Below are 1153433 nucleotides of genomic sequence, written 5' to 3'. Positions count from 1 at the left end.
GTACCGTGTCAGCCCAAAAAGTTTCGAGACTGGATTAAAAAAGAAGAAAACAGAAGTTCAGATCATGATTTTAATGTTTAGAGTCTCGCCAGACTTGAGTACGAAGCGGAGAACGTTCGCACAACCGTTAGAAACTGTCAGGAAAGTCATCCTTTGGCGTAATTTTCAAATCACGCGTCACAGTGACTTGAATATCGGTTATCTCGTCAAAGCGTTGGCCCTTCATGTGACATTCAGCACATTCTCGTTTTGTGGTAGATCAGGATTGATAACTTTAAGTGACGTCAAACGTGATGATTTGTTCCAGAAAAGAATTGTCAACGTTTTGCGTTTGAATCAAGTCGTGACACGTGTCTACGCTTAGTTGTTTTTATACTGGTATCAAAGTCTGCAGGACAGACTTTGCACATGCTTTTCTCTTCTGCAAAACATTCTGAAGAATGTGTTCGACACTAGATTTTATTTTTTTACACAGCAAGGATGACGCGTTACGGCCGCGTGTCCAGTAATTAACACTGCCGACTCACCACTGCCAGGTCGAATGCACGTCTGTTGTTTACAGTTGTCAGTTCAAACTGCCAGCGTAGTTACTGCGCTGACATCGCTTATACGCCAGGAATAAAATCAGTCTCGGAACGTTTTAGAAGAACGGTGTGTTATAATTCTGTAATTAATAAATAGTTTTCTCCAGATTTCTTTTGGGGGAGGGGGGAGGAGGAGGGGAGAGCCCCTCTTGCCCCCCTCCTCCTAGCGGACGCCTATTCATTGTTGCCGTGCACTCCCACCAACACAGCATGAATTATTCATGCATATTTTGCAGCTGTGAACGTGACGCTGCTCAGTTCACAAGAAGTTTGAACAGAAAACGCCTTCAGTCACAATTTTTTCCCCTTTTATTAAATGCATTTCACCCCACTCACAAGAGCAAATATAAATTATCTATTAGGCACCCATAGGATCCGAAATACAGCATGGAGTGTTGTAGCCTTGTTCCTCTTCAAGATTTACCGCACGATACTCCAATTAAGCAGAGGACCGCACTATTTTGTTCTGACTGTTGTAGCGGCTCGCTACAGTACTGTGGTGCCACGTTTTTAATGTGTCGTAGAACTGTAGCCGTGTACTCGCAAACAAACAAAAATTAATTTCGTAGCTTCATATTTTTGCGAGGTAATTAATAAAACATTGACTACCGTATGCAGCGAATAGTGATCAAATAAATATAGCGTGCTCGCGGCTCAGTGCAGTGGAGTGCGGTGTTGATAATGTGGCACAAGTTTAGTACAGCTGCTGTTTGGGTCGCGTGGCAGCGGTGGAGCCCGCCTGGACAGGAGCCAGGCGCGTTCTTCGTGGCGCTGCCTCTTCTGCCGGAACCACGCTGCCCGGCCGCGCTTTGTGCGTAGCGTACATGTTATTTTACACACGCTGCGCCCGTGTCGCCAGCGGCGACTGACTTACGAGTCTGCAGTGCAGAAATGTCTCTGTTATCTGTACTTCCTCTCGCTCGGCGTGCTCTGCGGCAAATATGAACACCGTTAAAACTCGAGCACATCTAGTTACAGGAGTTGGACAAAATATGGATACACCGAAAACGTAACACGTTATCTTGACTAATACCGTGTAGGAAACCCGTTGGCCACCGAAACACCTTCTAGTCGTCTCAGAATAGACAAAAATATGTCCTTTATGGTTTTTAACGGAATCTCATACCGCTATACACTGACACTGGTAAACCTGTCTAATATCGTGTAGGGCCCCAGCGAGCACGCAGAAGTGCCGCAACACGACGTGACATGGACTTCACTAATGTCTGCAGGGCTATCCATAAATCCGTAAGAGTGCGAGGGGGTCGAGATCTCTTCCGAAGAGCGTCTTGCAAGGTATCACAGGCATACTCAACAATGGACGTGTGGGGTGTCGCATTGTCCTGCTGGAATTGCCCACGTCCGTCGGAATGCACTATGGACATTGTGGTGTGCGTACTGTAAGACCTTCGGTACACACACCATCAGATTATTTGACTTGTCGCTCTAACGAAGAAGGCGAGTGTCAGCAATATGTCTCGTGGTCTTATCGTGGCGTGTTTATCTTCTGCCGTTATGTCAGACGATAGAAATGCCACTTGCACACTTAGAGTAGCAGATTGACGGTGACCAACTTTAAACAGAACTTGATTAATTTTCACACACATTTATTGAAATAATAACAAGCATAAAATTAACTTAACTTGGTTCGGGATGCTATTTACAATTGACCATCTGAAGTTCCTATAGGTCTTGGTACGTTAATCTTATTCTCACATCTCTGACACTTGACAAAGTGTCTATACATTTCTCTTCATGGCTATGTACAGGAATATGATAATCTTATTAGGCGCAGACTGAAACTTGACTATAGACTGGTACAGACTAATGTAGACTAATGCAGACTGACTAATCGGTGGTCTGTACACTCGTTATAATACCTCGCGCGTCCAGGTATCGCTGCACGAGTGTGATCCGCGAGGAGAAAAGGTTCTACGTTAGCAGCAATCTCATTGGCTGCATTACATATTAATACGCGGATCGGCGGAAGCAGAATTTGGTCCGTCTCTAAGACAGCGCCATCTTGTAGTGCGGAGACGGACGAGCGCCGCGCCTGCGCTGTTGTGCTTAGCGGGACGCGCTCTATTGGGAAAGTTGTGTACGCGCTGACTACGCGGAACTATGTACACAACAGACATGAATGGATGCGGGTGATCAGACAGGATTCTTACGTACATGTCACCTATCAGAGTCGTATCTAGACCTACCAGGGGTCCCAATCACTCCAACTGCACACGCCCCACACCATTGCAGAGCCTCCACCAGCTTGAACAGTCCCCTGCTGACATGATTCATGAGGTTGTCTTGATACCCGCACACGTCCATCAGCTCGATACAGCTTGAAACGAGACTCGTCCGACCAAGCAACATGATTCCAGCCATCAGCAGTCCAACGTCGGTATTGACGGGCCCAGGCGAGGCGTAAAGCTTTGTGTCGTGCAGCCACACGAATGGGCCTTTGGCTCCGAACGCCCATATCGATGATGTTTCGTTGAATGGTTCACACACTGACACTTGTTGATGGGACAGCATTGAAATCTGCAGCAATTTGCGGAAGGGTTGCACTTCCGTCACGTGAACGATTCTTTTCAGTCGTCTTTGGTCCCGTTCTTGCAAGATCTTTTTCCGGCCGTAGCGATGTCGGACATTTGATGTTTTACCGGCTTCCTGATATTCACGGTACATTCATGAAATGGTCGTACGGGAAAATCCCCACTTCATCGCTACCTCGGAGATGCTGTGTCTCCATCGCTCGTGCGGCACTATGACACCACGTTCAAACTCACTTTTAATTATTGATAACCTGTCATTGTAGCAGCAGTAACCGATCTAACAATTGCGCCAGACACTTGTCTTATATAGCCGTTGTCGACGGCAGCGCCGTGTTCTGCCTGTTTACATATCTCTGTTTTTCGAATACGCATGCCTATACCAGTTTCTTTGGCGTTTCAGTGTATTTGCAGAATGGTGGCAAGTTCAGGTATCAGTGATTCTCTGTAATATTGAGATCTGTTGACTGTGGTGGGCAGGGGAGACGCGACAATTCATCTTCGTGCTCACAAAGCCGCTCCTGGACGATGCGAGCTGTGTGAACAGGGGCTCTGTCGTCTCTGAATACAGCTTCGCCATTGGGGAATGAACATTGTACCATGGCATGAACCTGATCACACAAAATCGTCACAAAATATTTGGCAATAATGCGACCGTACAGAGTATCCTTGGGCCCAATGGAATACCACGAAATGGCTTCCCAATTCACCGAACCCTTGCCATATTGTATTCTTGGGAAATAAACTTCACCAACAGTTGGAAACAATTTGAAATAAGCCTCATCCGACCAACTGGTATTCATGCTTTACTCCGTTCAAATGGTTCAAATGGCTCTGAGTACTAAGGGACGTAACATCTGAGGTCATCAGTCCCCTAGAACTTAGAACTACTTAAACCTAACCAACCTAAGGACATCACACACATCCGTGCCCGAGGCAGGATTCGAACCTGCGACCGTAGCGGTCGCGCGGTTCCAGACTGAAGCGCCTAGAACCGCTCGGCCACAACGGCCGGCTTACTTTGCTCCGTAGTCCTGGTTTTATGGTTTCGGCACCAGATTTTCCTGATACAGATACACTATCTGATCAAAAGTATCCGACACCTGTCTGAAAATGACTTACAAGTTCGTGGCGCCCTCCATCGGTAATGATGGAATTCAGTATCGTATTGGCCCAACCTTGGCCTTGATGACAGCTACTACTCTCGCAGGCATACGTATAGTCAGGTGCTGGAAGGTTTCTTGTGGAATGGCAGCCCATTCTTCACGGAGTGCTGCAATGAGGAGAGGTATCGATGTCGGTCGGTGAGGCCTGGCACGAGGTCGGCGTTCCCAGGTGCTCGATCGTGTTGAGAGATGCAATCGCCATCCCCGAATTGCTCTTCAACAGTGGGAAGCAAGAAGGTGCTCAAAACATCAATGTAGGCCTGTGCTGTGATAGTGCGACGCAAAACAACAAGGGGTGCAAATCCCCTCCAAGAAAAACACGACCACACCATAACACCACCGCCTCCGAATTTTACTGTTGACACTACACACGCTGGCCGATGACGTTCACTGGGCATTGGTCATACCTACACCCTGCCATCGGATCGCCACATTGTGTACCGTGATTCGTCACTCCACAGAACGTTTTTCCACTGTTCAATCGTCCAATGTTTACGCCCCTTACACCATGGCAGGCGTCGTTTAGCATTTACCGACGTGATTTGTGGCTTATGAGCAGCTGCTCGACCATGAAATCCAAGTTTTCTCACCTCCCGCCAAACTGTCATACTACTTGCAGTGGATCCTGATGCAGTTTATAATTCCTGTGTGATGGTCTGGATAGATGTCTGTACATTACACATTACGACCCTCTTCAACTGTCGGCAGTCTCTGTCAGTCGACAGACGAGGTTGGCCTGTACGTTTTTGTGCTGTACGTGTCCCTTCACGTTTACACTTCACTATCTCATCGGACTTGGTGGACCAAGGGATGTTTAGGAGTGTGGAAATCTCGCGTACAGACTTATGACACAAGTGACACCCAATCACCTGACCACGTTCGAATTCCGTGAGTTCCGCAGAGCGCCCCATTCTGTTGTCTCACGATGTCTAATGACTACTGAGGTCGCTGATATGGAGTACCTGGCAGCAGGTGGCAGCACAATGCACCTAGTATGAAAAATGTATTTTTTGGGATTGCCCGGATGCGTTTTATCACATAGTGTATCAATTAATGACTTTTGCAGCTACAGTCTTCGGACACGGTGTAACATACACTGCGGAACAAAAGTCATGGGGTACTTCGAAATATCATGTCCGATCTCCTTTGGCCGGCGTAGTGCCGCAGCTCGACGTGACATGAACTCGACAAGTCGCTGGATGCCCCTTGCACAAATATTAAGCCACGCTGCCTTTATAGCCGTCCATAATTGGGAAATTGTTGCCGGTACAGGTTTTTGTGCACGGACTGACATCTCGATTATGTCCCATAAATGTTCGATGGGATTCATGTCGAGGGGTGTGGGGTGTGGGTGGTCAAATCATTCGCCCGAATTGTCCAGAATTTTCTTCAAACGAGTCCCGAACAATTGTGGCCCAGTGACATGGGCCATTGTCATCCATAATTCCAGTGCTGTTTGGGAACGCAGATGGCCGCCAAGTTGCCAGATATAACCGTTTCCAGTTAGTGTATCGTTTCAGTTGTATCAGAGGACCCCAGTCCATCCATGTAAACAAAGCCCATACCATTATGGAACCACCACCACATTGCTCAGTGACTTGACAACTTGCACCCGGGGCTTAGTCGGGTCTGTACCACACTCGAACCGTACCATCAGCTTTACCAAAAAAAATCGACTGATCTTTCCAGGTCAGAGATTGCCAGTCGTCTAGGGTCCAACCGATATGGTCACGAGCCCAGGAGAGGCGCTGCAGGGGATGTCGTGCTGTTAGCAAAGGCACTCGCGTTCGCCGTCTACTGCTGCCATAGCCCATTAACGCCAAACTTCGCCTCACTGCCCTAACCGATATATGCATCGTACGTCCCACATTGATTTCTGCGGTTATTTCACTCAGTGTTGTTTGTGTATGCACTGACAGCTATACGCAAACGTCGCTGAAAGAACTGTCAAAATGTTGTCCATTAAAGGTCGCCGTCATTTGTGTTTGATTCAAAATCATAATCATAATCACAATCATCGTCATTATCATTGCGCGTGAGGGCGTGGTATTGATGATAACTTAATCGAAGGCCATTTCCATTATTCAATTTGTGTTCAATACTCTTGCTCCTCGCAGGAGAGCTTCTGTGAAGTTTGGAAAGTAGGAGACGAGGTACTGGAGGAAGTAAAGCTGTGAGGACGGGGCGTGAGTCGTTCTTGGGTAGCTCCGTTGGTAGAGCACTTGCCCGCGAAAGGCAAAGGTCCCGAATTTAGAGTCTCGGTCCGGCACACAGTTTTAATCTGCCAGGAAGTTTCATATCAGCGCACACTCCGCTGCAGAGTGAAAATCTCATTCTGGAAACATTTAAAAAATGGTTTGCACTGGGATCCAGTATGTAAAATAGGTAAAGATTAATTTTATGGGAGGAATGGATGGAGAATCAACAATTAGCACGTTTTTATGTAACACCAAGCAGAGCAAGAAGCAGATGAAGCATTAAAACGATGAAGCATAGACTACTACAATTCTGCTATGTTACTTTCATAATGAGGTCTTGTATCACAGAATAGACTTGGAATCATAGAGGCTATGCATACCAAAACATAACGCCGGTGATTACATACATCCATTCCAGTTTTGCCCATTTCGGTTGAAATAAATGTTTACAATAACGAAAGATTAAAAAAGGGTTTCATTCATGTCAGCATATTGAAGTGTCCGACAATGCAACACCAAGGATTCTTGTACAATATTCTCTCACAAATAATAGGCAGAATCATTATTTTGGAGCTCTATGGACCCCTTCCAAAATCTCAGGGAAATTTCTTACAAATTTTGGTAGTAGTGGAATTATTTTCACAGTTTGTTCACTTCTTTCCGCTGAAAAAAAGGTAACTGCAAAATCGTAATTAAAAATTAAAAGATGACTTCTTTTCTGAATACCATTCGTTCACAAAATGCCCTGTCGGATAATGGACCACAGTTTCGTTCATTGAAGAGGAGAAGATGTGTCATGTTGCAACATATATGTATTGTACAGCGTACTATCCAGCTGAATGTATAATCAAAGAGCTAGGAGAATTGTACCGAGTATACTGCGGAAAGAATCATAAGAAGTGGGTTAATATGTTACCTGACTTCGAAGATGTGACGATAGTTTGGCTCATGATAGCACTGGTCTACCAACCTGTACAGTTTTACATAATAAAGAGCCTCACAATATTGTTTCGATGAGACTTTAATTTCCTCTCATAAAATGAAGTAACCATCATAGAAAGACAAAAATGGCCTACAATCAGATGGAGAGGATGGCAGAGGCTAGGAAAGTAAGACACAACCATTCATTGAAACACGTTGTGTATAAAATTGGAGATTATGTATTGCTGCGATTACATTTCCAGTCTTCAGTGGCGAAAGACGAAATTAAGAAATTCCTGTTTTATTACTTGGGTTTACTTGGAATTCATAAAATACTACATCCAAATTCTGTTGAGTTGGTGAAACTTAATGGCGAAAAATATTTATGTGTTCATGATGTGAAGACAAATTGTACCACTGTGTATGGAAGAGACTGAAAATGAATACTCCTGTATATGAATGAGGTCTTTACATCATTGCTTAGGATGTCATAGACTGGCTGAGTGTATTTTCCAATGATATAGCATAAGGAACTGACTGAGCATGCTCCCTGTCATTAGTTGGGTGGATTATCAGTAACTGTGAATTTGTATGTAAAGATATTTTGCGTGTGCAGCCAAAATTTCTTAGGAATGGCAAAATATAATAAGCTAGACGATAGTATTTTTAAAACTGCGTCTTCGTTTTTTTTTTTAAAAAAAAGAGTCCTGCTATCAGGTTCCTCCTCCTTGTCTGTGTTATCCATAATTTTTTATACTCCTTTCCTCTCCGACTCTGCGCAGAACTTCATCATTGCGTAGCTTATCAGTCCACATAATTTTCAACACTCGTCTGTAGCACCGCATCTCAACTGCTTCGATTGTCTCCTGTTTGGATTTTCCCACAGCCCATCTTTCGCTACGATACAACGCTGAACCCCAAACGTAGATCCTCAGAAATTCATCCCTCAAATTAAGGCCTATGTTTGAAACAGGTTTACTTCTCGTGGGCAGGAATGCCGTTTTTGTCAGCGCTAATCTGCTTTTGATGTGCTCCTTGTTCCGTCCATCATTTTTTTTTTTTTTTTTGGGCAGCAGAATTCCTTAACTTCATTTGCTTTCTGACCATCAATCCTGATTTTAAGTTTCCCCCAGCTGTCGTTTCAGCTACTTCTCATTACCTTCGTCTTTCTTCGACTTGCTCTCAGTCCATATTGTGTACTCATTTTACTGCTCATTCCATTCAGCATATCATGTAATTCTTCTTCACTTTCACTAAGGATAGCAATGTAATAAGCGAATCTTATCCTTGACATTCTTTCACCATGAATTTTAATTATTCTCTTGAACCTTTCTTTCTTTCCGTCATTCCTTCTTCGATGTATAGATTGACTACATCCCTGTCTTACATCCCGTTTAATCCCAGTACTTCCTTCTTGGTCTTCCACTCTTATTTTTCCCTCTTAGAACCTGTACATGCTGTGTATCACCAGTCTCTCCCTATAGCTTACCTCTATTTGCCTCAAAATTTCAATCGTCTTGCACCATTTGACATTGTCGGACGCTTTTTCTAGGTCGAAAAATCGTGTGAAGGTGTCTTGATTTTTATTAGTCTTGCTTCCATTATCAACTGCGACGTCAGAAGCGCCTCTCTGGTGGCTTTACCTTTACTGAAGCCAAACTGATCATCATCTAATACATCTTCAATTTTCTTTTCCACTCTTATGTATGTTATTCCTGTCAGCGACTTGTATGTGTGAGCTGTTAAGCTGATTGTCCTATGAGTCTTGCACTTGTCAGCTCCTACAGTTTTCGCAATTGTATCATGGTATTCTGTTAAAACTAAATTGCATGTGACTTGTGACTGACTGTTTTTATGGTGCATTGGCGCAAGTTTTATTGTGAATTGTGCGGCCGTCTGTTCTCTCTCTCTCTCTCTCTCTCTCTCTCTCTCTCTCTCTCTCTCTCTCCGTTTCGAAAGGTCCCGTCATGCGATGCTATGCCACAGTGAGTCATGAGAGCAAACAAGTAATTCTAGGGGGGGGGGGGGGGGTACTACGTCGCAACAAGCAGGACCAACAGTTGGCGAACCTTCCTCTGAGTGATCCTGTAGTTTACTAAACCAAGCGACGCACACTAGGCCACGCTGCACGAATCGTCTCCCCAAGGCAGGCAGCATGAGAATTGTCTGTTGATCAACCAAGTCATGCGGAGCATATCGACGGCGCAAGTCTTCAATTTTGTGTGTCGTATTGACAATGTTGGTCAGGTTATTTGCAAAGTAGAGTATCGGTAAGAGCGGTGAATGATTGTGATAAAATAGTTCAAAGCAAAATGTGTGTATGTGGGTATTTCAAATTTTAAGGTATTTATGTAATTATATATGTAAACTGTGTGCTACAAATCTAGGTCTGCCCTTTCTGTTTTCTTTTTCCTTCTTTGCATCTATTAATTACTAATATTAGTGTGTTTAAATTAGGGTGTTAGTATATTGTGTGTATAAATTTTATTAATGATGTGATTACCTTTGTTCTATTACCAAGCAAAAATTTAATATTTGTTTACTATAAGACAAGTGAGAAGATTTATTCTCCTAGATACAAAGTTTGTTAATCCTAATGCAGCTTTCTTACTGAACGATGGGCGAAATAGAGTAGTGTGTGTTGATTTACATTCTTCTGTAAAAATATTTGATTGTGATTATTATTTCATTAATTAAAATATATCCATTTCATTATTTTGCTAACTACCTTTCTCAAAAGTCAAAGTATACATTTGTTTTATGCAAAGTTAATATTAATAGTGACATTCATGTTAATAACTACTGTTCTTTGTTGTGGACGCCTTCTGTAAATAACTATTGTTTTTATCTTTTCCCACAGCATTTTTGTGGACATCATAAGAGATTTTTTCAGTAATGTTACATATACGTATGCTTTAAAATTATATATTCTATTAAGTGTAAATAATCTCAGTTTAACATTACCTATTCTGTCTTTGCTATTCACTGGGGTCATCAGATATACGTCCTGCATTAGAAATGCCATGGCGTCTACGAACGTCCTTAAAAATAAAAAGTGGAGAACCTACATCGTTCAGTGCCGAATGGAAATTGCTTTGCACTTTCAGTGCCGAATGGAAATTGCTTTGCACTATTGCCGTCGCAGTATTGTGGGAAAAAACATCTACTGGGTCGTCGTTACAACATCAACCAGAAAGACGATACGATGCACTTCTCTGCTGACGAACGACAGAGAATGCTAACTGAAGAGAAGGCAGCCATTAGGGAAAAAATCTGAGTTAATGGTAAGCAGAGCGGTGGCATAATATTTTGTGGTTGACATCACCTATTATTTGTATTTATTAAGTGTGTTAATGCAAGGGGAGAAGCATTTGGTAATATATGGCAGACAAGATTGATGCCATCAAACAAAAAGTAATCCTGTGGAAAATCAGCTTCAAGTTCATTACAGGAATCATTTCCAGTAATTCAAGGCACTCATTTGTGGACCAGACATGACGCTATGTTTTAGTAATTGAAACATTTCATCATGATTTCTCAAAGAAATTCCAAGACGTTCTATGACCGAATACGGATTTCTATTTGTCAGATTTTTCTTGCTTTTGAGCTGTAATGTACGTCAATACTTCCAGATTGATCTGATACAGCATAGTACAAATCTCGACGAGCTTTTTGTCAGCTCAAAGTATTTATAAGACTTTTACAAAATGACATCCCAAGAGCAATATCCTCAGCTGAACAGTCAAGATGCCATGCTTTTTTGTATGTTTGGTTCAACATGTGTGCGAATTTTTTTCTGTTGACAAATTGACAATGTACCGCAGGTGTTCAGGTTTAACCGATCTTAATCTCCGTAATTCCTTGTCTGACTGTCTAGCGAACCATAGACATAGATGTACAGGGTTATTACAAATGATTGAAGCGATTTCACAGCTCTACAATAACTTTATTATTTGAGATATTTTCACAATGCTTTGCACACACATACAAAAACTCAAAAAGTTTTTTTAGGCATTCACAAATGTTCGATATGTGCCCCTTTAGTGATTCGGCAGACATCAAGCCGATAATCAAGTTCCTCCCACACTCGGCGCAGCATGTCCCCATCAATGAGTTCGAAAGCATCGCTGATGGGAGTTCTGGCACGTTTCTTGGTAGAGGAGGTTTAAACACTGAACCTTTCACATAACCCCACAGAAAGAAATCGCATGGGGTTAAGTCGGGAGAGCGTGGAGGCCATGACATGAATTGCTGATCATGATCTCCACCACGACCGATCCATCGGTTTTCCAATCTCCTGTTTAAGAAATGCCGAACATCATGATGGAAGTGCAGTGGAGCACCATCCTGTTGAAAGATGAAGTCGGCGCTGTCGGTCTCCAGTTGTGGCATGAGCCAATTTTCCAGCATGTCCAGATACACGTGTCCTGTAACGTTTTTTTCGCAGAAGAAAAAGGGGCTGTAAACTTTAAACCGTGAGATTGCACAAAACACGTTAACTTTTGGTGAATTGCGAATTTGCTGCACGAATGCGTGAGGATTCTCTACCGCCCAGATTCGCACATTGTGTCTGTTGACTTCACCATTAAGAAAAAATGTTGCTTCATCACTGAAAACAAGTTTCGCACTGAACGCATCCTCTTCCATGAGCTGTTGCAACCGCGCCGAAAATTCAAAGCGTTTGACTTTGTCATCGGGTGTCAGGGCTTGTAGCAATTGTAAACGGCAAGGCTTCTGCTTTAGCCTTTTCCGTAAGATTTTCCAAACCGTCGGCTGTGGTACGTTTAGCTCCCTGCTTGCTTTATTCGTCGACTTCCGCGGGCTACGCGTGAAACTTGCCCGCACGCGTTCAACCGTTTCTTCGCTCACTGCAGGCCGACCCGTTGATTTCCCATTACAGAGGCATCCAGAAGCTTTAAACTGCGCATACCATCGCCGAATGAAGTTGACAGTTGGTGGATCTTTGTTGAACTTCGTCCTGAAGTGTCGTTGCACTGTTATGACTGACTGATGTGAGTGCATTTCAAGCACGACATACGCTTTCTCGGCTCCTGTCGCCATTTTGTCTCACTGCGCTCTCGAGCGCTCTGGCGGCAGAAACCTGAAGTGCGGCTTCAGCCGAACAAAACTTTATGAGTTTTTCTACGTATCTGTAGTGTGTCGTGACCATATGTCAATGAATGGAGCTACAGTGAATTTATGAAATCGCTTCAATCATTTGTAATAGCCCTGTATTACATATTATGAAGTCGGAATTTTTATAAAGTTATAAATATCACAACATGATGTTAAATGCGTGCATGTGAAGCTCTGTATAGTTCTGCTCGCCATGTTACCACTGTCTAAGGTATTTCTTTAATCAAGTAATAAAATTTATTATTTCGACAGAAAAACAAAAAGTTGAAAATAAACACATGTGATAAAATCCTGCTTATAAAAGTATCCTATAACTTTCGCTCTTAGAAATAGTTGTGATGTGTTGCAGACACATCTTCCTAGGTTCCCCATGTGTGTAGCCTTCAGCATATAGCTGTCTCACTCACACACTTGCCCCTAATACTGCAGCAGTGGAGGAAGCCGGAGCACTGACCAGGCTCGGCTGTGCTCAAGTTTTCCAGAAGGGCAGGTCCTAACCAGTCCTGCAGTAGTGTGTGATCGTCATTGTTTGGCATGGCGCTTAACAAGGCAGGATGTGGTCGAGTCCAGTTGGGTTTAGGCTGTGTGCAGGGAGACATTGCTCAGATGTACTTGGCAATGTGCTTTTGAGATGATTGTTTGTGACACATTTTGTTCGCTTTATGGTTTCAGCGTGAAACGATCAATGTCATATGGTGTCGTGCAGAATATTTCTACAGTGAGTATATTTAAAAGTGTTTTCAGTAATGAACTTACAGTTTGTGGTCTGCTAACAGTCACTATTCTTAATCTAGCGCCGGCCAGGGTGGCCGAGCGGCTCTAGGCGCTACAGTCTGGAACCGCGCGACCTCTACGGTCGCAGGTTCGAATCCTGCCTCGGGCATGGATGTGTGTGATGTCCTTAGGTTAGTTAGGTTTAAGTAGTTCTAAGTTCTAGGGGACTTATGACCATAGAAGTTAAGTCCCATAGTGCTCAGAGCCATTTGAACCAATCTTAATCTAGCCTGTCACTATTTGCTTCCTCAGGCCATTAGTAATTGAAATAAATATAACTTCGTTTAGTGGAGTCAGCATCGTCATAATATAGTGCAGCAGGAGGTCGCTTTTTACGCAGTAAGCTACAAGAACCACGGCTCCTATTAACAAGCTGTATTAAAAAAATTGTTTTCAAATGTATGAATACTTCGCATAAAAATTGATGTTGTATATGTACATACAATAATACGCTGTTTTTCATGTTTTTTTATAGAAAGGAAATAAAAACACACTGACGATGTTGTAATGTCAACGAACTATGTTTGTGTAAAAATGAATGTATTTGTTCAAGGCAGAACGTATCCATAAACAATCGTAAGTTTAGATCACTGTTGACAACAGACCACCAGCAGCTGAGGGTCCACAGGTCAGTAGAAAGCAAACCATCCAATTATTCCAAACTTCTTCAAATCCTCGTTCCCTTGGCCAACAAATATTTCTTTTTTTCATACTGCATTGGGTCACTCAGGCTGCCATAGAATAAGCTTTTTGCAACCCATAGTCTCCACTCAATCCACTTATCCGCAAGCAACGACCCATAACACACAGCTCTCACGATACACAGCTGAAGCCATAATCAAGAGTCTGCAGCTCGTGGTCGTGCGGTAGCGTTCTTGCTTCCCGCGCCCGGGTTCCCGGGTTCCCGGGTTCGATTCCCGGCGGGGTCAGGGATTTTCTCTACCTCGTGATGACTGGGTGTTGTGTGATGTCCTTAGGTTAGTTAGGTTTAAGTAGTTCTAAGTTCTAGGGAACTGATGACCATCGATGTTAAGGTCCCATAGTGCTCAGAGCCATTTGAACCACAATCAAGAGGATGTTGGGCCTCATTGAGATCTTGTGTAAATGACAGTTGTATTATACTTCTAGAAGTATTATGCATTAGACTGGAAGCAGGAAATTGATTTAAGAAGAGGGATAAAAGAAGACAGGGTAGATTCACTAGTAGAGGTCCCTTCCCTTCTCTGCCTGGGTGGAGGTCTCGAAATGTTAACATCCCTGCTCGGTGCCTCCCAAGGTTACCTACTAACTTATGTTGATATACTAGTCTACTTAATTTTAGGTGAGCGGTTTACATGTTTACTGTAGCGTCTGGTGCAATAACCACCCACAGTATGCTTTTCGTCCTACATCGCGTTTGTGTATTATGTGATAAAGGATTACTGTTAATATGCTATGTATTCTCCCTCTTCATACATTTCATCATGTGTGTACTCTTATTCTGTGTTATATTATGTGCTAAAAAGCTGTGTTATCATAACAGGTTTAAAGTGGCGCGTGGCGCAATATCTGGTCACGGTTATATGATAAAATTCGTCTCTCAGCTTTGAACTATGTCTAGTGTTTCTAATTTGGGTGTCTAACCCGCCTCTCTAGCAGAGGTCGCTAACGCGTGCCTGTACACTGGCGCCCAACTCGGAGATAAGACGATGTGAATACTTGTGGAGGATAAAATTTTCACTGCCAATATTTGGCCAGCAAGCGGAGGAAAGACTGTGACATAAAGTTCATCACCAGTCTTTCCGCCGATCTCCTGGATTCATTTCCAAACCTCTCCACAGTGTCTCATGAAATGAGGACATATGACACTGTTGGTGGTGATCTGTCCATTGGATGAGTTCAGCAACCCCTTTGGTGCTATTCGAGAGGAATAGGCTATGGGCTGAAACTGGATTTTGACCCTCTCTCTTTCTTCCATACATCGCAACACATACCTAGCAATACACTTTCCAAAACACCCACCAGTTATGCACACAACACAGATACACACTTGACACTTGATATCATATCATAGGAAGACACCAGTAAACCACTTCCACAAGGACCTTGCCATGAGTGGTTGTGCAGAGTTCCTGGATCTGCTCCCCTACACGTATATCCTGACAAGGGAAACTTCCTATCGCACCCCTCTCAGATTTAGTGTAAGATGGCCCAGTTGATAGCCCGACAAAAACTGAACACGGGTAAATCATGAAAACAGGAAGGAGGTGTACCGAACTATGAAAAAAACAGAAAAATCGCAACAGTGAATGGCCTAGGCTGAAGCTATGCAACACTGAGGGCAACGGTATAGCGGCGGCGGCGTGGTTATGTGGTCGTGGTGTTGGACCATGAAGTGGGAGATCTGTGTTCAAATCTCGTGACGTACATGTTCACTGTATGCGAATTTATGTCTGTGTCGTTGTTTAACTCCCATCTGCAACAGCAAAGCGTAAAGAAGGAACCTCCACACGTACATACCTCCTATTTGTTCTAAACAAGTACCACAAGTTATGACTCTTGCGTTCCGTTTTGGAAGTTTTGACTTTTGAATTCCTTTGTTGTAACATCACACACCCATTTATTTATTGTTTTCATTTCGGTGAGAGGTCTATACGGCACCTCGCCTGCTCTCACCATTCATTACATTTACTCGTGACGGCAGTATATAATGACCCAAATTCTGTATCCAGTTTATACTATGATCACAGAAGGACAACAGACACGTCAATGACCGGACGACAAGTTCATAATTTTGTTATAAAATGGTCAGGACAGATATTTGAACACAAATTTCCCGCTTCTCAGGCCATCCACTTCATAGTCCAAGTGTTGAGTGCTATTGTCAAGGGATTTCAGATCGATTCCGTATTTCTGGATTTCCAGAAGGCTTTTGACACTGTACCACAGAATCGACTTACAGTGAAACTGCGTGCTTACGGAATATCGTCTCAGCAATAAAGTCATCAGAAGATCAAAACAAATTGCAAAACGATTTAGGAACGATATCTGAATGGTGCGAAAATTTGTAGTTGATCCAAAATAACGAAAAGTGTGAGGTCATCCACATGAGTGCTAAAAGGAATCCGTTAAACTTCGGTTACACGATGAATCAGTCAAATATAAAGGCCGTAAATTCAGTTAAATACGTAGAAATTACAATTACGAACAACTTAAATTGGAAGGAAGACACAGAAAATGTCGTGGGAATGGCTAACCAAAGATTGCGTTTTATTGGAAGGACACTTAGAAAATGAAGAAGATCTACTAAGGAGACTGCCTACACTACGCTTGTCCGGCCTCCTTTAGAATACTGCTGCACGGTCTGGGATCCTTTCCAGATAGGACTGACGGAGTACATAGAAAAAGTTCAAAAAAGAGCAGCACGTTTTGTATTATCGCGAAATATGGGAGAGTGTGTCTCAGAAATGATACAGGATTTAGGTTGGACATCATTGAAAGAAAAGCGTTTTTCGTTGCGACTGAATCTTCTCACGAAATTCCCATCACCAACTTTCTCCTCCGAATGCGAAAATATTTTGTTGATACCGACCTACATAGGGAGAAACGATCATCACGATAAAATAAGGGAAATCAGAGCTCGTGCGGAAAGATATAGGTGTTCGTATTTTCTGTGCGCTATACGAGATTGGAATAATAGCGAATTGTGAAGGTGGTTCGATGAACCCTCTGCCAGGCATTTAAATGTGATTCGCGGAGTATCCATGTAGATGTAGAACACCATAACCACACAACAACGACACTGTGATTCTTGATATTTGCTTGATGTTGCATATGTGAACTTGGATCGTTCAATGTTTCTCTTTTGTATGTTTTTCCACAGTTCAGTACACCTTCTTCCTGTTTTTGTGCTTGATCTGTGTTCAGTTTTTGACAGGTTACCTACGGAGCCACTTTACCACTAAATCTGAGGGGGTTGCTGTGGAGAGTTTCCCTTGTGAGTATCGAACTTCAAATTGCATTTGGATGTCTACACGTCCCTCTTAATATGCTATGTCCTCTGCGTCAGTGTTGGAAGAGTCTGTTGTACTGGAGTCCTCATCTGGACTAACCTAGTCGTTTCTTGTACAATGCCTGTAAGGCCTCATGTGTTTATACACCGAGGTGACAAAGTCATGGGGTAGCTATATGCAGATATATAGATGGGTGTAGTGCCGCGTAAACAAGATATAAAAGGGCGATGCATTGGCGGGACTATCATGTGTACTCAGGTAGTTCATGTGATTATGGACGCACAACGGGTATTAACAGCCTTTGAACGCCGAATGGTAGTTGGAGCTGGACGCATGGGACATTCCGAGTAGGAAATGTTTAAGGGATTGAATATTCTGAGATCAACAGTGTCAAGACTGTGCCGAGAGTACCAAATTTCAGGCATTACCTCTCACCACGGTCCGCAGCTCGTGGTCTCGCGGTAACGTTCTCGCTTCCCGACCACAGGCTCTCGGGTACGATTCGCGGCGGGGTCAAGGATTTTCACCTGCCTGCCCCGAGATGACTGGGTGTTGTTGTGTCGTCTTCATCATCATCATAATCATTACGGTCGGAGGAAGGTAACGGTAAACCACCTCCATTAGGACCTTGCCTAGTACGGCGGTGCGGGTCTCCCGCATCATTCCCCTACGCTCTGTCAAGAAGCATGGGACGTCATTTCCATTTCCACCTTTCAACACGGGCAAAACAGTGGCCGACGGCCTTCACGTAACGACCGAGAGCAGTGGCATTTGCGTACAGTTGTCAGTGCGCCGGTCCCAGTGGCCGAGCAGTTCTAGGCGCTACAGTCTGGAGCCGTGTGACCGCTGCGGTCGCAGGTTCGAATCCTGCCTCGGGCATGGATTTGTGTGATGTCCTTAGGTTAGTTAGGTTTAAGTAGTTTTAAGTTGGATTTTAAGTTGTGATTGGATTCAGGATTTCCTAGAAGAAAGAACTCAACATGTCATTCTTAACGGTTCAAAATCTGCAGATGTAGAGGTAATTTCGGGAGTACCGCAAGGAAGCGTGATAGGACCTTTATTGTTTACAATATACATAAATGACTTAGTTGACAACATCGGTAGCTCCGTGAGGCTATTTGCAGATGACACGGTTGTCTACAAGAAAGTAGCAACATCAGAAGACTCGTACGTACTCCAGGAAGACCTGCAGAGGATTAATGCATGGTGCGACAGCTGGCAGCTTTCCCTAAACGTAGATAAATGTAATATAATGCGCATACATAGGGGCAGAAATCCATTCCAGTACGATTATGCCATAGGTGGTAAATCATTGGAAGCGGTAACGACCGTAAAATACTTAGGAGTTACTATCCGGAGCGATCTGAAGTGGAATGATCACATAAAACAAATAGTGGGAAAAGCAGGCGCCAGGTTGAGATTCATAGGAAGAATTCTAAGAAAATGTGACTCATCGACGAAAGAAGTAGCTTACAAAACGCTTGTTCGTCCGATTCTTGAGTATTGCTCATCAGTATGGGACCCTTACCAGGTTGGATTAATAGAAGAGATAGACATGATCCAGCGAAAAGCAGCGCGATTCGTCATGGGGACATTTAGTCAGCGCGAGAGCGTTACTGAGATGCTGAACAAGCTCCAGTGGCGGACACTTCAAGAAAGGCGTTACGCAATACGGAGAGGTTTATTATCGAAATTACGAGAGAGCACATTCCGGGAAGAGATGGGCAACATATTACTACCGCCCACATATATCTCGCGTAATGATCACAACGAAAAGATCCGAGAAATTAGAGCAAATACGGAGACTTACAAGCAGTCGTTCTTCCCACGCACAATTCGTGAATGGAACAGGGAAGGGGGGATCAGATAGTGGTACAATAAGTACCCTCCGCCACACACCGTAAGGTGGCTCGCGGAGTATAGATGTAGATGTAGAAGTTCTAGGGGACTGATGACCTCAGAAGTGGTCAGAGACAATTTTTTGTCAGTGCTGACAGCCATGCAACACTGCGTGAAATAACTGCAGAAATCAGTGTGCGACGTACGATGAACGTGGTACAATAAGTACCCTCCGCCACACACCGTAAGGTGGCTCGCGGAGTATAGATGTAGATGTAGAAGTTCTAGGGGACTGATGACCTCAGAAGTGGTCAGAGACAATTTTTTGTCAGTGCTGACAGCCATGCAACACTGCGTGAAATAACTGCAGAAATCAGTGTGCGACGTACGATGAACGTGTTCATTAGGACAGTGCGGCGAAATATGGCGTGGCTGTAGCAGAAAATGACTGACGCGAGTACCTTTGCTAACAACACGACATCGCCTACAGCACCTCTCCAGGGCTCGTGACCGTATAGGTTCGACCGTAGACGACTGGAAAACTGTGACCCTGTCAAATGAGAGCAGACTTAGACAGTGTCCCGCTCTCGACCAACACCGACTCAAAGGAAGGCCTTGGCGCTTGTTAGTGACGTCACGTCAGCTAGGCACGGCGAACGCCAGGTCTGTTGCAGGCAGAAACGCCTGGGCGTGCTTGTCACTATAAATCTCTTATTTGTGGACAAACTGTTTGGTATTGTTTTGCCCGCATCTCGTGGTCGTGCGGTAGCGTTCTCGCTTCCCACGCCCGGGTTCCCGGGTTCGATTCCCGGCAGGGTCAGGGATTTTCTCTGCCTCGTGATGGCTGGGTGTTGTGTGCTGTCCTTAGGTTAGTTAGGTTTAAGTAGTTCTAAGTTCTAGGGGACTTATGACCACAGCAGTTGAGTCCCATAGTGCTCAGAGCCATTTTTTGGTATTATTTTGAATTCCGCAGTTTTATTTAGATGAAAGATTTTCTTACTATCGTAAAGCTACAAATGAAGATCATAGTTCTGTGTTAGTGAATCCTGTCGAAACAAACGTAGATCAATATGAGAAGATGCTTTGCCCCATTGCAAGCTTCGGAAATTTTACATTCAAGAGACTATATTTACTTGATCCATTTTGCTATCGAAACTTACCCCAACCCCCTTACAATGAACTCGTTTATTTTATTTATTTATTTTCGTTTGACATCGTCACTGGAAATGTGAGCTAATTTACATGTGTAAATGTCCAACTGTTGCCAGTCATTAGATTACAGTCGTTTTCAACGAAAGGAATTCTAAACAGGAAACAAAATAGCTTCATACGTCGAAAATACTGCTGAGCTTAAACTTTTTTAAACATGCACATTAGAAAAGATAAATATTCCCCTCTTGCAACTGAAAGGAGAAACTTTATAAGATAAAACAATTTTATTTGATATAACAAGTATCTCTCTTTTGCCTCTTCTTCTGTTCCCCCTCCCTCCCCCAACGTGTACAATGGCTAGATATTTAATTAACATTCAGGCTCCTCACCCCGTAGTCAACCAAGATACCTAAAGAAGAGCACCAATATGTTCACAGTTTCTTGTAAAAGCAACCCAATACAAACGCAACTGCCTCACATTTACAAATAAGGTAAAGAAGCACGAATTCTGTTGTTCCTGGACCATGAAGTTGTTTTTATATGTCAATCCTTAAAACAGGTGGAAATTTAAGTTCAGGAGTACACTATTTGTTAAGAAGTGTAATGAATTGCACAATTAATTGGTTGCAGAAGTCTCTCAGAACAATGTGTGTTGGTCAACTACCGCCAATAGTTTCATATTTTCGTGTGTCAGAGAGGGAGACTCCACCATTAGGAGTATGCCTGCAACAGACCTGGCGTTCGCCGTGCCTAGCTGACGTGACGTCACGAACAAGCGCCGAGGCCTTCCTTTGAGTCGGTGTTGTCTGGACGCGGGCCTCTGCTACCCCCGCGTCGGCCGCGGCCGCGCGCGCAGGTGTGGGGCCGGACAGGAGGGGTCAGGTGACGCGGCTCGGCTCGGCGCGGCGCGGCGTGTTTGTCGCAGTTCTAAGATTAGCGGGTTCCGCCGGCGGCCGCCCAGAATACCGCCACTACCGGTGCGCGGCCCGGCCGGCCAGCTCGGGTTCCGCCCGCTATTTGCGGAGACAGCGGCCGGCGCCGGGGACGCCTTCCGGGGCCAGCTCTGCCGGAAACGGCGCCGCGCCAACTCTGCCGCACTGTCCACTTTGACGCGCTGTACACTTCATTCGCAAGAGTAGTCTGGTGCAGCGCTTCGCCCTGCGCAACTGTCATCTCTCCTTAATTCCGTAAGACAACGGATAAAAATATAGTCAGTCGCTGGATACATCAGTTGATAACTGACACCACACTAGAGGATTTTAGCGACGCGTCGTGGTAGATGCTATTTTCCTTCACTTCGCCGGCCGGACTGGCTGTGCGGTTCTAGGCGCTTCAGTCCGGAACAGCGCTGCTGCTACGGTCACAGGTTCGAATCCTGCCTCGGCATGGATGTGTGTGATGTCCTCAGGTTAGTTAGGTTTAAGTCTGGGGGACTGATGACCTCAGATGTTAAGTTCCATAGTGCTTAGAACCATTTGAACCATTCGAAAGGTTCGGGGTTAAGATGCGCACATGTGTTTAGGGGTTAAACAATTAGCAAACAATATGACCATGATAAGGCTTACTTCAAAGCAACCAACCTCTTAATTTCAACCAAGGTGCGACTGCATCACAACCCGTCCCTTCTGACACTTTTATTTTGACTAACGCCCTCGTGACAGTTGGCTGTTAATATTTTCAAAGTTAAACTGATTGTCAGGTATTAAGACCGCTCTGAAGGAATGTCTTCAAACATTACTTGTGAACACTTATTACAAGAGAGCTCACTCGGCAGAACCACAAGATCCAGCTAAAATACACCAAAAATTACCCGGTATTTCAAACACAGAAACCAACAGCATAGTACAATAGCCAGCCTGAGTGGCCGTGCGGTTCTAGGCGCTACAGTCTGGAACCGAGCGACCGCTACGGTCGCTGGTTCGAATCCTGCGTCGGGCATGGATGTGTGTGATGTTCTTAGGTTAGTTAGGTTTAATTAGTTCTAAGTTCTAGGGGACTGATGACCTCAGAAGTTAAGTGCCATAGTGCTCAGAGCCATTTTTGAACCATAGTACAATAGGTTCAGATTATAACTAATGAATGAGAAATGCAATTACAATCAAAGAATTTAACCGGTTAACAGCCAAATCTAACCGGAAGGTCCCTCTTTTGTTTAACGGCAGCCTGCGCTTTAGTACAATTGTTCCGGATGTATTTACGACCAAGAGCTGACTAATTACAACATTAATGATCAGGCACAAACCAGAAAGGAAAGGCCATATAGTAGTGGACAAATTTTCAAACGACAACTAGTGTCTTGGTACACTACCACTGCCTGTATTTACGACCAAAGAGCCGACCGAGTAAAACTCTGAGCGTCGGGTACAAACCACAAAATAATAAGGAGGGCAGGTAGACAATGAAACAAATGACCGCGATGATTACAGAATGTTGCTTCCCTTTATCAGCAAGCAGTTCCATGAATCAACGATGCGACGCAGCGGTTACTGAGTGGTGGCGCTGAAAGCCAGGTAGAAGAGGGCAGCCAGGCCACGAGCGGTCGTTCGACACGAATGTTGCCAACCAACCGACGGGATGTCGGTCTACTGCTTGTAGTCGACGCTGGCTGGACCCGTTGAATTACTACGTTATCTTCGCGCAGCTTGAGTGTTCGACCGCTCGGAGCACGTGACCACTTTTTGTCGCGATGCGTATCATGTCATTTCTGGAAACCCAGAATCTACTCTGTAGGAATCAGCATGGATTCCGGAAACAGCTATCGTGTGAGACCCAACTCGCTTTTCATGAGACCCAGAAAATATTAGATAGAGGCTCCCAGGTAGATGCCATTTTCCTTGACTTTCGGAAGGCGTTCGATACAGTTCCACATTGTCGCCTGATAAACAAAGTAAGAGCCTACGGAATATCAGACCAGCTGTGTGGCACGATTGAAGAGTTTTTAGCAAACAGAACACAGCATGTTGTTCTCAATGGAGAGACGTCTACAGACGTTAAAGTAACCTCTGGCGTGCCACAGGGCAGTGTTATGGGTCCATTGCTTTTCACAATATATATAAATGACCTAGTAGATAGTGTCGGAAGTCCCATGCGGCTTTTCGCGGATGATGCTGTAGTATACAGAGAAGTCGCAGCATTAGAAAATTGTAGCGAAATGCAGGAAGATCTGCAGCGGATAGGCACTTGGTGCAGGCAGTGGCAACTGACCCTTATCATAGACAAATGTAATGTACTGCGAATACATAGAAAGAAGGATCCTTTATTGTGTGATTATATGATAGCGGAACAAACATTGGTAGCAGTTACTTCTGTAAAATATCTGGGAGTATGCGTGCGGAACGATTTGAAGTGGAATGATCATATAAAATTAATTGTTGGTAAGGCGGGTGCCAGGTTGATATTCATTGGGAGAGTCCTTAGAAAATGTAGTCCACCAACAAAGGAGGTGGCTTGCAAAACACTCGTTCGACCTATACTTGAGTATTGCTCATCAGTGTGGGATCCGTACCAGGTCGGGTTGGCGGAGGAGATAGAGAAGATTCAAGGAAGAGCGGCGCGTTTCGTCACAGGGTTATTTGGTAACCGTGATAGCGTTACGGAGATGTTTAGCAAACTCAAGTGGCAGACTCTGCAAGAGAGGCGCTCTGCATCGCGGTGTAGCTTGCTGTCCAGGTTTCGAGAGGGTGCGTTTCTGGATGAGGTATCGAATATATTGCTTCCCCCTACTTATACCTCCCGAGGAGATCATCAATGTAAAATTAGAGATATTCGAGCGCGCACGGAGGCTTTCTGGCAGTCGTTCTTCCCGCGAACCATACGCGACTGAAACAGGAAAGGGAGATGATGACAGTGGCGCGTAAAATGCCCTCCACCACACACCGTTGGGTGGCTTGCGGAGTATAAATGTAGATGTAGATTTCCGACAGATCCTACAAAATCCGCAAGCCTCCCTCCTCACGTTAGTGGAGCCCGTCACCCTACCCGGACACATCCGCGCACGTGTCTGGTGTGTCCCAGGTTCAGAAACACCGCCAGTTTTCCTGTTCTTTCTAGGTGACTGCAGATTCTCTTTGCTACAATTATAGTGACCAGGAACCGCATCCACAAATTTTTACAGTTGTCAACAGAACGAGAAACCAGTCCAAGATGGCGCTGGACGGCAAAACGGTCAGTAATTGTTACCGTGACGGGTGAGAGGTACGCCGATATGTTACAGTATCACATCATCCCCAGCCTAGCTGATAAACACCTGCTGGAACGTACGATGTTTATGCAGGATGGCGCTCCACCCCATATTGCTAGACGCGTGAAAGATCTCTTGCGCGCGTCGTTTGGTAATGATCGTGTGCTCAGCCGCCACTTTCGTCATGCTTGGCCTCCCGGGTCCCAAGACCTCATTCCGTGCTATTATTGGCTTTGGGGTTACCTGAAGTCGCAAGTGTATCGTGATCGACCGACATCTCTAGGGATGCTGAAAGACAACATCCGACGCCAATGCCTCACCATAACTCCGGACATGCTTTACAGTGCTGTTCACAACATTATTCCTCGACTACAGCTATTGTTAGGAATGATGGTCAACATATTGAGCATTCCTGTAAAGAACATCATCTTTGCTTTGTCTTACTTTGTTATGCTAATTATTGCTATTCTGATCAGATGAAGCGCCACTGTCGGACATTTTTTGAACTTTTGTATTTTTTCGGTTCTAATAAAACTCCATGTCATTCCAAGCATGTGTGTCAATTTGTACCTCTCTATCTACATTATTCCGTGATTTGTTCAATTTTCAAATTTATATTGACTTTTTGATAACCCTGTATTTTAGTTTTCATTCGATGACTAGTTTCGGGCCGAGACACATTTTCAAATCAACCTATGGGGCAGGAAACCAAATTTATACTCATGCATAATATAGTTATTAGTTACTACCAAATTCTTAAGCATATGCCAAAGATCCAGAACATATAGTTTTAAAAAGTTTGTTTGTGTGGCCATTCTTCGCAGCAAGCATATAAATACTTGTTTTGTGAACAAGGAGCAAATGAGAGCCTGGAAATATGGGACAAACCACTCCACGTTTGCAGAACACCTGAGAGAAAATGACCACAAACCAACCACTAGAGAAGATGACATGAAAATAATTAGAATCGACAATAAAAAACACCTCCCGACCATGCAAGAAAATTACCACATACATGAAACCAAAGCAGAGGGGAATATCCTGTTGAATGACCAAGTGCACATGCCAAGCAGTTCATTGTTTAAACGAATAGATAAAATAATAGAATAACGTTCGCAAAAGTATTAATATAATAATACTGTCCAATGTAATAACAATAGAACCCAACAATTTACACTCACTCATCCATGACCCCTCCACAAAATATTGAAACGAAAAGTCAAAACATCTGTCACCAGTTTTCAGCCACTCGCTAACAGCTAGTTCCTCCCCCCCCCCCCCTCCACACACACACACACACACACACACACACACACACACACACACACACACACGCACAAAAAAAAAGTCGACTCTATCCCCCCCTCTCTCTCTCACACACACACACTCATACACACACACATACACACACGGTATAAACATCATAAATAAAAGTTATTAACGAACATATACTTCGTTAGGTTGGCAACAAATAGGTAAGCCGGCCGGAATGGACGAGCGGTTCTAGGCGCTACAGTCTGCAACCGCGCGACCGCTACGGTCGCAGGTTCGAATCCTGCCTGGGGCATGGATGTTTGTGATGTTCGTAGGTTAATTAGGTTTAAGTAGTTCTAAGTTCTAGGGGACTGATGACCTTAGATGTTAAGTCCCATAGGAAACGCTGATCAGCAAATCGTAAGTAATTATTTTTTTGCAAAAAATCGCGAATTGAACTGTTTGATAACCTATAACTAACAAAACTGTATAGTTATAGATCCCACTGATGATGCCTTAGAATAGGAGAAGGCGAAACGCGTATGGGATAAATAAAGTAACTAGCAGCACGAAAAGGCAGTTTTATTCACAAAACAAATATATCGTTTTATACTTACATAACAAAGTCGAAAATGGCGTTTCCGAAGATGTCAACAAAATGTGTAATGTACATTCACAGTGCATACAGATAACTGGCAATTTACCAGTTCGACTCTCGTAAGGAAAACTCGGGAAGGGGGCGCCCTACCAGGATATATGAAACCTTATTATTTATTAAAAATGTTCTCCAACTATCAAGAATACAACACTTCATACAGTAACCGTACAAATCCACAATAAAATTAATACTATTTCAAAATCTTTGCCAAAAAGAGTCAAATACTTAAAATCGCTGACCAGTAGTACACAGCAGCTCCACATGCGGCGCATATTACAAAATTGTATGCCATATTGGACAAAATTGTATGCCATATTGGCACGTAAAAATCATTAAATGTTAATTGTACCGCGAGCACGTAGTTTGCGGAAACCCAACACATGAACAGAATATAAAAAAATAGGGCGCACAAAAAGGTGGTTGAGTCATTTGTACATGGTTTTCCAGTTGTCCGCCAAAAGTGTAATAAAATCTAAGCTACAACATTGTAAATAAAGTTCAGAAACGTATTTCTTTGTTTGTGTGGCCATATTTGATGTAGTTGCTTTACAATTACTGAAGGTATTTTAAATCCCTGAAGACAGTGCTCCAAACGTGTCTCTTTTATTAAAATAAAACATTATCATTGGTTTGTAATGAAAGACATTTACAATTTGGCTTGATTTTTAGATCTAAAAACAGTTTGTTGCAAAATGTATTGATTCTAATTACCATATTTAAGGTCCGATTTTTGCTTACATCAGGAAACGCCGTCTGCTTGCAGCTTATTGCAATGTTCCTTTATTTGGCTCTGTTTTTCTAGTCTGAATCCAACAGTGCCTTGCGGAACTATAACTTTCTTGATGTGAAACATGTATTTCACGTCCGTTACTGTACTTTACAAAGTAGACCGAGACGACGTTTCCTGATGTGAGCGAAAATAGGACATACAGTATCATAAGTAAAATAAACATTAATTGTAACGATCTGTTTTTTAGTTATAGGAAGCAAATAAGTACTGCGTGACCCTAAAGTCCGTTAATATTTGAAAATTCAGTGCTGCACGGAATAATGTAAGTACATACGTAAAAACTGAAACACATGCTTGAACTGACACCAGGTTTTATTCAACCAAAAAAGTGCATTGATGATCAACGGACACCGCTTCATATGATTCAAGAGCAATAATTAGCAGAAAAATTGGTTTTTAGCAACGACGATATTCTTTATAATACATGCTCAGCATGTTGGCCCTCATTCATTAATAATAGCTGTAGTCGAAGAACAATGTTGTGAAGAACACTGTACAGCATATCAGTAGGTACGGTGGGAAAGTGTTGTCGGATGTTGTCGTTAAAGAGATAGGACGATCGCGGTAGGTAGACTTGCGACTCAGGTAACCCCGCAACCGATAATCGCACGGATTGAGGTCTACGGACCTGGTTAGGTAAGCATGACGAACGTGGCATTCAGCAAGCGACCCTCAGCAAACGATTTATGGATTGGGTTTTGCTCTCAGGTTCGGATAAAAACAATCATATTTCGTCCTGGGTAATAATGACGCCGTCAAAACAATGCTTCCACTCTGCAATAAAGGTCTTCATGAGACCCTCGCACACATTCTTCCTCATCGTTTGCATGTCTCTTGTCAGTAATCTAGGCACCCATCGTGCACAGATTTTACTGTACCATAGTGACTGTACCAGTGATACCACACCAATGACAAACGAGTCATTTCAGCAAGCTGTTGTGTCGTCACACATCTGTCATTTTGGATGATTTGATCAATGGTCTCATTCACATCACTCACTGCCGTCGATGGTCTGCCGCATCGTGGATTGTACAGTAGAGAGAAATCGCCTTCTTTAAATCTCTGCAGCCATGGCTGGATGCTGCTGCGATCCACTGTGTCCTCCCCATAAACAGGGAGCAATTTCCTGTGAATCGATGTGGCAGAGTCATCGCCCATCTTGAATAGGAACTCAATCACCGACCATTGTCGCAACCTGACATCTACTTCATGGTCCACTATGGCTCAGCTGTAAATAAAAGAAAATACTTTTATATACCAACTTATAGCTAAATGTTCCAAGTACGTTCACAAAATATTTCATTCTCCTCCTGCAAAGGTAAAAAATTAGAGACGACTGTGCAAAACTTTTTGAACGCCCTTTGTACTTGCAGTGGCTCCTGATGCAGTTTGGAATACCTGTGTGATGGTCTGGATAGATGTCTGCCTATTACACGTTACGACTCTCTTCAACCGTCGGCGGTCTCTGTCAGTCAACACACGAGGTCGGCCTGTACGCTTTTGTGCTGTACGTGTCCCTTCACGTTTCCATTTCACTATCACATCGGAAACAGTGGACCTAGGAATGTTTAGGAGTGTGGAAATCTCAATTACAGACGTATGACACAAGAGACACCCAATCACCTGACCACGTTCGGAGTCCATGAGTTCCGAGGCGGGCCCCGTTTTGCTCTCTCACGATGTCTAATGACTACTAATGTCGCTGATATGGAGTATCTTGCAGTTGGTGGCATCGCAATACACGAAATATCAGAAACGTATGTTTTGGGGGTGTCCGGATATTTTTGATCACGTAGTGTAGGTTTCATGGCGTTTTGCTTTTTTGTATTATAACTTGCACGAGTCCATTTCAAGGGAATGGCTCATTGAAGATTTACATCCAAACCCGTCACCCTTGGGCTCAGTTCTTGTAATAAAATGTCTATTAATGAAGCACTGGCCGTAAAAGCTTTCAGGAAATCATAAGATAAATAACAATGTTAATTACACAATATGCTTATTGTGGTCGTGTTGATAAAGACATCTCATTACAGTGCTGAAGGACGCAGCTTCGCGTCCATCTATATTTTAATATGTTTTCCATCTTGTAACATTGTAACATATTCCGGGACCCATATTCACATTGTACTCGTCCTTGCTTGAGGCTAATAAGCCATATTTGGTGGTTTCGGTATTTACAATTGCTTTTTACGAAATTACGCAATTGTAGTGATACATGTCATTAAAGACCTCTCCAAAACCCGTCAATTTTAACTCGGTTTATTCAGCTAACATGTCGGAAAATGTACGTAAACGTGAAATGTGTGGAGGTAGTGCCCCGAGCACTGAATGAACTTTGAGCTTAGCATTGAACATATATAGGTTGACACTTTCCGCTGGTTTCTCATTTCAACTGAGGAGGAAATTTAAAAGCTGAACAGTAATTACAGATGACCATCGTAACCTGCAGAAAGAGTGGCAATAACATTCTGGTTATCAGCAACCGGAAATCTTTACGTTAGCCATTGTTGTGCATTTCAGTAGCTGCTATATATGAAATAGTATCTGATGTCTGCAGTGGCATATAAGAAACAGTTCCAGGATATTATTAAAGTAACTTATGATCAGCCAGAACATTATGACTACGTACCCAATAGGCGGTATGTCCAAGTTCGGTACCGATAAAAATCGGCGACGCGTCAGGGCATGGAAGCAATGAGGCCTTGGTAGGTCGCTGGAGGGAGTTTGCACCACATCTGCACACACAAGTCACTTATTTCCCATAAATTCCGGGTAATGGGGCGACGAGATCTGAGGCCACCTTCAATCACATCCCAGATGTGTTCGATCGCCTTCAGACCTGACGAGCTGGTGTGGGGAGGCAGCAGTACACAAGTTGAACTCGTTATTGTGTTCCTCGAACCACTCCATCGCACTCAGGACTTGTGATATGGCGCATTATGTTGTTGAAAAATGCCACTGCCGGTGGAAAACATTACCGTCTTGAAGGGATGTACTTGGCCTGCAACCCGTGTGCGATACTTCAAAAATGGTTCAAATGGCTCTGAGCACTATGGGACTCAACATCTTAGGTCATAAGTCCCCTAGAACTTAGAACTACTTAAACCTAACTAACCTAAGGACATCACACACACCCATGCCCGAGGCAGGATTCGAACCTGCGACCGTAGCAGTCCCGCGGTTCCGGACTGCAGCGCCAGAACCGCACCGCCACCGCGGCCGGCTGTGCGATACTCCTTGGCCATCATGGTGCCTTGCACGGGCTCCACTGGACCCATGGATGCCCACGTGAATGTTCCTCAGTGTATAATGGAGCCGTCGCCAGCTTCTCTGCATCCCGCAGTACAGGTATCGAGGAGCTGTTTCCCTGGAAGGCGACGGATTCGTGCCCTCACGTCGGAATCATCAAGCCACTCAACGTCAACGAGTGCCGATGGTCACGTGCCCATTTCAGTTGTAGTTGCCGATGTCTTGTTGTTAACATTGGCACATGCATGGGTCGTCGGCTGAGGAGGCCCATCGTTAGGAGTGTTCGGTGCACGGTGTTTTCAGACACACTTGTTCTCTGCCCAGCATTTAAGTGTGATGTTAGTTTCGCCACAGTTCGCCGCCTGTCCTGTCCTGTTTTACCAGTCTGCCCAGCCTACGATGTCCGACATCTGTAATGAGGGGTGTCCACCCAGCCCCACAACGTCTTTACGTCGTTTCACCTTGGTTCGCGTCGTTCTGAAGACACTACAGCACTTTCTGACAAGGCGTGAAGTTTCCGAAATGCTCGTGCCGGGTGTCTGGGCCGTCACAATCTGCCCTCAGTCAAACTCAAGATGGATCACGCGCCTTCAGCATCGTACGCACGGACAGCACCCTAACTGACACTACATACAACGTGCGTGTGTGTGACTAGCAGTTGTTCCTCGCCTGGTGACGCTGCTATCGCCTGAACGGGTTTATAACGACAATAGGTCGGTGGTCATAATGTTCTGGCTGATCAGTGTGTGAAGAAGGTTGCGAGGTGCCAGGGTGGAGAAGAGTTTGTATCTCTTTTATTCAGACGAATTTTGCTTGAGAACGAGACATGCACTCGACCCCCTCCTTATCTACCAGCTAATTAATTATGCGCACAACGGTAACGGAAGGAAATGGTTCAAATGGCTCTGAGCACTATGCGACTTAACTTCTGTGGTCATCAGTCGCCTAGAACTTAGAACTAATTAAACCTAACTAACCTACGGACATCACACACATCCATGCCCGAGGCAGGATTCGAACCTGCGACCGTAGCGGTCACGCGGTTCCAGACTGAAGCGCCTTTAACCGCACGGCCACACCGGCCGGCGGAAGGAAATGATGGTGGACCTTGCTAGTTGGTAAAATAAGGAGTGCACACTCACAATAATTTAATAAAAATCGTAATCTACTCAACAAAAGAGAACTTTATCATAATAAACAACAGGAAATGGGATTCTGCGTATATCTACGAAATGATATGCGGATTAAATATTACAATGAGATTTATTACACATCAGAGAATAAATGCACATGATTGTCGACACACACAGTAGGTTAGAGGATAGGGTATACTGAAATATTATGAGAATAAGAGTTGCCTCGAGAACAAGGGAGTCGCGCGGGATTACCCGAGCGGTCTTGGGCGCTGCAGTCACGGACTGTGCGGCTGATCCCGGCGGAGATTCGAGTCCTCCCTCGGGCATGGGTTTGTGTGGTTGTCCTTAGGATAATTTAGGTTAACTGGTGTGTGAGCTTAGGGACTGATGACCTTAGCTGTTGAATCCCATAAGATTTCACATACATTTGAACATTTTTTTGAGAACAAGGGGCTCCTACTCTCTGTGAGGCAATAGATTGACGATAATGACTGGAGGTTCTAATCAATCAAATATTGATCTTCCGACTACATATCAGTATCGCAATTAGCAGTGAGAGCTAAAATAGGATCACACGGAGAAACAAACAAGGTGGAATTGTAGCAAAGCGAGCGCGCGTGCTGCTGAACGATTCAGTATAAAATTGATAAGGTCCTACAATGCCGGAGCCGCAAAATACTATACCAGTATTGAAATCTCCAGCACGTCGTCGGTAGGAAACCGACTTCGGCCGTGCAGCAACTTTGTGTCAACCCCTGGCTGCGAAGGCTGTCCGAGAATTCTAAGTTCTTCCGAAAAGGAGCGACCAAGTCGAAAGACCGTCCGATTCCGAGGAAGATCAGATCCCGAAATTCCTGCCCGCGCAACGCAAGAGCGAAGCCAACATTTCTCTACTCCCTACACTCTTCGAAAACTGCGAATCAGCATTCAGTTCAGATTCCAAAATTCTCCCACACTGTCTCACAACATCATTCCCGCCAATAGCTACTGTTCCTTCCAATTTCGAGCACGGCTTTATGACGTCAACTAACCTCAGTTTAAGTTGGCCAATCATGCCTGTGTTATTCAGTTGAGGGCACTAAACTTGCCGTTTGACCGGCTACGAAAACAACCTGCCTAGACCACCGGCCATCCGGCGCCAGGCAGTCGCACCCAGCAGGGCGCAGTCCACAAGTATTCTCAGAATCAAGAGGACAATGCAGTCAGTTGGTGCCTGCACTCTTCGTTCCAGACGCGCCAGAACGGTAAACACATAAAATGCGGCGACACTCAGACGTCTCGCAGGTCGTTTCGCCCTCCATACAATAGGCGAAACTCGACCGACGTCAGTCGTTCCGCCAGACGCTTAACCCTATTGTACGAACCCCTCAGAATTCAGGGAAGTGCAGCCCCCAACCGGAAACGCAGTGTGCCGCGTCCTCCAATTCTCGCCTCGTACAGGCCACCCAGGGAAGTAAAACAACATGTTTAGGAATCAGGTCAAAAGAATTTTTTGAGCTCTCAGTACAAACACATATCCCTTTTTTATTATTTATTTTTCCCTCGTCGTAGCATGACTGCTTCAGTGCAGGTACAGTGTGGTAGACAACGTTATACGTTGAATGTGCGCCTCTGAGTGCTAACAAGGCTCTCTCTGGAAAAAAAGTGTGGAAAAGCGCTTTCAGAATTTTTTAATTTAGAATACGCCTTTGTATCCTTTTCTTTCCTCCTTACCGGTAGGGTAGCGCGTTGTTGGAACCTTGAGTGTGTTTCGTGAGTGAAAACTATAATTTGAGTGTGTTTTATTTTGTTTGTCATCTGACTTACTGCAGCACGCTGGAGACACAGTCACGTACATGATCTGCATTATAAACAAGACAAAAAAAACAACATCCGAACGGCTGCCACCGTGTTATCAGTCGTGGTGTGAAACCCATAAACCTCTTTTATAAATTGTCTTCTCTGCAAAGAAACTAGGCGTTTGTTACTTTAATGAGTAATGTTAATGAAATTGTACTTTTTTTCTTCCCTTTACGATGCGCACCATAGACATAACAACAGTCGTACACTGTAGTGTAATTCCACGAGTAGAAAAGCAATAATACATTCCACATATTTGCCAAAATTAAAAAAAAATTCTCAGTCAAAAAATTTCACTATTAAAAACTATCACTTTCTTCTTAAAAATTATACGACAAAGTGCACCGAAAGTCTGAGGTGATAAAGACACGACCAATGCATTTAAAATTTAGTGAAATATTATGAAATGGCTCACATATCATCTTTACTCTGTCAGCTAAAACCTCGGATTGCTCAGATGACAAACACGCATTAAGCACACATTAAAAAACTGAGTCTGGGTTAGAATATGTTGTCTAGTTAAAATTGTCTCCTGGTAACGAGATGGACAGGAAGTCGCCCAAGCCGTGGGGAAGATTTTAATGTCCCTGATCTTTTCCCCCGGGAAGATGACTATTGTTTCTTATAGTGTAGAATGTTCGCAGAGAAACTCTCAAATCGCCCGAGGGTACTGAACTGCTACTGTAGAAGGCCTGGGTAATAGGCTTGCAGACATGCCAGCAACATCAGGAGCCTCGTTCCCCGACATTCCGAGTGTCCAGGAGCCCAGGCGAAAGACACATGGTGCCAGCATTAGCGAGCAAGTGAAAACATTCCTGGATCCGTTGCACTAAAGAGTGGAAAGCGTGCATTGGACTAAGGCTCTGGAGAGCAATGAGGGAATCTGGACATACAACAGATTTAGAGGTGCTGTGTCGACAGATGTACAGTGTAGCCTGATAATGGGAATGTTCACAGCATACTCGTCATGAAATTGTACAAGACTGTTGAAAGAGAAATACGTCATAGTGTGAGCGAAACATTCAGAACATCGCAGAAGACTCTACACACCATGGGCGAAACGTCTCATATAGTCGGCAGTGCACTCGACGCCTTGAATCATTTGAAATGCGAAAATATCGCGTCTCTTCGGTCCACACTACAAACTTCCTGTCAGATACTGTTCAGCTTCCGTGTTACGAGTAATGGTGAGGTACCCACCCGTAACTTTCCACCACGGCGATTCCTTTCACAGTGTTCACCGGGAAATTGGTTAACATGCTCCTGTAGTCGCCACAGTGCCTGTTCCTTCGGATGTGCAAGCCTGTCCGAAGGAACATTGTGTCGCTTTTCTTAGCACAGGCACTATAATATCGTATTTATCCCCCGTTACCAGGCAGCGACTTTCAGTTAAAATGTCCTCCCCTTGTACGGGAATCACATAATGTGTACGAGTGCAGGTTTTGACGCATAGACGACGACGACGACGACGACGACGACATATGGAAGTCTGAGTCTGGCCAAGAGTCGCGCACGGTTAGCCAAAGCGATTAAAGGCGACCGGTCGCGAAAAAGGGGGAAATCCGGGGAAGAGTCCCCGCCCGGCGGGCCATTCCAATCTACAGTTGATGATTGCCCGTATTTGCAACTGTGAATACATCTCATGCATTGTAGATATGTTGGGCAGTCCGTGTCGCCAAACAAAACAAATCGGCTGTTTGGATCTGAGCACTATGGGACTTAACATCTGAGGTCATCAGTCCCCTAGAACTTAGAACTAGTTAAGCCTAACTAACCTAACATCACACACATCCATGCCCGAGGCAGGATTCGAACTTGCGACCGTAGCGGTCGCGCGGTTCCAGACTGCTGCGCCTAGAACCGCTTGGCCACACTGGCCGGCAAATCGGGCTATTTCAGCGGCAGTGTAATATTGATGACGTCAAAAAAATGGCTCTAAGCAGTATGGGACTTAACAACTGAGGTTATCAGTCCCCTAGACCCAGAACTACTTAAACCTAACTAACCTAAGGACATCACACTCATCCATTCCCAAGGCAGGATTCGAACCTGCGGCCGTAGCAGCAGCGCGGTTCAGGACTGAAGCGCCTAGAACCGCTCGGCCATTCCGGCCGGCTTGATGACGTCCAAACACCGTTGCCCCATCTGGTACATACTTATCATTCCATTTCTACCGCTTACGTGAGAAGTCCAGACTCATACAGTCGCCTGGAAACGGTTCATCACCAAGCGAGGTGGCGCACTGGATAGCACGAGTCTCCCATTCGGGAGGATGAGGGCTCAAACCCTAGTGCATGCTTCTTTGTGTGAACTTCCAAGCTGTGGTGTGCTGCAGCTCACGAAATAGGACTTTCAAGCTGAAAGGCAAGCGAGACAGAACTCCGTTCAAAGGGACAACGTGTTCTGAGGATTAGCCAGTGGCTGATAACAGGTAAAGGTGACTGAGGCGTATCCGTTGTCCGCGTGGAAGTGGAGGACCAGATGCAGTCCAGCGGCGCCGGCATAGTGACTCTGGAACAGTATGAGCCAGGGCAGCAGACGCATTAAAAAGGCGAGCTCCAACTGGGAAAATGTGCTTTCTACAGCCTGTGTTTTGTTAGTGAAAGGTGCCCTGAAAGTTTTAATTCTGCAGCGAGGGATTCGGCGAAGCAGACTGCCGGTAGTCGGCGCTGTTTCAAAGACACATTTTGCGAGATAGACGTCTCTTAGCCGTCCAAAATACATGGATACAGGACTCAATTTAAAAAAAGAAAAAAAACTAGCTTGCAGGTGACCAGCAGGCTGTTGCCACGGAACAAAGTTATTTTGTTCTCTTAATTCTTTTCTGCGGCTAGATAAATCCTTGAAAGCAGCTGAAAAGGACCACTGATTGATGGCTGTAGTGTGACGTCAGTATGGCGTAGTGTCTGAGTTGATTTTTTCGAGAAAATTTGCCGTTTTACCGATATCTGGTTCAAGATTAACAACAAAACAATTACGCTATTGGCGGAGAAAATTCTTAGATGAAGTTTTCTGGGCCTGAAACGCAGACAGTCTTTGTGCGAAGTTTGAAAAAGCTGGACTTCAGCTTTGTATGCGAGACGTGAAGGGACTCTGGCTTTTGAGGTGGTAAGAGACTGTTTGTGCTGCACTCTGCCGGGATGGCAGACTTCATTGGCAGCTCTCTTCTGCAGCGGAAACTGATGGAGTCCAGTGTTCAGAGTTCGAGGCAAAGCACTTGTATGTGCGCATCTGATCGCAGCCAACCCCGTCATCGGCGGCCTGCTCACGTTAATTCGGTTATGTTGAGAGTATCTTGCAGCAACAGCACATCCGGACGATCGGAACTTACGGATTCAACATCATCTTCGGTTCAGCCTTACATGTTCGTCACTACTGTGACAGTTGCGTGGACAACTTCAGTTTCTCTTTCGAGCCACGTAGTCACTGTTACATTAATGCGTTGGCAGGTTGTGGTAAATTCACTGGTGAAGGGAGATAGTGTTTAACAAATTCTAGTTCCCCACCAATTAACTTTGCCAACTGAGTTTTATAGTAACAAGTGTTTAAATGTGCACCAAGTAATTTCATATTATGCGATTTTCATAGCTTGTACAGTTTTATCGTAACAAGTGTTTAAAAGTGCACCAAGTAATTTCATATTGTGCGATTTTCATAGCTTGTGCATTTAAACTTACGCAATAAAATCATTCAAATGGGATTTTTCGACTGAAATAGTTAGCAAACCATCCATCATGATACATGCTTTTGAATAAAATAATTGCGAATATCTCAAGGTAAGATCCACTGAGAGGGCCGAAAATTTCTGAAGCGTTAATTAATCTATTGTGTATATTTAATGCATCACTGATACTTACGGGTGGATCTGTGTCACAGTTAATTCCGACATTGATTATTTTTAACAACACTGAGGTTGTATAACTTTTGTTAAGGCTTTCGTGGCCACCTGTTGACAAACTGCCTGTTCTGACTGAAGTACGGCTTGAATGTGTTATTGCCAGCTGTAGGAAGTATTCGGTTGCCCTACAGATCTAAATGTGAAATAGTTGTGAGGGCTTATAGTTTATGAATATTGACAAATTCCTTGTTGGCTTCTGTCTCGGATTCTTCGGACGACGTTTGTTTGATGATGATTCTAACGCTTCGCCAGCACGAGTGGCTGTTTTTGTCAAAGCTTCATCCTCGTCTGAGAACTTTTTCGTGGTCATTTCCGGTGCGGCTTTCCTCTTGCTACCTGCAACGGTCGTTCGCTGACGGGAATCCATGATCCGTTCAACTTGAGGCCTTCTTCATTCTTGTTGCAGCTTTTCTCGTGTTTTCCCATTTCTGTAGCTTCTGCGAACAAGTGGGAGTGATAGCTCTTGTATATAGCCAGTATTTCCGTGTCGGCGAATTTTACCATGTGGTCCGTCTCACACATGCTCACACATGCTCTGCCACGACCGATTTCCCCACTGCCTCAAACTGCAGTGCCGCTTATGTCCCGTGATCCCGGCGTTGACTTATCGCTCAGTCATTCCAACATAACCTTTTTCAAATATGCATGGTATGCGGTATATTCCCCGACATTGCAAGTGGGTCCCTTTTCTCCTTTGCCGATCTGAGACACTCTTTGACCTTCTTTGTCGGTTTATAAATAGACTTTACGCCGTGTTTGCGCTATATACGGTCGATTCTGCCCGTTACACCCGACGCACCGGAAATGACCGCAGAAAAGTCCTCACACGTTAGCGCGTCAGGTGCATAAGATCTGCGTCCTCGAGATCGACTTCAGTCCACCACCAGCAGTGGAGGATGAAGCTTTGACAAAAACAGCCACTCGTGCTGGCGAAACGTTAGAATCATCATCAAACAAATGTCGGCCGAAGAATCCGAGACAGAAGCCAACAAGGAATTTGTCAATATTCATAAACTATAAGCCCTCACAACTATTTCACATTTAGATCTGTAGGGCAACCGAATACTTCCTACAGCTGGCAATAACACATTCAAGCCGTACTTCAGTCTATTTAACAAACGCTATTACCAGTAGCACAGTTCCATATTAGGCAGTTATATCCTCAACTAATGCCGGAAAATTCACCACGAAAATACAGGGTGAGCACGAAGTCTTGCCCTAATTATAACAATTTATTACAGAATAACCGTTTGGCATAATAATTTACATTTGATCACGTTAAATAGGTTAGTGTTACTATTTTTTTTAGACCACTTACTTTAGTAAACCACAACGTGTGCTCCCTTGCGAGGTCGCAGAATGTCGATGCAGTATTCCAGTTCCCGCCAGGTGTTTCGTAACATGTGTTCTGTCACAGTGCCCAGAGCAGCTTGTATCCTAGCCTTCAGTTCATCGACGTCAGCAACTGGTGTGACGAAGACTCTGTCCTTGATATACTCGTAACCCCAGAAAAAAAGTCAAGGGGCGTAATATCTGGAGACGGGAGCAATGTCCGGATCGGAAGGAGCGGTCCAACACCCTAGCCACCCAGCTCTCCAGACATTATGTTAACAGATTCCCCTCTTTTTTCAGACATTCTTTCCTCGCTACCGTCAGTGTGGGTTTTATAACCCCTATATGTCAAAAGTGGTTCAAATGGCTCTGAGCACTATGGGACTTAACTTCTGAGGTCATCAGTCCCGTAGAACTTAGAACTACTTAAACCTAACTGACCTAAGGACATCACACACATTCATGACAGAGGAAGGATTCGAACCTGCGACCGCAGCGGTCGCGCGGTTCCAGACTGTAGCGCCTAGAACCGCTCGGCCACTCCGGCCGGCTCTATATTTCAGCCATCGTCATTATTTTGCTTCTCAAACAGCAGAATTCCTTCAGCGTCTCATTCGCTTTTATATGATTACCTCAGCATTGCTTGATTTAATTGTATTAAATTTCATTATCCTTGTTGCAGTTTTGCTCATGTTCATGTTATAGCCTCTTTTCAAGAGATCCACTCCGTTGCACATATCTTCAAAGTCCTTATTTTATTTCTTGTCCTTGATCTTCAGTTTTTTTTTCATAATTTCTCTTTGATTTCATTGACACACTAAAAAAAGTAAAAATATTCTGGGTTGTGCAACATACCATTCCCGAGGCGTGGGCACCGATATTATTCCTTTGGAGTCTCACAGACTGACATCGTACTGTGTGGACGCAATATATTGCATTTGTCAAAATCTGGCTCTGTCCAGCCTAGACCTAATGAGTTGGTTTCTCCCTAATCTCCATGAAAGTGTGATAAATAAAATACAAAATACGTGCCAAGGACTGTAGTCGGAGCTGACTAGCCTTGTTTATGAACTACAGGATTTTCCTTGAACAACACCGTTAACAATATTGCGACAAGTCTGGTCAGGTGGCACAACTTTCCAGAAAAGTGCTGTTATTGAGACACTGAAATGACCAATGTTGGTTCTGAAACTGAGGCTGATTGGCTGAAAGATGAGACTGTTTCAACTATTTCGGGAGTAACCTGGAGTTAGAGACACACAGGAGTTGGACCGCAGCCTTCCCGAAGTATAGGTAGCGAGTGGATGGCCCATGGGGACGATTTGACGTTTAAAATTGTTTCTTACTTCTGAATTTGCGAGTTAATGATCCGCATTGATCGATAACGTGATACTGCCAACATGTAAAGCTTAATGGGATCACTAGTGTGCGTTCGTAAATTCTGATTACTCACGTTTTAAAATATGGGTTATAACGGGTATAAGTGCAGATATTTCTGTTGGTGGCTGAGGACGTCATATTGGACAACATTACATCAGCATTTACGTCATTAGCAGACGGATAATTATAGCCATTACAAGTCTAATGTATTTAGAATATTTATTTTCCCTTGGCGCTACAGTCTGGAACCGAGCGACCGCTACGGTCGCAGGTTCGAATCCTGCCTCGGGCATGGATGTGTGTGATGTCCTTAGGTTAGTTAGGTTTAATTAGTCCTAAGTTCTAGGCGACTGATGACCTCAGAAGTTAAGTCGCATAGTGCTCAGGGCCATTTGAACCATTTTTTTCCCTTGGGCACCAAGTCAGGTGTTGAAGCTAGGGCACATGGACGCAAAACGGGTAGTCTATACTGACAGGCGTAGTCCAGTCAGTAGTGAAGTACGACCGTGCAGAAAGCATCAGGTCGTAAGGTTTATTATATGCTTGTGGGAAGACTGTTCGATGCGGAGGGAAAACAACCAGCACCCTGCATATTATTTCTGAATCTGTTGCGGCAAAGATTCGGAGCAGATTTCGTCTGTATCGGATTATGTTTATTTGAGTTTTAGGGTTTGGCTCGGTAGACAGTCGCGCTGGGAGTACGTGATCTTGGCTGTTGACATGAGCTACACCTTGATTGTAGCCTTGAGCTGATGCACTCGGTTTCCCCAGTGCTAATATACCGACACTGTGCTGTAGGGGCGATACATAGAGCAGGTTGGAATTGTGGCCAGGGGCCTACTAGGCTCATTTCGGAATCAGAGAATTTCCCCTGAGTTTCCGTTGACTTTAGGTGAGGGAAAGCAAGAGTATAATGCGCACTTAAGCCAAAATTATTATTTTAACTCATTCATAGTAAGTAACTAAAACCAATTGTATGCTCTAGTTACTCTCTTTTACTATACTGAATCAGTTTAAATATACCAATCACCACAATGAAGTTTATGTGCAAATATTACAAAGATGAGATTGCGCACGATTCCCCCCACCCAACGGAGTAATTATCCGCAGTGATTGGGGAACTGTTTGCTGCAGAAGTGAAGATTGTGTCAAATAGACGTCGGTGAAAATGATCACCACATAAATTATCTGCCAATTTCTGTTAGAGAGGAAACTAAACTATATTTAAACAGTTCAAATGGTTCAAATGGCTCTGAGCACTATGGGACTTAACTTCTGAGGTCATCGTCCCCTAGAATTTAGAACTACTTAAACCTAACTAACCTAAGGACATCACACACATCCATGCCCGAGGCAGGATTCGAACCTGCGACCGTAGCGGTCGCTCGGTTCCAGACTGTAGCGCCTAGAACCGCTCGGCCACACCGGCTGGCTATTTAAGCAGTGACACGGATTATATAATCGTATTTATTTTCGTATTTTAAAATTTTTCAGAATGTTTATTTCTTGGATAAGTATAGTTGCAGGATCTCTTATTCACTACTTCACCCAACACATCTGTAATCCAGCCTTTTGTCCCTATCTACTTCTCCACAAATCTACATCTACATATATAATCCGCAAGCCACCGTACGGTGCATGGCGGAGGGTACTGCTTGCCATTTCCTTCCACTCGCAAATAGAGGGAAGAAAGACTGCTTAAAAGCCTCCATGCGAGCCCTAATTTCTTGCATCTTATCCACGTGGTCCTAAGGCGAAATGTTCTTTGACGGCAGCAGAATCGTTTTGCAATCGGCCTTAAATGCCGGTTCTCTAAATTTCCGCAATAGTGCCTCGCGAAAAAACGTCGGCTTCCCTCCAGCGATTCCCACTTGAGTTCACGAATCATCACCGTGATACTCGCGTGTTCTTCGAACCTACCGGTAGCAGATCCGCCAGCACGCCTCTGAATTGCTTCTTTGTCTTCTTACAACCCGATCAGGTGGAGATCACAAACACTCGAACATTAATCAAGAATGGGTCGCACCAGCGATCTATACGTCGTCTGCTGTATGAATGAGCTACACTTTCCCAAAATTCTACCAATAAAACGAAATCGATTATGCACCTTCCTTACTACCGACTTGACGTGATCATTCCATTTCGTGTCGTTCTGCTACTTTACGTGTAGATATTTAGTTGCTGTGACTCTGTTAAGCAGTAACGTACTAATGCTGTATTCGAACGTTACAGGATTGCTTTTCCTACTACTGAGAATCATTGCGAATCATGGGAGAAGGACGTACAAATGTGAAAACAGCAAATGATAGCCTCAATGTAGTTACACGTGTATCTTTATTGTAATCACATTGGAATATCTTAACGTTACCGTGTGTACCTCTTCGTAATAAAACAATATTCCTATAAGTATGCAATCTCGAAATTTCCTCATGAAATAGCGTTATCTGAAATTAAGAACCATGCTATCTGAAATTGAGCACCCTTCTTTGACATGAATTATGAAGGGTAATATGTTGACTTCCGCTATAGAAGATTACATGTAAACAAAATCTGTTATGTTTCACGTAAGTTAGTCGTTTTTGGAAGACTTCAACCACATCCTTAAATTTCCTTAGCTATCCGAAAATAGGGCACCTTATGCTACCTGCTCACTTTATTCATTGTGAACCTACGTAATTTTCCGTGAGCACCTATTTGTTCAACGAACTTTTGTCTGGCAATATTGACACTCTGATATGCTCTCACAGTGAGCATTTCATCGAGGAATCAATTCCAGTGCGATGAACCAGCCGCACTATTTGCAAATGAAGAAGGAGTAGAATGCAGTTTTGTTTGTCATGATGGTAACTCTTTCCTGAGTAGTCCCTGTCCAGAGATCCACCCAAGTGATCATTAAGGTTGTATTGTAGACCTGGATTCACTCGCCAAACAAAACGGCTGTAGTTTTCCCTTGATTTCAGCCGTTCTCAGTATCATCGCAGAATAATGTGTCTGTCATTTTTGTGGAAGCAACGATTCTCCTACCCTCCGTGATAATCCAGTCTAACATAAACAGTCGTAACACTCACTACTGTGAAAGTTGTCATCGCCTGGCAGCTAGGACAACACTAGCGCCGCTGGCGGAGACGAAGTCAGCCATAAAATTAATGCTTGTTTTAATTTTATTTCTACTTAATTAAAGAAAATAACACTGCCATTAAAGCAGAGTTACTAAACACGGTTTTCCGAAATTCTTTCACCAAGGAAGACGAAGTAAATATTCCAGAATTCAAATCAAGAACAACTGCCACCATAAGTAGCTTAGAAGTCGATATCCTTGGTGTAGGGAAGCAGCTTAAAACACCTAGTAGAGTCACGGCTTCCGGCATAGACTGTATACCCGTCGGGTTTCTTTCAGAGTATGCTTGTACAATAGCTCCATACTTATCAGTGATATATAAAACCGCTTGCTCGTAGAAAGATCCATACCCAGAGACTCAAAAGTTTCACAAGTCACACCAATACCCTAGAATGAAAAATAGGAGTAATCCGCTGAATTACAAACCCATATCACTAACTGCGATTTTCACTAGGATTTTGGAACTTACACTGTGCTCGAACATTGTGAGTTATCCCGAAGAAAACGATTTTCCGACAAACAGCCAACACGGACTATGAAAATATCGTTCTTGTGAAACACAACCAGCTCTTTATTCTCACGAAGTAATGAGTGCTAACAACAGGGGACGTCACAGGGGACGTCAAATTGATTCCATGTTTTTAGATGTCCAGAAGGCTTTTGACACCGTTCCTCACAGGCGACCTCCAATTAAATTGCGTGCTCATGGAGTGTCGTCTCAGTTATGTGACTGGATTTGTGATTTCCTGTCAGAAAGCTCACAGTTCCTAGTAACTGACGGAAAGCCATTGCGTAAGACAGAAGAAATATCTGGCTTTCCCCAAGGAACTGTTATAGGCCGTTTGTTGGTACTGATCTACAAAAACGATTTAGGAGACAATCTGAGCAGCCGTCTTAGATTGTTTGCAGATGATGTTGTCATTTACGGTCATGTAATGTGATCAGATGAACTGCAAACTGTTTTACACAGTATATCCATATGGTGCAAAAAGTGGCAATTTACTCTAAATCATGAAAAGTGTGAAGTCATCCACATGAGCACTAAAAAAAATTCGCTAAGTTACAGTTACACGGTAAGTCACAAAAATCCTAAGGCTATATGCTCAATTAGATACTTAGAGATTACAAATACGAATAACTTGAATTGGAACAATCACATAGACAATGTTGTGGGGAAAGCAAACCAAAGACTGCTATTTATTGGCAGGACAGTTAGAAAATGTAACACGTTTACTAAACAGACTGCTTACACTACGCTTGTCCGTCCCCTTCTGGAGTATTGCTGCGTGGTGTGGGTCATCAGATAGGATTGCTGGAGGACGTCGAAAATGTTCAAAGAAGGTCAGCTCGTTTTGTATTATTGCGAAACAGGGGCGAGACTGCCATGGATATGATACACGAAAGGGGGTTACAGCCATTAAAACAAAGGTTCGCTGCGGCAGAACCTTCTCATGAAATTTCAATCAGAAATTTTGTGGTCAGAGAATGAAAATATCTTATTGGCGCCCACCCATATAACAAGAAATGATCATCAAAATAAGAGAAATCGGAGCTCGCACGGAAAGATTTAAGTGTTCGTTTTTCCTGCGTGTTGTTAAGGATTGGAACGGTAGAGAAGTAGCTTAAACATGGTTCGATGAACACTCTGCCAAGCACATAATTCTGAATTGCAGAGCAATCATATAGATGTATGTGAAAGAAATAATAAACATTTTTGCGTTTCAAGCATCACTAAATTATCAAGAGATATGAATGATTGTGGAATAAATGTAGGAAGAATAAAATTTCATTGATTCAGTGCCACAGATACAAATTATTGATGAAGAAATACTTTCAAATATGTGTACAATTGCAGCCTACTCCGCTGAGATCAATAAATACAAACAAAGTATTTCTTGCACGAGAAACATATATTTCTGCTGTCTACCTGGTCTTATTATGGCAGTCACTTATTTTGACACATAACAGTTTTATATGGAGTCTAATGAGTCGCTCTCTCTTACCGCACTTGACCTTCTCATATCATAATAATTTTATAAATATAATTATATTTTTCTTAAGAAGACGACTGCGTTGAAGATTCTTGCCGTTTGTGACTCAGAGGTAGCAACAGTTGCAGAATCGGTTTCTTCTGTCGTGGGAAGCAGTTTTATTGCTTTTGACGTTTTATAATCACGCCTTTGTATTTTTCTCACAAGCTACGGTTGTGGTGGATTATTGGGTTAGTTAAATAATATAGTTAGTGTATTCCACACATTTTTCCTACGTTCCACGTTCATTATTTGGCTGGAAGTATATCGAAAAAACTTCACTTTCATAGCTAGATCTATGACGTATTTTTGCGAAAAGTCAAGTCTTCTATGTTTACTGACCTTTTTCCACGTAAAGGAAAGAGACATTCTTCAGTAAATATGTGTACAGTACAAGGTAATCGTAAGTTAACTGTCTTGTAATGCATCGCTTCATACCTCTGGGGTCCTTAGAAAATGAAGTAACGACAGAAGTGGTGTAATTTTTTAGTTATTGATGACTTTCATTGCACTGCACTCGCTGCCTTTTGTAAAAGCTATGTTACGTATCAACATTAACTGCACTATTCCCAGTCATCCGATATTGTATTTAGAACCGTCGGCTACTGTCCGCTTGGGGCGCTGCTATCGTGGTACGTAACAAAAATGAGCTGAAGTATCGTGACTATGTGCTGCTTTATAAACGTTATTAATTTTTTTAGAGATATTCTTTGAGGTTTTATAAGGTTGTCGTGGTTGTTTTCCTGTAAAATAAAATTGTAATCATCATAAATTTTTATAATACTCCTAGCGTGTATTGTCACGTTGATACGTACTAGGCGCTCAATTGTTTCTTTTTATTATAACCAAGGAGCTTGAATTAAAATCTTTAATTACATCTAAAATTCAACGGACGAAATAAATCACCTCCATGTTTACTACTTAGAACAGGAATATCTATTGTGTGAATATAGCGTATTGTGCATGACTCCAATATCACACCGAAATTGTCACGTGATTTATATGTAGCATGAATTGCTTACATTGTCTGCTAAGACTGAAACTGTAATATTACTGTCACCTGTTTTTACAGATTTCTATATTACTGACAACAGTGCTGAATGATCGTGTTGCTTCGTATGCAAATCGAAATAGGTCACAGGAGAAAAAGTTACTTTCATGGGTAAGCACCACAAAGGTTTCATTACGGTAATCATACCAGTAAGAGATGCTTTATGCCGTGATTAATATCGAGACATAGTGCGATAATCTCGCAGGGATATTGAATGTGATTTTATGGTCATATATTTATGAAGCAAATGTTAGACAAATTCGGTTGTGTAAGCGAGTGTTGCCAAACAAATCGTTGAATGCATGGACATTTCGTGCAGTTTTCACCTGCATGTAGAATTTATATACTGCGAGTCGTTACCTGCAGATTATGTATGTATTTAAACCACTGTACTTGTTTGAAAGTAGACACAGTAGCAAACTAGTACTAGCACTTAACATCATTAGTAATGGGTATGTAGTATTAATAATATACTTCCCAGGAAAGAGTGAAGATTAAACATATGAGAGCTGAAAGTAAAATCGAAACAATTTGTCCTAAAAATATTTGAATGTGTGATAGATCGCTAATGCTCTGCATAAAGTAGATCTAGGTTCAATATTATTTCGGAACACTTTCATTTAAGTGATGTCGCCATAGTGTAATTTATTAAAACAGAGGCCTGGCAATACAATCAAGTGCACTGCAAAATCTAAACAAAGGATAACGACTCTTTCTATTAAAATAAATGACATTTGACATGTCACTCTTGACGTAAACATGATTTTGCATTTATCTCTTCACTGCTTTAAGCAAAGTTTATTCCAATATGGAATGCAATTTGCTAAGATGCTTCGGATCACTTATGAAAATCCACGATACTTTTGAACGGTACCTGTCTGTACAAGCGACGTGGTCACATTTAAATTTGCAGGACACTTATGGTTAAGCCTTGCGCTGTGTATTCCAGCACGTTACTTTTGGAAGTAATGTATGTTGGCAATAAAAATTCTATTCGGTGCAAAGGAATTCTCACTCCATACACATCCCCTCTCAATGGTCTTTAACATATAATAAAAATATGTCTGGAGGGAGCATTTAGATGCGCAAAACATGTTGTCAACATACGCACATTGCCCACCTGGTCACCTATTTCGGTACGGCGTGGGTTCGTCCCTAGATTCGTTCGTATATTTTGATCGATAGTATATAAGGAATCCCTTCGTAAGTGTCGTGGATTTTGTGTAAGCGTTTCGTGGATATCATAATAATTTGTATTTGATACCTGAAATAAACTAGGTTTCTAGTTATGAGGAGCAGAATGAAGCGACATCCAACTGAACTGCTGCAAGTATCACAACTATGTGTAACTATGTTTTGATTTGTGTGACAGTCACCGCTCATTTCGTTTTTATGCGGCATTTTATCGCATTGCCAAGACTGTTACAGTAAATTTTTGTTTCGATGGGATTGCAAAATGAGTTGGTAGTAATCCATTGCCTTTGAAATTATCGCGAAAAACGACGAATTTCCCGAACATTAGCAGCTTTATCATCCGCTTCTTCATTGTTTTTTTCTCCATTTTTTTGTGTATTTGTTATTGCCTTTCTTGCGAGCTATCTCAGAATTTTGCTGACTGGTAACACTTTGTTTATTTAGCTCATTTTATGTGCAAGCTCCGACAACATTACAGAATAAGTAAAAAATGGAAACTCAAATAGCTGGATAAGTCTACTACAAAGTCAGGTATACCGCAAATACAGGGCTATTACAAATGATTGAAGCGATTTCATAAATTCACTGTAGCTCCATTCATTGACATATGGTCACGACACACTACAGATACGTAGAAAAACTCAAAAAGTTTTGTTCGGCTGAAGCCGCACTTCAGGTTACTGCCGCCAGAGCGCTCGAGAGCGCAGTGAGACAAAATGGCGACAGGAGCCGAGAAAGCGTATGTCGTGTTTGAAATGCACTCACATCAGTCAGTCATAACAGTGCAACGACACTTCAGGACGAAGTTCAACAAAGATCCACCAACTGCTAACTCCATTCGGCGATGGTACGCGCAGTTTAAAGCTTCTGGGTGCCTCTGTAAGGGGAAATCAACGGGTCGGCCTGCAGTGAGCGAAGAAACGGTTGAACGCGTGCGGGCAAGTTTCACGCGTAGCCCGCGGAAGTCGACGAATAAAGCAAGTAGGGAGCTAAACGTACCACAGCCGACGGTTTGGAAAATCTTACGGAAAAGGCATTTCTTAAACAGGAGATTGGAAAACCGATGGATCGGTCGTGGTGGAGATCATAATCAGCAATTCATGTCATGGCCTCCACGCTCTCCCGGCGTAACCCCATGCGATTTATTTCTGAGGGGTTATGTGAAAGATTCAGTGTTTAAACCTCCTCTACCAAGAAACGTGCCAGAACAGCGAGCTCGCATCAACGATGCTTTCGAACTCATTGATGGGGACATGCTGCGCCGAGTGTGGGAGGAACTTGACTATCGGCTTGATGTCTTCCGTATCACTAAAGGGGCACATATCGAACATTTGTGACTGCCTAAAAAAACCTTTGTGAGTTTTTGTATATGTGTGCAAAGCATTGTGAAAATATCTCAAATAATAAAGTTATTGTAGAGCTGTGAAATCGCTTCAATCATTTGTAATAACCCTGTATTAAAAGTATATACTGACGGAGAACATTGCAACATCCTCAAGGACTGTGTTGAGTGGTACCAGGATATAACATCTGCATAGTGATTCATTTGTCTCAGGCCTGTTTGTGTAACCTCTGTTTCGACACTGCAGACAGTAGTTAATATTCATTCTAGGGTACAACCATGCGCCATAGACGAGTACATACTACTGTTGAAAAGGTTCGGCCATTTGAACGGCGTTGCAGTGTGGGCTTGCGGGAAGTTATTTGGATGTATCGACGGATTGCTGTATGTGTTGGGCACTACGTATCGGTCACGTGTCATCGCTTTCAGCAGTGCTCTGTGGAACGTTGCCACACCTGTTGACGTACGCATAGTACAGACGTACGTCGAGATTGACCTATTGTAGGAGCAGCGGTGGCCTACGGTGTCTTCAGCGACAATTCGAAACCGTCTGCTTGCAGCAGAACTAAGAACACGTGTGAATCTGACCAGGCTATCACTGACACGACAACAGTGCCTAGCAGGGCTAGTCTAATCTCTTGAAAGAGTTGACAGGAGAGTGAAATGGAGCTTTTTTGTTTTCACTAATGAGAGTAAGTTCTTACTATTTATTTTATTTATCGTATGGCATACATCACAGTCCTTATATACTACTGGCCATTAAAATTGCTACACCATGAAGAAATGCAGATGATAAACGGGTATTCATTGAACAAATACATTATACTAGAACTGACATGTGATTACATTTTCACGCAATTTGGGTGCATAGATCCTGAAAAATCAGTACCCAGAACAACCACCCCTGGCCGTAATAACGGCTTGATACGCCTGGGCATTGAGTCAAACACAGCTTGGATGGCGTGTAGAGGTACAGCTGCCCATGCAGCTTCAACACGATACCACAGTTCATCAAGAGTAGTGACTGGCGTATTGTGACGAGCCAGTTGCTCGGCCACCATTGACCAGACGTTTTCAGTTGGTGAGAGATCAGGAGAATGTGCTGGCCAGGGCAGCAGTCGAACATTTTCTGTATCCAGAAAGGCCCGTACAGGACCTTCAACATGCAGTCGTGCATTATCCTGCTGAAATGTAGGGTTTCGCAGGGATCGAATGAAGGGTAGAGCCACTGGTAGTAACACATCTGAAATGTAACATCCACTATTCAAAGTGCCGCCAATGCGAACAAGAGGTGACCGAGACGTGTAACCCATACCATCACGCCAGGTGATAGCCAGTATGGCGATGACGAATACACACTTCCAATGTGCGTTTACCGCGATGTCACCAAACACCATGGATGCGACCATCGTGATGCTGTAAACAGAACCTGGATTCATCCGAAAAAAATGATGTTTTGCCATTCGTGCACCCAGGTTCAGTACACCATCGCAGGCTCTCCTGTCTGTGATGCAGCGTTAAGGGTAACCGCAGCCATGGTCTCAGAGCTGATAGTCCATGCTGCTGCAAACGTCGTCGAACTATTAGTGCAGATGGTTGCAAACGTCCCATCTGATGACTCAGGGATCGAGACGTGACTGCACGATACGTTACAGCCATACGGATAGGATGCCTGTCATCTCGACTGCTAGTGATACGAGGCCGTTGGAATCCAGCACGGCGTTCCGTATTACCCTCCTTAACCCACCGATTCCATATTCTAACAGTCATTGGATCTCGACCAACGCGAGCAGCAATGTCGCGATACGATAAACCACAATCGCGATAGGCTACAATCCGACATTTATCAAAGTCGGAAACGTGATGGTACGCACTTCTCCTCCTTACACGAGGCATCACAACAACTTTTCACCAGGCAACGCCGGTCAACTGCTGTTTGTGTATATGAAATCGGTTGGAAACTTTCCTCATGTCAGCACGTTGTAGGTGTCGCCACCGGCGCCAACCTTGTGTGAATGCTCTGAAAAGCTAATCATTTGCATATGACAGCATCTTCTTCCTGTCGTTTAAATTTCGCGTCTGTAGCAAGTCATCTTCGTGGTGTAGCAATTTTAATGGCCAGTAATGTACATTTTATACATAGGTTAATTACAGGTTGGGATCAAGACTTTTAATATAATCAGTTGTCTCCTCTGTTGCAGCGAGGAAATCGTTGACGGTTCCCTTGTAGGTTCGAACCGGGCATCCTTCCACTATGTGTCGGACTGTTTGTTTTTCAACGCCGCAGTCGCAGTTTGGTGTCGGTATCGTTCCCCCATTTGTAGAGAGCGTCAGTACATCTTCCGTGGCCAGTACGTATGCGGCTTAGAGTTTTCCACACTTTGCGTGACTGGTTGTAGCCAGGCGGTTTCTCAGCTGTCATAAAACTGTGGCATTATGGTCATTTTGGTGGGCAGTGTTCTTGCCAGTGTTGTTTCCACAAAAAAATGGGTGTGAAATCATATGGGACTTAACTGCTAAGGTCATCAGTCCCTAATCTTACACACTACTTAACCTAAATTTTCCTAAGGAGAAACACACACACCCATGTCCGAGGGAGGACTTTAACCTCCGCCGGGACCAGCCGCACAGTGCATGACTGTAGCGCCTAGACCGATCGGCTAATCCCGCGCGGCGTTGTTTCCACATAGTGTCGACATCAAAGTTGGAGTTCATCTCTTTAGCAGAGAGTAATGCTGGTCTTCTCGATGTAAGTATTCTGCGCTGCAAGTCAGCTATGTTGCTGTGTATAGGCAGCTGTGGGTTATTAGTTATCTTGTTGAACTCACTGAGAAGAGCGTTTTTTCGCCGCGTTTCTGGGGGTGGTATGTGGCTCAGGGTTGGCAGCCATACTGTGGGCGTAGATTTTATTGTGCCACTGGTAATGCGCATGGTGTCATTTAGTACCACATCAATCCTGCTTGTATGCGGGCTGTTAATCCACACAGGAGCGCAGTGTTCTGCCGCCGAGCAGACACGCCCAACTGCTAATGTGTGGAGTGTGCTTGCTGTGGAGCCCCAAGTGGTGCGGCACAGTTTATACATGATGTTGTTTCTTGTCCTCATTTTATCTGCAGCCTTTGTCAGGTGCCCCTTGTAAGAGAGCGTGACTCCTAGGTATTTGGGGTAGTTGTTATGGCTAAGGCGTTTCCCTTCAAAGATAATATTAAGCTCTCTTCTTGCTGAGTGGTTGCACAGGTGGAAGTGTGATACTTCAGTCTTAGTCGGATTCGGCTGCAGTCTCCATTTGCGGAAATAGCCACTCAGTAGCTTCAAGTCTGAGCACAAGCGGTCTTCAGTAGCCTCGAATGATTCATGTTGCGCAGCTATAGCCAAATCGTCTGCATAGCCAAACTTCCTAGATTATGTGTTTGGGATGTCAGAAGTATAAAGATTGAAGAACAATGGAGCAAGGACTGAGCCTTGTGGTAGCCCATTGTTGAGAATTTTGGTAGAGATCATTCGTTCACTAGTAATCACTTGGAAAGCTCTCCTGGCAAGCATGTTATCGACGAGTCTGATGATATTGCTGTATGGGATTATTCGTATGAGTTTGTACAGCAGGCCTTGTCTCCAGTGTCATAGGCTGTGCTCAGGTCTATGAATGCAACTGATGTTTTTTGGTTTTTCTGGTAGCCTGCTTGTTGTCAGGGAAAGTATTTGATCAGAGCAGCTTCTGTTAGGTCGAAATCCTGATTGTTCATCTGGAATTGATTCCAGTATTTTTGGGCTCAGTCTGTTACACAGGAGTCTCTCGAGTAGCTTTGATAAATTGCAGGGCACTCTCACTTCTAATTCAGTGTAGGCAATACGATCTACGGCTATTTGACTTCATACATTGTGATGAAATGGTGGGCAGCAGTTTACGGTCTTGTTTGTGTGCTCTGGGGAAAGAAATACGGTAAGCTTTACCTGCATTCAAAGGAACAGGGTGCCAACTTAAACGACTGCAGTAAAAGCACGGCGTTGGTGGGGTGACAAAGCGCTTTTTTTTTCTCGGGAACTATGAAGAGACGTTTCCAGACGGCCGCGTGCAGCAGTCACATTGCGCAAAACACATTAGCTTTGGAGCGAGACGTCCAGGTATACGGCCTAGCGCCGAAAAGTCGCCGACAGCGCATTGTAGGCCTTGTTAGTGAGCAAGCCGCCAAAAGAAATGTAAACGTTCTGCAAATGTCCGTGGGACAGGAAAACTGGGGCCCAGGCGTTCAGACTCTGTTTCAAAACATGTTTTTTCAGTGCGAGTTTATGGCCGTTCTTTGCAAACTTTGAAATGGCCCATCACGGGAGATAAGCTGTTTATGGAAGGCTGTGCGTCCATCCTGTATCGTGCTAGCAAAAGACACGGCAAACGTGTGGGAAGGAGGCCACAACCTGAATTTTTTCCGTTTTCCGCCAATTAACTTTAAGTGTCTGATTGGTCAAATCGGTTTGCAGTGCAAAGACCATTCACCGAGCTTAGAATGCCGGGCTCCAGCTCGTGATTGGCTTGTGTGAAAATGGGGGAAGTCAAAAAAGAGAAATGTGCTTTTGGAACCGAGCTGAGGAGGCAACACAGAGAAAGCGAGATTGACACTCTTGTACAAGTCTCTTGTACTGGCGCGTCGCTAGTAAAGAACTGCAGGTCTCTACCTAAGCGGTGAGACTTGTGTCCTTTGCTAGGGTGCGACTTAGAGCCTGTGCCAGTCACCTTCTGAACCGTCAGAGGTACTCCTTATATCATCACGGTCACAACGAGTGACGTGTGGTTGTACTTATTTGTCTTGAGTCGGCCGTCTAAACATTTGTCGTATTCCGACACGCACAGTCGTGGCACGGAGTCAGATTGGTTTGGCAAACGGGTCCACCTGCACACTGGAATCCGTCGGGGTTTCAGACGCTCTTAGGGAAGTACCTGTGTTCTGAACTAACCGAACGCGGGACCGCGTACTTGCATTTTTCGGGAACGCGCATTTAATAAGATTGCCGCCGTCCATGACTTCAGTCGCCGAACGCATCGTAGTGTGCCGCCTTGACCAGCATGATGGTAAAGTACTCGCTGCTGCGACGTAGGGCTATAATATTTATTCCTCAGCACCCAGTTCTTTCGAACCATATTTTTCCTTTTTTTGTGTGGTAGAATATAGATGCTTGGTGGTGGCGTAGTTTGATGCCATAACCTGGATTCACGTGTATGAAGTGAGATAGAGCGATTAGTGTTCTGGTTAGTGTTGTGTGTCGATCCCCAGCAGATCACTTTGTCCACCATAGATCCCATTTTAATAAGGATTTTGTTAAATAAATATTTTTGGTATGATGTTTCTTTAATAATTTTGTTGTCTTGTCTTGTTTAAGATCAGTTAATCGATTGTGAATTAGACTACAAATTCTCCCTGAGTTCTGATTAACAGTTCCTTCGCATTTTTATGGCAGTCTAGATCAGAAACATAAGGAGTAGGTTTTTCATTGTGTTCACTGCGTGGATCTTTTACTTCATTAACAGTAATGTTCTTTTCAGCTTGTATGTGACACTGAGCAATGCGATTGGCCTATAACTGTTCGTCTCATTGCTTGATTTCCCTGGTTTAAGCTGTGCAATGATCTTTGAGTTCTTCATTTTCTGTGACTTCTGTGGTTCTTGCTGAATGTGACTGATGGACGTACACCTGGTGAACTGCCTATTCCAGAGTGCATTCGCCCAAGACCCACAGGTTCCTTTCCAGGCTTTAGGAGGGGGGGGGGGGGGGACATCAGTTACAATTCACGGTCACATTTGATATTTCTGCTGGGTAAAGTAACCTGTGCCCGCTATATTGCACAGGCTGTTATTCCGGTGTTAGTGCCATTTCTTCGACAGGAAGGTGATGTGGATTATCAGAAGAACAGTGCACGTCCACCTACGGCAGCTGCGACGCAACGTGCTCTTCTTGGTGTACAAAAACTGCATTGGTCAGCAAAATCACCAGATCTTTCGCCATTTGAGCATTTAGAGGACATGACGAAGTGGGAAGTTAACTGTTCTTCAGAGCCTGCACGAACCATTACTGAATTGCAACAACAGACGCAAGATGTGTGGAACAGTCAATTGCAGGATGCCATTCTGCACCTTTATGATCGTTTGCACGCGGAAATACACGCATGCATTGCCATCTAATAGGGCACAGTGCGCATTGATGGGAATGTTTGGGTACCCTCTATTGTTACATCTGTGTTCCATTTAGTCTGAATCTGTTATCATGTGCTCGTCACCTCACTTGTCAGTTGTATATTAGTTCCGGCTCTGTATGTGACATGTTTCGTCTCCTGTACACACACACATACATACACACACTGTTATGTCTCCAAGTTCGTCGTCAAATTTGTGATCTCTAGGAATCCCATGTACTCGGATCACTAGACAAACAATTCAAACAAATCGTATTAATTAGTTTTATTACAATAGTAAAAGATACGATACCTAACTTTGCAATTACACAGATTTCTCGCAAGCAAAGGGCGACATACGAAGTATTAAATCTTCTTCAGTATAAACAATTCCAAGTCTGTGAGTGAGTGCAGAAGCGAAGTAACGAGCGTTGCCGCTTCTATTCAAGTCGCTAGTCTTGAAGCTGCTGTTCAACTGGGGCGTCGCCAGTCGGTTGCGGCGCTTATGTCCTCTTCACATAGGGGCCGCTGTTGTCACGTTGTCGTCCTGGAGAGGGGTCGGTCAGCGAGCGATTGGCTGACGTCTTCTCACAGCCATCTCTGCTCTATCGTTCACGACTGGCGTACCGGCGCTTGACTTTACGCTGTAACACACACACAAGCGAGCGCAATTTCTCGTCAGGATTTTCGATAAAACACAAAACTGTTTCTTCATGTCACAGAATTCCTTGTGATAAGTATAGTCCAGTTTAAAACAACAAAACTGACCTTAAGTACTGCAGGTGTGTACAATAAAAGTCATGTGACTAGGGCCTCCCGTCGGGTAGACTATTCGCCGGGTGCAACTCTTTCGATTTGACGCCACTTCGGCGACTTGCGCGTCGATGGGATGAAATGATGACGATTAGAACAACACAACACCCAGTCCCTGAGCGGAGAAAATCTCCGACCCAGCCGGAAATCGAACCCGGACCCTTAGGATTGACATTCTGTCGCGCTGACCACTCAGCTACCGGGGGTGGACGGTGTGTACAATGAGAGATGTATCAATGTGGAAAATATCTTACTCCTACACAGTCTCGTTTTTAGTTTCACGATTATCAAAAGAAATGACATTTTTCAAACTGTTGATTTCCATTGCCTTTTATGTGTGTGAGCGCTAATATGCAGTTCACTATTAGGAATGACTCTGCTCAACCATACTACACATTTTGCACGTATAATAACAGGTTTAAAACATTTATGCGACATACACCCAAAACAGCGTTATACAGGGTGAGTCACCTAACGTTACCGCTGGATATATTTCGTAAACCACATCAAATGTTGACGAACCGATTCCACAGATCGAACGTGAGGAGAGGGAGGGGCTAGTGTAATTGGTTAATACAAACCATAAAAAAATGCAGGGAAGTATGTTTTTTAACACAAACCTACGTTTTTTTAAATGGAACCCCGTTAGTTTTGTTAGCACATCTGAACATATAAACAAATACGTAATCAGTGCCGTTTGTTGCATTGTAAAATGTTAATTACATCCGGAGATATTGTAACCTAAAGTTGAGGCTTGAGTACCATTCCTGCGCTGTTCGACCGTGTGTATCGGAGAGCACCGAATTACGTAGGGATCCAAAGGGAACGGTAATGGACCTTAGGTACAGAAGAGACTGGAACAGCACATTACGTCCACATGCTAACACCTCTTTATTGGTCTTTTTCACTGGCTGAGACATCGCATTGTTATTTTTATTTTACCCACCAGAAATCTTTGTTGAAAGCCCGCGACTGTTAAACCAACTGGTTTGTTTGTCATGACAAAACATTTCCTACCGCCATTCACGCTTTTCTGTATTTATTTTCTGCACTGAGGAAGTTTTGGACGAAGTTTCTTGGTCAGAGAATCGGAAGTGTTGCGGCTGCGATATTGACTGAAGTGCCTCAAGCTATTGCTTCGCTTTGCTCCCTAGCAATGTTGCAATGTTTCCCGTGAGACTTGTGGGGAATTTCAAGCGTGTGAAGCATTTTCTTCAATTAATGGTATTGCGTCGTGACTTCTCTGCGTTTCCCTTCTTGCAGTTTCTACAAATATGATCAGGTAGGAACTGTCTAATTAGATTTTGAAGCAAATAATGTTATGGGTTTTTTGTTAGAAAACAACATTTGCTACAGCTGGTCGCAATTTTCTTTTTTGTTCAGGGAGCATTTTGCAAAATAAGTGCAGTATGACATTTTTAGGTGTATTGTTTGCGATGTGTGATTTCACAGCTCAGCGTAATAATGCTGTAGCTCACACATCGCTAACATCATGTCTCTAAATGTCACACTACACGAAAAACGCACTCCATAATAGGAATTATATCCCGAAAGGCGCTGCGCAGAAAATAAACAAAAAGGATTAGTGACTGGCAGCAGCGACTGTCATTTTGTAACAGAGAAAACTAGAGAATTACCAGATTAAAAAACTAGTCACTCCGTTTCTACGTCCGTCAAACTTGCAGGAAAGTTTGCAAACGCGGAAAAGTAACGAAGGACACAGTATACAGGGTGGTCCATTGAGTGTGAGGGGGCCAAATATGTCACGAAATAAGCGTCAAACGAAAAAACTACAAAGAACGAAACATGTCTAGCTTGAAGGGGGAAACCAGATGGCGCTATGGTTGGCCCGCTAGATGGCGCTGCCATAGGTCAAATGGATATCAACTGCGTTTTTTAAATTAGGAACCCCCATTTTTTATTATATATTCGTTTAGTACGTAAAGAAATATGAATGTTTTAGGTGGACTACTTTTTTCGCTTTGTGATAGATGACGCTGTAATAGTGACAAACATATGGCTCACAATTTTAGACGAACAGTTGGTAACAGATAGGTTTTTTAAATTAAAATACAGAACGTAGGTACGTTTGAACATATTATTTCGGTTGTTCTAGTGTGATACATGTACTTTTGTGAACTTATCGTTCCTGAGAACGCATGCTGTTACAGCGTGATTACCTGTAAATACCTTATTAATGCAATAAATGCTCAAAATGATGTCCGTCAACCTCAGTGCATTTGGTAATACGTGTAACGACGTATTCTGCCGGTTTACGGTATCGCTGTTGGTGAATGACACTTCGTCGCTATATAGAACGCGTGCAAAAAAATCTGTCATCGTCCCGTAATTTCTCTTGTGCCCAGTGGCAGAACTGTACACGACGTTCAAAGTCATCGCCATGCAATTCCTGGTGCATAAAAATATGGTACGGGTGCAATCGATGTTGATGTAGCATTCTCAACACCGACATTTTTGAGATTCCCGATTCTCGCGCAATTTGTCTGCTACTGATGTGCGGGTTAGCCGCGACAGCAGCTAAAACACCTACTTGGGCATCATCATTTGTTGCAGATCGTGGTTGACGTTTCACACGTGGCTGAACACTTCCTGTTCCCTTACATAACGTAACTATCCAGCGAACGGTCCGGACACTTGGATGATGTCGTCCAGGTTACCGAGCAGCATGCATAGCACACGCCTGTTGGGCATTTTGATCACAATAGCCATACATCAACCTTCTTCGCAATTGGTAAAGGGTCCATTTTAACACGGGTAATGTATCACGAAGCAAATACCGTCCGCACTGGCGGAATGTTACGTGCTACCACGTACGTATACGTTATGACTATTACAGCGCCATCTATCACAAAGCGAAAAAAGTGATCCAACTAACACATTCATTTTTCTTTACGTACTACACGAATATGTAATAAAAGATGGGGATTCCTGTTTAAAAAAAACGCAACTGATATCCGTTTGACCTATGGCAGCGCCATCTAGCGGGCCAACCATAGCGCCATCTGGGTTCCCCCTTCAAGGTAGACGAGTTTCGTTCTTTGTAGTTTTTTCGTTTGACGCTTATTTCGTGAGATATTTGGCCCGGTATCTATCAATGGACCACCCTGTATATCGATCGGCGAGGGTGGGAGAGAGGGAGGTGGGCGGGGGGAGGGGGAAAGGATTAATAACGTCAGCTGCATCGGGACATTAAGCGGAGTCAGCGGCGACGAGTGAAAATGTATGCCGGACCGGGATTCGAACACAGGATCGCCTGGTTACTAGCCAGGTGCGCTAACCACTGCACCATCCAGGATACAGTGTTATCGCAATTGCGCGGACTATTTTGCACGCCTCACGGCCGACCCACATTCCCACCGAGCGCCATCTAATTGATTTGCCAGGACAGGCAATGGATCCACTCACTTCAGTGAGGATGCACAAGTACGTCCGACCTGCTGCGGGAATCTCAGAGTAGCGAGCATAGAGGAGATGGGCAGGGACTGCGGACAAGTTGCGATAACACTGTCCAGTGCACACTTTCACTCGTCGCCGCTGATCCCGCCTAATGTCTCAGTGCAGCTCACATCAGTAATCGCTTCCCTTCCCTTTCCTCTCCTTTTTCCCCCACCCACCTCCACCTTGAATTTACATATAATGTATCACAGCTGTGGATTCCGCTTGGTGTCTGTTCTTTCGGACACAGTACCAGAAGTTCAAAAAGTGGCTTCATACTCTTAAATTTGTCCTTAAATCTGACGAAAAGCATTCCGACATTGTTAGAGGGCAAAGCAGTAGCCTGAAGCACTTCCCTCGACATCCCAGTCGCAACGCTCCGATACTTGACGTGGAAACTTCGTCCAATACTGCGAGACTAGACTGCCGCTTAACCTGCCTTGCCATCGCACGAACATCTCCCTCCGCCCCCCTCCCCTCCGCCCCCCCTGTCCCCCAGTGCTCTCAGATCTGCTAGCATTGAGCGGATCATTACCCAACTATTCTTGAATGGGACACTGTGAATTATAATTACGATAAGGCCTGGAGTTCCAATCTATACAACAATAAATCTGTAAAACTGTCGTGCCTATCTGTTTGTCTGTTCGAACACGTTAATGTCCTAAACTAAAAGACGAATTTTCATGAAGTTTACACAAGTAACTTGAGCATAGCTTGCCTCAACGTAAATGCTGTATTTCATGAAAAATGGAACACGAAAAAATGAGACATCGTGATTTAAAGTTTTATTTAAAACCGTCGTGTCACTTAAAGTGAAAACGCCAATCTCCAAAAGTACAGGACGATTTTACATGAGATTTTCACAGCTAACTTGAGCGTCCCTCTGCAACGCATAGGCTGTATTTCATTAAAATAGTCTACTCAGCTTAATATGGTTCAAATGGCTCTGAGCACTATGGGACTTGACATCTGAGGTCATCAGTCCCTTGGACTTAGAACTACTTAAACCGAAGTAACCTAAGGACATCACAGACATCCATGCCCGAGGCAGGATTCGAACCTGCGACCGTAGCAGCAGTGCGGTTCCGGACTGAAACGCCCAGAACTGCTCGGTCACAGCGGCCGGCTCAGCTTAATAGTTCGGATCTTTACTCTAGTGACGGCATAGTAATGGTACACCAAAGAAACCATAGTTGACACTTCTTAGTTTCGTAGTACAGTAAAGAACCAATAGATAGCGACGTTAGTTTATTTTTTTTCTTAACTCAGTGACAAATATTTTCGGAAGTTTTAGTCAGTGACTGAATTAAGCGCCAAAATCTTACCTCTACGAACTAACATTGAATTTACGTGGCTAGATATACAGATTTCCCTTTGTCTGTTAAAAATTAACGAAATTGCTTTGCTTCTTTCGATAGGGTTCATTCATATTTGCCTTCGTGGCTAGGATAACGAATTTATTGACTAAGTGATCCTATTACGTTTCCGTTTTAACCATTGAAGTATGCAGGCCTAAAAAGCGACTGTATGCAAAGGCCCTTTTTTAACTCCTGTGCGAAGCATGGATAGCCGGCCGGGGTGGCCGAGCGGTTCTAGGCGCTACAGTGTGGAACCGCGCGATCGCTACGGTTGCAGGTTCGAATCCTGCCTTGGGCATGGATGTGTGTGATGTCCTTAGGTTAGTTAGGTTTCAGTAGTTCTAAGTTCTAGGGGACTGATGACCTTGCAAGTTAAGTCCCATAGTGCTCAGAGCCATTTGAACCACTTTTGAAGCAATGATGTAAATGCTAGATGTTGATTCAAATGGCTCTGAGCACTATGGGACTTAACATCTATGGTCATCAGTCCCCTAGAACTTAGAACTACTTAAACCTAACTAACCTAAGGACAGCACACATCACCCAGCCATCACGAGGCAGAGAAAATCCCAATGCTAGATGTCTGCCAGCATACCTCGTATTTGAAAGTGAGTTAGAACTTATAAAAAAAAAATTTGTGATATTATTGTCACATATCGCTATGGGATATGAGTTCATTTTTCAACCACTATTTTACAATCATATTTGTGGGCAAGGGAAAAAAGTGTGTTTGGGGAGGAAGCTTCCCGCCCTCTTAGCTGCACGGACGGACCTCGATACAGTCGTGGGTGTCCTTTGTGGGTGGAATCTCATTACGTCTAGCATGTCTCCTTGAGGAGTTGAGCAACTTTCGCAGAAGCCAGGCTGAGGCCCCCTTTGCTGCCATTGTGTGAACACGGCCAGTGTCGGCCCGTGTGCTGGACAGAGAATGCGGCAACCGCTTTGCCACCCCCCCCCCCCCCTGGAGACTATATGAGCACGACATTTTTGTTTTTCTGCGCTAACTTCAAAGGCCCAGGCACAGCCGTTCTGTTTGGCTAGCATCGAGCACCAACACCGTTTTGCTCCAAAAATTTGGTATATTCAATGAGACTGCGTCGTGCTACCTCGCACATGATGTGCACGACTTGACTCACAACGTAACACTGCTTCAGCCCAGTGATAACCACGTGATGGTTAAATCTGGGGCTTGTACACAAGACATAAGAAGTTTGCTGTCCTTTCCTTCACTTTTCGTAAATTTTTTACATTCCTCATCCATCACATTGGCAATAGCTTAAAGTCGTCCCATCCAGGTTGAATTTTTGAAAGGTGGGAAGTTGCGCAGGAGGAATCAACTTTTTGGGCCTCAGGGATGGAGCAGCGGAGGTCATCTGGGAGTGCTTGGTAGACTCTACTGATCTTGAAGAGGTAAGCTTTCGCAAACCACGGTTGTGCGTTTCCGCAGCTTGTGGTCTAGTGGATAGCCTTGCTGCCTCTGGATCACAGGATCCCGGGTTCGATTCGGGACCGGGTTCGGAATTTTCTCTGCACGAGGACTGGGTGTTCGTGTTGTTTTCATCATAATCATCATTCGTGACAGTGATAGAGTGGACTGTGTAAAAAATTGAACTGTGAAAAAATTGGTATTTTGTACTGGCGCTGATGACCGCGCAGTGAGCACCCCATAAACCAAACATCAACATCAACGGTTGTGCGATCCACAATCTGAGGAGCTCACTTGTGTTATATGTTTCTGGTACGCAACTTGTGCTCTGATTTAACTCTAATTTGCGTTTTGTTTCGAATATCTTGTATCTGCGAGCTGCACAATAAGGATATCTTGGCTCTCCTGATTCTCCATACAGTCCTCTTTCATTTTGGTAACTCGTCATTGTTAGTATTAATTTATGCTAACTGAATTCATAATTCATTTACTCTTCTTTCTTTAAAAACTTGTGATTAACCTGTGTATAACTTAAGAGCAAATAATATTCGGTTAAAGACGGACTTGACTTCCATTTCAAGATTCTAAAATTGTCCTACAACTTCCCTGCTTAGGCGAACCACTATAGGATAAATATAACTGGTTATACTACCGACTTGTGGTTTGTTGGTTCGGCGTTGTCCTTGCGTGGAGTGGTCAAGTACAAGGATAAATTATCTATTATTTTCAGAAAGCAACGAGCACTGCGTACACTCGGCTTATGTAGCCCGATCCTGCTCGATAACGCTTATAAGAAAAGAAACTTTCAGACTCCGAAGTTTTAGTTATTGCTGTGGTGGTCTACCAGTTGTTATGAACTGACGAAACTACAATCGTCTGGTCATAACTGTGGGTTCTTTGATTGCTCTGGGAGATGGCTGAGCGTTACTACAACATATGATACATTAGTTCACTTTATTACAAAAATGATAAAAAGATGTACTTTATACAATCCATTGCCACAGGAGTGTGTCGAAAATTTAACTGTCTTTGAACAGTAAAACATAACTTGATGCACAGTTATAGACTCTTCTCGTGAAGTACAAATTAGACATTTATAAAAGTGCGGTTCCATCAGAGAGCTTAATAGTACTGCTGTCGTATTTGGATGATGTAGACTACTTCACCGGTGATCACGAACTGGGGCAGAGCGAGTCCATGCTCAGTTCTATATAGACTTCCGTGCGATGAGGCTGCAGTGCTAAGAGGAAGGGCGTGTCTTCTGGAATGCCTCCAATTCGTCGTTGCGGACTGCAGCGAGACATCATTAATGCCTATGGTTGCACTGCGCGTTGCCGACTTTGATGTCGCTCCGCGATCTTTGGACGATGTCGAAAAAATCATCGACTGCACGACTTTACATGTGCATAAACAACCTGTTACTCCGTACGTCGCTACCTAAGAACTGTGATCGGCTCTAATTGTTTACACAACTCTCAACTAACCTAGAATCACCGGACACTGTGACCGAGCGGTCCTAGGCGCTTCAGTCCAGAACCGCGCTGCTGCTACGGTCGCAGGTTCGAATCCTGCCTCGGGCATGGATGTGTGTGATGTCCTTAGGTTAGTTAGGTTTAAATAGTTCTAAGTCTAGGGGATTGATGACCTCAGATGTTAAGTCCCCTCATGCTTAGAGCCATTTGAACCATAGAATCACTGACGCCGTTTGACGTTCACGCCGTGTTCTCAACCGATATTGAATGCACATTGGTCATTAAACACTTCTGAATTCGGTTTCCTTTTCCATCCGTGTCCAATCCGAGATTTGTTCCATCTCTAGTGGCTTCGCAATCAACAGGATATTAAGTTCTATGTCTCTCCTTGAGTTTGTGGGAGTTGCGTGCGGTGACACTTGACTTGTGCGACGATGGAATGTGTTGAGATTTCTGGCAGAGCCACACTTTAGGTAGTTCTTGCTTACACGTTCGTTGGCTTTGCGATATCACAACCAAAGTGACACATTCCAGCCATACCCATACCCCAAGGTCTACTCATGAGTCTATCACCACAATCACATTTTTTTGTTTCCACATTCATTGGCTTGGACAACTCACAATCAAAGTATTACCACCCAACCTAACCTAGATCTCGTGCTAAGCCACAGATCACTCTGTCATTACTACGAAGTTTTTCGTTTTCAGATTCCTTGGCTTCGTCAACTCCCAATCAGATTTGTCGCATTCCAGCCTGCTCTAGACCTCGTCATGAAATTGAAACTTCCTGAGAGATTAAAACTGTGTGCCGGACCGAGACTCGAACTCGGAACCTTTGCCTTTGGCGGGCAAGTGCTGTACCAACTGAGCTTCCCAAGCACGACTCGCGACCCGTCCTCACAGCTTCAATTCTGCCAGTACCTCGTTTCCTACCTTCCAAACCTCACAGCAGCTTTTCTGCGAACCTTGCAGAACTAGCACTCCTGGAAGAAACGATATTGCGGAGTCATGGCTTAGCCACAGCCTGGGAGATGTTTTCAGAATGAGATTTTCACTCTGCAAGTTTCGCAGGAGAGCTTTTGTGAAATTTGGAAGGTAGGAGAGGAGGTACTGCGGGAAATAAGGCTGTGGGGACGGCTCGTAAGTCGAGCTTGGGTAGCTCAGTTGGTAGAGCACTTGCTCGCGAAAGGTAAAGGTCTCGAGTTCGATTCTCGGTCCAGCACACAGTTTTAATCTGTCAGGAAGTTTCAGATCAGCACACACTCTGCTGCAGAGTGAAAATATCATTCCAGCATGAAACTGGTTAAGGGCAAAATAAATCATCATAAAAACTGAATGGTCGCTGTTTTTTCGACATTTCAAGATATATTAAAACCAATTCTGGTAACACGTGTCGTAGACTACAGCACGCTGTTTTACGCTGATGAACAGAAACAAATTGTTAACGTGCCTGTTTGCTACCTTATCCCAGCAAGAGCCTCAGGCTTCGCAGAAATGTCGCTCCGCGGAAGTTTCATTCCGTGCAAGAGTTCATACGTCGTCCCCCTCCAGAGTCGGTGTCGTCTGCCCACCGGCGTAAAGCACGTATGCGTAGTGACTTAAAATTTTGAGCTGGCCGTTAGAAGAGATTGTCTGGTACACTCGGCCCTGTTGCTACCAAGGTTAGAGTAGCAACTGGCAACATCAGTATTACGTATATCAATGAAGTACGTCGTGTTAATGTTACTTTGGCTGCAATATCGAATATCAAAAGATATCGATCGTTTTCGATACATCTCAAGAGTTTTGGTGGTAAGTTCCTGCGGGATCAAACTGCTGAGGTCATCGGTCCCTAGGCTTACACACTACTTAATCCAACTTAAACTAACTTACGCTACGGACAACATACACACTCATGCCCGCACAAGGGCTCTACCAGGCCGTCCCCTATTTTGTGCCGTTTCCAGTCTCCCACGAAATGGACAAGGCGTTGGACTTAGCGGCAGACAACGACGGGAGATACGGGGGTTAAAATCTGCACTGCATACAGTGACAATTTCAAACGGATATACGTTGCAATAGCTACACAGATGAAGCGAACTGCGTAGGAAAAAAAATACAAATTCATTTACATCTACATCTGCATGATTATTCTGCAATTCACAATTCAGTGCCTGGCAGACGGTTTATCGAATCGCCTTCAAGCTATTTCTCTGCCTTCCGACTCCAGAAGAAGACGTACAAGCGGGGGTGTAGGCAGTCTCTTTAATAGACTTGTTGCATTTTCTTGGTGTTCTTCCAACTTAAGTTATTCGTAGCTGCAATCCGTAAGTATTTAGTTGAATTTACAGTCTTTAGATTTGCGTAATTTGTCATGTAATAAAAATTTCACGGATTCCTTTTAGAACTCATGTGGATCACTTCACACTTCTCATTATTTAGAATAAATTTCCACTTTTCACACCATACAGATATCTTGTCTAAACCATTCTGAAATCTGTTTTAATCATCTGGTGACTTTATGAGACGGTAAATGACAGCGTCATCTGCAGACAATCTACGAGGGCTGTTCAGATTGCTCCTAAATCATTTATGTAGATCAGGAACAGCAGAGAGCCCTTCCCTTCAGTTACTACGAACTGTGACCTTTCTGACAGGAAATCACGAATCCAGTCTCCCAGTTGTGACGATACTCCACAGGCACGCAATTTGCTTACACTGCAACGAGCTATCTATTTATTAGTTAGCAATGCGAAATAAAGTGAAGGCCAAGAGTAGAATCCAGTTTACAAAACAAAGATTTTTAGGTCAGAATGAGCGACGCGAAGAAATGGAAGTGAGTATCTGCAGGTTCGAGGGTAAGCTTGTAGATTTCAGTATCATATTGTGGTGAAACTGTCTACAGAAAAAGAGTGTTGTTGTTGTTGTTGTTGCTGTTGTGCTCTTCAGTCCTCAGACTGGTTTGATGCAGCTCTCCATGCTACCCTATCCAGAGCAACCTTCTTCATCTTCCAGTACTTACTGCAACATACATCCTTCTGAATCTGCTTAATGCATTCATCTCTTGGTCTCCCTCTACGATTTTTACCCTCCACGCTGCCCTCCAACGCTAAATTGGTGATCCCTTGATGGCTCAGAACATGTCCTATCAACCGATGCCTTCTTCTTGTCAAGTTCTGCCACAAACTCCTCTTCTCCCTACTTCTATTCAATACCTCCTAATTAGTTATGTGATCTACCCATCTAATCTTCAGCATTATTTCGTAGCACCACATTTCGAAAGCTTCTATTCTCTTCTTGTCCAAACTATTTATCGTCCATGGTTAACTTCCATACATGGCTACACTCCATACAAATACTTTTAGAAACGACTTCCTGACACTTAAATCTATACTCGATGATAAGAAATTTCTCTTCTTCAGAAACGCTTTCCTTGCCATTGCCAGTCTACATTTTATATCCTCTCTACTTCGACCATCATCAGTTATTTTGCTCCCCAAATAGCAAAACTCATTCACTAATTTTAGCGTCTCATTTCCTAATCTAATTCCCTCAGCATCACCCGACTTAATTCGACTACATTCCATTACCCTCGTTTTGCTTTTGTTGATGTTCATCTTATATCCTCCTTTCAAGACACTGTCCATTCCGTTGAACTGCTCTTCCAAGTCCTTTGCTGCTTTGCTGTCTCTGACAGAATTACAGTGTTACCGGCGAACCTCATAGTTTTTATTTCTTCTCCGTGGATTTTAATTCCTACTCCGAATTTTTCTTTTGTTTCCTTTACTGCTTGCTCAATATACAGATTGAATAACATCGGGGAGAGGCTACAACCCTGTCTCACTCCCTTCCCAACCACTGTTTCCCTTTCATGTCCCTCGACTCATAACTGCCATCTGGTTTCTGTACAAATTGTAAATAGCGTTTCGCTCCCTGTATTTTACCCCTGCCACCTTCAGAATTTGAAAGAGAATATTCCAGTCAACATTGTCAAAAGCTGTCTCTAAGTCTACAAATGCTAGAAACGTAGGTTTGCCTTTCCTTAATCTTTCTTTTAAGATAAGTCGTAAGGTCAGTATTGCCTCACGGGTTCCAATATTTCTACGGAATCCAAACTGATCTTCCCCGAGGTCGGCTTCTACCAGTTTTTTTCATTCGTCTGTAAAGAATTCGTGTTAGTATTTTGCAGCTGTGATTTATAAACTGATAGTTCGGTAATTTTCACATCTGTCAACACCTGCTTTCTTTGGGATTGGAGTTATTATATTCTTCTTGAAGTTTTGAAGAGTACCAAACTGAAACAATAGGTAATCTTGAAAAACAATAAGGCCTTGAGAGCAAAAGATGTAGCACACCGGGAAACTTAGTGGTCTCCTGATTACCTCCATCGTTGAAGGAGTCAGTGACCTGGGCCTGTCCGCTGAAGCCTCAAGCAACCGGTGCGTCACCGTACGGCGGGGACATTATGAGGCAGCCGTGTGCATGTCGTGGTGGCTCCAGCGGCCCAAAGCTTCGGCGCTACCGTACCGCAGCCACCGTTAGCAAACCGTCTCATCCTGCGCCCTGCTCACGTTCGGAACCAAATCTCTCGTTCGCTCTGCTTGTTGCTGTAAACTGCTTGCGTGACGATAGTTTGATGCGACATCCTTATAACTGTCGGCAAGAGCTCGTGGCGCCACCGGTTTCTCTGTATGGAGACGAATGGTTACAGATGTCGTCCACTGTACGTAACCGTACAAATCATTGTAAGAAACTAGAGAATTCATGCACTAACTGCATATTCTGCTCCTTCTCTTCCAAAGAGCTATTTGGACTGGGATCGAGCAAGGTGTTAGTCCTGCACTTGGGAGAAACGGAATCAAATCCACGTCCACGTCACTATTTAGATTTTCCGTAGTTTCCCTAAATTGCTTTAGGCGCTCCCTTGGACAATCGCATCATCAAAACTACGGCCACTCCGATCTCCAGTCCAAACTCTTGAGTACAGTGTGATTCACGAAGATATGCAAATATTTTAATATCTTGTTTCTACAGGTAAAACTAAAGGAGAAAAATTCATATAAATATAGATCCACAAATGTTTAGTTACGGAGTAGAGGCTATTAAAAGATTTTGCCTGAAATTTAGCAACTTCGCTAATATGAGGCCATCGCAGAGCTGTACGAGGTTAAAGTAAAACACGATTTCCATTTATTTTGTTGTTATTGATCTGGTGAATCTAATAAAACATGTCCCAAACGTGGTTCAAATGGCTCTGAGCACTATGTGACTTAACATCTGGGGTCATCAGTCGCCTAGAACTTAGAACTAATTAAACCTAACTAAGCTAAGGACATCACACACATCCATGCCCGAGGCAATATTCGAACCTGCGACCGAAGCGGTCGCTCGGTTCCAGACTGTAGCGCCCAGAACCGCACGGCCACTCCGGTCGGGCCCAAACGTGTATCTGCGTAGTTTCCCAGAACATTCAGAGAAGGAAAGAAGTAATTTCGTAAAATTTTTGATTTATTAACTACTTGGCCCAATTTGTTTTTTTAAATTCCAGACAGTTGAACGAAGTTTTCAACAGAAGTTGTAGATAATTTAATTTTGGAAAAATGATGGTAGTAACGTTAACTGAAACTGTATGAATGTGTCAGATAATTTACTTTTATTAATACTACAGCACACGTGAATTCATGTTAAACAGGAAAAAACAAAGCAGATTATGTGACGCATTCATACAGTTTCAGTTAACGTTATTACCATCATTTCTCCAAACTTAAATTCACTACAACTTCTATTGAAAACTTTGTGCAATTGTCTGGGATTTAAAAAAAAAAGCAAATTGGGCCAAGCAGTTAATAAATTAAAATTTTACGAAATTACTGCTTTGCTTCTATGGATGTTATGGAAAACTACTGCAGATATAGGTCTGGGACATGTTTTATTAGACTCAGCAGATCAAAAAGCACAATAAATGGAAATCGTGCTTTACTTTAACCTCGTACGGTTTTGCGATGGCTCCATATTAGCGAAGTTGCTAAATTTCAGGCTCAACCTTTGATTAGCCGTAACTCTGTAACTAAAATTTGCTGACCTATGTTGATATGAACTTTTTTCTTTAGTTTTACTTGTAGAATAACATATTAAAATATTTGCATATCTTCGTGAATCACCCTGTATAATGACCTCGCTAACGACGTGCTATTGATCTCTGTCCTTTTACCTTTGCTAACGCCTCGTTTTTCCTCCTCCTTTGCTCAAATTATTGAAAATGTTCTTTGTATATTTAAATATTCCGTACTCTTCTGAAGTTCATGCCCTAGACGGTCAAACGCACCATGGAGACTCCTTTTCTTTATCACTAACATGTTTACCCATTGACATAAGCCATGCTCTACAGCTAAACGTGGTGATACAATCGCAAAAAAAAACCTCCGGATTCATAATCTGCAATTCATCTTCTCCCTCCGGCACAGACCCTTTCTGCAATTTCATTCAAGCTGTTTGATTATCACCTAAACAAAGAGATAGCTTCTTTATTTTCGACACTTGTCATTAGTTGTAGTAGTAGTAGTAGTAGTAGTAGTAGTTTAATTCATTCACAGATCTATTTTACAAGGATATTGGACATGTCTTCGTATTACAATTCAGTAACAACAAAAACAAAATAATTCACATATGCAGACTTTTACATATTTTCAGGTCTAGTATGACAAGGATTGGACAGGCCGTCGTCCGTGGCTTTATAGTATGAACCATCCCTCATTTACCTGAAGTAATTTAGAGACACGACGAATACCCTAAATTAAGATGTCTGGATGTAAACTGGAGCCTCCACCCTCCCAAATACAAGGCCACTCAGTTTAAAACAGTGGTGGCTCATTCGGCCTATCCTTAGTGTACAATAATGTTTTACAAATATCCGAAGTAACTTTGCATCGTAATTCGGAGTAACACAGGCACTGCAATATCTTATTTATCTGCCGACACCGGGCATGCGACTTTCAAGTAAAATGGTTCCCCTGTATGGAAATATGCATAATGGATGTACGAGTACAGGTTGCCGAGATACGGAAGTTCAGGTCTTGCCTTGAGTCGTGCTCGGGTAACCAAATGGTGATTGCTCGCGATAAGCGGGAATCCGCATTCGAGTCCCGGGCCGCGCATTCCATGCTACAGCAGATGGTTGCCCATACTCGCAACTGCGACTACATTTAATGTATTCCATAACGGATATAGTAGCCGCAGAGTCTGTTTCCTCCGACTTGCATGCAAATCCAAAGGAACTTCGCATCGTAATTCGGAATACCACAGGCACTCCAATATCGTATCTTACAAAAAAGTTATTCAGTAATGTAAAAGGCTAATGGCACACTGTTCAATCATTTCTCGGTCCCAGTCACTACATACATTACACACGCTATACACACGTTATTTCATAGCACATCCCACAGTATCAGCTGACGTCAGGACCATCTTGCGCACCGCAACTCCTCATACTCTTATGCTAGACTGAAAAACTGAGTCAGCATCCCTCCACAACGAATAAGATTCTGAGTTCAGAAAGAGGATGAGTTAGTATTACGCTGAAGAGCCAAAGAAACTGGTACACCTACCTAAATTCGTGTAGGGTCCCCGCGAGCACGCAGAAGTGCCGCAACACTACGTGTCATGGACTCGACTAATGTCTGAAGTGTGCTGGAGGGAACTGACACTATGAATCCTGCAGGGCTGTCCATACATCCGTAAGAGTACGAGGGGGTGGGGATCTTTTCTGAACAGCATGTTCCAAGGCACCCCAGATATGCTCAATAATGTTCATGTGTGGGGAGTTTGGTGACCAGCAGAAGCGTTTAAACTCAGGAGAGTGTTCCTGGAGTCACTCTCTAGCAATTCTGGACATGGCGGGTGTTGCATTGTCCTGCTGGAATTGCCCAAGTCCATCGGAATGGACAGTGGACACGAAAGGAGGCAGGTGATCAGACAGGATGCTTACCTACGTGTCACCTCTCAGAGTCGTATCTAGATGTATCAGGGGTCCCATATCACTCCAACTGCACACGCCGCACACCATTACAGAGCCTCCACCAGCTTGAACAGTACCCTGCTGAAATGCACAGTTCATGGATTCATGAGGTTGTCTCCATACCCATACACGTCCATCCGCTCGATACAATTTAAAACGAGACTCATCCGACCAGGCAACATGTTTCCAGTCATCAACGGTCCACTGTCGGTGTTGACGGATCCAGGCATGGCATAAAGCTTCGTGCCGTGCCGTCATCAAGAGTACACGAGTGGGTCTTCGTCTCCGAAAGCCCATATCGAAGATGTTTGCTTGAATGGTTTGCACGTTGACACTTGTTGGTGGCTCAAATGGCTCTGAGCACTATAGGACTTAATATCTGAGGTCATCAGTCCCCTAGAACTACTTAAACCTAATGAACCTAAGGACATCACAGACATCCATGCCCGAGGCAGGATTCGAACCTGCGACCGTAGCGGTCGCGTGGTTCCAGACTGAAGCGCGTAGAAACGCTCGGCCACCCCGGCCGGCCTTGTTGGTGGCCCAGCATTGAAATCTGCAGCAACTTGCGGAAGGGTTCCATTTCCGTCACGTTGAACGATTCTCTTCAGTCGTCGTTGGCCCCGTTCTTGCAGGATGTTTTCCCGACCGTAGTGATATCGGACATTTGATGTTTTACCGGATTCCTGATATTCACGGTACACTCGTGAAATGGTCGTACGGGAAAATCCCCACTTCATTGACCGATCTAATCTTCAGCATTCGTCTGTAGCACCACATTTCAAAAGCTTCTATTCTCTTCATTTCCGAACTGCTTGTCGTCTACTTTTCAACTGCATACAAGGCTATCCTTCTGAGAAGCTTATATTTATATTCGATATTTAAAAAAAACTGTGATCTTCATTTTCGAAGAGACTGAACTTAACTTGAGGCACCTACTTATTTTAAAAACTTTGTTATGTACATTACAAATTTTATGTCTTTTAAAATTTTGAACGTAGGTGCTGTTCAGCAACGATAAATGTAAATAAAGCAATCTAGAAAATCAGCCAGCCAGTTACAGGTGTATAAAGGTTATTAACTACCCTTGAAAATATTGTCAAAAATTGTAAAATTGTCTTTTTCAAGAGGACATGGAATTATTGGAGAAATTTGTTACATCGTAGTCCAAAATAATTAGCAAGGTGTAAAGGATGTACAAAAGCCCTGGATAAAAATACAATAAACAGAAAGTACCTACACGTAAAGTGACATATTGGCAACGATTAATTTCAGAGCAAAGAAGCTCATTCTTTTTAACCACGATGTAAAAAAAAAAAAAAAAAAAAAAAACTCTTCAATAAGTCCATGTGCTTCTGAAGAAGAAGATTCAACAGTTGTTGAAACCATTGTCAAGGGCTGTTAATAAATCTTTATACCTACAACTGGTTAGCTGTTTTTTCAGATCATTTCATATTATGTCTATTGAGTTTGTCGGTTTCTAGATTTCTGTCTATTTTCACACTATTTTTTACTAGGCTGAAATTCTAAAATATTTTAGGACAGTCATATCGATTGCGATTTACTGTGGCTTTGTGCGTAAAGTACAGTTGATATCTCTACTATCATTTCATTCTTTCTTTCATGAGTTCTAGTTCTGCAAGGTTCACAGGAGAGCTTCTGTAAAGTTTGGAAGGTAGGAGACGAGGTACTGGCAGAAGTAAAGCTGTGAGGACGGGTCGTGAGTCGTGCTTGGGTAGCTCAGTTGGTAGAGAGCACTTGCCCGCGAAAGGCAAAAGGCCCCGAGTTCGAGTCTCGGTCCGGCACAGAGTTTTAATCCGCCAGGAAGTTTCATCATTTCATATGATTATTATACCCTCCTCCGTGGCAGAGGTCGCTCACGCCCGGTTGTGCTGTGGCACTCGACGCGGGGGTAAGTCGGTTCGTATCCTGGCGTTGGAAAAAATTTTCACTGCCGCGATTTGGTCGGTAAGGGGAGGAGAGGTGGTGGCGTAAAGTTCGTGATCATCAGACTTTGCGCCAACGTCCTGATTTAAATCCCAAACCTCACCGCATTGTCTCTTGAAGTGAGTGCATGTCATACTGTTGAGGGTGATGCGTCCGTTGGATGGAGACGTTAAGCTTGGCGGGTCCCTTGCTGCTATTGGCTAGGACTATACTATCTCTCTCCTCTCATCATCATCATACACACACAAAATACCACATGTAGTATTACAAATAGTGTGTAATGGAGCATTACCAGAATACACAGTGCGACCACATTTCAAACTCGATCTGGAAGATATCACTGTGGCAGGAAAAGTCGTCCCTTACCGAGAGCGATTCCCCGACAGATTGGATTCGCACGCGCAGAACACCCGAAGGAGATAATAAGACAAATGGGCTGTACCTCCGAGAATGGAACAGCGGAGAAATAAATACTGCATAAGGGCTGCTCCAAATATAGAATGGACCTGTGGCTCACAAGATGACTCGGTTCGGATTTAGCCATCTTCAGATATCTGTTAAAAATAGTAAAGATACAAGGAAATTGCAGAACAGAATCAGAATAACGAAATACAAGAAAAACTGTTGTACACTCAAGGTACATGAGGCAAAAATATAAAATGTTCAAATGTGTGTGAATTCCTAATTGACCAAACTGCTGAGGTCATCGGTCCCTAGAGTTACACACTACTTAAACTAACACACACAGCCATGCCCGATGCAGGACTCGAACCTCCGGCGGGAGGGGCCGCGCAGTCCGTGACATGGAGCCTTTTAACCACGCGGCCACTACGCGCGGCGGCAAAGATATACCCAGGAGCATCATGGTGCGCGTAGATATGAAGCTTACAAGATGTGTACTTCACAATCACAAGCAGACCAGTGAAAAAAAAATCGTAACATGAAACTTACAGGTGACATTAACACCGTATGACAGTGGAGTAGTGATGTGGGCGCTATATTTTGTCGTAATTGGCAACATAGTCAAAAAATTTTAATCGTGAAAATACGATAACCTAATATACATGATAATATTATAACATTAAGAAAGATTACGAAATATTTAGTTTATAACAAGAACAGCAAAGAACAATGCTGCATGGCTACCGCCTGGTGATAGAATAGTACCAAATGTGGCGCTGTACATCGTCAAGACTGGCACTGAAATTTATTAATTAAGAACAATAGACATGAGTACGTAATAAAAATTCAACAAAAAAGTTTAAAATAGAAACCAATAAACGAAGCGGTATTGGCTAGCATCAGGTGGCAGAATACCAGCAACGCTGGCGCCGCGCATCGTCGCAGTTGACAGTGGAAATAGTATAAGCTGAACAACAAAATAATGTAAAATTACAATGCAAATAAGAAACCGAATGAGCGGAGCCATATTGATTGTCGTCAGATTGTAGTAAAGGCTAACAGATGAAAGAAGCACAAGAGCTATGGTGGGTGTATTTACGCGTAGAAATAAAATAAACAAAATAAATGTATCGTAATACAATGTGTGTGAAATCTTACGGGACTTAACTGCTAAGGTCATCAGTCCCTAAGCTTGCACACTACTTAACCTAAATTATCCTAAGGACAAACACACACACCCATGCCCGAGGGAGGACTCGAACCTCCGCCGGGATCAGCCACACAGTCCATGACTGCAGCGCCTTAGACCGCTCTATCGTGATACAAAGACGCAAAACTTTCCAAGAAACAGAAACGTACAGTGTGTTATTGCTCGTGTAAAAAATTGAAGACTTATAAAAATCGGAATAAAATACAGTGCCAGTGTAAACTGGATTTCATGTTTAGATACAAACTATTCCTAGAACAGTAACATAAGTGTACGAAGTGTTCATAGCAGGAACGTGTGCGGGGGGAGGAGGAGGAGGTAGGGGAAAAGTAGGGCAATGTAATGGACCAACGAGGTGTTACAGTGCAAGTAAGAAATCACATTATGTAGAACGAAGCATAAGAAAACGACAAGATATGTATGCATAACACCGATAAAAAAACGGAAAACTTGCCAAGAAACATAAAGGTACAGTGTTATTACTGCTCGTATACAAAGCTAAAACATGTTGTTACAGTCCTAGTCCGAAGACTGGTTTGATGCAGCTCTCCACGCTACTCGAACATGTGCAAGCCTCTTTATCTCCGAATAACTATTGCAACATACATATACACCATTCTTAAAGTGCTTCCTGTATTAATATCTTGGTCTTCCTCTACAATTTTTACCCCTCCCCCCACCCACTTCTCTCCACTAAATTGGTGACACTTTGATGTCTCAGAATGTGTGCTATCGGTATGAAAATAACATATAATGTCAGTCCATATGGATGTTTGTGTTCAGAAACAAACCATTCGTATAACAGTAACAACAGTGAGCGAATGTCCATAGCAGAAGCAGGGGGGAGGGGAAATATTACGTGGGATATAATTAAATTTTTTTTGTAGATTTAGATCTCTTCCAAAATATCCAAGTCTAATCCTTTGGGCTTTATATGTCGGACAATTAAAGTATTTTCAGTTGCCTCCAAAGTATTTTTATCCTAGGCAAGGTGGCATCGTAAGGCCGTGGAATTTTATTGCAGTGTTCCGTAAATCTGTTCGAGAGTCACGACCCTTTTTCCAATATACACTCCTGGAAATGGAAAAAAGAACACATTGACACCGGTGTGTCAGACCCAGCATACTTGCTCCGGACACTGCGAGAGGGCTGTACAAGCAATGATCACACGCACGGCACAGCGGACACACCAGGAACCGCGGTGTTGGCCGTCGAATGGCGCTAGCTGCGCAGCATTTGTGCACCGCCGCCGTCAGTGTCAGCCAGTTTGCCGTGGCATACGGAGCTCCATCGCAGTCTTTAACACTGGTAGCATGCCGCGACAGCGTGGACGTGAACCGTATGTGCAGTTGACGGACTTCGAGCGAGGGCGTATAGTGGGCATGCGGGAGGCCGGGTGGACGTACCACCGAATTGCTCAACACGTGGGGCGTGAGGTCTCCACAGTACATCGATGTTGTCGCCAGTGGTCGGCGGAAGGTGCACGTGCCCGTCGACCTGGGACCGGACCGCAGCGACGCACGGATGCACGTCAAGACCGTAGGATCCTACGCAGTGCCATAGGGGACCGCACCGCCACTTCCCAGCAAATTAGGGACACTGTTGCTCCTGGGGTATCGGCGAGGACCATTCGCAACCGTCTCCATGAAGCTGGGCTACGGTCCCACACACCGTTAGGCCGTCTTCCGCTCACACCCCAACATCGTGCAGCCCGCCTCCAGTGGTGTCGCGACAGGCGTGAATGGAGGGACGAATGGAGACGTGTCGTCTTCAGCGATGAGAGTCGCTTCTGCCTTGGTGCCAATGATGGTCGTATGCGTGTTTGGCGCCGTGCAGGTGAGCGCCACAATCAGGACTGCATACGACCGAGGCACACAGGGCCAGCACCCGGCATCATGGTGTGGGGAGCGATCTCCTACACTGGCCGTACACCACTGGTGATCGTCGAGGGGACACTGAATAGTGCACGGTACATCCAAACCGTCATCGAACCCATCGTTCTACCATTCCTAGACCGGCAAGGGAACTTGCTGTTCCAACAGGACAATGCACGTCCGCATGTATCCCGTGCCACCCAACGTGCTCTAGAAGGTGTAAGTCAACTACCCTGGCCAGCAAGATCTCCGGATCTGTCCCCCATTGAGCATGTTTGGGACTGGATGAAGCGTCGTCTCACGCGGTCTGCACATCCAGCACGAACGCTGGTCCAACTGAGGCGCCAGGTGGAAATGGCATGGCAAGCCGTTCCACAGGACTACATCCAGCATCTCTACGATCGTCTCCATGGGAGAATAGCAGCCTGCATTGCTGCGAAAGGTGGAAATACACTGTACTAGTGCCGACATTGTGCATGCTCTGTTGCCTGTGTCTATGTGCCTGTGGTTCTGTCAGTGTGATCATGTGATGTATCTGACCCCAGGAATGTGTCAATAAAGTTTCCCCTTCCTGGGACAATGAATTCACGGTGTTCTTATTTCAATTTCCAGGAGTGTATATTTCATCACATCATCCTCGTGATATTTTGTAGGCAACTGATTTTAAGATTTTACTCTGGTTTTCATCAACCGAAGTGCGTAGCACGTATCTGGGCTTTCTGTGTGTCTTAAAGCCTTTATACAGGCTATTAGGCTGGTGCATAAGTTCGTAGAGTTTGTCCATATGTTTAATAAACACAATAGGTACACGTAATAGAGACTTTAGTTATCAGCAATATATTCTCCTTCACCATTTACAAGTCTTGCTGGGTTAATTTTTCTATTCCGCTGTAGAAATCACGTGGTTTTGAGGCGAAGAACATGTCGAGCCATGTTTGGAGCATATTTTCATCCGGAAAGGAAGATCCTTAAAGATTGTTCGATAGAGAGCGGAAAAGGTGGAAATATGAGGGCGCAAGATCAGATGAATAAGGTGGGTGCGGAAAGGAATTATGCCTCACACACAAACAAAGAAAATATGTTACGTGGACATGTGTCCGGAAACGCTTACTTTCCATGTTAGAGCTCATTTTATTACTTTTCTTCAAATCACATTAATCATGGAATGGAAACACACAGCAACAGAACGTACCAGCGTGACTTCAAACACTTTGTTACAGGAAATGTTCAAAATGTCCTCCATTAGCGAGGATACATGCATCCACCCTCCGTCGAATGGAATCCCTGATGCGCTGATGCAGCCCTGGAGAATGGCGTATTGTATCATAGCCGTCCACAATACGACCACGAAGAGTCTCTACATTTCGTACCGGGGATGCGTAGACAAGAGCTTTCAAATGCCCCCATAAATGAAAGTCAAGAGGGTTGAGGTCAGGAGAGCGTGGAGGCCATGGAATTGGTCCGCCTCTACCAATCCATGGGTCACCGAATCTGTTCTTGAGAAGCGTACGAACACTTCGACTGAAATGTGCAGGAGCTCCATCCTGCATGAACCACATGTTGTGTCGTACTTGTAAAGGCACATGTTCTAGCAGCACAGGTAGAGTACCCCGTATGAAATCATGATAACGTGCTCCATTGAGCGTAGGTGGAAGAACATGGGGCCCAATCAAGACATCACCAACAATGCCTGCCCAAACGTTCACAGAAAATCTGTGTTGATGACGTGATTGCACAATTGCGTGCGGATTCTCGTCAGTCCACACATGTTGATTGTGAAAATTTACAATTTGGTCACGTTGGAATGAAGCCTCATCCGTAAAGAGAACATTTGCACTGAAATGAGGATTGACACATTGTTGGATGAACCATTCGCAGAAGTGTACCCGTGGAGGCCAATCAGCTGCTGATAATGCCTGCACACGCTGTACATGGTACGGAAACAACTGGTTCTCCCGTAGCACTCTCCATACAGTGACGTGGTCAACGTTACCTTCTACAGCAGCAACATCTCTGACGCTGACATTAGGGTCATCGTCAACTGCACGAAGAATTGCCTCGTCCATTGCAGGTGCCCTCGTCGTTCTAGGTATTCCCCAGTTGCGAGTCATAGGCTGGAATGTTCCATGCTCCCTAAGACGCCGATCAGTTGCTTCGAACGTCTTCCTGTCGGGACACCTTCGTTCTGTAAATCTGTCTCGATACAAACGTACCGCGCCACGGCTATTGCCCCGTGCTAATCCATACATCAAATGGGCATCTGCCAACTCCGCATTTGTAAACATTGCACTGACTGCAAAACCACGTTCGTGATGAACACTAACCTGTTGATGCTACGTACTGATGTGCTTGATGCTAGTACTGTAGAGCAATGAGTCGCATGTCAACACAAGCACCGAAGTCAACATTACCTTCCTTCAATTGGGCCAACTGGCGGTGAATCGAGGAAGTACAGTACATACTGACGAAACTAAAATGAGCTCTAACATGGAAATTAAGCGTTTCCGGACACATGTCGACATAACATCTTTTCATTATTTGTGTGTGAGGAATGTTTCCTGAAAGTTTGGCCGTACCTTTTTGTAACACCCTATATATATATATATATATATATATATATATATATCCCTCAGTCTAGCAGAATGCGGGCGTCATTATCGCGGACTAGCATCACTTCGCACAGTCTTTCTGATCGTTGTTCGTGGACTGCGTCTGCGAGACGTCTCAGCTTTTGACAGCAGAGATGGCTACACCTCCGGAAAGCAGTCCGCCGCTCGTGGTCTCGCGGTAGCGTTCTCGCTTCCCGAGCACGGGGTCCCGGGTTCGATTCCCGGCGGGGTCAGGGATTTTCACCTGCCTCGAGATGACTGGGTGTTTGTGTTGTCCTCATCATTTCATCATCATCCAGGAAAGTGGCGCAATTGGACTGAGCAAAGATTGGGTAATTGTACGGGCGCTGATAACCACGCTGTTGAGCGCCCCACAAACCAAACATCATCATCATCATCATCCGGAAAGCAGTTCAGAGTACACCACACCGTCCCTGTTCCACTAGATGCATCACATTATCTTTCGTGGATGCGCGCAGGTCTTCGTACGGGGAGTTGCTGTTTTGTTTTTTGTTTGGATTCAACCATTCCTTTATTTTCGCGGTACCCACTCACCCGAGATTTTAACCTTCCACATTGCATACTAATGTCGCACGATGTTGAAATGCTCACACTTCAATCACATTTGCCACTTCTGGAGTACACTGAGGCAGATCATGATGGATTAATACTTTTAAACGATCTTTATCAAACCCAGAAGATCTTCCTGAATGTGAAGGATCACTAATGTTAAAACGAGCCTCCTTCAAACGAGAAAACCATTTTCTTGTCGTGCTCTGTCCAATGGCATTATCCCCATACACGGCGCAAATGCTTCTGGCTGCCTCCGCTGTTTTCTCCCCTTTATTGAATTCAAACAGAAGAATAAGTCGGAAATCTTCCGATTCGGCACTCCATTTTGTAGCTTCCACTGCTCTACTATCTCCAAATGATAAAATGACAGCATGTAAACTCATATACGAACAGTGGACTACAAATAAAAAATGACAATCGTTAAATAAACCCATCGCAACCGGAATATCAACATCCAAACAAAAACGCTACGAACCTAGGCACCGATCTAAAATATCCTAAATGCCCTTGCGATACCCTCTCGAAAATGTCCTCAGTAAGAGGCAGAAGCAAACTTTAACGCTTTATCTGTTTTCTGTTAAAAACTGAATCCTTTATTTTACAAATAACACATTCGGTTCAAAAATGGTTCAAATGGCTCTGAGCACTATGCGACTTAACTTTTGAGGTCACCAGTCGCCTAGAACTTCGAACTAATTAAACCTAACTAACCTAAGGACACCACACACAACCATGCCCGAGGCAGGATTCGAACCTGCGACCGTAGCGGTCGCTCGGCTCCAGACTGTAGCGCCTAGAACCGCACGGCCACTCCGGCCCCCAACACATTCGGTGCAACCATTTTGGAACCCTGTCTGCATGGCTATGTCTGGCTCTGTCCCAGTGCATGCTTGGTCCAGGTCTAACGTGGCTAATCTGTTGTCATTCTGTAGAACAACGCACAGTTGTGCGTTCTTATTTGGCAAGAAAAAATTTGAAATTTGTGGTTAGGTCTTATGGGACCAAACTGCTGAGGTCATCGGTCCCTAAGCCTACACACTACTTAATCTAATTTAAACTAACTTACGCTAAGGACAACACACATGCCCATGCCCGAGGGAGGACTCGGACCTTCAACGGGGTGAGCCGCTTGGACCGTGACAAGGCGCCCAAGACCGCGCGGTTACCACGCGTGGCTATTTGGCAAGATTCGGCACTGATAATTACATTAGTGGTTGTCGGCTTCCTAATTATACTCAAAGGAGGGACCTGCCAGTCCTCTAACTATCTGCAGATTCCAATAATTCAGGCTCTTATTCGTTTCCATTTCCACAGTAAACATGACATTTGAGTGCAGCTGGATGAATGTATTAGCCAAATCAGCGACAACCTGCTCATTGCCCGTAAATAAAACAAAATTGTCATCGCCGGCCGGTGTGGCCGTGCGGTTAAAGGCGCTTCAGTCTGGAACCGCGTGACCGCTACGGTCGCAGGTTCGAATCCTGCCTCGGGCATGGATGTGTGTGATGTCCTTAGGTTAGTTAGGTTTAATTAGTTCGAAGTTCTAGGCGACTGGTGACCTCAGAAGTTGAGTCGCATAGTGCTCAGAGCCATTTGAACCATTTGAATCAAAATTGTCATCAACACACCTACAATAGGAAAGAATACCGTTAGAAATTATCCTTTCATTACAATGGTAGAGAAATAGTCCGAACCCTCTGCCAAACACTTAGGTGTGAATTGCAGGGTCGTCATTGAGATGAAGAACGTAAAGCTAGACATATCTGTTATTCACCTTCTCTTAATATTTTCATAGCTCTGTTTATACCTTTCAGTAACGACTCTGGACGAACAATTACGTGGATCATTCAACAGACTTGACAATGGGACTTTTTAATAGCCTGCATTCCAAAAAACGTTCCCGCAAGGATTTTAGTGATCAGTCCGTTTTCTAGTTCAGTAACGTTATAACAAAGGCGTTAGTACAAAGCCTCGGTACGACCAGAAATTATTCAGCCAAAGCAGAAAGTAAGCCCGATTTCTATGTTATTCATGTCGACATTGGAGCAGTATAACAAAAATTATGAATTAAACATCAACGTTACTTACTTCGATCTCATTGTGTTACCACTAATCTATATCATTTTTCTGAAAGTGGAAGATATTTTCTTTTGCTCAAGCAGTTTGAAGTCGCCGTTTATTTCCAGACGTATCGTGAACATCTTCGTTTCATTATCTTGGCACAAGCTGAGACGTAAGGTGAAACCAGTAGGTGTAACGTCAAACCGAAGACACACGTCTGAAAGTATTCCAGCGTAATTGCAACCCTCCTCGGCGTCTGTTGTCCGACCACACTCAATAATCTGCTGTTTTAGTGATAAACCAACAGGCCAAGTGTCGACAGAAAATGATAACGGCCACGAAAAGTCAAAGGTCGGGTATGAGTTACGACTGTTACGTCTCAAAGCGCACCACTGCGCCCAGTAAATAGAATATTTGTCCGTGCACTGGAAACTTTGAGACGGCTTGTTTAGCGGAAATAATGTGTTCTTCTTCGTTCCGCCTCCCTTAATGTACGGCAAAAATTTCCCGGAGCTCTAACATCAGCCCTTGCCGGTAACTGTATTACCGTTCCGACCTCGTTGCTTCTTACGGCGTGTTCTACATTCCTGTTATGTAACTAAAAATTATATTTATTCATTAAATTCTACAGCTACTGACTTTTACGTCTTGATAGACAAAGAACCTAACTGCTAGTCCCACAAAATAATATGACTAACAACATTGTCGTAGGAAAGTTGCATTGAACACGTTGACTGTGATCGTCTGCAGTTACCTGTTACTGAAATTTAATATTTTTGTACTTACTATAATGCAAAGATTTGAAGTAAAAATCAGAAAATAATTGTATTCTGTTGTGTTCCAACCGGAAACGTGACAGAAGAAAGAACAAAGAGTTTTTTAATGTATTCAGTTGTTCTTAAAGTATGTGATACCGTCTTTATTCCTTTATGAAGTAGTTTAAGGAAGTCAGAGACTCTACTGCTACTTTCACAAGTATGTGGTCAAATACGGACAAAAATACTGGCTTGTGTCATATATTGTAGTATCAGTCTTCCTAATATACAATTAATTCATCATTCTAATTTCTAAACAACGACTGCTACTTTTACAAGTATGTGGTCAAATACGGACTAAAATACTGGTTTGTGTCATATATTCTAGTATCAGCCTTCCTAATAGACAAGTGATTCATCATTCTAATTTCTAAACAAATACTGCTACTTTCACAAGTATGTGGTCAAATACAGACTAAAATACTGGTTTATGTCTTATATTGTAATATCAGCGTGTCTAATATACGATTAATTTATCATTTTAATTTCTAAGCAACGGGTTACAGTTACATGGATCAGTTTGCAAAAGTTGCCATCAATGTTCTTTTTACGTCAGCTCAAAAAGCAGTTACTTCATATTTCTCTCTTAAACATGCTGTTTCGACTTCTTTGCTCTATTGACTGCATTTCCTAACGACCTACACTTCTGTCTCCCTTCAACTTCATGCGCTGTTCGTTCTCATAAGTATTTCTGTACAGTACGTCTTTTATATTATACACTCCCTGACAAAACAAGTGAAGAATCCTAACGACACTGACGGCAATATAACTTCGTAAACGTGCCTATCGTCGGAAAAATGTGGAAATGATTAGAGCTGCAATTCTCTGATGAAGGTAGGACGGCCACCAGAGTATTGTTCGTATTTAATGTGGTTAGCAGGCGTGTTAGAGTATGTAACGGGCATGAATAGCACCAGATATTGAACGATGACTGCGAAGTACACGGGGATGATGCGTACTTGCGTGAGACATCATCTTCAGTACCTGACAGAGTTTGTCTCCATTTGACTGTCTTGTCGAATCGTGCAATTGCGGGACGTTCGGATGGGACAGTGCCATGATGTTGGACTGCATGGGAACATCCTCAAGGCTCCGGTCTATCACATCTGAGCACAAGGGAGGGCCTCCGTATTGTGCAGTAAGCACACCTAACCGCTACACATCTGCGCCTGCCGTCCGAGAACAAGGCAGTAATGGACTCCCTTCAACGTTCTGTATCATCCGTCAAATATGGTCTGAGACTAGCAGCAACTAGAATTACCGTCCCAGGTGCAGGCTTCCGTTAACAAAATAACACAAACGGCTACTTTTGGAGTGGTTAACTTTTGAGTGCATATATATGAAGATAGGAACTGTTCTCGAAAGAACAGATATCCTTGATGACCGTGCAGCTTCTCTAGAATAAATGATAATTAATTGAAGCCCTCAGCTATATTGTGGAAATATATATTATTATTGCATTGTATGCCGACCTCAGTAATATACAGGATGATTCTGCTGCCCCTACCGATTTCGGTTAAATCAACCTGCTGTATTATATCTGTCCACCATTAACCAGGCACACGAGATTTTAATATTCTCTCATTTGCTACGTGTGACCTATTAGTCCTACAGAAAAAATATATGGGACCTTTTTGCAGGAAATTTAACACAGTTAAATTTTGTACTGGGATAAGTTTTCGCTAGAGGAAGTAGTTTTCGAATTATTCAAGACAAATTTACAAAAGTGGTCTTCAAACGCGTTTTTCTGACTGACTAAAAATCGTCACCTCCAGCGAAAACGTAGCCTGGAACAAAACTGAACTACATTAAAATTCCTACAAAAAGATCCCGTTCGTGTTTTTTTTTCTGTAGGACTAATACTTTCCGCGTAGTGGCCGAGAGAATGTGAAAATCTTAAGTACAGTATTTGAAGGCATTGCGGGCTGCAGTAAACTCGGCGGTAGGGGCAACTGAATCACCCTGTATACATGCTACCTACCGCAAAACCAACGAAACGTAAGCAGCTATGTGGAGGTCAAACAATCAAATGGCAAGCAAGTACTAAGTAAAAATGGGAAAGCTGAAAGGTGAGTGTAATGTACAGAGGGTCTATATAAGGGAAATGAATTTTAGGACAATGTTACAGAAGGAAAAGAGTAAGTAGGTGAAGATGTATTGTGTTGATATGATATTGTGACAAGAGTTTGACAGAGCACTGAAAGGCCTAAGTGGGAACAAAGTCCCTGGAGTAGACAGCATTCTGTCTTCGGAGTGCCAGCCATGACAAAAATTATCTATGCATGATATATCAGACAGACGAAATACCCTTTTTGATTATTTGCGGATGCAGCTACCGTTTATCGTCTAGTAAAATCATCAGGAGATTAATACGAACTGCAAAATGATTTAGAAAGTTATCTGTATAGTGTAAAGAGTGACAGTTGACCCTAAACAATAAAAAATGGGTTGTGTTCCACATGAGTATAAAAAAACTAGTTAAAGTTTGATTACACATAAAATATCACAATTTTAAAAGTTTTAGATTCAACTAAATACCTAGGGATTACGAACAACTTAAATTCGAACCGTCAGATACAACATGTTGCAGGGAAGGTGAACCAATGCATGCTTTACATGGGCGGAACACTTACAAGATGCAGCGAGAAGTACTAAAGTCTCTGCTTACAGTAAGCTTGACTTTCCTCTTCTGGAGTACTGCTGCGCAGTATGGAATGCGTACCAGATAGGCTTCACGAATAACATCGAAACAGTCCAAAGAAAGGCCGTTCGTTTTGTATTATCGCGTAAAAAGGGAGAGGTGACTGATAGGTTACCTCAAGTAGCAAACATTGAAACAAAGGCTATTTCCACTGCGGCGAGATCTTCTCGCGAAATATCCGTCACCAGCTTTCTCTCCAGAATGCGAAAATACGAGGGTTGGAACTTTTGATAGTGGCAACTATTTATTTACAGCTAGCACAAAATAGATACGTGTTTCAAAGTTTTACTGACCTTCAAAGTAGTCACCAGCATATTGTATAACCCGTTGCCAGCAATGTGGAAGTTGTAGGATACTCTTAGCAGTGCCAGTTGTGTTGACAGCCCGAGCGGCGCGGTCTATTGCCCGACGAATTTGTAGAAGTTGTGAAGTGAATACCGTGTAGTGTTTCCTTCAATTTAGAAATCGAGTTGAACTCACGAGGGCTTAAGTCAGGGGAGTACAGTAGGTGGTATAGCACTTAGCAGCCCCATCAGTCAAACAAATCAGAAACAACTTGCACTGTACGTGGTTGAGCATTGTCCTACAAAATGATGGTCAGGTCTTGCAGAAAGTGTCATCACTTCTGTCTCTAAGCTGGTCGTAGGTCGTATTCAAAAAATGAACAGCATAGAGACAGAAGTGATGACACTTTCTGCAGGACCTGACCATCATTTTGCAAGACAATGCTCAAGCACGTACAGTGCAAGCTGTTTCTGATTTGTTTGACTGATGGGGCTGCTAAGTGCTATACCACATACTGTACTCCCCTGACTTAAGCCCTCGTGAGTTCAACTCTATTTCTAAACTCAAGGAAACACTTCAGGCCATTCGCTTCAGAACTGCTACAAATTCGTCGGGCAATAGACCGCGCCGCTCGGAGTGTCAACACAACTGGCACTGCTAAGAGTATCCTACAACTTCCACATTGCTGGCAACGGGTTATACGCAATGCTGGTGACTACTTTGAAGGTCAGTTAAACTTTGAAACCCGTATCTATTTTGTACGAGCTGTAAATAAATAGTTGCCATTATTGCAGTTCCAACCCTCGTATTTTGTAGACTCCCGCCTACATAGGAATGGATGAACATCGGAATGTAATAAGAGAAATCAGAGCTCACACGGAACGATTTAGTTATTCATTTTCGCCAAGTCGTATTCGAGAGGGGCACCGTCGAGAAATAGTGTAAAAATGATTTTATGGAACCTTTGCCAAGCACTGTAGTCATGTAGTTGTACAGGATCCGTTGTAATTAAACTTTCGCCACTTGAGCCAGTGTAGACGGAAAACTATTTGCCGACTGTGTACCCAACTTCATAGAAATGATGTCCAGAGTGTACGCTGCAGGGTTTGCGTTGTTGATAGTGTTAGTGGCATGACATTCCAGTGCTGGTAGGACGACGTCTCGTTGAAACACTAGCATTGGTGCGCATTACAATTACAGTCACCATGGGTCTGGCTGAGGGCACCAGGGCTTTACTCGTAAAGCTGTTTTATCAAAACATCAGCAACAGTCTGCTGCTCTTCGCGCATATCGACATATTTAAAGAACACCGAGAGGTCCTTTTTCCGCACCGGAGTCGAAAGAACATGATTAGGATTTTCCAATTAACTGGCGATTTGGGGACTGTTCGTGGAGCAGATCAACGACCATTTGCGCCACAAAGTGCTGAGAAAGCTACTGTTGCCATGGCTCAGAATGCTGGACATAATGTGCGATATTCAAGCAGTTTACGAGCTGTGTTACGCCAAGTGAACGATCCACCGTCAACCGTTCGAAAAGTGCTGCGAAGTGGAATGGAATCTCTAGCGGTTCCAACCTGTAAGGCATGCAGATGTTGTGTCGTTGAGCAACGTTTGTAACCTGGAACGTATGCATCGTAATAATTAATAAATGACACCCGCTCGTGTAGAACATAAAATGTACTCCTATCAATGTATTATTGGCTATTTCTCTTCCTCGTGTCCTCACAAATATTTCAAAAAAGTTTCAATGACCTACGATCAGTCGTTATTGAAGGGGGCTCTCTCAAATAGTGGACGTTTAATTACACTGAAACGCCAGCGAAACTGGTATAGGCATGCGTATTCAAATGCAGAGATACGAAAAACAGGCAGAATACGCCGCTGCGGTCGGCAACGCCTATATAAGACACAAGTGTCTGTCGCAGTTGTTAGATCGGTTACTGCCGCTACAATAGCACTTTATCAAGATAGAAGTGAGTTTGAACGTGATGTTATAGCCGGCGCACGAGCAATGGGACACAGCATCTCCGAGGTAGAGATGAAATGGGGCTTTTCCCGCACGATCATTTCACCGTGAATATCAGGAATCCGGTAAAACATCAAATCTCCGACGTCGTTGCGGCTGGATCCTTCAAGAACGGGACCGACGACGATTCAAGAGAATCGTTCAACGTGACAGAAGTGGAACCCTTCCGCAAACTGCGGTAGATTTCAATGCTGGGCCATCAATAAGTGTCAGCGTGCAAACTATTCAACGAAACATCTTCGATGTGGGCTTTCGGAGCCGAAGGCCCACTCGTGTACTCTTGATGACTGCACGACACGAAGCTTTACGCCTGGCCTGGGCCCGTCAAAACCGACATTGGATCGTTGATGACTGGAAACATGTTGCCTGGTCGGACGAGTGTCGTTTCAAATTGTATCGAGAGGATGGACGTGTACGGGTATGGAGACAACATCATGAATCTTTGGAACCTGCATGTCAGCAGGGAACTGTTCAAGCTGGTGGGGGCTCTGCAATGGTGTGGAGCGTGTGCAGTTGGAGGCATATAGGACCCCTGATACATCTAGATACAACTCTGACAGGTGACACGTACGTAAGCATCCTGTCTCGTCACCTGCATCCGTTCATGTCCATTATCCATTCCGATGAACTTGGGCAATTCCAGCAGGGCAGTGTGACACCCCACACGCCCGGAATTGCTACAGAGTGGCTCCACTAACACTCTTCTGAGTTTAAACATTTCCGCTGGCCACCAAACTCTCCAAAGATGAACGTTATTGAGCACATCTAGGATGCCTTGCAACGTGCTGTTCAGAAGAGATCTCCACCCCCTCGTACTCTTATAGATTTATGGACAGCCCTGCAGGATTCGTGGTGTCAATTCCTTCTGCACTTTTTCAGACATTACTCGAGTCTATGCCACATCGTCTTGCGGCATTTCTGCGTGCTCGCGGGGGCCTTACACGATATTAGGCAGGTGTACTAGTTTCTTTGGATCTTCAGTGTATATCCACCATGTATATCTGTAAGCGTTTGCGTACAGACATCCATAACTTCATTAGGAAACTCACTGGCGGTAGTGAGAGGCCAACCTCAAGTCATCAAAACCTCTGTTCCTCTGCAGCGGATATGCGTGCACTGTGTTGTACAGCTCTGCCCATGCAATGCAAGTGGACGTCGCGCTGTATTAAACTGCGGGGGATGACAAAACCGATAGACAAGGTTTACTGCTTTGCAGGTATGTCGTTGTGCGTGATATATTAGGTCGGTGCATAAGTTCATAGCGTTTTTCCGTAAGCTGAATAAACACAGCAAATACAGATAAGAGAGATTTTGCTCATCATTAATATACTCTCCTCTGGTATTTACAAGTCTGCCACCGCCGGCATAACTTTCCGATTCCGCGATTGTAAAAATGACATGGTTTTGAGGCGGAGAACTCGTCGAGGCATGTTCGGAGCGCATTTTCACCCGGAAAGGGAGATCCTTGAAGATTGTTCGATAGAGAGCGGAAAAGGTAAAAATCTGAGGGCGCAAGATCAAATGAATAAGGTGGAGACGGAATGACTTCCCAACCAAACTCTTGTATAGTGTTTTTTTGTCAGTGTAGCAGAATGCGGGGGGACGTTATCGTGGAGTAGTACCACAGCATTTCGTAGTACGCAACACTGTCACTGTTCCACCAGATGCGTAACATTATTGTTATGGATGAGCGCAGTTCCTTGCTTAAGGGCAGTTGCTGCTTTGTTTTGGCTCAACCATTCCTCCCTTTTTCTTATGTTAGCATAAAGACATCATTTCTCGTCACCAGTAACGATAAAGGATAGGAATGGTCGGCGTTGTTCACCAGCCAATTCATGACGAGCAAGCAGAAATGGACATATGGCCACCCGCTGAGTTTTGTGGTTTTGGCTTAGAGCATGCGGTACCCATAGACCCCATTTGTGAACCTTCCCCACTGCATGCAAATGTCGCACGGTGGTGGAATGACCCACGCGCTTTCAAATATAAACTGAAGAGTTTCCTCATGGATTACTCCATCTATTCTGTCGAGGAGTTCCTTGAAAAATTAAGCTTTATTTTATCTGTTATTACTTTCCTGTTGTAATTTCATGTACTGACACGCTCCATGACCGTGGAGATTTGCTCCTGAATTTGGTCCTACGGAACCAGACGTGCAAAATAAAAATAAAAAAACACAGTTCTTATATTTGCCAGTTCTCGAATACAAGGACATGGATCATTGTGGTTTACTGCTTTTAAACGATCTTCATCAAACCCCGAAGGTCTTCCTGAACGTGAAGAGGCACTGATGTCAAAACGACCCTCCTTAAGACAAGAAAACCATTTTATTGAAGTGCTCTTGAGAGGCACCCACATGCCTTGCTCATACTGTGGCATCAAGCAGTCACGCCTGCAAGATGAGTGGTCTGCCAAGCGAGTGGACTCATTCTTATTTATCGAGTAACATGAACTCTAGTTCAAATGGTTCAAATGGCTCTGAGCACTATGGGACTTAACATCTGAAGTCATCAGTCCCCTAGAACATAGAACTACTTAAACCTAACTAACCTAAGGACAAACACCCAGTCATCACGTGAACTCTAGTACTCACAATTAAGTTACAAGTTATTCTCCTGTTTGAATATTACGCAACGGGTACGGAAACGCACATCTGACTATTAGTAATTTACACAACTCTGACTGCTCACTACGCACTGACAATACCACATTTTCTTTCTTATTTAACGCCTTTGATCAACACGTCGCCATCGCACTGAATATGAATAGCGCACACATTATAAATTCTGGGTATCGTGACAACATACTATTCGAAGGAAAAGGCCACCAATCTTTTTCTTTTCACTATCTTATTTATTCCGATAAATTCTATAACCTAAACACACAAATTCTATAACCTACAACAATAACACATGAGAAATTCCGCCCAGTGGGCATGGCTTTACGTTGGTGATTCTCTATCTTATGGTCTCGTAATTATTTAAAGCTACAGTGCACTTTCTGGATAGGATGGTGGATCTTTTGCTATATCTCACACTTCGACTCTCACACCCATCATCACGAAACTTTCCTCCAGACCGAGCGGTACAAAAGGAACATGCATAACCCACTACCTCTGAAACTACCTTGCTACTCTCCCATGCAAACCACACATACTTAAATTACATGACATACACCACACTGCAACATGGAATACAACACAAGGAATATTCACAACATTATAATCACATCACCTTCAGCTTTCCCGCTTCAATTACTATTCATCCCAGTTTCACACGACACTGCCCCACATCGTAACTTTTCTTTCCTACTATGAACTCTGGAGGATATATGCGCGTCTTCCTGTGCAATGCAAGCCAAGTGGCGTTGCTGGATAGACGGCTGACTCACCTTGCTTCACTCTCAGAGTATTATAGTTTGAATCAAGCATCACACGGAAACATAACACGCAAAGTAATATTAAGAACATATTCGTCACACACGCGAGTCCTCAACTGATACCATGGACGAGTACTTCTCTTTATCCTTTGTCTCATACACAGATTGAGACTCACACAGTACTCACCACGTGGAAGTACTCGTCTCTAATTTCAAGTCCTGCACACGCCATTTCTTAAATATTTCCAACTTATAGTACACACGCTAGTAATTCAGCTTAACTTAAGCACTCGGAAGTATTTCAACTTATTGCTACACGTGGTTTCGTTGTGACCGTTGGTCACTTCCGAAGATTACTACGATCCCCTTAATATTACTTGCCTGACATTTAATTCTCCCCACAAAAGTTCCTGAAATAGAGAAATTATTATTCTAAACTACTCTTAAGTATTTCACATGCATACCATGTCTCCACTCTTTTGTCTTTACGGAGCACACCTAAGACAGGTCTTACCAACACTAGATCCAGCGGCAGAGTGCTGAAACATGGCCGTTCTTCAGGTCATCTCGCACCTCCGTCGAGGTGGGGGAAGACCATGCCACCCATTGGTCAGCCACATTTCAGGCGCTCAAAGCTCCGGTAAATTTCATCTCTTTGGTTCCACCAAAGGTGACCAAAAGATCGTCTCAAAGATGATCATATATTCTCATTCACTATCTGCGGTTAGCAGACGACCATACATTCATTCATTTCACAGATCTCACCAAACTGGATGTAGGGATTTATTTTGTGGGAGTGCACATGTGATCAATTAAATAAATAAATTGTCATTCTTTCCCACACTGGTATCCGGATTCGCTGTATTAATTGAAATTGAGTTATTATTAGAAAAAATATGTTGTACTGACAAGAATAACGAAGAATGTTGTACCTATTTTCAATGTCGGGCGGTACTGTACCCTTTCACTCTGTCCAATGATATAATCCACATACACGGCTCAAATGTTTTTGGCTGGCTCTGCTGCTGTCTCCCGGATATTGAACTTAAAGATAAGTATATGTCGGAAATGTTCCGGTTTCTGTAGTTGGCACTACATTTTGTGGCGTCCACAGGTCTACTCACAACCTCCAGATGACAAAATGAGAATATGTAAACTCAAGCAGCAACAGTGAATTAAAAAAAAGAACAAATAAACCCATAGCAACCTGAATACCAACAACTTTACGAACTTGTTTACCAAACTAATGCCGGCCGGAGTGGCCGAGCGGTTCTAGGCGCTACAGTCTGGAGCTGCGCGACTGCTACGGTCGCAGGTTCGAATCCTGTCTCGGGCGTGGATGTGTGTGATGTCCTTAGGTTAGTTAGGTTTCAGTAGTTCTAAGTTCTAGAGGAGTGATGACCTCAGAAGTTAAGTCCATTAGTACTCAGAGCCATTTGAACCAAACTAATATTTATGTATTTACTGCTTATTTAGCCTGACCAGATTATGAAGGAAGGTAAGGGTTTAAAGTCCCACCTACAACGAAGTCAGTAGAGACGGAGCACAAGCACGGATCTGGGGAGATTTAGGTAAGTCACAGGAAACCTAAATCTGGATGACCGAAAGCGGTTTTCAATCGTCGTCCTCCCTAACACGAGATGAGTGTGCCAACCATCATGCCACCTCGGTCGGTGTGTTGTAAAGCTGCTGATGTTGAAAGGAGAAAGGTGGAATGAAATCATTTACCCGTACTTCATGGCCATCAACCACCAGATTTGGTAGTTTCTTCAGTTCACCATCAGCACAATGTATCCATGCGCTTTGGGCTGTTAGATGTGAGTAACTTCAAAAATGGGTCAAATGTGGTGAGTGTCTACCGCCTGGATTGGTCCACCTAGAGATCATTGAACGGCTAAGATCAGTTATTGGTGAATTTAGGGACAACCTTATCAAATGGGGATATTCTAAAGGAGAATAGTCAATGGATACCTTGTGCTACTGTCCATAGTGTCCTGAGTGATCCAGAGATGGTAGAGCACACGAGTGCTGAAGACGGAGCTGTTGCTGTTGCCCAATTCTGGGGGGGGGGGGGGGGGAGAGATAACGTAGGAGGGAACTATCCCACGCCGTGCGGGATTAGCCGAGCGGTCTTTGGCGTTGCAGTCGTGGACTGTGCGGCTGGTCCCGGTGGAGGTTCGAGTCCTCCCTCGGGCATTGGTGTGTGTGTTTGTCCTTAGGATAATTTAGGTTAATTAGTGTGTAAGCTTAGGGACTGATGACCTTAGCAGTTAAGCCCCATAACATTTCACACTGTTTAACTATCCCACGCTCACAGGCCCTGCAGACCACGCGCTGTTCCACTGCCTCCAATCCCGATTCCTCCGTGTGCCTTCAATCTTCAGAGTTTCCAGGTCCTTCGCCGTTCCATCCAGCGCTGCCTTCGTCGTCCTATGGGGCATCTGGTGCTTGGTTTCCCCCAGTTGCGTTCTTCACCTATCTTTCTTCTGACATGTTTGCTACATGGCCCACCCACTGAATTCTTTTGCACTTCAACTTCTGTATGATTGTTGGTCGTTGCATCATGTGACAGATTTCCTCATTTTCCTCCTCCTCCATTCTCCTTTATCTAAGATCGGTCCCATATCTTCCTTATCACTCTTCTTTCGAATATTACTAGTTTTTCCTTGTCTCTTTTAGCACCACCTGGGGTCAGTTGCCTTGCAACAGCCACTGTCGGTCGCAAGCCCGGATAAAGGAGGGGGGTTGGGCATTGGGCTAACAACCCAATCCCGTTAAAAGCTCTTTGTTACGGAACACGAAGTTGCCTTGGACACGTGGATGTGAACTATGAAGATCGTTATTTTAGCTATCCCATAATAGTATTGGTTAAAAACAGTCTTGGTTACAATTTTAGTATTTTATTTTTCAACGACGCGTTTCGCCTTATTTAGGTATCTTCAGGTTATCTTTTCTAGATGGACGCGAAAGATGCCTAAATAAGGCGAATCGCGTCGTTGAAAAATAAAAAAACTAAAATTGCAACCAAGACTGTTTTTAACCAATACTGTTAAGTTACAATGAAATGAACACCCTTAGCTGCTTACAGGCGTTGACATACGTCAATGGAGACAGATGAAAATGTGTGCCCCGACCGGGACTCGAACTCGGGGCACACATTTTCATCTGTCCCCGTTGACGTGCCGGCCTGGTGGCCGAACGGTTCTAGGCGCTACAGTCTGGTACCGCGCGACCGCTACGGTCGCAGGTTCGAATCCTGCCTCGGGCATGTATGTGTATGATGTTCTTAGGTTAGTTAGGTTTAAGTAGTTCTAAGTTCTAGGGGACTGATGACGTCAGCAGTTAAGTCCCATAGTGCTCAGAGCCATTTGAACCCGTTGGCGTGTGTCAACGCCAGTAAGCAGCTAAGGGTGTTCATTTCATTGTAATTTCATTCTAACAGGCTGCATGGTCACCGATGGTATCTGTTCTTTCGGACATGTCCGAAAGAACAGATACCATCTTAGTATAAATACTGTTAAGCACTGGTTTGCTTTATGCCACATATGGATTGGAAGAATTTCTATCCCATAATACTGCACAGTTAGTTAATGTGCAGTTATGTACGACTTACGGCTCAAAGAAATAAATATGCCGCATCAGCGCTCTTCGGTTCATTCCTTAACCTTTGGTTCGATCTTCTGAACGACAGTGAAAAAAAAATTGAGGTACTGTAGAGCACAAGTGCCTCGCAGTCACTACCGGTCAGCAGGGCTGATTAAACGGGTTCGTGCTCCTCATCTGCTGCCATAAAGGCGGTGCTGCGGGAGACTGCGTCATCCTTCCGCGAAACCGGTTTGTCTGCGCGGCCGATTGTCTGGCGGCGCTTCCGCGTGCGGCGCCGGCGGCCGCACCCAGGCGAGCGCTGCTCGCCGCTCTCACACACGCACGCACACGCGTGCACACAGCAAGGCACGCCAGCAGCCGCATCGATCCGCCGCGCCGCCGGTAATTGGCTTTCATCAGGCACTGTACACTCGCTATTATCTGCCGCGCTGCCAGCGCCGGACGTGCGCGGCGGCGAGCGCGCGAACCCTCCGCGCCTGTCTTCTCCCCCTCCGCCGCCCGCGCCCCCCCCCCCCCCATTCTGCCGCTGTCATCCCCTCCACTGCTCCAGCCCAGCTGAGTGCCGGCTCGCGCTCCGCGCGCACTTGGCGAGCCGACTTCGGCGCGAGCGGGTCGAGCGAGAGCGTGTGGTGGTCGGTAAACAGTGGAGCGCAGCAGGCATTTGTCCGTGGCCCGTCAGCGACCGTTCACAGCCGTCGAGTGACAATCCCACGCCACCTGTTCGCTTCCCGGTGTGCTCGCGCCTCTCATTACGCGAAGTGAGTGCGTGTCCATCCCTCGTAGCAGCAGCGTTCGTCTTAACGCGGAAAAGCTCACCGCCGCGCCGCCACATGGATCGTCCGCCCAGCAGCCGGAGTCAACGCCAAACGCCGCTCGCGGCCGCGTCATTCTAGTTGTGATTTAGTGGTGACTCGCCGTACTCTTCCGGACAGGATTACACTAGCGTCGTCGCTGCTGCAACAGCGCTCTTCTTCAGTTCCTTCACAAGGACACCGGATCTCTTCGCAGCACCCTCCTAAAGGTAAACATTTCATCTGTCACCGGCGCGCAGACTTGTTGCTTTCGCGGTGACGGTGCGTCTCCAGCGCCTGCACTGTACCATTGTGTGCTTCCCTACGAAGCCAGAGAAACATGTACTGGCTGATTACGCTAGCGGATGTTTTTAATTGTACACCTCTTATTTGTGTCCGTAGTGAAGTAAACATCTTTCTACGATATGCCTTATAGTGACTGTAAGAAAAAACCAGTCGTTGCCAGACCGGAAAGGAAGTGTCAGTGCATAATTTGAAAGTGAAATGTCTTTGTAGACAGCTGTCGCATTTTCTGCTATTGCCATTGCGAGGGCAAAGCGTGCTGTGCTTTCATCAACTGGTCTTATTTCGTTTTGTTTATATGCGCAGAATGTTTGTAACATTTTTCCACGCATGACAACTTTGAAACTTCAACGACTCAGACTTTGAATATTTTAGACTCATTCAATTCGTGAGTTGCGTTCTGACCAACAATATATAAGGGAAGAGGCGGACATTTTGCTGGCGGTAGTTAACTTGACTCTTGCTCTCAGTTCAACTGGACAGGCAGAAAAGATATCTCGTGTCTGAAAGACCAATAGAGATAAGCCAACGTGCTCTTGCATACACGGAATTATTTTTTGCGGCATATTCGTTTTAGAGCTTCGAACGCCCTCTTCTTGTTCCAGTACAATATATACATTCCAGCCGCTCTTCGTCTTTTGTATTAAAGGCACTTCGGCGTCTTTTTCCTGTAATATTACAGTTGTGTTTTTAGTTATAAGTTCGATAGCCACACCGACGAACTTTTGAAGCTTTGGTCAAGGCTCTGTCGTTGGTAGAATTTGCTTAAGCATTAGCTTTTAATACTGCCTAATAAGCTCTCGTACATCCTCCTGATATTATCGCCCGCTGGTAGCCTGTAGGTATGAACGAGCGGAAGCACCCTTGCTGAGTGGTTATACTGTTAAGTCTTTCTTGTTGACTCTTCTGTACGCATGCTCAGAATCGTCAGGGAAGCATCGGGACGAGAGCGCAATTGCGGCATCAGTGGAGTGCCATTTAGAGCGCCCGTGTCTTCTGACGTAAGACATTTCATAGTCAGCCGCTTGCGTAGCAGGAAGAGGTCGACCTCAGCAGCGGAGGCGGCGCTTCCGAACACATGACGAGCGACTGCCCTCGGGTGGCCGGGGTCCTTTCCCTTCCGGAGCTGGTCACGCTCCCTTGCGGCCTGGAAACGAACCCCGCTAATCTTATCGGGCGTTCGGGCTGGGGCCACCAACAGGTGCAGGCGCTGGTGGAGGCGGAGGAGTCACATTCCTGCTCCTGCGGCCTCTTCTCTTCCTTGCAACAAGTAGTCGCGGCGTTGCCACCTCTCCTCTCGCGTCTGCGTCTCGCAGCATCCGCCCGGAAGCCGCCGGCCCCCGCTGCGCCGCCAAGTGCTGCGATTTCGGTTACACCGGCCCTCCGCGCTGTTCCACCTGCACCTCCCTGCCTGCCTAGACGTAGTGTCGCCTCTCGCAAGTCAGGAAGGAATATCCAAACCAACCATGGCCGTTATTATGTAAACTGTGTTTTTATTTATTTATCCTGGCCGGATTAGGACATCAGGCCCTCTTGTCACAACTAACCAGCAATTCTCCACACTATACATCACATTCATTACGGGAACCATGTTATCAGTTGCATCCAACATAAAGCACACCTTTAGAAATTACTATGATGTGAGTAGCATAGAAAAAAAATTATATCCACTGCAGCGGACATATTCGTCGCGAGGACAACATTATTGGTATTTAATTATTCATATTACTTCATGAAAAGTAGAATGATGTATGCAAATTATAGGAGGGTGGATTTAAACTGTGCGTAATAAGAGCAATGGGCATGAGTGAAGGGTTGGAAGAAATAAAGAGGAACGTGATGAAACAGAAGTAATGAAAATAGGGGTAAAGAAAGTAACGTGACTGAGAAATGGAAAGAGAAAAAAACTGTAGCTGGGAGAAAATCGAAGCATTTACATTGCTGTTTGACAGCGAAAGTTCGCCAGATACGTAGATTTTATTTTCTTTTTTTTTGGGGGGGGGGGGAGGAGGGGTTCGTGTTGACAGCAAGAAGTTCTTTAACTTTTTCGTCAAGAGCAACAGGGCATTTGTGTGCACATTAGCTTGTACCGCAAGCAGACAGAAATAGAAAGGAGTTTGCAAATGTTTTTGTTGTATGGATGGGCACAGCAGATACACGAGAATTTGTGTAGAGATAGCGCTTGGCTATTTTGGAACTTGTCTGGCGGCCTACGCTTTCTCAGTAAACATGATATCGCTACCTTTACAATAATTTATTTGAAGGGTTCGAGGATTTGTCTTCACTCTTAGTCGCTATAATCTGCACGAAGATAGTTCCATAGATACAAGAGTAATTCCGAATCCAATCCGAGGAAATGTGATAGAACCATTACTGTGCGCATTATGTGCTACTAGCGGTATTGTTTGCAGTCACACACTTTTTTTAGATTATGCAGTTCTGTATGACGAATTTTTGGACTGTACAGTTGCATTTATACCGGATCAGATCAAAGAAATTGTTATTAGATTTTAAATTTGAGAACGTAGAATTGTGTACTTGTCGTACGGTAGAAACGAGACAGGTGTCATGTATTACAAATAGTCTGTAATATTATGACAACACCTGCTGGGAATCATAACATAGGAATATGAAGTGGAATTATCGCACACTGTCAGCTGTAAATGGAGTGACCAGCATGTTTCCGTTCGGTTCATACGATACTGGGGACTGGTTTGTCTAAGAAAGGGACTGATTACAGGTAACTTGTGCGGCATATCCTGGAATGACGCTCATTCATGCGATTGGACTCACACGGGAAATCGAGAATTTATGAACCAGGAAGAACCTACATCGTTCATTTTATTAGGCTCCGAACATTTGTTTATTAATTGATACGTTTTTCCTTAGAGGTCGTTTGATATATTATATATAGAGGAGGAGGCTAAAAAATGGTAATATTTATGCTGTACTTCTTAACGATGTAACACCTTGCCGACAGATGTCTGATTTTGTTTTCAGGATTATTTTTCCTGTCGTACAACCTCATTCAGATGCACTTGTTCGACGTAGAAACTTATTCTTTTGTTACTGTACATTTGAGGTCTCTTATTCTCGATCCGACTGTAGCTACAACGCCAGGATCTGATATGTTTTATGTACGAGAGAAGCTGTAGTAACCGACGACGTTAGTAGGGGAGGGCATACAGTTTATTCAACTACTGTTGTAAACTGAAAATAGCGACACTGGCTTCTGGTCTTGTTGTCTGAGCAGGAGATACGGCCAACTGTGGCTAAAAGGTGTATCTGGAAAATTATCTAGCGGATGGCGGGGACACGAACAGAGCGTTTGGCTATACCGGGTCTGTCTCGTGACAGTACGCTGTTAATAACCACAATTTGATTTATTTCAACAGCACACAGTATGAGCTCAACCAGCTTCCTCGTTAGAATCTTCCTTCCTTTTGTCTGTACGACGTACGAGGAAATAATGGTAATCGTAGGCTGTATCACGGTTGACTCATATACAACAACGGAGCTAAAGTCTTCCTTCCCTCTCGATTTCGTGCATTGAAATTTCACTGCAAGTTCACGCCAGCCGGTACTTCGACGCACGACCACAGTGAATCCCTCGTTTACGGCATCTACACTTCGTTGCTAGCTCAGCACGTAACTCACGCCGCATATCCACTTCCAGCATTATTAGCTAGGCCACTGTTACGTGATTCACACGGAATCAGTTGATTTTTTTTTTTAAACAGAAAGTTGCTTTGTTCAATGTTTAGCTGCAGTGCACTTCACACATGTGGTAGATTTCCCAAGAGCGTGTTAAGTATAGCTTTCCCACAATAATTCGCGGTTCTCGTGAAGTGTTGGTGAATGCATCAACCTAACAGCTGCGACGCTTGCAAATTAAACAAATCCCCCCCCCCCCCCATGCCCTTTTCTTTCTTTATCTTGGTAATTTATGGATTACTGAAACTTCCTGGCAGATTAAAACTTTGTGCCGGACTGAGACTCGAACTCGGGACCTTCGCCTTTCGCGGGCAAGTGCTCTACCAACTGAGCTACCCAAGCAAGACTCACGCCCCGTCCTCACAGCTTTACTTCCGTTAGTACCTCGTCTCCTACCTTCCAAATTTTACAGAAGCTCTTCTGCGAACCTTGCAGAACTAGCACTTCTGGAAGAAAGGAAATTGCGGAGACATGGCTTAGCCACAACCTTGGGGATGTTTCCAGAATGAGACTTTCACTCTGCAGCGGAGTGAAAATCTCATTTATGGATTACTGTTTTCTTCATTCCCTCAGAACATATTTTATTTGCAAACGCTAGGCAAATGAAATACAGATGACTGAACTGCATGATTGTGTACATGTTGGTGTTTATTGTTACCCTCATTTCTCGGTCTTACTAAATTCTGCGTGTTCTGGCGCGAGTCGACTCTGCATCTGCTTGACTATTATTTCTCGTTTCCTGTTATCGACTTGAGCAGATTCACCTTTCTCGTCGTCGGCAGTGTAAGAAAAAACAGGTAGGGAGGAAGAAAAAAGTTCCAGCTTAGCCTTCAGCAGTGTGGTGAATTCACGGCAGACCGTACTCTGAATGGCTGCACTGAAATTTGAACCCCGCTCTTCCCGAATACAAGTTCAGTGCCTTAACCACCTGCTGCGGTCTCTTAACGCCAGTTCTTGACAGAATGGCTCTCGGTTTTGTTTCTGTTGGTGGACAATGGCTGTACTCGGACAGCCGGAAGCTGGCAGCAGCCCGCGGAGCGGTTTTTCTGGCCTCTCGCGCTGCGCAGCGCCCGTCTGGTCACTTGTGGTTTTTTCTTTTCTGGGAGCATCGCGAGTGTTGCCGGTAGCGTGCGCCGGCCGGTTAGGCGCAGCGGGCAGGGCAGGGGCAGCAGAGCCTCTGCTGCAGTAGCGGATTCCGGGAGTATGGCGCACGAACAGTCGACTGGCGGTAATTCCATGTTCAAGTGTCTCAGCATAAAGTTCTAGTAACTTTGACCAATGTGGATTCAGGACAAAATCGAAGTAAGAGTATGAATAAAAAATGGTACCTATATTCAATAAGTCGTATTTCTGTATAATGGTTCAAATGGCTCTGAGCACTATGGGACTTAACTTCTGAGGTCATCAGTCCCCTAGAACTTAGAACTACTTAAACCTAACTAACCTGAGGACATCACACACATCCATGCCCTATTTCTGTATAAAAAGAAACGAAGTGACAACTAGGACTGAAACTAAAAGAAAAGTGATTTTTTACATACTTAATTATTTTGTATTTATTTTACCATTTCAAACGGACACACACAAATTTTGGAAAATACATTTGAAAGCTTCAGTTTGATTTATTTTTCGATATAGAACAAATTGTCATCAGTACTCGTAATGTCCCCACAAATATTCCTGTAAACGAAGTTACTTTCTTTAAAAACATTAAGTGAGCCACCCCACACTAACGGCGAATGCCTTAGCCTTTCCTTTAAACGTACAACCGCGGACAGTTACTCTTAGTGCTCCACAGTGACTGCGTCATTTCAGTCAGCGTGCCCCCTTGCCCGCTTCCTCCTTCCTTACGATATGTCTTCAGCAGTTTTCTCTCTCCGCTTCAGGATTGTCAACAGCGTGAATGGCGGGAGTCCCTGATGTTTTCGCATCATGCTCTACTTCTTTCCTACAGCCTCAGATACATGTTTCTTCTCTGAGGAAGGCGAACACTTGTACTTCTTTGAAGTCATTTTGACTACTGATTTACGTACTGTTGTAAGTTATACATTGTTGGGGAAAACACAGGAGTGTCTTGAAGAGTCGAATGACGAAATAATTATCTGGACAACTGAAGAGAGAATTCGGATCACCGAGTGTAACATAGCCGCTGACTTGAGTTATAGTGTTTTCGCGAGACGGTCTGACATTCGCTTCGATTTACATGTGCTTGTATTACCAACAGTCGACTGTAATTGTAATGATGTAAGAGAAACCTGCTGGTTGTGTTTCACTGTGAAAGTAAAATCGCGGTAACTCTTTTTTAAATGCTGTCAGGCGTGCGCAAAGTTGCGCGTAAAAGGCCCTTGATACTCGTCACGATTCCTAAAATTACTAATTTACAGACTCATGTTTTTGATTAAATGTAGTCCTTCTCTGATGTGTTTGTTGTATAGCTTAACCTTCGTTATTTTTCTCTACAATCCTTGCGGATAGGTTTGATACTATTTTATCCCATGTCTAGATGCGTATTTAGTGTGGTCTGCGTGCAGTCAATTGGCGTGGATTTCTGTTACGAAAGTGCTGTATGCCTTACACTGAAAGACTTTTTCAGTTATGCACGTCGCCGGCTGGTGTGGCCGAGCGGCTCTAGGGGCTACAGTCTGGAACCGCGCGACCGCTACGGTCGCAGGTTCGAATCCTGTCTCGGGCATGGATGTGTGTGATGTCCTTAGCTTAGTTAGGTTTAAGTAGTTTTAAGTTCTAGGGGACTGATGACCTCAGAAGTTAAGTCCCATAGTGCTCAGAGCCATTTGGACCATTTTTAGTTATGCACGTCAGTACTGAACCACGAGTGTTCTTCGGAGACGAGGACGTCGTCTGGAGTGCCCCAGGCAACTGTGATAGGACCGCTTTTGCCCTCTATATGCGTAAACTATATTTTCGTCGTCGAGTGAATGTAAGAGCACGCAGAAGACTTCCATAAAGTTTCTATCCGGTGTGAAAAAGTCAAAGTTCACATAGAAGACTAGGGATAGCGCTCTTTATAATGTTAGAATATCAGCATTAGCAGTGTGTTGCTTGACACAGCTAGGCGTAATGATACATAGCGACATCAAGTGGGACGAGCACGTAAGGTAGGTTGTAGCCAAGGCGAATGTAGGGATTGTAGGAAAGTGTAGCTCATCTATTAAAAAGACCGCGAACAGTATTCTTGTGTGATCCAGTCTTCAGTACGCTCGAGTGTTTGGGACCCACACCAGGTCACATTAAAGGAGGACATCGAAGTAATGGAGGGGCGTGCTGCTGGATTTATTACCTGTAGGTTCAATCAACATGAGAGTGTTAACTGAAACGCTCTATGAACTGAAATGGAGGAAAGAAGATTTATTTTTGCGGAACATTACCGAGGACATTTGCAGAAGCAGCATTTGCGACAGACTGCGTACAGCCATCGTCGTACAGCTAGTGTAGTGACGGCAAAAACAAGATGTGAGAAGTCGTTTTTCTCTCGCTCCGTTAGCAAGCGAAACACGAAAGGGATTGACTAGCAGTGGTACCGCTGATCCTTCGCCTTGCACCGTGTGGTGGCTCGCGGAGTGTGTATGTAGATAGACGCGCAGTCTCTTTGGCATACAGGCTCCGCAATGGGTTTGCGCTTAGCGGCTGCGACGGTCAGTCCGCGAGGACTTTGCGCGGAGAGGAGGAGAGAGGGAGGGAGGGAGGGGATCCCGGGAAGAGCAAAGTGGTCGCAAATAGCGGTGACGCCAGGGAAGTGGGAGCGGGCGGGGCAGCCGTCTTCCGCCGCGCTGAGCGCCGCCTATTTGGAAACTTGGCGCTGCCGGCCAGGGGTCCGTTAGGCAGGTGCTCCTCCCAGGCAGCAGGAAGAAGCCCTGCCTCTTCGGGATTTAGCTGCTCACTATCGTCTCACATTTTGCTTCTGTCGAGGCATTCTGTGCAAATACACACCCGTGAACGGACTCTGTGGATGCTGGAGAGGTCTGGCGAGTTTCAGAAAGATGTGCAGAAGATCGGCTCTCGGTGCACGGACTGCCTGTCGACCCACGATGTAAATAGGCAGGAGGAGCTGCTGTTTCATTACAAGATTGCGGAACTGGCGCGTACGACTTAAAGTGAAAGGAACAAATGAAACTGTTGGGAGGAGCATCAGCTGCCTGACTGAGACTCATTGCAAGAATGCTGAGAAAGGGTAATACCTACACGAAGGAAATAGCTTACAAAACACTCGTTCGGCTGATACACCAGTACTGTTTCTCAGTCTGGTGCCCATACAAGGTATTGTCGGGTAGCCTATATCTACGTACATACTCCGTACGGTGCATGACAGAAGATACCTTGTACCAGTACTACCCATTTCCTTTCCTGTTCCACTTGCAAATGGAGCGAGGGAAAATTACTGTTTATATGCCTCCATACGTGCCCTAATTTCTCTTACATCTTCGTGGTCCTTAAGCGAAACGTATGTTGGCGTCAGCAGGATCGCTCCACAATCAGCCTCAAATGCCGGTTCTCTAAATTTTCTCAACAGCGCCACCCGAAAAGAACGTTTTCTTCCCTCCGGCGATTTCCATTTCAGTTCACGAAACATCTTCCTAATACTCGCATACTGATCAAACCTACCGGTAACAAATCTAACAGCGAGTCTTTAAATTGCCTCGATGTCTGGTGCGGATGCCAAACACTCGTACAGTACTCAACAATGGGTCGCACTAGTGCGCTATTGCGGTTTCCTTTACGGATGAACCACATAGTCCTAAAATTCTCCGAATAAACCGAATTCAGCCATTCGCCTTCCTTACAACCATCATTGGAAATTAGTGGTGAGTTCTATGGGAGCAAACTGCTGAGGTTGTCGGTCCCTAGGATTACACACTACTTAATCTAACTTACACTAAGGACAACACACATGCCCAAGGGAGGACTCGAGCCTCCGGTGGGGGAAGCCGCGCGAACCTATACTACTGCCGTGTTCGAACAGGAATTTTGATTAAGTCATCTTGTATCGCCCTACAGTCTTTCAACGACGAGACCTCCGCGAACAACTTAACAGCTTCAGCAAACAGCCTCAGGTTGCTGCTCACCCTGTTTGTCAGATCATTCACGTATACAGAGAATGAGAGCAGTCCTGTCGTACTTCCATGGCCATTCCAGACGATACTCTTGTCTGTGATGAACACTCGCCGTTCAGGAAAACATTCTATTAGTTAAGAAGTCTTAGAGTCCCTCACGTATGTGAGTGCTTGTCCGGTATACTTGTACCTTCGTTAACAGTCTTCAGTGAGGCACCATGTCAAACGCTTTCCGGAAATCTAGGAATATGGAATCAGCCTATCTGCCCTGCATCCATGGTGCGCAGGACTTCATGCGAGAAGAGATATCCAGAGAAGGGCAGCACGTTGCGTCACAGATTCGTTTGCTAGTTTGCTGTTCTAATTACGAGAGCGTACTAACTTATTTATTTCATCGCGTCTTCCACATATATTCCACGAAAAGGCTATGAAGGTAAAGATTCGTATCTCATACGGAGACTTTTACTCGCGCAACATTCTTCTTTGGAACAGGAAAAAGAGGAAGTGACGGTGGTACACTAGATACCTTCTGTAACGCAGTTAACCAGGTTTAGATACCGATTTTTGCACATGGAGCTATGTTCCTGTCATGTCATTTGGAAGGACACGTGGCTCCCAGTTTCTGTCTTTTTGAGACCGTATCCGCTAACTCCTTATAGTCGCTCCACGGTTATCATAATGAGACCAAGTACATCCGTTTTCCGTCATCTCACGATGCAAATAACCTCACCAGCTGCAGCAACTGCGGGTGTCCTAACCCTTGTCGTCTGTGTCGCAGTAACTGGCCAGCCAGTTACAGTGACGGATATTCTTGTCATCGAAAAGATGTTAAAAAGCTATCGATCTCAACTACTTGATTAGCTCTGCGCTGTGTAGAATAATCTCGCAAAATACAGACTAGTCTACCTTCCCATTTGTAAGCATCTCTGTCAACATAAAATGCAGAATGGATCCAGTGCACAACGTACCTGCAGCCTTGGATGAAAATTGCAGCACGCCCACATCGGTAAAAAGATGACATTTATCTTTGTTAGTTATTGTTGTGTCAGGCTAAACTAAATGAACAACTGATCTGTTAGGACTCGACCTCAGACTGAAAAAAAAGTGCTTTGAGGTATATTAATGACCACACGAGGGAGAGGGAAGGTTGAGGGGCGCCACACTAAAAACAAACTCATGTTCAACACGAGGATGTTATTTACTTTACAGCCGGTGGTAAATAAACTGTACCGTCAGTGAGGCGAGAGCTGCTAAGGCTGCTGGCGAAGCGGTCTATCAGCTAAGCAAATTATTTCCTGCTTTCGTTTCCTCGTCAACTCAGTTAGCTGGTGTCGCACATTAGCTCATTTCAGAGTGTGACTACTTTTCTTGTAGGAATAAAATGGAATTGGAGATCCTCATCATTTAAAGTCAGAATCTAACGTTGCCTATCAAAACTCTGATGTATGAGGTGACGTCACAGTGAAGGGACATTTTCCGTGTCCGAAGGGGAACGGACATCTGCTAATTCCGCTTGACAGTGCTACTAGTGTTTATAGTGTATAAATAAAAGTATTGCCGTCGAAATGCACATATTAAGGAAAGCAGCATTCTGTTATAAAACGTGCTATGGTACAATGTGATTTTAGGTAACTGCCAGTAGGTGTTACGAGGTATGGGGGGCGTGTTGGATTCCAGTCGTTGCGTAAAGGATTGCACAACTGAGACGCTGCCAGAGGTAACTTTCGTTTTCTGCACGCACTGACTCCTGCCTGTGTTAGAGAGAGGGGGGCATCGGCGTCCCGGCAGCCCAGCAGGCCGTCTTCCTCCCGTATCTCAAAAGCCAAATACTTATCAAAGGGGATTACGGACTCGCTGAATGTCACGTTTCAACCGTGTGAGATTGGGGGGGGGGGGGGGGAGAGTGAGTGGGGGATTTGATTGCAATGATTCATGTTCCACACCACCAAACCACAACATCTAACTTCCTAAAAGAGTAGTAAACTCTATTGGATTGCCTTCTTGACCAGCGACATCGGAAGAAGCTTTTGTCGTGCGTACCAAGGAAATTTCTAATTTGCTTTTTATGCTATAAACCATGCTGTTTTTGAACCAAAGGTCGTAAATGCCAGAAATACCTCACGGAATGTAAAACTGGGTGGTTTTGAAGTTCGTCAAATAATTCCTTTGTGCTTTATACGCTGGAGTTTTAATTTGCATGTTGAAAAAAAGTTAAGGTATGCATTGTTTTAATGTCTCTTCCTTTATTGTGCTAATCTTCTCATATCCGTACACCTATTTCCAACGTCCTCTCTAAAGAAATTTGCATACTGCATTCTTGTTTTACTTCTTGCAATGGCACATTCAGGAAGTCTTTGTGCAGTGTCATATGTACCACAAATGTGTCACTTCCTGCTGGTGAGTTCTCATGGATTTCTTTACTTGTGTGTTCATCTAGTTATTTCTGTATTTTTCAGCCATATTCGAAATATGTCCGCTTTCATCGACTCCGGTTTTCTCGCCATCCATATTCATTTTCCGAACAATGCCCTGCTACAGCTGAGCAGCTCCGAGATTTGAAACTTCAAGAAAGCTGTTTCGCCCATTAGGTGTTCGAACCGGTGAAAAGCAAGGATTTACATTCGAGTCCGATCCGACGTACAGTTTTAATCGCTCTCGAAATTCCAGAACACTACACACCCCACTGCAGAGTAAAAGATTCGTTCTAGTTCAGAGGCTATTTCCTGAATTTTCTTTTGCTGAATGAGTTCCTTATCGCACGCGCCATTTTCGCCTATCGTCTGTGTTTCAGCGGTATGGAATACATTAAACGCCGCAAAATTATTTGCCTGATTGTGCTGCATCTTTCCCGGTTTTTTAGTGTTTACTAAGTCATTTTCCCTTCCTACTCGTGGTTTGTGTTAATTATTTGTTGTTACCTCCAATTTTATGTTAAAAATGTTCCTGATTTATATTTAACAGTGCTGGTAATGCCGCATGCTTCGGTGATTGGTTTATTTGCTGCTTTATTTCTCCGGAAAGCGGTTTCATTCTGGAGCGGAGTATACGCCAGTTTTAGACTTCCTAGCAGATTATAACTGTGTGCCAGACTGGGACTCCAACCCCGGGACCTCCGACTAGTGCAGGCAAGTGCTCTGACGACTGGATAGCTCATTCGGTAGAGCATTTAGCCTCGGAAGGCAAAGGTTCTGGGTTCGAGCCGCGGTCCACTTCAGTTTCTGTTCTGAACTTTTCTGTGGTTTTTTTTTTCCAAGCTATTAAAAAGCTGTGCTTAGTTGCAGCTGTGGCTTACACGCTTACTGATATGAGCTTGTTTAGATTTTTCAGTTGAGTTACTCTTTCGCGGCGTTTTCTCTCCACTTGTCTAATTATGGCTTGTGATAGTGTGTGAACTAGAAAAATTGTAGCAACCGCGCGGGTAGCCGCGTCTAGCCGCGTCTTGCCGCGGTTCGCACGGCTTCCCCCGTCGGAGGTTCGAGTCCTCCCTCGGGCACGGCTGTGTGTGTTGTCCTTAGCGTAAGTCAGATTAGGTAGTGTGTAAGCCTAGGGACCGATGACCTCGGCTGTTTCGTCCCATAGGACTTACCACAGATTTCCAAAAAAAACCTGTAGTAGGGACAACAGACTGTTGACCCTGAAGTGACTAAAACTGAGGAGAAAGTGCTGGAAAAGTGGACCGTTCGATCCGTAAGCTTTTATCTTAATCCTCTTACTATTTGTTCCTACTTTTTAGTATCTGCCAAATTTTTTTGCTGCACCGGTAGATGGAATAACGAGACCTAATAATATCAGAACGATCCACGAGAAAATACTTATCTACGAGTGAACGCAAGTGCGTGACGTTGGCAGGGGCGATGACAAAACAGGACACTAGTCGTTAGTGGAGTCCACAGGCAGCGTTTTCACGTCACAGTTTAGCCGTCCACGACTGTACAAGTTGGAGGAAGCTTGGACAGTTGCCGACGCGGACACTAATAGCCGTCCTATCCGCATGGCGTCCGCTGCCGCACTTCCTCGTTGGACACCGCTGCTTACTTCGGCCTTTCACAACTCTGTACGTCTGCGGCGGAGAATGCATTACGACTTACCTGTACGACCGTGAATATATGCAAAACACGTCGTAAGTCGAAAACAAGGAAGGCGGTATTCGCCCCGTTTCGAAACCCTACAAAGAAGCACGCTGTGGCAGACTTTTTAAAACTTTTCATAAGTTTCGTCTTCTTGTGCACGAAGAAAGTTGGACGGAAATTTTCGTTTACAATACCAGTAGCTACAGTAGGATCTGAAATGCGTACTGCTTTTGAAAAGATTGTTTTGTATGTTGTAATGTTGCATCTATTTAAAATTTGACCCCTTGGCGACTTACCCTGTAACACTACCAGCGAGAGGGAACCTGCAGTTTAATGTGGGGTCCAAACCTGGTAGCGAATCTTCATATCGTAAGGTGAAGGCTATATTAAAGATAGACTGACATTTTCCGTGGGCCGATTGAGATTCGATCCCAACTTTCAGTTCTCAGGCACACGCCTTACCACCGGATCTCTAGGTCAGACATTACCAGGTTGTGTGGCATTAAATTCTCGTACGAGTCGATAACGCGCGATAGACAGATGTCGCGTTAAGATAATCTGGGAAGTCATCAAAAAGTTAGCCCACTGCCAGAGTTGGGAGGGACTGCGGATGGGAGAACTGTATGGTCCTGCAGAAACAAGTTAAGTGGGTGAGCTAACAAACTGCCTTGTTGGGATGCAGTCTGGCTGACCTGCGTGATTTCCCGCACTGCAAGTCCCTTCTGTGAACTGTTGTGACGCCGTAGGTAATCGTGAAGTTGGGTTTTTCTCAGAAGGCCCCAAGACGAGAACCTGTTTCCCGATCGTAGGTAGCAGCTTCAAAACCACCGCCGAACCTTCAGACGGGCATATGTCTTCACTGTGCAGTCCTTATCTTAGTTTTCAATGGCACCGTGATTTTCGGAACCGCTTGCTGTAGTAACTTGGGACTCGTTTTAATGTTCGCTGCAGCATGCTCACCTCCCGAGGTGATTTTTATCTTCCTCTGGGATTTTCATTGAAACGAATATGACGCAAGGTACGTAAGAGTCGGTACGAATGACTTAAGAATCGATACAATTATTAAGTCGAACACTTGTCGAGAACGGAATTGGCCGTCGAATTTTGAAACGACAGCGAGGCATAGTTCAGTTCTTCAGATACCATAAAAGCATTGTTTTCTGTCTCTCTTACATTGGGAATGGGTAGCACACACATGCAGCTAAATACTCCTAGCACAGTGAATGTTATGTTGTCTTGTTTACCATTTTGAGATACTCGTGGTTTTGCTGATAAATGCTGCTTCCAGCAGCGTCAACTCATAGTGGGTTTACGTGCGTCAGTTTTCCACATATGTCTTTCCGCCCTGACGTACTGCATAAGGATGTAGGGTGTAACTGGTGGTCCGTGTTATCTTCCCCCGTCGTTAGGGCTTTTGTAGTTAAAAGTTTTACTTATTTGTTGAATTTTGTTAGTCTTTAAATTGCCATATACGATCGTGTATTTAATGCTTAATGGTACTGAGGCAGAAATTACATTGATTTGGTGTGATCGGATATCGAGTGGGCATACGTCGTTTTTTCCAAATGAAGTCGGCTTAACAAGTACGTACCAACATCGCGGAAACTTTCAGATAGTCTCAACGAATTTCTTACAATATGCGACTTGGCAGATTTGTAGTTATCACACTAGAGGACAGTAGTCCCATATCACTGCGATATACATTACTTGCGCTGTACTGTGCCGAGTGAAAATAAAGTGGATTACTGTTTCGCTACTTGTAAGAACAACGTCTAGAAACAGCACATTAATGTAAAGCGTCGAATCAAAACACCTTCAGCCGTCTAAATTTCCAATTGTTATTTTATTTGAGCAATCAAGTCGGCAAATGATGATCGAAGGGATCGCTCTATTAAGAAATCCACGGACACCAGCCACTGAATGCTGGCCCATGTTTCGGCTGGGCGAGAGGAGGAGGGAGAAAGTACATGTTGCTCGTAGGAAGAGGGAAGGATTAAGTTTGTGAACCTGAACGTACAGTGAGGATGCTTGTTACTTGTTGTAGAACTTTTGGTACACGCATCTGTCCTTAGACTTCCACTGGCGGAACTGTGCGGCGCGTTTCTGTGTGTGTGTGTGTGTGTGTGTGTGTGTGTGTGTGTGTGTGTGTTGTGGGTAGGAGGAGGAGTCAGGTGATGAATCGCTAACATTTCGCATGCGTAACCGCCAAGCAAGCAAGGTGACGGGCGTATTTACCCACGTAGGTTAGCATAATTTTCTTAGGTGGACTTAAGAGTATGTAACCGCGTAAAGGTTAGTATCCACGAAACTGTCAAATGAAACGTACACGGACCTACAAGAGGCGATGGAGTGAATTGGTATTGTAAAGTGTTTCTATGTCCAGCACGAACATTGAACGCCGTTTGTAACTATATTGACACTGAAGACAATATTTAAACTTGCTGAGTTTCGCATTCCTAATTCTTTACCTTTCGCCTCCCTTTTGTTACCGCATCTATCATAGTTACTCATGCGGCTGGGCGACTGACTGCAAATTTGTAGTATGAGTGTCAGCTGCCCGATTGGTCCTACTTTCTTTTTTTCCGACTATAAGATAACTGACAATGTCTTCTGTTTGCGGCAGGTGTCAAATTGCATGCTGGTTCAGATTAGATGCTAAAGTAATTTACTGTGCAGAGCGTGGGAAAAGTGAGATTGCAAAGGTGGATAGGGAGAGGGGGAGGAGTGACTAAGGTGACCACATGAAAGTACAGCAGGCATCAAATCGAAGGTAGAGTAGGCGCAGTGGTGAAGACACTAGATCCGACTTCGGTAGGTCGCTTCTTTAAATCCACTGTCAAGTCCAACTTTTCCATGGTTTCTTTGAATCACTTCAGCTGAAAATGTGGACGTTTCCTTCAATAAGGACACTGTCGACTTAACTTTCCTTAGCAGTGTTCACTTTACCTGTGATCCGTTTCTAATATTGACGCAGATAACACTTTCTAATTTTCCATCCTTTGCTAAGGTAAGGCAACGTTCCCATCGAAGAAGCAACATCCAGCTAAGTATACAGCGGCTGACTTGCGCTGCCTAGAATTCTGAGCATATTTACGAGTCATTTGAGATAACATCTTTTATTATTTTGTAATTTTTAATTCAATACCGATTTTCACATACACTCCGGAGAATATTATTGCATCCATTTGGGTTCTAGTAGTGCTCCACAAGCTGTTCGCTGTTCGTACCTCCGAATCAATGTCCTAGCTAAGCGCCTTTCCACGCCACAACGCAAAGTTAATTCGCAACAAGCGCGCGCATGCGCGTACACTGATACGATGACATCACAGGCAAAACAAATGATGCGCTACAAACATTCACAGACTTGATTTGTCTTTTGTGGGTTCAACCACTGTTTACGTATTATTAGTGTCGTAGCTACTGGCGATTTGCCGGCCGCTGTGGCCGAGCGGTTCTAGGCGCTTCAGTCTGGACCCGCGCTGCTGCTTCGGTCGCAAGTTCGAATGCTGCCTCGGGCATGGATGTGTGTGATGTCCTTAGGTTAGTTAGGTTTAAGTAGTTCTAAGTCTAGGAGACTGATGATCTCAGTGCTTAGAGCCATTTGAACCATTTTTGAAGTGGCGATTCAAATGCGACGGTATTTTGTCACACTAGAAAGCTGACCGACGAGGCGTACAGAAGCTTTCACGTCAAAATGGTACCATACCGTCCTCCGTGTCGTATCTAGTTTGTCCACCAGTGAAGTGTTTTAATTTTATTCTCTTTCGGGACGTGCTCATACAACCATCTCAACAGTGGAATGTCATTTATGACGTAAGGAAAACACAATAATCCAGTCCCCGAGAGGAGAGAATTTCCCACGCGGCGGGCAATCGAACCCGGGCGCTTTCGGTTAGCAGTGCGCTGCGCTGACCGCAGAACCACCGAGGCGGACCACTAGTGAAGTTGGCAGGCCGACGTTCGTGCCCCTGTCGGTGTGTTAGACAGGACTGCTGAGCCCCAGTAGACTCGCAGGCTGACTGCGCAGCTGGGTGTTTGTTTGCTGCCAAGGTGAGGCGCTGGCTGTGGGCAGCGAGTCCAAACACTACAGCACAGTACACTCTCCGCGTTCGCCTTGTGCGAGTCCCCGCAAGGCCAGCACGAGGAAAGCCACGCTCGTTCCTTCCTGCTGCCGTTCCGGGAAGCGGCCTGGGTGCGTCCAGCTGACGGCATCCGACGGCGCGACGCCTTTCCTCGCAGTAAAAACACTCTCTGCGCCGCTCGTAGTCACTAAGATTATTATCCTTCTAGAATATATGAGAGATGCGAGCAGCTTCTGCGTTACTCATCTGGACCAGTGGTTTCCGACCTGTCTCACAAGGAGACCAATTGACAGTCGCATTTTTGTATTTTTTTGAATGTTTGTGGTACGTGAAGTTCAAACCTCAAATATCATTGGACCAAAGTAGTTCGATGCAGCTGTCAGAAATTCTCGAAGAAAACGACTTCAAAGATTTCAGACCACCTCCAATATGCCAAAGTAAGACCGAATTTTCGGCAAGGAGTGTGGCTCTGCGGCAGTATGCTCGCCTGCACGTGGGAATTCCGTGTTCAATTCCTGCCAGATACAACTTTCAAAGAAATGCATGTTCTACAAGCATTTCCATGAAGCGCAAAATATGTAAAGTTGGGAAGTAATTTCATCGCGCTCGAGAGTGGTAAGCGCTGGATCGCTCGGTTCGAATACCTACGCCATTTAAATTTCAGAAACATCGAATATACGCTAATTAACACGTATCTAATTGCCATTATTATGAAAACTGCGTGTCTTCATATTTGTAATTACATATCATATAAAAGAATCCCGTTTTCACTGCAGGTATGAATTCTTAATTACAAATCTTTTATAATAATAAAAAAAGTACCTCGTCTTCAGGCCACAAGCGGCTCATCGGGACCATCCGACCACCGTATCATCCTCAGCTGAGGATGCGGATAGGAGGGGCGTGTGGTCAGCACACCGCTCTCCCGGTCGTTATGATGGTTTCTGTGACCGGAGCCGATACTATTCGGTCGAGTAGCTCCTCAGTTGACATCACGAGACTGAGTGCACCCCGAAAACTGGCAACAGCGCATGGCGGCCCGAATGGTCACCCATCCCAGTGTCGGCCACGCCCAACAGTACTTAACTTTGGTGATCCGACCGGGAACCGGTGTATCCACTGCGGCAATCTTTTATAAAAGATTGTTACAAAATATTTTTAAATTTAATAAAAAAAAGTACTAACGAAATGGTTCCCATCTTTATGCACAGGGAGGTTATAATTCAACTTTCGCCACTTGAGCCACGGTAGACGAAAAACTATTTACCCTATGGGTGGCTAACGTTACAGGAATGGTACGGAGTGTGCGCTGCCGTATTTGCGTTGTTCGTAGTGTTAGTGTCATGACTTACCGGTAGACGTGGGCACTGGTACGGCGACGTTGGCTCGGAATACAAAAGCATCAGTTTCCAGTACAGTGCTAGACAGCGAACATGAGTCTGGACATGGTGAGCAGGACTTGACTCGTGAAGCTGTTTTTTCAAAATAATAGCAATAGCGTCACTGCTGATGTCGTATTTCCGCAACGGGGTTGAAGAACATGATTCGCAAGTTACAATTAAATGGAGATTCGGGAAGTGCTCCTGGGAGAGGGCGAGTTGTTGGACAAATTACTGTTGCCATGGATGCAAATGCCGGACGCAGTGTCCGCTGTATAGCATCTCGTCGACGTCTACGGTGCTAATGCTGAACAAATTGTGTATTAGCGGTGTTAATAATAAAATCAGCATTATGGCTTTCTCACTTCTTTGATCTGTTCTGTCCACGTCCCGTTCCTAATCCGTAACATACGGAAACATTTCTATACGTCTTGCATTCATACCGCCAGATTTGCATCTGGTGGTCAAAATCGAAACTAATGTTTTTTTTTTCAGCGTAATTCAGTTCCACATTAACGCATTTGAATATTTACCAAGTTTCACTGCCGTACGATAATTATAGCCCGTACTGGACCTCAGTGAGTATCTGCACTTTAATTATAAACACCCGGTACTTCACGACAGGTAGCATATACAGCAATAATATGCAAAGTACTTAATTTCTTCAATACATTTGTATGTTATTGTGTAATCAAAACCTGCTGTCTTTATGGGACACCGGTTTTTTGTGCATTACATAAAAGATGACAACACATAAAAATATTATTATTTTTTTTTTAAATGAGCTGGCACACGCCGGCTGGCCCCTGGAGACGAGCGCCAGCGCCGGGTGAGTTGGGTAACGCCGCGCCGCATCCCCTGAGCCGGCGGCCGTGCTGCTCTTCTTTCCCCCGGCAACAGGTGTGTGGTGTGGGATGCTGGCCGCGTTGCCACGTCTCGGCGCTGCCCTGCTCTTCCCTCTGCTCTCCTCTGCTTGTCCCGCTCGCACCCACGCGCCCACCGCCTTTGTGCCCCGTTCCGGCCCGGCGGACGCCGTACCGGGCCCGCCGCGCCATTACGTCACAGCCACCGCTAGCGGCGTTCATTTACGACAAGACGCCGCCCTAGTCTGTATCAACGTCCGTGCTCTGCAAACCGCTGGGGAGTGCGTGGCAGAGGGTACTTTGCAGTGTGCCATTTGCTAGGGCTGCTTCCCGATGCACTGGAGTGAGGGAGAATGCTTAATCGCCTCTGTGGGGGCGATACAAGGATGTCGTAGTACATGCCTAGATTCCACGGTCAACACATGTACTTGAAACCTTGCCAGTAGGCTTTCGTGGGGTAGCTCGCGTTCATCTTCGAGCGTCTCCCAGTTCCAGTTTCTAAGCATCTCCAAGACACTTCCCCGAGGCACAAACAAACCTGTCATCGTAAGGCTAACACCGACGCCATCCGCATTAGGGCGGTGGCATAATTCATTAGCGACAAGTGAAAATTTGTGCCGCACCGGGACTCGAACGAACCCTTTCCCGCCTTACGCGAACTGTCGTATTAACCTCTTCGACTGTCCGAGCACGCATCCCGTCAGACCCAAACATCCAACTTGTCCCACAGTACTTCCATAGCGCTCCCCGCCCCTCGCCTGCCTTCTTCCTGTTGTCCATTTTCTTCATTTCTCGCTCCATCCCGCACGATTCCTGCGAGAGGGCCTTTCCTTCATTGGGGTGACCGAGCGGTTCTAGGCGCTACAGTCTGGAACCGCGCGACCGTACGGTCGCAGGTTCGAATCCTGCCTCGGGCATGGATGCGTGTGATGTCCTTAGGTTAGTTAGGTTTAAGTAGTTCTAAGTTCTAGGGGACTGATGACCTTAAGACGTTAAGTCCCATAGTTCAAAAATGGCTCTGAGCACTATGGGACTTAACATCTGAGGTCATCAGTCGCCTAGAACTTAGAACTACTTAAACCTAACTAACCTAAGGACATCACACACATCCATGCCCTAGGCAGGATTCGAATCTGCGACCGTGGGAGCAGCGCGGTTCCGGACTGAGGCGCCTAGAACCGCTCGGTCACCCCAATGAAGGAAACGGTAGTACTACCTTCAACGTGTGTGACAGAGCTAGTGTGTGTCCGAAACATAAAGGACACTTTCAAGAACTTCACTTTGATAGTGATGAAGCGGTGCAAGCAAAGGTGACGTTGTGGATCGCTCAACAAAGTCAAACAACGAGGGATGTGTTCGTCGCCAGGGTGACTATGTAGACATGAAGAATAAAGATGTAGAATGTTAATAACGTTTGTTTTGTGTGAAAAGCTATGAGTTTCCACATTAAAGAAATCGGAGATTATACTTTTTAGCACACTCTCGTATTTCTTGCACGACCCTTTTCGGGCAATAATTCCCGTTCTCAAGTGCGTTATTCATGTATTCCAGCATTTATGTGTGATGTTTTCGAAGTTCGACTTGTTGATTTTTCTGTTGCTTGCAGATTTACTGGTATCCCATTTCTGCGAATCCCTTACGTATTAAATATCACACTATATGTTGCAAACTGAAGAGTGCGTTTTTATACCTTTTGCAACGTGTACTGTGCACTGTAAACTGTATGAGTGATGTGTAGTACCTGTGGGTTTCTGCGTAAGGGGACTATAAGAAACGTACAGGCAACAGAATAATACAGCAGCTCAAAATTCCAAAACGTCACGCATAAATGCCATTAGAGTCTTGCTGTCGACGAGGACTGAGGAGCGCAACTCATCGCTTCTACATCTACATCTGCATCCCTACCCCGCAAGCCACCTGACGGTGTGTGGCGGAGGGTACCTTGAGTACCTCTATCGGTTCTCCCTTCTATTCCAGTCTCGTATTGTTCGTGGAAAGAAGGATTGTCGGTATGCCTCTGTGTGGGCTCTAACCTCTCTGATTTTATCCTCATGGTCTCTTCGCGAGATATACGTAGGAGGGAGCAATATACTGCTTGACTCTTCGGAGAAGGTATGTTCTCCAAACTTCAACAAAAGCCCGTACCGAGCTACTGAGCGTCTCTCCTGCAGAGTCTTCCACTGGAGTTTATCTATCATCTCCGTAACGCTTTCGCGATTACTGAATGATCCTGTAACGAAGCGCGCTGCTCTCCGTTGGATCTTCTCTATCTCTTCTATCAACACTATCTGGTACGGATCCCACACTGATGAGCAGTATTCAAGCAGTGGGCGAACAAGCGTACTGTAACCTACTTTCTTTATTTTCGGATTGCATTGCCTTAGGATTCTGCCAATGAATCTGTCTGGCATCTGCTTTACCGACGATCAACTTTATATGATCATTCCATTTTAAATCACTCCTAATGCCTACTCCCAGGTAATTTACGGAATTAACTGCTTTCAGTTGTTGACCTGCTATATTGTAGCTAAATGATAAGGAATCTTTCTTTCTGTGTATTCGCAGCACATTACACTTGTCTACATTGAGATTCAATTGCCATTCCCTGCACCATGCGTCAATTCGCTGCAGATCCTCCTGCATTTCAGTACAGTTTTCCATTTGCGTTGTGTGCTAGAAGCGTGGCGCACGTGTGAACAACTACTGTTTCTCGTCAACTTTATTTTTATTGTTTGGAGAAACTATGCATTTACAATCGGCATTCGGTACTCTTATATATTCTGAAACTTCCACTATCAAATAGAAAAGTAAGGAAGTTTTTGAAATCGCATGAGAACTAGTGCCGCACGCACGGCGCTAGCGGCCTGTGGCTGTCCTTTATACGCCGATCGTAAAGAAGGTAAAGGTCAGGCAGCGGCCATAACGCGTAACATCCACAGGGACAGCGTAGGTAGCTGCTAGCTGACAGAGATCACTACACTGGCCGTTCAGCTTTCCCTTCGCCTGCAGCCTGCCACGTGCAATCCACCACACGCGCCCCCGCCCGAACACTGGAAGCCGCGTACAAAGGAACGGTTGCTGCGCGGCGCGCATAGACGCAGTGGCGCCTGGTTGTACGTGCGCACAGCACTGTGTGACGGCCGTGTGCTCCTGATGAGCTGAGCTGCCGATCGATACACCAACGGCTGCCCCATACCGGGGGCCAGCGGTTCGATGCCGCGCGCCCTGCAAATTCGGTTCTGCACCAAAGATAAGGTTACAGTGCTTTGATGTCCGCGAGACCCTCGTCAATAGACTGACTAAATTATCCTCCACTGTGGAGGCCCGCAGCCTCACGTTCACAATGGAAATGCTGCAGTGTTAACGTAGTCTACTAGCGGACGCTTTTCGCTTTATGGGAGGAAATGTAGTTGTCGAAGTTGGGTAGATTCTATTAGTATGCAGCTCTCCATTGCAGCGAGTGATATTCCGTAATCCTCTCTGTGTTCTTGTGTTACGTATTTTTTAAGCAAATCATAGACGTGCTAACTCGAAAAATACAGTCTGATTGTAGTTACTGTACCAATTGAAGATAACTTTGTTCCCTCTATTTTACCCCTGATGCCTTCAGAATTCCAAGAGGCTATTCCAGTTAACATTGTCAAAACCGTTTCTAAATCTAAAATTACCATAAATGAAGGTCTCCCTTTTTCCAGTCTATTTTTTTAAGATAAGGTCGGTGCGGCATAGCATGTTACTCTATTTCTTCGGAAGCCAAACTGATATTTCCCGAGGTCAGCTACTACCAGTTTTTTATAATTCGTGTCAGTATACTGTAGCCACGGCTTATGAAGTTAATGGTTCTATGGTATTCACTCATATGAGCACTTCTCAGAAACTCCAGTTGTTATATTCTGAGGGAATATAACTTATTCCAGGAGCCTTGTTTCTACCGCGATCTTTCAGCGCTCAGTCAAATTCTTGTCGCAGCACCATATGTGTTATCTCTTCTTCATCCACTTCATCCTCTTGTCTATAATATTGTCTTCAAGTTTGTTTTCATTATATATACCTCCTATGTAGCCGGCCAGAGTGGCCGAGCGGTTCTAGTCGCTTCGCTCTGGAACCGCGAGACCGCTACGCTCGCAGGTTCGAATCCTGCCTCGGGCGTGGATGTGTGTGATGTCCTTAGGTTAGTTAGGTTTAGGTAGTTCTAAGTTCTAGGGGCCTGACGACCACAGCAGTTAAGTCCCATAGTGCTCAGAGCCATTTGAACCTTCTACATATTCGTTCCAGCTCTCAGCTTTCCCTTCTTTGCTTAGCAGTGTCCGGCCATCTGAGATCTTGATATTCATACAGTTGATTTTCTTTTTTGCAAACATCTATAATTTTCCTATTGGCATGTATCTTTCCCGTAGTTATGCATACTTCTACTCGTATGACCTTGCATTTCTATATTTTCTTCTTTCCGCACTTAAGTTCATTTATCCAGGGATTCCTACTAGGTCTTCCCTTTTTACCTCTCTCATCCTCTGCTGCGTTCTCTACTTCGTCTTCTATTGTATTTCTTTCCCCCATTTCAATAAACCAGTGCCTCATCGAATTAGAAAGCGCTTTAAATTTCCCTCCGGGATATGGAACAGAAAGCATTCCGTTTAGGGGAATCTCGTTGCACCTTGTACCATTCGTCGGGATTTGCTGGTTCAAATGGCTCTGAGCACTATGCGACTTAACTTCTGAGGTCATCAGTCGCCTAGAACTTAGAACTAAGTAAACCTAACTAACCTAAGGACATCACACACATCCATGCCCGAGGCAGGATTCGAACCTGCGACCGTAGCGGTCGCTCGGTTCCAGACTGTAGCGCCTAGAACCGCACGGCCACTCCGGCCGGCTAGGATTTGCTGACCCCCAAATACGGGCAATATGTGTGTTCACATTTCCACTTGGATGAAATGTCGTTTGATCATTGAAGACGAGACGATCCGGAAGATCTTTATCGTAGTATCATTCCGTCTGCAAAGTTGACACAATTAAACCGTAGACAGGCTATAGCACCTTGTTATAAGACATGCTTTATTAATCAGACGCAGGCCTGAAAAGCGGCCCTTTTATAAACGAAATAACATTGTAAATCAGGAACACTGGGTGGTGGTTTGAGCCCTGTGACTCCCACACAGAGTTCCAGCAGCTAGACCACGGTGCAATCTCACAGGTCCTCGCGACAGCGGCGTGCGGATAGAAAGAAAGAGCGAAGGTATGGTGGCAAACAGAAGCGGCACAATCGGCCGCCCCCTGGGGACAGAGGTGTATATGTGCTAAGGACGTAGCAGCAGGTAGTAGGGCGCAGGGCGTGCCCCCACCCCACCCGCCGCCCTCGCGGCCGACCAGAATGCGGGTCGCCGAGGTACGGAAATACAGTCTGTCCCGGCCAGGCGGCGAGCCGCGCGCGGCCGGTGGTAGGGGTGGGGGTGGGCTACAGTAGGGGGAGGGGAGGGGAGGGGGAGGCCAGCCGGCCACAGCCCGGCGCTTCCGCGTTCCCGCCGCGAGCGAGCCTGGGGCTCGCTTCCTGCATTCCCGGCAGCGGCACGGCGCATGTGCCGCCGCCGCCGCTTCTCCTCTGTTTGTGTCTGACCTGCGCACCGCCGCCGGCTTTGGCCCTCGACTTTTCTCCACCGCCCTGGCTCCTTGTGCGCTGAGAAATCTCGCCACTTGCAAGAGTTACTTGAATGAGATTATCACTCTGCAGCGGAGTGTGCGCTGATATGAAACTTCCTGGCAGGTTAAAACTGTGTACCAGACCGAGACTCGAACTCTGGACCTTTGCCTTTCGGGGGCAAGTGCTCTACCATCTGAGCTATTCAAGCACGACTCACGCCCCGTTCTCACAGCTTCACTTCTGCCAGTACCACGTCTCCTACCTTCTAAACTTCACAGAATCTCTCCTGGTACTTGGAGAAATCCAGCAACTAGTAGCTTTTATACAGCTTTACTTATGGCAAGATGCGTTTCGGTCTTTCGCATATCTTCAGTTGGCGTAATTTGTCTTCATCAATACACTGTTTCTATCGTCAACATTTTGAACATTGTAGCTTACCGGAGTGAAATGGCATTTTATTTAGCTTTTATCTTCTGCGAGTTGTACGTTCATTTAAGAGGTCGGAGACCTCTTTTGATTCTTTAACGTATAGCTTCATTTTTTACGCGTTTATGTCCGTAGCAGATACGCACTCTGAGCTTTACTATGCAGAGCAGCATTCGCCATTCGCCGACTTACGTTTCTCGGAAATCCTCGGTATTACCTCCAATTTATCGCCTGTTTGTTCCTAAAGCAAATTACAGCTAAAGTAAAAAAAAAAAAAAAAAAAAAAAAAGGTTCAAATGGTTCTAACTAAATGGCTCTGAGCAGCACTATGGGACTTAACATCTGTGGTCATCAGTCCCCTAGAACTTAGAACTACTTAAACCTAACTAACTTAAGGACATCATACACATCCATGCCCGAGGCAGGATTCGAACCTGCGACCGTAGCGGTCACGCGGTTCCGGACTGCAGCGCCAAAACCGCTAGACCACCGCGGCCGGCTTTAGAAGTGGTTTCGAAATATACAAGGAAATTTGTAATTTGGCTTTAAGTGTAATTTCTGATATAAAAAAGCGGATATATCGGCTACATGATGAATTCCGCGCTGCATCAGTGAAGTTAGAAGTTTGTGTGCTAAACATGTAAATGCCAAAAAATTATATGGAAACTTTTTCATCCGTTTTCTGAATGGTGTAACGTCCCGCCGACGCTAAGATCATACTGGGGAAGGCAACAGCCGACCTACTTTTCAAACGAACAAGCGATTCAGGCAAACCGCGGAGATCCTAATTCGAGGTGGTTGGACGGGAATTTGAACCAATGTCCTCCCGGATGTGGGTCCAATAGCTTGCTGCTGGGATACATCCCAGCCACACAGACAGTATCTCGCCGCTTCAGCAAAGAACGTGTCTAGGAGCGGGAGGTGAAGAAGAGCGTGCGAGGCTCAGCCGCGGTCATCTTGGCGCGGCTGCCGGTGGAAGCCGCACAGAAATAGCGGCTGGCTCGGACACTGGGTGCGCGCCTCTGCCGGAAGCCAGAAGCAGGTAGGTGCTCCATACAACAGCAGCCCGCTGCCCGACCGGACACAAAGCCTGGAGTGGGAACAGGTAGTAACGGCTTCGGCTCAGACAGGGGCTCATTAGGGAGGATTTGAAACCGCTGGGCCACAGGCTTTTCAGTCTCTGTTTACTCGGGTCGTGCCCCGTTATGCGCTTAGTAACGTACATGAGTGTGTGGAGTGTGTAGCCTCGTGTTGGTCGATCTACCCTGTCAGAGAGGTCACATTCCATAGCAACTGGCAGAAAGTCATCAAGTAAAACAAAAGTGATTTCTGACGTATCCCAAGGTAGAGTTAACAGACCCTCTGCTGTTTCTTATCTATATAAACGATTTAGGACGCAATTTTCTTCGGTTGTTTACAGATGATGCTGTCGTTTATAGTTTAGTAAAGTCGTCAGAAGAGCAAAACAAATTGCAAAACTATTTAGAAAAGATGTATGTATGGTGCGAAAATTGGCAATTGATCCTAAATAATGAAAAGTGTGAGGTCATCCACATCAGTCAAACTTCGTTTTCGTCATAAATCAGTCAAATCTAAAGGCCGTAAATTCAACTAAATTCTTAGGAACTGCAATTACGGACAAATTAAATTGGAGAGAACACACAGAAAATGTTGTGGGGAACGCAAACCAAAGAGTGCGATTTATTGGCAGAACGTTTAGAAGATGCAACCTATCTACTGAAGTGACTGCTTGTCCGTCCGTCGCTGCTGCGCGGTGTGGGGTTCCTACCAAATAGGATTAACGGAGTACACCGGGAAAGTTAAAAGAAGAGGAGCACGTTTTGTATTATCGAGAAATAGGGGAGCGAACGTCGCTGACATGATACAGGAAATGAGGGGGGGGGCATCATTAAAACAAAGGCGATTTTCGTTGCGGTGGAATCTTCTCACGAAATGTCAGTCATCAATGTTCTCCTCTGAACGCGAAAATATTTTGTTGACTCCGACCTGCATAGGGAGAAACGACCATCACAATAAAATAAGGGAAATCAGTGCTCGCACGGAAAGATATAGGTATTCGAGATTGGAATAACAGAAGATTATTGTAAATGTGGTTTGATGGCACCTCTGCAAGGCAGTTGCAGAGTATCCTTGTAGATGTAGGTACTTGGGAGTGCGGGCGCTTCTGCCGGCTCGTGTGTTTATCTGTGTGCTTGAAGCCCATCAGAATGTGCTCTCCTGTTTTAACGACCAGACAACATGCGCGGGAAGCCATTCGGACTTCCGCAGTGTACACGACAATCGAAAAAATGGATGTCATTTTTGTTTATTGTAATGTCGCCACGCGTTTCCGCAAGAGGCAAAGTGCAATAACATGGTGGAATAACATGGTGGTTGGGTAGTACGGGAGTGAAACGTGGACAATAAACAATCCAGGCAAGAATAGAATAGAAGTCTCTGAAATGTTGTGCTGCAGAAGAGCGCTGAAGAATACATTCGTAGATCGGAATTACTAATGAGAAGGTACTGAATGAAATTCCGTAGAAAGGGAATTTATGGTATGAGAAGACTAAGCCAAATTTCAGATGTAACGTGCTGACGCATGCTAATTCGCTATCGAATTTCAGGAGTTCAGCTCACGAGTGGTAGAGGGCGTTAATGAAGACAGTTTCTCGCAGTCCGTTTCGGTTTCAGCTATTTTGCAAGCGCTTCTTCAGTGTCCGAGCTATACTGTTCGTATTGAACCGGGAAATGTGATCGTAGGCGTTGAAGTACTTGAGCTGACGCAATATTTACTAAGACTCTACGGCGTAAAGCAGATGACGTATGAACGGACTGTTGTTTATCAGCTAACTTTAGCACTTACGAATGTTGAATTTCCATTTGGTATAGCGTGTAATACTGCATTGCCCATTAGATATCAGTGTGGATTGTGGCGAACACATTGCAAAAGCGATTACACTGCTTCACAACTATCATTTATCGCTACGTTAAAGGAACAAAAGTAATCAATACAAACGCAAAATACGTCTGCTCACGACGCAAAAGCATGGTCGCTATGTAACTTTCGTACCGCGCGTTACTGTGCGTCTAGAGACGTTCTGCGTAGACGCGAGCTCATGTGGTGGGTTGTAAGTTGAGTGTTAGATCAACGCGCGTCAAATTTTCTTCGTGTGAACAGTGCTTAAGAGAAAGGATCGGTTGATGGGACACATTCTTGGTGGATGAAAGGATCGTCAGTTTCCCAATGAAGGGAAGAGTGGAGGGACATTGTAAAGGGAGACAGAGGCGCGGATACAGATGGTTGTAGGCTTTGGTAATTTCGCCGAGATAAAGAGGCTTCCGCAGTGTTTACTCGCATCAAACCGTTCGTCGGATTGAACATCAGCGTAGCACGCACCCTTGAAGTCTTCTCCAATACAAAAACAGAGAACTAAGTTCTGTATTTTAGCGTGTTCTCAGTGGTGTCCGAGAACTGGCTTAGAGTTTTCGAACATCACAAGCCAGAACAGACGCTTTCAGTTTCACTTTGCAACTTGGCTCGTAACGGAAGCACTCGAGAGCAGAACGAAAACATTGGTAAATACATTTCCGTGTCTTTACACCTTCCAATTTCTACGGGAATTTGGGCGACGCCTGCCCCTGTTAAACGAGAAAAAGAATGTTGCAGTGAAAGATGTACTTAAAAAAGAATTCGTAAATGGATGTATCTGAATTGCAACCAAAAGACACCTTCCGAATACCTTGATCAGAACTTTGGGACAATGTTGTTCATTGTGTGAATAAAGGGTTAGAATGGTGCTACAGTAACTGATTTTTTAAAATTTCGTAATGTTTATGCGTGCATCTCGTTCGCTGCCATCGTATATTTTACTTCATTATATTATCATCAAATTAACTGAATTGGCGGTAACGACGCGCTACATGCTGTACTGTAGTAGCGATACATTTAAAACGACAAGTATTGTGCTGTATTGCTTGACAGGAAATCGCCCGTCTTACGACTAGCGTATAAAGGGGTCTTGGATACCATGTGTGTTATTTCCAGTTCAAATCCTTGACTCTGCAGCGGATGGTGTGCGCTGTAATGAAACTTCATTTCGAACGGGAAGAGGAACCCCGACTACTGCCTTGTGATTAGTGTGCTCACAGCTTGGTTGGTAAAACCAATGACTGCGGAAGATTCTAGTTCCAGTGCACAGCTGTAATGCACCGGAAGTTTTATTACAGTTTACACTTCGCATGGCGTGGCTCAGGAACAAGACAGAGAATTTAACTTTTCTTAATCGCACCTTCCCGCCGGCCAAGGGGTCAGCCGTGTGGAGATGTGGAACACCTGCAGCGTGCGCGGGATGTGTCGAGTCGTGATATCGAATAAAAGCTGGTAAGGCTTTCGCTCATTGGGCTGGTTATCGGGTGAGGTATCTAGAGACTGACGACTCCGGGAAGCCTTCAGTGACGTCTGGTGTGTGAGAGAGGGAAGCGCCGGAAGCGGGCGTCGCCGCGGCCGGACGCCCCTGGGACGCCGCGCCCCAAGCCAGTGATTCACCGCGGGGCGCAGGGGTGCAGCGCCCATGCCGCCCCAGCACTGCTGCCCAGCTCTGCGTCCACATGTACTCCACGGCTCCGCAAGTTCTGTTCGTCTGTGTTGTTTACCTTCTGCTCTGCTGCCCTCGTCCTCCTCTTGCATGGGTCAAGCACCTCGAGTATGACGCTGTCAACATGAGTGCTAAATGAAACTAAGTAACAACAACCCGGTATAACATTCAGCAGGCGAGGTGGGCTCGCGTAAAACGAAGGGCATCTGTCTTATTTCACCAGATAGTCTGTAGTCATAAAATTTCAACTATCACGCCGAAGAAGTCCTGTTCCGACTACGAAACGTAGTGATAATGCAAGAACGAATCCAGGAGGGGCACATAACCCCACCGACGCCCAAAAAGATTAGTAAAAGCGCTGTCGAGAAGCCTGCTGACATCAAACACAGATCTTAATTTGAGGAAGAAATTTCTGAGAACGTAATTGTGGAGCACTGGATTGTATGGTAGCGAGACATGGAACGTGGGAAAACTGGAACAGAAGAGTGATGAAGCATTTGAGATGCAGTGAAAGAATAATGATGTGGACTGATACGGTAAGGAATGTGGTGGTTCTCTGCAGAATCTGCAAGGAAAGGAACATACGGAAAACACTGACAAGAAAAAGGGACAGGATGATAGGACACCTGTTACGGCGTCAGAAAATTGAAACGTCCCCTTTGAACAATTTATACACGACTGTGCTTAACCTGACACACAATGTTTTTAGCGCAACGCAATCTGACTTTCAATAATCCCTACAAAACAATGGCCCTGACTAACTTTAACCTATACGTTTCACAAATCACTTACCTCACAAAAATCTTCGTTACTGGAACTACTGCAATACAATACAGCGAGCGCCACTACTGCCAGCTAAATAAAAGATTCAAACTACTGAAGGCACTAACTACTGATAGGGATAGTTAGCAAATGAAAGATATTAATAGAGAACAAACACTGTATTTACCTCAATATTCATAATATATACAGCAGTTCATGACATTTTTCAAAACTCCGCCATCTCTCTCCCCACATCCACCACTGCTGGCGGCTCACCTCCAACTGCGCAACGCTTCGCGCTGTTCACATTCAGCTATAGCAGTTCATGACAACAATGGCAGACAACAATGCAAACTAGCCACAGGCTGCACACAGCACAGCCAGTGATTTTCGTACAGAGAGCGCTACGTGGCAGCGGCGTTACCAATATAAAAATCTAAACAGCCTACTTACAAAATAACTTCCATTGTACTAGAGGGAGCTGTAGAGGAAGACTGCGTTTGTATCAAATATCCAGCTAATAAGTGACGATGTAGGTTGCAAGTGTTACTCTGAGATAAGGATGGTACAGGAGGCGAAATTGTGGAGGTCTGAATTAAACCAGTCAGAAAACTGATGACTCAAAAGTCGCAGATGTAAACAAATTATTGTGATTACATTTTACATAGAGTGTTGTTCGTGAAGGGATGTCCATTAATTACGTGAGCTCAAAGTGGGGAAGGGGGATCCCCGTAAAATCCAAACAAATCTTATTTAAAGGGAAGGATCGAGGAGGGGAGGGGCATGAAAGTTAAAGTAGCTTTTTAAGTCAGGCAATGTAAGTTATTAAAACGGAAAACATTTTGTTTATAAAATTAATCAGGACAGTATTAAAGTGCCCAGAAATCTTTAAAGCCTCTCTAAAATGAACTGAATGCTATACAGGGGCGCATTTCCGGGATTCCCCTATTTGGAACAAGTGCTGCACAAGTGTTAGACTTCATTCGGCGAGTTCCCTGCCGCGCCGGTCGGAATTCACAACATGTCAGTCAGCGAGTCAGTCGTGATGTTCTGCAATGCATATAAAGATGATGTTATTGTGTTCAACATGAATTTGTATCAAACGTTTTACGATATTTATGTTAAGTACAATGCCGACAAGTCGAAACACCCGTGCGATCAAGAAGTTTCATTTTTACGTTTTTTTACCCGACTACGTGGTAAATTTCACGATAGAGGGAGTGGGAGGGGCAGGACCCTTCACACCTCACCCAAGGGGGAGGGGGCCCAAATTAAAACAAGTAAAAAACCTCGCGTAATTAATGGACGTCCCGTAAGCACCTCTGAGAGATCGGAAAGTGACTGTGTGAAAACTGTAAGATAAACAGAAAAGAAACACACATAAATGGATAGAGCACTTCTCATAGTTTTTAACTCGCGTTACAGGTTCTCAGTATCGGCAGTGTTTGTGACGCAGAAAACATCAGTACTTGCGTGCAGTTAATTGAAATCGCTGACAACTATAGGCAGGGTAGGCGCGACAGCATCCTTCTTTGGAAATCTGTTGGCTGGGTTACGTATCTGCAGGCGCACACTAATTCAAAGATGGTTCAAATGGCTCTGAGCACTATGGGACTTAACTTCTGAGGTCATCAGTCACTTAGAACTACTTAAACCTAACTAACCTAAGGACAGCACACACATCCATGCCCGAGGCAGGATTCGAACCTGCGACCGTAGCGGTCGTGCGGTTCCAGACTGTAGCGCCTAGAACCGCTCGGCCACCCCGTCCGGCGCACACTAATTCGAAAATACGGATGATATGAGTACATGTTTAGACATGCCTCCCTGTAGTGCAACTACGTCAGGGAGCTTAGTAGGAATGGAAACTCGAATGTTGTTTATAGCAAATTCTCAACGTGTCGGCCGTCATGCATCAAAAACGCCTCTAGTCGAGGGACAATCTTGTGAACAGCACTCAACACATGTCTGTGAATATGGTGAGAAATTGTCGTCGGATGTTGTCTTTTTAGCGTCCTTAACAAGGTCGGACGATCGCGTAGACTTGTGATTTCAGGTAACCCCACAACCAATAATCACACGAATCGAGGTCTGGGAACCTGGGAGGTCACGTCATGACGAATGCGGTCCGACGTACACTAGAGATCTTTCACACGTGTACCAATATAGGGTGCATAAACGTCGTACCTTCCAGCAGGTGTTTACTGGACGTGCTACGGATAATAATCTGATTCCCTGTCTTACTACAGCTCATTTTATACACGTCACTGACATGTTACAATGCAGCGCCATCTGTTGGCAATTTTTGCACTCGTTTTTGGTTTCAGTAAAACTCCACGTCATTTCAGGCACGTGCGCCAATTTTTACCTCTCTACCTACATTATGCCATGAATTAGTGCAGTTTCAAATGTTAGCGGACTTTTGGATCACCATGCAGGGCCTATATGCTGCAAATGGAGAATGAACAATTTTAATAAACTTTTTGGAACAGTGATAAAAAATTTTTAAAAAAAATTTTCTTTCAAAAATTCAGTCTTGACCATACCATGTATGCTTCAAGAACCAGTCGACATCACAGCAGCTGAGAAGAGTGCTCCACCTGCCATCTTCGAAGGTTGCCATGGGTCTGATGATGGTCATGTGATATGACCGAAACTGGTCAGCTATTTTCTTGAAGCATACGTGGTGTGATCAAGACTGAATTTTTGAAAGAAAAATTTTTAAAAATGGAGAATGGTTTTTGTTCCTCCTGTAGCGGTGGCACGACGATTTCAGTGTGTCGCAGGACTGCAGACACGTATCCGCGTCCGAATAATAAAATTATTATACGACCGTATTATGTGAAGGTGTTAATTACAACTGCTCGTCGGAGAATGGTAATTCTACGCGTAGATGCACGTTAGACCTGAGCAGATGCGTCCCGCACGCAGTGCTTCACGGAATTGGCACGAAGGCTCGCGTGGGCCCGTGCGTCGGCTGCGGACCCGTACGGCTTCGGCTTCAGGGCTTAACTGGGTACACGCGTTACGTAAACGGCGTGGCCACGGCGGGCGGAAGACGAATGGGCACGCCGGCCGCCGGTTTCACCGGAAGCCTCGCTATCGACCAGCTTTCCGGGTTCCACCGCACTTGCCCAGGCTAAGGATCTCCATTAATGGACACCGCCAAAATAGCCGACACTTTTAAGTAACCTCTCAGAACGCGCGACGACTTCATGCAGGATTTAAACGACAAAAAATATTCCTTCATCAAGTTATTAGAGTACGTTACTAAGACGGAAGCTCGTACTTCGCCGATATAGAAAACTGTTCACTGATTTTCATGACGTACGTGTTGTCTCACTTGGTATCCGAAATGTAGTATTTTTGAAGCAAATAAAAATCTTATACTTAGTAAACATCCAATAGCAGCACACCTGCGTTTGAATGGAGAGTGTTGGGAGCAAGCCACCTGCTATAAGTACCTGGATAGCAGAATAACGGGGGATTGTAAATGATGCCAGGAGATTAAATTCAGAATGGCACAGGTTGAAACAGCATTCAACAAGAAGAAGAAGAAGAAACTAAACTCCAAAAACATTCGTTTAAACAGCAGGAAACGTCATATAAAAGCTTTTCTTTGGAGCGTTGCCCAATATGGTTTGGGGGCGTGCACACTAGTGGAGCCAGAACGGAAGAGACCACTGGCTTTTGAGGCATAGTGTAGGAAAAGAGTTGTAAAGAATTAATGGACAGAGAGCACGACAAATGAAGACGTCTTGGATAACATAGGAGAGGAAAGGTCGTTGTGAAGCACTGTCAAGGAATGGGAGATTCAAAATTACTTCTTACGCTAAAACGAGTAAAAAGTTAAATAAACATCTCCTAAAATCCTTCGTTTTCGAGTTATTAATGATAGTTTATGTTCTATGGCTTTCCAGGTACAAAGTACTTCAGTTCACTTATTCAAAGAAAGCTTTCACTCACTGTCTCGGCTATAGGGCTAATATGTGGACTGGAATTGCAAGCGAGTGTCTGGTAAGTCCATAGGTTCTCCCAGCACGATTCCGTCTACAGGCACTTCATCAAAGAGGAAATGCCTCTGTAAATAAGAAGAAACACGTTATTTATGCTCGATGGGGATCCAGCACATTTTAGTCTCATTTTTCGCGATGGACTGGCTGGTGCATTCCGTGACAAATGGATCGGTATAGGAAGACCAGTTCCGTGGCCTGCACGTTCTCCCGACCTAAATCCTGTCGATCTTTACCTCTGCGGTCACCTAAAATGCAGCGGACAGCCCGGATGCAGGAACTATTCATCGAAGTGTCTTGCAAGCCTGTAAATGATTTAAATGATGTACACTATCATCTCTGTATAGACTGAGGCACACGCGCCGGCATGTTTTTGTTTATCACTAAATGCGCTAACAATGTACGGAACACACAAATTAGTAACCAAACGCAAGGACTGCACATCAATAGAATCTACGTAAATCACCGCGCTGCTAAATGGGTAATTGGTTATGAGTGTTCCTGTACGACAGTTCCAGCATTCTTCGGAGAAATTTTATTTGCAGCACCACAAGCCTGGTGTCACTTTATAGCGGTTATTGGCTGCTGTCGATGGCGGCCTTAATAATAACGAATATTAATTTGCAGAGATGTGGCAAAATAATTAGTTGTGTAAGCGATTTCTCTGTTTCCCTGCAAGCGGTGAGGTTTGTCATTCACCTTACTGTGGCTGGCACCGAATTAATTCTCTTATAGCAGAGTTTCAGTTGATGATTAATTGACATAATGGATAAGACAACAGAGGGAAGCTACACACAAGAGACAATGCGTCTGTTCTGCCGAAATCAACTTTATTGTTCCTCCAATAACAAAAATAAATTGACGAGTTAGCCTGATTGGAGTATACCGCTATGACTGTAAATTTATGAACGCCAGTTCCTATTTAATTCTGCTGCTGGTGAAGGATATAAAATATAAAACATTCAGTCGTATTACAACATTGGATTAAAACTGTCCAGCTCTTGAACTACGAGATAGTGCGAGGAGAGCAAACATGGAGAACTTTGTTCACTAACATGACAGATAACTGAACCCCGGGCAGGGCACTTAAAAAGAACCAGGTCGATATCATCTTAAATGCCCGCCACCGTAGTAGCTAAGTGGACAGCGCACCGGATTGTCATGCTGGGGGACCCGGGTTCACTTCCCGGCTGGGTTGGAGATTTTCTCCGCTCAGGGACTGGGTGTTCGTGTCGTCTTCATCATCACTTCACCCTCATCGACGCGCAAGTCGCCGAAGTGGCGTCACCTCAAAAGACTTGCACCAGGCGATCGGGTCTACCCGCCGGGAGGCCCTCGCCATACGACATTTCTTTATTATCTTAAATAGCGCCCCGTCTGTAGCGTAATGAACGATACTGAATGTGAACTCGGGGATGAATTTAACTGTCAGCGACCTCGGGAGCGAACGGCCCATGGCGGCAAACTATGCACAAAGCATGGCCAGTGACTCTAAGATAGCGGCTGGTCCCGAACTCAGACCATCGGAACTGCACACCTCCGTTCAACTCGATCAGCTTGCCACAACTGGCGCCATCATGGCGTCTCTCGACACTTTATTGACCGAGGAGCCCTCGACAGTCAGCTTTCGCCGACAAGAAAAGGGCCATATAGCCAGCCTAACCAGCGCTGCGCACTGTTAGCGCCCTGTGCAGCGACCAGAAACCATGGCTCGGGGTTCGGAATGTTGGAAGAGGCGGCAACTTACGATAAAACAGTGGGCACACTCGTGTCCTTTCGCGACCAGAATTTGAAACTAACGGCTGGCCAATCTCTGCCAGTAATCGCCATCTTGCGATAATATAGAATTAAATTATGACGCAGAAAATTCGTCCGCCCCACGAGCTGGTTAAGCAAACCGGCGGTGGTATCAGATTGTCGGGGAAAATTAGTCTGATAGCGAATAGTTGAAGATAAATTATGACGACTTTTGAAACAATAATTTTATGAACTCGAGATGCGCGTACTTTTCTGAATTATCCGGATGTGGTGTCAAACGTATTGTCACTAAGCTGTAGAGAGATGATAGCAGGCCTCGTGGTCATTCCACGAAAAGTCTGCACTCTACAACTTTACATACCGACTGGACTATAAGTTGTGTCGGATTTTTTCGGAGATTCTAACCTGCCACTTCTGTGTCGAGTGCTGCCGCTGCTCCTCCATTTGACAAGCACGGCCTCGGAGCAATGTCAAACAACGCAGCTCCACAATACGTGCGAGAACATACAAGCGAAGCTCTCCCCCACCTGATTGGGGGCCTCCTCCGACGTTCGGTTTGGGTTGTCCCGGGGCGACGAATCCGCGCGCATCGCTCACCTGCTCCGCTCGTCAAGCTTTGCCGCGGAAACAAGGCGTCCATTGTTGGCGACGACTTGCCCCTGGCGCCCGGCGGCGCTGTGCACCCCTGCCTCAGTATTGGGGGAGGGGGGAAGCTGCAACGACGATGCGAGATTCATTACCCGGGGCGCCACCACCGGTTCGCATCTGCCGCGCCCACACCCCTCGCGCGCTACCCTTCCTCCTCGTTCATTTCCGCACCGGATTGCCGACCATCCCCCGCCGTCCGTGCAGGCCAGCTTTCTGCCGGACATATTGAGCCGTTTGAACGGCACTTGGCACACTCCAGCGCCTAAATTCGCTCCTGAGGACCCCAAGTTTGTTGACCACAACAGCAGCAATTTGCGGGCTGGTGCCTAAAGGTATGTTTACCCGAGCAGTATTTTATGGCAATATGTGCCCGCAGTAGTATTGCCGTCAATATTACTGCAATGCTTGGGAATCACCGGGCAATATTGCCGATATAGCAAGCTGTTTTAAGTAACTGTTAATGCATTGCTAAAGTTTTGCCGGTGTTGTCCACAAAGAGTGGAGAATATTTCGTATGGCTGAACCAGTCTCTCCCTGTGTTTTTCTGTGAATGCTACCTTCTCGCTGTCACCTTTGTTTTCTACTTTTCTCACCAATAGCGCACATAGTCACGTCTTTTGTTAGGGAACCTGTACAGGTAATCCCAGGAGGAATGGTCAGCATTGAGAGATATCACAGAAACAATAATACGAAGCAAAAACGTCTAGTAAACATAGGCTCTAAAATATATATTGCATATGTATTTATGTATCGTATATAGTAAAAAATATATAGTCTGTGTCCGCCTGAACATTTATTAGAGTAACGTGCAAAAATTTTAAGGAAATCGGTCAAGTACTTTTCCAGATTCTTAATAAAAAGGTTAAACAACGACTTGGCTATATATATATATATATATATATATATATATATATATATATATATATATATATATATATATATATATATATATTATAGAGTATGGCTGTTAAATTCCAAATCTGATTGCGGTGTCTTGAGTCGGGCCAAGTGTCGATGTTGAAGGTAAACTCGCCGACCACCTATTTGAAATGAACGTCTGTGAATATTGCTTGTTTCCCTAATCATCTATAACAATGCACGAGAATTCGTCATAGGTACCTTCGTATTCTGGAGGGGTAGGTTTCAAATCCCCAATATTTGAGTGAGCAACGTATAGATTTATTTCCGCAGTTTTCTTAAAACGACCAAACAGATGTTTGGCTATAAATACGTTGGCTTCCACGGCCGGTGTCAGCTTCATTATAATCATTCTGGGTGCATTGATGCATCATAGTGTAAAATAGTAGAATACTAAAGGAATCGACGTTTCGACCATGTTGCAACGACCTTCCTCGTGCTGTAGACTGTGTTTGCTGCAAGTGGGTACTTGAGGTTCTATGGGCTTCAAAAGACCACATCCGTCTGTTATAAAGCCAGACAGTGGTATCTTAAGAGCAATAAAAACTCTGAAAATTTGACGCGGTAGAAACGAAGTAACTTTAAGTACCTGCGTCCAGCAGGAACATTGTACGTCCAGAAGAAAGCCTCTGCAAAATTGGCGAAACGTCGGTAATTTTAGTGTTTTAAGTATTGTATGTTATATTTTGATGCAACAGTAGACCCCGAAGGGTTTTAATGAAAATGCTGAGATATTTCTATAGATAATATCACGGAGAAAGTCTTTCCCTTTTTTTTTTATTACACAACCGACCACTTTCTTTGTCGCCCAGAATTGTTCACTCTCTTACCTTATGGGTTTTTATGTTCAAATGTAGAATGTCGTTATTCATTCGTGCAGTGTCATCACTCCAATTATCTGTCGTCCTGAATTCGACTTCGTAAGTTTTAGAAGTTCTGCTAATGTCTGTCAGATTTCCTGGGCCTTTCTGTCGTCCTGGTTTATCGTACTTTTACATGGCACTTGTTTTTACCTTCAAACAGAGCCCATTTCATCAGCTACAGTTACATCACGCAATGATACAAGCAAGCTACTGGGCTGACCTCATTAAAAAATGTAAAATATAGTAGGAAAAAAAACTAGTCAGCATGGTACAGTAGTCTGACCCCTGAATTACAATCAAAGCAACGAAATTTTAACATAAAATCTAATTGTATAGCATTCGGGAGGACGCCGGTCCAATCCCGCGTCCGGCCATCCTGCTCCAGGTTTTCCGTGATTTCCCTAAATCGCTCCAGGCAAATGCCGGGATGGTTCCTTTGAAAGGGCACGGCCGACTTCCTTCCCCGTCCTTCACTAATCCGATGAGACCGATGACCTCGCTGTTTGGCCTCTTCCCCCAAACACCCCAACCCAATTGTATATGTACGTAATAAAGGCTAAGAGAAGTCCTATCAAATTTTAAACCTCCCGTTTACAAAAGAAGCCGACTTATTAAGCTGAAAAGTGGCCGGTCGTCTGTTGTTTCCGATTTAATCTTCTTGTGGTTTTTTCCTCTACTCCATGTCCATTTTCCTTTTTCCCTCCCTCCTTTTCTACTTGCTAGCGGTGAAGCTGACTGAACTACTACCCCCCTGCGCCACCCACTTCAGATACTTACCGCGGTGGCTGTTTAACATCTCCTCCTCTCTCGGGTGAACAGCATTCCCGGCGCGCAGAGGTTCCTTCTGGAAGGATGCCTCTCGTGGACGGGCGCGCGTCGAGCCTTTCCCTCCCGCAGCGCCCACACGCTTGCACGTGCTGGCAGCGCGGCAGAGGTCGCGTCGCCATCACGGCAATAAAAATTTACAGGCACTCACACATCACGGGCAAATCTGCTTATCGTGAGCCGGCGCGAGGATAAGGAAGAAAATAATAAAAAGCTGCAGTTTCCGTGGATGGCCGGCCGTTACTCGCCGTGATTTACGGGGCATTGTTCTCCGAACGAGCCATAATCCCGCGAGGCCGCTTATATACGGGAAGCGCACGTGCCTGTTTCCGGTGAGACAGAATGGCGCGATCGTGAACTTGCGCCGCGTTAAGAGCGCGTCACGGGGCCAGGTAATCGATTCCTCATGTCATTACTTGTTGTTGTTTTGGACGTCAACTCTAAGGTTGGTTTCATGGAGCTCTTGCTCGGCAGCCAACCTCTCCGTTCCAAGACTGCTGCATCCCACGGAGTTGGAGCACTTGTGGGGAGAGACATTTCTGAGGATCCTGGGGCTCTTGCTTGGATAAGCAGCTTGTCGCATGCACGCTCAGAATTTTTCTTTTTTGAGTGATTTCGTGATGCCTTCAGCTGCCAGTCTTTTTATTTCACGTACGATTGTACAATTTCGGCCTTAGGCCATTTTCATGTATCTCAAACAGACACACATTCGTTGGATACAGTAGTGACACTCGTGATTTTAACATACAAACAAGTCATACCTGTAGATGTCCTAGGAGCGTTATAACTTAATTCAGGGATGATTCTTTAGAAGTATACTATGCCATGTACGTCCTTGCTCCTATAACTGCGTGTAATAGTCATAAAATAACAAGAAAGTTTTCCGTAGTTTAAGGAACACATTACTTTCGAGAAGTTGTTGCAAAGCTCTTATACACTGAAGAGCCAAAGAAACTGGTACACCTGCGTAATATCTTGTAGCGCCCCCGCGAACACACAGAAGTGCTACAACACGACGTGGCATGGACGCGACTTCTGTCTGAAGTAGTGGTGGAGGGAATTAACGCCATGAATCCTATAGGGCTGTCGATAAATCCGTAAGAGTACGAGAGGGTGGAGATCTCTTCTGGACAAAAAAATGGTTCAAATGGCTCTGAGCACTGTGGGACTTAACTGCTGAGGTCATCAGTCCCCTAAAACTTAGAACTACTTAAATCTAACTAACCTAAGCACATTACACACATCCATGCCCGAGGCAGGATTCGAACCTGCGACCGTAGCGGCGCGCGGTTCCAGACTATTGCCTAGAACCGCTCGGCCACTCGGGCCGGCGCTCTCTTCTGAACATCACGTTGCAAGGCATCCCAGATATGCTCAATAAATGATCATGTATGGGGGGCTTTGGTGACCAGTGGAAGTGTTCAAGCTCAGAAGTGTGTTACTGGAACCACTCTAGCAATTCTGTGCGTGTGGGGTGTCGCATTGTGCTGCTGCAATTACTCAAGTCCGTCGAAATGCACAATGGACATGATTGGATGCAGGTGATCCAGACAGGATGCTCACCTAAGTGTCTCCTATCAAGAGTCGTATCTAGACGTATCAGGGATTCCACTCCAACTGCACACTCCCGATACCATTACAGAGCCTCCACCAGCTTGAATAGTATCCTGCTGACATGCAGGGTTCATGGTTTCGTGACGTAGTCTCCATACCCGTAAACGTCCATCAGTTAGATACAATTTTAAACGAGACTCGTCCAACCAAGCAAAATGTTTCCAGTCATCAACAGTCCAATGTCAATATTGACGGGCCCAGGCTAGGTGTTACGCTTTGTGTCGTGCAGTCGTCAAGGGTACAACAGTTTGCCTTCGGCTCCGGAAGCCCACATCGATGATTTTTCGTTGAATGGTTCGCTCGGTGACACTTATTGATAGCGCAGCATTGAAATTTGCAGCAATTTTCTGTCACATTAAACTATTCTCTTTAGTCATCGTTGGTTCCGTTCTCGCAGGATCTTTTTTGGCCGCAGCGATGTCGGAAATTTGATGTTTTACCAGGTTCCTGATGTTCACGGTACACTCGCGAAATGGTAGTGCGGGAAAATCCCCACTTCATCGCTACCTCGCAGATGCTGTGTCCCATCGCTCGTTCGCCGACTGGAACACCACGTTCAATCTTGATAACACACCATTGTAGCAGCAGCGACCGACCTAACAACTGTGCCAGGCACTTGTCTTATATAGGCGTTGCCGGCCGTAGCGCCGTAATTGCCTGTTTACATTTCTGTTTTTGAATACGCATGCCTATACCAGACTCTTTGGCGCTTCAGTGTATATAAGTTCGCTGTTGTAATGTACTTAAAGGTAGGAAGATTATAATTATTTTGCAATTGATTAATTAACAAGGTTGTGTAAAATAATTATAACCTTCCTATTGTTAGGTACGTTAAAACATCTACCTTATATATGAGCTATGCAACAACTGAACGAAAGTAACGTGCTCCTAAAGTAGCGAAAAAGCTTTCTAATTATTTTGTGACTATTACACGCAGTCATAGGAGCAGGGTCATACACGATATTAGGAGTTAGGAAGTATCCCACGACTTTTGTCAATGCAGTGTAGTTCATGAAGTTTTATGTACAATAAGCTATGCGCGATTGTGAACGCAGTCCTGTTATGAACTATAGGTGCAAGCATGGACATTTTTTAATAATTCTACATTTCATAGTATTCAGCGGACCTAAGTTCACATTTGTTTACTTCCGTCCAGTGGTCAAATTCGTGGTAAGGGCTGCATTTCATAGTAGCCAGCAGAGTTAATGTCACAGGTGTTCACTATTATCTCGTAATGATAGACACGCTCACGATACTACCAGATCCAGCGACTACGATTAGCGACGCAGTGAGATTTTGTGGATGAAATGTGTACGCAGATAGGAGAGTCTTCCTCGCTGGCCGCGTAGGAAGTCTTAAGAGGTCCGGCGGAGCCAGGCGCACTTGCCGGGACAGGAAGTGTCGCAAGCGGCGGAAGTGGCTGCTCTGGCCGCCTCTCACAATAGACAATGGCCGGTGCCCTTGCGTCGCCTTCTGCCTTCTGTCTGCTGCCTCGTGTCTGCTGCTCGCTGCGCCCACAGCCGCCGCGTTAAGTTGACGCTGATAGCCGGCCGAGCTTCTGCCACGCCCTCTATCCCGGCGTGGATGCAAGGGGAGCGTCGCAGGGGTCACGACGCCCCCCAGAAGACATCTTATCAAATCCACACAGCCGTTTCCACACAGGTGGCCGATTTATAGAGAGTAACGTAGCATTAAAACTAAAGTTCTCGAACCTGGAAAGGAGTTCTAGTTTTTCCAAATATTTTCCACCTTCGACGTTTCTTTTTGGGGGATTGGAGGGAGGGGGAGTGATGCCCACACCCCATCCAGTGTTTTGTTTTTACTGTATGAATATAAATGATATAGCCTTTCATTTAGACAAAGTCAAACGCTTCCCAGATTTGTTCGCATTAGTAATGCCGGAAAAAGTAACAGATGACGTGGACTTTTGGGGCAGATTTAAATATTCTTTTCTCCCACTGCAATGATGCAAGGCTTGATTTATTTTTGTTTTCTGATACGCTTTCAGTCACCAAATCGTAAATCTAGCGTATAATGGCAGGAGACTTGGCTACATCAGTCGCCTGCCAATTTGTCTTATGTGTTGGTGCTTCTGAGGCGAACACGATATAACGGGGCGAGGGAAGCACACAAGATTCATCTGGTTGACCTGACTCAGTTGCTACAGTTTCGCTTCTAGTATTGAAGACATTAACCTGAAAAAAAAACCTAACTTTATTTTTAAAACCTTACGATTGCCTTCTCGTATTTTATTGATGCCACAACATGAACGCTGGCATAGAACCCCTCGCCCCCAAAGTCCTTCATTACGTTTTCGGTATATTCGTCTCTGTCTCCCAGCACAGATTTTGCCTCCTACAGCTTCCTCTAATACCATGAAAGTTATTGCTTGATCCCTTAACACATGTCGTACCGGTATTGTCCTGTGCCTTGTTCTTGTCAGTGTTTACCACATGTTCATCTTCTCGCAGATTCTGCAGAGAATCCTCAGTTCACCTCTCTTTAGTCCATCTATTTTTCGTCTTCCTTCTATAGCGCCACATGTCAAACGCTTCACTTCCGGTCTTTTCCGGTAACTCCACAATCCATGACTCACTTTCACGCAAATTGCTTTGCTCCAAACGTATATTCTCAGAAATTTCTTCCTCGAATTAAAGCCGATTTGAGACTTCTTTTTGTAAGGAATGCCCTCTTAGTCTGTGATAGTCCGCTTCTTATACCGTCCTTGCGTAAGTTTGCGTCTAAGTCAGCAAAATTCCTTAGTTCCTCTACGTCGTTATCACCGATTTTGACGTCAGTGTTATCGCCAATTTCATTTTTGCTCTTCATCATTACTTTTGTCTATCGTCAGTAGAGTCTCAGTGCTTGACCAGATGAATGAAGCCGGTGGTAGGCCTAAATAAGAAAGTGTTTCATCAACATCTCTTGGCGGTTTTGAAATATATATATTCAAATACATAACATCTGTGGGAACCACTGCAGAAAGTGTAACAAGGCGTCTGTTAATTTTGCATTTGGAAATAAATGGTTTTCCGAGAATTCCAGGTTGGATAATGGCGCTATATTTGCTTTCTATAGCAACTGAGAGCTTACAGATTTATTTCCAGTGTTCTCGAACTTTATTTTTTAGGCACGAAATGGGATGGCAGGAGAGAAGACTTTGGCTACGGAGCAGCGTAAGAGCTGTCGTGATTCTGATAGTAGTACAGCAAGGCAGTATAGATCATCTTATTTATTCAGTCTGCACGCAGAGCAGATTATGAGGATTTCCGGCTTAGAAGAAGAAACTGGTTCAAAAAAATGGTTCAAATGGTTCTGAGTACTATGGGACTTAACATCTGAGGTCGTTAGTCCCCTAGAACTTAGAACTACTTAAACCTAAGGACATCACACACATCCATGCCCGAGGCAGGATTCGAACCTGCGACCGTAGCGGTCGCGCGGTTCCGGACTGAGCGCCTAGAACCGCTCGGCCACACCGGCCGGCGAAGAAACTGGAATTAAAATTACGTTAGATATGCAGATGATACAAACCAGCTGACATAAAGTGAGGAAGAGTTTAATATCTTTGTACTGAAGGTGAAATAACAAAATGGCAATTACGGCAACTACATCTACCGTTTCACGGCATGTTGTTGGAGACACAATGGAGCTAGTTTCCGTTTTCAAACAAATCCTGCTCCCAGCTTTCTGCTGATGGGGATTGCAGCGACGAAATCAAGAGACGCTTGTTACTTGGTAGAAAGGCAATTTCCGACCTTGGGGCAGTGTTTTAGGGGATACTGACATAACTTTTAACAGCATATATCCGTACAGTAAGGGGTATAGTCTTTCCAGTTGTGATACGCGGATGTGAGACCTGGACGTTAAGAAAGGCTGGCCTTTGTAGAATGGGCTCCTTTGAATTGTGGTGCTGGAGGAAACTTGGGAGAGTTCTATGGGCTGCAAAGAAAGGGACTAAGTTGGTATTCCAGCAAATAAAACCAGATTGCTTCTTAGAAGGTCTGTTAATGGAACAATAAACTGACCTACTTTGGGAAGACCTGATTCGCTGGGAAAGACCGAAATGATGGGAAAGATCGAAGGCACAATGAGAAAAGGGCGGCAAAGATGAGGTGGATCGAGTGCAACACGAAAGTAATGATGTGATTCTTCAGTTTCTCCCGGCGTATTTGTTGCTCGAACAGTGCACGGGTATACTGCCGGATCATAGTATCCAAGGAGCACAATATTTCGGCGATCAGACATGTCGCCATCGTCAGGTGCGCTGAGGAACTCAGCTCCTGAGACTGCTGCTTACATCTAATACTTTCCCCTCTTTGGGGAAGTGTGAGGGGGAGTTTGTAGCCTGTCGGCTTTTACTCCCCTGTGTACTTGTGTGTGTGATTATTTCTGTACTTTTTTGATGTCTGTGAGATGTGATGTTTGTTCTGTGTGTGTCTGGTACTTGCCTGAGGTTTGGCGAGATAATTGTAGTATTTTGGGTAGGAGTAGGATTTGGGGATGGGTATTGGGATTTTTCTCCAGCTCCTGAGAGCGGGCGGCTGATTTAAATACCCTCCCCCCACGGGTCGCTCTTATGAGCGTACCGAGATCCTGGCTCAGACCTCTAAATATTGGGACAGCGTTATATGGGAAGCTATCGAAATTCGAACCAGGGAAGATCTTATCAACCGAGATTACGGCTACAATCTCAGCAAGGCTTGGGACCCGGCATTGAATGTAACTAAGTAGACTCTCAGCAAGAGGAACGAACTGGCGACCAGGGCAGACGTAGCAAGCACATCGACGCTACGACAGATTCCGACGCCCACGTCTTCGCGACCGCGGGCGCGGACGGCGAAGAGAGCGGCCCGCGGGGGAGGGTGTTTAAATCGGCCGCCCGCCCTCAGGAGCTCAGTTCGTCAGCGCACCAGACGATGGCGACATGTCTGATCGCCGAAATATTGTGCCCGTTGGACACTATGAACCGGCAGTGTGCCCGTGGACTGTTCGAGCACGAAAGTAATGGATTCCGACCGGGAAGTCTTCTGGCGATAGCGCAGAACAGGAGAAATTGGCGTGTTTTAATCCACGGGGTTACGCAGATTCAGAACCGACGGTACAGGACAGAAGAAATTGGCGTACTTTAATTCGTGGGGTCGCGGAGGGTCGGAATCGATTACACGACGACACACACACACACACACACACACACACACACACACACACACACACACAGAGAGAGAGAGAGAGAGAGAGAGAGAGAGAGAGAGAGAGAGAGAAGGGAGGGGGTAGTTGTAGATGGCGCCGCCTCGCCGCACGGACTTTAAAACTAGTGACTCGGCGGCGCAGCGCGCATCCCACGTGTCCGCGTGTTTGTTTTCGGTGGTGGCAGCGGGACAAAGCCTAGAGGCGGAGCGCCGTCTCGAATAAATCCCGTCGGCGCGCCACGTGTTCCTGCTCGGCACGTCGGCCCCTCCAGTGTTTCTTGCGGTGCGTGTCCCCTGGCGCACGGGCCCATCCTTCAGCCGTGAGCTTTGTTTTTGCCCCGCGGGCGGGCTGTTTGCTTTCGCCCCCCTGGGGCTGCGGCCGTTTCGAAACGACGGGGAAGCGGCCGCCTTACTTGCTGTGCAGTGCTCGCGTCGTGTCCAGGTCAGCGCTTTCGGCAGTGCTGCGCGCAAAGGCCACGGGCCGGCCGGAAGCGCTGCGGCAAAGGCCAGCGCAGCGCAGTGAAAGCGCCGCCTGGCCTTTCCGGGCCGCGGGGGCGGAAATCGCTCGCCGCGAGTCCGCGGCCGGCAAGAGGCGCCTCCGTCCCGCGCCGTTTCACTGTCAGCTGGCGGAACTCGAGGTGCGAATCACAGGCATCCCACATACTGGCCCGTGGAACAAAATACGAACTGCTAACAACAGTCACTTCGCGCTTCGGGGGCTGACACCTCCACCGTGAGATGGATTTACGTCTGTTGATAAGTCAAGAATAAATTCGCCTCAGACTGTAACTAAGTGATCTCCTCTTCGATGACAACACTAGCTACAGTGCCCAGCGTTGTCAGGGATGTTCAGTATCTGCATTGTGCCTTGTTGATATTCGAGCTTCATGTGAAACTCGCATCGCTTCAAATCGAAGGGCATATTTAAGTCAAGGCGTATCAACGGAATGCCAGGATTGAATACGTCTTTACTTGAGGCATAACCCGTGATGATGGTGACCTCTATAGGTTCTCCACACCCAGTCTTGTTCCGTTGCACCATCTGTTGTTATATTTTGCGACAAGTACCTTATTGTGTTTCTGGAGAATTCGTCCTAATTTTTTTCAGTTCAGTTTTCACTGTTTCAACCAGGGCTTTCTTTGAGTACGACTTCATCTGTTCGAACAATTCACGTCACAGGTCGGGAAATCTCAGGTTTCTGTTTGATCTTTTGATCGGCCCGCGATTTAGTGACTTGTGTTCGTACCATATCCACGACAAGCCTTAGCGTTTGTATGGCACTATGGAATTCAGTAATAAAATAACTGTGAAAAAATATCTTCTAGGGTGTATGTAACAACGGCAACTGGTCAATAAATAAGAGTTTGCAATCATGCAAATTCTCGAGCTTACGCTCGTCCCGTGATCCAATGCGTCTAATGGTACTCTCTCCAAGACGGGTATTGCCGCTGTAATTTATTCTCGCGATAGGAGTTACATTCAGTTTATCACTATATGCAGTTAAGGGCCAAAGAAACTGCTACACCTGCCTAATATCGTATAGGGTCCCCGCGAGCACGCATAAATACCGCAGCATGATGTGGCATGGACTCGACTAATGTCTGAACTGGTTCTGGACGGAACTGACACCATGAATCCTGCAGGGCTGTCCACAAATCCGTAAGACTACGAGGGGGTGGAGATCTCTTCTGAACAGCACGTTGCAAGGCATCCCAGAGCTTCTAACAACCTTACCACAACAAAGGTCAACATTTTAATAATGATTATGGTGTTGCTCACGCTGCTAAATACTGCATTTTCGGCCAACAACAAAGTTATTATGTGGCAGGTGTCATTAGAGTACAGTTAATAAAGTCATTCCATGTAATAATGAATAAACTAGGCACTCACCTTTTCGTGTTTCCCACGCTGATCTCGTTGTATAATCATGGCTCAACCGTCGAAAATCTAGGTGGTGACGATTCCAAGCTCGGATGCAAAGAGGCCTAGGTTTTATTATGCGATATTCAAAAGTTTTATAGATGTGTTTCACAAACCATTCTTGAAGATTAAACCTTTGAAAGTTAGCACAATGGTGATGTAAAAAAATAATCAGCACTCCGAATTTAAGTTACACTTCTTTTTTATTACTTTTGTTGCTGTGCCCCGTAACTCACAAAACATCACTTCACAATACAAAACATACTTGAAAACATCTTCCTCACTGTTAAAGTTCACATTTTATAAGCTGACTACAATATGCGTCTTTCCAACATGACGTCCAAGACTTGACTTTCTCAAGGTCCGACTCTCTAACTAACTGATAATCGCTTACGCGCCCAAAAATCAGAGTTACAAGTACGTCAAAAGATCATAGTGACAAAAGAAAGAATACACATAAGAATAACATCATTGCAATACAAACATATCGATGTATCAGAGTACCTCTACATTAATGAAATCAAATCTGAATGTTGTCTCAGAAATATGTTAACTACTTTACGGAAACACAGTAGAATATTGCTGGTATCGAGAGGTTGAGGTGAGCTGCCGTAATGGTTACGTAATTCAAGTACCATTACAAGCTGCCCAATAACGTTCATGTCTGGGGAGTTTGGTGGCCAGCGGAAGTGTTTAGACTCAGAAGAGTGTTTCTGGAGCCACTCTGTAGCAATTCTGGACGTCTGGGGTGCCGCATTGTGCTGCTGTAATTGCCCAAGTCCGTCGGAATGCAAAATGGACATGAATGGATGCAGATGATCAGATAGGATGTTTACGTACGTGTCACCTGTCAGAGGCGTATCAAGGGTCCCATATCACGCCAACTGCACACGCTCCACACCAGTACAGAGCCTCCACCAGCTTCAGCAGTCCCCTGCTGACTTGCAGGTTCCATGGATACATGAGGCTGTCTCCATACCCGTACACGTCCATCCGCTCGATACAATTTCAAACGAGGCTCGTCTGACCAGGCATCATGTTTCCAGTTATCAACAGTCCATTGTCGCTGTTACTGGCGCAAACGAGGCGTAAAGCTTTGTGTCATCAAGGGTGCACGTGTGGACCTTCGGCTCCGAAAGTTTATATCGATGATGTTTCGTTGAATGGTTCGCACGTTGACACTTTCTGATCGCCCAGCATTGAAATCTGCAGCAATTTGCGGAAGGGTTGCACTTCGGTCACGTTGAACGATACTCTTCAGTTGTCGCTGGTCTTGTTCTTGCAGAATCTTTTTCCTGCTGCAGCGATGTCGGAGATTTGATGTTATACCGGATTCCTGATATTCACGGTTCAGTTGTGAAATCGTCGTGCGGGAAAATCTCCACTTCATCGCTGCGTCGAAGATGCAGTGTCCCGAGACGGCCGTGGAGGCCGAGCGGTTCTAGGCGCTTCAGTCCGGAACCGCGCGACTGCTACGGTCGCAGGTTCGAATCCTGCCTCGGGCGTGGATGTGTGTGATGTCCTTAGGTTAGTTAGGTTTAAGTAGTTCTTTCTAGGGGACTGATGACCTCCGATGTTAAGTCTTATAGTGCTCAGAGCCATTTGAACCATTTTGCTGTGACCCATCGCTCGTGCGCCGACTACAACACCACGTTCAAACTCACTTAAATCTTGATAACCCGTCATTGTAGCAGCAGTAACCGATCTGACAACTGCGCCAGACACTTGTTGTCTTATATAGGCATTGCCGTCCGTAGCGCCCTGTTCTGCCTGTTTACATATCTTTGTGTTTGAATATACATGATTATACCAGTTTCTTTGGCGTTTCAGTGTAAATGGTTCAAATGGCTCTGAGCACTATGGGACTTAACATCTATGGTCATCAGTCCCCTAGAACTTAGAACTACTTAAACCTAACTAACCTAAGGACAGCACACAACACCCAGCCATCACGAGGTAGAGAAAATCCCTGACCCCGCCGGGAATCGAACCCGGGAACCCGGGCGTGGGAAGCGAGAACGCTACCGCACGACCACGAGATGCGGGCGGCGTTTCAGTGTATAATGCAGCTTCCAGTATACATTACGTGGATCATGTAGGGACAATATGTGTAAATAATTTCTTGGCCAAATTAATCCTGCTTCAAAATGGAATTAATATGGACAATAAATTATTCCCCGTTGAAGTAAAGCTCTGTGAATGTCTTTAGAACGCCTAATGAAATCTTAATTCAGCGAAAAAAAGTTTTTTAAAATTATTAGACTAGGGTTTCACCTCAGTATCTACGAGCATATGTGGAACTAGTGTACAAGCAAGAGACGTCAGTATTAAAAAAACATAGAGATAAACAGTTACAAGGTATATGACAAGATTCTGACTTAATTTTAGGCCGACCATTGACACCATTACAGACGCAGGACACGTTTGAACTGCAGTAGGAGGAAGAAAACATAGGCGGTATCCTTTTTAGAGAAACCATCCGTCATTTTCGTTAAGTGGTTAACGAAAACCACGGATACCCAGTGCTCATATCTCGAGAGATAACTGGCAGTCAGGTAGGGAAAGCACAAAGAGAAATTCGAATGTGTTAGAATTAGTTGAGCTTGCTTCACCTGCGGAACGTTTCATTTGGAAACGGACATCTGGCGTCGTGTCGTGGCCTTATCTCACGACGAAGTTTGGCGAGAGAGCACGGTGGGTGCAGTGCGCAGCAACAGCAGCAGCCGCCAGCGAGCGGACAGGTAAGGTTGTGTAACGCGGCTGTGAGACTTCCGGGAAGTGTTTTGCAAACGCGCCAGAAGGCGACCCGCGTCTGCGAGTGGGAGGCGGCGTGCCGGGTTCGCAGAAGCGCAGACTCGCCAATACTTAGCGGCCGTCCGGAAATGCCCGGCTCCATGCTGGCGCGTTAGTCATCCCTTCCCGCAGTGAGACACCCCACGCCGGCCGAGGCAGATAAGGAGAGCGGCGGCGGCCCGACTGCGCACTCGGCCGGGAAAGGCTACGGATGTCCGGCGGCGCGGCTGTGGAGGCGACTTTATTGTCTCAGTTGACCACTTGTCGCGAGTGGGTCTACTGCTGCGCCCCTAGCGTTTAATTCCTGCACTGATCACTGTACCTTGCGGACTGGGTCTCTTACGTTTTCTTCACACACGGTGTTTGAGGGACAGTGTCCGGACATCTTTAGTCTGCTGGCCTGTTGCATGTTTGCTATCTAATGCCTTACGGGCAACCAAAATTTTATTTTCAGTACTTCATAGAATTTTGCAGCCATTACCCACACGTAACACTGAAAACACTGCCACAGTATATCACTGCACACCGAATTTTCAGGAGATACTACTTTGTAAACATGGAGATGCGTGAAAAACGTAGCCGGCCGGTGTGGCCGAGCGGTTCTAGGCGCTTCCGACAGGCTGAGAAAACATCTCCACAAAACATAAGAGAACAGCCACAAGTACAATCTTATCAAGTGAGCTTATGCTAAGTGCTCGCTGGACTGTTTACCGTACGTACCGTGTTTCGCAAATTGATGCAAGAATCTTGGTTGTAGTTGCCGCAATTTCTATCGCTGCGACACTTCGAGGAGAATGAGGGAACTTATTCGAGTACGTAGTAAGCGCGTGTACTCGCCGTCACTCTCTTCAGAATGTTACGTGGTTCTTTGGATTGTATCGCTGAGTAGCAGAACAAAAAATGGTAGGGAGGAAATCTAGAGATGACCCACGATGTTAACATGTAGCGCAGTCAATTGGCTTAATCTGCTTTCGTATGTACGAAGGGTGAATGTCTCCTCGCAGCGAGGCATCCAGGAGAGGTTGACAATCTGATGGAGGTGAACTCTGCGCGTTCACCCCTGGTTCCAGTATGACGAGGGAAAAATTTCTAGTTGTGATGAATGCCAGCTTGCCCGAAATGTAGAAAAATGTAAGTTAATGCGGCTGAATAGGAAAAACAATCCTGTAACGTTCGAATACAGCATTAGTAATGTGCTTCTTGACGCGGTCATATCGATTAAATATCAACGCGTAACGTTGCAAAGCGATAAGACACGGAATGAGCACGTCCGGTTGGTAGCAGGAAAGACAGTGCTCGACTTCACTTTATTTGGAGAATTTTGAGAAAATTTAACTCATCCGTAAAGGAGACGCCGTATAGGACGCAGGTGCGACCCTTTCTTGAGTACTGTTAGAGTATTTGGGAACCCCACTGGGTCGGATCGAAGGAAGACATCGAAGTAACTCAGAGGCGTGGTGCTAGATTTGCTATCGGTAGCTTCGATCAGCACGCAAGTATTACAGCGGTGGTTCGTGAACTCAAATGGAAATTCTCGGAGGGAAGACGACGCTCTTTTCCCGAGGCACTGTTGCGGAAATTTAGAAAACCACTATTTGAGGCAGACCACTGAACGATTCTGCTGTCGCCAACGTACATTTCGCGTAAAGACCATGAAGATAAGATGTAAGAAATTAGCGCTCGTACGGAGACTTTTAGGCAGTCTTTTTTCCCCCTCGCTCTATCTGCGAGTCGAACAAATGGTTCAAATGGCTGTGAGCACTATGGAACTTAACTTCTGAGCTCATCAGTACCCTAGAACTTAGTACTACTTAAACCTAACTAACCTAAGGACATCACACACATCCATTCCCGAGGCAGGATTCGAACCTGCGACCGTAGTCGAGTCGAACAGAAAAGAAAATTACTAGTAGTGGTACAAGGCACTCTCCGACATGCACCGAACAGTGGTTTGCGGAGTACTTATGTAAATGTAGGCATATAAATAAAACCAAACGACTGTAGGAATTATTGGCCGTGAGAGCCCATCTGTTGTTGTTCGACCGCCTGGAACAAGTTTTTCTCTTTGACACCAGTTCGGAATTTTGCGCTTCTTTGTGACGAAAATGAGATAAAATGGTTAGGCCAACACAAGTAACAACTAGTCCCCGAGCGAAGATCTTCGGCCGGCCGGAGTGGCCGAGCGGTTCTATGCACTACAGTCTGGAGCCGAGCGACCGCTACGGTCGCAGTTTCGAATCCTGCCTCGGGCATGGATGTGTGTGATGTCCTTAGGTTAGTTAGGTTTAATTAGTTCTAAGTTCTAGGGGGCTGATGACCTCAGAAGTTAAGTCCCATAGTGCTCAGAGCCATTTGAACCATTTTTGAAGACCTTCGATCCGACCGGGAATCGAGCCCGGCACCCCACGATCTAGAGACAGCTTCTGGAGCCAGTATACGACGACCTGCGGAATTCTCTGTGTGATAGGGCCGGGGTGGCGGTAAGTAATTAAGGCCATACCGTCAGCGTGAATTAATTATCTCGGCTGCGTTGCAAAGCAATTTAGTCAGGTATTTGCCTTCTACTTCGGTGCACATTGCTGTCATGCATACGGCCACAGGCGTGAGCATAGATACGCTATCACAACAGGCTACGTACAGCTTACTTGGGCGGTGTCGGACAGGTGTGTAAGGCCGCGCCGGCCCTGGCGCTCACACACACACACACACACACGTTTCCTGCTGCAGCGCCGCAAGGACCTTCCGGCTACGCGAGGCCACAAGACGGCTGTCCTCCTCGCACGTTCAACACAACAGCGCCGCCGGCCGAGCCTTGTTCCGTTTGTGACAAAACACGCACGAACGCAAACACACACACACACACACACACACACACACACACACACACACACACACACACACTGCCCTACATAAGAGTAAAGCCACGAATATAGTAAACTACACCGCGCAGAGACTTACTTGTCTCCTAAACTAATCTCACAAGAGATTTCGCTGCTGTTTCGCCCGGCTGTAGTACGTACTCATATGTAGCGAATGCTGCTCTACTTGGATGCACATCTCAAGCGTTTTCGAAAAATTGTTGTTCAAACTTTTACCACCTTATTTGAATAATAAACGAGAAGTAGTGGAGCAATGAACTGTCTAGCCCTGTCAACGTTTTCTAGACGATCCAGGAGGGTTTGAAATAATTCCTAATTTCATTGCAGAGACGAGACGACTGCAGCATTGCTTCCAAATGCTAGGATGACACGTGGAACACCACCTTCTGCATGAACCAATGTAATAAATTGTAAGATGTAAAGGCAGAACCGTTGTCTATTTAGATTATGTAAAGCACTTCGAATACACTTTAAGACAAGACATGTCAAGCGTTCTAAGTGGTATTCATTCACGAAACGCGTTTTCAGTGCGGTTGTTTTCTCGGTACGCTGTCCCACGTCCCTAGACCTATTCGAAATGCCGAATTGTGGAGAAAATGTGTCAGATAGTTATTAGTACACGGCGCATGGTCTTCGTGCAAAGCAGTATCTTCGCTATGGAGCTTTAAGTACCAGGCCTCAACGTCTCCATTTAGCTGATGCACAGTTTCAGTGGCAGGCAGAGTGATTGTGCGCTTCTGTTTGTATCGATAAATCACGTTTTTAATGGAAGGATATCATAGGTTTCAAAAAATAATTTTAGAAAGTTATAGATGTGGGTACACAAAATAACATATGTTTGGAAAATGTTATGAAAAGAGAAAGACAAGAGATGTTCTTGATAACCTGCCACCCGAACAACGAGGTTAGTAGGTTTTAGTAGTGATTTAATAACAAAAACTTTCCGCGTGTACTTCACTTCATTGAAACTAGTATTCGTGATATCATATTTAATGTTTGGATTTATTTATCGTCGTGGTTATGTGGGATAGTTTCTACAGTACAGTTTGTTATTGTTTTAGGCTTCAAGCATGTAGAGTTGTAAATGCAGTGATAGACTATGTCACTGGAAAAGCTAACTTTTCAATGACTGTCACGGAATAAGGCGTCAAAATGAAAAATTTAATCGTATGAGAAATGGGTTTTCTTAATTACAGTTGCACTAGTTAAGAAATTGCCGCCGTACTTCTGTGCTTACACTAACACAAAAAAACGTGGCACTTCAAACAAACTTTCTAAATGTCAATTACAATCCGTTAGTTCTCCGGTATGGCACCTAGAACGTTCTTAATAAATTATATATTTTCTCGTTTGCAGTGATCTAGTAAGCAGCACGATCCATGGTATCACAATACCTTATCAGTTTTTTTGTACGAATAAGTTTTATACAAAAGAGGTGCGATGTTTTTCCATTGTCCTGATAAATGTGAGAGTTGGAATTTGGACCATTTTAAGTTGCCACTCTTCATTTGTTCTGTCCATGTTTACTGGAGCGTCTTTGCTCCTATTATCTTATATTTTGACCCTTAATCAGTTTAGCTGTTAATTGTGATACTCGGTATGCGGGATCTGCTGTCCAGGGACTAACAGGCTGCACTTTAGTACGTCTTACCTGTGTCTTTCCTATGTAAACTTGTTGGCAGCTATTCCAGTAGTTGTGTATCGACTGCTAGGATTAGACGGGAGTGGCGAAGAAACCAGATCATTGCCCTGTTCAGGCAAGCTCCCAACACGTCACTGGCAGCAACTCAGGGAATCCACAGCTGGCGTAAACAAGATTACTACACCAGTGTTCGACCGAACTCCACTGTCTATCGTTACGTTGCATCGCTGTAGTATCTTCTACGCAAGATCTCCGTAGAGCTGTAGCACCAAAGTAATTAGGATACTATTATTCCAGGAGTACCGGTTAACAGTATTTACCATTAGCGTGTGATAACGATAATGTGACATGTAATTGACAGTCATGCGGACATGACGTGACCTTGCGGAATTTACAGTCAAAAAGCAGCGTCCTGTGGCAGGTTAGTGTCTGAAGCGGGAGTTTCGCAACAGTTTTCCCGTATCGCTGCCGCGCTAAGCGGTTCCCCAAAGCCGCCATCTCTGTTAAGATAGCGCTGTACTTTGGACTCTCGACTGACAACACCCGGAACTGACTACCTGCGCAAAAGAAAAACTTATACTTCTGAAATTTCTTAAATTACACCATTTAAACACGTCGGAACAGTAATATGTTCTACAGAACAAAGAAATTCCACGTCGGCATCCGACAGCATAAAGGAGGTACAGAACCTGTATCCCTATATACAGGGTGACAATTATTGAACTATATGATAAAAAAACGAAAATTTGTTACAAACTTTGTCGTGCACACACTTAATTCAACCTGTGAACGTCACTACAGATATTATGATTTAGATTATGACATGTTAGATATGTCTGCCATCATTGGCGGTGATGTGGCGCAGACGAATAGCGAAATTCTGCATGACCTGCTCAAGTGTCGGAACAGCGATGCTGTCGATGGCCTCCTGAATGGCTGCTTTCAGCCCAGCAGTGGTTTTCGCGTTATTGCTGTACACCTTGTCTTTAATACAGCCCCACAAAAAGGAGTCGCGTGTGTTCAGATCCGGAGAATATGGCAGCCAGTCGAGATCCATGCCAGTGGACTCTGGCTACCCCAGAGCTAGAACGCGGTCTCCAGAGTGCTCCTCCAGGACATCAAACGCTCTCCTGCTTCGATGGAGTCGTGCTCCATCTTACATGACTCACGTCTTGTCGAAATCAGGGTCTCTTTGAGTAATGGGGATAAAATCATCCTCCAAAACTTTCACGTAGCGTTCGGTAGTCACCGTGCCATCAAGCAATATCGTGACTGGACACTGCACACCACACAGTCACCCGTTGAGGGTGGAGAGACTTCTCGATCGCGAAATGCAGATTCTCAGTCCCCCAAATGCGCCAATTTTGCTTATTGACGAGCCCCTCCGAACGAAAGTGGGCTTCGTCGCTAAACCAAACCACACAGCGCAAACTAATCGCCAACATGCTCCGCCGCCAACCATGAAGTTTGATGAAAGCTCTAACGGAAACTGTTCAGAAGTCATGACGATTTTATTTCATATAGTTCAATAATTGTCAGTCTGTATCTGTTTCAATTTTGTTCTCTGTGTGTTTCAAGGTATACATTTCCATGTCAGCATATAAATCTTCAAGATTCAGATATTGTCACATCTCATCATTTTGCATAAGGTTGGAAGCAAGTGACTCGAAACTGTTTTCAATCAGTAGGCCCAAATATGTCTTTGTGGGTGCAACGGTCTGCGTAGGTATGCATGACAGTATTTAATCGCGAAGTACTACATAGCGTTCCTTGCTAATTGTGAGCTCAACATAACGTCTTCGGATTTAGCTTTTAAGTATGCCGGAAATTTCTTAACGTTTTTAAGGTACTTGCACTTGGGAAACTTACTGGCGCCGGATCATACGGAAGGCTTGCGAGAAGACGACGCCAGTGATAAGATAAGCGAGTTTCGACTTGGCTCGCAGATCTACACAAGTACTAAGTCCTATTACCGAAATGTTGTCCAGAGGACAGAGAGAGAAATATAAAATTTATCTTTTTCGAGGTTACTCTCTGTCACTTCAGGCGTTGCTGCGACGGGTCCATTGAAAAAGAACTAGAAGAAGAAGAAAAGTATTATTGACATCTTTTTTTATTAAACGGATAACCCGACCCACGGTCCCAGTTTCAGATTGGCTATCTGAAGAAATCTAGGGACTGCAGAAGTTATATTTTCAATATTTCATATAATTATTGAATGAATTTATTAATTAAAATGCTGTTGTAATCTACTCTTTAAGGCGTATAATCTTATGTCAGTGAATTAACACATTAAAACAAGTATTACTGTTAGAAATTGTATGCATGTTTTAATGGAACCTAATTCAAGGTACACAAACTACCCTTAATATATTCTTCCAGTATTTGAGAATACTGTCAGCAAACTTTGTACATTCTTCCAAACGTTTTCTAAACTACTTCTAGCTAAACGTCAATTATTTAACACATTAACACCTTCGTAAAGTTATCAGACGTTTGCAACTGTTTTGTAGGTGGGGATTCGATTCTTTAAAGAATCGTTGGTGGAACGTTTAGTGGTTTTGATACTAGCCGAATAACAAAACAGAGCGACTGTAATCGCAATGCTGACGTTGTTATTTACGCCTTGCGGGGTTACTGGAAACCTTCAGTGAGTAATGCTTGCTGCTTAAGAGCGAATAATATACGATAAAAACAACTTCAACGTTGAGTGCAAAGTTATCGCTTCTCTGACGCACTGAGTTTCAGCCACAGGAACAACGCTAATACGATAAGGGAACGGCAGATAAACGCGCTATAATCAATTCTAGCATGTACCATCGCCTCATCTTCGCCGTTTTCTGATTATATAATGCTTGCACACATTTCCTACCTAGTAAATGCAAGGTATTTCTGGGAGACGAAAGTAATATGCTATTTTCGACCAAGTGAAGCTTAGTTTGACTTGTTCAACGATGATATGCCAAGTAATGTTATGATTGTCAAATACGACTGTGAAGAGCAGATGAATCATAGATCGAGATAACGTATATTTGTTTCACTTTGACATGTGTAATTTTTCTAAGAAACTGGATCAGACACGGTAGTTTCCTTTAAACGCATTGAAACAGTGAATTGCATATGAAGTTCATTCACGGTACTTGTTGAATCGATAGAATGGCAGTGAGAATGTTCTTGGGATCGTCCTTGTTTCTGGGTTCGAAGCCAGTTTCCAGTTTCGTACGTACTGTTCTCATTGGACATGAATGGATGCAAAAGGAAATGTAATTCCTGTTTGCTGTTCTTTTTCGATTGAAGCTACTGTATTAAAATTTGCAGCTATCATTATGGTGCGCAGACTGGCTCGCAACCTTTCTATACGTAGCTAAAATACAGCCACGACAAATACAATCTGAACTCAACCGCTGTTTTGATAAGAGTTGACATCTACGGCAAAAGTTAATGTAGTATATTAAGTCAGACTGCTATTTAATAGCCGGCCGCGGTGACCAAGCGGTTCTAGGCGCTTCAGTCCGGAACCGCGCGAATGCTACGGTCGCAAGTTCGAATCCTGCCTCGGGCGTGGATGTGTGTGATGTCCTTAGGTTAGCTAGGTTTTAATTAGTTCTAAGTTCTAGGGGACTGATGATCTCAGATGTTAAGTCCCATAGTGCTCAGAGCCATTTGAACATTTTTTTTCTATTTAATACAGTGCTATTTCATATACGTCTAGCGTTGAGCAGCGATTTCGCAACTTATTCCAGTCCTTCACTGAGTTGTCAGCTATTGTAACAGTGACTTAATAGCGACATTTCAGCACGGACGAAACTGTATGATCAAAAAGTATGTTGGAAAGAGCAAAGAGATGAAATCGTCTTCTAGTTTTCCTATGCCAAATGATATGTGTTTGGAGGGGAAAGGGGGGGGGGGGAGGCGCATGAAGGAATGTAAAAAACTGGAAGCTTTGGAATATTCATTGCCCAGGGACGCGATTGGTAACAAAGAACTTTGGAGTAAAAAGATCAATGACTGCTAGTAAAAATAGATGTACTACGACTCTGACAGCGTAAACCACACCCACCGATCTTAAAGCAACGAGTGTGAATTATGTGGAAGCCGAAACAATGTGCGAGAAGTGCCGACGTCTGCTGCTACAGGGCGGCTATTGGACTGTACAGGTGCTTATGGAAATTCGAGAATACAACCTGTAAACGGAATCAGGGAGCCATCACTACAGTTACTTGTGCCACTATTTGCGGCGGCGAAAGCCCGAATGACGACGGTGTGCGAACATTCAACACCGCAAAAAACTTGTTGATGGCAGGAGAGTTTGAACCGACGACCTCGCGTGCAAACCACTCCTCCGCCGGCCTTGCAACAGGTAAATCGATAGCTGAAGGACGAAACCGCGGAGCATTGTGTAACTCTGCGGGGAAGCACAGCATGCAGCCGCCGAGGGAGTCGTGCAGTTCAGTGCTCTGGGGCTAAGCCGAGCGGCCCAGCTGCGTACAGGGAGCGTACAGTGGACTACACTGAGTGCCCAAAGAGACGGAAAAGCAACGGAACGCCACTCATCAGTCGGCTGTCCGAGCCTATGCGGCCGAAGTGTTCCCGCACAGCGCTGGTAGAAATATGTTGCCGATACCCCATATTGAAATCGACGACTGTCTGGCCGCCTAGGTGACGTGAAATTTGTCCGTCAGGCAATTTGGGTCGTGCTGTGTGACGGTTTACGCATATGGAAACGTAGTCCCTGCGATACTGAGGTCTTATAACAGACGCTGTTGACTTCGGAAGTCCGAATTCTTATACGATCTCCGATATGATTCGTGCGTATTGCATCGATTATCACCCCAAAAGTTGATTAACTGGTGACATGCTACAATGTTGACTACACAACTGACTGCTCAATCTTGTGTCGACACTCGCGTCGTAAGTCACACGCTGCACATCTCCAAATGGGTTGAACTTGCCCGTGTTTTCTGGCTAGTCAGCTTACATGCGCTATAAGTCACCTTCAGAAATTTCTAATTTACGCAAAGAACAATTTTATTTGCCTGGCATGATTTTTATTTAAATATTTTAAGTCTCTTTGGGTAGTGCGTCATATTTGTATTGTAGTCTGTGTAAAATACTCGTCAAAGACTGGTCCGAACAGCGAATTTCTTCACTAGCGTATCCTGCAGGGACTGTTCTGTTGACTCGGCCAGACAATTGTAGAGGGCTCTAAGCTGTACGTGAAACGGGAGCCATACAGCAACTTAGCATTTTTTGCATAGATACAGCATTGCCAGAGGTCGAACTACGGTGTACGAAAGATGCTGTGTAAGGCAAAATACTAGACACGTGCGTGTAGAATTCGCTCTGTGAGGGATCCGTAGAAACTTAATTGTGGGTCCAAGGAGTTCTGCCGTTCATGGGATAACAATGACGTCGTGGTCACAGAGGCGTTTGACTAATTCTTCATGTTCAGCCAATTAGTCACGAAATATTTGTAAATTATGTGCCTGAAGTTGCCTCGTAAATCAGTGTACTACTGAGAGAAATCGTATCAAAATATCTACTGTAGTTCCTGAGACTGGCCTAGACATACAGAAAGAAGTGACCAATGGACTCAGTTTATATTCCAAGATGCTAATCCAGGCGGGTGTAAAATGAATGTGAGCAACGGAAAATACTGAACGCGAAAATGAAGATTTGGCCCTGTCTGACTACCCCCGCGAGCAGATCTTACGACCTCTTAATGGTGATATTATCTCCTCCTTCTTGCTCTTTCACATATAAATTACAACATAAACATAAATGAATCATTAAGGGAACTAGTAACTACTAAATGATAAATGTTGTTTCTGCTTATACGTTTATCGTAGATTAAAACCCTTTTATATATTACAAATGTTTAGATGTCAATGTCCAGTGGACATAAAGAGATACAAATGAATTTCCTAACTAATCTTACTGATCAACTGCCCAAATCTGCCCCTTTTTATTGCTGTGCGATCTAATGTAAATAACGCGATATGACTGACATCTTTGTACCAAACACTAGAAGACACTACTTTCAAAGATTATCTACAGTGGTGTGCAAACTCAGTGGAAATAAAACTTACGTGATCACAGCTCTTTAGCTTTGTAGCCCTAATAGGCCGAAGAAATTATCAATAAAGACAGCAAGTCCGACTGTACCAACAAAAGCTGATACTGAGTGACCGTCAAACACGAGCACTCAAAACGGAAGACCTCTCTCTCTTCACCGCTGGCTTCCCAGCAAAGCTCAGCTCCCCTACCTCGTAACTGCAGAAGGCGAATCATATTCTCGAAACCACGGAATATTCTCCCTCTCTACAGATTCTTCCGAACGCCGACCAACCATATTTTAGTCTTTCGTCGTCCAGCGCGGAAAGTTTGCGGAGAAATACCTATCCCCGTTAATTAGGAATTCATACAATGGTTCGCTTCTCAGAGTGGAAATACTCGGAAATAAACCAGCCTGCGTGATTTCTGAGGTAACGCTTGCTTGTTGCTCTCTGCTGCGTCCAAGATTTTCAGAGTTTCCGAAGTATTATCCGGTTACCCTTCCGACCTCACTATAACACCGGACGGCTACCGCTGTATTGTGCTTCAGCGCTCAGATGCCCCGACCGTCCGTTTTGGGGTACTTCCTTTGTTAAGCAGGACCAACACGCCTGTGCAGGCTTTCCACGCAGGGCCTGAGTTACGCCTGCCGTTTCATTTCCAGTGGCGTTCCAACCTCTGCTAGTAGAGGCAATCATTCATTACGACGTTTTGATAATAAAGACAATCCTTCACCTTTCAATAAGCGTTAACAGCTATTTACAAGGTGTACGTCACAGTGTTAGTCTTCTGTAAATATTCATATATACGATGTACAACGTATCAAATGATACCTAATTTTGGTTGTAAATCACGGCAAAGTATGTAGATGAGTGCTTGTGAAGTGCGAAATTATAGCCACCTTACAATATATTCAGGGACAGGATACTTAATAAGATGTATTTTATTTACGTACTAAAACAACGAAAGGTTATCACTATTTATAAAAAAAAATAGCTGATACAGTGTCAGTAACTTAGATGATGATGATGATGATGATGATGATGATGATGATGCATAGTTATAGTGCGATCTCTTAAGATATATAATTTGTTGTTTATAGCCCAAAACTCCGACTAGCCACAACTTGTCTTTCTTTTACTACGAGACAGAAAAATGTTGTATTTTTTGTTCTGAGCAGCAAATAATGCACACAAAATTACCTTCTGCTTGCTTGATAGACGGAAATATTTTTAAGGAAATAGAAAAAGAGAGAGAGAGAGAATTTTATCTTGAGTTCGTCGAAAGTACTAGTAGCCGGCCGCTGTGACCAAGCGGTTCTAGGTCGCACGTTCGAATCCTGTCTCGGGCATGGATGTGTGTGATGTCCTTAGGTTAGTTAGGTTTAAGTAGTTCTAAGTTCTAGGGGACTGATGACCTCCGAAGTTACGTCCCATAGTGCTCAGAGCCATTTGATTCCGTCGTAAGCTGTTTCCATATACGTAGTGCGTTAACTGATTCTTGTCTTGTAAGGGTGACCTTCTGTGAAACTGATCTGAGACAGAGGAGACAACCTGGGAGTCTTTTTTAGGGTAGTTGTCACCTGGCGACCCGGAGCCCGAAGCGTTTTTGGACAGAGCGGGATGGCGCGGGACTGGGGAGCGGGGCAGCTGTTTACGCCGAGATAGCCGCTCGCTATCTCGCGCCAGAGCCGGACATCCGGCTGCGAGCAGACGCTCTGAGCCACACCACGCCACAGCACGTCGCTGGCAGCCAGCTATGCGGGCGCCCACAGCCGATACTGCGTCCACACGGCACGCTTTCAAAAAAAAAAAACAAAGATCCCAGCCGTGTCTTCTCCTCTATAACCTACTCACTTCCAAATTTTACTGTTTCACAAGAACTTGCTCACTGGTATGTTTAACCGCCAGGTGCCGTGCGTATTACTGATTTTCCACGCCTCGTTCACTTGTTAGTCGTGCTCATCGAACCAATGAGAAGGCACTGTGTTACCACTTCGCGATACGAAGAGGAAATACGCTATATTATATTTTTACGGACTGGTTTTCTACAAGCCCCTCAATCGCTTCAGCTAAATTCTGGCATACTTGTAAGGATACAATGATCCTGTACGATTGCTGTCTAAAGTGTAACACTGCTTCGCCTTCTGGTAATGGAATGTTACACTTTGAAATTATAATATACCTCAACTTATCTTCTAATTTGACAGCAATAATCATTTATTTTAGGATCTAAATGTCCTGCCGAACGATTTAGACTGTGCCATTATACGTCTGACTCTGTTACATTCTTACTACTTCATTCATATTAATGCCTGACTTTACAAAGCTTGTTTGTACGCCAGAATTGGAGATACCTTTCCTGTTTACTTTACTAATGCACGATCACTTTTCAACCTTTTCCTAAAATCGTGTCTGCTGTATAATGGCTCTGAGCACTATGGGACTTAAGATCTGAGGTCATCAGTCCCCTAGACTTCGAACTACCTAAACCTAACTAACCTAAGGACATCACACACATCCATACCCGAGGCAGGATTCGAACCTGCGACCGTAGCAGCAGCGCGGTTCCGGACTGAAGCGCCTAGAATCGCTCCTCCACAGCGGCCGGTTGCTGTATAATGGAAGGTCTGTCCCTCTCTCTAATATATATATATATATATATATATATATATATATATATATATACAGGGTGTTACAAAAAGGTACGGCCAAACTTTCAAGAAACATTCCTCACACATAAAGAAAGAAAATATGTTATGTGGACATGTGTCCGGAAACGCTTACTTTCCATGTTAGAGCTCATTTTATTACTTCTCTTCAAATCACATTAATCATGGAATGGAAACACACAGCAACAGAACGTACCAGCGTGACTTCAAACACTTTGTTACAGGAAATGTTCAAAATGTCCTCCGTTAGCGAGGATACAAGCATCCACCCTCCGTCGCATGGAATCCTTGATGCGGTGATGCAGCCCTGGAGAATGGAGTATTGTATCACAGCCGCCCACAATACGAGCACGAAGAGTCTCTACATTTGGTACCGGGGTTGCGTAGACAACAGCTTTCAAATGCCCCCATAAATGAAAGTCAAGAGTGTTGAGGTCAGGAGAGCGTGGAGGCCATTGAATTGGTCCGCCTCTACCAATCCATCGGTCTCCGAATCTGTTGTTGAGAAGCGTTCGAACACTTCGACTGAAATGTGCAGGAGCTCCATCGTGCATGAACCACATGTTGTGTCGTACTTGTAAAGGCACATGTTCTAGCAGCACAGGTAGAGTATCCCGTATGAATTCATGATAACGTGCTCCATTGAGCGTAGGTGGAAGAACATGGGGCCCAATTAAGACATCACCAACAATGCCTGCCCAAACGTTCTGTATTGATGACGTGATTGCACAATTGCGTGCGGATTCTCGTTAGCCCACACATGTTGATTGTGAAAATTTACAATTTGATCACGTTGGAATGACTAAACTAAAATGAGCTATAACATGGAAATTAAGTGTTTGCGGACACATATCCACATAACATCTTTTCTTTATTTGTGTGTGAGGAATGTTTCCTGAAAGTTTGGCCGTACCTTTTTGTAACACCCTGTATATATATATATATATATAATCTTCTGATCAGTACGAAGGATGCTAGCCATTCGTTGTTATATCATTACCAGTGTAATTTTTGCATTTGTAAAGATTTTGCTCATTTGATGGAGTGATAGACTTTTCAGAGTATCATTTAGCTTCTTCATTTGTAATTTGTTTCTTGCGAAAACCGGTATTTCAGCTAGTGTTCTGCTTTAGTCGCTTCGATTTTGAAACAACGTTAAGGGTTAACAAATAGAATAAGCCGGCTACTTGGAGAAGTTATTCACTCATATCTAGGACCAAAGGAGAGGGGTGTCCAACACTAATTAATCAACCCTTGTCTTTTCTGTTCTCCATGCTCTCCGCAGATCAGTTAGACGAGTACGAGGATGGTTCCTTTGGAAATGCCACGGGCGGTTTCTTATACCGTCGATGTCCAAACAAATATTGTGGCCCACGTCTCCAACATTTGTTCCTTTAAACATTCACAAAACCATCTCTCTCTCTCTCTCTCTCTCTCTCTCTCTCTCTCTCTCTCTCTCTCTCTCTCTATATATATATATATATATATATATATATATATATATATGTATGTGTGTGTGTGTGTGTGTGTGTGTGTGTGTGTGACACCCAGTCAAGGTGCATTCAGCCAACCTGTATGCTCAAAGTTTTTCAAACAGATACTTATTAGTAAGGTTCAAATGGCTCTGAGCACTATGGAACTTAACTGCTGTGGTCATCAGTCCCCTAGAACTTAGAACTACTTAAGCCTAACTAACCTAAGGACACCACATACATCCATGCCCGAGGCAGGATTCGAACCTGCGACCGTAGCGGTCTCGCGGTTCCGGACTGAAGCGCCTAGAACCGCTCGGCCACCAGGGTCGGCTATTGGTAATGTATTTATGTTTTGTGGACCAGTAATATCTCGAATACATCTATCTGCAGCATTACCAGGACTGACGTGGACAACAGCTTAAGCGCAGGCACGCGTGTGCGTGTGTGAACGTGCGTGCGCCGACGAGAGTGCGTGGCAATGTTCTCGCATAAGTGTGGAAAGCTGGCCGGTCGCCAGTTCCGGTAAATATGTTTTGCTGCCTCGGTCAGGCAGCTTGCACAATAGCGGAGCAGCTTCACGGGTTGTCTCTCCACAGTCTGCACTGTGAATTTAAATGAAGCGAAGTCTGAAATAGACGCATACAGTACAGACGCTAGGGCAAAACCGTGCTCGTATCAACCGTTCGGATATTCGCAAATGCAAGCTCCTTGCCGACGAATAATTTGTCTGTACCATAAACCTCATTATCGGTCTCGGAGACGGAGGAGGAAAATAGGCTGGCGTAGGTGAACGTTCTGTCTCGCAGGAATATCTCAATCTCCGACGCTTTTGGTTTCTTTTGATCACTTCCGTTACTTGCTGGCAATCATCGTTGCGAAGCTTCTGATAAGGAAACGTGCTTTGAGATTAGATAGGTGGCGAGGAAAAAAGAGGCCAGGCAGATAGTTAATGTGTAACACAAAATATTGGCAAAGAGTTTCGCAACCGAGAAATCAGTAGTGTTCGCCTTGGGGTACGACGCGTGCGCCGTCGGGAAGCTGCGAGACGGAGCTACCTACCTAGCTTGTTTTGCCCTGGGAAGGCTCGACGGGATTCGCAGGTGAGTGATTACGTAACGTCTTTCAGCTAGTGCTACGCCTACAGTGAGAGGCATTTGACAAAAGGACGTACACCGAGCACTAAACGCGGTTCTGAAAACGCTGTTGTAAATACTCCGGTTCAAACCGCAAGTAATTAAGCCCCTGTAAATGATTAATTTTGTTGACAATGATTAATTTTGTTGACAATCTATATAAGTAACGATTTGCTGGCTAACCTCTTATCTGTGAGGTAACTGCGTAGAACGGCATTCCGCGTGCTCTTACAAACGTAACGTATGAGACAATGTGCGAAGTTCTTGTGTGGCTCCTAGATTTGTAGCACAATGGCAGTCGCAAGATAATCACAACCTATCTAACCATATTTTAAAGTTCTCTCAGAGAGAACATTAGGGCTAGAATTGCGTTCCGACATACAGTACGACAAATCACAGCGATAGCATTTCGGCCTACTGTCGGCAAATTCCAGCAAAGCAGTTTTCAGACTAGCAGGGTGGTTGGAATGAAGCTAATAACGTAGTCTATTGTAGGAGACCAATCATAGTCCGTGAAATGTTAACCGTGGAGTGACGTGGCATTTTACACCTACACTAAACGTTAAGTACCAGAAATATGTGCCGGCCGGAGTGACCGAGCGGTTCTAGGCGCTACAGTCTGGAACCGCGCGACCGCTACGGTCGCAGGTTCGAACCTTGCCTCGGGAATGGATGTGTGTGATGTCCTTAGGTTAGTTAGGTTTAAGTAGTTCTAAGTTCTAGGGGACTGTTGACCTCAGCAGTTAAGTCCCATAGTGCTCAGAGCCATTTTGAACCAGAAATATGTGGATCCAGCGGATGTTGAGTGCTCGTCTCGACATACTCAATAATGACTGGCCGTCAAGTCAAAAAATATTTTGTCCAGCGAAGTAAATGGGTTGAAATTGCTATAAATTGAAAGACACCTGCGGAAAAAGTAGAAATAATTATTATTTTACCCGAAATGCATATTTCACAAACAAAATGATGAACAATCCTGAGTTGTTGCTTGGGAAGTGTCCGGTGGTGAAATACGAAAACCAGCTCATCCAAGTCCATTGCCGTCTGTGACAGGATGGAAATGCCTTCGCCAAATCTTAAAATTTGTATTTCCTCTTTCTGTACATTCATTCCCATGCCAGATTTACCCTTCGCTTCCTTGACTGTCTGCTCGTCCTAGAGACGGGTGAGGGACTTTTCTTCTCCGCCCGGGGACTGGGTGTTTGCGTTGTCCTCATCATCTCATCATCATTGGGGAAGTGGGGAGATTGGAACTGTATACGGTGGGAACTTGTACGGGCTCTGATGAGCACGATGTTGAGCGTGCCAGAAACCATCATTACCATCGTCCTATAGAGTGAATAGCAGGCTACAAAGTTACAGCCCTTCTCAATTACGGCCCCTTTTGCGTGTCCGTGGATTTTTAGAACTGCTGTGCCGCCCGTTTACAATTTTTCGATACTCTGTCGTTCAGTGTGGTTCACACCTGATAATGTTAGTAAAATCCGAGGAATTGGGAAGAATGTAACTTTTTTGTTGTAGTATCTAGATTGCCACACTTTGTAGAAGTCTGCCAGTTTTAGTGCACTTAGCGGAAAGAAACCTTGTGGAAAGAAAGGAACTAATATCGGGAGACCGGGGACTCGAACCCAGGACCTCCTGCTTACTAGGCAGTTGCGTTAACCACTGTGCCACCCAGACACAGTGTTTATTGCAAATCCGCAGACTGTCTCTGCACGCGCCCCGACCGATTCACACTCCCGCTCCCCCCTGGCGGCACCTATCTGCTGTTCCCATCGATATCATCCATGCTTGCTAATTTTAAATTCCCTCTGGAGGTCGAACGTAAATGTGCATCCGCGCTGAAGGTTTTGGATTCTTTGCCCATCGAGGCAAATCAATTATGTGAATGCGTGTCTGTTCTTTCGGACATGTTAGTTCACTAAATCATAACATGAAGATGACTGACGTGCGGTTGAGAGTGGTAGCGATCTAGAAATTATTATAAAACTCGTGATACGTTACTGAGATTACATACACCAAAATTTAACCTTGCTGAGTTTCTTAGAATTTGAGAAAGGTATAAGATAAAGGGAACAAACGTAATGCTACATGCAGAGTCCATTGTGCATCGACGCACAGAAAAATTGCACTATCGATGTGCTGCAGATCGTTATGGACAACACGATACTACGACAAAATCTGGCGCCTTATCTTCGCGTCTGTTACAGCAATATTCGCGCAAACTTCTTTTTCCGGGGACAAGATTTAGTTTTACTTTTGCCGGCCGGTGATGGAGTCGGCTCGGGCAAAGCCACACGTGGTGGTGCAAAAAGCAGGCACCACCCGCGCGCTGTAGAGATAAGAGTCCGCCCTGGAATGAAGAAGAGAGCGGCGCGCCAGCGATTAGGGATGTCCGCCTGGCGGAGATCACGTTACACCGAGCCTCGTTAGTCGGGCAGATAAAGGAGACGCGAAGAGCCGCTGCGTTTTATTGCCGCCGGACGGACAGCTGCTAGGGATGACAAAAACCGACCGGTTAGAACGGAGACCGGTAATTTTCGGTAAAAATTTGTTTGGTCTCGGTTGTAACAGATGTTTTAATTTCTTAGTAATAATCGAGTAAAAATCCGAAATATCAATTAGCCATAGCAGCAGTGCTGAAATTTTTCGTTTCTAAATAAACCTTTTGTAAAAAACGAAATGCAAGGTTCCAAGTCCCGATCTCGGTATCTCGGTTCGTCTCTGTTTTAAATTATCAGTAAGTTCGATGTCAAGGTGCTTACTGTGCTCACAAATAATATCAATATAGACTCCCCCCAGCGAATAAAATTCAGTGATTGTTATGAATACCGGGCACCTGATTCGCCCCCGCCTTCTCTTGACTTGCTCCACGTGCCTGAAGATTGTTCAATATTTCAACATTATTCTGTTATTTCAGTTATCAGTGAAGCGTCTCTGGCTCTGGATTCCAGTCTATAAGATTCCATCAAAATTGTTGAAGCAAAATTGTTATTATACAACAGTTGTTTCTTGGCCGTCAAAGTGGCAGGTGGGTTATAACATAATCGGTTCTGATCTGTTGGACTCTTTCAGATCTGTTGTGTCTGTAAAGTGATCAGTTATAGTAAACATTTATTATAACGGAACGTGGTGTGACCAGACTAGACTACAGTCGTCAGGCAACAAGTGTGGGTTCTTTGAGTGTTCTGAGAGATGGTTAATTTTCAACTACAACAGATGCAGTATTAGTTCGACTCGCCAGGGTAGCTGAGAGCACTAACGCGCTGCTTCCTGCACTCAGGTAGGCGCGCCTGCCCCGGATCGAATCCGCCCGGCGGATTGACAACGAGAGCCGGTGTGCCGGCCAGCCTGGATGTGGTTTTTAGGCGGTTTTCCACAGCCCGCTAGGCGAATAGAGGGCTGGTCCCCACGTTCCGCCTCAGTTACACGGCTCGCAGACATCTCAACACATTCACACTATTCCATGGATTCCACTAGACACAGACAGTTGGGGTACATTAATTCCGTCCTGGGGGGTACGGGGTGGCGGCAGGAAGGGCATCCGGCCAACCCTTAAAATTAACACGCCAAATCCGATTAACCATGGCCAACCCGGCATAACTGCGGAACAAGGCGCAAGCAATAGATGAAGTATTAGTTCACTTTATTACAAGACTGAATGAAAAGGTTTACTCAACTTGAGACTGTTCTGTGCCACAGGAGGGTCTAGAATATTTACAGCTGTCCCTTATTATGAAAGCATCACTTCATTCATCAGTCGCAAACTGTTCTCTTGTAGACACAATGTTCGACGTTCAACTCAATTGAGCTCCAACAACAACTTGTTGGTCCTATACACTATGATGTTGATTACTGTGGCTTAGGTGTGGAACTGGTCCGAGCTCTTGCGTGCTCGACATTATATTGAACTCAGTGTGAGGGCGCTGCTGTGCTGAGAAGGGAGGTGTGGTCTTCAGGAGCGTCTGTGATTCGTCGTTGCGGTTTGCAGCAGAACCTCGCTAACGTCTGCATTATCGATTTGCACTGCAAGCTGTGGAGTGACAGTGCAACCTCTGGACGATACCGCAGAACGATTTACAGGATAGCAAATGAACTGTTACTGGATATCTTTAAACAACACCCAATAATAATTGTCTGTATAATAAGTAACATTTTTGCTATGGTCTGTCAAGCAACGCTACCATCATACGACTTAAGGTGCATTGCGCCACTCATACCATTTCATATGTACAACCGTATGAGCCCAGGAGCTTTGAAGGAATGCCGCTGCCTCGGTCGTAAAGAATCGCATAATTATGTAGGGCAGACAGAGCGGCCTGGGAGAGAAACGTGCTTCCTGACTGCCGACCAGGAAGAGGAACGGAAAGTGTAGCGGCAGCGGCAGCGTGGGCCAGGAGCTCCCAATTAGCGGCTAACGGCCAACTCCCCCTCCCATCAGGGGGCAGCTTCCCGCCTCCACCGAGTCTGTCGCGGTCTCTATAGCACTGGCTTGAATGGAGATCAGGTCGTTGTGGACAACGAGAACTCTGCTCATAACATTCTGATCTCCCAGAGAACACGTCAGGGACTGTCACTCAAAGGGAGCAGCTAGGCCTACGTCTGGTCGGGGTGGCTCAGTCGTTAAAAACCGAACTCGTGTTCGAGAGTTGCGGGGTTCGGGCCCCGTTTGGCATTACTCTTAAATCTTCTCAGGCAAGTAATGCGTTTCATTCTTCGACGACGTAATGACCAAGTTCACCCTCATCCTTGTGAGGTAGTAATGTGGCTCTAATGATTTTTACATCCGCGGAACATTTAACTCTAAGCCTTCTTGGCTGTTATTCGAGCGCGATTGTTGGTTAAAATTTATAAACAGATGGCAATTCTTCGTTTCCGTGGTGAAGTTATGCTCCAGCATGATTCGAGGTATGACACCGTTAGGCGACAATAGCAATGCAAAAACATTCCATTTAAATCTCAGTGCAGTAGTTTTTAGTCACGCAGTGTGGTGTGGACTATCTGATGAGAAAGGCAATTATTAACACGTCTCAGAGAGCATTTACTTGGTTTGCCGGTCTGTTGCTAGTACGAAAATATGATCACTCAGTCTGTTAATCAGAGACAGCTTTTTTCTTTTGGCGAAGAACGCTAGTGATCGAGGAAGGAGAATGTGGTACAAGAAGACAGCTAATTCTGATGAACAGAGTAGGCGATTATTTACATTTTCGTGTCAGTAACAGACCAGCGAACGAAGTAAACGCCCTCTGAAATGTGTAGTAACTGCATTTATCCTGAGGTAGTCCACCAACACACCTGTAGCGCCACTTTTACATCCTCTTGCCAAACCTCGAAAATGTCGCAGCAATAAAACAGCACGATAACATCTTCTGCATCATACTCCGCAAGCCACTTAACGGTGTGTGGTGGAGGGTACTTCTGTGACAACTGATGTCTGCCCCCCCCCCCCTCTTCTTAATGGCGCATGGGAAGAATCATCGCCAGTGAGCTTCTCTGTTAGCTGTAATTCCTCGAATTTTCTCATCTTTGTGATTTGTATGTAGGAGTAAGTAATACGTTGGCTGGCCCTTCGCAGAAAGCGCCTCTCAAAATTTCAGTATTAAATTTCTCTGTGATGCACAACGCCTTTGTTGTAACATATGCCACTGGAGTTTGTTGAGCATCTGTGCAACGCATTCGTGCCGACTACACGATCCCGTGACAGAAAGCGCCAGTTTTCGTTGGATCTTTATCTCTTGTATCAGTCCTACCTGGTAAGGCTCTCAGATTGGTGAACGGTACTCAAGAATGGGCTGAACAAGCGTCTTGTAAGCCCCTTCTTTCGTGGATGAGTTGTTTTCTTAAGATTCTTTCTACGAATCAGCCTGGCATCTGCTTTTTCATACCGTTTCTTTTATGTGACCATTCCACTTCAGGTCGCTCTGGATACTTATTCCCAGATATTTTGCGGTAGGTACTGTTTCCAGCTGTTTGTTACCAATAGTGTGGCTGTACAGTAGTGGCTTTCTTTTCGTATGTATGCGCAATGCGTTACATGTATTCACGTTCGAGGTCAACACCCAGCGCTTACAACATTCATCAATCTCGGTCATTCTCCAAATCGATACTGTCTTCTGCCGTTGCTGCTCTGTTATAGACAACCGCATCATCTGTGAACAGTATAAAAGAGCTTTTGACGCTTTCCATTAGATCATTAATTAAACACATTGTAAACAGTAGCCGGCCGAAGTGGCCGTGCGGTTCTAGGCGCTGCAGTCTGGAACCGCGAGACCACTACGGTCGCAGGTTCGAATCCTGCCTCGGGCACGGATGTGTGTGATGTCCTTAGGTTAGTTAGGTTTAAGTAGTTCTAAGTTCTAGGGGACTGATGACCTCAGAAGTTGAGTCCCGTAGTGCTCAGAGCCATTTGAACCATTTTGTAAACAGTAATGGTACTATCACACTTCTCTGCAGCGCTCCTGAAATTACCTTCGCATCTGTCAATTTTTTCTGTTGCGAACGGCGTATTGAGCTGTATCTGCAAGGAAGTCTCGTATCCAGCCGCAAATCTGGTCCGATCTCGATAAGCTCGGTTTTTTTTTTCCCCACATTGCGGGACGGTGTCGTATCCTTCCTGAAGTCAAGGAACAGACGTCAAGCTGAGCGCCGTTGTCTGTAGCGCTATGGATGTCATGAAGGAACAGAGCGAGCAGAGTTCCGCAAGATCTCTGTCTGCGGAATCCATGTCGATTCTTGCAGAGGAGATTTTCGTTCTCTAAAGGCGTCATAATTCTTGAGCATATACCATGGATCAGCTCTACAATAGATTTACGTCGACAGTATAGGAGTATAATTATGTGCGTCTGTTATACGACCGTTCAAAAACCGAGAATGAGCTGCGCTTTATCCCATTCGCGAGGTACCCCTTGTTGATTCAGCGAAGTACGATAAACTCCTGCTAGAAGGGAAGCAACATCTTTCGCATATTCTTTGTAGAATCTTACATCCTGATGCCTTTCCACTACTAAGCAATCGTAATTGCTTTTTTATTCGGCGATCAGCTATCTCAAAATCCGCCATTTCGACGTTCGTGCGATGATTGGAAGTAGGGGCCATATTACGATCTTCTGCGGTAAAACAATTTCGGAAGACCGGATTCAGTATTTCCGCCTTCTGTGTGTCACCCTCTGTTTCGATGTGGTTACTTGTAGCACTCTAGAGCTAGTTTATAAATGTCGCAGGCATCTGGACCATACAGCACGTCAAGCGAATATGAAGAATAGTGACTAGAAAGTACGATGGTCACGCCAAAAGAAATGCACACTTTCTTTAATCCATCTTTTGTTCTACATGTTTGAAAGTTTTACAGTCTGTAGATACATCCTTTAGGAACAATATTTTCATTTCTCCACATAATTTCCATCCCTCTCAACTGCCTTACTCCATCTTGGAACCAGCGTCTGTATACCCGCACGGTAAAATTTTGGACCAACCTGTTGGAGCCACTGTTTGGCAGCGTGCACAAGGGAGTCATCATCTTTAATCCTTGTTTCACGAAGAGTGTCTTTCAGTTTCCCAAAGAGATGATAGTCACATGGAGCCAGGTCAGGAATGTAAGGCGGGTGTTTCAGTGTTGTCCATCCGAGTTTTGTGATCACTTTAACGCCAACGCTTTCAGTATTCTGCAAACACTTCGTTTCCCTATCCCAACGTATCGTCACAATTCGTTCACTGTGATGCGTCTGTCAGCAGTCACCAATTCGTTAACTCTCTGCACATTGTCTGGAGTGTGTGCAGTACGAGGCCTGCCGCTGCGAGGACAATCCTCAATATTGCCGTTCCCGCTTTCATCACGTAACCTGCTTGGCCACCGACTAACTGTATTGCGATCGACAGCAGCATCTCCATACACCTTTTCCAACCTGTTGTGAATGTTTCCCACTGTCTCGTTTTCACAGCACAGGAATTCTATGACACCACGTTGCTTCTGACGAACGTCAAGTGTAGCAGCCATCTTGACGACACGCTGTGACGGCGCCGGGGCGCCACTCTCGGGAACAGGTTGAACTAAGTTTGAAAACAACCGGGAAGGAGGTATCTACACACTGAAAAACTTTCACACATGCAGAGTACGTTGCTGCCAGAGCAGATGGGAGATCAGGGCGTGAGTTCCGCCGGCCTGCGATCTGGTGCGGTCTGTGCTGAGTTAAGCGCGACCAGGTGCAAGAAGCGAGCCCTTGCAAGAAGCTCTGGCGGCGGCGGTGGTGGCGGTGGTGGTGGTGGTCCCTGGGTGGAGCCGCTTTCTCCGCGCCCGTGTATCCTTCCGCCGGCGGTTGCAAAACCCCGGCCCGTCGGGAGAAAGGCGGAGGAGCTAACGTAACGTGCGATATGCCCGCCGATCGCTTCCGGGTCCAGCGGCGGCTGGAAAAACTGGACGGCCGGAGCGGGGCAGACAAGAAGCGACGGATTGTGTCTGCAGCCGCAGCCCCGCTGATCAGTGATCCTGTGGTCCGACACGCGCCAGCTATACTGCTGTCGCGCCTCCCACTACTGGTAGAGTACTGCTCACGGCGATTCATCGCAATTCCTGTGCTCTCAGTATGTTTAATCATTTCAGTCTTCCATCTGGTGTGCAGGATGTATGAGACAGACTTCAAGAAGAATATAGTAATTTGTTAAACACGTTCAACAGCCAAGACCGCAAAAATATTGCTTCATTTGAAAAACCTGGTTACGACATACTTTCCTATCTCTTCAGGACTTAGAAAATGTTTTTGTTGTAAAACGTATTTATTTTACGTTCGACCCCTCGCCAGGTTGTATGTGGATAAAAATCAGCACATTATAAAAGGTATGTCATCCACAGCTCAACATTGCGTGAGATCCAACGTAAAATGAACACATTTAATAGTAAAAAGTTTTTTTAAGACCTGACGATGGCAGCAAACTCTGTCGAAGCAGATTGTTTTAAATGAAGAAATATTAAATATTAATGCAATCTTCGCGGTTGAATGTTTTTAACGAGTAAAACAGATCGCTCCTTCGGTCTTCTCAAAATGAGAGAATTCAATATAATAATTCCAGTTTCAAAGAAAGCAAATGCTGAGAGGTGTGAATATTACCGAACTGATGAATGGTGGGCTCCATGTGGTTCCCAAGTCGTGCAGCAACCGTAAACCATAAAATTACCAAATATGCAGCAACCAGTCGCAAAATCATGTTTTATTTATTCACTTTTGCAAATCGATTTCAACTGATCAATACCCATCATCGGTGCTACAAATAAAAGAATAAAAATAATTAAAAACAGAGACCAAATGAATAAATGTACATAAAGGAACGTAAACCAATCAAATGTATATACACGCATTAAACCATTCAAAATGAACATACAAATTTACCTTTCACCAATATGTGCCCTGGGTAGTAATACTGTCTTAAGCAGAGGTCAAACATAAAGTGATACATCGAGAATTGACTATGACAACGAGAAACCATAAGGGGGCGCTGCAAAGCAAACCCGCTCTCTATGCAAAAGATTCAGCTAAAATAAAAATGAGTAGAAGAAGAAGGAGGTATGACATACAAGGTGAGGTAAAATATAATGATATAATACTAAGATATTTACATGAAATGGGTATGTTGACAAAGATTTTGTCAACCACATGGTACAATTATATACGCCAAAAAGCGATTGTACAAATTAGTAAAAAGGAACAAACATAGATAATAAGCACACCGTCGAAAAAAGTTTTAAAAATTTTCCAGCTGTTGGCGCCACATTGCTGAACGCACATGTAATGTAAACTAAGTTGAGATAAGAAAATTACGGACTCGAACGAAACAAACGTATTAACGAAACAAGGCCAAATGCAAAAATTAAGTGCTAGCACACTTCAAACATGGAAAAATTAACACTGGCTCGATAGGATGAATTGAGAACTCGTAGGGGCTTTTACAGTGTGCCCGTATATCATGAGACGTAAATCTCCACTATATGTCTGTTGGTGCAGCCGACAAGACAGCAAAAGCCCAATTAAAGGGTGTCAACGGAAACTAACGTCATTCATATCACCATTTATCTCTTCGGCATTTGCCTGATTTAGGGAAATCACGGAAAACCTAAATTAGGATGGCCGGACATGGGTTTGAACCGTCGTCCTCCAGAATGCGAGTCCAGTGTGCTAACCACTGCGACACCTCGCTCGGACCATGCAGGTTGTAGACATATGGTTGACGAAGTATGGAAGTTCGGCTCTGGCCGTGATCGTGCACGGATAGTCTAATGATCACTCGCGGTAAGCGGGAAAACTGGGTTCGAGTCCCGGACCGGCACAAATTCCCTTGCCATACCCTTATCTAGTTTATTGCTGTGGATATTTGCAGCTGCGGGTACATTTCTCGTAGCGACAAATAGTCGACGACGGTTACGTTAAGCGCTTCTCACAAGGGAACCTCCCCATCGCACCCCCTTCAGATTTAGTTATAAGTTGGCACAGTGGATAGGCCTTGAAAAACTGAACACAGATCAATTGAGAAAACAGGAAGAAGTTGTATGGAACTATGAAAAAAATTAATAAAATATACAAACTGAGTAGTCCATGCGCAACATAGGCAACATTCAGGAGAATCTGAGCTCAGCAGCGTCGTGGTCCCGTGTTTAGCGTGAGTAGCTGCGGAGCGAGAGGTCCTTGGTTCAAGTCTTCCCCCGACTGGACGTTTTACTTTCTTTATTTTCGCAAAGTTATGATCTTTCCGTTCGTTCATTGACGTCTCTGTTCACTGTAATAAGTTTAGTGTCTGTGTTTTGCGACCGCACCGCAAAACCGTGCGATTAGTAGACGAAAGGACTTTTCTCTCCAATGGGAACCGAAAACATTTGATCGCAAGGTCATACGTCAACCGATTCCTCCCCAGTAAAACACGTCTGATATATTCTATACGACACTGGTGACGGCATGTGCGTCACATGACAGGAATATGTTGTCGGCCCACCTATCTTGTACACTTAGAGAATGGGTAGAAAGATTCTTCTACCTTGCCCGATTTAGGTTTTCTTGTGGATGTGATAATCACTCCCAAAAAAGTGATGAAAACATAAGAGTTTGTCACATAAATTGAAAATAAAAAATTCAACTTTTCACTCGAGGGAAGACTTGTACCTAGGACCTCTCGTTCCATAGCTGCTCTCGCTAGCCACGGACCACGGCGCTCCTTGGCTCCCAGTCTCCTTGATGTTGCCTACCTTCGAATGGACTACTCAGTTTGTATATTTTACTAATTTTTTTCATAGTTCCACACAACTTCTTCCTGTTTTCTCGATTGATCTGTGTTCAGTTTTTCAAGGCCTATCCACTGTGCCAACTTATAACTAAATCTGAGGGGGGTGCGATGGGGAGGTTCCCTTGTCAGCAACACAGTGCGCAGTATAACAGGAAACGTTACCGTGGCTGTCAGTTACGCAGAAACGTTAGGCGGTTCATTAGCATAGCGCAGAAATGTCTGTACGGCCGTCCAGTGGCGGGCTTAGCGACAGCTCCAGATGCTGCGGACGCGGTAGGTGTGCAGCAGTGGGCGCTGGCAGCGGAGGATAATTTCGTAACGGCGGCGCGCGACGCGAGGAGGCAGATAGCACCGCGAGCGGCGTTACGTAACGCGCACCCGCTGTGACGCACTTCCGCCTCGGCCGGCGCGGCGCGGCGCTGCCTCCTTCCGACAAGCAGCTACCAGGCTGCGCACACACTGGAAGCCTGCCCGCGAGGCGCCGGGACGGCTCGTCTTACCACACGAGCACCAACTCTCTGCACTGGCTGCTTCTCCACCTCCATCCCACGTTGCTGCGTCTCCGTAATTGAGTAGTCAAGTGGTTTCTCACGGAGCGCAAATTGCGTGTTACGACGTCGTAATATAGTAACCAGTTAGAATTTTCTTTGACCGATTACCGTTCTGTGTTGTAACATTCCTCTTCAATAACGGCTGCACTGTGACGTGACATCTGAACGAACTTTTGTCATTATTCTGAAGAAAATGTCATTGGAGACCAAGTTCAGTGTACTAAAACATAACTTTTCTACTTCGCTTATTGTCTTGAAGCTGGGCTCTTTGCTATCATGTCAGCTGACAGGAATATGATTACAGCGAGAGGTCTTTATTATGCCAAGGAGTATGTACCGATTCTAGGGTGTGAATTTCAAATGAATCAGTGCCTCGAAAGGCAACGAAATGTCTACACTTTTTAACTTTCGTATTTTGGAGTCTTACAAATATCAGATTGATAACATTTATAAAATCCATTCGCTGTCCTGAGCCACCAATTCCAACTAAACATGTCTCCTTTACATAGCATCACAAGACATGACTACTCCATTATACAACCACTTCCCGCCAAGCCCGAGCAAATAAATAAATGTCGTGTGAGGAGGGCCTCCCGTCGGTTAGACCGCCCGCCTGGTGCAAGTCTTTCGATTTGACGCCACTTCGGCGACTTGCGCGTCGATGGGGATGAAATGATGATGATTGGGACAACACAACACCCAGTCCCTGAGCGGAGAAAATCTCCGACCCAGCCGGGAATCGAACCCGGGCCCTTAACCCGGGCCCTTGGGATTGACATTCTGTCGCGCTGACCACTCAGCTACCGGGGCGGAAAAGCCCGAACAAAGAGGACGACAGTATTTCACTTGAGAAAAGAAGGTCTGAATGATTCACGTCGTTGTCGAAGTCCCTGTTTCGATTAACTGACACACATTTAACAAAACATAGTGCAAATTAAATTTACAGATTTTAATTTTTTGACGCTTCAAATATATGAAAATTACTTAAAATGTAAACAGTTATACATAAAATAAGGAATTTTTGTTAAATATTATTTTAAATTCACTTTTCTACTAATGAATGAAATCAGCGATACCATTAGGTATCGAAGGTTTCAGAATGTGAATCAGGCGTGACTATCTTATAGTTCTTTAGTTATTTAATTCATTCGTAGAATCGATCCCCTTCATTAGCAAAAGGGCGTAAAAATATTAATACTTGTTATATAAGGCCGGCCGTAGTGACCGAGCGGTTCTAGGCGCTTCAGCCTGGTACCGCGCGACCGCTACGCTCGCAGGTTCGATTCCTGCATCGAGCATGGATGTGTGTGATGTCCTTAGGTTAATTAGGTTTAAGTAGTTCTAAGTTCTAGGGGCCTGATGACCTCAGATGTTAAGTCCGATAGTGCTCAGAGCCATTTGAAGCATTTGTTATAAAAATTTCTGTCCGAAGCAATCGTAATCTAATTGTTCAGTATCTGCGTTGCTACACAAACGACGAAAATGCGTAGTATTGCACTCTGCTGAACTCATTGAATCTGTGGCTTTTACTCTAACACTCAGCTACGAAATTAAATATAATCATTCTTTGACGTGCTTTTTTGTTATTTTAGTCAGAGTAGTGAAATAAATTTCATTCATATTCAGTTTATAGCTTATTTTGTCTTTGAAATATTCGTTATTCTTTTAATAATATGTCTCAGCGAACTGTTGCAAAACCAGGGGTTCCATTTCTGGCATCTAGTATTGTTCACCAATTAAATAATTTTTTCAATAAATACTCAGTTGATTAATTTCCTTGAAGACATAAATATAGTAGGTTATCCGCCGCAATTCCGGCCGAGATAATGATCTTATCACATCCGGTATCAGGTTACTCACTTGGCCACGTTGTTGACCTTGTGACCCCTACTCCCCCGCCCCCTCCCCGCCCCTGCCGCCGGTGGAGAACCACCGGAAATTGATCAAGGTCGTCCAGAGGAAACCCAAACCCTTCCCTTCGTACCCTCTCCCTCCTCCCCCCCCTCCCCCCTCCCCTGTACACTGATTCGTTCCGCATCATTTCGATAAAACGTTCAAACGATCTATGGAAGATGTAACTAACTAGCTAGCTCTGCATGTCAAGAGCATCGAATGCCATTGCTAAAACTTCATCGTTATAGTTTTAAAAACAGGCATTCGGTGCTATATTATCTTATTGATTGCAAAGTCGAGAAGATTTACCTGTAAGCCTATATATTCCTTTGCGCACTATCATACTCCGAAAACCATGTTTCAGTCTCGTACACCGCTTATGAAATATCAGTGAACGTCTTGTTACACAACACACAGCACGCACACTGTTCCCTCCTCTATCACCATACGCAATTTTATTTACATTTATATCGATTTGTGGTGCCATATTTCCATCTTCAAGCAAAGGTTGTAAAGTAGAAGCGGTGAAAGGATTACCATTCCGCAATATGATTCCTTTCGGGGCTACTGCGTTCTGGTAGAACAGTCTCATTTGCCGTTGTTGCGGCATGCGGTCTTGGCTGCGCCGTCTCTCGAAGACCTCCGCCATTTCCCTCCCTGGCCACGCTGGCGCTACTTTCGTGGCTGCGTGCCAGGCCGCTACCGCCTCACGATAGTGAGCGCTCTGATGCGCACATCGTGTCCGGTCTGCGATGCCAGCGGGATGGCTACCGATTTTTTTTTTCACAAATTTGGTGACATAAACTTTACACCTGGTGATGTTTTGCGTGTTCGAAACACCCGAGAAAACCTGCAGGCTACGTGACACACCACCGCTGCGGCTGAAGCAGTGCTTGCAATAACAAATGTTCAAATGTGGGTGAAATCTTATGGGACTTAACTGCTAAGGTCATCAGTCCCTAAACTTACACACTACTTAACCTAAATTATCCTAAGGACAAACACACACACCCATGCCCGAGGGAGGACTCGAACCTCCGCCGGGACCAGCCGCACAGTCCATGACTGCAGCGCCTTGGACCGCTGGGCTAACCCCTCGCGGCTTGCAGTAACACTCACTGGCATGTGCCTGAATGTTGCCTTGTTCTGAACATATGCACCACACGGAAAATTGTAATTGAGCAATGCATCCGGAGAAAAATAAGTGAAGTTTCCGTTATCTAAAGACCACGATATACCTTTCTACTGCTGAAATTAAACGTATTACTTCTTTCACTACATGATTACACCCTCCTGGACATTTGTCTGCTTGCCATATTTGCGCCTAGACCATTGTCAGTTAATATATGAAACGAAATTGCGCAGTATTTAGAAGACTGGACATATTTCTGCTTATATTTTGATCCAGCAATCTGAGTTAGGTTTGTCGTGATTTATGTTATTGACTTACACAATCTCAGGCGAATATTGCCTTCCAAATCCTCCTCTTGGATGATATCAATATAAGAAAGACTATTGAATCTAACGTTGCTTCCTTCCTACACTTCCACGGACGTCCACATCTACATATACTGTCAGTAAAGTACGGTATGAACTCAATTTTTTTCTCAAGATCATTTCGCGAGACGTATGTGGCAGGAAGTAATATGATGCCTGACCCTTCCCGGAACCTACTCTCTCGGTATTTCGACAGTAAACATTTCCGTGGTGCACAACGCCTCTCTTGTAGCTTCTGCCACTGTAATTTGTCGAGTGTCTCTGTAACGCTCTTTCGTCGAGTATGCCGGCCGGTGTGGCCGAGCTGTTCTAGGCGCTTCAGTCTGGAACTGCGCGACCGCTACGGTCGCAGGTTCGAATCCTGCCTCGGGCATGGATGTCTGTGATGTTCTTAGGTTAGTTAGGTTTAAGTAGTTGTAAGTTATAGGGGACTGATGTCCTCAGCAGTTTAGTCCCATAGTGCTCAGAGCCATTTAAACCATCGCCGAGAAAACGATCCCGTGACGAAACGCTCCGCCTTTCGTTGGATCCTCTCTCTCTCTCTTCTGTTAATCACACTTCGTAAGGCTATCACGCCATTCCGAAACAAAGCAATAATGAAAAACATAACTTAATAGCGGGTTGAAATATTTTCTTCAGTTTTCCGACCCACAGATTATTTTGCAAGTCGCCTGATCTTTATTTTTTCCCGGTTAAAACTGATGAATAACGACAAAGTAGTGTCGAAGTATTTATTAATCTCTGCTTCATATAATGATAAGGTACAAAATAGCTGTAACGATATTATTTTCCTTCTTAATTATTCTTTGATTTGTAAGAAATTAATAAAGTGCACCCACAGTTACCAGTAACGTAGTGAAAATACATTCTGCCCACAGGAAATACACAAACTCAAAAGTACCTTGAGGTGAGTAGCTGAGTGTAAAAAAGAGTCCAGCGTATGCCCTTCTTAAGCAAGTTTGCGAATTACTTGGGGCCGAAAATTTCTTTTTTCCTATTAAATCTGCTACCATACACCAGTTTATTTTTAAGCCCCTTTTTGTCCGTCCTTCCTAAGTTCATTTACCTATCGCGGTTTGAGTACGGCAGTGCAGTGTGGCCATCACGTTGTGTATAGTCAGTGGCGTACGTCTACACTGCTCCACATTTTCATTGTTGTTGTTGTTGTGGTCTTCAGACCTGAGACTGGTTTGATGCAGCTCTCCATGCTACTCTATCCTGTCCAAGCTTCATCATCTCCCAGTACCTACTGCAGCCTATATCCTTCTGAATCTGCTTAGTGAATTCATCTCTTGGTCTCCCTCTACGATTTTTACCCTCCACGCTGCCCTCCAATGCTAAATTGGTGATCCCTCGATGTCTTAGATCATGTCCTACTAACCGATCCCTTCTTCTAGTCAAGTTGTGCCACAAGCTCCTCTTCTCCCCAATCCTATTCAATACCTCCTCATTAGTTATGTGATCTACCCATCTAATCTTCAGCATTCTTCTGTAGCACCACATTTCGAAAGCTTCTATTCTCTTCTTGTCCAAACTATGTATTGTCCACGTTTCACTTCCATACATGGCTACACTCCAAACAAATACTTTCAGAAACGACTTCCTGACATTTAAATCTATACTCCATGTTAACAAACTTTTCTTCTTCAGAAACGCTTTCCTTGCCATTGCCATTCTACATTTTATATCCTCTCTACTTCGACCATCATCAGTTATTATGCTCCCTAAATAGCAAAACTCCTTTACTACTTTAAGTGTCTCATTTCCTAATCTAACTCCCGCAGCATCACCCGATTTAATTCGACTACATTCCATTATCCTCGTTTTGCTTTTGTTGATGTTCATCTTATATCCTCCTTTCAAAACACTTTCCATTCCGTTCAACTGCTCTTCCAAGTCCTTTGCTGTCTCTGACAGAATTACCTACTCCGGATTTTTCTTTTGTTTCCTTTACTGCCTGCTCAATATACAGATTGAATAACATCGGGGATAGACTACAACCCTGTCTCACTCCCTTCCCAACACTGCTTCCCTTTCATACCTGTCGACTCTTATAACTGTATAATTACATTTTCATGTCATTACGAAAAACATATATGACATCGCTAGTAGTTACGTCCATAAGAAGATGGCACTGCTGACGCGCTGCGTCGTCTCAAGTCGAGCGTGACTGACATCCCGTGACAAAGTACGTTACGTTACGAGGCGCGGTGAAAGTTACGGATGCTGTTGCTGTAACGCCGGGGCGTGACGGAAGAAGACGTCAGGGAGACAAGCAGAGGTGAAGACTCGCAGCCGTGGAGGCGGCTCACCGAGAACAAAGGCCATCTGCGTGTGACCGCCACGGCAGGCGTGTTCCGGGGAGCACGAAAGCTTTGTCACACACGTGTTGACGTCCCGCGACCATGAGACACAGCTATAGGGTTACACTGCTACTTCACTTGCCTCTTCTTTCCGTTGCTGTTGATGGAACAGTTCTGTCTGCTTCAGTGACGAACTCTGTTTCCTTTTTACAGACAGTTAACTTTAACTAGATTCGATAGCTCTCGTCACTTTCTGGCAACCTCTTCAAGTGAATACGTCGTAGTCTATACATTCTCAGTGACCCCTGATCAGCTGCTTAGTCATAATTCCTCTCTGTTGAACCCCGTAAATTTTCCATTCTATTGCTCTTCCTAACTCCCTCATGTCGTACAACTGAATGCCTTGCACTTCCCCAGTCTCTCGTGTACAACGCGTTTCCCTCGTACTCATAATTCGAATGTTCAAGTAAGTACGTTTCTAAAATTGTCAAGTTGTAAAGTACTCGTTTTTGAAGATGGATCGTTCGGTCTCTGTGTTATAGATTACGTCTGCAGCTGCAGTTGGGCGCCCACCCATCCCTAGATTTCATCATGAATAAACGACAGATTTGTTTGTTTTATACTTATTTTGGCTACAGTGTTATGTCATACACATACGAGCCAAATTTCAATTGTCTTCTACGAAACTTCTCGTTCGCGTTAGAGTGGTTTTTACTGGCCAGTTTAGGTTGACACCTAACAAAAAGCGTCACTGTTACAGGACATCGTTCGTTTGGCCAGATTCGAAGGCGAGTAGGTAAACTAAAGGCTGTTGTTTGTCAGTGAACATCGTTAACACATTAGTTGCAATGGTAGCCGCCAGTCTTGAGTTTTGTTGGAAGTGCTCTTCCACTTGCTGGCTCGCGGACCGACTCAAAGCCTTAATCTGCCACCACTTGCTCACCGTACCGTAAAAAGTTGTCGTCAGAGGGTGAATTAAAATGAAAGATCTTCTGAGGGCTTCGCGCCAATTTGCATTGGTCGATCTCATTTATTTCCTAACTGGAGGCAACTCCCCGCGATTGACCGTAGGATTGAGGTTAGTCTGTATGTATACTGAAGAGTGATCTTTGTTGGGTTGCAGTGACACACTTCAGCTTATACTTTCAGAATATTGCGATTAACTTGTGTGCGTAACGGAATACTGTGTAGAAAAATGTTACCGTAGTAAGAGTATGTAGCTTCGCTAGGTTTCGTCCTGTAGAGTTTCGTATCCTTTCGTCTTAATCGAGAATTTCTTTGCGCCGTCAGATACAGTGCAACCTATGCGGTAACGCCATATACTGAAAATTAGGATTTTTTTTAACGGACATACACTATTTACAATGGTATGCCTATTTAAATTTCAGACAAACAGAAGACATCTGCAGCTGCCGTACAGGCAAGCTAACAGTCAGTATCCGTCTCGCAGTGATTTATGTGGCTTCTGTTAGTTCATGTTTCTTGCGGTAGTTCAGTAATGGCTTATCCGGAAAACTAAATAGCGTTAAGTTATTAAAAGTAACGCCAGTACATGAAGAGGTTATATACCATTTGCAAGAACTGCTGTCATCCGTTTTTCTACATAATGTTTCCTGTATTAAGGCACTGGTCGTATCGAGGAACGAAGTTTCCAGTGCCCTCGTTGTAGAATTCTGTCGCCTGTGAGGTAACCCATGCTTTAATTCTCCATCCTCAGGCTGCCGTGTCCCTATCCATTTCTTCATGTTTGGAAAGAAGTGAAAATCGCTGGGTGACAGATAAGGGCTGTATGGAGTATACTGAAACAACTCCGAATTGAAACTGTCAAGTAACATTTGTGTGCATGGGGCAGTATGTTCACGAAAACGATGCCAGAATTCAACATCCCACGTCTTTTGTTATGGTTAGCTTTTCTGATCTTGTTTCGGGTCTCACAGTAAATTTTGGACTTGATGGTAATGCCTCTTTCCATTAACCTCTCAACAAGTTCAATTCTCACAACAGATGGTCCGTCGAACACTTCTTTCTTCATCATGGACTTTCCGGAAACAAACGGCACCAATTTCTTACAGCACTGTCTCGTCGTGTGCTGCCCAATGTTCACTACTAATACCTACAGCCTTTACGTTACAGCGCTTAGTTCACAGACAGAAGGAGGGGCTGGGTATCGATGATAGTAGCCATTTTTATTTACAGTTGGAGCGCAAACAACTGTTCCTTAACCTTGCTGGGGCACTGTCAGACTCGCACCATGCCGCGCTACTCAGCTATGCTGAAATCACTTCGCTACCCCAACTCTCATCTGCACCAAACAGCATCGGAATTTTCTGAATAGCCCTTGTATTTACTGTTCTAAGCTGTGTAAGTGGGAACAATGCCTCTGTAAAGACGCCATGTTCGACTGTGCTGTAATACTTATATGGTTGCCAGCAACAACAAATTGGGTCGTTTGAAAATACCGAATTGTAGTTGAGAAGTAATATTCCCAGTTCTTTGCGGCACATAAGCGCGGACCGGCCAACTCCTGGAAGCAACCGATTGTGGACGGGACGGAGGTGAGTGACGGCCGTTAGTGCTGCCCCTGGTTCCTTCCCGGAAACCCTTGTTTCCTGTCGACCGCACCGCGCTTCCGTCTCTTAGCCGTCCTTACTGGTCAAGGACCGTTCCCCACGTTCGTTGTTTCGGATCCACCACTCAAGTTTCATCTTATATACTCGGTCTTCCTAAACTACTGTGTGCTTCTTGTTATGGTTATCAGTTCTACGGTTGGTAGAAGTAGCGGACCTAGACAATGAGCTGGCAAAGATCAAAGAACATGACGCCTTCGTGTACTTAAGAGGATCGTATCACCCAGGAGCAAAGTTACGGTTAGCATAAATACCAAAATGGGCCAAGGGTAAAAAGCAATAGACAACTGACCTCTATATACTGAACAGACACGGGAGTTGAATAAGAGGCAGATTGATGGATTACTGTAACTAGAAATGGAGTTTGGAGAAGCATTCGCGATTTGTGGATATACCATCTGAAGAATAATGCAAATGGTTCAAATGGCTCTGAGCACTATGGGACTTAACATCTGAGGTCATCAGTCCCCTAGAACTACTTAAACCTATCTAACCTCAGGACAGCACACACATCCATGTCCGAGGCAGGATTCGAACCTGTGACCGTAGCGGTCGTGCGGTTCCAGACTGAAGCGCCTTGAACCACTCGGCCACGAAGACTAATACAAAAATAGTGATTATGGGAGCCAGCAAAAAGGTAATCGATGCGATAGAGACAAAACAGTTATTGTGGCTGGACCATCTAGTAAGGATCGGTGACGACAGGTGGTAAAAGCAAATGTGAAACTGATTCGGCAAGGGAGGAGGAAGATAGGACACGTACCAAGAAAAAGGGGGGAAATTGTTCATAAGCCAGTGACGACGAAGAGGAAGCACATTGACTGAAAGGAAAAGTGAAGGTGGTAGCGTGAAGTGGCATAAGGGCGTTATGACCATTCTAAGCTTGTTTGATACAGCTCTCCGTTTCTCACAATTGCCATCTATCAAACGTACCTGTTGCATCTTACATCATGAACGAACTGCCTTACAATCTTAAATCTGTGGCTTTGCCCGCGTACGAGCATGTTGGATGCATATGTTTTTGATTCTCTACTGTTTTGCACTATAGACTCCAGAGAGGATGTTAAATTTCTTTGTTATTTTCAGCCATGTGGCATTATCCTACGTTCCGAAACAAGGCGACTAAATTATTGGGTCGCTTCTGTGCTCTTGCGTGTGACATGGTTGACACACTTAATAGCACGAATGAAAGATAAATTCCATTTCTTAATTTTAAAGTATTCTTTGCACCCCCTCCTTTCTAATTCCCATCCTCAACCTTAGGGGTAGTAGGATTATGTTATTCCCATAACAATTGTATACAAAATAGTCATGTACGTACCAAATGGCTCTGAGCACTATGGGACTTAACAGCTGAGGTCATCAGTCCCCTAGAACTTAGAACTACTTATACCTAACTAACCTAAGGACATCACACACATCCATGCCCGAGGGAGGATTCGAACCTGAGACCGTAGCGGTCGCTCGGTTCCAGACTGCAGCGCCTAGAACCGCTCGGCCACTCCGGCCGGCTCTTAGCCCCCACTGTGTATCTTTCCAGACTGTAAGTGATACGTGTACCAAGTTTGATCGAAATCTATCCTGTGGTTTAGGAATAGATGTGGGACATACGTACATCCACGCATACATATTTTCACTTTCATAATAAGCCGGCCGTTGTGGCCGAGCGGTTCTAGACGCTCCAGTCCGGAACCGCGCGACCGCTACGGTCGCAGGTTCGAATCCCGCCTCGGGCATGGATGTGTGTGATGTTCTTAGGTTAGTAGGGTTAAGTAGTCCTAAGTCTAGAGGACTGATGACCTCAGATGTTAAGTCCCATAGTGCTCAGAGCCATTTGAACTTTCATAATATGCGTGGATAGAGAGAGAAGAAAAAGTGGTGTACCGTTTAAGTGATAAAGTTAAGTCACCTGCTGCTTCTCGCGGCTGTACGTCAGCAAACTGTTGGAACAAAAAGAAGCAGTTGTGTGGAGCTGGGTGCTGGCAGGCGGTAGCAGGAGTCCTGCAGACACGCAGAGAGGCTGGCAGGCGGGAGTGTGTCTCCTTGAGCTCGGCGCGGTATGTGCGGAGGAAACGCCTGACTCACAGCGGCCGTGCGTCATCGCGCCGCGCCAGATCCGGGAGCGCTGCGGCCAGCAGCTTCCGCTAGCCAACAGCCGCCGCACGCACTGCACTGGTCTAAAGCACACACCGGCCACTACGGAGTCGGCTCCGTTTATTCCATTCGAGTTGCTATCAGGACAGGTATATAGGGGGCTACTAAAACACTACAGAACCAGCAACATGCGATGCTGAGAACGACAGGTTCCTGAAGCGCACCGAAGGAGCTCATAAAACTCTGATGGAGTTTCATTAATGTGATCACCTGTCGCATGCCTGAATAACTACCTTTTGTCGCGCGAACGGCTGCGAGACGTGCAAAAGGAGTGTCTGTGAGGTTCCGGAAGGGGCCGACAGGAATGTGGAGCCATGTCGACTCCCATGTCGTGACGAGCCGAGCTGTGTTCCTCGGTTGAACATCCATGGTGCGAACAGCCCGATAGGGTTTAGAATGCAGCATGTAATTCTCAATGGAGAGAAGTCTTCCGAAGTAAGAGTGATTTCAGGTGTGCCGCAGGGGAGTGTTGTAGGACCGTTGCTGTTCACAATATAAATAAATGACCTTGTGGATAACATCGGAAGTTCACTGAGGCTTTTTGCGGATGATGCAGTTGTATGTAGAGAGGTTGTAACAAATGAAAATTGTACTGAAATGCAGGAGGATCTGCAGCGAACTGACGCATGGTGCACGGAATGGCAATTGAATATCAATGTAGACAAGTGTAATGTGCTGCGAATACATAGAAAGAAAGATCCCTTATCATTTAGCTACAATATAGCAGGTCAGCAACTGGAAGCAGTTAATTCCATAAATTATCTGGGAGTACGCGTTAGGAGTGATTTAAAATGGAATGACCATATAAAATCAATCGTCGGTAAAGTAGAGGCCAGTCTGAGATTCAGTGGAAGAATCCTAAGCAAATGCAATCCGAAAACAAAGTAGGTTACAGTACACTTGTTCGCCCACTGCTTGAATACTGCTCACCAATGTGGGATCCGTTCCAGATAGGGTTGATAGAAGAGATAGAGAAGATCCAACGGAGAGCAGCGCGCTTCGTGACAGGATCATTTAGTAATCGCGAAAGCGTTACGGAGATGATAGATAAACTGCAGTGGAAGACTCTGCAGGAGAGACGCTCAGTAGCTCGGTACGGGCTTTTGTTGAAGTTTCGAGAACATACCTTCACCGAGGAGTACCAGTATACTGCTCCCTCCTACGTATATCTCGCGAAGAGATCATGAGGATAAAATCAGAGGGGTTAGAGCCCACACAGAGGCATACCGACAATCCTTCTTTCCACGAACAATACGAGACTGGAATAGAAGGGAGAACCGATAGAGGTACTCAAGCTACCCTCCGCCACACACCGTCAGGTGGCTTGCTGGGTATGGATGTAGATGTACATGTCGTCCCAAAGATTCTGGATTGGGTTTAAATCCGGAGGATTTGGTGGCCAAGGGAGTACGGTAAGTTCATGCTGGTGCTCTCCGAACCACGCACGTTCACCACGGGCTGTGTGGCACGTTGCATCGTCTTGGTGGTAGGTGCCATTGTGTCGAGGAAAAGCAAACTGCATGTAGGGGTGGACACGGCTGCCGAGGATGGATGCATGCTTGGCTTGATCCGTTGTGCCTTCCAGATTGATATCACCCAGGCAATGCCTTGAATGCCCCCAGACCATAACGCTCCCTCCAGCCTGGACCAATCCGACGATGTTGTAGTGTGTTTGCTTTCAGACGTTTCACGCCTAAAACGTGATTCATATGGCACCTGCTGCCACTCAGTCGACGTGCAGTTACGGTTCTGGCGTCCGAATTGCAACCTTCGTCGTCCATGAACAACGGTCAGCAAGGCTCCATGAACCACGCCCCTGTTCCGAAGGCCAAACGCAGCAATGTTCTCCGAGTGGTCATTGAGGAGGCACTGTTGGTAGCCCCTTGGTTCATCTGGACGGTCAGTTGCTCAACAGTTGGTACCTCTGTTCACCTGTACATATCTTCGCAGCTGTCGTTCACCTCTGTCATCTGTAGCCCGTGGTGCACCACAATTGCCTCGGTGCCGGTTTTGGTATCAGCATTTTGCCATGCACAGTATACTTTAACGACAGCGGCACGCGAACTAATCATTTCTGGAGTGCTTCCACCCATGGCCCGAAAGCCAATGATTTTGCCCTCTTGGGCGTCACATAAACAACTACGTTTTCACATTACGATGACAACACCGATTTTAGCGTCCCCCCACACCTCCCTCCCAACACCTGCCGTCTGTGAGTGGGTATTGCATGTTGCCGTCGAACAAAGCCGTTGTCACATTAAAGTGAGTGCACCGTGTATGTTGTTGTTGTTGTTGTTGTTGTTGTGGTCTTCAGTCCTGAGACTGGTTTGATGCAGCTCTCCATGCTACTCTATCCTGTGCAAGCGTCTTCATCTCCCAGTACCTACTGCAACCTACATCCTTCTGAATCTGTTTAATGTATTCATCTCTTGGTCTCCCTCTACGATTTTTACCCTCCACGCTGCCCTCCAGTACTAAATTGGTGATCCCTTGATGCCTCAGAACATGTCCTACCAACCGATCCCTTCTTCTGGTCAAGTTGTGCCACAAACTTCTCTTCTCCCCAATCCTATTCAGTACTTCCTCATTAGTTATGTGATCTACCCATCTAATCTTCAGCATTCTTCTGTAGCACCACATTTCGAAAGCTTCTATTCTCTTCTTGTCCAAAGTATTTATCATCCATGTTTCACTTCCATACAAGGCTGCACTCCATACAAATACTTTCAGAAACGACTTCCTGACACTTAAATCTATACTCGATGTTAACAAATTTCTCTTCTTCAGAAACGCTTTCCTTGCCATTGCCAGTCTACATTTTATATCCTCTCTACTTCGACCATCATCAGCACCGTGTATATTGCACCAATAATTATAGAAAATATTTATTTATCCTGTGATGGAAACGCCCGCATCTCGTGGTCGTGCGGTAGCGTTCTCGCTTCCCACGCCCGGGTTCCCGGGTTCGATTCCCGGCGGGGTCAGGGATTTTCTCTGCCTCGTGATGGCTGGGTGTTGTGTGCTGTCCTTAGGTTAGTTAGGTTTAACTAGTTCTAAGTTCTAGGGGACTGATGACCATAGATGTTAAGTCCCATAGTGCTCAGAGCCATTGTGATGGAAACAAGTACACAACATTTATGGAGAAAGTTGATCCAGTCCATCACTCCATCCGATGTTTGGAAATGTCCGTATTTGTTCCTTTGTACACTCGAAGAGGACAGTAAGCAACGATATGGTGGATCGACTGTAATGAGCACCATAGTCGCGATCTGCAGAACTAGCTCATTTCCACTTTCCAGTTCCAGTCCTGCTCGTGATCGTCATTTGACGTCTGGGAAGCTCGAATACTTGTACCCCCATGGAACGGGTCTCAACTAGATGTCTGTTAACTGCTACCACTGGATTTTCCATGGATGATTAACACTGAAAGAGGACCCATAAAGTTGTTTGCTGTGCACCACGAATTTCCTTAATTTCAAGCGTTCGTGTTCTACTTCAGGAGAGATTATAATCTTTTTAGAACTGGAACTAGGATATTGCTGAGAAATTTAATCGATGGGATGTTTGTACTCCAATGCATTCCACAATTATTAAGATGTCTCTCAAACGTAGCTGCTAAAGTCAAAACGGGAAATTGCATTCTTCAAAAACTTGCTGGTATCTTATGAGGAGCTTATGCTTTTGCTCTAAGTTCCATACCCTTATCCTTGTCATTTTCGCGTGCTAAATAGTTCTGTTCGGTTTGGGTCAATAGTGCTCACACTAAGAAGAAACAAATTATTGATGGCGTCTTAGAAGATAACCAAGAAGGATAGTAACGATGACTTTGTGGAGTCTGTATCACTTGACACCTCTCATAATAAAGTAGTTGACAGTTCAACAAAAGGACTAAGACGCTCACGTAATATCTTCCATATCGAGGAGTTCACCATGTTAACAAATAGTTAATGAAAATCAACAAAGTGGCGCTTAGCCATATTCAGAGGCCATGGTCCACCGTTTACCATGTGTGCGAGAAGTAGGTGATTTGTAGTAGCCTTAATGCTACAGTCATTAACCCTAGAACACTAAAGACGGGGAAATGTTTCGTAGTTACTAAACAATCGTAAATTTTACTACTTCCAGAGGAAATTAAAATGAATAGTTTATTCACTTGTTAATTGCAATTATAAGGTCTCCAATGATATTCACATACAAATTAAGTGAAAAGGTCCTGTTTTACAACCTATACTAACAATACCAGGTTGGCCGGAACAGGAAATGATACCAGCTGCAATCATAAATTTTACTAGGGTTTAGTTATCTAGGACAAAGTTATGATAGAATTTCTCACCAGCCTGCTCAAAATAAATATATCTTCAACATGTGCTTTATGCAACAGTGAAGGTAGTTTTGCCACACTTCAACTTAAATCAGTATATTGCGATTAATTTAGTGTATAACAAAATACTGAGTGTTCATACATTACTACATAGCCCCATTACGTTTCGTCCTTATGAATTTCGTACCCTTCCGTCTTGCTTCTATTCGAGAATTCCTTTGCGCAGTCAGTTATGGTGCAGCCTGTGCCGTAACGTCAGATTCGGGACAGTCCGAATTTTTAACGCGGGCAGTTTCCATAGGCAAGTGGATTTAAATGAACTTGTAGCGGCTGATAATTTATTCTTACATAAAATTTCACTCCGTCACCCAATTCTAGATTAAGATTATGAAAGCCTGTGGCAGTAGATACATAACAACAACTATTCTACTACTACTACTATCACCACCACCACTGTTACACAACAACAAACAGGCAACCAGCCGCTTACATATTTCTTTTTTATGCGTTTACTAGACGTGTCTTCAAAATCAGTGGTGACTAAGTTTGTAACATCTATTAAAATACCGTATTTATGTGCCAATTTCTTTTATCTGCAATCTTCCAATCAGTTTCTCAAGGACGTTGTTTCGAAATACAGAATGTCAAACCGACAACAAATTGTTTCCCATCTCTCTTCCACTTTTTTGTCGCTGAAGCACTGCAAGTTGCATACACAGCACTTCGTACACACTGAAATCATGGAGTGGCGACGGATCCTTCTACTTAAACGAAGTAAATGAGATTCGTAACCTGAAGGAGGGACAGGAGCCTCCTCTTCGACTGTAATGTTCGATGCAGACGGCGGTGCGATGACAGAGAACAAGCAACTTCACTCGCGAGCAAAACATAACATTCTTAGAAGTCGTTAGCGGCTACAAGCAGTTCATATCATCTTCTCGGTGATACGTCGGGGAAAAACAGAGGTTTCTTCCTGGTTCTTTCGAAACTGCGCGTGACATCAGCGGCATTTCATTAGTGGGCTGCCACTGCGTGAATTATTTGCAGTGCACGTGCGGTGCAATGTAAACAAGTCCAGTTCAAAGGGGATGCAGCTCCAAAGAGCCCAACGTCGCATTCGCATAAATATTTCAGGTTTTTTTTTACTGAAGCAGAAGTCTTCCTTTCTCGTATCTCTGCGCTGATGTCAGTCTAAGCCGAAAAAGGACACGGAATTTCAGAAGTGAAATTTGACGAATAAGAGCAAAGGATAATCACAATAGAATTATACGGCTCGCCTCATAATCGAGTGACTATAAGATCGTAAAAGAGCTAGTGGCTCTGTCGGAGTTAAGTTTCCTCGTGGCAGCGGCTTCACATGAACCGCAGCTGTTTGTTAACGTGATGGGTCATTAATCTTGTCACCTCTGAGTAACAGACGTTCCAGTGTATAGTTTTAGATGTTTTCGTCATCGATGAAGTAAACACTGACAATAGCAGACATCATATATTTCGCGAAACTTCCCGATGAAAAAATTATTTAAGAAACTACCTTACCGAGTATAACGTGAATTTATCCTCTCATTACCCCATGATTTATCCTAGGCATGACTGGAGTAGGGCCAGCTCTTTGTATTCGGATTCGGAGGAAATGCGGATGAAGTACCAGCTCAAGCACACGACGACCTGTGCTTAACATATCAGCGACACTGGATTCTTCTGGAAACGTCATTTATAACGCTTATTTCTTGTATTTCACCAGTGAGTGTTAAAATGTGCCAAGAACAGAATAACGCCCGAAGACTGGAACGGTTCGAGCTGAGGAAAAAAAAAAATGGAAAACCGTTGGGTCTCATCAAGTGATGTCTCTTTTTTTACAGTAGAGATGAGCTAAAGAGAGGGAATTGGTAATCCAGTGTGAACATTTTCGGTGTTTTCTCGACGAATGGTTCATAATTTTGCGACGTCACACTGTCAGTGACAAGATGTCATTGTGCGTACACTGTTTTGTATGTGTGTGTGTGTGTGTGTGTGTGTGTGTGTGTGTGTGTGTGTGTGTGAGTGTGATTGTGATTCCAGGTTCGTCTTTCTCCAACTGAATGAGGTGCTGTTCCGAATAGACGAATAATAAAGTCGGCAAACACTGAATGAAGTCATGAGTTTCCTAGGACCCTAAGGCGTTGCCATACAAACTCGAACAACATAGTACTAGGTGACTGTATGTGGCAGGCGTACGAAACAGTCGCGGCAAGCGTACTTCATATGTCAAAAAATATCAGATGAAATTATGTGGTTCCAGAGACCTTTTTAAGTCTCAAACAACTGTGATGTATGTATGTATGTATGTACGTATGTATGCAGATTGAAGAGACGAATGAAAATCTGTACCAAAGTCGGTATTCGAACCCGGCTCTCCTGCTTACGAGACAGACCCGTTAACCATTACGCCACGTAGGCACATAGGCACGGTCTACCCAGCATGTGTCCCTTCGCAATTCAGATTCTCGTTCACAGAGGACGGAGGCGTGCAGATGTGCAAAGGCTTAAGGATTAACGCATGTGCCTAGTGAGCAGGGCAGCCGGGTTCGAATCCCGATTTTGGTACAAATTTTCATTCGTCGTTTCATTTTGCGTATATATGTCACAAGCACTTTCGGATCAGTCGGTCAATAGCTGCAGTATCTCTAGTTCGAGTCAAAAGTTTTATGACCTGTCGCCGGATAGCTCCCAGAATTACTGAAACGCCATTCCAAACGAGAACCGTTAACAGTCTGGCCACAGAAGGAAATCCAGGCGTGTCGTTATTAGGGCTGGCTGCGCGCTTATCATTAGTCAACATTGACGCCATATTCACTGAAGTGAGGGGCGAGGGTGTCAGATTGAAACGCTGCAGCCGTCGCTGGTAGCCACCGAGCTGTGGCGCCGCCTGCACGAGCAGCAGTGCACCGCGGCAGTTCTCGGTACGGTGCGCTCATAGGGGTCTGACGCGCGGCCCGCTGACGGCACATCCCGGATAGCGCAGGCACTCGACCTCTGCTCCTCGGAGCTCGTCAGCGGCCGTCGTGGTGGCAGATTGCGTTGCTGGGCGTCAGCGCGCGCCGTGCAAAGCCAGCCGGGCGCCCTGATAAACGCCGGCCGTTATCTGGGGCCGCCACTGAGCCCCCTGCTTCCGGCAGCGCTTCGTCAAACGCCGACCGTCTGCGCAAATATAAAGACTCGGGGATTACTTTGTCACTCACACACACCTGCCGAAAATACGCTGTTTACTTGCAGTTGACGAGCTGTCATTCATAGGATGTCGTTAACGAACTTCAAAGTACGAGGCGTGTTTTTTAAGTAAGTGTCGTTTTGAAATTAAAAAAAGACGTGCTAAGATATCTCAATAATTTTATTTTTACATGAAAGCCTGTACCTTAATCTTTTTCCGTCAATATTGAAGCACTTGTCATAACGTTGTACCAGTTTTTGAATACCCTCCTCATAGAAGTCTGCATCACCACTGTTTTGACGTCCTCATCGTCTTGAAGACGCTGACCGCCCAGGTGTTTCTTGAAGTGCAGGAACAGATGGTAGTCACTGGGCGCAAGATCGTGTCTGTACGGAGGATGATCTAGAGTTTCCCATCGAAAAATGAGATGAGATCTTTGGCCACATGCGGACGCGCATTGTCTTGCCGCAAAACGATGCCCTTACTCAACTTCCATGGACTGTTGCTTTGATTCTGGTGTGACGTAGCCACCCATGTTTCATCGCCCGTAACAATTTGGCTTAAGAAATCATCACCGTCGTTGTGGTACCGCTCAAGGAAAGTCAATGCACTGTCTAAACGTTTGGTTTTGTGCACATCCGTCAACATTTTCGGTACCCAACGTGCGCACAATTTTTGGTAATTCAAGTGTTCCGTCACAATGCCATACAAAACACTACGAGAAACATTAGGAAAGTCATCCCGTAAGGAGGAAATCGTAAAGCGTCTGTTTTCTCTCAGCTTATTGTCCACTTCCTGCACCAAACATAACGACCGAAGGACGCCCACTCCGTTGTTCATCATGCACATTTGTGCGGCCATCTTTAAATGCTCTCACCCACTTTCTTACCATTCCATCATTGGTAATGTTTTCTCAGTAAACTGCACAGATCTCACGATGAATATCGATCGCTTTTAGGCCTTTAGCACTAAGAAATCCCATAACAGCCCGTATTTCACAGTCGGCGGGACTCACGATTATCGAAGGCATCGTAAACACTCAGTACACAACGTAAATAAGGAAGAATCGGACTGTAATGGCGTCAGTGCGTAGATTAAGGTACAGGCTTTCATGTAAAAATAAAATTAATGAGATATCTTAGTACGTCTTTAATTTCAAAACGGTACTTAATTAAAAAACACGCCTCGTACTAAACGTTATTAGTTACACAACGCACACCATACTACCTCGTGAAACCAACACACTTCGATCGGATTATATGACTGTATAAGACGATCTGAGACAACTAGACACAGCACTTCGGCCAGACAGTTCCTACACTATGGTATATACTCATTTCTGGTGATCGCCCTTTGTTTCCCCACTGTACTGTAGCATACCTGGAAGTGGCCCGGCTGTGAGCTGCCAGTGCGTCTGTGACCGTTGTTGTGGTGTGTTGACCTACCGTTTTATCTGATCGAATAGTCCTACAACACTGGCGAATTGTCGTGGTTCAGTTAGTGCATCCACATCGCTCATCGTTGTATTGTTAGCGATATCGACAGCTGTACAATTTTATGATGGCTTACAGAGTTTTTGATAAAGCTACATCTGAGAAACAAAGCGGCGGAAGAATTGCTATACTGACAGAAGCGGAAGGGCGTCAAAACACTACTCGTGCATGTCAATTGGATCGGAATTTTGATTATATTACATGTACTTTTCGTTTCAATAGATCCTCCAGGATGTAGGATTGTCAGAAACACAAGAGTACTCAACAGATATTTACCAAGAAAGACAAATATGCTCATGTACTTTCCACAGATCCCAGTTTGAACGTTCCTCATGGATGTAGAAGTAGTAAAAAAAATCTGAAACATACTTTTATTTAAAAGTAATAAATAACTAGGCACAAAAGATGTAAGTATCCTATAGAGTGCGGTGTGTCTGATAGTCGTTAGGCTATCGTCGCCGTGCATCATCAAATGGAAGAATCATTTTACAGAACTTCTTTACGATGATCGCACTACTGCATTGTACCCTACTAATATTCCCATAATTTTGTGTTATTAGGAACATACACACATCATTTGATTCTGCTAAGCAATTTATCGATGAAGTAGTTGGAATTGGCCACCAATAAATCCTTTAGGCTCCTCTTAAACTAATTTTATTGGTAGTCAAACTTTTTACGCCTGCAGGCATGTTATTGAAAGTTTGTGTTCTTGAATAATGGACACCCTTCTGTACCAAAGTAAGTGACTTGGAATCTTGGTGAAGATCATTCTTATTTCTAGTGTTGATTCCATGTATCGGAGGTGACATTACTCGGCGGAAAACAGCATCACCTTATTATGGTGTCTGTATTTATAAAAATTCCTGGTCAGATAGGGTGCTACTGCTATTGTCATCTTGTGCACTGTTCCTTTTTAGCCGCGCGATCTGGGGGCCTTGTCACGGTCCGCGCGGCTCCCCCCATCGGAGGCTCGAGTCCCCGCTCGGGCCTGGGTTTGTGTATTGTCTTTATCGTAAGTTAGTTTAAGTTAGATTAAGTAGTGTGTAAGCCTAGGGACCGATGACCTCAGCAGTTTGATCCCATAGGAACTTCCGCGAACTCTTGGAGTCGCCACAAAAATCGATTTTCGGACGTCGATATGTTACCTCGCTGTACTTAGTTACAACGGTATTTTGTGAATGAAGAACTCTGCGACGCTTTGGAATAATCAGAACAAGAGAAACCCTGCAGCAAGTCACAATTACAGGAAATGAACGATTTTTTTAGCTGTCTCTGGTACAACTCTGTCACCGTCAAATGGCGGCGTACATTTCTTGTTTAAAATACGGATTTCTCTTCACTCAAAGGAAGCGCTCTTTCTCAAATGTCATACTCTGTACTTGTTTCATAAGGTAGACTTTACATTTATTTCACTTTTTGAAAAGTATGCTTTGTCAGCACGAGAAAAATGTGACCTGCAGAGCAAACTTATTTACTAATGCCTGGAACGGCTTAGGGTAAAACAATCGTTCATTCGATGAAATTGTAGATGGCTTTTGCGTTTACTTCGCCGGTACGAAGATTTTTTACTTCCGTGCTACAATACTTCTTCGGATAGTGTGGTTCTATGTCCATACAATATTTCAGGACGAACAGAAGTATACCTAAATATAGACAACTATTGCGTCACATTGTAATTGGCCAGCGGCACTGAATTAAGGCGGTTCCCAATATTTTTCCGTGATGGAAAGGTGTGGAGTCCACTTAGAATGGCAAAATCAGATGGAGAGCTACTTGAAGGATATTGTTTCTGAAGCCGTCATTAGCGGTCGGATATGGGTATCAAATGATTACTAGGCAAACGTACAAGGAGTCGCGTGGACACATGGACGTAATCTATGATTAATTATTACTGAACAGTACTGCTAGCGCCAGAGGAATAGTGATAATATCCTGACGCTGAGAAAGTTCTGGTATGGCGGCTGCTCATTTCTTTGGAAAACACCAGCCGGACATTCTCGCAACCGGGAGACGATATCGCGGAAAAACTGGGTCGGGCTGTGGAAGCGGTGAAAGCCCCTTTTCACCCCTTCGGCGGCCGCCCGAAAATCCGTTTCCGAGGAAGACCGCGGGTTTCTCCGGCGCGCAACGTCCGGCCGCGCTCGTGAGCAGGTTAGGTCGTGTGGAGCTTGGTCACACACACGATAAGCCGCCGTGAATCACACGCCCTGCACTCTGCTCCGTCGCGCCGGTCTTTTTCCTCTGGGCTGCGCCACTCCGGAAGTCACGACATTCCGTCCGTACAGACGCCTAGGAGCGGTGTCTGCGTGGAGTGCTGGAGGTAAGGGAACGTTTCTTTCCACGTCGGCGTAACACAGCAAAAGTGAGTCACGGCAGAAATCTGATATGTCTGGCGACGGGAAATGACACATCATAATGGTTCGATACAAAAATGCCCAGTGACAGTGTGCTTCGGCTGCTTTTCCGTTCATCACAGCTACGTATCAGGAATAAAATCCTCTTGTCTTTCAATCTACAAATCTATCCGTGTTAATGATGGATGAGCTCCGTGGCTGTGTACTGAATTATGTGTTGAACGGCTTGTAAAATGTAAATGTCGTGTGACTAGGGCCTCACATCGGGTAGACCGTTCGCCGGGTGCAAGTCTTTCGATTTGACGCCACTTCGGCGACTTGCTCGTCGTTGAGGATGAAATGATGATGATTAGGACAACACAAAACCTAGTCCCTGAGAAAATCTTCGATCCAGCCGGGAATCGAACCCGGGTCCTTAGGATTGACATTCTGCCGCGCTGACCACTCAACTGCCGGGGGCGGACATGAGGCACTTGTATTATACGATATTGAATTGCTTGTGTTGTTCACAAGTACGATGCAAAGTATGCTTCGGACATATATGCATCCGCCGACGCCGGGCAAGCGACTTTCAATTAAAATGTCTCCCATGTACTGCAATATACATAATGGACGTACGAGTACAGGTTGGCCGGACCGAGTGGCAGAGTGGTTCTAGGCGCTACAGTCTGGAACCGCGCGACCGCTACGGTCGCAGGTTCGAATCCTGCCTCGGGCATGGATGTGTGTGATGTCCTTAGGTTACTTAGGTTTAAGTAGTTCTAATTTCTAGGGGACTAATGACCTCAGAAGTTAAAGCTGATGGTTGTCCATATTCGCAAATGCGAATACATTTAATGTACTTCTATTACAGCTTTATATATACACGAGAGGCGCTTCAGTCAGTGCAATACGTTTATGTCTTGGTCAATATTACGTTTTTATCGACTCCATTGTTATCGCTGCAGCCCACCTTTATATGCTTGGCACAAACATCTTTAGTTCCACTTACGCAGCACCGTGTGGATGAAAGACCGAAACCCATCCTGAGATAGATAAAGCTACATAAAAATTGTTGGTTGCTCTATTTCTTCGGTTAATTCTAAGGAATTATTGTTGGATGGGGAGAAATCGAAGAAGCAGCACAGTAGGAATTACGCGTTTTGGAATTATCTTCATAAGATTTCGTTTAAGAATCAGAAATAGATAGTTATGATTTGAAATGTTGTAGGATTGTTGGTGACGTGACGTTATCGTGAAGACCGGACCATGCTCTCTGTCTGCCCTTTATATTATTCTAAAAATCTTCATATTTGAATTTATTCATTCTGATGCTAATTACAATTATTTATTTGTTACAGGTGAGAACGCCGCTATTTCTTCTGCTGGCCTTGCAGTTTCTAAGTAAGTACTTAAGTAAAATGGTCGCTCTTGCTCCTCGCGAAAGAACGTGCATTTAAGTGAATGTGGGAATTACCTTTCTGTTCGTTCTAACCAGATGACACAAACGTATGGAACTGTTGGGACTATAACAACACTGGGGCTCAAAATACCGAAATTATGAGGTACTTTATCGGAAGTTACGGATGAGAAAAACCAATTTTGGACTGTTGGACACTTTGTTGGTTGCTTGCTGGGAGGGGACCAAACAGCGAGGTCATCGGTCCCATCGGATTAGGGAAAGACGGGGAAGGAAGTCGGCCGTGCCCTTTCAAAGGAACCATCCCGGCATTTGCCTGAAGCGATTTAGGGAAAGCACGTTAAACCTAAATCAGGATTGCCGGACGCCGGTATGAACCGTCGTCCTCCCGAATGAGAAACCAGTGTGCTAACCACTGCGCAACCTCGCTCGGTCAATTTTGGGTGTTGTCCTCTTGCCTTTAGATGGCTCGAGCTATGCCATGTTCGACAAGCTACTCCACTTTTTTACCTTTAAAAAAAAGTGGAAGAAAGCAGGCTTTGTTGTATGTGACGTATGATTCAGGTTTTACGAAACTAATTTCGTGGGGTCGACAAGGAAAAGTGCAGATGTTCTTTATAGCCACAGTTTCGTAAATTTTGCTGTTATCACTAATCGCTGCTGAACTTCCTCGAGGAAACTTGTGCTTGAGTGACATCTCATTTCAGATAAGTTACAGCTCATTTGTTGGAACAAGAGCCACGCAGAGCACTCTTCTACTCTGCTGAGAATTTCAGTGCCAGATTTGTCTGCTAGGAGGAAAGTAAGTGGGGTCGTCATTATTGAGCAATGCCAAACTGGGTGTCTGCCCTCCGTGAAAGCAGATAACGCTGCTCTAGCGGAACAGGATTCCCTGCCGTGAAATCGAGCTGTTACGGTTTTTCTTCCTCGTTTCTTCAGTGACAGTGGAGGGAATCCACCGGAGGACTTGTTGGAGACATTTGGATGTCGGCTGAAGACCATTTATTCTCGCTTGCTATAGTGACCGCTTACTGATCAGCAGAGGCGATCGTCGCTGAATCCGTACCCAGAGGTTCAACAGCATTAGATTTAAACTTCCCTCCAGTGTCGCAGCTTTTAGTGACGGAACGCTAACGCAGCTGGGCAGCAATTCAAAGAGGAAATCGGCTATGGTTTCAGTGAAGTAGTCATATCAGCATTGAGATGAAACGGAAAAAATACAGGTAGAAATAATCATATTTGGCTTTGGAACTTGGCGAGGCTATTGTCAGCCACTGTGCCATTTTTCTTAGTCGTTCTTGATTTTGATGCTCTTTGCAAGATAGTTCCTTTATCTACCATAATATAAGCGGCATTCAAATGATAACGAGACAGATGGAAAAAGAGTAAATAAACTGTTTATTATTTCAAAAGTTATCACCATAACTGTTAATAAATTTATCCCACAGTGAGATAAGACGGTCAACGCTCTCAAAAAAAAAAAAAAAAAATGCTAGCGGTTGCAAACGGAGCACGATTGTACCCAGGTGTACAACCCTTCGTCCGAAGCAAATCGACGGCCATTAATGTCTTTCTCCAGGACTCCAAAAATACGGAAATCGTATGGGGAGGGATCAGGATTGTATGGAGGATGTGTAAGGGCTTCCCAGCGGAACTTCTACAGCGAATTTTGCAACATGTGGGCGGGCATTACCGTGCAACAGAATGATTCCATCCGTCAACATTCCTGGGCAATTGTACCTGATGCCGTGCTGCAGCCTTTGCAAACTGTCCACGTACTGATGCGCGTTAATTGTGGCACCGTGTTCCGGAAAATAAACGAGCAGCGGGCCCTTGCAGTCAAAGAAAACGGTTATGGTGACCTTCCCAGAGTTGGCGTGCCTGTTGTTTCGACTACGCTGCAGACTTTCGCTGACAAGCTCTTACGCATCCTCCATAGAGTCCCGCTCTCCCCACGCATTTACCAGATTTCTGGAATACTGAAAAAAGGCATTTTTCGGACGAAGAGGTGCACACCTGTGTACAATCATGGTTCCATACGCAACCAAAACATTTTTCGAAGAAGGCAGTGATCGTCTTCTCTCACAGTAGGACAAATGTATTAACAGTTATGGAGAAAACTTCGGGAATAATAAGGAATAATAAAAAATTTCACGCTTTTTTTTCATTTGTCTCGTTTTCAGTTGACACCCCCTTATAATAATGACGGTGAACATTTCCTGGAGCAAACCTTCCACGATGCTGTGACCCAGACGAATTGAACGTAAGGTTCGAGTACACCGCGTCATAGTTAGAGCCAATGAACCAAACGGGTCCTGATGGTTCAAATGGCTCTGAGCACTATGCGACTTAACTTCTGAGGTCATCAGTCGCATAGAACTTAGAACTAATTAAACCTAACTAACCTAAGGACATCACACACATCCATGCCCGAGGCAGGATTCGAACCTGCGACCGTAGCGGTCGCTCGGCTCCAGACTGTAGCGCCTAGAACCGCACGGCCTCTGCGGCCGGCCAAACGGGTGCTGATTGCAAAGGAAGTAACCAACAGTACGAAGCTGGAGTGTCTTGTTAAGACTTCATACACAATGGTAAGGAGAGGTGGACTATAGAGTGGTACAGCAACTGTCGCCGTAGGAATGCTTGACAGGAGCAGAAACAAGTTAACACAACAAACAGAACATTTACTTAACTTGTATTTCTCCAGTATTTCTCATAGTATACGAAGACTCATGTAGGAGAAAACGGAGCTCAGCTATCACACTGTGAACTGGGATGCGGGTCTTTGTACTAGGCACGAATGAAGGTGTCGTAGCGATGAGGCTGCATGTGAAAAGAGGGAAGTCTGGCCGCCGCCTGCCATCCTATATGGAGGTGGGACAGGGCGCGTGTGGTGCAGAGCCGCTACAGGCGTGGCGCAGCGGGCTTGCACCATTGGGTCCGCCAGATCTTAGACGACCACTGTCGATGTCTAACAGAAACTTGCAATTCCGTCACCAACTGTACAACGCCCGTGGGGTGGTACCGATATATGATACCAGAGTGTTTCTGGCATACAGCGCCCGTGACCTGACCGCGATGAGACGAGTTGACGTCTCGTGTCTTGTACATTGTGCGCGCGACAGTCTTACAGATGTAGTAGAAAGTTCTGAAGGTGTCACAACCACACGCTGCGCCCAACTATTCCATTCGCCGAGGCGACAGAAGCGGTGTGTTTCACCACTGCAGCAGTCAACGATCAGTACTTACGTGTCGGCACGTGTCAGCGTGTTGTCTTGTATAATACGGAGTACGCAGCAGTGGGTAGCCCTAGAGCGGCGGAGTGCGCGCGCGCCAGTAGCGACCGTGTTTAGCGCTGGCTGGGCTCCCATTGTGGGGGGTGCCCGGCCTGGCACCGGGGGCGGATTCTGCTGGCCACACGCCGGACGCGCGGACTCTTCCCTAGGACTGCCCCAAGCCGCGTCGCTGCCTGCCACAGTGGACCCGAGCGCTGATGACGTCGTGAGACACTAACACACACATCGGTCTGTGCTGCGCGTTCGACCAGCTCCTATAGCGACATTCCAATATTTAACTGGCGTGAGTATCGATAAGCTGTCGATACGAACTATCTGAACTTCTAAACTGCTAACTCGGGGCAAGGTGAACAGCGCCAGTTGTAAGTTGCCCTTCTAACTGGTTCCAGGGGCAACAACCACACTGATGGAAGAAAAAGGCAGCGCCAATAAGGGACTGCGCAACATAAACGTAAGTTGATAGCCGTGTTCTTACAAAAAAAGGTTCAGATGGCTCTGAGCACTATGGTACTTAACATCTTAGGTCATGAGTCCCCTAGAACTCAGAACTACTTAAACCTAACTAACCTAAGGACATCACACACATCCATGCCCGAGGCAGGATTCGAACCTGCAACCGTAGCAGTCCCGCGGTTCCGGACTGCAGCGCCTAGAACCGCGTGTTTTTACATCTGAAAGGTGACGCATAACTAAATTTCGTGGCAATGGCATGAGAGTGGTGCTAGTAGCGCCACTATTAGGACGAAAATCAAGTTTGATTTAAATGCTCACTGTAGCGGTCCTAATAGTTAGTCATCTTTGAGATTGGACGTGGTGAGTTGATGTTGGCGAAGAATGCCTTTCAGGCGACAAAGTCGCCATTGTCAATACCTCACTGAGTTTCAGCGGCGTCCTATAATAGCGCCATGAGAAGCTGGATGATCCTTTTGCGATATTGCAGGAAGACTTGGCGGGAATGTAGCCACTGTATATGACTGCTGGCAGCGGTGGTCGCGACAGGTTTCGAGAGGGTGCGTTTCTGGACGAGGTATCGAATATGTTGCTTCCCCCTACTTATACCTCCCGAGGAGATCACGAATGTAAAATTACAGAGATTCGAGTGCGCACGGAGGCTTTCCGGCAGTCGTTCTTCCCGCGAACCATACGCGACTGGAACAGGAAAGGGAGGTAATGACAGTGGCACGTGAAGTGCCCTCCGCCACACACCGTTGGGTGGCTTGCGGAGTATAAATGTAGATGAAGATGTAGATGTAGACAATTTACGGTCGCAAGAAGACCGCGCTCAGGCGGCCACGTGGCACTACACCAGAGGGAAGACTATTGCGTTCGACGTATGGCTCTGTCGCATCGTACTGCATCTGCAGCAACAATCTGAACAGTAGTTGGCACCACAGTGGCAAATAACTGTTGCGTATCCGTTACTTCAGGGACAGCTCCGAGCCTCACGCCCTGTAGTATGGATTCCACTGACTCCAGGCCAACGCTATCTGCGACTCCTGTGGTGTCAAGCGAGAGCTCATTGGAGGGCAGGGTGGAGGTGTCTGTTGTGTTTCCTTTGTGAAAGAATCTTACAACTGGAATAACCTGTTGTTGTAGCGTAGTTTGCCTCGGGCATGGATGTGTGTGATGTCCTTAGGTTAGTTAGGTTTAATTAGTTCTGAGTTCTAGGTGACTGATGACCTCAGAAGTTAGGTCGCATAGTGCTCAGAGGCATTTGAACCATTTCGTAGAGTAGTTAAAATGTAACAGAAGGCTGCTGAGACTTATAGGCAGAATGGACAGCAGCTCGACTATAGATGTCATTAATAAATTTGATAAACGATGCAACGTTTGTTAACTGAAAAGCTATTAGACAGTATTTGTAGTTGAGTTCCGGCAAGGATGCAGAGACGGATTCTGCCCTGCGTCCTGTTGGGATAGAAAACACATTTTCCTTATGCGATTGAGAAGTCTCCAGGGCGGCTCTGCATTTAAGATCACAAGCGAGGTTCAAAAATGGTTCAAATGGCTCTGAGCACTATGGGACTCAACATCTGAGGTCACAAGTCCCCTAGAACTTAGAACTACTTAAACCTAACTAACCTAAGGACATCACACACACCCATGCCCGAGGCAGGATTCGAACCCGCGACCGTAGCAGTCCCGCGGTTCCGGACTGCAGCCCCAGAACCACTAGACCACCGCGGCCGGCCACAAGCGAGGTCATAGGACCACTGTTGTAGAGGGCTTAAAGCTTCAAATTGTATCTGATGAAGAGAGTCGCATGCCCCGAGGTGTGTACTCATTAACAGTATAATGATTAACTTTAGAATGAAACTGTCCGATCATGTCAACTCAGAACGAACACTGGGATTTTTGACGTAATTATTAGCTGGACGGATTTTGGTGCATGCTCCTATCATCAGGTCTGACGAAATAAATCTCGGGTAAACAGCCTGGTATGAGTGTGCGTAGGACACAACATTTCGGCAATCGACCACGTTGCCATCATCAGTACTCAGTACATCAGCGCACCTGATGATGGCAACGTGGTCGATTGCCGAAATGTTGTGTCCTATGCACACTCATACCAGGCTGTTCACCGAGATTTATTTCGTCATAAAATACGCCTGGAGAAATTTGAAGAATCACATCATCAGGTCTGTTACTATTAATTGTACATCAGTCTGAAGTGTTGTGAGAACTCCTTGCTGGTTGTGCCAGCGAGGTAATGTACCTAAATTTAACCAGTTTTGCTTTAAATTTCTTTGAGTGGCACAGTGAATTCAGTAACACACACATCACCACCACTACATAAACACTTTCACATTAAGATGTTTACCTTACAAAGGCTCTTCACTGCAGTTAATTTAAACGACTGAATGAGGAAGTGTTAAGTGATGACGTTGTGCTTTTTACTGTGTTCAGTGTGACATGAATAAGTTTCCAACAAAAATGGTTAAATTTCGGTTCATAGCCTCGCTGGCACAACCAGCAAATAATCCTCACCACTCTTTAGTACATGTAACTATAACGCACCCGAAGGTGGCAGCATGCTGCCGAAACTCGTCGTGTTAAGAGATATTAGCAAGAAGTGACTGAAGCAGTAAAAATTATTTCATAAATTAGCAATACATTCGCTGACATAATAGATTCCATATAATATGGATAAATTTAAGTTAAACATTGGAGTGCAGTAGGCAGTGTTTGACAGCTTCAGCGTAAGCTACATTTGTCACAAAGGAGTTAGCCGGCCGGAGTGGCCGCGCGGTTAAAGGCGCTACAGTCTGGAAACGCACGACCGCTACGGTCGCAGGTTCGAATCCTGCCTCGGGCATGGAAGTGTGTGATGTCCTTAGGTTAGTTAGGTTTAAGTAGTTCTAAGTTCTAGGGGACTTATGACCACAGCAGTTGAGTCCCATAGTGCTCAGAGCCATTTGAACCATTTTGTCACAAAGGAATGAGTGTTTTTTTGTCTTCTCAACAGTGGAAAAACGATAAGACAGTGTTCAGGCGATTCAGAATATTCATTAGGGTCAAGCCGTGCACTGGTAATAAGTTACATAGGCTCAGACTTGCCATGCGTCGCAATGCAGGCGAGTTTCGTGTAAGTTATAACGATACAACGATAAGGGCAGCACAGCACCCAGTCCCCAATCGACGTAAATCTCAGATCCGGCGTGGAATCGAACCCGGGCCCCTTCGGTTAGCAATTTGCCGCGCTGAACCCGCAGCTACCGAGGAGTCGCAAGTGGCGTGTGATTCCCGCGGCAGCCGCTGTGAGAAACGGCGTCTTTGGCGGCTGGGCTAAAGTTCAGTTGCGTGCTACAGGCCCCACTCGACGCCGCGCTGTGGTCGACATCGTATCTTGCGGTCATCGGAACCCGCTCCGCCATGTAAACGATCCCCGGTGGGCCGGAGCCTTCCGAGGCTGGTGTGTGTGCGCGCGCCAGATTCCTGTATCACAGCCATACCACACCACAGTGTCAGCTTCCCGCTACAAGCTGATCCGCGCCGGCCCTAGCTGGGCCGCTGCCAGTACGTGTGTTCTGTAATTGAGGCGTAAAGGCGGAAGACCTCGGTATTTGCGTAAAAGGGTGATGGAATACGTTTGTGAGTGTTATACTTGTTTCCTGATGTGACTTTATCCATATGTGCCCCATCCTCCTTTTCGGGAGCAAGAACCCGTCCGAACACGTCGTATTACCTTCGCAGCTTACCAAACTTTGGTGGAAATCTCCTCTGTTCCTGGCATTCCCAGAGATCTCTGTAAAAGAAAAGCGATGGTTACATCGGGATCCTTGCCAGTGGCTTTATAGAACACGCTCTTTTTATTTAATTTCGTTTTCTACATTTTCCTATTGTACTGCACTCACGTATGAGCTTCATTACTCATTTCCGTTTCTTCTTTTTTTCTGATAGCCATTTTGCGATATTTCAGCTCACTGGTGGAACCACATGGCGATTTAAAAAGAGGTCATTTCGATAAACTATTGGAAAGCCGGCCGGTGTGGCCGTACGGTTCTAGGCGCTTCAGTCTGGAACCGCGTGACCGCTACGGTCGTAGGTTCGAATTCTGCCTCGGGCATGGATGTGTGTGATGTCCTTAGCTTAGTTAGGTTTAATTAGTTCTGAGTTGTAGGCGACTGATGACCTCAGAAGTTAAGTCGCATAGTGCTCAGAGCCATTTGAACCATTTTGAACTATTGGAAAAACTGTACCTAAATAAAAATTATGGATAGATGTAGATTCCATGCTCAGCGAAGAATTTCCCCCACCGCTCCCACAAAGAAACACTTGTAAACGTGTCGTAAACGAAGTGCACTCTGGCTCGTAGAACTCAGTCATCACTACTATCAGATGAAAAACTGGTTTGTTGTACAACAGGCGAAAAATTCCGTTAATACTCTTCAATTTTAGGAATGGTCCAAAAGTATGGATGAGTGACAACGTCCGCTTTTTGTGTTCTGCATTCAAAATGCTTACCCTGCCACTTGAAGCGTCAGCGATCATTTTGTCTGTAACAAAAATTGTGTCCCAGCGTTGAAACTGACATTGCGTGATGGACAGTATCTGTTTGGTCTGACTACAGTTACATATTGTCAAAAATAAATTGCAAATACCTGCCAAAACACCAGAGAAAATTCAGCTGACGACCCTCAGGAAGAGAAGGGTGTGGGGAAACCATCTCAACATGACACTAAGACATTGGAAGAAAATCATCGCGAATATCGTAAACATCCAAATTATATAATCCCCTTCTGCTGGGTTGTTTGTCCGTCAGAAATTAGTCTGTCGACAGAAACTCGTAGGCCGATCCTGGAAGAAGTGTACACTGTATGCAAATAACGAAACAGTGAAAGAATATGTGGGTGTGAGTCCAGAAACGCGTGCGCTATTGCCAAGAGCCAGCTGCTATCTTACTGGGCAAGGTGGTGCGGGAATTATCAGGCAGCAGTGATGGGGGGGGGGGGGGGGGGCTTTTCGGCAGTTCAGCACTGCAACCACTGCCTGCCGCCGCGGTGTTTATCAGCTGGCCACAGAGCAGTATGGCCGCCGCCCAGCGTCAGCTGACGTCAGCGTCTGTCAACACTGCTTCTTCCGCCCCCCCCCCCCGTTCCCCTCTCCCCCCACTACTGTCCGACCCCGCCACGGTCCATCACCTCAACTCCATACGGCGCCGACGTTCTCCCGGTTAAGGGGAAGAGAACGCAAAGCGTTAGTTCGGGCAGCGGCACAGCCCACGTCTGTAACTCAGGCAGACTTTCTACCTTTATAATATGCTAGCTTTTGAACGACAGTTAGAAATGGCAGAAACACTTCAGTATTTCCAATTCGTGTAATGGAGTGGCAGCCGTCTTCATAACGCCAATAAAAAGAGAGAGAACTTGTATCTGACTGGCCGCGCGGGGTAGCGATCTGGGCGCCTTGTAATGTTCGCGTGGCTCTCCCCGTTGGAGGTTCGACTCTTCCCTTGGGCACGGGTGTGTGTGTTGTCGTTAGCGTGTTAGTTTAACTAGTGTTTAAACCTAGGGACCGATGACCTCAGCAGTTTGGTCCCATAGAACTTACCACAAATTTCCAAATTTGTATCTGATTACAAGATAAGTGGTGGCCATCTTGAGTAAATCAAATCTTGTAAGTATTTATGGTATAGTACTAGAAGCGATATGAAATAAAACAGTCACGTAAAACGATTATTTGGTAAGGCGAATGGAAAACTTTAACATTTGTTGGAAGGGTTCTAAGAAGGTACGCGTCATATGTAAAGGGAATAGCATACGAGAAGCTGTCAGGAGCTATTCTGGAGTATTTTCCAGTGTTTCGAGTTCTGACCAACTGATCATGGCAACAGACATGTATAATTCCTGTGATTCGCTGCTAGGATCGGTGTAGTTCATACAAAGCGTATGTGAAATGCTCTGGCAAACCGTATGTGACAAACCTTGGAAGAATCACTATGTAGCGCTCGCGAAACCTGGTTGGGTAAGTTTAGTCAACCTGTGTTCCAAGACGACTGTGCGACCATTATGCTGCCCTCATATCTTGTGCGGATCATAAGAATAAGATAAATTAGGGCGCGTACAGAGACGTATGGAAAGTAATATTTCCGTTGTGTAATACGCGAATGGAGTAAGAAAGAAAACTTACAACAATGGTGCAGTTTACCCTCCGCCGCGCAATGTAGAGTGGCTTACGGAGTATTTATGTTGATGTAAACTTTCCAAACAGCTCAAGTTAACGAGAAAAGGTGGTAGTGTGTACATGCGTGAAATTTGTCACTAGGAAAAACCATCGCAACTTTTGGTATATAGCATTTAAAAATAAAGTGAAATAAAGAAATACAAAGTATTTGATCGTTTCTAAATAGCGAAAATTTCATCACTGGTGTGATGTATGAAAGACCAACATAACCAACGCCAGTTTCATTTCTTAAAAAAAAAAAGGCATAAAAATTATGGCTCGGAAAAAAAGACAGACACGTAGTCCCCGATCGACGAAAGTCTACGAAACAGCCGCGAATCGAACTTGGTACCCCGCTAACCACTAGATCACGAGCTTCCGACATCTTGAGAAAGGGAAATGCAGTAGTAAAACTTTTCCCATAGCTTGCAGCAGAAAGTTTCGCAGAGGTGACTGGGTAATACGATACATATGAACTTCAGTTCTGTCAGGACAGCATAGCTTTGGTTCCGTTACGAAATTATTGTGTGGCAATGGAGCTGAAACTGCGCTCTGTTGGTAGTCCTGGGCCTAGCTTTTAGTATAACGCTCAGCCATTTTTGCGAATAGTTTCATTATCAATTTAACATCACGATGACACTCTTTCCCATAAAAACTTCTTAAAAATGAAGTAATTGTCTCAACAGCTCCTCAGGTACGTTATCAGTGTTAACATACTGCGAAATAGTACCCCCTGTTTCACTGCAAAAATCACGTTTCGATGTTTGTAATCAGTTACGAAGTATCAGCAACACGGCTCACCCGCGATTGTTTAAACAGTCTAGGTTCCATGTGTGAAACAGTTCCAAACGTCTCATTACAAATGAGTTACTGTGTTAAGTAGTGGACGTTGACCATGTAAAATGTTTGATTGCAGACGCAAAACTCGTAGTTTTTGTTAGTTTCGTGTTTTGTGAATTATTTGTCGTACAAAGATATCATTTTGCATCACGTTTCAGTGTTACGCGTAGATACTGTCTGCAAAATGCGTTGCGAATAAAGTCGGTAGTAAAGAAGTAATAAATTAAAACGTCATGGCTTATGCTGAACTTTCACTGCATGAATAGCTAATATGTAACAAGCGTTAAACTATTTCGTTTCATTATTTTTTGTGGAGTGACAGCGAGGAAATATTTCGAAATTGTTTGAAATTTTCTGCGAAGCTTGATGGAGGTCGCTAAGTGCTGTCAGTGTCAAACACTGGATGAATACACGTTGGATTATTTGCGCGGCCCGCGTTACACTGCCTCATGACATAATACACACATTCCCAGCGTTAATATTTGATATGTTGTGTTAAACCTTTAACGCAAGATCATTCTCGCAATGAGTAGCGTATGTCAGCATTTTAAATATTCAATCTCGGTCAATAATTACATGAAATACTGAAAATAAATTTTTGTCGCCCCTGCGAGTGTTTAGTTAGGCAACCTGCAATTCAGTCTGATATTTAGTAATCTAGATTCGTTGTCTATGGTACGTTACGTGGGACGCCGGAACTATTTTTCTGCTTCGAAGCGTAACTCCGACCCCATTAAAGGACTGCTTGCACGTGCTTGTTCTTAGTGTAGAAAATACAAGGACTCACCGTAACTGAATGCTTGTGGACCGTGATGAGTAATAAACCTGGGGCTTCCTTACCTTTTCGGGTATAGTTTGACAAGCCTTGGCAAGCTTACAGTCATCCTGACCTTTACCGACAGCAGCTGGTCTTGCGACCCGGAAGGGCATGCTGTCCAAGGATTTCGGCCTTCGCTGACGGTCGCCATCCTATCCTTGTCCTCCCATTGGTCTTCCGGTCGGCCTTGCCTACCTCCTTTCCCCCTTCCACTACCGTGACCGCCAATCGACATCTGTCTTGCGTACCGTACATGAGCGTCCGTATGTATCTGAGAGCCGTGTGTGTTTTTGTGAGGGGGGGATTACAACGCCCTTGTAGTATTCGCCGCTGTCATCTCTGTGTCACGGGCGTCAAATGGGGCATCTCTTCTAACAGTGATTCAGGATTTTGATTTATACAGAGGCGCTCTCCGAAGCGACTGATTGTTGGCACTGTTCTGCTTAGGTGGAATGAGTAATATAAATTCCTTTGCGAAGTTACTCAGTAGTTTGAGATCTGCCTTAAGGGCAAGAAGTTAACTTCTTGTCAATTGCTATAATGACAATTTGAAGTATTTGAACATCATCAGAGAAGATGGAGGTGCATTGCCATCAACAAGAACTACAGCGCCGTCATAACGGATGAATCTGCTAAATGCGCTTTTCCTTAACAAGTCGTAATAATTTTTAATTCTAATCGGTTTTCCTGTTGGTTTTTAAGTTTTTGATGGGAGACTGTCCATCACTGAGGCAGAAGGTGGACGGGAAGCGACGTAAATTAATTTGAGTTGAATTACAATCTACTGTTGGTCTTCAAATGAACCCTCCTGCTCTGATGTGGAAAACAGCCTAAGAGTGACACAGTCACCATGTCTGATAGAACACCACCATCCGCAAGCAACAGAAGGACGCTAACGAGCTTCGTTTGTAATCCTGTCAGGGTATCAGTACAGATGAACATTTAGGGAACCTTCATGGACCTTGCAGCACCAGGAAATCTCATTACTTTTGGCACATAGGCACAATCAGCTGACGACAGTGGGAAGTGCTGTTACCAACAGTCGCATACCAAACACACTAACTTGTAAATCCAGAACGGGCGCTCAATTTACTTGACGCACCGAGCACATGCGCATATGTACCGTTCGTTACTGCAGTGCTTCGCTGCCTTGGAGGGCGTGTAGGAAATCTCTCCATGGCGCAACAATTAACAATTGTTGTATTTGATTTGGACGTATGTCAAGTGAGGGAGATAAAGTTCCTTAAGAAACGATAAACGTCTTTAATGGCAGGTACTTAAATCATACTTAAAACATAAAGCAAGATTTCGTATTTATTTACTATTTCGAGACTTGCAAATGGGGCGTGTGAATAGTGTTACTAATGTTAGGTCGTAATCTTATTTATTTGGTGTTGTAAGATAACGTAACAGACTAAGAAGAAATGGTCAGTTACTTTCTGCACAAGTTGGTATAATGAAATCGAAGTTTTATACGTCTACAAGTAGTGAATTATACACACGTCCGATTGGATCTGAGTGGCTTAATAATTTGGGGAGGGAGATAAAAAGACTGCCAAGTCAGTAGGATCATACTAACGACCGTTATACATTAATATACAATATTTCACAATTGGTTAATGTGTTTCAAATCATCCCCCCCCTCCAAAGACAGAATCGAAAAGCTGATATTTAGACTAACAGTGGGACGTGAGACCTTCGGCGCTTAAGCTAACCGTAGGCTTGCGTGTTACTGAGTAAAATGCAAGGCGCTAGTTACTCGCGACTGCAAGAAGTTTGTTTGTGTGTGTTTGTGTGTGTGTGTGTGTGTGTGTGTGTGCGTGCGCGCGCGCGCGCGCGCGCGCTCGCGTGTGTGTGCAGAGGGCTCCATGGCGCCCCACTCAGCAGTGACGTCATGAGCGCAACCTCGGACCCGGAAATTCCGCGGCGCTGGAGGGCATATGACTTGAGTAGAGGCTTTGGTGGGAGGGGCGCGGGGGGGGGGGGGGCGGACACGAGGAGAGGGGGCGGACAGTGACGTTGCTGGAGCTGGAAACACTGGAGGCGGCGGCTCCGGCCAGGCTGCTGGAAATTGGCCAGCGACTCCGCCGCGCCGGATGGGCGATTGCCGCAGCCGGCTACCGATTACTCGTTCTCTCGTCTGGCCACTGCTTCGCCGCACGAGCTCCGCTGCAGACTTGGAATCCGTAGGCAGCCGGCACTGTCCCACCGAGAAGTGGATGCGTTGGCGGACCCCTGTTTCTGTAGGGCCTTCATTTGTTCGCAAGTGTACTGGTGCAGTTCACTGTACTGTGGTCAACAGAATGCACGCACGAGCAAAAACATACTCAGGACATGAGTTGGTGGGGAGGAGAGGGAAGGGTCTCATGTTAGTTTCGCGGTGAATGATGCAGTAAATGAAAGACTTCAGAATAAATGGGTCTGGCACGCTTGCTACTAGCCGGTACTCATTGCATAGTCAATGTCAAACTGATACTAAATTTTTGCGCCTGTGTGTTAGGCAGACATATAGCGAGTTCGATAGGAGAGAGAGAGAGAGAGAGAGAGAGAGAGAGAGAGAGAGAGAGAGAGAGAGAGAACCCGGTGCGCTATCTCAGTTTCCTGTCTAATGCTTTCCAGGAGCAAAAAAATTTGATTTTCAATATTTCATACAATTATTGAATGAATTTAAAATATTGTCGAGAATAACATGAAGATGTTGTGAATTTTCTTACACATGTTTTCCTTAATTATTCGATGAACCAGCTACGCAATAAGGTGCTCAAATGGTTCAAATGGCTTTGAACACTATGGGACTTCACATCTGAGGTCATCAGTCCCCTAGACTTAGAACTACTTAAACCTAAGTAACCTAAGGACATCACACACATCCATGCCCGAGACAGGACTCAAACATGCGACCGTAGCAGCAGCGCGGTTCCGGACTGAAGCGCCTAGGACCGCTCGGCTACAACGGCCGGCGCAGACGAGTTATCTACATGTTCTGACACGCTTTCTCCGGTGCAACTACGCCTTGACACCTGTTACGAATCAAACTCGGAGAAATACACTGTCCAGTGATGTGTGTGATTTGTCTGTTGTGTTCTGTAATTTTTGCAAAGTCGTCTTACAGCACCCCGGATGTGCGAGGGCTATTCGGTTGTTAAGGTTCCATCTGTCCAGAAAGGAAACCCGCAGTGAAAATCCGATGAAGCTTTGCAGAGATGTGTTGGGATGTGTGTAGTACGCCCGTCGATCGCGTCACATCGCTCTTTTCAGTTCTGAGCGCACCTTGAACACGTAAAATTGCCTAGAAAATAGCGCCTCCCGTTAAGTATGAGTGCCTGCTGAGAGGTTTCGCCTGACTTCATACAGCCCACGTAATGTAACTGTCATATGTTTCTTTCTTGATGACAATTCCCCGTCGCATACTGCTGGGGCAGTAAAGACGCTCCTGCAGCGTTTTCGATGGGAAATGTTTGATTATCCACAATAGAGCCTGTAACTGACTGTCCCTGAGTTTCATCTCTGCTGCCGCTGGCTACGAAGACAACTTTTTGGTACAGACAACGTGCTGCAGACCAGCGTAAAGAATTGGTGGAAAGCACTGGCGGCTGCCTTATGTGACGAGGGCACTGGAAAGTTGGTACAACGCGGCGACAGATGTCAAAAGTCGGAGGAGAGAACGTGCAGAGAAGTAGCTGGGAAGTGTAGCTAGCTGCTGCAAAAGAAACTGTTTTCGATTTTCGCCGTCGTTTCCATTTCGCGACCGATCGGACCGCAATGCACGAATAGCTGTCGTACTTACGACTAACTCTGTACGTGAAAGAAGTCTACGCACATGGACTGGCATCAGAGGAAGAAGCGGCAGACAATGGCAAACGCTTCCCCGGGCCGGATGGCGTGTGCTTTCTTCTGCGGGGCGCCGGCAGTTTCGCTGATAGCTAAGAATAGCCGTGCCTCAGCGCTAGCGCAGATAAAGCCCGCTCAGCTGATGCAAGAGCTAGCCCTGACAGGCAGCGCGTGCAGTCCCAGACTCATCAGGGATGGTTGACCGTCTCTCTCGAGGAAGGAGGACCGCCCCCGTCCTGTCAAACGCACTCTCTGCGCCTCTCTATACTACACAACTCGCGCTGCACTGGCAACTAGACTTCAGGCTTGTGTAGAAGCACGAGGGCTCTTCGCCTGTTACTTACGGCAATCTGTCAAACGCGACTAGCAAGATAAGCCGGCGAGGTGAACGATCCTCCATGCCCGCTGTGTCGCGCTATTCCACTACTGCCGTTTGCCTTCAGCGCAGAGAAGCAGGTGCTGTGACGAGACCGCCAGCGGCATTTGGAAAGCAAACAAACCGACAATTGTTTACGCGAGACGGCACTGCCGGAAAAGTTGCCTCGAAGGAAAGTGGGGATCTAATTTGTCTGCTGTGTTTGGCTCTTTAACCGCCTGTGCCTATTTTGATTGCTTCGTGCAAACACAGGTGGTAGTCAATTATTTATACGATTTTCCATACGCGCACAGCTCTTTAGCGACGAGCAGCTAACGACAACCAAATCTGCGATTCGAATTTCACCTGAATCTTGGTCTTAAACAGGACATACAGGTTCGTTTTATGACCAGTAATTTTTTAAATTTATCTTGGAGGAAAACAGCGGCGTGGCCGTTAACTTTAAAAATGGGTTAAAAACAGTCTTTACTGCAGTAAAATATTTATTTGCAATGGTTACCGGTTTGGGACAGAATGTGACCATCTCCATACCATTTGTGACTCAGTTGAAGTTCGTGGAGTCACCACACCTGCTCCGTTCACCGCCACCGTCTACCATCAAGGTATAAATGATCTGAAGGTGATAACATTCTGACCGAAACCGGTAACCATTGTAAATAAGTATTTTATTGAGGTCAGAGCCGTTTTTAATCCATTTAAAATTTTATGGTCAGTGTCATTTTCAATAAAATAAGTCTGGGTGGCTCCGTCACATTAAAGTAGCCAAATTGTTGACGTTTCGACAGAGTTTCTACAGTCCTCTTCAGGGCGACTGACTGATAGCTACTGGGAAATGTCTTCCACTATATACTATCTATTTCGGTTATCTGCTGACTACCGGCATCACATATCCGGAATGTCGTTGGACAATTTGAAGAGAGGTTGCTATGGAGGGGGATGGCTGTACGGTAAGCTATTGCCCTGTGCTGCTGTGGTGACTGATTGGAAGGAAGCTAGTGACTGGTAGGAAATCCCGCACCGGCAGGCTATAGCCTGTGCCACTCTTAATAAAACAAGCTGCTGAAATAATCAAACGCCGTAACGGTATGAACAGGGAGAATGGCTAAAAGTTACCTGCAGCTCAGCTGTCAGCTATTCCAGACCGGCAGGACCACCTGTATTCGCCAGCCAGTAATACCACTTGGCCTGGTTTAACAGCACAAACAGCGGCCACGAGAGAGCTGCCGTGCGGACTCGACGCTTCGCTGCCCACCCATCACCAACGAGAGTTGCCGATGCGCTATTTCCTACCAATCACCTAGAATTTTCTTCCAGTTCGTCACCAGAGCAGCACAGACAGTAGCCTACAGTCAGCCATACCCCTCCATAGTAACCTCTCTGCAAATGGTGCAATGAATTCCCAGTCGATAACCGAAATAGAGAGTACGTACGGGAAGACGTTCGCCACTATCCAGCAGTAAACAGTCCTGAAGAGAACCGCAACAATTCGGTCGAAACGTCAGCAGTCTAGTTGCTTCAGTGTTTTACAGTGATGCGCCGCAATATTGAAAATTATGTTACTTAAAATCAAACAATCCTATTCTCCCACAAATTGAATATAGTATATCGTGGTAATCATTAATTGAGGCATCTGTAATGCATTGCGTCCTATCCCAATACCATATTTGGACTAGAACAAATAATGACGTAAGAAAACATAGGCAAGTACGAACGTATTATACTAAAGCTCTATAATATGGCGTACTTCTAATTTTGGATCTCCAGAAAACACGATAAATAGCTGCAAGTAGGAAAAAATTGCGTTGAAGGTTTTCAGTACTGACTATTCGCTTGATTGTCACTCGTGGACACCTCCAGGTACCGTTAGCACAACACGACGACTGCTACGGCCTACAATAGGCTAGGTAACGCGCCATCGTGTAATAGTGTTGTCCTTCATTTAATTTCTTGCTCTCTGTTGGCTGAACCTTGTAGGAACGTCACTGTTTACATTTTTGTTCAAATGTGTGTGAATTGCTAAGGGACCAAACTGCTGAGGTCATCGGTCTCTAGACTTACACACTACTTAAAGTAACTTACGCTAAGAACAGCACGCACACCCATGTCCGAGGGATGACTCGGACCTCCTGCGGGAGTGGCCGCACAATCCGTGACATAGCGCCTCTAACCGCGCGGCTTACATTTTTGTAAATGTTATTTTAATAGATGCTCCTGATTGCAGTGCTTACTGTTCGTTTTCCGTTGTTTTATAAACTTAGAATATATCATAATGAAGGAGTTGAATTTGGGCTCTTCCAGTTCTTATGATTGTTGTACTGCCTTACCTGTTCGCCTTCGTCTTCATACCACCTTCGGTTAACCTCTGCGCATAGTGACTCCTGCAAGTAGTTAGATGCTTCAAAGGCTGCCCGATGTGTCACCACCTTCATTGGGTTCCATTTGTTACCTCAAGTGGTGGGCAAGCGAGGTGTAACACCCAAGATGGACTAAAGATATCCTGCGTTGGATTCCTCATGATAAAAAAAGGATTTAGGTGAACACCTAGTGCTCAAGATTGTAATATGTGAAGACCTCTCGCGAGGTCGAAAAATGGTTCAAATGGCTCTGAGCACTATGGGACTTAACAGCTGAGGTCATCAGTCCCCTAGAACTTTGAACTAATTAGACCTAACTAACCTAAGGACATAACACACATCCATGCGACACATCCGTAGCGGTCGCGCGGTTCCAGACTGAAGCACCTAGAACCGCTCGGCCACTTCGGCCGGCTCTCGCGAGGTCGGCAGTCCCGTCCGCGTTATACTACGAACGAGGACGTGACGCCACACAAACGCCAACTAAACTCTGTCTGATTTCAGCAATAACCGTCCACAGAGAATAGCATCCCTCCTTTTAAGTGGCGAAGTGTTCATAGATCAGTAAGTTCAGGGAAAGAGACCGAACCAGAAGGAAGCGAGTGCCGGCGCTGACGTGCGTCACGCAATGGCCCCCTGTTCTTCTGCCTCGCCTCCTCCGTCTGCAGTTCGCGGATGGCCGAAGGATATCCGCAGGATGCGGCCAGCCCGGCTAACGCACTGAGCGCACCGACCAGAATAGAACAGCCGCTTCTCGCCACCAGCTTTCTTCAAAACAACACAGTTAGCATCGCCTTATACGGGTTGCAACCACGTAACTGCCAACACCCAAGACGTGGTCACAACATTCCTGGAAGACCCCTTTGCAAATACACTGACCTTACAGAGATTAGCACGACAGTTCGTGCTATTTCTAGCAACGAATTGTTGGACACAATCAGTAATAATTTGATAAATTTAGAATTTCGTTGCTGTAGCTGCTCGTGACATATCCCTTAACAGGTGACTACATGTTAAGCAAAAAATTATGCCTAAGACCACGGCGTGTACCCCAGAATCCAGGTGTCACCAAGGTAGTTCGTATGAAGGAATAACTACAGAACTTAAGGAATCTACAATCTTCCATTACCACGAGTTCCACATTTTAAGAACAATAAGAAGTGAATAACTGCCAAAAACAATGGCGTCACGTTTTATCGCGAAATTAGACCTTGCCTAACTGTTGGAAAATATTCACAATGTGTAGCTAGACAATTTCACAATTATCTGTTGCACGTCGCATGAACTGCGTAAAAACTGTTCTGCCTTCTAAGCCTTGCGTCACGTCCGCCAGTGTTGTATGTAAACTGTAAATCAAAGTACACAATATACCGAAAATTTAATAGCTATACATCATAACTGCAACACGAACACGACTTAAACCCGAGACGTTAAAACTGAAATTACAAATGCGACACCGAGGGAGGTGGTTGGCAGACTGGACTCGCATTCGGGAGCACGACGGTTCAAACCCGCGTCCAGCCATCGTGTGTTAGGTTTTCCGTAATTTCTCTAAATCGCTTCAGGAAATGTCGGGATGGTTCCTTTGACAGCGCACGGCTGACTTACTTCCTTATCTTTCCCCAATGACCTCGCTGTTTGGTTCCCTCCCCCAGATCAACCAACCAACCAACCAACAAATGCGAGTAGAATTTCGAAACAACAGTACGGCTCCGACACAATTTATTGGGGTTGTTATGGTCTCGAGTTTGTTGCAGCTGTTTACAGTCTAACCTGGCAACACTCTTAATCCCTACCGAACTACTGCAGCCTGTTCTACGGTACGACATACAAATCATTGAAGTCAGTGATTGGCGACTCCGTTGAGTGCTGTGTGCACAACGACCGTATATGTTAAATTAAAAGGAAGGTCAGCGTTGGCCGTGATATTCATGGTTTATTGATAGCAAAATCGATTTTCAGTCACATAGTGATCATCTTCAGTGCTGTGCTGTACAAATTAAACTCATGGGCATTGGTAACAAGTTATTATCAGTAACCAAAACTGAGAAACGATCACAATAACTCGTGATCGTTTCTCAGTTTTGGTTACCAAGTTGATACCAGTGCCTATGAGTTTAATTTGTACACCACAACACTGAAGATGATCACTATGTGAGTGAAAATGGATTTTGCTGTCACGGCCAACGCTGACTTTCCTTTTCATTAAATCATTGAAGTCAGTCTGTCAAATTTCTCACCCTAATAGACTACCTGCTAAGCACGGCTGTTATTGATTAAACTATTTTATACTTATTTCACCGATGAAGTGTCGAAGTTTTTTAACGTTAACGAGCCGAAAATTCATGTAGCGTGACTACAGAGCTAAATAGAAGCGACAAGCCGAATAGAGGAAGAACTGTACCACACGGCGCGGTCCAGAATTGCTGCGGTCGGGCTTTCCGTAGCCGCGGTTCTAGGAAAAGAGGAAAATGCCCAGCTGTGTCCTCTGCAAGTCCGGTATCCAATGTCCTGCTCGCACGCTTCCCTCCCGACTAACATATCCGTGACGTGACTACCATTCTGATTGGTATTCCCAGGTACGCGACTACAGAAACCAGAAAGTAAGTATTTTTTTATCTTGCGCTAACAAATTAATTGTTCAGGAACTAGAATGAAACATTAGCCGCCATGCCAGCACACCCTTTGATCAGGAACAAGAATGAAACATTAGCCGCCATGTTAGCACATGCTTGACTACAAGAGGTAATCTTCGTTTAGCATATCTGTTTTCCCTCTCAAAGCACGTGTCAAGTCAAAAAATTTTATATTTATGTTTCCCGATGTGTAGATACCCCCAACCCCTTAGGAACCTAACTTTACGGGTTGCAACCAATTTCAGCTGTAATAGCAACTGAACTAAATAGATTATTGTACAGTGTTCCTGAAAATAATTTCTTTCTACCCCGTGTGTCATCTGGCGGAAAACAGTTTGTAAATAATGAAGTGCATGTGTATAAGTTTCCTTGCGAAGAGAAACTAAAACCAACCTGCTAGTGAAACTGAATTATGACCGAATTTCAGTTTAATGTCGTGTCTTCGAACATATGCGGAATGGTGAGACCCCTTTCTTCTATGGTTATGCGAATAGGAAGATCGGACTGCATTACAGTTCAGAACGCTACACGCGCCCATCGTATATTCTTGCAAATATAGATCAACACCGCAGAAAATAGGAATACAGTGATTGTATCTGTCGTATGTTTCATAAAGCGAACACATTTACTGCAGTAATTTTTGCCATTTGACTCTATTTCATTATCACCTACATCTTTTCTCTTTCTAAATTCCTCTACAGGTAAGCTGGAGACATTTTTGAATTCTTTTTTTAGTGATGCAGTTCTTTCACGTTTACTTCTTTCTCCTTCAAATTATCTCGCTTTTGTGTACAAACAGGTGCCTGACTCATGGTGTCAGTGTTAAAATGCGTGGTCTAGTAACAAATTAGAAAACAATCAGTAGACACTCTACCCCCCTCCCTCCCCCGCCCTCGACTCTTTAAAGAACCGAACTCCCTTGTATAAAACGTAATATATTCGAAACTATGTGTTGTACAATGGCCGGCCGTTGTGGCCGAGCTGTTCTAGGCACTTCAGTCCGGAATTGCGCTGCTGCTACGGTCGCAGGTTCGAATCCTGCCTTGGGCATCGATGTGTGTGATGTCCTTAGGTTAGTTAGGTTTAAGTAGTTCTAAGTATAGAGGACTGATGACCTCAGATGTTAAGTCCCATAGTGCTTAGAGCCATTGTTTGTTGTACAATGATTTAATTTTGCAGGCACTTTCGGTGGTGTATGTGGAAAGGTCTGAAACTGTGTCTTAAGTTTGTTGCAAGTCGCCAAGTGCTCTCATTCTCAAATACTGCAATAAAGACTGGATAATTTGTGCGACGTAAGTTGCACTGCCTCAAGATAAAACCGTTTTGAACTGTAATAGGGTCAACCTACCTAACTTCCTGATATAAAGTATTGTAAATGAAAAAGCAAAACGAATATTTAATCTAGAAACTTTATATTGTACTGTAAGAGATCAGTACATTGCTCCACTAACCCAGGGTAAAAGAGATTTAAGAAATGAAAAACTGAACAAAGTGGGCATGCTACCTAATTTCATTGTAGCATTCCTAATTCTGTGACACCATATGCTTGGTGTTCACCAGCTTTGTGCATCGACCATGGAGGTCATCAGTTGAATAGGATTTCTTCTCTTGCTCACACATCCCATTTTTGTCTTTTTCTCCTTCGCACTTACAGATGGAGCCATTGTTTCTGAAATGGACAGAAACCTGAATGGTTGCCGTCTTCCTAAGCAAATGATTCAGTAATAAGGCACTGAAATCCAACTGTGACGGTTAAGGTTGTACGTATGTTCCATTGCTAATACAACAGCACTTACGGGCGTGACTAATTACTGGAGCGATTTACTTTAATGAAACTGTATTACAGGACCAGTGCAGCAAACGACGTATTTCCCCTCCACACAACAAACAATAAACTATCTATTACGCGCACATAGTTCATTCCCTAGCAGAATGTCTTTCTTGTGTGAAGACATTCCTGCCATTTGTTGAAGACCTTTGCAACTGTGTGTAGGGGGACTTAAAATGGTTCAAATGGCTCTGAGCAGTATGGGACTTAACAGCTGTGGTCATCAGTCCCCTAGAACTTAGAACTACTGAAACCTAACTAACCTAAGGACATCACACACATCCATGCCCGAAGCAGGATTCGAACCTGCGATCGTAGCAGTCGCGCGGTTCCGGACTGCGCGCCTAGAACCGCTAGACCACCGCGGCCGGCTGTAGGGGGACTACCTCACTTAAGTACAAAGAAAGTGTCTGCTATCACGAAATAAGGTATATCACAGAGTTAGGTAGGTTTACCGTATTTGTCTTGCAGTGTTGAAATTTTAGCGTAAGATCGTACCTCCTACCCTGATCTTTTTTGGACGTTCTACTAGTAGCATTGTGACTATTCCCGATATCGGCGTGACTACCTAGATACAGAAGAGCCTGAAGACTGTGGCTTGTATAGATAAAACCAGTGAAATACATCTCATAAAAATTTGCTGAATCTTAGGCGAGAAGCTGCCTTGTTACCGGTTTTATACTTTGCCAGGACGAAGTATAGGCGCTGTGGCAGTGAAGCGGGGGCGAGGCTGATTAGATTCGAGCCCCGCGCCTCGCCAGGGACAACGGCGCACGGCGGACCCGCGCGACAAAAGAGCCCCCGCCCACAATGGGGGCTACCTGCAGTGTGTGTAGCGGCGGCCAGGCCTCAAAGCCAGAGGGGGCGCCCTCCTAAGTGCGCGTATTGTTGCCTGCGAGGTGTCTTGCTGGCTGGCGAGGGAACGCCGTCTACAACGACCAATGTGACATTCGCCCGCTCTACACGGTTGGAGATCCAGGTTGTGGAATGTTTGCTCTCGCAATGGGAACGCCTCAGACACGCCAAACCCATGGGGCTTGTATGTCGCAGATCGCTTGTCACACAAACATTAGAGCAAATGTTTTGCAGCACCAAGAATATCTAATGAATACAGTCTCGCGCAGTTACGTCGTTCCTTTGGAAGATTCACCGGAAAACATATTTTGTTTACATTTAAAAATATTTCTTTTTCGGGAGTTAATTTTGATGCACACCACGCATACGATAACATTACCTGAAAAATCGAATTATCTGTGTATCGTTACTGCATCCACGCAGTTGTGCAAGTCCCATTGGGTTTCCAAAATCACATTACATTTTTGAAGCTTCGAAATAGTTTTTCGCTTGCCAATAAAAATAAACATCACATTCCTGACACACAGGTGAGCAGTTTGGCGGGAGTACTTCTGCCGTGCAAGCCTGTACACCCTCGCCATGTGTAAACATGCTGTCATAGATGACAGTATCAGTTTGTCCACCCCAATAATACAGTATCAGAAAAATCTTGTAATCAGCAACGTATGGTTTTAAAATGTTCCTAAAAATATGTTTTGTAAATGTAATTACACTCCTGGAAATGGAAAAAAGAACACATTGACACCGGTGTGTCAGACCCACCATACTTGCTCCGGACACTGCGAGAGGGCTGTACAAGCAATGATCACACGCACGGCACAGCGGACACACCAGGAACCGCGGTGTTGGCCGTCGAATGGCGCTAGCTGCGCAGCATTTGTGCACCGCCGCCGTCAGTGTCAGCCAGTTTGCCGTGGCATACGGAGCTCCATCGCAGTCTTTAACACTGGTAGCATGCCGCGACAGCGTGGACGTGAACCGTATGTGCAGTTGACGGACTTTGAGCGAGGGCGTATAGTGGGCATGCGGGAGGCCGGGTGGACGTACCGCCGAAATGCTCAACACGTGGGGCGTGAGGTCTCCACAGTACATCGATGTTGTCGCCAGTGGTCGGCAGAAGGTGCACGTGCCCGTCGACCTGGGACCGGACCGCAGCGACGCACGGATGCACGCCAAGACCGTAGGATCCTACGCAGTGCCGTAGGGGACCGCACCGCCACTTCCCAGCAAATTAGGGTCACTGTTGCTCCTGGGGTATCGGCGAGGACCATTCGCAACCGTCTCCATGAAGCTGGGCTACGGTCCCGCACACCGTTAGGCCGTCTTCCGCTCACGCCCCAACATCGTGCAGCCCGCCACCAGTGGTGTCGCGACAGGCGTGAATGGAGGGACGAATGGAGACGTGTCGTCTTCAGCGATGAGAGTCGCTTCTGCCTTGGTGCCAGTGATGGTCGTGTGCGTGTTTGGCGCCGTGCAGGTGAGCGCCACAATCAGGACTGCATACGACCGAGGCACACAGGGCCAACACCCGGCATCATGGTGTGGGGAGCGATCTCCTACACTGGCCGTACACCACTGGTGATCGTCGAGGGGACACTGAATAGTGCACGGTACATCCAAACCGTCATCGAACCCATCGTTCTACCATTCCTAGACCGGCAAGGGAACTTGCTGTTCCAACAGGACAATGCACGTCCGCATGTATCCCGTGCCACCCAACGTGCCACCCAACGTGCTCAACTATTCTGGCCAGCAAGATCTCCGGATCTGTCCCCCATTGAGCATGTTTGGGACTGGATGAAGCGTCGTCTCACGCGGTCTGCACGTCCAGCACGAACGCTGGTCCAACTGAGGCGCCAGGTGGAAATGGCATGGCAAGCCGTTCCACAGGACTACATCCAGCATCTCTACGATCGTCTCCATGGGAGAATAGCAGCCTGCATTGCTGCGAAAGGTGGATATACACTGTACTAGTGCCGACATTGTGCATGCTCTGTTGCCTGTGTCTATGTGCCTGTGGTTCTGTCAGTGTGATCATGTGATGTATCTGACCCCAGGAATGTGTCAATAAAGTTTCCCCTTCCTGGGACAATGAATTCACGGTGTTCTTATTTCAATTTCCAGGAGTGTTGTTTATTTACAGGATTTGGATCAAGTGATGCAAACATTTTGTCATTGATTGATCTCTTCGATATCAGTACTGCCAGAACCAAATTTACCATTAGTTCCTTATAAACACAGAAAAAAACCTTAGGCAACCATTTTTCAGATGCTCTGATGGATTATTGCTCCGTGTACGAATGCTCATTTTATACACATTATTCAACTACGACAAGAATCCTTTTTCCTCAGTTATGCGATTTTCATACATCGAGGGTTAAAATTTTAATTCTATACTAGTCTCAAGCGTTCAAGAAATTTATTTGCCTACATTATTATTATTATTATTATTATTCCATTTTGATATACGTACCTTATTAAGCCACGTATTCCAATTTCGAAACGGAAAAAAATAGAAACACAAAATGGAGCAATCATAAAATCTTTTCCTCGATTTCTATGAAAATATGCGTTTGCAGATTCCGTATATGATGATGAAAAATTCTTAGTTTTCAATAAATCAACGGAACCTAAGCAAATCGTAGCGCCAGACGAGCAACTGCTTCTCACTGGTAGTGTATGGCAGATGCAGCGCTCTTCCTGGAAATGCCAATCCCACCACAATACTCAAAGGCGAATTTGAGAGGGTCAAACAAGAGAAGTAAGCAGTTGTATGACTGCTAGCGGTCACACACTCGTGCGAACGGTTGTCACGAAACACCTGTTGTTACACCAAAAAAAAAGGAAAGTGAATTAATGTCTTATTTTGCAGTCTCGATTGGTCACACACAGTCGAAACATTTCCGCATTACCCCACGATATGCCAGTTTATCCATGGGCTGCACTATTTCTTTCTTGTTTTTTTTTTTTTTTAATGTCTTTGCCTTTAGTATTTTTCTGCAAATGAACAAAATTAAGCACGCCGCTTAATTTTTCTTGAGGTAATGATTAATACTTTATCAATAGCCTCGTACATGTAACTATAACATTGTCGTATACTATCATAGTAAAACCCTGAAAAGAGTGAGAGATGACTGTATGTAACAAAAGAGTCGGCGCTCCGCGAGCTAGGCCAGTGGCGCGAGGGACGATGTGTCCGCGCACGTTGCACGAACCCGCGACCCCCGTGGCGGGGAGCCAGCGGCGAGTAAACAGGTGCATTGTGGGGAGGGGGGGGGGGGGAGGTGTCTAGGCTCGCCAGCCACGTCCGGCAGCGGCAGCAAATAGACGCCTCGCCGCACGTGTAGCCAAGGACGCGCCGCGGCAGCCGACGCCAGCTAACTTTCGCCTTGGCACCACCTCTGCCGTCTGTCACTTGCACCGCGTACTTGTGACGTCACAGGGGTTCACTCTTCGCATGGGCCGCAAATGGGTGGAAAGAATAAAGTGTGTGTGGGGTGCCGACGGTTCTTCATCGGGTCAGCAACAGACGACTCCGCCTTCTGCTCCGCAACGTCAGAACGCACTTAATACAGATCACGCTGCTGTCATTATGCGTAGTCAAAAGACTCGTGCTGTGTGTGCAAAGGTGTGTTCAGGCGCGGATGACTGAGTGCAGACTCGGCTCCAACACTTTCACAAGCGAAGCAGCTGCGAGCGCTAGGGGCGGAGTAGTAAATCGCCCCGTGTGTGGGAAGAGTCAGCGCTTTTGAAGACACGCTGTCAGAAGAAGACTGCCGTTGCATTCCAGTGCACTTCACACAGGCTTCCAGAAAATATAAAACTTAATAAGTTAAAACAAGGCTGTCGTCAACCTGAGATTCGGTTTGGACACAGCAATGCTCTACTAAGAATGGCCCTGTTGCCAATAATATTTCATTACTTTTCACTGGCTTTTGAAACTGACTTTCCCGGCTACTTACAGCAGCATAGTGTTCTTTGTGTGTTTCATATTACCAAATCATTCCCAGAAGTAAAGGGAGGGATGAATGCTAACATCGCCTGAAGATGGGCCTTTGGATTTGTCGGCTGATACCCGCAGACCTACGAAGCCGGTTGACAAGCGACAGAACAAAACCATTGATATCAGATGGAAACTCTTTGACCTCGTTAAAACAACACAATTTATCGTGTGGTTAAACGTTACTATATTAGTTCTTTGCTACAATGCCTCCTCTGGCTGGCTAATAAGATTCCAAGCTTGCACGGGTCTGCCTCCGAAAAGTCTCGCACCGGCGAAAAGTGTGTGTGAAATCTTATGGGACTTAACGGCTAAGGTAATCAGTCCCTAAGCTTACACACTACTTAACCTAAATTATCCTAAGGACGGACACACACACACACACACACACACACACACACACACACACACACACACACACACACACACACACACACGCCCGAGGGAGGACTCGAACCTCCGCCGGGACCAGCCGCACAGCAAGTGAAAAGCGCCCCAACAGCGCTATAAATTCCGTGCCAAACACTTAAATAGTACATTTGCCATTCTTTCTGTCGTCAACTGTGTATTTTGATTCGCTCCCTGATCGGTGGGGCCTTACGCTTAAACTGTGACGGCCTTACGCTTATAGTGTACCGATACTATTCTATGTGGTATCATCCGGCAGGACACGGACTGCTGGTTACTGCATGCAACTCTATTGTAAGATATATGTGGAGGGAAAATTCAAGCCAGATTACAGATTTGTACAGATTAAGCTAAGCTGTATCCGTGTCTGTACAAATTTTCGTGTTAAAAAAAAAAAAAAGAAAAAGAAAGAAAGAAAAAACTCCTTATAGCCCGATATCACACCTTGATTAAGAACTCTCTCTCTTTCACTGTTTCACTGTTCCCGATAGTTATTGTGACACATTACAACGACATAAAAGACAAGACATATGCTGAAAAGTTTGCAGTAAAAGATGTAGTTGCTGGCCATTTTACGTTTTAGATCATACATTGCCGTGTACAAAGTGTTGCTAACACATGGAAATTATTTTTAACACTGGATAGAGAGCCAATATTTGGAAGTTGTCCGCGACTGGGCTCGCAGCGACGTGCCATACATTGGGATATTGCCGCCTGCCTCGTTTTGTTGCACGTCGTATGGCTTCTGTAGAAACACGAGTGTTGCACGTGTAACTGTCGCGTCGTGTGACGATTTCGACGTGTCGTATCGCATTTCGTATCGCCTCAGTAGAACCGCACCTAATAGTGTGAAACTGTGGTGGGTAGGACGTGGATAACGCTCCGTGGGTAGCAGAAGCCAGTAACGTAACAAACGGGGAGCAATGGCTGTGGCGGTTCGTGAAAATTTTTATCAAGTGTGCTACAGTGTGGTGGCCCGTATCCTTTTCACTTACAAGGGTACTAGTTATAACTTAGTCGAATAGATTAATTTTACTTATATAATTGAAGCACTCAAATATATTTAAATTTTGTAATTAATCGTTTAATAAGGAATAAAATAAATTAAAACGAAAAGAAACGAGATGGTAGGAGTGGGAATCGAGCCCGAGTTGATCAGTTACCAGTTAGTGTGCTTGACAAGTGGGCCATGGCACCATTACGCCGACTGTTCTTCAAAATTCCTCACGATTTACACTAGCGCAGTGCGTTACAAGGACTTCGAAAGAAAAATATACCGACCAGGTGCTCTGAGCAACGTAGCGCTCAGTGCCGAAAGGGATGACGTCACATCAGAGCACGTGCAATCGAAAATAGATAGCTGCGCCCTTCTCTGAATTGATCGTAGTACAACTGACCATCATTTCAGCATTGGACACTGGTTTCTAGTTATCGCATAGAGAACGCTACAAAACATATTTTCGTCGAGTCCAGAGACTGGTTTGATGCAGCTCTCCATGTTACTCTATCCTGTGCAAGCTGCTTCATCTCCCAGTACCTACTGCAACCTACACCCTTGTGAATCTGTTTAGTGTATTCATCTCTTTGTCTCCCTGTACGATTTTTACCCTCCAATACTAAATTGATGATCCCTTGATGCCTCAGAACATGTCCCACCAACCGACCCCTTCTTCTAGTCAAGGTGTACCACAAACTACTCTTCTCCCCAATTCTATTCAATACCTCCTCATTAGTTATGTGATCTACCCATCTAATCTTCAGCATTCTTCTGTGGCACCACATTTCGAAAGCTTCTATTCTCTCCTTGTCTAAACTATTTATTGTCCACGTTTCACTTCCATACATGGCTGCACTCCATACAAATACTTTAAGAAATGACTTCCTGACACTTAAATCTATACTCGATGTTAACAAATTTCTGTTCTTCACAACGCTTTCCTTGCCATTGTCAGTCTACATTTTATATCCTCTCTACTTCGACCATCATCAATCATTTTGCTCCCCAAATAGCAAAACTCATTTACTACTTTAAGCGTCTCATTTCCTAATCTAATTCCCGCAGCATCCCCCGATTTAATTCGACTACATTCCATTATCCTCGTTTTGCTTTTGTTAATGTTCATCTTATATCCTCCTTTCAAGACACTGTACATTCCGTTCAACTGCTCTTCCAGGTCCTTTGCTGTCTCTGACAGAATTAAAATGTCGTCGGCGAACCTCAAAGTTTTTATTTCTTCTCCATGGATTTTGATACCTACTCCGAATTTTTACCAGCTCGCATTCGAAGAGAACTGGCGTAATTTTAGTGTGATTTCCAGCCTTGATTCTGACAGAAATGGAATAATTTTAATGTAATTTTTAATGTAATGTGTTTTAGCACACGATAACCGGACGCCACTGGAACGCGAAGCAGAATGTTAGCATCCATGTCAAACTTACAACGAACATAGCACAGACACTAAGGGACATGTCTTCCGGAATGCTCACGACCGCCTCGTTAACCGAAAATTCGACCCCAGGCGGCGGTTGTCGCCTGTGTCTCCGGCGTATTCGCTGCCACAAGGCCGGTAAGCGATACGCTAGGAGTGGTGAGGAGAGGAGAGGAGAGGAGAGGCGTCGGAGGAGGGCGCCCGCGCGGCAGAGGGCAGGCTCATCCCCACCAGGGCGGCGCCGCGCCGCTTGCGGTTCCTGCGGGCGAACCGGTTTCCCGTGAACAACGGCCGGGCTTCCTGCACACGGCGGCCGGCCGGCAAAAAGACGACGCGACGCGACGCCGGCACACGAGGCTAGGCGCGGCCGGGCATTTCCTGCTGTCTGCTCTGGGCCGGCAGGTCCCCGCCGCTTGTCCCCATCTCGCCACCCCCTGCACGCACCACTCCCGTCTTCCGCGTGCCTGCAGATTCCTCTCCTCTGCGTCGCCCTCTACTTTGCAAGTTTCGATCGGCCTATAAGTCCTCGAGATTAATTACTGGTTTCTAGTATACCAAGTGTTGAAACTCTGTCGTGTTGGAAGTAAAACAGCACATGGCGGGCAAAGCGGCTTTTATCACTTAACACCCTATACTCTCAGTTATTTTTTCGATGTATTCCAATTTCTGTCTCCCCCTCAGTTTTTACCCTCTACAGCTCCCTTTAGTCACTCATGTCTTAACGCTTGCCCTCTCTTCCTCTTCTTACGCTTTTCCGTTCGTTTCTTGCTTAGCTAATTCTGCGGGCCACATCCTCATTCGTCACACCAGTCCAGCGATTTTTCAAAATCCTACTGTACCACCACACCTCAAAGATTCTCTCTATTGCCACAGTCTATGATCCAGTACCATACCGTCCGCCCAGATAGCTGAATGGTCAGCGTGACGAACTGCCGTCCTGAGGGGGCCCGGGTTCGATTCCCGGTTGTGTCGGAGATTTTCTCTGCTCAGGGACTGGGTGTTGCGTTGCCTTAATCGTCATTTCATCCCCATCTGGCGCGCAGGTCGCCCGGTGTGGCGTCGACTGTAATAAGACCTGCACTAAGGCGGCCGGGCCTGCCCCGTAAGGGGCCTCCGGGCCAATGACGCCAAACGCTAATTTCCACTACCATACTAGGGGGAAGATAGATACTGCCTACAGGAAAATTAAAGAGGCCTTTGCAGAAAAGAGAACCACTTGTATGAATATCAAGAGCTCAGATGGAAACCCAGTTCTAAACAAAGAGGGGAAAGCAGAAAGGTGGAAGGAGTATATAGAGGGTCTATACAAGGGCGATGTACTTGAGGACAGCATTATGGAAATGGAAGAAGATGTAGATGAAGATGAAATGGGAGATACGATACTGCGTGAAGAGTTTGACAGAGCACTGAAAGACCTGAGTCGAAACAAGGCCCCGGGAGTAGACAACATTCCATTAGAACTACTGACAGCCTTGGGAGAGCCAGGCCTAACAAAACTGTACCATCTGGTGAGCAAGATGTATGAGACAGGCGAAATACCCTCAGACTTCAAGAAGAATATAATAATTCCAATCCCAAAGAAAGCAGGTGTTGACAGATGTGAAAAATTACCGAACTATCAGTTTAATAAGCTACGGCTGCAAAATACTAACGCGAATTCTTTACAGACGAATGGATAAACTGGTAGAAGCCGACCTCGGGGAAGATCACTTTGGATTCCGTAGAAATATCGGAACACGTGAGGCAATACTGACATTACCACTCATCTTAGAAGCTAGATTAAGAAAAGACAAACCTACGTTTCTAGCATTTGTAGAGTTAGAGAAAGCTTTTGACAATGTTGACTGGAATACTCTCTTTCAAATTCTGAAGGTGGCAGGGGTAAAATACAGGTAGCGAAAGGCTATTTACAATTTGTACAGAAACCAGATGGCAGTTATAAGAGTCGAGGGACATGAAAGGGAAGCAGTGGTTGGGAAGGGAGTAAGACAGGGTTGTAGCCTCTCCCGATGTTATTCAATCTGTATATTGAACAAGCAGTAAAGGAAACAAAAGAAAAGTTCGGAGTAGGTATTAAAATCCATGGAGAAGAAATAAAAACTTTGAGGTTCGCCGATGACATTGTAATTCTGTCAGAGACAGCAAAGGACTTTGAAAAGAGCAGTTGAACGGAATGTACAGTGTCTTGAAAGGAGGACATAAGATGAACATCAACAAAAGCAAAACGAGGATAATGGAATGTAGTCGAGTTACCTCGGGTGATGCTGAGGGAATTTGATTAGGAAATGAGACACTTAAAGTAGTAAAGAAGTTATGCTATTTGGGGAGCAAAATAACTGATGATGCCCGAAGTAGAGAGGATATAAAATGTACACTGGGAATGGCAAGGAAAGCGTTTCTGAAGAAGAGAAATTTGTTAACATCGAGTATAGATTTAAGTGTCAGGAAGTCGTTTCTGAAAGTATTTGTATGGAGTGTAGCCATGAATGAAAGTGAAACATAGTCGATAAATAGTTTGGACAAGAAGAGAATAGAAGTTTTTGAAATGTAGTGCTACAGAAGAATGCTGAAGATCAGGTGGGTAGATCACATAACTAATGAGGAGGTAGTGAATGGAATTGGGGAGAAGAGGAGTTTGTGGCACAACTTGACTAGAAGAAGGAATCGGTTGGTAGGACATGTCCTCAGGCATCAAAGGATCACCAATTTAGTATTGGAGGGCAGCGTGGAGGGTAAAAATCGTAGAGGGAGACCAAGAGATGAATACACTAAGCAGATTGAGAAGGATGTAGGCTGCAGTACGTACTGGGAGATGAAGCAGCTTGCACAGGATAGAGTAGCATGGAGAGCTGCACCAAACCAGTCTCAGGACTGAAGACCACAACAACATCAGCTCTCAGTTATTTTTTGGATGTATTCCAATTTCTGTCTCCCCCTCAGTTTTTACGCTCTACAGCTCCCTCTAGTCACTCATGTCTTAACGCTTGCCATCTGTTCCTCTTCCCACTCTTTTCCGTACGATTCTTGCTTCGCTAATTCTGCGGGCCACATCCTCATTCATCATATCAGTCCGCAGTAGGATTTCAATATCCTACTGTACCACCACACCTCAAAGATTTTCTTCTTTTCCGATGTTGCCACAGTCTGTGATTCACCAACATACCAATCCTATGTTTCAAACGAACCATCACAGGAATTTCTTCCTCCGGGAGTACGGTGTGCTGACCACATGCCCCTCCATATCCGCATCCATCTACGGCTGTGGGCTCAGGACGACACGGCTGCCGGTCGGTCCCGTTGGGCCTTCCAAGGCCTGTTCGGGCAGAGTATAAATGTCTAAGAAGTGAAGAATAATAATAATAACAACAATGAAACACACAGAATATTTTTATGTGCTAATAATTCCATTACATCAGTGGTTAATGCATTGCTTTAGCACAATTTCGAAGAAATTCCAATTCAGATAAACACATAATTAAAACAACATTAGTTCAACAATTTAAGAACTACAATAGTAGCAAACTTTCACGTCTTTTACAACTCCACACTTTACACGGTATAAAATGTGCGCCGGCCCATGGGGCCGTGCGGTTCTAGGCGCTTCAGTCTGGAACCGAACGACCGCTACGGTCGCAGGTTTGAATCCTGCCTCGGGCATGGATGTGTGTGCTGTCCTTAGGTTAGTTAGGTCTAAGTAGTTCTAAGTTCTAGGGGGCTGATGACCTCAGATGTTAAGTCCCATAGTGCTCAGAACCATTTGAACCATAAAATGTGCATTTACCATTATTAGTGTTTCACTTATCTCTAAGTTTGTGGACACTGGTCTGCAGACTGTGCCTACGGGAACATGTACATATCCTGACTGGTGGGGGGGGGGGGGGGGGGGGCTGGTGATAATGCTATATGTTTCAGTCGTTTCTGCCGTCGTTCGGTAAAGCCAGTCTTTCTGCTATTTTTTTAATTGTTAGTGGAGCGTCTTTTATCATTCTCCCTTGCTTTATTCGACCTACCATGCCAAATTTGTTGTTGACAGCGAGTGTGTACGCAGGTCTTTTTCTCCAGTCAGCCAAGCTGCAAACGAGTCCTCATGGCCTAAGAGTGCCAGGCCACTTTCAATGCACGCTGTAATTACATTATTCTCCATTTTTAGTATCTCTGTCCTAGATGTCTAACTGCACTTTCCAGTAACTTACTTTCTGGAGGAATAAATTCGCCATTATTATGCTCGACTGAGTTTCCAATTACAAGGTACACTCTTTGTAGCTGTAGGGCAAGTAGAGAAGTTCGGGAAGGGTGATTAATGGACTACTCCGCGTTTTCTGAATAGTGGAAGTCGTACCTACCTGTTGCACTAGATGAACAAGTCTCATTTCCATAACTACCAATGCTGTTTTCGCCAGAAAAGCAACGAGCTCCAAGTGAGCAGTGTTAGTGAGGAAGGCTGCTGGTCATTTAAACATAGATTCCAGTGAGTTCCAGTAAGAGGATAACTGGAGAAGCTGGATCAGTCACTTTATCGTGGAGTAGGAGAGAAATGGACCCAGTAAATGTAGAGGATGAAGCATGCAGTCTATTAACGGTCTTTTAGGAACACGACAATGATTTAAGTCCTTGAAGAACTCTTCGGGTGCACTGGAACATGTCTGGACAACAGACAAAAAGTAAACACGGTGTTTTGCCGCCGCCGGCCGCCACAAGGCAAGGCAATCAGAGTGGGAGCGTCTCCCCGGAGGAGCAGGGGAGGGAACCGGAAGTGGGGGCGGGCTTGTCGCGGCCCGCCGCGCGCCTCGCTCGGCTACGTCCGCCGTTTCCGCCCCCGCCGCCCCCGCCGGAGACAGCCGCGAGCGCCTCCCGCGCTCCCATGTAAACAATTCTCGCGGCCCTCTGACGTCACAGCCTGCCCCTCTCACCATCCCCTCTGCCCACTCCCCGCTACCCTACACACCATGTTAACAACTGCAGTCGCCTTCAACACGTGTGTTTCTTTTCCTCTCACAGTCGTAACTTACGACAATTGCTCTTCACTTGGCGGTAATTTTGCTATCGTGCAGTGCATCAGCAACCTTTAGATCCTCCATTACCTCGTGTATGTTCTGTCTCCATCCGTTTATGCATGTTGTAACATTTCCATTTCTTTGCCTCAGGCCGCCGTCCTGTTGTATCGTATAATTCCTGTTTTCAGCCATTTCCAGTCTATTAATACAGCTCGGTTCTCTTTGACGTCGTAAATTTTATCTGTCTGGAACGTAGATTTACAGAAGTAAACGGAGCTTTGTGGCAGTATTGCTATGACATACGCCAGCTGACTGAGTGCTGCTTTATTTGCCCGAGGCGGCACTGACCGGAGTGGCACGTGATCGGCACATGACTCTTACGGCCGTTAATTGTTTGTTTTCCTAACTGGAGACACTGCTTCAAGAGGTATTTCTCCAGGCTGAGATTCAGGAGAAGAATATTATAACCCTGCCATTAAAAAAGTTGCACACAAAATACTTGTAAGACAGATTCTGGACCAGTACCAGGTTGGATTAATAGAAGAGACTCTACGAAGACGCTATGGTCGCAGGTTCGAATCCTGCCTCGGGCATGGATGTGTGTGATGTCCTTAGATTAGTTAGGTTTAAGTAGTTCTAAGTTCTAGGGGACTCATGACCTCAGAAGTTAAGTCCCTTAGTGCTCAGAGCCATTCGAACCATTTTTTGAACTCTACGAAGAGCGGCACTTTTTTCCTTGGGATCGTTTAATAGGGGCGAGACTGTTTCGTAAATGCACAATCAATTCCAGTGGCATCCGCTACAAGAGAGACTCACTGTTGACTCCACTTGGCGCATAAGGTTATTTGATTCCATTTCAAGACAACACGTTGCAGATAAATATGTTGCAGTCAGCGGGAATAGATCCCGGTATGTCATCGGCCGGAAAAATTTTCATACATCGTTGTGGACACAAACAAGCGTAATAGAAGCTGAGCAATAATCCAATTCTCGGATTGATATGAATTCTGGAAACAATCCTGACTGCGATTGTATTCTACGATCTCTGTTTTTCTTTCTCGTTTTGTTTTTCACGTTTCCATCATTCAGGTAAATAAAATTTTGAAACTTCCTAGCAGATTAAAAGTGTGTGCCAGACCGGGACTTGAACCTCAAACCTTTGTGTTTAGCAGGCAAGTAATCAATCAACTGAACTATCCAAGCACGAATGACGACCCGCCCTCACAGCTATACCTCCGCCAGCACCTCACCTCTTTGCAAGGCAGATGAGGTACTCGAGGAAGCGGAGTTGAGAGGGCGTGCATGCGTAGCTCAGTCACACAGTACTACATAAACTGATTTTTGTTTTCTGTTGTTGTGATGTGTTTGTGTATTGTCAAATTGGTTGAATACAATTTTGGGGAAAAAAAAGCTCCAAAGAGCACTTGGCCACTAAAGGCAAAGGTTCCAGGTTCGAGTCTCGATCCGGTAAACTATTTTAATCCGCCAGAAAGTTACAAATCAGCGCACATTCCGCTGCAGACACAAAATTCGTTCTGGGAGTAAAATTTTAATCATTCGTCTTTCGTTTTCAGAATTTGTAGATATTGGATAAGTCTGAGTCATGTTTGTGGGTGTTCCGTCATAGGTTAGAGCAGCTGTGAAGTTTAGTATAAATCGGTTCACTGTAATTGAAATTTTCAAGGCTGTAAACGTACCATATTCTGCAGTTAAAGACTCGAACGCTTTCTGATTATGACACTAGTATTTTCGATGGATGGATGGATGAATTTTCTACAACTTAGAGTTAAAACATTACATCAAAAGCACTTCTGTAGGCCATTGAGCTGCGTATTGAATGTAAATCATGTTCGTGCATATTGTTTTCTGTCTGTGAAAAGGTTTTGGTTAATAAATCGTTGTTGTTTGGGCCACAAGCAGCTCTAAAGTAAGCACGGTTAGCGTATGGCTTCTAGTCATGGAGAGCCAAAGATGATCTGGTGTACAGAAATGAGACAATAGCAGTCAACAAGCGTCTGCTTGGAACGCTAACCACGCAGCTCTTGCGGTCAGGAAAATCCAAGGGGATGACAAACGTGTGCCGGAGACCACGGAACTTCCGCCGGCATTCTGAGTCCGAGAAAGGAATCCTTGTTCGCCCAACAAGTGCCATTCCTTGTTTCCCGCAACACACGCTTCCCAGTATCGATTCCCAGTTACGTTACTATTCGTTGCAGTCCATTTGTCACGAAGGTGCTCTAGTAAATCTACTCGGCGTGTCTTATCATACTTTCTTCATATTTATGTAGGCCTATTCAACCAATACGAACTATATTTTCAGTCCAGACGAGGGATAGCAGAATAAAGATAAACTATATAAGTAAAATTTGGTTACGAGGCGCATGTTGAGTACGTAGCGAAGTCGTTCCAAAGTGATTTGCAGAGGGATTGTGATCTCGGTACACAACACTGCGACGCTTCTCACGCTATGAAGCAGCAAAGCATGGGTTATTGGAGAAGACTATTCGAAATAAAATTAACAACGCCCCGTTTTGGACGGTCACGCAAATTCTTTAGCGTGAATACATCATCGTCCTACTATTAAGAATTGAGTTGTTTCATTCAAAACAGGGCATTTCAGCACCGAAGATTAAGAGCGTCCTGGAATGCCAAATCAAGTCGCAGTTTGGGAAAAGGTGGATGATGTTCATTCGATGATCCTGAAAGATCGGAGGATAACGTCTAAAACGATAGAGACCCTGGACATATCCCGAGAACGTGTGGGTCATAGTATTCATGGGGTGCCGGACACGAGAAAGCTCTCAGCCAAAAGGATTCCCTAATGTCTCAATGCAGATCAAAAGCGTAAACAAGTGGTTGCTTCACAGTCCGTTTTGATCCAATACCGCTGGGCTCCTGTAGTATTTTTGGACTGTCTCGTCACCATTTATGAAACATTGATATACATTTATGATCCAGAGACCAAAGAATGGACACAGCGGTTCTCCGCGTCCAAAGAAATTCAGAACACAAAGATCATGAGACATGTTGCTCGCGTGGGTGTATGGATGGAATCTTACTTATCGCATACGTACAGCATGGTAAAACGATCACGACAAAGTACTATGTCGAACTTCTGGACAAATTGAAGCAACAGTTGGTCTCCAAACATAGAGGGAAGCCAAGATGGTTCAAATGGCTCTGAGCACTATGCGACTTAACTTCTGAGGTCATCAGTCACCTAGAACTTAGAACTAATTAAACCTAACTAACCTAAGGACATCACACATATACATGCCCGAGGCAGGATTCGAACCTACGACCGTAGCGGTCGCTCGGTTCCAGACTGTAGCGCCTAGAACCGCACGGCCACTCCGGCGGGCTGCTAAGAGGAGGAATCTTGTTTCTGGAAGACAGTGCCCATCCCCACAAGGCTGCCAACACAGAAAAATTAACAATTCCTCAAGCATCCACCTTATTCACCTATTACGTGTTCCAAAACCTCACACATGGCGCTAAACACTATGGGACTTAACATCTGAGGTCATCAGTCCCCTAGAACTTAGAACTACTTAAACCTAACCAACCTAAGGACATCACACACATCCAAGCCCGAGGCAGGACTCGAACTTGCGAACGTAGCAGCCGCGTGGTTCCGGACTGAAGCGTCTAGAACCGCCCGAACACGGCCGGCCCAAAACCTCAAGAAACATGTCAAGGGATGAGGATTTCTGACCGCCGAGGAAGCCAGAAACGTTGCGATGAATGGTCTGCAGCACGATCGAATTTATTATGATTATTATTTTTAGATGGATTGTAAGCTCGGGCAAAGGTGCCAAAATGTGTTAAGCTGAATGGGGAACTCATTGATATAAAACTCATAAAAGCATTTTTTTTCTTTATAAAGCCAAGGACTTATCAGCTCACCCTCGTACTTGCAGATATCCGCATCGACGCAGGCTTTTATTTCTTACTGCAGACACCTTTGCATTTATCGGCATCCGCAGAGACCTGTGGCCGTAAGCGTGGACGCGCGCACCGAGATGAGGGTCAGTCCGGCTGCGCCCGTGCCGCCGGTTACGCAGTAGTTGCGACTTTCTTTCGCGGCGGTGCGCGGCTCGGCGCCTTCCATTCATTTCCTAGTTCCGCCAGAGGCCGGCGCGCCGGGGCGGGAGAAACCAGTTTGCAAATTACGCCCGCAGGCGGGTTGCCCAAGCGCGCTTTGCGTAACTCTGGCCGTCTGGCCTGGCCAACTGCAGAGTCGCTTGTGTGTGTCGCGTCGCCCATTGTGGCTGCGCACCTCTTGTGGTCCACGAGGGCTGCGAGCTGCGGCACGTGCCGTCACTCTGTGACCTCCGCCACAAGACGAGAGGCGCTGTATCAGCGTCAACACCTGTGGTCGAACTGCCGGCTTCTGCTAAGTACCCTACAGGGTGTGTGACCCAGATACAGCTGTTGATTAGCAAGGAAGGAGGGAGACTACATCCCGCCGACGGCGATGTTATTAGTGGTGGAGCGCAATCTCAGCCTAGAGAAGGAAACGGACCGTGGCCCTTCAACCACCGACCTCACGAATACGACTGCAGTATCTAACACTGCACTACCTCGCTCCGAGGACTACAGCATACGCTAAAGAAAGAAACAATGGAATACTATTTCTCCACCTATATTTATAAACTGTAAAATACTCTAAAAACGTGTAATAGTGACTACCTCTTATGTCTGTTATGAAGAACGTGAAGAGACTGTTTGCCCCAGGGCCCTGTATCGGTTCAAATGACTCTGAGCACTATGGGACTTAACTTCTGAGGTCATCAGTCCTCTAGAACTTAGAACTACTTAAACCTAACCAACCTAAGGACATCATAAACGTCCATGCCCGAGGCAGGATTCGAACCTGCGACCGTAGCGGTCACGCGGTTCCGGACTGTAGCGCCTAGAACCGCTGGGTCACCCCCGCCGGCGGCCCTGTATTGTGCAGGCCTCTGCAGTGTTCGCGACGTCGCGTGTATTGTTTTCGCTTCACTGCTGAGGCTCTGCACAGCAAAGCCGATAGCTAGATTAAAATAACTTTGTGGCTGATATTTAAGTGACTTGAGGAACAGAATGCAGACTACAGCGTGCCGTAGCTCTTATCTGGCGCTTCAAGAGCTCGCTGGCTAGCATGTTACGCGCGTTGTCTGTCCTGCCTCAGACTTGTCATCCAGCGTTTGGAATTCTTACCAAGTAGGCATGGGAACAAACATCGAATTCAAAGACGCGCTGCTAAGGTCGCAACATATCAGTATAGCCCATTCAGAAGCGGAACGGAAATGCTCTGATGGCAATCGTTGAAAGAAAGACGCCTTAGTTCTCGAAAAATCATATTGGGTACATTTCCAGAACTGGAGTCATAACAAGACTGTGCGACTATTCTGTTCTCATCGTTGTGTACGGGGTGTTTCAGACCTGAAATAGGTGATACTTGGCGCACAACCGATGATGTTAAGATAATGAACAAATGGTCAGATATGCATGTTTATTTTGTTATGGACATACACAGCGTACGCCGCATAACAACGACGTAGCTGACAGTAACTATTTAAAGTGATGATCGCCAATCTCAGTGCATGTATTGTCCGCCCCGGTAACTAGGTGGCCAGCGTGACGGATTGCTGTCCTAGGGGCCCGGGTTCGATTCCCGGCTGGGACTGGGTGTTGTGTTGTCTTCCTCATCATTTCATCCCCAACCGGCGCGCAGGTCGCCCAGTGTGGCGTCGGATGTAATAAGAGCTGCACCAAGGCGGCCGGACCTGCCCCGCAAGGGGCCTCCCGGCCAATGACGCCAAACGCTGATTTCCATTGCATGTTTTGTAACGGCTTATGCAGTTCTCTGCTCTCTCGCAAAGATCCCGGGTGTCTGTTGTACATTGGAAAGGGCACCGCAGTGCTGTAGTGGCTAACTTCGTACAGTTCGTACTGTTCACGGATGATGCCTCGTTCATCCGTGATGGTGTTTTCAACATCCGCAACAGACATTTCTGGAGTGAGGACAGTCCCCACGCCAACGACATCGATGACCATCAGCAACGATTCTCTGTCAACGTACGGTCTGGCGGGCTTTGCCCAAAATTACTTAATAGGACCCTATTTGCTGCCTCTCCGTTTGACCGGTGCACGTTACCAGATATTCCTGCGAGATATGCTGCGACAGTTTGTGGAGACTGTACCCCTTGTCGTCTACGAAAGGATGTCGTTTTAACACGACGGTGCACCAGCCCATTTCGATATCAGTGTCTGCGAGCACCAGAACAACACGTGCCCTTATCTTTGGATTGGAACAGGAGGTCCTATTCCGTGGCCAGCGCCATCACCGGGTCTCACACCTCTCGACTTTTCCCTCTTGGGTTACATCAAGAGTTTGGTGTATGAAACACGCGTAGAAGCGGATGACGACCTGCTTTCTAGGCTCCATCTGTTGCGGACCTCAGTACGTGAAGAGAATAAGAAGGAAACTTTATGGACGTATATGTAGCATACCAGAGGGAAGTTGGCACGACGAGGAAGCGGAGCAGATTTGACGGGAAGTGCTTCCGAGGAGCGCGGTAGCAGAAGCGGAGTGGCGGACGGCCGTGTGCGCGCTGTCGGTCCTAATTTGCAGCGGATGGCGCCGGCGCGCCGTATTAATAGCGCTGAGCGGAGCGGCCGCCTTGCGGGTTTTCGCCGCGGCTTCCGCCGGACTTACGTAAGGCGTTCCCTCCCCGTGGCTGCGGCCGCGGCCGCGGCTCGCTTGTCCCCGCTCCGCCCCGACAAGTATAGCGCGCGCCGGAAGCGCGGCCCGCCTTCGCCGTAGCAGCCGCCGGACAAGTCAGTAGCAGGCAGCGCCTCGCCGCCGCCCGCCACGGTGAGTCCGCGACTCTGCTGCCCTTCTTTCCGTCCCTCCGCTCTCTACTCCTCTTCCCAGCGCTTGCCGAGTAGCTCGCTCCCTCGCAGCGGATTTTTCGCTTCAACTTGTTCACGCCGCTTCTAACAATTTTGCGCATTTCGTTTTCAGTACACATTCTTTGTTCTGTGTCCTCCTATAAGCCTTCATGTGGCCACACAGTTTGATTTTCACCTATACGACTGCACTGTTCTTTTCTTCTTCCACTTTATTTATTTATTTATTTTTATGCACCAGGAGAGATGACCCGCATTTATTCTGAAATATTTCCACGTATCCGTGTACATTATCTATTTCTCCGACACATCTTAATTTTCGTCGTTTCTCCTCTTCATCCTCACGATTTACTACTCTTTTAAGGGACACCATTCTCGCCGTTGACTCTAAAAATCGTTTATTTCACTATTTCAGTTTTAGCCTCTGGGCCATTTTCAAGATGTACTGCAAAATATTTTTCTTCGGCCCATGTCAGGCTTTAAAATCTTCCGACATGCATATATGGCATCGTCAGAAATAAGCCTTTTCACTGCAATAACATCAAACGAGTGCGAAGCTCTGTACGTCGTGAAACTGTGTAAATTACGCGAACTGTTACTGTTGTTAACCCCTTCACTTAAATCGCCGCAAATCAAGGTTCTAACATACTTTTTACATGTGAACTACGGCCATTGGTGCGAATATACATTTACCTAATTTTAATGTCTGACATGTGCTGAACCAAAATCTTCTGCAGTACCACTTGAAAATGGCCATAAATAATTTTTACTATCAACGGCGAATAAGATGTTCTTTAATAAATTTCATACGACTACGAACCCCGACCATGAGAAGTTAATTATTTACCACTTCTTCTTAATCCTTGAACTTTGTTACATATGACTTATTAATCTTGTGTCCCCCTCATCCTCTACTACATCTTAAGATCCTCCAAGTTTCTGCTACATCTCCTCCAACTCTTCTCCTTTTTCACATCGTCATCCTCCTCCTCCCCCCCTTCTTTTTCCTCCTCATCCTCTCCTTCTTTCCCCAATCTGATTTTTTTTCCTGCTCCTCGTCCCCCTCCGCCGCCTCCTCCTCCTCCTCCTCCTCCTCCTCCTCCTCCTCCTCCTCCTCCTCTTCCTTTTCCTCCTCCACCTCCACTTTTTCCTCCGTCATCTCCACCTCTTCTACTTCTACGCACCACATGTCAGCTTATGGTGTGTGTGGCGACAGGTATCTGTGCTACCACTATGATTTCCCCCCTCCTGTGTGCCGTTCGCAAATGGTGCGTGGGAAGAAAGACTGTCCGTGCAGGATAATTCAGGTGCCCCAATCCACAACGCCTTCAGTTAACCGCACGCACGGTTTTCATATTTTCTCGTTCAATACGCGCAAATTTTTAGTCCTACAGAAATAGGCAGGTCCAGCTGAATAGCACCGCATATTCCGTATGAGCTACAATAGCTCTGATTTTTGACCGTGTCCATTTCACGAGACATACGTGGGAGGAATTAATGTGTTGCCCGTCTCATCTTGGAATGTGTACTCTCGGAGATTCAACAGCAACCCTCTGCATGATACATTACAACTTTCTTGCCGAAACTGCCACTGGAATTTGTTGAACATCTTCGTAATGCTCTCGCACCGACGAAACTATCCCATGACGAAACGCGCTGCTCTTCGTTGCATCGTCTCTATCTCTTACGTTAATACTACTTGGTAAGCATTCCAGATTGATTAACATACCCTAGAATCAATTGAACAAGGGATTTTTGTTTCTTTTGTGGATGAATTACATTTTCTTACGGTTCTTCCAATGAATCTGGGCGTCTTCTGTTCCTTCTTAATCCCCACAACTTTTTTAAAACTCTTGTTTGTTTTCTATTTCATTTCGTAGACATTTTGCCACTGTCCATCTCCTGACATTCCCCTTCAGTTTCACATGTACCGAAAATTTCTCATGCTTGAGAACTGACAGCAGTGGTCTGCATAAGTGGTGTGTAAGCTTAGGGACTGATGACCTTAGCAGTTAAGTCCCATAAGATTGCACACACATCTGAATTTGTCTGCTGCTCTAGGACGACTCAGCATCCAAGTGTCTCGTTGTTAAATGTAAATTTCGATGTTGTTCATGTCTTTCCTTTTTCATTTCCTTCACGTACCCTGAAGGAGCAACTTTCATCTCTGAAAAATTGATATTAGCCTTTTACTGCTTGTCTTTGTAATGGTAAACTCATAGTGGAACAGACTAAAGTCAAAAGGCAGAACGGTTTCTTTTTGTTCCTAGAACTAACAGAATAGAAAGCAGTGTAATCCAGTATAATTGTGCTCGTTAGGAAGTTGTTTATTTACATTTTGCATAACAATCCGAAATGTGTTGTTGCTTGGTGACAAATGGGGTTAAAGGTTTAGCTCGTAAATTCCAATGCATTAAGAAAATTAAGGACCATAGCTTGCGTTGAATATGCGACTATACAGCGTGGTCAGAAACAATCTGAAGAGCTTGTAAAGGTGTTGCAGGGTAGATTGTGCTGAGAAATAACTGTTACGAAAAAAATTCGATAAGTTGCTCCCTTTCCAAGTTAAACTAGTTTTGAAGTTAGCGAATCAGTCCGTACGCGCGCACATTCAAGCAGCCGGTCTGAGACGGGGTCGCCAAACGTTTGCGTCGTTTGGATTCCTAAAATCGAAGAAGAGAGCAATACAAAAATTGGACATGGAACGATAGTCAGGATCGAACTCGAGGCAAAGGCTGAGCTGTCTCGTGCGCTATCGTCTACGCTATGAGAACAACCGAGGCGTATTATATCTGGCGGACCGCTTGAATTTGCGCGCTGATTGGCGGTGCTAATTAACTCGGAAACGGCGCAACGTATAGATTCTTTTTCTTAAGTTATTTCTCAGTACAACCTGTCTCGCAACATACTCACAGGCTTTTCAGACTGTTTCTGACCACTCTGTATACAAGTTTATTGCTGAAAAAATAATCAGTGGATGACAAGGGTCTGTTACTCGTATAGCCTACTATGACAGTTTCACTTCCCATCCCCCCTCACGTAGGCGACAAGGGAGCCGCTCACCTCCATGCCCAGTTTACATTAGACAAGAATCGGCAGTTATGTGAGCGGCCAGCTGCAGACAGAGGCTGCGCCAGAGAGCCGTACGACTGGTTGCCCGCCGTGCAGACGCCTCCTGCGCTGATGTCAGCGGCGGACGTCCGCAGCTTTTGCGTCACGCAGGCCTTCCCGCACGAAGCCTTCCCCGAAAAGCCGACACCGCCAACCGCGTACTGTTTTGCGCCCGAGTTAAACGTTCCACTGACAGCCGCACACTTCTTATCTTCCTGCTCTGACGTCACGCAGAGAATGAAATCATTTGCCAGCGGATAGCTGCCTCTGCTTCGGCGAGCTAGGGGAACGATCGATCCGACATTGTAGAAGGATCGCATCTCCGTATTCGGTTTGCGTGCTGTAGAGAAACTACAATAAATGAAATTTTGAATGCCTGAGCACTTACCCCGAGACATCTCCCCGAGAGTACTTAAATGCTGACTAAGGTGAAGAGATCGCATTTTTTTTAAGAGTTTGTGCATTTCAAGGAATTCTAGGTGGAGTAGTTGTCACAGACAGAGATTTGTCTCGTTCCTTTATGTGTCAACACGCACATCGTGATAGCTTTACGTCACTGATAAAAATGATCAGCGGAAGAAATGTCCTGTAAGAAACTAACTGAAGCCCTCTACGAAGACATTGTATACCAGGCGTTTATCCAACGCCGAGCGTTCTACTTCGCCGCGCGGGATTAGCCGAGCGGTCTTAGGCGCTGCAGTCATGGACTGTGCGGCTGGTCCCGGCGGAGGTTCGAGTCCTCCCTCGGGCATGGGTGTGTGTTTGTCCTTAGGGTAATTTAGGTTAAGTAGTTTGTAAGCTTAGGGACTGATGACCTTAGCAGTTAAGTCCCATAAGATTTCACACACATGTGAACATTTGTTTATCCAACAACTCATGGGGGTCATGACACACACGCCAACAGAATTTTACGGTTTTAGAACAGCTTCGGACCTTGTCCGAGCCCAATTTTGATGATTTCTATCGTCTCATTGATCCTTTCCTACATTTCTTGACATTGTTTTTACAGTTCCCCCTTTCAAAGTTTTCGTCTGCGTTCCACATTTCCTTCGGTTCGGTGGTATCCACAGCATATTCTTCTTAGGTAACTGGGATTCATCCATCTGTTGGACATGACCGTATCATATTACTCGTATCCTTTCGATGTCAGCTGTTCCTGCTCCTTCAAGCAGTCATACTCGAACCTCTTCGTTATGTATTTTCTCTCTTCTGGATATCCCCAAGAAGTCGTCTAAGCACATCCTTTTCGGTAGCCTCCAACTTCCTATTATTATTCTCTGTAGCTCTCAGTGGCTCTGACCCTATGATTTCTCAGCTACTTTTCGGAGAATGCTGTAGCCTGAAAACTAAAAGTATTCAAATGTTTTTGAAATGATTTATGGCATTTCTCCGAATTTTAATATCTGACTAGTTAACGCTAAAACAATACCGAACACTTATATAATCGAATTGTCATTATGACATTTTGTTTATTATTAAAATGCTACGCGTTTAGAGCACGTTATAACTAACGATGGGGGAGGGGATGGAAGAGAGTAAGAAACTCTGACCCCCACCCTCCCCTATCTAGATCTCATTCCTAGCATACGCGCCATAGCAACGGCTGGTGGTCTTAGCGAATTCCAACTTTGCTCTTGCGCTGCAGCAGACACCATGTGGGGGGAGTGGCGTAATTAATTGCTGGCAATCGACTGGTAACAATGAATATGGCCCTTGTATCTCCGTGCTGTTGACTTCAGATTCAGCTTACGTGTCACAGCGGGAAGATTGGATTCTTGGCAGATTGACTTTACGGAAGTTATGTCACAGGTTTCGCCTTTTTCCAAACTTAGTGGTTTGTGTCAGTCTTTCCTGTTCCTTTTCAGTTACATTTGCCGAGTCCACCGGCCAACTTCCATGATGTACATCCAGTGGCAGTCGCTTTGAGTGAAAATATTTTGTCGATACATGTTATAATGGACGAATTGTGGTTTGTGTGAAGTTTGATGCTGTGTTTTGAGATTTAGGCTGCTAACCGAACCCGCTTCTGTGCAAAAGTTCGCTAAACTCTATGCTACTTTAAGGAAGAACGAGCAGAAGAAATTGCCGTAGCCGCAGATGGGTCGTACAATTCATATAAAGCTTTAGACGTGCGTTTATTTTGATCAGTTTACACAACAGATATGCTATCATCTGCGGTCTAATCAGCAGGCAGTTCTTTCGTGGCTCGTGTAATGTAATATTGTTCTACAGTATAGTGGTGCTCTATTCGGAGAAAGGTTGTGGTGGAAGAACGGTACCTCTCCTTTGTTTTACCAACAAGAAATGTCGATTTTGGTGGCGTACGGTTCCTGATCGTCAGTCGAAGAGTCAGTGTACTGAACAAAATAGCAAATATATCCGCAGGGTCCTCGTGAGTGAATTCGCATGACACTGTTGGTTCTGATCCACCCATCAGATGAGGACCAAAGTCGTGGGAGGCCCCTTGGTGCTGTTGACGAACTTGACGGCTGGAGGAATCCAACAGCGATGTGCCCCCAGAAGGATCTTGCTAAGAGAAGTGTCTTTAATTCCCCGCGTCGTCAAGCCGTTAGTCAGAATTTCGTATGAGGAGGGATCTGTGGCTTTGAAAACCTGTTGCCTGGGACCACCTGCCAGCTGCCGCCGGTGTGCAAGTGATGAGGCGTTCGTGGTCGCTGACTGCTTGCGGCCTTGGCTCACCTTGGCACGCGCCTGCCACGTGCTAATCTCGCCGACGTGACGGTCCGGCAGAGATAAACGGAGGTTCAAGGCGCCAGATACCGCTCCGCGCCCTCTGCTGGGTTGCACAAACCTTCCCGCAGACGTCTGGCTCTAGACAGCATCACCTGATCTGTCTCTCTCTCTCTCTCTCTCTCTCTCTCTCTCTCTCTCCTGCACGACGCGATACTTCCATAAGCTTCAAGCCATCCTTTATTCTTCCTTCCGAGTCCGGCGATATAGTTGCCAGAGGTAGCATCATGAGCAGTCTGCCTTTGCCTCCATCCAGTCGCTATTTCGCGTATGGAAAGTCTTTTTGTGATAACAAACCGTTCCGTCATTAGATCGTCGTACCTGTGCACCATTCGCATTGTGTATGTAGCGAAGTGGATTCACATTGCCGGCCGGAGTGGCCGTGCGTTTCTAGGCGCTACAGTCAGGAAGCGGGCGACCGCTACGGTCGCAGATTCGAATCCTGCCTCGGGCATGGATGTGTGTGATGTCCTTAGTTTAGTTAGGTTTAATTAGTTCTAAGTTCTAGGCGACTGATGACCTCAGAAGTTAAGTCGCATAGTTCTCAGAGCCATTTGGATTCACATTCAGCAGAACGGTTTAAATCTTTTTTTTTTTTCCAGCTTCCCCTTAATCGTTTAATGGAAATGATGGCATAGTTCCTTTCAAAAAGACTGCCTATACCCTTTCCCCAACTCGACGATGTGATCCACCTCTAACGACTTTGTCCTCGACGGGACGTTAAACTATAATTTCCCAACCGTTCTTGATCATTGTTGTGGTTACCGGAGTACGACTTGCGCTCATGCTGATGTCCTAGGTGCAGACACACAAAAACACCACTACTGTCATTCCCAGAATATGTGGCATCTGATAATGGCTTCGTATCTGTTCACTATACGCTCAAAATAAGGGTTTCAAGAGCGCCCCGGTAGCGGAATTACACGTTGCTACCTTAGGTACAGGAGGGCTCGGGTTCGACTCCTGGTACAACCTCAGATTTTTTTTTCTAACGTAGAGAGATACACGGGATCGGCTCATCGTCGTGGCGTCAAATGAGCAGCTACTTGGATAAAGAAGCAGCGGCAAGGTTCCTCTACAAGCAGTAACGGCAGGAGGGGTTGGCGGCGTGCTGGCCACAGTTCCCACGATCATATACAACTTCTCGTACTGCCTTGTAGACAGCAATCGGCGAGTAGGAACAGGCCCAAGGCGTAATCCACTAATGTTGTTTAGGTTTACATGTTTCAGATAAACTGACATTCATCTGTGTTGATGATGTAGTCAGAGAGTGAGATACAAAATATCTAACATCCACTTTTGTTCGCTCTTCAGTTTTGTAGTACAGAGTATATGTGGTTCTGTCTTTAACCGTAAGCTGGTCTTGTATTGTGATTCTAGACTGCAATTCTAGGGTGTAACAATTTGCTAAGGCCTAAAAGATTATTCACAAAGCTTCAGTACTGATTCTTTCCAATGTAAATGTAACTGATGTATTCGTTAATAGCGGCTGCGAAGACTTAATATTCCAGCTAGAGACTTTTTCCTACGTTAATTAACTATATCCATCTCTGAAGACACTGTTTCTTCAAGAAACGCCTGTGTTAGAAAAAGCAGCTACTGTATGGCGTAAGGTCGTATCGAAAAACTGTTGTTCTAGAAATCTCCATACCATCCTAACGTTTAAATATGTCTGTCAGTGTTCATGGTTAAATGAACTTGTTACTGGGACCGTGTTGCTAACGGAAAATACATTGGCTAGGTCGCGACTCAGATGGCAGTTGACCAGTGCACTTCATTTGCTGGACGGACCTGGTGTTGATAGCCTCTTTGGGCGATATCCTCAGTAGCCGTGTACGGTTTCTGTAACTGGTTCTGCTGGTCTGCGGTACGGCGTGCTTTTCCTCGCATGACGACTGGTTTATCTGCCGCTCTTGTTTATCTCGCAGTTGCAGTGTCACAGAGTCAGCGCTGATTTCCTGGCAAAGAAGCTGGAAGGTCAGCGCCGGACGTCGCTAGCAGATAGGGCGGACGTGTTTTTCCAATAACATCAAGGGTACGCCCCGAACGTGAACGCAAGATTACGCCCTTAAAAACACCCTTTTAGTTACGAAAGAGAGATGCAATCTTATAAAACACACGCACACACAGACACACACACACACACACACACACATATATATATATATATATATATATAGTAGTGCCTCCGAATTTTTCATGTGTAAACTCTTAAATTTTTCAAAGAAAACAGACTTTATTAACATTCTTCATCTTTTTTCTTCAGGACTACATGTTTATTTGACACTTTTACCCTGGCGACGAACGCATTTCTCCCACCGAAAGACTAGTTTGCTGTTAGCGTCACTGTGCAATGTTGGACTCTGTCGGCCGAGTTACAAGCTCACCTCTGCTTGCACCTCGACGGTGTTATTCAGGTTTGGGAAACAGATGAAAATCGCATCGGGCCAATACGGGATTTTGAGGATGATCGATGCCAGTGTGCCCAAGGCGTCGGATTGTTGAAGACATCGCTGCGCTCTTTTGTGGTCTGGCGTCGTCGTAGCTGAAGGTAAGGGACTTCCATGTGTGGACGGACACGAAAGTCCATTACAGCACACTGTTTCTCACGCACCGGCATACCGTAGTTAACGTTACACGCCGCCATGTTAAACGCTACAATTCGGATCCCTCTAGCGGCAGAGGGCTGCAAATATGTAAACATGAAGAATAAAAATGTAGAAAGTTAATAGCGTTTGCTTTATTTAAAAATCTCTCGAGAGTTTTAACATAAAAAATTTGAGAGACTACTTTTCAGCACACCCATGTATCTGCCCTTAAAACTAGAGGTTGACTTATCGTTGGAAAAGGAGTTGCATTTGAAGAGGAATGAAGATAATTTGTGTATAAGAAAAACTAGGAGCTGTAATTACCTTACAGCTAAGGCTAATTTTGCAGTCTTTAAGATAGAGAAGCTGTTCACTTTAGTCGTCGGCCTCATCCGGGACTCAAATCCCTGCCTCGACATTCGGATATACTAAATCGTTTAATGTGCTTTCAGCGACGATCATTTAGATGGGACACCACCAATTGCTTCCCTGTTCTTGAACTGTTCAACTTCACGCTCTATCTCTAATAGCAGAGTCGTTTCGGGACGTACTTCTTGCCTGCCTGCCTGCCTTCCTTCTTCCACTTAAGTAACACACGGCTGCCTGATACCGTACACTAGTTCACAGTAGAATACTGAATTCCCGCGATAGTGACGGTTATGATACTCGTCAGCTGCTGCTCATACAACAGTTTCTCGTTCATTACGCTTGCTGCTACTACTACTATTACTACTACTACTACTGATTAATAATAATACGTTACTATTACTACGAGCCAAATTGTGACAAAACGCTGAACCTCAACGCAGTACCCGAAGGTTGTCCGTGTCCACCATAGCTGTTTCTCAGAGCTCTCTGTGTTACCTGGCGTCCGCCAAGGCCGCTCCTGCCAACAATTAGCGGGAGAATCAGAGTGTGGAAGATGGCAGAATCTGCCGCGCCAGCTGTGTTCTGCTCTCACAATCAACCGCTAGGCTGATTACAGGACTGTTATTATACTAATACAGTCCGTTCGTAAACTGAAGAGTGAGCAGCGCTTAAGGCAAGGAAAGTGACTTTCCCTAAGCTGCTATAACTGCCTTACAGAAACGCTGACGATAAGCAGTACAGTGCGTTTCTTGCGTTAGTTATTTTAGTTACTAATTTCTGTGTTTTTCGTGTAGTGTTACTGCACATAAGCAAAAACTAACATTTCTCTCTGGAGTGCGTCACCACTGATGTAAAATGCACGCTGCAAAGGAATCCGTGTAACTATTTGAAACAGTATGTAGTTGGTCATTGGCGTAAAGAGATGGGGGACACCTCTGCTGGCTCATTAGTTTGCAAACTGGCTATACATTGCGGTTGACCTCTCGATGAGTTGTCTGTCGGCTAACGAGGCTACTTTTTCAACAAGGGCCACGTGTACGTGGTTACTTGAGTTTGATTACCTGTCCACTCCTTCAGGTGCGGCTATTTCCTGCACTCTCTTTAATCAGTTTCTAGCGAATTACACTGCGCTTCCTTATCACAGTGCAAAGCGACAGCGCTATCTCCATTTTGCGCATTAGCGTTGCCTTCATCCGCTCTACAAATAGCTCGTGGCGATTATCGTAGCTACTGTGCTGAGTTCAGTTGCAGCCAGAGAGAATCTTGTATATCGGCAGAGATTGAATATGAGAATCTACGTAGAAGAATCCGTACATTCAACTCAACTGGTGTGGTAGTTAGGACAAGGGAGAGAGGTTATGTGTATTGTTAAAATACAGCGCCCCAATTGCCCCAGAAACAAATATCAGACGGCCAGTGTGGCCGAGCGGTTCTAGGCCCTTCAGTCTGGAACCGTGCGACCGCTACGATCGCAGGTTCGAATCCTGCCTCGGGCATGGATGTGTGAGCTGTCCTTAGGTTAGTTAGGTGTATGTAGTTCTAAGTTCTATGGGACTGATGACCTCAGATGTTAAGTCCCATAGTGCTCATAGCAATTTGAACAAACATCAGGTTTCTACGATATTTTCACTCATCCCAATGGAAATGTCATTCGAGAGGAGCTAAGCTATGGTAAAGATGCTGTTATTGTCTGTGAACTGCCACATATTCTGTGGTCTCGAAACATCGTTCGGCTTCGATTAAGACATAAAAAAGTTAAGAGTGAGTCTGGCAACTTTAGTTAATATTGCTAGCAGTCAATTAACATAGATAATGTGAAGAAAATTTTGCGAACATAGGTAACGGGTCGTAGCCATGGATCACTGGAAAGAAATTATCTCAATCGAACTCAGAAATTTTTTCTGAATTAACCCATTCACTGCCAACTTCTTTCGGAGTTCAAGACCTTAATGTATGGGTATTTTAATTAATGACTTAGTCAGAAGCAACACTATGAGAAAAAATTTCCTGCCGTTTCATTCTCCAGCGTAGGGAGGGACATGTCCCGCTCGTATTTTGACGTCAGACCTATATACCGCAGTGGCAATGAAATGACTTATGGTAAAGCACTTGATTCATATTTATGATTACAAATATTTGAGAATTTTGTAGATAATTCCAGATTACAAGCTCTTTATCATTACATGTAAATTCCAATTTCTGTGTCACATACATCGATTCTGCAAACGTTTAGCAGACTTACCTTACCAGTTGGACATTGATACGTAGCAATAACATGCAGCATATTCCCACTGGTTCTCAGAAAACCTTTCGTGGACGTATACGTCCCAATTGTAGTAAAAAGGTAAAGTTCTCAATGAGATCTTATTGTTTACATTTTAACCAAAGTAGCACAAAGAGGAGGTGGTTGAAACCAGGAAATGTTACTTATCCCCACTCGCATTTAGGTATCGCAAGAAGTTCAAGACAATACAGATGGCTTGGGCAACTATCATAGTTTGGTCTCATTCTTCTCAAGCAGGAAACACGTTCACTGTAAGCCTTGGTTGGTTTTCTTCGGTGTCACACCGCTTTATATCTTTAGCTTTAAACGATGATTTATGTGGCGGCAGTGTCAGCTCCAGCAGACAGAATGCGCACGTGCAGGACAATGGAAAATGAAAAGGAAAACACGGTGGACATAAAGAGACAGCAGTGACAAGTGTTTGTCAGTCCCGTATCTGAAACGTGTTCGAAAATAGCCAGCATAGCAGCGTTGCGTTAATTGGGAGAGTTCGACGCTGGCGGCGTAGGATAAGCGAAGATTGTCTGCCCAACGCCACACACGGCGCTGGGCTGGGAGCTTTGCTTTCTCAGTGGGTGGCAGTGGGACTGTGTGTCGCCCACGTGTTGCTGAGGGGGATAGCGATACGCGGTTTGTAAATGTGACGCTCTTAGCCGGAGCGCTGCTGAATTCGGCGCATTGCAAAAGTGAAGACATGCGGTATATACAGTCAAACACTGTCACACTTCCGCAGAAGACAGACGGTGACGTCTGGACTGCCCTGCGGCTTTACAGATGAGACTGGATCGACGCATATCAGCAGTACGACGAGGTCATTTTACGCTGTTCTTACTCCTTCTGTTGTCCGATCTTCGCAGACACAGTTACGTGTTAAATGATCGATAGCTCGATTTCCACATCCTCCTTATAAGGAGGCCGCAGAGATGCCTATCTGTGAACACCGAAACGACGTCCATGACTTGGTCGGCTTCACTGTAAATGCAACGCCGTACATCTTTGGTACATCGAAGCGAAGTTCTCACATCTTCCTATAATCGAGCTAATCCCTTCGTGAAAAGACAAGAATCGCTTCACAGTTGGGATCGGATGGGGCGGTTCGAGTGCCGATCATCTTCAGAGTAGCCTGACACCTTTGCAGTCGCGAGCACAAAGGCACAAGTTACCGATCCAAGAGAGCAGAATACAGGCTATGGGCAAATGGCTGTGGGCAAGAGTAACCTATAGATGACAAAAAAATTCAGCTGCGCAGGGCAGGTTACGACATCGCGCTGTAATAAACATCATGTCGGCAAAATTAGATATCGCTGCCTCATCTTCCTGTATCGTAAAAACATGTCACCATCCTGCCTCGCCCCAGCACCATCGTAACAAAGTTAATTAGCTTATAGTGAACGGAAATTGCGCCATTTCCCGCATAAATCTCGTGATCTAAAAAAAATTGTTCTGAGCACTATGGGACTTAACTGCTGAGGTCATCAGTCCCCTAGAACTTGGAACTACTTAAACCTAACTAGCCTAAGGACATCACACACATCCATGCCCGAAGCAGGATTCGAACCTGCGACCGTAGCTGTCGCGCAGTTCCAGACTGTAGCGCCTAGAACCGCTCGGCCACTCGTGATTTAACTCTGCATCATATATAATCTATCATCATAATATCAATAAAGCACGTGCTCCATCTCCACCAGACGTTCTACTACTTCTCTTCCAAAAATTCATATATTACTCCTTTTGTTTCCTTTACTACCGTTAACGAACGTTTTATCGTCGTTTCTGTAAGGCCTGCATTACTTTCAGCTACATAATTATTTTTCTTAAAATATGAGGGCGAGCTGAAAAGTAATGCTTACGATTTTTTTACGTGAAACTCTTAAAACTTGTTAAATAAAACAAATTTTATTAACATTCTACATCTGTATTTTTAATGTTAGCACATTTATTTCTCAAAAGTCACTCTGGTGACAAACGCATTTGTACCAACGAGAGACCAGTCTGTTGATGCCGTCACTGAAGAACGTTTGACTTTGTTGACGGAGCCACAACTTCCCCTCTGCTTGCACCATTTCATCACTATCAAAGTGAAGACCTCAAAGGTTCTTTAAGTTATGGAAACAGATGAAAATCGGATGGGGCCAAGTCAGGTCCGTAGGGAGAATGATCGATGACAGCGAACCCAAGGCGCTCGATTGTTGCAGACGGCTCAGCGCTCGTATGTGGTCTGACGCTGTCATACTGAAGGAAGAGGGTTGCAACCGGCGTCAGCGGAGTGGGGCAAGTTGACCGAGCAATATGCGTGACATGTAATACCTCAAGAGATATTGAGAACCCAATAAAAAAAATTCGGAGGCATTGCTTGTCAGCGTTCTTTCGTATTTTTCCTTTTTTCTTTTAATCATAATCCTTTCTCTGCCTGAAGGATGTTCCACTACCAATACACCCAGTGGAAATGCACAACTCGGTATTTAAAAAAAATATTGACATCTTTTCTTTTCACTTAATGTTCCGCCTTCCTTTCATTTTCTCTCTATTTCATCGTAGTTTTTTGTATTCTATTTTGTGTAACATTTCATATGGTTTGATTTGTAGTCTCTTGATCAGCATAACCGGTGATAGTATACCAGTGATAGACTTTTAGTCTTGCAGTCTCTTAGGCAGCACAGCCGGTATCGTATATCAGTGATGTACTTTCAGTCATCGGGGTATAATAGAGGAGTGTTCTGGGTAATTCCAGTGGAAAGATCGGTAGAGTCGCATCACGTGGTGGAACGAGGAGGAGAAGATAGAAGTACGGAGCGCGGAACTGACTTCAGCGGAAAGCTAAGTACCGGGAACTTCAGGAAACTTGCCAAGGGCGGCCGCGGCTCGGCCGGTAGTCCAATCCTCTCTTTGCAAAGACGCTCTTTTCCTGTTGTCTCTCCTCTCATTGCTTCAGCTCCCACGTTTCCTTGTTGATTGTTCCACGAAAGCAGCCATATCCTTTCCGTTCAAGGACTGCAGTTAATTTTCCATTACCTCGCCGCTTACGATGAAAGTGTTCTATTTTTCAAACGTCTGGCTGCAAAGAGCATTGTTTTATTTTCATTGTTTCCGCAAGAGTGTCAAGGCAATTAATATTCAAATATGATCTTCTACGTCAATGTAGAAAATGATAGATTGCTACTTAACATAAAAGAGACCCGTTAAGTTGCAGACTGGCACAATTAAAAGACACTTACACAAAGCTTTCGGCCACAGCCTTCATCAGCAAAAGATAAACACACGCCATTCTCTTTTGCTGATGAAGGCTGTGGGCGAAAACTTTGTATAAGTGTCTTTTAATTGTGCCTATCTGCAACTTAACGGGTCTGTCTTAATATAAGCTGCAATCTGTCTTTTCGTACATTGTTGAAAATCCTAAATGGAGTTTCCATTGTCAGTTTTCTTGTTCGGACAACGTAACAACTTTTTTGTAAATAAGCAAAAGGCGGCAGTTTTTGGAGATGGATGAACTCGTTGACATGCAGACGTCAAACAATTTTCACTTTTTCGTAATCTGGGTTTAACTCAGTGTTTTATTTTGATTGATGGTCGCTTGAAAATGAACGCTAGCATCAAGCGTGTTGCTACTGTAACAACTAAAATACAAGTACTGTTTTAGCGTCCGTGGAAAGTGAGTGGTACTAACGTACCTAATTGAAAGACTATACAAGTGGGAATTTCTAGACATCATATTCAGTCTTGTCTCTACTCTTTAGTACATTTAGTGGGGGTGACTGCGCACTTTGAAGTTGCGCTCTTCCATTAACGGAATAAGACAGCATACTTTTAAGTACGTTACATGTCACGTCATCCACTAGTGGAATGAGTACATGGTTGACCATTACGAAAAGGCATTTCATAAAGTGTAAGCTCGTTCGTTGTCGCTGAATCTGGTATAACAGCGTATAGAAGCTGTCTTCGAAAGTACAGTGTACCATCGATTTTGTCCATTATGCAACATTACGGAACTATATCGAGCGCCATCTACATAGCTCCTCATTCCTTTTCTTATCTTCCTTTGCGCGAGATGTGCGTTGGTGGCTGTGGGATCGTTCTGCAGTCCGTTACAAATTTCGGTTCTCTAAACTTTCTCAATAGAACTTTGCAATAAGAACGTCTTCTCCCCCTCCCCCTACCCTCCCTCCCTAAGGAATTCCCATGTAAGGTCACGAAGCAACTCCATAATACTAGCATGTTGATCGAACCTACCAGTAACAAATCTAGCAGCACACCTCTGAACTGCTTCGATGTATTCCTTGAATCCGGCCTGGTGCAAATCACAAACACCTCTGCATATGTACCGCAACGTACATCCGTTTGAACCTGCTCGCTATATTAAAGCCTTCGCTTCCCTCTACAACCCCTCCCCCTCCTCTCCCACACTACTTCCAATACCAAATTTTCTTGATCTTGTTGAGCACGACGGCTGACACTAATGTTAATGATTAATAAAAACGACGTCAACTGCGTTATTGCACATTTATTTTGTTAAGGCCGGTTTAGTTCGTTGTATATCTTCAGGTTGCCGAGCTGTGCCAAAGTCGTGACATAAATGGTCTGGTTGTCATAGGTAATTTAAAGATCAAATCGGAAGGCACTGATCGTAAACATTCCGCCAGCCGTTCGGCAGAATTTTTTTGACCGGTGCTTTTGAACATATGGATACCAAATGGTTAGTCTATACTGACAGGAGTAGACCAGTTGGTGGTGCAGTCACGACTGTGCAGAAAACATCAGGTCGTGAAGTTTGTGGGAAGACTGTTTCACACAGCCGGCCGTGGTGGCCGAGCGGTTGTAGGCGCTTCAGTCCAGAACCGCGCGACTGCTACGGTCGCAGGTTCCAATCCTGCCTCGGGCGTGGATGTGTGTGATGCCCTTAGATTAGTTAGGTTTAAGTAGCTCTAAGTTCTAGGGGACTGATGACCTCAGATGTTAAGTCCCGTAGTGCCCAGAGCCATTTGAACCATTTTGTTTCACACACAAATAAAAACAAGTGACACACTGATACCACACACAAAAATATCTGCACTTATACCCATTCCATTCTGTGTATAAAAGAATTTAATTTTAAAATTTTTCACAAAATGGACCTTGATCTATTAGTAAGTCACGAATACAAGAAGAAATTGGCAAAAAGTAAACAATCAATTGTTTTACAGTTGTGGTTTCACTATGGGAGCACTTAAACACACACATCTTTTCATGTGGTATGTTGAAAGCAGTTTCGCATTTTTACTAGACACAATCTCACATCTCGAATCTCCCATTAACTCATAATGCCTGAAACAAATAATGTTCCTAAATAACAAGCAATAATAGGCCTAAAACTTGATAAATTTTTTAAGAGAAGTACCTACTGCTCCAGTGGTTTTATTTCAAAACCAGTCAGAAGAGCAGTAGTACAAACTCAAACTTACGCTACAATATCTTAACATATATCAAGATAAATAGGAATTACAGACATCAGCTGCTAGTGAGATTGATTTATATGAATGAGGCAAGTTGAAAATTTGTACCAGACTGGGTACTTACTAGGTAGATGCGTTAAATTACGCAATACGGACATAGTGATCACCAGACTACCCTAGTACGCTTCCTGTCCGATACAAATTCTCTGCGTATACCACACACTACTGATGTAGTGCCCCTTGCTAATTCCTTTGTGTCTTGGTTCATAGTGGCTGCAGGATCAAAATGATGACCAAAAAAAACAGACATCGCACATACTAACTTTCATTGCCAGTAACATCCTCAATATGATAATTATATTAAAAAATCCTCAAATCACAACTCCTGCAATTACGTATCCCAATCTCCGCGCCGACTGTTGCTTTGAACACTGTTAAGAGGGCGCTACAATGTACTACATTCGTAGAAGTACCTCATTCTGCCACTAGATCTCTCTGTCTGTTAAGAGGGCGCTACGATATACTACATTCGTAGAAGTACCTCATTCTGCCACTAGATGTCTCTGTCCTGTAATAGGATCGGTGGTTTCTTGCGGAAGGTACTAGTACTTACGAAAATAATAATAATAATAATAAAGTGGTGGTTTCGGGCGAATACCACTGGTAGTCAAAGGGTTAATGGAGCTGTGTATATCGCAGCGACCGTAGAACTGGCATTAATTGATAAGCCACGGACATGTGGGGAGGTGGTGGACTGGCGCCAGTGGAGATGCAGGCGGGCGCGCGGCGGCCACTTCGCACACTTCCGCGTCGGCCCGTGGCGTCGCGGCGCTGGCGCTGTGCTGGCGCGGCCTTGGCGCGGTGCTTGACCTGCTGACGTCACGCACTTGTCGCTCTCGCCAGATAACCTCGGCCGCGCCCTCCGCAGCTTCCTCAACACTGGCGCGACCGGGAGCTGCCGCCGGCGGCGCTGTGTACGCTGCTCGGCGCAGCGCGCCCTGTCGTCTTGCTTCACCTCTGGCCGCTGGAACCGCACCAAATGTTTTTGTAGTCGCAGTGCCGAGAATGTTCGATGTAGCTCCCTGCGCCAGTCTGCGCTGCCTATTTGACTAATACGAGGGGACAGTGAAAACCAAGTGACACATTATTATATCAGGACAAGTAACTTACCACAAAATTAATCTTTATTATGCTCTACGCTTCGAAGTAATACACCGTTTTAGGGGTCTGTACCATAGTCCGTAAAAGCGTAATCGTTAAAGTGTCACATGGTTGCCCGTCTGTCTATCCGACTGTTAAAAACCCCTTTTCTCAGAAACGGGTGGACATAGCAATTTGAAATTTATGTAACACACTAACGCCTACGGTCTATGACGATGTAAAAAATTGAAGGTTCTAAGTCAGTGTAGTCGAAAGAAACGGCCATTAAAGTCACATATTTTGATACTCGCAAACTCACCTCTCAAAACCTATAGGGTGCTTACCGCTAACCTAGAATCATGAAGTTTGGCAGTAAGCAAGGCTTCACAGTACAAGTAAAGAAAAAAATCCGAAAATTGTTGATTCGTAATTACATCACACGAAAAAAATTTATTTCGTCGTTCGTTATCCGACGTCAAACTTGAAATTAAAACAGTAAGTAGATTTGCATTCAAGCTGGCAGGGTCACAGTGGTAAAAGTCAAAACATCAGGCAAGGAATGACTTTATTGCTCATATGACGCGTTTCGCAATTTATCCGCCATCAGATATCCAGGACCGATTATTGCACGTAGACATACTAGTCGGCGAATGGATATCTGACGATGCATAATTTTCGAAACGCGTCATACGAGCAATAAAGTCATTCCTTGTCTGATGTTTGACTTTTACCATTGCGGCCCAGTCAGCCTGAATGGAAAACTACTGATTATTATAATGATGGTCTCTGCCTATTGCATAACTTTGTCACATTAACATGACTGAAACTGAAACATTCTCGAAAACCTTGGAATCCCTCGGAACGATATCGTATCAGTATCGTTGTCGATAACAGGCAAAAAGAGAGAGTGTCTCGATTCCCGGAATGGATGAACTGTCTACTCACATAATTAACTTTGTACGAAACCTTCAATGCGCGAGCTCAACTCGAATCTGGCGTGATAGCCAACAAGTGTCTGTAGACAACGTTCGTTAACTTTCTCCCAGTTGGTCAGTTTCCCTGTAAGTGCAGAACAGGGAATCAGTGATCATAAGGCCGTTGCAGCATCCCTGAATATGGAAGTTAATAGGAATATAAAAAAAGGGAGGAAGGTTTATCTGTTTAGCAAGAGTAATAGAAGGCAGATTTCAGACTACCTAACAGATCAAAACGAAAATTTCTGTTCCGACACTGACAATGTTGAGTATTTATGGAAAAAGTTCAAGGCAATCGTAAAATGCGTTTTAGACAGGTACGTGCCGAGCAAAACTGTGAGGGACGGGAAAAACCCACCGTGGTACAACAACAAAGTTAGGAAACTACTGCGAAAGCAAAGAGAGCTTCACTCCAAGTTTAAACGCAGCCAAAACCTCTCTGACAAACAGAAGCTAAACGATGTCAAAGTTAGCGTAAGGAGGGCTATGCGTGAAGCGTTCAGTGAATTCGAAAGTAAAATACTAGGTACCGACTTGACAGAAAATCCTAGGAAGTTCTGGTCTTACGTTAAATCAGTAAGTGGCTCGAAACATCATGTCCAGACACTCCGGGATGATGATGGCATTGAAACAGAGGATGACAAGCGTAAAGCTGAAATACTAAACACCTTTTTCCAAAGCTGTTTCACAGAGGAAGACCGCACTGCAGTTCCTTCTCTAAATCCTCGCACCAACGAAAAAATGGCTGACATTGAAATAAGTGTCCAAGGAATAGAAAAGCAACTGGAATCACTCAACAGAGGAAAGTCCACTGGACCTGACGGGATACCAATTCGATTCTACACAGAGTACGCGAAAGAACTTGCCCCCCTTCTAACAGCCGTGTACCGCAAGTCTCTAGAGGAACAGAAGGTTCCAAATGATTGGAAAAGAGCACAGGTAGTCCCAGTCTTCAAGAAGGGTCGTCGAGCAGATGCGCAAAACTATAGACCTATCTCTCTGACGTCGATCTGTTGTAGAATTTTAGAACATGTCTTTTGCTCGAGTATCATGTCGTTTTTGGAAACTCAAAATCTACTATGTAGGAATCAACATGGATTCCGGAAACAGCGATCGTGTGAAACCCAACTCGCTTTATTTGTTCATGAGACCCAGAAAATATTAGATACAGGCTCCCAGGTAGATGCCATTTTCCTTGACTTCCGGAAGGCGTTCGATACAGTTCCGCACCGTCGCCTGATAAACAAAGTAAGAGCCTACGGAATATCAGACCAGCTGTGTGGCTGGATTGAAGAGTTTTTAGCAAACAGAACACAGCATGTTGTTCTCAATGGAGAGACATCTACAGACGTTAAAGTAACCTCTGGCGTGCCACAGGGGAGTGTTATGGGACCATTACTTTTCACAATATATATAAATGACCTAGTAGATAGTGTCGGAAGTTCCATACGGCTTTTCGCGGATGATGCTGTAGTATACAGAGAAGTTGCAGCATTAGAAAATTGTAGCGAAATGCAGGAAGATCTGCAGCGGATAGGCACTTGGTGCAGGGAGTGGCAACTGACCCTTAACATAGAGAAATGTAATGTATTGCGAATACATAGAAAGAAGGATCCTTTATTGTATGATTATATGATAGCGGAACAAACACTGGTAGCAGTTACTTCTGTAAAATATCTGGAGTATGCGTGCGGAACGATTTGAAGTGGAATGATCATATAAAATTAATTGTTGGTAAGGCGGGTACCAGGTTGAGATTCATTGGGAGAGTCCTTAGAAAATGTAGTCCATCAACAAAGGAGGCGGCTTACAAAACACTCGTTCGACCTATACTTGAGTATTGCTCATCAGTGTGGGATCCGTACCAGATCGGGTTGACGGAGGAGATAGAGAAGATCCAAAGAAGAGCGGCGCGTTTCGTCACAGGGTTATTTGGTAACCGTGATAGCGTTACGGAGATGTTTAACAAACTCAAGTGGCAGACTCTGCAAGAGAGGCGCTCTGCATCGCGGTGTAGCTTGCTCGCCAGGTTTCGAGAGGGTGCGTTTCTGGATGAGGTATCGAATATATTGCTTCCCCCTACTTATACCTCCCGAGGAGATCACGAATGTAAAATTAGAGAGATTAGAGCGCGCACAGAGGCTTTCAGACAGTCGTTCTTCCCGCGAACCATACGCGACTGGAACAGGAAAGGGAGATAATGACAGTGGCACGTAAAGTGCCCTCCGCCACACACCGTTGGGTGGCTTGCGGAGTAGAAATATAGATGTAGAAGTAGAAATCCCCTCCTTGGACGTGGAGCCATTCGAAAACAGCTATGAGAGTGTATGTCGCCATTGATTGCATATTCACATTCACAACGCGATTTTAATTAAATGCAAAATGACGAATATCAGTGTAACCGTATAGAAGTTGTGGCTGGGACGCACTAGGGCAGGCCTGATCGAGAGGCAGCTAGAGTGCAGGGGAAGTGCAACCTATGCGCTATATTGAGAAGAATAATAATATATTAAGTTGGCCGTAGTTTTAAACGCAAGAGTATATACTTAATGACGCAGGCCCACTCGTGTACCCTTGATGACTGCAGGACACACATCTTTACGCCTCGCCTGGGCCCGTCAACACCGACATTGGACTGTTCGTGACTGGAACCAAGTTACCTGGTCGGACGAGTCTCGTTTAAGCTGCGCGGAGCGGCCGCGCGGTTTGAGGCGCCGTATCACGGATTGCGCGGCCCCCTCCCACCGGAGGTTCGAGTCTTCCCTTGGGCATGTGTGTGTGTGTGTGTGTGTGTGTGTGTGTGTGTGTGTGTGTGTGTGTGTGTGTTGTTCTTAGCATACGTTAGTTTAAGTAGTGTGTAAGTCTAGGGACCGATGAACTCAGCAGTTTGCTCCCTTAAGAATTCATACACATCTCATCATCATCTCGTTTCAAATTCTATCGAGCGGATGGCCGTGCACGGGAATGGAGACAACCTCATGAATCCATGAATCCTGCATGTCAACAAGGGACTGTTAAGGCTGGTGGAAGCTCTGTAATGGTGCGGGGAGTGATATGGGACCATTAATACGTCGAGATACGACTCTGACAAGTGACACATACATAAACATCCTGTCTGATCGCCTGCATCCATTCGTGTCCATAGTGCATTCCGATGGACTTGGGCAATTCCATCAGAACACTGCGACACCCCACACGTCCAAAATTACTACAGAGTGGCTCCAAGAACACTATTCTGACTTTTAAACACTTCCGCTGGCCACCAAACTCCCAGACAATGAGCGTATCTGGGATGCCTTGCAACGTACTGTTCGGAAGAAACGTCCAGCCCCCTCGTACTCTTACAGATTTATGGACAGCCCTGCAGGATTCATCATGTCAGTTCCCTCCAGCACGACTTCAGACATTAGTCGAGTCCATACCACGTCGTGCTGCAGCACTTCTGCGTGCTCGCGGGGCCCTACACGATATTAGGCAGGTATACCAGTTGTTTTGGCTCTTCAGAGTATATCCTTGCCTAGCTGTGCTATTGCGCCGTTGGCAATGACCTCGATATTTCCTACTCGCTACTCAACTTCAGTACTCATTGATCCACATGAAACATCTCACAATGCTCCTTCCACAACTGTCAGGACATCAGTGAAATTACGTGGTTCTTAACTCACGATTCAGCACTGGTGCGTAAGTGAGAAAAGGTACCAGCTGAAACATTTACCTTGATTTCGATCAGTTAGTCTCGAATGGCCAATTAAGGGACAGAGGTATGGCAAGGAGGGGTGGTGGAGGAGCATCCCACCGACGCACAGGTAGTCTGCTGCCTCTGGCGCGGCCACTGTATAGCAGGAGTCAGGACGCGCTCCGTGCAAAACAGGAAGCTGTCCGTCAGAGGCGGCTGCGCTGCGTGGGCGTGCAGCGGCCGGTTCCTTTGTTCCGGCGCGGAGCGGCGCTACGGGCAAAACAAACGCTCCGAGACGCACCGGACAGGTACGTCGCTAGGTGACTGGCGCCAGCTTCCGTTTCAACCACTTGCGTGAGAGTGTTTTTTTTTTAAGATACTGGATCCTCAGTACCCGATTACCAACATAGGTTACCATCGGCGCCGTTCTTCCGAATTCTGACGGTTAATTTCTGTCAAACGGATAGCGTGGAACAGTGGTTAACACACTGCAGTCGTGTTGTGGGGGTGCTGGGTTCAGATCTGTATTTCCAATGACTGTTCAGCAATCCCAAAGTCGCACAATAACGGAGATTTTCGCACATGCATGCACAGTATGTTACATTTGTACATACTGTATCTGGGGTCAACTGCCTATCCCTAGACCAAACGACAATCATCTTCAGGTCTTCCTAAAATTTTCTAGCGTTGCGATATAATTATGAAAAACTAATGATAAGAATAACGAAGTTTATATGTTTATTTGAAGGGATAGAATGTAATAGAGAAACAGTGTGATGTATCGAAACTTATATTAAATAACCACGTTATTTGCTAAGTAGTTGGGTAACTACAGCCAAATAAATACGATAAAGAAGTCACCATCCGTGAGCAGCATATAGGAGCTTCCTACGGTAATAGTGGTCCCATAACACTTCCTTGGAGTTGGTTACTTTTAATTCCGAACATTGTTGTCTCTTAACAATGACATAGTCTGTTCTATCTTTGCTAGGAACTCCTCAATCCAGTCACAAAGCTGGTCTGATGTTCTGTACGCTTGTATTTTGTCCATTAACCGACAGGAGTATCCGGAATAACAGTGAGCGTACAACCGTCATTAATTTCGCTTCTGATCATGCCTGCCGGCCGGAGTGGCCGAGCGGTTCTAGGCGCTACAATTTAGAACTGCGCGACCGCTATGGTCGTAGGTTCGAATCCTGCCTCGGGCATGGATGTGTGTGATGTCTTTAGGTTAGTTAGGTTTAAATAGTTTTAAGTTCTAGGGGACTGATGACCTCAGAAGCTAAGTCCCATAGTGCTCAAAGCCATTTGAACCATCTGATCATGTCTGTTGGCTGACTACTTATTGAATAATAATAATAATAACAATAATAATAATAATAAACAAAATCACCGTATGTTTGGGCAGCGACAAAATAATTGTGAGAGGTTGCAGAGGTGCTGGGTTCAAATCTCCGGTATTACTAAGATTCCACAAATTTTTTTGAGCGGATACTGTAAGGAGAGGTTGTTTCCCCAGTATTGCAGTGGCATATCTTTGTTTCCAATCCCTGTACAACTTACTTCTTATGCTTCGTTGCTAATGACTAAATCTAGAACTCAAAAACTATATTTTTTTGGTATGTCTAGGTGTTCGATTTAAATCTCCAGTTGTTCAGCAATACCAAAATGGTACGGTATTTGAATGTCAGCGGCTCCTGACACCTCCGAACAATAACTTGTCACTTCGGGAGTCTTTCTAACGATTCCGGAATCACTGCGCGCCCGAATGTATTAACTTGTAGGCGTCTTTCAGTGGCTTGAATTGATGACGTAGCTACTCCGTCAGGTTTGTAGTTCGCAAAACACTTAGGAAGCATAGCTGTACTATTATATAGGGCGAGCCAGACAGTCTGCAAAAAGCTTGAGAAGAAGATTGTTTCAATTTTCCTGAAAACTCATATTTTTAGCCGAATCATTTCATAGTTGGAAGTCTATCGCATAAAATGGGTGAAGCCAGAATGGAGATCGGTACGTGATCTATTCTTTGTTTTTTTTTTAAATTTATTTTCCCAAGCTTACATCATGGATCCCCTTTTATGAGGCAAAGTTAGTTTCCCAGATGGGTATTCTAGAAGTACCTTCGCTGGCATGTCATAGAATATGTTCATAATTACATTCACTGGAGCATCATGTAGCCAGTCTGAGCGAAAAGTGATTCAAAAGCTGAAAATCGGACTCCTTAATGTAAATCATCGCAGCTTCCCACCATCTACGTACACTCCACTCGGAGGGGAAAAAAACCCTAGTCGATTCATTAAAAACCGCTCGTCAGTTATTTATGCCTTTGGATGTACGCTTAGTTTGTATATGAGGGAGGGAGAGAGAGAGATCCTTTAAGGTGAATATTTGATTCAGTATAGACGAGCTTAATGAGGCATCAATTTTCTTTAAAGCACTTGGTAACGAGTGGCCAGTCTTCATTCCAAAGCGCCATCACCTTTAAAGCCTTTCATGCTTACGGAACCCTTTGGCACTGGCCGTAGCCTTCGACGTAACAGTGCAGAGAGGCGGCCTTTGATCGCTTCGCCCCCGTGACGCACGGCAGTCTGGTGATGGAAGCCGGAACAGGGCGGTGTGGCCAGCCTGCTCGCGGCGGTTGGCAGCAGTGGCGGGCGTCCTTGGCGGGCTGCGAGCTGACGCTTCCTGCTACGGGGCGCCTGCGCCACGTCTTCCCTGCCGAAAGACGGCGGGACGCCACTTGTCACCGGCAACGCGCGTCTCCTCTTCTCTGCAACCGATACGTGTTAAGCATGTCTGCAGAATGTTTCAACTCGCGTGGTAAAGACGCAAGCAGGCGTCCGTATGAAATGTTTAGGAGTTGGAACGCTCATGGTGTCCAATCTGTAGTTACTTTAAAATTGTTAGCATCTGGCGTTTAAGGTCCAAAGTTGCGACGTCGTAACTCTCCGTGGCGACAGAAATATGTTTTTTACTGTCCATCTCCTACACACACACACACACACACACACACACACACACACACACACACACACAAACTAACCAGAAAGAGTCAAAATCTGAAATTCACATACAGTATCTATATTACTAACCGATTATTGCGGAACCTAGTATTGAGTTGCAGGTTGCATATATAATGACTTCCAGGGGCAACAGTCAATATTTCGCGTAATTAATGATAGAATTTAAAAATTTAATATGGTTTCATCATCTACTCATTAACCCTTAGCTTCCCAGGCCTTTTTTCACAACATAATGTCCCTAGTGCGGTCTGACAGACTACTATGTTTAAATAGCCATAAAAATTGCGTAAAACAATTTCAAAGGAACAATTCAATTTTTATGTAAGAAATTACGTTAACACCACACAAACATATATTCATATTTCCAAATACTTACCGTTCCTCCTGAGACAACTTGTGTTATCCAGTGTTTCTGAGCATGTCAAAAATATGGTCTTGATTTTGACATGGGCCTGAGTTACGTTTTTTTCCCCTTGAAATAGACGAAAATTTTGCGGCCGGACAAGTTTCGTGCTTCAGAACTGACAAGCCGTCCGCCTGCTAAGTTGAGTGGTAAAGGGTTTACCTCACATGAAGAGGACCCAGGTTCGATTCCGGGCAGGGTTGGAGATTTTCTCCGCTCGGGGACTGGGTGCTGTGTTGTCCTCATCATCCATTCATCACCACCGACACGCAAGTTGCCCACTGTGGCGTCACTTGAAATAAGACTTGCAACCCGGCGGACCAACTTCCCCGGATGGGGCCTCCCGGCCAACAATGCCACACGATGATTTTTACTGACGAGCACAGTGCTTTGCATGATGAAAGTGGCAACACGGGAGGGTCTGTGTGAGGCTACCATTTGTGTATTCGGCAGCAGGAGCAGTCGAATGCCAACAACTTTAAATTGGACTGTAGTGTTCAAAAATGGCTCTAAGCACTATGGGACTTAACATCTGAGGTCATCAGTCCCCTAGACTTAGAACTACTTAAACCTAACTAACCTAAGAACATCACACGCATTCATGCCCAAGGCAAGATTCGAACCTGCGACCGTAGCAGCAGCGCGGTTTCGGACTGAAGCGCCTAGAACCGCTCGGCCACAGTGGCCGGCGGACTAAAGTGTGTTTATAGACATACAGCTGCTTGATATCGACTCGTACTGTTTCTATCACGCGCTGATGTTATGACCCAAAAAGTGCAGTTTCGGCTGACTTTACACACCATGAATATGCTGATATGGTACATTCTTTAGGGACTGCTTAATGCAAGTGAACATGCTGCTCATGAATCCTATAAACGGTTTCCTAACCGCGGAGTAGCGAAGTCAAGAGTGTCTCTGAGAAACGCCGTGAGCCCGATGCGGTCGACACATGAACGCGCAGTTGAATAGAATCTCGACGAAATGGTCGTCAGTGCTCATCCGCAAAATCGTAGACCTGTTCAACACGTACTCTGCTCAGCGTGCAAAAGTTGATGAACGTTACGCCAACAACGCTTGTTTGTTTTCATCGTTATTGGCTGTCTAATGATACCACCACTTGCAGAGTAGGTTAGAAATCAGATTAATAATGTTGCTCACGCAGCATATGTTCGCTTTATCGGGCAACAACAAAGTTATTGACTGTGGATGGTATCGTCAAAATGGAAATAATGAAGCCACTGTAAAAAAAAAAGTCGTTAATTTTGGCACTTATCTTGAATGGATTCCTATGTAGATTTCGTCGAAGTTGTTATGGCTCATTTGTTGATTCTAGGGTGATTCCACTTTGACTGCTAGAAGGTATTTTAGCAATATTTGAACACCTAACAAATGCGTTTTTGAGGAAATTCTTAATGATCAAACAATCCCAGATCAGAACAATGGTATGGTAGAAATCATTTTTGACTTGGTGTCCACGATCCACATTTTTATTAAACTTCTTGTAAATTCACATGTACTTCTTCTTAATTGTCACACCATCAAGAAAACAGTTTTGTATCAATCTTCATATATCTAATTCCCACTTTAACCAAACACAAGACTTGACTGTTCTTTTATAAAGCGAAATAACAACTTAACTTCTGCAAAGTGAAACAAAGACTGCTCTGTGCGCATTCGCGCCAAAAGGTTACAAGTAAGTCAAAGATTATGACAGTCTCACAGAAATGAATACACACAAGAACCATATCTTTCTAATATATCGATACATCGGAGTACCTATACATTAATAAAACCAAATGTGAATATTGTCACAAAAATATGTCTGTTGCTTCGCAGAAAAGTAGTACGATATTACTGGTATCGAGAACTGGGGTTGGAGTGCCGTAATGGACACATAAATAAAGAACCATTACAGCTGCGAAGTGTTTTCGCAGGCTGCCGAGCTGGGCGGTTCAAATATTGTCAATGGGCAGTTGCTAGTAACCGATTCCTTTCACGGCAGCTGCTTCCGCTCGTCAAGGCACCGTCGACTTGCGTGCCTCCTGCCTCTGTCTGTGTCTTCCGAGCGTGGGCGGACCCTTTATCGCCAGGTACGGCTGAACTGTAGCAAGGCCTCGCAGCGGCCGTGGAGAGCGCGATAACTCACGCGACTTCGCGCAAAACTCTTTGGGCGGGCGGTCGCCTGGAAAGTTCCCCGCCGCCGCTGTTTCCTGGCCGAAGTGAGCGTGTTTCACTTTACGTAAGGACCCCCTTGTTACGAGCTGTAGCGTCGCCGACTACGTGAGCCCAGTTGCGCAACGGTGACTTTTAATGTGCTTTCCGGTATTCTGTCGAGTTGTTGACTGTGGTAAAATATTAATATTTGGTGCCGTCACATAAAATTCGGGACAAGATCACAAGTTGCTGGGCTCGTTTCGAGTCCAGGCTCTCTCCTTCCGATGAAACCTACAATAATCTTAAAAAAAGGTTATAACTTTTAACACAGTTAAAAACGGAAAATGAAGAGTACTGAATGTGAATTTGGTCGAAAACAATCGAAATGCGCCGTGTGACTTACGACCTTACTAAGAATTTTATGTGGTTAAGCCGGATTCCAGTGCATTACCAACACGACTTCGCCTGCAGCTAAGACGGGAAATTCTAAGCTTGCCGATTCTGTTTTTCTGACCCCGTGGTCTTCTTCAGGTAGGTGCTGCCAGCTGTGGTTACGGGTACTCTCGCTCCTCAGTTACTGACCGATCGGAATATTGTGCAGAAAAATAGAATCAGCAACTTAGCTGTTAATCAGTCGAGGAGAGAGAACCTGAGAAAGAAAAACTGCGACTCTGTTTAATAGCCCAGGTCAGTTACAGCGATGCCATCTCCCGATGTCGTTAATACATTCGAGGCAGCTGCGTAATGTTAATACGATGAGCTGGCTGTGTGCCCACGTAGCTAGGGACCGCTTTTATTCACAGATATGAGCAGACTGTCATTTGCATTGGCGTGATAATCTAGCTGCTATGCTAAGATTAAAATAACTTAAATGTTATCTAAACTGCGTGTTCTGTTCCGGAATTTTGGCAATACGCACTAGACTTGCGCCCCTCCCCCCCCCCCCCCCCGCCGCATTACCTCCATGTGTACGTGTATATTACTGTATTTACCAGAAAAGAAGTAATAAATGAAACGGCGTATTACTTTTTCTACTGTATGGTGTCTAATGAATTCAGTCGCGTGGCAAGTATTGAAAACACCACTATTTTCGTTCACAGTTCATCACATGGTCTGCAATTTTTTTTAAAATCCTTTTTGAGTGTTTACGGCGTCCTTTGAAATGATATAACCATACATCAGTAAATATTATAAAAGTAATGTCTATAATGTTCTACATCTCCTTGTAAACCACTGGATCGATTTCAACCAAACTTGGTACACATATCACTTACTGTCTGGAAAGAATCGCTGTAGCGGTAAGAACCACTTACTTCGAGAGAGAGAGAGAGGGAGAGAGAGAGAGAGAGAGAGAGAGAGAGAGAGAGAGAGGGGGGGGGGGAAGGGGGGGGAGAAGAGAAGAGAAGCGTAGCTCACGACATGCAAATAGCCAGGTTATATTCATCTAGTATTTGAGGATGGGAGCACTTCGTGACTTGCAACAAACTTGGCGCATAATTTCAAACCTATACGAGTCTTTTTCTTGCTGACAACACCCGCAAAATGACGTAAGGAGAAAAGTTTATCGCTTACTACATTCTCGCTGATCAGGCAACAAACCACTACATCAGGCATGAACTTTTACTTATTACTTCTTTACTACTAATTCTATTTGCGGCATACGTTGCGGACGCTGTGTGTGTGGGGGGGGAAGGGGGATGATGATTTCTTTATTGTATTGAAGAGTTACGTTTGGAATTTATAGTTAAAAAATGTCAGAGGCTAAATAAGAGTCTTCAGTGAAACATAAGAATCGTTAGTTTATTTCGAGCTTCTGGCAGCAACGGAAATGCGGCGCTGAACACTACAGACGTGATATAATGTAAAAAAAAATCTGCAAGGAGGTGCAGAAGCGTCGCGAATAAAAGTAGTGACACATGAATTTGTCTTCTGGGTAACAGCAATTTTCTGAAAATATCTGAGGAGGAAAACAAAACAAAAAATGCGTTCGTATGTGGTCGGAGCCAAGTTTGCAGTTTGTGCAGTGTGAGTGGTGGCCGGGCGGATCACGGTAGCAATTGACGGACTTGGGTGCACAACACGCCATAAGCAACAAGGCGCAGCCCTCGTACTTTGCAGAGAGCTGTACTTCCTGGCGAGATAACAAGGATAAGATAGCGGCGTATCTGTCGGCTACGGTGCCGATTCGCTCGCGGCTTGACTCCACCAGGTGAGGCAGGACAAGGCGTGCTGAGCTCTTTAACCGGTAGCTCAAGCAGGCGCCTTCATCTACATATTTCAAACTGTTTGCATTTGCCCGTACCGCAAAACAGGGCTTCATCCACTGATGTTTCCCCATTCATCTTTATTTCACGTCTGTCGTTTGCATAATGGTCTCTCTCTCACTTCTGTTCTCCCAATCATATATATCGCACACTTTTACTTGGCCCCTGAGCGAAAGATGCTGGGAGCAAAAGCTGGTGATCGGTTCGTAGAACACTGGTTGATGAAACAAACACCACCTTCTTTTCCCAGAGCAGCCAGTTTATAGCGTATAACAGAAGCAAACATGTAACGGATAATGTTTCGCATAATTGACAAAAAACGTGAGTCGCTAGAAAGACCAGGTACGGCGTCTTGGTCCTTTTTCGTAAATATATTTAATTCTGAGTCTACATGTATAGACCGGAAACCACCCTGCGGTGTGCGGCGGAGGGTACTGTGTACCACTTGCACTCGCTCCCCTTTCTTGTTCCAGTCGCGAATAATTCGCGGGAAAACGATTGTCGTTAAGCCTCAGTACGGGCTCGAATATGTCCAGTTTTATCTTCATGATCTTTTCGCGAGATACGCTTATAAACCATACCGTGATGCATAATGCCTCTCTTGCATCGCCTGCCACTGTGTTGGTTCATCATCTGTGACGCTTCCAGCCGGCCGGTGTGGCCGTGCGGTTAAAGGCGCTTCAGTCTGGAACCGCGTGACCGCTACGGTCGCAGGTTCGAATCCTGCCTCGGGCATGGATGTGTGTGATGTCCTTAGCTTAGTTAGGTTTAATTAGTTCTAAGTTCTAGGCGACTGATGACCTCAGAAGTTACGTCGCATAGTGCTCAGAGCCATTTGAACCATTTGTGACGCTTCCGTGCTTGCTAAATGGACCTGTTACGAAACGCGGCGCTCATCTGTGGGTTTTCTCTATTTCCTCCATCAGTCTTATCTGCTACGGATTCTGTGCTTACGAGTATTTCCAGGTATCGGTCCGGTAGAACGAGTGTTTTGTCAGTTTCTATGTTGATGATCCACGATCCACATTTCCTGAGAATTCTTCCAATGAAACTGTCTGGCGTCGTTCTAGTCAGTGATTACTTTGTGGGAGGTGCGAATGTAACTACGGATCTCAACGAAAATGCTTTCTTATCCGAATTCCAAGAAAGGATAGAGGAATATCAGCGAACTTCTGGTCTTACATCACTAAGCAGTGTTGCAGTAGCTAGTTTCCTGCCTACTACAACGAACCTTCACAACTTAGTCTTCTGTCACCTGTTAACTATCAAACATTTTGTCACATTTCACTAGTTTGTCAAATTGTTTGGTAGTGTGCAGCTTTGATGTGTTTGCCAAACGTAGACTGTATTTAACGTGTTTGAAAGAAATTTTGATTGACAGCTGATCTGACAAGCTGTCAGACTTTTTTGGCCGCCGTTGTTTAGCGAGAAAGCGTTTCTGTAACAATTCACCTCACTGAAGAAAATCAGTATTTTACGCACAGCACACTAGCGGGCGACCAATAATACAAAAAAATCTAAACTCTCCACTTCTCCCACGCACAATGTATTGTCGTATTTTTAATCAACTTTTATTAGAGCAACAAGTGGAACATAGTAGACTGTCGCTTCTTTTTCAATGTGAGTGCAAAGTGGTTCTGTCAGTCTATTAAAAGTTCGACTGTTTCAAAAACATGTTCAAAAAGAGTGTGAAATCTTATGGGACTTAACTGCTAAGGTCATCAGTCCCTAAGCTTACACACTACTTAACCTAAATTATCCTAAGGACAAACACATACATCCATGCCCGAGGGAGGACTCGAACCTCCGCTGGGACCAGCCGCACAGTCGATGACTCCAGCGCCTTAGACCGCTCGGCTAACCTGCGCGGCTTCGACTGTTTATTCGAAGAAAATTCATGTAATCAAGTTCTGAGGGTAACATGCCCTGCACCAGCGTCTTGTTTTGTTTCCCTTCTATACACACAGTGCTGAAGTCAGTGCAACAAATGTTTTGTATGCATTGGTACACATTCCCATTAGTGTCAGAATACTTCACCACACGAGATGCACAACCTGACAGCTGCTTCAGAAGTGAGGTTACATTTTGACGGTCTTTGTTGGTACGTTTGCGCGCTTGTTTGACAAACCTGTAGATAGGAAACAGCGAATTTGACAAACAAGTTTTATCATCTACAAGGGCCTTTAGGTGATGAGGTGCCTGTGAAAAATGTCAAGCTGCGCCGTGGTTTGGAGCCAGCGCTGTAGTGTTGATCCATCTGTGATTGGGAAAGTAAGACAGACGAAGTGTAGGTAGTACCTAGTACGAGACGGAGCCTAGCAAAGCGCCAACCTTGGGATGAAGGGCCGCTGGAGTTTAGAGTCCTCCGGCTGAGCTGGTGCGCCGTGACAGAGTGGCGCAGCTGCCCGCCGGCGCTGCCTGGCAGGATGTGGCCTGTTAACTCGCAGTTGACCTCCGGCGGTCGGCGCGAGACGCTAGGCCGGCGCAGCCAGCTCGCGGAAGTTCTTCCTGCCCACACGGCAGCAGGCGCGGGGAAAAACATGTCCCCCTCTCCCGTACAAGAGGAAACCGAGGAAACTAGAACTAAAGTAACGCCGTATTAAATCGCCGTGGGCAGTGCCACCAGTAAATATTAAGTCTCCCGGGCCTCTGGATACGTCTATGGTTAACTTGCGTTTGCTGGCGCGATTACTGTGCTGGTGACGGTTTCGTGGCGACAAGCAGGTCTTGCTACGGATTGTGATCTGTCCGTGACAAATAACTGAAGCCTCAAATAGTCTCTCCATCAGAATTGGCCAAACAGATTGCCCAGCTGGCGTCTACAAGAGGAACCTTGAAGTTCATCGCAGAGGTTGTGCCAGTTCGTAAACATAGGCTCATCTTCAGTCCCTCCAGCCGTTATTGCCAGTAGCTGAATTATCATTTTGCTGCTGCTTCTTTATTCAATCGGCTCCTCGTCTGGCCTCACGAGACTGAGTGGGCCCAGTTTCCGATATCCTTGCCACAGAAATAAATGTGAAGATCTACCGGGAATCGAAACAGGACTCTTCTAACCAAAGACAGCGACGCTAGCTATGCAGCTATAGAATGGTTTGCTGTCCGTTCATTGCAATCAAAGCGTAGCAACAAACCTCTCCCTGGACCAGTGTTTTACAGATTGGCCAACATATATCATTAACGTGTCTTGAAAGGAGGATATAAGATGAACATCAATAAAAGCAAAACGAGGATAATGGAATGTAGCCGAATTAAGTCGGGTGATGCTGAAGGAATTACATTAGGAAATAATATGCTTAGAGTAGTAAAGGAGTTTTGCTATTTGGGAAGCAAAATAACTGATGATGGTCGAAGTAGAGAGGATATAAAATGTAGACTGGCAATGGCAAGGAAAGCGTTTCTCAAGAAGAGAAATTTGTTAACATCGAGTATAGATTTAAGTGTCAGGAAGTCATTTCTGAAAGTATTTGTGTGTAGCCATGTATGGAAGTGAAACATGGACGATAAATAGTTTAGACAAGAAGAGAATAGAAGCTTTCGAAATGTGGTGCTACAGAAGAATGCTGAAGATTAGATGGATAGATCACATAACTAATGAGGAGGTATTGAACAGAACTGGGGAGAGGAGAAGTTTGTGGCACAACTTGACTAGAAGAAGGAATCGGTTGGTAGGACGTGTTCTGAGGCATCAGGGGATCACCAATTTGGTACTGGAGGGCAGCGTGGAGGGTAAAAATCGTAGAGGGAGACCGAGACGAATACACTAAACAGATACAGAAGGATGTAGGCTGCAGTAGGTACTGGGAGATGAAGAGGCTTGCACAGGATAGAGTAGCAAGGAGAGCTGCATCAAACCAGTCTCAGGACTGAAGACCACAACAACAACATGTCATTGACCCGTCCTTGGAAATTTTCATAATGAATCATACTCCTATTTTCCATTGGCGATAGTCACTCATCTCCTACGTTTAAGTCGTCACTCTCCGTCTTGCCCACAATGAGCATCTGCACTTTGATGTCTCTTCTCCATTTCTTCTTCTTCTCTCTCTCTCTCTTTCTCGTGGCTGGAGTTAAGTCGTACAGTTTTTTAGAGACATCATGGCCACCTTTGACTGTAAAATTATTGATGAACAAAGGTCAAATATGGCCTATGATTATGTTCTTGCTAACAGCCTCAGTGTCATTAAAACGGTGAACGTTAGTAGTTGTTTGATGTTACTTGTGTGCAAGACGGTAGTTATGAATATTACATTATTTGTGATAGTAAAAATTTGTAGATTGCCAAATAACATTGTAAATTTAATAAAAGTTCATCCGATTACACGTATTTTTCGCATTACATCAATTGTAATATAAATAGTAAAGAAAATGACTGCGTTAGAAATAAAAAAAAAACTGACGAGCGGGACTCGATCCAGCAATTACGCGGCTTTAATGGTAATCACTTTTTTTTATTCATTTTGTTCGATATTATTCGTTGCGTTTGGTCTGGGCGGACGTTACAAGACATCCATTCAAGTTGATCGTTAATTCTTTGACTCAGTTATTATTATTATTATTATTATTACAGAGAGCACGCAGCCCTCTGAAGAACACGCTGAGCTACCGTGCCGTTTACCACTAGGCTGCCGGTGCTTCATGGTCAAAATGGCAACACACAGGTGTATATATTTGACGACCGAAATTATCTTGAGATTTTCTCAGTAACGCTGGAGAAGTGCGCGCTACTGCTTACACATTTTGTTGTCCTCGTGGAGTGCTACGAGTGAATGAAGTTAGCAGTAAATCAGCGTTCCAAACGTTGTGGCCTCCCCTTGTGAGTCGGGCACACGGTTTCAGCGCCCAGGCAGTTTCATATAGGACCCATATTTCTCGATATCGAGACGACTGGGAGCTTTTTTCAGTACCACTGTTTTGCCCGCCCGGTTTGCCGAGCGGTCTAACGCACGACTTTCCGGGCGGGAAGAAGCGCCTGGCCCCCGGCACGAATCCGCCCGACCAGTCTGTGGACGGTTTTTTGGCGGTTTTCCATCTGCCTCGGCGAATGCGGGCCGGTTCTCTTTATTCCGCCTCAGTTACACTATGTCGGCGATTGCTGCCCAAACAAGTTCTTCACGTACGCGTACACCACCTTTACTCTACCACGCAAACATAGGGGTTACGCTCGTCTGGCGTGAGACGTTCTCTGGGGGGTCCACCGGGGGCCGAACCGCACAATAACCCTGGGTTCGGTGTGGGGCGGCGGAGGGGTGAAGTGGACTGCGGTAGTCGTCGTGGTGTTGTGGACCACTGCGGCTGCGGCGGGGACGGAGCTTCTCCGTCGTTTCTAGGTACCCGGTTACCATACAATAGAATACCACTGTTTTCCTACACCGTATCAAGCACGGCAGTGTGTTTGGTGTTTGCCCATCTCCTGTACGTATGTACCGTGTGGTGTATGTCGGCGGTTGTCAGAGAAAAAGCCGAGTCCTTTTCCAGAGCAGCGACATTAAATCAGGTGTAGTGTTGTGAACAGACGGTGACGGCACGCCCCTCTCCGTGTTGCAGGCATGAAGGTGCTGCCACTGTCGCTGCCGCCGGCCGCGGTGGAGCGCGCGGCGAGCGTGGGCCCCGGCCTGGGGTCCCCGCACGGCGGCGCGCTGCCGCTGTCGCTGCAGCTGAGCGCGGGAGAGCTGCTGTGGCGGTACCCCGGCCTGGGGCTGGCCGCCGCCGCCTCCGCCTCCGCCGGCTCGTCCCAGCACGCCGCCGCCGCGGCCGCCGCCGCCGCCTCCGTGGGCGGCCAGGCCGCCGCCGCCGCTGCCGCCGCCGCCTCCCTGCACTTCCCCTCCTCCAACGTCGTCGACTTCAAGGCGCACCTGCCGCCTTCGCTAGGTGAGTCACCATCACTCTCATTACATTCATCTTCCTGTGTTTACGAATTAACCACACGCCTGTTCGTCTCCTCCTCCTCCTCCTCCTCCTCCTCCTCCTCCTCCTCACCCTCACTTCCTCAACATTCTTTTCCCCTCATTATCCGTTCCTCATCCGCATCTTTCATTTTCCTCCTCCACTTTCTTTGTCATCATCCTTCTTCACCTCCTCTTCCTCCTCCTTCACTTTCTTCTTCTTCTTCACCTCCTCCTCTTTCTTCTCCTCTATCTCCTCCCCCTTTCTTCTTTACCATGTTCTTCTTCTTCTTCTTCTTCTTCTTCTTCTTCCTCCTCCTCCTCCTCCACCTTCTGTCAGGCTTTTCACAGTCCTTGTCAGTAGTCTCTTAACAATGAGTAGGACTCTCACCTTTGATTTTTGTCATTTGTTGCACTGTGTTCTACGTAAATTACTAAAAATAATGTGTTATGGCATGTGACATTGTGTTTTAGTGATGGGTCATTCAACAGCAGGAACTGTCTGACAAACAGTAGCATTACTACACTACTGGAAACTAAAATTGCTATACCAAGAAGAAATGCAGATGATAAACGGGTATTCCATGGACATATATATTGTACTAGAACTGACATGTGATTACATTTTCACGCAATTTGGGTGCGTAGATCTTGAGAAATCAGTACCCAGAACAACCACCTCTCTGGCCCTAATAACGGCCTTGATACGCCTGGGCATTGAGTCAGACAGAGCTTGGATGGCGTGTACAGGTACAGTTGCTCATGCAGCTCCAACACAATACCACAGTTCATCAAGATTAGTGACTGGCGTATTGTGATGAGCCAGTTGCTCGGCCACCATTGACCAGATGTTTTCAGTTGGTGAGAGATCTGGAGAATGTGCTAGCCAGGGCAGCAGTCGAACATTTTCTGTATCCAGAAAGGCCCGTACGGGACCTGCAACATGCGGTCGTGCATTATCCTGCTGAAATGTAGGGTTTCGCAGGGATCAAATGAAGGGTAGAGTCACGGGTCCTAACACATCTGAAATGTAACGTCCCCTGTTCAAAGTGCCGTCAATGCGAACAAGAGGTGACAGAGACGTGTAACCACTGACACCCCGTACCATCACACCGGATGATACACCAGTATGGCGATTACGAATACATGCTTCCAATGTGCATTCACCGCGATGTCGCCAAACACGGATGCGACCATCATGATGCTGTAAACAGAACCTGGATTCATCCGAAAAACTGACGTTTTGCCATTCACCCACCCAGGTTCGTTGTTGAGTACACCATTGTAGTTGCTCCTGTCCGTGATGCGTCGTCAAGGGTAACCGCAGCCGTGGTCTCTGAGCTGATAGTCCGTGCTGCTGCAAACGTCGTTGAACTGTTCGTGCAGATGGTTGTTGTCTCGCAAACGTCCCCATCTGTTGACTCAGGGATCGAGACGGGGCTGCACGATCCGTTACAGCCATGCGTAGAAGATGCCTGTCATCTCGACTGCTAGTGATACGAAGCCGTTGGGATCCAGTGCGGCGTTCCGTATTACCCTCCTGAACCCACCGATTCCATATTCTGCTAACAGTCGTTGGATCTTGACCAACGCGAGCAGCAATGTCACGATACGATAAACCGCAATCGCGATAGGCTACAATCCTCCTAAACTCGTGGCATCACAACGACGTTTCACCAGGCAATGCTGTTCAACTGCTGTTTGTGTATGAGAAATCGGTTGGAAACTTTCCTCATGTCAGCACGTTGTAGGTCTTGCCACCGGCGCCAACCTTGTGTGAATGCTCTGAAAAGCTAATCATTTGCATATCACAGCATCTTCTTCCCGTCGGTTAAATTTCGCTTCTGTAGCACGTCATTTTCATGGTGTAGCAATTTTAATGGCGAGTAATGCAGTAGTTCCAGATTATTTCTGCAAAGATATAATCTGGCAATAGAAAATCAGGATGGAATTATGACAATATTATGAAAAGGATAGATTGCTTCTCACCACATAGCGGAGATGCTGAGTCACAGAGGTCTTCATCAGAATTAGACAACATAAACGTGTATGCAGGCGCGCGCGCACACACACACACACACACACACACACACACACGCACACGCACACGCACACTCTCTCTCTCTCTCTCTCTCTCTCTCTCTCTCTCTCTCTCTCTCTCTCTCTGGATGCCAATGCTACAAGAGCTAAGAAGATGAAAGGAAGAAAGTGTAAGATAAAAAGTAATAAATTTTGCACTCTTAATTGTATGAAAAAAGCCATTTATATGTGTGCACTAGTGGACCTACACACACATACACAAAACCTGTATTTTTTACTAGTGTTGAGTAAAGTTTCTTTGTCAAAGTAATGTAGACGCAAGTGGAAAATAAATGAGAAAGAGAAAACATTGTGATAGTTTCTTCATAAACCTAGTCTCATTGAAACCCCTAGTTATGGAAATTCCCCATTTGTAGGAACTAATAATCGTATGTTACAAACTGCCAAACCTAACCATTCAAACAACTGTCACTAACACTAACATAAAAGAATTTCATCTAGACCATACATAATTCTTACACTTGCCACTGGTAATCATCTCACACACCTCTCTCCCTTGTGGACTTTTCAGCAAGTCCATTTTCCTTTGTTCCAGCCTCAGACCCGAGAATATGGTCACGAGAGGATGTGGCAGCTTTCTTGAAGTGGTGTGAGAGGGAATTCGACTTGCCCGAATTCAACATGGACATGTTCCAGATGAACGGTGAGTAATCAGATAGCAAGTTACATAATGTGGACAGTAAAGGAAATAAATTGCCAAACTTCACATTCTTATTCAAGTAAGATTAAAAATGAATTTCTTGTGTTTTTATTGTATGAAATCTTTTTTTTTTATGGTAGAACCAGAACATGCAAACAAAATATCTTGCCATCCAGCTACTCGTACATTATTTGTTGTGTTGTAGCTGTGTTTCATTCTGTCTGTAGTGTTACCCAGCCACCTGTTCGTAACGAAGTTCTACGTAACTTCTGTTCTATAACTTCCCAGTTGTGCAGTCTTTTGAATTGACCTCGTACCCGTAGGCAAGGCCCTGTGCCTGCTGACGAAGGCAGACCTGGGCGAGCGGTCGTCTGCGGCGGGCGACGTGCTGCACAACGTTCTGCAGCTGCTAGTGCGCGACGCGGCGGCTCTGGCACGCTGCCTGCCCTCCAGCCCCGTAACGCCCACGTCACGCTGCTACCCACCACCCCCGCCGCCGTCGCCCGCCGCCTGGGGATTCGTCGATTTTCCACCCCCCTCTGGGTTCGTGCACCTCGTGCAACACGGCAACTCTGTCACACTCAGTCCTGCACCCTCCGTCGATAGCCAGTCGGGTGAGTAAATCCTGATAAATATCACTCTCGTACACCTCTTGGCTGGTACTGAGCTATCAGTTTGGAATATTAATGTGGCTGATCTGGTTTATCTTATCTAGGTGACTTATCCTTTTTGTAGTGCTGGATGCATTCATTTATACTTAGTATTTGAAACTCTGCCCCATCTCTTTCTCCTCCTGTCTGTCCTTTTGTAACCTTCCATTCCTTTTAAAAATTGCATTTCTGCTGCGTGCGACCCTTTTTTTAGATCCGTACTTCACTCTTACACAGCAAGGTAATATTGTCCATAGTGTCATAGAAATTTCACCATCATGTAATTTCTCAATTTATTTTTGAAATTTCTGATTAACATGTCTCCCTTTCATCAGGGAGAAAACAAAGCTTCAGTGTTTGTTCTATTCAGATAGTCTATTTGTCTCTAATGTGGGCTCAGTTTGTGTTACATTATGGGCTTTTCATGAAGCTGTTCACTAACAAGTATGTGGTGTGTGTTTCTTCCGTACAGGGAGCCCACAGCACGCAGACCACATGGCGGCATCGTCGTACCACAGTGGCAGTGCGGGTAGCAACAGCAACGGTTCTGACTCGGACGATGACAGCTGCCAGGAGGCGGCAGGTCCGGGCCATGCGGGCAGCTCGCCACCCCCTACCGCAACTGCCGCCCCTGCACCAGCGCCTGCGCACCAACAGCTCCAGCACACGCAGCCCCCACCACCGAGCCTGCCACCCCCGTCACCCACGGCGCGCGAGCCGCCTCCGTCGCCTGCTTCTAACACTGTTTTCAGGAACGCTTTCGCACCCCGCGAATTCTTCCCTTCGGACACCCCGGAGCCTAACACCAGTGAGTATAATCAGTCTCGTAGAGTGGTCCATACAACTTTGTAGTTGCTATTTCAAATTCCTGGTGATCAAAGTAATTTTTATTGATGTAATTCTGCGAGAAATGAGAAGGGAGGTTACAACATACAGCTTATGATCACCAACGAATTGTTTTACTTAGTGAGGTGAATTTCACGACAGTCCATCCATCCATCCAGAGGGGGTGTTAATCTCAGTAGTCCTCTTGTCGATATTAGAATTAACTTGCTCCAGTGCCAGGAGTGGTTTTCATCATCTTCTCCACCATTTTCTTACTATCATCAACACTGGATAGATTCAATTCATAGATATAGTCACCTAACTTGTATGCACTGAAGAGCTGAACTTAGATACAGTATCCATGCTTTTTAAAGTCTAGGTAACAATTTGAATAAAGACACCCTTTCAGATTTGATAAATGAACTATTGTACAGGATCTCACAGCCAACAATACCAGTGGACTGCTTTAGACTGGAGGAGACATTTCTAGCTGTTCTGCAACAACACAGTTCCTGGACACAGTATTCTGACTACTTACTTACAGAAATAGAGTGACAAATTTGATAAAAACATTTATTTGCAAAAATAAAACAAAATGTTTCAAATTGACCTCAATATAGCTCAAACCTGCCTAGTGTAATGAGTGGCATTTCTATTAAACACGGAGAAAGAACACAATAGTACTGGATTACAAGATTAGTGGTGAACAACTGGAACACTTCACATTAGTTAAATAATATTTAAGTGTAACACTAAGAAGCATAACGACACAGAGTGAACACAGAAAATTGGTTTTAGATAACGCTTCTTACTCACAGTTGTGAATGAAAAATGAAATCTATTTTTCAAAATAGATTTGGTGCTTTAATTTCAGTGTCAAACTTCTTTGATACTTAAATTTGTTGGAATGTTTCTGGGATAAGTGCAGTGCACCTTTAAAGGAAATAACATACAAGGTGCTTGTGCAACCAATTCTAGAACTATTTGGAATCCTTATCATAAAGGCATGACAGCTGACATCAGACATATTCAGAGATATGTTGTCAAGATTGAAACAAGTTGGTATAGGCTGTAAGAAAGTGAATCGAGGTGGTGCCACAAACCGTATTGTAGCTTGCAGAATACATATGCGTACACAGATGTTCAAGACTGCTTCATACACAAAGTGACAGATCAATGGCAGTCTATTTAATTGATACAACTTTTCAACTATTGTTCATTAAATTTGGCACTTTAGTATGTTGAAGATAATTGAAATGTAATAACGATATTTGCATCATAAAATTAATAGTTAGTAAAAATTATATATGTATATTTCTCTTTATTATCTCAATAGCTGTGTGTAATTAAGCATGTAAAGAATATATGGAGACATGGTATATCTATTATATTTAAATTTTCTTCGTAGCAGGTATAACAGCAATGAATATATTAAAAGAATTTGGGCATTTTCTGCATTTGCTGTATTAATTTTATTTTTGCAGAATTAATTTCAACCTGTGGGCCATTGGCAACTGATTTTGTGGTTCTGCAATAAAAAAATTACATTTTACATATTGAAATGTCAGCTGGAATTTCAAGATGTAAGGCATAGTTTTTTATTGTAGTTCCACAAAATCACTAGAGAATGGTATAGAAGGCTGAAAGTAATTAGGAAGCAATAAAATTAACACAGCAAAAGTGGAAAATACCACCTTCTTTTATTACACTAACATTGTGATTATGAGGGCAAATCAAATATGAACCATAATTATCATTTTATGCGCTTTTTTGTAAATTGAGAATGGTGCAATCTCTGCTCATGTTTGCTTTCATTTCTGATGTTGTCGGACCTTTTCTTTGGTGAGAATTGCTTTGTCAGATCAAGAGGTACTATCATCTGCTGTCCAGTGGACTAAGTTTCGTACAACAGGGTGCCTAAAATCATCCAAAATTTTGAAGAGTTTTGCACCACAGTTCAGAAACTGCACTCTGAGGACGACTAAAGTATACGTATGGTGAAAACAGAATTTACGAGGACAGAAACAGTTGAGAAATATCAGCATGACTGAAGAGAATATTCGCATTGTTAACCAGCCTAGTGAAGATTATTGCTGAATAACAGTTGCTGACATTGTTACTAAGATTGGCATAAGTATCACTCATATGATACTTGTTGACAACCTCGGATTTCAGAAAGTGTCCACAAGATGGGCGTCTTGTATTCTCACCACGGAGCACAAATGGAAGCGTCTCAAGGTGTGCAAGGAGCTGTTGATGTGCTACCAAACTGAAGTGGAACATTTTTTGCTCTGGACTGTGACTTGAGATTAATCACGGGAGCACCATCACACTCCAGAATCGAAAAAGAAAGCTGCATGGCATAAGCAAGAAGGATGAATGTGCACTCATTCTCTCAAGCCAAAAATTCTCTTTGCAAGGAAGGTTGCAACAGTCATTTTTGATTTTTAAAGGAGTTTTTCTCATCAATTTTCTCCACAAATGTCATACCAAATGCACATATCTTCAGGAATTCACATATTTACAATCCAGGATGTGATCACTCAACAAAAAATTAAGGAGTTGTCCTGGACACACTAGAACATTAACCCCATAGTTCGGTCTTACCATCCTGTGATTTTCCTTTGTTTGGACCACTAAAGGAAACAGTTGGAGGACACAGATCTGATAAAGATGGTGCTGCGAAGTCTTCGTGCACAACTGGCTGCTCTCATGGACCAATCATTTTATGAGAATAGGATCAAGAAACTGCTTATCCACTGGGAAAACTGTGTGTCCCATTCAGGAGAATGAATTTTTCTAAAGCTTGAATAAACTTACAAAAAGGAAATATGGTTTATATTTGATTCACCCTTCTGTATTGTCACTACTCTAAAATAATAATAATAATAACAACAATAATTAAAAATATGTGCCTCTTTGCAGATGGCCGCCTTTTGTGGGATTTCCTGCAACAGCTGCTGAATGATCCAACACAACGGTACACAAACTACATTGCATGGAAGAACCGGGACACTGGTGTTTTCAAGATTGTCGATCCTGCAGGACTTGCAAAGTTATGGGGGATTCAGAAGAACCATCTCTCAATGAACTATGACAAAATGTCTCGTGCTCTGCGGTATTACTACAGAGTCAATATTCTCAGGAAAGTCCAGGGCGAGAGACATTGCTATCAGTAAGTAAATTCCATTTATGTATGGATCTATATTCTTTAATGTTAATTTTTGTCATGTATATTTAGAATAAATCTTTATCAGCTGTAAAGAGAATCAAGCAGTTGATAAAGACACAAAAAGGAAGTGTTTGTGTTAGTATTTCTAACTCAATGTTTCCTCATATACCGGAAGTACTTGAGAGAGGTACAGGACAAGAGAGGTAACAGCAGGTCAGGAGCAGAGGGAGATCAACTGAAGCCCTGTTTTTTAAATCTTTTCACAGAAACATGGCTATTTAATTTGTGAGCCCTTATAATGCTACTGACTACTGAACTGAAATTTTGTAGTTGTTATTTTATGCTGGTGTTGGTAGCACCTTGTGGTTTTCCTAAACAAATAACAGAATTTCCTATTAGAGTGGCTCATGTTAAAAACTCCAGATTTTATTTATTTTTTAATTAGACAAAAATGTTCCACAACATCAGGGTTTGTCAGTGTATCTCTGACTGCATTCATTGCCAACTTTTCTCCTTTTTTCAGAGTATGATGACTGGTGGAAACTCAGAATGCACTTTCTTGGTGCATACAGCAATTGCACTAAAAGATGAGACATTTTCACGGAGTATTTTATTGGAATTTATAAAGTACACATTGTTTTGATTTAGTTGATCAGTTCAGAAGGGTACTTCAGAAGGCGTGAGTGTAACACATTACTGACATTAATTTCCCTGGCTGTTGCAAAAACACCACCATTTATGTCTCACAACAAAGTCGCGTGGGCTGCCCTGCTGCTGTATACATGCAAAATTTCTTCTCATTTAGAGGTGACAAAATATATCATTATCTTTTTTGCCTAGAGTTTCATTGTTTGTTCACAATGTACAAAAACTTTATCTGCAACAACCCTTCAAAAATGCTCTCTTCATGCTACCAAGGAGTTTCAGAACTTTGTGCTTTTCATTCATTGAATAAAAGTTTTAATTTTCTCTTTACATTCACAAATGTAGTGAAGGGGACAGAACAGCATCGCCGTGTATTCGACTTACTCAATGAATTTTATCCCATCAAGCATAAAAGTAATTAGAGTGCACTTGTATTTTGTTTTTAAGACAGCTACAGCTGCTATTCAACACTACAAGTATATTGAGGCATGGAGCTTTGTGATTTGTCTACCACTCTTAATACAACTTGTAATTTGCTGTAGCAATCTTTCAGGGCCATAGTGATGAGTTGCGACTGTGTAAGTCCAATGTTAAACTTTTGGTTAGATTCAGTTTTTCACTAAAGGGTATTAAGTTCAGTTGTCTGAACATTTAGCATAGTATTCTGATTTGAAATGAAATGTCGTGTGGTTAGGGCCTCCCATTGGGTAGACCGGTCACCTGGTGCAAGTTTCAAACTATGTATATAGGAGAATAAGACAGTATTTTACTGGTGTCATGCAAAAATTCAGGAATTTTTATAAAATTAAAACATAAAATTTTTACGTAATAATAGTATTCCTGAAATGATCAGAAAACATGCTTGGCATCATAACACAAAAAGAAAATGAGCCAAATTGACAGCCACAAGCAATTATATGAGAAAAAGCAATAGATCAATGTATACAAGTAGCAGGGAGATATAGCTAGGCACGTGAGAAGACAACTCAGTTTTTAATCTTGCATTCTTCTTCCACAAATAACAATCTGGTTGTTAAAAGTTCCTCCATACACCTCAGGAGCTTGTTCTCACAATGAATCTAATAATTTAAAGTCCTTGGAAGGATTTATGTGCTACTAATTACTGCATCAGATGCTAAATCCCTTTCCAGCATTTGCAAGTGGGAGCCACAATCAGTTTATGTACGCCAATGTGCTTTTTTAACTGTGACAGAATCATTGTCATCATCATCATCATTATTGTTGTCCTAAATAATGTTATGTTAACGGTGATACCAACATAAGCAATTTATTCAGTCAACTTCTTGGAATGCCTACAAGCAGTACCTGTGCTACAATAGTTAACCTTTTTACACGTTGTTGAATAATGAATAGAAAGTACTGTGATATTTGACAATAATTACAAATAATTGTAATGTTATTAAAACATTGTCAATTTTTTAGGTTCCTGCGCAACCCGAGCGAGCTGAAGAGCATAAAGAACATGTCACTACTGCGACAGCAGATGAGTCCCCCGAGGGCAACGGGCCCTGCAGCGAGCCACAGTGCCTCGAGTCTGACGATACCCGTCAGGGTGAAGTTGGAGCCTAAGAGTGAACCAGATGGTGAAAACAGGAACGACAGTGACACTCCTGACGAGTCTGAGGAGCCTACCGACTTGAGCATGGAGCACCCAACGGACCTCAGCCCCACACGCACACATGCTCATCCTAATGACATTAACTGATGGATGTCTGTAGACTGTGGGCAAAAGCATCGATAATGTCCCAGAGTCGTACAAGGTTCTGTGCTAGCTCTGACTATGGTATAATCCACGGTCTCTTCATTTTTTTGAGTGGAGGCTAGTGGGTATTACAGTAAGACTCGAGCAGCTGTATGCTGATTATCTTGAGTGAACCGATTGGTTAAAATTGCTCATAACCTCCTATCAGTCTTGTGTAATTATCTGATATGTGATAATTTATTGTCCCTCGTTCTTCAGCAGAGTCAATTTTTATTTTGAAAAGTAGTAATTTTATATGTCATCTTTGCTGTGGCCATTATGGAGATAACAGAAGAAACAATCGTGGCAAGCTTTACAAAACAGATGGAAACACTGTTTTCACAGGGTATGTTTCGTGAATTGTTGATATGGTTTGGAGCAGATGAAGAGGAAGTGAAGTGAAGTTATGACCTGTGTAATTACCTCCATTGGGACAGTGCAGCTGTCAAAGTCCTATCCTATTATATGGTAATTAGACACATTTGTGAAAACACTGAATCTTTAAAACGTATTCAGGAAAAGTACTGAAACAGAGAAAAACAAAAGTTTGTCATCAGGTCCATTCTTTTTGGAAGCAAACAGCTGTGGTAGTCCTTTGCTTCCATCATTTGTGGCCTGAAAAATATTTGAAGAGTGTAATGCACACTTCTGTTTAGTCACAAGACAGAAGACTACTGTTGATCATCACAACATTTTGATATTTTGCTGGTGTTGTTATTCATTTTTTTCAAATATTCAGTAATTTAATAACTCATCTAAAAGATTGTAGTGAGAGTGATTTTAAAATGGTGGAAGTCACCACTGGCAATTGAATATTGTGATTCAGTACAAGTAATCAACACAAGTGTTGGTAGCTTATTGAGTGTTTATCTTCTCACATCATGAGAGGTTTTTTCTGTGCCATTTATTTCAAGTAACATTTATGAGGTAATAGATCATTTCCCTGTTGGAAATGCTGCAGTTGACATGCAGTAAGTGATAAATGCGTAGAAACTTCTTATTTTTTAAGAAAGTGTAAAAATGCAGCACGCATTGAAAGGTCAATTCATTACTGAAATACAGTGTATCAGTAAGAAATGAGGGACCTTTACATTGTACAGTCTAAATTAGCTGCTCAGTTTTAGAGTTAGCGTATCATTGCAAATGAAGTAATGTGTAACACTAGTAATTATGACTGTGTGATACATTCTGTGGCTCTCATATAAATGCCCAGTTAGCTACTATGCTTTGTAACCTTCTACACGACCACATCTCAGAAAGTGTGACAAATTAAGAGACAGACTGGACACATTTTGTTCTGTGACTACTTATCAAAGTCTTTCACTATTTAATTAGAAGATGTGGTATACTGTGAAACCTCAGAACAAGCTGAGTGGCTGCATTATTTATTACTTACTGAACATTTGCTCTGTGTTTTGGACAGCAGCTCTGAAGCCTTGCAGATTTTCTGTAGGGTAAAGTGTTTTCCACTGTGATCATTATATACATATATATTATATATACAGTGAATATTTTCTTTGTTAATCACTTGTAAATATATAAAAATGTTTTTGAAGGAGTGCTGTTAACAGAATATTTCTGACTTTGTATATTATAAATAATGTTTTAGTTTTTTGGTGATGAAGACCAGAAAAATGTAAATTTTTAATTTCACATTTTAGGACGGGACACAAAATAATTTTATTGTACAGTTTAGATATAGGGGTTAAATGTAATTAGTGGATTTAAACAGCTGGCTGCACCAAGTCTGAACCCATAATGTGATCGCACATGAGGGCATTTGGACAGAGTTGTGGAATCGGGCAGCTTCGGGGTTTACTGATTAAATGGTCATACTCAGAATGTGAAAATCTATACAATGAATTGAAAGATCTCATTATCTGTGAACTTCAAAAGTCTTTTGAAAATTGATGTACAAATGATATTAAAGAGAGAGAGATAACTATTTTTCTGTAAAGGCTGTGTGTAAATACAGCTTTATAAAGTATGAATGAACAAAAAAATGGAAGTATATTTAATCAAAAGAACTAATCTGTTTCACTCTTTTCCTTGCCTCTATCCCATCAGCCATGCACAATGTGTACCAAGATTTTTCCAATAAGAGAGTAATAATTAAGCTATGTTGCTCATGGAAGAACCAACACAAGGGTTCTATTTATTTTCATTGTGTCTCAGATGTGAATTGAACACCTTACTTCTGAAGACTTATAAGACTTATAAGACTTGTTTCTTAACCAGCTATGTGTTACCTTTAGAAAAGCCAATAAATATCTATACATATCACATAGTTATACTTTATAAGCTATATCATGAGGTTCATCTGGTATGAATATTATGGCAGTCTTTTCTTTTCTAAACCCAAGTAGGAACAAACCCTGCCTGTATATCTTAAGACAGGCTTTAATTTTCCTTGTTGTTTTACATTCTTCATATGATTTATCATCTTCCTTTTGATGAAAAAAATCATTAATATGTTTCACATGTATGTACTTAAGAGGGAAACAATGGCACCAGCACGATGTGTCCTAACAGGAGTTGGGATACATTTGAGGAGCAGTGTCTGGGGTGGAATAAAAAACATTTCACACACACACACACACACACACACACACACACACACACAATTAACTGAATCATTTTTGTTTTACAGCATTAGTTGCTACCTGCAAACATACACAATCATCAGGCACCACTGGCATTGTCTGATATTTGTAAGATCCTATTATGGCTCACTGCTGCAGGTTCATCATAAACTAGACCCTAAGTGATTTTATTACAGCAAATAGAGCAAGTATCTCCCTAAACAATTATTGGGAATGCAGGAAGAAATATATTTTACTATTGTGAAATTCTCTTCCTACATTTAATAATGGAAATTGTTCTTCAAATATATCCTTTATGTAAAGTGAAAATATCGTGATGTTAGGAATTAATATTCTGAGATCCTAAAAATATTTTACTGACATGAAAAATTATATCTGGTACGAATATTAAATATTTTTCTTTCTGACTAAAAATAAATTGGAAATTCTTTTAATTCTGAACTATTCATCAGGCTCAAGCCAAAGTTAATGCAAGCTTCTGCTATTGTGGTTTTACGTAAAGATAAATTTTCGAAAATCAAAGATAACTGTGTTGTGTTAACTGAAAATTGGACTTCATAAATAATTTTAAGCTGTAGGTTGTTCAGAATGCTGAGCATGAGAAATGAAACGAAACTAATTTTAGGGTGCTTTTGGGAATTAAATTAAAATACCAGACACGCTTCCACCCATACTAAGCACTGGCCACATTTATGTAAACATTAAGGAGGGGAAAAGGTTTCTGTTTCAAAGCAGGAACAAATTTTTAAAATTCAGCATACAATTATTATCTAACAGTAATTCAACTCACATGAATTGGCAGCAAGCCTCTATACATCAAAGGGCATACAGAGCTATGAATGCAAGACAAGAGCTAAGCAACAAGACCAAAAAGACAAGCGATAAGAAGGAGGTAACATGGCATGGCGTCTTTCCTTTATGTAGTAGTTCATGGAATCTTTATGTGTGACCAAGAAATCTAAAGTTTTAATATACTATTTGTGTTCAATATTCTTTGTACAGCATATATCACTGTAATTACTCTTACTGCTAATTAGAGGTGTTGCGAGCAGTACTAGCAAATCAGTTTGTTTTGCCACCCAGAAAAAAATTTAATTTCACTCAAGAAATTTGTGAAGGTTTCCATATGTCTATCTGGCTAGTAGAAAGATATCTTGTGAAATGCTTTGCAGAACTTAAAGAAAAGAAAAATTCTGTACTAATGTCTGTATATTTCAAGCTTCTTTGCATCAAATGAGCAGGATATTAAGACATTCCTTAATTATACAATTCAGTTACCTGGAAATTAAGTTTTGCAAATGAGTTATATTATTTCTCTTTTAAAAGTGAATGCTTTCTGCTGACTTGGATGCTTTAGGAGTGTTGTATGTGTGGGAGCTCTGTGTTAAATAAACCATGAATGAGGTCCAATTTATGAAAAACAGTGTAAATACATTATCACTGGTGCAGTTATGTTTGAAAATGGTTATATATATAGGCATTTTGCATAATGCAGTTGACAACCTCACTGTGTTTTATTTTCAATGATTTTATCATTCAGAAATTACGTTGAGGCAGTGGAACGGGAAGTTTATTATCTGATAACTAATCCTTACATTTTCCAAACATCCATCTGCCTTTCTAACAAGTAAATTTTGGATGAAAATAAGGTACACTTCCCCTACAGCATAATTTCACTGTTTGCAGACTGCATTATCCACAAATTTAATTCAACAGAGGGATATATGGCATTCACATATGATAGAAAATAACTGCTGTGAGCTATGAGAGAGCCAGAATGGAAGTGGAGAGAGAGGGACGGGAGGAGGAGCAGAGGGGGAAGGGGGGGGCGGGGCATGCCAGGTTGCTACATCGAAGTTATGCACTAAGCAGCAGTGCTGTATACTGTCAAAGGAAAAGAGCAAGCATTCTGTGGGATGCGTAGACATAAGTTTCTTTAGGCAGCTGGCTTCACTGGCTGTATCAAGTGAGATGGCACGATAGTAAGTTTGTACTCAATTCAGAGGTGTGGTGCTTCAGATACCCATCCTCATGTTTTTTTTTTTTTTTAATGGTTTTCCTAAGTTTGTAAGCAAATAGTGGCATGTTTGCTTTGATGAGGACATGGCTGATTTCCTCCCTTGATTTGAACTCATTGTGGACTAAATATTGAACACTAGTTATTATTTTTGCATTTGTCAGGTTGCATGGCTCATATATGACACATGACACACTTTGTTTGGGTATGGAATATATTCTTGAAATATTTATCTGTTTCAGAGCCATTCTACTGACTCTTGCAAGACATATGTTTACTATGTAGCATACACAAACAGCATCCATCTAAGAATTAAAAACCAATTGGGAGAGATGTCAAAAGCAATTCTTGATTCAAAGCCCTTGATTTTTGTGTCACTAGGGCATCATTGTTAGCTAGTTATAAACTACTAAAAAAAGGAATTTTTGCACCATCTGTGAATGTGCGGGCACTTAGATTCAATTTTGAAGAAACTAATTAACTGTGAAATAAAAACAAAGTGATTGGTAAATTAAAGGGAGTCTCTTCATAGAGGGATGTCTGTGGGTTAAAAATCTGCTTTGGGTGATATTCAGTACCATGTTGCTCCACCCATGCATTATAACATGCCGTAGTCAGTGTCAGTGTCGTCGTAACTGCCGCCTGCTTCACGTCTGCTGTGCAGCGAGCTACCTTAATTTAAGTATTAACTGTATTTTTCTTACTTGTCACTTCTTCTTCCGTGTGTATTTGCTTTTAGGAAGCTTTATTTTTCGAGTGCTCTTAATAGTGTTCCATAGATTTCGTGTTTGTTTTGAATACAGTCAGAGAGAGTCCCTGTAGTCAACCATAGTGCCAGTAGTGCTAGAGTTTGTTTTCAATACAGTCCAGAGACAGGTAGTGCTATTTTCATTGTTTTCTACAAGAAGTGGCTAGCAACCACAGTTTAGTGAATAAGCAGCCGCCTTTAGTGAATTAGCAGTCTAGTTAAAGGTTGATTAACTCTCTTCAGTAAATTGTTTCCTTAGGATGGATAGGATGTGTGACTGCTGTGTACGGACGCAGGAGGAGCTGGCCACTGTTCGCGAACAGCTGAGCGTGTTGATGGCCGCGGTCAGCCGTCTTCAGGCTGCTGCCTCGGAGTGTAGCGGCAGTGGGGAGTCTGGTGCGTCGCAAGGTACACCCCAGGTGTTACATGCTTCACCCACTGTCCCTGCTGTCGAGACATCTTCGCGGGTACCGGGCGTGGTTGGGCCACCCTCTCCCCAAGGGGAGTGGCGGATTCAGCAGCGTTCGCGGCGCACGAGGCGGAAGGTCAATGTGGAGGCTGGCCGTGTGGCATCACCCGCTCTGCCTGTGAGGGGACATGTGGCTGATCCTTCAGCAAGGTCCGAGCAGGCACACGGGGGGAGGGGTTTATTAGTTATTGGGAGCTCCAACGTTAGGCGGGTGATGGAGCCCCTTAGGGAAATAGCGAGAAGGTCGGGGAAGAAGGCCAGTGTTCACTCTGTCTGCTTGCCGGGGGGTCTCATCCGAGATGTGGAGGAGGCCCTACCGGCGGCGATAGAGAGCACTGGGTGCACCAGACTGCAAATTGTTGCTCATGTCAGCACCAATGACTCCTGCCGTCTGGGTTCAGAGGTCATCCTCAGTTCGTACAGGCGGTTGGCGGAATTGGTGAAGGCGGAAAGCCTCGCTCGCGGGGTGGAATCAGAGCTAACTATTTGTAGTATCGTTTCCAGAACCGGTCGCGGTCCTCTGGTTTGGAGCCGAGTGGAAGGCTTAAACCAGAGGCTCAGACGATTCTGCGGAGATCTGGGGTGCAATTTTCTCGACCTCCGCTATCGGGTGGAGAAATGTAGGGTCCCCCTGAATAGGTCAGGCGTGCACTACACGCCGGAAGCGGCTACAAGGGTAGCGGAGTACGTGTGGAGTGCACATGGGGGTTTTTTAGGTTAGAGAATCCCCTCCCTAGGCCCGACAAGACGCCTCCTGAGACGCGGCAAGATAGGAGTAGGCAAAATGCAACAGGGAATAACAATATTAATGTGCTAATAGTAAACTGCAGGAGCGTCTATAGAAAGGTCTCAGAACTGCTCTCATTAATAAACTATCACAACGCCCATATAGTACTAGGGACAGAAAGTTGGCTGAAACCAGACGTAAACAGTAACGAAATCCTAAACTCAGATTGGAATGTATACCGCAGAGACAGGCTGAACAGTGAAGGGGGAGGCGTGTTTATAGCGGTAAGAAGTGCAATAGTATCGAAGGAAATTGACGGAGATCCGAAATGTGAAATGATTTGGGTGAAGGTCGCGGTTAAAGCAGGCTCAGACATGGTAATTGGATGTCTCTATAGGCCCCCTGGCTCAGCAGCTGTTGTGGCTGAGCACCTGAAGGATAATTTGGAAAATATTTCGAGTAGATTTCCCCACCATGTTATAGTTCTGGGTGGAGATTTTAATTTGCCGGATATAGACTGGGAGACTCAGACGTTCATAACAGGTGGCAGGGACAAAGAATCCAGTGAAATTTTTTTAAGTGCTTTATCTGAAAACTACCTTGAGCAGTTAAACAGAGAACCGACTCGTGGCGATAACATATTAGACCTTCTGGTGACAAACAGACCCGAACTATTTGAAAAAGTTAACGCAGAACAGGGAATCAGCGATCATAAAGCGGTTACGGCATCGATGATTTCAGCCGTAAATAGGAATATTAAAAAGGGTAGGAAGATTTTTCTGTTTAGAAAAAGTGACAAAAAGCAGATTTCAGAGTACCTGTTGGCTCAACACAAAAGTTTTGTCTCAAGTACTGATAGTGTTGAGGATCAGTGGACAAAGTTCAAAACCATCGTACAATATGCGTTAGATGAGTGTGTGCCAAGCAAGATCGTAAGAGATGGAAAAGAGCCACCGTGGTTCAACAACCGAGTTAGAAAACTGCTGCGGAAGCAAAGGGAACTTCACAGCAAACATAAACATAGCCAAAGCCTTGCAGACAAACAAAAATTACGCGAAGCGAAATGTAGTGTGAAGAGAGCTATGCGAGAGGCGTTCAATGAATTCGAAAGTAAAGTTCTATGTACTGACTTGGCAGAAAATCCTAAGAAATTTTGGTCTTATGTCAAAGCGGTATGTGGATCAAAACAAAATGTCCAGACACTCTGTGACCAAAATGGTACTGAAACAGAGGATGACAGACTAAAGGCCGAAATACTAAATGTCTTTTTCCAAAGTTGTTTCACAGAGGAAGATTGCACTGTAGTTCCTTCTCTAGATTGTCGCACAGATGACAAAATGGTAGATATCGAAATAGACGGCAGAGGGATAGAGAAACAATTAAAATTGCTCAAAAGAGGAAAGGCCTCTGGACCTGATGGGATACCAGTTCAATTTTACACAGAGTACGCGAAGGAACTTGCCCCCCTTCTTGCAGCGGTGTACCGTAGGTCTCTAGAAGAGCGTAGCGTTCCAAAGGATTGGAAAAGGGCACAGGTCATCCCCGTTTTCAAGAAGGGACGTCGAACAGATGTGCAGAACTACAGACCTATATCTCTAACGTCGATCAGTTGTAGAATTTTGGAACACGTATTCTGTTCGAGTATAATGACTTTTCTGGAGACTAGAAATCTACTCTGTAGGAATCAGCATGGGTTTCGAAAAAGATGGTCATGTGAAACCCAGCTTGCGCTATTCGTCCACGAGACTCAGAGGGCCATAGACACGGGTTCACAGGTAGATGCCGTGTTTCTCGACTTCCGCAAGGCATTCGATACAGTTCCCCACAGTCGTTTATTGAACAAAGTAAGAGCATATGGACTATCAGACCAATTGTGTGATTGGATTGAGGAGTTCCTAGATAACAGGACGCAGCATGTTATTCTCAATGGAGAGAAGTCTTCCGAAGTAAGAGTAATTTCAGGTGTGCCGCAGGGGAGTGTCATAGGACCGTTGCTATTCACAATATACATAAATGACCTGGTGGATGACATCGGAAGTTCACTGAGGCTTTTTGCAGATGATGCTGTGGTGTATCGAGAGGTTGTAACAATGGAAAATTGTACTGAAATGCAGGAGGCTCTGCAGCGAATTGACGCATGGTGCAGGGAATGGCAACTGAATCTCAATGTAGACAAGTGTAATGTGCTGCGAATACACAGAAAGATAGATCCTTTATCATTTAGCTACAAAATAGCAGGTCAGCAACTGGAAGCAGTTAATACCATAAATTATCTGGGAGTACGCATTAGGAGTGATTTAAAATGGAATGATCATATAATGTTGATTGTCGGTAAAGCTGATGCCAGACTGAGAGTCATTGGAAGAATCCTAAGGAAATGCAATCCGAAAACAAAGGAAGTAGGTTACAGTACGCTTGTTCGCCCACTGCTTGAATACTGCTCAGCAGTGTGGGATCCGTACCAGATTGGGTTGATAGAAGAGAGAGAGAAGATCCAACGGAGAGCAGCGCGCTTCGTTACAGGATCATTTAGTAATCGCGAAAGCGTTACGGAGATGATAGATAAACTCCAGTGGAAGACTCTGCAGGAGAGACGCTCAGTAGCTCGGTACGGGCTTTTGTTGAAGTTTCGAGAACATACCTTCACCGAAGAGTCAAGCAGTATATTGCTCCCTCCTACGTATATCTCGCGAAGAGACCATGAGGATAAAATCAGAGAGATTAGAGCCCGCACAGAGGCATACCGACAATCCTTCTTTCCACGAACAATACGAGACTGGAATAGAAGGGAGAACCGATAGAGGTACTGAAGGTACCCTCCGCCACACACCGTCAGGTGGCTTGCGGAGTATGGATGTAGATGTAGATGTAGATGTAGATCCTCCTCTGTATCCGTCCACATTGCTGTTTCGAGCATGCCTGACTCTTCAGTGATGGAATTCCTGGGGAGTTCCTGGGATGATGCACTCATAAGTCTCTTTTGAACTGTGGCAAAGAGACATAGGTTTTTAATGAAAAATTCATTCAAAAATCTGTGGTCTGCTCAGAGAAAAATGGAAAGACACATTTTAGGAGTCATACGAGGTGTGTGAAAGAAATAGCGAGTATGATTTTTTATCTACTGAAGTTTTTATTTTTTTCAAACAACAGTACTGTCTTTTTCAAAGCAGTTGCTTTCAGCAGCCGTACACTTGTGGACTGATTGTCCTTGTCTTAGTAGCAGCACAGAAAGGCTTCAACTGGTAGGGCCGTTTACATGTTAGTCACTTTCTTTTGAATATTCTCAAGAGACCCAAAATGACATCCTATTAAGATTTTTTTCAATTTCAGCTACAGAATAACGTCACAAGGACTCAGACCAGTTGAATAACGCAGCTGTGGAACAGCAGGAATGCCTTTTGAGGTGAAAAATTCTGTGATGGAAGTGGCTGTGCGAGATGGAGTGTTGTCATGATGCAGCATCCACTTTTTTGCAGTGTCAAGTCCCACTTGAGTCATCCTTTTCCAGAGCTTTTCAAGAGCATCTTTTTAAAACACTTGGTTGACAGTTTGTCTCAATAGCACACATATGTTCAATGTTTTTGTTGGTTTTATGAAGTTGGAGGTTCCCCTGAGTGAGGTTCATCTTCAACATGTTCTCGGCCTACCAAAAATGATTTGTGCCAGCGTAAAACTTGTGCTATTGATAAGCAATGTTTCTCATAGACTTGTTTCAACTTTTCAAAGGTCACATTTGCGAATTCCCCGAGTTTAACTCGAAGCTTGATGGCGTAATGTTGCTCTACATTCCGCGGTTCCCTTTTCACAATATACAACAAAAACACAGCTTCACTGATGGTGCTCTCAAAAATCACATGGTGGCTGTATGGAGCTGAAAGTGGAACTGAGTATCAGGCAGGGAAGAACACACTGGTCTACACAAGTAGAACAACACTTCTTTGCCAGATCACTTGCAGTGTTGTCAGTCTCGTTATTTTTCTCACACACCTGGTAGTAAAGCAAATGAATGGATCAGGAAACAGACCATAGTGAAATGGTGGTGTTCTGGACAAATGACTAGGTGAAAGGATAGCAGATCAACCAAGGAAGTTCTTTGTTATAAGAGAAGACCAAAATTACAACTCGGAGATGCACAGGGGTTGGACAAAAATATGGAAACACCAAAAACACAACACATCACTGTTCCCAGTATGGTGTAGGAAACCTGTTGGCATTTAAAATAGCTTCCGGTTTTCTCAGAATAGCTAAATACAGGTCCTGTAAGATTTTTTTAGGGAATCTTATGCTGTTCTTCCTGCAAAATTGTGGCAAGTTTAGGTAACAATGATGGAGGAGGGCAACGATCATGCACCATTTGCTCCAAAGTAGGCCACAAAGGCTATATAATACTGAGGTGTGCTGAACATGGTGACCAAGGGAGAAGTGAAAACTCATCCTTGTGCTCAGAAACCATTCCTGGGTGATGCGAGCTGTGTAAACAGGGGCCTGCCATCTTGGAACACAGCATCACCATTGGGAAACAAACACTGGACTGTGGGATAAACCTGGACAGCCAAACTGGTCACACAATCTATGTCAGTAAAGCAATCTTGCAGAGTTACCATAATACGGCTACACATGTTTCATTCTTGGGACCTAAACATGACGAGAAGTTGAAAACAGTGTGAAACAAGATTCTTCTGAACAAGCTACTTTCTTCTGAATTTTGTTTGCAGTGCATTTCCCTGTTTGTGGAACTCCCTTCTTCTTGTTTTGGTGCCGATTGTTTGTGAGTGCAACATCCAGTTCTGCAGTGACTTCTGCAGCACTAATCCTCTTATTTTTTGCCAATGACTACCCTTCATGATCACTTAACACACACTTTTGTCCATGTTGTGACTTTGCTGGTGATGTTATTTTGCTTCCCTGTATGCAGTATAAATCTTTGACACAGTGCCTCTTCAAACACCAAACCTTTTGGCTCACTTGGTTATGGAAACACCCCATCCCCCAATATGAGTACCAACACTTTTCCCACATTCGAATTCACTTATCTCTGACATAATGCACTCACAACTACATAGAACACTGTTCTAACCACAACTGACACTGCAGACATATTGAGTAAATTGCACAGGTGCAGTTCATGGCCAAATACAGCAGCGGAATCTGCAATCTGCATTTATGTTCAAGCAAGCATTTCCCATAATGTTTTCCATCCCCTGTATTGGAGCAGTATTAACGCCTATAGCTGAAGACTGTAATGTCTGGAAAGGGGGGGTATGGAAGGCCTACATACTGATCTGTGAATTACATAGAACCCAACAAATTCTTCAATTTGTAGCTTACAGCCATTATGTTGCTGTGGATTATTTTTTTTGTGTAATTCATACAAACTGAACTCTAAGTAGAGTTAGATATTTGCAGCTTGAGCACTACAGAAATGGCAAAGACTTCGTATTGTACTATTTTTGGTTACGGTTCTACTTTTCACAATCGTGTTTTTTAATGAGCGCATGACACTGCAATTGATGCGTGAGAGTAAATATGAAGGAGCAACTGACATTAGGAGAGAGATGCTGTATAATTATATGTGACTTATTAGTATTATGCTGCATTGCACATAGGTGTGCTTTACATTAGAAGCATGAACTGTCCAAAATGAGTGTGCAGCTGAGACTACCGGTAAGCCAATACGGAATAAAATTTTTAACCATAATTAGACTGGACAACCATAGAATGAAATAAGCCATTGTTCTATTATAGAACTGGTTGAGCTGTACTCTGAGACTGGTTATTTAAATGCAGGTCTAATTAAGTATCATGCTCTCTGACTCAGAGCTTAGACTAACAAAAGAAAATATAAAAGGAAATAATTCCCGGAGTGTACTTAAATAAATAACCAACAAATAATGTCCTCAATTTTATTTATAATTTGGTGTAACTATCCATTGGGGCCTCTTTCATTTAAGTTCAAAATTATAATATTTATTTATTTCACACACTGTAGATAACATATACAGGGACTGATGATGCCGTTCTTAACACACAGCGTGTGAAAAATGAAACTGTCTTGGAGAATATTTGTACAACTGACGCAGAACTGACCCTCATTAATCAACAGAACTGCCTATTACAAAATTATGGAAACAACGATTTCAGTGCACAGGAACTGTGTAGAATAAAAACCATAACTATCCTGAAAGGATTCAAACAGCAAAAAACACTGTCCAATTGAAGAAAAGCCTGGAACCAAGTCTAAAGATATCACAACACTGTACTCTGTGTAAATGGGAACTACAAGATCATTATGTTGAAACATTACCAAAAATGATGTGGATCTGTATCCCTACAAATTTACTTTTGTGTTGATTTAAATCATTCAGATGAACTTTTTGCATGTAGAGTTCTGCCAGGGGTTTTTGAGTACTTTTGGATCCTCAGTTTTCAGATGAGGTCTGGTTCAGCCCATCAGGATATGTGAGCTCACAGGTTGTGCACCATTATGGATTAGAAAATCCCATCAGTGCTTTGAAGAGCCACTGCATAAGTTCAAGACTGGTGTTCCATGCACAATGTCTGGTGTCCACATTGTAACACGATTCCTTCACCAAACTGTTATGGTAACCAGTATTCCCAGAAACTGTTTAACCTATTAAGTGGAGAAACTCACAGAAGATGAACAAACGTAAGGATATTTTCAACACAACAGAGCAACAGCACACACTACCTTGATAAACTTGTCATGAGTGCACGAGATGTTTGGTGAGGAGAGGACATTCACCTGAAGCAGTGCAATCTCCTGTCCACCTCGATCATCTAATCTCTCTCCTTGATTTTTACTTATGGGATAAATTGAAGTTTCGGATAATACTCCCACACTGGCAGTGCTACAGCAGAACAATGAAAACACTATTGCTGCAATCCCCTCGGACAGAGCTACTATGCATCTCACAGTTTGGTAAATTGAACACAACACTGCACTGATGTCAATGGTGGCCATTTCCTGCATCTTCTACCATGTTCATCAACAAAGGGTAATTCTGCATCAGTCTTACTGTAAATATTTTTGGGAGAGTTTCATTTTGCCCACCCCATGTTGTGGTATTAAACATTCTCACTGAAAACTCACTGATATTTTCCTTAAGATCTTTTAAGTCTACTATATTTTGGTACTGATCAGGAAACTGTGTCACAACCAGTTCCAAGCTACTACTAGAACAGTGAAGGAGTAACGGTCTGGCAGACATGGATATATTTTACAAATCTTTTTTTCAAACAAATGTTGCCTATTACCTTGAAATGACATGAAATTCATACTCTTCACCAAGCGAGGTGGCGCAGTGGTTAGACACTGGACTCGCATTCGGAAGGACGACGGTTCAATCCCGCGTCCGGCCGTCCTGATTTAGGTTTTCCGTGATTTCCCTAAATCACTCCAGGCAAATGCCGGGATGGTTCCTCTGAAAGGGCATGGCCGACTTCCTTCCCCATCCTTCCCTAATCCGATGAGACCGATGACCTCGCTGTCTGGTCTCCTTCCCCAAACCAACCAACCAACCAATCATACTCTTCACAACGAGTTCTACTCGCTATGCATTCTGCAAAGAGAGTAAATATTTTTCCAGCTTTGTATAATCAGCAAATTATATGTTCTCACTATGAAATCAGGTAACATTAAGATTAACATGAGACCTTAATTCAAAACTTCACAAATAAGGGAACTGGTCAACACACCCAGAAAACACATTGTGGATTCAAAAAAATAGCAGTAAAAAGACTTTGATGTTACAGACACTATTATAAATGCAAGAATATTCTAATTTAAAAAGCTTACAACACACTAATTTGGAATGAATAAACAATTCACAAATCATTCACTTCATTGTTCCAATTCTTTACCATGTGTGAACTGCTAAGCTGCTCCTGAACTTCAGGATTAATTTGCCACAGTATCTAATCAGAGTTGATACATTAGTTTACCCAGCTGGATTTCTGTAAATGAAGTATGGCGTCAAACTTGACAGCAGTTTAAATTATACAATCCTTCCATTTCATATTGTTGAAAATAGTGGTGTTTTGGGAAGGTCTGTTGAGTTCAATAATACATGACCACTAAGCCTAATAAATCAAATTTTTGTCTTCTTTTAACTAAGCTAATAATCCCAACAAGTACTGGTAGCAATGAAGGTATGGTGCTCATTGAATCATGATAAAAGCGTCTTTCTCTTGCTTTCCTAACTTCGCATAAGCTCTCTCTACATCATGATGGTCTCTCACTCTTGGAAGAAAGGATATCATAGGTATTGTAATTGTGTTTGACAAAGCTAATATTGATTGTGGCCGCCTTGTCCAGCTATTTATAGCTGAATGTGGATTCCAAACCACAGTACAATGTGGACCTTTTGTTTCTTTTCTCACATTAAAAAATCTTTGCCAGAGATGAAAACAGTGACAAGTGGCAGAAAACCATCTTAGGAGTGGCTGCAGATTGATCCTACTGAACCATTTGAGTCCAAACATGCCTGAGAATGATTCATGCGCACTTAACAGAAAACGGAGAAAGATGAGAGTGAACAACGAAAATATTGCAGTACAGTGTATATCTGAGACACTCTGTTGTCAATCAACTGCTGCATTCAGTTAAAAGTAAACTCGCAAATTATGATTATGGTTCCACATCAACTGTAAAATATTTAAGGACAAACGAAAATTTGTGCCAGAATGGGATTCGAACATAATTTCGCGATCGTCACGAGCGGTCAACTTAACCACCTCGGCTATCTGAGCATGCTTCTAGGAGCACCGCAAATCTCCATTTGTCCTGATGTCTTCATTACAAATATTTAGAACAAATTTGAAAGCAGAGCTGCTACATGCATATGAGACTCATAGGGTTACCTTTGTCATCACCAAGAGCATGCAAGTCTTCCTCAACAGATGGGAAAAATCTTTTTGTCAGATGTCAAATCCAATGAAGATCTTTGGAACTGAATGAGAGCAGAGCCTATTGTGATCAAAATTAAGAGAAGGAAGTGGAGCTGAGTTGGACACAATTTCTGAAAAAGCAAGGATGCTGTAGAGAGACAAGATGTCTACTGGATTCCATGGAGGAGGACAGTGCAGGAAGAGACGAAGAAGGAAGGGTAAACATCTGCAGTGTTGAAGATTCTCACCCAAAATCAAAAGCACTGGCAGAGCTTCGCTGGAGCCCTATGCTCTGCATAAGAGCAACAGGAGATTAGTCAAGTGAGCCAAAAGCGGCCACGCATGTAACTGCATTCTTGGCAAGCGCACTCGCAGAACTGTGCTTGCCCAAGCATATTTGAGCATGTGTAGGATAAATTTGCTTATCCATCAGGACTCTAGAAGCAGCTTGACGCTTGACTGCATTTCAGTTATGTGTACTTATGCAAGCATTCAAGTATGAGTACAGTTGTGTATCAAGAATAGGGAGGCCTGTGCAAGCATTCATCAGTGATTTGATTTGATTTAATTTTTATTTGGTCTTGTTAAATTACATTCTGTACAAATGTTGTACCATAATGTAGACAAGACAAAGTGTACAATGTTACATGGAGAAAAAGAGAAGAAAAGCAGCAGTACTGTGAGACAGGTTCCATATCCTGTCTACTGTGGGTTCCATATTGTGTCTACTGTGAATAGTTCAAATGGGAATAATGTTTTTGTTTCTTTAACCACTCTTTATTACACATATCATGTTTCCTCATCTGATTTTTCATAACACAACCAATATGACAACCAAAGCCATCGCATCATTACAGCTCAACATTCTCTGGCACATAAACTAATGCTCATACAAGTACTCTTGAGGCGTATGGAGATGCGAGGAATTTGTGCTTGCTTGCGCAAACAGGCTTGCACATGTATGCTTATCAAGCACGTAGTTATATGTGTGGCCACCTTAAGTCAATTGGAAGACAAGGGCACACCTCCTCCCATATGACAATGCTTACTTTCTCCAACAAAGAAACAGATGCCAAAAAATAAAAGCTATCAACATTCTCAATGTTCACAAACTGACTGTTTGAGAAGAAACAGACAATTACTTACAAATTGGCTAATTTAAATATATGAATTGTTGTGTGACAGTGACATACCATAACTACAGCAATATAATGCTGACTTTCTTGCATGTGCCACATAGCAGATATCTTACATTATGTACTAAAACAAGACATGACACAAAACTAAATGTTAAAAAGAAATGAAAAAAAGAACAGACCTTCATACACCTTGCTTCCAAAAATTACTTGAATATCTACTAGTAGTTTGAAAACTGAAAAAAAACTGGTTAGCAGCAAGACTAGTAACAGTATTTTTTTTTCTCAGTAGCCCTGTATATATAATTCTTTCAAACCTGTAAATATGTTCACCTCTGACGTACCTCCGGTATGTTTGAAAATGCCAAGCTGCATCATGGGTCAGACTCCACACTAAACTTTAAGTCTCTTTATAACTGGCTGGGTAAGTCAGTTCAGAGGTTGGAGAAAGGCAAGGGCGATAGAATCTTGAACAGGTCTATGTGCAGTACATCAAATATGCAAAACCAGTTGTATCACGTGAACAATTGCTTAGTGTAATATGAAGCAAACTGGTGGAGTTTCTACAAATTTTATCATGTTCACTGTAAAAGTTTATTGATATCAATTGTTAATGGAGGCTACAGTATTACGTCCTGAGGTGCCGACTGCTTTTTTTCTTTGTTCATACATACTTTGATTTGCTCCACATCCTTAAAAATTCTCACGATTATGTGATCTATGGAACAAAAACAAATGAATGAAAGCCTTCATACTAAAACTATCTCAACCAACATACTAACTGCACTGAGATGACAAAAGTCATGGGAAACCTCCTAATATTGTGGCAGACCTCCTTTTGCCCAACATAGTGCAGCTACTCAATGTGGCATGGACTCAACAGTCACTTGTAGAAATACTGTGCCATGCTACCTCTACAAAAGCAAAGCACTTCATCTTCAGGCCACAAGTGTCCCATTGGGACCATCTGACCACCGTGTCATCTTCAGTTGAGGATGTGGATAGGAGGGGGCGTGTAGTCAGCACACCACTCTCCCGGTCGTTATGATGGTTTTCTTTGACTAGAGCCGCCACTATTTGGTCCAGTAGCTTCTCAATTGGCATTGCGAGGCTGAGTGCACCCCGAATAATAGTAACAGTGCACGGCAGCCCAGACGGTCACCCATTCAAGTGCCAGCCACTGCTGACAGTGCTTAACTTCGGTGATCTCACGGGAACCGGTGTATCCACTGCGGCAAGGCCGTTGCCCGTGATGGCTCTACAACAGTTCATAATCATGAAAGTATTGCCACTGCACAATGTTGTGCACAAACTGACCTCTTGATTATGACACACAAATGTTCGATGGGATTCATGTCGGGAAATTGGGTGGCCTAATCATTTTTCCAGCATGCTCTTCAAACCAGTCACAAACAATGGTGGCCTGGTGACAGTTGCACAAGGTCTCCAAGCCGCCAAATATAACCATTTCCAGTTGATGATGGGTTCTGCTGGGCCAGGGGATACAGTCCATTCTGTGTAAACACAGTCCACGCCATTATGCAGCCGCCACCAGTTTGCACAGAGCCTTGGCAACTTGGCTCGATGGTTAACGCAGTGCCTGCACCGTCAGCTCTTACCTACTGAAATTGGGACTCACCTGAACAGACCATAGTTTTCCAGTCATCTAGGGTCCTACTAATATGGTCACAAGCCCAGGAGAGGCATTGCAGGTGATGTCATGCTGTTAGCAAAGGCACTCGTGTCGGTCATCTGCTTCTGTGGCCCATTAACGCCATGTTTCACCACACTGTCCTAATGGGTACAGTTATTTCACGCAGTGTTGCTTGTCTGTTGGCACTGACAACTCTACGCAAACACCACTTGTCTTGATCATTAAGTGTAGGCTGTCGGCCATTGTTTTCCCCACCGTGAAAGGTAATGCCTGAAATTTGGTATTCTCAGCACATTCTTGACACTGTGGATATCAGAATACTGAATTCCTTAATGATTCCTGAATGGAATTTCCTATGTATCTAGCTTCAATTGCCATTCTGCATTCAAAGTCTATTAATTTCCATCGTGAGCTCATAATCACATCAGAAATCTTTTCACATGTATCACTTGAATACAAATGACAGCCCCACCAATGTGCTGCTCTTTTATACCTTGTGTCCCTGATACTACCACTATCTCTGTACGTCTACATTGCTATCCCATGACTTTTGGTACCTCCATGTATTTCTAGTTGTGATGATAAACTGAACAAACAAGTAAGATATTTTCATGCAACTTCTAGGACTTGAAGGAGCATTTTACTAAATCATACACAAGGCCAGTCAGAAAATAATTAATGCTTGATTATACATAAATATTTGTTTACAATATTATGAAAGAAAACGGAATCTGCATAACTTAGGACAAACACTGAGAGCCAAACATCGGTTAAGTTGTTCTGCAGGTTGTAAATATTTGTCTGGATGACCTGTAAACAGATTGACACAGATGTTTTCGCCGGCCGGTGTGGCCGAGCAGTCCTAGGCGCTTCAGTCTGGAGCCGCGCAACTGCTACGGTCGCAGGTTCGAATCCTGCCTCGGGCATGGATGTGTTTTTATGTCCTTAGTTTAGTTAGGTTTAAGTAGTTCTAAGTCTAGGGGACTGATGACCTCAGATGTTAAGTCCCAAAGTACTTAGAGCCACAGATGTTTTCATTATAATGTTTTTGCAGGTTCACTCTCTGGAATTCCTGTATTCACTGCCTTTGCTGTTGTTGTCTTTCACTTGTGTAGAGCTCATTTGCCCATTTCTTGTTCCTTCTTTTGTGCATTTATTTCTTCTTCTCTACAATACTGATCACCCAGCATCACAAAATTTGAAGTTGCACCACTGAAATGACCAATTACACAAACAGTTGCTGTACTACAATCCCTCCATCCTCAATAATTTACTTTTCTCTGTCAACAAAGCGTAATGTAATCATAACTCATGTTGCCAATCCCAGTTGTTCATTCATACAATTTTAATCATTGTCATATACACAATGTCTAGAACATGCATCATTATACATGAGACCTTGCCCTTATTTAAACATGCCGTCTCTAACTACCTTCATGTAATGCAACATTAAACGATACCCTATCTTCTTTGATGGTTCAAACTCACATCTGGCCATCTTCATTTAAGTTTTCCATGATTTCCCTGACTTGTTTCAGGTATATGCCAGGATGGTTCCTTCAAGAGGGGCACAGCTACTTTCCTTCTCCATCCTCCCCTAATCCCAGCTTGTGCTCCATCTCTAATGATCTCATTGTCAATTGGTCATTAAACACTAACTTCCTCCTTCTGTATATAGTATACTAGTGTTTAAATTATATTTACTATTGAGTTTTTAATTTTTTATTTTAGAATACCATATTTTGTCTCTGATCAGTGTCATCATGATTCCTTGTTCAATGTATCTCTATCAGTACAGAAAATTCACATTTGCCACAGCAAAATTCCACTCCCTCACACTTTCCAGGAATCCTGCCTGGCATTTCATATACTTAGTTCCTCTGGAACCTGTGGTCTAGGGTTAGCATCTCTGACTAGTAATCAAAATGTCCTAGGTACTGGATTTTATCCCAGCCATTGCCTAAATTTTGAATGAAAATCATGAGTGCCAGTGTCTGAAGACTTTTGGTATAAGAAGTCACCCTTGTTCCAACAATGACCTTCTCAAAGAGGGTAGAGGAAAGAAACAGTTTTGGGACAATCTCTTGCCCTTGGGGTGGGAAACTGTCACTAAATAGAAGAAGAATCAGCAATGACCAATGACAGGAGGATGCAGAAGGCAATGGAAATAAAAGGCCCATAAGGGGTATCCATAGAACATGTGGCCTGCAGTTGAAAAATTGTCCTGATGATCTCTCCATTGGCAAAAGATTCTGTGTTAGACCCCATTTGGATATCCAGGAGGGGCCACAAATAAGTGTGGTGACCATGAGAAGAAGATTGAATAACCAATTAAGGGTAACAATATATAAGTCAGAGAGTGGAATGTCAGAAATAGCAGAACAGCTAGAAAATCTGCACAGAGAAATGCAAAGGCTGAATTCCCTGGAAATGGCTGCAAAAAGTGTAACAACAGATGCAGCTGTGCATGTGTCTCCTGCTGTATTGCTGGCAGCTCAATCGGTGAATGTTATGACACCCAAGAGAGCTTGTTTTGAAAACTGAGGGGACCATGTTGAGCCCGATGAGCTTTGCGGCTTTGTCAGTAGGTGGCGGCATCTTTGAAGTGCCATGATTGGCAGTTCTCAAAGTATGAGAAATCCTGAGTGCAGGTCTGCTAGCTGGAGACACAGGTAGCATGGTTGGGAAAACCTGAGTGTTTGAATGGACTGGGGTGGGTAGCGGCCATGGCCGAGTTGATTGAATAAAGAAAATTTGAAATAAGGGAAATTTAAATAGAAACTAAACCAAATCAGTGACAGAGAGGCCAGTCACATAATTTTAAAGACAAAAGTCAGACAAGTGTATGAGTAAAGATGTGCCTTCACTACGAGATTTAGTTTTCAAGCTATTTAATGTTACATGTTTTGGATATAAAAGATCCTTAACAATTAATAATTCACCTACACCATAAGTGGTCCATACATACATACATCTTTTTGTGAATATTGCATGTTTTATATTACACACCAGAATGTTTATTCTGCACATAAAAAAGTGAATTCCCTCAAAAGGAAAATACAAAATAGTGAAATTAGTGGCAACTCTGAAATATTTTTAACTCTGTGGACTTAGAAAAAAAAGCACTGGGCAAACTCTTTGGTTCGGGTTTGTAGTACTTTGAGTGTGAGTGTCACAAAGACTTTTGAAACATTTATGGTGGGAGAACTCTGAATAATTTTGTGTTAGGCAAATTAATTGTAAACTGTTCTGGAGTTAGCTTTGAGAGTGATTAACACTTAGAATATCATCAGGAAAGGGTTACAGAACTTCAATTTACAAGTGTGCTGAAGCAATTTTAAATAATTTTTGTGGATTTCCTAAAGGTTGAGAGCATACGTTATGCTGGTCAACTTAATTAGGTTCTTGCACTGACAAGTATTATTTTAATAATAAACTATTGTGAAAAGTGTGAAAGGGTATTTTGTTTGTTTTTCAGCAATAAACTCAGTTTTTGAAAAGATTAAATTGCTATGGGAAGTGAACATTACTTCACTGCAAATTTCTGCCTTAAACTTAAGACTGATTTCATTGAACTTATGACTGATTTCATATAGGATTAAAGTGAAGGTTGACCCATGGACAGTGACACAGCCAACAATTTTAAATCCAAGCATGCATTATGGTACCTTAAGAACAGTGCTTTCTCTTACTTTTATTCCATTTTTTATTTGTACAAATGCTTGTGGGAGCTCACGAGTCGATCTTTGATGAAAGCAACACCATTACACAATTATTTATCTGGTAGGCATCAATAAGAAGGGCAGCATGATCATTCATTATCAAAGTACAGTCTATAATTTATTTCATTCTGTCGCAAGCCTCAACCTAGATACAGTAAGGGTCAATGAAGTGAAACAGAAAGAAGATAAGGATTGCTGGTCAGAAAAATATAGGGTAATATCAGCAACAGCGAAAATTTTATCATGGGAACAGGATCCTTTATGGACAGTAAGATAGGACTGAGAGTGAGTTACTATGAACAGTTCAATGATATGGTTGTTCTCATGAGAATCAATGGCAAACAAACATGAACAACTGCAGGTCTGGTATATGTGCCACAGACCTCTGGTGTAAGGAGTTGCCTTCATTCTGCCAATGGCTTCATAAAAGAAGGCAGAGAAGTTGAGACGGTTTGGACTCACCCTTGCCATAGGAATGAGAAACCACTGTGTTAAAGATACACGGTGGTGAAATTGTTAATATTGATTGAAAGACTTTTTGTAGTGTGGTTCCGTCGATGAAGTACAATCAGGTTCTAACAGACAAATGACAGTTTTCCCGAGCTTGTGCTAACACACACAATATGTATCCAGAGAACATGTGGCCTGTAACACAGGTCAACAGAATGAATACTTTGGAGATAAAAGTAGCTATTTCTTACTAATTTGAGAGCATTGATAATGAACATACATTAGTTTTTGAAAATTGGTTCATGTTTCGAGTGCACAAAATAAGGGTTCATGACAACAGCAATTGTCTGCTTATTTAATTAACACCCATTGTTTGGCGGTCAGCTACATCACTAGTCTTATTGCTAGCACTATAACACTGACTCAGACAAGTCAAGAACCTCATCGGTGTTGCCAATTTAGTGACTTTGCTACTAAATTTATTGGATTTGGGATGTTTTTAGTGGGAAAAATCTTCCTAATTTTACATTGCTTATGTGGTAGTTTAACGAGTTTCTACACTGCTGATGAGGGGAAAAGTATATTTTTTTACATTGAAAATTAAAAGTTAGCAGATTTTTTTATCAGTGTTTGATGGTTTTGTTTGAAACTGATTAGGAATACTGAATATCATACTTTGGTTTGTATTGAAACTTTGATGGAGAAACTGTGTTGTGTAGAGTTCTTTGTGTAGTTACAATGTGCATTCCCAGAGGTGGTCACGGTGAGACATTATATTACTGTGTTGTGTTATATCTCTTATTGTTAGCTGAAGTGATTAATTTGACACATGTCAGCTAAATGTGTTAACAGTGCACAGAAAGTTGTTGTCTGCCATGACGTGACCGTTGACTATCAAAAAAGTAATTTTGTGCTCATCAAAAAGAAGGCCTGACAGAACATGTATGTTTGCAGTGGTTGTAGTTAGAAATTGCACTCTCAAATGTGATTTTGGTGACATAATGTGAGAGTGTGGGGTGTTTTTTTAATTATATACTGACCAGAAACATGTTGCATAAATACATAAACAGTGCAGACAACTTTTGTTACTTTTGTGGTGAGCTAATATTTGCCAATCAAAAAATAAATTTCACCCCAGTCACAAAGAAAGACTACTACTTGTATTTTGATTGTAAAGTGGGAGGTATGGACAAGAAGTGGGCACCATACATTTGTTGTCACTCATGTTTTACAAATATGTGGACCTCACTACTTGGAAGAAGTTCAAGCATGCTATTTACTGTTCCCATGGTATGGAGAGAACTGACCAATCATTCTACAAACTGTTAATTTTGCATGATTCCTTCAATAAGGACGTACCCATATAAATAGTGGACTGTCACTTATCCCAATATCCCTTCAGCTATTCATCCTGTGCCTCATTCTGCACAGCTGCCTGTTCCACAACCTCCCACTTCTTACTCCAGCGGTTCATTCGATGAAGAGCAAGAACCGGACAGACTCGATGCAGTGTATTTAATCTGGTGTTCTCCTGGCTGTTTTTTCTTTTTTTATTGATGGTCGTATTAAAAGCTTGAATTGCTTACCTGACTTCTTTCTTGTTAAGTTCTAGCAATAGATTTTATTATGAAGCACACATCGATGTAAAAAAGACAAAACTATCCAGGTTAAATACAGTTTACTTTTATCGTGAACTAAATGTCATTGATTTGCTTCTCCGATAGAAATTAATCACAGATAAAAAATGTCTTTCATTATCCTGTTTTACACTCTTGAGCCTAGCAATCTGAAATGTACTTTCATTATGTTTTAAAACTATTTTTTTGCAGCAAAAGTGATTTTAGTGCTTTCTTTCTACGTTGGCCAGACATGCTAGGCTGACAGATAACATTGGCCAATTATTGTACAATGAAATATCGCTGCGCTGCACTATGAAGCGATTTAAGTTATCTTTTCTCAATACAGTTTCAGAATGAGTCATTTGAGATTAATTGAATTGATTTTTCACAAAACTAGTCTTGAATTGCACTCTAAATAAAACTGAAACTATTTTTAGTTTACTTTTCCTCTTCATAACATAGGCAGGGTATTTTTCAGAAATTAAAGTTTGTTGATCCTTTTAACTTCATATATTTTCACAACATACCACTCACATGAGCTAACACTGAACCAAAATTAACACTCAATGAGAAAACAAGGTAACTGAACCAAAATGAGCTAACAGAATGATCTGAATAAAATTGAGAGTGAGACAGTATTGTCATTATAACTTATAGATTAATGCAAACAAACAATTCTAATCTAGAGTATTCATGCTCCTTTACTCTCTTAGGATTATCTAGTATTCCTTTTTTTATAACTAATACTTAACTATTTCAATTAAGTTAATTAAAGGTTATTTTCATTAAAATTATGGCTTAAGGCCATCAAAGTGTGGCTACATCAGGTATGCCAAATGCTGTTGTAGATTTGTCGTCATCCACTGATCCTGAGTTCAGAGACAACAGCTCATCATCTAATCACCATCTGATTGATCAACATGAATTAAATGGTCTTGCGAGGGACCTGGTGTTGTCAAAAAGTAGTGCACTATTGCTGGGATCTAGACTCAAGCAGTGGGAACCCTTGCTGAAGATTCTGAAGAGGGTAGCGCAGTGGTTATCACTCTGGACTCGCATTTGGGACGATGATGGTTCAAACCCATCTTTGGCCACCCAGATTTAGGTTTTCCATGATTTCCCTAAATCACTGCAGGCAAATGTAAGGATGGTTCCTTTGAAAGGACACGACCAATTTTCTTCCCTGTCCTTGACACAATTCGGTCTTGTGCTCCATCTCTAATGACCTTGATGTCAACAGGACATTAAACCCAATCTTTCTTTCCTTTCTTTTTTTCTTGCTGAAAATGTTAAGGTATCGGTTTTTCAGACTTGTCAAAAGACTCTCGAAGATTATTTTTCAATGGAAAATTATCTACTTTATTTCAAAAATGTAATTGGTCTTGTGAGATGAAGAAACTTAACATAGTACATAATCCTGATGACTGGCAACTTAATAGATGCATCAAAACTAGGTCTGCAAGATGTGCCAGTGAACAATGGAAACATGTTTCCATCAATTCCAATTGGTTATGCAGGGCACTGGAAGGAGTCATATGCCAATATGGAAAAGCTATTGAGAGCTATAAATTATAGTGAATACAGCTGGAATATCTGTGATGACTTCAAAGTTCTAGTCACACTTCTCGGCTACACAAAATATTGCTTTTCTCTGTGCAATTGGGATAGCCAGTACAAGGCTTCCTACTATGTAAAAAGAGACTGGCTCCACCATAATCTTTGGTAACAGGAGAAAATAATGTTCGACATGTTCCTCTGATAGATTTCAACAGGGCTTTACTTCCTCCTTTACATATTAAACTAGGTTTAATGAAGAACTCTATTAAGAGTATGAACCAGGACAGAGATGCATTCAAATACATTCTGAGATAACACTGACCTGTTACAGTCACCTTAAACTCAAACCAGATCAGCATTTTTATTGTCATTTTTGTATTCAGAATCCTAAATTTCATAAGAAAATTCACTTCTCATTCTCGAAGCATGAAGAAAGTAAAATTTTGTTGTCCAATATAAATGGAAAAGTGTCATAATGATCTCTCCATTGGCGATATATTTGTGATTGGTCTCCAACTCAGATCTCCATTAGAGAAAGGTCATCACAAGAAAAAGATTCAGTAACCAGTGAAAGGATAATATTCTATGAGTCAGACTGTGGAATGCCAAAAGTCTCTATTTAATACGGAAGAAATTTAAAAAGGGAAATGCAAAGGCTCAGTCTAGATATGGTGGGGATAAGTGAAATGAAACGGAAAGAAGATAAGGATGTATGCTCAGATGAATATAGAGTAGTATCAACAGCAGCATGAAATGGTGCAATGAGAGTAGGATTCATCACAAACAGAATGGGAGTAGGATTCATCACAAACAGGAAGATAGTGCAGTGAGTGAGTTACTATGAAAAGCTCCATAATATGATTATTCTCATCAGAATCAACAGCAAACCAATGCCAACATCAGTTCAGGTGTATATGCCTACACCACAAGCAGAAGCAGCAGATCATGTACAGAGAAAGTACATGATGACATAATTCCATATATGAAGGGCCACTGACCTCGCCAAGGTGGGGTGGCTTGAATGACTCAACAGTGTAGGTAGCCGTACTATAGGTGCTGGTATACGCACAGCTGTCAATGTGCAGGTGCCGAGAGGCCAGATAAACATGTGATATCTGATGAAGAGCAGCAGCTTTTTCAGTAGTTGCCAAGGGCTGTGATCTGGATGATCGATTGATCTAGCCTTGTAACATTTATTTATTTATTTATTTATTTACATTTTCTTTGCGTGGAGCCATCATAATGATGGCTTTTGCAAACGTCAGACTTAATACTATGGTTATATTTACACTTATAAAATACATTATATTCTGTAGCTGTTGCTTCTTATGTCTATTTTTTACATTTATCACTTTACAACTGATATGCTAATGCCTCATGTTACAATCACTATCTTAAAATTCGCTGAAAGAAAATAAACATTTTTCTATTAGAAAAGATTTTAATTTTGTTTTAAAAACATTTCCTGTGTACGTTCTTAGAGAGTTTGGTAGCTTGTTATACCAAATCAAACCACTGATATATGGACTTCTATCAGTCATTTTTAACGTTGTTCTGTTACAGAAATAGTTACACTTTTTTCTGGTATTGTGATCATGTACAACACTGCCCTTGATAGCTTCTGTTGGTTGACTTATAAAAAATACAACTATTTTGAAGATGTACAGAGAATATATTGTCAGATATTTGTGCTGCACAAACACTTCATGACATGTATCTCTATGTCCCATCCCATGTATATGTCTTATTGCTCTTTTCTGTAGTAGTAGTATTCTTTTTAAATGTACATCAGCTGCACAGCCCCACAGTTCAATTCTGTAATTGAGAAAGGGGTAAAGTGTTCCATAATATACTAATTTCAGTGCTTGGCTAGGAACTATCTTTGCGAGCTGGCTGAGGATATATATGGCATTACTGAGTTTTCCAAATACGAAATTAATGTGGTATGTCCACCGCAAATTTTCATCAACATACACACCCGGAAATTTACAGTTACCATTTTCTGTTGCAGAGATATTACACACACTATTCATATTGTTGAGGTGAGAACTGCCTGTTTTAAATGTCAGTAGTTGAAATTTGGTGACATTCACCTTGAGTCCCTGATCATTGAAGTATTTTGTTACTTCTGTTACACCACTAGTAGCAAGAGATTCTAGCTCATGAGATTCACTCCCATAGAATAAGATTGATGTGTCATCTGCATAGCTTACAATATGGGAGTTACTGGGTTGTGCAATGTCATTAATATAAATAAGGAAGAGAAAGGGCCCAAAGATTGAGCCCTGTGGTACACCATGTAATACAGATTCACTGGTGGACTGGGAGTTCATGATTTTATTATCTAGCTTGTATGACAATTTAGTGCTTTGCTTACTATTCAGCAGGTATGTGGTTAGAAGATTCATGGCTTGATACCCAATACTATAAGATTTTAGCTTTTTAAGAAGTACCCTATGGTTTACCGTATCAAAATAAAACAAGGCACTGTAAACGGCTGAAAACAAGAGGAAACTACAGTCATTATTTTTCCCGAGGGCACGCAGCTATTCTGTATTGTTAAAATAGTCTGGATAAAATACTCTGAAAGTAAAACAGTCACCCATTTGGATCTCTGGGTGAATATGCACAAGAGGACATTGTCATCAGTAAAAACAAAACTGGCATTCTACTGGTCAGTGTGTGTAATGTTTAATCTCTTAATCAGGTAGGTAAATTAGAGAAGTGGGTGCATAGGTTGAAGTGGGAAATAGTGGAATTAATGTAGTGTGATGTCATGAAGAACAGGACTTGTGGTTGATTAGAATAGGAATGCATGGAAACTACTGCAAACAGTATAGTGTAGGCATTATTGTACCAAAGATAGACATGAAGTGAACATTCACCACATCAGTACAAGTTTATATGCCCATTAGCTCTGCAGATGATGAAGAGAGTGAAAGAATGTATGACAAGATAAACTAAATAGGTAAGGGAGAAGAAAATTTAATTGTGATGGGGGACTGGGATTAAATAGTAAAGAAAGGAAAAATAGTTGGAGAATATGGACTGGGGAAGGAACAACGAGTAATCCACCTACAGAATTTTGCACAGAGCGTAATTTAATCATTGCTTGGTTTAAGAATCATGAAGGTGGTATATGTGGAAGGGACCTGGATACATTGAGAGGATCCAAACAGTATATATGATGGCACAGCAGAGATTTTGGAACCAGATTTTAAACTGTAAGACATTTCAAGGGAGAGATTTAAACTCTGACCATAATTTATTGGTTATGAACTGTATGCTAAAACTTAAGAAGTTGCAAAACAGTAGGAAATTAAGGAGAAGGGATCTTGGGGATCTGGGTAAGTTGAAAGAACCAGAGATTAATAAGAGTTTCAGAGGGAGTGTTGACCAATGTTTGACTCAAACAGGGTAAGTGTATGCAGCAGAAGACAAACTGGTATCTTTGAGAGATGAAATAGTTAAGGCAAAATATGATCAAACAGGTAAAAAGGCAAGGCCCAGTAGAAATCTTTGGATAATGCATAAGATGTTGAATTTAATTTACAAAAGGCAAAAATATAAAAGTGCAGCAAATGAAGCAAACAAAAGGGAATACAGACGTCTAAAAAATGAGACTGGCAGAAAGTGCAAATTCACTAAGTAGGAATGGCTAGAGGACAAATGCAAGGCTTCTGAAGCATGTATAACAAACAGAAAGATAGATCCAATGTACTGGAAGATTAAAGAGACCTTCAGAGAAAAGAATAGCAACTGTATGAATATTAAGACCTCAGATGGCAAGTCAGCACTAAGCAAAAAAGGAAAGCTGGAAGGTGGAAGGAATATGTAGAGAAGTTCTATGGGGGAAGTGAATTTGAAGACAGTATTAAGAAAGGGAAGAGGAAGCAAATGAATTCCCTCAAAACTATTGAGATATTTGGGACAGACAGCAACAACTAAACTTTCCCAACTGGTGTACAAGATGTTTTAATGGGCAAAATAACCTCTAATAATTCCCATTTCAAAGAAGATAGGTGCTAGCAGACGTGGATATTACCAAACTATCAGTTTAATAACTCAAGGTTGCAAAATACTGACAATATTTATAGAATAATGGAAAAACTGGTAGAAGCCAACTTCAGGGAAGGTAGTTTCTGGAGACATGTGGGAACATGTAAGGTGATACTGACCCTATGAGTTATCTTAAATGAAAGATTAAAGAAAGGCAAACCTACATTTATATCATTTACAGATTTAGGGAAAGCTTTTGACAAAGTTGAGGAATACACTCTTCAAAGTTCTGAAGGTAGTAGGGATAAAGTAAATGGAGCAAAAGGTTACATAAAGAAGTATAGAAAGCAGATTGCCGTTATAAGAGTCAAAGGACATAAAAAAGAAGCCATAGTTGAGGGGGGAGTGTAACAGCTTTGTAGCCATCCCCAATGTTATTCAATCTGTGCATTGAGTAGGCAGTACAGCTAAACAAAAAAATGGAGAAGTAATTAAAATTCAATGAGAAGAAACAAAAACTTTGTGGTTTGCCAGTAACATTACAGTTCCATTATAGACAGCAAGAAACTGGGAAGAGCAGTTGAATGGAGTGAATAGTGCTTGAAAAGGGATTATACACTCCTGGAAATGGAAAAAAGAATACATTGACACCGGTGTGTCAGACCCACCATACTTGCTCCGGACACTGCGAGAGGGCTGTACAAGCAATGATCACACGCACGGCACAGCGGACACACCAGGAACCGCGGTGTTGGCCGTCGAATGGCGCTAGCTGCGCAGCATTTGTGCACCGCCGCCGTCAGTGTCAGCCAGTTTGCCGTGGCATACGGAGCTCCATTGCAGTCTTTAACACTGGTAGCATGCCGCGACAGCGTGGACATGAACCGTATCTGCAGTTGACGGACTTTGAGCGAGGGCGTATAGTGGGCATGCGGGAGGCCGGGTGGACGTATCACCGAATTGCTCAACACGCGGGGCGTGAGGTCTCCACAGTACATCGATGTTGTCGCCAGTGGTCGGCGGAAGGTGCACGTGCCCGTCGACCTGGGACCGGACCGCAGCGATGCACGGATGCACGCCAAGACCGTCTCCATGAAGCTGGGCTACGGTCCCGCACACCGTTAGGCCATCTTCCGCTCACGCCCCAACATCGTGCAGCCCGCCTCCAGTGGTGTCGCGACAGGCGTGAATGGAGGGACGAATGGAGACATGTCGTCTTCAGCGATGAGAGTCGCTTCTGCCTTGGTGCCAATGATGGTCGTATGCATGTTTGGCGCCGTGCAGGTGAGCGCCACAATCAGGACTGCATACGACCGAGGCACACAGGGCCAACACCCGGCATCATGGTGTGGGGAGCGATCTCCTACACTGGCCGTACACCACTGGTGATCGTCGAGGGGACACTGAATAGTGCACGGTACATCCAAACCGTCATCGAACCCATCGTTCTACCATTCCTAGACTGGTAAGGGAACTTGCTGTTCCAACAGGACAATGCATGTCCGCATGTATCCCGTGCCACCCAACGTGCTCTAGAAGGTGTAAGTCAACTACCCTGGCCAGCAAGATCTCCGGATCTGTCCCCCATTGAGCATGTTTGGGACTGGATGAAGCGTCGTCTCACGCGGTCTGCACGTCCAGCACGAACGCTGGTCCAACTGAGGCGCCAGGTGGAAATGGCATGGCAAGCCGTTCCACAAGACTACATCCAGCATCTCTACGATCGTCTCCATGGGAGAATAGCAGCCTGCATTGCTGCGAAAGGTGGATATACACTGTACTAGTGCCGACATTGTGCATGCTCTGTTGCCTGTGTCTATGTGCCTGTGGTTCTGTCAGTGTGATCATGTGATGTATCTGACCCCAGGAATGTGTCAATAAAGTTTCCCCTTCCTGGGACAATGAATTCACAGTGTTCTTATTTCAATTTCCAGGAGTGTAGATGAGCATCAACAAATGTAAAATAACAGTAATGGAATGTAGTCAAATCAAATCAGATGATGCCGAGGCAATTGGATTAGAAAGTGGGCACTGAAAGTAGTAGATGAGTTTTGCTATTTGGTTTGGAAACTACCTTATGATGGCCAAATTAGAGAAGATATAAAATGCAGAGGGGCTATAGCAAGGAATTTGTTAACAATGAATACAAATTTAAGTGCATCACTGTACACTATCATTCACATACATTAATGTGAACTCCTGTCAAAACCCTGAATATTCACCACTTTTAGGGCAGACCACTGTGAGATGTGCAGAAGGAATCAATGATGTTCTGGAAGATCCTGACAGGGATGTAGAGCCATGCCAACTCTAATGCCATGTCCAGCTATGCTAGATTATTAAGTTGAGAATCCATGGTGTGAACAGCCCAGTTGAGATGGTCCCATAGATTCTTGATTGGTTTTAAATCCAGGGAGTTCGGTGGCCAGAGAAGTATGGTAAACTCATCCTTTTGCTATCTGAACCACACAGGTACACCATGAGCTATGTGACATGTTGCACTGTCCTGCTGATAGATGCCATCATGTCGAGGAAAAATAAACTGCAGCTAGATGTGAACATGGTACCCAAAGATAGATGCATACTTGCCTTGATCCATTCCGCCTTCCAGAATGAGGAGATTGCCTACAAAAGTCATGAATACACTCCCTAAATCATAATGCTCTCTCCTCCAGCCTGGATCTTCCTGACGATAGTTGCAGTGTGTTTGCTTTCAGATATTTCACAATGCTGTAGCATAAAACATGATTCATATGAAAAGGCCACCTGTCACTCTCAGTGGCAGTACTGGCGCGCAATTTACAGCCTATGTTGCCAATGAACAGCAGTCAGAAAGGTGTATGAGGCAGGCACCTGCTGCAGAGGCACGTATGCAGTAATGTTCACTGAATGATAGGGAGACACTTTTGGTGGCCCTTGGGTCATCTGGGCAGTCACCTGCTCAACAGTTGCACATCTTTTCACCCATACACATCTCTACAGCTGTCATTCACCCCTGTCATCTATGGTCCTGGCACATCACAGTTACCTTGGCATAGGTTTCGAATAGTGCCGTTTTGCCATGCACAGTATACTTTAACATGATGGCACATGAACAGTGAACAAACTTAGCCATTTCAGAACTGTTTCCACCCTTTATATGTCCAATGAATCACTTCATTTCCGCATTATGAAAATGACTACACTGTTTTCTGTGTACTCTTGTCATTCTTTATACTCTCTCCACTACTAGTGCTGTCACCTGCTGTCTACGAGTGGTTATTACACATTGACATCGAACGTTAGTGGCTGTCACATTAATGTGACCAGACCGTGTATTAGGCACCCGTAATCACATGCAAGTTACATAATGAACAACATGATGATTACATGGGTGATAGAAGAACTTTGCAGATTAGTAGGGCTGCTGAGGATGATTTTGATATAAATAGAAGAGCCTTACATAAGCAACAGTACAATGTAAATATTAAGAAATTTTTGATAGAATGTAAATAACTTAAGAAGTAAAGAATAACAAAAGCATTGAAATGTTGACAGGCACACACAAAAGACAAGAAAACTTAGGGGTGGATAGCTAGCAGCTCAGAGGGAGGCAGAGGTTTACTAGCTAGGAATGCAGAAGGGAGGGTGGCAGGTGCATGCGCTTGGCATGTGACAGACAGGTATCAGAGCTGGTGATGTGTGGCGCACTATGAAGTTAGTGTAGATTGGGAGGGATGACAGGACAGAGGAAGAGGAAACCATTGGGTACAGGCTGTGAGGACAGTGGGTTAGTGGCAATTCAGTTTGGGAGGGTTACAGGACAAATGGACATATTCCAAGGATAACTCCTATCTGTGCAGTTCATAAAAGCTGGTAGCAGAGGGAAGGATCCAGATGGCCAAGGTTGAGAAGTAGCAATTCAAATTCCGAATGTTGTCCTTAGCTGCATGTTGCACTGGAGTAACTGAGCCGTATCCTTTACCATAAGAAACCACTTCGTTTACAAGCCACAAGTGGCCTATCAGGACCATCCGACCGCCGTGTCATCCTCAGAGGATGATGCGGATAGGAGGGGCATGGGGTCAGCACACCGCTCTCCCAGTTGTAATGATGGTATTCTTGACCAAAGCCGCTACTATTCGGCATCACGAGGCTGAATGCACCCCGAAAAATAGCAACAGCGCATGGCGGCCTGGATGGTCACCCATTCAAGTGCCGACCACACCCAAAAGCACTTAACTTCGGTGATCTCATGGGAACCAGTGTATCAGTATCCTTTAGCATGGTTTTGATTATCTATTCTGTCTGGAAATCAGGGACATCCTCCCCGAGATCTTTCCTACATGTCCTAAAGTGGCATTCTGCCACCCACCCAACCTTGATCTATCCCTACGCTACTCCCCTTTATAACTTCCTGACAGGGTTCACATCCCTGTGGAAGACTCAGGTGCAAGATCTGCCCAGTCCATTCCACCAGCTCTTCGTACTCCAACTCTGTCACAGGCACATCCTGTCCCATGACAGGCACAGTTACCAACTCTGCTGCAATCACTGGAAAATTTCTTATGACAATTTCTTATGACAACCAATTAACTGTATACTAGGATGAATGGTCACCATCAGACTGTGGCCGAGAACAAAGTTGACGATCTAGTGGCATAACATGCAGCTGAGCATAACGTGCTTGATTTTAGTGGTTGCTTCACAACCCGGGCCGCCTGGGTCCTTACCTCTACTGCCAGCTTTTCTGAACTAGAGAGATGAGAGTTATCCTTGCAACATATCCTTCACTCCCATTAACCCGCCTGGCCTCAGTCTTAATTTGTACACAGTCCCCACACCGTCCACCCAACAGTTTCCCCTTCCTCTGTCCTGTCAGCCCTACCCATTACATGTCACCTTCATCATGCACTATATCCCACCAGTTCTGGTACATGCTGATGCCTAGCCTGTGCACCTGCCATTCCTCCCTCCCACATTTCTAGCCACCAAACCTGCTGCCTCCCTCTGAGCTGCTAGCTTCCCACTTCTCTCTCTCTCTAGCCACCCACCCGACACGACCCCTATGCCACCCTAATCCAACTGCCAAAAATGCAATCTCGGCATTATGTGCCCAGCAGGCATTTATTCGGTAAGTTATCTCCTTCACTCCCAAATTATTTGAATAGTGTACTGTATTATTCCCAATAACAACTATAATGATGGTTGATGCTATGACAGTGATCATAGTGCTGACAAACAAATTTGCCACAGAAAGAATCCGTGGTTGGAATGTAAGTCAGAGCATCACCATATGTCTACACTGCCATTCCATATGCTGACTGTCCAGTCAGTAACACTTCTATTGCAACTGCTTTTGATGTGAAGCATACAGATTGGAGTCTTCTAGCTTGAGTAATAGAGGCATTTACATTGCTAGCTGGAGATGGACTTGGTCTGAATGCTTTTGTGGGATACAGAGTCTAAGATTTCCAGGTAGAATTGTCACACAGAACCACACTAACACTATCATTTATCAGTTTGGCTAGCCCATTTTCTTTTCTTTATGTGGTGCTTTCCAAATATGAGGGGGATAAGGTGAGGGTGACAGGAAACACTTCGACTGCTTCATTTTTGCAGCAAGAGATTTACTTCAATGCCTGAATCGTCTTTCTCTGAACTACTGGGTACTTTTGGCATAGGTAAGTTCTAAGATTTGTTCTTCCATGCGACACTGTGCTGTGTTGGGTTTCCAGTGCCATAGGTAGCTAAGGCATATGCACTGTACAAGTGGTTTTTGGCGCTGGCACTGTAGAGCAGCCACTACTGTCACCGATAGCTGTGGAGCAGATTTTATAGCAGATTAACTCTTAAACTGATGCTCTTGCATTGGTAGCTGGTCATTCTGACGTATTGGGTAGGTGCATAAGTTTGTAGCGCACTTCCACAAGTGTAATAAACACAAAAGATAGACAAGATAAACAAAAAGATAAGAGATAAACACAAAAGATAAATCATCAATTTTCCTACACTATATACAACAGTCTGCAACTGCTGGGTTAACTTTTTGATTCTATGGCTGTAGAACTCATGTGGTTTTGAGGCAAATCAATCACTGAGCCACATTTGGAGCACATTTTCATTCGGAAAGGAAGGTCCTTGAAGGTTGTTCAATAGAGTGTGGAGAAGGTGAAAATCTGATGGCACAAGATCAGGTGAATGACGTGTGTGTGGAATGACTTCCCAACTCAACTCCTGTATAGTGTTTTTTGTCAGTCTAGCAGAATGCAAGCAGGCATTATTGTGGAGTAGCACCACTTCATGTGTTCTTCCTCATTGTTCTCCTTAGACTGCCTCTGCAAGATGTCTAAGTTGTTGACAATAAATGTGAGCAGTGATACTTACACCTCAGGAATGCAGTTCATAGTACACCATACTGTCGCTCTTTCATCATATGTGTAACATTATATTTATGGATATGTGCAAGTCTTTGTATGCCGATTTGCTGTTTTGTTTAGGCTCAACCATTCATTTCTTTTCCTTATGTTAGCATAAAGATACCATTTCTCATCATCAGTAATGATACAGGATAGGTATGGTCTGTGTTGTTTATGAGCCAAATGATGAGCAAACAGATATGCACATATGGCCATGCACTGATTTTTGTGATTTTGGCTTTGAGCATAAACCCAATTTTTGAACCTTCCTCATTGCATGCAAATGCTACACGATGATGGAATGATCACAGTTCATCGCATCTGCCATTTCCTGAGTACAGTGACAGGGGTAATTGTGGACTAATGTGTTTAAATGATCCTTGTCAAGCCACAAACATCTTTCTGAGCATGGAGAGCCACTAATGTCAAAATGATCTTTCCTGAAATGAAAAAAATACTTTCTTGTAGTGCTCTGTCTAAGGGTATTATCCCCACACACAGCTCAAATGTCTCTGGCTGCATCTGCTGCTGTCACCCCTCTACTGAACTCAAACAGAAGAAAGTTCCCATTTCTCCAAGTGGCACTCCACTTTCTAGTGTGCAGAGCTGCACTCATTATCTCCAAATACCTAAGTGACAATATGTAACCTCAAATTGCAACAGTGAACCACAAATAAAAAATGAGAATTGATAAATGAACCCATAGCAACTGGAATACCGCCCCACTAAACAACAATGCTAAGAATTTGTGCACCTACCTCTGCCAAGTAAAGTGACAAAATATGAACGTTGTACTGTCTTAGATATCTCCTTTGTTCTGATTGCTGAGGTGAATTAAGGAAACAATAGGAAAGATGTATCAGGATGGACAGATGTGCATTTCAACCCTGCTTCTTCTAAATATTTGTTCAGTGTTCTAACTACTGTGTCACCTTGACTGGTCCAACGGTATTGACTTGTCCAACGCGTTACACATACACTGCTTTTGTAGAAAGGAGGACTAATAAAAACACAATACAATGCACTTTATTTGGTGATAGTATTTTCCAAAGATACAAAGCAGAAAATAGTGGAAGTCTTGGTACACCTTATCTAAAGTAATGAACAGGGTTAGTGATGTCTTTTGAAAATCACTGCTAACGACAAGTCAGCACGGTATAACTTCCTCCAGAAGCAAAATGAGACAGTGTGAAAATGGTCTCACCATTGTTGCAAAAGATCAAATTCACTCCGTCAAGTACCAAGGTCCCCCAGTCATTTCTTTCAGTCAGTAAGATCCTTTATTGCAGTAATTCAATTCACAACAACAAATCATACAAGGCAGCATACTGTAACATACTGTGCTGTTTAACTGCAGCTACAAAATGCAAATATTAAATTTCCAAATTTCCCTTTCTGCCAAGATGACAGACTTGTCCATTCTCGCAGCTTGAAGTTGCTTGTTTAAGACACAATAGTTTTATGTGTGGCGCACACACACACACGCGCACACACACACACACACACACACACATACACACACACAATCAAAAAATTCTGGAACATTCATAATTTTGCACCAATGGTGTGTTGGAGTGAAATGTGGTTGGCATCCTTGCACATGCCTGTGTTTAATGCGTGACTGCCGGAAGTTTCATTGTTGTATGTTTGCTAGTTACCATTTAGTTCTGTATTGAGTACAACATTGTGTCGCACAGTTTGTGAAGTTCGAGATGGCAGGGTTAGAGGAGCAACACGTCTGCATTAAATTTTGCATGAAACTCAAGAAACCCTTTACAGACACACACCAAATGATGCAGAAAGCCTACAGCGACGAGTGCTTAAGCAGTACCAGGTGGTTCACACCATTGAAAAATGGCAGACGGAAGTTAAAAGATGACCCTTTTTCAAGACACCCTTCAGTGTCTACTGACAACGGTCATATCAGGAACATAAACGAAATTGCACGTGTCAATGGAAGAGTGACTGTCTGAGAGATTGTAGAAGAACATAACATTTCAGTTGGATCATGTCACAAAATTCTGACACAGCATCTTGGAATGCATCATGTTGCCACCAAGTTTGTCCCACGGCTCACGAGTCAAAACCAGAAAGTCCTCTGCCTTGCAATCTGTGAAGAGCTTCTGGATCATGCAAATGAGAACAAGATGTTCCATAAGAAAATCATAACTGGTGATGAAATGTGGGTCTATGGTTATGATGCTGAGACAGATGTTTAATCTTCATAACGGATTGGGAAAGGTCCTCCAAGACCAAAAAATGCTCATCAGGTCAGCTCAAAAGCCAAAGCTATGATGATAGTTTTCTTTGACTTTGAAGTATTGGATCATCATGAATTCATGCCACAGGGACAAATTGTTAAATGATGGTACTATCAGGATGTGTTGCGATGACTGCAAAAAAAATGTGAGAAGGAAAAAGCCAGAAATGTGGCAAGATAATTCATGGCTTTTGCATCACGATAACGCACCTGCACATTCATCCCTGTTTGTACGTCACTATTGCACAAAAAATGAAATCCCTGCGCTGCCTCATCCTCTGTACTCTCCAGATCTACCCCCCGTCGACTTTTTTTATTTCCGAAGTTGAAAGTCCCATTGAAAGGATGAAGTTTTTCAAGGATAGTTGAGGTAATAGAAAATTAACAGGCAGCACTTTGCACTATCCAGAAAGAGGTGTACCAAAACTGCTTCCAAAAGTGGAAAAGGCATTGGGAGCGGTGTATCAATTGTGGAGCAGAGTATTTCGAAGGAGACCATGCACAATAAGTAAAAGGCAGGCATAGAAAAAATTTTTAGACAAAGTTCCAGAATTTTTTGAACAGACCTCGTATGTATGAGACAATAAAGGACTGCAAGAAACTACCCGAGCTACTAACAGAAAATGAGGATGATTTTTTAATACAAGGATCTAATGATGAATATTGTAATAATACTGAACAGGCTGTTAGGGTAACAATGATAGCCCTAAACATTCCAACAAATGTAAACATCATCCTCTCAAGTGTGCACACATTATATGATTTAATTCCTACTTCATCTATTAACAAAGAAATTGTGAGCACTAATAGGAAACTACAAAAAATCTGTAAGTGTTTCCAAATACATGGTCCAGCCACATTAATGTGACCACCACCTATGAACAATACCAACATGCAAAAGCCACTCAGGCAATGCAGGTGGTGGCACTAGCAGTGGAGGGTATATAAAGCACATTGGCAAGGGGGGAGGGGACGTGGAAAATAGTGCAGTTGTTGTGGTAATGTGCAAAAGGGGGTAATTTATCTGACATCCAAATGCATGTGGTCATTGGCTAAGGTGTTAACCCCAATTGCATACATGATCGCAACAGTGGCCAACATCTATGAATTGGTTTTTGTAGAATGAAACTATGGTGTTGTGTCTCTCAACTAGCAACTGACAGGGAGAAACATTTTTTTTCCTCCCCCTTTTTTTTTTTGCATCTGCAGGTGTTCTGTTTTATTACATAAGAGAATGGCCAAAGTCCCTCAAACCTTCATGGACATACAAAAGCTTTGGAAACTTTTTGTGTGCCACCATGATTAAAGTGTATTGTGCGTGGCAAAATGGCACCAAGGCACCTGTAGTGCACCATAGACAATAGATGACATGAGTGAATGATGGCTGCTGGGATGCGTATGGGAAAACAGACATGCAACTGTTGAACAACTGACTGTCCAGATGGATCAAGGGGCTACCAACAGCATCTCCTCTACAACCGTTCAGTGAACGTTGCTGTGTACGAGGTTCCGCAGCAGGTTCCGGTTCGTGCACCCTTGCTGACTGCTGTTCATTGACAATGAAGCCTGGAATTTGCTTGCCAGTATCGCATTCAGACATACATTGAACAGGGAGAGATGAGTACGCCTTATGCTCCATCGGACAGACGGCGCTTCATCGGACAGATGGCCGATGATGTGTACAACCCTGCAACCAATGTCAGAAGGGTCCAGTCCAGAGGAGTGGGTGTTACGGATTGGGAATGCTCTCGAGGCATTCCCTGCATAATCTCGTCATTCCGGAAGGCACAATGGATCGACAGAAGCGTGCATTTACGATTAGGGACCACGTCCACCCCTACACACAGTTTGTTTTTACTTTGGCACCATGGAATTTACCAGCAGGACAATGCAACATGTCTCACAGCTTGCAGTGTACTTGTGTGGTGTGAAGAGCTCCCCAGATTTAAACCTAGTCACAAATCTGCAGGAGAACCTCGTCATCGACCCTCGACTGATAAACCTACCACAGCTGGCCATGGTACTGGAGTCAGCATTGCTCCGCATCCCTAGTGGTACATTTCAGTACCTTATTTACCGGTAGTCTCTTCCTGCAGGTCCACCTTGCAAAAGGTAGTTATTCAGGTTCCTGACAATTGAATTAATGTGAGTGGGCTGTACATTGTTTCTTGAATGTCATGTCCTTGAAAGAGCTCATTACATCAGGCATGACATGCACTTAAACAACAAGGGATAGTGATTTACACATCAGCCAAGAACACATCAGTTGTAGAAAACAGTTCACAAATTGCCCTAAAAATTGAAATACAAGGACAGTCAAAAACTCTCATGCTAAGAGTGGGAAGGAGAAAAATGATTCTTCATTTTGCCAACAAGAGGAAACATAAGGTCTGTCCAAAACATTCTTCAATGCTTAAATTGTGATCTTACCATTAATAGTAATAGACATTTAGAGGAAGTGACATTTACAGCATCAACCGTAATTCCACCAACAACAAATGAACAGCAGACAGTTCAAATGAAAGTGTGTTGAGCAGAAGAAATGCTGGGCTTATATTTATAGGATTGGAGAAGAAAAAGCCAGCATGATATGGGGTGTTAATTATCTACTCCCTCCTGTTTTGACACAAATTCCACTGGATTCTCAATCAGATAAGAACAGCATTATTAGAATAAAGAAGCAACAAGAAAGCATATGTAGATTATTGGCAACATATGAAATTATCACCAAAATATTATGTAATTATAAATGTGTGTATGACTAGTTATAAAAACTACACAAAATATGAGAAACCTGTTTCATTGTAAATGTAGATGTGTGCTCATGTGTTGTAAACTGACGACATCCATAGAATATTTATTGTTCCATGGATGAATAAATAAATAAATAAATATTTTTCATCGACATACGAGATTACTCGTGCAAAACAGGTCACCTGCTTACTAACATTAACTAAAAGAACTGTATAAATAATGTTCAGATATTGTGCTTTACTGAGCATCATGTTATAGACAGATGTGGCATGCCATCTACCTAATTTTTTATCATCAGTATTCTGACTGGTTTGATGCTGCCTGACACTGGTTCCTCCCTGTGCCAACTTTTTTGGCTCAGAGTAGCACTTGCAAACTACGTCTTCAATTATTTGTTGTATGTATTCCAGTCTCTAACTTTCTCTACAGTTTTATCCTCTACAGCTACTTCTAGTATCTTGAAAGTTACTCCCTGACTTCTTTTAAACCAATGTCCATTCATCCTCTCCCTTCTTCCTGCCAGTTTCTTCATATGTTCCTTTCTTTGCTGATTTTTTGGAGAACCTCCTCTGTCCTTACCTTATCAGTGCACCTAATTCAACGGTCTCCTGTTGCACACACCTCAAACGCTTTGATTCTCTTCTGTTCTGGTTTCTTCCCAATCTACAATTCACCACCATACAATGATGTACTTCAAACGTACAGCCTACGTCTGATACTAGTACACTACTCTAGGTCAGGAACGCCTTTTTTGCCTCAGGTAGTCTGCTTTTTATGTCCTCCTGTTTCACCCTTCATGGCTTATTTTGCTTCCAAGGCAGCAGAATTCCTTAATTTCATTACCACCAATTTTGATGTTATGCTTCTAGCTATTCTCATTTCGGCTACTTTTCTTTACTTTCATCTTCCCTCGGTTTACTCTCAATCCGTATTCTGTACTCATTAAATCATCCATTCCATTCAACATATCTTGTAATTCTTCTTCACCTTCACTGAGGACAGCAATGTCATCTGTGAATCTTATCATTGATATCCTTTCACCCTGAACTTAATCCCACTCTTGAACCTTTCTTTTATAACCATCATTGCTTCTTCAATGCACAGACCGAACGGCAAGTGTGAATGAATGTATCCCTGTCTTCTACCAGCACTAGTTCTTGGTCTTCCAATCTTGTTGCTCCCTCTCGGCTCTTGTACATATTGTACACTATCTTACCCCTATTTTTTTCAGACTTCTGAACATATTGCACCATTTTACATTGACGAACACTTTCCAGGAAAGCAAATCCTGCAATGCCTTGAGTTTTCTTCAGTCTTGCTTCCATTATCAAGCACAGTGTAAGGACTGCCACTGTGGCACCTTTACCTTTCCTGAAGTCATCTAACGGATTCTCAATTTTCTTTTCCATTCTTCTGCATACTAGTTCTGTCAGTAACTTAAATGAATGAGATGTTAAAGCTGATTGTGTGACAGTTCTCACATTTACCTGTTCTTGCCGTCTTCTGAATTATGTGGATGATGTTTTTCCAAAGTTTGATGATATGACACCAGTCCCTCAGATTCTAAACACGAACTTGAATATTAGTTTGGTTACTACTTCCGACAGATATTTTCCAAAGGAATGTTATCTATCTCTTATTTGATCTTAAAGTCTCCCAGAGCCCTTTTATATTCCGACTAATAATGGATCCCTTTTCTCTTCCATAACGATTCCAGTTTCTTCTTCTACCACTTCATCAGACACGCTATCCCCCGCAGAGGTCTTAAATTTACTCTTTTTACCTATCTTCTCTTCCCTCTGCATTTAGCAACGGGATTGCCCATTGTACCCTTAATGTTGCTGCCCTCGCTTTGACTTTCTGTATGCTGAGTCAGTCCTTTCAATGACCATTTCTTTTTCTATTTCTTCACATTTTCCTACAGCCATTTCACCTTGGCTTCTCTGCATTTCCTATTTATTTCATTCTTAAGTGATTTACACTGCTGGATCCTTGCCTTTCCCTGAGCATTTTTGTACTTCCTTCTCTCACTGATCAATGGAAGTAATTCTTCTGTTACCCAAGGTTCCTTTGCAGTTACCTTCCTAATGCCTATGTCCGTCTTTTCAACACCTGTGAGTGCTGTTTTAAGAGAAGTCAACTGTTCTTCAACTGAATTGTCTACTGTGTTGTTCTATATCACAGTACCCACATTTTTTGCAGACTTCAAAAATGTTTCACCCTTCCTCAGTTCTTCAGTATCCCATTTCTTTCCACATTGTTTCTTCAATTTCAATCTACTCTTCATCATTACTAAATTGTAATCTGTGTCTATATCTACTCCTTACAATCCATGATTTTGGAATCTGTGTCTGACCATGATGTAATCCATTTGGAATCTTCCCATCTCTGGGTCTTTACTACATACAGTATGATTCTTGAAGGAGTATACACTATTACTACCTGAAATTTTTTGCAGCACTATTTTAGTTTCTCTTTTCTCTCATAACTACTGCCACCCTCATCTTCTCCCATAACCCTTTCTTCCACTTCTTTCCTTACAACTGCCTTTCAGTCCCACGATTATTAACAATCATGAAAAGGATAGATTGCAGTCTGGCTAGAGTGGCCAGAGAAAGTGGTCATTTGTACGTGAGATGTGCCTGCTTGCATGAATGTGCATGTTTTCCTTTCCTTTCTTTTTTGAAGAAGGCTTTGGCCGAAAACTCAGTGTGTAACCGTCTTTTCAATTGATACTGTCTGAATCTCAACATGTCGGCTTTAGGGTGAGTAGCAATCTATCCTTTTCACAACTGTTGATATTCCAACCTGTACATGTATACAAGAAATTATTACTGTTTGCGTTGGTTTCCTGTTGATTCTGATGAAAACAATCCTACCAATAAACTGTTCAGAGTAATCAATCACAACTCTGTATTCCTATTCATAACATATCCTTCACCCACCATACCATTTTCTGTTGCTGCTGTTATTAACTTAAATTTATTGGACCACAAATCCTGACCTTTCCATTTCACTTCACTCAGCTCCAGTATAGCCACAAGGGGCATTCAATAAGTAAAGCAACATATTTTTTCCTCTGTGAATTTCAGCAGAAAAATTGCAGAATTTTTTTGTCAGATATCATAGAATATTTCCTGTTCAGCCCTTATAGTTTCACAAAGTTCCGATAGGTGGAGACACTACATGTAGCCTTCAAAATGGTGTCTGTAATGGAGGTGTGTTCCAGGAAGAGAGGTGTCACTGAGATTCTTTTGGCAGAAAACCCAATCGTCACAGATTTCATATGGGCTTACAGAATGTCTCCAGAGACCTGGCAGTGAACAAAGGCTCAGTGAGTCATTGTACAAGGCATCTGTCATCACTGCAACAAGGTCAAGCAAACCTGTCCGATCTCCTGCGTGGCGGCTGAGCACACACAACTGTGACTCCTGCAATGTTGGATTTGAAGAAACCTGCAACGTTCTCCGGGCCACTTTTATTTACCTCTCCCTCAACAAACACAATGAACACAACCTCTGTGTGTGTGTGTGTGTGTGTGTGTGTGTGTGTGTGTGTGGGCGCACGTGCGTCAAGCAGTATACTCCAACAAAATTCCAGAAATGATATTTAATCCTAATACTGAAAAAGTGGTATATTATGGCACTCACCCCACCGCCGCCCCACACCGAACCCAAGGTTATTGTGCAATTCGGCCCCCAGTGGACCCCCAATGGAACGTCTCATACCAGACGAGTGTAACGCCAAATGTTTGCGTGGTAGAACAATTATGGTGTACGCGTACGTGGAGACAGCGTTTGTGCAGCAATCGCAGACATAGTGTAAGTGAGGCATTTGCCGAGGCAGATGGAAAACCACCTTAAAAACCATCCACAGGCTGGGAGGCACACCAGACCTCAACACTAATCCACTGGGTGGATTCATGCCGGGCATCAGCATGCCTTCCCGCTTGGGAAGCAGCACATTAGACCACACGGCTAGCTGAGCGGGCTTCCATTAGTGTAATAGTATTTGCTGACATTTTCAGTACAAGCAAAAGCTTCTGACAATGTCTAAAGTATCTATTTTTGTTTTTTGGATATTGTAGTAATTTTAATAATTTACATCATTCTGTACATGCCTGTATCAATTTGAAAGTAGTTTGATATGAATATAATAGAGGGAAACATTCCACGCGGAAAAAATATATCTAAAAAGAAAGATGATGAGACTTACCAAACAAAAGCGCTGGCAGGTCGATAGACACACAAACATACACACAAAATTCAAGCTTTCGCAACAAACGGTTGCTTCGTCAGGAAAGAGGGAAGGAGAGGGAAAGACGAAAGGATGTGGGTATCCTTTCGTCTTTCCCTCTCCTTCCCTCTTTCCTGACGAAGCAACCGTTTGTTGCGAAAGCTTGAATTTTGTGTGTATGTTTGTGTTTGTTTGTGTGTCTATCGACCTGCCAGCGCTTTTGTTTGGTAAGTCTCATCATCTTTCTTTTTGAAAGTAGTTTGAATCTGACAGGAGTCAATAATGACATTAAAAGCAGTCAATGTAGGTCATCTGAAGAAAAACCTCTTGTTGTTTTGAGGAAATAAAATTAGCCTGACAAAAGGTCTCTTTTCTAGATCTCACAGCTGTGTAAGCAATGCTTCACAAAATAGTATCTCCTAAATTTTATAAGCATTTTACAGAACTCGTAGCAGCTTAGAACAAAAGGACAATTTTTGTGACTACAATAATGCTAAACATAACAAGTCATCCCCCTTTAAAAATGAGTGTCCTAAGTGCCAACAGAGGTTACTAATTTATAACTGGAAGCCCTAAAATACCATCTAACAGCTGATGTCACAGTAACAACAAAATCATACACCTACAACACGTTAACCCTGCTGTTGCTAGAAATGAAAAAGGTGTAGCTGCTGTGAATACATATAACAGGCTAAATGTCTCCTAACAAATTAATGTACATAACTAAATATATCCCCTTTGAGTTCACCTTCAGCTACAAAGATAATGTACATTACAAAATGGAGAGTGATGGAAATGAATTTGTGCACCACATCTTCCCCAAAGAAAAAGGCATCCATAGGGTTTTCTGTTGCTGTAATTCCAGCAGGGATGACAACAACAACAACAACAACAACAACAACAACAACAAAATTATCTTACTGCAAAGAGGAAGAGAGAGGGATCTGTGTCCTGAAGTGAAACCAGAACCTGACATCAATGACGACGACTTCCTGTGGATGAACCTTACCAACCAGATATTCCAGAACCAAAGAAGAAGAGGTGAAAATTTTATTTATGAATGAGCTTGAAACCCTTCACATACAAGTATTTTAGAAGTATAAAATACCATATTTTGGCCAATATAAAATGTGATACCTTAGAACTCAATTTTTAGGGTTTTTGTGAATTCAAAATTTAGGTAGTTTTGGGTCTATTAATGGCTTTAAAATCAAAATTTGGTCTAATAGATGCCATAAACGCAGAGTTCGGGGCCAAATTATTTGGTTTTAAAATTTTTGCAAACTGTAACGTGCTACAGGTCTGAAGGGGTTAACCACTTTCAATGAGTAATGTTAGCTTAAAAAAGCATGTACCATTTGACAAAGGACATTTTAAGCATAATATATACCCAGAATTTCATTCTAAAATACATCAATTAAACAATGGTAATAAACTGAAACTTTAAATCCCAATATCTCAAAACGTCTATTTTCCAACACCAATATTCAACTCAACAATATTCATAACTCACTCTAATTTAGAGGTAGAAATCTGGTTTATTAAGAAGTTGTCCAAAATTTAATGAAAGTAAAAAATTACAATAGCACTAAACCATAATTTTTGATAAGAGGCCCATTTTCACTTTCTATCTCTCAAATGAAGTTTAAGAACACTGTAAAAAATTCATGATGAAAAATGTGTTTTATAGTTTGGTCGAATTTTCAAATAATTGACTAAACTATATGACTAATATTGTCGGATAATACATTATTTTAAAACTGTTTATGGTAGTTTGGTCCTGGATTTCTTCATCTCTTTTCCTTTGGGGTGCACTAAACTGCCTTTCAAACTTTCGTGACATCTCTACATGTAATTTTTTTGTTCCTAAATGCAAAAAATCCAGTTCATAGCCGTGAAGTACATACAACATTTTTTTTATTATTGTGGTTCAAATGGCTCTGAGCACTATGGGACTTAACATCTCAGGTCATCAGTCCCCTAGAACTTAGAACTACTTAAACTTAACTAACCTAAGGACATCACACACATCCATGCCCGAGGCAGGATTCGAACCTGTGACCGTAGCAGTCGCGCGGTTCCGGACTACAACACCTAGAACCGCATGGCCACCGCGGCCGGCTTTATTATTGTGCATACAATCATATATAATGATGGGTGATACCTTGCTAATTGGCCTACCCCAAGAAATTGTTTGGCAATAAATTTTTTATGTTCTAGATATTTTACCTGCGTCTGAAAGCATTAAAAATCTTGCGATACACCTCACATGTGCTCATGATGCAAAAATTTCTTGTGCTGTGGCAGTTGAGAAACACTGGTCTCGTAATCAATAATGATATTTGCTTTCTGCTCCACATATGTTTCTCTGTATAATTTTACAATATCCATGAAAATATAAATTTAATATAACTGTGAATTCATGAATTCAATTATACCATAAGGGTTATGCGATTGTGAAACCAGTTGTATTGTAAATATAACAACCAACTCAGTTTAGGATCTTGTATGCCCATTGCAGTAGTGCCTATGGAACATAAAATATAATAAATAAATATAATAATTATAATATAATAAATAAATAAAGGAGAGTGTTTAAATCAGTCTAGTACAATACCCATCTGAGGTTAAGCATGTAATGATGAAAATGTTATGGGATCTCTAATTTTTAATAAATTATGGATTTTCAAACAAATATTTGTATTTATACACTTGGACAAACAAAATATAATATGGTAACAAATCACATTCATTTTTAAATAGCATTCTTTATGTGCAGCACAGTCTTCAATTCAGTTTCAGTGGTTAACTTTCAAATATACTTATTACTTAGCCAAATACAAAAATGCTAAACACATTAGCAAATATTTCTGACAATATGCCTGTGGTCAACACTGTTTGTCGTAATGACAATTACACCATATAACATTATAATGAAAATAATTCTTGAAGATTCTTTGACATGAGAGTAGACACTGTAAAACAAAAAATATTTATTTACTTAACTAACAAATACATCAGGTACACAAAAAATAAGACACCCACATATTTTGCACTGTTTACCACAATTTTTCTTTTATTATAAAAATAAGCACCAATATGTATGTGCTCATCTTTGGCATCTGCCTGAAGAGTGTGCAATGTAAATTATTCTGAGCGTTTGAGCTGTGAAGCTTGACAACAAAACTGAAACAGTTACATCTGGAATGTACAATCATTGTATCAATCTTGATACAGGTGACAGTTTAATAAAATATTTCCAATATATACATTAACAAAATTTGTATGTACACAACAAAATATTATTTACATAAATATATGTAGTGGATGAACTATAACAAGTATATATTTCATACATACATTAAACCTCATTGTTTACAATATATACAAATTAAATGCTACTTATGAATAAAGGCAAAGCAAACAATTCACAGTACAATTTACCACTAATTTATTTTCTACTTTAAGACTTTTGTCTTGCTTGAAAGAAAAGATATGAGTTTACAGACTGGACAGAGTCATGAAGATAAAAGACTCTCCATAATCATGAAGAAGACTCATTACTATAATGAAGAGGTGTGAGATCACATGTAACTGCTAGAAGTTCAACATGAAGTGGATTATTCAAAAAGTAATAGGAATAATAATAATAATAATAATAATAATAATAATAATAATAATTGCCCCCTATGCTACACACACTTCCTTCAAACATTCTGCCAAGAAAAGAAAATCTGGACCTTTCTGCTGTTTATCAGAGATCCAACATCTATAGGTTGTGGAGAGTGTTATTTAGTGTCCGAGTGGAAGACTTGTGTAGTTATAGTTTATTAGTAAATAACAAAACAAAAGGAGCAATGAAGAGGAACTGAAACGAACATGTACTGGAGAGAGGGGAAAGGGCGGGGTGGGGGGAGGGGGAGCGTTACAGTGGAGGCATCCATCTATTTTCAGAATATTACGATAACAATGTAATCTACCAGTTTTTTATGGAACTGGCATCTTACATCATGTTAAACAATCACACTCTGCACTTGGACAATGCCTATAGTAGTATGTTCAAGACACACTGGAAGAACTATAATTCTTGCGAATATTGAAAAATCCTCCTCATGCCACAGCACCAGAAAACAATGAAAATATTAAGTCCCACGAAATTTATCTTATTTGTAATTTCCTGAAGCTACAATGCAGCATTGGGGCACAGAAGAAGACAATGCTCAAACTGAAATAATAGCTTCTACAATCTATGAACAAGCAGTCACAAGTACAAAAATAGCAATGTATAAGCTACTCCCTTCACTATTTATCTTATAAAGAGATATCGAATGTGTCTCTTATGCATTCATAAATTCAATGCACATGCACCAACACTCAATCACTCATTCATTCTCTCTCTCTCTCTCTCTCTCTCTCTCTCTCTCTCTCTCTCTCTCTCTCTCTCACACACACACACACACACACACACACACACACACACACACACACACACAGAGAAAACAAACTTTAACACTTCCTATAGCTTTCTACAAGTGGTGTTATTCATGTGGTCCCCCTACACCTATCCAACTTTTGTCAGTTCTCAATACTACCAATGTGCACCATGCTAAAATGCTTCATTTTAAGTTTGATTTTCCATATCTTTATAAAAATAATTTTCTAAGAAAATAAATGTCAAATTATTTGACAATGGAACGTGTTAAGCTTTGCATATTTTCAGAAGACTACAGAAGGAAAAAATACCACCCAGTAACAAATTGGTATATTTTGCAAAGACGGATGTAGTTCGTGATATGTAAAGAAACCTTGTTCAGTGAATTTTTTTCCCTTCCAGTTCTCCAATTGAAAGCCTTAAGTCAGTTTGCCTGTAGAAGCCTAAAATATCACACACTGGCATGACTGCAATAGTTTAAGTATATAACAAAGTAATTATGAGAAGTTAACAACAAATCCAGGGACAGTGAGCAGGGCAAACGGATGAAAAATCTGGTGCTTATTATCTGGAATCAATTCCCATTAAATTTCACAAAACTTGCATTCAAAGGGAGAGTACATTACGTATAGCCACACTGGCTATTACTTGACCATGATTGATAAAAATTTATAAATGGGCATTACAGAGACTACTACAAGTCACAAATCTCTGTCATATTGCTTACACTATTTTATTTATGTCATGTTTGCCACACGGCAATAGAAAAAAAACTGACTTAAAAGATATATTGCATTTTTTTTGTTCAGACAATGAACAACAAAATCCAAAGAGCCACAAAGATGAAAGAAAGGCAGTACATTTGGAGAGCACTACTAATCTGATGAACAGAAAGAGTGGTTACTGAACCTGTTTATAGGATTACACAACATTTGCATTTGTTGAAATCAGTATTGTATAATACCACACTGAGCCATTCGAAATTATCATAATCGTATAACATTAGAATAGTACTGTCGCACACAAAATATAATCATCACTGTTCTAGTGGAATACAAAGTAGCATCATCATCATCATCATCATCATCATCATTATCATGTTCTCCTTAATTTCAAGTTAAATTCTGTTCCACTCGAGATGACTCGTTAATTGAACATTAAAGCTATAGCCAGAACAAATACTCCTTCAATTTAGCTCAGACACCAACACAACAATGTGACGAGAGTTGTATGCATTATTACTGACCAATAAACTGTTAAGTTCAAAGAATTCAAGGTTATCATGACGCTGTTGTATACAAAATATCACTAACAATGGAAAAGTTAACCAATAACAGTATTTCTGAAGCACATAAACAAGGTTGGACTTGTAGTTACACTTCTTCCTTAGCACTAACAGGCTACTCAGCATCTCAGTTACATGACAAATAATCTACAAAGAAAATGAAAAGCTGCACTGAAACAATAATACACACACTGTGACAATAAGAAATCCACTGGAGTATCAAGACTCGCACCTAGTGATTTCAGCTTTGATGAGCTACTCCACAATAAAATTTCACATTTCGTCACCAGGTTTCTCTGGTGAAGTGCCCTAACAGGAAACAACATGTTCTTTTCATATATTGCACTGATATTTTCTCTTGTGAAATCACATTTTCTTCTAATTGGCACAGAATAGTTGAATTTGTGACTCTTGCATACAATATATGAACATTTTATGACTATGAATTTGCTCTGTGAGACTATATGAATGGAAGTATATCACAGAAAATTTAGGCTCACATTTAATATAAGTTACACAGTATTATTATACGCAGCACAATATTACAAATCAGTATGTTTAACAACTGCTTTTTGGACTCTGAAAAGGATTCTTTTCGTATCTGATTTCCTCAAATGTGGCAACATAAAAGCAACAGATGACAATGGCAATCATAAATAAAATTATTATTAACATAATAAATAATTGTACAACAATATCTATATACAATAAATGAACAGTTGCTCAACGTACGATATTGCCATTGCATTCTCTGCTGGATGATAAAGGGGTGCCCACAAGTCTCTAACTGATCAGCTCATAATTACACTGTTGAGTTTTACACTGGACATTAACAGGTTTTCACAAAACATTCGTAGGTTTGCAACAATTCTTAGTCACACAGATGCTGCACAAATCACGTTCTGATACTCGACTACTATACACTTCACCTGCTAGTCAGTTTAATTATTGAGTTCAAAACACAATGCAGAAGACACATTCATAAGAGGTGATATGTGAATGGAAGCCAAGTATGGAAAGGCCAAGACCCGCATTTAACACTTGTTTGACAAAGAAGTATCTCGGTGATGTACAAAGTGTACATTTGTAAACACAGCTCTGATGATAGACTCATTCATTAATCTTCATTTTAACATCATTACTACATTGCAAATATGCTTCAGAAGAATATCAGCTGCACTTATCATCACTGCGGTGGCTGATGGGGCACCTGCGGCTGAGTCTGGAGGTGGGCTGACCGTCGACTAATTCTTGCCCATAGTTTGAGCCCAGGTCAGGGAAGTTTCTCGACATAATTTTCAGGAATAAGGCCTGTCTTTCCATTAAGTGTTCCCTCAAGCCAACCAGGTTCCTGTGATCCCCGTACTGCAAACAAATACAAAATTGAATTCCTTCTTGAAAATCATACATTAATACAGCAATTTTTTTATACATACAAAAGCTACATATGTGTCTTATGATTAAAATTCTTCATGTCAAATACCAAATAAAATAGATGTTAAAATGCAGACAGGAAGCTACGAAGGATAATAACATTATTTTGCCTTCTTGTAAGTTCTCTTTCAGATCTAACATAAAACTGTGCTCCCATCAAGATGAATGATGATAAAGGTCCAAAGACAGGAATCAGTAAAGATTTGCAGTAAATTGGCACATGACAGTGGGTGAATGTATGGGATACATATAGTGATGACCTGTGGAGCAACGAGTTAGGAGCAGGAGGTTATGGGGGGAGGGGGGGTGGACAAGAACACTGTGTGACAGAATAACACTTGTCAAGGATATTTGACATTTAGGGGGATGGTAGTTGAAGTACTGCTAAAGAAAGAGTTTCAGTTTTTTCAGTCTCAGTTGATATAGAGTAAGAGAGAGGTAACTCCTTTATGGCTAATATGTATACTGTGGGAGCAGATGTGTATGGGGACAGAAATCTGCTTATGGACAAAGATATGCGTGTAGCCTTCGCCAGACCTTCACCATACTGAAGGAGTAACTGCTTGCCACTGTGGCTATGTTGTCCAAGGTTGTATAAAAGAAAGTATTTGGTATGGAATGAGAGGCAGGTGGGGGTACTGATGGTGCCTCTCTCCTAGTGTAGATGTCTACTACCTCCATTGCATGCACTTCATGTTCCATAGCAGTACAATCTGTACTAGCTCCCATCTACCCAGTTCTTATGTCTCCTCTCCCCACCCACCATTCTTCCATGTCTCCTTTTTTACCCCAGCCCAGATTATAACCAAGTGTGTGTGTGTGTGTGTGTGTGTGTGTGTGTGAGAGAGAGAGAGAGAGAGAGAGAGAGAGAGGACTTTGTCCAATAGCTAATCAATTTATCATTTTCTTGAAGTGTGTTTATACCACCTACTAACTCTTCTATTCAATAAACAGTTATCTCTACCCCTACGACATTTCGGTACCACTTCAGATTTTCCATTAATTAAAGCACAGGAGATATTTCAGCAAAAAACCATATCAATAAAACTAATTCACCAAAATGGATACCATTGAAAGTCTAAATTGAGATGTGAGTGGTACAAGTAGCATTACCAGTGGAATTTCACAAAAGAGGCTGCAAACATGTTTGTATTTTTTACTCTAGTCCCATCTAGATCATGCCCTTATATTATCAAATCTGCTCTTTAGTCAGAAATCAGAATAAAGATGACTTGGTACATCCATTAAAGGTACATAAATGGATCAACCTGTTTTCTCTTATCTACTTACATTTGATCTATATGCTATTCTCTATATATGTAAACGATGTGATGGACAGGGTGAGCAGCAGTCTGGGGCTGTTTACCGATGATGCTGTGGTGCACGGAAAGGTGTCATTGAGTGACTGTAGGACAGTGGTTCCTAACCTGGGGTAATTACCCCCTGAGAGGTGAAATGAAATTTTCTGAGAGGTTATAACAATGGTTTTGATTGTGTTTCAGCTATGAAACTAAGTTATTTTTAAAATAACATTACTATTATCAGGATTTGTGAGGTTCTAATATTGATTACATAAATTAGCAGTAATTACTTTTTCCTCAATTACTAGCATTAATGCACGATACTGCTCTCTTCGAAACAGACAAATGAACTAATTAGTAACATGACACTGTAGTGCTCTTCACAATGTTATTATTATTTCTTCCCTTTCTCAGATGTTATGTCTGGTTAGAAATGGAAAGTGACGCGGACCTTGATCAAGTGTGACTTCCTTTTAACTGTACGGTATATGTTACATTGCATTTAAGAACGTTCGAGTAATTGAACATGTATCAATAATTACAGATTTCTGTAGTTGTATATACGTTTGGATGTACCTGTATTGCGTTGATGTACTGGTGGATATTGTGTCGTATGACACCTGTAGTTGATAGTATAATTGGTACAATGTCAACTTTATCCTGATGCCACATGTCCTTGACTTCCTCAGCCAGTTGGATATATTTTTCAATTTTTTTCTCCTGTTTTCTTCTGTATATTTGTTGTATTGGGTATGGATATTTCGATCAGTTGTATTATTTTCTTCTTCTTATTGGTGAGTATGATGTCAGGTTTGTTATATGGTGTTGTTTTATCTGTTATAATGGTTCTGTTCCAGTATAATTTGTATTCATCATTCTCCAGTACATTTTGTGGTGAATACTTGTACGTGGGAACGTGTTGTTTTATTAGTTATGTTGTATGGCAAGTTGTTGATGTATTATTTTTGCTGCATTGTCATGTCTTCTGGTGTGTTCTGTATTTGCTAGTATTGTACATCCGCTTGTGATGTGATCTACTGTTTCTATTTGTTGTTTGCAAAGTCTGCATTTATCTGTTGTGGTATTGGGATCTTTAATAATGTGCTTGCTGTAATTTCTGGTGTTTATTGTTTGATCCTGTATTGTAATCATGAATCCTTCCGTCTCACTGTATATATTGCCTTTTCTTAGCCATGTGTTGGATGCGTCTTGATCAATGTGTGGCTGTGTTAGATGATACGGGTGCTTGCCATGTAGTGTTTTCTTTTTCCAATTTACTTTCTTCGTATCTGTTGATGTTATGTGATCTAAAGAGTTGTAGAAGTGGTTATGAAATTGCAGTGGTGTAGCCGATGTATTTATATGAGTGATTGCTTTGCGTATTTTGCTAGTTTCTGCTCATTCTATAAAGAATTTTCTTAAATTGTCTACCTGTTCATGCTCATTCTATAAAGAATTTTCTTAAATTGTCTACCTGTTCATAATGTATATAATAGAGGGAAACATTCCACGTGGGAAAAATGTATCTAAAAACAAAGATGATGTGACTTACCAAACGAAAGCACTGGCAGGTCGATAGACACACAAACACAAACATACACACAAAATTCAAGCCTTCGCAACCAACGGTTGCTTCATCAGAAAAGAGGGAAGGAGAGGGAAAGACGAAAGGATGTGGGTTTTAAGGGAGAGGGTAAGGAGTCATTCCAATCCCAGGAGCGGAAAGACTTACCTTAGGGGGAAAAAAGGACAGGTATACACTCGCACACGCACCCATACCCAACTGCACATACACAGACACAAGCAGACATTTGTAAAGGCAAAGAGTTTCGGCAGAGATCTCTGCCGAAACTCTTTGCCTTTACCTACATTTCTAGCATTTGTAGACTAAGAGAAAGCTTTTGAAAATGTTGACTGGAATACTCTCTTTCAAATTCTGAAGGTGGCAGGGGTAAAATACAGGGAGCGAAAGGCTATTTACAATTTGTACAGAAGCCAGATGGCAGTTATAAGAGTCAAGAGACATGAAAGGGAAGCAGTGGTTGGGAAGGGAGTGAGACAAGGTTGTAGCCTCTCCTCAATGCTATTCAATCTGTATATTGAGCAAGCAGTAAAGGAAACAAAAGAAAAGTTCAGTGCAGGTATTAAAATCCATGGAGAAGAAATAAAAACTTTGAGGTTCGCCGATGACATTGTAATTCTGTCCGAGACAGCAAAGGACTTGGAAGAGCATTTGAACGGAATGGACAGTGTCTTGAAAGGAGGGTATAAGATGAACATCAACAAAAGCAAAACAAGGATAATGGAATGTAGCAGAATTAAGTCGGGTGATACTGAGGGAATTAGATTAGGAAATGAGACACTTAAAGTAGTAAAGGAGTTTTGCTATTTGGGGAGCAAAATAATTGATGATGGTCGAAGTAGAGAGGATATAAAATGTAGACTGGCGATAGCAAAAAAAGCATTTCTGAAGAAGAGAAATTTGTTAACATCGAGTATAGATTTAAGTGTCAGGAAGTTGTTTCTGAAAGTATGTGTATGGAGTGTAGCCATGTATGGAAGTGAAACATGGACAATAAATAGTTAAGACAAGAAGAGAATAGAAGCTTTTGAAATGTGGTGCTACACAAGAATGCTGAAGATTGGATGGGTAGATCACAGAACTAATGAGGAGGTATTGAATAGAATTGGGGAGAAGAGGAGTTTGCGGCACAACTTGACCAGAAGAAGTGATCGGTTGGTAGGACATTCTGAGGCATCAAGGGATCACCAATTTAGTACTGGAGGGCAGCGTGGAGGGTAAAAATCGTAGAGGGAGACCAAGAGATGAATACACTAAGCAGATTCGGAAGGATGTAGGTTGCAGTAGGTACTGGGAGATGAAGAAGCTTGCACAGGATAGAGTAGCATGGAGAGCTGCATCAAACTAGTCTCAGGACTGAAGACCACAACAACAACAACAACAACATAATTCAAATTTCACTTCTATATGTTTTGAAGCATTAATTGTGGTGCCATCTGTTGCTCCTACTCTAAATACCACAACTATGCTGTTTCCACTATAATTTTTCTAAACTGTCATTCTGGAGACTGTGTTCCAAAATGCACAGATGCAAAGCCTCCATGGTAAAAAATTTAAGGTAGCTAATTAATTTGCACTTAAGATTATCCTTGGTAAAAGAGTAATACACAAATATTTTAACCTAGCTTTTAAAAAAGTGCAGACATTGAACTCACCATTAGTGATAATCTGGTTAGGTTCAAATGAAAGTTCTCCATCGTTCTCTCCTTGGCAAGCATACAATGTACGAACTCTCCTGCAAGAAACAACAATATACTCTGAGAAAACATCACTGTATTTTATTTTACATTTGTCATCACTCTTTTTATTAACTATTTTACACACACACACACACACACACACACACACACACACACACACACACACACACACAGAAAGAGAGAGAGAGAGAGAGAGAGAGAGAGAGAGAGAGAGAGCTGAATTAAGTCTCATTTCTCAAAACACTCATAATATTTGACTGACTTGGAGAATATGAGAACAATAAAAACATTCTGAGACCAGTAACATGTTAGAAAGAGATTTAAGCATGAAAACACTACTCACATATCCTGAGGTGGCCGGTAAACTGCTGTGTAATTTCCATGCAGTGTTCCTCCTGAAACAAAGACAGTATTGGCAAATAATTAATGTAACTGCTGAGACAGTAATGTGACAATATGAATGTGATTTGACTTGTAAAAAAATAACCATTTCTCTCCCCTATTTATCAGAAAAAATAAGTCTGTATCTTAATTTTGGAATACATCATGTAAATGCACCAGTACACGTCAAAAATTGTACTTACTCTTTCTAAAAGTGGAGAACCATATTAGTTCATGAAATTGGGCAAAAATATATATAACTCAAGAATATGCACACAACTGGACAGCAGGTGTTGTACGAAATATCTGTGGAAGGATAATCTACAGCTGGAAGTGGAAGAAAGGAATAGTTATTGTTGAGACACTGAAGTAAGCAAGTATATCATGCTGCTTGCATAGTATAGTGTCCCGCAAATATAGTTGCATTTGTATACAGGGAGCCATCTTGTGAAGTAACTGGCTAAGGGACAGTTGAGTGGCAGGTTCCTGAACAAACAATATGTTCAGAATCTGTCAACATCAATCCAAAGGGTCCTCCTCTCACATCAAGAATATGCACCATAGTCACTGTCTTATAATCTTGTCACATCTGCTAAATCAAATTTCAGAAATAATGAACTTCAGGAGCATTAAGAATTCGCAAGGCTTTTCCATTATTTTAGCATTATATTTTAAATAATTACAGTTTTGTTCAAACGTTATACATAATCCTTTTAATCAACATTGCAAAATTTATTTACTACAATGATACCCAGTTTGGGCTAAAAAGCTGTCCATCTTCAGATCTGAATTTTTATAGAAAATTCCACATGAGGGAGAGTAGGGTGAAACAAACTGTCATTACGACAAACATTATGCAAAGTCAATACATACCAAATATGACAAACTCAGCCAAGCTGGTAGGATTGATTGATTGACTGAGTGATTTGGGGGAGGGGACCAAACAGCAAGGTCATCGGTCCCATTGGATTGGGGAAGGATGGGGAAAGATGTCATCTGTGCCCTTTTAAAGGAACCATCCTGGCATTTGCCTTAAGCGATTTAGGGAAATCACAGAAAACTGAGTTCAGGATGGTCGTTGAGGGTTTGAACCATCGTCCTCCCAAATGCGAGTCCAGCAAAAGCAAGTAGGAGACACACTGTCATCAATAAATTACATACTTCTGTAACTTTCATAACCTATAGCCCAACCTCATTAAACATTTATAGCTAAATGAACATTAATATAAACTTCACGTAAAAATATACAAATCAAATAAGAAAAATGACCCATTGTGTCACTATATCACTACACGGATGAAACAACATGACCCATCCCAGATCTAATTTGTTCAGTGGATTAACAATGATGTAAGGTGCCAACCAGCCAGGATGTGTTTTTCAGGCCGTTTCCCATATTTAGCTAGGTGAATACTATGCTGATACCTAAATCTTGCCTTAGTTTACACAATTGCAAACATTTAGAGAACTTTCATGCTCACTTTCACATAAATAACACTACACACAGACAACTGGGGGAGAGGGTGGGAACACTACACACAGACAAATGGGGGAGAGGGTGGGGTACACACATTCTGTCCTGTGGGGAGGGGGATGGGGTTTTACCGCGTGGCAACAGGAAGGGCATCCGTCCACCCGTTAAACTACCCATGCTAAATTCAATCATAAACCTGTCATCCCTGCACCAATGTGGGCCACAGGCACAAGGAGAAGAAGATGAAGCAGGCTGACACCACATAATTCTTATCCAAATGTGAGAAATCACCATACAAATTGTATCAGCTAGTATACACATATGGAGAGAGCATATCAAAAACTATTTGACAAATTTATCACTGCCACATAGCACCTGTGAGTAACAGAGGACTATGTCCGTGTCATAGCAGGCTGAGTAGCAGCACCGAACGATGTTACGTGATGGGCTTAGAGAAAAACTCCATTTACAATACACTCCTGGAAATTGAAATAAGAACACCGTGAATTCATTGTCCCAGGAAGGGGAAACTTTATTGACACATTCCTGGGGTCAGATACATCACATGATCACACTGACAGAACCACAGGCACATAGACACAGGCAACAGAGCATGCACAATGTCGGCACTAGTACAGTGTATATCCACCTTTCGCAGCAATGCAGGCTGCTATTCTCCCATGGAGACGATCGTAGAGATGCTGGATGTAGTCCTGTGGAACGGCTTGCCATGCCATTTCCACCTGGCGCCTCAGTTGGACCAGCGTTCGTGCTGGACGTGCAGACCGCGTGAGACGACGCTTCATCCAGTCCCAAACATGCTCAATGGGGGACAGATCCGGAGATCTTGCTGGCCAGGGTAGTTGCCTTACACCTTCTAGAGCACGTTGGGTGGCACGGGATACATGCGGACGTGCATTGTCCTGTTGGAACAGCAAGTTCCCTTGCCGGTCTAGGAATGGTAGAACGATGGGTTCGATGACGGTTTGGATGTACCGTGCACTATTCAGTGTCCCCTCGACGACCACCAGTGGTGTACGGCCAGTGTAGGAGATCGCTCCCCACACCATGATGCCGGGTGTTGGCCCTGTGTGCCTCGGTCGTATGCAGTCCTGATTGTGGCGCTCACCTGCACGGCGCCAAACACGCATACGACCATCATTGGCACCAAGGCAGAAGCGACTCTCATCGCTGAAGACGACACGTCTCCATTCGTCCCTCCATTCACGCCTGTCGCGACACCACTGGAGGCGGGCTGCACGATGTTGGGGCGTGAGCGGAAGACGGCCTAACGGTGTGCGGGACCGTAGCCCAGGTCCATGGAGACGGTTGCGAATGGTCCTCGCCGATACCCCAGGAGCAACAGTGTCCCTAATTTGCTGGGAAGTGGCGGTGCGGTCCCCTACGGCACTGCGTAGAATCCTACGGTCTTGGCGTGCATCCGTGCGTCGCTGCGGTCCGGTCCCAGGTCGACGGGCACGTGCACCTTCCGCCGACCACTGGCGACAACATCGATGTACTGTGGAGACCTCACGCCCCACGTGTTGAGCAATTCGGCGGTACGTCCACCCGGCCTCCCGCATGCCCACTATACGCCCTCGCTCAAAGTCCGTCAACTGCACATACGGTTCACGTCCACGCTGTCGCGGCATGCTACCAGTGTTAAAGACTGCAATGGAGCTCCGTATGCCACGGCAAACTGGCTGACACTGACGGCGGCGGTGCACAAATGCTGCGCAGCTAGCGCCATTCGACGGCCAACACCGCGGTTCCTGGTGTGTCCGCTGTGCCGTGCGTGTGATCATTGCTTGTACAGCCCTCTCGCAGTGTCCGGAGCAAGTATGGTGGGTCTGACACACCGGTGTCAATGTGTTTTGTTTTCCATTTCCAGGAGTGTATATTACTTGAAGCAAAATAATTGAAAATTACAATTGTAAAAATCTGTATATGACATACACAGAATATAACAGTAATAATAATAATAATAATAATAATAATAATAATAAACATAGAGAACCCCAGATAACAACAAACAGTACAATGGCAACATACATACATGTTTCAAAGTGACAAAATGCATAATTTTTTATACGATGTAATTCAGAACAACAAAATTTGTATTATAAATGACATTAAGCAATTAGGCATAACCAATCTAAAGCATTTAACTACCCAACATTAAAGGATATAAAACTGTATGTAAGTTAGGCATGAATCTGAGACCCATTTGCTTTATTCTAAGAATGTAAGATAATGGCATAGGCAATTTGGGGGCATATGAATGGATGTATGCCAGTATTCATAACAACAATATTCACATAGTGAGTATTACATAGTTCAAAGGCACTTATAAAACTTATGCATCATTTGAAACATAACTCACAATTCATAGCCTAGGCGAATCACAAGCCTTCACAGCATTAACGGTTGTAAATCAACATAATACCGAAACCAGTAGATACTAGGATGCAAGTATCATATCTACTAGAATATAATATGTACAAAAGCCATAACAAAATCATATTTTCATATACATCACACTCATGTATGAAGATATCTGACAGGAATGTGCCCTATCAAAGAAAAATAAATAAATAAATAAATAAAATTAATGTTATACGACAGTGCATGAAACATACAAATTATAGCAATGGTTCCATTACAAGGGACAAAACTGGTCAGCAGCTTACACTCAAATGAAAATAACAATAATATAGTGTACATTTTTATTCATAAGCAAATGAATGAAGATATACTCAACAAGACCAATAATGCTTAAACTAGGTACAACAAAAAGTCTGTTATAGACTAAATAATATTTGAAATTTATATATGTAAGAAATAACACCTGATGTATAATGAAAACATAAGATTTGTTTTAATACTAATGTATTAATGGGTAGTAACCCGATGTTTACATGAATAGTAGACATACCACAAAGTGGTTATAGTTAAAGTGCAGTTACTCACAGAGGTCCAGTGTGCGCTGTAATTATCACATGGCAGTGAAACTTGGTATAAGCTACTGCGTTAATGCAGTACCCATTTATGCTCGGGAGGGGGGGGGGGGGAGGGGGGGGGGTCACCGGCGCCGGAGCAGTTCCAATTTTGGCTACCAGGTGCAAATTTGTCGCTGTAAAACATCTCATCGACGTCTCACGTGTTCAAATTGAATGAATCGTGTAAGCGGCAATCAATAATAAAACCAACATCATGCTTTTCTCAGTTGTTTGACCTTTTCTGCCTACTACCATTCCCAATCCATTACATATGGAAACATATCTGTACGTCTTCTTTGCATTCACAGCACCAGATTTTCACCTTGTTATCAAAATTGGAAGTATTTCTTTTTCAGCATACATTGGTTCTGCATTAATGCATTAGAATATTAACAGGTTTTGCTGCCATAAAGTAATTACAGTCCACACTGGATCTCTGTGAGTACTTTCACTTTAAGTATAACCACTCAGTAGTAACAACTATATAACAGTGCAAAAAGTCTGGGCTATTGAATGTCAAATACAACGCCTTTACTACCAGATAAATTGACATCCTGGCTACCTGTCAGAAAATGTTATAGGACAATCACATACAATGAGTGGCCTAATATTCAGGCAATAGTACATTGAAGTATACATACATAGAGACATGCAGTAACGTAACTGCTGTATAAGGACATTTTAGTATTAAAGAATAGTAACTACCCTCTCTTGGCAGAAATATTTCATAAGTGTGTCCAGAATGGTGAGATCACTGAGGGAATGCCACGAAAACATTCCCCAGACCATAACGCTCTCTCCTCCAGCATAGACACTTCCAACGATTATTGCAGGATGTTTCCTTGCAGTCCTGTGTAGCAGTAAACGTGATTCATCTCGAAAGGCCACCTGTTGCCACCCACTGGATGTACAGCTGCGGTAATGGCCTGTAAGTTTCAGCCTTCATCACCAATGAACCAGGTGCCTGGAGAGGAGGTCCTTAAACAGCAACATTCGATGAGGAGACACTGTTGACATGCCCCTGGTTCATCTGAGTGATCAGTTACTCAACAGTTGAGCATCTATTTGCCCCTACATATCTCTGCAGCCAGTGTTCACCCCTACCATCTATGGCTTGTGATACAACTCAGTTGCCTCGGTGCTGGTTTTGGACAGTGCCATTTTACCATGCACGGTACACTTTAACCACGGCGGCACAAAAACAGTTTACACCCTTGGTCCAATAAACAACAATCATGCCCTTTTGGACACCAGATAAATCGCTCCGTATCTGCAACACGACAACAACTGTGCTATTTTCCACATCCCCCCCAGACAAGTTTTACATACCCTCCACTGCTATTGCTGCTACCTGCCATCTGTGGATGGTTATTGCACAATGACGTCCAACATAGGTGGTGGTCATATTAATGTAACTGAACCATGCATTTAAAATGATTCCCAAGTTTTACAAGTGCCTCTAAATTTATTATATTCACGATGTGAACATTGTTGTTATGAATGCTGCCACGCAATCCATTCATATACTTCTGAACTGCCTATGCCATTAACATACATTCTGACGATGAAGCAAAGTGGGTCTCAGTTCATACCTCACTTACGTATGATTTTATATCCTTTAATATTGGATGCTTCAATGCTTCAGATTAGTTACAAGTAATAGCTTAGTATTATGATAATATAGGTTTTGTTATTATTATTCTGAATTACATTATATGCCATCTACTGGTATCTTGACACTTTGAAATACAAGTGTATATTACACTTATGCTGTCTGTTGTTATCTGGGCTTCTCCACTCGATTAACTACAATTATTATTATAACATTCTGTATACATCTACAATTATTATTATAACATTCTTTTTGCATCATTTAATGGTTGGTACAACCATTCTTCTGCTTGAATTAATGTACTATAAATGCAGTGACACCTACTGGCAAGTAGTTCTCCTGTAAGCTCTAGCACATAACATCAGTCAGTATTCTGCCTGCCCTGACACAGGTATATTTTTCAGTTACTTACTGAAGCTAGGTGACGTGGATAATAGCTGGTACAATGTTCTTCTGCAATATGTATGATGATCTCACACATTTGGGGATGAATTATGTGGTACAGCGACACACTGTACCATATTTTCTATTTATTTGTATTTTTTTAAACAATGTTTATATTAATGTTCACCAAACAATGGAAAATCCAAGATGAAATGTAACAAACTATGAAAAAGAAAGTTGCTACTCACCATTTAGCAGATATGCTTAGTCCCAGATAGTGGGGAAAAAATAGTGACAATCTTTCTGTTGTGTTTATCTGCGACTCAGCATCGCTGCTTCATGGTGAGTAGCAACTTTCTTTTCAATAATATTGTTAATGTTCATCAATCTGTACATGTACATAAAGGTTGCACTATGAATGCTGTTAAGAACAAGCATGTAGTTAACTGATGACAATGTGTCTCTCACTGGCTTGGCAATGCAGCAATGTTTGTCATATTTGGTATGTACTGATTTTGCATAACCTTTGTCATAATGACAGGTTATCACATACTAATCTCCCTCATGTGTAATTTTCTATAAAGTTTCAGACTTGAAGATGGCTAGGTGTTTTAGCCAAAAAACTATTTAGCATAATTTAAATAAATTTTGCAGTCTTGACTAATACAGGATTATTTATAAGAATGTGTAATTTTTACATTTATATGTCAGTTATCTCCAACCTGACTATGTCAGAATACAACAGAAATATCTCACGATTAAACTGCAATGTAAAGTAATAATGTTGCTCTTAAGTAGAAAGAGTGATCAGAGATTAATTAACAATTCCTTCAATGCATATTACTGACAGTAAAAGTAAACTCAAATTATATAACTCATTTTTTCTAATATTTAAATTTTGGGCCGATTTAATTTTGCATGAGGGTCTTGCTTGTTTAGCGCGTAATATTGTGGTGTTGAATCACTGTTGTTCTACTAACCATCTGTGCAAATAGCAAGTGATCCAGAACATAATTTTAGTCATCCTGATTAAAAATTAGAAAAAATTCCACAAAAACTTTTATTGTGGAGAAACAAACTTCCATAGTCAACTAGTTCAATCAGACCCTAGAAGGGCAAAACTTTTCACTTAGTAAGAAGATAGATGATAAATCTGAAGCCCGAGGCCAGCCCGGGAGTGAGGGTCAATGAACTGCCTCCTTCTGAGTGTGGCATTACTTGTCATGTAACATTAATTCTTCAATTTTTTTTAAATTTCTGTTACCTATGTCCCTCATTTTTAACAATCATCATCTTCCTCTGTGCCACCAGTAAGCTGCCGAAACTGAGTCATCGGGCACAACTCCATTTTTGAAGTAGTAAAAACAGAACTCATTATGCTACCTCTTGCAAAGTCCACCCCTAACTTTATAATACCTGGATACAATGAAGAGTAATATTCTGCTTTTAACTGCAACATGAAAATGTGGAATCATTGAAAGCATTTATCTGCACCATTTTAATGTTACATACCTCTCTTGTTCTTCTGTGGCGAGTCTTGGACGTGGACCAGGCTACCACTTCCATCCCTCACAGAGACAGGCAGAGTTTCTGTTGAACTGCTCATACTGACATCCAAGCGTTCAGGACTACCTACATCAGTATATGTAATGACAAAATATGAGCACACAATATAAGAAGTTAATTTAGTTAATTAAAATCAGACTGTTCTATCATTTGGCTTCATTATTTTATACAAATAAAATTGCTATGAAAATGGATGCACACAATTTACACAAATTTTGCTTGGGGAGAATTCAGTGGTGTGGAGTATAAATTTACTTCAATTCTCAACTTGGATAACAATAATCAGTTCGTTACTGAAAAACATAATCTGTTGAAATTCCAATTTATACATCTTTTCTGCCATTTACTGGGCACAGCAAAATAGTAGTTTTACTTTAAACTTTCTAGGCTTTTCTCAATTTTTATCAACTATGACAAGTAGTAGTAGACACAGGAGACCAAAGAAAGATACTGTTTCTGCTACACATATTAGTGTAGTAGTGGGCACTGTATACCACTCATCACATTATTCATTTTATCACTCCTTTACGGTTCTCCTCTCAAAATAAGAAAAAGATTTGTATTTAGTTGATGACAGCGAAAACGTGATTCATCAGGGCATTTGCACAAATTACTTAGCTGCATGTTGGTCATCCTTAGGCATTCAAAACAGTTTTTGTTTGTAATGGCAAGGAACCAGTTGGTCACCTCTATGTGGCCAGAGGTACACAGCATCAGATACCTAAGTTATAATTCAAACTGTTCCCTCAGATTATGGGGAGACAGCATGTGAATTTTGAACAGGTGCTTTGGAACAAACAGAATGTCTTCCCAAGGATTAAAATTTGGCAGTTTTGGGAAACAAGAAATCAAATGAAATTAACAATTTTGCTCATGAAACCACAGTGGCATTTTAATTGCATTAACTGTGGGTTCTTCGTGAAACATTGTGAATTAAGCAAACAAACACTGTTTTTGGTCTTGTTTCACAATTTATTATTAATGTTACTGCACAATCTTGGTTTTGAGTTATAAGCCGATTTTCAAGTACATTACTGCTTCCCAAAGATGATAATGCACACATAAACATGGCGGCAAGGCAAAGATAATCGTCTCAACTTCTTAAGGTATCGTTCCATAGCTTAATGTAAAATTTTTTAACAAATTACATACATAATTACATAATTCAGCAATTACCCTGACATGACAGGACTAAAGTTATGCACCAGCCAAGAACTTTTTAACTACGATGGACTGGGGCCTAAAGTTTTCCTTCTATCCTGGGGTTGTGATTTCATCTAAAATAGGTGAATAACTGAATTGGGTTTGCTCATTTTTAATTTCTAAGATTTCAAATTGGTTGAGTTTAGCCCCCTTTTCCTCTGTGTGTAAAACTTGTACATCTATTATGTATTTGTGGTTATGTTTCAGTCATTGTTATGCAAAGGCTGAATCAGGCTTCTTCAATCTCCAGCTTAAGCCTGGTGCAGATTGACCTCGCCATCTGTCCATTGGAGCAAGACCCAACACTCATGCCATGTGATTATATAAACCCCATTTTTTGTCATGGCTTTTGCATTGAACAAGCAACTACCTATTGTCTGGGGAACATAGAAAAACACAAAGAAAGCCTTTGCCTTCAAAATGTTACTTGTCCTCTTGGATGTTTTCCCCATAAAAGGTTATCTGCACCATTTCTTTTCCAGTCTGTGTATTTTATCGGGGACAGTAGGGACCTGGCTTGCTTCTTTATCTTTTTACCTAAAATTTTATCAATGATGTGGGGGTTAAAAATCATTATTTGTGGCTATAGCTTTTATTGTGTTAAGTTCCTGGTCAAAGTCTTCTTGGCACATAAGGATAGAAATGAGACAATGGATGTTGTGGTGGAATGCTGCATGTTTATAGGTTGTAGGATGTTGGAGGAGGCAGGGATGAATCATCTTTTCAGCAAATTTTAAATTTATGGTTACTGCCTTTATATTTAAGCTGATGTCCAGGAAATTTATGCTGCCCCCCCCCCCTCCCCCCGCGCCACAAACTCCATGCCGTCCGCCGCTCGTGGTCTCGCGGTAGCGTTCTCGCTTCCCGAGCACGGGGTCCCGGGTTCGATTCCCGGCGGGGTCAGGGATTTTCACCTGCCTCGAGATGACTGGGTGTTTGTGTTGTCCTCATCGTTTCATCATCATCCAGGAAAGTGGCGAAATTGGACTGAGCAAAGGTTGGGAAATTGTACGGGCGCTGATAACCACGCAGTTGAGCGCCCCACAAACCAAACATCATCATCATCAAACTCCATGCTGACCTTTATATCAGTGTGCCATATCTTACAACCTATAAACATGCAGCATTCCCCCACATGATCCACTGTCTCCTTTCTATCCTTATGTCCCAAGAAGATTCTGACCAGGAACTTTAATGAATTTAACCCCAACATCAGTGGTAAAATTTTAGGTAAAAAGATGAAGAAGCAAGCCAGATCCATACTGTCCAAAATGAAAAACACAGACAAACTGGAAAAGAAATGGCACAGATTACATTTTATAGGGAAAATATCAAATATGACAAGTAACATTTTGAAGGCAAAGGGTTTCTTGGTGTTTTTCTATGTCCCTCAGACAATAGGTAGTTGCTTGTTCAATGCAAAAGACAAACAATCAGCCATCACAAAAAGTGGAGTTTATAAAATCATATGCCGCGGGTGTCAGTCTTGCTACATTGGACAGATGGGAAGATCACTCTGCACCAGGCTTAAAGAACAATACAGAAGATGAAGATTGAAGAAGCCTGATTCAGCCTTGCAGAACATTGACTGAACAATAAGCACAAATACACAATAGATGTACAAGTCTTAACACACAGAGGAAAAGGGGGCTAAACACAACCAATTAGAAATTAAAAGACAGATGTGTATATCCCCACACCTATTATTAAATTAGCAAACCCAATTCAATTATTCATCTCTTTTAGATGAGATCACAACCCCAGGATAGAAGCAAAACTTTGCGCTCCAGTCCATCATAGTTAAAAAGTTCTTGGTTGGTGCATAACTTTAGTCCTGTCATGTTAGGGTAAGTGCTGAATTGTGTAATTACGTAATTTGTTAAAAAATTGTCACTTACGTAATTTTATATTAAGCTATGGATCGATACCTTAAGAAGTCGAGATGATTATCTTTGCCTTGTCATCATGTTTATCTGTGCATTGTCATCTTTGGGAATCAGTAGTGTACTTGAAAATGGGCTTATAACCCAAAACCTAGGTTTTGCAGTAACATTAATAATAAATTGTAAAACAAGCAAAGTAGCATTCTTTTATCCCTAAGACACAGATAATGGTCTCTGTGTAAAATGCCGAATTTGTTGGGAAGAAATCAACCATGGTGGGAAGCAAATGGGTGACAAAATAATAACAATAATAAAAATAATAATAATAATGATCATTATTATTATTATACATTCCACAGATTACAAGTTAGCCACTGTAACAAACACATCCCAAATGTTCTCAATACTGTAATACTGCAATCACTGGTTGGTGCATACCCCACAGTTCACATGTTGAGCTAGTATCCTCTTGGTGAAGAGGAATGTGACTGCTGACATTTAACAGGAAACTGGATCTAGCTGACCAGGTAACTTATTTCTCATTTTCATAGTCTAATTATAATGTTCTCATGTCCATTAAAATAGTAATTGATAATGTGATCAATTAAAGTGGATTATAAATATGATAAATATGGACTGCCAATTTCATATGACCATTTTCAATTATGTGCAAAGAAATGTATACTTTGAAAACTTTTCCCCCCAAGAGTACTACAATCCACAGTCAGCTAGGCTTTTGATTCCTATGATCTTGGATTAAGCAAATATATTCAAAGCCTTGATATCTATGAGTGATTCCATGGTCATCTAACTGTTTCTGATTGACAGTAATACCATCAACATGTGAAAACCAGGTAAAACTCACCATTTACATGACAATCACTCTAAGCTGCCAGGCAATGACAATATAGCATTTCTTATTGGCATCCAAACAAAATGTTTCCCTTTTTCTCCACACGGAAGCCAAATGAATAATTTCTCCATTCCATCACATATGTTAAATACCTTTTGCATTATGTCATGTTTCATGTACATAGCCTAAGCACAAATATTTTCACAGGAGGGGAATGCTTGTAATGTTCTGACCATCAGTGTACATCAGAACAAAAGCTAAAAGAAACTTTATTTGGAAGCATCCCTCAAAGCAGATAGGGTTGGAGGAAGTACAACTATTCAACATCAAAGTCACATCAGAAAAAGGACAATTCAGGTTGACAGGATACATTCAATGCAAATAATTTAAATCCTGGCCTATCCTCTACTGCTGTCTGCCATCATTTGGTCCCTTACTAGTCCTGTTTTACTGAACCCTTTCCTCTCCTCTCATTTGCTTTATGATTGCAGAGAGAGAGAGAGAGAGAGAGAGAGAGAGAGAGAGAGAGAGAGAGGTGAGGGTGAATTAACATTTTTTAACATGTAATGTAAGCACAAAAAGTAAAATCATATGTGTATCTCTTTTAAGAAAGATCTCAAGCAGCTAACTTTGTGTAATACATTATCATACTCACCCCTTGTGCTGTAAAAATAATGGGGCTTGGAGTGGTAGCTGTGGTAAGACGGATGCCCAAGACTCAGTAGGTTGCTTTCAGAAAAAGCTGAAACACTGGAAGGACTGACTCGACTTGACACAATGGAAGGCTGCAACTTATGATGAGCTGCAGCAGGAAGACCAGTCGTATGTGCACTCGGAGTTGGTGAAATACCATACCCTGGCCCTGTAATTCCTACGTGATTCATTCCTCCTCCCAACGATACAGGCGTTGGAGTGTCGTATGTGCGGACAAGCTGTTCCAAGAGAAAATACAGTTTCACTTACACAGTGTTAGCATATTTAACAGCAGAAATGTTTGTCTAACCTATGAACCTCCATTTAACTTGGTCCTTACATCAAGTAACCCACATCACCATCTCAGAGTTTTTGATATGTCAATGGTCTATTGGTACCCAAACATCTTGATGTTAAAAATATGGTACATTTCACATCGAAATTTAGGTAGCCACCTACGAATTAACTGATCAAGGAGGCATAGTGCTTAATACACTGGACCCACATTCAGTAGAAATAGGGTTTATATTTCCCATGGGCATCCAGATTCGTATTTCCCTAAACCGCTTGATGAAAATACTGCTGAGATTGTTCCCCCAAAAAGATCTAACAAACTCCTACCCTTTTTTTCAAATTCAGGTACACTTTGAAGCAATAGAAGCGGAAGCTGTAATAACAACTAAGAAGGTATCCCATTCCATTTTTTCTAAACGCTTCACCCAATATTATCTTGTTCTAGTCCACAGTCAACAGAAATCAGAAGCCTTTATATAAATATTACATGTTTCTGTGCCTGCCTGCTTATCTATGTGATTCAACAGTACCATAGTGAAGTAGAGGCCTCAGTTTCATTGACGAACATGAATTAACCTTTTTTCCTTTATATAACACCCGCTCCTTTTAAATATGAGATCAGTGCCTTAAACATTGCACCATCTGACTTGATGGGCAATGCTTGAATTGATCACGTAATTTATGAAGACATTTCTCTGACCGTTTGTATTCAGTTAATAAAAAGGCTGTATCTTTTCTTAATGAACCATTCCAACATTGACCTTAAGCAATTTAAGGAAACAATGGAAAATCCAAATCTGGATGGCTGAGTGGGAAATTGAAGTGCAACCACCCTGGATGCAAGTCCAGTATGCTAACCTCAGCACCACCTCATCTAGTAGTATCAAACAATGGAAAATCAAGGAACAATGACAATATTATGATTAGGGATAGACTGCTACTCACCATATAGTGGAGGTGTTGAGTCACAGATAGTTACAACAAAAATATTGTCCAAACAAGTAAGCTCTCAGCCAAAAAGGACTTCACTGGAATTAACACACACACACACACACACACACACACACACACACACACACAGTGTGGCTTCAGGTGCCAGAGGATACAGTCAAGTGCACGCGCGCGGGTGTGTGTGTGTGTGTGTGTGTGTGTGTGTGTGTGTGTGTGTGTGTGTGTGTGTGTGTGTTTTCGACAAAGGCCTGTTTGGCCAAAAGCTTGTATTGTGACAGTCTTTTTGTTGTGAATATCTGCGACTCACCATCTCCTCTATTTGGTGAGTAGCAGCTTTCCTTTCCACAATACTGTTGTGTCAGCTGGGAGCCATTTAATATGGAATGATGAGATAAGTATAGTTATGGGAGAATGCACATGCAGCAAAGTAATTTTATCATTCCAGTGATCCAGGAGACAAAGATTTCATTCTCAATCATTTACTGATACCGTGCTCAGACCAGAACACTTCCAGGTCTTCTAAGTGCATATTCTAAAGGAAGATAGTATCCATAAAAGAGTGATGTGTATCACAGAGATGCACATGCCACTGGGTGTAAGATAAGGTGATTTGCCTGAGAAATGATCAGGAAGTCAGCTCATCCTACACCCCTTGACAGCATGTGCAGTGATTCAGGCAGACTAATGGGAACTTGTGGTATAGAAAATGTAAATCAACCATTTTGTCATTGTCCTGACTTCAGCTGATAATTTGTGTACATTGTGTACAGGGATTAGAGTTGAGAAATAAATGAACAAGAGTAGCACAAGCACTTTATACTGTGAAATAACTTATTTGGAAAAATGCATAAACAAAACAATATTGTACACAAGGGATAAACCAGATGAGGCTGCACTGTTGTTAATAGACTGCCCTTGAAGCTGGGCACATGAAAACCCTAATCCCCACCTAGTTACCCTCTAAATTACTAAAGGCAATAGGATGGTTCCCAATGCGACGAGACCATGGCCAACTAACTGTTCCATCCTTGTCAAACTAGAGCTACGAAGTTCTTAAATGCCTGCACATATGAATTATGTTTTTGTTCTTAAACTGTAATACCAGGACATGACCAAAATTTTTGTGAAAGTGATATATAGGTGAATAAAATTTGAAGCTAAAATGTAGACTCAGCTATAAATAATTCAAAAGCACTAACTATGAATAAATTCAAAATGAATAGAAACCACTACTGCTGCTGTTGCTGCTACTGCACTGCTTTCTTCATCTTTCCATCTCCTTCCTCCTTACATATGTCCCTAACACCCAACTCAATCTCCTCCAACCTCTTCCCCTTTTCTCCCCAGAAAACGTAAGCTGTAATTTTTTAAACTATGAATACTAAGTATACTCATCTTCATGGGCTTGAATAATATACACTGGAGATGTGCTACCTGAAAGTAAGTAATGTCCAGTCCATCTGTCCTTTGAAGAATTTAACAAATTTTTGAATGGAACTTCACTTTCCCTATAATTTTTCTAAATGGATATTTCTGAAAATGAAATACAGCAGTAGTCCCACAACAATAAATGCAAAATTGTTACACCTTCAAGTTCTTTGAATCATATATATCTTTTTCTGGAATACTGATAAGAGGAGGTCCCAGGTTTGGGACTGAATTTTGGAAATTATACGATTGTGTATGTTACGATTCAAGGTACCACAAGCTGCAGGCATTCATGCTGGTGGGCCCTCATTTATGAGTCATCATCAAAAAAATTTCTTGATTGCACTTGCTGCTCTAAAGCTTTAAAAATAGCAGTGATATACAGGCTGGCAGCACAGTGTAATGGCTAATGTTCATTTGCCACCCACAAAAAGTAGTGGGTTAATATGTCATCAAGTGATTTGAAATGTTTTTATTTTTTAATCTTGATTGAAATGATTTCAATCATTATTTGTAATCAATTAATTGGTTTAAGTGCAATATTTTCTTCCTAATCCTTATTCACATCATTTTAACCAACATATTAATTTTTTTATTTGTCCTCATTTTTTCTTCCTTTCATTCTCCTTTCATTTGGAATTTTGGTCATGTGATTTTAATTATTATTATGTATTCAATTTAATTTCTTCTGTTTCATCATCTTGTATTTTCATTTATGTTATTTGCATTCATTATTTACTTAAATCCAATTTTATTTACAATCCCTTCTTTCATTTACATTTTCATCTGTATTATTTTGTACATAGGGCAACAAGAATTTTTGTTTCAATAGCTTGTGTGACAATCACCATTAAAAAAAAAAAAAAAAAAAAAAAAAAAAACTGAACATTTTGTAATGAAACACACATTTTTGACACTAGTGCACAGTCAATATAAATAGATTATTTTATCTTTTGTTCTTAACAAATAGATCACCCATTTTAAAAGTTTAAATATTATGAGATACAAATAAAACTAATTAAATTCACATGCACACAGATTCCAAATCGAAAAAGCACGAAAAGAAGAAAACATGAGAGTAAATTATGAAGTTCAAACAATGACTAAAATAGTGTAACAAAAGAACAGAAATAAAAAAGTACATTTAAACTACTAACTGAACAAAAATAATGATCAAAATCATTTTAAGATTAAAAAGTAAAAAATTTCAAAGCACCTGAGGAGATACAAACCCACAACCTTCTGCATATGAAATGAAGGGATACCTTCACCATTACATTGTACCACTAGTCTGTGAAAAGCTTGCCTTTAAAGCTCTTGAGAAATCAAACAAAATTATGAAATTTTTATGCACTGGTTACTCACAAAGGAGGGCCTATCAGGGTGAATAGCTGCAGGGTATGACACCTAGTGCCCTGACCTACATCACCATATAGCTGGTTTCAAACATTGGATTCCATGCCTGTGACCTCTCCTTGTGAGAAATGAGGGCAGAAAAAACTAGCACCACAAAACATTTTAAAAAGCACATTGTTATATGGGGAAATCATTTACTATCCTAAGCCTGTAAGTATTTATTTTATGCATCTAAAGAAAAACACTTTACACAGGAACTACATACTTTTGAAAAGCTCAGACAAATAATACCAAAGAAGATTACACTTATTGCCAGGTCTTTTCTATATATAAAGACTTCAACTTCTTAATGTCCAGTCTTTAATGTTATATCTCGAAAGTTCAAAATGGCAGAAGCACAGTTCCATTTCACTATGTTAAAAGGAAAAACAGAATATTCTCTTACACTCTGTAGCTTTGTAATCTACAGATTGGAATGTGCAAGACCACAGTGTTCAATATTATCTCAAACGTTTGTATTTGCCCTTCTTGTCCAAGCGTTCCACAAAGAAGTAACTGAATTGGTCAAGCAAACTGCACCTTATGCAGCTTTTAGAAAGAAAAGAAGAAGAAAAAGAAGAAAAATAACTTCAAGACAGACATATGAGGCCCTCTCAGTTTTTCACCCTGCAAGATAGCTAGCTGACTTTGGTAATACTAGAGCATCAGAAGATGAAAACAATTCTAGTTTCAAAAATGAAGTGCTAACTCAAATCAGTATAAATGAATAAACACCAAGTACTTTAAATCAAAATTTATAATGCTTGAATTTATTTTAAAATCCATCATTAATAGTATCTCTGTTCACAACATTTTCATTTCACTCTTGAAGTAAGTATAGGGGAGTTCTATTTATTATAAGAAGACTTATCTCAAAACCTGTTATGTCAAATTTTAAATTTGGAAAATGTAATTATACATACATGTGCAACAGCATGTGATGACTGCTGATGAGCATACTTTGCTCTAGGTGGAGGTATAACATGGTTGTGGTTATGGTTATGGTGTAGAGGAATGCCTCCATTTGTAGCAGCAGCAATATTAGTGGCCATCCCAAGCTGTGGTTGCATCTGTGTAGTTGCAGGTAGATTTGGTATTTCAGATGGCTCTGGGGATGTCCGGAATATCTGCAAAAAGTTAAACCTTTTATTTCTTCATGTGGAAATTAATGATTTTTTTCACTAAATAGACTTAATAAAAGCTTGAAAAGATTAATAACAACACTTCTGTCAATAACAATGCTGCAGCCTTTGTTATTACTGCATAACAGCAATATGAAGCAGACAGGCTCCTACCACATGAATCCAAAGAGCTACAGCTACTCCACCTTGTTTGGTGGAAACTTGCAATGACCAATATTTAACACACTTTTAATATAATTTGTTTCTTTACTTTCAAAGTATAATTTTACAACCTTTATTCTAAAAGTACGTAAAAATTTTTTTTTTTACTGTTAGCATATTTCTTTATATTAATATCTCATTATGGCCACAGCATTTCAATACAAGATTCACGTGTAAGTAGAATACTTTCTTTAAAATAGCTTTGTGACTGGCATTACAATGAGTAGTGTGATATGTGCCAGCCACATGTAGTTTTTCTCAAGCATCTGGTGCTCACTATGCTGTACACTTATAGGTACAATGCACAGCTTCGTCAGGCATGGCTGGTTGTAAGCTATCAATGCTGCACTCCACCACCACAATCTGTCAGTCACAAAGTTATTTTATTTGAGTTATAGATATCATGCATCATTTCTGACCATCACACTACCAATTTTAAGAAGCCCACAAAAATATGATGCAACTTGTACATTAGTATCATGATTTTGTTTTCACTTCTAAAGAGTACTTCAGCAGCAGACAATATTACTTTCAGTTTCGTGAGGAATAATGTGTTAACTCTTATATGACAAACACTGGTGCAGGTCTCGTGCATGGAGTTAATCAACATCAACAGTTGTGCATGAGATGATACAATAAGACTAGCCAAATTTGTCCACTACAGATGATAATATATTTCCATATTGAAAGCAAGCATCAGGAAATTAGCACATCTCTCTTAGTTGTATTACTAACAAACCTTCATGAGCTATTCAGCTGTAGAGAGACATGTTCTTACTGAGAACCCAAGAGAATTACAACTCATAAAACCATTAGGATATGTTTGTACTCCATGCGTATGATTTACTTTCGTGATGGAGTCTCAATAGTGTGGTGTATTGTTATTGGGGTAAAACATGGCTAAACTGTGTTAAATCAAATATGAAAAGGCAACACATGCTTCTCCACCATTTTAGAAATTTAAAACAGCAGCCCCCCAGAAAGTCATGATGACAGTCTTCTGGTGCTGCAATATTGGCCAGTACTTTATTATCTCATCAAGGAATCAACAGCGAACACAGCTGGTTATTACATAACGTTGGGATAATTTTGAAAGGCAAGTCACAGGAAACATGCCATAATAACTCTTGAACAGGTTTCATATCATATTTGGTAACACCTGTGCAAAGTTTGTCAACAGAACATATGACCTGTTGCAGCACTTAGGGTAGGAGATACTAAATGTGACCCCCCCCCCCCCCCCCCCCCCCGAAGTTCTTTTTGAGTAACCACTTCTTTTAACTATTCCATCCACGGCGGACTGCATTTTTAGGTGTAAGACTGCTAATATAGGTTAAAACATTATAATTTTTCATCAGCACAAATTTTTATGTATGCATTACTGGTACATGTTTTATGTTCACCACAAATTGGAAAATTAAAAGTCTTGCTACAGATGTGCAAAATCCAATATTTTCATTCACATTACTTCTACTGAGATATCAATATCTTGGTGAATCAAGGAATAAAGTTCTGGTTACCTTACTTTAAAATATTACTCATAAACTGCAATAATTTGATGCTACTAATTCTGAGTACTTCTCCAAACAACAACTTAATTAATACTTGACAGTTTGTGAAAATCCATATTTTATTCAAATCTTCAAAATATGTACTTCAAGTTCTTGTTAAATTATTAATTTATTACTAGATTCTTTGAACGACTCCTGTTTGAAAGGCTAGGACTTACCAGCAATCATGTATAATAGTTGTGTTACAAGCAGACCATAGGAAGAGGAGAAGAAAAAGGGATATACTATGTCAATATCAAACTTTACACACCTTGTCATAGTTCTCAATCAGTATCTCAATAACGACATTAAAGAACTTTGTCTCCATGATGGCCGCAACAGTTTCCTCTTCAGGACGCAACAGTGTAGGCCCAAAACAGGTGCTCAGATTGCTCACAGTCATCCGATTTTTTTCACTTTTCTCTGCAACCCTGCACAAAGTCCATTAGACATTTAAGTTTTTAGTGAGAAATCAATGTAAAATTAAGCAATGGAAATTATGATTATTTATCTTCTGGCATACAGAAGAGTCTTTGAATCACATCAACAAGCCACACAGATCTCAAGTACAATAGAACACAAATGACAATAGCTATAGACAAATATCAAAGTCTTTTACACAGTCTATCACACCACTCATCCCTGTGTGGAAATCTTCAGAAGGATCCTTGTATGCACATGCAAGAGATGTTGATACAACGTAACTGCCTGTTGTCCCAGACCATAGTCACAAAATGGTGATGAAAATTGGCCCCCACTTGTGGAGTTTGTCTGCAGATGTTCCACAGCCCATTCGAATGTTGTTCACTGTAATCCAAACTGCCAAGGCTGGTCAAATCCAGGTGTTTCTTCTGGTTAAGGTACCTTGGAGTCAATGTTGTTGCCAATGGCATTTCCATTCACTTTCAGTACAAATCCTGGCTGTGATAAGAGTGGGATATCTTGATCTTAATCTTTTTCGCTTCACAGGGAATGTGTTATATGCTGTCAAATACTGGAAGGTCAGGGTATCAACTATCTACTGGTATTCACATAGCAGTGTGTGATATTAGGAAGTGGAATGTGACTCAAGATAGGTAGCCCTTACATGGAAGTAAAATTGTATTGAGTCACTAGCACGAAATCTTTAAGTTGTACATCTATCTTTTCCACACACACACACACACACACACACACACACACACACACACACACACACACACACCTCGGTTGTTGAATATAAAAGCTCAAGAGTGTACCAGAGTACACAAGTCGAAGAGTGTCTGCGATCCCATGGTGCTCACTATAGGCCATAAGGTGTACCTTTTGCCAGACTGTAGAATGTGGTTGGTGCGGGTGCCTGAGAGAGAAGATTTTTGATAACACACTCTTCCAGCGATGACCCTTTGAGGAGCTCCAAAGTCTTTCTCATTATTCCGGATGTTGGGTCCCGTCTCAAATGCCAAAAACCTCCCAAGGGAACTGAGCCATTTAGGTAAAGTTTTCAAGGAAAACGGTTACAACAACAGACAAATTTCACAAGCAGTTTCATGTAAGCCATGAAAGCAGAACACCCCTGAAGATGATATGAAGAATACTGCATTTTTACTGTTTTGTAGCTCAGTAACAGGGAGATTAATCAGCATCTGAAAGAATATAAAATCGACACAGTCACAGGCCCCCAGTGAAGATCTTGCTACTAATGAAGCCTGAGAAAGACAACATAGGCTTCGGAGCACTGGGAACATACAAAATACTGTACTATTGAACAGCACTGTATAGAACATGAAAGACGTTTCCGTCTTTGTTATCCCGAAAAATCAGCTGTAACAGAACATGCAATGGAAAACTGATGCTGAATTGCATTTGACAACATTATTATTAAATGGACAAATAGCTTCTGGGATAACAGAATAAATGAAGCAACAGAGATCAAATATCGGACAACACCCTCGACAGAGACAGTGGATTGCAGCTGAGTACAGTCTGGGATCCTGTGATTGGGGAGCTGAAGCAGTCGTGCCACCAAAACATTTCCATATATGGTGTGTGACTGGACACCAGTGATGTCACTGGTGGCACCACAGCTATATAAACACAGCAGTGGCATTCTCACAACAGTCAACCAATTGACAATGGCAGAGGAGATCTCTGCTGAAAGCTCATGGGCAGTTAACCACTTGATGTAGCTTGACACCCAAGAATATTTTATTAACTGACAAAGTTGATGATGAATAAATAAAGGTTCAAGAAAAAACAGAAGGTCCCTTTACTTTTTGATCACACCTCATATGTTCACACACTGCACTGAAGAAAATGTAATTTTCAGCAATTGTCTACTTAGCAACTGTCTACCGAAAAAAGTTTATTTAGTGGCCTGGAAGATTGCTCAAGATGTACCTCTACTTAAATCTAACAAGAATACTAACTAATTTCACTTGTCAGCTGCTTGTGGAAAGTTCAGGAGCATCTCATCTTGAAGAAATTCCAAGTTCATCAACACCTCCATTATTGGTTTCTACCTAGATCACAGCATAACCAATCGATCTCTACATCTTGTTAAAAGTAGGTATGTACGGTATTCTGTGATTTGTATTCCACTATAAGAATAAAGTGTGTAAGATGGTGCAGGGAAGATTCCCCTTTATGCCAATGACAATACCGATTTTCAATTTTACTGTCAGTAAGTTCCACGAAGAGTTAATTGCTTTTCTCAACTAATGCAAATTCTGGAAGAAATAAATTAACATTATATGAAGATAGTAACTGTTCTCGAAAGAACAGATACCATTGATGACTGTGCAGCCTCGGTGGCTCAGATGTCTGCCATGTAAGCAGGAGATCCCAGGTTCGAGTCCTGGTCGGGGCACATATTTTCAGCTGTCCACTTCGACGTATAGCAACAACACCTGTCCGCAGCTGAGAGTTTCAGTTAATTATCATTTATTCTAGAGAAGCTGCATGGTCATCAATGGTATCTGTTCTTTCGAGAACAGTTACTATCTTCATATATATAGTTAAAGGCTATCCAGCCACTGAACTTCGTCTGTGCGAATGCACACTGGTTGCTCAAACTCTTACAGGAATTGTCACCTTAGTGTGAGCGAGTAATGAGTGGATGGGCAAATATCTATTAGGTACATTACGTATGTAGATTGTGGACAGCTGGGAATGTGGGTCTGATGGGAGGCATGCAAGGCATAAGTCCCTGCAGTCGTGCTATTCATTTGTGTCCTCAGTGGCTCAGATGGATAGAGCGTCTGCCATGTAAGCAGGAGATCCCAGGTTCGAGTACTGGTCGGGGCATACAGTTTCAGCTGTCCCCATCGAGGTATATCAACAACATCTGTCAGCAGCTGAGGGTTTCAATTAATTATCATTTATTAATATTATACTACCACCAGATCATTCATAATGGGTTTGTTTTATGAATGTTCTTGATGCATTAATTCTCTATGAAAATGTGAACTTTTGGCAACATTCACCGTTTTTTTTTTCAACAACCGACTGCCAAAGCAGTAAAAAAGTTACACAGATGTAGTAGTACCCAATGTGATACGAGAATACAATGTCCCCCATGAGGTAACAACCCTCACACTGTCTTTGTTTCCGTCACAACATACAGTATGGTACATACTGTTATTGAAACAATTTCAAATAAATTAGTTGGTAAAAAAAAATTTGATTTTCTCACATCACGTAGCCTCATTCTATCAGCTTCATTCATAAACAGTCATAGTTACTGTGATGTTTAACCACTAAGTAAACTATTGTGCATAATTCGAATGGTCTGTATTGACAGCTAGAGGGTACTAAGAGTTTGCACTTGGTGCATTTGATGTCAGATATTGCTGTGTACAAAATGTAGATAACTCAATCATCAAAGGGGTTGTGCAAATTAGAATTTGTGTGAACATCTTTAACAATGACATGAGATTCATATTCAACAGTGCGTAGAGGTAGGCAATTCGAACTGAAAGACTGCGTAGTAATATGCATGATATCATACACTGTGCCAAAAACAAAGATGATGCAAGTGATATTTCATTGTTAGTGCCACTTTAATCTCTGGCCACAGTGGGCACTACGATATCAGTTACATCTGTCTGTATAATTCCATTAGTACTTTGACACTTAGTTGCACTCCTGGTGGTGAATTCAACACTTGGTTTTTCATAGAAAATTAATGCAACAAGTGCGTAAGGAACATTCAATAGATATATTGCCTCTGCTAGCTGATGGAAAGTGGAATGCAATGACACTGCTGTTTATTTAGACCTACAGTTACAATAGAAACTTCATTTTGCAAAATATTAATATAGTTTGTTGTTAAGATTGAACTACATTCTTCAAGAACCACTATGTAATGAGACGGGGTTAGCTGTGGTAAATAAGGTGAAATTTCAACAACATAAGGAAAATATAGATTGTTATTTACCATAAGGATGACCCATTCAGTTGCAGGCAGGCACAATTAAAAGACACTTACACATCAGCTTTCAGCCACATCTTTCATCAGAAAAACACACACACACACACACACACACACACACACACACACACACACACACACTCTCTCTCTCTCTCTCAACCATCATCTCCAGCAGTTGCTCTGCCCCGAGATGTGCTTGTTTGTGTGAATGAATGTGTGTATGTGTCTCTCTCTCTCGTTTTCTGATGAAGGCTGTGGCTGAAAGATAATGGGTAAATGCCTCTTAATTGTGCCTGTCTGCAACTTAATGAGTCATCTTTTATTGTAAGCAGCATTCTATCTTTTAATTACATTGTCACTATTTCAACCTACAGTATCCACTGTTCGATTTTAAGGTGGAATTTTATTAATACATATCTGCGCCTAAGGTGGTCTTATTCGACCAGTGCAAAAAGATGACCCCATTGATTAAGTTAGAAAGAACATCCTCCACACTAAACAAAGAATTTAGGGAATAAAGCCTCTGCAAGCAATATTCAAACTGCTACACAATCATTAAAAACATCACAAAACCAGTCACTACTTCATCATTGCACAGTTAAAAGTATGATGGGGAAAGTCTAGTGATGCTTCTGCAAAATAAACAAGATATTTTGAGAATTTGTTTTACTCCGTCTCCAAAGGCAAATGGCCAACAATGGTCTCTTATTTCTTTAATGTTCAAGTTCTAACAATGATGTATAGAATATAACTCAAAACCCTGTAAAAACAAGATAGTTACTACCTCTGTTTGCCCAAATAACCAGATTTCAATATTTTTTCACTCAAGCAACACCACGAGTTCGCCACAGAGAGCGTATGGCCTATCACTACTCTATAAGCTGATGTTTCTTCTTCTTTGTCTTCTAATTTTTGACACTAAAATACTTGTTTATGCAGAATGCTGTAGTAATCTCATTGTATCTTGGATAAACAATATTTGTAATTGCTTAATGCCATATGACTAAGTATTGTACTATTCAATCACAATTAAATCATAACATATGGAAGCAGCAGAAGGTATTTGTCCTAGAAATAGAATTTTTTTAAAAATAACGTGGTGTTCTAATCTCAATATTACTCCAGTTGTATATATAATGGAACCAACAAGTGATCTCTCATTGACATTTCATCTGTGGTACCAAGACAGGAATTTTCTTTGTATTTCCATTTCCCAAAAATTTGAGAATCTACATGAAGAATACAGCAATATCGTCTTAATTCCAACAAATGATAACATCAATTATGACGTGAGTTAAACACAACAGTTTTTCTTCAACTAATACAACAGGTACATATCACACTTTCCAAGGGCTCTTTAATCTAGCCATTGACACTAAAACACAACACATTAGATTAGATTAGATTAGATGTACTTTTTGCTCCAACAGATCCGTAGTGAGAAGATTCTCCACAATGTAGAACATGTCAGGAACACAAATATATGCAATAAATATTTATAAGGAAAAACAAATATGCTAATGTATCTTCTACAGGTTCCAATGAAATAGTTCTCACGGATGTGGAATAAACCAAAAAATTTTACAAGGTAATAAATAACTTGTCACAAAATGTGTAAATGTTCAATATGGTCCAATGGTCAATATGGTCCAATCCAACATGTCAAAACTTACCCTAAAATTTTTACACAGGAAGAATACGTCATAAATAATTTTTGCATTCCATATTGACAGCTAAACTGTTGTCACACAAATGACTTGTAGAGGAAAGACAATCAAGGCAGTGTATGAAGTTGCATTACAACTTCCATCAATTGAGACTTTAATTTGTTGACATGAAATATTTTATAACCATTCCTGCAGCACAGTTCTTATGACAATTTTTGAATAATGTATATTTTATTAAGAAAGAAACAGATCCTTGTTTGTTCCATGTAGTCATCACAAAAACGTGCAGTGCCTATCGGATGATGGGAATAAATACTGTATTTTCCTCACACCAGGCACAATGATAAAAGAGAAATAAATGGATTCAAGCACTTCATGATAATTACTAGTCTCATTTAGACAAAATTGGGATGGAGTACGAAATGGTCATGGCCTTTGTTGTGCATACCGTTCAGCATACCAGGCACACTTTATCAAATTCATAAAATGTTGTGAGGCAAACCAACAATGTAGTAACAACTTAAGTTTAACAATATTGTTTCACTGATAAACCTGAAATGATAAAAAGCTACCAGAAATTATACTGTCCGACAGTTTATCAAAAAATGCTTTACATAGATGAAAAAATTTTTTATCGAGAGGCTGAATCATGCTATTAGTTCCTGGTGGAATTCAAATTATGTTAATAGTCTTTTTGTCATCCTCTTAATGACAGAGGTGTTGTGATGCAAAGACCAAGAGTCCGACAAACACAATGAATTATTTTCTCCCATTTTTACATGTGTTTCTACATTGATTACAAGAACCATTGTTGTATATATGATATGATATAGTATTCCCCAACTGCAAAGTGTCCATGCCTTTTATCGCTCGAAATGAAGAAGTGCCATTTGCACACAGTTATTACTAGAATTCTGACTGATTGGCTTTATACGCAGCTTTTCGGGGATAACAAAAATCTTCATGTCAGCTACAAATTTCTCTACAATATTACCTATTAATGACATCTCCTCTGCACATTTATTCGAAGTAAACTTCATAATTTTGTGATTTCCTTTTCCATATAATTTCCTAAATCTACTTAAGCAGGTCAAAGAAGCCTGGAAATCAGTAACATTCATCTCACTTGTGATTAAGAGTCTGGATGTGGTGATGCATCCACACTGAAATGATCATTGGTCATTCTCATCTTAATTATATATTTTTATCCTGCAGCCACTATGAATCAAGACCAATGGGAAAATGCCTGCAGGAATTGGCAAAATGTCGTGAGTAATGAGGATAATGGGCAAGGGGCACTACATCAGTAGTGCGTGGCTAAGTTGAGAATTTGGGTCTGATGGGAGGCCTGCTAGGGTAGTCTTTGCAGTTGCAATGACCACTATGTTCACATGGCACAGTGGTTAACACATCTGATCCATGCAAAAAAAATTCAGGGGAAGTTTTGACATGTTGAACTGGACCATTTCCCTGTGAGGTGTGCTTCTGACAATTCTTAGATTATTGTAACCGAGTATCATCAAATAGAAAAATTATTTTACAGAACTTATTAACAATGATTGCACTGAATTTGTATGTAAGTCAGTTTGTACTAACACATTATTTGGCGATACTCTTAACATATACACATCAAACTTCATTAGCAGTTAAACTTTTTATAGCTGCTCGCAAGTTACTCAAAATGTTTTTCCGTATCAATGGACGCTTTTCTGGACCAAAGTAAGTAAATTTAAATCTTTGTGAAGATAATTCTTATTAATAATAATGACTCCATGAACTGAACTTTTGGTTTTAAAAGGAGATATATTTTAATGACAAATTTCATTAAGGAATAAATACATTGAGAAACAGTAGTTAATACCCCTAATTCCTTGAACGGGCCTCTGAAGGATATTCCTGAGTTCACACCACATACAATTGTTATTATACAGTTTTGGTCCCATAAAACTTTAGCTCGGATTGATGAGTAATGCCGTATGAAATTATGGAACGAAAGTGTGTGTAGTATTCCAGCATTTTTATTTTTACATCATCCATGTCTGATGACATTCACATTGCAAATAGAGCTTTGCTGAGGCACTTCAACAGCTCAGTAGTATGCTCCTCCTAGCTGAATTTATCATCACACTGCAATCCCAATAATTTAACACATGCAACTTTGTCTATCTGCTTCTCATCATATTTTAGTTCAGGTGCAGCCCTATACAGGGGAAACTCTGTTACAGGTTCTGAACTGCATGCAGTGTGTTTTTTTTTTAAGTTTAGTGACAAACAGTTGGCTAGGAACCATTTATTAATGTCCATGAAAATTTCATTAACCAAACTTTCTATGACAATACTTATTTGGCTATTTTCTGCAATGTTTGCATCACCTGCAAACAAAATAAACTGGTCATCTGGTAATGTTATAGATGAAAGGTCATTAATACATACAAAAAAAGTAAGGGGCCCCAAGATGCAACCTTGTGAGCCACCACATACAATTAGTTCCCAGTTCTTCTACATAGCTGTTCTTAGTGACATGTATTGGCAGTTTCTTGTAGCATCATGTGAGCTGACAGAGGTTTAGTCTGTAGTGGATGTAATTGCTAGTAGTAGAGAGACCATAATGGTGCCTGATAGCTTAATACATGTCTTTTTCTTAATGACATCCTTGTTTCCTGTCCTGAGATATAGGATGTGAATCATTTTGCAACATTTCCTGTTACATAATTATTGTATAATTTACATGATTTACACAGTCAGGTGCCTTTCACAGATCACAAAATATACCAGCATCCTGTAATTTATTGTCCAACAAATTAAGTACATTCTTGCTATATGTGTAGATAGGCTTCTCAGTATCAGAACCCTTTAGAAATCTGAACTGTGACTCTGACAATATCTTATTTTCTGTCAAATGATTGATAAGCTAATGGCATAATACTTTTATAAAATTTTGAAGAATGCTGGCAAAAGTGAAATTGGATGGAAATTTGGCAGTATTTCTTTATCTCCTTTCTTAAACAAAGGTTAACATCAGCATATTTTAACCATTCAGGTAATGTTACACAGGTAAGTTAACATCTTAGTAAACTCTGAAACATTCTCTTTAATTAACTTTGTTTGTATTTTATTATAACCACTATATTCTTTTTTTGATTTTACAGATTTTATGGTGGACATTCCTTCTACTGGTGTAGTGAGGGTCATATTCATACTACTGAAGTTAAACACAAATAACGGTCTGGTGTATTCCGTGGCATCATCTACTGAACCTGACAACCTCACCTTTTCAGTAATAGTTATGAAATAAATGAAAACATTTTGTAACATAGTCCATATCTGTTACCAACATAATCTTTACTCTTAATGCTATCTGCTCCTCTTCGTGTCTGTTTCTACCAGTCTCCTCCTTCACTGTGTTGCTTGTTGTTTTTGTTTTGCTATCTGAAGTGATAATCTTTTTCTCGTTATGCATTTGCTTTAATGTACTTATTGTGATGTTTAATATTTTACAGTATGTCTTGCAATGAGCTGTCCCATCAACATCAGAAATGTTTTTGACTGATAAATACAGTTTGCTTTCTGTTTCACAAGATATCTTTATTCCTTCAATAATCCATTGCTTCCTTGTAGACTTTGGTCTAGTCCGGGTCTTTTTGTGGGAAAACAGTAAACAAATAAGGTAAGGCCTTTGTTAATAAAAGTGTTGTATTTTTTGTCCATACCATGAGCACTGTATACATTACTCCAGTTCATGTCTCTGAGGAGTGTCCTCAAATAAATATTTGGGTTACTGAACGAAGCAGGTGAAAGGCAGTTAGTACTCAACCTCTGTGGAAATAATCTGGTTTATAGCAATTGTTAATTACACTGTTCCAACATGTCCCACAGATTTTCTGTTTGGTTCAAGGTAGGTGGCTCCGCAGGCCAGTCACGCTGTAATAGGGTGGAGGAGTGCTCAGAAAATCAGTCACACATTCTTCTAGCCCAATGAACTCTGCTGATGTCATCTCTATGTGCCTGTGTGAGAAAAGACCTCTTATGAGGTGACCAACTCCACATGCTCATTGCATGCCGTTCCTGTTACAATGTCCTCTTCCTAACAGTTTGGAATGGATCTTCATTCACTGCCTGCAGCAATTCTTGTCATGTTTGGAAGAGATTTTTAATCCACAAGCTGTGAAACGTGTCAGACATTTCACGCCATACGCTCACAGGCATACCGAAACATGATTGCCTCTTCTTGCCTTCATCATGTCCTTAAATTTGCCCATGTTTATTTACAAAGTCTGCTTGAAACATAAACATCTCATTGATTGTTACTGCACTGTGCTCACATACAGGCAGTCAGGCAGTGTACAAGCAGTTGAGTACATGACTCAATAACTGCAGCATCCATAAAGGCATAATGATTCACGTGTGTGTGTGTGTGTGTGTGTGTGTGTGTGTGTGTGTGTGTGTGTGTGTGAGTGAGTGAGTGAGTGAGAGTGAGTGAGTGTGAGAGAGAGAGAGAGAGAGAGAACACATGTGAGCTCTGGAGTGACTAATTCTTTTATCCATTTAGCTTTCGCACAAGTAAAAAAAATGTGATTTCCTGCCCCCCCCCCCCCCCCTACTGTGCAATTTTAAAGGGCAGAAGTGCATTAAGTTAAAAAAAAAAGGACTATGAGATACTTTGTAAATGAGCTACACCACCCTAGCATACACAACTGCATCATAGTTGAACATTCAAGGGAAAAAGCTTATGACCAAGGTAACGGTATTTTTTCTTTCACAAGCAAAGTTCTGACACTGCAAACATCAACATTAGCCATACATTTGTGTTTGAACACAAAATAACATCACAAGCACTTACTTTTTCAGGTGCCTGACAAGCATGTTGAGCATGTCAAAGTTCATTTGCGGTAGTCGATGAACCAGTGTATGTACATCATTCACTCTTTGACTTTTTGTTTCTTGTTCTGAAATACAGGAAAAAATAATTTGCACAAATCAATGAAAAGTGTGATAGAAGAGTGAAGATGAAAGTTCCTTTTTTTCTAAGATAGGGAGCAGAAGGTAAAAAAGTTATAGATACCTGAAAAAATGGAAAAAACAGAAAGCAAATACACTATCATTATTTTACATTGAAAGTATCAATTTTGTAATTTTAATGTTAGAATTATTAACTACTAACCATGACTTAAAAATCAAAACAGTTATGCTCAGGAATGTGTAACTATATAGTACTGCTAAAGTAGTTTAAAAGTATAAACATGTATATTCTAGAAGCTATATTTACCAACCAGCAGCAAGAAAACACACATATAAAGGTTTGCAAGCTTTTGGAGCAAGTGGCTCCTCCTGCTGGGAGAAGGGTTGAACAGAAGCAAGAGAGGAAGAAGGAAAAGGACTGGTGAGGTTTAGAGAAACGGGTAGAGTTCGGAAAAGATGCTCACAACCTTGGGCCAGGGGAGATTTACCAGGCGAGATGAGAAGGAAAGACTGATTGTTGGGGACCACATTGGCTTTTTTTTCCCTTCACCCATCTTCCTTCCCCTTCGACCCTTCTGCCAGGAGGAGGAGCCACTGGCTCTGAGAGCTTGCAAACTTAAAATACCGTTATATGTGTGTTCTCCTTTCACCTCTTGGTGAACAGAATTTTTATCTATACATTTACATTATATTTTCAAAAATTGATTGCTTTCCTACAAGCTATATTGTTTGTTTAATGACTGCATCCAAATATATAAACAGTTTTGCATCAGTACAATAATACTAATAAAGAAAAAACTTACATCAGCAGACACAAAGCAACACCCTAAGAAAAGAGTCCACAACATGCAGAATTAAAATTTGTCAATGCACTCATCCCAGTACAATAATGACTCTTCCCACACTTAAGTTAAAGTTTTGACTTATGAAATTTCTTCTAAAAAAACCCTTTCTACACATTAAAGGAATGTTGTAGTTAAATACAGAATATGAAATGTTTTGTGGAAAAAAAACACCAAACGCAATAGTAGCAAAGCACTTATGCATAATTTTAAGAGATGTTAATCAATGACTTACTCAGAAGAATGAATAATTTTGTTATCAACTTTTGCCATTTCTGTATGTACACAATGAATCATTCGATGTTGAATGAAGTGTTTTTTATTATTATGTGCAAATACAAATATATTTCTAGTTTTTCCCAATAAACTGTACATCAGCAATGAACAGTTTCTATCTCAAAAAATCATGAAAGAAGAGTATGAACAACAGTGGTTACATAGATAAATAATACGAAGTTAATATAGGGTGTATAGATATTCTCTATTTCACTCTTTATTAGTTCATAGCGATGTTAACACATCCTCTGCAAACACTCATTTATTGTTTTCTCTCACTGTTTTCTTAAAATCTTTCTCTAAAAAACCTGTGGCACGTAACTGGGGTTGCCCAACAAGTTTCGGTTCGATTTACCCACAATAAACAGAAAACAAATCAACAAAAAAGATTCATTTCTCAGCAGTAATGTCAGGAGGATACCCATCCTCTCATTTGAAGAAAGTGATATGAACACCTACTTGTCGCTTTCCTGACACTATACAAACTATATCTCACATCTTGATTTCATTCTGGAGCTACTGTCAAGCATGAGTAGTATGCAGTATGTATGTGTGTGGTTTACATTTATCTAATTTTTGTTGTATATTAAGATTAAAACATAAAAATCCAGTTATGAAAATGGCCAGCATGCGGCCATATTTTCATGAAGAAAATGTCCCTTATTTGTAAATATACTGACGTGTTTGACACTGTGGTGAGTTACAATGAATATGACCCATCTAACATGAAAAAAAAAAATTAAAGACTCTTGACTGCTTTGACAACATTTCTTAATACATTACAGATTTTCTGCAATGAGTTGTACTGCAGACATCTAAGGGGCACATAGTTTGAGACAGAAGCATAGCAGATGGTAATAAGTTGTTTTTTGAAAAAGCTTAATTTAATTTGGCAGCACTAACTTCTCTATCATAATTTAGATCACAAATAACTTATGTCTCACAAAACTTTTTCTTTTATTATCCCCCTTTCTTCTTTGCTAAGAGTTTTACACCTTCATAAACACTCATGCTTTCTTTTCTTACGCCCTCCCAGAGTTTAATTTTTTGGTCTATATGAGCAACCATGATGTGTTCATACATTTTTGTCTATAAAATCAACCCCACAAATTGATTTGGTATTATGTAGAAGTAATTTCTAGCAAACGCGATTCTGATATTTTATTCATACAATGTGATCAGTATTAATCAAATCATAAAATTTAATTCCATTTCTTCTTTCTTTCAGAGCATAATTCCAGTAAAAAAAAACTGTTAAGATAATTAAGTATCACTTACTCGCAGCAGCAACAAAAGCGTTATGGTGACGGAATGTCATCAATGGTTCTGGTAGGTTGCGAAGATAAGTCTTGAGAGCACTAGTGATAGTTTTACTCTCCCATTCAGATTCATCATCCAGTGCCTGTAGTCTTTCAGGTTTTCTCTTGTCTAAGCACATCTGCAATAATTTCGTTACCTTCGAGTTGAGGCCCACCATACGGTACAGACCTGTTTCCTCCAAACCTAAAAGATATTAAGTAATAAATGCATCAGTTACTCTGTTTTGGTGTTCATCTTTCTCAGCAGCTATTATTATTATTATTATTATTATTATTATTACTACTACAAGCCTACTGCAAACAGAAAAAAATTATTTTGGCAGATAAATTTCACTTCTGTTAATAAAGTAACCTCAGTGATCACACTGCTAACATTACCAGCTCATAATAGATTCTTTTCTCGTGTTAACTATATATTTAAAAACAATATTGCTAATAGATGACATATTTTAAAAATTTGCTACACTGTTTGGCTTCTTTTTCCATGTTCAGATTACAACTGGTTTTTCCTTTCATTATCAAGATACACTAGAACTGAATTTACTCAGCGTACAGCACAGGTACAATTTCTTCTAGTTTTCTGACGACCACTTTGACGAAACAAAACTCCTGAATGTACGCAGTGCAAATTTAACTCTAGCTTGTCATAAGAAGTTGAAAATTAACTAAAATCCCACAACACAATTATGTAAAATATGTAATTCACTAGATAAACTATGTCTTCTGTCTATAATAATCTACAGAACAAAATTATTATGTAGTTATAATATTTATAGCACAAACTCTGAGCATACTTTGCTAATCAAAGTGAAACATGTCTGGTGAAACAGGTTGTCAATTTGCAGTATGTTTATGAGAAATATTCTTTTTTAAGTGTACAAAAAGCATAAATATAATTTGAAGATATTCAAAGGGCCATTTAACAACTTTCTAAATAATTTATTGGGCATTAAATGTCACCTGTGCATCGAGAATGAATGCCAAAACTTTCCAAGATTTTCACTCCAGATGTGGAGCATAATAATAAGGATATTATATTATTGACCTCAAAAACAGTTTTCTTTAAATTTTGTTACTGCTTTCGATATCCAGCACTCACATACATGTGGAGCTGTTCTCTGCTCTTTTTATTAAATATTAGGTCAGCCTATGAAGATTTCATAAAATATTTACATCACCAATTTAAATACCATTTGTATGAGTGTCATCCCTTATCCAGCTGTCCCTATTTTGGCAGCCGCTGGGTAAAAGTCCATCTCACGTCTTAAATATTTTAAATATGAGAATAATTTTTATAGAAACTGAGAAGCCAGATATTAACCCTCTGACTGCTGTGAAGAAGTTAACTTGTCACACTCAATCGCTCCCCAGGTGCTGAGAATGTGTTTAAATGAGGCTCCTGTGTTTTCCTGAAATGCTACCGATGTGTTCTGCTGAACTCTCACTCTGCTGGGGCCAAGTTACTTCCATATCTCAGAGGATAAAAAAGTTTTGAGTATTTGCCATACAACTTATGTGCCTCTTTGCTTGCTATCATTTGCAAAATATCTTGTTTCTACATCTTAACAGTTTATGAAATATGATGACAGTTATAGCCACATGGTTCCCAATGTACAGAGCCACAAATGGACACATTGCACTAGGCCATCCATCAGATATAAAAAAACAATGACTCGAGACTGGGATATTGACAGAAGATGACAGATCATCCAGCTTGGCCTTAGGTAACACCTCCTACTGCTGGACAAACTCCTGGATTCCAGCAACTGTTAGTTCTGACAGATTTAGGACAACAGACCTTCATCTTAGAAGTTACATGCACAGTCAAATCTGATTGCAGTCCCAATAAGAAATTTGGTACACCATGGCACCTGACTCTAAATGTTGTAGATACTCACTCACTAATCCAGGCCTGCATGTTCAAACATTATCGTAAATCAGATTGAATCTAGCATCATGAAAAGGATGCACAAAATCATATCTACAGGCTTCAGCCACCACAAACAGAACACTCAGGAATCATATGCAGCAGAATATGTGCTTGCAATATGATGCTAACACAAAAGAGCATCCCTATGTCACCACATCAGCCCCTTTCCACAATACTAGCAGAATTGTGATGTGTCTAAGGGGAATATGACATGAACAGAGGGCAAGAATCATTCTCCAGACTAAACTGTAACTTATTCACAAACAGCAACTTCATCACTGTTCCTGAGCTGTCATATGGGAAAATACATTTCATTTGCCCAAACTGGGCAGTGCCTCTGTGCAAGAAAAATGAATGTAGTAGGTCTCAAGTGCATAAAGAGTAACCTCTCAAAACTAATGATATACATGCTGATTGAAGATGTAAGACTCAGACACTGCTTGGACATTTTCAGGTATAAAAGGTAGGATAACAATGCCTGGACAGGTTGCCCCACTTGGTACACATACTACCACTGAATGTTTATTTTCTCCTGGAACCTTCTCTACAGCTACAAAATGATCTGCAGGTGACATTCAACTCCCAGACACTTTGTATTTTTTGTACCAGTTTCTTAATCTACCAATGATCGGGCCACGTGTAATGAAACCCAAATGTGTTCACTGTGACACATTGCTTCTCTGTGACTTGATTATTGTGTGCTAAATGAACACAACACGGAGTCAGAACCACTACAGAAGCTGCCTGTACAGACACAATGAATGGTCCTGTATGGGAATGTCAATAATGTTACATGTTTCTGTATAATTCTAATGCAATTTCACTGCATGGTGTTACCATAATACAGTGTGTTTTCATTGATCTTGAGATCTCTCAACTGAGTGTAAGCAACATACTGACTCCTAAAAAGCTGTACCATGCAGTAATATTTTCTGGTATTTAACATAAATTTCGAGATTTATATGTTAATGGAATGTAGTCTTGTGGTATTCTAAAGTTACATTTCTTCAAAAATGTACTAAATACACAAGAAAATCTCTAATACAAGAATCATATATAATTTTTTTTTTTATTTTCATGGAGAAATAGGAATTTTATGTTGAAAGTGGTAATGGAAACACGTGATATAATGTAAATATCTTAGCAACAAAGGTAATAACTAATGAAACAGTTGAGGTGACTCCATGCCTCTACTATTCATTGTTATCTTTGCTCTTAAATTATATTAATGTTCAGGTTCAAATTTATGTGCCTTAATATTTCAACAATGAATAATTTTTTATGGTCTACAATTGAAATAATGGCAGAAACCTCATAAAAATCATCCACTGTGTCTTACTGACCTCTTTTCTCCAGAACTTCAATACACTTGCTGACAAATCTAAACCCTGTTTCATCTAGAGATGTTTCTTCAGATTTTGATGATTTACCAGGTACTGAATATGTCTGAAACCCAACAAAAATTTTAATGAGTCAAACTATTCATTTGTATAAGGAGAAACTCTTTGCTACATCATGCAAGCTCAAGCATGCTGCAACTATGAAACACTAACATGGAAAGAGTGAATAGAAAGACACTACCATTTAAAAGGTTAGGCAGCCACCACCTAAATAAACACTTGTTACTGTTTGATATGAAAATGTCAAGATACACGGGACAGTCTACACATGCATTGGCATGAAATGTGTTGTAATTGCAATGTGTAAAATTTTGCAAATTCAGATAACACAAGGTCAATATACAAAATCTTAAAAGTGTAATAAGATTTTTCAATGTGTTATGCTTCACATTCACAGTGTATTTGCTGAGTTTTAGTAAATTTAATATTTAATTAAGAAATGTGATGTTCAGAGGTAAAGATTTTTTGATCAACCATTCCCGAAACTAACAGGAACACACTAAGCAATACATGAAGAGAGATAGAGATAGAGAGAGACAGAGAGAAAGAGAGAGAGAGAGAGGGGGGGGGGGGGGGAATAGATGTCTTCATTATTTCATTGCAGCAAGGATGAAAAGTAATGATTAGTATCAATTTTGCTGTAATATTTTATGAAATATAAATGTGCTTCAGTGAGAAATTTCTTTGTGTATCACCTGAAGAGTTTTGAAAATAGCACAGATTTTAGCCTATATTGCTTTCATTATATGCGAAACAACAGAGGAGAAAAAAAGTTAACTGGGCATACTGTGATCAGTTCAGAATTATTGACTACTGTCTAGCAGTTCCAAATTCTACCACAGCAACAACAATGAGAAACCCTTATAAATTGGTTTCAAGAATACATCCACAGAAAAAATTGCATATTACTAAATGTTATCAATGTAGATAGCACAATGATTGAAGAAAATGACTAAAAATACTACTGCAAGTAATGATAATAGCATATGAACAACAGCATGAGAAATAAAATAATGCCCTCCCTCCCCTTCCCAAGGTAAAACGTGATGTTTTTCCAGGAGACACTGGAACAGAGCTTGGAGATTTGCTGGCCAAATCTCAAATCCTTCACCACTAGGGCTCATACCACCAACCTAAAAGTCAGCTTTATTGCATTAAAATCTCTCCTCAGAGGCAAGTACAAAGACTACATTCAAGCTGGTGTTAAGCAGAACCTTGACAGCAGCAGTTGGCTGGGCACTGCAGCTTCGTGCACGTACCTAAACCAATAACGTAATACTATTTTGTAAACATCTCTACAGTGGGGCTATGCAGATGACTATCATTTTCTCCTGCAGCTGGAAGCTGGCAACAGCGCTGTTAGCTGTCCGCGATCCTCTTATACTGACTCGACTTTTCAAAGAGACAGTCCTCAAAATGCCTATCACTAGTATGATTCTTCAGTGGCAGACTGCATACAAGTAGATGTAGAGCAGTAATATGCAGGAGCTGTCTGCATCTCAGGTTCTTATATTGACGTATCTGAAAACGTTCAGAAATTTGGAAGGATTGATTTGGAGTAATTTTTTCAATATACACAATGCCCAAGAACCTCATCAAACTGACAATGAACTGATAACCAAAGAATCTGTCATAATCTCTCAGATTTTCTCACGGCGACAGATTACATGGAAAGGGTGTCCAGAAATTAAATATCAATTTTGTAGCAAACATTGGTGGAGGGGGTAAGGTGTATATACCAGTGCACTGCAGATATAAAAGTTGCAGTTGTTGCTGAAAACAGTGGGTTGGCTTCACGGCACTCCTAAGCTTGTGTTCTGTAGTTACAGATACCAGAACAAGTGAGATGTCAACTGTGCAGGAGAGGATAGCCACTGTGACTTGGTGGTTGCAGAGGTTACCACATGGTGAAATTTGGATGAGATTTGATCGCCAATTTCATAAACCTGGACAAACTGGTAAGACAATTCACTGATTAGTGAACGAGTTTAGTGCACTAGTACACTTAAGAATGAGCCCAGACAAGGCCACCCACCAAACTCTGCTGACCAAGTTGAAAACATTAGAACATGCACTGAACGCATGTCCAAGTTCCACAAAACAATCGTAGGTGGAACTGGACACCCACACTCCATGAGACAAAGTATTAGAACACGCACTGAAAAAAACAGTGTTCAATCTGCAGATTCTTCCCCAGTTACACGATGACAATCTGGGAGAGCACATGGGCATGTGCTAGGATTTGTTTGAAACAGATTCAAATTGTAACATCCTCAAGCAGATTCTATTCAGCGACAAGGCAACATTTCACACTTGTGGAAGGGTTAACCAACATAACTGCACATGACACACCACCAGTGGAGCACCTGGAATTCCAGACAGACTCCACAGAAGTTAATGTGTGGATAGTAGCATCCATTAACAAAAACTATGGCCCATTCTTCTTCACCAAAAATTGCATGAACAAGACAAAGTAGCTTGATATGCTACAAGGTTTCTTTTACCACAGCTTGTGCGGGATGAATGAATGCATATGTTTACTCCCACCTCGACAGGAACCAGGCCAACATGCCATAAATGTGCAAATATCTTTGAATGAAGCGTTTCCTGGAAGATTGACTGGGTACACAGGACTCTTAATCTGATCCCAACCTCACACCCATTGACTTCTTCCTCTGGGGATTTATTAAGGGACACCATATCAACTCACTAGTGGAGCTCCGACACCAAATTAGACAAGCTGCTACAGCTATAACACCACAAATGTTCCAGAATGTCTTTCATGCCACAGCCGCAGCCACCAGATGGGAGCTGTATCAGGATGTGAATGGTGCTATGTTGAATGTAACATGCAATAAACATATTACATTACAAATAATAATAATAATAATAATAATTATTATTATTATTATTATTATTATTATTATTATTATTATTATTATTATCATCATTTGAACAAAATCAATGCTTAATTTCCGGACAGTACACATTTTGGAAGGAGAATTCAAATATCTGTTGTCTACTTGGCATTCTACTCTCCCCAGCATAAAATGCAGCTGAAAGGAATGAACGGCATGACCAGAAGGAGAAGAAAGAAGTAAAATAATTAAGAAATAAAAGGTGCTGGAAATATCTTACTACTATAAATGTTTTATTGTTAGCAGAAAGACATGAAAGGTCATGCCAAGGATGCTACCCTGCAGGACTTACATGTCTTGTTAAATTTAGTATGAGCAACAGACAATGTAAGGCTTATCTGTAGTCTTCCTTTTTGACATTCTTTGCCTCTTTAGGCACATTATTAATCATTTTTACTATGTTTGGAGTGAGAGCCAATGCTCAACTGTGATATCTTAACAATGACGACGAACGAATTCCAGTAGCAAGAGCAGTTTATTTGACAGAAATGGGTTTGACACAGGTTAGGGCTGATGTCAGGTGGTGTTGGCTGAAAGCAAAACAGCTCTGATCATCACAGACTTGATGTCTTCAACTGGTGCCACTGGCTCTGACAAATTTCTAATCTGGTAATTTCTAATTAGGTGATGTTGCAGCTGGAGTTGTTTTTTGATTATTGTTAATGTTACTGCACTGTAATGTCATCATTATTTAATGAATAATGAGCTACAAAATTGGCTTTTCTAGCTATTGATTGTTAAATCCTGACTTTGAATGTCAAAGAACACAGGACAATCAGATTGTAATAGTTTACAAAAAAATTACACACATTCCTGTGTGAGACCTGTGGTTTTTGACAGGTTGTATCTTGAGAATTCAATGTCTTATTTGGCTCTGGTATCCCAGTAGTACTGTGTCACACTTGAAGTTGGTTTTAATGTAAAGCCATGTGATGTAACTACAGGTATTTACAACAATGTCTTCTACGTAGTACAGAAGTAATGGCACGTTTTTCTTTCAACTTCTTTTCTTTAAATTAAAAAGTCATCTGCATGACAAGAGTATCTACAATAACATGCAATAAAATGAATAAAACAAGAAGAAGCCATAGTGTGCCATCCTTAGTCGAGAGAGTGTGCAATTGTCAATTCCCATTTCACATATTACACTTATGCTGTTCACAGTAGTTTCATCTGGAAATGGCCAAATAGTCTTGCTGCTTCACTTTCTATGTTTTTAGTTAATTCTGCATTAAGGTTCTGTTTTTGTTCACGATTAATTTAATAAGCTCACATAACGCAAAAGACACAACATGCTTACTGTCCAATGTTGTTAATTCTGGAGTATCAATGTCAGGAACAGCAGCAGCATTATTTTTACCTTGTTTGAAATCATACTAACTGAAGATAAGAGTATATTATCTGAAACATTTGATTATTATATTGTACACAAAAGATTTGGATTTACAAAGAAAAGCCGTTTGTTGGTATTGAGGTAAATGCTTTCATTGTCCTTTCGTAAATGACTATTTTTAAATAAATTTGTTGAAAGATTATTTACTGTGTAATACCAAAAGAATTGCTGTATTGCAATTTTTAACAGACATCTGTTCATCTATCAGTCACAAGATGAGCTCTAACAATTCGAAAAGTAGCGCTACAAGACGATACGCGCACAAGAAAGATTTGCTTGTAATTGGCTTCAATAGAAGCCATTATGGACGATGAACTCACTAAATGAGACTAAATTGTTGTTTTTAAGAACCACTATAATGATAAAATTGAAGATTTTTCTTTTGTGAAAGGCATGTATGATAGCATGGAAACATGGAACTCCTTTATGGTAACAATAAAATGATTGTAACAGTCCTCTTAAATGCCTACTTTTGTGTCTTACAAATACTATCTTCTTCAAAATATTGGAAATGCAGATTTATTTTGATCTGTCAGTAAGCCTTAATGACACACATTAAATTCTGTCAGTCTACAAGCAGAATGACATCTATGGACAGAGCAGAGTCACCTCCATTAGCATATCTTATTGTCACACAAAGAATCCTTGTGGTCAATCATTTTTCCTTAATGTGAGAATTGGGACATGTTCACCTAATGTGAGGAGACAACTAAGGAAAAGTAGGAGTTTCAAATGAAATGTTGACTTTAACAGCTACAACAGAAGTATCTAACCTCATGTCCCTCTGTACTGTCATCCAGTGATATGTGTTGTTGAAAATGAAGGATGGAGGCAGGGATGAAGAAAACCACGAAGTAAAACATATAGCATAAACAACATCTTGAAAGCAATGAGGTAACACTACCCAAAAACTATTTATTCCTTTCCCAAAAGAGCCAGTCACTTATCATGACACTGATGTCATATTGCAACAGATTCAGAGCCATCTGATCTTAACATCTGACACACCTTTAACACAATAAAACAGTATAATTTTATGATGAATTTAAATAAATGACTGTGTACTGCTTCAATGGTTGGCACATATGACCACTTTCTCAGAGATTACATATCGTATTTCAGTAATGAGATTATGGAATGCAAGATGTTAAAGAAGCAAATAAAAGAAAGTTATTTTCACATATGAATCTCTATACAATACTAACAATTTTCTACACATATAACATAGCATGAAGTATCACCCTGAGCCAAACAGCTAACTATAAGAGCTAAGTTATAGAAATATACCAACAGCACCAAGAAAGTTAAAAAGTCAGTTAAATGAACAGCTCTTGTAACTGAAGCAACTGAAATATGTGTATCAGTAACTAAATAAAGAAGAATGCTTATAGAGTGAAACTATTAAAAGTAACTGTTATTTTTATGCATTTGTCACTAACACATTTATAAATATGTGAACATGCAGTTATAAAAATACATTCTCATACTGAAACAGCTATCATGCTAAATTCATTATTTAAACAAAACTTACAAGTACTGTAATACAGTTTAGTACCGAAATGAAGTGTTAAAAGATAAGTGCACATACCGGAACAAGTGATTGGGGACTTACGGGTTCCTTGCCATCCATGACATCCATCCACAATCTGCGGTCCTCATCTGATAGTGCCTGCAGTGTGTATACTGCACCGGGTCTGAAACAAAGCATGAAAAATACCTATTTCACATCTGTACAAAATTACATAAACAACTGAGCTGCAATGATAGCATAAATTATTTCAACCATTTCCATGTCTCACCAATTAACAAAAGTAATTGGTTTTGGGATAAATAAAACTTTAAGAGTTTCCTAAACATAAACACTACAGACTGATTCAGTAAATTGTCTATAAGAGGAACTTCTTGTCTGGAATTCACAGATACAAAATTGCATCCTCTGATACAAACAAAAGCGTTCTATCATTGGGAATGATCAAAAGCACTTAATATAATCACAATAACACCTGTTCAACGGCCTGGTTATTTCATGTGCTTGATAGGCCTCGCTCCAGATTAATTCACTGTTGTAAAAGGCATTACGACTTTCTACATTACAGTAGGTGAATGTTTTGCCCTGTGACGGTGGACATTTTCATGGTTATAAATGAGGACATAATACCTGGCATGTAATCATATTTGCTTTGGTACTAGCTAGCCTAACTTTTCTTTGTTCAAATCATCTATAGTGCAACAACTGACCAACAGACATCAACTGTTCACCACCGGCAATGGAGGGTGAAGCTTTGACAATGCCAGTCACTCATGCTGGCGAAACGTCAGTAAAATCATCAGATGAACATCGGCCGAAGAACCCGACACAGAAGCCAATAGGGAGTTTGTCAACTAGTGCAACACTATATTACTTAAACCACTATCAAAATGCATGTGAAAGTCATCACTACTGTATGATTCTGGAAGCTGTGTAAGATGAGCACATCCAGTACTTGGATCTACTTACTCCTTGGTAGTTCTGTAGTTAACATTTACTATTGATTTCTTAGCCTCTTTATCTATTAAATCTGTGATGTGCATTGTATACAATAACATTATGGCTGCATTGTTTTAAGTGACAAATGTAATCCTCCCCACAAATGTTGACTAGGAACATCAGCTCTCTGCTGAAAAGATTATTCAGTATGAAATTAGCTACTGAAGTAATTAGCAATCATAACTTTTATTTTAGTTGATTCAGTCCATCCTATCAATCTGTGTATGGTGTCATCAGGCTTATTAGATTTCAGATAGGGCTTGCTCACTGCAACAAATTTGAAGTTGGGACATAAAAAGCTTTAGTGCAATATGAGGGATAAATCTTAAAAACATTTTTTGCATACTTATTGATACACATCATCAAACTGGAGCATTCTCTGAAAGAATGCAACATTTTAACAACATTGACAAACTCACTGACATTGTGATGACCAACAGAGTTGTTGATAAAAATTCATGGAAGTCTTAAATGTGAGATCTGTTTCACAAAATAACTCTTTAAAAAATTTACATAACCAAAAATCCAAGTGGCACAATGGTAGCATCAAGTATCTACCACAAACCTCTGAGCTATCACACTGTTGATACCGGTTTTGTTTCCAAGTTATTGTTATTTGAGTGAAGGGTGGTACAAATTTCATCATGATTTCTAAAATGGCTGACCCAAAGTCCTGAGCAACAACAAAACTGGAATTTTGCACTCACATTGAGAAACCATCTACGGAAACATTTGGAATTTTGAAACAAGTTTATGGAGATGATGTTCTAGGTTTAATGCTGCATTACAAATCGTTCTCCAATTTCAAAAGTGGTTGGTAATCAACTGAAGAGACCTTGACTAGGAACACATGTGATTTAAACGGGTTATTCTCATATCCAGAAAATCAAGGGCATGGTGCATAAGGATAGATTGATGCTCACCACACAGAGGAGGATCAAGTTGCAGACAGGTACAATTAAAGACAATGACAAAAAAGTTCAGCTTTCAGACGGTCATTTATCAAAAAAACAACACACACACACACACACACAAATTACCACTGTGATCTCCAGGTGAGGGGGAGGGGGACTAATGAATGTCAAGGTCAGTGTGGTTATGGGAACACAGGACATGTAGCAGGGCGATTTCCCACCTGTACAGTTCAAAAGAGCTGGTGTTGGTAGGAAGAATCCAGATGGCATAGGCTGTGAAGCAGTCATTAAAGTGAATTTCATAGGACTTGCATGATCAACACCTGGGTGGGAGTGTGCAGGAAAGTGGATGGGAACAGGATAAAGCTGCTACATGCAGCATTGGGAGGCCATGCTGAGGAGGAGAGGGGGGGAGGTACACTGTTTGCCTCTGTACAACATGTTCAGTGGATGCTGCGAGGTCAGATGCCAGATGCTGTACAATACTAAGGTAGTACCGTCGTCCCCTTACAGCCAAATAATGGTCCTCTCTTTCGGATGTCACACATGATCAGTCCCGCTCTGGTCATCGGGATACAGTTCTGGTTTCTATGAACTGTCACCACATCCGAAAAACAACTGAACGATTCATGTTAAGCCATCATGCCACATCAGTTTGCTACTGTCCTGCTTCCATTCTTTTTGTGTCCCTCCACTGCAGAGTGTCTGGTAGGCATCTTCACTATGTCATACAGCACCATCTGTGACTGTGTAGACAGCACTTGTAAATTTGGACTCTCTGGCAAACAATACCCTATTTGATGGGTGCCCTGATGTCATGATTGGTATCGTTGTTCGTTGACCAGAAAGCTATCTTCCATGCAGAACACAGTCATATGGACATCTGTTGACAGTTTGTATGAATTAGACACAGGACAGAGAAATAGTGGTTTGTTGCCTGAATTTTGGATACCAGTGTATTAAGACTGATGAACTCAGGCAGAGAGCTGAAGCAGCATGGAGTGGCATTCCCCCTAATCTGTCATTCAAGCTCAGTTTAACTCTATGCTCCAACAGGTTAGAGCAATTGTTGCAACAAGAGGTAGCAGTTCTCTTCACTAAATTTCACATCCTACATATTTCCAAATCACCTACACATTTAGTCATATATCCTCTATACTACATTGTTTACAATGGGTAGTTCTTTACACACAATTGTTTCTGAGGCAGAGATGTACTGCTTTTGAAGGAATGTCTATGTTAAAATGAGTGTGACCTGAATGATGGTAGTGACAATCATTTTTATGATGACAGTGATTCATTTGTAAACAATTCAAGTGAAGCAATGATGGTAACAGTCCCCCATGAAGAGTTCAAAGAACTATCACACAGTAAAAGGTTTTGTACTGTAATGCTGATGCACATACAATGAAATGAAAGTGCACTTTTTGTGTTAGTGTATACCCTACTTGTTGGCCAGTGGCCATAGTGTTTCCACAAAAAGACTTGTGCAACTGTGGCGGCAATTTATATACAAACGCACGGAGGTGACCTGTTTCTGCATTACAGAGTGCAAAAGGTTAATGGGCAGCAGTGTACGTATCACTCACAAAACTGATATTTTTAACAACACATAAATAAATAAGTGCTGGTAAGTAATCTGTCAATGGAGTATAATTACTTTTTAAATGATGTCATCTTCTTTTCAACTGTTAGAATTTTATTTTATGATTGCAATTTTGGCATTAAGCCATTTTCAAGCATAAGATTTTGACATATAACTTTGAGTTAGGTAGAGATAACGATGTAATTTCCGCCTGCTTAACTGGGCGGTAACGTGCTCGCCTCCCACCCAAGCGGGCCTGGGTTCGATTCCTGGCCGGGTTGGAGAATTTCTCCACTCGTGGACTGGTTCTTGTGTTGTACTGATCATCATTTCGTCCCTACCACCGGCACGCAAGTCACCCAATGTGGCGTCAAATGAAATAAAACTTGCACTTGGCAGTCGAACTTCCCCAAATGGGGCCTCCTGGCCAACGATGCCATACGCTCATTTTCATTTAATAATGTAATTACAATGTTAGCTTGCTTAATGTAAAGCTATATGTCAAAATGTTATGCTTGAAAATGGCTTAATGCCAAAATTGCAGTCATGAAATTAAATTCTAACAGCTGAAAGCAAGGTGGCATCATTCAATAAAAGAAACTGTGAACCCATGTTATAAGAAAGCGGTGTAATTAGTTTGTCACCATCAAGTATACTTAAACTGTACTTGATAGGTAAAGCTGTTTTGATTCCTGGAAAGTTACTGTAAAAGGATGTTCCTGGGCAATACGCACACTTTTGGATAAAAGTACCATGAGGTCTTTATACAGGGTGATTTTTTTCCACCATGTACAATTTCTAGGGATTGACCAATGAGACGATACGGAACAAAACAGGTCTAATAAATTATATCTGGAAATGCATGGTTTCCATGCTAGAGACCATTTATTGAATTTTACTTTGTTACAGACTGCGGTGTAACACATGCTGTACAAGACAGTCACAGTTACAGAAGGCATGGTTTACTCCTACAGGGTGGTACTGTTCCTCATATGTCTTGCTCTAGTGCCATTTCCTGCCATAGTAATTGGTAATTCCTGCCATAGTAATAGGTAATGTTGTGTCTGATTCAATTCTCTTGCTGACTCACCTTGTAGTGGCTGTGATACAGCGTTGTACACAATGGTTCCATATTCAAATAAAGAGTTTACCGACATGGTGTTTACTTATGGAAAGGCAAATGTCAATGGGCGTCTGGCAGTAAGGATGCGTCAGGAGACCCATCCCCGCCAACACAACCACAGCATTCAATGTTTGCAACAGAGCTTTGCCATTTGTCTGTGACAGGATCATTTCAGGAATGTTTGGACAGCAGACTTGGAGGAATATGTGATTAACACTGTGGAAGGTGACCACCATGTCACGACCAGGCAGCTGACCCACCAGTACAGGTTAAACCAGACAACCATGTGGAACATTCTCCATGACAATTGTTACTACCCTTGTCACTTACAGCCTGTGCAGGGTTTACTAGCAACATACTTCCCACATCAGTAGTAGTTTTGTCACTGGTTTCTTCATCAGGCAACTACGATTCCAGGATGTGAGTCGACCATCCTATTCACAGGCCAGGTAACCTCTATGTGGAGGGTATCTTCAACTATCGTAACAGTTATCTGTGGGATACCATGCAGAATGCCCATGATATGGTGACAGCGAATCATCAGCACTGGTGCATACGGAATGTGTGGTCCGGGATAATTGGCAACCATATTTTGGGACCAGTCTTCCTTCCACATTGTCTAACAGGCCGGAACTAGCAGCGTTTCTCGTGGGTGACTTTGCTTCCCCTACTGGAAGAACTGTCACTGATGATTCGAAGGGTTATGTGGCTGCTACATGATGGTGCTCCAATCTACTTCACCATTAACATCGAGACACTTCTCAATAGTGTCCTCCCTCGTCGATGGACCGGTTGAGGGTGTCCAGTTGCATGGGCTGCTAATTCATCATATCTCAACCCATGCAATTTCTGGTTAAAAGGCCATCTCAAAAGTATCGTATATCATGTATGCAAACTGGCATATGTGAATGTATGAGAGAACATGCTACAGCACATACACACATGCGCTGAGGCACATGGAAACTATTTTCAACACATACTGTAACTGTGGCTACCTGGTACATTGTGTGTTAAACCGCAGTCTCTGTAACAATGTATGATTGAATAAATGGTCTCTAGCATGAGAACCATACATTTCTGGACATAAGTTCATTAGACGTTTTTTGTTCCGTATCCTCTTACTGAACAGTCCCTAGAATTTGTGCACAATGGAAAAAATTACCCTGAATAGGTTGTTCTTTTATAAGTACTGATTTTGTATACAGGGCATCTAATTAGACACAGAATATATGATTTAAAACAAATTTAATTTAGGAACAAATATACTGACTTGCAGCAGTTAGTATACTGAATTCTCTAAACAGGTTTCCGCAACATGTTGTTGAAGTCACAACACAAACGATTCATAAAAATTGTCCAAAAAATAGCCCCGCACATTAAAAATACCAACCACTTCCTGGACTGGCTCTTCACATCCCCACACCCTTACCTCCTGGGTCCCAACTCCTTATACACCAACACCCCACATGCCTGTGGCCTTGCTGTGATTGAACACTATCTCTCCCAATGCTCTACGGATTCCAAACCCACCACTTCATTCTTCATACATCTAACTAACTACATCCTAACCCACAATTACTTCACCTTGAAGGGAAGGTATACAAACAAATTCGTGGCCCAATGGGCACCCACATGGCACCCTCCTATGCCAACCTCTTCATGGGCCACCTACAGGACACATTCTTAGCCTCCCAAAACCCCAAACCCATGGTCTGGTTCACGTTTATTGATGACATCTTTATAATCTGGACTCAAGGCCAGGACACCTTCTCCTCATTCCTCCACAATCTCATCACCTTCTCTCCCATCCACTTCACCTGGTCCTCCTCCACCCACCACACCCTAGGTGTCATTCTCCTCTTCTCAGATGACACCATCCACACAGCAGCACATATCAAACCCACCTTCACCAACAGTATCTGCAATTTTGGACAGCTGCCATCCCTTCCATACCAAAAAATCCATCCCATACAGCCTGGTCACCCATGGCAGAAGCATCTGCAGTGATGAGAACTCCCTCACCCCGTGCCATATCCCCACATCCATCGCAAGAACCAACCACAAAGAAGCACTCCCCTTGTCACCCAATACCACCCGGGACTCTATCAACTGAACCGCGTCCTTCGTCAGGGCTCTGATTATCTATCATCATGCCCCGAAATGAGGGACATACTACCCAAGATACTTCCACCCCCTCCCAAAATGGTGTTCTGGCACCCACCCAACCTCCACAATATCCTAGTCCATTCCTATCCCATTCCCACCAAGCAACAATCACACCAGTTCATAACTTTCTGAACAGCACGGTGGCGACCTGGTATGACGTGGGCATGCAAAAACAGGTGTGTGTGTTTCTGCTTGAGAATAGAATTACATTCCGAAAGCTAGCAAAGCAAAGCTCTGTACCTTTTGTTCGTGTACCTGTCGACGGCGCAATGCTTCTGCCTTTCGGGGAGTCATCTCTTTATTCCTAAATAATTCTTCATTACATGCTTCGCTGTCAACATGGTATCCATATGTGCTTATACACTACTGGCCATTAAAATTGCTACACCATGAAGATGACGTGCAACAGACGCGAAATTTAACCGACAGGAAGAAGATGCTGTGATATGCAAATTATTAGCTTTTCAGAGCATTCATTCACACAAGGTTGGCACCGGTGGCGACACCTACAACATGCTGAGATGAGGAAAGTTTCCAACCGATTTCTCATACACAAACAGCAGGTGACCGGCGTTGCCTTGTGAAACATTGTTGTGATGACTCGTGTAGGAGGAGAAATGCGTATCATCACGTTTCCGACTTTGATAAAGGTCGGATTGTAGCCTACCACAATTGCAGTTTATCGTAATGCGACATTGCTGCTCGCGTTGGTCGAGATCCAATGACTGTTAGCAGAATATGGAACCGGTTGGTTGAGAAGGGTAATACGGAACACCGTGCTGGATCCCAACGGCCTCGTATCACTATCAGTCGAGATGACAGGCATCTTATCCGCATGGCTGTAACAGATCAGGCAACCATGACTCTATCCCTGAGTCAACAGATGGGGACATTTGCAAGACAACAACCATCTGCACGAACAGTTCGACAACGTTTGCAGCAGCATGGACTATCAGCTCGGAGACCATGGCTGCAGTTACCCGTGACTCAACGATGAACATGGGTGCACGAATGGCAAAACATGGGTGCACGAATGGCAAAACATCATTTTTTCGGATGAATCCAGGTTCTGGTTACAGCATCATGATGGTCACATCCGTGTTTGGTGACATCGCGGTAGACACACATTGGCAGCGTGTATTCGTCATCGCCATACCGGCGTATCACCCGGCGTGATGGTATGGGGTGCCATTGGTTACACATCGCGGTCACCTCTAGTTCGCATTGACAGCACTTTGAACAGTGGACGTTACATTTCGGATGTGTTACGATCTGTGGCTCTACCCTTCATTCGATCCCCCTGTGAAACCCTACATTTCAGCAGGATAATGCACGACCGCATGTTGCAGGTCCTGTACGTGCCTTTCTGGATACAGAAAATGTTCGATTGCTGCCCTGGCCAGCACATTCTCCAGATCTCTCACCAATTGAAAACGTCTGGTCAATGGTGGCCGAGTAACTGGCTCGTCACAATGTGCCAGTCACTGCTCTTGATGAACTGTGGTATCATGTAGAAGCTGCATGGGCAGCTGTACCTGTACACATCATCCAAGCTCTGTTTGACTCAATGCCCAGGCATATCAAGGCCATTATTATGGCCAGAGGTGGTTGTTCTGGGTACTGATTTCTCAGGATCTATGCACCCAAATTGCGTGAAAATGTAATCACATGTCAGATCTACTATAATATATTTGTCCAATGAATACCCGTTTATCATCTGCATTTCTTCTTGGTGCAGCAATTTTAATGGCCAGTAGTGTATTTCATGTGTATGCTGGGAGCAAATCTCTTGCAGTTCCTGAGCTGAATATAGGTTTTAGGTGAGTTTTTCCTTTCCAGTTCAGAGCAGGACGAGTTGAATATACACTCCTGGAAATGGAAAAAAGAACACATTGACACCGGTGTGTCAGACCCACCATACTTGCTCCGGACACTGCGAGAGATCTGTACAAGCAATGATCACACGCACGGAACAGCGGACACACCAGGAACAGCGGTGTTGGCCGTCGAATGGCGCTAGCTGCACAGCATTTGTGCACCACCGCCGTCAGTGTCAGCCAGTTTGCCGTGGCATACGGAGCTCCATCGCAGTCTTTAACACTGGTAGCATGCCGCGACAGCGTGGACGTGAACCGTATGTGCAGTTGACGGACTTTGAGCGAGGGCATAGAGTGGGCATGCGGGAGGCCGGGTGGACGTACCGCCGAATTGCTCAACACGTGGGGCGTGAGGTCTCCACAGTACATTGATGTTGTCGCCAGTGGTCGGCGGAAGGTGCACGTGCCCGTCGACCTGGGACCGGACCGCAGCGATGCACGGATGCACGCCAAGACCGTAGGATCCTACGCAGTGCCGTAGGGGACCGCACCGCCACTTCCCAGCAAATTAGGGACACTGTTGCTCCTGGGGTATCGGCGAGGACCATTCGCAACCGTCTCCATGAAGCTGGGCTACGGTCCCGCACACCGTTAGGCCGTCTTCCGCTCACGCCCCAACATCGTGCAGCCCGCCTCCAGTGGTGTCGCGACAGGCGTGAATGGAGGGACGAATGGAGACGTGTCGTCTTCAGCGATGAGAGTCGCTTCTGCCTTGGTGCCAATGATGGTCGTATGCGTGTTTGGCGCCGTGCAGGTGAGCGCCACAATCGGGACTGCATACGACCGAGGCACACAGGGCCAACACCCGGCATCATGGTGTGGGGAGCGATCTCCTACACTGGCCGTACACCACTGGTGATCGTCGAGGGGACACTGAATAGTGCACGGTACATCCAAACCGTCATCGAACCCATCGTTCTACCATTCCTAGACCGGCAAGGGAACTTGCTGTTCCAACAGGACAATGCACGTCCGCATGTATCCCGTGCCACCCAACGTGCTCTAGAAGGTGTAAGTCAACTACCCTGGCCAGCAAGATCTCCAGATCTGTCCCCCATTGAGCATGTTTGGGACTGGATGAAGCGTCGTCTCACGCGGTCTGCACGTCCAGCACGAACGCTGGTCCAACTGAGGCGCCAGGTGGAAATGGCATGGCAAGCCGTTCCACAGGACTACATCCAGCATCTCTACGATCGTCTCCATGGGAGAATAGCAGCCTGCATTGCTGCGAAAGGTGGATATACACTGTACTAGTGCCGACATTGTGCATGCTCTGTTGCCTGTGTCTATGTGCCTGTGGTTCTGTCAGTGTGATCATGTGATGTATCTGACCCCAGGAATGTGTCAATAAAGTTTCCCCTTCCTGGGACAATGAATTCACGGTGTTCTTATTTCAATTTCCAGGAGTGTAGGTCTCACAGTGAGGTGTTCCCTTTCTTGTTCTGTGCAGAACAGTTAAGGTGTAACAGTATAGTTTGAGACTGATTCAAGAACAGCTTCTTCTTCATTAGGATACATATTTCTATCACATACACTTTCTGGTCAAAAGTATCCAGATATGCCTACATAATGAGGAACTGATTACTGCATAACACAAGAGGTGATCCCACCAGTATGAAAGACAGTGTTGTCAGGAGGGAGGCAGTGACAGCAGAATGGGTTGATCAAGGGAACTTGGCAAAGGATATCACATGAGTAACAAACCCACCAGGGACACTTGTATTCTTCCAATGCCACACAAGTCAAATGTTGTTCATGTGATTATGCAGTGGAAATGTGAAGAAACAACGACAGTTAAAACTGAGATTCGCAAGGACTAATGTATTGATGAACAGGAAATCTAGAGCACTGCACATGAAATCAGCAGAAGGAATCACAATCGAGTTGTAATGTGCTTCCAGCAATTCAGCAGCACAATCAATGTGCATAGTGAGTTAAAAAGAGTGTGATTCAATGGTCGAGCAGCTCCTTGTTATCCACACATTCCTGTAGCCGTTGCTAAGCAATGCTTGAGGTGATGTAAAGAGCAATGACACTGGACAGTGAACAACTGGAAATGAGTTATTTGGAGTGACGAATCATGCTATGCTCAGTGGCAGTCTGATGATGGGTTTGGGTTTGGTGAATGCCTGGAGAACAATATCTGCCATCACGTGTAGTGTGAACAGTAAAGTACAGAGGAGGTGGTGTTGCAGTACAGGGATATTTGTTTTTGTGGCTGGGTGTGGTCCCATTACTGCACTTAACTGAATAATGTGGCAGGATACGAATGCATTTTACAGCTTTGTGTACTGCACACAGTAGAGGTACAGTTTGGAGATGATGACTGATTGTGTCAGCATGAAAGTGGACCAGTCATAAAGCAGCATCTGCCATGCAATGATTCGTGAACAGTAACATAGATGAAATGGAACGGTCGGCCCAGAGTCCCAACCTGAACCTGACAGAACAATTTTGGAATAAGTTAGAATGTTGACTTTGTCCCAGATCCCAGCATCCAACATCACCAGCTCCTCTGGTTTCAGTTTTTGAGGAGTAATGTGCTGTCATTCCTCCACTGTCATCCAAACACCACACTGGAAGTGTCCCCAGCCGAGTCCAAGTTGTCATAAAGTGAAGGATACACAAACAACCTTGTTGACAAGAAAACATGGTACTTCAATCACGACACCTTATTAATTTTCTTTGCGGTAAAACAAAATAAAGAAAAATTGTCTCTGAAATCCATTCATGAAGACACTTGTGCATATGATACTACATGTAAGTTTATTAATAACTACTATAATTTACTGCAAAAAAATACCTCAACTGTGTCATAATAGACAGCAAAAAATTAGAATGGTATGTAACTGACAGGGCAAGGAAATGTGCTCTCACCAGTGCTTTTTAATATAGTCGTAGATAACACCATAAGGAAAATTCGCCAAGGGTCAACAACAGGTGATATGGAAATCTAGCATATGCAGATGACTTGGGAAGAAAATGGGCAGAAACTGAAAGAACAACTAAACATCTGGTAGAGATTAATTGGTGAAGCAGGCATAGGAAGAAGCTTAGCTATAAGTGAAGTAATGAAAATCAGCAGGTAAAATGAAAAAAATAGGGATGTAACTTGCTGAGGGAAAATTATTAAAGAAGGAGATATTTTCAAGCATCTAGAAAGTAAATTGCCCAAGAAAGGAAACATCAATGATGAAATTTTGGAGATAATAATAAAGTTTCAAACAATTTTCTGTTATGTATCAAACATAATTATAAATTGGAAAATACCTGCCCAAGCAATGCCATATTATCTTCAGATTTGGACCTATAGATCAAACTATTGGACTTTGGCAAAGAAATATCCATGCAGAATACAAGCAACAGAGATGCGTTTTCTACGAGGGATCATCGGTAAAATACTACGAAACACCCTGCAGATCAAGCACCTAAAAGAAACTATAAAAAGTACTAGGCTTAAACGCTTTGGCCACATGAAAAGAGTGGGACCAAAAAGATTTCTGAGAAGAGCCCTAGAATGGACAGAATCCAGACAAATACCAAGTGGAAGATAGCAAATAAGATGGAGAGACCAGGTGAAGGATGATGTGAACTGAAGAGGACTGCAATGGAGGAGATGCAAAAGGATAGACTGTGGGAGACAGAGAGATGTTTGTAAGAGGCTCTGTAAATAACCTTCATAAGCAGAAACATTCCAGGAGGAGGAGGAAGAAGAGGAAGAGGAAGAAAAGAAGAACTATTTTTAGTGTGGCAGAAACTGACAGATAATAACTTACTGCTACCTTACCTGTCTTCTGGTGTAATGTCAAAACAGAAGCGCTTTTCTATGGATTCAGACATCCTCCTCACACAAGATGCAAGCTTTATAGTTTCTCCTGGGGCCTGTAAAGATACGAGTATTTAAGTTATGGAAATTGACAGCACAAGTTGTGACTGGAAAACAACAGCTGTAAACATATTGTCATTATGAATTTTCTAAAAAAAAGAAAGTGATATTAGAGTGAAATTAGTTTAAGAAATTAACAGTTTTAAAAAGGGAAGAAATATTAAGTAGATAGACACAGGCAGCTCTTTGAAAATGCATGCAGTCCTCCAAACGTACACATCCACGGCATGAAGATATTGTTAAAGTAACCAATTATTCGAGTTTTTCCTGTAGATTGCATGTATGAATAGCTTCAAGAGCACAGCCTTGTCACCATTATTTCCTTGGCCAATGTTTCAGCTGTTAACTGTTTAAACGTTTTCAACGTGAGACAGAAACTGTCATCTGAGTTTAATTTGCTCTGCAGCAGCTATTACAGCTCAATTTTGTCTGTTTTTAGAAAAATGACTTTATCATTGACTCATTCTCATGCTAGCAACAATATGTACAATACCAAAAATTATTTCCTTTACTAAACCATGCTTTCTGGTATTTACTATTTTCATTTAAGACCATTTCATTCATTATCTTATTCCAGCACTTACTGTGCACTTCACTTCAGTATCCCTTTTCCACCTATCTGAATTCGCTGAACTCTCCCTCTATCCTGACAGCATTACACAGAAAATTCTTGATGGTTCTGGAGTATGAATTAACAGAATGTAAAGAGGCATGAGAAAAAACTTAATTAAAATGTGCCTCACACCAACAATGCAAGACAAGTGACTGATGTGCGACAAGAAAATGTCAATATGGTGCAAAACCCCCTATACAAACTGTCTGCCATCAAGTAGCAGTAAGGTATGAGTGCCAACCATGACTTCAGTCCGAATTTTGACATCATATTGATGTTTTAAATTACTACTTTACAATTCAATATTACCTTTCTTTTCACCATGGCTGAAGAAATTGAAACACATTGGAATTTTCTGTCAATTATTTGTCAACAATTGGCAGCAGTTATGCCTTTTCATTAGTAGCTTCACTTTTCCAAATGTCTTTCATTGCTACGTGCTTCATTATCGGAGTGACTGTTCTGTTGTTGACATATGAGCCAATTGCTTCATTCAATACACTGCATCCACACAAGTTTTATTTCAATGGTACACCTATACTGTTGTCAACATAGCTTTGTAAGTAGTATAAAGCTACTTTAGAATGTAAAAAGCATTATTTTCTTTTGGAATCTTCAGAGTGTTTATTCTTATCATCTCAATATAGAATATAAAATTGATACACTGTGGCTGGTTCCACTATTTCACAAGTTTTATTATTTTAGGAGCATATACTTGATTTTTACAATCTACAGTAAGGCGTACAATCTCCTCGACCCAAAACAATTTGAAGTAAAGGAAAAGATATTTGAGGGGCATAATAATGAAGTTGAAGATAATTTTGAAGACAAAGTGTGCACATTTATCGTGACGAAGTTGAAGTCCAGTTGGAAGATTTAAAATTACAGGAAGACAACACTGCAGATAGCGAGGAAAATGGCCATTACTATATTGGATGGATCAAGGGACAAAATGGAATAAAGTTACACCATATTATTACTTGAAAGTTACCTGGAGCTACTGATATGGTGGAAGCAGCGAGCAAGCCTTCGGAATGCTGAAATTGCTTAACAGATGGCAACAATTTGTTCATTATAATTCTGCATACAAATTTGTATACCGATGTTCTTAAACTGAAGGCCTTAATAGGTCTCTTCTTCTTACGGGATCTGTGGGGATCTGATGGCGACGGTATTGAAAAAATTTCTTTCGCAACGAACATGAAAGTTTCAAATTCATCATGTGGTGTCTTAGATCTGACAATTGTGTGACACTCAGTGAAAGGATACAACCAGACAATATAACAGCAATTCAGAAAATTTTTCTGTGTTTGTACAGAATTATCTGAAGCCCTATACCCACAAAGAAAGTGTTACAGCAGTTGTGAAACAACTACTTGTTTTTTAGTGTGTGTGTGTGTGGGGGGGGGGGCATTTATGTGTAGGCTGCTTATGCAGTGGTTCGGTCCTCGGGTTTAAAAGGGTGGAGCAAATACTGGAGCGTTAGTCACCTCAGCTCACTCTGAAGATGGTTGGACAGTATTCAGCCGAAATATTAGAAGAAGCAGCTGAATGCCCATAAATGTATGGAACAAACCTTTTCAATGATTGTTGGAAGAGGGTGGGGTGGAGAGAGTATGGGGAAGCATGTCTACTCACTGATTTGATCTAATATGGATTAGACATATATCTTTCAACACAACTGTTATGCTAATACATATATCTACAGTATAGGAAGGTGTAAGGCAGTCAACATTTTCTTGTTGTACAAAGAGAAACAATTTGTAAGTATGTCCCCATGCTTTTTGGAAACAAGTTTATTATTTTAATTTTGAAAAAGATATCATGGAGCAGGGAAGACATCAGTTATATTTTTCTCCGAGATTACTTATGATCAGTGGTAAAGATTTAGTGTAAACTGCAATGCAATCAGCCATTGATAAATCTATTATTACTATTATATACTATCTTAGAAACACTGTGCACTGCATCTTAATGGAAAAAGAAAATCACAATTTCTTTCAAAAAGAAGAAGGCATTTATTTGGTTTCTTTTTAGGCTCCAAGGTTTTACATAAAATGCTCAAATGTCTTTCCACAGTCTGGAGAACAATTTCTTTCACTACATCTGTGAAATCAATTTCCCAATCCTGTCTTGATGAACCTGAAAGAGTAGTAAATGAATGGGTCTTTAATATGTCATTTCAAGTCATCACGAAGTGCTGAATGAGCTCTCAAAGGATGCTGATGATATTGGGACTGCCATAATCAAAATGATAAGGCAAATAAATTCCTCAAATAGTTTTTTAACCCTAACACATTCATCAATAAGCTGCCTTCGAATAGAGCATAGTTTATACCAGTCTTAATAATTCACAGCATTTCAAATTGGCATTAAGATTGTCCATGCTCAAGTTCCCAGTTTTTACACAGTCCAATTTTTTTCTTTTTTTGCAGTCCAGTCTAGCCACTGTCACAAATGATGATGATGATGATGATGATAACAGTCCCCGAGCACAGAAAATCTCCAACTCAGCCGAGAATCAAACCCAGGATCCCGGGACCCAGGGGCAGCAATTCTATCATCAAGAATTGACAGGAGGTTTCCAATGACTGTTTCATGAACTCTCAGTGCATTTTCTGTTCTATACGGGAACCTGAACGAACTAAGAATTACTAATAAAATGGTTCTTGCTTTCCCCTGGTCAACCAGCATATGTTGCCCAATTGGTCATTCAAAGGTATGCTATTTTCATGTTGCTAAATAACTGTGACATACTCTTGATGAAAAAGACTATTCTTCCATATTTATAACTTTTCTGCAGCTTTTTTCCAGTTTTCTTGTTTTAAAAAGAGACTTTTCTTTTAGGGGTCTTCTGTTGCTTTCTATATGGACAGACCTAATGCAGTCGTAGCAGAGAACACTTACATTCTTTTCTTTGTAACATAGCCATCTACAAGACACAAACAACTCCAATTTACAAGGCCTTCATGGAAATGTATGGCAGGACAGGACAAAACGCAGTTGGAGTTGTACAATACTTAACATTGTCTGAGAGACAGTAGCTTCTAGAATGCAACAGTTTGATTCAGCTATAACCAAAAATTGTTGTCAAGCATAGTACTAAAAGCATATTTGCGGAGTGGCGGCAGTGGTAGGGTGGGGTGAGGTAGAAACCCATAAGCTCCAGATTTTAAAGAAAGAGGGAAACATAAAAAACTGAACAATTGTTACCCAGAAGTGAACTGAAAGCAAGTGGTACAAAATACAGTGTGTTTTCAAGTATAATTTTATAAACAAGTTATCAATTTTTGGCATGTAATATATAAGTGAAGCACAGGGCTTTCAAGTGGAAGAAGTAGCATGTTGTTTTACATACAATGATAGTAATTTCTAGTAAAAACATGTGTATTTTGGATTATACTTGTTTTCAGTTATCCATGCAGTGTTGCTGCACAAGGAAAGAAAAGGAGAAGGCACACACAGTTGGAGCCATAGCTTTTTTTTTTTTTTTTTTTTAAAAAGTGTATGTCAGCTCTTTTCCATTTTATTGTAAATATAGTTATTACACACATGTACATAAAAAATAACAACTTACTAACACTTGGATAGGGAACTGAATATCCTGTATCATGAACATTTGACAATTCTTATGTGCGAGAAAAAAGAAAGCAAAACACAGGAAATTTTACCTGCTTCCCTGTCAAGTGGTTGTATGGTACCATGGTGAATTCTTTGGTGTCCTTTTGGTAAGTGCAATACTGCTTTGTCCATGTTGTGCCAAAAGCCTCTAACAACAAAAGAATAGCTCAGTAGTCATAAATAGGAAATATTCACTTTTAGTTGATAAACTAAAAAACACCCACACATACTGTAGTTCATAAAAATTACATTCCCTATAAAAGCTAATGTTATCAGCTGGTGCAATCAAAAGCATTTTTCTGAGCCTTCCAGCTTTCCTGGTAAATTCGTTTATTTATAGTTCTTGGGCCCACTACTGGATCACTCAGAGTAAATCTCACAATATTTCTTTGAGGTAACTGTTCATCAGATGGTTACTGCTGGCAAATAGCAATTGCCAGTGTTCACATTTTGATGGTCTTTTTATGGAGGCCTCAGGATGTGCACACATGACCCAAGTTGTTACCAGATGGACAATGGTAGCATGCCCAAAGGGGATTGAGGATTACAACAGAATACAGCTTGGAACCAAGCACATGCAGAAATTACATAAATAAAGGAAAAAAACAAGAATTTTTACTACTTTGCAACAAAGTGGAGTTCCATCTAGCTATTAGTTTTGGTTTGGGTCCTGGTCACAATGACACCTGATGGCAGCACTGGTGACCAGCACATGTGCAAATGCCACAGTTCAGTTTGGCATAGAGAACTCTGGACATGCTACTGTCATCTGCTTGAAAACAACTATGTCATGCATGTGCAACTTTCTGACAAGGCACCACACACATTACTATCAGACAAGCCCTACATAAGAATACTGTTGCCTTGTGGACACCAGTAGTTGCTACTTGTCAGCAGTAGAATTCTCCCCCCCCCCCCCCCCCCCCAATGCAAGCTTATTTTTACTCGGTAACATACAAATCATGATTTAGTAGTGTACAAACAGGATGGATCCAATATTTTTAAATACAAAATGTAATAAACTGAGTCAGTGCAAGAGTAATAAGTGGAATTTAATATTTTAATGTAGTCCAAATGCAAGCAGTAACAAATTCATGAACATGCTTTGTTTAATGATACAGCCACAAAATCTGAAAGTGCAGATAATAATTATATCTTAGTACTACTTACTCTTTTCCATCAGGTACAAATAACCTTCATGGCGATTTGGCTTAATAGGCGCTCCAGACAAAGCTGTTATCTGCGAGAAAATAATTACAAAGAATTATGATAGCATGTTTTGTGATTAATGTGAAAAGTGTGTGATATTTAGGCCAATTTGTCTATGTTGCTATTTTAACATAGTGCGTATTGTCAGCAAAAATTTCTGTGAGGAACATAAAACACAGAAAAAAACTCCAACAATAGAAAATCTGGGTTCCACAAACAATATGAATTATAAAATCTTGCTACTCACCATCTACAGAAGGTATTGTCTGGTGGACAAGCAATTTAGAAGTAGACTGTTGGATCCAACAGGCTACTTACAACTGTGCCTGTCTGCTGCTCGACACTTCCTGTATGGGGTAGGCAGCAAGGTACCCTAATTCATATTGTTATTTCAGCCCAGATTTTCTATTGCTGGAGTTGTTTTTTCCTAATTAATATTGTTAGAAAAACAACTTAATAGTTTAGCTTAAAATTCATGTGTGTGAAGTTCAGTGGATTCTGAAAACAACAAATTATCAACTTGACAACATTTATATTATAAAAAACTGACAAAAATTCAATTCGAGCTGGTCACTTTAATTTTGAGGTGCCTAGTCTATATTATTTATTCACGTATGGGCCCAACAGGACCATGTGAGGTACAATTTGCCTTACTTTGTGTTCAAATTTGTTTTATCCTTTCAGAATTAAGTATATTTCTTTTATCACACCGCAGTGTTCCAGTCCATTTTCTAATTTCCCTCTGACCAACTTTCCAAGTAAATATCTTTTCTTGAATGTTTTTCTATCTGTAATATCTGCCTGAGTTACACCAGCTACTTTCTCTAAGATCCTCCTTATTCACAGTGATCCATGAAATAGGCTCAGTTTTGGTCTTACTTCTGTTTTTGTAGAATTCTACTTTCCTCCCCCCCCCCCCCCCCCTCCAACCTACTGGGTGCCATTTCTATAACGTGCCAATAAAATTTAAGTCTTTGTTTTCTCATGTCACCATGTATGCCTGTGTATTTTTCTATTTCCTTATTATTTCTCAGCCTGTAAGTTTCTCCATCAGTAATTCTGGGGCCTAATATTTACCTAATATATACCATACTACGAAAGGCAATTACTGTACAAAACCATACAGGGTAAATAACAAATGGTGGTGTTACTATTATTACTATTACAAAACTGCTCAAGAAACTGAAAAAAGCTTTGCAGCATAAACAAAACTATGACAGGAAGAGAGAGAGAGAGAGAGAACAATACGTACCTCCTGCATTTTCTTTTTGAGCTTCTCCGTATGATCTCGAGTTGCATCGAAGTTATTTCTTGTCTGTAATGCCAGCATGCTTTTGTTTAATATGCAAACAAAACTTCCACACTGGTTACTATTATGATTTTGAAATTGTAAGTAGAAAAAGCAAGCAAATCTCTAACACTAAGCCCATTCCACAAACCTATTAAAATTTTATATTAATTCTATCAAATGTAATTAAAATGTATAAAACACAGCAAACCATTATAACAAGTAATTATTATGGAATAAAAATTCAATACATAATACTATGAAAGTTTCACACAGTCTAACACTCCACCATCAGTTATAGCACTTGGAATGCAAATGGAATAGATATCCAAACACAGTCAATGGCAAAAGAAACCAGTAAAATGGATTGAAAGAAAAGAACAGATCAGAGAGAGACATAAGGTAAGAGGAGGAATGAGAAGAGGAAATAAGGAAAGATTGCCTTCATGTCCTGCTGCTCCTCTTTCCTTCAGAATGAGAAAGGCAGAGGTATTAATTAGCCTTAACTGACTTCTAACATTAATTAAGGTGCACACGGCCAAGAGTAGGACATTAAGAAGATACGAAAGTGAACACAAATCTCTAAGCAGAAGAACTCTGTGTAGTGTAGACAGGATTTTAAAAGGCTTTCACCTCTGCCTCTTCATAAAAACAATCGTGATTTATGTTCACACTTGCTGTCCATTTCTAAAAGACTTATTCTCAATGAATATTTTCCTCCAAAAAAGATGATACACACATTTTTACATATTAATTTTCACTTTCATAAAATTATGTTTTGACAATGCCCGAAAACTGCACATATCAAATAAATCACTGATTAGTGTTGGGTGGTTGTAATTAAAGGGCAGCTTCTCATAGCAGTCCGGTGTGGAATGCAATTACTATATGGCAGCAAAACTTGGTAGACTGCTAGTGCATTAATGTGGAACCAATTTATACCGGAGAAAAATTAGTTCCAATTTTGGCCACCAAGTGCAAATCCGACACTGTGAATGCAAGAAAGACGTACATAAATGTTTTTATATGTAATGGATTATGAATAGGACCTGGACAGAAAAGGTCAAATAAGTGAGAAAGGTATAATGTTGATACTATTATGAAGACATGCGCAGAAAAATGGGCTAATCCTCAAACGTATGTTGTCATCCGGTGCTTGGTACGGAAACTATCAAAATTTACGTTGACCTCACCCCTAAATCATTTAGGGGTGAGACCCATGTCAATTTTGATAGTTCCTGTACACAGCAATAGATGGCAACACTTAGCTGTAAGTTTTTGCATTTGAGGATTAGCCCATTTTTCCATGCATGTCTTCTTGTTAATCTCCACTTATACAATTTGTTCAGTATGACCACTAGAGACATCAACAAGATGCTACATCTGTAAAACAACGCAATCATCAGTTTCTCACAGTAGTTCTAGTGGAATCTGAGCAACGTGTTTCTTTACACTGGCCCTCAGATCAGGTAGAGCCTGAACATGTCCTTTTAGACATTCCCAGGGCCAAAAGTCTCATGAGTTCATATCAGGTGATCCTGCATGCCACGCATCTGGAAAACCTCTGAAAATAACACACTCATGCAAAGTTGCATTAAGTAGATCTTTTACTTGGTGAACAACTAGATGCATTGCCCCTTCTTGCATGAAAACAATGGTTTCCACACAATTGTGTTCTTCCAAAGCAGGAATCACATGCTGTACAAGGTGGTCTCGATAACATGCACACATCATATTACACCTGACAGGCCCTCTGGGTGTATTCTCTTCAAAGAGGAAAGAACTAAGTTAAAAGCTGGTTGTGAATCCACACAACACTGTCACATACAGGGGGTAAAATGGCTCTTCGTGCACAACTCACAGTTTAATAGTGGTTCAAATTCACCAGTTCTGTGTATTCACTGCACCATGTAGTATAAAATGTGCCTCATCACTCTATGGAATATTGCCCAGTCACGACAGCAACGCCAATCCATGCCAGAAAATGAAGAGCAAATTCAGAACATTGATCAGGTTTCATCTGCTGTTTCTAAATGTTCTGCAGGTAGCAGTGTAAAATAGACCACAAAGCTTTTCCAAACTGTTGAAAATGTGATGTGTAATTCTTGTGACACTGCACGAGCATTAACACAACCTGAGGTACATGCTCATCTTCAATTACAAACCTGGCTAAAATTTGAACTCATTTTTTCCAGCATAAATCAGTTCCACATTAATGCATTAACATATCTACCAAGTTCCACTGCCATACAATAACTATAGCCTGCACTGGCATCTGTGAGTAGCTGCACTTTAATTATAACCACTGTGTACCACATTATACACCACGAAAGTGTTGTGGAATTTCACTACTTGGAGTGAGTCTTATCTGTTTGGGATGAACACAAGTGTAAGGTGCGCACACACAAAAACAACTTTGCTCTCAGTTTGTGACTAAATTAAGAACTACAAACTCAATACAAAAATAATTTTTCACAAACAAACTGCTAAACAACATATTTTGCATTTCAGCACTATTAACTGCAAATACATTGATGACAATATACAGGTTAAGCAAATGAGAATTACTTGCATTTCTTGGTGTGAAGTATAAACATGTAACTAAAAACTAGGATGATGTGACTTACCAAACGAAAGCGCTGGCATGTCGATAGACACACAAATAAACGCAAACATGCACACAAAATTCAAGCTTTCGCAACCAACGGTTGCTTCATCAGGAAAGAGGGAAGGAGAGGGAAAGACGAAAGGATGTGAGTTTTAAGGGAGAGGGTAAGGAGTCATTCCAATCCCGGGAGCGGAAAGACTTACTTAGGGGGCAAAAAGGACGGGTATATATATATATATATATATATATATATATACACACACACACACACACACACACACACACACACACACACACACACACACACACATATCCATCCGCACATACACAGTCACAAGCAGACATTTAAGGCCTTTACAAACCGTTGGTTGCGAAAGCTTGAATTTTGTGTGCACGTTTGTGTTTGTCTACCGACATGCCAGCGCTTTCATTTGGTAATTCATATCATCTTTGTTTTTAGATATATTTTTCCCACGTGGAATGTTTCCCTCTATTATATTCATATCATTAACTAAAAACTAGACACAGCATAAGTAATTCGAACACTCCAGAAGTTTTGTCCCGAGTACAAAGATTTGTTACGAGAATCACATGTAATGCAGCAAGTATCCAAATGATATTCCAGTTCCAGACAAAGAATAGAGAGTATATTGCCAACTATTGGTCACAAAGCTGTAAGAATGCTAAGAATGCAGCTTCACAACACCAGTAGATCCTTGAGGGGGGTGAGGATGAGGACGGGGGGGGGGGGGGGGGGGGGGGGCACAAATCATACAGTAATTTAAAATGGTCCCACATACTCCAGAATCAAAGATATTTGTTTTTAGTGCTTTTGAAACCATGTTCAGTTACATGTTCTGCTGTTAACAACAAGAACCTCATAATCAGTTGGACATATCACTTTTAATATCCGATATACTTACAGAACCACTTCAGTGTTACTAAAACTTCCACAGTATTTGAATTATTAATGCTGTTTCCAATCTTCTACCATAAATATATACATCACATTAACTACTCAAAGTGGTTTCATTATTCTTTTTACTAATCTATTATTTTCATCTGCAGAATGACAAGTATTCTGTTTCTCTATCACCTTCCTCTGTCTGGACTTAACCAGAATGCAATGCCCAGAGTGGAAAGAACAACAACTTTGGAGGGGGTGGGGGGTGGGGGGGGGGGGGTGGGGGGAACTCAGGTATATCTTTTCTAAAAGTATGAATATTTTAACAATTTTTAAACACATTCTATCTCATAGTTGCTGTGCAAACTGAAATGAGAACAGAGCAGCATGTCACAACTGCACCACCAAGACAGATGATTTTATACACCATACCTTGAGGCCTCAACTCTGTGCCTCTGGTTTAATATTTTCTTTTCCTAGCCTTTCTTCTAGATTATTTGTGGCATTATTTGTCATAAAGCTGAGTAGGGCGACATGCACAATATTTTCAGGTAAATAAGGATACAAATAACTGCATGCACTGTACACGTTATCCAAAAGACAGCTAAATACATTTATTACAGGTATTGATAAACAAATGATACTCTGCAGCCTTTGTGTATTTGTAACTTGCTAATATGAAAGAGGACAAGAAAAAAAGTCCTTTTACTTGACTGCACAAGCAATTTTAGGATGAAAATTTAAAAACTTTAGAGCAACAAAGTTAATGTGAACAACACCAATACTTCAGAGAATGTTTTCAAAATAAGGGTTTAGCTAGACAATAAAATGGAAAGTGGTAAGTAAGGTAGTCTTTCTGTACACTACTTGTAATGTTTTAAAGAAGTGAAGCAACAACATAAATATAATAATGGAAGAGATTATTTTGGAATGCAAACAATGGAATGAGTACAGAAAACCACTGTAAAATGAAGATACTGAATCGTAAATAGGCTCATACAGATGCCACAAATGTGGTAGTCACTGTATCCCAGTTCTACTTTATATACTTATCCTACCTTTCAATATTTCTCCTTTGTGGTGGAGGAAGAAGGTAGGATGATTAAGATTTAATGTCCAATTATTCATGAGGACACTGCAGATGAAGCACAAGCTCTGGTAGGACAAGAGAAGGAAATTGTCCATCATTTTTAGATAAATCATCCTGGAATTCAACTATCAAATTACTGGTGCACAGATTTGCAAGTACTGCAAGCCAAAAACTCCTTACTGTGACTGCATAAGGGCCATTAGCTCAAAAATATCATACTGTGTGACAAATTATTATCCCAAACTGTGATTCCCGTGCCCCAATGCAAGCTAGAATGGGCTCAAAAGAACCGAGTTCTACAAGGGCCCACACTCTTCATTTCAGGAGGGAGTGTAAGATGGGTAAAAACATGAAAAACTACAAGCACAAACAGTGAGGGGCAGGCCGCCACCAGAACAATGGCTGGCTGCATGCAGTGCTTCTATTTATGAAAACCATGGAAAACCTAAATCTGGATGGCCATTGGTGCCTAAAGTGATCATGCTTATATTTACTCATCCCATTACCTGAAGCAACAATAGAATCTAAAAGACAGCTCGCAAGATATTGCCTGGAAAGATGGAAGTGAAACAACTTAAATCTCAGGAGAAAATGAATGTGTGATACACAATTCTCAGTGTGACCATCATAGGGCATCCATATTCATGTCCACTGTCTCCAAGAAACCTGCATAGTCTCTACTCAAATACCTTGGACATGCAGTTTCAGCGTCACACCATAATTAAAAACTACAGAATTTATGTATAGTCTTGTTTTATTTTCGATTGCCTCATTTTTTCCTTCTTCTATACTGCTTGTAAGAACAAATAATCTCTGAAACAAAACTACCCAACTATTTTGTTATATTACCATTACATCATTTCATCCTTTTTCCATCTCTTCTCATAATGGTGTTTGTGTCACAAAAACGCTATCATTGCGTTCAGTAATGGAGAATATAATGCTCTTGAGTTTATGAAACTTGTTAGCATGTAAATCCTTAATTACCCTGCAATTACTTTTTGTTTTAACAATCACCAGTGATTATGTAATTCAAAATGGATAAAAAATCAATTTCATACTTATATCTTAATAGACTGAAAGCAGTGCGTTGACCTATATCATCCTACCGACAATGTTTTAATACAAAATGTACAATGTGGCTCATACGGTATCATAACCAAAATGCTGCTAATTGCAACTGTATAATGGCTAAATGCACAAAGAGAGAATTGACATGTTTCCAAATAAAAGGAACATTACAAAAACCTTAATACAACATGCAGACTGCTTTTACTCCTGAGACTAATGACACATTTAAGCACTTTGCACTTTCTCTTTTCATATTTGAGAATCTGCATGTGCCTCTCTTCAGGGATACCGAGTTCTTGCTGGTCCAGTGGCTATAACGTGAGACATCAAATACACATTATGTAACATGGTATCACACATTTATTCCCTTTCCTGTTCAGCATAGCCTATTGTCTCACGTAAGAGGTGTCTAAAAATTCTTGTTGATATTTTCTGATACAAATTGCTGGTTGAAACACTACTCAGCATGCATTTTAATAGGTAGGTGGTCTTTTACTTCACTCAGTGTAAACCTAGAAACACAGAGATTTTTATTCCTAAGTAAATTCTACGCTGACTGTAGTGATATGAATTCAGATGAGCTGTTAACTGTGAACAGCAGATAGAAATTTGTTTCCACTTACTCTAGGACAGCAGCTGCCATGTTATTGATAAGTTTTATTGCAGTTGTAATAAGCGCTGTACTGTTTTATTCTGGTTCTGGGTTTTCTTTTCAATGTTGTTTCAAATGGGAAAAAATTTAAATATCCCACACCATTAAAAATATTGATAAAGGTTTGTTGCCAATACGAAAAAAGTATTCTTCACCCATACCAATTCAATATCATCATTTGTGTGTGTGTGTGTGTGTGTGTGTGTGTGTGTGTGTGTGTGTGTGTGTGTGTAGCATCAGGTATTGCCACATTAGCTGTGATGCTAGAAAGTTAATTCAGACACATTCACAAAAATTACTGCCAAAATGCCACCAAATGTTGATTACTTCTAGCTATTATTTAAAACATAGTGACACAAATGAAAAACTTCTTCATTTTATGCAAAGCTAGAATAAAATGTAAACACAAAATAGCATCTAAAGTTTGCTTTTCTTTATCATATACCTTCTGTATTTTTAACTGCAGATCATTCATGTATGGTTTGAAATCACTGGCAACTTCATGTCCATGGTGATAGAATGTTAACCAACTGTACATGAAACCGAGCAGCTGAAACATACAAACATTTAACACTTTTTCCCCTATCCAATGAAATTTGCAACTTGTACATATCTGAGTTTTCTTATAGGAGACAATTAATAATTATATGCCGCTCACTGCTGAAGCTGTACAGAAAATAGAATACCAGGATTTCCTTTAGTCCAATGACTATCAGATCTTAATAGAATGAGTAGCTTATAAAAATATAATGTTATACATGTGTGGATTACAACAGATCAGCAGAGACCAGATATAGAGGCATAAAAATATCTGATAACAGTTTTTTAAAAGAAGTTTCAATCTGATACATAAATATGAGGACTGTAAATAAAGCTGTGGCAAGACCAATAAATAAATATGAGGCCTGTAAATAAAGCAAGGGCAACATGGATGGGAAACAATATTTCGCGAACTAACAACTACAGCTGCATTACGTCCCTTCAGCATAGCCACCTGCAAAGTCTATCACCTTCTGTCAGATGTCAGGAAACCATTGCAGATCACTTGCAAGGCATTCTCTGTTTATGGTGGTGACAGAGTGCCCTACTGCACAGAAAGAGTACAGGTACCACATCATGAAATTTGTGGCTTCAGAGGTGTATTTTCTCCTTCAAGACACTCACAACATCAATCTGATTTTGAGAAATGGACAGCCGAGCTGTATGGTGGAATTCCACAGTCTCATTCCAACCCACACAAAATGCCTTGGCCCATTACGCAACCATCCTATACGGTAACACATTCTCGCCACAGAGTTCGCATAATCCTTGGTAACATTCAATGCACTTTTGCCACAGGTGACTTCAATTTTAATCCACGAATGTTGATGATCGCCTATTGAAAATGTGCTTTAGAGTGAATAAATGAACACTGTTCACTTCCAACGCTACACAACAACAATGTTTTGGAGGTTCTCTCTGATAATGAGATAAATGCTTGAATTGCTCTCAAAGTCATTCTCAGGAGATCCAGGATTGGAAGGAAAATAAACTCTCTATTCCAGATTTGGAAAAATAAAGAGAGACAACACAGAAAAACTTTTCTAATATTACTGCCCAACAGAATTTTAAATGTAGAATAAATTTCTGTATTTCTGTCTATGATCAAAAACTTGTTAGGTCCTCAGACTACCAGTTTCGGTCAACAATGACCATCTTGAGATCTGTTTAAAAACATGTCCTAATATCATGCAGTCTTAGTGGCATCATCAAAAGACAAACACAAAATCAGTTTAGCATCATTGCACATACATAAAATATGTTTATAATAGAGTCATCTTGCCAACAGGACTACTGTTCAAAACAAACTGCTCACTTTTTTATGAACTGTAATGCTGTTAACAAGATGACTCTAGTAGATACCATATTTTATATATGTGCAATGATGCTTAAGTTATTTTGCATTTAAAATAGACCTGAAGATGGTCAATGCTGACGGAAACCGGTAGTCTGAGGACTTAACAAGTTTGCAATCACAGACAGCCATAGAGAAATTTATTCTACACTTTCTGGATCCATGTTGGAGCTTCTGAGAGCTTAAAATGTTCCAGCAGGAAACTGAAAGAGAAAAGGAATCTCTACCTAACAGTGACTAAATACTGTACGAAATGAAATGATCGTGTGGCATTGTTGGCTAGGAGGCCCCATCGAGGGAAGTTCGGTCTCTGGTTGCAAGTCTTATTTCAGGCGACGCTATACTGGGCAACTTGTATGTCGGTGGTGAAGAGGACAACACAACACCAAGTCCATGAGTGGAGAAAATCTCCAGTCTAGCCAGGAATCAAACCTGGGCCTGCTGCACGATAGGCAAGCACGTAACCACTCGTCTAAGCAGGCAGACATATTGTACAAAACATGTTAATGGACACCTCTTCACCACATCTAACGATCACCCATTGCTGAAACTTGTATGAATGGAATGGACAGTTTACTTATATCACAAGCATTTCCTAGGTATGCAACATCAATGAGAATTAACATACATTCAAAATTTCAACATGATTTTTGATGGTCAGCCAGCTACATTGACAAATGCTATACAGATTGCCCATGACACTGCAGACAACAGACTTTCTTCATTACAATGACAAATAGTTGCAGTACATGACAGACCAATATTACAGACTCAGAAATGTACTACGTTCAGAAAGACAAATTTCCTGATTTTATCAATCTTGGTAAAAATTTTGTGATGTTTCAAGTACCTTTCATATGAAGATACAGAGGCAAAAACAGTCATCTTACGCTGTGTAAGGAAGGTATGATCCTGGATATTCAGATGTTTACAGTCTGTGAAATACAGCAAAACAGATACATCTTTACAAACAGGGTATTCTTTTGTTGGGGGCCAGCAGGAGTGTGACTGAATTTCCAAGAACAGCTGACTGATGGCCACCTAAATAAATATTCCCCTGTGCTTAGGCAAACAACTGTATCATGCAGTATTCACTAAATAAATGATTATAATAAAAACTAAATAGACTGAGTGACCACATTAAACACTTCTCTTTCAAAGACTGAGGAGGGGTTGGCTATCCTGACTCTTTTTATTGTTTCGATTCTGGAGTTTTTATTGTTTCCATTCTGGAATTTTTACTACTCTCTTGTACCTAAATTTATTTCTATAAGACACATTAAGTACGTCTACACTGAGTTCAATTGAAACAATTAGGTAACTGCTACTGATATATGGTGACTTAGCATATCATTGCACATGACAATGGTATGGAGATTGAGAAAGAGGTAATCACACATAAAAGCTTTTTAACTGTGGTGAGAGATTTTAAAAACTGATGATATATAGGAAAAAATGAAACAGATAATGGTAACCGTATTAAAAAACACACACACACACTGTATATATTAACATTAATTTTGTGAGCCATAGTTGACTGAATTGAACTTACTGTTTCAACAAATTCGAATTTCTTTTTCTCTTGGACTTCCTGTAGCAGAAACACGTACTCTAAACTGGCTTCTGAGAAAGCTCGCTTTTCTAGCATCAGATTCGCATCAGCCTGCAAAATAAGAACAAAAGGAATAAAATTGTATAAGCATTTCTTCAATGAAATGTATCAAAATGTTTTTAGTTAGAAATACACATTTTCAGTCAGTGATGGTAAAGCATATGTTATAGTATTACTAGTTTCTTAGTTAATTGAGTGACAATGGCTGCCAAGTCTTTAGTTCAAACACATTTCCATTAATACTAAGATTGAGCACTTGCGCCCTTCTTTTCTCAATGTGGCGAGTCGTGTGTATCTGTGACATGTGGATGACAGGTGAGCATTACAGCAATGTAAGTGTTATTTCTGTATTCTCGTGGATGAATATGGAAATTGTTGGTAAGAAAAGAGCAGAAAGAAAGATATCATCACAGAAGTGTTTCTCTGTACAACAGTAACTTTTTTGGTGAACTGATCACGGTTGTTTGATGAGATATTGCAGAAAATCTAAGACACTGGCAAAGTTTGGTGATCCGGAACTGTACACCTCAACTTCTCATTCTCTTACAGGCCAAGTACTGAGGCTGTGAGGTCTTTCCACAGATCAAAATACTACCTTCCCGTTGATCAAAATCAATTTGTTTTGTGTTGGTGACCTCTGCTAGAGAAGTGGACTACTAAGAAATTGATATCTCACAAACAGGATCCAAAATGCCACATTCTTAATTTATTTGTATCTCTTAATTATCTCTTCTTTCTGCGAGGTACACACAAATCTGAAATCCGAAGTAGTCTTACAATCTGTAGGAGCTGGATGTAAATGGAAGAAGAAAAATATGCAGACTGAATAGAACGATTTTCTCTGAATTTAGAAACATACATATTCATGTTGTGACCTAATGCTTTTGTAAGTAACAGAATATACACAGAAAGAAAGCTGCCCAAATTGTCCATGGCCATGAGTCACATATGGTCAGAAACAGATGAGGCAAAACATAATGCAAAAAACAGCTGTTACAATATCACGCAACATACGTAACTATAACAGTATCTAATATATATCGGCAACCCTTCAGAAACTTTGTACACACTGCATTATTGGGAATGTTTTCCACAATATGACAATGCTAACTTTTTAAACTAGTTACCCTGCATCTACACAGTGGTTTTTTCTAAGTTTCAATTATTTCTCATGCCATTTCTGTTATCAATTACTATTGTTCTGTACAGTTAAGCAAATGCAGCCACACAGTAAAATGGTGTGTTAACAGAATGTGACGAGCTCGATACATAGTGAAACCGTAAAGACTGTTAACGTCGGAGGAAGGTGTATGTCTGGAATAGATGGAGACCATTAACACGGGAAAAATCTGAGCACTGGATCTGTGTTCCTTTCTGCAAACGTAAGTACAGACGCAAGCATGTTCGAAAGCCGGTTCGCGGCGCGTCGCGACCGTACCCTGGCAGGCTGCAGCGACATGCCGTGCCGGGCATGTTGGCGTACCGAGGCGTCGCTTAGCGTCGCGCGGACTGGTCGATAGAAGACGCCGACGCCACGCGCTGGTTGCAAGGCGCTTGCGCAACGCCCACGCGGACGCCACTCTGTCTACGACGGCGCGTCTCTCCGCGCGAATCCAACAGTGACGTCACACCACGGACGGCTGCGCTTAAAACTTCGCGGGAATCCTCAGTGACGTCACACCACGCTACCCCCGTGACGTAACCCGCACGATCTGTTCCATTCCCACTATTTTTCGGAATATAGAAATTCAAGTGAAATCGCTCTGTAAGAGTAAAGGCCACAAAACGAGGCACAGTGCCGCTTGCAGGTTGTCTAACAGCGTCCTGGGGCAATAAAAATTTGATTTTCAATATTTCATACAGTTACTGACCGAATTTAAAAATTCCAAATTCTGTCACAATACAGGGTGCGGCGTGGGAACTTCCTTATTTTAAAAAATCATAAATCAGAAATTATTAGAGACATCAATTTAATTCGTTTTTCTTTACGAAGAGTAACATCTAAAGCTTTTTTTCCCATTAAGTTTTGAAAGTGATATTTCGAAGGTGGCGTCCGTTCTGCTCAATGCATTTTGATAGTCGAAATCGGAAGTTTCGCTCCACTTTTTCCAACAAGTCTCTGTCCATGGTGGTAGTAGTAGTAGTAGCTTTACTCATTCGTGGATCTCTTTTTACAAGGATATAGGACATGTCAAAGTATTTCCAAGTTTAGATCAATTAAAATAAGCTAATTCGTATACACATATATTACAGACTTCTAGTTAGATGGCTCTGAGCACTATGGAACTTAACATCTGAGGTCATCAACCCCCTTCCAGTCAGACATAATCATTAAATTTACTACTGGTATACAATAACTTTTTTACAAATAACTTACTAAAATAATGTAATGCTACACCGTTTCATATCTCAGTATCAGTGACTGCACACTACACACATTGTTTCATAGCACTTCACTCACTACTCTCTCTCTCTCTCTCTCTCTCTCTCTCTCTCTCTCTCTCTCTCTCTCTCTCTCCGGTGATCTCTGGACCATTATCTGTACCGCAACTTCCCATTTGCTGTCCTGAAAAACTGAGTCAGCATCCCTCCATAATGAGTGAGATGTTGAGCTCAGAAAGAGGAAGAGGTGTTAGTACTGTGCTATGCAAAGCTTGGGGGTAAGTATTTCTAGAAAGGGAAAAAGAAGGAAAAAACAAAGTGAAGGTGTTATGTGGAATTATTATTATTATTATTATTATTATTATTATTATTATTATTTATATGTACAACATTTTTTATCAAACCCCTACTCTGTTTTATCTAAGTAATCCTTCAATGTATAAATAGTATTGGGTAACAGGTACTTTTTAGCTGCCTTTTTAAATATTTGTATTTTTGCAATTTCTTTAATCTCTTTTGATAATTTATTGTACAGTTTTATTCCTTGACAGAAAATGTTGGCAATAGCAACACGAATATTGTCCCGTACATCATCCGGGGTTTGCGGACGATTAGTATGCACCAAGAATTTGAGATAGCCCCCTAAGAAAAAGTAGCATGGGGCTAAATCTGGCGAGTGCGCTGGCCAGCGTGTTCGAGCCGCGTGAGCTGTGGCGCCATCTTGTTGGAAACAGACATCACCCACATCCATTTCTTCAAGTTCTGGAAGAAAAAACTGTTCAATCATCTGAACATAAACCTCAAAAGTGACCGTCATTGCCTAATCGTTCTCTTCGAAAAGCCATGGGCTAATAATGCCAACTTTAGATAGTGCACACCAGTCACAAGTTGTGTATGCAGGGGCTGCTCATGAAGTGCTCGGGGGTTCATGCCACTCCAATACCGCATGTTTTGTTTAGTCACGCAGCCAGACAAATGAGAATGTGCCTCGTCGCTGAAGAACACTAGGGCGTCATGAGGCAGCTCATCGATCAAGGCTTCACACGCATTCTTTCGTGAAACAAAATCACGTGGATGAAGTGTGTGCACCACTGATAGTTTATACGGATGAAATTTCAACTCTTCATGAAGAATTCATCTCACTGTGCGTTCGGAAATTGCAAGGGCAGCTGCATGTTTAGGTGCAAATCGCTTGGGGGAATTCAAAATCGACATCCTTACCCTCGCGATGTTTTCGGGCGCTCTGATGGTTCTTGACCGTCCTGGTTTCTTTTTCTGCACACTTCCAGTATTCATAAAGATGTCTACCACCCACATAACAATTGATTTCCCATCAGGAACACGAGCTGCAGGCGCGTTGTTGAACTGATTCCTGAACGCACGCTGAGTTCTGATGGCCAAACGTCCATTCGAGAAGTAGGTCGCAACGGCGAACGAGCGCTCCTCTCTTGCCCACTGCATGATCGATACTAAACCAACCTTCACAAAAATGTTAAGTCTCGCACTTTTGATTGCACTGAAGCCCACGCAACAATGAGTAACAACTGCTGTGTCCCGCAAGTTTCAAATAAGAAAGTTCCCGCGCCGTACCCTGTATAATCATTAAGAGCTATAAAATTATATCACGTGTTTAACACAATAAGCTGCTCGCTCACTGCTGCAATGTAACTGCAACGCGACGTTTCTGGCTAAAGCTGGACGAGAGTTTGTTTCACGTTCTTCGTCCACTGATCCAAATGTTTTGCGACGTGCGACTGACTATCGCTGATTTTTGTCAGTTCGAACTATAATACCACGTTAGGTAGTTAATAATATTCTTGTCGAGTACTGGTACTTGAGGAAGCTTAAAAATAAAAAAAAAAAATTAAAGCGGACATTCTGGATTCATCCAGTCATTTGCGATAATGACACACGTTCAGCTTTAGTATTAGCACTACAAGTCGAAAAAGACGAAGTAAAATTCAAATGAATTTATAGGATGTTGAAGAAGCCGTTTGAAGAGCTGGCTGAGAATCTTCGTCAACCATTACAAAAAAAGGACAAACTGGGGGAAGAGTGCCTCAGTTCAAGAAAGATTACTTACTTTGAGGTAGGGTCAAGGCCCTCAGAACAGGAAGCGACTCAAAAGCAACTCCTTGCCGACGTGAAAGGGTAATAGATCGCCAGTGAATCACTTCCTGTGTAGTTAAAAGGGGCTCTGCAGACTGCGCGACTGCAGTGTGACTCACCAGTCAATCGCTTGCAACGCATTGCCAACCAGTTGCTAGCGACTCGGCGCCCGCATTGCCCAAGTGATACTCGAACACGCCTCTGTACTGGTTTAATCTGAAGATGAACGATCAGTTTGTGAAAATAAGCTTTGTACGGAAAGTCGATAAAAATCCCATTTCATACAACTACAAGCTTCCAGGCTACTAAAGGCGAGGCGTGACAGAGAAAGCCGTGTGTGAAAAAACTGCGTATGACATGTGCAGTGTGTTGTCCGTCTACTGATTAAAATAAATTTACCGGTACGTCATTGGACGCAAATGTACAAAAAATTGTAAATCTTATCGATATTTTTTGTGTGATTAATAGGCTTTGTCGTTGTAAAATTCCACTGTCAGGGGAAACCAACAGTGAAAAGTCCCAAATCTCAGATACGTGTAAATACAATGCTTCACACGCGAATGATTAAACAAGCACAAACCACCATATTCACATTTCCGTGTATATAAATCTCATGGTATTTATTTGGGTTTTCAAAATAAAGATCACGATGTGCTATGGCGGAAGAAATTAACCGCATCAGATAACTGTAGCACTGTTTAATCATTCCATAAAAAAGTTGTGTCTTTCGGATTTGTCTGTTACTGCTCCTTGGCTGCTACATACAAAATGCAGTTAATATTTCTTTGGATGTCTGGATGTATCCAGAATTTTCTTTGTTTTTATGTAGAGAACTACATCTTCCACTGGGCTTGCATCTGTGCTTGACATGCCGAGTGTAACCATATGATGATCGGGTGCGACAAACAATACTCCCTCTGTGTGTGTGAATTCCTAAGGGACCAAACTGCTGAGTTCATCGGTCCCTAGACTTACACATTACTTAAACTATCTTATGCTAAGAACAACACATACACCCATGCCCGAGGGAGGACTCGAACTTGAGGCGAATACTCCCTCTCCTCCACGCTCACACGAGCTGTCCCATGTGCGAAACTGCGTTGCCAGGTAGTCGGCAACCAGTTGGTGGGCCCTCATTTCAGAGTAATTGACGAAAAAAATTTCGAAATTTTGCGTGATGCTCAATAACTTAGTCAAGTTATGTAGTTTGGTTGCGTAGTGTACTGAAGATGATAGCTTGACGTGCTGGAGGTTGTAGATTCGAATCTCATTGGGTACATTAATTTTTTTTATATTCTTTCTTCTTCTTCTTCTTCTTTCGTTACACCCTCTTTGGGGTACGCTGGATCAATCATTTCTTTGTGCGTTGTTCTTTTCTTGGAGCCCAGTATTTCTTCATTCTTTCTGATCTTCTTTTCCTCTCTTCTTCAGACAGGAAGCGTTTGAACTTCTGTGTAGATTTGTCTTGGAATCTTATGTTTTCATCTTCAGTAATTAATTTTGCTGTTCGATCGATAAGTGACTTTTCTGAAATCTTTAATTCCTTTGAAATTCATGTTTAGCGTTTCTGCTGCATACAATGCTTTTGGCTTAATCACTGTCTTGTAATGCGTAATTTTGGACCCCCCATGAAAGGGATTTTTTGTTGTATGTATTTTTTGTTAGCTGGAAGGCCAATTCAAGTTTACTTTTTCTGGATTCCACTGCTTTGCTTTCCCCAGCATTCCAACTAATCCATTCTCCGAGATATTTGAATTCTTTTACTATTTCAATCTTTTGTTCTTGAACTTTGAGGTATTTACATGAGTGCTTGATGTTTGTCAATATCTTAGTTTTTTCAAAGGAGATGTGAAGACCTATTATATTCTGTATCGTAATGATTTTGATAATTTTTATTCAGTTAATTTATTTAAATGTAATTTTTTATTTCCATTCCTTTATCACATCATTTTAATCATAAAATTCAATTTCATGTGCTCTCATTATTCTGTTTCCACCTGAAATCTTTGTTCATGTGTTTTTGGTTAATTTTATGTCCTGATTTTCACTTAATTTATTTTGTTTTATCACCCTGATTCTTCGTCCACATTACTGCGTTCATTATATCTATTTGTCATTTGTTTGAATTTCGTTATACTTAAATGCCCCTCTTTCATTTAAATCTTCATCTGCGTTATTTTGACCACAGTGCAATAGGAATTTAGATTATGTTTTAAATGTATGTATGACGACTACCTAGCCGGGCAGGGTGGCCGAGCGGTTCTAGGCGCTACAGTCTGGAACCGCGCGACCGCTACGGTCGCAGGTTCGAATCCTGCCTCGGTCATGGATGTGTGTGCTGTCCTTAGGTTATTGAGGTTTAAGTAGTTCTAAGTTCTAGGGGACTGATGACCTTAGAAGTTAAGTCCCATAGTGCTCAGAGCCATTTGAACCATTTGACGACTACCATGAAAAAAAAACCTGCACATCTGGTAACGAAAAATACATTTTTCACACCACTGCACAGTCTTTTGTTTTTTAACAAGAAGATTGGAATTTTCAAATAACTTCTAACAAATTTTGCAAATGATTTCAAACGTTTACGAAACTTTTTCACGCAAAAAAACCAGCGTCGAACTTGGCAAAAAAACCAGCGTCGAACTCGGCAAAAACCCAGTGCCGAACTCGGGAAAAAAACCAGCGTCGAACTTGGCAAAAAAAAACAGCGTCGAACTTGGCAAAAAAAACAGCGTCGAACTTGGCAAAAAAAACAGCGTCGAACTTGGCAAAAAACCGGCGTCGAACTTGGCAAAAAAACCAACATCGAACTTGACGAAAAAAGACATCGAACTTGGCAAAAAAAAGACATCGAACTTGGCAAAAAAAAGACATCGAACTTGGTAAAAACGACATCGAACTTGGCAAAAACTACTTGGAATATGGCACAAAAAATACCTAATTTGTCGGAAACCATCGATTGTAGCTGTAAAATAAAACTATTTTTTCTGCCTCATGCATAAGTTTTTTCGCAGGTGATTCTGTTGTGTATAGAGAAGTTGCAACGCAAAAAAACTGCAGCGAAATGCAAGATGATCTGCAGAGTATCGATGTTGGACGCAGCAGTTGGCAGTTGGTCCCGACATCAATAGAGACAGAGAGCATAAACAGGCAGAAAGAACCATCATTTTATGAACGCACAATTGCAGAACAATCACTGGCACCAACCAAATCCATAACAAATCTAGGAGTACGAAACGATTTTAAGTCGAAAGACCGCAGGTAAGGCAGATGCCAGACGCATTCACTAGAAGAATCCTCAGGTCGTGTGAACACCCATTAACGCAGTCGCTACCGAAACCCTTGTTCGACCAATATTCCAATATTACTTGTCCATATGGGACCCATGCAAGAAAGATTTGATGGAGTAAGTACAGAAGATCCGAAGCAGAGTAGCGCGTTTCGTCACATGTTCATTTAGTATACGCAAAAGTATCAACGAAGATGCTCCGTCAGAGACGTTTTGTACCACGGCGTCATTCAACGATAAAATTCAGATAGTGTACGTTTCTAGAAAAATCAACCAATATACTGCTTCCTCCCATAGACATATCGTACAAACCCATGAAGATAAAATGAGATTGGAATTCAACGAAGGCTCACCAACAATCGTTCTTCCGGCGCACCATTCGGGACTGGAACCTAAAGGGGGAAGTGACAGTAATATATTACGTACCCTCCGCCACACATCATAAGGAGGCTTGTGAACGTACACTGTCTAGTCACATTAATGTGACCACCTATCAAATGCATGAATAACTAGATCTTGTAGCGCGGTCCGCTGCGATACGTGCTGTAAGAGAGTCAAGGAGTTTCTCGAAGGTATCGATAGGAATGTGGAGTTATGCCGACTCCAGTAGCGTGGCCAGCTACGATTGTTTTTCTAGGTTGAGGATCCGTGACTCATATAGCCCGATCGAAGCGGTCTCACAGATTACCGACTGGGTTCAAATCCCGGGAGTTTGGTGGCCAGAGGAGTACGGTAAACTCATACCGGTGCTCTTCGAACCACGCACACGCTACGAGCTGCGTGACATGTTTTACTGTCCTACCGCTAGATGCCATCGTATGGAGAAAAACCATTATCAAGTTGGTAGATACCATCGTGTCGAGAAAAAACAAACCGCATATAGGGCTGGACATGGTCCCCATGGATGGGAGCATACTTTTGTTGACCCAGTGTGCCTTCAAGAATGAGAAGATCGAGCAGGACATGCCACGAAAACATGCTCCCCCCCTCCCCCCACCGTAAGGTTCCATTCTCCGGCCTGGATCCTTCCTACGCTTGTTACAGAATGCTTGCTTTCAGACGTTTCACGCCCTAAACGCCAACGGCCACCTGCTCGATGGAGCATAAAACGTGATTCATCTGAAAAGTCCGCTTTCAGACGTTTCACGTCGTAAACACCAACGGCCACCTGTCCGATGGAGCATAAGACACGATTCATGTGAAAAAGCCAGACTGTACTGGCGTGCAAATTCCAGCCTACTATGCGAAAAATTCTGAACAATTGCGGCTCCAGTGTCTCAGAGTTGAGTGGAAATTATTGTTCTTTTGTGATTTTACCATAAGTACGTCTTTAGTTACATGGCTGGCGTCTCTGGAATAACATCAATGGGTGTTGGATAGTATTTGCCACGTAATGTAACTAGAAATCGAGGAAAGTGGTACCGTGAAGGAATAAGAAAACGAGATTAGGGTTTAACGTCGCGTCGATAACGAGGTCATTAGGGACGGGCACAAGCTCGGATTGCTTTTTAAGGATGGGGAAGGGACTGGGTGTGCACTGTGAAATGAACCATCCCGGCATTTGCCTGAAGCGATTCAGGGACATCATGGAAAACCTGAATCTAAATGACCGGACGCGGATCTGAACCGTCGTCCTCCCTGATGCGAGTCCAGCGTGCTAACAACTGCAGAACCTCGCTCGTTGTGGTACAGTGAATGTCTACCTTTGCTAAGTGCCATTGTTTTTATAGTGACGCCCAAGGATAGAAGCTATGCGAAGAAGTGCATAGAACGAAATGAAACACGGACAAAAATGCTTAACAGCAACACCCTGAAATCTCCATTTGCCACTGTCACCAGTCAAACCTTCGTACGAGCGACGAGTTCCAAAGTAAGTAATTTCCAGAACGAAACGTCCACTCTGCGGCAGATGATGTGCAACACTCAAATTTCCTGACGGATAAAACTGTGTTACTGGAACTAGATCCGAACATCCGCCTTCTATAGGCCGCGATTTCACTAATTGTGGTATCCAATTACTCTTCACGCCTCGCTAAAAAGCTGCTTGCCTTCGCCCAGCTCCCTTTTCTCGTCGTGAGTTGGGCGCGCGTGCGTGTGTGTGTGTGTGTGGGGCGCTAGTTACGTGTTAGTGAGTTAATGTCAGTTAAGGTAGTCTTCAAGACGACGAAGATACCATTATCAACAGCTCACTGTGTTGAATGAGCTCTTATAATAGGGCTACAAGACGCTGGGTGTTCCGCGTTATTGCAAAAATACTTGGCAGGATTGTAGCCACTGTACATGACTGCTAGCAATAGTGGTCACGTGAAAGTACGACAGCAAGAAGACCAAGCTCCGGATGGCCACAGCATCACCCAGAGGGAAGACCATCGTGTTCGGCGGATGGTTCTGTCGCATCGTACTGCATCATCAGCAGCAATTTGAGCAGCCGTTGGCACCACAGTCACATAACGAAACTGTTACAAATCGGTTACTTCAAGGACAGCTCCGGACAAGATGCTCCGTAGTGTGCATTCCACTGCCCCCAAACCACAATTTGCAACTTCTGTGGTGTCAAGCGAGAGCTCCTTGTAGGGCGGGGTCGAGGTCTGTTGCGTTTTCTGATGAAAGCTGGTCCTGCCTCGTTGCCAGTGATGTCCGTCTGCTGGTTAGCAGGCCAGGTGAGCGTCTGCAAACGATCTGTCTGCGAGCTAGACACAATGGAACTACACCTGGAGTCATGGTCTAAAGTGCGATTTTGTATTGTAGCAGGAGCATTCTCGTGGTAATCTCACGCACCCTGACTGTAAATCTGTACATCAGTCTGGTGGTAATTCGACCTATTCCGCTGTCACTCATGAACAGCATTCCAGGGAGTGTTTTCCAACAGGATAACGCTCACCCACATACCGCTCTTGTAACGACACGCTGTAAGAATGTAGACATGTTGCCACGGTCTGCTCGATCATCAGATCTGTTTCCAATCAGCCACATATGGGACATCATCAGATGACAACTCCAACGCCATCCACAAACAGCATTAACCGTCCCTGTACTGACCGGCCAAGTACAACAGGCATGGTACTCCATCCCATAAGCTGGTATCCCGCACCTGTACTACACAATGCAGGCGCGTTTGCGTGTTCCTTTCAACATTCTGGTGGTTGCTCCGTTTAATAATGTACTGGCATTTCACATTTACAACGGCTTTCCTTCGATTACTATAATCTGCGACCTTGCAATTTTACTCACTTATTCAGACAAGTATATTCCCGAAATCACATTACTCTAGATCAATTATTTCTTGGTGTTGGGACTTCTTTTCCGTCGGTATATTCGCTTTCTTCTACCCTTTGTTGTTGTCGGTATACACAACGCCTTATGTGCATTCCTGTATTTTGAACAGCTGTCTTCCTGACATTTCATTACTTGTTCTTTAAGCGTATAATCAGTTAATTCCTTTTATCATACATCAGCATGAAAAACTAGTTGGAAGTTAAAAATGTCTTTCGATCTATGAAATTTCACTGCTGCATAGCACTGCTATCTTTCTTGTTCTATTGGCGAGCTAGTTTCTTCGAAAGAAGCCGGCTTTTCATTTTAATTTGAGGTAAGTCCCCACCATCACCACAACACACACCTTTCCTGCGTAAATATCTACAACTAACTAACTTCACATACACCGCAACATTTACGATGCTAATCCAACTGCTTTTTTTTTTTTACGGTTTTAGAATAACCTAATTGCGATGAAAATTAATAAACCACTGCTACCGATATAATAATTAACCTTCAAGTAAATATCAGCAATAAAGCTCCCCATAAACGGTGGGAGAATACCATTTGAAAAACTATAGGGAACTGAGAGACACCATTTACATGAATCCACGCAACGCAGTGGCCTGCTAGTTCCACTTCGCACCGGCAGATGGCAGTCAGCGTCACAGTTAATACGCTGTGTGACAGATGTCTCTGGCGTGCGCGCCTGGATATTAAAACACGTGCGAGGGGGCGTGGCTACTTCTGTGTCGTTCAAGATGTTGTTGCGGTCTTCCGTCCGAAAACTGGTTTGATGCAGTTCTCCAAGTTAGTCTTTTCTGTGCAAGTCTCTTAATCTCTGAAAAACAGCTGCAACCTACACCCATTGAACCTATTTAGTGCGTTCATGCCTAGCTATCCTCCATTACAAAACTGAATATCTTCTTTGGTGCCCCAGGAAGTGTCCTACTAATCGAACCCTTCTTATAAGCATGCTGTGTCATAAACTCCTTTTTATCCCCCAATTCGCTTTCGTGCCTCATCAGTTATTCCATCTATTTACCTGAACTTCTCTGTTCTTCTACGATATCACATTTCAAAACTTTCAATTCTCTTCTTGTCTGAACTCATCGTTCACATTTCACGTCTGTACAAGGCTACACTCCATGCAAATTCCTTTACTGAAGACTTTCTAGCGCTTAATTCATATTAGATGTTGACAAATTTATCTTCCATATGCTTTCCTTGCTCTAGCCAGTTTGCATTTTATATCCTCTCCACTTCGTCCATAGTCAGTGTTTCTGCTGCCCAAATAGCAAAACTCATCTAATACTTTTAGTGTTCATTTCCATGTAATTCCCCCCACATCGCCCGATTCAACTCTACTACATTCCATTACGCTTGTTTTACTTTTGTTAATACTCATCTTACTGCTTGCTCATGTACAGATTGAATAACACTGGGGATAGGCCAAAAGCCTCTCGCACTCCCTTCTTTCCATCCTATTATGTCCTTCGACGCTTATAACTCTACTCTCGTTTCTGTACAGATTCCAAACGGCCTTTCGCTCTTTGGATTTTACTCTTCTATCTTCAAAATTTCAAACAGCGTAGTACAGTTAACATTGCCAAACGCTTTCTCTAAATCTACATGTGTTATAAATATAATAGGTAGTAGCGAAAGTTCGCAGCGTTTTGCCGTAAGTTTAATAAACAAAACATATACACGTAACAGAGACTTAAGTCATCAATAATACATAGTCCTTCACTATTTACAAGGGGAAACTTTTCGGTTCTGTGACTGTAGAAATACGTGGTTTTGAGGCGAATAACTCGTCGAGCTATTTTCAGAGCTCATTTTCATCCGAAGGTTGTTCGATAGACAGCGGAAACAGTGAAAATCTGAAACGCAAGATTAGACGAAGAAGGGTGCGAAGTGACTTCCCACCGTAACTCCTGTAAAGTGTTTCTTGTCAACTAGCAGAATGCAGGCAGGCGTTACCATGGAGTAGCGTCACATCACGCAGTCCTCCTGATCTTTGTTCTTGGTTTGGGACTGCAAGACGTCTCAGTTGTTGACAATAAACGTCAGCATTGACGGTTACACCTCGGGTAAGTGATTCGTACTACACCACACCGTCGCTCTTCCCCCATACGTATGTTATCTTTTGTGGATGCGTGCAAATTCTTTGTATGGGAAGTTGCTGCTTTGTTTGGTCTCAATCGTTCCTTTCTTTTCCTTATGTTAAGGACGCCATTTGTCACCAGTAACGCTATTGGATAGGAATGGTTGGTGTCGTGTACGGGCCAATTGATGACGAGCAAGCCGAGATGCACACATGGCCACCCGCTAATTTTTGTGATTTTGTCTTAGAGCATGCTGTGTACACATACACACGATTTTTTTAACCTTCCCCTATGATCCAAATGTCGCACTATGGTGGAATGATAACAGTTCATCACATTTGCCAGTTCTCGAGTACACTGGCGTGGATCATTGTGGATTAATGCGTTTAAACGATCTTCATGAAACCCAAAAGGTCTTCCTGAAAGTGTAGGCTCACTAATGTCAAAACGATCCTCCTTAAAACGAGAAAATCACTTTCTTGCCCCGCTCTGTCGAGTGGCATTATCCCCACACACGGAGGAAATGTTTCTGGCTGCCTCCGCTGCTATCACATCTCTACTGAAAAACAAGAATATGCCGGAAATTATACATTGCCGCCCGTAGTGGCCGAGCGCTTCTAGGCGCTTCAGTCTGGAACCGCGCGACCGCTACGGTCGCAGGTTCGAATCCTGCCTCGAGCATCGATGTGTGTGATGTCCTTAGGTTAGTTAGGTTCAAGTAGTTCTAAGTTCTAGGGGACTGATGACCTCAGATGTTAAGTCGCATAGTGCTCAGAGCCGTTTGAACCAAATTATACATTTCTCCACTTGGCATCTATTTCCTAGCGTCAGTAGCACTTCACGTATGTGGAATATTTCTGTCACGGCTGATTCTCCCACAGACCACCAGCAGTTCTATGGGAATAGGGAGGGTGGAGGGAGGGGAAAGTACGGGCTGACTTTGGCACAGTAAGACCATGTTAGCTAAGGTTAGATGGCCTGGTCAGGCAATCATAAAGACTGTTGGCTCTGCAACTACTGAAAAATCTGCTGCCCCTATTCAGGAACCACGAGTTAGCAGATAACATTCGATTCTGATTACGCCTGCGGTACGGCTATCCCTATCGTTGAGATAAGCAAGCAGCCTCACCTCGGCAACATCCGTGGTTCATGGAGAGATCGTTCAAGATGGATATCTGTAACAACCTGATTGAGAACTATCCACGAATATTAGCCATGTATATCTTTTGTAATGTATTCATCACGAGCTTGTTCTTACCTTCAAGCCAACAAAAGTAAAACTGATTATAGCTTCACTTTCGAAGAAAGTACTTTGGGGAAGGACTGTTTAAATTTTTTATGACTTCAGTTAGTTTCTAATCAGCGTAGTGCAATTGTGTTGTTGAACGGGAATATTAAAAAAAATGATACTAACAACAGGTACAAATAAATACATTGTCCGCATTTCTTTTTGCCTTTATGAAAGACGTTTTCAGGTATCTGATCACTTGACTCGCTTAATCAGCGAGTAACTAGGAGTCCCGAGAATGCGATCTTTTAGTTGTATCCTATGAGTGATCGGAACCTGACCAAATCAAATGGAGGAAAATAGGTAATGAGAAAATGGATGAGAAAAGGTCTTTGACTAAAGATAGCGGACGGACGCTGATATTGTGTGTTTTAACACGACGGTACTTTAAGTTTGTATAGGTTCACAGATTCTACTTGTAACGGCGTTTTATCCGAGAATATTATCGCATTTTTCATCGACAATTATTCTTCTCTCTTCGATTTCGGTCATCTATGGACCAAGTGAAGTAACTTCCTTATGATTTTGTCTTCTCTTCCGATTTTCGGTGTTTCCAATATTTCTTCGTTCTTTCAATGCATTCTTTTCTTCTTTCATTTGTTCATACAGTGATGAAGTTCGTGATCTTTTACTGAAAACCGCTGAACTTCCTAATATTTCTTCCCTTCTAGATGGCTTGGTTCAAGTGGCTCTGAGCACTATGGCACTTAACTGCTGAGGTCATCAGTCCCTTGAACTTAGAACTACTTAAACCTAACTAACCTAAGGACATCAGACACATCCATGCCCGAGGCAGGATTCGAACATGCGACCGTACCGGTCGCGCGGTTCCAGACTGTGGCGCCTAGAACCGCTCGGCCACTCCGGCCGGCGCCCTTCTATAATTTCTGCTTTCGTAATATTAATTTCTGCTAAGTCCTGTTTCGCTTCCCTGAACTAATTGTTTGAAATTTTTTTATCGAAGCGCTTAACTATTTTCTTTAGTCAGCCTTTCCGGGTTCATTCGAACCAGCTGGCCATAAAACGAAATTCCTTTCCTGATCCATCAGACAGTTTTATCGTTTGGGTGTACAGTTCTTCGTTACCCACCAAACGATTTTGCTGGGCCTTTGATAGGTTTTTTAGGTGACAGCCACTAAAGATATTCCTCTGTATTTCCTTTATTGTGTAACGGATGTATAAGAGCTTATTTCTATTCTGTCGGAATTTTCTCCGTTTTCCAAATTTCCTCCGTAAGTTTTTCCATCATGTCATCGCTGGCATCGGAAATTATTATTTTATATTTGCCAAAACGGAATTCAGTTGTGTGGCAGTTTTATGACAGAGCGGAGGACCATAAATAAACAGTCGTCGTTCTCGTGTGCGGCCCTATGCCACAGGTTGTGTCTACAAACATTTACAAGGATGCCGCAAAGATTATTATAATGAAAGGGACGGAAATAACGTTGTTTTAAAAGTACAGTAAGAGAACATATACATGAAAATTCATTAAGATAATTAGTTCAGCTATATGACAATGTCGTAGGTCTGCTAAGGAACAATGTAGTAAAACTGAATTTAAAATTATGTTCGTCTGATAGTCTTACGGTGAGTTTAATACACACCGCCAGGACTTTCATGCTTTTCTCAACAACAAAATTCTTCACCGAACAGGAGATACTTAATTCATTGTGTATTGCCTTTTTTAAGATCTGAATGAATCACTGTCTTACCACAAAGTCTGCTTGGACATAAGCGCATATGTCGAAGTTCGTACTTGCCGGGAGGCCCCTTGCGGGTCAGGTGCGGCCGCCTTGGTGCAGGCCTTATTACATTCGACGCCACATTGGGCGACCTGCGCGCCGGATGGGAATGAAATGATGATGAAGACAACACAACACCCAGTCCCTGAGCAGAGAAAATCTCCGACCCAGCCGGGAATCGAACCCGGGCCCGTAGGACGGCAATCCGTCACGCTGACCACTCCCCCCCCCCCCCAATTTATTAGTCATAACATTCCACAGTAGTACATAATTTTCAACTGGCATTTAAAAGTAATAAAACAAACTAAAATTAATTACAGGTTCCTTGGCATTTTAGAAAAAATCCAAGTCTAAACCAGATAGTGATGTTCGTCACTTGATCGTATTTGTTTTTCAGAGATCAAATTGTCTCTCGCTTCTTCATGTTCTGAATCGCATCATCGAAAATGGAGTTCACATGACTGTTCTTCTGAGGAAGTTGGCGTATGTATCATAATAATTATTCATGCGTAGTAGCTTGTGATGCTGGTCGGAAATGTACGTCCAAAAATCTCCTTCGCTCCTTTCTTTACTGGACAGCAGGTAAAATACCGCGTGTCCCTTCAACCAGTTGACGGCATTTTTCTTCCAAGTGGGGTATAGTTCTTCTTCCGGGTATAAAAGGCACGCTGGCGTTATCAAATACGGCGGTTTTCTCTGCATAGTTGATAATTTTTTCCTTATTGACAACCATATATTATTCGCATTTCCACGGACAAATTGATGTTCATCTGTATCAATCAAGTTGCAAGTGGTACACAAAGGGGAATCAGCCAGGTGAATGGAATGTAGTCTGGAGTTCGTTGGAAATTTCCTATTCACAAAATAGTACCACAATGACCGCACTTTTGTTGGTAAATACGGGTGGTGTATGTTCCTCCAGATATCATGCCAAGAGTGACCGACGTATTTTTGTTCTATGATTGATGTTCTTGGTCTGAAAGTTCAGTTAAGTTTTGGTATATTTTCTTGACTTTGATGACATCTTTCTCGGGTGTTCCCAGTCTAATGTGACTATATTCTACGAAGAAATGTTTTAGGTGGTAAAGTTCATTTGGGATGTGTGAACGTCTATTGGGGCGTCCTGGCTGGCCGGCGCTATTTCATTTAACAGAAATGCGGCGACACTGTTGACTGACCGCTTCCACAGTTTATATGTTTTACAGACGTACAATGCTTGTGCTTTATTATACACGTCTGTGAGATTCAATCCACCGTTCCCAGTCGGTAGTCAACGTTTGGTACTTGACTTTGAAGATGTGGCCGCGGCTGACGAAGTGGCCAAAAGCAGCGAAAATCCTGTTCGCCACTTCCCTCGGCATTGGCAGGGCTTGCGCCACGTAATTTAATTTAGAGGACAAATAGATGTTGACGAGAGCCACTTTTTGTATCTCATCAAGAGTACGGAGATTGTGCTGACGTATACATGCACGGATGGTGTTGAGGATTCTTCTGTAATTAACTGCGATGGTCTGCCGAATATTCCTTGTATACTCCACCCCAAGACATGTCATGGTGACAATTTCCTTTATTGGCCCATGAATGGGAACTCCTAATCCGCTTCCAATATTCATTATGCCAGACTTATTTCTATTCAGTTTCGCACCAGATACTTGTTCATATTTGTTTATTATGTCGAGTGCTTTCTCTATTTCGTCGTTGTCTTTGATAATAAATGCAACGTCATCGGCATATGCCCTGCAGACAATCCTACGGCCGCGTGTAGTGAATCCTTGTAAGTTGTGGCTCAGGCGAAAAAGTAATGGCTCGATTGCTATTGCAAAGAGTGACATAGACATCGGGCACCCTTGTCGCTATCGGGGCGGACATAACCACGAAAATACATTAGAGAAGACATCTATGTAGTCAATGATTTTAAGATAACACGTTGTCTGCTACGGTTAGGTTAGGTTTTTATAGGGCTGTAGCACTACTCGTCAAAGTGGAAAATAGAGTATCAACATCTTGGCTTGCAAGTACGGCAGAGAATGATGCTGCAGCTCCCACTCGTCATTTTGTCAGTTATCGCTGTGAAAAAAGTTTGGTGACGTCTGCTTTATACATTAACGCAATCGGCTGTCAAGTCTGGATGCTTCGTAGCTGTTGCTAGTTAGTAGCAGCGGTTATCACTGAAACCATTCGTCGTTTTTGAAGCCTGTGTTATCGTCTCATGTTTCATGGTATTATCTGACGTTGAAGTCCTTTCTGCTTCGTGCGTTTTGTGTTGTTTTTTGTGTTCAAATCTGCAGTGAGGACGAAAAACGTCTGGGGCAAATGATGTACAAAGTCCTTCACGAGTCTGAGGATGGTGAGAACGAAACACGTTTATTGTATTATTTTCGCAGTGTGTGTTGTGAAGGATTTTCCTGCAGGTCAATCAGGAAATCCATACGAGCATATGATTTCAGTGAGTGTAATTTTCGACAACGTATCTTCCCAGGTTTCAATTTGTATCACACTGTACTCCACAATGAACCGTAAATTTTGCTTTGTTCTCTTGTTCTTTGTGTATCTTTAGATTTAAATAGGTTGCAAAAGAAATATAAGCAGAATAATCACTGATTTGCTTATCGGGGTATTTACGAGGGCAGTTCAATAAGTAATGCAACACTTTTTTTTTTCTCGGCCAATTTTGGTTGAAGAAACCGGAAATTTCTTGTGGAATATTTTCAAACATTCCCGCTTCGTCTCATAGTTTCATTGACTTCCGACAGGTGGCAGCGCTGTACGGGGCTGTTAAAATGGCGTCTGTAACGGATGTGCGTTGCAAACAACGGGCAGTGATCGAGTTTCTTTTGGCGGAAAACCAGGGCATCTCAGATATTCATAGGCGCTTGCAGAATGTCTACGGTGATCTGGCAGTGGACAAAAGCACGGTGAGTCGTTGAGCAAAGCGTGTGTCATCATCGCCGCAAGGTCAAGCAAGACTGTCTGATCTCCCGCGTGCGGGCCGGCCGTGCACAGCTGTGACTAATGCAATGGCGGAGCGTGCGGACACACTCGTTCGAGATGATCGACGGAGCACCAGATCTTCAGAAATTGAAGAAACCACTTCAGCGTGTTCGTAGGCACAAAAATCTGAACGAACTTCTCCTTCTTCATGACAACGCAAAACCTCACACAAGTCTTCGCACCCGAGAGGAGCTCACAAAACTTCAGTGGACTGTTCTTCCTCATGCACCCTACAGCCCCGATCTCGCACCGTCGGATTTCCATATGTTTGGCCCAATGAAGGACGCAATCCGTGGGAGGCACTACGCGGATGATGAAGAAGTTATTGATGCAGTGCGACGTTGGCTCCGACATCGACCAGTGGAATGGTACCGTGCAGGCATACAGGCCCTCATTTCAAGGTGGCGTAAGGCCGTAGCATTGAATGGAGATTATTACGTTGAAAAATAGTGTTGTGTAGCTAAAAGATTGGGGAATAACCTGGTGTATTTCAACGCTGAATAAAACAACCCCTGTTTCAGAAAAAAATTTGTTGCATTAATTATTGAACTGCCCTCGTATTTGAATAATAGAACTCCTTTTCAGTTTTTCTCTGTGGTAGATACTATTACGTTGAAGTTTTATCTGTGGGTTCAGATTTAACGCTAGCAATGTCAAAATATGTATATTTAAAGAAGAAAGTCCACTGAACCTACAATAGTTTCGGAAGTCCGACTACATATGCTTACACACGACAAACCAGATATTTCAGACAGTCCACAGGTAATGGCAGGTACGTAAAACACCAGCATCGCAAGTGTAAAAACGGGGTTAATTTGTTTATGTTTGCTTTTTGGGAATGTGTTAAGCAATTTAATCCAAATTGATTGCATAAAATAGGAATGATCTAAAGATGGACGAGAGAACCGGTTTACATCAGTCATAATGGGAAGCTAATTGGCTGTTGTGGTGTTTTACCTGTCAGAGAAGAGATCTTTCGCGCGACTGGCATTTGGAGAGGAATTTCGGGCGTAGCTGGAAAAAGTCGGTGGCCAAGTCGTTGGACTAGAGGTCATGCAGACCTGAGATCTATGCAATTTGTTAAGCCTGAGTAACAGCGAATTTTTGGAGTTTGTGATTTTCAGAAAAGGTTTAAGATCAAACTTAGATGATATTAAGGGATATTTCGGACTTTTCGGCGAGAACTGAAGCCTTTTTTCCGGAGGGAAAGAATTCCACGTGGCACGCTGTGCAATCATAACATTGAAATTCCAAATTTCAAAAGTGAAGATTCAAATGGCGCAAATGGCTCTAAGCACTATGGGACTTAACAGCTGAGGTCATCAGTCCCCTAAACTTAGAACTACTTAAACCTAACTACGCCGGCCGAAGTGGCCGAGCGGTTCTAGGCGCTACAGTCTGGAACCGCGCGACCGCTACGGTCGCAGGTTCGAATCCTGCCTCGGGCATGGATGTGTCTGATGTCCTTAGGTTAGTTAGGTTTAAGTAGTTCTAAGTTCTAGGGACTGATGACCTGAGCAGTTAAGTCCCATAGAGCTCAGAGCCATTTGAACCATTTGTACCTAACTAACCTAAGGACATCACATACATCCATGCCCGAGGCTGCATTCGAACCTGAGATCGTAGCAGGCGCGTGGTTCCGGACTGAAGCGCCTAGAACCGCTCGGCCACCTCAGTCGGCAAAAGTGAAGATTTGGATAGTAAATGAGTACAACAGTTAAACACAGAGAGCCTTTACGAACCATTCAGTATACGATAAAACGTGCGGATTTTTCAGAATCGGGTCTGACAGCGACTGAAATTCTGAACATGGTTGCTAACAGAGCTTGTGCTTCAAGTGTGAAAGGACTGGTATAAACTATGTTCATTTTCGTCTTTACAATACCAGAGCTATGTGCTACGACGAAGTTGGCAGCAAATAACTGTGCGAAAGTACCATTATTGAACAGAATTTTTATGCAAAGACTTTCCTTCACTTGGGAGTTACAGCCATGGTAAATTTCTCTCATTATGAACCCTGTCGATGCGTATAGTGCAGCTAATTTTTTACAGATTTTCTCAACTAAGCAACATTATACGTCACTTCAGAACAAGCCGTGTTATTTGAAGATTGCACCGAAGTGCTTTTCGATGTTAACAGAAAGTGCTGTATCCCCTGGCAACACAGCCACCAACCATACAGTTGCGCAAGGCGGGTTGCCGCAGCCTATGGCCCACAACTACACTTCGTCTGGCGCTCAGACGAAAAGAAACAGCAACAACACACAAATTCGCCGGGTTGTTCACAACCGAACCTTCCGCCGTCGCCACGGTATTGGGTGGCGCCAGCCTCCCCGCCTTACATGCGATCATCGCTGCACAAAAAGCGCTGCTACTACATCACTATCTCAAATGTGACATTAACGCGCATCCTAGGTCGCCGCCCGACAACAAGTGTAAATAAAGAATCAAATAAAAAATGTTTCAACCGTATTGCTACTGGCTACTATGGGTACTTTGAAAGTCTTCGATCAGCCCCCCCCCCCCCCCCCACACACACAAAAAAACACAACGCTCTGCAGTCAGTCAGTCAGTCAGCATTGCATGCTTTATGGTCCAAGTATTATGGAAAAGTTTTGCAAAAATTATTGGCTGGAAACAAAAACTGTGAGTTTCTCTTTCATAAAATTCCGTCGACGATGCCAAAAAAAACAAACTTTTCTTGAATATGTGAAAAACTGTCACATTTAACGTTTATTCGTATAAACGTTAAATGTGACAGTTGTAGGGGTTAAAAAGATCTATCAACTGGACTATCATACGACTGACTGTCGATTATCTTCTTACGTTTCGATACACATCGGAAACACCGTTAAAATCGGTTCCTCTGTAACTACCTCTCACGACCCATAATTGCGTTAAGTCAAAAGGTACTTGATTGGAAAAAAAAATTATTTTCGAGATATCGACTTTTTTGAATAAAAGTACTCTCGATAATTGGCTAGATCTTCTCAGCATACGACCTCACAGTAACAGTTTTAGGCTTATTTTGTTCACAAAAAGCATGCTATTCAATGATTTTTACAATTTTATTAATTGTAAGGATCAAAAAATGACTGAAAAACTTGCACTGTAGCTGGGCGTTTTTTTAACTGACTGTCGCAATTTCTATTTTACGAAAATAACTTTTAAAGCAAGAAACTGCTGACGTTTTTTCACGATATTTTTTTAAAAATCTACGACCTTCTAGAGCACAGACAACGTATTTTAAAAGAAATGTAATGGACGCAACTAATATTTTAGACCCATATGTTTGATGTAAGTTAATTTAAAAGACAAAATATGTTGTCTCGGCTCTAGAAGGTCGTAGAATCTTTTTTTTTTTTTTTGGGGGGGGGGGGGGAACAAAAATTTCTTTCTTTAATAGTTAATATAATAAAATGAAAACTGAGATAGTAAAAAAACACGCCCAAGGAAAGTGCAAGTTCTTCCAAATACTCTTTGGATTCTTACAACTGATAAAATCTTAAAAATTATTTAACAGCATGGTAGCACAACTGTTTGCGAAGAAAATAAGTCTATCCTCTGAGAGATCTCGCCAACTATCGAGATATATCTCGATAAATAATGATAATTCTTAGTCTGTCAAACAAGTAGTTTTTGTCTTACCGCTGGCTATACATACAGCGAATAGCTATTAAGGTAATACGAATGTTAACAAGCTACAGATAACCCGAACGTAACGGCTTTTTCGAGACATCTCTAAACGTAAGAAAACAATCGACTGAACTTTTTAAACCTTACGACTTTGTCCTTTAATATTTTTCGATCGGGGCTACATTTTTTTCATTCAGTTAAGAAAAACTACTTTTTTGGAACTCTGCAGCAATCTTTGGCCATTTGTGCCATCCTGGATAGAGTTCATGAAAATGACACTATTTAAATTTTAATTCCATGTACGCTCATATTTTTTTGTTTTCGAGTAATAATTTTTGCAGATTTAACATTCAGACGTCACAGAATGTTTGGACTATTACGGCGATCGCCCCTAGTGGAATTCTTTCGCCGAGCGCAACCTACGCTCCGTGCTATATTCCGGCTCGCCTCCGAGCTCACCGCCTCACAGAACACTGTCACCAAGGACGTCGACCACCTACGAATATTCCCGTGTGAAGTCCGAGATTACGTGCTAGGGCACTCCAGGTCGACGTCAGTGATTACGTACTAGGACATCCCAGTGCTTCAGTAAGTAACCGTCAGACTGAACCGAGTGCACATTCAAGTTCCAAGAAACTGCTAATGAATTTTATTAGATTCGATAAAATTCCACTGTTATTGGGCAGCTGTGCACACCAGTCGTAGTATGTTGTTCCTCTCGGTCACGAACACAACAGGAAGTAAGAACAATAAACTGGGCCACCAGAAGCCTCGGAGAGGTCTTCTTTCAATACTGTCATGAGTTCACTGGACACAGCCATCTGAACCTCCTCAACAGGGTCAAACCTTGAACCGCCCTGCACTATTTTCTGTTTTACGGACAGGTGGTGACAAAGCTGATGAATAAGAATGGATTAAGCAACGGTGAGAGTTGCGTTTCAACCAGGATCTGCCGATTTGTCGTTGCCTAATGACCCACAGCTTTGCCGTGCAGCAAGGAAAAGTCACGATTGATAAAGACGTCTGGGTGCGCTTGTCGGACTAAAGTTAACGAGCGTGTTAACACTTCGAGATAAAATTTCTTACTTACTGATGAAGGTGTTGGTTTTAGTGTCGGATCCACGACCGGAACGGTCGCGGAGTTGCCGAGAACGAAGCGCGGCGGAACCAAACGGGAGCGGCCCGCAAACAACAAACGAACGGGAAAGGACGGACACGAACAACGACGGACGATCGAGCGAGACCTTAAGACAACAACACGCAAGAAGCAACGGGGTGATAAGAGACAACCAAACGAATCCACAACGTCCACTAGTAACGAAAACTAAGTACTGTAAGCACGCTGTCTGTTGCCGAAATGTCGATAGACTCCACGAATTTCAGTCTGCCTAGCTGAGCGAGAGGTAGGCGCTTATACAGGGAGGTCATTGTTCGTGACCGGGCCAAATATTTTATGAAATAAGCGTCAAACGAAAAACTACAAAGAACGAAACTCGTCTAGCTTGAAGGGGGAAACCAGATGGCGCTATGGTTGGCTCGCTAGATGGCGCTGCCATAGGTTAAACGGATATCAACTGCGTGTTTTTTAAATAGGAACCCCCATTTTTATTACATATTCGTGTAGTACGTAAAGAAATATGAATGTTTTAGTTGGACCACTTTTTTCGCTTTGTGATAGATGGCGCTGTAACAGCCACAAACATATGGCTCACAATTTTAGACGAACAGTTGGTAACAGATAGGTTTTTTAAATTAAAATATTGAACGTAGGTACGTTTGAACATTTTATTTCGATTGTTCCAATGTGATACATGTACCTTTGCGAACTTATCATTTCTGACAACGCATGCTGTGACAACATAATTACCTGTAAATACCACATTAATACAATAAATACTCAAAATGATGTCCGTCAACCTCAATGCATTTGGCAATACGTGTAACGACATTCCTCTCAACAGCGAGTAGTTCGCCTTCCGTAATGTTCGCACATGCATTGACAATGCGCCGACGCATGTTGCCAGGCGTTGTAGGTCGATCGCGATAGCAAATATCCTTCAAGTTTCCCCACAGAAAGAAATCCGGGGACGTCAGATCCGGTGAACATGCGGGCCATGGTATGGTGCTTCGACGACCAATCCACCTGTCATCAAATATGCTATTCAATACCGCTTCAACCGCACGCGAGCTATGTGCCGGACATTCATCATGTTGGAAGAACATCGCCATTGTCTCATGCAGTGAAACATCTTGTAGTAACATCGGTAGAACATTACGTAGGAAATCAGCATACATTGCAACATTTAGATTGCCACCTTAAAATGGGGGCTAATTATCCCTTCCTCCCATAATACCGCACCATACATTAACCCACCAAGGTCGCTGATGTTCCACTTGTCGCAGCCATTGTGGATTTTCTGTTGCCCAATAGTGCATATTATGCCGGTTTTTGTTGGTGAATGACGCTTCGTCGTTAAATAGAAGGCGCGCAAAAAATCTGTCATCGTCCCGTAATTTCTCTTGTGCCCAGTGTCAGAACTGTACACACGTTCAAAGTCGTCGCCACGCAATTCCTGGTGCACAGAAATATGGGACGGGTGGAATCAATGTTGATGTAGCATTCTCAACACCGATGTTTTTGAGATTCCCGATTCTCGCACAATTTGTCTGCTACTGATGTGCGGATTAGCCGCGACAGCAGCTAAAACACCTACTTGGGCATCATTTGTTGCAGGTCGTGGTTGACTTTTCACATGTGGCTGAACACTTCATGTTTCATTAAATAACGTAACTATCCGGCGAAGAGTCCGGACACTTGGATGATGTCGTCCAGGATACCGAGCAGCATACATAGCACACGCCCGTTGGACATTTTGATCACAATAGCCATACATCAACACGATATCGACCTTTTCCGCAATTGGTAAACGGTCCATTTTAACACGGGTAATGTATCACGAAGCAAATACCGTCCGCACTGGCTGAATGTTACGTTATAACACGTACTTATACGTTTATGACTATTACGGCGCCATCTATCACAAAGCGAAAAAAGTGGCCCAACTAAAATTTATTTCTTTACGTACTACACGAATATGTAATAAAAAATGGGGGTTCCTATTTAGAAAAACGCAGTTGATATCTGTTTGACCTATGGCAGCGCCATCTAGCGGGCCAACCATAGCGCCATCTGGTTTCCCCATCAAGCTAGACGAGTTTCGTTCTTTGTAGTTTTTTCGTTTGATGCTTATTTCGTGAGATATTTGGCCCGGTCACAATAAATGGAACACCCTGTATACAGGATACGGTACGTCGCTATTGGCTGCTGAGACCACGTGCTCCACCGTGGCGCCCTCACGTTCTACGCGAGCCAGGAACGTGCGCAGCCACGGCTTACAGCTCGACGGCTGTAGGGACCTCTGGTGGTAATCGAGGTCCATGCCGGTACCAGATTTAAGGCGCTGAATAACATGGTCTTCTGCATCCTTACTGGATACTGACTTGAAGGATGCCTGTTGTCACAATCGAAATTGCTACGATGGTTCCCCAGGAACACACATTAACAGATTTCGTCGAAACGTCTTATTCCGTAGGCACAAATATGTGGTTCGTATCCTTGAATGTTTGGAAAAAAACGACCAAATGACACGCTGCCTATTGTATGGATGGCCAACTACTCTAACAAAAGAACAGGGGCCACAGCTCACTGACTCCTATACTCGGCACTCCAGATCGGAGGCTTGATACTTCACGATATTTTAAAATGCGTGTTAGACTGTTGCCGTTGTTAGCCAGGATGGTGGTCAAGTCTCTAGTCAAGCAGAGGGCCGCTCTTAAATGGATAATCCTGCCAGAGAAAGAAACTGTGTCAATGGACAACGCCCTCTTCTTAACCCAGTGAGCATCACTTCCTTCTTTAAGTGTGGCTGATATGAGGTTCGCCACACCTGGGTGGGGTGGTGAATTCGATTGAGTATGAGATATGAATTCGTCATGAACAGCCCCGCTACTATCGAATAATATTCATCTTTGTGAGTGCGTAGACTTTCCCGGCGTCTTATGGTTGGCAAGGAGGGCTTACATCATCTTGGATGCGGATAGCTTGACGCAAGTGCTAGAATAACTTAAGCTCGTGTTCAGGCAGATTAACTACACCGAAAAAATAGATCTGTCATGCATCGAGGGTGGATCTTCGCCGGAACCAGTGGAAGATTCAAGACGATCGGTTGCTTTCCTACCACACGCTGGGGGTATATCGTTAAAGATAGGAATTATTTAAAAATATATACACGAGGGTTGGAACTTACATAGTGGCAACTATTTATTCGCATCCGCTACAAAAGAGTTACACGTTTGCACCTGTTACTGTCCTTCTAAACAGTCAAATGGTTCAAATGGCTCTGAGCACTATGGGACTTAACTGCTACGGTCATCAGTCCCCTAGAACTTAGAACTACTTAAACCTAACTAACCTAAGGACAGCACACAACACCCAGCCATCACGAGGCAGAGAAAATCCCTGACCCCGCCGGGAATCGAATCCCGGGAACCCGGGCGTGGGAAGCGAGAACGCTACCGCACGACCACGAGATGCGGGCTCTAAACAGTCATCAACGTTGTTTAGAACCCGTTGCCAGCGATGTGGAAGGCGTAGTATACCGTTAGCAGGGCTTGTTCTGTTGACGGTGCGAATATTTGAGATAGTTCTGAAGCGAATGCCACGAAGTGGTTCCTTCATCTTCGGAATCAAATCAAGTAATAAGGACTTAAGTCCGGGGAGTATGGTGGATGGTACAGTACTTCCCAGTCCCATCGACCGAACAGAGCAGCCACAGCTTGCGCTGTATGAGCCCGCGCATTGTCGTGCAAAATGATGAGTGGGTTGCGCAGAAAGTGTCGCCGCTTCTTTCGCAAAGCTGGTCACAGATGATGCACCAAAAACGAACAGTAATACTGTGCGTTGACGGTCTGCCGTGGAGGAACGTAATGCGTTAGGATAACACCATCACAGTCGTACACGAGAAATCATCATAACTTTTACCATACTGGGGCTCTGACGCACTTTCGACTTTCGCGGCGACCCATAATGACGCCATTCGTTGGATTGGCGTTTCAGTTTTAGCTCGTAATACGTGGCCCATGTCTCATCTAGTATTACAGTACGGCGTAAGAAAGCCTCTTCTTCGCTCTCATAGCGTTCCAATTGCGTCTGATCAGCGTCGTAACGCATCCATTTCTGCATTCCGTCAAGTCATGCAGAACCCATCGTGATGTAATTTTTCTCATGCTCAGGCGTTCCTTCAGGATGCGAAGCACAGTCGTACGCGCTAATCCGATTTAGTGGGCGAGCTCACGAATCGCATGGCGTCGATCACTGCCCACTAACGCGGCAACAGCATGCACTTCTTCTTCAGAGACGCTAGGACGACATGCCCGATGCATGTCTGCCACAGTTTGCCGACCTTCTTAAAGACTTTTACCCAACGTGGCACTGTTCTATACGCCAATGCCGATTCCCCGCACGCCTCTTGAAGACCTTGATGACACTGTCGTGCTGTACGACCTCTGGCACATTCAATCATGATCCAACTCCGTTGTTCCTGTTTCAAAAACAAAGTGACATCGTTACGTTAGATCGCTTTCTCACAAGTGACTGTGTTTCCCTCGATTCTGCGTACGCCGGTGACGTGGGGCGGTTGAGTCCATTTGCTTGGAGGTAAGGTAGGTATGTCAACAACGTGTGCTATCAGCGACAATAGTAGGTTCCATTGCATAGTGTCTCTACAGCTGTGTTGCCACTATTTTAAGTTACAACGTACGTATAATATGAAAATTTGCTTTCGCTCGCCAGCCACGATTAGAGCTCTTCTTGGCTCGAGGAAGTCCGGCGTTTACAAAAACCCTTGCCACTGTTGGAAGACATATGTTGGCCAAATTCGCAAAACTCGCGATAGATGTGTTGTGCACCATCGCAACACACCATTAGTACAACCTGAGAAATTTACAGTGGTGGAGCAGTCTTACCGTGGAACACAGAGTGATGAATGAGGAGACACAAATAGCTGCCCCTTCGTGTCGCTATTGGACCAGTGCGTTAACGAAATCAATCGAAATTCGACTGGCTGACAACATTATAAATAGAGACAATGGCTGCCCTTTAGTTAAAGTTTGGAATCCTGTTTTAGCTGACATTAAACAACAGTGATCTTTGACTCGCCCGACAGATGTGATGACAGATGTACTCTACAACGATTCATTGCCATCTTTCACCACTGGGGCGCGGTACCTTCAATTGAGCTGTACCTGCACTTACGCTAGGGGGCAGCAGCGTCGATTTTGGTGCACACGCTGTTGGTCTTCTGCTGCGTATAAGAGTTCACCGTTCACGGTACCAATTAGTTCCGGTGAGGATAACGAACAGCATTCTCAGCTGAAGATGGCGGCCAGTTAGACCATCGAAATATTATGTCTAGATGATTCTATGATCCTGCAGCATACGCAAAAAGAATATCATTATTTTCACACTTCATTTGTGATAGCGCAGCTTTTCTCTATTTCTTAGAGATTTTTCACCGATTTTTGAAATTTTTTAAGCTGCCCTTACTCAGCGTGCGTCACAGTTTCTTATACCATTGACGCAAATTTAATACCAATGTCATACGTAAACTGAAGGTGTAGGGGGGAGAAAGGAATGAAAGAAAGAAAACAAGAGGGCGGGAGGAATTACCCCCTCCCCCCCTCCCCCCCTCTCTCTCTCTCACACATACACACACACACACACACACACACACACAAACAACAACACCAGGTTATATCAGACGTCCACATACTTCAGTGGCCGTCGAAAGGATTCAATCCAATTACACTTACGAGCTAAAGAAATTAGTTAGTACACCTGCCTAATATCGAGTAGGACCCCCGCGAGTACACAGAAATGTCCCAACACGACGTGGCATGGACTCGACTAATGTCTGAAGTAGTGCTGGAGGGAACTGACAGCATGAATCCTGCAGGCCGTCCCAGAAATCCGTGCGATTACGACGGGGTGAAGATCTCTTCTAAACAGCAAGTTGCGAGGCATCCCACATATCATCAGGTTACTTTCCATTCGGAAAGCGGTTGCACTCAGCGACTGTTATATTGACTTGTAAATAATAAATTGCAGCAATCAGTCGTCCTTTTTTAAAAAAATTATTATGCAGATCTAGATTTCGGCTAGAAGCTAGCCATTCTCAATGCACAATTATTTTCGCTCAATGCATGTAAGTCCCTGTTGGTCGGGCTTCACCTACAGTTCATTGAATTGAGTATTCAAGACCAGGACCCTACCAGCCTATAAAATATTAAGAGAGTAAGTAATTGGTACATCACCTCTTGCAGGACGTTCTCCTGTTTTCTGGTGGACAGGTTCAGGTACCTCTCTTGGCTAAGATAAAACTTCGCCGTTTCCTTCTCGAACTTCTTCTTGCCATCCTGAAATGTAAACACCCATGTAAGTCTGCGAGAAAATTTAAGATACGAGGTCAAAAAGAAAAACACGAAAAACTAATAAAATGATCAATTTCAGAAGAAACCGATCAATTTCAGAAGAGTTAGCTTTAATGAACTACACTCAAGTTAAAAAACACCTTGAACGACTCGAGGTACGACGTGAACGACTAGGGACAGGAGGTTTACATTCACAGGGTAAGTAAATTAATATGTTCTGCAGAAATGATTATCAGTTCAGTCACCTCGGTTCAGCATGTGCCCTGTTGCCTAGTAGGCAGACACACAATCCGCCACGGTCCCTGATAAATTGTTCCATGCGTGATGGCATCGACGCGTATAGGACGCTTATGGCGTCCTGTGGTACAGCCACCCAAGCTGCATTCACCTAGTTCCAAAGTCATTTGTGGTGGTTGAAATTGGGTCACAGCTCCGCACCCGTAGTTTCACCATATCCCAAACATTTTCGATTGGCGACAAGACTGGTGATCTGGCGGGCCTGGGCAAAAGGCTGACATCCTGTGAAACCAAGAAGGCACGTGTTTGTGCAGCAAAATGTGGTCTGCATTGTACTGCTGAAAAATGGCGTCTGAGGTATTGTGCACAAAGAGTACGGCTACGGGTCGCATCACGTAGGTCACACTGGTCACAGTGCCGTGGACATGCACCAACTGTGATTTGCGGTTGTATCTAATAGCACTCTACACCGTAAGGCCTTGATCTGGCACTGTATGTCTTGTGTGAATGCAATCACTGTGATGCCGCTCCCCCTGTCTGCGGCGAACCAAATTGCGGCCATCATTTTCAAACAAACAGAATCTGGATTCGTCCGAAAATACTATCTGATACCATTCCTGTCCCCAGTGACGTCGTTCCATACACCATACCCGTCTAGCACGTTTCTGCACATTCGTCAAAGGTAGGCAGAGAAGTGGACGACTCGCGCGTAATCCATGCCGTAATAAACGGCGACGGGCTGTCACATCTGATAGTGTACGGTGTGTTACACTGTTCCTTACACTGTTCCATTGTTGCGCCAGAGCCAGGAGGACACATATCTGTCCTTCAATGCCATTCGCATGAGATGTCTATTTTCTCGGGAGGTGGTCTGGATGGTGCGACCTGACCCATCTCGTCGTGTACTGCGGCCTTCCGTGAACCATTCTGCACACACTCGTTGCCATGCTGAAAAATTTTGTCTCACATGAGCAGCAGTTTCCCGGATGGATGCATCATATTCTCTCATGCCAATAATGGATCCTCTTTCAAACTCGCTGATCTGACGGTACGGTTCGCGCATACTCTGCGAGGCATCCTGCACGTCTTCTCAAATCATACCGATCCATTACCTTAGATTTATAGCGACGATAGCCGCAGGCACTATTTACCAGTAGGTGGTATTGTGACGCGATATCGATGTTGATCCTTGAACCCGCGGGCCGACACGGTTCAAGTGCTAATCATTTCTGAAGAACATACTAATGTACATGTCCTGTGGCTATGAACGTCCTATCCCTAGTCGTTCAAGGTGTTCTTTTTTGCAACAACTTTATCGGTAGACCGTCAAATATCTACAGTTTCTTTCGCTGGCCTCTGCATACATGCTTCACTGAATTCTGTTAAGGACTATGCAAACCTTAATAATACCTCCCAAATTTGCCAGGGAGCATTGGGAGAGGTCCATCCTAGTACAGAATATCTGGTCTGCTTTTCTTTCCTTCCAATACACCTCATGACATAAGCAAGGAGAATGTTCATTATATTTTGTGCATGTTACAGGAGATGTCATTGTAGCCGCGCTGCGTGGCCGTGCGGTCTGGGGCGACGTGTCACGGACTGCGCGGTCCCTCCCGTGTGTGTGTGTGTGTGTGTGTGTGTGTGTGTGTGTGTGTGTGTGTGTGTTTTCTTAGCATAAGTCAGTTTAAATTAGTTTAAGTGGTGTGTAAGTCTAGGGACCGATTACCTCAGTAGTTTGGTCCTTTAAGAATTCACACACATTTGTACATTTTGTTACTTTACACACTTGACATTCCACTACAATTTTGCTGGATAGACCACTTCTCTTTTCACTATTATAGTATTTACATTTAGCAACAGACGAAAGCAATTCTGAAAGCTTGCACTTACTAACCAAATATAACCGTTGTTTTCACCATTCACAAGACAAACATTTTGTTCATTTTCGGTAAGACGTTTCAAATTGCGTTTTGAAGCACTGCCTAGCGAACTTTTAGGCCTAACCTCACTTCGCTGCGGTGTAACAATGTCTATATTCTTACGATTTTCAACGACACGTTTGTGTTGATTACGGTAAAATTTATGACTGCAAATAAACTTCGTATCTGCCATTTCACGATGTACAATGGTTGACATAGACAGTCACAACACGAAGTTTACAACATGAACGCGTGCGATAAACAGTAGTAAACTCACGTAATCCACTTGTATCGACAGAAAGATCGGTTGCAACAAATCCCCATTGATAGTGTACAGTCAATATGATCTTCGAGAATACTACACAAACGAGTTGCTATGGAAACATCGGCTCCAAAATTAAATAACAACGCATTGTAGGCAAGATTTTGTGTTTGACAGTAGTGTTGTGATAACTAGTCATTCACGCGCCGCATCTGCTTTAGAAAGGCATTTAAAGACGAAAATGACGAGGTACTGAACAAAGTATTAATTTTTACAATTAGGAACAATCACAGAATTTTAATGAAAAAAATTTCCATTTTTGGGCCATCATGAAGTCCACATTCCCTTAAGCAAATGTTCATGTTCACATAAGTAAAGCAGGCCGCCGTAGCCGAGCGGTTCTAGGCGCTTCAGTCTGGATCCGCGCGACTGCTGGTCGCAGGTTCGAATCTTGCCTCGGGTATGGATGTGTGTGATGTCCTTAGGTTAGTTAGGTTTGAGTAGTACTAAGTTCTAGGGGACTGATGACCACAGATGTTAACTCCCACAGTACTCAGATCCATTTGAATAGAATGGAAATGGAGTGAAGTCCCATGCTTCTTTACAGAGCGTAGGGGAACGATGCGGGGGACCCGCACCGCCTCGATGCGGGGGACCCGCACCGCCTTACTAGGCAAGGTCCTAGTGGAGGTGGTTTGCCATTGCCTTCCTCCGACTGTAATGGGGATGAATGATGATGATGAAGACGATACAACAACACCCAGTCATTTCGAGGCAGGGAAAATCCCTGACCCCACCGGGAATCGAACCCGGGACCCCGTGCTCGGGAAGCGACAACGCAACCGCGAGACCACGAGCAGCGGACATTTGAATAGAAGTAAGCTACAAATTTATCTGATCTCAGAAGCAGTAGTGAAGGTACCGTACTTACCTGACAAAACAATTCTAATGGTAGCTTCACTGCTTTTAGTTTGTAATGATGCAGTATACTGTTCACCTTCTTTATCGAGTATAATATTGTCCAACAAGCCCATGCACCTAACGAAATTGGGGTTGAGCGCAATGCATGTCTGAAGCACTCGCCACTTACTGGTCATGATAACAAAGGTAGACTCAACAGCCAGTCGTGCCTTTGGAAGTCGCTTATTAAATATTAGTTTTAATGCCCCAAGCTGTAATAGATTAAATTTATGTTTCGTCTCCAAAAAGAACATGCGGTGGCGTTATCATCTCATTCACATTAGATATTTTCGCAATGTTATTGCTTCTGCTCCGGACACAATATACTGACACATCTCTGGCCGCCCTAGTACGAAAATAACTTCTAGATGATGCAACTGTCCCACTCATTTCATTTTTATTAGTATTAGGTTCACCCTACACCTACGTTTTCTTTTACCAATTTTCGTCAGACACCTCGTCTGGTTTGCAGTATTCAAAAAGTAAGTAACGTCCACAGCATCCATCGAGCTCGCTCACTGTATTGTGTTAATCACTGCCTACAGACATCGGTCAAAACTGACAGTCGCAACGGTACACCTGAAGTTATAACAAAATAATTAACGTCACTGTTGCGTCCTTATCTTGGAAAACTGACGGAGGAGGAGCAGCATTTTTAATTGTGGTCATTTCAGTTTTTACAAAAACGTCGAAGTATAGTTAGTTTTCTATCATGATATATACATGTACAGTCCAGAAATTTAATTGAAACAATTTTTTATGAACATGTTGGTACATGTGCATAAACTGTACATGTATCCGTAATAGAGTATGGATATGTGCCTAATCTATATGTACATCCGAAATCAACGTAAACAGACAAGTGAAACTATAATTTACATTTTTTGTAATTTCCAGCCCTGTCGATTTACATTCGCGGTGGACTTAGTTGTGAACCGGAAAGTAAGTATTTACAAAGGTTCCTGGTCCAGAAAACAGGTGGCGGCGGGGTTCGAGGTTCTTAGGGCGAGCAGGTGCTCAACATTCGAACACAGTCCAGATAGTCTACATACCACGATACAAACATAAACTCTACGGGTAACGCCCCTGCAGCCTGGCAACTCTAACGCGACGCGGAAGCCCAGCACGACTCCTGGCGGCCACGAAAGACTCACTTTTATTCCGCGTGGCAAACTAAATCCGAGTCTAACAACTCTCCCTTGCGGACGCTGCTGAGAAGAGAATGTGTGATGTGATATTAAATTGAACATAAATACAATTTTCAAACTATCAAGTCGTCTTTTATTTATTTTTCCTTCATACTGGGCCACACATTGTGTAATATCGTTGTAATTCTATTTTATGCACAATTTTGACGTGTACTAAAAACACAGAATTTTTATAATTGATTTACACTTTTCGTGGGCATATATTAACACTTTGCCGTTCGCGCGTCTCGTACAAATGTATTCGCTTGGTGCCGACAGCGCTAATTCGGATTACTTGGCTTGTCGCCGGCAGTTCTTGACATTATCGGGAGTTATAAATTGTTACGTTTTACTAATCACATCGTTAATTCTCATAAGTTCTCAACCCTGTTGCCCTACTTTCATGAAATTTCGAAGATATACATGCGTAAATAAATACCAAATTTGTCACGGCGCTTTCATGACCACCAGCGGCGTACGTCGGCCCCACATAATGCCACCCCAAAACAGCAGGGAACCTCTACCTTGTTGCACTCGCTGGACATTGTGTCTAAGGCGTTCAGCCTGACCGTGATGCCTCTAAGCACGTCTCTAACGATTGTCTGGTTGAAGGGATATGCGACACTTATCGGTGAAGAGAACGTGATGCCATCCTGACCGGTCCATTCAGCATGTTGTTGGGTCCATCTGTACCACGCTGTATGGTGTCGTGGTTGCAAAGATGGACCTCGCCATGGACGTCCGGAGTGAAGCTGCGTATCACGCAGCCCACTGCGCACAGTTTGAGTCGTAACACAACGTCCTGTGGCTACATGAAAAACATTGTTCAACATGGTGGCGTTGCTGTCAGGGTTCCTCCGAGCCATAATCCATAGGTAGCGGTCATCCACTGCAATAGCAGCCCTTGGGCTGTCTGAGCGAGGCATGTCATCAACAGTTTCTGTCTCTCTGTATCTCCTCCATGTCCGAAAAACATCGCTTTGATTCACTCGGAGACGCCTGACGCTTCCCTTCTTGAAAGCCCTTCCTGGCACAAAGTAACAATGTGGACGCGATCGAACCGCGGTACTGACTATCTAGTAATGGTTAAACTACAGACAACATGAGCCGTGTACCGCCTTCCTGTTGGAATGACTGGAACTGATCGGCTGTCGGACCCCCTCCGTCTAATAGGCACTGCTCATGCATGGTTGTTTGCATCCGCCGGCCGGTGTGGCCGTGCGGTTAAAGGCGCTTCAGTCTGGAACCGCGTGACCGCTACGGTCGCAGGTTCGAATCCTGCCTCGGGCATGGATGTGTGTGATGTCCTTAGGTTAGTTAGGTTTAAGTAGTTCTAAGTTCTAGGGGACTTATGACCACAGATGTTGAGTCCCATAGTGCTCAGAGCCATTTGAACCATTTTGTTTACATCTTTTGACGGGTTCAGTGACATCTCTGAACAGTCAACACTGTCTGTGATATCCACAGTCAACATCTATCTTCAGGAGTTCTGGGAAACCGGCGTGATGCGAAACTCTTTTTGATGTGTGTATTTATAGAAAGATGAATTTAATTCTCAGGCTTCGCAAGTTCTACCTATAGTTCCTCCTCAGTAAAGAAAGCTAATTATTCAGACTAATGGTAGATATTTACTACAAAATGTGTTTCCTTTGCACCAGCATCCTCCCTAGTGATATCTGATTAGCTCACACCCTGCAACCCCGTTTTAAAATCAACTAAGTCATAGGGTGTACACTATACCCACTATTTGTGTACTACTAGATGCCTGGACACCTTAACCCTGAAATGGGCCGGCCGGAGTGGCCGAGTGGTTCTAGACGCTTCAGTTTGGAACCGCGCGACCGCTACGGTCGCAGGTTCGAATCCTGCCCCGGGCATGGATGTGTGTGATGTCCTTAGGTTAGTTAGGTTTAAGCAGATCTAAGTTCTAGGGGACTGATGACCCAGAAGTTAAGTCCCATAGTGCTCAGAACCATTTGAACCCTGAAATGGTAAAAATTGGAAGACTTTGGGCTGCTAGCGAAGTGGATAACGAAGCAGTTTCTTGTCCACTGTGGGAACTACAGTAGGTCGGAGAAGGCATTTTCATGAGATATTTAACCATATATGCATCAATTTTACTATAATAGATGGATGATACAAAGTATATGTTCAGTAGGTGGATTATGTAAGGAACAAGGAAGATGTTCATACATTCTTTTCACAAGCTGTAACCTCCACCACACTGTTTCACGCATTAATGTTAGTATTTGAAATAAAAAAATGTAATTATTGATAACTTAATAAATCAGTAGTAGTGTTTTACGAAATAGCGATGATATGATAATGATATTTTGAAAATAATTCAGTTTAGAGATCCAAACACTACTGAACCCTTTTTTTTACCCGTTAGAAAGTTTCATTTTACTCCTCAAGGGGTAATTACCTCCAGGTTGAGAACCACTGATCTAATGGCTTCCAGGGGCAAAAAAAATTTGATTTTCGCTATTTCACATAATTAATCAGCGAATTTAAAAAACTGAAATGCTGTCATAATAGTCTTATTAAGAAGTATTAACCTACGTTAATGGTTTAAAACAGTAAGGTCAAGTTATTCAAGTTAAAAATTGTGTATGACTCCAGAGGCAGCGTGACTTACAGCAGCAAATAATCCCGACTATACTCACCTTCCAACACATATTACATATAATTTCAATAATTTTCGAAACTTTTCCTCTGGCACCCCCACAAAATAATGAAAGGGAAAAAAGTTCATCGCTTTCTACATTTTCGCTGTTCATGTAGTAAAACTTCAGTATCACACGTAAGTTGTAATATATTACTTCTTTACAACTAACTTTACACGCAGCGCATTTTGCAGAGAGTATCCGTATATAATGTGCCTGGAAAAATCATTGTACGACACACAGTTCAGGAGATATGATGTTATCAACACTGTGATGCGTGAAAAACTAGATTTTGCTTAAAACGGAGCGCAGATTATACTCATCCAGCTTGAGACCACTTAGCGACTACTGGCAAACTTCAAACATAATTTGAAACATTATTTAACACAATAAATCCTCTGTAAAGTACGCAGACCTTTGACGCTGTTTTATATATAGAAGTTCAGTTCTTTAAAGAATTACTGGTGTTTACTGGTTTCAGTAGACTGCATAACCTACTTTCAAAATTCAATATTTTTTGGGAATACAATGTCCTCTAGATGCCAATTTGCATCTGAAATATAACACGTTGACGTTCTTGGCTTTTTCCTGAAATAGACACATTCCTCGTCGGCATTTTCCCGTCAAGCACCAATCATATGGATGCCGCTTCACATTTGGTGTTACCCTGTATCATCTATATGAGGTGAACGGCTGGTGGACATGCACAATATTTCCTACTTATTGCAGTTTGCTTTCCAGATTCACTGCCATCTGAGGAACGAATTACCAATCGCTGTAATTTGGTGACATTTTTGTATAATAGTTGTAATCCTGGTGACGACAGCAATGGAAGCTAAAAATAATTTGAGCACTTTATTCGTTTCTAAGCAGCTCCAATACCGAGAGGATATCACTGCTTAGTGTCCAGTCTATTACAGTATTGTATCAAAATAAGGCAACAGTTACGTGATTAAGGGTTACGAAATACAATCACTTTCACGGTACTGAAATGACAGGGAATGTGGAGAAACGAATTTATCACATTTTACATGAAAGGCAAAAGAGATCATTTATGTAAAAAAGGAAAACTAGCAACAAAAACAATCATACAAATGTGAACTGATAAAATTCATGGTCCGACGGTGATTGACATCTTTAACTGCATTTACAAAGAACAAAAGAATTTTACTCGAACGATTCAGATATACGTTACTTCAGACTCTATATGCATAAAATTAGAGAGAGTTTCCGAACATATCTAACTTTGTACCGGGAACTAGACCAGTCTCTCTCTCTCTCTCTCTCTCTCTCTCTCTCTCTCTCTCTCTCTCTCTCTCCCTCCCATTCCCACCATGCGGCCCTCAGAGCACAAATAAGATACAATTACAAGCGCTAAAGTGAGTTACGTAATATCAATTTTAAGACGAATTTTCATCCCTTTACTGTAGTTTAAAAGTTTATTAATTAAAAACTCTTATATCTCTCAGTGGACTCTGATTCGCAATATCTTCATTAAAAGTTGGGAAAACCATGACAAAAAAAACATCAAGAGCTTAGCTAGAGCAAGATCTACATGGTACTGGATGTTTTCAGAGAACCAGAATAAATAATGCGACGACTACATCAGTTTTTATTGTGAACAGGCTGTTCCTGAAACAATATTTCACGTATTTGGACAGGGAATTAAAGTTGCTGATGACTATGACTAGGAATTTTATGACCGAAAAAATATGCTTTATAACACAAAAAAGTGCTCTAACAAGATTAAAATCAGGTAAAAAGCGCTGCACTTCAGCTGATACAAGGGGAGCACGTTTACAACAGACTTCATCATTTGAATCTAAATGTAACTGATTACGAATGAACTTTTAACCCAACAAAATCATTGAAATGGAATACAGTGTATGATAACCTTCGTTCTTTTCTAATACTGTTTCCATTTTTTTAAACTTATTTTCCAACACTACGCAAACATGTTCTAATTTATTGTCAATTTTTCTACTTGTTTATCTGCTTCACTAGTGGCACTTCTGATTGGTCCAAAGCAGTTATGACAGCATGGAGAAATACAAAATTTTATTTTATGTACGAAAGTGTGCCTGGAATTTCAACACTGGATATTGATTCTTGGGCTAAGCTAGTTCCAGCGAAGCCGCTTTATTGCTTTCGAATAAATCAATTACGCTCTTCACGACACTGTATTTCTGGCTGTAATAGTTACAGGCACCAATGTTGCGGCACGTGGTTGCAGCATGTGAAGGGGCTTTCAAACATAACTTTTAACACATCCAATAAATCTGTCAACATCACGCAATTTAATACGAATCTCTTATGTACCCATGAGTATGGCGGAAGCTTAACAAGTGACATGCACCATTTTATTGGTAATGTCTTTAGTGAATCAGCGGCTTTCAGCATAGGAGACGCTGCATCGCTTACGATGAGTAGTGCACATTGTCATGCTTTACACCCTCGGACCATGACATCCATAGTCCTGTTGGAGAATCTACTAAGTGGAAAAAAATTTTCTAAATTTTCTCAGCTTATTAGTAACTATTCGCGTGGACCGTATTTTCCCAAAGTCTCGACAATGGCATTTGCAATATACCGGGTGGTTATAATTAACCCTAGAGCAGGCGCGCCTATGTATAAAGTGCGCCAAACACAAATGAAATTGTTTTGCACCGTTCCATTGTTGTTTCACAATTGCGAGCTCATACCTATTCCTTCATTATTGTTTCAGCTAATACAGCGATAAATTATGTCGTCATTGGTCCATGTGAGCAGCAGTAATAGAAAAAATAACAGCAAGTTAAATCAGAAAAAAATTACGATCCATGCAAGAAAATGACCCACATTACGAGCTAGCAGCACAATCCCACAAAGAGACAATTGTCTAAGAGATGATGAGCAATCGAATAAGCAGTTGGCTGGGATCTGATGCAGCTGCACTGTTTAACGCTTCGAGTTTGTCATTACTGTGAAGTAACACCTGTCCGTGGCAACGCAGTCGTATAATGAAAGTTTATTTCATTGTTGTTTAATTAACAGCGCTTTGGCGCACATTATGTACGTTTATTTTATCGTTGTTTACTATTACTAAGATTACACAATGATTTTTCTCTTGCTTGTTTTTCTTGGTAACAAAGGCAGCTATTTTTTATCCGCGTACAAAGGACGCCGCGTGTCCGCTCGTCTGACGGATGTCTGCACGCTCCGCTCGAGGTTTGTTAAACTGACAATGTTCCAGTGCTCCAGTGCGGACTGGGGGTTACCGAAGAATGGGATACAGCCCGTCGACTTTTACCAATGACGTCAGAAGTTACCACAGAAATGTATTGCACATATTTAACAGCAAAGACGGATGTTAAAAAACAAAAGAATGCAGGACAAAGAAAACAGTTGGTTGACTTATATCACGTGCATTCATATTTCGAACATAATGTTAAGTATATCGCTTCTTTGAGTCTTAGTATCCTATTCTTCAGTTGATCTGTATAGTTGAACTGAAGAATAGGATATTAGCGCAAAAAAGAACAAAAAGATAGGGACAGAAGAAACGTTAGCATAGTGTACCTCAGCTGACATATGTATGAGTTGTACTCCGAACTCCAGCTCATCTTTACAAGTTGACTGCAGAACGGGATACAAATTTAACGTATGTCGACTTTTTCGACTTCGCTAGTACTAGGTCAACTGAAGAACGGGATAAAATTTTTACAGACGTTGCTTTTTTCCCTCACGCTACCACTAGCACCTTATTCTTCAGTTGGTACAAGTACTAGCAAAGGCGAAAATACAGACATACGTATGAAGTTCAAAAAATGGCTCTGAGCACTATGCGACTTAACTTCTGAGGTCATCAGTCGCCTAGAACTTAGAACTACTTAAACCTAACTAACCTAAGGACATCACACACACCCATGCCCGAGGCAGGATTCGAACCTGCGACCGTAGCAGTCCCGCGGTTCCGGACTGCAGCGCCAGAACCGCTAGACCACCGCGGCCGGCACGTATGAAGTATATAGGTCAACTGAATAATAGGATACTAATGCCAGTGAAGACGAAAAAATCGACATACACATAATTTTTTTTCGCCTTAGATATTAATAGTATCGACTGAAAATTATCAGAGTAGTACTAGCGACGGCGAAAAAGCCTACAACAGACCTATATTAGGTCAACTGAAGACCAGGATACTATAAGCTGCCGAAGCCGAAAAATAGCGACATACGCACGTTTTGTGTACCGTACTTCAGTCGACCAATTTAGGTCAACTGAAGAACAGGATACTACCTTCGTAGTTCAACTGAGGTACAGGATGCCAATGTTACGTACGTCGTTTTTCCGTCTTTGCTAACACTAGTATCCTATTCTTCTGTTGATTTATATAGGTCGACGTACGGGATTCAAACTTTTCGTATGTCGGTCTTTCCGTCTTCAACAGTAATAGTATCGACTGAAAAAATATCCTAGTAATAATAGTGCTAGCGAAGGCGAAAAAGTGACAACTGTAAAATTTGTATTCCGTACTGCAATTGACGAACCCTGCTTCAAGTCTTCCATATTCGTAGGAATATATAAATCCATACCTACAAACAAAAATCAAAAAATAAAAATTGTCCAGAATGAAAAACAATTCTTCCAAAATACCTCAAACTTACTAAAACTGAAAATAAGTACCGAATGAATTGGCACGAACAAATGATTTAACACAAGCGAAATCAATCGTACACAATCTCTAGCCCTATCTTTTAAAAACGCATTCATTTATTTCAATTTACAATGATGTCGCTACGTCATATAAGGTAACCGATTTATTATCTACGGCTAGAAAATAAAGACATTAATATCTATGAGTAAACTATGACGTCATTGGTCAAAGACAACGGGTTGTATCCCACCCCTCAGTTGACCCGCGGACTGTATACATCTCAGGACGCTGAAACATCCTAGGTATGTTCATAAATCGGTGCGCTCGCGGGGTATGCTAAAAAAAAAAGTTCCACTTTCTGCCACCAGGTGAAAATATGATGCTGTAAGCAGTCAGAATGTGAAATGTTTCCTGTTTTGACGTCAGTATGCTGTCTGTTGCTTGGTGACGCGTGTTGATTTCTTTGGTGAAGTGATTGATTGCGTAAACGATTAAGAAGGTTGAAGTTTACCGTGCGAGCCGCAATGGCTGTTGAGAAGAAAGAGCGTGTGCTGTTGGTAGAGAACGGCAACAATAACAGCGCTACATTGCCGGAATATCGCCGATAGAAAAAGCTGCGAAGAGACCTCAAGTCAATAAACGGGCTAAAGAATATGATCAAGAAATTTGAAGAAACAGGAGAATTAGGTTGATCGGCAGGCGGTTAATTCCCATGGCAGTTTTTTAAGTTTCTGCAGCAGACCTTGCAGCACATGCATTAAACTCTGCAGCTGCGTCATGCAAATTGTCCCGCCCGTGGTCACTAGTTCAAACGATTTTGTGACCCATTTTGGACTAGTATCCCTACAAGATTCAAAATGTGTACCAAATGAAGTCTAAAGATAGGCTGCAACGCCATGACTTTTCCCTTTGTTTTTTGGTACGCATGGAAATGGGTTACAAGTGGTCGTGGAATATTTTTTGGACATCAAGGCACATTTTATTCTGCACGGTGCCGTGAATGCACATAACTGTCGCGTATAGATTTCTATTCGGATACATGTTGTGCGCGAACTTCCGCTGCCCTCACTTAGCTTACGTGACTGTGTACGTCTGAATTCATAAGCTCCTCCATTCTCAGTCCGTTTTTTCTTCGAGGAGATTACACCTCGTGGGCCTGCTAGGCGTACAGTGACGTCTGCACGTAATGAGAACCTCCTTGTCCAACAAGTGATTCCAGTTGTGTCCCCACCAGCAAGTTGGGCCGACACCACATATCGCTTGCCAGGTCAAATGTTTGCTTCGAGAAAACTCCATTAATGATTACGTCATGTCCAGGCGATTTCAAGATACGCCGCCTTCCAGATCCCCGACCTAAATCCATGTGACTTCTGGTTGTCGCGTTTCTGAAAGATCGTGTCTATCAGGGATGTATCCGAACTCTTCCTGATATGAATGATAGCGTACAACGACATATCGCTGTGATTATACCGAGTATGCTGCGAGCAACTGTTGACCATGCTGTGTTACACATGCAGCATGTTGCTGAGTTGGGAGACCATACTGAACACATAACTTGTGAGTACACCCTAATAAACGTGTCAGAACCACTATTGTGTGTCTGATCGATCGTTCTCCCTCTTCTCCTGCGTCCACACCACATTCCAACTGCTTACAGCGCCATGTTTTCACCAGCTGGCAGAAAGTGGAACTTATTTTTGTCAAGATACTCTGCGAGCGCACCGATTAATGATTATACCTACGATGTTGCAGCGTCCTGCGATGTATACAGCCTGCACTGCAGTAATGTGACTTTAATTATCTTCCCAGAGAATCTGTAGTTTCATCAACTGATATCCACATTTTTTTTATTTGCAACCCATTGTCTAATTTGTTGCATTGTTTTTTCGAAGCTTCGGCTGGCGTAGTCCTTTCTTAATGTGGAAGAACCTGGAAGAGATTTCCCTGTGTGTATTTCTAAGAAGTTATGAATTTTTGAGTGGTTCAGTTTACTTATGGAATTGTCAGCACAAAGGAAAGCTGGCTGTTTGAAGTTCCTTATAGAATGACAAATTACACTGGCGGGATTTAACTATTTGAATTTGCTGTATTGTTTTCATATTTTCAATTCATTGTACTCCATATTTGTGTTTCATGATACGGACGCAAAATACGACTAATCCACGTCCCTTACAAGCCGTTGGGACTGCAAGTTTGAGACATGCACTGACACCTGATTGCCTCCATACTCTTCTATGACGATTATTAGGCGTCAGAGAAATCATGTACCACAAGAAAACTCAAACCGTTGGGGCAGATCCCATTCTACGAACGTCTTGCTCTCCTCCTCGTGCTCCACTGTCCTGGGAGATCTGTACTGCTGTTCGTATCGGACGTCTAGAGACCAAAATGATCGCGTGAAGATGGTGCGAACTGTCTGGGGGCGAAAGAGCCGTCCCAGTTGCCTTCATAAGTAGCCCAGTCAATGAAAATTAAAAAGAAGGTGGAACGGGGAAAACCTCTTGTAGCCTAAAATTTGTGAGCAACATACTAAAAGTCTCCACTAGTGGGGTGTGAGCATGGTGGTAAGGAAGGTGGGGTGAGGGGGGAAAAGTGTTTAAAGGTCACTTTTTATCTTTTTCTTGAGTAACTCGAAAAACACAGCTTCTAACAATAATCAGTATAAAATTAAACTACATTAATTTACTACAAAAAAGCTCGTAAGCGAAGGTACGAAGATCGTTCTATGAGTAATGCCCCACATTTAAAAAAAAAAGCCATTAGTATAAACAGACAAACGTCATTGTTGGTGCTTCACATTTGATGTTTGTTCTGTGCGCCGGTGAAGTTTCCAACCGTACTGGCAGATGGCAGAGCCGTAGTACAGCGTCAAAATGGCGTCTATATACTACTCTCGTAACAAGCTGCGCGCTATAATTGAATTCTTGTGTGCAAAAAAAAAAACAAATCGTGGTGAACATCCATAAATGTTTGTGTGAAATGTATGGCGATGTTGCAGTTGATAGGAGTACAGTTGGATGATGGGTAAAGAAAGTTACAGCTTCAGGAAATGCAGAAACAGAGTTCCATGATCAGCCACGCTCGGGACGTCCTGTCACAGCCACTGCTCCAGACATGCTGAATCGTGCGAATGCCATTATTCGTGCTGACCGGCGCGTCACAACTTGACAACTGGCTGTACAGTTGTTGGTCGGCATTAGAAGTGCGTCTGCAATTACCGATACTCTATTCAGAGAGGTGCTCAAGAGGGGTTCCAAGAATGCTCACAGCGGACCTCATGATTCAAAGAAAGGCCATTTCATCTGAATTGGTGGAGCGTTATGAGACTGGCGCAGAGGCCTTTCTGTTACGGATCGTTAGGGGGTCGAAAGCTGGGTGCACCACTCTGCGCCGGAAACAATCCATGGAGTGGCCCCGTCCTCATTCACCACAAAAGATGAGATTCAAAACAACCCCCTCTGCCGGAAAAGTCATGGTGACAGCCTTCTGGGATCTTCGTGGATGTGATGCGAAGAGGGTCAACCATCCATTCAGAGGCATAAGTGAAGACTCTGAATAAACTCAAGAACCGTTTCCGACGTGTCCGATCGGACAAGATCCAGCAGACATCTTGATCCAACACGATAATGCACCCACACACAAGTCTGAGAACCCAGGAACACATCTCCAAATTGGGCTGTACATCGTTGTCTCTTCCACCCTACAGTCCAGACCTGGCACCAACGGACTTCCATCTCTTTGGGCCGCTTAGAGATTCTCTATGGGGAACACACTTCGAAGATGACGGGAGTGTCAGTCATGCAATGAATACATGCTCTTCCACAACGTTGGCGTACGGCTGTAGAACGTGATGGAGACTACGTAGAAGAATAGGACATGTACAAGATATGTTGATGCACATTGTCACCAAATTCTGACTCTTAACAATGAAAATATTCTGAGAAAAAAAATGTGGGGCATTACATATTGAACGACACTCATAGGTCGCCGGATTGCGGTGATGCACTTTATTCCTTTACAGGTCTGCCAACTTAAGTTCGATTACGTGATTCTCCACTCTGTCTACCCCACTACATCACAACAAGCAATTACTGCATGTTTCACAAAGTGACATCGTCCCTCCACTGCGCTCCTTATGAATCACTGGTGAACAGTTAGTACACATGCCCGGAGGGGAGCGGTTATTTACCACAAAGCGCATTAACACACATATGAGTTACTAATAATAACGATGAAAGAAACGTGTATGGTCAAAATCTACGTACGTCTCTGAGCACTGTTCTGTATTGTGCTACAGGGATGCTGATTTTTAGTCTTCCTGTACGGCAGCTGCAGCGTTCTACGGGCAACTTCCCACACCCCGAGTGCTGCTCGCTTTTCATTTTGCAGACTGACTATATCTCCCCAATGTTTCCTGTCCAGTTCTGTTATGTGAGTGAACATAACAACTTCAATGAGCTCGTGTTTATACAGCGGATTTAATTTCAGTTGCTACGCGAGCTATTACGTAAAAAAGTTCAACAGCTGGAGCTGTCAACAACACCGAAGAGCCTGTCCCAAGTGTAACATGCTCTCAATATGTATTCAACACTGTCTATTTCACTGTCTCCACACGAAAAAGCTGGAATAGTTTTCGCAGAATGAGGGGTATTCAAATGCGTCACTCCAGCTTCAGCTCTCCCAAAAACTGAATAGGACCCGAGGCTTAAACTGTCTCTCTCTGCAACATAAATTGGTCACCTAGGTGTTAACAGACTCCATCTATTTCAACTTTAAGTCAAGAAATGCACTTCAGCAGATCACTTTTCTAGACCTGAACATGATCAGTCCCATTCCATGGTACATAATCAAACCCACCTTAGGAGATATACTGTGGACGTGTGGTAATTGGCTCCACTCAGCGCAGCCCACTCCACAAGTGTCACCAGCTCCTGAGAGGAAGACATTTACGCAGTCTGCGAGTAACACAATGAATGGTGAGAGACGTGCTAAACTTTCTGTTCATTCATTGTAGAGATGGGGGATCCGCTCTTGAACTAATTCATAGAGTTCAATCTTTCAAAGGAGTGAACAATCAGTGATTCAGAAAAAAAGAACGGTAGCTCCAAACGTTTCCCACGGCAGAGAGAGAGAGAGAGAGAGAGAGAGAGAGAGAGACGGAGCATATCAGCAGCGCCTCTGCTGGTCAGAGCACAGTGCACGCCACACAACACAGCCAGCGCCGGCCTCTGCCCTGCTTCTACCTTGGCTGCCTGCATTGTGCAGTGCCCCATTGGATTTTGTGTTTCACATATGCCGTACCGTCTCTGTGCGTCGTCTGCCGTGTGCACTGTGCAGTGCCTGGCGCAGCTTAACTTCGCATCACACTCTGTCGGCGATCGTTTCAGTCGCACGTCCTGCCCTCTGGGCAGTTGATGCGAGCAACAGGACAGAGAGCCACCTAGCGGATAACATAGGAACTACTTGCAAAAACCTGCTCGCAAGGGAACGGACGATTTGTCTCGGAGCGGGTGAGTTCACCGCTCCCCCCCACCCTCGGAACTCGCCCGCTCAACGCTCACCCCACCATCTCGACTCTAGCCAGAACGTCGAGCAAAGCGACTCAGGTGTCACTCTGGTCTCTGCGGTCTCAGCTCACGCAGTAATACAGCTCGCGGCTCGACCTGCTCGACTCAGCGCCTCTGCATCGGAGTTCGTCCCCACTGGATATTGTTCTTCATAGTAATACTGCTATGTATATTACATTATTATGTTATGTATACATCAATTGTTTTTATTTTATTTTTATTTGTTTAAACTGATTAGATTAGGTTCCTGATGACTCCTCTTACTATAGGATTTTTATTATGGACACTCGAATTTACGCTTTAATTACGAGCGAACCGATAAACGTATCACAAAATGTGATACACCAATATTTTCCTTGTTTTATTCTGCGTAAGGCTATATGCAGCACTTTCGTTTTACAGTCAAATTTATATTTTTTTTTCTTATTCTGGTACGGATTTTGCGATTTTAGGCGTCTTCGAAAGGAAACGTTCACTTTAAAAATATATGGCTTGCGATGTATTTGTATGAGGTTAATGAAATTTTAATACATTATAGCCAAATATATTGTTAATGTAAATCTCAAGTTACAACATTTTCCGATCACCCAAAAAACCACGATAGTGCAAAATAAATCAATAATCAAAAACTTTGTCATATCGTGGAAATTTCAATAAACAATACAAAATTCTTATTCATTATCTGTGTTACTTCAAAATAGGATCAAATAAGATCAAAATACAGGTATAGTACTGGAATAAACCAAGTTAAAAGGGCAATGTGCCTTCCATTTATTTTCTATTGTAAATGAGTGGTGTGTCATGAAAAAGAGCTAATTCATTTCAGGGAGTGAACAGTTCTGATCCAATCTCTGAAAAAAAACAGTTTTGCCCATCTCTAATTCATTGATTCAGCACCAAGTTACTACAAAACTATTACAAGGCGTTACAATACGGTGTCAACGATAAGAATGGAGCAACGTGCCGCATTTATCAATCCAATCCCTTTTCGTCCAACACTACAAAGATCACATACAGCACACAACATATTACACACTTCTCAGCCATTGGTTTTTGTACATAATCTGAAGGACAATCAATTTAAAATCAGAGATGGTAAAATGGTCTATATTAAAAGTGAGTGGAACTCCAAATCCGCAATAGCTGTTTATTGTGTTTTCACTGTATGACGACGGTTTCATACCCTGGAGATAAATCTTCAGTTCATACAAAACTAATACTTCATGTGCCACGAATTCCCACGTACAAGTGCGTGTAAAAACGTGTCACTCCTCGGTAAAACCTTGAATGAAACAGCAGATGGGCCTCCGATCCGAGCGATGCGTGATCACTAATACATCAAAACGCAGTCAAAAGACGAGCTCGTAAAGCTCATGACAATCTACATACGATAGGATAAAACCATCGTCAAAATCCGTGGGAAAAACAAAGACGCACAAACCTTGGGAATCGTCAACATACAATGACTGTAATGCTAGCGCTGTGACGTGTAGTTCTATTTGACGCATGCCAATATACAAACAGGAAGTGAATAGCAATGAAATCCTAAGCTTAAGTTAAAATATTTATTGTAAGGATAGGTTAGGTGCCAATGGTGGTGGCGTATTTATTTGAGTAAAGAATTCTAGCGTGATTATCACGATTCCGAATGTGAAGATTGGTCAAAAACGATAATCAGATGCTTTTACGGACCACGTGGATTAGGAGCTGTAGTGTAAAGAGCACTTCAGAGAGCACCTGCAGAATATCGTTAACAACTTGATCATGCCGTTGTAGTAGGGGGTGACTTAAACTTGCCAAGCACAGATTGGGAGAATCACGCAATCAAAATTGGTGCTAAAGACGGCGATTCGTGTGACATTATCCTGAATGTCTTGTCCGAAAATTACTTCGAGCAGATAATTACAGAACCAACTCGATAGGTAAACATCTTAAGACCTCCCAGCTGCAAACAAACCTGATATTATCGAATCAGTTAAAGTAGAGGAAGGTAGGTACTGGTGATCACAAAGCCGTGATAGCAGCTGCGACTACCGATACTAGGAGCAATGTTAAGAGAAAGGCAGGAAAATATTTTTGCTTAGCAATAGTGACAGAATACATATTGCAGAGTATCCGAGGAGTGAGTGAGTGAGTGAGTGAGTGAGTGAGAGAGAGAGAGAGAGAGAGAGAGAGAGAGAGAGAGAATTCCCAAGGGACCAAACTGCTGAGGTCATCGGTCCCTAGACTTACACATTAGTTAAACTAACTTGAATTAATTTATGCTAAGAACAACACACACACCCATGCCCGAGGCAGGATTCGAACCTACGACCGTAGCGGTCGCGCGGTTCCAGACTGTAGCGCCTAGAACCGCTCGGCCACCCCGGCCGGCCCCGAGGGAGGACTCGAACCTCCGGCGGGAGGGACCGCGCACCGTGACATGGTGCCTCAAACCACGCGGCTATCTGAGTAGTAAACAGTATTTAGCGCTGCGGACGAAGATGTGCAGCACAAACGGAGAAAAAATTCAAAAGCATCGTTCAATATGCCTTAGACAAGTATGTACAAAGTAAGGTCTTAAACTGTTGTTTAATAGCCGTGTCAGAAATCTGCTATGTAAACAACCAGAGCATTATATATTCAAGAATGGTCAAAACCTGGCAGACAAACAAAAGTTGAACAAAGCGAAACTCTGAGTAGGGAGATCGATGAGACAAGCGTTCAATGATTTTGAAGGTATAATTTTGTCAACTGATCTGACTAAAAACACTGAGAAGTTTCGGTCTTAAGCATATCAATAAGCAGTTCGAAATCATCTGTTCATTCACTCAGTGATCATACAGGCACTGAACAGAAAATGTCAAAGAGAAGGCCGAAGTACTGAATGCGGCCTTGCGAAATTGTTTCACGCGGAAGATCGTTTCTCCTTTCCATCACAGTACAAATACCAAAATGGAAGATACTGATATAACCGATCGCGGAATATAAATGCCCTACAATTGCTTAGTAGTGGAAAGGCATCAGGACCAGATGAGGTAGTTGTAAGATTCTATAAAGAAAGAACTTGTTCCCCTTTTAGCAGCAGTTTATCGCAGTTCTCTGGAGCAACGAAGGGTACTTAGCGATTGGAAAAAAAAGCGCAGCTCATTTCCGTTTTCAAGAAGGGTCTTGCCGCGAGGGATTAGTCGAGCGGTCTTGGACGCTGCAGTCATGGACTGTGCGGCTAGTCCCGGCGGAGGTTCGAGTCCTCCCTCGGGCATGGATGTGTGCGTTTGTCCTTAGGATAATTTAAGTTAAGTAGTGTATAAGCTTAGGGACTGATGACCTTAGCAGTTAAGTCCGTAAGATTTCACCCACATTTGAAAATTTGAAGAAGGGTCGTAGGACATATGAATATAATTATAGGGACTTCTGTCGTTCAAGATTTCGAGCCTCCAACTGTGGCGGATTTGTTTACCATGAACATGTTACAGAACAGTTGTGGGTGTCCCACAAAAATATAATTATAGGCCTATGTCGTTGACGCCAATCTGTTCTAGAATTATGGAACATTTTTTATGTTCACGAATTATAACGATTTTGAAGAAATTGGTTGGTTGATTTGGGGGAGGGGAGCAAACAGCGAGGTCATCGGTCCCCATCGGATTAGGGAAGAATGGGGAAGGAAGTGCCCTTTCAAAGGAATCATCCCGGCATTTGCCTGAAGCGACTTAGGGAAATCATGGAAAACGTAAATCAGGATGGTCGGACGCGGGTTTGAATCGTCATCCTCCCGAATGCGAGTCCAGTGTGCTAACCACTGCGCCACCTAGCTCGCTTGCTCTTACGTGGAATGACCGCATAAAACAAATAGCAGGAAAAGCAGATGACAGAATGAGATTCATAGCACAAATCTTAAGGCAATGCAAGTCATCCGCGAAGGAAATGGCTTACAAGGCGCTTGTTCGACCAGTTTTTTAGTACTGTTCATCAATATCGGATCTTTACCAGATAGGGCTGATATTAGTGACAGAGAAGATCCAACGAAGAGCGACGCGTATCGCTGCGGTATCGTTTGGTCTTCAGAGAAGCTCACCACACTCCAATGGCGGACGCTACACAGAGGTTTACTACTGAAATTTCGTGACAGCACTTTCCGGGCAGAGTCTGACAACATTTAATTATGTCCACCTGCATACATCTCGCGAAATGACGACGACGAGATAATTCGAGAAATTAGAATTAATAAAGAGACTTACCGACAATCACACGCGGCATTCGCGAGAGAAACAGGGAAGGGGGGATCGCTTAGTGGTGCGCTCCGCCACACACCGACAGGTGGCTTGCGGAGTACAGATGTAGAACGTGTTTTTTCATTTAACAAGTGCATATAAGTAAGGATTTAATAAAATGAAAATAGCTCCATTACATAAAACGAATTGAGTGAAGGTAGTCTGTCTACTCAGGTAAGAGAATTGGTCAGGCAATGCTGTGAAGATATAGTCAGTCTGCAAAATGAAAAGCGAGCAGCAGTCGTGATGGGGGAAGTTGCCTTTCCCGAAATAACGCTACAGCCGCCTTGCAATATGATTAAAAATCAATTTCCCCTCTAACAATTGTAAATCAATGCGTACAGGTGTACCTGGATTCCGACCATACGCCTTTCCTGCTTTAGTACTGTAACTAACTCTCATGTGCATTCCGAATCGTGGAAAATTAAAAACCCCTTCTCCAGATGTCCAGCGATACATCATGCGCGATGTGGGAGAGGGGGGGACGTCGTTGTAACATTGTGAAACACCCTTCAGTTCCTTGCTTTGAAGACCTAGGAAGGAGGGAAATGCATTACCACAAACCAGCTACTTACCCCCTCCCCGCTCTTTGAGCCTCCATTCTCGCCCCCTCCACTCTGTTACACCCCCAGGACACAGTTTATACATTAACAGAGCTCTACTTATTTGGCCGTGGTACACACACTTAACATTTGTTCGTACACACACTTAACATTTGTTCTTAATCCATTTAAGAAAGAAGCAAACTTTATCTACAATTTTATACCATTAAAACATTTTTTTTATATAATCTGCGATTTTTTCTCCCCTGCAATGAAGAAATTGCGATTTTTCCATCCCCTGCAACGCAATAGGCCTTTTCTTGTAGCAAATTTAATATAATTTAATTTTGTGCTGAGAAACATTTTCGCTGCAAGTCGTGGTTTCAGAGTTATTGATGAAAAACATAAAAAGTTACATTTAAAGATACCCACTCCAATGTTTGCATCCTACCTGTGATTTTTGTACGAGTCATAATTTGTAGCTGTTGATGACCGCGGGCGAATGCTACGAGACACATCTTAAGTGTTTTATGTCTCACGACTGTGGGTGAACGTTCGGCTGACGTTTCTGTAGTGTACACCAATACGACGGCCAACCTCCTATGTTGCCAAATCATTTTCCGCCCAATCCTCTATACACTGTGTGTGTGTCCTTGCATGATCCTCTTTTCCTCTCTCTACTACGTCTTCTCTCACGTCCATTCTACCAGTGTCCTGAGTTTAAATCTACCCGCCTATAATTCGTCTTATAAAGAGATATCACCAACCTATCCTTTTTTTGGGAGAAAAAGCACACTTGCAAGACATCAGCCGCACTAATGGAGCTCGCATGAAAATTTGGGCCATAATTCTGACAACAAACAGTTAAAAACTAGAAGTACAGCTTTTAAACTTTCGCACGCACCGAATATTTCTCAGTCGCTCCGCACCGCTGCAGCCGCCTAATGACAGGGCGCTAAGTACTGTATACTGGAGTAAGAGGTTTGTGAATTACTTTTCCTAATGGTTTACATATTTTTGTTCACTGTGGCAAAGTCCAGTTTCTAACCGGTAGCTGGTTGCAGAGATCTCTTTGCTTTGTTCATTTTTATGTTGAGAGTCACAAATGCAGTGTAAAACAATGAAACGAATTATTATGTCAATAAAGAAGTAGCTTGGCGCTATTTCATTATTAACACTGCTGCTGTGCGTTATTTTCTTTGAATTTTAGTTCTAGCATTGTTAAAGTTAAGTACATTTGCCGGATATGCGCTATTTTTCAACGTATTAGCTTTATAAAACTGTAAATAGAAAATCATTAACTTCTTTACATATCAATTCTGCAGGATAGCTTTTGAGGCATATATGTAGCATATATGAATACGACACTACTGTTAAAACAATATTGAACACACAGAGGATGCGCATGAAACTGACATACGAGAGTACTGCGACAATAAAATAATGAGACTGATGTGAAAAAAAAGTTGTTTACCGTTTCAGTGAAGTTTAGTGTTGTCTCCTTCAAAGTAGTTCCCTTCTGATTGCACACACCTTTTCCAACACTCCTGCCATTGATGCTAACATTTCTGGAACTCATCTTCTGTAATATCCTCCAAGACCATCGTCACAGCTTTTTGGACATCTTGTGTTGTTTCAAAATGGTGTCCCTTGACCGCTGTTTTGACTCTTGGAAATAGAAAAAAATCGCACGGAGCGATATCTGGTGAATAAGGTGGATGTGGTAATACTGAAATTTGTTTTGAGGTTATAAATTGCTGTACTGACTGAGCAGTATGGGATGGTGCATTATCGTGATAAGGAATCCAATTATCAGCAATGTTGGCATGGACTTTTATGAAGTCTTTCTAAAATTTCTTTGTAGTAATATTGGTTAACTGTTTGTCCAGGAGGCACCCACTCTTTATGAACAATTCCCTTGGAATCAAAGAAGCACACAAGCATGCGTATTACTTTTGAGTTTCACATGTGAGCTTTTCTTTGGTCCGGGTGATCCCTTAGTATACCACTGCGAACTTTGGCGTTTTGTCTCTGGATCGTACTGAAAAAAACCAACTTTCATCACCAGTGATAACATGGCTCAACAAGTATGGATTAATTTCAGTTTGCACTGACAGAAGGCTGCCACATTTTTCTATTACGAGAGACACAAACACATGTTAACTCATTACAGCACAACTCACGCCTGAGCAGTTGCATCGATGTGCCGCTTGGACTAGAAGCACCTTACAGACCGAGGTCAAAGACATTGTGCCTATGCAAGCCTGCAGGGTTGTCACATCTTGCAAAGAAAATCAGTCACATTACTTTATTGTCACACCTTGTATTACGCACTTACCTTCTTCTTCCTCGCTTCATTTATTAATCATATTACCTGATACGCTACTTAATCTCTTGTATTGTCTTCCAACATTTCTTCCCGGAGCATTTGTAGCTGAGCCTTTACCTGGAGCCTTTCTGCACTCATACGGTCAAAACGTTTCTTCCGTTTTCTCCTAGTTTTATTTTTCCCTTTTAGGTTGTATATGCCTAAATCTTTCCGTATTACCTCATCTCCTTTACCATCTTCCCTTGCACATCCTTCCAATCTTCTTCGAAACCTCGATTCTTGAGTCTGCATTAGAATTTCTTGCCATCTAATTGTCGCCCATGCTTTATTTCCATACATAAGGGCTGGCGATGCTTTTTTCGCGTAGAATAACGTGTTCTGGAACAAGATTTCAGGCTCTGGTTGTCACTCCATCGTACAGTACTACGCGCTCCAGCAATAGGTGGCTGCGGAGGGCAGAGCGATTGACGAACGATTGGTGCGTGCCAAAGTTTAAAAGCTGTCTTTCAAAAATATAACTGCGTATTGTGAGAATTATGGTCGAAATTTTCGAGCAGGGCCGATTGCTGGGGCTGAGATCGTGCAAGTGTGCCTTTTTTTCTCTACTTAAAGTGAGGTCGCTTTGGTGATGTAATTTTCGTGTAAGATTTCTTTTTTGCTATAGCTGCTAGCATTTCCACTGTTAACGTTACAGTAATTTCAAGTTTTGGATTTCGTGATAAATGAGAGACTTCTTACATACATGTAGCAATGATGATAGTGTAAATTATTGTTGTGACATCAGCCTTCACAACAATCCAAGGGCGAGGAGGCGAGTTACCTGCAAAATCCTGCTGCTGGGTGTTAAAACACTTCTAGCGTAGCATTCAGCAATACAGCAGTCTGTCGCATCGATGGGCTAGGTTTCCAAGTGCCGTGCTACAAAGCTGGCCAGAGCGACTATTAAATGCTCGACGCTCAGTCATTAGCAGCACTTGAGCTTTGGTTCCTGGAATTCCGATTTCAGCTGACGCTGTAACTGTCTCCACACTAGCAGCTTCAACCTTGAGAAGAAGCGTCATCAGCTAGCCGCTAGTCTGGGCGACGGCAGCTAAAGGTGCTGGTCCCGGGTCTCGAGCCGATGCCGCCGGCTGGGGTCACCTCCAAAGTGTCATCTGACACTCCGATCGACTTCGATTGACCGCCTGTTGAGAGCCGAAAACAGTCCAGGGCGAACTTGCTGACCGCCGGGCTGACGACATCCAGCCGCCGTCTGGACTACCACCCACGTCGCCGGGAAACCGACATCTGCCTCTCGTGCGGAAGTCAAGCTAAAGAAAGAATGTTTACACTGAACGAACGCTCCTGAATCCGCGCTCGCCGTCGCACTGGTAAAACGCAACAAACAGTTCTCGCATAAGCCATTCTGGGATTGAAGGGGCCTTCCTGCCTAGTGTTCGCATAACAGACATAAATATACACGGTCTAATGACATTAATGTGACCATAGACTACGCTGGACATCAATGAGCAATAATCACTCACAGACGTCAGATGGGAGCACTAGCAGTGGAGGGTACATAAAGCGTGTCGGGGAGGGGGGTGGGCAAACAACGCAGTAGTTGTAACGCTCTACCTGACGTCTAAAGGACATGTCTAAAAGGACATGTCACTGGCTATCGGTCCAAGGGTGGAATCATTTCCAAAACGGATAAATCTGTAAACTGCTGGCGTGCCGCAGTGGTTAAAGAACTGGGTGTCCCAAAAAGAATGACTCGATTTTAAAAGAATTATTTATTAGGAAGAAGGGCTTAACACCAATGAACTGCACACTAAATTACTCAGAAAAGACAGTAGTTTATAAAAATCCATCATAAATGTTCAATATGTCCTCCATTGGCTGCACGGACGACATCTAGCCGATAGCCGAATTCATCCCAAACTGAGCGTGTCTTCTGTCACTGAAGCGCCGGCCGGAGTGGCCGAGCGGTTCTAGGCGCTACAGTCTGGAACCGCGCAGCCGCTACGGTCTCAGGTTCGAATCCTGCCTCAGGCATGCACGTGTGTGATGTCCTTAGGTTAGTTAGGTTTAAGTAGTTCTAAGTTCTAGGGGACTGATGACCTGAGAAGTTAAGTCCCATAGTGCTCAGAGCCCTTTGAACCTTTGTCACTGAAGCTACAGCAGCTGATATTCTGGTTTTTAGTTCGTCAATGTCACGACGTAAGGGAGGAACGTAAACACATTGTTTAACATATCCCCACAGGAAGAAGTCACATGGTGTTAAGTCAGGGGACCTAGGAGGCCAAGAGTGTAAAGTCTGGTCTCGCGGTCCTGTACGTCCTATCCAATGTTGAGGCACGTTGGCATTGAGGAAACTGCGCACGTTGTTGTGCCAGTGCGGTGGTGCTCCATCTTGCTAATAGATGATATTGTCAGAGTCAAGTTATGGGAATAACAAGTTCCGTAGCATTGCAAGATATGACTGTTCTGTTACGGTTTCTTCCTCAAAAAAAGCAGGGTCCCTAAACCTTGCTTTGCGAAACAGCACAAAAAAATTCACTTTTGGTGATTCACGTTCGTGTTCAATTGTTTCTTGAGGATTTTCGAGCTCCATATACGCACATTATGACGGTGCACCTTACCGCTAATATAGACAGTTAACTCATCGCTGAATATCAAACGTGACATAAAAGTGTCATCTGCCATGTCCTCTAAATAGCATTGCTAAAGTCCACAAGCTTAACTTTTGTCCGTATCTCGAAGAGCTTGTACCAGTTGTAATCGGTAAGGTTTGAGGACTAAACGACGCCGTAACACACGCCACACTGTCATGCGCGGTAACGCAAGTTCTCGGCTAGCACGACGCGTAGACTTGCGGGGACTCCGCTCAAATGCTCATCGGATTTGTTCCACTGTTTGCTCAAGAACGCGTGGCCGGCCAGGGCATCTGGCTTTTCAGAGGCAGTTTTCTTCAAACTGGTTATACCGCCGTCGAATGTTCTTTGGTGATGGTGGTTTAGAACGAAATTGAATATGAAACGCCCGCTGAACTGCGATCACTGATTGAGTACGACTATAGTTCAATTCTTTTATCTTGGCGGCTCGCGCACGCCCACCCAGACGCGAGAGATTGCTGCATTGCCAGTTGCACGCACCAAGAGAAGCAGCGCCATAGTATAGGATAGATCACAAACTTACGTTTAGGGGGGAGCGCGCAGTTAATGAAGTAAAGCCACCACGGCCGCAGTAACCCTTTCGCTGCTACAGAGACGTGCTCCCCGCATTCCGCGCTGTGCGCGATTTTGTCATCACTGCACTGCTCGCCTGTGCTGACACATGGTGTTCCGACTGCTTTGACACACTTATCATTCGATTTCACAAAAACTATTTGGCCAAAAAATTTGATTTTTACACATCTTCTTGACAGATACCTTCCCCCCATAAATGACTTAATTTTGTTTCGATGTTCAACGCAGTTATTGTGCAGCATTAAATGTAGTCAACCATTGCACGAAATTTTTAAGAGTTTGCAGAGGTAAAAGTCCACAGCGTATACTTTCCGTATGGTCGATTTTAACTGCCACTAGAAATTTCAAATAATTACATTCAAACGAATAAAATTCATGAACACACTTCGATATTGTTTTTAAATAAAGAAAATATTAAACACCGCACAAGGTTTGAACTCAGAACCTTTTGCTTAGAAGCCAAGCACCTTACCCATTACGTTAACGCAGCTCGTCATTCAACGTAATTCCTGGAGGACTTTAAAGCATCACGCAAAATACTGACAAACACTGTTGGTATGACTATGAATTATTCACGTTTCGTCGACGTACAATAGGAAATAAAAAATTACCACTGTTCTTTATTGCGAAAAAGCGGTTAGTGAGAATGAATTTCCTTGCTAGCGCCTGAATTAGAAGGCTTATTACTTGTTTGGTTTAATTAATTAATAGAATATGAAGCAATTGGTATAACGAATGCTTTTTCCAAACTTTCTTTTATAGAAAGTCTGCTATCAAGACATTGCTTTTGTTCAATTACTTTATTTATGACTGAACGTTTCTAAAACTGAAGACACTCGTCCGTGCTCTGCACTGCAGTCGAGCTCTGGCAACATTGTTCTCTGTTCATAGGCTGACTGTGTTTTGTGATGTCAGATGCGCAGAACGAACCTAAACTCGGCCGCCGTCGTAAATGACGCGCACTTTAAATTCAATAACACAATACGCCTTCTGTTGCGCGGACGCCATATTGCGCGAGACTGATTGCACGCTCCAGGTCAGCGCTCGTAACGACATCTAGCGTTTTATTTTTTTTTTTCGGAAACTCCTGACCATGCCGATTACATCTAGCGCTGTTTCAGTTACTTAGTGACATTTGTCTCAATATTATTAAAATTTAAAATCGGGTCATTCTTTTTGGGACACCCTGTGTAGTATGCACGGCAACATGGCGTAATCCAAAACCTCGTGGAGGCAACGGTGGTGTTCCGCAGGCCATAAACAGCAGGGACCGCTGTGAAGACGGGTACGGAATAATAGACCTGCAACTGCTAAGCAATTGTCCGCCCAGACGAGGAAAGTGTCTCCTCAACGACAGTTCGGCGAACGTTGCTGCGTATGTGCCTACGCAGCAAGCGCCTGGTTCACGCAGCCAAGCTGACGTGTTCATCGCCGAAGATGACTGGTATTTGCATGCCAATACCGCAACTGGACGTCCACGGAGTGGCGGCAGGTGGCCTTTTCAGATGAATCACGTTTTATGCTCCACTGGACGGATGGCCGTCGGCATGTACGGAGTGAAACGGCTGAAAGGAAACACCGTGCAACAATCGTAGTAAGGGTCCAGGCCGGCAAAAGGACCGTTATGGTCTCGGGATTGTTGTAGGATTCCTTGGGCGATGTAGTCATTCTGGAAAGCGCTATCGATCAAAACAAGTATGTACCTATCCTTGAAGACCATGTCCACCTCCGCATGCAGTTTGTTTTTCTTCAGCACGACATCTACCAGCAGGACAATGCAACATGTTGCACAGCTCGCAGTGTACGTGCGTGGTTCGAAGAGCAGCAGGATGAGTTTACCGCACTCCTCTGGCCACCAAACTCCCCGGAATTTAACCCAATAGAGAATCTGTAGGGCTACTTCGATCGAGCTGTTCGTGCTACGAATCCTCAATCAAGTAACCTTATTACTTAAGTGAATGGCGGAAGTCCCTCAAACCTTCATTCAGAAGGATGGACATAAAAAACTTTGCTAACTGTTTGTGTGCCACCATGACTAAAGTGTATTGTGCATGGCAAAATGGTACTGAGGCACCTGTGGTGCACCATAGATCACAGATGACATGGGTAAATGATGGCTCAGGGATGTGTATAGGCAAACAGACAAGCAACTGTTGAACAGCTGACTGCCCAGCTGGATTAAGGAGTTACCAACAGCGTTTCCTAAACAACCGTTTGGTGAACGTTGCTGTGTACAAGACTCTGCAGCAGGTCCTGGGTCGTGCACCCATGCTGATTGCTGTTCATTTGCAACAAAGCCTGGAATTTGATGGCCAATATCGCATTCAGACGTCCATTGAATGGTGATCGGTGGCCCTTTCAGATGAGTCATGTCATGCTCCATCGTGTAGATGGCTGATGATGTGTACGGTCCTGCAACAATCGTCGGAATGGTCCAGTCCGGAGGAGTGGGTGTTATGCATTGGGGAATGCTCTCAAGACATTCCCTGCACGATCTCATCATTCTGGAAGGCACAATGGATCAACAGTGGGGTTGGGGATTGGGTTGGGTTGTTTGGGGGAGGAGACCAGACATCGAGGTCATCGGATTAGGGAAGGACGGGGAAAGAAGTCGGCCGTGCCCTTTCAAAGGAACCATCCCGACATTTGCCTGGAGCGATTTAGGGAAATCACGGGAAACCTAAATCAGGATACAAAATAGTTAAGGCTTTCGTGGCCACTTGTTGACAAACTGCCTATTGGCTTCTGTCTCGGGTTCTTCGGCCGACGTTCATCTAATGATTTTTCTGACGTTTCGCCAGCACGATTGGCTGGCATTGTCAAAGCTTCACCCTCCATTGCCGGTGGTGAACTGGAGACGAGCTCGCGGCCGCAGACTATATGTACCTGGCGCGCCAATGTCCGAGGGCTTCTCCGCGGTCATTTCCGGTGCGGTTCTCCTCTTGCTACCTGCGACGGTCGTTCGCTGCAGTACGGGAAGCCAGGATCCGTTTACTTTAAGGCTTTCCTCTTTCTTGTTGAAACTGTTCGCGTGTTTTTGGATTTCTACAGCTTCTCTGAACAAGCGCTTCTCTACAGCCAAAACGAGAAATGCAACACCTGGAAACTGTTCTGAGGAGCAATGGGTACTCCACAAATTACATTAGAAGTGTAACAGAGCCAAACACTCGGCGAAGTAAGGAACCAGAAAAAGAAATGTCGGGTACGGCCTTTCTGCCATACATTCCCAGAGTGACGGACAGAATCGGCCGTATATTGCGCAAACACGGCGTAAAGACGATTTTCAAACCGACAAGGAAGATCAAAGAGTGTCTTAGACCGGCGAAGGAGAAAAGAGACCCACTTGTAATGTAGGGAATATACCGTATACCTTGCACATGCGGAAAAGTTTGTGTCGGAATGACTGGACGATCCATTAACACCAGGATCAAAGAGCATAAGCGACATTGCAGGTTGGGGCAGGTGGAGAAATCGGCCGTGGCAGAGCACGCATTGAATGAGACCGACCACGTAATAAAATTCGCCGACACGGAAGTTCTGGCTGTAGAGAAGCACTATCACACGCGCTTGTTCAGAGAAGCTGTAGAAATACAAAAACACGCGAACAGTTTCAACAAGAAAGAGGAACGCCTTAAGGTAAACGGATCCTGGCTTCCCGTACTGCAGCGAACGACCGTCGCAGGTAGCAAGAGGAGAACCGCACCGGAAATGACCGCGGAGAAGCCCTCGGACGTTGGCGCGCCAGGTACATATAGTCTGCGGCCGCGAGCTCGCCTCCAGTTCACCACCGGCAATGAAGGGTGAAGCTTTGACAATGCCAGCCACTCGTGCTGGCGAAACGTCAGAAAAATCATTAGATGAACGTCGGCCGAAGAACCCGAGGCAGAAGCCAATAGGCAGTTTGTCTAAATCAGGATGGTCGGACGCGGGATTGAACCGTCGTCCTCCCGAATGCGAGTCCAGTGTGCTAGCCACTGCGCCACCTCGTTCGGTAATGGATCAACAGAAGCACGCATTTATGATTAGCAACAATGCCCACCCCTACACGCAGTTTGTTTTTTCCTTGGCACGATGAAATTTACCAGTAGGACAACGCAACATGTCTCACAGCTTGCAGTGTTCGTGCGTGGTTTGAAGAGCACCAGGATCAGTTTACCATACTCCCCTGGCCATCAAACTCCCCAGATTTAAACACAGTCGAGAATCTGTGGGACAACCTCTATCACGCTGCTTGTGTCAACGACCCTCAACTGATAAATCTAGCACAGTTGGTCACGGCACTGAAAGCGACATCCCTGTCGGTACCTTCCAGAACCTTACTGGCACTCTTCCTCCACATCTGGCAGCGGTCCGCGCTGCAGAAGGTGATTGTTCAAGGCATGGTACAGGTGGTCACATTAATGTGATAGGACAGTGTAGAATGGAGCATGACTAGCTAGATTTGAGAGAGGGCCTGCTGTTCTAATCTTGCCAGGGGAAATAAATCTATAAATAAATAAAGTGACAATGGACGCACGATCTAAGCTTGAAATGACCCACCGGGCTTGAAATGACCCATTGCGGCATATCGACAGACTGAACATGGTACTTAAGCGATAGCTAAACTGCACAAAAAAATGCAGGTTTACAAACGTGACTTTACGTAACTATCTGTGGTCTAAAGCTTTCTGAAAATTAGGCAAAAAGCTGGTCAGGTCAAAGAGAAATAAAATGTTGGTGCAAGCGGTATCAAAATGAAGAGCCACGGCACCCTTGACATTATAACGAATATACGAAGCCAATCATCGCAATTTCTTAACTGGGAAGGAGATGCTTACCTTGACGGCTCCTATCTCCTCCTTCCGGAACTTCTCCAGCGGCAGAATTATTTGCTCGTAGGCGCGGTCCAGCTGCAACAATAAAACGAACGACGTCAGAGAAGGAAAACCACATACATGCACAGTACACAAGATAGGGGAAAGAAAGCTGTTACGCCAGACAATTTATGTAGCAACACTTTTTAATTTGTCTCTACTTGATTCCGGAATTACTGCGGCAATTCTAGCGGCATATAGAGCCGATGTTACATTTATTCCCAAAGTCTACCTTAGTGCAAATCACATGTTCCTATCCAGCTGGTGACAAAGATTGTGAGTTAAGCAACTTTGGCATTCATGATTTTAAAGGTACCAGCAAGATCAGCTGCGGCAGACCGGGAGTTGTCCGCTGATGGTCGGTTTCATACGCAAGTCTGAACAGATTGGTTCCAATACTGACAGAAAAACCGGTGCCAGTACAGTGGAACCTCCGATTAAAATCTGGTCGAGCAAATAGGCCTATACAAGGTACTCCAGAAAAGACCTTTCTGTTAGCGGATGGGGGCTATATGACGACAGCATACGTATCGCAAACTGAGTTATTTACTTTGTAAATTTGACATACCAAGTGGTCTTTCCATTTAAGCTCTGAGGAAGTGCTATTTTCTTTTGTTTGGACTCAGTTCTGAGCTGACACATAAACTCGAGGAAGAACACTTTTCTTGCGATACTATCCTTTCTCCAGTCCATACAACTGTACCATTGAAAACCGTTACTAAATTATTTAAATTAACTCGTTTTAAACCCATCTCACTGAACTGTTTTAAACCACCGGTGCACCCTATGATAGTCTTACAGTCCAGTCGTCTTGGAATATTGCTGAATGCAGTTAGAAAGCTAATTAATTATTGGTTTCGAAGCAATTTCGCGGGTCAAAGCAAAGCTGGCAACCTTATTTACACCAGTTTTAATAGTGTAGCAGTGCAGAGAATTAATCCAGGCGGCCAGCAAACGTTTCTGAGTAAAGCCGCGCAGCAGTACGTCGTGTAATTTGGTCTCGCGCGCGCTACACTTCGCTATGTACGAGGACGTGCTTTTTATACGAAAACGCTTATAGCTTTTTAAATGAAACAAACGATATTCACATTCTAACGGGCGTCCGGGAAGTAAGAACTATTTTGAATTTTGCGTCATTTTGTCATATGACAGTTGGTAGCCGTGGTTATTTCATGTTTGTTATCTGCGATCCTTCCCATTAGTAGCCTGATAACTTTTGAGTGATGAGCATTGTTGTTTTATGTTTAGTTTCATGATGGAGCAGATGACAAATGAGCAACGTATCCAAGTGACAAAAAGTTATCGCAAAAACAGTGAAGATATTACGGCAACCGTTTGCGAATTTCGTGTGACACGCTGACGACAATACTGCTCCGACTGAATCATCAGTTCGGAAGTTGGTCCGGAAGTTCGAGACCAGGGGTTCTGTCTCAAATGTTAAGAAAACAGGGCGACAGCGTTCCGTTCTAACACAAGAAAACATATCATGACAATGTGATCGTATGCCTTAGGAAATCGGATCGCCGAAGAGCTCAACAATTGAATTTATCTCCAACTTCACTGTATGAAACCCTTTCAAAAGATCTGAAAATGTATGCGTACAAGATTCAACTTAAGTAAGACTTGAAGCCTGCAGATCATGGAAAGAGACATCGATTTGCTCAGTGGGTCTTGGCTCGACAAGCCGAGAACGATACCTTCACAAAGATTATAATTTTCTCAGATGAGGCGCACTTCCACCTCAGTGGATACGTTGATAGGCAGAACTTTAGAATTTGGAGTATAGAAAATCCGTTACTGACTGCGTAGGATGAGATGCATCCACAATGCACGCCTCTGTGGTGAGAGTTCTGGGCAAGAGGAGTGATCGACCGTACTATTTTGAAAATTACGAGGAAACTATCGTCACTAAACGGCGACCGTTACCGAAACATGCTTTCTGATTGGTTTTTTCCTCTTATTTATTAAAATGACGATGTTTGGTTTCAGCAAACTGATGGCGACATGTCACACATCCCTCCACTATTTTCGCTTGCTTCTTCCACCGTCGCCCTTCCGCTGGCCGTCAATCCGCAAAAACCAAATCTGTAGCCTTTAGTCAAAGAGCGCATTTGCTTCAGCAACCGCTCGCCGACCTCTGAGACTCTACAATATCACAGCGAAGCAGCAATAAGAGCTCCTGAATATAAGCAGTGAACCAAACACAGTGTTGTCACATAAAAAAATGTGAGAGATACACGTCTATTCTATAGTCGTAGTTTCTTTATGACCGCTAAACCCTCCATCCACTACTATTTAGACAATGGGATTCGTATATTTAAAAGAGCTTCAAACGTCTGATTACCTTAGAAATGAGTAAATGTGTTAAATATCTGGCGTTAAGCGAGCAAGAATAAATTTAGAAAAGGTTTGAAATTATGTTTTTGAAATTATGGTTAAAGTTTACTGGAAATCGCAAAGTGCTGTCATTATCTAACACTGATTGAGTCGATCCGGGTAATATCAGTTATGCTTTAAGGAACGCTAGTTATGCATGCAACTCAATGTTTGCGAGTCATATCTCCTGAGCTATCTGTCGTACAATGATATAAGTTTGCACGTACGTCCAGTGGTATATGAGCAAACTGTCTGCAAGCTGTGTTGCGCTTACATTTTATAGTAAAAACGGTAATAAATTAAAATGACATGCCTGGTGATAAAGTTTTATTGCATTCACAGTGAAAATGTAGTAAGCGACAAACTTATTTCTTTTAATCATTTTGTCGGCGGTCCTAAAGTTTTTGAAATTATGTATAAAGTTTGTTGGAAGCTGCTACGTGTCCTCATTCAGAACCACTGGATGAAATTAGTCTGGATAATTTGCGCGCCGTGACTTGCATGCTCTCAAAACATATACACATACCAAACACAATATTATACCTCCTAGTGAGTAAGTAATGATCGGATTTTAAATTTCTGAATTTGGTGAATAATTCCACTGAAATATTGAAAATTAAATATATGTTGCCCCTGGAAGTCGTTATTCCACGTTGATGAAATGATACTCGATTTTGGGACTGTGGCAACGGCGTACGTTTACAGACGCAGAGCGAGGGAAACATCTTCTCGTAGGCAGAAGATACGACACGACAGGGTAAAAGAACTAACGTACTTCTCGACGGTAAGTGGGGACGTACGTAAAATTCGTCAAAAATGTTGAAATTCTTTCTTGTCTCTAGATAGGTTTATAGCATGTCATAAATATTGTCGGCAATTTTCAGAATTTAATCCATGCTACAAATGATGTAAAAGCCATCTTGTCTCAATCAATGCACAGTGCCACGGTCACTTTTCTTGACGGCTCTGTCCTTGTGTCCGCCTGCTTAGCTGAGTGGTAATGTGTCTGCCTACCAAGCAGCGGACCCTTGTTCGATTCCCGAGCGGTTTAGAGGCTTCCGTTCGTGGATGGGGAGTTGTGCTGTCATCATCATTTCATCATCACTGACACGCAAGTTGCCCAATGTGGCATCACCTGAAATAAGACTTGCAACTCGGCAGCCGAATTTTCCCGGCCATCAGTGACACACGACCATATCATATCTGTCATTGTTTGTACCATTTTATTATTTCCTACCAGCAGAGACGACATCTCTAGAGTATAGAACGCTGTGAGCCCATTTACGATGCGATTAATTACGATTTATTAAAGAAAGGCACACAAGTTGGAACACAAACCCTGAAAGAAAGTTTTAATAACCTCTTTTTATTCATCCACTATTGTCAAAATTTCCTCTTACGATATCTGTCTGGTATTCATTGGTGGAAATACTGGAAGAATCAGGACCCTTATGAGACTAGGGTTTGATGCACTTCGCTTCACTGAAAACCTACTGAAAGAGAATGATGATGTACATGTAGTTAGTTCTGATGTGTCAGTGAACCATATTCTCAAAAGAGCACGCCAGAAGGACCAAACTAGAAGAAAAGAGCTACATGAAGACCAAAAAGATCAAATGCATGATTATGGCCAATATTAAGGTACATGTGAATTTTAGAATTTTCCCGGCAAATTGAATGTTCAAATTTCAGGCTTACAGCTGGTCGCCGTTTAATTCATCCCACAATATTTCGACTGGCTACCCACCAGCCGTCTTCAGGTGAGCCATCGCAGACTGACGAAGAATTGCTCCGTTCCGCAAACATTTCGTTTAAAATGGCAAGAATGCTCTATGAGCTTCAGGTGAAAGTGATTTTCCGTCCACCATATAAGATTGCAGGCGTTTTCAGATCAGTGAAAGACAACTTGCTATTACGGAAGGCCGGAATTTACGAAATAAGTTGTCAATACGGTACGGTCTACTTATGACGGATAGACGCGCTTTGAAAGAATGCTGCATTGGACATCTATGTTGCACTCGGCCTTTTCCAACCAACCAAGTCAGCCATTGCTGAACACTGTATTTCCACTGGACATTAAATGGAGTATCACAGGACTATGATTCTGACAACAGCAACATGCTTTTTGGGACTCCTTTTATTAAAGAATCCGTGGAAACACGTATGGCGGAAAAGCTGATGAAACATGCTAGTGGCTACTAGCTGGACAAGGCATGTAACCCCGTCATCTCCACGATTTGTTCTAATCGAAGACGACAGAGTGCATCAACAGCCGCGGCGAGCGGTAATGCAGAGAACATTTGGGTTCCGCGGTTCCACCAGCGTGGACGCTGCCGCCTTGGAGTTTCGTCCGTCTGTCAACTTGATTTTGATGCATGCGCGCTATATAAAGTTCGGGAACACTTTCGATTATTTACTGCACAAGAACCAAACACTGTACAGATATCACACACATTTTGAAGAGAAACATTAAAAGTTTTTATTTCCTCCATGTATACCGCCACAGCGTAGTTTGGTAATTTGCCGATAGTCAACACTAGTCGCAAACATGGCTAGTTCAGGTGCGGAGCGAGCTGTTTCATGAAATGGCCTCCCCGATCACCAGATCTCGCTCCGTGTGACTTTTTTCTGTGGGGCATATTAAAGGTCTGGTGTATGAACCGCCTCTACCACGTGATGCAGCAGAGCTCCGGGAGAGAATACGGGAAGCGACTGCTGCCACAATCGACGATGCCGTGTTGGGACGGGTATGGCAAGAATTCGATTACTGTATTGACGTCTGCCGGGTCACTCATGGTTCGCATATCGAATATTTGTAAGAAAATAAAAAAGAAAACAACCAACTATCGGAGTTTATGTATGACATGTGTGACATATTTACAATGTTCTTGTGCAATAAATGATTGAATGTGTTGCCGGACTTTACGTATACCCTGTATTGCGGAACGGTGGAAGTCTTCACCAGTCTTCGATGGGTCACCTGATGATGGCTGACAGGTGCCCAGTCAAAAGATTGTAAGATGAATTAAACGACGACCGTTTCCAAGTCTGATATCTATTTGAGCCTTAAGGTACGAGGGTAACCCCAAAAGTAAGGTCTCGTATTTTTTTTATAAGTACATAGACCTGTTTATATCTACAATGGTTTACATCAGTTTACAACTTGAACATTTAGCTATTTTCCGACATAATCACCATTTCTGTCGATGCATTTTTGTAGACGCTGCCGCAGTTTTTGTATGCCCATGCCATACCAGCTCGCCGCCATGCTGTTCAGAAAGCTATGAACCTCTGGTTTCACCTCGTCGTCGGAGCTGAATCGCTTTCCGGCCAAATGTTCTTTTAACCTAGGGAACAGGTGATAGTCGCTGGGCGCCAAGTCAGGACTATAGGGTGGGTGGGTGATTATGTTCCACTGAAACTGTTGCAGGAGAGCAACGGTTAGATGTGTGGGCGAGTGTTGTCATGGAGATTGTGTACGTCCTTGCTCAACATTCCTCTTCTCCTGTTCTGAATTCCCAGTTTGATTTTTTTCAGTCTCACAGTACCTCTCAGCATTAATTGTGGTCCCAGCGATTCAGCTCCGACAATGAGGGCAAATAAGAGGTTCATAACTTTCTGAACAGCATGGCGGCGAGCTGGTATGACATGGGCCTGCAAAAACTGCCACAGCGTCTACAAAAACGCATTGACAGAAATGGTAATTACGTCGAAAAATTGCTAAATGTTCAAGCTGTAAACTGATGTAAACCATTGTAGAAATAAACAGGTCTATACTTATAAAAAAATAGGAGACCTTACTTTTGGAATTACACTCGTACATGTTAAATCCCCGAACAATCTTTTTGTGTATTTCCCGCAACTTTCATTTGTCAGTGCATAAGAAACATCATCTAATGAACCACTGAAGATAAAAAGGTGAAATTTGCTACAGACTTTGTTAATGGTATATACTGTGGTACAAAATTTTTCAAAATGCTTTATCTGCAAATTTATTTGTTTGACGAAAATTGCTATGAATCCTACGTATAAATTTTAAATAACTGTTGCGAGAGTTCAGACACTGATTTAAAAAAAAAAATACTGGCACACAGATTTATCTAATTTTGAAAGTGATAACAGATTTATCTAATTTTGAAAGTGATAACTGAAGTAAGCTTTGAGAAAATGTTCCTTACGTGAAACCGTGTGTTCTAAAAGTATTCAGAATCGTCATGATCATATTATTTGACAAAAAAATGGAAAAAATCCAGATTATAGCCAATAATGCAATGACATTTGCAAAATGAGGGGTGTCAAGCAAGGCGATCCCATCTGCCCAAAATTGTTCTCTGCTGTATTGGAAATGGCTATGTCAAAGCTGAGCTGGGAAGGTAAAGGAATTAGCATTAATGGAAGAAGGCTTACCAACTTGAGATTTGCTGATGATATTGCCTTACTGGCCAAAGACTTCGCAGAGCTCCAAAACTTAGTTACAGACCTTGCATCGGAATGTCAGCTGGTTGGCTTGAACATGAACCTTTCCAAAACAAAAGTAATGTCCAACAAATGGGTCCCAGCTGGAGATGTGAAAGTCAAGGACAGTCTATTAGAAGAGGTCAGTGAATATGTCTACCTTGGCCAGATTATAAACATGAAGGGAGACATAAGGCCAGAACTCTATCGACGCATCAAACTTGGCTGGCAAGCATTTGGGAAGAATTCGACAGTACTCAGATCAAAAATGCCAGTAAATCTGAAGAAAGCAGTACTTGATCAATGCATTCTTCCTATGATGACGTATGGCTGCGAGACATGGACACTGAACTCATTTACAAAAGGGAAACTTAGGACAGCACAGAGAGCCATGGAGAGATCAATGCTGGGCTATACAAGAAAGGATAGGAAAATGGTAGATGACATCCGGTCTGTGACGAAGGTTAACGGCATCTTAGAGACAGTAGGTTCCTTGAAATGGCAGTGGTCTGTCCACGTCGCAAGAAGAAAAGACAATAGATGGACGAAGCTAATACTGAAGTGGAGTCCGAGAGAGCACCGGAGGCATAGAGGAAGACCACCAGACAGACGGGACAAAGACATCAAGAAGATCGCTGGTAACACCTGGCAGAGAACTGCCCAAGACCGTCCCACTTGGAGAAGACTGCTGAAAGCCTACCTGAATCCACGACTCGAAGAGGCCACATCATTTAATGATTGAACTGGCTGATGATGATGATTTGAAAAATTTGGTTCAATTAACTTTCAAACTGCAAATGGTACACTAGCTTATATGTACCCGCGTATTTTCTCATACGTACCCCGTTAACCCTTGAACCGTCTTCGTTGATTTTTGTCTTCAGTCAATTTTCGCGCTCCCTCAGTGTCTGCGCAGTTGATTCGAGGGCATGCAGTGACCGTTCAGGGCAATCACTAAAATGTACTTTCTTCCGTTTTCGTCTTCTTGTGCTGAAATAACGCGAGCCTCCAGGAAAGAGCAGCGGCACCGGCGGCGGAGGCAGCGAGCCTCTTCCTGTTATCCCGGCGGCGGCCGCCGGGAGACAAGCTGAGCGTGGCGCAGGCGCCCGGCACGTGCGGCCCACGTGCGGCTCAGCTCGCCCGTCTGCAGCGATCGTTACGAGAGTTCGGCCACGCGCCTTTCCCGGTTCGATACACGTGCGGTCTTTGCTCGCCACGCGTGCCACGGCATCCGTCACCCGCCGGCCGCTCATGCTCTCCGCCGAAAGTTAATTTCCGTTGCCTCCGGGACATCCTAAGCCAGGCGATAAAGCGATCATCTCGCGGAGAGGCGATGCGCGGCGAAACTACGATCGAACGCGCTGCTCGCAGCTGGTCGATTCGGAGATGTGCTCAGCAGTGTAATCTCGGCTGTCTCTCATTTTTGTATTAAACCATAAGACCCCTCACTTCCAACTCTTAAGAGAGTCGAACATATACAATACTGGCCATTAAAATTGCTACACCAAGAATAAATCCAGATGATAAACGGGTATTCATTGGACAAATATATCATAGTAGAACTGACATGTGATTACATTTTCAGGCAATTTCGGTGCATAGATCCTGAGAAATCAGTACCCACAACAACCACCTCTGGCCGAAATAACGGCCTTGATACGCCTGGGAATTGAGTCAAACAGAGCTTGGATGGCGTGTACAGGTACAGCTGCCCATGCAGCTTCAACAGAATACCACAGTTCATAAAGAGTAGTGACTGGTGTATTGTGACGAGCCAGTTGCTCGACCACCATTGACCAGACGTTTTCAATTGGTGAGAGATCTGGAGAATGTGTTGGCCAGGGTAGCAGCCGAACATTATCAGTATCCATAAAGGCCCGTACAGGACCTGCAACACGCAGGTCGTGCATTATCCTGCTGAAATGCAGGGATCGAATGAAGAGTAGAGCCATGGGCCGTAACACATCTGAAATGTAACGTCCACTGTTCAAAGTGCCGTCAATAAAACAAGAGGTGACCGAGACGTGTAACCAATGGCACCCCATACCATCACGCCGGATGATACGCCAGTATGGCGATGACGAATACACGCTTCCAATATGCGTTCACCGCGATGTCGCCAAACACGGATGCGACCATCATGACGCTGTAAACAGAACTTGGACTCATCAGAAAAAAAATGACGTTTTGCCATTCGTGCACCCAGGTTCGTCGTTGAGTACACAATCGCAGGCGCTCCTGTCTGTGATGCAGCGTCAAGGTAACCGCAGCCACGGTCTCCGAGCTGATAATCCATGCTGCTGCAAACGTCGTCGAACTGTTCGTGCTGATGGTTGTTGTCTTGCAAACGTCCCCATCTGTTGACTCAGGGATCGAGACGTGGCTGCTCGATCCGTTACAGCCATGCGGATAAGATGCCTGTCATCTCGACTGCTAGTGATACGAGGCCGTTGGGATCCAGCATGGCGTTCCGTATTACCCTCCTGAACCCACCGATTCCATATGCTGCTAACAGTCATTGGATCTCGATCAACGCGTGCAGCAATGTCGCGATACGATAAACCGCAATCGTGATAGGCTACAATACGACCTTTATCGAAATCGGATACGTGATGGTACGCATTTCTCTTCCTTACACGAGGCATCACAACAACGTTTCACCAGGCAACGCCTGTCAACTGCTGTTTGTGTATGAGAAATCGGTTGGAAACTCTTCTCATGTCAGCACGTTGTAGGTGTCGCCACCGGCGCCAACCTTGTGTGAATGCTCTGAAAAGCTAATCATTTGCAAATCACAGCATCTTCTTCCTGTCGCTTAAATTTCGCGTCTGTAGCACGTCACCTTCGTGTGTAGCAATTTTAATGACCAGTAGTGTATGTATAAAACAACATACGTCTAACTAGTTAACAAAGAAGTTTATGGTTCAAGGATTTGGCGTTAAGCATAAACGCGACAAAAAGTTTAGAAAAGGTCTGAAATTATGTGTTAACCTTGGAAAAATGCCTGAGGGAGGACTCGAAATACCGACGAGGGGAGCCGCGCTAACCGTAGCAAGCCTGTTAAGTATGTTGGTAATAGCTAAGAGCTCCCTTTCTCAAATGATGGATTAATATAGTTTAGGTAATTCGCGCTGCGTGGGATATGCTCCCCCAAGACATATACAGTCTGTAATTGTAACACTTCTCTTACTGTGTTAAACAGTTAACCTAGAATTACAGCTCAGAACGACTAGAATATGACTGCATTTTAAATTTTTGAATTAGCTCGATAATTACTATAATATTTTTAAAATCAAATTTTGTTGCCCCTGGAAGCCGTTTGACAAGCAATCTGCAACTGGGTCCGTCCACCATGAAGCGGGTTAGCCATTGATTAATATCCACATATACTACTGAATGTAAGTGCAAAATCATCATCGCCATATTGTCGACACATCATTCAGGAAATATACGTCAAAACATCGAGATATGTGAAAAACTAGCTTTTGGTTGAAACTATACGCTAATTACCTACAGTCATCCCGTGATGGATAATGAGAAATGTCTCTAAGCACTATGGGATTTAACATCTGAGGTCATCATTCCCATAGATTTAGAACTACTTAAACCTAACTAACGTAAGGACATCACACACAGCCGTGCCCAAAGCAAGATTCGAACCTGCGACCGTAGCAGCAGCGCGGTTCCGAACTGAAGCGCCTAGAATCGCTTGGCCACAGCGGCCGGCGTATAATGAGATTGCTTAGCGACTTCCTACAAACTATAAACAATTTCAAATGCAATTTTGTCAAATAAAGACATCGTTGGAGACCGTGGATGTTACACGAAATAAATTGTTGATGGTGTCCAGCAACCACCCAAAAATTGGTTTTAGGTTTCTTTACTTAAAAAGTACCGCTACCGGTTTCGAATTTGTCCAATTCATCACTTGACGGTTTTTTCATACTTTCATCAAAACATATTATACATTGGTTTCCTGTGAGTTGCCGTATGATAAACAATAATTCACAATCATAAATGTGTAACCAAATGGGTGCGCTACATACCAACACAAATATGTAGCGCACGCATTTCAAAAATGGCTCTGAGCACTATGGGATTTAACATCTGAGGTCATCAGTCCCCTAGACTTAGAACTACTTAAACCTAACTAACATAAGGACATCACACACATCCATACCCGAGGCAGGATTCGAACCTGCGCGGTTCCGGACTGAAGCGCCTAGAACCGCTCCGCCACAGCGGCCGGCGCACGGATTTATTTACGCGTTTATAACTGTGAATCATTATTTATCGAACGGCAACTTACAGGAAGCAAGCGTATAATTTGTTTTATGAAAGCATGAAAAAATCGTCTGATGATGAACTGTGAAAATTCGAAACCGGTGACGGTACTTTTTAAATGAAGTATCTAAAATCAGTTTGTGGCTGGTTGCTGTACACTATCAACAATAATTTCAAACCTTTTTCTAATTATTTTTCCCTTACATGCTTAATGTCAAATACACTCCTGGAAATGTAAAAAAGAACACATTGACACCAGTGTGTCAGACCCACCATACTTGCTCCGGACAATGCGAGAGGGCTGTACAAGCAAAAATCACACGCACGGCACAGCGGACACACCAGGAACCGCGGTGTTGGCCGTCGAATGGCGCTAGCTGCGCAGCATTTGTGCACCGCCGCCGTCAGTGTCAGCCAGTTTGCCGTGGCATACGGAGCTCCATCGCAGTCTTTAACAGTGGTAGCATGCCGCGACAGCGTGGACGTGAACCGTATGTGCACTTGACGGACTTTGAGCGAGGGCGTATAGTGGACGTACCGCCGAATTGCTCAACACGTGGGGCGTGAGGTCTCCACAGTACATCGATGTTGTCGCCAGTGGTCGGCGGAAGGTGCACGTGCCCGTCGACCTGGGACCGGACTGCAGCGACGCACGGATGCACGCCAAGACCGTACGATCCTACGCAGTGCCGTAGGGGACCGCACCGCCACTTCCCAGCAAATTAGGGACACTGTTGCTCCTGGGGTATCGGCGAGGACCATTCGCAACCGTCTCCATGAAGCTGGGCTACGGTCCCGCACACCGTTAGGCCGTCTTCCGCTCACGCCCCAACATCGTGCAGCCCGCCTCCAGTGGTGTCGCGACAGGCGTGAATGGAGGGACGAATGGAGACGTGTCGTCTTCAGCGATGAGAGTCGCTTCTGCCTTGGTGCCAATGATGGTCGTATGCGTGTTTGGCGCCGTGCAGGTGAGCGCCACAATCAGGACTGCATACGACCGAGGCACACAGGGCCAACACCCGGCATCATGGTGTGGGGAGCGATCTCCTACACTGGCCGTACACCACTGGTGATCGTCGAGGGGACACTGAATAGTGCACGGTACATCCAAACCGTCATCGAACCCATCGTTCTACCATTCCTAGACCGGCAAGGGAACTTGCTGTTCCAACAGGACAATGCACGTCCGCATGTATCCCGTGCCACCCAACGTGCTCTAGAAGGTGTAAGTCAACTACCCTGGCCAGCAAGATCTCCGGATCTGTCCCCCATTGAGCATGTTTGGGACTGGATGAAGCGTCGTCTCACGCGGTCTGCACGTCCAGCACGAACGCTGGTCCAACTGAGGCGCCAGGTGGAAATGGCATGGCAAGCCGTTCCACAGGACTACATCCAGCATCTCTACGATCGTCTCCATGGGAGAATAGCAGCCTGCATTGCTGCGAAAGGTGGATATACACTGTGCTAGTGCCGACATTGTGCATGCTCTGTTGCCTGTGTCTATGTGCCTGTGGTTCTGTCAGTGTGATCATGTGATGTATCTGACCCCAGGAATGAGTCAATAAAGTTTCCCCTTCCTGGGACAATGAATTCACGGTGTTCTTATTTCAATTTCCAGGAGTGTATTTAACATATTAGCATATTTATAACGTAATCAGCAGTTTGAAGATCTTTTATACATGGGAGTTCGATCTTTTTAAGAACACGGAGTTTACCGGTAGATTTTAATTGATTGGAAATATTTTGCATTTTAACGCTATTTTTAATAAAGAACAAAGAAAGTTATTTTTATTATAAATACGATTCGTTAAGTAGTACTTCAATTTGGTAATAAATATGAAATTCAAGTAAATAAAATACAGAAGAAGGTATCTGGCGATAAATAAACCAATATCTTCGCGACTGCAAGACTACGACTGCAAGACTAGTACGCTCCATTTGAAGCTAAGAGTGACTCTGTTCATTAGTACGAAACTTTTATACTTAAGAGCGTTGAGAAATATTCAAATGCGGATTTTCCGAGTATTTTTGAGGAGTGCGTCATATCGCTATACGGAACATTCAGAGCACTGCCTTTCAGATCCCGTAAATATGAAGAAAATCGAAGCAAGCCACTCCATAAGGTCTCTTTATGTAGATTAAGTCTGCAAGCCGGTACACAAAGACAGACAGAAGCAACTTCTATTGGAGACTTCAGTATTAACAAGAATATCCACGTATACTACTCAATGTAACTGCAAAATCATCATAATACTGTCGATACATGGTTCAGGAAATATGACGCCATAAACATCGAGACCTGTAAAAAAGTACCTTTTGGTCGAAACGAAATGCAAATTACCCACGGTACCAACACAAATACCCCACTTCTACTCCACACCTTTTTCTGTGCCAACAGACTATTCTACCCTATCGATATTGTGCACCAGTCCTATGAAGGTTGTGGCGTCCCCAGGACCAACGTTCCGATAACGTTACGCTCAGCAAGCAAGTGACTGGCCCTTAACAGTTAGCGGTATTCAGGATTGCCGTATCGAGGGTGCCTTCGCCGACCGTACTCGGAGCGTCGTGCGCCGCTCTCACCTCCGCAGAAGAAATACACTCTTGGAAATGGAAAAAAGAACACATTGACACCGGTGTGTCAGACCCACCATACTTGCTCCGGACAATGCGAGAGGGCTGTACAAGCAATAATCACACGCACGGCACAGCGGACACACCAGGAACCGCGGTGTTGGCCGTCGAATGGCGCTAGCTGCGCAGCATTTGTGCACCGCCGCCGTCAGTGTCAGCCAGTTTGCCGTGGCATACGGAGCTCCATCGCAGTCTTTAACACTGGTAGCATGCCGCGACAGCGTGGACGTGAACCGTATGTGCAGTTGACGGACTTTGAGCGAGGGCGTATAGTGGGCATGCGGGAGGCCGGGTGGACGTACCGCCGAATTGCTCAACACGTGGGGCGAGAGGTCTCCACAGTACATCGATGTTGTCGCCAGTGGTCGGCGGAAGGTGCACGTGCCCGTCGACCTGGGACCGGACCGCAGCGACGCACGGATGCACGCCAAGACCGTACGATCCTACGCAGTGCCGTAGGGGACCGCACCGCCACTTCCCAGCAAATTAGGGACACTGTTGCTCCTGGGGTATCGGCGAGGACCATTCGCAACCGTCTCCATGAAGCTGGGCTACGGTCCCGCACACCGTTAGGCCGTCTTCCGCTCACGCCCCAACATCGTGCAGCCCGCCTCCAGTGGTGTCGCGACAGGCGTGAATGGAGGGACGAATGGAGACGTGTCGTCTTCAGCGATGAGAGTCGCTTCTGCCTTGGTGCCAATGATGGTCGTATGCGTGTTTGGCGCCGTGCAGGTGAGCGCCACAATCAGGACTGCATACGACCGAGGCACACAGGGCCAACACCCGGCATCATGGTGTGGGGAGCGATCTCCTACACTGGCCGTACACCACTGGTGATCGTCGAGGGGACACTGAATAGTGCACGGTACATCCAAACCGTCATCGAACCCATCGTTCTACCATTCCTAGACCGGCAAGGGAACTTGCTGTTCCAACAGGACAATACACGTCCGCATGTATCCCGTGCCACCCAACGTGCTCTAGAAGGTGTAAGTCAACTACCCTGGCCAGCAAGATCTCCGGATCTGTCCCCCATTGAGCATGTTTGGGATTGGATGAAGCGGCGTCTCACGCGGTCTGCACGTCCAGCACGAACGCTGGTCCAACTGAGGCGCCAGGTGGAAATGGCATGGCAAGCCGTTCCACAGGACTACATCCAGCATCTCTACGATCGTCTCCATGGGAGAATAGCAGCCTGCATTGCTGCGAAAGGTGAATATACACTGTACTAGTGCCGACATTGTGCATGCTCTGTTGCCTGTGTCTATGTGCCTGTGGTTCTGTCAGTGTGATCATGTGACGTATCTGACCCCAGGAATGTGTCAATAAAGTTTCCCCTTCCTGGGACAATGAATTCACGGTGTTCTTATTTCAATTTCCAGGAGTAATATATATATAATGAAAGACAACATATTTATTATTTGAATCGTTTACTGTGGTCATATTAATCAGCCTTAACGGAAATTTTAAGTTGCAAATACACTTCTCGGGTTTGCCGCTGGATCTAATTGTCTAAATCCCACAATATTTTATCGATGCGACTGGCCGAGATTTTCAGGTGGTGGTAGTTGCTGCTGTCACCGCGCAAGACGCGACCGATGGCAATCGCGCGGCGGTGTCGAAATTTATCAGGGCAGGAGCAGGTAATACACGTGCGCAGGAAGATGCTCGCAACTGGAGAAAGTGACGTCCCTAGCGATCCCTGCTGGAATCCGCAGGAAGGCCTTCCGCGCGTGTACTGTGGGCAATGACTATGCTGCCGGTCGCTCCTATGGTTGAAGCTGAATTCAATCTCAGCAGTACGTTGCGTCAAGTCATGAATCGGAAGTTCTTGTTTTCCCTCTTCTGATTTAATGGCAGCCATTGCTGGATTCCAGGCGGCGCCAATTGAAAATCTGGATCCCGGTTGGTAAGATATCCCGCCGTTTGAATGCGTAGGCCTTCTTAAACACACACACACACACACACACACACACACACACACACACACACACACACACACAGAGAGAGAGAGAGAGAGAGAGAGAGAGAGAGAGACCCCAACAAGACCTACCCTTTCCTCATTCGCGCCTTGACAGCCCACTCCACTCTCATCCTCTACAACTCTCAAGATCTTTAAGTTACCCCTATAGCAAGTGTGCATGGCCAAGTGCAGTGTTCAAAAGGAAAGGTTGTGTGTATTGAAATGTGTGAATGTTATGTACTCTCAACTCGAAACCAGTGCTTTGTTCATTTAGTGCGTTAACAAGATGCAATGAACACATGGAAAGGATAGGAAAGTAGCACGCCGTCTTCAGACGACAAGTGGCCCATCGGGACCACCCGACCGCAGTGTCATCCTCAGATGAGGATGCGGATAGGAAGGACGTGTGGTCAGCACACCGCTCTCCCGGTCGGTAAGGTTTTCTGTGACCGGAGTCGCTACTATTCAGTCGAGTAGCTCCTCAATTGGCATCACGAGGCTGAGTGCACCCCAAAAAATGCGCTTAGCTTCTGTGATCTGATGGGAACCGGTGTATCCACTGCGGCCAGGCCGTTGCCCAATAGGAAAGTAAGTGATATCTATATGTGGTGCCAGGAAAGACTACAGATCTCCCAACGAAATAAGTATAATTAAATAATTTTCTGGATATTATAGACCGGTAGTGATGTCTGGTATGATTCGGCGAAACATGTTGGGTTAGAAATAAAATAAATATTCAGCTGCAAAAAACAGAATTTTTTTGTCTGCATGATAAATATAATATCGAGGTAGCAACTGAGGAAAAATAGCTCTAAATACACTGCCAGAAAAAAAAGTGAAGGACGTTGAATACATGGCTGGATTTCAACGCAACTTCGTACACATACACACCACCGGCGGGTATGGAAATGATTGCGAGTTGCACAACGGCCGGCAGACTACACTGGTATTGCTCGTGTTTAGTGTGGTTTACCAGTCCTTCCAATAATTATTTATAAACATACCTAAACTCGGCTGGGATTCTTCTAAACCCCACACGTGATTGTATGTTACCGAAAACAGCGCGTTTACTTAAAAGGTTAACTAGTCTCACAGGTTAACCACGGTTCTCTGTGGCACCTGGGCTTCTAGGCTGTTACGTCAGACGCCAACAGGATTCCTGATTGGCCAGTGCGGCTAGCATTCAGAGAACCCTACAAGGGACTACGATGGGAAACATGCGAAGTTAAGCAGGATAGCATTCGATCACTGTAAGGCACACGGAGATGACACTTACCTCCAGCATCTACATGTAAGTGACGTGATTACTCTGTTGTGATGATGATGATGTTAGGTTTGTGGGGCGCTCAACTGCGTGGCTATCAGCGCTCGTACAATTATCCAATCTTTGCTCAGTCCAATTTCGCCACTTTCCTGGATGATGATGACATAATGAGGACAACACAAACACCCAGTCATCTCGAGGCAGGTGAAAATCCCTGACCCGCCGGGAATCGAACCCGGATTACTCTGTTATTCACAATAAATTGCGTGGCAGAGGGTTCAATGAACCACCTTCCTGGTGTCTCTCTACCGTTCCACTTTCGCACGGCACGCGGGAAAAACGAGCACTTAAATTTTTCTATGCGAGCCCTGATTTCTCTTATTTTATCGTGAAGATCATTTCTCCTTATGTAGGTGAGTGCCAACAGAATGTTTTCGCAATCGGAGGAGAAAACTGGTGATTGAAATTTCATGCGAAGATCACGTCGGAACGAAAAACACCTTTGTTTTAATGATTGCCACTCCAATTCACGTATCATGTCTGTGACACTATCTCCCCTATTTAGCGATAATACAAAACGAGCTGCCCTTCTTTGTACTTTTTCAATGTCATCCGTCAGGCCCACCTGATGCGGATCGCACAACGCACAGCAATACTCCAGAATAGGACGGACAAGTGTGGTATAAGCAGTCTCTTTGGTAGACCTGTTGCACCTTGTAAGTGTTCTGCCAGTAAATCGCAGTCTTTGGTTTGCTCTTCCCACAATATTATCTATGTGACCTTTCCAATTAAGGCTATTTGTAATTGTAATCCCTAAGTATTTAGTCGAATTTTGGATCTCCATTCTGACAGCTGGACGAATCGTCCAATACCCAAATTTTTGGGACATTCTGATATGACAGTGATCCGATGTTGGACTGCATAAGAACATGAGGACTGGCATATTCGACGGCAAGATTCCCGTCGGCTACGTCTGAATACCAGAAGAGAGGATCGCCACATAGTGCACCAAGTGCATCGTAGCCCCTTGACATCTGCGCCTGCCATCCTACAGCAATTAAGGGACTCTCTGCAATATTATGTGTCATCTTGCACCACTGGTCGGGGGGCTAGCAGCTGCCAGAATAGGAAATTACCGTCCTATTAGTAAGCTGCCTTAACATCACTACAAAAACGGCTGCGTTTGGCGTCTTACCAAGACCGAGAAGCATGGATAGCTGATGAATGGGGTTACATTATGTTCAGCAATGAATCGTGATGCTGTACACCCGGGATGACATTCATCGGCGAGTACTGTGACGATCTGTGAAGAGATTCCGTTCTTCCATTGTTCAGGAAAGGCACAGCGGTCTTACTCCTGACGTCGTGACATGCGGGCCAACGGGTATTATTTCAGGTCACGTCCGGTAATCGTTGAGACCCTCTGACGGCACAGTGGTACGTCACAGATATCCTGCGTCCTCGTGTGTTGCCTCTAACGGGTTGATATCGTGATGCCATCTTTCGGTAGGACAATGCTCGTCCACACACGCTATGCGTCACCATGGTTGGTTGGTTGATTTTTTTTTTTTTTTTTTTTGGGGGGGGGGGGGGGGAGGGGAGCAAACAGCGAGGTCATCAGTCCCATCGGATTAGGTTAGGACAAGGAAGGAAATAGGCCGTGGCCTTTCAAAAGAACCATCCCAGCATTTGCCAGAAGCGATTTAGGGAAATCACAGAAAACCATAATCAGGATGGCCGAAGGTGGGATTGAACCGTCGTCCTCCCGAATGCGCCACCATGAACCGTCTGTGTGATGATGAGGTACTCCCGTGTCCCCGCTAGAACGTTTGGGACTATCTTGGACGTCGAGTTTTTCCAGTGGCAGTATCCAGGATATTAATGACGAGCTACAACGGTTGTGTGCCAGCTTGCCACAGGAGAAGATACGACAGAATCAGTGGATGTGTCTTGGCCAGAGGGAATGGAACGTCATACTGGTAAGTGGGCTCATATTACCACTTTGTATATTCAGTCGTTTTTGTAATCACTGAAGTAATACTGTCTCAGTCCTATTCTGCATGCTTCACATTTTTTGTCAGGCAGTGTATTAATAATAGTATTTTTAACTGTTTATACGAGCTTTTGTTCTCTGACTTGTCCCGCTTCAGAAAGCGTACTGCGGATATGACGTGTGGCACATGGGCCCGTATAAAGGTGGCAGTAACGCGCCTGATACAGAGCACGTTTGGCACGCTCGCAGCCCCGCGCCTCCGAGGCATTCCTGCGCGCGCCACCTGCACTTCCGGCGTGTCCCGGTCAGGCCAACACAAGTGTTGGCACTAGGCGCAGCTGACGCCTGCTAAAGCGCTTACCTACAGCTTCAACAGGCTGTTAGTTTCAGCGACATTCTACAACAGCAACGCTGCCGGTTGCTCGCAGTCGAGTATCAGTAATACGAGGAGCGTTCAGTAAGTTGGTTTTATTCAGGATTCCATTACACAATTTATTCAACACTCTTTTAGCTACAAAAACCTATTTTTCAACGTAATCTCCGTTCAATGCGACGGCCTTATGCCACATTGCTGCTACAGCCTGTATGCCCCCATGGTACCACTCTACTGGTCGAAGACAAGCCAGTGTCTTGCTGCATCAATACCCCCCCCCCCCCCATCATCCACGTACCAATTCTAGCGGAGTGCATCCTTAAGCCGTCGGCACACGGACCGTGCATCCGAGCGTTCAACGTTGAGCGTGCCGAGTTTCTGGCGTCATAACGTGGAATAGCACGTTCGGGAGTTTTTCCGAACGTGCAAAGCAGTATCTAGCATGTCAGATATTCTGAGCGTGCGTCTGAGCATTGACCAATGAGGTGGCACCACGCCGCCTACGTCACACGCACGCCGTCTCCCTTCAGTACAGAGTTGTGAGGTGCAACATATCTGTATTACGAGTATATAAAGTAAAAGGTGAGGGTGACGTATAGGTAGATTTGCCAAAATCTTTATTAGCATTTTCAGTAACATGATAAGTTCTATATGCGATGACATCACGGTCGACAAAGCTCTCGAGGCCGGATACATTTGGAACTCCGGATCCACCTCGTACTATAGCCACAGTTAACCATCCGTTGCCATGTGTGAACGTATCATTGATGTCAATGCTGAAGTTGAGCCGGCATCCACAAAAGACTGCTGGTCCATCCAGTAGAGAGTGTGTTACTGAAAATGCTAATAAAGATTTTGGCAAATCTACCTATATGTCACCCTCACCTTTTACTTTATATACTCGTAATAGACGTAAGCTATACGTATACGTATATATGCCGTTTCTGAGCACCAGAAAATTGAGAATCACTGGAAAACCCGTTGTTAACTGTGTGATTCGTTCCAATAAAATAATGAGAAACATCATATTCGTGGCAAAAGAATTATTGTAACTTGCGTATTATGAGAGTAGGCTATTTTATGGCAGCGACACACTGAAGATCCACCCAAAACGCATTATTCTTGGTACAATTTTTTATAATTAAATTTCAATTAGTAACATATCTACCATTAAGGTTTTCAGCAAGAGGTTAACATACTATGATTAGCTACACGGTCTGTATTATTGGTTTAACGTAATGATTAGCGTCACTGGCCAGTATTTAGTTGTTTGTTGGGTCGATGGTTCGTGTCTTGACACTTCCAAATTTTTTCCCTAACATTCGCTGTTTTATTAGGTTCTGATACTTTATAATTAGTTTAATATGAGTATATACTATAATATTGGATGTTATGTAAATATAAGTTCACCTTTTTTTTGAGGGGTGACTTTGTTCGATTGGCTTAATCTACAGGACAGCTTGCACTACTTGTATACAGGTATGTTGCTCCTTTTTCTTTTACGATTCGTAATTCACATGATGCAAAGATTCTGCTACTGGTTAGGAACAGTGATCAAGTAAGACTGACTTTGGGGTCTTAATAAAATGTGGGAATGATGAAATAATGTTTATTTGTACCGGACTGTTTATAATGGAACTTTTATAAGCCTGGACATGGTACTTCCCTTTTCCTGGACGATGGAGGAAATGTGCGTTTTAATAGAGCTACCGTGGGAATTTTACGCGCGCCCGTTGAGTAAAAAGTGTGATTTACGAACTAGAAACATCCCGCAACTGCCGCTGGAATGCGTTGTGATCGCGTATACCACGTTGGGGCCCACGTACCGTATGCACAAGTCGCATCGTTCCTGAGCGTTCAGCTGCGCGTTGAACTTGGCACGCTTAACGTTAACGTTTGACAGCACGGTCCGTGTGCCGACGGCTTTAGTTCGGCGAAACAGATGGAAGTTGGAAGGTGCGAGATCCAGAATTGCAGGGTAGATGAGGAAGAGCAGTCCAATGAAGTTTTGTGGGCTGCTCTCGGGTGCGGAGCCTTGTGTGAGGCCTTGCGTTTTCGTGGAGAAGTTAGTTCGCATTTTTGTGGCAACGAACACGGTGAAGTCGTTTCTTCGTATTCTTGAAGGTAGCACAATACACTTAGATTTGATCGTTTCACCACGAGAGAGGACCAGAATAGCCGCTTCAGAGTGGCAGAGGACTGTCGCCATGACTTTACCGGCAAAGGGTGCGACTTTGAACTATTTCCTCGGAGGAGAGGTGGTGCGGCGTCCCTCCTTGGATTGAAATTTTGTTTCCGGTTCGAAGTGATGAACCTATGTTTCGTCGCCTGTGACGATGTTCGACAAAAAATGGTCACGATCAGCCTCACAATGCGCAAGTAATTCCGCACAGATAGTTCTTCGCTGCTATTAGAGTACCCGAACTGGTGAATGAGTGTGTAAGCACTAACAATAGAGACGTACAGTTGTGCAGCGAGGTGTTTCAGTGCGATTCGTTAATCACCTCGAATGAGAGTGTCCGCATGTTCCAACACTGCAGGCGTCATAGCTGTGTGCAGCCGGCCGTCACGCGGGAGATCGGACAGGTTTGCGTGATTTTGCTGCGATGGTGGCAGACGCCTTGCCCAACGACTCTCCGTGCTTTTGTTCACTGCTAGCTCTCCGTAGACATTCTGCAAGCGCCTATGAATATCTGCGATGCTCTCATTTTCCGCCAAAAATAAATTCAAAGACAGTTTTCTGCCTGGAACGTACCTTCGTTAGCACTTATGGTGCTGGTCTCGTAGGTAGTTGCCATTATCTCTGGACTGGCAAATATATGTTTTTTTAAGCTTTAATTCGTGTGTACAAATATGTAGTTGCACTTTCGGCACTTTTTAGATTTATTAGACTTTCTATTTTAAACACATATATTTTGGTATTGACAGTGTTAAATCTTGAATAAGCAGAAAAAAAGTTGGAAAGTAATTTTAGTACTCAAATATGTAAGAAAACACGTGATCCTGCTGTTTATATTTCTTTTACAGCCAATTTACATCCAACGAAACACCCAAAACGTAAATCAAAACAAAATTTCGTAGCATAGTGGAGTAAAGTGGGACGTAAACGGAAATATGAAGAGATACAGTACAACATTACATTCACCGGTCTTTTATGCTCATATTCATTTCACGCTGTACCTGAAGAAAAATGATTCATAACAACACAATCTGTGAAAATAGTACAGAGTTACTAAAATTTCCAGATGACGTGTAATCTGAATTTTCATCAAATATTTCTTTTTCATCGTCTGTAGATTCGCGAATGATTTTGTAAATCATTTTCTCCAAACGTTTCTCCTCTTCACTCCACATTTTGAACACAAAATCAACAAAAAAGTATGTAAAACGCACCAAACGGAGAGCCCTCGAACGTCACCTAATGCCTACGAACCAAGAAAGAATAACAAACTTTTCAAGTGACACCCCTACCGCCATCTAAGAAGCCTGCAGACCTCACAGACGATTCTAAGAAACATAAAAATACGTTCGAAACCGCGGAAAATCAACGTAACTGCTGTGACATAATATTTCGTCCGCCGCTCACCCTCATTTCCAGCAAGCTCCGTAATATTATGCCAGTCGCACGTCAAGTTTTAGAGACGCCATTTAGAGGACTACTTATAACGCCGCCTCCTATCGAAACCCCATGAAATGTAGGGGAACATTCCACGGTGGCCCACAACAAATTCTGCATTTTTACAACCGAAACTGGCCGAGAAAAAAAGTGTTGTATTAGTTACTGCACGCCCCTCGTAATCCAGGTAGCAAGTCACATTTCGATGTATTTTCACCGAGAAAGGTGCGACACTGGTTTATACTCTGGGATTGTTTTCGGAAGAGCATGATTCTACATGTACATCCATGCTCAGCAAATCACTATAAGTGTATGGTAGTGGCTGCTACCCACTGCACCAGTTATTACAGCTTCTTCCCGTTCCACTCGCGTGTAGAGGGAAAGTAGAAGGACTACCTTTGCGCACGCTGTAATTAGCCTAAACACGTCTTTGCAGTCCCTTCGGAAGCATATGGGCAGATCAACAGTTTCTTTCTGAGACGTTGCAGCGTATATGCAACGTAGAGCGAATCCGATGGGCCTATATAAGCACCGACATGTAGGCAACGAATTTATCCGGCTTTCACGTCTGACGTGCTTGTAGTAAATGCGGAAACGTGAACTATGGCGACGTTATTACCAAATGCATCCAAATATTACCCACGTGATTTTATTCTTTTCTTGACTGCCGAAGGACATGCACCGGCAGACATCCACAGAAGAATGAAGAATGTCAAAGGGGCAACACGCCTATCGAAAAAACCCGACGTGGAACAGTGCGCCAAGTTCCGTGCTCGTCACGATTCGACACGAGACACCTGTCGATCTGGGAGGCCAGTCTCATTCATTACGGACACTCGAGCATCCGCCCTATGGTCTGAACACTCCCATGCGATTATCACACCTTCGATCCCTTAAAAAGGCTCTTGATGGGTAGACGATTCCTGTCGGACGAGGATATGTAGCAGGCAGGTAAGGGCTTGTTCCACGCAGCAGGATACGGCGTTTTGTCAAAGGGATGTATACAGCCTGTTGCAAGGTTGGATGACTGTCTCAATGCTCAAGGTGATTTTGTCTCGTTGGTATACCGGGTCTGGACTGTTCATCCTACGGGCGGAAACTTACTAATCGCCCCTTATACACACATCAAAAAAAGTTTTGCATCACCCCGGTTGCCAGAACACCTGAAGATAGACGATGACGGTGGATATTGTATCACAGACACAGTCCCTTTCACTGTTTTAGAGATGTCACTAAACCCGCCATAAGATGTAAACAACCATGCATGAGCAGCGCCTATTAGCTGGAGGGGGCCGACAGCCGATCAGTTCTAGTCATTCCACCAGGAAGGAGGTACACGGCTCGCGTCGTCTGTAGTTTAACCGTGCCTAGACGGTAAATACCGAGGTTCGATCGCGTCCGCATTGTTGATTTGGGCCAGGAAGGGCTCTCAACAAGGGAAGTGTCCAGGCGTCTCCGAGTGAACCAAAAAGCGATGTTGTTCGGACATGGAGGAGAGACAGGAACTGTCGATGACATGCCTCTATCACGCCGTCCAAGGGCTACTACTGCAGTGGATGACCGCTACCTACGGATTATGGCTCGGAGGAACCCCGACAACAACGCCACCATGTTGAATAAGGCTTTTCATGCAGCCACAGGACGTCGTGTTAGGACTCAAACTGTGCGCAATAGGCTGCATGATGGGCATTTTTTCTCCTGACGTCCATGGCGAGGTCCATCTTTGCAACCACGACACCATGCAGAGTGGTACAGGTGGGCCCAACAACATGCCGAATGGAACGCTCTAGATTGGCATCATATCCTCTTCACCGATGAGTGTCGCAAATGCCTTCAACCAGACAATCACCGGAGACGTGTTTAGAGGCAACCCGGTCAGGCTGAACGCCTTAGACACACGGTCCAGCGAGTGCAGCAAGGTGGAAGTTCCCTGCTGTTTTGGGGTGGCATTATGTGGGGCCGACGTACGCTGCTGGTGGTCATGGAAGACGCCGTAACGGCTGTACGATAGGTTGTTGTTGTTTTTGGGGAAGGAGACCAGACAGCGAGGTCATCGGTCTCATAGGATTAGGGAAGGAAGTCGGCCGTACCCTTTCAGAGGAACCATCCTGGCATTTGCCTGGAGTGATTTAGGAAAATAACGTAAAACCTAAATCAGGATGGCCGGACGCGGGATTGAACCGTCGTTCTCCCGAATGCGAGTCCAGTGTCTAACCACTGCGCCACCTCGCTCGGTGTGTACGATAGGTGAATGCCATCCTCCGACGGATAGTACAACCATATCGGCAGCATACTGGCGAGGCATTCATCTTCATGGACGACAATTCGCGCCCCCATCGTGCACATCTTATGAATGACTTCCTTCAGGATAAAGACATCGTTTGACTAGAGTGGCCAATATGTTCTCCAGACATTAACCCTTTCGAACATGCCTGGGGTAGATTAGAAAGGGCTGTTTATGAACGACGTGACCCATCAACCACACTGAGGGAACCACGCCGAATCGCCGTTGAGGAGTGGGACAATCTGGATCAACAGTGCCCTGATGAATTTTGTGGATAGTATGCCACGTCGAATACAGGCATGCATCAATTCAAGAGGACGTGCTACTAGGTATTAGAGGTACCGGTGTGTACAGCAATCTCGACCGCCACCTCTGAAGGTCTCGCTGTATGATGGTACAACATGCAATGTGTGGTTTTCATGAGCAATAAAAAGGGCGGAAATAATGTTTATGTTGATCTCTATTCCAATTTTCTGTGCACGTTCCGGAACTCTAGGAACCGAGGTGATGCAAAACTTTTTTTGATGTGTAGTACGCAGGGATTATAGACTATTCCTTGATTCATCATTCAAAGCTGATTCTCGAATCTTCGTAAGTAGGCCTTAGCGGAATAGTTCTCGTCCATACTGAAGCGTTTGCCATTTCACTTTTTAAGGCACTGTGTGACGTTCTCCAATGAGTCTAACTTCTGACGATTCGTATTGCACTTCTTTGCATACATTCAATATCCCCCGTGAGTCACATTTGGTACCGGGTCCTACACACTTGAGCAGTGTTTTAGAACGAGTCGCAAGGGTGTTTCTTAAGCAACTTCCTTTTCAGACGGGTCGTATTTTCCCTAGTATTCTACCAATGAACCGATGTCTGCCAACCAACGCAGAGAGGGTATGCTATGTGATAAAGCTTCCAACTGTAATCCATCTACAGCTACATCTATACTCCAATAACCACGGTACGACTACCAATAACATTTTCTCAATTTTGTCGTTGTGATCATTACGCATAACCGCCAAGTAAAGAAAGAAAAGATGAAAGGTGGAAGGTATATACACAGGTGTCACAAGGGGGAAATGAACTGCAATACAATATTATATAAGAAAAAGAAGGGAATGATGTAAGATGGGAGATACAACACTGCGACAAGAATTTAGCAGAGCTCCGAAAACATTACGTCGAAACAAGTCTACTGAAGTAAAAAGGATCATTCCCTCAGAACTCTTGACCATCTTGCTAGAGCCAGTCATAAGGAAACTATCCCACATTGCATGCACGATAAATCAGAGAGGCGAAATACCTCTCAGTCTTCAAAAAGGATGTAATAATTTCTATTTCAAATAAGGAAGATGTAAATATAACAGAACAATCAGTTTTACAAGTCATGGTTGGGAAACACTACCACGCATTTTTCTCAAAAGAATGGAAAAATTGGCAGAAATCGCTCTCAGGGAATATCAGTTTGGGTTCCGAAGAATTATGGGAACACGTGAGGCCATGCTGATCCTGCAAGTTATATTAGTAGATAGAAAGAATGAAGGGGAAAAAACCTACATTTGTAGAGACTCCCACAAAAGCCTTTAACGAAGGTGACTTCAAAACACACACCGAAATTCTGAAAGTAGGCAGGACCGAAAAGTTATCTACAACTTGCACAAAAGCCAGTTTGCAGTTGTCACAGTCATTAAAGAGAAGCAGTAGTTGAGAAGGGAGTGAGGCAGGATTGTAGACTCTTTCCGATGTTATTCAATCTGTACAATGAGCAAACACATCATGTAACCTAGCTCGTATCACATTATTTCGATAAAAGATTTGTTCAAATTATCTATGCAACACTAAACTAACCGAAAAAGAAGCCAACGAGAATTTTCAAAGGGAATTAAAATTCAGGGGAAGAAATAAAAGTTATGTTGTTCATCGATGACATGGTATTTCCGTCAGAAACGCAAAGGACTTGGAAGAGCAGACAAACGGAACGGGCAGTATCTTGTAAATATCTTACAAATTAGTATAGGGAAGTATATGAAGGATAATGGAATGTAGTAGAATTAAATGAGATGATTCTAATAGAATCTGATTAGGAAACGAAACACAAATATTACTCGATGAGTTTTATTATAAGGGTAACAAAATAACTGAAGTAAAAGTGAGTGTGGCTGAGGTCTCCCGTCAGTAGACCGTTCACCTAGCGCAAGTCTTTTTAGCTGACGGCACTTTGGCAGCTTGCTTTTCGATGAGGATGAAATGATGATGAAGACAACACAACACTCAGTGACCGACAGGAGAAAATTTTCGAACCGGCCGGGAATCGAACCCGGGCCTCTTACATGGTATTCTGCCGCGCTGACCTCTCAGGTATTGAGGCGGACACTAACTGATGATTGGCGAAGTAGAGAGGATATAAAATGTAGACTGCCAATGTCATGGAAAATATTTCTGAGGAAGAGAAATTTGTTAACATCGAATATGAATGTAAATGTTATGAAGTCTTTTCTTAAAGAACCTCCTTGGAATGTAGCGTTGTGTGGAAGTGAAACGTGAACAATAAACAGTTCAACCATAAAGAGGAATGAAGCTTTCGAAATGTCGTGCTTTGAAGTACACCGAAAGTTAGATGGGTAGATAGAATAACCAATGAAGAGATACGAATTGAATTGTCGAAAACCAAATTTACGGCTCAGTTTGATTTAAGGAATGTTTAATAAGGCACGTCATGAGGAATCAAAGAATCTTCAATTCGCAAATGGAAGAAGATGGATCGCGGAGAGGAGCCGAGGGGGAACTGTAGAACTGTGGAGTTAGTCAACGACTTGAATACTGTAAGCAAGTTCATATGGATTAAGGTTGGCGTACTTACACAGAAATGAAGGAGCTTTCACAGGATAGACTAGCGTGTGGAGCCAAGAACACAAGTCAGAAGACTGAAAACCGCATTAACAACATCGGAAGGTTCGCTCCTAAAACTTTATATAAGAGAGTAACTTGCGATTGATACTCTATCATTATACGTCGATTTCTTACTGACTAAGTCAATCCACGTCGAACTGCAGACTAATTATCACTATCTGGTGCAATGAAACGGCTCTCTGCTAACAGTCATCACTGCAACATTACTGGCTCAAACGGCTCTGAGCACTATGCAACTTCTGAAGTCATCAGTCGCCTAGAACTTAGAACTAATTAAACCTAACTAACCTAAGGACATCACACACATCCATGCCCGAGGCAGGATTCGAACCTGCGACCGTAGCGGTCGCTCGGTTCCAGACTGTAGCGCCCAGAACCGCACGGCCACTTCGGCCGGCTGCAACATTACTATCCTATCATGGTACACACAACGAGTCTTAAGTTCTCAAGCTGTGACTCAGTGGAGTCTGAGCAATAGTTTCCAAGACTATCGAAGCGTGTGAGCCTTTCCTAAAATTATGGAGAGATATAGGGGCTTGCACAGGCCGAAGTAGCATTGAGAGCTGCATCAAACCAGTCTTCGAATTGACGACAACGACGACGTTGAAAATTTGGTTCGTTCCTCTATCCTACTGTAGAACAACTTAGGTGCTGCAGCATGACAACAATTTAAATTGGTAGTGGGTATTGTTCACAGTGTTTTGCGTAACTGGCGGACCTCACATCCCAAAATTTTAACTGCAAACACGGCCAATACAAGGAGCTGCATATCAAAAGATGGATACTGTTCACTTATTTTATCCGAAAGATGAGACATAGTCTGCAGTACAGTACCTGCATTCGCGAATTATTTTGGCGGGCCGCTGTGTGTCTTCAAATTCTAACGGTATGGGTGTTACGTATCAGATATTGGATTGTGGTATCAGCTCGACGTTTTTTTGAACTGGTATAGCAGGCTGGCTCAGTGGCCGAGGTACGGGGCTAACAGCTGTTAGCCGGTCTCGTCATTCTGTTCACGTTCGGCCAGACTCCGTGCGCTGCAAGCTAACGCGCTACACGTTGCCCTGCGTCACTGGCTCACCAGTCAAATACTGTCCAGTAGCAGACTTTGTTGTGCAGCCAGTTACACGTGTGGGCATCACCAACTTGAGGAGAGGGAGAAGCGCGACACGTTAACCACCATATAATTTTTTGATAACTGAAGGCAATTTCAAAGGTCAAGGTCGCTAAAAAAGCAAAGGATGACTACTTTCGACAGAGCTATACTGTCATCGTCGGATCTGCAAGATAATGAACTGAAGTTGGTAGGAAAATATTTTACAATCGTGATATTACAAATTGATAACGTGTCTTGTTATACAGGGTTATTACAAATGATTGAAGCGATTTCACAGCTCTACAATAACTTTATTATTTGAGATATTTTCACAATGCTTTGCACACACATACAAAAACTCAAAAAGTTTTTTTAGGCATTCACAAATGTTCGATATGTGCCCCTTTTGTGATTCGGCAGACATCAAGCCGATAATCAAGTTCCTCCCACACTCGACGCAGCATGTCCCCATCAATGAGTTCGAAAGCATCGTTGATGCGAGCTCGCAGTTCTGGCACGTTTCTTGGTAGAGGAGGTTTAAACACTGAATCTTTCACATAACCCCACAGAAAGAAATCGCATGGGATTAAGTCGGGAGAGCGTGGAGGCCATGACATGAATTGCTGATCGTGATCTCTACCACGACCGATCCATCGGTTTTCCAATCTCCTGTTTAAGAAATGCCGAACATCATGATGGAAGTGCGGTGGAGCACCATCCTGTGGTACGTTTAGCTCCCTGCTTTCTTTATTCGTCGACTTCCGCGGGCTACGCGTGAAACTTGCCCGCACGCGTTCAACCGTTTCTTCGCTCACTGCAGGCCGACCCGTTGATTTCCCCTTACAGAGGCATCAAGAAGCTTTAAACTGCGCATACCATCGCCGAATGGAGTTAGCAGTTGGTGGATCTTTGTTGAACTTCGTCCTGAAGTGTCGTTGCACTGTTATGACTGACTGATGTGAGTGCATTTCAAGCACGACATACGCTTTCTCGGCTCCTGTCGCAATTTTGTCTCACTGCGCTCTCGAGCGCTCTGGCGGCAGAAACCTGAAGTGCGGCTTCAGCCGAACAAAACTTTATGAGTTTTTCAACGTATCTGTAGTGTGTCGTGACCATATGTCAATGAATGGAGCTACAGTGAATTTATGAAATCGCTTCAATCATTTGTAATAGCCCTGTATAACCGATGGAATTATAACATAACTTATACTTTAAAAGTCCATCAGCGTTGCACGTCGCTTCACACTGAATATGCACTTCCGACTACCATGGAGACCACTACACATAGGGATGTCAAATATAAAAGCAGTATGTAAAAACATAAACATAATTTTACTGCGCCGATTACAAGTGTTTATGTTCACCACCAGCTGGCAACTGACAGAGTAGTGGTGAAAACACGACCGCCATGAAAGTCCACCAGGCGGTACTGTGCCAACTGAGTGGGTTATCGTTTTGCATATAGAATAAAACACACGTACATAATTCCATATAGTAGGTAACGCATTATTAAGGCCCTCTTTTGTTTGTTATTATGCAATCCAACTCTGATAAATAAAGAAATTTTACGTATAATAAATATCTCAGATAACTTTCTAGGATAAAATATGAATGACAGACGTGAATTCATATCCCAACTGAGTGCCTACACATCGGACGACACATGCGATGTAGATGTTCTAAATCATACACTGAAGCGCCAAAGAGACTGGTATAGGCATGCGTATTCAAATACAGAGATATGTAAACAGGCAGAATACGGCGCTGCTGTCGGCAACGCCTATATAAGACAACACGTGTGTGGCTCACTTGTTAGATCGGTTACTGCTGCTACAATGGCAGGTTATCAAGATTTAAATGAGTTTGGACGTGGTGCTACAGTCGACGCATGAGCGGTGGGACACAGCATCTCCGAGGTACGATGAAGTGGGGATTTTCCCGCACGACCATTTCACGAGTGGACCGTGAATATAAGGAATCCGGTAAAACATCAAATCTCCGACATCGCTGCGGCCGGAAAAAGATCCTGCAAGAACGGGACCAACGACGACTTAAGAGAACCGTTCAGCGTAACAGACGTGCAATCCTTCCGCAAATTGCTCCACATTTCAGTGCTGGGCCATCAATAAATGTCAGCGTGCGAACCATTCAACGAAACATCATCGATGGGCTTTCGGAGTCCAAAGCCCACTTATATAAACTTGCTGACTGCACGACACAAAGCTTTACGCCTCGCCTGAGTCCGTAACACCGACATCGGACTCTTGATGACTAGACCTCTGATGTCGGCACCTGATGGTTAAAGTAGTCCACAGATATCATGATGTTTTGAGCGTACATTACATTCAAATAAATTACGTTGAAGCGCGCCTAGGAATCTACACTGAGTGCCGAAACATCATAACCACAACACATCGCGAGACGGAATGCCGCCTGGCACGGTTGCGACATTGTGACGCTGTAAGGAGCACAGACGAATGGGAAACATTCTAGAGACGGTACGGGCCACAAATGGGGTAATCCACCGACATAAGCAACTCTGACAAACGACGTATTATTATGGCCCGACGCCTGGGAACTAACTCCTCTGAAACTAAGAAGCTGGTCGACTGTTGGCTTCCTATTGACGTGAGTATGAATGGGAACTGGTCGAAGGACGGTGACTCCAGGAGTAGATGACAAAGTGTTGGACGTCCACGCCTCATCACACAGCACGGAGGTGGGGGGCTTGCCCACTAGGAGACTGGGTTGGGTTGTTTGGGGAAGGAAACCAGTCAGCGAGGTCATCGGTCTCATACGGGTTAGGGTAGGACGGGGAAGGAAGTCGGCCGTGCACTTTAAAAGAAACCATCCCGGCATTTGCCTGGAGCGATTTAGGGAAATCACGGAAACCTAAATCAGTGTGGCCGGATGCGGGATTGAACCGTCGTCCTCCCGAATGCGAGTCCAGTGTCTAACCACTGCGCCACCTCGCTCGTTTGGCCCACTAAGTAGAGCATCACAGGTGGCGATCTCTGGCCAGTTCTGAAGACAGTTTACAATGCTAGTGAAGGTACAAGTGTTTCGGAGAACACCGTTTGGCGCTCATGGGTGAACGTGTAGCTTCATAGCAGTGAATCACTGGACATGTTTCAACTGGTCGGACGAACCCCGTTTCTTGTTACACCAGACCAAGCCGCGGACACAAATGGTGGTGGTGGTAGTATTAGGCCAGAGCTTCACAACATACGTGCTCGACAGCTGCCGCCAGTCAATGTAAATTCCGCGGCCACCTGCAGGGATATCACTCGCGAATTATTACTGTGACAAATGAAACAAATAAAGGAGAACGTACACGTGCCACAATTTTATTAGCTTAGTGTATACCTCTACATTCGTATTAATTTGTGAACTGTTATACAATAAAAGGTGTCACTGAAGTGTGGGATTCTCTGTTATCTTGTACTTTTTGCCCTTTACAATTGCGTCTATGTTCGGAGTAATTGTTCTTGTGCATCGTAGGCGCAGCGAGCAGTTTAAATTTCGATCAGACAATGCGTTTCTCAGGCACGTCTTGTTACATTTCATTGCAGAGAACAGTTATTCACAAACATACATGGAACCGAACATTGATATTACTGTAGCCGCCAGTTTGTGCAAATGAGGAAATCTATCCTGAGGGAAGTGTCTGTAATATTCCAAAATGTTTATCTTGTTTTGAAATTTGTCTCTGTATTCTGTGTCACACTGCAGGCCAATAATTTCTAGTTGCAGCTCAGGACGAATCTCTTCAATATTCGCTGAATATGGAGAGGAGAACAGAACAGAATCACTGTCTAGTGCTGTCAGATCTTGAAAGCGTTGATCAAATTCTTCCTTAAGGGCAACTAAACTATGTGAATAACGTTCACAGTCTTTGTGAACATCTTGCATGGATGATAATTTAGGAAAATGAGCTAGATTTCCTGTTTCCAGCTGACTCACGCAAAGTGTCAATTTCATTTTAAAAGCTCGTATTCGATCTATGAAATGAGTAATTAGCAGATCTTTACCTTGTAGTGAAATGTTCAAAGCATTCAGATGGCTAGTTAAATCTGCTAAGAACGCGAGTTCACATTTCCATGAAGGCTCTTTCAATTCGGGAACACACATGTTATTTATTTCCATAAACATATTTATCTCATCTAATAGGCAAAAATTCGATTTAATAATTCGCCACAACTAAGCCAGTGGACCTCGCTGTAATAAGGCAGGCTACCATACTGGCTTTCTACATCCTCAAGAAAGCTTTTAAATTGTCTGTGTTGTAGCCCATGCTTCCTTATATAATTGGTTGTACGAACAACAACACTCACATTTTTTAGAGTTATACTCTTTGGACATAAGTTTTCCTGAAGGATCACACAGTGAACGCCCCTTATTTCATTCGGCACGGTCAGTTTTTGCATTTTCTGCTTCAACAGCGCAACGAAACCTAATTTTTTCCCTGTCATCGCTGGTGCACCGTCTGTAGACACTGAAACTAAAGAATTCCACGACAATCCTATATTTTCAACACTTTCTTCAACACTACTTAAAATATCACCTCCGGTTGTAGTGTTCTTCATGGCTACCACATCGAGGAGCTCCTTCCTCACCTGAAGATCTCTATTAACACCTCTAATAAATATGGAAAGCTGCGCTGTTCCAGTGATATCAACACTTTCGTCCACAGCTAGAGAATACGCCATAAAATCTTTATAGATATTTGCAAGCTGGCTCTGGACGTCGTCTGCCATGTCCTGTATGCGACGCATAATGGCCATGTCAGATAATGGCACAATCCGAAACTGTTCAACTTGAGATGGACACAAATGTTCCGCTGCAACTACCAAACATCTTTTATTAAATCGCCATCAGTGAAGGGGCGCAGGGATTTTGCTAAAAACAAAGCAATTTTGTAACTCACTCTGAGAGCTGCCTCAGTTGATTTTTCTTCGTCATCCAGATCTTCTTCGGATAGCTTCCTTTTAAGTTTAATAACTTCCTGTGCACGATCTGGTCCATCACATTTTCCACTTCCGTAGTCTTTCGCGTGGTACGACATATAATGTCGCTGCAAAATTAAATTTCCTAAAAGAATTCAGCGGTTTGTGACATACTAAACATTTTGCAACACCATCTTTTTCTGTAAACAGATACAATTCCTCCCAATGGGGGTTGAACTGCGAAAGCATGGTTGGGGTTACACAACGGCGACTTGACACGATTCTTAACCAGCGAAGTGACTGTTAGAGCTGATCGTAGTACTTTTAACGTTACACAGTCGGCGCGAATTCAATAGGCACGCTGCGGTCCTATAGTGCGCGCGCATTTCCCCTCCCTCCCTACTCCGCGACCTTGCACCTGCTCGCGAGCACGTGCCTGAGCAGACGCGAGTACTCGCGCTCAAAACCGGCCAGTTGTTAAGCCCTGTATTAGACTATGGTGGACATTAACCTGGAATTCCATGGGAACTGTGATAGTAATCGAAGACGCCATGACAGCTGTGGACCATCTGCGTCTGTTCAATGCTAGATGATCTCCGAGGTGATGGCACCTTTCGGTAGGACAACTGTCTATGTTACAAGTCCAGAATCGTATTACAGTGATTCGAGGAGCATGAAAGTGAACTCACATTATTATGTTTGTCACCAAAATCGCCTGATCTGAATTCGATGGGACATATCTGGAACACTATCGGGCGGGAGTTTTACGCACAAAAACCAGCAGCCCATAAATTAAAAGAATTTTGTGAGCTGTACGTAAACATCTGATATCACATACCACCGAAAACTCACCAAGGATTTTTTTCATTCAGTTGGCGGACGTAGTATTTTGGCTCATCAGTGGATGCATATTGGAAAATAGTAACCACATGGTACACAGCCCCGCCAACAGCTATAAAAGAACAGTTTCATTTTTCACTTGTGTTAAATTAGGCTCCACCAGCAATATCATTTACGTGTATTGCATGAAAAAACATGTGATTACAACTGTAGGATCTGGGTGGTTTTTAAAGTGTGTCGATCTCCGTTTAATATCTCCGTACAAGACCGATCGTTCTGGTTGGGTACGTCCTAGTCACGTCGAATGGAATAGTTTGCCGTGTCGCGTGACTGGAGAGGCTGTACGGTGACAGCGTGAGATCGGACGCACGATAGACTTGACGCACGACATTGACAACAGAGCATTTGATCGCCGTCTGATCATCTCAGAGGACATGCTGGCAATGAACTTTCATTGTGTCACAGGATAACGCTGTGCTGTGACTACCTCGATTGGGGACATAACCGCCGTCGACAGGGTCATACGAGGTGCGTGAGAAAAGTAATGACACTGAATTTTTACTACTAAAGTAAGTTTTTACCATTTTTTTTCAAACAACGATATTGTGTCCTGCCAAATAGTTCCCTACGGCAGCTACCGGCGGTGTTCCTAGCCTTGATAGCAATGCTGAAAGGCTTCAACTGGTAAGGCTTATTGCATGTCAGTCACATTCTTTTGGATGTTCTCCAGACGTTCTTTAATTTCGGGAAAAGAAGAAAAGTCACATGGATTCCGATAAGGTAAATACCGGGGCTGTACGACAACAGGAATGCAGTCTGAGGTAAAAAATACCGTGGTGGAACTGGTCGTGTGACATGGGGTTGATATCATCATGCATTGTTCATTCGAGCTTTTTTTCCGTCGAGGGAATGTCTCAGCGTGCCACTCCTTGCTTTGCCGCTTTATCTCAGGATTGTACTAAAAAATCCCAGGATTTATCACCGCTGATCACACGAGTGAATCATTTGTGGTCATTCGCAATTCTCTCAAGACGATCAACGCACACGTTTCTTTATTCTACTTCTGCTCAGTTGTGACGTTTTTCGGCAGCATTTTGGCACAAACCTTTCGCATGCGCAAAACTTCGGTCAAAATTTGATGTATGGCGCAAGTGTTTCAAGTTAAACAGGTCACCCATTATCGTTATTCTTAAAAGTCAATCTAATCTCACAAGAGCACACACACGTTCGACGTGTTCGTCGGTTTTTGAAGCTGACGGTCTCACAGAGCGAGGTTTCTAAAAATAAGTTGTGACTGCGAAAAAACTTGTGCTCTTGATAAAGAATGTTCCCAATAGGACTGTTTCAACTTTTCAAATATCACACTCGTGGAGTCCCCATGTATAAGACAAAACTTGATTGCATAACGTTGCTCTAAATTCTGCTGTATCGTTTTTGAAACACACAACAAAATCAGAACTTCGTTGATGGCGCTCTCAAAAATCACGTGATTGGCTGTACGGCGCTGAAACTCGGACTGAGGATCTGGAAGAGCTGAACCCACAGGTCTACCCAAGTACAACACAGCATTTCTAGGTCGCTCGCTATGTTGCCAGTCTTATTGCTTTTCTCAAACACCTCGTATTCCTCGGGCAATAACGTTGGTGCACCGCCGTCGACTGCATCAAACTGAAACGACTGACATGGAGGCCAGTGCGTAGCAAATCACTCACAAATTCTGCACTGGATAACAGTAATCAGTGCGTAGCTATGGTATCCAGAACCAACGATGGGAAAATAGAAATCAACGGCCCACACGTATACGACTGCTCATTGTACATCAAAGGAAAGTATATTATGGGTGGAACGGTGGCAAGTGAAAATGTCATCAACAGACGGTTGGTTTGAAGACATTGCTTTACTAAGCATCGTGCTATTCGAAATGGCATGTGACATTTGAACTGACTTACCCAGCCAATTACAAGGCGCCCTACAGTTTTATGTGGATCCGAAACTAGGGTGCGATTCGACGGTTTTACATTACCAAACATTTCAGAGTTGAAAGTAATGAAAAGTGTGAGACAAAAAATCCTGTAACCGAGACGGTGTAAGAAGATCCCTGACAGTTTGCAGCACTGTTCCCAGCTGCCAACTGTGAAGTTCTAGCGGCTGCGGGCAAAAACCATAGCCGGCTTCAGCGTTCTGACAACACTGAGGTATTGCCATAAAGACATTACCAAAATCGCATTACATTACTGGTTGAACCGCGAATCTGCCGCACCTATCCCACCCCAACTGTAAGGGCTCAACTTACACAGACTCAATTATAGGATTGACTGAGGATCAAAGCCGAGACCTTTGGATTGCACTCTTCCTTCTTCATCTTTTCCATCCCCTAAACAGTAAAATTCGTCCACTTCCCAAAAGCCTGATGCTGATGTTTACCATGTAGCCCTCCAGCAGGTCAATCTTCTGCGCACCCACCCGAGTTTACTCTCTGTTCACATACGTCAGCTAGCACTCTAACTGTATGCACCGAAGTCAATTATTGTTTATTTTAGGCTACTGCAGTCAAGTTGTCGGCAGGTCGGTTCACGCTGATTTTCTTTGCACGATGAAGCACTCCCATATAGATGCCTCTTCATAACATGGTGAACTCACAAAGTCAGTACCGAAAGGGTGTCATCTCACAAATGTTTGTGCAACACCAATAAGAAATTCAAGCACGTTAAGTCGTACCTCTCCTACTGGTTTGACGTCTAAGGGAACTGCAAACTCCAACCGAAACACGGAGATTCATAAAGAAAACTGGGTTTCCGCAACGACAATGGGAATACAAAAAAAACTGTCAAGAGACACGAAAGTGCAAATATTGTTTGTAGCTCGTCCGTCTTTTACCGCAAATGCTGCTACGAAGTGTAAAATAACAATAAACTCTAAGTGCAAATTTTTATAATATTCAGTACGTAAAGTACGTAACACAGATGCGAACAAGAGAGCCATTTCCGTTATCTAGGACATGATTAACCAGAACAGAAGCACTGAAACAGCAACATCGTGTGCAGGCGGGCGGCGCGACAAGCCATTGCGATGCTGCCTTTTGCGCTCTCTCAGAAACTGACGTTTAGCGCTACTTGGTTAATTGGAGCTGTCATGCAACACGAGAGACAGCAAGCGGTCGGGCAGGCAGTAGGGGAAACAAATGTCCGGAGCTCGCTATGAGGACTATCCAGTGTGGAAAGTGCTTGCTGCTGAGAGCGCTCAATAAGCGCGATCCCATCTCTGCGACAAACTAACAGGGATGTTGTCTTTCTTCTGGCGGGCGGATGACTTTACAAACGGCCGGTATCCAAGCGCGAATATCTAGCGGTAGAAAACAGAGAGAACGTCTGGTCAGATTTCAACCAAAATTTGTAAACATACCCCTTACTGTCAGGCAATAATCGCTGTCTGGGTAAGAACCACCTACCCATCATAGTTCAGAGAATATATAACATACACAGAGGTGCGTAAAAAACTGCAGCATCATGCAAGACGTTTAAATTTATTACTTCTGTCCATTTAACTCTATTCGCAACGTATTTATCAGAGGATCTACATATGTCGCTAAATGTATCTACACAAATACATCTTTGTACGAATCACAGCTCAAAAGATATGACGTCATAACTTATCTGCATGAAAAAAATGCCGCATCATACATGAAGTTTTAATACATTTACTCTTTACAACTAAGACACTCCTACAGTCGAGTCAACTTAAGCAAACGGCTGCAGGTGAAAGCAATACCTGCCTATAAAGCTATGAACAGGCACTGCCATCACTATTTTTGCTAAAGGTTGTCCAGCGCCGGAATATATCTCGAATGAGGAAGTGTACTCCGTACTCGAATCACACAGCATCCGAATGAATATACCATATTTCGTAATTTTCGACGAATTGTAAACTTTAAAATTTAACTGTGCACGCCACGGTATCATTCTTTAATCAATTGAGATGTTTTGACTTAGACTGGATGTTTTGACTTAGATTAAACGTTTCTTTAAACTTTTTGGAAAAATAATCAATTACGAATTGCACTTTGAAAAGCCGGTCGACATTATCCGATGTTTTTTTGTTGTTGTCGGAAAAATGTAAACATGATAATATTTGTCTGAATCGGTTGCGAGACATCGTTTTGCGAAATATCGGTGCGTCTATCAACGGATTCGTTGACTAGTGGTCATCGATCCTTGCTTTTTTTACAATTCCCATATGGATAGCAAGCCCAAACCATTTTCTAAGTTCGGGTCCCGTAACGTCGACAAATTTGGCATTTTTTATAATCCAGTTTCCTTCTATTGCAATTTTGACTGTAATACTTGTTGGTTTCGTTGCTAGTACGAGTATATTCAAATAGATCGTTCCAATGTATAATTCTACGATATCCAAAACGCTATGTGTATCTTTGGGAAATATGTGTGAACCCGGATATCCTTCAAATTTATTATCGGTCCTCAGTAAATCATAGTCTGTCTTCTTCGTCTGATTCATCCAAATCAGTTGGCAACCGTAGCGTTCGCCGAATTCTTCTTGGACGTATTTCACTACCTTCCGACGATTCTGCTTCACTTTCATTTTTTTGATATCCGATGTCTTCTTCTCAATCGGCCAAGTCGTCCGGAACGTCAGACAAGACGTCCGCGCAATCATCGTAAACAATCGTATCGTCTCTTTCGTCTGCCATGATGAAAGTGCACAAGTATTTATAAAAACAAAAGAACTTGTTGACGTGTAACTTACTGTTAGCTAACAAAACACCAACAGAATGCAAACGATACTAAAGTGCTGTCACCCACTGCGCGATACTATGCGACGACTCCACTGTGATGTCGCCGGCCGTTGACCGCTATTTCGCGCACGACACCACTGTGGTGTCGCCGGACGGCAAAGTGTTAAAAGGAAATTACCGCGCCGAATTGCTTTCCCCGTGACTAATCCGAAATACATTTTCAAATAAGCTGGAATGTTTATGACTATAGCTTAACGACAGAAACACGTTAACTTTGAGACGACAGAGCTGGTGCGTGGTGCGATTTATTCGGACAGCGAGAAGACAGCTGCTGACGTGCCCGAGCCATTCAGGGCACCGCAATTCCGCCCATTAGGAGACGCGCCAGAATTAGAGACGAGCGCTTCGCACAATGCAAACGCAGATGAGCGGGGAAGGGTCACGACACAGCATAAGCCACAGCGCTAAGTAGAAGTCTTTTTTCCTCTACCTTTGGAGGTTTTCAGTGAATTTAAACGGTACGCAGTTGTACAAAACTGCTGGATCCACGACTTTTCTTCTATATACACTACTGGCCATTAAAGTTGCTACACCAAGAAGAAATGCAGATGATAAACGGGTATTCATTGGACAAATATATTATACTAGAACTGACATGTAATTACATTTTCACGCAATTTGGGTGCATAGATCCTGAGAAATCAGTACCCAGAACAACCACCTCTGGTCGCGATAACGGCTTTGATACGCCTGGGCATTGAGTCAAACAGAGCTTGGATGGCGTGTACAGGTGCAGCTGCCCATGCAGCTTCAACACGATACCACATTTCATCAAGATTAGTGACTGACGTATTGTGGCGAGCCAGTCGCTCGGCCACCATTGACCAGACGTTTTCAATTGGTGAGAGATCTGGAGAATGTGCTCGCCAGGACAGCAGTCGAACATTTTCTGTATCCAGAAAGGCCCGTACAGGACCTGCAACATGCGGTCGTGCATTATCCTGCTGAAATGTAGGGTTTCGCAGGGATCGAATGAAGGGTAGAGCCACGGGTCGTAACACATCTGAAATGTAACGTTCACTGTTCAAGGTGCAGTTAATGCGAACAAGAGGTGACCGAGACGTGTAACCAATGGCACCCCATACCATCACGCCGGGTGATACGCCAATATGGCGATGACGAATACACGCTTCCAAAGTGCGTTCACTGCGATGTCGCCAAACACGGATGCGACCATCATGAAGCTGTAAACAGAACCTGGATTCATCCGATAAAATGACGTTTTGCCATTCGTGCACCCAGGTTTGTCGTTGAGTACACAATCGCAGGCGCTCCTGTCTGTGATGCCGCGTCAAGGGTAACCGCAACCATGGCCTCCGAGTTGATAGTCCATGCTGCTGCAAACGTCGTCGAACTGTTCGTACAGTTGTCTTGCAAACGTCCTCATCTGTTGACTCAGGGATCGAGACGTGGTTGCACGATCCGTTGCAGCCATGCGGATAAGATGCCTGTCATCTCGACTGCTAGTGATATGAGGCCGTTGGGATCCAGCACGGCGTTCCGTATTACCCTCCTGAACCCACCGATTCCGTATTCTGCTAACAGTCATTGGATCACGACCAACGCGAGCAGTAATGTCGCGATACGATAAACAGCAATCGCGATCAAAGTCGGAAACATGATGGTACGCATTTCTCCTCCGTACACGAGGCATCACAACAACGTTTCACCAGGCAACGCCGGTCAACTGCTGTTTGTGTATGAGAAATCAGTTGGAAACTTTCGTCATGTCAGCACGTTGTAGCTGTCGGCACCAGCGCCAACCTTGTGTGAATGCTCTGAAAAGCTAATCATTTGCATATCACAGCATCTTCCTGCCGGTTAAATTTCGCGTCTGTAGCACGTCATCTTCGTGGTGTAGCAATTTTAATGGGTAGTAGTGTAAATCTACTTACAAGATTACTATTAGGTTAGTGATGGCTTGCTGTATCACCTACAGTGTCATACGAACAGTATATAACTTAACTAGGTTACACCGACGCAGAATATTGTTCCAAAGCGATGCACAATTTGTTTACTGACCAACCTAGTGGTAGCAGTTGTTACGTAAGCTAACAAACATGAAATCATACAGTCACTCTAACACACAAGACCGAGATAAATTCCATCCGCACAGGCTATACAAATCGAGTTTTCCTGAAGACGGATGTTTATGTGGATAGAACTAAAATGGATAGCACCACATGTGGACGCTGGACTTCAAAGTTCAACACCAAGCCCCTTTCCCCAGATGGTGGTGAAGGGATATCTGTACCTACTATTAGTATCTACTCTTTCCTGTCTTCTTTTATTGTGTTTTTAAGTTATACCATAAATTTATGATTTCCTATTTCCAAATTTCTGTATTTTTCTTTAAAAAATAAGTGCAATTGCCGTACGTAAATAAATGATAAAGCGAAGACAAAGGAACACCATGCAGCCCCACCTCCACGTGGTGCTGCATGGGTAACAGTTCCCGTGGGCACAACTGCGTAGAACAGTTTTGCTGTGCGGCGGTGGCCATGGATACTGGTTAAGAGGTCTGTGTGAGCACTAGGGCCTGCATAAAGTAATAATATGGCAGGCTCTAGTAGTCATAATGCAGCTTGAAAAAAAATAATTAAAATTAAATAAAAATGTAGGTACGCCCCTTATGTCTTCTCTGAAAAGTTTATCTCAAATTAATGGAGCCGAAAGCGGTGAACAGCACTTTTCACAGTGTAACTAGAGGCTGATATCGTAATAAATGGAAAAAAGTTATTTCTTTGAAACTACTGAGCAAGATACATGTTACGTTGATAATTTGTATGACTTTTATCGAAGTGATATAGAATGTGACCGTTTAAAGGCAACATGCCGTATTTTACAGACTGTAGAACGCATTTTTTCTTCGAAAAAAATTGCCTCCAAAATTCTGTGTGTCTACAATCTAAATTAATATAAAAATGTCCAGTGTTCGATTTAAAATTCCCGTAACTCTTAAAAATGATCATATATTCGATGGCGCGGAAAACCTGTCTCTGTCTAGCAACATTGGATTCAAGGGGCAGCGGCAGTGCATCGGTGCGACGAACATAAGTTGTGGGCAATCTAAAGCTTGCTAACACTGTCTCCCTCCCGCGCCGTCAACACAAACCTAGAACACTGTCCAGCCTAAGATGCGTCTTTGCAGTCTGTGGTTCCACTGAACTAAAATTGAAAGTGATTTGTGTTATAGCTCTTAGTAGCTAGTTCAGTAATGGAAAAAAGTGAAAGGTATTAATATGATGCAGGCTATAAATTGAAAGTAACACCATATGCAGAACAACATAGAAACAGAGGAGTTGAGCGGCATTTCGACACTCTACTATTGGAACACAAAAAAACCATTCGCGACTAGCGGGCCAGTAAAGAAGAACTGAAAAAAATGAGAAACACTAAATGCGCAAATAGAGGGCTGAATGCAAAATGGCCAAAACTAGAAGATGATGATTTTCACGGATTTTAAAGGTCAGTTCGGTTTTATACACAAGAATTGTTTTTGGTGTTTTGGTCTGGTCAATCCAATAATGAAATGAAATGATCGTATGGCACTGTTGGCCGGGAGGCCCCATTCCGGGGATTTCGGCCGCCCTATTGCAAGTCCTTTTTAGGTGACGCCACTTCGGCGACTTGCGAGTCAATTATGATGAAAATGATGATGAACGATACAACAACACCCAGTCCCCTGCCGGGAATCGAACCCGGGCCCTCTGCGTGGTAGTCGGTAACGCTACCGCTACGCTTCGGAGCCGGGCAATCCAATAATAAAAATGGTAAAAAATGTTATTAAAAAAACAGCTTAAAAATTAAGGTTAATCTTATAGTCCATGACTACTTGTAGTCTTAAAATGCGGTAAACAGAGTCTGATCGTAAGTTTCGGGATATCCAAATGTAATGTAACTTGATCGCTCGATGCCACGAGATTGGTTGTCACAGGCGCAACAAATCCATAAGGGCATTTTAACCTTTCTAAAGCTGCCCAAAATGATAGTGATGATGTGACTGTGGAGTGAAAAATTGTTGCGAAAGAACAACCATAGCTAAACCAAGAACAGGCAGACATCTACTGACGGACAGGAACCGTCGATCATGTCAGGCGGTGGTTGCAAAAAATCACTCGTGTTTTACAAAGTGCTACCAGCAGTCCAGCTACTATAACGACTGTGGGTAGGGAGTTAAAAAGAATTACGTACAATGGAGCGGCTCCTCATAGGGCACATTTTTCTGTTATCATTGCAGAGCGATTCCGACGCCACTGGACAGGCTGTCCTCACAAGCGGAATAGTTTACAATTCTTCACTCTCCGCCTACCCTCGACCTGCCAGGTTAGTCGAGAACACTAACGCGCTGCTTCCTGGACTCAGGTAGGCGCGCCGGCCCAGTATCGAATCGGCCCTGCGGATTACCGACTAGGGCCGGTGTGCCGACCAGCCTGAATGTGGTTTTTAGGCGGTTTTCTACATCCCCCTAGGTGAATACCGGGCTGGTCCCCACGTTCCGCCTCACTTACACGACTTGTAGACATCTGCAACACTTTCACACTCTTTCATGATTTACGCTAGACGCAGCAGTTGGGGTACAGTGATTCTGTCCTGCAGGGTACGGGGGTGGCAACAGGAAAGGCATCCCGGCCACCCCTTCATACTAACCATGCCAAATCCGATTGTAACACCGCCGATACTGCCAACATTGCGGGACAAAGGCGCAAGCCAAAGAACAACTCTCTGCCTACCCTCCCCAGCATTTTAGGGATGAGTCCCGACAATTCATAAAATTTAAGAACCGATATGGATAAAATCGTGTGCTATACACAGTCTGGTGAGTAGTACTCCCTTCCATCAATGAGGGTGCATGAAGTCCGCCAGGCCTGTGTGGTCGATCTGAGTGACCGTAGTTTGTTTTCCGCCGACTCTTAACCATTAACTTGCCCACTGACGCATGATTCGGCTGACAGTGATATGACGGCGTACAAGGGGCAGCATATCGACGTACAACACTACCCCGACGTGCTTCTTTGACTGCTTTGTCGGCTACGTCGTTTCCCCGTATCCCGACGTGTCCAGGCACCCAGTAAAAGATCACCACCTTCCGGCGGTGCTGCAGCCGCTGTAAGGCGTCATGGATGACTTGAATCAACTGGTCTACAGGATATATTTGGTGGATCGCTCGTAGGGCACTGAGAGATTCAGAACAGAAGATGAAACTTATACTAAGATGCCTGTGAATCCACTCCAGTGCCATCATACTGCCATATAACTCTGAATTACATTTTAAAATTTTCCAGAAGGCGCACTATGAAAACCCTATCAGAAGAAAACAGTTGAACAGCCGAGGGAATTCCCTTTCTGTGATCCATCCCATAAACACCGATAAAACTGTGGTACATAAATAAAATTGAAGAAAACAGTGTTGTAAAAGCTCAATCTGGAGTACAAGTTTTCTTGTATTGTGTCAAGCTTAAAATCACATTATGCCTCTGAAGACAACAAGGCGGCAATTTGTTCCATCCCTGGCAGTGTATTCGGTGGTCTAATATAGCCAGATCCTTGAGGCAGTCAGTAACACGTATCCCGAATGGCTTGGTCGCACGGACCTGATTCCTGAACAGGCTCTCGAAGTTGGGGAGGACTGCCGCAGTAAATGCCAATGACAGGGAACTCTGCGAGTATCAGGGTCTGTCGCGACAGAAGTGGTGGTTCACCAGCCTCTGCACACAGACTGTGAACTGGCTGGTCCGATAGGCTCCGTATGCACTCATGATCGACAGCGTCTAACATCTTAAGATAGGAAATACTGCCATGATCCACTCAGTACGCAGCCATAATATAACAGTAATCTAATAAACGTCCTAAAAACTGCACGTGATGGCACCTGTCAGTTCCTTACGCGTTTTCGCTGAGACGTTTCGAAATATTCAATGTTTGCGGTCGTCATCCTCTTGATTGAGTTTCGAAACTCGACGACACTGCAGAAATACGATTCTACAAAGAGTATGCGAAAGAAGTTGCCACTGTCTTAGCAGCAGTGTATAGTAGTAGCTGGAGGAGTTAAGCATTCCTAATACTTGGGAAAAAGCGCGGGTCATTTTCTTATTTTAACAAGGGTCGTCGAACTATAGGTCACTGACGTCGGTCCGTTGTTGAATTTTAGAGCACGGTTTATGCTCGCGGATTATAAGATTTCTCGAAACCGAAAATCGCTTCTGTAGGAATCAACATGGGTTTTGAAAACAACGATCATGTGAGACCCAGCTCGCGCTGTTCGTCCAAAAGTTGCAGAAAGTATTAGATACCGGCGCCAGGTTAATGCCGTGTTCCTAATCTCGCGGAAGGCGTCGATAGTCTCGCACTTCCACCTAATGAAACGAAACACGATCGCACGGAAGATTACATCAGCTGTGACATGACTGAAGAGTTTCTAGCAAACAGAACACAATACATCATTCTCAATGGATAGAAATCTTCAGACGTTAAAGTAACTGCGAGCGTACCACAAGTCGTGTTAAAGAGGACGATTACCTTTCACAATATGTATAAGTGAAAGTCGGTAGTTCCATGACGCTTTTCGAAGATGCTGTTGTATACGGAAAAGTCACAACGCTAGAGGATCGACGCTTCGTGCACGAGTTGGTAACTAAACCTCAACCTAAACAAATGTAACGTACTGCGCACAAAGAACCATTACAGCATTACTACAAGACATCAGAACTGTCAATAGAAGCAGTCACATGCATAACATATATACACTCCTGGAAATGGAAAAAAGAACACATTGACACCGGTGTGTCAGACCCACCATACTTGCTCCGGACACTGCGAGAGGGCTGTACAAGCAATGATCACACGCACGGCACAGCGGACACACCAGGAACCGTGGTGTTGGCCGTCGAATGGCGCTAGCTGCGCAGCATTTGTGCACCGCCGCCGTCAGTGTCAGCCAGTTTGCCGTGGCATACGGAGCTCCATCGCAGTCTTTAACACTGGTAGCATGCCGCGACAGCGTGGACGTGAAACGTATGTGCAGTTGACGGACTTTGAGCGAGGGCGTATAGTGGGCATGCGGGAGGCCGGGTGGACGTACCGCCGAATTGCTCAACACGTGGGGCGTGAGGTCTCCACAGTACATCGATGTTGTCGCCAGTGGTCGGCGGAAGGTGCACGTGCCCGTCGACCTGGGACCGGACCGCAGCGACGCACGGATGCACGCCAAGACAGTAGGATCCTACGCAGTGCCGTAGGGGACCGCACCGCCACTTCCCAGCAAATTAGGGACACTGTTGCTCCTGGGGTATCGGCGAGGACCATTCGCAACCGTCTCCATGAAGCTGGGCTACGGTCCCGCACACCGTTAGGCCGTCTTTCGCTCACGCCCCAACATCGTGCAGCCCGCCTCCAGTGGTGTCGCGACAGGCGTGAATGGAGGGACGAGTGGAGACGTGTCGTCTACGGCTACTTTTTAAACAACTGTTAATTCTAATAGGAAGCATGAAACCCTCATGAACACTTCATAAGGGGAAGTGACATTGGTACACAAGGTACTCTCCACCAGACACCGTGAGGTGTCTTGCAGAGTATAAATGTAGGTGCAACGAAGACGCGGCTTATCCTTTTCGCGACAACTTCTTCAGTTACACAGAACAGAAATATTTTCTCCCGTAACAGAATTACAACGCTGATGAAGCATCGTTGTGTAGGAAGGGCGCCGGCCATGTGGCCGAGCGGTTCTAGGCGCTATAGTCTGGAACCGCGCTACCGCTACGGTCGCAGGTTCGAATCCTGCCTCGGGCATAGATGTGTGTGATGTTCTTAGGTTAGTTAGGTTTAAGTAGTTCTAAGTTCTAGGGGACTGATGACCTCAGATGTTAAGTCCCATAGTGCTCAGAGCCATTTGAACCATTTTTGTAGGAAGGGCATGGCCATATGAACTTGGCCTTTTCAAATTAAAGCACTTACTAATTTTGGAGTGTCTTTGCTTTTTATTTTTTTGTGCAATCACGAGACCGTCATTAATTTGGATTATCGATTACTTGCCGTATTTGATCTAGCGCAGTGTCAATTGACAAAGTTCCCACTGACACAGTCGTCTACTCAATTTGTACCTCCAGTTACCTCGATTTTGAAAAATCCTGTGGAAAAAGATTGCAAAATGAAGAAGAGACCAGGTTTCTTTTTTTCTTCTAGGTCCGTGTAGGCCGCATTGGCGCTGCTCACAGGGGGTAGGCGTCAGCAGTGAAAGTGAAGGCGGCTTCGCTGAGGCCCGATACTCCTCTCCTCTCGTCTCCGCTGCGTTCCCCTACGCCCCCTTTCCTCCGCCTTCCGGTCTCATTTAGAGGGCGTGACCCGGCCTCTCCCCTACTTTCTCTCTTACGAGAAAGCCGTCACCACTGATCGACGGAGAAGAGATCGATTGCTCCGCCGTCTTCAGCCGGCTCACTTAAACCTCCATCTCTCCTACTTTTAGCGATAACGTTCGTGCACGCTGCGGTAGGGATGGCGGCTATCGCTGAGACAACCGATTTCGGTTATACCGGTGTTTTTCGTCTCTAGTTTAACCTAACTGCCAAAACCGCTCAAAACAGTCGGTTTCTGGGATAACCTATTTTCGGTTTTTTCATTGTTTTTTATTTCCAGTAGTAAACGGAGACTACGAACAAAGGTTGAAAAATTCTAATGAAGATGGAGGAGTAGGAGATCTCGGTCGATTGGGATGAGACTGTGACAAAAATTGGTGAAAGAGACGGGTTTGGCGACTGCGTGAACAAAATTTCACACGTTTGGGTAGTATTAATTTTTCATCCTGACGCAACCAAAACATTAACCCCTTAATCCCGAATGTCGCGAATTTGTATCCTACAATGCTTTGATAATAATTAGAAGGTTACCTGTTTTCGAACGCCAGTGCCGGTACGTGCTGATTCCGCATGAAGGTACCAACGCTTCCGACAAGTGCTGCAGTCTCCTGTGTGTTTCGGGTACCTCTAAAGAGCATTGATTTTTTATTTTTGTATTTCATCTACAATTTATTCAAGGATTAAGGGTTCAGTTAGCATCCTAACTTCATAGTATGACGATAACATTATAGGTATAGCAATCGAATTAACCTTCTCTTCCAAGAAACAGTGAGTATGTTTTCTCCTTAAATGACGTCGCAACTTCATTGTACATCGTCCCATTTTTAATGTTTTAAAGTAAATGGAATACTGTACTTCACTGCTTCGCACTTCGTAAGTTACTTCCACGGACTAGGGATGGTGCCATTCTGCAACACAACTTATGTCCAAAGGAAACAACAACAAACTACTGTAGGCCTGTACACCAAGTGGGGAAAGTCTTTCAGACCACAGTTAAACATGTACCGTGCAGTGGGCCACACCACACGGTGTTTAAAGGTCTTCTAATTTTTCCAAAGATAAGAATTTAGAACATAAAAGTTTTTTCGCCAAATCGTTTCTTGAAGTAGTCCGATTTGCAAGAAATTGGCAATCATTATACGTGATTATGAGCATAACAACATAAAAATGTATTATATTTACTTCATGTATTTCCTTTTTTGAATCTAGGGGAAAATATCACAGTTAGGGGCGTCGCAAAAGTATTTTGGTGAGCCCCAAAGGAAAAAAAGGTTGAGAAACTCGGCGCTATATGACCATATTTTCGTTAATAAGCGTAGGTGTGATTCCGAGTCAAATGCTTTTCTGAAGCGAAGAAATACTGCGTCTCTCTTACTGCCCTGATCCATGGTTTTCAAGATGTCACATGAGTATAGTGCGAGTTGACTTTAGCATAACAGGCAGTTTCGGTATACATGCTGGCTGGCATAGGCGAGGTCATTCTGTTCGAGATACCTATTTTTGGGAGAAGAATATTTTCTAGGATTCTACAACATATGGCTGTCAATGAGATTAGATCGCAAGTAATTGGATTATTTCCGCTATTTTACCTAAAGACGGGTGTGACCGCCACTTTCTTCTAACTAGTGGGAAGAATTTTGTTTGTTCGAAAGACCTACAGCATATTACGTTTAAATGGTATCGAACCCAGCTGCAAATTCTGTACAGAATCTGTCTGGAATTCCATCGTGCTCTGAGGTTTCATTTTATTAATTTCAGCTGTTTAAATTTCGCCTAAACTATTTTAGAGGCAGCATATGAAAGTCAAATCAGAAAGGTCACGAGGAAATTTCAGTCCCTCCCTTTCCAAACATTCCGTGGACCATATTCCATAAATACCACAGACAGAAGTCTCAGGACAGTGAGAAAAGGTCCAAGATTGCCATCTGAATCAAGAATTAAAGCAGATTGTATCACAACTAATTGGTACCAACTAGTCATAAAATACCTGTTATACATCACAATGCTGCCTGTCAGATAATCAATATGCACTAGAGAGTCGACAAAAACGAGTACATTTTTACCCACGAATCTGACACGGTTCGGAATTAACGAAGATGAAATGAATTATGCGAAACTGAATCAACAATTTTACAAAGCCTGACTGACCTAACTGTAAGCAAGGGTACCTGTGATATACCGTAATGCTTCAGAATTATTAAGATCCTTGAGACAACTAACCGTCATGATACGACAGACGAAATACCCTCCGAGTCCAAGAACAATAGAGTAATCCCAATACTAAAGTAGATAGTTGTTGGCCGGACAACGGCTCTTGACTGTATTCTATGAAAAACAAAAGTACTCGTGGTGAAACTTGTGCCGACTGATCCAGTTCTAGACGAATGTTGGTTGTCAGTACACGTATGAACACACCTGAAGTATTCTCGGTTTCAGGTTTCAACTAATTCTAATCACCTTAAAAACGCCGCGCGGGGTTGGGCGCCTTGCCGCGGTTCGGGCGGCGCCCCCCCGACGGAGGTTTAAGTCCTCCCTCGGGCGTGGGTGTGTGTGTTGTTCTTAGCGTAAGTTAGTTTAAGTTAGATTGAACAGTGTGTAAGCCTAGGGACCGATGACCTCAGCAGTTTGGTCCCACAGGAACTTACCACAAATTTCCAAAATACCTTCAGAAGGTACCGATTCTGACATTTTGTCCCCAACTTGCGAGCACTCGGCTAATCCGAAAAAGACAAGAACTGTCTAAATTAGTAATGTAATGTGGAATTGACCACTAGATGTCACGAGAGACGGACCAGCCAGTGTTTCAGCAAATGAGGTGTATTGTGTTGTCAGCAGTAACAGCAAAACAGGGCAGTGACAAGAGCACAGTGACTTCGAATGTGGACTAATCATTGAATGTGACTTGAGTGACAAGTCCATCAGGGATATTTCATCACTTCTAAAGCTGATGCAGGCGATTAAGTGGAATCGCGAAAGAACAACCACAGATAAAACTCAGACCTCATGCACTGACGGACAGGAACCGTCGAGCATTTCGGAGGGTCGTTTTAAAAAATCGCGGAAGGAATCACTTGTTAATGCTATCAACAGTCGAGCTAGGTCAACGACTGTGCGTGGGAGTCGCAAAGAATGGGGTAGAATGCTCGAGCAGCTCCTCATACGCCACACATTTGTGTACTCGATGTTAAGCGACACTTGAGGTGGCGTGAAGAAAGACGGCACTGGACAGTGGGTGACTGGAAAAGAGTGATTTGGAGTGATGAATCACGCTTTATTCTTTAGCAATCCGAGGGAAGGAATGATTTTTTGTCGAAGGCCTGGAGAACGCTACCTGCCATTGCCTGAAATGCCAACAATTAAGTACAGAGGAAGTGGTTTTACAGTAGGGCGTGTTTTTTGTGGTTAATGTGTGGTCCCCTACTTCTGCTTAAGAAAACGCTATATGCGGAAGGACAAGAACATACGTTACAGTATTGTGTACTGCGTACAGTTCGGGACGGTGAATAATAGCATGACAATGCAATTCGTCATAAAGCAACATCTGCGACGCAATTGCCAAGAAACACTCCTGAAATCGACTGTCCTGCCGGAGTCCCGCCGTCAACTCAATGGAACACCTTTGGGATGAGTTAGAAGTGCACTTGGCTCCCTACCCTAGAGTCGAACAACCTTCTCTGGTTTCAGTTGTTCTGGAATAATGGGCTGTCATTCCTCCACAGACATTCGGGCACCTCATTCAGTAGGCGAAGGGTGACTCACTCCATTATTAATGTACAAGTGTCCGGATACTTCTGAGCAGACAATGTACAGGGTTTTTTTCTGAACACTCATTCTCGGTGGTGTTGGTATGCCAACTGTGGTTTACGTAAATATTCGTCTTCGGCGAAACTGGCGGCGACCGTCCCGGTCCGAGCGGCAGGTGGCGTGCGAGCTGAGCGGGCCCGCGGGACCACGCCCACGGAGTCGGGTTGCAGCGAACCGCGCGGTCTAATTAACGACGCCTAAAGGTCACGCGGTAGCAGACACGCTGCACTGTCCGCATGCCTGCACCGTCGCTTCACCGGATCCCCTACCAGAGTGTTCACTAACAAGTCGGCCCAACTAAAGCGCACATTAGTCTGTTCATCTGCATCTCTACTCCGTGACGGGGCGGGTGGGTTGAGTGCACACATGTGGTACGTATTCATAGTGTACCAACGTGTTTACAACCCCTCTTTCTACTCCATTCGCGATTGGTGCGCGGGAAGAACTGGAATGTTCCCGTCTGCATTTTCACGCTATCACTGATCCATTAAATTTCGGGAGTGCAGCCGCATAAGCTCTATCTATCCTTCTAATATTTCGACCGTAAACCTTTCGCTCATCTTCAGAGTTAGTCGTCAGACTGAAGCCACAGTACTCGTTCAGCCGTTTTTAACCACTGATACACGACTACCATAGACGTTGATCACCGGCAAAGAATATGCATAAATTGAATTTGTGGCTATGCGACTGTTCCATGCTGGGATATCGATGTATTACCATAAACTGTCCAGTCACAGTAATGTGAATTGTTGTTGTTGTGGTCTTCAGTCCTGAGACTGGTTTGGTGCAGCTCTCCATGCTACTATATCCTGTGCAAGCTTCTTCATCTCCCAGTACCTACTGCAACCTACATCCTTCTGAATCTGCATAGAGTATTCATCTCTTGCTCTCCCTCTACGATTTTTACCCTCCACGCTGCCCTCCAGTACTAAATTGGTGATCCCTTGATGCCTCAGAACATGTCCTACCAACCGATCCCATCTTCTAGTCAAGTTGTGCCACAAACTCTCCTTCTCCCCAATGCTATTTAATACCTCCTCATTAGTTATGTGATCTGCCCATCTAATCTTCAGCATTCTTCTGTAGCACCACATTTCGAAAGCTTCTATTCTCTTCTTGTCTAAACTATTTATCGTCCATGTTTCACTTCCATATATGGCTACACTCCATAAAAATACTTTCAGAAACGACTTCCTGACATTTAAATCTATATTCGATGCTAACAAATTTTTCTTCTTCAGAAACGCTTTCCTTGCCATTGCCAGTCTACATTTTATATCCTCGCTACTTCGACCATCATCAGTTATTTTGCTCCCCAAATAGCAAAATTCCTTTACTACTTTAAGTGTCTCATTTCCTAATCTAATTCCCTCAGCATCACCCGACTTCATTTGACTACATTCCATTATGGTCGTTTTGCTTTTGTTGATGTTCATCTTATACCCTCCTTTCAAGATACTGTACATTCCGTTCAACTGCTCTTCCAAGTCCTTTGCTGTCTCTGACAGAATTACAATGTCATCGGCATGCCATCGTCCCGAGGAAAAACTAACTGCATGTAAGGGATGTCATGGTCCCCAGAGATTAGATGCACCAATGTGTTGATCCACTGTACCTACCACAATGACGAGATCGCCCAGGGAATGCCCACTGGCTTGGACGCTTCCGACGATTGTTGCAGGGCGTTCACTTTCAGACGTTCACGCCGTACACAAGGCCATCTGTCCGGTGGGCCATAAAACGTGATTCATCTGAAAAGACCATCTGTTGCAGTTCGGTTGACTCCTGCTGCGGTGTTGGAGTGTAAATTCCAGTTTCGTCGTCGAAAAAAAAATAAATAAATAAATAAATAAAAAAAAGAGAAGTAGTCAGTGTGGGTGTATGAACTAGGTGCCTGCTGCGGAGGCCCATGCGCAGCAACGTTCCCTGAATGGTCGTTGAGGACACACTGGTAGCCACTGGCTCATCTGGGCGGCCATTTGCTCAACAGTTGCACATCTACGCGTTCGTACACATCTCCCCAAGTGTAGTTCACCCCTGTCATCTATGACCCGTAGCGCTTTACAGTTGCCTCAGACCCGGTTTTCGATAGTGCCATTTCGCCATACGCGGTGTACTGAACAAAATTAACTGTTTAGGAAATGCTTCCACCCTAGGCCCGGACTACACTCATGCTCATAAATTGAGGATAACTGCAGAATGTGGTGCCACACATCGTGGCACTACACATAACTGGCGCTAATAGCACAGGCACATAGGGAATACACACGACACAGATCTGTAAGTCCACGGTATTGGTGATAAGTTGAGAAAACCGTCCCGAAACACATGTGCTACAAAACGCCACTGTTTCCAGGGCATGTACCCCAACATCAATATGGTATATGTTAACCGTGCACACGTACACAGGCCGCACAACGACTTGGCATACTCTGGATCAAAAAAATGGTTCAAATGGCTCTGAGCACTATGGGACTCAACTGCTGAGGTCATTAGTCCCCTAGAACTTAGAACTAGTTAAACCTAGCTAATCTAAGGACATCACACACATCCATGCCCGAGGCAGGATTCGAACCTGCGACCGTAGCGGTCTCGCGGTTCCAGACTGCAGCGCCTAGAACCGCACGGCCACTTCGGCCGGCACTCTGGATCAGGTGGTCGAGCAGCTGCTGGGGTATAGCCTCCCAATCTTGCAAGAGTGACTGTCGGAGCTCCTAAAGTGTCCTAGGGGTTTGAAGACGGGCAGCGATACGTCGACCGAGACCATCCTAGACGTGCTCGATGTTGTTTAGTTCTGGAGAACAGGCAGACCGCTCCATTCGCCTGATATTTACTGTTTCAAGGTACTCCTCCACGATGGCAGCTCGGTGAGGCCGCGCGTTATCATCCATCAGGAGGAAGATGGGACCCGCTGCACCCCTGAAAAGGTGGACATACCGGTGCAAAATGACGTCCCGATACACCTGACCTGTTAAAGTTCCTCTGTCAACGACACGCAAGGGTGTACGTGCACCAATCATAATCCCACCCCACATCATCAAACCACGACTTCCATACAGGTCCCTTTCAAGGATATTAAGGGGTTGGTATCTGGTTCCTGGTTCACGCCAGATGAAGACCCGAAGAGAATCACTGTTCAGACTATACCTGGACTCGTCCATGAACATAACCTGAGACCACTGTTCCAACGACCATGTACTGTGTTCTTGACACCAGGCTTTAGGGGCTCTCCTGTGACCAGGGGCCAGTGGAATGCACCTTGCAGGTCTCCGGGCGAATAAACCATGTCTGTTCAGTCGTCTGTAGTCAGTGTGTCTGGAGACAACTGTTCCAGTGGTTGCGGTAAAGTCCCGAGCAAGGCTACATGTAGTAATCCGTGGGCGTCTGCGTGCACTAATGGTGTGATATAGGTCTTCTTGTGGTGTTGTACACTGTGGACGTCCTGTACTGTAGCGCCTGGACACGTTTTCTTTCTGGTGGAATCGTTGCCATAATCTTGCTATCATACTTTGAGGCACACGGAGCGTCCGTGCTATGACCTGCTGTGTTTGACCAGCCTTTAGTCGCCCTAGTATTCTACCCCTCATAACGTCATCAATATGTGTTCTTTGAGCCATTTTCAACACACAGTCACCATTAGCACGTCTGAAAACGTCTGCACACTTGCTCGCTGCACCGTACTCTGACATGCACCAACACACCTCTGCGTATGTGGACTTCTGCCAGCACCATCGTGGGACGACCGCAGGTCAAATGCACCGCATGGTCATACCCCGAGGTGATTTAAACCCGCAAACAGCAAACCAGAGCGTTGTTTCACCATGTATCAGCATTATCCGTAGTTTATGAGCACGAGTGTACAATGGTCATGGCCTTCTGGACGACGTATAAATCGCTCCATTTTCGCGTTCGACAACGACTGTACTGTGGTCGGAGTCCCCCAACGAGCTTCATAACACGTCTGTGAATGGTTATTACACGTTAACATAGAAAGTAGGCGGTGGTCACATTAACGTAGCGACGTGTTTGCGAGTTTATTACAGAAAGCGCTGGACTGCATGTTTTGTCCTGGCTGAAACCGCTATATCTGTTAAATTCTTCGACAAACGAATTTCACCTCGACATATTCGTACCGCACAGCGTGACACGTGTCGATGCAGTACTCTGTCACAGCTGATTTACTGCCCTGCAAGAGCCAATTGTACCTACGGTGTTCTGTGGGTCTTTCATGAACTGTACGAGTCGTCTGTCCGAGGAAAGGAAGGTCACACTAGCAGGGGATCTTGTAAAGCTAAGCCTCGCAGAGTCTCAAGTTAACTTCGATGGATGCAAAGTGCTGCTGTCTTGTGTGGAAGGCGAAAGTCACTTCAACTTCGCGCTTGACAAAGGTGAATTTTTGACGACGACGTTCCCACTTGTGGCAAGAAAGCCACAGATTTAGAATGAAATCTCTCTGTCTTCTTGCTCGTTCCGTATGTTCATATTAGATTTTATTCGTACCGCCTTACGTATCTGTTGTGTAGACATACCCAACTGGTTCGGAAACTTCTTTTCAGTGAACAAGCTCATCCTGGAGACTGTTCTCGTCATCATGCTATGTGTTTTTATGAACCGAAGACATTAATATAAGTCTGTACCAGTCGGGACACACGGTCTGAGGCGCCATGTCACGGAATTTAGGGCACCTTCCGCCGGAGGTTCGAGTCCTTCCGAGTGTGTGTGTGTGTGTGTGTGTGTGTGTGTGTGTGTGTGTGTGTGTGTGTGTGTGTGTTTTGTTTTGTTTTTAGCATAAGTTAGTTTAAGTAGTGTGTAAGTCTAGGGACCGATGACCTCAGCAGTTTGGTCCCTTAGAAAGTCACACATTTGAGTCGGCTTCCGATAAAGCGCGTGTTCCAAGATGCCATAATCTCTGTGACGAAGTGAAACACCCAAAAATGGAAGGCATCTCTCCTTTTCAATTTCCATCGTAAACTGAATTTTTTTCATGGATGGAATTTAGATGCTTTAGTAATTCTTGTAATTTTTCCTCACCATGGAGCAATACTACAAACGTGTCGTCAACATATCTCCACAATTATTTGGGTTTCAAACAAGTAGATTCCGGTGCCCTTTCCTGGCAGTCCTGCTTAAACAAACTGGCCACCTAGCTCACAAGGGACTACCCAGAGCTAAGCAGTCACTCTATTTTCAAAAAAACCGTTGTTAAATTAAAATTATGTCGTCGTCGGTATATGTCTGAACAATGCTAAAACCGCTTTATCAGAAGTGTCGACAATAAGAGATAATTATTCTGGAAGTGAGACCTTGGTGATTAGGGAAACCATATCAAAGCTGATTAACAAATTGTTTGAAACACGTGAACGAGTACTGTACCCTCAGTCTGTCGGCTCATTCTGAAGATGGCTGAAAGGTATATGGCTGTAATAGAAGAAGAAGAAGGAGAGTTCCTTGGGCTGTAGTCCCGAAATTTAATGGATCTGGAAAATTCCTACCTCAGTTGCAAAGATCGTTTGCTAACCTAAATACTGGAAAGTTGCAGAGGTAAAATCAAAGCAGAAGAAAATAAATACAAGTAATCCGCTTAATTATATATCATTATCACTTTCATCGATTTGCAGTAGCATTCAGGAACATATAATGTGTTCTAACATTATGAAATACCTCCAATAAGCGATCTGTAAACATAACATTCACCAACTCCGAAAATATCTTTTTTGTGAAACACACCTTGCTCTTTATTTACTCGAAGTAATGGAAGAAATAATTTAAATTGGAACGATTGCATGGGTAATGTTGTGAGGATGGAGAAACAAAGACAACGTTTTATCGGCAGAATACTTGGAAGATGGAGCAGATCTAATAGACAGCAACACTGCGCTTGTCCGTCATCTTCTGGAGTATTGCTGCGCGGCGTGGGATACCCATCAGATAGGGTTGACGGCAGACGTCGAAAAAGCTCAAAGAAGAGAAGCTCGCTTTGTATTATCGTGAAATAGGGTTGGGAGTGCACGGGTATGATGCAAGAGCTGAGATGATAATCACTGAAACAAAAGCTTTTTCGTTGCGGCGATATCTATTCACGAAATTACAATCGCCAAATTTCCCCTCCGCGTTTGAAAATATTTGTTTGGTTCCATATACATCGTTAGAAACATTTAGGTGTTCATTTTTTCCCCATACGCTATTCGAGAGTGCAACGGGCGATAACGAATCTGAAAGTATTTCTATGAACCCTGCGCCAGGCAGTTACGTGTGAACTGCATTCTCGTCATGTAGATGTAGATATGGAACTGACGCCCATTATCCGATTTAAAATATTGTACAAATTCATTTCTTATTTCTGCAGGAAATCTTGTTTCAGGCAGATATGGGCAATTTAACTGCTCTTCTGAAGAAGTCTTGTCTAGTGACATAATATACCCCCGTCCCCCACCCCATTTGCAGGTACTGCACAACCTGACAAACAATGACAAACAACGACTTTTCTGATTTCATTTTTGTTGTTCTTTTCATTTCCTTTTGATCTGTTTCTAATTACCATATCAAAAGTGAATGTCGTCAAAGTAAACATATTACTTAGATTAATGCAAAATAAAAATACAAAAGACCTGGTCATTCTCGTGACTTAACGTTTTCAAGGTATCTGTGTTAACGCCACATGTTCGCTATTATTTTACGAGAATTAAATACAGACAGAGAATAAGTAAAAACTGTTTTCCATAAGATAATTTTGTGGCTTGCACAACTTTAAGGCACAAGTTATGGAATATCCTACAAGACTCGTATTTCGTATATTTTTACATTACATTACTCACTTTTATTGACATTACGTCCCTCTCATTTATTTTAACAAAACACAAGGGTGTACTGAATATGGCACAACACACTTCAAAAATTACTTTCGAAACAGCGTTAGTGTTAGCCTCTCTTCTGCTGATATGGATCGTCGATAATGTGTCTTGCTTTGAAATCTTCAGTTCAAATACAGGTAGAAGAAGGTGAAAATCGTCTATCAACATGCGGGTGAAATTTTGGAGTAAAGTAGACGATGGCTGCAGTTGTAGATCACTAATCAGAGTCAAACCACTATTTCTTTTAAGCCTGCACAAAAAATCGGACACCTACATTTTTCTGTGTCTACGCCATTTTGCAATCAGATTGCTCCCCATACAAAATAAATCAAGTTGTATGCTTCTGTTCTCTATCGCGTTGTACGGAATTTTGAGTTAAATAACTTTCGCGCGAAAACGCCAAAAAACGAAACGCATTGTATATCTTCTCTTCCGTTCGTTCTAATGTTTATTGGCAGGTACAAGTCACTGATGGTGCGCACAAGCGAACCCCCATCGCACTGCTTGCGAATACATGTTCACTTGTGTTCGCTTCAGCGTACCGGGGGCTTAAGTCGAACGCCACATTTCAACTACTGAAACTGTTTACTAGCGGTGGTAGCTGAGATGCGTATACCGATTAATACTCGTAAAAAAAAGGAAGCTGATATTCATTACACTTCTTTTGTATCGCTTATTTTGCGGACTGTAGATTATGTCACAGAATTCATGGTGTACATCACCTTTTTCACTGCGCCAAGTCTGTATTTTATACACTCATCTTAATCTTTTCACTGCCAATTTTTTTAGGAGTGAAAGACATTAATGTACATGATCATTTTAACTGCTGTCGTAGTCAGAATATGAAAACATATTTCCTGTCGCTTCCTTTTTCATCATGGGGAGGAGTGGGACACACAGGCTTATTCGTAAGTACCTATTGGGTTTCAGAAAACCACTACCAGAAACTTCGAGACATGCAGAAAAAACACATCAGTGGACAGAGCATCTTTTAACCCACATTACAGGTGCTTAACATAGACACAATTTGTGGCGCGCTAAACGTCAACACGTGCGTGCAGTTCCGTGACACAAACTGCCCGGGAAGGCGCAACAATAGCCCGCATTGCAAACCCGCTCATTGAGTTGCATACATGCAGGCGCGAACTAATTCGATGGTTCATTACAGAGAAGAGCGTTAACAATGAAACTTGAAGACAGCACAGCCTACAGATGCAATCTGTAATTATAAGAATTCTGTAAACCAACAATAGTCTTCCCTTTACCACTGAAACATTGATATACCGCCATAAATTGCAGCAAATTCCCACTGGTTCGCTGCTAGTACATTGCAGGACGCATACGTCCCCAATGGTAGTGACTCAGTACCTCTTTATGTATTTTTTGCTGATTGTGTTCCACCGCTTCGACGAATAGCAGAAACATCATGTAACACCCTAAGTTCCTCTTCAATTTATTATTTAATGTGGAACCTACTTCGGTCAAAGATCATTATGCGGCACCTGTGGTTCAAGTGTCATGGATACAGGAAAATTTCAGGTGAAAAGAATATTTGGAAAATGTAGTAAAAACACAAGCAATACTTAAGAGATTTTTGTTTACTGCAGCATTTAGATACTAACATAAAAAAACGAATTGTCAAAAATACAGTATTTATAAAGGACGACCCAAAAAATTTCCGTTTGAGGGAGTTGCTACAGCGTATATGCAAAGTACCACTAGTCTGGCGCGGGTCTGTAAGCACCGACATAGAGACACCAGATCAATGTGGCATTCCTGTCTTTTCGACGTGCGTGCGGTAAAGCGGCAACGTGAGCTATGGTGACGTTACAAATGCGTCCAAACAGGACGAACACGCTGTTATTCCTTTCTTGGTTGCTGAAGGGCAAACACGGGCATATAGAATGAGGCATGTATATACGGCAGCATGTCTTGTCGAAAACCACGGTTGTGGATTAGTGCGCCTAGTTCAGTGCTGGTTGCGGTTCGACACAGACTCCAGTGGGTCCGGGAACCCAGCCACATCCATTACGCACAAGTGGGAGACACTCGAGCATCCGTGCTATTGTCCTGATCTCTCCCTACGCGATAATCACGGCTTCGGTCCCTTAAAACGGGCCTGAAAGGTTCGACGATTCCAGTCGGAGGAGGATGTGCAGCATTCAGTAACGGATTTCTTCACTCAGCAGGACGCAGGTACAGGAACACACACAAGAAAATGGCGAAGACTCATGAACAACCGTTTGCGTAAGACATCGCCAACCTGTAACTGCCGTAGACTTAGTTCCAAACAAATTTGCATCAAGATATCCCCAAAGTTTTCGAAATATGTTTTGGTTTTCAGTTAGATTTGTTCGTTCAAAACTGAATTCGGTTCTTCAGCATCACGTGAAAAAAAAATTTCAAAGACAAATTAACTGTTCATAACGTTATATTAGTTAAAGCTGACGAAGGTAATGCAACTGAAACCATGTAAAATCTTTTCATGATAATATTATCCGAATAAAGACCCTAAATAAAAATTCTCGGAATGTGCAGCCCCTCCCGCCGGAGGTTCGAATCCTCTCTCGAGCATGGGTGTGTGTGTGCTGTTCTTAGCATAATTTAGTTTAAGTAGTGTGTAAGTCTATGGACGGATGACCTCAGCAGTTTGGTCCCTTACGAATTAACACACATTTGAACATTTTTTTAAAAGTTTAGCTTGCTTAAAAATGCACATACGAACTGCCACTTCTTGCTTATGGACAGTGAAAAAAAAAATCATTATTATAAATCTGAGCGCTCATAAGTTAAGAATTCAACCGAATTGTGAACTATAGACGAATAATAATTAACAATCATTACACTCTTACTAATCTATGTTTTTTGAAGAACACCTCCGAACTGATTAACCAGATTATAAATATTAACATACCACCTGAGTGTGAATTACTCTCATTAGACGAGGTGAACTTATATACGAATGTTCCTGCAGATGAACAATTAACGTTAAAAGATACTAAAATATGGGAAACTTAGGCACGCAGAAATCGTTGAACTTGCTGAACTTTTGGAGCAAACCTTATCTTAAAAGTACTTCATTTTCAATGGAAAAGCCTTCCCGCAAAGTAAAGGCTTAGCTGTGGGCATTTGCCCGGCAAATGCATTAGCTAACATTTTTCTTGATCAGATAGAAAATAAGCTGTTTATAGAACAACCAAAGGTAGATGACAAGATAGTGTATTACGCACGCCACGTAGATGACGTGATTATTCTGTTCAGTGGAATAAAATAGCAAGCATCCGCACTTCACCAGAAATTCAATGAAATGCCAATAACATAAATTCACCTTTGAACACGAAAACGATAAAAGTTTAATTTTCTTAGATATTATTATCCGTGATGAGAAAGGGAATCCTGCATTTATCTTCTGAAAATCAAACACGTTTAATGGGTTGATCTACAATGTCTCATGTCGTCCTATGACACACAAAAACAGTTTTTTCCCATGGCATGGTAGATAGAACAATCCGCTAATGACTACCTGACGAAAAGATTGAAAGAGAACTGAATACGTTGATACAAACAGCAGTTGAAAATGAATACAATCCTGAAACAGTAAATCTATATTGAGAAGAACAAGAACTATAAGGTAAGTAGGAGAAAAATAATGGAAACAAAAATTATGCGGTCTTACCATATACCAGGTAAATATCTGACAAAATTATGTACATATTTCGTAAACCTAGAGTACGATTTGGTTTTCAGACTGACAGTACAAATCAATCCAATACAGGGCATTAATCAGAGGCGATACCGAACCCCCCCCCCCCCCCCCCAGTTGAGTACATACAATGTGCAGTGTAACGATAGTGGTAAATATTACGCTGGACCAACTGGTAGAAAAATATGCACACAGAACGCTGTAACCCCGACAAAATCAATCTGACGACTTTTATCGCATTTAAGAGATGAAAAACCATATAGCACATAACATTGAAAACCATGTTGTTATTTTATATAATTCAGAGAAAATCTCATGGAAGTGCGGGAATTTTTTTTACTTTTTCTAAACAATCAAATTCAATTCTGAACGAACAAATCTAACTAAAACAGCGAAACATAACGAAAATTTTCGGAATACTTAATCACAAATATAATAGTCATGAGTTAGAACTCAGTATACGGTCTTGTATAGATTAGCGAATTGTATGAAAAGACAAAGGGCATACTGTAGAAAAAGTACGCCCTAAACATTAAGTTAAAGTGTTCACTAATCACTACTTGGTTTTGTTTAAGAAATAATTACTTTAATACTGCGTCTAGTTGTTTCATAAGTAACTCAAAATTGCCAGCTGGAGCCCAGTATATTGTAACAATTATTTAATTTTCCACGAATTTCTATTTCTACAGCAAAAGCTTCAAAATGATGTTCAGTGCAAAATCTAACAGCGTCAATGTTTTTATACCTGTATTAATTCTTATCACAGGTGGTAACTCCAGCTTCAACTTCAGTTTTCAGACTGGTTCGTGCTATATGAATAATTATAAATTTCAACATAAGGTTCATACTCCATGTAGGCATAACGAAACGAACTAAAATTATACAACCGTACTTAACTATTACACGAACAGGGTCGCAGTCTGAATGCGACAATGCTACAAATCGCGTGCAATTCATGACACCGATTGAGAGAGATGTTTGGTTTGTGGGGCGCTCAACTGCGTGGTTATCAGCGCCCGTACAATTACCCAATCTTTGCTCAGTCCAATTTCGCCACTTTCCGGGATGATGATGAAATGATGAGGACAACACAAACACCCAGTCATCTCGAGGCAGGTGAAAATCCCTGACCCCGCCGGGAATCGAACCCGGGACCCCGTGCTCGGGAAGCGAGAAGACACCGATTGAGAATTGTGAGCGATCAGTGATCGATCGCTACGACTTAAAGACGGACTCCAGAGATCCATCGCTCGGTTGTGGGATGCCTTCCCATCATAGTGCTTCGCTATATCTCATCTCCCAACGATGTCACCATCAAATGGTGGAGGGTTCACGCTAGACGAACGTCAACACGACATTAATTCGCTCGGCCCAGTACCGAACGGTGAAAGTGAGGTTATGAGATACCATCCGTGTTACAATAAGTCGGAATATAGTAACTAGCAATGATAAAGTTTATTAATGGCCAAAGCAAACTTCATAACGGATGTTCTTGATCAGTTTTGTACGGTAAATTGCTGAGAAGTAAGACAACACTTCAAAACATCAACTTTTTATTTGCTATCTAAAATATACGGTATGTCCCAGGAGGAATTATCAGTATTCAGGGATATGATAGGATCGGTCATTTGAAGAAAACAAACTTTACATGGGCGTATGCCCTATTTCGAGTGGATTCCGAAATAGAACACATTTAATGTACACTGTCATTTTTTTCTGTGTTATTCAACGGGTTATTAGAATTACACTGTACAATAGTTAGTAAACATTGCAATACACGTTTTACAAAGTGTCAACTGAAAAATATATTCACCTTCAAGCATACATTCTGAATCCCTCGCACTACTTGCCTCACAACGCAACACGGACAATTTCGCGTTCAGCATCCTAGTTTAATAGCAGAAAAACATCCCGGGCAAAGAGGTTGAAAGCAACGAGGTAGATTGGGGTTAGAATAAAACCTCCAAGAGGTTGGGCGGGTAACACACATACGTGCGTCCTGCTAACTCAAAAACAAATATACATTACATGAAATATATTCGCAGTTGTGAATATGGAAAACCATCAGCTCTATAATGGACTGACGACACAGAAAATTTGTGCCGTACCGGGACTCGAACCCAAATTTTCCGCTTTACTCGAGCAGTCGATTTAACCGTTTTGGCTATACGTGCAAGACTCATGGACACATCCATACTTCCACATGTCGTCGTTCCTGCATCAGAACCTGTACTCGTACACACTCCCGTACAGGGGAGGACATTTTTGTTGAAAGACGCTGCCTGGTATCGGCTGATAAGTACGATATGCATGCATGCATGCATGTCCGATGGAATATTGCATTGTACTTCTTAACAACAACAACAACGCAGGCACTGCAATATCGTAAATGTACATAAAATGTGTTCTATCTTAGAAACCATTCGAAATAGGGCATATGTCCATTTGAAGGTTTTTGCTTCAAACGGCATTCCTGTCATATCATATCACTGGAGCCGGTCGCGGTGGCCGAGCGCTTCTAGGCGCTTCAGTCAGGAACCGCGCTGCAGTCGCAGGTTCGAATCCTGCCTCGGGCATGGAAGTGTGTGCTGTCCTTAGGTTAGTTAGGTTTAAGTAGTTCTAAGTCTAGGGGACTGATGACTTCAGATGTTAAGTCCCATAGTGCTTAGAGCCATTTGAACCATTTTTAATCATATCACTGAATTCTGCCCACTCCTCCAGCGACACCCTGTGTACATACAAGTACAATGAACAATATTTATAACGGAATACACAGGTCGTTTTACTTTTCTTCTCTCTCTCTCTCTTTGTTTTTTCTATTTATGTGTAGCAGGTAACGTCATTAACAACTATATTTTCGTCCTTCAATATAAATTACTTTTCTACTTAATAAATGGTTATTTAATAAAAACTGCCTCATCAATATATGTTCTTGTTCGTACACGGCGTAGGCGTCAGCTCTATACTGTCATCGAAAACCTAAATACTTGTTGCTTGCAATTATCTGGTCTCTCCTACGGAAGAACTCTCAATGGAAAGAGTATGCAAGTCGTCATGGAGCATTTGAAATCTGCCACTAAAACAAAGCAAAATAATACACTAAAGACTAAGAAATCACAAAAGCACGGAATTTGTAATATGAGTGAGTGCGGCGAAAATAAGTTAACTTCCGATATTATCAGCCGACGACACCAAAGCCAACGTCAGAACTTTCTTGACGAGAAACCTTGATCTCGACGTCCCGGGTCGGTGCGAATGCCGCTATTTGAATTGCATTGTGGCATGTTTTGACGTTCCGTTGCGTCAAGGGCGAATCGATACGCCCTCTATGCACGTATTACTCCTATACGGAGAGGCGGCAGGTGCGACTGCGACGGGCAGTCAGGAGGCACGGCAGGCGAATTGTACAAGGGCGGAATACAACAGTGGGGAAGGGACAAGCTGGCAGGTCCGGCCTAATGGAAAGAGTTGCCATAACAACGGCGTTGCCACCGGCCACAGATCGATGCGTATCCACCTCAACGGCAACCACTCCAGTCTGCAGGCTAAGGACGCAGGCGACAGTCGCGCGCCGCTATAGGGCCCTACGACGTGCCGGACCAGGCAGTGTTCGAGGCCACTCGTGCACTATCTAAACTACGCCAGTGGTTCCCAACACCCCCCCCCCCCCCCCCGACGGGTAAAATTAAATTTTCTGAAGGCTAAAAACTAAGCTATTCGATTCTTTTTCAGTCACGAAACTAAATTATTTTCGAAAGATCAACAATTTTTCTTCTTTAGGGCCAGTAGCGTAATATAAGACTGATAACGACATGATTATTACAGTAGATACACCAAATACCTGCTTGTAATAAGTAATCTTTTTTTACGACAGACTGTTTTGGCTCGATCGCCATTTTCAAGTGCTTGCAATTACAATTTTGCTGAGAACAGGTGTGGATGCCAATGTCACTCATATTAACCCTTCCAGACCTGAATTTTTTCTAAAAGAAGGAAAATTTTTCTTTACGTGGTAATGCTCTTAGGTAATTTTTTACATGATTTTAAATGCAAGATTTATAAAAAAATATGTACTCGTTCTGAAATCATACTGTATACCCGTGGCTTCATTTTATGGACTAAAATAACTAATAAATAAATATTAAAATGATTATTCAACAATGCCATGCAAAATAGCAATGACGATTTTCAATTATACAGTGGAATACAGCAAACCAACCACATCCATGTATTCTCGTGGTCACGAGCTGCTGCGCACTGCCACATTGACTTGCTGATGTTTTCATGATGATGCCCAACAGTTGGCAGCACTTGCATGTGATGAAGAGGTTGAACATTCGCAAATGTGTACTTCAGGTTCCCATTGGGAAAAAATACTTCTATTGCCACTAAGACACAGTAAAAGTTAATGTACACAATTGTAGCCAGAGGACCTGAAAGGGTTAAAGTAGCTGTCTTTTACTTACATCAAGATTGATGTGACGTCCATATTGCGTCGTTAGTGGACTGTTTTGTAACTGTCACTGCTGCTAAACTAGCAATATTCCATTCAATGATTAACAGGTTAAATAACCTCCCATTAGAAAAGCCAGCAATTCAAAAAGAACTCAACATACTTCGCTATATATCCTATACAAATTATTCTGACCCAAACATAATCACAAAATTAAATTACAAATGTAAAACACCCAAGCAGAACACAATACATAGCGAGATATGCAAACTCGAGACACATCACCGACACAGAAAATAAGATACGTACCAGCAGTCAACCTTGGTAGAATCTCCATACAGAATTAATGCATTTTTTAAAGACACAAATATTCAAGTAGCCTTTAGAATCAATTTTATTAGTTGTGTGTTGTCACACCCAACAAATAAAATTCAGGCTGTAACTTTCAACAAATACAGCCTATGAAAGCTACGTCATAAAATAACTTTAAAAGACGTAAGAAAAACACTTGAGTGACTAACCAGAGGTGTATAGGTAAGTTAAGAATTCCATAAATGTATGGTTGACGATCTCATATATGACAAGTAGGCTACCATCTGTCCTAGAAAATAATATGTAATAAAACCATTACTTTCAGATCGCCTGATGATGGCAATAGTGCTGAAACAGGCCTGTCGTGATTAAACAAACATTTAAAAATAGAAGCTGCTTTTTGGACTTAATTCATAATGTTTGGAGTGTTGTTTTTGAAAAAAAAATATTTTCCTTTAAAGAGATCGGCGACTGACTTGCTATAAAGTTTATATTTGATATGGTATTACCGGCCCACCAGGTTAGCCGTGCGGTCTAACGCACGGCTTTCCGGATTGGGAAGGAGCGCCTGGTGCCCGGCACGAATCTGCCCGGCGGACTTGTGTTGAGGTCTGGTGAGCCGGCCACTACCTCTGCGAATGCGGTCTGGTTCCCCTTATTATGCCTCAGCTACACTATGTCGGCGATTACTGCGCAAACAAGTTCTGCACGTACGCGTACACCACCATTACTCTACCACGCAAACATAGGGGTTACACTCGTCTGGTGTGAGACGTTCCCTGGGGGGTCCACCGGGGGCCGAACCGCTCAGTAACCCTGGGTTCGGTGTGGGGCGGCGGAGGAGTGAAGTGGACTGCGGTAGCCGTCGTGGGGTTGTGGACCACTGCAGCTGCGGCGGGGACGGACCCTCTCCGTCGTTTCTAGGCCCCCGGTTAAAATACAATACAATGGTATTACCGATTAATAATTAACGATGTTACTCGTTGTTGTGACGTCAAACATCGTAATTAACTCAGCTAATTTTAATAGGTCATTAGGTCCTGGAATAAACTACTTAAAATACGCAACGATAATCACTCTGCTATGCACACCGTAAATTTTCAATATCATATTCCGTTCACTCCCATTAACAACGTACACTCTTTTTTATATATTTTTTGACAAGAAGTTTGCAGACAAGATATCACAAAAGGTAAATAATTTGATGTCACGTATGTTGTCCAATAATTCATATTATATACTTCTATAAAGGATAGTAAATTTACGTCAGTAAATTCCTTTTCGAGTAACAGTCTTCTGACCGTTTTGATACACCAAGTCACGAATTCCTCTCCTGTGCCAACCACTTCATCTCCGAGTAGCACATGCAACCAACGTCGTCAGTTATTTACAATATTATGAAAAGAATAGAGTGCTACACACGATACAGCGAAGATACTGAGTCGCAGAGATGGGGAGAAGAAGAAAAATAGAGAAAGAAAGAAAGAGACTGCTATAAAAGTTAGCTTTCGGCCAAAACGCCTTCCTGTACCGTAAAAAATACACACATACACACCCGCTCGTGCAAGCATAACTTTATAATTTTTAGACACACACACACACACACACACACACACACACACACACACACACACACGACCACCATCTCTGAATCCTCTAAAGAAGCTTGTTATAAAAGAGGAATATCTCTAACAGGATAATTCGTATCAGGTTTTCGTACTCGTAGCCTAACGTTCTGTGTGTGGGAACAACAACGATGTTTCCTTCAAAGCAGTTCCCTTCGGCAGCTACACATTGGCAGAGTCTTAGTTCCCAGGCTTGCTAGAAGCGCTGAAAGAGTTCAACTGGTAAGAATTCAACCTGTCGGTCACATTCTTTTTAATGTTCTCCAGAGTCCAACAATGACGTCATTTTAAGACATATTTCCTTTTCGGGAAAATAAAAAGGTCACAAAAACCCAGAATAGGTGAATAGGGGTGCTGTGGAACAACAGGAATGTCTTTTGAGGTCACAAATCCCGTGATGGAAGTGGTCGTGTGACATAGGGCGCTTTCTTGATGCAGCATCCACTTGTCTGCGATGTCCGGTCTACATCGATTTACCATTTTCCCGATCGACTGTCATGATGCGACATCCACTAGTCTCATTCTATTCGCCCTTTTTCCTGAGGCTTTCAAGGATTAATTTGTAAAACATTTCGTTGACAGTTTGGCCTGGAGGAACAAACTCTTTATGCACGATACATTGTAAAAAAAGCAAAACAACATTGTTTTGATCTCTGATTTTCTCATTCGAGCTTTTTCAGTCGGTGAAATGTCTCAGTGCGCCACTTGCCGCTTTGTCTCAGGATCGTACTCAGAAATCTAGGATCCATCTCCTCTAATCACACGACTGAACCATTCGTGGTCATTCGCAGTTCTCTAAAGAAGATCAGACACACGATTCTACAATTGTCCTGCTCAGTTGTGAGGTTTATCAGCAGTGTTTTGGGCACAGACCTTTCACATGTGCAAATTTTCGGTCAAAATTTGACGTACAGGGAAAGTGTTTAACAGGTCACCCATTATCCATATTGTTAAACGTCGGTCTGATCTCACAAGAGCACCACACGTTCGACGTGTTCGTCGGTTTTTGACGTTCAATGCTCATCATCAACGCGCTCTTGATAAGGAATGTTCCCCCCAGACCTCTTTCACCCTTTCAAAGCTCACACTCGCGGATTCCCCAAGTTTAATACAAAATTTGGTTGTATCACGTTGCTCTAAATTCCGCACCCGCGAGGTCTGAGGCGTCTTGTCACGGTCCGAGCGGCTCCCCCCGTCGGAGGTTCGAGTCGTCCCTCGGGCATGGATGAGTGTGCGTTGTCCTTAGCTTAAGTTAAAGTTGGATTAAGTAGTGCGTAAGCTTAGGGAGCGATGACATCAGCAGTTCGGTCCCATAAGACCTTACCACAAATTTCAATTTCAATTTTTCTAAATTTCCGCTGTTCCGCGTTCTTAACAGACTACAAAAACATAACTTCAGTGGCGGCACTCTAAAAATCACGTGATGACTGTGCGGAGCTGAAAATCTGACTGAGCGTCTGCAAGGGATGAACACACCGGTCTAGACGACTAAAACACCACGTCGCTAGATCGCTCGCAGTATTGTCAGTCCCATTACTTTTCTCACACACATCCCGCAGCCATTTCGCCTACGCTTTCCTGCACTCCTTATTTATTTTATTCCATTCCTAAGTGACATTTTTCTGTACTCCCGCCTTTTCCTTATCATTTTTGTACTTACTTCTTTCGTCGATAAATTTAAGTACTTCAGTAATCCAAGGTTTATTCGGGTTGCCTTTCTTGTACCTATGTTTGTCTGTTCAAGTTCTGTGATTGCCATTTTTGAGCATTTCAGTGCTCTTCAACTGAACTAATTACTGTGGTATTCATTATCGCAGCACCTATAGCCTCGGAGAACTTCAAACGCACCTCATTATTCGTCGGTACTTCAGTATCCTATTTCTATCAAACTATTTCTTCCGGACGATTCGCTTGCACTTCAGTCGTCTCATCATTACTAATTTGTGATCTGAGTCTTGCTTCTGGGTGCGCCTTACGATTCAATATCTGATTTCAGAATTTCTCTCTGACCGAGATGTAATCCAGCTGGGATCTTCCAGCGTCTACGAGCCTTTTCTAAGAGTACTTCCTCCTACAGTGCCTTTCTAACAGTGTATTCGTTATTACTGACTAGTGGTAACATACTGGACTCATATACGGGTGAATAGTGCTTAAAATACCCGCCCAGGAAAGTATATTTTTGTTTCCCATGAATTTTTTATATCGTTTAATGCTAGGGTGGCCAACCTTTTAGCTTGCCTGAGCTACACTGGAAGAAGACGATAATGTTTGGGCCGCCCATAACTTAATAACAACCGGATCGTGTAACAGATACTCACGTCTTGGGCCGCACTGATATGTCCTTCGGGCCGCATGCGGCCTGCGGGTGGACAACCCTAACTTAAAGCGAATACCAGAATAGTTTCTTTGAAACGACGCAGCCGATATTCTTCCCCAATCCGAGCTTGCGCACCGTTCCGAACGACCGCGGCGTCGATGGGATATTAAACCCGAATCTCCCTTCCTCCTCTTTTTTCCAGTCTCACACACGATAAAATCTGCAGGGGTAACAGCGACTTATCTAGATTCATCAAATAAAGTCGAAACTACGTATTCCGAAAATTTGGTCTATAAATGAATCCATCGGCAGACTTTGAGTGAAATATATTTTCATACTCCACGAGGCAAACCGGATACTGAATTACAAATGCAAGAAATACAAAGGTTTTCACACGGGTTCACCTGAAACAAATACTTCATTCCGTAGTAATGACCAGTATCACCCGCAGGTTAGTGCCAGTTGCACTTGTAACATAAAAGATGAAGGCAAAATAGAACAGCAGGCACAGGAACAAATGCACAACGCAACCGATCTGGATAAAATATCATAATGCAAAAACAGTGAGGTACCTACACAACTACTGTACTTCAGTGTACACGGATACGTTCATTAGTAAGTACCAGGTGGTGATAATTAAAGTGCAGATATGCACACAGGTCCACTGTGGGCTGTAATTGTCGTATGACGGCGAAACTTGGTAGAGATGCTAATGCGTTAGTGTGGAACCGATTTTAGCTGCAAAAACATTGGTTCCAAATTTGGCCACCAGGTGCAATTCTTGCGATGTGAATGAAAGAAGGCATTCTAGCAATGTTTCCGTATGTACTGATTACGAATGAGACATTGGCAGAAACGGTCAAATAAGTGAGAAAGCCATACTGTAGATTTTATTATTAACTACCGCTTACGTTCAGTACGAGAACCGGAGGCGTCTACGAGATGCTGCATCTGAAAACGGCGTGATCAACAGTTGTTCGCAGCAGTTCCGGTGGAATCTGAGTAACCTGTTCCTCTGTATACTGGCCTTCAGATCAGGTAGAGACCAAACGGTTCCGTAGTAAACGCATTCTTTTCGATATCCCTGATCCTACAGGCCATGCATCAGGGAAACATCTGGAGATTACACGTTGATGGAACGTTGCATTGAGTAGATCTTTCACTGGGTAAGCGACATAAGATGTTGCCCCATTTCGCATGGAAACAGTGGTTTCCAGACAGTTGCGCTCTTCCAAAGCAAGCATCACATGCTGTACGAGGTCTCGATAACGTGCAGCCGTCACCGTCACCTACAGTTCCCCTGGGCGTATTTTCTTCAAAGAAGAACGGAACGAGAATAAAGGTGCTTGTGAACCCTTATCACAGAGTCACATACGGCGAGTACAGTGGTTCTTCGCGCACAACATTAACAGTGCTCCCGACAGGCCAGTGTTGTGTATTCACTGTATCCTGTACTGTACTGTACCTCGGCGCTCCATAGAATACTGCCCAGCCGTAAGCCATCAACTTCGATCCGTGCCAGAAACCGGAGAGTAAATTCAGAACATTGCTGCTGACCATGAGGTTTGAGCTACTGCAGCGTGTGGAGTTTGTACGGGTACTAGTGTGAAATAGACGACAAGACTTTCCGCACTGTTAACCATGGGACGGACAATTCTCGTGACACTGCACGAGGACTAACACTGCCCAGAACATGTGGTGTATGGTCGGTTACAGCAACAGCGCCGGCCGCGGTGGTCTAGCGGTTCTGGCGCTGCAGTCCGGAACCGCGGGACTGCTACGGTCGCAGGTTCGAATCCTGCCTCGGGCATGGGTGTGTGTGGTGTCCTTAGGTTAGTTAGGTTTAAGTAGTTCTAAGTTCTAGGGGACTTATGACCTAAGATGTTGAGTCCCATAGTGCTCAGAGCCATTTGAACCATTTTTACAGCAACAGCAACCCCGTCAACAACTTCCACCGGGGTAGGGCACTTTCCTCTTCCACGTGCCACACAAAGCTCACCCGTGTTTTAGAATTTCATTATAACCTTCTTTAAACCATTTAATGACATTGGGCCTCTCCTCCGACCTTTCAGTCGGCGATACTCTTTCAATGCAGTAATGTGGAGGAGGAGGAGATTAGTGTTTAACGTCCCGTCGACAACGAGGTCATTAGAGACGTAGAGCAAGCTCGGGTGAGGGAAGGAAATCGGCCGTGCCCTTTCAAAGGGCCTGAAGGGCCTGAAGCGATTTAGGGAAATCACTGAAAACCTAAATCAGGATGGCCGGAGACGGGATTGAACCGTCGTCCTCCCGAATGCGAGTCCAGTGTGCTAACCACTGCGCCACCTCGCTCGGTCAATGCAGTAACGTAATTGCTGCCGTTCACATAAAACAGTTTTGACGACAGCCCGCAATCTCTCTTCTTCACAACCACTTTATGGCTTGTCAAATGACAGCGTGGATGACATACCGTCATACAAGCAGCTTACAGCGCCAGATTTGCACCTGGTAATTAATGTTTCTTTTCAGCGTAACTCGGTTCCTCAATAACACATCAGCATAACTACCAAGTTTTGCTGCCAAATCACAATTACAGCCCACACTGGACCTCTGTTGAGTACCTGCACTTTAATTATAACCACCCGATTCATGTCGAAACTAACATACGAATGTACGTTCATTCTCATATTAACTTACTGTATTTACATTATGGCGGTCAGTAGTACGAATTTTTGATCTTTCAAATTCTATCTTGAGTACTGTACACTGGTTGTGTTACGCTCTTGGAAGAAGGTCCTACTTAAATATTAGATATATTATTACTAAGTTACGTTAAATGAAACTTTACATATTAAAATGTATTAACAGCCACCACGCTTTTCTTAGTCACGCTTTAGCTTTGTGGTTTTTTGTTTTAAAAATCGTGTATAGTCACAGTCTCTGCACTGTTGTGCTCTGATTGTCGCACTGTTAATGTGCAGTATGAAAATGGCTTGAGGCTGCTTCCTTTTCCATAGTGAAACACACGGTGGGTAACACGGTTAAAATGTGCCGAGAAGAAGGTTGTTCCCAATGTTTTCCATAAATTTACAGAGATAATCGGAAATAAGGGATTGTATTAGATATTGACACACGAATTCACACGGGTCGTGTAGCAGAGTCGGTAGCGTACTTAAGTAATAGCGGTTCATGTTCCGCTGGATCAATTCTCGCATGGATCATCATTTTATTTTCTCGATCAATTTGAAATACCTACATCTCTTAATTGTAAACTTCATCAATTTTTTATGAATAATGTATGTATTCTTGTTTCTAATTACATATTGCATGCGAAATTCCTGTTTTCATTTCAAATATAAATTCTTAATTATGGGTATTTTCTGAAAGACTGTTAATACAAGTTGCTTAAATTAAGAACACACAACAATTTAATTTTTAAGGCAAAAATGAAAAACCAAATCCTCTTTAGGTAGATAAGTATCGTAGAAACATGAAAAACAATCATTTTCACAGCATCGAGCACATTATACAAATACTGCATTTTTACATTTGCCACTGTACCATTACATACGAACGCAATAGAACTGATCTGACGCCAACTTACGAGATTTGGCCGAGTAGTAAAAAGACTATTAAGCTGCCAGACGTACTGGAACCACGCTCGCAGCTTTTTCACATGTCACTGCCAAACGCTGGCGGGATACAGAAAGGCTCGTCATAAAAGGAGAAAATGCGGCGCAGGTTGGCTTCGTGTATTCTGTTGCTGATACGCTCGTTATCAACGTAGTAGATGACAGTTCCAGAAGTGAAATGTACACTCCTGGAAATTGAAATAAGAACACCGTGAATTCATTGTCCCAGGAAGGGGAAACTTTATTGACACATTCCTGGGGTCAGATACATCACATGATCACACTGACAGAACCACAGGCACATAGACACAGGCAACAGAGCATGCACAATGTCGGCACTAGTACAGTGTATATCCACCTTTCGCAGCAATGCAGGCTGCTATTCTCCCATGGAGACGATCGTAGAGATGCTGGATGTAGTCCTGTGGAACGGCTTGCCATGCCATTTCCACCTGACGCCTCAGTTGGACCAGCGTTCGTGCTGGACGTGCAGACCGCGTGAGACGACGCTTCATCCAGTCCCAAACATGCTCAATGGGGGACAGATCCGGAGATCTTGCTGGCCAGGGTAGTTGACTTACACCTTCTAGAGCACGTTGGGTGGCACGGGATACATGCGGACGTGCATTGTCCTGTTGGAACAGCAAGTTCCCTTGCCGGTCTAGGAATGGTAGAACGATGGGTTCGATGACGGTTTGGATGTACCGTGCACTATTCAGTGTCCCCTCGACGATCACCAGTGGTGTACGGCCAGTGTAGGAGATCGCTCCCCACACCATGATGCCGGGTGTTGGCCCTGTGTGCCTCGGTCGTGTGCAGTCCTGATTGTGGCGCTCACCTGCACGGCGCCAAACACGCATACGACCTTCATTGGCACCAAGGCAGAAGCGACTCTCATCGCTGAAGACGACACGTCTCCATTCGTCCCTCCATTCACGCCTGTCGCGACACCACTGGAGGCGGGCTGCACGATGTCGGGGCGTGAGCGAAAGACGGCCTAACGGTGTGCGGGACCGTAGCACAGCTTCATGGAGACGGTTGCGAATGGTCCTCGCCGATACCCCAGGAGCAACAGTGTCCCTAATTTGCTGGGAAGTGGCGGTGCGGTCCCCTACGGCACTGCGTAGGATCCTACGGTCTTTGCGTGCATCCGTGCGTCGCTGCGGTCCGGTCCCAGGTCGACGGGCACGTGCACCTTCCGCCGACCACTGGCGACAACATCGATGTACTGTGGAGACCTCACGCCCCACGTGTTGAGCAATTCGGCGGTACGTCCACCCGGCCTCCCGCATGCCCACTATACGCCCTCGCTCAAAGTCCGTCTACTGCACATACGGTTCACGTCCACGCTGTCGCGGCATGCTACCAGTGTTAAAGACTGCGATGGAGCTCCGTATGCCACGGCAAACTGGCTGACACTGACGGCGGCGGTGCACAAATGCTGCGCAGTAGCGCCATTCGACGGCCAACACCGCGGTTCCTGGTGTGTCCGCTGTGCCGTGCGTGTGATCATTGCTTGTACAGCCCTCTCGCAGTGTCCGGAGCAAGTATGGTGGGTCTGACACACCGGTGTCAATGTGTTCTTTTTTCCATTTCCAGGAGTGTATTTCTCGGATTCGGATAAGGAAGGAGCTAAGAGATTACCCTACGACTGACTGTAATTAGTGCCTTTAGTGACTTCAGTATTCAATAGTACGGTAAATCCCAGCAGTATGCTTCTGCATCACACACAGCCCGCTCTGAAAAATTACCATGTGTTTAATTTAGAAATTTTCATCACTCTTGTTTGTAATTAGAATACTATGTCAAGCGAGAAAGAGAGCATTGTATACTTTCCGTCTAGTCACCTAAGAAGCGCACGGCAGTGCTAGACTTTTTCCGAATATTATTTCATTCTCTTTAAAAGTTTAATGACATTCTAAGGTATACTTTTTCTTTGGTCGTCACTTTTTACGTCTGAACTGCAACTGGTCACATCGTTGTAGGTTAGTTGGACCTCTGGTTGGCCAGTGCTGTCCAACTTTTATGCGTCGTTAAAGCTGTTGTCCTGTATTATCGCTCAGTTTATATGCGTGTAACTCAGCATAAAACGTATCCTTATGATCGTACTTGACTGTACCGGCTGCAGTTTGGCTTCCGCTCCACGTGAAACTAAATCCAATGAGATTCAAACAAACGCGGAAGAATACATGGCATAAAGTTCTCATCAGGTTTATTCTTATGATGTACAGAGTAAAGGCTACAGGTTCGCCTGCCAATGACCTAGGGTCGAAAATGAGCGGTAGCGCGGGAAACCATTTCTTTCAAATGAACAGGCCAACCGGAAATGATTTTATTTTTCACTTTCCATCGTAGTGAACTTGGAGACGCAGCAGTGTGATGATTAGCAACTATAGATAAATTATTCTCTGACTGTAGGGATGGTTTTTAGTTTATTTAGTGCAGAATCGGTTTCGGGACTATCTGCCCTTCTTCAGAGGCACCTGTGAACAGTTTTTTCTTCCAGTAAAGAGGTTCTGCATGGAGAGACAATATGATTAGCTGATGTATGATGTAGCCTGTCATCATTACAGTCCTTAGAAATTTCGGCATTTTTAAAGAGGAGAAATTTCGGCATTTTTAAAGAGGAATTTATTCGGTAAAAAATAGCGAGAATATTACTAACGTCTACAATTTGTCTTTAGTGTGTAATCGAATTATGTCAAACAATTTGATGGCTACAGCGCTTCTGTTGTCATAGAAGCAACCGCATGTGTATATCGTCAGGGTGGATTAATGCCAGTTTGAAATATTCTGCTATTTAGCCAGTAGATAAAACTCGAGTCTTCTCCTTTAATTCTGTATTAAGAAAAGTCACAGATCAAGTAACCGCAATTTCAAACAAAAATCGTCATATGGTACAGTATACGGAACAACTACATCCCCATTTAATGTGATATTTTTGTACGACCTTTCTATACTTTAGTGGCAGAGTTATTAACGCACTGGTGGTATCAAGCTTTATGCTATGTCTGTAAAACAACTCTGGACATCATCAGGACTAGTGTGATATAAATACTGTTGTTCCTCGTTGACGTGCTGTATAATGAAACCACTCTCTCCAAGTTCATAAACACACCCTGTTACACCGACTAGCCCGCAAAGCATTTCTGCTACGAGTTTTGCCGAGGCGCTACCCGTAAGGCGTTATACGTGTCAATGGATTGTCAGTAACACGCCCACCTGCGAACTCCCTTATACTCTTTATACACACACACACTCTCTCTCTCTCTCGTCACTACATATGAGTGCTTAGCTTCAGCGTTAGCATTAATGTTTCGGATGTAACCAATTTTGCTCCTCCCCTAGTACTACTATAAACATCCGCAGTATTACTTCGTAGATTTAACTCTCTTTTTTCTGCTCTTGTTACAGGGGAAGTGGGTCACTGATTAAAGCACCGGGGCTTTATTTAATCGTATGGCTAGGGCCTCCCGCCGGGCAGACCGTTCGTCGGGTGCCGGTCTTTCAATTTGACGCCACTTCGGTGACATGCAGTCGATGAGGATGATGATGATGATGATGACAGCACAATACTCAGTCCCTGGGCGGAGAAAATTCCCCGACACAGCCGGGAATCGATCTCGGGCCCAGAGGATTGACAATCGGTCACGGTTACAATTCAGCTACCGGAGGCGGCCAAGCGCCGGGGTAATATTCGGGAACAATGGGGATGAAATCACCGTCCAGCGATCCAGACTGAAATTTCCGCCCGTTCCTAGGACACGTTGAAACTGTCGGCAGATCATTTGCCTCCTGAAACGATAAAGCTGTTTGGACATGTTACGACGACTATCTACTTCTTGTGTGCAGGTAAATTTTATGAAATGACGGATGAAATGGCCGTGTGTTCCCCGTTGTCTCAAACAGTGGTCAATCTTTTCATGGAAAATTTTGGGAAGCGTCATTAAATTTGGTTCCCCTTCGCCCATCTTCATCGTATCACTATTTTGACGACACGCTTATAACCTGGCCGAAATGCGTAGAAATCTTGAGCACTTCCTTGAACGTATGATCAGCATACACCAAAATATCCAGTTCACTGTCGAGACAGAGAAAGAAGCAAGGCTGCAATTTTTAGATTTTTTGGTACAACCTAAGTCGGAGGGACGTCTCGATCACTCAGTGTATTCCAAGACATGGCCCACTGATGTATAGCGTAGCGTCCACCATCCAGTCCACAAGAGGCCGCAAATGTTGCAAAATACCCCAAAACTGGGTGGCAAACGTTTACAATGTGACGTCCCCTCACGTGCAGCTGTGAAACCTATCGGTTTGTCGTACCTCATTACTCAACCCAAGTCAAGTATTCACAGCCGTGTAGCTCCGTAGGAGCGTGATTTCGGCGTGTGGGGATTTGGCTTCGAGGCTTGGCTCTGGCAGGTAGTTTCTTTCGCTTTTTCGCTACGTTACACAGTTGTTAAGATTTATTATTTCATTTACCGTCTCGCGGTCTCCGCTGGTTAATTGCAAAGATCAGTAACATAAAAACCTAACGTACAGCGTCCGACGTATATGAGAATAAGCTTCCGAACTGCATCCCTATCAGTAAAGGACCTACGCGTTCTTTGCTATAGAAAATCTGTAAACAAAAACAGAAGGGACAAAAGGAAAGGCACACAAAATAAGAATGGCTTTTGTTTGGTTACAACGAGGGCAGTAATTTTGCAACTTCTGCGTTTACAACAGATCAGTTACAGAAAGTGTTCGAAAACAATAGCTTAGTGGAGCGATGTGTAGCACTGCCCCTACCAGCGAGGGTGGGATCGACAAGGCTAAGTACGTTATGTGGTGACGTCACATGTTCAATATTGGTCATCCACTTTTGCGGTATTTCCCGACACTTGCGGCCCGATGTATCTTACACTAAATTACTTGTCTCAGCGTCATATACGTCTCTCCTAGGTTTTAAACGTTAGTAAAATGTACCTTGCATACGGCTACCGCAGCAGCAGTTAGATAGTTACTCCTGACGAAGTTGATGGAGGTGATCGTCGAAAGCTCGAGATTTGCCGAAAGCTCGAGATTTTGCCCTGAACTGACGTCGCTGAGAATATTTTATAAACCAATGCCGTAGCGTAAACATTATGACGAATATTTCTGCTTCTTCTCAAGTACAAATTAGTTATTTGCTATCCTTACTGGTGTTCAGATTTCAATTACCAGCATTATACAATAGTTTTATTCAACGTTTGACAGGATTCTCCATGTACGATGTCCAAGCCTTTGTTACAGTTACCACGATTCACTATATTCCCAGTTGGTATCGACGAGAGATTGAAACTTTTCCTCATTCCCAGCACGCGGAATAGGTTCTGAGATATGTGGCCTAGAAGACTTTTTGTGCAACCCCAGTACTTTCCAGGACGGCAAGTATTCATCAGAAACGAGGGAATCTAAGGAGCACATAGGGAAGTATGGAAAATTGGAAATTGGGGTAAGGTCTTATGGGACCAAACTGCTGAGGTCATCGGTCCCTAAACTTATGCACTACATAATCTTACTTAAACTAACGTACACTAAGGACAACACAAACACCCATGCCCGAGGGAGGATTCGAACTTCCGACGGGGGAGCCGTCCGGACCGTGACAAGACGACCTAGACCGCGCCGCTAGGGAAGCATGACAGGACCGCTCTTGATGTATATATACTTAACTGATCTGACGGACAGGAGGAGCAACAATCTGCGGCAGTATGCTGATGATGCTGATTTCTACTTGGCATGATGAGTAGCAACTTGCTCTAAATATGGAGAAATGTACGTTAGTGCAGATGGACAGGGAAAACAGTCCTTTAATGTTCGAATACAATATTAGCGGCATGCTGCTTGGCAGTCACGTCTATTGAATACCTAGTCGTAGCGCTGCAAACCGATGTGAAATGGAAGCAGCATGTAAGGTCCGTTATAGGGAAATCGAATGGACGACTTCCGTTTGTTGGGAAGTTTATAAATTTAGGTCTTCTATAAAGGAGACTGCGTGCAAACATTTGTGCGACCTGTTCTTGAGTTTTGCTCGAGTGTTTGGGATCCCAAACAGATCGTATTAGAGAAGTCGTCGAAGCAATTCAAAGATGTGCTGTTAGATTTGTTATAGGTAGATTCAATCAACACTGGACTGTTAATCTCTGGAGGGAATCACTACAGAAAAATAATAGAGAACCGACATTTGTGACAGACTGCGGCACTATCCTACTGCCATCAACTTAAGCCTGGCGTAAGGACAGAGAAGACAAGACAAGACAAGGGAAGGGAAATCAGCGTTCGCACGAAGTGTATAGAGTTATTTTTTTCCCTAGCTCCATTTGCGAGTGGAAAGGAAATGACTAGCAGTGGTTCAAGGTACCCTCCGCCATGCACCATATGGTGGCTGGTGGAGTATGAATATAGATGTAGGTCAGTGGTTTCTAAACTTTTTGAGACCATTATCCCTGAACGAGATCAGATGTCATCCAACACCCTGAACAACGTTTGGGACCCAACTGAGCATTAACTGTAAAAAATTAACACTCCTATTTTTTGTGACAGTTCGTTTATAATGCTTAGCTAACGTTAAAACAATTGAACTCACGCGTTTTCTGTTTTTTTTTTTTTTTACTGGATCAAGAAATAATGAATCAATGGGGTGTCTAGTTTTGCTTATTTCTAACAATCGTTTACTTTTTATTTGGTTTGGTGTCCGCCTTTGCACATCTTTAGCCACATTTGAATTTCATTCAGTTCTTGACTTTTGTTAGCATTGCTACCATAGTCGAAGATCTATTTTCACACATTTAAGTTGTGGCAAATGGGATTTGTATGTTTAAAGAGTTCTCAAAACATTAATAGCTACTAACCATAGACCTTTCGCTAAAATAATGTCAGATCTGTTTCATGAAAATCTATAATGCGTGCCTTCTCAGCACCCAGGAAATTGTAATTTCGTTCGAATTTCGTTACCTGAAGATATTCCTTCATTTATACAAACTGGTCTTAGAACCCAAATATTTATTTATTAATCTCCAAATCAGAAAAAGAATTACTATTCGAATTTAGTGTTTTAACTACTACCACTGGATGTACAGCAAAAGAAGTCCATAGAAGAATAAAACTGGCCTCGAGTGTTCTTGGTAAAATATGTAAGTTTTCAAAATGAAATTTAACGCATATTATCAGCCGTAAAATCATTATAGTGATACGCGGTCTATTTAACACTAAGATTATTCAAAATATGGAGGATGGCTCAGCGAGCGACGGAGAGATGCATGTTGCAAACTACTGCGAGAAACAGCAATGACAATAAATGGACTAGGGAGCAAACTAGAATTAAGACGTAACTATAATAGTGATGAAAATGAAATGAAGGAGGGATGGAAAGTACCCAGGAAGACAGATGGCAGATACGCAAAGAAAGTTTTTTTCGGGATTCAAAAGAACATCAGAAGATTGAAACGACAACAAACTCATCAAACGCAGGCAGATGTAATTAAAAAATATGTAGGTTCAACCAGGATTCGTATCTGAAGATGGCAATGCATGGAAATATCTAGAGGCTTTTATACATCAGTGGATATCAAGTGGCTCATGATTATGAAATGCAGGCATTCTGCACTAACGTGTAGTCGACTGATGTTAGTGTAATGACCTTCAACGATCTGCTCGAGAGAGCTGGCTCGCGCTCACGCCAATGGAGTAACTGCTGGCTCACGAAGACATATGAAATAGAGGCGAGGGGAAGGTAGAGAGATCGAAGCAACATAGCGTCGTAACGAGTCTTAGTTCTACAGCCAATAATGTCAGGTTATACGGAGATGCAACGCTTTACGAGGTTCATAATACGTTTCGTCGCATATTTATTTTCTAACACTGTTGTACTATAAGAAATAACAGTAAAACATTTCTTAAGATTTTGAAGAAACGAAGAACATGGGTCAGTTAGAAACGAAACATGGTATTTCCTACGACTGATGTAACCTTATGATGGATGCCATTTTAGGACGAAATTAAAGTTGACAAATTTATATTCCGTTATCACTTTATTTAAACGTCAAATATAAAAACACAGGATCTCAAGAAATATTACTTATTTTGCTTTTCACTAAAACATCAGTTTCTGATACCAGTTTTGCTTCCCCAAATATGTAGATCGAAACATCGACGTAATAGTAGCTGTAGACTTGTCAAGAGCTGAAAATTTATACTGAGGAAATAAAAGTCTGCGAGACTAATTTTGCTATGGAACTACCACACTGTATGTCTAGAAGTTCTAATTGTAGCTCAGTTTCCACATTGTCAACAACATCTGACAATCGGTCAAACTGTGCAACGCTTTGCAGGCTGAAAAGCAATGTGATAATTTGCTAGAATCGCAGATTCATTTTTGAGTGTTCCTCCTGAAAAAAATTTGCACACGCACACAAATAATCCTTTGCGTAGAAGGCACTGTAATATCGTTGTAAATTGAAATTTTTCGTTGTAGTCATAGTTTTGAAGCCACTAAGCATATCAATACAACATCGCATACCATAAACATACAGGCATTCTGCACTAACGTGTTATAAACTGATGTTGGTGTGTGTGATCATCTTTAAATTGAAGTTCCTAACCTCGGCCATCACAGTCAACTACAAAAGAGTTATTCTCCATTTTAAGCATTGCACATTAAGTAAATATGTACCCATCTAAGGCTACGTCGAACCTATGATCAGTCCCCTGAAGGCAGAGCACTGGCTGAACTGTCACATTTTACCGCGAGCTACACTGAAGAACCAAAGAAACTGTTACAGCTGCCTAATACCGCGTAGGGCCCCCGCGAGCACGCAGAAGTACCGCAACACGACGTGGCATTGGCTCGACTGATGTCTGAAACACTGCTGGACGGAACTGACACCACGAATCCTGCAGGGCTGTCTATAGATCCGTAAGACTACGAGTGGGTGGAGATCTCTTCTGAATAGCAAAATGGTTCAAATGGCTCTGAGCACTATGGGACTCAACTGCTAAGGTCATTAGTCCCCTAGAACTTAGAACTAGTTAAACCTAACTAACCTAAGGACATCACGAACATCCATGCCCAAGGCAGGATTCGAACCTGCGACCGTAGCGGTCTTGCGGTTCCAGACTGCAGCGCCTTTAACCGCACGGCCACTTCGGCCGGCTTCTGAACAGCACGTCAAAGCATCTCAGATATGCTGAATAACGTTCATGTCTGAGGAGTTTGGCGACCAGCGGAACGTTTAAACTCAGAAGAGTGTTCTTGGAGCCACTCTGTAGCAACTCTGGATGTGTGCGGCGTCGCATTGTCCTGCTGGAATTGACCAAGTCCGTCGGAATAAACAATGGGCATGAATGAATGTAGGTGATCACACAGGATGTTTTCGTATGTGTCATTTGTCAGAGTCGTATCTAGACGTGTTAGACGTCCCATATCACTCCAACTGCACACACCCCACACCATTAAAGAGCCTCCACTAGCTTGAACAGCCCCCTGCTGGCATGCAGGGTCCATGGATTCATGAGGTTGTCTCCATACCCGTACACTTTCATCCGCTCTACACAATTTGAAACGAGACTCGTTCGATAAGGCAACGTGTTTCCAGTAATCAACAGTACAATGTCAGTACTGACGGGCCCAGGCGAGGCGTAAAGCTTTGTGTCGTGGAGTCATCAAAGGTACACGAGTGGGTCTTCGGCTCCGAAAGCCTATATCGATAATGTTTCGTTGAATGGTTCGCACGCTGACGCTTGTAGATGGTGCAGCATTGAAATCTGCACAAATTTGCGGAAGGGTTGCACGTCTGTCACGTTGAACGATTCTCTTCAGTCGTCGTTGGTCCCGTTCTTGTAGATTCTTTCTCCGGCCGCAGCGATGTCGGAGATTTGATGTTTTATCGGATTCCTGATATTCACGGTCCATTCGTGAAACGGTCGTAAGGGAAAATCCTTACTTCGTCGCTACCTCGGAGATGCTGTGTCCCACCGCTTGTGCGCGGACTATAGCACCACGTTCAAACTTACTTAAATCTTGATAATTTTCCATTGTAGCAGCAGTAAGAACTATGCCAGACACCTGTTGTCTTATTTAGGCGTTGCCGACTGCAGCGCAGTGGTTTGCCTGTTTACTTATCTCTGTATTTGAGTGCTCATGCCTACACCAGTTCCTTTGGCGCTTCAGTGTATAACTGCCCGACCGGCAAACGAGCGTGAGCGGTCTTCCTCGCCTAGTCGTACCCTTAACAGCCCTGTGTTATTAGAGTCTACCATAACGGTAGTTACTTTTAAGAAAATTATTTAGAGTGGTCATTAAAACTTCATCGAACCCATTTTGTGTTTAACCCTCACAAGGTTTCATTTCACCACTCAGGAGGTAACTAATCCCAATTTGGGAACCACTGATGAACATTAAAATATCCCCACGCACGTTGCTTTCGCGTAGCGGGCTTTCAGCTGCTAGTAGAGCAACACGCCAGGCGCGTGTCATAGCCGGCGCGGCGACCGTGACGTGCGTTTGTCCCTGGCTCCACAGCCACAACGGCACAGGACGGGTTACGAGAGCTTCCGGCACTGCGCGCTGTCGCAATCGCAATAACCGCCGGCCCGGCCAGCGCTGCTCATCAGCGATGTGGGGATTCTGCCTACCGGCCGGCAGTTCCTGCACCGTGTTGCGAACTAACACGCGACGGCAATTAAGTTGCCATCAGCCTCACAACACAGCGATGGTTAAGCCAATCATTATACGAAGCGAAACTGACACCTACATTCCTTTTAAGGTTTTAGGCGTAAATATCGAGCCTCCACAAAGTAATCACGCAAATACGAACCTCCTGTAGATATAAAACGTGTGATCAAATATTATCGGGAAGTTTTTTCTTACAGAATCTTTGTTCATCAGCATCAACTATTTCTTTTTGGAATTAATTCCCCTCAGATATACATTTGGGCAAAGCTTTATCTAAACTTGAAAGCACTTCAGGACTCACTTTACGTTATGGTGTTCAGCTCCTTCAGCTGTTCTGTGTTTACCTCATCAATGGTGGCAAAATGATGTCCTCTCATGGTACTCTTCGTTCTAAGGAACAGAAAGAAGTCGAAGGAAGTCGTGCCCGGAGAATACAGCGGCTGAGGCAACTCAAAAATTTTGTTTTTTGCCAAAAAATCACGAAGAAACATTGAGATGTAAGCGAGAGCATTGTCGTGTTGCAATTTCCACGGATGGATTTGCCACGATTCTGGTAATTTCTTCCAAGTGATCCACGCAAATGGCACGTAACTTCAAGGTAGTATTCCTCATCGACCGTACGAACATAAGACAGGATGCTCTGTCCCATTGTAATCTAAGAAAACAGTGAGAAGAACCTTCGCCTGTGATCGGACTTGTCGAATATTTTTCGGTCTTGGTCTACCAAGCAGTTTCCATTAGGACGACTGGGCCTTCGTTTCGACGTAACACCCATATACCTACATTTCGTCACCTGTTATAACCTTCTTTAGAAGTTCGATTTCATCGAGCAGTTCTTTAGTGACGACAGCGTCGAGACGTTTTTGGTCAAAATTTAACGATTTCAGAACAAACTTTGCTGTTACAAGTTGTAAGCCCAAAACATCCGAAAAAATTGCTTTGCATGAGTCAAAGGATATGCCGACATCAGCAGCATCTCTCTGATGGTCATTCGGCGATATTCCAGAACCATTTTCTTTATTTCTCCCACATTGTTGTCAGCAACTGATGTGCTAGGGCGCCCAGGGCGGTTGTCGTCTTCAACTTCTTCTCGATCCTCTCTGAAACGTTTATATCACTCGTAAACTCTTGTCTTACTCCGATTCGCCAAAAACTACAGTCAACATTTCCAATGCGGTGCTGCACTCTGTTCCATTTTTCAAGCAAAATTTAATGCAAATTCTTTGGTCCATCTATTTCGAAAGTAAAAATTAGCCGTGTACTCTAAAACACTATCATCTTTTCGACTGTCAACAATAAAGTAAATATTCAGAGCAGCTGAAAATGTAAACAAACGTCAGGAACATGTGTATCAACAAGGTAACAAACAAATTTAGACAAGTGGGTGCATAAAGTCCGCAAAATTAAAAAACTCCTGTTACTTTTTGATCACACCTAGTACACTATATGGACGAAAGTGTCCGGACACCCATATATAGTAAGGAATTAACCATTGGATGTCACGAGAACTGGACAGTTTATAAGTGGGCGGAGATACTGTGTTGTCGGTACAAAAGGAGTAACTGCACGTGGACGACACCTGAGTATCATACCCGTCAGGAACTTTTCGACTGTACTCAAGCTGCCGAAGTCTACTGTTGGGGATGTGATTGTGAAATGGAAACGTGCAGGAACAGTCACCGGTAAATACAAGACCATGCAGGCCTCATGTACTGACGGACCCGTACCTCGAGCATTGCGTAAAGTGATTGTCAGAAACCGAATAAAATCAGCGAGAGCAATACCTCGTAAGTTCCCAAGTGTTACCAGCAGTCCAGCTCGCATACTAAAAAGTTAAAAACATTGGGGTACGAAGGTCGAGCAGCTCCTCACAAGTCACACATTTCTGCCATCAATGCTAAGTCAACTGGCGTAAGGAGCAACGCCAGTGGGCAAAGGATAACTGGAAACGAGTGATTTGGAGTGATTAATCGTGGTACACTCTGTGGCAGTTCGAAGGAAGGGTATGCATTTGGCGAATGCATAGAGAATGGTACCTGCCGAATGTAGTGCCAATACTGAAGTGCGGAGGTGGTGGTGTTACGTAAACTGGGTGTTTTCGTGATACATGGGGGCGGTTCCCTTATTGCGCTTAAGAAAACGCTACAATTGAAAGGATATGAACACATTTTACAGCATTGTTTATTGTGTATAGTACAGGAAAACGTCGGAAATGATGACAGTTCGTATCAGCATGCCAATGCATCCCACCATAACGCTGAGACTGCGAGGACAATAGAGTTACTGAAATGTACTGGCCCGTCCAGAGCCCTGGCCTGTACCCAACGGAACACCTTCGGGATGAGTTAGAGCATCGACTTCGCTCCAGACCCCAGCGTCCAACTTCACTTCCTTCTCCGCTTTAGGCCCTTGAGGAAGACTGGACTGCCATTCCTGTACAGACCTTCAGACACCTCACTGAAAGTGTCGCAACAAACTTAAAATCTCACAAACGTGAAGGACGAACATGCCAAATTTAAACAGACGTAAACTCCAAGATTGGCGATCCTTTACAGAAGCTCGAAACTTAGCGCGGAGTTCAATGCGAAACGCCTATAACAGTTTCCATAACGAAACTGTCCCGAAACCTGGCAGAAAATCCAAAGAGATTCTGGTCGTATGTGAAGTATGTTAGCGTCAAGAAACAATCAATGCCTTCTCTGTGCGATAACAACGGAGATACTATCGAAGACAGTGCTGCCAAAGCAGAGTTACTAAACACAGCCTTCCGAAATGCCTTCACAAAAGAAGACGAAGTAAATATTCCAGAATTAGAATCGAGAACAGCTGCTAACATGAGTAACGTAGAAGTAAATATCCTCGGAGTAGTGAAGCAACTCAAATCACTTAATAAAAGCTAGTCTTCTGGTCCAGACTCTATACCAAATAGGTTCCTCTCGGAGTATGCTGATGCATTAGCTCCATACTTAACAATCATATACAACCGTTCGCTCGACGAAAGATCCGTACCCAAAGACTGGAAAGTTGCACAGGTCACACCATTATTCAAGAAAGGTAGTCGGAGTAATCCACTGAATTACAGGCCCATATCGTTAACGTCGATATGCAGCAGGATTTTAGAACATATATCGCGTTCCAACATTATGAATTACCACGAAGGAAACGGTCTATTGACACACAATCAACATGATTTAGAAAATATCGTTCCTGTGAAACACAACTAGCTCTTTATTCACATGAAGTGTTGAGTGCAATTGACAAGGGATTTCAGATCGATTTCGTATTCCTGGATTTCCGGAAGGGTTTTGACACTGTACCACACAAGCGGCTCGTAGTAAAACTGCGTGACTATGGAATATCGTCTCAGTTATGTGATTAGATTTGCTATTTCCTGTCAGAGAGGTCACAGTTCGTAGTAATTGACGGAAAGTCATCGAGTAGAACAAAAGTGATTTCAGGCGTTCCCCAAAGTTGTGCTATAGGCCCTTTACTGTTCCTTATCTATATAAACGATTTGGGAGACAATCTGAGCAGCCGTTTTCGGTTGTTTGCAGATAACGCTGTCGTTTATCGACTAATAAAGTCATCAGAAGATCAAAACAAACTGCAAAACGATTTAGAAAAAATATCTGAATGGTGCGAAAAGTGGCAGTTGACCCTAAATAACGAAAAGTGTGAGGTCATCCACATGAGTACTAAAAGGAACTCAAACTTCGGTTACACGATAAATCAATGTAATCTAAAAGCCGTAAATTCAACTAAATACCTAGGTATTACAATTACGAACAACTTAAATTGGAAAGAACACATAGAAAATGTTGTGGGAAAGGCTCTTCTCCGAATGCGAAAATATTTTGTTGCCACCGACCTACATAGGGCGGAACGATCACCACGATAAAATAAGGGAAACCAGAGCGCGTACGGAAAGACAAAGATGTTCACTGTTTCCGCGCGCTATACGAGATTGGAATAATAGAGAATTATGAAGGTGGTTCGATGAACCCCCTGTCAGGCGCTTTAATGTGATTTGCAGAGTATCCATGTAGATTGAAACATCCAATACTAAAGTCCACTCATAAGTGTCCGGATACTTTTGATCAGATAGAGTACACAACTCCCGTTGATAAACTTTTCTTGCGGCCCAAGGCTACAGGTTCACAACTTCATCTGACGTTTGAGGTGATAATGAAGACTGATACTGAAGGCTGAAAGCCAAAGAAAAACTTTGCGTAATATTTATTTAGTAACATTCAAAGCTAAATAGTAACGTATTGCTCCTCTTCAATATGACAAACGTCATTGCTGCCACCATAATGCAAGAGTCGAGAACGCCCAGTGTCACTTGAAGTTGTTCATCTCAACCACCGCAACACGCAAAAAACCCTGCCAGAATCGCCCACATAAAGACAGTTTCTATTCTTATGGTGGCTTGTGAGATCATTATTATGGCACCAATCAAGCTCTGATTCAGAATTGTGACGTGTCTCATGTATGAAATTACTTTTGTATGTTTTTATATGAGAGTGATTCCCAATTTTTAGTATGATTCAGTGGATTAAAATGTCGTATTTATGATTTGCTGGCGGATCCGGAGTGACATGAGACTGGAAGCGCTAGCAATATGAACAAAAACGGAAATCACAACAAATATAGAAAGCAAAATTTGACAGGCAAAATATTTCGTAAGTAACTGGTGAATTTGTGTTGATCTTTTCGATTAATTTTAATTAAAACTTAAGTTTTCTTGGCGAAACCAATTTACCTGTATGAAGGTACTTCAGAGTTGTACACTGACTGTGTTACCTCAATTGCTTCAGAATCTTTTTCAAAGAAACTTAAAAAGGAAAGTTCAGCAGTGCTCTTTTATCAGGATACGAGGCATTATGCAGTTATCCTCCACAGAACCTAATATGTTAATGTGAATTAGGAGCGGCTCTGTAGTAATGTTAGTAATGTTGGGTATAATTTCCAAAAGGGCAACCAAATGTCAAAAGTAGAATTACACATTAAACGAAGAAGGCTGATGAAGTCAATAAAAGTATAAAGACAGGCCTGAAAAAAGACTAGTAATTACAAATAGTTTTATATTGTAGCCGAGACATCTCAAAGAAAGATGGCGACACTGACCCAAGCAACAATACAGACGATGACGTCGACAAACTTCCTTGATCAAATCACGTAGTACATAAGCATTTACACGTTATTGTACCTAGAGTCACGTCAAATACGTAAGCTGATACAAACACACAGCGTAGTAACTAACAGAACCAGCGACGTTGTCTTTCCGAGCTATTTCCCACCCCCTTGGATTTTTGGTGGCTATAATCTACAACTCATCTCTAATACTTCCTAATTATAGTTAATGAATTTAATTATTCTTGATAACTCATCGTTATTATTTCGAGTTTTCATTGCTGAAAACAATATTTGCTTGGAATAAGGAACTAATTATGTTATCGCATTAAAAAATTGTAAATTATACGATCTATTTCTAAAATACTAGGCTACAGGTCTCTTGAAATATAGTTAAGTCAAAAAAATACACAGCATTTGCGTGATGTCTCCTGCGGGTGACTAATTTTTGTCTGCTGTGCTTACATCCAACAGCGTCACTGAAAGATGTCTTAAAATGAGCACCACTTGAAGCAAAGTAAAACTAAGAGAATAACTACAATGTAGAGGGTCCCTATGAAGCCCAATAAAAGCTCTATTACCCATACAAACTTAGGTTTGGCGCTAATGAAAACGATTTACTGTTCCACGAGAGCAAACACCACAGGCACCACTGAAGAAACTTGATGAGTTTCAATTTTGCTACAAGAAAAAATTTGATAGTATATATCAGTTAATGAAGAAGTTGTTGCTTGTTCAAAGATTTCGGGCTTGCTAAACTTCATTGCACGACTTCATACGACGACCGGCTGCAAGCCCGAAATCTTTTTCAACAGTTGATTCGCCGGGTAAATTTCAAGTTTTACAAGTTGTGGCTTGTTTGACAAAGATATGTTAAAATAGCATATCGGAATCGTACAGTTACTTGATCATTTTAAAGGAGCTGACGTCACTCTAGCACCAACTGAAAGAACAAAATCTCTCTTTCCTCCAGATACGAACTTAGGTTCCTTGATATGTAAAAAAACTATAAAACCTATCATCGTCGCCTACAATAAGAAGGTAAATTCATACGTAAAATAAGATTCGGCGATAACAGCGCCCTGCCCGTTATTGCGGCTTCCATACACCCCGGGGAGCCCCTCGTGTTAGCACGCCGCTTCTGGGATTCAGGGAGAAGCGCCGCTCAGGATCGAATCCATCCGGATGATTAACGAAGAGGGGTGGTGTGCCGGCCAGCCTGGATGTGTTTTTTTGGGCTTCCCACATTCTAAAACGCTAAATACCGGGCTGCTACCCACGATCCGATTCAGTTGATTCAGTTACACGATTCGCAAACATTTAGAAGACGTTCGCACACTAAACGCTGGCAGCAGGGGAGTACACGAATTCCGTCCGGAGGGGGTCAAGGGGTGTGGTGGGAAAAGGTGGAGATAAGGAGGACATCCGGCCACTCTCTACCAGTAATATTGCCAAATCCAGACAATCAACACGCCGACCTCGTGACGACACAAAATATTTAAAGCCAGGAAGAAATGACGCCAAACCCCATGTTCCGAAAGACAAGTTATTGTAATTAATTAGGAGAAGATGTTTAATTTCCATTTACAGGACTTCAAAGTCATGTTTAATTAGGTAGATGGTATTGGTGACAGCAACCAGGTGTGCCTGATCTCCCGTAGTCTGGTATTTGAGTCATACGTCACCAGCTACCAAAACAGAGTGTTGCTGCACTGAGATGACGGTACGGCACATTATGAGCTAAGCAATATCTTCCTTATGGTCTATAACTTCCAGACAGAGGGAAATGTTACAGTAGTTATGGTCCTAGGTCCGCTTTCACGAACAAGCTTGAAACTCTCGTCCAGGTACGACGACGGAAGTTCTCCGTACTTTCCCTAAGCCAATGCACGTGAACGCTGAGATGATATTTTCTAAAATTCAAGGACAATTTCCAGCACCATTCCGCCTAGCTGAGTTTGTGCTCTAACGATAACGAAGCACGCAAGCAGGCGCGCACACACACACACACACACACACACACACACACACACACACACACACGTTTTAGAATTCAGTAATTGCTTTCGAACGGGCAAATAGTCTTTGATATCTTGTTTGGGATTCAAACCGCATAATTTGGTGGAGACAATCGAGGAGCGACAGTGTGCGTAATTTTTCGTCAAATCAAGAGCGTATGCGTGCAACCCTGTGAACTCGGATGTTGTCATCTTGGAAAACGGGAGTGTTCACAATATACTCGTCACTCACTCTGCCTAAAACAGAGTCTACCTCTACCAACTGTATCCTTTAATACTGTTGGAAAAGACAAAGGAACTCGTATGAAACCTGTGCCTTTAGGTATTTTTTGTATCATTACGTAATTGTTACTCGGCAGATACAATAGATTTCACAGTAGAAACTTTGTGTCCTCTTTTTATCAATTCATAGTCTGAAGACGAGCACTGGTTGGTCCAAACGGTCACGGTATTGTTAAATCTTCATTCCACTTTGGTATAAAAAATAAAAAGAACGTCAAAATATCGTGACTGCCATTTTGCTAGCAGATATTGTGCTAACTCTGCACCATTAATAACCAACTTCCTATCTCTTTATAAAATCAGAAGAAAACTAATTTCGTTTAGCACGTTTGCACTAATCAATATGACGGAATTAGATAAAGCAGCATAACTTGGTGTTGTTGAATGAGTAGATGTGAAATAAATACTTTTCTAATAGGTTCTTCCGATTATTGGTGGAATGCTTGCAGTCTTAGATATGAAATTATAGTTTTGTGAAACACAAAGACGTGTCCAAACCCGACGCGACGCGCCACCAAGCGCTGCTCACGAGCACGCTGCGCAGTGCAGTGCAGTGCAGAACTACGCAGAATGGAACAGAGTACTTGTAGAGGCGCTGTAATGTTTCAGTGCTCGCGTGCGTACGTCAGTAATAAAACGAGAAAAGCCGTCCAAACAAAGCCGCGATCGAACGAACCATTTCTTGTGATGCACCGACAATGCGTGAAACTTGTTCGTTGTTGCGCAGAGTTGCGCGGTTGACGTCCATACCGGATGCGACGATCCTCTTTTCTTAGCTTTGTGCGGCGCGGCACGGTCTATTTGGGCGCGGATTGAGAAAAACTGATTTAATGGAACGACAGCAGCAAAGAGAGCATAAACGTAACAATAAAATACACTGATGAGCCAAACGTTTCTGATCGCTTGCTTAATACCGTGTTTCTCAAACTTTATAAGGCAATGCACTACAGCATCGCTTCTACGTAACACAGATTCGGTAAGTCCCTGGCAGGTTTCAAAAATGGTTAAAATAGCTCTAAGCACTATGGGACTTTACATCTGAGGCCATCAGTCCCCTAGACTTAGGACTACTTAAACCTAACTAACCTAAGGACATCACACACATCCATGCCCGAGGCAGGATTCGAACCTACGACCGTAGCAGCAGCGCGGTTCCAGACTGAAGCGCCTACAACCACTCTGCCGCAGCTGCCGACCTGGCAGGTTTCCGTAGGTATGTGGCACAAGAAATCTACACACAGGTCGCGCCGTTCCCATAATTAGCTGGCGCCCGATAGCTTTCCAGGTGTGTTCCATCGGGTTAAAATCAGGTGAATTTATTGACCAAGGCTGTCACGCTCATCAAACCGCTTTAGAACTATTCTGGCCTTCTGACAAATACAGTTGTCCTTTTGGAGGATGCTATCGTCGTCGTGGAAGACATCGAGTATGAAATGAAGCAGGACGTACGTAATAATGTTCACGTTGTCCATAGCTATCATGCTGCCTTCGATTACTACCACAGGTCCCATACGAGCTCTGGTTAGTGTCCTTCTTAACATAATATTGGCCCCACCGGTCAGAGTCTGTGGCACGGTGCAAGTTTCGACTGCAGTTCGCCTGCATGAAGGCGATTCCCGACTTGACCATCAACCAGGTGATCCATCCCGCCACGAGACACGTTTTCATTGTGCCATAGCCCAACTCTGATGATTCCGTGTCCACTGCAATCGTATTTGGGAATGTCTTTGGATCATTATGGAAGAGTAGTCACCAGCGCAGGCCATGTTCAACAATACTACCGTTCTTTACATAGGGGGCAAGCTCCCGACCTACATGTTCTGTGAGGAGGCGTGGACGGCCAATCCACTGTCGCCCAATCGTGGATTCACGGCATCGGCTTACAATAATCTGCGCTTACGTCAGTGGATTTCCCCATCTGCGACCCTTTGTAAGGTAACACTTTATCTAAGCTGTGAAGTTTTCGTCACCAATGAAATGTAGTTAATTTTTTCCGCTACCAAAGAAATGCAGCTAATTTTTGCCAGCATAAAAATTAAATGTAAGTAAAATGTTTTTAAATTAAATAGATAACGAGGAAGCGGTAGGGAAAATGGGCTTTGTTTAGTTTCTCCATGCCACTGACGAGTATTATCAGTTGGGAATAAGGTGGTCTCGATAAAGATATCACGCAACGAAATCGATAACGTATGTGACTGGGTATATAATATAAACTTAGAACAGCACCTGAGTGTTTTTTTTTTCAAATGAGCGGCATAGACGTCATTACAGGAATGATTTCTTAATTAATCGTCGAGTCTTCCATTTGCCGTCGTTCCTTAGTTGCTTCAAAATTCATGGTGGTATGTTCCATCTTTGAAACAAAATGAAAGTTCGCTTTTTGTCACAAGCGTTTTGCTTCTTTTATTTATGAAGCGCCTTAAGGGGCCTATAATTCATGTTTGTTTTTATACATATAATAAATGCATTGTATAGTAGTTACAAGTAAGTAACAAACATGTATTACAGGTCACTGAAGGTCTTTCATAAATAAGAACTAAACGAGTACGACACAAAAAAACTGATTTCCATTTAGTTCCAAAGACGGTATATACCTCAGGGAACCTTGATTGATGTTCTGGGTTTTGCGATTACGAGTTGGTATTCTGGACTTTTCTGGTTAGTTTGTGAGCTTATGGACATGAAGGATTTTGTCCTGAGACTAAAGGGAGATATCACTGAAAACTGACGAAAGATTCCATGATATTGTAACTAAGTAGTATTTCAGTCTAAAAGGCAATATGGTATAAGTCATACGAAATACTTCTGGTCTTTTCACTTATTCACATTTGATCCTTCCATTTTTCCTTAAAGATTTAGGTTCAGATTTTAGCGAATAATACTACCAGAGTGCTGCATTTCGTGTAAGCAACTGCAAATCAAACCTCAACAGTACCAACATGACACACCAACACTCCCAACCTGCGAAGAAAAAAGACTGTTTACATAAGAAGAAAACCTTCTCCATAAGCAGTCTTTTGGATCCACCGGCTTATAATGCTGTACGACTTTACCTTCTGCCGTACCAACGCATAGAGTTTCCGAAGTATTATTCTTAAAGTTGGAAATTAATCGCAATCAAACTGCTGTAAGTGAAAAAATAACGACTACAAGGGGCAAAATAATGATAACTTTCGCTACAGGTAACATACTGCACGGGATCATCATCTCCAGTAACATGCTGCCTTGTAAATCACTACGGCGTTCGCGTCCAGCTCTGTGATGGAGAATGCGTAACGTTCGCGTGACTTTTTGCCAATCCCGGCGAGCAGCTGTAAAAAGCGCGGCCCTGATTTCCCCGGAGGCAAGCTGCACGCGACTACTGACCATCATGTCCCGCTGGTCCTCGATGTTGGAGATGAGCCGACCGAATTCCGACAGCGACTTTGCGATGCTGACCTCGTCGTCCGTCTGCGATGTTCCGATGCACTCGAAGTTGAAGTTGATGAGGCTATACGACAGCGTGCGCTGCGCTTTCGACAGGTCTGCAACAAAAAAGTGCATCGCTTAGTTTTCAAGTTCAGGTTAGATAATCTTCGACATTGCCTTAAAATTATTTTAAAAGTCTCGATCGCAGCCGATGTTAACTTCTGAACAGTTTCGGCCATTTAATTACGGGCCATCATGAAAGTTTGCACTGTAATAACAAAGTAAAGGTGCTATATTACACAGAGACGTCAGTGATGTAAAAATATTATTCTAAAACGATGCATCATTACCCATCTGCATGACGCCGATTGCGCCTGACCCGCTATCGAGGTCTCAGTCACTGTATGTAGCGCTCCAATGGGGAACGACTTACATATCGTTTTGAGTTTCATTTTTAAACAGTTATCTTTTAAATTTAATTAATCAAGAAACGAGTTTATATTCATTTTTTGTTCATAATCTATGTTACAGCCATATAAAATGCATTAAAATTTAAATTAATTCGTTAACTGAGGTCCATAGCGCCGTCTGGAGGAAATAATTGATACTATAAGAGAGCTAATTCTGTAGCTACTGCTACTTATTCCTAATAAAACCAAATGTATGGCGTATTAATACGAACATTATACATACTGACCTATTTGTATTAGTAGTCTGTTACTGAAAGTCTTGAAAAACGCTCGGAAAAAACTAAATGCGTCGTTGTATATGTATGTCATCGCTTGGAGCCTGTACTAACATATTAGGACGCCGTTTCCATGGAGACATCCAGGTTGATATGTCTGTCAGTTGTCAAAGATGTAATTGACGCTTGTATAACAATGTACTTGACGCTTGTATAACACTGGAGGTCGATATCATTCACCAAAGATAAAATGGGCGTTGTTCACAGAAGTGGTACCAGTTTAGCCGCATTATCTTATTGTGGATAATCTGTAATACATCACTGTTCACAAGAGGAAAGGATTTGTTGCAAATAACGTAGAAACATTTGGAGCTTACAATCAAAATATCCTCAGAAGAGCAGTGAAAATGCAAAAAAACGTATACATGTCGATTTTAAAATCGTTGATGTTACTGGTATTATAAATTAAGGTTTCTGCGGCTGTTCCACGTTTTAGAGTATACTTTTACATCGTTGACTTCTCTATGTAATATAGCACTTTTACTTTGTCATTACAGTGCAAACTCTGATGATGGCCCGTAATTAAAAGGCCAAAACCGGTCAAACGTTAACATCAGCTGCGATTAAGACTGTTTTTAAATAATTTTATGACAATAAAGATAGCTTTCTGCAAGAATGTATAAAATTATAAATTGCCCGTCTTGTTTATAAGCTAAGCTGGAAGGCAAACCAGTGTGGCTACTGAAACTTTATTTAAAAACCCTGAGAATTCCAGGTGGTGATAAGTTCCTATGGGACCAAACTGCTGAGGTCATCGGTCCCTAGACTTACACACTACTTAATCCAACTTACGCTAAGGACAACACACCCATGCCCGAGGGAGGACTCGAACCTCCGACGGGGGGAGCCGCGCGAATCGTTTCAAGGCGCCTCAGACCACGCGGCTACCCAGCGCGGCAGAATTCCAGGTATGGGGAACAAGATGGCGTCATTCTTTCCTCTCAGCTGAGGTAGTTTGCCCACAATTTTCAAAAATAGATAATTTATAAGGAATAATATTCATATAATTAACATACCTTGAAAAATTAAATATTTTCAAATTAGTGATTTACAAAACTCAATAAAATGAAATTCCAATGCTAGGTCAAAAAACACAGAATTCCCTGAGATTTTATGAATTTCCTGATATTCCCTTGGATTTCACTGATTTTTCCAGGTGAAATGTAAATCCCTGAGAATTCTAGATTTTCCAGTAGAATCGCCATCTTAAGAAGTTCAGTATACAGGGTGACATTTCGATAGAGCGGTTCCAGATTAGTCACGTGTATTACTCGTTTTCGTGATGTGTGTTAACAGAAATATTAAAGCACGAAGAATAACCAGTACTCCTGCAGCGACTGAGCAGTACTGCTACATGGCGGTAGCAATAGGCACGGGCTAGGACGATCGTCTCGATGCTAGAGTACTGGTGATTCGCCGTGTTTTAACATTCCTGGTAACGCACATCAGCAAAACGAATATCACAACTGACTACTTTGGGACCGCTCTGTTGAAAGTGCACGTAAAATTCCGCTTTAAAGATCATTTTGTTTGTAACGAGGAACAAACCGACGCTTTCCACGTCGACGCTAGGCGTCACATAAAAGATGCGAGGAGCAATATTAGTTTGGGGTGGCAGCAGCTACACAATGCAAAAACAAATTAGCAAATACCTGCCAAAATACAGAGAAAACGTGCCTGACGACTTTAATGAGTGAGCCCATATACAGGGCCTAACCGGTATAAAAGCAGATATTTTTGTATGTCGTATCTTAATACGTATACATATCAGTATGTTGAACAATCTTGCCACAAACACATCCCAAACTTCATGACGTGATGTTTTCTGAACGGTTGTATCTGCAGCTATAAGTGGATTACGCCTGTCAGTATAGACTGAGAGTTTTGCGGGTTTCTCTCTTCTTTTTTTTTAATTTTATTTACACGTCAAGTTACGTAGGGCCAAATTAAGGAACAAAACTTCAAAGTTATGGGACGTGTCAGTACATGAAATTACAGCATAAAAGTAATAACAGATAAATGTAAAATGTTTATGAACCCGAAAAAAGTCAAGCCATAAGTTTAAGTTAACGCAATCAACAATACAATAAGAATCAGCTTAATTTTTCAAAGAACTCCTCGACAGAACAGGAGTAGTGTGACCCATGAGGAAACTTTTCAGTTTCGTTTTGAAAGCACGTGGATTACTGCTAAAATTTTTGAATTCTTGTGGTAGCTTATTAAAAATGGATGCAGCAGTATACAGCACAGTTTTCTGTAAGAGTTAAGGAAATCCGATCCAAACGCAGGTTTCAAAAACGGTTCAAATGGCTCTGAACACTATGGGACTTAACTGCTGAGGTCATCAGTCCTCTAGAACTTAAAATTACTTAAACTCAACTAACCTAAGGACATCACACATATCCATGCCCGAGGCAGGGTTCGAACCTGCGACCGGAGTGGTCGCGCGGTTCCATACTGTAGCGCCTAGAACCGCTCGGCCACTCCGGCCGGCAAATGCAGGTTTGATTTCTGCCGAGTATTAACTGAGCGAAAGCTGCTTATTCTTGGGAATATGCTAATATTGTTAACAAGAAATGACAGTATATATATATTACATACACACACACATATGTATATGTGGTGTAAGTTCACGAACTCCTGCCGACCCTTGTTCACGAGTCTGGGTATTTTGACATTGGCCTCTCTCTCTCTCTCTCTCTCTCTCTCTCTCTATATATATATATATATATATATATATATATATATATATATATATAGGGTCGTCAAGAGGTTCGTGAACTTACACCACATACTGTCCTAACGGCCCGTTTCTGAGCCAAAAATATCCTTTTAGATTATCCTTTTAGAATGGGGAGAGTTACCCCAAATTATAATGCCAGATGACATAAGAGTATGAAAATATACAAAGTAGACTAATTTTCGTGTCGATCGATCACTCACTTCAGATACGGTTCTAATAGTAAAAATCACAGCATTAAGTCTTTGAACAAGATCCTGACCGTGGGCTTTCATGACAGTTTACTATGTATCTGAACACCTAGAAATTAGAACTGTTCAGCTTCACTAATCATATGCCCATTCTGTGAAATTAAAACGTCAGGTTTGTTGAATTGTGGGTTAGAAACGGTAAAAACTGAGTCTTACTGTTTGCACGCAACATCTTTTACTATCAAGCTAGTGTCATGAGGAAACAGAAATATTTTAGAGTTGTCCATAATACTAGAGGGCATGTCATTTATATGAATAAGGAACATGAGTGGCCCCAACACTGATCCCTGGGGCAAATATACCTATCAGCTGACTTCAATCTAAAAAAGGTGCAGCTCTGACACCAACTACTACAGTAATTTTTCCATGAGTTGTCCCACCACCACCCACTACACTGTCACCTATAAGCTTTGCCAGCCTCCCCTTCCCATACCTGCTGAGGTGCAGGCCATGCCTAGTGATACCCGATCTACTGATAGACCCAACTGGCACCACTGAAATGTGACCCATGCCCTCTGCCATCAGTGCCTTCTCCAGCCGCATGTTTACGCGCCCAACAGCCGCATTAAGATGAGGCCGATCATGACGCTGAAACAGTTGCACGAAATGCACATTGGCGTCACCAGTTTCAGTAGGTATCTTTACCAGGTCAACCCCTACATCATATTCCCCGTCCCTATCAAGACTATTCCCTGCTCCGCCCGCTATCACCTCCTTCGTAAAATTCCTACATGACTCCACTATGCTGTCAGTCACCTGAGCCAACCCTGCACTAGGCTTCACAATGCCGGTGACCTCGTACTCAATCCCCAACACTTCCTGCAACTGCTGGCTCACACCTCTACCATGCGAACTACCTAGCAGCAGAACCACCTTCTTTCAGTTAGACTTTGCAACTGACCTAGGCCTGATAACTGCTGAAGACTGCTGCATGTTCCCTACACCTACGAGAGGCTCCTCTCCACTGAACTCTGACAGTTGGTCAAATCTATCGCATATACACAAAGTATAACTGTCTGAATACCACCACCACCGCCTAACTGCCATCTTGACAACTGCCAGTTCCCATTCCCCAGCACCCTTCACCCTCCTCAACTACTAATTCCTCCTTTGCGTGTTTTAACTGCACCTGAAGGGCACAGATATTACGCCTTTGCTCCTCTATCAACTATTTCTACCACATATTCTGCATTCCCAGGAGAGGATCTCGCTAGAATGCCCACTGGCTTCCCCACTGTATCCCCCCCCCCAATGAAAATACTTTGAACAAATCCCACACCGTACCCCACTACTCACAAACCTACGACAGAACCCACATTTCTCACTCATGGTAAAATTTTACAGCTACTGAAAAAAACTATGCGTCTACGTTACCTACGTTCAGTTACACCAGAAGAACCATTTATGGAACTAACAACAGCGGTCTCGAAATTCTCTCTCTACTAAGAAAACAACTACTTTTATTAATACTACTAAGCCACAACTAATACCAATACCAACAAAACTTCTCAAAATTATTAGCTAAAACCAAAAATTCAAGAGGCCACTGGAACACTCAATGAAGTTAAAACAGTGAATGAAAATTTTACTGAAATATTTCACTAGAAACTTTAAGAACCGTCAGCTGAAAACTAAAGCATGAAATTTACTAACGCACAGAAAACTCTAAAAAACACAGCGAGTGAACTTTTCCAGAAGTTCATTAAATCGTTATTTCGCCACAAACAGCACGAAACACCACTGAAAACTATTAAATTTAATAACTGTATAACCGTGCCAAATAACTTTGTCATTACTTATCTTTATAGCCGCTACAGCTGCAATGGCACGCCGCAAAATGTAAACACTACTCCTCACTTGAATACCTGACATGCCGCCCCGAGTGAAAATGAACATTAATGCTTGCTTGTGCCACGCGTACGAGGAGGTACTATCCAACCACTGGAAACATACGACCCGTAATAGCTATGATTATCAGTCTGCAAATGACGTAAATGCTGGTGCACCGTTTTTCAGTACACCGTCCTCAGTCACCAACAGAAATACCTGCAGTTATACCCGTTACAGTCTGTGTATATGTGTGTATCGGTCGTGGTTCGCCAATACCATGGCCTATCACGTTCCCTTTGGATTTTTTGTGTGTGGGCTTTCAAAAATCTTTGCTTTATTCCAGTCCTGTTGACAGTGTCTATCTCCAGGCAGAATACGGGACATCGAAAGAAGCCCAATGTCCGACATGATCAAAGGATGGAAATGCATAGCCAATCAGCGACGAGAGACGGAAATGTCTGTATTTAATCTAATCTGCCTTATTACGCTGTGAAGTTCAGTTACTAATTAAATTATCTGAAGTTAATAGTTTCAGTTGAACAAAGATAGGTAAACGTTAAATTCCTTTCCAGGATAAAATTTTCACTCTGCAGAGGAGTGTGCTCTGATTTGAAACTTCCTGGAAGATTAATACTGTATGCTGAGCCAGGATTCGAACTCGGGAGCTTTGCCTGCGCAGGCAAGTGCTCTACCAACTTCTTGAAGTTTGGAAGAAAGGAGATAAGGTACTGGAGGAAAGAAAGCAATGAGGAGTGGACGTGAGTCGTTCATGGGTAATTCAGCAGGCACAGCACTTGTCGGCTAAAGGTAAAGCTACCGGGTTCGAGTTTCTGTCTGGCAAATAGTTTTAATCCTTCAGGAAGTGATAATTTCATAATCATGGGACGTTAAGTTAGGCGAAAATTTTCTAAGTGTAATGTTATTAATGTACTCTATAAAAGACTACAGGGTTTAATTTCTGTTAATGCACAGAGTGCATGAGGCCAGTAAATGTGTACAATACCGCACTGCTGGACACATCCAAACACTTTCGCTCACGACAAACTTTCGCACTCTGATCACTTGTCAGGTAGGCAATGTACACGAGTAGTGTTTGGTGTCATTCACATTAAAGGTGTTGACAATAGGCGCGAATGTATACATTTCAAAATATTTTTTGATTTCGACACGTGCTGAGGCACAGTTGTACTATTTGATAATGGTCAGCCGGCCGATGTGGCCGAGTGGTTCTAGGCGCTTCAGTCTGGAACCGCGCGACCGGTACGGTCGCAGGTTCGAATCCTGCCTCGAGCATGGATGTGTGTGACGTCCTTAGGTTAGTTAGGTTTAAGTAGTTGAGTCCCATAGTGCTCAGAGCCATTTGAACCATTTCTGGTAATGGTCACACGGCCGAAGCTGTAATGATGCAAATAAATAACTCTTATAGTGAAAGATTTGCAAAATTGGGCAACTTCTCTCAATGTGTGGTCATGAGCACGCCCAAACACGATGGTAGCTTTCTGCCATTCTCCCACGTCCATTTCGGCCCATCTTACTGCATAGATTCAGTACCTGGCACTTAGACTACGCCGGCCGGAGTGGGCGTGCGGTTCTAGGCGCTACAGTCTGGAGCCGAGCGACCGCTACGGTCGCAGGTTCGAATCCTGCCTCGGGCATGGATGTGTGTGATGCCCTTGGGTTAGTTAGGTTTAATTAGTTCTAAGTTCTAGGCGACTGATGACCTCAGGAGTTATGACGCATAGTGCTCAGAGCCATTTGAACCATTTTGAACTTTGTCTTCAACTTCACTACCATGAAGTACGTCAGCATGTAAAGGTCGAAAGCCCGCTTGTTACCAGTTCTGCAGCGCTCAGAAGTGACCAATGTAATATTTTTATGGGGAGGGGATGACTAATATTTTGTACCGTGAGCTCACAATACTTGTTGCTTATCCAACAATAATTACATATATGGCCGAAAGAAGAGACACCACGTGTTCATATAATTGAGGCGCCTCGATGGGCGATGAATTCACCACCTTCAATGCCAATACACAATGTTCGACCACCTGTAAGAATCTCAAAGTAGCAAGCATGGAGGACATGGACGGGGGCTGGGTATAGGTGGCGCTGGGTGGGAATGTGGATGAACCGAGACAGTGAGCGCAATTGCGATAAACACTGTGTCCAGGTGGCGTAGTCGTTAACGCAACTGCATAGGAAGCAGGATATCTCAAGTTCGAATCCCAGTCGGGCACACTTGGTTCCGCTGACTCTGCATTAAGTCCCGATGCAGCTGACATCGTGACTTCTCTCCCTTTCCTTTCTCCCCCTCCACATTCCATTTACATAGTAATCACGTAAATTTACGTAGGCTGTGAACGCCTCTTCCCGTTACCCTAAGAGGTCGCTATTGTTATAAATCGGTTTTGGCAGTGTTAGTAGCATACCGTGGTCGGACGACCTTCCTGAAGGCACCAATCTCCCCCCTAAGCTCCCCTGTCCCTCTGCAGGGTAGGAATCTGTACCCCATCCGCCTGTGTCTAGTGTAGATTTCGTGTTTGCGTAGTGTGTATCTGACGCAGTACGTAGGTACCAGCACGCTATTTGCCTACTTGGGTGAGGGACGCTGGTTAAAAAGGACATCCAATCTGGCCGACTTAGCACGTCTCGTTGTTAATCCGCGAGACGGATTCGATCCCAGTCTGGGTTGCCTCCTCGTGCCCCTGAAACGAGCGCGTTAGCGCTCTCGGCTATCCAAGCTGGTAAACGAACAGCACAAAATTCATATTGCGATATCTAAAAAAAGTCTACAAATTCTACGTTTTTTCCTAAATAATTTTGGGTGATTCTAATGTTTGCTGATATTCTAAGTTCAGAAATGCTAAGGGTTTCCCCTCTATCACACGGCGTATTTCACAAAATAATGACACACATCCAGTGATTTCATACAGAACGCATATATTCAAAAAATATTGTTAAATAAAGCGTTAAAAGAAGGGACTCCTAACGTTATAATAAAACATGTTCTTCAGAACTAATACAAAGGCCCACACCTCAACGTCTGTTCCTTTCCCCCTAAAACCTCCGTTGCGTCGTCTTCTGTGCTCTACCTGAAGACGGTCGGCTATCATGCTGACTTCCTATCCGCTCTTACAATAAAACTGTTCCACTTGTTTAATGTCTTGATGGAACCTTTCTCTGCGTTCCTCATCTCAGTACCTGGAGTTTCTAGAAAGTAGCTGACCTATGAGTCCAGAAACTACACCACCAATCTCACTGAAGCATCCAGTTCTTTGAACTTACACAGAATGTCTCTACTATACTCTCGTACTCAAGGTCTTTGAAGTTAGAAAGACACTTGTTGTCAACTTGTTTTTTGTATATCCAAGATGTCGTTTAAATTTCATTAATTTGTCTTCAAATGTTTCTTCTTTCATTAAGGCCGATGAAAAGCCCCTTCATTTATCTTAGCCTCTGGTAGCCGCAGTAACTTGTTTACCACATACTCACAAGTGTATTATTATTATTAATATTATTATTACAATCATTATTACTATTATCAGTCTTTGAATCGAATAGTACGTTCTCCCCTCCAACTTTTGGCAGCTCTAACTGGCAATGTTTTCTGACACTCGTTCTTGCCTCTTCACGACTTTCTCATTCGCACAGGATGTACGGGGCCTCCTCACAACTTGGACTCCCTCTGTGTGTGAGCCAATGGCCTGTCTGATCCCCCCATTTGCGACAAAATACACATCTTTGACGAAGTCTATGATTTTCTGCTACTGATTTTTTTCACAGAAGCCTACATCTACAAAATTACTAGTTTATTTCAATACGTACCTTCAGTGAGTTCATTTTATTTCATACATTTTGATGAATATATAATACACTACTGGTAAAACGCACCCGGATGCATACTAGTCGACATTAATATAGCATGTGTCCAGTTTTGATGACGTCTTGAACTCTCTGCCGACACTTTCAATGACGTGTCTGAATATCTATGGAAGAATTACAGCCCATTCTGCCGGCCGGGGTGGCCGAGCGGTTCTAGGCGCTACAGTCTGGAACCGCGCGACCGCTACGGTCGCAGGTTCCAATCCTGCCTCGGGCATGGATGTGTGTGATGTCCTTAGGTTAGTTAGGTTTAAGTAGTTCTAAGTTCTAGGGGACTGATCCCATAGTGCTCAGAGCCAGTTTGAACAGCCCATTCTTCCTCAAGAGCCGACAGACGTGTAGAAGTGGCCCAGAGTATTAGTATAACATCACGAAGCAATGAAATTCGCAAAAGAAGGCACAAATCGATTAGTCACCCACTGCTGAAGTTAACATCAAAAACGGTTTGTAAAAGAAACATACTGGCCTCGACATTACAATACCACATAAATATGTGCGTAGCTGTAATATAGACTATAAATTAAAGCATCTTTAAGAAACATGTTTTAACGCAAACCTTGACAAAACGATACTGGCTTTATTAAAACGATTGAACAGCTACATTTTGCGTGCTGTAATACTCCTTTCTAAAAAAAATTGTTTTCCGCATGCGTGTATCAATATTTGTATTCATATGAGTGTCAATGATTTTATATGTAAATGCCTGAGAATAAAAGGAGGCGCAGCCCTCAATTTTATTTTATTTTATTTTTTTGAGCGCTGGAAGGAGTTTGGCTGTTCGCACTTGTATTTCTGCTTTCAGCAATCACAATGTAAGTATCGTGGCAGTAGCTCTAAATGATTTCAGAATACACAAGCTTCAAAATGTTCAAATGTGTGTGAAATCTTATGGAACTTAACTGCTAAGGTCATCAGTCCCTAATCTTGCACACTACTTAACCTGAATTATCCTAAGGACAAACACACCCACGTCCGCGGGAGGACTCGAACCTCCGCCGGGACCAACCGCACAGTCCATGACTGCAGGGCCTAAGGCCGCTCGGCTAATCCCGCGCGGCATAAACAAGCTTATTCTGAGTTACTTAAGTTTTGCTTTCTTATTAATCCATCAAGTCACATGTTTATTTCATTATTTATTGCGTCACGAGACCTTCTTTTTCGGCATTTCTAGCAGGTAAGACGCAACACTTCGATATGGCACCGATCCACAATTGGCGTGATTGCCTTACCAATTTGCAATGTTCATTTATACTCATTAAGTGTGTGGAATCTGCAGTCACTCCGAGGAGAAGTTCGAGCTTTTCATTGTGCGCCCTAAACCACTAATAATCATCATCATCATCATCATCATCATCATCATCATTACCATCATCGAGCTTTTCAAATCAATCATACAGCTATTACCCAATCCCAATATGCAGTTTACGTTTTCTAAAATTCAGTCGGTCCACATCCTCTGTTGCGTCACTCCGAACACACCAAGCTGGGATCACAGTCTTCATTCTGGTAGAAACATTCTGAAATACTGGAGTCTGCGTAAGTGGAAGCTAATACTTCATAGAAATTCTCAATTTCTCTCAAAACTGCTTGCGAACATTCTAAGTACTTTACCTGAAATCAGCACTCAAAAGTACACCAGAAAAACCCTTTAAATGTAAGACAAAATTTGTCAATCAATGCAATCGTTGCCTCTGTCCTGATACTTTCTTCGTCTACGTAGTACTTAAGAACACACTTTTTTCTTATTTTCCCGGGAGTCGAGAGAGAGAGAGAGAGAGACTTGTGCTGACGTATTGTTAAGCTTATTACGTGCTTGGTAACAAAGGACTCGTTTCGACCACGTGTGACAGAGGGGCCACAGTAGTGGGACACAGCAGGTCGTGAGCAGAGGCGATAGCGATCGCGACAGTGCACAAATGTCAGGGGCGGCCGCTGCAACTCGCGACATTTCCGCGCTTCGTAGAAAGTCGCCGTCGCTGTGGTTAGCGGCACCTCACTCCCTAACTACCGAACCTGGTGGTTCAGCGCTAACGCGCAAAACTACAAACCCTGATGTCGCGGGATCGAATCCTTATCGGACCACGAAAATGTCCAGTCTCTTTAATCTATAGCCTTAGTTTCTCAACGATGTAAGGAGTCGCTAAAAAAAAAAAAAAAAAAAAAAAAAAAAAAAAAAAAAAAAAAAAAAAAAGGCCTTGTCTACTGTTCACGGTTCAAACCCGCGTCCGGTCATACTGATTTACGTTTTCCGTGATTTCCCTGAATCGCTTCAGGCGAATGCCGGGATGGTTCCTTTGAGAGGGCACGGCCGACTTCCTTCTCCATCATTCTCTAGTCCGACGGGACCGACGACCTCAGTGTTTGGTCCCCTTCCCCAAATGAACCAACCAACCAACTGTTCACCTTTATGACGGCTTCTACTCAGCTAAGAACACTTTCAGTGAGATTTCTGAATATCTAACGAGGAAAGATAGCCCATTCTTCCCCAAGAGCCGAAGCCAGAGGAGGTAGTCATGTTAGACGCTGGGGTTTGGAGCGAAATCGACGTTCTAACTCATCACAAATGTGTTCCACTGTGTTGGGAGGCCAGTCGAATTCAAGAATGTTATTGTCTACCAACCATTGTCTCACTGATGTTGCTTTATGACAGGGTCCACTGTCATGCTGAAAAAACCACCACATCCTGGTCTCTGAACTGTCCCTATACTGTACGCAGCACACAATTCCGTAAAATGTTTTCATATTCGCATTCAGCGTTTTCTTAAGCATAATAGGGGGACCCCACTGAAACCACCACCTCCTCTGCACTTCACTGTCGGCCCCCACATGATGAATCATAGGTGAAAGCACAAGCGGCCAAAGACACTACTACTAGCTAGGGCATAGCCATCTATGGCAAGCTAACATACACCAACAAGCGACAAACGTCGGTAAGCCCCTGCGTATCAGCAACACTGACTGGAAATTACCAGCTGCTATTAGAGCCGACCAACAGGCCACAGCAGGGAAACCGACGAGCTCGCCCACTGACGCACAAACAATTCGCCAACATCACCCTACACTGTCCATCAGATATTTGACCTATCGGACACATAAACGATGATAAACCTAACTGTTGCAAGTTGCTGACGCTGATCGAGAGTTCAACACCGGCACCCAGCGGCAGCCGCCGAGCAACAGCACCTCACAACGTCAAAGGTATCGACATGCATGATACCCACTACTAACAAAGCCTACCGTTGCACGACCTATCGCAGGCAGCAAGACAACCGCTACTGCTCTTACCACCCGACCTAACTATCGCAGAGGTTTTTTCCCCTTGGCTCTTGCCTTGGCACTTTTTTTCCTCTACCCTTCAAACCGCTACCCCTTCGTTCGACTTCGACCCAATCTATCTCCAGATGAGCGCGTATTAATGGTTAACCTTAACCAGACGTACATAAACATCGCAGTACCCACATCCTGCGACACCTCACTTTAGTGAAAACTAACCCTTATACAGAGATGGCATTAGACCTTTTGAGTTGGCCATCATGCCGGTGAGGGCGTGGAGGGGGTCCACTTAAAAAATGATGACAGATAACAAGGTAACGGCAGGCATTCGCCAAACCCAAACCCTTACATCAGACTGCTTCAGGATATATGTGATTCATCAGTCCAAATCACTCGTTCCCTGTCATCATCCATTGTCCACTGGCGTCTCTCTTTACACCACATCAAGTGCCGCTTAGCATCGACTGTACGAATCTGTCACTTATGAGGAGCTGCTCAACCATGGTACCCCAATCTCTGTAACTCCCTAAGCACAGTCTCTGTATTTGCTAGACTAGTGGTAGCACTTTCGAACCCACACTTCCGCTGATTTCATGCGATTTTTTTTTTTACAACCACCCTCCGACGGTCCCTGTCCGTCGTTACGAGGTCTGCTGGTCTTCGTTTAGCTGTGGTTATTGTTTCGCGCTTCAACTTTATAATCACATCACCAACAGTCGACCTGGACATAATTAGTTCACGTTGCAGGTCAGCATGCTGTCTTGACCCACCCGTTCTTCTGTTACCGGTACTGTTTTCCTACTGATAACACAATACTCTCCCCTCCTCGTCCTGCACTAGCGGGTCCGCCTCTCATGGTGTCTAGTGGCCAAGTCCGCATTACATAGGGATGTCCGGATATTTTGATCAGAGAATGTATTTGTCTGACACTGCGAAAAATGGTTCAAAAGGCTCTAAGCACTATGGGACTTAACATCTGAGGTCATCAGTCCCCTAGACTTAGAACTACTTAAACCTAACTAGCTTAAGGACATCACACACATCCATGCCCGAGGCAGGATTCGAACTTGCGACCTTTGCAGCACCGCGGTTCCGGACTGAAGCCCCTAGAACCGCTCGTCCACAGCGGCCGGCTCTGACACTGCAGAGCTCAATAATACACACATCAGCGTGCTGCTGAAACGCGGCAACCACACAAATTTTGTAATATAGTCTCTGGCTCAACGAATTCCAACAAAAAGGTTAAATTTAAGTTTAAATAACATCTACATTCACAGGATTGGCCCAAACTCAGACAAAATTTGAGACGTTAAATGACGATATTTTCTTAGTATTCTGGTATAAGAGACCCCTTGAAAGATGTCAATGTTGCTACACGCAGGAACATTCTATTACTTCAGCACGAACACTGGTCGCCTCGCCGTAGAAACAAAATCAGGGAGATTAAATTCCTCCCCATGGTTTGGGCGAATTCCTCTCGTCCATCTCGTGGCAAAGAGATGATTTTAACAAGCCTACATGCAGGACATTGTCTTTCCAACCATATTTATCTTTTAAGCGGCATCCCCGCACCATTGTGCTCTCAATAAAACGAACCAACGACGGTGCGCCATTTTGTAACTCAGTGTCAGTTTCTTAACCCCATACGCTTTAAACGTATGTTTGTAATCGGAACAATCCGCGGTCTTATCAATACCTATACGCTGCAGAATGCGTCCTACTCTTTCACTCAACGTAGTGAAGCGGATTAAATTTTCACTGTGGACACCGGTTGTCCAAAAAAATCTTACCATAATGGCCTCTTAAAAAAGAAGGGTGCTGTAATTAATTTTTTCCTTTCATGTTTGTTGCTTTATAACGTTCCATGCTCATTATCACTAATCATTACAGGTTTGCCCACGTATTAATGTCACTTACATTACTTTACGTCAACATACTTCAAGAACCATGGAGTGTGGCCCATTTTAAGTCACGATTTAGGTACTTAACAGCTCAGCTGCTTGTGCCCTAAAGTACTAGTAAATGAACAAACGAGCCAACCCGTGGAATCCGGTATCTCGCCACTGAGTTTTATTTCGTAACCCCTTATTTTTGTACCAACCTTGCACAGAAAATATCTGCTTAAAAGTGCAAAAGTCGAAAATACGCGCTTTGTCTAATTGTGTCCTCGGTGTCTTTCGCGGTGGCATGTTTCAATAAAATCTACTTTGTTTACAAGCCGCGTCACTTGGAATAAAATACTGGAGCTTTCGATAGCTGTCTCCGTCATCGTAATCAGGAGTTAAAATCGCCACATAAGCGGTGTTCATCCCAACAGTAGATTTACTGTCGAGTTGGAGAGGGATGTTTCAGTTTAGCGGAAGACAGGAGGCCGGTGGTCATTCAGTGTACAGGAAAGCTACGCACACTGACCAGTACTTGAATGCCAACAGTTTTCACCACCCTGTACACAAGATAGCGGTCCTGAACACGTAGTCCAAGATAAGAGACACGCTACGTCCCGTTAAGAACAACACAAGTCTTCGAGTTCCTGGCGTCTATGGCGTCCCCTGTAAATGTGGTAGCACTTATATAGGTCAAACTATTCGAACTGCTGCTGCGCGTTGTGAAGAAGATTCACGACATATTTAACAAAGGGGACTTGAGAAGTTGGCCGACGCTGAACACTGCCAAGAAAACGGGCAAATAATTCAATTTAACGTGAATAAAAATTGGAAAACACGAGAGTTTTGGTTCTGACACCACCATATTGGGATTCCGTTATAATAGAAGCGGCCGAAATTAGGATAAACAGCAACAATTTTAATAGAGACCAGGAGTACACGCTTAGTATGGTATCGGAGCGGGCTTTGGATAATTATCGGAAGCAAAGACATGGGCCTAAAGCTTGCAGTTAAGCAGGAACGGTGGCTTCAAACGTGGCGCCATCCCCGAGCGCCACGTGACGTCACTCGGTCCCGTGGAGGCAGGAGCTGGTAGGAGCCACCAAACTTGCCTTTTGCGTATGCGTCACTCCGAAAAGTTCCATACGCTGCCGCTGCATCAATATGAGCAGAACACAGTGCCAACCCAGGTAGCTAGTGATTTTAACCCCTGATGACAGTGGTGGAGACAGTGGTGAAGACAGTGTTGAAGACAGCGATGGAAAGCACGATTATTTTATTCGAAGTGACGCGGTTTGTAAAACGAGAAGATGTTATTACTGTGTGTCCTTGTTTGAAAACGAACTTGTTTCACTTACTCGCAGTACCTGGCTGTTGCCCATTTCTGCCTCGAGATTTTTTCCGCTTGTTTTTGTGTACGTAAACAGTGATACAGAGCAGAATGGATAGCTTTATTGACGAAGAGTTGGCTGCTATATACGTCGTGTATGAGTTCACTGACAGAGCAGCATAATGACGATATGGTGTGCTGTTACTACAGCGACGGCAACCCCATCATTAACATATGTATGAGGGTTGCTGCTTCATGTACGTTTTGATGACAGAATACTACAGACATTTTTCGTGTTATCAAGCTATTTTCACATAAATAAACTGGGGTAAAAACGAAATAAATCTTAATAACATTATTACCCAGTAATCAATCACCGGAGACCACGGATCCCTTATACCGAAATACACAGAAAATATCCTTTAATAACCTCCGAAATTTTGTCGGTTTATGTTCTATGTGAGGGAAAAGACGATCCAAAATCGATATATTTTTTTAATTTAAATCACAAAAAGCTATGAACGCGGTTTAAATTGCTTCTACTGTTTGAAGAATGGTTGTTTTTATGTATTTTCTTGTTAGAAAACATACAAGCCCAGGTAGTTTTGCTCTGTGTAATCTGGAACGGGAATTAAAGTTCAGAGAGAAGAAATAAGCACACTGAGGTTTGCATATGACAGTGACATCAAAGCAATTGGAGGAGCATCTGAAGAGAAAGGAATATAACAAAACTTTAGAAGATGAATAGCAACAAAAGTAAAATAAGGGAAATGGAACGTAGTCCAACTAAATCAGGCTATGCTGAGAGAATTAAGACTAGGAAATGGATACAGTGAAAGCAGTATTTGGGCAGCAAAGTAGCTGATGATGGTCAAAGTGCAAAGGGTGTAAAATACAGATTGGAAATGACAAGAAATGCATTTCTCGAGGAGAAAGAATTGTTAACACTGAATACAGATTTACACCTTAGGAAGTCCTTTCTGAACGTATTTGTCTGGAGTGTAACCTTATAGGGAAATGAAACGTGGACTATAACCAGTTCAGACAAGAAAACAACAGAAGTTTTTGAAGTGTTGTGCCACACAAGATGGCTGAAGATTAGGTGGGTAGTCAGGTAACGAATAAGGGATGAATTAATAGAAAAAAGAAATTTGTGGCATAACTAGAATACATGAAGGGATCGGTTGATAAAACACATTCTGAGGCACCAAAGAATCTTCGTTTTGGTAAGAGAGAAGTGAAGGGATTAAAAATTGTTGAAGGAGACAAACTTGTACACCTGCCTAATATCGTGAGGGCCCCCGCGGGCACGGAGCAAGACAACGTGGCATGGACTCGACTAATGTCTGAAGTAGTGCTGGAGAGAACTGACACCATGATCCTGCAGTGCTGTCTATAAATCCGTAACAGTACGAGGTGGTGGAGATCTCTCCTGAACTGCACGTTGCAAGGCATCCCAGATATGCTCAATAATGTTTTTGTCTGGGGAGTTTGCAGACCAGCGGAAATGCTGAAAGTCAGAAGAGTGTTCCTGGAGCCACTCTGTAGCAATTCTGGACGTGTGGGGTGTCGCATTGTCCTGCTGGAATTTCTCAAGTGTGTCGGAATGCACATTGGACATGAATGGATGCAGGCGATCAGACAGAATGGTTACGTCACCCGTCACCTATCAAGTCGTATCTAGACATATCAGGGGTCCTATATCATCACCCCAACTGCATACGCCCCACACCATTTCAAAGCCTCCACCAGCTTGAACACTCCCCTGCTGACAGTCATCTACAGTCCAATGTAGGTGTTGACGACAGCAAGCGAGGCGTAAAGATCTCTGTCGTGCAGTCATCAAGGGTACCCGAGTGGGACTTCGGCTTCTAAAGCCCATATCGATGAAATGTCGTTGAATGGTTCGCACGCTGACACTTGTTAATGGCTCAGCACTGAAATCAGCAGCAGTCTGAGGAAGGGTTGCATTTCTGTCACGTTGAACGATTCTCTTCAGTCGTCGTTGGTCCCGTTCTTGCAGTATCTTTTACCGGTTGCAGCTATGTCGGAGATTTGATGTTTTACAGGATTCCTGATATTCACGGTACACTCGTAAAATGGTCGTACCGGAAAATCACCACTTCATCGCTACCCTAAATATGCTGTGTACCATCGCTCGTGCGCCGACTACAACCCCACGTTCAATCTCACTTAAATCTTGATAACCTGCATTTGTAGCAGCAGTAACTGATATAACAACTGCGTCAGGCACTTGTTGTCTTATATAGGCGTTGCCGATGGCAGCGCAGTATTCTGCCTGTGATCGAAAGTATCCGGACACCCCAAAAACATAAGTTTTTATATCAGGTGCATTGTGCTGCCACCTACAGCCAGGTCCTCCACATCAGCGACCTCAGTAGTCATTCGACATAGTGAGAGAGCGGAATGGGGCACTCCGCGGAACTCACGAACTTCGAACGTGGTCAGGTGATTGGGTGTCCCTTGTGTCATACGTCTGCACGAGAGATTTCCACACTTTTATACATCCCTAGGTCCACTGTTCCCGATGTGACAGTGAAGTGGAAACGTGAAGCGACACGTACAGCACAAAAGCGTACAGGTCGACCTCGTCCGTTGACTGACGGAGACCGCCGACAGTTGAAGAGGGTAGTAGTGTGTAATAGATAGACATCTGTCCAAACCGTCACACGGCAATTCCAAACTGTATCAGAACCCACTGCAAGTACTACGACAGTTAGGCAGGAGGTGAGGAAACTTGGATTTCATGGTCGAGCGGCTGCTCATACACCACACATAGGAGCGTAAACATTAGATGATTGAAGAGTGGAAAAACGTTGTGTGGAGTGACGAGTCACGGTACACAATATGGTGATCTGATGGCAGGGTGTGGGTGTGGTGAATATCAGGTGAACGTCATCTGCCAGCGTGTGTAGTGTCAACAGTAAAATTCGGAGACGGTGGCGTTATGGTGTGGTCGTGTTTTCCATGGAGGGGGCTTGCACCCCTTGTTTTTTTGCGTGGCACTATCACAGCACAGGCCTACACTGAAGTTTTAAGCACCTTCTTGCTTCCCAACGTTGAAGAGCTTATTCGGGGATGGCGATTGCATCTTTCAACACGATAGAGCACCTGTTCATAATGCACGGCCTGTGGCGGAGTGGTTACACGACAAAAACATCCTTGTAATGGACTGTCCTGCACAGAGTCCTGACCTGAATCCTATAGAACACCGATGGAATGTTGTGGAACGCCTACTTCGTGCCAGGCATCACCGACCGACATCGATACCTCTCCTCAGTGCAGCACTCCGTGAAGAATGGGCTGCCATTCCCCAAGAAACCTTCCAGCACCTGATTGAACGTATACCTGCGAGAGTGGAAGCTGTCATCAAGGCTAAGGGTGGGGCAACACCATATTGAATTCCAGCATTACCGATGTAGGGGGCCACGAATTTTTAAGTCATTTTGAGCCAGGTGTCCGGATACTTTTCATCATGTAAACACTGAGATGCGTGAAAAAAATGCCGCATCGTCCATGAAGCTTTAATACACTACTGGCCATTAAAATTGCAACACCACGAAGATGACGTGCTATAGACGCGAAATTTAACCGACAGGAAGATGATGCTGTGCTATGGAAATGATTAGCTTTTCAGAGCATTCAAACAACGTTGGCGCTGGTGGCGACACCTACAACGTGCTGACATGAGGAAAGTTTTCAACCGATTTCTGATACACAAACATCAGTTGACCGGCGTTGCCTGGTGAAACGTTGTTGTAATGTCTCGTGTGAGGAGGATATACGCGTACCATCACGTTTCCGACTTTGATAAAGGTCGGATTGTAGCCTATCGCGATTGCGGTTTATGGTATCGCGACATTGCTGCTCGCGTCGGTCGAGATCCAATGACTGTTAGCAGAATATGGTATCGGTGGGCTGAGGAGGGCTGGATCCCAACGGCCTGGTATCACTAGCAGTCGAGATGACAGGCATCTTATCCGCATTTTTGTAACGGATCGTGCAGCCACGTCTCGATCCCTGAGTCAACAGATGGGGGCGTTTGCAAGACAACAACCATCTGCACGAACAGTTCGACGACGTTTGCAGCAGCATAGCAGCATGGACTATCAGCTCGGAGACCATGGCTGCGGTTACCCTTGACGCTGCATCACAGACAGCAGCGCCTGCGATGGTGTACTCAACGACGAACCTGGGTGCACGAATGGCGAAACGTCAGTTTTTCGGATGAATCCACGTTCTGTTTACAGCATCATGATGGTCGCATCCGTGTGTGGCGACATCACGGTGAACGTACATTTGAAGCGTTTATTTGTCATCGCCATACTGGCGTATCACCCGGCGTGATGGTATGGGGTGCCATTGGTTACGGGTATCGGTGACCTCTTGTTCGCACTGACGGCACTTTGAACAGTGGACGTTACATTTCAGATGTGTTACGACCCGTGGCTCTACCCTTAATTCTATCCCTGCGAAATCCTACATTTCAGCAGGAAAATGCACGACCGCATGTTGCAGGTCCTGTACGGGCGTTTCTGGATACAGAAAATGTTCGACTGCTGCCCTGGCCAGCACATTCTCCAGATCTCTCACCAATTAAAAACGTCTGGTCAATGGTGGCCGAGCAACTGGCTCGTCACAGTACGCCAGTCACTACTCTTGATGAACTGTGGTATTGTGTTGAAGGTGCATGGGCAGCTGTACCTGTACACACCATCCAAGCTCTGACTCAATGTCCAGGCGCATCAAGGCCGTTATTACGGCCAGAGGTGGTTGTTCTGGGCACTCATTACTCAGGATCTATACACCCAAATTGCGAGAAGATGTAATCACATGTCAGTTCTAGTATATTTGTCCAATGAATACCCGTTTATCATCTGCACTACTTCTCGGTGCAGCAATTTTAATGGCCAGTAGTGTACATTTATTCTTTACTACTACGACACGCCTACAGACGAGTCAACTTATGGAGAACCTTGACACCTGGCAGCGGCGTTGCAATAGAGATGTTTACAAAGTCGCGTTGTAGACATGCGAAGATGCTGTGCCCAGTGTACAGCAGTGTTTCATAATTCCAAAAATGTTTTTATGAATACACGGAAACGTTTTTTTTTTTAAACGGCTGCAGGCGAAAAGAATAGCCGTCTACAGAACTATGAAGCGGCGTTGCAATAGAGATGCTTACAAAGTCGCGTTGTAGACATGTGAAGATGCTGTGGCCAGTGTACAGCACTGTTTCATAATTCCAAAAATGTTTTTATGAATACACGGAAACGATTTTTTTTCGATATTACACTACAGAGACAGTTCAATTTCTGTTTTCGTTTCTAATAGAAAGTTGGCAAAATGAATACCCGGGCAATGCCAGGTTTGGTAGTTAGTATCATCATAAACGAAAAAAAAAAAAATGTACGGCTCTGCGGCTAGCACGAAATGGTTTCGCGGGTCACTGGTTATCTATCACTGGTTTAACGCATGTGCGCACAGTGCTCGTCAGATGGCAGAGAACACGTATGCTGCGGCGAACGGAAGTCGGGAAGAGTGGCGGCTGAGCTGGACACGTCCATTAGGCTAATCAGCGAAGGTGACGCGGCAGCGCGGGAGGTTATCCAGCTCCAGGCCGTCGGAGTGGGCACATGGGGAGCAGAACAGTGCCAGCACTCACGCGCCCGACAAGGCACGTCCTACGTCTTTTGTCCGGGAAACGCGACCGTGGCCTGCTTGCTGCGACACTAGCGGGACATAAAGAGCAAATATCTCTGGCGTAAGGCAGCGTCAGCAGTTCTCACTAATCTCTGGCTGCCCCGAAAGGAAGGCGGACGGGCACCCTTATCGCGGACGAAACAAACTACAGGAATGTCCCAACTCCAAGCCAGGTACACCACTGCAGTGTGAAAATATCTTCCACACTGCAGTACTTACGGCCCAAGCGATTTCATGTGACAAGACGCAATAGTAATGCAATATAGTGCGTTCAGAAAGTCGCTGAGCACTTGACTACGGTCTACATAAGCAGATTACGATGGAAGTTCGCAGCATTGTTGCATAGATCCGCGATTGTATTTTAATTCCTTCCACTATTGTAACTGTTTGCTTCAGTTGATAAACGTGCAGTGAGTAGTGTTCAAATAAACAATTTGTTTTTCAGATTAGGTTGCTCTCAACTAACGAACGTATTTTTCTTTTGGAGCTTGAGGTTCGATAACGCGATAAATACGTAAGTTAAGTGGAGGAGGAATTTGCTGAAAAATTCCCAGTGATGTGTTTCGTCGACCTTTTGAGAAATTTCGGAAGATAGGCTCACTGTTAAGATACCGAACGAACTGGAAAATCGCCTAAATCTGTGATCGTCAAATGTTTTTGCTTAACACTCAATATTGACATTGTAGGGCGGGCCCTCGGGCAGCGGAAAAACTGGTATTATTAATTACTAACCTACATAAATAAGTGTGATATGAGCCCCCAATAGACAGGCTATAGTAATGGTCCAGTAAGTTGGCCACCCAACCCGTAAGTATCGATTGTTAAAAGTGGGCACAATTTGGAACATTTAGTGTCCACCGTTCTCTGTTTTTATTTGCTGTCACCCTCAGCGACCCCAAAATTGTGACATTGTAATTGCTTTACCACGTGTTGTTGTGTATGTGACCAGATGATCAATCGATTAATGACAGTAACTGTACTAATATTGGAATGCATTATGCAATAGGAGACAGGATCTCGAATGTTCACTATACGTTTTGAATGGCAGTTTTCTTCTATTCCTTGCATTGTATCACAACAGCCTTAATTAATTTCATGTCCCTTGGTACAAATACGTTCCTCATTTGAAGGAGACCGTCTCAACAATGCGCGTTCACGAATCAATGTTGCTTACACGCTAAGATTTATACCATAGCAGTTGATAGGTACGAGTCACTTGTCAGTACTGGAAGAGAAAACAGTAAAACATTTCCCCTTTCAATCCTTTAACCCCGCAATGACGCGCTACTTACCCCTCTGCCCCTGAGGTGAGCGGCCAGCTTTACTTCGCCTTCGCCAGAATTCACAAACGTTAGATAAAATTAAGCTCATCTTAAAATATTACTGTCTCTATTATTGTTTCTTACTCAGGATGAAAACTACACTCTTAAAGAAACTCTTTAATGTTAGTCGACTTTTCTGGATTCGGCTGTTACTTGCTAGGAGATTATTGTAGAATACGGCTGAGAACCGCGAGTCGCAAGAATACTTGATACGAGGCACCGATGAGCTCAGCTGTTTGGTCTCTTAAGAATTCACACACAATAGTTGATACGGACCGCAGACCCCAGTTTGACGACGACTATATGCAGCAGAGCCCAGTAAAACCATTGCGCAAATTAGCACAAGAAAGAGATATCGGGCTTCCACCCGCGCATAAAGCGGTTAGGCAAAGATTGAAATTGTTCTCGTATAAAGTGACAGCAGTCCATGAATTGAAAAATGCGTACTGTGGAAAGCGAATCCGGTACTGTAAATTGTTTACATATTTTAATGAGAGGAATATCACTGATATTCTTGATGTCTCCTATACACACGAGACCTGGTTCTACCACTCTGGTCATGTCAACACAAAAAACACGCGATTAGCGTCGACGGAGAATTCTCGTGCTGTGCTTTAAACGCTATTGCATGATCCGAAAATTGGAGTGCGGAGAGCATTATGCAGAAGGACCTTCATTTCTGGAAGAAACCGTGAACAGTGAACGTTACTGCTTAACGATCTGCGAATTTATTGGCTGGCTAAAGGAAGATGAAATCAACTACACATAGTTTCAATGGTTTCAACACGATAGTGCTACAGCAAATAACACTATGCGTCTTCTGGAAGAGTTTCTTGGGGAACGTGCTATCTCTATCTCTCTCTCTCTCTATATATATAAAAAAAAAGATACCTCTCTCGCTCGCCGGGCTTTAGTCGACCAGACTTTTTGCTTTTGGAAAAAAAATAAATAAAAAAAAACGCTCCGTCTTCAGCCCACGAGTGGCCTACCGGGACCATCCGACCGCCGTGTCATCCTCAATTGAGGATACGGACAGGAGGGGCGTGGGGTCAGTACACCGCTCTCCCGGTCGTTATGATGGTATTCTTGACCGAAGCCGCTACTAATCGGTCGAGAAGCTCCTCAACTGGCATCACGAGGCTGAGTGCACCCCGAAAAAATGACAACAGCGCATGGCGGCCTGGATGGTCAGCCATCCAAGTGCCGACCATACACTTTTTGCTTTTGGGAGCACCAAAATCTGTAGTGTACCGCAATCGCCCACTTTCGCTTTGTGACTTAAAGACTCTGTGAGAAGCGTATTTAAATTACGGTTGTAGAAAATGTCTTCCAATAAAATTAAGCAGGTTCAAACTTGTATAGTCGCCCGTGGACGAAATTTCCTACATGTGTGTTAACTGTACAACTTCCCGAACGCCCTGTATAAGTTAAATGATTTTATGCGAATTTAAATTGTTTTATCTATACCGAGTGATTTTTCTACATGAGGAGAAACTGCAATAAAAAAGAAAGAATAGAACACATTTATCGGTATACGTGTTCCATATCTATCTTTATTTAAATACAATAGAGAAGTTGTTGTGGTCACAAAGGGGGTCTCCCCCCCCCCCCCCCCCCCCGAGAAGCTAACGAGCAAAAAAGAGTAGTACGGAGATTTGGCTGGAAACGAATAATGTCTATGTTACAGGGTATTCATTAATTACTATTTGCAATATAATGCAGTGAGGGGTATGCTGTGATGAGACCAGCATCAGCCAAGGTATTCGTAGCGGTCCCCACTGCCCTCTACGCATGCGCTAACATGTCCCAGCAGCGATGCTCGCACACACAACTGTGTCATCCTGCAACCGAATGGTGTCACAGGTAACATGAATGTGTTGTTCCACCGTCTGAACGTCCGTGGTGGTTTTTAAGCGTGCAAGACTTCTTCCAGGTACCTCCACAGGCAGAACTCTACGACTGTAATGCCTCTGAATTTTTGTATGGAAACTCTTAAAAGCTTTTGAAATAAAACAAACGCCATTAACATTCCGCATCTTTATTGTTCATGTCCACATATTTGCAGCCGTCTGCCGCTGGAGAGCTCCGAACTGTACCGTGTTACACGACACCAGCAACAATCCGACGCCTTGGGTTCACTGTCATCGGTTATCTTTCATACAGTCCCGACTTGGCCCCATCCGATTTTCATATGGTTCTAAAGCCTAAAGAACATCTTAGAGAACTTCACTTTGATAGTAGCGGAGCACGCAAAGGTGAGGTTGGGGGTGCGTCAAGAACGGCAAACATTCTACAGTGACGGAATCTACAAAAATGGTTCAAATGGCTCTGAGCACTATGGGACTTAACATCTATAGTCATCAGTCCCCTAGAACTTAGAACTACTTAAACCTAACTAACCTAAGGACATCACACACATCCATGCCCGAGGCAGGATTCGAACCTGCGACCGTAGCAGTCGCGCGGCTCCGGACTGAGCGCCTAGAACCGCGAGACCACCGCGGCCGGCGTACTCGTGTGAGATAGCGTTGTTGGCACCTTACAGAGTTTGAAGGGGGAACCCATTGTGAGTCTCCAAGTGGCCGGCTGTTCGACTCTGCACTGTCCAGATTTATGGGACATTCAGATGTGACATAAGCCCAATGTTGGACTGCATGTGAACATGAGAGCATGCATACTCGTAGTCAAGGATCCACAAGGGAGGACCACCGTATCGGGCACCAAGCACATCGTTACCCCTTCACATCTGCTTCTGCCACCCGAGAACGAGTAATGGACCCTGCAACATTCTGTGTTATCCCGCACCACTGGACCGTCCACTGCGTAGGCTGCCATTAACACCAAAGGACAAACGGCCGCATCTGGAGTAGTGTCGTGGCCGGGAAGCATGCACTATTGATGAATGGCACTGCACTGTTTTCAGCGATGAATAGCGGTTCGCGCTACCCCGGATGACAACTGTCAGCAACCACTGCGGACACCTGCTGGCAGGTCCCATCCTTGAATTGTTTGGAAGAGGTAAAGCGGTGATGCCTGGAATCACGATATAGGGGGGGGGGGGGGGGGGCTATCGGGTATGGCATCAGTTCACCGCTGGCAGCCACTGAGGAGGGCGGTCTGACGGCACAATGGTACGTTACGAACGTTTTAGACCCCCATGCGCTACCTCTCATGGGACATGTCTGCAGGAATTGCCTGAGTGATATTGTATGTCTGACTCGGTACTTTAATCACTGAAACATCACCACCTTCCGTCCACAAGTTACATTTCGTTTCCTCCTCCCCTTATGAGTGTTTCACCTTTTTTTTTCCTTTTTTTTGTGCCCGCATCCCGTGGTCGTGCGGTAGCGTTCTCGCTTCCCACGCCCGGGTTCCCGGGTTCGATTCCCGGCGGGGTCAGGGATTTTCTCTGCCTCGTGATGGCTGGGTGTTGTGTGCTGTCCTTAGGTTAGTTAGGTTTAAGTAGTTCTAAGTTCTAGGGGACTGATGACCATAGATGTTAAGTCCCATAGTGCTCAGAGCCACTTTTTTTGTCAGGCAGTTTGTAACGATTGACTTCACAGACCGGTGGCAGATAAGAGTATAGCACCTCCAGGACGTCCATGCCCCTTGTGGCATTAACAGAGTTCAAATCAACGATCGAGTTGATTACAAACAAACAATTCGTAGACAGAATGATAGTTTTAAACCAGCCTCAGGCGAGAGCAACAGCAGTGTGTGTGTGTGTGTGTGTGTGTGTGTGTGTGTGTGTGTGTGTGTGTGTGAGGCAGCCACCCAGCAGGCTACGTGGGCCTGAGATGTGACGCCATTTGGCCACACGGACCACCCGCGCAGCAGCGCAGCGCAGCACAGTCCAGGGCGCCGTGGGTTATCTGGCAGCGAGGTTGACGTCACACACAGTGCGACGGTCGGCGCCAGTGACACGCCGCACCGCCAGTCTGCTGAGCTTAGGCAAACACGCGATAAAGCATTCTCTAGGTGTCAGGTTTAATCGCGCTGCAATATGCGTGCTGTCAGCGCTCAGCGCATACCCCTGCTTAAATGGCCAGTCAAATAAACCGGTTGGTAACGGTCATTTTACCTCACTCTTTTTAAATGATTTCGGACTCGTATGGGCCACGTAAATAACTATCGGTACTTCCGATTAAACGTACGGTTTTTCCACAGTTTTTTTCCACCTGGTCGTAGTGTTGTTGTTCCCAATCTTCTGAGCAGTTTGCTGCAGTTTTCTCCGGAGATGTGAAACCACATGGGACTTCAGAAAGAACGTTACACATGTTGTCACATTGCACAGCAACAGTGGCGTGTTGTTAGAGGAGTGTACATGTTTCAGGTTTTCTGCAGAGGCATTTTTGTTACGACAAGGATAAAGAGATGCATCAGTGGGTGTGACTGAAATGGAGTGGCAACTGGAAACGTACTCCAAAGCAGGAATACGCGGATCAGTACGATTCTTGTGGGGAAAACTTCTAAATTGCACACACATTCAGTGTAAAATCCGGCGGCATGTGAATAAAATTCAGAGTCGCGTCCGGACGTAGTGAAATGGAGCCAACAATTTGACCAACGCCGCACAGCCATGGGTGATGGTAAATTAGGAAGCATCCACAATAAAGTCTAGATACTGCAACATGGAATTTCCATACTTTCGCCAAGTTGAAATCATTTCATCCAATTCCTCGGCAACAGAAATCCGTTCCTTGACACGGAGTCATTCGAGAACCACTAGGTGAACGCACTCATCGTTGAATATCTCTTTCCCATAAGATGTTACGGGTTATGGATCACGGATTTAGACGTTAAACCTACAGCGGTAGAGCAAAAATACGGAACTACCACGAGAAATGCATGCTCGAACAGACGCCAGTCAATCCTTCAGATTGTGCTAATGTATTTGATCACGAACGACGTCTGGGGAATGTCCTCAAAATGTTCAAAATGGTTCAAATGGCTCTGAGCACTATGGGACTTAACTTCTGAGGTCATCAGTCCCCTAGAACTTAGAACTACTTATACCTAACTAACCTAAGGACATCACACAGATCCATGCCCGAGGCAGGATTCGAGCCTACGACCATAGCGGTCGCGCGGTTCCAGACTGAAGCGCCTAGAACCGCTCGGCCACTACGGCCGGCTCCTCAAAATGTCAGTCGTGGTCAGAATAGTGTTCTGGGTAGTTGTGGATGCATTATGTTGTTGCTAAGTGAATTTGAAATGGACAAATTGTTCGTGCTCGCCTGTTGGGTGCTTAAATAACCAAGGGACCCGAAATGTTTGGTATTTGAAGAGGCGACGTAACGAAGATTTATACTCCATACTGGGAGGCGAAATAACGTAATCCGTTATGTCACAACATGGGCGAAAGAGTATTTTTATTGATCGCGACGGACGGTCATCCAAGAGGATTGAGGTGAAAAATAAGAGAACTCGACAGGCAAGGATATGCATAACGAGCTGGAATCCCAAAAATACTCATAAGTGACGCAAATGCTCGTTAACAGGAAAACGTGATGCCTAAGCCATAAAACCTGGTCTATGGAGCAATGGAAGACAGTCATTTGGTTGGATCAGTCTTTTTGCACACTGCTTCCAACTTCTGCCCGAGTATCTATCCCAAGAGCGAAACATGGCGGCGGTTCGTTGATGATTTGGGCAGCCATATCGTGGTACTCCATAGGCCCGATGGTGATTCTGTAAGGTCGCATTACTCCTACGGGTTACGTGGCCATTTGATCGATCAGGTCCACCCAATGGCACAAGGTTTGTTTCCCAATGGTGATGGTGTGTTCCGAGACGACAGGTACCAGCTTACATGCTCGCATCGTCAGGACTGGTTTTGAGAGCACAAGAATGATTTCTCGCATTTCCCTTTGCCACTACAGTAGCCAGATCTCAAGATTATTGAGACTTTGTGGTTATGTGTGAAGAGTAGTGTGCGTGATCATTGTCCAACTCCATGGTCGTTACCTGCTCTTGTCACTATTTTGTAAGAAGATTGGTATAGGATTCCATTTAGCACCATACGAGAGCTGTACTTATACATTCCGAGACAATTGGAAGCTGTTTTGAATGACAACTGTTTCCTACAGGGTATAAAATTTGTTGAGTTAGTGTGTGTTTCCATATTTTTGTCCAGCCCTTGTATGTGTACTAAAATGTCTTCGTTTCGCCACTAACAGGTTACTCAACTACATATCGGACATAAAAGCCGTGTTACATGCCCGAAAGTTAAGTCTGCATACAATACCTGACTAGGTTCCCGTTAGAGCAGAGCAAGATCAAGATTGGGTTTCGAATCTGCGACCGAGACGGAAACTCGACACTCGCAATATTACACTTTATCTGGAATAGCCGCCAAGGCTGTCAATTGCGTAAGGAGTTGTTCGACCAGTTCTGCCTCTAGCAGTCCCTCAGGCGGTTCTGTAATCTCTTCCTTGACAAGAATCTGTACCTGCTTTCTTCGGACTTCGCGCTGTGACTGTAATGTTCGACCCTCTGGCGACTGTACACACAGTTATAGCCTAAAAAAGACAGAACAGAGTTATTCACAACAGAAGCTAATTGAACTTAAAGCGCTGTTTTCATTATAATCGTTTCTGGAAACAAATTACGCTAAAAATAGTAACCATAAAAAAAGATCGTGAAGCGGTGCGGTATTAGAAGATTATGAAATGTATTCACATATTGTGAATATGTATTTGCTTCAGCTACTAACAACGAATGAAAATCTGTACCAGACTTTGACTCGCACCCGGATTTCCCGCAAGTCGTGAGCGGTCGACTCAACCACTTCGACTATCCGAGCACGCCCCCATTGCTGCTCCAAACCACCTTACGTGACGCAGACACAATCCAAATGCTCGCGCATTCGTGACACTAAGCATAGGAAGACAAATGTTATTTTGCATCGTAACCTTCATCCCCTCTCGCGTGATTATATCATTAATTGAACCAGTCTACATTTCTTCAGTAACTGCATTTATTACAATACAGTGTCCTTCAGACATCTACACACTGTCATCATTAATGATATAACCAAGCCTAGAGGGACTAAAATGACGATACAAAATAACATTTGTTTCCCTATACTTAGTTCCACCAACATACGAGAATCTAGACTGTGACTGCATGACTGATGGGGGTTTGGACCGGCACTGTTGGCGAGCTCGGATAGCTAAATTAGGCGACCGCTCATGGCAAGCGAGAAATACGGGTTCGTGTCTCGGTCTGGCACAAACTTTAATTTATCGCAAATAGTTGACGCTAACAAATATTCACAATATGTGAGTCTGTTTCATGATTTCCACAGTTGTAGATGGCCAAAGACAGTGTCCGTTCCTAAAGGACAGGCATACATTCCTGAAAGGCATTGCATTGTAGTAAATGCAGTTACTACATAAACACATACACTACCGCCATTGATACTATCCTAGTGATGGCTCCATGGAGATAACAAGACAAAATAGACAATTATTAGCAAAAACTTTATGACCACCTGTTAAATAGTGTATTGCTCTACCTTCGGAACGCAATACAGAAGCTATTCTACGTGGCATGGATTCGACAAGTCATTGGTAGGTTTCCAGAGCTTTGTGGCACCAGATGTCTACGCACAGATCACGCAATTCCCGTAAATTGTCGGTCGGTGGTTTTTGACCGCGGAGATGGTGTCCGATAGTGCCCCTGTTATGTTTCATTGGGTCCTGGTCAGACAAATTTGGCAGCCAAGACGTCAACGCGAGCTTAATGTCGTGCTCCTCGAACCACTATAACATGATTCTGCCCTTGTGGCACGGACAGTTATCCTGCTGGTTTCTTATAATCGCCGTCTGGGAAGACGTCAAGTATGTAGAAATGCACGTTGTCCACATCAGGGTGCTTCTGATTACTACAGCAGATCCCATGGGAACCTAGCTGGATGTTGCCCATTGCATAATAGTGGCCCCACCGCCCTGCATCACTAGCGTAGTGATTGTTTCCACTATAATCTAGGCCCTAGATGATACCTCTCCAGACACAAACATTGACCTAATGTAAGAAGAAACATAGTCATTCGGCCAGGCAACACGTTTTATCAACCCAGGCTCCAATTCTGATGATCGCGTGCCCACTGCAGTCGTAACTGACAAGGACGTTGGGTCAACATAAGAACCTGTAAGAGGTCATCTGCTGCCGAACTCAATGTTCAATTGTGTACAGTGCACGATGTGCTCTGAAATACTTGTGCCTGCTGTAGCACTGAACTCAGTCCTCGGATCTGCCCATAGATCGTCTTCTCCACGTTCTCTGATGAGGTGTGGACGTCCCACACCTTGTCCACTTGTGGTTTCACTGTCCTTCAACCACTTTCCATAGCTGTTGACAACAGTAGCACGAGAACGGCAAATCGGATTCGCCGTTAGCGATATGTTCTTCCTGAGAAGCCGGGTCATAACAATATGCCCCCTGTCTAAGTAGCTCACGTCAGCCGTTTCCCCTTTTACTATCCGTGTCGTAGCTAGACGTATTCCCCATTCGCCTCTGCTCCGCTTAGTTTCGTTGCTGCGTCATGTGCCCGCAAAGGCGCACGGTGGCAATAAATCTCGTAAGATGCAGAAGCTACATTAAAAAAAGACAAATCTACGTTTCTAGCATTTGTAGACTTAGAGAAAGTTTCGACAATGTTGACTGGAATAATCTCTTTCAAATTCTGAAGGTGGCAGGGAGAAAATACAGGGAGCGAAAGGCTATTTACAATTTGTACAGAAACCAAATGGTTCAAATGGCTCTGAGCACTATGGGACTTAACATCTGTGGTCATCAGTCCCCTAGAACTTAGAACTACTTAAACCTAACCAACCTAAGGACATCACACACATCCATGCCCGAGGCAGGATTCGAACCTGCGACTGTAGCAGTCCCGCGGTTCCGGACTGAGCGCCTAGAACCGCTAGACCACCGCGGCCGGCTACAGAAACCAGATAGCAGTTATGAGAGTCGAGGGGCATGAAAGGGAAGCAGTGGTTGGGAAGGGAGTGAGACAGGGTTGTAGCCTTTCCCCGATGCTATTCAATCTGTGTATTGAGCTAGCAGTAAAGAAAACGAAAGAAAAATTCGCAGTAGGTATTAAAACCCATGGAGAAGAAATAAAAACTTTGAGGTTCGCCGATGACATTGTAATTCTGTCATAGACAGCAAAGGACTTGGAAGAGCAGTTGAACGGAATGTACAGTGTCTTGAAAGGAGGATATAAGATGAACATAAGCAAAAGTAAAACGACGATAGCGGAATGTAGTCGAATTAAGTCGGGTGATGCTGAGGGAATTAGATTAGGAAAAGAGACACTTAAAGTAGTAAAGGAGTTTTGCTATTTGGGGAGCAAAACAACTGATGATGGTCGAAGTAGAGAGGATATAAAATATAGACTGGCAATGGCAAGGAAAGCGTTTCTGAAGAAGAGAAATTTGTTAACATCGAGTATAGATTTAAGTGTCAGGAAGTCGTTTCTGAAAGTATTTGTATGGAGTGTAGCCATGTATGGAAGTGAAACATAGACGATAAATTGTTTGGACAAGAAGAGAATAGAAGCTTTCGAAATGTAGTGCTACAGACAAACGCTGAAGATTAGATGGGTACATCACGTAACTAATGAGGAGGTATTAAATAGAATTGGGAAGAAGAGAAATTGGTGGCACAACTTGACTAGAAGAAGGGATCGGTTGGTAGGACATGTTCTGAGGCATCAAGGGATCACCAATTTAGTATTGGAGGGTGAAAATCGTAGCGAGAGACCTAGAGATGAATACACTAAGCAGAACTAAGCAGATTCAGAAGGATGTAGGCTGCAATACGTACTGGGAGATGAAGCAGCTTGCACAGGATAGAGTAGCATGGAGAGCTGCATCAAACCAGTCTCAGGACTGAAGATGACGACAACAACAACATGCAGACCGTGTTTTGGTGTCTTCCATCCAGTGGATCCGGCTGGTTGTTCCTCCAGATATGTATCTGCAAGTGTACCTCAAGGGAGGGCTGGCGAGCGGCGGCTTCGGCAGAGGCAACAGTTGCAGACTTAATTTCATTCAAAGGTTTGGAGCTGATACCCATGTACAAACACACAACGAACTTCACTTCTGCATCAGTGATCTTATCACGAGTGCCGTTGGAATCCATGAAGTCGGAGGCCATGAACTGGAGTTCACGATCTTCTCAAACGTCTTAAACTTGATTCTGCCCCTGTCGAAAAAATGTAGAAGTGGTGTCACAGCCACTAATGGCGTGAAGAAATAATACATTTTTTGGCTTCTTTGGAGAGCTTAGACCTGCTGAGTGTATAAATAGCGGTGTCTTGGTTGCCTCTTCGAGGTGATGACAGTTCTTCCTGCTCACTATCAATTACATGGTCAGTCAACAGGACCACTAAATCAGTATCTTCCCCGACAATGACGACGTTGCCACCGTCTCTCGACTTTTCTATGGCTGTGCCAACAAGCAAGGAGTCAGTATCCTCAACCGTCCCCTTGACCTGATACCCTACAACACACAATTTTTTCTGTCAACATTGAGATGATATATTTCTTATTAAGTTCGTTTAATAAGAAACGCTCTTTTGGCGTAGCTGGTGACACTGTCTCATCAGATGAAAGAGAAGGCCATGACATATCTCGAGCTCTTTGAGAACGTTCAGCGGATTTCACGCTTTCCTCAGCTCCCTCCTCACGGGATCCCCCAAACACTGTGGTATGTTTGGACCCAACGTGTTTTTTCGATGTAGTTCATGTAGTTTTCAAGGAGTGAGGAAAACATTTCATCATCATTATTCCACACAACACGATGTAAGAGGAACCCACTGTCGAAGAAGTCTGTTTTGCTTGTGATTTTAACAATGGCTGGATTGAACAGTTTGAAGAAGGACGATTTTCTTGTCTCCCATCAAAAGGAGTTAATAGCTGCGGAGTTAACTCAAAGGCGAAATACGATTCGAGCCGTTGTGGTGACTTCGAACAGAAAGGGATTCGGCAGAAAATTGCATCAGGACTGTCAGGGACTGGTTCACCATTCACCTTGGCTGTACACTTCACGGCTAGTAGGGGAACTACTCGGTTCTTCCTCAATAACAGTTTTTAATACAGTTCACGAAAAAAGTCTTAGCAAGAATTTAGCACTACGAACATTTCTAAGTTTTTATAGGTATCACTGCATAGAAGCGAGCTAATTTTAAAATTTACGAGCTCTTTTATGCAGAATTTGATGCTCTACAATTTTCATGCGTGAATTTTTCATTTGAAGTAGCAGTTTTTGTTGGAACATGAGCATAACTCACATTTCCGCAAAGTTGGTAAAACTGCCGATCATTGACGATCGATTGTGGCTAAACGGCTCAACCAATTTTAACTTTTCAAAAAGTCATTCTACGAGGAATTTCATACTCTTTCATTTTGGGAATGTTCGTAGGATGCACTGTTTTCGAGTTATAAGGGAACAACTGCAGAAAGTCCAAATTTTCGTGGTTTTCCCGACGTCAAAAGTTTAAAGCCTGAAAACGTCACAAACTCATATGACTCTTACTACGAATGCCTAACTTTGATAGAAATTATTTACAGTTTGTAGATATTTAATGGGGAGCGCCGTCTATCTTACGCCTAATTTTCCTGGGCTATAGGGTGGCCACTTCACCCAGCTTACCCCTCCTCATTCCAGCAACACCAACTACAGCAGATAATTGATTTTCACTATGCAGCAGAGTGTATGATGATTTGAAATTTCTTAGTATGCAAGAAAACCTCTCTGAAGTTAGGAAGGTACTAGAAAGGTACTGCCGGAAGAATAGCTGTGAGGGCAGTTTGTGTGTCGTGCCTGGATAGCCCAATCGGTAGAGCACTAGCCAGCTGATAGCGATGGTTCCAGGTTCGAGTCCCGGGCCGGCACGCCGTTCTACAGCAAAACTTAGCCTTGCTCAAGTGTAATCAAATACCCACTTCCTTGATAGCTGTGGACAAAAAATTTCTTCAGCACACCCAGAGACTGGAAAAAATCTCTGCTTAAGAACAAAACACCGAAGATCTCAATGAAAATGGGCAATAATAAAATGGTAGAGGAGACAAGTGAAGCGTACTAAGTACTGAGGTGGATGAGGATATGTAAGAAATTCTCCCCCATTCGAACACTTGGTTTAGACATCCTGACTGTGGAAAATCGAGTCGAAATTTGGTTTTCAATCGACGCAGCATGTGAAAAATGGTAGATAATACACTGAAGAGCCAAAGAAACTGGTGCACCTGCCTAATATTGTGTACGGCCTCCGCGAGCACGCCGAAGTGCTGCAACACGACGTGGCATGGACTCAACTAATGTCTGAAGTAGTGCTGGAGGGAACTGACACTATGACTCCTGCAGGACTGTCCATAAATCCGTAAGAGTACGAGGGGGTGGAGATATCTTCTGAACAGCGCGTTACAGGGCATCCCAAATATGCTCAATAATGTTCATGTCTGGGGAATTTGGTTGCCAGCGAAAGTGTTTAAACTCAGAATACTGTTCCTGAAGCCATTCTGTAGCAATTCTGGAAGTGTGGAGTGTCGCATTGTCCTGCTGGACTTGCTCAAGTCCATCGGAATGCACAATGGACATGAAGGGATGTAGGTGATCAGACAGGATGCTTACGTACGTGTCATCTCTACGAGTCATATCTAGACACATCAGGGGTCCTATATCACTGCAACTGCACACGCCCCACACTACTACAGAGCCTCCAACAGCTTAAACAGTCCCCCGCTGACATGCAGAATAGACGAATACATGAGGTCGTCTCCATACCCGTACACATCCATCTGCTCAATATAATTTGAAACGAGACTCGTCCGACCAGGCAACATACTTCCAGTCATCAACAGTCCAATGCCGCTGCCGCTTTCGCCACCGAAACCCCATATCGATGATGTTTCGTTGAATGGTTCGCACGCTGACACTTGCTGATGGTACAGCATTTAAATCTCCAGTAATCTGCGGAATTTGCGGAAGGGCTGCAGTTCTGTCGTGTTGAACGATTCTCTACAGTCGTCGTTGGTCCCGTTCTTGCGGGATCTTTTTCCGGCCGCAGCTATGTCGGAGATCTGATGTTTTACCGGTTTTCTGATATTCATGGTCCACTCGTGAAATGGTCGTACGGTAAAATCCCCACTTCATCGCTGCCTCGGAGATGCTGTGTCCCATCGCTCATGCACCGACTACGACACCACGTCCAAACTCACTTAAATCTTATAAACTTGTCACTGTAGCTGCAGTAACCAATCTAATAACTGAGCCAGACATTTGCTGCCGACCGCAGTGCCGTATTCTGCCTGTTTACATACCTCTGTATTTGAATAGGCAAGTCTATACCAGTTTCTTTGGCGCTACAGTGTATAATTTACAACAACCGTAGTGGGTACCCAATCATGGCACTTTCAGCTTACCACAAGTTGGTACACAGTTCGCGGAAGATGGGTGAAGTCAACAGGAAGGCGTTGTTAGAGAGGTGGTAAGAAGAGGACAAGCAATGTGATTTGCACGGTCCGCGCTGCAGCCTGAGCAAGCAACAGCCGCCAGGGTCTCGGAAGCCTTGCCTGTCCCTCGCACGGCTGATCGCGGCCTTCTCGGTCATTAGACCTGTCTGTGTCACAGATCACAAGCAATTCGCCTCCGCGGCCGGAGCACCTAATTCGCAGTAGCGCTCTATTTGACGATGGCGGGTTAAATCGTCGTGGGTGGTAAAAATGCACAGGGATCCAGAAGAATGTGGACTGTGTTTTATAATCAACGTCAATGCAACAAAATGACATACTGTTACAATTCTTGCACGGGGGGAAGGTTATTTTAAGTGGGGAAGGTTATTTTATGTGTTGAAAGTTATCCCAATTAACAGCCAAACAACGTGGATGCCGCTGAACTGTTGACTGAACTACAGCTGTCGGCTGTCAATGTTGCCGGCGTGACAGCCATACTGGACGCCTCGATGGTTTCTCGTAGTTAGTTCAGTGCAGCTGGCTTCTGTTAATGTACTTCATTTTACGCGGTTCCCCACCGGTAGAAGGCACGACCTGTAAGGTCTGGAGACCGTGGTGGGTATTCAGCAGCTCCTTTTCCACCTATCTATGGTCCAGGTAGATTTTTATCCAAGTACGCGAACACATCTCTGTGGTAGTGAGGCGGAGAGCCATCTTGTTGCAGGATAAAATCTTCAATTGCAAATACCTCTCGGATGGCAGGTAAAAATCGATGTTTGCAGTATATGAAGATACACCTCACCGGTTATGGTACGTTCAAAGAAGAATGGGGCAATCAAACCGCGCGATGACGGTTCACACCACACATTAACACCCGGTAGATTAACATGTTTGTCCATGTGAACATGGGCCCTGTACATGCAGTTGTGGCGGTTTACAGTACCGTTCAGTTTGAATTTGCCTCCTCAGATCAGATAAACATCCCTGCAAACCATTCATCCTCGCGAAGCATGTCTTCAATCCACTAGCAGCAGCCGGCCGCTGTGGACAAACTGTTCTAGGCGCTTCAGTCCGGAGCCGCGCTGCTGCTACGGTCGCAGGTTCGAATCCTGCCTCGGGCATGAATGTGTGTGATGTCCTTAGCTTAGTTAGGGTGAAGTAGTTCTAAGTCTAGGGGACTGATGACCTCAGATGTTAAGTCCCATAGTGCTTAGAGCTATTTGAACCATTTTTTTGAACTAGCAGCATTCCATCCTTCCATGCGGGTCGTCTTCGTTCACAGCGTGTAGCGATCTTTGCGGCCTTCAGAATTCGTTGTACGCTTGATCGGCTTACCCCGCTTTCACGTGCACCCTGATTCACAGATTTCTGAGGTGACCTAGTAAATTGCTGCAACACAGCAGCGCTGGAAGCCATACCTGTTGCCGTCTGCTTGAAATTTATTCCGAATACGATACATTGTTATACGTGTTGGTGGCTGAATTTCATATACATTACGTCATTGCCGCTGTGCCTCCATCGTGTTATCGTACTTCCAGCATCACTTCAATACGGCCTCAAGCGATAATCTTACTTCATTCACTGCCGCACTGGCATCTGCTGGAAAACGCGCGCAGGGATCTACCGAGCACACAATGGACTACGCTACCGCGCAAAACATCATTTTGTTCCAAAGTTATTGACTGTCAAAGAGTGTTTACATTTGTCTCGCCCCTCTGCATTCGAAGGCAGAAATTGGTCAACAAGAGGAGGAGAGGACTAGGCGACAGCGCCTGAGGACCCTGCTTCGTGCCAATGTCCAAATCCTTCCGCCGTGACCGCTGCTGTTACTATCATCTTTGCTTTGGTTAGTATCTAAAAAGAATTCCGCTGCAAATACAACGAAAGCAGCGATTTATTTTCGCCTAGCTTGTTAACAATTGTGTATGTTTCAGAAAAGCCACATGAGTGGCGAATTTTGAGTAAAACCTACAATTCTCTCGGTGCCACGTTAAAATTTGTTTCTTTTGCTAAAACACAGCAAAGTTTACACAGTTGCACCGCACTAATATGTTGTGCAAACGCAATTGCGAGAGAATTCTGAAACTGTTTTATTAAGTTTATTAAGTATGGAACTGAGGAAAAGCAAGATCTGTAGCCTACGAAAAAGCACATTCTTGGTACAAAAGTAAATATGCAATGTCTCCACTTGCGTAGTTCCAGAAAGTCATAGCACCTCCCATTTCACCAGCTACCGATGGCCATTAAAAATTACATTATTTCATCAAATGTGTGTGAATTCCTAAGGGACCAAACTACTTAGGCCATCGGTCCCTTGACTTACACACTACTGAAACTAACTTACGCTAATTACAACACCCATGCCCGAGGGAGGACTCGAGCCTCCGGCGGCAGGATCCGCGTAGTCTGTGACGTGACAACTCAAACCGCGCGGCCACTCCGCGCAGCCATTACTTCATCGAAAAAATCTGTAGTTACTGGAATAACACGATGGATAATGAAGTTTTGCATAATAACCATTTGGTAAAATACTCTCCTCTTTGCATGCTATCATTTAGGAAAATTTCATTTCAATATCTCAAACAGTTTCTGAAATATGAGGAATATTGTGGATATTTCACTCTTTGCCGCTCGCGATCGCAAATGAGTGTGCTACATCAGATCATTTTTCCAGAGGCCGATGACAGAGACACCGACCCAAATCAAAAGAAAAATTCAATATGTTGGCTAAATTTCAGGCACAGCAACATACAGTATTATGTAATATGCACCAAATGCAAGATCGTAGCGATCCCTATTTTTCACTGCAAACTTTTTCGAATTTCGCTCAGTGCCTTATTTCCATGCAAATACCACAGTAACTATGATATTAACGAAATGATAGTCACATCATCATGAAGCTCACACATAAAGCAATAAACAACAAAAAACGAAATTTTTTACCGAATAGTTTTTATAAAATTGTTTGAGAAAGAATGCAGGGCGTATGCCTCGATTCTGTAATTGCCGATGGCCGAAAGTGGACGAACACTTGTTGGCCTCCACTTCCGAACAAAAGAATGAACGTGCTCAGCGCTTTGAACGAAAATTGGTCACTGGGATAGTCCACCGTAACCTGCGCGGACTTTATCTAGGATGTGATGCACGGCGACCTATTCATTTGCGCCAATGCACCAGTACATACACTGCATGACCAAAACAAAGGGTAAAGCATCCAGAAGGGCAGGAGGAAACGAAATAAAACTACACGGACCGAACTGGTTTGTTATGTTATTTCAGCGATTACAATGGCTAGTCAAATTTACAAGGAACTTGGTAGTATGATAAACTGAGCTAAGTTGGCCCACAACTTTTTTACTTGGTCCTTGATATTCTGAACACAAACAATGGGAAGGAGTTTACGTGCAAGCTGGTTCCACCCATGTCCTTTCGTCCAGGACTGCGCTTGACATCCTCAGAGGCGCTCCACCGCTGAGTCTTGTCGACTGGCCGATCGGACGTCCGAGAGCGAAATAAATACTGTAGGAAAGGGGGCGTGGTCGACGTAACACGTGATGAGCAGAGACAATCCTTGTCAGAGATATAACTTAACTATCAACTGTCGTCTTGTCATGGCAGTCTCGGATGAAACGTCAGGAAGAGAAGAGTTTCTTGGACCACGATCTCACATCCGGAAAGGTTTACCAGCAGCTATGTCATCCGGTGGTGAAAGCATTCTATAAAACTGCTGTGCCTCTCTTGATCATAGGAATAATGGTGCCGGATCTCTCTGGCGGGAGCCTGCAGCCGTCACCGGCGAGGAGCGAGTAACTATTTCAGACGAATTTAATAATTCTTGATCGCGCGTTTAAATGCATGCAAGTTCTCCATAGCAGGCAACAAAATTACGACCTGCAGTCGGTACCTTTTCAATTAAATATGGATTTCCTGTGGACCCTGCATGGAGCTGAGCGTTCCCGAAATATGGCGGACAAGCCTGCTAGCGTGCCGTCCCAAGTTCGTTTCAGGACCCGTAACACCGCTGCCCCGTCTACATCGACATTGTTCACACCCCTCATATGTCCTACGAGGCCTGGTAACAACATTAAACATGAATAATACTAATACACTCCAGCGGCTATTCTATCCGCCATAAATAATTGCAACTCTATTCAATTACATACCGGAAGCTGACGTGTGCATGTACGAAGATACATTCACACTCGACCACGTCTTCTGGACGCTTCACTTTTTTTGTCAGGAAGTAGAAAACACCATACTAAATAAGTTGAGTCACAAAGTCATTTCCTCCAATCATAGATATGGTTCTGGGTCATTTGCAAATAGGCAGTTGAAATGAGATTTCTTAGGACTGTGAACGGCTGTGCCAGAATACACAGATTAAAGAACAACATCACGAAGGAAATAAATATACTAAAGAGAAGAAAAAACTGAAGACAAAAGAAGAAAATGGCTCTGAGCACTATGGGACTCAACTGCTGTGGTCATAAGTCCCCTAGAACTTAGAACTACTTAAACCTAACTAACCTAAGGACAGCACACAACACCCAGCCATCACGAGGCAGAGAAAATCCCTGACCCCGCCGGGAATCGAACCCGGGAACCCGGGCGTGGGAAGCGAGAACGCTACCGCACGACCACGAGATGCGGGCACAAAAGAAGAAAATGGGGCGAACATCACGACAGAATGAACAAGGCATATCAAAGCGCAGAAGAAGAAGAAGAAGAAGAAGAAGAAGAAGAAGCAATACATGAAAACGATAAGAAAACCTAAGACAGAAGAACTGTATGAGAAATACAAATCACTAGAGAGGGAAATTCCGTAACACGAGTTTCGTAGGTCTGACAAGAAATTACACAGCGAAAATGAAGTTACGATGTTGATTTTATTGTTCTTCTCATGGTAAACTGAATGATGTACTATCCTGAATGTTATGCCATTCTCAACAGCCATTTACACTACATGCAGAGAATACGAATGAAGCGTAATAGAACCGAAGTCTATGTAGATCAGCTTTGTTGAGGATCTGTGGTAATTCTCCACTGTGCATTGTGCGTAGAACAATTAATAATACCGGAGTACTTCAAAACAAGTCATATCGCGGAACAGCTTTAACTTACTAACGAGGGTGTGGCCACAGGAGCACAGATTACGAACTGGATAAGAGAAATGAGCAGATCGGTGCATGAGCGGAGTCTAGCTTCACCTAAGTACAAATGGTGGGCGGGGAAACAGGTTACAATCAATAATGACAGATTTCCTACAATAGCAAACAGTGACGATCTAAACTTCCCCATGGAAAATGCCACATTCATCAACTGTTTTTTTTTTTTTTTTTTAATTTAGCTCCAGGAACAAACATGAATCAGTAGTCTGCTCAGTCCCAATCTGATTTTATATCTCTATTTCCTTAAATCTTATAGGAATCGCCGTACAATTACTAAATAAACACACAGATATTACTTAGTTTTCACGTTATGACTATGTGAAAAGAATACGAAGACCTTGGGCTCGTTACACTTCAATTAAATTTTTTGAGAGGCAGTAACAGCGTAGAATTTCACTGTTAAGAAGAGTAGAAGCTTTCGATTGATTTATCTCTGAGTCCGACTTATGAACAGTGAATCACAATTTCAAATGTATTTTTGTTCCTTAACATATAATCAAATCTACGACATAGTTAAGTAGTGAAATGTCTCTCACTACTCCCGAGAGACCTCCACTCGTAAGGATAAAAGTTTTTGTAATTTATCTCTGTCGTTAATTAGATTATGCAGACGTTATGGACACTATTTTACACGCCTCTTGTGATTATTCGCCTAAGTGACAACAGATTCACACCTTTAATGTGCAAAAAAGGTAACTGTTTTTCGTAGATGACAGGGGCAAGAAGGTAAATGGAATACAGGAATACGTTATTCCGCAGGTTTGGTTCGGTTGTTTGGGGGGAAGAGACCACACATCGAGGTCAGTCTCATCGGATTAGGGGAGGATGGGGAAGGAAGTCGGCCGTGCCCTTTCAAAGGAACCATCCCGGCATTTGCCTGGAGCGATTTAGGGAAATCACGGAAAACCTAAATCAGGATGGCCGGACGCGGGATTGAACCGTGGTCCTCCCGAATGCGAGTACAGTGTGCTAACCACTGCGCCACCTCGCTCGGTGTTATTCCGTAGAATTCGCCTCATTTGCTTCTATATCTTCAAAGTCAAAAATAATAAATTAGGGAAACATTGGTACTGCCCCCTTGTTTACAACGCTCCGCTGCGACTTGGACACAGAATTCTGTATCGAACTGGACACTTATCTAGAGAAAGATGCGACCATGGACATAGGCAAAGGACAATGTTGTCACTCACCTAGTGCAACTGACGGATACCCAAATTTGGATGATTGCACTGGAATCTGACATCAGCTAGGCTTAGATACAGGCCCAGCATTTCAATACTGCACCATTTAACTTAGCTAAACTGCAATAAAAACAAGTATTTTACGTCACTATGGATCACTGTATTACGGGGCTTTGAAAAAATCAAAAATAATGTATAAGTACGAACAAACTGTACGCAAGCAACAAGGAAACTCACCCCAATAGGCCAGCAGATGCTATGTTGCTACTGAAGGATAATTGTCTGCGTTTAAACTACTTCCATTGCGCCACAGCGTCAATGGATCTTGCAGTAATAATTCAGAATTCCGAATCATGTAACATTCATGGAATCGGAATCCAGCGACATTAATGGCGCAACGACACAGCAGCTAAAAAGATTGCCCCGGTGAAACGAAACTGATGTTGCGGTTAGCGGATTCTAAATTGTCTTACAGCGGGGCAAACCACTTATATTAGTGCAATTCGTTATGTTCTATGAGCAGACATTATCAAACAGGAAAGCTAAGGATCGCAATGTAGACGTTTCAGCACGGAAGATCTCTTTTTACGTCTCTTGCAGTCGATTTTACGGGCTCTGTGGCAATTGGCTGATTAGAAACATACTGCATAAACTCTATTAATGGAGAGGTAGTTTCGATGATTTCTCCGCATTACATGTGGTAATTCAACCTTACAAACTACTTAGAAATTACACAGCAGATATGAAAGGCCTTTGCCAACACCATTCTAAGTGTGTGTTCCAGTGAATTCAAACTAAAGAACAATTTGTTTTTGAACAAGCAAATGCAGCATGATAAATATATCTTACACACTACGCATAAAAAATCACATAATCTACGTCAATTAAACATCATATGAAAAGAATTAATGGCTCGCCTTACATAACTCTGTAATGAAGTAGTATGATCTACAGTTAGCACAGCAAGTAGTCACAGGTTACAGCATAAATAATATCTTTCCAGGTCCGAAAATTCAAGTATTTAAACCAGTAACGAAACTATATACTTATAGAACACGCGAGATTCAAGGCAGACTATAGTAAAAAAAGAAATGCATGTCGCAGTACAGCGCCAACAACAAAAAAGGTGCATATGTAAAAAAGGAAGAGAAACCAATACCTTCACGAAATTCGCCTGGTAATCCTTCACGAAATGCGGCTGGTAATCACAGAGTGGAATTCCCAACACGCAAAGCTACCACTAATCATTCTTGCGTGAGAGTGATCATACTAGACTCTCAAAAAACAGCAAGGGCAAAAGGTGTAAACAACTTCTGTAGCAGCCTATCCACCGAAACTTCTTTAAATGCAGAACGGAATGTAATAAAAATAAACAAATAGAGAGATCACAGTCAACAGGATAACTCCTTTCTGACCACACAAAATCTGCTGATATATACTTTGTAGTTGCCCACTCGACTCACTAGATGTTACAATCAGTTCTCCGTTATCTATTCAATAACTGCTGAAGACAGAAAAGATATGCCGTGACGTAATACAAAATTCTCGTACGGAGGCGTGGATAAGATTTATCAGCCTGGCATACACACTGATGAGAGAAAAGATTCTGACCACTGACCACTGCCCACCGAGCGCCGTGAGATTCAATGCCGTCTGATGGCGATATACTAATAATTTCGTGTGGCTCCATGGCCAGGTACAAGTCTTTCAACTCAACGCCAATTCAGCGACTTACCCCAGTTGCCCAACTGCGGAAAGGAGACCCACAATTTAACGTGGAATCCTAACCACTCGTCGTTTCTGGCGAATCTCCGTATCGTATGACAGGTTAGAAGGCAGACTGCAAAATCCGTGGTCCCATTGGCGTTTTATTCCGCGGCCTCTCGGTTTACAGGCACATGTTTTACTGCTCGACCACTAGCCCCGACGCCTTGTGTCGTTAAGGCCACGTGCCGCGGCAAGGAAAGTATACCCAAGTCTCTCCTCAGAGAAGTCAGGCGCATTTTCTCTGGTGTTTCGGCAGATATATGCAATTTAGTTTTTGCAGTGTGTAGTTGGAGTCAGTCCGAACGAATCTGATCGTCATGTACTTCACGCGACGCCCAGAGTCGGCAGAAAGCGTCGGTTTGTTTCCCCCTGCAAGCAAAATGATTTAAACCGGAATTTTACATTTCCATTTGACAGAGCGGTTCCAGATTAGAGTGACACTTATTTTGTCGATACGTATTAACAACGACAGTAGAACACGAAGCATAACAAGTTCTCCACCAGCGGCTTAGAAGCTGCTGCATGGCGGTGGCGTTCAATGCGGGCCAGGGTGGTGTTAGGTCGCTGATGGAGTACTTGTTATACTTCGTATCTTACTTACTGTATCTGTTAATACATATCGCCAAAACAAAATTCACACTACATTGATTTAGGACCGCCCTGTCTAATGAACAGGTAAAATTCTGTTTTAAAAATCAGTTTGTTACGGTGAACATACTGACGCTTTTCGTCGACACTAGACGTCGCACGAACTACGTGATGAGCAGTATTTGTTTGGGTTGACTCCAACTATTCATTGTAATAACGTAATTGCAAATATCTGCCGAAACGCCAAATAAAATGTCTTAGGAGAGACACTTCGTGTAAGGGGAGCAGCGACGAATGTGGACTCATTCTTGCGACGATATGGGCCGCAAATGAGAAGCTCTACTGACATAAGCGAAGGACAATTTGTTAAAGCCCGACGACGAGTACCTCAGGGACGGCGAAAATGGTCGGCTGTTCGCGTGCCACTGTCGTGGACATCTATGGAAAGTGGCGTCAGTGTGTTGGACGTACACGCCTCATCACATAACGTGGAGGTCGGAAGCTCTGCAAATCTGGTCAGCAAAGATCTGTGGCAGATTTGGCGACAGCGTAGGCTGCTGGTGCAGGCAGAAAAGTTCTGGTGCACACCGTTCAGCGCACATGTTGAACATGGGGCTACAGAGAAGAAGACACGTACGTGTCCCCATGCTGACCAAACGACATCGTTCATTACAGTTTTAGTGAGCGTGAGATCATCGGTATACGACGGTGGGTCGATGGAAATGTGTGGACGGATGTATCACGTTTCTTGGTACACCAGGTCGATTGTCCTGCCCTTATGCACCGTCATTATGGTGAAAGATGTACAAAACAATCTCTGCATCACGGACGCACGCTGGTGGGGTGTATTACGCTACAGGGGATATTCACTTTCCATTCTTTGGGAACTGTTGTAGTAATCGAAGGCGACTACAGAACATTATTCTACTTCTTCATGCAACTGTCTTCCCCGACAGCGACGGTATCTTCAAGCAGGATAACTGCCTGTGCCACAAGGTCACAATAGTACTACAGGGATTTGAGGTGAATGATAGTGAACTTACGTTAGTTCTTGGCACCATATTCGCCTGATTAGAACGCAAAGGAACGCATCTGGGACGCTATCGGGCGACAGCTCTGCGCCCCCAAACTACCGACCCGTAATTCATGGCAATCGCGGGACCTGTGCATTGACATCTGGTGCCTCATACCTCCGGAAGCCTACGAAATGACTTACCGAATCCGTGCCAAGCAGAATCGCTGCTGTATTGCATACCAAAGTCGGCCCAACACCCTATGAACCACAAGGTCATACCAAGCGAGGTGGCGCAGTGGTTAGACACTGGACTCGCATTCGGGAGGACGACGGTTCAATCCCGCGTCCGGCCATCCTGATTTAGGTTTTCCGTGATTTCCCTAAATCGCTCCAGGCAAATGCCGGGATGGTTCCTTTGAAAGGGCACGGCCGGCTTCCTTCCCCATCCTTCCTTAATCCGATGAGACCGTTGACCTCGCTGTCTGGTCTCCTTCCCCAAACAATCCAACCCACAAGGTCATAATATTTTAGCTCTTCAGTGCTGATGACTTTAAAACTAAGAAAAATGTTTTTTCTGTTAAGTTGCTACATGTTGATCAGTGAAGTAAGGAAGTGTCGGAATAGTTGTCTTTTTGTTTTTTTGTCCACCTTTGTAAAGTTGTCATGTGCGTATTCCGCTTAATTTGATGTAATCGCTGATATGAAATTATTTCTTCTGCAGAATTTATCCAAAGGTAATTCTTTCAAGGAGCGGAAGGTCAATAAGGATTCTGCTTCTCCACTTTCAACAGTTAAGATATGTGCTGCCGAATCCAAACGTGATCTAACATAGCTTTTTATTTTAACATCCACTCAATTCGCCAGATTTTGCCTATTTGGCTACAAATTGCAAGAAAATTTGTGTCTGGGAACTGTTGTGCGAATAATAAAAAGGTTGTGGGTAGCCGAAGATTGCATTTCTCGAGAATCGCAATTCAGGAATGGAGTCTACTCACTGGAAAATCATCGGACAAACTGAGTTGACCACAACTGGGAAGCCATTCCTTCAGTAATTAATTCTGGGCTAACGAAAATCACCTCTCAGAAAGCAGCGAAATACTCTTAAATTATGCTTCAACTTCACTGATCAACCTCCTTCGTTTTTCTCAGGTGCTTCAGTTCTACGTTCTTGAATGCAGTAGTACGATTACAACACTTACCTTTCTCTCTGGCCACAGTGCGTATGGTAAGGTTATAGCAGATATATTGAACTTTATGCCATATAGAGTAATCTATGCTGAAGGATGAAAAGTTCCAAGGAAAAAAGGAACGCAAACCTGAACGACACTACGAAATAATACGCAAAATGAGGTTGTAGACGGAAATATGACAATCAGGCCGTGCGGCAATGCCCTGAACCAAATCTCCAGCTTGTTTCCTCGCATCTAAGAATGCGACACACCTAAAATTATAGTTCCGTGTGATAGGGACAGCCTTCTTGGCGGCAACGGTCTACTTTTCTGAATGTTGGTGAAAGGATTCCTCTTTCAACCTCTTCCTGATCAACATGAACACAATCATTTACTTTACAGAACACATACAAGGCGACCTTCACATAGCGACGAAGAGAAGGAAACACGGACGGAGGTAGAAACCTTTTTCTAATACGTCATACTATTTCGTTCGGCACCAGTTGCCCGGAATCTCTTTCCCTCTGGATTATTTAACTCGTTAGCATCTCACCCTTTCCAAGCGTTAAAGCGTTGATGTGACAGTGATCAAAACGCACATCTGCATTCTGAAGAGTTTTTTCTGGCGTCTCTCAAGGAATATCATTTGAAGATTATTCTGCGTTTTCGTAGCTCTTTTTGTCAGCAAAACAAAAGGCACCAGCGGAGAATCGAGCAGTTATACGAATTCATTCCTTTAGATACAGGACGCAATGTTCTTCGCCTCTTCCTTTCCCATAAGTATCACTTCTGTTCCATCTGCGGTCTTTCCGATAATCTTTCTGAACTGGAAACTTCACCGAACTATGCTTTGGGAGTTGGGGACGATAGTAGCTCGATGCGAGCAAACTTTCTGCGAGAGCTTGCGGCAGGAGAACGCGAAAGCAGCTTCAGAAGCAATACATCTGAGTGGATTCCTTTCTACAGGCTTCGGCCTCGAGTGAAGTTACGAAACTCGTACGGCAATGTTTCACGATACATTATGGCTGATGACCAGAATGGAGAATCGTGCCATGTATCCATGTATCGATTGGATTACACGCGTAAAACCCCCATCCCGATTCTTTAAAGAATCGAACTACCATGAATAAAACGTCAGATCTCTCGAATTGTGTGTTGTACAATGATGCAATGTTGCAAGTGCATTCAGTGGTGTAAGTGGATTCTGTCTCCAAAACATTTCCCAAATAGGTTACTACTAAAGAAGTAATAAGCTAAAACGCTATTTCTGATGCTGTAGTTTTATTGCATGAACAGCGAAAATGTAGTAGGTGATAAACTTTTTTTCTGTCATTATTTTGTGGGTTGTCAGTGAGAAAAAGTATCGTAAAGGCGTGCACTTATGTGTAGTTTGTTGGAAGTCACTGAGTTCTTATATTCTCAAATACTTGATAAATACAGGGTGTCTCAAAAAAATATACTAACAGTTTGACTGCTCATAACGTGCTGATTCTCTTGTTTTGCAGGTGTAGCTAATGCAACAGACTGGCAGGAGAGCAACTTAGCTTTGAAGAGAGAAAGTCAGTCCTTAAATGTCACTGGAAAACAGAAAACGCCACGGGAGTGATGGTTCAGAAGAGAGTTCCATAAACCGCCGCCACAGCACCGGACCATTGCTCGCATCAGAGGTAAATTTGAAGCAGATGAAACCGTTCTCAATGCCAACAAGAAACGTTCTGGACGACCACGGACATCTGCCAGTCCTGGAAAAGAAGAGCAGTTGTGGGAAACCGTTATTCGACCACCGCAGAAATCTCGGGAGACGCACATCTCAAAAGATAGCGTTCAAGCTCTCAATGAAGACGATCCACGGCCGAGAGTTAAATTCTGTGAACAGTACTCGGCAAAATGTGCAGAAGATGCAGGATTTCCACACAAAATTGCCTGGAGCGATGAGGCCACCTTTAAATTATGTGGCGCAATTAATCGCCATTATTGTACCTACTGGGGTCCTGTTAATCTCCATGTTACAGTCGAACAACATTTAAACGTACCAGGGCTAACAGTGTGGTTGGGCTATCTGCGCTGAGCATCATAGGACTTTTCCACGAAACTGTCACTGGTGACAGATACCTAACTCTTCTGCAGGAGCCCATCGGTCCAGACACTGAGGAGATGTTTGGCCATGAAGAGATTTACTGTCGGGAAGATGGAGCACCTCCCTACTACAAACGCAGTGTAAGAGCTTCTCTCAATGCAGCTTCTCCGAAGACATGGGCTGGACGAAGTGTTACCACTGAATACCCTGCGCGTTCCCCAATCTCACGCCAATGGACTTCTATTTATGGGGATACCTCACGGACAGAGTTTGTCGCACAAAACCCAAGACCATTGATGCACTGAAATTGGAAATTGAACGACAATGTTGCAAAATTAAAAAAAAAATTGTATATTGCCGTTTCCGAATCCATTGGTTCGCGTTATCAGCTTTGTCTGGACAATGACGGTCATCAATTTGAACATTTGCAAAGATGATTATTTAAGTGCATTTTTCTTCTGTAAATTAGGCCTTTAAACTTGTCTGTATGTTCATAAATAAAGTTTTTGTATTTATTCAAAGTGTTTGTACAGTTTCTGAGACACCCTGTAGAGTCTAGGTAATTTACGCGCCTAGAGCCCTGCTGCCTCGAGACCTCACACTTTAATACTCGGCAAAAGCGGTACCGGACAGCTACTAAATCTCACACAGTATACAGACGATGGGTTCGAAGTTCGTGAGACGACAGGAGTGGTATTTGTCGACTGATCAGCAGCGTATTACGCTATCAATCACCGGCTACTACTAGGAAAGGCCTACAGCCAGACGAAAGATTCTAGCCGAACTAGAATCATCCCGATTTTTTAACCTTCCCCATTGCGTGCAGTTGTCGGATGACGGTGGAATGATTACAGTTCATCACATTTGCCAGTTCTTGTGTACGCTGAGTGGATCATTGCGAATTAATGCGTTTAAACGATCTTCATCAAATCGTGAAAGTCTTCCTGAACGTGGAGACTCACTAATGTCAAAACATTCCTCCTTAAAACGGGTAAACCATTTTCCTGCCGTCATCTGTCCAATGACATTATTCCCATACACGGCGAAACTGTTTCTCGCTGTCTCCGCTGAATTCAAACAGTAGAATATGTCGGGAAGGTTCTGATTTCTGCTCTTGGCACTCCATTTTCTAGCGTCCACAGCTCCATTCACTATCTCCAAATGACAATATGTAAACTGAAATAGCAACAGTGAACTGCAAATAAAAAAATTACAATCGATAAATAAACCCATAACAAAAGGAACACCAACATGCAAAACAACGCTACGAACTTATGGACCAACGTAATACATTAGCACTGTCAGCCGGAGTTATAAAATTCGTTACTGCCCAGCACGAGTCTAGTGTGTTTACCACAACTAGATGATCATGTTTCCGTTCAGATCGGAGTCAGTGTCAAAGATTTGGATTTGTTGACAATTTTAAGGCAACGTGTGTCGCATAAAAAGACGGAAAGATCTGACGTTATTTGATCACACGACTACCGAAAAGTTACTAGAAACAGTTGTATCCATTAAATATCTGGGCGTATTTACACGGAGACACTAAAAGTGAACGACTAAATAAAACTTGTAGAAAAGTCAGATCACCTAGAGAGGTCATGGGAAGAATTTTCAGGAAGGTATAGACCAACCAGCGAGGAGTTAGCTTATAAAACTGCCGCTAGAACTATACTTTTGTACTGTTCCTCAGTCTGGGACCCTTACACGGTGACATGAGAAGATATAAGAAGAACAATGGGTTTAGTCTCGGGTTCGTTTAGTTACCGCGAAAGTATCACAGAGACGCTCATCCAACTCCAGTGGTGGGCGTTACACGAAAGGAGTTGCGTACTCGGTGTGGCTGAGACACTGTCAAAATTTCCAATGTGTATGTTCGTAGATGGGTCATCCAGCAATTTGTTTCCTCCTACATACGTCTGGTGGAAAGTCCATGAAAGTAAAATAAGACAGATTCGAGCTACACGGAGGTTTGCCAAAAGACGGTCTGCCAGTGAATCATTCGCGGCTGGAACGGGATTGGGAGACAGTAACATATAAAAAAATCCTCTGTCGCTCACAGTCTGGCAGCTTGCAGAGTATAGATGAAGGTTCGCTGAGCTACCAACCCAAAATACAATATCAATGACTAAATAAATAAAGTTTTACCTTATTTGCATATTGAGAGCCACAGCGACGACGTGCAATGCAGCAAAATGACGTAAAAAACCCTGCGAGTGCTATGCACCAATGCTTTTCCCCACGTAGTTAAACGGAACGGATCGGCAAGTGCTGTCGGAGCCCTGGGGAATCTAGCACCTGGAAACCACCACCAATGCAGCTTCCCTGCGGTCGACTACTACGCTTCATGAACTGAAATTCAGTGCAACGGATCTTACGTAAAACGTCCATAAAATAAGCACGCCAACAACAGCTTCGTGATTTGAATCGATAATCATTGTGATGAAATAAAGCAAGCATATTTACTGCTTTTCCTCTTCTTCCAGCTATTTTTCGACTGACGTGCAATCCGTTTTCAACGAACTTCTGCAGCGTGGTCGAAACAACCTTACCGATATGTGGGAGCCCTGAAGAAAGGCATTTGTGGCCGTCGATATATCAGTTTTAATGGAAACAGTTCTGAGTGTGGGGATTCGTACAAAAGAGAAAATAATATTTTTAAGTTAGCTTAAAAATGTAATATTAAAATATTTTAAGAACTGTCAAGAACTTCATTCATAAATGATTTTTAGCTACACTACATTCTCATCTGAATCCTGTTCGAAACCTTTCCATTATTAGACAATCCGAGGGCAAGTTGGTGACACTAGACAATGAAAGATTTTTTTTTTTCACGAAAGCAGTGCAATTGTATTTCAACGTATTTCCTGTTTTTAATCAGCGCTGTTCTTTCAACGAGTAATTCCTTCCCTTAAATTCATTTCTGCAAGTCCTGAAAAATCTGTGGGTCGGATAACTTCTTCATTGCTCTCGAAACCTTGTCAAACTTCTAATTTTTCCCTCTGACAAATCACGTTTGCACGGTCACGAGTCTTCTTCTCCATGCTGAAATGTAATGTATTTTCTGTGATTATTATTTCACAAAGGTAGTCCGTAATATTCGTTTGGTTCTCAGCAGCTACTGTTTTACACTATGCAAAATATTCATTAAAAATAATGATTTTGCATCCCAAAAAACACTGGCATAATCATTCCGTAGATAAAATCCATTTCGCCTTTTTGAGTAAACTGGCGGGACCTGCGTCTGTTTCAGCGGACTGCATATTGTTGAGAATTAACTTTCATAACTATTTCGGTAATCGTTCAAGAAATTTGGTAAAGTTTTTTGTGGTTAACTATTCACACAAGACGCACTTTTTTTCCTTTTTCTGATACAGCTATGGCGTCGTCTACTTTATAACCAATTACTTACCGATAGTCTAATATTACATTATCTGACAAAGTGGAGCACCCAGAAGCGGGTGTGTAAACGAAATAAAACTTTACGGGTTTAGAGGTTATCTGTTGTTACAATCATTACAACAACGTGTAGTACTCTGGAGATTTTTCTGGTCAGGAGAGTACCTGAACATCATCTAGACAGTTCATAACGAGACACGCCATATGCGATGGAGAATTGTCCTGTTATAAAAATTGCACCACTATACTACCGCATGAGAGGTAACATGAGGATGCAGGATGTCCGTAACTACCGTTATGCCTTCAGAGTTTCCCCTATCATCACCAACAGTGTATCTCCCTCGCCATGACGTCAAGAGTAAATCGTAGGGCCTCTCCAACACACTGGAAGAATGGGACCTCTCTCAAAGTCGCCCCATGCTTGCCCCCGACTGACATCCGGGGTATTGCAGAACCGCGCTTGATCGCTGAATTTAGTAGCTAGTGTTGCTGCCTCTGGATCACGGGGTCCCGGGTTCGATTCCCGGCCGGGTCGGCGATCTTCTCCGCCCCCGCGACTGGGTGTTTGTGATGTCCTCAGCATTTTATCATCATTCGGGAAAACGGCGAGAGTGGGCTGTGAAAAATATCAGGACTTTGTACGGGCGCCGATAACAGTGTCGTTGAGTGCCCCGCAAACCAATCGTCGCCGTCGTCTTCACCATCGTAATCTGTTCGCTGAACACGATGCAACGCCAGTCGTAGGCAGTCTGCGCTTTCTGGCAACGGCGCCACTCCAAACGCGGCCGTCTGCGTTGTGATGCTGACGCCAGCATATGCAAGGAGCGGTAATTCCCAGTCCGACTGCTACCAATCTCCGACCAAATGCGCGCGATGACAGAGAATGTTGCAGCGAGTCCATTACTTGTTCTCGGATGGTAGGCGCAGATGTAAGGGGGTTACGACTGGTGCACAATACGGCAATCTTCCTTTGTGGTAATCAGATATGTTCGACGAGAATCTTGACGAGTGTGTCTGTCATCACGTTCCCATGCAGGTCAACATCTGGCCACTGTCATATGAATGCCCTCCTTATCTGGATACTGAACGATTCGACCAAACAGCCAAACAGAGATCCACAATGCGACCCTCTCCAAAAATTGTGACGTGCTGACAACGCTGTCTCACACGATTACTCGGTATTTCCGTGTCCTTCGCAGTGACCACTAACCATCTAATGCTGTTCACGCTCCTTATATCGGGTGCACGTCTCAAGAGTCGTCAGGCACATCCTCTCTGGTGTTCCGACAAACATTTGCAATTTCTTTTTGGCAAAGTATAGTTACCACATCTATCATGCGACGTTCAGTGTCGACGGATAGCTTTGGTTTGTTTCTCGTTACAAGCAAAATTATTTTTAAAGCAGAATATTACGTGCCTATTCAATAGAACAGTCCGAAATCAGTCTAGTGCGATATTCGTGTTATCGATATGCAATAACGGAGTCAGTAAAACACGAAGAACAACCATGCTCCTGGAGTGTGAGCACCGTCGTAGCCCACACTGACTGCTACCACCATGCAGCGGCGCTGCTCAGTCGCTGCTGGAGTACTGTTTATTTCTGTGTTTTTCTGCTCCTGTCAATACATGTCGATATAAGTTTTGTACCGCTTTATCGAAAGGGCACGTAAAATCCCACTTTAAAAATAATAGTGATTGTAAGGGGAAAAAAATCGACGCATCCCCTCGACAATGAGCGTCGCACGAAAGATGTGACGAGCAGTATTTATTTAGTCTGACATCGCTGCACACTGGAAAAACAAAATTGCATGTATCTGTCGAAATACCAGAGAAAATGCGCCTGACGACTGTTACGAGAGACACCCAGAATACTCCACCAGCAACACTTTGGTGGTCGCTGCTCACATACCCTCCGACTGCCTCCGTAGCGTAGCGGTAGCGTTTCCGCCATCATGCAGGGGGCCCGGGTTACTAATGAAAAGTGCCAACTACTCATAATTTTTTTAAATGATTTCCTTTACTACGTGCTCTATAACATTTATATTGTTTACCCACAATTTCCCCTCGGCTTCTCTTATATAATATGACCTAATTTTTCTTTCTTCTTCAATTATGTATATTCTGTAGTATATGTAAAAAAGTTTTCTTCCACTTCTGCTCCATCTGTCATGCTGATGTTTTCCCTCATACTGTCCCACCTAACAGTGCTAACTAGAGGAAGAGCTCAAACCAGCTTGCACAATGTTCCTGTGGCATCACAAGTGCATGACATACACAAATATGAACTCAAAATCAGTGTGTCGATGCTACAAATTATTTTTTAAAAAAAAAGAGGACAAATCGCCATGTAAAGGGGTTCAAGGAACAACAATAAGAGAAAAACGGAAAAGAAAAGAAGATACCAACGAAAACCCATAAAACGACAGTAATGTTAACCAACTCTAAGAATATAATAGGTTAATAGGAAGAAATGATTTTTTTAAATATAACGTTGTTAATAATTTAAATAAATATATATGGTTACAAAAAGAAAGCTTTGATTCCCGACAGGGACTGGGTGTTGTGTGTCCATCAAAATTTTCATCAACATTGACCCGCAAATCGCCGAAATGGCGTCAGCTAAAAAGGACTTGCGATACGGCGGCCGAACTCCGGGCCACTAATGCCATACGCTCTTTTTTTTTTTTTTTTTTTCATACCCGCCGATGGTGTGTATGAGAATGAAGTTGCATTGACATCCGAGCACATTTTTCTGGATGCTTCACTCGTTTTGTCGGGCAATGTATAGTGTACACTGTGTCGATTCCCCGTAATTATCGAGATGGGTTCGGCCAATTTACCAGTATTTGCCGGAGCCACGACGACCAGTCCTCAGCGTCACTCTGCTCGTGTAGCGTAGCGGCGGGTTGTTTTCATTCTCCCCCGCGAGGTGCACGACGACTGCTAACGGCATTCGGCGGGGGATGTTCCGTGACGTCAGACGTGCCCTGCCGTGACCCGATCGCCCACGCCGCCCCGCCCCGCCACGCGACCTGTGACCCCGAGGCGCGCGTGGCAGCGTCAAACACGTCCCCGCGCTAGGCTGCGCGGGGGTGTTATGCACCATTTCTGACAACGCTTCTACGCTGAAAGTTCATCCAACATGGGTAGCGACGTGCGCGGCAAATGACGATTATATTTGCATTGCATATTCGTAATCCGTAGACCACTGAAGCTGTGGTATTCTCGCGCGTCATGATGTAAACTGGATGGTCGTTCATTGAACTCACTCCAGTTGTTGTTAACACACTAGACTCGTGTTAGGCAGTAACGAATGCTGTAACTCCGCCCAGCAATGCTAATGTATTACGTTGGCGCGTAAGTTCGTAGCGTTTAAGTTTTGCATGTTGGTGTTCCTTTTGATATGGGTTTATTTACCGATTGTCATTTTTATCTGTAGTTCACTGCTGCTTTATTTGAGTTTACATAGAGTCATTTTGTCATTTGGAGATAGTGACTGGAGCTATGGACGCTAAGTGGAGAAATCTGTACATTTCCAATATATTCTTCTGTTGCAGTTCAGTAAAGGGGTGCCACCAGCGGTGGCAGCTAGAAGCCTTTGCACCGTATATGGGAATAATGCCATTGGACACGTCACACTAAGAAAATGGATTTCTCGTTTTAAGGAGGAGCGTTTAGACACTAATGACTTTCCACGTTCAGGAAGACCTTCAGGATTTGATGAAGATCCTTTAAACTCTTTAGTTCACAGAGATCCACATCAGCGTACAAAAGAACTGACAAATGTGATAAACTGTAATCATTCCATCATAGTCCGACATCTCTGCGCAATGGACAAGGTTCAAAAACCGGGTGTATGGGTACCGCAAACTCACAAAATCACAAAAATCTGCAGGTGGCCATATGTGCATCTGTCCTTGCGCGGAATCAGATGGTTCACGAACACCACCAACCGTTCATATCCTGTATCGTCGCTGGTGACGAGAAATGGTGTCTTAATGCAGGCACAAGGATAAGAAAGAAACGGTCGAGCCCAAATAAAGCAGCAAAGACATGTGCACATCCACAAAAGATAGCGCTATGCACCTGGTGGAACAGCGACCGTGTTTTGTACTATCAACTGCTTCCCCGAGGTGTAACCATCACTGCTGACATTTACTGTCCACAGCTAAGACGTCTTGCAGACGTAGTCCAAGAATACAAGGGACAGGAAGACTGCGTGAAGCGATGTTACCCCGCGATAACACCCGCCCGCATTCAGCTAGAGTGATAAAAAACACTGTACTGCAGTTGGGCTGGGATGTCATTCTGCACCCACCTTATTCACGTATCACGCGCCCTCAGATTTTCACCTTTTCCACACGCTATCGAACAACCTTCAAGGAACTTCCTTTGCGCTTCGAACATGGCTCGACTTCTTTGCCTCAAAACCACGTGATTTCTTCAGTCGCGGAATCGAGAAGTTACCCCAGGTTTGGCAGACTGTTGTAAATAGTGAAGGAGAATATATTATTTATGACTAAAGTCTCTGTTGTGCTTATTAAACTTATGGAGAAACACTACGAACTTCAGCAGTAACTTAATAGATTGGGACTCCCTCTGACCCACTAGAAGCTCGCCTGACACTGAGCTGAGAACACCCTGATTCTACAATGGATTATCACTCAAACAGTCAATTTTACCTTCAAGAGTAGACAATGAAAGGTATTTATAACAGCAATAAAAAAAACTCTAGTGACTGATGCCAGCCCGCATCTCGTGGTCGTGCGGTAGCGTTCTCGCTTCCCACGCCCGGGTTCCCGGGTTCGATTCCCGGCGGGGTCAGGGATTTTCTCTGCCTCGTGATGGCTGGGTGTTGTGTGATGTCCTTAGGTTAGTTAGGTTTAAGTAGTTCTAAGTTCTAGGGGACTGATGACCTAAGATGTTAAGTCCCATAGTGCTCAGAGCCATTTTTTTTGACTGATGCCAGTGTAGTGTTTATAGGACCGATTTCTCATGGTTGACGGGAGTGAAACACACTGGAGGCCATGTTTCCGTAGAAGTATACATCTACATCCATGCTGTGAAAACCACTATGAATTGCATGGTCAAGGGTACTTTCCAGTGTACCAGATATTTAGGCATCTTCCCGTGCCATTCCCATGAATGGAGCTCGGAATGTATGACTGCGTAAATGCTTCCGTGCGCGCTGTAAACTACTCTAATCTTGTCTTCCTGATTCTAATGGGCTCGATTCGTAGGAAGTTGTACGTTTCTTAATTCATTACTTTAATTTCGTTCTTGAACTTTTAGTACGTAGGCTTTCACGGGATAGCTTGAGTCTACCTTCAAGAGATCTACCGTGTTTTTTTCTTTTCTTTCCTGTCTTCCGGAGACTGGGTCAAATAATGTATACAGGGTGTAACTAAATTCCATTTACAGACGTTGAGCACTTGTAGTGGGGATCAAGACGAATAAGTTTAGCATTACTCACGTCCGAAAACGTACCCATTTCTCGATAAACGCAAAATGTCTCCACCCAAGTCCAAATTTCCCGAATTTTTGAGTCCACTGATTAGGGTACAACGTACGTCACGCTGTTCCAATCTCTGGAAAGATCGCTAGACTCCTACAGAAACAGGGTGTACTACCTCGTTCTGTTCCAAATATGAATCTGTTCTGCATGTAACAATTTCGATGTTGACACATTACACTATAAGCTTCCGTTAACATTAAGTGCTATAAATACCCAACAGAAAAAAAGGCTCATAAGAAGCACTTCAGGTACACAAACGTTTAGCTCAAAACGTCCAGCTGTTTCGAAATGGTAAGTTACAGCTGAGTACATCCCCATCCTTGTGCTACACATGATCCAGTTTACCAGCCACACCACATGATCCAATCTATCAGCCACATACTCCCAGATATCAATACCAGTCATCATATTCATCTCACTGTAAATTCTTCTCGTGCTCATGTCGTACACGAAGATACATCAGTGTGACGGTTTCATCGTGTACTATTACTAGCATCACCATATTAGTGAAAAAGAATTTGTTGAATGTGATGGAACTCTTATAAAAAGTTACTAAAACTTCTCAAAAGTCATACAACATAGAATGAAATATACTCATGTCGAAATTATCGTTGATGATTAATGGTTAAACATGCGAGCTAGAACAAAAAATTCCGATAGCTATACAGAGAATAACTACCATTGCCCTAATTTATGGTTAACACGGGCAACAACAGACTTAGATTACGTTATGTGCGTGTACAGAACAGTTTCCTAAGGCTTTTTTCGTGTGTTACAACACCAAAGAGTACAATAACTGAAAATTACAGCCCAATGTAGGTACACGATTGTAAATGAGAGCAATAACGTCTCCACGACCCTAGCCCTACAAATTTTTCAGTCACAGGTGGATGAGAACTGAGAAATAATCTAATTCTAGCTTTAAGACGGCCATAATTTTTGCGGGTCTTCAATGTGAGGGCTGTTACGCCCAAGTTGTGCATGTTAAGTTATTGGATTGGGTTCCGCCTGTTTATGCAAACGAAAAAGAAATCATCTTATAACACTTCTCTCGCCCAAACTTTTTCAGCTTTATGTACCATAAATTTATTCTTTAAATCCGAAAATATTTTTTACAATGAAATTGTGAATGAAAATTAGGCCTAAAACAAGTTTCTTCTACTACGACATTTTACCTTAATTACTAGTCCGCTACGCTTCCTGGGAGCTCAATTATATAAGCTGGTCATATAGAACATAATCTTATTGTAGATCTAGGTGGAGAGTTAACAAATCTATTTTTTTCTCTCTTCGGTGTTGTCCCGTAGCATGAAAATATTTCGGGCGATGTTTTATATAACGACGAGGGAAACAAAAACAGTTGTTTTGGAAAAAAAGAGAAGCATATTTGTGGTATCAGCTGTACAATAAATTGCATGTTTATTCTCAAGCGGTTTCAGTTATTCCAACCATCTTCACAACAGAAGAAGAATGTACAACAACAGTTCAAAAATACATTTTCGTCAAATATGACCCTACCAAATGTAGAACTTACGTAACTGTCATAATAATCCGTTTGAACACAGTCCACATAAACGTGCTGTACCTTGGCACAGGGTTGCATTCAGACATACTATTATGATAGTTACATATGTTCTACTTTTAGTTGCATATTTAATGAAAATGTAATTCTGATCCATTGATGTACAATGGTTCTCCTGTGAAGATGGATGTAAAACTGAAACCGGTAGTGAATAAACATACACTTGTACTTCTGATGGCACTTTTTCCCAAAATATTTAACAGCTTCGGACAGTTACCAACAGAAACAATTGTATGTACCATTTCCGTCCCGAAGAAATTTTTCTATAGTATTAATGGTTTCAATTATATTCTTCCCTTCACTATTACATCCATTATGCTGACGTCATCACACGATCGAAGGCAAGCGAAGAGAGTCCCTCATATGCACTGGCGCCAGTAGTTAGATAGAGAACGTCGTTTATCACGAATAGCTTTGACAGGACAAAGGCCGCAAAGATATCTCTGCATCACTGTCTTGTGCAATTAGCTTTTTCGGAGATGCTAATTATGTAGTCTGTGTGGTTTGCAAAGTACCACACAATTGCATTAAGGACATCATGTTGTTTACTTTACAATTTCGCAGTCTGTTCCATTTACTTCCGTCTCTCTCATACCGGCGCTCTTGAATTCAAACAGTAGTCCAATCTTCATTGTATATGACTCTCCTCCTCCATTCTGTTTGCAAAGTCAGTGGTGATTTACATTTAGAGTGGTGAAATCGTTATATGATTTCTGCATACTGCTACTGCTCTTGAAACCATGGTTTCGCTTTCCTTAAGTTGGCCACATTTGTAACTCGCATCCAGCTGTTTAAGTAACACGAGAAATTCTAAAAATGGTTCAAATGGCTCTAAGCACTACGGGACTTAACATCTCAGGTCATCAGTCCGGTAGACTTTGAACTACTTAAACCTAACTAACCGAAGGACATCACACACATCCATGCCCGAGGCAGTATTTGAACCTGCGACCGTAGCAGCCGCGTAGTTCCGGACGGAAGCGCCTAGAACCGCTCGGCCACAGCGGCCGGAAGAAATTCGAGTTCAAGCAACACACTACAGGAAAAAAAAATCGCCACACCAAGGAGGTGGTGTGCGATATAAACGAAAGTTAGTAAGCGTCGTTTCTACACGCGAAAGATGATGTTCATTCAAATTTCACGTCAGTCGTACAAGAGTGCAGCTAGTAGTGCACTATGAGGGTGCAAATAAGGTTTGTTCAAATGTGTGTGAAATCTTACGGGACTTAACTGCTAAGGTCGTCAGTGCCTAAGCTTACACACTACTTAACCTAAATTATCCTAAGGACAAACACACACACCCATGCCCGAGGGAGGAGTCGAACCTCCGCCTGGTCCACTCGCACAGTAATGTTTGAATAAACACATGCTGTCACGGTCGTAAGCGTTAGTTACCTTTGTGAATGGACGAAGTGAGTTGATGGCATTGTTGGTCGGGAGGCCTCATGCGGGGAAGTTCGGCCGCCGTATTGCAAGTCCTTTTTAGTCGATGCCACTTCGGCGACTTCCAAGTCAATGATTATGAAACGATGATGAAGAACACACAACACCCAGCCATGACGAGGCAGAGAAAATACCTGACCCCGCCGGGAATCGAACCCGGGACCCCGTGCGCCGGAAGCGAGAACACTACCGTAAGACCACGAGCTGCGGAAAAAAAATTAACATCTCATTGAGTTTGAATGAGGTCGTTTATTTGGGTTACGAGAAGCTGGATGTTCCTTCTGCGATACTACAGAAAGACTTGACAGCAATGTAGGCACGGCACATGATTGCTGGGAGCGGTGGTCACGAGAAGTACGGTCGCAAGGAGACCGGGCTACGAACGGCCACGTGGCACTACCGAGAGATAAGACCATCGCGTTGGGTGTATTGCACTGGCGCATCGTTCTGCATTTGCAGCAGCAGTCTCAGAAGCAGTTGGCACCACGGCGTCGCAACAAACTGTTACACATATTACTTGGACAGCTCCGAGCCAGACGCGGCGTCTATTCAACTCACCCCAAAACATTGCCATTTGCGACTTCAGTGGTGTGCGAGAGCTCATCGGAGGGCACGGTGGAAGCCTGTTGCGTTTTCTGATGAAAGCCGGTTCTGCCTCGATGCCAGCGATGGCCGTCTGTTGGTTACGAGGAGGCCAGTTGATGGTCTGCAAGCAACTTGTTTGCATGCTAAACACACTGGCTCTACAGCTGGACTTACGGTCTGCGTAGCGATTTCGTTTGACAGCAAGAGCAACCTGACAGCAAATTTGTACGTCAGTCTGGTGATTCGACCTGTTGTGCTTCTATCCATGAACAGCATTCAAGAGGCTGTTTTTCAACAGGATAACCATCGGCTACAATTCGCTGTCGTACCCCACATGCTCTAGAGAATGTCGACAGATTGCCTTGACCTGCTAGATCACCAGATATGCCTCCAATCGAGCACATATGGGACATTATCGGACGACAACTCCAGCGTTGTCCACGAACGGCATTAACCGTCCCCGTATTGCCCCACCAAGTGTAGCAGGCACGGAACTACATCCCACAAACTACCACCCGTCATCTGTCCAGCACAACGCAAGTATGTTTGCATGCCTACATTCCAGTTCTGGCGATTGCATAGATTATCAGTGTACAAGCATTTCAATTTTGCAATGGCTTATCCCGCACTTGCATTAACCTTTGGTCTTGCAATGTTAATCACTTAAATGCGTTACCTAGACAAACGTATTCCCGAAATTTCAATGCTCTACATTAATTACTTTTTGGTGTTGTGATTTTTTTCTTCCGTTTATGTAACTCTGACATTTACGTTTCCATGAACTAGAACAATGACTTGAGGAATGTATAGCTTTTTGTTCTACAGCTTTCACGTACAACAGCATGATTCATAAATTATTTTTAAATAGTAATGTTTATTAAATCGTCCAAAACCAACATCAAACCATAACGATGCTACATTTACCCCTAACCTTCTCAGACATCGCCTACGGTTTTTGCAAAAATTTCGAGCTTTTTATGTATTTTAATGCATAAAAATTAAATCGCCAACCCTGCTGGGAGCCAGAAACATTAATCTTATTTCTAACTACATGTTCTCTAGAAGGTCCTCTCCGTTGGTGAGTACCTCAAACTTATGAGAGACAGATGTCTTAACGTCCAATCGACCACGACGGTATCGCAACGGAAACGGTTTATACTAGGATAGGACCAGTGGCTGCCGTCGATAGTTATGAAATTTAATGTAATACAATGTTCCACTAAGAAAGTAATCAAGAGCGATAAATGAGTTTGGACAGTTAAATTGAATTTAATCTTCGGGATCAATAAGCCACTACAGGTAAGGTCTTTTTAATATTGCTGAACAGATATTGTCTAGGAATTTAAAGATTAGAATATACAAAACTATAATTCTACCAGTTATGCTGTATGGGTGTGAGACTTGGTCTCTCACTGTGCAAAATGAAAAGTCATTTCGAGTATTTGAAAACAAAATTTTGAGGAAAATTTTCGGAGCCAAAAGGGATGACATTAGCGGAGAGTGGCGAAAACTGCATAACGAAGAGCCCTGACATAATCAGTATTATTAAATCACGTAGGCTGCGATGGGCGAGTCACGTAGCTCGAATGGATGAGGGCAGGGCAGCGCGCAGAGTACTGGTAGGGCACTTAAAACGTCCTGTGGGGAGACCGAGGTGTAGATGGGAGGACAATGTGAAGGATGATTTGAGGAGCCTAGGCATTGAAGGTGAATGGAAGGAAATAGCCCAAAACAGGACAGATGGCGAAAATACGTTGCTGCGGTAATGGACTCTTCTCGAGTCCGGTATGACCAGTGAGTGAGTGAGTGAGTGAGTGTGTGTGTGTGTGTGTGTGTGTGTGTGTGTGTGTGTGTGTGTGAGATACTTATACCCGCTGGGTAACATGAGAGCTTGGCTGGAATGTGGGAAAACCGGAGAGAGCTACCAAAAGACTGTAGCCTTCCGCTTGTCCACCAAATGTGCTCGGACATCCCAGCTGGTAAAACGCTATGCACGAAGGACAACTCAGGTAGCAGGGAGATTTGTCAGGGCCGCATTTCGGCTGAACGTAGTAGCAGGTCCATTGTACAATTTTCTATACTACACTGAAAACTAATCTAGTTAGGTCCGCCTGAGCTACAACGAGAACAGGCAGTTTCGCAAGAGCAGAATAAACTCTACGACCCTTACCGAACGCAAAGCCCTCCCACCCATACTTGCACAAACTGTCTACACAACGTCTGTTGAAGTCCCAAAAACCAATCCGGGAAATTAGTCGCAGAACCAAATTTCAGTATTAGTGAAGAATGAAAGACGAAATGGACAAAAAGAGTTCGTGGGGAAGCAGACAAACTGCGGATCACAAGGTGCATCGTGCTCTGCAAGATACTATCAACGACCTACGAGAGTTCTTATCGAAGCGACCGATCTTGCATTTACCTGGTTTAAGGTACTGGACTTAGAGATCTAATATAAAAATAAATAACTTTAAGTAATACACGTTATGTTTTTATGGTTTTGTAGTTGTCTTCAGTCCAAAGACAGGTATGATGCAACATTCCACGCTAGTCTATCCTGAGCATATCTCATTATCTCTAAATAACTACTGCACTCTATATCCTTCTGAACATGCTTACTCTATTCAACCCTTAGTCTTCCTCAATTATTTTTGCCTCCCTCCCCCAAAATCCTTCCATAAAAAATTTGACGATTCCTTCATGCCTCAGAACGTATCCTATCAAGCGGCTCCTGCTTTCAGTCAAGTTGTGACTTAAAATTTCTTGTCTACTTAATTCGATTCAACACCTTATCAATTAGTTATTCGATCTGCTCATGAAATCTTCGGCATTCTTCTGCATCACCACATTACAATTGTCGTTCAACTGTTTATCGCCTACGTTCCATTTCCGGACGGAACTGCACTCCAGAAAAAGGCATTCAGAAATGACTTAGTAACACAGATTTATATTAGATGTTAACAAATTCCGCCTTTTCTGAAACTCTTTTCTTGCTAACTGCAGCCTGTATTTTACATTGTCTCTACCACGATTGTCATCAGTTACTTTGCTGCTCAAATAGCAAAAATCATGGGCTACCTGTGGTGACGCATTTCCTAATCTAATTCTATCAGCATGAACTGATTTAATTCGACTACATTTCATTAAGATTGTTTTACTTTCGTTTCATCTTATAACCTCTTTTCAAGACACTATCGGGTCTGGTAGTCTAGCGGTGCCTGGGAACAAAGACGTCGCAGGATCTAATTCCGTCGTACTATGGATTTTTCAGTTCGCGTTCTAACCATCCTTCACCTCGATATTACAATGTCATCGAAAACAATCAAAATTTTTCATTCCTTCTCTTTGAACCTCAATCCTTTCTCCAAATTTCTCCTTGGTTTCCTTTACTGCTTTCTACCTGAATTACATTTGCATATTTTCGCATTCTAGCAACTGCTACTGTCCTGTTGTTGTTGTTGTTGTGGTCTTCAGTCCAGAGACTGGTTTGATGCAGCTCCCCATGCTACTATATCCTGTGCAAGCGTCTTCATAGTGTATCCATCTCTTGGTCTCCCTCTACGATTTTTACCTTCCACGCTCCCCTCCAATACTAAATTGGTGATCCCTTGATGCCTCAGAACATGTCCTACCAATCGATCCCTTCTTCTAGTCAAGTTGTTCCACAAATTTCTCTTCTTTCCAGTTCTATTCAATACCTCCTCGTTGTTTATGTGATCTACCCATCTAATCTTCAGCATTCTTCTTTAGCACTACATTTCGAAAGCTTCTATTCTCTTCTTGTCCAAACTATTTATCGACCACATTTCACTTCCATACATGGTCACACTCCATACAAATACTTTAAGAAACGACTTCCTTGCCATTGCCAATCTACATTTTATATCCTCTCTACTTCGACCATCATTAGTTATGATAGCAAAACTCATTTACTACCTTAAGCGTCTCATTTTCTAATCTAATTCCCTCAGCATCACCCAATTTAATTCGACTACATTCTATTATCCTCGTTTAGCTTTTATTGATGTTCTTCTTATATCCTCCTTTCAAGACATTGTCCATTCCGTTCAGCTGCTCTTCCAAGTCCTTTGCTGTCTCTGACAGTATTACAATGTCATCGGCGAACCTCAAATTTTTTATTTCTTCTCCATGGATTTTAATTCCTACTCCGAATTTTTCTTTTGTTTCCTTTACTGCTGGCTCAATATACAGATTGAATAACAGCGGGGAGAGGATACAACCCTGTCTCACTCCCTTCCCAACCACTGCTTCCCTTTCATACCCGTCGACTCTTATAACTGCCATCCGGTTTCTGTACAAATTGTAAATAGCCTTTCGCTCCCTGTATTTTCTCCCTGCCACCTTCAGAATTTGAAAGAGAGTATTCCAGTCAACGGTTTGCCTTTCCTTAATCTTTCTTCTAAGATAAGTCGTAGAGTCAGTATTGCCTCACGTGTTCCAACATTTCTACGAAATCTAAACTGATCCTCTCCGAGGCCGGCTTCTACCAGTTTTTCCATTCGTCTGTAAAGAATTCGTGTTAGTATTTGCAGCCGTGGCTTATTAAACTAATAGTTCGGTAATTTTCACATCTGTCAACACCTGCTTTCTTTGGGATTGGAATTATTATATTCTTCTTGAATTCTGAGGGTATTTCGCCTGTCGCCTACATCTTACCAAATGGTAGAGTTTTGTCAGGGCTGGTTCTCCCAAGGCTATCAGTAGTTATAATGGAATGTAGCGTATTGTCATACGATAAGTAAATACAATACTAGGCGCGTTCAGTAAGTAGTCAAGACACATTTTTCTTCTTCTAAAAGCAGGTTTGTTTTATTCAGTGTTCTAATATACGACATCATTCCCCACTCTTTTGGCTACAAAACCGAATTTTTCAACAGAATCTCCATTCAATGCGACGGCCTTATGCCACCTTACTGCGGGGGCCTGTATGCCCGCATGGTACCTCTGTAGTGGTCGATGTCTGAGCCACGCCTTCACGTACTGCTTCCCACAGAGTGCATCCTTCGTTGCCCCAAACAGGTAGAAGTCGGAAGGTGCGAGATCCGGATTATACGGTGACTGAGGAAGAACAGTCCAATGAAGTTTTGTGAGCTCCTGTCGAGTGCGCAGGCCTGTGTGAGGCCTTGCGTTGTTATGGAGGCGGGTAAGTTTCTTTCCATTTCTGTGGCGACGAACATGCTGAAGTCGTTTCTTCAATTTCATGAGAGTGTCACAATACAGTACAGCGTTAATCGCGTTGCACCATGAGGGAGGACGTCAAACAGAATCATCTCACCAGAGGCCAAAAAGACGGTCGCCATGACTTTCTCTGCTAAGGGTGCAGCTTTGAATTTTGTCTTCGGAGGAGAGGTTGTGTGGCGTTACTCCATGGATTGCCGTTTGGAATCAAATCGGTTCGACGTGATGAACTCATGTTTCATCGCCTGTGATATTCGACAGACCATTGTCACCATCAGCCTCGTAATACGCAAACAATTCCGCGAAGATGATCCTCTTTATGTTCTTTTGTTACGTGGCGTGGGACCCAACGGGCACACCTTTGAGTACCCCAACTGGTGGACGAGTGTGTCATCGCTATCAACCGTCCAGTTCTGCAGCGAGTTGTTTTGTTGTGATCAATCGATCACCTCGAATGAGTGTGTCCGCATGTTCCAACATCGCAGGCGTCATAGCTATGTTTGCTGGCTGGCAGGCGGGAGATCGGACAGGTTTGCCCGACTTTGGTGCGACGAAGACAGACGCACCGCCCAACACTCACCGTGTTTTTGTTCACTGCCAGATCTCCGTAGACATTCTACATTCACTGTTACAGAAGCAACGAGAAAAGCATGCTAAATTCAGAACATTCACTGTTACAGAAGCAACGAAAAAAGCATGCTAAATTCAGAAGAACGCAAAGTCCCCAAGACTGGCTAAGTTTCACGGAAGCTCGAAATTTAGTGCGGACGTCAATGCGAAATGCTTATAATAGTTAACACAATGAAACATTGTCTCAAAATATGGTATAAAATCCAAAGATATTCTGGTCGTATGTAAAGTACACCAGTGGCAAAAAACAGTCGATACCGTCACCTGCAGTCATGGACTGTGCGGCTGGTCCCGGCGGAGGTTCGAGTCCTCCCTCGGGCATGGGTGTGTGTGTTTGTCCTTAGGATAATTTAGGTTAAGTAGTGTGTAAGCTTAGGGACTGATGACCTTAGCAGTTAAGTCCCATAAGATTTCACACACTTTTGAACATTTTTGATACCCTCACTGCGCGATAGTGATGGAAATGTTACCGATGATGGTGCAACTAAAGCGGAGTTACTAAATACAATTTTCCCTAATTCTTCCACGAAAGAAGAAGAAGTAAATAATCCAGAATTCGAAACCAGAACAGCTGTTAGCACGTGTGACACAAAAATTGGTCTCTTAGGTGTTGCGAAACAACTCAAATAACTTAAGAAAGGCAAGTCTTCCGGTCCAGATGGTATACCAATCAGGTTCCTTTCAGAGTATGCAGACATAATAGCGCCTTTCTTAGAAATTATTTATAACTGCTCACTTGACCAAAGGTCTGTTCCTAAAGACGGGAAAGTAGCACATGTCACATCAATATTCAAGAAAGGAAATAGGAGTAACCCATTGAATTACAGACCCATATTTCTTTCTTTCTTTCTTTCGCTTTCGCCTTAGTCCCACAGCGATCGCAGGGTCGGCTTGTTTACAACAGATTTGGCGAGTATAGTTTCTAGGGATGGCCGGATGCCCTTCCTGCCTCCACACCGTACCCCCCCCCTTCCTCCCCCCGGGACGGAATCAGTTAACCCCAACTGTCTGCGACCAGTGTAAATATTGAAATAGTGCGAACGTGTTTCAAATGTCGGCGCCTAGTGTAACTGAGACGGTATTCGCCTAGGAGGATGTAGAAAACCGCCTAAAAACCACATCCAGGCTGGCTGGCACACCGGCTCTCGTCGTTAATCCACTGGGTGGATTCGATCCGGGGCCGGCGCGCCTACCCGAGTCCAGGAAGCAGCGCGTTAGCGCTCTCAGCTACCCTGGCGGATCAATTACAGACCCATATCACTGACCTCAATTTGCAGTAGGATTTTGGAGCATATACTGTACTCGAACATTATGAATCACCTTGAAGAAAATGACTTATTGATACATAACCAACACGGATTCAGAAAATATCGTTCTTGTGCAACACAGCTAGCTCTTTATTCCCATGAAGTAATGAGTGCTGTCGACAAGGGATCTCAGACAGATTCCATATTCCTAGATTTACAGAAGGCTTTTGATACCGTTCCTCACAAGCGACTATTCATCAAATTGCGTGCATATGGAGTATCGTCTCAGTTGTGTGACTGGATTCGTGATTTCCTCTCAGAGAGATCACAGTTCGTAGTAATGGGCGGTAAATCATCGAGTAGGACAGAAGTGATATCTGGCGTTCCGCAAGGTAGTGTCATAGGCCCTCTGCTGTCCTGATTTACATAAATGATCTAGGTAATAATCTGAGCAGCCCTCTTAGATTGTTTGCAGATGACGCTGTAATTTACCGTCTAGTAAAATCATCAGACGATCAATTCCAACTACAAAATGATCTAGAGAGAATTTCTGTATGGCGCGAAAAGTGGCAATTGGCACTAAACAGAGAAAAGTGCGAGGTCATACACATGGGTACTAAAAAAAAAAATCCGATACGTTTTAGGTATACGATAAATCGCACAAATCTAAAGGCTGTCAGGGCCGGCCGGAGTGGCAGAGCGGTTTTAGGCGCTACAGTCTGGAACCGCGCGACCGCTACGGTCGCAGGTTCGAATCCTGCCTCGGGCATGGATGTGTGTGATGTCCTTAGTTTAGTTAGGTTTAAGTAGTTCTAAGTTCTAGGGGACTGATGACCGCAGCAGTGAAGTCCCATAGTGCTCAGAGCCATTTGAAGGTGTTCCTTTTTCCCACACGTCATTCGAGAGTGGAATGGTAGAGAAGTAGTATGAAAATGGTTCGATGAACCCTCTGCCAGGCACTTAAGTGTGAATTGCAGAGTAACCATGTAGATGTAGACAACCACCTATGAATACCTACGATGCTCTGATTTTCCGCCAAAAAAACTCAATGACAACTCTCTGCTTGGAACACACTTCCTTTACAGAGGCAATTTTGAAGGCTATATATTGCGCCGCCATCTATCGGAACTTCATGAACTATAGGGGCTGAAGCGAGAATATTTCACGATGTCCCACAACAAATATCGTATTTTTTTAACCGAAACTGGCCGAGAAAAAACTGTGTCGCATACTTATTGAACGACCCTCGTAAAATATGAGTACATACCTTACCGAATCGAAGAAGAAAACGAAGTCCGCAAGTTTAGTGTTTACTGTACCATAGCTGCAAAAGTTCACATAGGATAAAGACAAATAGAGCGACTGCGGCCTGTGTCGTCGTTGACCTTAGAGGACTTACGGAATGTGCAGAAAACGTAAATTTGACTATCGGACAGGGTTGAATCTGTGCGCCACATCGTCCGGTAACTGACGAAATGAAGTTAACAAACAGTGTAGTTGTACCGTTCAGAGACACAAGTTTCCTGAGGCCACTTTCTGGACTGCGCCGGCAGCTCTCTGGGGACTACGAAACACAGCGGCTCGACTCCTTTTGGAAAGATATCACCGACAGTTAGAAATTGGACCGCAGCTGGCGAGAAACTTAGCGACGCTCCTGCAACGTGAGGTGGCTGCAGATCTGTTGTTCGTGGAGCGAGGGTTTGCGGAAGACGAGATAGCAAGGGACTCTAGCGGGCGGCCAAGACGAATAGCGGGAACGTTCGTGAAAAACAGACAGAGTAGTGCGCGGCAACAGCAGATCCCTGAGATAGGCTACTCCAGGACGTGCCTGTCCGCAGCTCACTAAAAATGAAGATAAACGTCTCGACAACTACCTGAAAATTATTAGTCAGCACACACACACAACCTATCGTACAGAGCCCTTCCGGAGACATCCACTACTGCAGTAATTATGTCGTAAGAGAAAACATGTACAGAAACAAAATAAAATGTACATCAGCCCTATACGTCAATATAAGTGACGTTCTTGCCTTCTTGAATCTCTTCTATCAGCTACACGTACTACTAAAGAAGTCCTCGCCGCGTTTTTCTGTCGTTGTGTGAAGCCTAATCCGACGAACCACTGTAAAGATTTTTATACTGCTTTCACTAATAGACACACCGATTCACGTAGAAGCTCCGCGTATCCAAGAAGTGAACATCAATCACAAGAAAAAAAGGATAATAATAATATCCGTTTTTGTAAAGTCGTGACAAATTATTGTAATTTTCAATTTGAAACTCCCGCCACTCGATGCTCTACTTGCTTTCTCTCTCTCTTTCTCTCTCTCTCTCTCTCTCTCTCTCTCTCTGAGGTTATTTTGAGTGTAAGGTATATTATCTGCGGCCCAAAAATACTCGTCTTCACGGGTAAGCTAAAAGGCTGGACACCCATGGCGCACACGGGAATTGTTTACAATGGCGTAGGTGAAGTCGACACGAACAGACTTGATATAGGGCACTACAAATGTCACCTAAGCTGCAGTGCATGCACGCCGCGCGAGATTTTGGCTAAAATCGTCCTTGAACATAAACAATCCTTTTAAGTGCGTAGGCTTCCATGGCTTTGGATGATATAATTTGGGGTACTGGGCCGCGTCATTGAACTATTAACTGCTGAGCAGTGAACCGCAGCAAGTCGGTCGAAACGTTGGCAATTTGGCTGTTTCAGTAGTTGCAATGACACGACCCAATAGTCAAAATTATTTTATCCAAAATAAAAAACGCTTGTTACTGCACTTACAAAGAGTAAAATAGACGAGTGTATAAATGTTATCTCAACGGTTTTGTGAATTTTGCAGAACAAAATTAGCAAATAAATCGTTTTACTTGTCTGCCCTCCTTACTACGAAACTACTGTGCTTGTAAGGGTTTAGTTTAGATCGATTTATAACCGTAATTAGTTTTTTCATAACGTTTACAAAAGTCAATTTGTGTTTCATTACCCTCACTGGAAAGTTTTAATTAATAAAGCTAACGAAATCGCCAACTAAGCCGGTGCGAGAGGAGAGAGCGAGAGGGAATTGAAAATCCCGCGCAACAGGCATGGGCTGACGCTTCAGTGGTTTCTGTAGGCCGGCTCGAAATTGTTTCTCGGCTTGATACACTGTAAGTGTCCCATATCCAATTATCCACCTCGACTTCTAATTTATTACCGCTACTCCAGACAAGTAGTCTAGCCGTAGATACTAGTGCTATACCGTGACGGGTCTTGGGTCTGATTCTACAGTTAGAGTGTTCAGCGTTTAAGAAATTTTTCTCATTGCGTTTGAGGAGTGACTTGCGAGTTTGCTTACGTGTAACCTCTCTACCACACACCTCTGTTGCCGCATAGGCCCAGACCCAGCGGAGAATACACGCGCGCGCACGTGTGTGTGTGTGTGTGTGTGTGTGTGTGTGTGTAGTGACAACTCCCCCTCCCAATTACACATTATTAGAAGCTTTTATATTTTTACAGGTGTCAATTTCCAAGTTTCTCAGCTATTATTGGGAAAATAAAGTAGCATGAGAACAAAGAGTCTCGAAAACGCAAGGGAATTCTAGAGATATGCGAGCTGTGTGTTATCACAGGATAAGTTTCAGTTGCTCGTCTGCGGGTTAGCTCTCATGCATGCGATTGCGACATGACCGGCTGCAGAAAACATCCCAACCAGGTCTTTCAGAAGCTGACCGTACGTGCAGCCATCGACAAATCCGACAAGATCTTGACTCATGAGTACACTTGTAGAACCAGCCAACTACAGGAAGCCGACTGAAGGAAGACAGAGGTAAAGAACCTACGCCACAGAAGAGATTAATAAAAAATTAAAAACCTATAGAAATATTGACTTTCTCTAACAGAAGTGAAAACGACTAGTGGAAACACAATTTTCCCCTCCCCCTTACACGTTCCCGCTGCCATACGTGCAATCTACAGACCTGAGTGCTCAATTGTAGTGCTAAGTCAAGTACTGACAATAACGAATGGAGACTTCGAAGTTGCAAAAGAACTGAGAATTTTGGTTATTACTGTTCTTTAATCGCCAGCGTGTCATATTAACTTCCCAGACTTTCCGGAAAATGTTGCAGTCATTTTTGAAGAGACCTTACTCTAAAATCTTAAGTTTTCAGGAACGAAGGAAAACATTCTGCAAGTGATTATATGGAATGTACCACTGTTCAGAGGGCTGCCGTTACTGCAGTTGCTAAGGTTTGCAATCTCTTTGAAAAAAGTCCAAAATCTTGGAATAAGGTCGCAGCAGCAGTGTTATGTACAGGCCATTTTATAAAATCATCATTGAAATATATATATTCATGCCGAATATAATCAAATAAATGTTGAATGTCTTGAATTTTCTTCCTGTTAATAACCACTTGTCCAATGTATGTCTTTTAAATATTAAAAACCACAGACACTTCAGGAAATAAAACATCGAATTTAGGCTTCTGTAATCTTCGATGTTCAGAAGTCTGACTGTAACTTACTATGTTCAAAATGCATAGAAGACTGTAGTTGAAACGGGTAGGATATTCATGGTAGTTCACTACTGCTGTTTTTATAGCATTCTGTTCATGATTTCCAACATTACGTTCTTTTCTTTCTTTCTTTCTTTTCTTGGTGCTTTCACTACATTCCTACCTTATACTTGACGTCATTTTACATCTCACAACGCATGTTCAGAAATAACAACAATCGAACTACGAAAAGCGAAACGTAAGACATAGTGCATTAGGCATTCGGTAGATGGCATGCGAAGATGATCACCATTGGGAGGGCATTGTTCAAGGAGTGAAGCCCTTTCAAATATGACTTCGCTGTAACTGAGTAGTAGAGACACGTTTAAAATATCTGGAAATACGCGAGCAGGCGTTGGTCGCAACCTACAGCAATGATAATGTAACATAGCAGTTTACATTCTGAATATTGTTTTTGGAATGCCACGTATACCTTGAGCGCGAGTAAATGCGTCTTAAATACAGGTAGCGAGACGTAATCTCAATACGCAGACAAAAAGTTATTTATTATTAATGAAAACGTTACGCTCTCTTTCAACAAATGACAACGTGACGTAACCTACAAAAAACCCAGTGATAATACAGAATATGAAATGATTTTTTTTCGTAACAAATTAATCTACTGTTACACAGAAAAAAAGAATGGCACAAACACCTGCGTCTTATTGGAATAACTGCAAAGAATTTCATGAACATTATATACACTCCTGGAAATGGAAAAAAGAACACATTGACACCGGTGTGTCAGACCCACCATACTTGCTCCGGACACTGCGAGAGGGCTGTACAAGCAAAGATCACACGCACGGCACAGCGGACACACCAGGAACCGCGGTGTTGGCCGTCGAATGGCGGTAGCTGCGCAGCATTTGTGCACCGCCGCCGTCAGTGTCAGCTAGAGATGGGTCGAACTCGTTCATTCCAGTGAACTACTTCATTCATTTCACTCTTTGCCGTGAAGCGTTCAAATGAAGTAGTTCATTCGTGAAGTACGGAAGCCTGTCGAAGTTGCCCAGTTCGCCGCTCAGCCGCTGCTACGCTCGCTTCGCCTCGCTCGTACAATGAAGCTTCGTAATACTTCATAATTTTACCAACAGATGGCCGAACTATTCAGTAACGTGCACGCAACGTTTTACGCTCTTACAGCGTCTGAGTTAACTTAAATAGAGCATGGTCGAAGGGGACAAAGGAAAGATAAACAGAGAAGCCTGTCACATATAAAGAAGGTATTACATTTAATCTTGCTCGAAATTTTCTCATGAAGCGTCCAAAAAAGTCTTTATCTGCCAAATGAAATATTATTTGTTGTATTCATGAACCGAAAAATAGGGCTACCAACGAAATGCAGTCCAATTTTATGTTCCTTGTAAAATTTAATCCAAAATAGAATGAGTGTGTTTACCAGTCTATATACCTACGTTAAGTAATTATTCAGAAGTTTTCCTGTAGATTTTATTTTTGTTGAGAATAATAACCCTCCAGATTCAAAACGTAAACTGTCACCTGTAGTCATTGGTACGATTTCAGGTAAAATCCCTCTTTCAGTGTTATTAACAAACCTTTTATTTTCATGTTGGCTGTACGTGCTCACACAGCCAGCCTCTTCGTTTATATCTTTAATATTCATTTGTCTGCAAGCGCTGTCAACGGTAGGCTACCCGTAGACGCGAAGTATAACTGCACAAATAGTCACGAGTAATGTCAGCACTGCACGTAGCAGCTGACGCTGCCTTCCCCTCGCCCCTCACCTCCCCAACCCATCGTAATCCTATCGTTCCCCACAAACCCCGCGCGATTCGTCGACAGGCAGCAGAGGGAGGACTGAAGCGAAGGGAGGATGAGTGACGTAGCACCGATGTAGTGGGAGAGGGAGAGGGGAAGAGAGTGAGTGAACTAGAAAAAAGTGTGGAGTGTGCTATCTGTGAAGAGTTTGAAGTACCAGTTCATTGAAATTGAGTGGTTAGTTCACACTTCACTGAAGTGAAGCGCTCATTTGAACGACTCATTCACGAGCTCCCCATCACTAGTGTCAGCCAGTTTGCCGTGGCATACGGAGCTCCATCGCAGTCTTTAACACTGGTAGCATGCCGCGACAGCGTGGACGTGAACCGTATGTGCAGTTGACGGACTTTGAGCGAGGGCGTATAGTGGGCATGCGGGAGGCCGGGTGGGCGTACCGCCGAATTGCTCAACACGTGGGGCGTGAGGTCTCCACAGTACATCGATGTTGTCGCCAGTGGTCGGCGGAAGGTGCACGTGCCCATCGACCTGGGACCGGACCGCAGCGACGCACGGATACACGCCAAGACCGTAGGATCCTACGCAGTGCCGTAGGGGACCGCACCGCCACTTCCCAGCAAATTAGGGACACTGTTGCTCCTGGGGTATCGGCGAGGACCATTCGCAACCGTCTCCATGAAGCTGGGCTACGGTCCCGCACACCGTTAGGCCGTCTTCCGCTCACGCCTCAACATCGTGCAGCCCGCCTCCAGTGGTGTCGCGACAGGCGTGAATGGAGGGACGAATACGACCGAGGCACACAGGGCCAACACCCGGCATCATGGTGCGGGGAGCGATCTCCTACACTGGCCGTACACCACTGGTGATCGTCGAGGGGACACTGAATAGTGCACGGTACATCCAAACCGTCATCGAACCCATCGTTCTACCATTCCTAGACCGGCAAGGGAACTTGCTGTTCCAACAGGCCAATGCACGTCCGCATGTATCCCGTGCCACCCAACGTGCTCTAGAAGGTGTAAGTCAACTACCCTGGCCAGCAAGATCTCCGGATCTGTCCCCCATTGAGCATGTTTGGGACTGGATGAAGCGTCGTCTCACGCGGTCTGCACGTCCAGCACGAACGCTGGTCCAACTGAGGCGCCAGGTGGAAATGGCATGGCAAGCCGTTCCACAGGACTACATCCAGCATCTCTACGATCGTCTCTATGGGAGAATAGCAGCCTGCATTGCTGCGAAAGGTGGATATACACTGTACTAGTTCCGACATTGTGCATGCTCTGTTGCCTGTGTCTATGTGCCTGTGGTTCTGTCAGTGTGATCATGTGATGTATCTGACCCCAGGAATGTGTCAATAAAGTTTCCCCTTCCTGGGACAATGAATTCACGGTGTTCTTATTTCAATTTCCAGGAGTGTATTTTAAACCAGAGGTGAAGCCTCACCTAAGCCTTGCGGTGTTAAACCTGTGAATAAGTTTCGTAATCAAAAATATTAGCTAACTTTAATATTGGAAACTGACTGTAAAAACCAATAAAAGCACTTACAATTATTTTCCTTTGCGAGTGAAGCTCGCAAACACTGAAATATTCTTTAGAACACGTAATGGCGGACACAGCGCCACCGAAACAGTCGAAGCCAGATGGTCAATCGACAGCAACATTATTATTATCTCCAAATACATTTCACGTACAAGGGGAAGTATTTTTGAAAGGAAACATAAGATACTTTCAATTAGCAATACATTATAGCTTTAAACTCATACAGACAGTGAGTTATACATACGTCGACCCACAGGCGAGAGAGAACAAAGGCGAAAAACTGAACAAACAGGGCCGAGTAACACGATTGAAGTTCCATGCTTTCATGGAATGTATTAAAATATCGTATTCTTTATCTCTGCGATTAACGGAAATATTTGTCACAAAATATTATCAGACTCGACAAAATGACTCGTAATATTACAGTCATCACTTTCTTGGTTTACATTACATTCATACGAGTTGAATATCATACATTAGATGGACTTCCAGGCGACGTCCAACAGACAGTATCCACATATACCACTGAATGTAGCTGCAAGTTACCCTCTCATGTGGAAATTAAAATATGTTTCGTGGAGGCCCTCTCAGGCAACGAAAGTTTAATTATAACCAACCCGTATACTGGATACTAGAAACGAAACTGGGAAAACAACGACTTTACCGGGAAAATCATCTTTAGCGATCAGATGCAACGAGTCACTGTTTGCCATGTACTGTATTTTAGGCTGTATTCTTGATCCTTACTTGTTTGAATTCAATGTTGGAAACGCAGCAAGTGAACGGAGAACTCGACGACGAAATTACTTCTTCTCCCCCACCCCATCTGAATGGTGTGAAAGTTGATTATGTCCAATTTTAACAATATTTGCAAGTTTAAATGGCTCTGAGAACTATGGGACTTAACATCTGAGGTCATCAGTCCCCTAGAACTTAGAACTACTTAAACCTAACTAACTTAACGACATCACACACATCCATGCCCGAGGCAGGATTCGAACCTGCGACCGCAGCGGTCGCGCGGTTCCAGACTGACGCGCCTAGAACCGCTCGGCCACACTGGCCGGCACAATATTTGCAAGTGTGGACAGCGAGGAAAACAACAGCTTGGTTACGAGACAGGATCCGTGAATGCCTGCTTCCTCGGAAACGTGTCGTACCGTCAAGTTTTTTCCTTCCTGGGATTTTTTAAAAGGCACCAGAGCTCACCTAGCGATTCTCGCAACTTCCTTCAGAAACAATTACATAGCCACATTTACACAGTTTTGTCAATATAGTGTCAGTTTCAGTAAAACCTACGCTTCATGTCCTAAGTAAGAGTTAACGGCATTTTCTTAGTTCCATCTACAGCGTGACTGAAAATCCAGAGTGGTTTCTTTGTACCCAGTCCAACGAAGTCGGTAGACTGACGTCCTCTGCAGCACGTCGTAACCCGCAAGCTCTGTGCAGTACCGTTGCGGCGTCACGCCGAACGGCCGCCGTAACAGCAGTCCCAGAGGCAAGCAGGGTAAACACGCCTCTTCCGCTACCTCTCTCTGCTGGGAGCGGCGTCACAATCAATTTACGAGACAGACAGGTGGATCCGATATGATTCTGACGCTCCTTTTGGGGACGAAAGGGGAAAGTGCTCGTCGTTTAACTGCATTCTTGTTGGTACCGACGTGCTTTCACCGCTAACCTGCCATCTCAAGGGTACTCCGTTACTTTATGAGAACACACTTCTGGCGCACACATTCTCAACTTGACTCTCACTTGACGCGAAAATGCACGTGTTCGAGGAGCTGGTAACGTCACAGTGTGAAATTCAGCTTTCCACTACACTGTGGAGCGTGAAATGAAGAACCTCTCGTGTCGACGTGGAGTGCAATGTGGCCAATGAGATGCGACATCGTTTTTACCTCACAAGCACAACTGCGGAGCCGTTATAGTGTACTGAGGTAAATTATGTATGTTTTTCTCACGGAGTGTGAATATAAGCTGTTCCAAAGCATCAGCAAATTGAAGAGTTCTCGAATATGCATCATTTTTACCTACGATTTGTTGTTATGGTTCAAAATGGCTCTGAGCACTATGGGACTTAACAGCTATGGTCATCAGTCCCCTAGAACTTAAAACTACTTAAACCTAACTAACCTAAGGACATCACACAACACCCAGACATCACGAGGCAGAGAAAATCTCTGACCCCGCCGGGAATCGAACCCGGGAACCCGGGCGTGGGAAGCGAGAACGCTATCGCACGACCACGAGCTGCGGACGATTTGTTGTTATAAAGTGAAGTATAACTACATGTCGGTAGATAAAGGCTTCCTGTATTTGATGTTTTTGGTTATAACTTGTGCTCTATGAAATTATGCCGTTTCAATGGTATGACACAATTATGTATCAAAAGCGCGTCGTTTTAATACAATCTGTCGCAGTAAAATATCAAATAATGACAGTGTTTACTATAGGCCGAAGCCTTGGTGCTATGTCGACGTCTTAGCTTAGTTGATAGCGTCGTGAGTTAGAAAGAGAAAGGTAGCAAGTTCGTGTCCACATCTCACAATTACAATGTTTTTCACCTTTCGCTTTGTTATTAATTTAATAAAAGTATTACATGCAATAGTCGATGTTATTTATTATAAATACTACCCAACACCTTTTCACTCACTTGTCCATGAACCCCCCTACAGAACATTTAAACCAAAACCACCACCACCACACTACTACTACTTTTTCCTTCTCTCTCTCTCTCTCTCTCTCTCTCTCTCTCTCTCTCTCTCTCTCTCTCCCCCTCTCTCCCGCGCACACGTCCACGTGGAGGTATAAACATGACAAACCAAACAAGAGGAAACACATCATATTCTCACAATATTTGTTGTTGTGCTCTCCAGTCCAAAGACTGGTTTGATGCAGTTCCCCATGCTACTCTATCTTGCGCAAGCCTCTTCCTCTCTGAGTAACTTTAGTGTATTCATCTCTTGGTCTCCCTCTACGATTTTTACCCTCCACGCTTTCCTCCAGACCGGCCGCGGTGACCGTGCGGTTCTAGGCGTTGCAGTCCGGAATCGCAGGACTGCTACGGTCGCAGGTTCGAATCCTGCCTCGGGCATGGATGTGTGTGATGTCCTTAGGTTAGTTAGGTTTAAGTAGTTCTAAGTTCTAGGGGACTGATGACCTCAGATGTCAAGTTCCATAGTGCTCAGAGCCATTTGAACCTTCCCTCCAGTAATAAACTGGTGATCTCTTGATGCCTCAGAACGTGTGCTACGAAGAGATCCCTTCTTTTAGTCAAGTTGTGCCAAAAATTCCTCTTCTCCCAAATTCTATTCAGTACCTCCTGATTAGTTACGTCATCTACCCATCAAATCTTCAGCATTTTTCTGTAACACAACATTTCAAAAGCTTATATTCTCTTCTTGTCTAAACTGTTTATCGTCCATGTTTCACATCCATACATGGCTACACTCCATACAAATACTTTCAGAAAAGGCTTTGTGAGAAATCTATACTTAATGTTAACAAATTTCTCTTCTTCAGAAACGTTTTCCTTGCCATGGCCAGTCTACATTTTATATTCTCTCTACTTTGCCCATCCTCGGTTATTTTGCTGTCCAAATAACAAAACTCATCTAATACTTTACACGTGTCTCATTTCCTAATCTAATTCCCTCAGCTCAGCATTCCTCAACATCAGCATCACAATATTTACGTCTTTAAGAGTACAGTTTTCGAACAAAAGTCTATAACTAGTGGCAAAACAGTAATAGTGCACCACAAAATTAAAGGTAAGCATGATGAATAGCGTGAAGAAAAATTTCGCAATATAAAAATGTGCACAGGCTTTGGAAATGAAATGGCAGTGTGACCTCCAAACTAGATGAGAGAAAACGCAGATGCCAACAAACTGTAAGTAATTACTTATTAACATAAAAAACACGACGTGAACTCTTTGATAATCTAAAAATAACACACATCAAAACAAAACTGTATCGTTCCAGATCCCACTGAGGAGGCTTTAAGAGTGGAGGAAACAAATTACAGTGCAATAAGAAAAACTTGTTTAATTTAGAAAACAAATATAAATAATGTATTTGCTGCAATTCTTGTTGCAAAGGCTAACAACTGCAATGTTTCCAAAAAAAAAAAAAAAAAAAAAAAAAAAAAAAAAAATTGGCTCTGAGCACTATGGGACTCAACATCTGAGGTCATCAGTCCCCTAGAACTTAGAACTACTTAACCCTAACTAACCTAAGGACATCACACACATCCATGCCCGAAGCAGGATTCGAACCTGCAGACCGGAGCTGCAATGTTTCCACAGTGGCCAGAAATCTTAACGTGATCGGCAGTCTATGTCTGAAAGTAAACACAAGTTACACACTGGAAATTTCTGCTATTGCGAAACTCTGTGTAAAACACATATATCTATCTCTTGGCATTATGGACTTCCCCATGCTTGAATCTTGTTGGTAAATATCTTTCTCACTGATGGTGAGCACCTTAGCGAAAGTTTCTTCAATTCAAATGAAATTACGAAACCAGTGTCGAACTTGAAATATATGTGATGATGTACATTACTTCAGAGCGCTGGTCGTCAATGAAACATTGGGAATATGGATATCATGCATGCACAAACTGACATCAGACACTATACTTTAACTACAGTCTACTTAAAACTGAAAGTGGTATGAAGACTCAACTGTGTGAACGAATAACTTCTATTAGAATGTATGACAGATCTCTGTACAGCATTATTCATTGCCGAATGCATTGACGAGTTCAGAGTCTCCTTCGCGATTACCTTCGCTTTTCTTCAATAACAGTTAACAGATTTAAAGCAGCTATTTTACATGCGTCCATTTTTGTAAAGAAGCTGTACGCTTTTCGCGCTGAAATCGCAAATCACAATAATTTGTTTTGTGCGCGCAAAATACCGTGGCCGTTATATGCGCTGTCGGCTGGGGAAGCGTGGGGAGATCGGTAGTGGTGGGGGGTAGCTCAGAGCGCTGTAGAGGAAATGCTGAGGGCTAGAGGGGCAGTGCTGTTCTAAACTGCCAGCCTACGCTCGCATTCTTTGTAAATATTAAGTGGGGACCCTCCACGCTCACACTTGCATGATGGTCATTCATAAATATCTACTGTTACCTCTGCTTTCGTTAGCATCGAAAAAGAATTCCGCCAAAAATGCGGCAATTTATTTTCGCCTGGCTTGTTAACCATTTGTAACTTTCAGAGAGGAGTCACGAATGAGGAACGTTGAGTAAAACCTACAGAATTCTCTGGTTCCGTGTCAAAATTTGCTTCTTTTTCCAAAACACAGTGGAGTTTACACTGTCTAACCTCACTAATATGTTGTGTCGGCCGCTGTGGTCGAGCGGTTCTAGGCGCTTAAGTCTGGAACCGCGCTGCTGCTTACAGTCGCAGGTTCGAATCCTGCCTCAGGCATGGATGTGTGTGATGTCCTTGGGTTAGTTAGGCTTAAGTAGTTCCAAGTCTAGGGGACTGATGACCTCAGATGTTAAGTCCCATAGAGCTTAGAACCATTTGAACCATTTTTATGTTGTACAGACATGGTTGCAGGAGAATTCTGAAACAGTGGTTTATTAAGTGAGGAACTGATGAAAAATAAAGTCAGCAGCTTATGGAAAAGCACATCCTTGGTTCAAAAAAACGAGTAATGTCTTCACATATGTTGTTCCAAAACACATTTCTCCTTTTACCAACTATCGATGGCCCTTAAAAATTACATTCTATTACCAAAAAGGACTGTAGTTATTGGAGTAACACGGTAGACTATGAATTTTTACATAATAAAGATATGGCGATACTCTACTCTTTGCGTGTTATCATTTGCCAAAATCTCCTTTTGATACCTGAAACCGTTTGTGAAATATGAGGAAAGTTGTGGATACTTCACTGTGGCTTTATCGCTGGCGCAGCGCGAACGCGAATGAGTGTGCTACGTTACATCAATTTTCTCGAGATTGGTGACAGATGGATACCTCTACCCATCAATATGTCTCTATTTTTCAAATGGTTCAAATGGCTCTGAGCACTATGGAACTTAACTTCTGAGGTCATCAGTCCCCTAGAACTTAGAACTACTTAAACCTAACTAACCTAAGGACATCACACACATCCATGCCCGAGGCAGGATTCGAACCTGCGACCCGAGTGGTCACGCGGTTCCAGACTGTAGTGCCTATTTTTCATTGCACACTTTTCCGATTTTCGCGTACTGTCCTACATTCACGTGAATATCACAATAACTATGGCCATTAACGAAATGATAGGCACATCATCATGAACCTGGCATATAAATCTATAAGTAAAGCAAAAATGAATTTTCTTTACCGCATAGTTTCTCTAAAATCGTTTGAGAAATACTAATTGGTCACTGCGCATCGCCCACCGTATCCTGCACGAGCTATAGAAGGCCCTTTCAGAGCGTGCAGCAACCACCGACACCACGTCTGACGTGCTTCGCGATGTCAAACACGTTCCCTGCGAGAACGGCTTTAGGCGTACGAAGTCAGTACACCATCACCACGTCTCACAAGCGACACCATTTGTTGTTTTTCAAGAATATTTATCTCTGCACATCAGTGCTCGCAACTGTATACATCGGATACAATACAGTATGTTGGGCACAATGTGGAAGACTGTGACTACTAAACTAACACGCTGCTGAATCAGCTACTGCAATTTCGTTGAAATATGTCAAACTCTTTGTACTGAACACAGCTCAGAAATCTAACCCTTGAAAGGCGATTTTTTTTATGTCCAGGAAGTGACTTTCAAATCCTTCGAGGGCGAAACAAATCTACTGAAGAGACAGCCTACAGTGTACCGAATGGCGCAGCGGTTAATGCACCTGCCTAGTAAGCGCGAGACCTCAAGTTCGAATCCTGGTCCGGAACAAATTTTCGTTCGTCACCGCTGATTCTGTGTAATGTCACGGTGCAGCTAACATCAATAATCCCTTCCCTTTCCTTTCGTCCTCCCTCTCCGCCTTCAATATACACCTACATACAGAGGAATGACCATCATGATAAAATACGAGAAATCAGAGCGCGCTCGGAAAGCTTTATGTGTTCATTTTTCCGCGCGCTCAGTATCCAGCGTGTCTGCCTGCTATGCAGACGACCGGGTTCAATTTCCGGTATCGGCAGGAATTTTTCGGTGGTGGACGGACTGGAACTGGGTGCACTCAGCTTCATGTCATCATTTGAGGAGCTACTTGACCGAGTAGTAACGGTACCAACGTCGACAAAGCCGACAACGGCCGGGAGAGCGGTGTGCTAACCACTTGCTCCTCCATACTGCATCCATGTGAGGGGACGTCCATTAATTACGTGAGCTCAAAATGGGGGGGTCCCCCAAAATGTCACCAAATCTCATTTAAAGGAGGATAGGCAATGAAAATCACTCATTAAATTTTTAATTAAGAGAAAATGCGTTATCAAAATCGGCGATAGTTCATATAATTAATCCTGAGTGTAGACAATATTAAAGTGCTCACCAATTTTTATGGCATTACTGAACAAATGTTTTATATGTGTGCATGCACGGGACTCCCACACTAGAAACAAGTGCCACACATGTTCAGATTGCATTCGGGGGGTTCTCAGCCGCCCTGGGCGAAATCACTGCCTGTCAGTCAACGAATCAGTCGTGATACACTACAACACATATAAATCCGATGATATTGTGTAGGCGATATCTCGACAAGTCGAAACCTATGTGCGAACAGCAAATTAATAGTTTGTCGAAGGAAGCGAAGCTGCATTTCACCGACAAGAATTCTCTTAGTCATCATATAAATAAAAATCAAAAGATTCAAAAGCTACGTAATCGTAGAGTTGAAAAGAAGGTAAAACAGTATTGTCGTTCATCTGCAAAGTACGTAAAGGTTCGATGACATTTAATTTATATAGGAGGGTAATCCCAAAAGTAAGGTCTCCTATTTTTTATAAGTACATAGACCTGTTTATTTCTACAATTGTTTACATCAGTTTACATTTAGCTATTTCTCGACATAATCACCATTTCTGTCGATGCATTTGTGTAGACTCTGTGGCAGTTTTTGTATGCCAATGTCATACCAGCTCGCCGCCATGCTGTTCAGAAAGTTATGAACCTCTTCTTTCACCTCGTCATCGGAGCTGAATTGTTTTCCGCCCAAATGTTCTTTTAATTAGGGAACAGGTGATAGTCCCTGGGCGCCAAGTCAGGACTATAGGGTGGGTGGGTGATCATGTTCCACTGAAACTGTTGCAGGAGAGCAACGGTTTGCCGAGCGATGAGTGGGCGAGCGTTATCATGGAGAATGTGTACGCCCTTGCTCAACATTCCTCTTCTCCGGTTTTGAATTGCCCATTTGACTTTTTCAGTCTCTCACAGTACCTGTCAGAGTTAATTGGGGTCCCAGCGGTTCAGCTCCGATGACGAGGTGAAAGAAGAGATTCATAACTTTCTGAACAACATGGCGGCGAGCTGGTAAGACATGGGCATACAAAAACTGCCACAGCGTCTACAAAAATGCATCGACAGAAATGGTGATTATGTCGAAAAATAGCTAAATGTTAAAGCTATAAACTGATGTAAGCCATTATAGAAATAAACATGTCTATGTACTTATACAAAAATAGGAGACCTTACTTTTGGGATTACCCTCGTATTATAGGCCAATAAAAGGTAAGTCTTATACTACTTAGGATTGGCGTGTTTAAAATTGTCTTTTTAATCACATGTTAAAAACACTGTTTGATACAATTTATAAGTAAAACAAGATTTTATGAAAGTGTTATAATCAATGTTTCAAACAAATAAAAAATACTTTTTTTTTACGTATTTTTACCTGTCTGCGGGGTGAAGCTCACTTGAGGTTGGGGGCGGGAGTGAGGGAATCCCACTACATCTCACCAAATCTTAAAGAAAACCCCTAACGTAATTAATCGACGTTCCCTGACTCCATTGGCGGAGGATGATACGAGGGCCGGTCGGTTCACGAATGACCCATCAGTGCTAGAATGCTTACTACTCGAGGGTGGAAATGTTGTGAAATAGTCTGAAAGTGATTCTATGGACTCCCTACCAGACACTTTTGTGTGAAGTGCAGAGTAGTCTGCAGATGTAGATCCATTAATTGTGAAGATAATCGAAGAGGGCGGTCTATAAAATCCCCTCGTGAGTGATAGAGTGTTTACGAAAGCCACTGGACGAGTATTTCTTGCGCCGCCCAGCAATACTAAATCTGCTATTTAGTAGAATCGTTGACTGTTATTATTCGAAATGTATTAGAATTTTATAGACTCGGTCCCAGATGCCAGGCGTAGGCAAATGTCCCGTTTAATGAACAAAGTAAGAGCATATGGACTATCAGACCAATTGTGTGATTGGATTGAAGAGTTCCTAGATAACAGAACGCAGCACGTCATTCTCAATGCAGAGAAGTCTTCCGAAGTAAGAGTGATTTCAGGTGTGCAGCAGGGGAGTGTCGTAGGACCGTTGCTATTCACAATATATATAAATGACCTTGTGGATAACATCGGAAGTTGACTGTGGCTTTTTGCGGATGATGCTGTAGTATATCGAGAGGTTGTAACAATGGAAAATTGTACTGAAATGGAGCAGGATCTGCAACTAATTGACGCATGGTGCAGGGAATGGCAATTGAATCTCAATGTAGACAAGTGTAATGTGCTGCGAATACATAGAAAGAAAGATCCTTTATCATTTAGCTGCAATATACCAGGTCAGCAACTGGAAGCAGTTAATTCCATAAATTATCTGGGAGTACGCATTAGGTGTGATTTAAAATGGAATGATCATATAAAGTTGATCGTCGGTAAAGCAGATGCCAGACTGAGATTCATTGGGAGAATCCTAAGGAAATGCAGTCCGAAAACAAAGGAAGTAGGTTACAGCACGCTTGTTCGCCCACTGCTTGAATACTGCTCAGCAGTGTGGGATCCGTACCAGATAGGGTTGATAGAAGAGATAGAGAAGATCCAACGGAGAGCAGCGCGCTTCGTTACAGAATCATTTAGTAATCGCGAAAGCGTTACGGAGATGATTAACTCCAGTGGAAGACTGCAGGAGAGACGCTCAGTAGCTCGGTACGGGCCTTTGTTGAAGTTTCGAGAACATACCTTCACCGAGGAATCAAGCAGTATATTGCTTCCTCCTACGTATATCTCGCGAAAAGACCATGAGGATAAAATCAGAGAGATTAGAGCCCACACAGGGCCATACCGACAATCTTTCTTTCGACGAACAATACGAGACTGGAATAGAAGGGAGAACCGATAGAGGTACTCAAGGTACCCTCCGCCACACACTGTCAGGTGGCTTGCGGAGTATGGATGTAGATTGCCTCCCCCCGCCTAAGGGCTGGTCTGTTTTATGATCAACTTACACCTTACGGACTCGATACATGTAGTGTCTATAATGTAACAAAACAAAAACCATAGAACAGCACAGCTGCACCGAGACACCACACTAATTAACACGACACAGAACACGACCTCGCCCGCGTGTACCGTGAAACCCCTGGCCGTGTGATAGCAGACGTCGCCGAAGTTGTCGCTAAAGGCTTCATCAAGAGCGCGGCCCGCAGCGTGCCTTCAAGGCCGTGGAAAGGGCGGGCAGCCGCTTCCGCGAAGTACCAGGAGTAAATAGGCACTCGCGTGCGCCACGCGGCTTTCGTTTTCCGCCGCTAACGAGCCCGGCCGCCCGACACGGGCATGCAGCAGGTGGCTGCGCTGTATATTGAATGGAGAAAGCTGTCACCGCCTTCCGGCCTGGCGCGTTTTGCACTGCAGCGCGACACTTCCTGCGCTCGCAAACTTCGCACTTAAAAGTAAGCAAACGGCCCTAGAAGGTGACCTATATTTTTAATAGTCATACCTTCATTGAAGAAACAATATCGCTAACTAAGCGACAGCCCCGGATCTACGTTATTTCCGAACTTGGGCGAAAACCTGATAGTGGCACCCCCCTTCACCCCTCGAGCGTTTGAGACAGGACGTCACAAATTTTAAAAAATCGAGTTTGTACCGCACATCTTTCTGAAGAGTTTGATACATAAACCGTATATGTTCGAGGAAATATAAGACATGTTATTTGATCGTAAGTGTTCCAAAGTGCAGTGACACGGTTAGGTTAGGTTAGTGGTGTTTACCGTCCCGTCGACGAGGCCATTAGAGACGGGGCGCAAGCTAGGGTTAGGGAAGGATGGGGAAGGAAATCGGCCGTGCCCTTTCAAAGGAACCATCCCGGCATTTGCCTGAAACGATTTAGGGAAATCACCAGTGACACGCCTCTTCACACAGCATTCTGCAATAAAGTCCTTTGGTGCCTCTCCTATCCTGCTCACAGTCGGCCGGTTTGACATCCTACCCCCCACCCCCCTTTTAAAAAAGCTTATCAGCTAACACCTCTTTCTAAATTTCTCTATATGTGACATAAATGCAGTAAAGACAAGACACAGTACACATTTCTTCAGTCCTTAGGTCCCAGCATTTTTCTCCCTAAAAAAAAAAGTTCAAATGTGTGTGAAATCTTATGGGACTTAACTGCTAAGGTCATCAATCCCTAAGCTTACACACTACTTAACCTAAATTATCCTAAGGACAAACACACCCATGCCCGAGGGAGGACTCGAACCTCCGCCGGGACCAGCCGCACAGTCCATGACTGCAGCGCCTAGACCGCTCGGCTAATCCCGCGCGGCTCTCTCTAATCATCCTATAGCTTTACACAGTGTGCTTTCCTTTCTGCGAAAGAATCTATTGTCTCATCGAAGTTCATCAAACGTTTTGCTATATGAAAAATCAAAATGTCGTTGTCTGTTACTAAAAAGCTCTTAATACGAATGGTACCCAAGACTGGTGTGATTTCTCGATTTGATTACGTCTATTTGTCACTATCTACTAGATAAAACGAAATAGGCCTTCCTAATATTGCAGCAACTGTACCGCATGACAAATAAGCGAGACTGTTTTGGCACAAATGGTCATTTTTATCTACCTCACTTACGTAAATAACGTGACAGAATATAATCCATGAAGTATCAATATCAAATGCCTATCAGACCTAATACAACAGAAAGTTTTGTTTGGGAATAGTTTCACATTTCATTCATATATACTCAAATTTCTCAAGCATGAGTTCGAAATGTAGTAGTAGTAGTAGCACGAAATGTTTACACAAATTTGGAATCGTCATAATCTTCCATATAATTTGTGTGATGTCCCTGTTTCTTTCCCTTCCGCGTTCTAGCAAACTATCTTAAACCTGCCAGAATCACCTGTTCAGTCATCCCTCGTTTATTCTCCGGTTAGGCGTTATTACGTGTTCCCCCAACGCGTTTTCCGCGCATTTCTAATACAACTTAAAGCAGCTTCTAACCAGGGATTGTACAATTGGCCATTAGTAGTACAGCGTTCTGAAAAAATTCTCTGCCAAAATTTCATTTTCTTAGATACACTGAGAGGTTAATATGTAATCTTTCTTACCTGTTATTCCTGTTAGTCGTTAGTTATTTTCACTCTGGTAGCCTGAATCTATGGATTTCGCTAGTAATTATAACAAAGCTTCTCACTGGCACACCCAATCGATCACAAACAAACAGCGATTGGCATTCACCCGTTCGGGTTTATTTTGCACAGCCCGTATAGCCCCGTCCCCTTTCGTCAGCGCTTTTTTTTTTTTTTTTTTTTTTTTTTTTTTTTGTATCTAGGTGCGACGTGGATTTCTCTGGCAGAGACGTCACGTACGCTACGCACGCATTCAAAATCAACTTGTGATTCGTTCAGAAAATGTTCAAAAACGAACAGGAATGCGTTTCAATATGATATGAATAATCTCTAGACCAACGTGCGCTGGATGATACGCACTCTGTGAAAGAAGGTTTTTTTTTTTCCTTCAAGAATATGAATTTTTCTTCAAGAATATGAATTTGGCGCCCGCTGAAATTGCCGCCCGGGGCAGATCCCCGCCCCCCGACCAGATCCGGGCCTGCTCTGCTAAGTGAGTTGAAATGCCCCGTACATGGAAAAGCGGGTGAAAGTACAATACGTTGTTATTGCTTGTTACGTACAAATTATTCAAATGGCTCTACGCGCTATGGGACTTAACATCTGAGGTCATCACTCCCCTAGACTTAGAACTAAGTAAACCTAATAACCTAACGACATCATACACATCCATGCCCGAAGCAGGATTCGAACCTGCGACCGTAGCAGCCGCGTGGTTCCGGACTGAAGCGCCTAGAACCGCTCGGTCACAAGGACCGGCGCTTGTTACGTACAGGCGCGGATTCGGGTTTCGGTTTCGCTTCGTTCTCACGTACAATTGATGACTACGATTTCAATATACAATAACAATAGAACATATTAAATAGGTGTAGAACCCCGCTTTGACCTAATGTCCAAGAAATTATGCTTCACAGGTACATAGTAAAAAGCTTTCTTCGGAAGATTTGAGAAGTACATGCGTCACATTTAATGGATGAGCTACGACCATGAACACAATCCTGCGGAGGAAACTGCTGTTTCCTTTAGTCATTTACGCCTATGTTTTCAAAGTCAGTCTTTCCGTTACTTTTTCCTTGGTGGAGGGTCTTTCCCGTCTGTCTTCGCTTATGCAACTTTCTGTGGTTTGCCGGTTCTACGTATCAACGAAAGAATCGTGTCGGATTTGTTGCTGACAGTAGGTAAAATCATAGATTGAATGTGCGCCTTTACCTAGTTGTAATATTACCGTTTAGGCCAATGTCCATCCTCGTGGGTAGACCAATTCAAGCAACTGAACAGTATGCTGTATTGAAAGTAGCTCGTAATTTCAAGAATTCCTTTCCATTTTCAGGACACTTTAGTTTTCATACTACTCCATACACCGAATGTAAGCTGAGGAACATAAATTGATGTATGTAGAAATATGAACGCTTCTACTAAATTATTGTTCGTTTGCGGTGATGGAGAGCCTAACCCCATCTCATTTTCATTTACTTCCTGTCCTTTCCATAATTTCCCTTGTACAGCACTTCTGTATGTTCCTCCCACCTTTCAGCTTTCCCTTATTTGCTTAGAACTGGTTTGCCATTTGGTATTCGTATAGTTACTTCTCTTTTCTGCAGAGGTCTCTCTAATTTTCCTACAGGCGGCATCTATATTTCCATCCGTTATTCATTGTTCTACAACCCTAAACTTCTCGTTTTGCTATTACTGCTTTGCCAGTTTGCACCTCTGGTGGATCTCATTTTGAGACGTTTATATTCCCTTTTGCTTGCTGCATTCCCTGCATTCTTGTATTTTCGCCTCGCGTCATTTAGATTCAATATCTCATGTGTTATCCGAAGATTTCTGCTAGGACTTGTCTTTTTACCTATTTCTTCGTTTACTGCCCTCATTTCTTCATCAATGCTACCAATTTGTCTTCTTTGGAGTTCCTAAGCCTCTTTCACTCAATCGTTGTCTAGCGCTCCCTCTGAAGCTCTCAATAACCTCTTGCTCTTTCAATTTAGCCAGGTCCCAAACCTTTCAATTTCAACATTTCTGCAATTTTTTCAGGTTTAATCTGCAGTTCACAACCATTAAATTATGGTAATAGTCCACAGCTGCCCCTGGAAATGTTTTGGAGTTTACAATCAAGTTTCGCAATCTCTATCTTACCATTATGTAAATAAAATCTGCTTGAAACCTTCCTATGTCTCCAGGTATCTTTCACATGTACAACCTTCCTTTATGATTTTTAAACCAAGTACTGTGAATTATTAAACTGTGCTCGATGCTTAATTCTACCAGGTAGATTGCTCTTTCATATCTCTCCCGCAAGTCTACTATTTTCCTACTATGGAACTCCAGTCCCTCATCACAATCAAATTTTCGTCTTCCTTAGCTATCTGAACTATTTCTTTCGTCTCATCATATTTTCCTTCAATTTTTTTATCTGCAGAACTTACGATTTTATGATGGGCCATGGTTTCGTGCTTAACTTGGCTACTAATGCTTTCACGATGCTGTCCATATTAACTTACCCGCGTACCTATTTTCTTATACGGTATTAGACCTAGAGTAGCGCATCATCACTATTTGACTTCTTGTTAATAATCCAGCAATGATATGAGCGGAAATACTACACTTCCTGCCACCGCATCTCTCTTGTTCCCACTATAAATTTAACCCATCTTTATGAAACCGATTAAGAGATGACAACGTCGTCCTGAGCAGTCCCCGGGCGGAAATCCGAAAGGGGTACTATTTTACCTCCGGAATATTTCACTGATGAGACTGCCATAGTCATTGAGCCAGACAGTGGAACTGCCAAGTCCTTGGGAAATATAACGGCTGTGGTTTCCCTTGATTCCAGCAGTTCGCTGTACCAACATAGCATGGCCATGTCACAAAATCAGGTCTATCAGTCAACCAGATTGTTGTCCCTCCAACTACGGTAAAGGCTGCTGCCCTTATCCAAGTATCACAGGTTGGTCTGGTCTATCCACAGATTTTCCTCCATTGTGGTTGCGCATACAGCACCGCTATCTGTATCGTAGAGTCACGCAGTAGAAATATAACAGGCAAACAACTCAAAATACGCTCTTGTGCACCAGCTCTTTCTTTAGCCGACATCATCGGTTGCAGGACACACACGAGTAATTTTATTGATAATGAGACGTTGAACTCAATTAGCGTGTGGAAAAGGACTGAAGAATGACAGCGCTGGCTGTTATACGTAGCCGGCCCTTGTGGCCGAGCGGTTCTAGGCGCTTCAGTCCGGAACCGCGCGACTGCTACGGTCGCAGGTTCGAATCCTGCCTCGGGCATGGATGTGTGTGATGTCCTTAGGTTAGTTAGATTTAAGTAGTTCTAAGTCCTAGGGGACTGATGACCTCCGATGTTAAGTTCCATAGTACTCAGAGCCATTTGAACCATTTGTTGTACGTATTACTACCACCACCACCAACAACAACAACAACAACAACAACGACGACGACGACGACGACGACGACGACAAAACGACGAGGACAAAACGATGAAAGACATACGATCAGTTTAAGACCCCTGTAAACGATCGAAAGATTTGTCAAACTTTATGACTTTGTCACGTTATTTGGCAATGTGTTGCTCTGTTTGACGTATTTGAGACAAGAATTTAACTAACGGCCGATCTGACAAACAAGTTTGGCCGGTTATGTATGCGATTGTCGAACAGTAATCAGTTTCTTCCTGGACTTCGAAGACGCCGGACATAGACTTTTTATTGGAATTTACCTCCATGTACCGTGAGTCTCCAAAATTGCGGAAACAAGATCAAAGAACTATATGGACAATTAAAAACAATCACAAGTCATTATCAAGCATTAAATATGAATATGTAAAGGGAAAAAATAAATACTATGTACAAGCCAGAACGCAAAACATTATGTCTTTTAATACTCAATTTAATACTTCACACGTTTTCGTAACTACGCCACTTGAGCGTACGAGATAAAACGCACAATAAAAATTTAAAATCTTCGATGTATACACGAACATGCACACACCGAGAAAACCTTAAGAGCTTATGCTGACACACATGAAAAAAGATCTGGAATTAAAATATTTTAGTCCAACATTTGTAAAATATTTGAGTGATGAGCACACGCGGCAAAGACAGGAAGCTTGTTCATGAATGCTCGATGTCTTTGTGATGCTCCCGTAGCGGGGCAAAGTTTTATTCTCCGCTCAATGTACAACTTATTGATCTTGTCGGAATAGGGGTACTTTTTTTCTGGAGCAAGGAGAACCCATATTGTTGAGGAGTTACAGATTAATCCCCAACCTTTTAATCTGGGCTGCAATGTCCAGTAGGCATCTCATAGGGCCGTATTTATCTGATGACATAGTGAATTAACATTCTCATTGCAAATGTTCCGTCGATGGTTCATTTCAGAACTCCAGTGAATGAATGTTTCTGGTGCGATGGAGCTCCTGCTCATTATGCTCGAGAATTCTTAGATTTTGTGTTACCCCAGAGGTGGATAGGGAGAGACTCAATGCGTCTGCCAGCGACGATCGAGTGGCCTCCGACTGGTCTAGATCTGACATCATTTGACAATCCTCCGTGGGGAATAAGTAATCAGCATGTTGCAGAACAATGATAGAAGACAACCGACAAATTGAAGCAACCTGTTAGGGAGGCATTGAACGAGATCAAACACAAAGGACCTGGCGTCGCATCATTTTGTGCCGCAACAATGATGGTGCCCATACTGATGTTCTGGAACAGTAAACAAGCTGGAACGTAAAGTATCGACGTTTGTCATGCGTCTGCTATGACATGTTCGAAATAAATAAATACACATCATGACCAAAAACGATGCGGGGGACAGGACCTTCGCACCAGACTGTACACCATTAGGTTCTGAGTGTAATATGTCCTTTAGCAGATTTTCATGGGTATATATTTATCTCTCAATTTCAACCATCCCCTGGACCAACATCTTGTTTTCTTTTTCTTCTTTATACACAGTGCCGGAGAACCACTTGTATGAATATCAAGAGCTCAGATGGAAAACCCAGTTCTAAGCAAAGAAGGGAAAGCAGAAAGGTGGAAGGAGTATATAGAGTGTCTATACAAGGGCGATGTACTTCAGGACAATATTATGGAAATGGAAGAATATGTAGATGAAGATGAAATGGGAGATATGATACTACGTGAAGAGTTTAACAGAGCACTGAAAGACCTAAGTCGAAACAAGGCCCCGGGAGTAGATAACATTCCATTAGAACTACTGACAGGCTTGGGAGAGCCAGTCCTGACAAAACTCTACCATCTGGTGAGCAAGATGTATGAGACAGGCGAAATACCCTCAGACTTCAAGAAGAATATAATAATTCCAATCCCAAAGAAAGCACGTGTTGACAGATGTGAAAATTACCGAACTATCTTTACAGACGAATGGAAAAACTGGTAGAAGCCGACCTCGGGGAAGATCAGTTTTGATTCCGTAGAAATATTGGGAAACGTGAGGCAATACTGATCCTACGACTTCTTAGAAGAAAGATTAAGGAAAGTAAAACCTATGTTTCTAGCACTTGTAGACTTAGAGAAAGCTTTTGACAATGTTGACTGAAATACTCTCTTTCAAATTCTGAAGGTGGCAGGAGTAAAATACAAGGAGCGAAAGGCTATTTACAATTTGCACAGAAACCAGATGGCAGTTATAAGAGTCGAGGAACATGAAAGGGAAGCAGTAGTTGGGAAGGGAGTGATAACTTTGAGGTTGACATTGTAATTCTATCAGACACAGCAAAGGACCTGGAAGAGCAGCTGAATGGAATGAACAGTGTTTTGAAAGGATATACAGGGGGTCTACGTGGACAAGAAAAAAAATTCCCGGATTTTTCCCGTATTTCCCGGTTAAAAACACAATTTCTCCCGGATGAAATTACGTATAAAGCGGGTGAAAATACATCCGTGTTAAGCAACAGTATACTTTCCCTGGGAGCTGTAAAACCTATCAGTCCTTTGAATCGTAAAGGTCTTATACCGGCGGAGGACGTCCCAGCACTTTAGGAAACGAAATCCAGGAAAAACAATGCGTTTGGAAAGTCGTTTGATGCGAGACAATATGCACAGAGAGTATTTTCGTATTGCTAAAGTATATACACAAATTCCACAAATTACAGCACGGTAGCTTCCGAACCTCTAAAATAGAGACTGCGTTGAGGGATGCACTTTTGTCAGCCAGTCATAGTTCATGTCACGTGATCTCGCTAGCGAATGACGGCAGTTATTCTGAGCACGAGGCCTACGAGAAAGACAGGCCGCGGCGCGTACGTTACGAACGTGGGCCGCGCTCGCTCAACTCAGCAAAGTGCGTTTCTACAGCGGTTAAGTCGTAAATAGATGTGTATGTACGAACGAGAATTGCATCGTCTATTGGCATCCACTGATAATAGTCCTACAATGATAGGAAGTCCGTAGGCCTAGTAACAGGCTCTAATTTGGCAATTAAAATCGTGCCAAAATGATTATCAGTTGCGTAGAAAAGTCGAGGTGTTCTGGCATGAAGAGACTTGTGACATTACTCAGTAACACATTATGCACATTTTTTTGAAGGTCAATTACACTTTTTGCCATCGATCGCATAATTTTTTATCTATGTAAAAACAAAATTAAATATGAAAACTAACTTGAAGCTCGGTCTTTTTTTGGCGTGTATTACACGTTAAGTCATATCAAATACAAATGTGCCGGTAAAATTTTAAATAGTGGCATAAATGACTTATTTTCTCGGCCCGACATTTTTCAAATGGCTGATCCTCAAAGTGTTACGTTTTGAATGAGAGTTATAACGCCCTGTGATTTAAGAAATTCACTGCACATTCTCACACGTAACATAAATCATCTTGCGTGGAAATTTCCTTTGAAAGTAACGCATCTCAAGCCACTATTCGTAATATTTTCTGGTGATCTGTTAGAAATGTAAACAATTGTGACGTCACACACATCGAATGCACGTTACGGACGTACTGCATAATCTTCGACCTAAAGCCTTTGACACTTAACGGTGTCAGCAAGCTGGTCTGTGCATTGTGTAAATTACCCATTTTCTATGCAACTAAACTTTTGTTTTGGTGTTATTCTCTGATTTGTGTTTCATTGCTGCAATATTATTCAGCAGTAGTGGACTAAAGTTCTTTGTCAGCGTATCAGATCTTACACGCCACACCTACAAAACTTTAACTGAAATCTAAAACAACGAAAAATCCCGGAATTCTAAAAAATTCCCGGTTTTTTCCCGGATTTGACCCGGATGTAAAAATTCCCGGGTTTTTCCCGGAATTCCCGGATGTCCCGGGCCGTATACACCCTGAATATAAGATGAAGATCAACAAAAGCAAAACGAAGATAATGGAATGTAGTCGAATTAAATCTGGTGATGCTGAGTGAATTAGATTAGGAAATGAGACACTTAAAGTAGTAAAGGAGTTTTGCTATTTGGGGAGCAAAATAACTGATGATGGTCGAAGTAGAGAGGATATAAAATGTAGACAGGCAATGGTAAGGAAAGCGTTTCCGAAGAAGAGAAATTTGTTAACATTAAGTATAGATTTGTCACAAAGCCTATTCTGAAAGTATTTGTATGGAGTGTAGCCATGTATGGAAGTGAATCGTGGACGATAAACAGTTTAGACAATAAGAGAATAGAAGCTTTCTAAGTGGTGCTATAGAAGAATGCTGAAGATTAGATGGATACATCACATACTAATGAGGAGGTATTGAATAGAATTTGGGAGAAGAGGAGTTTGTGGCACAACTTGACTAGAAGAAGGAATCGGTTTGTAGGGCATGTTTTGAGGCATCAAGGGATCACCAATTTAGTGGTGGAGGGCAGCGTGGAGGGTAAAAAATCGTACAGGGAGACCAAGAGATGATAACACTAAGCAGACTCAGAAGGGTGTAGGTTGCAGTAGGTACTGGGAGATGGAGAAGCTTGCACAGGATAGAGTAGCACGGAGAGCTGCATCAAACCAGTCTCAGGACTGAAGACCACAACAGTAACAACGACACAATCCCGAAGTCAATGCAAGAAATGCTTCGTCTGCATTAGTAGCTATTCCCACTAGCGTCAAAATACTTCGCGACACGATGCGCCCAAGTAGTTCAAATGTGAGATTATGGTTGTCCAAATTAGTTGGTAAGACCGAGCGCTTGTTTGACCTACCAGTCGATAGCAAACAACGACTATGTGAAACACGTTTGAGAGGCCTTTAGTGGTGAGAGGGGAGGGGGGGGGGGAGTAGAGAGATGTGGCTGGGCTGATGCTGCAGCCGCGTTAGCGGGGACACCCCAGCACTGCGAGACGGCGGGTGACGCAAGCGGCGCTCATCGACGGCGGGCGTGCTTAACCGGAACCCAGCTGAGCGATGGTCGCCTTTCACCCGCGCCGCTGCCACAGCCGGGAGGTCCCGTTAGCCCGCTGCTGCCTGCTGCCGCCTGCCCCATAACGCCCCTGCCCGCCCACTCACTGTTGCGGGTAGCGGAACGCCCTCATTACACAACGCTCGCCTCATCACCGACACTGCGATACCCATCAGCTTTCGCTCACGCTGCATACATACCTTAATCCCACAACTATTAAACCACTTCGTAATTGACACATGTCCCAGGGAATCGTGATCTCCGTTAGTGTAATAGATGAAAAACACAGTCTCGATAACTATTTTCTTTATTAACGATGACTGGTATAGATATGACTAGCGGATTATCTTCAGTTCTAAATTGGGATAAGGGGAATTCTGCTGCGACAGTATAAAAAAATGACGTGAGCGTAGCATTATAAATACTACCAACAATTGTTCTACATATTCAGTATCTCACAAAAAAATGTTAGTGGCCTAATCAGAAATGGAGGCGTGTATGTGACGTTATTTCAGTAATTACAAAATCGAGAAAAATTTACAATGAACTTGGCAGTATGACTTGTTCTTTCGGGCCTGTAGTGCAAGATACGTCCTCTAATGACATGATTATTATGAATATCAGTCAGCTACACTGATCTTTAAATGGTTTTTATTTTATAAGTCACTCACGAAGAGCCCATTTCGGCATACTGCGATCATCATGTGCTCTGTAAATCAAAGTGATGATCTTGATATAGTGGTCTGTAACTACGATCAGGAAAATTGTAATACACTCATTTGATGTTTTTACCTTACATGAAACATATTTACTGTCAAGTCCTGTCTTTTTTTAGAGTTATTAGTTTCTCTTTAGACGTAGGTTGGAGCGTATATCTGACTTTAGTCAGTTTTTATATATGCTATTTCCCTCTTCACAGCTTTTATTATTTTTATAATTAAAAAATTCCGGGCAAAAACGTTATTAGAACAAAATCTATGTTAATAATAAACAACCGAATTTCCACAAATCACTTACTTATAATGATAACTATGTAAACATGTAACACTGCTGATCCACTATGATCCAAGCTGCCAAGAGAAAGTAGCATACACAAAAACCGACTAAGTCAGATATACATCTCCAACGTACATCTAAGAAGAACCTAACAATTTTACAAAAAAAACAGAACTTGGCACTAACGGTATTACATTTAAGGTAAAAACACCACACGAATGTACGAGGGTGGGGGTAGAAAAGTTTCTAGCCTAACAAATAAAGAATCACAGAAATTTAGTAATAGCATTTTATTTTTCAATGTAATATTCGTGTACAATCTTACACTTGCGGGCACGCTCAGATAACGCCTGCAAACCGTTCAAATAAAAGATCTTCGATTTCGAGTCCAACCAAGTGTTCACTGCATTATCATTATCAAATCGTCGTCCTTTGAGGTCTTTCTTTAGGTTTGGGAAAATAAAAAGTCCAATAGAGCCAAATCTGGATAATATCACGGATGACGTAACAATTCGAACGAGCCACGCAAAGTTTCGAGTGGTGCGAGTGCTTTGTGCGGTGCGTTGTCCTGATGCAAAAGAACTCCGCGCACCAATTTTCCGCGCCTTTTTTTCCTATCTGTTCTCTAAAACGGAGCAGGAGGGTGCAACAGTATGATCCATTCGTAGTTACGCCCTTTTGCAAGTAATCCACCGTAATTACCCCTTCTGCATCCCAGAAGACGGATGCCATCACCTTACCGGCTGATTTTTGCACCCGGAATTTTTTTGTTAGGGGATAAAGGATGTTTCCGTTGTTTAGTCTCAGGATCAAAGTGAGTTTCGCCCATTGTCGCATATCTTGCAGGAAAGCCGTCTTCATCCGCTTCAAAACGGCAGCCGATTTCTTCACAACAGTACACACGCTCCCATCTCTGATCTGCACTAAAGACTTTCGGGACTCACCGACATGAAACTCTCCGCATTCCCTAAATACCCACAACAATGTCATATGTACGCCCATGGGACACTCCAGACGTGGTTTCAATGTGTTGCAATGCTGTCCGTTGTTCTACGATCCTGCATAATCGTATCGTGAATTGCAGTCACTGTTTCATCAATGGCAATGGTGACACGCCTTCTGCTCCTTAGAACACACCGATCGAGGTGGCGCAGTGGTTAGCATACTGGACTCGCATTCGGGAGGACGACGGTTCAATCCCGCGTCTGGCCATCCTGATTTCGGTTTTCCGTTATTTCCCTAAATCGCTCCAGGAAAATGCAGGGATGGTTCCTTTGCAAGGGTACGGCCGACTTCCTTCCCCGTCCTTTCCTAATCCGATGAGACCGATGACCTTGCTGTCTGGTCTCCTCCCCCAAAAAACCACCACCACCACCACCACCACCACCACCTAGGCACATCTTCCACACTAGTTCTTCCACGTTTGAAGTCGGACACCCAGTTTTTCACTGTTGCATAAGACGGAGCACTGTCCTTAAGTGTATTCCGCATGTCCTCCGCAATTTCCTTGGGCGTCACTCCTTCAAATGACGATAGTCAATCACAGAACAGTTCTTGATTCTCTCGATATTCGCTATCTTGCTTACACTACGGTATACAACGCATCCTAGCGGGAAAAAAACGAAGCTGGAGCAACAAAATTTCACTTGCACACCCACAAAGGGTCACTATAAAAGTAGGTGGTGGTGCTTGTGCGAGACATTACTTATGTATGTATTTGCAGGGCACTTGATGATGTCAACATGCCGAAATGGGCTCATCGTGAGTGATTTATAAATAAAAACGATTTAAAGACCAGTGTAGCTGGCCATTTACAGAGCAGTGGAGCTGGCTGATATAACAATTGGTCAAATGAGCCCACTCACCGGTATGACGTTGCACCCTCTCTGGTCTGCATGCTTGTACTGATTCGGTTGGGTATCCTCTCGACAGAACAACTCTCACCACTGGTCCTTGATGCTCTGCGCACTAGCACTAGGATGGACGTCCTCACTAGCACGCACACAGTTCGTGAGACAAGTGCCATGTGTGTGCGGGCACAGTACTGTTGAAAACTGACACCACGATACTGTCGTATGATATGTAATACACGAGAAAGTAGGATGGTCCCGACATACCGTTGTGTCGGCGGAGTTCCCTCTGTCACTGCCAGCCGTTACTTGGCTCCCCACACAGTGACTTGTGTGCCCCTCCTTAATATAGCAAGAATGCGTACTCTGCCCAGATCGTTGTCATAATCACAGACGATGGACATCGAGGTTAGTGCAGCACCGCGATCTACAGCTGAACACAGTGCGATACCATTAATCTAGAGTCTATGCTTCCCAGTCACGACACCACTCCGAAGACAGTCGTTAGCATTGTGGTGTTAACGGCAGCCTACGCACAGAAATGGCTGTTGCTGGTCTCCGGCCAATAGTGCAGAAATGTTCAGGGAGTCCATTAGCTTACGATGTGCCTGGTGCACAATACGGCGATCCTCCCTTTGGCCACTGCCTCATCTGAACGCCCTACAAATCTCAACAGTGCACGATTCGCACTGCTGCTGAAACGGAGTCCCACAAGAAGGCTCTTTTCAATTTCTGTCAGGCGCTCATAAAGCTGTCTCAACAAGTACGCCGTATCTCTATGTCCTTCACAATTACCGTTCAACATCTAATGTTGTTCACGCCCCTTGTATCCCTTACTGGGCATGGTAACAACACGAAACACGAACAACATAAATGCACTCTGGTGACCATTCTACCTGTCCCCCAAACCATTTACAAACCCGCCGATGGTGCATACTTGTACGAAGTTACATTGACATCAGACCATGTCTTCTGGGTGCAAGGTGTACAATTAACATAAAAATAATCAAAAAACGTACAGACAACGCTTGGGAAAGGTCTTAATCGATCAAGTGACATGTGTACAAGTCTGTGGCCGGTATATTGATACAGAAATACTTCACGCAATGGCCCGTTTATAAGACGATATGCTCATCAGATCGAAACCGGTCATCATTAATAAATAAAGCGACTGAGATTGTGTTTTTGATTCATAAAACCACTTCACTTTCTGTTTTTGTCGAAAACGGACGTAGCGAGATCCTTGCAGTATCAAAATTGTTACGCAAAGGAAAAACAGCAACCAGCACTAACAGCACAATTACTGGTTTCAAATACAACAAATCCACGATATATCGAATACACCAAATTCACGATGTACATACTATCAGCACCATGGCTAGGATGTTTTGTTTCTGTTATATGTACCGCAACTTCCTATTGGTTTGGCTGAGAAACTGTGCCACCACCCCTCCTTGCCACGCGGGATTAGCCGAGCGGTCTGGCCGCGGCAGTCATGGACTGTGCGGCTGGTCCCGGTGGAGCTTCGAGTCCTCCCTCGGGCATGGGTGTGCGTGTTTGTCCTTACGATAATTTAGATTAAGTAGTGTGTAAGCTTAGGGACTGATGACCTTAGCAGTTAAGTCCCATAAAATTTCACACACATTTTTTTTCATCCCTCCTTAATGAGTGAGATGTTAGCCTCAGAAAGATGATAATATGTTAGTTTATCCACTGATGAGCTTTCGAGTCATGGTTTTCCAGAAAAAAAGAAAAGAAAAAGAACATTGCGCTACGACAGTACATCGTGAAATGACAGGTAAGTTTTATTATTTTTTACGTTAGATACATCTTTTTTTCCTTCCTTTTTTCGCCAAACGCCTACTCTGCGTTACTAACTAATCTTTCATTGTACTTTTTAAATCCTCTTTCAAATAAAAAATTTTACTTATCTCTTCAGAAAATTTATTGTACATTTTTATTCCCTGGGAGGAAATGCTATTTTAAGGTTTTGTTTATTAGGTCTGTCTCCCTTTTGTTCAGTGAGCATGCGGAGAGCTGCCTGTGCAATACCTTTGGATGATAAAGATTTTTGGTGCATAGCTAAATGCTAAGTATATTAACATTGTGTGGTTGGTTGATTCGGGACGGGGGACCAAACACTGAAGTCATCGGTCCCATCGGTTTAGGGAAGGATGCGGAAGAGAGTCGGCCGTGCCCTCTCAAAGAAATCATCCCGGTATTTGCCTGAAGCGATTTGGAGGAATCACGAAAACCTAAATCAGGATGTCCGGACGCGGGTTTGAACCGTTGTCCTTCCGAATGCGAGTCCGGTGTGCTAACCATTACGCCATCTCGCTCAGTGTACAGACCTTAACAATCAGCCTAATCACTACTTTTTGTTATTACATTTATGTTCCTTTTCTGAGATGTTGGATAATACAGACGCAAGTCTCAAGCAAATGTGGCATATCACGAGAACGTGTACAGGCTATCATTATGGAACTGCGATACAGGAAACTTGGTGTACGTGGGGGTACACCGATTTTCTGTGATTAAACAATCAACCGATTCGACAGAATCTCGTCGGCTACCGTACGTGGTCGCCCACTACGAGCTTGTCACACACGCTGAGAAAAGCATCGCCGTTTCCTTCGTTACGAGCGCGAACAACCCAACGTCGCACGTGACTGACGTCGATAAAAATCACCGTGCACAGTTTTCCTTCTTGTATGGATTTTAGCTGGAGGCCCGTCTCTTGCGGTTTCAAACTCAATTACAGCACGCTGTTTCTCACGCACCGATGTCGTTACGTTGAACGCCAATATGTCACGCGTTAAAATTCGGAGTCCTTTAGCGGCAGGCAGTTGCAACTTGCGCCAGCGAAGCGGGAAAGTCGATCGAGTAATATGGATAACAAGAATACCTCAACCGATATTGAAAACAGAATACAAAATTCGGAGGCATTACTTTTCGGCAATGCCCTCGTTGTCTACGCAGAAAAAGGTTTCAGTTGACCGCGAAATCCATTAACGACGGCATTGTAGCACCGCATTCACGATGAAAATAACGACTCTTTGCTTGAAGGTCCGTCATGGAGTTGGAGGAAAGAGCAGCAGACGCAGCCTCTTTGCCTACGAGACGACAGGACGCAGCTGCGGCCTCACCAATTGCCCTTTCTGTAGGGCTCTCGATGGATTCGCCCTTGTAGGACATTCCGGCGCGACGCTCCTCTGTATGCTTTACATCTAGACGGCTAATCTCGTCGTCAGCCGGCTTGTCTCCCATTAATCTGTGAGCACACCGTTCTCTCCAGGAAATGAGGCACTCAAATTAAGCAGCGAAAACTTAAAAAGTCTCACTTCCGTTATCCGTTAAGCCCCCAGGCACGACTTTACAACAAATGAAACGATCGGTGTCCGCCAGACTATAAAGTATATGATTGTAATTCTGCACTAGTCCAATGCTTGTTTCACGGTGCTAAGCGCTCTTACCACTAATCTTGAGACAAGTCTTTGGTCAAAATGTCCAATGTCCAACAAAAGGTCACACAGCAATCGGACTGTATTTTTTTCTTTCGTATTTACAGTACGTGAAGTTCAGAACTTTAGGATCAATCCGCCAATGCAGACGACAAAACAAGCCAAAATTCTAGCGAGTTAATAATTCACTAAAATAACATAATTTGCGACAGGTCACGTGGTGCTGTCGGTAGCGCTCGAAACTGGTAATCGCTGGATCACTGGTTCGAGTCTCGTTTCGGTCATTATTTCTTCGCCCAGTTCAAATACTGACGTGATTTAAATACAAAATTCATCAAATATTTTACAACCAACATATCTAATGACTATTTTTTGTAAAAAAATGCACGTCTTTTTGTTTCTTATTACACATCACACACAAACTCAAGTTTTCATTCTAAATTTATTTAAAAAACTGCGACTGTAAAAACGCAGCATTTGTGCGGTGTGTTCGATGCCGTGAAAATTATTTTCCGCGTTTTTAAGACGCTTAGCATACCAGCTCGTGTAAAATCATTTCTGTGACATACAACAACGGACACAGTCAAAATAACGAGAAGGGGAGCCCCGGGCAAAAGGGTTACTTGGGTTCTGGGGGCTATAACGTGCTGGCGTGGCGTGGGAAATGCTTCATTCGATTATGCTCCCTAGAGAGCCCAGTCACCTGGACTCCATTATCTTATTTCAATCATTGAACTTTCGGTCTTGCTGTCACAGGGTACACAGCTATTCTGTAATGGAGCCAATGTGGGCCGAATGCTCATCATGGCGGTGGCTTCTAACCGCTTTGTGAAGGGCGAAAACGTAAATGCAGCGGCCAAAAGAATGGCTCCCCAGCGATATTTCTATAGAGTCCTTATAAGAGCGACGTAGAAACGGCAAATAAAGAAAGCGAAGAAATAAAAAGAAAAAGAAAGGTAAAACGGAAAGCATCCGAAGAGAAGAAAGGCAGAAAAACCAACACAAGAAGACCTCTTCTTAACGATAATGATGAATACACAGAGTACTTGTACTGCGAAGAAGAATTTTCAAATTCAAGGGCAGAAGTGCAATGGATTAAGTGCCAAATGTGCTCCGTCTGGGGCACGACCTCTATGCAAGTGTTTAGTAACACGGTTTAACTTGAATTTGTGAAGAGTGTACATAATTTAATTCCAATCACGTTTTGCAGTAAAATACATTTATTTATTTGTTAAAACAGTTTTTGTTCCTTATTTTTGAGTTTAAAACTGCGTTGCCCACTGATGTCGGGCAAAGTGGCAATTTTTCCACTTTGTGAAAACTGAATCGTTTTGAAGTACTTAATTTGATCATAGGGTGATTAAACTATTCGACATTATACTTCAATAATTGCAGACTATAACCACTCACTTCTATGCATTGCCGTTCACTCCTAATCAGCTTAAAAAAATACGAATACCTTAACCTGGCCACTCTGTCCAGCTCTCCCCTATTTCTTTTCCAGTCCGATGTTTCTATTTTCATTTTTGCATCAAAAAATTACTTTCTATGTTTTATGTTTCTTTATCCAACCAATATCTATTAACAATCTTTTTATGAAAGATTGATAATTACGAAAGTCCTTTGCTGTCTCTGACAGAATTACAATGTCATCGGCGAACCTCAAAATTGTTATTTCTTCTCCATGGATTTTAATACCTACTCCGAATTTTTCTTTTGTTTCCCTCACTGCTTGCTCAATATGCATGATTGAATAACATCGGGGAGAGACTACAACCTTGTCTCACTCCCTTCCCAACCACTGCTTCCCTTTCACGTCCCTTAATAATTTATATTTTCACGTGGATGGGCTTGCAGCTGACTGTTAATATCCCAGCCAGGGGAAGGCGCATTGCACAAGCTAACCCGAAACAAAGTTCTTGAATACACAGGCAGAACTGGAAAACAATTACGAGTAAGTCAGGAAAGAACAGAAAACGCTCCCTATGCTGACGCTACTAAGAGTATTAGTTTTGGTTCACACATGATATGATGTGCTTCTGTAGCGAATGGACGGTACATTAGTCCTTATGTTATATGAACATGTATCTTGGTATATATGCAAGGGTTGGACTACAACTATGAAAACACTGCGAGATGTGTATATCTGAACATAAATGGTTACGCTAGCCAAGCCTGCAAGTTGCGCTGTTGTATTTGACCGTGAACAGCACCTGTGCAATGTCCTCAATAAGTTGCAAATGTCAATCGGGGTCTGAACAATGTTCCGTGTAGCTGTGTATGCATTACGTCGGAGCTAAATGCATTGGTACTTCAGTACCCAAGGTAGCCGTACTTCAGTAACCAAGGTAGCCAAAGTGTTTGGTGTTATAAGAGGCACCGTATCGAAGATTTATACCGCATACGGGAAAAGGGGAAAAACATTATGGTCATTGAAGAGGGTTGTGACGAAAAATAAGGAAACGATAGATGCAAAGTCACTGCAGAACTGAATTTCGCACTCGCGAAACCTGTAACCACCAACACTTCACGAAGGAACCTCCATCAGCAGAGAATTGTGAGGCGAGTTGGAATTCCAAAACCACTCATCAAAGATGCAAATACCCGTGACCTGAAAAGCTGTGCCGAAACCTGGACTACGGAGAACGGAAGAAACTCATTTGGTCGGATGAGCTTCTTTTCACACTATTTGCAAGTACTGGCCCAGTTACCATCCCAAGAGTGAAACAGGCGGATGTTGGTGATGATTTGGGCAGCCATATCGTGGTACTCCATGGGCACTACGGATACTCGGCAAAATTTTATTACTGCCAAAGTTTATGCGACCGTTCTGGCTGATCTGGTCCATCCCACTATACAAGGTTTCCCAACAGTGTACAAGGTTTCCAAGACGACACGTTCCCCTGTTCACACAGTCCGCGTCGTCCAGGACTGGTTTTGTTGGTACTGGCCACTACAGTCATCGGATCTCAATACTGTTGAGCCCTTATGGTCTACTTTGGAGAGAATTAGCCATACAGCACCTGTATTCATCCATTCCGAGACTGCTCGAAGCAGTTTTGAACACCATCTGTTTTCCTACACCGTATTAGCCATGGCAATGAGCTGTGTTTTTGGTGTTTGCATATATTTGTCAATCCTCTGTACTCTCCTGTCCTTTCGATCGTATCCCATACAGATCTAGCTGCTATTAAGGTGTATTTTCACATGTGAAGTGGTAATTAGATTTGCACGACGTATGTCGTGCGCCACGGTTCATAATGTTACTGTATCTGTGCTTGTAATGACGTGTTCGTCGAAACTGGCAAATAGCACACCAAATAAATGATATTCTTATACAGCCTACAACTATATTTTCTTTTCCGAAACAAAGGAAAGACTGGCACCCTGAAGTAAGACGGAAACGAGTGAAGGAAACAGCATTCTCCTCATCTGCACACTCGCCTCTCACAGCCATAATCAGCAGACCTCTGTTCACAATCCTAGTGCCAAATGAAATACTGATAATGGTGAATACACAGTTCGGTTATGTATTGTGTAAACTCTATAGTCAAAAAAGTCGTGAGAGATTGTTGCTATTATACAGTCTTTTCACAAGACCATGAATGAGTTCTAACAAGGGAACCTCCCCATCGCACCCCCCTCAGATTTAGTTATAAGTTGGCACAGTGGATAGGCCTTGGAAAACTGAACACAGATCAATCGAGAAAACAGGAAGAAGTTGTGTAGAACTATGAAAAAATAAGCAAAATATACAAACTCAAATTCCATGCGCAGCATATGCAAAATCAAGTATCAATTGAGCGCAGGAGAGCCGTGGTCCCGTGGTTAGCGTGAGGAGCTGCGGAACGAGAGGTCCTTGGTTCAACTCTTCCCTTGAGTAAAAAGTTTAATTTTTTATTTTCAGTTTATGTGACAAACACTTTTGTTTTCATTACTTTTTTGGGAGTGATAATCACATCCACAAGAAAACCTAAATCGGGGAAGGTAGAAGAATCTTTTTACTCATCCGTCAAGTGTACAAGTTAGGTGGGTCGACAACATATTCCTGTCATGTGACGCACATGCCGTCACCAGTGTCGTATACAATATATCAGACGTGTTTTCCTGTGGAGGAATCGGTTGACCTATGACCTTGCGATCAAATGTTTTCGGTTCCCATTGGAGAGGCACGTCCTTTCGTCTACTAATCGCACGGTTTTGCGATGCGGTCGCAAAACACAGACACTAAACTTATTACAGTGAACAGAGACGTCAAAGAACGAACGGACAGATCATAACTTTGCGAAAATAAAGAAAGTAAACTTTTCACTCAGTAGAAAACTTGAACCAAGGACATCTTGTTCCGCAGCCCCTCGCGCTAACCACGGGACCACGGCGCTCTTGAGCTCACATTATCCTAGATGTTGCCTATCTTGCGCAGGGACTACTGAGTTTGTATATTTTGCTTATTTTTTCATAGTTCCACACAACTTCTTCCTGTTTTCTCTATTGATCTGTGTTCAGTTTTTCAAGGCCTATCCACTGTGCCAACTTATAACTAAATCTGAGGGGGGGTGCGATGGGGAGGTTCCCCTGTAAGAGAGGAGGGGATGGGAGACGAGGGGGACAGGCAGGGAGCGGAGGAAGCAAGCTCCGCCCACCGAATCCCAGCGGACTGGTTGTCGAGTGGTGAGGTGGTAACAATTAGCGCTTACGTCAAGCAGTGCTGGCACTACACATGCGCTCATATGTCACAATACATTTTGCGCTAAGCGGCGATTACAGAGCTATCTATGGGATATATTTCAACGTGGATGGGCTTACAGCCTGACTTAATATTCCAGCCAGGAAAAGGCGCACGTGCACAGGCAGCCCTATCTTCTGTCAACAACGAATCGGGCAACGTTCTTGAATTCACAGGCAGAACAGGAAAACGAGACCACGTTGCAGGTCTACGAAAGCAATAACTGGGAAAAGGGAGTAACAGAAGTTTACATGATTCGTGAACTCTAAATTCATAGTTGCTTGTTGCTGCTAATCCAATATCTGTTCCCGCGGAAAATTCGAAATTAGAAAGTGCCAGATGTAAAACTAACACTGTGGCAATAATCGCCGTTGTTACTGTGGTTTTACTCACCCAATATATCACAAGAAATTAGTTTTTGTTTATCACTCGTAAACTACTGTTCATGTCAGGGTAAACGATTACAGGGTGTGGTAATACTTCGGGACCCAACCTACATAGCCGCACAATTATGGGGTTTCAAAAAGGTTTTCTTGTACGGGAAACGGTACCACGAATTTCTGCAATCAATAACCTTAATTATTCTCTGAACTGCATTGCAATTACTCGGAAGTATGCTAAAGCAATGTACTAAACACTGATTTGAACGACTTACTACTACTACTACTACTACTACTACTACTACTATTATTATTATTATTAAAAGAGTTAGAATCTGGGCACGTTAAAAGTGGGAGTGGTTAAGTAATATTCGGGAGGGAGTAAGACTGCTAACGAACTGCGCCCCCCTCCGCCACACCCGCAAAAACGAACTCTACTTCCGCGCTTGCAACATTTATGTAATCGCGTCGCATGCATCCACAACGCCTGGGAGCAGCCGAGCGCTGAGACGCGCGCTAAGGCTCTCCTCGCGTCGTTAACCGCGGGCCTCGTCGCGTTTTTTCGATGCCCCACGCGGCGACGCGTCTGCGTGGGGTTACCGCTGAGTGGCCCCATTACTGTGTTAGCAAGCCAGCTAATGGGCGCAGCGGAAGGCATCAAGTCCTTATTATGTCCGCGGGACGTCGCTAATTACTTTTGCTATCCCCATTTTAAAAGCAGTCTGCCACTATTTCTTGCCGCTGAAGCGTCTTTACTGAACACTATTACACATAAATCACGCTGTAACTGAGTGGGGAAAAACGAAACATATACCACCAAGTCGTGGAGACGCCAACTATTCATCTAACAAAGTTTTTGGTAGACAACTCACTCGAGAACTCACTATGTTTATCATAATTACCTTTCGTTTTTACAGTGGAGGTGTAATTATTCACTACACGAGACTTTGTTCTTGGATCATGTTCACCAGCATGCAATAGCGTTTTCAACTAGAATCACGTCAACGGTGTAAGCGCTCCTTTGCTGCAGTTCGCAGTTTTGGTGTGTCACTAAAACATTGGAGAATAATATGCAGGAGAGCTGTCAGAGAGACCCAACGACATGTGCAGTGAGACAATTATTGAAATGTATGGGAAAAATGTAAATCAGTTACTCACTTCATTCAACACGCAAACGTCACTACAGATATTAAGATTTAGGTTATGACATGTTCGATAGGTCTACCATCATTGGTGATGATGTGGCGCAGACGAATGGCGGAATTCTGCATGACCCGCTAAAGTGTCGGAACATCGATGCTGTCGCTGACCTCCTGAATGCCTGTTTTCAGCTCAGCAATGGTTTTTGGGGTTATTGCTGTACACCTTGTCTTAACATAGCCCCACAAAAATGAGTCGTGTGTGTTCAGATCTGGAGAATACGGTGGCCAGCCGAGGCCCATACCACTGGCCTCTGGGTACCCAAGAGTCAGAGTGCGGTACCCAAAGTGCTCCTCCAGGGCATCAAACACTTTCCTGGTTCCATGGGATCGAGCTTCGTCTTGTATGAACCACATCCTGCCGAAATCAGGGTCACTTTGGATAATGGAGATGACATCATCTTCCAAAACCTTCACGTATCGTTCGGTAGTCACCGTGCCATCAAGGAGTATCTCCTTCCGATTATTCCGTGACTGGACAGTGTACACCACATAGTTACGCGCTGGGAGTGAAGAAACTTCTCGATCATGAACTGTGGATTCTCAGTCCCCCAGATGCGTCAATTTTGCATATTGACGAACCCATCCAAATGAAAGTGGGCTTCGTTGCTAAACCAAATGCCCATAAGCATACTAATTCCCGCCACGCCCCGCGGCCAACCGTGCAACTTGAACGTCCTAATGCAAGCAGTTCAGAAGTTATGACGATTTAATTTCATATAGTTCAGTAACTGTCACTCTGTATGAGGTAGTATCCAAATGGTCTCGAACTCTATTAGGTACTAAATATTAGCTAGGCCTTATACTGCACGATTACCTTCAAACTAGAGATGGGACAAAGCTACGGATTACATATTTAGTTCTGAATAACAGGTATTTTTTCGCATTTATTTGGTCTCAGTATTATCAATGTTTTTTTATTTTTTACTAATCTGTTTTAGTTTTTAAATAAACCTTATTTTAAAAAAGTAATTTTTATTCGCAAAATTTGCATTCGTTTGAAATATTGCGTTACTAAAGAAAATGGGAAAAGCGGTTAGTGCTATTTCAATAACAATGCCGGCAGAACAAACACACGGCATAAGAATTAATACAGCAATGCTGAGATGATAATGTCTTCTTGTCGTTGTGGCTTGATATAAACTACAAGTGTACGTGTAGTGTGCGAGCCCTGGTCTATACGGTAGTTTCTCACAGTCTTCGCCGGACACCTGACGTAGATCAGAAAGGCACCAACCCTTGTCTGGAAACATATCGACGAAATGACGTTGCAAGGAAGTACAAAGCGTCATTTGCTTCAAAAGTTTAAGGTTTAATCTGTCATTTGTATGAAATGATAAGAGAGGAAAGAAATTATGGAAACAGTAATAAATCAAAAACTTCACTCATCACTCGTAGTATTAAATAAAATTATAAAGTAGCTGCTCCGCAGCCTGTGTCTACATAACATGTCTTTATCTATTTGTAACCCTTGAAAACGGACAAATTAACACGAAAAACGGACTTCTTCAACCTCGGTTTTCATCCTTTAGCGTGAACTATTTGTAATGCCTAAACAGTGGTACGATCCCCGATCACAAAATATTTCAACAGAGTTTCGAAAAATTAGAATCAATTGGAGAATACTGGTGATTTTTTTGTGGTAGTCAACCACTTATCACTTTTCGATAAAAGGTCCGGTGGACAGACTAAGTTTTCTTTTATTGCCCTATTTAATTTAATATTTTGATTCTGTGTGTCTTGAAATTGAGAGAGTCAGAATTTTTCAATCTTTGTTCGATTTCTACGTTTATTTCAGGAAATAATAGGAATAAACAACCGGAAATAAATTATTTCAGAAACCGGTTATTTCAGAGACAACCGCCATCTCTGCTCCTTCGGAGTGATTGAGCCGTACACTGTATCGAATCTTTGCTCCCTTCAACTTCCTTTCTTGCATTTTGGCGAATAGGAAGAAGTCACCCGAAACTAAGTCTGGCAGGTACGACATGTCATCTTGTTTTCCTAAATTATGTAGGATCTAAACGGTTCCTTGCGCTGGTGGTGTACCCAGTCGTTCGTGCGCCACTTCTGTGGACGTTTTCACCTCATGTCCTCCCTCAAATATGGTTCAAATGGCTCTGAGCACTATGGGACTTAACATATGAGGTCATCAGGCCCCTAGACTTAGAGAACTAACCTAAGGACATCACACACACCCATACCCGAGGCAGGATTCCAACCTGATACCGTAGCAGCAGCGCGGTTCCGGACTGAAGCGCCTAGAACCACTCGGCCACAACAGCCGGCTTGTCCTCCCTCATGCGTTCTAGAACACGTGACAGAACTGATTGACCGTGTGATCGGGAGATGGCGAACACTTTACGAAAACTACATTCTCAGTATCGTCGTATTCCTTTTGTGATAACGCATTACATCCGTCTCTCTCTCTCTCTCTCTCTCTCTCTCTCTCTCTCTCTCTCTCTAAAGAGTAGTAGTCAGACAGTTTTTGCTGGCTATTTTTGTTGATATCCAGCAGAAGTTTCTTCCTAATTCTTTGTTACTGAAAATTTATAATTTTATGTCCAATGCAATAATTTTATGTCCAATGCAACATTTTGGTGTGCGAATCGAAATTCCTCAATGTGAAAATGTTGTAACATCATTTCTTAACTCGTTCGATACACTTGACTAAATTATATGAGGATGACTTCAAACTGTTAACTCAAAAAATTTTATCTCCATTGTCATAATATAAGAAGATGTACGCTGGACCTACTAATGAAATACGCCTACCTTTTAGATAAGAAAATGATCTGTTTTCAAAAACATTCTGAGCGGATAACAATTACAATAAAATGAGTGTGTTCCACTTCTGAAACCCCATCTGGGTAGCCGTGCGTGTTAACGCACCGGTTCGCGGACAGGGAGGACGCCGGCCCCTGACCGAATACGCCCGACAGATTAACGTCGTGGGGTCGGTGTGCCAGCCTACGTGGATGTGGTTTGTAGGCGGTTTCCCACATCCCACTGGGTGAATACCGGGCTGGTTCCCATGTCCCGCCTCAGATACACCCGATGCAAATATTTTACACTTTCTTAAACTTGTACATAGAATTTAAAAAATGGTTCAAAAATGGCTCTGAGCACTATGGGACTCAACTGCTGAGGTCATTAGTCCCCTAGAACTTAGAACTAGTTAAACCTAACTAACCTAAGAACATCACATACATCCATGCCCGAGGCAGGATTCGAACCTGCGACCGTAGCGGTCTCGCGGTTCCAGACTGCAGCGCCAGAACCGCGCGGCCACTTCGGCCGGCCGTACATAGAATTTACTCTACACGTAGCCAGGTTGGGTACACTGTTTCCGTCCTAAAAATGAGACTAACTACCTTGGCTGTTTGGTCTCTTTAAACACTTAACTAGCATCAGCATCTTGTGTAACTTACTTACTGTGGCACGACACGTCTTCAAATTCACAGAATGAGATACACAAAAAATGAAAACTTTTAAATCTCACTCCCGCTTGGGTAAATTTCTGCTGGCGTCCTGTCTCACAGTCAGTCACCTTCCAATCCAACCAAGACCTAGGGCTACGCCACACATTACTTTGCCACAACGTACTAAACAAAAACTAATAAAGAGGAAAAAAATAGTGCCAGTATTGTTCACATTCTGTTTGTGCATCTATGACGTTGCACGCTACAAATTACGTTAAGGGACGAGGCCCTTGTCTGGCATCGGTAGGTTCAGCTGACCCGAATTAAGTAAATTTGAGATTTAAAAAAAAATATATGAATGGCTACACTGTAAGCAAAAATAACAAATTTTAAATTTTAAATCAAGAAGTATTATAAGACTTACATAAAATTCAATTAGGAATACTACTTCATTTAAGCTTAAGCTTATTTTAGTTTGCTGGACAGCGTTGACAGTTTCTCAATGTTTACTGCAATATGACCGCCTTTATGCGCGCTGTTAACTAAGAGACAGCTCACGCGGAATTTCGGATTAATCGCGTGCAGGGGCATTCACGTATAGAAATTACAGGAAGTTGCAGAAAGCGTTAACAAGAACGCCGAGGTAGCACTGACGACAAGACCTAGTGGGACGTGGCTCCACAGGAGCACACGTTCATGTTCGAAGGCCCCTTTCGGCGCCAGTCGCTTCTAATCCTCCGCAGTGAACTGTGCGGGGCATAGCTTCCGGAGAGGAAAGCATTCGACTAAATGAAATGGCTTTCACTTCGGCAGCGGGGCGTGCCCTGAATGCGACCTACTGCACAAATTAAACCTCTGTCCCGTAGCGAGAACCGTACGGGGGCGGGTCGGACGGAGCGGCAGAGCGCTGATGTCCTTTGTTCCACGCTCCGTCGAACTGCCGGACTGAACGACTATATCTGATTCCCGGAATTCCCGGTTTATAAAGAGGGAATGAACTGCTTGCAGTTACCTTAAGTCGTGAAATCATTTTATCAATAAAATGAACTAATTTTTAATCACGCATTTCTTAGTTCGGTGAGCAAACGTAAAATATTGTAATACTGTATTGCCATACTGGCTGTTGCTCGATCGTGACAGGTATGGGTCATTATAATCGATGACAGTAAATTTGAAATTACAATTCTTTGTTGTATTGGTTACGTTATTTCATTTCTTCAACATATTTCGAGTTATGATCTCATCGTTGGGCTAATATGTCAATACGGAAAATACAACAAGTTATAAATAAGATATAATAAGATACTACACAGATGATTCTTTTTTAATTCCTATTGAATAAACAGAACGACACAGATACCGTGTTTTTACAAAATAACACGCGAAAGGACTGTATGTTTAGGTAGGTAAACGTAAGAAACCTCGCTCTTTCTTAGAAGTAACGAACATGGGTCACTTACACAGGGTGCCCATTAAGTAAGTGTCCATTTTGCGGGAACGTACACGAGGATTATTTCTGTTACAGGTACCGTGAAGAGACAACACAATGTTAACAATTGCCGAAAGAATAAAAATTCTGGAAAATCGTTTACGTGGCAAAACCTATGCTGAGGCCCAGATGCTGTATGAGAGAGAATATCGGAAGGATGCCCCTACAAGACTTGCCATTCGGCAGCTCGTCAACAAATTCCGGCGTACAGGGTCTGTAGCTGATCAGAGACGCGCTGGGCGACCACCGGTCAGCCCACAATCTGTACAACGTGTGAGGTGAAGCTATCGAAAGGAGTCCAACGGCATTTATCCGCCAAAATCCACAGTGTGGAAGTGCTTCACTACACCCTTAAAAAGCAGGTGCCTTACCAGCTAGAGGATGAAGACCATGCGGCACGAGCAGCCATGTGTGATCTGTTGGAGGCTGTAGCCGAGGAGGACCTGATGAATCACGTTCCGTTCAGTGACGAGGCGACATTTCATGTCTGCGGCGTCGGCAACAAACACAATCGCCGGATCTGGGCAGAGGAACGACCCTATGAATTCACTCAGTGGCAAAGAGACTCTACCAAAGTCAATGTGTTGCTTAGTCTCATGAAAGATACGACCCATTGGCCGATTATGTTTGCTGAGAAGACAATTATCGGAGCAACAAACCTGGACATGCTGCAGTTGTTCTTGGAGCCACAGTTGCAACAGGGTGGGATCCTTGCCGCTGTCATGTATCAACAAGATGAGGCACCACCCCACTATGCAAACTTGTCCGGGACTACCTGAACGAGAACTTTCCTAACAGGTGGATAGGAAGAGCTGCAGGTCGCACGTGGGCTGCTCGCTCCCCCGGCCTCACTCCCATGGACTTTTTTTGCGTGGGGTTTCACCAAGAGCCGAGTTTATGCTACCAAGGTGCCACATTTGAATGAACTGAAATGGCGAATACGAGAGGCATGCTTGCTAATTACCCCTCAAATGTTACAGCGCCTGTTCTACGCAACCGCAAGGCGATGGGAACAGTACGATGCTAATGCAGGTGGACATGTTGAACAGTATAGCTACTCTCTCTAAATATGTTTATTTTGTTGCAGCACATCTGGAAAATGAAAATGGATAATGGGCACACTGTATATTTTCCAGTGACTTATAGCAAATATTTATAATGTTTTAACCCTTTAAGTACCAGTGGTTTTTATCTGAAACCATAATTTTATCATTATTTGCATATGTAGTGCACTGTAGCAGTTACCAATAGCATTCAAAGCAAAATTCGGTACGAGATTGTACTACATAACTGCAGGAGATAATGACATGCAGCATTTTTTTTATAGTGGCCACACTGAGGAGCTCATTATCGGTGAAAGTACGTCTGAAGTTACTGTAACGTTCATCTGAGTACCGTACATTTGTGTTTGTATTACTGTTTTATTAGTGGTTTCGAATTAAAACCACTGGGGCAGTATACGGTGGCCCTATTCTGCTTGTTACTTAGACTATAATTTGTTTTAGATATTATGAGTTCATGGACGTTTCGAAATTTGGAACTGAATCTAGGAAAAATGGAAATTTGCTTTCAAATATGTCACATGAAATGATGGATAGTGGAAAACTGTATGTCGCATTTGTTTCAAAGTGAAACCATCTCCATAAAACAATGGATTGTTCACTTTTGCCAATTTCTTCTTGTATTCGTTGCTTACTATCACAATAAAGGTTAATTGCGTGAAAAATTTTGAAGTTATATCTGTCTTCATATTGTTGGAACTCAAATGATTGAAAAGAAAATTATCGTTTTTTTCTATCGCGTAGCTGATGTGTTTAAGTCAACTGTGTACAAATAAATTTAGCTCAAATTTCTAACTATTTTAATTAAGAGCTAGAAATGTCGAAAGTTTTCGGAGTTGGTTCTACATGTTGCACGTACAGTTACTGTTGTCTTGGAGCGACAAGCTTCCTCAAAAATGGTTCAAATGGCTCTGAGCACCATGGGACTTAACATCTGAGGTCATCAGTCCCCTGGACTTGGAACTACTTGAACCTAACTAACCTAAGGATATCACACACATCCATGCCCGAGGCAGGATTCGAACCTGCGACCGTAGCGGTCGAGCGGTTCCAGACTGCAGCGCCTAGAACCGCTCGGCCACAACAGCCAGCCCAAGCTTCCTCGATGCGCTGTCTGAACTCATTTTCCGCTAGACTGCAGAAGATATCGTTCCATGATACCAGCAACTCCAAATGTAGCATATTGCGTCCACTCCCAGCCTTTGGATGTTTCAACCTCCATAATTAAAACTGTTAGAAATTTTCCTTTAATTTACGTCTATGGTCACAAACTTTTTGTTAACAGATTACCGGTTTCGGTCTTTAATGACCATCATCAGATATGTTTCATAAAAACGAAGTCCTAATGTAATGTAGCCATAGTGGCATCGTCAAATGTTAAATGCGGAATCAGCACCAGCATCGTCGAATACATAAAAATACCATCGTATGCAAGAGTCATGCTGTCAGTAGCACTACTGTTTAAAAATGTTAGAAATGTTTTAAATTGATTTGCACACAGTTTAAAAACATCAGCTACAGTACAGAAAACGCTATCGTTACTGTAACTCTCTGGAAAATAATAAAATAAATTACGTGCATAACTCTGCAGAGTAACGTTTGTTACGTTCCTCTATGTAGATAAGTATTTCTCTCTCTTAATTTTTGGTAAGTTAAAAGAGAAAATATATTACAAGGGAATGCATGGGATGTGGGTCACCGATTTTGATCACGTTTTTAAGGATGTTGAAAATAAGCAGACAAGTGTTTCGGCTTTCTGCTAGACGCTCCCAAGTTTTGGAAATATCGAGGTCAAAATTGATGGCGGGAAATCGTATTTTCTGTGCTACACATGGAAAGATCGTCTAAAAACAAATATTTTTATTAATATAATATGAAATCCAAAGCGAACAATGTTCGAGGTATTAACGTTTTTGTGCTTTCAAGCTGCAGCTTGGGTACGCATCATTCGACGTGTCTAGTAGGGCGAGGCCGGCGGGCGAGTGGTCAAGGCTTCACACTACCGAAATGCTCGTCTATGTTTTTTTTTTTTTTAACAAAACCTCAGGGAGTGTGACTAATTATCAAATACGTATACATAATGTACTGACAGTTATTCTCATCGTGATACATAGTACAATAATACTCGTAAAGTGCTCGTATGTAATTGCGTAATCCTCACTGATCGTCCATACGTGAGCGTTCCGGCAATCAGCGGGTGATACTTTTCACAGTCATAAAAAAAAAAAAAATTCTCCCACCTTGTGCAACACGCGAACGAAAGCTCTCCGCACTGACAAGTTTTCTGGTGCATCTTTCATGGAAAACATAACTGATCCACGAACAGCTAAAAACAGATCTACCAAATATCAATTTGGATGCGTACCACGTTCAAGAAAGCACGTCTTGAAAGACAGACAGAAATGGACAACTTGTTATGGCCGAACGCATGAATTTTGATAGCATCCGCTTCATCTTGTAATTCTCTACTCTGCTGTGATGTCGCATGAGTTTCAAGTCTTGCGATGAAATTCTTTGCATGTCGGAGGAAAGCATCTAAGGAATTCCTTCCGTGGTGCGTCATGTAACACGATGTAAGTAACCGTCAGTACATTATAGATACTGATTTGATTACTAATCAAACCTCCCGATGCTTTACTTAAAAAAAGCCACGAAGGTATTCCCATTACAATAATATTATCAGATACACCGAAAAAAATACTGAATGACACAAGGTATGACCAAGAATCTTTACGGCTCGACCGCCGACGTCGCTCTGCTAGACACGTCGAATGACGGATACCCAAGCTACAGCATGCAACACATAAAGCGTTAATAACTCTAACATTATTCTCTTTGGATCTTATATTAATAAAAATGTTTGTTTTTCGAGATTTTCCGTCATCAACGTTGACCTCAATTAAAAAAGAAACTGGGGAGTGCCCAGCAAAAAGCTGAAACAGGAGTGTGTCTATTTTCAGTACAGAACATCCTTGCAAAATTTGACCAAAATCTGTGCCCCAAATGTGAGACCCTCCCCTTGTTAGCTGAAATGCTCTGTACATGCTCTAGCCGCAAATGATGCCCATTAATGCCGTAAATTGGATCAGCAAAATGTGTGAACAAATAAAAAAATAAGAGAAGGAACTTTGTCGACATATGTAAAAAATGATCATCACACATTCAAAGCTGCAAAGTGGTGATGGCATCTTCGTCGACACACAGCAACGCGGAAGGTGGTATATTTAAACCTCCAGCCACCGAGTTCGCTGTCTTCGATAGAAAGGTGAGGAGGAGGGGGGGGGGGGCAGGGCGCCACGCATACTCGCCACCAAGGACACTGAAATCCCATGACTTCACCTGCGACTCTGGTTGACCGATGAGTCTTTTTAAACACACGCACTAATAGCCTCGTCCCAGACTCAGTGACTTGGATCAATTTCAGTACGAAACACTGCAGCGAGAAATTACACGCAGCAGGACAACGCTATTAAGCATTACTACTAGTCAGAAGCTTACCGAAATGTATCAGCATTCGAGACTATTTGTTTCTAGCAAAATAATTACCCTCAACTGTATAGAACTCAGCACCACCGAAGAATTCGCAGCTATTCAAAGTCACATGTATCTCAATCATTATCTAATTCTACATATTGTAAATAAACTTAGTAATGTGTTACCTTTTTGTAGATGTGTAACTGTCTTTCTTGCCTATCTCGATTACAGACACATACCACGTCCAAGCTTCGAAGTTTTTCAAAAAGCATTTCATTTAAAAAATACATATACAATTGTTTGGTCTCGGCCTGGGCTGTGGAGGAAGAGAAGTATAGCGACTCAGAGAGAACGTTTGCACGTACAAGGGGACCTTACGGTCTCGGAAATTCAATTCCGGATGAGACCTCGCAGGTCAGTAGTATACCTCAGGAGGGACACCGCATAAAATTTATAAAGCTAACTAGCCACAAGATTTCGAGGAAAAGGGCTGTGAAGTTTTACGCGCAGTTCATATAGCGGTCAATTTATAAGCTATGGGGGTACAGCGAAATGGTTACACCTGTAGTTTTTATTTTGTTTTTATTGTTTTTAAACATTTAAATAAAGTTTACGGCCTAAAATATTATTTTCGAAATCTGGGAAGCTAATGACAAGACTTTATTGACATTCTCAACCATTGTTTTAAGTCTTACACGGAAAAAGGCTTCTGTTAATTATTGACTCTCGGGTATGGTAAGCATCTGTCCTATACGTACAGTTAAAGTCATTTCTCCAAAATGTACTACTCATGTTCAACCTTGTGACGTCTATTTATATAGACAGGTGAAAAATCTAATAAGGCGTATTCACAACTGCGCTTATCTGACTGAAAATAATAGAGAAATAAATTCCCGCGAAGAATGTAAAAATACAATGAATAGTGCATCATTAATTGTCAACCATAATTTTTAATGAATATGAAATTGCCAAATAAAGGGTATAGTGTAAAAAAAATTTATACAAATAAAACCCTACCCGAAATTTTGTTACAGTGGACATTAAAGCGCTAATTTACGTATGTTAAAGATGCATTTTTTAAAACGAAAATATTAACTGTAATTAACGTTTTATGTTAATTGGCTGTAACAGTTATTTCATAAATTAAATAAAACTCGAGATGATTTAGTTAAAATTTAAGGTCATTAAAATAAAGCTGTTATAACTTTTTAAAACAAAAAACAAAAAGTTACCTGGAGGTAGGATCGAACCTGAATCGCCCGGGTGGCAAGCGAGTCCGCTACAGGCGCAGCTATTTCACTGTGCTGCCAATGCGTTTAAACTGACAGGTATATGAGTGGCGCTTTGAGCCCTTTTTCTAGGAATCTTCTGGTTTTAACGCTTTACAACATGTACGGGTGAATACCCTTGAGGTATACTACTAAGCTGCGAAAAAGTTTCATCCAAACACGAATTTCCGAGACCGTAACGTCCCCTTGTTAGTGCACTTCACGAGATTATTAACAGTCAAAGGCAAAATCCAGACAGTGACAATGATGGAAAAAGGCGAACACGCCACAAGGGCACAGTTATTCTAATGAACTGAGTGGCTACGGTCGCAGGTTCGAATCCTGACTCGGGCATGGATGTGTGTGGTGTCCTTAGGTTAGTTAGGTTTAAGTAGTTCTAGGTCTAGGGGACTGATGACCTCAGATGTTAAGTCCCATAGTGCTCAGAGCCATTTGAACCATTTGATCTGAGTGCGTAATTACTTACATCTTCGTGTTAACGACAAACTAGCAAACTAAATCAACGTTCTCTCAGACTTGTTATACTTCTCTTTCTCCGCAATTAGCCCACATCATGCGCCGAGTCTTACGTTCTATATGAGAACAAACTTTCTCGATGAATTTCACTAAGGATATCAAAACGGATTACAGAACATCTTGAAGCAACGTGTTAAGATGTTTTCTACTTGTCGTCTTCGAGCGAACTGGCGGCAGATTATAGGCGAACACCAGGATGCCCAATCGCTGGTCTTTGGAAACCAATGTCGTGGTTAGTGGTTGGCAACCGCAACGCGAGGCTTCAGGTGTCGATCTAACTGCTGCCACTCTGTACCGGCTCGCTGCCTTTCCTGTTCTATGTATAAAGAATTGTAGTAGAACTTAAAATAATACAGCGTCCCATGCGAAACTTATGTGGCGACAGTTGACCTGGTCTACAAAATCGTCATTTACCATTATACACACATCAAAAACAGTTTTGCACCACCCCGATTCCCAGAACTCCTGAAGATAGACGTACACTGTGGCTATTGTATCACAGACGCAGTCCATTTGACTGTTCAGAGAGGTCACTAAACCCGCTCAAAGATGTAAACAACCATGCATGAGCAGCGCCTACGAGACAGAGGGGGTCCGACAGCCGATCAGTTTCAGTCATTCCACCAGGAAGGAGGTACACGGCTCGTGTTTCGTGTTGTCTGTAGTTCAACCATGCCTAGACGGCCAGTACCGCTGTTAGATCGCGTCTGCATTGTTACTTTGTGCCAAGAAGGGCCCTCAACATGGGTAGTGTCCAGGCGTCTAGGAGTGAACCAATGCGATGTTGCTCGGACATGGAGGAAATGCAGAGAGACAGGTAAAGTCGATCACATGCTTCGCTCAGGCCGCCCAAGGGCTACTACTGCAGTGGATGACTGCTACCTACGGATTATGGCTTGGAGGGGCCCTGACAGCAACGCCACCATGTTGAATGATGCTTTTCTTGCAGTCACAGGACGTCGAGTTAAGACTCAAACTGTGCGAAGTAGGCTGCGTGATGCGCAACTTCACTCCCAACGTCCATGGCGAGGTCCAACATTGCAACCACGACACCATCAGCTCGGTACAGATGGGACCAACCGCTCAGGATTGCCATAACGTCCTCTTCACCGATCAGCGTCGCATATGCATTCAACCAGACAACCGTCGGAGACGGGTTTGGAAGCAACCCGGTCAGGCTGAACGCCTTAGAAACACTGTTCAGCGAGCGCAGCAAGGTGGAGGTTCCTTGCAGTTTTGGGGTGGCATTATGCGAGGCCGACGTACGCCGCTGGTGGTCATGGAAGGCGCCACAACGGCTGTACGATACGTGAATGCCATCCTTCGACCGATAGTGCAACCATATCGGCAGCATACTGGCGAGGCATTCGTCTTCATGGATGACAATTCGCGCCCCCATCGTGCACATCTTGTGAATGACTTCCTTCAGGATAACATCGCTTGACTGGATTGGCCAGCGTGTTCTCCAGACATGAACCCTATCGAACATGCCTGGGATAGATTGAAAAGGGCTGCTTATGAACGACGTGACCCACGAAGCACTCTGAGGTATCTACACCGAATCGCCGTTGAGGAGTGGGACAATCTGGACCAACAGTGCCTTGATGAACTTGTGAATAGTATGTCACGACGAATGTAGGTATGCATGAATGGAAGAGGACGTGCTACTGGGTATTAGAGGTACCGGCGTGCACTGCAAGCTGGACCACCACATCTGAAGGTCTCGCTGTATGGTGGTACAACATGCAAAGTGTGGTTTTCATTATCAACAAAAAGGGCGGAAATGATGTTTGTGTTGATCTCTATTCCAATTTTTTGTAAAGGTTCCGGAACTCTCGGAACCGAGGTGATGCAAAACTTTTTTTTTGATGTGTGTACTTATCTTCTCGCTGATCACAGAGAACCAGAACAGGACACGGCAATTAGTGTTCGTGTGGGATTTTTGAGAAGGAAGTTTAACGTCCCGCCGATGGTAAGGTCATTGTAAAAGAAGCTTCTCTAGGAGAGGTGCATGCGGAGGATGGTTATTTGCCGTCTTCTTTTCACAGCAATCTGGTCGGCACTTACCTTGATCGTGTTTTTTTAAAAGGCGGAAAACCTAATATCGATGGCCGTGTAGAATTGAACCTTGTTCCTTGAGAATAACACTCCAGTTTTCTGTTTTACCTTGCTTGCTATGTGACGCAGAGACATTATCGGAAACCTAAATAAATGTATCGAGACGTGGCACAGAGCGCCGTTTCTTCTGAATAATTTTTGTTATACTGACTGAATTACAAATCAACTAGCCGTTACAAGGTCTATAACGGATTCAAGTAAGCCAGCAGCACGTTGCAACTATAATTTTTCATAGACACCATTTTTTTCAAAATCGCTTCGGACACCAAAAAGATCAGAACCAGAAGTGAAATGAAATCTCATCCTTTGGGTTTTTAGTTGAGTGGTCACCTACTGAGTGTAAACACATCCCGAGGTTAGAGTACCATCTATTAACTCAGAATACGAACTAATTAGCAGGATAAAGCTATAATAATTGTTGTGGCGTAGCAAGACAGCCACGCCACTCGGAGGTAGCCGAAAGGCACGCGTACACACACGCCGGCTGGCGTGAGTTCTGGAACAGGATACTTGGTGAATGCTATAGAGAAAAATATGCAGTTCCTCGGGTACTTAACTTTATTGCATCCTTGTGGTACATCGCTCTTGACTATACAAATTAGACTATCTTCAGATACGGTTAATGGCGCCTTGCTAGGTCGTAGTCATGGACTTAGCTGAAGGCTATTCTGTCTCTCGGCAAATGAGAGTAAGGCTTCGTCAGTGTAGTCGCTAGCAAAGTCGTCGTACAACTGGGGCGAGTGCTAGTCCGTCTTTCTAGACCTGCCATGTGGTGGCGCTAGGTCTGCAAGTACTGACAGTGGCGACACGCGGGTCCGACATGTACTAATGGACCGCGGCCGATTTAAAGCTACCACCTAGCAAGTGTGGTGTCTGGCGGTGACACCACAATAATATCTTTTAACTTATAGAAAACAACAACCCTAGAACTCTGAACATAATATCAAAAATCTTATTTACGGATGTCAGTGTCTCTACCGGAAGTTACGAGTCCTTGGGTATTCTGAGCGAGAATGTATGTATGTACCACCTTATTAATGGAATAGAATAAGTCAATTTCATCAAGAACTAATGCTAGCATTTAAGAATATCTTAAAATGCCAGAATGTGTGTAATTTGTATATCTATTTTAACGGGAACTACTTCACGCTTTGTGACTGGCGCAAGCGGTACGGGTTTGGAGAGGGCAGTATTATTTTATTTTAACTGTGATTTTTTTTCCAAATAGCTTTAATGAAAGAGGAACTAAGATAATAATTAGTACTGAACATTAGATCATTTCTCGGAGTAGATGAATTTGATCCAATTGCCGCTGAAACTTTTTGTGTACGTGAGCATCTCACAATTACCGAGCGCCATTTACAGACACCAGCAAATACCACTTTTTCAGGCATTCAATGTTTGTGACGTGTTATCTCCCGACTGTGTCGTTCAATGGACATACTTTATCAGGTAAATCCAGTGATGTATACAGGTACCGCCTGCAAAATTATTGCGAATAGTTATCAGTAAAAAAGTAATAAATTAAAAGGACATGCCTGATGCTGATGTTTTATTGTATGAAAATGTGATTTATAGTTTCCCATTAATTATTTTGTAGGAGTGTCAGCAAGAAAAAAATTCGGAAAATTTTGAAACTATGTGTCAAGTTTGTTGAAAGTCTCTTAGTGCAACCATTCTCAAATACTGCATGAAAATACATCGAGTAATTTGAGTTACGCTGCCTGAAGACATATACACAATATATAACTGTAATACTGACCTGCCGTGTTAAAACTTTAACATAAGATTAAAGCTCTTAACGATGAGGTATTTTTTAAATTCCGTCAACACTTGTATGAAATATCGAAAAGAAAATTTTTGTTGCCCCTGAAAACCGTTAGGAAGTTAACCCGCAACTGGGACCGAGCACTGAGAACTGGGTTATCTGTTCCAATTCTTAGCAAAGCAGCAAAGCCATTAAAGCTTACAACGTTGTCCTGTCGCAGTTATTATTTTACTTACTGTTTTCACTAGCTGAAACAAGTAATTCTAGCTCTCTCCTAGAAGTAGTAATGGTTCTACAAAAAAGGGCCATAGCATTAACAGAGAGTTTAAGAAGTGCACGCATATCACATTACTGTCTTCTCTCGCGTGCATTGATAGCAGTGAGCGTTTTGGAATAAACCACCGATTGTAAAATTCTCTTATGAATTGAGGAAGGGCGATTACGAGGGTAGAGTTGCAAACGCTTTAGAAGAGCTCACAGAAAGCGCGACATGTCGTAGAAACGGACCTCTCTTTGCTTCGAAAACATATTTTGCTCTGTTGTTGATCGTGTCCTCAAGACTCGGTTGCCTCTACATCCCACTGTCTTTGATGCCGAATAATTCGCGATCTTGAGGAGGCTGGATCACATGAGATTTCCCGCGCCTGCTCAATTCCCTTCTGTTCAGACACCCAGAGTGCCCTTCAGTCCCTGCAACGCTTTTATCCAGTTTTTTTTTAAGTGATCGGCTATCCACATGCTCGTGTGAGTCCCTCTTAGTTTTCCTCTAGTCTTATTTGAGTTTCAATTTGCAGTTTTCTTTACCATGTTGTGAGCTACTGTTATCGAGCGAGTGAAATAGGGGGGGGGGGGGGGGGGGGAGGGACAGACAACTGTGTTGGGGCAGTGAGAACTGCCCCTTTCCCACTAGACATGTCGACGCATTTCATCCACTCTCGCCTGGAGGATCTATGACGAAGGACCCGCTTCGCGCAACACCGTTTCCCTATTTAGATTGGGAAATGCCAAAGCGCTGCGCTAGTCGTGGAGTGTCGCGGCCACTTTAGAGAATCGCGGCCGGCCCGGTATGGCGCGCAAGCGCAACGGGTGACGTCAGCGGTTCTGGCGCGAGTTCTGTCGGCGCTTCCTGTTCACCTTGCCCCTTTGCCGCCAGACACTAAGCTGGGAATGATCTGTAATTACGACAGCTTTCTCTTATACACATGATTCCTTCAGTGGTTTCCCTAAACCACGTCACTGAATCAGTGGTATGGTTCCTCCCAACTGTGCATGGCCGAATTCCTTGTCCTAACCTTGTTAAACTCAGCTACGCTCTATACGGATTCCCTCTGTATCGACAAGTCATACTTTAACCGACCTCTTCCGTAGCGACCAACCAAATTGCGAACGCGAGGACGCAGAAACCTACCACGTCCCTGCATGTCACGACAATCATAGTTTATTCAGATCCCGAAGCGACCAGTGGTAAACGCTGGGACGCCCAATCTATCATGTGCCTGCAAGTCACGATAATGATGGTTTATTCAGATCCCCCCCCCCCAGCCCCTTTCTCGCATGCCAAGATAACATCCAACATGTGATCCTGTGGACCCAAGGGCTCCTCCCCTTTTACACACACACACACACACACACACACACACACACACACACACACACACTGGGAATTACATCATGCTACATTGCTGAACTTATAATCAACCAGCGGACCGCCTTGGCTTTGCATGTGTACCACACAGTACCTATGGTACGGATGGCGGTTATCGCTGAAACAAACGGTTTTAGATTATGTCGGTATTTTTCCGAGTCAGTTTCACCTGATTGTTAAAACCACTCAAAATAACCGATTCCTGAGATAATCGATTTTTGCTATTCCTATTATATCCCGTAAAAAACGTAGAAATCGAATACAGATTCAAAAATTTTGACTCAGTTTCAGCATACACAGAATAAAAATATTAAATAGATCAGTAAAAGAAAACTTAATCTGTCCCTCTTCATTTCTTTTCTCGAAAAACTGATATGTGATTGAGTACTGGAAAAAGTCACCAGTATTCTCCTATTGATTCTAGCTTCCTTGAAATTCTTCTCAGAGATCTTGATGTATTCGAGGATCATACCACTATTTGGGCATTATAAATAGTGAGTGCTAAAGGGTGAAAACTTTCAATGATACATCACTTCGTAAAAAAACATTTCCAGTCTACGAATGGTGCTGTTCTGCAATACAACCCATGTCCAGCGACGAGAGAAACTACCGTATTGACCAGGTGGCGATAAGTCTTTTACTCTGCACGTACCCGCGTATCTTAAGTTACGACACACGGTAGCAGGTGCATTATTCTCTCAGTAATGCTGTACCAGTTCTTATAGCATGTGTTTGTTGCTCGTTTCTGTCGGCATTTAAAAAAAGATTTATTTAAAAACTAAATATTTTAGCACTGCTGCTAACGTTAATGCGGCGATTAGTAAACGATATAAAACACCTGCTATAACAGAGACCAAACAAATACCGAGAAATACCCGTTATTCAGAACTAAAATACCGGTATCGGTTTCAACCGGTCGGTTTCTACCATCTGTAATCTACAGCCGGACGATTTGTTTGTAATATATATAAATTGAAATTAATATGAAACTAGAGTCGGAACATAAAGAATAGATACCAAATGTACTACGTTCACAATTATGATCTATTCCAACTCTACAAGGTCTCGTTATCAAAACTTTCATTAAGTACATTCTGTGACTTGAGGTTCAGATAAAACTACCGATATGCCTCCGATTACAGAAATAAGCTACTACTACGTACAAGGGTTAGACATTAAATTATGTTGCCAATCCTAGTCCACAACTGAACGGCGCATAGCAACAAAGTTATGCTTTGTGCTTTTGGCCCCTATGGAAATGAATATCCGAGAAATCGGTGTGACAGCTTCCCCCACATGTTCATATAAACAATATGGGCCAACAGATTTAAATAGAACTGGTTGACCCTAAGATCAACAGATGTTAGGAGTATGAATACATGCTACAATCTCAAAATCAATGACAATCTGCTTTAGGCCGTTATGGTTCTCAGGTCCTCAATGACATACACAAACCTACCTTGTGAATCGGGCTCTATTAGCGAAATCATTTCTGGGATAAGCCATAACATTCAGGGACGCGGACTTTATAATATGCACAGGGAAAAAAAAGGCTACTGAAGAAAGATAGTTCAGGCCACTCAAAAATAAAATTGTATTCCTCTTCCGACAGGAGCATACAACACAGTGGTGGGAAAGCATTGTCGAATTCTCAGCGAAGTAAATTCCAGTTGCAAATCTTCCAGCAAGTTGGGGTCACAGGGGATTGAACAGAGTTAGAATACCGCTGGAATGATTCAGATGTAACAAGGAAGAGTTAGTAGCATGAGTTCTATTCCGTCGTTGCGCTCTATTCGATTCAGTCATCAGGGAAAGTAATCACAGGCTGTTTCAGATTTCTCTCTTTCTCATTCAAATAACAAACCCGAAGTATATATTAATCATCCAAGGAACTGTTGGAGGTTATTACTTAGTGGAAAGGCTAACAATGAAGGCTTGTAAAATATATTCAATCTGACCTTTTACTGTAAAGAGCAAAAGATTGCAAGACAATAATTCTCCCTACCACGGTGAAGCATACTATTCACTGAAAACGAGGTTCCGGATGAGCAATGCGCTGTTCTTTTGAGATAGCACAGCTCCCTCTGACACACTGTACGATAAGGATTTCACCGTATCCCTCTCCTAGCTGGACGAGTCCCATGAAAACATCATCTGGCCAGCATTTGAGCGATAAACTGATACCGTTCCGCCACCGACATATCAGGTACAGAAGGAGCTACATACATTGTTCTCAGCTTCGGTATGACAACAGAACGCTCCCTGGTACATGTTTACCATATAAACCAAATGGAGGGAATTTGACGTCGAATTCATTGCTACGTGGTCTATCTACCTCTGGCTTGTCCGGCTATGAAGTGCATTTTTTTAATTTTTTCCCGTTACCTAAATAAGCTTCATGTTCAAGCCTCAAATTCGTGCTGTGAAAAATAATTAACATTAAATGTCACAAAAACTGTTGTATTCACGAAATGCACTTGGTACTAAACACATGAATTTGGCAAGAAGAGAACCCTGTTACCCAAAGAAGTTGCTGTTATTAGGTGGGTTGCTTGCACACAGCAACTGTACAGTTTTGTAACAGGGCCAAACAAGATTAGGCAGCAGTTATGTAATACATATAGCAACACAGATTAGCAACAATTTATAATTACTTATTGATACAAATTTTACAATACTTAGCTTTAATAAAAGGATTATACGTGGCAATATGAATAAATTTCCATTTGCAATGATTGTCTTTTAACCACTGGTATAGGCCCCCATCAAGTGAACGATGACTAACATCACTTCTACGTCCTGTTGGGCTCTTGTTTGCAGCGACTGTAGCACTCACCGAGATACGGTCCTGATACTGTGTTGAGGAACTAACGACTGAACGGTGGATCCGTGTGTTTACTTATATTCAAATTTGACAGATGGATCTCCACTTGGGAATTATTTGCATGATGTAAATCGGATTAGTAAGATAGACCACGTGTGCGCCCTTTCTAGGAGTCTTAACCTTAACTCAATTTACGCCTGAATCGTAGGCAGCTCGACACTCTTCTATGTAGGTTGTGTACCGTGTCCTGTGAAGGACAAAGCACAAACATCATCATAGAGTTCTTACGATGATGGATGATGGAAAGAAACTCTTTGTAACACGTAATAGCGTCACGCGCTAGCTCACGCGAGTCTGTTGCGGGTTGACAGGAAACGGCAAGACCATGCTATGTGTTAACGAAAATCGCAAGGTCACTACTAACAGATAAGACACATTTAATATGTTGCAGGCGTTTTAGGTAACGACAGAATGTACAACGGCTCCATCGGTATGCGTCGTTCTCTGTAGTTGCTCTAGGAAGATGGAAGATAATTTGAAACAAAGTGCTAAAGAGAAGAATAAACGTGGCGCTGCTGGTGCTAACATCTCAGCTGTTGAACTTGGAACGCAGGAAATGGCGAGCCTGGCGGAGGAAGGACGTTGGTTGGTAATCGTGAATCGTCAGTGCTGAAATGCAGCCGGCCGAGGTGGCCGAGCGGTTCTAGGCGCTACAGTCTGGAACCGCGCGACCACTACGGTCGCAGGTTCGAATTCTACCTCGGGCATGGATGTGTGTGATGTCCTTAAGTTAGTTAGGTTTAAGTAGTTCTAAGTTCTAGGGGACTGATGACCTCAGCAGTTAAGTCCCATAGTGCTCAGAGCCATTTGAACCATTTTGCTGAAATGCAAATCTGTAAATATTCCAAGGTACGTGAAACAAATATTTTATCAACTGCACATTAATGTTTCCGTCGGGAACTATATGTATACATCTTATAAAAAAATTTGTGTGTGTGTGTGTGTGTGTGTGTGTGTGTGTGTGTGTGTGTTTCATCTCCCCCTAAACCACTGGACCAATTTCAACCAAACGTGATACACATATCCCTTACTGTCAGGCAACGAACACTGTGGCGGTATTAACCAACTACCTATCATAATTCAGGAGATATGACGTTATTAACAACTGTGGGGAAAACTGCCGTATCATGTATGACGTTTAAATTTATTTCTTCTGTGCTACTAACACATATTCCGCTAAACGTACCTACAAAATATATCATTTTATGACACTTAGGTTAGGAGATATGACGACATAAATACTGAGACGTGTGAAAAATGCTGCGTACATTTATTCTTTACTACTAAGACACTCCTTTAGTCGCCGGCCGCGGTGGTCTCGCGGTTCTAGGCGCGCAGTCCGGAACCGCGCGACTGCTACGGTCGCAGATTCGAATCCTGCCTCGGGCATGGATGTGTGTGACGTCCTTAGGTTAGTTAGGTTTAAGTAGTTCTAAGTTCTAGGGGACTGATGACCACAGCTGTTAAGTCCCATAGTGCTCAGAGCCATTTGAACTCCTTTAGTCGAGTTAATTTAAGTAAATTCCTGACACCTGGCGGCGCTTTTGACGGCTTTCAACTGCGGAACGCAAACAAACGGCTGTAGGCGAAAACAAAAATCATCTATAGAGATACGAGCAGGCGTTGCCATAGAGACGTTTACAAAATCACGTTGTGGATACGCCAAGCAGTTGCAACCAGCATACAGAAACTGTACAGTATCATCTCTCACCGAGTCTACCGCAGGAGTACATATAAGGTTTCGTTTCTAATAGAAAATTGGCAAAATGCATACACCCGGCAATGCCGGGTTTGTCAGCTAGTAGCCTTTATCAATTGGCTTTTGCTGTCATAGATTTTAAAACTAGTTTCATTCATCTCTCTATGTTATCTAAGTGCCAGTCTACTCATTCCTTCTTAGCTAATGCATTCTGCATCAGTTTGAATCCGCTTGGTCTACCTTGGTCTCCCTATACAATGTTTACCCTTAACAATTCACTCAATTCTTAAGGCCTCACTAAATGTCCTATCAACAGATCCCTTCTTTTACTCTAATCGTGACAAATTTCTTTTCTCCTCGATCCGTTTCAATATTTTTTCATTAAATATCCAACTTACACCAGAAGTTCCGATTGCCTTCTTGTCTGTGCTGTTTTTCGTCCATTTCTCACTCTATATAACATTACATTTCAAATACACTTTGAGAAAATACTTTCAAACGCTTACATTTATATTCGATATTACCATATTTCTCATTTTCAGAAAAGCTTTTCTTGCTATTATTGTCTACGTCTGATATAACAACTTTCAGTGTCTCATTCCTGAATGTAAGTCCCTCAGCATCCTCTGATTCTATCTGACTACATTTTTTTTACTGTGATTGATGTTTATTTTATAATTTCTGTTCAATACACCATTCGTTCAGCTGGTATTCCAAGTTCTGTGCCGTTTCTGATAGAATTGCAATGCCATCGACAAAACTTGAAGTTTTTTTTTTTTTTTTTTTCAATGTACTAAATGGTTATAATTACGGTGCAGCTACTCACAGACGTCCAAGTGTGGGTTGTAACAATCGTATGGTAGCGAAACTTAGTAGATATTCTAATGCGAAATGTTCCAGTTTTGGCCACTACGACCACATTTGGCGCCGTGAATGCAAGAAAGGCGTATAGAAATGTTCCCACATGTAATGGATTAGGAACGGCTTGCGGGTAGAAAGGTCAAAAAAATGATAAAGTCATAACACTGATTTTATTAGTAACCGCCACTTACAAAATCTGTTCAATACGAGCGTAGGAGGCGTCTAAGAGATGCTGTACAGCGTCCCATTTGCACCTGGTGGCCAAAATAGGAACTGTTGTTTATTTCTTTTTTTTCAGCGTAAATAGTATTCACTTTGCCGCATTAGTATATCTACCAAGCTTCGCTGCCGTACGATAATTACAGAACACAATGGACCTCTGTGAGCAATTGCACTTTAATTATAACCTCCCGTTACACATAAACCTTCACAGGTCGAGTATTATTTACTTACTTGATTAGATTCGTTCATCAAACTCGAGCACTCTCAGATATTCGCTGCCCTGGTAAGCAACACGTTAGATGTTGAAAGCAGATTACACGTCACATTTCCTTTCCTAAATTTTCTATCGTTTCCTTTGCTCCTTGCCTCACGTACAGATTGACTAAGATGGAGACCAGGGCACAAGCATACCTCCCTACCTCGATACTTCGCTTTCATGTCCTGCGACTTCTAAAACTTCAAGTCATAAATAACCTATCGCTCCCTGTATTTTACTCCCGATAATTACAAGTTTCCAGAAAGTGTATTCAAGCTACCTTTATCAAATGCTTGTTTCCCTTAAGTGTACCAATGCTACGAATGTGGGATTCCTTTCTTCAACCAATTTTCTAATGTGAGTCACTTTTCCGCAACCCAAGCTGACATTCCTCCAGGTCGTATTCTTTCAGTCCCATCTACAGTCTACCTGCCACATCCTTCAGCAGGGAAATCGTGTTAGTGCAATAAGTCGTGGCTGTAAAACACTAACAATTCAGTAATACTCACACCTTTCCTCTTTGGTACTGGGATTATTACATGGTTATTGCGCTCTGAACGCATTTGGTGGTTATAGTCTTGAATCCAATGACTTGTCTGACGCAGCTCTCCGCGATATTGTATGATCTGCAAGTCTCTTTTTTCCTGAATAACTAATCCAACCCATATCCATTTGTGTCTACTTACTGTATTCACACCTAGGTTCTCCCTTTACAAATTTTACGCACCACACTTCCCTCAATTATTAGACTGACTATTTCCTCGATACGACATATCAACCAGTCTCTTCTTTCAGTCGAGTGCAATAAACTTATTTGTCTCCAATTCGCTTTCGTACTTCTTTAGTTATTATACCCACCCATTTAATCTTCAGCATTCTTCTGTAACACCACGTTTCAAAAGCTTCTATTCTCTCCTTGTCTGAATTGTTTATTGTCCACGTTTCCTTTCCATACAAGACTACGCTCCAGACAAATACTTTCAGAGAAGACACTTTAATTTGTATTAGACGTAAACAAATTTCTGTACGTCAGATATGCTTTTCGTGCTATAGCGAGTCTCCTTTTTGTACTCTCTCTACTTTGGTCGTCACCAGTTATTTTACTGGTCTAATAGCAAAACTCACCTACTGCTTTTACTGTCTCATTTCCTAACTTGGAATGAAATTTTACCAAAAACAGACCTGAAGACGACACGCGCCGCAAGTTTACTGCAGCAACGTGCCATCACAGCTAATAGGCTTTGCAGCTCAATAGAATTAGCACCAAGACACCTCGCGAGGTGTACGATGCCTGATAAAAAAGAAATGAGACAGTTGGCATTAGTAAAGAACTATTTGTCGAAGCTTATTAGAGCGCGAATGTTTTCCGACCTTGGGCTGCGTCCTTACGCCGTGATAAAGAGTCAGCATGCGCGACCAACTCGTGGGTGTGTACAACCAGTTTACTGCAGACGTGTTCTAGTTCTCACCAGAAGACAAATACGGCGGAGCTCCGGTGTTGTGGAAAATTAAAGGGATTTCGGCTGTTCGTAAAACCCTTCCTTTTGCACTGACTAGCGTAATTAAACCTTAGCTTGTCGTTTATCGCTACAAATGTCATCAAATTGCTAACAGAAATTACGGAAACGAGGGAAGGTTGTTAAGCCACGTAAGTAAGAGTTGCAGACAGGTTCAAATCAATCGATACAATGAGCAAAAAAAAGTACACCACTCAGTTACAATACCACCACTTAATCAATTACTGTGATATCACTGAAATGAGCGGCAACCTAAAGTGGCGGATTACATAAAACATATTGCAGAAAAAGCCGATACCAGGTTGAGATTTAATGGAAGAATCTTATAGAAATGTAATTCATCTGCGAAAACACTTGTTCGACTGTATTTTGAATATTCTGGAACGCTTTGCGGATTCGATTAGTAGAAAAGAGAGGAAAGATGGCAGCGAAGCTTTTAGCACTGCCAGAGCACCAGCGCGGATGGTTCCGAGATTTAGTGAAGATCGTTAATCTCTCATCGCAATATTTATTAATCACTTTGTTCCAAAGAGCAAGCGACAAGATTTTTTAAACTCTTTGCTCGTTGAAAACCGGCAGCCTTCTCTAAACTTCTGAGGTTTCAGCACCCAAGAATACTGCTACAATATGGCGCCCAGTTATTGATTCGGAAATAGTCTACCATCTCGCAAAAAGATATATTACTGAAAGACAATTCCATCTAACACCAAACTCTCACTCTAATTTCAAACATGAAAAACGCCGCTGACCGCGACTCGAATCGTGAATGGAATGTTTCTCTGCGACATACGGGCAGACACCTAGTAATCATACAACCAGACATCTCTCCTCGACCGTTGTTTGACTATGTGAAGCTAAGTGAACGTCATGTGACGTCCCTCATTCGTACGTGGCTGAAACACGGACGTTAAACAGTACATTTACATCGAATAAAAATTCTAGTTTCTGGACGTTGTGCTCAGGATCAAACTGATGTGACCCGGCTGAATCACTTATTACTGGCATGAACAAGTACAAGAAAGCGCAAGAGGTACTGTCTAGGAAATTGGTTTTAAGGGGTTTTCACCTAGTTACAAGTGATACCCCCGTGCCGTACAGGTTTGATGTTAATAAATACAAAAATTTACGAGAAGCTGATACACAAATTTAAGCTTGGCAATATAAGTACACGTGGCTCAAGCAAATCGAGTTAGAGTTGCGCTGTAGCTATATATATCTACTATTAATTTATATTTGCATATGACATAAATTACTGTTCCCTTGTATATTTTTTTAACTTAAGAAGACTCAAACTACCATGAGTAAGACATTCCATAGAAAAACCACTGTAAGAAGAGACTTGTACATAATATAATATCCTTAGTATATTGTAATGTGCACACAGCTAAGCTTATTATGTCATTACTGCTTCTCAAAGTTTTATTATTTCTATACAGGTGTAACTGTTATTGGCTGTATGGTCAGTTGCCTAAAGCCACTATAAACAAACAAATTAAACTATTGGTCCAGGTGGTCAGAGACTGACTGAACCTATTTCAGGAGCAAGTTCCAATTACTTCGTGGCAGTCCACAAGGTAAGCAAGTGAATGCCATGGCTCGTTTTGGATACCATGTAAAACGTCGGCTCCGAAAGAAAACAATAGACAGAACAAAGCTGTAGTACATATTACGGACATATTACAGCCATCCTAAATCGGTCTTTTGCAGCAGTTCTGAAAGACCACTCTGGGACATATTTACGTTACCAGGTACTAAGGAGGATGGCCAACTACAGCTTGCGTCAGACGATTTCCGGCTGTCGGACTGTGCGGACGTGTCGCGATGTGCACCGTGTGAAAGTTCCTGGAAAGGAACATTCGCTACGCACTTCTGAGTTTGCACACTCACATTGGTGGGCAATTGTACGCAGCATTAAAAGTAGCACTTGAACTACACCACCTCAACCGGCACCGTGAATGGACGGTGGCTTCTACAGCGAGGAAGACGGCATACAACCGGGCTACAGGGAGCGACAAACTGGGAAAGCATAGCTGTCAGCCATTGCACAAGCAGTACGGAAGCTATAAGTACACTCCATGGCGCAGTATACGTTGAGAGGACTATGATTCCTAGAATCTGACTTCAACTAAGAAAAGACCCAGCAAGGAACACGTAGGTGACGGTACAGAGAAACGCTTGGCAGTACAAACTAAAGTAACGTACAGAACGATGCGAATAGCGCAGCTAGGAAACAAAAGGCATCAATGCAGTACCGCCTCTGGCAGAATTGCAAGGGTGTGCTGAAAAGAAATGCCTTCGCATTTTTTATTCTTTTGTCGAGATCTGTTGAGATATTACATGCCTCGCACACTACTCAGTTGACTTTCCCGTTTCGCTGGCGCACGTTTCAACTCTCTGCCGCTAGATGGCTCCGAACCATAGCGTGTAATATGGCGGTGTGCGGCGTAACATACGTCAGTGTACTGCAAGACTATCGGAAAACTGAAAACAGGAATTCGAAGAATTCTTCCACTCGTAGAGCAGCCTACCCTTCAGCATGACAACGCCAGACCAGACACGAGCGCTGCAACAAATGCAACACTCTAAAGCTTTGGGATCACTGTCATCCATGATCCTCCATACAGTGTCGACTTGGCCCAACCGTATTTTCATCTGTTTCCAAAACTTAAACAACACCTTCGAGGTCTTCACTTTGGTAGTGATGCTGCAGTGCAAGGAGAGCTGAGGTTGTGGCTCCGTCAATGAAGTCAAACATTCTACAGTGACAGTGTCAACAAAACTCGGTGGGAAAAATGTGTTTGTCGCCAGTGTGACTACGTTGAGGAATAAATATGTAGACACGAAGAATAAAGTTGCGGAATATTATTAATATTTTTTAAAAATTTAAAACAGTTTTCACATACAAAATTCAGATACATTACTTATCAGCACGTCATGGTACAATGTCATCAACAAACTTCAAAATTTTTAGTTTCTCTCTCGGAACTTTAATCCCTTTTCCACATTTTTTTCTTCGTTTCCTTTACTGGTTGCTCTATGCACAGATTGAATTACATCGGGGATAGGGTACAACCCTGCCTCACTCCCTTTTCGATTACTGCTTTTCTTTTGTCATTATAAAGGGTGTCCATGAAGTGTCTTTAATATTTCAAAAATTTATTACAAACATAAATGACGAGGTATCTTCACCACTTCTGTACTATGCGCTCAGTGGTTAAAGTTTTTAGTCATACTTCATTTGCGTTTCAGGTGCCCTACTGATAGATGGGATACTTTGAATGAACTCGCAAACAAAATAGCTACTTCTTGCGAGAATGCGTACCTATAGACTAAATATTAGTCTGTTGCAAAAAATCGGCTGCAGTCTCGGAGAAACTTTAGAAACCTAATTCTGGGAGAGAGACACCGTCAGCTGTCTCAATGCACGTTCATGACAATGGCATGCCAACAGCGGATCAACCTCGCCGTATCAAACATGGTGGTCCCAGGCGCTGGGCCATAATAACCGGCCTTTTTTTTCCAAAGTAGCTTATGTCAGTGGATTTCCACATTTGTGCCAATTATCTTCTCTGGAATGACACCCCATTCGTCTCTAATCGGCTTATATACTTCCCTTATTATGGCGCGTGGCAGCAACGCTATCAGGTGACATTCAATGGGCAGTGGTCATAATGTTTTGGCTCACTTTTTGTGATAATTTGCACATATCTTTCATTTGCCTGTGTAATAAATTTTCGTATTTGCAAAGAGACTTTATGGACATTCTGTACATACTTTATGGGTTTGCTTTAATGCTCTCAGTCAAGATTTTCTTTATATTTTACACGACGCAATTCAGGAACTGATTTCCATTTTCAAGTGCGTTTTCTCGGTGTACTATTCAATTTTTCGTTATGTTTTTGATGCGCGAAGTTCTGCATTGTTCTGCTGACTTTATGCAATATATATAATGCGCAAATTTTAGTTGATTTTCGAACTTTAAACAGTGTACAGTTACATCTACATCTACATCTATACTCCGCGAGCCACCTTACGGTGTGTGGCGGAGGGTACTTATTGTACCACTATCTGATCCCCCCTTCCCTGTTCCATTCACGAATTGTGCGTGGGAAGAACGACTGCTTGTAAGTCTCCGTATTTGCTCTAATTTCTCGGATCTTTTCGTTGTGATCATTACGCGAGATATATGTGGGCGGTAGTAATATGTTGCCCATCTCTTCCCGGAATGTGCTCTCTCGTAATTTCGATAATAAACCTCTCCGTATTGCGTAACGCCTTTCTTGAAGTGTCCGCCACTGGAGCTTGTTCAGCATCTCCGTAACGCTCTCGCGCTGACTAAATGTCCCCATGACGAATCGCGCTGCTTTTCGCTGGATCATGTCTATCTCTTCTATTAATCCAACCTGGTAAGGGTCCCATACTGATGAGCAATACTCAAGAATCGGACGAACAAGCGTTTTGTAAGCTACTTCTTTCGTCGATGAGTCACATTTTCTTAGAATTCTTCCTATGAATCTCAACCTGGCGCCTGCTTTTCCCACTATTTGTTTTATGTGATCATTCCACTTCAGATCGCTCCGGATAGTAACTCCTAAGTATTTTACGGTCGTTACCGCTTCCAATGATTTACCACCTATGGCATAATCGTACTGGAATGGATTTCTGCCCCTATGTATGCGCATTATATTACATTTATCTACGTTTAGGGAAAGCTGCCAGCTGTCGCACCATGCATTAATCCTCTGCAGGTCTTCCTGGAGTACGTACGAGTCTTCTGATGTTGCTACTTTCTTGTAGACAACCGTGTCATCTGCAAATAGCCTCACGGAGCTACCGATGTTGTCAACTAAGTCATTTATGTATATTGTAAACAATAAAGGTCCTATCACGCTTCCTTGCGGTACTCCCGAAATTACCTCTACATCTGCAGATTTTGAACCGTTAAGAATGACATGTTGTGTTCTTTCTTCTAGGAAATCCTGAATCCAATCACAAACCTGGTCCGATATTCCGTAAGCTCGTATTTTTTTCACTAAACGTCAGTGCGGAACCGTATCAAATGCCTTCCTGAAGTCCAGGAATACGGCATCAATCTGCTCGCCAGTGTCTACGGCACTGTGAATTTCTTGGGCAAATAGGGCGAGCTGAGTTTCACATGATCTCTGTTTGCGGAATCCATGTTGGTTATGATGAAGGAGATTTGTATTATCTAAGAACGTCATAATACGAGAACACAAAACATGTTCCATTACTCTACAACAGATTGACGTAGGCGAAATAGGCCTATAATTATTCGCATCTGATTTATGACCCTTCTTGAAAATGGGAACGACCTGCGCTTTCTTCCAGTCGCTAGGTACTTTACGTTCTTCCAGCGATCTACGATAAATTGCTGATAGAAAGGGGGCAAGTTCTTTAGCATGGCAAGTTCTTTAGCATAATCACTGTAGAATCTTAAGCGTATCTCGTCTGGTCCGGATGCTTTTCCGCTACTAAGTGATAGCAGTTGTTTTTCAATTCCGATATCGTTTATTTCAATATTTTCCATTTTGCGACGAAATTCTTTTTGTTCATTTGTACAGTCTCAAACATGTTAAACATTACACACAATTTTCTTTACATGGAGAACAACAAACTTACATAAATAGTTACAAAGATGTTTTTAGATGTAGTCATGAGAAATAATGCTGTATGTCTTCCACGGAGTATAATATACTTTCGTCCAGAGGGCATTTTTCTTAACAATCTGGATGAGAATTTGGTTATATCTATTTATAATTACGATTATTTCTATTTGTTTCCATTTTTATTTAAGTATACTTTCGAAGTATCTGAAGAAATTCATTGACCCTCTTCCAAGTCTTTCGTTTAATATTTTATAGTCGTGTTTTCTGTAATGTGAATCACTATCCAGTTCTTCTGATTCATTTTATACCCTGTATGTAGTGGGCGGAGTACTCTTGACATTTTGCTCTCCTTTACCAACTAAGTATCCTGCATTGTGCATGTGTGTGGCTATTGATTTTGTGTGTGTAGGTGGGGGGGGGGGGGGCTTTAATGTGGTGTGTATACCTGGTGTTGAAATTTCAGCGTGTCTGTGCTAGGTAAAATATGGATCATTCCTGGCATGTTACTTTGTATATTCCAGAGTCTGAGTATAGGTCATAATTACGCTTTATGTTAGTATTGGTTTTTGCTGCAGTTTATTAGATGTAGAAAATCAAATTTTTACTTTATGGCCTTTGAAAATATTTTTAATTTTCTGTGATATACTGCCAATTTATGGAATGCTAGACATACAGCTGGTTTTGTCGTTTTCTTCTGTGTTGTTTTTGTGTTGAGATTTTCTTCACTTTGTCTAGGACTTAGTCAATCATGGTAGCAGTATAATTATTGACAACTGCAATATGTTTATTTCTTGTTGCATGTTTTCTTGCTTGGAAGGTATTTTTGTAGTCCTGTGTAGCAGTGACCTCTACGCTGTCTGTTTATGGATGCTGTGGTGACATGAGGTTTCAGGGATTTACATATGGGCGTAGAGTCCACAGAACAATGCAGAACCTCGCGCATCAAAAACATTACGCAAAATCGAATACTACACAGAGAAAATGGCGCTCGAAAATGGGAGTCATTTCCCGAAACGTGTCGTGTAAAAAAAAAACGTGACCGTTAGCAAAAAAGGCTTTTATAAACAAACCCATCGTTTTCACAGTCGTAGGCTTTCACAAACCATTTTTTAGTGTTCAATCATACTTTGTTGTTGCGTGATCGTGACAAGAACGTTGAGCAACAGCACTGTGCACAGAAGAGGACGGACGTACGGGTGTTACCAGTCAGATGACAAGCTAGGAGCACGTGCACCAAGAGCCCAATGCCTGATTAATACCTCAATTTGCGTAAGAAACGCCTAAGGAAGGGGGCGACGCTCCGGGCCGCGGCGCACACGTGTTGAGTGGCGACATCCTCCTTACGGCGCGGCAGTTCGGACCTACAGTGACCGCGTGACGTCACCGGCTTTGTAGCCTCTGGGCTCACAGGCGGGCACGTACCGCCCGGCCCGCCGCATTGCTCTCCCCCACCAAGGTCGGCGCTGCCACGCTCGCGGCTTCAGAACTGAGCGTCTCAGCTCGGTCCAGGCCAAGCCTCCCGTAGTCTAATGCGCCCGACTGACTCATCGTCAAATGCACCACCTCACCCTTTTGAGTAGTGACAACAGAAATTCGACGCTTACAACGAGTACGCAATGTGTTCTTACTTCTTTCTCTACATATGGCGAATGTCAACTACACCTGGATCGGAATAACAAAGTGAGTAATGTCTGGATGTTACAGGCAACAGACAGAGCACGTGTTCGGTTACATCTGACCTGTGCTCGATTGTCACATCGCTCTGCTATCTCAGCTGCAGTTTACCAGTCAGCTGTGGATGACAACTGGAATCTCTAACGTAATTCAGTGCAAAGAACGCTTCAGACATAAACTTTTTATTGCCTTGATCACGTGCAGGTACTCTGGATTACTTGTTTGGAGAGGACTAAGCTGTCATCTTCTGATCCACAGTGTAAAAGTTACGAAACAATGCTGTGCGATAAACAGCACGTTTGTTTTCCTACTATAGTAACGAACACATAGGAAATAGTGAGTAGAACGGTAAGAAATATAAGTGTGTTCTCATGGTAAGACAGCGACGTACAAGTGTGGCACATCAAGAAGTGGCGCATGTGACTGGGTAGGCTGCCAGCTACATAAACAACATGATTTCATAACCTGTACACGTGGATCTGAAGATGGCAGTTTAGTCCTGCCGAAACTAGTAATCCAGTATACATACATGCGATCAAGGCAATAAATATTTAATATATGAAGCTTTCTATACATTGAATTCATTGATCACTCTCCAGCCGACAATGTCAAGTGTTTTGCAGCGTAACAGCCTTGTTTCCTCACTGCGATATGTTTCTATTACGAAAGGTACGAAGCTAACAGTGAAATTGCTTAGAGAAATGGTAATAAGTCTATTATGACCCAGCAAAGCGAACGCGATACTGCATTTTAATGGGGAACTTGTTAAAGCAGTCAGTATGGAACTACAAAGCTGTTGCTACCGCAGCCAAATTATGTTCACACATCACGGCAAATTGAAAACATCCCCCTCTTTCATTGTCGGCTGTCAGTCACTTTGTTATACTTCGTTATGATTCAAATATAGCCGCCTCTCTGCATTCTCACGGAGTTTGAACAAGTACACTTATGGCGCCAAATTGATGGTACATTCCATCATCAAAATTATAGATAAATTCACCACAGTCCACAGGGTCATGCACGAAGCAGTAGGACTGCACCAACTGCATGATCTCCCATTGTAGTACCCTGCTCAGTAATGGACCACAGACACTTCATAGTCTGTAACAGGGATATATATTATACGAGATAGCGAAACGTAGTTGGCTGGGAAACTGGAGAGTTGTTCGGCTATCTAACTGGAATGGATTTACTGATGATGATTTGGTGGGTGCGAGCCCACAGCCTCTCAAGTGGTTAGTACGATGCTATCGAGCTTAACGTCCCCATATCAAGGAGCGGTCACAGTAAGCAGCTTCATATACCCTGAGTATGAGGACAGTAAACTGGGACAGAATACTATCTTTCCTGTGCTTCACACGCATCTGCAGCAAGCGTCATTGCTGTAGATTTTATAGTTTCCATTTTGATGGAAGTTGTATTCGTTCTTATTGGTACATGGATGTAAGAGCAGACAAATTTCGGATGTTGTTCCGAGAATTTTTTATGTATTTTTGTACAAGATGTCCGTGGACTCAGATGTAACATTAACGCAACTGTGTGTGTGTGTGTGTGTGTGTGTGTGTGTGTGTGTGTGTGTGTGTGTGTGTGTGTGTACACAAATGAACAACTAGTCTAAGCACTGAAACTTGTCGAGGTAACATGTTGCGGAGGATTAATGGCTGCATAGCTCTATATCAATTATTTTTATTTTTTAATACAGCTTAATGACTTGTGCAGCTACACTTACCGAAAAGAAGAAAATTGCACACAGACGGAAGAGGAATATCACTTACCTGAAAAGAAGGAAAATAAGATAATTTAATACAATTAGGACACAATAGGGACGTACAGTACACAAAGCATGCTTCAAACAAATATTCTATTTGTTGTCTCTACACTATTTTATGTTAGTGAATTTCGAAATGAGGCTATTCTGAAACTAAGAAACGTATCATCCTGTTTTCACTCTGGATAGTGTCTTTCGAATATGATAATGATGATGATGATGATGATGATGATGATGATGATGATGATTGGTTTGTGGGGCGCTCAACTGCGCGGTTATCAGCGCCCGTACAAATTCCTGACCTTTGCTCAAGCCATTCTCGCCACTTTCATGAATAATGATGAAATGATGAGGACAACACAAACACCCAGTCATCTCGAGGCAGGTGAAAATCCCTGACCCCGCCGGGAATCAAATCCGGGACTCCGTGCTTGGGAAGCGAGAACGCGACCGCTAGACCACGAGCTGCGGACGTCTTTCGAATAAAATGCTATGTTAGTTTGAGGTGTCGAGATTAGGAACGAGTTTTCTGTAGTCAACGAATACCAAAGGATCTTCGCATTCAGGGTTTGTAAATAGTAGAAGCAGTCCAACAAAATACGAATGGAAATTTTTGTCGACTCATCTCTCGCTTAATAGGTCACAGAAAACAGATGTCGTCATCCTTACAGATGACGAAAATGAAGCCGACTGTGTTGCAGAGGCTGGCGAGTTATATACTTTTCTTTCGTAATATTTGGCAGTAAAAAAATGGTCAGTGATTGCAAGTTCTTCAAAGAGATGAGGAATGGCATTAAATCAGCATCTACTGCGACCAAAATGTTTTGTGTGTGTGTGTGTGTGTGTGTGTGTGTGTGTGTGTGTGTGTGTGAGTGAGTGAGAGAGAGAGAGAGAGAGAGAGAGAGAGAGAGAGAGAGAGAAGTAGAGTGCTCGGGAACGAAAAGTTGAGTTTGATATCGAGATCATAAGAATTGCAGTACTGCCTCAAACGAAAAGTTGAGTTTGATATCGAGATCATAAAAGGCGCAGTTCTGTCTCAAACGTACAATTCGAAGCAGGACTTTAGTGAAGAGCCAATTCAACTTACGATCTCTGAAATCTACAAGTGTTTACGCACGCCACAAGAAACTCAATAGTGTGGGCCGGATACAGATTTGAACAAATTTTCTCAAGACCACGGATGTCTAACCACTTTGCTGCCTTATTACATTTACGCGCATCACTTACTTCACCTACCTATGAAACAAAGTATTTGTCTTTTCACGTTACTTTGCCACGCTTTACAATGACGCGCAGCTAAAAGCTTTCGTTTCTGGATGAATGTCTTATTTACTGACAGAATTCTCTTTAGGTTTGTAATGCGGAAAAATCAGTGGTTTAAACTACACGACTGCGGTATGATTTGATATAATTGTGTAGTGTCAGCTGAACAGTTATGACATCAGATAGTTCCTTCAACGGCTGCTCCTTTGGCTTCATAAGGCGTCTTGATCGAACAGAAATAGGTATAATTCATCAAGGCGCCAACAAGCACGTTGAACACAAAACGTGTCAGCAGTACCAAAACGTCCGGTCTGCGTCATTATCTTAATGGAAATGTTTCATCCACTATGCAGCTGTCAACGTAATTGATGGAACCCCTCCATTAAGCTAATTTTAGATGATGGCTGCGGAATTGTCAATCAAGGGAGCCAGTCAACTGTAACGCATAGGAAGACATGATAATTCAATCCCTGTAAACCTCAGCTTCACGTTATCGCAACAGTGGAAGTATGAATTAAAATTATGTAATCAATTTCTGCTTATTTACTCATCTTCTCGAAGGAGCAAGAAACAACAAATTCGAAAAAAAACCTAGATTAAGTTGTCGGATATCTCGAAATCATGAGAGCATAAAATATCACGACTAATCCATAAAAAAATACGGTAGTAAATCAGCATCTTTTATGCTACGGTACATTCTGCACGACGAGATCTTCGTATCTACAGAACATAAATTGTACAGCAGGTATAAAATGAATATTACATTGCACAATGACATGAGCGCAGCTGAATAAGAACATCACTGGTTACACATGGATGTAAGTGAGCTGTACATAATATGAACACGATAACCCAATCACAGATAAAAAAAAATGTGTGTTTTCCAATACTAATAACAGAAATGTTGGGGGCCATGCCCACAACTGAAACAATGGAACGATTGTGTTTAGCGACCCGTTACACGCAACACAAAATGGTGCTCACGACAAAACAGGGTGTATTCACTGTCGATCGTCACGCGAAGCACAAGTCGTGGAAACAGTGTTCACAACTGTTTGCGCAAGAGTTTCAGAATGAAGTGCTTAGGCAAAGACTCCAGCAAAGTCAGCATGGCAAAACTTTGTGACAAGATAACGCAAAACGATCTCTGCAGCGAATTAGAAACTGTGACGATCCGATAAGAGGTCGAACACCAGAAAACATTGCTCGAGTGAAGGAAAGTCTGGAACAAAGTCAGACGATATCTCAATGCCATTTATCTGTGCGAGTAGTGCATGGGGGCTTAATAAAATGAAAATGCAAATAATTTTAGTAGCTGTCTGTCCGATTACTCAAGTCTCGTAAACGGATGGCCCTGACAACTGTTGTTACGCTATCTGACTGCATAGAACCACAACAAAGAATGAAGTGAAACTTTTCATTAACACAATTAATTAATTAAGTCCCCAGCAACTATAAAATCTACGAAACCAACAAGGCACAAGTGTCGCTGTTCTGTGTGTGGTAGTGTGACTCAACGCACATCTGGCACGGTTCTTCTTCAACAAGACAAGAAATTTTAAATACCAATTATACTGACGTGATAAAAGAAAATTAGAAATACTATAATGGCGCAAGAAAATCAGAATTACACTCTAATACAAGAACACAAGCCAGATGCTTTGTTGACTGAACCTGTAATGAAGTATTATTCAGGACACACAAATAATAAGAAAATAAAGAACAGTAGTTAGTTACCTTAATTTATATTGACGAAAAGCACTCAGATCATTACAATATCTCCATTGGATCAACATCTGCTATCTCTCCCATCAAACCACTGCATAAAACATGGAACAACACTCTGCACTACCACATCTCATCTCAACTTCCGCTACAATCAGTGTCCACCACAACTTCTCGGCAAGAACTGCCTGCCACTACGTCTCATAAAGCACTGCCTGCCGCTACCTCTCAACACGCACTGCCAGTGGAGGCGGCGGAACAATACACTCTCTGGCGCGATTTTTGGCGCTGTGGCTCAGTGTAGCCACCTTTCATATGCCCTTCCTCCACGGGCTAGAATTTGATGGTATTTTTGCCAGCATTGGTGGTGAAAATACCACCAAATTCGTCAAAAAAAATACAGACAAAAATAAAAGATCATATTAATACGTAAATATCATATAACTAGATAAAATTTTGGCTTTGCACTGACCTTTCAATAGCCTAATATATAAAATACACTAAGCAATACAAATTCTTTCATACATGTGACTTTACATAATAGTTTACAGAAATATCATGTGGTTAAACAATTCAATCGATAACGTCAGCAATGACGAATATGAGCAGTCTTATAACTTTTCACAAACAGTAATACACAAAAAATCAGTTAATACAAATATTCACAACAAGTAGTTCACAGTTCCAGCAGTAGCACCCAGCACTGTTGAATAGGTGCTGACAGCAATAAGTGACATCATCTCAGTAGAAGCAGTCCATCAGTGGCACCCAGCATTGTGGAACAGGTGCAAACAGCAACAGGTGACATCATCTCAGTAGAAGCAGTTCATCAGTGGCACCCAGCAATGTTGAACAGGTGCTACAGCAACAAGTGACACCATTTCACTAGAAGCAGTTCCATCAGTGGCACCCAGCAATGTTGAATAGGTGCAGACACCATCAAGTGACATTATGTCAGTAGAAGCAGTTCCATCAGTGGCACCCAGCATTGTGGAACAGGTGCAAACAGCAACAGGTGACATCATTTCAGTAGAAGCAGTCCATCAGTGGCACCCAGCAATGTTGAGTAGGTGCAGACAGCAAGAAGTAACATCATTTCAGTAGAAGCAGTCCATCAGTGGCACCCAGCATTGTGGAACAGGTGCAAACGGCAACAGGTGACATCATCTCAGTAGAATCAGTCCATCAGTGGCACCCAGCAATGTTGAGTAGGTGCAGACAGCAAGAAGTAACATCATTTCAGTAGAAGCAGTTCCATTTGTGGTACCCAGCAATGTTGAAGAGGTACACACAGCAACAAGTCACATTTCTCAGTAGAAGCAGTTCATCAATGGCACCCAGCAATGTTGAGTAGGTGCAAACAGCAACAGGTGACATCATCTCAGTAGAATCAGTCCATCAGTTGCACCCAGCATTGTGGAACAGGTACAAACAGCAACAGGTGACATCATTTCAGTAGAAGCAGTCCATCAATGGCACCCAGCATTGTGGAACAGGTGCAGACTCCAACAGGTGACATCATTTCAGTAGAATCAGTCCATCAGTTGCACCCAGCATTGTGGAACAGGTACAAACAGCAACAGGTGACATCATTTCAGTAGAAGCAGTCCATCAATGGCACCCAGCATTGTGGAACAGGTGCAAACAGCAACAGGTGACATCATCTCAGTAGAATCAGTTCATCAGTGGCACCCAGCAATGTTAAGTAGGTGCAGACAGCAGTCCATAATATTCACTATCACTGATCACACAGTTCATCAGCAGAAATTAAACATGTCCTAGTGGCACCAATCATGTAGAAAAAGAACAAGTAACAGTCCATAATATTTACTATCACTAATCAGACAGTTCAAGCATGAACAATACTTTGAATGCACATACAAATGCTTTTACAATGCTCTTACACTAAACATACAAATCATAACAAACACACAAATGATATCAGATAATTGTCATATTACTATTACAAATACACAAACATCAGTAAACCTATAATATTTATGGGTGTCAGTGCAAGCCACTACAAGCAAATAAAATAATATTTAGGAGATAGGTGGGTAGGATTAGGAAAGAAAAACACACAAAACACACTCACTCATCTTTCATCCACATTAAGTACTACTGTGTAATTGTATAGTGTTAACTGTCTGAATCCACTTCTGTCAAATTTCATGTTCATCATGTGTATCAAGTAGTAGTGGCAGCAATGTATAACAGTCAATAATTGTTAAGTCAACGTCATAGTCATCATGTCAAGACCAATGTTTGCCAAGCCAGATCAAAATGTATGGTTGCTGAGCAACTGTCAGTGTGCCAAGATATGCAATGCTTCCTCTCTCCAAAAAAAGAAGTACATACTGCTTAGTGATTTAACAAATTGTGTGTAGACAATCTTCCTTCCATTTTAGTGTTCTAGTCTGCTATCTTCATCCTCCTTGTTCCATATAGACCAACAACAAAAAAAATATGCACCTCACTTACTTACTTCTTATCCACCAAAGCTCCAATCAACTTCATATAATCTCAATACCTCAATAATACCTCTTCAATACGTCGACATATAAACCTTATCACCAATATCATTTCACTTCCATAACAACTCTTTCCTCAAGTCAGTCTCCTCGATCGAGTACAGATAAAATCCTAATGCAAACCTCCTCATCCCATACAATCCGAAGACACACTGTCAACACACAACCTCTGTGTAATCCATCTGACCAAAATCTTCTACTCATTGTGAATTATAAACAAAGAATGCATACATGACCTCTAACAGACTTAGTTCGAATAACTCTCAGTAATTAAGTACGATTACGGAGTGTGAATGATCCTAATATTTCACAGTGTGTACACCACTTCAAGAATTATGGCAAACAGAAGCAAACATGTGGAGTATTTCTTGTGTCAAGTGTCACTTCCTATTTCAATTGCTCACGAAAAATGCAGTGTAATAACTGTGTTGGTATGTCATGTCGTTAGCTTCCTTCCTATTGGCAAACATTTATACAGCTTTCATAAAACCTCCAGCTCATGTGACTTCTATGATGTTTCTTGTACTAAAGTCGCTCGTCGAATTACTGCAGTTCATTTTCTTATGTTAAAATATAAAGCACTGAGCGTAAGCAAAACAAGCAACAGCGAGTAAATATACCAGTAGTGAACAGAATGTCAACAAGTGGATGCAGCACAATTTCTATAACGAGGCTTCGCCAAGCGAACAATCCGTAACCCATACCACATCGTAACCCACACTCCATGTCCGTACACCGTACATCAGCATTGCTATATACCAAATTAAAGTATAGTTATGACAACAAGCAGAAATGTGTAAATGTGCAATCCATACGCATAGCAGTAAACATATATCTTACGTACTAAACAGGTCATTAGCATCGTATCTTAATAAGTAAACATGAAGGCGCAAGCAGATAAATCACAAAGTATAACTTACATACCTAACCACATCAGCACAATTAATCAGGTGACAATTATAATTTAAATAAATAGGCACAGCAGGCACATAATTAAAAATATGACATCAGTGAAAAAGCAGTGCAGCCAAGCGATGCATAATATACACAAGTAACAATCCAGTTCATTAATAATCATTGTCAAAATCAGTTAACGTACGCAAGCACGTCGCTTCACAAGTAATTTCATTGAACATGCAATTAGCACAAAGTATGAATCACGTAATCGCGAGCAGCAAATTACGTCTAAAGTACGTACCTAAGTGGAAATATGTTACCTGAAAAATAAACTCAATTAATAATTACCTTTTTAGTTTATTACTTTCTTCTTCGAAATGACATTTTTCCTGAAATTTTTTCGATAGCAAGTCGTCTTAACGTCGGACACACAGAATTTACCTGAAGTTCTTAAATATTTTATAGAACCGTATCCTGAAAAATACTGAATGTTAATAACAGAATTCATCAAGTCACTATAGCTTTATACTGAATTTAGTCGGAGAAATTAGACTGTGTATTTATTTACGGCTGTCAGTGCATTCGCACTGAGCGCTCGATCAGCTGTAGGCGCGTGACGTAGGAAGTGATTGTTTGCGGTCAACGACTGCCTTGTGCGGTGCGCGGACTTGACTGTTGCTTTGAGTATATGCCGCCGCCAAAACACAGCGCGGTGTCCTTGTACTCTCCGCATGTTTACATGTAGCTGTTAGTTTCTCACCACGCATGTTTACATGTAGCTGTTAGTTTCTCAAAAGTATGTCATTCTACAAAAAATTTTTCAAAAGTATATCATTCCAAAAAAATTTTAACGTTAGATATATGATGTATTCCTTTAGAGCGTCGTGATTTAAGAGTTTCTACTTCGACAGTGTTATCATGAATAATTTTGCGAATTCTATATGGACCGTTATAAAGCAGAAAAAATTTGCGACACAAGCCTTTTCCTTTGTGAGACAATCGATGAGACTTAATTAACACCTTCTGACCAACTGACAAGATTTTTAAACGACCAGGACGCATTGCTGATTTCTCTCTTCTAGCAGCCGCAGATGCAATATTTTGTAGAGCCAGGTTGACAACTTCAGAATGCCGCAGTTTCCGTGTAGGCGGAAAAGGAACGATTTCAGAAATGCGATTTGTCGGTGCTTTGTTTTTTAATATCAGTATAGGCGGTAAAGAAGTTGAGTCGTTAGGGAGTTCATTCAGAATGTTTTGAAAAATATGAAGATACTGATCCCACGTTCTGTGATTCTGATGACAATAAAGACGACACAATTTATTGATTTCCTTCATCCATCTCTCTGAAGCGTTAGATTGGGGGTGAAAAAGTGAAATGAAAATTGGTTTAATTTTACGACGCTGTAGAGTACGAAGCCAAATTTTAGAACGAAACTGTGATCCATTATCTGATATAACCTTATCAACATGACCCACTTCTTTAAGAAAATGTTTGATGAAAGCGTTAGATACTGAACGAGCTGTTGCTTTGCGTAACGGTGTAAAACACACATATTTTGATGTCAACTCCACTGCTACGAAAATGTACGCAAAACCATTAGTAGATCGAACCACTGGACCGAACAAATCAACTGCAGCCATGTCCTTTAATTTTGCTGGAATGATAGGAAACAACGGTGCTCTGTGAGAAACTGTCGGCGGTTTAGCCTTTTGACATAATTTGCATTTAGCAAGAACAAATCGAATACGTTTTTCCATATTATTGAAGTAGCAATTTTCTCGTAATTTATGAAAGCATTTTCTGGGACCAAAGTGTGCATAACTGAAATGCGTATACCAAATCAGCTTATTAACCCACTCATCAGGAATACAAACTAACCAAACAGAGTTGTCGACCGATTTTCGTTTGAAAAGAATGTCATTGCGAATTAAATAATGCTGTCTAATCGCTACGCTTTCCTTTCTCCTCCACTTCTCCTTAATGTCCTTCCAGATTGGATCCTTATTTTGCTCCTTAGCGATGTCCTGGAGCGAAGACGAAATAAAGTTCTCAAACGCAACACCTTGAATATACATCAAACAATAATTGTTTTCCTTGCAGTCCTCTTCAGCACTTTGTTTCAAACCCATAGGTGCACGTGATAAAGCATCAGCAACAATATTTGAAGAACCCTGTATGTAAACAATACTAAAATCAAATTCCTGTAGGTACAACGCCCATCGTGACAATCTGCCGTGAGTTAATTTTGTCGACATAAGAAATTCCAGAGCTCGATGATCGGTGTAAACCTTAGTGTGTCTGCCAAACAAGAATGTCCGAAATTTTGTAAAAGCCCAAACAACAGCCAAAGCTTCAAGTTCCGTAATCGAATAATTCTTTTCTGATTTAGAAAGAACACGACTTCCAAATGCAATAGTTTTCTGGACTACAACGCCGTCTTCTTCTATCTCTTGAAATAAATGTGCACCTAGGCCTTTGTATGATGAGTCCGTCGCCAAACAAAAATCTTTAGATAAATCCGGGTGTGAAAGAAGTGGGGCAGCAACTAAAGCGTCACGAAGTTGTTCAAATTCTGACTGAGCTTCCTCATCCCAACACCAATTAGATTTCTTTCCGGATAGTTCACATAAACGAGGTGTGGCCAAATTGTCCAATCTAACAAAGCGTCTAAGAAAATTACAGACACCAAGGAAACTACGAACATCACGTTTTGTAGTAGGAACAGCATAATTACGAATAGCGTCTAATTTTTCTGGATCAGGAAGAATACCTTCTGTAGAAATAATGTGACCGAGAAATTTCACCTGAGAACGACCAAATTCAGATTTTTTTAAGTTCACTGTAATGCCAACTCTTGCAAAAATACGTAACAATGAATCCAAAATTTTGTTGTGCTCACTCCAAGAATGTTTAGCAATAAGAATGTCGTCAACATATGAAGTAATATTGTCACGAAGATAAACAGGTAAAATTTCATTTAAGCTGCGAATGAATGCTGCTGAAGATACAGTAAGTCCAAACGGTAATTTCCGAAACTGGTAACAGTTACCAAAGGCTAAAAAGGCAGTATATTTTCTACAATCAGGGTGGAGTTCTATTTGCCAAAAACTTGCGCGCATGTCAATCGTGGATAAAACTTTAATTCCATGAAAATGTTGAAGAAGTTCATCTAAATTCTGTGGGCGGTCAGTTTCAGGAATGATGATATTATTTATCTGTCTGGAATCCAGAACCAAACGAATTGACCCATCCTTTTTAAGAACAACGTGTAATGGGCTAGTATATGGACTGACTGCAGGCTCAATAATGCCCTGATCTAACATGTACTGAAGTTCATTCTTAACCTTGTCTCTGTAAGCCAAAGGAATAGCGTACGTTTTCCCGCGAAATGGTGTGTGTTCTTTTACTTTAAATAAATATTGTAAGCCTTGTATAGTTCCTGTGTGATGACTAAATACTGTAGCATGTGAAGTCAAAATGTGGTGCAGCTCTTCTCTTGCAACGTCATCTGGAACTTCAGCTTTCTTAACCTTTTCATTAATTAGTTCTTCGCTATTAATTATATCATCCATCGCGTCTCTGTATCTATTGTCATTGTCATGAATAAACACATTGTCGTCATAATGCTCAACGACAACATCAGAAGTAAGAAACCTTAAACATTTTGTATCTGACTCAGATCTTGTTAAACACTCGAAAAATTTTAAACATTTCGGCATTCCGGCAACAGTCAAATTCACACTTCCCTCTTTAAAGTTCAAAATTGCCTTATGTGTGTTAAGAAACTCCATACCTAATATAATTTGTGTACTGAGCAATGGAACAATAATAAAATTAGCAGAAAATTCGTATCCTTGACAATTGAAATTTAGGTTGGTCTGTTGTTTAACTTCTACACCCTTTCCAGAAATCGCTCCTCGAATTGTAGTTTTAGAAATAGGTAACACAGGACAGGCAATAGTTCTTTCACATATACGAAAAACTGATTCACTAATGACATTCAATGGGCTCCCAGAATCTAAAACTGCAGTGAACTTATTCTTACCCACACATACTTCAATAACAGGGTGTAAAAATGCGTCTACATTATTTTCCTTTTCGTCTAACAAAATGTCTCTCATGTCTTCCAGGCGTACGTAGTGTAAAGCCATAGTGTCATTACTTTCTGAACCGTCTATATTGCTGCCAGAAGCCGAAGCTACAAGTCATTGTCGATTGTTTGCGTCACGTCTTTGAGTATTCGCGTCATTTCGCGGATCCATTTCTACGATTTGCACTTGTCTCTCTGAAGTTCTGTCACGTGGAGGATGCCAATTAGGTCCCTCCTGTCTGTTAGAAACAAATTCTTGGTTGTGTCTGTTACTAAAATTTCTGTTTTCCTGTCTGTCTGCATAACTACTTCTTGTGTAATTTCGACTGTCACTTCTGAAATTATTGTTGTATCTACTACCCGGATTATTTCTGTAGTAAGAATTTCTATTACTGTTTGAATAATTTCTGTCTTGATAATACCGGTTACTGTTTCCGTATGATTGATCATTCCGGTACGAATTACCGTTATTATAATTGTCTGTATAATTTCTGTTAGAACGTCTGTTATTCTCATAAGGCTGGTATCTATTGTCCTGTCTGTTACGTCTGTCATTCTCAAAGTTACCGCTATAACGTCCGTTCCGATCACTATCCCTTTTCTCTGAAAATCTATCATAATTACTGTTACTGAAAAAATTACAGGTAGTCCCGTCGTCATTGTCGTACTCGAGTTCTTGTAGCAAAGTCTTAAAAGTCTCAATGTCGTCTTTACATCTTCCGGCTAAAGCAATTTGTCTTATGGATTGTGGCAGCTTGGTTAAACAAATGCGAATTAATTCAGTCGGACTATAAGGGTTGGAAAGGAACTGATTCTTTCGAATCATGTCTTCAAAGTATTCTGCCGGCGTGCGGAACTCAGACTGTTTAAAATTACGCTGCATAATCAGACTATGTTTGACTCTGTCTTGCGTGTTTTCGGACCAATATGCCGATAAAAATGCATGATAAAAATCATTCAGATTATTACAATCTCTAATGAGTGCGCGCATCCGCGTCGCCGGTTCGTTTTCTAAATACCCACACATAAATTCCAGTTTGTGACTTAGTGGCCAATTTGGTGGAAGTGCGTACATAAATTGATCTAACCATGAACATGGATGTATGTCATTCTTAGAATTGCGGAAGATCTTAAATTTCCGAACAGTCAAAAAGTGTTTATAGTCAAAGTTTTCCCCTCGTGGCGACAAAGACCTACCGCGTCTGTCCCAGTCCCAATGCCGATTATTGTCAAGTTCGCGCGCCTGGCGCTCTCTTGTTGCATCCCGTAAATGAAACAAATTATTTTCTTCAAACCCCTCTGCTATCTGTGATTCTAAATTTCTTTTGCCGTCTTTTCCTACGATTTCGCCTTCAATTTGTTTGACTTGCTTTTTTAATGCCTCAAATTCCCTTTTCACGCGTTCATTAAATTTTCCCTGATCTTCAACATGTTTACTTATGCTCTGGTACTCTTCGCTTTCTGAAAATGGCAATGGAGCTGTGTCATCTGAATCTCTGTCCCCATTTAAACTAAGATTTGTCAATTTATCTGAAATCTCCTCCACTCTTTCCGATAAGTCACCAATTTGTTCTTTCTGTTTATTTACGTCTTCCGTAAGTGTCGCGACTCGCGTTTCAGTATTAACGCATTTAGTAGTTAACTGTTCACATTGTTGTGTTAGGTTATTTATTCTGTCATTTGGTACGGATTCCTCGATTCTCTCAAATATTTCTTCCTTATCTTTTGCACGTTGTAAATTTAACTGTGAAAATTTCTGTACTATCACGCGATCTCTTTCTTCCTGTTCTCTATCCTGTTCCCTTTGTCTAATCTCTACTGCAACTAATCTATTATTGTGAGAATTCAAAATCGGTTGTACTTCTTCTCTGATTTCTTTCTTTAATTCATCTTTCATATTTTTGAAACATGTCCCTATTCGTGAGTCTAACCGTGTTTCCAAAGTTCCAATCTCTGTTTTAAATTCAGATCCTAACTGTGATCCCAATGAGTCTAACCGTGTTTCCATTGTTTCCCTATCTGTTTTTAATTCAGACCCCAAAGTTCCCATCTCGGTTTTAATTGTTCCTATTTGTGATCCCAGTAAGTCTAACCGTTTTTCCATATCTGTTTTTAATTCAGATCGAAAATTTAATATTGCACTCATCAACTGCTCCATACTAACTTGTTCGAGATTCCTTTCGCCCCTAACATTTCCCACAAAACCAGTTTCCCTCGTCATAGCTGTAAAGCTATCTGTGTTCGATACTATTCCAGAATCTTCTGTCGTTAATCTCGGGTTCTGTGAATTTTCTGATTGAGAAAAATTTTGAAATGGTTCCGGACTATTTTCCCTACTTATTAAATTGTTTTCAACTTCATTATTAATCACACTGTTGTCCTGTGTTGGCGAGTTCGCCATGTTAACAATTTCGTCATTCTCACTATCCATCATTTTTGCCTTTTTCATCGACCGCGTAATCATTTACAAAATGTACAAAACTCGTCACTATATGAAATTTATACACAATGACAAATTATCACCAACAATATCAATCACACGAAATGCTTCCTTCAAACACGATTAACGAACAATAGAAGAATGACAATCACCAAATCTACACCTGCAATACAAGCTACAATTACTAAACTACAAATTACTGCAACAATACTACTGTCTACTATTTTTCCAATCAGAAGAATTCCAAGGGACGATCCTGGCAGGGTCGCCACGTGCATGGGGGCTTAATAAAATGAAAATGCAAATAATTTTAGTAGCTGTCTGTCCGATTACTCAAGTCTCGTAAACGGATGGCCCTGACAACTGTTGTTACGCTATCTGACTGCATAGAACCACAACAAAGAATGAAGTGAAACTTTTCATTAACACAATTAATTAATTAAGTCCCCAGCAACTATAAAATCTACGAAACCAACAAGGCACAAGTGTCGCTGTTCTGTGTGTGGTAGTGTGACTCAACGCACATCTGGCACGGTTCTTCTTCAACAAGACAAGAAATTTTAAATACCAATTATACTGACGTGATAAAAGAAAATTAGAAATACTATAATGGCGCAAGAAAATCAGAATTACACTCTAATACAAGAACACAAGCCAGATGCTTTGTTGACTGAACCTGTAATGAAGTATTATTCAGGACACACAAATAATAAGAAAATAAAGAACAGTAGTTAGTTACCTTAATTTATATTGACGAAAAGCACTCAGATCATTACAATATCTCCATTGGATCAACATCTGCTATCTCTCCCATCAAACCACTGCATAAAACATGGAACAACACTCTGCACTACCACATCTCATCTCAACTTCCGCTACAATCAGTGTCCACCACAACTTCTCGGCAAGAACTGCCTGCCACTACGTCTCATAAAGCACTGCCTGCCGCTACCTCTCAACACGCACTGCCAGTGGAGGCGGCGGAACAATACACTCTCTGGCGCGATTTTTGGCGCTGTGGCTCAGTGTAGCCACCTTTCAGTAGGAATTCGGAGATCGTTGTGTCGGATCATTATCAAAAAGGATCTCCATCTGTATCCTTACAAATTTACCGTTGTTGACGAGTTAAAGCGACCAAGTGTTGAGTTCCGTGACGGTTTCTGCCTGAAGTGGTGTCAGGCTTTTTGGTTCCTCACTTTTTTCATTTCTTCAGATGACTCGTGATTCAACCTGTCATGGCATACGAATTCACAGAACATGCATCATTATGCATCATAAAATCCCCACCAGCACTTTGCAGAGCCGTCAAATAGACTCAATATGTCGGGCCGGCTGGTCTAGCGGTAACGCCGGCACGGTAGCTCAGCGTGTTCGGTCAGAGGATTATCTGCCCTCTGTAATAAAAAAAAAAAAAAATAAAAAAAAAAAACCCACACGTGTTAATTGATCAACGACAAACTTAAAGGGATGTCTTACGACGTCCGCCCCGAGCAGATGCAACAAATGAAAACGAAGAAAATGAGATAAAACGCCGGCCCGAGTGGCCGAGCAGTTCTAGGCGCTACAGCCTGGAACCGCGCGACCGCTACGGTCGCAGGTTAGAATCCTGCCTCGGGCATGGATGTGTGTGATGTCCTTAGGTTAGTTAGGTTTAAGTAGTTCTAAGTTCTAGGGGACTGATGACCTTAGCAGTTAAGTCCCATAGTGCTCAGAGCCATTTGAACCATTTGAGATTAAAAAAAAAAAAAAAAAGCTGTAAGGTGGGTGCCTGGAAACTGAAAGGGTCGGGATCTAATCCTGGTCGGATCATGAACTTTTCAATCTGCCTTTTAACTTTGCGTTTACCTCTCAATGATTTGCAGATCAGCCAGAAACGACATGTGATTAGGATCCTACGTTAAACTGTAGATCCCTTATCCTCACTTGTATAACTGAGGTACGTTAGGGACAGGTAAATCACCAAAGTAGCGTCCAGTTCAAAGACTTGGACGAGACCATTGAACTACATCAAACACTAATAATAATAATAATAATAATAATAATAATAATAATAATAAAACACCAACACATAACAAACCTGACATCATACTCACCAATAAAAAGAAGAAATTAACACAACTAATCGAAATATCCATACCCAATACAACAAATATACAAAAGAAAACAGGAGTAAAAATTGAAAAATACATCCAACTGGCTGAGGAAGTCAAGGACATGTGGCATCAGGATAAAGTTGACATTATACCAATTATACTATCAACTACAGGAGTCATACCACACAATATCCACCAGTACATCAACGCAATACAGCTACATCCAAACTTATATATACAACTACAGAAATCTGTAATTATTGATACATGTTCAATTACCCGAAAGCTCCTAAATGCAATATAACATATACCGTACAGTTAAAAGGAAGTCACGCTTGATCAAGGTCCACGTCACTTTCCATTTTTAACCAGACATAACGTCTGAGACAGGATAGAATAATAATAATAATAATAATAATAATAATAATAATAATAATAATAATAAATCATCATCATCATCATCATCTCGAGATTGGCGTGTGGTGCACAATGCATGGTGTCTTCGTCGTAACACAATCATTTCACCAACGGTTACTGTTATGCGATATGTTCGAAAACTGTTCAATCCGTATGGGGGTCAAGCCTCAGAAGATGAACGGATGTATGGTATGGATATTTTCAGAAATATGGAGCAACAACACACATCGCCTTAACAACCTATTCACAAAGCATGAAGTTTTTGGTGAGAAGAGCAAGATCAACAGAAGCAGTGCAATCTCCTGCCCACCTAGAGGTCCTGATCTCTCTCTTCCTGCGACATCTACGTGTCGGGCAGACTCCTGTTGAGCGTACGAAAATAATTCTCACACGCTGGATGTGTACTCGACTAATTCTCGTGCACTGAAAGACCTGCAGGAGAACACTGAAGAGCTGACGCTGCTATCCTTCAGTTGAAGCTGCCAAACGTGTCTCTTTGTTTGATGAATCAAAACCTGCGCTGCAGCATCTCCTGCGATGTTCATGAACAAGGGCCGATCCCGCGTCAGTCTTATTCATACTACAACATAAATACATGTTGTTGTTTAACACGGTTACCAAAAACCTCCATAAGTACTAGAACGATTTACTTTAAATTTTATACCACACTGACAAACGTTCGGACGATGAAGAGGCAAAGAAACTGGTACACCTGCGTAATATCGTGTAGGGCCCCGCGAGTACGCAATTGCCTAACACGACGTGGCATGGACTCGACTAATGTCTGAAGTAGTGCTGAAAGGAATTGACACCATGAATCCTGCAGGTCTGTCCATAAATCCGTAAGGGTACGAGGGGGTAGAGATCTCTTCTGAACAGCACGTTGCAAGGCATCCCAGATATGCTAAAAATGTTCATGTATGGGGAAGTTTGGTGGCCCGCGGAAGTGTTTACTCAGAAGAGTGTTCCTGGAGCCACTCTGTAGCAATTCTGGACGTGCGGGGATGTCGTGTTCTCCTGCTGGAATTGCCCAAGTCCATCAGAATGCACAATGGACATGAACGGATGCAGATGATCAGACAGGATGCTTACGTACGTGTCACCTGTCAGAGTCGTATCTAGACGTATCACTGGTTCCACATCACACCAATTGCACACGCGCCACACCATTACAGAGCCTCCACCAGTTTGAACAGCCCCTGTTGACCTGCAGGGTCCCTGGATTCGTGAGCTTGTCTCCATACACGTAAACGTCCATCCGCTCAATACAATCTGAAAAGAGACTCCTCCGACCAGGTAACATGTTTCCAATCATCAACAGTCCAATGTTGGTGTTGATGGGCCCAGGCGAGACATAAAGCTTTGTGCAGTGCAGTCATCAAGGGTACATGAGTGAGCCTTCGGCTCCGAAAGGCCATATCGATGATATCTCTTTGAATGGTTCACACGCTGACGCTTGTTGATGGCCCAACATTGAATCTGCAGCAATCTGAGGAAGGGTTGCACTTCTGTCAACGTTGAACGATTCTCTTCAGTCGTCGTTGGTCCCATTCTTGCAGGATCTTTTTCCTGCCGCAGCGATGCCGCAGATTTGATGTTTTCCGGATTCCTCATATTCACCGTACAAACATGAAATGGTCATACGGGAAAATCCCCGCTTCATCGTACCTCGGAGATGCTGCGTCCCATCGCTCGTGCGCCGGCTATAACACCACGTTCAAACTCACTTAAATTTTGATTATCTGCCATTGCAGCAGCCCCAAACGATCTAACAACTGCGCCACGCACTTTTTGTATCATATAGGCGTTGCCGACCGTAGCGCCATATTCTGCCTGTTTACGTATCTTTGTATTTGAATACGTATGCTTGTACCAGTTTCTTTGACGCTTCAGTGTATATACAAAATAAAGGGGAAACGTTGTTAGCAAAAATCTCGAAGGATTTATTTCACGCTTTAAAAAAATACTGTAATAAAGTTTCGGGAAAATTTGGAAGTAGAAATCTTGAAAAGTTATTGATGACGTACTTCAAATATTCACGCGATGTTGTAAGAAACGATCAGATGGGCATGAGCTATACACAACGTACAGGTTTTCTGTTGAAACCGGCTGCGAGGGCAGAAATGCTGTACTGTAAAAAAATGCTGTTTAGTTTCCTTTCTCGCAGTCAAATTTTACAACGACAGCAGGGAACTTATACCAGAACAGTTTCTCCCACATATATTCTCTCTCCTCATATATAATTTTAAACGAACGTTGTGTACATAACTACGTGCTGTTTTGGTTTCTTCCTGGCATTCAGTTTTAACAGAACACTGTCGTATTTAAGGTTAATGGGCTTATGATTAGAATACTACGAAATCTGAATCGTCCGAAACTTTGCTATGCTACCAGTTTGCAGATTAAAACTACGCGGAATACTGGTATTGAAGCTACAGTCCTCACAGACAGAGCAGCATAAGAGGTCGCCCAGAGCAACATGAGGTCGCCCATGCCCTATATACCAGTGATCCCAACCGATTACCAATTTATTTCAAGCGAGTTAAATTCCCAGACAAAGTTCGTTGATATAACAATAAACAAGGCTCGAAGTCAGCGAGAGGCGGGGGGGATGGACAGGGGGGGGGGGGGGGGAAGGGATGGAATAGAAAGAGCGAGGGAGGGAAGGAGAAGGGAGGAGGTGTGAATCGGGGAAGGACAAGGAGGAGGAAGTGATTGACAGGGGGAGGGATGGAAGACGTGATGGACAACATTACCGCGTTCACTAGTTGTAAATTTTTACGGGCAAATTTATTTCGCTCACCTTTTTAGGCGACGTGTAACTGTAAAAACACGCCGACGTAAATGAAAGGAAGTCATTGCTCAACATCCTTAGTGCAAGACATCTTGTTCACGTAAATTTCCTCATTGACTCAAGAGCTCGCAGACTAGGCAACATATAATGGCTGCTGACAAGCAAGTGTGTGCTTTCCTCAGAGTCTTTGACACATGGAATGGTCTGCAATTAACCCAAAGCTAGCGCCTTTCAGTAACATTTCGTTACCCACAACTGCGCGTAATTTGTGTAATTATCTCGGTGCTCTGAGTTAAGCCGCAGTTAATGCTTTCGAACGAGAACACCGTTGTTATAAACGAATGCAGTTGCAAGAAACTCGAAAAGAGAAAACCGCTGCCGCCCCATGTGCACTCCTACAGTAACAAAACGTGAACGGAAGAATAAAGCCGGTGATACAGATTGTACCCAGTATTCGATATACACTCCTGGAAATTGAAATAAGAACACCGTGAATTCATTGTCCCAGGAAGGGGAAACTTTATTGACACATTCCTGGGGTCAGATACATCACATGATCACACTGACAGAACCACAGGCACATAGACACAGGCAACAGAGCATGCACAATGTCGGCACTAGTACAGTGTATATCCACCTTTCGCAGCAATGCAGGCTGCTATTCTCCCATGGAGACGATCGTAGAGATGCTGGATGTAGTCCTGTGGAACGGCTTGCCATGCCATTTCCACCTGGCGCCTCAGCTGGACCAGCGTTCGTGCTGGACGTGCAGACCGCGTGAGACGACGCTTCATCCAGTCCCAAACATGCTCAATGGGGGACAGATCCGGAGATCTTGCTGGCCAGGGTAGTTGACTTACACCTTCTAGAGCACGTTGGGTGGCACGGGATACATGCGGACGTGCATTGTCCTGTTGGAACAGCAAGTTCCCTTGCCGGTCAATGTGTTCATTTTTCCATTTCCAGGAGTGTATATCGACGGCGGAGATCCTCCATGGATACAGTCACTGTAATGAAGCTTCCAAAGAAACAGAGACAACTGCAAAATAGGTGTAAAACGAAGTATAGGGAGATGCTGAATGAAACGTGAGGCCGTGATGCGCTAAGCCTTCGACGCCTACCATGGCAGATATTGTCGAAGGAGCTCTGACAAAACGGAAAGAAAGCCCGATCGTAAGTAAAGGCTAACAGTGGTCTCAAAGTTAGTGTACAGACAGTCAAGGACGAGACAGGGACTGAAACTGAGGGTAGCACAGCAAAAGTCGACAGGCTGAACTTGGTTTCGAAATGTTTCTTTACAAATGAAAGCCCTGGGGCACTGCTCCAATTCAATTCTCGCACAACCACAAAGATGAGTGATATAGATAGTTAGTGTCAGTGAGGTTAGGTAACAATTGATATCGCTAAACTTCAAATGGTTCAAATGGCTCTGAGCACTATGGGACTTAACTTCTGAGGTCATCAGTCCCCTAGAACTTAGAACTACTTACACCTACCTAACCTAGGGACGTCACACACATCCATGCCCGAGGCAGGATTCGAACCTGCGACCGTAGCGGGCGCACGGTTCCAGACTGTAGCGCCTAGAACCGCTCGGCCACACCGGTCGGCCGTAAACGTCAACAAAGTTAAGGCATCAGATGGAATCCCAACGAAATTCTGTATCTAATTTGCCTCTCTTATAACTATAATCTTCCGTACGTACCGCGAACAAAAATCGTGCCCAGTAGTTGGAGGAGATCACAATTCACACCTGTCCACAGCAAGGGGTAGCAGAAGTAATGCACAAAACAACGGTCGTTTGTCCATGACATCCTTTCTCATAGCATCTTAGGACGCATTCTGAGCGAAACATAACGAGCTATCGAACAGAATCACCTACATTCCAACCAGCACCGGTCCCGAAAACATTGATCATGTGCAACTCAATTCGCACTTTTGTACACGACATCCTGGAAGCCACGGATCATGGCAGTCACGTACATAAGATATTGCTCGAGTTCCGAAAAGCATTTGACTGAGTATCACGTCTACGATTATTATCGAAAGTATGGTCGCATGGGGTATCAAGCGATTTTTTAACACGGAGGACGCAGAATATTATCTTTGATTCAGAATCATCGACAGATGCAGTAGCAGCTTCGGGTGTGCCCTATGAAAGTGTGTTGGAACACTTGCTTTTCATATTATATGTTTATAAACTCGCAGAAAATAGTCTTAATAATTCAGCTTTTAGCTGCGGATGCAGTTGTCTACAATGAGGTACTGTCTGAAAGAAATTGCACAAATATTCTGTCAGTTTAAATATTGGCAACTCGCTTTAAAAGTTCAAAAATGAAAAATCGGGCGCTCCACAAAACTAAAAAACGTAGTATCCCTATGGCTACAGTAGTAAAGAGTCACAATGCAAACCGCCAACTCACACAAACACCTGGGTGTAACAATTTAGGGGGTTATGAAACGGAACGATCACATAGTTTCAGCCGTGGGTATAGCAGATGGTAGACTTTGGTGAATTGGTTGAATACTAGGGAAATGCAATCAATCTACAGAAGAGATTGCTTGCAAACCACTCGTGCGGCCCATTCTACAAATTTCTCAAGTTTGGGACCCGTACAAAACAGGATTAGCAGGGGCATAGATCGAATACACAGATGGGCAGCACGAATGGTCACATTTTTTGACCGGTGGTGGAGTTTCATAGAGATGCTGAAGAAACTGAACCAGCGGACATTAGCAGATTTTTTGAACTTATTTTACGGCGCAAAAACAACTGAGGTCATGAACGTCCATGTCATACCTTAGAACATCAAGGAGTAAAAGAAGTTAAAATCGACTATACGTCAAGCCCCATCGATGGAAGGAAAGAGAGCTAAAATAAGGACTTCCTCTTGGAGAGAGGTCCCAAACCAAAGATTAAATGTCCTTCGCCATATTGCTACGACGGAAAAAAGGGAAAACGCGGTCGACTGTTCGCGCGTCGTTCGCTAAAACGGGCGATAACTTAGATGGCAAACATATACTACAACGTAAATGGTTAAAGAAAAAAGCTAATCTGTCAGGAAATGGAGAACCGTCAAAGGTTGGCGACAATGAGCAAAAAGTGGTGATCGATCGCCACTTAACAAATGGCGATGGCTAAACAGTGTCCAAACGCGAGAGAGCTGAGAGGTGGTACGCCAAGCCGCTGAGAGAGATTTATTTCCCCAGAGCTTGTTCCCATGAAATGAAGACCAAGGCGATGCTTAAGTGACACCACCTGCCTACCGACGGCAACACGGAGATCTTACGAAAGAATGGATTAGCTAGCAGAACGAGGTAGGAGGACTGCATCTATGGCAGTAACGTCAGTAGCCTCATTTCCCATGAGACAGACGAGACCAGGAACCCACACGGGCATCACAGTAGCTCCAACAACAGCGAGCAAATGGAAGCATTGTTGGACCCGTTACACGAACGGTTGAACTGTGTACAGCACACAGAGGCTCTCCAGGGCACAGAGAGAATCGGAGCATATGACACAATTAAAAAGCCTGTGTCACCCGATGTACTGGGTGGCCTGACAGAGGGCGAAAAGCACTTCTGTTAACATTGAGCAGTGTTCTGGAAGCAAATACCGAAAATGGTCGGTACCACTGGCGAAGGCACATCCGACACAATAGTCGATCTAAGAACCATCAGTATACACGAAGGTGCTATCGCTCAGTTGCGCGCGAAGGTCCAGAAACTACAACGAAAGACAGAATCTGCTGTAGTTTGCTTGAGAAGCGAAGGAAGTCCAAGATGAACACGGGCCGCCGCACGAAGCCAAGGCGGTGAAGGGTTCACACCCATCATCAGGAACGTGACAGGTAGCGTGAAGTTAAGCTGCCGGAGCGGTAGCCGAAAGCGAATTTGGAAAGTGACAGAGAAGTAGGGCGCGCCCCATACTGGGGGTCAGGGAGGTCGTCGAAAAAGAGGGCATAGGATGGGTGGCCGGGCATAGAAGACAAACGGCATACGTATCCGCTGAGGATAATATCACCCTGGTACGACAGTAGATAGACGCAAACTAGCCCGGGAAGTTCCCCCAAGTTTGAAGAACCGGCATTAAATTATAGCTCTAGGGATGCACTACACACACCCACACATCGTTCCCGTAAGGATCGTGAGGACAAGATGAGATTAATTACATCATGCACGGAGACATTTAAACAATCATTCTTCCCGCGCTCCATACGTAAATGGAACGGCAAGGACCCTTAATTATTGCTACAATGGGAAGTATCTCTGCCATGCACTTCACAAAGGTTTGAAGAGTATCGATTTTGATATAGAACTGTGGTTTTAAGAATCTCCTGATGAGCGCTAGTCTTTTGTGCCAAAACAACAAAGCTAGATAGACCTCGACAGGAAGTGAGAATCATTGACAGGGGATCCTTCTCAGTTTTCATACTATTTTTCATATGACCCAATAAGGAGAAATCAAGTCGCGTCATTTCAAGCGAGTAAGTGGCTAGAAATAGGACTACCTATTCCAAATAAAAGACCTTCATACAGTGTTCACGATTATACGCGAAGAATCAAAATCTTAACTTCTGATTAGGCCAAAAGGGTATGCAAAAAGACAATTTCCAGACGGTCTTAAACTGCCGCTACCTTCGGAAACTATAGTTCGACTTTCTCGGTCGATAGTGACTACCGTTTAGGGTATCGAAACGGGAGTCGGCCTTCGGCAGTACGCCGATTCTAGTTCCATCCCATCCACCGTTTGCCGACGGGTAAGGCGAGGATGACGCAGCCCAGTCGGTGCAGGCGGCAGGTCGCAAACCGCAACGGGTTGCAAAACAAGGACGCGAGCAACACGAGCTCAGTCCCGCTTGCCCAATACGAACAGCGCCGCGTCATCGCACTGCGCGCCCACTTAGTGCTAGCCAGGTGTCCCTCCACTTTGGGTCGTCACACCCGAGAACTGTGGGCACTGTTCGTGTGTCCATTTGCTACGGAGTGAAATCCAAAAGTTCCCAGAATCCATCAAGCGCACACACCAATTCCCCCAAACTTGTCGGCAGTTTTCAACCCCACATCTATTCCTTCCAGATTTTACTGCAACTATAGTGTTTGTGCCCTCCTCTATAGAGTACGCCGCTGAGGTTCGACTGTGTAGTGGCGTTCGCCTCGGAGGCAGCCGGTTCGAATTTAATGGCGGAAGAAATTTTCATCGTTAGTGTGTATTTGGCCGGCAAGGGACGAAAGGTGGTGGCGTACAGTTACTGGTCACCAGATTTTACGCCTATGTCCTCGGTTATTTCCAAACCTTCCCATAGTATCTCATGGTGCGAGTGCATGTGACACTGTTGATGATCCGTCCGTTTGATCCCGACGATACCACTGGTGCCATTCAAGGGAAGTAGGTTGTGTGCCGATAACGAGTTTCACACTCTTCCTTTCCTTAACCGATCATAACACTACAAAACTACACTACAATGTAGAAGCATTTATTACAGGAACCCACACGACGACACAGCTACACGCTTGAAATTTAACAACACTCGGAGAATGCAACACCAGACCACTTCCACAAGGACTTTGCCCAGAATGACAATGCAGGATTCTCGCATCTGCCCCAACGTTCATTTCCAGAGTATGGGTCTAACTTTTTTGGCCTTGCAGTCTTGATAGGGGGAGAAAATATCTATATGGAGCTAGTGCGTCTTATGTGTTGTGTTGGCAGAAGAGCCAACACCGTGTTACTAGTGGAGGCCGAAATGCACGCGTTTTAGCTCACGCAGGCTGGCGTGAGGAGGGAAGGACTATACTGACGTGAGGTCTGGAACATGACAAGGAATTAGAATTCAGAAAGCGGACGTAATTAGTTTGATACTTAACTTTAATCAATTAATGATGAACGTCGCTCTTGACGGTACATGATTCACAATATTATCTGTTCAGAATACATTCATAGTAACTGAAAATGGCGCCTTGCTAGGTCGCAGCAAATGACCTGAAGGCTATGCTAAACTGTCGTCTCTGCAAATGAGAACGTATATAGACTGTGAACCATCGGTAGCAAAGTCGGCTGTACAGCTCGGGGCGATTGCTAGGGAGTCTCTCTAGACTAGACCTGCCGTGTGGCGGCGCTCGGTCTGCAATCACTGATAGTGGCGACACGGGGGGCCGACGTATACTAACAGACCGCGGCCGATTTAAAGGCTACCACCTAGCAAGTGTGGTGTCTGGAGGTGACACCACATTATCAATATAGTGGACGAGAATCAACTGCCATTTTGGTTTTAGCCAAAAGATCCAGCACGTCATATGATGTGTGTTCTTTAGGAGGGGGATACGTTATTCGTGAAACACTTCGTTGAATATTTTGTACTCAAGAACTTTTTTAAAAATCGTTCATTAGAACAAATGGCTCTTCCGTTGCGACTAAAATTGCACAGTTTAGTTGAAGTTCTATGAAAGCAACCTTTTTCGTCGGTGAAGATCTTCCAAGAAGAAAAATAGTTTAAAGCCCTTGGATCTGTGGTTGAGGTTCACAGCATACACCCAAATCTTCATATTCAGCTATATCATCGAAAGTTGTTGACGTTACCACGTTCATAGAACCGTCTTGGATGATTTGTGTCCTATCTCGCAGAATCAGCCACCATACCTGGTGTGATGCCAGCTCTCAACGATCGTCATCGTCTATGGGAGACCTGCCATTTACGAAATGCTCACGCCAGTTGTAGGTTGTATGAAGCGTTAGTAGTTGTCGCCCAGAGGTTTTTTTTCTGGTAAACAACTGCAACAGCAGCTGTGGGTACACGTTCATCACAGATAAACCCAAAATCACCTTGATTTTCACACTGTGGTACACTCATTTATGAAAGATGTTTAGGTAGGTACGTCAAATTTAAATTTCTGGGAATTCTTGCAAACCTCTTCGGAACAACCGCTCTCGCTCTTTAAGGGAATTGTCTTCCTACCTGATATTTACCGTTTCTCCTCGCAATATTTCCACTCCCAACCCCCCCCCCCCCCCCCCCATCCTGGAAGGACTATTTCACAAAAGGGTTACAAAATAAATTAATACTGAAAAAATTATTCAATACTGCCCTTTTAATTTATAATTATGAAGTTCTTCTACCAAGAAGCGACGGAACATGATAAAACAGTTCTTCTGCACAGCCAAAAAGCTACGTATGATGGCGTAACCATACAGGCATTGTGTATGATACATTTCATTGGTGGAAGGCAACTTTCTAAATTAGGTTAAGTATTTTGTGTAATGCGAGAAAGCTTCGCAACACTAGACGACGAATTTACTAAAATAAATACGAAACATACAAGGCAATTTTTACCAATAAAAAAGCCCTGGTGTATCTAGAGAGAAGTGCCAAAGCGATTCGCATTAGATGTGAATCAGCTACGACCTGTTACCTTACATTCATGACAGGGACAGACATGTTAGCGAACCCACGCGTGGAAGCCGTTACATGGTCACGTTAGCGAAGTGTTGTTGGAGCAACATCCCGTGCAGGGATGAGGAGTCTCTTCGAAAAAGGACGCCTACATGTCGAGTTTGCTGCCTACGCTACAATGCACCGTTCTACAGGGAGGAGATAGTAGTTCGAAGAGAGGATTAGAACGTACGAGCTTCCAAGTCTATTCTTATAAATCTTTTAACACAGAATGCCCGTTTGGAGAAATTACAGATGTCCACTGTAATTACACTACTGGTCATTACAATTGGTACACCACGAAGATGACGTGCTACAGACGCGAAATTTAACCGACGGGAAGAAGATGCTGTGATATGCAAATGATTAGCTTTTCAGAGCATTCACACAAGGTTGGCGTCGGTGGCGACACCTACAACGTGTTGACATGAGGAAAGTTTCCAACCGATTTCTCATACACAAACAGCAGTTGACCGGCGTTGCCTCGTGAAACGTTGTTGTGATAACTCGTGTAGGAGGAGAAATGCGTATCATCACGATTCCGACTTTGATAAAGGTCGGATTGTAGCCTATCGCGATCGCGGTTTATCGTATTGCGACATTGCTGCTCGCGTTGGTCGAGATCCAATGACTGTTAGCATACTATGGAATCGGTGGGTTCATGAGGGTAATACGGAACACCGTGCTGGATCCCAACGGCCTCGTATCACTAGCAGTCGAGATGATAGGCATCTTATCCGCATGGCTGTAACGGATCGTGCAGCCACGTCTCGATCCCTACGTCAACAGATGGGGACGTTTGCAAGACGACAACCATATGCACGAACAGTTCGACGACGTTTGCAGCAGCATGGACTATCAGCTCGGAGACCATGGCTGCGGTTACCCTTGACGCTGCATCACAGACAGGAGCGCCTGCGATGGTGTACTCAGTGACGAACCTGGGTGCACGAATGGCAAAACGTCACTTTTTCGGATGAATCTAGGTTCTGTTTACAGCATCATGATGGTCGCATCCGTGTTTGACGACATCGCGGTGAACGCACATGGGAAGCGTGTATTCCTCATCGCCATACTGGCGTATCATCCGGCGTGATGGCATGGGGTGCCACTGGTTACACGACTCGGTCACCTCTTGTTCGCATTGACGACGCTTTGAACAGTGCACGTTACATTTCAGATGTGTTATGAACCGTGGCTCTACCCCTCATTCGATCCCTGAGAAAACCCTACATTTCAGCAGCATAATACACGACCGCATGCTGCACGGGCTTTCCGGATACAGAAAATGTTCGACTGCTACCCTGGTAAGCACATTCCCCAGATCTCTCACCAATTGAAAACGTCTGGTCAATGGTGGTCGAGCAACTGGCTCGTCACAATACGCCAGTCACTACTCTTGATGAACTGTGGTATCGTGTTGAAGCTGCATGGGCAGCTGTACGTGTATGCGCCATCCAAGCTCTGTTTGAGTCAATTCCCAGGCATATCAAGGCCATTATTACGGCCAGAGATGGTTGTTCTGGGTACTGATTTCTCAGGATCTATGCACCCAAACTGCGTGAAGATGTAATCACATGTCAGTACTAGTATAATATTTTTATCCAATGAATACCCGTTTATCATCTGCATCTCTTCTTGGTGTAGCAATTTTAATGGCCAGTAGTGTACTCAATTAGCCCATGGAGGAAATATTGGTTGTACTGCAAAGGTTGTCTTTCTGAAAGTAAGGGTCGTGTAACATTTTGCACAGACGTTTATTCTGTGTTCTGTAGTAGTACATGGCGAACAAACATTGACGTACTGACACTCCCTCCTCTCTGATTTTCAATCAGAGTTGTAAAACAACAGTCGAATCAAAATACGAATATGAAACTCGACATTACCCACCACGATACAAACCACAAGATATATTTGTGAAAATGTGGGAAATTTTAAACCAGCTTGGTATTCACATTGCGAAAACTGGTCTTCGTACAGAAGCTTCCAGTTAAAGACGAACTACTTCGATGTTTTCACTGTCTCATAGTACACAGCTCCATTGTACAGCAAACTGTTGCAGTTCTCTATGATGCTGCACGACCCACCTTACCGCTGTTCAAGAGTCGTTCGATAGCTTTACGCCCTCGTGAGAAATGTTTGTACAACTGCAGAAGCGAAAACGTGCTACGAGGTGACGAAGCAATGCGTTACTTCAATTAGGAACCCAATCGTACTGCTGTGTCATCTTGCAGCACATTTCCGTTTATGCAGCTGTACAAACGTTTCTCACGGGAACTTTAAGCCTACTTAGACTGGAAATATCACATAGAAAATGCTGTGTGCAACAAATCTACTAAAGATATTGCCTAAACTACGCTTGTCTGTCCTCTGCGCGTTATGAGATCCTTATCAAGTAACACTGACCTCACAAAAGTTCAAAGTTGTACAGCTCTACTTGGATTATCGCCAAATAGTAGAGTGTGTGTCACGGATATCAAACGAGCGAGCAGTGTTTGAAATCATTTGCAAAGAAGCTGGAATAAAAAATTACATTTAAACTAATTACTCTTTTCATTACCTTTAGAGATAAATAAAATTCGCTAGATCTGGTGAGATTCAAACCTACGACCTTCGTCAACACAGATTAATACGCTAAACATTCGCTATATTACAACACTGGTTGGAGTAATATTATTAATACTGTAATGCTCACTTGCAACAACGAATTGTAGCCTTCAAACATTCGGCTTCACGCAGTGTCGTGCGGAGCTTATCTAATGTAAGCTGATATCTGTAATTATGATAACTGTACATGCGACGCTGAATCGCATCTTGTGCGGAAGTATCTAGTAGCGCTTGGTTAGTGCTGTGTATGAAACGTGCGCATTTCATTGGCATCTCTCTCTCTCTCTCTCTCTCTCTCTCTCTCTCTCTCTCTCTCTCTCTCTGTGTGTGTGTGTGTGGGGGGGGGGGAGGGGGGGTTATCATGTGTGATGAAATACAAAATAAAAGTACCAGATCCATGATTCTGGACCCAAACACATCAAGAAGGAAAGCCGGACAGGGAACTGGAAGTGAACTGACTACCTGTTGTGACAATCTGGCATAGGCGAAGGGTTCGCGGATGAGCGCTCTGATTGGGGAAACCAGCTCCAGCGTATGAAGTGTCAACTATAAGTCTTTTTGATACGACTACAGTAAAGCACGGTGTAGTTGAAACCAGTTTCGTTGGTGGGTATAGCTTTACTGAACTGCGGAAATGATGGTAGCAGAGGTAGTTATTCATAGCTGGTGGCAACGTGACGCCGCTCGGTTCCTCGCACAGTGTGGGACAGGCGCGACGTGGTTAGCTGCGAGGTGATAACAGCTGGCGGCCCTGCGCCGACGTCGCCAGGCGCGGAATCCGGCGGCCTGGAGCCTAGCGGCTGGCGTTACGGACGGCCGGCGCTAGGATAAAAAGCGACACAAAGGAGAAACACGGAAGCGGGCCGCAAAAACGACTAAGGCAGCCGCTGCGGCCTTCTGGTACCGCTTACTGTCTTACTGAGAGCACCGGCTATGCTCCGTACACGACTGCAGGAAAAGCACAATATCGGGTGTCGTACAGTTGTTACCGTAAATGCTACGTTTACGTTTTATGTTGGACATAACTTCCGGAAGACGAAAATCGATTTTCGCTGCCCTGTTGTGTTAAGGCCTGAAGTCCGGTCAAATATACACTACTGGCCATTAAAATTGTTACATCAAGAAGAGCTGCAGATGATAAACGGGCATTCATTGGACAAATATATTATACTAGAACTGACATGTGGTTAGATTTTCACACAATTTCGGTGCACAGATCCTGAGAAATCAGTACCCAGAACAACCACCTCTGGCCGTAATAACGGCCTTGATACGCATGGGAATTGACTCAAACAGAGCTTAGAGGCGTGTACAGGTACAGATGCCCATGTAGCTTCAACACGATACCACAGTTCATCAAGAGCAGTGACTGGCGTACTGTGACGAGCCAGTTGCTCGGCCACCTTTAAACAGACGTTTTCAACTGGTGAGAGATCTGGAGAATGTGCTGACCAGAGCAGCTGTACCTGTATCCAGAAAGGCCCGTACAGGACCTGCAACATGCGGTTGTGCATTATCCTGCTGAAATGTAGGGTTTCGCAGGGATCGAATGAATGGTAGAGCCACGGGTCGTAACACATCTGAAATGTAAGTCCAATGTTCAAAGTACCGTCAATGCGAACAAGAGGTGACCGAGACGTGTAACCAATGGCACCCCATACCATCACGCCGGGTTATACGCCGGTATGGCGATGACGAATACACGCTTCCAATGTGCGTTCACCGCGATGTCGCAAACATGGATGCGACCATCATGATGCTGTAAACAGAACCTGGATTCATCCGAAAAAATGACTTTTTGCCATTCGTGCACCCAGGTTCGTCGTTGAGTACAACATCGCAGGCGCTCCTGTTTGTGATGCAGCGTCAAGGGTAACCGTAGCCATGGTCTCCCAGCTGATAGTCCATGCTGCTGCAAACGTCGTCGATCTGTTCGTGCAGATGGTTGTTGTCTTGCAAACGTCCCCACCTGTTGACTCAGTGATCGAGACGTGGCTGCACGATCCGTTACATCCGTGCGGATAAGATGCCTGTCATCTCGACTTCTAGTGATACGAGGCCGTTGGGAACCAGCACGGAGTTCCGTATTACCCTCCTGAACTAATCGATTCCATATTCTGCTAACAGTCATTGGATCTCGACCAACGCGAGCAGCAATGTCGCGATACGATAAACCGCAATCGCGATAGGCTACAATCCGACATTTATCAAAGTCGGAAACGTGATGGTACGCATTTCTCCTCCTTACACGAGACATCACAACAACGTTTCACGAGGCAACGCCGGTCAACTGCTGTTTGTGTACGAGAAATCGGCTGGAAACTTTCCTCATGTCAGCACGTTGTAGGTGTCGCCACCGCCGCCAACCTTATGTGAATGCTCTGAAAAGCTAATCATTTGCATATCACAGCATCTCCTTCCTGTCGGTTAAATTTCGCGTCTATAGCACGTCATCTTCGTGGTGTAGTAATTTTAATGGCTAGTAGTGTAGGTTGCCTGACCGTCAATTACTTTACACAAATGGCCTATAAAAATCAGTTATTCCATATTCCCATACAGTCAGAATGTTGGGTTGTTTATCTTCCGTTAGTTACAAAACATATTGCTCTGTTCATATTTCGACTCCTCCTTCGCTGCACAAAAAGTAGTTACGTTCAGATACGTCGATATACAAAAAGGCGGAAACTGACAACTAACCAAGTTCAAAAACGATCGAGCGCTTAAATGAGAACGAAAATCAAGTGTGGAAAAGGAAATCTGGCAGTTAGAACATCTTTTCCACAACAGTACTGGAGTACCTAAACGACCAAACAGGAGCGATATTGAGAAATCTGGCTAAGAATACCGGATTCGGGAAGCCGGTGTTCCAGTGAATACTTAGAAACATGGTCAATACTAGTACACGTTCTCTCCACTGAAACATGTAAAATCCAATCCACCAAAGATCGGTCGGTCAGATCAGCACAAAACGTTGTATATCGGTAGATTATCAACCAGAATTCCGGTATAGTTTGTGGTATGTGCTGTCTCCCCGGAGATATGCAATACGGACTGTCGGTAGAATTCTAGTTTATTGTGTCAAGTCATGCCAGTTTCTGTACTCTAGAACATTTGAAGCTTATATGGGACAACATGATTCTGACGTGTAAAAGGACTATTCGGAGTTTATTGCAATGTTCTGTTAACATTCCGCTTTAGCTTCGTGTATCTGAAAGTAGCAAACCAAATAGTGTACATTTGTAGTTTCACAGAATAAACATAAACAATCAGAACAGATGAATAAAAAAATATTGCATCACACGTGCCAAAGTATTAATAGTAACAACAACAATAAAAAGAAGAAGAAAACAGATTCACACGTACTACAGTATAAAATCTAGAATGATCAGGGTTTCAACCCGGGACCCTTGGTGCGATAAACTAATGCTCTGCCGACTTCCCCAAGGGGTTTTATACGACAGATGTTCACAGTTATGCTTTTCCTATGCTCCGTGGTTCATGTATTACTTATTACTTACCGTCCACGCACGTTCTGATGGACGACGGCACATGGCACGAACAAAATCGTACTTTTGGTTGATACTATGTCGATGTGCAACGTTTGGTACTAATCTGTCTGATATTTGAGGTTTGGGTGTAAGCCGCTTTAGCTGTTTCAAAATGGAACGGTGTACCTTCATGGAGGACTCGTGATGAGAGATGGTTGTAGTGGGTTGAGGATCTAAATACTTCAACTGTTCTTATGCGTTTGTATAACTATTGCTTAAAAATAAAAAGTTACTCACTGGAACAGAATTTTTCCAACTTACGCTATTAATAAGTTTAGTTAGAAGAACATCTTCAGTAGCAGCTGATGTGTAACAGTATTATGAGCAAATGCGTTTCACTTTTTGGTGCATGATCAACAGTGGTGATTGGCGTTTATTGCTCATTTTACAAGTTTCCTCTCGTTGACAGCAAAAGTTGCAGTCAAAAAAGAAAAGCTTTTACTTTACTTTCACTATTTGCATGCCGCATTGAATTTGGTTTTCTTGTGTATATAGCGACACAACACATTACCAAGTGCAAATCTATTGCATTTATAGTAAAACTTCTATTAATACAGCTTACGTCACGTTTGAAAAAATACACACGGAGCGCGGTTTAAGGGAACCTTCTCAAAGCTGAAATAAGCGAATAGTGAAAGTAAGAACTAACTTTCTGTTGACTGCAACCCATGCTGCAACGAGAGGAAAAAAAAGTTATCTTTAAAACACGTAAATAGGAACACTGAATGCAAATGTCCCTTCATAACGCTTTAGCAGTAGTGAAACGCATTTGGCGATAAACTTTCTTAGATCGTAATACGTTCAAAACAAAAATACTTCGATACTGAGTCTTATGCGAGAACGATAGTCCAGCTGACTAGAAACCTCAAGAAACAATTTCCACTCTGCAGCGGAGTTTGCGCTGATATTAAATTTTCTGGCACATTGAAATTGTGCACTCGGCCGGAATCCGAACCCAGGACCTCTGTCTTTCACGGGCACCAACTGAGCTATCGAGCACGACTCATGGCACGCCGCTATAGCTTTAGTACCTCATCTCCAGCATTCCAAACTAAGGTAATGGCGCAAGTAAAGCTGAGTCGTACTCCTCTGAAAGGCAAATATATTGGTTTCGAGGACAGGCCCGGCACACTGTTTTGAAGTGCCAGGAAGTTTCAACTAGAAACCTCTCACATCCAAATTGCTGACAAGAATGTGATGGAATGAGAAAGTCAATTGGGGATCTGTTAGGTGACGACCAGTTTGGATTTATGCTACGTAAAAGCACACGACGGGCACTTACGCTTGATAATGGAAGCACGACTTAAGAAATGTCAGGACACTTTGCTTGACTCTGTCGATCTAAGAGACCAGAAGATCGAAAGAGAAGTGATAGGATTAAAAAGGACATAAGGCACCGAAGATGTCTCTCTCATCCACTCTTCTGCCTCTACATCGAAGAAGCAATTAAAGAAAAGAAAAAAAAAGGTTCAAAAATCAGGGTGAAGAGATATCACTGATAGAATTCTCTGATGCCACTGCTATCTGCTTAAAAGTGAAGAAATATTACAGTGATCGCTGTTTGAAATGTGCAGTTTACTTAGCACATACTATGGAGTGAGAGTAAACTGAAAAACATTCAAGTATTGAGGAGTAGCAGAAATGAGATTAGTGATGAAGTTAACATCAAAACCACGGTCAACGGAGTACGGGGTGAAGAAATTCTGCTACGTTGTAAGCAAAATAAATGAAGAAAAATAAAGTGAAGACACAAAAAATAGATTAGTACGGCAGAGAGGGCATTCCTGGCCGAAGGAAGTCTACTAGTACCAAACACAGGTCTTAATCTGAGGAAGAAATCCCTGGGAAGTCTGGAGAACAGGCTTGTATGGGGTAATGGACTGGGAGGAACCGTAAAATAGAATCGAAGAGTAAACAAATCTGGTAAGAGGAGGCTGAAAAATAAGAGGTTCTCCGCAGAGTCAATGACGTAAGGATCATGTGCGAATCACTAACCGGAGGAAGAGAAAGGACAAATGCATCAGAGGCCTAGCAGTAGCGCTGACTGAACGAAGCTTTTTTTGAGGAATTTTCCCAGCATTCGTTGTAATTAATACTGGTGAAGCTATAATCAGTATGGCCGCACGACGTTTTCGAGACTGACCTAGTGACATATGACCCCAATGTCATAACCTGTGTGCTATTTCACTCGGTGTTTATCTACGAGTGGGTTTTGAGTGGCATGACTGTAGCGGAAAACGCATTCCACGTTGTACCGCCCCCCAGCGACTAGATAACTGGCTTGGTCACTATCTCGTTCCCTGTTAAAAGCGCTTTCACCTCAGGCAGCAGAAATGGGAACATTCTTTGACACCAGTGTCTTGGGGCATTTTCCTGTATGGAACTGAAGCTTTCAAAAATGTATACGAGTAACAGAGAGTTACATCTTTGTTCCATGATCGTTGGTAGATAACAATCCGGCGTTAAGAGATGTTTTCACAGAAAAAGCATAAACGTTCACCCTTCTGCTCCTATATTTAATTCTCCGAATCTCCCATCGCAGATACCGATAGGCTCGCCAGGGCCTGTGGAAGAAATTTACTTCATGCCTGTCGATTTCAACCTCTATACTAAAGGCTTCACCTGTATTTTTAGGGCTTAAATCATTTCCAGATAATCAGCGTTTCGAATGCACTTTTCTCCGTTATTTATAGTTACATAGCTTTCCGAATTCTCATTCATCTGTTCTAGCATCATATAGTATACAGGATGCATGCTATTGTCGTGAACGTCGCGCTACTGACGCAGCACGGCGGGGCTGGTATTACACCATGGGCACATTCGCCTTGACTGCTAAGGGTTGCCTGTGGTAGTAACTGAATACACCATGACAGCTGTAGATCTCGTGAACATTATTGTGCGACACGTACCATTTCTTGGTCTTGGTCATCCACTCCTCCCTTAATAGAACACTGTTCCTATCTTGATAAATAAGTCGTACTGTGTATGCACTGAAACAGCTGACGGTCTCTCTCTCCCATAATTAGGTTTCTGAAGTTTCTCGGAGACTGCAGCCAATTTTTTTTTTTTTCAACAGACTAAGATTTAGCCTATAGCTACGCCTTCTCGCAAGAAGAAGCTATTTTGTTTGCGAGTTCGTTCACAGTATCCCATCTACCAATAAGGTACCTGAAACGCAAATGTTTTTAATGTGCGAGGTTCTGCATTGTTCTGTGGACTTTACTCCCATATGTAAATCCCTGAAACCTCATGTCACCACAGCATCCATAAACAGGCAGCGTAGAGGTCACTGCTACACAGGACTACAAAAATACCTTTCAAGCAAGAAAACATGCAGCAAGAAATAAACATATTGCAGTTGTCAATAATTATACTGCTACCATGATTGACTAAGTCCTAGACAAAGTGAAGAAAATCTCAACACAAAAACAACACAGAAGAAAACGACAAAACCAGCTGTATGTCTAGCATGCCATAAATTGGCAGTATATCACAGAAAATTAAAAATATTTTCAAAGGCCATAAAGTAAAAATTTGATTTTCTACATCTAATAAACTGCAGCAAAAACCAATACTAACATAAAGTGTAATTATGACCTATACTCAGACTCTGGAATATACAAAGTAACATGCCAGGAATGATCCATATTTTACCTAGCACAAACACGCTGAAATTTCAACACCAGGTATACACACCATATTAAAGCCCCCCCCCCCCCCCCCCTCACTCCCCCCCCCCCACACCTACACACACAAAATCAATAGCCACACATATGCACAATGCAGGATACTTAGTTGGTATGTTGCTGTTGTTGTGGTCTTCAGTCCTGAGACTGGTTTGATGCAGCTCTCCATGCTACTCTAACCTGTGCAAGCTTCTTCATCTCCCAGTACCTACTGCAACCTACATCCTTCTGAATCTGCTTAGTGTATTCATCTCTTGGTCTCCCCCTACGATTTTTACCCTCCACGCTGCCCTCCAATACTAAATTGGTGATCCCTTGATGCCTCAGAACATGTCCTACCAACCGATCCCTTCTTCTGGTCAAGTTGTGCCACAAACTTCTCTTCTCCCCAATCCTATTCAATACTTCCTCATTAGTTATGTGATCTACCCATCTAATCTTCAGCATTCTTCTGTAGCACCACATTTCGAAAGCTTCTATTCTCTTCTTGTCCAAACTATTTACCGTCCATGTTTCACTTCCATACGACACTCAAGGAGAGCAAAATGTCAAAGAGTACTCCGCCCACTACATACAGGGTATAAAATGAATCAGTTAGAAGAACTGGAGAGATATTCACATTACAGAAAACACGAAGATGAAATATTAAACGAAAAACTTGGAAGAGGGTCAGTGAAGTTCTTCAGATCCTTCGACAGTACGTATATCTTCTTCAAAGTTAATCTCCACCTGATGATCCATCTGCGAATACTGCTTTAACTGTGCACGGTAAGTAAGAGATTTTGCTCGCTATGGACAGTTCACCTACAGCAGTTTGCAGAATGTCATAAACAGTGAGGTGACAAAAGTCATGGGGTGTCTCCTTTTGCCCGGCATAGTGCAGCAACTCGACGTGGCACGGACTCAACAATTCGTTGCAATTCCCCTGCAAAATTATTGAGCCCTGGCTCCATAGCCGTCCTTAATTGCGAAAGTGTTGCCGGTGCACGATTTTGTGCACGAAATTAACTCTCGATTACGGCCAATAAATATTAGATGGGATTCATGTCGGGTGATTTGGGTGGCCAAATCATTCGCCCGAAATGTCCAGAATGTTCTTCAAAACAATCACGAACAATTGCGGCCCGATAACATGGCATCTATAAAATTTGATGGTTCTTTGGTAACACGAAGTCCATGAATGGATGCAAATGGTCTCCAAGTATTATAACATCCAGAGGATACAGTCCACTCCATCTAAACACAACCCAACACAATTATGGAGCAACGACCACCTTCATCTGTGACTTGTTAACAACTTGGATCCATAGTTTCGTGGGATCTGCGCCCCACTTGAACCCTACCGTCAGCTCTTACCAACTGAAATCGGGACTTCTCTGACCATGCAACGGTTTTCCAGTCGTCTAGGGTCAACCCGATATGGTCATAAGCCCGGAAGAGGCGCTGCAGGCGACGTCGAGCTTAGCAAAGGCACTCGCGCCGGTCTTCTGCTGCCATAGCCCACTGTTTTCGCCGCGCTTTCCAAACGGATTCGTTCGTTGTATGCCCCATACTGATTTCTGCCGTTATTTCAGCATGTGTTGCTTGTCTGTTAGCACTGACAACTATACGTAAACGACGCTGTCCTCGGTCGTAAAGTGACGCCCGTCGGCCACTGCTTTGCCCATCGTGAGGGGCAATAGCTGAAATCAGTACTGAGTGTAATAGAAGCATACACCCAACAGGTCACCGATTTTGCTAGTCTTTCGTATGATTTTAGTATATAGTTGGATTTAACATATGCTGCTCAAGGACCATACGCTCATCAAGAGTTTACAAGAAATCGAGGTTCGAAGTTTCACAAGCTTTTTGTATACCGCAAGAGAGCGCCAGCGGTCGAATATCAGCGTTTGCGCAACGGCAAACTTGCGTTCGAGTGATGCCGTTGACGAGGACGCTACCCTTCCAACACACGGCACTAGCTTCATTAGCGTGAGAATTAGCACAGCTGAGTCAATAACTTGTGTTTATGAAAACGAAACGCACTAATCTCAATATCTCATAAAACATGGAGCTATATTCCATTCGGCCGAGAACACTTAAGTGGGCAGTTTCGCGCGTCCTCCACGATCAACCAGTTTTAAGTAGTTTTGCTTACGTTTCTCTGGCAACGACACAGTGCGGGTGTAGTTCTAAACAACTATGGCTTTCATTCGGTGCTAAAAGAGAAGAAAGAAGAGTACGGTTTAACGTTCCGTCCATATCAAGGTCGTTAGAGACTGAGCGCGCGCGCACACGCACGCACACACACACACACACACACACACACACACACACACACACACACGCGGTGCACACAAAAGTTAAGTTTCCAGGATGGCCGTGCTCTTTCAAAACAGCTGGCATTTGCCTGGAGCTATTTACGGAAATCATGTAAAACCTGAATCTGGATAGCCGGACGCGCATTTGAAACGTCGTCCTCCCAAATGCGTGTCCAGTGTACTCATTGCACAAACTCCCTCAGTCATTTGGTGTTGCAGAAGCCTTTGCCCTTCGAACTGAAACCGGGCAACAAAGACTCCTGTAAACGGTCAGGTAATTGCCAAACTTCACTCGTTTGTCAAATTATTTGGCAGTGTGCGGCTTTGTTTTACGTTTTTGTCAAATACAGAAAGTGTGTGAGAGAAATTCTGATTGACAACCGATTTGACAAGACGTCGGACGTCGTTTGACTTAATATTTTGCTGCGCATGTTTAGTGAGAAACAGTTTTATCAAAATTGCTCCAAGTGTACAGTAAGTTTGTACAATTGTGGGCACTACGATCAAGGCTAAAAACAAAAGAGGACTCGCAAATTCTAAATGGTACAGGTGTTACGTCTTTCCATTCACATATTATGCAGCAAGATGTTAAGAAGAAAATCAGTGCTCTACGCACAACACACAAGCGGGAGAGCAATAATAATAATAATAATAATAATAATAATATAGAAGCTCTCCGGTTCTTTCATGGGCAATGTATAAGTTATCATGTTGGAGCATTTTTTTATCAACTTTCGTTAGTTTAAACAATAACTGTGTATTCTTTTCCAAGGTGAGCGCGAAGTAATTCAGGGTAGCTACTCAAACTTGAAAAAAGGTCCCTGAAAATTCCAGGTGTAAAGAAGCTCCTGATAAATTAATGGTGAGTGGACGGGGTGGGAAGCATACCACAATAATGACTTTACTTTCCTTTCAGCTGAGCTATACACCCGCGATAAGCAGTACTTTAACTGTAGTTTTTAAACATCGATAATTTATATGGAATAATATTCACATAATTAACACGGTTTGAAATATTCAGCATTCTAAAATTTGAGTTTCTTAAAGCTCAATAAAATTAAATTTCAATGCTAGGGTAAAACCGTAGACGTCCCTGAGATTTTATGAAATTCCTGAAATCCTCTGATATTTCTCTGATTTTTCCAGGTAAAATGTAGTTCTAACAAGTTGTTGAAAGGTTCACTGTGCATTTGGAGAAAGTTGATGTAACCATCAGGTTCTATGTGTAACATTTCTTTTAGCAGATTTTTCACAGGTGTATTTTCTCTCAATGTCAACCTTCCTTACATCAGCGTCTTCTTTTTCGTCTTTATACACAGGGCTGAAATCAATGCAAGATATGTTTTGTCTTTATTGGTAGCCATTCGCACTAGTGTCAAAATACGAGGGGCGTTCAATATGTAATTTTTTTGTTGAAAGACGGTCATTTTTATTCAGGACTCAAACACAACATATTACATTCGCCACTCATCAAAATCCTGTTTTTCAACATTATCTCCGTTCATTGCGACGGGCTTACGCCACCTTATTGGGAGGGTCTGTTGTCAGCTTGGGGCCACCCTACTGGTCGACGTCGGAGCGTACGACTCTCTGCATCAATAACTTCCCAATCATTCAACTACTGCATCCTCCATCCGGCCAAACAGATGGAAATCGGAAGCTGCGAGAGCTAGGCTATAGGGTGGATGTGGAAGAACAGTCCAAAACTTGTGAGCTCTTCTCGGGTGTGTCAGCACTTCCAACAGGGACGTCCAGTTGTGCAGCGTAGTGTTTGATTGCGATTTGTCGACCACCTCAAACGAGAGTGTCTACAAGTTCCAGCACTGCAGGAGTCACAGCTATCACTGGAGATCGGACAGCTTTGCGCGACCTTGTTGCCATGATGACAGACGCCTGGCCCGACGACTCGCCCTGCCTTTTTTCTCTGCTAAGTTTCCGTTGACATTCAGTAAACGCCTTTGAATATTTGTGATGCTGTAGTTTTGCGCCAAAAGAAACACAAAGACAGCTCTCTGCCTTGAAAGCATCTGCGTTACAGACGCCATTTTGAAGGCTAATCGGAAATTCATGATACTGTAGGAACTGAAGCGGATTGTTTCACAATGTCTCGCAACAAATTCCTCGTTTTTTCAACAGAAAGTATCCGAAAAAATGTCGCACTATTTATTGAAAATCTCTCATAGTTATCGTGATGGTAAGTACTATCGTGTTGGGTGTAATAACCTGTATTATGCAATACGTAGCCGATGTATAGGAGGGAAAAGTGAAGAAACTTCCTGGTCGATTGAAATTGTGATACTAATAATTTGTGTATGAATGAATACAGCTTGGGTTTAAATTCTAGGTAACGGACTACAATGTATTAAATAGCAAAATATTTCGCGGCATGATACTTTCAGCTATTTCACAAGTGAGGTGAAGAAACTACGTCCGCGCGTTTGTCTGACAAGACCATGGATAAGAAACAGCCAATCCGACAGACAGACACACACACACACACAAATCCTTTACATGTGTCTCAATGTTTCTGGCCATCAGTGATCTCATCTTGCCGAATGGGGCATAGTGTACAACGCATCCAAAATCAGCATGATGAACTATATACTAAATAATTTCAGTGCTGTGCTGTGTAATACATACACCGCAATAACTTGAGTATATCGATTATAATCGGCTGTAACTACTTAATGCACACCAACACATCGATAAGAATAATAGCTAATGTTCAAAAGAAACTTTAAAATTTCGATCGTTGCGCAAGCGCAGTAAATCTGAAGCTGGTGCATGCTAACGAATGCTGCAAGCCATACAGGAAGATACTCTTGCTGCAGGTCTCATTTATAGCGATGAGGCAACATTCCAAGTTTGTGGCAAGGTTAACCGGCACTCAATTCGAATATCGGGTAGAGAAAAGCCTTCGTGAGTAAAGTAAAATTATCATGATGAAAGTTAATGTGTTCCGTGCGATCTCTGCACAAAAACTGCACAGTTTTCTTCTTTATTTTTTCCACTGCGGTATTCTTTCTTTTTTTCCGTTGCGGTGTTTCAACAAACTCATTTAGCTGGACATGCTTGAGCAACACATCTTCCAAAATGTTGGATCAGTCGTACTGCATATAAACATGCTGTTGGACGTGATATCCATGGATTTCTTCGTATGGGGCTATGTGAAAGACTTGTATGCGCCTCCTTTGCCGAAAACAGTCCCAGAATTCAAAAAGCACATTTCTAACGCGCGCTCGTCGATGACTCCACATACGCTTTAAAATGTATGGCGAGTAATAGATTATTGCTTAGATGACCGTGTGGCCAAGTGGAATCTTATAGAATACATACAGAAAGTAACTTTATGTTCGTAATACACAGAGAAAATATGGGTGCCCATTTACGAAACATTTTACGCTCACTGAAGAAAAACGTTTGACCTCATGCATCATTTAACTTTGTCAGCTACGACAGTGAATAATTATTTGCGTTTTAATTGAGATTTGATAAAATTTGCTGAAACTTTTTTGGTGTAGTAGTATGTCATGTATCATCACAAGGTTAAATTACAGTTTTTCTGGACCCTGAAAATGTCATTCCTTTGTTAATGGTCCAGTGTCTCGCTAGCTTGTTCTCCTCGTTTGATCATTTTGGACATGATTTCCAACCCTAAACTTTTGAAGGACATGCACTAAAGAAAGTTTATTACTATTCACTCTGTAATTGATTCATCTTATTAGCTTTATGACTTTAGTGGAACCTTTCCCGTGTGATGAGGGTTCTATACACAGTGTCCCAAACCTTAGGGTCAAAATTATATAGAATGCTGCCCATTAAACCTGCAGAAGCCGGAAGTATAGCAATTAGCGAAATTTTACTTACTGTGCGTGTACAGTATAGCAGGAAGAATATATGATTAAATCTGTAGGAGATTTGTGACAAGGTACGGACACGTAATTCCTTGCTGCTTCAACTCTATTCCAAAGTACATCACTCGTAGAGACTGGTGTGTGCTGGCTGTCAGTCTCTAGGGAACCCATGACCACACATTTTCAATGGGCGAGAGACTTGGATAACGTGCTCGCCATGCCAACAGCCGAGCACCCTCTCTGTCAAGGTAAGCCTGGATAGTACTGGCCACATGGGAACTTAACGTCATACAGCTGAAAGATAACAGCACATAGATAGCGAAATATAGCACAGCCATCAGCCTTACGTAAGAAGTGTAATGGCAGCTGTCCAAATTACTGTGTCTATTCTATCGGGCGTTAGTCGTGTGGGGCTGCTGAGGTACTGTATGGCGCTGAATGCGCTCTTCCTGAACGCATCTATTCCATATTCACATGACACTCGCGGGATCCCGACTAACTCGGGTGGAAATATCGCAGAACTATAAACCGCAGTCTCGATAGCCCACGAGACTGGCGAATTCAGACACATGCTGGTTGACGTTTCTCTTTCTTACACGAGACATAGTACGATTTTCTCACAAACGGCAAACAATGAAATATGATTCCAGAATGAGATTTTCACTGTGCAGCGGAGTGTGCGCTGATATGACACTTCCTGGCAGATTAAAACTGTGTGCCGGACCGAGACTCGAACTGGGGACCTTTGCCTTTTGCAGGCAAGTGCTCTACCATCTGAGCTACCCAAGCACGACTCACGCCCCGTCCTCACAGCTTTACTTCTGCCAGTTCGCAGGAGAGCTTCTGCTAAGTTTGGAAGGTAGAAGACGAGGTACTGGCAGAAGTAAAGCTGTGAGGACGGGGCGTGAGTCGTGCTTGGGTAGCTCAGATGGTAGAGCACTTGCCCGCGAAAGGCAAAGGTCCCGAGTTCGAGTCTCGGTCCGGCACACAGTTTTAATCTGCCAGGAAGTTTCAATGAAATATGATTTTTGAATAACAAATCCGCTGCTTAATCTTTCTTTATAATCGCACACAGAATGCGTTATTCCTACCTACTTTGTGCGTTTGTGCTGAAATGCTGTTGTATACCACGACATAAAACACGGTGTTGTTTAACATTGTTATCAAACATCTCGAAAAGTTCTTGAGCAATTTACATGATGCTCTAATACACATTTGGACGGGCATAGGCTGTACATTTTTAAATATCTACAATATTTAGGTATACATAATACACAGGATGATTAAAAAAAAAACGTTTACTGACACGCCACATCGGGCATCCAAAAAGGTGAGTATGGAAACGGGGGTCGCAAACGCCACGAGAGGAAGCTAAGGTCCCTTGGTGACTTGCATCGTCGGTGGCTGTTTAATTGGGCCGTACACTTATCCGGACCGACGTGATGGTCGCAAGTATCTCGTATTCCTGCGAGAGGTTTGCCGGACATGCAGAATGATGTTCCCATGCCTATTCGTCGCCACATTCGATTTCAGCACGACGGAGCTTCCGCGCGTATCAGCAAACAAATGAGGGCACATCTGCATGCAACCTTTCGCGGCTGCTGGATTGATCATGGTGGGTCAGTCGCATGGCCACCACGATCATCCAATCTATGTACCAATCGATTGTTTCCTGTAGGGCTATCTAAAGGGCTTAGTGTGTGAAACGCTTGTTCCATCGCCTGAGGACCTAGTGGGCAGGATTGTTACGCCAGGATGGCGACTTCGAGATACACCAGCTATCTTTGATATGGTGCGCAGTTCAATACAGCGTCGATGTTAGGCGTGTCTCGGAACTTCCAGTAGTGTGTGTCTCATTTGTAGCTTGCGATTAAACAATTGCGACGCCATTTAGTAGCCCCGGACGGCCTCTACGGCTGGTTCCTGTCAGATTACTGATCCCTGTATGACTGCCATGTTGTTTGTAAACGTTTCTTTGACTCACCCTGTGTAAGGGGAAATGTCAGCAAAAATCTCGAGAAGTCACTGCTCATTTTTCTTCAAATTCGTACATGATACTCTGATAAACGTTCAATAAGAAATCCTTATTGGCAAAAATCTCGAACAATTCCTGGCTGACTTTCTTCAAATTTTTACACGATACTCTAACAAACATTGAGACGGACATGGGTTAATTTTTTAAAACAACAGTAAGTGTAGGCCTTCGCCCACTGCGTTGTACTTGGTGAGAGGTAATGCCGAGACGGACATGGGTTAATTTTTTAAAACAACAGTAAGTGTAGGCCTTCGCCCACTGCGTTGTACTTGGTGAGAGGTAATGCCTCAATATGGTTTTGTCGCACACTCTTGACGCTGTGGATCCCGGAATATTCAATTCCGTAAAAATTTCCCAAACCGAATGTCGCATGCGTCTATCTTCAGCTACCGTTCCGCGTCCAAAGGCTCTTCAATTCCCGTCATGTGGCCTAATCACGTCGAAAACCTTTGCACATGAATTACCTAAGTACAACACGACAGCTCCACTAATGCATTGCTGTTTTAAACCTTGTGTACGTGATACTACCGCCATCTGTACAGGGTTATTACAAATGATTGAAGCGATTTCACAGCTCTACAATAACTTTATTATTTGAGATATTTTCACAATGCTTTGCACACACATACAAAATCTCAAAAAAGTTTTTTTAGGCATTCACAAATGTTCGATATGTGCCCCTTTAGTGATTCGGCAGACATCAAGCCGATAATCAAGTTCCTCCCACACTCGGCGCAGCATGTCCCCATCAATGAGATCGAAAGCATCGTTGATGCGAGCTCGCAGTTCTGGCACGTTTCTTCGTAGAGGAGGTTTAAACACTGAATCTTTAACATAACCCCACAGAAAGAAATCGCACGGGGTTAAGTCGGGAGAGCGTGGAGGCCATGACATGAATTGCTGATCATGATCTCCACCACGACCGATCCATCGGTTTTCCAATCTCCTGTTTATGAAATGCCGAACATCATGATGGAAGTGCGGTGGAGCACCATCCTGTTGAAAGATGAAGTCGGCGCTGTCGGTCTCCAGTTGTGGCATGATCCAATTTTTCCAGCATGTCCAGATACATGTATCCTGTAACGTTTTTTTCGCAGAAGAAAAACGGGCCGTAAACTTTAAACCGTGAGATTGCACAAAACACGTTAACTTTTGGTGAATTGCGAATTTGCTGTACGAATGCGTGAGGATTCTCTACCGCCCAGATTCGCACATTGTGTCTGTTCACTTCACCATTAAGAAAAAATGTTGCTTCATCACTGAAAACAAGTTTCGCACTGAACGCATCCTCTTCCATGAGCTGTTGCAACCGCACCGAAAATTCAAAGCGTTTGACTTTGTCATAGGGTGTCAGGGCTTGTAGCAATTGAAAACGGTAAGGCTTCTGCTTTAGCCTTTTCCGTAAGATTTTCCAAACCGCCGGCTGTGGTACGTTTAGCTCCCTGCTTGCTTTATTCGTCGACTTCCGCGGGCTACGCGTGAAACTTGCCCGCACGCGTCCAACCGTTTCTTCGCTCACTGCAGGCCGACCCGTTGATTTCCCCTTACAGAGGCATCCAGAAGCTTTAAACTGCGCATACCATCGCCGAATTGAGTTAGCAGTTGGTGGATCTGTGTTGAACTTCGTCCTGAAGTGTCGTTGCACTGTTATGACTGACTGATGTGAGTGCATTTCAAGCACGACATACGCTTTCTCGGATCCTGTCGCCATTTTGTCTCACTGCGCTCTCGAGCACTCTGGCGGTAGAAACCTGTTAAGTGCGGCTTCAGCCGAACAAAACTTTATGAGTTTTTCTACGTATCTGTAGTGTGTCGTGACCATATGTCAATGAATGAAGCTACAGTGAATTTATGAAATCGCTTCAATCATTTGTAATAGCTCCGTATATCTGCATATCGCTATCCCATCACTTTCGTCACTTTACTGTATTTAGCAATTGCAAAGCGTTGACAGATTCTTTAGTAATTTGTGTATCCAAGCATGTCAGTTTGAAATTATCTTCACAGCGCTGCAATTTTAATGGCCAGTAGTGTATCAGGAGACGCGACCGGCAATATGATTTCCCGCCAGTGCTTAACAATTAGAGAAGAATATTCGACAAGCAGCAGAAGTAATATTACATCTATTCAAGGTCTTTAGTAAAGCAGGATATGACTTTCAGGTACACAAGGCTTTCCATAGGTCAGTAAGCGGGCAGAACGTCGCAACGCAACGAACTGACGCTGTGAAGAACCGCTAAGTGGCCGTTCAAAGTGATCGAAGAAGAAACCTTGTGTGATGCGCTTTTTTAGTCCCGAGACAAAGGCGCTGAGTTCAGAGCGAAGGTACGCGGATGGATAGCTGGGTCTGAGCCGGCGCCACTGGGCAGGGAAGTTGCAGGCGGTCTGCGGCGGTGACTCACGGGCCACAGGGGTCGTCTTACTCGTCGGCCAACCGCTCGGCTACTGGTCGCACCCACCACGGAGACACAGATGCGCTTCGCAAGCACTCTCTCTTAGAGCTTACAGGAACATAAGAGATCATCAAGTCTACATAAGTCGTACAGTGCGAATGCTCTAGGCTTGTCGAACTGGACAGATAGCATAACAGAGCTGGTGCAATAACTGGACAGCAAAAATGGATACCGCAACAATGCCTGACAGCAATACTGTACAGCAATATGAGCTGTTGCTGGGTAACAGTTCTGGGAATATCACGGGGTCCCGGGTTTGATTCCCGGCCGGATCAGGGATTTTCTCCGCCCGGAGACTGGGTGTTCCTGTTGTCCTCGTCATCTCTTCATTATTCGGGCAGTGCCGGGACTGGAAATGGAAAGATTTGGAACTTGTATGGGCGCTGATGACCACGATGTTGAGCGACCCACAAACCAACCTTATCATCATCAGTTCCGGGAATATCTTACGTCGTTGTTCTGTCTTGTGGCAGATACAGGCATGGTTCTTCGTCATCTGTTCCTGTCTTGTGCTTTCCTCTTTAGTTCCATTCACTTACCCACTTTTCTCTTTACACTGTCAGTTAATTTCCATCGCCTTCTTCCCCTTACTCTACTACCGTTTACCATTCTTTCAGTTCCTTACTATAACACGATTAAAATTATTTGATCGTTGATACTTCATGCATTGGAACTGATTTGCTCCGGCATTCTTTCTTGATGTGTTTGGATCCCGGATCATGGCTCTGGGACTTTTACTCCGCATTTCGTCACACATGATAATCACACACACACACACACACACACACACACACACACACACACACACAAACAAACAACGATGCAATTGAAATAAATATGTTTCATACGTAGACTATTTACACTCTCTGGTTTTACACACAGCATTAACCAAACACTACTGGATACTTCCGCACAGGACGCGATTCAACGTCACATACACAGTTATCACTATCACTGAGATCAGCTTACATTTGATAAGCTTCATACGACATTGCGTGAAGCCGAATTTTTTAAGGCTGCAATACATCGTTGCGAGTTGGTCACCATAGTGATATTCTGACCAGTGTTTTGGTACAGCGCGAAGATTAGCATATCAACCTGCCTTGTAAAAGGCTGTAGGTCCGAATCTCGTCAAATATACTAATTTTTTTATTTCTAAATATAATTAAAAGAGTTTATTATTATTCCATTAATTGGCTTAAATGTATTCTTTACTTCTAATTCTTTGTAGCGACATATTCGTTATCGTATTGGCTTTTTCATTTGCTCTTATTTTTATTCCTTTCATTGTTTGTCTTTTGGGATCTGCCTGTGTCTTGAGTAATCTTCAACCAAGTGCCAACGAGGATTGCTCATCGGTTGGTTAGGCGGCAGCTCGTGTAGCCAGGCTGAGGATAGTTTCAGGTAATCTGTGACACCGAGAAATTAAAGTTTGCTTTTAGCACTGAAACTGAATTTCTTCTGTCTTCAGTTATCTCGTAAAGGTTAGCTTTAATCGGCGTGAACAAGTCGATTTTGATTGTAGTTCTGCTGCAGATTGTTGACCGCCTTTTCCTCGGATACAATGAACTTGTAGAGGTTGTGGTTAGGTTTGGACATGAGTCTTCTTTCAGGGCTACAAATTGTCGTAAACCGCAGCTGAGTCATTGGTCACTTAAAATCAACGACTTGCATTTCCGGCATACTTTGCAGTGACCACCTCCAGCAATGCTTTGGGTTACACATTAACAGATGAAGGTGGAGTGGAGGAGAAAGGAGAGGAAAATGAAGGGATTACTGAGGTCAGCTGCATCGGGACATTATGCGGAATCAGCGGCGACGAGCGAAAATGTATACGAGACCGGGATTCGAACTTGGGATCTCCTGCTTACTACTCAGGTGTGTAAACCACTGCGCCATCCGGGACACAGTGTTATCGCAATTGCGCAAACTATCTCGGCACGCCTCACGGCCGACCCACACTCCCACCGAGCGCCACCTATCCACAAAACCCGGTCCATTTCCTCCACGCTCGCTACTCTGAGATTCCCGCAGGAGGTCGGAAGTACTTGTGCATCCGCACTGAAGAAGGTGGATCCATTGCCCATCCACGCGAATCAATTATATGAATGCGTGGTGTCTGTTCTTTCATGTTCAAAAGAACACACACCGTAAGTTCACATAATTAATACCTATGTTAAGTGACGCACCGTGTTTGTGTATCACTTATAACCAAGCGGTAGCCGGCACCCGATGCGGCAACACTGTAGCACCAAGTGACAGTTGTCAACTATCAAGTCATTTTAATCGGATTATAAGTACTGGCATCTCAAGAAGGGGCCTAGTCAATCTTTCCTTTCTTTTCCTGAAGGTGTCTAGAGACTCCTGTTCTCGCCAACATTCAAAGACGAATTAAAAAAAAAAAAAAAAACCCTGATAATGGACTTCAAATCGTGCAAAATTTTCCCTATAACCATAGGTCGAAAATGAACCCTTGAAACCCCATGAAACGACAGCCAATCAGCGACAAGCGCCCGAAAGTGTGTGCCTTTTGAGCTAAATTGCTGGGAGTTAACACTTATGCTGAAGGCAACAGTTGCTAATTAAATTAGCTGGACATAACGGTTTAGGCTGCAATCAAAGATAGACGAACTTTAAATTACTAACCATAACCCATTACTTCGGATGAGAATTTTCTGTGATATTCACTGAGTAAAGCTCGAGATTAATCCATTCAGTCCTTACATTGTCCGCAGCTCGTGGTCGTGCGGTAGCGTTCTCGCTTCCCGCGCCCGGGTTCGATTCCCGGCGGGGTCAGGGATTTTCTCTGCCTCGTGATGACTGGGTGTTGTGTGATGTCCTTAGGTTAGTTAGGTTTAAGTAGTTCTAAGTTCTAGGGGCTGATGACCATAGATGTTAAGTCCCATAGTGCTCAGAGCCATTTTTAGTCCTTACATAGCACATATGCTATGTTCAATTCTCAATTGTAACATGCAATTTTCTTGATCTTACAGCTGCCAATGACACAGGAAACAAGAACTCCTGCACAAACTCGCAACTGTATACACTGCCAAACCATAATTAGGTTCACAGCCAACATGTTATCTAGCAAATACTGTACTTGCAAGTGATCCTCGGCAATCGATTAAGTAGACACAAGAAACTTAATAATGGTTTTCATTAGTTCTGTTCAACTTATACAGGGTGGTAAAATACAGTCCAAAAAAGCTCCTAAGGAAGTTCTCAACTGAGAAATATTTGTTGCGATTAAAGTTCGAAGCTTTGTGCCGTTTTCGAGTTATTTAACATCAAATTTAGCCTATCAGGAGCTTGTACGCGCATATTCAAGCACTTGGCGTGCTGAACTGCTGTAGTGCCCCGCCATCTATGGGTCCTTGAGTTATCACTTGTTCAAATGCTCATTAGCAGCTAAAATGTGCCTTTTCGGAAGTCATAAATTTAAGATACCTGAGCAAAACCAGCGTTTTTTCGGTTAGAAGAAACCAAACGAAGAACAGGTCTGGCGACACTGTCTCTGGCCGGCTATTTGAATTTGCACGCGCGACGACCTCACTGCCTAATTTCAATGTTAAATAGCTCTGAAACGGCGCAACGTATCGATGTTTTTTCAACACCATTACAAAACTTTTCATACTGTTTCTGACCAGTCTGTACAATTTGTCTCAGGAAATGGTCAGTATTCAGGGATATGACCAGTAAACATGGGCTCTAAAATGCGTATCTCAAGAGCTATGTGCGCTTCATCTTCAACACTGTGTAATAAATCCCTTCAACTGAAAGCTCTTTGTTTTCCAGATTTTCAGAGATGGTAGTATGGCCCAAAGCAAGGAAAAAAGTGGAGGAAATGTGGGCTCTAAAAGCGCCTAACTTAAGAGCTATGGGATGCAAAGAGCTTGTAGAAACGATTTGTTTCACAGTGTCGATGATGATGATTAAGTATTCACAGTTTACAAGGTATGCATTATAGAGACCATGTTTACTAGATTTTGTTAATTCTAATGATCGTTCCTGTCATATTCCCGAATACTGAACATTGCTCCCGGGAGACCCGATACACATCTGATCTCCCTGAAACAGAGTCAAGAGCGGATCTGGCTTTGGCGACTCAACAGAGAAATCTTGAAAATGGTGACGACATACTCTCTACGGATCTAACAACAATGCATGAATGCTTCAAATACAGGAAATTAACACCAAATACAACGAGTACCTAAGTTACCTGTTTTCATTTAAAAAACATCAGACCAACGCAAAGCTGAATGTCACCTTTAATGGTCAAGTCCTGGGCTGCCCAGACTTCCCGAAATATTTAGAATTAACTATTGACTCAACTTTTTCCTACAAGAAACACGAAGGAAATACCGCAACAAAGCTGAGATGGCACAACAACATCATACAGAAGCTGAGTGTTACTTCATGGGGCGCAAGTGCTGCAACGCTGTGATCTTCTTCTTTAGGACTGCAGCTGGATGTTGTGCTCCACTACGGCTTAATAGTTCACATGTGAGCAAATTCCATGTTCAGCTGAATGCAGCAATGAGAACAATTCCAAATCCACCCCTCTTCACTGGTTACCATCTCTAAACCGTATTGCACCACCAGATCTTCGAAAGAATGCCCTTCTCAAGAAATATGAAAAATTAATTAAAATTTCCCAGTTGCAAATCCACTCTGATTTGCCTGCACTACGAATAAGGCGATTAAAATCTACGCAGTCATTTATCATAATGGCCGAATCGCTGAAAGCAGTGCATCTCAACTTTGACAGAAAGTTGTCAGAGACGTGAAATAGCATTTCTCATGAGGAATATCAAACCCTCGTAAGACCTGGTAGAAGACCAGAAGGCAGGCAATTACCGCGATGTGCTTGGACCGAGATTAACAAGATTCGACAATTAATAAGATCTTTGCAGAAAGCCTCCGCCGATGGGCGAAAGGCTTCACCTTCTCAACGTGACTGTGGCAATAATCATGAGACCATGAAACACATTGTAACAAGCTGTTAATAGACGAGATTACCCTGGAAACCTGTAAGATTTCTTTAAACTAACAGGGACAGCACAATGAATGGATTACACACACATTAATTTGTACATTTAGTATTTTAGTTCTATTTAGTTTGTACAATTATAAAATTCACACATGTTAATTGCATTTCAGTTTATATTGTAGTACACCAAATAAACAAACTTAGACCATATGCTTCGTGTGCATCACTTGTTTTCATTACTGCGTGTTCCCAGTAGGTGGCAGCATCTCCTTAAAGAAAGGTGTTTATCCCAGTGTCAGCATGTCTTAGAAACAGAGTTAATTTCTGTTTATTTTTAGTAATTTTGGATTATAATGTGTTTAGAATACACTGTAATATACTAATATAACCCCACTTTATCGAATAAGTGACTTTATTTCATCAATACAATGCAGCGATATAGTTTCTTTGGCGTAGTAGGCGGTCTACGTTTGGCAACGACCAACACTTTCGCATTCCAGTGGTTTTCTTTTAATAATTTTTTAGGACACTGATAGTGAGTTTTTAGAATATTGTACATATTTCAATTATTTTCTGTCACAAACAGTAATCTCTTTGAACATGTCCTAAAAATTCTGTGAAATCACAGAAACTTTTTTCAAATGTACTAGTTCAGTGCTGTTTTATCGCAGAAGATTGGATTAACCACAAATATAAACTTTTCATTGACAAAATTTAAGTTCACGACTGAGATTTGATCAACTATTCAGAAAGTGCCGTAACGAATTTAATATGTTGAGAAAATAAGCTGTGCTGCGGAAACAGAATATAGTACGATAGTCAACATGAGACACTGTAAGGTGCGATTTTATTCATAATGAGATCTAATGGACACATGACTTAAGTTTTGCTAATGTACGTAGGCGTATTGAGAACAATGCCTCCCAATTTTTTGAATAAAAACAATGGTATTAACATTCTACACCTCTTTCTATGTCCACGTATTTATAGGATGTTTTAAAAAGAATGACCTGATTTCAAAACTCCATATTTATTGATAAAAACATACTGAAAACATGGGATGTATCGCAAAATACTCACAAAATCTTAAAAGCTATGCTATTACAAATGCTCTGTATTTCTACAAACAGCAGCAGCAGCACGAACAATGTACAGACGACAGACAAAGTCGTCATAAATGTAACACAATGTATCTGCTTTCGCAGTAGTTATGACGACTCTTATTCTGTTCTTTATTTCTTTTACGTCACGAAGTAAAGGGGAGATGAACACACTTTCCTTCATATATCGCTTGAGTCATGTCTGGCGATCTTGGAGGCCAATAACGAAGGGCAGTGTCTCGGGGTCCCCTGCGCCCTATGAGGCATTGAGAAACTGACGCACGTTGTTGTGCCAGTGTGGTGGAGCTCCATCCTGTTGGTAAATGAAGTCATCGGAGTCCTCCTGAAGTTTTGGGTAAAGCCAATTCATTAGCATTTGAGATAACTCATTCCAGTCACTGTGTTTAAACTAAAAAGGAGGAGGAACCATACACTTTTTCACGAGAAATGGCGCACAAGAAAGTTCACTTTAGGTGAGTCTCGTTCAGGCTCAATAATGTCACGAGGTTCTGGAGTGGCCATATGCGATCGTTATGTCGGTTTACTTTACCGCTAACACGAAATGTTGCTTCATCACTGAAAATTAATCGTGGTCTAGATGTCTCGTCTTCCATGTCCTCTAGCAGACCATTGTTGAAGTTAACCCGTTTCCATCACCAACCAGAAGAGCTTGCACTAATTGTAGTCTGTATGGTTTATAACCAAACGACGTCTTGACTTTGTGGACTCCGCTTAAACGTTTGCCGAGTTCTTTCCAGTATGTCATCAGTTTGCGACGTCGACCTGTACCCTTACCTTTGCATAAGCACCCTGTCTCTTTCAAATTCGCGATACCAACGACGAATGTTTTTGGGTGCAGGCTGATCAATGCCAAAACGCCGACGAAAAGCACGCTGGACCGAAATCACAGACTTACTTGCAACTGCAGCACACAAAACGGCATACTACGTGCACGAATCGCATGCAGTCCATCAGACTGACTGGGATTTCCATGTGGACAGTGATCGATCGCCCACACGACGGATCGCTGCGATCCGTCGCTCGCGTGTGAGGCCCTTAAGGATGTTCCTTAACATTTCTGCCGTCACACGGCCATGTAAATTCACGTAAACAATAGTGTCAGAACTGAACAGTGTCTACTTGCTTCAATAATTATTCACATTTCCCTGATAAGCAACAACTTTTGAAGTGTAATTGCTTTCAGGAACATGTACGGAATCTTTATTTGAGTCGTGGTTATCCTCATCATCCTCCGATTTGTACAAATCGCCCCTAAAGATTAATTTCCTAGCACAAACACCGCACACATCACAACTAGTACCAGCCATGTTTTTGGAACCTACCACTGTTTACGTGATGCACATATCCACACAAGTTGCCATTGGTGAAAATTTGAAACGAGAAAGAGCTGCCATTTTTCGGTTTATTGTGGAAATATCAACTAATACAATAAAGCGCTTAACATACCACGTTTGTCGGAGAAAAGCAAGAGCACATCACCTCTAATAGAAACATGCCTAGGAAAGGGCTGTGGTGTTCATCAAACCAATCTTCGGGTCTGATTACATGTTTTCTTTTCCAAATACTCCAAAACATCCGCAATATGATGCTAGAAAACTTCCTTTTCAACAATTTCACCACAATACTGAATATCTCGCTTCCCCACACTTATTTTCCTAATTGCCACCGATATTCCGTTTTTGCTCGTAGAAGTCTGTGATACGCCTAGTGAACAACGAAAGGTCATTCGCCGATCACGCACAGAACTGATATTAGTAAAAGCAAACAACTTCAAAAATGAAGTCAAGTATGGGGAACAGTTATTTAATTTTTTAAACCTATGCGTCGTGGTGCCGTTAATATGATACGTTCCACCAGGGAACTCATTTAACCGCACAGCGCAATTACGGCAAGTTGTAAATGTCTCGCATTTACTTTCACTTTGTGACTGGTAATTAGGAAAAGTATCTGATGGTATTAAATTTTCTTAACCGAGCAAGACACCCACCTTTGAGGTAACCAATTACGCATATTCTAAGCATGACTAACACAACGTAACCTTTTGCATTTCATTAACTTTGTCGGTAGTATCTTATTTCCAAGTAACAGTTTCATAGCCTTTAGACGCTTTACTGAAGGAGATAGTTTTGCTGAAACTAAAATGTTTGCTTTCCATAGGGACTCATACTATGCTTCTCAGTAGCTCTTGTTTCGCACCTCATTATAAAAAAAAAATACATTTCTGAAGCAGATAGGATGTATTTAAAAGACAGTGTATTCGACTTTATGTGCACACCAAATTTAGCAGTTTATTTGATGATACAAATCTACCTGGAAATGGACGAAAAAACTAAAAATATATTTAAAATTAACGGTTAGCCGTATTGGAAGAAAAGAGAGGATCCGATGTGTGAAGAGCTCTGGCGGGACGTTATATTTTTAGTTTTAGTCTGTTTATTGCAGTTCGATTTCAGCTGCTGTGTAGCTATCTTCAATGCAACACGAATACATGAACATAATGAGAATCAGGCATTCAAATACAAACGAAAACGCGGACAGAAGCAATGTACCCAAACTATCTGCGTTTGGAGCGAATTCTGAGTGCAAGAGTGAGTAAGTGTTCTAAGTGTTTGCGCAGCGTGTCTGTGAGGTGTAACATGGGAACCAGCCCGGTATACACTTAGTGAGATGTGGAAAACAGCCTAAAAACCATATCCAGGCTGGGAGGCGCACCGACCCCTCGTCATTAATCAACCGGCCGGATTCGATCTGGAACCGGCGTACCTCCCTGTCCGAAAAGTAGCCGCGTTAACACGTGCGGCAACCCGGGCGAATCAACAGACGTACTTTTTTTAGAGCAACATAAATAAATAATAAAAGATATTATGGCAGACTAATTGTCCTTCAGACAGAATGACAACAAATGAGATATTATCATTTTTCTTGTATTTGTCTATGTGTGGGTATGAGAGGTTATTAGAACCAGGTGACAACCAAAGGAAAAAAAAATCTATAAAACTCTTTCACGAATATCGTCGTAACTGTGTTCAAAATTTTAAAAGCGCCAGTTGCAGCAACTGGCGCGTACATGATTTATCTGATCAATATGGGTAAGGCAACCTGGAATATACAGTTACAGATTAAGTGATAACTGATTAGCGTGTCGCGCGAAAGGGAGCTAAATTTATAACACTCTGGCACCACGTTGAGATCGGACGTGATATCCTAAAAGTAAACGACATGGTGGAAAATTGTTTAATTCCACAGCGAACGTGTCACATCACATTGGCTTACAAACCTCCAGCACCTGTATGTAAGGTCGATGTACAGCTCCCACTTCGGCTGTGGAATTACTCGCCAAATCTCTCACAAGGAAAGATCCCCAGGAATGGGATCGACTTTTTGAAACCGTCTACACTGTGATGTAGGGTAGTGTCCCAAGTATCTCACCCTAGTGGGCCTTCGTTTGCGAGTAATCTACGAAAAAAATTTCGTATTTTTGCGTTACGTTGTAGAGCCTTAAAGTTGATAACAGGACATATATCGACGTTGTGGCGTAATGGTGAAGCCACGTGCCTGAAATGCAGAAGGAGCGGGTTCCAATCTTGTCAGGTGATCCAATTTTTTTTATTTTTAAACATTTATTCAAATGACTTTGATCATTATTTTTATTTAGTTACTTCCTTTAAATGTACTTTATTTAAATTTATAAGCCTTTTTAACCTCATTTTAATTATTGCATTAACTTTTTCATTCACTTTTATTTTTTCTTCCTATCCTTTTCTTTACGTGGAATTTTTATGCATGTGATTTTAATTATTTTTATTTATCTATCAAAATATTTAAACGTTAGAAAATGCCAATGTGTCGGTTAAAAAACAAAAGATGAAATAATGTTTTTATACTGGTTGTGCAATGGTGTCAAAAATGAATTTTTCGTTACGTGCAAGATGTACATTTTTTGGATGGTAATCGTCGTATAAACATTTAAAACAAATTACTGTTGCATTATGAGGAAAATAATGCATATGGAGATTTAGACGAAGATGGGATTATAAACTGAAGAGCCAAAGAAACTGGTACACCTGCGAAATATCGTGTAGGGACCCTGCGAGCACGCAGAAGTGCCGCAACACGACGGGGCACGGACTCGACTAATGTCTGAAGTAGCGCTAGAGGGAATTGACACCATGAATCCTGCAGGGCTGTCCATAAATCCGTAAGAGTACTAAGGCGTGGAGATATCTTCTGAACAACACATTGCAAGGCATCCCAGATATGCCCAATAATGTTCATGTCTAGGAATTTTAGTGGCCGGCGGAAGTGTTTAAACTCAGAAGAGTGTTCCTGGGGACACTCTGTAGCAATTGTGGACGTGAGGGGTGTCGCACTGTCCTACTGGAATTACCAAAGTCCATCGGAATGCACAATGGACATGAATAGATGCAGGTGATGAGACAGGATGCTCCAACTGCACACGCCCCACAGCATTACAGAGCGTCCACAATCTTGAACAGTCTCTTGCTGACATGCAGGCACCATAGATTAACGAGGTTGTCTCCATACCCGTACACGTCCATCCGCTCGATACAATTTGAAACGAGACTCGTCAGAACAGCTAAAATGTTTCCCGTCATCAACAGTCCAATGTCGGTGCTGACTGGCGCAGGCGAAGCGTAAAGCTTTGTGTCGTGCTGTCGTCAAGGGTACACGAGTGGGCCTCTTCTCTGAAAGCCCATATCGATATGTGTCGTTGAATGGTTCGCATGCTGACACTTGTTGATGGCCCAGCATTGAAATCTGCAGAAATTTGCGGAACGGTTGCACTTCTGTCACGTTGAACGATTCTCTTCAGTCTTCGTTGGTCCCGTTCTTGCGGGATCTTTTTCCGGCCGCAGCGATGTGGGAGATTTGATGCTTTACAGCATTCCTGGTATTCACTGTACACTCGTAAAAGGTCGTACGGGAAAATCCCAACTTCATCGCTACCTCGGAAATGCTGCGTCCCATCGCTCGTGCGCCGACTATAACACTACGTTTAAACTCACTTAAATCTTGATACCCTGCCATTATAGCGGCAGTAACCGATCTAACAAGTGCGCCAGACACTTGTTTTATATACGCGCTGCCGACCGCAGCGCCGTATTTTGCCTGTTTACATATATCTGTATTTGAATACGCATGCCTATAATAGTTTCTTTGGCGCCTCAGTGTAAATAAAACTATATTCAAGCAAAATGAGGAATAGAAATATTGAGTCCTATAACACGGACGAAAATGTAAGATGATAAAACGGAAGAAATTAAATCGACGTCTATAAATAAAAATAATGAATATCATGTGGACAAATGTGGCAACTGGAAAAAGTATGATTGGAAGATAAAATAAGAGCAGTAAATTGATGATTACAAAGGTCAGATATTAAAATTCATTCAAACCAATTAACGGAATAAAAATGATCAATATCAGGCAAGTAAAGGATAAAAACGTACAATTTTGGATCACTTGACAGACTGCAACGCAGAATCTTCTGCACATCATGCATGTGCCTTAAGCACCACCCCACAAACGTCCATACATATACAGTTATCAACCTCAAGGCTCCAAAACGTAATACAAAATCACGAAATTTTATTCATCGAGGGACCACCAGGGTGAACGGCTGCAGGGTGGGATACCTGGGACCCTAGCCTACATCATTGCATAGTTAATTTCAGAGTGTCTTCTTGTCAGCAGAATTTGTCCAAAGACATTAGTGACAATATCATAACGTCATATGACACAGTTGCAGCTTCGTGATTTGAATGTCTAACTTCCCTATATTGAAATGTAGAATATCAGAGCTTTCGGAATTATGGTAAACTATGTCAGCCCAGGCAACGGCATGGACATCCTATGGGACGCTGCTGAGGAACGTAGGGAGAATTGGACTACTCACTGGACGTAGTGCCTGTCTCATGGGGCTCATAATGAGCGAGTCAAAGAACTTCAGCCTTCAATTATTTGAGTAAGTGGTTAGTTCACACATTTACGTTGGGTGTTTGAATAAAACGTAGAAAACACAATAGTTCTGTCCGACTCGCGGTGTGTGTTGATGCTGTTGAAGAAATATGTAGTCAACTAAACCAACCACTAGGAATATTAGTTAGTAGAAGAAACGGCAGAGTTATATCACAATGGCAAGAAGACTTTTAAAGGTCTTGATGAAGGGATACCGGCGCGTATTACACGAAGTTTCTCGTGACAATGTTCTATCTCCGTTTTAACACCGAACAGTTTAGACAGCACCTTTGTCGACCACAATGAATTGAATCACACTGTGATGCTGCGGGCCTGAGGGCATATATCACCATCCACTACACTCTATAGCTAGGCCCACAAGAATCAAGTCATTTACTACAGTGTCTAAATCAGGCGTGATCATCATGCGCCGATATGGAAGTACTTATTAAAATTTCTTAGACACGACAAATACGAGCGATAGTCATGATGTTTTCATTAACAAACAAAGGAAAAGGTAGTGCAATTACTTTTATTTGTTTACTCGTACATGTCCGCAGTCCTGGTACACAATGAAATTCTTATACCACAGTACCGCAACATGCCGCTAGAGACGCTAAGTCAAAATAGCACAGCCCATTGCTGAAGCGTAGTAGCATCTGATAATTGTGTTCTGCATTTGATCTGTAAGAACACCGTAACCATTCGTACTGAGATGGTGGATATATTCGGCAGCAATGCTCCACCATGTGACACAGTGATTACGCGGCACCGACGCTTCCGGTGTAGTCAAGCAAGTATGAATGACGAAGTACGAATTGGCAGGCCATCCCGCCAAGGAGAACCAGACTTTGGCCTGCGTATCATAAGAGGCGATAGTGGAAAATGTGAAAATCAGTCCTGGTTCATCATCCACAAATTTTGAATATGGCAGGTTCCACGACCAGCCACACCAGTGGCAGCTGGTTATCATGTGCTAACATGGTAAAGCACACTGTAAATATCGCGCTAAAATTATGGCATCTCATTTCGAATGCGAGCCAGAAACCGCAGTAAATTTACATTACTCTTGGAATGAGAGCCGGAATTCGCGTTAAAGGTACCATTTCTCTTCGAATGCGTGGTGGTATGCAAATAAACCGGATGAAAACGTGTTTTTGGCGCCCTCTCCGCGAGAACTAGAAACCAGCGTTGTGTGCTGAAATGACGGTCAACCGCGCTACGATCGGGTCAAAGAAGCGACGCATTTGTCTGTTTTCTACTGTGCATGTTCTGGTGTGACGTCATCCCTTTTGGCGCTACGACTGGTACGTTGCTCACAGCATTAAGTTAGTATTTTTCTTTGAAATTATGTGTAACGAATTGTGCACGTTATGAAGGATTTTTAAAGCATCGTTGTAATGATTCTACTGTGGACGAGCTGTCTAAATCATATACAGGTAATTTGCGGGCCAGGGTTCGATTCCTGCCCAGACTAACATTTTTTCTATATTATTTCATTCCTCGCAATATTGAACTATTAATTAATTAACTAATTTACTGCCTATATATCCTGACCAGATTAGGGCCTTAAGGCCCTGTTATTACATAACAAACTCCGTAATAATAATTTGCATTATTAATAAAAGTAGTAATTTGCAATAATAATAATAATAATAATAATAATATAATGGAAGCGTTAAGAATGTCACTATTAATTTTGCACTTTTGAAACTTAGTTTGGTATTAGAAGAAGTGGAAGAGTTAATGAAATGGGAGAAGGTTGAAATAAGAGTGAGAGTGGTTGCTAGGAAAGGAGAGAATTCCAATATAGAACTCTGTAGATAATGGGAGGGAAAAGTAGTCGGGAGGGAGGAGGATTTACGAGAGTGATCTGCAAGAAGATATTGCTATTCTGATAGAAGGTGGGCCATTAGCTGTCGTTTGAAGTTTAAAAGGATTATAATTTATCTAATATTTAGAGGAAGATTGTTCCAAAGTCGGGTTCCTGATACAAAAAATGATTTAGGAAACATGGCTGTGTTGTGTAGTGGTACAGAGAGGATTTTACTTTGCTGGGAACGAGTATTGCTGCTGTGTTGTTCAGATAGTATAGTAAGGGTTGAAGATAAATGGGGAGGAGTGCAATGATTGAGACTACGATACAGCAACATACAGAATACGATGCTTTCTACGCTTATCGGTATGCAGACATGATAACTATTCATAGGCAGGCGTGGTAGTATCGAAATACCGTACATCACCATAAATTTATCGCACACAAGCATTCATTGCCAGTTCCAGCCGACGTCGGCTCTCATTAGAAAGCCCTTGGAGAATAGGATCACCATAATCAAAGATGGGGAGTGTTAGTGACTACGAGTTTCTTTTTAAGCTACAGAGGAAATACTTTCTTATATTTCTGTAGTAAATGATGTGAAGCTGACACCTTCTTATAGACTGCGGCTGTGTTTTCAGTCTATTCTAGGTGATGGTCCAGAATTACCCCCAAATTCTTTGCAGAAAAAGTGATTTCTGTGCTACGTAATATTATGGGTACAGAGAGTCTCTGATCTGTAGAGTAGTAAGCTTTTTGTGAGCGACTAGGATTTTTTGCGTTCTAGATAGTTAAGATTTAAACCTATGATTTGCGCTGATTCTTATAAAGCAAGTCAAAGCCAGTATCTGCGTTCTGAATGGCTGTGAGCAGATATGTTGGGCTTGCACTTACGTGTAACTAAAGGTCGTCAGCGTGTAACTGGTATTTGCAATCGGAGATAATAGTCGACACATCATTTAAAAAAAGTAATGGGCCCAATACTGATCCTGTGGGACCCCTGATACTACATTCTTCCGTAGTGACTCCTTTGTTGCAATCATCACATACAGTTGGCGGTATGTAAGGTGTGAGAGGAGCCACTTGAATAAAAGTTCTTACATCTGAGTTTAGCGAGGGGAATACCAAAGTCGACAGCGTCGAAAGCTTTGCTGAAATCCAAGCACATAATAGTCGCCTCTTGTTTGTGCGTAGCTCGTATATGTTTGAACAGCTCAGTTTATGAAACTTCCTGGCAGATTAAAACTGTGTGCCGGACCGAGACTCGAACTCGGAACCTTTGTCTTTCGCGGGCAAGTGCTCTACCAACTGAGCTATCCAAGCACCACTCACGACCCGTCCTCACAATTTTACTTCCGCCATTATCTCGTCTCCTACCTTCCAAACTTCACAAAAGCTCTCCTGCGGACCTTGCAGGACTAGCACTACTGGAAGAAAGGATATTGCGGAGACATGGCTTAGCCGCAGCCTGGGGGATGTTTCCAGAATGAAATGCAGAGTGATTGCAGCGGAGTGTGCGCTGATTCTGAAACTTCCTGGCAGATTAAAGCTGTGTGCCGGACCGAGACTAAAACTCAGGACCTTCGCCTTTCGCGGGCAAGTGCTCTACCAACTGAGCCACCCGAGCACCTTAATCGAGCGACCTTTCACGACAACCGAACGAGTTAAAAGGACGACCGGACCATAGGATGAGTAACGTACCGGACACGTCATTCGGCAAACAGGCACAGTACGAGAAACATCAGTTCACACAGCAGGTATGCTACTCACCTGCTGTCTACGTCATCGTTTAGTTGGTCGTTCACTGTGTAACACGATCTCGCCGCGAGGCCGGCATCCTCGGTTTAGGCGAGCTTCCGCCAGGCCCCGCGGCTGCAGGTGGTAAGCATGCTGCCGCAACAACATAAGCATCGATTGAGCCAATTTGCAGGCCATTAGGAGTTGCATCACATCCTGCGGCGCCTGCGCGGAGCACCGTCCGCCGCGGTCAACAGCCGTAAGCCCCCCACAGCCTTCTCAACCCATGCCACGCCCTTATCCTACTGCGACATCTACCTTGCGAACGGGACATCCAGCTCCTCAAGAAAACTTCGTTCTATTTGTACACTATCGCCTAGGCGCGAAATAATACAATAATAAAACGTCACTTCCGCGAAATGTCCACAGGTCTACATCTACAGCAAAATTCAGCAAGCCATCTTACATTGTGAGGTGGAGAGTACTTCTTGTACCAAAGTCCGTCCCCAGGAATGCCAACAGTTTTTGGATGTGAAACAGGTGATAAAGGGACAAGATTTAGAAAGAAAGTGGCTAAAAGAGACTCCTTTAAGGGGAACAGCAACTTTAACCAAAAAGAGTAACCAAAAATGACTTAGAAAAAAAAACAAAGAAAATGGCCTAGTGCGAGTAAGAGTGGCGCACTGAGGGTTCCGTACAAAGTTAATTATGTACATAGATAGTTCATCCATCCTGGGAATCGAGAATGTCCACGATTTGATGCCTCTTATCTACATCAGCACTGACAAGAATTCAGTCCCGGGGATTCCCAAGGCTTTCGAGAATGTTTCAATTTTAACCCATTAACGGTCATGATCACCATTTGGGAGTTTGTCTTCTTAACGAAAATTTGTGTTTGTTGTTAAGCTGGTAGCAACTGTTACTATTTTCCATTGTTGCCTAGATCTTGGTCAAGCCTGTGCATTAACTGTTAATCAGTTGCTGTTAAACGGTCAGACTGTACAGTATTATTTGCGTGAATTTGTGAAGTTTTTCAGAGTTACAGGAGTTAAACATTTTCAAAACGGCGTCAGTTATATTATTATATAAATAACTCCCAGTGCCTGTGTAATGTCATCTTCTGTAATGGTTTTAGATGTTTATCGGTTGTTTATTTCCGAGGCTTATTTTATTTTCCCATGAGGGCTCTCTGAATTTCAATCCCCGTTTGGGGCTCATGGCAAGTTCAGCCTAAAACAACATTTCGTTTTTCTTTTCTTCATGTCTCCCCGGGAACAATGAGTCGATATAAACCACTTTCTATAAGAGAAATTGAAGGCATTGGAAATGACTCCAGTTGGCTGCTTCTGAAGAGGAGAGTAAAGTGAACGTTACCATTTGGAATCAGTTAACTCACACAAGTACCTGGATGTAATACTTTGTAGGGATGTGAAACAGAATGAACGCATAGGCTAAGTCGTGGGTAAAGCAGGTGGTCGACTTCGGTTTATAGGTAGACTAGCAGAAAAAAAAATAAAAAAGACAAAGCGCTTACCTATTACTCGTGCGCGAGCCATCCTACAATATTGTTCAACTGTGTGGAACCCATACCAAACAGAACAGGGGATACTGATCGTATATATATATATATATATACACATACACTCCTGGAAATTGAAATAAGAACACCGTGAATTCATTGTCCCAGGAAGGGGAAACTTTATTGACACATTCCTGGGGTCAGATACATCACATGATCACACTGACAGAACCACAGGCACATAGACACAGGCAACAGAGCATGCACAATGCCGCCACTAGTACAGTGTATATCCACCTTTCGCAGCAATGCAGGCTGCTATTCTCCCATGGAGACGATCGTAGAGATGCTGGATGTAGTCCTGTGGAACGGCATGCCATGCCATTTCCACCTGGCGCCTCAGTTGGACCAGCGTTCGTGCTGGACGTGCAGACCGCGTGAGACGACGCTTCATCCAGTCCCAAACATGCTCAATGGGGGACAGATCCGGAGATCTTGCTGGCCAGGGTAGTTGACTTACACCTTCTAGAGCACGTTGGGTGGCACGGGATACATGCGGACGTGCATTGTCCTGTTGGAACAGCAAGTTCCCTTGCCGGTCTAGGAATGGTAGAACGATGGGTTCGATGACGGTTTGGATGTACCGTGCACTATTCAGTGTCCCCTCGACGATCACCAGTGGTGTACGGCCAGTGTAGGAGATCGCTCCACACACCATGATGCCGGGTGTTGGCCCTGTGTGCCTCGGTCGTATGCAGTCCTGATTGTGGCGCTCACCTGCACGGCGCCAAACACGCATATGACCATCATTGGCACAAAGGCAGAAGCGACTCTCATCGCTGAAGACGACACGTCTCCATTCGTCCCTCCATTCACGCCTGTCGCGACACCACTGGAGGCGGGCTGCACGATGTTGGGGCGTGAGCGGAAGACGGCCTAACGGTGTGCGGGACCGTAGCCCAGCTTCATGGAGACGGTTGCGAATGGTCTTCGCCGATACCCCAGGAGCAACAGTGTCCCTAATTTGCTGGGAAGTGGCGGTGCGGTCCCCTACGGCACTGCGTATGATCCTACGGTCTTGGCGTGCATCCGTGCGTCGCTGCGGTCCGGTCCCAGGTCGACGGGCACGTGCACCTTCCGCCGACCACTGGCGAAAACATCGATGTACTGTGGAGACCTCACGCCCCACGTGTTGAGCAATTCGGCGGTACGTCCACCCGGCCTCCCGCATGCCCACTATACGCCCTCGCTCAAAGTCCGTCAACTGCACATACGGTTCACGTCCACGCTGTCGCGGCATGCTACCAGTGTTAAAGACTGCGATGGAGCTCCGTATGCCACGGCAAACTGGCTGACACTGACGGCGGCGGTGCACAAATGCTGCGCAGCTAGCGCCATTCGACGGCCAACACCGCGGTTCCTAGTGTGTCCGCTGTGCCGTGCGTGTGATCATTGCTTGTACAGCCCTCTCGCAGTGTCCGGAGCAAGTATGGTGGGTCTGACACACCGGTGTCAATGTGTTCTTTTTTCCATTTCCAGGAGTGTATATATATATATATATATATATATATATATATATAAAGTCACAGATTTGTTTGATCCGTGGGGCAGTGTCGCAGAGATGCTGAAGAAAATGAACTGGCAGACTCTTTAAGATAGACGCAAACTATTCCGAGAAAACCAACTTACAAAGCTTCAAGAACAGACCCTAGGAAATTGTTACCATTCCCCACATATCGCCTCTGTAAGCATCGTGAGGGCGAGATTAGATTATCTGCGACACAGAGGCGCTAAAAACATTCTTGGAGCGCTACACACGTAAATGGAACGGGAAGCACCCCTAATAACTAAATGGTTCAAATGGCTCTAAGCACTATGGGACTTAACATCTGAGGTCATCAGTCCCCTCGACTTAGAACTACTTAGACCTAACTAACATAAGGACATCACACACATCCATGCCCGAGGCAGGATTCGAACCTGCGACCGTAGCAGCAGCGCGGTTCCGGACTGAAGGGCCTAGAACCGCTCGGCCACAGCGGCCGGCCACTAATAACTGGTACAATGGGACGTACCCTCTGCCATGCAGTTCTCACTGGATTACGGAGTATGGATGAAGAGGTAGAAAAATGGGACACGCTGTTTATGATGGCCCATATAAATACTATGACTGCTGGGAAAGAGTACGGTAACCTAGCTCCCCTTCCCGCCCCCCAAAGTTAAACAGTTCGCAAAAACCGCAAGAATATTTGAAGGATGTAAAGTGATCCCCGCTCCCCTTCCCCCTCCTTCAGAGCAAAGCTGTTTCAAACCAATTCCCAACGAAAAACCAACATATAAGTAAAAGGATGTAACCTGCGTTTTGTTGGAATAGGCTTTTAATTAGAGGATTAATCGATTGGAAACCGGTTTAAATTAACTCCGTGTTTACAATCTGTCTGCAACTGAGGTCACGTATTAATCAGCCAGTAAAGGGGACAAAAATGGAATTTACTTCTATCTACACTGATATTCCGCAAGCCACATAACGGAGTAATATTTCTGGTATAACGATCTTTTCCCACTGTTCTGTTCCATTCTCAAATACTGCCTGTAAAGAACGATCGTCCGTAGACCTACGTGTGAATTCTAATTTCTTTGATTATCTCGTCGTGATCTCTTTCCGATACGCACTCTCTCGGCATTTTAATAATAAACCTGTCTGTGATGCACAACACCTATATCTTCTAGCTTCAGCCACTCGATTTTGCTGAGCAGCTCCGTAACCATCTCACACCGACTAAACGACGTCGCGACAAAATGTCTCCCCCCCCCCCCCCCCTCTCTCTCTCTCTCTCTAAATTTGGTTAGTGTCCCAGACTGAAGACTGATGTCCAATACTCAAGAATCGGAATTGCAAGTGTTTTTAAGCTACTTCTTTTGGGGTGAATTACATTTCTGTAAGACTCTTCCAATGACCCTGAGCACGGCATCTGTTTTTCCGAAAATTTGTTTTATGTGCTTGTCCCGCTGATTTGTAACCAACAGCTAAAATCGAACAGTAGTTGTTCAGCGAAAAAACTCTCCTATCGGACCACAAAAAAGGCGAATATGCTCTTATCTGAAAAACTCTGACTGAAAACTGGGGTACCAACGATCTCATTCTACCTTCATTAGCACTTTTAATAATTTTCCCATAAATTTTGGTATGCGAACATATTCGTCCTCTTTTTAACAAGCAATTCACCTCACACTCCTAGAAACAGTAACTCGATCAAACATATTAGTCTGTCCCTTTAAGTCGCTCACACGCATCCATTCACACTTGTCCATTTCTCACTCTCATTCAGCCCATCTCATTGTCATTATCTCTTTGTGTCTCTCCAATTGTCTCCTGTCTCACTGCCACAGTCTCCTTCCTTGTGTCCTACTACTACTACTACTACTACTACTACTACTGTATCCTGTCAAGTCAATATCTCTATCTCTCTCTCTCACTGCTGCTATCGCATTCATTCCTTCCCACTTCTGCTGTCTTTTCTCAATACCAGTTCCTTGCTGTCTTTATAACAAACTAGGTCTCTCATTATAGCTACCTCTCACCAATTTCCACTTTCTCCTTCTCTTTATATTCCTCTCCCACTGATCTCCTTCACTCGTTTCGTAGCAATGTTCTGTCACTGTCAACTATGTTCCACTACCACTGTGTCCCTCTCTTACTCTCACACTGCCATTGTCTCCTCCTCTCTTTCTATACCACAATCACTGTCTACTATCTTCCAGTATTCATTACATTCCCGTGTCTTTCCTAGTTCCACTGTCTCCTCCTTCCTCAGCATAAAAAAGCGCAAATATGTTCACATGCCAAAATTTTGGAAAAATTGTTCAAATGGTTCAAATGGCTCTGAGCACTATGCGACTTAACTTCTGAGGTCATCAGTCGCCTAGAACTTAGAACTAATTAAACCTAACTAACCTAAGGACATCACACACATCCATGCCCGAAGCAGGATTCGAACCTGCGACCGTAGCGGTCACGCGGTTCCAGACTGAAGCGCCTTTAACCGCACGGCCACACCGGCCGGCCGGAAAAATTGTTAAAGGTGCCCGAGGAGGGCAGAATGAGGCAGCTAATAGCCCACTTCTCAGTCAGAGTCCTTTATATAAACAGGAATATATTCGCCTTTTTTGTGCTCCGGTAGGAGTAATTTTCCGCTGGTTCCGTTCCTTTCCCTGAGTCAGCGGGACATGTCTCTCATATGTAAAGAACCTTATGGGTCAGTAAAATTTGATAATTTACTCATGTGAAATTGAAATAACGCACAAGTAATTTTACACCTTAGAAAGGATTTTGTGAGCACAAAAAATTGGCATCTGTTTCAGTACAACAACAAGGGGCTCCCAGAACCCTCCTGATGATAACACACACACTTTACGGCAAATTTATCCGTGGTACGTCACTTTATAAACTACGTTTTCGCCTCACGCCGGATTTTACGGATGTATTTTACGTGTAAAAGTCGGGTAACTTCCGATCTCTGTATCTCGGAAGCAGACAAAAATATCACGACAATTTTCACGAATTTTCGAGATCGAGATCTTAGGATCATATAGTAAAAAATTCAGCCACGTTCCAGGCATAGCCGTCTTGGAATCGGCAAGTCTGCTTTGGTACCCCAAAACCACGTTTTTGGGATGTTTTCTCGATAAGGATAAAGATCTTTGAAATGGGAAGACGTCACTTCTAAATAAATGCCTAGAGAATATACCGTTTAAAATCTGATCGATATGCTGCGATTAGTTATTCAATTATCCGCTCCTGACAACGAAAAAATGGTGAAAAACGCTTTTTTTGGAGTTTTCTCTGGAACCGCCCACGAAGTAAATGGTGCCTCCATAAGCTGCTTAAGGCGCGCCGTAGACCATACCTAATCCTTCCGTTGGGTATACAAATGGCTAGGCCAAGGGCTATCCAAATCACTTGACCTTGTCGTCCTATCACCAACAGAACCCGAGGTATGAGCTCTGGAAAAATCTTGTCTCTGTGCGCGGCGTTTTGGAACGTACTGGTTCGGATGCTGTCGCATGCGTACCGATTTGTTCGCCTATTAACGAGCAATACGTTGCATTTATTTACATTCAGGATCAGCTACCAGTTTCTGCGCCGATAGTCCATCCCTTACATGAAGCGGCCGTGTCTGTTCTTTCGGACATATCCGAAAGAACAGGCATGTAACAGATACGAATCGATGGGCTATGAATGCACAATCATCAGTGAAGAACCACATTTACGTTCGACCTCCAGTGGGAATCTAAAATTAGCGAGCATTGAGGTCATGGACGAGGGCTGTGGATGAGTGGTGGCGCTATGTTGGAATGTGAGTCGGCGGAGGAGAGTGCAAAGATAGTCCGCACATTTGGGATAAGCAATGTGTCCGCGTGGCGCAGTTGTTAACGCAACTGCCTAGTAAACAGGGGATCGCGGGTTGGAGTCCCGGTCTGGCACACATTTTCTGCCGTCGCCGCTGATGCCGCATAAAGTCTCGATGCAGCTGACATCGTCAGTCCCCTCCCTTTCCTTTCCTTACTACCACCCTCTACCCTCAATTTATATAATAGACTATCCTCTGCAGATCATCTCGGATTTCCCTAGGCATCTGGCGGTGCAACCTTCGTATACACAACAGCATCATCCACCCTCCATGAATAGCCGCACTGTGTTACCAACTTCTTCCACTACATCATTTATATGTATTCTAAACATGGGAGGCCCTTTACCTTTACGTATGTCAATTTTGCTCCGTTACAGGAACGTGTTAAGCTACATGCAAGTCGATAATATGATCACGAAACTGGTCAGACACTCGGCACGCTCGTTTTTTGTTCACTACATTACACTACGGAACAAAATGGCTTACACACGATATCTGAATAGTGAGAAAAGTGGCAACTGTTTCTAAGCAAGGGAAAGGGTGAGGTCATCTACCTAACTACCAAAAGAAATGTGTTACATTTGGCTTACACGATAAATCGCACAAATTTAAAGGCTAGGAATTACAGCTACGAAATTCATCAATTGGAACCATCACATAGTGTTGTCGGGAACGCAAAGACTGCGTTTTATTGGCAGAACACTTACAAGAAGATGCGACAGGTCTGCTCAAGAGACTGCCTACACTACGCTTGTCCGTCCTCTGTTAGCCAATATCTGTGCCGTATGGCATCCTTACCAGAAAGGATTGACGGAGGACATCGAAAAATTTCAAAGAAGAGCCGTTCGTTTTGTACTATCACGAAATGGGGGAGAGAGTGCCATGGATATAAGTGAGTTTGGGTTGCAATCATCACAACAAGGCATTTTTCGTTACGGCGCGATCTTTTCACGAAATTTCAATCACTCACTTTCACCTCTGAGTGTGAAAATAGTATACGTCGAAAACCCAAAAAGGGAGAAATAATCATCATAATAAAATAAGAGAAATTAGAGCTCGTACAGAAATATTTAAGTGTGCATTTCTCCCACCCGCTGTTTGAGTGTGGAAAGGTAGAGAAATAGTCTCAAAGTGGTTCGAAGAACCCTCTGCCAGGCCCTTAATTATTGTGAATTGCAGAGCAGTCATGTAAATGTAGATAGAACGTTTCCTAACGTCAAGGAACAACTCGAGCGTCACTGTCTAAGTCGCTCTGGATCTCTACTACGACCTGAATTTAGCAACACCTCTCTGTTTGCGGTACCCACGTTGATTATTATACTGTAGGTTCTCATTCTTCACAAAGATGTGTGAGCATAAAATATGTTCCATAATTAACGCTAAAATATGTTCCATAATTAACGTTAACTTCTGATGGGCATGATCCTAACAATAAGTCTTCGGGCACCTATCTGCCAGTACAATCAGCACAGCGAAATCATCGAATTCGGCACTGAGCGAAGTGTTTACAAGCAGGATGCTGAGAAAGGACACGAGCTACGTTCAAAGGAAAAAGGACCTTGCGCCACGAGCAAAAAGCCTAGACAGACTATCCGTAGTAACTGTATCCTCGGAGCGAGCCGGATCTGGAAGCGGCATGTGAGATGGAATGCACAAAGCAGGCAACATATGTTTAGACAGCACAGAGGAGAAAAACGCTACGGTGTGGGGACAGCTTTACACCAAGCGTCGTCTCTGGCTTCTGGATACTCTCCGACTTTCAGGTCCGTTGCTGAACCAAAAAATTCGTGACCACTAACGTTAGAACAGCCCTCTGACGAAACGATACGGGATATCCGTATTACACTGCCCGACAACTGCTAAGGCACAGAGACACGGTTGGATAGGAATAATCACACGTAATGATGGACAACATGAAACACAGTATGTTCGTAATGGAGGTGGTACCACATCATTTATAACGAAAAATGGTAAAAGATTCCACCACATGGGACAACAGGTTAACAGACATAAATAACATTCATGTTTGAGACAGGTCAGACTCCCAACATAAAAGTCGAGACCGGACACTCAGTTTGCACCATTTATTCATGCTGGTTACCAACCGTTGAGGAATCCTTGGGGAATATTGTCCCACTCATCTCTCAAAGGTGTTTTCAGTTTTTGCACGGTTCGGAAGAGGGTGTTCGTTGAGAAACGTCTGTCAAGAGTATTCCAGGTTTGCTCTATAGGGTTTAGGTCTGGGGAGTCAGGGGCGCCATTCCTTACGTTTCATATCTTCAATTTCCAGTTTGTCCGACACCTCAACGTTCCTGTTTGAGCGGACGTTGTCGTCCATAAACAGACAACCGAAACCTACCGCAATCCTAAAAAGACAGACATGATCCAGAATAACTTCCCTGAAATTCCACTGTGCAGTAACGATACCTCGCGCGAAGATATGCAGCGGTGTTCGCTCGTTGTGCATAATTTCTGCCCACACCACAACGCCTAGGCCGTACCGATGATGTTCAAGAACATCCTGTGGTGTGTAACGTGTTCCCTTCTCTCTCCACACTAACTGGTGTCCAGTATCATTGGTCACAGTGAAGCGGGATTCGACTGGACATCATCACGCTGGACCTCTGTTGTTGACCGTAACCAACACGCTCCGTATTACCAACGAACTCTTTCTCCATGATGGCGTGTTGGAAGTGCGATGCATTTAATACGCTTCCGAGCATACAAACCAAGCTGATTTAATCGCCGCGAAATGGTTCACGCAAACACACGTGTAGTAGCAGCCGTTGCAACAAAAGGACTACGTATTGATCCATTTGCGATATGGTGGTCCGTTTACGACCATCGGCATACTTTCGAATAGCATTTCCACCTTCGGAAGACGTTTTTAATCGTGAGGTGACACTTCTGGACACACACATTACTGTGGCCACAATAGTGACACTATGACATGCTTCGAGCCGTCCAGCTGCTCGTCCACATTCGTAAGTACACAAATGATGTCTTGCAGACATGTTGCAATACCACATGAAATGTCGCTCTAATCGGTTCCACAACCACATTCGTCAAACACCGTACAGCGTGAACTTTTCAATGCATACAGAGCGTATCATCGATCGGGTTTAACGAAAATTGTCAGTTGTTCCGAAGCAGTTATCAGTTGTTGCTTAGCAAGTGGCAGTTGTTCCTTGGCAGTTTCAAGCTGTTTAAATGGGAACTACGTGGAAGACATACTTCCTTGAAACCTAGGCGGTAACGAGGTAGGATACCTACTGGACGGTAAAGTTCTGATACATAATCAGCAGTCTAATGCCTGAGAAAATCAATATTTGAAGTGCGCCAAGACATCCCAGGCCGTTTAACCTTTACTACCATTCGAACGTGCCAGTCCCACGAAGGTTATCAGATATCCAGTGGGAATTTGCTAAACGTTATTGCTATGTATCAGTGACCCACTGGTATAAGGAAGTCTGCTAATGACTTGCACAATTCTTATAATTATAGATTGCACCTGTAGGTTGTGCTGTCTTCAACTTTCATTGTTAGCCGTCTGTTCACTAGGTGTCTACCCACAAAAAATGTCGTCGATTGATTCTCTTTTCTCACTCGCAGAGCAAATGATTGCACTGGGAAAGAAAGAAACGACGGTTAAAATAAAGGGAGTTGGTAGACGTACAAGTGCTGCGTACAAATCTGTGGTGAATGTTGGGTACCATCTACCAACTGAAGCTGATAAACAAGAAGATGTGCAGGATGTGCTAAGTGAAAGAAAAAACTTAGACGCCCTTATGTACCATGTGTCAAATTTCTATTTCACACCGTATCAACAGGAAGGTCGATGTGACTGTCACAGGAGACTTTCGAATTTGCAAGTAATGATAAAGATCTTGTTATTTGGAATAATCTACAGAAATATCAATCAATTAGTGCCACCCAATTGCTTTTGTGAAAGTATGTATCATAAATGAAAATACAAGACGATCATTCACGTCATTACCACTGGGACATAAAGAGATCATCACGCCAGAATACCAGTGGGATATATATACAGGGTTACTTGTAAGTACCTCTGGGGTTCATAAGACGACTGCATGAAAACTACAGGACACACAGATAATGACAGTTGGATAGAGCTTCTGTCCAAGTCTCGATTCGTAACACGGGCCTTGGCGTTGTTGCACTAAAAGACAGGTGTGTCAGAACATGTCTATAAATTATCTGCCCAGTATCATCGCACAGAATTAGTTAGCCTCTACAGATAGGCATCCCAACGAACAGATTTGCAAAGCGGGCTGCTGTAGCGCAGTGCTGGATAATTCGCGTCAATAAACTGCACCCACATATGGTTTGTCGCATCTCAAACGGTGCCTATACTGAGCACTTTGTAACGTGAGTTAAAAACTTGAAGAGATGCTCTGTACACAGACACGGGTCTTATTTTCTGTACACAACATGTCAAAAGTTTTCAATAACCTACCACAACTACGACTTTGTAGTTAAAACAGTGATTTCGTTTTGAATGTTCTATCATACCCCCATTATGAAAAAAGTATACATATGTAAAGAGTAAGCGCCTCTGTTGTGAATTTGACTGATTATTCGATGAGAGGGGCGCTGATGAGTAACAACAACAGTGATGTGCCTTTACCTATGATATCATTCATTCAGCTGTCTGTGCAATATCTGACCACAATATTATTGCACTAGGCGTCCCGTGGCCCTTACACGTTACAGGAAACACGCGATGACATTACGGTAAAGAAGTAGAGTGGCGACTGGCGAAAATGCATCGCACTATAAACGCTGTGACGATTGTTGTGCGTTTATTACCACGTGGTTCACCATGCTCTTGTTAAACAACACGATAAAAACTCATGATACGCCGATCTAAGCGCCCTCACTCCTAAGTGCAATAAAACTGTGGCCAACTACCAGCAATCAGCATTAGTTTACGGTACACAGTGTGCATCTAGCACTGCGTTTGTATATCTGATCAGGTTCATGCTATATTACCTCGTAAGGAGACGAAAGCAGGAGACTGGAACTGAAAAACGTGATGTAATACTTGCTCTGCATCAAGAAGGCTATTCTAGTACGACATTAGCAAAGAAAGTTGGCGTAGACAAAACTACAGTGGTGTATACGTTGCAGCGGTTCAAGCAAACTGGTGCCAATGCAAGTGTACCCCGATCTAGAAGACCACAAATAACAAAAAGAAGATTAGGTCACATGTGCACAGAGTGAACGTCAGAGGACTCTTACTGCATCTGAAATTCGCGAGCAAGTAAACAGTATGAGAGCAGCTCCTGTCTGTCTCAACAGTGCAAGGTCATCTGTGTGAACAAGGTTTAAAGGAGTGCTTCGCGGCCCTTATTACGCAAACAAAATACCGTGAAAGATTACGACAGGCACAGAAACATAAACACTGGAGCGTGCAGCGATGGTCCAATGTGCTATTCATGAACGAATCGAAGTTTGGAGTATTTGGACGCCACCTCTTATGCTTGTTCATCGACTTCGAAGAGAACGTGCGCATAGACAGTATGTGATGACAACGGTGAAGTTTGGTTATGGTGTGGGGATGTTTTGCGGGTGATAAAGTCGGTGACCTAGTAACAAAAAAATTGTTCTGCTTCAGGACAATGATCCCAAGCTCTTTTCTAAACTGTGCAGAGGCTATATCAATAAAAAGGAGAAAGGTGGCGAACTGAAGAGTACGATTAGGCCAAGTCGATCACCTGACTTAAATCCCATTGAACTCCTATGGTTCAAGATGGCTCTGAGCACTATGGGATTTGAAGTCATCAGTCCCGTACACTACTTAAACCTGGCTAATCTAAGGACATGACACACAGCCATGCCCGAGCCAGGTTCAAAAATGGTTCAAGTGGCTCTGAGCACTATGGGACTCAACATCTTAGGTCATAGGTCCCCTAGAACTTAGAACTTAAGTAGTTCTAACCTATGGACATCACACACACCCATGCCCGAGGCAGGATTCGAACCTGCGACCGTAGCAGTCCCGCGGTTCCGGACTGCAGCGCCAGAACCGCACGGCCACCGCGGCCGGCGCCCGAGCCAGGATTCGAACCTGCGCCGTAGCGGTCGCGCGGTTCCAGACTGAAGCGCCTAGAACCGATCGGCGAACTCTTATGGGATGAACTCGATAGTGAAGTCGGAAAACTGAGGTCATCAAATTTTGAAGATCTATTAAATAATTTACAGACGAGCTGGATTGCAATATCTGCAAAAACACTACAAAATCTTTTCTTCAGAGTGTCAAGAGTTGCAGCTGTTCAGAGGACAAAGGGTGGATACTTTGAAGAGGCTAAAATCTAAACCATATTGAACTGTACTTAATGGTGGAGAGGGAAAATAGTTATTTTGTTAATGTTTCGTTTTGCACGATATGTCTGAACACTGAATTAAAGTATTAGCTTTTATCATGGATGGCCGAAAACTTTTGACCGGTAGTGCACGTCTTGTAGCATTTGCGCAGTCTTCTTCTGAAAGCCCAGAAGTTCTTATAAATAACCCGTGTATGCTCGACCCCTCCCTGTGTGAGAAACTGGAACGGTACGAAATATTTTTTTTCATGTTTTACTTTTGGCTGCCACATTAATCCAAATAACGATAGAATATTGTCTTTCAGAACAACATTGAAAGAAAGATTATATTTTGAACCACTTCACGTAAAGCGGGAACAATGCCCAGGGAAATAGATTCCAATAAAACGTTAGTCATATTCTCGTATCCGTTCTCCCAAGTCTCACAGAGGCGGAAACAGGAAAACTTCCGAGTGTCTTGTAGTAAACATGTGTAATGTGTTGGTCTACATTTAAGAGAATACATTATAATATTGTCAGGCAGGAGTTTTGACCAATGGAATCCGACTATGTTGAAGAAACAACACCAGGAAATGCCACTGAAAGTAGTAGATGGTTCAAATGGCTCTGAGCACTATGGGACTCAACATCTTAGGTCATAAGTCCCCTAGAAATTAGTACTACTTAAACCTAACTAACCTAAGGACATCACACACACCCATGCCCGAGGCAGGATTCGAACCTGCGATCGTAGCAGTCCCGCGGTTCCGGACTGCAGCGCCAGAACCGCTAGACCACCGCGGCCGGCGAAAGTGGTCGAGTTCTGCTATTTGGGAACATAAGTAACTGACACGGGCCGAAGTAGAGAGGATATAAAATGCAGACTGACAACAGCAAGGAAATAAAAAAAATGGTCCAAATGGCTCTGAACACTATGGGACTTAACTTCTAAGGTCATCAGTCCCCTAGAACTTAGAACTACTTAAATCTAACTAACCTAAGGACATCACACACATCCATGCCCGAGGCAGGATTCGAACCTGCGACCGTAGCGGTCACGCGGTTCCAGACTGTAGCGCCTAGAACCGCACGGCCACCAAAGAAATCATTCTGGGAAAGAGAACTTTTAGCATATAATGCAAATTTAAATGTAAGGCAGTCTCTCCTAGAGGTATTTGTCTCGAGCAGGGGTTCCCAAACTTTTCCTCTGACGGAAAATGCTGAGAACTCTTGATACTTTGATGATAAACTAATTAGTTTGAAGAATACCAAAATTTAAAAAAAATGAGAAAACTTGTTTTATTCAGTGGCTACTCTAATCTTAAATCGTACATAGTAACACAGGTATCATAATAAAATTTTTTAAAAAGTATCGTCAAAATCTCGTAGAAGAAAAATAACAGCACGTTATAAATACTTGGAAGTGATGGATTGTAACGCCTACTAAAAAAGAGATACAGTATCGAACTGGGAAGTGTGACATGGTACAATTTGATTAAAATAATGGTTCCGTTGGTAGCATGTATACTGAAGCATGACGGAATTGTTGATTCGATAATGAAGGAAAGTTGGGTTGGGAGGGGTGAGGGTAAGTGAGTGAAACTGTAGAGGAATACCAAGGCTGACAACTTGATTCAAATGGATGTAGGGTGCAGTAGTTATGCAGAGATTAAACAGAATTGTGCTGAATGGACTAGAGTTGAGAGGTGCATCAAAATAGTCTTCGGACTGCAAATGGCACCAACAACATTACCATAAATTTTAGCTTGCTGCAGCCGGGAAGTGTACTACCGGTAAGTAGCCAACGATCGGAAAGTTGTTCCAACAGCACAGTGCTGCACTATACACTGATCAGCCAAAACATTATGACCACCTACCTAACAGGCGATATGTGCAGTTTTGGCATGGATAACAAGGAGACGATCGAGCACGGTAGCAATGAGGCGTTGGTAGGTTGTTGGAGTCAGTTGGCACATCTGCAGACGCAAGCGGGCGGTTCTAGGCGCTTCAGTCCGGAACCGCGCTGCTGCTACGGTCGCAGGTTCGAATCCTACCTCGGGAATGGATGTGTGTGATGTCTTTACGTTAGTTAGGTTTACGTAGTTCTAAGTCTAGGGGACTGATGACCTCAGATGTTAAGTTCCATAGTGCATAGAGCACCATGGAACCATTTGCAGACGCAAGTCACCTAATTCCCGTAAATTCTGGAGAGGAGGGCGGTGAGCTCTGACGGCACGTTCAATCACATTCTAGATGTGTTCCAGCGGGTTCAGATCTGGGACTTGAGGGGCAGTACATCAATTGGAACTCGCTACTGTGTTCCTCGAACCACTCCATCACACTCCTGGCCTTGTGACATTGTTCAATATCTTATTGAAAAATGCCGCTGCCGTCGGGAGAAATGATCGCCATGAAGGGGTGCACGCGGTCTGCAACTTGTGTATGACACTCCTTGGCCTTGCACAAGCTCCAGTGGGCCCAAGGATGCCAATGTGAATGTTTCCCAAAGCATAAAGGAGCCGCCGCCACCTAGTCTCCGTCCCGCAGTACAGGTGCCAAAGTCCAGTGCCGATGGTCACACGCTCATTTCAGTCGTAGTTGGTGTTAACGGTGGCACATGCATGGGTCGTCGGCTGCGGTGGCCTGTCGTTTGGAGTATTCAGCTCGCTGCGTTTTCAGACATACTTGTACGCTGCCCACCACTAAAATCTGATATTACTTCCGCCATAGTTCGCCGCCTGTCATGTTTTACCGGTCTGCTCCGCCTACGACGTCCGACATCTGTAATGAGGGATGGCCGCTCAACCCCACGTCGTCTGGACGTGATTTCACTTGGGTTTCGCCACGCGTCGAAGACGCTCACCACAGCACTCCTCGAACATCCGACATGTCCTGCAGTTTCCAAAATGCCGAGCCTCTGGGTCATCACAATCTGCCCTCGGTCAAACTCAAATAGATCATGCGCCTTCCCCGTTCTACATAAGCGCAGGACGCTCACTGCATCGTGCGTGTGTCTGACTAGCAGTCATTCCTCGACAGGTGACGCTGCTATCGCCTGGACAGGTTTATATCGATAGTAGGTCGATCGTCATAATGTAAATGATGCGTCTCAGAGAGAGAGAGAGAGAGAGAGAGAGAGAGAGAGAGAGAGAGAGAGAGATGTCACAAACGATAACAGCATTTAATACTACGAAAATGCTAGAACCGACTGAATCTAACGCCAAACAATTTCAATAATAACCTGGCACTGAGATGAAGAGGGCTATACATTTTTCAGACGTGCATGAACTGCCTACAAGACAATCGTTTAACGCGACCAAGTGCACAGTTTAACGGTGTGAGGGATGTAGCTACAAGCTACGAGTGACAAAATATTGCCCGTCGCGTACGTGCAAATAATATACGAATGTAGACTGCATTCGATATTTCTCGAGGGCCCCTAACATGTTGCATGTCAATATACACACTTACTTGCTCTCTCAAGGAAGGAGTTACGCCGCTAGGCAACAACTGTATGCTTAGCACCGACAGCTGTATTCTCAGGTGTGGGCGCTGTACACCGTGAGTCATCGCGACCTGCGGAACAGGTCCCGCCTTCGGGCAAGGGAACTGCGCGCAATAATATGCGAACGGACGTTTACTCGCACTTCGCTGCAGGAAGATGCCACTAGCACGGAGGCTGCAGCCAATCCCCGTAATTCTGGACGACGGGAAATCATATCCGCCAATCAACGAATGTAGTATGTGGATCGACACAGTTTCGTTCAGAAACTAAAATTTCGGCTCCCCTTTCTGAATAGAGGTGAATACCGAGTTGCTTTACATCCTTCAGTACTAGTATTTGCAACTCACTTGCCAGTTACGTCACTGATGACATACGAAAACTCAACAAAATTAAACTCTCTTCAGGAAAGTTTACAAGCAGTAAATAAACCACAACAAATTAATCTGCAGAGGATAATTTAAATGATAAATCGACGATGTCGCGATTTTTTATTTGTAGAAGCGATACATAAACGTACTGTGCGAGCAATACCACATTACTTCCAAAATTAAGGTAGTAGCCCACCAGAAAGGAAGAAAAAGCAGACACTGACGTACGAGTATTCTATAGAGTTGGGGATAGCTCTGCCAGACCTAAAGTCTAAAGTGTTCAGCTCTTACCCTACTCAGTTTTCGCGGGGAATATCTTCTGATATTTGTCGGTTTCTATTCGTCCTAAGGCTTTCTAGGACGACACCAACTCACTGTTCCCTCACTTTATCGAGTGGACATATTCTGGGCAGGTAAGATTGCTATTAGCACACTATCGCGCGTCCTTACGTGATTTACGAAAAACGACTTAATTTCTTATGTGATTTACGAAAAACAAATTAATTTCTTTAACAGGAAACTCGTGGCCAAAAAATCAGCACAAATAAAGTTTAAGACAATTTTCTTGTCACTGCATTTTTATTGGTAATTATTAAAATGCTCCTCACTGCGTTCTTAATGTTAGGTCTTAAAATATTCCTTCGTTACAATGTGGTTCCATGCATCGACTTGTTTCAAACTTCAGCATCATTTATTTTTAAGGAAAAAGAAGGAAAGAAAAAAAAAAAAGTCGTGATTCGTCACGTCTTCGGCTAAATCCAGAGAAGATGGCGGAATCGGATCTGTGTTAGGAACCCGTCCCGTAGAAGATCGTAGTCTATCAGAAAACTTTAACTTGTATTTTCTTCCTGTCCCCTGTGAAATTCCAGTTCACAACATTCATGATGATACTGCATCTCGTCAGAGAGGGATATACACTACTGGCCATTAAGATTGCTACGCCAAGAAGAAATGCAGATGATAAACGGGTATACATTGGACAAATATATTATACTAGAACTGAAATGTGATTACATTTTCACGCAATTTGGGTGCATAGATCCTGAGAAATCAGTACCCCGAACAACCACCTCTGCCCGTAATAACGGCCTTGATACGCCTGGGCATTGAGTCAGATAGAGCTTGGATGGCGTGTGCAGGTACAGCTGCCAATGCAGCTTCAACACGATACCACAGTTCATCAAGACTAGTGGCTGGCGTATTGTGACGAGGCAGTTGCTCGGCCACCATTGACCAGACGTTTTCAATTGGTGAGAGGTCTGGAGAATGTGCTTGCCAGGGAAGCAGTCGAACATTTTCTGTATCCGGAAAGGCCCGTACAGGACCTGCAACATGCGGCCTTGCATTATCCTGCTGAAATGTAGGGTTCCGCACGGATCGAATGAAGGGTGGAGCCAAGGGTCGTAACACATCTGAAATGTAACGTCCACTGTTCAAAGTGCCGTCAATGCGAACAAGAGGTGACAGAGGCGTGTAACCAATGGCACCCCATACCATCACGCCGGGTGATACGCCAGTATGGCGATGCTGTATACACGCTTCCAATGTGCGTTCACCGCGATGTCGCCAAACGCGGATGCGACAATCATGATGCTGTAAACAGAACCTGGATTCATCCGAAAAAATGACGTTTTGTCATTCGTGCACCCAGGTTCATCGTTGAATACACCGTCGCAGGCGCTCCTGTCTGTGATGCAGCATCAAGGGTAACCGCAGCCATGGTTTCCGAGCTGATAGTCCATGCTGCTGCAAACGTCATCGAACTGTTCGTGCAGATGGTTGTTGTCTTGCAAACGTCCCCGTCTGTTGACTCAGGAATCGAGACGTGGCTACACGTTCTGTTACAGCCATGCGGATAAGATGCCTGTCATCTCGACTGCTAGAGATACGAGGCCGCTAGGATCCAGTACGGTGTTCCGTATTACCCTCCTGAACCCACCGATTCCATATTCTGCTAACAGTCATTGGATCTCGACCAACGCGAGCAGCAATGTCGCGATACGATAACCCGCAATCGCGATAGGCTAAATCCGACATTTATCAAAGTCGGAAACGTGATGGCACGCATTTCTCCTCTTTACACGAGGCATCACAACAACGTTTCACCAGGCAACGCCGGTCAACTGCTGTTTGTGTACGAGAAATCGGTTGGAAACTTTCCTCATGTCAGCACTTTGTAACCTTCTTTTAAATTTCACGTCTGTAGCACGTCATCTTCGTGGTGTACCAATTTTAATGGCCAGTAGTGTATACGACCATCTGTAAGTTTACGTCACGTCCCTGTTATAACAGTGAATACAGCCAAAGCTAATTTACTCGTTTTATACTTTACGGATGTTACTCAATACAAAGGCATCTTATCTCAAATACGCGCTTTCTTCCGACGACGAATACTTTAGTTACAATGGAAATAGACGACTTTCTGAACTTAACGGCGGTCCACCGCCGAAATCATGCCCTTGCTCACACATGCGCAGTATTGTACCTCTGCCAGCCCGACAAGTTATACCAAGGCCACCCGACCGGTTACACGGATATTTTAAATATCCGCATATTTTCCAGGTGTATCACGTCGTCTTCAACACTGCAACGGAATCATGATCGTACACCACTATGTTTTTCAAAAACTTTTCGTTTAATTATTACCAAATAAATGCTGGCACTGGCTATCGGAGATAATTATCTCGATTCCATTAAACTGTCACTTTGCAGCCCTTGAGACTAGAAACTGATACCAGGTGCAAATAAGTTTACCTTCTGCCAACGTATCAAAAATATTTCAATCGAGAGAAAATTTGCTGCGTCTGCAATGAACACTAATATAAACAGAATGAGTTCTCCGAGCAACATCCTTTGCTGCAGTGCGAAAGTCGCTGTACAAGTTTCCTATTGGGGCCCCTCATAACTAGAGCAGTAGTGTATGTGGTTGCCGGTTATACAGAAACATTGTGCAACTGACGTTTGTCGTCCAGATGGAGTATAGTGGTATTATTAATTCCTAAAATGTCGATATTTAGAAATGGCAGTTGGTTCGCCCAAAAGGTATACATGTGGAGGGGAGCGCTTTACAATCAGTCTTTCCGACTGGCTCCAATATACCGCGAAAATACGAACTTCACAGTTGATTTACAGTTTGCACTTGGCTCGCTGCCTTTTCAGAGCAGAATCTCAAATCACTTTCTAGGAATAAAAGCAGCAATCATATCAGGAAAAAGCAACAGGATCTTCATGGGGACCCACGACTGTGAAGTTTTGGCTTTTTCGGAAAAATACTCACAAGGGACTTCAGAGTAAGTTACACATTATCATGGCATGTCAAGTAACTCTTATTAAACCCTACACTACACTTCAAAATGACACAAATAGATGACACTGTTTTTCAACATAGTCGCCAAGTCTCCGTAAATAAGGGTCGGTACGTTCTACCAATCCTTCAATTCCCCGACCATAGACATTTGTTCTTAGGTCACGGAGCCATCATCAAAGAACCACTATGTGAACGTCATCGTTGGAAAATCTGCGATTGCTACGAATCAGTTCCTCGATTGCATGGGCAGTTTCGTCTGTGGTCGATGTCGATGACTCCTTTCCGATCAGCGCCATCCACGTCTGTGAAGCCTCGATTAAATTCTTGGCACCATTTAAAGGAAGGAAGGAAGGCAGGCAGACTGGGTTTAATGATCCGTCGACATCGAGGCCACTGGATATGTTGGGATGGGTACACGACAGCAAGGTCTTCAGCACCCGTACGAAAACTGACGAGTGTCGAAAAAGGACACTAAACTGGAGTATAAAACAGCACCGAAACAAAGTGTGAAAAAACTCTGTGTGTACCCACACGGAAGCACGAAATGAAGTATTATGCCAATATTAAAACATTAACTATACAGGAAGAAAGCGGTAGAAGGATTTAAAACAATATAGCAGGTGGACGTCACTGAATATACAGGAGGAGGAGCCAGCCACTCTGCAACACACTAAAACCCCCAGCCTAAGCCGGCCGGAGTGACCGAGCGGTTCTAGGCGCTACAGTCCGGAACCGCGAGACCACTACGGTCGCAGGTTCGAATCCTGCCTCGGGCATTGATGCGTGTGATGTCCTTAGGTTAGTTAGGTTTAAGTAGTTTTAAGTTCTAGGGGACTGATGACCTCAGATGTTAAGTCCCATAGTGCTCAGAGCCATTTGAACCATTTGAGCCCCAGCCTAAAAGCTGAGGCCAGAGTCCCAACCATCACAAAACATTAAAACTTTGGTGACACTCGTCTCATCATGAGGTAAAATAGACGGCAGATCCACACCGATTCCTGCTTCAGCCATTGCATCACGGTATAACATGCACTCTATTAAAATATTGATACTCTCGCCGTAGCCGGCAGTTGTGGCCGAGCGGTTCTAAGCGCTTCAGTCCGGAACCGCGCGACTGCTACGGTCGCAGTTTCGAATCCTGCCTCGGACAAGAATGAGTGTGATGTCCTTAGGTTAGTTAGGTTTAAGTAGTTCTAAGTTCTATGGGACTGATGATCTCAGATGTTACGTCCGATAGTGCTCAGAACCATTTGAACTCTCGCCGTAGTAAGAAGCCATGTGTAAGAAGGCAGTGCCCAATTCGAAGGCGTGTGAGGCTCACTTCATCCCAACTGCGCAACCGGCAGGAGGCACGCCACGGCCACGTAGTTAACTTCACCAACCGCAGCTTATTCTCCGTTACCGCCAGCTATTCCTCATTCCACAACTGCACGAACTTCCTCTGCAGTGCAGAAAAGACAGCCTGCAAAGGAATAGGACATTGTGCCACATCCTGTCCTGTACAGGTTTCCTTGGCAGCCCGATCGCTCTGTTTATTTCCCCGTATCCGTACGTGCCCCGGCACCCAGCAGAATGACACCTGCGTTCTGTGCCGCTGGAGCAAGTATAGTTGGTCATGTATCAGCTGGATCAGCTGGCTACAGGTTCTGTAACGGTTCTAAGGCACTAAGGGAATCGGAGCAGATGAGAAACCTTTTGCCCTGAATACGTCACATCTGCTCCAGCGCCTTCTGGATGGCGTGGAACTCCGATGAGAAAACGGTGTATACTCACCACGAATGCAAGAATCCGAGCGACATGGTTAGGGAACACTACAGAGCAGCCAAGGGAATTCCCTTGTTTGGAGCCATCAGTGAACACTACTGCGCAACCGTATTGCATATCTAAAATGTTAAATAACAGAGGTTTTAATGTAAGCTCTGGTGTAGCATCTTTCTTAAAATTGGTCAAGTCTAAAATATGTCTGGACCTCTGGAGGAGCCAAGATGGAAATCTGCTACAATCGCGATGGAGGTTAGTGGAGACGGAGCACAGGCTCGGATTGTGCCAAGGATGGGGAAGGAAATTGGGCGCGCACTTTAAAAGGAACCATCCCGGCATTTGCCCGGCGCCAGTTATGGAAATCACGGAAAACCTAAAACTGGCTGGCCGCTCGCGGGTTTGAACCGTCGTCCTGCCGAATGCGAGTCCAGTATGCTAACCACTGCGACATCTCGCTCGGTGCACCATTTTCCTACGGCTGGACGCGACACTACATTTGGTGCGTACACCGGCAGATTTTCACGGTAAATCGGTGTGCAATTTAGAATTTTGCCCAAAAGAATTGTACTGTCCCGCTAACTTCAACTTTTCCAGCTGCCGCGAAATTTCACCAGCATACTATGATACACTTGTGATCAACACAGCAGCAGAAACGTCTGCAGGTAACCCGGAAAACGTATTCGTTTCCGACAATACGTCACTCTTGTTGCGTAACGGTCACAGTGTGGGACTACATGTGAAACTTTCTGAAGTCGCTAAGTAAATGATACGATTTGGTGATAAAAATCTATTCATCTTACTGGAAGTAAAATTAAGTCGCACTTATCGGATTATCAGATACGCTTAATCGTCAAGGTCGCAATAGTAGATCTTTAGCGTTATTGTCTCAACGCGCTATGGTCTGTTTCACAAGAAATAGATTTTCTGACCATGGATAGTACGCGCTGTGGAAGGTCCGACGTGAATTTCTTTTTACGTGCAACACTACAAGTCTCCATGATTTCTAATAACAAGTTGTCCTACTCCTTGAACTGGCTTCCTCATTCTTGAAATCACAATTTTCTGGACACAATGATTTCTTCCAATAAGTCGTCCAGTTTCCCACTTTTCCGATTAAATTACATTCCGCACTTGTTGGCTGCCTGCTACAGGTGGCATCGCGTTCGATGTGCCACATTACTTTCCCAGCACAGCCGAAGTCGCACTAACGACCCTAGTAATACCTGTACATGTTATTTCATGTAAGACTTACAGTTAGTACGGGAACCAATCATCAAAAACACATGGTAATACTGCCCTATGGACGCATTACCGGTGTGTGCCCTTGCACTGCTCTACATTAAATGACGGTAGGTCTCACTGTTCGGACGTTCCCGTTACGAACTTCTCGGACTTGTAGAGGGGCGTGAGTACATACTATTTAGAACAGCAACCCATGTCCGGAAACGTAACGTTTCCGTTCTACGACGTTTTCAATTCAGACCACGACGCGTCCACGTCTGCTCAGGGAAAGAGAAAAGTCACAGATCTGCTTGTCCTGGTACGCAATAGGGTAGAAAGGATGACGTGTACTAATTCAGACGGTTGCCCGAGTCACTTAACGTCTGCCTTGCTACGAGACTCCTGGAGAGAGAGAGAGAGAGAGAGAGAGAGAGAGAGAGAGAGAGAGATCTGCTGGCACGAGCTGCGGCCGCTGCACTAGAAACTGAAGAGAGACCATGCGGGATGGAGTGTGTGTACCAGAACATATCTCGTTTGTACAAACACTGGTGGTAAGCACATCGAGCCTTACAACTGTTTTGTACATACAGTACGCTGAGTTCTTTTTTGATTTGGAATAATGCAGACACGTAATGTTTAAGTGTTAATAATAACAAATGTGCTTAAGTGATACATGGATGTTTCGTTGTGTTTCCTTTCGAACTGTTACCTAAGAAATGTGTTGCGTCATGCCTAATTCAATTCCTCAAGCAGAAGTGGATGAGTTAAACATCTGAATTGAAGTCCGTTTCCGGACCCGGATTCCTCTTCATTTCGTAAGTCACGCAACTGTGGTATATCTTGTGATAATGTGATAATCTGAGAATTCCACACTGCGCACTGAACCGGTACGGTAGTGTATATATGAATGTCAACATAAACAGGGTTCCTGTACAGGTCACCAAGATAAAGGTTGAAATGAAACACACGCACGGGAACTCCGTGAAAATTTATTGTCCACAACAACAAACGGAGTAAAAATGAATAAAAATCAACTTCTGTGCTTCAAATTAGTCCACCGAATGCATGCACACAGCGCTGCCAACGGTGGGGGAAGATGTTGAATGCCATTAGCATTGCCGTCATTGTGTGCCACCTGTCGCCGAATTGCCGTCAGAACTTTCACCCTGTTTGCAAAGCGACTCCCACGCAATGCTTTGCTCAGTTCTGGAAAGAAGTCGAAATCGCGTCAGATGAGTAAGGTGGATAGGAGAAGGATCCATCTTGCAGCACGACCAACCCCACACTGAATGTCCTGGTACCGAGTCATCCTCGCATGCGTTCGCTATCTGTCGGTTGATTTCGGTAACATTGGCCGTGATTACGATGATACCACACAATCGCACGATATACCATTGTTGCCATGACTTATGGAGTGGTCCTCGTATATCATGCTGTTGTTGTTGTTGTGGTCTTCAGCCAGGAGACTGGTTTGATGCAGCTCTCCATGCTACTCTATCCTGTGCAAGCTTCTTCATCTCCCAGTACCTAATGCAACCTACATCCTTCTGTGTCAGCTTAGTGTATTCATCTCTTGGTCTCTCTCTACGATTTTTACCCTCCACGCATACGTATCATAAGTTAATATGTGGAGGAAAAAGATGGGTTAATAATTTGAGTTGCAGTAGCTGCAAATCACTCATGTTTTTACACATCGCGCACACTCTTTATGTATCCGCTGAGAATTTTTCGAATACCAACGTAGGGTGTCCTGCGGGTTCGTGTACGCTGATTAATGTAGCTATACTTCGTCAGAAGAAAATCCGGCTCCGTTGCTGAGGTCGCTAATGCTCGCTTGGGCGGCGGCACTCGACTTGGAGTTAATTCGAATCCTGGTGGGGGACAAAATTTTCGCTGTCAGTATTTGGCCGACAAGGGCAGGACAAGCGTTGGCGCGAAGTTTCTAATCATCAGTATTTGTGCCAATTCCTGCTGTGAATTCCATACCTCTCTCAGCAGTGTCTCATTACATGATGGCATGCGGCACTGTTGATGGACCGTCCGTGTATGGGGACGTTAAGCTTGGCGGCCCCTTTGGTGCTACTCGAGAGTAGCCGGCAAAGGGTTTCGACCTCTCTTTTCCCTTGTCATCATATATCACAAACACAACACTACACTATACACGTATCCATTATATTTACCTGCACTGAACATTTGCGCAAAGAAAGTCACACCAATATCCAAGAAAGGAAATAGTACTCCGCTAAATTACAGAACGATATCGCTAACGTCGATTTACAGCAGGATTTTGGAACATATACGGTGTTCAAACATCATGAATCACCTCGAAGAAAACTGTTTATTGTCAAAGAGCCACCAAGTGTTCGGAAAATAACGTTCTTGTGAAACACAACTATCTCTTTATTTTCACGAAGCAATGACTGCCATTGACAGGGATTGTCAAATTTATTCCATATTTTTAGATTTCCAGAAGGCTTTCGACATCTTTCCTCATAAGCAACTCGTAATCAAATAGCGTGCCTATGGAGTATCGTCTCAACTGTGCGACTGGACTCGTGATTTCCTGTCAAGAAATAGAAGGAAAGTCATCGAGTAAAACAGAGGTAATATCTGCCGTTCCCCAAGGAACTGTTATAGGCCCTCTGATGTTCCTGATCTACATAAACGATTTATGTGACAATCTGAGTAGCGTTCTTAGACTTTTGTAGATGGTGCTGTCATTTACAATTTCTTAAATTCATCAAAACAGATTGCAAAACGTTTAGACAAGATATTCGGATGGTGCAAAAATAAATAACAAAAAGTGTGAAGTCATCCACGTGAGTACTAAAAGGAATCCACTACATTTCAGTTACACGACATATCTCAGTAAATCTAAAGGTTGTAAATAAAACTAAACACTTAGGGATTACAATTACGAATAACTTAACTTGGAACGATCACACAGATATTGCTGTGCATAACGCAAATCAAAGATGGCGATTTATTGACAGGATACTTAGAAAATGCAACAGGAATACTGAAGAGACTGCTTACACTACGCTTGTCATCTCTCTTTTGGAGTACGGGTGGGCGGTATAGGATCTGTATCAGACAGGATCGACTGGTGACATCGAAAAAGTTGAAAGAAGGGCAGCTTGTTTTGTACTATCGCGAAACAGAGGACAGAGTGCCACGGATATGATACGTGTATCGGGGTGGCAATCATTAAAACAAAGGAGTCTGTCGTTGCGGCAGGATGATCTCATGATATTTCAATCACCAACTTTTTCCTCAGAGTGAAAATATTTTGTTGGCGCCCACCTACATAGGGAGTAATAATCATCATAAAAAAGTGTGAGACATCAGAGCTCGCACAGAAAGATTGAAGTGTTCGGTTTTCTTCCGTGCTGTTCGAGAGGGGAACGGTAGAGAAATAGCTTGAAGGTGGTCCGGTGAACCCTCCGCCATGCATTTTACAGTGATTTGCAGAGTAATCATGTAGATGTAGAAAGAAGCCAATGTGCCGGAGGACGAAGACCCTACAGCTAGACGACCGAACCTGGAATTTCCCATCTAACAAAGTCATATGACATTTACATGAAAAGAAAGAGTATTCTAGGATCAAACTCCCCATCAAGCACAGACGGCAACAGCAGTTGTAATACTGACGCAGAGAAACAGTACCTGAATTGGTCGGCGGATACAATGCCGTTACTTTGTAAGCTTTCAGCTTGAGTCTGTGCACAGCTCTGAGAATATGCTACAGAATACCAGTCCACAGAGCTAGATGTCGCAAAGATTTTCTCAGACTCCTTCCAAGGCCGCTCCCAACTCATCCAGTTTATTCTCGCCATACCATAACACCTGCCACACGATCCGATTAGCGCGCCTGAACATCACGCGGTGATCGCAATCTGCAGACTGAGGTACTAGCTCTTTCGCAACTCGGAGACAGTCTGTGCACCTTGTACTACGCAGGCTGTTTAAAAAATGGAGTCACCTATTCCTACAGGAGGTAGTATTGCTGAAAACTAGAAGAAAAGTTCCTATAATGAAATGCACGGGTACCAAACCCAGTTGAGATATGGACTAATCTGACCTGCCATTCCCACTGTCGGTTACGTTATGTCTTCGCATTCCCATCTGTTACGTATAAGTAGACGTTGTAGGCAGTGGTTCACGTGGTTCATCTCTCTGTAACGCAGAAGAAGACCTACTGCTGTATATGGTTCCCAAGCATCCTGACATCCTACAGCCCTTCTTCCCAAAGAGAATCATGCACTCTTTTAAATACACCTGCTTCATTCGGATTGCGTTACTTGCATTTGTCAGACGTTCCTCTAACGTCTGCACATTGTCGATGCTTTGGACGTACACCAATATCCTAAAATGTACCCACCGCCAGAATTCCAACAGATTCAGATTCGGTAAACGGGGAGTCCATGCTAGCGGACCTCCACGACAAATTCATCGCCTATCAAACGTGCTTTCCCACGATCAGTAAAAATGGGGCGGTGCCCTGTCGTGCATAAACTACTGTCGTCTTTCTGCATGGGTAACATTTTGTAGCAGCGCTAGTAATTCATAGCGCAGAAATCGGCAACACACATCGTCTGTTACATCTGTTTCGTAAAGCGTATCGCCCTGTAAGTCTGCCACACAATTCCTGCGCATACATCAATACTGAAGCGATCCTGATGCCGCATCGCCACGATTTATGGAGGGTCTGAAGCTGCTCACACATGGATACTGTGGTAATTCATTGTGCCAACTCCTGTGAATCCTGCCCCATCTGTATATAAAATGCAGGCTGTAAACTGGGTATCTTCACCGGCCAATATTTCAACAGGTACTGAATTTCCATACATATTACAGAAACGTTCGTTCTAGGTTTGATCAACACTTCTCCAGTAGGAGTATGCGATTTTTTTAAACACCCTGTACAATGTAAATACATCACACACAATCTTGAACGTCTTTGTTTCTGCTGTTATTGGTACCATACTGCATTCGTACGATTGCTAAGCTTTAATGTAGAACGCACTGTAAAATAAAATTACCGTGATAAAAAAAGAAATCCTTTATATCCACCAATAATATGCATTGTAATACAATTTCAATAAATTTCTGTAACGATATTAAGGCCTGAAGTACAGATGCAAGATGACTGCCACTTATTATTTGTCCTATAAATAATAAAATTACAATAAGAGAAAACAAGTGCTATTTAGGTGAATGGCAGCAGTAGATGATAAAAAACTACGTAATTCCAATTACTTAACGGTTATGATTCGATCACCGGTAGACGTTCTTCTGCTCGCGACTCTGAGCGCAACTGATGTCGAATAAATTTGGACAACAGTACTGAAGTTTACCAATTCTTTGTCTTTTATTTTTAAGAGTAATTACCATTTGTTGTATTTGCTTCTGACTCGAATAAATAGGTAAATACTAAACTTACAAACAACATGTACTTCAAATTGACGTATACACAGTCTAGCAAATATAACGTGCAGCTGCGACACACGATGGAATGGACAGTTAGAAACTGGTAATAAGAGACCAGTTTCAATATACAGGGTGCGGCGCTTAAATTCGGACAAATTTCAGTTTGAATTTCCCGCCACATCGTAGTCCCGCCGGAAGTCGCAATTGGTGTTCTTGAAAGCCATAGGCACCTAGTAAACAGTCAGAACCTCAAAATGGCCGAGCTGTTACGGACAAGTGTGGAGTATAACCGAAGAGCTGTGATTATCTAAAGTCTTCGCGCTGGGCGTTCGTCCACTAAAATAGTTCGATTCTTCGGGTATGCGAGATCAACTGTTTACGATATTGTGGGCAAGTACAATGCTTCGGAGAAGTCTGGGAAATGTTCCGCTAACATGCGAAGCAATCTTATTTGAGGAAACGTGTGTCACGAACTGCGGAAGTCATCGAAAAGGCTCAGGATTTCGGAGGACCCGGGGTAATAGCTGAGGAAACTGGCATCAGTTTTGAACGTCAGCGAGCGAACAATGCGTCAGATGGGAGGAGGATGTCATACGAGCCATTTAGTCCAAAACTGGCTCTCGGATGACATGTTCTGGTCAGAGGAGTTCTGGCCCCCGAATAGGCCAGATTTGAACCTCCTCAACTACTATGTTCGGAATGCAGTCGAAGGAGTTGCTAATAAGACGCGCATCGCGATCGAAGCAGCATTCGAGAAATGGACAGCGCTGTTTTTAGAGTGCGCGCGATAGCTTCAGAACAGGATTGGAGGCGGTCATTACATCGAGTAATGTACTCTTGACAGATACCGCTACTTATATGTAAAAGATTTTAATTTGTATTTTGTTTTAATACATTTTCTTTTAAAAAAGTTTCATTTGTCCGGATTTAAGCGCCGCACCCTGAACTCAGATGGCGAGAAGAAGATGGGTTTATTAAAATTTACTATTGTTTGTCCGGGTCTGCATAAGATGTTTTCTGCTGTCACATAACGAAACCGCATATTATCTATAACTATTTAAGTGTAATGTAACCAATCCAAAGCAAGTATTAATGCGGCCCAAGAGCTCGTGGTTGCCGGCACGGTAGCTCAGCGTGTTCAGTCAGAGGGTTAGACTCCCGCCACACGATGATATTCTTTCAGTGGCCCGTTCCCTCCTTAACATTGCCGCCCGTGTCATACTTGAAACCTCAGTCTCGTTCCTATAACCGGCCAATCCGTCATACGCGTTGGTCTGCTATCTTACGGATACTTCAGTTGAAACTGCGAAACTACAGATTTAGAGACGCATAAACGAAATTAATTTATGGATATACAAAGAAGTTCTGAGTTATTTCACTACAGCTGTGCTAAAGAACTAGTTCAACGTAGATCGGATCACTATACATCGGTAGAAGTCAGAAATATTCATGTGGATTGCAGCTACTGGTATTTAACAATACCGTAATTATGTTCCAACAGGTTTAATTTGATATCATATCCACTACTGCAAATAAGAACCACACATTTGAACATGAACATCTCTACAATGAGGTTTCGCGACATCTTTACTGTCGTGTATAATTTCTACCATAGTAGATGATCTGTGCAAATCAAAATGTGTCAATGCTGCACGCGACGTGTAAAGCTGCTCCATCTGCCCTTCGTCGCCCTGCAGCGACCATGCTCATCCCCCCCCCCCCCCCCCCAGATGGAATGCATAGGGTTGCAGTCTGACATCCAACTAAACGAAAAATTTGATTGTGTATCTTTGTTGGACTTTTCCACATCATACCGGTCCAGAGACAAATATCCCTTGCTGCACAGTCCTGCGTTGTATATGCCCACTTGGAAGCAAGTGCGTTTGTGAACAGTTACTTCCAAGCGTAAAGAATACAAAATTAAACATACAAGGAAAATCTCACATGAACATCTTGAGAACCCTCTGAGAAGAGCAACCATTTTTATCGAAACTGATTTTGGTCCATTGGTTTCCCAAATTCCAAGTCAAACGTCAAATTAATTCTATTCCCCCCCCCCCCCCCAATCTCCGATCGCTTAGTATAGAGGCTACGCGAGCGGCGGAAAGTGGACATGCGCTGCAGGCTACTGCGCAACTCTCGCACAACACACTCTGCCACTGCCGACCTCAAGTCACCATAACTGCTTTGTCTATGGAAATGCCAGAAGTTTCAAGATCTGTCATATACTCTATCGTTACTAAACATTTAGGCTACAAAAAATTATGTGCTCGATGGGTTCCAAAAATGTTTACGGAGGCCCACAAAAGTCACCGAATAGGCGTCAGCTTTGAATTTCCTTGACCGTTATCACGATGAAGGAGAGAACTTCTTGAAATCAATTGTTACTGGAGATGAAACACAGGAAACAAAAAGACGATCACAACAATGGATGCATCAAATTCACAAAAAAATCCAAACAAACATTCAACAGAAAGGTTATAGCTACCGTGTTTTGGGACAAAAAAGGCAGCCCGGAACCACTATCAATGCAGCTGCTTATTGTGAAACTTTACGACGTTTGCGGAGAGCCATTCAAAACAAATGATGAGGAATGCTGACTTCAGGAATTGTGTTGACCCATGACACCGCTCGTCCACACACTGCTGCCACAACCAAATTTCTGTGGGATATTTTCGATCATCCGCCATACAGTCCTGACCTGGCATCCAGTGACTTTCACCTTTTCCCTGCACTGAAGACGTGACTAGGAGAGCAGCATTTTCAAACCAACGAAGATCTTCAAAACAACATCACTGCTCATTTGACATCATTGGCGGCAACATTTTTTGAAGAGGGTACTGCATAGCTTGTCCAGAGGTACTATAAATGTCTGAATCTTTTCAGTGATTATGTTGAAAAGTAACCATAGATGTACAAAACTTCTGATAATAAAATAATTGTTTTCTATGAACTTGTCTTTAATTTATAGCCTATCGGAGGTTTATAAAAAAAAAAAAAAGACCCTCGTACTTATATGTACGAGGGCTATCCACAAAGTACATTACGTTTTGGAATTAAAAATAAATAAAGTATTGGAAATTTTTTTTATTATATACAGATGAAAGCCACACTTAAATACTACTTTTCTACATAGTTGCCATTTAAATTGAGGCACTTATCGTAGCGATGGACGAGCTTGGAAACTCCTTCGTCGTAAAATTCGGCCGCCTGCGCCTTCAACCACGTGGTTACCTCTTCTTGAAGCTGTGCGTCGTCATCAAAACGCTGCATAGCCAACCACTTCTTCATTGCTGGGAATAAGTGGAAGTCGCTCGGTGCCAGGTCGGGACTGTACGGCGGATGAGGAAACAACTCCCACTTAAAAGATTCGAGAACTTCACGAGTGGCATTTGCCGTGTGGGCCCGGGCGTTGTTGTGAATCAGCAAGATCATTGAGCCCAACTTTTCCCTGCGGTTGTTTTGTATTGCTCTTCTGGGGTTGTGCAGAGTTTGGCAATACCTTTGAGAGTTTATTGTAGTGCCTCTTTCCAGGAAATCCACAAAAATCACACCTTTTCTGTCCCAAACGACAGTCGCCATCACCTTCCTTGCCGACATTGTCTGCATGCATTCCTTGGGTTTTGGGGGAGGGGGGGGGGGGAATTCGTGTGCCCCATTGCACTGACTGCAATTTTGTCTCGCAGTTCACATGCTTAACCCATGTTTCGTCACCAGTAACGATGCGATTGAGTAATGAGTCGCCATCTGTCTCGTAAGCGTCCAAAATCGTTAACGCTGCAGCCATTCGCTGATTTTTGTGAATCTCTGTCAAGATTTTTGGTATCCATCTTGCACAAAACTTGTTGTAACCAAGCTTTTCGGTAATGATTTCGTGCAACAAACTTTGTGAAATTTGTGGAAAACTCATAGAGAGTTCCGTTATTGTGAAATTACGGTTTTCACGGACCGCGGCATCGACTTTTCCGACAAGTTCGGCAGTCAGTATGCTGGGTCTTCCACTTCGCTCTTCGTCGTGAACGTTAGTTCGGCCATTTTTAAAATTTTTGACCCATTGACGCACTCCACCTTCAGTGATTATGTTGTCCCCATACACTTCACAAAGCTGCCGATAGATTTCTATCGGTGTACAGTTTTTTGCAGTCAGAAACCTTATTACAGCACGTACTTCACACTTCGCGGCATTTTCAATTAACGCTGACATTTCAAACTGTCACAGTAACTCAACGGACTACAGCACGAACCTCTCACTAGCACGGCAGGATGCCGACTGAGCAGCGGAATACCATGACACCAACATGGCCGCGCTAGCCCCGCCCCTAACGGACACAAACGAAAACGTAATGTACTTTGTGGATAGCCCTCGTATATATAAAATTACTGATGAAATCCCACGTATAAAATGTCAGATTAATTCCATCTTCGTTTTTTAGAATAAAAAATCGTAAATGAACAAATTCTGAATTACTTAAACATGTTAACTAACTCTGACCGTCACTTATCTTTTTCCCCAGCCGCATCCTGCCTCTTTTTTCTCTCAGGAATTATTGTTAGTGTAAGTATGGTATGTACGGCTCAAGAATACTCGTCGTTTTCCAATGTGGCCCAGGTAAGCTAAAAGGATGGACACACCTCTGACATAGATATTCTTGCTGCCTCTGTAGCTGAGTGGTCAGCGAGGTTGCCTGTTATGCTGAGGACTAGTACTGCCAGAAATTTTTCCTTGGTGGAAGGACTGCAGTGGGATCCACTTAGCTTCCTGTTGCCAGCTGTCGAGCTACTTGAATGAGATATTGCGCCTCCAAGCTTTCGGGAGAGCGGTGCGCTAACCCTGTGCCCCTCCACACCGCATCCAAATGACGCAATGTGACAAGGATGACATGACGTCGGTACGCATAGGGCGGTCCTCTTGGCATTGTTGCGGAGTTGCCTCAGTTATTTAAATTTACTGTTTCAAAATCTACTACAGGCTGTCTTAGACCACTGGTAGTTTGGTCGCGCCTCGAGAAGTCTGCTGTAGAGACAGGGTGGAAGTGACCAAAGTGCATTCGCAAATGTGAGCAGCGAAGTACTAGTGGGAAAAATCAGCCATCTCATTGTTGGTTTGGTTAGAGGGCCAATCTTGACAGTTTACGTTGTTGCGTCGGCATCGTATGCATGCCTACACGCCATTGCTAATTCTACTGGCGCGCGTACAGGATGCCCGAGCATGCGCTTGTGCATTTGTGTGTGTGGCTCTACCTGTGCAATCTGCACCATTCCAGTTAAACGCAGAATGCAATCCTCATCAGTGAGGCCGGCACTGCCGCGGCTAATTAGCCGGCTAATCCGGTGTGCAACACAGCCAGTGGAGACCGTAGAGCCGGGCTGTGCCCAGTAGCGGCGGGCTGACATTTGCAGGCGCTGGGATGGCCGACCTTTCACCGCACTCTTACTCGTCTGTACTGGCGCGGCATTTGCAACTGCTTTCCTAGCGAAGGCCGAAAGCTCCCTCACTACGAGCTACGTCTAGCTCGATGCTTGCGAATAACCGAGTCTGCATTATTATTCCACGACTAAAGTTCCAACACAAGCCTGTAAAGGTCTCCGCGTGCAATCAATGAGCACACTCTATAATAAATTCAGTATGCTGCCTAATCACAATACACTGAAGGTCGACAAAAGGAAACAAGAACATTTAACTCGTGCAAGTTCTTAATGTACTTCACTGTATGGTGGCCAGTCGCCCTGGCTTCGCACGGGTAAAAGAGGAGGCCACGAAGTTCGAAGCATGGATTGACTTCTAACTTTGTAAACATTTAATAATCGATTAGGGCAACATAATGTACAAGTCGTAATACTTACACGATTTCGAGAAAATGGCGAAAGAAATTTACGCGTCAATGGTGTACCTTGCGTTGCGACAGTGAGAACGAGCTGGCGGCTGTCATGTGGTCAGCGTTCAAGCTCCGTAGTCGGTGGATCGCCGGATCGAGTCCTGCTCACGTACTTTTTCATAATTTATATTTCTTAAGCACCAGTCATATTATTTCATACATAGTACACTTGAAAGGTAATATGATGAAAAGACACGTGTATTTCACCAACTTTTATTCAGTTTCCCTGTTTACTATTTTTTTATTATTACAACAAATATTCTAAAGGCAAGTTAAAAGCTTTACCAAGCACCTTCAACACTCGTGCATATTTGATTGCCAACGAACGACACCTTGCTTCTCATGAAGATGCTATTAAAATACAATCAATCCTACATCGTCAATTTTCGGCACTGACATTTACGAAAATGTTGCGTCACATATGGTTTGAATCTAAGTTGTCGTAAGAAAGAGAAATTTCTGAAAATGTAAACCAGATCTGTTTTTCCTTAGAAAAAGTGAAGATTCTTTGCGTAAGCGGGAAAACTACATTCATTCGGTGTAGTGGGTGCAGTTTTAATTATGTTTTCCGTGTCTGTATCACAAGTATCGTCCTACGACTAATAATGTCGAAAGAACATTAGACGATTAATCGCTCATTACCCTCATGTTCTGCAACACTGTAACTCATTACACTATCGAATAAAGTTATTTACACCTACATTTATCGAGGTTTAACTTGGGCTTTCCAAGTTCGTCCCTCGGCCTTGAAACCTGTGTCTGCAGATCGAGGCGCCCAAGTGGAAGAAAGTTCTCGCTACCTTACCCGACTGGAGGTATGAGGGATTTCGGAGATCACGGCAGGCGTAAGTTTTCAGGAAAACTTAACGCACTTGATAGTTTACTTGATGATTATAAATATATTTGTTGTGATAGTAAAAATTATCAAACAACCAAACAACATTGTAAACTGAATGAAAGTTCATGCATATACTCTTGTCTTTTCAACACATTACCTTCCAAATGTAATATTTCTGAAATGATACGACTGGTATTGAACAAAATATAAATTACAAAAAAAAAAAACATGAGCGGGACTCGATCCAGTGATCCACCGATTGCGATATTTGAAGCTAAGACATGACAACCGCCATCTCATGCTCAGGGTCGCAACGCACCGGTACATCACTGACGTGTAAAACTTCTCTTGCGATTTTTTTCGGAATGGTCCAAGTAGTACGCTTTACTAATTGCACATTTTGTATCCTAATCCATCGTGGCCTCCCCTTATAAATATCTAGTGACGGACGATTTGTCTGGCGAAGCGGAATAAATTATATACATGTAACTTCCTCGTGACTCAGTCAATCAGTGAAAACCGTATCAAAATCCTTTGATTAGCCTTCACACACCAACAGAAAAACGAGGATTATGTATCGATTGCAGACTAACTAAAAGACTTAACTGCAACAATAGGAAAAATATGTCCGAGTGGTGTCAGGAGCGCACATACCGATCCGCACAAAATTTCCTTACGGCGAGTTTTTAGCATTTGATATCGAATACGACAGGAGGCGCCTTACGAAATGAAAAAAAAAAACCCGCCGTATTAGCATCAGGAAGTGCAAAGAGTGGAGGAATAATATGCAAACACCTAAAACAGAACACACTACCATGCCTAATACAACGTGGGAAAATCGTTGGCATTCCAAGCAGCTTCCAGTAGTTCAAATGGTTCAAATGGCTCTGAGCACTATGGGATTTAACATCTGTGGTCATCAGTCCCCTAGGACTTAGAACTACTTAAACCTAACTAACCTAAGGACATCACACACATCCATGCCCGAGGCAGGATTCGAACCTGCGACCGTAGCAGCCGCGCGGTTCCGGACTGCGCACCTAGAACCGCTAGACCACCGCGGCCGGCAGCTTCCAGTAGTCTCGGAATGGATAAATATAGGTCCTGTATGGGTTTTCTGAGAATCGTATCATTCTTCCTGCAAATTAGTGGCATGTCCAGGTAATGATGATTGAGTTGGATACTGACCACGCACAGTTCCCTCAAAATACAGACAACAGAGGATCAGTAAGATTGAGATCTGGTGACTGGTAGCCAGCACAGAGAATTGGGCAAGGAACGCAGTCAAATCGCAATTTTGGTGCTCTAGTATGTCTATTTCACACAATTTCAACAACAGGTATTTTTATGTTAGGCCACTATTACCGTCGGTTCCCCCAGCCTGATTAGCAGAACTGGTATGTTTAAGGAACTTCAGCGTTCAAGAACTAAAGACTGGAATTTTCTCACTTAAACCCAATCTTGCAGACTAAATACTAGGATCGTCGCAAAATGTTCCCAACATGACTAGCGAGAAGAAATCGTGAATCGAGAAATTGACTGGACTGCACATCGTCCAATGCCACACACGAATGAATACATAAGAGGGCGGCAGCTATGAATATCTACGTCTACCAGAGGTTGCACTCTGTCACGGTACAGCGAGTGGTGCGCCAAAATACCACAATCGTTAACTTGCCCTTCTCCCTTCGTGTTCCATTCGCAGATGAATAGAGATAGTTGGTATCCCTCTCTATAAGCCCACATTTCTCAGTTTTTGTGTGTTGGAAGGTATGTTTCTTGTCACGTACTGGAACGTGAGTTCGAGGTATTTACAGATTAAGTCACTGAATTACTTACAGAGCCTTTCTTATAGCGTCTTCAATTTGAGTTTGTTTTGCGTTTCTCTAGAGTTCACTAAACACGAGGCTCCTAGCTCTTCGTTGAATCTTCTTCTTCTTCTTCTTCTTCCTTTTCTTTTCCATCATTCCCCCTCTTCCCTCTCTCTCTCTTCCACTAATTCAGCATGGTGAAGGGCCATCCCGAAGAAAACACTCAAGAAAAGGTAGAACGAGGATTAGGTAAACGACCTCTTTAATGAGACTCTCCTGGAAATCTACCAGTTCTTAATCGTTACCTTACTGTACAGTCTTCATCCTAGCCTTCGTCTCTCACTGAAGTGAAGACATGCCAGGAACATCACGTAGCTCGTCTACTCCGTTAAACTACATTCCCCCTTTCCGTGGTAGCATTAGTGATGTGGGTTAGGGGCACTGAAGTCGCCACAGTGGCGTCCTACTGAAAGACTTGCACCGCGCCGCTGAACATCCCTCTAGAGGGACTCCCAGCCAATCATGCCAGACAATTATTATTCTTATCTTAAAGGTTTTGCAGAAGTCTTTTCCGTATAACATTTCACGAATAATGTTGCGGATAGGGGACACGAAGCAGACACATCACGTAGTAACAGTGACCTCAAATCGATAAAAACGAAAGCAATTTGCCAGAGCGTTCTCGACATTACCTCGTCATGAGCTGGCAAAAGATAGGTTTATTTTTTTAAATTGTTTACCCCATTTGTGTTGCAGCTGATAGCAACGGAAACTAACTGACTGGACATGGATACTTGCTCATCTTTGGGCACACTGTACACGTTCTAGCTTCACTACCTTCTGTGACTACGATGGATGACTTACATGATAAAACGCTTTGAGAGTATTACATTGTTGCTACTGTTACTAAAAATACGGTTATTCCTTCTCACGTACGCAGATGGGCCGTTGTAGCCCTTTCTATTCTTTTCAGACAAATCTCAGCGAACTGGGAGTGGGACGAAAGTGCTTCCAACGATACTTTGGTGAAGATTTTCAGCTCCAGTACTTGCCTCACTGACATCCTTGATTGAGGTTTTATCCCAACCGGCCACGTCTGCTTACGCCGTATCTGATATGTACGTTAAATCCATCCCGCACTTTATAGGTACAGCGTCTATCAAAGCAGATATTCCGTTTGAAAGCCAACTTCCCCTTGAAAAGTAATTTGCTCTTCTTGTGGCGAACGTGTATGAGTCCATGACACTCTTACAGGCAATAGTGACAACTTTATTCGAGGAAAAAAGCATACGTCTATTTTTAAAATTTCACTCAGAAACTTTTTAGCTTCATTTGGAGTAAAAACGCACAAACAAAATAACCTTCAGATAGAAGGCTATGTCTCCTGTTAAATTGTAGAAATTGCACTTCTGCTCAAAGAAGAGCAAACTATCAGCAGAAAAACAAGTACCACGCCTCACATTGAACAATATTCTGCACGCGAATCCGTAAATATAAAACTAGAACTATAAGTAATGCAACACTACTTTATCTTTTCTCTGGTAGAGTGACCAACTTCAACCACTCTGGTCTGCCTTGACTTACGACACAGACTCTACACACCGTACTTTGTTTTAATTTTTACTTGGGCGACTCGACTCCCTAGCAATAAAACAGTAAAAGCTAAAAGCGGATACTGTACAATTTAAAAATATATAAACGCTGTGAGTCCGTATTAAATGAAGTTAACATCCACTGACTTTAATATACACCACAAAATGACCTGTGGCAGTATTACCAAAGGGAAGCCACCACAGACTGGTTTAACAAATGTGCTCGACATAGCCAGAAATAATGTGAATTTATCACCGGTAGTATATATTACCTTACGTGTAGCCACAAGCAACAAAGGTGGATTATCAAGCTGAGACATCAGCTGTGAGCACACTACCTTCGGTCACGAAAGCTGCTGTTTGCTGAGCCGCAGCACAACTAGAAACTGACAATAATTCTCTCCGACTACAACTGAAAAGGAACGTCGGTAATTTAAAAGTAAGAGAAAAAGATACAGAGAGAAATCTGAGCCATGCAGTGCAGCGTATCGATCTCATGCTTCAGACGAGGTAAGATAAATGTTTATTCGCTCTATCTTGCCTGGGAATCTACTTTGTGGGAGATGTTCTAAAAGCTTTCTACATAAATCCTGATACAGATTTCATGTAAAACAGCAGCAGCTCGATGTATCGCAGAAATCCTTTACGGATGGGAGACAGTGATGATGTCATTTTGTTCGACAGCCAAATAATTTTTGAGAAATCCTACAGCAGTTTCTCGTGGACATAAAGATCCACAACACTGCTTGTTCAGACTACTTTTTGCTTTTTATTCAAAAGCTGCAATTCCTCCTAATCATTGACGTCTTTCACCAACTGCGTTAGAAGAAACAATCTTAGAAGTCCGCAGCGGTGCTTGTAGATACTGTTAACAAAGAAAAGAGGTTCGTGAATAATCAGATATGAGTAGCAAAGTACTTTGCACGCATTAGACACAAAAAAACCTAGGAGAATCTACACTTGTGGAAATAAGGGAAAGTTTTAAACACAGTATTTCTTACGAAACTTGATTTATGACGCAGTTCAAAAATGGCTCTGAGAACTATGGGACTTAACTTCTGAGGTCATCAGTCCCATATAACTTAGAACTACTTAAACCTAACTAACCTAAGGACAACACACACATCCATGCCCGAGACAGGATTCGAACCTGCGACCGTAGCGGTCGCTCGGTTCCAGACTGTAGCGCCTAGAACCGCTCGGCCACCCCGGCCGGCTATGACGCAGTGATAGGGTGCTTATTGAAATTATCTCGCCATGTTTTCATTTAGTGGAATAGAAGCATGGTGTATTAAAAGGATGTGTTCGTGACGCGAACAGATCAACGAATAAGAGTTGGGTTGTTTCGGGGAGAAAACGAGACAGCAAGGTCATCGGTCTCATCGGATTAGGGAAGGACGGGGAAGGAAGTCGACCGTGCCCTTTCAAAGGAACCACCCCGGCATTTGCCTAGAGCGATTTAGGGAAATCACGGAAAACCTAAATCACGATGGCCGGACGCGGGATTGAACCGTCGTCCTCCCGAATGCGAGTCCAGTGTGCTAGCCACTGCGCCACCTCACTCGGTAACGAATAGGAGTTGTTGGTTATAGTGCCTATAAAGCTAAACATGCTCACTAGTACGCGATGTGGTTTGTCCAACGGCTGCTGTCTTTCGCTGTCAAAGCACCGGTGGTGTAAATAGGGTAACTGTGGATCAAGCTGAACTTAGACTTTGCTCTATCCCCGACCCCCAAATATCCGATCAGGCATCGCCTGAAGGGGAACTCTGACCGTAAGAAATAAATTTGTGGAGCAGTCATTACCCGCAAACAACTTTTATTTCTAACGGTCGCAGTTCCCACAACAGGTGAAGCCTGTTTTCGTTGTTAGAGACTCGGAATACATAGAGCATGGCACACTCTGCAGAGATCTGAAGATGCTGCTGCTGAGTAAGTTTTTGAGGAGACCAAGCCAAACAGTTAAGGTCATCAGTCTCCTAATCAATCCCCCCTCCCCTCTGCCCCGCCCCCTACCCACAAAGGACAGAAGCAGTGGTCTCAATCTGTAGTAAATTCTGCGTGCATGTGAGAGGAAGTGTTTTAAATGTTTGCTTAGCGTGTATCTGAGGTAGAACATGGGAACCAGCCCGGTATTCACCTAGCAAGAATCACATCCAGGCTGGCCGGTACAACTGTCCCTTGTCGTTAATGCGCCGTATGGATTCAATCCGGAGCCGACATACCTCTCCGTCCCGCAAGCGGTCGCGTTAACACGCGCGGCTACTCGGGCAAGTAGTTCTGAATATGCTCGCTTCTAACGAAGTGAAATACGTCAATAAATGAACGTTGTATCTGACTAGTGCTGGTCCACATTTTTATCAGATTACTATTTAATCCTCATCGCAATCAGATCAATAGGACTTTACAAAGAAATAATAAGTACACATTCGTGAAGGTATGTTCCGTCTATGCAACTAACTGAAGATAGTTTGTTTACTGCCATACGCGTTTCCCTTCTTTTATTTGAAAAGCATCATCAGTGGCCTGTAATATATGTTCCTTTTTATACATATAATATAGTTATATATAGTTTTATACATATAATACAGGTACAATATATTGCTACGTTACATTTTGTACATTTTGTAGTGTTTTTCTCTTTTTTTAGGTTAGAATCAGCTTTTGTAGCACAAATTTCGTGATGTGAAATCATCGTTCGATGTTACTATTTCCAGCACTGTTAGCTCATGCGTGTGGTCCTGGAGATGTATACATTAGTTTCCATGCACCAGTTGGCCGATTTCCGACGTTCTTTCATCCACATTTGATTCATCACATCGCATACAACACTTGCACTTCGCATTTCGTGTTCAACGTAAGTGTTTTTCCGGTGTGTAGTGTTGCCAACTATCGTTGTTTGTTTATCTGTCGTCTTTTGTGTGTGTGTGTGTGTGTGTGTGTGTGTGTGTGTGTGTGTGTGTGTACATTTGCTGTACGTGAATGAGTCATTCTTTCTCGAGACTGATTTTTTATTTATTTTTATTTTTTGGGATATCTGTTTGTGTGTATTTTGCAGTGTATAAATGTGTCATTCTTTATTGAGAGTAATATATATATATATATATATATATATATATATATATACGTGTGTGTGTTTATGCGCGCGCGCGCATTCGTGTGTGTGTGTGTGTGTGTGTGTGTGTGTGTGTGTGTGTTTGTGTGTGTGTGTGTGAGAGAGAGAGAGAGAGAGAGAGAGAGAGAGAGAGAGAGAGAGAGAAGGGGGGGAGAGGAAGCTTCATTAATTATTTATTCTGATCTCTGCTAGCATGATCAGAGAGTTGTTGCTTATATGGATTTGGTCATGCTAGGCACCCAAACAATAACAAACAGAGATCCAAAATGTAACCAGAATAAATAATTAATGAATATTCCTCTGCCCCCCCCCCCCTCTCTCACTCACACACAACACACACACAAACGAAAACTATCAAATCACATCACAACACATACAAAAGACGACAGATAAACACACAACGAAAGTTGGCAACACTAAAACACACACATATTGAACACAAAATGCAAAGTGCAAGTGATGTATGCGATGGGTTGAATCAAATGTGGTTGAAAGAACGCGGGAAATCGACCAACAGGAGCATGGAAGCTAATGAATACATCTTCAGGACCACGCGCATGAGCTAACGGCGGTGGAAATAGTCAGTAACATAATTTCACAAAAGTTGACTCCAACCTAAAAAACAAGACATAAACACTACAAAATGTAACACAGCAACATACTGTAACTACCATAATATTTATTATATTTATTATGAAAAGAAACATGTATTACAGCTACTGATGATGCTTCACAAATAAAAAAAGCGAAACTGAACAAACTGCCTTCAATTAGTTGCATAGATTGAACATAAGTCCACGAATTTTAAAGCAACTGAGGAAAGACGGAAAACAGAAAAAATGACAAAAAAGTACACAGTATCTTTACAACACAGATTCTAAACATGTAAAACATTCAATCCAAAGTCTTAGTGCTTGCAACAATAACGCGACTGTCTCTCCACTTTTTTTCATCGCTGACCAATGCAAAGCCGTAACACACAAGCGCTTATTGTACTGACTGGTTAATTATATACTTCAGCCTCAGCTGTCACAAATCGCATCATTACCGGTTTCGATTGCTCAGCGATGTCTTTTAGTAAAGAGGAAAGCTGCAAAGGGCGTGCTCTGTAGCGCTTATATATGCCGGATTTAGCTGAGCGATACGCAGCTAGCGCCTGTTGGCGGGCGATATTTAAGAGTGCGATAGCGGCGCTATTACCGCAGAGGGACTAGGCAACAGGCGGGGGCAGGCACTGCTGTGGCTTCTGTGCAACGTGGCCTCGTTGCACCACAGATTCCCTACAGCTGTAAGGCTTCAGTTGGCTCACCGTATCCTCCCGTTTGGGCGACGTCAACAAGCTGCTGCTTCACTCAACTGACAGCCAACACTTCCTCAAATTCCGTCCTAATCGTCGATACGACTTTCTTCCACATCTAATGAAATTAAAAAAAAAAAAAAAACAAAAAAAAACCAAAGGCAATTGCGGCCATATGACTGATACATTTACTAGAAGCCAACTCAACCACTGCGCCCATCAAGAAGGTCGTGACCTCTGTGGAGTATCATAGCGTACTAGTACTCTTTGTTGAGCGTGAACTTTCCGGGAGGGCCTGCATCATTATCGCTGTTGTACATGCAGAAAAGAGAAGACTCTTCAAACGTTTATAGATACTCTCATTTGGATGGTACAGCAGCGGCAGAGAGTAGAATGTAAGTAACTGTCAATACGTTGAGCGAAAATTAAAAAAAATGGCTCTGAGCACTATGGAACTTAACATCTGTGGTCATCAGTCCCCTAGAACTTAGAACTACTTAAACCTAACTAACCTAAGGACATCACACACATCCATGCCCGAGGCAGGATTCGAACCTGCGACCGTAGCAGTCGCGCGGTTCCGGACTGAGCGCCTAGAACCGCTAGACCACCGCGGCCGGCGCGAAAATTCACAACTGTTGAAGCTAGATGACCGAGTGTCATTTATAGACGGATGTCGCAGTGTGGCATTTCTCGGAGATACTGTCCAGTTTGTAACGAAGAGAGTTATTTACATTTTGAGCGAGAAGACAATCGTATCAAAATGAAAGACAGTTTATTTCGAAGTAATTTTAAACTTACAAAACTTGGGTGGCTATAAATTTGAAAATTTTCGATTTTGTTAAAATACATCGACATACGAGGGAACAGTTCGACCGCAATTACTAAAATCGCTCCATGTTACATAGGTGACCCCACGTCTCTAATTCGTACACACAGAGGCCGACGACCATCCTCATCGTTACAGCCGATTGTTCGGGCAAAATATTAAGAATACTGTTTTCTGCAGGTTCGACCAAGTTCTGATTCGTAGTACGAGATAACCGAAATGCGAGAAAGCGCGTAAACGGTTACAAGAAGAAAGTCGTCTTTGGCTAAGAGAAGCTGAGTACAGTAAATCAGGGGAGGATAAAGAAAACGCTAGTATTCAACACTGCTCTTCTAGTAAGTTCCTATTGGAAAGCCGGCCGGAGTGGCCGAGAGGTTTTAGGCGCTACAGTCTGGAACCGCGCGACCGCTACCGTCGCAGGTTCGAATCCTGCCTCGGGCATCAGAGCCATTTGAACCTATTGGAAAAGTACGGTTGGCTTCCGTCGTTTAGAGGATGACGAGCAGCCACTCCACCCAAAGAATCGAAGTACCATGTGCAAAACAACTTCAAACGTCAGTGGTTCACGCATCTCAATATTTGTGACGTATCTCCAGAAAATACACTGACGGAACAAAAATCGCAGCACCAAAAAGTAATTAATGTAGAGAAATGAAACTTTAGAGATACATTGTCTAGGTATATATTTAATTGATTAACATTGCAAGATCATGGATTAATGTAAAGGCGAGATAAGCAATTTCAAATGAGAAATGCTGGTATATTAATAGACGTTGTAACCGCTAGAATGTTGAATGCAAGCATGCAATGGTGCATGCGTTGTGTTGTACAGGGGCCGGATGGCAGTTTGTGAGATGGAGTTTCATGCCTGTTGCACTTAGTCGGTCAACACCGGAACGGTTAAAGCTCTTTGTGGATGACGCTGGAGTTGCCATCCGGTGATCTTTTCACAAATGCTCGCTTGGAGTCAGATCTGGTGATCGAGCAGGCAAAGGCAACATGCTGACACACCGTATATCATGTTCGGTTACAGCAGCAGTAGGTGGGCGAACGTTATCCTGCTGGAAAACAGCCCCTGGAATGCTGTTCATGAACGGCACAACAGGACGAATCACCAGATTAACGTAGAAATTTGCAATCTGCGTAGGTAGGATAACCACGGGAGTGCTCCTGCTATACGAAATCGCACGGCAGACCGTAGCTCCACGTGTACGTCCAGTGTGGCTAGAACGAAGACAGGTTGGTTGCAGCAGGCCGTCAACTGGCCTCTTCCTAACCAATACACGGCCATCACTGGCACAGAGACAGAAACAGTTTTTATCATAAAATGAAACAGACATCCACCCTACCCTCCAATGGGCTCTCGCTGGACACGACTGAAGTCGCAAATGGCGGTGGTTTGGGGGGGGGGGGGGGGGTTAGTGGAATGCACGCTACAGGGCATCTGGCTAGGACCTGTCCTTGAAGTAACCGATTTGTATGAGTTCGTTGTATCACTGTAGTGCCAAACGCTGCTCAAATTGCTGCTGTACGATGCGCCAGAGCCGTACGCCGAACATGTGGTCTTCTTGCGACCGTACATTCACGTGATCACTGCTGCCGGCAATCACGCACAGTGGCTGCAATCCTGCCAACTCTTTCTGCAGCCCAATTACACGACCTCGGTCAAACTCAGTGATGTGTTGATAATGGCGTCTTCGTCGCCTTGAAGGCATTCTTGACTGACATCAAAATGGTTCAAATGGCTCTAAGCACTATGAGGTCATCAGTCCCCTAGACTTAGATCTACGTAAACCTAACTAACCGAAGGACATCACACACATTCATGCCCGAGGTAGGATTCGAACCTGTGACCGTAGCAGCAGCGCGGTTCCGGACTGAAGCGCCTAGAACCTCTCGGTCACAACGGCCGGCTGACTGACATCCATTCCACACGTCCAATCTCAAAGATAACTAACGCTCACGACCGTCACAGCATGAACTTACAGCGAACCTGATTTGCATTCTCACAGTGGCGTTACTTGCGCCACTCGTATGCGACTGGAGCGAAATCTGAGCAGACACCCGGTGTACCGGGTTATCAAAAAGTCAGTATAAAGTTGAAAACTGAGTAAATCATGGAATAATGTAGACAGAGAGGTACAAATTGACACACATGCTTGGAACACATGGGGATTTATTAGAACCAAAAAAATACAGAAGTTCAAAAAATGTCCGACAGATGACGCTTCATCTGATCAGAGGCGTAATAATTAGCATAACAAAGAAAGACAAAGCAAAGATGATGTTCTTTACAGGAAATGCTCAATAAGTCCACCATAATTCTTCAACAATAGCTGTAGTCGAGGAATAATGTTGTGAACAGCACTATAAAGCATGTCCGGAGTTAAGGTGAGGCATAGGCGTCGGATGTTGTCTTTCAGCATCCCTAGAGATGTCGGTCGATCATGATACACTTGCGACTTCAGGTAAACCCAAAGCCAATAATCGCACAGACTGGGGACCTGGGAGGCCAAGCATGACGAAAGTAGCGGCTGAGCACACGATCATCACCAAACGACCCGCGCAAGAGATCTTTCACGTGTCTAGCAATATGGGGTGGTGCGCCATCCTGCATAAACATCGTAAGTTCCAGCAGGTGTTTATCGCCAGACTGGGGATGATGCGATTCTGTAACATATTGGCGTACCTCTCACCCGTCACGGTAGCAGTTACAAAACCAGAATCACGCATTTCCTCGAAGCAAAAAGGCCCGATAACGGTAGATGTGGTGAATCCAAAAGAAAAAAGGCCCGATAACGGTAGATGTGGTGAATCCAACTCATACCGTGACTTTCTCGTCGTGCAATGGCGTTTCCACGACAGTTCTAGGGTTTTCGGTAGCCCAAATTCTGCAGTTGTGGGCGTTGACAGACCCTCGGAGCGTGAAATGAGCTTCGTCGGTCCACAACACGCTACTCAACCAATCGTCATCTTCCGCCATCTTTTGAAACGCCCACACCGCAAATGCGCTCCACTTCACTAAATCGCCAGGTAACAGTTCATGATGCCGATGGATTTTGTACGGATAGCATCGGAGGGTACGCCTAAGTGCAACCAAACAGTGGTGTATGGAATGCCGGTGCGACGTGCGACCGCACGAGCGCTGACTTCCCCGTGCATAGACGAACCCGCTACAGTCTCCATTCTTCCTGAACTGTCTCAGCAGCATTACGGCTTGTGCTCGGTCGGCCACTACGGGGTCTATCGTCTAAACAACTCGTGACTTCGAACTTCGAGATCATTCTCGCCACAGCTGCATTTGTCAACGGACCTTTACCCGTTCGATTCCCCTTCCTATGGAGATAGGATTGTAACACTGAACTAGCACATTTCCCATTCTGATAATACAACTACACTAAAAGCGCCTTTTCAGGTTAACGTCAACATGCTGCGACTGCTGGCGCATCTGATTCTCTCTCTAATTACAGCACCTTTTATTCACGATTGTCACGCGCAGTCATTGACGTTTTGCTGTCCAGCGCCATCTGTCGGACATTTTGTGAACTTTTTTTTTTACCCCATGTCATTCCACACATGTGTGTCAATTTTTACCTCTCTATCTACATTATTCCGTGGTTTAATAAGTTTTCAAATTTATACTGACTTTTTGATCACCCGGTAGAAACACGCTACCAACTTTCGTTCATGTCGAACAACTCCTTCTTGGTGTTACGATTCTTTTTCCGCCTGTGTCACACAATGGCTACTTTTACAGGTTCATTCAGTGGTATAAAGGCCGCAGTGGATACACCGGTTACCGACGGATCACCGAAGTTAAGCGCTGTCGGGCGTGGCCAGCACTTGGATGGGTGACCATCCGGGCCGCCATGAGCTGTTGCCATTTTTCGGGGTGCACTCAGCCTCGTGATGCCAACTGAGGAGATACTCGACCAAACAGTAGCAACTCCGGTCAAAGCAAACCATCATAACGACCGAGAGAGCGGTGTGCTGACCACACACCCCTCCTATCTGCATCCTCATCTGAGGATGACACGGCGGTCGGATGGTCCCGATGGGCCACTTGTGGCCTGATGACGGAGTGCAGTGGTATAACATACGTGAATACTGTCTGTAATAAGTTACGAATACAGTTAGTAGTAAACGAGGTTGTAAAATTTCATGCCTGTTTTGCTGCATGAAGAGCGAAAATGTAATAAGCAATTAATCTTTTTCCTTTCGTTAATTTGTGGAGGGGTGTCGGGTAGAAAAAGTTTCCGTAACGTTTGAAAGTATGTTTAAAATTTGTTCGAAGACGATAATTGCTCTCAGATACTGGTTGATTATAGTCTGGATAAATTTCATGCTATGAATTATGCTGCTTCAAGACACGTACAAAGTTTGTAACTTTAATACCAGACATATCATGTTAAACCTTTAACGTGATGTTACAGCTCTTAAGCTGTGGTTTATGACAACAACGTTTTAAATTCGGTCGATAATTACAGGAAACACTGGAGTTTAAATTTTTGTGGCCCATGGAAGCAGTTGGGCAGGCAACCTGCAACTGTGAATGGGTGACCATTGTAGCCGTTTAGTAATATAAAAGAGTCAAACACGTAATGTCGTCCGCACACTGCGCAATTGAAAAGGAACGCAACGGACAGGCGACCTAAATCGGCAACTGGTTGCCGACTGTGTGGGAACGCAGATCAGCACACTGCGCAACTCTAAAACGAGAAACTGCATTTAGCCTGTGCAAGCGTGTGGGAAAGGGGGTACTGGTTGTTGCGACCTGCTTCTTTTGGTTACAGTCGGCATGTCGAATACAGACTTAAGCTCAGAAGAAGATGTAGTGGTACACGATTTAACGTAGTATTCGAGCTCACAGCTCAGGGATTGCATTCCGAACTATCCATTTCCTTCCTCACCCTTTGCTTTGACTGCAAAATTCTCTTGCAGAAGGTTTCTCTCACCATCTGAATTCCAAACTAAATCCTTTGGGATAGATGCCATTGCCTGAATGACATTTGGCGACTTGTACCACGGAGGCGAGATGGTGTACCTCAAAGACAGCCAACTCGATCACCAAAATCGAATTGAAACAAATGTTACCATTAGATAACGAATTCTGATAACAACAAGCCAAAAAACTTTGGAAAAAATATAGGCATTACCGGAAACTGTCGCAGGAAATTTCGTGCAAAAAATCAGCCGAGCGTAATACACTATTACTAATAATATTAAGGAATTATTCGAATGGGACGGACACAGGTACATGTAGAAACAAATGATTACAATTTCAAAGAAATTAGATGATCTATTCAAGAGAAAGAGCTTCACAAACTGACCAAATCAATAAAGCACGGTCCACCTCTGAACCCTGTGCAAGCAGTTATTCGGCTTGGCAATGATTTAACAAGAGTTTTTGTATGTCCTACCTAGGGAAATCGTGTCAAATTCTGTCCAAATGGCGTGTTAGATAGTCAAAATCACAAGAAAGTTGGCGGGTCCTGCCCATAATGCTCCAAATGTTCTCTATTGGAGAGAGATGAGGCGTCCTTGGTGGCCAAGGTAGTATTCGGCAAGCACGAAGACAAGCAGCAGAAACTGTCACCATTTGCGGGCGAACATTATCGTGCTGAAAATATGTAAGCTCAGGGCAACAAGGAGGGGGCATAGAATATTGTCGACGTACGGCAGTGCTGCAAGTGTGCTACGGATGAGAACCGAAGGGTCCTACTGAAATGAAGTGCCTCCTACCCCCAATCCATCTCTGCTGGTTGTCGAGCCGTATGCCGGGCGACTGTCGGGTTGGTACCTCACCGATGTCCGCGACGTCTCCACATACACCTTGGCTGGTCATCAGTGCTCAGTTCGAAGCAGGTCTCATTACCGAAGACAATTCTACTCGCATCAAAAAGTTTCCAGGCCTAAAACAAGATCTTAGACGCCCCAGACAGTGATGGGATACCAACTTGACTGTTGCCCGCTATATGGCCTGAAAACCAGGAGTGAACGTCTGGGCCGCCCAGTGTGGCCGATTGGTTCTAGGCGCTACGGTCTGGAACCGCGCGACCGCTACGGTCGCACGTTAGAATCCTGCCTTGGGCATGGATGTGTGTGATGTCCTTAGGTTAGTTAGGTTTAACTTGTTCTAAGTTCTAGCGGACTGATGACCTCAGATGTTAAGTCCTATAGTGCTCAGAGCCATTTGAACCATTTTGAACGTCTGGGGACCCATTTCAGTTCATAGCAGAACCCTTTTGCTTGTCATCCTCAGCACCCTTACAGCACAGATCTGTTCTACACCCGTTTTGTTGACCTTCAGAGCAAGCTCCTCTGAGCTTACATTTCGGCAAGATAATGGGTGCCAGAACATGGCGAGAGATTCTACTGCTTGTCCTCGTGCTTGCCAAACCCTGCCTCGGCCAGCGAGGTCGTCGGACCTCTCCCCAAATGAAAACATTTGGAGCATTACGGACAGGGTCCTCTAACTATGTTGTGATTTTGACGATCTAACGCTGCACTTGGACAGAACTTGGCACGATATCCCTCAAGAGGCCATACAAAAACTCTGCCATCAACGCCAAGTCGAGTAAGTGCTTGTATAAGGGCCAGAGGTGGGCCAATGCGTTACTGACTTGCTCAATTTGTGAAGCTCTTTCTCTTCAATGAATTATCCCATTTTTCTTTGAAATCGTAATCATTTGTTTGTACATGTACAGGACGTTTACCAACTGTCAGTCTATTCGGATGATTCCATTGAGGTGCGAAGTGTTTTTTTAATTTTGTTGTCTTAGAATGTACATCTTTTCCACACTTACGATACCTTCATTCGCAGCTAACGAACCTAGAAAAAACAGCTTACCAGGAACGCACGTGTTCGCTGCTACTACTACACCGAGAACAGCGGTGACAGAGGCTAAGCCATATCTGTACCGGCAGGTTTCCTGTGGCGGTCAGCGCCACTTCCGTTCCCGGGTACCGCCGCGTCTGCCTGTTAACTAACACGTCTCTGGCCAAACCAGCTACATTCTACGGAGCGTTACGCTACAAGTTTTTAAACAGAAAGTTATCCATGAGATAGAAATAGTTGTTCGAGAGAAATGATTTTAGATTAGTATATGTTTCAGATTAGTTTATGTTATTGGGCAATTGACCAAAAATTTATTAAAATTTCGCGGAACGACATTTTTAATATATTCTCTTGCTTCTGCAACTGAACCATTTAATCTTATTTTAGCTGTTTCATTTAGAAAGTGATACATTATTGTTCTTCTTTCAAACAATAATTACACTCCACATGACCAACGATCCATATTGATACATACGATTTCTCCAGGAACACTTTTCGCATCCCCTAGATAACACATACCCACCATCACTGAATACGATAGCATTAAAGAGACGTATTGTGCATTTCAAAGTTGACTGTAATATCGCTCAGTGCTATCAAGAGTCTCACTTGTTCGTTTCCACAGCAATTAGCTAACAGAACAGCAGCCGATGGCTTGCCAGAGAGAGAGAGAGAGAGAGAGAGAGAGAGAGAGAGAGAGAGAGAGAGAAAGAAGAGGGGGCATAAGCCATTTGCTATTACACTCGACTAAAGAAAACTCCTCGCGTCATCTTCAAGTGCTAGAGAAGGGACAACACTTGTCTCACAACCGGCGAACGACGCAAAGATCGAATATCTCTCGGGTAGGGAGATTCCTTCTGCCAAGTACCAGCAGCCTCCTTAGAGTGTTATGAGTGGGTAGAAGGCAGCGCTTGGAGTGGGAAAGCACCCCGAAAGGCGGATAGGCCTGATAAAGCCAACGAAAAAAATGGCTCTGAGCACTATGGGACTTAACATCTGAGGTCATCAGTCCCCTAGAACTTAGAACTACTTAAACCTAACTAACCGAAGGACATCACACACATCCATGTCCGAGGAAGGATTCGAACCTGCGACCGTAGCGGTCGCCCGGTTCCAGACTGTAGCGCCTAGAACCGCTCCGCCACCCCGGCCGGCCAACGGATAGTACAAGGAAGGCAAGGGGTAAACACTGTATTAAAGACCTATGTGACATCTCTAGTCCCACTGGTCTGTGCTCTTAATAGAAAACAATCGAAGAGGGCAAACTTACAAACACATGAAGGAAGATGCCCAGAACAGGACACAATGGACAGTCTCCAGTTTAAATCTATCATAAGGCAGATACACCAAAGAAGAAAGGGTTTTTCAGTAGTTTTGTAATTTTAATATGCATCATTAGAATTGCATAATTTTTATAAAAAGGAAAAATACCTTGAGAAAACCATGAAGCTACAATTAAATTTACCAAGTAATAAATATCATATGGACTGGCTCTCTTCGATTTTCTGCAGACGTATAGGACTTGAAAATCAGGACCCGAACAATTTCCTAACGCAATACAACGAGGTTCTCATAAAACTCAACGAAAAACGCGCAGCTTCAAAAATTACAAGACTTCCGAGGTCTCTTAAGTACAAAAGTTACCATCTTTTCTTCACAGCTGCAGGTAGCTGAGAGCGTGGTGTAAAGGTGTTGCACTCGTGAAGTCACTGGTCCGATAGCAACTTGTTCTACTTTTCTTAATTTTGCATATTTATTAATAAATTTTAATAAAAAAACATCTTTATTTTTAAATTCTAATCGCACGAAAATGTGAGCGTTCAAGATGAATTAAAATTTCTTAAAAATGTGAAACATCAAATAAAAAATAAACTTTTTTTCAAAATTTCTTGAGACTTTAACAGTATGATTGATTTATACACTGCTGCTATAAATGGTTCACTCGTTTTCAATGTTCCATATTTTCCAAAGTGTTACCCGTACAAATAAGAATGCCACATTAAAAGAACAATAAACTCACCGAGTTTGCATTGTACCTATCAGTTGGCGTTACGAACGCAGTGCCTTTGCAAAATGACGAAGAAGAAGGGAGAGAGATTTTTTGTGTTCGGGTGTGCGAGAGGTTTATCTTTTATAACAGTGTAGTGTGCTTTTAGAAGGAATTATGGGAAAGAACCGAAACTTGAGGATGGACATTTCGCCTCCATGCCGATATTCAGCGCCGAAGCAATCTTCCATTTATCTGGAAAGTTTAACCGCCACATTGCGGGTGCGCAGGACACTGAAAATCCTCATAGAACTGTGATGCAAGAACGAGAATCGCCGTACGCTAATGTTTTCTGTGCAACGTTACAGACGAAGCTCTATGGTCTTTTTTCTTTCTGTGGCAAGACTGTGACTGATACCTCTAAACTTGGTACGTGTGGTTGTTTCACAACTGACTGCTGATCCCAAGACTTTCATCTTACAATAAGGCGGAACACCTCGTTATCGGGGCATCGAAGTTCGTTGCTAACTATACGACAAACTTCCGCATCAGTCGACTGGGCGTAGTGGTGAAAATGATGTGGCTCAGTTCTCTTACCGCCCCCCCCCCCCCCCCCCCCCCCCCCGCAACCATGTCGCCTGACCTAACGACGTGTGATTTTTCTTTAGGGGTACATTAAGAATCGAGTTCACGGACCCCCAACTGCCAAGTACACTGGAACGTATCAGAGAACGCATCAATGCTGCTGTGATGACCACTGATACGGTGTTGCTACATAAGATATGGGACGAATCTGACTAGACGGGGGCACACACAGAACAGATGTAGAGTGCAAAATGCAAACTTAGTCAGTTTACTGTTCTATTCGTGCATGTACCATATGTACACGTAATAGTTTGGAAAACATAGTGGTTTGAAACTAATTAATCATTTATAGCAACCCTGTATATTTTTTTATTTAAAATGCGGCGTTTTGCGTGTCTGTGTCAAATTTTAATTACTATTCGTATGAACAGAAATACTAACAGTAATTAAAAATATATTATTTGTATTCGAAAATTATGATTCAATATGTGTGTATTATCATTTCAAGTTGATGTATACAGAATACAAATAAAATTTAAGGAAAGATGATGACGTTCACCCAATGGCTCACGCATTATACCTATCATTCGACTGCACCTTCAAAGATGAGAATGCTAATAGCACAGTTGTAAGTATGCAAGTTTGGTTTGATGAGCATGTGAATGAAATAATGCGTATCCTCAGCTTCCGCCATCACCGAATCTGAATATTACAGCACCATTTTGGTCTACAGACCGACAACAATTGAGGTAGGAAAGTTAGTATTTGTCTGGTTGAAGTCGAGGTGATAAGAGACAGAACACTCCCTATGATATGGGGAAGGAAAATAGGCTGTATCCTTAGCTTAAGCAATCTGGAAGAATCAAAGCAAACCAGTCAGGGTTTGAACACCAGTCCTTCAGAATGTGAGCCCTGTGATATATCATAACCTCATACGGCCAGAACTACTGAAGGGATCGGCGGAACGCAGTGATAATCCGTAACAGAGTATTTTGAGAGATTGAATGTTACAAGTTTGATTAAATTCAAAGACAAGAATGTAAACAGAATAAGACAAAACAATTTTAACAGGGCGTTCGGAAATTCCCGTTATAAACTTCTAGGACTTGTAGAGGGGAGTGCGTATATATTTTTTTGAAATGGAATCCATGTCCGCAAACGTACCGCTTCGGTTTACTAGTTTGGTATGCAACAGGGTGGTCACTGTGCGGAGGTGCTTACATCGGAGAAGCTGCTGTCATTTGACGTGTATCCTACCTCTCTGACGTGGTTCGAGCCTCCTTGACATGTTTGTTGGGTGTTAGAGCTACATGGCTGAGTGCACGTTTGCAGAATACGCCGACATGATCCTTCTGTTTGCCGAAGCTCACGGTAGTGCAAGAGCTGCCCATCGCCTTTATCAGGGTAGTTATTCACAACGTCCGATTCCATAGCATACTCTTTTCGCCACAGTTACGGAAAGGCTTTGAGGAAGGCGTACCTTCACAGTCAGCAGGCGTTATAGTTATGCTCCAAGGAGACGCCGCAAACCCGTATTGGAAGAGGCCGTTATTACATCACGTTGAAGAGAACCCGTCAACGAGTACGAGCACCTGCGCGTGTTTCTTTGGTTATTAATCAGTGGAATCGTAAAACACGTGATGTACTGTGTCACGCCTAATTACTTGAAAAAGTGGTTGCGTTACTCGGACATGTGCTCCATTTCCAAGTATTATCTACTAACTCTCTACAAGTCCTAGAGAATTTTCGAATAACCTGTTTAATGCACGGCGCCTTCTAGCGGTCCTTGTGAAACTACTTGTTACCAGCATTTGACGAATTTGAAAAACGCAATAGATAACGCGATCATACTAACCTACAACTGGCAATGGCAAGGAAAGCGTTTCTCAAGAAGAGAAATTTGTTAAGATCGAATATAGATTTAGGTGTCAGGAAGTCGTTTCTGAAAGTATTTGTATGGAGTGTAGCCATGTATGGAAGTGAGACATGGACGATAACTAGTTTGGACAAGAAGAGAATAGAAGCTTTCGAAATGTGGTGCTACAGAAGAATGCTGAAGATAAGGTGGGTAGATCACGTAACTAATGAGGAGGTATTGAATAGGATTGGGGAGAAGAGAAGTTTGTGGCACAACTTGACTAGAAGAAGGGATCGGTTGGTAGGACATGTTCTGAGGCATCGAAGGATCACAAATTTAGCATTGGAGGGCAGCGTGGAGGGTAAAAATCGTAGAGGGAGACCAAGAGATCAATACACTAAGCAGATTCAGAAGGATGTAGGTTGCAGTAGGTACTGGGAGATGAAGAAGCTTGCACAGGATAGAGTAGCATGGAGAGCTGCATCAAACCAGTCTCAGGACTGAAGACCACAACAACAACAACTAACCTACACCGCAAAACGGCAAAACAGTCACCACACCCCAGTTGGCGGTTGCCTATCTAGCGGCTTCCAGGGGCAACAAACATTTGATTTTCAATATTTCATACAATTATTGATCAAATTTAAAATGCTGACATAATCTACTCATTAACAGGCAGAATCGTACGTTAGAGATTTAACACAATAAATTAAGTCAGAAACTATGTACTTGTCTTGAGGCAGTGTAACTCATGGGACGCAAATTATTCAGACTATATTCATCTATTATTTGAGAATGAGAGCACTTACGTTCATGTAGTTCAGCATCAGGCATCACGTTCTAATGCGTTACTTCTGTGATACTCCCTCTACTCACAACATATTTTGCAGACAGTGTCCACACGTGCCGCTGAATGTACCAACAAAATTAGATCCCTGTACTAAACATAGTACACGAGATATGACGTCATAAATACTGAAATTCTTTTCATTTTGCTGAAGAGGGCACATCAGATTTCAAACTGCAAGAATTGAAGAGGGGGTTTTAGGTGCTTATATTTTACGTCTGGAATTTCTCAAACAATAACTCCTTGTTCGACAAATTTATACAGCTTTAAATACGCGAAAACACAAAAACCTCATACATGTGTTTCATATACATCGTACCCTACGGTAATACTACGGTCCGTACTACCAGCTTTCACTTTTATACGGTCCTACTTGTAGCGAAGTATAAAATTGATAATACAGACATGAACAGATACATTCTCTGATTCAAAAAGCGTTCGGTGCCATTTTCCACACAGGCTGGTTTTTTCATTTCTTTAAACGTCGGTACTACAGCCGGTGCCAAAACGCATAGCATGTGCTAACCAGTATCTAGCCTGTCATGAAGCATCCATAATCTCTTCAGTCTCGATGTATGATATATGGGATCTCCTGGTTTTATTTCTTTTCTTTGTAGGGCGAGTATATATTGACAGGAATTACTTTACGCATTCCACAAAAAAGAAAATGAAATTAGGGCAAGTGATGTTAATTTCGATCTACGTGGTAATTCCAATGTTTTACTTATAATTTTTGAAAGTTTTGATAGCAAGTGTGTACTATTTTGACCTCTATTGAAATCTACAGGTATATTACATGAATTTTTTTAAAGCAACAATAAGCTGGAAAGTCGTAGGTATAACTGTTCTATCATACATGACACCACCTATAAAAAATCCGATATAGTTTTAAAAAAATTTGGGCGTCATTCATTGTTAACTTGCATTAACACAAAGCACTTAACGCAACCCACGTCCGGCCATCCTGATTTAGGTTTTCCGTGATTTCCCTAAATCGCTCCATGCAAATGCCGATTTGGTTCCTTTGAAAGGGCACGGCCAACTTCCTCCCCCGTCCTTCCCTAATCCGATGAGACCGATGACCTCGCTGTCTGGTCTCCTCCCCAACAACCACCCAACCCAACTTAACGCAATAGTAGCGCACTTGTACTTTCAGTATGTGTTAGGGACTGAGAGGATAAATGGGATCAATATAGGCCACATAAAAGTGTTACGACGGAGTCACCATCTTTCATGTAGAGAGCCAGATTTGCAGTACACTTCTATTTCATTTTGATTTTCATCACTAGTTCGAGAGTTCTGCTGTTGATCCAGATGAAACGACACGCTCATAGGTTAAATGTCACGGCACGTTCTAGGGCAGTGAGCTGAGTCCATTTCGTTGGCGTGGTCTGCGGCTGGGTCACACAGATACCACCGCTAGGCAGTCCCAGCAAAACCGCGAAGACCGCAATGCGGGTCAGGTGTCGCCCCGGTGCAGCCCAACGAGTCGAGCCAACTTCCGCAATTGGCAACTCCCATTGACCGACTGGCCTCAACAAGCGGTATCTTCTTCTTTTCCTCACCTGCGTCTTTCACTTTTGACGTAGACATCCTCCACGTAATGTTGTTATTCATCTAAAAGAAAATGCTAGTGGTCATCCAGAAAATATCAATATTTTTTTTGGGTTAGTTTTACAACTTTCGAAGCCCGTACGACTGAAGCAAGAGCACTTCTTGCTGTATGAGTGGGGAGATGTTTACTTGTTTCCTTTACTTGTTTTATGTCTGGCATATTTCTTTTTTCTCCGTGAAACATTAAAACATGAAAACGGGCCGTTTGTAGCGAGCAAGCTAGACTATTACTGCTTACGGCCCCAATAACATTTCACTGTCATGTATATTTCCATTAACGTGTGTCACGGTGCCGATATGTTTATATATGACATAGTCGTAGTGACAGCGAAGCACTGAGGCATCATGCAAGACGCCAACATTGATTTACGTCGAATCTGGATGCTCCAGTACCTAACGCAACCTTAATTGACGGCGTCGTTGATTCACAATGAGAATACGTAGGAGTCGTCTGCTGCGGAGGTCCACGTTCAACAACGTGCGCTGAACGGTGTGCTCCAAAACACTTGTACTCTGGCGTACAATCTGCCACAGATAGCCGCCAATCCCGGTTCACAGGGCTTCCGACATCTACATCTACATGGATACTCTGGAAATCACACTGGCAGAGGGATCATCGAACCATCTTCACAATAATACTCCATTATTCCAATCTCGAAAAGCACGCGGAAAAAAAAACGAACAACTGTATCTTTCCGTGCGACCTCTAATTTCCCTTATTTTATTAAGTGTTTGTTTTAATGGTGTCCACTCCAAATCCTGTTTCATGTCGGTGACACTCCCTCCTCTATTTCTCGATAATACAAAAAGTGCTGCCCTTCTTCAAACTTTCTCGATATACTTCGTTAATCCTATCAGTAAGGATCCCACACCGCGCAGCAGTACTCCAAAAGAGGACGGAAAAGCGTAGTGCGCGCAGTCTCTTTAGTAGATGTATTGCATCTTCTAAGTGTTCTGCTAATAAATCCAGTATTTGGTTCGCCTTTCCTACAACATTTTTGTGTGTTCTTTCCAATTTAAGTTGTCCGTAATTGTAATTCCTATGCATTTAGTTGAATTTACGACCTTTAGATTCGATTGATTTATCGTGTAACCGAAGTTTAACGTATTGAGTTTATCACACATGTGGATGACCTCATACTTTTCATCATTTAGCGTCAATTGCCAATTTTCGCACCACACAGATGTCTTTTCTAAATCGTTTTGCGTTTTGCTTTGATCTTCTGATGACTTCCCCAGACGATAAACGACAGCATCATCTGCTAAGAATCTAAGACGGTTGCTCAGGTTGCCTCCCAAATCGTTTATACAGATAAGAAAGAGCAGAAGGCCTATACTACTATCTTGGGGAACGCCAGAAATCACTTCTGTTTTAATCGTTGATTTTCAGTCAATTACTACGAACAGTGACCTCTCTGACAGGAAATCGCGAATCCAGTCGCATAACAGGCGATATTCCATCAGCGATGAGGAATGGACGTCCCAAATCTTGTCGCCTAATAGAGGTTTCACCGCCCTCCAACCACTTTCCATAGAGGGTCACGACAGTAGCACGCGAACAGCCGAGTTGCTTCGCCATTCAGAGGTGCTCGTTCCCAGAAGTCGGACCATAACAATCTGCCCTTCGTCGAAATTGTTTATTTCACTGCGACCCGTATCGTCGCTAGAATGAATACCCCCATTCGTCTCTATGCCACTTACACGCTTTATAAATTTACACTCATGAACAACTGAACTCAACATCTCTCTAGCAGCGTGCTGCATCTATTATCGCTCTGATGGTGTCGGTATGTTGTGGTACGGCATACATGAGGGTACAGAAACTGCTGCGGAGCGAGGTATTCTAATCCGTGAGCCGTGACAGATTTTGGGATTGATGAATTGACCAAACGTCATGCTGAAGGTACGGGTGTGAATGTAACTAGGGCCTATCGTCGGAAAGATCAATAGCCTGGTGCAAGCGTTTTTAATTGACGCCACTCCGGCGACTTGCGTCTCGACGAGGAAAAAATGGAGACAATGCAACACCCAGTCTCCGAGCGGAGAAAATCTCTGATCCCACTGGGAATCGAACCGGGCCCCTCACAAACCATTCTACCGCGCTCACCACTCAGCTGTGGAGGCGGATGAAGGTACAGTGCCGCGTCATCTTACACATGGTCTAGCGACCTGTCAGAAAAGCGATACATTGATGCAGCCACACCGCAGCTAGTTAGTCCTTGCCCTGAGGAAAGTCGCTGCAACTCGGCTGAAATGTCCGTATATTTTTGTACTTTCATCCTCCTAATACCAGTGGGGTCAGTATAACCTCATAACCAGATTGGAAACATCTATCTCCCTTTTTTAAAACTACTGTTGTCAAAATAAATTACTTTCTCCCTCCGAGACCACTGTATCCAATGATGTACTGCTTATTTTTATATTTACACCACATTGAAATTTATTCGTGGTTTTCGCACCTAGTGCCTCCGGGGACAATATGGCTGCATTTTAAATTGCTTCTTTATTTTCCGAATGTACCACTTATGAAAATAGAATGAAGACTGTTACGTTGAACAATTGTTAGATGAAACACCTGCAACAGTGATAATATTTCCCGCTTATTTTTATACCCACTTTTAATGTGTTTCTTGCCTCAGCTGCTGCACACTTCCTACTACCACAGGAAGCAATATGGCCCCATAACCACATTAGCAACACATATCTGCCTTGTTTTCAAAGCTATTGTTTTCAAAATATATTACTTTCCTCCCCTGAGTCAATATATCCAACGATATTTTGTTCTTTTTTATAATAGATACTAAAATTTATTCGTGATTTCTTGCACTGGGTACCTACATGACTCCAGTCTAAATTTCTTTTTGTTTCTTGAATCTAACATTAAAATTATTCCTGTTACATTTTTACGTTGGTTCCTTAAAATATTGCCAATACATCCCGTGTCAATTATAGGGAGGGGGGGGGGGGCGTTATGACCCCGGTGGTACTCAATGAGACAAACAGAAAATTCTGGTGGTAGTGGCAGTAGGGTTACGTATTTATAAAATGACGAGGCAAAATGCCCAGAATGCTTTGACACCGGCCGCGAAAGCCTACGCATTAGAAACCGATGTGCATGATCTGACAGCAGGCTCCAACAACCTCACGGCGAGAGACGATAGAGACGTATGGGGGCCTAATTCCTTGCCTTGTAATCATCTTTTACAAGAGAAAACGTACGCCGCGTGCCCGGTCGACGTCTGTTTGTCGATCTTCTTCTAATCTGCATCCAGAGTTTGCTTTGAATTTCTCGAATGATTCCATTCTATCTGTAACTGTTAAATTTCAGTTTATACCTGTGCTATCGAAAAATGTCGGCTTTAGGCCAGTTTGAAGTACTCAGCTGAAAGTTATTTTAGGATACAAAATTAGATATTCAGTAAATAATTTTTAGTCAAAGTTAAAAGCAGTGATTAATCAGAAGAAAATTGACGTGGTGGTCCTTAATGATACTTGGAAAAAGACAACTGGCTGCCTGAAACCAACTAGAGTGGATGATTCGTATTCATTATCGCGTATTGCTTCACCATGTATCAGAAGATCGTTCCTGGGTTCGAAAGAACAGAAAAAACAGATAAAAGACAAGTGCCACCTACTATGCAATCAACAACCCATTCCCAAACGACTTAACTGTAGGCGAAGTTTTATGGATTCAGTGCGAATATCTGAGATGACAATAAAAGCCCTCAGAAAAGTGAAAGTTCTATGCTCAAGTTCTCACCTGGACTGGTGACAATGGAGACCTTTGAACCGACTTCGCACGGGCATGGGACATTCTAAAACAATTATGAGCAAATGGGGTTCCATAGACGCTGATAACTTTGAGTGTGGTGAAATTCAGACCATGGAGCACCTTTTGAAATGCCAGATAGTGGACGCTCCCAGAGATTTTCACTCGGGATGACCCTGCGTAATACAGACACACTTCCGCAATATGGGACAAGTTCTCGATGAGCGAAATATGGTATCTTTTTATCGTTTGTACACATCTTGTATACTTTAAATTTGGGTATTTTCCCTATATACTATTGACAATATACATACATTCTTTATATTACTTGTTTATTTGGTTCTGTTGTGTTTTAAAATATAGTTTGTACACGACTGTATAGGGTGGTCAGAAACAGTCGGAAAAGCTTGAAGGTTGTTGCAGGGTAGATCGTGCGGCAAAATAATTGTTGGGAAAAAATTCTATACGTTGCGTCTTTTCCGAGTTAATCAGCATTGAAGTTAGCCAATCACGCCTTCCGCGCGAAAATTCAAGCGGCCCGCCTGATACAATTAGTGTGAGTTGTTCTCAGACCATCGATAGCGCACGAGACTGCTCAGCTTTTGGGTCGGGTTCCCTCCTTACTACTGTCTCATGTCCAATCTTTGTATTGCTCTCTTGTTACATTTTTGAAAACCAAACGAAGAACGCGTTTTGTGACACGGTCTCCGACAAGACGCTCGGATTCGCGCGCGGAACGCCCTGATTGGCAACTTCAATGCCAGTTAACTCGGAAACGGTGCTATATATCGATATTTTTTTTTCTTAACAATTGATTCGCAGTACAACCTACCCTGCTACACATTTACAGCTCTTCAGACTGCTTCTGAACACCCAGTATATGGAGCAAAATACAAGATGTGCTAATGCAACAGCTTACTATATACATTTGTCAGTCGTCATCACATCACAACCTAAGACCGCGGAGTCGCACCGATGTGCGTTATAGTGCCTGTAATGAGGAAGACCTGGCGCTGGTTGCTTTATGTAGCACTAAGGCTTACATTCTATCATGCTAATGACTGGATATTGTTAAAACACAGTATCGGAGAAACTAATCTGGTGGTTCCCTGATCGCAGTGCATGATCTGGTATTAGTGATTTATCCATGTAGCCCTGAAGGTAACTGCTCTTGTGCTCCTTAACGCTCGCAATACCTTGTTGTGTGTGTGTGTGTGTGTGTGTGTGTGTGTGTGTGTGTGTGTGTGTGTGTGTCGCGCGCGCACTTTGTGCTCACCTTTTGAAAATATGTCAATCTAGTCAGTTACTTAATATTTTACAATTTTGAAGAAAAAAAAGTATTCACTGTTTCCAATGAAGCCTTCGACCAGATTGGATATTTGTTTTAAATCTTTCAGTTAAACTTAACTAAAATTATATGTCTCATTTGTAGATCTCAATTTCCATAGCAATAGTTACACATCAATACGTCTTTAAAAAGTATGTTGTGAGTAAAAGTCAACAATAATTGGACAGTTACCTTAATAAATAGAAAATGTTATATGAATGTGCACCTGTTTGCTTTACTTCTTGATTGTCTCTTTCCGAATGTATAGTCTCTTCATGAATGTAAACTGCTACATACCAAAAAATTCCATTCACAGAAAAAAAGTATGTGCATAAGCTAACCTCACATTTACAGTTAAAAAGTACATATGTCTGCGAGAATTAGAAGCAATCTGACTGCGAGAACGCATATGAAATATGCCATGGCTGAACCAACACTTTGTTAAAAACGGTTTAAAAAGTACTTTGACTCGGTGAAACAGAATACTCGTATCTTCTGTATTTGGCTTTAGGTATCGCAATGAAAAACGTCGTGGAACAGCTCTCGCAGAAAAAGAAGGTGCATCTCGATTCCTGAGCTGTTGCTAACTACAGAGAAATGCCGCAGTGCAATGCGATCTCATAAGAACGTGCAATGCAAACTTTGTTCTCATAAAATTTATCTGTCATAAAAAGGAATGTTCATCGGGTAATGGAAGCTGTAATGACCAAGAATAATCTGAGTTACTCTCTAGACAAGAAACTGTATTAAAAAACATTCATCTCAAATTTCGTGACACTATTCCATTTACAAAATGACACCACAGACGTCTTAGCAAGCAATAAGAAAATATTTCATTTCAAATTACACTTACGTACGATCAACACTGTAGAGATACAAAAAATTTAACTCAACATGAAATTTATTCTAACACTAAAGTTCTCACACTAATTACTAAATTATTTTCGTCTTTGCAAATATATTAACATAGACGGTGACAAAACTTTATAAAAATAGCAAGACATTCCTGATGTGGATGTCTGTGTTGAACCACGAATGCCTAACTAAATGCTGCCACAATGAAGTAAAATATGGTCATTCGTTAGCTTAAATCCCAACATCTCAAAATAGTATCTGCCTTAGCAAATCCATCTCATTCAATGCATAATGATAACATTCCTTTTGTAATGATATCTTCCACCAGATTAATAAAATAATTCTCAAGAGCACCACATTCTGCGTCCTTCCTGTAGAAGCTCACTGCCACGACACTCCCTATCTCCCGTCCCAGCGATCAACACTTAACAGCGGCAATCGCGGAGTAAAGATGGCTAACTATTCTCCGGGCAGCGCAGCGTCTCTGGCGAAGTTATGCGCGCATAGCTAAACGAGAGAAATGTTACAAGCTCGTCCTACGACATCCAAAAACAAGAAAATTACCTACAAAATTATACAGGGTGTTACAAAAAGGTACGGCCAAACATCCAGGAAACATTCCTCACACACAAAGAAAGAAAATATATTATGTGGACATGTGTCCGGAAACGCTTACATTCCATGTTAGAGCTCATTTTATTACTGCTCTTCAAATCACATTAATCATGGAATGGAAACACACAGCAACAGAACGTACCAGCGTGACTTCAAGCACTTTGTTACAGGAAATGTTCAAAATGGCCTCCGTTAGCGAGGATACATGCATCCACCCTCCGTCGCACGGAATCCCTGATGCGCTGATACAGCCCTGGAGAATGGCGTATTGTATCACAGCCGTCCACAATACGAGCACGAAGAGTCTCTACATTTGGTACCGGGGTTGGGTAGACAAGAGCTTTCAAATGCCACCACAAATGAAAGTCAAGAGGGTTGAGGTCAGGAGAGCGTGGAGGCCATGGAATTGGTCCACCTCTACCAATCCATCGGTCACCGAATCTGTTGTTGGGAAGCGTACGAACACTTCGACTGAAATGTGCAGGGGCTCCATCGTGCATGAACCACATGTTGTGTCGTACTTGTGAAGGCACATGTTCTAGCAGCACAGGTAGAGTATCCCGTATGAAATCATGATAACGTGCTCCATTGAGCGTAGGTGAAAGAACGAAACTAAAATGAGCTCTAACATGGAAATTAAGTGTTTCCGGACACATGTCCACATAACATCTTTTCTTTATTTGTGTGTGAGTAATGTTTCCTGAACGTTTGGGCGCACCTTTTTGTAACACCCTGTATACACACGTTCCAAATTAACAAAATTTGCTTTTTTTAATGTTTCAGGGTGGGCATAAAGTACCTCCCCTTGGTAATACGGGTCATGAAAAATGCTTTGATACTGCAGGGGTTAAGCCGCGAAACTAACGCCGGCTGCACCCCCCTAACTCCACACTCGAGCCTGGGTGCTCTCTGGACTGCGAGATTTGGCTGTTTTCCGCGCTGCGCTGCGAGCTGACAGCGCCAGGCGCGGAGTCAACACGGGCTGGCCGTGACTAAGCGCGCTTATCTCGCAGGGCAAACATTCCAGCCGCGCGGCCAGTGTCAGGTGGCTGGCCCCGCCTCGCCTGTGCGCTGGACTGGACGCGCCACACCAGTGGCAAATGCACAGACAAATGTCTCTAGTCGGCCATTAAGAACGGTGATAAGCGTTCAATGCTCCATTACGGACTGTGCCCGCTCAGTGGATGGAGCTATTGGGCATTTGCTACTGACACGTGAAAATCCCCATCACACCCTCCTCACAGTTAGCGGTAAGATGAGGCCCAGTGGAGGGCCTGAGAAAAACTGAACACAGATCAAGCATGAAAACAGGAAGAAGGTGTACTGCACTGAAGGGAAAAAAAAGAAGAACAGCAAAATAGAAACAGTGAACGGTCCAAGAACAAGAAATGCAATGAAGATCAACCTGAGACAGCGTCGTCGGTAAGTGGTCATGGTGTTGCCAAGGTGGCGACCCATGTATCAATACTCCCTCGAACCACTTTTTTTTTCCTACAACATTAAGAACTGTCCGTCCGGTCACTGAAATGTTTGTTCTCTTTCTGTAGTCTTGGCAGTTGTCATACTATACATTGGTTACAGAATATGAGTCACGTTATAAGAATACGTTACCGTCGCAAGTAAATGTGATGAATCGTGAAATTACGCAAGATACCACACAGACGTCTCACAGAAATGAAAACAGCAAACAAACATGTGTGAAGTGTGTTACAACAAAGGAATCCAGGAGTCAAGACATCCAAAACGGAACGCAACTTCAAAAACGTTAAAAAAATATAGAAAACGCATAGATGTTAACGAAGATTATGGGGAAAAGTAAAGTAGATATATATTACAATAATACTCTCCATAAAAGTCTTTTCTTATGAGCTTATTTTTTAATGACCGAATGGACCTTAGTTTTGGAATAAGCCATTTTCTCCATCCCGCGCACAGTTGCGATTGCAGCACTCGTCCAGAGGGACATTTCTGCGAAGCCTGCTGAAATGAGCAGCATACCAAAAGTTTGTTTCCTGTCTAGCAATGTAGCACTGTGAGCTGTAGTCTACGACACTGTTACTAGGTAATGGTTTAATACATTTTGAAAGTTCTTCACATTTGTGTGACCATATTGTTCGTAGCTGCTTTACAATTTCTGACGCTATTTTTGTTCCGTCGTTATAACTACAATTTGTATTTGTAACGACGGAACAAAAGTACCTTCAGAAATATGTTGAACGGTTGATAAATGACGGGATCGGTTGACAGGACACGTTCTGAGACATCAAGTTACCAGCAATTCGCGCTGTAGGTAAGTGTGTGTGTGTGTGTGTGTGTGTGTGTGTGTGTGTGTGTGTGAGCGAGGGGGGGGGCGGCAAAAATTGTAGAGGGAGACCAAAAGATCGCTAGAGTACTCATGTTCCAAAGGATGATGGTTGCAGTAGTTATTCAGACATAAAGAGGATTGCATAGTATAGACTAGCACGGAGAGCTGCACCAACCAGTCTTCGGACTCAAGACCACAACAACAGCAACAACAAACACATTGAAAGGTTGAAAAACCTGTGACCATTTATCTTTTATGATAATTTATTTGCCTGTACCAGCTCCACGCCGGTTTGCCCATCTTTAGACGATGTCCAGGCAGGTGAACTTGGTGGGTGACAGTATGGTTGTGAGTTGCCGAAGCCAACGAATATGGAGGAAAAAAAAAACACTCATGATATATCTTGCGCTCCGCAGAAATGTCAAAACACCCAATCTCCGTTCAAGTATCACTCAACACAGCCGTCACAAGCTCCGTACATATCGTATCGGGTTGAGTCGGCAGTATTCGTAAGCTTACGATTTCTTACTTCCACGCATTTCCTGAATCCAAACACAGAGTGCGATCAACGGATTGCGCGAGTGACTCGTGTGACAACTGCTGAGTGTTTCCGACAAACATTAGTTCGGCGTACCTCGTTTGTTACAGTGCGTTCTAACCGACTGAAAAATTAATTTGTGCTGTGAGTTGAATGGAGAAATTCCTCATATTTTACAACAACTAGTAATACTAATCACATGAGTGCACAGTTAACGATGGTTTATTACGAAGGCGTCCTGAAAAGTGACGCCTTCGAATTTTTAAATGAAAACTCTTATAGCTTTTTAAATATAACAGTACGTTATTAACGTTCTACATCTTTATTCTTCGTGTCTACATATCTGCAGTCCTCTGGCGCTAGGGGGCTCCGAGTTGCAGCGTGGAACATGGCAGTCTGTAATGTAACTATATCGGTGCTTGAGAAAAACCTCAGAAATCTGAAAGCACGAATTCGAAGAGTTCGTCCACACACTGAACACACTATCCTTCAGCATGACAGTCCCAGACCACACATGAGCGTTTTGACGTCTTCAACAATCCGGCGCCTCAGTTCACTGTCCTCGATCGTCCTCCATAGAGTCAACTTGGCCGCATCCGATTGTCATCTGTTTCCAAAACATAAAAAACATCTTCGAGGACTGCACTTTGATTGTAGTGAAGCGGCGCAAGCAGTGGTAAAGTTGTCGCTCCATTAACAAAGTCAAACATTCTACAGTGACGAAATCAATGAAATGGTCTCTCTTTGGGAGAAATGCGTTAGTCGGCAGGGTGACTACGTTGAGAAATATGATGTAGAGATTAAGAATAAAGATGTAGAATGTTAATAAATAACCTTTGCTTCATTTGAAAGGCTTTACGAGTTTTCACATAAAAAATTCGTATGAGTTACTTTTCAGAAAGTCCTCGTACATGTTTTCAATTTCATATTGCAATTATCATGTAGCGGGAAAGCAGCAAACTGCGTGTATTTTCTTCCCCTTTCCTTCGGAGGAGAGCCAGGAAATAAAGCGAAGTGTCATTTGTTTCGACAATCATGCTCAGTCAGATGATAGTCTATAGTAAATTTCGAAAGTACATTGACATCTAATGAGATTCCATAACGAAACAAACGAGTACCGAATATTATGTAACGAGTATGTGTCTCGAGTTTACCGAATCGGTGTGGTACCAGATTTAATCGTTACTTTTACAGCACGATTAACGGCAGAGGGTACATAACATACGAGGGGTAGTCACGAAGTTTTAATTATCAACTCGAAAAAAGTTACGTAATTAATTTTAGTTTGTTCGTTGGTAGGGACACATCAAAATCCCGACGCCACAGTAACGTAGTTCCGCTACAGTAGTCAAAACATCCCATTTGCAAATTGGAGTATAGTGCGGTGATTCATTTTCGGCAGCAGCGAAAATATTGCAGCTGTGTCAGGGCAACCGAGATGAATTCTTTAGCTGTCTGAATAGCTCTAACACGACTACAACATTTTCGCTGCTGCCGAAAACGAAATACCGCACGATGGTCCAATTTACAAATGGGCTGCGTCATTTTATTTCACTCCTCTAGCGGCCTGCTATGGTAGTGTGACGCGGAGATTTCGCCGTGTACCAGGACTACACACAGGTACATGTAGACAAACAAGAAAATTAATCACGAAACTTTTTTTTCCGAACAATAACAAATCTTCATACCTCTCGCTGAAATTACCCTCGCTTCCCTGAAGAGGTGCGTACACTCTTGCGAGGTTTACTACTGAAATTATGAGAGACTACGTTCCGGGAAGCGGCAAACAACGTAAAGGGTGCCCGGGTTAAACTAATCTATATATAAAAGGCTCGCGTGTGTACGTACTGAGAGACTTTTCTCCATGACCACCCGCTGCCACCCACTCGTGTTTGGGGTGGTAGATAGCCCTTGGTCTCATGCTGTTAGTAAGGCAGTTTGGTCGCGGTGTGTGGCAGTGGATGAGTGTGGCGAGCAAAAATCCGCGAAATATGGAGCAATACATACTGTTAGAAAAAGCTATATACTATGTGACTAACGAACTTTACCATACATTTGAAGGGCGTTTATTGTTTCATTCGTCCGACATAATACGACGCATTCAGACATTAATAACGATGCGTAATATCAAATAGATCTGTTTTTAATCCAACTGAGAAACCTGTCGTTGTCCTAGTCAAAGGCTTGAGTACCATTCTAGATGTGAGATGCACACATGCGTGTATCTCGTTCAGGATATTATAAATGCACTTGTCCTGTTAGTAGCAAGGTAGCTTGGTAGCGGTGCGTGGCAGCGGGTGAGTTTGGTCGCAAAAATATGCGAAAATAGAGCAATAAACACTGTTAGGTAAAGCTAAATAATATATGAGTAAGGAGCTGTACCGCGTAAGTGAAAATGTTATTGTTTCATTCACAATGCAGTGTAATGGTGACAGCGTCCTCAACTTGTTTCACACAAGCTGTGGAGGATGGAAGTCGATGAGTGCGGTTGGGAGACATCTCAATGTAATGCGCGATGTGGAACACTTAGTTCTCTTAGAAAAACCTATATTTTCTGACTTTTGAGCTTTCCCTTATTAGTGAATATATTCGCTTATACAACCTTCACCCTGTTCCACCAGCATTGGCACTAACATTACCTTACGCAGACATACCTAGGAGTATTTATGGCTCCATATTCCGCGAATTTTGGCCCACCACACACCCACTGCCACGCCCCACGACGAAACTACCTTACTAACACGACAACTGCATTCATAATATCCTTAAGGAGAAACACGTCTGTTGCGACAATGTTGTACTCTCCAGTCCAAAGACTGGTTTGATGCAGCTCTCCATGCTACTCTATCCAGGGCAAGCCTTTCCATCTCCGAATAACTACTGCAGCCTACATCATTCTGAATCTGCTTACTGTATTCATCTCTAGCTCCCCTCTACGATTTTTACCCTCCACGTTCTCCTCCAGTCTACTAAATTGGTGGCCACCTGATGCCTCAGAATGTGTCCGACAGATCGATACCTTCTTTTAGTCTGGTTGTACGGCAAATTCCTCTTCTCTCCAATTCTATTTATTACCTCCCCATAACTTACGTTATCGACCTATCTAATCTTCAGCATTCTTCTATAACAACACATCTCGAAAGCTTCTATTCTCTTCTTGTCTAAATTGTTTATTGTCCATGGTTCTTTTCCATAGATGGGTACACTCTGTACAAATACTTTCAGAAAGGAATTCTTCACACTTAGATCTATACTCGATGTTAACAAATTTCTCTTCTTCAGAAACGCTTTCCTTGCCATAGCCAGTCTACATTTTATATCCTCTCTACTTTGACCATCATTAATTATTTTGCTCCCCAAATAGCAAAACTCCTTTACTACTTTAAGTGTCTTGTTTCTTAATCTAATTCCCTCAGCATCACCTCATTTAATTAGACTACATTACATTATCCTAAATTTGCTTTTCTTGATGTTCCTCTTATATCCTCCTTTCAAGATTTTGTCCATTCCGTTCAACTGCTCTTCCAGGTCCTTCGCTGTCTCTGACAGAATGACAATGTCATCGGCAAACCCCCTACTCCAAATTTTTCTTTTGTTTCCTTTACTGCTTGCTCATTATACAGATTGAATAACATCGGGGATAAGCTACAACCCCGTCTCACTCCCTCCCCAACCATTGCTTCCCTTTTATGCCCCTCGACTCTTTATAACTGCCACCTAATTGCCTTTCGCTCCCTTATTTTACCCTGCCAGCTTTAGAATTTGAAAGAGTATTTCAGTCAACACTGTCAAAAGTTTTCTCAAAGTCTATAAATGCTATAAACGTAGATTTGTCTTTCCTTAGACTATCTTCTAAGTCGTAGGGTCACAGTATTGCCTCGCGTGTTCCTAGATTTCTCCGGAATCCAGACTGATCCTTCACGAGGTTGGCCCCTACCAGTTCCTGCATTTTTCTGTAAAGGGCTTGTGCTAGTATTTTGCAACGGTGACTTATTAAACTGAAAGTTCGGTAATTTTCACAACCGTCAGCACCTGCTTTCTTTAGAATTGGGATTATTATATTCTTCTTGAAGTCGGAGGAGGGAGGAGATTAGTGTTTAACGTCCCGTCGACAACGAGGTCATTAGAGACGGAGCACAAGCTCGGGTGAGGGAAGGATGGGGAAGGAAATCGGCCGTGCCCTTTCAAAGGAACCATCCCGGCATTTGCCTGAAGCGATTTAGGGAAATCACGGAAAACCTAAATCAGGATGGCCGGAGACGGGATTGATCCGTCGTCCTCCCGAATGCGAGTCCAGTGTGCTAACCACTGCGCCACCTCGCTCGGTGCATTGAAGTCTGAGGGTATTTCGCATGTCTCATACATTCTTGCTCACCACATGGAAGAGTTTTGTCATGGCTGGCTCTCCCAACGCTGTCAGTAGCTGTAGTGGGATGCCTACTCGCGAGGCATTGTTTTGACTTAAGTCTTTCAGTGCTTTGCCAAATTCTTCATGCTTTATCGTATCTCCCTTCTCATCTTTCTCTACGTCCTCTTCCATTTCTATAATAGTGCCCTCAAGTACATCCCCCTTGTACTGACCCTTCTGTACGTCTGTATTCCGTATCTAGAATGGTACTAATGTCTTCTCCCACACCATATATTCTGACCCGTGCAACGCCGGGTTTCTTAGCTAGTAATACTAAGAAATGTAATTACTTGAGACATAACCGAGGTATTTACTGGTAACTCGAAATGTTTTCCGTGTTTGCGTCCTGCGGCTGATACCGCGTTGCGCATGCGCGTAACTGTTCTGAATCACGTAAACACGCGTCAGTAGAAGGTGAAACGTGTACTGTTTCTCGCGGAGCTAATCTGTCGCACTAGTGCAACGCCGTTTTCGATGTGAGCATATAGACTGCTAGAAATGGGACAAGAATCTTCGGGGAACTGCTGCAAGTTTGCTTTCGATGTCGGGCCACCACGCAATGCACGCAATTGCAGAGGCTACTGTTGAATTAATCCGTACGTCCTTCAAGGGGAACCCTAGTACGTCAATCCGACAAGCACGCAGGCAGTTACAGTTGCCTCGTTCGACAGTACACGATGTCGTCTATAAAATGTCGCACATACGGGCGTAGAAACTGCAGGTTCATCATAAAATCAAGCTTGAGGACAGGCCGCAACAGAAGGCATTTGCGGAGACAATGCTGGCAAAAATGTATGAAATCGCGGCATCAATTTTACCAGATATAAGTTCGTGATCTATTAGATCTGCGCCATCGCATTCGCTGCTATCGCAAATGTTACGAATGCAATGCTGCAAAACACTTGGAGAGAAGTAGAATGCAGATTTGACGTCTGTCGCGCCCCTAATGGTGCGCATATCGAGATGGATTGACTGTGTAAAAAAAGAGTTACCACACTTGCAGAAACATACCATAGATATGACAGACGTACAGATGGATCACTACATACATATCTCAATTACTTTTCAAATTATTACATTTTAAATTACTATTTTACCTGGACACCAAGTACGAGTACTACTTCCTACCACACGTGTCTCGCGAAATAATAACAACGAGAAACTTCGAGAAATTAGAGCTAATACGGACATTTACGAATAATCATTTTTCCCGCGTGCCTTTCGCAAATGAACAGGGAAGTGGGTGGTGTACAGTAAGTACTCTCCGCCACACGCCATCAGGTGTCTGGAGGAATACAGATGTAGATGCAGAGCCGGGAACTTCACAGATAGAAAACGTGAATACATGCGACCACATTTGTGCCTGATCGTTTCACAAATTAATGCTGAGTCTGACAAGTGCGAAGATGAGAAAGACGACGATTCTGTGAGAATTGGTTGACTGTGGTCGAAAGTAATGGGCTAACATACAACTATAAGGCAAACTGAATTTAAATGGGCTCCTTGTTTGTATGGTAACCGAGGTCGTCTAGATTCCGGCCCTGGAGGTCCTGGGTTCGAAGCTGACCACATCTTCCTCTCCTACTGTTACGGCAAACAGACAATCTACAATATATATGGAGTCAGATCGATATTCCAGACACTCGCTTGCACCACTGACTACCTTTACCTGGTTAGTATAACATCAAAAGAGAGAACGAGTTAGAAACTAGTTGTCGAAATCAAGTTGGGCCCCATTTTATTGCTAATATTTATTTTGAAGAGCGTGGAGGCAAGATATAGGTGAGTGGGAAGGCAAGCTAACAACTGCGATAAGATTAGTTAGCAAAATATTTGGAAATGTAAGACGTGACAGAACATCCAAATGTGAAAATAAACGGCTCCAGCTGTGACGCAATTTCAGTATCCCTTAAGGGCAGGTGGTTGTAGATGGAGACTGGGAGTACAAAATATGAAATGTTATGAAGCTCTCTCTTTCCTTCTTTCAATGAGACTACGTATATATCAGTGAGGCCTGTAAGCATGGTTCTGAACCTACGAGATTTTTAAAATATTATGCTTATTGCGACGACAACGAAAATTGTATGTTCCTAGCGTTGAAGTGCGCCTAATTCCCTCAATTGCTGCGCTCAATGCACGAATTAAACTATCCAACCCGTCACATTGTGCGCGATGTTAAGTAAGTTACATCTCCATAACAGCATCGTCTTATAATTTAGATACGGTTAGCTCGTGCTTAGATAATTTCTTCTTTCTCTAACAGAATTCTTAAGTTGTTCTGTGAGGCACAAGCTCATGACAGTTGCTATGTCGATAATTCCGTTCTTTAAATGCTTAATGTAAATCATCAACTCACTGTCACGTTTATTCTTAGAGTCTTGGACACACTGGAAACTAGGAGAGTGCATGGACTGCTTTCCGATATCCAGGAGCGCAAAAGAAATCGGATATACGAATTTTTCACATCACAATGAGACATGAACCTTATCCCACATTCCTACAAGACCCAAACTGAGATAAGATTGTAAGTTTCAGTATGGTTCTTGAAATACTCCTGAACACCTAACATAAAAGAGTGTAGGGAACTAGACGATAGTGAACAACAGATATACACAGTGTGTGTGTACCATGCAATTGGAAATAACTCCTAGTCTGTCTAGTTTTTAAAAAAATATAACAAATTATATATATGCATGCCGTGTGGCTAGGGCCCCCCGTCGGGTAGACCGTTCGCCTGGTGCAAGTCTTTCAAGCTGACTACACTTCGGCGATTTGAATGTCGATGGGGATGAAAAGATGATGATATGGACAACACAACATCCAGTCCCTGAGCGGAGAAAATCTCCGACCCAGCCGGGAATCCCACCCGGGCCGATAGGTATGGCATTCCGTCGCGCTGACCACTCAGTTACCAGGGGCGGACACAAATTACAGATAATAACAGTAAATATTTTTATAACATAAAATGCCCTCTCGACTAAATTCATTCTCTATCTCTCTCTCTCTCTCTCTTTCCGTCTTTTTCAAATATATATTCATTTTAAGCTGAAAAAAAATTATATGTAACAGTTCTAGAAATATATTTAAATGGTAAGTTACTTATGCATTTCCATTTCAGTATGGTTTTTCGGAAAATTTATTCAACGTCGTCTTGACATGACGTCATGGATAAAGATACACTGTATGCTCGTCTGTGATGCGCGCACTGCGATACTTGTACATATCTAGTTGTACAGAATCTACAAGACCACACCTGCTCGCCTGTACTTGAATAGAAAGCGACCATTCTGAGCATCTGCTCTAAAGGTAAGAAACTGTACTACCAATAAACAATACATTGGGAACGAACCTTGCAAGTCTGTTTTCCATGATCAGTGTCACCGGTGAACGACGCTAGGAAACTCGAGATATCAACCTAGCTTCCAGTAATCTTTTTGGTGTCGACGGTAAACGACGCACTGAAACTCGAGATATTAACTTAGCTTACAGTAGTCTCTTCCCGACGGTTATTGGCGACGCATTGACTGTGATCTCTGCCGGTATTTCTGCTGTTGCCATTCGTCTATTCATCAAAGCCAATCGGACAACCCTACGATCTTCTAGTGGTATAATCTTCGGGAAGGAGCCGTGCCTACTTTTCTTGCTACACTGTTGTGCTGAAACACTCATGGCAGCTCTCGATCCGGAGTCACAGCACTTGAGCGAACAGTTTGTGCGATCTGTCGGGTCGGCGTGTTACTCCCTTGTTCCTCATGCTAATGATTCGACCTTTCTCAGTGTCCGACAAGACCGCTATAAACTGCACCTGCACCACCTCTACGCAAGCTTTGTTGCGGCCTCCAACTGAAATGTTCCACTAAATTTAGAACACGCTATACAAGGTACACACACTCTTCTCAGTTGTAGGAATCGCTATTTCTGTACTGAAAAAAAGTTCGCATAAGAATGATATTTAATCAATATATAGCGCAAACACAGAAATGCCAGAGTATCAGTTTCGTAGCCTTGTTCAAGATGTTCAGGGTGACATTTTTCCATTTCCGGCAGTGCATAACAGAACCCTCATGGATGCAAAGTGGTCTAGAGGTTCCCGCATGACCGTCACGGATTCTGCTGACATTTTGTGTGAACATTCGCACATGTTCCCAATGAACATTAGTCAAGTTTTACTTTAGTCAATACAATACTGCACAGAGATATAGTGATTTGTTTGACCCAAAGCGCAACTGTCGGAAGTTCACCCCTGTTTCCATACGGCAAATTTATCAAATATGCCGACTGGAAACTGGGGTAAACTTCCGGCAGGATAAACCTGAAACTTTGCGCGTAATAACTTACGAAAACAAGGTCTTAGGATATAAAATGTCATGCTATTACTGCTTTCCAATGGTTTACAAACTGAAGGCAAAGCCGACGCTTTTTGTAAAAACGCCAAAAATGGCTATTTTCAGTAAACTCTTTCAAACCGCTTTCATTGACAAGACCACGTTTTAAACCATCTAAATAACTACATTTGGTTTAAGGCCTTAACAAACGACTCTCTAGGAGGTGCATTTAAAATACGCCCATATACCGCTAGCAATGAAGAATTGTTTAGTACTTTCTGGGAAAACATCAAAAGACGTGAGACTAGGAACTGAGATAGAAAAACTTAGTGTCTTTTGTTGCGACTCATCAAGACACATTTCAGTCTGTTTTTCTGCTACGATAACTACAGGATCCTTATATGTTCGCATTGCAAAACCAAATCTGATTCTTTAGGTGGTTTAGAAAATAGTCTTTCAAATGAAAGCGGTTTAAAAGAGTTTGCGGAAGTGTGTTTTGCAAAAGTGGACTAAAATAGTAAAAATCGTCAACTTTCTTCAATTTGTGAACTATTGGAAAGCAGTAGGAGAATGAAACTTAATACTCCAAAACCTTGTATTGGTTATTACGTGCAAAGTTTCAAGTTTATCCTGTAATTACTTCCGGAGATATAAAAAGCTGAACTTCATATTTTTTCGGCCGTCATTGCTTTGAATTATCCATATTAAAATCGTTCACAAAATCTTTATTTTTTCCTTGTGCGGGCGCAAAAATTTGTACAAGATGGTCTAGTTCTGTTTCTTTCGGGAAAATGATACCGGTGATACTATGTCTCAAAGCTGTCAAAAACTCATGAGTGCACTTTCGATAGTTGCGCTATGGGGTCTAATAAATGACTAGATTTCTGGCAGTATATACTGGCGAAAGTAAAACTTCACCAAAGTTCACTGGGAACATGTATAAATGTTCACACAAAACTTCAGCAAAATCTGTAAATTATCATGTGGGAACTTTTCCAGAAATTAAACAACTTGGCATGGGATGGTCCTAACGCATTTCGATATGGAAGACATTATAAACGAGTGCATTATGCTTCCTGGATTAGCGCGCTGGTGCATTAAGTTTATTTTAATTATAAGATAAAAAAATTACGTGTTTCTTTTTTTAATCAGGATAACTAATGACATGTGCGACGGAATACTAAAGTGAATGTTTTTTTTGCTGAATCAATGTCTTATTTCGGCGAATATGACGTTCTTTAAATATTTAGAAGCTACGGGGCACCGCCTGCACGCAATATCTAACAGCAATAAAATGGAACGCTGTTCGGAACGACAAGATGGCAAACAATGCATTATTTCCGCAGCGATGACATCTGGATCACACGTTTCTGCCTGCGGCGCCGTGATTCGTTCCGGGCCAGTGCTGGCTGAGGAGCACTCCAGGGCAGCTGATAGCCGTGAGAAGGGGTCCAAGGACGGCTCCGATAGAACCACGTGCGCAACGGGCTGAGAGGTTGCTCCAGTTCGTGGCCGACGAAAAGGCGACAGGCAGCACCAACCTATGGGCCATACACTGCTGCCTGCTTCAGTGCCGAATCATCTGCGGCAAAGGTTTTTCCGCTTCGACGACGCCCGACTTGCTCTAGTCTACTGTTGGGACGGAAAATGTCGACCGCTTAAAACCAATACCGGTTTTTTAGTTCTGGATAACCGGTGTTTTTCGGTACTTATTTGGTCCAGGTTAGAACAATTTTTTGAATTTGTTTACTAGTAACTGGGTAAAAAAAAACGAGATATCAATTAGCCATTTTATTAGCTACGATTTTTGATTTAAAAAAAATATTTTAAAAAAAGACTAATTTTTCTTCGTAAAATTTCCATCGCTTCGAAATAATGCGTTATTATAGAAAAGAGGAGGAGCGAACAGGGCTATTAACACAGTAGAGCACTGCTGGGACAGTAACGTACCTGTTACCTACCATGTGGCCCATTAGATAGTATGTGTGTAGACGCAGTTTGCGGGACTTGCCCAATCTGGTCTATATGGTAGTTTCTCGCTGTTCTAGACGGAGATTAGATGTATTATATAGAATGGCACCACCCTAATCCGGAAGTACTCGTATTTTACGAAGTACGGTATCAATGAAGCAATGCCCCATTTGTTTCAAAAGATTAAGAACGGGAGGAGCCACAACAAACTTGCGACATCATGTAAGGAGAAAACTAATTTAACAATTCATTCATAATTTACAATACAAATAGCCTGTGTCTACATAATACGCGTTTATTCATTGACTATTCGTACCGCCGAAATAGTGGTACGATACTCGAATGCACGATTTTTGAGCAGAGTTTCTAAAAATTAGAATCAGTAAGAGAACACTGATGATTTTTTGAACTGTCCAATTACTTTTTCGGGACAAGCAGCGAATGGTTGACGGACTAAGTTTTTTTTTATTTGTATAGTTAATGTTTTGGTTCCACACCGCAAGTGCATCAGTCGCACGTGATTTTAGAAGAGGAATCCACACTGTCGTCGTCCCCATCAAGGAACTGCACGGATGGTAGTGTCATCAGATATGAACGTAATCAGTAAGTGTCAAGGGGAATCATTAACGGGATTATTTTGAATGACTTCTTACACAGCATCACGTTGTTTTTATTACACAGCATCACATTGCCGAATCTATAAACAGAACATTATAAATTATCTGCTGCGGCTGGAACATGCAAATAACACAATGCATTTATCGTAACACGAAGATGCATTTATATTTCACATCATTTCACTTCCACAAAACTTTTCAAATTCTTGTTTTTATGTATGCATCACACTCGTAATCTTCAAGCAGATGCTGACTCTCGAAGTTCCCCCGGTTTTTAGTTCTGCTGAAGACCCGCATAGGTTTTCTGAAGCCAGTAATTTTTAAAAGAATCTCTTATCTTCTATGTACGTCTCTGTAGAACCACGGGTAGCCTCTTCATGGATTATATTTTTCTTCTTATCCTCTTAGAACTCTATCCTCTCTCTTCTTTTTTCTCGCTTTTCTTCCGAGATATTCAGTATCCTCTTCTTTTGTCTGCTCCATTGGTGACACTTTATCCTTGTCCTCTATCCTTCTCAACCATCGATCTCTGGCATATTGGTCGTAGTATCTTTGGTTGTCCAATTTTCCTTCGCTTCCACCCTGATCCCCAATTCCACCAATCCTTCCGGAGTTCAACCATACTGACTATATAACAAGTTTGTTTGCGTGGCAACATTCGCAGCAAGTACATAAATATTAGTTTTATAAAATCAAACGAATATGTACTGTAGATCTATAAACGCATTTCAGTTTTCTTTTTCGCGTGGCAGAAGGCGTGTAAATGACAAGATGTTGGAAAGCGGCTTTTGGAGGAAGACGACGTAAGCATGAAAACCTCTTTTCAGTGAATGTGAAATTAGCAACGAAGAAGAAGAAGAAGAAGAAGAAGAAGAAGAAGATGATGATGATGATGTGGATTCTACAGGATGTAAACGGATGTTTTTTTTTTTCAAAATGGATGTCTTACAACAACAGGGATTACGATTTTATCTAAGTGAAATTCTAATATTTCCATATCCTGCAAGAAATGTATTCGGCATAGAAAATATAGTTGTTCCCACTAATTAAAAAGTCAGTGTGGCACTATGAATAGTTATTTGGTCAAAAGAAAAAAAGAGACATTTCTAGGCGTAATACAGATCATGGTTCTCAATTCTAAGGCGGTATTGTCTGATGTTTTGTTGAAAATTTCACTACACTGAACCCCATTCTTTAAAGATATTTTCTCTTGTCTCCGATTTTTCCAGATATTTACCAACCCAATTTCTCGCTCAGAATAAATGGTAACTGAATAAAAATTATTTAATGAAAATTGTGTCAACAATGAAAAACGTTTTGTTGGAGAAAACCAGATTAGAATGTTAGAAATACTGGAATACTGATATGTGGGGACACGATTTGTAACAGCGGCAAGGATAATAATCACAGGGAAGTTGTTCGGTTATAATCGTAATAAGCAACATCGCCGTCTGTTCTATTAAGTGGACGAAACATACAAGGGGAAGGTTTAACTGCAAATACGACCTTGAAAAGTACTGCAGCGAAACATTACTTTCCGTGAAATAGTGCATAAGATGGTGGAAGTACGTAATGCGTCATACATACGAATGCGAGCTAGGAAAGACATTCTTGTCGATTAGCTATACCATTCGTTTTACTACATGCTCACGCATCCTGGATTAGCGCCGTGAAGCACGTGAAATGAAGAGTTGTGTATTTTACATTAATGGTTCACAATACATCGTGTGTGTAAGTCGAATCGCGCCTCTTTTTGGGTTCATAATGTGAACACTTAAGTTACACGCTATAGCAAGCGCATGAGTTTATTACTTGTGGTAAACGTGTGTTACGTAATGTCAGCTTCATTCGTTTCCACTCTTAGCAAATGCACAGACATCATAACATCACGTTCATATCAGTAACACTATTCATTAATTTGTATGTTGTCGTATTCCAGCTCACGGGCTTTACTTACGAGTTCATGCTTTTGTAGTAAGGTCACAGTCTCACCAGAAAACACAAAAGCATTCATTCGTGTCAGACAAAGCACCTGTGTCACCTAAGAACAAGGCTCTACTGTAAGCAACCCAACTGAACGGGAAGCATGTTTTCGAGACACTCTACAACAACAATTTGAGTCTTGGTTTCGACTGATGGAACTTGATGCAACGGTTACAAATCCAAATGATATCAGGTCTAACACAGCACATAAGACGATTACAAAATTTCAAAACAGTTTGTAATGGGATCTCATACAAGGGTTACCACAATATTACACTGCAATCGTTGTATTACGGAAGGAACGGCCACAAATAAAAAAGCAGATAGGACAGTTTCAAGTCTACCAGATCGTAAGGGAGTAATTTTAAACGAACTGGTGATTACAAATCAGTATACCTATTTAATGTATAAAGATATACCGATAAAAATAACTGAGAACGTAAAACAAATTTTGAGAGATTTTCTATATACAACGAAAGCCCGAAAATTTCTGTATCATAGATGTCTATAAATCAAGTTTTTACTATCCCGGTTGTACGAGGTGTCTTCATAAAGTAATGGAAATTTTGTTATTTCGCGTCTTGCGTTAGCTAACAAGTCTGAAAAGTATGTTTACAACTTTAGCCATATGGGTTACTGTATGTAGTCTGCTTCAGCTGTCAAAAAGGTAACGTGTGTTTTGGTAGTATAAGCAATTATTTATTTTGGGTTAAATGGATCAGAGAACTTGTAATAAATTTTGCTTTAAGAATGGAATGTAGTTCAGCAACATTTTAGAAATGTTTAATATTACTTTTAAGGATTAAAACAATGTTTATCAGTCGTACAAGTGTTTCGAAGACACTGAAGATAACAAGCGGCCTGGCCGCCCCAGCCAACCATCTACCGACGGAATCGGGAAAAAATGAAAGTCGATCATGAATGATCGTCAAATTACCATAAGACAAGTCGCCAATATGAACTGGTTCATGACTTGAGTTTCCTTCTGGCGTTTTGGGTATGAAATGCATGAAAGCGAAATTTGTCCCAAAAGTTTGGAATTTCGAACAAAAACAGCGCCGAATGCAAGTCGCACATAAGTCGCTAAACGAAGTCAACAGCGATGCAAAATACCGAAACGTGTCAAAATAGGTGCTAAAACATGAGTTTACGAATCCGATGTCGAAAATTCGAGCTGAATCGTCCCAATGGCAGAAGTCGAAATCGCAAATATCGAAAATAGCTGGACATGTGCCGCCAAACGCGACGGTTACGGACCACGACTTGTTGCCACGAGGTCGATTTATCAGTATCGGTAAGAAGTAAAACTCAAATTCAACTTTGTTTGCGTCAAGAAAGGTCCAGATTTGTGGCGAAACAGTTCATGGTTTCTGCAACGCAATAATGCAACTGCCCCAAGTTCATTTTTTGTTAATGTATTTCCGGCTAAAAGCAATACTGTAAAGATGACTCAGCATCTATATTTGCCAGTTATGGCCTCATGTGATTTTCTTCTGTTCCCAACAATAACGAAAACCCAAACGCGGCCGTCGTTTCACGAGCACAGATGAGATTAAAAAGGTAACGAAAGCTAAGACGGCTAAAATCTATCTTTCAGAGATTAGAAAAAGCGCTAGCGTGACGGTTAGACAAACTTTGTCCAAACTGTCTATTTTGGTAATACCCGAGAAGAATGATAAAAAAGTTGACTTTGTATATGTACTACCACGGAAAATCGAGTCAACAATATAAATACGATCAAAAAATGACTATCCTTTCGCGCATGGGAGCACGCTGATCTAAAATATACATGAACAAAGCTCGTGAGCGCTGTACTGTACTGATGTGTTTGTGTCGTACTACGCAATGCCAAGCAATGTTCCTTCGCATATGCATGCACGTCCTAAGGAACATTGCTTCGGACTGTGTGTCATCGGACGTCCGCCACGAACAAATACAACGAACAACACAGAACAAAATTAGATCAATAAAAAAAAAGATACAGCTGAATGGTCAGCGTGACGGATTGCCGTCCTAAGGGGTCCAGGTTCTATTCCCGGCTGGGTCGGGGATTTTCTCCGCTCAGGGACTGGGTGTTGTGTTGTCTTCATCCTTTCATCCCCATCCGGCGAACAGGTCTCCCAATGTGGCGTCGAATGTAATATGACCTGCACCAAGGCGGCCGGACCTGCCCTGTAAGGGGCCTCCCGGCCAATGGCGCCAAACGCTCATTTCATTTTATAGGAGCAATTAATATATATTTCTTTCGATTTTGAACTACCAGCAACAAGTAGACGGAATCGCTGACAACACGACAGTAACTATGCAACGGCTACTACACTGCTGTAGAGCCTACACATTATTATTATTATTATTATTATTATTATTATTATTTGATGGCTGAAAGAGAGGCTACAGCCTTCAGAGGCAAAGTGTCTACTGTTTAAACTTTAAAAAACAGATGAGAAAATTCTAATTGCAGCAGTTGCGCTCCTCATTACCTTTCCGTTACATACACAAATGGTGCCAAAACGTTACGACCACTGCCCACCGCGAGATGGACTGCCGGCTGGTGGCGAGTGGGGGAGCGTGACGCGGAAAGGGAAGTATATAAGCTGAGCAGGGACGAATGGGGAATGATACTAGCGACGATACGGGCCACAAATGGGTAAATCGACTGACATAAGAGACTGACGAACGGCGAATTGCTATGGCCAGCCACCTGGGTAGGAGCATCTCGTAAACGGCGAAGCGGTCAGCTGCTCGCGAGTTACTGTCGTCAGATAACCACGAGAAGTTGTTTAACGGTGAAACCAGGCGTAGGCGGTAAGCTGCGGGACGAACACACCTCATCACAGAACGTGTAGGTTAAAGTCTTGCCACTGTGAACAAGAATAAGCAGCGATCTGTGGCAGATATGTTGACAGTAAAATACTGGTACAGGCACAAATGTTCCGCAGCACACAGATCAGCGCATAGTGGTGACCACTTGGCTCCACAGTAGGAAACCCCTACGCGTTCGTGAAGTTTACATTTCAACATCATCAATTATGATTTCAGTGGGCACTGGACCATCGACACTGGAACAATGGAAACATATCCTCGGATCGGCGAACCACTTTTTTTCTCACACCAGGGCGATGGACGTGACCGGACATAGCGTCATCCGGGAAGAACAGACGCTCGGAACGTGCAGGGCACTACGAACGTAGACGGTGGCACCACCACTATGCCATGGGTGTAGCACGTCTGGGCTGCCATGGGACCTGTGGTAGTGAATAATACACGATCTAGTTGGTTGGTTGGTTTGGGGAAGGAGACCAGACAGCGTGGTCATCGGTCTCATCGGATTAGGGAAGGATTGGGAAGGAAGTCGGCCGTGCCCTTTCAGAGGAACCATCCCGGCATTTGCCTGGAGTGATTTAGGGAAATCACGGAAAACCTAAATCAGGATGGCCGGACGCGGGATTGAACCGTCGTCCTCCCGAATGCGAGTCCAGTGTCTAACCACTGCGCCACCCCGCTCGGTACACGATCTAGTCACACTAACGTCACCACCACCTTTGTTCGACGTCGACGTGCAATAGCCACTCACAGATGGCAGCACTAACAATGGAGAGAACAAAAAAGCATGTCGGGGGACACGGAAAACAGTGCAGTTCTTGTCTTGTTGCGGAAATGGAGCGATTTATCTGACGTCCAAAAGAGCATGATCATTGGCTTTCATACCAAGGGCTTGCCGAAACGGATAAACTTCTAAACTGTTCGCTTGCTGTCGTGGTTAAAGTATACTGTGCATGGTAAAATGGTACCATCCAAAACCACCGCCGTGGCAACTGTGGTGCACCAATGGCCACATACGTCAGAGGTGAAAGACGCCTGCAGAAATGTGTACTTTTTTTTTAAAAAAAAAGGATAGCATACGATCGCGGGTAGTGGCGGCTGTTGAGGACCCAAGTCGTTCTCAGCCTGGGGTCGGTTTATAATGTTGGGGCACCATTTATTTCATGGCGGAGTCCTGCCTACGTGGATGTTGATGTTGTGCTGGCTCATGCCATTGTTTAGTCAGATTTTGCTAAATCTATATGGTGGAATTCCTCATCTCGGTCGGGATGGCGCTGGATCTGGTCTCTGTGATTTTCTAGTTTAGGTTTCTAGACTAATTGATATTCTACCGCTATATTGATTATACACTCCTGGAAATGGAAAAAAGAACACATTGACACCGGTGTGTCAGACCCACCATACTTGCTCCGGACACTGCGAGAGGGCTGTACAAGCAATGATCACACGCACGGCACAGCGGACACACCAGGAACCGCGGTGTTGGCCGTCGAATGGCGCTAGCTGCGCAGCATTTGTGCACCGCCGCCGTCAGTGTCAGCCAGTTTGCCGTGGCGTACGGAGCTCCATCGCAGTCTTTAACACTGGTAGCATGCCGCGACAGCGTGGACGTGAACCGTATGTGCAGTTGACGGACTTTGAGCGAGGGCGTATAGTGGGCATGCGGGAGGCCGGGTGGACGTACCGCCGAATTGCTCAGCACGTGGGGCGTGAGGTCTCCACAGTACATCGATGTTGTCGCCAGTGGTCGGCGGAAGGTGCACGTGCCCGTCGACCTGGGACCGGACCGCAGCGACGCACGGATGCACGCCAAGACCGTAGGATCCTACGCAGTGCCGTAGGGGACCGCACCGTCACTTCCCAGCAAATTAGGGACACTGTTGCTCCTGGGGTATCGGCGAGGACCATTCGCAACCGTCTCCATGAAGCTGGGCTACGGTCCCGCACACCGTTAGGCCGTCTTCCGCTCACGCCCCAACATCGTGCAGCCCGCCTCCAGTGGTGTCGCGACAGGCGTGAATGGAGGGACGAATGGAGACGTGTCGTCTTCAGCGATGAGAGTCGCTTCTGCCTTGGCGCCAATGATGGTCGTATGCGTGTTTGGCGCCGTGCAGGTGAGCGCCACAATCAGGACTGCATACGACCGAGGCACACAGGGCCAACACCCGGCATCATGGTGTGGGGAGCGATCTCCTACACTGGCCGTACACCACTGGTGATCGTCGAGGGGACACTGAATAGTGCACGGTACATCCAAACCGTCATCGAACCCATCGTTCTACCATTCCTAGACCAGCAAGGGAACTTGCTGTTCCAACAGGACAATGCACGTCCGCATGTATCCCGTGCCACCCAACGTGCTCTAGAATGTGTAAGTCAACTACCCTGGCCAGCAAGATCTCCGGATCTGTCCCCCATTGAGCATGTTTGGGACTGGATGAAGCGTCGTCTCACGCGGTCTGCACGTCCAGCACGAACGCTGGTCCAACTGAGGCGCCAGGTGGAAATGGCATGGCAAGCCGTTCCACAGGACTACATCCAGCATCTCTACGATCGTCTCCATGGGAGAATAGCAGCCTGCATTGCTGCGAAAGGTGGATATACACTGTACTAGTGCCGACATTGTGCATGCTCTATTGCCTGTGTCTATGTGCCTGTGGTTCTGTCAGTGTGATCATGTGATGTATCTGACCCCAGGAATGTGTCAATAAAGTTTCCCCTTCCTGGGACAATGAATTCACGGTGTTCTTATTTCAATTTCCAGGAGTGTATCTTCTGTTTATGGACTTGCGTTCTAGATTGAGGGTAGGGCCTACGTTATACTGACTGAGTTTGTTTCTAACTTATAGTTTGTTTTGAGTGACTCTGTTTCTAGACTCTGCAGTGTGTGGAGGATGGTCAGGGGGAAGACGCGATCGATCACAGCACTTCACTTCACTGGTGTGATTGGAGAGGGAAGGGGGAAGTTGTGTGGTGCACTTCACTTCACTGGACTCTTCTTTTTCTGATTTTTTTCGATAAGTTCCTTGTTGGGGAACGTTTTTTGGTTTGCATATGCTATGAAGTCGAGGGAGGGGGGGGTAGGGTATCTGAATAGGGTGATTCTGAAATCGTAGGCAGGAGAGCAGATTAGGTCTTTCATAATCCCTTCTCTACTTACTCTGTTCTGGCCGTATTTTGCGCATTCTGGGGTTATCTTGTCTAATACAGGACGGGTGTTGGTTCCCTCATAGACTACATCGTTTGCTGCGGTGTAGAGTAGCTTCCCTGTTAAGTCTCCGAATTCGGCGGTCGAATGCGGCAATTCTGTCATACTGTGCTTTCGATGCTGTCCATAGGCAGGCACCGTACTTAAGGATTGGTCTGACGAATGTTCTGTAGGTATGTAGTACTGCGTCTGGGCTGGCACCCCCGAATTTCGAGCGGATCAGTTTCACTAGATTCATTCTTTGTTTGGATTTGCTTATAATGTTCTCGGCGAGGTGTTTCCATGATAGGGTGGAGTCGAGTGTCATCCCTAAGTATTTCGCGCTATGGACAGGGTTGACAATCTTCTGCCACACTGTAATTTAGCCTGGCGCTTTGCGTTAGGTTCCGGTGCCTGAATAGTAGCAGCAGTCAGTTTGTGGGGTTTGGCTTGATGCGCCATTTGGCCATCCACTGTTCTAGCTGGGGGATGTAGGAAGTCATTAAGGTCTTCGCTTCCTCTACCGAGTGTGCTGTGCACCAGTAAGCGGTGTCGTCCGCGTAGAGGGCGAAGTGTCCATTCCATATGTTACAGCGAGGGATGTCCGCTGTGTATAAACTGTAAAGTGTAGGCGAGAGAACTGCGCCTTGCGCTACTCCAGCTGCGAGACAGAATTTGTCGTTCAGCGATTGCTGTGTATGGGACTCTGCAGCAGCCGCCTGGTTCATGCACCATGCTGCTCATAGGCGACGAACGCGGTTGGACGTCCACTGAGTAGTGACTGGTGGCCTTCCCAGATGAATCACGTTTCATGCTCCACCATACAGATGGCAGTTGGCTTGTACAGCGTGAAACTTCTGAAAGCAAACACCACAGCAATCGTCCAAAGGGTCCAGACCAGAGGACGGAGCGTTATGGTCTGGGGAATGTTTTCGTGGCATTCCCTGGATGATCTAGTCATTCTGGAGGGCACAGTATATCAATACAAGTAGGCATCTATCCTTGGGGACCATGTCCATCCCTACATGCAGTTTGTTTTTACTCGGCACGACGGCCTCTACGTGTATCACACAGCTCGCAGTTTACGTGCGTGGTTCGAAGAGCACCAGGATGAGTTTACCGTACTCCTCTGGTCACCAAACTCCCTTGATTTAATCCCAATCGAGAATCTGTGGTACCGTCTCAATTGGGCTGAGCGTTTCATGGATCCTCAACCGAGAAACGTAGAGCAGCTTACCACTGGACTGGAGTCGGCATGGCTCCACATTTCTATATGTACCTTCCAGTACCTCACCGAAGCTCTCCCTGCATGTCTTGCAGTGGTCCGTGCTGCAGAAATTAGCTATTCAGGCATTTGACAGGCGGTTACATTAATGTGACTGGATAAAGTAGAAGAAACCATGACAGATGTGGGATACATGAAAATTAATGTGGACCATCTGCATCCCTTTACTGTTTCATATCATCCCCGAAGGGCGATGAAATCTTCCAGTAAAATAATTGCCTGTGTCGCGAAACAAGGCCAGAATTCTGTTACCGTGGTTTGAGAAGCACGATAATGAAATCACGTTGTTGTTGTTCTGGCCACCAAATTCGGTGGAACATTTCAGAGACGCCTCAGCGCCGGTTTTGGATAGCGCCCTTTTGCTATGCACGGTATATTTTAACCACAGCGAACATTGTACAAATTTAGCCATTTAGGAAAGGGTTCCACCTTGGTCGAAAGCCAATGATCATGTCCTTTTGGACGTCAGATAAACACTCTATACACCTTCCAATGCTAGTGGCTGGCGTCTGTTGTCTCTGAGTGGTTGTTGACGTCGAACTCTGGCGTTGGTCACATTATTGTAACTGGGCCGTGTATATTATTTTTGCTGACAGTGCAGATGTAGGATAATCCCTGAAAATATGTAATATGACGAAAATAGTTTACGCGCACACTTAAATGTAATACTGATCTTCTTTACTCATTTTTGTTGATTTTTATGATTAGGGGTATTATACTGACATTCGCGGACATTTCTTTAAGATCTACAAGAATGACGCCATGGGGATGTAATATCCTGCTGCGAAGAAGCTGCTGAAGGTATGATGAAACGTCTAGTACACATGCAGCTGACTGTTTGTTCTTAAAGAAGCATACACTGATACAGAGTGGCAGTAAATGTGGATTTATACGCATGGTCTAAAGTTGATTGTGAGCCCCAGGCCTTCGGAAAATGTTTTCCTCCTGAGGACATATGTTTATCAACAGAAGTTGGCACTGACAGTTCCTGCAGATTTTTCAAATTTACCAGCGAAATCACTATGTATAATTTTCTGCTCCTGCTATTAATATTTACCACCCCAAAACTTACGGTGAACTTGTAAATATATGATAAACTGAGCAGTTTTAGTTGCTACTATTCCCAAATAATACATAGTTGCACGTATTTCACTGGAATGCTGGGAAAAAAAATTGTCACGGAAATCAAGAAACCCTTACTCTGTGGCGGTCAGTCGGAGGTCTGAACCGCTGCGCTATCGAATGCACGAAACGTGACTGTATTCCATGACATTTCATAGCGTCCATAAGTAAATTAAAAAGTGCTCATATCTTAAGAGATAGACGTGATGTCAGCGTATGCAACTTATTTAAGTAAAATTACGGACACGCGATTCCAGTGATATTGGGCTTTAGTTCTTGGGAAATGACTTCCAATTTTATGCGGGGAATAGAGAAGACAGCGGGCCATTTGTTCCGCGCAGACTCGGCAAAACTTTCATACGTGACTGGCGTGGCCTTCAGCAGGAAACATTTATTGGTGATACGTGGCAGTGAGCTACAGGCAGTGCGGCATGGCCAGGTGCAACGCGGCAGTGGCACGAACAGCTCATACAAGCTAGGCTGACCCCCGTCACCTCCTTGCCCACAGTCAACGTTGGGTCACATCCTTTCATGCTGCCGCAACATCCACGTCTGCCGTCCACACATCTCAATCGGCAACTGTATTTGCATTGCTATGAAGTAATACGAGATGGTACCCAAGCATTCCAGAAACATGTCTGTGAATATTACGACAGTCCGATTAAAATTACTTCAAGGTTGACATTTCAAGCGTTGGACATGGTTTCCTCCAATCAGAGAGCTCGACGTCACGTCCGAAACCATTCGCCGCTGCCAAACTGCCACACAACTGGTCACTTTCAATTCCTCGTCCGGCTTTCTCTCTTGGTGTGTTTGGGTCTCTAATCCTGGATCTGGCCCTTTTATTTCGTGTTTCATCACACACGATAACTACACAAAAAACAACAACACCACACACACACACACACACACACACACACACACACACACACACACACACACACACAGCTTGTGAGACGAATGTATGAACATCTTCCTCACATTGTCCACCCACTGCACACATACTTTGTACCATGGAACTATTATGATAAAATGGAGACATGCGTTACATGTGCTTCAATGTCTCATGAAAATGACTTCTCCGAGTTGCTGGTAGATCCCTCAATGATTCAAAAGTTGCTTCATTATTCACTTAGCAACAAGTAGACGAAGTCGTTGACAAGACAACAGTAACTATGCAACGATTACTACACTGCTGTAGGACATACACATTATTATTATTATTATTATTATCATTATTATTATTGTTGTTGTTGTTAGTGGCAGTGGTCAGTAGAGATGGGTCGTTCGAGAACTAACGGGTCCACAGGAACGGTTCACCAAGATGAACGGAAAGAACGAGGAACGAATTCGAAGTAAAGGTTTTTCAAAGTTCACTTCGGTCGCGGCTTTCTACATATAGTTCCCGGGAACGGGAAACGGTCGGTTTCGTTCCCGCAACGGCACGTCGGCAATTCTCGTTCCAGCCTCGGCGGTCCCGTTCCCGTCTCTGTCTCCCTCGCCCGGACTCCTTCGCGCGGTTCCACTGCCGACTGCTGGTAGTTCAGTATCGATTTGTTCGTTGCGTTCGCTGCGCACGCCCATTCTTGATCTCTTTCAAACCCTTTTGGACTCAGGACTACTGGCTCTTTTTGTATTCTATTCAGCGTCCACAACTAGTAAATAAATGTGTTTTATAATTACATAAATTACATGAAAATTTCGTGCTGTGTAATACATACATCTTTTCAGGTAACAAAGGGGCATATCAGCTTACTTCATTATTTCAATAAACAGTAGAAGACATACTTATAAAAAGGCAAGTGTTTTGGTTATTACACATGCAAAGGAAGACGGCATGGCACACACGAGTGGCCATTTTCAGTCTTTTTTTTATCCAAAGTAAAAGAGGATGTTCATTGTTATGGAAGGCAGACCGACTTACAACCGAACGAAGCCCGCGTTCACTAGCCGAGTGTCTGATGTCACATTTTGTAAAGAGAATATGATAACTCATACAATAATATTTCATTGGTACAGGGCGAAAAATCGTCCCCGAGTACTGGACTGCTCATTGTCGCCCACCAATCGTCATCTATTTTTTCGACGTCGTTGTTTGCATTAGCTTATTTGTTACTTATTTACTGCCTAATTATTAGATGTTTGTCTATTCTGCTCGTAGCGGTCACAATCGTGCGTAATTGGCGAGCAGTCTGTACTCGGGGCCGGTTTTTCGTACGCCATATTATATTATTTCACTGCGATCAGCCACATAACGCTACAGTTGGCTAAACGAGAGGTTTCGCAGAGTCACGAAAATTACTTCTACAAGTGTGTGAGAATTCTGTAATGAATAAAAACTCTCTACTCCAGGGGGGGGGGGGGGCAAGTGCCCGCTCTTGGCGGCTTCCATCTTCAGTCACGTGTGCTACTAATTTTCAGTTCCCCATAAAAACCATATACCATTCACAATTGAACGGTGAACGAGTAAAAATGAACGGTTCCCAAAAAAGAGCGATCACCAATGAACTAGTTCCCAAGGATGAAAGAGTTTGCCTGTCTCCAGTGGTCAGGCACAAAGCACTGCTAAACAGAGACTTCCTGTTTCTGTCAGTTAAGAAGTAAGGAGTCCAGCAAACAAGAGAGTAAGTATAATACACACATCTTAACTTGGTTGACTTTAAACACGGTGTAGGCTATGGGGGAAGCAAACGTCGCTAGGGGGATAGTGCAAAGGAAGCCTGTCTACCCTCAATGAGGATGATAGTTGCCGTTCGTTTCTGAGGAGTTGTAAGCAGCACTTTCGATAAGTCCACCTTCAGGCGTGCGGCAGGCGGTACTTCTTGTACATTTGCCGTTTTCGTGACTCAAGCGCGGGAACGACGACTATCTTTAAACGTGTTTATGAGCTTTTATTTCTCCGTTCTTTCCGTCATGATCATTTCACGACTTGTACGTAAGAAGAATTTATAGGTTACCACGCTGTTCCTGGAACATACGTTCTTCGAAATTTTAACAATGATTTCGCCGAGATTCACAAAGCCTCTATTGAAGCATCTGACAGTGGAATTTGTTGAGCATTTTCGTCATACTCTAAAGCTAATGCATATCTCTTCTTTAGATCTCCTCTGTAAATTCTACCTAGTAAGAATTCCAGATAGATAAGCAAAACTCATATGTATTTTGTAAGCCAGTTCTTTCGTGGATGGATTTATATTTCCTAGCGAGTCTTCCAGTGTGTCTCACAAGGAGAGAAATCAAATACTGTGTTCGGTGGTGTAGGTTAAGATCCCAGGTATCACACAATTGTAGGCACTCGTTTGCTGGCACTTGACAAAAAAAAAGGATTTTGTGTAATGTTCAATATCGTTAAAGAAGTCGAACTGCATAGTCTGCTTGCGTCGTGTAATGGGTAAGGTAGTAGATTTACGTGCTTCGGGTTGTGTCAGATGCAGTACATTTTTGTTATTTTTAAATCTTTATCGAAACGACTTTGATCGTTGTCTTTATTCATTTAATTCACTTAAATGTAATTTTTTATTCCTATTCGTTTCTCGCATTATTTTAATCACTGTATGAACTTTTTTCCAATCTGAATTTTTATGAATATGAATTTATTTATATCTATTGTAATATTTAATTATTTGAAAATTCTGATCTATAAGTTGAAAAAACGAAAGACGAAATAATTATTCATACTGATTGCGCAATGATGTGAAAAATTTATTATCCGTTACCAGATAATGTAATTTTTTTGTACTGTAATCATCATACAACCATTTAAAACAAAACCTAAATACCTATTGCACCATAGACAAAATAATGCAAATGAAGATTTAAAGGAAAGAAAGGTTTATAAGTATACCGAAATTCAAACAAAAAGAGAAATGAAGGCAATAACGTGGACGAGAAAACAAGGCGATGAAACAAATTAAATAGAAATTAATATATAAAACTAATTAAAAGCATACGAAGAAATATTTCAGGTGGAAAAAGAATGATAAGATGAAAAATGAGAGCAAACGAAGTGGTCGCTATTGTGACAAAGGAAAGGAAGTAAAAAATTAAATTTCAATCAATATAATTGAATAAAAATGTGGATCAAAATCATTAAATAAGGATTTTAACGCTATTAAAAATCACACAAAATTCCGAAATTTTTTATCGTCAATTACTCGCAAATAAGGGCCCACCAGGGTGAACGGCTGGTGTATGTTATATCGGTGATGTTAACCTACATAAACGTATAGATGGTTTCAGAACAACGATCCCACCGCTTGTCATTGTATAATCTGCTTGTCCAAGCATATTAGGTTGTCCCGGATGCTTTCTTCCGTATAATTTTCAGCTTGAACGTCTCCACAGCCGAATAGTTAGCATCGATGGGTCGGTACCGAGGACACACGTTCGATTCCCGTTTCCTCTTAGGATTTTTCTGAGGTAGCGAGGTCTGGAACGGCGTCTACTCAACCTCGTGAGGCCAAATGAGGACTGGCTTGAATAGTAGCATCACCAGGATCCATGTGCTGGTAATAACGGCTGGAAGGATTGCTGACATGCCGATCACATCTAATCCGCGAACAGTGTACAAATTTTTTTCGGCTTTTACTTTTCCAGTGGTTTATTGGCAGTGATATAATCGAGCAGTATTTGGTCTTTCCATCCATTAGTTTGTAATACATTAAATTTACTCATGTTGAGGATCAGCTCCCGGATCTTGTATCCTCTGCTGGTTTTATTGTGTTTCGCTACAGTTTTCAGGCATTGCAATACACACAAGCATTATCTGAGAAGAGCTTAGCAGAACTTCCGACGTTGTCCGTCACATCATCTACAGGTCTGTCGTTTTCATCTAACAAGGAGAGATCCCCAGCGGTGCGACTGAGACTACTATACGGTGATGTAGCTTAAGATCCCATGTATCACACACTGCAGCCATTCACGCTTGTGTGTCCTTGTTTGTAAGCAATTGACGGAAAAAAATCGTAACTTTATGTGACAATAGCATACATCTGATTGTGTGGTGTAACTGATAGGAAAACAGCTTCGCATGTAGGAAATTGTGAGTCAGAAGAATCTCGCCAGGTGCAGGTTTTTTTTGTTTTAATCCTTTGTCGAAGTGATTTACATCGCCATTTTTATTCAATTAACTGATTTAAATGTATTTTTTTCTTAAATTCGATTCCTTTGTCACGTAATTTTCATCACAATATTAACTTCATTTGCTCTCACTGTTCTTTCTATCAGTCTCTCACCACTTGAAATCTTTGTTCGTTTGTTTTTTTTATTAATACCGATTTTATTTCTTTTGTTTTATAACCCTGTTATTTCGTTCACATTACAGCGTTCATTATATCTATTTCTCATTTTCCTAGAATTTCGATTTACCGTCTTTCACTTAAATTTTCATCTGCGCTATTTTGCCCATAGTGCAATAGGTATTTAGATTATTTTTAAAGTTTGTATGACGATTACCGTGCAAAAAAAATTGTACATCTGGTAACAACAATACATTTTTCACACCACTGGACAAATATAAATAGATTATTTCGTATTTTGTTTTTTAACTGATAGATCGGAATTTTCAAATAATTGAATATTACAATAGATAAATATAATAATTAAATTCATATTCACAAAATCTTCGAGTGGCAGTAGAATGGAAGAAGAAATGAAACAAAAAAGTTCATGAGGTGAATAAAATGATGTGACAAAGAAATAGAAAAAAAATTACATCTAAACCAAACAGTCGAATAAAAATAATGATTGAAGTAATTTCGATAAATATTTAAAAATTAAAAAAAAATTGCGCCTGACGACATTCGAACTCACAGCCCCCTGCATGTGAAGCTGCTGTTATATCCATTACACCACACAACCAGACTACATACGGCAATTTTTTAAAACTTAAACACACAAAATTCCGAATTTCTTTTTCGTCAATTACATGCAAACGAGGACCCACCACGGTGAATGGCTACTGTGTGTGATACCTGGGATCTTAAACTACATCACCGTTTAGATACCAGTAGTTTCAAAATGCCGATCGCATCGCTAGGATCTCTCCTTATAAGACCACAGATTACTCTCCCAAGAGCAACAATGTACTCGCTCGCACTCACTGGTTGAGAGACCGTAGCTTCTACGCAGCTGTGTCCTTCGACATTATCAAAGTAACTGCAGGATCTTCGCCGATAACAGTGGAATGTAACATGAACAGCTTACTACACTTGAGAATTCAACAAGCACACTGCAAAAGATGTATCTACAGCTGTTTCCTCGTTTACAACCAAGTAGTACGCGAGATTTTACTCTTAACGGCATAGAAATAACGGTATAGATGGCAAGATTTCCATAGTTCTAATCTGTGGAAACAAAATAAAAGGTCAAACCAGTATAACATTCTTCACTCTAAAATACAGATTATGGTAAGTGTTAAAGAAAACGGTAACAACGAATATTGGCTCAAGTAGTTTTAATTATTAAGGCAAATAATTCATTTGCTCATTAAATGTTGCTAGTCACACCTATTAATCAGTTGTTGCCATATTATTTTAACAGTGGTTTCAGCTGGTGGTTGCACACGAATGCAAATTAATTCTTGCTTGTGTAATCTAATGGACAACGTCAAACATTGTTCTATCCGAGGCGCGGAACGAGTCTTTCTTGGGCGACGAAAGACAAAGTTATGAAAACACTGATATGCTATCAGTCGGCAAGACTTAATAAACGAATTTACAGTAATTTTCTGTAGACGTTATCTTATCGCACACGCGGTCCTCGATGGCGGAGTGTTCATTGAAATTTTATGCGCACGTTTTCTACGGTATGAATGACCTCATAATTCGCGCTGCATGGGGCTTAGAGCCACACCTGCACGCCAAAAAGTTTTTCCCAGGATGCAAACGACACCGTGCAAAGAAACAGCCCGCTGTTTCGAAAGGGAGAGCGGCAGAAATGCCGTACTGAGCTTATTGTGATGTAAGAAAACAGAGTGCGCTGTTTGACAATAGCGGTGACGTACGCAGACGTCGCCTTCCAGGAAGCGGCTTGCGAACCCTCTTAATACCAGCGCACGGCACAGGACAACATTAGCCCTCTTTTTGCTTACTGGTTCCCGGGAAACCACTCGCTTAATTTAAGCGGCTTAAAAAAACGGACTTCGAGACACAAAATGAAAACATATATCATCAAGCTCCTAAAATTGTTGTAACGTTGCAACGGTGAAACCATTTCGTTCCCCACCCATTTCTCCGACAAAACAAAGCAAAGATGTCTCCAACTCAAATGTTTGTTGCACACCTACCGGAAGTTGTATGCCTTCGCATTCCTCAGACCTTTGCACAGACAGTCATAAGAAGACATACAGTTTAAAGTGAACTCCGAACCGCAGACATTCTACACAATAAATCATTGCTAGAGTTGGAAAAAAAAAAACCTCCGAGCAATTGAGGACCGAACCCTAAACCTTTGGTTTGTAATCTGGCACACACCCACAGGGCCACTAACGAAAAAGCATTATTGTAAGACCGCAAAATCTATCGGGTCAATGGTGATCCAGGAGGAAAAAGTCTCTATTTCTTTTGAAAGTACTACCGCAATTTCATTACAGGATTTTTAGAATTTACTACACAATTCACTTGTGGCTGCTGTGGACAGTATATGAAGACAAATTGTACGAAATTAGATATGAAAATTATCCTATTCCATTTCAGCGAAATTAATTACAACAAAAATAGTTACACTATATAACGAAATAATAAGCAACCAGTTGCACAAAAGAAATTTAATTTATTTACCGGTTTCGGGCACTTAGTGGCCTTCTTCAGAGGGGTGACTGTGACTAAAAGTTCTTATTAGCCGTAAACAGTTGCTAGTAATGACAGTTACAATTATCTTTACGGCTAATAAGAAATTTTTGTCATTTGTAGTCAGCCTCCTGAGGTTGGGCACTAAAGTGCCCGAAACAAGGAAAGACTTTTCTTTCAAGCAACTGGTTGCTTTTTATTTCGTTATATTCAACTAAGGTTGCTGAGGATGGATAAAACTTATTATAAACGCGACGCCGTCACTCCTAAAATAATTGTGAAGTCTTGTTCAAGATTCGCAAACTTAAGGTTGAGTATGGTGCAAAGTTTATATTCGACAATATCCAAGAGAAATAGAAGCGCGTTAACTCGCAGTTGTGACGGGATAATTAATGTATTCCATTAAATAACAGCGGAAAAGGCCTGCTTCGCTGGGTCTTCTTCCATTTGTTTTCTGAACTGATAAAAATAGGTGCATCTCATTTGTATAGCATCTAACTTACTGAAACTCTACTATTTATAACCTTCGTCTGATCTCTGGTTCAAAGACGTGTAAACTGTTGAGTTTTTCAAACACGCGAAAACGTTACGCATAATTTTCCGAAAAAAAAAACAAAAAACCTTTTTAAATTCACTGCGCAACAATGAAATGTTTGCCCTTGATGGTTATACTGCACGATGATCATATCGGCCATTGAAGGATTTTAAAGCTGAATGGTAACAACGTTGACATGAGTGGAATTCGTGGTTATCTTTTCGCTTTTATGATGATGATGATGAGCTTTTTTGTACGGGTATGCTACAACAATGAGGGAATTTAATAATTCTGCTGGGAAGTTTACGCTTTCGTCTTGGCTCGTAATTTTATTTATAAATTTAAATACTTTTTCCCCCTTCACCTAATATCAAATTCCTTGTTCGCGGCTTTGTTTGCTGAACCACGCTATTTTTTTGTTACTTAACTAAAATTTTTTGCTCACAAAACCATTCTTTGTTCGCGTAGCCCCTCTTTCTATCGTAGGATACCATTTTCCTTGCCCTTGCGAAGTTAACTTTTTTGCCCAAAGCATTTGGACGTATTATTTCACCTGCATATTTAAACTTTGTAGCCTTCTTTTTTATTCTTCCATAATCAGTTGAAGAAACAAGTCTCAGATATTCTCCTTTTCTAACAGTTATGATTTTTCGTACATTCCCAAACCACCTTTTCTAGTATACAATTGAACAGCAGTGGAGACATCTTGAGTGTCAAACGTTACTAACCTACTTCGCGCCATGCTACTTTCAAGTGCAGACGTAAAGTCGTACAGCAACGTCAACCCATAGCCCTAGGGATAGGTTTACTCTTCTTCACGCACGTTGGCACCATCCCCCGGATGTGCTGATTCTCTCTCTCTCTGTTCATCTCATCCACCTGCTCCTGCTCCCCTCTCTGTCCGCCTGCTCCTCATCCTCTCTCTATCGATTTTCTCTTCCCACCTATCTGTGTCCATCTCCACCTCCCTCTGTCCATTTGATCCTCCCCTTACCTCTCTCCATATCCTCCCCCCCCTCTCTCCGTCCACCTCCTCCTGCCACCTCACTGTGTCCCTCTTCTCCTCCCCCTATCTTCCTCCATCTCCTCTTCCCCCTATCGCTCTCCACCTCCTACTCTTTCTGCCCATCTCCTGCTTCCCGCTCTCTTATGTCCATTCCTCCCTCTTCTGTCCATTTACTCTTTCCCCCTCTTGCTGAATCTTGACCTCTGTTTATTGTTATAGCCAACGAAACCTTGACTGGGAAGTGAAGTTACTTACGAGAGACCTCCCCTACTGTTTTATCCGTGAGAACAGTAGCTTCAATGACAGTATTATGCTTAGTTTTAATCTGCAAACGGGCATTATTACACAATTTCGGTCCAGGAACACTTTCAATTATTTATTGTACGAGAACCAAACATTATACAGATATCATACATATATCATTTTGAGGAGAAACCCTGAAAGTTTTTTTTTCCATGTATACCGCCACAGCGTAGTTTGGTAATTTGCCGATAGTCAGCGCCAGTCGCAAACATTGCGAGTTCAGGTGCGGAGCGAGCTTTCTGCGTGTTGGAGTTCGCCAAAAACAAGTGTGCTACAGTTGCTCAACGGATGTTTAGAACCAAGTGCGGTAAGTAGCCACCAACAAGGAAGGCCATTTACCACTGACAAAACAAATTCGTTACGACGGATTGCTTTGTGCCCGGCGAAGAGAAGCGGACGCCTCAGTGTGAGTAAAGTGAATATGGAGCGTGTACGAGAGACATTCATAAGTAGTCCAAAGAAATCGGTGGTTCGCATATCGAATGTTTGTAAAAAAACAGTTTCAGAGTTTCTCTTCAAAATGCAATATGTGTGACATCTGTACAATGTTTAGTTCGAGTGCAATATATAATTGAAAGTGTTCCCGGACTTTATGTACACCCCACATTTAAGACTATATTCGGTTGCGTCTTTGTACGATAAGCGTAGATTTCCCGAGAGGGAAGGGAGTATGTTATTCTCTGGGGAATTTTAGTGGCGTTACTGTGGACTAGTGTTCACTGCGGATGGCCTCCAAACCACATTGGTTACGAATCGATGGATGGTTGGTTGGTTGATTGGAAAGGTGTGAAAGCGGGGAAGGGGGCGCGGTTAAGGGACTAAACAGCGAGAGCCTCAGTCCCTCGTTCAAGGGATAGTCCGGTTGCAGTTAGTGAAGTCAGGCAGAAATTTGAATTGTGACAGTACGAGTATGTAAGATTACGAACTGATTGTCTCAGACTTACATTACTTGTAAATTTTTAACTTCCTTGGGGCTGTTCCAACGAGACAATTAGCCTTTTTCGTGCAAGTGTCTACAAATTGCTAGAGAGCACTATCCAGACTTCAAAGTTTTCCTCCGTGATTCCAAAATTCCCCGGATCTCGACACAAGTAAACATCCGTGTGCAATATCTATCGTCTTGTTAGGTATGTGATTCCTCCACTAAAGAGTTCCGCACAGCTTTTGGAAGCAATATGGACATTATTCCTAAGATAGGCGTGAACTGCTACCTATACTTGATTGAGTCACTCCCGGATTATCTAGCTGCCGTTATTGCTAGAAACAATGGTTACGTTGATTACTAGCATGTGTAACAATGTGATGGCCGGCCGAAGTGGCCGAGCGGTTGTAGGCGCTTCAGTCTGGAACCGCGCGACCGCTACGGTCACAGGTTCGAATCTTGCCTCGGGCATGGATGTGTGTGATGTCCTTAGGTTAGTTAGGTTTAAGTAGTTCTAAGTTCTAGGGGACTGATGATCTCAGATGTTAAGTCCCATAGTGCTCAGAGTCATTTGAACCATTTGAACAATTTGATGTGCCGAAGCATCTCTGTATATTAAAACGAAATGGATGTAGGGTTGTGAATCTTGAGTTCCAAGATCAGATTTCTGAAGAGCTTGCCCACACTTTTTAACTATAATATAGGGTTTATAATGCCCCCACCCCCGAATAGAAAGAGGATCTCCATGGTCCTCTTGCAGTGCTCCCCCCCCCCCTCCACCCAAATCGCAGATGACCTTCGAACCATGCTTCTCGACCTCTAAGTTCACAGCCCACATAAAATAAATGTAGAGGGCCTAAGTGTCAACAGAATACCATTTCGGCAAACAGTGAAAGCGCTGGCTGCTGTGGCGACCTTTAAAACGTCACATATCTGCCCACCACGCGGCGATAAAACCCGCCATAAACAACGTGACCGCAGCTGCTGTGAGTGCCGCAGGCAGGTCCTAGGTAACCATCGCCTGCAAACACACGTACACAAAGAAACCAATTACAAATTTGTTTTTGCGGTCGTTCTTCGCAGCAAGTACACTGAGGTGAAAAACTCATGGTATGGAGATATTATCGCGTATATATGGTATAAAAGGGTAGTGCATTGACGGACCTGTCATTTATATTCAGGTGATTCACGTGAATAGGTGTCTAACGTGATAATGGCCGCACGACGGGAATTAACAGAATTCGAACGCGGAATGGTAGTTGGAGCTAGGGGTATCGGACATTCAATTTTGGAAATCGTTACGGAGTTCCAAAATCCGAGATCCACAATGTCAAGAGAGTGTGGCGAGAATACCAAATATCAGGCATTACCTCTCACCACGGGCAATGCAGTGGCCGACGGCCTTCACTTAACGACCGAGGGCAACGGCGTTTGCGTAGAGTTGTCGCTGCTAACAGAAAAGCAACACTGCGTGAATAACCGCAGACATCAATGTGGGATGTACGACGAACGTAACCGTTAGGGCAGAGCAGCGAAATCAGTCATGAATGGGCTATGGCAGCAGACGACCGACGCGAGTGCTAACAGCACGACATCGCCTCTCATACGCTCGGGACCATATCGGTTGGACCCAAAACGACCGGAAACCCGTGGTCCGGTCAGATGAGACCCGATTTCAGTTGGTAAGAGCTGTAGTAAGACTGGAGTGTGGCGCAGACCCCACGAAGACATGGGCTCGGTGTGTCAACAAGTCACTGCGCAAGCTGGTGTGGGCTCCCTAAAGGTGCGAGCTGTGTACATGGACCGGACTGGTTCCTGGCTAGGTTCGTCCACTTGGAGAGCATTTGCAGCCATTCATGGACTTCATATTCCCAAAGAAAGATGCAATTTTTATGTATGACAATGCGCCATGTCACCGGGCAACAAATGCTCGCAGCTCGTTTGAAGAACATTCTGGACAATTCGAGTGAATTCGGGCCACCCAGATCGCCCGACATGAATACCATCGAACCGAAGGGTCAGTTTGTGTATAAAATCCTGCATCGGCAACACCTTCTCAATTATATAGAGACAGCATGCTGAATATTTCTGCAGGAGACTTCCAACGACTTGATGAGCCCATGCCGTGTCGAGTTGCTGCACTAAGCCGTACAAAAGGAGGTCCGACATGATACTTGGGACCATCCCGTGACTTTTGTGACCTCAGTAAATGTAAATATTGGTTGTTGTTCTTGTGGTCTTCAGTCCTGAGACTGGTTTGATGCAGCTCCCCATGTTCCTCTATCCTGTGCAACCTTCTTCATCTCCCAGTACTTACTGCAACCTACATCCTTCTGAATCTGCTTAGTGTATTCATCTCTTGGTCTCCCTCTACGATTTTTACACTACACGCTGCCCTCCAATGCTAAATTTGTGATCCCTTGATGCCTCAGAACATGTCCTACCAACCGATCCCTTCTTCTAGTCAAGTTGTGCCACAAACTCCTCTTCTCCCCAATTCTATTCAATACCTCCTCATTAGTTATGTGGTCTACCCATCTAATCTTCAGCACTCTTCTGTAGCACCACATTTCGAAAGCTTCTATTCTCTTCTTGTCCAAACTATTTATCGTCCAAGTTTCACTTCCATACATGGCTACACCCCATACAAACACTTCCAAAAACGACTTCCTGACACTTAAATCTATATTCGATGTTAACAAATTTCTCTTCTTCAGAAACGCTTTCTTTGCCATTGCCAGTCTACATTTTATATCATCTCTACTTCGACCATCATCAGTTATTTTGCTCCCCAAATAGCAAAACTCCTTTACTACTTTAAGTGTTTCATTTCCTAATCTAATCCCCTCAACATCACCCGACTTAATTCGACTACATTCCATTATCCTCGTTTTGCTTTTGTTGATGTTCATCCTACATCCTCCATTCAAGACACTGTCCATTCCGCTCAACTGCTCTTCCAAGTCCTTTGCTGTCTCTGACAGAATTACAATGCCATCGGCGAACCTCAAAGTTTTTATTTCTTCTCCATGGATTTTAATACCTACTCCGAATTTTTCTTTTGTTTCCTTTACTGCTTGCTCAATATACAGATTGAATAACATCGGGGATATTCTACAACCCTGTCTCACTCCCTTCCCAACCGCTGCTTCCCTTTCATGACCCTCGAGTCTTATTATTGCCATCTAGTTTCGGTACAAATTGTAAATAGCCTTTCGCTCCCTGTATTTTACCCCTGCCACGTTTAGAATCTGAAAGAGAGTATTGCAGTCAACATTTTCAAAAGCTTTCTCTAAGTCTACAAATGCTAGAAACGTAGGTTTCCCTTAATCTATTTTCTAAGGTAAGTCGTAGGGTCAGTACTGCCTCACGTGTTCCAACACTTCTACGGAATCCAAACTGATCTTCCCCGAGGTCGGGTTCTACCAGTTTTTCCATTCGTCTGTAAAGAATTCGGTTTAGTATTTTGCAGCTGTGATCTATAATACTGATACTTCAGTAATTTTCACATCTGTCAACACCTGCTTTCTTTGGGATTTGAATTATTATATTCTTCTTGAAGTCTGAGGGTATTTCGCCTGTCTCATACATCTTGCTCACCAGATTGTAGAGTTTTGTCAGGACTGGCTCTCCCAAGGCCGTCAGTAGTTCCAATGGGCCTTGTTTCGACTCAGGTCTTTCAGTGCTCTGTCAAACTCTTCACGCAGTATCGTATCTCCCATTTCATCTTCATCTACATCCTCTTCTATTTCCTCAAGTATCAATTTAAAAAACCAATACGTCCTACACCTACAAGTGGACTTCAGGGAATGGCTTCCTCCTATTTTCTTCCGATTTATATAGTACACTCGAGCTCATAAATTAAGGATAATCGCAGAATGTGGTGCCAATGGCATAGGCACATAGAGAACACACGACACATATCTGTACGTCCACGGTATTGGTGATAAGCTGAGAAAACTGTCCCGAAACACATGTGCTACAAAACGCCACTGTTTCCTTCGCATGTACCCCGACATCAATATGGGATGTGATCACCATGCACATGTACACAGGCCGCACAACGGGTTGGAATACTCTGGATCAGGTGGTCGAGCAGCTGCTGTGGTATAACCTCCCATTCTTGCACCAGTGCCTGTCGGAGATCCTGAAGTGTCGTAGTGATATCTTCTGTTTCAAGGTACTCCTCAAAGATGGCAGCTCGGTGGGGCCGTGCGTTATCATCCATCAGGAGGAAGGTGGGACCCACTGCACCCCTAAAAAGGCGGACATATTGGTGCAAAATGACGTACCGATGCACCTGACCTGTTACAGTTCCACTGTCAAAGACATGCAGGGGTGTACGTGCACCAATCATAATCCCACCCCACACCATCAAACCACGACCTCCACACAGGTCCCTTTCAAGGACATTAAAGGGTTGGTATCTGATTCCTGGTTCACGCCAGATGAATACCCGAAGAGAATCACTGTTCAGACTATATCTGGACTCGTCCGTGAACATAACCTGGGACCACTGTTCCAATGACCATGTACTGTGTTCTTGACACCAGGCTTTAGGGGCTCTCCTGTGACCAGTGTTCATTGGAATGCACCTTGCAAGTCTGCAGGCGAATAAACCAAGTCTGCTCAGTCATCTGTAATATGTGTGTCTGGAGACAACTGTTCCAGTGGCTACGGTAAAGTCCCGAGCAAGGCTACATGTAGTAATCCGTGAGCGTCTGCGTGCACTAATGGTGAGATATAAGTCTTCTTGTGGTGTTGTACACTGTGGACGTCCTGTACTGTAGCGCCTGGACACGTTTTCTGTCTGGTGGAATCGTTGCCATAATCTTGCTATCATACTTTGAGGCACACGGAGCGTCCGTGCTATGGCCTGCTGTGTTTGACCAGCCAGTCGCTCTATTATTCTACCCCTCATAACGTCATCAATATGTGTTCTTTGAGCCATTTTCAACACACAGTCACCATTAGCACGTCTGAAAACGTCTGCACACTTGCTCGCTGCACCGTACTCTGACATGCACCAACACACCTCTGCGTATGTGGACTGCTGCCAGCACCACCGTGGGACGACCGCAGGTCAAATGCACCGCATGGTCATACCCCGAGGTGATTTAAACCCGCAAACCAGAGCGTTGTTTCACCATGTATCAGCATTATCCTTAATTTATGAGCATGAGTGTATTTTGAGGTCTGCGTCCGAAATATTTCCTAGAGTAGTACGACGCCATTCTCAAATAAACTCTAAGAAAACCATCTTTGTTCCACAATTCCTAGTACAGGCATCTAGGGGCTGTGGAGGGAACTTAGTAGACAAAGTTTTCACACATAATCCATGTCGGTAAATGTACCGTTTGGAGATAAAATAAGGTATGTAATGGTACAGCTGCATAACGCTTATATCTACAGGATTTTCTAGATCGCCTCAGTCAGCACATACCACCTTCGGCCGACTACAACAAGGCTGCGAGAAGCTGTACGTTTTCAACTGTTTGCATCTACGAGGGTTGACTGGTGCACCAAGGACGCGCAATAGCTTTTGTGGGTCGTGTGTACGAAAGCAGTCGTCGGAAATACACCTTCGTGCAACGTAGAACAATGCCGCCACGTGGAACGAGTCATGTAGAGCTCGCTCCGCTATGTGCGTACCGTGAAGCGCGAGATTTTAAAGTTATGTATCTTCAAACTTATTTTGCATCCAAACGGTGCACTTCCGAACAAAGGTTACTTATCTAAACTTTTATTTACGAAGTCCGCTCTATAACCACTAGAAGCCTGTAACAGCAACTGTGAAACACCCAGTAAACATACTTTCAAATACCAACTTTCAACTTAATTATCAAATATTGATCCATAAATTTTAATAAAATTATTTTTTTCTTACCCTTGGACCAATCACTTCACAAAACATTAATCCGATTTTAATCAATGCTTTTATTTTTAACCTTTGTTCAGAAAGCGTGATTTATTAACATGTCCTTCGACTTCCTGGTGTTTTCCGTCCTCGAAAGGACCTGAACCTACAAGGAGACGTCCTCATTGGTGGAATCGACTCTTTGAAACCATATATAAGGTTAATGTAGGCTAAGATCCCAGGTACCACATATTGCAGCCATTCGGCCTGCTGGTCCATTTGCGAGTAATCGACGAAAAAAATTTTCGGAATTTTGCGGGATGCTCAATAGCATTCAAAAAGGTAGTGTCTTATAGACTTGTTGTGCGGTGTAATGGGTAGGGTAACACTTCCGTCTGCAGAAGGTCGTGAATTCGAATCGCACCACATTCTTTACATGTTTTCATTTCTACATCTTCATCGAAATGACTCTGATCATTATTTTTATTCAATTAATTCATTTAAATGTAATTTTTTATTTCTATTCCTTCGCCACATAATTTAATCATTGTATAAACTTCTCCATTTGTTCTCTTTTTTTCTTTAAATCCTTCAGTTTCCAACCGGAACTTTTGTGAATATAAATTTGATTATATTTATCTTTTATAATATTTAAATATTTGAAAATGCTAATGTATGAGCTAAAAAACAAAAGAAAAAAGTAAGCTATTTATATTGACTATGCAATGGTGTCAAAAATATATTTTTCGCTAAAAGATGTGGATGTTTTTTGGATGGTAATCGTCAAACGTTTAAAACATAGCCTAAATTCCTCTTGCGCTATTGAAAAAATAATGCAGATGAAGAATCAAACGAAAGAAGGAATAGGAATAACGAAAGCAATAACATGGACGAAAAAAACAGTATGATAAAAAAGAAATTAATATATACAATTAAGTAAAACCACATCAACAAAGATTTCAAGTGGAACAGAATGATAGGAAGGCGAATGAAGAAGTTGATATGATAAATAAATGATGTGACAAAGGAATATGAATAAAAAATTACATTTAAACCAATTAATTGAATAAAAATAATGATCAAAGTAATTTCAATAAAGATCTAAAAATAAAATTTAAAGCATCTGACAACATTCGAACCCACAACTTTCTGCACGCAAAGGCTTTACCCTATCCGTAACGCCACGCCACCAGTCCACAGATTACTGATTTTCAATTCTAATGAGCGACACGCAAAAGTATGAAATTTTTTTTTTTCGTCTATTACTGACAAACGAGGGTCCACCAGGGTTAATTACTGCATCACATTGTACATGGTTTCAAACTGTTGATCCCACCGCTGGGGAACTTTCTTTGTTAATAGTACTTTATTCGAAGGAAACCATTTGGCTGTTAAATATCACACCAATGTAACTTTTTATAAGCAAAACAGATAGGTCTGAAGTAGAATAATTTTTTCTCGTTTCAATAGTTCCCGCACCTTCCTTGTTCGATGAATGTCATTAATAAAAATGAGGCCAGGGCCGAATGAGCCTTGAAAAGACGCACACATGGAAAGAGTAGCGTCACAGTCACTTTAATAGGTGAATGTACCGTGTTCAAAAATTTCGACGTCAGTACGCTCATGCAACGTTATGCTTCCTCACATTGTAACTCCTGAACCACCAAAACGATTGTGTTCCACAACACTGGACATACCCTAGACGGCGAATATCATCGTTTTGGTGGTCCAGGTATTACGCTGTGGGGAAGCATAACCTCTCATGGGCGTACTGATCTCCGAATCTTTGAACACGGCACACTAACCAGTCAACGTTATTATGACACTGTACTACATCCCAATGAGCGTCTTTTCAGAGGTTCGTTCGGCCCTCATCTCATTTTTATCGATGACAATGCGCGACGGCACCGAACAGCGCAGGTGCAGTTCTTGGAACGAGAGGATATTCGGCAAATAAGTTGGCCTGCCCGTTCTCCAGACTTAAATCCCATTTAGCATTTGTTGGATGCGTTGGGGAGATGTATTGCAACACGTCCTCGTGGATCAAAGACCATCCAGCAGTTGTCAACACCGCTGGTGGAGGAATCGAAAGCCCTGCACAAGAACTCCTTAGGCCGGTACTACACTACCATATTTCTTTGTAAAAGTTGGTATGTCAAATATTAATGTCAAAAAAATTTGATGGCGTAATAGCCGAGCGGTCTACGGCGCGGCTTTCCGGAGTGCGAATGATCGCCTGGTCCCCGGCACGAATCTGCCCGGCGGACTTGTGTCGAGATCCGGTGAGCCGGCCAGTCTGTGGATGGTTTTTAGGCGGTTTTCCATCTGCCTCGGCGAATGCAGGTTAGTTCCCTTATTCCGCCTCAGCTACGCTATGTCGGCGACTGCTGCGCAAACAAGTTCTCCACGTACGCCTACACCACCATTACTCCTCTACCATGCAAACATAGGGGTTACACTCATCTGGTGTGAGACTCTCCCTGGAGGGAGAGGAGGGAGGGGGGGGGGGGTGTCCACCGGGGCCGAACAGCACAATAACCCTGCAAGAGTGGTTCGGTGTGGGGAGGCGGAGGGATGAAGTGGACTGCGGCAGTCGTCGTGGGGTTGTGGACCACTGCGGCTGTGGCGGGGACGGAGCCTCTCCGTTGTTTCTAGGTCCCCGGTTAACATACAATACAATAGGAAACTTTGTCAAATCTCGCCTGTCATCAAATAAATACGATCAAATTTAGGGCCTCGTCGTAGATTTGATCATAAAAGTCGTCCGTCTTCCGTTCACTGCAATGTGAAAAGCAACCGCTTGGAGCGCTGGCGTCGCTACAGCTACTTGACGTCTCTGTAGTGTGTTCAAAGTTGGTGTGTTCCTTCGACTTTTCTTTTAAGAAACTTGCTACGGCGAGGGGTGGGGGTGGGGGTGAACAACGGGCACTGTGCATGCTATTAATTGTGTATTGATGGGCAGGTGGAATATACTGCAGGCGACTTCATGTCCACAATCCCAAGCTTCAGCTATCCACCTCTACGTCTGGAAACATCCAGGCAGCTTTCCGGCGAGCCCGAAAGAAGTATGTGGTCACACCTAAAATAAAAAAATCATTCTTAGCTTTCCATTCTACTTTGTCTATTTTTGAACTCTGGATACCAAAAATTAAAAAGCACTTTATCTGTTTCGTACTTTTTATTAAATTTGTAGTTAGTGGACCACTAATTCCATTAATTAAATTATTCAAAAATAAAAATATTTATTGTTTCGCACGTTTCTGTAATTACTCTGCTTAGTGTGCAATGTGGTAGGCTAGTGCTATTAGAGTAGCTCTCTCCTGTATCAAGTGAGCCTGTCTTCTGCACATATAGCATTTCTCAAGTGAGTGTTCTGTTTTGTAATATGAGAAGCCATTTTACTGAGCGAATACTGAAATGCACTCTCATCCATTCGTAAGTAATTTGCATACGACTTCATGTCCTCCACTTACTGCTTTAGTAACAAATTTTGCTGAATGCTTTTATTATCTTGTATTATCCAGGGCTTCATCACACAATCATGTTTCCTTTTTTCCGCCGCTTTTGTTTCAAATGCACACACAATGCAATTGCGGTAAAAGCAACTGTAGCGTAAAATAAGTAGTTGTCCGCCATCTTGAAATCTGAACGTCAAAGATCTTTGTCAAATAAATGGTGAAATATCGGTCTTACCAAACTTGTGGCCAACATGCGAGCACGTTGCAGAGCTTGTGGTGGTCACACATACCCTACATGTCACGCCTTTTGTCTCACTGCGTATTTCTTTCAGTTATCTTTGTACTATACCCGAGCAGTTCTTCCTACGTATGCTTCAGGTTTCATCGAGCTATGAATTTGGCAGTGACATATCATACGAAAATTACTTTCATCCTAAAGTTTCTGACACCACTGCACATTCGGAACCAATACTATACACTTCGACTAATGATATTTCAAATAGAAGTGCACGTTACTTCAGTGTATATATAATTCTTCAGATAAAAAACATGGGGAGAGGAGCGACTGATGAAAATTCACAAATGAAATGCGCTGTGTTCATCCAGGTATCGGACAGAAAGAGTTAACGGTGTACGTGGACTGAAAAACGTAGCTGCCTGAACTGGGGAACTGCTGTAATGGTCCTCTCGGGCCGCCAGCGGCGTATGCAAAACAGGCCGTCCCGGCTTTCGGAAGCCATTAGCATGAAACACATTCAGCTCCGCACAGCGGCCGAGGCAACATGTCGTTTCGGACTCCCTGAGGACTAGGCCAAACCTGCCAACGGGAGACGTAGCAAATGGTTTCTCTTTATTGCTTCACACAATTCTGTGCATACCTCTTTTATAATTCAAGCTTGGATCTATTTCTACTGTAGATCCTCGCCCAGGCTAGTGCGATTCGAACGCCACATATTAAGTAGAAGAGCAGTTTTCTGACTTTCTCCACTATACTACAGCAGCGTATTCGCAGCTGAGCCATTTTTACATTTGCATCTATAGTCGGCAGATAATTGTGTGGCAGAAGATATTTTTATTATACACGGAGGGGGAGTTAAATGGGAGTGTTTGAAAACTGACTGGCTGCCGTCGTGTGAAGTTATGGGATTGGGGGAATTGAACTAAAGCTACAGACAGGTGGAAGTATCAGTAGCCATGTAGCGTTGTTCAAACGCGCAACGTGCGATTGCCTTAAAGGTTTATGACAAAAACTCGAAATGTTTTTTTGGACCTCAATGCGCTTTCCATCGAAAACTTCATTTACCGCACAACGCCCTCTTGGAACGCTATCAACCTTTGGGTGAGACTGTTTAATGCCACTGGTAGCATTACGAAGAAAGAAGTGGTGGTGTAAAAGCAAGGGCCCTCTTGGAACGCTATCAACCTTTGGGTGAGACTGTTTAATGCCACTGGTAGCATTACGAAGAAAGAAGTGGTGGTGTAAAAGCAAGGGCCGGCCGGAGTGGCCGTGCGGTTCTGGGCGCTACAGTCTGGAACCGAGCGACCGCTACGGTCGCAGGTTCGAATCCTGCCTCGGGCATGGATGTGTGTGATGTCCTTAGGTTGGTTAGGTTTAATTAGTTCTAAGTTCTAGGCGACTGATGACCTCAGAAGTTAAGTCGCACAGTGCTCAGAGCCATTTTTGTAAAAGCAAGCAGGACCCTACAGAATAATAACAGGTAACATTTTCTCTACTTGAATTAGACGAAGAAATACTGTTCCCGCAGGACGGTGCAACAAGTCATATCGCTGCAGTTTCAACGTGTGTGTGTGTGTGTGCGCGCGAAACCAAGGGAGTTTTCTGTGAGATACCATGTCAAAAAAATAACTTTCAACATAAACTGATAATTTCCACTCATGTGCACTAGATTCAAGGGAAAAAAATAATTCTCAAGTTCGTGTGTTATTAAAATAAACTTCCCGTTTGACTGCTTCACCCTCTACCACACACTAACGATGGTTGTCTGTCTACGGATGTAGTCTCGGAAAGACGACGTAAGAGCTCGTAGCGAACTGCTGACAGTATTTTATATTCATGGTATTTTATCGTCACACACGTAGATGAATATTCGTGGTATCCGCCGTCCTGTATACAGTTTTTTTATGCTCTGTCCTGTTGGTTAACCCAGTCTCATTAAGGTGCTGATCCCCCATGGCACACAAAAACGACGGAATTTGCGTAAGCAACGAAAACAACATGCCTAAGATAAAAGGACGCAACCCCCAAGACTGGAGAAGTTTTATAGAAGCTTGAAATTTAGCGCGAATTTCAATGCGAGATGCTTTGTAATAGTTTCCACTACGAAACTGTTTCGAAATCTGGCAGATAATCCAAAGAGATTCTAGTTGTATCTAAAGACACAATCAGTATCTTCAATGTATGATAATGATATGTTATTGACGAAATGGTTCAAATGACTCTGAGCACTATGGGACTTAACAGCTATGGTCATCAGTCCCCTAGAACTTAGAACTAGTTAAACCTAAGTAACCTAAGGACATCACACAACACCCAGTCATCACGAGGCAGAGAGAAATCCCTGACGCCGTCGGGAATCGAACCTGGGCGCGGGAAGCCAGAACGCTACCGCACGACCACGAGCTGCGAACTGTTATTGGGGACAGTGTCACTAAAGCAAAATTACTTAATTCGGTTTTCAAAAATTCCTTCGCCAAAGAAGACGAAGTAAATATCGCAGAATTCTAATCAAGAACAAATGCCGACATAAGTAACTTACAAGGGAACCTCCCCATCGCATCCCCCTCAGATTTAGTTATAAGTTGACACAGTGAATAGGCCTTGAAAAACTGAACACACATCAATCGATAAAACAGGAAGAAGTTGTGTGGAACTATGAAAAAAATAAGCAAAATATACAAACTGAGTAGTCCATGCGCAAGATAGGCAACATCAAGGATAGTACGAGCTGAGGGGCACCGTGGTCCCGTGGTTAGCGTGAGCAACTGCGGAGTGAGAGCTCCTTGGTTCAAGTATACCCTCGAGTAAAAAGTTTACTTTTTTATTTTCAGACAATTATCAAAGTTCAAACATTCACACATAATCAACTTCGCTCTCCAAAATTCCAGGACATGTTCAGATTTGCTTGGACATATGCAGGATTTGACCGTCTACACAAGGAAAAATTTGAAAACGTTAAAAACATGTTTTGACAGAGCACAGAGAAAACTGTGCGACTGTGAAACTGTTGCATTCATTTGTTGCAGTTTATGTGACAATCTCTTATGTTTTCATCACTTTTTTGGGAGTGATGATCACATACACGAGAAAACCTAAATCAGACAAGGTAGAAGAATCTTTTTACCCATCCGCCAAGTGTACAAGTTAGGTGGGTCGACAACATATTCCTGTCATGTGACGCACATGCCGTCACCAGTGTCGTATAGAATATATCAGACGTGTTTTCCTGTGGAGGAATCGGTTGACCTATGACCTTGCGATCAAATGTTTTCGGTTCCAATTGGACAGGCACGTCCTTTCGTCTACTAATAGCACGGTTTTGCAGTGCGGTCGCAAAATACAGACACTAAACTTATTACAGTGAACAGAGACGTCAATGAACGAACGACAGATCATAACTTTGCGAAAATAAACAAAGTAAAATTTACACTCGAGGGGAGATTTGAACCCAGGACCTCTCGTTCCGCAGTTGCTCGCGCTAACCACGGGACCACGGCACTCCTCAGTTCATTCTATCCTTGATGTGGCCAATCTTGCACATGGACTACTCAGTTTGTATATTTTGCTTATTTTTTTCATAGTTCCACACAACTTCTTCCTGTTTTATCGATTTATGTGTGTTCAGTTTTACAAGGCCTATCCACTGTGCCAACTTATAACTAAATCTGAGGGGGGGGGGGGGGGGGGGTGCGATGGGGAGGTTCCGTTGTTAGAAGAAGATATCCTTCCTGTAGCAAGGCAGTTTAAATCACTTAATAAAGGCAAGGCTTCTCGTCCAGACTATACCAGTCACGTTCCTTTCAGAGTATGCTGACACAATAGCTCCACATTTAGCAATGATATACAACCGCTCACTCGTCGAAAGATCCGTACCTGAAGACTGGAAAGGTGCACAAGTTGCATAACGCTAACATCGATTTGCATTACGATTTTAGAACGAATACTGTGTTCGAACATTGTGAGTCACCTCGAAGAAAACGATTTATTGATAAGCAACACGGATTCAGAAAATATCGTTCTTGTGAAACACAACTAGCGTCCTATTCACACGAAGTAATGAGTGCTGTAGACAGCGGATGTCAAATCGACACCTTATTTTTAGATTTCCAAGTGACTTTCTATCAAACTGCTTACCGGCGGAACATCGTCTTAGTTGTGCAGCTGGATTTGCGACTTTCTGTCAGTAACGCCACAGTCATAGTAACTGACGGGAAGTAATCGAGTAAAAAAGAAGTACCATCTGATGTATCCCAAGTAAATGTTATAGACCCTCTGCTATTCCCGATCTACATAAACGATCTAGGAGACTCTCTGGGTAGCCCTCTTCGATTTTTGCAGATAACGCTGTCTTATGAAGTCATCAGATGATCAAAACAAATTGCAAAACGATATAGACAACATATTTGTAGGGTGCGGAATGTGGCAATTGATACTAAATAATGAAAAGTGTGGAGTCATCGATATGAGTTCTAAATCCTTTTAATATGTCGATGACTAAAACTTCCGGTAAATTTCAGTTACACGATAAATCACACAAATCTAAAGGCTGTGCGTTCAACAAAATGTATGGGGATTACAGTTACGAATGACAGATCCGGGTAAAGCAAATCAAAGACTGCGATTTATTGGCGGAACACTTAGAAAACGCAACAGAACTACTAAAGAGACTGCTTACACTATGATTGCCCGCCCTGTCTGTGCGGTGTGAAATCCGCATCGGATAAGATCAACAAATGAAGATAAGATAGACAGAGGACATCGCAAAAGTTCAAACGAGCGCAGCTCGTTTTGTACTATCGTGAAATAATGGAGAGTATGCCACGGATATGATACCCGAAATGGGATGGCAATTACTAAAAGGCGTTTCTCGTTGCGGCTGGGTCTTCTCCTGAAATTTCAATCACTAACTTTGTCCTCAGAGTGTGAAAATATTTTATTGGCGCCCACCTACATAGGGAGGAATGATCACCATTATACAATAAGGGAAATCAGAGCTTGCAAGGAAAGATTCAAGTGTCCGTTTTGCTCGCGCGCTGTTTAATAGTGGAATGGAAGAGAAATAGCTTTAAGGTCATTCGATGAACCTTCTGCCAGGCACTTAATGTGAATTTCGGAGTAATCATGTACATATAGAAGATCACATACGATATGTACAAGAGGGAAGTGGGAACAGTAACATTGGAAGAGCAAGAACGAAGCATTTGGATTAAGAAGTCTGTAGGATAGGGATGTCATCTTGTTGAACATATACAAGAAGAAACAATGATGGAGTGATACATGCGGTGAAAGGATACCAATGATAAGAACCACTGATATCGTTATCCTTAATGAAAGTAAGGAAGAATTGCAGAACCAGTTCGTTGGCACGAACCAAGATGGTTGTAATTTAACCCGGCCATCCACCACGAATCCACCAAAAAACCAATAAAATCCAACTACAATTATGACAAAGAAGTTGAAGTCCTTATTGAAAGCATGCAGAAATTTATGTATCTTCACTAATATCTTAGCTCTTTTCTCTTCTAAATTAATTCTTAACTTTGAATAAACAAGCCCATAAGTGGAGAGGATTCTTTCAATGGATGCATTGCAGGCATGGCAAGAAATGAGGCTTTTCAGAAAACTAACAAATCCTGTCTGTAAGTTTCTGCTGTTTTTAGTTCCATTATCCTCCACAATTTGTTTGGATGAAACTTTGTTACAATTAAATTAGGGAATATAATGGCAGGAAAATAATCCGAATCAGCAGTGCTAAAAAAAAAAAAGATAACATTTGCAATCCACTCTGGATGCACTTTCTTCTTGTTCAGTGGCTAACCACCTCCTTCTGTATCATGGATCTAAAATACACATAAAAGCAAGAAAATGGAAGTGTTCTACTGCTTCTTCCTTTCGTCTTTTGATTATGTTCTTACAAAGTTCCATATGAGGACAGCTTGTGCAATAATTGTACTGATTGCTTGAAGAAGGTCCGGGACTCGACAAATCTCTGACACTTGTCGAAAAAGTTACGCGACATCTTTATAAATTACTAATTGACAAACCCGACATTTCCGGGGTATTCACTTTAACAGTTTTCTATTAGAAACGAAAACGAGAAATGAACTTTGTTTGTAGTGCACTACAGAAACAAACTGATTTCCATGTATTAGTGAAAACACTTTTGAAATTATGGTACAGTCGTACAAATAATATATGTATAATGCACAAATTATAAGAACAGCAGCTTCGCGTGCCTACAGCTCGATTTCGTAAATGTGTCTACGCCAACGCCCCTTCATAGCCGTAAAGAATGCTATTGTTTTCGTCTAGAGCGGATTGCGCTTCGCGGTCGAAAGCTGTTTAAGGCGCTGCCAGGTGTCAGGGATTTCTTAAGTTGACTGGCCTGTAGGAGTATCTTTGTAGTAAAGAGTATATGTAATACAACTTTGTGAATGACGCGACGTGTTTTCACGCACTTAGTGTTTGTGTTGTCACATCTCTTGAAGCACGTATCGTACAAAGATATATTTGTGTGGGTATATTCAGTAGTAAACGTGGGTACTGCTGCGAAACAAGCTACGAACAGCGTTAGTAACACAGAAGAATGATGCGGCAAGTTTTCACGCATCTCAGTGTTTACAATGTCATATCTCTTGATCTGTGTGTCATACGGTGATATAATTTTGCAGGTACAGTCAGTGTAAAAACTGTACGCGAAATTTATTCAGAATTAGTACCACTGACGTAGTAGATTTAAACGTCATGCATGATGGGGCAGTTTTTCACGCAACTCATCGTTTATGACAACATGTCTCCTGAATTATGATAGGTACGTGGTTCCTACCCCACGGCGATAGTTGCCTGACAGTAAGATATATGAGCACCAAGTTTGGTTGACATTGGTCCAGTGGTTTAGGAGATATGGAACACACATGCATACATTTTTAGACTGCGTGAAGATAACAGTATCCAAGATTTTACTAATGTTAGCCGGGACCACTTCACAATGCTTCACAATTTCTACATACAGTATTTAGAACAAAATAGTTGTAAGAGGGGGGAGGGGTAGCGCTCTGAATAAATTAATATACAAAACTGACCATTCGTAAACACGAAAAATCACTCTCAAAAAACAATATAATGCAATTTAAACTGCTGTTTTTTTTCCTTAAACACTTGGGTTGTTCTCAACCATGACCGGAAAAGTTAAATGAGCAAACACTATGGAATGAGAATATCGAAAGGGTAGTGAGCAATAGCAGAAATGGAATTTGCGATAAACTTATCATAAACATTGGGGTCATGAAGTACACAAAGTGAAGGAATGCTTCTATCTTGGAAGCAAAACCCATACTGGTTTCAGCAAGGAGACATAAAAAGCAGACTAGCACAAGCAAAGAAGCCTTTTCTGGCCAAAGGAACTCTACCATGTAGGGGGCCACAGAAACGTTGCGACAAAATTCTTGGAGAGTGGGACACATCATAAGAAATGACAATTGCTTAACAACCCATGACGCAAAGGACGTCGTACGCCGCTGTATCACTGTACACGAGAGTACGGGCGGTCAACATGAGGATTTCCTCATTCGAGCGCTAGCCAGCATACGAGGAGCATGGCATCGTACACGAAATGTGGGCATGCAAACATGCGCTTAGTGCGTGGAATCGCTGGGTGCAATCGACGAGCCGCTGGACGCATTTATCGAGAACGCTTCGCAGACAGACATCAAACGCTTGCACGTCTGCATCGAAATTTGTGCGGCTACTGGTCACTGAAGAAGTGGCAGAGCTAGTGGGGGCAGACCACGAGCGGCGCGTTCGGTCGCTTGAGAAGAAAGTGTGTTGGGAGCCGTGGAGACTAACCCAAGCACCAGCAAAACGTTCCTTTAGCTCGGACTTAAGAATGCCTCGTAGTCTCTTGAACGCCGAGTCCTTACATGCCTTTCATCTCCTTAGGGTAGACCTACAGTTACTGCACCCCAGAGGCCATCCTTGCACATCTGCGCTTCACACAATGGTTTCTGCAACAAAGTGTCCGAGACGTGCATTTACAAGATATAAATAGTTCGTGAATATAGTCATTCCTCGACATCCGTTAAGCATCCTTTAGGTTCCATTTAATCTCAACCATGTCCATTAATGACCATTAGTTTGCTCTCTTTCATGTTTATCTCTACACCGAAATTTAAACTACTGGTCTTCACTCTGGATAACAGATCACTGCAATGAGGGTAGTATCCGCAGCAAAGCGTAGATTGCTGATTTTCCTGCCGCCAACTGGAATTCCACCAGTGCGTCTCCTGATGCACAGCTGTTATAGAGCAGAGATACACCCTCGTCTGGCTTCATTTTTCACATCGAAAAACTCAATTTATCATTCACTTTTACGGTTGCAGTGTAACTGATATGAAGACCTTTGAGTAATGATACTGTTTTGCAACCGCAAACTCATTCAGCACATGCCAAAACTTGTATCGCACGAAATTTTTACGTCAATATTTACCAAATATGGAGATGGCCAAGTTCAAATGGCTCTGAGCACTATGCGACTTAGCTTCTGACGTCATCAGTCGCCTAGAACTTAGAACTAATTAAACCTAACTAACCTAAGGCCATCACACACATCCATGCCCGAAGCAGGATTCGAACCTGCGACCGTAGCGGTCACGCGGTTCCAGTCTGAAGCGCCTAGAACCGCACGGCATCACCGGCAGGCGATGGCCAAGTAGCGTTGTGCATTCTGTATTACCGCATTACGTACGCCTCTGTACAGTGTGTTAAAGAAGTGATCAAGATGGGCTTACAAATAACTTAATTCTTAAGACGTGCTACCTCTCGTGCAAATTTTACAATTTTTTCAATAAGATAAAATCTACAGGTCCTTACTACCTCTTTTTCATCTAGCAATCACATCTTTTACCTAGACTTATTAAGAAATATCATACAAAATTTGGGGTCAGATGAGCTAAAGCAACGCTGCTGTTACGTGTAACAAAAAACTAACAGCGTTATCGCTGTATATACAGCAATAACATACCTTCTGTATTGAAGGCTTCTATGCGCAGTTAGGATGCAACGATATACGGTGCAAACCACGCGTTTGTCGCATGTATCCATTATCTCGGTGGTGTCCAAACGGTCACGAGGCATTTGGAAAACTTCCAAACAGCCTGTCGACTGCCTCATTTCAGTGCACCCACAAAACAGATAATTGTAATTTTTTCTCTGCTGACAGCAGAGTGACTGAATAGACGCGTCTTATTTGAAGGTTGCTTGACAGTTGGGGAGATTATAAGCCAGATTTAACACGCCTTTAGTAACAGGACTCTCGCACGAAAGAATTACCAAATTATAAATGGGGATCAAAAATCTTCCGTTTGAGGGCGTTACTGCAGGGCATACGCAACGTAACGCGACTACTATGCTGGTATTTAAGACCGACTCGTTGACAAGGGATAAGTGTGGCATTCCTGTTTTTCCAATGTGCGTGCGGTATCTGCGAAAACGTGAACTACGCGACGTTATTACCAAATGCGTGCAAACAGGACCAATGTGCTGTTATTCTTTTCTTGGTTGCCGAGGGACAAACACAGGTAGAAATCCATCGCAGAATGACAAATGTTTATGTGACATCATGTCCGTTGAAAACCACCGTTGCTGAATGGTGAGCCAAGTTCATAACGCACGCCCTCATATCGCAAATGTAATGCACGAACTACGCCAAGGTGGCAGGGGTAAAATACAGGGAGCGAAACGCTAATTACAATTTGTACAGAAACCAGATGGCAGTTATAAGAGCCGAGGGGCATGAAAGGGAACAAGTGCTTGGGAAGGGAGTGAGACAGGGTTGTAGCCTATCCCCGATGTTATTCAATCTGAGTATTGAGCAAGCAGTAAAGGAAATAAAAGAAAAATTTGGCGTAGGAATTAAAATCCATGGAGAAGAAATTAAAACTTTGAGGTACGCCGATGACATTGAAATTCTGTCAGAAACAGCAAAGGACCTGGAAAAGCCGCTGAACGGAATGGACAGTGTCCTGAAAGGAGGATATAAGATGAACATCAACAAAAGCAAAACGAGGATAATGTAGTGCAGTCGAATTAAGTCGGGTGGTGCCGAGGGAATTAGATTAGGAAATGAGACACTTAAAGTAGTAACTGAGTTTTGTTATTTGGAGAGCAAAATAACTGATGATGGTCGAAGTAGAGGAGATATAAAATGCAGACTGGCAATGGCAAGGAAAGCGTTTCTGAAGAAGAGAAATTTGTTAACATCGAGTATAGATTTAAGTGTCAGGAAGTCACTTCTGAAAGTATTTGTATGGAGTGTGGCCATGTATGGAAGTGAAACGTGGACGACAAATAGTTTAGACAAGAAGAGAATAGAAGCTTTCGAAAGGTGGTGCTACAGAAGAATGCTGAAGGTTAGATTGGTAGATCACATAACTAACGAGGAGGTATTGAATAGAATTGGAGAGAAGAGAATTTTGTGGCACAACTTGACTAGAAGAAGGGATCGGTTGGTAGGACATATTCTGAGGCATCAAGGGATCACCAATTTAGTATTGGAGGGCAGCGTGGAGGGTAAGAATCGTAGAGGGAGACCAAGAGGTGAATACACAAAGCAGATTCAGAAGGATGTAGGTTGCTGTAGGTACTGGGAGATGAAAAAGCTTGCACAGGATAGAGTAGCATGGAGAGCTGCATCAAACCAGTCTCTGGACTGAAGACCACAACAACAACACGCCAACTCAAGTGGGACACATCTGAGCACCCGCCCTATAGTCCTGATCTCTCTCCATGCGATTATCGCCGCTGCAGAATATATTGGGGCATCTACGATTGCCCAGTCTGAAAATAGAAGTTCAAGCCATACGGCTACGCCTTCAATAATAAAAACTGACATTAAAACAATAGCTTTTTGGTTTGTCTTGTTTTTTTCTGCTTTTAAATGATTTAAAAGTACGTTGGCTGGATGATAATTTTTTTTAAGGCCTTTAAGGGCCGACGATACCTGTCGGACGAGGATAAACAGCAGGCATCTACGGACTACATCCCGCAGGAAGGGACGGTCTCTTACCAAACGGGTATCTTCAACTTCGTGCGTCAGTGAGAAGACTGTCTCAATGCTCACGACGATTTTGCCTGATTGGCGACCAATTCCGGCCTGTACGGTCATCGAACTGGAATCTCGCCTCTTGCACGAAGTACAGGGCACTGGCAGTGGCTTTAGTTCGTGACCTACCCCATGGTCGTACCTCGAGAGAGGAGAGGACGGCCTGTGTTGGGTTGTACCGGTCCTCCCCCAGAAAAAAATTAAGATGATGTAATGAAGGGTACTCAGAAACTGTGGCTTTACACGCGACATAGATGGCAAGAACGAAGAACGAGTGTCCTTTTTGTATATCGTTCGACCAAGTTGTGTAATATCTTGGCATCGACTAGCTCACTTGGTCCACTCAAGTGCAGCCTACGAAAAATGAGAAGTCAATGTTAACATTCAGCTGCGGGTGGTTGGTGGGAGAGCCGACTCAATGAGGTCGTATATGGATTACTACGGTTGCTTTTGCTATGGCTCGGCTAGTGATTCTGCCCTACAAACGCTCGACAGATGTAATCTTTTGCTGCTTTTGTGATCTACGTTCGACCCCAACGAATGCTTTTCTTGTCGAAGCTAATGAGCCTCCTCTCGAACAGTAGTAGTTACATTGGCTCCAAATATCTACATCCACGTGATTACTCCGCTATTCACAATAAAGTGCCTGGCAGAGGGTTCAATGTCTCTACCGTTCCACTCTCGAACAGCACGCGGGAAAAACGAGCACTTAAATGTTTTTGTGCGAGCCCTGATTTCTCTTATTTTATCGTGATGATAATTTCTCCCTATGTAGGTGGGTGCCAGCAGAATGTTTTCGCAATCGGAGGAGAAAACTGGTGATTGAAATTTCATGAGAAGACCCCGTCGCAACGAAAAACGCCTTTGTTTTAATGATTGCCACTCCAATTCACGTATCATGTCCGAGACACTATCTCCCCTAGTTCGCGATAATACAAAACGAGCTGCCCTTCTTTGTACTTTTTTGATGTTATCCGCCAGTCCCACCTGATGCGGACCGAACAGCAATACTCCACAATAGGGCGGACAAGCGAGGTGTAAGCAGTCTCTTTAGTAGACCTGTTGCACCTTCTAAGTGTTCTGCCAATGAATCACAGTCGTTGGTTTGCTCTACCCACAATATTTTGTGATCGTTCCAATTTAGGTTAGGCCTATTTGTAATTGTAATCCCTAAGTATTTAGTTGAATTTACAGCCTTCAGATTCGTGTAACTTATCGCGTAATCGAAATTTAGCTGATTTCTTTTAGTACTCATGTGAATATCTTCACACCTTTCCTTATTCAGGATCAATTGCCACTTTTCGCACCATACATATATCTTATCTAAATCATTTTTCAAGTCGTTTTGATCATCTGATAACTTTACAAGACGGTAAATGACAGCATCATCTGCAAACAATCTAAGGCGGCTACTCAGATTGACTCATATGTCGTTAATATGGATCAGGAACAATAGAGGGCCTATAACACTACTTCCGTGTTACTCGATGACTTTCCGTCTGTTACTACGAACTGTGACGTTTCTGACAGGAAATCACGAATCCAGTCGCACAACTGAGGCGATACTCCGTAGGCACGCAGTTTGGTTAGAAGACGCTTGTGAGGAACGGTGTCGAAAGCCTTCTGGAAATCTAAAAATATTGAATCAATTTGACATCCCCTGTCGATAGCACTTATTACTTCACGAGTATAAAGAGCTTTTTGTGTTTCACAAGATCGATATTTTATGAAACCGTGCTGACTATGTGTCAATAAATCGTTTTCTTCGAGGCACTTCATAATGTTCCAAAACCCTACTGCAACCTAGTCAAACGCTCACAATTTGGCAAGACCGTTTGTTTTTGAGGATTTGGATGTTGGCCGACACGTGCTTCATTAGTCGATAATGGTAATAGAAGAAACTTTCACCATCATCATCTATCTTGTATTATATTTCGTCACTGTGTCACCGAATTGCAACAGTTTTGCACCAATCACTGTTTCATGATACATTACAGGAGTACGATGACAGATTTTGGACATTCGCACAGATACACCGTACATGAAACTTCCTGGTATATTAAAAGTGTGTGCCGGACTGAGACTCGAATTCGGAAGCTTTTCCTTTCGCGGGCGAGTGCTCTATCATTCGAGCTAGCCAAGCACGACTCACGACCCGTCCCCACAGCTTCAATTCTGCCAGTACCACGTCGTGGGGACGAAGTAGAGAGCTAGTAGAGCACTTGCCCGCGAAAGGCAAAGGTCCTGAGTTCGAGTCTCGGACCGGCACACAGTTTTAAATTGCCAGGAAGTTTCATATCAGCGCACACTCCGCTACAGAGAGAAAATCTCATTTTACGTCATACTTGTTCACCTAATATGAGCCGGCAACTTTTTAAGTGAATATCAACATACGTATCGCCTCTACACAGACCGATCACGTACTCTGCATTACTAGAAGGACTTAAAACATGCCGATAGATAATGATAAATCAGTTTTCTGACAGATTTGTGATCAGCCCTGCTGCTCATGTAGACTCATGTCAATAATACCAATAACTACTAGATTATTTCGACTGCATCTCTATCAACTACAACTGATTGTCTCATCCCTAAGTGATTGTGGCCTGGATAAGGACATCGACCACATCATTTTCGGCTGCCCCCACCAAGCGACAAAAGAATATTGCTGAAATGCTAAGTGCTTCGTCGACACCAATTTCCTGTCAAAATGAAGACACTACTCGCAGCTCATGATGTGTTCCTCTTTGGCGGCTGAATGCACCATGATGTAACTGTTACGTATACATCCAATGTGAATATTATAAGCGAGTCTTGTGTGTACGTGTGTGAGATTCAATATGCCTTTTGATTTGTATCATTTGTTGGAAGCTGACTGAGTGGGAAATGTATGGTCACAAATAAAAACCTTTATCGTAAAATATCCAAACTATTTTGCCATTCACCGCGAAACTGAGTTGCACCCCCCTTTATATATATAACCCAGCCCCGACCTTATCCCTCATTCAGACAGACTTGTTAGCAAATAATGACTAAACCACCAACCACACCCGTGTTACATTGCTCATCACATTTTCTTCACAGCGCGGTTGATTGGCTTTTGCCGGCCCTCACTACAACTGTTAGTGCAGTGGTTCCGAACCTTGCTTAGACCTATTATCCCTGAGTGCAATTAGACATTCTAAATTTGCAATAATAGTAATGATACTTTGAAAATAATTTAGTTTCGTAATTGAAATAGAATCGAATCGTATAGCTTTTACCCCTCAGAAAATTTCATTTTACCCTTCCGGGGGTAATTATCCTCAGGTTGGGAACCACTGGCCTAGTGCATGGGTGTCCAAGCCGTGGCACGCATGCGGCCCAAGAAGTGAGCATTTTTCATACGACCGGTGGGAAAAAAAACAAAAGAGAAATTCCGTTTATGGAAAATTTTCAATTTGTAATTCGTGCCACACCATGCTATTCTCAAAATGGTCCATCCCGCCATCCCTTTTTTTCTCAGCAGTTATTGATAAGTACTTAATGTGCGGCTCAAAATTACTCGTCTTCTTCCAATGTGGCCCAGGTAAGTTAAAAGGTTGGACACGCTTCTAGTGTAAGCTTAGTTGCAGATCTGGAAGAGGCTATGATCAAAAGTATGAAGGGTATCCGAGAAACAATGCTACAAAACACACTAAATATTTCGCCAATTGTCCATAAAAATTCAGGGCCGTATCCTAACAAATTTGTCCTCACATCTCACTTGGACCACCCGCATTGCTTTCGTAACGAGTATGTGCCAGACTGACCAATGACATACTACTATACTTGTGACAAAGAACAAGGATTGCAGCCTGGCACTGTTTCAGCAGGTATCTTTTTTTATTCATCTGCAACCAAGCAATGTGGTGCGATGGTTGTGATATTAATGATATTTGGGGAATATGCCGTGATAATGCTCTGGCAATTTTGCTGTTTTTCCTACACCGAGTCAAAAGTCCGCTGGGCTGCTTTCTGCATTAACTCCGCAAGTTCTGATCTCCAATCCTTAAGAATGTAATGGGCAGGAATGAAAAAAAGGTAATTATATGTATTTAGTTTAGAAACAGGCTGCTAAGTTGGATCCTGAAACGGTTAAGACTAACTTAAAAGACTCAGATCCAATGAAAAGTTGTGATGGCCAACTTGGAGCAACAAAATGCTGCAGAAAGTCTCTAGTTTTCTAGTGAAAACAACCTTTCTCTAGGATTCAATATTACGCTCTAGCATAATGAATGGTGATTGCAGAGTTCCTGGAACCCTGTTTAATCCATTCAACCGTAGTATAGTGGCACTAACAAGGGCGAATTGGGTTTTTAAATTGCACGTGAACATGCCGTAGGGTTTTCTCGGTTCCTGCAACGAAATACGCGACCGTTTAAGAGCATACTTGCGCGTAGATGGTGACGGTTTACAAGGTGCCCAAGAAAGAAAGGTTAGTACTCAGGGAGATGACAGGAGCAACCATTCGAAGAAAAATCTAGTAAACGAGGGCTCTAAAATACATTCATGAAGAGCTATGAACATTTGCTCATCTTCACAGTTGTGAAACATCTCTTCTACTAACAAGTGCTCCTAGATTTAAAGGTATGCATTTTAGAGTCCATGTTTACTAGACCATCTTTTCTTGTTCTGTTCCACACTACCCGCTCCCAAAATAAGGAAAGCAAACAGCTTGCAGTAGATAACAATTGTTACACAGTATAGAAGATGAAACAGGGTTCATACCTCTTACGGGATGTGTTCTAGAGCCCACGTTTACTACACTTTTCTGCTTCGAATGATAGTTTCTATCATATCCCTGAATACTGACCTTTCCTTCTGGAACAAGTGTGTAGTTCCCGAGGAGTATGGTGCTGTTTCCATGTTGCCATGAATCACGAACAGGATAAAATATTGGTGGAGAAAATCAGTTTGGAGATTTCCCCCCCCCCCCCCCCCCCCCGCTTAGCACTAACAATTTCTGACTTAATGTGTAACGGACGAATCCCCTCGAACATGCCGGTATTCATATTCGCAAGGTATTCAACACCACACTGAGTACAATAAATTGTAGTATTATCTGTTGGGTACGACCTGTGTGTTCACGGAATTCCTCCTTTTCCTCTTGAAATTCACGATACGAAAATTTGTTCAGACGTCATTAGTGTGACCCTCTGGTACTGCATTTCCAAAGGGATTCAAAAGTACCTTATTTCTCCTAAGCACGCGCGGAAAGTTTTCTTTGAGGAACCTTTAAACTTTTGAAACTACAACCTGTGTTCATCGTCGACTATAATCAAATTTCCCACCATTGGCCAATTCCTGCTATTACGCGGCGGTAGGTGTGCACGGGTAAAAGGTATCCAGACAACGGCTTATGGGGGAGTATGAACTCTGGATGATTTCACGCTGAGCAGATGCAGAGCCAAATTATCGTGTTTGAACATAGTTGTTCACCATATTTCGCTGTTGACTGTCCGTGTTAGAAGCTGTAAGTCGCGTCCCTATGGCGTGATCACGTTGCCACTTGTAATATCGCCACTAGCACTATTTTCTAGGGATTCTATTTAAAAACTATAAGGATTAAACGCAAACCTGACGAAATACAAATACAAAATGCGGCAAATGCTCAGACCTCGGTCTCGGCCGTGGAGCTCAATGGTCTCACCAAGTGAGAAGTGCAGAAATCGCGTTTCGTTAGAGGGATTCGGCGTCAATTTACAAGCATTTTCGACAGCTGTTTACAAATGCAAAACAACTGGAATAGCGTGCACACCTGTCTACGTTCAGTGGTGTGGGACTGGATCCAACTATCTCTGTAAGTCGTTATTTTGACAGGTGGGATGAGTAACTGTCTTAACGGCATTAAAGACGAAGGACTAGACACGAAGCGAGGAAAAGAAAATTGGCCATGTCCTCTTCGAAGGAACCATTCCGGCGTCTGCCTCAAGTAATTTACGGAGACCATGGAAAACCTAAATCTGGATAGCGGGGTGGGGAATTGAATCCAGTTCTCCAGAACAAGAGTACAGTCGTATTTGTCTTGACTAATCTCCAAAGACCTCCAATTTGGCTGAGATGTCTACTACGACTAAATAATTGCCGACAGTGAACTTACTACAACTGATCCCCCCTTAAAACAATAAAAATGAAGAGAAATCAACTTATCACGGCATAATTCACTGACAGACTGTGGACGAGTACATCTTATCTTTTAGAATTTAAAAAATTCCTTAGTTATGAAAATAGTTTTCGAAAAACTCACAAAAAATTCTAACATTAATGAAATACAAAGGCCTATTTATCTTACATATTGTACAGATCTGTTCGCGGAAGCCGCGGCCGACTAGTATGAATGAGTAGGTCAACAATTCCGAACTTCCATTACAAATTCATTGCAAAGAATTGTTTGTTATTCCACTAATTACCTAACCAGCTTTCCTTATGTGGGCCATTATTGAAAAAAAAAAAAAACACCGTTTCAACTGTCAATTCATCACGGTAGGGCACAACGTGTCCCTGCAAGAACGATAAAAAAAGGAAAAGCTCCCGATGCTGCGTCAATAGCACAACAATAAGAAGTGACAATAAATAATACTCAAAATGGAAAAAAATGAAGAACGGTACATTTGTAACATGGAAGTGAACGCGAATTTAACGTGTAAACTTATCCGTTGGCGCTTTGGGCATCAGCTGATCAACAATGCCGGCGTCACGCATTATCATCTCGCACAAAATTCCATCTTGCTAGTATATCTCATTACCACTACAGGCTAAAAGAATTTGTACTATGTCCAAAATAACGCAAAATTTTCTTTCTGCAGCAGTTGAAAAACATGCACGCTCATGTCATAACGCTAGAATATAATATCGTGAGAAGATATAAATGCGATGCACGAACATTGCATAATTCATATACCAAATATAAAATATTGAGCTATATGAATCTTGCCTATACTTGAAACACTGGACATATGGTTGCACTGACAAGCGTACATAACAATCCGTATGAACAAACACCTGTTAAGACTGCAAGATCAGTGATTAATTATATTTAACGTATGAAGTCTACGAGTCAGTACAAACAGCATAAAGTCTAGTATGACTCTGTACAAAACTTACTTTTTGCGGCATTTAGTAAATCCTTTACTTCTTTTATCAGTCCTTTTATTTGTTGACTTGTCCGTTCCAGCTCCTTCTCATGTGTGTGAAGTTTCTCCCTGAACGTAGGGCTATCAGTCAAACATTCTGTAAATTCAAGCGGCTGTAGTCCCACCCCCATCATAAAACAAATCTATGTAACACCATTTACTTCGTATATATTTCACGTACAACACACGCGTACGTAACCACACATCCACTCGACACAAACGCCAAATACGAACTGTTAATCAGCGAGCGAAAGAAGATATTCCATGGAGCAGTGATGCCAACCAATTACATGTAGCAACATTTCATACTGCTTAAAAGTTTAACATAGTCATCCAAGTGAAAATAAAATCACTAAATACATAATCCAAGTATATAATGATTTCTGAAAATATTTAAAACCAAATAATTTTTGTCACTGGAAATTAGGTGAAACCTCTTTGGATGACACACTTTGGCACATATGGCTATACATCTTTGCCGCAAGTAGTTGTACCGTGTTTGTTTTGCTGTGTCTGTGGTGCCTGTGTGACAAGTAACTAATTACGCTTTTGTTGTTGTTGTTGTTGTTATATTTATTGGATTCATGACTGATAATTTCAGGATCGCTTCACATTATTTTAAAATTTACAAAATTTGAGGGTGGAAAGTCAAATTTGTTTACCCTGGCTAGTTAACTATCCCTGGATGACAAACTGATACCAGTTATTTATTGTGTGCGACTGAACGTGGTTTGTTTGTATTTTGTGACCAGAAGACTATTTATACCGTTTGAGCAGATGTTTAGATCCAGAGCTGCACTCCAATATACAATTGAGAAATTGTAATTACACTTTATTACTTGAAGTAGACGGCTTCAAGTGTTATTTTCCCTGTTCGTCATAGGCAGCTTCTTTTCCCAAGAAATATGCATCCTGCTCAACTGGTGGAATGCTCCCTACGTTCCGCGCAAATAGATTATGTGTTTAACATTATCATCAAGGACGGTGCATAATTAAAATAAGAAAATTACCGGATTTGTTATCTCCTCTCCACAAAGATTTTGTTTCCTTTAAGTAATTCCTGATTTCGTGTTCCAGAATAAGGCTGCTTGATGATGGTCGTTGGTGGACAAGATCATGTAATCCAGGCCGATATAGTCTTTGTTATTGAAGGCACAGCAATTAATGGAGCTTACTTAAACGACCTGAAATCAAATTATGTTATACCAACCCTAGAGTGAGTAAAGGTTTTTTATGGTTTTCTTTTTTAATTGCATTTTTATCAATCATAGCTGCGAATAAAACTCTGAATAGTTTATTATGAATGTTTACGAATATCATTGAGTGAGAAATACTTTACGTTAGTTATTATTCAATAAAGGACTGATACAGTGCTTTTGAACTGTATTTTTCACACACACACACACACACACACACACACACACACACACACACACGTATTTGTGTATGTTATTGATATCCACCTGTTGTAGATTGTCACCCTCTTTCATGCTATCGATTGTGGAAACATGGGTCATGCAAACTGCAACTCATTCTTTTCTCAAATGACATACTCGAGGCCTTGAATTAAGGCAATCAGGTTGATGCATCATTTCTTGACTTCCGAAAGGCATTGCCTCGGCATCAAACTAAAGGCTAATGATAAAAATACAGGCATGTTGGGTATCAAATGCAGTGTGTGACTAAATTATACTTTGTGTGGTAGGAAGGATGCAGCATTTATTCTCAATAGAGAGCCACTGATAGATGTAGAAATAATTTCGTATGAAATGTGTTAGAAGACTTGCTGATCATGTTATTTGTTAATGACCTGGCAGACAGTTGAGAAATTGTAATTACACTTTATTACTCAAGCAGATGGCTTCAAATGTTATTTTCCCTGTTCGTCATAGGCAGCTAATTTTCCCGAGAAATATGCATCCTGCAGGCGTTTTGCAGATGGTACTGTTTTCAGTGTTGCAGCACTGTCTGAAAACCTACACAAATAGCGTCAGATCTTGATGAATTTTCAAAGTGATGCAAAGATTGGCTGTGTAAAATTGTGCACTTCATCAAGTGCCAAAAAGTAGTAGCATGTGACTACAATATCAGTAAGTTACAGTTTCAATCAATCAACTCATTAAAATACTGTACCTGTGTTATAATTGGTGGAAACATAATAGAAATAATCGTCGAAACCCATTCATAAGTAAAGAAGTTGGCAGACTTTGCTCCATGGGTGGGCTGAGGGAAAACGCAATCCACAGAAGTAGACTGCTTAGAAAATACTTATGCGCTGGGTTGTGGATTATTACTTAAGTGTGAGGAAGGCAGAGCAAATATAACTAATGGAGGATATTTTACAAAATCAAAGGAGAACACCGCAAATGCTCACAAGTGTGTTTCACTCAAGGGATAGCTTCACAGAACTGGCAGATGTGTGGAGATAGATGCCAACTATACCACTAAAGTCTACCTACAAAGTAACAAGAACAATTAGATGCAAATCTCTATGTGTAGACTGTTTGTCTGTACATGATCTCTTGGCCAGCTCAAAGTCCCAAGGAATGGAAAAAAAAGTACAGCTAAAAAAAAAAAAAAAAAAAAAAAAAGTTACAGACCAGTATATCCTCTTAACATCGGTCTGCTGTAGAATTCTTGAACATATTCTATGTTTCAATATGATTTCTTTCTGTCTACAAATTAACATGGATTTAGAAAGCATTGCTTGTGTGAAACTCAGCTTGCTGTTTTATTGGATGATATTTGAAGAGCAACATGTAGGTTTCCTATTCTTAGATTTCCAAAAAACATATGACTTGTTGCCCAATGGTAGGCTGTTAACAAAGGTAAAGCATTTAAAGTAGTTTCCTAGATATGTGAGTATCTTGAAGTTTTCGTAAGTAATAGAGCCCAATATGTCTTCCTTGACAGAAAGTTGTCATCAGAGACAAGAGAATCATTAGGAGCACCCCAATAAAGTTCAATGGAACAACACTTCTTCTCTGTATGCATAAATGATCTTATGGATAGTGTGTGCAACTATAACTGATGATGCTTTAATAAGTGTTGGCCTTGGGTGACTGTAGAAGAATACAGGATGACTTTGGCAGATTTTCTATTTGTTGTGATGAATGGCACCTTGCTCTGATTGTAGAAAAATGTAAGTTAATGCAGATGATTAGGAAAAACAGTCTTGTTATGCTCAAATACCATGTTATTGATGTGCTACTTGATACAGTTGTATCAATTGATTGTCTAGAAGTAACATTGCAAAGTGTACGAAATGGAACAAGCACATAAGGATGGTAGTAGGGAAGACGAATGGCCGACTTTGGTTTACTGGGAGAATTTTAGGAAATTGTGTTTCATCTGCAAAGGAGACCACATGTAGAACACTGGTGAAATCCACTCTTTGAGTACAGCTCGAGTGTTTGGTATCCCCACCAGGTCAGATTACAGGATGATATCAAAGCAATTCAGAGCCGGGCTGCTAAATTGTTACCAGTAGATTCAATCAACACACAAGTATCACAGAGATGATTTATGAACTCTGGATCCCTGGAATGAAGACAATGTTCTCTTTGAGAACCCACATTTCCTGCTGGACTACTGAATGATTCTGTGATCACCAAACACATTTCGTGTAAGGACTGCAAAGTCATTGTAAGAGAAATTACGGCTCATACAGGGGTGTATAGACAGTCATTATTGCCTCGCTCCATTTGTGGATCTGTAAAGGGAATGACTAGTAGTGGTACAAGGACCACCTGCCATACCATGTGGTGGCTTACAGTGTATGAATGAGAGAAGATCGGAAAGTAACACACAATAATTTTATTACCAAAATTTTTAATATGTGACAAAACAAAAAAATTCCAAGAAACATGCAGTCATTGAATTCTTGACAGCATTTGTTGATGTGAGTACTGTGCGTCGTTGGTGTATATGCTTAAAGATGTTGAGGCAGGAACATCTGACCTGTGTTGCAAACAAAGAGTTGGACGTCCTGTGACAGCAACCACTGAGTTTTTACAAGCAAAATGTTGACAGATTGATTCAGGATGATCGTCCTATCACTCAGAGAGAAATTGCAAGCACAATCGATATTTCACAAAAACGTTTGGGTCACATTATTGCTTTGCTTGGATATCGGAAGATCTGTGCACGATGGGTTCCCTGGATGCTGAGTTCTGAAATGAAAGTGCACAGACTTGAACTCCACTCGCCTTATGAGAATGAAGGTGACGCCTTTCTCATTCAGGTGTGAAAGGAGACGAAACATGGATACACCATTATGACCCGGAGATGAAACGTCAGTCTATCTAATATTGACACACGGACTTGCCCCAGAAAAAGAAATTTAACATGCAGCCCTCAGCTGGAAAAATCAGGGCTACAGTGTTCTGGGACGCAGATGGTGTTATCCATGTTGATTTCCTTGATCGTGGAACAATAATAAATTCAGAATGTTACATCACAATGCTGCAAACTTGGAAATGACGGCTAACAGGTGTCTGAAAGGAAAAGGCAAATGTTTTCCTGCAGCATGACAATGCCAAACCACACACTTCACGTGCCACCACAGCAGAACTTCAGAGACTGAATCTCACCACCGCACGGCATCCTCTATACAAACCAGATTTAGCACTGTCTGACTTGTATCTGTTCCCAATAATGAAAGATGATATGCGGTGACATCATTATGCTTCTGATGAAGACGCTGAGAAAACCGTGAGACTGTGGCTGTGGAAACAAGAGTGTCGACTTCTGTGACGGCTTCTGAAAACTTGTTCATCGTTGGCAGAAATGTATTCAATTGGCTGGTGATTTTGTGGAAAAGTGAATATTGGTAACTAAAGATCACATTCTAAGGATTATTTCTGCGTCTGATTTATTAAAATATTCCCATCCAAACCCAATTAATGAAGGTGGAAGTGTTACTTTTCACTCAATCCTCATATATTGTGTTGGACAATTATGAAGTACCTCAAAGAATATGACCTGTAGTCACATAACCAGTTCAATTTCAGAAAATATCATTCTTGAGAAACTCAAGTGACTTTTTATTCATGTAAAATAATCAGTGCTTTTGATGGGGGATCTCAAATTGGTTCCATATTTCTACATTTTCAGAAGTCTGTTTGTCACAGGTAGCTTATAAATAAATGCCTATGAAGTATTGTCTCAGTTGTGTGACTGGATTCGTTATTTCCTTACAGAAAGGTCATAGGGAGAAATGACCATCTTTATAAAATAAAAGGAATCAGAACTTGCATGAAAAGATTTAGGAGTTCATTTTTCCCACATACTATTTGAGACATGTATAATCAAAAAACAGTCTGGAAATGGCTCTATGAACCCTTTGTGGAGAATGTAAGTGTGAATTGCAATGTAGTCATGTATATTTAGTCCTCAACTGTAGCTGAGTGGCCAGTGCGGTTGAATGCCATGCGGGCAGGAGCTGGATTCAGTTCCCGGTGGTGCAAGGTATTTTTTTCTAGATGGGAGGACTGGTACAGGGTGCAATCAACCTCACGAGACCGAGTGAGGTGCCGCAGTGGTTAGACACTGGACTCGCATTTGGGAGGATGACGGTTCAATCCCACGTCCGGCCATCCTTATTTAGGTTTTCCGTGATTTCCCTAAATCACTCCAGGCAAATCCCGGGATGGTTCCTCTGAAAGGGCACAGCCGACTTCCTTCCCCATCCTTTCCTAATTCGATGAGACCGATGACCACGCTGTCTGGTCTCCTTCCCCAAACAACCAAACCAAACCAACCTCACGAGGCCAGTTGAGGAGATACTTGACTGATTGTTAGTGGTCTCAAGGTCATGAAACTGACAATGACTGGGAGAGGTGTGTGCTGACCACATGCCCCTCCATACTGTATACAATGACACAGCTGGCAGTGGATGACATGGCAATTGGTCAATCCTGATTGTCCCATCAGTGCCAGAATGTGTAACTTTACCTTACTTTACATGTGTATTTAGCTGTAGATGTTTTAAGCAAGGAGTCTAGGAATGTGCTCCAACGTATCCCTCCTGGAGGGATGACTGTGTCTTTGTGATACTGCATCACATTAGGATTCAACAAGGCAAACAATTTTTTAAAAGAGATAGGCTCTGAGGAAGAATTATGCTATTCATCAAAGGTTTGTTTAGATAGATAGCCAGAATCATCCGCAGTTACAGAATCAATTAAAAAAAGGCTTTGGAAGCACAAAAAGTGATACTATACATCATAAAATGGGGTTTTAATGGCCATAATGATTCAAATCCATAACCACCAGTCCGTATTTAACTTTTGTGTGATTTCCATAAACCAATTCTGTCAAATGCTGGAGTAATTCTTTTAGAAAAGCAACAGTCTACCCTCTTACATAGTTCACAGGCTGAGCTAGACTCCTAAGAGGACTCTGCTGCATTTCTTGATATCGTTAGGTTAGAAGACTGGCACTAATTCAACAAACTCACTAGCATTGCTGATATACAAGTAGCTGAAGAGTTGGCTTGTGATTCTATTAAGAATTTGCTTGCATATGTTGTTTGGTTGCATAGCACAGTTTCTATTGATAAATAACAGGCAGAATAAAGGTAACTAGTCAGTGAGTAGTTGAGTTGTTGACAGGTACATAAACAAAATTGAAATCTTTGCTAACCCCCACTTGTGCATGCGCACCTTCACACACACACACACACACACACACACACACACACACAGAGAGAGAGAGAGAGAGAGAGAGAGAGAGAGAGATACATTTTCTTCCTCAGTGAAGTTTGTAACAATAAAGATTGAAAATAAAACTTTCTTTTCATTTCAGATATTTCAGTCACTGCCCTGTTGAAGAAAGAGAGTACATAGCTGAGGTAAATTATAATTCATTTATCTGGTTTTCCTTTTTCTGCTTTCATACATAAGAATACAGAGTCTCTCGTCTATTGAATAAAATATTCACAGAATCTGAGCCACATCAAGTGATTAAAATGCCACAAGCTGGTAATCAAGCACTTCTTGGCCACTATCAAGTGGTAGTGGTATGTCTAACAGTGGGCTGCTGGTACAGATTTGTAGACACTAGCTGCCAACTGTAATGTCACTGCAGCTCAAGGCATTTCCATATATGGCTGTACTTTGATTTAGCATTTGATGCGCCCTCATCAACCTTGTGATCACTGGATCCTGTGTCATGCTGGGTTGCAGGCTGTCATCTCTCTTAAGGGTGTTTTCAATCATTTTTATTTTGCTGGCTTATTTAACTAAACTGTCCCAGAAACCATTAGAACAAGCCATGACAGAGGTTTCATCAGTTTTTATCCGGTGGCCATTTTCTAGAGCATGCCCTGCTAATGCAAATTTTTCAGGATAGTGCAGGCGATAAAATCTCTCGTGCTTCTGCCTGTGTTTTATTGTCTATGCTAAATTAAATAATTCGTTTTAGTTGAGCGTGCTGTAGACAATGGTCAGTGGATAAAATTTGATGATCTCTGGTGTGCCTCACAGTGACAGCTTCTAGAACTGTATAATAAAAGAAGTCCTCAAAATAAGAATCATCAATAACAGCCTTAATAGAGATGATGGCCTGCAGCTTAGTGTAGCATGAAATCCAGTTACTGCAAGTTTGAAGTGGGCACATAAAATGTTGAGTCAATTTATGCCCATATGTGGCAGTGCCTGTACTAACCCCAAAAATTTGCATTAGCAAGGTATGCTATAGAAAATGGATACAAATTGATGAAACCTCTGTTATGGCGTGCCCTATGAGTTTCTGGGACGGTGTAATTAAAGACACCATCAAAATAAAAATTACTGAAAACACCGTTCACAGAGATGGCAGCCTGTAACTCAGCATGGCGCAGAATTCAGTGATCACAAGGTTGAAGAAGGCATATGAAATGCTGAATCAAAGTATAGCTGTATATGGCAATGCCATAAGAGGCAGTTACATCACAGTTGACAGCCAGTGTACACAAGGGTGTACCAGCAGTCCACTGGCAGTCATACCACTTGATATAACCAAGGAGTACTTGGTCGAAAGCTCATGGCATTTCAACCACTTGACATGGTTGGAAGCCTGAGAACATTTTATTCTTCATTCATATATTTTCCATAAATCAATTGGGCATTACTTCTAGATTATCATATATGATGAGGAGTGTAAATTTTTCACCTCAAGTAACCTTTGACTGATTACAGATGTTTGAAATGTTTTCATCTAGATAGTGACCAGGGGCTTATGAACAAAATCGAAAATACGGAAATCAACATTTTTGTCTTTAATTTTTTAGCAGATCTGTGATATATCTAGAAGTAGCCATCCAGTAAGCTAAAGTGGAATGATCACATGAAACAAGTTGGAAACTCAGCTGCCAGACTGAGATTATTTGGGAGAATCTTAAGGGAATGTTGCTCATCCTGAAAGAAGTTGCTTAAATTAGTTGTTTGAGTGATTCATGAGTACTTTTCATCAGTTCTAAAGCCGTACTAAGTTGGATTAATGGAAGAGAGAGAGAGAGAATCAAACAGTGATAAGTGGCACATTTCATCATGAGATTGTTTATATTGTTGTAGTAATGCTACTCTCTTTCAAATTCTGAAGGTGGCAGGGGTAAAATACAGGGAGCGAAAGAAACGTTCGGAGTAGGTATTAAAATCCATGGAGAAGAAATAAAAACTTTGAGGTTCGCCGATGACATTGTGATTCTGTCAGAGACAGCAAAGGACTTGGAAGAGCAGTTGAACGGAATGGACAGTGTCTTGAAAGGAGGGTATAAGATGAACATCAACAAAAGCAAAACGAGGATAATGGAATGTAGTCAAATTAAGTCGGGTGATGCTGAGGGAATTAGATTAGGAAATGAGACACTTAAAGTAGTAAAGGAGTTTTGCTATTTGGGGAGCAAAATTACTGATGATGGTCGAAGTAGAGAGGATATAAAATGTAGACTGGCAATGGCAGGGAAAGCGTTTCTGAAGAAGAAAAATTTGTTAGCATCGAATATAGATTTAAATGTCAGGAAGTCGTTTCTGAAAGTATTTTTATTGAGTGTAGCCATGTATGGAAGTGAAACATGGATGATAAATAGTTTAGACAAGAAGAGAATAGAAGCTTTCGAAATGTGGTGCTACAGGAGAATGCAGAAGATTAGATGGGTACATCACATAACTAATGAGGAGGTATTGAATAGAATTGGAGAGAAGAGGAGCTTGTGGCACAACTTGACTAGAAGAAGGGATCGGTTGGTAAGACATGATCTGAGACATCGAGGGATCACAAATTTAGTATTGGAGGGCAGTGTGGAGGGTAAAAATTGTAGAGGGAGACCAAGAGAGGAATACACTAAGCAGATTCAGAAGGATGTAGGCTGCAGTAGTTACTGGGAGATGAAGAAGCTTGTACAGGATAGAGTAGCATGGAGAGCTGCATCAAACCAGTCTCAGGACTGAAGACCACAACAACAACAACAACAACAACAATGCTCAACGCACTCCAGTGGCAGATCCTACATGTGAGTTAGCCAACATTTCACTTTTCTCCACATATGTCGTAGGAAAAGACCATGTTCATAAAATCAGAGTAATTAGTATTCATCAGAGCTTGATCAACCATCAACTTCTCAACTATCATTCAAAAACTTAACAGGGGAAGGGGATAAAGACAGTGATACTGGAAGTACACTACACACCATAAGGTGGCTTGCAGACTACAGGTGTAGATGTAGAAACATTTGCACCATCTTTGTTATCATGAGAGAACATTACGCAGATCATAGTGACACTCTGGATTGTCTTATGTGGGGGTCAGACTTGCAAGCACAAATGGAGGAATCGACAGTGAAGCTAGTGTGGAGACCATCACTAGTACTATCATTTTCCTTAAAAATCAAAATTTTAATTTTTGTTTTTCTGAACACATAATTTGAAGTGCCTGTTCTATATAATGTCACCAATGAATGCTGTGAAAACTCTGTAGAGAAGGCAACCTGCACCATTTCTCAGCACTGCAGTGGTCAAATGTGGCATTTCATGTTAGGAATCTGTGAACAGTTAGTGACAGCAAAACATGAACTGACAAAAGAGTGTAGCGGTTGTTTCAATAAACAAAGGCACTATCTTACCCTTTACCTTACTGGGATTCATTCCTCTCTTTAATTCTGATCTACATGTCAGTTGTGGTAGGTACAGTCCAATGGGACCAAACTACTGAGGTCATTGGTCCCTGGCACTTGTGCATGAATATCATGCACAGATAACACCACTGAATCTATGGTAAGTGAGACCATCATTATGTAAGAGGCATGCATGCATTAGTGCCAGCAGCAGTCATTTTCAGTTATCTTCTAATGATGAAGATGGTGCATATCTTTACTGCAATATGCCACATTTAAAACACACAAATCGTTTTTATACCTATCATGGTGCTAGTACATTGTAAAATTGGCTTAATAAACTATTCTGGTAGGCAACCACTTTATCGCACACACCTTACATTAATTTGCCAGCTTCATTGATTCATTCAATGTGAAAGGAAGAATGAATAACTTACCTGATGTAATAAGAATACCAATTGAATGACTGATGGTCAAGGAAAGGACACTGGTCTGACAACTCATGTTAGGCCCTATTTACTTTCTTCTCTAGTTTTTATGTGTGTGCTTTGCATTATCCCCACAAGACAAACATCTTCTGTGTGTGACCTCCACAGTGCAGGTCATTGGCGGTGGTTGAAATGTAATGATGTAGATTATGTTTACATCATAATGACTTATGTCTCTGGTGGCCACAGATGTCGCATCTCGGTCTCCCATGTGTGCAACATTAGTTAAATATCTGTAAGCAATGTACATATAATTTTCTATTCAGCTGAGGATCTCTCATGGGAAGTACAGTAGCTGTTTACCTGTAAGTAAGTAATATAATGTACTTATCATTTTTCTGTTTAGCTGTTTCTAGTGACAGTACTAGCTACATGGAGATATCTCCCTCTCTATTCTTACTGATATTATGTTTGCGTTAAGTTGTGAAATTAAATATGGCTCAATGTATTGCCATATTGGTCAGCTGTAGCTCTTTGTGGTCAGTCTACACATTGTTGAGTCTGTTGTTTTCACAAGAGGAGGAGGACTGAATTTTATAATGCTCCATGGGGAACCCCATTTGTAAATCTGTAATATGTTCAGCTGTCCTACTGTTTATGTTGTGACTGCCAGATTACTCATACATTGCTTAAAGAGGTGTACAGCTAATTAGCAAAATAATAGAAGCACTCAACAAATATTCAGTACTGGACAGCCTTTGACTGTCATGCAGCTACAATTTGACCTGGAAAAATGATGATACAAAGCATTTAGTACTATACCATACAGAAGTTAGATGAGTCAATATTGGTGCATCAGGAAATATGCACTATAGTCCCTGCATCGACATCACACAAAGTACCTGTTATTTTCTACATTGGATTGGGTTGTTGAGTGGAATCCGATCTGAGTTTAGACATTTTCTTCTTTGAAGACTGCATCCATGACACAGAGATTATTTGTGCTATAGGATGCAGCCATCAATTAAATAATCCAAACATTCCTAGCACATAATTAACTCTTTGTGTTTCTCAATAGAAACAACAAAATGTCAAGAAACTGTGTTCCAATCAATAACAGAGCCGTATATGGTAGGCAGTCTTCCACATTCTTTGTTGCATGTGAACGTTTCATAAATCCAAACTGTACTTGTAGACAAATTGCAAGAAGCCGTTTTAGACAATATTACTCTCTTCTAGTCATTGATGCCAACATTGAATGTTTGTGCCATCATTTATATCATGCCAGCTTTTTCTGGGTGATGGTTAGAGTTGCCGAAAATGTCACACTGTGTGAGATGTTCAGTTTATACATGCCTTATCAGTCTGTGAATACAGTAAGAATTTTAATATTATTTATGTCCAATTATTTCATAATCTATTGACAATAATCCTGTTAACTGTGTCATGGCATTGACCACTGGTGCTGTTTATTCCCCATTAGTTTACATACATATCAAATTGTAATAAATTTTGTATGCTGCCATTGCTGTGGACGAAGCAGCTCTTGATAGATCTGACACAATAGCAATCTCTGATGATACTCCTGCCCATACTCTTACTGAGTTCTTACTGATCATCTGATGGAGTTTCCCATGTTGTACAGTCTGATTCTGTCTAATTGCAAGAACAAAACATCAGAAATTGTCCAGTGTGCTGCTCCCTCATTTCCTTTACTATAGAAACAAACATCATGCACATAGCATTACAGAGTAGTATTATTAACTCTTAACAATACTGAGGCATATCTATTATTAATCGATTAAGTTTAATGTGAGTAGCAATAACAAAAAAATTCTTTGATTGTAGTGTGGCTATATAACTTCCTGCTTAGTTCATTTTGAGCTATCTGACTGATGCTAGTTAGTTTGTGAGTTGCATGTTCCAGAGATAATTTGTACATCAAATCCTAATGATGTAGAATGAGTCATTTTATATTCAAATCACAAATTATTTTGTAATTATGTCTACATGCTGATGGTTTACAAGTGATTTATTTCTTTTCTCCCTTAAATAAAGACATACAGTTGTGCATTAGTAATTCCTACCCACTGTCTTTTACACATTACAGTAACAGAAATTCTTCTGCGGAATAGGAAGAACTGTTTTAGAGAAACTTTTTCAGTTTATTTCCAAATTTTACTTTGGTGCCTATCAGACATGTTATATCACTGGGTAAATGATCAAAAATTTTGGTTGCAGCATTATGCTTACCTTTTTGTGCTAAAGACAAAATTAATATGGTGTAACAGATGTCATTTTTTCTTCTAGTATTGTAATTTTGTACATCATTGTTCCTTGGTGTGGTACATGTTGCCGAAAGTATTCAAATCTTAGATATATGCTGACAGAAAAAGAATTCAATGCAATTAAGGAGTTCTGTAATATACACAAAAGTTATACATCTGAAAGATCATGTCTCTTAAGGTTTCATGCCATTCGCATAAGAGAGACGCTAGTAGTGCCACTATGAGGATGTAAATCAGATTTTCTATACATACATGCTGTAACAGTCATGAGCATTAGTTACATTTGAGATTGGACGTGGTGAGTTAATGTTAGTCATCGTTGCCTGTAACACGACAAAGACGCCATTATCAGCATCTCACTGAGTTTGAATGAGGTCATATAATAGGGCTATGAGAAGCTGAAAGTTCCTTCTACAACATTGCAGAAAGACTTGTCAGGAATGTAGCTACTGTACATGATTACTGGCAGTGGTGGTCACAAGAATGTACAGTCACAAGAAGACAGTGCTCCAGACAGCCACGTGACACTACTGGGAGGGAAGACCATCATTTTCAACGTGTGGCTCTAGTGTTGCATCTCCAGCAGTAATAAGAGCAGCAGTTGGCATGGCAGTGACACAACAAACTGTTACACATTGGTTACTTCAAAGACAGCTCTGCACCTGATGCCCTGTAGCATGCATTCCCCTTATCCCAAACCACCGCCACTTGCGACACCGGTAGAGTCAAGTGAGAGGTCCTTTTGGCAGGGTGGATGTCTGTTGTGTTTTCTGATGAGTGCCGGTGATGGCCGTGAGTTGGTTAGGAGGAGGCCAGTTGAGGGCCTGCAACCAACCAGTCTGTGTGTTAGACACAGTGGACCTATACCTGGAGTTATGGTCTGGGGTGTGATTTTGTATGACAGCATGTGCACTCTTGTGGTTATCCCACACACCCTGACTGCCATATTGTATGTCAGTCTGGTGATTTGACCTGTTGTGTTGCCATTCATGAACAGCATTTCAGTGGTCATTTTCCAATAGGATATTGCTTGCCCACATACTGCTGTTGTAACCCAACATGCTCCAAAAGTGTGAACATGTTGTCTTTGCCTGCTCAATCACCAGTTCTGTTTCCAGTCAAGCGTATATAGGGCGTCATCAGATGACTACTCCAGCATCTTCCACAAACAGCCTTAACCATTCTTGTATTGACTAACCAAGTGCAACAGATGTGGAACCCCATCACATAAACTGACATCTGACACTTGTACAATACAATGCATGCATGTTTGCCTGCATGCATTCAACATTCTGGTGGTTACACCAGTTATTAATGTCCCAGCATTTAATGTTTACATTGGCTTATCTTGCAGTTAACATTAAACTGTGATCTTGCAATGTTTATCATTTAACTATATTACCTAGACAAATGTGTTCCTGAAACTTCATTACTCAACATTAATTATTTTTGGTGGTTGTGATTTTTTTCTGTTTCTGTATTTGTGGATGGCAAAGAAGTTTATTCTGCAGTCCTTCCTAATGGCTGAGGAACATAATTTGTGCTTGGGCATTCAAACCAAGTTGATATGTAGAGACTTCAATAGAATTAACATTGGCTTGGTGTCACTGAGAGCTTATCAAAGTTAGGGATGGATTCCAAGATCTATCCAGGCATTCATAAATGACTTGTCACTGCTTCTTTCTCAAATGAATTGTGAAAGGATGAAATAGGTATCAGAATGTTACCGCTATTGACAACAGAATGTCAGCTGCTACTGGAATAGTCTGCTACAGTTGATATATCATGCTTTAGCAGTTGGGTGTACTTATGTTCATTGCTCACATGATTTTCCCGATGTACAACAGTCCAACCTTGCATGGGATGTTGTAGATGCCTCACCTCCCAGACCATCAAATTACCCCTGAGGAATCAATAAGATGTGCCATTTTCAGTGGAAGGTGAGAGATCACTATGAATTAAGCCTGATCTAATTTTTAGGAAAACTGCATATGTATGGCAGGAAAATCATGGATTTAAATCTTTCTCTTTACATGGGTTAGATAAAATTGGCACTAACACGATCACCCTGCATCCCGATCACTTTCTCTTGCACGGATGGAAGGGGTCGTATATCAACATGTCTTATCTCTGTTGTTGTCTTCCAAGGATCACCCTGTGGTGTGGATTATGTCATCTCTTGTGCTGTACCGCATGCCACAGAGAGTTTCTTCCATTTCAGCGGAAGATCGTAACCACACGGCCTCATATCAGGTGAATGCTCCATTATCTCCCACTCCCATATATGCAGGTGTTCCTGCTCAAGGATTGCCGTGTAGCATTCTACATTGTCATGAAGGACAATGGGATGCAGTCTGTCGGCAATCCACATACAGCAGGGAGGCAAGGAGCTCAATTGTCGTGTTGTCTATGGTGGGACATCCTGAATGGGACTAATCTTGAATAACATCCCTGCCATCCTTAAACACTTTCACCTATATTACCGTCATACAATATGGCAGTGCTGCATTACTACACACCTCACACAATTTTCTGAAAACATGGTTGTGTGCTCCAACCACATGCTGTTCAGTCTTGATCCATGCATGTTGTTCGTTTTTCCGAAACATACTGTCAGGGGGCCTGAATTGGCCTCCTGCACTTTCAGACGGTATATGCTACTACTTCAACTGACCTTCTGCTATCGGCAGCAGACACTGCACGTGCTATTGGATGTACATCCTTTATGTTATGGCAGTGTTGCCACTACTTTTTATCCAACCTTACTATTTTGTATCTATTGCGCATTGAAAATCTGTTGTGGTAAGTATCATTTGCTTCAAAAATTTGTTTTAGTTATATTAGCTTATCCCACAGCCTGTCCATTTTTGCATTTTTGTATGCACTGTGTTCCCTACACCTCTGGTCAGGAGGGTGACTGCAAATACTTGTTTGAAGATTTAAGTCCTAATGGATATCAACCTTCCTTTTGGAATCCCATAGTAAAGTGAATATTTTCATGGACAGAATTTAGATGCTTCAAAAGCTGACATAATTTATTCTTGCCCTGGAACCACACTATGAGGGTGTCATCAACATACCTTTACAGCTCTGGCACCTTTTCAGTCCTCCATAAACAGATAGGTCATCCCATCCTTGACTGTACTTCCTGTCTTCATACAGTGTGTTTAAATTAAAAAAAAAATTTAAAAACTGCATATCTGAACAAAACTATCATCTTTATTGAAATTGTTGCTAGTAAGAAGTAAGGAATCTGGATAAGAAACAATGGTGAAAAATGATATGGCACTGCAGCTGTCTAGAAAATCAGAACAGTTCAGTATAAATCATTTAATCTTCCCATTGAATTCTGCAGAGTTCATAATACGAACAGAGCAATTCCCCAAAAATAGTCTTCACATTGAGGCAAAGTGTGTAGATCTTAGTAAGCTGGAGAGCCAGTAAAACAACCATGACAGAGCTTCAGACAAATAATGGTCATTTTATGTCTATGATACCATTATTCTGGCATTCATTTAACACTTTAGGCACACAGTTGAAAAGAAACAGTGGCTGTTCATCTTGTGAATGACATAACAAATCGTCATAGTCATTTCAGCATGGACAAAGTTCTAGCTTCTATCTTTGCTTTGTTTATTCCTCAAAGACATTTCTACTCTGCCATATTCATCCACATATGTACATCTCAGTATGGTTCAAGTGTTTGGTCACATATTTTAATTCCCAGCCAGTTAGAAAGAGTGCATAATAGACCTCTTTGCATTCCAGAAAATATCTCTAAATACTGATTATCTATGGCCACATGATTCATTGTATGGTCCACTGCTTTCAGTATATCGACCTGAGTGCCGAAGCTTCAGTTGGCTGGCTCTCTTGATAGGTAGTTCATCCCCAACAGTTTGGATTAGTTGAAAAGAATTAAATACAGTTTCATAGAAACAGGTATGATGACCCAGTGTCACTATTTAGAAGAATTTATTGGACAAACAAGGGGAAGAAGTTTACTAAGGGCATATGATGAATGAGAACTTTAATTCTTACCAAAAAATATCGTTACAACACTATGAATCCAACTTTCCTTTTCAACAGCTTGGAGGTAATTACAGTGGAGATGGAAAGAAAGGATGGCAAACTTCTGGGATCAAATTGTCTTGTGTGAAGAAGAGAGAGAGCGCTTTATTTAATGTAGTCAATTAGCTCAAGAAAAGAATTAAAGGCACACTACAAGCAGTACTGTAAAATTGTTCGCCATGTCATCAACAAGACAAAGCCCATGCACTATGCACAAAAAATTCAAAGATCCAAGAGAATGTCGCTTATAGCAGATCACTGGTCAACCTTTCTTACAGTAACTATGTAACAAGTACTGAAACTGGATCCTGTGAATGATGCTCTGTAGAGAAAGCAGGATTTGATCACAGAAGAACCATTGTGCTAGAATTAAATCTGTTGGCATTTTCTGTGGCCTTGCCAAAAAAATATTATGGTATTACAATGATCAAGTTGTATTTCACTAACAAGAAACAAAAAGTCTCATTACTAAGTGTTATCACAGATAAAAGTATCAAATGTGGTGTCTTGTGCTAATCAGTACTTGATTCAATACTTGTTCTACGCCTCTGTAACTGTTTTATGTCAGAGAACTCTACAACAATTATTATGTTTGCTGACTACAAGCATACTGAGAAAGATCCCAAATATAGTTATAACAGACACAGCCAGAAGGTTAATGGAACTGCTTTACAGTTGGTTCACAACAAGCAGTGTATCTCTTAACCGTTCAAATGCTAATATTATATGGTTACAAACAAATTAAAATTTCTTAAATATGTCGGATAGAATAAGAAATAATAACAATCTACATAAAGACCTAAAATCACTTTGGTCCAAAAAGTTGTCCACTATTCAGGAACACACATTTTCAATAAGTCGCCACCAGCCACTAAAAATGTGGTTTCAGATAAAGGATAATTTAAACAGAGTTTGAAAGACTTTTTGGTAGCCAATTTCTTCTACTCTATAGATGAACATCTATACAGGAAACCAGTTTAAGTAAAAATGTCTGTTAGATTTCAGTTTTGACAGCACTTGGTCGCAACAGCCAAGATTAGGTATTTTGTGTGTGATAAATTTATTAAAAGTGCATAACTACATTTTATTCTGACAGTGTATTAGTTATGTAACTATTGGCAGTTACATTGTACTGTAACGTCTTCACACATCTTGACAATCTCATGGCAAATGATCAGAGAAGTGGGTATTATATTCAAAAGTTCTATATTTTTTATGTTATACTTTCTGAAATGTTTCACACCCATGAGAATCATCTCATTTTTGGGTGTATGGAATGAAAACTGAATCTAATTTAATCTAATCATACTTTGTATACATCCACACAGTACTGTCATATGATATTGTCTTTTCAGGTAAAGAAACAGATGTTAAAAACATATGCAGGAACCTAGAGATTATTATGCATATTGGCCATTATACTTACTCTGTAATGGTGTTTATAATTAATAATAAGAGTGAATTTAGTGTGAGCTGTACAACTCACATTAAAAATACCAAATGAAAGTAATTTTCACGTAGACTCTGCATCCCTTCTAGCATTCAGAATTAAGTTTCGTACTTCGGTGCAAAAGACTTTAATGGATTGGCTGCAGGCATCTGGCATGAATATAGAAGTACCAAAATATTCAAAACTATATTAAAATTGTATCTTATTAGCTATTCCGTTTTTAATATATTACAGCACTTATTTAAGGGATGTAAAATTCTGTCTATCAGTGCAGCTTTGGCTTTTCAGATATATCTGCAATTGGTAGTGTTCTGGTAAAGTACAAACTGACTCACACTAAAGTCATTGAAGGCTGTCCTTCATGATGGAAGTTAGTGAACATTATATCTGAGAATAAATGAATGGGACAATTAGATCATGAGTAACTGGGAAATAACTGAGAAACAAGTAGATGTGTTATTTTGATAGCTACCAATATAGACTCATTAACAATGTTTATGTAGTTAAGGGTGCAAAATTAATGTGAGAGAGCTTATTGTAAGATATGATTGTGTTTAAAACATTGCTTATATGTCATAATTTCAGTACCAGATTTAGTGTGCTAATTGATATAGTACTTTTACCATATTATTTCTTTTCTAGATTTGGTTTCCATAAAATTAATGCTTATTTTACGTATATTTACAGAGTACAAATGTACAGTATGGGCTTGTGGTATATCATGCAGCTGACTGTTTTCCACGGCCAAGCTGTATGTGCTATGGGCCATATTCCAGTGCTGTACGTGTTCTTAACACTATTGATAAGCTTGAGTAAGTATAAACTCCCATGTTTACCCTTTATTTCCATGGTTTTGTATGTTATATGGGAAGTTTAAAATTTTAACACTGTACAAGAATAATATGTGGTGAGACAAGATGAAGACCCTCTTTTTATCATTTCCGCATCTTTTAATACATTCTTTTCTAGAAAAGAAGGTAGACGTGTAAGTAGTGTCCGTGAAGATAATAAAAGAAAAACAAGTTGTTATGTTTCTCGTGCAGTTAATGAGAGTCATGGGCAAAAGACAGCTGGTTCTCTTGAACACACAGTTACAATGAAACCTACAAACAATATTTACAATTATGTGGAGTTTGGTTTATATGTCACAGGCATGAGACTCTGATAAGATGTATCAATATAATGATAAAGAATCTTTTGCTATCACAGGAGCTACAACAGGACACATCAGGCGGTCCTCTAGTACTGAGCAATGTTGCAGTGTCCAACATGTCTAGTGCATGCCAGAAATAATAGCAATCAAATGGGCTGTCAATAATTATACATTCATTCAGGATACTGCTACATGAAGAGATAACATCGTCAGGTAACTGTACAGCTCTGATGGGAGTTACAGGCATTGAATATGAAGTAACTCTGCATGTAATTAAGGTTAGATACAGTGAGGCATAACACATCAGTATCTGTGGCTCCACTTGGATGTAAAGGTCTGTCCAGGATTGGCAGCATTAGCACTGATTGGGAGTTACTCCAAATGAGAAGTTGAGGAGCAGTCGGCACAATTGGCCGGTGTAACTCCTGAAGGTTACTGACATTTTGGAGGCTGTGCACTAACATAAGTACTTTTGAGGTGAAAGTTACAGTGCATACTATTTCCAGGCACGTGACATGTGGAGGGAAACAGACACGAGCTAGCACTACTTCTTGTCATTGAGTGCATGCCAACAGATGCAAGAGTAGCACTTGCAGTGGCAGTGTCCGGAGTTCATGGAGATAACAATCCATGTTGTATTTGTTGTTATTGTGTTGGCTTGATATGCAGAACCAATATCATCGAGCTGGCTTGCAGACATCTATGCAGGAAGTGGTCAACACCTTAAGAATAGACTGCCCACAAGACACTTACATGCTGCATTTGCTTTCTGATCGGACTGTGGGTGCAATATTACATCCCGTGTTCCTCGTGGAGAAGTGGTGAAGCCATCTTCCTCATAGCCAAAGATCATGCATCCCCCTGTCTCGTGCAGGTAACAAGATGGCTGTGCCCACCACATGCTGAAAAGAGTAGTGTCAAAGGGTGTCCACATTAGAGTGGTGCTTCCCCTGGGCGAAGTAGATGTCTGATTGTGTCTGGGGAGCTATTGAGGGCTGTTGCTCAGATTGCAGAACTGGCACCCAAGGTTGAGAGGTGTCACCGTACAGATGACGCAGATGACCTGAGTTCAATGGCAGTGTAAGCGCGAGAATGGCGTGACTTTAAAAGAAACAAAATTAATGGCAGGTTGTAAAAGGATTGTTGATGTAGAGCAGCCAGGGAGGAATGCAGACGGGAAAAGGGCGGAGCACCGTCAGAATCAGTTGAATTCAAAGACGCCAAATGATCCCTTGCAGAGAAAAGGACAGCAGAAAGAGAGCAGAGTACCAGAGATGTGGTCCATTGAGTGCTCACTGCCATGGCGTATGTGCGAGGATGTAAAGGAAGAGGGCAAAGCGCTAGATAAAAATTGTCTGTTGAGCTCTCAATGCTAGAATGTGCATGAGAGCACAGAAGAGGAAGAGGGGGGTCTCAGATAAGGAATGAGGAATAGGGGCTCCTGTTGAGCTGAGGAGGCCAGTGGGGAAAAAAAAACAGGTGCACTGGAGTAGTCCATTGAGTGCAAGCTGCTGCAGGCCACCAGAACCCTGGAGATGATGGGGCCTCGGAGCTCTGAAGGCAGTTGTCTACTGAGCCCTGGAGGCCGGGTGACTGGAGGCTGGACAACCCTGAAGACCTCACACTGATGTAATTGATGACTGTTGAGGCAAAGCAGGGTTTACTGGGAAACCTACTACCTCTCTGTTGTATAGGGCTTGCACAGGCAAGCTGAACTGTGTGGACTCTAGCCATTTGTGGGAATATATACAGATCCTTACAAATACAAAAACAAATCTCGAAATGTTATCAGTAGTTGGTACAATGTCACCAACACCCACACAACTCAGGGAACTCAACAAAATAGTTCCCCCGGAATGGTTTTAAGAAAAACCAAACTTTGATGACTGTAACATTGTCAGAATGTCTTTGTTGTGATGAAAAGAGAAGAGAAATCTTTCAAGAGCTTTTCCTCTATGTACATCAACAACATTTTTTGGAAATATTGCTGGAACTGTAAAATATATCAAACAACTTCACGATTGTACACTTGTGGTGGAAACTGGTTACATCTAACCAGCTGACCACATTTCTGCACTGTAAGAATTTTGGTCAATATACCATAGAATGGCGTCCCCCAAGGGACTATTTTAAGCATCTAGTTCAACCAATGACTGAAATTCATTATTACTAGTGCTTACATTAGTGTAACCTGTGGGTTGTCTGTATGCTTCACCTGCCAGTGGTATACTGGAGGAGGAGTAGTAATGTCTGGCTACTTAAACCACACTGACATCCAATAAAACCCAGAATAAAGGCTTGGTGAATGATGATTGCTATCATTAATTGTTGTTGAATGCAAGTTGTCCTGTATAAGATACCTAATGTGGTCTGGCGTCTCATGTGTTATTGCTTACATTAACCCTTAAACCATCTGTAGTGGTACAAATCCCAGTACATAAGTGGCTGTGCATGTGACTAGTATTTTACTGCTTTGCATAAGGGTCTTTTCCTATTCGAGGCCAACACACTTTGTTGATTTGACATTGTTCAGGATTAACTTAAAGTATGTATGCGGCTCACTTGATACGATAGTCATGACTGAAACAATGGACTGATTGGTTTATGAACCATGTGTCACTCGATAAGTCGGTGCCATCCCCATTGGCACAGTAAACTGCTGAAGAGGTGTAGTTCTATGACATCACTAATTAAGGTTAAAGCATAAAATGGCAGTGGTGACTTAGTGATTTAGTTTCCTTTATTTTTTTTTTAAATTGAATTTGATAAGATTTCTGTGTAGTTTTTTCTGGGATAATAATCACCCATTGTTAGCTGCATACTGTTGACTGTAATCTTAAAGAATCAATAAACCACTGGGAAGGGAGATTTATTAAAAATGAATTCTTGTTTTTGAGGTTCATTTGGTATTTTGCATGGGGGGGGGGGGGGGGGGGGGAGGGGGGGAAGGAGGAAAGTAATTAGTGAATTTGTGTCGAAAGTGTTACGAGTTGCCAGAGGATGTGCAAGTAAAGAGAATATGAAAGTAGGTTGTGCATAAATAAAAAAGCTGTATTTAGTTTGAAAAGTACAAATATTAAAGACAGTGATCATAAATTAGTGTTTATGAACGTAGTGTACTTGGTTAGAGAGGAAAGTTACAGTAACAAAACAAGGAGTTTGGAGAGTCACTGCAATTCACAGTTCCCAGCTTTGAAATAAAGTAAAGGAAAATAAGTTTTATTAATATCGGTGAAAGATAGTCTTATAAATGACCATTAGTTATGGATTGGGTTTTGCAATATAGAAAGTCTTTAATTGAACATTGTATTTTCTTATTTTTTAATGAACCAGAACTATGTTTTGATGACAATCAATCAGTCATATCCTGGCTTTCACATGTGATCAAAGGTTCACATGACTGCCACACTTGTGAGACCCTACAGTAAAGTATATAAAACTTAAGGCATTTTGAACTGCCTCAGTGGAAAGATTTGTGGTGCCTGAAATATGCTCACTATTTTTATATACTTGAATTTAGCATATTTCGTGACAGTACTCACTTTTCCGTGAAATGTTTATAAGATGATATTTGACTTTTTTGTGTTGGCTTCAGTCGTCTAGTGAAAGTATGATTCCATAATGCTGTTTCGTCGGCTGCAGAAATGTCCTGGTTCAATGCATTTGCCTCATTTTTGGTGCTTCAAATACCATTTCTCCGAATGTGCTTCCTTCTTGATGTGTATGTAAAAAAAGTAGTAGAATAATTCCTTTTTGCTGGTCACTTGCAAATTATCATAACGGGGACCTGAACATTGTTCCACCGTCACACTCCGAGAGTTCACTGCCGACTGACTACTGTCAAATACGACTCCAGCATTAGAGACATTTCACACAAAACACAAGCTTCCACTTGTAACCAGTCTCTTTGATGTTCTTCGTCACATCTACTAATATTAAGCAATATGCTGTCACTCTCGAACATATAAGAAATTAGCATAAAATAAGGCAAATTACAATTCACAAAAAATATTCTGACAAAAATATAAGAAAACATTTACAACCTCTCTCATTAGATTTGGTATCAACAAATCCGGTAGAAAATAACACATCTCCCAGATCCATTACATGCCGACAGATTCAGTCTACAACAATTTTATTTTTGGTACCACCTGAACTATGAGTGTACTGTTTTTATTGTTCAGACTGAACTTCATATGGAAAAATGCCGGATACAGTACACAGTGCTGTCAGGAGAATTACAGCAGGGGCTTACACTACAAATTCTATCCCTAGCCTCTGTGTTGAAGTTAGTGAACCACCACTTCCTCTTCGGGACATTTCTTGACCATACAACATGCCTTTAAAGTTAAGTCAGCCAAAGAGTCTTCAGCATCCACTGTCATTGCTTACCTGCCAGCATGGCAACCATTGTTGAACCACACTTGAACCACAAAGCCTCTAGGGATCCAGATGAGGCAGCTTGTAGCAGATACTGATTTTCTCCTACAATGTTGGAGCAAGCAGCCACCTTGTCCGATAAAATGACCAAGGATAAACTTGAAAGTACTGTATATGTATACACAAAGTTGAATACTGCAGATTTTATGTATCTGTATGCATTCATTTGCATTTTAAACAAGCACTGTAATGACAAAATTGTTTACAGAGCTTACTCCAAGCAAGATGACTTTGTTATCTGTTCCATTGTTTCCTTAGACAATGTCATAAGAATTTGCCTACCAGCAGAATTCGATGTTGAGTCGGATGCAGTCCTGATGACTCTCAAGCAGATGAGATGTACCCGAATGAAGGCTTTCCTCACCCGATACAACTCACAGTGCCCTGAAAATCATGCAGAGAAGTACCAAGCAAATAATTTTGTCCATAATACTCTGTGTTCCTTATAGAAATAGGGTAAAGAGGAGTCATTCTGTTTAGTACTGGACCACATTGGAATTTGGATTTACAAGACTGCATATGCAGTAGACAACCTCGCTTGTGATAAGAATTCAGTAACATGAAGTGACCCCCCCCCCCCCTCCCAACCCTGCCCCCACCTCCCACAGTCAGTTATGTCTTTTCTTTTGTTTAAGTACCGGTCGATAGCCACACGCACAAGGCAAAAGTTTTAGTCCTTTTATAGAGCTAATATTCCTTTCATGAAGTACTATTTTACGTGAAGACCATCTTAATTTTATTTAATTATGAGGTAATGTGCTTGAATGTGCATGGTGGCGTGGAACTAATCATTCACATTTTTAATTTTTAATTAGAAATAATTTTAGAATGATACCTATTATTTGTTTATAGCTCACTTGTCCATCATAATTGTTAATGTGAGACAGGATATAGAGTTCAGCAGTGTTGGGATTGATGGGTATCAGTTCTACCCTGCTGCTCATCTGGAAGGGACAGCCCTCACACCCTCCCAGACATTGACATTATTGGACATAATCAAAAACTGTTAATATACAAGAGCCAATCAATAAGTAATGCAACCATTTTTATTTCTGACCAATTTCAGTTGAAAAAATATGCTATTTGTTGGGGAAACACAGAATATTCTTGCTTCAGTCCCTGTAGTTTCATAAAGTTACGATCAGTAGCAGCGCTATGTGTAGCCTTCAGAACGACGTTTGTAAGGGAGGTACGTTCCAAGCAGAGAGATGTCATTGACTTTAATTTGGTGGAAAACCAGAGCTTGGTAGATATTCATAGGCACTTGCAGAATGTCTACGGAGACCTGTCAGCGAACAAAAGCTTGACAAGTCATTGGGCGAGGTGTATGTCATCATTGCAAAAAAAAATTGCACAAACCAGTCTGATCTCCCACATGCTGGTTGGCCGGACACAGCTGTGAAATTGAAGAAACGACTTCAGTGTGTTCATCGCCACAAAAATGTAAACAAACTCTTCCTTCTCCAAGACAATGCAGGGCCTTACACAAGTCTGCACACCCAAGAGGACTGTTCTTCCTCATCCACCCTACAGTCCGGATCTCACACCTTCTGACTTCCATCTGTTTGTCTTTATGAAGGATGCACTCTGTGGCAAGCTATACAGGGTGATGGGGAGGTTATTGATGCAGCAAGACATTGGCTATGATGTCAACCAGTAGAGAGACACCATGCAGGTGTACAGCCCCCCTCAGTAAGGTGGCATAAGGCAATAAAATTAAATGCAGATTGTATAGAATAGAGTGGGGAATAATATGGGTGGGTAGGAATACTGAATAAAACCAACCTGCTTCCAGAAAAAGAAGTTTTGCACTATTATTGACTGCCCCTTGTATTTGCATGGTATACTACCATAGTCATAGTATTTGTAAGGGAAGATTTTTTTGCAGTTCAGAAAGTGGATACATTCATTTTTGTAAAATTTTACTCTACTTAAAACCATCACATTGTTGTAATCATCCATAGATTATATTGTCTGCCTGAGGGCACCATCCAGTCCCTCACAGTCTTTCACAGGATTGTGAAGATGAAGGGATGAAAAAGAAAATAAAATCTCCACTAAAATGATTCCCATAGTACAGTCGGACACAAATATATTGAGAACAGATATGGTGGATTGAGTGATTATGTTCTCAGTGAAAATGCCAGTCTCAATGGGGAGAGTGCTGAGAGTGTGTGAACTCACCCTCTCTCTGTACTCACTCTGTGTGCACACAATAGCTTAGTTAAGAGTCAGACCAATTTTTAAAGTTCAGTGGCTGCATATAAAAGGTGGCCACACATCCTCACATTGCTTCATTACTGTGCTGGTAAGTTCCAGATAACTGACTAAACTGCAGGCAGGATTTATATAGTGAAATAAAATGCTCTGAACAAAGAGTACTGTCTAGTAAATAAAAATTAGTATTTATAAAAGTAAACGAAATAAATAAAAATCTTGGTTAAGTACTGTGAGTGCAACAGTCTTAACAGTGAGCTTGACCAAGACTGCACTGAGTCCTGAACACCACACAGCTGTTCAGAATTGAAGTCCACCAAATTGACTGTGGAAAACTTTTCTAAGTGCATGAATTCGTACAGAAATTTTACAAGTTCATAGACTTCTCATGCAAAAAATTTCAAACACTTGGCTTGACAAACTTCTTCAACCTACTGCCCATGGTCATTATGACTTAAATAGCCTTCATTAGTCATTGTGAAACTTAAAAAAAATTCATTTACAGACAAATGTTTGAAATAACTAGCACTCACTTGCTGATACCTGTGGCATGTTGAAATATACCAGTTGGATGCCTTTTGACAGGCAAATCTTGCATAATATCTCTCAGGGGCTGCATTACCTTTTCGACAAATAAAAAATGGAGAATTAATTTTAGCTATAAACAGTTCATGCCGTAGAAAGCTAATTTTGGCCACTTCAACATGATGAGGCACAAACAACTCATGAATTAAATACCCTAGCAAAAGGTAAAGTTGATGAAATGAGAGTACCATCTGATGTACAATATTTATGGTAGTGAGGACTACCACACCTCTCTCCCGGTCGTTATGATGGTTTTCTGTGACCGGAGCCACTACTATTAGGTTGAGTAGCTCCTCAATTGGCATCATGAGGCTGATTGCTCCCTGAAAAATGGCAACAGCACATGGCGGCCTGGATGGTCACCCATCCATGTGCCGGCCATGCCCGACAGCGCCTAACTTTAGTGATCTCCTGGGAACCGGTGTACCAACTGCGGCAAGGCCATTGCCTGTAATGTAACTGGATTGACGAAAAAATGTACTCATCAAGCAGTTGCAGGAGAATGAAAATATAAAGGTATTTAAATTTTCAAGCCTTCAGAGATGGTGGCTCCTTCTTCTGATAGAAGTGTCGAAGGAGAAGGAAGAGGTGTGAAGGCAAGGACTGGTGAGTTTTAGGAAATGGGGAGAGTTTGGAAAAGTTACCCAGAACCCTGGATCAGAGGAGACTAACTGAATGGAATGAGAAAGAAAGAAAAAAAGAAAGACTCTTTCCTTCTTATCCTGTCTGGTAAGTCTCCCCCGACCTGGGGTTCTGGGTGACTTTTCCGAATCTCCTCATTTCCTAAACCTCACCAGTCCTTTTCCTTTAACACTTCTCCTTCCCCTTCAACCTTTCTGCCAGAAGAAGGAGCCACTATCTCCGAAACCTTGCAGATTTAAACACCTTTATATATGTGTTCTCCTGCCGCTGGTTGGTAAGTAGGCTTTTTATCTATCCAGTTATATTATATTTTCAAAAATTGATTGTTTACTTTCGATATTGCTGTTCAAGTGCTGTCAGTGGACACTTTGTTTCGATCACTTAAGGCATTTTGAAGTTATTAATTTTTAAAATGTACCTCTACGTCATCTCTAACTAAGCCACTATTCCATCTATAGAGTGGTCCTTTAAACATGCTTTCTCATCACAGTTTTAGGGTTTCCTATCTCAATCTGTAAAAACAGACTCCTTATACAATCACTTTGCTGTCTGACTCTATGTCCTTCTGTTAACATTCATTTTTGTCAGGAATGGGTAGAGGTATCAAATTGAAATTAATGTCAAATACTAAGATCTATGTTTTATTGTTGGTGTATAAAAAATTGAACGTATAAGTCAATGCAATCAAAAGTATGGCCATTTATGTCACATATTTTGATACTCGCAAACTCACTTGGCAAGACCCATAGGTGAGCTATGTGTATACATACTATAATTAAGTTTGTATGGAATCCTCAGAGTGTGAGTCTACTTGCACTTTTCTGGGTTTTTTTTCCCCATGCGGTGCCTTTGCATGTTACATAGCTTTATTAGTAATTACAGTGTTACATAGCTTTATTAGTAATGTAAAACAATTTGCAACCTTTGAATTACTGCTGTATTAAATCCCTCCTGCCATGCAGCATCTTGCAACAGTCACTCGCACAGGGAAAATCAGTCGAAATAACCTTCAGTGTACGTGCTGCCCTTCTGACAGTGGTGGATTACTTCATGGTGGGTAAGTTTTGCCAATAGGAGAGGCACGGATTTGCTGCCGGATCACATTATGCAAATTCCACAATATTTCCTCAGAGCAGCTGTCTGACATCTTCAGGTGGTTCAACCTTGCTGGTGGCTGGGTACGACTGACCTCAGTCACCAGTGACCACCAACAAGGTTGAACCACGTGAAGATGTTGGACAGTTGCTCCGAGGAGATATTGTGGAATTTGCACAACGCGATCCGGTGGCAAACCCATGAAGACTATTTACAACATATCCACTGGAAAAGTTTGAAGAGTCAAACAAGGTTACAATCTATGCATTAAAATGTTTTGTAATCAAGGATAACAATTCTGTAAGTAGAACAGTAGTAAATAATGACACATTCTTGGTAATGACATATAATTTAAAAAACAGCAAATCTGAGCTTCTGATAAAATGTACTGAATTCCAGCTGTGGCGGAGACATTTCTCTACAAGAGGTCTCAAGAACAATACTAAATGCTTGGCCACGTAATATATAGGAGATCCAGTCTTACTTGCTGCTGTGGGCCATAGGGGTACATTCTTCATGTAGATCCTAGGAAGCCCATATAATCTCAGCAAAGACATCCTCCACTGAGGGTGTGCGGTAGCATGTATCTCTGTCACCCATGTGGTATTTTTCCACTATGATTTGGAATAAACTCATAGGCAGTTGGCTTGCTTTACTGGTATATAAAGTGGATGGGAACACTTCAGTGCCAGTATTTCTACCTGGGCAATTGACAGTCCAAATATTAACAGCATACAAAATTTGATTACCACTGAAGTTCCACAATTTTATGGATTGATCATGCAAAGTATATTATTGTCAATCCACTGAACTGTACATCCAGACTTTCGGCCAAGAATGAAGGTAAATTTTTCTAGTCCATACATACATACACTAGTCCATACATACAGCTTTTATCTTCCCTAGTACAGGATTGGAGCAGTTTCTACTTTTCCTCCATCTTTGCATCTTCCCTGTATGTTTTACTGTTTGTTGATATGTATTTTTCTCATGCAACTGATAGACATGATTTTTAAATTTCTAATATGTTAGGATACAATGCCTGTGGTCTCATTTTTAGTGTATGTCAGCTCTTCTTTAGTTTCCCTTACTGACTTCCAACATCTGTTTCAACTAGCAGTAGCCTCTGTGTTTTACTTGTGTACTTTGCATTTTTGTGTACTTTATGATATGTTTCAAGACTTGGCATCTGAATAGTCATACATATGTTCTAATGCTAATTACAGATCTGTCGGAGGCAGGGGTGAATCAAATGGAAATGTGGCTGAAGGCTTGGCATCTGCACTCCAGTGTTTTGAAGACATGCAGCAACGCAGAGAAGCGAGTGTGCTTCCTTTGCTTCAGAGACATTGCATACTACTATGTAATTCACCTCCATATTTAATGGCAGTTACAGAGTCACCTGCTTTTGTTGGACATAATGTTGAGCAGCTTGCTTCAGTTCTCAGCAAGGTAACTGTTCTGTATGATTTCATTTTGGCATTTACACCAGTTGAGACAAATTAATGTTATAACTGAGTTCTGTCTCTAAAAATGATTAACTCCAAACTGAAACTGCAATTTAGAGATGTAAAACCTAGCTTTTGGACCTAAAGGTTCATTTACTGAACAGTAGAGATTGAAATGTATGGGAAAATACATGTAACTAGGTAACCAGGATATTGTGTCAAGGGAAACGCACTGGGACAAGACTGTGTGAACACATGTAATACGAAAAAGATGATATTTGGAAACTTAATAAGTTAAAACTACCAGAGACAGTAGTCAGCAAAATATGAGCAGCCAGAGCCTGTGGTCGTGTGTGTGTGTGTGTGTGTGTGTGTGTGTGTGTGTTGGTCTATTTTTGGCGGAGGCCTATTAAAAAAATATGAGGAGGATAGACTGAAAACAGAAACCTTGAAACAGACCAATAATGAAGTAGAAAATTTTGCAGCAACAGTAATGGATGGCAGAGAAGTTTATACTGTAAGTCTTTAGTCCAAAGGGGTAATAGGATGCTGTAGAGTAAGTTTCCACTTAGAATGTTCTCAGCTATGGCTGTTGGAGATAGGATCCAGATCACTTGCAGCTGTTATGTATTTTCAGAATAGGCTGACTGTGTCATATCATCTTCGTTGATGTGTTAGTGCACATTTCACAACATGTTATGATAAACAGCTGAACAATGGTTGCCCTTCAGGTGGAACGTGATGTGGTATGTCTTACAGATGATAGACCACCCTATGACAGAACGTGTCTAACCAGTGGTAATGGGTAATGGTAAAGTGTATAGCAGGAGGAGAATCCAAAGTAATTCACTGGGGGGAAGTTGTGAATCATAGGCCATATAAATTGCTTGAAGAGGAGTATAGAGTCTGATATAGATATTGCACAAGTTGTAACAGCATTGAAAAGCTTTTCTGAGTAATTGGGTGCCAGCAATAAGGTTAGTACACTTTTTTTGGAGCACCTTTAGAAAATTTTAGTCCTGACACAAAAATTGATTGCCATGTTAGATGACAAACTATACCCTTCTTCCATAAAATTTCAGGCCTGCAGCCGCATAAATTCAGCTTCTTCTTCTAATATTTTGGCTGAATACTGTCCAGCCATCTGGGCAATATTCAGCCAAAATATTAGAAGAAGAAGCTGAATTTATGCTGCTGCATGCCCGAAATTTTATGGAACAGTCTTTACGCCGCGAAAACATGAAGATGTATACCGTTCTTGATTACTTCTTATGAGCATCAGTAGTTAAAGGGCTACAAAGCTCGGTGGTGCATTGGTAAACCAGTGGACTCTTATTGAGGAGGACAGCAGTGAAATTCCTCATTGAGACAGCCAGATTTAGGTTTTCTGTGATCACTTAAGGCAAATATCAGAACGATTTATTCAAAAGGTCACAGCTGATTTCCTTCCCTGATCCAAACATGTATTCCACCTTTAAAAACCTTGCTATTGATGGAATGTTAACCATTGATCTTCCTTACTTACTTCCTTCCTTCTTGCTACAGCAGGAATTTGGAAATGGCTTGTGAAGCATTTTGGGGAGGGGATGGGGAACTATGAGAAATGAAAACTGCCATGAGAGTTTTTTTTTATGGAGTTCACATTTCTTTGGACCCCTATGCATGTGCTCTGCTTGAGCTATGCTGCCTGTGGGTATACATGATGGGTTGACAGATGTGTATGAAACGTATATTTCTGTACATATACCAGTGACAGATAAAACTAAAATTTTGTCAGATAGGTCTTGCTTATTTTGTAATTGCTTCAGAAAATGTTTGTTATCTTTCTTCTCTTGAACACATATTTAAGATGAAAATCAGTTCTTTTTATAAATTAAGATTTTACATTGTGCTTTACCCACACAACAACATGGTTACATTCAAATTTTTCGTCTTTTTTCAGAGAGGAATTCATTTATCAGTATTATCTCCAAGAAAAATACCCGCACTTTTCAAACTGTATGAGAAAGCTGGAGGTGATCTTCCTGCATCTCAAACCAAGAACTATGCTAAAGATCCACGTCATTTGGTTCTTCTCAAAGGTTACAGGTGGGTTTACACTTCAGTAAAATTATGGTTTGATCATTACAATAATTGAATGTTGTGGCTGGGAATATGAACAGTATTTGTGAGGAGTGTCTGACACTCTCCACCAGGCAAGTTGCTGAGTGGTGAAATGGCAGTTAGTGATGAGTGATAGGCTTCCAGCTCTCATTCTTCGGGGCAAGGAATTTAAAAACTTACAGGCGCACGCTGAAAAGTAATACCACCAAAATTTTTATGTGAAAACTCTTAAAGCGTTTAAATCAAACAAATTCCGTTAGCATTCCACATCTTTATTCTTCATGTCTATATATTTGCAGCCCCTGCTGCTAGAGGGCTCCAAATTGTAGTGTGCAACATGATGGTGTACAACCTCAACTATGTCAGTGCATGAGAAGCAGTATGCTGTAATCAATTTGCAAATTCGAGGATGTCATCAACACACAGAGCACTTTCTCCTTCAGCATGATTGTTCCACATTACACATGAGCATTGCAACATCTGCAACAATCTGATGCCTTGGGTGCACTGTCATTGATCATCCTCCATACAGTTCTGAATTGGCCCCATCTAGTTTTCATTGGTTTTGAGAATGTAAAGAATACCTTTGAGAACTTCACTTTGATAGTGATGGAGTGGTGCCAGTAGAGATGAGATTGTGGCTACGTCAACAAAGTTAAACATTGTTCACTGAACTGTCAACAAAGTGATCTCTTGTTGGGAGAAATGTGTTCATCTCCAGAGGACTATGCCGAGAAATATGCAGACATGAAGAATAAAGATGTAGAATGTTAATAATGTTTGTTTTATTTAAAAACCTTTAAGAGCTTTCACATAAAACATTTGGAGGCATTATTTTCAGCACGCCCTTGTAGATGAGAACTTACTTCTGATGTAATGGAATTACAATAATCACGTGGAGTTTCCATTGTTTAATTACAATTGTTATTTGTCTCAACAACTGAGATTTGTGAGTGTTGTTACTGGCTAACTAAAATGTATCATTTGCCAATTAAACTGTATACATTCGTCAAATGTGACCTCTGCCCTCCCCAACCGCCCCCCCCCCCTCCCGCCCCACACTCCTCACATACACACATAAGTATTACTCTTTCTGATCACTTGTATGAAATAATATGTTTTTAGTTTGTTACAGATTAACTAGTATAACTCTTACATTATAGTAGCAACATATAATATTATTGCTCTTTACTCACTGATGTTTCAGCATAAATTCCTTAAAGACAAATGGATTACCTTCAGATTTTTGTTGTGGAGGGATGTTACACAGTTGTGACATTGAGATTATTATGATGGTCCACAATCTGATATTTCAACAGAACTGTCATAATTACAAATTATTTCTGTTGCCGCTCACTGGTTATACATATTGTGCTATTCATTCACGTGTTCTTATTGTGACAACGGTTGAACTGTTACATAAGTTCAGAAATAGAGGATGATGAAAGCTACTGTAAAAATAGAAAGCATTTACACTTCACCCTGTTTAAGTTACTACTTTTTTTTCATTATTATTGTTATTAGTGTTTGATGACACTGCCCTGGGACCAACACCTTATAAAGTAGGATATACAGGGTGGTTCATTGATCGTGACCGGGCCAAATATCTCACAAAATAAGTGTCAAACAAAAAAACTACAAAGAACGAAACTTGTCTAGCTTGAAGGGGGAAACCAGATGGCACTATGGTTGGCCCACTAGATGGCGCTGACATAGGTCAAACGGGTATCAACTGCGTTTTTTTAAATAGGAACTCCCATTTTTTATTACATATTAGTGTAGTACGTAAAGAAATATGAATGTTTTAAGAATGAAATTTTTGCTCTGCAGCGGAGCGTGCGCTGATATGAAACTTCCTGGCAGATTAAAACTGTGTGCCGGACCGAGACTCAAACTCGGGACCTTTGAGTTCGAGTATCGGTCCGGCACGCAGTTGTAATCTGCCAGGAAGTTTCATGAATATTTTAGTTGGACCACTTTTTTTGCTTTGTGATAGATGACGCTGTAATTGTCACAAACATATGGCTCACAATTTTAGACGAACAGTTGGTAGCAGGTAGGTACGTTTGAACATTTTATTTCGGTTGTTCCAATGTTATACATGTACCTTTGTGAACTTATAATTTCTGAGAATGCATGCTGTTACAGCGTGATTACCTGTGAATACCACATTAATGCAATAAATGCTCTAAATGATGTCCGCCAACCTCAATGCATTTGGCAATACGTGTAACGACATTCCTCTGAACGGCGAGTAGTTCGCCTTCCGTAATGTTCGCACATGTATTGACAATGCGCTGACGCATGTTGTCAGGCATTGTCGGTGGATCACGATAGCAAATATCCTTCAACCTTCCCCACAGAAAGAAATCTGGGGACGTCAGATCTGGTGAACGTGCGGGCCATGGTATGGTGCTTCGACGACCAATCCACCTGTCATGAAATATGCTATTCAATACCGCTTCAACCGCATGTGAGCTATGTGCCGGACACCCATCATATTGGAAGTACATTGCCATTCTGTCATGCAGTGAAACATCTTGCAGGAACATCGGTAGAACATTACGATTTATATTGCCATCGATAAAATGGGAGCCAATTATCCTTCCTCCCATAAAGCCGCACCCTACATTAACCCGCCAAGGTTGCTGATGCTCCACTTGTTGCAACCATTGTGGATTTTCCGTTGCCCAATAGTGCATATTATGCCGGTTTACGTTACAGCTATTGGTGAATGACGCTTCGTCGCTAAATAGAATGCGTGCATAAATCTGTCATCATCCCATAATTTCTCTTGTGCCCAGTGGGAGAACTGTACATGACGTTCAAAGTCACCACCATGTAATTCCTGGTGCATAGAAATATGGTATGGGTGCAATTGATGTTGATTTAGCATTCTCAACACCAACATTTTTGAGATTCCCAATTCTCGCGCAATTTGTCTGCCACTGATGTGCAGATTAGCCGTGACAACAGCTAAAATACCTAGTTGAGCATCATCATTTGTTGCAGGTTGTGGTTGATATATCACATGTGGCTGAACACTTCCTGTTTCCTTAAATAACGTAACTATCTGGCGAACGGTCTGGACACTTGGATGATGTCGTCCAGGATACTGAGCAGCATACATAGCACATGCCCGTTGGGTTATTTTGGTTACAATAGCTATACATCAACACTGTATCGATCTTTTCCACAATTGGTAAACGGTCCATTTTAACATGGGTAATGTATCATGAAGCAAATACTGTCTGCACTGGTGGAATGATACTTGATACCACGTACTTATACGTTTGTGACGATTACAGCGCCATCTATCACAAAGCGAAAAAAGTGGTCCAACTAATACATTCATATTTCTTTATGTACTACATGAATATGTAATAAAAAATGGTGGTTCCTATTTTTAAAAAATGCAGTTGATATCCGTTTGACCTATGGCAGCCATCTGGTTTCCTCCTTCCAGCTAGACGAGTTTCATTCTTTGTAGTTTTTTCGTTTGATGCTTATTTCTTGAGATATTTGGCCCAGTCACTATCAATGGACCACCCTGTATACTGATGTGGCAAAAGTTGTGGTATAGTGATATGCATGTATACAGATGGTGGTAGTATCATGTACACAGGGTATAAAAGGACAGTGCATTCTGGCAGAGCTATCATTTGTACTCAGGTGATTTATGTGAAAAGGGATTTCCGATGTGATTATGGCCACACGGCAGAAGTTAACAGACTTCAAACACGGAATGGTAGTTGGAACTATATGCTTGGGACATTCTACTTTGGAAATCATTAAGGAATTTATTATTCTGTGATGCAATGTCAAGAATGTGCCAAAAATACCAAATTTCAGACATTACCTCTGACTACAGACAACATAGGTGCTGATGGCCTCCACTTAACGACCTAGAGCAGTGGCATTTGCATAGAGTTGTCAGTGCTAACAGACAAGCAGCGCTGTATGAAATAACCACAGAAATCAATGTGGGGTGTATGACATGTCCGTTAGGACAGTGTGGCGAAATTTGGCTTTAATGGGCTATGGTAGCAGGTGACCGATGCAGGTGCCTTTGCTGTCAGCACAACATTCCTGCATCAACTCTCCTGGGCTTATGACCATATTGATTGGACCCTAGATGACTGGGAAACCATGGCTTGGTCAGAAGAGGACCAACTTCAATTGGTAAGAGCTGATGGTATGGTTTGAGTGTGGTGCAGACTGCACAAAGCCATGAACCCAAGTTGTTAACAAGGCACTGTTCAAACTGCTGATGCCTCCATAATGGTGTGGGGTTTGTTTACACAGGATTGACTAGGTCTTCTGATCCAACTGAACCAATCATTGACTCAAAATGGTTATGCTTGGCTGCTTGGAGACCATTTGTAACTGTTCACATTCTCAAATGACAATTGGTTTTCTGTAAATGATAATGTCTTATGTCACTGGTCCACAATAATTTGCAGTTGGTTTGAAGAACATTCTGGACAATTTGAACAAATAGTGTGGCCATCCAGGTCACCCAACATAAATCCCATTGAACATTTACAGGAAATAATTGAGCGGTCAGTTTGTGCACAAATCACTGCACCAGAAACACTTTTTCAGTTATGGTCAGCTCTAGAGCAGCATCATTCAATATTTGTGCAGGGGTTTCTAGCAAGTTGTTCAACCCATGTCACATCGAGTTTTTGCACTACAACAGGCAAAAGGTGGTCCAACATGAAGTTAGGAGGTATCCCATGACTTTAGTCACCTCACTTTACATCTAATAATTAAAAAGTGTGTAAGGGCATAAAGAACACAAAATAGTTATTAATAATAATGTATGTGGCTTCCATCTTGGTGTATGTCTTTTGGTTTGACACATTTTTAGTGGCTTGCATGTTGGTAATTCTCTGTTAGAAATTTTCTGCATGTTCACACACCACTTCTTTACAGAGTAAAATAGTTAAAGAGCTAGACAGAAAATTCTCATCTGGCAGTAAGAATTTATTTAAGAGCAAGGATGTATACCATATTAAATTGAGCACCAAGTTCAGCATCATAGCAATCAGGGATTATGCAAGTATAGACAAATATTCTTAAGAAAACAGCAGGAAATTTGGATGATAAAAAGCAGGCAGAACACTGCAATACCACAAATGCAACAAGTAACAATAACAGGAGACTGATATTATATGAAACTTTCCGGCAGATTAAAACTGTGTGCCTTTCGCAGGCAAATGCTCTACCATCTGAACTACCCAAGCACGACTCACACCCCATTCTCACAGCTTCAATTCTGCCAGTACCTTGTCTCCTACTTCCCAAACTTCACAGAAGCTCTTCTGCAAACCTTGCAGAACTAGCACTCCTGGAAGAAAGGATATTGCGGAGACATGGCTTAGCCATAGCCTGGGGGATGTTTCCAGAATGAGATTTTCACTCTGCAGCAGAGTGTGTGCTGATATGAAACTTTCTGGCAGATTAAAACTGTGTGCCAGACCGATACTCGAACTCGGGACCTTTGCCTTTCGCGGGCAAATGCTCTACCGTCTGAGCTGCCCAAGCATGACTCATGGCCAGTCCTCACAGCTTCAATTCTGCCAGTACCTCGTCTCCTCAGCTCACTCTGTTCATCCGAGAGACCCAAAAAGCAGTAAATACAAGCACCCAGGTAGGTTCTATGTTCATTGACTTCCTGAAGGCATTTGATACAGTTTTGCATTGTTGCCTAATGTACAAAATGCAAGTGTACAGAATATCATACACAACTGTATGACTGGATTTTGTGTTGTGTTGTTGCGTGACCATGAAAAGCTCTAGTGAAATGAAGTAAGACCTGTAGAGGCATGACACTTAGTGCAGGCTCTCGCAATTGACACTAATCATAAATAAATGTAAAATATTGCTTATACAAAGACTGAAAGACCCAGTATTGTGTGATTACATGATAACAGAAGAATCACTGGAAGTAGCTACTTCCTTAAATACCTAGGAATAATCATACAGAGTGATTTGAAGTGGAACAACCACATAAAAGTAATTGTGATTAAGACAGATGCCATTCTGAGATTCATTGGAGGAATTCCCAGGAAATGTAGTCCATCAACAAAGGAGGTAGCTTCCAAAACTCTCATTTGACCAATACTTGAATATTGCTCCTCAGTCTAGTCTAGGATCCATACTAGATAGAACTGATAAAGGAAATAGGAAGGTCCAAATAATTGCAGCACATTATGCCGCAGAATCAGTCAGTAAATGTAAAAGCATTTTGGAGATTCTCAGGCAATTCCAGTGGCAGACGCTGCAGGAGAGGTGTTCTGCATCACAGTGTGGTTTACTGTTATGAGGACGTGCATTCCTAGTGGAATCCACCAACATATTGATATTGCTTCATCCTGTGTATACCATGAAGATTAAAATTTGAGAAAATCGAGCCCACATAGAGGTGTACCAGCAGTCGTTCTTCCTGTAAATCATTCACAATCAAAATATGAAAAGGGGGAAGTGACATTATACAAACTACCCTCCACCACACCGTGTAAAGTGCCTTTTGGTGTATAAATATATATGAAGAAACAAAATTATACAAAGGTAGATTCCTTTAAATGTTTGTACAGTTCAAGAGATTAATCATAAATGCAAATAGTTAATATTGAAAGTAAGGACATTCTCATAGTATGTCAGATCACATCTATAAATTGACTACTCCTTAGGTGGGCACCAAAGGCTTGATAAATCTGAATAATGACATTTCTATTTGGCTGTTTTTTTTTTAAATAGTAGTTTATTAAGAACTACTAGCTTGTTTCATGTTTTGATCATTCTCAGGTGCTTCTACTAACATAACAGTACACTGGATTTAAGTGGAAGTCAAAATAGGCTCTAAAACTTCAATGGATGCAATGTTTCACTGTACACTTGTGTTTAATACAACTTAGGAGCATGATGTGTCCACATATTTTGTCAGTAATAATACTGTTTCTTAGAAAACACCACATCCATTGCACTTTTAGAGCCTTTTATATATTAACTTCTATTTAGTTCCATGTGTTATTATGTTTGTAGACAAATTTTGAGAACGAGCAAAGCTCAAAAGTAGCTAGTAGTATTTAATAAAATAAGATTATTATTTTAAAGTGCAAAGGAGTAGAAACAGTGACATTCTTCAGAAATATGTACAGCTGTTTGGGTTATGAAGGAAGGAAAGGCTTCAGAAGACAACAGTGTTTCAATAGAAATGGTTAAAGCTGAAGGAAAAATAATACAAAAGAACTTGCAAAAATTACTTTACAGAAGTTTACACCTGTGAATTTGGTTTCAAGATGTACTATTACTTATTGACCCAAAAAACTGGAAAATTTGAATTTAAAAGCTTCTGTGGCAGCAATTTGTTCTCAGAAAATTATACATTATCTATGGTGGTGTGACAGTTATTTCACCTTCTTTAAAATAAGTATGTCCCAGTCATATACAAATCTTCACACACATTCATACAGAGAGAGAGAGAGAGAGAGAGAGAGAGAGAAAATTATGTGAATGGCCATCTCAGTTTCTCTGGGTTTTTGTGGAATTGTAACTGAAAGATGAATTGAAGAAGCTCATTCACAGTCTTATGCATGCTTACTTAGTTTCATTACTTAGTGAAAAAATGTTAACATAAAGTCTTGATACACCTACACATCTGTTTACGTGGACTTTGTGAAAGCTGTTTCTGTTTCATATACTTTTTTATTGGTTCATTATATGGTGTGGTGTCAGCAAGTAAGTGCATTGTGATAAGTTGGTGTGCAATTTTCCACGTTTTTAGCTGGTACTGTTTGCAGCATGTACAGGGTGTATACGACCCAGGACAACTGGGAGATCCGGGAAAAACCCGGGAATTTTTTCATCCGGGAGAAAACCGGGAAAAACCCGGGAATTGTTCACAATTCCGGGAATTTTTCATTGTTTTAGTTTTCAGTTAAATTTTTGTGGTTTTCAGTGGTAAGAACCAATACTCTAACAAAGGATATTACTGTACCCTGCTACTGCAGAATAACACTGCAGCAACGAAACATGAATGGAAAAAGAACTTAAGTTTCAAAGTAAATGCGCCGTATACAACAACAAAATACAGTGCTCATACAAGTGTCTGCCAACAGCAAAATGTGTCAAAGGCTTTTGGAAGACTGTGCAGTGCTTCATAACAACAAATTGCCTCTGTTGAGTGTGACGTGACAAGTGTTTAAATTAGATTCCTTTGAGCAGTTGCGGGCGTGCTCTTGTGCATGCGTAGTTGAGTTGCATATCAGTAGTACCTTCTCCCGCTTCTGGTAACAGAAGTGTGGCTGGGCGCCACTACCTAATATTGCCCTGGTTCAGAAATATAGTAACTCTGGGCCTGATGCACAGAGCAGCCAGAGAGTTGTGGTGGGGAGGTGGGTCATCTCCACAGGACCTGTGTTTACTTTCAGTGATTTAGTTGTTTCCTCTTCGTTTATTGCTCTCACGTTAAATGATAAAATGGATTTTTGTGACCGGGAGATATCAAATGAATTAAAATATGTTTGTATAATTACGGAAGGCTAAAATATGTTATTAGTTTAAGATTTTATTTCCACCTTTCTGACAGTCAAGCATTAATCGCCTTGCAGAACAATGAAGTTATCTTTGTCAGTTTGCCAAAGGGATTTGGCTTTTATTAATCTTTTCTGCTGAGGCAGTCAGTTTATTTGAAACGAACTGTTTAATTTCACATTGTTGGTTGGGTTCAACTGTTCGCTGATTTCAAGTGCATGTATGACATTATGCCATAATAAAGAACCACAAACATGAGATAGTACAATTTTGGTACTCCAAGAAAATTTACAACCAAATCTGGACATATGAATGTGCACTTTAAGCCAAATTATGCATTTTAGTATGGTTCACGAAATTCTGATGCTCTTGAAGTATCCTCTGATGTCTTGTTTCTTTTATGACACAATGTAAGATCTTTTAATGTTTTATATGTACGAACATATGGCCTTCCTGCGTCATCGCACGGTGACGCCTGTTATCTGGTGCTCTCTTACAACTGCTGAAAGGAACCTATTTCTAACAGGTAGCAGGAAGATATGGCGAATGGTTGTTTGAAAAGTGTTACATACATTAAAAGCAAATTTCCTTTTATGCAAGATGTGCGAGAATGTACGATGAATTTCTTAAATAACAAAGCGTTGGACTCTCATTTAAAAATCAGCTCTTTGAGGACGGCCATTTAGAAGAATTTCGAGCCCAGAAGATCAGATATTTACGTCATTATTAAAAATTTTACTGGCACATTTGTGTGATGTATCTTAAAGTGTATCACGCGCAGAGAAGATCAACATTATATGTGGAAGCTCAGCTTCTCTTGCAGCTTATTAATCTTCGAGACCAATATTATATGTGAATGCTATGTATATTAATTTAAACCATTAACTTTTCTTATTTGTGTTTTCACACTACTTAAGAGTGATCTTGCCATTGGCTGACTACATCACGTGTCCTATGCTGTCATCAGCTGGCGAGATCACGTGACATGAGTTATGAGTGGCTTACAAAAGTGCATCGCAATCTCGATTTCAATGCTTCGGAAAGTAACATGCGGTATTTGGTGGAATTCGAATTTATGCCTTCGTAATACGAAAATATGCAGCATACATATTGCTGCACATCTAAGGTGTTTCAGGACGTGTTTTTTTTCCCTGAATTTCGTTTTCTAAAGTGGCGGGAAATTCTACGTCTGTATATAAAACCATAAACATTCAAAGGATTGATGAGTTTTACAGTGCCAAGGAATAGTGTACGGTCACTTAACACGGAAAAAGTGTATTTTCACCCGGGAGAAAGTGCATTTTTAACTGGGAAATCTGGGAATTTTTTTTCCTTGTCCACGTAGACACCCTGATGTAACCATAACCACTTGTTTTCTTTCTTAACAGACTGATAGTCTGCATGTTAAGCTCTGGTCCTTACTAAAATGAAAATAATTTAAATTATTATTATTTAGGAAAGCTCCTTTGTGTATACTTTGATGTGCTATTGTTTGCAGTTTGAAAGAACGTCCTGTTAGCCCGACTGTGGCAGCAGGAGTGAGCTTGCTGCCGGGACACCCTGCACAGTGCCCCATGCCTGCAGGAGCCCTCGGCCCTGTGCCATCTTTGTCGAGCCCACTGCCCAGCATTGGCAGCCCCATTGGGGTGGCCACTGCTGGGTCTGCACCACAGGCTGCAGCAGCTGCTGTTGCTGCTGCGGCAGCTGCTGCCGCCAGCAGCGCAGTGTTCAGGGGTGGAACCCAGGCCCCCACATCTCAGGTTGGTACTGGTTCTCTGCTTAAGTATTGAGCTGGACCATTGTATGATCACTGCTCAAATAAAATGACAACATATTTAAATAATGTCTGATAAATTCATCTGTTCTCCAGTTACTTGTATGTACTTGTATGATGTGATTTGGTGCACTGGTAACACATTGGATTGGGTGGTGCAAAATTCCTCTTCAGCCATTTGTGATTGCTCCTTTGATAAGGCCTTGGCTGATTTCTTTTCTCAACCTTAGCTTGTGTTCCAGCTCTAAATACTTAATCTTCCTTCCTCCTTCCTATAGTGACTGAAGTCTGTTTTATTTAGATATTTTTTTTAAAATGACCCTTATTTGGAAATACCTGCAAACGATGCAAATTGTTTGATATCTTATAATACAAATGAATTTTTGTTTCTCTCACAATAGTATTAGTGTTTAAGAATTCCCATTACAAATTTCTAGGACTTGTAGAGACATTATGAATAGGAGCCCATGTCTGGAAATGTACTGTTTTCATTCTACGATGGTTTCAATTCAGATGTGCAATGCATCCACAACTGCTGCACTAGAAATTGAAGAGACACCAGATGGAATAGAGAGTGTGTACCAGAACGTGCTTCATAGGTACAATGTCTGTAACAACTTTTGTGGGAGCCACATTGACCAGCTGTTGTAATACATTATAACTGTTCTGTACATATGGTATTGTTTTGGAATAATGTAAACACATAATGTGTTAATGCAAACAAATGTGCGTAAATGATAAATGGATTCATCGTTAAGTTTCACTTCGAATTGTTATCCAATAGGTGTACTCCATCACAACTAGTTCAATCCCTCTAGCAGAAGTGGATGAGTTAAACATCTGAATTGAAAGCATCATAGAACAGAAACAGTGTGTTTCCAGACATGGATTTCTATTCAAAATATTATTTATTCACTTCCCTCTATAGGTCATAGAAGTCTCTAAGGGATATTTCCGAACAGCTTGTGTAAGGCCAAAGACAGATTTCAGTTGCGTACACATTTGCACAAATTGTAATAATGTTATATGAATACAGGTAATTTATGACATTAAAAATAACATTTCATTGAATAGTTGAAGTGTTAAGTTGTTAATAGACAAATAGAAAAGACTGAGAATGTTTCTAGCTTTTGGTTGATAAAATGAACCAACTGTGTCCCGTCACAAGCTTATTGTACCCTGTTAGAGTAGGGGCCTCTTGTGAAGGCAGTCATTTATACCAGCTCTGCTGTAATTTCTGTGCAGCATTTTGTGTGGGCATGTTATACCAACCAGTTTTCAACCCAAATGAATGACTACCACCAAACTGAGGAAGAGCAGAGTTAACCACACTGAGCAGAGCATGTAATGGCTGCTTGGTGACTCGTATCGTTTAAATCTTAACACCCCCCCCCTCCCCCCCCCCCCCCCCCCCCCCCCGACTCTAGCTTCTCTGAAATACCCTTCACTCATCCTGCACTGACCCTCATCTACAAAAGCTCTCTCTTTCTCCTTGTGATCTCCTCCTTCCAATCCACTCCTCCATGTTATTTTGTGCTGCCAACAACTTTCACTGTTTACAGCCAGAATGAGCTCACTTGTGTCACATTCTATCCAGGATGTCTGTGCCTCCCCCTCCCAGCCATGTGGCACCCTTCCCCAACCCTCTCTCTTGCTGCCCACCTATTTTCTGCCCGTGGCCAGTCCACCCAACACAGTCCCTCAACCCAGTCAAGTTGTACTGCTGGTGCAGTGTAGTCAGCCAGAACAATGTAGCTGTACTACAAATTTATATGCATTTCAATGTAGCCTCTAGCTCTGAAAAAGGATATGTGTCAAAGATAGCAACATAATCAGTCTTGAAACTTCCTGGCAGATTAAAACTGTGTGCTGGATCAAGATCCGAACTTGGGACCTTTGCCTTTCTCAGGCAAGTGTCCTATCAACTGAACTGCCCAAGCACGATTTACGACCCATCCTCACAACTTTACTTCCACCAGTAACTCATCTCCTACATTCCAAACGTCACAGAAGTCCTTCTGCCAAACTTGCAGGACTAGCACTCATGGGAGAAATCCATGTATCGGTAATATTCTTTCTTCCAGGAGCACTAGTCCTGTAAATTTTGCTGGAGAACTTCTGTGGAGTTGATAAGGTAGGAGATGTACTGATGGAAGTAAATCAGTGAGGACAGGTTGGGAGTTGTGGTTGGGTAGCTCAGTTAGTAGAGTACTTGCGCACAAATGGCGTAGGTCTCGAATTGGATTGTCGGTCCAGCACACAGTTTTAATCTGCCAGGAAGTTTCATATCAGCTCACACTCCGCTGCAAAGTAAAAATCTCATCCCAGATTCTCAGTCATGTTTATGTGCCTATTAATGACTTGAGTGCCTCAGCTATTTGGTGAGTTATTATCTTTACTCCTTAAGTTATTTATATTCCACCAAAGCTTTTCCGTTACTGTATTTATGTGAATACAGAGAGAAAAAAGGTTGGCCTTTTTTGCCTTAGGAGGCACAGTTCCCAGTACTGTCGATGAAACAAATGCAACCACACGGAATTTGATATGCTCTTTCCAGATTTGGTTGAGAATATCATTTTTTCCAGTACCATCAAATGATCCAAGAGACCCCTCTGCGGGTCCAGGGATAAGAATAGACCCAAGGTATTCCTGCCTGTCGTAAGAGGCGACTAAAAGGAGTCTCACACTGTTGTGACAGTGCCACGAGATTTAAAAGTGCCGCTACGTCAGTACGCAAACACGGCGATAGAGCCGCTCCGCAGCTCGGCTGAGCGCGGGAGCGTCACCTAGCTATGAACGACGCCGGCCGCATGTCACAGCATGGCAGTTGAGTGACAGCTACGGAGTTGGTAGCACGAAACCCACTATTGTTTCTCCGTTTGTGTATCCACGCAGTTTATTAGTGCATTAAGGGTTATAACACTTTTTGGCGACGAGGTCGGATATTTTTTTTCCAGCGTTGGAGTATTGCGCGTTCGTGTCTGGGCAGACATGGAACAGCTTATGCAAGCGCTCATTGAACAACAAACACAGCTGACGGCTGCTATTCAGGCGTTGTCGACGTCACTTACTCATCGTCTGTCGTCCTCTTCTCCGCCTCCGTTCCCGCCTTACGACGAGGCCGCTGAGGACTGGGAGGATTATGAGAAGCGTTTGCGGCAACACTTCTTGGCTTTCGGCGTTGTCGACGCCCCGATGTGTAAGTCGTTATTTCTATCTTGGATTTCCCCACGGATCTATTAGCTGCTATCTCAGTTAGCCCCTCTGCGGGAACCTGCCTCTCTGTCCTTCCAAGAAATGTGTGACTTATTGTCTAACTATTACCGAAAAAACACCCACGTCGTTGCCGCCCGCGTGGCGTTCTACCGGTGTCGTAAACAGCCCCATCAATCTTACCGGGCTTGGGCGGCGGAACTACACGGTCTGAGTAGGAAATGTCAGTTTGTCACGGACACTCATCATGAGTCTTATGCTGATTCAATGGTTAGGGATGCTATTCTACGGCTTGCTCCTGATAAAGAAGTTCGGCAACGTGCCCTACAACTGCCAAACCCGTCGTTGTCGGAAGTTCTAAGCATCGCTCAATCCTTTGAAGTGTCTCACGCTGCTGGCGCGCAAATCGACGCGTGGTGTGATGTGGGCGCTGTACAATCAACTTTCGACACGGACAATTTGCCTGTTTCCCAGGAGGACGATGATGTGGCGGCGGTTCACTCACGTAAACAACGTCGCGTTGGGCCGCAACGCTCGCAGCGAAAACAGCAACCACAGAAACAGGTTCGTTCCGCCCTTCCTTCTTGTCCACGTTGTTTCGTCCAGCATGACAGGGCCGCGTGCCCAAAACGTTGGGCCACGTGTAATTCATGTAGGAAAAAAGGCCACATTGCTTCTGTGTGTCAGTCCCCTCACGTTCCTGTCGCCGATGACGAGGCATCGGACATGGATGTTAACTGTGTGCTTTCTCAAACAAATAAGTTGTTTGTTACTGTTCGTGTTCTGGATAAAGACATTCGCATGCAAGTGGACACTGGCTCTGCAGTAACTCTCATTAATTCTCGCACGTATTTGGAGTTGGGCTCCCCTCCCTTGTCTCCAGTTACGCGAAATCTGAGAACTTATAATAAACAGAAAATTCCTATCGTTGGCCAGTTTGATGCTTCCACTGCTTACAAGTCTGTTGTTCGGCCCCTCACGTTTTATGTGGTGGATCATGCGGGCCCTGAAAATCTGTTCGGTTATGATGCTTTCCAGTTGTTTGGGTTCTCCATTGATGATGATGTGCACCTCATATCTGAAGATATTCCGTATCAACAGCTGGATGGGTTGTGTTCTGAATTCTCGTCCGTGTTCTCTGCTGGTCTGGGTCGTGCCAAGGATTTTGAAGCCCACATTACTCTTAAACCTACAGCTCGCCCTAAGTTTTTTCGGGCACGCCCTATTCCGATGGCGCTGCGTGCACCTGTCAAGGCTGAGATAGACAGGTTGACAGCTTCAGGGATTCTCCTTCCTGTTACCTCCAGCGAATGGGCATCGCCAATCGTGGTGGTTTCTAAACCCAACGGGAGTCTGCGATTGTGTGGCGATTTTAAAGCCACTGTCAACGCTCAGAGCCTCATTGACACTTATCCTCTTCCCCGTCCTGAGGAGTTATTTACCAAGCTCGCTGGGGGCCAGTTCTTTTCCAAACTTGACTTATCGGAGGCGTACCATCAGTTGCCGTTGGATGCGTCTTCCAAGGAATTTCTCGTCATCAACACTCCTTGTGGGTTGTATCAGTACCAGCGGTTACCATTTGGTGTCGCTAGCGCACCGGCCATTTTTCAGCGGTTTTTGGAACAGCTCACGGCTTCCGTTCCTGGCTGCATCAACTACCTGGATGACATTGTTGTCACGGGGGCCTCCACTGAGGAGCACCTTCGCAATTTGCGTTCATTATTTCGGGTTCTGCATTCGGCTGGGTTGAAGTGCAATCTGGAAAAGTCACAGTTCTTCCAACCCTCCATTGTGTATCTTGGTTTCCACCTGTCCCGTGAAGGTATACGTCCTCTACGTCAGCACGTTGCGGCCATCACCGCTCTTCCCCGGCCGTCTACGGTCAAAGAACTTCAGGCGTTTCTAGGCAAGATTGCTTATTATCACAAATTCATTCCATCCGCGGCGGCGGTGGCTCATCCTCTGCATCAGCTGTTACGCAAAAATGTTCCTTTCTGTTGGTCCGACGAGTGTGAGCAGGCTTTTGTTCGCCTGAAGGCTCATTTGCAGTCGGCGCCTTGTCTTGCCAGTTTCTGTCCGGGTCAGCACTTGGTTCTGGCGACTGACGCGTCACAGTATGGCCTAGGGGCTGTTCTCGCCCATCGGTATGAGGATGGGTCGGAACGACCCATCGCCTATGCTTCAAAGACCCTCAACGATGCCCAACGGCGTTACTCTCAAATCGAAAAGGAGGCGCTCGCTATCATTTATGCGCTAAAAAAGTTCAGCGTTTTTTTGTATGGTTCTAAGTTTCACCTCATCACCGACCACAAGCCGCTGGTCTCTCTGTTCAGCCCTTCGGCGTCGCTTCCGGATAAGGCGGCTCACCGCCTGCAACGTTGGGCCTTATACTTGTCTCGTTTTCACTATGAGATTCACTATCTCCCCACGGCCCAGCACGCCAACGCTGACGCGTTGTCGCGTTTGCCGATGGGCCTCGACCCGGTTTTCGATCGAGATGAACTACTCTGTTTCCACATTGATGAGGAAGAACGTCGTGCGGTTGAGGGTTTTCCGCTTACTGGTTCGCAGGTCGCGTCGGCTACTGCGCGGGACCCGGTCCTCCGTCGGGTGATCGGTTTTGTTCAACAGGGTTGGCCGGACAGGACCAAGGGCCGGGCATCGGATCCCCTTCGCAACTACCATGCCTTGCGCCTTCATCTGTCTGTTCGTGAGGGTGTTGTTCTTCTGGCCACGGATGGCGCATCTCCACGGGTCGTGGTGCCAGCTTCTCTTCGCAACGATGTTCTCAAACTATTGCATGAAGGCCATTGGGGGATTTCTCGGACTAAGTCCCTGGCCCGCCGGCATGTTTATTGGCCCGGTATCGATTCGGACATCTCCCATATGGTCGCTGCGTGTGGTCAGTGTGCTCAACAACTGGCTGCACCCCGTACAATGCCCTCTCCGTGGCCTGATCCGGCGCAGCCATGGGAACGGGTGCACGCTGACTTTGCCGGCCCCTTCCTAGGCACTTATTGGCTCCTGTTGATTGACGCCTTCTCGAAGTTTCCGTATGTGGTTCGATGTCCGTCGCCCACCACTGCGGCAACGACGCTGGCTTTGTCCAAAATCTTTGCGCTAGAAGGTCTTCCCTCCACGATTGTCACGGACAACGGCCCTCAGTTCTCTTCGCAGGCCTTCCGTGATTTTTGTACTGGACAAGGGATTCATCATGTTACAGCACCGCCTTTCCATCCCCAATCGAATGGGGAGGTCGAGCGCCTTGTCCGCACTTTCAAAAGCCAGATGAAAAAATTCCTTACTGATTTTTCTACCGATGACGCTCTGTTGCAATTTCTGAGTTCTTATCGCTTCACGCCTCTGGGTGATCGCAGCCCTGCTGAACTCTTGCATGGCCGCCAACCGCGCACTCTACTGCACCTGCTTCACCCTGTCAGGCCTAGTCCTGTGTCCCCTAGTGCGGGAAAATACTCGGTAGGCGCCGACGTGTGGGCACGAGGGTATGGATCTCGCCCTAAATGGATTCCAGGGTTGGTCAAGGCTCTTCGCGGCCGCCGGCTTTGTGAAATACGTACGGACGACGGCACGGTTGTTCGTCATTACGACCAGATGCGCCCACGAGTGGTGGCCACGCCGGTGCCACCGCCCCTTCTTTCGCCTCCACCAGCCCGAGACGCCAGTCCTGTCGCGGCTGCCGGTCTCCCGTGCGTGTCGCTGCAGCCAACGTCGCTGCCGCTTCTGAGTACGCCGGAACCGGCCCCAGTCGCGACGCCGCCTTCTCCGGGACCCATCTCGCTGGAGCACACCCCCAGGTCCACGACACCTATGGATGCTGCTCCGGAGTTTTCACCCATCATCTCGTCCAGGAGGCACGTTCCACGCACAAGCTTCCGTCCTGGACATTTTCGACCATATTCTCGTGTTTCTCTGCGGGATCTTCTCGGGGTCTCCCAAGAGGCCATGGATGTCTCCGCACTGTCCGTGTCTCCCAGGAAGTGAGTGTCTTTCTGTTTCAAGGGGGGAAAAGTGTTGTGACAGTGCCACGAGATTTAAAAGTGCCGCTACGTCAGTACGCAAACACGGCGATAGAGGCGCTCCGCAGCTCGGCTGAGCGCGGGAGCGCCACCTAGCTATGAACGACGCCGGCCGCATGTCACGGCACAGCAGTTGAGTGACAGCTACGGAGTTGGTAGCACGAAACCCACTATTGTTTCTCCGTTTGTGTATCCACGCAGTTTATTAGTGCATTAAAGGTTATAACACACACGTTTCGGCATTTATGTGATGGTCCCCTGTAGGGTTTGACCTCCCATGTTTCAAAATTTTTCCGGAGAGCGAGCCAATTGGGGGAGGGTGCCTTACATGATGCATCATGTCCATTGTGCATTGAGATCTTAGCCCACTTTCTCATTGTCACATTGCAGTCCTGCTCATTCTCCATCTCTTGGGTTTAGGATACATCCCTGGGTGCGTTTTCCACCATGCACTATGCAGTGTCGCTTTCTGTGACGACGATGTCATGGACTTCTTTGTACCTGATATCCAGCACAGTAGCCAGTCTGTTGTGGTGGAGCCACTATGTACCCTGTTGGTTTTAGCCACATGACAACACAGGGATCACTCTGCTGATGCCTGCGCCTCTAACTCCCCACGTATGCTGTGGAGTAGATGCCCCAGGGCAGATAACACGCAATGAAGCATAGTACATCATCTCTTGCTGGTGGCCAACCACCAGCAGTCTCTAAACGCACAAGGGCTCAATTCAATGCACAGAAGTATGACCCCAAATCGTACCCCTCCCTGGCCACACCATGGGAGGAACGAAAGGCTAAGGATGGCGGCGAAGCTTATTCGCCCCGGTACCTAGTATGTACGAGAGCTGATGGGGTGTCCTTCATGACAATGAAGCATCAGTTCTTTGTAGAGCATTTAGAGGACAAGTTTGGAGAGGTGGAGGGCTTGTCCAAAATGCGCTTTGGGTCAGTTTTCATAAAAACAGCATCCTCTGCTTGTCATAAGTTGGGGGATGTTTCTGTTACCATCACGCCCCATAAGAGCTTTAATATGGTTCAGGGTATTATATTCCACAGGGACCTTCGTTTGCAGTCTGATAACGAGCTGTGCACCAATTGAGAGCAGCGAGGTGTTCATTTCGTCCAGCGCGTTCGTCGGGGTCCGAGGGAGTCTCAGGTTGCCACTGGTGTCTTTATCTTGGCTTTCGAGGGTGATACATTGCCTGATAAGGTCAAGGTGATGGTTTACCACTGTGACATCAAGCTCTACTTCCCTCCCCTGATGCAGTGCTTTAAGTGCTGGAAGTTCGGCCATATGTCTTCCCGCTGTACTTTCAGCCTCACATGTCGAGATTGCGGACACCCATCACATCCCAATACTCCTTGTGCTCTGCCTCTGCCTCTGCCTCCCATCTGTGTCAACTGTGGAGAGCATCATTCAGCTTGCTCACTGGACTGCAGGATTGTACAGAAAGAGAGGAAAATCGTGGAATATAAGACCCTGGACTGACGGACCTACACTGAGGCTAAGCGGAAGTTTGAACGCTTCCATCCTGTTCGTATGACCACCTCTTACGCCACTGCTACAACTGTTCTAGCCCCACCAGCTCCATCTCCCCCAGTCACCTCTCAGTGCCAGAAGACTACACCTTGATGGTGGGGGCAGTTCCCACCCTGTTGCTCCTACAGCACCTACTTTGGGAGCAACCCCCCCCCCCCCCCCCCCCCCCACACACACACACACACACACAACCCCAACCATCGGGGATGTCAGTCCCCAATTCTAAGCCGGAGAAGCGTCCAACTTCTTTGGCTCCTTCCCAGGTTTCTGTTAGTGGCAATGTTGACACCTGCCAGTAGCTGAAGTGCCCCAAAGCAGCTGGTCATAGGGCTTCACAATTCTCCTCAGTCCTGGAGACTGAATCCGTGAAGCCCTCCCAGCCAGAGAAACTCCAGGAGCAGCGAGAAAATTCCCCTAAGACCAAGGAACTTGAGGTGGCACCCACCCCACCGCTACCTAAAAGCTCTGCATCTGAGGATGAGGTGGAGATTCTGGCATCCGCTGAGGACCTGGATCTCACCAGACCCTCAGACACAATGGATATCATCTCCTCAGTTGGTGGCAACAGGTGAACCTGAGGCGTAACCCATCTCATTGAATGTTAAATGCCTTCCCAGCCTCACAATCATATTATTCTCCAGTGGAATTGCAGCGGTTTTTTCCACCACCTTGCTGAGCTCCAACAACTTATCAGCCATCAGCCTTCACCCTTTCTTCTGCATTGCTCTCCAGGAAACATGGTTTCCGGTGATGCAACCCCCCCCCCCCCCCCCCCCAGCTCTCCATGGCTATCGGGGTTATTATAAGAATCGGGCAGCTTATGTGAGGATATCTGGTGGAGTCTGCGTCTATGTCCTTAACTCTCTTTACAGCGAGTGTGTACCTCTTCAAACACCTTTAGAGGCTGTCGCTGTTGGGGTGTGGACGACTCAGACTGTTACTGTCTGCAGTATCTATCTTCCACCGGATGGTGATGTCCCACAGCATGTATTGGCTGTGCTGATAGCCCAACTGTTGCTTTGTCACAGAGTGAATCTTATCCAGTTGGTTGCAGATGCCTGTCATTGAAGCTGTCACAGGGAGTAAGCTTTGGAAGTCAAAACTTTCAGCTTTTCAGATAGCAGTTTTGCACTGCCATGTAATGGCATTTGTGAATTGCTCATGTACTTCTGGAATACAGTTTATAGTAGTGAATTGCCACTAAACGAGATGGCAGATTGTTTCCTGCTTTCCTTCTTACAACTGTGTCTTCTTGTAACAGGACACTTTGTGATTTAATAGCGCATATTAATACATCATACTTATATCACTTTCTTTGGATCCACCAATGGCAAATTTTGCTTAATTGAACTCGTGAACAGTTGTTTACCGTTACAGATGACAACAAATTATGTAGCATAAGCAAATAGATTTTTAGAAATTTTACAGTGGCTTTAAGTAGAGACATTTTGAGGTTTACATCATGTTTCAGGCAATGCTTGCTACCCAACAACAGCAACAACAGCAGCAGCTCCAGCAGCAACAGCAACAATTACAACAACAGCAGCAGCAACTGCAACAGCAGCAGCATCAGCAACAACAGCAGCAACAGCAGCAACAACAGCAACAGCAGCAACAACAACAACAGCCACAAATGGTACCTGGAGGACGAGGCTTTCCACAGCAAAATCCTCCAGGTTACCACGGACCTGTTATCGGCGGTACTCGACCTCCTCCACCCTCCCGCTGGCCCCCCACTAGTGCTGGTCCGGTACCCGGCACAATGATGCCCCCACAGCAGCGTCCCACATTCCTGCAGCAAGGTCCTGGTGCGACAGGAGTGACCGGAGCAGGACCGAACCCTGTGGCCTCAGCTGCTGGGCCTACTGCAGCCACTGCAGGCAGTGCTTTGCTTGCACAGCTGTCAACACCACCCTCTGCTATGACGCAAGCACCATTTGGAGCCACAAGGATGGACGGTTAGTTACTGCAGTTATTCTTACTATGTGTAAGTAAAAATAGTGAATGAGGCTGATGCTTTGAATCATGAAGGTAATACCATTATGTGCCAGCTTTGGGAGAGGAGAAAATATGGTTTTTTAAGAAAATTCATCTGATTTTGGAAGACTATACCTTTTACACAAATGAAGTTACACATGAGGGTAGGAACTTGGGATGAATTTTAAGTTACTTATTGAAACTAAAAGTTAGCTGGCCACAGTGATCTCCCTAGTGCAGCCAGCTCACTCACTTATTCATTTAATACCCATCCATGTCACGTTAAGATAACAATAACACAACAACAAAAATGTGTTTTATGTTCTGTGCTTCACCAGGGGCAAGTCAGTTATAATTGTGTGGTGTGATTTTCATTGAGAGCTTGACAGTGCACCTCTTACAGCTCAAACCATTTGACAGTGACACCAGGAGTTTCAAAATATTGGTTGTTTGTGTAAGGAGAAATCTACTGGTTGCTGTTGGTGTTCTTTTAAAACATAGAGTGCATTAAACATAGTTTTAAACATAGGCTACAGAAGTCTGCTCATCACGCCAGCAGAGAGTCAGCCGTTCCTCATGCGTCTGTGTGGCATGTTCTGAGATGAGATTTGTGTTTCAAACCATGGTGGATGTTTGCCATGCATCTAGTGGAACACACAAGATAAAGGAAAACTTTTATCCTAAAATCCTAGAAATATGCTGCCTGCAATTGCAACCACTGGTTTATATTGGCATGCAGTTCAGCATCAGTATCAAAGAGTTTTGTAGCGAGCCATGCCTTTGTTACTAGGAAGAGGTAGTAGTCACTCGGTGCCAAATCCGGGCTGTATGGTGGATGTTCAAACACCTCCCATCCAAAATGGATGGAGCTCTTAGGTATGATTGGCTCTGTTTGAACATGCATTGTCATGAAAAACAAAACTTTTGCGCTAAGTTTTCCCTCATGCCTGTTTTATATTGCCTACCTTAACTTTCTCAATGTTTGACAATACCTCTCCGAGTTAATTGCTGTGCCACATTCAAAGAAATCAACGAGAACCACTCCCTTTGAATCCCAAAACACAACAGCCATGATCATTCTTGCTGAAATTGTTTGGAACTCTGTGATTTATTGGTAGAATTTGCGTGTCCTCATTCCAACGATCACCTTTTTGTTTCACAATTGACATGCTTCACACAAGACTCGACCCAGATTATGATACAACGGATAACTTTGCTACCATTTTTCTCGTAACCCACAAGGAAGGTCAGTGTTGCAGCCAGTCTCTGTTCTTTGTGGTCTTCCATCAGGATTTTGGGAACCCATCTAGCACAAAATTTGTGGTAACCAAGCTTCCCACCACACCCTCGTGCACCAAACTCTGTGAAATTTGGGGAAAACATAGTGAAAGTTCCATAATTGTGAAACAACAATTTTCACAATTTTTTTGTTGATTTTCGTCACCACTTCACCAGCCCAAGGCTATGCCAACCATTGTGGTTCTCATCATGAACATTGGTATGGCCGGTCGCAGGTTCGAATCCTGCCTCGGGCATGGATGTGTGTGATGTCCTTAGGTTAGTTAGGTTTAAGTAGTTCTAAGTTCTAGAGGACTGATGACCTCAAGATGTTAAGTCCCATAGTGCTCAGAGCCATTTGAACCATTGGTACGGCATTTTCAAAATCAGTGCACCATTGCTTCACTTGGCTTTCACTAATTATTCCATTTCCATACACATCACAAAGGTTGTGATACTTTTCAATTGGTTTGCAGTTTTTTGCGAATAAAAACCTTATCACGGAACACACCTCACAAGTGATGGGATTTTCGATCAGAAAGTACATTTTAAAACATCAAAGAAAGCAAAAGTAGCAGCGAACACAGACCACATGTAACCATCGCTGGATGCATAGTGAGTGTTGGAATGTTAGGGCACCAAGGTGGCGGGTGTAGCCCCGCCCACCACCTGAGGCGTAACACTTTACGTCGTGCCTATTAATATCACAACAGCAGTGAACTGATGTGCACTATGAGTTACGCGCAGGACAGGTGGCTTCAGATGACAGTGTGTATGTAGTTTCTATGCAATCTGGTAGAGGTCACTAGCTGCAGTCAAAATACTGTCATTTTTATTTACAGTTCTGTTTGTTTCATTTTCTAATTGTTTATTAATTACTACTGTACTTGTACTTAGTTATGAGAGGGAATGAAAGTGTGAATGAGAAATAATGTGTTATGTAAAGTTTTTATACTTTTCATTTAATTAACCGGTCTCTTGAGGAATTTCGAGAATGGCGTGTGTGTTAGTCATTCGTACCAGGGAATTTATTATAAACTATTTCATCAGTTTATGGTATTGGGGAAATGAGATTATGATTTCAGAAAAGTTGTTTTATTAAGAGGGAGCTAATTTTATATTAGGGATTTTCAAAATTTATTTATATTAATTTACTGTTTTGATTCAGTGACACATTTTGATTGGTTCTGTTTATATATGCAGGATTGAGCGGGTTTCATATTGCTTTCTGATTGGCAGAACTTAGCATATTCATGCATATTTTGGGAACTAGAAACTTCTTTTGTGTAGAGACATGAGTGGAGTTGTGGCTTGGATTTCTTAGTGATCAGACCTATTGATAGATGCTCCACTACAAATGATTAATATTGTGATATTTCGGTACCAAAACGTTTGAGTAGTGCCATACAGTGTGGAAGAGAGTTTAATTTAATGCACAGTTTGAAATTCAGAACTTTTGGTGACATTTTAAATAACTAAATTCCGCATGGTGTTTTGTTTACTCATGAACATGAACATGAACATTTTGTTACGTGAGACTGATAATAACAATCTTTGAGCAAACTATTCTGAAAGAAACAATTCGTTTGTAAACTTTTGGTGAAAGACAGTTAATAATTACCATAAACTGGCTGCAATTACGAATACTTTGTGTATGTGAACTTTTTGGACTTTGTACAGCATAGAGTGGGTTTTGCTAGTGACTGGTGTCTTCAAGCTTACTGTAATACAGTGATATTTTTCACACATAAATACGTTCATTTAACTATTCCTTCCACCGACAAAACAATTATAGTGTGACTTGTGGTTACAAAGTATACAGCTGTTTTCTATAGCTTTTTCTGGTTGAGAACTGTACTTCAGTGACTTCTAGGAGGTGTGCATCTGAAGAGAGATTCATCACAAGGTGAGTGGAACTTTGCAATGCAGCACACTGTCACGTGCCATGATAGACCAAATTGTCTGTTACTTTATGGGTAGCTCTCATAGTATTGTGCAGTTGGCTGCATTTTTTAAAAACGTTCTGTATTTTGAAGAAAAAATGGGATGACCCACGAGGCACTGAGATGAAAGAGGGTAATTTGCAAACTTCAGTCTCTCGGTTAACATTTTTCAGCATTCGTTACAAAATAATATGAACTGGGACACTTGATGGACTCTTCTCTCCTTCAGTGGAGGCATTTCTATTTTTAATTATCTTGTTGCATTGCACAGCCTTTTTCTGTACAAATTCAAAATAAATTGTGGTTTTGTAGGTGCTGCCAATATAATGATTGGCAATCAACAACAAGTTCAATCAACGTTGCGAGGTCCTGCAGGCTTAATGGGAGGCCCAGGGTCAACTGCAGGACAGTTAGGACAGGCAGTTCCTGGAAGTCAGGGAGGAGCAGTGCCTGGGCAGCCAGGTGTAGGTGTCGCAGTGGGAGTGTCTGCTGCTACAGTAGCTGCTGCTCAGCAGCAGCAACCACAGCAGCAACAGCAACAGCAGCAGATGCCACAGCAGCAACCACAGACAGCTGGATCAGCAGGGCAACAGCAGGTAATTCCTGTGGCAGTGTGTAAGTCGTGTATGGGAACTGAGTGTTGAATTACAAGAAGCAACAAAGAATTATTTTTTTAGTCTTTATATTTGCTTGCTTGCGCGCTCTCTCTCTCTCTCTCTCTCTCTCTCTCTCTCTCTCTCTCTCTCACACGCACGCACGCACACACACACACACACACACACACACACACACACACACACACACACACAAGATGCATGCCATTGGACAGAGCATGCCAAGAAAATAGTTTTCTCATGTTAAGGAGGGTTGTTTTGACATTAGTGACTCTTCACTTTGAGGAAGACCTTCAGTATTTGACGAAGATCGTTACACGCTTTAATCCACAATGATACATGTCAGTGCACTCGAGGCCTGGCAGATATGATGGACTATGATCATTCTATCATCATGCAACATTTGTTTGCACTGAGAAATGTTCAAAAATTGGGTGTATGCTATAAATCAAAATTACAAGAATCAGCAGATGATCATGTGTGCATCTCCACTTGTTCATCATGAACTGGCTCATGAACAACACTGATTGTTCCTGCCCTGTATTGTTATGAGTAATGGGAAATGGTGTCTTTATGACAACATAAGGAAAAGAAAGAAATGGTTGAGGCTGAATAAAGCAGCAACTCCTTATATATATAGACCTGCACGCATCCACAAAAGATCATGTTATGCATCTGGTGTACTATGAATTATTTCCCCAAGATGTAAATGTCACTTGTGATATTTATTATCAGCAATTGAGATTTTCACCTTTTCTGTTATCTATCAAACAGGCTTCAAAGAGCTTCCTCTCTGGGTGAAAATGTACTTCAAATATGGCTCGCGAGTTCTTTCCCTCAAAACCATGTGATGTCGACAGTAATGGAATCAAAAAGTTACTCCAGCTTTCGCAGGCTGTTGTAAATAGTGAAGGAGGATATGTTATTAATAACTTGAGTCTTTGTTATGTGTGTCTGTGTGTTTATTAAACTTACGGAAAAGTGCTATTAACTTATGCACCAACCCAATATATTTTTCTTCCAGTAATACCCTTAGTGTATATGGAGTGGAGAACTGAATCTTCCAAGAATATCACAAACATAGTTTATGGTCATCGTATTTGGAGAATGAACTGTGTACACCACAAACAGAATTGTTGAAAATATCCATATACAAGAAGAGACACCCTATTGTCTTGTAAGATGGAACCATCACCCATTGTACCAATCTTGGAACATACATAATTATCACTGACAGTATTTCTACTGATCCATGGAATCACAGTTTCACATGGAAACACCCAGTCAATGTGTACATGTAAAGATATTCTACTTGAAAACATAAAAAGCACTACCTCATCTGAAGGTTCCACTGTCATGGATATTAGGCGGACGATAATGAGTTCCAACTTCTTTCTAAATCAAAACATATTGGTAATGACTGTGCAAGTTAAACTGGGACTCACCAGCGAAGAGAATGCTCTTACATTAATATATTCTGTGTAAGTAGTAGCATGTCCATTCCTAATGCTCCTTTGTATGAAGGGTAGTGAGCAGTAGACATCTATTCTTCCAAGCGTGTGTGTCACAGAATGAAGTTTCATCAAGTGTCCACCTCTGCCTGACTTAGCTCTCTTCCTTTGAAGACTGTCCTTAGCAAGTTTCCCATTGACACAATTCAATAATGTTGATTTTTCCAGCTGTATTCTTGTTGTCACACCAACTGCTATCCTGCACCAAAATGTGCAATTGTTTGTTAAGTACAAATGATTAAAAAACGTGTAGCATCTCATGTTTTTATGTGGTAATTTTGTGGAGCGCACTGAACAACTATGTAAGAATCACCGTAGTTTTCACGAGCAGTGATAATGTGAAGCCCAGCTTGCTCTGTTCATTCATGAGATTCAGCTGACAGGAGGTAGTGGAAAATAGACTGTGTGTGTCATAGAAGCCTTCAATACAGTTCCAAATCATCACCTAGTAAATGGAATACATGTATGCAATCTTTTGAAACAGATATGAAATTCAGTTGAAGACTGTCTAGTGAATGGAATGTAGTATGTTGTTTTTATTGGAGAGGTGTAACCAGAAGCAAATGTAACACCTGCTGTGCTTGAGTAGATGAAAAATAATTGATATCACTTGATTTCACAATTCCAACTTCACTGTAATCCAGTGAAATGAATATTTTACGTATTCTAAGGAATACTCGAGAAAAGGCAGTACAACAGAAGTTTCACGTATCTGGTTCCTTGTAGTCAGTTGTTGAACAGCTTCGTCAAGGGCACAGGCTTTGTATTAGATTCAGATGCTTTTAGTTGTTTCAGTACTTGCAGAAATAAATGAAGAATTTCACCACTTTGATTTCACATATAATATAATATTTATTTTTATCATCATAATACATTCTTCCCAAGACTCTTTTTAAGGCCCAGGCAACACAAACAGCCACTTGAGTCACTAGAGGGACACCAGAGCATAAGAGCAGTATTTTTGTACATGACATATCATAATTAGTAGCAAAATTTGACATAGGTTGAAAGTATACAATAATAGAAGCAAAAATGTTCCATAAACATGGATCCACAAGCAAGCAGACAAGATACTTGCAAAGTGTGGTTATGAGCTGCCATTAATTTTGTGTCAAATACTGTCTTAGTTAGTATGAATGAATGAGAAATGTACACTTTTTGATTAAGTCTTAATGTAATTGAGATCAAATTTCACCCTAGGTCTTCCTTATCTTGCACATATTTTGAGTGTGTGGTACGAGCATGATGGTGAACAGCCACATTTTTCTGCTGACATAAGATTACATCTAGTGAGTCATTATGAGCCTAGATGGACTTCATCAATATGAAATCAGACAATTTTTTTGTCCCCCTTGACTTGTAAATTATAAAATTGAAAAGGTCCATTACATAACTAAAAAATAACAGAAATGTTATATGTCCTTTTTTTCAATTCAGTTTAATAGAAAGATCATTGTTATTGAAGCTAGAATGGTATAATAGGCATAGTTCTTTCTCCTTTCACATAAAACTTTTAAAAATTTCAAGAATTACCTTAAATTAAATTGAATTATTTCTGCTTTTAATATTTAGTACTGAAATAAGACATAGTAATTTATTTCTGTTACAGAGGAATGTTTATGTAGTAGTTAATTGAAAAGGAAAGGAAAGGAAAGAAAAGTTTCCACAATCGCTAGATCCAGATTTATTTTTAAAGGTCTTTCCAAGAGCCCAAAAAGAGGTAATTAATATCTGAGGGGTGGGAGATGTTTGGGGGGGGGGGGGGGGGTAGAGAAATGACATGTTGCTTGTGTGAAAAAATGTTCTTGAATTGACCCTGTTTCTTGCATCCACAGTTCATGTCAGCCATGATAATGCTTCAGCTGACTCCCACTTTTGACAGAATCCCTTAAAGCATACTTCAGTACACTTACAAAGATGCACATTTGCAAAGGCTGGCTTGGTAAAGGAGATAAGTTTCAAAAATGTGAAAAGAACATTGTTCATTATCTATCTTTAACATAATTTATTTACAGATTCTTATTTTGAACTTAATTATGATTACTATTAATATTCAAATGAAAATAATTGATATTCACCATCATCATCTTGGACAATTTCCAGCCTCTGGCCCGATCTGTTTGGAACATAAGCCTCCCCATCGTCTTCTCTCTTGCCACCATCTCTCTGTCTTCACCTTGGTTCAGTCTTCTACTTTCGTCTGGACACTTTCCTCCACTCCTTTCCATCATCTGTCTCTCGGTCTTCCTCTTGGTCTCTTTCCTCCAGTTTCATCTCGTGTATCCTCCTGGGTATCCTCTTCTCCTCCATTCGTTTAACATGCCCATACCATCTCAGCCTTAATTTCTCTATCTCCTCATGTAATGGTTCCATATTCATGAACTCTCTGATCCTCTCATTTCTTAACGTGTCTGTCTTTGTCACTCCAAAACTGCTCTTCAAGAATTTCATCTTACTAGCCTGTACTTCGATTTTCTCTGTTTCTTTCACAACCCAGATTTCGGATGCATATGTCAGGATCGGGACATAGTATTACCAGTATATAACCTTTTTACTGATTTGGGGTACATCCTTACTCCATATCAGGCTTCTGACACTCCTCCGAAATGCTTCTGCTTTCCTCCCCTTCTCATTTATTTCTCTGTTGTTTTTTTCCATCTTTCTGTATCAGGCATCCTAGGTACTTGAAACTCTCCTCTCTCCTCAGTTGTTCTCCACAAATTGTTATTCCAGTTCTTCCTCTCTCCATTGTTCTTGTTGTGTTAATCATCTCACTCTTACTTGTACTAAATTTCATATCATATTCTTGTACTGTTTGTTCCCATACTTCCAACCGCTCTTATACTTCCTCCTCCTTATTCCCCCAAATCATCAGATCATTTGCAAACACCATAGCTTTCATCTTTCCATCACCAGTTACTTGTGCTACTGTACTCATTATATCATCCATCCCTGCAATGAAGAGTAATGATGAAAGTGCAATAGTGAAAGTGCACTTCCCTGCCTCAAGCCATTCTTCTGTTTAGTCCAAGCTGATCTCTCTCCTCCCGCTTTCACCCAGTTCACACTTCCATGGTACATTTCCCTTATCGTCCAAATAGTCTGTTTTGCTGCTCTTCTGGTCTCCAGGGCTTTCCACACTTTGCTTCTACATACACTGTAATACACTTTTCCAATGTCCAGGAAGATCATTAATAGATCTATTCCGTATTCATAATGCTGTTTCTGCAGTTGTCTTACAGCAAAAATTAGATCCACCTTGGACCTTCCTATACTGAAGCCATGTTGCTCTTCTCTCATTCCCCCTCCTAATTTCGCCCAAACTCATGCTTCCAAAATTTTCTCAAAAGTCTTTGCACAATGACTTATCAGTGTTATCCCCTGATAGTTCTTGCACTCTTTTCTATTTCCCTTCTTAAAGATTGGGACAGTTATTCCCTTCTTCCTGTCTTCTGGGAACATCATCTGTCTCCACACAATTTTCATTACTCAATATAGCTATTGTCTCTCCAGCTCTCCTGCTGCTCTTATCATCTCTTCACGTAGCTCATCTAGACGTGGTTACTTCCCTCCCTTCATCTTGCCTGATGCCTCTTCCACTTCTCCCCATGTAAGATCTTTCCCTATTTGCTGTTCCTCCTATTTTTTTTCTCCTCGGCTTGTTCCTCCTCATCTAGGTCTCCATTCGGATTCAGGAGTTCTTCAAAACACTCCTTCCACATATTCTCAAATTCCTCCTTATTCTCTACATCTTGGCCACTTCTGTTCATCATTCAGGCATAATCTATCATACCATTCTTCCTCTTACTTTTAATCATCCCAATTAACACCTTTTTTTTTTTTGAAGCTTTACTATCCTCCTCCATCATTCTGGTCCACTGTTCCATCCACTTGCTTCTCTCCTCCGCCACCACACTTATTGTTTCTTTCTTTTTGGTTGATACTCTTCTCTTGTCTCTACTGTTCTCTTCTGCTCCTGCCGCACTCTCTAATGTTCCCTTGGATCTACTCCATCCCTCTTCTACCGCTTTTGGTTCATCCTTTGGGATGCTTTCCTTTACTACTTGTAGGTACTGTAGCCTGCTTTCTTCCTCCTTCAACTTCCATACCCTTACACGTCTTTCCTGGTTTTCTGTCCCTTTATTATCCTTAGTCCCTCTCATGTTCATTATCAGCTAACAGTGGTCACTATCCAAGGCCTCTGATGGTATTATCTTAATGTCAATGATGTTACTATTCATCTCATTATTGTACAGAAAGCAGTCAACTATCAACTTTCTTTGTAAGTCTTGACTGCACCAGGTAATCTTGTGGCTCTCTCTTTTCTTGAACCAAGAGTTCCCAACCAGCAGGCTATTCCTTTGACAGAACTCCAATAGTCTTTCACCTTCCTCATTTCAACAGCCCCAACCCTCTGATCCAAGTGCACTTTTGCAACCTTGTCTTTCTCTTCCAGCATGTGCGTTTAAATCCCCCATTACTATCACATTCTTCCTTCCCATCTGCTTCTGCATTTCCTCTTCAAACTCTTGCTTCTCCTCAGAAGTGCAACCCATCTGCGGTGCATACAGTTGTGTTGCCTCTATGGTCATCCCCTTGAGTGATATTTTGATCTTTATCATCCTATCACTTATTCTCTTCACTTCCTCTTTTAGCCCATCTCTTACTACTATTCCCACTCCATTTCTCCTTCCCTCTTCATTTCCACCCCAGTACAGTCGATAGCCTTTCCTCAGTTCTTTCCTTCCTTCTCCTTTCCATTTCGTTTCAGCTAACCCTAATAGGTCTAACTTTCTTCTTTCCATCATGTCTACCATTGATATTTCAAATTTAAAATAACTCTGTTAGTTACACAAAGTTTACAGCTAAAAAAAAAAGAAAATAAATAAACTGTCCAAAAGCTGACTTCGATGTGATAGAATCATATTCATTAGTAAGTTTTCTAAAATTTATTTCTGTAAAGTATGAATGAATTAATAGATAAACCACACATAAAAAATTACTACATGAACTGAGTCGTAAAAACAAGTGATAAGACCAATACACAGCTAAATGAAAATTTGTAATGAACCAGTCAATACTCCTGATATTAGTACAAGTTTGTCTCCGGAACAATTAAAGGTAACATGTCCATCTAAATCTTGCCATTTGGAAGATAGAGGCTAGACTCAGATTTATTGGAAGAACCGTAAGGAAGTGTAAACTATGAATGGAAGTAGTCACTTACAAAATCCTTGTTCAACATATTCTGGAGTACTGTGTTCTGTTCTGGGAAGTTAACAAGTTTTATTTACGAAAGAGATGGAAAGACTTCAAAGGAAAGCAGAGTGATTGGTTCATTACGGGTTTGTGTAGTTAGTGTCACATAAATGCTCAACAAACAACAGTGGGATTTCTTACAAGAAATACATTGTGTGTTGAAGAGAGCCTTATTCATAAAATTCTGAGAGCCCCCATTTAGAAATGAGACAAGAAATATACTACTTCCTCCAACATATAGCTCATGTAAAGACCTCAATGATAAGATTAGCAAAATTCAGGTTCTTGCAGAAGGGTCTAATGATCTTCTTTCCTGTGTACCAACTGTTAATGGAATAAGAAGTGGTACAATGATTCTGATTCACTATGTGTGCTCTACCATACACCATACTGTTTATTGCAAAGTATAAATGTTGATGTAGATGTAGCAACATATTTGACTTTAATACAGTTGCTTTAAGATTTTGGAAGTTATTTTTTCTAGTAATTTTCCCTAGTTTATGAGTACTAGTGTATAACCTGTTTGCGTTATTCCTTTAAGGAAAATAGCAGAACCAGTGAAATTATCTGTTGTAAATGTGTATACACCATGCATCAATCAGCTTCAGATGAATGATTACTTTGCCACATTTTTTGTGTAATTGGTTGTGCTCTCCATTGTGTAATGATTAGCCGTGATGACACAAATAGTTGGAGACAGAGGAGCCATAAGTGACTGTTGTTTCTGTAGGCTGAAGAAGCATAAGGTGCAATGAATTTTCCCCCGTCTGCCCAAATTAGATCATTTGTACAATCCCTACGTACTGAGTCCCAAAGCAAAAGCCTCTGCTGCCACCAACACAGTGTGTGCTCATCCAAGACCAGAAACAAGAAAAGGCCACAAGGTGCAGCACATGCTGTCTTAAATTTGCACACCTCTTCCCTAGCCAAGTGTTGCTGCAACTAGTAATTTCAGCTTATCATAACAGGTTTTTCTTTTTTATCCCGTATTTTCACTTTTGGCATTTTGAGATCTTACAATTGGTTCTACATCACTGGTTCTCTTTTAATCAGTAAAATCTTAAATCTATCAATCTATCAAAAATGTACCAAACAAGGCAGACATCTAAATATTATCCCACTGATTAACAGCGTTTCATTTTGAAGGAACTTTTTATCCACTTTCCATTACACTATCAAACTATACATATTTCACAATGCCTTTGAAGTAGAGTCAGTTTTATTAATAACTGGTTCAATTAAATGCAAATTTTACCATGAAATCAGTCTTATATGTACAGTCTGTGTTTGTAGAAAGGTAGATAATGTGGGCTGAAGTGCACTTACTGTGTCAGTGGCCCTTGCATTATGTGCTGATGTGGTCTGTTGCTTGAGGCTGGTGTCAGCCAGTTGGGTGATGGTGTGCAGCAACCAATAGGAATCGCTAAATCTAGTGTGTTCTTTTGACAGAAGATGCAAGTTCATTAGGTTTGTTTTCAAAACAGAGAAGTTTTGATCAGATTGTTTCATATTTCAATGGAGCTGATTTAATTTGGAAGGAAGTTGTAGAATGGTGTTTTGAGCAAAGTCTTATTGCTAGGGAAAGATTTTGTAATAAATATTTTCAGCACTAGGATTTGGTTCCAAGAAAAGATCAAAGTGATGGTTTGCCAGAAGTGTTGCCAAGAAGAAGGATCATGTATTTGTTGCTGCATCATACAGCAGAAGAATTGGTGTGCAAGGAGCAGCCTGAAAATGGCAGATATTTTAAAAATGATTTTCTTATGGCTGAAAAAGTTTACTACCTTTTTTGTTTGTGATAAGTTACATTGTTCAAACACTTTCATTGACAGGTGCCATTTTTGTCAAAAATATATGTGTTGGATTGCATTAGAAGTGGTGACTGACTTAGAGGTGAGGGACCAATTGCAGAAATTGATGAATCAATGTTCAGGAAATGAAAGTTTTAGAGGGAAAATGTTTGCCAGTAGATTGGGGTTTAATGGAGTTGAAAGAGGAAGCAAGAAGTGTGTTTTCAAAGTTGTTCGCAAAAGAAACAAATGTGTGTTTTTAAATGTGCTGAAAAATTATGTGCTTGTGGGAAAAATTGTAATTTCTGACTACTAATTGGATGAAGGATTCATACATTTGTTGGTGAATAGCAGAAAGCATTTTAAAGATCCAATAACTGATGCGCATACGAACAGCACAGAGGGTACATGTTCCACAAACAAACATTCTTTTTGTGGGCCCATTAATACAAGAACATTTCTGATGCATATTTGTTGATGTATATGCGGATGAGGGGGTGGTGTGATGAGAAAGATTTATTTATTACATTTATGGGAGCAGTTGAGAGAATTTGTAACCCAGAAGAAGGCTTTGTGCTTTGTTTCATTTCATTTTTTGTAATTACAGTAGTACTTTTTATGTCAGTGTGTCGAAACTAACAATAATGCATTCTTCACAAATGTTATGGTTTCTGAGATCGTGATTACCTTGACATTTTTTATACCACAGCTTAAAATCATTGTAGATTTGATAGTTTGGTTATCAGTTGGTGAAGCAAACGAGTGTGAATGGATGAAAACTGTGTACTGGCAGAATGACCTGTAGCCTAGGTTAGTTTGGAATTGACAAGTTGATTGTGAGTTGGCGAAGCAAACAATTCTTAACATGAAAATGCGATTGTCTTAATACACTGATGTACAGGAATACTCTCAATAATGTACTTGTGTTTCTTATTTCACTGGAAATCCAGTGATGTGGTTCAGTTATAACTTAATAGATCTAAGTACAAGCTGACTTTATTTGTGAATGTATATTCTCATTGACTACCATCAGTCGCAGCACCATATTCAGTTTGTTGGTCATGGAACATATGTAGCTATTACTCCGAATATGTCATGATTTCTGAGTTTTTGGTTAGGTTGCTTCCTAATGGTGAAGCTTAAATTGCTGTGAGTGAAATGAGCAGCAATGATATATATATAACGATCTTCATTGCCAGGAACATTTTGCAGTTTTGTGTGATTATGGCATTATTTACAAGGTTTTTGTTAGGTACAAACACAATAGAACAGCTTAAATTGCTGTGAGTGAAACAGTGCAGCATACTGCAGAAAAGGGGCCAACACCTTAAGTGCATATTTACTGATAATGCCTGTGTTTAAATCATTCTGTTGTTTACTACATGCACACGTCTGAATTATGGCAGTCTGGGTGAATTTTCCTTTTCCTTATGTTTAATCCACACTGTAGTGTCAGTACTGATTAACAAAATGCAAAGATACTCATATTTCAGATGTAGATGTTAATGGTACTGTTTGACATAGCTTGTGTTGCTGGAGCTATGTACTAAAGCTGTTCAAAGTTTTATTGATTCGTGTAATTATCTGTTTGGTTTATTCTCCATAACTTTGCAAATCTTTGTTGTACATATTGTTGTGAAGTGTTGACAATATAAAAATAAAAATGTAAATTTATATTTTTTGTAGGATTAATAGCTCACATGTAATTTAATTCTCATTGGATACAGTTGCCAGCCATTCACAAGCTCCACCGACTAACAGTTATTAGTCGATAGCGTTTTTGTAGACCATATATACAGAACCCCACCTGTTCCTCCCAGAGTGTCCAGCTTTATATGCAGATGTCAAATTCCAGCTCAAATAACTGCCTGCAGTACAGTAAGCACTATCCTTTACACCATTGTGCAGCCTGCCAAGTGCTAATTCACTATGCACCACCTCTAGCCCCACTTGTTTCTTAGCTGGTGCTTTGACAGTTGTTGCTTTACTTGCTGCATCTGTTTGCCAAACACCACAATTGGTTTTGCATTGAACATGTGCAATAAATAAAATAATTATGACACCATATACTTTGCAGTGTACCTATGTGGTGAAAATGTGTTTAAACTTTGCAGGACAATGGAAGTTTTGTTAAACTTGAGGTAATTCAAACCAATAACTTGTTTGTTAACAGGAGATGGTTCCTGTGCAGCAACAGCAATCACAGCAGCAACAGCAACAGCCTCTGCGTGAACGCCAGACCATCTGGCAAGGTGTGCTAGAATGGATAGAGAAGACAAAAAATCCCAACGATCCTCAGAAATTAACAAGACATGTACCATGTCAAGTTTCAACAAACCCAAAGGAAGGTGAACCAGACTTGTGAGTTACATTTCCCACAAAATAAAATGTGTGTGTGTGTGTGTTTGTGTGTGTGTGTGTGTGTGTGTGTGTGTGTGTATGTGTGTGTTTGTATGTGTGTAAAACTGAAATGTTTAAAGCAGATTGATAGGTGGAGCACAGTAAAATAACAGAAAACAAGTTAGTCTTCATGTCCCATGACCATCCAACCATAAATACCTGCTCATTCTACCTTTACCAATTCCACAAACTTTCCTTTGTCCTTGCAGAATTCCAATCTCACATCCTCTTTCTAAAATCCTGTGTTGCGTATGGTATCCCACCTAATGGGCGTAGCATTAAAATTGGCATCTCAAGTTGTCACCCATCCTACCACTAGGACCTTTACCTTCTCAAATGCCACCAGCTTCTGACCGTCACCCATCTGGTCCTTCACAACCAAGTGTGAATGCTGTTTTCTGTTATGTGTTACCATGCTCCAAACAGTGTTCCATTGTAGGTGAGTGTTTGCCATTCCCTTAATATACGAGGTGCTATCCAAAATTTTTGGGACTGGTGCTGCCTTCTGTTGAAAACCTTACCTTTGGACTCATGGTCACCACCACCCTCAAAGTAATTCCCATCTGCTCGTAGACACCGGTCCCAGTGCTTCTGCCACTGGTCAAACATTTTCTGGAAGTTCTGTTCTTTGAGGGTGTTTATCACCGCCAGCGATGCTTCTTGAATCCTTTCTAGAGTGTCGAACCGACGGCCTTTCAACTTGAGTTTCAGTTTTGGGAATAGCGTGAAGTCGTAAGGTGCCAAATCTGGTGAGTATGGTGGGTGGGATACAACCGTCATGTTGTTTTTTGCCAGAAAGTTCCTGGTGAGCAAGGACGTGTGACAGGGCGCATTGTCGTGATGCTGCAGCCAGTTCACTTGATGCCAAAGTTCGGCCCGTCGTTGTCGCATGTTTTCACGGAGCTGTCACAAAATGTCACAGTAGTACGCGGAATTCACTGTTTGGTTGGGTGGGACGAATTCTTTGTGCACAGTTCCCTTGGTATCAAAGAAAACAATGATCATGCTCTTCAATTTGCTCCTCACCTGTCTCGCTTTTTTGGGTCTTGTAGAGCCTGGGCTCTTCCACTGGGATGGCTCATGCTCTGTCCCCCAAACACTTGTTGAATCATTGCAAGGTTCTCCGTATCTCTTTTCCCGAGATTCGCACAGAATTTGATACACACACCAAACACAGAGTATTATGGAAATCACTTTGGACGCGCAACACGTCCTCCCAGCTGATTGCCACTGCGCATACTGACTCATCAGATATGCAGCTCTCGCTACCTAGTGGTGCAAAGATCTACTACTCCTACTTTCCAGATGGCAGCACCAGTCCCAAAAATTTTGGATTCCACCTCATACATGTTGCTCCATCGAGGAATTTCCATTGTTGTTAACTGAAATGTTTTTCATCTGAGATGAAGATTTTGCTTGAATTTCATTTACAGGCTAATTCATCTGTAATACTGTTGTTTTTTGCCCACTCATCTAATGTAGGGTGCCTAGGAAAGCTGCTTTCTTGGATCGCTAGACAACAGTTCAAGCAAATTGTATTAATGGAGTTTATTACAAAAGGAAATGATTACAGTACTTAACTTTGTGAGATATAGATGTGTCACAACCAAGGGATGACAGACAAACATAAGGAAGCTCTTCAGAATATACAGTTAGTAATACAAGTGAACCAATACAGTTTCTAAGTGACTGCTGTAGTGATCGTAGGTTGGCTCGACTTCAATTTGGGCCGCAGCCAGGCAGAGCGGTGCCTGAATTCTTGTGGCCTAGATGCTGCTCCTGTCTCAGTGTTGTCCTAGAGAGGGGTCTGTCAGTGTACTATTGGCTGGTGCTGTCTCACAGCCCTCTCTGCTCTTCAATTCTTTATCGTCATGCTGGCACGTGGGGTTACGCTGGAACATTCCTCCCCCCTCCCTCAAAGTGACGAACCATCATCGTATAGGGAGTGCAACAACCATGGGGGAGGCAGAAGTGTGTACACTGTGCTGGACTAGAAGCCATGGCTGCAGGGAACGTCAGGCTTCTGGTCGTACCCTGCCATACGGCCTTTGCAGAAATGTCCACCGGAAAATGACGAGAAGGGTACATGTACACCTCCTGAGGCCATTAGCGAGATGTCAAAGGTGTCGGCTGCTGTGGTGTAGGTTGGTCCAGCTCCATCAGTGGACGAGAAGAGGTGGAGGAGGTGAAGGCTCTGTCTCCACGGCCGTAGCCATGCTGTCCTCAGGATACGTAAATCTGGGGGAAGAGAGATAGAAGGGTCACCATGCGCATGACAGTGATGAATTTGATTGTGATGTCAGCACTGCAATCCGTTGGGGCCTGAAATGAGAGACAAGCGTGCGCCAAGTTGACGAAGGATCTTGCCTTGCACCTACCATATGCCCCCACTAAAAACCCTGAAAAACACAATATCATGTGGTGCGAAGTGATACATGCAGCCTTCCTTTGGCACCGGATGCTGAAGGGGATGTATCAGGTGGAGCAGTGTCCGATGGTGGCGGCCGTGAAGCAATTTCACTGGTGATGGGCCATCTCGTGGACGCGAATGATAGGAGGCGAGAAACAGTTGCAAAGCTTGATCCCTGGTGTGTGCAGTGCAAAGTTTGGCTGTCTACTGCTTGAAGGTTCTGACAAAACATTCCATTTTGCCATTTGACTGTGGATGGAATGGTCCACTAGTTAGATGCTGTAACCATTGCGTTCACAGAATGTTTCTATTTCATTTGACGTGAACTAAGGACTGTTGTTGGACACTATGACTTCAGGTAAACCTACAAGGCAAAAAATAGAGGACAACACCTGAATTGTGCTACGTGACGTTCTAGAGTTCATTGGCACAGCAAAAGGAAACTTGCCATATGAGACAACCACAATCAACCAACAAGTGTTCCATAAAGGTCTCGCCAAGTCTATGTGCACACATTGCCATGGTGATTGTGACTTAGGCTAAGCAGAGAATGTTTGTGGTGGAGCGGACGGATTTTCCACACATGCGTGACACTTTGACGTCATCTAATCTATTTGGGTGTCCATACCCTGCCCAGTACAGTGTTGACGCACTAACTGTTTTGTACGAACGATCCCAAGTGTCCTTTGGTGAAGTAACTGCAACACTTCTTTTTGCAAAGCTTATGGGACCAACACACATGACTGTCCACTGTCATTTTGAACAAGAATCGCACCTTTCTTTATAGCGAGGCCATGCTGACATGCAAAGTATTCGTGCACTACAGAGTTCTTTATGCTATGCAAGGAATGAGGCCAAGATGTGTGAATTTATTTTAGCAAAATGTTCAAATCTATATCAGCCTGTGCAGTTTTCCTATAGTTCAGCGAAAAGATTGAAGCAATTCAGAATCCTGAGCATCGATGTGGCAACAAGATGCAGCAGAAGTGTCAAAGTCTGTATCAGGGTCAATTGGAAGACGTGAAAGTGTGTCCACATTACCATGTTTAGCAGTCAGACGATACACAATCTTCTACTGATATTGAAACAACAACAAAGCCCATCTTTGCAATTTTTGGGCAGTTCATAAAGGAACCGGCTTTGTCAGATGAAACAAGGACTACAATGGCTTGTGATCCCTTACTATGTAGAATTTTCTGCTGTACAAATAGTGGTAGAATTTGGTGGCACCATACACAATAGCCAATGCCTGTTTCTCAATTTGTGAATAGTTACACTGAGCTTTGGACAACTCTTTGATGCAAAAGCAATAGGTCTGTCTTTATTACCAATTCTGTGTGAAAGCATTGCATCAGTTCCGTAAGAGGAAGAATCAACTTGCAATACAACTGGTTTGTCAGGACCAAAGTGAACCAAACATCGATCACTGAGCAATGCATCTTTAAGTTTTTGGAAAGCTACTTGGCACTCATATGTCCAAACAAAGGGGACATTCTTGCGACGCAAGCAATGCAATGGAGCTGTGATTTGTGCAGAATTCTCTATGAACCAAATATAATAGTTCATTTTCCCTAAAAATGACTGCAATTCTGTGACATTGCGAGGAATTGGAAAATCCTATATGGCTAACAAATGTGACTGAAGAGGATGTACACCTTGACTGTTTATGACGTGACCAAAATACTGCAACTCAGGTTTAAAAGACTCACACTTTCCAGTCTACACTATAGTCCTGCATCAGATAACACATGAAATAAAGCATTCAAATTTGTGATGTGATCTTCAGGTGTATGACCTGCTACGAGAATATTGTCCAGATAGTTTGAACAGTTTGGCACTTGAACAGTCAACTGTTCCAAATACTGTTGGAAAATAGCAGGTGCGGAAGCACTGCCGAAAGGCAAACAAATTTTTAAACAAGGCCAAATGAGTGTTTACTACACACACTTTTTGATATTCTTTATCTAGTGGTATTTAAAGATATGAGTCACGCAAACCAATTTTTGGAAAGTAATGACTAGCACCTAATCCATCCATGAGATCCGTTGGATGTGGCAATGGATAAGTATCAATCACTGGTTGTGGATTGACCGTAGACTTAAAATCAACACAGAGGTGAATGCGACCTGAAGGTTTGGGGAGCAAAACCAGTGGACTTGCCCATTGGGTAGCTTGTATGGGTGCAGTAGGTCTGTTATCTTGCAATTCTTTAAGTTCAGCAGCGACTTTGTCCTGTAATGCAATCGGAACAGTTCTGGCCCGGTAAAATGACGACTGAGCATTGTCTTTCATTGTAATATGTGCAACAAAAGTATTAGCCTTGCCTAAACTTTCAGAAGAGAGTTCAGGAAATTCTTGCAGCTAGGTAGCTACGCTGTCTTTTGCATGGAATACAGACTCTGACAACACATTGTCCTGAATGTTAAAGCCAAACAGATCAAATGAATGAAGACCAAATATGCTCACACAATTTTTTAATTGTAGCACCGTAAAAGTCACTGTTCTCATATGTGAGCGAAACATGACAGGCAAAGTACATTTTCTGAGAATGCCAATGTCTTGTCCATTATAAGCCTTCAGGTGCATGCTAGTTTTAGACAGACGTGGGGAGCGTAACAGTTCATATGTTTTATGATTCAGCAATTTAACAGAGACACCGCGTCCAACTGAAATTTCATGCGTTTTTCGCTAATATGCAAGTGATCAAAAAGTTTGTTGAACTGGTGTAGCACTGAAGAAACTCTTCGCTAGCTAGTTTTGCTAATTCTTGTTACAGACTTTGAATACACTGCATTAATTACATGAGCATTGTGACTAGGGTTTTTGTGAGTGAGCTAAATTCTTATGTTTGTTTTGTTACAAACAGATGGATTGTACATGTCCTTTCTTGCCACAAGGGTGCTTTCGGGAGGGGCAGTCTTGGTGTTTGTGATATGAATAACACCGAGGGCATTACTTAATTCTGTTTGCCTGTGTAGCCACCTGTTTAGCAAGTTGCTTATGCGGTGTGGAAAATTGTCTACATGGCGTGGCACACACAAACTGCTGCTGTCGATTGGGTCGATCACTAGCAAGGTTCGACTCAACCTGACAAATTGCTGGCTGCTCAAATTTGTCGGCCGACCGGGCACCTGAATTGTACTGATCTAGTATTTACACTACTCGCTGAAATGATGGATCAAACTGTTTCAAAATCTGTTCTTGGAGTTTGACATCAGTTACACTGTACACAATCGCATCACGCAACATAACGTCTGAATATAAAGCACCCCAAGCACTTTTGAATTTGCATTTCCTCGTCATCATACCCTGCAAATCTGTTACCCACTCACGATAAGTTTGTTCTGGCTGTTCCTTGCAATTAAAGAATTGGTACCTAGCCACTACCACATTCACTTGTTGGTCATAATAGTTAGTTAGCGAATCCACAACTTGATCATATGAAAGTTCACTCAGAGTGGCGTTAGGAAAGAATTTTTGAATGAGGCGGAACACTGTACTTCCTACTGTGGACAATAAATAATGCAACTTCACAGTACCTGATACGTTGTGAGCAAGTACATGGGCTTCAAACCATTGCAACCACTCGAGCCATTCCGCTTCTTGTTCATGAAACTTTCGAAAAGGTGGTATAGCAGTTAGCTGCTATAGGTGTTGCTTGTGCTGCATTAGTAGTTTGGTTCACCAGGAGCTGCTGTACCGTGTTGAGCAGTGAGGATATTTACTGTGTCTGAAACTGAAACATCTGCATTAGCTGTGTTGCATCTATCACTTGCTGCTGTGGCATCTGAGCAGGGGTGAGATAGGTGGGGTGGGCATGTTGGAAGAGACAAATGTAATAAACAGACAAGGCAAGCAAAAAAAATAAGTACAAAAGCAAGAAAAACTTCTGCAACTCTCCCCTGAAAACACTGATTAACAAAAGACAATAAGAGCCTGTTAAAGCAAGTAAACACCCCTGCAAAGAAAAGATAAGAGGGAATTGAGGCGCTAGCAAAACAATAGCCCTCAAAAAGTCAAAACAGGGAAGCAGTGGTGGCCGTTGGCTCGTGGTTCGTGGTACACCTTGTTGCCAATGTTGTGTTCTGCCCACTCGTCTAAGGAAAGCTGCTGTCTCAGAACTCTAGACAACAACTAAGCAAATTGTATTAGTGGAGTTTATTACAAAAGGAAATGATTACAATACTTAACTTGAGATATACATGTGTCGCAAGCAAGGAGCGACAGACAAACCTAAGCAAGCTCTTCAGTATATGCAATTCGTAATACAGATGAATCAATACAGGTTCTGAGTCACTGCTGTAGCATTTGTAAGTTAGCTCTGCTTCAAAATGGGCCATGGCCAGGCAGAGGGGCACTTCTATTCTCTTGGGCTAGATGCTGCTTCTATCTCGGTGGTGTCCTAGGGAGGAGTCTATCAGCGTACTATTGGCTGATATCATCTCACAGCCCTTTCTGCTCTTCCATTCTTGATTGTCATGCCAGTGCTTGACGATATGTCTGAACAAATACACAGCCTCTATATTTACATTATCTTGTTTAGGAACACGAAGTTGCAGGTGATAGGAATATTATTTTCAGGTTATAAATGCGTTCCAAGTATCAAGTCTCTTAGTGTTCAGGTAATACTATTACGTAAGGAGCTGTTCAGACACTTGAACAGTTAACTTGTTAATCTTAATGCTGAGAAATTATCCATCAACATAATTTCTATTTAAGTTGAGATTTCCTGAGCAGTTATTTTAATGTGTATAAAATCTTAACACATTTTAAGAGCACCATTAACATCCTTACTTTGTGGTATTTAAGCTAGGCACTGATTTCAGTTTTTAGCAGCAGCTTATTTTTGTGGAAAGTTTAATTTTTATGTTTTTTGTGCTCAATGGTGGGTAGTTTATATAGTTGAACAGGATCATCTGCTGGATTTAAAATTGCCACTAGATGCATGTCAAACGCTGTGGGGGCATTTGTTTGGGTGACACCATCAATCCTATTTCTTTTGTCATCACGGCATTGCACATTTCTGTTGGATCATAAATGACCATTTCACCACTTTAGTCTCATTTTAACTTCACCGAGAAAGAAAATATGTAGAATAAAGATCTAGGTCATAAAATGTTCATGAGTTAAAAATTCATACACTGAATTTTCAACTCAATGTTCTCAGAAGTAGAAAATTAAAATGATGGATGCAGTAAGATATTACTGTGACCTATCAACAAATTTCATGCAAATCTATCATTTTTGGTTTATATGTTTTTAATTGTCTTAATAATAACCGTGATATTTAACTGCTTTGAAGTGAACTCTTGTCTTAGATGAAAAAATTTTGTCTATGACTGTTCATTTGTTGCTAGTCACATGTACATTAGCATGACACGCACTTCAGTTATATTTGGCAAATTTCATATATTGTCACATCAATCTATCACTTTTTCCTATCAATTGTTGTGCATGTGTCTTTGTACAGCTTATTTATTTATATTCTTTCTTGGGAATGGCATGCCAGAGTGAATAAAGCAAAGGGGTGACATCAGTGAAATTTGGTAAAATGGAGGATTATGTTGAGGATATTAAAATGGCTGAAGACCAACAAAGGTTGTAAAACAAGAAAACAGATTTAGCAACAATGGTTCAAAAATGGGCTTAAATATCAGGGCATGTGTAAACTAGCACTCAATACAGCAAGCTCTTGTAATTAACTGAAGTATGTCCTTGGTAATTTAGGGGAGGGGGAAGGGGTTGGGAGGGAAGAATAGAGAGAGGGCTATTCCACCCGCAACTATATATCATTTTATGATATTGTCTTCCTTGATGATTTGGACTAATGTAAAGCACTCAGGTTATCAGCAGAGTAAAATGAAGCTGAAAAATTCAAAGTCTGTTCTCTTCCATCCACAGAACTGTGAAGCTCTTGAATCACTGACCAAAGTTGTGAGTTCTGGATTTGTAAGTCAAAATTGTGCAGTATTTCACTGAGTGACAATCCCATCGTCACCGGTGAAGTGATGTTGACAGAAGACATGAGAGTGACGCTTAACGAAATGTCACACCATTTAGATGAACTGACCCAACTGGAAACCTGAGAGCTGTACATTAATATACCACTATATGTGAAAAACTACAATAAGTCATTTCTGGCAGTGATGTTCATTGATCCCTCCTAAGCTCTTCCATTGTGTCTTACAATCCAATGTAATCCAAAATATTTGTTGGCACTATTTTAAAATATTCAGCATGAGGGATTCAAAAATATTTTGCACCATAATTGCAGTGCTTTTAACAATTGACGTAAGAAGTTCACATACTGAAAAAATGATTCAGAACTCAGGAAAAGAAAAGCAAGTGTCTAGTGTGATGTGAGAGTGATGCAGTGAGATTTTACTCTATTTATAACGAAAAATTTGATGCTCACAACTAATATATTTTTTTCTTGCAGGAAAGCCGACTCATGGCCACAGAAACTTATAATGCAGCTGATGCCAAAACAACTGATAGGAAATATTGGTGGAATTTACCTGAAAAATTCGAAGTCTGTTCTCTTCCATCCACAGAACTGTGAAGCTCTTGAATCGCTGACCAAAGTTATGAGTTCTGGATTTGTAAGTCATTAGTTCATATTGCTTACTTTACAGAGTAGTATTTGATTGTTGTTAGTAGTCATTTTTGTAAAAAAAGTTTAGAACTATTTACTTTAAGTTTTGCAGAGGAACACATTACTTCTCCCTTATCAAACAATAATAGGACAATCACAGTCCATAAAAAATAAGTAAGGTGCGTTATCATCACCTGTGATTTTAGACTTACTTGAGGATGCACAGATATTATGACTTAGGTACTCCTTGCTTTATAAATCAGCCCAGGAGCTACTGAGAAATTATTACACATTTTCCTGTATTTTTGAGCTGAATTTATATTGTTATGTCAGAGCTATTGAAAATGACATTACGTTCACTTTTGGGGAAAGGACATCTGGGCAAAGCAACACAGAAAAAACTGAATATTATAATTAAATATGGAGCTGAGAAGTATATGTTTCTTTTACAGAAAGTATAAATAAAAACAATGTTCAAGATTGATTGCGAATTTCGTGCAGTTATGCAGGTCATACAGAAAATTGAACCTGGTGCTCTGTATTCTATGTGAAGTATTTTTACCTAAGTTCTTGTCAGTTATTTGTAGCTTACCTATGACTAATACCAAATTTGATTGTGTGTGAATAACACAGTTTTCAAACAATTGAAAGCCCAGGTTGAAATATCAACAATATTATGAAAAGGACATAGTGCTACTCAGCATAAAGATGACATGTTGAGTTGCTAACAGGCACGATTAAATGTCTGTTACATATGAGATTTAGGCCAAAGTCTTCTTCAAAAAAGAAAAACACACATACATTCTGCAAGCAAGCACATGTCACACACACTTGACTGAAGTGGCTAAGGATGGGATCGTGTGTGTGTGTGTGTGTGTGTGTGTGTGTGTGTGCATTTTTCAAAGAAGGCTTTGGCCAGAAGCTGCATCTTTACAGTGAGTAGTAACAGACTTCCATTAAATTATCAGGTATTTTAATAGGTACAGGCAGTGGATAAAAATAATAGAAATGCTGAGGCTCTACAAGGGCACATTGTCCCATATTGCAGGAACTCGATGCCATTTTATGACAGTATTTTCTATCGCAATGTTTTAATATGAAAATATGTTAATTTAATTCCAAGGTTTTTTCTTTTTTCCCCACTGATTTCTCTTGTTACTCTGTGTTACACCTTTGTCATCCAGTGTTTTGCTTTCCTTCTGTAATATGTTAGTATTATTATAAAAAAATTATGAAAAGGAAAGTTGCTACTCACCATATAGCAGAGATGCTGGATTGCAGATAGGCACAACAAAAAGACTGTCATGATACAAGCTTTCAGCCATCAAGGCCTTTGTCAAAAATAGATCACACACACACACACACACACACACACACACACACACACACACGACTACAGCCTCTGGCAGCTGAAACCACACTGCGAGCAATGGGAGTGGCAACTGGGTGGGGGTAAGGAGGAAGCGGAGGGATAGCAGGGTAGGGGTGGGGGATTCCACCAGATTTCAGATACATCCATCTGCAAACTTTGCCAGTGACCCCAATCCAGAAATCCAGCAGTATCTCCAGTCTCTCCTCAAGTCCTTAGGCCCATTGCAGAACCTCTCCCCGGAGTCCATCTCTGTGCTCACCCCTACCACTCCCCACACTCCTACCTTCTGTGTGCTTCCTAAAGTCCATAAACCCAACCACCCAAGACACCCCATTGTGGTTGGTTACTGGGCCCCCACTGAGAGAATCTCTGCTCTTGTAGACCAACACCTTCAGCCTATTACCCAGAACCTACTCTCTTATATATAAGATACCATCCATTTCCTCCACCGACTCTCCACAGTTCCTGTCCCCTTTACCACAAGGTGCACTGTTCATCACTATTGATGCCATCTCCCTTTACACTAACATCCCTAATGCCCGTGGCCTTACTGCTGTTGAACACTACCTTTCTAAACGTCTAATGGATTCCAAACCAACAACTTCCTTCCTAATCGCCATGACCAACTATTTCCTCACCCACATTTACTTCTCCTTTGAAGGCATTACCTATAAACAAATATGGGATATGGTTTTGGGCACCTGTGTGGCACCGTCCTATGTCAGCCTATTCATGGGCCATCTAGAGGAAACTTTACTAAAACCCAAAATCCTAAACCCCTCACCTGGTTCATATTCATTCATGACATCTTTGTGATCTGGTCAAGGGTGAGGACACCCTATCCACATTCTTCCAGAACCTCAACAGCTTCTCCCCCATTTTCTTCACCTGGTCCTACTCAACCCAACAAACCACCTTCTTAGATGTTGACCTCTACCACAGAGATGGCTACATCAGTACCTCTGTCCATATCAAACGTACTACCCACATGCAATACATCCACTTCGGCAGCTGCCACCCATTCCATACCAAGAAGTCCCTAGTCACCTGTGGTCGTTGCATCTGCAGTGATGAGGAGTCCCTCTTGAAATATACCGAGGGTCTCCCTGAGGCCTTCACAGACCGTAATTATCCTCCCAAACTTGTACTTAGCTTATCTTTACAGTCTTCCACAACCTCTCAAAGTCCCACCGTCCACCCACAGAGCAGCATTCCCTACGTAACTCAGTACCAGCGAAGACTGGAGCAACTGAATTACCTTTTACACTAGGACCTCGACTACCTCTCGTCATGCCCTGAAATGAGAAATGTCCTGCCCACTATCCTTCCCACACCTCCCACAGGGGTATTCCGCCGTTCACTGAACCTACACAACATACTAGTCCATCCCTACACAACCTCTGCTCCCAACCCCTTACCCCTTACCTCATAGCTCATATCCCTGTAGTAGACCCAGCTGCAAGACCTGTCCCACACATCCTTCCACCACCACCGATTCCAGTCTGGTCACAAACATCACCTATCCCATCAAAGGCAGGGCTACCTGTGAAACCAGTCATGTGATCTACAAGCCTAAGCTGCAGCCACTGTGCTGCATTCCGTGTGGCAATGACAACCAACAAGCTGTATGTCTGCATGAATGGCCACTGACAAACTGTGGCCAAGAAACAAGTGGACCACTCTGTTGCTGAGCAAGCTGCCAAATATGACATCCTTCATTTCAGTGACTGCTTCACAGCCTGTGCCATATGGATCCTTCCCACCAACACCAGCTATTCTGAATTGCGCAGATGGGAATTCTCCCTACAATATATCCTACATTCCCATAACCTTCCTGGCCTCAACCTTCGATAGTCATTCTTCTCATCAATCCAGCTCCTTCCCTGCTCCCATTCCAGCACTACAATGCCCTTATTTCACCATTACGCCCAGTCTTTTTACTTCTCCCCTTTTCCACAACCCCCCTCCTCCCCTCAACTTTCGCCTGCCCTCCGTTTAAACCCCCAACTGCACCTTGCTGCCTTACCCTCTCTCCACCTCATGATTGCATGCTTGGTAGCAGCACTTCACTGTCCGCTATCCCTAGCCTGCTATTCCTCCCCCTCCCTGCACCAACCTCCTGCTTACCCCCACCCAGTTGCCACTACAACCATGCACTGCTGCTGCAGTGTAGCTTCAGCTGCCAGAGACTGCAGTCGCTTGTGTGTGTGTGTGTGTGTGGGGGGGGGGGGGGGTGTCTATTTTCGACAAAGGCCTTGATGGTGAAAACTTATATTATGACAGTCTTTTTGTTGTGCCTATTTGCAACTCAGCATATCCACTATATGGTGAATAGCAAGTGTCCTTTTCATGATATTGTTACATTCCAACATGGATTTTACATCGTTTAGTATTATTATAAGACTTGACAAGGCAAATATGGACAATAATTATCTTCATTGTCCACATATAATTGTTTTAATTGTCTAAATTGCAAATTTATACAATGGTATGACAGGTTTCATTTATGCCAACAGTCATCGTCAAATCTAAATACCCAGAAAAATATTATTCGTAAGAACTTCCATTTACTTGCAATAAATATAATATAAAAAGGAAAAACGTGGCTGAGAATATCTCATCACAGAGTATACAGTCATGTACTGAGTCATTTAAACTACTGTCTGTTCTATGGTGCTGCTCTTTGAGATAGACATAGGTGGACATCTGCTAGAAGGCATGCTGTATGCTCAATTACATAATTATATCTAAAAACAAAGATGATGTAACTTACCAAACGAAAGCATTGGTATGTTGATAGAAACACTAACAAACACAAACAAACACACACACAACAGTGTGTGTTTGTTGGTAATGAGGATCACCCTGTGGCTAAACATGCCTTGGTGGACGGCCAGCACATCTTGGCACAGTGTTACACTGTCCGGGTTATCTGGATACTTCCCACTAACACCAACCTATCAGAACTCCGGAGATGGGAACTTGCCCTTCAATATATTCTCTCTTCCCATTACCCACCAGGCCTCAACCTGCGCTAATTTCAAGTTGCTGCCGCTCATACCTCACCTGTCATTCAACATCATCTTTGCCTCTGTATTTCCGCCTTGACTGATATCTCTGCCCAAACTCTTTGCCTTTTCATGTGTCTGCTTGTGTCTGTATATGTGCGGATGGATATGTGTGTGTGTGCGAGTGTATACCTGTCCCTTTTTCCCTCTAAGGTAAGTCTTTCCGCTCCCGGGATTGGAATGACTCCTTACCCTCTCCCTTAAAACCCACATCCTTTTGTCTTTCCCTACCCTTCCCTCTTTCCTGATGAAGCAACCGTGGGTTGCAAAAGCTTGAATTTTGTGTGTGTGTTTGTGTTTGTGTTTGTTAGTGTCTCTATCAACATACCAACCCTTTCGTTTGGTAAGTTACATCATCTTTGTTTTTAGATGTATTTTTCCCACGTGGAGTGTTTCCCTCTATTATATTCAATTACATAATTAAATTATCGTGTTAAAACAGAAAACACTAGGAAAAGAATGTTGGCAGTTTAAGTTAGGGTAGTGAAAGTGTTCCACAGCTAATAATAGTAAAATATGGGGAGAGTAGAAGAGAAGATAAAACAGTTATTCTAATGATCAGACTGTTTGTGCATAATAGAAAGGTGCACATCAGTAAATTATGAAGTAATTTAACAAATAAAATGCAAGATACAAAAGGACAAAAAGGAGATGTTGCAATGTTGGTAGGTTCATTGTACATCAGGAGATTATGAAATACAAGGATCATTCGATAATCAAAGAGACAAATTGGTGTGGGGAAAAACTGTTGGTAGGGCAAGTTTGGTACTTTTATCATTTTAAGTTGGCATCACTGGGCTGAGCCCTGATCAGCTAATGTATCAACATTGTTTTGTTTATAACCTCAAAAATACATTTCAAGATGGCAAGTCTGCTTGAAACACCCAAATTAGTTGAACAACGTTGTGTTATTCGTTTTTTACTTGCTGAAGGTGAGAAACCAGTTAATATATACTGTAGATTGGATTGGATTGGATTGGATTGGATTGTTTGGGGGAAGAGACCAAACAGCGAGGTCATCGGTCTCATCGGATTTGGTAAGGAAGTCGGCCGTGTCCTTTCAAAGAAACCATCCCAGCATTTGCCTGGAGCGATTTAGGGAAACCATGGAAAACCTAAATCAGGATGGCCAGACACAGGATTGAACCGTCGTCCTCCCAAATGCGAGTCCAGTGTGCTACCTATATACTGTAGAATGTCTAAAGTTTATGGTGAAGGTTGTATGAATTGTGCAAATTTTTGAGAGCAGTTCAAAAATGGTCACGGATCAGTGACTGACAAACACTGTTCTGACTGACCAGTTGCAGTTTCAACTCCCTCACTTGAAAGTCGAATTGATGACATTATTTGTGACTACCACTGTGTGACTGTGGAAATGATACTTGTTAAGGTTCAAGTTAGTACCGGTACAGTTCATAACATTATCTATAGAAGCTGAAGTACCACAAAACATGTGCAAGATGAGTCGAAAAGGAGTTGACAAAACTACACAAGGAAACAAGGTTGGGAGTGTGTACCGAGTTAAAGGAATGTTATGAAAGAGAAGGTAGCACTTCCTCAACAAAATTTTAACTTGCGATGAAACTTGGGTTCACTATTATGAGCAGGAATCAAAAAGACAAAGCATGGAGTGGAAGCACACCAACTCACCTGTCAAGAAAAAATTCAAAACCCAAGCATCAGCAGGAAAAGCCATGTTGTCGGTGTTTTGGGATGCTTAAGGTCCAGTTTTTTGTGATTACCTCGAAGAGCAGCGTACAGTGAACATCCAGTACTACTCGGATTTGCTTTTAAACTAGGTGAAGCCAACCATGAGAGAGAGATGTCGTGGATCTCAGAGGAAAGGTGTGATTCTCCAGCAAGACAACACATGTCCTCATATTGCTCAACTAACCTGTGAAACTATCGACAAAATGGGCTGGGAAGTACTGCCTCATCCACCTTACAGTCGTGATTTGCACCTAGTGATTTCCATTTGATTGGTGTACTGAAGGAGGCATCATGTGGGAAGAGGTTCCAGGACAACGAGGACATGAAAAAGTTTGTGGGAAATTGGTTCAAACATCAAGATAAAGAGTTCTTTGCAGCCGGAATAAAAAAGCTTGTAGCCTGTTGGAACAAATGCATAAATGTTCAAGGAGATTATGTTGAAAAGTAGAAAAAGTATTGTTTTGTAAAAATAAATGCTTTTTTCCTCCAGACCAATTTGTCTCTTTAATTATTGAATGACCCTTGTAGGTGAACAAAAAAAAAAGTGAAGGACAGAGAGGGAACATATCACCACTGCTGTGTTCATTGCAGTTAGCAGGGGTCACTTTCTTCGGTCACGCCCTATCTTGTTGTCATTCTTGATTACTGATGTGTTGTGGATGAGCTCGGAAGGGCCACAAGGACACAGTTTTACCATCTTCTTTCCCACAAGGAAACACCAGAATGACTTGTTTCAGCATATCAATGCATTACATGTGATTCTTGAGTTTCTCCCGGCGTATTTGATAATCAAAATATCCACGGGTATGCTGCCGGTCTATAGTGTCCAACGGGCACAATATTTCGGCGATCAAACATGTCGCCATCATCAGGTGAACTGACGGACTGAGCTCCTGTGAACGTGCCGGCACGGAGATCCGTACGCTATGGCTGCTCAGAGGGAACTGGGTTCGGTCGCGGCGGCGGCCGATTTAAATACCCTCCGCCCGCGGCGCGCTCCCTCCGCCGTCCGCGCCCAGCGCCACGGTCGCGCGGTGGAACAGATTGCGACGGCGTCTGAGATGACATCGGTGTGATGGCTCTGTCCGCCGTGGTCGTCACAACTATACGTCTGCTCGATTTACTCTTGATTAACCCGATCGCTGGTTCCCAAGCCTTGCTAAGATTATAGCCACAGTCCCGGTTTATGAGGTCGTCATTGGTGCGAATTTCGATGGCCTCTCTAACAACGCTGTCCCAGTATCTCGACGTTTGTACCAGAATCCTCGTGCGGTCATACTCCATGGCGTGATTTTCCGACAAACAATGTTCAGCGACCGCCGACTTGCCCGGATACATCAGTCGAGTGTGCCTCTGGTGTTCACGGCATCGATCCTCGACGGTACGCATCGTCTGACCAATATACGACTTGCCACATTGACACGGAATCTGGTACACGCCGGCCTTCCTCAAACCGAGGTCATCTTTGGCGCTCCCCACCAGTGCACGAGTTTTATTTGGAGGACAAAACACAGTTCCGACCCGGTGTTTCTTCAGAATGCGGGCGATTTTCCCCGAGAGTGCGCCTGTGTATGGAATAAATGCAGTGCCTACCTCCTCCCTCGTGACTTCATCCATCTCAACAGGTTGTGCTGCAGTGGTTGGGCGGAGAGCACGTTGAATCTGCCACTCTGAGTACCCATTTTTTCGAAATACAGTTCTCAGATGTTCCAATTCCTGGGGTAGACTCTCTGCGTCAGAGATAGTGCGCGCCCTACGTACTAGAGTTTTAAGTACCCCATTCCTCTGTGAAGGGTGGTGGCAGCTGTCTGCATGCAAATACAGATCAGTGTGCGTAGCCTTCCGATACACCCCATGACCTAGGGTGCCGTCAGCCCTTCTCTTGACCAAGACGTCAAGGAAAGGTAATTTACCCTCCGTTTCAATCTCCATAGTGAATTTGATGTTGGGGTGTATGGAGTTTAGATGTGTAAGGAAGTCAAGGAGTTTATCCATACCATGTGGCCAGATGACGAACGTGTCGTCCACGTAACGGAAAAAGCAAGTAGGTTTCCATACGGATGACGACAGGGCTGCCTCCTCGAAGTTCTCCATGTACAAATTCGCTACCACCGGTGAGAGTGGGCTACCCATGGCGACTCCCTCCATTTGTTCGTAGTATTCTCCATTTGTCCTCCAAATAAAACTCGTGCACTGGTGGGGAGCGCCAAAGATGACCTCGGTTTGAGGAAGGCCGGCGTGTACCAGATTCCATGTCAATGTGGCAAGTCGTATATTGGTCAGACGATGCGTACCGTCGAGGATCGATGCCGTGAACACCAGAGGCACACTCGACTGATGTATCCGGGCAAGTCGGCGGTCGCTGAACATTGTTTGTCGGAAAATCACGCCATGGAGTATGACCGCACGAGGATTCTGGTACAAACGTCGAGATACTGGGACAGCGTTGTTAGAGAGGCCATCGAAATTCGCACCAATGACGACCTCATAAACCGGGACTGTGGCTATAATCTTAGCAAGGCTTGGGAACCAGCGATCGGGTTAATCAAGAGTAAATCGAGCAGACGTATAGTTGTGACGACCACGGCGGACAGAGCCATCACACCGACGTCATCTCAGACGCCGTCGCAATCTGTTCCACCGCGCGACCGTGGCGCTGGGCGCGGACGGCGGAGGGAGCGCGCCGCGGGCGGAGGGTATTTAAATCGGCCGCCGCCGCGACCGAACCCAGTTCCCTCTGAGCAGCCATAGCGTACGGATCTCCGTGCCGGCACGTTCACAGGAGCTCAGTCCGTCAGTTCACCTGATGATGGCGACATGTTTGATCGCCGAAATATTGTGCCCGTTGGACACTATAGACCGGCAGCATACCCGTGGATATTTTGATTATCAAATACGCCGGGAGAAACTCAAGAATCACATCATACACCTTTACGGGGAGGAGATGTATCGCAGCATGAAGAAATTTGAAAAGTTGCGCCACCGTAGATGTCGTTTGCTAAGTACTCTTGCCTTTCTAAAGAGATGTCGTTCCGAGAATGTTGTTCCAAATTTTGCTAAGGTTATGCATCACATCGATTCTGCAGCAGCTAAAAGAATCAAGAAACGAGCGAGCCTCGCATTGGTACGTGAGAGAGTGCAATTCACCCGCCGGAGCCTTGAGTTTATCTCACAGGAATTACTCAAACTACATTTGCAACTGGCTAGTAAGTTCACTTCTTGTTCCTGGGATTGGATTGATGGTGTCACCTGGGTGTCAGCTGATTCCGCCCATAAGAAGGCTACAGGACGTCAAACAGCTAAGTTCTCACGTCTCCTTGACAAACCATCCCTGCAGGTTCCGTGCAAGACTGTCATCAATTTGAGTGGCATGGTGTTGAGTGATGATGCGGTCTCGGTTTTGCAGAGAGGTCTCAACTTCGCTCCCACCCCCAAGTTCACTCCGGTCGCAGAAATTGTTAGTGCTGTTGAACAGGTTGCAGCTCGACTTCCGCCAGAATCAGCCGAGGAAATACGTCGTGAAACTTGTCGTGCGTTGACGAAATCCAAGCCGATGAAGTCAAATATCAGCAGTAAAGAGAGGGCGGCCATTCGTGATCTGAGGGAGCGCTCTGAAATTGTTGTCTTACCAGCTGACAAAGGCAATGCTACAGTTGTTGTCTCCCATAAGGACTACACTGATAAGATGCAGAGCCTGCTAAATGACGATTCCTACCGGAAGATCAGCGTTGACCCTACAAAGAAGGTGGAGAACAAGACGAGGGCGCTTCTCAAAGACGCAGATTTACCGGAGGGTGACGCTAAGAAATTGTTACCGCAAGGTCCGGTACCGCCTAGACTATATGGACTCCCGAAGGTTCACAAAGAGGGGGTACCATTACGCCCCATTGTCAGCAACATCAGGGCACCTACATATTTGTTGGCCAAATACCTGACGGGAATATTAAGTCCTTATGTGGGTAAATGCCCTCATCACATCCGTAATTCCGTGGATTTTGTTAAACGCCTTGATAGCTTCAGGTTGGATGAGTCAGATATCATGGTGAGTTTTGATGTCGTTTCCTTGTTTACGAGGGTACCCCTGCGAGAGTCACTAGAATTGATTAGTCAGAAGTTTGATGAGAAGACCACTGAACTTTTTAGGCATGTCTTGACTTCCACGTATTTTCTTTTTAATGGAGAATACTACGAACAAACGGAGGGAGTCGCCATGGGTAGCCCACTCTCACCGGTGGTAGCGAATTTGTACATGGAGAACTTCGAGGAGGAAGCCCTGTCGTCATCCGTATGGAAACCTACTTGCTTTTTCCGTTACGTGGACGACACGTTCGTCATCTGGCCACATGGTATGGATAAACTCCTTGACTTCCTTACACATCTAAACTCCATACACCCCAACATCAAATTCACTATGGAGATTGAAACGGAGGGTAAATTACCTTTCCTTGACGTCTTGGTCAAGAGAAGGGCTGACGGCACCCTAGGTCATGGGGTGTATCGGAAGGCTACGCACACTGATCTGTATTTGCATGCAGACAGCTGCCACCACCCTTCACAGAGGAATGGGGTACTTAAAACTCTAGTACGTAGGGCGCGCACTATCTCTGACGCAGAGAGTCTACCCCAGGAATTGGAACATCTGAGAACTGTATTTCGAAAAAATGGGTACTCAGAGTGGCAGATTCAACGTGCTCTCCGCCCAACCACTGCAGCACAACCTGTTGAGATGGATGAAGTCACGAGGGAGGAGGTAGGCACTGCATTTATTCCATACACAGGCGCACTCTCGGGGAAAATCGCCCGCATTCTGAAGAAACACCGGGTCGGAACTGTGTTTTGTCCTCCAAATAAAACTCGTGCACTGGTGGGGAGCGCCAAAGATGACCTCGGTTTGAGGAAGGCCGGCGTGTACCAGATTCCGTGTCAATGTGGCAAGTCGTATATTGGTCAGACGATGCGTACCGTCGAGGATCGATGCCGTGAACACCAGAGGCACACTCGACTGATGTATCCGGGCAAGTCGGCGGTCGCTGAACATTGTTTGTCGGAAAATCACGCCATGGAGTATGACCGCACGAGGATTCTGGTACAAACGTCGAGATACTGGGACAGCGTTGTTAGAGAGGCCATCGAAATTCGCACCAATGACGACCTCATAAACCGGGACTGTGGCTATAATCTTAGCAAGGCTTGGGAACCAGCGATCGGGTTAATCAAGAGTAAATCGAGCAGACGTATAGTTGTGACGACCACGGCGGACAGAGCCATCACACCGACGTCATCTCAGACGCCGTCGCAATCTGTTCCACCGCGCGACCGTGGCGCTGGGCGCGGACGGCGGAGGGAGCGCGCCGCGGGCGGAGGGTATTTAAATCGGCCGCCGCCGCGACCGAACCCAGTTCCCTCTGAGCAGCCATAGCGTACGGATCTCCGTGCCGGCACGTTCACAGGAGCTCAGTCCGTCAGTTCACCTGATGATGGCGACATGTTTGATCGCCGAAATATTGTGCCCGTTGGACACTATAGACCGGCAGCATACCCGTGGATATTTTGATAATGCATTACATGTTTAACATACAATGTCGAAGTATCAGATCACTAGAGCAGCTCCAAAGAGATGTTAAAATGCTCATTTTTATTAAACACACACTATTCATTTAAAATTTGCTCTGGAACAACAGAAAGTGCTCTCCAAAACAGATTTTAAATAAGCATTGTGAGTTTAATCGGAATGAGCATTTTAATATTTTTGAGAAGCTGCTCTAGTTTGATTCATGTACTCCCTTTATCAGAAAAGTTCCAGAACAGTTTTTTTTTTTTTTAACTAGAAAATTGCACTTACCAAGTAATGATCCTAGCTCCTATCAAAGTAGTCTCCCTGGCTGTCTATACTCATTTGCTAACATTCCTTTAGGTCTTGGAAGCAAGCAGGAAAATATTCAACTGTCATGCTTGTAAGCTCATTTGTCACAGCCAATTGGATGTCTGTGATATCGTGATGAAGCTTTGTTCTCAGTCGCCTTTTCACTCGCAGAAACAAGAAAAAAATCACAATGCGTGAGGTCGGGTGAGTATGGCAGATATGGGATGGTAGTAACAGAATATCTGGCCAGATACTTGGTAACAGATAAAAAAATCAGTATGGGGTATTGCATTGTCATACAGTAACCAGTTCTGAGAAAGCACAAATTAGTTTGGCGACATTTAATTGCTTGTCGCAGACTCTTCAAGACTTCATCGTAAAGAGTTTGGTTCACTGTTTGACCTGGAGGTGCATACTCATGGTGGACTACTCCTTCACTATGAAAGATTGCGATCAAAATTTGCTTAGTTCTTGAAGGTTGTCATTTGACCTGTTGCGAGGCTGGTGACCCAGGAATCTGCCCTTCAGCACTTTGACTGTTTGTGTGAGGGTCGTACTGGTAGCACCAACTTTCATTCAAATTAAGTTCTTCTGAAACTGCATACACAGTTACATGACAGTCTTCTTGCAATAAGTGCCTTACACACTTACCAACGAGTGCGATCTTTTTACAGTTGTCAAAAGAGCTTCCTGATTGGATTGGGGATGGGAAAGCTGGTGACATGATGTGTTGAATGCCATTTTGCTGGCAAAAAGTGGCAAAAAGCTGTTCTCAGAACACGTTTCACCCACACTGAGACAGATTCCGATTCATTTATTTTACGATGATTCCTGGTCCTCAGAACCAAAGGCATAGTTGACATGTAATAAGATGAACCCTTTTCTCTGTTGTAAACTTCACAAATCTGAATTGTCGTATAACCTATGACATCATGTGCGTTGAAATTATCTAGCTCTTTTACTTTATAGACTTCTGGTCCATGTACAAGAGCAACGGTGACCCAGCCATTACCATGTTCATTCGTAACCTTGTTAGCGAGAGTGAAGTTTAAAACTGCACCGCAAAACACTGATGGCCCATGCAAGATGACTTGGGTGCCTATGTAATTATTGGTAGCAATAGAAATGTTGTCTATTGCTTTAAAAACTGTAAGATGTGAACGCCTACTCCTCCTAAAATAACGCAGCATAACTGATCTATCTCAATGCTGCTGCACGTGCAGCTGCTCGACAACTGACGCCGTCTTTCCAGATTCATTACTTATGCCGACGGGCATGCCAGACAAGAGTGATGTCTGTGGAAGTGTCAGAGGGGCATGCAGGCTGGACCAGCTCCCGGTTTTCCAGCACAGGGGCACGTGGCCGGAAGGAGCCCACTTGCTGGCAGTACTTGGGTCATGGCGATGATGAGAAGGGCGCTGGACGCCACTCCATTTCCATGTATGGCTCAAAAAGTTTGGGGTGCCCCAGTTGGAGATGCTGCTTGGGATGGTCTGGTGGAACCACCTGCTATGGCTCCTCCGGTGTCTGGTCCTCGACAGATGACTGAGGAAAGGAGAGTGATGAGTGCACAGGGTGATGTACTAGACTGCAGATAAGGAGGAAAGGAAGACTCCAGAGCTCAAGTGGGAAAAGAAGGAGATGGAGAAGGAGAGAAACGACACATGGCATTATCGCGATGGGCATCCTGGAGTGTGACTGGGGATGAAGATTGTTGACCACCTGCCACAGGTGGAGTTGGTTTTTATGACTGTTTACTGTCCTTTTATCTGTGTTCAAGATGAACACACAGTGACTCATTAGCTTCAAATGACTGTCAGGATCCATTTGTCCTGATGCTCAGAACCCCGCACTCACACTCGGGTGCCTGCCGTAAAGTCTGGAGATGGTGAAGTGGGCAATGTAACTTGTGTCAGCAGTTGGAAATTTAGGAGTGTGCACGGCTGGTGGCCACGAAAGAGCTCTGCCAGATTCTACACTCCCACCCCTTCCTTTTGTCCATCAATGTACCCCTGTATGAACTTGGAAAAAGGGCTAGAACATCATTTGTAAGCAAATGGTCAACATATTTTCTCATATGAGATTTGAAAGTGCAAACAAATCTCTCAGCTTCCTGATTGGATTGGGGATGGGAAAGCTGGTGACATGATGTGTTGAATGCCATTTTGCTGGCAAAAAGTGGCAAAAAGCTGTTCTCAGAACTGGGGCCCATTATCTGACCCAGCTGTGCAGGGAAGGCCTCCTATGGGGAAGAGCAAGGGTACAGTACTGCAGAAAGCACATCATCCTGCAGGGATGGCTGGATCAGATACCCAATTGGAACTCTAACCCCCCTCCCCCCCCCCCCCCCCCCAACAGCAATGTTTTCACCTCTATAATAGGTTTATTGTTGTATATGGTGCCTTAATGATGACCTTAACAATGGTGGAGCAGTGGTTAACAATATAGGAAAACTGGGAGTGTCAGTGACTATCAACTAGATGGCGTCCAGAAAAGGGCTGGCAAAATCAAGATGAATCCTCTCCCAAGGCTGCAAGGCATAGAGCCTGGGAAGCCTCTTGGTACGACACGCATCCTAAATGATTCAGGAGATGCAGGACATCTGGCTGATGGGGTTGTGTAAGAACCACCTGTGGAGGGTTTTTGTCTTCGTATCAGAAGATGCAGTCCACAAGACTGAGCCTATGACAAGAGGTGAAAATAGTTCTATAGGGGGTTAAGGTCGTGACTGGGTACCTAATCTGGCCATCCCTGCAATATTGTACCCTTTCCCAAGGTGCCAGTGATTCATGATCCATTGATGGGAAAGTAGTCCACAGTTTGCTGCCCTCATTATCTGAGTGGAAACAAAGGGCCTCATCTTCACTGAACGATGGATCAGGGCCCATTGGGTGGTGCGAAGGGCATCAACATTTGTGTGCTGAGTGGTATTACAGAATTGCATATCATAGTTACATCTGCAGAGAAAAAGAGCCGATAACTGGAACCAATGGGCCACTTGATCAGGAGGCTTAGCATCCAGGACAAAGTGTTTTATCGAAGGCTTATGATCAGTGATTAAGTGGAACTTGGCTACATGGAGAAAAATGTGGGACTTTAATGCAAAAAGATTGCAAGTGCTACCTTGCCTATATGGGAATACTTCTGCTGGGTGGCGTTGAGTATTTTGAAAGCATAGGCTGTTCAGAGATGTTGACATTGCACTGTGCTAATACAGTATCCAAGTCCCATTCAGAGACATCAGCAGCTGCTGCCAACTGGTTCCACAGCTGGAAAGTGGTGAGGCAAGGCATGGAGAGTAAGGCTTGTGTGAGAACAGGTTCTTTAAATGTTTCTCGTTTGTGGCCCTAGTGACAACAACATCATCTAAATAATTAATGCAGTCTAGAGCATCATTAAGCAATTGTTTGAGGAACTATTGAGAAAGTGCCATGCCGAAAACCAAACTTTAAAAATTATAAAAACCATGTGGCGTGTTGACAACCAATGTCTTCTGTGATTCTTCATCAAGGGGTGTCTTCTGTGATTCTTGATCAAGGGGCAGCTGCAAGTAACTTTTAGCCCGGTCAATTTTTGAAAAATACTGCCCACTTGAGAGAGTGATGACGAGTTGCCCTGACTTTGGAATTGGATAAGTGGCAATTTCAGGTTGTCAGTTTTGTGTGACCTTAAAATCCCCACCATCCAAGGTGAGGTCGTCAAATTGTCGAGCTAATTTGCCGTACTTCCTTGTCTGGGACCACACAAATAATAGCATCCCATCCTCTTTAGTACTTACTTTTTAACTCACAGCATAAATAATAGTGCGCCATGCTAGCTGGCTGATATATTTTACAGTTCAAGTTCAATACAAGTGTCACAAACATAGTATACGGTCCTAAAGAACAAACCACAAGATTAATTTAGTATAACAGCAAAAATTTTGTATTCAAAGAATGATCCATGCACAGTAATACGAGCAAAGACAAAAAGGGCTGAGCGGCTGGCTAGCAGCAGCCACATAAATAGACAGACATAGTGAAGCCTGGCACAGGTGGCACTAGGAGGACCCCTGCACTGACATTCTATGTGACACATTTGCAGTGGTGCCTCTTTTGAGTGGTCGATCCCCACCACCCACCACTCATCAACAGCAGAGGTGGAAAAATAGATGAGTTGTTTTGGCGACTGGCTGGCGTTAGTGATACCTTTCTTTGCCCACCAGATTGGGTTGTGGTTCTGTGAGTTACCATATATCAATTTGTATCCTACTACTTAAAGTGTAACTTTATATTACTATATTACTAGCTATATTTTAACTTCTGCTAGTATACCATCACCTGATTCCTGTCATTCTTGACCTATGGATTGGAATGACATCTCTCTTTTTCCCAGTTCTGGTACTAATTTCCATTACCGCTTGGTATTTTCAATCTACGTCTTCCTGACAGCAAATGCATTGATTAAAAGTTTCATAATGTGGTCACCGTGTGCATCACTTTTCTGTTTTTATTTTTTTTCTCATGTTGACCAGTCTCATATTAAAAATTACACCTCATGCTCTGTCCCACATGGAAGCATCAGAAGCAGCATTTACATAGATCAAGTTCAAAAACTGTGCCTAACACATTCCCTTAAAAACATAACAACATGTAGCTAATATATATGTGGTACGCATAGTGTTGTAAACTTTATGGTGTTTCAGGCAGGCTGTGTTCATTTCACGAGCATGTCACCAACGTCAGCATGTGACATCAAAGTTCTTATCCTCCTGTACACAGCAGAGAAGCGTGCATACCTAGGGTTTATCCCTAATGATCAGACAACATTTGTGGATCGTCTCCGCCGTGTCATACAGCAATCAAAGTCAAGCCAGGCGCTAATAAGGCAGGGACAGGTATGTTTATCTTTCATCATATATTGATGACTTTGACTTTGTAACAGAAAAAATGGGAAAACGGAATTGTATTTTATGACTGTTTTTTGAATGATTGCTAGAATTTGACTTTAACAACTGAGTAGGTCATAGGATCACAGACACACACACACACAATTACACACACACACACACACACACACTCTGATTCTTCATGTTCCATGAATCCCAATGAGGAGGAGATGTTTCGGGGATATGGACTAGTCGCAACTAATACAGACACATGCATTGCTCCACAGTGATATATGGCAGTGTACACCAGTAGAACTCATTAAAATACATGGGAGCTTATAAGTAGATGCTGTTACCTTGAAATGCTTATATATGGTGGATTGCACTTAACCCATTACTGGCCAAAACTCTATCGGATCATTTTTTGCAAACTTTTGTACATAAATACGTTGCATTGAGTGATTAACTGAATAAAAAGTTGTTTTGAAAATTTTCAGTTTATTAGAACAAAAGCTACAGACCGTCCCATTTTTGGGAAATCGGCCAAATGCGCTATCCAAATTCACAACCTTATTCTCCATGCATAATATTGTAAGAAACAACACAAACAATAAATAAAGAATATTTTAATATTATTGACTGTCTATTCAGTATGAAATGAAGCAAAACACTTGTCGTGTACACCAACATTGCACCTATCACAAATTTTTGTTGTTTTTTCTTGCAGTAAGCACATCTCTTCTGTGTTTTACTTGGCACAATGAAATGATTTCCTGGATCTAGTCGTACATCTGTGCTCACCTGTTCTCCCATCAGTTTGCTTCCTTGTGGTCCTCTGCATTTTTGTACTGATCCTGTTTCCTTTGATAGGTAAAACACCACTATTCTCTGTCGGGCATCCAAAAGTGACAGCTTTTCATTAGAGTTAGCAATTTGGTATGCACGCCATGTGTTTACTACACAGAGATCTATCATCTGTGTGAATAATGGCCACTACCATTTCTTTGACCTTATCCTCGTCCTATAAAGTGATATCTGCATGTCCAGTAGATCTACGCCACCCATATGGGCATTGAATTCTTCAATGAGATGTGGCATTGTAACAGATATTTCCTTTTTCTTTGCCTGTGAGTCTCTTTTAGTAGAACTCAGAGGACTAATAGTACTGTAATTTGTCGCTACACATACTGGTTTGTTGTCACTCCATTTCACAACCAGAACTTCGCTCTCTTTGTCCAATATGTAGTCATAGAATTCTCATTCCTTTTCTTTTGCCATTCCTTTTGAGTCAATCAAAGGACATGCATTAGTTCAGATCTCTCTTATTGTTCCTGTAGCTTTCATTTTACTCTTTCCGAGTGTGATCAGTGTGTCAACACTGGTGAAAAAGTTGTCAACGAAAAGCTTATAATTCGGATACTCTGATTCTGGAATCATGCTGGTTAGTTCATTTATTACCCTTGCACCTAAAGGCTCCTGTTTGTTGTCAGTCTTGCCACAGTATGGCGAAAAATTATAAAGAAAGCCATTGGAACTTGTAAGACACCAAATTTTATATCCAAATTTGATAGGCTTTCCCCTCTGAAACATTTTAGCTGAATGTTTGCCATAATAACGTATCACCATTTCATCAGTTGAGAGTTCTGAATGAAATACGTCAAATTTACCAAATTCCTTTTTCAGCATTTCAGAGTACAACCTCAGTTTGTACATCGTGTCGTTTCTGTCTATTTTGGAGTTGTCATTGAGTTGAATGAATCTCTTTATTTCCCGAAACCTATCTCTTGACATGGAGTTGAAGACTAAAGGAACACCGACATCAGGAGCCTGTTTCCAGTACATATTCTGATGGGGAAGCGTATGATAACCACTCAGAAGTAGTATGCCAATAAATGAATTTAGTTCTTCTTTGGTTAGCAGAAAATTTATTTTGTGATGTTGGCAAGCATAGATTTCGGATTGTTCAATAATAGTATCCATTAGTTTCTCAGAAAAAAAATCCTCAAGCAACTGGGGCACTGAAACTTCCCGGCAGATTAAAACTGTGTGCCGGACTGAGACTCGAACTCGGGACCTTTGCCTTTCGCGGGCAAGTGCTCTACCATCTGAGCTACCCAAGCACGACTCACACCCCATCCTCACAACTTTACTTCTGCCAGTACCTCGTCTCCTACCTTCCAAACTTAACAGTTTTAATCTGCCAGGAAATTTCATATCAGCGCACACTCCACTGCAGAGTGAAAATCTCATTCTGGAAATATCCCCCAGGCTGTGGCTAAGCCATGTCTCCGCAATATCCTTTCTTTCTGGAGTGCTAGTTCTGCAAGGTTCGCAGGAAAGCTTCTGTTAAGTTTGGAAGGTACGAGACGAGGTACTGGCAGAAGTAAAGTAGTGAGGACGGGGCGTGAGTTGTGTTTGGGTAGCTCAGATGGTAGAGCACCTGCTCGTGAAAGGCAAAGGTCCCGAGTTCGAGTCTCGGTCCGGCACACAGTTTTAATCTGCCAGGAAGTTTCATATCAGCGCACACTCCGCTGCAGAGTGAAAATCTCAACCTGGGGCATTGTCTTATTTGCTAGACATTCCGTAACATAATGTTTGTTGCTCTTCCCTGGTTCACTAGTGTTTCTGTACGTTGGTTGACATTTATACCACTTACATTTATATTTTTTGTAGATAACGTACCACTTTCTGCTCCATCTTCTAACGCTTTCCTTCTTTTGGCTTCTGGAGGTACAACTGTAGCATTAGCTTCATTTCTGCTGGTTATGAGCTCTAAAGTACCACCTACATCTTGTACAACAGACTCATTGTTCAGTACATTTTCGTCAATGTCTTCTTCATCTGTTATTGCATCTGCATCGGGTGGAATAATCGTCAATTCTACGTCATCATCCTTCTGAATGGATGTAGGTTGCAGTAGGTACTGGGAGATGAAGAAGCTTGCACAGGATAGAGTAGCATGGAGAGCTGCATCAAACCAGTCTCAGGACTGAAGACCACACCACCACCACCACGTCATCATCTTCATCGTCACTCTCTATATGGTTCTCTAGTTCTGCTAGAATTCCTTCAAGTGTAAGTCCACGTGGCATGTTTTTATCCTGTTGGAATCGTAAAATTTGAATAGAATATGGAAAAAAAAATGGAAATATAAAGAAAGTAAAATGCAATTCTTATCTGTATAATATGTGTATACAAGAATAGGGCACATCAACAATAAATGATAGTGTAACATGCCATTGTCCTATTATTGGGATGCATAAAATATATCAATATTGCACTTACTTGAAAAAATCTGAAGTATACTTAATCTTACACGGACATCCATATGTTCATAACGAACATGCCCAGACAATACAATCACAGCTCAATGTCATCCAGGAACTACCAGCAGACATACAGTGCTGCCAAGTGCGAGAACAAAATATCGGCAAGTTTATAATTTTACTGACGTGAAGTACTTAGAAAAAAGTTATTTATTTTACATTTACAGGCATTATAGCAGTTAGTTGAACCTGCAGGTGCAACAATAAAGGCTAAAAGTTCCATTGCTTACGTAGAAATAAGTAAAATATACACATCCCAAAAAAGGGACAATGACCAGTAATGGGTTAAACCTGCACTACTTAAAATTTGGTAATTCTGTGTACAGTGAGATTAAGCCTGTTGTTCATGTAGCCAACATTGTGCAAGTATGAGAATGAGTGATGCGGAGACAGGGAAATAATTTGGCGTTAGTAGACATTTTTTTGAACATCTAGCCTAGTTAATGCTTTCATTTTGAACAATATTTTGTCTGCTGCACTTGTTATTCTGACAGGTATTTTCAGCACTGTTGTGTTTATACGAGTATTTGTTGTTTGGACTTGACCAACAGTGAGTATAACCAACATTAGTGCTTGCAGCACCTAACGAAGATAACGGGAGGTGTTACCAAAATTTGTGCAAAATGACATCCATAATTCAGGTGGATACAAAAAAAAAAAAAAGGGTGTGGTGTCAGTAGTTATGTAGGGTTATGTAGCCATATTAGTGTTTGGTCCAGTGATAGTTGCGCATCATAACTGCTGGTTGTCAATGGACCACAGCAGGGTGCCCCTCCGCTTCCTGCTCCCATGAGTGCACCTGGAGGTGTCCAGCAGCCACCAGGGGCCACACAAGGACAACCACAGGCACCTGGTATCATGCTGTCACAGACCAATACTGTTGCGATGGGAGGTGGCCAAGTTGTTTCTTCCTCTGCCTCTGTGCCCACTAGCCAAGCAGCGGTGCAGGTAAAAAGGATCATATTTACATGTTATGCCTAGTAGTATGTAGAGTCTTAAGATTTGTGATTATTAGTTTTGTTCATCCATTATTTAACATACAGAATATATCCTGAACCTCTTTCAGAGAACTTGCTGCACTTTTTTGTAATAACACTAAGTGCAATACACTTTGTAGTTGTTCATTATAGTTGTTAATGCATTTATCTCATTTACTTCATTCATTTCTGCCTGTAGTTAGCTCTTCTGTGTATCCAACGATGCATGTTGATGCTGCGTTTTGAGTGACATGTTGCTTAACGCTTGTTTTCATGATTACATATTCTTTCTGTCTCTATTTTTCTTCTTTTTTAGATTCCTAAGAATGGTCATTTTATATCATAAGTTCATGAAATACTGTTTAGCTCCAACGTGCCTTTTTTGCCATTATTTGCTCCATATTTCATTTACTTTTGTATGTGCTGTTTTCAGTTTTCTATTTCTTGTTTCTCACACACACACACACACACACACACACACACACACACCTCTTGGCACTGCTACATTAAATTAGCTGACTACATGGTGGCAGCACTGCAGCTCGTCAGGTGTGAGGGGTGGTGGCAGGTGGAGTGGGCAAGGGGAGAGTGGCAGTCTGAGGGTATTTCGTCTGTCTCATACATCTTGTTCACCAGATGGTAGAGTTTTGTCAGGGCTGGCTCTCCCAAGGTTATCAGTAGTTCTAATGGAATGTTGTCTACTCCTGGGGCCTTGTTTCGACTTAGGTCTTTCAGTGCTCTGTTCTAACCTCTTTTCTAACCTACCTGCCCGATTAAGGGATCTGACATTCCACACTCCAATCCGTAGAACGCCAGTTTTCTTTCTCCTGATAAGGACGTCCTCTTGAGTAGTCCCCGCCCAGAGATCCGAATGGGGGACTATTTTACCTCCAGAATATTTTACCCAAGAGGACGCCATCATCATTTAACCATACAGTAAAGCTGCATGCCCTCGGGAAAAAATTACAGCTGTAGTTTCCCCTTGCTTTCAGCAACGCCGTTTTAGTTAGTGTTACAAGGCCAGATCAGTCAATCATCCAGACTGTTGCCCCTGCAACTACTGAAAAGGCTGCTGCCCCTCTTCAGGAACCACACGTTTGTGTGGCCTGTCAACAGATACCCCTCCATTGTGGTTGCACCTATGGTACCGCTATCTGTATTGCTGAGGCATGCAAGCCTCCCCACCAACGGCAAGGCTCATGGTTCATGGGGGGAATAACAATAATAATGATGATGATGATGATGATGATGATGATGAAGATGATGAGACTTGAGGTCATATCTCATCATTGGTAAATGACCCGGTTGTCGGTGATAATAATCTTCTTCTCTGTTCAGTCACTATTTCCAGGAAATTTCTAGCTTAGACGATTTTCCAGTTACCTCTCTTTCATGAACATTTCCTTGCCAGTCTTAACAACAGTTATCATTCTGTTAACAGGGAGAAGGGAGGCACCATCAACCTTTTTCCCCCGAAGTTGGTGCATATATGCAAGGCATTTCTCTCAGCTGCTTGGTACCACACTCCCTGGTCAAGATAGTGATGTCTTGCATATCCATTCACAATATTTGACAAACTGTCTTCTGACTTTGTTCAGTATCACACAACAAATAATAGAAAAATGAGAACCAAACAACAAAATCATAGTTCAGAACAAATAATCAACACGGATGACAACTTGCTTAAATCTGAAGTGTAGTTCAAGCAGAAAGTGTTGTGATAGGCAGAAAGGTTTGGAAACTGCAGGTCATTGCTGTAGCTACAGATCCTGTGAAACTGGTTGAATGTACGTCATTCTTTTCTTGTGAGCCTCACACTCAACTTCCTTTGTAAATGTCAGTCCATAAATGCCAGTTACTAGATGTGTTGACAAATGCATAAAAGTACAACAATGCAAATGGGTTTCCAGTGCACACATACAATATCTAATGTCAAGAACATACCACATCTGAGTACGATGAAACAGTTCGTTTAGAAATTCACACAAAGTTGTTCTGTTGCAGATGAGTTGGAGAGCAAATTGGGTATCTGCTATTGTCCTTCACCATACCAAATGTGAAAGCCATGAAAAATATCATACATCATGTCCAAGGAGATGAATCTGTAGCACTTAGCTGCATGCTCATTGAGTAAAATAGCAGCGCACAAAATATTGCACAGCTGCCTTTAAAATGTTTTGATACAAAAACAAAATGAAGCATCTGATTCAGGAAGCAGCTGACTCAAATTGTTTCAAAGGATACCCAGCTGCAGTTTGCAAATTCAGTATAGCAACTAACTGAAGAGGGAAACTGTGGGACAGTTTGCTTATGGTTTTCAAATTAAGCTTATTTCCATCAGATCATCTCCTTCTTTAAACAGAATTTGCAGATCTAAGGAAAGAAAGATACTGATGGATGCATTTAAAATCTCACTGTGGAGTTATCCAGTACAGGCATCATTAGATCCATTAACTGTCATCCATAAATTATAATAGTGATTATATGTGATGGCCATGACTAGGTTAATATTTCATTGTACACATGTCCCACTCATCATACTATTCAGGGTTTCACTGGTGGTGTATATTTCCTTTTTCAGACCTGGTGTTTTTTATTTTAACCAGTCTGATGTACTTTATTCTGAAGGCAGTAGAATATGCCTTATAATGTCCCTAAAATCCGCAAAAACCTGAAGCAGTTATGATAAATTTCATTAGTGGTTTCTTTGTCTTGAATACTTTGAATTTCGCATTTCTCCACAAGACATTATCAAATGAAAGTACACAAAAGTATTGATTTCTTTTTCTTGAATTCTTTTAATCTTACAAAAAGAATAGTTGCTACTCACCATATAACGGAGATGCTGAGTCGCAGATAGGCACAACAGAAAGACTATCGGAAAGTGAGCTTCCAGCCAACAAGTCCGAAAACACACACACACACACACACACACACACACACACACACACACACACACACACACAAAAACCACAATCTCTGGCAGCTGGAGCCATCCTGGATTTTCCATTGTTTGATGCTTTTAATCTTTTTACATTTGTGGATGTCCATGATATCGTAAATGACTCCCAGAAACACATTTTTGTTATGCGTTTTCAATGTCTGAATCATTGCATTGGACTACTCAGATGTGTCTAGCAAAGGTTTGGATTGACCAGCATATTTTCTGGATTTTAAGTTATGCAACTTCTATCTGTGAAGCAGCTTAAAGATTGTGGTGTGCTGATGGAATCCCACCATGCTTGTGCAATCAGTGCAAACCATAAAATGATCATTCCAGTAGTAACATAGTAGAACTAGGATGCTTATTTTGTGCTTTGCTTAAGACATAACTGTGGCAAATGATAGACAGAGAAGACCTTCGTGTGATTTCAGGCTGTATTACACTGCCTCAGAGACTGAAACAAAACAATAAGTAACAACATAGAAGAATATCAACCTCTGAAATGGATTGTCTGCAAGAATGATTTTAATCCTGAAATCATTCACTTGCTGTGATTTGAAAACCATTATTCCTGTTGATAGTTGACTACTGATCATACAATGTAGATTTTTACAGGAAGTGTTTGTTTTCTTTGATCTTTGGGATTTTAGCTGTGAATCAAGGCATATTCTTGCACCTAAGACAGAGGAATATGGCTTCAACCATGGCAGATATGCCAAAGAAATGGATATCACAAAGAAAATGTGACAGACTATTTACAACAAAATTAAGCAGTAAATGTATTATCTATGAAACTGTACATAAAATACTTTAATTTCTGTAACAGCATTTTTAAGATGATCTTGGGTGTGTACTGTATCCCCAAATATTAATCCATAGGAATGAAATTTTCACTCTGCAGCAGCGTGTGCACTGATATGAAGCTTCCTGGCAGATTAAAACTGTGTGCCGGACCAAGACTCGAAAGGCAGAGGTCCCAAGTTTGAGTCTCGGTCCACACTTCTAATCTGCCAGGAAATTTCACATCATTGCATACCTACAGAGTGAAAATTTTGTTCTGGAGACATCCCTCAGGCTGAAGCTAAGCCGTATCTCTGCCATATCTGTTCTTTCAGTAGTTCTAGTCTTGCAAGTTTCACAGGAGAGCTTCTGTAGAGTTTTGAAGGCAGGGGATGAGGTACTGGCAGAAGGAAGCAGTGAATATGGGTCGTGAGTCTTGCATGGCTAGCTCAGTTCATAGAGCACTTGACTGTGATAGGAAAAGATCCAGAGTTCAAGTTCAGTCTGTCACACAGTATTAATCTGCCAAGAAGTTTTAATCCATAGGATGTTAACATAGGCTTAGTTAAAAAGTACTCTGTGAATGCATGCACTCCTCTCACACTTCGGTGTAGGAAGAAAAGGAAATTTGCAGCTGGTCACTGGTAGAAAATTATAGTAGACATTCCAACCTGACAAATAGGTGCCTCTGCCTTGTTGTGTGTCCACCAGCATGCTCATAACATGAGTTGTATTGCATAAGGTAAATGATTGCAATTAGGTATGCCATGTCACTCATAATCTTGTCCAAAAGAGAGAGAAGTGGAGTAGTCTCATCAGTCTGTGTGGAATGGGAGTTAGTTCACTTGAACATATTTCTGAAGGCTGTGCATAAAATAATAATAATAATTATTATTATTATTATTATTATGAGCAGTTCAGAAGGCTGTGCAAATGTTCAAAATGGATGTAACTTCGATGACTTGTGTGTCCCTAATCTATCCCAGTAATCCTCACGGCAAAGGAGACCCACAATTTAACACTGAATCCATATTATGTATCATTCCTGCAAATATTCACATCATTGCGATGTGATGGTTCAGTTAAAGGCCAACTGAAATATTGCCTGATCTGACAAGGATTCAGTCTCATGATCTTTCAGTTTCTAGGCTTTGCTACTTGACTACTGGGCCTGACATTGAAGGCCAAGTTGAGTTGTTAATATGCCACTGTACTATGTGCTATAAAAAATCATTCATTGGAATGCTGTTACAACACCAGAGCACTTGCCAGGGAAAGGAAAAGGTTCTGAGTTCGAGTTTGGTCTGACACACAGTGCCACAGTGGGGAAGAGGGTGGCAAACATCTGTGATCATTTAGTGGATTTCTGACCTCACTCTTACAGTCAACATAGCCAATTAAATAAATTCCTTAAACTTCTCAATCCAGGGGAAGAACATATGGTCACATATATAGCAGACAAGTTCAATATTTTCAAATATAAATTAAGCCTATGGAAAAATCAAGTCTATTCCTTGCGTGAAATATTTCTCAGGGCTCAAGGTAGACTTTTCACACTGCAAAACTCAGGGGTGATATTGAATTATTTGTTAGACTGTTCTTGCTTGGGCTGTTGTTGTATCCCATTCCTTCCAGTGTGGGGAGATACATCTTCTTATATGACTGGTTCAAGGATCTGCTTGTTCCAAACACTTAGTTTAAGAGTTTGTAAGATAATATCTTCTTGACCACACAAACAAGTTTCAAAAATTATTTAAATGTTTGTCTTGTCTCTATGTATGCACTTTTTTTTCCTCTTATGAAATTTTCAAACTTCTGCCAACCTGTGGAGGCCAACATCCAGCAGTGTGGTATGATTGGCTGAGAAGGACTAAGGGAAGTGGATGGGAAAGAAGATAATGAGGCTGTGGAGGAATAGGAGTACAATGCCTAGGCCCTGTGTTCAGATCATGAAAGATGCCCTCAGTGAACCTGAACCAGACATGGGGTTGGGGTTTTGGCAGGCTATGACAGTTTACTCTACATGGCCCATAAACAGATTGGCATAGGAGGGTGCCATGCAGGTGCCCACAGCAGTGCTGTGAATCCATACTAATATTGGAAATGCAAATGTATGTTATCTTTCCATGACTAAATCACTGAACCAATTTTGAATTCTGAGGAAGAACATAGTTTACTTTAGGGGGAAAAAAATACCAACCCATAAGAGGGTAAAGTAGGGAATGGAACAATTTTTTTCTTTTTACTTCAGTGAACATAAACTGTGAAATAATTATTGAATTTGTTGCATAATGTACAAGTTGTATAAAGTATAGTAACTAGGTAGCACAATAAATAGATTCACACTCGTGCCCACACCTCTCCGCATGCTCCGTTTGGCAGCGATGCTGCATGTGTCGCCATGTTGCTTGCGTGTTGGGGCAATAGAGGGGGCCAGGGGGATCGCTAATCACAAGTTATGCTGACCCAAACAGACAAACACATGAAGGCAGCTGAAATTATTGCACATACAATAATTTACTTAGTCCCCATCATCCATCATAACAAAACAACTGATATGCGAGCACAGCCACAGGTAAACTAGTTTTTTATGTATCTTTCTGTCAAAGGAGAAGTATTTATTATGTGAACCTGTAATTAGTTAGATGTGTAAGGAAGGTCGTTAGGAGAGGCAGTGTTTGATAGAAGTGAGGCCATGGGGATGGAGGAAGTTGGTGTATAGGGAAGTACATTAGCAGTGATGAATAGGGTACAGGTGGTAGTGGGATGGATGTTGGTGAGAGTTGGTGAGAGAAGTGGTTCATAGTCTACCTGCCAAGCTGCAATCCATACCAGCATTATGTATTCAGCTGGCGCAATGTAACTGTTTGTTTATACAAGCTTGATATCTGTAAAATTATGAGACACAGTTTCTGGCTAGTACTTACCTTAAGCAGGCAAAAACTTACTACTGTCATTAGACATATGTGAAAATACACAACACTATGTTTGCTTTTTAGGAGGCGTGGAGGATAGCACGCGGAGGCTAAAAAGGAAGGGCAGGTAACTCGCATCTCCAGATGAGGATGGGGTGAGGGGGAGGGTGAGGGTGAGGGTGAGGGTGAGGGTGAGGGTGAGGGTATGTGTTAAATGCTTGAATGTAAATTTTTTTGAGTAACAGATAAACTGTATGCCTTTGATCATCATATTGTCCCTACCTAATGTAATCATTCAATAAGAGAGAAATTTATTGGGTTGGTAGAGGGATGAAAAGTTGAAAATAAATAACACTGATAAAAATGAAGTCTGAGCTGTAGTCATGCTGGAATCCTGTTGCCTAGCAAACACATATTCTGCTGTTTTCTGTGTGTTGCAATATTAACATATAGCTGTCTCACCACATCAGAATAGTGCAGTGGTTGAGGAAGTGACAATTCTGGCCAGATGCTGAGACACTTCTGGAAAGTGTTCCAGGAGTGCAGGAGTTGGCCAGACAAGCAGCAGCACTATATGGGTCATTTGTTTTAACCAAACTTTTATCAATTTTCATAGGCAGTAGAAAGATCTCTCTCTCTCTCTCTCACACACACACACACACACACACACACTCACTCACTCACTCTCACTCTCGTACATCCAAAAACATCACTCTCATCTTCGTCAGTATGAATGTTAATGAGTAAAATGACTGTGGTTAAGACAGTGAACCTGTAATCAAACAGTAGAAACTCCAGGCAGGAATATCAACAATGTAGGAAAGAGCAGATTGCTACTTACCATAAAGAAGACACATTAAGTTGCAGAGAGGCACAATAAAAGACACTTGCATAAATCCACATAAAGACACATACATAAAACCACAGTCTGTATCAGTAAAAAGGAGACACACACCATTCATACACACAAACTCCACCATCTCAAGCCAGAATGCAACTATCAGATGGGATGCAAGCAGCAATATGAAGAGGACAGGAAAGGGATAGTAGTGTACAAGTGGGGAGAGAGACAAACACTGTCTGGTGGAGTGTGCAGGGAATAGAATGACAGCAGGCACAGCATCAAGAGGTTGTGGGGCAGAGAGGTGCAGAAAAAAAGGAGCAAAAAAGGAGAGGTGCAGGGGAAGTTGGGTGGATGCATTTGCAAGGGCGACAAATAAACAGGGTGGGAGATGAGAGTGGGGAGGAACATGATAGAACAGAGGGGGTGGAAACTGTTGGGCAGAGGGCGGGGATAATTTCCATCTGCACAGTTCAGAGAAGCAGGTGGCTCGGGTAGTGAAGCAAACATTGAAATCAAGTGTGTTATGTTCAGCTGCATGTTGTGCCACAGGGTGGTCAATTTTTCTCTTGGCTGTGATTTGGTGGTGGCTATTCATCTTGGTGGACAGCTGGTTAGTAGTCATACCAATATAAAAAGCTGTGCTGTGATTGCAGCAGAGCTGGTAAATGATGTGGCTGCTTTCATAGGTGGCCTGGTCCCAGATGATATAGGATAAACCTGTGACAGGACTGGAATAGAAAGTACTGAGTGGGTGGACTAAGCAGGTTTTGCACCTGGGTCTTCCACAGGGATATGATCCTTGTGGCAATGGGTTGGGATTGGGAGTGGTAGTGGCATAGAAAAGGACTAGGATGTTGTGGAGGTTGGGTGGGTGACGGAACATCTTTTTAGAAGGGATGGGAAGTATCTTGGGTCGGATGTCCCTCATTTCAGGGCTGGTGATAGGTAATCAAAGCCCAAGTGAAGGATGTTGTTCAGTTGTTCCAGTCCATGCTGGTACTGGGTGATGAAGGGGACACATCTTTGTGACCAGTTCTTGGGGGGGGGGGGGGGGGAGTGGTGGGAAGATTGGGGGTGTGAAGGGAAATGGCATGAAAGATCTGTTTGCAGACTAGGTCTGGGGATAGTGGGATAGTACCTGTCTGTGAAAGCCTTAGTGGGACACTCACCATACTGAGCAACGGAGTTTTTGTCACTGCAAATATGCTGTCCCTGGGTGGCAAGGCTGTGTGGGAGGGTTTGTTCGGTCTGAAAGGTATTACAGCTGTCGAAATTCAAGTACTGTTGGTGGTTGGTGGACTTAATATGGAGGTGTGGAGCCATCAGAGAGGAGGTGGTCAACATCTGGGAAGGTGGCACGCTGGGCTGAAGAGGACCACGTGAAGCTGATTGGTGAGGAGGTTTTGAGGTTGTGATGGAATGAAGATAGGATATCTTGTCCCTGAGTCCAGATAATGAACATGAACCAGATTAGGGGTTTGGTGTTTTGGGAGGCTAGGAGGGTCTTCTCTAGATGACCCATAAAAAGAGTGGCATAGGAGGCTGGCATGCTGGTGCCCATGGCTGTGCCACAGATTTGTTTATATGCTTTCCCTTCAAAGGGGAAGTAGTTGTGGGATAGGATAAAGTTAGTAAGGTGTATAAGGATAAAGTTAGTAAGGTGTATAAGGAATGAGGTAGTCAGTTTGGAGTCTGAAGGATGTTGGGAATGATAGTGTTCAACAGCAGTAATACCATGGGCATGAGGGATGTTTGTATATATGGAGGTTGCATCAACAGTCACAAGTGTGAATCCAGGAGGCAAAGGGGTGGGGATGGTGGAGAGTCAGTGAAGGAAGTGGTTGGTGTCTTTGACGTGGGAGGCTAGATTATGGGAAATTGGTTGTAGGTGTTGGTCAATGTGAGCCGAAATTCTTTCAGTGGGAGCACAATAACCAGCCACAGTGGGGCATCCAGGATTGTTGGGTTTGTGGATTCTGGGGAGCACATAGTAGGTGGGTGTGCAGGGTGTCACAGAGATGAGAGAAATGGATTCAGGGTAGAAATTCTGGGAAGGGCCCAAGTCTTTAAGCAGGAATTGGAGGTTGTGTTGGACTTCCGGAATGGGATCACTCTGGCAGAGTTTATAGGTGTAGTAGTCAGATAATTGGTGGAAGCCTTCTGCCAGGTAGTCACTGCGATTCAAAACAGCTGTGATGGAACCTTTGTCTACAGGTAGTATGATTAGGTCAGGATTTGTTTTGAGGTTGTATGTTGTATATGTCTATTCTTTCTTCTACTGAAAGTTTGTTGTTGTGATGAACGGACCCGGGGAGGGAAGGTGAGGTTAAGGTTGTGATGGGGAATTCCTGGAAGGTGACCAGCTGGTGGTTAGGTGGGAGGGATAGGGTGGGGGTGGAATATGGTTGGATGGTGGTATGAACTGGAAGAGGCAGGGTGCAGTGTTGGAATTAAGGTAGTTAGGGTTTGAAAAATCAGTGGCAAGTTATGAACCATCTTCTGCTGATATCCCACTGCCACCTTGGAGCACCACTATTCAACCCATATCATACCCACATTGTTCCTCCTTGTCCACACCTCATAGCAGCTAAACCCTGCCTGGCTGACCTTTTCAACTTGCCACATCCCACAAAACTCCCTAACAACTCTCCTACAAATCCAGAGCCAAAAGTTTCCCACAACACTGTTGTTAATCTTTCCACCAAAACCCCTCGGCTCCACAGAAGTTTCAGTCCTATCCAAAGGCCTCAACTCGAACCCTACACCCAAATTTAATCACCCTGGGCTTTAGTAGGTCTTTACCTACTCTCCTTCTCCTGATCCCTGCAACGGAAACACTTCTTTGCCACCAATCCCTTGAACCAAAACCACCCTAATTCCAACATTGTACCCTTTGTCTTCCAGTTCATACCACCATACAACAATGATCCTTTCCCCCTCTCAGCTAACCACCCACTTGTCACTGTCCAGGAACTCCTTACCTCCAACTTAGCCTCACCATCCTTCCCCAGGTCCCTTCTTCAGAACACCAGCCTTTCAGTAGAAGAAAGAGTAGACACAGACAACTTCAAAACAAATCTTGACCTAATCATCCTACCTGCAGACAAAGCTTCCACCACTGTTGTTATGAATTGCAGTGACTACCGGGCAGAAGGCATCTGCCAGTTATCTGACCTCTCCACCAACTAACTCTGCCAGAGTGACTCCATCCTGGAAGTCTAACACAACCTCCAATCCTTGCTTAAAGCTTTAGGCCTTTCCCATAGCATCTCCCCTGAAACCCTTTCACTTGTCACACCTATGTCACCCACACACTCACCTTCTACGTGCTTCCCAAAATCCACAAACACAACAATCCTTGACACCTGATTGTGGCTGGTTCTTGTGCTGCCACAGAAAGAATTTCGGTCAATGAGGACCAACACCTCCAACCAATTGCCCATAATCTAGCCTTCCACATCAAAGACACCAACCACTTCCTTCACCAACTCACCACTGTCCCCACCACTTACCTCCTGGATCCCTATTTTTGACTGTTGATGCAACCCCTCTATACACAACCATCCTTCACGCCCGTGGTCTTACTGCTGTTGAACACTAACTATCCCAGTCTTCTTCAGACTCCAAACCTACATCCTCATTCCTCATACATCTTATGAACGTTATCCTAACCCGTAACTACTTTTCCTTTGAAGGGAAGCTATATAAACAAATCCACGGCATAGCTATGGGCACCCACATGGCACTCTCCTATGCCAACCTTTTTATGGGCCATCTGGAGGAGATCTTCCTAGCCTCACAAAACACCAAACCCCTCGTCTGGCTCATGTTCATTGATGATATCTTCAATATCTGGTATCAGGGCCAAGACACCCTATCTTTGTTCAAATAATTTACGGGTTTGCTGCCAGGTGACATCATTGACCAACGCCATTCTCAAGGCACACCTGAGAATAGCAGGGTGTGCTCCTGCCGAAATATTGGTGGTGGTCGACGATGTCACCCGGCAGCAAACCCGTAAATTATTTGAACATTCAATTTGCCGCGAAAAGTTAAGGTCTCACACCCTATCTTTGTTCCTTCACAACCTCAACACCTCTCCCATCCGCTTCACATGGTCCTCCTCAACCCAGCGTGCCACTTTCCTAGATGTTGACCACCTCCTCTCTGATGGCTCCATCTGTACCTCTGGCCTCATTAAACCAACTAACCACCAACAGTACCTGCATTTTGACAACTGACATTCCTTTCACATGAAAAAACCACTCCCGGACAGGCTGGCCACCTGGGGATGGCATATCTGCAGAACTCCTTACCCTGTATGCTAAGGGTCTGACGAAGGTCTCCACAGACAGGTGTTATCCCCCAGATCTAATCTGCAAACAGATCTTCCATGCATTTCCCTTCACACCCCCAATCCTCCCACCACCCCCAAGAACCATTCACAATGGAGTGTCCCCTTCATCACTCAGTACCACCCTGGACTGGAACAACTGAACCATATTCTTTGCCAGGGCTTTGATTACCTATCATCAGCCCTGAAATGAGGGACATTCTATCCAAGAGACTTCTCACCTCTCTAATGTGATGCTCTGTCACCTACCCAACCTCCACAACATCCTAGTCCATTTCTGTGCCACTCTCACTCCCAATCCCAACCCATTGCCACAAGGATCATATCTGTGTGAAAGACGCAGATGCAAAACCAGTCAGTCCACCCACCCAGTACTACCTATCCCACTACTGTCACTGGTTTATCCTACCCCATGAGGGGCTGGGCCACCTGTGAAAGCAGCCCTGTCATTTACCAGCTTTTTCTATTGGTATGACTACCAACCAGCTGTACACCAGGATGAATGGCCACCACCAAATTGGGGCCAAGAATGAATGGCCACCGCTAAACTGTGGCCGAGAGCAAAGTAGACCTCCCTGTGGCACTATGTGCAGCTGAACATAACACACTGATTTCAGTGGCTCCTTCACCACCCAAGCCATCTGGATCCTTCCCTCTGCCACCAGCTTTTCTGAACTGTGCAGATGGGAGTTATCCTTACTACACATTTTCCGCTGCCATAATTGTCCTGGTGTCAACCTGTAGTAACACACTGACCCCACTCCGTCCATCCAACATTTTCCATCCCCTCTGTCCTTTCATGTCCTTCCCATTCTCATCTCCTATCCTGTTTATTTGTCACCCTCTGCCAATGTGTCTGCCCATCTTTCCCTGCTTCTCTCCTCTTTTGCTCCTTTTCTCCCCGCCTTCCTGCCCCACAACCTCCTGAAGCTGCCCCTGTTGTCATTCTAGCCTCTGCACACTCCACCAGACACTGTTCATCTGTCTTCCCATCCGTACATTACTATCCATTCCCCTTCCCTGCTGCATCTAGATTGCTGCTTGCATCCTATGTGATAGTTGCATTCTGGCCCGAAATGCTGGAGTTGGTGGTCATGTGTGCATGAGGTGCGCTTGCTTGTGTGTACAAATGGTGTGTCTCTCTTTTACTGATGGTGGCTGTGGCCGAAAACTTTAAGTAAGTGTCTTTTAATTGTGCCTGTCTGCAACTTAACATGTCTTCTCTACGGTAAGTAGCAATCTGTCTTTCACACATTGTTGAACCTGTATTCATATTGAGTGGTATTAGGATTCTTGTTTGTGTATCACAGCTTATGTTCTGTGTATAATGATGTGTGTCTGTACTTTGCAAGCCATCTTCTGATTTGTGACAGAGGGTACTTCATTCTCATTTTTTACTTGTTCAGTTCAGGAATAGTGTGAAGGAAGAACTACAGTCATATCAGCTCTCGTTTCTCTTATTTTTTGTCATGATTATTTTGTGATCTGTGTGCAGCAAGAAGGAAAGTGAAGAAATAATATGTTTCTTAATTCTCCTTGTAACATATCTTCTCAGAAGTTTTCTGTAATTTCTTTGAATGATCTAATTCTGAGGTAGTGCCTCGAGGAAGATCAGACCTATTTTCTTCCTCATACTTGTCTAACTAAGCTAATCTTCTTGAGCAGATTTCTTTCTATGAATACTTATCTGCAGCTCAATAATTAATTTGGGGTTACTGTGTATGAAAGAAGAACAGTTGGGTCTCTTGATTTTTGAGAACTGTGTCCCTACTGATATGTCGTGAATAAAAACAGTGACTCTACAGAGATGATTGCTTTCTTATCATTTGGCATCCCATTTTAGAATAATGGTCAAGTGTGTGGCACACTACTAAATAAGACTAACAGGTGACTTTGAACATATACAAAGAAGGGTGGTGTAAATGGTCACAAGTTTGTTTGATTGATGGAGGAGAGTCACAAGGATGTAGAAATACCCAAGTTGACAGAGTCTTGTAGCTGGATGCCAATTATCTCACGCAAAGCTACTTACAGAATTGCAATGACCAGTATTAAGTGAAGATACTGGAGATATTCGTCAGCTATTGTCCCCATAACGACCCTGAAAAGAAAGATAGACAAATTACAGCAAACACAAAGGGATTTAAATATTCATTCTTTCTGCACTACACATTTAAATGGAACAGGAAGAGTCCCTAACATATTGTACCATATAAAGTACTATCTGCCATGCATTTCACAATGGTTTGCAGATGTAGATGTAGATACTGGGCTGATCCAGATAGTATGCTATGCTGTATGTTTTCTTCTGTAGCTTCAACACAATGCTTTTCCAGAATAAACCAAGATTGTAAACCACGTTTCCATTTAATATTGGGTGCTAATTTCCAATACAAAGACCTATTTGCTAACATACTAGGTAAAACTACTTCTTTCTGAAGTGAGAATAGCCCTAAATCCATCATTCTTGTTGCCATGGTCTTCAGTCTAAAGACTTGTTTGATGTGGTCATCCATGGAAGTTTATCATGTGCAAATCCCCTCATTTATGCTTGATTACATCTTTTGTTCATTTGAACCTGCTTACTGTATTCAGCTCTGATGCCTCAGAATATGTCCTGTCAGCCTATCCCTTCTTATTGGCAAGTTGTGCTTTAATTCCTTTTTCCCCAGTTTGAACCAGTATCCCGTTGTTAGTTGACCCCTCTGCCCATCTGAGTTTCAGCATTCTTCTGTGGTACCGTCTTCTAATCTCTTCATGTCTGTATTTTTTTAAAATCCAGGATTCATTTCTGTATCATGTTGCACTCCAAACAGTTACTTTCATAAAATGCTTCCTGACACCAAAATTCATATTTGATGTTGACACCAAAATTCATATTTGATGTTGACAGAGGTATCTTTTTTTAGAAATATTTCTTACTATTGCAAAACTATACTTTATATCCTCTCTACCGTTGCCATTGTCAGTTATTTTGGTCCCTTAGTAGCAGATCTTGTCTGCTGTTTTCAGTGTCCCATTTCCTAATATGGAGCGAGGTGACGCATTGGTTAGCACACTGGACTCGCATTTGGGAGGATGATTGTTGAAATCCCTGTCGGCAGTCCAGATTTAGGTTTGTCATGATTTACCTAAACCAATGCATGCAAATATAGGGACAGTTGCTTTGAAAGGGCATGGCCGATTTCCTTTTTGATCATTGAAGCAATCCAAGCTTGTGTTCTGTCTAATGACCTCACTGTTGATGGGATGTTAAACTCTAATCTTCAGTCATTTTCTAATCTAATTTCCTCAGTGTCACCTGGTTCACTTCTGCTATATTCCATTACCCTTATTTAAAATTGTTGATATTCATCTTTTAATGTCTTTTACTGTAACCTATTGTACCCACACCCACCACCCAACACTTTCAGCTCCCATCTGTCCTATCACCTCCTCCCAACTTACCACACCTCACCCTCATTGTGCACTGTTCTATGCCAATGCACCCACCATTTTTCCCCTTTTCTGCTCCTCTCCTTTCTGCTCCCTTTTTTCCCAACCTCCACCCCCACAGCCTACCAGCACTGCATCAGATAGCCTTGTCTGCCATCTCTAGTCCCTGCACACTCAAGGTAGCCTTGCCTGCCATCTCTAGTCCCTGCACACTCCACCAGTAGCACTGTTTCCTCTTCCCCACCACCTGTATCCTGCTGTCCCTTCCCCTTCCCCACTTCATTACTGATTGACAAACTGCCTGTTTGCTTCTGTCTCAGGTTCTTCAACCAACATTCGTCTGATGATTTTACTTATGTTTCGCCAGCACGAGTGGCTGGCATTGTCAGTGCTTCACGTTCCACTGCTGGTGGTGAACTGGAGCCGAGCTCGCGGCCGCAGACTATATGTACCTGGTGCACCAATGTCCGAGGGCTTCTGCATGGTCATTTCTGGTGTTGTTCTCCTCTTGCTACCTGTGATGGTTGTTTCCTGCAGTACGGGCAGCCAAGCTCCGTTTACCTTAAGGCATTCTTCTTTCTTGTTGATCTATTCCCATGTTTGTGTATTTCTACAGCTTCTCTGAACAAGTGGGTGCGATAGTGCTTCTCTACAGCTAGAACTCCTGTGTCGATGAATTTTATTACATGGTCGGTCTCACTCAATGTGTGCTCTGCCACGGCCGATTTCTCCATCTGCCCCAACCTGCAGTGTCGCTTATGTTCTTTGATCCTAGTGCTGATTGATCATCCAGTCATTCCGACGTAAACTTTTCTGCATGTGCATTGTAAGCGGTATATTCCCGACATTGCAAGTGGGTCCCTTTTATTCTTTGTCAGTCTAAGACATTCTTTGATCTTCCTTGTCGGTTTAAAAATTGTCTTTACACCGTGTTTGTGCAATATGCAGCCAATTCTGTCTGTCACTCTGAGACTGTATGGCAGAAAGGCCGTAGCCGACATTTCTTTTTCTGATTTCTTACTTTGCCCAGTGTTTGGCTCTGTTACACTTCTAATATAATTTGTGTAGTACCCATTGCTGCTCAGAACATTTTCCAGGTGTTGCATTTCGCATTTGAGGTGCTGCAGCTCACATATTCATCCTGCTCGCGTTAGGAGCGTATGAATCATACCTCTTTTTCTGGCTTGGGTGGTGGTTTGATAGTTTGTGCAGGTATCAGTCTGTGTGTGTTGATTTTTGGTACATGCTATGTTCCAGGTTTTCGCCATCCCTTGTGACCAGCACATCTAGAAATGGTAGTTTCTTGTCTTTTTCTACTTCCATGGTAAATATTATATTGGCGTGGAGGCTGTTCAAGTGTCTTAGGAAGTCACCGAGCTGTTCTTCACCATGGCTCCATAAGTATAATCGATGTATCTGTACCACACCTTAGGTTTATAAGTTGCCGAGTCCAGTGCCTGTGCTTCGAAATGTTCCATGAAGAAGTTGGCCACCACTGGACTAAGAGGACTACCCATGGACAATGGCAATGTCTTCCAGCTGTTCATAGAAATTGCCATTCCATGTGAAATAGCTCATGGTGAGACATGCGTGGAAGAGAGTGAGATTTTCACTCTGCAGCGGAGTTTGCGCTGATATGAAACTTCCTGACAGATTAAAACTGTCTGCCAGACCGAGACTCGAACTCGGGACCCAAGTTCGAGTCTCGGTCTGGCACACAGTTTTAATCTGCCAGGAAGTTTCATGCATGGAAGAGCTTGTGATGTCTTGCAGGAAAATGGAACCGATGTGCTACCGAGCGTCACTAAGTGGCACTTTCGTAAACAAAGAAACAATATCAGGGCTGACCAGGATGTCGTTGGTGCAAGTTTTAGTTTCTTCAGCTTCTCAGTGAAATGTCCTGAGTCCTTTATGTATGTATCAGTCTTCCCCACGTGCTGCTGGAGCAGAGAGGCCAAGTGTTTTGCCAGTTAATATGTCGGTGAGCCAGGAGCGCTAACAGTCAGTCTTAGTGGAGTGTTGTTCTTATGGATCTTAGGTAATCCATACAGCCAATATGGTAGGGCTTCTGTGTTGCGCAGGTTTCTCTGTATGTCTGCTGTATTCCGTGTGATACGCTGCATCATATCTGCACTTATTTTTCGGTACCCCCTCGGATGTAATAGGTTTCGGATCTTTTGCTCATAATCTTCGGTCTTCATTACGAAGGTCGCATTCCCCTTATTGGCAGGCAGTACCAATATACTCTTGTCAGCATTAAGATTCTTAACAGCTTGTACCTCTTCTTTCTTCAGGTTGCAAGCTAGTAGTTTAGCTCGGTGCTGTATCCTGACTGTTTCAGAGTGTATTTCCTCTGTCCTTTCACAAGGATGGGTCCGAATGGCTGCTTCAGTGTTAGCAGTGATGTCCTCCATAGGTATAGTTCTCAGGATGACAGCGAAATACCCTCCTTTTTGAAGAACAGACACTTCCTCTTTGCTCAATTGTCGTCCAGTGAGGTTGACGACTGTGCGTGACATGTCGGGAATCACCTTGTCAGTCTGCTTCCAGCATCTTTCAAACTTTATCTTCTGTTGCTCAGTGCAGCACTCTAGTTCGATCTGCCTGATCGTGTGAGTGATGGTGTTGATCTTGTCCCAGTTGCCTCAATGCATTCTGCTACTTTGTTGATAGAACATGTCCAGAAGTTCCTGATCCGTTCTTGCCAAGTCTTGTATGAATTCGCTCATGAAGAAAAGCTCGTTCCATTCTGTCGTAGATACAATGTGCTTGGGTGGTGGTGAATAGGCGCTTACATTTCAAGAACTTCAATGTAGCATTTTCATCTTTGCACCATGAAAGGAAGGCGAGAGAGGACATCAATCACGCTTTCTTCTTCCGTTGTTGGTCTGCCATTACTGATTGTTGCCCCTGCTCAGTGCTTTTCAGTTTCATTCTAGCCTGAACACCAAGAGTCATTTGTGTGTGAGGCATACGTAGTTGTATGAATACATGTGTATTTTTTTCTTTTCTGATGAAGGCTTCAGCCAAAAGCTTAATGTGTAACAAGCTTTTAAATGTTTCTGTCTGCAACTCAGCATGTCATCTATATGGTGAATGGCAATCTGTCCTTTCCATAATTGTTTGTATTCCAAACTGGACTTTCCGCTGCTTGAAGAAATGACATCTACCTTCACAAATCATCCCTGCACATTTGTAGGAAATACAGCTCATCCAGTGCCTTGTGAACAAAGCCACAAAAGAGGGCTGTAGGCTATGCAAAATAAACAAAGCAGAGCAAGTTTTTACATTTTTATTTTTTGTTGTGAAAAGAAAATTTTCTTGAGAAAACTATAACATTACAAGGAATTGACAAGCTAGCTTATCTTCAGGAGGAGAAATTTTGCACTTTATTCCTTTCTTATAGCAAAATTTAATCCAAATTCTCCTAAGCATTTTCATACAAAATAAATAATACCAAAGTGCACACATAATGTTATGGACAGCTGACAACAGGCTAAATATTCATTATGGCTAACACTGTACATATACTATACAGTCATGTTTATCAAAATAACAACAATAAGAAATTCAAACTGTAGTAACACATCACGCGAAACTAAAAAAATGACTGTTACTTTTTGAACACATGTCATACATGAGCGGGAAAATTTTAGAACTAGGAGTACATTGCTCATTTGTCAGTGTTTCTGAAAAGTTTTCCATTATGTTGGTTCAGCACATTCCACTGCCAGCTTTTTCGTATTTCTTGGTTGTGGAACGTTTACACATTGATTTTTTTTCAGGTTTTGTCCTGCATTGTAATAGTTTTTTTTTTCTTTTCTTTCTGGCAAGATCACTAATAGTGTACACACATATCCACTAACGTATCCATTTTCAGAAAAAAGTTAAGTTCCTCCAATGGCAACCATCCTATTGCCAGTACCCTGTGTAATGATAATTTTACTTTGAATACATTTTTCAAGCACTGTATTGTGATTACATAAATTGAATATACCATTATTATTCTCATCCTGCAGGGGCAGGATCGACAGCTACTACTTGTGCAACAACAACAACAGCAACAGCAGCAACAACAACAGTCCCAGCAGCAGCAACAACAGCAGCAACAGCAGCAAGGCCCAGGAGGCACAATGCGAGCTGGTCAGGTACTAGGAGGTCCTGGCCCTCAGCGACCACCGTTTGATAACATCGAAGTTGCACGACAGCAAAACCTTGTTAAGATCCAGCAGTTACGTGAAACACTGGAAGCTGCACAGCAACAAGAACTGCAGTACAAATCCCAACTTGAGGTATATGCCATACTGAAAGCAATTTTAAGAACTAAAAATCAGAGAATGTCTTTGTCTATCTCATCTGCTTTATTTAAGTTGCAGAGTTAGGAGCTGTCTCTAGTATTCTATAACAATACATACAGTACAGCAAAAGAAATAATAATTAAAAAATTATCAATTTTCACAAATAGTTATGATTAAATTTTGTATGCAGTTAGTCTTAGAGATATATATTTTTATACACAAGTCTCAGCATAGTACAACCTATGTCCTTTGCGAATTAAAACTATTCCAACCATGCTGAAATGGAGGTAATCATGCAGATGGTATACAGTACTGAATGCGCCACCTACAAAATTTAGGGGTTTTATCATCACTTGTAATAAATTTCATAAAGTTAATAAAATGTGCATTATCAGTGTACATAATCAGCTTTAAAGGAATTGTTATGCTATTTGCTATTTTTTCAAAAAGTCAAGATGTCAGCAATGGCGTATTCAGTCTTGGTTTAAATATCCACCATCAGTTTTCTCATGAGCTCATGCCTCAATCATCTTCTCACCGTAAGCATCTTCTAATGGCCACTCATGAGGAGGTTTAGGAACAAAATTGTCAATTTTGAAAGGCCTATGCCCTGTGTGCAGTTCCACTGTCACCAGATTTCTCCCTGACATGTATGTCATCTTTATGCATCCAAAGTATAATTAGAAAAGTGTTACAAAAATTTATTTTTGTAGCTTTAATTTTTCTAAGCAAGGAAAATAAAAGTCCACTCCACGTTTAGGCAGTGAACCTATGATCGTCAGTCTTTTGCATGAACCTCCATTAATATGGGTTACTCAGATGCTTGACGCTTATCTTACTGCAGTTTGTCAATGGCCCAAGAGAAACTATTAAATACTGCACCAGATCATTGCTAATCTATTTAATTTATCAAATTAGCATTTCTTGTGTCACAGTGTTCAGTCCGTGTATTCACAATGATCAGCATCATAATTGTCTGAATTGTTACAAAGAATATGATATTATTGGTGGTTTGATTTGTATATGAACTGCATTAGCCGATTGCTTCCTCGCATTCAAAACTGTACGACGTTTAGTATCCTTCTCCCCATAATCATAATTAAATGCATAATTTTGAATATAGACAGGCAGTGTGCTAAACTAGATGATCCCTTCAAATCTTCCAGGTCTTCTGCTTACATTGGTTCCCTCCTCTGTGCTGAAATAAATAATAATGGAAAATCTGCAGATCTAAAGGATTACCAGATCTCTCCAAAAAATGTACAGTAGCAGTCATGACAGCTTGATGTAAGACTATCATGTACCATCAGCTAATTCATACCATCAGAACTGTAGCAGCTAACAAGCCTGACGTTTTTGTTGTGCATCATCCAGATAAAATATCATGCCTGTTAATTATGATCTCAGTCCTGTGTGATTAATACCAAGTTCTGTTACAAGAAATTGAAATATAGGTATACTAGCACTGAAGTCAGGCAACTGCGGAATATAAAAACTGTTATCATCCTCATCATCATTAGTGCCCCGAGGATTAGTGACACACAGTTTTAAGAGGCTTTATCTAGTAAGACACTGAAATACATTATCTTGTACTGTTCAGAACCATCATCATCTTTCACAAAGTACTCGTAAAGTCACTTAAGTCAACAGCCTTATTCCTGAGGAAGCTGGAAGGAACATGGAATAAAATGAGGACCTTTTCTTTTCCCTTCTCTCTCTCTCTCTTTTTTTTCAAAACCTCCGATAGGCTATAAATAAAAGACAAGTTCATAACATTATTACCAAAAGTTTTATACACTTATGGTTACTTTTCAACATAATCACCGAAAAGATTGAGACATTTATCATACCTGTGGACAAGCTTTGCAATACCCTCTTCAAAAAATGTTGCCGCCAATGATTGCAAATGAGCATTGACATCGTTTTGAAGATCTTCGTTGGTTTGAAAGTGCTGCCCTCCTAGCCACGTCTTCAGTTCAGGGAAAAGGTGGAAGTCGCTAGGTGCCAGGGCAGGACTGTACGGCGGATGATTGAAAATGTCCCGTTGAAATTGTTCAAGGAGCTGTTGGGTTGTGCCGGCAGTGTGCAGATGAACATTGTCATGGACCAACACAATTCCTGAAGTCAAAAATTTTATCATTCAAAACAGACAAACAGGACTGCTGACTGAAGACGTGGCTGGGAAGGCAGCACTTTCAAACCAACGAAGATCTTCAAAACAACATCATTGCTCATTTGCAGTCATTGGCGGCAAGATTTTTTGAAGAGGGTATTGAAAAGCTTGTTCACTGATATGATAAATGTATCAATCTTTTCAGTGATTGTGCTGAAAAAAAGTAACCATAAGTGTGCAAAACTTTTGGTAATAAAATAATTGTTTTCTACGAACGTGTCTTTTATTTATACCCTATCAGCGGTGGTGGTGGTGGGGAGGGGGGGGAAGAGAACAGTCCTTGTATTTTGATTGTACCTAACAATGTAATCTTTGTTATGAAACATAAAGACAATAATCAAATATAAATGGGATTTTATTTTTTATTTAAATTCCTTTATAGAGAAACTCAAGTCAATTATAATTTATTTTTCCACATTGTGTCCTGCTTTGGAAATGCATTTGTCCCAGTGTATTGGCAGCTTTTTGATGCCCTCATCATAAAAAGAACTGGGTCATGTCACCATGCGCACGAAGTCTTCCACTCTCTCATCTTCTTTAAACTGTCGCCCTCCTAGAGCTTCTTTAAGCGATCTGAATAAATGGAAATTGCAGGATGGTAAGTCCGCGCTGTAAGGAGGATGATCAAGTGTAGTCCAGTGCATTTCCTGTAGCTTGGAGACAGTTAGAGCTGCAGTATGGGATTGCACATTGTTGTGGAGGAGGATGACCTGTCAAATCGATTGGTCTTGTCTTTTGCGGCGATATGCAACTCTTGCCTTGTTCAACAGTTTGCAATAGTAAGCAGCATTGATTGTGTGTAGCTCGTGCAAAAAACCACTCAGCAAAATGCCTCGCTGATCGAAAAAAGGATGAAAGAACCTTACCAGCTGACAGTCGAGTCTTGGCTTTTACTGGTGCTGCCTCCCGTTTCCTCCACCACTCCTTACTGGCTTGTTTGGATTCTGGAGTGTAGTGGTGAACCTATGTTTTGTCTCAGGTGATGATCTGACTCCAAAATGCATCACTTTCTTCCACAAACCTTGTTGTAAGCCTCTGACAGACCTCCAAACGTCTCAACTTCAGATTTTTGGTCAAAAGTTTAGGGACTCTTCCGGGACAAACTTCACAGAACTGTAGGTCATTTGTGATGGTTGCTTGACAGCTCCCATAACTGATTCCGACTTTTTGTGCAATTTCTGGTACTGTCACCAATCGATCGTCATCTTTAACCTCACAAATGTTTTTGTCTGTAATACTGGTCCGAGGATGGCGATCGTGTTGCTGATTTTCCACACAGTCTTGTCCTTCCTTTGAACTTTTTATGCCACGCATCCTTGATAATGTTTTATCACCAAACTGCGCAGGCAATCTTTGGCAAATTTCCACTCCTGTAACTCCTTCACGAGCAAGAAATTTGATAATGATGCATTGCGCAATGGAGGGGTGCACTGTTGCTCAGACATCGTGAGCATTACTGACAAAACAGTGGGAAATATCTAACAGCATGCTCTTCTCACTTCTGATGGTCCCTCCTAAGCAAAGCAGAAGTGCGGGGCCAATCCTACCAACTGTTGATGTGCAGGAACAAAAATCCCATTTATTTTTTTATCTCCCCTCATAATAATAATAATAATAATAATAATAATAATAATAATAATTCAACATATATTCCAATATCTGCAGTTTAACTAATTTACTGAGCAAGGTGATGCAGTGAATAAGACACTGTACATATGTTCAGCAGGATGGTGGCTCAGCTACTCATACAACCATCCATGATTTAGCTCAGGGCTTAACAACTGGCCGGATTTGAGCGCGAGTACTCGCGTCTGCTCAGGCACGTGCTCGCGAGCAGGTGCAAGTTCGCGGAGTAGGGAGGGAGGGGAAATGCGCGCGCACGCTTGAATAGGGCCGCAGCATGCCTATTGAATTCGCGCCGACTGTGTAACGTTTAAAGTACTACGATCAGCTCAGATAACAGTCACTTCACTGGTTAAGTATCATGTCAGGTCGCCGTTGTGTAACCCCAACCATGCTTTCGCAGTTCAACCCCCATTGGGATGAATTGTATCGGTTTACAGAAAAAGATGGTGTTGCAAAATGTTTAGTAAGGCACAAAACACTGAATTCTTTTAGGAAATTTAATTTGCAGCGACATTATATGTCGTACCACGTGAAAGACTACGGAAGTGGAAAATGTGATGGACCAGTTCGTGCACAGGAAGTTATTAAACTTAAAAGGAAGCTATCCGAAGAAGATCTGGACGACGAAGAAAAATCAACCAAGGCAGCTCTCAGAGTGAGTTACAAAATTGCTTTGCTTTTAGCAAAAGCCCTGCGCCCCTTTACTGATGGCGATTTAATAAAAGAATGTTTGGTAGTTGCAGTGGAACATTTGTGTCCATCTCAAGTTGAACAGTTTCGGATTGTGCCATTATCTAACATGACCATTATGTGTCGCATACAGGACATGGCAGACGACGTCCAGAGCCAGTTTGCAAATATCTGTAAAGATTTTATGGCGTATTCTCTAGCTCTGGACAAAAGTGTTTATATCACTGGAACAGCACAGCTTGTCATATTTATTAGAGGTGTTAATAGAGATCTTCAGGTGAGGGAGGAGCTCCTCGATGTAGTAGTCATGAAGAACACTACAACCGGAGATGATATTTTAAGTAGTGTTGAAGAAAGTGTTGAAAATATAGGATTGTCGTGGAATTCTTTAGTTTCAGTGTCTACAGACGGTGCATCAGCGATGACAGGGAAAAAATCAGGTTTCGTTGCGCTGTTGAAGGAGAAAATGCAAAAACTGATCGTGCCGAATGAAATAAGGGGCGTTCACTGTGTGATCCACCAGGAAAAATTATGTGCAAAGAGTATCGCTCTAAAAATGTGATGAGTGTTGTTGTTCGTACAACCAATTATATAAGGAAGCATGGGCTACAACACAGGCAGTTTAAAAGCTTTCTTGAGGATGTAGAAAGCCAGTATGGTAGCCTGCCTTAATACAGCGAGGTCCGCTGGCTTGGTCATGGCGAATTATTAAAACGATTTTTTTGCCTATTAGATAAGATAAATATGTTCATGGAAGTAAATAACATGTGTGTTCCTGAATTGAAAGAGCCTTCATGGAAATGTGATCTCGCATTCTTAGCAGATTTAACTAGCCATCTGAATGCTTTGAACATTTCACTACAAGGTAAAGATCTGCTAATTATTCATTTCATAGATCGAATACGAGCATTTAAAATGAAATTGACACTTTGGGTGAGTCAGCTGGAAACAGGAAATCTAGCTCATTTTCCTAAATTATTATCCATGCAAGATGTTCACAAAGACTGTGAATGTTATTCACATAGTTTAGTTGCCCTTAAGGAAGAATTTGATCAATGCTTGCAAGATCTGACAGCACTAGACAGTGATTTTGAACTGTTCTCTCCATATTCAGTGAATATTGAATAGATTCATCCTGAGCTGCAACTAGAAATTATTGACCTGCAGTGTGACAGAGAATAAAGAGACAAATTTCAGAACAAGAAAAACATTTTGGAATTCTACAGATACTTCCCTCAGGATAGATTTCCTCATTTGCACAAGCTGGTGGCTACAATTATATCAATGTTCAGTTCCATGTATGTTTGTGAACAAGTGTTCTCTGCAATGAAATGTAACAAGACGCGCCTGAGAAACGCATTGTCTGATCGAAATTTAAACTGCACGCTGCGCCTATAATGCAAAAGAACAATTACTCCAAACATAGATGCAATTGTAAAGGGCAAAAAGTACAAGATAACCGAGAATCCCACACTTCAGTGACACCTTTTATTGTGTAACAGTTCACAAATTAATACGAATGTAGAGGCATACACTAAGCTAATAAAATTGTATGGCACGTGTACATTCTCCTTTATTTGTTTCATTTGTCGCAGTAATAATTCGTGAGTGATATCCCTGCAGGTGGCCGCGGATTTACATTGACTGGCGGCAGCTGTTGTGTGCCCACGTGACTCTCCCCCCTCTCCGCTCTGGTCCGGTAGTGGGGGTAGCGTGCTCGCGCTGCTCCGTGCTCGCGCCTTGCTACTCACAGCTTGCTCCGCGAGCACATATGTTGTGAAGCCCTGATTTAGGTTTTCCTTGGTTTCCCGAAACTGCTGAAGCCAGATGCCAGGAAGGTTCCTCTGAAAATACACAGCCAATTTTTTTCCCTATACTTCACTATCTGAGCTTCTGTTCCATCTCTAATGACATTGTAATTACAGTGGAATCCAGTCTCTCTTCTTCTTTTTGTTGAGTTAATTGCACCATCTATGTTTTTTCTGTTGTGAGGTACATCTCCAGGAACTTTGCTAATGAGCAGAAACCTACTTAGCAGATCCTATACCTCATGCAGGAAATATGGCAGCACCCTAGACACTGTTGTAGTGTGGGATAGTAATTACTTTTGTCTCACAGGTTTGAAAGAGATACCACGATTTATGATAGCACACACCACACCAAGATGTATTCCTTACTTCTGATTGCTGCAAAAATAGTGTACAAATTTGGACAGAACCCCTTTTGACATATTGCTTTGCTTCCAGTGTGAGTAGGGGCATCTGTAGATCACAAAAAAATGTTTTTGTGCGTAATGTAAGATATTTATTTACACAGACAAATTTGTTCATTCAAAGACCTCTGAAATGTCATCATCTTATCTAGTACTACATTTGATGCCACTGTTTATACATTTACAAGGGCATTTTACCCTGTGTGAAGCATTAAATGAATATAGTTGCAAACATTTGCTAAATCTCTTTTCCCAACTCATACATCTGTGACTATTACAAACAAAGCCCATGTATGTCCGGTTGCCATGTTTCAGTTGCTTACTTGGGTTTACTTGTAGTACATATGTACTAGTTCCTATATTTTCCATGAAGAATTCAGATCTGTGTGTGTGTTCCCATTTTGGACATGACCACCTTATTTCTAATTGCTAACAACCTCATTAGACGAGAACTGCTTCCTACAGGTATGTACTGAAAAGTGATGATGGAAATCCGTAAAGTGATTGCTAACTGGCCCTGTAACCGGGTATGTGCATGAATGTTTCGTATTTGCTGTGTTTCTGCAAATACTATTTGCAAATTTACAATGGGATGTTTATAATGCACAAGGTAAGGGGAATAAGTAGTGCTCACTAGCAAGACAACAAAAAAGTTCAGCCATTAGCAAGATCAACATTGTCCAGAGCACTGCATCACAAGTGATACTAGCAGGTGGAATGTTTCCTGTGGAAGATCTGACTGTGTTCACCAGTAGCTGGGCACTCTTTGGATCACTTGAGCATCAGTGAAGCACAGCTGTAGTGATGAAAGCCAGCTCACAGTAGGATGCCCAGCACAGTGTACCTGCCAGGTTACCGTGGCACATTAGGCCAATTTGGTTCTGGGAACTCACATTGTGCCAAGCCCACCTAGGACGATGTCTGACTGTGCCAGATTCTACTCGGCTGCACCTTCAGTGCCATTTGCTGCAGAATGCCCCATGTGCTTTCTAACTGTTGATTGCTGAAGTCTGGCTGGTGATTCAGAAGATTAACCAAACTTCTGTGGAGTTGTCCCTTGATAATTACAGAATTTGTTGTTTGTAAATCTGTACAAGATATTTTTTCCTTGTCTCCATTGTCAAATAGGTAATGCCATTCAAACCTCAGATTTTGCTTTGGCAGTTGGGAAGTACATCTTTACTTTAAGAGTGTTTGGAGAGGGCATCTGTAATATTCTCATGAAAGATTCCATTAAATCGAAGTGGAGTGACTCACAGTTCCTTGGGTGTTGGCCATGGTATGACCATGTGTAGCATTGCAGCCATGTTGCATCACTCTCAGATTACTCTCTTAATATCTCAGTTTTTATATGTTGCCAGTAGATGAGATGTTGCACTAGATGCTTTCTGTGATTAAACAGTTAACCCCCCCCCCCCCCTCCTCCCCACTCCCCTCCTTCTGTGTATCCAGTCCAATGCAGAGCTGTAAGATTTCATCCTGCAGAACCCATGGAATGACAACTCAAAAATTTTCTTCTTCTACAGCTAGGAGGCTCATACTACCATTCAGTGATAGCCTATATCAGAGCTATAGGAAAATTTACAATATGTGTATAAAATTTAACATTAATTGTTCTGTGACATCATTGCATACAGTGTGGACAATTTTTGCTGCATTAGTCAGGAAATGGTCTGTTGTGTGCTGTATTGTCACAGTAATCTGGAAAGCATATCCTTCCATTGATTTAAAACCTTGTCATACTCCATGACAACATGCAATGAAGTGTGGCTGTGTTAATATGCTTCCTGGTTGGCCAGAAATGCATTTCTAGGTGTATAAGTCGATGAAAGATCTAACAGTGTGCCAAAGCTTGCAAGACTCTATGCAAAGGATTTATTATCTGTTATCAGGTGGAAGCATAGTCTCCACAAGCTTGCTTTATGACCATGTAGCTGGCCGGAGTGGCCGTGTGGGTTCTAGGCACTACAGTCTGGAACCGAGCGACCGCTACGGTCACAGGTTCGAATCCTGCCTCGGGCATGGATGTGTGTGATGTCCTTAGGTTAGTTAGGTTTAATTAGTTCTAAGTTCTAGGCGGCTGATGACCTCAGAAGTTAAGTCGCATAGTGCTCAGAGCCATTTGAACCATTTTTTTGTGACCATGTAAACAATGGCCGTTGACTTTTTCTTGGCTTAAAGTAATTTGCTTGAAATGATTATATCTCTGTCATAGCCTAATAAGACTCGTGGCAATGTTGATGTTCCAAAGTATGCAGTGACATGACTTGTACACCTTCTTTGAAATAATTGTTGACAGTAAATGCCAGTAATTACTACTGGAAGCAGTTTCACTATACGAACACCGCCGTTGGATAAACAGCTGCCAGCAGCAAGTCGTATACTCTTAGCTCACTTATTTGTTACATAGTTTAATTCTTAATTTCTTTGCGTGTTTTTGGGTACTTGCATTGTTTAATTCATAAATTTCGGCGTATTATAGTATTTGAGAGTTGTAGCATCGCGCATTAGTACCTGAATAGTGTAAAATCGCATAGTCTCCTTCCGCCGCCAAGCAGTGTGTCAGCAGTGCGCAAGTAGGAGCATTACTGCATTGACTAGGCAATCTTGTATTTTAATAACCGTTCAAATTTTGTGTCGAATTGTTGTGCTCTCTGTAGATTAGTTCAGACGTTCTTTGCACAACAGTTTTTAGCATGGATAGGGACTGCAACTGCTGTGTTTGGATGCGGGCTGAGTTGGCATCCCTTAGCTCGCAGCTTCAGGCAGTGTTGTCTTCGGTCACACAGCTTGAGGCTGTTGCCAATTCCCACGCATCCCCTAATCGGACTACGGCTGTGGCTGCCCGGGATACTACCCATATTGAGGCTGACCCTTCACTTGTGGTAGAGTGGGAGGTCGTCTCGAGGTGTGGCAGGGGGCGAAGGACATTCTGGATGGCTGAACTGAAGGCCTCTCCAGTTTGTCTGACGAACTGGTTTCAGGCTCTGTCTCCGGCTGATACTGATCTTCGGCTGGACATGGCTGCTTGTCCTGTTCCAGAGGTTGTCCCTCAGTCTGCAAGATCCGGGCGGTTGCAGAGGGCGGGCTTACTGGTAGTTGGAAGCTCCAACGTCAGGCGCGTAATGGGGCCCCTTAGAGATATGGCAACAAGAGAGGGGAAGAAAACCATGCGCACTCCATGTGCATACCAGGGGGAGTCATTTCAGATGTGGAAAGGGTCCTTCCAGATGCCATGAGGGGTACAGGGTGCACCCATCTGCAGGTGGTCACTCATGTCGGCACCAATGATGTGTGTCGCTATGGATAGGAGGAAATCCTCTCTGGCTGCTGGCGGCTATCTGATTTGGTGAAAACTGCCAGTCTCACTAGCGGGATGAAAGCAGAGCTCACCATCTGCAGCATCGTTGACAGGACTGACTGCGGACCTTTGGTACAGAGCCGAGTGGAGGGTCTGAATCAGAGGCTGAGACGGTTCTGCGACCGTGTGGGCTGCTGATTCCTTGACTTGCGCCATAGGGTGGTGGGGTTTCAAGTTCCGCTGGATAGGTCAGGAGTCCACTACACGCAGCAGGCGGCTACACGGGTAGCAGGGGTTGTGTGGTGTGGACTGGGCAGTTTTTTAGGTTAGATGGCCTCGGGCAAGTACAGAAAGAGCAGCAGCCTCAAAGGGTGCAGGGAAAAGTCAGGACATGCGGGGACCAAGCAGCAATCAGTTTTGTAATTGTAAACTGTCGAAGCTGCATTGGTAAAGTACCGGAACTTCAAGTCCTGATAGAAAACACCGAAGCTGAACTCGTTATAGGTACGGAAAGCTGGCTGAAGCCAGAGAGAAATTCTGCCGAAATTTTTACAAAGGCGCAGACGGTGTTTAGAAAGGATAGATTGCATGCAACCGGTGGTGGCGTGTTTGTCGCTGTTAGTAGTAGTTTATCCTGTAGTGAAGTAGAAGTGGATAGTTCCTGTGAATTATTATGGGTGGAGGTTACACTCAACAACCGAGCTAGGTTAATAATTGGCTCCTTTTACCAACCTCCTGACTCAGCAGCATTAGTGGCAGAACAACTGAGAGAAAATCTGGAATACATTTCACATAAATTTTCTCAGCATGTTATAGTCTTAGGTGGAGATTTCAATTTACCAGATATAGACTGGGACACTCAGATGTTTAGGACGGTTGGTAGGGACAGAGCATCGAGTGACACTATACTGAGTGCACTATACGAAAATTACCTCGAGCAATTAAACAGAGAACTGACTCGTGGAGATAACATCTTGGACCTACTGATAACAAACAGACCCGAACTTTTCGACTCTGTATGTGCAGAACAGGGAATCAGTGATCATAAGGCCATTGCAGCATCCCTGAATATGGAAGTAAATAGGAATATAAAAAAAGGGAGGAAGGTTTATCTATTTAGCAAGAGCAATAGAAGGCAGATTTCAGACTACCTAACTGATCAAAAGAAAATTTCTGTTCCGATACTGACAATGTTGAGTGTTTATGGAAAAAGTTCAAGGCAATCGTAAAATGCATTTTAGATAGGTACGTGCCAAGTAAAACTGTCAGGGACAGGAAAAACCCACCGTGGTTCAACAACAAACTTAGGAAACTACTGCGAAAGCAAAGAGAGCTTCACTGCAAGTTTAAATGCAGCCAACACCTCTCAGACAAACAGAAGCTAAACGATGTCAAAGTTTGCGTAAGGAGGGCTATGCGTGAAGCGTTCAGTGAATTCGAAAGTAAAATTCTATGTACCGATTTGACAGAAAATCCTAGGAAGTTCTGGTCTTACGTTAAATCAGTAAGTGGCTTGAAACAGCATATCCAGATCTCCGGGATGATGATGGCATTGAAACAGAGGACGACACGCGTAAAGCTGAAATACTAAACACCTTTTTCCAAAGCTGTTTCACAGAGGAGGACCGCACTGCAGTTCCTTCTCTAAATCCCCGCACAAACGAAAAAATGGCTGACATCGAAATAAGTGTCCAAGGAATAGAAAAGCAATTGGAATCACTCAACAGAGGAAAGTCCACAGGACCTGACGGGATACCAATTCGATTCTACACAGAGTACATAAAAGGACTTGCCCCATTCTAACAGCCATGTACCGCAAGTCTCTAAAGGAACGGAAGGTTCCAAATGATTGGAAAAGAGCACAGGTAGTCCCAGTCTTCAAGAAGGATCATCGAGCAGATGCGCAGAACTATAGACCTATATCTCTTACGTCGATCTGTTGTAGAATTTTAGAACATGTTTTTTGCTCACGTATCATGTCGTTTCTGGAAACCCAGAATCTACTCTGTGGGAATCAACATGGATTCCAGAAACAGCGATCGTGTGAGACCCAACTTGCTTTATTTCTTCATGAGACCCAGAAAATATTAGATACAGGCTCCCAGGTAGATGCTATTTTCCTTGACTTCCGTAAGGCACTCGATACAGTTCCGCACTGTCGCCTGATAAACAAAGTAAGAGCCTACGGAATATCAGACCATCTGTGTGGCTGGATTGAAGAGTTTTTAGCTAACAGAACACAGCATGTTGTTCTCAATGGAGAGACGTCTACAGACATTAAAGTAACCTCTGGCGTGCCACAGGGGAGTGTTATGGGACCATTGCTTTTCACAATATATATAAATGACCTAGTAGATAGTGTCGGAAGTTCCATGCGGCTTTTCGCGGATGATGCTGTAGTATACAGAGAATTTGCAGCATTAGAAAATTGTAACGAAATACAGGAAGATCTGCAGCAGATAGGCACTTGGTGCAGGGAGTGGCAACTGACCCTTAACATAGACAAATGTAATGTATTGCGAATACATAGAAAGAAGGATCCTTTATTGTATGATTATATGATAGCGGAACAAACACTGGTAGCAATTACTTCTGTAAAATATCTGGGAGTATGCGTGCGGAACGATTTGAAGTGGAAGGATCATATAAAATTAATTGTTGGTAAGACGGGTACCAGGTTGAGATTCATTGGGAGAGTCCTTAGAAAATGTAGTCCATCAACAAAGGAGGTGGCTTACAAAACACTTGTTCGACCTATACTTGAGTATTGCTCATCAGTGTGGGATCTGTACCAGATCGGGTTGACGGAGGAGATAGAGAAGATCCAAAGAAGAGCGGCGAGTTTCGTCACAGGGTTATTTGGTAAGCGTGATAGCGTTACGGAGATGTTTAACAAACTCAAGTGGCAGACTCTGCGAGAGAGGCGCTCTGCATCGCAGTGTAGCTTGCTGTTCAGGTTTCGAGAGGGTGCGTTTCTGGATGAGGTGTTGAATATATTGCTTCCCCCTACTTATACCTCCAGAGGAGATCACGAACGTAAAATTAGAGAGATTCGAGCGCGCACGGAGGCTTTCCGGCAGCCGTTCTTCCCGCGAACCATACGCGACTGGACCAGAAAAGGGAGGTAATGACAGTGGCACGTAAAGTGCCCTCCGCCACACACCGTTGGGTGGCTTGCGGAGTATAAATGTAAATGCCGATGTAGATAAAATACAATACACGTTGAGTTGAATTGCTTCTTGAATGGAGAACAAGTTTTCCAGACTCATACAATGATTACCTTAACCCTTTCACTGCTACAGATGTGCTCTCTACATTCTGTGCTGAGCGTGGTTTTGTTTGTGGTTGTACAACTTGCTAAATGCTGTTCGGAGACAGAATTCTATGGCTATAAAATACTTATCATCCAATTTTACAGAAAGTATTCATTGCAAAATTTTTATTTTTGCACATGTTACAATATGATGTCTTCGCTTGATAAAGGACTGATTTTGTTTTCATTATTCATCATAGTTATTGTGCTGTATCAAATTAAGTAAAACACTGCATGAAATTTTAAAGAGTTTGCAGAGGTAAAAACTCATTCCATAAACTTTGCATGTGATTGATTTTAGCTCATACCTTCCAGTGTATGAAATGTAGATAAGATATCAGATTTTAAAAAAAGTTGAGAACAGAATACTATCTCATTTCATTATTGAGTTGCTGATTTTTATATCCAACAGACATTTGTGCATAGTGTTTCCATGTGCACTTGCGCAGTATATGAAATGTACGTAAGATATCAATTTTTTTATTTAAAATTGAGAGCAGAACAATATCTTTTTTGATTCTCGAGTTATTGATTTTTGTAACCAATTGACAGTCACATACGACATGCCCACTTCCATACATGTAGATCAGGAATTATGTGGTCATAACAATCATCATATTTCATAAATAGTTCAAGATATTGAAATGAGTTTTTTTTGTAAATTATAGTGTTTAAAGAGATACATATGTTGTATAATAAATACTCAAAACTCTTTTATTCTCCGAAATATAAAATAACTCATCTGTAGCAGTGAGGCTGGTGGCTCAGGAAGTATACAGACATCAGTAGCATGGTAGAAAAACCGAAGTGGCTCACATATACATGTCCACAGCAGCTGGGGAGCATTAGAACAGGACATGTATACGTGTCCACCACAGCAAAAGTGTTAGCAAGATTCTAGAATAGTCAATAGGCAGGTAATTTTTAATTTAAAATACTAGCAGAAATGTCCTGTTTGTTCTCAGCAGTTATCTCTACCACTACACCATGCTGGATGATGCCCAGCTATGCAGTCCATCATCAATTGCTCCACTGGATTAAACATCTTATCTCAAGTACCCCAGAGCAGATAGTGATCTCTAAGAGTGCAGTAATTCGTAATGAGATATAACCTCCCTGATGGAATGATTTAATGGACTTCCTTGCTGAATCATAGGTCTTTGGTGGGATTCTGAGGTTGAAGAAAAGATGTGTTTGTGTAAAGCGCTTTTATGTTCCATCCAAACACCAACAGTCTCTGGATTTTGACAGTTGTCACCCATTCCATACAGCAGAGTGCATCTCATACTACCTTGGCACCCACAGGCATTGCATCTGCAGTGGAAGATAGGAATTGTCCAAATATGTTGGGAATGTTGTCATAGACTTTCCAGACAAAGAGTATTCTGCCCGGTTACCACAGCAACTGATATTACTCATAGATTGCTGATACTATTCTTATGCTCAGACGAACAAATCCTTTGCCACTGTCCAGTATTCCCATCACCATCCAGACCTTGAAGCACTCAATCACATCCTATCCCAGGGCTAGGCTACTTTTTATTGTGCCTGGATGTGAAGGGTGTCTATCCGTAACCCCCCAAAGAAGTGTTGTGTCATTTTCTCAAACTATGCAGTATGCTAGTCCATTCGTGTGCCATCCCTGATCTCTCAGTCCTGTCCAATCAATGGACAGTGTCTTGAAAGGAGGGTATAAGGTGAACATCAACAAAAGCAAAACGAGGATAATGGAATGTAGTTGAATTAAGTCAGGTGATGCTGAGGGAATTAGATTAGGAAATGAGACACTTAAAGTAGTAAAGGAGTTTTGCTATTTGGGAAGCAAAATAACTGATGATGACTGAAGTAGAGAGGATATAAAATGTAGACTGGCGATAGCAAAAAAATCATTTCTGAAGAAGAGAAATTTGTTAACATCGGGTATAGATTTAAGTGTCAGGAAGTCATTTCTCAAAGTATTTGTATGGAGTGTAGCCATGTATGGAAGTGAAACAACGATGATAAATAGCCAGACAAGAAGGGAATGGAAGCTTTTGAAATGTCATGGTACAGAAGAATGCTGAAGATTAGATGGGTAGATCACATAACTAATGAGGAGGTGCAAAATAGAGTTGAGAAGAAGAGGAATTTTGTGGCACAACTTGACTAGAAGAAGGGATTGGTTGGTATGACATGTTCTGAGGCATCAAGGGATCACCAATGTAGTATTGAAGGGTAGTGTGGAGGGTAAAAATGGTAGAAGGAGACCAAGAGATGAATACACTAAGCAGATTCAGAAGAATGTAGGTTGCCGTAGGTACAGGGAGATGAAGAAGCTTGCACAGGATATAGTAGCATGGAGAGCTGCATCAAACCAGTCTCAGGACTGAAGACCACAACAACAACAACAACAACAACAACAACAATAATGACGACGACTACAATGATGACGATGATGATGATGATGATGATGAACAATGATGATGCTATGACTTCCTAAAATGTTAATTTTAAATCACAAAATAATGATTACAGAATTGGGAAATGCATATCAAAGTAATTTTTAAAAGCCATAGACTGTTTCAAAGTAATTTCTCTTGGTAGTATTTTGTGTGCTGTTAACTTAAATCTGAAGTTCAAGGAATTGTGATCGTTTGGTATTTGATAATATTCTCACAGAAAACTATCACTGTTTGTCATCTAGATAATGAGCCACATGAAGATTCAACAGCTGCAACAAACTCTGGAAGTTGCCCAGCAGCAGGAGATGCAGTTCAAGGCTCATTTTGAGGTTAGTATGTGTCTTCTGTTAACCTTTGTACTAGCGAGCAGAAATTTTTCTTCATTCTTCATTAAAAGCTGTACTCCAAATTCTGCAAGTAAAAAATCAAATAGTTTACAACTGCAGCTTTTGAGAGTTCCTCACAACCATATAATGATATGTACCTTTGTGTGTTGTATTTCAGGTTCATTAAGTACGTGTTGCTGTACTAATATACAACAAAGGCAAATACTGCAGGACTGATGACCTCACCATTTAGTCCCATAACCTTCCTCCATCAATCAGTTAATCAATCAAAGGCAAATACTAACAGTGCACTCACTAATTTCTTTGCCAAATCAAGAATGATTGAAACCACTCCTTCAGTGTTTTGTGTAACTTATATAGTATGACAATTTCTTGCACAGTGGACTGGACCATTGTTCAGGTACGCAAGTCTGCAACTATGGTTTATCCATTACCGCAGAGCTCTTCATACAGTATTTAGTTTGCCCTTATCGTTAGTATGTTTAAGACTTCAACTTCACGCTGATGTTTCGGTATTCAAGGAATTGAACATATACGGGGTGAGTCACTAACTATTGCCACCAAGAATAACTCCAAAAGTATGATAGGAGCTGAAAAGTTTGTGGGACAAAAGTTGCACGGGACAACGGGGACCACAATATGACGATCATTTTTTGTCGCTAGGTGGGGTCGCTTCAGAGATATGAAGGTCAACTTTGATTTTTTTTAAATGGGATGATGTAGTTGGGTACTTATTTTCTGATAGCGGCTATTGAGACAAATCCAGTGATGTGTAACAGTAAGCCTTTGAAGGTCAATGAAGGTCAAAAAGGTGGCTTGAATGTCCGTTTACAGAAGGTGTTTGAAGTGATGACCATTGGCATCAATGCAATGCTGCAGTCTTCTTATCATGGACTGACTGGTATTCCTTATCACATCGGCACTTATTGAAGCACATGCTCTGACAGTTCTCTCTCGCATGTCTTCAGGTGTAGTTGGAACGTCTTAATAAACAATGTCTTTTACGAATCACCACACGAAAAAATCCAGAGGTGTCAAGTCTGGCGAACGAGCCGGCCACGACACATCTCCTCCGCGCCCAGTCCGACGATTTGGAAATTGCCTGTGCAACTCATTTCTAGCCATCCGTGAAAAATGTGCGGGACATCCATTGTGTTGGTACCACATTCTGTTCCTTGTTCCTAAAGGTATTTCTTCTAATAACAGACCTAGTGTTTCTTGCAGGAATGTGGTAAACTTCCTACCGTTAAGATTTCCTTTGATGAAGTACGGGCCTATAATTCCGTCCTCCAGAATCCTTCGCCATACATTCACTGACCACGGTTTTTGGTGTGCAACTTGCTGCAACCAGTATGGATTTTCAGTTGCCCAATAATGCATATTATGCAAATTAACAATTCCATGGTTTGTGAATTTAGCCTAGTCAGTAAATAAAATCAAATTAATAAATGTATCATCCCTCTGAATCTGGAGGTGATCCCATCGCCAGAATTCAATGCAATGTATACAATCCATACCAGGTAATTCTTAGTTTGTTGTTGTTGTGGTCTTCAGTCCAGAGACTGGTTTGATGCAGCTCTCCATGGTACTCTATCCTGTACAAGCTTCTTCATCTCCCAGTACCTACTGCAACCTACATCCTTCTGAATCTGTTTAGTGTATTCATCTCTTGGTCTCCCTCTACGATTTTTACCCTCCACGCTGCCCTCCAGTACTAAATTGGTTATCCCTTGATGCCTCAGAACATGTCATACCAACCTATCCTTTCTTCTAGTCAAGTTGTGCCACAAAATTCCTCTTCTTCTCAATTATATTATGTACCTCCTTATTAGTTACGTGATCTACCCATCTAATCTTCAGCACTTCCATACATGGCTACACTCCATACAAATACTTTGAGAAATGACTTCCTGACACTTAAATCTATACCCGATGTTAACAAATTTCTCTTCTTCAGAAATGCATTTTTTGCTATCGCCAGTCTACATTTTATATCCTTTCTACTTCAGTCATCATCAGTTATTTTGCTTCCCAAATAGCAAAACTCCTTTACTGCTTTAAGTGTCTTATTTCCTAATCTAATTCCCTCAGCATCACCTGACTTAATTCGACTACATTCCATTATCCTCGTTTTGCTTTTGTTGATGTTCATCTTATACCCTCCTTTCAAGACACTGTCCATTCCATTCAGCTGCTCTTTCAAGTCCTTTGCTGTCTCTGACAGAATTACAATGTCATCAGCGAACCTCAAAGTTTTTATTTCTTCTCCATGGATTTTAATGCCTACTCCAAATTTTTCTTTTGTTTCCTTTACTGCTTGCTCAATATACAGATTGAATAACATTGGGGAGAGGCTAGAACCCCGTCACTCTCCCTTCCCAACCACTGCTTCCCTTTCATGCCCCTTGACTCTTATAACTGCCTTCTGATTTCTGTACAAATTGTAAATAGCCTTTCGCTCCCTGTATTTTATCCCTGCCACCTTCAGAATTTGAAAGAGAGTATTCCAGTCAACATTGTCAAAAGCTTTCTCTAAGTCTACAAATGCTAGAAACGTAGGTTTGTCTTTCCTTAATCTTTCTTCTAAGATAAGTCGTAGGGTCAGTATTGCCTCACATGTTCCTCTACAGAATCCAAACTTATCTTAGCCGAGGTCGGCTTTTAGCAGTTTTTCCATCTGTCTGTAAAGAATTCGCGTTAGTACTTTGCAGCTGTGACTTATTAAACTGATAGTTCGGTGATTTTCACATCTGTCAACACCTGCTTTCTTTGGGATTGGAATTATTATATTCTTCTTGAAGTCTGAGGGAATTTCGCCTGCCTCATACATCTTGCTCACCAGATGGTAGAGTTTTGTCAGTACTGGCTCTCCCAAGGCTATCAGTAGTTTTAATGGAATGTTGTCTACTCCCGGTGCCTTGTTTTGACTTAGGTCTTTCAGTGTTCTGTCGAACTCTTCACGCAGTATCGTACGTCCCATTTCATCTTCATCTACATCCTCTTCCATTTCCATAATATTGTCCTCAAGAACATCGCCCCTGTATAGACCCTCTACATACTCCTTCCACCTTCCTGCTTTCCCTTCTTTGCTTAGAACTGTGTTTCCATCTGAGCTCTTGATATTCATGTAAGTGGTTCTCTTTTCTCCAAAGGTCTCTTTAATTTTCCTGTAGGCAATGTAGTAACACTGTTCACGTTTACGTCGCACTTCACTTAGCGTAGACCGGGACTGTGTCCTAGGCATGCTCGATGTTAACTGACAGGGCACGGCCCGTGCTGCCGGAGTTGTTGTTGTTGTTGTTATGCCGGCAGAGGTCGCTTCCGAATTCTCGCGTGCCCTCTGGTGGACGGGACTCTACTTGCGGCAACTACCGTCCGTGACGCGCCGTGCCAATGTGCGCCTCCCGTGATCTTTCTGGTGGCTACTGCACTCCTCCTCCTTCGGGGGGTGAAGCCACTGTGATCCACTGCGTCAGAAGGTGGAGCGTCGGGCAGGAGCGATGACCTCCACATCCATTGGAAGGCTGGAGTTGAGGGGATCTGCCAACCTTCGAGCCGGAACCTTCGAATACGGCTGGAAGTGACCCACACGAAGAGGCCCCCGTTGTCCCACAACCGGAGCCCGGGACAGACGGGTGACAAGCTGTTGAACTCCGGATCCTGTGCCACCTCGGGAGGGGCAAGACCCAGTGGCGGGGACGATGGGGAAGGGACGACCACAGGTGAACCAGCCTCCTGAGAAACCGGGCCTGCTAGGGGGCCGGCTCTCGCTGGGGCATCTCTAATGATGGCGATGCCGGTGCTGGAGCTACTGGAGGCTGCCAAGGCCGAGAACCATTGCAGTGTGGCAGAGTCACAGCGGGGAGAGGAGGTAACGTCCCCTGCGAAACCAACACAGGTGCCGGCAATGGGGAAGCCGGTGTCCGAGAGGTCAGAGGGTGTGTGCCCGAACGTGGACGTAGCTGATTTTGGTGACGACGTACCACCCGGTCCCCCGCCTGCAAGGTATAGAGCCGGCGGCCATTTCGGTGCAGGACCACCGCCGGTATCCAACGTGGATTGCGACCAAACCCACGGGCCCAGACCGACATACCCAGTGGAAAGCCAGGTACTCCGTTTTGTGAAGACTGGCGAGGACCAGGTCGGAGGAGGTGCAGCAGAGTCCTAGATTGACGCCCATGGAGGAGCTCTGTGAGGCTGTGTTCTCCCATTGGTGTGGTCCGGTATGCCGTCAAGAAAAACGTCAATGCTTCCTCCGCAGGAAATTCGTGCACATACTTTTTCATCTGCGTCTTAAATGTGCGCACCATGCGCTCGGCTTCCCCATTCGATTGTGGATGGAAGGGGGGAGAGCAAACGTGCCGAATACCGAACTGCCGACAAAAATCCTGGAAGGTCTGCGAAATACACTGCGGTCCATTGTCCGAAACCAGGGTGATTGGCAGACCTTCCACAGAAAAGATTTTTGCTAGTGCCTGGATTGCAACTTCTGAAGTGGTTGAGGAGCAGCGAACCACATATGGGAATCGAGAATAAGCATCAATGACAATGAGCCAAAAGCCATTGAGAAACAGGCCCGCAAAATCGATGTGAACACGTTCCCATGCTTGGGTTGCCGGTGGCCATGAAGAGAACACTGCCCTGGGAGATGCTTGTTGGCTCGCACACTGGGAACAGGCGGCCACCAAGTGCTCAATTTCTCTGTCAATACCGGGCCAGTACACATGTCTGCGAGCCAAGGTTTTAGTACGGGAAACACCCCAGTGCCCCGCGTGTAATAACGTGAGGACCTCCCTTCGTAAACTTGCAGGAACAACCACGTGAGGAGCTGTATCATCGGTAGCCAGAAGGAGAACTCCTTCCAAGACCGAGAGGCGGTCTCGTAAAAGAAAATAATTACGAAGAGGGTCCGAGGCCCGGCCCGGAGGGCGGGATGACCACCCCTGCTGAATGAGGTGAAGTACTTGCCGGAGAACCGGGTCAGCTGCCGTTTCCCTGGCGACTCGAGAACTAGTGATCGGGAACCCATCAACCGCTTGGCGGGACGCCACATCCAAATGAAAACACATAATCTCCTCTCGATCGAACGTAGAATCTGGGCCCACCGGAAGACGGGAAAGAGCGTCGGCATTGGCATGCTGTCCTGTAGGGCGAAAATGAATGTCATAATTGTACTTAGAGAGGAACAAGGCCCAGCACTGTAGTCTTTGGGCCGCCCTATCCGGAATCTGAGAGGCGGTGCCAAATAACGATATTAATGGCTTATGGTCAGTGATTAACTGAAACTTCGTGCCATACAAGAAAGGGTGAAACTTGGTAACAGCGTAGACAATGGCCAAAGCCTCTTTTTCCACCTTGGAGTAATGGGCCTGCGTGGAACTAAGTGTTTTAGACGCAAACGCCAGTGGTTGCTCGGAACAATCTGCGTTGCGATGGGCAAGGACCCCCCCCCCCCCCCCCCCCAATACTGCGAAGCATCTGTAGCCAGGATCAACGGCTTATGGGGATCAAAAGTAGCCAAACAAGGGGCTGACGTGAGGAGGCCCTCCAATGAGGTGAACACTCGCTCGCATGCAGGCAACCAATCAAAAGGAACACCCTTGTGCAGAAGGCAGTACAGGGGGTGGGCTATAGTGGAAGCCCTGGGAATGAACCGGTGGTAACAGGCTATCTTGCCTAAAAAAGCTTGTAACTCTTTCAGCGAAGTGGGCCGAGGAAGGTTGACGATACCTTCGACCAAACTTCCTAGTGGCAGGATGCCGTGCCGAGAGATGGTGTAGCCCACATACTCAATGGACGGTTGGAAGAAGGTTGACTTATGCAGGTTGCAACGCAAGCCCATAGACCTGAATTTGAGAAAGAGGGTGCGAAGGTTGTGCAAGTGTTCCTTCGTGCTGCGGCCTGTGACAATTATGTCATCCAGGTAATTAATACAATTAGGGATTGTCGACGTGGCTCCCCAAAATAACGCTGGAATATCACCGGGGCACTGGATATTCCAAAGGCCAACCGCTGGTATTGGTAAAGGCCAAACGGAGTGTTGACGACCGCCAACTGTTTGGAGTCCTCATCAAGCGGTATCTGATGATAAGCCTCCGACAGATCGATTTTCGAAAAATATTGGCCTCCCGCCACGGCGGAGAACAATTCATCAGCACGAGGCAAAGGAGAGGTGTCCACCACCAATTGGGAATTAGTGGTGGCCTTGAAATCGCAACAAAGACGTTATTTGCCCGAGGGCTTCCTTACAATAACGAGGGGCGAAGCCCACTCACTGGAAGAAATGGGAAGAACGACCCCTAGGGCTGTCAGCCGGTCTAGCTCTTCCTTTACCTGAGGGCGGAGAGCCAAGGGGATCTGCCTCGCGCGTAGAAAACGCGGGCGAGCCGACGCCTTCAACGTGAAGTGAGCTTCAAAATCGGAAACACGCCCCAGGCCCTCGTCAAAAATATCTGGAAAGTCTGAGATCAAAAATTCCAATGATTGATAGGGAACGTCTTCGGAGACCAACTGTATGGTGTCAGCGATAGAAAAACCGAAAGCTTGAAAGGCGTCCAGGCCAAAAAGGTTAGCGGAGCTCGCATCACTGACCACAATAAAAGTAATAGCCCGAGTGACTGATTTGTAAGTCACGTCGGTAGTGAATTGACCCAGTAGGGGAATGAACTGTTTACCATAACCGCGTAGACGCCGGTAAACTGGCGCCAACGGGGGCGATCCAAGGTCGGAATAAGTTTGTGCATTCAACAACGAAACTGCCGCACCCATATCTACTTGCAGTTGTGACCGGCGAGACCGAACCGACACCTCGATAAAGAGTTTGCGTGCCGATGCGTCGGGAGCCTGGCCTGATGAAACTTCCTGAATGTCAACGTCCATGTCCCCTGTACCTGCTTCCTTCGATTCTTTTGAGGCTGAGCGGCAAACTTTAGCAATGTGACCTTTTTTATTACATTTGCGACCAACGGCCCAACGCTGGGGGCACTCTGACCGATCATGATGTATATAGCACGACGCACAGGACGGCAACAGGGGCCGGCGGCCGGAATTCTGTTTACGTGCCGTGCGGGAGCGGTCGTAACGGCCGGATTGTACCGCTCGCACGTCGTCCACCCCGGACACAGTGGACGCGGCTGCGCCGCCCTGAACTGCCGCGACGTCGCACCACACTTCCAGCTGTTGACCTGCTGCGTGAAAGACTTCATACAATTGAGCAATGGACAGGACTTCCTCGAGGGAAGGGTCTTCTAACTGCAGGGCCCATTGCCGGACCTCCCTATCAGGGACCGAATGAACAACGACGTCGCGTACCATAACGTGGGCATACGACTCTCGTGACTGCTCCATGACGAAGTGACACTTGCGACTAAGACCGTGCAGGGTAGCGGCCCACACCCGGTAAGACTGATGGGACTGTTTCTTGCATTGATAGAACTCGACCCTAGCCGCCACAACATACGTGCGGCGGCGATAATATGAAGACAGCAATGAACACAATGCGTCAAAATACAAGGCCGAGGGTTCCTGCAACGGCGCTAGCTGCCGCAAAACTTGATACAGCGAGGGAGATATACAAGACAAGAAGAGAGCACGACATACCTCCGCATCGGCAACATGAAATGCCTGGAAATGCTGCCGAAGGCGATGTTCATATGCGTCCCAATCCTCCGCCGTCTCGTCATATGGGGGAAAGGGAGGAGGGAACTGCGCTGGAGCAGACGGCGTGGAGAGCAACGCCGGAAGCATTTGTTTCATGGTGGCCATGAGCTCCGTCTGCTGCGCAACCAAAACCCGCACCAAATCCTCCATGCCGAGGAGAAGCTGCGAAACCGGAACAACGATGCAACACGCGAAAGAACGACCCTACTCGTCGCCAATTGTGTAGTAACACTGTTTACGTTTATGTCGCACTTCACTTAGCGTAGACCGGGACTGTGTCCTAGGCATGCCCGATGTTAACTGACTGGGCACGACCCGTGCTGCCGGAGTTGTTGTTGTTGTTGTTGTTGTTATGCTGGCAGAGGTCGCGTCCGAATTCTCGCGTGCCCTCTGGTGGCCGGGACTCTACTTGCGACAACTTCCGTCCGTCACGCGCCGTGCCAATGTGCGCCTCGCATGATCTTTCTGGTGGCTGCTGCAATAAATATCTATCTTACCCCTAGTGAGATAAGCCTCTACATCCTTACATTTGTCCTCTAGCTATCCTTGCTTAGCCATTTTGCACTTCCTGTCGATCTCATTTTTGAGATGTTTGTATTCCTTTTTGCCTGCTTCATTTACTGCATTTTTATATTTTCTCCTTTCATCAGTTAAATTCAGTACCTCTTCTGTTACCCATGAATTTCTACTAGCCCTCGTCTTTTTACCTACTTGATCCTCTGCTGCCTTCACTATTTCATCCCTCAAAGCTACCCATTCTTCTTCTACTGTATTTCTTTCCCCCATTCCTGTCAATTGTTCCCTTATGATCTCTCTGAAACTCTGTACAACCTCTGGTTCTTTCAGTTTATGCAGGTCCCATCTCCTTAAATTCCCACCTTTTTGCAGTCTCTTCAGTTTTAATCTACAGTTCATAACCAATAGATTGTGGTCAGAGTCCACATCCACCCCTGGAAATGTCTTACAATTTAAAACCTGGTTCCTAAATCTCAGTCTTACAATTATATAATCTATCTGACACCTTCTAGTATCTCCAGGGTTCTTCCATGATCCTTGAACCAAGTGTTAGCTATGATGAAGTTACACTCTGTGCAAAATTGTACCAGGCGGCTTCCTCTTTCATTTCTTAGCCCCAATCCATATTCACCTACTACGTTTCCTTCTCTTCCTTTTCCTACTGTTGAGTTCCAGTCACCCATGACTATTAAATTTTCTTCTCCCTTCACTATCTGAATAATTTCTTTTATCTCATCATACATTTCATTAATTTCTTCATCATCTGCAGAGCTAGTTGGCATATAAACTTGTACTACTGTAGTAGGCATGGGCTTCGTGTCTATCGTGGCCACAATAATGCGTTCACTATGCTGTCTGTAGTAGCTTACCTGCACTTCTATTTTTTCTATTCATTATTAAACCTACTCCTGCATTACCCCTATTTGATTTTGTATTTATAACCCTGTATTCACCTGACCAAAAGTCTTGTTCCTCCTGCCTCCGAACTTCACTAATTCCCACTATATCTAAGTTTAACGTATCCATTTCCCTTTTTAAATTTTCTAACGTACCTGCCCGATTAAGGGATCTGACATTCCATGCTCCAATCCATAGAACGCCAGTTTTCTTTCTCCTGATAACGGCGTCCTCTTGAGTAGTCCCCGCCCGGAGATCCGAATGGGGAACTATTTTACCTCCAGAATATTTTACCCAAGAGGACGCCGTCATCATTAAATCATACAATAAAGTTGCTTGCCCTTGGGAAAATAACGGCTGTAGTTTCCCCTTGCTTTCAGCCGTTCGCAGTACCACAACAGCAAGGCCGTTTTGGTTAGTGTTACAAGGCCAGATCAGTCAATCATCCAGAGTGTTGCCCCTGCAACTACTGAAAAGGCTGCTGCCCCTCTTCAGGGACCACACGTTTGTCTGGCCTCTCAACTAATTTCCCTCCGTTGTGGTTGCACCTTTGGTACGGTTATCTGTATCATTGAGGCATGCAAGCCTCCCCAGCAAGGGCAAGGTCCGTGGTTCATGAGGAGGAGGAGGAGGGGGGGGGGGGGAATTCTTGGTGGAGAATGATATGATAAGGATGATATTTATGGCGATGCAGAACACTAACAATACTACTCTGGCTCAAGCCAGATTCCCTTGTGATTTGACATGAACTAACACAAGGATCTTGAACTACAGTGGCAAGAGTACCAATTTCCATTTCCTCGTTAGTAACTTTCCTTTGCCGGATATGTGTCCGATGCATTAAAGATCCAGTTGTTCTCAATTTATCATAGATGTATTTAAATGTATGACATGTAGGGTGAGTATGTTGAGGATATCTTTCAACTTATATGTCCCTACTTTCACTGAATTTTTGGTATTCTCCATAAATGAGAAGCATATCGACTTGTTCTTCGAAGGAATACATCATTCAAATTCACTTGATTCGACAATACTAATCTTACCATTCCTATTAGTGTTGTAACGCGGAACTATCGAATGGTGTTTACATGTCAGTGGCACATTAGATGGATACGCCGTATTCGGTGAATATTTACTATTTCCATGACATACGAGAGAGAATACCACTCAATCCATGATAAGAAGATTGCAGCACTGCATTGATACCAATGGTCATCACTTACAACACCTCCTGGAAGTGGGCGTTGCCCCTGCAACTACTGAAAAGGCTGCTGCCCCTCTTCAGGGACCACACGTTTGTCTGGCCTCTCAACTAATACCCCTCTGTTGTGGTTGCACCTACGGTACGGCTATCTGTATCGTTGAGGCACGCAAGCCTCCCCACCAATGGTAAGGTCCATGGTTCACGGGGGGGGGGGGGGGGGGGGGGGGGGGGGGGATTGTTGGTGGAGACTGATATGGTAAGGATGTGATCTTTGTTATCGTCTCAGTAGCCGCTATCAGAAAGTAAGTAGCAAACTATAGCGTTGACGTTTATATCTCTGATGCGACCTCACCTAGCAACAACAAACCAACGTCATATAATGGCCCCGTTGTCTCATGCAGAATTTGTCTCAGCAACTTTTCAGCTGATATCATACATTCGGAGTTGTTCTAGGTGGCAATAGTTAGTGACTCAACCTGTAGAATTAAATAATTCAAGTAAAATGAGAATATAGATTGAATATGTTCTAAACTCGTACTGAAATTACAGATGGAGGCACTACTGAAAATTCAGAATATATGTTAATAATAAAAAACTTATTAAAAATCAAAATAATATAATTGGATAGATAAATAATCTACTCACCAAGTGGTGGCAGGAGATGACTTACATGAAAGTTAAAGAAATATGCAAGCTGTTGGAGCCAGTGGTTCCTTCTTCTGAGAGAAGGATTGAAGTGGAAGGAAAAGGACTGACAAGGTTTCACTCTTTCCTTCTCATCCTGTCTAAGTCTCCCCTGATGTGGAGTGCTGGGCAGCTTATCTGTAACCCTACCCATTTCCTAAACCTCACCAATCCTTTGCCTTGATCCCTTTTTTTGTAAACCATCGTTGCCAGTTTGATAAAGACCTTGCCGCTACTGCTGTGGAGGCCAAGTTGCCACTGTAGTTATGGTTGGCCGAGTTTGTGAGTTCTTGAAATGGCTTCTGGTGCAGTACACTGCTAAGACAATTTCTTCCTGCCATTATTGCACAGCTGTGCCCAAGAGTCAGGTAACAGGATAGGAGAACGAAGGTTCTAAAACACTCCAATAGATTAGCAACAGTCACACAAATGAGTTAAAAAGTTTTACTTATCTTTGTGACCTTTTGAATAATGGTGTCTGCAACACTGCATGTAATATAACACAAAAAAGCCCTCAATGGCTAAGTGCAAATAATCATAGGTAAACTTCACAGTACATAGCAAATGCAGTTACAACAACTCTCTGTCCACTTCTAAGAGTTCACTAAATGATGTTCCCTGTCTATGTCAGCCCTGATCTATAACCAAGTGGCTGAGAGTTGCTTTTCTCTCTTCCAAGTAGGCGTCTGTCCATTGTCGTCTGGTCATCGACAGATTGTACTCGGCTGGCAATTGGCCGAGGCGAAATTGATACATTCATCCTCAGCGCCACCCATTGTGCTGGTGGAACTCGCGCAAATGGCAAGTCTCTGTGACACTGGCACCAGCTCGCACCTTTGCACCTGTGATGTTTTCGCCCTGGTTGTGTCTTGTTCGGACAACGCAGTACCTTTTCTGTCCACACCAACCCCTCTGCCAGTTCCCCTCCAACCCTTCTGCCAGGGGGAGGAACACTGGCTCTGAAAGTTTGCACATTTCCTTAACTTTTATATGTGTTTTCTCTTGCCGCCACTTGGTGATCAGATTTTTTGCCCATCTAATTGATTGTTTTCATTGTTTCATTAAAAAGCAAGTGCTACTTATTTCACACTTTTGGATGTACATGTGAGGCTATTCTTGTAGTCTATGATTTTGTTGTAGTTTTAGTGAACAGCTCTGGTGTGAGATTATAAAAAAGTAATGGGAGCTTTTGTTTTTGTTAAAGAATCTTTATTTATTCATCATCATCATCAGTTTGGTCCCCTTCAAAGAAATCCCCCTCAGATATATACTACATTTGTGCCAGCACTTTTTCCAGTCTTGGAAACACTTATGCAACTAATTTTTCATTGTGGTGTTCAGCACCTTCCGCAATACTGTTTTTATCTCATCAGTGGTGGCAAAATTATGTCCTTTCGTAGTTCTATTCAGCTTTGGGAATAGGAAGAAATATCAGCAGGTGACCATATCTGGTGAACACAGTTGTTGAGGCAACATATCAGTTTTATTTTTTACCAAAACATAATGAACGAGCATTGAGGTGTGAGCTGGAACATTATCATGATGCAGTTTCCTCGAGTGGTTTTGTCACAATTCTGGTCGTTTTCTTCAGAATGCTTCATGCAAAAGGTGCATAACTTCCAAATAGTACTCCATATTGACCATAAGGCAGGAACTCATGGTGCACTATTCCCATGTTTTTGGTCTTGCTTCTTCAGGCAGTTTCCATTGGGACGATTGGTTTCAATGTTGTTCCTATGTACCAATGTTTTGTCACTTTTTATAACCTTCTTTAGAAGTTCTGGGTCATTGTTGACCTCATTCAGTAATTCCTGAGCGATGTCTACACAATGTCATTTTTGATCAAAATTCAAGAATTTCAAAACAGACTTTTCTGCTACACTTTTCATGCCCAAAACATCCGAAAACATGCCAACATCATCAGCAACATCTCTGATGGTGATTCATTGATTCTTCAGAACCGTTTTCTTTACTTCTTCCACGTTGTCGTCAGAAACTGATGTGCTAGGGTGTCCAAGGAAGTTCGTCCTCAACGTCTTCTTGACCTTCTTTCAATAAACTATTGTCTTACTCGCAGTAGATTTGCCAAAGGCCCCAGTCAACTTTTTGAAATTTTCAAGCAAAATTAAATGGAAATTCTTTGATTCACGTATATCAAAAATAAAAATTCACCGAGCACTCACAAACTACATATAACTATATCAACTGTCAACACTAAACTAAATATTCAGAACAACTGAAAATGCAGGCATACATCAGGAATATGTGTACCAGATGATGATTGGTGTTTTAGGGTGCACAACAGCAAGGTTATCAGCGCCCATGTGTACCAACAAGAAATTGAAAATTACATATATAAAGCCTGCAAAATTCAAAAATTCCCGTTACTTTTTCATCATACCTTGTAATTCAGACTGTGACTGGAAGAGTTCAGCACAGCTTAACTACCACTGATTCTTCCAGCTAATGTCTGCAAATAAATTCTGAACTACTGTATTTCATACAGCTGTGGATTGTCAACATTGTCTGTTCTCTCAGAGATGCATGTAAATAACAAATCAAAGGTACGGAAATGCACAAGCTGTCAGAGTCAGTGGCTCCTTCTGGCACAAGGACTGAAGGGAAAATAAGAGGGACGAAGGAAAAGGACTGGCGACGTTTAGGAAATGGGGAAATTTAGAGAAAAGTAACCTAGAACCCTGGTTCATGGGAGACATACTGGATGGGATGAGAGGGAAAGACTGATTGTTGGTGCCTGCACTGGATGAGACTTGAAAACCAGAGAGCTTAAAGCTGGAAGATAGGGTAAAAGCAAGAGTGAGATTACTGGAAAAAAAAAATCGTGAAAGAGTCAGTAAGAGTGGAAATCTAAGTGCATTATACATGTTAAACAGGTGGGAATAGGGATGAAGAGGAGGGGGGGGGTGCCTCCCCATCACCCCAATTTATTTAATGTCCTGATCAGGCCATATGCTCCTTCCACACCCGTTTTCCTATCCTATGACTCCACCGCTTGTTGCCCTTGCTGTAAGACTTGCCTGATCCACCCTTCCACTCGCGCATATACCAGCCTTGTAATGGCAAAACATATACCAACAAAGTGAGAGCCACTTGTGAAATGACACGTGTTGTGTACTAAGTGGTATGTAAACATCATTCAGCATTCTACATTGGTTTAACACCAAGCTATCAGTTAAGATGAATGGGTATAGACTGAGGGTGTATTCTGGCTACATACAGTATCCTGTGGCAGAGCATGCTTACAAAATGATAGTCGTCACCTAATTGCCTGTTTCACCACACATACTATCTGGATTCCCCCTCCTGACACCAGTTTCTCAGAGTTCCGCACATGGGAACTGATGTTAGAACATGTGCTTGGTTCTCATCACCCATCTGGCTTAAATTTACATTAATTTCTGTGGTCTCAGTTACTGTTCCTTTTCTGTACTCCCTTTTATATTTCTGTATCTTTTATTTTCCAATCTGTCTATTTCCCCCTTGCCTGTCTACCATGTACAGTGCGCCTAGCTTTACACTCTTGTTGGCTCTTGTGTGATGTTTTTCCAGTAATGTCTGTCTTGTTTATTACCCTATCTCCCACCTTTAAGTTCTCAGGTTTTCACATTTTGTCCGGTGCAGGCACCAACAATCAGTCTTCTGTTCTTGCCCTATCTGGAAGTCTTCTTCGATAAGAGGCTCTGGCAACTTTTCCATAACTCTCCTCATTGCCTAAACCTCACCAGTTCTTCTCCTTCCTCACTCTTCCTTTCCCTTCAATCATTCTACCAGATGAAGGAACCACTGGTTTTGAAAGTGGGCACATTTTCATTTCTTTTTAATGTGTTTTCATCTTTTTCCTCCTGGTGAGTAGATTTTTTATCATTGAGTTGTATTTTCAGACTTTGATTGTCTTTGGTGGAAAAATTGGCAATTTGGTTACATTCTGAAACATTTATACTCTTGAGTAATTTGGAAAAGATTTGTTTTGCTATAAAAATCTATACATCTGTCTCTTTACCTTCCCTCTATTTTCCTCTTTCCCTAGCATTTCTTTTTCTTTTAACATGGCATGAGAAGTGATACAGTTGGTGTGTCGTTTTTCCTCCATTGTTTCCATTTTGCATATTTACACCCCTGGCCAATGAGCACTTCTAATAAAGAAGACCACAGAAAAAGTCTACCTTTTTGAGAAATCCATATTCATTACCAGTTTTTAAAAATTCCAGATTACTCACCAGTGTGAAATTCTTTTCCAAATTTTTTGTAATAACTGTTGTTGTTGTTGTGGTCTTCAGTCCTGAGACTGGTTTGATGCAGCTCTCCATGCTACTCTATCCTGTGCAAGCTTCTTCATCTCCCAGTACCTACTGCAACCTACATCCTTCTGAATCTGCTTAGTGTATTCATCTCTTGATCTCCCCCTACGATTTTTACCCTCCACGCTGCCCTCCAATACTAAATTGGTGATCCCTTGATGCCTCAGAACATGTCCTACCAAGCGATCCCTTCTTCTGGTCAAGTTGTGCCACAAACTTCTCTTCTCCCCAATCCTATTCAATACTTCCTCATTAGTTATGTGATCCACCCATCTAATCTTCAGCATTCTTCTGTAGCACCACATTTCGAAAGCTTCTATTCTCTTCTTGTCCAAACTATTTACAGTCCATGTTTCACTTCCATACATGGCTACACTCCATACAATTACTTTCAGAAATGACTTCCTGACACTTAAATCTATACTCGATGTTAACAAATTTCTCTTCTTCAGAAACGCTTTCCTTGCTATTGACAGTCTACATTTTATATCCTCTCTACTTCGACCATCATCAGTTATTTTGCTCCCCAAATAGCAAAACTCCTTTACTACTTTAAGTGTTTCATTTCCTAATCTAGTACCCTCAACCTCACCCGACTTAATTAGACTACATTCCATTATCCTCGTTTTGCTTTTGTTGATGTTCATCTTATATCCTCCCTTCAAGGCACCATCCATTCCGTTCAACTGCTCTTCCAAGTCCTTTGCTGTCTCTGACAGAATTACAATGTCATCGGCGAACCTCAAAGTTTTTATTTCTTCTCCATGGATTTTAATACCTACTCCAAATTTTTCTTTTGTTTCCTTTACTGCTTGCTCAATATACAGATTGAATAACATCGGGGAGAGGCTACAACCCTGTCTCACTCCCTTCCCAACCACTGCCTCCCTTTCATGTCCCTTGACTCTTATAACTGCCATCTGGTTTCTGTACAAATTGTAAATAGCCTTTCGCTCCCTGTATTTTACCCCTGCCACCTTTAGAATTTGAAAGAGAGTATTCCAGTCAACATTGTCAAAAGCTTTCTCTAAGTCTACAAATGCTAGAAACGTAAATTTGCCTTTCCTTCATCTTTCTTCTAAGATAAGTCGTAAGGTCAGTATTGCCTCACGTGTTCCAGTATTTCTACAGAATCCAAACTGATCTTCCCCGAGGTCGGCTTCTACTAGTTTTTTCATTCGTCTGTAAAGAATTCGTGTTAGTATTTTGCAGCTGTGGCTTATTAAACTGATTGTTCGGTAATTTTCACATCTGTCAACACCTGCTTTCTTTGGGATTGGAATTATTATATTCTTCTTGAAGTCTGAGGGTATTTTGCCTGTTTCATACATCTTGCTCACCAGATGGTAGAGTTTTGTCAGGACTGGCTCTCCCAAGGCCGTCAGCTGTTCCAATGGAATGTTGTCTACTCCGGGGGCCTTGTTTCGACTCAGGTCTTTCAGTGCTCTGTCAAACTCTTCACGCAGTATCGTATCTCCCATTTCATCTTCATCTACATCCTCTTCCATTTCCATAATATTGTCCTCAAGTACATCGCCCTTCTATAGACCCTCTATATACTCCTTCCACCTTTCTGCTTTCCCTTCTTTGCTTAGAACTGTGTTTCCATCTGAGCTCTTGATGTTCATAGAAGTGGTTCTCTTATCTCCAAAGGTCTCTTTAATTTTCCTGTAGGCAGTATCTATCTTACCCCTAGTGAGATAAGCCTCTACATCCTTACATTTGTCCTCTAGCCATCCCTGCTTAGCCATTTTACACTTCCTGTCGATCTCATTTTTGAGACGTTTGTATTCCCTTTTGTCTGTTTCATTTACTGCATTTTTATATCTTCTCCTTTCATCAGTTAAATTCAATATTTCTTCTGTTACCCAAGGATTTCTACTAGCCCTCATCTTTTTACCTACTTGATCCTCTGCTACCTTCACTACTTCATCCCTCAAAGCTACCCATTCTTCTTCTACTGTATTTCTTTCCCCCATTCCTGTCAATTGTTCCCTTATGCTCTTCCTGAAACTCTGTACAACCTCTGGTTCTTTCAGTTTATCCAGGTCCCATCTCCTTAAATTCCCACCTTTTTGCAGTTTCTTCAGTTTTAATCTACAGGTCATAACCAATAGATTTTGGTCAGAGTCCACATCTGCCCCTGGAAATGTCTTACAATTTAAAACCTGGTTCCTAAATCTCTGTCTTACCATTATATATTTATTTGATACCTTCTAGTATCTCCAGGGTTCTTCCATGTATACAACCTTCTATCATGATTCTTAAACCAAGTGTTAGCTATGATTAAGTTGTGCTCTATGCAAAATTGTACCAGGCGGCTTCCTCTTTCATTTCTTAGCCCCAATCCATATTCACCTACTACGTTTCCTTCTCTCCCTTTTCCTACACTCGAATTCCAGTCACCCATGACTATTAAATTTTCGTCTCCCTTCACTATCTGAATAATTTCTTTTATTTCATCATACATTTCTTCTTCATTTCTTCGTCATCTGCAGAGCTAGTTGGCATATAAACTTGTACTACTGTAATAACTGTGAAAATAAATACTGTAATAACTATGAAAAATATATGGAATTTGAGAACTTTATTGGTACATAGTGTAGGCACCACGGAGCCGTAAGCATCTTACACAGGTGCTACATCTGATTATTAAAAACAATATGTAAGAAAGTAGTAGCTGGTAACAGATCATTATAATCTCTCATGGGAATTGATAACAAATACAATTCTTTTATCTTTTTGAGGGAAATATTGAGTAGTGCAAATACACCAATTTCTTCTGAACTGAAATTGCCACATGATCTACTGATTATTCAGTGGTAACCTTAAGGAAAAGGTTAACCAGTACATAAGTATGGCATTATTACTTGAAAAAATGACATGCTCTCCATGGAGATTAAGTGATTGATTGATTATATTATTTTATTTTTGATATTTTTATGATACAATCACATGAGCATTTCACAGTTGTATAACCAGTTTCGACCAGGTAGTGGTCATATTCAGACTGAAACAGTAATCTTGTTTATCATAGTTCCTTTGGGAATTTTGCTCACTTAGCTAGCCTTATTAATTCTTACCTTCCTATTTAGAGTTTTTGTGAGACGCTGTGCTGAAACATCCAGGCTATATTTCTTCATTTAACCTGATTTATATTCATACTCATGTTTTTTTTCACATTGACAACTCTTACAATCTCACCTGTATGATGCAACAAACAGAACCTTCCTGAAAAATTCATAGGTTAAGAAACTTGCAAGAGGATCAGTAGGTACTACACAGAGGAAATGAGGTAAAAACAAAGCAGAAAATAAATAGCTATTGAAAAACAAGAAAGAAAGTGCAGAACAGACAAAAATTAATGTATTGGAATTCTAGTATGTGCTCTGTAAATGACAAAAATCAAAAGCTGCTGATGAAAGAAAAATATGTAGGTCCATTTATATTTTGCTCCATCTTCTTGTAATAAATGCAGAACATTATATTGTTACCTTCCACTTACCTCCTGAATTTAGAGACTTATTTATGCAAACATCTGAATATTACGCAATATACAGTTTGAAATTACAATCAATATATATCAGTGTGCGATTTGCAGGGGGGGGGTGGGGGGGATTTCCCCCCCTCTGCATCAGACGATCCCCTCCTCTGCATGTTTATGCATCCCAACCTGGGATGTTTATTTCCCACACACTGGAGTAAAACTTTACGTGTAATATAAATTTGTGGAGCCGAACACTGAAAGTTTTTAATAGGTCTTACTATTAATACTATTAATATGTTTCAGTTTTCTATCATCACAACAAGTACAACTTTTCACAAATGTGCCTCTACTTTTTGAATTCCCCTCGTATATCTGTACCCGTATGTAGATGATTTTGTAAATAAGCTTTACCTATAATGTACTTTTAAAGATATAACAAGGGATGGCTTTTCTGTTAGTGCATACGCGTCAATAGTGAGTTTCGGCATTAACATTTACTTATAAATAGCTGTTTAACCATGCGTAATGCCATGGTCCAAGCTAGTAACATATATAATTCTACTAACCCCCTAAGACATCTCCCCCCCCCCCCCCCCCACTGGTAAAAGCACAAATCACACCTTGATATATATTCAAACGGTGGAAAATCCAGGATGGAATGTAACAATATTATAAAAAGGAAAGTGGAGATGCTGAGTCACAGATAGGCACTACAAAAAGACTGTCACAAATAAAGCTTTCGGTCAGTAAGGCCTTCATCACAAATAGACCACACACACACACACACACACACACACACACACACACACACACTATTGTAGTCTTAGGCAACTGAAGTCACAAATCAATATATATTTTTACACATTTTAAATGTAGCTGTACCCATTCCACTTTTTGGGACTTGTCAGTCTCATAATAATAGATTCCTTGTTCTTATCTGTCAAAACACCTTAGTTTTAATTTTTAATCTGTTAATTTCTCTAGCAAGAGCAGCAGAAGCAGCTGCGGGCTCAGCTACAACAGATGTCTCAGCAGCAACAGAGGCAGATGACACCACAAGTTCTGCAGCAACAACAGCAACAAAGAATGATGCGTCCAACTGGAATGGCTAATAACCCAGGGCTCCGTCATCTTTTGCAGCAGGTATGTTAATTCTTCCATAGCACACTGTAATTATGTAAACTCTGACGTTTTCCTCTTATGTAACATGGCAGGCAGGTGAAAAGGTACTGCATTTACTGGGAAGTAAAACGACGCTGCCAGTATGAAACTCTATCTAACAGAGCTGAATAAAGTCTGAGCATGTGAAAATCAGTACATGAACAGTGTGTGGTCTGAAATGAATCTTTGTTACTAGTGAAAACTGTTTGACTTGTAATTCAATTGGCCAAGAATAAGATTAGTAATGTAATGTTATGTTATAGACATTATGCTTTGTTTAGACCAAGTCAAATTTGTATCACAAGCATACAGAAGTATATACAGGGTGATTCACGAAGGTATGCAAATATTTTAATATGTTATTGTACAAGTAAAACTAAAGAAAAAAGTTCATATAAACATGGGTCCACAAATGTTTAGTTAATAATAAAAGATTTTGCCTGAAATTTAGCACCTTTGCTAATATGAAGGCATCACAAAACTGTACGAGGTTAAAGTAAAGCATGATTTACATATATTTTGTTGTTATTGATCTGGTGAATCTAATAAAACATGTCTCAGACGTGTATCTGCAGTAGTTTTCCAGAACATCCAGAGAATCAAAGATGTAATTTCATAAAAATTTTAATTTATTAACTACTTGGCTCAGTTTGTTTTTTAAATTCCAGACAATTGCACAAATTTTTCAACAGAAGTAGCAGAGAACTTAATTTTGGAAAAATGATGGTAATAACATTAACTGAAACTGTATGAATGTGTCAGATAATCTGCTTTTATTAATACTGTAGAACACATGAATTCATGTTAAAGCAGAAAAAACCAAGCTCAGTTTTAAGGAAGTTGCACAGTGTACACACAGTTTAACAGTACATTCACAATAAATGTTCAAAAATGTCTCCACCGAGTTCAATGCATTTAGCTGCATATGTATGAACAGATTTTGTTGCTTGTTCCAGTTTCATAGGGTTGTTCTTAATTTTATCTGTTGCATTCATAATGCCAGCAGGTATAACGTATGCAATATTCGTTAACTGCAGCTGTAGCATTACCATCACATTTGCCAAATCGGCATATTCCTCTGCCGTAAATTTGAAAGGCATCCTTATTTCACAAACAGTCTATAAAACAAAAACAGTTACTATGTGATTTCACTTAAATACAGGTTCTTATTATGTTGTTTCACAGAACAATATTGAAAACTAACTTGTTTCAAGGTTGGGAAACAACTGAAACAACTCACTAACAGTTGCCCAACAATGACATAAATGTTTCTACATTCTGAATGGAGAGTAAGCAAATTTACTTGTATAATAATCTTTGCTTCTCTGGATATTCTGGAAAACTTCTGCAGATACATGTCTGGGACATGTTTTATTAGATTCACCAGACCAATAACAATGAAATAAATGGAAATCGTGCTTTACTTTAACCTTGTACAGTTTTGCGATGGCTTCATATTAGCGAAGTTGCTAAATTTCAGCAAAATCTTTTATTAGCTGTAACTCCTAAACCAAACATTTGAAGACCTATGTTTATATGAACTTTTTCTTTAGTTTTACTTGTAGAATAACGTAGTAAAATATTTGCATATCTTCGCAAATCACCCTGTATATGTGAGTTTCTTTCCAATGTCTGTGTTAAACTCCAGTTGGGTACAGGTTTTATTTGCTTTATAAATTAAGCTATTGTTCAATTGAACACCTGTAGCAGTAACATTAAATCACAGAATATTTTCACCTTCATTTTGCACTTAAAACTGTTTTCACATGTCGTAATACAGGTTGCTTCATAAAGAATGACCAGTTTCAAAACTACTTATTTATCGATGAAAACTTACTGCAAACATGGGATTGATTCCAAAATACTCATAAAATCTTGTAGTTTTAACTATGCAATTACAAATGCTCAATGTGTCCACTAGCAGCAGTACAGACAGCATGTGGACAGTAACTAAATTCGTTATAAACTTTACACGATGTATCTGCTTTTACTGGAGTTATGGTGGCTGTTGTTTTGTCTTTTACTTCTTCTATGTCATGAGGTAAAGGGGAAGTGAACACACTTTCCTTCACATATCCCCACAAGAAAAAATCACACGGGGTCTGGCAATCTTGGAGGAGAAAGATGCAGGGCAGTGCCTAGGGACCCAATGTGCCCTATTCAGTGTTCCACTATCTTCAAATGCTGCAGAGCTGGCTTTCTCCACACTTCAGGATTCCGATGACTTTATTTTCCAACAGGATGGAGCTCCACCGCAATGGCACAACAACATACATCAGTTTCTAAATGACACTGTGCTTCAACACCAGACACGGCACATGGGACCCCCAAGCCACTTTTTTGGCCTCCAAGATCACCAGATGTGATCCCTGAGAATTTTTTCTTGTGGGAATATGTGAAGAAAGTGTGTTCACCTCCCCTTTACCTCGTGACCTAGAAGAAGTGAAGAACAGAATAACAGTTGCCACAACTTCTGTAAAAGCAGGTATATAGTGTAAAGTTTATGATGAACTTAGCAATCATTTAGATGATGATCTTGCTGCTGCTGGTGGACACACAGAGCATTTGTAAGAGCATAGCTAAAACTCTTCAGATTTTGTGAGTATTTTGCAATATATACAATGTTGGTAGCATGTCTTTATCAATAAATATGGAGTTTTGAAATTGGATCATAATTTTTGAAATATCCTGTGTGTTGTGTATGTTTTAACAATGGAAAGTCCAGGACGCAGTAGTACGGAATGAAAAGGATAGATAGCTACTCACCACAGAGAATAGGTGCTGAGTCACGGAGAGGTGCAATGAAAAAGATTGCTAAGCATTTAAATTTTCTGACAAAAATGTCCATTTTCTGAAATAAAAAACACACACTACATTCTTCCCCAAGCACAAGTCACACACAGACACACACACACACATATGGCCATTGTCCCTGTCCTGGCAGTCAGACCCCAGCGGCCGGGTACAGTGGTCATGTGCGTGTGAATTGTGCTTCTGTGAATGAATGTGTGTTTTCTATTTCAGAAGAAAGACTTTTTTGTCCAAAAGCCTCGATGTTTAGCAGTCTTTTGCACTATGCGTCTCTGATACTCATCTGTGTTTCTCTATGTGGTGCAGAGCAATAGGCCCTTTTCACATTACTGTATGTTTTCTGTAACTTAAACTACTGTTCTTGTCAGTTTATTTTGATGACTGATAACAGCCAATTCTTCTCATATCTTTTTATCAAATTCTTATGAGAGTTCTGGAGAAAATATTCAATTAGTCATAATACATTTAGGAAACTATCAAAAGTTTGTGCTAAGAACACTGATGGTTTCTTTGATTTTACTTCTAAAAGCATCACAAAATACAAAATTCTATCTCCATGCTGTGTGGTTAGTTACATCTCTATTAATATAAACAATAACAATAACAAACGTGATTGTTGGATTCAAATTAATGATATGAATATAATAGAGGGAAACATTCCACGTGGGAAAAATATATTTAAAAAGAAAGATGATGAGACTTACCCAACAAAAGCGCTGGTAGGTCGATAGACACACAAGTAAACACAAACATACACACAAAACTGTATGTTTGTGTTTACTTGTGTGTCTATCGACCTACCAGCGCTTTTGTTGGGTAAGTCTCATCATCTTTCTTTTTAAATATAAACAATAACATTTACTTAGTTCACAAGTTTACAAATGTTGTTAACTTTACAGCTGCACCCTGGGTGGAAATATACATTATCTTATTTGCTATATAGCGGAGATGCTGAGTCACAGATAGGTACAACAAGAAGACTCTCACAGTTAAAGCTTTCGGCCACTGGCCTTCGTCAACAATAGCACGTGCGCCCACACACACACACACACACACACACACACACACGCACACACACACACACACACACACACACACACACACACACACACACACACTCATCCAAATGCAACTCACACACATGACTGCAGTCGTCTGTGTGTGTGTGTGTGTGTGTGTGTGTGTGTATTGTTGACAAAGGCCAATGGCCAAAAGCTTTAACTGTAAGAGTCTTTTTGTTGTGCGTATCTGGGACTCAGCATCTCCGCTATATGGTGAGTACCAACTTTTTTCCTCATAATATTGTTACATTCTATCCTGGATTTTCCATTGTTTGATTATCTTATTTCCTCCAACTCTTTCCTCTCTACAGCTAGGTGAAGCAGCCCATATTCCAGAAATTAATATTTTTGTGTTTTTTGTTTGAGGGAATTAACCTGCTGCCACCTGATAAATTTAATGTTTGTTTAATTGTTATATAAAGAATAAGCTTAGTTTCTTAGAAGTGTTAGGATTGACAGGCTGAAGGCTTTGTAACTTTCTGCACAGCAACCACAGTACAGGCAAGTGCTAGGACAAATGCAACAGCAGCAGCAACAGCAACTAGGAGGTCCAGTGGGTGTGCAGAGGGGCGCACAGCAGCCGGGCCCTGGAGGCCAGCCACAGCAGCAGCCACCATATGATGATGTCTCAGGCTTTGATATGTTCGGATGAAATGCTGGATCACTGATAAGAACTGAGGTAAATTATGACTATGAGAGATACAGCCATGACAGTTATTTCTTTCACAACAGAGCTGTTAAACAGCACTTAAAATAGGATGGCCTGGTTGTGTATCAAATTTACCACCACAGTGGATAGTTGGGAGATTCAAGGAGACTGAAGGGCATTCCCTCCAAGGAGGAGGGGAGGGCTGTTGTCTCATCTAACTCCCCTCCCCATCTCCGGACACTCTCCACTAGCTCACCTCCCTCTCCAGAAAAAAAAAAAATTAGAATCTTTGCAGACTGAGTCCACATCCTGCTCTGCCACACACTAGTACTAGTCATAAAGTGGTTTTTTAGGAGCTGGAACATTTGCACATTTTCAGTTGGAACCTCAGAGTTATTCAGTTGAATAAGAAATGAGAGAATTTAAAACAGCTAGCCTATGTGGTATTGTAATAGCATGGGTTCCCCAAATCTACATATAGTATGCGGCATGTAGTTCACTTTAGATACTTTGTGATGCACTAAAAATTTTGTTAATCTATTTTGACTCTCAGGAACAGTCACACTGGGCTCAAAAAAATACCAAAACCTAAGCTGCAGGTATCAAAACTAATTTTTCAAATGAAACTATTCAGTTTTGTGGCAAGGCTACACAAAATGAGTAAGTATATTGAGTTGCAATATTTCAAAGCTGTAGTGGACAGTGTGCTGAATTTACTGATTTGTAATTTTTAACATTCATATCTTCAGAATTGTCAGCTGCTTTTTTTTCTTCTTCTTTAAGTGAAACAATTCAGTGTTTTTGTTATATTGGAAAGAACATTTGAAGATGATTTCAGAGATGTAACACTTGGAACTTGATCAAATAGAAACAAGGTAATAGCACCACCAGCCACTCTCCTGCCATCAGGAGAAGATCCCACAAATGTTCGCTCTGCTGTACCAAATGTCCAAATGCAAGCAGATATTCAGGCATTACTCGTTGTTTACCTGTGCATTTGAAACCCATCAGTCTGTGCTCTGCTGATCAGGCGACTTGCTCATCAAACTGTTCAGATTTCCACAGTATATACAACAGACAAAAAATGGATATTGTTTTCGTATATGATGAATGTCACCAAACTGCTAGTGGGATTGTTGCCTTTGTATGCACAGACATATGCTGATAGTCTCAAGCTCTCACAATCTGTCTTTGCAGATTTTATAGAAAGGTTCAAGAAACTAAAAGTGCAAAAAATAAAATTTAAGAATAAAAAAGAACCACAGCTGATGAGAGAAATACAACTAACATTTTAGCAGCAGTAACACTCAATCCACACATTACTTCAAGGCAGCTTGGTTGTGCAAGTAAGATCAGCTGAAAGGATATTCTACAAGTATTTCATCAACAGCTTCATTCAGTGACTTTCAGTACAGTTACAGTTCTCCAGATGGTGTCTACAGAAGGTGCAAAGTCATGTCCAAGATATTAGCTACAAATAACCATCATTTACAAACCATGGCAAATCTGCTTTTGCAATATGCACTGTTGGGCAGTTGAATAACTTCACTTTCTGATTGGAGTGGGGAAAAAAAAAAAAAAAAAAAAAAACAGTGACATTGGTCTGTCAGTTTGTGGTGAGTAGCTTTCAAGGGTCACATCATTTGTCCCTGTTTTATTGGTGTGACTCCAAATAGCCACAACTATCTATAGTTTGTAACTGATATGCTGCTGCAACAATATTAGGAAAAGGATAGATTGTTACTCAGTATAAAGATGACCTATTGAGTTGCAGACAGACACAATGAAAAGGCTGATACACATTACAGCTTTCAGCCAAAGTCTTCTTCAGAAAAGAAAAAACACACACACATATTCACACAAGCAAGCACACCTCATGCACATGACTGCTGCCACTGGCAACTCCAATCAGAATCTGGTCAGAGCTGCCAGAGGTAGCGATGATGTGTGCGTGCGGTGTGAACGTTTGTGTGTTTTCTTTGCTGATGAAGGCAATGGCTGAAAGCTATAATGTGTATCAGCCTTCTTGTTGCATCAATCTGCAACTCGAGGGGATCTTCAAGGTGAGCAGCAATGTAACCTTTTCCTAATATTGTTGATATTCCAACTGAAGTTTCCATTGTTTGATAAGCTGCTACAGTTATTAGAAAACATTGCATTTAACATAAGACAATCCATGTGCTACCAATATGACAGATGTCCAGCCCATTGTGCACAGATAATTACAGAATTTATCAACAAAACTTTAAGAGATTGGTCACCTGGGAAACACAAAATCGCCAATGTGCCCACCAAACTTTAACTCCTCTGAACGTTCATCTGTGGGGAAAATTAAAACAAGAGGTCTACAAGGGAACACTGCCGTCTACTGAAGATGTGAAACATAATATAACAACACCTGTGCTGCGACACATGCAGATAAATTTCTTTGTGCAACATTGTCTTTCTTGAACACTGAATATGTCAGTCAATAAAAATACAAAGCTTTCTTGAGTAAAGTGAACAGAATTTGGCATAAAATGACAATCTGGAGAGCAGTCGTGATGTAAATAATTTTTATTTAATTGTCTTGGCTGCACAGATTTTTGAATAGAATTATTGGTTTAGGCTGTCCAATAGCCATCTTCAGACACTCTCATTCTGCTGCCCTGCAGCAAGTCATAACATGTAAAAATAAGAGAAATGTTATTTTTACTTGTGATTGGTGCAGTGCAGCAGAATGACAGAGTCTGAATATGGCTATTGCGAAGCTGAAACCAGTAATTCTATATTTAAAAATCTATATGATCAAGACAAATAAAAATGTTGAGTTAAGTGTTTGCTTGCATTTGGTACAAGAGGGCAAACTTTTGTGGGGCCTCTTCTTCTGGTGGTGGGACACTGAAATGCTGCACTTTTATCTTCTTATTATTTGATGAAGTTCCATACATGTTATGTTACAATCTTTTTTGGAGACTCTTTCCAGTGCCTCAGAAAGAAGTGTTTATAGTTACATTTAAGGAAAAAAAAAAACAAAGTTGGTTTCATAATTTAGCAGCTATGAACATTAAAATTTACTTTTGCGATTCAAAAAGTTAATGACATTGGCATGTATGAGATCACTGAATGCAATGGAACTGTGGCACAAGAATGCGGTGACAGTACCTACATCACAGTACTTTTGCATCATCTGAGAGTTGTTGTGTTACTCTGCATTTTGTGTTGTGCACTTTGGTGACAATGTATTACAGGCTTTTTCACTGTTTTGAAGATATTTCCACAGAAACAAAGGTAAACAGGCTAGGCATCGCCTGCTTTTCATGACTTATTGATATCATCACTTAAGCTACCTGAATGAGATTTTCACTCTGCAGCGGAGTGCAAGTTTCGCAGGAGAGCTTCTGTAAAGTCTGGAAGGTAGGAGACGAGATACTGGCAGAAGTAAAGCTGTGAGTACCGGGCATGAGTCGTGCTTCGGTAGCTCAGATGGTAGAGCACTTGCCCGCGAAAGGCAAAGGTCCCGAGTTCGAGTCTCGGTCGGGCACACAGTTTTAATCTGCCAGGAAGTTTCACTTAAGCTACCTGATTATCAGATGACTCAAATTAACAGTGTCATGTGTGTTTACCTCGAATATTCTGTGAATGTGTTTTCAGTGTTAAAGAAGTGTTTTCTTTGATTGCTACAGTTTGTCATGGCAGTGTTAAGCCCAGTGCCCCCATCAACTGTTGTTACCCCTGGTATGCTATTTCTAACTTACTGGAAAACTTCTGAGTATTCAACTGAAGAAATTGGAGGGAAAAATGTGATGGTGAGAATTTAATTTGATCCAGGAAGTGTTCCTAATAGGTAAAGATAGAACACAAAGAGAAAGCAGTAGATCCAGATTCAAATTCTGTGTCTGGCTTATTCTTTGAATTCTCACATTGTAATAATTATAAGCATTTATCCCTTGCACACCACTTTACAGTGTGTGGCATGGGGTACTGCTGGAGCGCTATCATTTTCCCTCTTCTCTGTTCCATTTGGAAATCGTGCATGGGGAAAAATGTTTCAAAAAACTTCTGAATGAATTCCAATTTCTCTGATTTGCTCATTGTGCTGATTTCACAAGATATAAGTGAGTGGAAGTTATATGCTTCACATACCGTCTTGCAATGTACACTCTTGAGTTTTAATACGAAACCTACCAGTGATGCACAGCACCTCTCTTGTAGCATCTGCCGCTGGAGTTTGTTGAGCTGCTTTTTCCTACAATTGGTTTTTGTTACCGTTCCACTTTAAGTTGCTCTGGCTATTTCTTATAGGTACTTTGTCGTTTTAACTGCTTTCAGTGATTTTATCACCTCTATTCTAATCAAACAGTAATGAATCTCTTTGCCCTTTATGCAGAGTACGATACACTAATTTTCGTTGAGCATCAACTTCAAGTGCCTGCATCAATCAGCGATCCTCTGCAGGGCCTGCAGTCTTCTGGTGTAGCAACACAACTGCATTGCCAGCAAAAAGTATCATAGAGCTTGCAGTGGTATACAGGGTGTTACAAAAAGGTACGGCCAAACTTTCAGGAAACATTCCTCACACACAAAGAAAGAAAAATATGTTATGTGGACATGTGTCCGGAAATGCTTACTTTCCATGTTAGAGCTCATTTTATTACTTCTCTTCAAATCACATTAATCATGGATTGGAAACACACAGCAACAGAATGTACCAGCATGACTTCAAACACTTTGTTACGGGAAATGTTCAAAATGTCCTCCGTTAGCGAGGATACATGCATCCACCCTACGTTGCATGGAATCCCTGATGCGCTGATGCAGCCCTGGAGAATGGCGTATTGTATCACAGCCGTCCACAATACGAGGACGAAGAGTCTCTACATTTGGTACCGAGGTTGGGCAGACAAGAGCTTTCAAATGCCCCCATAAATGAAAGTCAAGAGGGTTGAGGTCAGGAGAGCGTGGAGGCCATGGAATTGGTCCGCCTCTACCAATCCGTCGGTCACCGAATCTGTTGTTGAGAAGCGTACGAACACTTCGACTGAAATGTGCAGGAGCTCCATCGTGCATGAACCACATGTTGTATCGTACTTGTAAAGGCACATGTTCTAGCAGCACAGGTAGAGTATCCCGTACGAAATCATGATAACATGCTCCATTGAGCATAGGTGGAAGAAACTAAAATGAGCTCTAACATGGAAATTAAGCGTTTCCGGACACATGTCCACATAACATCTTTTCTTTATTCTAAGAATATCCTTCCATCTAATAGGTGCTACTCATGCATGGTTGTATACATCTTTGGGTAGATTTATGACATCTCAGAACAGTCAGCGTATGTCTTCAGGAGTTCGGGAACCGGGTTGATGGAAAACTTTTTTGATGTGTGTATATCACTCTTAGATGTGCAGAACGGAGTATTTTGTGTCTTGAAGGTGAGATCATTTGCTGAAAACATGTCAATGATACTTTCCAGAATATTAATTACCATTTCTTCTGTTTCTGGATGTATGTATGTATGTAATGTATGTATGTAAGGACTGATTACAATACTAGTTTCTTCTGTAAAAAGAAGTAATTCTGCTTGTTGTATACGAGGTATGTCCACAAAGTAAGTTCCGTTTGGTGGTATAAAACAAACATGTACAGATACAGTAAAATTATTAATTGTACAAAAATCTACAACTGTTAAACTACTTTTGTACATAGCTTCTGAAATTTTTTAGGCACTTGCCATAGTGTGGCACAAGTTTTTATATGCCTTCTTCATAGAAGGTTGCTGCAGTACCAAGGACAGATTTTAGGTGTAAGAAGAGTTGAAAGTTACTAGGAGCGAGGTCTGGGCTGTACAGAGGATGATCAGATGTGTTCCAGTGAAATTCCCGTAAGAGTTGTTTGGTCACATTTGCCGTGTGAGTTCGGGCATTATCGTGGAAAAAAACAACATCTTTTGACAGTAATCCTCGGCGCTTGTTCTGTATTGTGGGGTGCAATTTCTTAATGGTCTCGCAGTAACCATGTGCATTGATTGATTGGCCCCATGGTAAGAAATCAGTCAGCAAAATGCCTTTTCTGTCCTGAAAAACAGTGCACATGACTTTCCGAGGTGTCAAGATTTGCTTAGCCTTAACCTTCGTCGGGGATGTAGTGTGCCTCCATTCCATTAAGTGTTGTTTTGTTTCAGGGGTGTCGTACGATACCCAAGTTTCATCCCCCATGACTATCCGAGAAAGAAAGCCATCACGTTCTTCATTGTAGCGTGTCAAAAACTGAAGTGCACTGCCCATCCATTGTTTTTTGTGTTGTTCAGTAAGAATTTTGTGTACCCAATGTGAGCAAATTTTTTTGAAATTTCAGTTTTTCAGTAACAATTTCATGAATTAGTGATTGTGAGATTTGCGGAACTTCCACAGCAAGGGCACTAAGTGTAAACTTACTGTTGTGCTTAATCTTCTCTTCAATTGTGTGAACCTGTTCATCAAGTAACCACAGATGGTCGTCCACTTCATTGTTCATTGTGCACTTAATCACATCCTTCATTGAACAAACTGACCCATCTTCTAACCATTGAATCACTCATGGCATTTTGTCCGTAAATGTCGCAGATTTGCTAATGAATTTCTTTTGGTTTGACTTTCTTTGCATTTAGAAAATGAATCAGAGATTTGATTTCACATGTGGCGGCATTTTAAATTACGGCTGACATTGTAAAGAAGCACTAAAAAGCACACGTCGGCAGCAGCGATCTGAAAATGGCGTACATGTCTTCTCCTTGAGTCAGAGTAACTGCTGTGCATGCTCGGAACTGCAATTGTAGCGCTGCCGCAGATATAAATAGAAACGGAACTTACTTTGTGGACGACCCTCATGTTAGATGGGAGATTGTTTACATACATGAGGAACAATATTGGACTAAGATTGAGGAACCCCACAAGTGATATTTCCTCAGTCATAATTATGTTCCAGGACTACCTTGGTTCAATTACTAAGTACACCCTTCTGTATTCTTTTGGTTGGATATGACATTATCCATTGGTTGGCTGTACCATCAATCCCGTAAAACGCCAATTTATCTAGAAGAATATTGTGATACACACAATCAGGATAGGTCATAGAAATTTGCAATATGCAGTATGGTTTGAAATTAGCATATGAAGAAGTTCATGTGCTCTATACATGCAGCTCTTTTACAATATCAATCGACATTGTTAAATAAACTTGACATCTAGAAAGTAATCATTTTTATGTCATGTCGAAGTCAGGGTATTGCTATGAGTGCTTTTTGGAGTCGCAAATAAATCATATTATGTGTTAGTAATAAAAGTCATCTTGATTAGTTTTAGTGTCTTGACTAATGTGTATCATGTTGTTATGATAACTGTCCAGATGTCAAAGTACATAACAACTGTTAGTGCTTAAATTAGTGAAATCAACCTTGGACAGGCCCTGTAGAGAAAATACACAACTAAACAAATATTAAGGATACTTGTGTCATACATCTCATGCACCAGGATTACTACTTTTTGTGCTTTTCTATATGTGTTTGTTTAAAAAACAAATAGTATCTTGAATTTCTGTTACAGAATAACAGGAGTTCCTGGCAACATGTGTTTGAAGCGTTCCAGTGAATACTGTATCATCATGTATTTCACAAGTGGCAAAATGTTGCTTGTTCATTGTGAGCAACTTCACTGCTTTGCCCAGTTCCAAGATCCGTTGAGAGTTCAGGCAAAGAGTTCAGTGCGTCTGAAGAATCATATTTTCAAGATTCAGCATTAACATACTTTTTAAACAATGTGTCAGAAGTTTGAGCGATGGAGAAAATAAAGTAATTTTTTTACATATCCTTTGCTTTTTCTTCAAATCTGTTTTGTTATCCATTTTCAAATTACAGTGTGATTTGTAAAACCATATTGCAGTGCCTGTGTCATTAAGAAGAATGACGCAGTGTTGTTCCTTTGGACATACAGGATGCAGGAACCATGACATATGGAAGTTTGGGTCTGGCCATGGGTTGTGCATAGATAGCAAAGCGGTTAAGGCCACCACTCGTGCAAAGCAAGACATCCCGGGTTTGAGTCCCAGCCCGGCACAAATTTTTGTTGTCGTCATTCCATTGTAAACATGTTGGTTGTTCACATTTGCAACTGTGAATACATTTCATGTTGTATTTGGATCTTCATTTTAGTTTACTTTTCATGACATAATGATATCATCTCTCCCAATGTTAACAGTTCTCTCTTTCTGTCTCTCTGATGTGAAAAATACTGTAACAAAACTAAGAGTCATAATTTTGACACACAATGGATTTTCAAAAGAGGGCTCAGAAATGTTGAGGTATGTGAGAGTAAATGTAGTCATGTTAACCATTACACATAAAGCTTGAAAACTATTTAGCCTAACAATACAATGTGTATTGTTGGAAGGTACATTTATACAATGTGAAGAAAGATACAAGAAAAAATACATAAAATAATAGAAGTACAGGTTATAACTTACAAGATAGGGATGCAGTTCACATTACAGAGGGCATGAACAATATCCAGACAGGAAACCTGAGATTTCTAAGAAAAATGAAAGATGTTCCAGTTTAGAAATGCTAGGTAATCATGAGATATGAAAAGAATGAAATGTTATTAAAACCGAAACAAATATAGAAGAAAATGAAAGAAAGGGAAATGCCATATGGACAGAATGGATGATACTACCGTATTTACTTGATTATAATTAAATTTTGGTTAAATAATCAGTTAAAAAATATAGGGTTGTCTTATATTCACATATTAAATTATTGCAGCTGTAGTCAACGCTTTTACGTTAGTAGATTGATGTAAGTGCCGTTCCACATTTACAGAAGAAGTCTGGCTATTGAGGTCACATGCAGATTTATTTTGGAAAATATGGAAGGGTGGGTCAGACAAATTATACTTGCACTCGAACATGCTTGAGATTTCCCAGTATGCTGAAACGTTCCATACAGTATCAATGGTGCTTAAACAATAAAGTGACATTTGACTCGTGTGGCGCTAGTGCAAGGGATACAGGAGACACTATAAACTAACCACCACTACACTCTATTACTATGCTTAAAATTTGACAATTTTGGTAAACATAGCAGAACACACCATTAAATTCTGGCATCCTCTTGAACTCTTGTTGTATTTGAACAGGTTTACAATAAAAGTTCTCATACATTTGTGTATAGAAACATTTATGGTGCTTTTTAAGTAAACTTATTAATGAAAGGCAAAAATGTTGTCCTTAAAAACCATTACTTGATACTGAATGCAATTCAATATTTAATTTGTTTATGAGGGGCTGTAATGATTTACCATATAGGTTGCAAATGAGAAATTCAGTCACTGTTCACATATTAGAATATCGAGTAAAAATGTTACCTCTTTCTAATCAGCATTAGAACAAGATGGTGACATTCAGATGAAGCAAGAAAGAAAATTAATCCAAAATTAAACATCTAAAAATGAAATAAATAATATTAAACAGACTCTAATTGTTAATGTGAGAATAAATTATAGCGGAAAGACCCTTCATGAAGATAGTACTGACAGATGTCACTAAGTCACAGGAGAAGCAAATGTTTGAGAATTGGATTGAATTGTGATTGTGATGTTTTATTTATGTATCAGTTAGTGTTGTTCAGATGACCTGCATCTTAAAAGATATTGCAGCCTGTGTTTCACAATTGCTCAAGCACAGCACTATGGCAGGGCTGGAGGGGGAACAGTGATACCAGCTTGACTGAGAACTGAGATAAGTATGGGAGAGGACATGGTAATCAGACAGCAAATTTCATTGTGCTGCCACTGCCAACCAAGGGAATGTATACCATGTACTTTGTATTTTTATTAACATCTACCATTTTTGTTAATGGCAGTGGTTACCTGTTTTACTGCCGAACACAGCTGGTTCTGTGTGGCTTCAATGTTTGTGTTTGCGTCTTTGATTTTCTTTATCTGTTGCTCTACTAGATCATGATGGTCGTTAAAAAAATCTACCTTCTGTTTTAACTCCACAATGTTACTGTTAACTTCAGAAAATACTTCATGCTTGACTTGTTTTTTCATATCATTAAATTTCTCTTCAATTTCAGTGCGAAAGCTTTTGACTAAGTCATAGAACTTCTGTGCGACTGTATCTTGTAAATCCTTGAATACTTGTTTTTGTTCATGTTTCGTAGTATTTAGATCTTGTGTGATGGTTTTCAGATTCTGTGTCAAATTATCAATTTTGGTATTCATATTTTGTTTCATATCAATGAAACTGGTGTTCATATTATCTAATATTGTGTTTATGTTAGATAATAACTGTCATAGCAGTGTGTCAGTTGTATTACTGTGATTGCTGTCAGCTGTACCTTCCAAGTTAAGTTTGTGTTGTGAACAAGTGGTGTTGTAACATGTTGTCAAGATTCATATTTGTATCGCTCTCCAATGTTTCATTCATGAGCAGTATATTAGTCTGGGAGATGCGTGACATTGTTTCGTCAATTGTAAACATTGTGTCATCAAGGTTATTATGCTGTGGAGTGTCGCTATCACTTATCACAACTGCGAGACTCCTCTCTGACGTACTTAAACTTTCTGCAGTAGGCATGCATAGTGCCTGAACTTCAATTGTTCGATCGCACAGTTCTTGGCTGATTGCGTTTTTGCTATTGCTATCAACAATGGACATATATTTTTCTGCCTTGTTGTTTGAATATGCAAAAATAAAAACTTTACAAAAATGCTAAAATTTCACATGCTAATTATTACACTTGATAATTGTAATTTACGCGATGTCAAAGCCTGTTTTATGTCTTATTATGGTACACAAACTATTGTGTCACAATTCTTTATGTTTTACTGACAACGCATATCACACGAAAAATTCCTGTAAATTTTCCACAGTAAAACTCAAGGAAGGGAATAATGAGGAAAAGGTTTCTATCTACATCAAAAGAGGTGCTACTAAGTGTAACCATGCAAGCAACTTGCGGAGCCGTCCTACATTAGCTGCACTGAACAAAACGGCTTACTATGGAAAATTTTATGTAACCTGGGACCAACTCTTTTTTCTTTCCAAAGTTTCTCCTCAATTTTTGCTCTTTTGATTAACTTGCTCCTCATTGTGATTCATGAAAAAAAAAACAGACAATTAGTTTTTATGACTAATAACCAAGTCATAGAAATTTCTTACTATAACAATAGTTAACAAACCCTACTTACAACCGATGTCCTGAAGTCGTGGCACTTAGATCACCAGTTGCATTATAATAATAAAAATAAATATATATATATATATATATATATATATATATATATATATATATATATATATATATATGAATATAATAGAGGGAAACATTCCACTTGGGAAAAATATATTTAAAAAGAAAGATGATGAGACTTACCAAACAAAAGCGCTGGCAGGTCGATAGACACACAAACAAACACAAACATACACACAAAAATCTAGCTTTCGCAACCAACGGTTGCCTCGTCAGGAAAGAGGGAAGGAGGAGGAAAGACAAAAGGATATGGGTTTTAAGGGAGAGGGTAAGGAGTCATTCCAATCCCGGGAGCGGAAAGACTTAACTTAGGGGGAAAAAAGGACAGGTATATACTCGCACACACACACATATCCATCCGCATATACACAGACACATGTCTGCTTGTGTCTGTGTATATTATTGTTACAGATTGATAGACATAGGGGAATTCGGTCATCAAGTATATTCAAAGCAGCCAAATTGGATTAAAAAATTTCAGTCAAACTCGGAATTTTCCAGCAGCAGCATCAGTTTGGAATTATCCTTGTAGACAGAAAATCTCATACGTGAAACTTTCTAATAGATTAAAACTGTGTGCCGGATCAAGACTCAAACTTGAGACCTTTGCCTTTCGAGTCTCAGTCCGGCACACAGATTTAATATGCCAGGAAGTTTCATACCAGTGCACACTCCGCTGCAGAGTGAAAATTTCACTGCGGCACCCCTTTGTGTTCGTGGCTGATGAGGATTTTGCAGTGAATGGCAATTTCAGCATGTTACGCAAGAACCTGACGAATAAACAAAAAATTTTAACCACAGGCTGTCACGAGCATTGTGTTATGTAGAACGTGCATTTAGCATTTTATCTAATAAAATACACTCCTGGAAATTGAAATAAGAACACCGTGAATTCATTGTCCCAGGAAGGGGAAACTTTATTGACACATTCCTGGGGTCAGATACATCATATGATCACACTGACAGAACCACAGGCACATAGACACAGGCAACAGAGCATGCACAATGTCGGCACTAGTACAGTGTATATCCACCTTTCGCAGCAATGCAGGCTGCTATTCTCCCATGGAGACGATCGTAGAGATGCTGGATGTAGTCCTGTGGAACGGCCTGCCATGCCATTTCCACCTGGCGCCTCAGTTGGACCAGCGTTCGTGCTGGACGTGCAGATCGTGTGAGACGACGCTTCATCCAGTCCCAAACATGCTCAATGGGGGACAGATCCGGAGATCTTGCTGGCCAGGGTAGTTGACTTACACCTTCTAGAGCATGTTGGGTGGCACGGGATACATGCGGACATGCATTGTCCTGTTGGAACAGCAAGTTCCCTTGCCGGTCTAGGAATGGTAGAACGATGGGTTCGATGACGGTTTGGATGTACCGTGCACTATTCAGTGTCCCCTTGACGATCACCAGTGGTGTACGGCCAGTGTACGAGATCGCTCCCCACACCATGATGCCGGGTGTTGGCCCTGTGTGCCTCGGTCGTATGCAGTCCTGATTGTGGCGCTCACCTGCACGGCGCCAAACACGCATACGACCATCATTGGCACCAAGGCAGAAGCGACTCTCATCGCTGAAGACGACACGTCTCCATTCGTCCCTCCATTCACGCCTGTCGCGACACCACTGGAGGCGGGCTGCACGATGTTGGGGCGTGAGCGGAAGACGGCCTAACGGTGTGCGGGACCGTAGCCCAGCTTCATGGAGACGGTTGCGAATGGTCCTCGCCGATACCCCAGGAGCAACAGTGTCCCTAATTTGCTGGGAAGTGGCGGTGCGGTCCCCTACGGCACTGCGTAGGATCCTACGGTCTTGGCGTGCATCCGTGCGTCGCTGCGGTCCGGTCCCAGGTCAACGGGCACGTGCACCTTCCGCCGACCACTGGCGACAACATCGATGTACTGTGGAGACCTCACGCCCCACGTGTTGAGCAATTCGGCGGTACGTCCACCCGGCCTCCCGCATGCCCACTATACGCCCTCGCTCAAAGTCCGTCAACTGCACATACGGTTCACGTCCATGCTGTCGCGGCATGCTACCAGTGTTAAAGACTGCGATGGAGCTCCGTATGCCACGGCAAACTGGCTGACACTGACGGCGGCGGTGCACAAATGCTGCGCAGCTAGCGCCATTCGACGGCCAACACCGCGGTTCCTGGTGTGTCTGCTGTGCCGTGCGTGTGATCATTGCTTGTACAGCCCTCTCGCAGTATCCGGAGCAAGTATGGTGGGTCTGACACACCGATGTCAATGTGTTCTTTTTTCCATTTCCAGGAGTGTAATTGAGAATTTTCCATCGTCTGCTGATGTGGCGAGTACTGTTATTCAAGTGTGTTGTGCTTTTCGCAGTTTTGTGGAACAACCTGACAGCTGCAATTCTGATGTCACTCTGACGTGCTGAATGGTAATTCTTGCACATGGGACAGCAGGAACAAATACGAGGGAGGATCAGACAGTAACACACACTATGTTTGCTCCCCTGGTATTGCAGCTGGAATGTTGAAATTTCATTATGATATTAGTTTGAATTTTGTACTTTAGATGGTATTTTGTTTTCACGTGCAGCTCTAGCGAGAGAAACCTGAACTTCGAAACAAATATGGTGCGCATGTTATTGTCATCAACTTACTAAGAGGAGTGAAGTGTAGTGCATATGGCTCTGAGTACTATGGGACTTAACATCTTAGGTCATCAGTCCCCTAGAACTTAGAACTATTTAAACATAACTAACCTAAGGACATCACACACATCCATGCCTGAGGCAGGATTCGAACCTGCGACCGTAGCAGTCCCGCGGTTCCGGACTGTAGCGCCTAGAACAGCACGGCCACCGCGGCCGGCTGAAGGGTAGTTCGATATTTATGGGCCAAAGGGCGTAAACCGAGTGAAATTCGCAGGGACATGCGTGGGTCATATGGGGACGACTATGTGGAGAATAGCAATGTCTGCAGGTGGTATGCATTCTTCCAAGAGGGCCGTGTGAACTTCAGCTATTCGCCTCGCTCCAGGCGGCCAGTAACAGCCGCATCCCCATAGAATGTCGAAGCCATTGGGGCAACAATTTTGAGCGAACGGCGTGTGCAGCTGCGAACCTTATCACAGCAAATTTAACACTTCCTATGGCGTGGTGTATGACATTATTCACGACACATTGAAATTTCGTGAAGTTACTGCTCGCTGGGTTCCTAAGACTCTGACAGACAACCACAAGTGCCAGCAAAAGATGACAACCTTGAATCACTTAACGTGTTACACTATATATGGGCGCGACTTTCTGAAAGGAAGCGTCACTGGTGATGAGTTGTGCCCGCAACACACCTGAAACCAAGAAGGCCTTTGTAGAGTGGAAACAAACTGGTTCCCCTGTATGAAAAAAAAAATTGAAAGTGACTCAGTCTACTGGGAAAATGCTTGTGACAAGTTTTCTGGGATATACATGGTGTGTCATTGGTTGATTTTGCTGAATACAGGACCACTGTGATTACTGCAGCCTAAATTAAAACTCTGGTTAAGATGCGTCGTGATCTTCGTGACACGCCACAACATGAATGCTGACAATGTCAGACTTCTTCATAACTATGTTCATCTCTATGTTGCTGCACCACTTCGTCAGAAAATCGCCAAATTTGGGTAGGAGGTGCTCCAGCATTCACTATACAGTCCACAATCGGACTTTCATCTGTTTGGCACATGATGAAATGCTTTGCGACAGATGCAGAACTGGAATCAGCAGCCCTCAGATGGCTATACTCCATGCAAATGGACTTATACGAACAGGGTACAATGAAGCCGGTTCTCCGTTGGAAGAAATGTGTGGAGAACATTGGTGACTATGTAGAAAGTATGTAGAAGATGTAAGTTCATTTGTGATTTTTGTTTTGTTACAAATTAACCGTTATTGTGTGTTATTTTATGATCTTCCCTTGCAATATCAGAGATCGTTTTGCTGATTACTTTTGTTCTCCTCAAGGATCTGTACGATGGCAAGGTCTTTACGCTAACATCCTTGAATGAAGAATATTATTTTTTTAATTTAAAAATTAGCTTGTTGATATTTTATTCATGAATACATTTCAGCGTACACTGTTTCTGTCAGTACTCACCAAGATCTGATTCCTGATTGTCATCCATTCCATCCTACTTTTTTCCCAGAATGATCGCTGGACTATCTCCTTTTATTTCTGTTTTTCTGCTCTGAGTCCCATGGATTGTAGAGCTATGGGTGTTTTTGCGCTTCCGTGATAATTATTTCGCTGTTCAGACTCTTCATTTTGACACTTCATCAACAGTAACAAAGATGCGACGGTGATATAGTCTGTCTACAACCTGCACATCGAGCTGCCAAATCCCCAGTCGCTGTACCCAGCTAAGTCACAGGAAACACCTTCGCACAGGTTGTCCCATAAAGTTATAGCAACTTTTTTGCTGCACATTTGTCAAATCAGTGGTGACTCTTTGCTCAGACACGCCTGGAGAGTGCTAATTTTCACTAAATGCATTAGACTAGTCGAAACACAGTAATCAGTAACTAACAAGAATAACGCAAGTAGGTAATTCATCAGTCGCTGCACTGTGCTGCTATACAAGCAACAGATTCATAGCCGTGTATTGCAGTTCTTCCTGGAAGGCCGCTTCCCTCAGACAGACCACAAAAACGCAGCGCATTTTCCAATCTGGTGGGAAGAAAGTAGGTGGAATGCACCCCAGCGTGTTCGCACGCCTGAGCGCAAAAGTCTGCCCCATTCCACAGAAGTGGTGCATATTGTTGACCTGAATTTCGGCTCAAACGCTCGTGGAAAACACGGTCGTGGGGATATGGCTCAATATAGTGTTAGAAAATTACCAGCAGTCATGTCAAATACACGCATCTTGCTGGCAAAAAGCTACCTGGCACTGTAATTAGTACTATACTCTATCTTACTTGAGAATGGCTTTGTTGCAGTGCGTGCACACCAAATAATTAAGACAACCCAGGAACTGCGTAAGTTACAAATTTAGGTCATCAACTATGTCAAAACCAAACTAACAACATAATTCCACACAATACAATATAAAATGCTCCTGATAACTACCAGCCCCAACAGTCGATCCATGCCCAGTCCTGTAAGAATTTTAATCTGTATGGCTCGTGGACCAGTGTCTGTGCTGCTATGCATGTCTGAATAATCAAATAAATAAAAAATCTTTACGTATGAGCTGCAAAACAGTAGATTAGTGCAGCAGAATGAAGCTGCATACCAAAAACTTTAGATACACGAAGGAAGTTCCTTATGCAATGCCCTAGCAAGCATTCGCTCTTACCAAGTACAGATAGCACTAAACTAGCCTACCCCAATTTGCAATTTGTATCCAAAATACACCAATCCACAGACGTAGCCGGGATTTAATTTACAGGTGAGGAGGTTCAACAAATGGACAGCATGATAAAATGGACTTGTAATAGAATACAAAACAGCACCTTATATGTAGAAAGTGTGTGTATTTAAGTAGAAAATTTAAATTATTGTGGATCGCTCAGGTAATAAATTATAACATTCGTCATCAAGCATAAATCGGTCAGTAAAATTCCTTTGTTGATGGTATCTCCAGGGAGCTGTGTTTTTGTATGGCAGTAAAAGTTGTTTAGAGATGGCAGTGAACAATTGCACATACATGTTGGCAAGCCACATCTTTCCAACAAGTAGTATAGTTTTAAACAATAGCGAGTTAGAGAGGAGGGCAAGCAGCACAGTGACCGTCATGAAGAGAGGGGAAGTACGCTATGAAACTAATTTCCAGCTTTCTCAGTGGTGACAACAAATGCACAGTTTCAACCTCATAGTCCCATCGATCGTCTGCTATGCTAGAGATAAGGAAGTAAGTTTAGTATTTCATGTTTCGTCGACAGCTAAGGTCATTAGAGATGGAGTATTACTCGAATTTCTTAATATTCGTGATGGAGGAGGAGGGCAGGGGGATGATGTGGAAGGAAGCAGTGTAGCCTTTCAAGGTAATGGCAGCAAAAATCATTATGTTTCGTGAAAGCGCAGAATAGAGGCATTTATCTTCAAATGTGGTACTTCTTAATAGTAATGAAAATGAAATTAACCCGTAACTGGTACACCTATAAATTGTAACACATAAGGTACATCTGGGTCCTCGGGACCCACCCAAGTTTTGAGTATATTTTGGTAAAAAAAACACATTTAAATGAAATTTAAATATGAAACTTTTATTAATGTTTTGTTACTAATGTTTTAAAACCACATTCCTCATTTATGGTCATACCTTAAAGATGTTACAAAAAAGGACAATAAACTGCATAAAATACGAAATGTGAAAAATATACTTTTGGAAAGTCCTGCACATCAGTTACAAATAGTAAGATAGACAACTGAAACTTCACGTTTAAACACAAAATGTACTATGCTTCACAACAGTAAGCCAGAAGAAAAGTTCAAAATCAATATAAAAATTTCTGCAGGCACAACTTTTGGATAAATTTTAGTACATTTCTCAGCTAAATGACTATGTGATCTTTGAAAATAGCAGAAATTATGACAAAATATTAGGTTTCAATTATACAGCATCTTCACCAGTCCATTTCAGTTATTTCATTCATCCAGACTACCGAAACAGTTTGGACATAAAGCAGTGGAACATTCCAAACATAATGGTGTTCGACATCTGGCACACGCCCGGGATGCTTTCCTGTCTTTTTTAGATGGGCACACTGAGCATCTTTTCCTCTTCGATTTAGTAGCACCAGCTTCACTGTGAACCTGGGATGTTCCTGATGCCTTGGAGGGGGTCATGCCTAGAATATCACAAATGGAATTTCGGATATCTTTTCTCAAAAATGGAGAATCCAATCTTCTTTTCATACAATCACTTATGAGTTGTGTACCTAGTTCAATGAGGAATTCTCTGCGTGTCACATCATCAGTATCTTCTTTCCCATGGTACAAAACAAAAGCATTTACACCTGCTATATCTAGCATAGTGTAGAAGACTGCCATAGGCCACCGCCTTGTTCTTCTAGAAGTCGTGTAATTATGCGTCTTTTCGTCAAGTGCGTCAACTCCACCTTTTGTTTTATTGTAGTCATGGATTATTTCAGGCTTATTTTCCACCATACATTCTCCATGGTGCATTGTCGATATCAGGTTGACAACCTTGTTCTTTTTGGGGACGTGTGAAAGTATTGTTACAGAACCAGAGTATCCGTAGATTGAAGAAGACACATTTCTGCCCTTTGCTGTTGAAAAGCTTGGTGGTAGCTCAGCCTTGTTCTTTCTCATGGTGCCAATATAAGTCAAATTACAGTTCGACAACTCATTGACCAACTCCACACTTGAGAACCAGTTGTCCCCTGTCACATTTCTGTTACTTCCCTTGATTGGTTCAACCAACCGCATGACAACAGCTGTTGGTAAGAGGACACGGCGCGGGATGGCTACAGCTGATTTTCCCGAATATATCTCTGCATTCAAACAGTAGTGCATTTTGGCATCAGCTAGAATAAATATTTTTATACCGTATTTCCGTGGCTTGGATGGAATGTACATCCTAAATGGACATCTACCACGGAATCCTACAAGCATTTCGTCAACAGTGACGTACTCTCCGACTGAATAGTTTTCTTGACAAGCTTCTATCAATGAATTGAAGAGCCAAGAGATGTGGTACAGTTTATCTGTGAGTTTCCTTGCGTCACGGGTTGCTGCATCATCAAAACGAAGGCAACGTAATAAAAACAGCAAACGTTTCAAGGGCATAGTTGCCCTAAAAATTGGTCTACCAGTGCCGTTTGTAGCATATAAACCATTCAGATCTTCGTTGTTTGACTTGAAGGCTCCCCACAAATAACAAAGACCTATGACAGCTTTTATTTCAGTACTGTCTGTTAGATTTGAAAAAGAATTCTTTTTTGACTCAGGTGGCAATGACATAATCTTTTCATTGGTTCTGAGTACTACCTCTGCAATCATTTCTTTGCTGAAAAGTAGTTCCCAAAATGCTAGAGGGGTCTTTTCTGTTACCTGTCTAGCTGCATTACGTATGCCAGGAAAGTGAATTGGAGCAATGATGTTGGTTTGAGAGGTTCTTCCACGTATGCTGGGTGTTGTTGACCACTTGAATCTGTTTCTTCCATAGATATAATTAGTTCCAGATTGTTCGTTGTTACTGTCTCCATCATCACTTTCATCACTTCCAGTTTCATGTTCACTAATTTCATAGTCACTGTCGCTTCCACTTATGTCTTCAATATCACTGTCCAATGGTTCGTTCAGATTATCTGTAGTATCTTCCTCGCTCATTTTTCTGAAGCACTACACCGTAAATCCAAGATACCGGAAATAATGCCACGAAAAGAAAACTTTCACTAACGGTACACCTGGGTCCACGGGACCCGATCACCTTTATAGAAACAAAACTAACAAAGAAACGCCTGCAACAATGTTGTGGGCTGGTAGCCAGTTGATTGTTAGGAGAGTACAGGGAGAGGGAAGTCAGTGCTACCACACACATCACGGAGCTGGAAAAAAGAAATTTCGCTCGGGTCCCTGGGACCCAGGTGTACCAGTTACGGGTTAAGCATTTTGTAACAATGTTAGATCGTAAGGGTTGGCAATAGCTGGCTGCTGCTCAAAGTTTACCGATTTTCTGCCGACACGTAGGCCCATTGATTACAATTACAATTTGAAAGAGTTTATTTTAGCAATTTCGCCCCCTTTTTCTGGTCGGTACTTGGCGGTAGGAGCGGAAATCCTCGTGCCGTTTCTGTTCTGTTAGAGGTCCCTGCCAACCTTAGCAAACAGTTGAATACTCTCAAGTATTAGAAGAAGGTCAATTTTATTTCATCCTCATTATTCCAAATAAGCAGCATTTGAATGTGAACATATCTATAAATTGCTTTCACGAAACATTCTCACTTCCACAATGTTTAATTACGTTAGTCAGTGGAAGTCAGTGCCACATCTGAATGTTTCATTTATGGTGAAAGTGTTACGGACGGGGGAGATATGACATAATGAATGATAAATAATGCAAACCTTTATTGACAAATTAAGAGGAGAAGGGATGGATTAGCTTGTTGTTTTATAAACTGTACCGCTCCTGTTGTTCATAAAAAGTGCAGGAAAATTTATTGGAAGAATTATTGTGCTAGAATGGATACAGTGCAAAATCTTTGGATAGTCAGTTTAAAAATTATACCTTAAAAGAACGTGTTTATTTTGGGGGAAGCTGTACCGGTATCACAGGAAAAATGAAAAACGAAGTGAGGAAACCGATTTTGAAAAGAAAAAAATTGTTGGTCGTGTTGCTATGCAGACATTTTCGAAACGTATAACGGAAATGGTGACAAAAGAATCATTTCGTGTTGTGCGTATCGAATATCATTATCTGTGATAATTTAAAAGTGGCCAGTCACATGTGATAGCTGACATCACCTTTGCAAATGAGTGCCAAAAGACGCTTCTGACAAAGAGGCTTAAATGGTTGTTTAAACAATATTAATGATAATCTGTTGACATTTATTGTGAACACACTTGCACAAGAATATTGGCTTATTTATTTATGGACAACCTTTTTTATATTTAATGTGGGCGGTTTGAGTGTGGCTGGTTATTATTTAAATATTGTTGTAAAATATTAGTTTAGTCTGGAATGTGGTAACATTGAGTCAAATCATGTCTGTAGAATTTAAGAACGATGCATTTTCAGTGCAGATTGCCTTCAGCCAATGGTAAAGCAGACAGTAGCCAAACACTATGGAGACAAGTGGAGACTGGGACTTCTCGAGCAAAGAGCTCAAGCGAACGATTATGGACACTTTTATGTTTGTTCTGGGAAAAGACAGACCTGCCTGTGATAATGCACATGCTTTAGACATATAGGTGATAGATTCTGGGTGGTGAACAGACGTTATGAAACTTTAACTTTTGTGGATACTTTTAGGTTAGAACTTGAAGGGGATACATGGATGTTCACTCTGGAAGAAGGCAGACCTGCCTGTGGTATCATGTGGTTTTCGATGGAGTAGGCGATAGATTCCGGGTGGTGAACAGCCTCTAATATACTCTAACTTCCGAAAAGACTTTTCGTTTCGAGAGGTCTGAATGTTCTCCTGTGTAGGACTCTTAACTCTTTCCGCATGTATAATGGAATTGAGAAAAGAACGAGCATGAATTACAGTGCTTTGTATCATGTATGTAGTGTGTGAATCATCATGTTGAACTCTGAATTGTTTTGAGCTGATGAGTGTCTCGTATATTGTGATCATGAAATGGACTTAGTATTTGCGTATCCCCTAGATAGTCTGGGATTTTGCTACCATTCTCACAGTGCACTCAACATAACTTTACTGCGTTTTAGAAGAGTATTTCTGTTTGCATTATACATGATTATCGTAGGACAACTTTCCATTTGAGATATCCATTCTTGAATAAGCATTATTCAACATAATTCTTTGTCATCTACATCAGCTATACATGTCAGAATGGAACCTTTTTCATTAAATTATTCAATTATCTTTTATTTTATGTTTATGTGTATTTTATTAATTCACAATTCTAGCCAATGCATAGACTATTTGACTGTAGGATCAGGGCTACAGATTATTATATGCAGCGAGTTAGCTGTGGGGGCATGAAAGCAGACGTAGCCGGCTCGACCCTATGACTACATCCAGCTACTGTTTTTAAACAGAACCATGCATAGCCTGAATACCTAACGTACAAACAACAGCAGGCAAAGTCTCAACTGATTTGTTTGTATGGACTGCTGTTTAGAAAAACAACTTCAATATTAGTAACCATTAGGTACCCCTTGTAATGTACTATAGTTTGCATGAGCATTTAGTTTTAGATGGTTGATGTTGAAAGGTAACCCTGGTGGACTATTTAAAGACTGAGAATGTAGGCAAAAGTTAGTTTTCTAACAACATTTATTTTCCCAAAAACAGATATAAATCATTCTAAACAAGTTATTGATAGAATATCATAAACAACTAACAAGTGATTTAAGACTATACTGGACAAAGGGTCCTGGGTGACAGAGACAGTTTAACTAGTGGAGTGAGTCAAGTACTCTGACCCTAAAAATATGGAAAACGCAATCTGAATTGATCTGATGCTGAGCAGACTTTGATTGATCAAACCTACTGAAGTTTCTCTACATAGGTACAGCTGAGAGCAAGTGGCGATTGAGATCTGTACGCCCTGACAATGCTGGAGTGGCAGTATGTTACCCCATTTGCTTCGTGCACTGATGTAACTTGCAACTGGCGAGATGTGTGCGGCGGAGGTGAGACATAGAAGCGCAACTGAGAATCGATCGCGGCCACGAAAGAAATGCAAAAACCTCACGGTCTAGAGATCAGGCAGACGGATTACAATTTACTCTCTACCAGAGCCCTGAAATCACGGTAGATTTCAGTGTGTGACACACCCATTCACTGGTCATACCAAGGACCAATTTGGCTCACTTATACGACAGAACACACAAGGATACAAAACGTCAAGACTGGTAAACCAAAAAAGAATAAGTGTGCTCTCAGCAAACGAATAGTCCAAGACGTTTGAAGTCACACTGTCAGTACAATAAGAACTTCAATACAGCTTCCTCAGTCTAAACTACTCGCAAGTCAAGTCAGTCTCACGACAGGTTCCAAGTACCAGCCACACATGCCAGAGCTTCGACCAGAAGTTCTTACTAGACCAAAGTCCCACACCTGAGTGCTTCGCACCTCTCCAGAAAAAAATTTCGTTTTCCCGCAAAGTGCACGAACGTCACTGTCTTCACGCCATCTTGAGGCAATCACAGCGCTCTATAGGCGCTAAATCTCACCTCCCACATGACAGAACAAACTCATGTCGAACCAGGGCAAGAGGTAAGAAACCTGCATCTCTGAAAAAAGGAAACTTCCGATTACAGGCTTTTTTAAGTTTTCACAGAGGGGTAAGGGATCATTTTTTCCCAAAGTCGTGTCTCTTTCCACATCAACAAGCGAACAAACACAATCTCAAAGATGTTTATCTAAATCACCTGTGCTTTGGAGCTTGTTAGTCCTAGATATGAGGGGTAATAAAGATTATATCTCTAAACATTTCTCAGATGCTGTATTTTTCTTATGCAACTGAGGCAGCCAGGGGAAGTGGCTCACTGGCCTATTTGCATTATCGGCAAACACGGAAACTTGTGAATTTTTATTATGTGTGGCTCTGCATACAATGCCTGGTTTACGATTCCACTGTGTAGACACGTTCCTTTAGGCCGTCGCCCCAGCCCCAGGCTTCTGCTGGCACTGCGGCAGGTAGCATGGCATTGTTCTGCTGGAGACCTGTCTCGACAAGGGGCTGCCCTGTCTGCCCTGTACAGCTGTGGATCTGTCCAGCAAGATTTACTAAGGGATGGGCTCACTACCAATTGCTTCAATATGCCGTTTCTATGAGCTAAGAATCATAAAAATACCTCATGCTTTTAGTGCCCTACCAGGCTCAGTCAACATCTGCTCAGGGTGTTAACTTTCTAGAGTCTCGCTCAAGGTGCGTCAGGTTGTAACAAAATCTTTAAAAATTTTCTGTATGCGAAAAAATTGGTGAGTGAGTGTGAGAGAGTAACTTGTTCTCTCTCAGTGTCACACCTACTGGTGTTGTCTTTCTTCCATCCTGATATTCACATCCCTTTAACCAAAATGATTCTCTGAGAACTACATCATCATTCTTCAATGGAATTCCACTGAAGTTCTTGGAGCATGTCTCTTACACTCCTGTATGAAGTAGTGTTGTAGCCATTATCATCATACAATTTTCGTTGGCTTTCTGCAACTCCTTATGATCTTCCTATGTTTGTACTTCCCTTTGCACAACGCCATTATCTCCAAATATCGAACATGAAAGTAGGTCAGATGGTCATGGCAATGGAAGGTATGTGCACTATAAATAGGGTTAGTGGGAGATGTATTGCTGGAAATCGATCTCACAACATTTACAATGTATTCCTTCCAGCACAAAGGATTGCTATCCAGTTCTGCACTGTATTGTGACCTGACTCGAGCCTGGGTAGCGGCCATTTACAGATGAATTTATAAAGTTCCATGACTAAGGGAATATATGTGCAACTCCATGGTGCTGCTAGGCATTTTTTCACACTAAGAATCAAATCCTATATCACGTGCTTGTATGTGATGTATACTGTATAACAATGATTTGCAATATGTCTACTGGGTCATAAGAAGACCACATTGCGCATATAGAAGCTGGAAAACAGTTTGCTGAGTTTTAAAACTGGTGGAATAACTGCATTTAACAGCAGTTACTTTGCTATAGTGGTTAACTTACATGTAGACATGGTACTCGATTACACACTATTTATGACTTTGTAGCCAACTTACCGAAGTTTATAAAGAGTGTATCTAACAAAGGAGATAACATTAGGCTAAGACTTATAGCTAGAGTGTTTGCGTCCACACAAACAACAGAGTTGCGAGAAATTGTGAGAGATACATATCCTACAACTGTCTGATGTATGAAATCGGAGACTTTCCATACCATATAGTAACACTTTCAATCACAGGTGTGTGATGGAGCTGTCTGCAATGCTGTGGACCTATTATAGCACATTTTCTTACACAGGCACCCCTACAATTCATCAGAAATGAATGATGCGAAAGGCTTTTATGCTGCCTTGGTCCAATGTATTATTGATATGTAGTAAGGCTGCATAAAACACATTATGGAGAATATCTGATGCTGCTGGTAGTCATTCCCTTTTGCTAACCCACATGCACATGGATCAATAGGAGAATGAAGATATGGCCCTATTACGTTACTTAAAATGTTGAAGTGTCATGAATGTGTGGGACTTGTACTCTACAATAGGGACTACTATGGAGAGACGGTCTATGGTGGACCTACTCTTAAACTTCCCTTCTATTATGTTGTCAAGTATTTGTTGGAACACAAAGTTACCATTACTGACTTCTGGTGGTGTTAAATACAGGGTGTGTTGTGTAGTGGTCTCAAAGTAATAGGAGAGACATTCACTTGTGTCTTTATTAAAACAAACATCACACAGGGCGGGGGATATTGAGTGCATGTCACATAGTTTAGCATTGCTATATTGTCATCAGTTAGGCGCTGTGCCAGGCAGTGCTAGGCCACTGCCACTGCTACCACCATCGCTAGAGACCGCACCACACTGTGTGACACTACAAGACTGTCTTCAAATTATTGACAAACCATGGTGCCCAAATGCTGCAGATGCACAATGCACCAGTATGGCAAGGCCGCTTTCACCTATGAATCTGGAGCAACAGGCGCTGCATTATACAAGGAGGAATGCAAGAGGACATCTCACGATCTCACACCTTTCGTCCGATACAGGCCATGTGTCCGCCAGAAAAGGTGTGCTCTAGATGGCTGACCAGAGCATACTGGCACAGCTCTACGCCGTCAGAATTTGAGACTTGGAATACTGGCACTGAATCTATGACGTCAGACCCAATATGGCTGACCAGGGATGCAAGATGATGATCTAACACAGCGATCAGGACAGTCTCTATGATATCAGAATCAATTTCTGGAATACTGGCTTTGGCCCTATGATGTCAGAGACAAAGGATGTTTGCGCAGGTCCAGGCCTGTCTGCTGGCAAAAGGATGTCGTACTTCACCTGTTTTCCCAAGCCTCTATTCGCTTAGAGGTGTACGGTCACTGCATACTTCTCCTCGTAACTCTAAGTTTAGATCTTTCCACTTCATACCTTTAACACAACACCAGGGGGAAAGGGACCCTCTGCACACACACACCACCACCACCGCCACCATCCCTACATCACCCCCGCTGCCTCGAATTGGTCCCACAGTCTGCAAACGTTTGAGCCGCTTGTAATATTTCTGGCTTTGTAGCCATCATACTCTGCGACTACAAGCCATTCTTTGAGCTGTTGAGATGGTAGCAATGTGAAGATAGTGTAATGTGGTATGAGGTACCAGTGACAGATGGTTTGTTTGGCAAGAGTATCGTGAGAAAGACCACTTAAATTGTAGTCCTCCTTCAAGACTGGCTGCTGCTTTCAGACGTAGCGCACCAAAATGACAAACTTCTGTTGTTAATATTAGAAAAACTAAACAGTGAATTTACTAGGATTACATATAAAAGCTTTCAATACCAGGCTGTCATTCCGTTACCTCAAAAGTGTTACTTACCAGTAGGATAATAAACAATCGATAAACAGAAAAAGCAGACAAAGCACTTTAGAGGGCTTTGCATCTTGGGTGGTGGGTGATGTAATTTGGTTGCAAGAACAGAGGTGGTTCGGCAGTCTTGGAGGACAGACATGTTATCTGCCTTGCTTGGTGTTGCTTAAATTTTAATTAGCAATCTCTGGTTATTTGGACATGTAATTGAGAACAATTTGATAGTAGTTTCGCAAATACACTGTTCATTGTTTTTTTTATGGAAGTGTGAAGAATGGAAATTATTTGTGATTCATAAAGTGGAATGTAATTGTGCAGCTTCTTGTCTTCTGCTAATAAAAAGCGAGTGGCATCTTATATAAAAAAATTATTGAAAATTTAATTATTTATAGAATACCAGTTCCTCGCTAAGTGTTTATTACAGCCCCAAGATAATGGAGTCATGAACTACCTGCTGTTTTCTGCAGAGAGGACAATAACTATAGATGACTGCAGGTTGGTGAACGTTATTCAGAACTTATATATTCCACTCAGGGTGGTGGAAGCAACTAGTCACTTCGTGTGTACTGCAGTTTTAGTGCAAATGAGATCAGTGACAAATCATCTGTGGTAATGCTGAGGAGGTATGAAGAAGGGAAATTTTCAAGGGAAGGGATTTATCATATCCACGTACATCCCTGTCGTTATCGATATGTCTCTCTCTCTTTCCACTTGCTAAATGCTCCACACCAAACTGGGGCTCTCCCGCCAAATGGCTCAAATGGCTCTGAGCACAATGGGACTCAACTTCTGAGGTCATTAGTCCCCTAGAACTTAGAACTAGTTAAACCTGACTAACCTAAGGACATCACACACATCCATGCCCGAGGCAGGATTCGAACCTGTGACCGTAGCGGTCTCGCGCTTCCAGACTGCAGTGCCTAGAACCGCACGGCCACTTCTGCCGACTCTCCCACCAAGTTCACTTGTGCTATGCTTAAACAACCCCCACACCCCCTCTGATATCACGCTCTAAGCAGTTCACCCTTCTACGCCAGCTACTATAAGCTCAAAATGGTGAGGAAATCCACTTATCCAAGTTTAAAAGTATGGGAAATCTACTGGCTGTCAAACTATAGAACTATCATCCTTGTCATATGCCCCCAAATTCACCGATACAAAGAGACTGCTTTCGTCTGCAGTAGGTATGTATGTGAACTGGCCAGTGCCATGTCATACAATGAGGAATGCAGGTGGACAACTTCCTCTTGATAGGGGCTGTGTGCCCCGCCAAAATTGGTGCGCCACTACATACCAGCCATTTGTGAATGAAACTCGCTTATATTTATTTACAAATCGAATTGTAGCAATCAAAATGCGGCAAATACATATGATGAGGAAAGAATGATACTTTCTACGAGAGTAGTGGTCAATACCATACATGTGCACCACAGTTCTCCTAAGAGTTCCTACATAACTTTGCGTTTTACAGTGCATACTTGATATCAGACATCCTCGTAAGATTTTTAAATGACATACATTCGGGAATTCACTCAATTATCGCGTCAGTTTAATGTAAATCAGTGAATATCGTGCCGAAACCAATGAAATTTGTACCTAAAGAAGTGTTTCACTCCTCTCCAGGTGTGGACCTTCACTGTTAAAAAGAATATTGCACCGACAACATTCAGTTTTGCGTTAAAAGCAATGATTATCAATATAATTATAATGTTGAGGAATACCCAAACGCTGAAGTATGGTTCTTGATGGTCTGCTATGTTTTTACTGAAAGAGTAACGACACAACCATGGTAGACCCCGACTGTACTGGAAGAAAGAACGACACCAAACACCATCGAGCTGTATGTTGGAGATTGTTTATTTATCTAAACAAACACTGTTCTCCTAAGGGGTCCCACGTCACTATGTGTTTTACAGTGCATACTTAACATCAGATATCCCCATAAGACTTCTAAATGACAGCAGGCGACATACATAAAGGCTGCATCAGTGGGCTGATCAGTTTTAAAGATAGGACGGGTGTTCTATAGTTTGACAGCCAGCAGCCTTCCCATCATTTTAAACTGAGGGTAAGAGAATTTTCTTGATATTTTGAACTTTTGTAGTTGGCGTGGAGACTTGAATTGAACATACTGCAATGTCGGAGGGCGTGCGGAGATTGTTTAGGCATAGCACAAGTGGACTTGGGGGAAGCGTCTTGCTCGGTGTGGAGTGGCGCAGCTGCTCGCTGAGATGGTGTTGGCGTGGCTGGCACATTCATGATGGTGCAAGAAAAGGGTGAAGCCATAAGGGTGGAGAGCACTTTTCCTTCCCCAGTGTTTGTTTAAATAAAGACACAATTGTTTCTACTACACAGCATACAGTTTAGAATTTACCTTATGATGTTCTGTGACATAATCTACCGATCAAGTATGAACAGCTGTTCAAGTAGGGGGCATTGCTTAACTTAGAGAGAATTACACGGTGATCTAACTGCTATAAAGAACCCTACAAGTCTCTAAGTGTAGGTAACTTTCCTTTGTCCTAGCATCTCGGATTTTGACGTTATAGTAGAGCTACACCAGTATTCCAGGTATTGGAATCTGATGTCACAGAGACAATATGCCCTGGTTGCTATCTTGCATTTTCCGTCAACTTATACTTAGGGCAACAATCTTAATCACACAGGAGGAGGGGGAAAACCTGCCAAAATTTGAATTTCTCACGAAAACTTGAATTTCCGCCATTTTGTGCATAGGATAACTAGCCTTTGTCTGATGGGGGGGAGAGGAAGGGTGGATTGCCATAACTCATCAATCCTGCTATTCCATTTTCTAACAGAAAGCTTACTCAGACTTAGCCTAAACACTTTCGTATGACTTTGGGCATCCAGCAAAACATCACAAACGTTTTAGAAGACTTTAGATTTGTTGTTGATATTAGTCACTAGCAATCACTGAGTTTTTATTTGTACATTGATTTTGTAGCACTAGAAACACGAACGAATTGCATTATTACAACAACAAGATAGTTTAATGGACCTGACGATAGAGGCCTGGCCACCTCCTCTCTGAAACTCTAGCCTCCTCTGTGGGGGGCAGATAGATGCCGACCGACTGAGGAGGTACTCCCACCCTCGCTGGTATGTCCACACCATCATACACCATAACGTTTTTCTATGCTTTTGAGTAGAAGGCAAACGTTATCAGGTCAGGGGCGGAAGGGAAAATAGGATGCGTCCACATGACATTAGATGCTAATGCTAAATTCGAGATGCAGTTTGCTGATTGCTATGAATGTATTTTAGAGTTTGCGTGTGCTCTCTTGCCGACGGGAGTGTGGAAAAGAATGCAATGAACTGGAATGAGAATTTAGCAGAGGAGGAGGAGGAGATTTCAGGTGGGCAGAACACAGGAAAACTATTCTTAAATAGCAACATGGAGCTTGCCCAGGGAAGAAATTCCATCCACAATAAAGTCTGCGTTTCTTTTTCCATTTAATTTCATTTATTGCATATTTAAATATTTGCTGCCTGAGATTTTATAAAGCAGATCATACATTATACAATTTTGCACGTGATAATATTTGTTCCACATCACTAGTAAAATTTGTTTTGAGCAATGAAACAAGGGCAATAACAATGAGTAATAAAGAAATTTAAATTAGCTCTAGGATTGTTAAAATAATAAATGTTTGTAATTTAGAAGAATATGATAAAATCATAGGATAGGGATGATCTGGTAATTTTCCTTTACTGTTAAAACAAGATATAAAATATAAGTTATGGTTCATACTGTTGCTGTTCCAGATGGTGTGTTTCACGTGACCAGTGACATAGGCAGGAGGGAAGCCTCAGAACTTAAACTTGAAGCCCCACCTCAAAGATTTTCCAGTAATGGGAAATGTATGTGGCACACAACATTCGACAAGGATGATGAATTATCATTTTGATTGGCTGGAAAAAGAATATAAGCTAGGCCATCAGGTGTATAGCCAATCCCAGCGAAAGTACTATGGAGACTGTGAAAATATCGTCCTGGTGGATATTTGTTGTCAAGACGGGAAAGAAGACACTTGTGATTGAGACGAGACTGCGCTTCGCATAAGTGCCACCAGGAGGTATGGCCAGCCATCTGCAGTTCACTGGCCCACTGCCTTCATGCTAGTAGGGGTTCAAGGGCGGTGTGGCCCCACTCTAAATTTTTGCCAAATTTATTCAAGATGGTGATAGCTGTGGCAATGTCACAATGACATCATGGTGGGAAGTTCAAATTTTGGGGGGAAAATAGGTCAACTGGGCTGCCTCCACTAACCTAACCCCTTCCCCTGCCGCCTCCCCCCTCCCCAAGAAAATACACTCCTGGAAATGGAAAAAAGAACACATTGACACCGGTGTGTCAGACCCACCATACTTGCTCCGGACACTGCGAGAGGGCTGTACAAGCAATGATCACACGCACGGCACAGCGGACACACCAGGAACCGCGGTGTTGGCCGTCGAATGGCGCTAGCTGCGCAGCATTTGTGCACCGCCGCCGTCAGTGTCAGCCAGTTTGCCGTGGCATACGGAGCTCCATCGCAGTCTTTAACACTGGTAGCATGCCGCGACAGCGTGGACGTGAACCGTATGTGCAGTTGACGGACTTTGAGCGAGGGCGTATAGTGGGCATGCGGGAGGCCGGGTGGACGTACCGCCGAATTGCTCAACACGTGGGGCGTGAGGTCTCCACAGTACATCGATGTTGTCGCCAGTGGTCGGCGGAAGGTGCACGTGCCCGTCGACCTGGGACCGGACCGCAGCGACGCATGGATGCACGCCAAGACCGTAGGATCCTACGCAGTGCCGTAGGGGACCGCACCGCCACTTCCCAGCAAATTAGGGACACTGTTGCTCCTGGGGTATCGGCGAGGACCATTCGCAACCGTCTCCATGAAGCTGGGCTACGGTCCCGCACACCGTTAGGCCGTCTTCCGCTCACGCCCCAACATCGTGCAGCCCGCCTCCAGTGGTGTCGCGACAGGCGTGAATGGAGGGACGAATGGAGACGTGTCGTCTTCAGCGATGAGAGTCGCTTCTGCCTTGGTGCCAATGATGGTCGTATGCGTGTTTGGCGCCGTGCAGGTGAGCGCCACAATCAGGACTGCATACGACCGAGGCACACAGGGCCAACACCCGGCATCATGGTGTGGGGAGCGATCTCCTACACTGGCCGTACACCACTGGTGATCGTCGAGGGGACACTGAATAGTGCACGGTACATCCAAACCGTCATCGAACCCATCGTTCTACCATTCCTAGACCGGCAAGGGAACTTGCTGTTCCAACAGGACAATGCACGTCCGCATGTATCCCGTGCCACCCAACGTGCTCTAGAAGGTGTAAGTCAACTACCCTGGCCAGCAAGATCTCCGGATCTGTCCCCCATTGAGCATGTTTGGGACTGGATGAAGCGTCGTCTCACGCGGTCTGCACGTCTAGCACGAACGCTGGTCCAACTGAGGCGCCAGGTGGAAATGGCATGGCAAGCCGTTCCACAGGACTACATCCAGCATCTCTACGATCGTCTCCATGGGAGAATAGCAGCCTGCATTGCTGCGAAAGGTGGATATACACTGTACTAGTGCCGACATTGTGCATGCTCTGTTGCCTGTGTCTATGTGCCTGTGGTTCTGTCAGTGTGATCATGTGATGTATCTGACCCCAGGAATGTGTCAATAAAGTTTCCCCTTCCTGAGACAATGAATTCACGGTGTTCTTATTTCAATTTCCAGGAGTGTAGTGTGAAGTTCAAATTTTGGTGGGAAGAGGGTCACTTGAGTAACCTCAGCTAACCTAAGAAAATGGCGGCGAAAAAGGTCGCTTGGGTTACCTCCACTAACCTAAGTCATCTAACAGCCACCTCTTCCTGGAATTGGCGGGAAAAGGACTCAGCCTGTGCTGGGCTGCTGGATAGGGTGGACGTAAGTCTTTATTTTGCATGCAGTGTTTATTTAAACAGTTTGAGTTGTCATAGGCAGTAGCTCCATCCAGTATGTTCACCAGAGGGCGCTGTCGTCCCATGGTGGTCTGCGGAGAAGTAGCAGGAAAAGGACTGAGTCGTGTCCAGCTGCTGGGGAGAGGAAGGAGTCACTTTATTTATTTTGGAACAATTTATTTAGGGATGGATTTCAGATAGTATATTTATTACACTGATACAAAACACTCGCACTTACATGCTTGGGGGTCACAGCAAGTAGCCTACGCCGTCTTCAGGCCACGAATGGCCTGCCGGGACCATCCGACCACAGTGTCATCCTCAAAGGAGGATGCGGATAGGAGGGGCGTGGGCTCAGCACACCGCTCTGCCGGTCGTTATGATGGTATTCATGACCGAAGCTGCTACTGTTCGGTCGCGTGCATGTCGAGGAGGTTGGCACCCATTATCGGTGTATATTAGTAGATTTGAAAGTGTTGTGGTGTAATAGCAGACGGATAAGAAGAACAAGAAACAGATGATTTTTATTCATGATGGAGCTCCAGACTGATGGAGTTCAAAGCATTTTACATAAATCAACTACGCTATCAATTCTAAAGTATTGTTCTAGTGTGTGGGATCAGTACCAGGAAGTTATTTCTAAGAGATAACATATACATATGCACTCCTAAGGCCACACGATTCTGCATTTAAAACAGGTAATAATGTTGCATGGCTGCAGTTTCCGACCTATTAGTCATGTATAGCGTCCGCTGTTCACATCCGATCACGGTTCAGAAATTATACTAGGCCCTGTATGAAATGATCGTTAGTAACGCAGAATACCTCTTACAAGGAAAGAGATAAACGCTTAGCAGGGGCGTTTGACATATGAAACTACAAGTCATTCCGCCACTAACTCTGTAAACAGGACATCTGTCAAGCAGATGTACACATGCGGATTGCAATACCTTACAAACTCCTGTTGCTAACTTAGAATCACCTTAGTTATAAAACTGAAGTCTCGATTTTATACCCAAGATGCGATAGGGAATGTAGTACCTCACAAAAATCTTCGTTCGTGTAGAGCAATGTGTCGAAACAGGAATATCACGTTTCATCACACAGGGGATGGAAGTCTTCTGATGACCGAGAGGTTTGCGGTTAACGATCGCAAGTAGACAGAGTTCTAAGACACACAGAACACGTGGTTGTATACTAGTCGAACGCAGGGTATGTTGCACAGCTGATGCATACTGACACTCGCGCCGGTCGTCAAATTTCGCTGCACTGTTGTAACGAGGAAGTTCGTTGTATGTCCCATATTGATTTCTCTGATTATTTCACGCAGTGTTACTAGTGTGTTAACATTGACAACTCTACACAAATGCCGCTACTCTCAGTTGTTAAATGAAGGCCGTTGGCCACTGTGTTGTTCCTGTTGAGAGGTATACCTGAAATTTGGTATTCTTGGCACATTCTTTTGATACTGTGGATCTCAGAATATTGAATTCCCTAACAATTTCCGAAACGAAATATACTATGCGTCTAGCTCCAACTACCATTCCATCTTCAAAGTCTGTTAATTCTCATAGTAGTACCATAATCACGTTGGAAACCTAATCGCATGAACACCTGAGTACGAGTGATAGCTCCGCCAATGCTCTGCGCTGTTATATGATGTGTATGCGATACTTCAGCCATGTGTATATGTGCATGACATTTGTCACCTTAGTATATACACTCCTGGAAATGGAAAAAAGAACACATTGACACCAGTGTGTCAGACCCACCATACTTGCTCTGGACACTGTGAGAGGCCTGTACAAGCAATGATCACACGCACGGCACAGCGGACACACCAGGAACCGCGGCGTTGGCCGTCGAATGGCGCTAGCTGCGCAGCATTTGTGCACCGCCGCCGTCAGTGTCAGCCAGTTTGCCGTGGCATACGGAGCTCCATCGCAGTCTTTAACACTGGTAGCATGCCGCGACAGCGTGGACGTGAACCGTATGTGCAGTTGACGGACTTTGAGCGAGGGCGTATAGTGGGCATGCGGGAGGCCGGGTGGACGTACCGCCGAATTGCTCAACACGTGGGGCGTGAGGTCTCCACAGTACATCGATGTTGTCGCCAGTGGTCGGCGGAAGGTGCACGTGCCCGTCGACCTGGGACCGGACCGCAGCGACGCACGGATGCACGCCAAGACCGTAGGATCCTACGCAGTGCCGTAGGGGACCGCACCGCCACTTCCCAGCAAATTAGGGACACTGTTGCTCCTGGGGTATCGGCGAGGACCATTCGCAACCGTCTCCATGAAGCTGGGCTACGGTCCCGCACGCCGTTAGGCCGTCTTCCGCTCACGCCCCAACATCGTGCAGCCCGCCTCCAGTGGTGTCGCGACAGGCGTGAATGGAGGGACGAATGGAGACGTGTCGTCTTCAGCGATGAGAGTCGCTTCTGCCTTGGTGCCAATGATGGTCGTATGCGTGTTTGGCGCCGTGCAGGTGAGCGCCACAATCAGGACTGCATACGACCGAGGCACACAGGGCCAACACCCGGCATCATGGTGTGGGGAGCGATCTCCTACACCACTGGTGATCGTCGAGGGGACACTGAATAGTGCACGGTACATCCAATCCGTCATCGAACCCATCGTTCTACCATTCCTAGACCGGCAAGGGAACTTGCTGTTCCAACAGGACAATGCACGTCCGCATGTATCCCGTGCCACCCAACGGGCTCTAGAAGGTGTAAGTCAACTACCCTGGCCAGCAAGATCTCCGGATCTGTCCCCCATTGAGCATGTTTGGGACTGGATGAAGCGTCGTCTCACGCGGTCTGCACGTCCAGCACGAACGCTGGTCCAACTGAGGCGCCAGGTGGAAATGGCATGGCAAGCCGTTCCACAGGACTACATCCAGCATCTCTACGATCGTCTCCATGGGAGAATAGCAGCCTGCATTGCTGCGAAAGGTGGATATACACTGTACTAGCGCCGACATTGTGCATGCTCTGTTGCCTGTGTCTATGTGCCTGTGGTTCTGTCAGTGTGATCATGTGATGTATCTGACCCCAGGAATGTGTCAATAAAGTTTCCTCTTCCTGGGACAATGAATTCACGGTGTTCTTATTTCAATTTCCAGGAGTGTATTTGGATGACCGTGGTCCAAGGCACTTTGTTCATAAAAATAAATGTTTGTGACCAAGCTCTTTTAAGTTCTTGCACCTGGCGACCCTGATCCTTTCAACTAATCTGCAAATTCTGCACGCAAGTGCAGTTAAGACGTTGAGATTCATTTTTACTGAAGATGTAAATGCCACACTCAAGTGCAATTTAAGATATTGCCATTCCTTTGATTCAGTATGCAAATTCCGACCTCAAGTGCAATTTAGTAATATATAGTGAAAAATATAGCACACTACAACATCCATGTTATCATGTAATTAGCCCTATCTCTTACGGAATAAGCCTTGGTAGCTGCCTGTTTCGCTGGATCACTACCTAAAAGAGCTGTTGTACGACTTGTCCTTCAAATGAACAGTCAAAAACTTCTTCTTTTAAGTTCAAAATCAGAAGTCTTCCAATCTGTAATTAGGTCTTTAAGAGCCTTCCGATGATGGCCAGGTCTCTTACAGTATCTAACATGCAAAAACAGGTAGTTACAATGGACGTATGTAGAGCTTGACTGTTCTTCTCTTGTCAGAATGGAAAAGAGCACACAGTGCAGATGAAATGATCAAAAGTTGTTTCACACGCCATTAAGAGGAAATAGTTACAGAACCGTTTCCACAGTCACAAGTATTATTCAAATGATCCAAATCTCACATTTTGAAGTCTGCTCATCATTATACAATATTTTCTCAGCCTGAATGAAACGAAAGTGGAGTCAACACAAATGGTTCCCAAGGCTTGCCTAGAATACAGACTAGCTAACCTGAAGCAATACTACATGAAGAATAAGAGTAGAATGAACAGAATCACGGAAACCTAAGAGCTGACTGACTGAAAATGGCACGAGCTTTAGCCTTATAGTGACTGGTTCCAGGATAATACTGAACTTCATTAATTTAATTGTTTGCAGTTGCTATAGGTCAGAAAATTCATCTATTGATTTCGTTGTCATATTTGGTTTGTAGACTATTTATCATGAGCAGCATTTATTAAAATATGCAGTACTAATTTATGCTTATGCAGTTGTGAATCAGAGTTTATGACAATGGGATTCAACTTGGTTACCAAAATTTAGTTACTGAAAATTTAATAGTTTCTAATTAAGGATATTTGCTTCGGTGTCAATAGATTCAGGAAAAAATCAGACGAACAAAAGCCTATCAAAGTATGCCATAAATTTACAATAGTTAAATTATAATCGCACCTGAAATTTTGGATCAGTTGAAATCTATAATTAACAATATCTTTTAAACTATCTTTGTAAATAATTTACTGGAAAAGGGGAAAATAGCTCTTTAATTTAGAAATGGTCTTTCCTTCCTAATTTAGCTATTAGCTCACAAGATTTTCCCAGTGGCTAGATGCACAAATTTTATAAATGTAGTAACTTTTTACTGCCACCATTTATGACGAAATTAATTAGCTCATTGCAACCAAAACAACAAACTGAATAATCTTAATAATAAAGTTTTGTGAGGAGACTTTGTTTCTACAATTTTGATAATATGCTTACTATGTGCTCAATGCAGGAACTTCAACATAGAAATTTTGGAAAAAAGTTAGTGAAAATTTTATACAGACCATAATATATGAAATTGGAGTGTGCACAAAGTAGGATGGTGTTTGTGAACCTGCTTTGTCACAACAGTCATTCATGTTAGCAACCTCGGTACAGGGCAGGAAGTTGTTGCAATTTAGCGTTTCTGTTGGTTGCACTCTCATCTTTGCCTACTTACGTAGAGTACTTGTCGATGTTAGCAGAGGAAGTGGGAAGTACTGGCAAGTACAGCTTTAGTTAAATTGGACTGCTTTGGTAGGGTAACTGCTAAGGCCATCTGCCAGGGCAGTATTTTAATGTTGCATTTGTTACACTGTAAAGCTGTGTTCAACTTGTAAGCTGCTTTGAAAATTGCATTGCTTTACTGGGCATGGTGGTATGCCCTTGACTTCTTCCCACCTCTGAACTGACTGTACAGCCAGTCAGAGGCGGACCTAAAGTTAAAAATGTACTCCAAAACGTGGAACAGCTTGACAGTAGTGGGACTATGGGGGCATTAGAGCATTTTGTTGGAGCAGGTTGCATACATGCAGGGGAAAACTTGATTGATTTATGGCCTCCTCCCCTTAACCTTGTGTTCCGTTAACTGATTTATGACACCTGGGGGTTGATTTATGACCGCCTGGGGATAATCTGTGCTTCTGAGAGACCACCCAGCTCTTTTCCTCCCCCTGCACGTCCCCAACACCTCTGGGAACTCCCCTCAGCAATACAAGCACATTTTTGATAACAAATTAATGGGCTAATTAATTAAATCGATTAATTTAGTGACACTTCGATCTCTGGGAAATCCCCCACTCCCTCTTCCCACCCAATCTGGAAACTGGTTGGAAAAGGACTCAGTCTGTGCTGGAGAGAAAGGATCTCATGACAGGAAATTCAAATCAATGTCAATTACATATCAAAGGATACACTGTTTATTTACAAAATTCAGTTCTCAGGGATTGGATCTCTCTGTTATTTGGTGGGAAGAGGTCATCATTCTGTGCTATTTCAGAGGATGCAGGTCTAGTAAAACACATCAAAAAGTAGTAATAAAATGAATCTTATGTTCTGGTTGAGCAAGAAATACGATCACGAAATCGACATCAACATAACTCATCACATGCAATTATACTGTTAAAAATCTTTTGATCCCGGTATTGCACTGACCACAGGGCAGACTTGGCAGCTGCTTCCCATGTTCCTATGCAGGCAGGTTGGGAGAGAGGCTGCACTCTGCCCAGTCAGGTCCACAACCGCTGTCAGCTGCCAAATCGCCAGCTGTGTCGCATATTACCATACACAAGTGATGGCTCATGCGGTGCACAGGCCAGAAGTTGCTGTAATCCCAGAACAAAGAATCAGCTAATGGTAACCCTTTGCACGGCTGTGCTGACAGGTAAGAGGTGGCAGGAAGCATTAGCTTTGCACTGCCACAAACATCAGATTTGATGTCCTGCTCTGATTACAGTACTACAGTTTGGCAGTGGGAATAACATATCATGAAAACATCCCAGCCTAACATATATGCCTTAGATAAACTCCATAAAATACACACTTGCTAACAGTCCATGGTTCGCTGGGACTCTTGCAACAACATGTCTGTTTCCCATAGTGTCTGGAAGCCTTATGCTCAGGCTCACTGACAAGTAGCAAGCGATCCCAGCATCTCCAAGTGACGTCAGTGGGAATTAATGATTGGTGATCACATCACAAAAACTGACATGGCCCATCACCACGTGTATAGACAGATGAAAGCAAATCAAGTTGACAGCATCCTTTTGAACTTTGACACCAGACTCACTTCCTGTCTCTCTCTCTCTATCTCTCTCTCTTTCTATCCCTCTCTCTGTCTCAAGTGGTTGGTTCCTGTTTGTGTGTACCAAAGTATGTAAACACACACAGACTAAGATGTCGCCCTTACTCCTCCTTCCTTCCAACCCCTTCCATGCCCCTCTCGCCACTAATGCAGACCTGGCATTGGTAGTCACTACCCTATGTTCTCACACTTACATTTCTATGGAAACCTGTAGCAATGGAACAAAGTCATTCAAGAAGACGTAGGTAGCATGTTGTGTGCCACACTAACCCCAACTTTGTCCTGAACAAAGTAATGGATACCTGATAAATACCCACCTGTGGATGTCTTGGAAATGTTCCCTCACTCTATCAGGTTGATTTACTAATTAATCAAAGATCAAATTCCCCATTGATCAGTTTATTGTTTCTGATAGTGGTATAGGAAACACACATCTGTTCAGCCCCTTCAGCAAATTATTTAAGGACGTAGCATACAACTGAGACGATATCTGAAATTTACAGCTACCTCCCATGTAATCGACTTCCTACCTAATGACCTAACTGTGCTAGTATCCATCAGCAGGAGGCAAGGGGAAGAGAAATCCGGAAGGGTCTGGAAACTGGACAGTTGCGGGATCGAATTGTACCAAATATATGAGTCCTAGTATCCACCAATTGCATACAACGAAAAACTGGCCACACACAAATGATATCGATTTAATTAATTAGTCAATCAATCTGACAGAGTGAGGAAATATTTCCGAGACTCCACAGCTGGGGTTTATCAAGTATCCACAGCTTTGTTCAGGACAAAGGGGGGGGTTTGTGTGGCACATGACAAAGCTTTTGACAATGTTGACTGGAATAATCTCTTTCAAATTCTGAAGGTGACAGGGGTAAAATACAGGGAGCAAAAGGCTATTTACAATTTGTACAGAAACCAGATGGCTGTTATAAGAGTCGAGGCACATGAAAGGGAAGCAGTGGTTGGGAAGGGAGTGAGACAGAGTTGCTATTCAATCTGTATATTGAGCAAGCAGTAAAGGAAGCAAAAGAAAAGTTCAGAGTAGGTATTAAAATCCGTGGAGAAGAAATTAAAACTTTGAGGTTTGCCGATGACATTGTAATTCTGTCAGAGACAGCAAAGGACTTAGAAGAGCAGTTGAACAGAATGGACAGTGTCTTGAAAGGAGGGTATAAGATGAACATCAACAAAAGCAAAACGAGGATAATGGAATGTAGTCGAATTAAGTCGGATGATGCTGAGGGAATTAGATTAGGAAATGAGACACTTAAAGTAGTAAAGGAGTTTTGCTATTTGGGGAGCCAAATAACTGATGATGGTCGAAGTAGAGAGGATATAAAATGTAGACTGGCAATGGCAAGGAAAGCGTTTCTGAAGAAGAGAAATTTGTTAACATCGAGTATTGATTTTAATGTCAGGAAGTCGTTCCTGAAAGTATTTGTATGCAGTGTAGCCATGTATGGAAGTGAAACATGGACGATAACTAGTTTAGACAAGAAGAGAAAAGAAGCTTTCGAAATGTGGTGCTACAGAAGAATGCTGAAGATTAGATGGGTAGATCACAGAACTAATGAGGAGGTACTGAATAGAATTGTGGAGGAGTTTGTGGCACATTTTGACTAGAAGAAGGGATCGGTTCTGAGGCATCAAGGGATCACCAATTTAGTATTGGAGGGCAGCGTGGAAGGTAAAAATCCTAGATGGAGACCAAGAGATGAATACACTAAGCAGATTCAGAAGGATGTAGGTTGCAGTAGGTACTGGGAGATGAAGAAGCTTGCACGTGATAGAGTAGTATGTAGAGCTGCATCAAACCAGTCTCAGGACTGAAGACCACAACAACAACAACATGACAGATGCTACCAACTTATCAAATGTCTTTGTTCCATAAACTACCACTTGAAAGCTCACTTTAAATAATACACATGTAACTGATGTATTCTGTTTTGAATAATAAGAGCAGTGCAGAAGTAATAATGAATTGTAATAGAAAATTGAACTGTCGTAATAAGAAGGCAAACCTTTAATACTGGTAAAGTACATAATCTGACTGCAAGAATTCTGAACAGTATAAATTGCCTGAATAATGAACTTTGACATTAAACCTACGATAATTAGGTTTGTAAAACTGATCCCAGATCACAGAACTAAAATTGCTACAAAACACAGAAAAATCTAACTGTCTCTGAATGCCATAAGTTGGCCCCGATTGAATAAAAAAAATCAAAATATTTATCCTTACGTCTATTCTGCACAAATATGGATAAAACCATTGCAGTACTGCTCTGTCTTGTGCGCCGGTGTGGTAAAGCTGCAAATTACCATATCTACTCAGAGACACTTGTGAGATGCAATGAGTTCTCTGTTAGTGGCAAATTGAAGCATTTTCAGAACACACTTGGTTCCTTTTCTACGTTTGAAAAAACCATGCTCAATTAAAATTGTAAGAGAAAGGTAGGTGAAAAATGGCACTGCAATAATAAAAGAGTGACTTCAAAAAATTACCTTATAATTCCTCTTCACATAAGTAAAAGATTTCATTACACTTCCTCCTTCTCTGATCAGTTACCATTACATAATCATCTTAATTAAACACATCGATAAATTGAGACTAAACATTTGAAAGATAACAATACAACTACTTCCTCACTTTAACACAGCTCATAACTACCTGCAGTGCGCCTACATGCACACCAAAGATGGTAACCTACCCCTGCCATACTGCTTACCACACCACTGCTCGCTCACGTGTAACAGCTCGAGAGCAAAGATACGACATTATTGTACAACTGATGAATACTCAAATGACATCCATCACAGGTTCCGTAGCAGTGGAAGTGTGAGGACAAAGGGGTGTACCGACTACCAATACCAGGTCTGCATGAGTAGTGAGAGGGATAGGGGAGGAGGATGGAGGGGGGAGGGATAGAGGGGTAGAGGGGACATTTTGGTCCGTGTATGTTTGCATATGTTGGATCACACAAACAGGAAGCAACCACTTGACACCGCGATAGGGGGAGAAAGAGAGAGGGAGAGAGAGAGGCAGGAAGTATCTGGTATCAAATTTCAAAGGGGTTCTGTGAACTGTATTTGCTTTCGTTTGGCTATACAGATGGGGATGGGCCATGTCACTCTTTGTGATGTGATTGAAGTATTTTCAGAACACACTTGGATCCTTTTCTACTTTTGGAAAAACCATGATCAATTAAAATTGTAAGAGAAAGGTAGGTGAAAAATAGCGCTGCAATAATAAAAGAGTGACGTCAACATTGTTTGGGGATGCTGGGATCACTCGCTAGTTGTCCGCAGAGCTGGGCATGAGACTGGCAGACACCGTGGGAAGCAGACGTGTTGTTGCAACAGTCCTAGCAAAGTATGGTAAGGGAGTTATTTTTTTCTAGCACAATGCATTCACTTGGAGCTGTTAGTGGGTACATGTTGTGTAGCCTGTTTGCGGCATACATGTTAGGCTGAGGTTTGTCATGGCATGTTAATCCTACCACCAATCTGTAGCACTGTAATCAGAGCAAGACATCACGTCTGATGTTTGTGGCAGTCAAAAGCTAGTGCTCACTACCACATCTTACCTGTCAGCACAACCGTGCAAAGGGTTACCATCAGCTGATGGTTTGTTCTGAATGGCGCAGTATGTATAGTAGTACAAGAGGTAGCTGGTGGTGCACCATTTGACAGCACTCGTGCACCCAAGTGAGTGCAATGTGGCCTCTCTCCTGACTTGCACACATGGGAATATGGAAGTTGCTGGCACATCTGCCCTGCAGTCGGTGCAAAGATAGGATCGAAAGGTTTTTAACAGGGTAATTACGTGCAGTGAATTATGCTGACATCAATTTCACAACGGTATTCCTTGCATAGTCGGAAAAACAGGGATCTCATTTATTACATCTTTTTGATGTATTTGGCTAGCCCTACATCTTCTGAAACAGAACAGCATGATGAGCTTTTCCCACCAAATAAAAGATACATCCAACCTCTTTGAAATGAATTTTATTAATAAACAATATATTCTTTGCTATGTAACTGAGATTGATCTGAATTCCCTGTCATGTGATCCTTCATCTCCAGCACAAGCTGACTCCTTTCCCAGCAATTTACATATAGGGGAGAGGAGGAGGAATGGGGGATTTCTTAGCGAGGAAGGGGTTAATTAATTTAATCAATAGATTTAATTAATTAGTGAATTAATTTGCTATCGAAAGTGTACTCAAACTGGCGAGGGGAGTTTCCAGATATTTGGGGCAGGTGGAGGAGGAGTGGTGGAGGTGGTTTCTCAGAAGTGAAGATTATCCCGAGGAGTCATAAATCAACCCCCAAGGGTTATTAATCAATTAATAGAACAATAGGTTAAGGGGAGGGGCCATAAATAAAGTTTGCCCTGAATGTATGCAACACACACTAACAAAATGCGTTGATACCCCCCTTGCCCCACTACTCTTCACTTAGCACTTTGTCACTGTTACAACTAAAGAAGCGAAAAGTAACAGAAAAGAATCAAAGGACAAATGGGGATTCAAATCCCTAACCTTCAGCTTCCTAGGCATCGAGTTTCATTTCTGAAGAAAACGTTATATGTCATTTATCAAAGAGAAATTGCACTGATTATAGTAAAGAAACACTGTATATAGAATTCTGTACAAGACATAAACCAATAAAATGAGGTGACATATTTAATTACTCCTTATTTAAGTTACGAATAATTTATTCATGAATAAATCTGTTGAATTATCTTATAATCTGGATAACTATTAGATAGAAATTAACCACTAAATCTTGCGCTGCTTTCTTCTTTTCAGTCAGTACAGTTAATGGTCCATTCGTTTCAGTAAGCCTATAAAACAGGGCTGACAAAGTGTGACTCACGAGACATTCCCCTCCAGCAAGTGCTTCTCTCTCCCACTCGAATCGTGTGATGGCATAATCGCAGTGCCACAGCCACCCCAGCTAATTCCAAGAACGACTGAAAACTGGAATGGGTTGTGTGACCTATATGTTACTGTCACAAGATCTGGGCTACTAAAACTCTGATTTTTATTTATTTGTCACACATTATTGTATGAATTTTAATGAGTTATTGAAATTTTTCGTGTAGATTTATTTAACTTAGTCTTGATCAGCTCTGCAGTACTGACTTCAATTTTCGTTGAATCTTATGTTCCAATGACTCATTGCTCACTGCTTTAAGCTGAGTAGCTTTAATGTATTTCATTGAAGAATATGCACTTTCACAAATGAAATTTTATTTTAAGAGTCAAGTCAGCATGTTTATAATACCGATCTTTTGGAATGGCTTCAAAAATTGCTGCATGTCATTCTGTTCTGGAGAGCATAAATGGATAATTTTGCAAACTGCAGACATCCTCTTGAAGATCACTTCAAACGCTTTCAAGACTAATTTTTTTCAGTGGATTGTTAATGAAAATGATATCTGGTTCTTGAGATTTAAAATCTAGAAAACAACTCAGAGACCCTTTGGAGTCGAAATGTAAACAATGTAATTTTACATTGGAATCCAATTGTAATCTAAACATATCACAACTACTGGGTTCCTTTCCTTGTAATCACAAATTCAAATTGTTTAAAAGATTAGTAAAATCTTTTGTCATAATAAATAAACTGAACCCTTCAGCTTATCTTCATATTCTGTAATATGTGATTTTACTTCTTCATTCAAAAACTGGTAAAGTTCTTTTCTGAATACAAAAAAACAAAGAATTTTGGAATGATGGAGTATATCTCTGTATTCTGCCTCATCTTCTCCCAAAAATTGTTTAAATTTTTGATGAGACAGTGATCGATTTACTCCTATTACATTCATAATTTTCGTCACATTTTTCACTGCAGGCACGATCCTAATTGTTTTCCTATACATACTTCCTGATGTAGTGAAAAGATAAACAATTTATTCCGTTTTTTCTTAACACTAGAACTGCTGATATTTGGACATACCTAGAATCATGGCAGGGTCACTAATGAGGCATGTATCTTTTCCTATTATTAATGTGTCTCATTGGGTTATTGTTACTACTAGTGAATCTATTCTTTGAAGTGCTGGAAATTTTACGTATTTTAAAATCAACAAAAATAAAGTAGCTTTTCACAAATTATCAGTTACTATTTTAAAAAACTTACACACATTTGCTGGGTGCCTTTACTGTCTACTATCACATAATGAGCACAGATAATACTCTTTTGATGTACATTTGCTGCAGACATTTTCTTATGCATATGACACTTTACATATGATATATTTCTTTCACAGTTGGACTTTACAACTCTAAGAGTCCGTGGTTGCTGAGTTCTTCTCTGTAAGCTTTTCCCCATCTGCAGTATGAAGTCTCTGCGTTTCAATTTTTTCTCGTTTAGAGCATTGTACAATATCCACGCATTTACCCCAGCCGAAACCAGCAAGTTGTAAAATATGTGAACAGGTCAACGTCTCAATAGTGCTTTGACAGAGTATTTGTGAGCCATTTGGGCCACCATGTCCAATCCATATTTAGAGCAGTTACAAAATGTAACTCTATTTGGTTTCCTTTTCAAACCATCTTCAGTTTTAACACAAGGATGCATAGTGCTGAGAATCAGGACGTCCTTGTTGCTCTTTTCCTGGTATACTGTCATTGTTACATAATTCCTCTGCAACAATACTGTGCTGCATAACATTTCTTTTGCCTTCTTGATACAGACAGGCATTTCCATGCAAGATCGATTTTTGGTGCCCACTTGATTTGTATCATTTGCTTTCAAGGTCTCAGAGAGAGGCAAATAGATGAAAAAATTGTCGCATGTGATATATCTTCCTTTATTGAGATAAGGTTTGATCAGTTTTTTCATAATAAAATCGCCAAGACGCTCATCACTAGACCTAGTGTCATCCTTTCCTAGATAAGCATTCACAATACGTTTGGAGTCTTTAACTAATGCCATCCAATACTTTTGCCACTATTTGTCCAGTTTTAAGGCCACAAACTGTGTGAATATGGAACGGCACTTTGAAGGAAAAAGCTGTTTGATGACTGTTATATATGTACCTACATTACGTGTTTGCAGTGAACCTATACCTGATTTTTGATACCAAAGCAAACTTGGTTTCTTTCAGTCATTCTGATCTTGTGGATCCAATATCAAAGCTGAGATAACACATTATCTCTCTGAATCTGTCACGAGCCATTGTTGACTTCACAAAATTATTTCCTCATTTCATTGACCACAATGCATCTAGTTCTAAGCTCTTTGCTCCTATAGCATCATGGACGCACAATATAGCCATAAAAGGTTCCAGTTCTTCAACAATCATCTGAACCCAATACTCGATGTACTTTGCTCTCAGTGTATTTTGCAATCTGTTTCAAAATATTTTCCGTTATCATAAGATGCTAAGCACTGTAGCAGGTCACATTCACAATTCGTTTTTCATGCAGAGATGGTCCTGCGTGGTCTTTGAAAACATTCTGTTGTCCATACCTGCCAGCTGAACAGTGATCTACAACTTCCACTTTCCAGGTCGTTCCATCTGGTGCTACAGTATCCCTACCTAAAGGAAAGTGAAGTAATCAACAACCTTGGTCATTTCGTTGTCCACAACGCCAACGTCCATGTGTTGACCTAGCCTTTTTGGCAGTTGTTTCTGTAAAAGTGGTAATTAGTATTACAACACGTATTGCGACATAAATGACAAGATCTTTTTTTATTGCATTGACTTAGAAGCTTTCACTGATTACATCACCAAGAAGCCATAGACGTTAGTATGTGACACAAATTTTGACCTGACACATCTTCCTGTTCCTGAGAAAAAGGGGTCTCAACGGACAAAAAACCAGATAGCATTCGACAATTTTTTTCGTGAGATAATTACAAATTAACAGTTTCTGATTTCTTTATTTTACTTATATCGTGAAATCTTGATTCTTGCCAAATTTCGTGATTGTAGGTCAACAGGAATCACGCCATAGGTTTTGATGAGTGAGTTTGCGAGTATCAAAGTATGTAACATAATGGCCATACATTTTGATTGCATTGATTTAGAAGTTTCAATTTTTTACACTGCCAAGGAATCGGAGAGCTTAGTACATGCCATAAAATTCAACTCGATACATATACCCATTGTTGAGGAAAGGGTTTTTAACTGTTGGAAAGACAGACAGACAGACAACAATGTGCTCATATAAGGGTTCCATTTTTACCCACTGAGGTTAGGAATTCTAAAAAGCAAGTAAATTGTTTATTACAAATATATTGATCCACTTTGAGACAAGGTGGTCAGTGCCTACGTGGAAAAATGTTTGCCATAGCCTACAGAAACATGATTGTACCCAGGAATATACTTCTTTGTCCGAAGCAAATCGATGACCATAAAGGTCTCCAAAACTGTGAAAATCGCATTAGTAGAGATTGGCACTATATGGGGGATGTTTAACAGCTTACCAGCGAAATTTCTGCATCGTAATCGAAACAACACTGACAAACTCTGTAGGAGTTTTGCTAGCATCTTTTTCCACGTGGTTTCCATATTTTTGGAGCCCTGAAGAAAGACATTCATGGTTGTTGATTTCCTGCAGATGAAGATGTGCATGCCTGCATACAATCGTGATGCCACAAGCAACCACAAACTTTTATCCATGAAGGTGTTGGCTCTATTGTCTCACAGTGGGAAAAATGCATTAAGAGTTCTGGCGATTACTTTTGAAATAATGAAAAGTTTACATAAGTGCTTATTTTCATAGAGTGCCCTTTGCAGTAAGTTGACCAATATATGTCTAAGTATCGGCGCAATTTTTAACTACAGACTGAATGTGAAGATTATTTTATCAGCTAATCATTCACGCAAATTTACTGTTCCACAGCTAAATAAGTAATCTTCGATAACATTCAGCATCCAGTTATCTCTTTAATTTTCGTTATATGTAATCATATGCACTTGTTGTAGTAATATTAGATAGCTCTCAAATATATGGCATTCACTTTCTCCGTAAGGAACATGATAAATCGACAGGTGCACAGAAATTCTAATTCTAAATGCTTTCCAACCCTTGCTGGTCCGCTTAGTGGTGCTACATTGTGGCGAAGATGTGTGTAGTATTTGTTTCGTTAGCTGTGCGAGAGTGCCACTCAGTGAGTGTTCATCCACGTCTTAGCGCGCACAACTACCGACCACATGCTGAGGAATGAATGCGAACCGTATTAAATTACGGACTACATGACATTTTTTCTTCGAAAAACTGCCTCCGAATTTGAGGTGTGTCTCATACTTGAAATTAATACAAAACTGTCCAGTGTTTGGTTTAAAAATCCCACCACTCTTAAGAAAAGTCCATGTATTCGATGCTGGGGGAAACTATATCTCTCATTGGATTTAGCTTCCAGCAGCAGTGCACCGATGAGACGAACATGACTTGTGGGGATTCACAAGGTTGCTAAGACTGTCTCAATCCTGTCCTGCCACATCAAGCACGGAACACTGTCTAGCCCATGATGGATCATTGAAGTATATGGTGCCAGTGAACCTCAGCCATAAGTGATTTGTGTTATCGGTAACAGTACAACATTTTTGTTAGTAGCATGCAGGAGAGCATGGAAACAGAGAAGCTGAGTGGCATTTCGACCCACCACCAAAATAAAAAACCATTTGCGATTGGTAGGCTTGTAAAGAAGAACTGAAAAGAATAAGGAAGACCTGTGCAGATACAGAACTGAATTAAGAATGGCCAAAACTAGAAGATCATGTATTGAAATAGATTCAAGGACGCCATCAAAATGGATTTAGAATACAAAAATGATTCAAATACATGCATGTTCTGGATTTCTAGGCCAAATGCTAGAGGGAAGAGTCGAACTGTTACTGTTTATGAAGCGATGTGGGAACCATGTCTGCTTCAGCACCCCACCAGTATTACAGGTTGAACATGGTATTTAATTGGTTAGAAGCTTTAAAACGGATTTCTGCAGTGGCCCCGTGAGCTATCATTCACATAGGATGCCACAAATTCTATGTTGTTGTGCAACTTTCAACATGGCATCAACTGAAAACCATGTTGTTCACTGCCTAATTATGTACCTGAGAGAGAGAGGGGCAACAGACTGAGAACACATTTCCTGCCAAAAGATTTGAGTCTGCCACAAACTTGACTGAAAGAAGAACAAATGTCACCATTAGTAAACAGAGGTGCAGTTGCAAATTATTTTGTAAGTTGGCAAGACAGCAAAATTTGAATTGTTACATAAAACAGAATAAGGGCAGACATATACATTTTACTTTGTGTGTACAATTTTAATAATTTGATTGTTATTATCGGTAGTTGTAAATAGTATATGTTTGAAAGTTCTGGACTAAAGATCACACCTTTTAAAATATCTGAATATGAAATGAAGATTTTAGATTGGTTTCTTCCCCCATTTACAAATTTATCTATATCCATGAACAATATTTTCATTTAATGAAAAAAAATTATTCAATTAAAATTTAATTTTCATAAAACTAAATTTAAAAAATTCAAAAACATTAAAGTCTATTCAAAATCAATAACATGAATGGATTTATGTTTATTTTGTGCTTTACTTGATAAATAAAATTCAATCCAATAATTTTTTGCAATTTATCTTTATCTTCTGAAAAGATTATAGTATAAGGCCTGGAAGAGTAATTTTTTATTTTTCATCTAAAAATAATAAAACTTTTTCGCCATATTTAGTTATCAAATTTTTCGCTTTTGAAACATTGTTAGATTTGTTTTTTTCCAGTTCTGTTAATTTAGTGAAACTTCTGCACAAAAATGACTATAACTGTTAAACTCACTCACTATATTTTCAACACTACCATTTATTTTCATTTTGTTTTACTTTTATTTGCGTAGAAAAAAACTTTGATTTTAAACTTTTTTAAATTGAAAATATGAAAAATTAGAAAAACAATTTTTTTTTGAAATTGAGAATTGTAAAAATTAGGAAATTTAGATTTACAAAAATTAAAACGTTTGATAAAAATTTTAATTTTTAAAACTTTAATTTTTCAGTTTTTATTTTCTTTATCTTTCTGGAAATACCTCAAAATGAAATGTAAATATGAAGTTAACACATCTACAATTTCTTCTAATTTCTAATTCATTGCTGTAATTAAAAATTTTCAGTAAAATTATGTGTTGTGAATCAAGTTCAATTCTTTTGACCATACATAATTGTATACACAAGTGTATTATTTGGTATATTTTCGTAAAAAAGGAAATAATTTCATTGTTGCTTTTGAGTAGTTAAAACATTGCATAGAAAGGAAAATTTTGAATAAAATTGAATGGAATTAGGTTTACATCGTTATTCAATGTTATTTTTTAAAATCCTTAAAAGTGTCATTAGCTTTTAAAAAATTGAATTTTTCAGTGGATCAAGATTCCATTATTCTTGTGGGAAAATTTCATTTCTTCCATTCTTTACATAAGTATTTTGTAATTCAATGTGATCAAATAAAGAAGATTCATTTAAATGATTATTTTTTCGATTTGTTTGGAAAAAATAAAAATAAAGTAAGGCACATCACATTCAACAGTATTATAATAATTAGTAATATTTAGTTCTAAATCTTTGCTATTTGATTCAGAAATTTCAATTATTTTTAGTTAAAAAAAAGGAAATTCAAATTTTAGTTTTTTCAATCTTTCTTGTACTAGTTCAACTGAATATTCTAGTTCATATTTAACGACATGAACACGAAATTCCATAAATTTTAAAACAATTTTACTTGTTTTGAAGGTGTAATCTTATCATTATTACTAGTCCATTGAAGAGTAGAATTTTCTTGATCTTTTCTTGAAGATAAAATCACTGTTAAATCCCATCCCAAATTATTTCCTTGAAGCCTTTAAAAATCTACCAGATAGTTCTAATGGATACTGTACTTCATTTTGTTTGTTTTTAATTTTATCATTGTTAAGAAAAAGGTTTTCCTTAGTTAAGTCATTTGAAAGAGACAGAGTTAACCCAATAAGAGTTGATGAAGAAATAAGTGGATATTCAATTCTAGCCAAAATGTTGTTTCCCTTTTTAATTGTAATAACATTAGACAATTTTAACACATAATTGTCAATTAATTTAGTATTTGATTTATCATCATATGCTGAAAAAATCTGTCCGTCTGCGAGAATAATATCAAATGTCATACAAAGTTCTGAATAATAGAATCCAACCATCATCAATATTAATATTAAATTCTCTTTCTTTGTTAGGAAGTTTAAACTATTTTTTTGGTTTCTCATTAACAGGAAGTTAGTAAAATTTATAACTCTCGATTTTGTTCATGATTTATTTAGGAAAAAATTTATATGTCATTATTAAAATTACTGTTACACAAGCACCATTGAAATCAACCGAATTATCATTTTTATCTGTGATAGTAATTATTTAATTGGAATATTGTTCATAAATTATTGGTCCTTGCATAGGTACATAAGCAAAAGCTCCAAGAAGCTACGACAAAAAATTTATAACCAATGATAATAATCATTAGCACGGACACTGTAAGTGCCGGGAAAGATGTAATTTGCTACCCTGGAACCCGAATGATAGCAGATAAAAAATCCATTCAGTTTTTTTTGTCAATTATTACATAGACTCTGTCTTTAGTTCTTGTGGTGAGAAGACGTATTTCTTGTGATACAATGTGTTGTCTGAATAATAATCCTATGAAAATATGAAGTCTGAGACTTCATTTTTGTGCAAAACCATGAAAATCTGCGCTACTGGCGACCTGGTGACATGACATTGAGAAAGCCATGAAACCAGTTGTGTAAATTATTTGAAATTATTTGTGACATTGTATGAGATTTTTTTTGCATGTAGTAATTATTTTCAAATTTTCATGTGCAGCTTCACGACTGGGAGCAAAATAACCAAAACCAAAAATTCTTGTGGATAAACTAACCAATTTAAAAGGGAAGTTTCATATCAGTGCACACTACGCTGCAGAGTGCAAATCTCATTCTGGCACTAATGACACCAATTTGTGTGCAGACAAATACAAAATTTGACAGTTTGTCACAAAACCTTACCATTGTCACACAAGACATAAGCAACATAAAACAAGAGCAAACCCAAGTTTTAAAAGATTTTCACGCTATGGTCACACAACAGATTAGTGATTTAACTACGAATTTTCATGAGGAAATGAACGTAAAATTTAAAGACATGGAAAAACAGCTAAAGCAAGATGTACTTTCCGAAGTAGACAATGACATTACGGAAATAAAAGACAAATGAGACGCTCTTAACGAACAGAATGTTATGATAGAGCAACAAATAAAAGCGATTAAAGACACACACGAACTTGAAAGCTACACAAACACAATTAACTTCTACAGTAAAGAACATTTCTACTGTAGTGAATAAACTGCATAAGTGTTACGAAAATATACCAATAGTTATTGATGAACTCACTTTAAAAGTAGCATGACTTGAAATCGAATCAGTCTGTGCCAAAAAGGAAAGAGACAAATTAGTGAAAATTTATCTGATGTAATTTCAAAAGCTGAAGAAGGTACTTTGGGCAAAACCAGCACCACAGCGGAAAAAGTAATGAAGGAATGTAGATTAATCAATGAAGTAGCTCATAAAGTTATTTAGCAAAAGGAAAATGACATTATCGACAAAGTGAACATCAATTTGCAAGCTGCAGAGCACAGGACATGCAACTACTTAGGTGAGAATGTTACAGAGGCAGAAGCTGTACGCATAAACAAAGAGCCAGCTACAGTAAACCAAAGTAATCTACGCACACAGATCACTGCAAACCCTACAAACAATGCCAGTAGTAATGACAGAACGCAGAGTGTAAGTTTGTGGGGCATAACAACAGAACCAATACCTACGAGAAATTTAAACAATTATGACATCTTATAGCACAAAATGCAAACAGCTTGTCCACTATATTTTCTGGGAAAGGTCTATTAAGACCGTCAATTCCCAACATTTACGAGTGAAGGTAAGAGGATGAGCCCTGTTGTGTTTATTAATGCTTTTCGACATGTGTTTCCTAGAAACTGGATGGAAGCACAAAAGATCAGGTGTGTTGTTGGGTACACGCAAGACGATGTACTTTTGTGGGCGACCGAGGTAGCTGAGCGTTGTGCCACATATTTACAATTTGAACGGGCATTTCTTGACAAATACTGGTCAGAAGCCAGAGGTTTTTAATCCCACCCCTTTTAATAGCAAATATGGTAGCTTGCGAGGGTATTTTGAGAAGTATCTCAATAAAAGACGTTATTGGCCGAATCCCATTGTTCATGTTGATGTTCTAAAAATTCTAAAAAAGTCATGTGCCATCACACATTCATGAAAAATTAGTTACTACACCAGTGCATGACACAGAATATTTTCTATCCATTTTAGATTCAATTCATCTAATATATGAGGAGAAAGTAATAACAAATATGGTGTCAGACACCCAAACACCAGAACAACATAACTCGAATGGTCAATACAAAAAGCCAGACGTGAACATAAGCAAGGCTGGTGTGTGCAACCACAGGGATACATTAACCGTGGTAATTGACACGGGAATGGAAATGGCAGGAACAAGAGATTTAGCAAAACATTCCGTATAATAGGAACGATTACCATCCACAAGCTGATTTCAATTCCTCCTCTCAAAACTATGCACTGCGTGTTAATAAAAACTGTCAGCCATACCAAAAGCCGGCTCGTGGCAACAACAATAATGTGCCACACGCCGTACTGCCCCACAACAAAATCACAATACGGCAACATTCCACAACACCCACATGAACACACAAGAAGGCATGCCATGAACTGGAAATGATACACACTGCGGAAACAATCACACAGTACAACCAACAGAAATTGTTCTATACACAGAAGTAGGTCAGACTACACAGCAGAAAAACCTGAATTGGTCTTAGTTGAGCCCCATACTATAGACCTTATAAGCGATGCGGGCAAATCAGATTTTCAAATATGTTTTGTACGATTCGATAGGCAAGGAGACATAAAAGACGATCTATACCAACATGAACTAGGATGACAAAAAATACACTAGAAGAAAAGGTGCAAGCAGTAGGTCAGGGTGAAAATTCTTGGTATAGACACACAGTTAATACTTGATACAGGGTCCACGACTAAATTAATGTCTGAAGCATTTTTTACTGAATTAAAAAGACGGAATAAATTTCCTGTTCTGCCAGTACAAAACTGCAAAGTACAAACCGCTACCGACGGCAAAACCATGTTAGTAAAACACCAAGCTCTTATCTCCATGCACATTGAACAATTTTCTGTGCAGTGTAATTTTTTAATAGTAGACAAACTTATCGTCAAATACTTGATAGGTATGGACACATATAGAACCTACAAAACTCAGGCACACATAGGTAATGGTAAGTGCCATTTCCTTGTGAAAGACCAAAGATTTTCTGTCAGTCTCATTACCACACCGGTGAGGCATGACACACTAAACCCAGAACCACATGTCACTGTACAGTATTCATATCCCACCCTGCATTTTTTGAACAAATGTGATAATCAACATAAAACCGACACTGAAGTCAACAAGGCATTAATAGAGCAAAAATTGAACGAATCAAATATTCTAGATGCTACAGAAAGACAAGAGCTTTCTGACTTACTTTTTAAATATGCGATTTTTTTTAATAAGAATCCAGAAGTAATCAAAGATTATGAACATAAACTTAATGTCTGTTCTCACGAAACATTTTGTGTTATTTTTTACCCTATACCGTGGGGAAAGCGTGAAGCATTTAAGCAGTCATCATTTTCTCCATATTGCAGCCCAATACTACCAGTTAGCAAACTGATGGATCAGTACGACTAGTTTTAGACGCTAGAGGCATAAACAAAATCCTAGTACCAGTAAGAACAAAGCCAGATAATTTAGATGAACAGTTGCTAAAATTTCATAACACCAAATATTTCAGCACCATCGACCTTAAAAATTCTAACTGGCAAATAAAATTACATGAGGAGAGTAGAAAATACACAGCATTTGTCTGCAAAGGAAGGAGTTATGAATTTCAAGTTCTACCCTTTGGCTTAAACATTAGAGCAGGCATATTTATATCAGCTTTGGACAGGGTCTTAGGACCAGAATTGCTCAGTAAGGTTACCATTTATGTTGATGATATGTTAATAGTCACATAAACTTGGGCAGAACACATCAGTATAATGGAAAAAGTATTTCAGAGATTTACAGAGTACCAAGTACATCTACATCTACATCTACATTTATACTCCGCAAGCCACCCAACGGTGTGTGGCGGAGGGCACTTTACGTGCCACTGTCATTACCTCCCTTTCCTGTTCCAGTCGCGTATTGTTCGCAGGAAGAATGACTGCCGGAAAACCTCCGTGCGCGCTCTAATCTCTCTAATTTTACATTCGTGATCTCCTCAGGAGGTATAAGTAGGGGGGAGCAATATATTCGATACCTCATCCAGAAACGCACCCTCTCAAAACATGGCGAGCAAGCTACACCGCGATGCAGAGCGCCTCTCTTGCAGAGTCTGCCACTTGAGTTTGTTAAACATCTCCGTAACGCTATCACGGTTACCAAATAACCCTGTGACGTAACGTGCCACTCTTCTTTGGATCTTCTCTTTCTCCTCCGTCAACCCGATCTGGTACGGATCCCACACTGATGAGCAATACTCAAGTATAGGTCGAACAAGTGTTTTGTAAGCCACCTCCTTTGTTGATGGACGACATTTTCTAAGAACTCTCCCAATGCATCTCAACCTGGTACCCATCTTCCTAACAATTAATTTTATATGATCCTTCCACTTCAAATCGTTCCGCACGCATACTCCCAGATATTTTACAGAAGTAACTGCTACCAGTGTTTGTTCCGCTATCATATAATCATACAATAAAGGATCCTTCTTTCTATGTATTCGCAATACATTACATTTGTCTATGTTAAGGGCCAGTTGCCACTCCCTGCACCAAGTGCCTATTCGCTGCAGATCTTCCTGCATTTCGCTGCAATTTTCTAATGCTGCAACTTCTCTGTATACTACAGTATCATCCGTGAAAAGCCGCATGGAACTTGCGACACTATCTACTAGGTCTTTTATATATATTTTGAAAAGCAATGGTCCCATAACACTCCCCTGTGACACGCCAGAGGTTACTTTAACGTCTGTAGACGTCTCTCCATTGATAACAACATGCTGTGTTCTGTTTGCTAAAAACTCTTCAATCCCGCCACACAGCTGGTCTGATATTCCATAGGCTCTTACTTTGTTTATCAGGCGACAGTGCGGAACTGTATCGAACGCCTTCCGGAAGTCAAGAAAAATAGCATCTATCTGGGAGCTTGTATCTAATATTTTCTGGGTCTCATGAACAAATAAAGCAAGTTGGGTCTCACACGATCGCTGTTTCCGGAATCCATGTTGATTCCTGCATAGTAGATTCTGGGTTTCCAAAAACGACATGATACTCGAGCAAAAAACATGTTCTAAAATTCTACAACAGATCGACGTCAGAGATATAGGTCTATAGTTTTGCGCATCTGCTCGACGACCCTTCTTGAAGACTGGGACTACTTGTGCTCTTTTCCAATAATTTGGAACCTTCCGTTCCTCTAGAGACTTGCGGTACACGGCCGTTAGAAGGGGGGCAAGTTCTTTCGCGTACTCTGTGTAGAATCGAATTGTTATCCCGTCAGGTCCAGTGGACTTTCCTCTGTTGAGTGATTCCAGTTGCTTTTCTATTCCTTGGACACTCATTTCGATGTCAGCCATTTTTTCGTTTGTGCGAGGATTTAGAGAAGGAACTGCAGTGCGGTCTTCCTCTGTGAAACAGCTTTGGAAAAAGGTGTTTAGTAATTCAGCTCTACGTGTGTCATCCTCTGTTTCAATGCCTTCATCATCCTGGAGTGTCTGGATATGCTGTTTCGAGCCAGTTACTGATTTAACGTAAGACCAGAACTTCCTAGGATTTTCTGTCAAGTCGGTACATTGAATTTTACTTTCGAATTCACTGAACGCTTCACGCATAGCCCTCCTTACGCTAACTTTGACATCGTTTAGCTTCTGTTTGTCTGAGAGGTTTTGGCTGCGTTTAAACTTGGAGTGAAGCTCTCTTTGCTTTCACAGTAGTTTCCTAACTTTGTTGTTGTACCACAGTGGGTTTTTCCCGTCCCTCACAGTTTTACTCGGCACTTACCTGTCTAAAACGCATTTTACGATTGCCTTGAACTTTTTCCATAAACAGCAAATCTTAAAAAATCTGACTTTGGCAAAGAACAAGTAAAATTTTTAGGACCTCTCGTATCAGAACAGGATATATTACCAGACCCAAAGAAACCAAATGCCACATAATTTCCCACCCCCAAGGAACAAAAAACAATTGAAAGCAAATCTAGTACTAACCTCATTTTATCGAAAATTTAAACCACAACAACTTATGGACAGCGATGTCCTACTTAACCTGTTGAGAAGGAATAAACCTTGGCTATGGGATGAGAGGTGCCAAGAGGACCTTACCAAAATTTAAAATGCACTAATATCAGCAAACATTTCGAGTCATCCTGACATATCTAAGGATTTTGGTTTAAGCACGGATGCCTCGTCTCAGTGGCTGGGGGCATGTTTGTTCCAGATACAAGAAGAAGAAGTAAACACAGTATCCAAAGTTTTCCAGCAAAGCTTTGCTAGCAGAACTTTAGCAGAGTCAGAAAGATCATATTCCGTATCAGAACTGGAAAGTTTAGCAGTAACCTGGGTGTTTAAGAAATTCAAGTATTTTTTTGGGGTAAAAACACTAAGGTCTATTGTGATCACCAATCATTATCTTTTCTCTTAACATGTAAACTGTTAAATGGAGACTAGTGAGGTGCTGTTTGTACCTGCAGGAACTCAATTTTGAAATAATATACATAAACGGCAGTCAGAATATTATTGTAGATGGACGATCCAGATTACTGCAGGGACTAGATGAGTTCAGTGAACTGTCTGACCACAATTCAGAAATCCAAACATTATTGATGCAAAGTAATACACAAAAATCAGACTACAAAAAATTTTGTAAGCAAATGGGAATGATACAACACCAAGACAATCGGTTGAAAAAGGGAATACAAAATCTCAACCAGAATACAAACCATAAGGTAAGTAAATGGTATCAGTTACACAAAGGGGTTTTGTTTCACCGGAAGCACGAAAGTTCTAACCATTGGTGTGTATGCCTTCCAGAAATGTATTGAAGAATTTATCAAACAAACACACGAAATATGGGGATACTACAGAGAAACAAAACTTTGTTACTTTCCTAATTTATGAAGATGTGCTTGATATATTTTAAAAAAGTTTGCCAAAGAACAAAGTTTACAGACCTACACCCCTAATTAACCAAAGCTCCACTGCAAATGGTTTCTCTGGATATTACAGGGTCATATCCTAGACCAAAAAGAGGTGCCAAATACGTAATAGCTCTTTATGATATTTTCACAAAATACATCAAACTTCATGCTATCAAAACCACTACAGCCACTAGCATCATAAGGGGAACTGAAGAGGACTATTCAATAAGAGTAGGGAAACCCAAAGTAATATTAACAGAAAATGCAACCTATTTCGGAGGAATAAAATGGAAACAATTCATGAATACACAGGGCGTTAAACACACCTTGGTAAGTTTTTCCACCCAGAAGCAAGTCCTACGGAGAAGGTGTTTAAAGAAAAAAGTAGATTTATAAAGACATATGCTCATAATAAGAACTCACGATGGATTGAATACGTCACCTCCATTTATGCAAATAATAAATGATCTCCCCCCACTGAATGGGACTTTCACTCTGCAGCGGAGTGTGCGCTGATATGAAACTTCCTGGCAGATTAAAACTGTGTGCCAGTATGAGACTCGAACTCGGGACCTTTGCGTTTCACAGGCAAGCACTCTACCATCCCAGGTACCCAAGCACGACTCACGCCCCGTCCTCACAGTTTTACTTCCACCACTCCTGCACTCTTCCACAGGTTTCAATCCTAATGAACTGATGTTTAACACAAAGCAAACTGACGAATGTGAATCACCCTAACCAAAATTACCTACTTAAGAGTTAACATTACAGGATAATATCAAACAAGCAGTAATTATGCTGGAGAATAGAGCAGAATACACAAAGAGAATATAGAACAAAAAGTTAAAACGAGTTACACCTTTTCTTAAGGGCAAAGACTCCTCTTAAGAACACATCCCAAATCGACAAAGATCGATAAGTTGAACAAAAAATGGCAATTACTATACTCAGGGCGATATATGATTGTAAAAATACGTTATGCTGGAACTTATAGGTTGGTGTATGAAAGAACAGGGAGAAACAAAGGTCTCCATCCCCCCAAAGACTTAAAAGCTTTTCACAAGTAGTGACACAATATCACAGCAGTTATCTTGTCATAAAATATATTTATAAGTAATGTCATAGTTTTATAAGTAAAAAATTTTATTATGTGTATTTTTGAATGAAATACAAGTATGTATAGACTTAAGTAATTTTCTTGTTTTGTAAGCAAAGACAAACATTTGACTAGATGGAAGTGTAAAAACACAGCTTCATGCGAAGCGAAATGCAAATTGGAGCAGCGAACGACTCAGCTGTGCGTGCTCAAGAATGCATGCTTAGGCAAGTGCAACAGGCTAACTCGCGGCGCAACCAAAGTAACTTTCTTTGCAAGGTAAGTGAATGAAAGGAATACAAATGCAAGTAAATAAATATATAAACAAATAAGAATGAAATATGGAAAATGTTTGCAAACAAAGGTGATGACTGAGTATATGCATGGCCTATGAACTACGAAACACAATTAGTTTTTAAGTTGCTTATAAGTTTTTTATATCCCAGGGACCAGTGCATCAATACGGCGCAGAAGAAGATATTTACGACGTGTGTTATAGGTACTAAATGAAAAAATGGGCTGCACCTCAAAGAAATGATTTAGTTATTACTATGTCTAAGTGTATATTTTGGTCATCAAGTAATTGAAGAATAAGAGTATACATCGCCACAGTGCAACTACAAAACATTTACCCATACCTACTGACTATAAAGTGCACATAAACATGGAGGCATGTGACCTCAAATAAAACTAATCAATTCATATCATGTCACATGCGAATATAAACGACAACATTTCCACATAAACGTAAAGAGGTAAGCATGACGGAATGCAAAAATTTTGCATTATGAAAACAAAGCTACACGTAGTTAATTACAAGCAACACAATGGTATTGAGTCATTAATGCGTTTCGGTTCCATGAAAAGGGAGTTCCCTGATAAGTGATTTAAGAAAGGACAAATAGCATTTCTTTAGTAATCCATAAACCAGTAGAACAGTATTCCTTATTCCCTCCGCAAAGCAGGAGGTGGCGCCAAAGAGTAGTTAAGCCAGCAACGTGTAATGTAGAATCCTGATGTAAATGTTTTTCTCTGTTTCTCCCTAGGAAAATATTAAACTCTCATAACTGATGTATGCACGACTGGAAAATAAAATGTGGATGCATTAAATGCATATCTAATAACACAATGTGAGAAATGCAAATAAATTATTTTTATTTATGTACAAACGAATTTTTTAAGCTAACAAACAAACTATACTAACCAGCAACTATAATTGAAAAAGGAATTTTGTAATGTATTAGTATTTAAGAATTTTCTTCATTTGATACAAATAATGGGTGGAATGTCAGCCTTAGATGTAAGCCATTGCAATATGTATTGTTATGTCAAAATGTTTATGTGAATTTTATGTATACATCGAGCCATATGTAAAAGATGAACTTGAAAAACTAAGAGAAAGGGAAAAAAACTCATGGATCAAATACAATTCTCACGCCAAAGTGAATGAGGAGATAGATGGTGGTATCCAAACGCGTGTGCAATAGTGCAACGAATGAATTATCGTAACGTCATGCTATGCAACGTTTGATATTTTAATCACCAAACTAGAATTGTGCAAGCATCATTTACCTGATGTCGGGTTTCGATGTGTAGTATTCACCCCACTGAAAACGTGGATACGATGGAGAAGATCCTTCCTGGGCTGTATCAAAGGTGAATTATCTGCTGCAGCATCTGTTCTTGCAGAGTAAACGCACATGCACCGTACTCACAATGAAAGGCCACAGCACAACAAATGATTTGACGGATAGCAAAGCACTCAGTGTGAAAGTGACACAAAAGTGGGAATGGAAGCGCGAACGACTGTACACAATAATGCATGAGCTTTAACGGCTCTTGCTCAGCCAACAAACGTATTTCGTGTGCATGCGCACAGAGACTGGCAACGTTGCCAAAAGGACAAATAGCCGTTCTAGTATCACTCTCATGTTAATACTTAATGAACTATCATTCTGTGTGTAAGTTATGTATTTCCTGAAAGATAATGTGAAAGCAAGACAAGCTGACATCTCCTACCCAAAATACAAAGAAAAATACGACGACAAATAAAGGTCATTGTACCCCTTTGGGCAAAGTTTAAATTTGAGCTGTACGAGTGTATACAAAACACTGTGCACCTCCATTGCATTTCACCACACAGTGTGGGGACAGTTGTATAGGTAACTAAGGAAAAACCCCAACAAGCTAGGACAAAAATTTAAAACCAATTATAATAATCATTAGCGTGGCCACTGTAAGAGGTGGAAAAGATGTAATTTGCAATGCCAAAATGTGAATGACAAATGATAAAAACTCTATTCAATTTTTTTTGTCCATTATTATATACACTCTGTCTTTAGTTCTTGTGGTGGGAAGATGTATTTCTTGTGATACAATGTGTTTTCTGAATAATAATCCTGTGAAAATATGAAGTCTGAGAGTTCATTTTTGTGCAAAACCACGAAAGTTTTGTTTTCTTCTGTGCATCATCCCAATGTCACGTTAACATCGCTGCCTGCATCAGAAGAGGAAGTCTGACTAAGAATTAATATTGTACACAAGGTCAAGAATGCGAAATACTTATGGTGGAAGAAGACAAATACAACCAAGGCTACCAGAACTGATGTAAGTTCATGACACCACTAGTTCACAATTTAAAATATTTGTGAATTAAAAGTGAAAGACGATTTATTCGCTGCAAAATTCATAAAAATCAAATATGACAATAGTATAATTAATTTGTTTAATTATATATTTTTATACATATAAAATTGCAGATCCTCCAAATTCCACACATGGCTTCTTTGAAGAATTAATAATAGTTTATGTTTAACTAATATTCCATCAGCTAAATTACAATTAACATTTATTAATTAAAATGGAATAATTTTAGGAGCATTGTAAGTAATCGTTCTTCCATTAGCTTCGATAATCTGAATATTAAATCCTAAAATCAATCCAATTCAATCTTCTTTATTAATAAACATCACTTTCGATAACAATTCTATTTAAAATTTAATATTATTTAATGTGTATGTTAGATTTGCTAGACTGAATAAGTTTTTCTAAATTTTTCAATCTATACTGACCAACAGAAATTTCTATTGTTTCTTCATTAGTGTATAATTTATTGTTTTTTAAGGGATTATTTGGATTTAACAAGTTGTATAAAAACTAACTAGAGAAATAATTTTAAAAGTTTCTCTTATTAGAATAGTAAATCTTTTCGTAAGAACAAATAAATTATCACTCAACTGACACAATCTACTCACTTATATTAATAAAGTTTATATAAATAAATGACAGATTGGGAACCAAAAACTAAGAATTCCAGAAAAAATTAAAAAATAAACTCAGTAAACTTTTATCAACTGTATTTGATGTTCAATGATAGGAACAAGTTGTTGTTGAAAAACAACACTAATGATTGATAATAATATTCTAGCACCTGGATAGTGAAACTGCAAAAAATTACTCATTCGCATGTTTATTCTAAAAGTTTAGATGAACCAAAATTCATGAATTTATAAAAAGGCGGGAAAAATACAAATAAAATTATTGAAGAAATGGAAGATGGAATCAAAAAATTGTTACTCTTATTGAAAATAGTGATTAAAATTATTTTGTTATGTGAATGTAAAAATAATGCATTCTTCAGAATCAAGATATAGTTAGAGAATATGTTACTAGAGGTAGATGTAAGGAATAGATTGTTTCTATTTATCTGAGACATTTTCAAAAATAACAAAACAATTAGTCAAACATAATCTAATTTCTTAAATATATTCAGATAAGATGACACTTATTTAAATCATAATTTAGTTTGTTAGTGGTGATCTAAAATTCGATGATTTGAAACAAATATATTGTAAATGTTGGAATAAAGCTGAGTTAGGTTTTATATCAATAGATATGACAAGAAATAGTAATAATGGTAAATACAGAGAATTGATTAAGTATTTTTAAACCTGAAATATAAATATTAAACAGATATGTGTAACATACATGTTGAAAATAAATATTGACATAAATGAAGAACACAAATGTTAGACATAAACACTGAAAACAATTGATGAATATAAACAACTGATATAAAATAAATATGATAAGTGTTTTTTATTCTTAATAAATGTTTCCAAGATATGATCCAGAGGTTGTTAAAAAGCTAGATAAAATAAAAAGATTAAAGAAAAATTAAGAAAGAGTTTAAGAAGTGGAAAAAAGGCCAAGAACAGATTATGAAAAATTCAAATAGAACATAAGTTATTGAAGCAATTAAACATGTTAAACATGGGATCTAAGGATTAGGTGTTGATAGCTACTGAGGAAAATAGAGAAGTTGAAGCACATTTGGTTACTCATACTAAAATGTAGACTTTCACGGCTGGAAATGTCACGTCCGTTATAATTATCTGGGCTGTTATACCGTGGTGGGTTGATGCATTCTGTGTCAATTCCCAAGGTTTTGTCCCCGTCTGCGGAGGACATCTTCAAGGGGGTCTGTAGCTCGAAGGAAATTCCAACACACACACTGGCTCACTGCTGACTTTAATCGCGGAATTATTTGAAACTTTTAAATATGAATTAATGTAATCAGAATCTTTTTTGGTGATTTTAGTGTATTAGATGTAATAGAAAATAATTAAAATTGTTATATAAACTTTAATCATGAATAAAGTAGGTCGAATTTTAATTATATGTTCTAATATACATATCCAAGACTTAATACATCGTCATACTATAATGATACAGCCTCCCCCAAGATTAATATGAAGTGTCTTATACCACAATTATTTATATGCATCTGGGTAGTTATCAAACGGTTCTGTGCTGCCTAAAGCTTTGTATGTGTGTCTTTATAGGTATCGACCTATCCAATTTGCTAAATCACCGAATAGTTTTTTGAAAACGTATAGAATTATCTGGAAAGATGCATATTGTCGTACTTGTCAATAGCTTGTTGGCATTAAAAAAATTATGCACAAATGCTAAATCAAATATATAATTGAGAAACTGAAGAAACAATATATAGCAACAGTTGTTAAGAGGCTGTGGAAATGTTGGCATGAATCACTAACGCCTCTAATTACCATAATTGTACTTGATTAATGAGTTATCACAGAAAACCTCATTATCTTGAGAAAGAGCTTAAAGATTGTTGCCAAGCCATGTAATTTCATTTGTTATTTATTTTATGTCCTCCTCAGTAATTACATTTCTAATTAACCCTCCACTTGTTTACATCACAACTTTTCGATTTCCAGAATTTGAGGCCTTATTTTTTTCAATTTTATGTATGTAATCGGATAAAGCACGAGTTCTCTACTGCCACTGAATGTTAGTAACCAAATCCAAACTGTAATTAATTATCTATTTACAAGAGACATCATAATTAAAGTTCAGATTGATTTTCTTATGGAAAACTACTGATATTTATACAAAAATTTATGTTATTCGATATTGTATTTTATACCTTGTTCGGCTGTAACATCAGTTTCTTTATGTTTTGTAAATTTTGATTGTAACATCATAATTGTACAAAATAAATAATGGCCGGCCGTGGTGGCCATGCGGTTCTAGGCACTGTAGTCCGGAACCGCGCGACTGCTACGGTCGCAGGTTCGAATCCTGCCTCAGGCATGGATGTGTGTGATGTCCTTAGGTTAGTTAGGTTTAAGTAGTTCTAAGTTCTAGGGGACTGATGACCTCAGATGATAAGTCCCATAGTGCTCAGAGCCATTTGAACCATTTGAAAATAAATAATGGGTAAAAATTTACTTTTAAATTCGATATAAAGCAACACAGTGATGCTGCAATGTCAGTCAGTCAGTGTTTTGTTTACGTGTGGAGTATGTAGGTCGGTTGTCAACAAATTTTGTGACCGAGCGAGGTGGCGCAGTGGTAGCACACTGGACTCGCATTCAGGAGGACGACGGTTCAATCCCGTCTCCAGCCATCCTGATTTAGGTTTTCCGTGATTTCCTTAAATCGTTTCAGGCAAATGCCAGGATGGTTCCTTTGAAAGAGCACGGCCAATTTCCTTCCCAATCCTTCCCTAACCCAAGCTTGCGCTCCGTCTCTAATGACCTCGTTGTCGACGGGACGTTAAACACTAATCTAACCTAACTAAAACAAATTTTGTGAAGCTCGAAACTTTTGTTTTCAGACATCAGTGAATCCCAGGCAAACGTAATTTAAGTGTTAACGATCCGAGGAGAACGTTAGAATACATTTGTTCATGTGAATGGTTATCCGAAATACTGAAATAATTTTGATAGCAGCAATATTCAAACTTTCCTTGATTGTTTGGAATAATTTAATTGAATTAGGTACATATTTTTTCTTAAAAATTCTTTACACTTTGGACGTATATTTCTGAAAATGTTTATTTCTTTCTGAATATTTTAAATTGTGTTCGAATAATGTAGTAATCATAATTTTAACTGTTATTGTATAATTTTAAAATTAGAAATATGGATCTTAAATTTTCGTCAGTTAATCAAGGAACAACAGTTGTGATTAACTGTTTATTTGTTTATTTCTTCTGTGTAAAATTTCTATTGATCAAATCCTTCATCTGATTTTTATGTAATTATATTTGTTTTATTAAGATCTCTTACATAATTTATTTGACTTTCATACAGGTTTCCATTAATTTTTATTTTATATTCGCAATCTTTTCGAATTGATGGCGAAACTTCTTTAGAAATCCAGTACTGAAAAAATTTCTGCTAAATGCATTTTTCATGCCATAATTAAAGAATACAAAGTTGGTTCATTTATAAAATTTGTATGTGAAGGTAAGTGTAGCAGCAACTACCACTTATTTCTTTATAGTTACATATTTACTTTTAACATTGTCTATCAAAGCATCTCTCGAAGTAATATATTCCAAAATATCGTAAATATCTTTGATTTGAGCTATGGATGATCTTTTTCATGAGTAATCATTAAGACTTGTTTATCGTTATATTGTTATATTTTAGATATAAAAATGAATCCATTTATAAATAATAAAATTTAGTAGATTTCTTTTCTACATTCTAATAAATCATTATTCATTATAATTGGAAACTGAAAATACACTGATTTGTCCATTGTGGAAACAAGAAAAAGAAATTCGTAAAGAAATAAAACTTACAAATAAAAATACATCTTCAAAAAGTGTTGTATTAACAGTACAAAAAAGAAACAAGAAGAGTATAGAGATAATAAATGAGAACACATAAAAGAACTCATTAATAATTGGAATAATAAAACATTTACTTGCAAAATATGTAAAAAAAGGATTTAAAAATTGTTTAAATATATTCGTAACTGTATCTATAATCAACTAAAAAAAGAGAAAAAGGTGTCAATTGTAGGAAATATAAAGAAAGGTATTATCAAAAAGATAAATGTTTTTGTGGAAAACTTGTTTGTAAAATATATATGAAAAACATAACTAAGTACCATGTCATGAAAAAATGTTGAGTAATCATAAAATCCATGGTGAGTGCCAAAGCTGCAATTTTGAGTAAATCACAAAAAAACTTCTAGGAAACATTCCGTTTTGCTATACTTTTTTTAATAGCCTAAACAACTGAAGACAGTAAATCTACAAGCAATATACAATAACTTGAGTAAGTGACTAATATATCATATTGGTTGTGTTTTATAAGTGATTGAAACATTACAACAGTTATGTCATTGGGTCTTACGCATAGGTAAGTGTTCACCACTTCGGTGTGAGTACACAATAAATTAATCATAAATGACTGGTACATCATGGCAAAATATGGTTAGGCATTATACATTGGTAAGTGTTCACCAGTTAGGTGTGAATACACGATAAACGAATCAAAAGTGACTGGTATATAACGACAAAAATATGAACAGGCTTTATACATTGGTAAGCTGGTTTGAGCATTATATTTAAAGCATATTTAAGTAAATTCAGTATCTTCAATAGTGCAGAAATACTAGCTTGTTTTCCAGATCCTCCTATATAACAGGCTTTAGTCACCTACGACAAGAGTTGACGTGGTAAATGAGAAGGGTCTCAGCAGTGGAGACATATGGATGTGGACAGAGGGAAGGATAGCTTGGTACTCTGAAGAGAAGTAAGAAATGAAGTAGACCCCACAGATTAGAACAGCTATAAAGGATTATATATGAAACATACTTATGTCACAGAGAGTTGTGTAAGTGAGCCATTCCTCACGACAATATAGTGACATGACAGAGTATACTTGCAAATAAGTAAGTGTTCATTATTTCAAGTGCTGGTATACAGTATAAAAAATATACACTCCTGGAAATTGAAATAAGAACACCGTGAATTCATTGTCCCAGGAAGGGGAAACTTTATTGACACATTCCTGGGGTCAGATACATCACATGATCACACTGACAGAACCACAGGCACATAGACACAGGCAACAGAGCATGCACAATGTCGGCACTAGTACAGTGTATATCCACCTTTCGCAGCAATGCAGGCTGCTATTCTCCCATGGAGACGATCGTAGAGATGCTGGATGTAGTCCTGTGGAACGGCTTGCCATGCCATTTCCACCTGGCGGCTCAGTTGGACCAGCGTTCGTGATGGACGTGCAGACCGTGTGAGACGACGCTTCATCCAGTCCCAAACATGCTCAATGGGGGACAGATCCGGAGATCTTGCTGGCCAGGGTAGTTGACTTACACCTTCTAGAGCACGTTGTGTGGCACGGGATACATGCGGACGTGCATTGTCCTGTTGGAACAGCAAGTTCCCTTGCTGGTCTAGGAATGGTAGAACGATGGGTTCGATGACGGTTTGGATGTACCGTGCACTATTCAGTGTCCCCTCGACGATCACCAGTGGTGTACGGCCAGTGTAGGAGATCGCTCCCCACACCATGATGCCGGGTGTTGGCCCTGTGTGCCTCGGTCGTATGCAGTCCCGATTGTGGCGCTCACCTGCACGGCGCCAAACACGCATACGACCATCATTGGCACCAAGGCAGAAGCGACTCTCATCGCTGAAGACGACACGTCTCCATTCGTCCCTCCATTCACGCCTGTCGCGACATCACTGGAGGCGGGCTGCACGATGTTGGGGCGTGAGCGGAAGACGGCCTAACGGTGTGCGGGACCGTAGCCCAGCTTCATGGAGACGGTTGCGAATGGTCCTCGCCGATACCCCAGGAGCAACAGTATCCCTAATTTGCTGGGAAGTGGCGGTGCGGTCCCCTACGGCACTGCGTAGGATCCTACGGTCTTGGCGTGCATCCGTGCGTCGCTGCGGTCCGGTCCCAGGTCGACGGGCACGTGCACCTTCCGCCGACCACTGGCGACAACATCGATGTACTGTGGAGACCTCACGCCCCACGTGTTGAGCAATTCGGCGGTACGTCCACCCGGCCTCCCGCATGCCCACTATACGCCCTCGCTCAAAGTCCGTCAACTGCACATACGGTTCACGTCCACGCTGTCGCGGCATGCTACCAGTGTTAAAGACTGCGATGGAGCTCCGTATGCCACGGCAAACTGGCTGACACTGACGGCGGCGGTGCACAAATGCTGCGCAGCTAGCGCCATTCGACGGCCAACACCGCGGTTCCTGGTGTGTCCACTGTGCCGTGCGTGTGATCATTGCTTGTACAGCCCTCTCGCAGTGTCCGGAGCAAGTATGGTGGGTCTGACACACCGGTGTCAATGTGTTCTTTTTTCCATTTCCAGGAGTGTATAAGTAACTGTTTACCACTTGTGTGACAACAAACAACAAAATCAGACATAAATAAATAATATAGTATGACAGAGCAGAGTTACATTTAATAATGCAGAAATGATAGCTTGTTCCCCAAATCCTCCTATAAAATAGGCTTTAGTCACTTATTTTAAGCTGACATGGGAAATGAGAAGGGTCTTAGCAATAGAGACATATGTGTATGGATAGAGGGATGGACAGTTTCGTACTCTGGTGAGAAGTAAGAAATGACATACAAGATTCAGAGTGTTGGAGCTGAAGAAGGAAAGATGACAGACCCCAAAGAAATGATACTCCTCCTCCCCAGGACCCCTACTGTTCCAGTACTTCACTGTGCCACTGTGGCGTCGGAGGGAGTAGTGCGTTCAGCATTCCCTACCGAATGGACTTGCCAGAGCTTCACCTTCCCAGTCCCCAACACTCCCTATGGACTGATCGACGAAGGGTAAACAATTAGCATTCTGCAAGACAGAGTAATTGACGTATTTAAAACTGTGTTGATTAATTAAAGTAACAAATGTCAGATACAGCCAGCTGACGTACAAGCAGCCCCTCTAATATCTGAGTTTGATTAAACATAATTAATTACATAAACATGAAAATATTGAAACCGGTGTCATAACTGATACATAAACATAGAAAAACTAATGAGAGGTACAGAATTATGTGTCCTGTGATATCTGCTGCAGCTCAAACATAAATTAGTACATAAACATGAAAATAAGGAACACAATATTCAATTACTGCATATCTCATGTCGATAAATAAAGAATGTGAGATGCCTCTTTGGGTGGATCATTCAAGTGTTACAATGTTCACATTATCAGAAGTACTTTGTTGTGCATCAGTATATTTGCTACACACCATTAAGTCAGGTGTGAAAATAAAAAAAAATGTCACATTTTCATAATTAAGCAGAAGATAGGCCTGAGATATAAAATTTAATTTGCTGGATTCTCATACAAACATCATATATGTTCTCTGCTCAACTGACAATGCCTATGAAAGTTCAAGGACTATTTCATACAGTGCATGTAACACAATTATTTCAAGTGGCATCTCATATAAACAAACAGAAGTAAGTTTGAGATTGTCTTGACAATAAGTGATTACAGGGAATAAGATTGCATGTGACATTATATCATGGTATTATATATGTTAATACACTGCTAGTTCTAACTTTGTGCCCATAAGTTGCAGATCTAATTAAAGTAAATTTATTTCTTTTGAAAGAAAAGAGCATTGATAATGGGTGGTTACTGAGAGCCATGTTGCACGTGACAGTACATCATTGAATTAAGTAGAGGTAAAAGATATTTCAAGTAGCAGTGCGTACAAATAAACAGTCCTAAGTTTGAGAATACATTGACAATGGGTGATTAGAAAGAATTATATTGCATGTAACAGTATATCCTTGCATTAAATCTAGATAGACCAGATTAAATAGATGACTATAGTGTGCACTATATCATGTAAAGGTAGTTGTCAAGCAACTTACAAGAAACGTAATTGTTAGCTTTTCATACATCTATTTTCATGGAAAAATTATGACAGTGTTCAACTGTTGAAATGCACTAAGACATAATGTCTGTACCACTTGCAGGAGTAAACTTCCTTATTTCTTTACAAGTCAAACTGAGACTTTAGAGTAACTGAACTGACATGAACATTTCAGGTCTGGAAACCACAAGGACGAATTGAGAGATCTGCCCACAATAACTGTCAAAGGCACCTTGTTCTCGTAGCTTAAAAGTCGTCATCCCAAATTTTTCAGCATCTTATTGTAGAGACTGAGAGCCACCATAGTCACATGCCACCCTAGAATCAGGCATGATGTACCATCAACAGATTAGACAGCAAATAAAATTGCACACAGTTAAAGGCAAATTCCAAAATAGGTTAAGGTTAAGGGTGAAGTATCACAGGCTACATTTCAATGGGGTAAACGTTATAAAAAATTGTTAGTTGAGCCATTCCAAAGGTGTAATCTATACTCTTCCTTATCAGGTAAGGAATAATGAATTATCTAGACTTCAATTAAATGTAGATGTCTACACGAACAACAGCTTTACCATGGATACAATTCCCCATGGGCTTCAGACAAATACCTAATTTTTGAACTTTATTTTACCATAATTTCGCCTTTTGCTGCACATTACATAGCAATTGTTTATGGATTTATAAATGTCAGAATACAAATGATATCATTAAGTACATCATATTAGTGAAAAACACTGGCTTGCTGTCATATACAACAAAATTGAACAACACCTAATATACTTTCTTCACCATCACAAATTTTTCACAGCAGACATTGAGCAGATATAATGATAAAGAACACCTTATATCTATACCATACAGATAGCATCATATATACAGATACCGGACAAGTAGCAAACATCATCCCTATCTTATAGTACTGAAAGGTGTAAAAGAGTTATTAAATAAGACTACCAGTGGTTCAGCATAATGCTCGTTGAGGCAGTAGAGATAACATGGAAAGAATACCTGTATGACTCTCAAAACCTGGGAATCAGAAACACTTCTGTCCCAGTAACTATCTCCAATATAAATTTTCATTTTTTTATGTTCCACAGATGGAGCCATTCAAGTAATACAAACATAATAAATTTATTTCTGAGAAATGTTCCTTTGCCATGTACACAGGGATAGGAGACTATAAATAGTCTAACTTAATTGTAATCATATCCAAGATTTAAGGTGATAGAATTTCACTATAACTGCGCAGACATCATAAGTAAACTTTACACCAACTCTAAACATTTTCTCAACCTTTCACAAAATCATCAGCACTGTGAAAGTATAACATTATGAGCACAATGAGAGTCTCATACCCAAAATGTAAAGTAAAAGAACTTCATTATAACTGCACAGACATCGTAAGTAAATATCAGAGTAACTCTACTCAAAATTCATATATGTGTTGCATTATTACATTTTCTGACCAGCTGCATTTATTTAAACAACTGGGAGGACATGGACAGTCGAAGGAGGGCCAATTTGGACAGGAAAGTAAGAGAGGGTGTGACTTTAAAAGGAGAGAGTCACACCAGCTCGGAGCCTTGGGTTCGCCACCCCCAAATTGCAAAACAGAGCTTGCAACCTAATGAGGAAAAATAATTCTTGTAATGTTATATGAGTGATCAAGGGTGTCTGTATAATTTCAGCTGTGTAACATTCCTGAGTCCAAATACCAACAAATTCAAATGATCCTACATAAATATCGAACAACCCTCAATCTACGCCAGGTAAATGCATACACAAATGTTCAAATATACACTTTTCAACCCCACTCTATGAATAGACAAAATATAGATAAAAATGCAAATATTCACACATAAAAGAAATATGTATATTTTACAGTATTAGCTTCAAAAGTGTTAAATTATGCAATTTCTCACTTCTCAGTGAGCATCAATTGCAGCTTTTATGATTTGTAATTTTCTTTCAATTAGTATTTTCATTATTACTGAGTCAGAATATCCATAACGTGTCGTAACAAGGTAAACAGTATGGGTTTTGCTGTTTGGCATAGAGTATACATTCTTCAACACAAGTTTACTATTTGCTGGTTGTTTATTCGGTTTTGTGGTACTTTCATTAACTGGGTAGTTGGTTTTGCAAAGCTCCCTCAAATGCATCTGCAAGCTACAGATTCAACACTCACACTCCCTTCCCCCACTACTTGTACACATTCTCTGATTGAATTACTTTTAGATACCTGTTCCAAATTTCCAAAACAAATTTCCTGTCCTAAATACACATTTTGTCAAATTTCATTTATGACTTCACACATTTGGTCACTATGGTTACATGTGTTACTATAGTCACTACTTTCACACACAATATCACTAACATCTACTGGCAAAATTAAACTATCATGCACTTCTCTACTCATCTCAAAAACATCACTCAAGCTTACATCAGATTTTCCAAAATCAGTTAGCACACAATCATCTACCTTAATTTCTGCATACACCATTCTGTACAATTCTGTGAGCAATATAGTATCATCAACTTCGTCATTATCATCAGAAACATTATTATCAGAAACATTAACATCACACTTAATATTATTCTCAGCACTAAATTCAGTTCCATCTTCAAATATAGCAACAATATCAACACTATGATCATTCTGTCCTAGCACATCATGTTTTTCCTGTTTATTGCTTACTGAAATTTTATCTGGAATTACACTGTCATTCTCACTTTCATTGCCAAGTACATTATCACCCACTTCCAAATATACAACAACACTATCAGCTCTTTTACTCATTCCACATACACATTTAACTAAACCATACTCATCAGATCTGATCTCATCATTATCAGTAACTACTACTACATTACTACTATCAAACAAATTTGAAAATGTTTTCTTCTAATTTGAAATAAGATTTTCTTCCACTTTTTTGTTCATCTTTGTTTACAGCTACAAATTTTCCCAAAATGCTCTATCAAACTACATTCTATTCACTTTAGGTTTTGAATAAAAAATTTTGGTATGTCCTATTTGTACTACCCCTTCCCCTTCTGAAATTACCACAATGTGCCTGATTATAATCCCCATGTCTATTTAACCCATTCTGCCACGCTCCGAATGAGGCAGGCCTTAGTTTTCCAGACCATTCCTTCTGTTATCAAAACTGTTACCATCATTTGCTTGACCTTGACCCCACTGCCTATTTCTTGGTTCAAAATTTTTGTTTTCAGGTCTCATTTCTTTCCCCATAATGTTCGTTTCTGAGTCTATTATTCCCTTGGTATTCTCCCCTAATATTTTCATTTTTAAAATCTCCACTCCTATCTGTATATTGAAAATGATAGTTGAAATCTCTGTTGTTTCTATTTCTACTGTCATCTTGCCTGTCACTGTACCTTTCATTCCTTTCCCAGGCTAAGTCAAATTTGTGTACAAATCTTAAAAATTCCTCAATAGTGTCGTCAGTGCGATAGACCCTACTCCTCTGTATCCTGTGTGGCAATCTACGTTTTGAGGCACCTATTTGGATCATTTCAGCAAGTGGTTTATCAAGATGTACTAAATTTCTTAACTGTTGTTCACAAAAGGTTTTTATGCGAGCACTATTCTGCTTGAAATTTAGGCCATTCAAAAATGCTGACATAATTCTCGCTTGTCTAATGTCTGACCAAAATATGTTCATGAAAGCACGTTCTACCTCATTAAACGACATTTCATGTTTGACTCCTTGGTTCGCCTATGACAAAGCTTACCCATCTAAAAATCTTTTAAAAATTTTGGTTTTGAAATTATTGTCAATATTATCTTTTATCTGGCACATGAAATCAACTGGATGTATATTCCCTTCCCCTGAAATTGTTTCAACATTGATGTTGTTCCACAATGGCTTGTAATTACTGTAAGATTTTGTAACAACGGAATCTTTGATTTCTTGGAATTTTGATTTGAAGTTCGAAATTTGCTCTAAACAAGTACCTAAATCTTGTTTTAATTCTGCAAAATTGTCATTTGCAATTTTCGTGAAATTTTGTATACTATCCTCAGCTTCTGAAAATTTCTTAATGAGCTCTTTACTAAATCCATTTAATTGTTGCACTTCTTACTTACTTTCTCACTGGTCATACCGGACTCGAGAGTCCCATACCGCAGCAACGTATTTTCGCCATCTGTCCCTGTCTTGGGCTATTTCCTTCCATTCCCCTTCAATACGTAGGCTCCTCACATCGGCCTTCACATTGTCCTCCCGTCTACGCCTCGGTCACCCCACAGGACGTTTTCCCTCTAGGTGCCCTACCAGTACTCTGCGCACTGCCCTGCCCTCATCCATTCGAGCTACGTGACCCGACCATCGCAGCCTACGTGATTTAGTAATACTGATTATGTCAGGGCTTGAATAGAGTTCGTGAACCTCTTCGTTATGCAGTTTTCGCCACTCTCCGCTAATGTCATCCCTTTTTGCTCCGAAAATTTTCCTCGAAATTTTGTTTTCAAATACTCTAAACAGCTTTTCATTTTGCACAGTGAGAGACCAAGTCTCACACCCATACAGCATAACTGGTAGAATAATAGTTTTGTATATTTCCCACCCATAATCTCTTCTTCAGTTCGGCTTCAATCTCATTTCTCGAAGTGATGTCCATGCCTAGATACTTAAATGTGTTCACTTTTTCAAACTCCATGTCTCCAACTCTTAACATTTCCTGATCTACTGCTGTTGGCATTCTAGTAGTTGTTGCACTTCTGCAGTTGCAAATTTTTCGAAACTCTCCACAGAATCTAACCTCCCTTAAAAGTTGTAGTGTTCCTATTTTAATGTAATAATTTCCCCATCTATAAGCGACACATCTGGTATTCGCCTGTACTTTTTCCCAGCATCTTTCTACACCCTTTTTTTCTCGCGAATTTGCTTGTCTAATTTTTTATCGATTGAATCAAAACTTTTCTGTTCATCAAATGATCATTTTTGTTCATAAAACGATTTTTCGACTGCCTTTTTTTGTTCATCCACTGATCTTTTTTATTCTTCCATTAACTGACCTAAGGTATCTAAGGTAGATACATTTCATTCAAGTCTGTGAAAGGGTGAACATACACTACTGTGATCACTATCCTCTCCGATTTCATTGTCCCAATTAACTACATCATTTACTTCCTGTCTTTATGAGCAAATATTTGTAATATTATCAGTAATATCTACATTATTTTGCATTTTCCCATTAACCTCCCCATTATTTGTCGATTTCCCTATTGTTCTCCATACTGATAATGCAGTTGAAACTTTCCACAAGGAAATAATTAAATAAATTTTGTACTCCCAGGAAGTTTTTCCATGTTGTGTTTTACATAAACATCATTAAGTTCTTCTTTGTTGAGTTGCTCATTTTCGTTGTTGTGCAGTCTTCTAAAAAGGAATATACACAATACTTCAACAAGCAAATTAAGTCGTAAATAAAATACAGATTAGTTTACAAAATTACACTGCGTCCCAGCTCCTAACACCACATAAAACGTTTCTATGAATTAGTTTTAATTAAGGTCTTATGCTCATCGTTGCACACGACCTGTTACAGCCCTTGCCCTGGATTCTTAGACAGTTACTGCAACATTTAGCTACTTGATTAAATGAATATTTAATCCTGTATTACGTTTCAAAGCATCTTTACAAAACTGAAATGAGCAGTAACATACTTAGAATAACGGAAAAGAATCTTACTCAACAAGCCACGTGTTTTCTGTGCAAGTTCACACGAAGTACTGACTGACCCTGCAAACATGGCTGTCACCTTATATATGTCTTCTAAACAATTCCGAACAATCCTTAGTATTGTTTAAAATGGTTTTTTCATTAAATAGAAACTAAATTATGTATTTAAAACTGATAATAAACATTTAGGTGTTTGTTTTCTGATGTACTATAAGTACTTTACTAGATTAGTCTGTATCTATGAGTCGAGTATAACTTCTCGAATATGTAATCACAATCATGTATTTACATATTTTATTACTCACTAGGCTCCCTTCATAGAGAGTATTCCTATAATTTACAGTGCTTCTGTACTTTACTGTAGTTGTAATGTAACAGTAAGTTTGGTAGCTATAATTTTTTCCAGGCATATCACATATTACGTTCCTTTTGTTTACATGTGTGATCCCGAATTATGAAATGAACGTTTCAAGTGGCTCTTAATGGGCTGTTACGTTTTATCATGCATAGAGAGTTTTATGAATCTATTTGTAAAAGTAGAGACAGTGGCAACCAAATTGATTTTTCTATATTGTTTTATTTTGTCTTGAGGAATTCCATAAATGTTAGTTTTTGGATAATCACTTGTGTCAATTTCGTTTATCATCCATTTCATACCTTTACAAAAATCTTCAGTTCTTGTATTGTAAATTAAAGAATCAGTATACATATAACAAAATCAATATTTTCGCCACTTTTTGACTTCATTATGTTATAATGAAAATCATTCATATTTAGTTTGGATATATCTAGAATAATCATTCCAATGTAAATTGGTTTATTGAATTAAAATGTTATTTTTTTGATAATTCATTTCCTCATTCAGGAGATAATGGTAAATCTTTGTGTAAATCTCCTAATTTTTTTTGGATATTCTAAATCAACTTCTAAAATATAAGCATACTTGCTGTCATCTGATATTTTAAGTATGTCATAGGAATTAAAACATTTTGGATTTAACCACTTGCAATTTTTGAATGGTAAAAACTGTGACATTCCCCAAGCACATAAATTATTTGCATCTAAATATGTTTTACAATTTGATTGTTTTTCTGGCTCAAAATTTTTCATATATTTAGTATTTGATTTGGAATATCTTTTAATACTTTTAGAAATTCCCCTGAAAATGCCTCTTCAAGAAAAAAAATCATATCATAATCATATAATAAACCTAAATGTATGTTTGTCAATTTTAAGATAGAGTCCCAAGATACCCCAGCTGCTGTAAAATACCAAGATGGGTCGAGTTTATATAATTCAATAAATGTATCTCAAAGATTTTCAAAAATATGTGTTGTATTAAAACATCTGATTATTATTTAATTTTATATTTCACCTAAATTTTTAAATTGAATTTTTTCAAACTAGTTTTGCATGTTATAATCTTCATCAGAAATGTTTATCATGTCTAGAATAAAAATATTCTTTATTTGGTAATTTTGTATTTTTATTTTTCTTAACAGTTCATGTATTCATATGATTTAACTCCATTTTCAATCATTGAGTCTACTAGTTCACTTTTAAAATATTTTCTGTTTCTTTGAATTGAACTTTTGTACGGTTAGAACATAATTTATCAATACTTTAAGTCACGAATTTTAAAGGTATCTAAAAATCTTAATATTAATCCTTCTTCAACGATTTTACTGAATGAAATAAATCTTCGTTTATTATTTGGAATAGCATTAATATCTTGATTATCTATCGCTATTTTTTGATAAACCGATTGGCATGTAATTTGCTTAATGATGAATATTAACTGGACTAAAATTAGGATTTTGATAATGAAGAGTAAAATCTTCATATTTTCCTGTTAAATGACAATTATCTCTCACATTTTTCGCCTTTAACACAATACGTTTCACAAATAAAAGAAGTTTTTGAATTTTAAAATTTATTTTATCTTTGTTTGTCATTATGATTGCAATATTTCGATTATATATTTGCTTAGTTTCTTTAGATTCATGTTCAATTACTTCAAAGAATATTTTGTGGCATCTTTAGAAAAACATATTACAGGTTTTTTATTTTCATCATTAGAATAGTGAACATAATAATTAAATGGAATATGTTTTTGATATTTATTAATATAATTTTTTTCAGGATTTGGTTGGCAAGTGTTCCCCTCTTTTAAAAGTTGTTCGAAATCTGCATAAATTACAAAAGGTACTAGTAATTATTTATGATAACTTTTAAATTTAATTTTTACACCTTCTACAGGCATATCTATTTTAACTTTTTATGTTCTGTACAACCATTTCTGTGATTGTCTAATTTTTTTGAAAATAAAAGCATCTTAAACATGTATCACAGGTATAAATTTGTCCATTGTGTTCACATATGTTTGTGAGCTAATTTATCAGGAGAGATTAATTATCTAATGACAACACGAATTATTTTCTTCACCAATCATAAGAAATTTAACATGTTTTTATTATATAGATTTTGGTGGTAAAAACGATACACAATAAATTTTTCCTCATTAGCATATTCATTAATTGAAGTATTTGACTTCTATTTCGAATTTTGGAATAACTGTAATTCTACAGCAAAAATTAATTATCCTTTTTAAAAGATTTCATATTATTTAAATCCAATGTTATTATAATCATTAACCCTTTCTATATGATCATTTAATGATGTAATTTTGAACTTATGGTGTAAAGAAAACATTTTTCATCTGTGTTTTTACATTAATTACAGATTTTTATCTTTAATTTGTTTCGGTAAATCTATATAAGAAGAACCAAAAATTGGTTTACATCTATTAACACTTACTTCAAAACTATAAAATAAAGAACATCCACAGTTTTTTCTTTGTAATTGTTCCATTTCAGTTAGTATTTAATAAGTGATTTTTGGATAATAATCTTCTACATTATTTGTTCTTAATAAAACTTTAGTATTGCCATAAAATTAAATTCTTGTATTTCGTCTTCTCTTTTAAAACTACAGTATAAACTCATGTTAGATTTAATCACTCTTTTTTTATTTAAAAAAATTTTTGAAGTTAGTGTTTACTTCTTCTTTAATTTTATAAAAAAATTCTTATGGTTCAACAACATTAGCAACATTATTAATTTCGTAAGTTATTATACTAGATTTATAAGCAGAATCTTTTCTAATTATTTGTTTAGCTGATTTACAAAATTGTCTCCATCTACGAAATTGAGGACTGAACATTTTTTTTGATAGTTTTCTGCTTAATTTCTTGATGATTATCAACTAGGAGCTTTTGGAAATAATTCTCATTATCGACATTATTGTTGTTATCCTCAGATATACTGATAATATTTATTAATTGTTGTTTATCATGTTTAGAAAGTGATTTATTTTTTTCATTTGACAGGTTTTACATAGATATTTAAAAATTCTTTATTCAATTTAATATTGTTATTATTAATATTGTTCTCAGATCTTTTCGTAAGTGCATTTAATTATTGTTCATTAAGTTAAGAATATTTTTTTAATTTTTTGTTTTACAGGTTTCATGAACTTGTAAAGATTTTATATTCAATTCTATATCGTTGATATTAATATTGGCAACAGGATTCAGAATTAGATTGAATATTTTTTTATTTACTTTGGAGGAATCATTTAAATTTTTCATTTTACAAATTGATCATAATTCTTTTATACTTTTATACCTTCATATCAAAATAATCAATATATTTCAAGTTATCTTATCTAGTTACATTTGAATAACAATTTTCTTCATAAGATTTTTTTAAATCTTTGTAACTCCATCCACGATTTTCTTCACAATAGTTTTCTAATTTTTGAAATAGCTCAGCTTTGGAGTACATTTTGCTTTTTTTACATATAAAAAATGTAGATTTAAAAAAATTAAAACATCAGTGATTGAACTTTACCTTTGACTTTTTAAATGTTTATTTCAATTGTTGGTATATATAAATGATGTTTTATGGACCTTATTTAAAAAACAAAAAATTTATTTGATTCTTATTTTTTAAATACTATTGAAATTTCTATCATTGGAATAGATAGTTAAGTTGCGATGGAATTTGTTTATAAAGAACAAATTTATTAGACTTTTTATTTTTTAATAACATGAGAATTTCTTTTGCTGATATTGTATTGTATTGTATGGAACTGGGGACCTAGAAACAACAGAAAGGCTTCATCCCCACTCTAGCCCTCAGTGGTTCACAACCCCACAACATGGCTACAGCAGTTCACTCACCCCATTGCTGCCCACATTGAACCTAGGGTTATTGTGCAGTTTGGCCCCCAGTGGAACCCTCCCTCCCTCCCTCCAGGAACGTCTCACACCAGATGAGTGTGACCCCAATGCTTGTGTGGTAGAGTAATTATGGTGTACGCATACATGGAAATAATGTTTGCAAAGCAATCGCCAACATAGTGCAACTGAAGTGGAATAAGGAGAACCAACTTGCATTCGCCGCGGCAGATGGGAAACCACATTAAAAACCATCCACAGACTGGGCAGCACACTGAATTAGTATTCCTTTTTTTTACTGTGTCAGAAGAAGCGAGATGTAAAATACTAACAATAAGAAAAATTTAGTTTGTCAAAGTTGTCAATTTGACGAATTTCTAAATAAAAATGGGTAATGCTTTGGGGAAATTTCATCGCTATTTCTCTAGTAATTCCCACTCATGTTGTGTTCCAGAGAATTATTATAACAATGAAGGGGTGAATAGAAATACCGGCAGGTTCTCTCTTTCAACTTGCCTCTGCGAAATGTAGATATAATTGACAACAAATACCATGCCATGCCATATCCTTTTAGGTTCTATCCCTGTAGTCATCAGTCCGTATTACCGAAATACAAGGCCTCTTCCAGTCCGCCATTATCAAAATCTGTGTGTTGATTTTCTCAGATCTACAGGATACAAAGTGTAGCCATACACACGCCACAGAGAACGCAACACTGCTTCTTGTCTGTCAGCTGGCCACATCGCTGCCTTCCTAGCACTGGCTTCCAGAGCTGTAGCAAACCGTATGTATTCGAAACTGGGTAACGAATACTTTGGCTGTCTCGAAATACAGAATCGTTATTTATAAGTAAATTCCATTACTCGCATCTATTGATACCATTTCTGCAATGGAAAACAATATGGAGCATGCAAATATCGCAAATGCAGCAACAGTGAATGCAGTAGCAATTGTACGTATTCGAAACACCGCCAACTAAAGGTTGTCAGCCGTGTATACAAAATGCATGGCGTCATTCGATTCGACACCTGAGATGGATCTCGTAACATTACTTTGCATTCAGGTAGGCTCGCTCGGTTCTGCTCGGTAGTTTTAGGAATGTTTAAGGATGCGCGCACATCGGCGCAGTAGTTGCTATTTGGAGAATATGGCTTTTATTGTACAAGGTTTGTCGGTGTGTAAATTTAGTTTCATTACAAAATATCGTTTTTGGAATTGGTATATATTGCGTTAATATTTATTGTGAGGTGAGTAATTTATATACACCTCCTTGACGAATTTTAAATGCCCAGCTCCATGATTTAGATGGTTATTATATGTTATATTTAAGATCTTACTTCTTGGTCCATGTTTGGAAGTTAATCCTCACTGATGTCTAGGTCTACCTTTAATGCAAACACACTTGTTTTTGCTGCAAATGTTTCAATTCAGTGATTATTATTTGTTCTTTGATCTTATGTAGTATAAAAAAGAAGTAGAAAAATTATAAGAAAGCTGTCATCTTCTAATGTCATTCTTTATCACTCGTGTCGGTATTATTTGAGTTGATAATGTCACAAAACACAGCACAACAGTCTCGTGACTCGCGAATATTGTGCTACAATAATGATTGCTCACACTGGCAGCAATGGGAAACAGGCAGTAGCTGTCACCGAATATTCCAATTGGTTCTGACATTCCATGAGCGAACTTTGGGCCAAGCCTCCAGATAAGAGTGCAGAAACAGTACTTAGCATTCTTAACCCTTTTCATCAACTTAGCAATTCTGTGTTGTTCTTTTTAGTGCAATTTTCGATGGACAAGAAAAGAAGTAAACTGTGGAACTGTTTTTTACCGAAGTTCCGATTAAAAGGTAAAGTGTGATCTTTGCCATACCTTATATTCCGTGAAAGGTGGTTCTACACCAAATTAAAAAAAAAATCTTATGAAAAGCATCGATCATCATATGAGACCATTATTACGATTTTACCAAATCCATTAGAGGCCACCAGATTCGAAGAAGTCCGAGAATTTTCTTCTGAAATGCCAGTTCTGTCTACATAAAGATCTGAAGTTTCTTCATTAAAACCTCAGTCTTAAAAACAACAAACAATCACTGCCACATGTATCATTTGTTGATTATGTTGATTATTGCCAAAAGATTTCCGACCAAAGTGAATGCATTGTGTCTGTTCTTTTGGACATTTCTGAAAGGACACCACACATTCATATAAAAGCCGTGTGCACGCTATTTGCCATAGCGGGTTCGATATGTATCGCTTTGACTGCCTTTTTGCAGGTTACCAAAATCTGATTTAAAGTATATATATATATATATTATTATTATTGGTGTTTTGCCCTTAAAGAGCGCATTTGGACTAAACTACATGGCCAGTTCCTTTTGCTGCCTTCCTTGCTGCCCAAACTTCCCTCATTCGCTCGCTGTGTTTCTGTTTCCGGTCCTCTGTCCATGCTTCTTGTCGGCTTCGTGTCTTCGGCTTCATCTTGATTGCCTTTTTGGTTGCCCATATTTCTTTCATCTTCTGGCTGTGATCTTGCTTTCGTTCTTCGGTCCATTTTATGCCTGTTCGTTTGTCGCATTGTATCTCATGTAGTTTACTTTTCTTAATGATGTTTCTGAACTTTATTCTGTCGTTTATTGTGTCTGCTGTTATGTTGAGCTGGTTCAGGTCGTTTTCTACCTCTGCCACCCATTTGTTGTTTCTAGTGGTTACCCAGTCAAAGATCTGTTTGGTCAGCCTGTGTGATGGCATTCTGTATAGGTGTCCATAGAATTGTAGTCTGCGTTTTCTAATCTTTTCTGTGATTGTCTCCGTATGTTTGTACAGTTCCTCTGTAGGTTTCATGATCCATATTCCATTGTTGTTAGTTGCGCCAAATATTTTCCTAAGTATTTTCCGTTCTACTTTTTCTAATTGTCTGATACGTGTATGCCCTCGGATTAGTGTGGTCTCTGCTGCATATAGTGCCTCGGGGAGCACCACCGTGTCGTAATGGCGTAATTTGGCTTTTTGTGAGATAGACTTCTTGTTGTAATGATTCCACACTACTTTGTATGCCTTGTCCAGTTTAGTCTTTCTTTCTTCATTTGAGTCTCTGTTATGTCCACTCATTTGTAGTGTTTCACCGAGGTATTTGAAGTTTGCTGTTTTGTAAATCGTGCCATACTTTGTGTTCAGAGATGAGAGTTTCTTTGTGCTCATAAACTGTGTCTTTTCGTAAGAGATCTGTAGTCCAGTTTTGGAAGCGATTTCGTGCAGTTTTTCAATAGCGTCTTTTGTTTCCTTTATACCTTTCGTGACAATCGTCAAATCATCTGCAAAAGCCAGGCATTTAGTCTGTAGGTTTCCTAATGTTATCCCCTGTTGTGATGTTTCCCATTCTTTTATGACCTTATCTAACACCAGATTGAAAAGGAGAGGTGAGAGGCCATCGCCTTGTCGGACACCTGTGCGAATTTCGAAGGGCTCTGATAGTTCCCCACAGAACTTTACTTTGGAGGTCGTGTTGGTTAAAGTTTGCTCTATGATAGCTCGTGTTTTGTTGTCTACTTTGTATTCTGCTAGAATTTTGAAGAGAGTTTTCCGGTCGATAGAGTCGTACGCCTTTTTGAAGTCAACAAAGGTTCTGTTTGTGTTGTAAAATCATTTTCAGGTTCCAAATTTGTTCCGCACAAGACCGCCCTTTACGGAAGCCTGCTTGGTATTCCCCAATCAAGTGGTCGGTTTGGCATTCTAGTCTGTTCAGTAAAGCTTTAGAGAGGATCTTGTATGTGACCGGTAGTAGGGATATTCCTCTGTAGTTGTTCGGGTTAGTCTTGTCACCTTTTTTGTGTAGTGGGTGTATCAGGGCAGTTTTCCAGTCGTCAGGAATTTTCATGATTTTCCAGATGTCTTCCAAGATCCTGTGGATGTCTTTGGTGAGTTCTGGGTCTTGTAACTTCCAGATTTCCGCGATGATGCCATCTTCTCCTGGTGCTCTACGATTCTTGAGTGACTTTATTATTTCTTTAACTTCTTCTAGAGTTGGAGGTTCACTATCTGGATTGTATGTGCTCGTTTCTGTCATCATTTCTTCCATGGGGGGGTCCGTGTTGAGCAGTTTTTCAAAGTACTTTGCCAGAATGTCACAATTGTTTTTGGTATTGGTTTCTAGGGTTCCATCCGGTCTTCTGAAGCACAAGTTGGGTGGTTGATATCCAGTCATATTTTCTCTGAACATTCTGTAGAAGTTTCTTGTACTGTTCTTCATGAAGTCCGATTCGATCTCTGTCAGTCGCCGTTTGTCATACTGTCGTTTTTCACTGCGAATGATTTTGCTTGATTGCTTCTGTGTTTTCAAGAAGTTCATCCAATTCTCTTGGGATTTATGGCAACTAAATTTTTTCCATGCACTGATTCGTTGGTCAATAGCTTGGTCACATGTGTGGTTCCACCAACGGTGTTTCCGTGTTCGTGGTGCTTGTGCTAGTTTCATGGCCTCTCGGATTCTTCGTGAAAGTTGTGTCCAGTCTGTCGTTTTCTCCATTTTAATTTTGTGTAATATTTGTGTCTGGTTTAAAGTAACGTATTCTGGATCTGGTCCAACAATTTTGTTCTTCTGGAGCTTTTTCTTGGGCAAAAGACGAATCCTGATCTGTAGTAGGTGGTGGTCTGAGTCGAAGTAGCCTTTACGGGTGTCTATGTTCAAAATTTCTTTTTGTGAGTCTTTCTGCACTATTACGTGATCGATTTGTAGTTCTTGCTTTCCGCTGGGGAATTTCCATGTGGTAAGTTTTCGTGTTGGTTTCTTGAATTTTGTTGACATAATGGCGAGGTCGTGGCTTTTGCAAAGGTCTATCAGATGTTTTCCGTTTTTGTTGGTGTCCTTGTGTGGAGTATGTTTTCCTGTGATATGTCTGCATATCTTTTCTTTTCCGAGTTTGGCGTTGAAGTCTCCCAGTATTATTTTGACTCTATGTGCAGGAATTTTTCTGATAGTTTCTTCCATTGTCGTCCAGAAGTCATCAATTTCGTCCGGGTTTTTCCTGTTGTAGTCATTAGTTGGTGCATGTGCGTTGATTATTGTGTAGGATTTATTGGCTGATTTCACTGTGATGGTGCTGATTCTTTCGTTTGGTGACGAAAAGTCGATTATGCTGTCCGTGATGGACCTGTGTACTGCAAATCCTGTGCCAAAAAGCCTTAGGTTTTTCAGTTGTCTCGATGGTTTTCCTTTGTATATTCTGAAATTCTCCGTGTTGAAATGGTCTTCGTCTATGAATCGTGTTTCTTGCAGTGCACATATTTTGATTTGAAATTTTTCGAGAGTGTCTGTCAGTTGTTTCATCTTTCCTGTCTTCATCAGTGTGTTCACGTTGAGTGTGCCGATGTAGTGTTTGCGTTTGGTCTTGAGGGAGTTTGAGAAGCTCCGATTCTTCTCATGATGTCCGTGAGCCCCCGGAATCCGATGCTCACGACAATCCCAGTCTATTGACTGGGGCCTGGGGTAATGAGATTTTTCTCGTTGTACCATCATGATGTTTAGTAGTTGGATGTATGGCATGCTGCCGAGTACAACCTGACTTTCCAGATCAGGAGGTTGGTTGAGGCCGCCACTGACATGTGGAGCAGACGCCTTTTGTAGCCGCCCACTGTGGGAACAGACGCTACTAGTAGTTTTGGTCCGCCCCGAGTATTTCATTTCCTCGGTACCACCTATATCTAGGAGGCATTCCCCTATCTGCCACCTGGGGAGGCGCTCGGTTGCGGGTCTACTAACCGCCATATATATATACACTCCTGGAAATTGAAATAAGAACACCGTGAATTCATTGTCCCAGGAAGGGGAAACTTTATTGACACATTCCTGGGGTCAGATACATCACATGATCACACTGACAGAACCACAGGCACATAGACACAGGCAACAGAGCATGCACAATGTCGGCACTAGTACAGTGTATATCCACCTTTCGCAGCAATGCAGGCTGCTATTCTCCCATGGAGACGATCGTAGAGATGCTGGATGTAGTCCTGTGGAACGGCTTGCCATGCCATTTCCACCTGGCGCCTCAGTTGGACCAGCGTTCGTGCTGGACGTGCAGACCGCGTGAGACGACGCTTCATCCAGTCCCAAACATGCTCAATGGGGGACAGATCCGGAGATCTTGCTGGCCAGGGTAGTTGACTTACACCTTCTAGAGCACGTTGGGTGGCACGGGATACATGCGGACGTGCATTGTCCTGTTGGAACAGCAAGTTCCCTTGCCGGTCTAGGAATGGTAGAACGATGGGTTTGATGACGGTTTGGATGTACCGTGCACTATTCAGTGTCCCCTCGACGATCACCAGTGGTGTACGGCCAGTGTAGGAGATCGCTCCCCACACCATGATGCCAGGTGTTGGCCCTGTGTGCCTCGGTCGTATGCAGTCCCGATTGTGGCGCTCACCTGCACGGCGCCAAACACGCATACGACCATCATTGGCACCAAGGCAGAAGCGACTCTCATCGCTGAAGACGACACGTCTCCATTCGTCCCTCCATTCACGCCTGTCACGACACCACTGGAGGCGGGCTGCACGATGTTGGGGCGTGAGCGGAAGACGGCCTAACGGTGTGCGGGACCGTAGCCCAGCTTCATGAAGACGGTTGCGAATGGTCCTCGCCGATACCCCAGGAGCAACAGTGTCCCTAATTTGCTGGGAAGTGGCGGTGCGGTCCCCTATGGCACTGCGTAGGATCCTACGGTCTTGGCGTGCATCTGTGCGTCGCTGCGGTCCGGTCCCAGGTCGACGGGCACGTGCACCTTCCGCCGACCACTGGCGACAACATCGATGTACTGTGGAGACCTCACGCCCCACGTGTTGAGCAATTCGGCGGTACGTCCACCCGGCCTCCCGCATGCCCACTATACGCCCTCGCTCAAAGTCCGTCAACTGCACATACGGTTCACGTCCACGCTGTCGCGGCATGCTACCAGTGTTAAAGACTGCGATGGAGCTCCGTATGCCACGGCAAACTGGCTGACACTGACGGCGGCGGTGCACAAATGCTGCGCAGCTAGCGCCATTCGATGGCCAACACCGCGCTTCCTGGTGTGTCCGCTGTGCCGTGCGTGTGATCATTGCTTGTACAGCCCTCTCGCAGTGTCCGGAGCAAGTATGGTGGGTCTGACACACCGGTGTCAATGTGTTCTTTTTTCCATTTCCAGGAGTGTATATATATATATAAGTTCATAATTTCGTTACTACTTTTAAATATAGCACAAAATGATTTTTTTAGGTTGATTAAAGTATTGGCAACATTATTTTCACTTTGCTTACCAGTTATTTAAAATACATATATGGTATGTTGCATCTGTAAAATTTGTCTTTAACCTCCACATTAAATACCTTAAAATTTACTGTTTTTTTTTGTTTTTTATTCATTCTAAACCTGCTTCAAATGGATTCAAGTATATGAAATACATCTAAGTACCAAAATGTAATCGTATGAATGTGAATGGATCCCATTACGAAAGTAACGAGTAACGATACATTTGTAACAAGTACTACTTCTGTTAGTAACTTTATTCGTTACTTTCACAGCTCTATCGCGTGCTTTAGGCAAACCTGCCGCACCGCCCATGTGAGCTGGCCAACTGATTCTCGTGGCCTATAGCACTGCGG

The 1153433-nt window shown here is 42.6% G+C and overlaps 3 protein-coding genes and 1 non-coding gene across 9 annotated transcripts; 2 read left to right on the top strand and 2 right to left on the bottom strand.

Moving 5' to 3' along the window:
• Positions 1–136895: 136895 nt before the first annotated feature.
• On the bottom strand, positions 136896–136976 carry Trnas-gga (transfer RNA serine (anticodon GGA)). Its single transcript is given in 2 exon segments — positions 136896–136930; positions 136939–136976. It is a non-coding gene; the product is annotated as a tRNA-Ser (tRNA).
• Positions 136977–276210: 139234 nt separating this feature from the next.
• LOC126094756 (ets DNA-binding protein pokkuri-like) lies at positions 276211–288333 on the top strand. The gene is made up of 6 exons (XM_049909307.1): positions 276211–276321; positions 278971–279078; positions 279399–279689; positions 280198–280533; positions 283476–283725; positions 285811–288333. Exons 2-6 carry the CDS (start codon positions 279057–279059, stop codon positions 286091–286093), a joined length of 1182 nt encoding a protein of 393 aa, XP_049765264.1. The 5' UTR covers positions 276211–276321; positions 278971–279056; the 3' UTR covers positions 286094–288333.
• Positions 288334–334133: 45800 nt separating this feature from the next.
• On the bottom strand, positions 334134–907262 carry LOC126094738 (rho GTPase-activating protein Graf-like). 3 transcript variants are annotated; one of them, XM_049909287.1, is made up of 21 exons: positions 907025–907262; positions 574164–574321; positions 477771–477842; positions 445052–445153; positions 414824–414934; positions 411823–411927; positions 405017–405079; positions 403726–403795; positions 402606–402703; positions 398223–398317; positions 385832–385937; positions 379876–379978; positions 376562–376786; positions 374047–374152; positions 363400–363559; positions 361159–361362; positions 356130–356406; positions 351482–351601; positions 343463–343514; positions 343075–343154; positions 334134–338467 (listed from the first exon to the last, which is right to left on the bottom strand). In XM_049909287.1, exons 1-21 carry the CDS (start codon positions 907185–907187, stop codon positions 338376–338378), a joined length of 2562 nt encoding a protein of 853 aa, XP_049765244.1. In that variant the 5' UTR covers positions 907188–907262; the 3' UTR covers positions 334134–338375. The 3 variants fall into 3 exon arrangements, 2 of the variants coding, with proteins under 2 accessions (XP_049765244.1, XP_049765245.1); XM_049909288.1 differs by having other exon boundaries at positions 385856–385937; XR_007521868.1 differs by lacking the exons at positions 334134–338467; positions 343075–343154 and having other exon boundaries at positions 343466–343514; positions 351482–351597.
• Positions 907263–907513: 251 nt separating this feature from the next.
• On the top strand, positions 907514–1073075 carry LOC126095224 (mediator of RNA polymerase II transcription subunit 25). 4 transcript variants are annotated; one of them, XM_049909965.1, is made up of 18 exons: positions 907514–907586; positions 908131–908269; positions 913861–913906; positions 926071–926195; positions 936742–936967; positions 938906–939051; positions 949106–949367; positions 959643–960129; positions 963682–963965; positions 974717–974904; positions 983793–983955; positions 1000646–1000837; positions 1004917–1005102; positions 1024423–1024695; positions 1040700–1040786; positions 1060555–1060713; positions 1065091–1065282; positions 1072815–1073075. In XM_049909965.1, exons 2-17 carry the CDS (start codon positions 908145–908147, stop codon positions 1065253–1065255), a joined length of 3114 nt encoding a protein of 1037 aa, XP_049765922.1. In that variant the 5' UTR covers positions 907514–907586; positions 908131–908144; the 3' UTR covers positions 1065256–1065282; positions 1072815–1073075. The 4 variants fall into 4 exon arrangements, with proteins under 4 accessions (XP_049765922.1, XP_049765924.1, XP_049765921.1 ...); XM_049909964.1 differs by lacking the exon at positions 907514–907586 and adding an exon at positions 907608–908037; XM_049909966.1 differs by lacking the exons at positions 907514–907586; positions 1072815–1073075 and adding exons at positions 907608–908037; positions 1069622–1069795.
• Positions 1073076–1153433: the final 80358 nt, after the last annotated feature.

Source organism: Schistocerca cancellata, chromosome 8, assembly GCF_023864275.1.
Source record: "Schistocerca cancellata isolate TAMUIC-IGC-003103 chromosome 8, iqSchCanc2.1, whole genome shotgun sequence".
Taxonomy (NCBI): domain Eukaryota; kingdom Metazoa; phylum Arthropoda; class Insecta; order Orthoptera; family Acrididae; genus Schistocerca; species Schistocerca cancellata.
Note: the sequence above shows the minus strand (reverse complement) of the source record. Positions and strands in the feature narration are given on the sequence as shown.

Coding starts and splice junctions, on each gene's coding strand:
- LOC126094756 (XM_049909307.1), top strand. CDS start 279,057: ATGGACATGTTCCAGATGAACG. Junction 280,534..283,475: donor CACCCCGGAGCCTAACACCA/GTGAGTATAATC, acceptor GCCTCTTTGCAG/ATGGCCGCCTTTTGTGGGAT. Junction 283,726..285,810: donor GGCGAGAGACATTGCTATCA/GTAAGTAAATTC, acceptor TCAATTTTTTAG/GTTCCTGCGCAACCCGAGCG.
- LOC126094738 (XM_049909287.1), bottom strand. CDS start 907,187: ATGATGGGGGTGGGACTACAGCCGCTTGAATTTACAGAATGTTTGACT. Junction 405,080..411,822: donor TGCAGTTAAAAATACAGAAG/GTATATGATAAA, acceptor CTGGCATTACAG/ACAAGAAATAACTTCGATGC. Junction 338,468..343,074: donor TAACCAGATTATCACTAATG/GTGAGTTCAATG, acceptor ATTTGTTTGCAG/TACGGGGATCACAGGAACCT.
- LOC126095224 (XM_049909965.1), top strand. CDS start 908,145: ATGATGGTCGTTGGTGGACAAGATCATGTAATCCAGGCCGATATAGTC. Junction 960,130..963,681: donor TGGAGCCACAAGGATGGACG/GTTAGTTACTGC, acceptor GTGGTTTTGTAG/GTGCTGCCAATATAATGATT. Junction 983,956..1,000,645: donor AAGTTATGAGTTCTGGATTT/GTAAGTCATTAG, acceptor ATGGTGTTTCAG/GCAGGCTGTGTTCATTTCAC.